The 1,153,433-nt window shown below is 41.8% G+C and overlaps 1 protein-coding gene and 2 long non-coding RNA genes across 9 annotated transcripts; 1 reads left to right on the forward strand and 2 right to left on the reverse strand.

Moving 5' to 3' along the window:
- Positions 1-70,416: 70,416 nt before the first annotated feature.
- Positions 70,417-645,461, forward strand: HS3ST4 (heparan sulfate-glucosamine 3-sulfotransferase 4; the record flags this gene model as incomplete). Of its 7 annotated transcripts, XM_082431088.1 has the most annotated exons (5): positions 70,417-70,498; positions 103,783-103,834; positions 143,124-143,216; positions 352,341-352,409; positions 643,421-645,461. In XM_082431088.1, the coding sequence occupies one exon, from the start codon at positions 643,428-643,430 to the stop codon at positions 644,055-644,057; it is 630 nt and encodes a 209-aa protein (XP_082287214.1). In that variant the 3' UTR covers positions 644,058-645,461. The 7 variants fall into 7 exon arrangements, 5 of the variants coding, with proteins under 5 accessions (XP_082287214.1, XP_082287215.1, XP_082287213.1 ...); XM_082431089.1 differs by lacking the exon at positions 103,783-103,834 and having other exon boundaries at positions 70,419-70,498; XR_014254991.1 differs by lacking the exons at positions 70,417-70,498; positions 352,341-352,409; positions 643,421-645,461 and adding exons at positions 203,804-214,184; positions 224,109-226,735 and having other exon boundaries at positions 101,120-103,834.
- LOC309644952 lies at positions 119,877-134,055 on the reverse strand. Its single transcript, XR_014254671.1, has 2 exons — positions 133,886-134,055; positions 119,877-126,084 (listed from the first exon to the last, which is right to left on the reverse strand). It is a non-coding gene; the product is annotated as an uncharacterized lncRNA (long non-coding RNA).
- LOC309645689 lies at positions 138,984-468,277 on the reverse strand. The gene is made up of 2 exons (XR_014255018.1): positions 464,865-468,277; positions 138,984-139,356 (listed from the first exon to the last, which is right to left on the reverse strand). It is a non-coding gene; the product is annotated as an uncharacterized lncRNA (long non-coding RNA).
- Positions 645,462-1,153,433: the final 507,972 nt, after the last annotated feature.

Raw genomic sequence — 1,153,433 nt, forward strand, 5'->3', positions numbered from 1 at the left:
TTCAGAGTAATGTTAAATAATTAAGGTCATAGTGGACATACTGCCTTGTTTCAATTTTTAATGGAAAAGCCTCTAGTGTTACACTGCCATATTTCATATGCTTGTATTTTATTTAGGAATTTTGCATTTATATTCATAGATAAAATTGGCCTCCGGTTTTCTTATTCTATGCTTTCTTTGTCATGTTTTGTGATAGGGTTATGCTAGCTTTGTAAAATATAATAAGTTTCTCTTCTGCAGAGACATTTCCTGTGTCAGGAAGAGATAGCAATTTCCAACAGGCAAACATGCTGGATGTTTGACAGGCCAGTCAGGTGGTTTTCTTTCAAAGATGCAAACAGAAGATATATAATTGAATTCCCACACTCAGCTCAAACTGGTTATCCTTTCAGCAAGCTGGCATGTAAAATGATGTGCAATTGCTTCAATTACAAAAATTGAAGCATTTAGACAATTCTCCCTCTCTGTTTGAGATGCAGGCTCTGCTTCTGAGTTTGAAGCTGTCAGGTGTCCAATTTAGCCAATTTCAGACTCAAAGAGTTTGCTTTGGGCCAGTGCTGGCCCCACTGCTGCAACAGTGCTGATATGTCAACTGTCATCCCCAAGGAGACCTTGATCCCCATTATACACTTTTTCCACTCGCTGCTTTGCTAGGAGACTTGTCAGTATGTTTATGGGAAAGATGCTCAACAGTCAAAACTCACCTTTTTGAAGGATCCTCAGAACTGACCCCAACACCTACCTTCTGGTAGCTCTCCTAATTCAGATCTGGCAGGGCTGAGCTCTACTCATTTGCCCAACGCAAATATTGAGACAGTAGCAGAGATGAGAATATGAACAGTTTAACTCATTAATTTGCTAAGCACTGTTAATGCTCTCTCCTAAATATCTCAGGAATCCATCCATTTTTTTTTCATGGTCACTGCCACTTAGAGGCCACCACCAGCTCTCACATGGATTGTGGCAAAGAACGCTAACTGGTCTTACTATTTCTAGTCTTTCCCCTACTCTAGTCTAGCCATCCTCAGGCCAGCCACAGTGATATTTCTAAACTATCAGTAAGTCAATCAGTAACCTGATTTGGTGACCTCAGTCTTAGAAATCTCTGAATGACTCCCCAGGGCATTTCAAATAAAGTTAGAAATCCTTGGCATAACTTATACAGCAAATCTGCAGTATTCTCCCCCTCCCTTTCCTCTCTCGCTTGACTTTCTGCATTCCTCTCTGTAATCTGGCTTTCCAGGGATTTTTCCACATCTTCTACACACCACACTTCTCTGTTACACATGCTTTCCTTTTCTGAAAACTACTACTTGGTTAACATCTACTTATCATTCACATCGCAACTCAGATATCATTTTCCATGGATGTTTTCCTGACCCCTCTAGGTTGGGAATGGTGACTCATTTTTTCCCTCATAGCACTTGTACCATGGCATGTATAATAGCATATTTCTTGGCATACAGCAGGTGCTTAATAATCTAAAATGAATAAATTGTATTCTTGCTTCTTGGAGAGATCTCTTCAATCACCCATAAGAAATTCAGTTTTCTGACTGGAAAAGGTGACCCTAAGTGAGAAGAAAATTGAACTCAACTTTCACTTTCAAACCTGAGGGATAACTCAATAGACGTTGAATAAATAGATGAATGAAGAGGTTGTGTACATTGTATTCAATGCTGGCTTGCATCTCCAGTCCTTTACTTACTACTTATGTGATTTGAGCAAGTGTTATTATTCTCCACTATCTCGATGTCATCATCTGAAAAAGAGGGCAGTAATCCCAGCTGTCACATAGGTTTACTAAAATAATGTATTTAAACACAATGTGTAAGTGACTTCATCAAGATGGCAATATAGGTCAATTCTTTTTTTTTTCTTTTTTTTTTTAAATTAATTAATTAATTAATTTTTTTATGGCGGTGTTGGGTCTTCGTTTCTGTGCGAGGGCTTTCTCTATTTGCGGCAAGTGCGGGCCACTCTTCATCGCAGTGCGCGGGCCTCTCATTATCATGGCCTCTCTTGTTGCGGAGCACAAGCTCCAGACGCGCAGGCTCAGTAGTTGTGGCTCACGGGCCTAGTTGCTCCGCGGCATGTGGGATCTTCCCAGACCAGGGCTCGAACCCGTGTCCCCTGCATTGGCAGGCAGATTCTCAACCACTGCACCACCAGGGTAGCCCCTATAGGTCAATTCTTGACTTTAGTCCCTTTCACAAGAAGAACCATAGACAAGATACCACTGTGAAAATCCTAGAAGTGGGGGTGTGTCTGAAGGACTCCTAGATCATAGAGATACAGAAGGAGCTGAAAGTAAGAGGAGTTGCTATACTGTGACCACACTGCTCCTCTCCCAGTCCAGCACAATGCCACACCAAAAGTGTCCATCTGGGCCTATGAATTCTCCACTGGGAAAAAGAGAGTCCACAGTGGACATCCAGCTCCCTCAGCATTGTGGGGCACTTCCCAGGTGGCCCATTTGGGTCTTGCCTCATGGGGATCACAGGGAAATCTGCAGGGTTTAACTACCAGGGATCAGACAGAAACAGAGAAGGGAGACAAGACTTATAGAAACCAGTGTTCAGAACTTGGTGGACCATGTTCGTGCTTGCAGCAAAGCCTGAGCAGAGATCCCGAACAGTAGCTCTGCTCATCTGCAGAACCAAGCTGGTGACCATTTCTGGCCAGTGAACTCATTTGGCAGTTCTATCTGATTTGAGTCCCCAGCCAATGAGCTATACTGGCTGTGGAGCCCTCCTATGGCTCCGCCCTGACAAGGAAGCAAATTTGAAGCCTTGCCCAACTGCTCAGTCTAGCTTCCAGTCCCACCCAACCAGGAAGCCTAGCCAGATAACCCAGGCAGCCATAGAGCCCACCCTACAGCCATGCTTGGGCAGAAATCCATGACAGAAGCCCTGCCCAACTGTTAAGTATAGTCTCTAGTCCTGTATAACCAGCCACCCTGAAGAGTGATCCTGGGCAAACTTGGATCCCAGCCTACAGTACTACGCAGTTGCACAGCTCAATCTACAGCCCTGCCCCACAGTGAAGCTCAGCCTATAATCCTGCCTGATTGCTGAACACAGACTGCAGCCTTGCCCACAGGGAGCCCAGCCAGTGACCTGATCCAATCCCAGTGAGGAAGCCTGAACAGCAACACTGCTGACCACAGAGCAGAGTCTCTAGTCCTGGTCAAAGGCAGTATACAGCTAGAGGACCCTCCTAACCAGAGATCGCCGCCAGTCACTTTGTACAACAGTGGAGCACAGCCAGCTGCCTACCTACCTGGTCATGAAGCCCAGGTTACGGTCCTGCCTAACTTTGAGGCGTGGTTTGTTGCCCTGCCTGATTGCAGAACACAGCCTGTGGTCTTGTCTGACTGCAGAACTCTGCCTGCAGCCCTGCCTGAACACAGTGTCCAGCCAGTGACACCATCCTGTTGGATAGTACAGCCTGAGCCCCCATCCAACTGTTGCAGGAAGGGGGACCCCTTCCAGTGCCCCAGAGTGAGCTCTTGTCTAACACTCAGAAATGAATAGTCTGAGGAGACACACATGCTGACAAGGCAAGAGACTTTATTGGGAAGGGGCGCCTGGGTGGAGAGCAACAGGGTAAGGGAACCCAGGAGAACTGCTCTGCCATGTGGCTCGCAGTCTCAGGTTTTATGGTAATGCGGTTAGTTTCCAGGTTGTTTCTGGCCAATTATTCTGACTTAGGGTCCTTCCTGGTGGTGCATGCATCTCCCAGACAAGATGGATTCCAGTGAGAAGGATTATGGGAGGTTGGTAGGACATATGGACTGGCGTCTCCTCTCTCCTTTTTACCTTTCCCAAATTCTTCTGGTTGGTGATAGCTTGTTAGTTCTGTGTTCCTTATGAGGACCTCCTGTTGTAAGATAGTTTGTGCAAGTGGTTACTATTGGGCCTGGCCAGGGCAGGCAGTTTTGGTCAGTTTTGGTCCCCTAACACAACCAGGAGTGACTGTGGACCCCAGCCTGCAGACTTGCCCAATTACAACTTTACAACCCAAGGAACTAGAAAAAGAAGAATACACTAAACCAAAAGCTAACAGAAAGAAGGAACTAATAAAGATGAGAACAAAAATAAATAAACTAGAAAATAGGAGAACAGTAGAAGAGATTAACAAAACTATGAGTTGGTTCTTTGAAAAGATGAACAAAATTGACAAACCTTGCCTGGACTAACAAAAAAGAGACACAGACAGACAGACAGACAGAAAGACAGAGACAGAGAGGACCCAATAAATAAAATTACAAATGAAAGAAGAGACATTATAACTGATATCACAGAAATACAAAGGGTCATAAGAGTCTGCTATGAACAGTTATAGACCAACAAATTGGACATCCTAGAAGAAATGGATAAATTCTTAGAAACGTACAACCTACCAAGACTGAATCAGGAAGAAGTGGAAAACCTGAACAGACCAGTAATGTGTAAGGAGATTGAATCAGTAATCAAAAACCTTTCAACAAAAAAAGCCCAGGAACCAGTGGTTTCACTGATGTATTCTACCAAACATTAAAAGAATTGACACAACTCCTTCTCAAACTCTTCCAAAGAACTGAAGAGGAGGGAACACTTCTAAACTCATTTTATGAGGCCAGTGTTACCCTGACACCAAAGCCAGATAAGGATACTACAAGAAAAGAAATGTATAGGCTAATATCCCTGATGAATATAGATGCAAAAATTTTCAACAAAATACTATCAGACCAAATTCAACAGCACATTAAAATGATCATACACCATGATCAAGTGGGATTTATCCCTGGGATGAAAGGATGGCTCAACATATGCAAATCAATACATGTGATACATCACATTAATAGAATGAAGCATAAAATTTGTATAATCATCTCAAGAGATGCAGAAAAAGCATTTGACAAAATTCAACAGTGATTCATGATAAAAAACATGTAGCTAATTGGGTATAGAAAGAACATACCTCAATATAATAAAGGCCATATATGACAAGCCCAGAGCTAATATCATACTCAATGGTGAAAGGTTGAAAACTTTTCCTCTAAAGTCCTGAACAAAATAAGGATGCCCATTCTCACTACTCTTATTTAATATAGTGCTGGAAGTCCCAGATAGAGCAATTAGGCAAGAAAAAGAAATAAAAGAAATCCACATAGGAAAGGAAGAAGTAAAATTGTTGTTATTTTCTGATAATATGATCTTATGTACAGAAAATCCTAAAGACTCCACCAAAAAACTCTTAGAACTAATAAACAAGTTAATTAAAGTTGCAGGATAAAATATCAATATACAGAAATCAGTTGCATTTTTATACACTAACAATGAATTATCTGAAATAGAAGTAAAGAAAGCAATCCCATTTACAATAACATCAAAAACAATAAAATAATTATGAATAGGTTTAACCAAGGAAGCGAAAGATCTGTACACTGAAAACAATAAGACATCGATGGAAGAAATTAAAGAAGACACAAATAGATGGAAAGATATCCCATGCTCATGGATTGGAAGAATTAACATTGTCAAAATACTTGTACTACCTGAAGCCATCTATAGATTCAATGCAATTCCTATCAAGATTTCAATGGCATATTTTATAGAAATAGAAAAAAATTCCTAACTTTTGTATGAAACCACAAAAGACTCTGAATAGCCAAAGCAATCCTGAGAGAGAAGAACAAAGCTGGAGGAATCTCACGGTCTGATTTCAAACTATATTACAAAGCTATAGTAATCAAAACAGTATGGTACTTGCATGTAGACAGACACATGGACCAATGGAACAGAATGAAGAACACAGAAATAAACTCATGCATATATGGTCAAATAATATTTGACAAGGGGGCCAAAATACTCAATGGTGAGAAAGTAGTCTCTTCCATAAATAGTGTTGGGAAAACTGGATATTCACATGCAAAAGAATGAAATTGGACCTGTATCTTACACCACTCATAAAAATTAACCCAAAATAGATTAAAGACTTAAATGTAAGACCTGAAACCATAAAACTCCCAGAAGATAACAGAGAGGAAAACACCCTTGACATTAGTCTTGGCAATGATTTTATGGATATGACAACAAAAGCACAAGCAATAAAAGCAAAAATAAACAAGTGTGACTACATCAAACTAAAAAGGTCTGCACAGCAAAAGAAACAATCAACCAAATGAAAAGACGATCTATGGAATGGGAGAAAACATTCTCAAACCATCTATCTGATAAGGGGTTAATATCCAAAATATATAAAAACTCATGCAACTTAATACCGAAACCACATATTATCTAACTGAAAACCCAATCAAAAAATGAGCAGAAGATCTAAATAGACATTTCTCCAAAGAAGACATACAGATGGCCAAAAAAGCACGTGAAAAGATGCTCAACATCACTAATTATTAGAGAAATGCAAATCAAAACTACAGAGAGGTATCACCTCACAACAGTCAGAATGGCCATCATCAAAAATCTACAAACAATAAATGCTGGAGAGGGTGTGGCGAAAAGGGAACCCTCCTACACTGTTGGTGGGAATATAAATTGGTATAGCCACTATGGGGAACAGTACAGAGGTTCCTTAAAAGACCAAAAATGAGCTACCCTATGATCCAGCAATCCCACTCCTGAGCATATATCCAGAGAAAACCATAATTCAAAAAAATACATGCACCCCAATGTTCATTGCAGCACTATTTACAATAACCAGGACATGGAAGAAACCTAAATGTCCATCGACAGAGGAATGGATAAAGAGGATGTGGTACATATATACAATGGAATGTTACTCAACCATAACAAAGAATGAAATAATGCCATTTGCAGCAACATGGATGGATCTAGAGATTGTCATGCTGGGTGAAGTAACTCAGACAGAGAAAGACAAATATCATATGATATTGCTTATATGTGGAATCTAAAAAAAGGGTACAAATGAACTTACCTACAAAACAGAAATAGAGTTACAGATGTACAGAAAACAAACTTATGGTTACCAGGGACAAATTGGGAGATTGGGATTGACATAGACACATTACTATATATAAAATAGATAACTAATAAGAACCTACTGTATAGCACAGGGAACTCTACTCAATACTCTGTAATGGCCTATATGGGAAAAGAATCTAAAAAAGAGTGGGGGGGCTTCCCTGGTGGCACAGTGGTTAAGAATCTGCCTGCCAATGCAGGGGACACGGGTTCAAGCCCTGGTCTGGGAAGATCCCACATGCCGCGGAGCAACTAAGCCCGTGAGCCACAACTACTGAGCCTGCGTGTCTGGAGCCTGTGCTCCGCAACGGGAGAGGCCGCGGCAGTGAGAGGCCCGCACACCGCGATGAAGAGTGGCCCCCACTCGCCACAGCTGGAGAAAGCCCTCGCACAGAAACGAAGACCCAACACAGCCAAAAATAAATAAATTTATTATTTTTTTTTAAAAAAGTGGGTATATGCATAATGGATTCACTTTGCTGTGCACCTGAAACCAACACAACATTGTAAATCAACTGTACTCCAATAAAAATTTTTTTGAAAGTTAGGCATAGCCAAAAAAATGGGCAAAAAACCTAAATAGACATTTTTGTAAAGAAGATATTCAAATAGCCAACAGGTATATAAAAGGTGCTCAACAACGCTAATCAATAGGGAAATGCAAATCAAAACACAATGGGAGAGCTTCCTTGGTGGCGCAGTGGTTAAGAATGCACCTGCCAATGCAGGGGACAGGGGTTCGAGCCCTGGTCTGCGAATATCCCACATGCCACGGAGCAACTAAGCCCGTGCGCCACAACTACTGAGCCTGTGCTCTAGAGCCCGCAAGCCACAACTACTGAGCCCATGTGCTACAACTGCTGAAGCCCATACACCTAGAGCCCGTGCTCCACAACAAGAGAAGCCACCACAATGAGAAGCCCGCGCACAGCAACGAAGAGTAGCCCCCACTCGCTGCAACTAGAGAAAGCCTGCATGCAGCAAGGAAGACCCAATGCAGCCAAAAATAAATTTTTAAAAAACCAACCAACAAACAAACAAACAAACACAATGGGATATCACCTCCCATTTTGTAGAATGGCTATTATCAAAAAGAAAAGAGATAAGTGCTGGGAAGAATGTGGAGAAAAGGGAACTCTTGTGCACTCTTGGTGGGAATGTAAATTGGTGCAGCCACTATGGAAAACAGTATAGAGGTTCCCCAAAATTTAAAAATAGAACTGCCATGTTATTCAGCAAACCCACTTCTGAGTATATATCCAAAGGAAGTGAATCCCATCTCAAAGAGATATCTGCATCTCCATGTTCATTGCAGCATTATTCACAATAGTCAAGACATGGAAACTATCTAAGTGTTCATCAACAGACGAATGGATAAAGAAAATGTGGTATATATACACAATAGAATTTTACCTAACCATAAAAAAGAAGGAAATCCTGCCAGTTGCAAGTACATGGATGAACCTTGAGGGCATTATGCTAAGTGAAACAAGTCAGAGAGGGAAACACAAAACTACATAATCTCATTTATATGTGGAATCTAAAAACCTGAACTCATAGGAACAGAGCAGATTGGTGGTTGCCAGGGGCAAGGGAGTGTGGGGAAAATGAATGAAGTTGGTCAAAGTGTACACACATCTCTTAAACCCCTGAGCCTTGATTTCCCAGCTGTCAAAAAGAGATGTTTACCTTATAAAGCTGTTGTGAGGATTATAAATAGTTTACAACTTAATGGACTGCACACGTTAACTGTCTACTTCACCATGTATCATTTTCATAAAGCCCAATAGAAAGAACGGTTGTCTTAATGCCGATAACTTTGGTTCCCTCCTTGTTTTTCACCCTCTTTTCTGTTTTGGAGAGAGTCAGAGACTCTTTAACGTAGTGTAAGAGCATAGACTTGAACTACGATAGACCAGTTTCAAGTACTGGTTCCGCCATTTACTGGTCTGGGGAAATTATTCAACCTCTTCCATCCTTGCTTTCTTTAGCCCTAAAATGGGGCCAGCAATGGGTCCTATGTCCTAGGTTGTGAGGAATAGATGAAGGTAATACATGTAAGTTCTTTATCAGTTCGTGGTACATCAGAGAGGCTTAATAAATGACAGCAAAAGCAATACCTACATAAGAAATAATCATAGCACATTATACATTATACACATTATAAAGCATTTTAATAGGAACTAAACCAATTTTATTCTACAGTTGCTCTTGACACTGATATTATTAATTTCCATTTTATGAATGAGGAAACCATTGCTCAGAGAATTTTAGTCATTTTTCCAGAGTTACCCCATCAGGGCTCATTCATGCATAGAAATTCTGGCTTTGAGAGCAGTGCTTCATCTATATCAGCACAGTTCTAGAGAATCAAGGAGAATTTAGAGGCTCCCAGGGAAGATGGGAGGAGCAAGTGAGGTTAACCTGCAGTCTCCAAGAAACAGTTAAGAGGTCAGAGCTACCGAAAAAGTTCAGTGCCGAGAGAAAGCTGGGGAATATTAGTTTCTTGAGAATGCTGAGAAAATTATTGAACCGGTGAAGCTGAGAGTACAATAGTCCGATTAAATGACCTTTTCTCTCCTCTCACGTTTGTGTGCTATGACCCAGACACAGTTGAATGGTCCATGGGTAGTCATATAGCATTTTGCAGATACATACCTGGCCATCAACCCTGCTCCATGAACCCCCATAACTGGGCAAGGTCAGACTAGATATGGAGGTATTTCAAGGATTGCTAAATGACCATTTGTACATTACTCAAAGCCACAAAGTCTAGCTTCATATACGGATTTCCCAAGTCATTCTAAGGAGGTATCCACTTCCTGAAATCTCCTCAGTGTCTTTAAATACTCTTTGATATCAGCAATCAACAAAGCTGAGATCTTTTTATATATGACAGCTCAGAGACATTATGTTACTTTCTCAAGTTCCCACCACTACTATGTGGCAGTGCCAGCATTTGACTTCTGCCTGCAAATTCACTCTCTCCATAGATGGAGAGGCAGGGTTTGACTCTCTAAATCCACTAGTCATGGCACTGAAACCTTTCAGTGACAGCTCCTTAAGAGGTGGCAGGTACCAGCTTTGGAGTCTGGTTTGAATCCTGACTATCCACTTATTGGCTGGGACTTTGGGCAAATGAATGAACCCTCCAAAGCTTCATTCGAGAAATAGTACCAATTTTATAAGGTTATTTGAAGTATTAAATGAGAAAATGCACCTCATCTGATCTTGATCACTTAGAATCCCATTATCTCAGCCATCAAATTAGCAGTCAGGATTCAGACCAGGAAACCCAAGCTGTCTGACTTCAGAGCCCTCAATCATCACGAGCATGAAGTATGAGCAGGGTTGGGAAGATTTACATAGAGATGGGCTGGAGAGAGAGGTAACAATGCACACGACTTTTTAATACATAAATGGTGAATATTTACTGAGCTTTTGCTAAATGCCAAGAACTCTCCCAAATACATGTAGCAACTTATTTCACCTTCACAATAATCCTATAAGGTGAGAACTATTGTTAACCCTGTTCCAGAGGTGAGGGACTGAAGCGTGGGGCTGTTAAATGTCTTGCTCAGTGTCACACAATAGTAAGTGGAGTCAAGCAGTGTAGTCAAGGAGTCTACTAACTTCACCATCATACTAGACTCCATCTCTAATACTCATTAGAGCAGAGTTTGTTGACCTCTGCTGTACTGACATCTTGGGTCAGATAATTCTTCCCTGTGGCGGCCGTCCTGTGCATTGTAGGGTGTTAAGCAGCATCCCTGGCCTCCATCCACTAGATGGCAGTAGCACTAACCTCCGGCCAGTTGTGGTAACCAAATGTCTCCAGACATTGCCAAATAGTGCCTGTGTGTGCGTGTGTGTGTGTGCGTGTGTGGTAGTGGTGGCAAAATTAATTTGAAGCTTGGCTCAACCATTTGCCTGCTGTGTGACCTTGGACAAGTTACTCTTTGAGTCTCAATTATTTCATATATAAAAGGAAGACATACTTTATTTTATTTTTTATGAACTGATAAAAAACTTTTAGTCTCTTCTAGGTTTGAGAAATCATTCAGAAAGTAGAATTGGGTTGCCAAATACTATGATTTCTGAAATGGTGTATAAGAACAATGAAGTAAAGTATTTGAAACTGCAGCGGTTCTCAAGATTAAAGATGAAGTGAACGTCAAGATACCTTCTGAATGTTACCCTCCTTTTCCTTCTTCCCTGCTATTGATCATTCTGGTTAATCTGCCAAGAGTCCTTTCTCCATGTCTCCATATTGAAATCTCACCCATCTCTAATGTGCAGCTGAAAATTAACAATGATTCCTTACTATCATCTAAACTTGATTGTGCCAAAATGTCTTTTTTTGACATTTTAATTTTTTAATAGATTTCATTTTTTTGAGCAGTTTTATGTTCACAGCAAAATTGAACAGAATGCAGAGTTCCCATAGCCCCCACCCCAACACATGCACAGCCTCCCCTGCCACCAACATCCCCCTCAAGAGTGGGACATTTGTTACCACTGATGAGCCCATCACGATCACGCAAAGTCCGTGGTTTACATTAGGGTTCACTCTCGGTGTTGCACATTCTAAGGGTTTTGACAATGTATGAGGACATGCATTCACAATTATGGTATCTCATAGAGTAGTTTCCCTGCCCTAAAAATCCTCTCGGCTCCTACTATTCATCATGCCCTCTCCTTTAACCCCTGGCTGGCGACCACTGATCTTTTCACTGTCTCCATAGTTTTGCGTTTTCCAGAATGTAATATGGTTGGGAATCACATAGTATGTAGCCTTTTCAGACTGGCTTCTTTCACTTAGTAATATGCACTTAAGTTTCAGGAAGAGGTATTTTAGTCAAGATGATCAGGAAGATAAAATAAAATAATGCCTGTAAAATTCCTGAACATAGTAAGCACTCAACAAATGGTAGCTGGAATTATTATGCCATGCTGCCTGGATGTATTAACACCTCACTTTGTATCATGATTGACACTTGATGAAGTGTGCTTACATACGTCATTTCAGTAAATCTATGAGACAAGCAGGGTTTATGATTCCCTTTTCAGACCATGACATTGAGAACCACCCATCAGAGAAATGAAGCTCACCAACTGGATAAATCACTCCTCCTTTCTTGGGAAGGAGTGGGGATGTTAGGGAAGGAAACTATTCCTCTAAATCTGTTTCCTTTTGTAGCACGGAATGGAAATCCTCTCTCCTTTATGGAAACGTGAGCAATATTTCTCACCACCCCAGCCCCAAGAACAACAGCAATGATAGACAACATTCATTGAGCCTTTACTATGTCCCAGAAACTATGCCTAATTTTTTTTTCTTGCATTGTGTTATTTATTCCTTACTTATATCCTGTAATTATCCTGGTAGTAGATTGATTTCAGAGGTCGCCCCAATGGGTTTAGGTCTCATGACATTTGTGTATTTGCCCCGTATTCATGCCCTTGGGTAGCACACTTTCACACTGACTCTGGGTTTGGTCATGTGACTGTTTTCATCAATGATCACTAACAGACTGGGTGCAAGCAGAGATCCGGGAAGTGGTTGTGCCTCAGGACTTGTCTTTTTGCTCCTCTTGGAAACCTGAGCTGCCATAAGAACAAGCCCAGGCCAGGCTGCTGGATGATGAGACATTTATAGCCCTGTGGCCCCTGCTTGTCCTACCTGACAGCCAGCCAATTTCAAACAGCTGGCAGCTGACCCCAGATGCATGAGTAAGCTCCTCTAAGACTAGAATTGCCCAGATGAGTTTAACCCCAATTACCAACCTATAACCATGAGTTAAGATATAGTTGTTGTTGTTTTTTTAAGCCATTCTGCTTTTTTATTAAGGATGCAAAAAAGGCTAACTGAAACAATTCCCTTTTATATAAATGAGGACACATAGGTTCAAAGAGACTTAATAAGTTTCTGTGCTCACACAGCCCATAAGTGATAGTGTTGGGAAATGATCACTTCACCCCAGAATCCATGCAGCTCCAGCCGGGGTTGGGGAGACATATTTAATGGGGAAAGGACAGGAAGTAAACCAGGCACGGAGGTCATAGTAGCTGGGCCAGGTTCAGCTGGAGTTGAGGTTCAGCTGGTGGGGGAGTGCTCAGCTCCAACCTGTTCATCTCCCACTCTTTCCCTTAATTATTGGGAAAAGCCCTTGAACGAGAGAGGCTTGCGGTGTTGCTTTCACAGGTAGCAGGGGACACGTCTGAGGTCATTATTCCTCAGGAAGAAAGAGTTTGCAGACCTGCCACAGGAAACAAGGAAGGATACCCCGGTAGTACTTTACTGCTGAAACTTTGTCCTCTGACACCATTTCTTAATTTTCACTTTCCCCAACATATTAGCTATCCTAAACTTCTCATGTCCCAAACAATAGAACTTTTTTCACTTCCATTTTTGGGGTACTCTAGGAGATGGTAAGTCTACCCCAGTCCTGCTTTTTTCCCCTGTGTTCTCCCACCTTCAAAGAAGAGTGGATGTCATGGTAGTCATTAGTATCCATATGTTTGATCAGGTGGGCGTGGTCACTCTGAAACTGCACTCCTCTCATTTTCTTCTGTATTTGCATATTCTTGATGGCAAGATCCAAGATTTAGGTTAGAACTTAACGGTGAGGTGGAGGCATCTCACTTTGGCATCGTTTCAGGATCCCATCCCCAGAAGATAGGCTCATTTTCTGTACTTAGTACTGAGCCTCAATTTTAACTCAGTCTACTGCACTGCAGTGTAATTCTTCATATGCCTGTTTCTCTTCCAGACTATTAAGTTCCCCGAGGCTTAAAAATGGTATCGTTTTGGCTTTTGTATCCCTATTATCTAACCCAGAATCTAGACAGTATAACATAAATAGAGAAGGAATATTTCTTGAATGAAGAAGTCTGTGTTCAAACCAGCCCCTCGCCTTCCTATTTGCACTGCCTTGAGACGGTAACCTTTCTGAGACTTAATTTTCTCAACTAGAAAATGAAGATAACCATGCCTATCTGACAGGGTTATTGTGAGAATGAAATGAAATAAAATATATAAAAGTCCCTAGGGCTTTTGTAAACATTGAAAGAACATTATATTCTTTCTTTTCATGATAACCCACCTGTGAATGGGGGGCTGGGGGAGAGGACTGGGCAGCATGGAAGGTACCAGATCATTGGGCGATTCTTCTGCAGTTTTACCACAGATCTGCCTCATTTATATGAATCCATCCCTCCGGTAAAGGACTCTAGGGCCTGGTTTTCTCTTTTAGTTGTGTCAAGCACTAGCCTTCCCCAGGTGGTATCTCTGCGATTAATGGCTACAGAATTACCAGGGCTGGAGCAGGCTGGTTTTTCTTGGATTCTTTTTTGAGTTTGTAATCTTAGCTGTCATCCTCTTGGTTCGGAAGATTATTAAGCATTCCACAAGGAAAGTATTCTCTTTAAAATGGCTCTGAAGCAGCCATGATTCAGGAAAGCCACTTACCCTGCATTGCACTCCTGCCCCTTGCCTGATATCGCACCAAGAGTCACCCATGACCTTGGCAAAGAGAAGGCAGCTTGCCTTGTTCCAAGCTCAATTATCAGGAGATAACCTCTGCAAGCTGGTTAAATAGGATTTCTCTTTCCTATTTGTTTCCCCTTTCTTTCTTTTCGTTCTTTTTTTTTTTTTTTAAGCTCAGCAGAAAAAGGCTTTGCTGGATACAGCAAGGACAAATATGTACCGTGATAGAGGAGAGTTTTCAGTTTTGTTGGGGAGAGAGACTGCCTATCAACCCGTAGATGTACACACTCTACCTCTTCAGAGAGAACTTCAAAAGCCTCACTCCAGAGATTTTCTCAGAGGCTGCGTGGCCTGTTGGCTAGTGTATAATGTAACATTTGCTTTTATCCTTATAAATATTTTAACTCTTCTTTCACTCTGGATCCCTTGTTTCAAAGCCAAACTTCTTTCACTTTATTACTAAGATTGCATCTTCTCCCTGGCATCCAAGCAATTTTCCTTATTCTGCCCAAGGCTTGCATTAAGGTTAGTAAAGTAAGTCTTCCTCTCTCTGCCTTTCACAAGCTCTTTCAACTGGACAGCTCACTGTTTGTGCTTTTAGGAAATTCTTCAATCTTAGTTTATGTTGTTGTTCCCCTCCTCCCTGCAATGCTCAGGTCTCAAGCCCCTTTTTTTTTTAATTTGAGAGTAATGTTTTCTTTTTCTTTTCTTCCTGTTGTGTTTGCATTTTCTTAGAAATGTTAATTCAACAAACATTGATGTGTTCTCTATATCAATCCCTGTGCTAAGAGATGGTGGGTTTGTGGCAGGCTCTTTCCAGGAAGAATTCATAATCATGCGGATACAATGTCCTAAAGATTGTCTCTATCTATCTATCTATCTATCTATCTATCTATCTATCTATCTATCTATCTATCTACCTATCTGTTTATCTGTATCTGTAGATATATATGTATCTAGATCTCTGTCTATACAGACCTATCATCTACCTAAATAGAAATAGAAATACAGATACATATATATTTACAGATATATAGACAGATAAGATATAGATATAGTTAAACTGTGCAAGGAAGCATAGAGAAATATTTAATAGAAACTTACTCAAAGCTTTGAGTGCAAGGATCATGAAAGACTTTTCTTTAGAGCTTTGTATTGATGTATGAATAGACGATAGCTGTTATTCAACTGTATCTGTAGGGAAAAGACACTAAGCAGAGTATATAACATATAAAAAGCTGTAGAAACTTGTAAGAATGTAGCCTGTAATGTTGGAGAAGGATGAGAATGCTGTGTGGCCGAAGACTAGGACTTTTCAGTGGAGATGACGGCAAACGAGGCTGGAAAAAGAACCAGGCCTCACGTTAGTTCTTTCCCCATTGGAATAAAGAATTGAGCTTGGACTTTCCCTGCGTACGGTGTGGGACTACAGGAGATTTTTAAGCAAATGAGCAACTTGTCCATATTAGGAAATTATTGTAAGTGGCAGTGAAGAATAGACTAGTTCAATAAGAAATTGAGGCAGGATATTCCTTAATCTTTCAATTTGCCAAATCCTGACTAAAATTTCTGATAAGTTCTTGAGAATAGGTCAATACAAAATCAATCAAATCATGTCCTAGAAATCAAAAATCAAATGCAGACAAAACTTCACACCAAAGTTCAACAACACACACATACCACATGAGAACGGAAACAAGCGCGTGGTTTGAATACCACGATTATAAGCTTTTGTTCAGGAAAGGCTTGTGTTGACATTTTGATTTGGTAGCTCCTGGCATTGTTGTCCTGCTGTTATTTACATTTCACTTAGTCTGATTTACATTACGATTACATCATAGTAATGCTTAATTGGAGAAAAAGCTTTTAATCTTTGTTTTCCAAAGTCTTGTTTTGAAGTCCACTAAATGTTGTTCGGGGTTGTATCCTGTCAGCCAGTATTTAGGAGGTTATGGTGAAGTCTTCAGTTCTCCCGGGAGGAGATGGTTGGGCCCTCCTCTGTGTACCCATCCCATTTTAGGCATGTGTAAGTTACAAAATTTACCATCACCTATTGTGATTATATCTTAGAGAAGCAGTACGGTGTAGTGATAAGGGGCATAGGTCTAGAACCAGAAAGTCTGGCTTTGATTCCTGGCTGTCATTTATTAGCTGTGTAAACTTGGGAAAGTTACTTAACCTTTCCCAAGTTGGTAACTTGTCTGAGACTTTTCAGACAAGTCTCAGCTTCCTTGTCTGAAAAATGAGAATAACATTATATAACTTATAGGATTGTTATGAGGAGAACAGGAGGTAATATGTGTAAAGTACTTAGAACAGCAGTGAGTGTGGAGTAAGCACTCATAAAAGTTGTCATTATTCATTATGGATAGACCTTGAAGGCATTATGCTAAGTGAAATAAGTCAGATAGAGAAAGACAAATACCATATGATCTCACTTATATGTGGAGTCTTAAAAAAAAAACTCCACAAACCTGAACTCATATATAGAGCAAACAGATTGGTGGTTGCCAGAGACAGGGGGTCAAGGGTGGAAAAAAATGGGTGAAGGTGGTCAAAATGTACAAACTTCGAGTAATAAAATAAATAAGTAGTAAGGATGTAATGTACGACATGAGGAATTTAGCTAACACTGCTGTACAAGATATGGGAAAGTTGTTAAAAGAACATTAAGAGTTCTTGGCAATGGTGATTTTTAAATGTATTGTTCACCTGATAAACAAATATGAGGGTGTAAAAAAGAAAAAAAAAGAGTACTAAGAGTTCTCAACACAAGCAGAAAAAAATATTTTTTCCTTTTTCCTTTCCTTCCTTCTTTTCTTTTTATTCTATCTCTATGAGAAGGTAGATGTTAGCTGAACTTATTGTGGTAATCATTTTGCAATATAGGTAAATCAAACCATTGTGCTGTATGCCTTAAACTTATAGTGATGTATGTCAATTATTTTTCAATAAAACTGGGGGAAAAAAGAAAGTTGTCATTATCTCTCTAATTCTCCTACTCTTCCAGTATTTCTTAATCTTTACTGTGTCATGATATACATGGAAAATGATCTGATTTGTACAATACTCGGGGATAAATGGATGAGGCTGCTTGTTTTTGAGATGACCCAGCTGAAAGGCTTATCCCACCTTAAGACCTTCCTAGCTGCCCTGATGGCTAAGGGGATTAAACTTCAGGACACCTGTAACCCTTTGTAGGAAATTCTGACCTGGTACATGTGAATCACGGATGGAGATTATAATTCTTCTTTCTATCCTACGTGCCCTGCACAATTTTTGTCATAGTGCAGGTACTTAATAAGTGTTTGTTCCAACAAATGGATGAATGTGTGGAAGGTAGGAAGACCCTTCCTCTCTTTGCCCACCTAAGGTAATGTGTTCTCGTGAAAAAACAGCGTTCACTACCTATATGTTTGTGATTTTCAGTCCAAATAATACATCTGACATTCCAAAATTACGGTAAATTCTGTAAAATCACTTTAGGGGAAGGGACAAGAAAAGCCACTTGAAAGATGAACTGTCATAGAACTCTTGGGGAGGTTGGCCAAGCTTCAACTTGAACCATCAGGAAATGCTTGGTCATTCAGAGGCTCAGAATAAGTCCTGCTGGGCAAAGATGTTTATTCCTTAATAAGTGGCCTATTAGTGGCAAATACTTTAAAATAAAGAGAGAAAGTCATTCTGTTCAGTGGCAGCAGGAAGCCAAGAGCAGATCAAGAAGTTCTTAGAATGAAAGTATTCATGTGATCCATGTGCCTGCAGATAAGAATGGGTCCCAGATTCTAGTCTGGATAAGAAACAAAATTCCATTCACTGTTTCTTGTGAGAACTGCAGTTCAAGATAGCTCTTATAATTGAAATGGCCAACGAAATATTTAAAAAATAGGAGAAAATCACTATCAGTGACAGGAATTAAGGAAAAGTACTAGTCACATGCCCAGATAAGGACCTTCTACAAGATAGAGCAATGGCTCTCCAAATTTGTACCATTCCCATTTAACAAATTTAAAGCAACTCACTTTTTTTCAGTATTTAAAAATTTTTATTTATTTTAATCTTATAGAAAAGTTGTAAGAATAGTTTAAAAATGCCTATACTCTTTATTCAGATTCATCTCTATCTTTGAAAGAAAAAGATCACGTATTTTGAACTGTAAATGATTAAGTTTTGTGTCCAAAGGGTATTTGTATTTTGCACAGAACTCTTTGCCTTCAGGTTCTGCAGTTGGTGGTAAAGAGCGAAAACACAGGTCTTAAGGCCTCCCTTTGTCTGTGAAATTGCAGAAGAGGCTGGGTGGGGAGAACTCAGGGGAGCAAGCTGCTGAGAGAAACAGAAAACTTGGCACAGACTTTTTCTTTGTGATTAGAGAAGTCTGGTTGGAAAGGGGGACAAACTGATCCTTCTAAATTACCAGCGAGTGGAGTTTCCATGAAGCATCACAATTCACTGGCCAGAAGTATCTGCTCCAGCTGCTGGGCTACAGTTGTCAGTCTAAACATGCTTCTGAAAATGAGGCCAGAACCCATGTTAATGAAGCTTGATCACCTCCGAATTATTGTTGGGTTAATTAGCAGCTTTGCCAGTAGCCCACATGTGCAGGGTCAGTAACAATTTATGGTAAGTCACATTTAAGTAATCTCAGTCAATTTAACCAGCATTTACTGCACCCAAGCATAGAGCTCTGGGCAGGCCCAGTGCAAGAAGAGGGACTGAAGTGGACATCAAATCTGAGGGGTTTTAGTTCTACCTCTGTCATCATGTTCTGGGCAGGGAGAAGGGAGCGAGTCAAGGCTTGCCATAGAAAGGGCTTGGGGAAGCAAATCTTCACAATGGTCGTCTTACCAAGTCCAAGGGAAGCAAAATGAATTTCAGACCAACACTGGTCATAATTGATACCCACATGTCTGTCAGTATCCTTTTGGTTGCAACTGACAGGAACCCAACACTAATTAGCTTAAACATCAGCTACAAAGGCAAAAACAACAAACAAAAAAAGGAAAATATAATGATGTATTTTTTTTAAATTAATTAATTAATTTATTTATGGCTGTGTTGGGTCTTCGTTCCTCTGCGAGGGCTTTCTCTAGTTGCGGCGAGCGGGGGCCACTCTTCATCACTGTCGTGGCCTCTCCCATTGCGGAGCACAGGCTCCAGACGCGCAGGCTCAGTAGTCGTGGCTCACGGGCCCAGTTGCTCCGCAGCATGTGGGATCTTCCCAGACCAGGGCTCGAACCCATGTCCCCTGCACTGGCAGGCAGACTCTCAACCACTGTGCCACCAGGGAAGCCCATAATAATGTATTTAACAGTAACATTCAAAGTGTTATCTCACTCACATCAGGAATGGCTGGATCCGCGTACTCAAATGATGGCCTTTGGCTCTGTTTTCTCCATAAATGGTTTATTCTCAAGCATTTTTCTCATCCTAGTTTGGGTTCCCCTACCACCAAAAGCTGACTGTGGTGCAGGTAATTCATTTGGGAGATGTGGTGACCATGAAAATGCACCACTCAGATCTTATGCTGCAGGAAGCATAATTGACTGATGACCCCGCTGCCCACCATCATGGATCCACCATCATATTCATGTGAAAGCCATGCTTCCCATGGGCTGCTCCCATTGAGGGACTGAGCACAGTGAGGTCACCAAGACAGGCCCATTCCTGGTAGATGTGGGTCTCCTCTGACAGGTTGCTTTGACTTGAGAAAACCCCCTTTGGCCTGGCTGACCTTGTCTTGGAGTTGTGCTGTGGCCATGCCACTTCCTGTCTGATTACCCTTCCTTCCTTCTCTCCTTCACAGTAGAGACCCACCTTCTCCAGCTCCTCCCCTTTTGCCTTCACAAATGTTTCTCCCAATAAAGCTTGCGCATTGCTAATCTCATCTTGGCCCCTGCTTCTCCAAGGCCGGAACTAACACAGGAGGTGATCTCAGGAAGCACAAATGAGGAAATGGGGAAGGTGAAACAGGGACAGAAGAAAAGGTAATAAAAGTGGCACAAGTGAGCAGGTGACCACTGTGGGCAAGTCCTGCTGGGATTTTCTTAGAGACCATGTGGGGTATGCTCAGGATCGTCCCACCAGAGGCGGGGACATGAGGGCATTTATCTTCTGTTTTCCGTTCCTCATTGGCAGAAGGTTGTATCAGCTCTTTCACACTTGGAGTTTGCAGAGACAGGTCCTGGGGTGCCAGCAAAAGCCTTCAGGCAGAGAAGAAGAAAGATGCAGATTCTTGAGGTTGAAAACAGCCTATCACGCCATGGGTAAACTCCAGTGGGCCAAGGGAATATGGTGCAGGGCATCAACAGCATCTGCTATACTCATGGTGAAAAAAAAAGTTGGGGTCACTAATGGCTTGCAGTATCTCCAAGGATAGCAATTCCAGAGACCATTTCTTCTCAAGAATTTCAACTGAAGCCTTGGAAGTGCCTCTGATTGGCCAAACTCATGTCACATGACCATTCCTGGGCCAATCATTGTGTCTAGAATGGAGTATTCTGTCACACTGAGATGTATGATCCGGCCACTGCTCCGTCTCACGTCTACTGAGAATGGGGCAGGGATGACTCCCTGAGACGATGGGCAGATGAAAATCCTGTGACCACCACCAGATACGGTCTTGAGGCTGAGAAGATGGAGGAAGATTTTAGATGGCAGCACTTTTCAGCATCCAGTCGGGGTGCATGCAAGCTGGTGTCTAGAGACCTCAGTACTACATGGGTTCTTGGGAGCTAAGTTCCCTCCAAAGCACACTGGCTACAATTACCAGATGCCACTTACTGGCGGGGAAGCAGCCCGTTGCCACCTCCATGCTGAGCTTTTATTAGCTGAACCTTTATTATTTGGGTCCTCATTGGCTCAGGGCATGGGGAGCTGGAGCCTGCAAATGGCATCTTCTCGTTTTAAGACTCTGCTCATTCATTGCCAGCCTAGAGAAGGGCTGGCAATCTTGGGGATGCTGTTCTCCAACTGCTTTCCACTCTTTTCTTCAGCCACAGGCACAGGCCGTGTTTGTGTTTGGTTTGGGAAGTGGCCTCTGCCCCAGTTCCCTGCAGTGGGGAACCAGGAGACGTGTACAATTAGCAATTAACGGCTTTATCTCTACTCACATGTAAGAGACATAATTAGTTGGCTCCATCTGTTACTGATACCTGCTGGAATCAGCCACTCACACCTCAGCCAGATATTACAGTGAGTGGGAGGGCCTGCAAAGGAAACATTTCAAAAGTAACTCACATTTTGTTGTTTCAGACGTCCTGCCCCCATGGAGTCAGTCTCCAACTTTGCTCCCCTCAGGTGTATCCAATTTGCTGTCAGTTGGCAAGGAAATGGGCAAGCTAACGAATATGGAAGCTGATGGTGTGCATGATTTTCCCGGGAACTGAGAACTTCAGTTTAAAGAGACAAGAATTAGTGTCATGTGGCAGTAGTGGGGTGCTGTCCCAACTGGGGCTATGGTGTAATACAGGAGCTGGGCTCAGATACTTAGATAGGAAATATTATCAGAGGGAAAATCCAAATTTGGAAGGACAAGCTGGAGCCTCCATGGCTGCTAGAGAAAGTGACTGGCCCAAGGTCGCTCAGCTAGGAAGGAGGTGAGCTAGGATTTGCATCTAATTCCAAAGCCCATTTTCTGAATCATGGTGCATCACTGTTGTTGGATAAAGTTTTGTGGATATCAGGGTCTCATGGGAGTTAAGAAAGTCCAGGACCACTTTTATTTTTTGAGGCCAAGACAGTTATGGAAAAAATGAGGCATTTAAAAAGAAATATTTCCACCTACATAATTAATGCTTTTAATGTAAAAAGGTACAGTGCAATATCATTGGGTTATTCACAAGATAATTACAAGGTTCATAAAATATTAATTCATAGTACACTCTAAGAGCAGAGCTAGAGTGAGGGATATGTGTTAAGGGTCTCAACAGGAAAATGACATACTCAGAATAAGATTATTCAAGGAGAGCTTATTTACAAAGGGATTATTAATAGATGTGTGGATGTAGGGGAACCACCAAAGACAGTGCTGACATCTGGGCTAGTTTCAGTTGACTTTCCACCTCTAGCATCCTAGGAACATGTGGAAGGAGGCAGAGCTGTGGAGAGCAAATGTCTGTGGCTGCAGTGCTGACTTGTCAGTGCAACAGCTGGCCTAAGGTGACCTCAAAGGGCAGGACCCAGGTGATAAATGACGTGACCTCACTGTCCATCCTCTCTCTGACTTCTTCCAGGACTCCTCATTGGCAGAACTCACTTCTAAAGCTGGGATGAGGGTGAGGCAAGTGAGGCATCAAGGGATCAACATTTAAGGATGCCCTCACTCTCAGGGTTGTGCCAGTGCAGGGTTGGGCCTGGAGCACTTGCTCAGCCCTGAGAGCGAGGGTTTCCTTAAATTTTGCACCCTCAGCTCCTCACTCCCCTCACCCTAGTCCCAGCCTTGGGCAGGGGTAATTGTAATGAGGTCTATACAGCTTAGCCTTTTGTAGTCAAAATGAGATGGAAAAGGGAAAAGAAGATCTAGAGCAGCACATGGAAGAAATTCAGCACAAGTTTAAAATTCTAAGATAAACATTTTTTCATTCCATCATATTCACTGTAAAAAAATTAATAAACAGAAACCTCAATTAAATAAAGTCGGGAGACCAGAATGGAGAGCTCTCACACCCTGTGACAATAGCAGAGCCCAATAGGAAGAAGAAGGACTCCTCTCCTTTCCTGGCAAGGACTCAGCCAATGAAATGCCATGGACTCTTTGTTTACGACGGCCCTCCCACCTTCCTTTTCCCACCTATAAGAGTTCTCCTTCCCTCGCTGTGTGGGGACTTGCATGTGGCTCACCAGAGTTGCAGATCCTGAATTGCAGTTCTCTGTTGATCCCGAACAAACCCATCTTTGCTGGAGAAATATCTGGCATTCTATTTGTTTTAGGTCAACATCGCCTATTTCTGTGTCTGTATCTGTTAACCTCATTTGGAGAGAAAGTCAAAAGTCTAAATATGAGACATTCATGACACTTCATTTTCATCCTGTGATAAGCCTGGATGGACCTCCGTTACTTGTGGTTATTGGGAACTGAGCTGCTTCCCTTTAGAGTCACAGGCCCTAGAGCTAAAAGTGAGTCCCCGTGGAGCACCCCTGTCTGGCTTGTGTTGCCTGCATGAAAGCATATTGGCCTTTTCCCATTCGTCTGTGGCTCTCAGAGCATACTCACCTTCATCTTTCCACCCAGCTCACCCACTGACTCCCCCACTGGCTTCAGCTCCTGCTACTTCAGCCATACCTTCAGATATCCACTGGGGCAAGAACCTTAGTTCTCCTGCTGAACCTCTTTCCGTCCACTGTTCTTTGCCTGATCCACCCTCCCCAGGCCATCTGCGTAATGAATTCTTCTGGTGGCCTTTCTCCTACCACAGCCTGGGTGGCCCCCCTGCTGCAGGTCTACCACCCGACTCTCAGTTAGGTCCTGGCAGTAACTGGGCCTCTCTTCGATTCATGCTTCCATTCATGCTTCCATTCATACTGTGCTATTTAATTATTGTAGTCCTGTAATATATTTTAATTATCTGGTAGAACTAGTTGTTGATCTTATGTTAGATTGCTTTTTAAAATATTCTCCAAGATTAACTTTTAACATTTTTATGACATTCTGCACTAAGAGAGAAAACTCTTTGGGATGTTACTTGGATGTTACTTGGGTTTGGAAGGCAATATGCCAGATTTCTTAAGGGCTTTAGTGTCAGACTCAATCCATCCCTCTTACTAACTGGCTGTTTAACTTTAGTCAGTCACTTAACATCTCTAAGCATCAGTTCTTTCTCTTGAAAAACAAGAATAATGAAAGTACCTGTAGTTGTAAGATCTGCAAGGATAATCATTACATTGTCTCTATGCATTAATTTGTTGGAAATTTATATTTTTACAGTATTTTAGCTTTCTTATCCAGGGATATGATCCATAGCTACACTTAGTAAGGCTTATTTATGCGTAACTAGGAACAGGGTTTTATATGTAGCACTTTTGGGGGGGGATAAAATTTATTCATATGTTTGTTTTTATTTGGTTGAAGTTCTTTTTGAATTGAATTTTTTTCCTTGTATTTTTCTAGTGGTGTGTGGTAATATGATTTATTTTTATATATTTACTTGGCATCTGTCCTTTTTGTTCATTTAAAAATTAATTACATATATTTTGTTTATTAAAAGATAATTAACATGTAGATGGCAAATAAGCATATGAAAAGATGCTCCACTTCATAAGTCACCAGGGAAATGAAAATTCAAAAAACAATGAAATACCATTACACACTTATTAAAATAGCCAAAATCCAGAATACTGACAACACTAAATGTTGGTGAGGATGTGGAGCAATAGGAACTCTCATTCATGGCTGGTGGGAAAACCAAATGGTACAGCCACTTTGGCGGTTTCTTACAAAACTAAACATACTCTTACCATGTGACCCAGCAACTGCACTCCTTGGTACTTACCCAAAGAAGCTGAAAATGTATGTCCACACAAAAACCTGCATACGGATGTTTATAGAAGGTTTATTCATAATTGCCAAGCTTTGAAAGCAACCAAGATGGACTTTAGTGGGTGAATGGATAAATAAACTATAGTACGTTCAGACAATGAAACAGTATTCAATGATAAAATCAAATGAGCTATCAGGCCATGAAAAGATATAGAAAAACCTTAGATACATATTACTAAATGAAAGAAGTCAATCTGAAAAGGCTATGTACTATACGATTCCATCTACATCACATTCTGGAAAGGGCAAAATTATGAAGACAGTAAAAAAAAATCAGGGGTTGCGAGCAAAGAGAGGATGAACAGATAGAGAATAAAGGATTTGGGGGCAGTGAAAATACTCTCTTTGATACTATAATGATAGATTCCTGTCATTATATATGTCCAAACCCACAGAATGTACAACACTAAGAATGAACCCTAATGTAAATGATGGGCTTTGAGTAATTATTATGTATTAATTTATGTTTGTCAATTGTGAAAAATGTACTACACTTGTGGGGGGATGTTGATAATGGGAAAGGCAATGCGTGTGTGCGAGTAGAGGGCTTAAGGATTTTGCTATAAACCTAAAACTGCTTTTTAAAAAAAAGTCTTCAAAAAAAATGGAACCTAAAACAAATTTTAAAAAATTAATTGTAATGCTCTTTAGCCTTTATAGGAATGCAAATAATTTATAAATAATTATATTTTTTGTTAATTCCTTTCTAATGTTTATGTCAATATATGTTTCATGTCTTATTGAATTGGGCCAAACCTTAGTCTTAGGCATATAAACAGCTCCAGGTGTTGACCTATCTTCCTGTCTTCTAAACACTTAAGACTTTTACAGAAGATCAATGAGGACTAAATTTAACTTAGGGGTTTTGAATTTCCTTTCAAAATAACTATACTTTGTTTCCAGTTAAAAAGAATAACTCTTTGTCTTTTCTGTGATTCACCATCCACTGGTTTAAATGAGTCCATGGTGTAGATTAGTGTCTTCCAAATGGGTGGCTCTTGTGTTCTGGGGTGAGCACGTTTGAACTTCATTAAAGGCAGTAATGGTATCTGTTTTAATTTTCTATTTTTAAAAATTATTAAATAAAATAATCCTTTAAATGTTTTCCCTTTACAAATAGAAGAGTTACATTATGTATAAAATAGACAACTGATGGGAACATACTGTATAGCACAGGGAACTCTACCTAATGCACTGTGGTAACTTAAATGGAGGGAAGTTCAAAAGGGAGGGGATATGTGTATGGCTGAGTCATTTTGTTGTGCAGTGGAGGCTAACACAACATTGTAAAGCAACCAATCTCCAATAAAAATTAATAAAAAAAAATAGAAGAGTTACAAGAGCCTCCAAATTCATATTGAGGGAACATGAATGGAGCATGGTGGAGCAGTAGGGTAGGCTCCTGACGCGACAACTCACCTGAACACTGCTAACTGACACAGTGGCTTTGACTGTTGTACAGTCTGGAGCTGTTTTTATGCTTAGTCATCACCATGCCCTTTCAGGTTCATCGGTTGTCAACACTGGCTCTAGGGTTCAAGATGAATTTCAGTCACTCAGCATAGGTAAGGGGATGGGTTTTGTCAAAGGAAGGAAACAGCAAGAGAAGAGAAGTCAGGGACCACCATCCTCTCATCAACCTGTGGAGAGGTGTGTGGGGCTAGAGAGTTCTAGATGTGCCATGTGAGTTTATGTTCTAGCAGAGAGATCTATTCCTTTACTGCTTTCCATTTTGACATGTCAGTGGGGGAATTAACAGACTATGAGGTGCTGCCAGAATTTGTCTGGCAATGCCAGCTCTCAGCACTTGGAGTCATTGGGGCCCATGTGAAGTTGTAGTACTTTCTTCCAGGGTTGGGAAGACACCATTAGTCCCATGGTGCTACCTCTCCCACCAGGAGAAGGGGGGAACCTGTTCCATCCCAGTTATCTCTTCGACCAAGCAATCCAGGGTGAGCTTCGGGGTCACTTTGAGACAGTTTGACTCTTTGCATCCTAGCAATAGATTATGTAGCATACACCATTATTTGACAACAGAGAGTATACAGCAGGGTGATACTGAAATGCAGCAAGTTAACCAGGAACAAAGATATGATAATAAATCAGCAAATTTACTTCAGACTGACCTTCACCAGATTTGCAAGTTATATTCAGCTGATATGGTGCACCAAAATATCCTTCAAAACTGAAGTTATAAACAGAAAATATAGTGACAATTATATACAATTTGGCTTTTCGTTTATTGAGAATAATGACTCTCCACACCTGCAATGTGTTATTTGGAGAGAAGTGCTTGCAAACGTCAGCCAGAAACCTTTTCTTGTAGCTTATCATTTAGAACAACAATTATATGTTTTTAAAAAGTCAGCATAAAATTTAGAATTCCAAACATCAGTTCATAAAAGGAGTTTCTGTCTTTTGTTGATGCCTTGCAACATAGTAAAATTCTGTCCTGAAACCGACTCATTTTTTTCCTTTCGTAAATAATTTAAAGTAAATCCACCAGCTTTATATCACATGTTAAATGGGGACAAGTCAAAACTTGTCTTAATATTATGAAGATTGTAGCATGAGCTTTATAGCATACTGTTTAATAATATAGTCTTGTAATGGAATTTTTTTTTAAAAAGAACTCATTTATAAATGCTGAAATAAATAAAAATCCCTGAGTGTCTACAGTAGTATATTTATTTACGAGAGGAGTCCATGTGTCAAAAAGAGGTTGGAAAAGCTGGTATAATGGGAACCGCTCCCCCGTTTGTTAGTTCTTTGTATTTGGGCAAGTTATTAACCTTTCTGAAACTCAGTTTTCCTCATCTTTAAAATAAGAAAGTGACACCTACTCCACAGGGTTGTTTTAATGATTACATAAAATATGAGAAGTGCTTGGTACAGAGTAGGTCCTCATTAAATGGTAGTTATTATTATTGATTCATTCATTTAATATATTTATTGACCACCTACAATGTATCAGGCATAGGGTTACATACCTGAGTTAAAAGAATGGACAGGTTGAAATCTCAACCCTCTAGTATTAGATTAAACATTACAACAGTGTGTGAAATATGATAATTGAGCATAGCTTTCTGCCTAATTGATTAGGAAAGTGAGACAGTCCTAATATACCTATATTAATGCTAGTGACTAATACTTATATGGAATGCTTCCTACACACTTGGAACTGTGTTGAATGCTTTGCTTACATTGTCATTTCATGCTTACGACAAACCTAGAAAGAATTTACTATTATTATCATAATACCCGTTGTACAGATGAAGAAACTGAAACCTGGAGAAATTAAGTGATGAATAAGTGGTAGAGCTGGGTGCTGACCCCTGGGAGTTTGACTTCAGAGCCCACACATTTAAGCACTACACATTGGCCTGGGAGTATCTTAAAGGCTAAGAAAATTGATACACAGGGTGTGCATTATGGACCTGACTGAGAACAAGGCTATAAAGGGTGGAGTGGGGTTGATCTGGTTGAAATAACTGATTAAGCAGTTGACTGTGGCAGAAAGGTCAGGACAGGATGGAAGGAGTTTGAGAAGGGGAAGTGACACTGATGATGATGTAATAGTATTTTAGGGGAAAGACAAAGAGAAATTACCCAGAAAGAGTGCAAGTAGGAGGGGCAGAGAAGAAGAGGCTACTATCTGGGGAGTCACAGCAGGATAAGCAATGTAATGTAAGTAATAATAAGCAGCATGTGGAACTTTTCCAGAAACAGTGACCTAGGGTATCAGAAACATAGTGGTACTCTCATACTGATGTTGGAAATTTGATATAGAGTTGGCAGGTGCAAGTAAAATTAGAAATTTTTTATCTGGGAGGATTTTCTGGCATTAAAAAGTAATTCAGTGCATTCCTCCTAAGGTGAGTACTGTAGAAAACATTAGTTTCTGCAGAAGATGTTAAGTCAGATCTATCTGAATAGATGAGCTTATTTGGATAGATGAGGTGCCATATTTCTCAGAGAACAGGACCATGGCACCCTAGAATCTCACTTCTGATCATCTGAAAAATTAAGGCATTGTGTTAGAGGACTGGCCTAGAGAGAAAATGGGATCATCAACTAGATAAATAAGGGTGTCCTTTGAACGGAGAATCATTTATTTTCAGGTGTACAGCAAAGTGATTGAGATATATAAATATATATATACATACATACATATACATGTACATATACCTATATATGTTTCTTTTCAGGTTCTTTTCCCTTACAGGTTATTACAAAATATTGAGTGTAGTTCCCTGTGTTATACAGTAGGTCCTTGTTGGTTATCTATTTCATATATAATAGTGTGTATATATTAACCTCAACTTCCTAATTATCCATCCCCTTTTCGCCTTTGGGAACCATAAATTTGTTTTCTATGTCTGTGGGTCTATTTCTGTTTTGTAGATAACTTCATTTGTATCTTTCTTTTTAAATTTCACATATAAGCAATATCATATGACATTTGTCTTTGTCTAGTTTACTTCACTTAGTATGATAATCTCTAGGTCCATCCATGTTGCTGCAAATGACAAAATTTCATCCTTTTTTATGGCTGAGTAATATTCCACTGTACATATATACCACATCTTCTTTATCCACTCATCTCTCGATGGACATTCAGGTTGCTCCATGTCTTGGCTATTGTGAATTGTGCTGCTATGAACATTGGGGTGCATGTATCTTTTTGAATTATAGTTTTCTCTGGATATATGCACAGGAGTGGGATTGCAGGATCATATGGTAGATCATATGCAGATCTATTTTTAGTTTTTTAAAGCACCTCCATACTGTTCTCCATAGTGGCTGTACCAATTTATATTCCCACTAACAGTATGGGAGAGTTCCTTTTTCCCCACACCCTAAAGGAGACTCATGTGTGTGTGTGTTTATTGCAGTATAATTGCTTTACAATGTTGTGTTACTTTCTGCTGTACAACGAAGTGGATCAGCCGTATGTATACATATATCCCCTCCCTCTTGGACCTCCCCCCCCATCCCACCCATCTAGGTCATTACAGAGCACCGAGCTGAGCTCCCTGTGCTATACCACAGGTTCCTACTAGCTATCTATTTTACACATGGTAGTGTATTTATGTCAAATCTAATCTCCCAGTTCATCCCACCCTCCCCTTCCCCCTCTATGTCCACACATCCGTTCTCTACGTCTACGTCTCTATTCCTGCCCTGGAACTAGGTTCATCTGTACCATTTTTCTAGATTCTACATACATGCGTTAATATACGATATTTGTTTTTCTCTTTCTGGCTTACTTCACTCTGTATGACAGACTCTAGGTTCATCCACATCTCTTCAAATGAGCCAATTTCGTTCTTTTTTTATGGCTGAGTAATATTCCATTGTATATATGTAGCACATCTTCTTTATCCCTTCATCTGTCAGTGGACACTTAGGTTGCTTCCATGTCCTGGCTATTGTAAATAGTGCTGCAATGAACATTGGGGTACATTTGTCTTTTTGAATTATGTTTTTCTCAGGGTATATGCACAGTAGTGGAATTGCTAGGTCATATGGTAGTTCTATTTTTAGTTTTTTAAGGAACCTCCATACTGTTCTCCATAGTGGCTGTATCAATTTACGTTCCTGCCAACAGTGCAAGAGGATTCCCTTTTCCTCACACCATCTCCATCATTTATTGTTTGTCTAATAGAAGGAGACTCATTTAAAAACTCAAAGGCTGAGAGGCATGAGCATGGCAGACTTGTGTGCTACATGAGATGGGATGAACAAGGCTGGACTTGGAGGGTCATGTTATTCATGTGATTACAGGCACCTGAGTCAGGATCCGTGATGTCTTTTCACTCAAGGTTGGGGTCCTTGGCAGACTCCCCAAGTTTATGTTTCTATAGTCATTGAGAGGAACCCATATTCGTGAGGAAACTTCCCTTTGAAAGCTACAGAAGCACCAGCTCAAACTGGTTTAAGTCCAAAAAAGGGGTTTCTGGATTCACCAGCAAAGTCCTTTGGGTCTACTAGTTTTTCAAGCATGGCTGGATCCAAGGGTTTAGACAACACTCTCAGATATTTTCCTGTCCTTCTCTCCCTCCCTTCCTTCTTCTCCTTTCCTTTTTTTCTGGATCCTTCCAACTTTAGTCTCTTTCCAATTGGCTATAAAATTGACATGTGTAGCTTCAGAATTGCATAGTCCTTAGTACCCAAGATCATGGAAGGAAGGAAAGAGTATCCCTTTTCCAGCATCCATGTGGGCTCTGATGGGTCACAAGCCCTCCTTTAGCGTAATCACTGTTTGGTGAGATAAGATACACAGATTGGAGAGCCTGAGTCGAGGGAGGCAGGGCCCCAGTTTTCACAAGCCCATTAGTTGGGGAGAGGCCATCCTCAAGAGCAGTGTAGCAAGAGGCTTGCCAATGTTGCGCTGCAATCTGCCCTTGTTTCCTCAAAGCTGGCGTGACCTAAAGTGCAGGCTATTGACCACCAGCATCAACATCACCTGGGAACCTGAAAATTTCTGGGCTCCAACCCAGACTCACTGAATCAGGAATCCTATTTTAATAGCCTTCCAAGTGATTTTATGTGTGCTCAAGTTTGAGAACCATTCTTCCATTTGGCGAGTCCCTTACACATTCTCCAGATCAACTTTCTTCCTTCAATTGTTTTGTGAAAGGTGGTCAGAGCCCTGGGAAGGTATCACTCATACATCCTTGGGAGAGAACTTTGTCCCTGATGATCAAGTCAGCAAAGCCCCAGAAGTCCCTCACGCAGAACACATCATCCATCCAAGAGCATCCTTTACTACATATTTTATCCTTTCATCTTGGTGGCTGAGAAAGAGCAGAGTTTTTTAGTATTCTCGTCTGGTAACAGATATCACTTAGAAATCCATTTTATAATCATTTAAACTTGTTTGCTTTGGGTCTATTTACATAATTCTATGAGACGCATGGAAAGAGAAGCAGCGTGTTATTTTTCTGCAGCCAAATACACGGAAAAACCACTTTCTAAGCTAATTACCACTTCAGTGCCCCCCACACAGTTAGAGGGCACCGTGAAGAAGTGTGCCTTCTAGGCCCAGGGCCACTGAAGTGTGGAAAGAATGTACTTTCTCCCTGGGAAAGGGAAACAACACACTTTTTATGCAGCCTCTTTACTCACAGGTGTAATTTGCATGACGTTTAAGGAGGTGTGGCTTCCAGTGCATGGGGGTCGGCGGGGGGGGCGGGGGGTGGGAATCTCATCTTGGAACAAACAAGGCACTTTCAAGACCTTTGAGGTGGAGTGCCCTGGGAGAGGGAGGGACACCTGCCCTCCTGCCAGCAGCACCAGAAATGCAAGTCACTCTTGCTGAGGATTAAATCAGAGTTGTATCTCCCAGTGGATGCCAATGGGGACTTTTTAACGGGAAAGACCCCCTGCTTCCTCAGACACCAGTTGTGGTGGAGAAGTTTGTGTCTAAGTCACATGAAGGCTTGCGCACAAGGAAGGGGCCCTGAGTTTTCTCAAGGAGAGGTGAGCGGAGGATTATCCTGAGTGACTCTGTCCTCCATCCTCTCAGACTGTGTTTTCTGTATTCATTTAGGCTTTAGAGCTCCCCCTGCCCCCTGCCTTTTCTGTGTTCCCATAATGCAGATTTTGACATTTCTCTGGTGGTTTCCAGTTGCTGATACCCTGCATAAAACCCAAGTTCTGGTACCCTGTTCATATCCCGTTAGCATCTTGAACGATGCATATATATCTGGTATGCTTACTATGCCCCTACTATGTGCTAGAGAATGGTTGGGTACCAGTGATCCAAGGATGAATGAGACCCTATGCCCTCACTTTACCCTCAGAGAACTCCAGGAATAGGTTTATTTCAATGGTGTGATCTTGGAAATAATGACTTGGAGGGGTTCTGCATTGCTATGCAGCTAAAGCAGGGTTTGTAACCTGGGGCCCATGGACCCTCAAGGGATCTATGGATAGAATTCAGGTATACATAGGGATGGGGAAAATGACATTCTTATGTTCTTGTGACCTTTCTTGGTGACCTTGTTTATCTCTATGGCTTGCATTCCATTTCCAAACAATGATTCACAATTCCACCTACAGATCAGCTAGGTGGCTTCCTCAGGGCTTGCTTACATTAACTATGGGGCTAGTTGTCAGGATGCTGGGCTTTTATCACAATGCCATCCCACCTCACCACCCTCTTCTCACCACAAGTGCTGCCATCCTAGCCTCTTACTATCCTCTTCCTCCTATCTTCTAATCCAATCAATAATTCCAGTTGCTTCTTGTTGGCTTATTTTTGCTCATACTCTGAGGTCAGCTTTGCCCATGAAATGTTGAATAAAATTTTATCTCACAAGACCATTGGCTCAATATCAACTCACTCTTGTTCCCAGGGCTGTTCTACTTGTTATTTAGATCCATGCCTACTAAAATTTTGGGCACAGGCCTCAACTGACCCTTCTGGACCTGCCCCCAGCTTGCGTGCCTGACTTACAGAATCTGTCTCTCCATCTTTATGCTGTCTCCACAAAGCAACTTTTCCTTTGGATCTATGTAGATAGAGGCAGTTGGTTCAAATCCTGGCTCTGCCTCTTCCTAGTTGTGTAGCATTGGGCTAGTCACTTAACTTCTCAGAGTTTCACTTTCCTAATCTATACTCACAGTACCTACCTCATGGGTTATGTAGATTAAACGAGAGAATGCCTATTCAGTCTGTACAATGTATTAGTTATAATCATTATTTCTGTTTTTCTTTATAATTGTGAATGAAAAAATTGCCGGCCATATCAGTAAGCAAAGAATGTTGCAGCCATCAAGCCATCACATTACAACTGCCCCAGTGATCAGCCCTGAGGGAACTCAGGATAGAAACAAGATGTCCACCATCAAGCCCTCAGCCACTGCAGCCAACCCCCAATGGTGCACCCTGAGGAGACTCAGGATGGGAAAGCACAGGATACTGGCTCCAGATAGCTGAGGTGCATATCAAAGGAATAATTTCAGTGAGCCCAGACTCTTGCATCTTCCCATAGAAAAGCACTAAATTCCTTAATGAGATCTCTGGTTTCCTTTAATTAGCAGTAGTCTTTTGATGTTCCAACTACCTAGTCTTTGTTGCAAAAATTCCTATATATCCTGGCTCCTCCCTGACCTCTTTGGAAGCGGTTTCTCAGAGCTGTCTGAGATGCCCAGGCTTAAGTCTTCAGTTTTGTCTGCTGAATAAAGCATAATTCTCAACTTTAAGGTTGTGCATTTTTTTATGTCAGCATAATCATTATTATAGTTTTGTGTGTTATATTGTCAATGACCTGAGAAGATTGGGCAAAAATATTAGAATATTAGTAACTCTAAGTTCTGCTTTAGTGGCATCCCACAAATTCTTACCTCTTTTGCTTCATGTCTCTTAGGTTCACTGTTCTTCACTGCTTGGTGGTCAGTGTCTTACAAACTGTTGCTTCATATATTATGTCCATTTTTTGGTTGTTTTAGGTAGGAGAATAAATCTGGTCCCTGGCATTCCATTTTAGCCAGAAGTGGAGGTCTACGCATTTTTTTATTTTTTATTTTTGCACTTGGATTTTTTTTAAAGTCTCAAAAGGTCTTTTCATTTCAGTTCTCGTAGATGTACTTCCTTCTTTTTCAGTGGCTACTTAGTTTACAAAACAATAATAATACAGCATATCGCTACTATTGGTTGAGCTCTAACTGTGCACCAGATACTGTGCAGAGCACTTTACCTATGAGGACCTATTTGTAGAGTAGGACAAGAATCCAGCTTGGACTTGGGGTTGTGGCTGTCAGATATCAGGGGATGGCAGGTGATACTAGGAAACAGGAGCAATTAGGAGACGGACAGCCAGGACAACAGCCAACTCATATTTGAAGTCCCCATGACTACGTTAAGTATTCCCCTAGTGGTGGACACTTCAATTATTCTAATTGTTTTGCTATTACAAACCAAGCTAGAGGCAACATTTTATATGCACATCTTTGTTCATATGTCATAAAATATCTCTAAGATTGTTCCCAGAAATGGAATTTCTGGGTCAAAGAATGTGTATAATTCAAATTTTGATAGGTACTGCCAAATTGCCCTATAATTATATTGTGCCAGTTTACCCTCTGGATAATAGTATATGAGGATTTGTTTCTGTAACCTTTACCAACACTGGTTATTATTAATCTTTTAAATTTTTTCAATTTGACGGGCAAAGACTGATACCTTGACATTTTAATTTGCATTTCACTGATAAAATATTCACCTATTTTTGACAGAACGTATTCTTTTCTTCTCGTAACTCCTTTGCCCATTTTCCACATGGATCGTTCATCTCTTCTTAGTGATTTGTTCGAAGCTTCATATTCCTGCTCCCTAGCTCTTCTGATTTCTCTGTTACAATTATTTTTATTGCAGTTGTTTTCTAAGGCTCTCACTTGTCTTTTTTAAAAATTTTGTTTATATTCTCCTTTGACTTTAAGAAGTTTTTAATTTTTATTTAGTCAAAACAGTGAATCTTTCCTTATGGGCTTTGGGCTTTATGTTTTGCCTAGAAAGTCATTCTGGATTCCAAGATTACATTTTCATCTAGTATCTGAATAGCCTTATTTTTCATGCTGTACTTTTATTTATCTGGGACCTATATTTATATGTAGTGTGTGTGTGTGTGATGAGACTTTAACTTAACTTTTTTTTCTAAAGAGCATATGCCATTGTCCCAATACTGGGAATTGAGTATGAAGTGTCATCTTTAACCCAAACTGAATTCCTATATATACATGGGTCTGTTTGAGACACAGTTGAATTTTACTGATTTGTTTTCACTAATATCAAGTTGTCCTAATTATTAGAGCTGTATGTATATTTTGATATTTGGTTGGTTATTCCCACGTCAGTTGCCACTCATCACTCAAGTATAGTGAACGGCATGTGTGAAAGTATAAAATCATGAAAGAACATACTTGATCAAGGTACCATTAAACATTCAATTATTGCTAGAGTATAAACTGTGAAGAAGAAAGGAAGTGAGTTTAGAGAAATAGGTAGAATCTTGATGCAAGGAGTTTGGAGAGTCGCTGAAAGATCAATCTTAGGGCCAATATGGTTAATTTGTCTTGTAAACAGTTACTTGGGCAACAATGAGAGATTAGGCTTCAGGTCCTAGATCTTGAGATTTAAATGTAAGGATGGGGAGAAAGGGGTTCGGAAAGGCCTGGAGAAGGCACAGATCAAAGCAAGCACAATATTATTGGCTATGTTTTGTCATTCTGTACAACACAGTGGTTTCCTCCAAATAATAAATAGCTATAACTACAACAATAGAATTAAAAGGCATCATTCATTAAGCACTAACTATACACCAGCTATGTACTTTATACTCACAATCTCAATCTCTACAATATTACTTTTGAGGTAAGAATTTTATTATTCATCCCCATTTCATAAATGATGACAACTGAGGTTCAAAAAAGTTAGTACAACTAAATTGTGGGGTTGGAACCTAGATTTGTCTAATTCTGTCCTTAACTCCTTCACTATCTCACCTCTCCATCAATAAGCAGCCTTATACCTGGGCATTTCCCAAACATACATAATAAAGATTTCACCATCTGTCCACTGTGAAAAAAATTTATTTTTGAAAATAAATTCAAAATTCACCTGCCTGAAGGAAGAGGTATACTTAAAGTTTTTATGTTAGGCTCATTCTGTGTTTCTGAAGACTCTAGCCCACTTGAGAAATTGGAATTTGATATCTCATTGAAAAGTATCTTTTCTATCCTGCCTCTTTTAAGGCTTGCACGTATATCTGGGTTCCTGACTGACTCACTCTTTCCTGACGGAAACTAGCTTACTTCCATAATCTTTAGTTAAAGTAAACCAACCAACCTAATTTCTAAGACTACAATGGTACATTTTCTGAGCTCTCTTCCGTGAACTCTCCTAACCTCTCTGCTTCTCCATCCATCCTACTAGCATGGAAATCTACTATTAGGAAAGTATTTGCTATTAGGAACTTAATTTACAGGGTCTGTTTTCCTCCATGAGTCAGAGAAATGCCTGGTAGAAGAGATTAAAATAAGATTTGCCAATAAATTAAGGAGATCTCAGAGTATTAGCCAAAGTGGAAGGGAATTTTCTAAGACTGTTTGTGAGGTATAAAGTCAGAGGAATAAAGTCCATCCCATCCCATATGCCCTCTTCCAGCCTCAGCACCCACCCCACAGGGATGGGATCTGGGAGCCAGTTTTGAAACATGTACTCCTGCCTTGTGACCACACTGAACCAGGGGTGGACTCCTGGTCTTAAATGGAGCAGTGATGTTCAATGGGCCAGTGATATTCTTCCTCCCAGGAACTTGGAATTGGATTTAGACACGTGATTTATTTTTTGCTGGTCATTTTGAAACAAGAATATGCAAATTTGGGAGCTGTGGAGCAGCCGCATTTGGCCATTTGCTCTCCAAGTCAGCCAAAGCTAGTCTGCGAGTGGGAATAAAGTGGACACGTGGAAGCAGAGATGAAAGGCCATCTGGCCTCAGAAAGGGTGTTAGGAAGGGAGAAAAGGAGGAAGGTAGGGAACGAGGGGTATGAGGGGAGGATGAGGGTGAGGGAAAGAGAGAGGGAGAGAGAGAGAGAGAGAGACTGTAGAGTTTCTGACCACTTTCCAGCTCCCATTTTCAGTCCCTTGTTGGGAGGTTTGGCTGTACTCTCCAGCCTTCAGTTCCAAGTCATGCTCCTGCATTATTTTCATTTCCCTTTTCTTGGTTCGAGATAACAAAAAGAACCTTGATTAAGACACACTTGCCTTTGGCTCATCTTCAATTGTGCAATAACAAATAGACAGAAATCAGCGAGCACGCTGGGGCAACCGTTAGATATACATGGGTGGAGGCTACACACAGGAGCTTACCCTGCAAATGCTGAAGTCATTGCGTGAAAATGCAGATCAGCTTTGTAAAATGAATGTGCTGGGACGTTTCCTGATCCTCAGCAGAAAGGTGCAGCATCTGCGGATTCATCAGAATTGCAGATGGATGGTCCAGTGGGAAAGAGGAGCTGGGACTGGCACTAGATGCATCCATTTTTTGGGGTGGGGTTTAATCCAGAAGAGCAGCCAAATGGGCAAAGCATGAGGTCAAAGTGGCTCAGTCGTCTGGTATTACAGTTCAGGAGAATGATGACGGCGAGTGTCTGAGCTAAGGAGCAGAATATTCTAACAGGTGGATCTAAAGTGATGCTTAAAATCCTACACATCTGTTAGCAGAAGGGATCCAACCATGGTTACCTGAATTATTGTTTCCAGAAGGATGTTTTATGATGTTTCATAGAAAATGCCTTCTGTTGTCCAAAGAGAAGACTTGCTTTTAGACCAAACCCTAAATGGGAAGTACTTCTTTTTCTTTCTCCAAAAGGAGTCTTATATGACCCCACCAAAGTTCACAGAATACTGTTCATAGCGAAAGAATTCATCTAGTAAAGTGATTAATCTCAGAGCTCTTTTATGAGAATTAAATAAGAACATAAAAACACTCAATACATTTTGGCCACTACTACTAATACTACTACTACTGGTACTACTACTATTGTTACTAGTACTAGTACTACTATTACTAATGTTATTATATGTGCCTGGATCATAGCTGGTACCCGATGCCTATTCTTTACTTTGTACATCAAAAGAAGCTCCTGATTTTTTTCTTGTTCACCTTAATCCAACCTTGCAGCTGACCACACAGAGATACTGTCGTTTGTTTTTAACCAATTGGGAATGATGTTTGTGGTGTGCCCTGCAAAATGCCCCCTTTTGTTGTGTGCCTCCTGCAGGGGACACCTGGAGAGGACCCCTGCCACAGAATCATAGAATCTTAGTTGGAGAGGGGTTTTAGAGGTTGGTTCCATTCCAAGAACTAGCACCTCCTTTAAACTTCTTTCACATGTATTCATCTCATTTACCACTGACCACTCCCCAGAATAGAGAACTTTCTCCCACCCAGGGCTGGTCATCCTAGTGTTGGATGGCTTTGTTTATTTCCATTGACTTGAAATACATTTCACTGGGGTTTGAATTTTCAGGCTCTGGGACCACACAGAGTAAATGTAATCTCTTCCTCACATCAAAAGCCAGTTCACGAATGTTCTATGCCTCTACCTTCTGCCGCTAGCCCGCTAGTAGCGGGCTTTCAGCCAGTCTACTATCTCATGTGATTTTTAGACTCTAACATTCTGCTCACTCTTCCCTGGGCTTGCTGCAATGTAACCAAAGTGTCTTTCAAAAGATATGTCATTTAAAATCAGACAGCTACTTCCTGAGCTTCTCAGATAGTGCAGAACAAGTGTGATTCTATCTGGATCCTGCATTATTTCTATGGTTGCAATCTAAGTTTGAATTAGCTTTTTTTTTTCCCCCCTTTGAAGTCACGTAATATGCTGGCTCATAGAAAACCCTGAAGTACTTTTCACATAAAATATTACATTTTTTCTCATTCCTGTGCAGAAAATCTTTTGAACCCATGCTCATTAACCTATTTATTTCTATTATAAATGAGTTTCTTTGTGTGTCACCCAAGAGCCTATTACAAGTTTTATTGAACAGATCCAATGACTCTCTGTTGCTTATAGTAATACTATAATGCCCTTGAATAATGTAAACTTTCTCTTGTGACTTGAATTCTGGCATCATGACATAAAGCTCCCCCTCTTCCTATACTTTAGCCATTTTAAACTATAAGAAGGTCACCAAACATATAATTTGTCACATCTCTGTGGCATTGCATATGCCATTCCTTCTGCTTAGAGTATCTTTACTCCCCATGCATGCCTGGTGAACACTGTTGGAGAGAAAAAAGTTTCCCTTCTTCCCTTCTAGGTTCTTTGGCTGGTTTGATAATTAAATTGACATAAGACAGATGAACTGGAGAAAAACAAATTTAATTTTATATATACAGGAGCCCCACAAAGACATGAAAGGCTCTGGAGCAATCAGGTAATTGAGGCTTATATACCACCTTGAGCTAAGGAGAAGGGGATAGGGGTCTGGGGTCTCAAAGGCAAGGAAGACAAAACACAGGAAGATGAAAAGAGTAGATGTTTGGTAAACAAATGTTTGCCAGGCTATGCAGATAAGTCTTTTTGATATAAAAATTATCTTTGGTATCAGCTCTCTCCTGGTACAGGCCCTCTATTTAAGTTTTTTTAGGCAGTTAAGGGGGAGGTAAGAAAGCTCTTCCTGAGTCTATTTGGCCTTGATTGCCTTCAGCTTGAAATGATCCATGTGTCAAAGCGGCCTGTCCTGAACTCCATCAATACATACTCATCCGTAAAAACCCAATTCAAATGTCACCTCCTCCATAAAGCCTTCCATGATTTCACCATCTACTCCTCCCAGGAAGGCATATAGTATAGTGGCTTTCCCTTGCCATACACTTAGAATCACAGTCCAATACCTATGTTGAAGAAAGCAATTTTCCTACATTTTCATATTTCCAGAAATGATTTATTACTATCAAGTGCTTTACTCTGTGCCAGTCATAGAACTGAGGACTTGACATGCATTACCACTTTTTGACTTCACGCTGTGGCGTATCCCTGTAGTGGATGCCATTGGTGAGCCACAGTACTCCTGTGCCCACAAGGCTTCTTACTGAAAACATCTCTGACTCTCTGCTTGAGGGCTTTCTCTGGTCTCAGGAAGATGCTCGACCAGTGTTGTTTAAGGGAGGGTTGAAGTGCCAGAGAGTTAACACCCTGGAGCAGCTCTCAATCAGTAATGCACAGCAGTTGGTGGATGCATGCCCAAGCTCCTTGCCTCTCGGGTGGGACAGCTCTGCTGAGTGTTCTGCTCCATCTGCCAGAGGTCCCCAGAGGCACTGAGCACCAGTTGCCCACAGTGGTAACTTGCTCACTAATGTACCTCCTATTTGCTTCTTCCCATCCCTGTCTCATTGCACCACTGCCTTACAGTGCTTGCCGCTGTCACCTCTTCAATGAACTACTTGCATTCAAATACGACTCTCAGGGTCTACTTTGGAGGAAACCCAAAGTAAAGCAATTCCATTTGGTGCATGAGGAAACTGAGGCTCACACAGGTTAAATAACTTAAGTCACCTTTCCAGTGAGTGGCAGAGTCAGAATTAAAGTTCAGCTATGTTGAGAGCCCAATCATTATCTTTCCTGAGACCCAGGAGGAGAAGGGATCTGGCAAAGCTGGATCTCAGAACCATCTCTGAGGGAAGGCATTCACAGGCTTGCATCCTGACAAGACTAACCCTTTCTGCCTTTATTCAGCACTTGAAAATGAGCCAGTGAACAAGCCTCCGAAGGACAGTAAAGTGACACTGAATAATTGAATTCTGAACAAGCCAGACTAATGCAAATATCTGACAAATTGATTTAATTGCATTCACGTACAATAAAGCTGAGCTCTAAAAGGTCAGCTAGAATATGGGAAAGGACCCCTGGGAGCTTCCAGGGAGAGGCTGAGTTTAATACACATTCATCACATTTTATCATCTAATTAGTCCACACAATGCCCAACTGATAGATAGAGACCAAAACCAGTGTATTGATTGATTATTTGCTTGACATCCATCATATCACCTTAAGACTGTCCCTGATACGGGCAGGCAGAAGTTATTTAGTGGCTCAGCAAAAATGGTTGTGCACTGGAGAAATTGTTTTTATATAAGGGATTTGAGGCTCCAAAAACATTTTACTCAGGCACTGAGGCTGCCTCAGAGGCTTAACTATTCAATACTTTGCTACGAAGGCAGCCACTGGAAACCAACGTTCTCTTGCACCTTCCCTTCTGCAGAATGAATATTTATATATTGTGTAGTACAGAAAATCTTTTAGGCTGTGAAATATTTAATTCAGGTAATTAACTAATATCAGCCTTGTGTGGAAATACCTGGGCAGAGAAAATATTCTGGAGAAGTTAATGGGAAGCCAACTGGACTCTGCAATTTTTATTCCATTGAAAATGAAAGCAAGGATTTCAATCAAACAATTGGTATGGTGGGTTTGGGCTCAGGTAAAACGTTGGCTCTATTTTGCTCCTTGCAAGGATGCTGAAACTTAGATGGATCCAGGACTTGAGATGTGGGATTGTGCCTAAGACGTGATCAAAATGATGCTTTTAAAAAAAAAAAAACAAACATTTTTTATTGGAGTATCATTGATTTACAATGTTGTGTTAGTTTCTGCTGTACAGCAAAGTGAATTTTATATATATGTATATATAAACATATATGTAATAACTTATATTACATATATAATTTATATATACATATATTTATATAGAGACATATATCCACTCTTTTTTAGATTCTTTTCCCATATAGGTCATTACAGAGTATTGAGAAGGTTCCCTGTGCTATACAGTAGTTCCTTAGTTATCTATTTTATGTACAGTAGTGTGTATATGTCAATCCCAATCTCCCAATTTATCCCTCCCCCCCCTTTCCCCCTTGGTAACCATGTTTGTTTTCTACATCTGTGACTCTATTTCTGTTTTGTAAATAAGTTCATTTGTATCATTTTTTTAGTTTCTGCATATAAGGGATATCATATGATATTTGTCTTTCTCTGTATGACTCAGCCAAAAAAAAAGAATGAAATAATGCCATTTGCAGCAACATGGATGGACCTAGAGATTGTCATACTGAGTGAAGTAAAGTGATGCTTTAATTGTTTTCTTTCTTGTGCCTTTTGGGAAGGCAGTTCATTGTTATCTCTCTCAGCCTTAGTTACCTCATCAATATAATTGAGGTGATTCAGTGAGGTGAATTTGAAATGAGATTATGTATGCAAAAGCCCCTTTGAGCTAAACTTCTGTATAAATGGGAATTATTGTTGCTCTAGGGGTACCCTAAAGCTCTGGTGCTAATGTCTTACTATGTAAGACGTTTCCCTTAAGCTGACCCTGTATTCTATATTTATCTTTCTGTTTACTATCAAACTTCTTTAAGAGTTTTCTGTATTTACTAACCGTACCTTGAAACCTTCCATTCACACCTCAGTCGCCTGATATGAGGTTTCCACGTCCACCACTGCCACTACTCTCACCAGAGTTATCAATGACTTTCATGTGGCTAAATCCAAAGTCAACCTTTCAGACCTTATCTTATATGAACTCTCAACCTGATTGGAAACACTCCTGGCCTTGGCAATAGTGCTTTCTTTATTTTCCACTTACTTCTCTAGTATCTACTTCTTATTTTCTTTTGTAGGATCCTCTTTCACGTTTTACTCCAAGGAGTAATATTCCAAGGAGTTCTGTCTTAGCTCACTTCTCTTCTACAAAGCTTTGCCAGGCTTCCATCCAATTTTATCACTTAAATTATCATCAGTAAGCTGATGACTCTCAAGCCCTACATCTTTCCTGCCCACTTCTTATCTCTCAACCCATGACGTTTCGCAGACCTCATCATCTCTCTTTTGCATGAATTCATTAGCTTTCTCCATGGTTTTCCTGTTTCCAGTCTTGAGCAACCTCCTGCTCCCCACATCATTCCTGCTTCCTCATCTTCTACAATGTTTCTTGCTCAAGCCAAAGTGATGGTTCTAAAATATGTCTTGATTCTCCAAACCTTTTATGAATTGGAAGTATTTTTACCTGCACTCTTCTCTGAAACTGACTGAAAACAAAAAATAAAGAAAAGCAATAAATAAAATTCTGTATTCAATAAAACTAGCAAAGATTTGCAGCTCCAAATTACAACATATGAAGAATATCCACAAAATATAGTTAAATTGGGCCAAATCAAGAGTGTATAGCTAGAGAAGATGTACCTCTACAAATTTCAGTTGGCATGCAGACTTCTCCAAAGAAAAGTGTCAGACATTGTTTTCTGCAAAGACAGGGAGTATGGGTGGGTTACGGAATCATCCATGAGGTCATTCAAATACCACACAGTGGTGGGGGGTGATTTAGGAACTATGAAGGTGTATGATAATAACAAGAGCGGAGGAGAGATAGAAGGAGACAGAAGAAAAATAAACATTAAATCATAAGATAGAAACTTGGAAGATACAGCACATCACTACAAGCTAAATAAGACAATCTCCCCCAACACACATATGCAGAGATACCACCTAAAGGAGGAAAAAAATGTTGATAGAAGGGAAAGGAGGCTAAAGTACACAATTCTGAGTGGCCAGCTGTCCTAGCTCACTCTCCCAACCTGTCCTCCAAACCATCCTTTATCTCACAGTTTCTCTAGAAAAAGTGACTTTCATTAAAAGATAAAAAAAATTTAGAAAATAAAATAAAAGGCAAATGTGAAATAAAGCTTAGAAAAATTGTGCAGCAGTTCAGGGGAAATTTATACAAACACTTCTCTACGAAGTCAAAGAAATTAAAGAAAATCAAGTAACAGATACAATGGCCCAAAGAAGACATATTAAGACAAGAGAAGAAGAAAAGTAACTTAGAAGAACTTAAAGAAAAAAATGGAGGAGAAAAATAAAACCATAAAGTAAATAAAAGTCATGGTAGAAACATCAACAAAAAGAGTTAGAATTCCCTTATAAAGCAGAAACTAACACACCATTGTAAAGCAATTATACTCCAATAAAGATGTTTAAAAAAAAAAAAAGGAAAAAAAAAAAAGTTAGGATTCCTGAAAATATAGTTAGGAACGTAGGTTTGAGAAGGTATATAAAATTGAATAAAAAGAACAAAGAGTTAAAAAGGGTTGGAGGGCAAAGATGTTGCAATATATGTGTAATTGGCAGCTCTGACTAAAGGGAACATAACATATGGAACAAAAAACCAACAATATTGTAGAAAAAAACCTTTTCTGAATAAAGGAGAATCTGCATTTGAAAATTAGAAGGACACAACATGAATAGGGAAGCACTGATACCAAATGACCAACATACATTCTGGTGAAATTATTGGACATGAAGGATGAAGAAAAAAATCCTTTAAGCATAAGAGGAAGAAAAAAAAACCCCTAGTAACTGAGAAGAGATGAGCTATTTCTATCAGCCTTCCAGCATAAGATTGGGCAGGCATATTTTAGAAGCATTCAAGTGGAAAGATGTAGAACTCAAGAAGAACATAGTTACCATGTTTGGTGATAAAATCCAGGTCCTAACAAACAAAGCTGATTAAAAGGGAAAATGTATAAGGAATATGAACAAATGATGTAAAATAAAAGAACAATAACTAAAAAAAGAGAGTATTATAAACCCATAAACTTTCATAAGAGTTTCAGAAGCCTTTGTTTTGTTCACCCGATATGCAAAAATGCTTGCATTTTATGAAACATGAGTTGCTCATTATTTCTAGAACTCATCAGTGGACAGAGCTAGGACATATGTATTTTTAAAGATTAAATATATCATGAGTTTATATCCAATTTACAATCAGGCCTACAGGGATTTTGTCTGACCTCATCAATTTCATGTGTGTATCTCCTTTCAACCAAGCCCAGAATCTCAGTTCTCAGTGACACTGATGTAAATACTCACTTATCTAATTTATTGTTATCTTGAAATAGCAATACCAGCATTATCACCCAATAATGCTATAACTGAAAACTATTTAAGATTTTTTTTTTTTTGCCAATCTTTTTGTCCTTAGGATCTATTCCATTGGGAATATAGAGTCACATTACTGTGTTATATTTATTTATTTATTTTAACATCATTATTGGAGTATAATTTCTTTACAATGTTGTGTTAGTTTCTGCTATATAACAAAGTGAATCAGCTATACGTATACATATATCCCCATATCCCATTCCTCTTGCATCTCCCTCCCACTCTCCTTATCCCACCCCTCTAGGCAGTCACAAAGCACCGAGCTGATCTCCCTGTGCTATGTGGCTTCTTCCCACTAGCTATCTATTTCACATTTGGTAGCGTCTGTATGTCTATGCCACTCTCTCACTTCGTCCCAGCTTACCCTTGCCCCTCTCTGTGTCCTCAAGTCCATTCTCAATGTCTGTGTCTCTATTCCTGTCCTGCTCATAGGTTCTTCAGAACCTTTTTTTTTTTTTTTTTTAGATTACATATATATGTGCTAGCATACAGTATTTGTTTTTCCCTTTCTGACTTACTTCACTCTGATGGACTCTCTAGGTCCATCCACCTCACTACAAGTAACTCAATTTTGTTTCTTTTTATGGCTGAGTAATATTCCATTGTATATACATGCCACATCTTCTTTATCCATTCATCTGTCGATGGACACTTAGGTTGCTTCCATGTCTTGGCTATTGTAAATAGAGCTGCAATGAACATTTCGGTACATGACTCTTTGAATTATGGTTTTCTCAGGGTAGATGGCCAGTAGTGGGATTGCTGGGTCATATGGTAGTTCTATTTTTAGTTTATTAAGGAACTTCCATACTGTTCTCCATAGTGGCTGTATCAATTTACATTCCCACCAACAGGGCAAGAGGGTTCCCTTTTCTTCACACCCTCTCCAGCATTTATGGTTTGTAGATTTTTTTGATGATGGCCATTCTGACCACTGTGAGGTGATACCTCATTGTAGTTTTGATTTGCATTTCTCTAATGATTAGTGATGTTGAGCATCCTTTCATGTGTTTGTTGACAATCTGTGTATCTTCTTTGGAGAAATGTCTATTTAGGTCTTCTGCCCATTTTTAGATTGGGTTGTTTGGTTTTTTCATTTTGAGCTGCATGAGCTGTTTGTATATTTTGGAGATTAATCCTCTGTCAGCTACTTTGTTTAGAAATATTTTCTCCCATTCAGAAGGCTGTCTTTTTGTCTTGTTTATACTTTCCTTTGCTGTGAAAAAGCTTTTAAGTTTCATTAGGTCCCATTTGCTTATTTTTGTTTTTATTTCCATTTCTGTAAGAGGTGGGTCAAAAAGGATCTTGCTGTGATTTATGTCATAGAGTGTTCTGCCTATGTTTTCCTCTAAGAATTTGATGGTGTCTGGCCTTACATTTAGGTCTTTAATCCATTTTGAGTTTATTTTTGTGTATGGTGTTAGAGAGTGTTCTAATTTCATTCTTTTACATGTAGCTGTCCAATTTTCCCAGCACCACTTATTGAAGAGGCTGTCTTTTCTCCATTGTATATTCTTGTCTCCTTTATCAAAGATAAGGTGACCCTATGTGCATGGGTTTATCTCTGGGCTTTCTATCCTGTTCTGTTGATCTATATTTCTGTTTTTGTGCTGGTACCATACTGTCTTGATTATTGTAGCTTTGCAGTATAGCCTGAAGTCAGGGATCCTGATTCCTCCAGCTCTATTTTTCTTTCTCAAGATTGCTTTGGCCATTCGGAGTCTTTTGTGTTTCCATACAAATTGTGAAATTTTTTGTTCTAGTTCTGTGATAACTGCCACTGGTAGTTTGATAGTGATTGCATTGAATCTGTAGATTGCTTTGAGTAGTATAGTCATTTTCAGAATGTTGATTCTTCCAATCCAAGAACATGGTATATCTCTCCATCTGTTTGTATCATCTTTAATTTCTTTCATCAGTGTCTTAAATTTTTCTGCATACAGGTCTTTTGTCTCCTTAGGTAGGTTTATTCCTAGGTATTTTATTCTTTTTGTTGCAATGGTAAATGGGAGTGTTTCCTTAATTTCTCTTTCAGATTTTTCATCATTAGTGTTTATGAATGCAAGGAATTTCTGTGCATTAATTTTGTATCCTGCTACTTTACCAAATTCATTGATTAGCTCTAGCAGCTTTCTGGTAGCATTTTTAGGATTCTCTATGTATAGTATCATGTCACCTGAAAACAGTGACAACTTTACTTCTTCCTTCTGATTTGGATTCCTTTTATTTCTTTTTCTTCTCTGATTGCTGTGGCTAACACTTCCAAAACTATGTTGAATAATAGTGGTGAGAGTGGGTAACCTTGTCTTGTTCCTGATCTTAGTGGAAATGGTTTCAGTTTTTCACCATTGAGAATGATGTTGGCTGTGGGTTTGTCATATATGGCCTTTATTATGTTGAGATAAGTTCCCTCTATGCCTACTTTCCAGAGAGTATTTATCATAAATGGGTATTGAATTTTGTTGAAAGCTTTTTCTGCATCTATTGAGATGATCATATGGTTTTTCTCGTTCTGTTTGTTAATATGGTTTATCACATTGATTGATTTGCATATACTGAAGAATCCTTGCATTCCTGGGATAAACCCCACTTGATCATGGTGTATGATCCTTTTAATGTGCTGCTGGATTCTGTTTGCTAGTATTTTGCTGAGGATTTTTTCATCTATGTTCATCAGTGATATTGGCCTGTAGTGTTCTCTTTTTGTGACATCTTTGTCTGGTTTTGGTCTCAGGGTGATGGTGGCCTCGTAGGATGAATTTGGGAGTGTCCCTCCCTCTGCTATATTTTGGAAGAGTTTGAGAAGGATAGGTGTTAGCTCTTCTCTGGATGTTTGATAGAGTTCGCCTGTGAAGCCTTCCGGTCCTGGGCTTTTGTTTGTTGGAAGATGTTTAATCACAGTCTCAATTTCAGTGCTTGTGATTGGTCTGTTTATATTTTCTAATAATTTGTCCACTTCTTCCAAGCTGTCCATTTTATCGGCATATAGTTGCTTGTAGTAATCTTTCATTATCCTTTGGATTTCTGCAGTGTCAGTTATTACTTCTCCTTTTTCATTTCTAGTTCTGATATGAGCCTTCTCCCTTTTTTTCTTGATGAGTCTGGCTAACGGTTTATCAATTTTGTTTATCTTTTCAAAGAACCAGCTTTTAGTTTTATTGAGCTTTGCTATCATTTCCTTAATTTCTTTTTCATTTATTTCTGATCTGATCTTTATGATTTCTTTCTTTCTGCTAACTTAGGGGTTTTTTTGTTCGTCTTTCTCTAGTTGCTTTAGGTGTAAGGTTATGTTGTTTATTTGAGATTTTTCTTGTTTCTAAAGGTAGGAATGTATTGCTATAAACTTCCCTCTTAGAACTGCTTTTGCTGCATCCCATAGGTTTTGGGTCACCGTGTTTTCATTGTCATTTGTTTCTAGGTAATTTTTTGATTTCCTCTTTGATTTCTTCAGTGATCTCTTGGTTATTTAGTAGTTTCTTGTTTAGCCTCTATGTGTTTCTAGTTTTTAGATTTTTTCCTGTAATTCATATCTAATTTCATAACGTTGTGGTCGGAAAAGATACTTGATACGATTTCAATTTTCTTAAATTTATCTAGGCTTGATTTGTGACCCAAGATATGATCTATCCTGGAGAATGTTCCATGAGCATTTGAGATGAAAGTGTATTCTGTTGTTTTTGGATGGAATGTCCTATAAATATCAATTAAGTCCATCTTGTTTAATGTGTCACTTAAACCTTATTTTTCCTTATTTATTTTCATTTTGGATGATCTGTCCATTGGTGAAAGTGGTGTGTTAAAGTCCCATACTATTATTGTGTTACTGTCGATTTCCCCTCTTATGGCTGTTAGTATTTGCCTTATGTATTGAGGTGCTCCTATGTTGGGTGCATAAATATTTACAATTGTTATATCTTCTTCTTGGATTGATCCCTTGATCATTATGTAGTGTCCTACTTTATCTCTTGCAATAGTCTTTGTTTTAAAGTCTATTTTGTCTGATATGAGAATTGCTACTCCATCTTTCTTTTGATTTCCATTTGCATGGAATATCTTTTCCGTCCCCTCACTTTCAGTCTCTATGTGTCCCTAGGTCTGAAGTGGGTTTCTTGTACGCAGCATATATACAGGTCTTGTTTTTGTATCCATTCAGCCAGTTTATGTCTTTTGATTGGAGCATTTAATCCATTTACATTTAAGGTAATTATCGATATGTATGTTCCTATAACCATTTTCTTAATTGTTTTGGGTTTATTATTGTAGGTCTTTTCCTTCTCTTGTGTTTCCTGCCTAGAGAAGTTCCTTTAGCATTTGTTGTAAAGCTTGTTTGCTGGGGCTGAATTCTCTTAGCTTTTGCTTGTCTGTAAAGGTTTTGATTTCTCCATCGAATCTGAATGAGATCCTTGCTGGGTAGAGTAATCTTGGTTGTAGGTTTCTCCCTTTCATCACTTTAAATATGTCCTGCCACTCCCTTCTGGCTTGTAGAGTTTCTGCTGAAAGATCAGCTGTTAACCTTATGGGGATTCCGTTGTATTTTATTTGTTGCTTTTCCCTTGCTGCTTTTAATATTTTTTCTTTGTATTTAAGTTTTGATAGTTTGATTAACATGTGTCTTGGTGTGTTTCTCCTTGGATTTATCCTGTATGGGACTCTCTGTGCTTCCTGGACTTGATTGACTATTTCCTTTCCCATATTAGAGAAGTTTTCAACTATAATCTCTTTAGATATTTTTCTCAATCCCTTTCTTTTTCTCTTCTTCTTCTGAGACCCTTATAATTCGAATGTTGGTGTGTTTAATGTTGTCCCAGAGGTCTCTGAGACTGTACTTAATTCTTTTCATTCCTTTTTCTTTATTCTGCTCTATGGTAGTTATTTCCACTATTTTATCTTCCAGGTCACTTATGCGTTCTTCTGCCTCAGTTATTCTGCTATTGATTCCTTCTAGAGAATTTTTAATTTCATTTATTGTGTTGTTCATCATTGTTTGTTTGCTCTTTAGTTCTTCTAAATCCTTGTGAAGTGTTTCTTGTATTTTCTCCATTCTGTTTCCAAGATTTTGGATCATCTTTACTATCATTTCTCTGAATTCTTTTTCAGGGAGATTGCCGTGTTCCTCTTCATTTGTTTGGTCTGGTGGGTTTTTACCTTGCTCCTTCATCTGCTGTGTATTTCTCTGTCTTCTCATTTTGCTTAACTTACTGCATTTGGGGTCTCCTTTTCGTAGGCTGCAGGTTCATAGTCCACATTGTTTTTGGTGTCTGCCCCCAGTGGGTAAGGTTTGTTCAGTGGGTTGTGTAGGCTTCCTGGTGGAGGGGACTGGTGCCTGTGTTCTGGTGGATGAGGCTGGATCTTGTCTTTCTGGTGGGCAGGACCACGTCAGGTGTTTTTTTTGTGGGGTGTCTGTGAGCTTATTATGATTTTAGGCAGGCTCTCTGCTAATGGGTGGGGCTGTGTTCCTGTCTTGCTAGTTGTTAGGCTTGGGGTGTCCAGCACTGTAGCTTGCTGGTCGTTGAGTGGATCTGGGTCTTAGCATTGAGACGGAGGTCTCTGGGAGAGCTCTCTCTGATTGATATTATGTAGGGCCAGGAGGTCTCTGGTGGTCCAATATCCTGAACTCGGCTCTCCCACCTCCAAGGCTCAGGGCTGACACCCGGCCGGAGCACCAAGACCCTGTCAGCCACACAGCTCAGAAGAAACGGGAGAAAAAAACAAAGAAGGAAAAAAATAAAATAAAGTTATTAAAATAAAGTATAATTATTAAAAATTAAAAAATTTAAAAGTAATTAAAAAAAAGAAAAAAGAACAACCCCCCCCAAAAAAAACGGACAGACAGAACCCTAGGACCAATGGTAAAAGCAAAGCTATACAGACAGAATCACACAAAGAAGCATACACATACACATGCACGAAAAGAGAAAAAGGAAATATGTATATGTATGTGTGTGTGTGTGTGTGTGTGTGTGTGTGTGTGTATATATATATATATATATATATATATATATATGTAAAAAAAAAAACAAGGAGGAAGAGAGCAACCAAATCAATAAACAAATCTATCAGTGATAATAAACTCTAAATACTAAACTAACATAAATATAAAACCAGAAACAAATTAGATGCAGAAAGCAAACCCCAAGTCTACAGTTGCTCCCAAAGTCCACCACCTCAATTTTGGGATGATTCGTTGTCTATTCAGGAATTCCAGAGATGCAGCGTACATCAAGTTGATTGCGGAGATTTAATCTGCTGCTCCTGAGGCTGCTGGGAGAGATTTCCCTTTCTCTTCTTTGTTCTCACAGCTCCCGGGGTTCAGCTTTGGATCTGGCCCCAGCTCTGCGTGTAGGTCACCTGAGGGTGTCTGTTCCTGCCCAGACAGGACGGGGTTAAAGGAGCAGCTGATTTGGGGACTCTGGCTCACTCAGGCTGGGGGGAGGGTGGGGTACGGAATACAGGGCAAGCCTGCGGTGGCAGAGGCCGGCGTGACGTTGCACCAGCCTGAGGCGCGCCGTGCGTTCTCCCAGGCAGGTTGTCCATGGATCACAGGACCCTGGCAGTGGCGGGCTGCACAGGTTCCCAGGAGGGGCGGTGTGGATAGTGACCTGTGCTCGCATACAGGCTTCTTGGTGGCGGCAGCAGCAGCCTTAGCGTCTCATGCCCGTCTCTGGTGTCTGTGCTGATAGCCGCAGCTTGCGCCCGTCTCTGGAGCTCCTTTAGGCGGTGCTCTGAATCCCCTCTCCTCCTGCACCCCGTAACAATGGTCTCTTGCCTCTTAGGCAGTTCCAGACGTTTCCCGGACTCCCTTCCGGCTAGCTGTGGCACACTAGCCCCTTCAGGCTGTGTTCACGCAGCCAACCCCAGTCCTCTCCCTGGGATCTGACCTCCGAAGCCCGAGCCTCAGCTCCCAGCCCCTGCCCGCCCCGGCGGGGGAGCAGACAAGCCTCTCGGGCTGGTGAGTGCTGGTCGTCACCGCTCCTCTGTGCGGGAATCTCTCCGCTTTGCCCTCCGCACCCCTGTGGCTGCGCTCTCCTCCGTGGCTCCGAAGCTTCTCCCCGCCACCCCCGTCTCAGCCAGTGAAGGGGCTTCTTAGTGTGTGGAAACATTTCCTCCTTCACAGCTCCTTCCCAGAGGTGCAGGTCCTGTCCCTATTCTTTTGTCTCTGTGTTTTCCTTTTTCTTTTGCACTACCCAGGTATGTGGGGAGTTTCTTGCCTTTTGGGAAGTCTGAGGTGTTCTGTCAGCGTTCAGTAGGTGTTCTGTAGGAGTTGTTCCACATGTAGATGTATTTCTGATGTATCTGTGGGGAGGAAGGTGATCTTCACGTCTTACTCCTCTGCCATTTTGGAGGTCTCTTTGTGGCATGTGTTTTAAAATGTATGTTTGGTTTATTATTATTCAGATACGGTGAGGCCAACTGATTAGGAGACAATTGTCATTGAAAAGAGAGTTTGCTATGCATGGAGTGAGGGCGCACTCCATGCCATGCCACTGGGCAGGGGGCACATGGGGAAGCACTCGGGTTGTTCAGGAGGCAGAGGAAGTGGGAAGAAAATATGGGCAAGAACCTTATCATGGTATCTGCAGGCAAAGGCAAGGCAAGGCAGGGTAAGCAGGTATAGGATTGGCCATTATGAATACTTTCAGTGGGCTCTGGGGCATGTGAGTTGTCCCTAGTTGTCTAGTATCCGGTCCTGGGGTAATTAGTGCAGGGGAATAGTGGTTCAGACTGTAAGAGCCTTATAAAGGAGATGGTTTGGAGGTATGAGCTCTGGATTGGTTGGTTTGTATATGAAAGGCTATTGGGCAAATCCTTTACTATCTTTGGGAATTGACTAGCCCAGGGAGGGGCAGTGTCTCCAGGGTCAGCAAGGCCCAAGATGTCAAAGCATCAGAAATACAGGGAAAAAAACAAACAAACACATGATCAATACAGCATATGGGCTGTAGTTTGCCCTAGTCCCTACTAGGCCAAGTTCACTCATTTGTTACAAACATTTGAGTTTGGGACCCCTAGTTTGGTGTCAGTTTCCCTTGGGTACAGTGGTGAAGAACATTTTTCTGCCTAGGAAATAGCTACCTGTATTTTTAGTTACACACTGTGAATAGCAGAGAACATAGAAGTGCAAGGTAGCTGTCTGGTGTGGGAAGTAACGCTGCAGAACATGAAACAGCAACACACCAGCTGCAGTGCTCACCACTCAGGGCTGATGGATTTGCACTGACGGAGGAGTCACAGTATCTCTATAACCTCTGACTGGCAAGGGATCCAGTGCCAATGAGGCAGAATTTTCTGGCTGGATTATCAGTAGGGTTCAAATTCCTCTGGGCAATAATTGCCCTTGCTCAATGCCATCCAAGACGCTACTCGGTATTTCTGTTTTTAAATTTCTGGATTGGGACCAGCACTTAGGATCATCTCTCCCATCAATATTGGTGCCTTTGGGGATTGGGAAAGAAGTCAGCATTTTAGGACTTTGTTCACCAGGAGGACAATTTGCCAAAGAGTCACCCCATCTCACAAGCCTCACTGCCCTTTGCAGTGATTGTCTTAGATCTTGAATAACATAACCAAAATGCTCTTTTCCTCTTTGATTCTTATTCAGTGTAATGTAGTGATGAGTCAATATTTTTTTTTCTATTTTGCGTACAGGGTCTGGCATCAGAAGGACCTGGGTTCAAATCCCAGCTATTACCACTTCATATTGTGTGATATGGCAAAGCATTTAACTTCTTTTAGTCTGTTCATCTATAAAATTGGGATAATAATATCTGTATAGGGCTTTGTGAGGGGTTTAGTTGCAACTCAGCTGAAACACTTATTATAGAACCATGCCTGGCACAAAATAAATGCTCATATATAATGGCTATCATTTTATTATTATTCATCAAATATGCTATACCAGGCATGGTGCTAGTGCAACAAAGATGAGAGGGCATGGCCTCTGTCCTAAGAAAATGCAATCCAGTGTGGAAAATGCTGTAACATGGAAAGGTACAGAGTTTGCCTAAAGGAGCTGTTCTTGGGGGAGGGGGTGGAGTGTAATAGGGAAGACATCAAAGAGCAGGGTCAGGAGTAGGATAGGGTGAATGAGGTCGCTAGGCATGGAATTTCAGGAGGCACTGACATGACCTTGAGTGCCTCTAAATTTTGTATCCTGGCTCCATGTCTTGCCTCACCTGAGTCCTTGCCTTACTAAAGAGCAGGTGCTTTTAGAAGTAGACCTTAAAGTATAAGCAGGTGATGCCAGATGAATACCCTAAGCAAAGAGGAAGGTATCTATAAAAGCATAAAGCAAGGAAATGGGATAGCATATTCATGTCATTCACCATGAATGAAACATAATGTGGCCACCAGGAAGAGTGAGAAATTAGCCTACTAAGGTAGGTAAGGGTCAGAAAATGAAGGCCATTTCTAGACATGCAAAGGAAGTTGGCATTTATCCTTGGCAATGAGGAACCTCTGTAAATAACTTAGTAATACACTTAACAAGAAACGTGCAGGACCTAAACAAGCACAAATATAAGCATTTTTGAGAGACATCAAAGCAGTCTTGAATGAATGGAGAAACCTAGAGATGTCTTTGTATTTCTGAGATCATTGAGACTCACTGTAAACTTTCTAAACTATATGATCATCCAACTATTCTTATGGTCAGACTCAATAGCATCTAAGGACTTTCCATTTAGCCTGACCCAGTCAAATCTTGGATGACATCAATCAATAAAAAGTGAACCCTTCCATTTCACCACTGTGATTTCTGAACTTGGCTGCAACAGCAATGATGTCGGTGGAGTTCCAGAGCAGTGAAGGAGCAAGGGCAAAACTGGGGACCTCCTTGGCCTCTCCTCCACTTGGCTGGTGATACATATGCTTAGGAATTTTATATGAGACCATATAGTGGGGAGAGAGTGATAGGACTGAGTGATATTGGTCATGTCATCACTTTAGCACTTGTAAACTTGGAGCTGTAATTAGTTTGCTTTAAGATAAAGAAATTGAACACTTCTTGCTTTATGTGTAGAGAAAGAAGTTCTTACCTGCCACCCATGAAGAATCAAGAATCCTTTTTTTAGTCCTCATGGACCCTATAATTTATAATCACTTCTTCTAGTAAAGGCAACTGTGCCAGTCAACCATTTGCAGCAATATTTTGCATTACAAACTATCCAATCGTGTAGAAGCTTAGAACACCCAGCATTGATTTCACGCTTACTCGGCCACGGCTTGGCTGCTCTTTGGCTTTGCTGTTTTGGGCTCCATGCTTTGAGCATCAGCATTCAGGTTGGGTTCAGGGCCCCTCCGTGTGTCTCCTCATTCTTTTTGGATTAGCCACTTCCTAGGGCACGCTCTTCTTGGAGTAGGTCACATGAGTGAAAGAGGACAATGGAAACACAGGGTGCCTCTTCAGGCTTGGAACTGTTATACACATTTGTGAGGTTAAACCGATCAAATGGCCAACCCTCAAGGGAGTATGCTGGACAAGAATCCAATGACCACAGTTACGTAAGAGGACAATTGGGTTTGCTCACAACTCAAATGATAAAACTTCCTTAGCTGCACGTTCTTTGGTTAAGTCATTTCTAAGAATGGTATCAATCTACCTTACAGGCTTACTTGGAAACTCCAGTGGGTGCAGAAGTGCTCTGTAAAACCCAAAGTACCTGAAATGTCCTCTTCATAATTGTTCCAATGGTGATAATAAAATCAAACTTGCCTGTGAGTCTGCAACCTGAGCTTCCTACTTAGACATTAATTTTCTGTGGGACGGCTCCAGGGACAGCCTAATGCTGGTACAGGCTGTGCAGCTCACACTGCTGATGCTGACTCTTGAGTTCTAGGATGGAAGAAAGAAGATGACAGGCGTGGGGTGCACATTCTATAAAACGTACGCTGGGTCTCTTTCAGCATTTAATATTTGTCTAATGCTGGTTTTTAACCTGTCTTCCTTTGCAATGGAGAAACCCCAGAAATCTACATTTTGTCATAGAAAGCTCACTTGTTAGTCCAAAATGAGTAATGTAGGCCAAACATCCTTCTGTTGGTTCAGATCTTGCTGACAATTTTCCAACCCCACTACTGACCGGTGTACTCTAATGTCTATTCTGTGTCACCTGCATGGTGGATAGGAGAAAATTACCTGCAAATATTCAAGAATGAATCTGGGTTTGGAAATCAGGATGCCTGGCCTCCAGGGCTGGCACTGCCACTTTTCCTTCTGTTTCCTCATCTATAAAATGGAGATAATAATAACTGCCCTACTTTCTCACATGGTGGCTATGAGGACAAAATGAGAAAAGCATGTTGCAAAATAAGAAACGCGATTCAAATGCAAGACAGTTTTAGATTCTTCAATTCCTCTCTAAATTAATAATAGCCCCTCACATTTGTACATAGCTTTTCATTTTTCAAAGAACTTCCACTAGCATTATCTCATTTTGTCTGGACCACAGTCCTTAATTTTTCAGGGGAGGAAACAGGATGAGAACTGTCCCATGGCCTGTATAGGGCCACCAGCTAGTAACACGGCCGGGAAAGCAGCCAGTTTCCCCAGTGCTAGTCCTATACTTTGTTCATTGGAATCCACTGCTTCAGCTTCTCTGTCAAAGCCCTTGGAAGCCTATCTGGAAAAGTGTTTATGAGGGCAGTGCTTCTGGTGGCCTGAGGACTGTCAGGGTGGGAAACAGCCTCCTGGGAATGTGAGTTTACGGCTCTCGAGAGTAACTCCAGAGCGTATCCAGTGCTGGGCAATACTGATGGGCCTTGAGGTTCAAGCCCCTGGGTCACTGGCAGGCTCTGGATTAATCTCATTTCACCAGCTTCTTTTTAGGATGGTGGAAAGATGGCCACCAGGTCAGACACCCAACAGAGATTTCTTGAATTCCCTGTAGCAATGGGGCAAAATCCTCCAGGACAAAGAACTATCTATTGATACTTACTTTAAATGGAAGTAAATTCAGAGATCTTTCTATCCCAAACTGCTCATTCTATAGTTAGAACACAGAGGGTTACAGAGGAGTGAAATCTTGCTCACGGTTAGAGAATGGGTTTGGGGTTCTTGCAGATGTGGGGATACATTCTCCGCTTTGCCACTTACTGACTGAGGAGCTGGGATGGTAGAAGAGGACTAAATGAGATACATGTATTTAGTAAACTGAGCACATAGTGGGCACTGCAACAATAGTAGGGTCTGAGTCAGTTGTGCTTGATTACAAACAACTGAACTCACTTTAGCTAGTGAAAAGGAATTTTAAAAATAGGACATCAGGTAGCTTCTTCACAGAATCTTCAAAAGGCTTGAGTCAAGGTTGGAGAGTACACAGCTGGGAGTGAAGTTCATCCACATCATGAGGCTGCCTCCTATTCTTCAAAGCATCCCTAGATATTCTCATCAGAGGATGACTTCCAGGCAGTATCTGTCCCTCGGATTGCTCTCATCCAATCTAAAATCCCACCGGGGCTTATATGATTGGCAGATCCCAGGTCACATCACTGTGCCACAGTTGCAAGGGAGTCTGGGAAGGTTAGTTCTGGAGGCTTCTAGCTTGAGGAGGAGATGCTCATAATGTGAAAAATGTCCTGACCATAGGAAGAGTTTTCAGAAGGTGATGGAGAATTTAAGAAAAAGATCACTGAAGTTTCCCTTGCTCCTCTCTGTCCCTGTCCCTTTTATGTGGACACTGACCGTAGCCAACTCACCCCTATAGTTCCAGACTCCCAAACCATTTCCTTATATAATGCTGTTCCCTCCAGCCTACCTCTGAACTGGCCCAGGTAAGCTCATTAAAGGCATCTTATCACTTTGTGCCTTTCCTGGCATCAGCTCCTCACTTTCACTGCTCTCACACCACCATTGCTAACCCAGCAGTATATTGCACACATTTTTCCATGTCATTAATTTTTCCTTTGCAACATGATTTTTAATAGCTACATAGTATTCCAGAATGTGGATGCATCAAAATGTAATTAACCAACTCCAAATTGTGCACTAAAGTTGTTGATATCACAAATGATTTAGCAATGAACACGCTTGTGCAAAAATCGCTTTGCATACGTCTGATTATTTCTTGAGGTCAGTTTTCTAGAAATAGAAATACTAAGGCAGATGATCTTTAAAAACTCTTGATGGGTACTGCCAACTTGGCTTCCAGAAATTTGGTATAAGCTTTTATATGCCCAACCACTGTGGCAACCTCATATTTGATTGTGCCCTTGCAAACACAGGCGGTTATCATTCTTTAATCTTTCCTAATGTTATAGGTGAAAAATGTTTCTCATTATTATTTTAGTGCAAACTTTTTTGATTATTAGTGATATTAAATATTTATTTTAATTGGTTTTTTTTTGCTAGCAGAAGTTTGTAAATTTTATGTAGTCAAATTCATTAAAGCTTAAAGATGATCTCACCATTTCCCCTGCTGAAAGTTTCGTACAAGCACTGTCTTTATTATATTGGATGCCATTTGGTGGGTAGTGTTGATCAGCACAAATCTGTTTCAACAGAGTAAGGAAATGTATTAGACTGAATAACAGGAAGATGAAAAGATATTTGATGAGAGATTTTTAAAATGGGTATATGTACTTGAGAATATTTTGTATATACTCTTTTGTTATTAGAAGTAAAATAGTTTGAATCAATAGAGTTAAATGGACAGAACTTGCTGGCAAAAAGAACATGCCACAGTCAGCAGGATATTTAGATTTGCAGAGATGATAAGGAGGAAGGCATGGTATACTTTTAACATTCTGGTGACCACAAAAGGTAAAGAACTGGGTTGGAATTTGAGAGATGTTTGTGCACAGCATGATAACTTAAATCATGTGGGCAAGGTTTGAATATAAATTAAAGGATGCATAAAGCCCGTCTTCCTGGATCTGGCACGTGCTTTTTGTTTTTCCTGCTGGATCAAAGATGTAAAACCATCAATACTGGAAGAAAATAATATAATCTTTTTTTAGTGGGTAACTTTTATTAATTAATTAATTTCTGTTACACTGATTTATAACATTATATAAGTTGCATGTGTACATCATTGTATTTCTACTTCTGTATATGGTACAACATGCTCGCCACTAAAAATTTGTTTTCTGTACGTCACCATGCAGTTGATCCCCTTTACCCATTTCTCCCTCCCCCCAGCCCCTTCCCATCTGGTAACTGCTACTCTGGTCTATGTATCTACGTGTTTGGTTTGTTCATTTATTTTGATTTTGTTTGTTTATTGGATTTTTTATATTTCATATATGAGTGAAATCATGCAGTATTTGTCTTTATCTGACTTATTTCACTTAGCATAATACCCTCAAGGTCCATCCATGTTGTCACAGATGGCAAGATTTCCTCTTTCTTATGGCTGAGTAGTATTTCATTGTATATATATATATACACATATATACACATATATATACATATATATACACATATATATACACATATATATATACATATATATACATATATATATGTGTATATATATATATATATATATATATGTATATATATGGCATCCTCTTTATCCATTCACATGTTGTTGAGGTTTTCCCATATCTTGGCGATTGTGAATAATGTCTTGATGAATGTGAGGGTGCAGATTTCTTTTTGGATGAGTAGTTTTGTATCCTTTGGATAAGTACTCAGAAGTAGGATAGCTGGGTCATATGGTAGTTTTATTCTTAATTTTTCAAGGAATCTCCATACTGTGTTCCATAGCAGCTGCACCAATTTACATTCCCACCAACAGTGTAGGAGGGTCCGCTTTTCTCCACATCCTTGTCAACACTTATTATTTCTTGTCTCTTTGATAATAGCCATTCTGATAGGTGTGAGGTGATATCTTGCTGTGGTTTTAATTTGCATGTTCCTATAATTAGTGATGTTGAACATCTTTTCATGGGCATGTTGCCCACCTGTATGTCTTCTTTGGAAAGATATCTGTTCAGCTTCTCTGCCCATTTTTTAGTCAGGTTGTTTGTTTTTTTGTTGTTGAGCTGTATGAGTTCTTTATATATTTTGGATATTAACCTTTAATCAGATATATCATTTGCAAATATCTTTTCTTATTCAGTAGGTTGTATTTTTGTTTTGTTGATGGTTTCCTTTGCTGTGAAGAAGTTTTTTAGTTTGATATAATCCCATTTGTTTATTTTTACTTTTATTTCCCTTGCCTGAGGATACATACATAGAAAGATATTGCTAAAACCAATGTCAAAGAGCATACAGCCTGTGCTTTCTTGTAGGAGCTTTATGGTTCCAGGTCTTACATTGAAGTCTTTAATCCATTTTGTGTTAATTTTTGTGTATGGTGTGAGATAGTGGTCTAGCTACTTTTTTTTTTTTTACATGTGTCTGTCCAGGTTTCCCAACACCATTTATTGAAGAGGCTATTTTTTCTCCATGGTGTGTTCTTTGCTCCTTTGTAGTAAATTAATTGTCCATATATGTGTGGGTTTATTTCTGGGCTATCAGTTCTGTTCCATTGATCTATATATCTGTTTTTCTGCCAATACCATCATATTTTGATTACTATGGCTTTGTAGTATAGTTTGAAACCAGGGAGTGTGATACCCCCAACTTTGTTCTTTTTCCTCAGGATTGCTTTGGCTATTCAGGATCTTTTATGGTTCCATATACATTTTAGAATTTTTTGTTCTATTTCTGTGAAAAATGCCCTTGGGATTTTGATAGGGATTGCACTGAATCTGTAGATTGCTTTAGTTAATAAGAACATTCTGATAATGTTGATTCTTACAATCCATGAGCACAGAATATCTTTCCATTTATTTGTGTCTTCTTCAGTTTCTTTCAACAATGTCTTATAGCTTTCAGTGTACAGGTCTTTTATCTCCTTCGTTAAATTTATTCCTAGGTATTTTATTCTTTTTTTGTGATTGTAAATGGATTGTCTTCTTAATTTCTCTTTCTGCTAGCTCATAGTTAGTGTATAGAAATGCAACAGATTTTTATATATTGATTTGTACCCTGCAACTTTATTGTGTTCACTTATTATTTCTAATAGTTTTTTTTGATGCAGTCTTTGGAGTTTTCTACATATGAAATCATATCATCTACAATTAGTGACAGTTTTACTTCTTCCTTTCCTATTTGGATGTCTTTTATTTCTTTTTCTTGTCTAATTGCTCTGGCTAGGACTTCCAATACTATGTGGAATAGGAGTGGTGAGAGTGGGCATACTTGTCTTGTTCCTGATCTTAGGGAGATAGCTTTCAATTTTTCACCATTGAGTGTGATGTTAGCTGTGGGTTTTCATATATGGCCTTTATTATGTTGAGGTACGTCCCTTCTATACCCATTTTATTGAGAGTTTTTATCATAAATGGGTGTTGAATTTTGTCAAATGCTTTTTCTGCATCTATTGAGATGATCATATTTTTTTCCTTTGTTAATGTGGTATATCACATTGATAGATTTCCAGATATTTAATCATCCTTGCATCCTTGGAGTAACTTGATCATGGTGTATGGTGTATCATTTTGATATACCATTGAATTAGGTTTGCTAATACTTTGCTGAGGATTTTTCATCTATGTTCATCAGAGATATTGGCCTGTAATTTTTTTTTTTTTGTACTTGTTGTCTTTGTCTGGTTTTGGCATCAGGGTGATGTTGGCCTTATAAAATGAATTAGGAAGTGTTCCCTTTTCTTCAAATTTTTGGAATAGTTTGCAAAAGATAAGTATTAAATCTTCTTTGAATGTTTGGTAGAATTCACCCATGAAGCCATCTGGTTCTGAAATTTTCTGGGGCGAGACCTTTTGATTACTGTTTTAATCTCTGTACTAGTGATGGGTCTATTTAGATTTTCTGAAAATAATACTGTCTTGAAGAACTGAAGGGATTTCTAATCTTTACATGATCAATGTCTAAAGAAAAGAACTTTTATAGATTTAACTTCATAATAACCAGAAATTTCTTTGTGAAAAAGCTGCATATGTAAAATTGAAAACTAAACAGTAATGTGGGGAAAATATTTACAACATACATGAAAAATAGTAAAGTTACTAAATATATATGTAAACAGCAACCCAAAAACAATAAGAAAAACACAAAGACTTCAACAGAAATATGAGCATAAGATGTGAATAAACAATTATCTATGGACTTCCCTGGTGGTACAGTGGTTAAGAATCTGCCTGCCAATGCAGGGGACGCAGGTTCAAGCCCTGGTCCGGGAAGATCCCACATGCCATGGAGCAACTAAGCTCGTGCACCACAACTACTGAGCCTGTGCTCTAGAGCCCGTGAGCCACAACTACTGAGCCCACGTGCCACAACTACTGGAGCCTGCGTGCCTAGAGACCATGCTCTGCAACAACAGAAGCCACTGCAATGAGAAGCCCGCTCACCACAACGAAGAGTAGACCCTGCTCACCGCAACTAGAGGAAGCCTGTGCACAACAATGAAGACCCAATGCAGCCCTAAATAAATAAATTAATTAATTTAAAAAAACCATTATCTAAAAGAAACCAAGAGATAATAAACATATGAAAAACCACTTGGCTTTGCTGATATTAAAACAACTACAAATTTAAACAATGAAATAACATTTTATAGACATAATGTTAACTGTAAAATAGCATGATACAGAGTTTGCATAATTATAGGTTTGTTTAAAACAAAACACCCATAGTTATATATTGCCTCCCATGTTGATAGTGATTATCTTTGAGTTGTGGGATTATAGGTGATTTATCTCTCTCTCTCTTTTCTTATATTAATTAAAAATTTTTCTACAATAAACATTAATTGCTTTGGAAATAGGAAGACCAATTATGTATGTATTTACTTACTTTTTTAGTGATAATGCCCAGTGCTGACATGGTTGTATGGAAATGGGTATTCTTATGTCCTCACAATGGGAGTATAAATAAGTTCAGCATTTCTGGAAAGTGATTTGTCAGAAGACGTGCTTCCAAAATCTCCATAGCTTTGAGTTGACAATTCTGCTTTATTAAACGTATATTAAAATATATGAAGGGCATGAGATATAGGAACAAGAATATTCATTACAATGCAGGTATTTGTGGTTAATAATTGTGACAACTTGTAAGTTTTTTTGTTTGTTTGTTTTTTGTTTTTTAACTTTGTAAGTTTAAGAAAGCAGAACTGGAATATAATTATAGAGTAATTGGCACTGCTCTGAAGGATGTTATTTGAAGTGCCTCAAAAAAGTGAGTCATGCTTGAATAAATTTTAGAAACACCATGTTAAACAAAGTTAAATATTTTTCTTTAGCTGTAGGATTTTCAGAGACTTTAATAGCTAATGTGCATTATAACAATTCAAATAGGCAGTATTTTCCAAACATTTAGTTTCCTCAATGTACCTATTAGAATCTTTTAGAATAATGTTCAGAGAACATCAGTTTTGGAAACATTGCCATGCAGAGTCCTTCCAGTTGTGTTGTAGGAGAGTATTTCATTACACGAAAGAGTATATACAATACATACAAAATGATAAAACAGTGTACAGAAAAGGACGCATAATATGATCCCATTAATGGAAGACTCTGAGTGTATTGAAAAGAAACCGGACAAAAAATCCCCACAACAGCAAAGTATTAAAAGTGGTTATGTCTGGATAATGGAAAATGGGTAATTTTTTTTCTCTTTGCTTATACACATTTAATATGATTCCACAATGAACATATATTACTGCTAAAATAAAGTAAGTGATAAAAGTTATAAAAATGATATAGAAGAATATGCAATATATTGTTCACAGTGTGTTCTGTGGGGAAAGGAGATTACAAAGCAGTTTGTTCATTATAATTTCTTTTTAAAAAATACTTCCATATATGGGTAGCTGTGCAGAGAAAGAGGAAATGTACCAAGATATTAACAGTTATAACTTTGAGGTTATAGCTGGGATTACAGATAATTTTATGTAAACACATACATAAAATTAGTCTTGTTAGTCTCCCACCCTTAAGAATGTAGCTTAAACCTCTCACTTCTGTAAAGGAGAGGGTCTCCAAAGTGGGGTGCAAATATCCCAGGGAGGGTGTGAGTTGATGTATTTGGTGGGAAACATAATAGAGCATATATTTGTTTTCCTCATCCTTTAAACGTCGATCTTTCTGCGTTTAGTAGTGTACATAATATGTTGGCATAGTAGTACATGTATGAAGTATATAGATATGTGTATATATGTCACATACATTTCTATGGGGTTTCATGATAAAAAAAATGTTAACTGTGTCTCTAAAGCACTGAAACACTGACAAGTGACACCACCGGCCACATTTTCAGTCTTCTAAAAGGTACTATCCTAATGACATGGGCACAGGTTCAGTGACTTAACTGCTTAATTCTTTCTGTGACCACATAGTCTGAAGATCCCAACTTTGCACTCTGTTCAGAATCCCTGGTCCCAACTGCCACTCTCAGGATACAGGAAAGGGCATTATATTGATATGATAGCCATTAATTCTAAACATCAAATATTTCTGGCTCTCCACCTTCTGGATGCATGACAACTGCTATTCTTAGCCCCACTGAGTGGAGCCATGTGACCAATTCTGGCCAGTGAGATATGAATTGTAGAATCATATGTCACTCTTAGTGCAAACGTTTGATTACTATCGTGAGACCCTCCTTTCTATAACCACAGCCTGACATGTTTGATATTGTGGGAGCTCCATCATCCTGGGTCCTAGAGAGAAGACAAGATGACAGAGAGAAGAGCCCCCAGCTCACTGAGTGAGAAATAAGCCCTAAGTGTCCACTGATGGATGAATAGAAAAAGAAAATGTGGTATACTTATACAATGGAATATTACCCAGTCAGAGAAAAGAAGGAAATACTGCCATTTGCAACAACATGGATGAACCTGGAAGACATTATGTTCAGTGGAATAAACCAGACACAGAAGACAAATACTGTATGATCTCACTTATATGTGGAGTCTAAAAAAGTTGAACTCATAGAACCAGAGAGTAGAATGGTGGTTGCCAGGAGCTGGGGGAGGGGGAAAATAAGGAGATGTTGGTCAAATGGTACAAACTTTCAGTTATAAGACACATAACTTCTGAGTGTATAATGTACAGCATGGTGACTATAGTTAACAATACTGTATTGTATACTTGAAATTTGCTAAGAGAGTAGATCTTAAGTGTTCTTAACAAACAGAAACAAGGTAATTATGTGAAGTGATGGATGTGTTACTTAACTTGATTATAGTAATCATTTCACAATGTATATGTATATTAAATCATCATGTTATAACCCTTAAATATATATATACTTTTTATTTGTCAGTTATACCTCAGTAAAGCTGGAAAAAGAGAAATAAGCCCTTAATTGTTTAAGCCCCTGAAGTTTGGGGGAATATCTGTTACTACAGCACAACATAATCTATGCTGGTTTTGAGATCAGAGTTCACTAGTTAACACCAAGAGTGTTCTAGAGGAGTTCAAACCCATCCAATATTAAAGTCCTACCCTTGGTTCTTATGACTGAATGGCAAATAATTATTTAGATTTTTATTTCTTTGTATGATCAAGGGCTACTTTTTTGTGACCTTCTAAGGGCATTATTAAGCATTTAAGATTTTTTATATACAGAAACAAAAGTTACTAAGTTACTAGATTTTTCGGAGGACTTTAATTCAGTATTCCACAATGAAATCTAGCTTATGGAGTGTGTGGTGGACAGAATTTCCTACATTACTTAAGTTCTCTTTTCCCCTTTGGCCACCCCTGCAACATATTTGAATTTTCAGATGTTGAATGCATGACTGTTTCGGTTATGCTTCCTAATTATAGCATTTGATTCACTTCTTTCTCTTCTATACCTTGTTGATTGACTTTTCCCCTTTATGGAAAGCAAAGCTAATGTATCCATCCAACCATTGGTTACTGAAGAGGAGATTTCCTATTTTAACCAAATGGATGCTTGTTCACACCCAGAATAGCAGACATATCATACTCTGCATTCAGCCTCGACTGTCCCTTTTCTGACATCTGACTTCTGAAGAGCTGGGCCCCAGGCAAAAGAGGTTGGCTTCTGAGCTAGAGTCTCACTTTGCCTCTCCAGATCTCTCTCCAATCTTCACCCTGCCCTGTGCCCTGGGATCTGCATCACCCAGCCTCCTGGTTGTGTAAGGCCAATGGGAAGCACCAGCAAGAGATGGGAAGGTGGGATGAGAGCGTTATCTACCCCTCCCCACCCTGCTCAGGCTACAGATGGTTAGAGGTTGGGCTCCTCTCTGGAGGTCTCTCCATGGCTCTCACTAGGTCTCCCTACATGCTCCCCCCCTTACTCTTTCACACTCAAGGTGCTAATGGCTTCTTGCTAATACTAGTCTTTTTTTTTTTTAAATAGCATAGAAGGGTTTATTGTGGGGGCCAAGTAAGGAGAATGGGTGGCTTGTGCTCCAAAGACCCAAACTCCACTAATATAGTCTTAAGGTGCCACATCACCCTCATTAATTTGCCTTATCTCTGCCCACTATTTTCTGCGTGGTTGCTTCTGTAAATTCTCCTCATTTACCCCTTCTGAGCATGTTATATTTCCTGCTGGGACCCCAACTCTTATAGACTTGTGGGAACTAGGGTATCACTGGGAAGTTGAAACTACATGAATCTTCAATGAAACTGATATCCATGGGGAAAAATGCCTCCCTGTTCTTTTTTTTTAAAAATAATTATTTAGCAGTTTAAAACATAAAGGCATGCTAGGAACAATGCAATGAATTCCCATGAGTCTAAAGAAAAAGTATCAATATTGGTAAAATCTTGTTTTGTTTTGTTTTTTTAACTTCTCTGTAGTATATCCCCATGGTGTTTTCAAGCTGTGAATCTGGGTCAGGAACCTAGCTTGCTCACAGGAGGATAGATATCAATGTGAGGTATACCGTCTGGGGTGTTTTGAAAAGTAAATGTGTTGAACTTGTGAGTGAGTGTGTGTGTGTGGCTGAGGGAGAAATATTTGAAGTAGGCTTTCAGGAATGATACGCTGAGGCAGAAGAATTCTATTTAAGCAACTGCTCTTTCCTGAGTCACTGGCTGTGTATTGAAAGTGCCAGCCTTGGGATGGGGCAGGCCTGCATCTAAATCTTGACTCTTTAATTCATTCCCTCTGTGATCTTGAAGGAGCCTTCGCAAGGGAATTCCCTGGATATAGAGACCCATTCCCTATGGTAAGACACGCCCAGGATGGCATGGTTTATATGGCATATCATGGTGTGCAAGGGAGCATTCATTGTACACAAGGCTTATTGTCAAGCAGGGGAGATGAGGTATGTAGGCTGATAAAAATAATGCAAGATTACATGCTGTAAAGGTGATGGGATCTTAAGAGCTAGACCATTAAGGTTGCTATCAAGGGACTAGAGGAAAGAATCTTAGAACCACATTTCTGAGCATGGTATCATAAAGATGAGGACATGGACCCCACTACAGTACAGGTTCTAGCTCAGCCTGACTCCTGACTCTCACTTCAACCTCTTCACTGCATTGCCTCTTAGGTGATTCCCGCTCAAAGTGACAGTTTTATTCTAGGTAAACTAGATATCAGCACAGTTTCATTATTTTCCGTTTTCAGAATTTTGAAGGAGACACGTTGTAGGACAAGGGAAACCAGATAGGCAGACAGGTTTGCAACTAGTATTGCCACGTCAAGGCATTTTTCATGCTCTGCTGATGCCGAAAGCTCAGCCTCTGTGCACTGGGACCAAATTGAATCTCAGAGACAGAGTTTGGGGTGAAGAAGAAAAGAATAGCTTTATTGCTTTGCCAGGCAAAGTGGAGACACAGCGGGCTCATGTCCTGAAAAACTGTATGTCCCAACCCAGGGGAGCTTGGTGAGGAGTTTTATAGCAATGGTTCAAGGGTGGGGTTGTTGATAGGATTAGGGTGTGTGAAGGGCCTGCACTCCTTTAATCTGGTCTCAGGTAATCTCTTGATGAGCTTCTCTGGTTTCTTTAATCTGGCCTCAGGTGGTCTTCTCTGGAATGAAGAGTGCTGACATCTTGCATTTGTTGGGGGGTTTAGTTCTGTAAAGAGCTCAAAGATATTGTTCTGTGTATCCCTTGAGGTGAACCAGGACACTGCCCCAAGGCTGCACTATTGTTTCTTGGCTGCTCCTCCCTCCTCTGATTAGCAACTGTTTGAACCTGCCCTTTGGAACTCAGGGAAGGTCATGGAAGCTAAACAGAAAGGCTCCCGTGCCCAGGAGCCCCACAGGGTACCGCTCAGTTTCACTTCCACTCACTGAGCAGAGTAGACAAGAATAATGGGTTCTGGAATGCTTCTGAAAGACTTTCCCTTTGACCTAACTCATGTCAAGCTATTTCTGATTCCTCTTTCTGATTGGACCTTGCCCTTGGGCTCTGTCCTGGGCCCATTTAGCCCAGTTTTAGCAAGAATCCTGCTGGGTCAATTTAGTGAAAAAATCCCCCACCCTTGATATCTTATCAAATGCCTCATCCCCCACTCTTCATATCTTATCTTATCATTTTTGCCTTTTCAGCAAAAATCCTATGAAGTCAGTTTAGCCAAAATTTCCCTAGCCTTTAAGTTTTTTTAAAATAATTTTTCATCCACTGACTCCCGCCCTGATCCTTGGCTATAAATCTACTTATCTTTGTTGTATTCAGAATTGAGCCCCATCTCTCTCCCCTCTACAAACCCTCATTGCAGTAGTCCCCTGAAAAAAGTCTGCCTTACAGTTTTTAGTGTGTCTTACATAATTTTTTCTTTAGTACTACTACCTGGGATTGAACTCCAGGTCTACTATTTACTCTCTGTGTATTATTCTTCTTATACACAAAATGAAAATAATAATGAGAATTACCTAATGTATCAGAATTCAAGAAAGTTAGATTCTTTAAGTGTTGTGTAAGAATTAAATGAAGTGAGATATATAGATACAGATATCTATCTATCTATCTATCTATCATCTATCTATCTGTATCTATATCCATATGACAGTGCCTGGGACATGGTAACCCCCAATTCTTTTTAGCTGTTACTATTTCCTCCTCTAGAATGTAAACCTCTGAAGGTAACTTTTAGTCTCTTTGTTTCACTGTTATCTCTCCACTGCTCAGGAAAGTACAGGCACACAATAAACTTTTAATAAATATTTGTTGAATGGATTTTCTTATTTCCGTTTCCCAGAGTTTGGAGGGTATGGTGAAATTAACCAACTTGCCCGAAGTGACAGAACAAAGCCTCATATCCTTTCCTCTACCTATCCTGCAATAGCCAATGAAGGACAGAGAGTACTTTAAGATGTATGCACTCATTCATTCATTCAACAAATATCTAATGGTAGCAAGTGACAGCGATGAAAAGATGACTAAGACTCTGAGGAAGGGCATAGAAAGATCACGTGCCATGTACAGATAATTTCAAGCATCATTCTAATGTTGCTGCTGCATTTAGGACACAGCATTTGTTGGCAAGAGGTGAAGTTGGAGAAGGAGACAAGGACGATATCATGGATGACTTTGCAGGATGTCTTAGGCTGGGCTCCACCGAAGCAGCACCTGAGACCAGGATTTAGGTGGAAGTGATTCATTAAGAAGGAATGCTAGGAAAATCTGATGAGAGAATGGGAGGAGCAGGATGGAGAAGGAGAAGAAGCCAGCTGTGGTAGCCCGTGTCTAAGATGGTCTCCAGTGATCCCCACTACCTGGTACCCTTTTTTTGCAGTCCCTCCTACATTGTATCAAGACTGATTTGTGTGACCAGTAGCTTCTGGCAGAGTGACGGCGTGACCCTTCTGAGATTAGGTTCTGTTTTGGGTGCCCTCTTGTCTACTTACCAGCTCCCTCCTTCTGCTGGGTCATTAGCTTTGGGAGAGATAACTGCCGTGTCATGTAAGCAGCCCTACAGAGAGGCCCATCTGGCAAGGAGCTGAGGCCTCCTGCCAACAGCCATGTGAGTGATCTTGGAAGCACACTCTCCACCTTCATCGGACAGCTGAGCACCAGCTGACTGCCTGACTGCAGCCAGGTAGGCTGCCCCCAGATTCCTGACCCTCAGATACTGTATGAGATAATAAATATTCGTTGTTTTAAGCCATTAATTTGGTGGGGGGGAGGATTTGTTATGCACAATAGATAAGTAGTAAACCAAGCAGGAGTGTGATATCAGGCAAAGTCCTAGCCTTAACTTGATCCTGCAGAGGAGCTCTGGAGTGTAAGTTACATCTCAAAGTTTGTCTTTACTTGAGGCAAGAGAGCTGGGTTTCCCTACTCTTGTTTCAGTCAGTAGATAGGCTGCCCTAACACTTCTGACTCTCTGAACCAGTGGGCACAAAGGCTCCATTCATGCCGGGCAGTCCTCCAGAGAGATTCTACGGTGTGGCCCTTAGAAGCAAAGCATGTAGAAGCTGGTGTGAGGGATAGGTACTTAGAAAGAGCAGAAGGGATTCAAGGGGATCTGGGCTGAGCCCTGACAGTGTCCACTAATGGGCCATACCTGTCCTTGGACTTTGCCCTGTTGGTGATAAGGAGCCATCATAGAATATCAAGCAAGAACATGATATAATTTATTTTCTGTTTTGGCTATGATCACACTGGCAGCTAAAGAGGAAGGTGGCATTATGAAGCTGTCGTATAATGATTTAGGGCAGAGATACCAAAGATGGGAAGAAAGTGATGGACGCAAGAAGCATTTGGAGGCAATGTCAGCAAGGATGGTGATGGAGAATTGGGGCAAAGAAGAAGGAGGAATTATGGATGCCTGGATGCCTTCCAGGCTGTGAAATTCAGTGAGAGAGAGAAAGAGAGAGAGAGAGAGGGAGAAAACAAATTTAAATAGTAAAAAAAAAGACTTTCAACATTCAAGCGTTTAGCTCTTTTGGCTGCCCCTTCTTTAGCATTCATATTTATTAAACATCTACTTCAAGATGCTGTGAGGGTTATAGTAGTGATCTAGGCAGTTTTCCCTGTCCTGAATTCAAGGCAGGATCAGAGATGTAAACTAACAACCACAGTACTACATGATAAAGTACTATGGTTTTGGAAAGTAGTTTCTTTTTTTAATTGGGGTATATTTATTTTAGAATGTTATGTTCGTTTCTACTGTACAGCAAAGTGAAGTAGAGTTCCCTGTGCTATACAGCAGGTTCTTATTAGTTATCTATGGAAAATAGTTTTCTAATCAACTGATTTTTTTAACAAAAGCCAAAAACAATTCAATAGCGAATGACTAGTCTTTTCAATAAGCAGTGCTGGAACAATGAAATGCTCATGCACAAAATAAAGAATCAAACAAATCTGGGTTTTGTAGGTCATCATCATTATTTCCTTCCTGTGTAAATTTTTGCATATGAAGTTCCTAATGACACATGAACCAATTGATACAGATCAGGGAACCCTGGATTATATATTTCTAGATCTACTCTACATTGATCTGTAAATTTCTTTCTATCTTATCTAGGCTTTAAAGGTCTTTTTTTAAAAAAATTATTTTATATTGGAGTATAGTTGATTAACAATGTTGTGTTAGTTTTAGGTGTTAGTTTCAGCAAAGTGATTCAGTTATATACATACATGTTTCTTTTTCAAATTCTTTTCCCATTTAGGTTATTACAGAATAATGAGCAGAGTTCCCTGTGTTATACAGTAGATCTCTGTTGGTTACCTGTTTTAAATATAGCAGGGTGTATATGTCAATTCCAACCTCCCAATTTTTCCCTTCCCTCGACACTTCCCTGCTGATAACTATAAGTCCATTCTCTAAGTCTGTAAGTCTGTTTCTGTTTCGTAAATAAATTCATTTTTATCACTTTTTTTAGATTCCACATATAAGCAATATCATATGATATTTGTCTTTCTCTGTCTGACTTACTTCACTTAGTATGATCATCTCCAGGACCATCCATGTTGCTGCAAATGGCATAATTTCATTCTTTTTAATGGCTGAGTAATATTCCATTGCATATATGCACCACATCTTCTTTATCCATTCATCTGTCAATGGATATTTATGTTGCTTCTATGGCTGCAGTATTGTAAACAGCACTGCAATGAACATTGGGGTGCATGTATTCTTTTGAACAAAGGTTTTCTCCAGATATATGCCCAGGAGTGGGATTTCTGGATCATGTGGTAGCTCTGTATATAGTTTTTTAAGGAACCTTCATACTGTTCTCCATAGTGACTGTACCAATTTACATTCCCACCAACAGTGTAGGAGGGTTCCCTTTTCTCCACACCCTCTCCAGCATTTGTTATGTGTAGACTTTTTAATGATGGCCATTCTGACTGATGTGAGGTGATATCTCATTGTAATTTTGATTTGCATTTCTCTAATAATTAAAGATATTGAGCATCTCTTCATGTGCCTCTTAGCCATCTGTATGTTTTCTTTAGAGAAATGTCTATTTAAGTCTTCTGCCCATTTTTTGATAGGTTTTTTTTTTAATATATATATATTGAACTGCTTATAAATAAAATGTTTGTAAATTCTGGAGGTTAATCCCTTGTCAGTAGCATCGTTTGCAAATATTTTCTCCCATTCTGTGTGTTGTATTTTACTTTAGTTTATGGTTTCCTTTGCTGTGCAAAAGCTTTTGAGTTTAATTAGGTTCCATTTGTTTATTTTTGTTTTTATTTTCATTACTCTAGGAGATGTCTCAAAAAAGATATTGTGGAGATTTATGTCAGAGAGTGTTCTACCTATGTTTTCCTGTAAGAGTTTTACAGTATCCAGTCTTACATTTAGGTCTTTAATCCATTTTTGTGTATGGTGTTAGAGAGCATGCTAATTTAATTTTTTTTTTTTTTTTTAACATGTGGCTGTCCTGATTTCCCAGCACCACTTATTGAAGAGACTGTTTTTTCTCCATTGTATATTCTTGCCCCCTTTTTCATAGATTAGTTGACCATAGGTTTGTGAGTTTATTTCTGGGCTTTCTATCCTCTTCCATTGATCTATATTTCTGTTTTTGTGCCAGTAGTTTGCTGTTTTGATGACTATAGCTTTGTAGTATTGTCTGAAGTCAAGAAGCCTGATTCCTCCAGCTCTGTTTTTCTTTCTTAAGATTGCTTTGGCTATTTGGGGTCTTTTGTGTCGCCATACAAATTAAAAAAATTTTTGTCCTAGTTCAGTGAAAAATGCCATTGGTATTTTGATAGGGATTTCATTGAATCTGTAGATTTCCTCAGGTAGTGTAGTCATTTTGACAATATTGATTCTTGCATTCCAAGACCGTGGTATATCTTTCCATCTGTTTGTGTTATCTTTGATTTCTTTCATCAGCATTTTACAGTTTTTGGAGTACAGGTTTTTGAACATAGACACAAAAATCCTCAACAAAATACTAGCAAACTGAATCTGACAATACATTAAAAGGATCATACACTATGATCAAGTGGAATTTATCCCAGGGATGCAAGGATTTTTCAATATCTGCAAATCAGAAAGTGTGATACACCACATCAACAAACTGAAGAATAAAAACCATATGATCATCACAATAGATGCAGAAAAAGCTTTCAACAAAATTCAACACCCATTTAGGATAAAAACCCTCCAGAAAGTAGGCATAGAGGGAACTTACCTCAACATAATAAAGGCCATATATGACAGACCCACAGCCAACATCGTTCTCAATGGTGAAAAACTGAAACCATTTCCACTAAGATCAGGAACAAGACAAGGTTGCCCACTCTCCCCACTCTTATTCAACATAGTTTTGGAAGTATTAGCCACAGCAATCAGAGAAAAAAAAGAAATAAAAGGAATCCAAATCGGAAGAGAAGTAAGACTGTCACTGTTTGCAGATGACATGATACTATACATAGAGAATCCTAAAGATGCTACCAGGAGAGTACTAGAGCTAATCAATGAATTTGGTAAAGTAGCAGGATACAAAATTAATGCACAGAAATCTCTTGCATCCTATACATTAACAAGGAAAGATCAGAAAGAGAGATTAAGGAAACACTCCCATTTACCATTGCAACAAACAGAATAAAATACCTAGGAATAAACCTACCTAAGGAGACAAAAGACCTGTATGCAGAAAACTATAAGACACTGATGAAAGAAATTAAGGATGATACAAACAGATGGAGAGATATACCATGTTCTTGGATTGGAAGAATCAACATTCTGAAAATGACTCTACTACCCAAAGCAATCTACAGATTCAATGCAATCCCTATCAAATTACCAGTGGCAGTTTTCACAGAACTAGAAGAAAAAATTTCACAATTTGTATGGAAACACAAAAGACCCCAAATAGCCAAAGCAATCTTGAGAAAGAAAAATGGAGCTGGAGGAATCAGGATCCCTGACTTCAGGCTCTACTGCAAAGCTACAGTAATCAAGACAGTATGGTACTGGCACAAAAACAGAAATATAGATCAATGGAACAGGATAGAAAGCCCAGAGATAAACCCATGCAGATAGGGTCACCTTATCTTTGATAAAGGAGACAAGAATATACAATGGAGAAAAGACAGCCTCTTCAATAAGTGGTGCTGGGAAAACTGGACAGCTACATGTAAAAGAATGAAATTAGAACACCCCCCTCACACCATACACAAAAATAAACTTAAAATGGATTAAAGACCCAAATGTAAGGGCAGACACTGTAAAACTCTTAGAGGAAAACATAGGCAGACACTGTATGACATAAATCACAGCAAGATCCTTTTTGACCCACCTCCTAGAGAAATGGAAATAAAAACAAAAATAAACAAATGGGACGTAATGAAACTTAAAAGCTTTTGCACAGCAAAGGAAACCATAAAGAATACGAAAAGACAACCCTCAGAATGGGAGAAAATATTTGCAAATGAAGCAACAAAGGATTAATCTCCAAAATATACAAGCAGCTCATGCAGCTCAATAACAAAAAATCAAACAACTCAATCCAAAAATGGGCAGAAGACCTAAATAGACATTTCGCCAGAGAAGATATACAGATTGCCAACAAACACATGAAGGGATGCTCAACATCACTAATCATTAGAGAAATGCAAATCAAAACTACAATGAGGTATCACCTCACAGTGGTCAGAATGGCCATCATCAAAAAATCTACAACAATAAATGCTGGAGAGGGTGTGAAGAAAAGAGAACCCTCTTGCACTGTTGGTGGGAATGTAAATTGATACAGCCACTATGGAGAACAGTATGGAGGTTCCTTAAAAAACTAAAAATAGAACTACCATATGACCCAGCAATCCCACTGCTGGCCATCTACCCTGAGAAAACCATAATTCAAAAAGAGTCATGTACCAAAATGTTCATTGCAGCTCTATTTACAATAGCCAGGACATGGAAGCAACCTAAGTGTCCGTCGACAGATGAATGGATAAAGAAGATGTTGCACATATATACAATGGAATATTACTCAGCCATAAAAAGAAACAAAATTGAGTTACTTGTAGTGAGGTGGATGGACCTAGAGAGTCCATCAGAGTGAAGTAAGTCAGAAAGGGAAAAACAAATACCGTATGCTAGCACATATATATGTAATCTAAAAAAAAAAAAAAAGGTTCTGAAGAACCTATGAGCAGGGCAGGATTAAAGACGCAGACGTCGCGAATGGACTTGAGGACACTGGGAGGGGGAAGGGTAAGCTGGGACGAAGTGAGAGAGTGGCATGGACATATATACACTACCAAATGTAAAATAGATAGCTAGTGGGAAGCAGCCGCATAGCATAGAGAGATCAGCTCGGTGCCTTGTGTCCACCTAGAGGTGTGGGATAGGGATGGTGGGAGGGACATGCAAGAGGGAGGAGATATGGGGATATATGTATACATATAGCTGATTCGCTTTGTTATACAGCAGAAACTAACACACCATTGTAAAGCAATTATACTCCAATAAAGATGTTAAAAAAAATAAAAATAAAGGTGCCTCAAATGAACTCACACAGATTGAATAATATATTCAAAGAATAATAAACTATTTCCAGCTTTTATTTCTGACCATAAAATATCAATGAGGAGGCTGAAATCAAGAATGCGACTTCTTGAGTTGCCCAATTAACACCCATAGAGCATCTGAAACCCCAGAGGAATCTGGCTTGGTTCCATCGAATGAGCCAGAGATCCTAGTCTATGGCGTAGAGTCTGTAGCCAAATTGAAGCAGCACTGCGGGAGTTTGGGAACAATCCCAGGAACTTGGCAGCCTGAACAAACTCAGTGACCTTCTTGAAACTGCCAGCTCCCTCTGGCTGCTCATCCCTCTCTTTTCAGTCCTCTATCTCTCTTTCACTTGCAAGCCTGAAAGGACAGCTTGAAAATGTATTGTCTGGATGTAAGACCCCCAGTATTGCATTCTTATTGGCCCCAACACAAGGGGAGAAAACCATACAAATAGTACTGTGGGTCAAGAGTAATAAGTAAACTCATAGGAGAGATTGGGACTGAAACATTCTTTTCATTTTTTCAAAATCTTTTCAAAGGGGTCAGGTTTGGTAAAATTGGGATACCAATAAAGGGTACCAGAATAAGCCACCTCAAAATATGCCTCTTTGGCATATGGATTATTTTGAGCAAAAGGCCATTGAGAGCCAGCAGATATAAGAAAAGCTCTAAAAACAGATCACAAGTGTTCCTTTTGCAAAGGAAATTTACATTTATAAAGGAAATTCCCATTTGTAGAGCTGGCTCCATGGCTCCCATTCTCCTACCAGGAAGAGGAGGATTCTTAACAACTTATCCCTGGAGAAGGCACCAACTTAAATCTGCATGACAAACCTTAGCAAACAAGCCTTGTTTACCATGCTTTCCCTGCTCACCTTCTCATCTCTGTCCTCTTCCTCTCAGAAGCCCCAAACCCCTTTTCCTTGTTTAGCTGAAGACAGTATGCATATAAGCCCAAATTCCAGCCACACTTTGGTGTTATTCATCACTGGCTGCTCCCAGCAATGAGCCTGCTAGTAAACCTCTGTTTTTCTCTTGTTGCTCTGCCTTTCGCCAGTCTAATTTATATGGTCCCAGCCAGAGAACCTAAGATGGTGAGGGAGAAACCATTTTTCTCCCTCCTCGACACCAGTCAAGGGTTAGAGCTGCATTTGTGTTCCCATAGTGTCCCAGGATTAAAATAGAAAGTTCTTCTTAGAGATTATAGAATATTCCAAAACCAGAGGAGGTAGAGAAGCCAAAAGCCATCCTGTAGATTAATGTCCAAAATAGAAGGTGAGGCATTTGTTAGTAAGTTGCTATATTTAGCAAGGAGTTCAGAGGCAAAGAAATGAGAGTAAGTGCAAACAGTTGAGAATCACACTAGATTCTAAGTTCCTCTAGAGCAAGAAATGTATATTGTTTGTCCTTGTGTTCCGTCCCTGGTGGAGTGCCTGGAAAATACCCTCTTATTTAAGTGATACCTAACTTAATGATCAAATGGTTTTAAAAGGAAAGGGGTTAGGAGTTAAGAGAAACATTATCTCCTGTTAGTGACTTTTTTTTTTTTTTTTAAAGTTATATTTTTTTTAAAAATTAATTAGTTTATTTTTTGGCTGTGTTGGGTCTTTGTTTCTGTGCGAGGGCTTTCTCTAGTTGCAGCAAGCGGGGGCCACTCTTCATCGCGGTGCGCGGGCCTCTCACTGTCGCGGCCTCTCTTGTTGCGGAGCACACGCTCCAGACGCGCGGACTCAGTAATTGTGGCTCACGGGCCCAGCTGCTCCGCGGCATGTGGGATCTTCCCAGCCCAGGGCTCGAACCCGTGTCCCTTGCATTGGCAGGCGGACCCTCAACCACTGCGCCACCAGGGAAGCCCCATCGTGACTTTTTAAATGAGCTGGCTGAAGCTTATTCAGTGGTTGCTGTTTTGACTGTGCTTCAAGGGCTCAGAGTGGAGCAAAAACATTCAATTTTTTCTCTCTTACTGGTTTCCAGGTACAATGCAAGTCATGAGTGATGCAAAAATAAAAAAAGACACCATGTTTTCCCCTGAGAAGCTCAAAGCTTCACAGAATAAATGACATTCTTACTCTCCATTTAATGATAAGTAGTTTTCCAGGTAAAGAGAAGGTGAAAGAATTCCAGGATAGGCTCTTATATCCTAGGACCCAGCCACAACCTTACTAAGGTAGTTGCATGGCGTTAGAGTATAAGGTACGTAAGAAAGAGTGGTGATAATGTTTGTAAAGTAGTTCAAATGGTGATGAGTAGAAATTAACGGATCTTAAGTGATCTTAAGTTTTTGTAAGAATGACTCTGGGTACACACACTGAAATGAAAAGGTCAACATTGCAGACAAACTGTGAAAACATTTTACTGTTCACATAAGAAAAGATGAGACCCAGAACTAATATCCAGAGATGGCAGAGGGCAGAAAATAAGACAAAATTTGATAGCAATTTAGGAATTGAAATCAAGGACATTTGGTGGCCATCTAGGTGTGGAAGAAATTGAAGATTACCATGAAATTTCTAACTTTGAAAATTAGGTGGATGGTGATGCTATTAATCCAAGATCAGAATGCAAGAAGGTGAGTACTTTCTTAAGATAATGAGTTCATTTTGATACGTTTGTTGCGAAATACCTGTAGACATCCAATGTATTTGTCCTGTGTGAGTCTGGAACTCAGTGGAGAGGGGCAGACATTGGCTTCCTTGGGACTCTTCCTTTTTCTAAGTATGTTACTTGAAGGAGAAAATTACTCGTGGACTCTGTTCAGCTGCACTTAAACTGAAATTTACTCTCCTCAGGAATATCATCTTAATTCCCCAAATTTATATCTTTTCTACAAATTGAGGTCTGATTTATAGACCCAAACTCCAAGTGCTCATTCCATTGGTCAAGGACCATCTAGGGCCTATTATCTTCTTCACACCCTTCACCCAGAGGCAGCGCCTAACTATGTATACTACTTAACAGTCATCCACTGCTCAAATTTGTTATCTTGCCTTCCTCTCTTCTCAATAACTCCTCAGCTGCCATATTTTGACCCCTTCCCCAGTCACTGAACTAAGACTTTCCAAGGTCACCAAAGAATTCCTAATTGCTAAATGTAATGGGATACTATTTATTCTTTTTTTCAGTTGAACTCTCGATAGCATTTGAAACTGACTACTTCTTTATTGAATATCTTTTCTTAGCTTTCTTAATTGACTCTTTCCTCCTCCCCAGCCCCCCACCCCCACCCCGGGTATTTCCTTTTAGTTCTCTTAGCCCAATCCCAATCCTCTGGAAATTTTATCATTTTTATCATTATGAAATTATTTTTATGATTTTAAAATTGACACGTAATTATTGAAACATTAAAGCAATGCAGAATAGTACAAAGTTGATTGGATAAAATTACCCCAAGATAAAACTAAGGTTAATATTAGATGGCCATCCTTTCTCATCCCAATCTCTCTTTCTCTCTGAAGTAGATTCAAAATTGTGTCTAAACAATTCTCTCTTCCTTGATGTTTTGGAGTTGTTTTCAATTTTGGAGGCAGCTCCTCCAACCATGATTACCAGAGGAACAGTTATTTTGTATTCAGTTAGAAAAACTCAACACTTGTCCACAGTTAGTTGGCCCAGTAGTGAGTTTCTTATAGGAAAATCTTTTCTGAAGCAAATTAAGATCAAATATACCTTGCTGAATGGTAGGTAATAGATTCTTTACTATATTATAAATATAATGTGAACATTAGAAAAGTGGTAGTAGTACTGATTGTGCTAGATTGGGGGATGTTAGGGAGAAGCCCAGGAAAGATGGACGGTTTTTATTTTACCTCCAAAACCCACTTATTAGACTGTAACCCAGGTTGGGTGAAGGAGGCAACACCACCTCAGTGTCACTCTTGGTTACCACAGGGAGAACGGTTTTATGAAATATGACATTGTTATCCAGTTAACAGTTGCTTAAACCAGTGTTTCCTGGATTGAGTCAATCAGAGTAGATCCATGAGGACTTGGAGTTGAGAGCAGACTATTCCAGTCTAGTTTGGCTGCTTGGTTGAATTAAAGAAATGCACATTTAGGGCTTCCCTGGTGGCGCAGTGGTTAAGAACCCGCCTGCCAATGCAGGGGACATGGGTTCGAGCCCTGGTCCGGGAAGATCCCACATGCCACGGAGCAACTAAGCCCATGAGCCACAACTACTGAGCCTGTGCTCTAGGGCCTGTGTGCCCCAACAAGAGAAGCCACGAAAATGAGAAGCCCGCTCACCGCAACGAAGAGTAGACCCCACTTGCCAAAACTAGAGAAAGCCCACGTGCAGCAATGAAGACCCAACGCAACCATAAATAAATAAATAAATAAATTTATTTAGAAAAAAAAAAGAAATGCACATTTAGGATATGATATTGGTGACCCGTTTCTACCATATGAGGTGGAAACTGAAAGGGGAGGGTAGACTGTGACTTAAGAACAACACCTATATATAGATGCCAACTAAAAATTGTCACTTGCCATCTACCTCTACAAGGATTAAATCATGAGCTCCTGCAGCTGCTGACCTTCAACATCTCCCTGAAAGGAGTTCAGGGTGGAGATCAGGGATGAGGCACTCTATGCTCTGGGAAAAACTGGCAGAACAGGTCTTCAGATAAATATTATCTGGAGAACATCTTATGAGCCCAATTCTTGCATCTCCTCATGTCTATATAAGCACTAAAATCATTAATGGTGACATCTGCTCCTCGTGACTAGTAGTAACCTTTACGAGACTAGCAGCAGTCTTCTGCAAAAATGTGTGCTACCTCTTCGGAGCAGTTTCTCAGAGATATCTGAAATACTGTCTCCTGGGCTACAGTCCTCATTTTGCTCCAAATAAAACTCAACTTACAACTCTCACTTTTTTTTCTTTTTTTTTTTCAGTTGACACAGAGAAGGATAGTAGAGAGACTGAGAGAGAGAGTTATAACAATATGTGTTGCTGACTCTGGTTGCAATTCTGTTCTTAGAGGCTGTGGGATTCCCTAACACCCTTATGGAATACTCTCCTATTTGAATAAGCTGGTTTGATTGTAAACATATAATTTTGTAATTTATGATCACACAATACAATGCTGTAGCTTTGTGTTTTATTAAACTATATAATTTAGCCAACTTTCCAGGTCAATAAATGTAAATCTACAAGGGCTGTATTTTACTTTGATAAACATACCACGATTTATTTAACAAGTTCTTTTTACTAATGGATATTAAGTTTTCCAATACGTTCATTCCCTCAGTGAACATCCTTGAACATACTTTTAAAAAATACTTGCACAATTATCTTCTCCCCTTAGAGTCTTTAAGTTACATTGATGGTCAAAAGATATTTTCATTCAAAATTATTTACATATTGTCATACTTCCCTCCAAAAAAATTATATTAGTTTGCACTTTCTTTAAGAGTGATTGTGAGATGTTTTGTCTCCAAAATTATTACCACCACTAGATTTTGTAAATAATTTCAATGTTTGCAATCTGGTGGAAAAGTTCGTGTTACATTTTAAACTTTGAATTTGTTTGATCACCAGTGAAAATGAACATCACATATTTATCAGTGATTTGTATTTCTTATTTTCTGAGTTGCCTCTTCATGCCTTTTGGCCATTTTTGATTTGGGAGTTTATATTTTATCATTGATTTGTAAGCAGTCTTTACATATTAGAACATGCACTCTCTATTATCTGAATTGCAACATTTTTTTCCCACTTTATACTTTGTTTTCCTTTGATTTTTGATCTTGTATGTACATGTATCGGAAGAGTGCAGGCATTTTTAAAGCTTCTGTAGTCAAATTTCTCAACTTTTAATTTTTTCCTGGATTTCCTGTTTATGAAATGAAAGGCAATAATTTTCATCCATATTTTACTTCGGGACTTTAATTTTTTATTTTTCAAATATTTGATCCACCCTAGTTTCTGACTATTTGGATTTCCCACCCACAACCATTTGTCCCTGAAATTCTTTTATTCTATCTCTATAATATCTTTGGATGTATCCCCTGTTCCACCTCCAACTTCCTTACATTGGCCAAGAACTCATTATTTTTGGCCTATGTTTACTGTAACAGCCTCCTAACTAGTCTCCCTGCTTCCAACCTGAAAATTCTAAAATTCAATCCCAGATGTTGCCGGAGTGGTTTTTCAAAAAACACTCCTGGGGGACTTCCAGGAAAGATTTTGATTTGAGCACAGTCATTTAATTTTTTTCTGCAAGATTTCCATGGAAGATACTCGCTTAAGCAGTTTGAACTACTCTACAATTTTCAGAGTGCAGCTCTGGCCATATTTTTAAAAATTTTTCAGAATTAGATTAATATCCTACTGGGATCCCATGCTTCAGTAAGACAGGAAGTTTGGTGTTGACTTGTATTGAATCTTCTGACTTGAGACACAAAACACTACTGACCATTTAAGTAGCCCTCAGAGCAAGAGGGATTTCTATAATTTGATAATATTCCCTCTGTGACAAAGACATTTACCAAATATTTGTGAACTCCTTCACATTTCCAAGCTTCCTTGCAGTTTGGTTTGAGCCATGTGATTGCTTTTTGTCAACAGGCTGTGAGCAGATGTGAGATGTAGCATGTCCAAGGAGAAGCTGCAAGAGCCAACATATGAAAAAAAAAAAAAAAAAAAGAGCCAACATATGGTTACTCCATTTTATTGTTTCCCTCTGCCATGAAATTGTTATGGTCCAGATAGAGGCACTTTATTCATCCTGTGACCTATAATGAAGAAGATGTGGGCCAGAATTGCATTCAACTCACAGTGAACTTGAAATAGGAGTAAGGAACAAATCACTGAGATATTGGCATCTTTTCCTTCTAAAGCATAACTGAACCATAATTCCAAGAGACCAAGGCAGAAACTGCAGGTCCTCTTAAAGTTTAGGCTCTGAACTAGGCTCTGCCTAGGATCTCAGTTTCATCCTTGAGATGGTCTTCACCCGGAGGCCATTTCTTGTATTGATATCTTTCTGCTGCCTTGAGAGTCTGAGAATGAGAAATAGTTTTGTTTTTGAACCTGTGGGTCCTGGCTCCCTTATATTCCCTCCAAATTGTTATTGAAATCGAAAACTAAAGAGTACATTTTTAAGCTCATTTCTTTCCATTTGCACTTTATTATATGTAGCTAAACAAAACCAACAGGCAGTTTCAACATTCTTCCTGGGAATCTCCTTAGCTGAATCCATAAATTTATTACATATAGTACAGTGTCACTTCTATATTCTGGTGATCAAAGAATTCACAGGCAAGCTCATATTCAAAAGAAGAGGAAATGGATGTGGGTGGGTGTCAAAGAATTTGTGGTTATCTTTCATCTGTCATAATCCTCTCTCTGGCCACAAATGCATTCCTCTCACAGGAAAAACACACCCATTCTCTTCTAAGACTATCCAAGTCTCACCCCTTCATGGCATTGATTCAAATTCCAGGATATTATCATCTAAATCAGGTCCTGGTATAGATGAGGCTCTTTGGGTTTGGTCTCTTGAGTATGGTTCCTCTTGACCTGAAGAATTTTGAATTAAAAAACTAAGTTATTATCTCCTAAATACACCTAACATGCAGTAGAAAGACACAACAGACACTAAAAAGGGGCAAATAGGGTGCACACAGCAGTTGTTAGTCTAAAACAATTCTGAAATACAGCCAGGAACATGTTGTTGGTTCCTTGATTTGGGCCCCAGTTTTACTGCCCAGTAATGATTTTCCATGGCCCTTGGTTATACAGTCTAAGAACATTCCATTCCATAGGAAATCAATCAGGTATGCAGCTGAGTACCCTTCTCAGCCTTCTTCCTGTAGAAAGTTGGAGACCCATAATTTTATGCTATTTCCATCCCTTTTATAAGTTGCCAGTACTTCCACAAATTTAATTATCTTAAATATTATGTGAGTTTCCTATAAATAGTACTAGGCTTCACTCCATTAGACAAAAACAATACTCACAGATCTCTTCATGACAGGCTCTCTCTGACTTCATGTTAGAGTCAGAGTGCTGTGAAACAACACCTTAAAGATGTTTAGAAGCCTTTTTGTCTAGTTGAGAGTCTGCAAGTCATGCCCATAAATCTTTCTTTAGTTTTAACAAAAGATCTTGGTCTCATGCTTGAGATGATCTTTACCTTGAGGCCATTTCCTGTATTGAGATCTTTTTTGCTGCCTTGAGAGACTGGGAATGAGAAATAGTTTTGTTGAACCTACAGGTTCTGACTCCCTTATATTACCTCTAAATTATTATTGAAATTGAAAACTAAAGAGTTTATCTCTTTCCATTTATAGTTTTTTATATCTAGGTAAACAAAATCAGCTGGCAGCTTCAACATTCTTCCTGGGAATCTGTTTTCCACATTACCTCAGGCAACAGTGTTGACAAACTTTTCACCATTAAGAAGGATATATATCCTCTTCACTCCAGTCTCTAATAACAAGTTCTTTACTTGACTTCAAGGAGTCAAGTTCACTAAGACTCCTTGAGGCTCTTTGAGTTCTTGTCTACAACTCAGTCCAAAAGACAGTGTCACATATCTTAGTGTTTTTTTTTTTTTTTTATGACAACACCCCATTCTAAGTACCAACTTATGATCTGATCATTTATTGTTATATTACAAACCACTTCAAAACTTATAGGAATAAAACAAAAACAAATTTATTATGCTCATAATTATTTGAATTTGGGATTCAGGGTATAACAGGGACTTTTATTATTTGTCTCTGATGTATAATGCAGCAATAGATAATTTTTTTTTAAATTTAAATTTATTTATTTATTTTTGGCTGTGTTGGGTCTTCGTTTCTGTGCGAGGGTTTTCTCTAGTTGCGGCAAGCGGGGGCCACTCTTCATCGCGGTGCGCGGGCCTCTCACTATTGCGGCCTCTCTTGTTGCGGAGCACAGGCTCCAGACGTGCAGGCTCAGTAGTTGTGGCTCACGGGCCTAGTTGCTCCGCGGCATGTGAGATCCTCCCAGACCAGGGCTCAAACCCGTGTCCCCTGCATTGGCAGGCAGATTCTCAACCACTGTGCCACCAGGGAAGCCTGCAATAGATAATTAATGATGTTATTCTACCCTTTCTCATGATAGTATGTAGAGCAAAAAACTTTTCTTTTTAGTTCATAATTTTAGGGATCAAGATGTAGAGCTCTTGCGCTTTGTGCCTAATGCCATGATTGAATGGGACTTTCAGGTAGACTCCTTTAAGGAGTGTGTGTATATGTAGAAGGAAGACAGGTGAATATACATGAAAAGAATGGTGGACTGTGGAACATAGCATTATATTCACAATATTTTCTATTTCTTCCTCTGGGAGAGGATTATACTTCTCCACACTATTGATACCTGATAGACCATATAACTTTCCTTGGCCATGAAATTTGAGCAGAAGTGAGGTGTGCCATTGTGAGCAGGAGTTTTATAATCACCTTAGAATTCTTCCCTTCTATCTCTTCCCTCTGCCATGAGAGTGGTATGTCCTAGATAAGTGTTGCTTCCTCAGCCTTGGACCTGGAGTGAAAAATATGTGCAGCAGCTGATTCATGAAGGACATGTTGTGAGCCAGAACTCAACCTTTGTTGCTGGAAGCCATTGAGATTTCATGGCCACTTGTGACTGCAGCATTACCGAACCTAAGCTGACTCATATAGTGACCCTCCAGATCTCTCTTTTTCTGTTGCAGCGATTATAGAGACTGCCTGCCTGGCATGAGTCCCTGTGTAACTGTGGGCAGAAGAGCCCATGTGGACCTTCACCAGATTTGTAATAGAAACAATAACTCAACATTTTTTTTCATTAGCCTCTGAGATCTGGGAATTATGCTTTAAAAAAAAAAAGCTGCAACATAAATAAGCCTATTCTGACTAATAAAGACCTCTCTGAGTATTAATCCTATCTTTGTTGAAAGATTCGATATTTGTTCATTGTGGATTTTTGCACTAATTTTGATTTTTTAAAAAATATTGCATTAAAATAATATTTGTCTTGATTACTGAGTTCTGGGGGACACCTTTAAATTTTGCACTGATGTGAGTGTCTCACTTTCATCCCCTTAACCATGGCCCTGCCCTGAGGGGATGCAGATGAATACAGTTTTGTTCTTGAAGGCCACATGACTTGACCTTATAGATCTTGTATCCAAATGCATTATCTTTTGCCTCAAGTTTAGCATTCATTTTGCTACAATGAAACAAACAAACAAACAATTCTAGATCCTTTTCTTCACAAAAAGAAATCATCTCCTTGTTAAATTTCATTTGGGTATTCTGGGATAAAATGTTGAGAAGTAATAAAAATCTGGAATTCCTTTCCTGTAACTCCAGAGCATGATTTTACTCCAGTTTAGTCTATAAATTGACATGGATTATGAGCTTGTATGGTATTTAGCTTTATGATAATTACCTATTTGAATAGCTGATAAGAGTTAATTTATCCTGAAGACAACTAGAAATAAAAGAATAATTGGGTTATAAAATTAAAGCAATAACATCTGTAGTTTCTACTACATTGAACATATTTGATGTAGAGAATATTTCAATTAGGCTGAAAAAAAACCTGTGAATGCTTTTTCATCTTTATATTCTTCCTCAAAAGATAAAAAGCCCTAGCACACTCAAAAAATAATCAAAACTAGGAAATTTTCTTAACCTCTGGATATTTCACATTTGTTTAGAGAAAAGTATATACTCTTGACCTCAGATACTCTTACATGACCTGTTATTGCTGAAGTGAAATAAGTGGTCAGCTTTCTGTGAGTTTAGTTTAGCAGTATGAATGAGCAATTTCTGCATGATTGATGGCTTTACTTAAATCGGACAGTCATGGATTCCAATCAATTCCATTGATAACTCTCTGTGACTTTGGGTAAGTTGCTTAACCTCTCTGAATCTCAGCTTTCCTACCTATATTCACTCATGATTTTTTTTAATTGAACTGTAGTTGATTTACAATATTGTGTTAGTTTCATGCAAAGTGATTCAGTTATATATATATACATATATATATATATGTATATATATATAACTGATTATTATATATTTGTATATTTTTCAGATTCTTTTCCATTATAGGTTATTACAAGATATTGAATATAGATCCCTGTGCTATACGATATACCCTGTTGTTTATCTATTTTATATTTGGTGGTATATCTGTTAATCCCATTCTCCTAATTTATCCCTTCCCACCATTTCCACTTTGGTAACCGTAAGTTTGTTTTCTATGTCTGTGAGTCTGTTTCTGTTTTGTAAATAAGTTCATTTGTACTGTTTTTTTAGATTCTACTTATCACATAAGTGATATCATATAATATTTGTCTTTCTCTGTCTGACTTACTTCACTCAGTGTGATAAACTCTACATGCATCCATGTTCCTACAAATGGCAATATTTCATTCTTTTTTATGGCTGAGTAATATTGCATTATGTGTATATATATATATATATATATATACACACACACACACACACATATATATATATATATATATATATACACACATACCACCATCCATTCATCTGTTGATGGACACTTAGGTTGCTTCCATGTCTTGGCTATTGTAAATAGTGCTGCAATGAACATTGGGGTACATGTATCTTTTCAAATTAGAGTTTTCATCTTTTCTGGATATATGTCCAGGAGTGGGATTGCTGGATCATATGGTAACACTCATGACTTATTGATTAAACCAGTGTGAACTGCTGACCTTCTTTGTTTCAGACACTCTGCTGAGCACTGTGGGGAATGGAAAAGATGTAGTCCCTGATCTCAAATGACTTATGATGAAATATGGACACACTTCTCCACACAAGACAAAATTTGATGTTACATGCAAGTGGTATAAAAGAAAGCAGGCATAAAAAAAGAAGGTAGATATCGCTTCCATTTGGAAAGAGTGGCATACCAATGTGGGGAGAAGGAGTGGGAAGAAGTTTGCCCTGGGTATAGGCAACTATAGAAAATGCAAAAGCAATAATAAAACCAACATGAAATCAATCTGCTTTCTATTTTCACTGTATGGTGGCAATTCTAAATAACATCAGTGATAAAATACTTCTCTCTTTTGGAGCTGACCATTCCTACCCCATATTACAGCACCACCTGGAGGGTTGAAGAAAGGATTCAGAAAGGATGTTGAAGCCTGGCCTTGAAGCATAGTTAAGGTTTATGGAAGAAATGTGGAAGATCTTTCAAGGCAGATAGGGTTTAAAGTTGGGTGGAGGCCAAATTTCAGAAAAACATGTCTTATACTTCGTAAGTCTTGCTCTACAATGAGTATAGTATTTTAAACCCAATCATTAATATTTAGAGGGAGTTCACTGTTAGCTCTTTAACAGATGCATATTTATTTTTAAGTGTAATTAACTGGCTAGAAGAAGAAATATATGTGAGCTGTAATGCCATATAGTGAAGTGTGGGAAGGAAATCCAAAAAAGAGGGGAGATATATATAGGCAAGTCAAAACCTTGCACTCAATACCATCAGCTTCTTTCTTTGTTTTCTTTTTTTTTTTTTAATCCCCACCCCACCGCAGTTCTTTGTTTTCTTATTCCAAAATTGTTTTCATTAATCAAGATAAAATGGTTGACTCAATAATAAATAGGCTCCTAGTTCTAATGTGTTTGACTTAAGAGTTAACAAGACAGTTAGGAGGTGAATTTATATTCTGATATATCAAACTTGGAGCATTTGCACCAATGATGGATAACAGGTGTAGAGTAAAAAGATGGTGGAAGGCAGAAACCTGGTCATAGTTATTATGTATGTATGTGTGTGTGTTTCTTTAATTTACTAATTTAACTTCAGTGCACGTTATTCTTGTTCAGTTATTGCTTCAACTCTAGACCTGACATTTTGGTCTTCCTCTTGAAAAAGCTGCTAAAGTCAGTGGCCCAGCCATAGTGAAGACATGGTCCAAGAGGAATCAGTAACAAACATCTTTTCTACTGTCAGCTATCACCATCCCAGTGGAGCACACCTTCGGCATTTAGATAAGGGATGGTGGATGGGTGCAACTCCAACTTTGTTCTTTGACCACCCTTGGTTTCAAGAGCCTGGAAGTAATGAACACTTAATTTATCTGTTTGTGGGACTGGGTTAGGAAGCACTGAGTAATCCAGTTCACACTCCCTTATTCCTTGAGCTAGCTCAGGGACCATCTGAAACAGATGACAAGGAAGAGTGGCATGTCCTGAAGAGCATGAATGGTTTGGCATGGCTCATACACCGAATGCTCATGGTGCAGTTAAATGAGTCCAGAGAGTAAGCTGGGGAAGGATGCATGTAGGGGAAAGATCAGAGGAGGCATATTTGTTATTCTAAGGGGTTTTGTTTGAATCCAAAGGCAATAGGGGCCTTTGGAGCATAAAAACCAGTGGATGGTAGAGAATATTAGCAATGTCAACATGTTAAAATGTTAGGAAGACTTACCCAATGGTGAGATAGATTACAAAAAGGGTAGGCATGGTTGACATTTTTTTTTTTTAATGACAGGCTTTCATCTGATAAAGTTTCCCTGTGGTATTGTCTAAGATAGGTGGAGGGTTGAGTAATCTACTCAAGACCCCTGGGAATACAAGGGAAGACTTCCTATTGCCAGATGGAATCTGGAGAAGGCCATCGCAGTGGTTGACATATCCACCCCCTTTTCTGTGAACATAATTAGGATGTGCTTAGATTCCAAAGATTGGATTAGATTACCTGTAAAGACAACTTTTAGCTTCATAAAAAAATACTTCCCTTAAATTTCTTCCATTCAACTACAGTGACTGAATTTATACTTTTCAGGATGTAGAGCCCATTAGTTTCCCTAGACAAAAGCGAAGCATTCCCATTCCCCTACCGTTTACAATATCAAACGCTCCTTAGTCCTTCGTGTCCTCTTTTGAAAGCTCCTGTGTATTCCTGAAAAGGTGCATTCATGGCTGTATTGGTGTGTTTGCTACAGTGTATGTATTGCCATGGTTTTTGCTCCGGCACAAAATCAAATTGGCCAGTTTTATGTGCTTTTGGATGAAGTAGCTCCAGTATCAGATTCATTACATTGTATTTACCTTCAGAGGAGCTGCCTTGTGGGCTAATTCCTGAGAGCATAGCGTACAGTACAGCCGCTGCTGACTAGCATCTTGCCTAGTCACACAGAACTTTTCTAAAATGACCTATAAACACATGAACTATTTCTGCATATGATGTCTTCCCCATCTTTTCCTGCTCCCTAGAGTCCGTGCATGAAGGAGGATACTGTCTTATACTGCAATAACTTTCCATGACACTTTATTATTCCAATAGCCATAAAATTACCAAATGCTGCGTCTTCTATTTTTCTGCATGGTAGCTAGGGAAACAAATTCATGTGCACACCTTTCTTCAGAAAGCAAAACTGACTAAAGGTCAGAGGTTTACCCTTTTATTTTAGTTTGTTTTGGTTTCATTTGGGATTTATCCTGTTTTCACTCTCTTCCTTTGTGACCCACAGCATCAAAATATAAAGATGGTCAATAACTAGAACTGAAAAAATTCAGATGCATTAAATGATATGCAGAAAAGGGCTGATATCCTTTCAATGTCTCCACTGAAAGTTTTAACTTTATTCTCCCTGGAAGGAAGGTTTGGGGATTCACACATTCTATATTCCCATTTTTAACAACCCAAGCTATCATGTTGATACCAAACTAAATTACCTGGACTTAATCACTCTTAAAAGCCCATAGTGGGCTTCCCTGGTGGCGCAGTGGTTGAGAATCTGCCTGCCAATGCAGGGGACACAGGTTCGAGCCCTGGTCTGGGAGGATCCCACATGCCGCGGAGCAGCTGGGCCCGTGAGCCGCAATTACTGAGCCTGCGCGTCTGGAGCCTGTGCTCCGCAACAAGAGAGGCCGCGATAGTGAGAGGCCCGCGCACCGCGATGAAGAGTGGACCCCGCTTGCCACAGCTGGAGAAAGCCCTCGCACAGAAACTAAGACCCAACACAGCCATAAATAAACAAACAAACAAATAAATAAATAAATAAATAAATAAATAAAAAAGAGAGCCAAACTTTAAAAAAAAAAAAAAAGCCCATAGTGGATCCCCATTGCTATAAGAACATCCTGGACTCAATCAGTCTTTTCAGTTTCAGCTCTTTCAGCCATGAGCCATTTGACCTCAACTCCTGATTGCTTATCCTTGTAACACCCCATGTGCTTTCAGGCCCATATACCTTTCTACCCTGTATTCCTTCTGCCTGAGATACTCTTCAACTTAGTCCTTTAGAGCAAGACTATAAACTCTGTAGGTCAGGGATCATGTACCTACAGGGTCAAACCCACAGTTCTATGTATAATAGATGCTCAATAAATGTTTGTTTACTGACTGCCTCACCCAGTGCAAAAATTATCTCTTTCTTCCTGAATTACGTCTTTTGATAATTCTTTCTGTGAGTGTCCAGAAGGGTCTACAGGTAGTATATTATTTTAATCATTGTATATTTGAAAATGCCTTTAGTTTTCCTTTACATTTAGCAAGGTAGGATATTATAGGTTATGGTTATTTCTCCTCAGCACTGTGAAGATTGCCTTCTGGCATTAATGGTTGTGGATGAGAGGTCTGCTGACAATGTAATTGTCATTCCTTTGTCGGTAATCTATTTCCTTCCTGGTAACTTAAAGACCATTTTTTCTTGATGTCCTTAAATTTCACTAGTATGCGTCTGGATGTGCATTCATTTTCATTTATTTTACCTGGATTGGGTGCGTCTTTCAGCAAATCTGGAAAATTCTCAGCCATTGTCTTTTTAAATATTTCTACTCTGCCACTCACTTTATCCTATACTTAAAATTTTTCTATTAGATGTATTTTGGAGACTATCAATTTATTCTCTCTGTTTCTTAATTATTGTTTAATGAAAAAATATTTCTATTTCTCTGCATTTTACTGCACTCTCAGTAGTATTTTCAATTCACCAATTCTTGCTGATTATATCCAGTCTAGAGTTTATATAATCTACTGATTTAAAAATGTTAAATTTAAAAATATTTTTCATTTCCAGCATTTCTAGGAGACACTTTTTAATATATATTTTATAACCATTTGTGTCCCCTCATAACTTCTTGATTTTTTTTCTTTTTTTTTTTTTTTTTTTTTAAATTTTTATTTATTATTTATTTATTATGTTTATTTTTGGCTGTGTTGGGTCTTCGTTTCTGTGCGAGGGCTTTCTCTAGTTGCGGCAAGCGGGGGCCACTCTTCATCGTGGTGCGCGGGCCTCTCACTATCGCGGCCTCTCTTGTTGCGGAGCAGAGGCTCCAGACGCTCAGGCTCAGTAGTTGTGGCTCACGGGCCCAGTTGCTCCGCGGCATGTGGGATCCTCCCAGACCAGGGCTCGAACCCGTGTCCCCTGCATTGGCAGGCGGATTCTCAACCACTGCGCCACCAGGGAAGCCCCAACTTCTTGGTTTTTTAAAAGTAATGTTATTTGCTATTTCTTCCCTTTTTTTCTTTCAAAGATATGGAACATTAATTAATTAATAATTAGATTTTCACTTTTCCCCCCAAGTTTATTCACATATAATTGACATATAATATTGTGTAAGTTTAAGGTATACAATGTGTTGATTTGATATACGTATACATTGCAAAATGATTACCACCATAGTCTTAGCTAACACCTCCATCTCATCATATAATTCCCATTTCTTTTTTTGTGGTGAGAATATTAAGATTTACTCTTTTAGCAGTGTTCAAGTGTATAATACAGTATTATCGACTACAGTCAGTATGTTGTACATTAGAGCCCCAGAACCCATTTGTCTTATAACTGGAATTTGTACCCTTTGATCAATGTCTCCCCATCTTTCCCCACAACCCGCATCCCCTCCCCAGCTCCTGGTAACCACAGTTCTACACTTTGTTTCTAAAGCAAACTTCAACCTTTTTTTTTTTTTGGCTGCGGGATCTTAGTTCTCCAACCAGGGATTGAACCCTGGCCCTCAGCAGTGAAAGCACAGAATCCTAACCACTGGACTGCCAGGGAATTCCCAAGTTCAACTTTTTTAGATTCCACATATAAGTGATATCATACAGTGTTTCTCTTTCTTTGTCTGACTTATTTCATTTAGCGTAATGCTGTCAAGGTCCATCCAAGTTGTTTGCAAATAGCAGGATTTACTTCCTTCTCATGGCTGAATACTTTTTCATATATATATGATACATATCCCACATATTCTTTATCTATTCAATGAAACTGTTCCTCTCATCCACTATGGTGCATCCAAACTCTTATTTTTTCCCCCAACAGTGTACTGGAACCTCTCCTCTTGAAACCTGGACCTCCACAAAGGCTCTCTCATCTGTGGGTGATTATCTAAGACAGTGTTTTCTGGGGCTCATGGGCTGCAGTTGAGAGGGGCTGGAGCCAGTTCATGGGCCACAGCCAGGACCAAGGTCTACTTACCTATTACTCAGCACATGGGTTGGTGAGGCTCCTCTCAGGTCCTGTGTGATACTGGATCCCATAGGTCCCTAAAGGTACTTTCGTCCATGGATGGATGCCGAATCTTTGGTGTTGGTTGGGGGGAAGGGGGACAACAATGAGGGGCTTCTTATGCCACCATGATGCTGATGTGACCCTCTGGAACATAATTATTTTAATGTTAACTTCAGATTATTCTGTTATTTGCATTATTGTTATTTTCATTAATGATGACTCATTGTTGATTGTTCTTTGTGGATTCTATAGGATTTCTTGCCTTTTTTTGTTTTCTTTTGTCCACACCGTGTGGCATGCGGAACTTCCCTGATCAGGAATCAAACCCGTGTGCCCTGCATTGGAAGTGTGGACTCTTAAACACTGGACCACCAGGGGAGTCCAGGATTTCTCTCTTAACATTAGATCTCACTGAATATTTTATTATTTTGTACTATTGTCTCAACTTCAGTGAAAACCTTTTTTCCCCTCCTCTTTTTCTCTGTGCTCACTCCTCCCTACTTAACCAGTTTTGCAGCTGGCTCTTCATGGCCCCTGGTCCAGAACCCAGTTTTCTCTTATTGGATTAAGGTACTTGTTGATAATATTGCACTAACATAGATGCAGCTACTGAGCCACTGGACTGCTTGTCCAAGTTTTGGATTGAGGCTATATCTACTCCCTCCTGCCTGCCTCGCTCTCTCATTGTAGTAAGTCTCAGCTTTTTCAGCTTTCTTTCGGAGATGGGAAAAGATAATCTATCTCCTGGGCTCAAGCAGTAATCTCGGTTCTTGTCCCCTTCCTGTCATGGGGAACGTTCAGTCTCCATTTTCTTGCAGGAGCCAAACCCCTGGCCACCTTTTACTGCTCCAGGAACCCCTTTACCATCTTCCGTTTCTGATGACACAGACTGGAGGGTAGGACTTTTATTTTGTGGTTAAAGGAGAGGTTGATTTTTCCCTCTCACTCTCATAGGATACAAATAAGGAAGGCTGTTGCTCTAATTACTATAGAAAGTCATCTTATTGCTATAAAGACCCATCTTGTGCCCATGAAGAACGTTCGTATTCGGGCAATGTGTCAAACATACGAACATATCTTTTTAATCTTTGTTTTTTTGTATCTTATATGAATGTGCATCTTTGCTAATTACTTTTTATATTTTGTCATTTGTTGCCATGTATTTGGAATAGCAGTAGGGCTTCGAGACACCTACCTTATAATTCTCCCTTGACCAGAAGTCAAGCTATACATTTTTAACTCCACTCCCTGGTGTAGAAACAGTGGTGAACTGCCCAGATTCCCCTCAGAACTAAAGCAGTCATTCCTCAGCTTCTGGGAGTGTTGGCTGCTGACGGCTCACAGCTGAGTCACTCTGCCAGAATTGTTTTCAGCTGAAGGGAGTTACCTTGCCAAAAGTTATAGCTTTTCCTCAGGAGCAGTGAAATTCTAGTGACTGATCAAGTGAAGGCACACAGGCCTGGCTTCCTTCTTCAATTCAGGATCATGACAAAAGGCCATCCCCCCTTCAGAGCTCCCTGTAGGACAAGCTCAGGCCTTCTTGCAACTGCATTTCTTTCCTTTTTTTGAATTGGGGACAAACAATGCTTTTTATTTATTTATTTTTAACATCTTTATGGGAGTATAATTGCTTTACAATGGTGTGTTAGTTTCTGCTTTATAACAAAGTGAATCAGCTATACACGTACATACGTCCCCATATCTCTTCCCTCTTGCGTCTCCCTCCCTCCTATTTCTGTTCAACTTCTTCCTTTTATCAGTTTTGCTTCACTCATTGCTTTCCAGGTGCTAATTCCAAGAGCACCTCTAGTAATCTCCATCTCAGTAGTCTGTGTCTTTGGGGAACTTTATTTAAGACTCTATTCTATGGGTGGAGAATATCTAGGTCTCCCTAAGGGCCTCATCCAGCTGCTTCCTCATAGTAGACATTTGGGAATGTGTGTGGAATAAATCCATGAATAAAAGCAAAGTTAGTCAAATTTGACCTGCTCAGTTTTCCCAAGCAGGAAAACTATTTCCTATTTTTTCTGATTTTGCTAACAAAACTTGGACCTTCAAAGTCTGAGAGATTAATCTTGGGCCTAGGTAAGATAACATTTACTTACTCTGCAGGTTTCTATTTTAATTGAACTTTAATGTTGCCTGGATGAACCTAGCATGGTTGACACTTTTGTAATACATTGGAAGATGAATTACTTGCACACACAGTATTAATGTGGGAGGTGCAGGCAGATAGCAGTGTGATCAAGAACTGAGCATGGGCTGTAAATTGAAGTTAGGCAGTAGAAAGGAAAGGCAGTGTTGGAAAATAGTAATAATGGTCATTCTTTATCAAACGTCACTGGGGTTGGGACAGCATCATGGCTTTACCCCTCATAAAGCTGACTCAAAATCTTTGCTGGGGACTCACCTCTTGGGACTGGCAATTAAGAGCCTCCAGGCAACTTTCATCTCAGAGGGCACATTAAGTGGAGCCTACTCTCTGTAGGGAGGGAGCATAGAGAGGGTGATTGATGGGGAGGCCCACATCTGGAGAAACAGTGTAGTGTGGTGAGGTGATGAATTTCCTGAATGTGTTGTCAGGTGCTTAAGAGTTCTCCATGAGGATATTTAAATAGTACATTGCCATGTTGGCATTAATAGTAATTAAAATATAAGCATGTCCTAGATCACCCAACAATGGTAGACCCTGTTGTTTACCTACTGTGTCCTATTTCCCAGTCATCTTTTCCAAAGCCTCATCTTTTCTTCAGGTACACCCATGCCTCACTCAGCCCATGTTCTCAAGGTGGATTCTGGTTTCTTTATGCAAATCATGGCAATCCTATTTCCCTTGCAATTATTTGTTTCAGAAACACAGATTTAAGTAAGTAAATTAGCATTCCCTGGTGACTTAAAAGTGTGGGGTAGGCTTGAGATTGCCAGGATGACTTTTTATATTGTGGTTGGGGGGAAGGTTTTTCTCCCCTCTCTCATTCACAGGATATAAAAATGGGAAACCAGTTTCCCTAGTTGTCTCTAGTGACCATGAAGGAAGCCATCTTATGTACATGCAGGAAATCATCTTGTGTAGATGCAGGAAGTCATCTGTGCACGTGCAGGAAATCATCTTGTATACATGCAGGAAGTCATCTGTGTACATGCAGGAAGTCATCTGTGCACATGCAGGAAGTCATCTTTTTTTTTTAATTAATTTATTTGTTTTTATTTTTGGCTGTGTTGGGTCTTCGTTGCTGTGCGCAGGCTTTCTCTAGTTGCAGCGAGCGGGGGCTACTCTTCATTGTGGTGTGTGGGCTTCTCATTTTCGTGGCTTCTCTTGTTGGGGAGCACGGGCTGTAGGCACACGGGCTTCAGTAGTTGTGGCACACAGGCTCAGTAGCTGTGGCTCGCAGGCTCTAGAGCGCATGCTCAGTAGTTGTGGCGCACGGGCTTAGTTGTTCTACGGCATGTGGGATCTTCTTGGGCCAGGGTTCGAACCTGTGTGCCCTGCATTGGCAGGCGGATTCTTAACCACTGCGCCACCAGGGAATCCCCAGGAAGTCATCTTGTACACATGCAGGAAATCATCTTGTGTATATGTGTGAAGTCATGTTGTATACATGTAGGAAGTCATCTGTGGACATGCAGGAAATCATCTTATGTACATGCAGGAAGTCATCTTGCATATATGCAGGAAGTCATCTTGTATATAGGCAGGAAATCATCCTGTATACCTGCAGGAAGTCATCTGTGCACATGCAGGAAATCATTTTATGTACGTGCAGAAAGTCATCTGTGTACATGCAGGAAGCCATCTTGTGTACATGCAGGAAATCATCTTCTTTACATGCAGGAAGTTGTCTTATGTACACACAGGAAGCCATCTTGTATACATGCAGGAAATCATCTTGTGTATGTGCAGGAAGCCATTTTGTCACTGCATGGAAGCTAATGTGAGTCCGCATACAGAGGGAAGCAGTCAACAAAATCTCAAAAATAAACAGTCCTGATTTTACTCACTGTGGGTTCTGCCTCCCCCTGATTTAATGATATATGAAATAATACATTTCCTTATTGTTTAAACAGATTGAGTTGAGGTTTCCCTATTACTTACAGGGAATACCGTCGTATTTGACACATATCCTTATGATCAAGTACTGTCTTTGCATGTGGTTTATAATTTCACCAAGTAATCATTGGTGCCAATTAAAGGAAGCATTTACCTTTAAAGACCTAGGTAAGCATATCAGGCTGGCAATAGATTGGCATTTCTGATGCTAAAGTAACAATAATGACTTCTGATTGAAGTTGACTGTTTGACAACATGAGTTTGTTCCCTTTCTGTACCAGTATCTCAGTAAAATGATAGTATAGGAATGAAAATGATGTCTAAATATTCAATGATAAGAAGATAAAAAGAGAGCCATGAGAAGAAAGATTTTACCAAATTTCTGGAAGATGGATAAGATATGAAGAATTGAAAACTGGTGAAGCAGAATAAGGAAGCCACAGCCCAGAGTATGTACAGAAAGGAGATTCAAATGAGGAGGGAGGCAATATGCCCTTCCACGTATTTAAGGGTCTCAGCACTATGAAATATCATGTATAAAAGAGGATAGGATTAAAATTGTGAGGTAGAAAACAAGGTGATTAATCAAAAGTTTATATATGAAACAGTCAAACCCACTCCACTCTGGAGGGCATAATTCTTGGAAGGTAAGCTTCTACTCTAATACTTTTTTTAAAAGGAGTATTCTCTTCTAGAGAAACTGGAAGGCTCCAGAGAAATGTCTTTTACATTTTATCATTTAGGGGCTCACCAGGTTATGGTTTACTTGCTTCCCCAAACTGCTCTCACTTAGAGCAAATTGGCAAAATGAGCAAGGTTCATCTATACCACAGGACCCTCATCAGGTTTAACTGACTTCTTCTTGAGCATGAAGAGTCAAAGGTCTTCAAATGAGAGACCCTCCAACATGGAAGAGAGACATCAAAATGAACAGACACACAACAGGGAACAGGATTCATGCAAAGAACAGGAGGGAACTCCTCCAAACTCTAATGTGTGTCCTCAGGGAGATTTGAGAAAATATTCAAACAAGCATAGGACACAGTGAAAATGGAATAAACACATGCTAAGAAATTCTCTCCTAGATAGTAAATATGTATTTGTCAGAAGAGAAAATAATTCAATAGCAAAGTTGGAAAATTAGATCTGGGAAATATCTCAGAAGTAGAACACAAAAACAAAGTGGTGGAAAATATGAGAAAGAAGCCCAAAGAGTCAATGCAGGAGCACTGAACATCTGACCAAGGGAAAAATGATAGGGGAAGGTATCAAAGAAGTAATGAAGACAGTTCTCCAGAACTGAAGGACTTAATGTTCAGATTGAAAATGTACACCTAGTGCCCAGTGAATTGAAATAAAAACAAAAAACCCACATAGAACATTACCACAAAATGTCATAACATCTATGATAAAAGGAAAACCCTAAAAGCAAAAAAAGAGGAAAAGAAATTCAAAATGAAAACAAGAAGTCAGCATCATACTACTCATCATCAGCTCCAAACATTAGGAGCTTTTGACTTTCATAGGGAAAACTATTTTGATTTAAGATTCAATACATAGCCCACTTCAGACCTAGGGACACATAGAGACTGAAAGTGAGGGGATGGAAAAAGATATTCCATGCAAATGGAAATCAAAAGAAAGCTGGAGTAGCAATTCTCATACCAGACAAAACAGACTTTAAAACAAAGACTATTACAAGAGACAAAGAAGGACACTACATAACGATCAAGGGATCAATCCAAGAAGAAGATATAACAATTGTAAATATTTATGCACCCAACATAGGAGCACCTCAATACATAAGGCAAATACTAACAGCCATAAAAGGGGAAAACGACAGTAACACAATCATAGTAGGGGACTTTAACACCCCACTTTCACCAATGGACAGATCATCCCAAATGAAAATAAATAAGGAAACACAAGCTTTAAATGATACATTAAACAAGATGGACTTAATTGATATTTATAGGACATTCCATCCAAAAACAACAGAATACACTTTCTTCTCAAGTGCTCATAGAACATTCTCCAGGATAGATAATATCTTGGGTCACAAATCAAGCCTTGGTAAACTTAAGAAAATTGAAATCGTATCAAGTATATTTTGTGACCACAACACTATGAGACTAGATACCAATTATAAGAAAAAAATCTGTAGAAAATACAAACAACACATGGAGGCTAAACAATACACTACTTAATAACCAAGAGATCATTGAAGAAATCAAAGAGGAAATAAAAAAATACCTAGAAACAAATGACAATGAAAACACGGTGACCCAAAACCTATGGGATGCAGCAAAAGCAGTTCTAAGAGGGAAGTTTATAGCAATACAATCCTACCTTAAGAAACAAGAAACATCTCAAATACACAACCTAACCTTACACCTAAAGCAATTAGAGAAGAACAAAAAAACCCCCAAAGTTAGCAGAAGGAAAGAAATCATAAAGATCAGATCAGAAATAAATGAAAAAGAAATGAAGGAAACGATAGCAAAGATCAATAAAAGTAAAAGCTGGTTCTTTGAGAAGGTAAACAAAATTGATAAACCATAAGCCAGACTCATCAAGAAAAAGAGGGAAAAGACTCAAATCAACAGAATTAGAAAGGAAAAAGAAGAAGTAACAACAGACACTGCAGAAATACAAAGGATCATGAGAGATTACTACAGGCAACTCTATGCCAATAAAATGGACAACCTGGAAGAAATGGACAAATTCTTAGAAATGCACAGCCTTCTGAGACTGAACCAGGAAGAAATAGAAAATATGAACAGACCAATCACAAGCACTGAAATTGAAACTGTGATTAAAAATCTTCCAACAAACAAAAGCCCAGGACCAGATGGCTTCACAGGCGAATTCTATCAAACATTTAGAGAAGAGCTAACACCTGTCCTTCTCAAACTCTTCCAAAATATTGCAGAGGGAGGAACACTCCCCAACTCATTCTACGAGGCCACCATCACCCTGATACCAAAACCAGACAAAGATGTCACAAAGAAAGAAAACTACAGGCCAATATCACTGATGAACATAGATTCAAAAATCCTCAACAAAATACTAGCAAACAGAATCCAACAGCATATTAAAAGGATCATACACCATGATCAAGTGGGGTTTATCCCAGGAATGCAAGGATTCTTCAATATATGCAAGTCAATCAATGTGATACACCATAATAACAAATTGAAGGAGGAAACCCATATGATCATCTCAATAGATGCAGAGAAAGCTTTCAACAAAATTCAACACCCATTTATGATAAAAACCCTCCAGAAAGTAGGCATAGAGGGAACTTACCTCAACATAATAAAGGCCATATATGACAAACCCATAGCCAGCATCATCCTCAATGGTGAAAAACTGAAACCATTTCCACTAAGATCAGGAACAAGACAAGGTTGCCCACTCTCACCACTATTATTCAACATAGTTTTAGAAGTTTTAGCCACAGCCATCAGAGAAGAAAAAGAAATAAAAGGAATCCAAATTGGAAAAGAAGAAGTAAAGCTGTCACTGTTTGCAGATGACATGATACTATACATAGAGAATCCTAAAGATGCTACCAGAAAACTACTAGAGCTAATCAATGAATTTGGTTAAGTAGCAGGATACAAAATTAGTGCACAGAAATCTCTTGCATTTCTATACACTAATGATGAAAAATCTGAAAGTGAAATTAAGAACACACTCCTATTTACCATTGCAACAAAAAGAATAAAATACCTAGGAATAAACATACCTAAGGAGACAAAAGACCTGTATGCAGAAAATTACAAGACACTGATGAAAGAAATTAAAGATGATACAAATAGATGGAGAGATATACCATGTTCTTGGATTGGAAGAATCAACATTCTGAAAATGACTCTACTACCCAAAGCAATCTACAGATTCAGTGCAATCCCTATCAAACTACCACTGGCATTTTTCACAGAACTAGAACAAAAAATTTCACAATTTGTATGGAAACACAAAAGACCCCGAATAGCTAAAGCAATCTTGAAAAAGAAAAACGGAGCTGGAGGAATCAGGCTCCCTGACTTCAGACTATACTACAAAGCTACAGTAATCAACACAGTATGGTACTGGCACAAAAACAGAAATATAGATCAATGGAACAGGATAGAGAGCCCAGAGATAAACCCATGCACATATGGTCACCTTATCTTTGATAAAGGAGGCAAGAATATACCATGGAGAAAAGACAGCCTCTTCAATAAGTGGTGCTGGGAAAACTGGACAGCTACATGTAAAAGAATGAAATTAGAGCACTCCCTAACACCATACACAAAAATAAACTCAAAATGGATTAAAGACCTAAATGTAAGGCCAGACACCATCAAACTCTTAGAGGAAAACATAGGCAGATACTCTATGGCATAAATCACAGCAAGATCCTTTTTGACCCACGGAAATAGAAATAAAAACAAAAATAAACAAATTGGACCTAATGAAACTTAAAAGCTTTTGCACTGCAAAGGAAACCATAAACAAGACCAAAAGACAACCCTCAGAATGGGAGAAAATATTTGCAAATGAAGCAACTGACAAAGGATTAATCTCCAAAATTTACAAGCAGCTCATGCAGCTCAATATCAAAAAAACAAACAACCCAAAAGTGGGCAGAGGACCTAAATAGACATTTCTGCAAAGAAGATACACAGATTGCCAACAAACACATGAAAGAATGCTCAACATCATTAATCATTAGAGAAATGCAAATCAAAGCTACAATGAGATATCATCTCACACCGGTCAGAATGGCCATCATCCAAAAATCTACAAACAATAAATGCTGGAGAGGGTGTGGAGAAATGGGAACCCTCTTGCACTGTTAGTGGGAATGTAAATTGATGCAACCACTATAGAGAACAGTATGGAGGTTCCTTAAAAACTAAAAATAGAACTACCATACGACCAAGCAATCCCACTACTGGGCATCTACTCTGAGAAAACCACAATACAAAAAGAGTCATGTACCACAATGTTCGTTGCAGCTCTATTTACAATAGCCAGGACATGGGAACAACCTAAGTGTCCATCGACAGATGAATGAATAAAGAAGATGTGGCACATATATACAATGGAATATTACTCAGCCGTAAAAAGAAACGAAATTGAGTTATTTGTAGTGAGGTGGATGGACCTAGAGTTTGTCACACAGAGTGAAGTAAGTCAGAAGGAGAAAAACAAATACTGTATGCTAACACATATATATGGAATCTTAAAAAAAAAAGATCATGAAGAACCTGGGGGCAAGATGGGAATAAAGACACAGACCTACTAGAGAAAGGACTTGAGGACATGGGGAGGGGGAAGGGTAAGCTGCGACAAAGTGAGAGAGTGGCATGGACATATACACACTACCAAATGTAAAATAGATAGCTAGTGGGAAGCAGTCGCATAGCACAAGGAGATCAGCTCGGTGCTCTGTGACCACCTAGACGGGTGGGATAGGGAGGGTGGGAGGGAGGGAGACGCAAGAGGGAAGAGATATGGGGATATATGTATATGTATAACTGATTCACTGTGTTATAAAGCAGAAACTAACATACCATTGTAAAGCAATTATACTCCAATAAAGATGTTAAAAAAAAATTCAGTACATAGCTAAGTATCAATAAATAGGATGGTAGAATAAAGACATTATCAGACATTATCTCCAGGGAAATGGGAGAACTTGATAGGATACTAAATTTGTAGGAGAGGTTGAACAAAATTTACAATATGCCAAAAGTAATTAGTTCCAAAAAAATTGAACTCCAGGCAAAAAGTCATACGAGAAAGAACATTTAACTGTAGAGAGAAACAGTTGTGTGGTGAACCACGTTTAAACAGTCATAATAATGAAATCACTATTAATTTTCAATTTTCAGAATCAACCTACTGATAAAACTCAGAGGACTAATTACCATTCTAGAACCAAATGTAAGTATTGTAAATGTGACATTATAAAAGTAACAATTCAGAAGAATTTTGGGAAGTAGAGATGGAAACAGAACTGATATTTTATCTATATTCTCACATGAGGAAGTAGGAAGTAAAAATACACTGTTTTGATGGAAGAAAAAAATAGTTTTTAAAAATGAATTTTAAAAATTAACAAGATCGCACATAATTTTGCATCTTCTGGTTCTTGTATTCACTTAGAAGTATTTTGGCAGGAATAAAAACAAAGATTCCTTTTTGCAATCGAAAGATACTTTGATGAAAGAAGACTTCAGCTTCTAATGTAATTATTAAATGAAAATTTTGATTTGTCATCATGGAAGCAATAATGTATGACTTTCATTGTCACAGGCTAATGCAAAAATAAGAGAGGTGAGCATAATAGATAAAGGATGCTTTTGTATCAAGCGAAGGCCTCATAACATCGTTGTGAGCTGTACAAAATTAAGTTTTGCAGTTAGTTCACACTAAAAATCGGAGGGACATTGCTAAAAGGAAAAGAAACTTGGCTATAGTAATTTATATCCCGTTCACTTAATGGGTGCTGATTTACCACAGTATTAAACATGTTACCATCTCATTAAATTGATGTTAAAAAATTAACTTTATTAGTTTTGTGGTTTTGCTACACTGAATGTGCAATTTTTTTAATTGTGAAAAGCAAGGCATTTTAGCTTCATTTGGAGAGCTAAGAAGAGACCCATGTGGATGGCTGTGGGGTCTCATTTCCTTACTACTGTCTTCTCTGCTACCGTAGCAGTGAGTTGGTTCAGCAGCTTTGAATTTGCTCAGTGGCAAAGTAAGCTGAGACCAGAGCTGGGCTGCTCTTTCCCCACAAGGTCAGTTCTTTAACCACAAGCTCCATTGTTATGTAGTTGCCTAGATCCTTGCTACACATAATGGGATCTGTGGACCCACAGCATTGGCATCCCCTGAGGGATTTTAAGACGTGCAGAATCTTGGGCCTCACCCCAGACCTGCTGAATCAGAATCTGCGTTTTTAGCAAGATCCCCAGCTGATCCCCCTTGCACCTTAATGTCTGGAAGGCACGGACACTGCCCTCTCCCTGTTACCACGGTCACGTAGAGGAGCAGCATCATCGCTGTGGAATCCTCACCCGCGGTGCCTCCAGCCTATCTCTGCCCAGTCTGAGCGTCATCCCTCCTGCAGGACAATCATAGCTCAGGGGATCATGTGTGCTCTTGTTACTGAGTCCAAACTTGTTCTGCTTGCTACACGACAGGCCAATAAATCAGGAGACGAGTTGTTGGGGCGAGGAATAATGACTTTATTTGGAAAGCCAGCACATCGAGAAGATGGCAGACTAATGTCCTAGGGAACCCTCTTACCCCAGTCAGAATTCAGGCTTCTTTTACACTAAAAGGGGGAGGGGTTGTGGCTAGTTGTTGCAAACTTGTTGGTGTCGGAATCCTTTGTTCTTGCAGCTGTCCACATAGGTCAGGTCACAATGTTCCTGTAAACCTCCAATGAGTCAAATGTTATTCTCTGTTCAGCAACTTTTTATCGCTATATGAATGGAAAAGTGTTACACTCTTAAAGGTCAGAGGCTTGAGAATGGGCTACCCTGTATATTTCAGGACCTAGGCAACATTCTTAACTGGAAGCAAAGGCAATAGAATACAAAGGTTAAAGTAAAAGAAACAGATCTAATATGCAGTCAGATTTGTTCTTCTCTACTACACCCTGTCACTTCTCTACTTGTGTCTCTTAAACTCTCTACTGGTGAGTATGCCTGAGCCCCCATTTACGAACACTTTGTGGAGGTGTGTTGTTTTCATCCGCCCAGATTCCTCATCTGTAAGTCAGAACGGTAATAACAATTTTCTCATAGAGTTGTTGTGAGGCTTACATGGAATAATCCATATAAAGCACTCCCTGCACAGAGTAACATCTCAATAAATGTGGTTATAATTATTAGCTATATTATCAAAGAATCCCAGGTGATAACATCAGCAGGAAATGGCTTCTATGTTAATGGTCTCCAGCCTCAGCTGTCATCAGGTTCATTTCCCTCATCAATAGCTCATTACTTGATTGTCAAGTCACAGATGCTATAAGCCACACACCATCACACCGAATAATAGCAATTATTGCAGGTTTAATGTGTAAAGCATTGCAGAGCCGGTATCCCTTTAATCCTGAGAGGGGTTTGTCTGCTGGGGATGGTGGTGATGAGGGGCAAAGCCTGTGTCGATGGAGAACTCTCTCACGCTCACACTCCAGTCTCATGAGCTTCCAAGCGATCCTGCCCTGGGTCCCAGTGTTCTACAGAGTCAAAACAGCTCTTTTCCTTTTGTTCTTCTTTTACTCATTTCTTTATGCACTGCCTTCTCCTTAGTCAGCCAGGCATGTGTCCACAGGTGCTGTGTTAGAGCACAAATCTCACATGCTGTGCTGGGAAAGACCTTTTCCCTATTACCACTTCCCACTCTCAGATTGGAGCACTGTAACTGAATGAAACCCTTTCCCCAAGACCCTCTTCTTAAGGTGATCCCTTTCCCAGGTGGATACTCAGTCCCCCAGACAGGCTTCCAGAAGTCCCTCTCTACCACAGCTGCAAACATACCTCCTCGTCTTGCTTGAATCCCAGGAATGACTGGGGTTAATGTCCATATGGGGGTCCCTCTACACTTGACCGGTTCCACTGAGTCTGGAAAAGAGAACACCTGGGGAGATGTGAACATGGTTTCTTAATTTTGCAAGACTACAATGTGAAAGTGAGATTTGATATATACTCAGGAGGGCATTCCCAAGATGCATGGAGAAGAAATAATAGAAAGAATGGAAACCACCACTATGACCCCCTTACTTCCTATGTGAAAGGGACAACATGCTGGCCAATGTCATCCCATTTAATTCCTCAAACGAGTATTTGTTTAACAGATGAAACTGTGGCTTGCACAGGCTAAGTAACCAAGCTGGGATGAACTCGTATTTGTTTTACCCTAAAATCCACATGCTTTCCATTACATTATATGGCTTCATATGATGGGTGATGGAATCATCTGATGGGTGGTAGTAAATTCCTTGTCATGGAGAGCATTACAGCAGAGGCTGGAGGCTGGAAGGCTTGGACAACCATCCCCAGGCCTGGAATGAAGTCAAGAGCACCCGAGCCTCAGAGCCTGGGCTAATTCCTAGAGCAACACCATAAAGCAAGTGATCTGGAAGAAGGTTATCAATTCCAAACAAGGTGAGAGAATAAGGAAGAACCAAAACATAAAGCGGAAAGTATCGAGAAGCACAACCAGCTGATATATTATGAGATGAATTGCAGAGATGAAGGAAGATCCAGAGCTGAAAACTGACAGCTCCTTGGCTAAAATCTGCCCATAAACATATCTTGTTTGGTTTTCAAGCATTAATTCCCTTTTATTTCATTGCCAGCATCCCAAAATTGGTAGATTTACCCACAAATCCAGATTTCAAAACTCCTCTTGAAAAATGGGAAGATCTGGCAATCCTGGGCCCACATTTCTGCATGGCAACAGCCAGGCGGTGGCTGGTTTTATAAGCAGGGCACATGCTCTCTGATTCATAGGCTTCCACAGCCTTATATTGCCTTATGTCTTTCTATATTTATTTGTTTACATTATCTGCTTAGACTCTGAAAATAACCAAAACAATTTATGTTTTCTGCTGCCATGTGCAATTCAGCTTAGAAAAAGATAGGCTGCGTTTGTGGCACATCTCGGAGACTCACATCCCCTTCAAGACTCACTTGAAACTACACTATACAGAGAGTCTGAAAGACAAGCCATTAGGATATTTGCACTGATACAAAACCTTTACTAAAGCATGCTCCAAACAGTGAGCTATGCCAGTCACTGAGGGATGGAGAAGTGGGTGAGTTAAAATATGGAAGAAACCAAGATAGGCAAGAACTAGGGCCTACATATTCCTAGCTACCACTGCCTAAAGACAGTAACAATATCCTAGTGAGAAGACACCAACGGTTATTATTAAAATTGTGCATTAGGGACTTCCCTGGTGGTCCAGTGGTTGGGACTGTGCACTTCCACTACAGGGGATGTGGGTTTGATCCCTGGTCTGGGAACTGGGATCCTGCATTCTGCCTGGCTTGGCCAAAAAAAACTGTGCTTTAGATAGTCTTTTTTTTTTTAATTTTTAATTAATTTATTTATTTTTGGCTGTGTTGGGTCTTCGTTTCTGTGCGAGGGCTTTCTCTAGTTGTGGCAAGCGGGGGCCACTCTTCATCGTGGTGCGCGGGCCTCTCACTGTCGCGGCCTCTCTTGTTGCGGAGCACAAGCTCCAGACGCGCAGGCTCAGTAGTTGTGGCTCACGGGCCTAGTTGCTCCGCGGCATGTGGGATCTTCCCAGACCAGGGCTCGAACCCGTGTCCCCTGCATTAGCAGGCAGATTCTCAACCACTGCACCACCAGGGAAGCCCTAGATAGTCTTGATTTCTATGGGGGATCATGAGAGAAGATCTATGAGAGAGAGAGGGAGAGAGAGAGGGAGAGAGAGAGAAGGGTAGTGTCAAATTGCATGTAATGTTTTCTACAGCGTGGATTCAGTTATTTTCAACTAATTGTTTTATTGTTTTTATCAAACTGATTTTTTTAAAAAAACACACCAAGTTTTGGTAAGATGAGATACCCAAGCCAGCTTAGTGACCAGATAGGCTGAGAAGCAGCTCCAACATTAGTGGAGGTTCTTGGTTTATAAGTAGTAAAAATTGACACCAGTAAATAAAAACAAAAGAGGATTTTATTGGAAGTATGTTGAGTACTCATGGCATTGATGGCAAGGCTGGGAAAAGGGATATAGATATAAGTAAGCACCCAGGAGTCCCTGTGGATAGAAATGTAAGTAATTCTTGGGTCCGAGAATCAGAAATTCCTCCCACATCTCACAAGGGTGCCAAAGCTGAAATAGATGAGTCCAATCATTTGTAGTTATTGTGTCATTCTGTTTACGATCCTAATTCCATAGAAGGAGCTTGACAGTTAGCCCCGCTTAGGCCAAAGGTAAGCTCCATAAAGTCAGAATTGAGAAGACTATTAATTATCAATCTATGTTTTCAGCACCAAGGACAGTACTTGAAACAAAGTAGATGCTCAGTATTTGTGAAATGAACCACTGAACGAATGACAGAATGTTTTCATGCTTTGACTAGGGTAAGATAAAGAAAGCATCTGGGAAAATAGTCCCTAAGCCCAAAGCCAGTGAGGAAGAGATAATTTTCCAAAGGGAAATCAGGGTGATATTATCAAGAGACAATTAAATGGGTGCTGAGCAGCCAATAGAGTGGGATATGTAGAGAGATACTTTTAATTTCCCAGCAAGGTTTATATATAACATGGAAAATTTCAAATCACTCCCAGTGTTTCACATTTCAACATAGTAACAGAAAAATCAGGGTCAAATGCATCTAAATCCATCCTTGTTTTCCTGTACACACACAGTGGTAGCCAGATTTGGGGTGCTGTTGAATGGTAACCTGAAGTCCCATTTCCCCGCTGTTCTGGTTCTGAAAGGGAAGGCCATATGCTAGTGCCAACCCTGCCCCGAGTGAGTTCCCAAAGATGCAGGCACAGCTCCTCCAAGAACATGCCATATGTACAAGAGGCTGTTCCAAGGAGAAGCAAATTTGCACATCCCACTCAAAGGGGGAATGGAAAGGATGGGTGTGAGGAGCCCCCGGATTTTCTGCTCTTCCTCTGAGGTACTTTAGGAAGGAACACACAACTCATTTCAAAGGATCAAGGAAAGAACACCACCTGGGGAGTGGGAAATGGTCAAGAAGGCTTGGATAACAAAGCAGCTTTAGGGTTGATAATGAAACAATGTCGCTTTCTTAAGTTGATCTGACTGATCATTGTTTTATGGCCCAACACACTCAGTTCACCAGCTGGTCATATGTAATTTAGCTCTTAATTATAACTTGTCTTGTGAGGTCCTCAGAATGCTTAATATGTGAGCTTCATTCCGACAGCTGGAGCACAGGCTCAGAGAGTCCTCCAGAACATTCGTTTCAACAAAAGTGGGCTTGCTTTCCGGCCTCTGTTTCAGCTGTAATTTGGAGACCTTCGTGTATTTCTATTACTTAGGTTGGAAGCATGGATACTGAGTACTGGGAGAACTTGTCTGGAGAAGAAGGGGAAAGAGAGCAGAGAGATCTGAGGGCTCATGGACCTAATCTGACTCAATGCTTTTTTTTTCACCTGGCCTAGGATTAACTTTTTAAAATATTATTTTCAAATTCTATAAAATTTGGAAGTTTTACATACAAATCTGTATTTCTAATTTGTCTTGGAAGCATGTAAATTCTTGTGATAGCAGGCTGGCTGACCCACAAGGGAGCGGAAGTGGAACTGAACTGAATAGTGGTGGCTCCATTTGCACAGGACCTGAGCTCTCCACTCGGCTTGGACATCACACAAAGTGTGTGTCTGTGTATGTGTGTGGTGGTGGAGCTACGTAGGTATATGAGTGTGAAACTCCAAATCTACATCTTTATTCCTAATTGGGTGTGTCCTAGGTCTTAAATTACTAAAAGTCTTTTCTCTGCCTCTTTGGATGTGACTAATGACTATTATGGGATATGCATGAGGGTTGGTTAATGACTTGGGAGCAGACTAGGAAGATGTAACATGGGGCCAGGTCTACATATGCCTTGGGGAGAGTTAACCACACTCTGAGTTCATCTTGGCACCTCTTATATTCTGCTTTCAAGTTTTTAAGCAGGAGTGTGGCTTGTAGGTAAGACCTAAATCACTTCATTATATGATGCACCAGATCATGAAAGGCCTTGAATGCCATGCTAAGGGTTTATATATGGACAATGAATTTGAAAACACCAAAGCACCCCAAGTTCTTTCACCCCAGAGCGGTTTTACTGTGTGCAGTGCAGGGCCATGTCATGCCAGACGCTGTTTGAAGTCAGCTGCTCCCCACTGTTGGCCAACAGAGCCATGTAGAATGACTCAGAACTCCAGGGACCCATCATCCACAGAAGGACCTTCATTTTTTTTTGTTTGTACTTTCATATCTTTTGGCCCATCATCTTCCGTTTTGTGAATTTATGCCACAGATATTGGCATATGTGCACGATGACATATGTGTGACCTATTTGCTGCAACCCTTTTGATAACTAGAGCCTGGAAAAAATCTAAGGGCCTATCAATAGGGAAGCTGAACTAATGGGGGCACATCCACACAGTTGAATACTGTGCAGCTATGAAAGGACTTAGATGTCTATGGCTCATACAGAATCATCTCTAAAGTATATTTTAAGTGAAAAGAGCAAGGTATCGATTAGTATTTTTACTGTGTTTCCATTCATTTCAAAAACTTGCACTCACTTATTATATAAGGCGGCATAGTTTTAGGAGGTAAACAACTGCTGGGGAGAGAGCATGGGGCACAAGTGTTGAGAGATAGATGTCCTTTTCATGGTATATCTTTCTGTATTGCTTGCTTATTTTTCCATGTTCATATATTGGGTTTTTCCCAATAATAAATATCAAGTTGTGTGGTTGTGGGCACTTAATTTTGAGCTTCATTTCTCCTAGAGACTGCTTCATTTCTTTTAGGAAAACATCTACACCACACAGTACAGTTTTCTAGAAGGAATCGCTGGTCCTGCTGGCTGGCAGGACAGAGCAGGTCATCCTGGGCTCCTGCTGAGAGCTGGGATTTTTTTTCTTGGAATTCTGGGTGAGAAGAGCGCTCGGGTACTACATGGTGCCTTGTGGAGCTGCTCGGTAAGTGGGCCAAGAAGATACAGAGCCAGATAACGATTCTGTGCTACTTTCCACATCTTGTCTTGCTGTGACAACTCCTGCCTGAGACTGTCTCCTTCCACATATCAAATGGACATAATACTATTTGTCCTTTCCACTCTGGGGACATTTCAGGAAATAAATAGTGGAGATAAAACTCTATCTTGGAGGACTATGTCCTCTCTTGCGGGAGACAAGGGATGTCCTTTGTCCCCCCCAAAGGACAGAGGATGATGGATCTCTTGCCTCAACACTTAGGATATAAGCAGAGTAGGGTAGGGTGAGTGGGACTAAGTTTGAGACCATGAAGGACTGGCAAGGGGATTATAGAAGATAAATTCCTCTGCAATCAAAAGGGGAAAAGGAATTCTGGGGAAAGGAAAGGTACACACGCATCTTAGAATTGGTTGCATTTTAGGAGAAATGAGCAGCTCAGAGTGACTGGGACACTGGCTGAAATGGGAGAAGCAACTAAGGGTGAGGCTGGAAAGTTCGGTAGGGAGTATAGAGTTTATTCTGGAAAAAATTGATTCCCAGGAGGTTTTTAAAAGAATATTTATTTATTTATTTATTTTAATTTTGGCTGCATGAGATCTTAGTTGCGGCACGTGGGATCTTTCGTTTCAGCACGCGGGCTTCTCTCTAGTTGTGGCACGCGGGCTCAGTAGTTGCAATACGCAGGCTTAGTTGCCCTGCGGCATGTGGGATCTCAGTTCCCTGATCAGGGATCAAACCTGCATCCCCTGCATTGGAAGGCAAATTCTCAACCACTGGACCACCAGGGAAGTCCCCAGGAGTTTTTTTATATAAGAGAATAATGATATAATTTTATTTGACAAAGATAACTAGCATATATAAGGTATAGTTACTAGAACAAATTCCTCCTGGCTAGAACCAGGAGAGAGACAATTATTGTAATGATGCTTTCTAGCTCCAGATAATAAACCCTAAAGGAAGGCTGTGACAGTAGGGATATAGGGGTGAGGGCTAATCTGAAAGGGATTTGTGGAGTAAAATCCAATAGCTTGGTGAGTGACTAAATGCAGAAGTAGGAGGAATGTCAACAGTGACTTTGTTTGGCTTGGAGAAAACAGTGGCTCGGTTCCAGGAGACAGAGCACACAGCTGGAAGAATAGCTTTTGACCTTGAAGTTTGAAATCTTTGTATTTCACCCACAATAAGTGTTGCCTGTTAGGGAATGCCCTCTGATTGCATGAATTTACTTGACCAAACATTTACTAAGTCCTCACTCTGGGACCTGGAACAGGGATTGTGTCAGGCATGAAGGTCAAGAAAGTCTTTGGAATTTAATACTTTAGATCTCTCTCCCTCTTTTCCAATAGAACCAGAAAAGATATTTCCTCCCTTCTAAAGAACCATGAAAGCATCCATAACAATTAAAAAGAAATAACATTATTCTTCTTGAAGATCAATTTCAAGCCCTGCTACTTCAGGGCAATGTCCCTTCTTCCTCAGTGGCAGTAACATGGGGGTTACCCAGGAAAGACAGCAAGGAGATGACTAAATTATGAGCAAAATCAGTCAACAAAGACCGAGTAAGACTAGCAAGGATCATAGTTGCTGAGTGGGAAAATACTTTCACTTTGTTGCAAGCAGCTCAGACCCAAGGGAAATGGGTGAATCTTTGGAATTGCTGGGAGGGACAAAGTGAAACAGTGGGGGATCAACACTCAGCTGGCAGACTGGCTTCTCTTGCCGCTGAGGGTCCTGCTCAGTGACACCCTGACAAGGCATCTTGGCCCTATTGGGATATGGTTGTCGGTGAGGGCAATTCCTCCTCTTGACAGTTTCCTGGAATCTGCTGGAATTTCTTTTGCCTCAAGCAGGATTTAACGAGCTGGGGAGGTTTTTGCCCTGTTGCTTTTTCTGCAGCTCTTTTCTTGTTCTGGTGCCAGCGGGGCCCTCGTCCTTCTAGGATTCCAAGCTGTAGCTTCTGGGAAGGCTGACGTAATGGTTCTCAGCCTCAGAATAGAAGACCCACTTTCTGATAGATCTCTCTGGTGTACGTTCACCTTGCTGACTCTTCTTTCCTCACTCATCAACCCTGGTAAAGACCTACTGATACTTGTCAGCATCTTCCCCATGAAGAGCCCTCCTTGGACCACCTTTCCTCTGTGCCTATCACTCTATACTTGGGCTGCTCCATTAAATTGTATGTTTTCAGCTAATGGATCTATATAAGGAGACTCCAAAACACTCATTTCCAGGCTCAACTTCTTGCCTGAATTCTGGCCCAGCATTCATTCATTCATTCAGAAAGTGTTTATTGATCGTCTACACTACACAGGCTCTGCCTTAGGCACTGGGCATATAACAAGACGGACACGGTTGACCCTCATGGAATCTCTGTCAATCTTCTAGCTGTCTGTTAGACATTTAGGCTTGCATGTGCCTCATTCCTGTCCTAGACCAGATATAGATCTTTGTCCATCCAACCTATCCCTTTTCCTGGCAGATTTCTGTTAAAGGCATCACAGTCTACTAGTCGTCTGAGGTTGAACTTCATTTTCATTCTTCCCTCCTCTCTCTCTTAACCTCATATCGAATCTGTTGCCCAGCTTTATTGATTCTGCCTCATTTCCCTAATTTGATTCTTCCGCTCCTTGCCCACCCTTACCACCTTAGTTAAGTTCTCATCATTCCTCACCTGTAGAGCTTCTTGACTACTTTCAAAGATTCTGATCTTTTCTCCCCTCCACTCAAAATTGTTGCAGACCTTCTTGTTATTTAATGACCATCCATGGCTCCCCATCATCTTGAAATAAAACCCTCAGCCATGGTCTCTCAGCTGCATGATCTGCTCCTGGCCTGCCTTTTGGAATGTATTTGCAAGTAGCCTTCAGCAGAGCTTCCCTGGAAGCAGGAAGAAAGGAGGAGAGTAGAGGAAGGAGGGAGACAGGAGGAAGAGGATATTCAGGCACATTGGGAACAGCAGATTGAGTGTCTACAATGTGCATGGTTAAACTGTGCTAAACTGTGCTAAATGCTTTATTTTATTTTATTTTTTTCATCCTACTACCACCCCCCCACCCCCCGCTTTCCCCCCTTGGTGTCCATACATTTTTTTCTCTACATCTGTGTCTCTATTTCTGCCTTGCAAACTGGTTCATCTGTACAATTTTTCTAGATTCCACATATATGTGTTAATATACAATATTTGTTTTTCTCTTTCTGACTTACTCTGTATGACAGTCTGTAGGTCCATCCACGTCTCTACAAATGACCCAATATCGTTCCTTTTTATGGCTGAGTAATATTCCATTGTATATATGTACCACATCTTCTTTATCCATTCGTCTGCCGATGGGCATTTAGGTTGCTTTCATCACCTGGCTATTACAAATAGTGCTGCAATGAACATTGGGGTGCATGTGTCTTTTTGAATTATGTTTTTCTCTGGGTATATCCCAGTAGTGGGATTGCTGGGTCATATGGTAATTCCTTTTTTTTTTTTTTTTCAGAAATATTTGTTTAATGAATGAGTAAGTTGACTCCTCTCCCAATAGATATTAATACACAGGGCCGCTATTCCAGAGAAAGTTCCTGTGATTAATAGAAATACAACATGAATCATAATAACCATGATAATAGTGGCACTGGTGGTGATGGCAGCTACTACTATTTTTCTTGAGTGTGATAAGAGTGTCTGAGTGTCAGGAACTTGATATATATAAAATATCAGATCTCTTTAAAACCTTTAAAATTAAGTGTTATTATCCATACTTTACAGCTGAGACAAGTGAAGCCCAGATAGATTGCATAGCCTGCAGGTGTTGGAGCTGTTGACCCCAAACTCTGCTATGTATCGTATTTCTTCTTTTTTTTTTTTTTAACATCGGTATTGGAGTATAATCGCTTTACAGTGTTGTGTTAGTTTCTGCTGTATAACAAAGTGAATCAGCTATACATATACATATATCCCCATATCTCCTCCCTCTTACGTCTCCCTCCCACTCTCCCTGTCCCACCCCTCTAGGTGGTCACAAAACACCGAGCTGATCTCCCTGTACTATGCGGCTGCTTCCCACTAGCTATCTGTTTTATGTTTGGTAGTGTATATATGTCCATGCCACTCTCTCACTTCATCCCAACTTACCCTTCCCCCTACCCATGTCCTGAAGTCCATTCTCTATGTCTGCATCTTTATTCCTGTCCTGACCCTAGGTTCGTCAGAACCTTCTTTTTTTTAGATTCCATATATGTGTGTTAGTGTATGGTATTTGTTTTTCTCTTTCTGACTTACTTCACTCTGTATGACAGACTCTAGGTCCATCCACCTCCCTACAAATAGCTCAATTTTGTTTGTTTTTATGGCTGAGTAATATTCCATTGTGTATATGTGGCACATCTTCTTTATCCATTCATCTGTCGATGGACACTTAGGTTGTTTCCGTGTCCTGGCTATTGTAAATAGTGCTGCAATGAACATTGTGGTACATGACTCATTTTGAATTATGGTTTTCTCAGGGTAGATGCCCAGTAGTGGAATTGCTGGGTCATATGGTAGTTCTATTTTAGCTTTTTAAGGAACCTCCATACTGTTCTTCATAGTGGCTGTATCAATTTACATTCCCACCAACAGTGCAAGAGGGTTCCCTTTTCCTAACACCCTCTCCAGAATTTATTGTTTGGAGATTTTCTGATGATGCCCATTCTAACCTGTGAGGTGATACCTCACTGTAGTTTTAATTTGCATTTCTCTAATGATTAGTGATGTTGAGTGGCTTTTCATGTGCTTCTTGGCCATCTGTATGTCTTCTTTGGAGAAATGTCTATTTAGGTTTTTTGCCCACTTTTGTATTGGATTGTTTGTTTTTTTAATATTGAGCTGCATGGGCTGTTTATATATTTTGGAGATTAATCCTTTGTTGATTCGTTTGCAAATATTTTCTCCCATTCTGAGGGTTGTCTTTTCGTCTTGTTTATAATTTCCTTTGCTGTGCAAAAGCTTTTAAGTTTCATTAGGTACCATTCATTTATTTTTGATTTTTGAGGTGGGTCAAAAAACATCTTGCTGTGATTTATGTCAATGAGTGTTCTTCCTATGTTTTCCTCCAAGAGTTTTATAGTGTCCAGTCTTACATTTAGGTCTTTAATCCATTTTGAGTTTATTTTTGTGTATGGTGTTAGGGAGTGTTCTAATTTCATTCTTTTACATGTAGCTGTCCAGTTTTCCCAGCACCATTTATTGAAGAGGTTGTCTTTTCTCCATTGTATATCATTGCCTCAGATTAGTTGACCATAGGTGCGTGGGTTTACCTCTGGGCTTTCTATCCTGTTCCATTGATCTGTATTTCTGTTTTTGTGCCAGTACCATATTGTCTTAATTACTGTAGCTTTGTAGTATAGTCTGAAGTCAGAGAGTCTGATTCCTCCAGCTCTGTATCCTGCTACTTTACCAGATTTATTAATTAGCTCTAGTAGTGTTCTGGTGGCATCCTGAGGATTCTCTATGTATAGTATCATGTCATCCGCAAACAGTGACAGTTTTATTTCTTCTTTTCCAATTTGTATCTTTTACTTCTTCTTTTACTTCTTTTACTTCTTTTTCTTCTCTGATTTCTGTGGCTAGCACTTCCAAAACTATGTTGAATAATAGTGGCAAGCGTGGACATCCTTGTCTTGTTCCTGATTTTAGAGGAAACTCTTTCAGGTTTTCACCATTGAGAATGATGTTTGCTCTGGGTTTGTTGTATATGGCCTTTATTATGTTGGGGTAGGTTCCCTCTATGCCCACTTTCTGGAGAGTTTTTATCATAAATGGGTGTTGAATTTTGTCACAACCTTTTTTCTTCATCTATTGAGATGATCATATGGTTTTTATACTTCAGTTTGTTCACATGGTGTATCACATTGATTGATTTGCGTATATTGAAGAATCCTTGCATCCCTGGGATAAATTCCACATAAATCATGGTATATGATCCTTTTAATGTGTTGTTAGATTCTGTTTGCTAGTATTTTGTTGAGGATTTTTGCATCTATATTCATCAGTGATATTGGTCTGTAATTTTCTTTTTTTGTGACATCTTTGTCTGGTTTTGGTATCAGGGTGATGTTGACCTCATAGAATGAGTTTGGGAGTGTTCCCTCCTCTGCAGTTTTTTGGAAGAGTTTGAGAAGGATGGCTCTTCTCTAAATGTTTGATAGAATTCACCTGTGAAGCCACCTGGTCCTGGACTTTTCTTTGTTGGAAGATTTTTAGTCACAGTTTCAATTTCATTACTTGTGATTGGTCTGTTCATATTTTCTATTTCTTCCTGGTTCAGTCTTGGAAGGTTATACGTTTCTAAGAATTTGTCCATTTCTTCCAGGTTGTCCATTTTATTGGCATAGAGTTTCTTGTAGTAGTCTCTTATTATGCTTTGTATTTCTGCAGTGTCCGTTGTAAATTCTTTTTCATTCCTAATTTTATTGATTTGAGCCCTCTCTCTATTTTTCTTGATGAGTCTGGCTAAAGGTTTATCAATTTTGTTTATCTTCTCAAAGAACCAGCTTTTAGTTTTATTGATCTTTGCTATTGTTTTCTTTGTTTCTTTTTCATTTATTTCTGCTCTGATCTTTGTGTTTTCTTTCCTTCTACTAACTTTGGGTTTTGTTTGTTCTTCTTTCTCTAGTTCCTTTAGCTGTAAGTTTAGGTTGTTTATTTGAGATTTTTCTTGTTTCTTGAGGTAGGATTGTATTGCTCTAAACTTCCCTCTTAGAACTGCTTTTGCTGCATCCCATAGGTTTTGGATCATCATGTTTTCGTTGTCATTTGTCTCTAGGTATTTTTTGATTTCCTCCTTGATTTCTTCAGTGATCTCTCGGTTATTTAGTAATGTATTGTTTAGCCTCCATGTGTTTGGTTTTTTTTTACGTTTTTTCCCTGTAATTGATTTCTAATCTCATAGCGTTTTTGGTCAGAAAAGATGCTTGATATGATTTCAATTTTCTTAAATTTACCAAGGCTTGATTTGCGACCCAAGATGTGATCTATCCTGGAGAATGTTCCATGTGCACTTGAGAAGAAAGTGTAATCTGCTGTTTTTGGATGGAATGTCCTATAAATATCAATTAAATCTATCTGGTCTATTATGTCATTTAAAGCTTTTGTTTCCTTATTAATTTCCTGTCTGAATGATTCATCCATTGGTGTAAGTGAGGTGTTAAAGTCCCCCACTATTATTGTGTTACTGTTGATTTCCTCTTTTATAGCTGTTAGCATTTGCCTTATGTATTGAGGTGCTCCTATGTTGGGTGCATATATATTTATAATTGTTAGATCTTTTTCTTGGATTGATCCCTTGATCATTATGTAGTGTCCTTCCTTGTCTCTTGTAACATTCTTTATTTTAAAGTCTATTTTATCTGATATCAGTATTGCTACTCTCGCTTTCTTTTGATTTCCATTTGAATGGAAATCAAAATCATTTTCCATCCCCTCACTTTCAGTCTCTTTGTGTCCCTAGGTCTGAAGTGGGTCTCTTGTAGACAGCGTATATATGGGTCTTGTTTTTGTATCCATTCAGCAAGACTGTGTCTTTTGGTTGGTGCCTTTAATCCATTCACGTTTAAGGTAATTATTGATATTTATGTTCCTATTACCATTTTCTTAATCGTTATGGGTTTGTTTTTGCAGGTCCTTTTCTTCTCTTATGTTTCCCATTTAGAGAAGTTCCTTTAGCATTTGTTGTACAGCTGGTTTGGTGCTGAATTCTCTTAGCTTTTCTTGTCTGTAAAGCTTTTGATTTCTCTGTCAAATCTGAATGAAATCCTTGCCAGGTAGAGTGATCTTGGTTGTAGGTACTTCCCTTTCATCACTTTAAATATATCGTTCCACTCCCTTCTGGCTTGTAGAGTTTCTGCTGAGAAATCAGCTATTAACCTTATGGGAGTTCCCTTGTATGTTATTTATCGTTTTTCCCTTGTTGCTTTCAATAATTTTTCTTTGTCTTTAATTTTTGTTAATTTGATTACTATGTGTCTCAGCCTCTTTCTCCTTGGGTCTATCCTGCCAGAGACTCTCTGTGCTTCCTGGACTTGGGTGACTATTTTCTTTCCCATGTTAAGGAAATTTTTTACTATAATCTCTTCAGATATTTTCTTGGGACCTTTCTCTCTCTCTCCTCCTTCTGAGACCCCTATAATGCAAATGGTTTTGCGTTTAATGTTGTCCCGGAGGTTTCTTAGGCTGTCTTCATTTCTTTTCATTCATTTTTCTTTTTTTTTTTTAATTTTTTTAAAAAAAATTTTAATTTTTTTAATGATATTCTGGTCTGCTTACATTCTTTTTATTTATGTATGTATGTATGTATGTATGGCTGTGTTGGGTCTTCGTTTCTGTGTGAGGGCTTTCTCTAGTTGTGGCAAGCGGGGGCCACTCTTCATCGCGGTGCGGGGGCCACTCTTCATTGCGGTGCGCGGGCCTCTCACTATCACAGCCTCTCGCTGCCGAGCACAGGCTCCAGACGCGCAGGCTTAGTATTTGTGGCTCACGGGCCGTGTTGCTCCGCAGCATGTGGGATCTTCCCAGACCAGGGCTCGAACCCGTGTCCCCTGCATTGGCAGGCAGATTCTCAACCACTGCGCCACCAGGGAAGCCCTCATTTTTCTTTATTCTGTTCTGCAGCAGTGAATCTCACCATTCTGTCTTCCAGATCACTTATCCGTTCTTCTGCCTCAGTTATTCTGCTATTGATTCCTTCTAGTGTATTTTTCATTTCGGTTATTGTGTTATTCTTCTCTGTTTGTTTGTTCTTTAATTCTTCTAGGTCTTTGTTAAACATTTCTTGCATCTTATTGATCTTTGCCTCTATTCTTTTTCCGAGGTGCTGTATCATCTTCACTATCATTATTCTGAATTCTGTTTTTGGAAGGTTGCCTATCTCCAATTCATTTAGTTGTTTGTCTGGGGTTTTATCTTGTTCCTTCATCTGGTACATAGTCCTCTGCCTTTTCATTTTGTCTGTCTTTCTGTGAATGTGGTTTTCATTCCACAGGCTGCAGGACTGTAGTTCTTCTTGCTTCTGCTCTCTCTGTGCTACACGCTTTATATACAATAGTCCTCCCCCACCGCATCTGTGGGGGATTCTTTCCAAGATCCCCAGTGCATGCCTGGAATGGCGGATAGTATTGAACCCTATACCCAAGGGTTTGTATCCTAAACACAAGCATTGCAATACTGGGACAGTCCATCTGATAACAGAGTTGGCTATTAAGTGTCTAATGGGCAAGATATGCTGGACAAAGGGATGATTTATGTCCCAGACAGGACAGAGCAGGACAGAGTGAGATTTCATCATGCTACTCAGAACAGCGTGCAATTTAAAACTTATGAACTGTTCATTTCTTGAATTTTCCATTTAGTATTTTCTGACTGCAGTTGGCCACAGGTAACTGAAACCACAGAAAGTGAAACCGCAAATAAGGGGGGGATTACTGTATACAAGGCTATGGAATAATCCTCCCCAAGGGGCAGATTTTTATTCCCCTTTTTTTTTAATTGAAGTATAGTTGATTTACAATGTTGTGTTAATTTCTGCTGTACAACAAAGTGATTCAGTTATACATATTATAAGGGGCAGATATTTTTTAATATCCCATTTAACTATAAGGAAAGAGAAATTCTGAGAGTTTAGACAATTTAGCCAAGGTAAATGAGATAATAAATAATAATGGCCCACATCCATTGAGAATTTAAAAGGGTCAGGCACTTCCAAGTGTTTTACCAACATTATTTCCAAGAGGTAGGTGCCCTTAGGAGTCCCATTTTACAGATGATTAAACTGGGGCACAGAGAGGTGAGTGACATGCTGGGGCTGAGGCTTTCCACCCTCTGTGTGGTGTAGCCAAAACAAACTTGCAACCTATGTCAAAAAATTTTTAAAAGCAATTTAAATAGATACTGAATTCTTCTATAGGAGCAGCAAAGGGAATTCTATTGCTGGATATAAAGAGAAGCCTCTTATAATCTTCTCTCTCCACCTTTCTTCTAAGAGTTCACACATCATAGGCATGGCTGGTACCTATAGTTTCTCCCCCAGTTCCCCCATTGCTACCCACCCACCCCTTTCCTCCTTCCATCTCAGATCTCTTTTCTCATGGAAATAGCTCTGTTTCTTTTAAAATAAAAATCCATCAAGACTTTCTTGGCTTTATCCAATTCTCCCCTCTACACCAAATACCCCAAACCAATGGGCTGTATTCAACCACCCCAAGTGTTTTTGTCCGGCGAACACAATTTTTAAAATAATTTTAGGTAACACTGAAAAATCGGTGGCTTTCACACTGGCTTCGAAATTTCTGGCTTGCCTTTGCCTCATTTCTGAAAGATGTATTAAGAGTGGTCCTGTATCCCTGGCCACCCAGTCACACACACTTTCCAATTTGTCTCATCCCCCCTGTTCACCACCACTGTCTCCTCATCTCTGAATCTTGATTCCATCCATGCTTGTTTCAAGGTATCCTTAAAGATAAGAAAGTGAAAGGTAGAGACACATGTTGACACACTGCATGTGTCAAGACCCCATATTTTCCTTTGGATGCAAACAGTAATCATCCATGTTTGAAGATTAAAAAGAAAAAAAAGAAGATCAAGAGTCTTTGAAAAAAGAATACAACCCTGGCTTCTTTCTCATCTACATATTCCTGTCGGCACTTGAGTTTATGATCTCTAGATCAGATTGACAGAACAAAAAAGACCCCTTCTCACTCATCCAAGACCAGATCAAACGAACAACCAAAACCCAGTTGGTCAGACAAACACAGAAACCACTTTAGGAGGGGAGGTGGGAGGAGAGAATTTGTGGATTGCATGTTGATATTTCCAGCCATTCTAGTTGCAACTTTCAATCGCCCTTACCTTGTAACAAACAAACTCCTTCCCAACAAAAATCCCCAGCTGTTAAGTGTTCTAGATGTTATTTGAATTTAAGTAAAATGACTTCTTTGGCAGCTACCTGACAGCCCACAGCTTTTACGACATGTTTTCTGATACAAACTGTTTCACAAAGAGCTTGTATCTTTTTACTACCAAGCATTACATTCTGAACAGAAAACTTAATAAGATTTTCAGCGGCAATTTTAAGAGGATCTATGGTACGAACTTACAACAACAGTGATCTATTCTTTTTAGTGCAAGTGTAAAGACCTGAGAGAAATAGCATTTTCAGTTTGACTTTATGGCCCTCCCAAGTTGTGTTCAAGTTAAGTGAAAGTTAAAAATTGGTGCTGGGGAAAGAGCAAAGATTTTGGGCTCAAACTGATTTGAATTCCACTGTTATTCACTTATGAACTATTGCACTTTGGGCAAGTTGCTTAAACTAATTTGTGCCTCGGTTTTCTCATCTATTAAAGGGAGAAATTCCACTGTATAGGATTGTTGCAGCAAAGCTTTGTGGTACAGGGCCTGATACATAGTAGTTGCCCTAAATGCTTTAAGTTGTATGTGACAGTAGCCCAACTCAAGCCAGCTTAAGGAAAAATGAGAATTTCTTGGCTTGCCTAACTGAAAAGTTCAAGAGTACATCGGCTTCAGGCATAGCTGGATCCAGGGGCTCAAGCAATGTCATCAGGACTCAGTCTTTCTCCACCTTTGGGCACTGTTTTCTTCTGTGTTTGACTTTGTTCTTCACTGAGCCCAGCAGACTAGCTGGTTATTTTTTGGAGCAAGCAGAACAGAGCTCTGAAGAAATATAGACCAAGATATGTAAAGCCTGGCTGACAGCCCTCTTTAGACAGGGCAAAGCTAGTTTGGGCAGCATGGTTTCCATGTGGGATGTCCTAGTGGGAGTGGCATTCAGGGCCAGCATAAGGACCCAAGACATTGCATCTTCATCAAAGCCACACAGAATAGGCAGATCCAAGACTATAATTTCTGTTTGACAGATAAGGAAACTGAGGCTCTGTTTTAGCTTCTTATTGATGCTATAACAAATTACCATAAACTTAGTGGCTTGAAACAACACAAAAGAAGTTCAAAATGAATCTTACTGGGATAAAATCAAAGTGCCAGCAGGGCTGCATTCCTTCTGAGGCTCTAGAAAAGAATCTGTTTCCTTGCCGTTTCTGGCTTGTAAGGGCCACTGGTATTTCTTGGCTCATGACCTGCTTTTCATCTTCAGAGCCAATAGCACAGCATCTTTAAATCTCTCTGACACTGACCCTCCTGCCTCCCTCTTTCCTTTATAAGGACTTCTGTGATTATATTGGGCCCACCTAGATAATCCAGGAAAATCTTCCCATCTCAAAATCCTAAACGAATGACATTTGTGAAGTCCACTTTGCCATGTAGGGTAACATATTCACAGGTTTCAGAGATTGACATGGACATCTTTCAGGAGACCATTATTCAGCCGGTCACAGGCTGATAAAGGTAGAAGTTTCCTGGTCACTCCTTAAGGTAACAGCTGAGTCATGACTAGAACTGAGGTTAATGGTTCTAAATTAAGACAGTGCAGGTGAGAATCCTGGCAGAGTAGCTGGATGGCCTCAGTTAGGCTTCTCTGAGCCTCTGTGTCCTCATCTGTAAAATGGTGATAATGTTATTAAGTGAGACACTATTTAAAAGTGTCTAGCACAGCATCTGATATGGAGCAGAAAACTAGTGATGCTAGGCATTCCTGCTATTTTTAACAGCCTTGAACGAGCAGGTGCCTTTGAACGTTTGGCTCTGGGAAAACTAGGGAAGAGCCAGTGGCACGATGGGATGCCAAGAGCATGGGATTTGAGTCTGCCGTATGACCGTAAAGAACTTGGAGTTCTCTGAGTTCCAGTTCCTTATTCATACATGAAGATAATAGGTCCTTCCCTCACAGAGTGAGGTGGAGAATGTCTACCTGGCGCTTAGCATCCTCAGTCAAACACCTCCCGCTGTCACCGCCTTCCTTTTATCTTCCTTCTCAATTTATATCTTTCACTTTTTCTTTTCTCCCTCTCTTCCTTTCTGTCTTTCTTTCTCCTGTTTTCCCTTCCTCCCTCCATCCTGCTCTGATTTCCTTCTCTCCTTTCTTCCTCCCTACCTCCTTGCTTTCCTCTCTCTCTCCCTTCCATTGCCCATTCTTGAGACGTCCATTTAAGAGCAGTTGATCAATTTCAGGGACTTCTGGTGTCCGCTCTTGGTCTCCCCTCTTATGGGTCATAGCAACCCATTCTTCCCACTCATCAGTTTCTCAGTTGTGCAATCTAAATGCTAATGATCCCTGCCTAACCTGCTCCCCCTCTACTGATACAACTAAGCACACCCTAGAAAAACTGCCCAGAAGGAAACAGGATCTACTCCCCCCATCCCCACCCTTTGTGCAGGGTGTGGGCTGGAAACCGTGCCATCTTTGGAAACTTCTGACAGTCCAGGAAGGCGGGGGGAGTCCTTCATCTGGAGTCCCCCAGAGCTTCTTCCTCCCCAGCAGGACCCTATTTATCAAGCTGCCCGATGCCCACCCAGATGCCCTCATTCCCTTTCATGCGCTGGTGGTTTTCAGTCTGATATTGAAAGTGCAATATGCTTGCCAGTAATGATGTCTTATTGGAGTGTAAAGATTTTCCCATTTCACTGCTTTATCCTGAATTTAAAGTGTTTTGAAATTCACTTACATCGGAGAGGACCAGCAGCCGAACGTTTGCTGTAAATAAACTGGGGGCTTCTAAGGTGTTATCTCTGAAATGGGAGATGGGATAGGTTACTGCTCTCCTGCGGGCTGGGCAGAATCAGTGGCAGAGTTTTTCCGTCACAAGGACCCGGCAGCTTTTATGCTTCCAAGTGCTGGTCTGGGTGTGAGGGCGCTCTGGCCTTGTGTTTTGAATCTATTCAATTGAGGTTTGTCCAAGGTGTTGAGTTGGAAGATCACTGAGCTCTTGAACACCTGCTTGGAAAATCAGAAAATCTTAAAGCTAATGCAGAGACTGACAGTAATTCAAACAGCGGGTAGTGGCGGTGGTGGCTGTTATTACTGTTGCTGTTGCTATTATGATCAGTGAACATTCATTGAATGCTCTGTATTCTGCACCAGGCACTCTGTTAAGGGCACTGCATGAATTATCCTCATCTAGCCTCTTAACAACCTGTGAGATTGTTGGGATGCCACCCAATCTGGCTGGCCAGACAGATCTGATGCTCCTGGGAAATTTCTTACCATCTAGTATCAAGGCCATGGCCACAGGTGTCCATGGAAGATAAACCAGGGAAACTTCTCATGCAGGTTGCCTTAGTTGCTTCGATTTACTGATGTATTGCACTGGCCCACTGTGACCAGCGTGGCAAAGAGGGATGCCTGAGACTCGGGACCCAAAGGCAGTGTTGTGTCAGCCACAGTGTATGACCTGGGGCCGCACATCTCTGGGCCTCAGTTCCCTCCTCTGCAAAATGTGAATAATAGTGGTACCACCTCATGGGGCTGTGTGAGGATTCCATGCGTCATTGTATGTGGAGCACTTGAACAGCGCCTGATACGTGGTGAAGGCTGTGTAAGTATTTCTTTTTTTTTTTTTTTTTTAACATCTTTATTGAAGTATAATTGCCTTACAATGGTGTGTTAGCTTCTGCTTTATAACAAAGTGAATCAGTTATACATATACAATATGTTCCCATTTCTCTTCCCTCTTGCATCTCCCTCCCTCCCACCCTCCCCATCCCATCCCTCTAGGTGGTCACAAAGCACCGAGCTGATCTCCCTGTGCTATGCGGCTACTTCCCACTAGTTATCTATTTTACATTTGGTAGTGTATATATGTCCATGACACTCTCTTACCCTGTCACATCTCACCCCACCCCCTCCCCATATCCTCAAGTCCATTCTCTAGTAGGTCTGTGTCTTTATTCCCGTCTTGCCACTAGGTTCTTCATGACCTTTTTTTTTTTTTTTTTTTTTTTCCCCTTAGATTCCGTATATATGTTAGCATACTGTATTTGTTTTTCTCTTTCTGACTTACTTCACTCTGTATGACAGACTCTAACTCCATCCACCTCATTACAAATACCTCCATTTCATTTCTTTTTATGGCTGAGTAATATTCCATTGTATATATGTGCCACATCTTCTTTATCCATTCATCTGTCGATGGACATTTAGATTGCTTCCATGTCCTGGCTATTGTAAATAGAGCTGCAATGAACATTTTGGTACATGACTCTTTTTGACCTATGGTTTTCTCAGGGTATATGCCCAGTAGTGGGATTGCTGGGTCGTATGGTAGTTCTATTTGTAGTTTTTTAAGGAACCTCCATACTGTTCTCCATAGTGGCTGTATCAATTTACATTCCCACCAACAGTGCAAGAGTGTTCCCTTTCCTCCACACCCTCTCCAGCATTTATTGTTTCTAGATTTTTTGATGATGGCCATTCTGACCGGTGTGAGATGATATCTCATTGTAGTTTTGATTTGCATTTCTCTAATGATTAATGATGTTGAGCATTCTTTCATGTGTCTGTAGGCCATCTGTATATCTCCTTTGGAGAAATGTCTATTTAGGTCTTCGGCCCATTTTTGGATTGGGTTGTTCGTTTTTTTGTTATTGAGCTGCATGAGCTGCTTGTAAATCTTGGAGATTAATCCTTTGTCAGTTGCTTCATTTGCAAATATTTTCTCCCATTCTGAGGGTTGTCTTTTGGTCTTGTTTATGGTTTCCTTTGCTGTGCAAAAGCTTTTAAGTTTCATTAGGTCCCATTTGTTTATTTGTGTTCTTATTTCCATTTCTCTGGGAGCTGGGTCAAAAAGAATCTTGCTGTGATGTATGTCATAGAGTGTTCTGCCTATGTTTTCCTCTAAGAGTTTGATAGTGTCTGCCCTTACACTTAGGTCTTTAATCCATTTTGAGTTTATTTTTGTGCATGGTGTCAGGGAGTGTTCTATTTTCATACTTTTACATGTACCTGTCCAATTTTCCCAGCACCACTTATTGAAGAGGCTGTCTTTTCTCCACTGTATATGCTTGCCTCCTTTATCAAAAATAAGGTGCCCATATGTGTGTGGGTTTATCTCTGGGCTTTCTATCCTGTTCCATTGATCTATATTTCTGTTTTTGTGCCAGTACCAAACTGTCTTGATTACTGAAGCTTTGTAATATAGTCTGAAGTCAGGGAGCCTGATTCCCCCAACTCCATTTTTCGTTCTCAAGATTGCTTTGGCTATTCGGGGTCTTTTGTGTTTCCATACAAATTGTGAAATTTTTTGTTCTAGTTCTGTGAAAAATGCCAGTGGTAGTTTGATAGGGATTGCATTGAATCTGTAGATTGCTTTGGGTAGTAGAGTCATTTTCACAATGTTGATTCTTCCAATCCAGGAACATGGTATATCTCTCCATCTATTTGTATCATCTTTAATTTCTTTCATCAGTGTCTTATAATTTTCTGCATACAGGTCTTTTGTCTCCTTAGGTAGGTTTATTCCTAGATATTTTATTCTTTTTGTTGCAATGGTAAATGGGAGTGTTTTCTTAATTTCACTTTCAGATTTTTCGTCATTAGTGTATAGAAATGCAAGAGATTTCTGTGCATTAATTTTGTATCCTGCTACTTTACCAAATTCATTGATTAGCTCTAGGAGTTTTCTGGTAGCATCTTTAGGATTCTCTATGTATAGTATCATGTCATCTGCAAATAGTGACAGCTTTACTTCTTCTTTTCCGATTTGGATTCCTTTTATTTCTTTGTCTTCTCTGATTGCTGTGGCTAACACTTCCAAAACTATGTTGAATAATAGTGGTGAGAGTGGGCAACCTTGTCTTGTTCCTGATCTTAGTGGAAATGGTTTCAGTTTTTCACCATTGAGGACAATGTTGGCTGTGGGTTTGTCATATATGGCCTTTATTATGTTGAGGAAAGTTCCCTCTATGCCTACTTTCTGCAGGGCTTTTATCATAAATGGGTGTTGAATTTTGTCAAAAGCTTTCTCTGCATCTATTGAGATCATCATATGGTTTTTCTCCTTCAGTTTGTTAATATGATGTATCACATTGATTGATTTGCGTATACTGAAGAATCCTTGCATTCCTGGGATAAACCCCACTTGATCATGGTGTATGATCCTTTTAATGTGCTGTTGGATTCTGTTTGCTAGTATTTTGTTGAGGATTTTTGCATCTATGTTCATCAGTGATATTGGCCTGTAGTTTTCTTTCTTTGTGACATCTTTGTCTGGTTTTGGTATCAGGGTGATGGTGGCCTCGTAGAATGAGTTTGGGAGTGTTCCTCCCTCTGCAATATTTTGGAAGAGTTTGAGAAGGATAGGTGTTAGCTCTTCTCTAAATGTTTGATAGAATTCACCTGTGAAGCCATCTGGTCCTGGGCTTTTGTTTGTTGGAAGGTTTTTAATCACAGTTTCAATTTCAGTGCTTGTGATTGGTCTGTTCATATTTTCTATTTCTTCCTGGTTCAGTCTCGGCAGTTTGTGCATTTCTAAGAATCTGTCCATTTCTTCCAGGTTGTCCATTTTATTGGCATAGAGTTGCTTGTAGTAATCTCTCATGATCTTTTGTATTTCTGCAGTGTCAGTGGTTACTTCTCCTTTTTCATTTCTAATTCTATTGATCTGAGTCTTCTCCCTTTTTCTCTTGATGAGTCTGGCTAATGGTTTATCAATTTGGTTTATCTTCTCAAAGAACCAGCTTTTAGTTTCATTGATTTTTGCTATTGTTTCCTTCATTTCTTTTTCATTTATTTCTGACCTGATCTTTATAATTTCTTTCCTTCTGCTGGCTTTGGGGTTTTTTTGTTCTTCTTTCTCTAATTGCTTTAGGTGCAAGGTTAGGTTGTTTATTCGAGATGTTTCCTGTTTCTTGAGGTAGGCTTGTATTGCTATAAACTTCCCTCTTAGCACTGCTTTTGCTGCGTCCCATAGGTTTTGGGTCGTCGTATCTCCATTGTCATTTGTTTCTAGGTATTTTTTGATTTCCCCTTTGATTTCTTCAGTGATCACTTCGTTATTAAGTAATGTATTGTGTAGCCTCCATGTGTTTGTATTTTTTACAGATCTTTTCCTGTAATTGATATCTAGTCTCATAGCGTTGTGGTCGGAAAAGATACTTGATATGATTTCAATTTTCTTAAATTTACCAAGGCTTGATTTGTGACCCAAGATATGATCTATCCTGGAGAATGTTCCATGAGCACTTGAGAAAAATGTGTATTCTGTTGTTTTTGGATGGAATGTCCTATAAATATCAATTAAGTCCATCTTGTTTAATGTATCATTTAAAGCTTGTGTTTCCTTATTTATTTTCATTTTGGATGATCTGTCCATTGGTGAGAGTGGGGTGTTAAAGTCCCCTACTATGATTGTGTTGCTGTCGATTTCCCCTTTTATGGCTGTTAGTATTTGCCTTATGTATTGAGGTGCTCCTATGTTGGGTGCATAAATATTTACAATTGTTATACCTTCCTCTTGGATCGATCCCTTGATCATTATATAGTGTCCTTCTTTGTCTCTTGTAATAGTCTTTATTTTAAAGTCTATTTTGTCTGATATGAGAATTGCTACTCCAGCTTTCTTTTGATTTCCATTTGCATGGAATATCTTTTTCCATCCCCTCACTTTCAGTCTATATGTGTCTCTAGGTCTGAAGTGGGTCTCTTGTAGACAGCATATATATGGGTCTTGTTTTTGTATCCATTCAGCCAGCCTGTGTCTTTTGGTGGGAGCATTTAATCCATTTACATTCAAGGTAATTATCGATATGTATGTTCCTATTCCCATTTTCTTAAATGTTTTGGGTTTGTTATTGTAGGTGTTTTCCTTCTCTTGTGTTTCTTGCCTAGAGAAGTTCCTTTAGCATTTGTTGTAAAGCTGGTTTGGTGGTGCTGAACTCTCTCAGCTTTTGCTTGTCTGTAAAGGTTTTAATTTCTCCATCGAATCTGAATGAGATCCTTGCTGGGTAGTGTAATCTTGGTTGCAGGTTTTTCTCCTTCATCACTTTAAGTATATCCTGCCACTCCCTTCTGGCTTGCAGAGTTTCTGCTGAAAGATCAGATGTTAACCTTATGGGGATTCCCTTGTGTGTTATTTGTTTTTTTTCCCTTGCTGCCTTTAATATGTTTTCCTTATATTTAATTTTTGACAGTTTGATTAATATGTGTCTTGGTGTGTTTCTCCTTGGGTTTATCCTGTATGGGACTCTCTGTGCTTCCAGGACTTGATTAACTATTTCCTTTCCCATATTAGGGAAGTTTTCAACTATAATCTCTTCAAATATCTTCTCAGTCCCTTTCTTTTTCTCTTCTTCTTCTGGGACCCCTATAATTCGAATGTTGGCGCGTTTAATGTTGTCCCAGAGGTCTCTGAGACTGTCCTCAGTTCTTTTCATTCTTTTTTCTTTATCCTGCTCTGCAGTAGTTATTTCCACCATTTTATCTTCCAGGTCACTTATCCTTTCTTCTGCCTCAGTTATTCTGCTATTGATCCCATCTAGAGTATTTTTAATTTCATTTATTGTGGTTTTCATCATTGCTTGGTTCCTCTTTAGTTCTTCTACGTCCTTGTTAAATGTTTCTTGCATTTTGTCTATTCTATTTCCAAGATTTTGGATCATCCTTACTATCATTATTCTGAATTCTTTTTCAGGTAGACTACCTATTTCCTCTTCATTTGTTAAGTCTGGTATGTTCTGACCCTGCTCCTTCATCTGCTGTGTGTTTTTCTGTCGTCTCATTTTGCTTATCTTACTGTGTTTGGGGTCTCCTTTTCACAGGCTGCAGGTTCGTAGTTCCTGTTGTTTTTGGTATCTGTCCCCAGTGGCTAAGGTTGGTTCAGTGGGTTGTGTAGGCTTCCTGGTGGAGGGAACTAGTGCCTGAGCTCTGGTGGATGAGGTTGGATCTTGTCTTTCTGGTGGGCACGTCCACGTCTGGTGGTGTGTTTTGGGGTGTCTGTGGCCTTATTATGACTTTAGGCAGCCTCTCTGCTAATGGATGGGGCTGTGTTCCTGTCTTGCTAGTTGTTTGGCATAGGGTGTCCAGCACTGTAGCTTGCTGGTCGTTGAGTGAAGCTGGGTCTTGATGTTGAGATGGAGATCTCTGAGAGATTTTTGCCGTTTGGTATTACGTGAAGCTGGGAGGTCTCTTGTGGACCAGTGTCCTGAAGTTGGCTCTCCCACCTCAGAGGCACGGCCCTGATGCCTGGCTGGAGCACCAAGAGCCTTTCGTCCACACGGCTCAGAGTAAAAGGGAGAAAAAATAGAAAGAAAGAAAGAAAGAAAGAAAGAGGCTATAATATAGTGAAGTAAAATAAAGCTATTGTAAAGCAAAGCTATACAGACAAAATCGCACCCAGAAGCATATACATATACACTCACAAATAAAGGAAAAGGGGAAAAATTAATATATCCTGCTCCCAAAGTCCACCTCCTGAATTTGGGATGATTCGTTGTCTATTCAGGTATTCACCAGATGCAGGCACATCAAGTTGTTTGTGGAGTTTTAATCCGCTGCTTCTAAGGCTGCTGGGAGAGATTTCCCCTTATTTTCCCTGTTCGCACATCTCCTGGGGTTCAGCTTTGGATTTGGACCCGCCTCTGCGTGTAGGTCGCCTGAGGGCGTCTATTCCCCGCACAGACAGGACGGGGTTAAAGGAGCAGCTGCTTCGGGGGCTCTGGCTCACTCAGGCCGCGGGTAGGGAGGTGTACAGAGGAGGCGGGGTGAGCCTGCGGCGGCCGAGGCCGGCGTGACGTTGCACCAGCCTGAGGTGGGCAGTGCGTTCTCCCGGGGAACTTGTCCCCGGATCACGGGACCCTGGCAGTGGCGGGCTGCACAGGCTCCCGGGAGGGGCGATGTGGAGAGTGACCTGTGCTCACTCACAGGCTTTTTGGAGGCGGCAGCAGCAGCCCCAGCGTCTCATGCCCGTCTCTGGGGTCCGTGCTGATCGCCGCGGCTCGCGCCTTTCTCTGGAGTTCGTTTAGGCGGCACTCTGAATCCCCTCTCCTTGCGCGCCGCGAAACAAAGAGGCAAGAAAAAGTCTCTTGCCTCTTCGGCAGCTGCAGACTTTTTCCCGGACTCCCTACCAGCCAGCTGTGGCGCGCTAGCCCCTTCAGGCTGTGTTCACGCCGCCAGCCCCAGTCCTCTCCCTGCGATCCAACCGAAACCGAAACCCGAGCCTCAGCTCCCAGCCCCGCCCGCCGAGCAGCCAAGCCTCTCGGGCTGGTGAGTGCTGCTCGGCGCCGAGCCTCTGTGCGGGAGTCTCTCCGTTTTTTTCCTCTGCGCCCCTGTTGCTGTGGGGTCTGCGGTGATCGCCGTGGCCCGCGCCCTTCTCTGGAGTTCGTTTAGGCGGCGCTCTGAATCCCCTCTCCTTGCGCGCCGCGAAACAAAGAGGCAAGAAAAAGTCTCTTGCCTCTTCGGCAGCTGCAGACTTTTTCCCGGTCTCCCTCCCAGCCAGCTGTTGTGCGCTAATCCCTTCAGGCTGTGTTCACGCCGCCAGCCTCAGTCCTCTCCCTGCGATCCGACCGAAGCCGAGCCTCAGCTCCCAGCCCCGCCCGCCCCGGCGGGGGAGCAGACAAGCCTCTCGGGCTGGTGAGTGCTGCTCGGCGCCGAGCCTCTGTGCGGGAATCTCTCCGTTTTTCCCTCTGCGCCCCTGTTGCTGTGGGATCCGCGCTGGTAGCTGCGGCTCGCGCCCGTCTCTGAAGTTCGTTTAGGCAGCGCTCTGAATCCCCTCTCCTCGCGCACCAGGAAACAAAGAGGGAAGAAAAAGTCTCTTGCCTCTTCGGCAGCTGCAGACTTTTTCCCGGACTCCCTCTCGGCTAGCTGTGGTGCACTAACCCCTCCAGGCTGTGTTCACGCCGCCAACCCCAGTCCTCTCCCTGCGATCCGACCGAAGCCCGAGCCTCAGCTCCCAGCCCCGCCCGCCCCGGCGGGTGAGCAGACAAGCCTCTCGGGCTGGAGAGTGCTGCTCGGCGCCGAGCCTCTGTGCGGGAGTCTCTCCGCTTTGCCCTCCACACCCCTGTGGCTGCGCTCTCCTCCGTGGCTCCGAAGCTTCCCCCCTCTGCCACCCGCAGTCTCCGCCCGCGAAGGGGCTTCCTAGTGCGTGGAAATCTTTCCTCCTTCACGGCTCCCTCCCACTAGTGCAGGTGCCGTCCCTATTCTTTTGTCTCTGTTATTTCTTTTTTCTTTTGCCCTACCCAAGTACGGGGGGAGTTTCTTGCCTTTTTGGAGGTCGGACGTTTTCTGCCAGCGTTCAGTGGGTGTTCTGTAGGAGCAGTTCCACGTGTAGATGTATTTCTACTGTATCTGTGGGAAGGAAGGTGATCTCCGCGTCTTACTCTTCCGCCATCTTCCCGAGGACCTGTGTAAGTATTTCTTTATCAGAACCTTTAAATACTGCTTCACCTTTTCAGTATCGGTGATGTTCTGCATTGTTTCCCATGGGTTCGGGTCAGTGCTATGTCCTGGATGATAAGCAATAGAAAATGGGGCTCTAAAGCCATCTTTTTCTCTTTTCTTTCCTGTCCTTTCCCAAGGGCTGGATGTGGGAAGGTTGTGGTAGTATAGGGTGGCCAATTCATCCTGGTTTGTCTTTCCAGGTGTTAGCACCGCAGTTCCCAGGTTCCGGGAACCCCCTCAGTTTCAGACAAACCAGGAGGAAGTAAGATATGCTGACTTGCGGGTTTTGTGAGGATAAGTGTGTGATTGGAGACTGTATTCATTTGCTAGTGTCGCCATAACAAAACACCAGAGACTAGGCGGCTTAAATAATAGAAATTTATTTTTCACAATTCTGGAGGCTGGAAGTCCAAGGTCAAGGTACCAGTGGGGTTGGTTTCTCCTGAAGCCTTTCTCCTTGTGTGAATGGAGGTGTAAGTCCCCTGTGGGGTCTTTAAGGATCACTCCAACACAGCCATGGAAATTATACTTGGCGAGGCATAGGAAATTAGAGGAATTATTATATTAACATGTTCTGGAAGGGGAGGCACGGCACACTGCACAGGGGGACACATGGGAGGGGAATCCAGGGAGTAGGTTCACCCAAGCAGGTAGGGAGCCGAGAGAGAGAGAGAGAGAGAGAGAGAGAGAGAGAGAGAGAGAGAGAGAGAGGACTGTAGGAAGTACCTTGATTGGAGATCAGAGTGGAGTTAGTTACAGAAGCAAAAGGCATGAAGGGGGTTCATTGGTGCATTTGAACGTCACTAGGTTACACTCAGAGGAGGGCAAGAGGGGGAACTTGTAGCAAGCACCAGCCTTATCACACTGGTATATATGTGGTCACCTGGGCAGGTGCTCACAGTCTGTTTGTGGGGATGCTGAGGCATCAGGAAAATTAAGTTTTTAAAATGTGCAATACACACCTTGGCTTGCAGATGGCTGTCTTCTCACCGTGTCCTTACATGAGGTTTTCCTCTGTGTGCAGGCATCCTGGGTGTCTCTTCCCCTTCTTATAAGGGCACCAGTCATATTAGATTAGGGCCCCACCTTTATGATCTCATTTAACCTTAATTACGTCTGTAAAGGTCCTATCTCCAAACAGTCACATTGGGGGTTAAGGCTTCAACATATGAAATTGGAGGGAACACAATAACAGCCTCTGTGAGTTTTAAAGCAAAGGCTTTTCAGAGCATCCTTTCCTGTATCAGGAACTCAAGGCAACTGAAAGTGCTCTCCGCACATTGTTTTTCTGTCATTTCCCTGTTGGGGGCCTCTGTGGCACATGCAGTGAGCTTTAATTGGAGGGCATATCTCAGTACCAAACTAGCACCAGGTGGAGTTTTGATAACAAGTTCAGATCCACTGACTCTAATGCTTCTAAAGCAGAAATAAGGCCTCTCTCAACCTCTGCCTGCTCCCAGCCCTACACAGCTGCCCACACTGGAGCAGCATCCCAGCCCCTCAGCTCCAGGAGGCCCTGTGCCATCTATGTGCCTCTCTGACCTTGACTCACCCACTTGCTGGTGCTGCTCCTTTGCTCTGCCCGGTCACACTGGTTTCCTTGAAAATGTTAAACTGGCCTCTCTAAGGGGACGTTTGCATTTGCTGTTCCTTCTGCTAAGAACTCTGTTCCCCACATCATCCCCTGGTGGCCTCTTCATTCTTCAGGACTCCACCTCTTTTGCATTCTGTCCACCAAATTCCAGTGTTGGAGGAGGGTGGTGGGTAGTCCCTCCCATACATCCAGCAAGCAACTCTATGCACATCAACTGGGTGTCCAACAATTCAACTGAATTCCGACACTATCAACCCGGGTACAGTCAGATTCCACAGGTTAAGGGCTCAGTCTTACCCTCTCCAACAACTTCAGATGCCAGTCGAAAGCCCAGGTTGTTATCTGTACTTCTGACCAACTGGCTATAAATCAGAAGTTCCCACAACCCCCTTCTCGGGTTTGATTAATGTGCCAGAGTGGTTCACAGAAATCAGAGAAATATTTTACCTTTTAGATTACCAGTTGATTACAAAGAATTTAACTCAGGAACAGCCAGATGGAAGAGATGCACAGGACAAGGTATGGGAAAGGGTCATGGAGCTTCCAGGCCCTCTCTAAACACACCACTCTCCCCAAATATCCGCATGTTCACCAACCGAGAACCTCTCTGAACCCAGTCGTTTTGGGTTTTTATGGAGGCTTCATTACATGGGCATGATTGATTAAGTCACTGGCCATTGATGATTGAACTCCATCTCCAGCCCCTTTCCCCTCCCTGGAGTTCAGGGGTAGGACTGCAAATTCTAACTCTCTAATCTCAGGTTGGTTCCCCTGGCGACCAGTCCTCAACCTTAGGTGTGATCCAGAGTCATCTCATTAACATAACAGTAGACACCTTTATCACTCTCAACACTAGGAAATTCCTAGGGTTTTAGGAGCTGTGAACCAGGAACCATGGACTAAGACCAAATACGTATTTCTTATTATAAATCACAGTATCACACCACCCAAATGCCACCTCCTTTAAATGACCTTCCCTCTGGGTCTCAGCCATATCACTCACCACATTTAACTTCTTCTGTCACTTCTAGGTGGTGGGAAAGGTTAGCTGGGTCCTTTTGTCAGTTGTCTGTTTACGGGGATCCTCAGGTACTATAATAAACATATAAACGTCCAAATATAAATGTAAATATAAATATAAGTGTCTCGTTCAGTGGGATGCTTTGAAAAAGCAACATGTAAAACTATTAGTCCTTCTGGAAAATTGCTGGACTAATCCATGTGGCCTAAAAATCCATTTCTAAGATCCCACTTGAGTACACCGAGAGAATGTTATTCTTGGGTTAGTTTTCAAACAAGGATAGCTGGGGAGAACACTTCCTTTCTCACCAGAGGTCTCAAGCTACTTCCCTGTAGGAGTGGCTTTGGGCTGTCAGAACATTTCTTGGTCTAATATTCAAGCACAGCGTTGTTGGTGGGGTGGGGGGGCGGGAGGGGAGGATAGCCTGTTCAGTCTCTCTCCCCTTAGCTTTCCTGGATTCAAGGCAAGGAGCATACTTACAATAGCCATGAAAAGGAGGTCTGGTCTCAGCAACGGAGAAAGACAGTAAAAAGAAGGTATTTTGCAGAGAAATAGTGCAAATCCCAGAGCCCAGCAGTGGGGAAACAGGCTTATATCCGTAATGGCTTACATACAACACTGATGACGAACTCTGGAATCTGCATGCAACTTTCCATATGTGCATCTGACTCTGGCTCTGTGTTGGCATGCTTGTTTCTTTTGAACTTGTATAGTTATAAATTACAGTGATCTTAAGAAGGGTGAAGGCAGGAGAGGTTGCGTGTGTATAAGAAAGAAAGGTTCAGTTTGTTAACAGTGTACTCATGCCATATCTAACATTGAGGATAAAGAAAATGAAGAAAATTTTATAACAGCTGGCAGAGTACTCTTCTCCAAAGGACCCCTGGCTCTCAACTGAATATAAACTTGCTATGGAGTCAGTGTCTGTGTCCCCTCCACATTCATATGTTGAAGTGATGGTATTTGGAGGTGGGGCCTTTAGGAGATAATTAGGTTCAGATGAGAGAGGGGCCCTTCTGATGGGATTAGCACCCTTATAAAGAGACATCAGGAGAGCTCAGCTCTTTCTATCTCTTCATCCCACCCACCACTTGAGGGTGTAGTGAAAAGGCAGTCGTTTGCAAGGCAGGAAGAACCCGACCATTGCTGGCACCCTGATCTCAGACTTCCGGCCTCCAGACCTGTGAGAAAGTAAATTTCTGTGGTTTAAGCCACCTAGTCTATGGTATTTTGTTATGGCAGCCAAAACAGACTAAGTCAGAGCTCAAATCAGCAAATATTTACTGAGTGTCATCAGGCAATATGCCAAGCCCTGGGGACATAAAGTAAAAAGGCCTTTGCCTTTGAGGAACTCACAGTTTAGTAGTGGAGACTGAAAATTAGATTGCACTACACAAAGAAAATTCTCTCAAGTGACCTCCACTTACTCCTTTTCAGGGATTCGCGACATTTTCCCATTTCTTCTGTAAAACACTGTTGGGGGCTGAACTGTGTCCCCTTCTGATAGCTATGAATTTGGCCTGATTTGGAAGTAGGGTCTTTGTAGAGGAAATTAAGAAACTCAAAATGTGATCAGACTAGATTTAGGGTGGACTTTAAATCCAATGACTGGTGTCCTTATAAGAGAAAGGAGGGGGAGATTTGAGACACACACAGAGGGGAAAACCATGTGACAATGGAGGTAGAGATTGGCATCTATCGGGGAAGGAACCCAAGGATATCCAGAGCCACAGAAGGTCAGAGAGAGGCATGGTTCCAGAAGGAACCAACCCTGCCAACACCTTGATTTTGAACTTCTGGCCTTCAGAACAATGAGAGAGTAAATTTCCATTGTTTAAAGCCACCAACTTTGTAGAACTCTGTTACGGTTATCTCCTGGTTGTTGGAGGATTGAGTGAGCTAAGATGTATAAAGGGACTAGAACAGCGCCAGGCCAGTGGTGAGTGCTGCATAAGTGCTAGCCATCAGCACTCAGTGATTTCCTCATTCTACAGCTTTTTACTGAGCATCACTTTTGGGCCAGCACTGTGATTCTACCTCAATTTTGCATTGAACGGTTTCAGTGGATTGCATGTTAGCGTCCGCCGCAAAATTCATATGTTGAAATCCTAACCTCTGTTAGGATTTCAATACCATCAATGTGATGGTATTGGGAGACGTGGAGCCTTTGCGAGGAAAGGAGGTCATGAGAGTGGAGCCCTCGTGAATGGGATCAGTGCCCTAATAAAAGGGACCCCAGAGAGTTCTTTTCCCCTCTTTCCACCACGTGAAGACACAACAAGAAGTCTGCAGCCCAGAAGAGGGTCTTCATCAGAACCCGACAAAGCTGGCACCCTGATCTCAGACATCCAGTCTCTAGAACTGTGAGAAATAAATTTCTTTTGTGTATAAGCCACCCAGTCAGTGGGGCTTTGTTATATCAGCCTGAACTAAGACAGAGGTTTGTTTTTTGTTTGTTTGTTTTAACATCTTTATTGGAGTATAATTGCTTTACAATGGTGTGTTAGTTTCTGCTTTATAACAAAGTGAATCAGCTATACATATACGTGCATCCCCATATCTCCTCCCTCTTCCGTCTCCCTCCCACCTTCCCTATCCCACCCCTCTAGGTGGACACAAAGCACTGAGCTGATCTCCCTGTGCTATGTGGCTGCTTCCCACTAACTATCTATTTTACATTTGGTAGTGTATATATGTCCATGCCACTCTCTCACTTCATCCCAGCTTACCCTTTCCCACCCCGTGTCCTCACAAGTCTATTCTCTACATCTGTGTCTTTATTCCTGTCCTGCCCCTAGGTTCTTCAGAACCATTTTTTCTTTTTCTTTTTAGATTCCATATATATGTGTTAGCATATGGTATTTGTTTTTCTTTTTCTCACTTAAATCACTCTGTGTGACAAACTCTAGGTCCATCCACCTCACTACAAATAACTCAATTTCGTTTCTTTTTATGACTGAGTAATATTCCATGGTATATATGTGCCACATCTTCTTTATCCATTCATCTGTCGATGGACACTTAGGTTGCTTCCATTAAGACAGAGGTTTTATGTTATGTGCCTTATTGGACGTTACCTTGTACGTGAGCTACATTCCAAAGCCCTCCAAAGGGGCTTTTTGTCTGAAACAAATGTTTGACATTCATAATCACCCAAGATGTCAAAGGGAATAGAAATATTGCATGTTTATAAATGCATTTTTCCTCATATTATTGGAAAAAGAAAATTCCTGAAAAGCAGAAAAGAAAATAATCATCCATAATTGGATGCATAGCCACTATTTACATTTTAATGTCTTTTCTTTGGGGCTTTTTTTATGCATAGTTTTTTTTTCACATAATTACATCTATTCTCTATATGTAATTTTTATCTTTTTTTTTCAACTATTATATCACAAGCATTTTCGATATTATACAGACTTTGTGAACATTGCATTTTATGACTCCATAATGTTTCATGCTAGGATTATGGCATGGCTTATTTAACCAAACATTTAAATTAAAAAAAATTTTATCTCACTATTAAATATGCTGTTGTGATGATAATCTTGTTGCATAAACTCACCCCCTCCCAGTCCCCAGCCCACCACCAGTATTTCAAGTGACTTCATTAAGCTACATATTCCAATGTGTAATTATTGGATCAAAGGGTGTGACCATTTTAAGGCATTGGATACACACTTAAAATTGCTCTCTTAAAAAAGGCTGTGCCAGTTTACACTCTGATCTGCAATGTTAAGAACATACCCATTTTGCCACACTTGTGTTAATATACCTATTATCATTTTAAAAGACCAGCTAATTTGAAAAGCATGAAATGTGGTTGTTTTTATTTGCATGGCTTTGATTAGTAGTAATATTGAACATTTTTTCCATGTTTGTTAAACCGTAGCATTTCCTCTGTGGGGAAATATCTGTTTAGACCCTTTCTCTATTCATCCATCAGCATCTTTGTTTTTCTTAAAGATGTTTATTAATTCAAATATATAAATACATTTTCTTAAAGATGTTTATTAATTCAAATATATAAATACATGGTTCCTTTTTGTTATATTTGCTTCAGATGTGTTTCCCTGTTTATTGTTTTCCTTTTAAGTTTGATTTTTTTTTTATGGACAGAAGATTTAAATTTTTTGTAACCATATCTGCCCATCTTTTCCTTTGTGATTTTTTTAATCTTTTCTAAATCTACTCACTCCTCTTTGCAGAAGCTTGATAAATATTCATTTCTCTTTTCTTATTGTTTATTTATGCTTTGATTAAAAAGTAACTCTTTGCTCTATCTAGAATTTGTTTTGGTGCATGACATTGAAGAGACTTTTCACATGGCTAATCATTTGTCCCAATATGATTTATTCAGTAATCTTATTTTTTCCCTTCTTTATTATATAGTAAATTCTCACATATAGTGGAGTATAATCGAAGCCATATGTTATGTTTAGTTGAACCAATGTACCACATTGTTTAAATGACTATATTTTCAAAGTCTGTTTAAATATCTATTCATGCTGGTCCCCAGGTGGTTCAAGTTTAAGGAGAGACATCTGGAATGAACTGTCTTTACTCTTTCTCCTGCCTCACAGCAAGAAACCTGTTTGAAGACAAACAATGGTGATAGTGACATCACCATAAAACAAAGAATAATGCCAATCCCAGGAAACATGTCCACCTGAAAAGATCTTTGGTTCTTTTTTTTTTTTCATTTCAGCTTAATTGAAGTATATTTGTACAACATGGTGATTTGATATACATGTACATTTTGAAAGGATTCCTCTGACCTAGTTAATGAACACATCCATCACATCACATATTTATCTTTTTTGTGTGTGTGTGAGAATATTTAAGTTCTGTTCTCTTAGCAAATTTCATTTATACAATACAGTGTTATCAACTGTAGTCACCAGGTTATACATTAGATCCTCAGACCTTATTCATTTTATAACTAGAAGTTTGTACCTTTTTACCAGCTTCTCCCCATTTCCCCCATCCCCAGCTCTTGGCAACCACTTTTCTAATCTCTGTTGTTATGAGTTTGACTTTTTTTTTTTTTTAAGATTCCACATATAAATGATACCATGCAGTATTTGTCTTTGTCTGGCTTATTTTACTTAGCATAATGCCCTCAAGTTCCACCCAAGTTATGAAAAATGGCAGCATTTCCTTCTTTCTCAGGGCTGAGCAATATTCCATTGTATAAATATACTACATCTTTATCCATTCATCCATTGACAGACACTTAGGTCATTTTCATATCTTGGCTATTGTGAATAATGCTGCAGTGAACATGTGAGTGCAGATATCTCTTTGGGATAGTGATTTCATCTCCTTTGGATGCATACCCAGAAGTGGGATGGCTGGTAGCTCTCTTTTTAATTTTTTGAGGAACCTCCATACTGTTTTCCATGGTGGCTGCACCATTTTACATGCCCACCAACAGTGCACAAGGGCTCCCTTTTCTCCACATTCTCACCGACATGTGGTACCTCTTGCCTTCTTGAGGACAGCCATCCTAACAGGTGGGAGGGGATATCTCATAGTGGTTGATTTGCATTTCCCTGAAGATTGGTGATGTTGAGCATCCTTTCGTGTGCCTGTTGGCCACCTGTTTGTCCAATCACTGATCCTTGAAGATGATTTTGTGTCCAGCTCTCCTCTGTTGTCCACCCTGACATCTACTTGTTACTCCAAGCTGGGACTGGGAGTTGAAAGAGGATGAGCTTCCTGGAGATGAGTTTTATTCTCACCCTCACCATGTGCAGCACTGTAGATCCCTTGGGTGACCAGAGCTCACTTCTTCACTAGTTTTTCTTCCATTTACCTCTGCCTGAATTTCCTTCTTCCCCTCCAGCCTGGCAAGTGCCTTGCCATCATGGGCACCCACTGATTTGCTTTCTTTCTCAGAGGATTTCATTTCTTCCTGATAGGAGGCAGATGCCCCCCACCCAAGGTCAAAACCTTATTCTTAAATCCTTGGAATACATCTTTGTCGACTTCCTTCCAGACCTGATGATTTTCAGATTTTGCTACTTCTAATTTTCCTCACGTATTCTCAGGTCCTTTGTTACACACAGTGGGGGATGAGAAGAGCTAAATTAGGGGGATGTAGAATTCATGGTAGGAAAGGGGGACCAAGGAGCTGTTCCATAAGAAAACCCTCCAGGCTATCTAAGTGGAACTCCACGTGTCCCAGAAGTTAAAGGCGCAATATTCAATACACATGCTGCCCAAAACACTCAGGCAGGAACCTCAAGCCAACAGGGCAAACAGATCACAGGATATTAATACTCCACCATGTCTGCAGGCCAGCTCAGACTTGTCATCCTCTCATCTTGCTGTAGGAGCTGATAGTCTCTGTTTAGCATTTTGAAAATGAATTCAGATTCTAAAAGGGCATGTTTTCAAAATCCATCAGAACAAAGCCCGTGAAAGGTCTGAGCAGATCATACCACTATGGATCAGGTATCAGCAAAGGCGCCAGGTGTAGTAAAAATACCCAGGGCAGGATTTATTCATTCACTTGTTTACTCATTCATTCATTCATTCATTCATGCAACAAATACTTAACAAATTCTTACTCTGTGGCAGGCATTCTTCTCATCCTCGAACTTGGGATCCAATGGTGAAATCAGCCTGGTCTAATGGAGAAAGCATTCTAGCCAAATCAAATGGAGGAGACAGGTAACACAATGCATTATTTCTCCTTCAGTCTTTTCTTTTTCAACCTTCTCCATTAACGCTTATAAATGAAATGTGGAAATCTATTCTGGCTGCGGTTTACCGGTAATCAGTAGAGATACTTTCCACACAGGCAACGCTGCTGGAAGCTACGTGGTGAATATGTATTGTGACTCTTATAAATATGTTTCTGCTTAGCACTGCCTCTTGAGAAGAAATGATTTCACAGCCACTGGGAGTCTGCATCTGAGCTATTTTGCTAGTAAAACAACCAAAGGACAGATAACAGACAGTTTTTCCCACGTGGGATCAGAGAAACTGGAGACGTCTGAGGGGATGGCAGAGTCTTTTCTTGTAGATCCACCCAATATAGCAGGTTGTTTGAAAACAAAGAAAAAAATTTTTTTGCTTTCCCCTAAGGGGTTAAGAAAGGGAGGGTGGCGGGGAAATGAACATTCAAATAAGGAAGATTCAAGATTAGTTATAGATACTTTATGGGCTTAACTTAGAGTTGGGAAATTCTTAATTATAAGTTAAAATCTCTTGACTTCTTTATTTGATTCTGCAAATCCGTACTTAGCCATGGCTTATTATTGGCCTCGCACAGTGTTTGGCATAGAGTGGGCCCTAAATGAGTTTCTTTCTTTCTTTTCTTTTTTTTTTTAACAAGGCACTGTGACAGATTCTGGAGATATAAGATACTGCCATTAGCCTTAAGGAGATCATAATTTAGGAGGGAAGACAGTTTTGTGAATAGCTAACTCTAATGCAATAATTACCAGTGTTTATTGAGCTCTTACTGTATTCCAGGCACCAGGCTCAACACTTAATGCCTGTTACCTCCTTTAAATCTTGTAACAATCCTATGAAATGGGCACTAATGTCTTCTTTGGTTAAGGATGAGGACACAGATGCTGAGAGAGGTTCACAATACTATGGAGGAACGGTGATTGGAACCCAGATCTTTGTGATTCAGATGTCTACATGCTTGAGTACCCAGCTGCCTGGCCTCTCTCGCTGTCTCTGTTGCCTTGCAGGTGTGGGTAATGTATCTAGAAGGCAGGACAGGGAAGGTGGCTGGTTCTCCTGGAGAAGGGTTTGGAACATGTTCACCGGGAAAGTGCATTTCACTTGGCACCTTGAAGGTTTCTAGCGCGGGTGAGCTGGGTGATTCAGCATGCCGTTAACTGAGACACTGGACGCTGTACCACATCATTTTGCTGCTAGTCTGGTTTTGTCCCGGTGACCCCAACCGGGTAACTGCAAACTCATCCATCTTGATGGGCACCTCAGTGTCTGGATTGAGAGGAGAACTTGGCCCCCCTTCCAGCTCCTCTTCTTCGATCAGTGACTGATGCTGTCTCCCTGACAGTGGGGCCTTCCTCCCCGTCTGGATGCCCTCTGGATCTCCATTTCTATTGTCACTTCATGCGGGCAGTGCTGACTTTGGGCTGAGCTACCACTTCTGTTATTGACAGACCCACACTGGAGAATCAACCCAGTCGGCTAGGTTTTCTCTCTTAGTCTGTAGCCACCCTTCACTCTGCAATCCCATCAGTGTGGATTCCAGTGCAATGGCTCCATTAAGGCCCAGCTGATGGCCTTTTCATTCCCCTTCTCTCATGCAGCTCACCCCCCTTCAGGCCATAGGAAAAGGGCTGCAGCATTACTCTCGGAGCTGGGCAAGAAGGATCCCTGTGCTTTGGAGGCCCCATTCCTGGTTCCTCTCTGTCTATGTCCCCCTCCCCACACCACCCACACACGTTATGAAAAATTGTCATGCCAAGGAACGTACATATCCAGAGGCAGTGCCCTCCTAGACCACAATCTGCTCATCAGAATCCTGCAATTCCCTGTTCAGGTAGCCCCATGCCCACTTTCAGGACCTGTTCGGGGGTCTTCCTGTGTCTGTCTTCCAGATGGTGGGTTATGCTGGTACGTGCCTTCCTAGGCCTCAGGGCTGTTTGCGGCAGAGTGTGGACAGGCTTGGACGTGCAGTCTAGGGTATACACAGGCTTGTACAAGAGGATGTGGTGTAGAACAGAGCTGAGAGTGGGCCAAGGGCTCAGAGGTGGCTTTCCCCATACATGGAATGGGTTTGAGAACTCTGTAAGAGAACTTGGCCTTCTAGGTTGTTGTGAAGGTATATTTATCAAGGAAGCAGGCTAGAAGATATTTTATTTAGGTTTTCATTTTGTTAACTATTTAGCATATGGTATATGGGCCTTGTGTTTTTACTCTTGCCCTTGGCCCTTGCAAATGTTAGAGGTGGGCAGACCATTGTACTCTTATCTTTTATGAAGGAACCAAATCTGGACAATTTTTTTTCTTTCTCCCAGGGAAAGGTGCATCTTGGTGTATTTCTTGCCAACATGAAGATATTAGTTCTGGGCGCAATCACAAGATGCCAGATGGTACCCAGGTACCAACTGCTAACTATTGATGAATTATACCATTTAGAGACTAGAAAATCCTGACTGCTTTCTATGTGGCCCTATGGTAGCTCATGGGATGTGGAAAAGATTTACTGCCTTGTTTAAACAGAAAGGACCACATGTCAAGTGAGCAGGGAAATTCACCTCTCAAAGAGGACCCTTCCTACGTTTTATCACAAATCCCTATTATCATAAACCAGCCATTACGGTAAGCCAAGCACCTTCATACATAACTCACATGAATTACATTTTATGGAATATTATTGGGAACCAATCACTCGTCTTTCCTCATTCAACCTCTTGGAAATAACCCACATAGAAGTCATACACTCTTATCGCATTGCTTTTGCTAAGAGATCTTGTATTAGTTATACACTGCTGTGTAAGAAATTGCCCCCAAAACTTAACAGCTTAAAATAGCAGCACTTAGGAATCGGGGTGTGGCTTAGGTGGGTCCTCTGGCTGAGGGTCTCTCAATCAGCTACAATCAAGTTGTGGCCAGGGCTTCACCATAAGGCTCGGCTGCGGGGGAGGGAGTCCTCTTCCAGGCTCACTCACCTGGTTGTTGGTGGGATTCACTTCTTCATGAGCTGTGGGACTGAGCCTGCCCTCAGCTTCTGCCACAAGAGTCTCTCCACAGAGCAGCCCACAGCAGGGCAACTTGCTTCAGCAGAGGAAGAAGAGAAAAGAGCTTGAGAAAAAAAGAGCGAGCAAAACAGAAGTCACAGTGTTTTGTAACCTAATCTTGGAAGTGACCACGGGATACAACATTCTAAGATGTTCCCCTGGTGTACACATCCTGTATGACCCAGGAGTGTGAATATGATGGGCTGGCACTCCCATGATTCTATTACATCATATGGCCAAAAGGATTTTGCAAATGTAATTAAAGTCTCAGATCAGTTGACCTAAAGATAGGGAGATTATCTGGGTGGAACTGACCTAATCACATGAGGCCTTTCGAAGGGTAGCTACCACATGTGTATTTAATGAGTCTGCGTCTCAAGGTCAGAGATGAGGGAAGTCAGAGATTCAAAGCACAGGAAGGGTTAGACATGCTCTTGCTGACTTGAAGATGAAAAGGGCCATGTGGCAAGGAATGCAGGTGGCCCCAGTAGCTGAGAGCAGCCCACAGATGACAGCCAGCAAGGGAACAGGAACCTCAGTGCTTCAACTGCAAAAGCTGAATTCTGCAAACAGCAAGAATGGGCTTGGAAGTAGATTTTCCTCCAGAATCTGTAGACAAGGACTCAGCCTGGCCCACACACCTTGATTTCACATTCGTGACACTTAGAGCAGAGAACCCAGGTAACCTATACCCAGATTCCTGGCCCACAGAAAGAGTGAGATAATAAATGCGTATTGTTTTCAGCTTCTCGGTGGTGATTTGTTATGCAGTGTTATAGACTGAATTGTGTCTCGTTCTACCCTCAAATTCACATGTTAAAGCCCTAACCCCCAGTGTGACTGTATTTGGAGATAAGAACAATAAGGAGGTAATTAAGGTTAAATGAAGTCATAAGGTGACTGATCCAATAGAAAGCTCGCTCACTCTTTCCATACACACTCACCAAGGAAAGACCATGTAAGGATGAAGTAAGAAGGCAGCTGTCTACAAGCCAGAAAGGGAGCTCTCACCAGAAAACGAATTGGCTAGAACCTTGATATGGTACTTCTAGGCTCCAGAACAGTGGAAAAATAAATGTTTGTTGTTTAAGCCCCCTCATCTGTGGTATTTTGTTATGCAGCCCAAGCTAATACATGCAGTGATAGAAAACCAATAGTAACTTTTCATCACTGTTGCTGTTTTGTTCATTAAAGGTAAAGTCACTAGATCCAGCCTACACTCAGGGGGAGGGGTTCAGTAAGGTGTAACACCAGGTGATGGGGATCATTGCATGCCAGCTTAGAAGTCTACCCACCACAGATATATTTAACAAAAATACAACAACAAAATGAAAATATCATTTAGCACATATACCAAACATTAAGTAGGTGAACTGCACCCTGAGAATATTGGGGTAATTCCAGTCCTCAACACCATCTACTCCTTGTGCAGTTGTGGCAGTTTTCTATTTCCCAAGTGGGCATGGCAAACCTTGGGGCAACTGGCTTCTCTGTTCAGCTGGGTGGCAATGTGGCCCAGTGGTGCTTGGCACGTGGTAGGTTCAAGTCCCAATTCTGCTCCTTCCTAGGTATGTGGTCTTGAGCAAATTACTTATATATTTGGAAACTTTGTTTTCTGGCATGTAAAATGGACATAAGAAGAATACTTGACCCACTACATCATTAAAAGGAATAAATATGCTGATGCATGCAAATTTAGAGCACAGTGCCTGACATATAGTAAATGCTTAAAATTTTTATTTATGTTAACAAAATTTAACCTGAGTAAATTTTAAAGATCTTATTGGCTTTATTCAATGATTCATGAATTGGACAGCATCCAATCTAGCAGATGGAAAGGAGCTCCAAAGAGCTGCATAAGGAAAGAGATTTTATAGGCAGAAGGAACAAGGAAGTTGGATAAGGCAAAAAGCCAATTGGTTATTGCAAGGTTACTAGGGAATGGCAGGGGTTTATCGGACGATTACCTAATTAATTCTCATCAAGTTATTTCTGAGTGGTTGGTTTAAGATTCCACTTCTGGGGACTTCCCTGGCAGTCCAGTGGTTAAGACTCTGTGCTTCCATTACAGGGGGCACGGGTTCAATCCCTGGCTGGGAAACTAAGATCCCACAAGCCATGCGGCACAGCCAAAAAAACAAAAACAAAAACAGAAAAGATTCCACTTCTGGGAGAGCTGAAACATTTGTTGAATCTCGGTTTGGTGACATGGGACTTAGCCCAAGTGACTCCATTTTGGGCCTATTGTCTTGTCTTTAATGTCTGTTATTAATATCGTTATCAGGAAGGTCTCCTGGGCTACCTACAATACCACAGACATGTGATGATGTCTGCTCTTCATTGGAGTAAACAGTTGATCTTATTCATATATTTTATTTCATTCAATCTTTACAGCCCACCCTATGAGATAGGTATTTATTATCCCCAACTTACAAATAACAAAATTATTAAACCCTAGGGAGGCTAAACAATATCATACAGCAATTTAGCAATGAAGTCAGGATTCCCTGACTCTGAATCCCATTGCTTCCCACTCCATTGAGCTGCCTTTACTGATATCCTGATGCATTTACTGACGCCTTTACTGGGTTTCATGGGGCTCCAGATTTCAGCATCACCAGGTCACATAAAAGAGCTCATTTTCTTTACATGGAGAGCACTTCTGGCCCAAGCAGAGGTTTTCCTTCATCCTGGATTCCCAGGTCACCAGGACAACTGAAATTATTTAAATTTTTTACCATTCCTCACTTTCACTTTTTACATTCTAACACCTCAAAAAGCCAGGCCTGTTGGGAGGATTCCAGGCAGCTCTCTGGGAGAGCATGTGAGTGGTTGGAAGGGTGGGTTTGAAGCCAAATTCTCCAGATCTTCCCCAACCTGGCTTGTGTTTCATCACCTACCGCCCTGGGGCTTTGTGTCTGAGGCTGAATGTGGGGACGGGGGAGGGCTGGGTGTAAATTCTTCCACCCCCATCAGTGCCGCTGGGCCTCTGGGAGCACTGTAGAGATGCAGTCCATTAAGGAATTAGCTTGGTGCTAATGCTTTCCACTGAGAAGCTATTCTGCTGGGGCCTCCCGAGGGGTAGCTGAAAGTGTTTCATTCCTATTCATTCTATTCTCTGCATTCCCCAATTTAATGAGGTCTTTACTTTTGCCTTTAAAGTGTGCTCTCACCCCTGTGGCGTCTAGCTGTTAGCTGGAATTTGAATATAGAAGGGAGCAGGGAAAGAAGGGAAGAGAGGGGCCACAAGGGTAACCCCACGCGCACTGAGAAGGAGCTGGCTATCTCTGGCTCCCCATCTTTGGTCAGCCCTACTTCTGCCTTTCCTGAAATTCCAAATTTTGTGTCTCAAAGGCCTCCCACCTGGGAGGGAACTGGCTGAACCATCCCCAGTTACAGAGCAGACTTCCTCAGGGGCACAGAGTTTGTTAATAGTCTCCACCCCCAGACCAGTAGGGATCAAAACAAATTCATATTCTCAGAAAATAGAGCCAACACAATAGCTGGGCCTCTGGCTGCCTCCACCATCCCTGCTCCTTCCCAGGCTCTGTTGGTGGCAGTCAGACAACCCTCACTGGACTGAGAGTTCCAGCAGGTCCTTGGATGCCCACAGAGTGTTGAAGGCAGAACTTCTGGAATATTGAGTTTCATTCAATGTTTATTCCATTCAAGAGACAGGGCTTCTAGCTTGATCGACCTCCCAGTGATACTGCTAAATGCTCTAGACTCACCTTTAGCCTCAAGCTCAAAGCCAGCATAACTCTCCAGAGCCCTGTTTACTCTTGCTACTTTCATCCACAATGGGCAGATCTCCCCATTCTATAACCACGACTTGTCAGACTCCTAAATATTCCCTGGGTGACTGAACTTCTTGTTACCATGGCCTAAGTGATCGCTTCCCCATCGTTTACAGATGCCTCCAAGAATTAGTGTTGAGAGAGTCAGATAGCCCTGGACTTTGTCTACATTGTTTAGTTCCCCTCTCTGTGCCAAGTTAGTTTTATCAGTGCCAGTCCCAATTTCCTACCATCATCCTACGACATCAAAAGAAATCTCAGAAGCTGATTTTATTCTTTGCTCTCTGTTTGTATATCTTTATTACAACCAGTACATTTCTTTCAACCTGGAATGGACTTACCAATAACAGAATGGAGCTGACATTAACTTCTGGAAGAACTCAATACAATGAGCCACTGCAGAAGACTGTCTTTACATAAGTTGCTGGTAATCAGTCACCAGGCATCAAATTCAGAGTCCCAGGCGATTTTTCAATGCCCACATGGTCTGAAAAGCAACACTTCTGGCATATAGGGCTCGGCCCAATTTTTATTTCATTCAAGAGATTGGGCCTCCAGCTTCATTGGCCATGCTCTAGTCCTCCCAGTGACCCTACTTAATGCCATAGACTCAGCTTTAGCCACGAGTTCAACCTCAGCCTGTCTAGAACACTTAGACATGCTTAGGTATGCAGAAACTGGGTCAACAGCAAGGAGAAGTAAACTAAGATATGGCATGATGGAAGATTGAGGCACCACCACGAAGTCAGTCTGATCCCCGTCCAACTACAAGAGAGTGACAAACTCAGTCTTGGACCACCCTATCAGCTAGTGTTCAAAGTCAGGCAGCTGTTGGCAGTGGTGTTACAGGAGAATGGTTCCTTCTTAATGTCATCTGACCTCATCTGAGGCTAAACATGGTTCTTTACTTTGGCTGCACATTGGAATCACCAAGGGAGCTTTAGAAATATCAGATGCCTGGTCTCCATAAACAGAGATGATGACTTAATTGGCCTGGGCATTAGCAGTTTTGGAAAACTCCCCATGTAATTGTAATGGGCAAGTACCGACAATAATGAGAACTACTGACCAAAAAAGAATAGGACTCAGGTATTGATGGTGGCAACCAGACTGAAGGTGCTAGCTCTGACTTGGAAATGGAATATGAGGCAGAAGGAAAAAACAAACCTAATCATAGACTAGGCCAACCTAGATAAATTTGGTGATTTCTTCCAAATCCACCAGTTGCAGTCTAGCCAGGTCTTCCTCCCCAACCAACTGAAGGGCTGAGATTCCTAGTGGACCACCAGAAAACTCCCCAGTGCGTTTTGGTTAAAGGACTGGACTGAACTGAGTTTAGGAGTGAAGGGCCCCACTGACCACACCTGGATGAGTCAGGGACTGGCATTTTGGTAACATCACTCTTCCCATTAACATTACATCCTTAATATTATTCTCTGACATAAAATCCTTCCAGGAGTCTCCTTTAAATTGTTACAATAAGAGGAGGCTATAGACCTGAGATGCATAGCAGATAAAATGGGCCATTGAAGAGACTTCTCTTTTGAGTGAAATGGACCAAATAACATTCTTTTTACACAGTTAACCAGGAAAGAAAACCATCTGAAAACAAACCTTGCGGATGATGGCGATGTGCAGAGAGGGGATTGAGCCTGGAATGTGGTGTAGGAGGTGAGCAATGCTAATGGCCAATGATCCATTATCCTGTGGAGTTGAGCAGCTGTTGGGTTTGCTACCAGCCGTATCCAAGTGAGAGCCTCTCAGGGACGCGCAATGGCTGTCAGTCCTCGGAATAAAGCTGTGTGAGGCTGGTGGCTGTGTGAGCTGTCATTGGCTGGTTTCAATGAGCAGATGTTGCCTAACATAGCTCAGTCTCATTTCCATACAAGCAGCCCATGCCCATCCCAGGCAACCTCTGAGCAAGGGCCTTTGCTTCCCCACAATCTGCAGTGCCTTGGTTCTAGGTGAGAATGGGCAGAGGCTGCAGGGGTTGCTCCTAAAACCGATTTGGGGGGAGGGAATAGATAAACTCACCACTTAATCATACACTTTTCTCATGGCTAACGTGTTGTCCCTCACAGTCTGCTTTTTGCTGGGACAGTACAAAGACTCTTATGTTTATTTATATAGATACATGCTACAACATGGATGAACGTTGAAAACATTATGCTAAGTGAAAGAGGCCGCTCACAAAAGCTTCCATTGTTTGATTCCGTTTATATGAAATGTTCAGAAGGGGCAAAGCGACTGAGCCAGAAGGTAGACTAATGTTTGCCTAGGGACAGCAGGAAGTGGGGAGAAGGGGAGTGACTATGGGTTTTTGGGGGAGAGAGAAAAATGTTCTAAAATTGATTGTGGTGATAATTGCACAGTTTTGTGAAGATACTAAAAAACACTGAATTGTATTCTGTACTTTAAATAGTGAGTTCTATGGTATATGAGTTACGGCTCAGTAAAGATTTTATTAAAGGAAGATGAAGAAGAAGGAGAATAAAGTAGCAGCATCTGCCCCCACCCCCCACCATAGAAGGATTAAGGATTTGGGGGAAGCATTCTGTGCAGAGAGAATAGGTAATGTAAGTGCCCTAGATTTTCTGTTTGATATTTTGTGGTAAAATAAAAAGAACATGGGTTTGGGGCCAGGCACATCATCGTCTGAATCCCATACCGACCATTTACCAAGAGTAGCTTCCTTTAAAAAAATTTTTTAAGCTTTCTTCTTTGAGAACTTACTGTGTACTATTTTGTACACAGTACAAAATACTTAAAAGCTTAAAAATTTTTTTAAGCTTTCTTCTTTGAGAACTTACTGTGTATATTGCGCTCATAGATTTCCATGCACTGATGTAATTTCCTCTGAGGGAGGTGGTATTATCTTCTTCTTAAAGGAAGATGAGACCCGAAGTGCCTGTAACCACTACATGATACTGAAGGAATGACCTGGGATATGCACATCATCTCCTTGGCTCTTAAGTATCTCATTTATGAAGTGGAGGTAATATATCTACCCAACATGGCCCTGTAGATGGAGAACCCATGTGTACCTAGCAGTGTGCCTAGAATTACTTTAAAAGTTTTTTTTTAAGTTTTTATATTTAAAAAATTTATATGATTATTTTTTATGAATGTCTTATTTCCACATTCGATTGTAAGCATTTTTAAGAAGTGGCAATGATTCACATGCCATCCTAATTTTAACCTTATGGTACAACAAAACTGGGTTTGGTATTTGTGGCAGGTTAAATAATGGCTTTCCCCTCAAAAGATATGTCCAAATCCTAACTTCCAGATCCTGATAATGTTACTTTATTTGGAAAAAAGTTCTTTGCAAATGTAATTAAGATAAAGATCTTGAGATGAGATCATTCTGGATTACCCATATGGGACCTAAATAGAAAGACAAGTGTCTCTATTAAAGACACAGACACCAAGGAGAAAGCCATGTGAAAATAAAAGCAGAGCTTGCAGTTATATATTCACAATCCAAAGAATACCTGGAGCTGCTAGAAACTGGAAAGGGCAAGGAAAAATCAGAGTGTGACCCAACCGACACCTCGATTTCAGACTTCTGGCCTCCAGAACTGTGAGATAATACACTTCTGTTGTGTTAAGCCACCCAGTTTGTTACAGCATCCATAGGAAACTAATATGGTACTTACGAATAGTTAGATTATGAATAAATAAATATTAGATTATGAATAAGTAACTATTGATTGATTGAGGGTGTTAACAACAAAGGCCACCAAGAAACAAGGAATAAAGGGAGGATTGTAATTAGTAATTTTTGAGCACAAGACACTGTCTTGATACTTTCACAGCTATTAACTTCTCTCACGCTGGAGCCAATCAGGATGGTTAATTGTATGGATTTTGAAGTTAGAGCCAGGCGCAAGCCTTGCCCCCACCACCTATTTTATATATGATACCAGGCAGTCAGTGTCATTTATGTATATCTCAGTTCCTCCATCTGTAAAATGGAAAAAATTATTGCATCTAAGGTGGCTGTGTAGAGTAATGAGAAGTAAAAATATTTGAGACAAGCTATTTCTCTGATGAAACAGACAGTAGGGTCTTGAAAGGCTAACACTGCTACACAGAGATGAGCTCTAGACAGACATTGCTTCCAGAATTTAGTTATAGATTTTCAGCAGTCTGATTATGATAGGCCTAGGCATGGTTTTCTTCATATATGTTTTGTTTGCTGACCTCCTTGATTCTGTAAATTTATGTGTTTCACCAAATTTGGGAAGTTTTCAGCCACTATTTCTTCAAATTATTTTTTCTACTCTTTGTTTCAGCAACTCTAAAAATCCATATATTAGATCTTTTGATTCCCACCCCCAAAAGTCCCTGTACATTTTTTCCAGAATTTTTTCTGTCTTTTCTTCATTTTAGGTAATCTCTATTGATCTATCTTCAAGTTTACTTTTACTGACTCTTTTCTATGTCATCTCTATTCTGTTATTAACCCCATCCAATAAATTCTAATTTCAGATACCATGTTTTTAGTTCTAAAATTTCCAACTGATCCTTTTTCATATTTTCAATTTCTCTGAGTTATCCTATCTTTTCATTCATTATGAGCATATTTTCCTTTACCTGTGGAGCATATTTATACCATTTTAAAGTCCTTGTCTGATAATTTTATTTTTTATTTTTAAAATTTATTTTTATTTATTTATTATTTTTGGCTGTGTTGGGTCTTTGTTGCTGCGTGCGGGCTTTCTCTAGTTGCGGCAAGCAGGGGTTACTCTTTGTTGTGGTGCACGGGCTTCTCATTGTGGTGGCTTCTCTTGTTGTAGAGCATGGGCTCTAGGCACGTGGGCTTCAGTAGTTGTGGCTCATGGGCTCAGTAGTTGTGACGCACAGGCTTAGTTGCTCCACGGCATGTGGGATCTTCCCAGACCAGGGCTCAAACCTGTGTCCCCTGCCTTGGCAGGTGGATTCTTAACCACTGTGCCACCAGGGAAGCCCTGATAATTTTAATACTTGAGACATCTCAGTGGTGGCCTCCGTTGACTGTCTTTTTTTTTTTTTTTTTTGAGAATGGGTCACATTTTCTTTATTGTGTATATGTTGACTAGTTTGGAGTTGTGTTCTGGACATTGTGAATGTTGCGAATTCAGTTATATTTCTCTAAAGAATATTAATGTGTATAACCTGCATTAATTTGGTTAGGTGGGTGGCAACTTAAATCTCAGTTTTAATATTTTATATTTAGCTGGGCTATTTATAGCCCATGCATATGTGGTTCAGGCATCAGCCTGAGACTTGGGGCAGAATCTGTACACAGAATTTAGTGTTATTCTTCTCTGATTCTTTCCTTATTTTGAGATTGCCTCCTCAGTCTTCAGCAGCCATAGTTGCTCCAGGTTCCATCCCTTTGTTCCTTAGGCCAGAAAATTGGGTTTTCTATGGTTTTAGATTCCCTAAATTATGACTGGAGTCTGCCATCAGGTCAAAGCCCCTATCCCCAATGGGAAACTCACTTTATCATGATTGCATCTTCAGGTTGTGACTCTCCTCCAAAATCTTTTGCCTTTGTTCACACTCTAGACCCTTTAGGTGGTTGTCTTAGGGGGTACTTTGTCCCAAGTTTATAGCTGTTTTCTGTAGGAGCGTCAGTCTATTGAAACTTACTCCTTCATCCTGGAGGTAGAATCTTGCATTTAGCTATAGGTGGAAAATATAAGAAGCACTTAGATAATGTCTGGCCCAAGGTAAAACTCAATAATAATCACTACTGATTATTCTCATCATAACACTGTGTAAGATTAGCATTATTATTCCCATTGTGCAGATTAAGAATAAGGGCTCAGAGAGGTTAAGTAACTTACCAAGCATCTTATAGCTAGTAATTTGAGATTTATCAAAAGGAGTAAATTTCAGTTTGGAGTTTTGGCTAGATATTTCCATTCCTGTTCTCCCTTGAATCTTCAATGACCTTGAATATCTAAGATTCATTGATTTCCATCTGTAAATGGAGATTCATAACTGTGCTGCTGAACCCCTGATGCTACTTTTCATGAAGAGAAATGAGCTTGAAGAATATCAGGCTCAGGTTCACCTTATGAGCAGATATAATAAATAACCACAATGACTATTTAAATGGGGATGAGAAAAGGACCCAAAGCCTTTACTTGGCTACCACAAAGACACTCAGCTCCTCCTTTTATTAACTATGTGGCATTGATCAGTAATTTTTCCTTGAGTCTCAGTTTCTTTATCTGCGAATCGGGTATAATAATTCCTAATCCCCAAACTGAGAGAGAATTCAGTGAGAAAGCTGACTTCCCCATGCCAGACTTTGTCCTTCACAAATGGCAGGATAGATTTAAGTTAGCAGAATTGGAATAGTGACTCCATATGTAGTCCAAAGAGAGAGGAAACAGAAGTCAGTGGCACAGAGGAGACCAATAGTTTCTCTGGGTTTTCCCGTGGTATGGTTTTCCTTTTCAGATGGCTGGGAATGAGGGTTCTGCTTGCTGGGGAGGCCAGTCCTCGACAACAGTCCGTTCTCCTCACTGCCACACACGACCGCTTTTCCCCTTGAGTGGCCTCTGGCTTTGGCAAACAATTAGGCAATGGACAAGACTGCACACGGTTTCTGGGGAAGTGGCTTCTTCTTATTACTTGATGCTTCATTTTTATTTTTAATTTTCTTATCTTTGCTCTCATCCCAGGGGAATCTTCACATATGTTATATTACTAATTCTTGGAATGGAACAATGGAATAAGTGATAAAAAATAGATTTTGTAATTCCCCAGTCTCTCTTGGGATGGGCTTGAATAGTCCAATCCTTTGGACTTCTATTTGGAAATATTGGTTCGTCTAAAGTTTATCACCTAGGTTTTATTACCCCCATTTAACAAATAAGGAAACTGAGAGGCAGAGATGGTATAACTTGTGCCAGTCTCCACAGCTTCTTAGTGCAGAGCTGGTATTCAATGACATTAAGGGCCATGGAAAAGTGAATGTAGCTGGAGGAACACCATTTTTTTAGACTCTGTCTCTGGCTTTTACTTATAACTTTATAGCTGCAGTCTAGATTAGAGACTTAATTTTATATTTTCTCAAAGATTTTGCTTTGGAATTTTTGGTATGGGAACTTGGAGGGTGAGAACCCAGTGTGTGCATCCATTTCAATTTGGAGATTGCATTTTACATGTCTGTGGGATGATACAACAATAGACTTATACTAAACTGTTTATTTCAGGTCTGTTTACACTTCCCATTTTATTTCTGACACCTAGCTCTTTTTTCTACTGCATCACAGCTCCGTCCTTTCCAGCACAATTCTTTCCTGTCTTCTATATGCCCAGGAACCACATAAACAAATAAAGACATAGAGCAGCACATGTAGACAGTGTCCTCTGAAAGTTGAGTGAAATCCCCCGAGATGAAAACGTCAGTTCTCCAACCAGGCTCACGTCTTCCCCCACATGGCTTTGCTACAGGATTTGTCTGGGAAGGTCTCTGAGCCCATGTCTGTTTGGTGACAGCTGTCCAAATGTAAGAGGTGTTATGCATTTGGAGAATGAAGTTATTTGGCTGAATTGATAGTGTGTGACCATGAGTGGCAGATGTCTGTTTTTGTGCTGGGCATTACACCCTCACTTCTTTTGGTTTCCAAAGCAGACATGTTGGAGAGAGATGAATTTGAGGCAAACATCATTTTCCTTTGTAGGAAAGAATAATATTATTCCCAACATGTGAAGTCCTGCCAGGAGGGTATCTCCTAGAGTACAAAAGGAATCAATGCAAAAGAGCACAGTAAGAGCTAGTCAAACTCTCTTTCTTAGAATTACAGTAGAAAATGAATAGAAGGGACCTTGCCAGAACTCAGCCATCATCTGCTGGTTTAGAAGGGGAATGGCTGGAGGCTGGAAGACATCTGAGAAACACTGGACTCTAAATCCCTTTTCACTACTGTTGAACTTTGCAGAGCTCAGAGGCCTCAGAGGGAGAGTGGAGATACAGCACTAGGAAAGGGAGCCAGCTGTTACCACGTGTGCATGGGATGGAGGCAGGCCAAACAGAAGATGTCAAATTCTAGGTGATTGCTAGGTTAAGAAGTTGTAGAGAATATCAGTATGATGGTTGGGTGATTGGACTGCATAGCTCTTAGTATGTCTTCCTAACCTGAGAATATTTGATTGTGTGAATTAAATCAAAGTTAATTCACTCTATATTCAAGTTCTCTGTTGCTCTACAGATTTTGATCGACTGCCCCAAGGGAATGAGATGGAATATACACCAGAAACATGCTTTCAGAGAGAGTGAAGAATTGATATAAGTTATAATTCAACAAATTACATATATTTGAACACCCACTGTATACTAAGTCATGAGATTCCAAAGATGAAGAATAGATCATCAAATTTTAGACGGGCTTAAAGTCAGGTGGCAAAGAAAGACACTTAGTATATAGTGTCTTTATATACTTAGGGTATAGTGTGATTAAATGCTTTAATAGACCACTACTTATAGTGCTTGGAAACACAGATGAAGGATAATTAATCAGCCTCATGGAAAGCTAGAGAGAGGAGATGATTTTTTTCTGGGCCTTGAGTATTAACTCATGATATTAACTCATCAGACATTATGAGAAAAGAGAAAATAATCTAATATGACTGAAACATGCAGTTAGGTAAGGGAATGGTCAGTCATCAAGGTGGAAAGATTGGATGAAGCCAAGTTTGTTTGCCATGCTGAGGAATTAGTACTTCATTCTGCAGGACTGGGGAGCCATTAAATTTACCTCTTAGAAACCCCATAATGGCAACATAATCAAAATGGATTGAAGACTTCTAAGTAACATGGTAGGGGGAGTACATCAGAGATCTCCACCCTCCAGTCCAAAAACATAGAAATGATCAATAAAATGCTTTGAAAATATAAAAATATATAATGTGCTACAAATAAGCAAAAATAAACAACAAAAATACCTCCTGCCTTTTTCAATTCAGAATTGAATTCAGAATTCAACCGCAGGCTGTTGGTTGTTTCTTCTTTCTGGTTCCTACTGAGCACCACCAAAGATTTCAAAAAACTCAAAAGCATTCAAATCTTATTAGATTAATAGATCCCCAGAACTTATTCATCTTGCATAACTGAAACTTTGTGCCCTTGACCAGCATCTCCCCATTTAATGTACAGCACTATGACTGCAGTTAACAATACTGTATTAGAACCTGTAGGGGAAAAGAATGTGAAAAAGAATATATGTATGTATAACTGAATCACTGTGCTGTACACCTGAAACTAACATGACATTGTAAATCAACTATACTTCAATTAAAATAAGTTTTAAAAAATACTATATTTGATACTTGAAATTTGCTAAGGGAGTAGAACTTAAGTATTTTTTTTTTGTTTTGTTTTTGTTTTTTGGGGGGCTGAGCCATGCCACTTACGAGGATCTTAGTTCCCCAACCAGGGATCGAACCTGTGCCCCCTGCAGTGGAAGTGCAAAGTCTCAACCACTGGACCACCAGGGGATTCCCGATCATAAGTGTTCTTACCACAAAAAAGAAAAAGAAAATGGTAACTATGTGAGGTGATGGATATGTTAATTAGCGTGATTGTGGTGGTTATTCACAATGTATATGTACATTAAAACATCAACTTGTACATCTCAAATATAAACAACTTTTATCTGTCAATTATACCTTAGTAAAACTGGAAAAGAAACTAATAGGAATAACTATTTTAACTGCTCTCTATTCTGTGCCGATCTAATGAAGATTAAAGGGTCCTTTCACGTTTTTTGCTTTCAGATTCTTAGAGCAGAAATGTTATAAGATTCTAAGACAGGGACTCCTAATCATTTTCTGTGCCATCGGCCCCTTTAGGAGTTTGGTGAAACCTGTAGACTCCTTCTCAAAATAATGTTTTTAAGTACATAAAATAAAATATGTAAGGGAAACTAATTATATTGAAATACAGTTATCAATTACAGAAAGAACCCCAAATCTGTAATATGGGAATATATGTGCTTTTAATTAACATATTAAATAAAAAAGATCCAGCAGTGGGTCTAATAACTCATTTTAAAGTGAGGAAGAGCATCAATAATATTTCTATATATCTGCAACAACGGTAAAATGGTACAAAAATATCTGTGATTTTTATTAATGACAGAGTCACGGATACAAGTAAGAGTCATATTCAGAATTCAAATTTACACCTTTAGTTTGAGAATCAAGCCCCACATAAGGCTTCTATGAAATCATTTCCAATGTTGACCCAGCAGATTTTGTGCACCTATTAGTGGTGGGGCATGTCCAATGACTATATGAATACCTGGCACAAGGAAGGTGCTCAATAAATATTTATCCATGAATGAATGAGTGAATGAATGAATGGAGCTGATCTACCTGAAGAACAAGCAAAGGAAAGTATTCTTCCCTCCTGCCCACACTTTCCCTCTCTGTCCTCTTCCTCATTCCTTCTCATCCCCACTTGTATATGCACACATCACTGCACTGATATTTATTGGGCAGCTACTGTATTAAAGTCACTGTACTAGGATTTGTGGTTGACACTCAGATGAATGAACAAGTTATAAATCTGGCCCTAAGATAGACATAGTCTGGGAGGATGTGATGGGAACCCACAAGATCCTCACTCATGTTCAGCGCATGACAATGTTTTATTGATTGCCTATTTTTTCCTTAAGCATTCCTATAAAACCTGGGAAACCATCAAGGCAAATCTCAAAGTTGGCAATAATGAAATAGCAGCCAGGTTGCAGTCTCTGAAAAAGAAACCTGTCACACACAGGGCCTTTTCGAACTATGCAATTTGCAAAGCTGAGTTTGGAAGAAGTAGGTCAGTTTGCAGAGTTAGCTGCTCTAAGATTCTGCAAACAGCTGCCTTAGCTGGAACCTGTGTTAGCCAGGGAAAAATCACAGATGGGACATCTTTAAAATATGCCATAGAGTGGTGCTTGCTATTGAATTTTCTAAAGATTGTTTTATGAGATGTTTCCATACTGACTTTTTGAGAAATAGGTCACTTCTCCCACAAAATTTGATAACATCTGATTGGATGTGCAAACTTTCTTCTATATGCTACCTCTAAACTTTCAGTAACCCCACTCTGCTGGTGGTTGATGAAGACAGCTACACAAGTGCAGATGCGGTGCTGGTTGGTTGTTGGGGAGACCTTTCTTCCTTCCACAGTGGTCAGCTGGCCTGTCAAGTGTATGTCCACAGCAGAACAGAAAATTCTGCCTATTTTCCATTTTCCTGGTGAAGAAGTCCATAATCTAGAAGAGGGGTTGGCAAACTATGGCCCAAGGGCCACTGCCTGCTTTTGTCAACAAAGTTTTATTGGAATGTGGCCACACCCATTCATTTAAATTTTGTCTACAGCTGCTTTCATGCTACAAGAAAAGACTTGAGTGGTTGTGACAGATACTTTAAGGCCTGCAAACCTAAAATATTTACTATCGCTCTTATTATAGAAAAAGCTTGCCAACACTTGCTTTAAAAGGCCAACAGTTCAGATGTGTCCTCTTCCTCATGGGATGGCTGGGATTCCCAGGACATGTTTGGGAATGCTGGAAAGCAGTCTTATGGGCTGACTTAATTCAAACTTGCTTCTCCTTTTTCAATCTTAAGCCCTGTAAAGATGCTAGAGGGTATCAAAATCTGCCCCATCTGAAGAGGAAGTATTTTTATTTTGTATAGGTATAGGTAAAATAAGAAAGGTACATAAATAACTATAACATAAAGATCAAAGTAGTAAGAGAGATACAGAGAAAAGCACTCTGGGAGCGCAGTCTGGGAAAAACTGAACAAGAACCTTATGAGAAGGATCAGAATCACAGATCACATATGATCTGTGAGGATTTGGGGAAATCATCCAATCTCTTGGGTCTTCTGCATTCATCTATCTATGCATCCAACAAATATTTATTAATTTTCTACTAGGTTACAGGCATGGAATTATGGAGATCCAAAAACAGTGGTCCAACTCTTCTTCCTCTTCTCTCAATTTCCAAGGTCTTGCCAAAAATGACCCAAGGAGTACACAAAGAGATGTATAAGGGAAATTAGAGAAGATAGCATACACATGCTACAAACATCAAGAAATTTCTCCTAGAATTAGAGAAGCTGGACTAGATTAAAGGCAGTGTGATGGTTAATTTTATGTGTCAACTTGACTGGACAATGGGATGCTTGGGATTGCTGGTAAAATATTATTTCTGGATGTGTCTGTGAGAGTCTCTAGAAGAGATTAGCATTTGAAACAGTAGACTGAGTAAAGAAGATCTGTTCTCACCAATGTGGGTGAGCATCATGCAGTCTGCTGAGGTCCCACATAGAGCAAGAAGGCAGAGGAAGGGTGAATTCTTTCTCTCTCTTCTTGAGCTGGGACATCCATCTTCTCCTGCCCTTGGCCATCCCAGCTGTTCTCAGGCTTTCAGACTTTGGGACTTACCCTAGCAGCTCCCCCTTTTCAGGACTTAGGGCTCTGACTCAATTACACCACCAGCTTTTCTGGTTCTCCAGCTTGCAGACAGTATATCATGGAGCTTCTCAGCCTTCATAATTATGTGAGCCAATTCCCACAATAAATCTCTTTTATACCTATATGTATCCTATAGGTTCTGTTTCTCTAGGGAAGCTTGACTACTACAAGAAGGCAGCAAAGGTCACAATAAGAGATGTGCAAAGTTAGAAGAACACTGCACTGCTTTTCAAATGTGAAGAGGAACTGTCTAGAGGGAAGGATAAATCATGGTATGTAGGGGAAAAACTACATATGAATTTCATTTATCAGTCAAGAAGCTGCTGCTTCCATGGTCAAAGGTGGTAACAGCCAACGGAAGCTGGAAAACAAGAAGACTTGTCCATGACATAGTATGATTTCCCCTGATCCAGTTGGCAGCATCACTAGGAAGGTCAGTAGAACCACTGTGTCTACTTGAAACAGAGGTTAAGATTCATAGACTATAAAATGAACATAACTGGTGACCAGCTCAGTAGCTTTTCCACATACAAAGAAAAAGTAAGGCAGAGACCTTCTATGGCACCTGGATTCTTATCCAATCTGTACAGTCTGTTAGATCCTGTAACTGATAATGAAAAAAATCATGATGCTATTGAAGCATCCAGATGGACAGGAGAGAACTTAAGGAGATGGCTCACACTATCTTTCATAAATATGAGGCAAGGATCGAAATATCTTCCATCAAGCCTAAAAAGTAAGAAAAAGAAACAACTTGAGACCCACGGAAAGATATTGCAACATAAAAAAGGAAAGAAAATATAGGATTCAAAAGAAGATATCTTTAGAAAAAAACAGTAGTACATTTTAGGTAACACATACTTTCCACTCTCTATGAAGTGAAAGTAGAAAGACAGGATGATATCACAGCAGTCTGTGATGAAATTGTAGCCTGGGATAAAGGGAAAATACAACAAAACCAATAATGGCAGTGCAGAATTTTAAATGACATTAGAAAACTAAAAGTCGGTGGTATATGACTCATAAACTTGGGAAGCTCTAGAATGCAGAATACAAGAAAAGGCAATGAAAACAAAGAGAAGAATGTTACAACTTATGTCTAGAGGATAGAGGCTGGAGATTCATGATACAAAGAATTAGTTGTTGGGAGAAAGAGAGAGAATGAATTTTATATAATAATCAAAGACAAAACTGAATACAGCACTCCTGAACAGAAGGAAGAACCAAACCTACTGAGGTACAGGTTCCAGCTAGTTGTGGGAAAATTTAACAGAAAGAAATAAACTCTGGGCTATCTTTCAGGATAAAGAAAATTCTATGAGCATAAATATTGTATGAAAATGATTACCTACAAAGGCAGATTATTAGGCTGGCAGGTTTTTTTTTATGTGTCCCTCATGTTGCCTTTCCCTTTCCTCATTCTTGAAAAAGAAGAAATCTTTCCAGGCTCAGGAGTTCATAAAAATACCACATTAAAAACTTTTTTTTCTCTGTTTACCCTTATGGTATCTAAATCCCCTCCATCCATTCATCCAACCACCCATGCATTCTTTATCCATCCATCCAACAAATATTTATTGAGCACCTACTCTGTGCCAAGCACTGTTCTAGACACTACAGTTATATCAACAGACAAAAGAGACCAAGTTCCTACTCATGTGGGAATTATGTCCTAGTTGGCGGGAGGAAAATCATTCACAAATATGATATGTGTGATAAGTGCTATGGAAGGGAAACAAAGCAGCCTCAAGGAGGAGGGGCAAACAGCTCTTCCCTAATAAGTTGGCATTTGCGCAGAAACCCAACAAAATTGAGGAAACAACCCTGGCAGATATATCCTAGGGAAGAAGGAACCATAAGTACAAATGACTTGAGATAGAAATGGGCTTGTCTGGAGTGTCTGAAGAAGAGCAAGAGGCGTGTTTGGCTGAAGCAGAGTGAGAGAGAGGAGAGTGGTTAGATTAGGAACTCAGACACATAGGTGGGTAGGGGTTCGACCACTACGGCTTTGAGACAATAGTTAGGAGTTTGAATTTTATATCCAAGTGACATGAGAACCATCCATAGCATTCTGAGCAGGAGTGACATGATCTGACTTACATTTTAAAGGAATCTCAGTGGCTTCCGTTTGCAAGATAGACTATGGGAGGCAACAAGGGAAGGAGCAGGGAGACCCTTGGGAAGCCATTGAAGAAGCCCAAGAGGGAGAGAAAGGTGGGTTGGAGCTGATGAGATCTTCCCAAACCACCAACCAAAGGCAGGGTGTAGCGCTCCAGTCAAATCCTGTTTGTATTCAGCTCCTTTCCTCATGAACCTCTATCCTCTGCAATGACATCTTCCTCCTAAACCCACGGTCAGCTTTCACACATCTCTGAACTGAAATTCTACCTGTAAAGCAGCAATTGCTGTCACGTGCGGCTACCAGACTGGTACCATGTGGTACAACACCTCCACAAGTTCAATCCACTTCCACTCTCCTATCAGGCTTGCCCCTCTGTCTGAACGTAGGAATGTGTTGGGCTGTCCTTGAAGTAGGGTTGACCAGTTCTCTGACGGTTACAGTCACCACAGCCCTGAGCCAGGGGAAGTACTGGACTGGTGAAAAGTTGTTTTACCTTTTTCTGGTGCTCTTGTTTTCATGAATCAACAGAAACAGAAACGCAAGCAGGTCTGAATTTTTATAAGTTTAGATCCATTTACCCTATAATTGAATTAAATTCTCCCCAGATTTAGGCCTTGAAGTTTTTGTCCGTTTATTTATTTATTTTTGCTGTAAATATTCATCTTTAGTGTCTTTGTCATTTTTAGAGAGTAGAAAGGCGAGCCTATACCTGAAGCTGTTAATCATTGACCATGTTAAACCGGATATTACCCACATTGTACTTAACAGTACAAAGTAAGATAGTAGAGGCTATCCCACTGCAGTCAGGGTCAAGACAAGAATGGCAGCAATTATCACTATTATAAACATTTCCACAACAGAATAAGTTTTCAAAACAAGAATTAGATAAACATGACTAATTAATTAGGGAACACAGTTTATACCATGTGGTCCACTAAAGTTACAGCAAAATCTCCATTTCTATATATGCACAGAGAAAAAAGCTGTTGTGTAGACAAGAGACACACACTTGCTTTGCTTTAGAGGTTAGCTGTGCTTTTATGTTGCATTATTTTATTTTGTTGTTGAATATCAATCAAAACTTCAAAGTCAAGGTCATGGATGATAGAGGAGGCCAAGAAATAGCTGAGTGTGTAGATTGAAGAAAAAATAAGGCAATGTTTAGGTCTGTTTTTGTCAATTTTGATTTGGCATTTTTAGCTTATAATAACAAAAGTACACTCAAAGTATTATTCTTCAAATCCCTGCAGGACAAAAAATGTTGTAAATCTAAAACTCTCTAGCTCCACGATTATCTTTTTTCCAGTGGAGTCTACATTTAAAATGCATCTTTGAAACTTTTACAATGTGTTTAAAACAAAATAATTCAGTTATAGAAAAATGTACTGTACATTGTTCTAGAGCTTCTTGCCAACATAATAAAACAAGAGAAATTATCAGTATACATATTGGAAAAGCAGAGACAAAGTTATTACTTTTAAGTGATAGGAAAGTCTACCTTGAAAACCCATGAAAATCAACTTAAAAACTATTGGGATTAAAATGAAAGCTCAATAAGGTGGCCAAACACAAGAGAAATATTAAAAAATTAACAACTTTCAAATATGCCTGAAAAAAGAAACAGTGAGAAAATTGAATGGATCGTAAAGATGCCATTCACATAATGACCCAAAAATAAAATGTCTAGGAATAAACTTAAAATGTAAGAGTAGAATTCTTATGAAATAATATAAACTTGACTGGGGGACATAAAAGAAGACTGAAAACTAAACAAAGTCAAATAATGAAGAGACATATCAAGTTTTTGGATAGAAACATGGAATTTCATAAAGATTTCTATCTAATTTCCTAAAATTACTATGAAGTTTAGGGATAACCCAGTACAGATACCAAGATAGTTTTTAAAGGCAAAGAGGATGAAAAAATAATTTAATAGTTCATTTGTAAGAAGACATAGGATTATAGCCAAGAATATTTTCAAAAAGAAATACAATGTGATACACTCTAGTTATTAAAACATACGATGAAGTCATACTCTACTGAAACTGTGTCATTCATATAGAGACCAACAGATCTTTGGAACAGAAAAGAAAGCGTAGAAATAGATTTAAGTACAAATATGTATTTATTACACAAGGATGTTAGCATTTTAAATAAGCAACAGGATGATAGATTATTCAATAAATGACTCTGAGGCAAATGGTTGACTATTTGGGAACAAAGTTTAAATTCCCATTTAATGTTGTGCACCAAAAAAAAAATCCCAGATAGATTAATAAATTAAATGGAAAAAGTTAAAACATAGCACTATGTGAAAAAAATGCTAGTAAATATGTAATGTAAAATTTAGTTAGGGATGACCCTTCTGAGTATAGCACTATATCAATTTATTGTAACTCCATGCCAACTATTAGATATTTTGAATATCACCTCTAATGGAGACTCACATATGTTTGAGGTCATTGGTGGCCTGATTAATCTAGTTTTCAGAAAATTATTTATGAGAGAGTGAAAGTGATTCCATTGTTAGAAAATAAGTCAGGTGTGATAAACTTGACCCAGTGTCTAGACATAGTGATTATAGTTAAGAATTTATTGGGGATCCAGCATGATGGCTACCACCAGATTTTGTCCCTATGTAACCCTGTGCACTAATTACTAGGGACTAGATAGAGACACCTGTACATAAAAACTGGAAGAGTTGTTTCACCAAAACTTAAAAAACAGCAGCCCCACTTTGGTACATTTTATATCAGAATGAAACACAAAACGGATGTGTGTGTGTAGGAAATTGATGGATATGTTTTCAGTCAGGCTAGGCTAGAGGATGCTACACTAATAAATGATCCCAAATCTCAGTGACCTATAACAACAAATGTTTATTTCTGGCTCTCATTATATGTTCATCATTGCTTAGCTGAAGTTCTGCAGCACTACATCTTCATCCAGAGTCAGGCTAATAGAGCAGCTTGGGTTGGGGTCCGTGAGCATTCATGGCTAAGGGAAAAGAAACATGGTAAACCACACACTCTCTTAAAGCTTCCATTTGTAAGTGACATTTCTGCTTACGTTTCACTGGCCCAAGTAACTCATATGACAAAGGCTGATGTCAATGGAATGAGGATACATAACCTTCCCACGAGGAGGGGTATCACAGAGAGGGCACAGGAACATTTGGTGAATCAGTAACACAAACTAACACACCCATTTTCCTATAGACTATCTTGCTGCTCTGGAACCTACAGGTGCCTAGGCACTTCTGGTCCATTTGGAAAAGTGCTCTATGGCATCAGCAAGACACAGAGTATTTCTAGAAGCCATCTGCTTGCTCATCCCTTCCTAAGGTGAACGTTCACCCAGTGGAGCAGATGTTCGCTGCCAAGGTGGTGCCAGACCCCACTGTGACGGACAGCTCTTATGTTTTGTTTACTCTTCCAGGCAGGGTGATAAATTCTCCTTCAAATCAGGTTTGGTGTTTCTCCCTCTCAGATGCACCAACCCTGCTAATGAATGATTCACTGAAGTTAGCGGCTGAGACATAGCATGCTGCACCCCGCTCTGCCTTTGTTATGCAAAGTCATGCCCTCACTATCTCCCGAACACAAAATCAAGTTCCCAGAGTATGGCGTGGATAGATGATGGAGTGTACAACAGCCTCAGGTAATTTGTTCACAGTAATTCAGGCCAGTATATTTTGTCAAGTCCTCTACTGAATACATTTGGTTTAACTTGCTGAGGGAGAATGGCGCTTGGAGGGAGCCTTTCGATGTTGATCACTGCAAATAAAGTCCTGAGAGTTCCCAAGCTGTCAGTCCAAGGGACCGGATGGACCTAGTGCTCTGAGCCTTGTCGTTGGGTCCTGAGAAAGCTTCAACTATATATAGGAGGAAACCCAGGAGGTAACTCCAAGGGAACGCCATCCCTTGACCGCCACCATTGCCATGGCTTGACAGAAATTAAATCGAACAAAGAATGGAATTTTCTTTTCTTTTTCAAAATTCATATTAAAACCGAGACCAGTCAAAAAGAATTAAAGGAAGAGGATCTCAAACCATAGCACTTTTCACTGGACCTACTCCTGAAGCTACATTCCAAACCTGGGTATTAAAAATGGGGCAGGCTTGGGGGCAAGACATCCTAGGATGTTAGTCGTAGGGGCAGAGAAATGCACCTGGCTATGTGGCTGATACCCTGATGAGTAGCAGGGAAATCCAATGTTGTGACTATCTAAAGGATGTGAGGATGTTGTTTGGGAAAATGTTGGTACAACAGAAGATGAGAGGACTCAGCAGTGAGAGTACAGGTAGAAGTTACAGCTCAGAGTCAATTGGGAGGAAGAGTCATACCACACAACTGATTATTTTACAGCCCTTAACCTGAGAGGTAAATCAGAGCCCGTGTCACCTGATATGCAGGCTAAGTCAGAACTCTCATCACAATCCTCACCTGGACTCCAGGCTTGGCTTTGGACAATCAGGGGCAACATTGAGAATAACCAGGGGGAAGACTGGGATTCTTTGAACACTGGCCGCCAAATCTGCGCAACATTCATTGTGTCTTTGGGAGAAAATCGATCAGGGTTAGACTTGGTTTTGGTGATGTAAAACACACTGAAGTTAACTAACCTGTACTGGAAAGGAACCTGCATTTTTAGGACTTAGCCAGAGAGACAAGAAAAGAATGTTGATACAGGTGTGCTTGACAATGGTAATTCACTTCCCATTGGACCATCTTGATCAAGGATAACTTATCAGGAACAGAGACCCACTTGGGGCACCTTAAGTAAAGGGAATAGTAAGTGCAGTGGGTACAGATATCAGCCTAAAACTTGAAAATGCAAGAAGTATCTCTCTTTGTTTTCTAAAACAATTAATCTCTCTCTCCAAGTCCCCGATCCCCCAATGACATCAGAAAACTAACCCCTATTCTTCCTGTAATGCACCCTCTCCCAGGGTACGGTTTTGATGTTAGGCTGCATGAAGGCATCAGTGGAATGGATGTTCGGCTTTCAGTTTCTGGCCTTCATAGAGTGTTGCTGAGATGTCCATCATGTCTGCCTACATGGCCCTTGGGATTCAGGGGCTCTCGGCTATTTTGTTTTCATGCTCAGAGTGAGGTTGCCCCTGGTCCCACCTACCTATTCACACCATGGAGTCTGTGTCAGTCAGGGTTCTCCAGAGAAGCAGAACCGATTAGACATAGATATAGATATAGATATATAGATATACATCAGTACATAGATATAGATGAGATTTATTATGAGAGATTGACTTATGCAATTATGGAGGTTGAGAAGTACACAATCTGCTGTCTGCAAGCCGGAGGCCCAGGGAAGTTGGTGCAGTTCCAGTACAAACCTGAAGTTCTGAGAACCAATGGAGCAATGGTGTAAAGTCTTGGTCAGGGTCCGAAGGCCCAAGAACCAGGAGCGCTGATGTCTGAGGGCAGGAAAAGATGGAGCTCAAGCACAGAGCAAATTCACCCTTCCTTCACCTTTTTGTTCTACTCAGACCCTAAACGGATTGAATGATGCCCACCTGCATTGGTGAGGGGAGATCTTCTTCTCTCACTCTACTTAATCAAATGCTAAGCTCTCCTGGAAACATCCTCACAGACACACCCAGAAATAATGTTTTACCTCTATCTTGGCATCCCTTAGCCCAGTCAAATTGACACACAAAATTAACCGCCACAGAGAGATTTCCCCTTTGGAATCTAGCTGCTTTGTTGGTGGTATGACTGAGAAGGAAGGAATAGGGTCCCTCTTTTGGGGCCCTAGACAATGCACTCTTATTTTTTCCCTCTCTCCCCACATCCCCAGACTAGGGAAATGTCTTGGGTTAAATATCTGCTCTTCTTTGCAAAGCCTGAGAATACCTGGGACATTGATTTTGAAAAGAAAATCCAGGACAAGAAGACATATTTGGTAACTTTGATTTTTCCACTCAGATGCCTTCCTCCTTTGAGCCAATGAGCATAGACCCAACTTCTATGAATGAAGGGAACGGCAAGAAGAAAATGGAAGAATATGTATAGACCAGGCACATAAGGAAATAGGATATTTCAGGGAACTCAAAGAACTTACGTACAGCTGAATCTCATAGTGAACTAGAAAGCATCAAAGAACTGAGGCAGCCAGCCATGCTTTGTTTCTCTGGTTGGGGTCACGTGGCTTCTCATCTCTGCTCTTCTTGGTGCGTCTGATTCACTTTCCTTTCTTAAAAAACTGATTTCTTATTCTTGCTTATACATGGTCACCAATGGCTGCCTGAACATGGCATCCCTAGTTCTGGGATTACATGACCTTGGTGTAGAGAAACCATGGTAAATTTACCTACAGCCCCTGGCTCCAGTTCCAAAACTCTGTGAGAAAGGATATTAATATTACCACTTGGGACAAGCCTGATTAGCTATAGTTTAAGGAAGTAGAAGCACATGGCACAAATAGGACTCTGGGACCAGGGCTTTTTGGCGAGCACAGTTCTTAGACAGGGAGGCACGGGTTGGACAGGCACTCGAAAGGACATCCACCACAATTCCTCACTGAATAAATGGCACTTGGATGCTATTACCACAGATATTGATTCTGTTATAATAGTAGGCTTCAAAGTCTATTCATGGGCAATGTGAGGAAGATCATGGTCTTCGACATTGAATGACCTCCCTGTGAATCTAGCCCCTCCAGCCAATAATTGAACAACTTTTCCTTTTTCTTTTAAATTTTAGAAATATTTATTGTTAAGTAAGGTTACTTCTAGTGAATTAAACTTTACAAATAGAAGTAATACATTTATACAACTGACCGAAATTTTATTTTATTTTTAACCATAGTGCCCTTAGTACTAACAATGAACAACGTTTTCTTAACTGCAGCCTGAACTTCTTCGCGTGAAAGTAAACAGCTCATGGGGATGTTATGAGAAGGAAACTTACTCAATCTAACGATATCTGGAAAGAACACAGAATTTAAAATCAGAGGACACTAGCTGTGTGACTGTAAAGTATTCACTAAGTCTCTCTGGGCCTCATAGGCAAAATGGTGAAAACAATAGCAAAGTCATTGTATAGCACAGAGGCTAAAAGAAGAGACTTTTGTGTCGGAATGCCCTGAGTTGAAGTCTGCTTCTACATTCCAAAACTCTGTGTCCCGTCTTAATTAGGAGTTGTTAAACTGCCCCATCTGAAATCTCACTTTTTCCAAGAAGCTTTCTTGGATCACTGCCCTAGTCCAGGCCTTCATCATTTTTTAATTGGATGGTTCCAAGAGGTTTCTAATTGATCTTTTTGCCTCCATGTCCTCTGAGAATCATTTGATCCCATGTATGACTTACAGATCTCAGAATACCCCTTACTTGTTTATAAGCCTCTAGTGATTTCTTCCCCACTCAAGGATAAAATCAAAACTTCATCACTTTCATGCAAATTCCTTCAAATTTGATCCTTCCATCTTCCTTTATCTCCCTTCCTTCCTTTATTCCCTCTCTCCCTTCTTCCTTCCCCCCCCCCCACTCTTTTTACGAGTTGCAGAATATCTAGATACATTCTTTTCATAATTACCTACATGCATGTGTGTATATTTAAGGCAGATATATACAAAATACAAAGTGAAAATTTCCCTTCTCATCCTTCTACCCCCACTCCCAAATTCCCACCCTCAGTGTAGCCCTGGATATCAGGCTGATGTGCAACCTTCCAATTATTCTACATATGTATATATCTCTATCTGGTTTTGCATCTAAACCTATACGCACGTCTGTGTCTATGTAATCTACATCTAAATCTGTATCTATATAACGAGTGTTTGTGCATTATTTAAAAAATAGTTTACCTTTGCCTTTGTGCGACTTTTTTCTTTTAACAGAATAGCATCATACTATATACATTACTGCAACTTACTTTTCCACTTAATGTGTTGAAGATATTTCTAGATAAACACATATAAATCTACTTCTTTTATTTAATAGCTGCATAACATTACATAAATGTTCTATCATTTAAGTGTTCTGCTACTGCTGTTTACAGACGGTCCCTGATTTAACAATGGTTTGATTTACAATTTTTCAACCTTATGATGGTGCAAAAGCAATGCACATTCAATAGAAACTGTGCTTTGAATTTTGCTTTTATTGCGGGCTAGTAGTGTGTGGTATGATGCTCTCTCCTGATGCTGGGCTGTGGCAGCTGCAGCTCCCAGGCAGCTACGTGATCACGAGGGTAAACAAGCGGTACACTTAGAGTCATTCTGTACCCAGACAACCATTCTGTTTTTCACTTTCAGTACAGTAGTCAATAAATTACCTGAAATATTCAACACTTTACGATAAAATAGGCATTGTGTTAGATGACTTTGCCCAACTGCAGCCTAATGTAAGTGTTCTGAGCATGTTTAAGGTAGGCTAGGCTAAGCTGTGATGTTTATTTGGTTAGGTCTATTAAATGCACTTTCGACTTATGGTTTTTTTCAACTTACTGTGGGCTTATCAGGAGGTAACCCCTCGTAAGTTGAGGAAGATCTGTATTTTGTTCATCTCCAATTATATGTACCCCTCTGTGCCCATGTATTTCCAGAGGATATCTACCCAGATTTCTTGGTAGAGAGTCAGATGCATTTCTTTTAAAAAATTAATATACTGTTGAATTGCTGTCTAGAAAAGATTTACCAGATTGATCTTCTACCAACAATGTATGGAAATGCTTGTCTATAGGCACTTAATATTGCTTAAACTTTACTATTCCACTGGGGAAAAAAATCCATGAAATTTCACTGTTGTTTTATTTTACATTTTCTTGGTTACTAGTAAGATTAAACATCTTTTTGTTTGCATTTTCTCCTTTTTGTGCATTGCCTGTTTATATTGTCTGCCCAATTTTCTGTTGTGCTAGTATTTATATCTTATTGATTTTGGAGAAATCTTGATATATTTGGATATCAAGCCTTTGGTTCATTTTTTCCAGCATTATTGAGACATATAACATCATGTAGGTTTAAGGTATACAACGTATTGATTTGACACACTTATATACCACAAAATGATTACCACTATGACATTAGCTAACACTTCCATCACATATTTTCATATGTTTTCATGTAACTAATTCATGTAACTAATTTCCTTTCATTTCAGCTTGAAGAATTTCCTTCCAGCATTTCTTGCAAGGCAGGTCTAGTGGTGATGAATTCCCTCAGCTTTTGTTTGTCTGGGAAAGTCTTGATCTCTCCATTTCTGGAAGTGACTTTGCTGAGTATATTTAGCTTTCTAATTCATCTAGAATTTACTTTTCAAGTACGGGGAAAGGTGGGTATCTACCTTTTTTCCTGTCAAACAGCTAAATCTTATTTGTTGAATTGCTTCTCCACCACTTTGAAAATGCTGGTTTTACAGTATACTAAACCCAGATATGTTCACGAGCCTTTTCTGGGCTCTCTATCCTACTCCATTGATCTATATATTTGGCTAGTTCCGTACCAGACCCACATTGTGATAGGCTGTAGCTTTTGAGGAGGCTTTCCTGGAGCTTTAATGGAGCAGTAATGGAAAGGAGATACTAACGTATAACTGAGAGAATGACTTACGTCTGTCACCCATGCCCAGATCTCTCCTCAGGAACTCTGCCTCAGCCCCTTTCCTGCTTCCTGAGGGCAGGGGAAGCTTGTGCTCACCCCTGGAAGAGTTTCAGGTATTTTCATAGTTCTATGATTGGCCTAAATTTACTAATAATCACAGAAAGAAGACAGAAAATTTCCCTGGTCATCTCAGTCTAGAGCTGCCTCTCAAATCCTCATGTCCTATCCAAGGGCTCAGCCCTTCCCAGCTTGACTGATGACAGGAGGAATTGCTCACTTCTGGGCCGACTCCACCTTAAGTGTGCGACCATGGGGCCTTCTGGATGGTCCCTATAAGGATAACCACACAATGGTCCAGCAACAGTGACTTCAGAGTGTCTGTCTGCTTTTCTATCATGTGTGATGTCACAGCCCAGGTAGTTTTAGGATGTGCCAAGCCAATCTCATTACTGCTCAATTTCTTTTTTTTTAGCATTTATTAAATATTATTTTTATTTAAGTGCAGACTTGGAAATGAACAGTAAGCAGTACTTAGGCTTTTTTTTTTTTTAAGTAGTATAAATACCTTACCTAAACCCTCTTTCTATGACAGCTGCCATACAGAATCTATGACAGAACTGAACTGCTCAATTTCTTATCAAGAGTTGAGAAAAATAAACATGGAGTTCAATCGCACCCAGGACCATACAGCTGTCCATTTATCACTGGACTTCACAGCCTTTCATTTCTGCTTTTTTTTTCTTATTTTTTAAAACAAATTTTAATTGAAGTATAGTTGATTTACAATGTTGTGTTAATTTCTGCTGTACAACAAAGTGATTCAGTTATACATATATATGCACTCTTTTTTTATAGTCTTTTCCATCATCGTTTATCACAGGATATTGAATATAACTCCCTGTGCTATACAGTAGGACTTTTTTGTTTATCCATCCTATATATAATAGTTTGCATCTGCTAATTCCAAACAGCTTTTTGTTTCTGAATCTGCCTCTAGCTCTGGACCGTGAGCTCCTTTAAAAAGGCAGCGACAGCACCTTATGTGCCTTTAAATTTCCTTGTCCTGATTTCCAGGGCTGAGCACAGAGCCTGGCACAAAGTAAGTACACTATCACAATAACATTTGTCTAAGTGCATTGAATAATTAACATTGTCACGCCTCCCCCCAACGTCATCCTCTTTACATAAAGCTTTTTTAGCCCCAGTCACTCATCCCACAATTTCCACTTGCTCCTATGCCTCCCCACGATGCCATTGTGTAACTTCTCTATCTCAGTATTGGCTCAGTTGTCTGTGTGACCCTCATGTCTGTCTCCATTAACGTCTTTTACATTCAATCAGATATCTGCACCAGCGCAAGAGGCTCCTTGCAGCTTGATCAGTGAGCAGTGGATCAGACAGCTGAATGGTTGATTTAATTGGCATAAAATAACTAATCCATCTGTTCCGTGGAGCTGATCTTTTAAGTGTTACGCTCTTGTCTGCTCTGAAATGTCTTGGCCACTTGGAGAGACCATGTATGTCAGATGGCAGGTCACAAAAAATGATTGCTTTAAGATGGAGAGCAACAGTTTAAGGGAAATTGAAGAATTTTATGGTGCTATCTTTTATCCTGCTCTATCTTTCTTTATAGCACTTGTTAGTACCTGCTATATTACATATTCACTTGTCTGTCTCTCTCAGTAGAGGCTAAGCACCAAGAGGGCAGGGACTTTGTCCTTTTTTTTTTTTAATTTATTTATTTTATTTGTTTTATTTTTGGCTGTGTTGGGTCTTCGTTGTTGTGTGCGGGCTTTCTCTAGTTGCGGTGAGTGGGGGCTACTCTTCGTTGCAGTTTGCAGGCTTCTTATTGCGGTGGCTTCTCTTGTTGCAGAGCACGGGCTCTAGACGCACAGGCTTCAGTAGTTGTGGCTTACGGGCTCTAGAGCACAGGCTCAGTAGTTGTGATGCATGGGATTAGTTGCTCCGCGGCATGTGGGAGCTTCCTGGACCAGGGCTTGAACCCGTGTCCCCTGCATTGGCAGGCGGATTCCTAACCACTGTGCCACTAGGGAAGCCCAGGGACTTTGTCCTTTATGCTCCCTGCTGATGCCAGGGCTTAGAATACATGATCTACCTTGATTTGGTCACTAATGAGACATGCTTAGCTCCTTCTTGGGTTAATTCTGTGTGACTCGGTGTTACAAAGGTCCATCAGGAATGTCAGGTAGATGGAAAGAGGGTGCAGAGGCTAACTCAGGAAGGAGTCTAAAGTCTAATTTGGCAAGTTGAATGCCTGTAGCAAGGTTGATTTTTGTGTAGGGTGGTGTGGGATTCAAAGGGTCCAATCTAGAGGAGCAAGGAGGGGTAGTACAACACTGGTGGGTTGTGGCAGCTTAATGAAGTGGACCTTGGGAATGTTCTTTCATCTTTCTGAACTTAGGTACGCTCATTTGTAAAATGGGGATAGTATTTACCATCTTGAATTTATGATGATTAAATGAGATAATGTACATGAAATAATAGTCAGCACTTGTAGCACTTACTACATGCCAGGTAATATTTTAAGGGCTTATATATACTGACTCACAATAACCCTCTGGGTTAGGAACTGTTATTATCCCCAGCTTATCCAGATGGGGAAACTGAGGCACAGAGGGTTGCCCAAGTTCTCCTAGCTAGAAAGTGCTAGAGCTGTATCTATCTATACTGATATCTATCTATCTATCTAGAGAGCACACTGAGAATCCAGTTCAACTATTCTAGTAGACAAATACACACAGAGAGAGCACGCTAATATCCCGGACCTACTTCAACCATGGTAATACACGGATATACAGAGACAGCATGCTGACATGCATTTGCTCTAGAGCCTTCAGTCCCTTTTCCACGCAGTAGCCCAGGTGATCCTATAAGAACACAAAGCTGACTATGCCACGGTGAAGCCAAGAGCTCAGGGGAACCCAGCAGTGTCACTTAGTCCTGGCTGTATCTCTTGGGTAAGGGGATCAGAGGGTACATGGGCCCTCTAATCATTTGGGGATCACATGCTCAGAAATCTGAATTCAGTTGCCAGCTAGGGGAACTGCTGGGAAATGACAGCTTCCATTACCTGGAAATCTTGAGAACTCCCCATCAGGTGAGAATTTGAGTTCAGGCAAAACTCCTTTTATCAGAGGTGGCTGGGGCATCACCATTGTCTGACAACCTGAAGAATTTGTCGAGCCTCACTCTTCAGGAAATACTGTTTGGTTAAAGCCTTTAAATGGTATTTCATTACTCTTGGATGAAACTCCAAGTCCCCTGCATTGCACATTAGGCTTGGCAAGAGCTGGTTCCTTCTCCTCATTCGCTTTGTTCCAGCCGTACTAGCCCCCTTTCCATTTCTTGAAAGCATCATGCCCCTCCCTGTCCCTGGACCTTTGCACATTCTGTTCCCTTTGTCGGCATCTCACCACAGCTCTGGCTTAAATTAACTCCCATTCTCCCGTCAGATAGCAACTCAAATGTCACTTATTCTGGGAAACTTTTCCACACCTCTAAAAGAAAGTTTTTCTTTAAGAAAGGTTTTCTTGTTGGTACCCTATAGTTTTTCTTCACCACACTGAAATATATTTATTTGCTTTGTTCCTCTTTGTTTATGATTCGCCTCTATCACTAGTATTGTAATCTCCATGAGAGTAGAAGCCAACTTATCGTGTGTTTTCTTTGCTATTGTATCTTTAGTGTTTAGCACAGCACCTAGAATACAAAAGGTACTCAACAAATATTTGCAAAATGTATGAATGAATCTTTAGAACGTGCTTATTCAAGTTAAAACTACTCATCAATGAAATTGGGAAAACTCAATCCAACTTAACCCATTGCCTGGCCCATAGTAGGGGCTCAATAAATACTTGTTGACCAACTGACAAATGCAGAAGGAGGTAACGAGAGATACTCTCTAAACAGGCTTGTTGTCCTCAGCGTCTCCTTTCTGGTCCTTCAGCTCAGCCACAGGCATCCCGTAAACGTCTGCATCCACCTGCATCCTGTGGTCCTCTGGGATGCTTTCTAAATTCTGCATCCAGAACCCACTTGCTTTGTTTTCCTTCCTCTCTATTGTTGATTATCTGTTTTAGTTCCCATTCCGTCTTTCTGTATGCTTGTGACCTAACGATTCTACTGTTCTGTTCCTTTGCTCCATTCTCTGCCACTGGAAACAGGTCTATCCCCCCCTGGGATTCTTTCTGGGATTTCAGTTCTTTTCTCTGTGTTCTGAAGCCCTGGACTAGTCCCATTTTCTCCCATGCTCAACTGGTCTTTAGAGACAGTCCAGACCAGAGCATTTGAATAACACTCAGGAGAGAAAGCCATATGGTCATTATCCACTGTGATTAATATTGCTATTTTGGACACTTAACTGGTCATGAATTAACGTATAAAACCAGAAAACAAGAGTGGCCTGCATTATAACTACATGATCAGGCAAAGCACCGAAGCCAGGTTCTATCCCTGACCAAATGGGCCATTTGTGGATCGGTTAGTTTGGCCATTGGCCACTCCAAGCACTGGCTGGTTGTCCTCCTCCAAGTGGCCAAGTGTGATGGTAGCTTTATTTCTCAGCAAGGTCTTGGCTGTGGGAAGAATTGTGAAGTGCCGGGGAAAGCAGTGGTGTTGGCTTCTTGGGACGTGGGGTAGAGTCAGGGCTTCTACCCTGTATAGCCTCTCAGCATTTCCTCCTAGGCACACGGCTGCTGTGCAGGAGCAATGGACTTCATCTACATGCAGCTCCCATTCCCAAGCTTTAGCTGAAATCAAAAAATACATTCCTGTTTCTCCAATTTGGACCAAATGCATAGAAGAATCTGATGTGAACTTCTAGGGTGGTGGTCTTCAACCTTGCCTGCATATTAGAAGCAGCTGAGTTCCAATATGACTGATATAACTGAATTCTAAAAATCCTGGTGCCCAGTTCCACTCTAAATCCATTTAAAAAGTCGGCAGGCATCCGTGTTTTTAAATCTCAAGAATTTCAATGCACACCAAAGCAATACAACCACTGATCTAGTCAGTGCTTCTCAAACTTGAATATGCAGAATAATCATCTGTAGGATGTGTTTTAATAAAAACACAGACTCCCAAACCCCAACCCCAGAAACTGGATTCATTATTGCTGGGGATGGGCTGAGAATATGGATTTCTAACAAGCTCCCGGGTGAGGCCGTTGCTGCCTTTCCACAAACCGTACGTTGAGGGGCTCTGTTCTTTGCTGCTCAGTGTGTACTCCGTGGAGAAGCAGCCCTCGCGTCATCCAGGAGCTTGTTAGGGATTAAAAATCGCAAGCCCATCCCAGACCTGTTATATCAGAACCCACGGTTTTAAAAGGGCTTTAGGAAATTTGCGTGCACACAGGATTGAAAAACATTACTACGTAGAGGGTGCAAACGTTCAGCATCCAGGCCAAATTTTGCTGGCAGATGGATATTTCCTGGCTTACACAGTATTTTTTGAAATTTAGAACTGATTGACAACACTGAAACGTTGGGATTTTTCTGACCTCTCTTGAAAGATTGGAAGATCGAGCAACACTGATGGTAACTGGAAACAGACTCTACGTGCTCCCAGCTGCCGTGGCACCACTTGGTTCACTAAGGATATCTGCATGGTCTCTGCAGGCATTTCTGTTTGCAGCTCCTAGTTCATGCCCTCACCTCTCCACTTCTTTCCTAGTTGGGAATTACTGCTCCAAAGCATTTCATCTTGAGCCAGCCCATTTTATGTCTTCGAACCTCCCTTGATTCATCTGTAAAATGGATTGATAACACTTACTCAGGGTTCTGATAAAGATTCAGTGGGACTGGAGTTGGTGCTTTAAGCTCTATGCATCTGTTTTACACACAAGTTGTTCCTATACCCAGAGTTCCAGTCTCAAAGTATGGTCCTTGGACCAGCAGCACTCACACTACCTGGGAACTTGCTAGAAATATATTTTTTCAGGCCCCGCCTGCGACCTAAATGCTTAATGAATTACCAGGTGTTTCAGGGGAGGGTGGAACTTCATGTGAATTTCACCAGGATCAAAAGTCCATCATGAGCTCCAAAATTTATGAGAAGACAGTTCAATCAAGACTTGTGGGTGGGTGAAGTTCTACAGGTCAGAGAGACCAAGGCAAAAGGTTAGCATGTGTAGGATGAAGCTTCCACATCTCCTTTCCTCTGGAAGTTCTCACATCCCCACCTGTGGGCTCACCTGTGCTCCCATCCTAAGCCAATGAGCTGGGCTAAGACCTGGTATCTGGATAGCTTACCCTGAACCTGGGCATTCACAGGCTCATAAAACAGGCAGCTTCTACTTTCACCACATTGGCCCAATCCAGAAAAAGCATCTTTTGCCTTAGTTTCCCCTAGCAGGCACCTGAGAACTGAATAGACATCTCCCCAGCCAATGCCATTGCCATCTACCTGTACTGACTTTGGGTGCTGCCTGCTGCCTGGGCTCGCCTGATTTCACCATATTCGCTGAACTGGGCTCCTCAGATCATGATGTCTCTTCAGCCTAGCCTGGAACTGCTGCCTTATATTAGACGTTGTATATTTGGACAAGCTTTATAGTGAGGTCAGTTTCCTTGACCCTTGCCTCTCTCCCTGTCTACACTGGCTGAATTCCTGGAGCCCCAGGATGCCTATGACCACAGCCTGCCTGAGCAAATAGCAGAGACCTGGAATCATATGACTTTCAGGGGAGGAAACTGTGAAGGGACCATACACTATTCTTAAGACAAGAAAGATCACACCAAAAACGTTGTTTTTCTTTTTTTTCAAAAACTTCTTTGTCTTGATTGGGAGTAGAACATGCATGGAAAAAGTGGTGAAAGAAAAAGCTAGGAGGCAAGATATTTCTCCTCAAGGTGATGATAGATACGTATTGTGCTGGAATGCAGAGGATTTCCTTGGGAACTCTTGCTCTGACAGTTTTTAAAGAGTGAGTCAGCAAGAATGACTCAGCCATCCTGGATTCATTTGGTTTAATACCGATGAAAATAGGATGATATAATTTTTCAGAATTCCTTCTAAGCAGAGGAACCAGTCAATAATAATAATATGATATTGATAATAATAATAGCAGCAGCATTTTTTGAGTGATAGATATCATTCTAGGTAGTTTATATACATTATCTCAGGAGTCAGCAAAATTCTGCTGTAAAGGGCTAGATAGTAAGTATTTTAGGTTTTGTGGGCTACGTGGTCTCTGTCACAACGACTCAAGTCTGTACTTGTAGCACAAAAGCAGCCATAGGCAATAAGTAAACAAATGGGCAGGGCTGTGTTCCAATAACGCTTGATTTACAAAAACACGTTAGTGGGCCAGATTTTCAACACAAGCTATAGTTTGTTGACTCCGACGTTATCTCATTGACCCCAGTGATACTGGGAAGTAGTACTTTTACTCCTCCCCATTTTACAGGTAAAAAACGGAATCCCGGAGCGAGGAAGTAACTTGTATGAGATCCCAGAGCACTAAGTGGTGGATTCAGGACTGAAACTGTCAACTGAAAAACAATGCACAACCTAAAAGTTGAGAATTATGTTTTATTCTGTGGACTTTCTGAGGACTTCAAACCAAGGAGGCAGCCTAGCAGACAGCTCTGAGGGACTGCTGCAAGGAGGTCAGGGAGGAACCAGGGTATATAGGGGTTTTTGCAACAAAAAGACCAGGTAGTCGGACTTCCAAAAGACTACTGTTAATTGAAGAAAACCAGATATGTTAAGTTAATGAATTTAGCGCTTTTCTATGTAGGGGAAGATGCAAGAGTCTGGGCTCACTGAAATCATTCCTTTGATATGCAACTTAGCTGTCTAGGGCCAGCATCCTCTTCTTTCCCATCCTGAGTCCCCTCAGGGCTCACTGTTGAGGGCAGCTGGAGTGGCCGATGGTCTGAGGGCCACAGCATCCTTTGTTTGCTGATGTGGCAGGCAACATATTTCATCCACACAACTCAGGATTTCCTACACTATAGTGTCTGGGTAAGCTTTTTCATTCCCAGGGGCGTTTCATCATTTGGCTCCCCACGTCCCATATTCAGTTCTTCAATTATTTAACAATTATTGGGCAGCTTCAACATACCTGTCATGGTACATCATCTTATTTAACTATATCAGGACAACTGCATGAAGTAGCACTGTTTTCCCCATTTAGTGCCTGAGTTCCCAGAGGATAAGGTGGGATTCTCAAAGTCCACTCTTCGTGAGAAGCTGGGCTTGGAGTTAGGCTCTGATTCTCAGTCTCTCTAAGTTCAGTGATCTTGCCTCCAGACCTGTTGGCTCCAGATTTTAAAAATCTTTCACAATTTTTGAATTATCAAAGCAGTACATGTCTATTGTACAAGAGTTGGAATGATTATAAAGATAGTGACAAAGAATCACTCACGATTCTCCATGCCCAAATAATCTCTGCTACCAATCTGTTGCTTTTTTCCCCCTCTTGATCCATGCTCATTCTCCATCAATTTCATACTAAATGAAATATTTTGTATATTTTTTTACTAATCACATAAGATTAGGAGCAATTTCTTGAACTATTAAATTTTAATAAAATCATAATTTTAATGATTGCATGTTTTTTCATTATAGGATATAACATAATTTTTTAACAATTCAGATACTTTCTATTTTTTTCTATCATAAATGCTTTGATTACATTCTTGTACATAAATCTCTCTCTGAATCTCCAGTTATTTCCCCAGGATAAATTCCTAGAAGGGAAATTATTGCTCCAAAGGGTATTAATTATTTTTAAAGTTCTTTATATATAATTCCAGATTGGAATTTTAAGAAATTTGTGCTAATTTTCATTCCTTTTAGTAGGGCAGATATACCTAACCCTAACTCAACAACAAATTTTTTAAAATTTGGTAATTTTGTGGATTAAAATGTTACAGTTTTACTTTCATTTTTATTAAGTAGTGGGGCTTTGAGGTTTTCTTATTGATTTGTCAGAGTTCTTTATATATTAAGGATATTACTAGTTCTTTTTCTGGCAAATATTACAGCTAGGTTTTTATTTACCTTTAAAATGAAAGTAAACTCATCTCTATTTACTTATCGTCTTATTCATAACAAAGTATACTTCAGATCATGAGCATTCAACCCATCCAACAGCAAGAGTAGTAGCAAGAAAAAATACTTCCTCTATGAGTAGAATTTGCCAGATGGCTGGAAATCCCAAGCAGAGAGGCTTAACCATGACTTCCAGATCTCTGGTACAGACTGCAAACGTGCTGGGCTGTGCTTTCACACATGTAACTCCAGGGTAGAAATCAGCCCAAATAGGAGGCAACCAGGGGGTATAGAGAGGAGCTTTTGAGACTGATTGTAAGCCGTGAGCAAACGGTTGCCTTTGTTCTACGTGCAGCCACAAGGCACTGAATTCCTCACCATCCTTTCAAATAAGTAGAAGGAGGTGAAAAACAATGTAATGAAAACTTTGTTAAGAAGACTATGAAGTTGAAGACAGATAGGAACTTCATTCTCATACTCTTTGGTAAATTTAGAGAAAAGAAAAATGATTTGAGGCCTGACATTTTCTCTCCTCAATCCTCAGCATATTTCATTTTGAGGAAAAATAATCATGTCAGGTAAATCCCTTCTTTGGAAACAATAACATTTCTTTCTATGTATTGGAATGGGCTATGGTAATGTTTCTGAATCTTGGTACTATTGACATTTGGGGCAAAATAATTATTTGTTTGGGGGTACTAAAGAATAAATAAATAAATTAATTAATGATTCAACAGCTTGCATTTAAATATTTGAAAAACTGTGAAATGAGAAATTCACCTTTCCCACCCCCCTCCTTTGGTGAATAGGGCCGAATTAATTACAGGGAGAAAGATATTGGGATCAGTGTAAGAAATCTTTGTTATAATAAAAACAATGCAAAAATAGAATGGTCTAGCTCCAGAATTAATGAGCTCCTGTTCACTGGAGGCATTCAAGGAGAGACTAGGTTGTTCTTAGACAGGATCTTGTATAAGACGTTCATACAAAAGAGGAGAGATTCAAAGTTTAAGGGTATCTCTCATCCCTGAAATTCTATAAGTCTGTGTTTCTTGATGTCTTTCCTTTTTAATATTTCCTATGCAGGTAGTAATTCCACTTGAGGAACTTATTTCTTTTAAAACAGAAGATAAACTTTTCTAAAGTGCTCAAAGATCATCACACATACTGCATAAACTGGCTTCTTTGGGGCTTTACAGAGAAAGCGTGCTTTCAAGAAGTTGAATTAGGGATTTTCTGCAAAAACTAACTCATTTCCACTAGCCTAGAGCTGGAAGATTTTTCATGGTCTCTCAGATACCATATGATTGGAAACGAGCAATGGAGTCAATTGAGGGGTGTTGGGGAAGGCACAAGAAGTCTGTCCAGGGATAGTGCACTCCTAGGCAGTTTCCATAATCAGTGCTACAGATTTCTGTTGAGATTCCAGACCTTCCCTGAACTGAGATCCAGTTTTCTGGAACCCTAGGTTTTCTGAATGGTTGGATCCTTTTCTTCTTCCCACTACAAGTTATGAGTGAAAAGAAGGCATCGGTTAGCAGGAGCTATGTTTCAGCAAAAGACATGGGTCAGCAGAAGAAATAAATGAGTAGGGACCAAGGGTCATTAGGAGTCAGAGTTCAGTAGTATCCATGGAACAGTAGGAGCAAGGGGTCAACAGAAGCCATGGGTCAGGAAGAACTGTGGATCTATAGAAACCAAGAGTTAGCACGAGCCATGAGTCAGCAGAGGCCACAGGTCAACAGGAGACAGAAGTAGCTTTTGTAGGAGATTTTGTTCATCAGGTCAGTAGGAGCTTTTGTTCATCAGAAACCATGGGTCCGTAGGAACCATTGTCAGCAGGAACCATACATCAGCCAGAGAGAGAGGGTCAGCAGTAGGTGGTGGGAGCAGAGACTAAAAGATACACAGAAAGAGAGCAGCACCAGACTTGGAGGCGGCTGGTGCCATAGGACAGTGGAAACCATGATTAAGCAAAGGATGCAGAGTAACAAGAAGCTGAGTAGAGAGCACTTAGCAATAGTAGTATTGATTAAGTACAGAGTATAAGTAATTCACCATCATAATAGGGTAGGAAACAATGTGTTTCTGAGCACGTGTCAAGATAACGTACGGTCTACAAGAGCGCTGAATCCTGAAAGATCTAATCCTGAATGACATTCTAGTCTCTGTGAGAACTGGTAGTTTAGCAAATGAGATTCTTGTCTTTCCTAATTTCCCAGGTATTCTTATTGTTTTAGGTTGAATGCCTAAAAAGGGGAATTCTTGAGATACAGTATACAAGGTTGCTTTTTAAGTTTCTTGATATATATTGCTAAGTTACTTTTCAAAAATGTTATATGAATTTGCTCTTCTCCATCTTCTAATTAAAATACTTAAAAAAATGTATTCTCAAAGGTACAGAGTTTTAAGGGGGACTGAAAGCTATAAGTATTACTATCTCTCAGGAGGAATTTCCAGTACAAAAATGTCAGATAGATGTTTGCTGTGTAGAACAAGAGGGCAAAGGAGATTGATACCTGCTATTCTGTTTCTCTCTATCATGTAAGTCAGAACTGTTTGGAGTCTCAGGGGAAAGAATCCAATTTAATTAAAAATGGCTTGATTCAGGGAATTCCCTGGTGGTCCAGTGGTTAGGACTTGGTGCTCTCACTGCCCAGGGTCCCAGGTTCCATCCCTGGTTGGGGAACTAAGATCCCACAAGCCACACGGTGTAGCCAAAAAAAAAAAAGAAAAAAAGAAAGGCTTGATTCAATAAAATAATTTATAAGGGCATGTAACTTGAGAGTTTGGAATGTAGTGTGGTGGATTTCAGGTATGAGTTGATCCAGGAGCTTGATGTGAATCAGGACAAACATGTCTACTCTTCATCTTCTGCCTCAGTTCTAGTGGTTGGAAGCTCCGATTGGCCAGATCAGGCCCATGGCACATGCCCACTCTTGGAGCCAGATGTTATGGGAGTTACTGACTGATGTCCCCCTACTCCAAGTTATGACTTGGGAGAATTAATGGAGATGGTGTAGGCAAGTCAAAACAGATGTCAACAAGGCCCTTAATATAGGCATGGGGGCTTCAGGACACCCTTCATTTGGGTAGAAGCTGCTTTTGAAAATGTTCAGAATAGTTTGGACATTCCCATCAATTATCTCCATTTCATACATCTTCTAGAATCTAGGCTATAATTTTCAATGTTACAATGTTACAGTCTGGGGAAAGAAGGAATGTACTTTCATGTTACATCCATAATGTAGAGTCAACAGAGATAAAAGTCTGAACCTGGAACAGCCATAGGAAAAATTCCTTTTAAGCATCATTTAATTTATTTTTTTTGGCCACACCGCATGGCTTGCAGGATCTTAGTTCCCCAACCAGGCATCGAACCCGGGCCCACAACAGTGAAAGTGCTGAGTCCTAACCACTGGACTGCCAGGGAATTCCCTAAGCATCATTTTAAATAGCATAATAGTCTGTTACTTTTGGAGGATGTAAAAGCTGATGAAACCCCTTCTATAGAAAGAACTTACTGTTGAGAGCAGCCTGGGTCTTCTCTACTCCCCACCCCTCCTCTATGGCATACTGGAGGAAGGGGCACCAGTTTGGGTTTAATTTGGGTCCTTCTAATACCTCATTATGTAAAAACAAGTGTCCCCAGATGCTCGGGAAATTTGGAGTCATCCCTCCTCTTTACTTGTTCTTCTCCTGCATAAAGACATTTCCAGAATATCACATGCTCCTAAAAAAATGTACTTCCTTGTATGTGAAACCAGCTAACGGTTCCCCCGAGAAGTGTTTGAAGGCGTAATGAGCACCCAGGTTCCCGGTGTCAGAGCTCTGATAGAGAGGATTCTCTCCCCAAGCCAGAATTCCCTCCAAGAGCCTCCACCAGGCGACCCTGGGGAGAAGTTGGTGTTAACTCCAGGCTGCTATGGTTGGGAAACCACTTCCCATAAAAACTCAGTCCTCTCTTTCCTCATGGCCCCAACTCTGGGGTGAAAAATTGAGTCTCCCACAGGCTGCTCATAATCTGCCTTCTTTCCCCTTCCAGAGAATCTGCCTCTAAGAAGATTAGAATCTATCCTCACGGGCCACACCATTTGGTGGGGGACACAGAGGCATAATTAAGCAATGATGACAGAGTTTGAAAAGTACCAATTATAAGAATAATCAAAAAGCTAGAGTACCTTAGAGGTAAGAAGAAGAAAATTTGCCCAGGAGATCTGGGAAACTTAGCAAAAGAGGAAAGCATTCAAATTCGGTCTTGAAAGAACAGGAGTTTGCTAAGTGGAGATAAGAGTGGATAATAATAATAATAATAATAATAATAATAATAATAATAAAAATAATAATAAGCTAATATTTTTTTGAGCACTCACTGTGTGCCAATCACTGTTCTATGTGCTTTACATGTATTATTCATATGATATTTACATGTATTAACTCATTTAATCCTCATAACAACCATATGAAGTAGGTGTTAATATTCTCCCCATTTTGCAGATAAAGGAGACTGAGGCCCAAGAGGTTAAGTTATTTGCCTAAGGTCACACTGAAAAATATGTGGTAGACCTGAGATTCCAACCTAGGCATTTTGACTCTAGAGCCTGTGTTTTTAACCTATTTGCCATACTACCTAAAAGAGCATAGCATCAATATCATCAAAGGCATGGAGGGATGGAGGTGGTTTAAAAATATGTCCAAATTCTTTGATATTTCTTCCTACAAGTGGTGGAGTCTAACTTCCCTCTCCCTGAGTGTGTGCTAGACTTACTGACTTGCTTCTAATGGATACAAGAAAGCAGAAGTGACCATGTGTGGTTTTGAAGACTTGGTTATAAAAAGCGCTGTGGCTACGTCTTCACTCTCTCTCTCTCTCAGATCACTTGCTCTGGGGACAGCCAGCTGACATGTTGTAAGGACACTCAAGAAGCCCTATGGAAAGGTCCACGTGGTGAGGACCCTAAGTGTCTGGCCAGTAGCCAGGAAGGACCCGAGGCCTCCTGCAACAGCCATGCGAGTGAGTTCAGAGGAGGTTCTCCAGTACCCATTAAGCCTTCAGAGACCGTGCCCTTAGCAGACGTCTTGACTGTAACCTTGTGAGAGACCCTGAATCAGAACCACTCAACCAAGCTGCTCCGAACTCCTGACCCATAGATACTGTGAGAAAATAGATGTATGCTGTTTTAAGCCACTAAGTATTGGGGTGATTTGTTGCACAACAGCAGACAACCACTACTGGCGTGAGAACGTTTTGTGTCTTCAATGTACACGGGCAGTCAGTATTTTGGAGCTGAAGCGCAGAGTTTATAGAGAACTGGCCAGGAGTGAAGCTTTTAGGATAAATTATAAAGCATGACAGCCATTCCACAAGCTCAAGCTCACAGAGCCCACTTTCCAAAAGCAACTCTCCCCGTCCCCAATCCTGAGCCACCCCACACCTAGCCAGAAAATTCTTCCATTTTCAACTCCTTGTCCATGCCACTATATGGCCTTCATCACACTGTTCCTTGTCATGCTACCAGCTGTGGATATTCCTTTCTTCCCAACTAGATGGAAAGCTCCTGGCATGCTCAACTCACATTTTATTCATTGTCCTCCTTGCATAAAACCCTTTGGTCACTGCCCTGTACATGTTTGGGGGGCGAATGCTGCCCTTTCTGAAACCTCGTGGCTGATGGATGGACTTCCATTCAGTTCCAGCCAACATGCTCTGCTGTCTTGTCTTTGGCTTGGAGTGTAATGTCCATGAGTGGGATAGATTGAGACCCAAGAGGCAAATTAGTTTAAAGTACCATTAAGGGGACTTCCCTGGTGGTCCAGTGGTAAAGAATCCGCCATTCCATTGCAGGGGACGTGGGTTTGATCCCTGGTCAGGGAGCTAGGATCCCACATGCCTCGGGGCAACTAAGCCTGTGCGCCACAACTAGTGAGCCCGCGCACCTCAACTAGAGAGCCTGCATGCTGCAAACTACAGAGCCCATGCACTCTGGAGCCTGTGCACAACTAGAGAGAGAAAAAAAAATCCCCACAGGTCACAACTAGAGAGAAGCCTGAACGCTGCAACGAAAAGCCCGTGTGCCACAACTAAGACCTGATGCAGCCAAAAATAAAAATAAATAAAGTAAAATAAAATAAATATTTAAAATAAAATAAAAAAAATAAAGTACCAGTAAGTACTCTGGACATTTTTACCACGGTGATGTGAAATGATTCACATCATATGGATTCGGGTGATGAGGAGACAGGGCAATAAACCAGGGAGAGGGTACTCTTAACAGTAAGTAAGGCTGGCCACCGAGGGTGATGCACGTCAATACAAACTATAGTCTCCATGTAACATTTGAATTAATTCCTCTTTTCTGCTTTATTTTCCACTATGTGCTCAGTTCCTGCACATAGAATATGTTTGATACATATTTGCTGAATGAAAGAATGCTGATGTTGAGAATAATTAATATTCATGACACCGATGTTCTCCAGGCTATTCCTACAGATAAAGACTTTGGTCTCTTAAGAGGATGTTTATGGATAAAGAAGGACTCCAGCCAATCGCAGGAGGCTAAGGGAAGGCATATCGTAGGTACATACCAGCAAAAGCGGGCAGATGATGGTGGTCAGAGCCCCAGGAAACTGGGGAGGGATTCAGGGAAATAAAACACAAATAAGAGGAGAACCCCAATGTATCAGTTATTATAGGAGACATCTGCTGGTTTTGCTGTTGTTTATTTTAAGCTATCCACTATTTTCTCCTTCTTCCTTTAGTAATAGTCCCCTGAGTTCCACTGGACAACCATCATTTGCTGATTCTTGCTCCATGTGACTTGAATGGAGTTAACCTTCTACCCCAGAATCCTAGCCCAGATCTGACTAATAGAAACTCTGTATTCTCCTGGTAACAGTGATTGGTTCATGAATGGGCATGTGACCCAGCTGGAGCCAATGAGAATCAACGGGACTTTTGGGACTACTTCTGGAAGAGAACTTGTCCTCTTTTCTGCTACACTTGAGCCAGGGAGGAGTAGGCATCAGAAATGCTGGTCTCCATCTTGCCACCAGGTGATAGAACTGGACAATGAAGCCAACAGAGTGGCAGTCAGAGATTGAATGAAACAGATTCTAATGACACAATTTCAGATTCTTGAAGAGGCCATATCCCAATTACATCTTTGGGCTTTTAAGTTGTATATATGAAATTCTTTTTTATCTTAAGCCAGCTTGAGTTTAGTTTTCTGTCACTTGCAATTTTAAGATTCCTGACCAAAGGGACTGCCTTTGGATGCCATACCAGTAGCCAAGGGCCCACAGAGGGTACACAAAATATCAGGCTTAAGGCATCAAGACTGAGTCAGTTTCCACTGATTGTTAACCTTATTTCTATTACTTAATAAGAAAGGGTTTTTTCCTTTATGTATTGACCTGTATAAGTCTAATATTTTTTCCCAAATGGCTAAGCAATTGTCTTCAAATTATTATCACCAAAAATATGAAATGCCACCTTTATCACCTAAACTTCCATGTAATTTTCTTTGATCTATTTCTAGACTGTAGTCTGTTCCATTGTTATCTGTGTATTCCTTTGTCATCAATTTGCTGTTTTATAATTTAGCTTTATAGTACATATTAATATCTATTGAATATTCATTACCCTTTTTCCCCCCAAAATTTTATTTGTTTCTGCCATGATATTCCTATAGATGAGAATCAAGGTCTAAAGAAGTTCCGTTGGGATTAAGATTAGAGATAATTGGAGATAACGGAGTCTTTCCCTTCAGATTTTTGGTGCATATTTTTCATTTATTCAAGTCTTTGCATATCTCTCAGTAAAATTTTATAACTTAATCTCAGTAAAAAACAAGCTATTCTTCTAAAGTTCAAGTCACTCAATTCTGACACCCTATCCCCTCCATATCCCGTTCATCTAATGACATGTTGGACCTTGCCTTGTTATTTATTTAATTTCTCCCCAGTTTTACCCCAGCTTTATTGAGATACAGTTGACATACAGCTTTGTATAAATTTAAGATATACAGAATAATAATTTGACTTACACGTATTGTGAAATGATTACCACAGTAAGTTAATGTCCATCATCTCTTACAGAAACAAAAAAAAAAAAAAAGAAAGAAAAGGTTTTTCTTCCTTGTGATGAGAACTCTTAAGATCTACTCTCTTAACAACTTTCAAATATACCATACGGCAGTCTTAACTATAGTCATCATGTTGCACATTACATCCCAAGTACTTATTTATCTTATAACTGGAAGTTTGTACCTTTTGACCACCTTCTACTTAATTCTTGTCACACATTCTTCCTTTCCATCCCAGCCCTTGCCAGCATCTAGGCTGATTTCAGTGGCTTTGTAATGCATCTCAGTTCTATGATTTCTTCATCTCTAATAACCTTCCCCTCCATCTCAGCCATCCACTCTGGCCAAAGCACCCTTCGCCTTGTCTTCACTCCCAACCTCTTCCATTCTGAATTCCTAATTCAAGCATGCAGACCTTCTATCCTTCCAATTTACTTCCTCAAACTTTTTTTATTACTACTCTTCCTGCACTTCTTAGGTACCTCTAGTTCAATGTTTCCTGTATCCCTCAGAGCTCGTTCAAGAGAAAGCACCACAGAGTTAGTTGAGCAGAAAGAATTTAATATGAAAAAGTGCTAACGGGTATCGAAGAACTGAAAAGGCAAAACTCTCTAACTTTCAGGTGTAACTGCAGGAAGCAGCTAGCATCACTAGAAAGAAGAAACAGAGAGAAGATGCTGGAATTGCTAAAACACAGAAGCTTGGAGGAGGGGTCCTCTGGTGCTGGGTCCCAGATCTCTGAAGAGGGGCACTGCTTGGCTGGGGCTGCTGTCTTTTTTTTTTTTTTTTTTAATAAATTAATTTATTTATTTTGGGCTGTGTTGGGTCTTCGTTTCTGTGCGAGGGCTTTCTCTAGTCACGGCGAGCGGGGGCCATTTTTCATCACGGTGCGCGGGCCTCTTCACTATTGCGGCCTCTCCCGTTGCGGAGCACAGGCTCCAGATGCGCAGGCTCCAGATGCGCAGGCTCAGTAGTTGTGGCTCACGGGCTTAGTTGCTCCGCGGCATGTGGGATCTTCCCAGACCAGGGCTCGAACCCGTGTCCCCTGCATTGGCAGGCAGATTCTTAACCACTGCGCCACCAGGGAAGCCCCGGGGCTGCTGTCTTTGAGAGGATGTCACGAAGCTAGTTCTGAGAGTGTTGGAAAAGCTGCAAACTGGCTTCAGCTGCTGCTTCAGGAAGGAAGTGTCACTGCCAATGTGAAGAAGCATTGCTAGGGTGATGGTCGCAGGAACAACAGGCATACAGGGACAAGCAAGTCCCTCCTCCCACCTCCAGCCTTGCAATCACCCTCTAGTTTCTCTCTCTCTCTCTCAGCAGAGTCTAATAGGAAGGCAGCTGGCCATGCCCAAATGTCACTTTCAGAGTACCAATGCCAGCTCCAGGTGAGTTGAAAGCTGAGACAATAGCTTAATAATTGAAACAACTCTGTTACTTTCTTCCTATCCATCATCCCCCACTGTCTTCATTTTCTTGTCTGTCCAGCTTGAGATTAATTATCAGCCTTTCGGATACTCTCTGGCTGCTATCATAAACTCATTTTGTTCCAAACAAGCAGATTGGTAGCACTGATTACCAGCCCAGTGCCGCCCGTACCTCTTACTACATGTCTCTAGGCAGCCTGTTTCTCCACACTCTGCAAAGATTGCTTTAAATCTTCTCCACTCTTCTCGAACTTCGACCTCCTTTCCCCTTTTGCTAGCTTCTGTTTCAACGATGGACACTACCTCTCAGCTCTGAGAACAAGCCAGCGTCTGCCTCAACCTTCCTGTCCTCTCTCCTCTCACACTGAGAAAGGTGATGTTTCTCTGGGTAAGGCCAGCCTGTTCTCTGGATCGCATCCTGTTCTTTTTTCTGGAATCTTTAATATTCATCTATCCCCACTGCATTTTGTATCTTCCCTCTGTTCCTCTCTACAGGTTCTTGTCTTTGGCTTTTTTTTTTTTTTTTAATTGGGGTATAGATGTTTTACGATGTTGTTTTAGTGTCTACTGTACAGCAAAGTGGAGTTCCCTGTACTATACAGCAGGTTCTCATTAGTTATCTATTTTATACATATTTTTATGCATTTTAATTTCATTCACTAATTTTTTGAATTTTATTTTATTTATTTTTTTATACAGCAGGTTCTTATTAGTTATCCATTTTATACATATTAGTGTATATATGTCAATCCCAATCACCCAATTCATCCCACCACCACCACCACCCCCCCCACCGCTTTCCCCCCTTGGTGTCCATACGTTTGTTCTCTACATCTGTGTCTCTATTTCTGCCCTGCAAACCAGTTCATCTGTACCATTTTTCTAGGTTCCACATATATGCATTAATATACGATATTTGTTTTTCTCTTTCTGACTTACTTCACTCTGTAGGACAGTCTTTAGATCCATCCACGTCTCTACAAATGACCCAATTTCATTCCTTTTTATGGCTGAGTAATATTCCATTGTATATATGTACCACATCTTCTTTATCCATTCGTCTGTCAATGGGCATTTAGGTTGCTTCCATGACCTGGCTATTTTAAATAGTGCTGCAGTGAACATTGGGGTGCATGTGTCTTTTTGAATTACGGTTTTCTCTGGGTATATGCTCAGTAGTGGGATTGCTGGGTCATATGGTAATTCTATTTTTAGTTTTTTTAAGGAACCTCCATACTGTTCTCCATAGTGGCTGTATCAATTTACATTCCCACCAACAGTGCAAGAGGGTTCCCTTTCTCCACACCCTCTCCAGCATTTGTTGTTTGTAGATTTTCTGATGATGCCCATTCTAACTGGTGTGAGGTGATACCTAATTGTGGTTCTGATTTGCATTTCTCTAATGATTAGTGATGTTGAGAAGCTTTTCATGTGCTTCTTGGCCATCTGTATGTCTTCTTTGGAGAAATGTCTATTTAGGTCTTCTGCCCATTTTTGGATTGGGTGGTTTGTTTTTTTAATATTGAGCTGCATGAGCTGTTTATATATTTTGGAGATTAATCCTTTGTCCGTTGATTTGTTTGCAAATATTTTCTCCTATTTTAAGGGTTGATTTTTCGTCTTGTTTGCAGTTTCCTTTGCTTTGCAAAATCTTTTAAGTTTTATTAGGTCCCATTTGTTTATTTTTGTTTTTATTTCCATTACTCAAGGAGGTGGATCAAAAAAGATCTTGCTGTGATTTATGTCAAAGAGTGTTCTTCCTATGTTTTCCTCTAAGAGTTTTATAGTGTCCAGTCTTACATTTAGGTTTCTAATTCATTTTGAGTTTTTTTGTTTTTTTAAAAATTTATTTATTTATTTATTTATTTGTGGCTGTGTTGGGTCCTCGTTTCTGTGCGAGGGCTTTCTCTAGTTGCAGCAAGTGGGGGCCACTCTTCATCACGGTGTGTGGGCCTCTCACTGTCGTGGCCTCTCTTGTTGCGGAGCACAGGCTCCAGACACACAGGCTCAGTAGTTGTGGCTCATGGGCTTTGTTGCTCCACGGCATGTGGGACCTTCCCAGACCAGGGCTCGAACCCGTGTCCCCTGCATTGGCAGGCAGACTCTCAACCACTGCGCCAGGGAAGCCCTTGAGTTTATTTTTGTGTATGGTGTTAGGGAGAGTTCTAATTTCATTCTTTTATATGTAACTGTCCACTTTTCCCGGCACCACTTATTGAAGAGACTGTCTTTTCTCCATTGTATATCCTTGCCTCCTTTGTCACAGATTAGTTGACCATAGGTGGGAGAGTTTATCTCTGGACTTTCTATCCTGTTCCACTGATCTATATTTCTATTTTTGTGCCAGTACCATATTGTCTTGATTACTGTAGCTTTGTAGTATAGTCTGAAGTCATGGAGTCTGATTCCATATTAACAAACTGAAGAGTAAAAACCATATGATCATCTCAATAGATGTAGAAAAAGCTTCTAACAAAATTCAACACCCATTTATGATAAAAAAAACTCTCCAGAAAGTGGGTATAGAGGGAACCTACCTCAACATAATAAAGGCCATATACGACAAACCCACAGCAAACATCATTCTCAATGGTGAAAAACTGAAAGCATTTCCTCTAGGATCAGGAACAAGATAAGGATGTCCACTCTCACCACTATTATTCAACATAGTTTTGGAAGTCCTAGCCATGGCAATCAGAGAAGAAAAAGAAATAAAAGGAATACAAATTGGAAAAGAAGAAGTAGAACTGTCACTGTTTGCAGATGACATGATACTATACATAGAGAATCCGAAAGATGCCACCAGAAAACTACTAGAGCTAATCAATGAATTTGGTAAAGTTGCAGGATACAAAATTAATGCACAGAAATCTCTTGCATTTCTATACACTAATAATGAAAAATCTGAAAGAGAAATTAAGGAAACACTCCCATTTACCATTGCAACAAAAAGAATAAATGCCTAGGAATAAACCTACCTAGGGAGACAAAAGACCTGTACGCAGAAAACTATAAGACACTGATGAAAGAAATTAAAGATGATACCAACAGATGGAGAGATACACCATGTTCTTGGATTGGAAGAATCAATATTGTGAAAATGACTATACTACCCAAAGCAATCTACAGATTCAAGCAATCCCTATCAAACTACCAATGGCATTTTTTACAGAACTAGAACAAAAAATCTTAAAATTTGTATAGAGACACAAAAGACCCTGAATAGCCAAAGCAGTCTGAAGGGGAAAAAACTGAGTTCATTCATTAGTTTTTGAAAAAATTAAATTCAACAGAATAGTCCAGCCACTTTAGAAAACAGCTTGTCAGTTTATGATAAACACACAATGATCATATGACTCAGCAATGCCACTCCCAGGGATTTCCCCAAGAAAAAGTAAAATTTATGTTCACACAAAAACCTGTGTGTGAATGTTTATTACAGGTTTCGTTATAACTGTCAAAACCTGGAAATGATGCAAATGCCCTTTAAGTAGTGAATGGTTAAAAAAACGGTGGTACATCCATACGATGGGCTACTACTCAGGAATAAAAAGGAATGAACTATTGGTACCCACAACCACACAGATGAATCTGAAGTGTTTTTTGCCAAGTGAAAGAAGACATACTCAGAAAGGGACACACTATATGATTCCATTTGTATGACATTTTGGAAAATTATAAGGACAGTAAACAGATCAATGATTGACAACAAGAATCCCTTTGAAATTTAAATAGAGAAACCTCTTCTATTAAAAAAAGTACTCAAAAAAGCCTCTTTTGAATCTCACCCTCCCCTGCACACTATTGCTAATATTACTCTGACTTTCACAGTAAATTTTTCAAAACAGTTGTCTACACCCATTTTTCCCCCATTACTTCTTTCCACTGGCTCCTCAACCAACAGGAAAAGTTGCTTCACTTGTGTTTCTCAAACCGGAGAAATGTACAGATCCCCTTACAAACCTTCTCCAGAAGTCCTAGTGTCACTTAAGTTATTTTTATTCAAATATAAATTAAATATTTACAAATAGATGTCTCAGTTAAAAGTTCCTTATTCTTTTAGCTCTTACACAGTTGTAAAACAAAGGAAAAAATTGGAAAAAATTAAATACCAACAAACCCACCAGACCCATCCGTTTCACATCCACAGCCTTAATTTAACGTGAGAGGTGATGGCTTTCTGCTGCTACAAGTTGCTGCTTTGAGGCCCAAGGCCAGTCCCCAGATTTGCCTGAGTGTGAATACAGGTGTCTACTGCCATATGTGGGTGATGATTTAATTCTTTCACAAGCTTCTCTGGGTGCAAATTCTTCAGAAAAATTTATTCATACAGAATGGGGAGTTGGCAAAACTTTCTGTAAAGGGGCAGATGATAAATATTTTAGGCTTAGCAGGCCCCTGTTGCAACTACTCAATGCCGCCATTATGGCTTGAAAGCACTCACAGACAATACATAAATGAATGGGTGTGTATGTGTTCCAATAACCTTTATTGACAAAACAAGCAATGGGCCAGAATTGGCTTGTGGGCTATAGTTTGCCAACGTCTTTTCTAGATCATGGACTTCAACGAGGAAAGCAGAAGATTGGTAGGATTTCTATTCAGCTGTGGACGCATACTTGACAAGCCAGGAGACTATGTGAAAAGAAAAAGAGTCACCACTACAAGCAACCATAAAATTTACTTACAAAAGCAGGCAATAGGCTGGATTTGGTTCACAAACCAAAGCTTGTGAAACTTGGATATAGAAAAGTGTCAGATAACCATGATCTCTTTCCTTAACATCTGTATCCGTATCAGCTCACAGCAAGAATGATCATATTGCCACTTTCCTTGGCCCAGCATGTGGTTTCCACCCAGAGCCTCTCAACCTTAAGAGACTTCAGAGATGTCTGCATGTCATAACCACTTGTTTCCTGCTGGGACATCCAGAAGGGCGGGGTAATTATGGACTTTGCCCATTAGCCACCAGAGACTAATGCTTACTAACAGAGTCTGAGCACCATGATGTTATAATTCTGAAACTCTAAAATGCAGTAAGAAAGGAGACTTGGGAAAAATCTTTTTAATTTGGTACCTAACTTTCTATCCACACTGCAAGGCATTTGGGATCAGAGATTTGATTCTCTTTATGAAGCCCTTCTATATATAGAATCACATCCTACCTTTATCTTGCAGCCTGATACACCAGAGAATTAATTTTATTATTATCATTATGCTTTAATTTTAGACAAAGAATACATTTTGAAACAAAGAAGGACCAAGAAATACTATAATTTGGATAAGAAACAGTCTCCTTTAATAGCATGTTTCAAGGAAAGAAAAACTTTGCCAAATATTTCCCTTACCTGGTTACTCCACTCTTCCCAAGACAGTAAATTCAGGAAAAAAAAAAAAAAAAAAAGAGGGATAAAATCTGATTATTGTGTGTGTGTTTAAACTTCTCATCCTGGTGAATAGATGGATGGCTATTTACCAGCCAGGTACAGAGGGCGAGTTCTCCAGTGGGGCTTCAGGCATGTTTTTCTGGGTAGTCTTGGAAGAACTGGATTCCACCGCTCATAACCATACTTACCCATGCCAGGCTCTAAGGTGGACACTGGTAAACTAGAATGGAAGACAAGAGGGAGCTTGCCTCCAAAGAGATGGCTCTGATATGAGTACCACCAAGAAGTGTTAGCTTTAATGACGTGCTTACTGTTTTGCCAAGCACTTATGCTAAGCACTCTACAATTTCTCTGGTAATACTAATGACAACTCTACTTAGTAGATATTATTATCTTACTTTACGGATAAGAAAATTGAGACTCACAGAGGTTAAATAACTTGCCCAAGGACAGTCAGTGTTAAGCGGCAGAGTCAGGTTTTAATTTGATTTGCCCTAATCTCTGAGCTTCTCTACTGCCTTGTACCGAAGATAAACACCCAAACAGACAAGTTCAAGGCATTCTGTCAAGCTACAACACAGCAAGAGCTGCAGAGGAGGCTCTGGAAGCATGGAAATTGTAAGGGTGGTGGGCTAAGTTTAGAGTATTACAGATGAAATTGATCAGGTCACATGACTTATGGGTGGGACACAAGCAAAACCCAGCTTCTGAGCTTAGGGGAGTACTTGGCTAAAAGTCCCATTTTAGATGACTCGACTATGTGGAGGAAAAAGAACAACAACAATCAACCAGGCTCTCCTCCTAAAGGTCCCCATGGCTGATTCCCTCACCTCTTTCAAATATGTTTTTAAACGTCGTCTTCACAAGGAGAGCTACTCAACCATCTTATTTAAATTGCAACCTGCCCCTCCTCTCACAATCACTCTGATCTCTTTTATCGTGCCCTCCTTTTTCTTTTGTTATGGAACTGTTTTCACCTTCCACCAGATGGTACTGTATAACTTACTCATGCATTACGTATGTTGCTTATTCTTATTGTTTATTACTTGAATCCTTTCTTTAGAATCTAAAATCACTGAGAGGAAGGATTTGTATCTGTTTTCATGAACATATCCCAGATTCCTAGAAGAATGCCTCATGTACAGTAGGTGCTCAATAACTATTTGTTAAATTAATGAATGAGTAAATGAATGCTTGAAACACCAACTATAGATATAAGTTTGGGCTGAATGATTTTGGTAGCCCATCCCAGACTTGGCATTCTGCTCCCATGTCTAAAAAAAAGCATCCTTCCATTGAGGATTCAGGCGTATTGGAAAGCAAGTTCTCACCTGTCCAGATACCTGATTTAGATCTCACTGGGATTGTGCTTTTGAACCTGGATTAAATCTACGTGTTCAATAAACTCTCATCTTTGGTCTACTGTGCTCATCTTCATTCCAGTCCTGTGCTCTCCTGACATGGGCAGTTAAAGAGAAGAATTTAGTGCATACAGCACATATTCCCCATATCTCAATGGCAGGCAGAACAAACTCTGAGATTTGAGCTGGAAATATTTTTTTTTTAAATTCATGGGAGTGTCTTTGAGTTTGAATTAACATAATTATAAAATTTACAGGCATCCAGTGTGCTTTTTGTAAGGCTTCTATAACAGATGTGTCAAATGTCTAGTTTTGAAAGGACTTCATAATTCAGTTGCAATTTCCTCTGGGTTAAATAAGGGAGTCTCCGAGTTGGGAGTGGGGGGAGGAGCAAGAGTAATACATTCCTCGGCGTGCCATCCGAATGCAAGATGAATGCACTCTGTATTAAAGGCTTCCTCCTTTTCTTTCCTCATTATGTTGAGTCATACCCCCTTACTAGGGTGAGGAACACTCCCTTTCTTTAAAGGTTGAAACTGACTTCCAAATTCTTTCTCAAGCACATTTGGGTTTCCACCAGGCCTAGTTTCCTTTTCAACCCCAGGGATGGAAGAGATGCAGGGTACTAAAATTTATTTCTGTATAGCTCAATGGTGGTAAAATCAGGAGCTCTGATTTGACAGTTGATGTCAGTGAACAAATTTAGTGTCATTTTTTGGTGCTTTTATTCCTTTTTTATGCATATTCCTTTGGTTTCTAAAGCCAAAAATTGTCCGTTGATTGTTCCCTTGATTATTCCTTCTGCCCTATTTCCTTCCCTGGCTATCATTTAGTCATCAAGTTCTATCAACTTACCTCTAAATATTTCTTAAATCCATTCATTTCTCTCCATCCTCACTATGGCTGCCTTGATTATGGCTACCATATTGTTCTTCTGCTAAGGTCCAAAATGTGGAAGAAGGCCTGTAAATAAGGTGACCAATTCATCTAGGTTAGCCTGGGACTGTCCCAGTTTTAAAATGGAAATTCCCACAACCCAGCACCCACCCCCACCCCTCACTCCTGGTCAAACTGGGACTGTCATTCTACCTATAAGTCTTTGTAACTCTCTGCTTCCTTTGTTTGCTGCAGCCCCCCAACCTTCTTCCAGTTACTTGAACTTGACCATGTTCTTTCCTACCTCAAGACCTTCACACAGGCTGGATTTCCCCCTGGATTGCTTTTCTAATCACTTTTTGCCTGGTTAACTCATTCTCCTTCACCAGACATTGGCTTAAATGTCACAACTTCAAAAAACCTTTCATGATCCAGCCCCCAGCCCCACATTAATTTTTGATCTTGCTATAACCTCTCATTGGACTCTTTACTTTTCCTTCATACCACTTTCAATTGGTAGTTACATTTTCATCTGATAATTATACATTTAAAGAAGCACTTCCTCATCCAAAATTCAACTTCTCCAAGGCAGAAGACATATCTCTTTATACAGCTGTTTTGTCTCCAACACCTACTCCAAGACCTGGCAAGTATTAAGCACTCTGTAAATATATCTTCAGTAAATTAACTTTCTATGTAGTTTCCATTTCCCCTTGATTAAACTTGCAAGACCTTTGTCTATCCTCTCTCCCTCCACCCCTTCTTCCTATCCTTCCTGTCTCTGGCCCTCTCTTTTCCCTTGCTCTTTCTTTCTTTTGTAAAAACAACTCTTGGAATTAGTTAATTCTACTGTTTTTATGCCCTTCAAACCAATAATTTCTGCTTTTATCAATATCACTTCCTTCATCTCATTTTTCTTAGGTATACTCTATTTTATTTTTTGAGCTCTCAGGCCCACTTGCCCGCACTCTCTTCCTCCCTCTTGATTTAGCTACACCGAGTCGGCAGTTTTCCTGAAGAGACTAAGCTGTTTAAACTTTGTCACTTTTGGCGCACATGTTGCTTTCTCTGTGTGATATGCCCTTAATTTACTGATCTGACAAATATTGAATGGATACCTCCCCATCTTGTCTACTCAACTACTAATTCTTTAAGACCTGGCTCAGCTGTACCTTGTCTATAATGCTTTTTTGCTTCCACCCACAGAGAGTTAATACATTTCTTTGTGTCATGAGCGTACCTTCAGTAGACATCCATTATAGCACTTATGCTGCATTATAATTTATACCCCACCTTCCTTACTGAACTCTGAGCTCCATGATGACAGTGGCTGACCTCTGTGTCTATTTTGGGGAAGGTTTAGATTCTGGAGGAAAGGGGCATGCATAATTAGCATAGCTCTCTCTACAGTCTCAGCCCCCTAATAAAGACAGAGATCCACTAAAAAGTAAGTACAATAGGTCAATAGGAAAATGGTCTAGGAGACAAATAGATAGGGAAAAAACCATTGGGTCATAGGCCATGTACATTTTCAACTTTATTAGATAATGCCAAAGGAAATTTCTTTACTTGAGGTGAGAAAGAAAAAAGAGAGGCAAATACAAATATAAATTTGATGTAGATAGGAAAGATTTTGAGAAAACTCACATTGGATGGACTTGGTCCCCATAAGATATGATTTTGCAGGGTTTGGTGGTGGGAAAGGAATATGTCCTTTGATCAGAGTGGAATAGGTTTGAAGTCCTTTAAGAATATGTTATGGAGTCAACCAAGGAAAAATCAAGGATGTTAGAGCTATCAAAGGACCCAGTAGATAAAGAACAAATACCTCTCATGATTTTACTAAGTGTTGCCTGACCTTCTAGATATTGAAGGGAGTAGTGAGTGGCACAGCTGAGGATGGGAAGGCAGGGGTAATGGAAGTTCATGGAGGCAAGGGCAGTGGATGTTCATAAGAACCGTTGAAGCAGCTGACTCTGGGCTGAAACAAGTGAGATCAGAGAGCTGTGAGATTGGAGCTCCTGGGCTAGACAAACAGTAGGTTCCAGGGGAAAATAGAGGCAAAGAGGTAGAAGGAGAAGCTGCTATGACCAGTGGAGTTGATTTCAGAATTCACACTAGGTGTAGGGTAGGTCAACATTGGGGTTACATCTTCTCACCAGCCAATAGCATGCTTTTATTCCATTTGATGGAAATGAAATAAGCATTATGAGATATTAAAAGAATAAAACTGGTTAAAGGCTTTATCTATCAAACCCAAAGCCAGGTATTATTCAGGTATTATAACCTACACTATTCCTGTCTTCTGCGTATAGTCAGGACAGCCCTGGGCCCCAGAGTTACTGTGGTTCATTTGTTGGTGGAACATATTTCAGAGTGATTGTTTTACCTTGTAGCTGAGCCTTTGCTCATGGGCAGCAGGGAGAGAGGGTTTCCTCCTCTTTGATTGGTGCTCTCCAAACACAAGATTTTTACCTTATTTGAAATTTGGAGGGATAAGATTCTCTATACATTTTTATAGAAATATATAAGGCAAACAAGAATGATTTTTAAATACATGGGGCTTCAAGGTGCAGATTTGCAGACACATTTTTCCCTTCCTTGTTGCATATCTCTATCCTCTCTGGGAGGAAACACATAGATCTTGGTGTGGTTTTCTTTAAAACAAGAGAAAAGAGTCAAAACAGTTAATCTCACATGCTTCAAGTGATAAGAAAAAAGTCAGCACAAGCTGGTGTAGGGGGACATGTAGGTAGTAGAGCCAAAGCAGAGAATTCTCCCAGTGGGTCCCCACAATCATGCTCTTAGAGGAGGAAGACCCAGAGTAATACAAAGATCCAAGGTGTGGCCAGGTCCGTGAAGGACTCAAGTGGTATGAAAGTGATGGTCACATCCCAAGAGGAGGTCAGGGAATCACAGCCAAGACTATGGATGGTACTGGCCCTGAAGATAATACAGCAAAAGAAGAAGTAAGAAGGCTAAAGGTATAGGGGCCAAAGTTTGAAACTTCAGCAACTAAGACAATAATGGTGCCATCAAAAGAAAGGAAAGATGCAGAAGGAAAAGCAAACCTACACTGCGAAGGGATTGAGTGGAATGAGCCTGCTTGAGACTGTAAAGAGATGGCTTCTTGAACTGCAGGTGGGGAAGTTGGGGAAATCAGAGGGAGAATGGCCACTTTGACCATCTTCAAATTCTAATTCAACGGATGTCTAAGCTCTATCTTCTTCCATAAGATGGAATGCTAGTCCCTTTGTTTCCTGAACTGTGCATTTGGAAAATCAGTTTCTAAGGCAGACACCATAGTGACTGACATGGATGCACTAAGACTTGACAGCTGCAAGACTTTGGGTCTGGGGTGTCCTCAGATCCTTACTTGACGTTCCTTTCCTCCGCCTCTGCACTTCCATTAGGAACAGTAACAGTTGTAACGATTTTAAATCCCTTCGTGTGAGTTTCTACACACGTGCCAAGTAGATGCCGGGTGGCCAGTTGGTTCACTTACCATCTACAGCTTCAGCATCCAACTCCATGTGTGAGATAAGTTCGTGCCCCCCCCGCCCCGCCCTGCCACTCAAAAATTCACAATCGTTACATCTCAGAGTCACTTTCAAATAGTCTAAATTTTAAGTACTGGATGTGTAAGTGACAAGGGACTGGCGTTTAACAATGTTTGCATATGAACTCATTTCTAAGCTACTCTGTGGGTCTCATGCCATTAGTCAGTGTCTCTATAGGCTCTTTAACGGTGAATTCATTATGTTTTATTAGTTTGTGCTGTTACTGTTTCTCCCAAGGGGTTACACTGGGGAGCAGATACTTAATCATGGCTTTGAACTTTGAACTTTCTGGTAAATAAACTCAAAAAACCCCTGTCTTTAACCAAATTAGTTTCATTTCAGGGAAAGAACAGATCTGGGATTGACTTGTTGGTTCTTAAAGATTAACACAGAGTAGCATTTATATTGAATTTTAGATTAAATGATTTCACTAAAGCCTCTAAAATACAGCCCTTTTTATCAGGTCAGACAAACAGCTTTGCTTCTGCAATGTCAGCACAGCCTCCAGGGTGAATTGCTTGTGTGCAGTGTCTCTCTTTTTTTTTTTTTTCCCCCCCTCCACTTCCCAGATGAGAAGCTCTTCGGGGCCTCAGTCTGGGAAGGGGTTGGGGAGAGGGGGCTACTGTGTGGCCAGTTCTGGGGATGTTATTCACATATGAGTCTGCCCACGTGAATCTCCATCATGGTTACAGGTGCAGGGATCAGAGAGAAAAGTTGTTCTCAGTCATGTAGATGGATAAACCTCTTAAATAAAGCATCCTAAGTGGCTGAAGTCAGGATTCCTAGAAGCAGGGCCTGAGATGGTGATCTTGGTGGAAGTGAATTATTAGGGGAGCGCTCTCTGTGGAGGGGTGTGAAGGAAGCAGGATAAGACAGGAGAAGAAAACTAAGCAAAGCTGGGGTCTCAGCTGGAGACTAACTTCAGCTCGATACCCTGGAAGTCTTTGGTCCACCTTGAGGCCAGGCAGCCGGCCTTTTGTACCCTGGTCAATCATTGGCCACTGACTGACCGCTGGCCAGGAGTAACTTCCCAGGCAAGGCAGCTAGCTCCCTTTTAGCAATGAATACTCACATCAACTGAGGGATGCTCACCCCTCCAGTGAGGGGGACCTGGGCAGGGCATCAGCAGCATCCTCTATATTGGGGGTGGGAAGGGAAGATTAGAAAAGCAGGAAAGGAGGGCCTCTCTGAGCAAACAGCTTACAAGCTGAGACCAGAAGTGTAAGTAAGAGACAGGATAAGTAAGAGACTTGGAGGAGGAGCAGGGAGTAGGGTGTCCCAGGCAAAGGAAGTAGCACATACAATGGCCCTGAGGCAGAGAAGAGGCTGTTGGTCTCCTTTTCTCTTTCTTCAAGATGGTTTGGCGTCCTGATTCTGGGTTTAAGAGAAGGAATGTAGCTCCCATAAGGCAACAACAGGACAGGCAAACATTTTTTTATTTTACTCTGGAGTTTTGCAAAGGACCCAACAGATTTGTGGAATAAAATATTATGAGTGTGTACTGGGCTCTGAAGATGATAGCTAATATCACCTTTCAAGTACTCTAATCTCTGTACAAAAGTATATTTATTTGCTTTAGGGAGATGAGTTAAGATTTCTGTGCCTGGAAGCTTTACAAATGCCTACCAAGCAAACTCTTGGTTTGCAAGGGCAAAGGGTCTTCTGTTGTCAATGGGTTTATGTGGTCCATACTTCCAGGTACGACATCCTATGTGCCATCCCCTATTGACTTATGGCACCCCAAATTCAATGGAGATATATAGATATATGATAGATAATAGATGGATGGATAGATAGATAGGTAGATAGATAGGAAGGAAGGAAACCAGGGAGTTAAAATACGTATTTTTGGCATATGAATTCTGACATATCAAAAGCAACACCTCCCTAGGAAATGAAACACCTGAAGGGTCCAGTGAAATTTAAGGGACAGGGAAGAATTAACCCTTGTGTTTCCTTAGTGTCCTAGCATGAGGTTTTTTTGATGAGCTATCCTCAACTCAGCTGGAACTGAGGAAGGCAGGTGCCTGCAAGGATAACTGGTGGGGGAGAAGGGCCTCAATTTTGTTTGCAGGTAAAAGATGCCAAATAAATATTTATTGGGTAGTAAGCAAATATCCTGTTGAGGCCTCACCTCTTACCAGCCACTCTGAAGACAAGCTGAAAGGAGAAGAAACAAAGAGAAAAATATAGGATAACAAAAGGAGATTAAGATGAGCTCAGAGCTACAAATTTAAAAATGAGATAAGAAGATTTCAATTTAAGATTGAATTAAGGACTGACATATACCAAGTTCCTTAAAAATGTAAAAACAAAACAGAAGAAAACAAAACACCAACAATCCTGTGTTTTAAAAAGAATTAATCCAAACAACAAGGACCTACATATAGCACAGGGACCTATATTCAATACCTTGCAATAACCTATAATGGAAAAGAATCTGAAAAATTATGTATATATATATATAAATTATGTATATATAAAACTGAATCACTTTGCTGTACACCTGGCACTAACAGAACATTGTAAATCAAGTGTACTTCTTTAAAAAAGAATTAATCCATAATAATGTTAGAAAACTAGAAAGTCAGGCAGCTGGAGGACATTTTGACACAATCTGAGAAGATGGAAAGCAGGTGGATCTGACTGATGAAAACAGATCATAGGAAGTTGTAGCCCAAATGCTAGAGGGAAGAGGGATCCTTCCCATAGGAGTCTTTTAAAACTCCAAGCTCCTAGTCCACAAATATAAAGGACAGGAATGAGATATGGCACAAGCATTAAGGTAATTAATACATTAATTATAGTCCAAGTCCTCCCATGTGGTCTGTTTCCCTGACTTTATAACCTTTCACTCAGTCTCTCCTTTGCTCACTATATTACAGCCTTGTTGACCTTTTTTATGTCCCTTTAATATGTGTTCCCACCTCAGTGCCTTTGCACTTGCTGTTTCCTTTGTCTGGAACAAATATCTCTAGACCTTCACATGGTTGGCTCTTCCTTATCATTCAGATCTTGGCCCACACTTCAGCTATTCAAAGAATTCTTTTCTGGCCACAATATCTAAATGAGATCCCAACCCTAGGCAGTCACTCTGTCACATCTCCCTGTTTCCTTTCCTTCACACTGTGTATTACTCTCTGAAATTGTCTTCCTCATTTATTTCTTTGTTTATCACCAGCTGAGGGCAAAGGCCTTATCTACTTTTGTTTATCTTGTATTCACAGTACCTGGAACACTAATACAATTTGCTGCTTATATCAGTTAGCTTTTGCTGTGTAATAATCTACTCCAAAACTTCATGGCTTCAAATAACAACTCTTAACTACTGTTGCACCGTCATCCTGTTACTCAGCTGTTGAGTTTACCATTAAGAGTTCCTCACCTCATTAAAGGAGTTTTAATGAAAAACAAAAAGCAAACAAACAAAAAAACCAATAACAACTTTTTATTCAGTTCATGATTTGGATCAGCTAGGCAGTTCTTACCTGTGTGAGCTCAGCTAGTCTCTGCTGGACTCTTTCAAGCATCCATGGTCAGCTGTGGGTTGGCTGCTGGTTGGATAATCAAGAGAAGTCTTTCTTCATATGCTTAGTGTCTAACAGGCCGTTGATCAGACCCATAAAGGCAAATGGGCCGCATGCCTCTTCTTATATCCTCTTGGGCTTCTTCCCAGCACTGTTGCTTTTGATATCTCAGAATTCATATGTAAAAGAATGTATTTTTAACTTTCTGGTCTTTCATCTATCTTCCCTACAAGAGCAGCAAGAGAGAACAAGCCCCAGTGTTCAAGAGATTTTCAACTCTCTTTCAGGTCACTTTTTTACAGTCCCATTGAACAAAGCAAGTCACATGGCCAAGCCCAGATTCAAGGGGGTGGAGAAATCGACCCCAACTCGTGCTAGGGGGTTCCAAAGTCATATTGTAAAGGTGCATGGGGACGGGGATGGGCAGAATTTCTAGCCATTTTTGTACTCTTGTCATTCAATAAATATATGTTGAATATATTTGGTTTAAAGAACTAAAGCTGGGAAGTCTGGGCTAGTTGGACCTCGTCACTCTTCCCTGACTTCCCCCCAAATATATACAGCAGATAACTTTTTGCTCCCACTTAAAAATCCAAGCTGTGCACTCTAAAGAAAGTGTCTCACCCACAAGAAGATGCCTCTTTTTCGAGGGTAAGACCATGAATGGGAAGCAAAACAGAGTTCTAGAAAACTCTAAAACGCACAGTTGGTACCTAATGAAAAAAGAAAGGCAAGGCAGCCTTTCTCAAGAAGGAATACATCAAAATAAACCACTGCTAAAGTCAAGTCCTCCTTTTTTTTACTTGCTATCCACAGCCTACTGACCCTTTATCCACAACTCTTAAATGTGGTTTTCCAGTAATCATACCCCACCTACTGGTACAGAATCATCCAGGGAGAAGTTTTTTTGGGAACAGATCTATACAAATCCAAATGAAACTCTCATTACTTAATAGACTAATGAGATATTTCTTCATAAACATGAACGAACAACCAAGGATCAACAAACATGAGAGAAAAAGAAATCACATGCATGAGAAACATTAAAATTCACAAATAAAATAATTGTGTTTTTAGGAAACACAGATCATTCAGGAAACAAAACAATTTTTAAAACATTAACAAAGGACTCCAGTGAGATTGGAAAGATGTCACATACATAAGTCAGAAAAGACTGCTACTGCAAAAAAGGAGCAATCAGAACAAAAATGAATACCTGGTAATTAAAAATATGTTTGGCACTAAAAAAAAAAAAAATCATTGGACAGACTGAATAAGAGAATGGCTATGTTTAACGACCATGTTGATGATCTGATGATAAAGTCAGTAGAATCCTGCAGACCTGAGCCAAAGGCAAAAGAATGGAATATATGAAAGAAATATAAAGCAGCATGGATGTTTGCTATTTCTTGTATTGGGGTTCTGGAGACAGAGAACAGAGACAATAAAAGGGAGGAAAAATTCAATGTTCTATCAGAAGATAATTTCCCTGAGAAAAGCCTAGGGAGGTCTCTCAGGCCTCTTTTATAAAAGCACTAACCCCACCCATGAGGGCTCTGCCCTCATGACCAAATCTCCCCCCCAAAGGCCCCACTTCCAAATATCATCACATTGGGTGTGAGGATTTAACATATAAATTTTAGGGGGACACAACATTCAGACCACAGCAATGGGGCCACAGAGAATGATATAATTTATCTTGCTTTGAGCATCTGGGTATACTGCAAAGGAGAGATGTCATTTCCATTCCACTTCAAAGGATAAATGGGAATTTTCCACTGAGCCAAGAGAGGCAAGGCATTTCAGGCAGAGGGAACCATATATGAACAGAAATAGAAAGGTCTGAAATTACCTGGCATGTTTGGGAAAAAAGATTAATAATCTAGTATGGTGAGAGTTTGAGATACATGGAAGGAAGTGAATAAATATGAAGTTGAAGAGATAGTTTGGTGCCATATTGTAAAGAGCTCACATGTTATTCTGAGAGGCTTTTATGCCTTACACTACATACAGTTGGAAACCCTTGAAGGATTTTATACAGCAGAGTGACATAATCATAGCCCACTTCATTCTGAGTTACGAGGATAGAAATACAATGACCTCTGATTAGCCATTCCCTACAGATACAAAACTCAAGAGGAGATGAAGAATTTCAATAGCACTGGGAATTAGGAGTATTATTCCGTGACCTGCTAGAAAACAGGAAGAATACCCATGAGTTAAATCTTTAAAGCCCACAGGTATAATGGTGGAACGATTAGTGGAAAAATATGTCAAGAAATCTCACAAGCTTGGACTTTCTTCCATCAGAGTGAAGGAATTCAAATCTCCCTCATATGGGAACTGTGGACTAGAGTATTCAGAGCCTTTTAACACCCTTACAAAGCATCAGTTGTGATATAAAATCTGCATTTGCAGAGAGATGAGCTGTGGAGTGGCCATGGTAAAGGTTGTAGATTTTTAGTCATAAATGCAGAAATAGCCTATTCAGGAATAAATTCTAAATACCATAGAGGGATAATGAGGGAGTGGTACTAAGATATCCCTCTTTAAAGCACCAGAATATTAAAGAATAATTGGCTTTTTAAACTAGAATGTTTAATGATAGTTGGCTATGTGAATCTAGAAAGCTGGCTAAAGGCTGCACATCAAATAGCTCTCCAACATCAGAGCAAAAAGGAGGAATAGATCACGTTACAACCTGATGGGCACTCAGGGGAACTACGGAGGAAATTTACATATGTAGCAAATAGGAAAAGGCTATAAATTTCTTGTTCCTTGATGAATAAGCAGAAGTAGAAATAAGAACAACGAACATCTCAGCCATTTATTACAGACTTATTTTTTTCAAGATTATATAGCATGAGGACAAATATTAAGCTCAAGCATCAGAGGAAGGGTCTTTGAAACGGTACTATTAGAGGAAGCAGAAGCATACTTTGGAAAGTGTCTGTTGTGCCTGTGTTCTCGATAAAATTTCAGGAAATTCTTTACTCTATGAACCAAGAAACAAAAAATTATATGGTAAATTGAGAGATTGAGATGAAAAGGGAGATTGGAGTATAATAAATAGAAATAGATAAAGAGGAAATATTTTGAAAAGGATGTATTTCTCTTGAGATTAAATGCAGCTTACAAACAATAAAAAATAGAATTTATACTCCTGGGAATGAAATCAATAATGTTGAAGCCATTCTTGACAAATTCTCTCAGAAAGAAGGGCATAAAGAAAAAGAGATAAAGTAATGAGTGAGAAGATTCCAGAGATGGAAGAGATTCCCACTATAAGAATGACTGCCATATCTGATGGAGAGAACAGAGAAAATGGGAAAAATAATATTTAAAGATATGTCAGAAAAACTTCCCTGAAGTCAAGAAGGGCCCCACTCATCAAAAAGGCACATCCTATACTAGGCAAAAGTAATAACACATATTGAGAAAGTTTTTGAATTTAAAGGATAAATAAAATTTTCTAGGTATCTAGGAAGAAAGAGAAAAAAAGGCCATATTTGCATTAAACTGCTCATCTGCGATTCTGGAATACAATGAAGTAATGTGTGTAGATAGAGATGAGGGGCAACATTTTGTGAGATAAGCATTCTATAGCCAGACAATCTCTCAGTCCTGAGTGAAAACAGAAAGAAAAAGAAACATTTATATTAATGTACAAGGTCTCAGAAAACACACTCTACGCTATTCCATTTAGTAACAATACTATAAACAGAGTTGAAAGATGAGTCAGACTCAGAAAAAATATTAGCAATACACAAAATAGACACATGATTAATATTAATACTGAAGAAGGAGCTCCATAAACCCAATTAATAAACAGGCAAAGGGTATGGATAAACAATTTACTGAGAAGAAAATATAGATGACCAATTATGCAAAGATGTTAGAATTCATTAATTAAAAATGAAATTGACAATGGAATATCATCTTCAACCATTATATTGAGAAAACGAATAATGCTGACAATATTGTGTGTTGGAAAAGCATGTGACAATAGGTACTTGTAAAAATTTTGGGAGAGTTTTCAGCGTCTGTAAGATAATGACAGCTCTCTGAATCCAAATCTCTCCACAGTCATCAATCAGCTCCATCCAAAAAATATAATCAACAGGGAGAACAGAGCTACATTTAGCCAAGCCCTCAGCATTACAAAAAGACAAAGAATACCATAACCTTCAAATTATCTGTAAGTTCATAAGTAAACATCAAACTCCAACCAAGTTCCCACCACTACTGAAAGCCTTTGAGAGAGTGAAAGATTAGAAGGTTTAAGGGACGTCATGAAAATGAGGAGAGGATCATGGAGGAATCAGATGAAATACAGGTACAATCATCCCCCAAAATAAGTCCAACACTAAATGCTAAAATACTGAACACAGGTCTCAGGCTTGGTAGTTCTCAGCATTGGCTATAAGCAAGCAGCTTGAAAGTGAAAGCCTCTGGAGGTGTCAGCCTTGGAAAAGCATTGCTTCTGTGGGAGAATCAGAGATCTGGAAAAGAGGTAATGCTCCTTAAAGATGTGGCAATGAAGGAAAAAGGAAGTAAGGAAACTAGAAAGGAATATTAAGGATCTTGCATAAATGAAAGAGAAACAAAATACATTTCTCACTTCCCAGTAATATTATCTCTTAAAGAAACTGCACTTCATTACACTGACAGAAGTGGGCCCTCTAAAACTTGGAATCCTGTCCATAAAATATCTAGGAACAGAAAACATTTTTTTCATAGAAAGTTACTGTGAGAAGAAAACAGAAAAAGTGAATCATAACATCTCAGCTAATAAAAATTTTCTCCTCTGCTCCTCCAAAAACATGAAGGAGAAAAACTATAGCAGGAAACTCCACATTTAATTATTTTAAACAAATATTTGAAAAAGTTAAAAAAAAAGAACACCTAGAATTAGAAATCCAAATACTAAGAACAGAAATGGACATAGCATAGAAAGAAATGAAGTGAGATTTGATCAAATTTAAGAAAAAAATAGAAGAAAAATATAAAAGCCTCTCAAGAAATGAAGGCTAAAATAGAAGATGTCTCAGCAAGAATGCATTTGAATGTGAAAATTTAGTAAAAACATTGAAGAAAGGCATTAAACCACCAAATGGTTGAAATGGAAGACAGGCAAAGAATGTCCAAGCTACATACTCTTGGAAATTCTGGGGTTTGGAAGTGGGGTAGAAAAAACAACTGACTAGAACTAGTACTTAAAACTGTAGTTCAAGAAAGCTTTCTGGAAATTTTTGAAAACTTAAATATTCATTTTGAATAGGACCACAAAGTTCCTGGGAGAACTGACCTGGAAGAATCAATTCTAAGCCATATCCTAAAAAAATGCTTAAAATTCAGAGACAAAGAAAAAGTCCTCTGGGCTTCCAGGCAGAAAATAAAAATCAAGTTTATTTATAAAAATAAGAAAATTATGCTGGCATCAGACTTTTTAAAAGCAACAAACAATTCAAGGGAACAAGGGTCCTCAAGGAAAGGAAAGTGCTAACCAAAGATTTTATATCCCGCAAACTGTCCTTCCTGTATCTAGGCTGTAGAATAATAGTTCTCAACTGAGGCAATTTCTCCCCCAACCCCACAGGACAATTGGGCAATGTCTGAAGACCTTTTATGTTGTCATGATGGGGGGGATAAAGTGCTACTGGTATCTACTGGTTAGCGATCAGGAAAGCTATGTGCAGAACAGTTGTACATAACAAAGGGTTACCCAGCCGTAAAGGATAGTAGTTTTGAGGTTGAGAGGCCATGCTATAGAAGGCGTTTTGAACTTGCAAAAATTCAGGGGATACTATACACTTGTGCCCATCCTGGAGAATCTATTTGATCGTGAACTTCAGCCAAGCAAGAGATAACTGAAAAAATTTTGACGAAAGGGCTAATGGTGACCATTTAATATTTTTAATTGTATTTAACAAATATATTAAACATATTTAATATATTTAAGTATAAATGTATTACATTTAAATGTAATAATATATAATTGTAATATGTTTAATTGTAATAAGACTAAAACAAGGAAGGGGACATGAGTGAAAGAAGAATATATAAATGTTAAATATTCCAATAATGTAGACAAATGCAACTAAGAATGCTGATGTTCTACATATTCAAAATAAAATTTAATCATCATAATGGGAAAAAACAAAGCCTAAATTGAACCTGAAAAGAGAAAAATGAACCCATTTGTTTTGCAAATTTAAGACAATCAGCTGCAGAGGAAAATAGTAATGCAACTGACTTTTGCATACAGTACTTTTACTCTAGACCATCAGTCTAGGGAACAAAAAACTACAAATTAATCTCAAACATGTATTATTAGGTATGTTTTTCATAGCAATTCTGAGACTCTTTTCTGTGCGACACAGGATTGTGTGAATGAGGAAGTGTGCTGATGTTTTGGAAGTCAGGGTTCTCATTGGGGTGTAGGGAAAAAGCAAGGAAAGACTTTGTGGGGTTAGACTGGAATTGGAGGGAATATCAGTATCTACTCATGATTTCTAATGTACAAATATTTCAGTAACTGGCAAATGAAAAGACCTGGAAGCAATGACAGCTCAGTGCCAATGAACAAATCCAGAGCCCAGATATTAGTTTCCAGTCACAACAAAGAAGACCAGGAATCCTTGGAGGAAGTACTAATTCCAGGGTTAGAACATCCAAGAACTTGGAACATCTTACAGTGCCAAGAGGTAAGCAAGCCCTGACAAAAACTTATGGGAACTTATCAAAATGACACATGAACCTGCTTAAAGGGGAACCTCCTGGACAGATCTGGGGAAAATTGAGTATCAAAATAAGTAAGTATTTAAATGTATTTTAACCCACTGAATAAAATAGTAATCCACTAGTCTACACTGATAGTAAATAGATAAGTAGATGGTATATGAAAGGGTGGATATGCAGACAGAAACATAGCAAAATAGTGAGGTAGGTAGGTAGATAGACAGATAGATAAGAAAACGTTCTTTCTTCAGTAAAATGCCAATTGATAACTGTGAAGGGAGTGGTAGAGGTATAAAATCACCATTTTGAAATCATTTTATTAAAGACTTGTTCAGATAATAATTGTCAATGGATAGAATATTTAGGAGATGAAAGTCTGATGAAGAATAGAATATTATCTGAAGGTGTCTCCCTTCAGAGAATTTATTAGTTATAAGTGGATAGTAATTATTATACAGTGAAACTAGACAACACTTTCATCAGTTGAGAAAAATTAAAATCACCAATGAGGGGGCAGATGGCCAGCAAGTGCCTCCAGATGTAAACTTCTGAAAACAAAACATGACTTACAGTAGTGTATCCAGGAAGGTATAATGTGAATCTAATCATGAGGAAACAACAGACCAACCCAAACTGCAGGACATTCTATAAGATAACCTGCCATGTTTTATAAAAACATCTCAGTCATAAAAAACAATGAAAAGCTAAGGACTATTTCCAGAATAAAAGAGACTAATGAGTCATCACAATTAAATGCAAAACATGATTCTAGAATGGATCCTGTACTGTGGGGAAAAAATACTGTAAGAGACATTATTGGGACAATTGACAAATGGAATGTAAACTGTAAAGTGGATATATGTTAAAATTTCTGAACTTGATGAGTGCACTGTGGTTACATAAAGGAATCTCCTTGCTTTTAGAAAATACACATTGAAATATTAGAGAACAACTTGGTCTTATATATACAAACTACTCTAAACTCAGAAAGAATGCAAAAAGGAGAGAGGAGGGAATAAAACAAAATGTTAACAATTGGTGAATCTTGTTTAGAGGTATTTGGGAGTCCTATGCATCAATCTTGTAATGTTGTATAAATTTAATATTTTTTCAAAATAAAAAATTCGAAATAACTGGGCAAAAGTATAAATTGCAACATATTTTTAGTTCTTCAAATTATGAAACCACTTGAACCAGTTGACAGCAATTCTACTGCATAGAAGTTTATGTATACACCCACATATGTATTATATATATGCAATATTTGTGCAATATGTATATATATTTCATATGAATTCAATTTATATGTAGTTTGTGTATATACACACTCCCAAATTGTAAATAACCTAAATGTCCAACAGTAGAATTGTTTAATATTTTATGATAGATGAATTTCTGTGTAATACTCTTTTTTAAAATTTAATTTAATTTATTTATTTTTTATATATCAGGTTCTTATTAGTTACCTATTTTATACATATTAGTGTATATATGTCAATCCCAATCTCCCAGTTCATCCCACCACCACTGCCCCGCCCCGTGTAATACTCTTTTGTTATTAAAAGGAATGTGGTAGACCTATACATTCTGATTAAAAAGTCTCCTAGTAACTGCTGAACAGTCATCGACAGGAAGACACTGGAACTCACCAAAAAAGATACCCCACATCCAAAGACAAAGGAGAAGCCACAATGAGACGGTAGGAGGGGCACAATCACAATAAAATCAAATCCCATAACTGCTGGGTGGATGACCCACAAACTGGAAAACTCTTATACCACAGAAGTCCACCCACTGGAGTGAAGGTTCTGAGCCCCATGTCAGGCTTCCAAACCTGGGGGTCTGGCAACGGGAGGAGGAATCCCTAGAGAATCAGACTTTGAAGGCTAGCAGGATTTGATTGCAGGACTTCGACAGGACTGGGGTAAACAGAGACCCCACTCTTGGAGGGCACACACAAAGTAGTGTGTGCATCGGGACCCAGGGGAAGGAGCAGTGACCCCATAGAGACTGAACCAGACCTACCTGCTAGTGTTGGGGGGGTCTCCTGCAGAGGCGGGGGGTGGATCTGTCTCACTGTGAGGACAAGGACACTGGCAGCAGAAGTTCTGGGAAGTACTCCTTGGCGTGAGCCCTCCCAGACTCCGCCATTAGCCCCACCAAAGAGCCTAGGTAGGCTCCAGTGTTGGGTCGCCTCAGGCCAAACAACCAACAGGGAGGGGACCCAGCCCCACCCATCAGCAGACAAGCAGATTAAAGTTTTACTGAGCTCTGCCCACCAGAGCAACACCCAGCTCTACCCACCACCAGTCCCTCCCATCAGGAAACTTGCACAAGCCTCTTAGATAGCCTCATCCACCAGAGGGCAGACAGCAGAAGCAAGAAGAACTACAATCCTGCAGCCTGTGGAACAAAAACCATATTCATAGAAAGATAGACAAGATGAAAAGGCAGAGGGCTATGTACCAGATGAAGGAACAAGATAAAACCCCAGAAAAACAACTAAATGAAGTGGAGATAGGAAACCTTCCAGAAAAAGAATTCAGAATAACGATAGTGAAGATGATCCAGGACCTCGGAAAAAGAATGGAGGCAAAGATCGAGAAGATGCAAGAAGTGTTTAACAAGACCGAGAAGAATTAAAGAACAAACAAAAAGAGATAAACAATACAATAACTGAAATGAAAGCTACACTAGAAGGAATCAATAGCAGAATAACTGAGACAGAAGAACGGATAAGTGACCTGGAAAACAGAATGATGGAATTCACTGCTGCGGAACAGAATAAAGAAAAATGAATGAAAAGAAATGAAGACAACCTAAGAAACCTCTGGGACAACATTAAACACAAAAACATTTGCATTATAGGGGTCCCAGAAGGAGAAGAGAGATAGAAAGGACCCGAGAAAATATTTGAAGAGATTATAGTAGAAAACTTCCCTAACATGGGAAAGGAAATAGCCACCCAAGTCCAGGAAGCACAGAGAGTCCCATACAGGATAAACCCAAGGAGAAACACGACGAGACACATAGTAATCAAACTGGCAAAAATTAAAGACAAAGAAAAATTATTGAAAGCAGCAAGGGAAAAACGACAAATAACATAAAAGGGAACTCCCATAAGGTTAACAGCTGATTTCTCAGCAGAAACTCTACAAGCCAGAAAGGAGTGACATGATATACTTAAAGTGATGAAAGGGAAGAACCTACAACCAAGATTACTCTACCCAGCAAGGATCTCATTCAGATTCGATGGAGAAATCAAAAGCTTTACAGACAAGCAAAAGCTAAGAGAATTCAGCACCACCAAACCAGCTCTACCACAAATGCTAAAGAAACTTCTCTAAGTGTTCGTAGAGAAGAAACACAAGAGAAGAAAAGGACCTACAAAAACAAATCCGAAACAATTAAGAAAATGGTAACAGGAACATACATATCGATAATTACCTTAAACATGAATGGATTAAATGCTCCAATCAAAAGACACAGGCTCGCTGAATGGATACAAAAACAAGACCCATATATATGCTGTCTACAAGAGACCCACTTCAGACCTAGGGACACATACAGACTGAAAGTGAGGGGATAGAAAAAGATATTCCATGCAAATGGAAATCAAAAGAAAGCTGGAGTAGCAATACTCATATCAGATAAAACAGACTTTAAAATAAAGAATGTTACAAGAGACAATGAAGGACACTACATGATGATCAAGGGATCAATCCAAGAAGATACAACAATTATAAATATATATGCACCCAACATAGGAGTACCTCAATACAGAAGGCAATTGCTAACAGCTATAAAAGAGGAAATCGACAGTGACACAACAATATTGGGGGACTTTAACACCCACTTACACCAATGGACAGATCATCCAAACAGAAAATTAATAAGGAAACACAAGCTTTAAATGACACAATACACCAGATAGATTTAATTGATATTTATAGGACATTCCATCAAAAACCAGCAGATTACACTTTCTTCTCAAGTGTGCACAGAACATTCTCCAGGATAGAGCATATCTTGGGTCACAAATCAAGCCTTAGTAAATTTAAGAAAATTAAAATCATATCAAGCATCTTTTCTGACCACAATGCTATGAGATTAGAAATCAATTACAGGGAAAAAAACGTAAAAAACACAAACACATGGAAGCTAAACAAAACATTACTAAATAACCAAGCGATCACTGAAGAAATCAAAGAGGAAATCAAAAAATACCTAGAGACAAATGACAATGAAAACAAGACGATCCAAAACCTATGGGATGCAGCAAAAGCAGTTCTAAGAGGGAAGTTTATATCTATACAAGCCTACCTCAAGAAACAAGAAAAATCTCAAATAAAAAATCTAACGTTACGCCTAAAGGAACTAGAGAAAGAAGAACAAGCAAAACCAAAAGTTAGCAGAAGGAAAGAAATCATAAAGATCAGAGCAGAAATAAATGAAATAGAAACAAAGAAAACAATAGCAAAGATCAATAAAACTAAAAGCTGGTTCTTTGAGAAGATAAACAAAATTGATAAACCATTAACCAGACTCATCAAGAAAAAGAGGGAGAGGACTCAAATCAATAAAATTAGAGATGAAAAAGGGGAAGTTACAACAGACACCGCAGAAATACAAAGCATCCTAAGAGACTACTACAAGCAACTCTATGCCAATAAAATGGACAACCTGGAAGAAATGGACAAATTCTTAGAAAGGTATAACCTCCCAAGACTGAACCAGGAAGAAATAGAAAATATGAACATACCAATCACAAGTAATGAAATTGAAACTGTGATTAAAACTCTTCCAACAAACAAAAGTCCAGGACCAGATGGCTTCACAGGTGAATTCTATCAAACATTTAGAGAAGAGCTAACACCCATCCTTCTCAAACTCTTCCAAAAAATTGCAGAGGAAGGAACACTCCCAAACTCATTCTATGAGGCCACCATCACCCTGATACAAAAACCAGACAAAGATACTACAAAAAAAAGAAAATTACAGACCAATATCACTGATGAATATAGATGCAAAAATCCTCAACAAAATACTAGCAAACGGAATCCAACAACACATTAAAAGGATCATACACCATGATCCAGTGGAATTTATCCCAGGGATGCAAGGATTCTTGAATATATGCAAATCAATGTGATACACCATATTAACAAACTGAAGAATAAAAACCATACGATCATCTCAATAGATGCAGAAAAAGCTTTTGACAAAATTCAACACCCGTTTATGATAAAAACTCTCCAGAAGGTTGGCATAGAGGGAACCTAACTCAACATAATAAAGGCCATATACAATAAACCCACAGCAAACGTCATTCTCAATGGTGAAAAACTGAACGCATTTCCTCTAAGATCAGGAACAAGACAAGGATGTCCACTCTCACCACTATTATTCAACATAGTTTTGGAAGTCCTAGCCATGGCAATCAGAGAAGAAAAAGAAATAAAAGGAATACAAATTGGAAAAGAAGAAGTAAAACTCTCACTGTTTGCAGATGACATGATACTATACATAGAGAATCTGAAAGATGCCACCAGAAAACTACTAGAGCTAATCAATGAATTTGGTAAAGTTGCAGGATACAAAATTAATGCACAGAAATCTCTTGCATTCCTATACACTAATGATGAAAAATCTGAAAGAGAAATTAAGGAAACACTCCCATTTACCACTGCAACAAAAAGAATAAAATACCTAGGAATAAACCTACCTAGGGAGACAAAAGACTTGTATGCAGAAAACTATAAGACACTGATGAAAGAAATTAAAGATGATACCAACAGATGGAGAGATATACCATGTTCTTGGATTGGAAGAATCAATATTGTGAAAATGACTATACTACCAAAGCAATCTACAGATTCAGTGCAATACCTATCCAATTACCAATGGCATTTTTTATGGAACTAGAACAAAATATCTTAAAATTTGTATGGAGACACAAAAGACCCTGAATAGCCAAAGCAGTCTTGAGTGAAAAAAACGGAGCTGCAGGAATCAGAGTCCCTGACTTCAGACTATACTACAAAGCTACAGTAATGAAGACAATATGGTACTGGCACAAAAATAGAAATATAGATCAGTGGAACAGGATAGAAAGTCCAGAGATAAACTCTCGCACCTATGGTCAACTAATCTATGACAAAGGAGGCAAGGAAATACAATGGAGAAAAGACAGTCTCTTCAATAAGTGGTGCTGGGAAAACTGGACAGCTACATGTAAAAGAATGAAATTAGAACACTCCCTAACAGCATACACAAAAAAAACTCACTATAAAACTCTTAGAGGAAAACATAGGAAGAACACTCTTTGACATAAATCACAGCAAAATCTTTTTTGATCCACCTCCTAGAGTAATGGAAATAAAAACAAAAATAAACAAATGGGACCTAATGAAACTTAAAAGCTTTTGCACAGCAAAGGAAACCATGAACCAGATGAAAAGACAGCCCTCAAAATGGGAGAAAACATTTGCAAATGAATCAACAGACAACGGATTAATCTCCAAAATATATAAACAACTCATGCAGCTCAATATTAAAGAAACAAACAACCCAATCCAAAAATGGGCAGAAGACATAAATAGACATTTCTCCAAAGAAGACATACAGATGGCCAAGAAGCACATGAAAAGCTGCTCAACATCACTAATGATTAGAGAAATGCAAATCAAAACTACAATGAGGTATCACCTCACACTGGTTAGAATGGGCATCATCAGAAAATCTAGAAACAATAAGTGCTGGAGAGGGTGTGGAGAAAAGGGAACCCTCTTGCACTGTTGGTGGGAATGTAAAATGATACAGCCACTATGGAGAACAGTATGGAGGTTCCTTAAAAAACTAAAAACAGAATTACCATATGACCCAGCAATCCCACTACTGGGCATATTCCCAGAGAAAACCATAATTCAAAAAGATACATGCACCCCAATGTTCACTGCAGCATTATTTACAATAGCCAGGTCATGGAAGCAACCTAAATGCCCGTCGACAGACGAATGGATAAAGAAGATGTGGTGCATATATACAATGGAATATTACTCAGCCATAAAAAGAAATGAAATTGGGTCATTTGTAGAGACGTGGATGGATCTAGAGACTGTCCTACAGAGTGAAGTAAGTCAGAAAGAGAAAAACAAATATCGTATATTAACGCATATATGTGGAATCTAGAAACATCGTACAGATGAACCGGTTTGCAGGACAGAAATTGAGACACAGATGTAGAGAACAAACGTATGGACACCAAGGGGGGAAAGCGGCGGGGGGTGTTGGTGGTGGTGCTGGGATGAATTGGGCAATTGGGATTCACATGTATACACTGATGTGTATAAAATTGATGACTATTAAGAACCTGCTGTATATAAAAAAAAAAAAGCAAGTAAAACTGATATGCTAAGGAAAAAAAAAGTCTCCTAAATTTTTGTGACAAAATGAATTTGATAAATAGTATTATTTATAGTATAATCCAATTTTTATTTATATATATAAAAAGAAAGACCAGTGGCAATCAAACTGTTAACAATAGTTACTTAGGGCAAGTCTATACTTTGGGATAGATTAGGTTCTGAAAGGATATTTGTAAGCCCATATGTCTTCAACTCCAAAGCAACTAAGACAGATTTAAACGTGTGATCTCCACTGCATTTCTGCCTGACGGGAACATGAATCAACTTCTTTGAAGCTTGAAAAACAGGCATATTCTTCTCCCTCTTACACATATATTTTCTAGCAGATTTATTTTCCCCAAATAGATAAATTTTGTCTTACTTGGAAATCTGTTAAGGCAGGTATTTGTCTCTTCCTGCATCATCTTTGCAGGAGTCATACATCATTCTTTAGCAGTTTGAAGTCCACGTGTGCTAGTTTGCCACTCACATTGATGGTGTCTTGATTCAGATACGCTTTCAACCCTGGTGGGAATAATCCATGAGACAAAAGAGTCAGGAGTAGCCTGTTAAGACCTACTTAGTCCTTCAATTCCCCATATCAAGTCTTGTCAACAATGAACACTAGGCGGATGGACGTCTGACTTCTTTCTCTCACTCAGTCAAATAGTTTTTCTCACTTCTTGATGAATATAGTAGATTTCATAGCCACAGTCCTCTTTTTATCTCACGCAATTCATTCTTACTTCAAAATCACTCACACTCTCAAATAATTCATGCCATGCACATATGCCGCCTTCTTCCTTCTCTTGCCTTTTATTTCCAGAAATCTCTCTTTTTTTCTTTTTTAGTCATGTGCCCTTTCTTAGCAACTTTTTCAATATCCTTGCTGCTGCTTTTCTATTTATCAGGTATGATGGTTTCAATAATATTTGTAAAATATCTAAACACCAAGCATAAACATGGGAAATACAGTGTAGACTGAATGGCAGCTTGAAGATCAGGGTAAACAGCATCACATCATCCGTCAGTGGTGGACTCAATGCATTTTAACTTTGAAAAGTAGCTTTCATGATATCTATGAGAATTCATAAATTCAATATTTGTTAATAGAGGGGCTTCCAATTACATCTGTATTCTCAGATTTATTTTTTGCTAAATTCTCTACAATGTATTCATATTTTATTTTGTAATTATAAAACCAGAAAACAACAGAAAAGAAAGATACCTTATAATTGTGTCATCTACTGGTGGGCTGAATGAATTGCATTTCTGTACATTTTTATCCTCTCATGAAAAATGTTTTTTGTTTGTTTGCTTCTTTGGATCTAATCATAGTTTGAGAATCCTTTGTGTCCAGAGAAACAACTGATTCTAGTCTTTTATGTAAAAGCGGACTACTTCACTGGGGGCCCTGCCAGGTTCTGGCTCCAATTAGAAGCTCAAACCCTGTGGAAATGTGGAGCGATATATTCCAGAAAATCAAAAGTCAAATCAAAACACCTCCCAACTATAGGGAATGTGAAGGGACTGGAATGAATAATTGAAGTTTAACATTGCATGCACTGAGAATCCATGATTATATAAATATAGATGGAAAACACATATAAATATAAAGGAAGATATACAGTTAAAATATTGATTCAACAATGATGAGTCCAAAATTCCAGAGTTTATACCAGAAATCAAGTGGCAGAAAGGTTGAGAGGAGCTGAGAGTAAAAGCTGGATAATTTATTTTATATAGGAGGTGTGATGGTTAATCTTATCTTCCAACTTGACTGGCTGCAAGGTGCCCAGATATTTGTTCAGATATTACTCTGGGTTTGTCCCTAAGGGTGTTTCTGGATGAGACTAACATTTGAATCAGTAGAACGAATAAAGCAGTTTGCCCTCCCTAATGTGGGCCTTATCCAATCAGTTGAAGGCCTGAATAAAGCAAAACGGCCGATGGTCCCTTCAGTAAGGGGGAATTTTTCCTGCCTTTGGACTTGAACTGAAACACCGGCTCTCCTGGGTCTCAGGCCTTCGTAGCTGGACTAGAGCTATACCATCAAGTGTCCTGCAGATCCCTGATTTGCCCTGCAGATCTCGGGATTTCTCTGTCTCCATAATCTAGTGAGCTGATTCCTTATAATAAATCTCTCTTCTCTCTCTCTCTCTCTCTCTCTCTCTCTCTCTATATATATATATATATACATATACTCCATTGGATTAAGTAGAGTTTTGCCAAAAGAAAAGACTATCACTCTTTGGAACATTCCTGATTCCAGCCCAGGGTAGGGCCACAGGAGATAAACAAGGACAGTGAACCTGGTCCTTTGTGGGGAAGCTCAGTGCCAGGTGTGCCCAAGACCCCTCTTGTCACCTTCCAGGAAGAAAGTGTCCCCCAGCGATGGCGCCAAAGGAAGGGCTTGGTCTAGGGAGGTTCTTTGGGCCTACCGCCACCTCTCCCACCCCACAGTCCTCTCTCCTCTTTCCCCAGCCTGGGGCTCCAGGATTCAGTTCTCACATGGGCTCCTCAGGATCCAGCCATCTAGGCCACAGCCCTGGCCCCAAGTTCATGGACACGGGCATGACTGCTCAAAGAGATGACTACCCATGGCAGCCAGGGTTGGCCAGCCCACCAACAGGGCCACCCAAGAGACATTCCATACCTGTTGAACACATGAGTGCCAAACTCAGAGACAACATTCAAACTAAACCTATATGTTGGCTTCCAGATTTGGTTCTCCTATATGTATATGGAGAGAGAGAGAGAGATACATACATACACACATACACAGACATATAGATAAGCCTGGAGCATCTTGAAGTGGCCAGAAAGAAGTAAGGAAGATCAAACAACAACAACAACAACGAAAAATGAGAACAAGTGGAAAGGATACAGGAGCCAACATGAAAGAACTCCCAATGACTAAAGTTGGAACATTTTCAACAACAAAATAAATTACAATTTATATAGGCTTATACTGATTGTGTAGATCAAAGAATAAAATAAATATCTGTGAGCCCATACTGATATAAGTAAGCAATTGAATAGACAAAAAAATGGAAGGGACGAATCTTCCTTAGATGAAAATTCCAATTAATAAATGTAAAAAATGAGAGAAATAGAAAATCACCATTAGACCACCACAGTAATAACTGCTGCAGGTAAGAGCCACTGCTGAATGCTAAAATTAGTGGATGGAACTTTAAAGAGAAACAAGATATTTGCATAACCTCAAATATCTCCCCCCCAATACTTATTAATTATCGTACTGGTTTTAACATATGTTTGCATAATCTTTGATAGTCTTCCCTCCAGGAAGTGAAACTTAATTGCTCTCCTTTTGAGTATGGCCTGGACTTAGTCACTCACTTCTAAAACCTGGAGTCTAGAAAGAGAAGGAAAATAATTTTACAGTGGAGAAATCTGGCAGACACCACGTTAATCTTGTTTTAAGGCTAATATCACCAAGAAGTCATGTCGATGTCCTATATCCTTGATAGGATGTGATGAGGAGAGCGCTTCCTTTGTGGTCGTCTTCCTCCAAAACCATAACCCCAAACTAATCATGAGAAAAACCCTTAGACAAATCCCAAACTGAGGGGTTCTACACAATACCTGTCCAGTGCTCTTCAAAAGTCTCGAGGTTGTGAAAGACATGGGAAGATTGAGAAACTCCCACAGTGTTGGTTCACAGCCTCGGGAGTTCCCGGGGGGTGAAATCTGAAACTAGCCCCATACAGGGAGGGCAAGGAGAGACCAGAGAAAGAGGCAGCCACTCCAGATTGGTAGGTGGCAGGTTTAATAAGCAAGGGAAATTACAAGGCTTGTCGTGAGTGGCCCCAATATGAGTAGATCTCCACACCTGCCCTCCAGAATCCTCAAAGTTTATAGAGAGACCTTAACGGGGCTTAGTCATGTTTACTGTCCAGATGGTCTCAACAACACGTTACCCTCTCAAGCCTGTGTCCTTGAAAACGGCTCCAACTGTGGGAACAGTGAGCAGAACATACATTCCAAGGCCAGGGATGGGGGTGAGGAGCCTCCAGTTGCCAGAGTCCAGCTCCAGCATCAACCAGCGGTCACATCCTCTCAGTGACCTCCTCCAACACACAGACCAGAAGAGACGAAGAAGACGTGACAATAAAATACAGCACAATTGGCTACTGGAACAGGAAAAGAATATTAGTGGAAAAATAGTGACATGCAAATAAAATATGTGATTTAGTTGATAGTGCTGTAGCAAGGTTAGTTTCTTAGTTTTGACACATGTACCATGCTTTCTGTAAGTTGTTAGCATTAGGGGAAGCTGCATGAAGTGTATAAAGGAACTCTCTGTGCTATCTTGACACGCATCTGTAATTCTAAAATTATTACAAAATAAAAAGGTTTTTAAAAACCCAGTGAGTTCATTGTAAATGAGTTCACTGACATGAATAACAATGAGCAATCATTACTTTCTCCTACATGAGTCATGTTTTATGGCTGCTCATAATCATAGAAAGTGTATTTTGCACATTCTAACACTCATGCACATGTAAATATTTACATTTCAGATAGGTAAAGACATACGCTGTTATAAAAATTACTTCACAACTAGAGACTTCTTTTCTTTGTACATGGAAGGGCAGGGAAATACACAGGCTCAAATCTGTCACTTATGATGGACATCAGATTACATAGTTACATTTATTTCTACTTGCAATATTCCTACTTGAGAACTTCATCTTAGTTTAATATCAACAAACCTAAGCTCCTTGATTAGTTCATGAGGTTGTCAATTTAGCTTTCTTATCAGAACATGGAAAGAATTTACATTGTAGCACCTGAATTAACAAAGTCCTTTTTGGACTAAGAAATTTATTTTAATCTTTCTATTTAATTAAAAAATCTGTTTCCCTTCTTAAAGGGAGACTAGTTTTTCTGATTACACATTTTATTTTCTCAAAGAGGGGTTTATGTCACTTTGCTTCCATAACTCCATGTGAAATTTAGAATTAACTTATCAAAATATACATAATGCATACTTACACATGACCCTATTGAGATTTTGTTTGAAATTACTTAGCGTATCGTGATTAATGGTGAGAAACTTTATCTTTACAGTACTGAGTTTTGCATTCATAAATATGATAAATGAATAAATGTGTAGATTTGTTTATTCATACAAGTATATGCCTATTGTGAGTTGAATTGTGTCTCCCAAAAAGATATTTTGAAGTTCTATCCCTTGGTACCTGAAAAAGGGAACTTATTTGGAAATAGGGCCTTTATAGATTTAAGCAAGTTAAGATGAGCTCATCAGGGTGGGCCCTAAGCCAGTATGACTGGTGTCCTTATAAGAAGAGGAAAGTGTCATATGAAGACAGAGACACACAGGAAGAAGACCATGTGACAACAGAGGCAGAGATCAGAGTGATGCAGCTGCAAGCCAAAGACCGCCAAGGATTGATGGCCACCACTAGATTCTAAGAAGCAGCAAGGAAGGATTCTACTGAGAGTCGCGGAGGGAGCGTGGCTCTGCTGACAGCTTGATCTCAGACTTCTAGCCTCCAGAACTGTGAGAGAATAAATTTCTTTTTAAGCCACACTGTTTGTAGTACTTTGTTACGGCAGCCCTAGGAAACTAATACAATGCCCTTCCAAAAAGTTGTATAATTTTATCTATGAAGGACTCACTTGCCTTTTAGTACGTTTATTTCTAAGTACTTAATGGATTTTATTGTGGTTCTGAATAGTATCTTCTCTTAAAATTATATTTTCTAATTGTATCTAGATTGTACATAAGAATGCTATTACTCTTTATATTTTGAATTTTATTCAGCAACCTTGCCAAACTCTTTTGTTTGTATACATTTTCTTTTGCCAACAAACACATAGTATGCAAATAATAATCATTTGTTGTTTGCTTCACGATTCTCATGTTTTTTATTATTCTTTCTTATCTTATTGCATTAACTGAGAACCCCAGTTTAAGGCTATTCAGGACCTGTGATGGCAGGTACACTTGTCTTGTTCCTGTCTTTAAAGGTTCAGCTCTAATATTTTGTAATGTCTCATTATAATGTTTGCCGTAGGTTTTTGGCAGATGGGGAAAAATAACTTAACTTTTCTCTTAGTCAAGTTACCTTCAATGTAGTTTGCTAAGTATATTGACAATGAATGAAGTGGGTGAGATGTTTCACATACTAAAAATAATCTTGCGTTCCCTGGCTTAATCCAAGTTTCCCTTTATATGTGGACTTAAATGTCACTTCCTCTTTGAAGGCTTCTCTTTTGCCTATATACTAGTTAGGAATCTCCAACAATGTGTTCCATAGTACATTGTATTTTCTCTCTTTGAAATGTCTAACTTTATTAAACTTGCTTGTGTAATTGTTTCTGCCTTCATGAGGACAGGGTTGTTGCTTTCTGCCTCGCTATTTTATCCTCCACGTCTAATCCAGGGCCCAGAATATATTAGTCTCTTGAAAATGACAACTGAAAGAATGAGTAAATGAATGAAACAAAAAGAAAGCAAGAAACTATAAAACTGAACAAAGCAGAATGAGCTGTGAAAACACTCAGCCAAAGATTTGTGTAAGGTTTATGTCAGTAAAATGACAGAAGTCCAATAAGAGATATAAAAGAAGATTGAATGAATGGAGATTCGCTTTCTATATTTCTGGGTGGGAAAACCCCAACATTCTGGGTTTATTATATAACATTGGTGTTTCAAACTGTTGGGAAATAACTAGTGCTAGGGAAATGAAGAAAAAAATAAAGTTAGGTTCTCATGTAAGACTACGTACTGAAATAAATTTCAGATGGTTTAAACATTTAAGTGTAGAAAATAAACCAAAAAATGTACTAGAAGAAAATGTACATTTACATACTTTGGGGACATGGTTTTCCACCAAAGGTAGAAACTACAAAGGAAATAATAGAGAGATTGTGTACATAAAAATGAAAAACTTACATAATCAAAAACACTAAAAAACAATTTACTGATAAAGGCAAACTGGTAATTTAATAATTGGAAGATATATGAAAGAGAAAAAAATCTGATATCCTTACCACATAAGAGACTTTTATGAATTAGTAAGAAATAGCAACTAAGCAATAGAAAACTGATAAAAATAAAAATAAACACCTTCACAAGAGTGTGCTCAGACTCAACATGAACATGAGTGGGGCTAAAAGTGTGTCCCAACTGGATAGAGTTCTCGGTTATTCTGGTGGATCTGGGGGACTATGCCCAGAGATGACTATACTTTTTTTAAAATTTCCCTACATCATCTCAACTTTTTTCCTCCCTAGTTGATGCAGTGGTCATAGGACCAGGGCTGCAACTAAAGGGGCTAGAAGTAGGGATGATTCCTAAACAAAACACTGTAACTGTGCTTTTAACCTTATGTCAGACAGAATTCCTAAGGGCCTGATGGGGCAGGATGTACCTTCACCCCATCCAGCAAAACTGGGATTAACAGTGAATGTAGATATATTGTCTGGGGGGAAAGATAGCCTGCTAGCTCTGTGCCTGTTTAACCCTCACTTATCTGAATAGAAATGGAACAGAAGGGGAGGCACTTGCTAGACCAGTATCGCTGCCTGTAATCTAGACCAGCACAGGGGCTGAAACTACTGTCTTTTCAGAGGTGGAAATGTTTGGGTATAAATGGAAAAAGAAAAAGAAAAATAGTAGCTGCGGGAAAGGGAATCAATAAATAGGCTGTGCAATGAGGGAAATCGAGTATTACATTAGCACCTCAAAAGGGCTCAGAGGAAGAGATGTTACGTCTCTTAGCTTGATGATACCAGGCGCCTGAAAGGGGGATGCCACATATTGCTGAGACCACTTCTGCTTTTGGAACCTGATGAGATTGACTGGAAGCCTGACAACCTGAGTGGGCTGGCCCTGGGAGGCTTTTTCATACCATTTGATGATAGTTATCAATGACTGAGTGGGATTCTAGTAACGTGCCTGTATCTTTGGACCTTTATGATTGTTTTGCTCTAAGGGATCCATGTTAGAGGAGTAGGGGGCGGACTGTGATATTGTGAGTTATAAAAGAAATATGTATTTGATCCCCACCCGGGTTCCTGACACAGAGTTCCTAAAACCCTTGGCATTTCTATGATAGGAGCAATAAAGGTGTCTTTTGTTATGTTAGTGAAGTGACTTTTGGAAAGCCCTTAGGCAGCCTAAAGATGGAGCCTGGTTGCCAAGGGAACAAACCATGTGATCAGAGGGTTGGAACTTTTGCTCCCTGCCCCCACCCCCATCCCCTCCAACCTCCCGGGAGGGGAGGGGGGCTGGAGGTTGGATCAATAGCCAATGGCCAACGACTTAATCAATCCTGTGTAATGAAGCTTTCATAAAAACCCAGAAGAACGGGTTTGGAGAGCTTCCAAGTTGGTGAACACAGGGAGATACTGGGAGAGTGGAGCACTCAGGGAGCATGAAAGCTCCACCCCTGTTCCCGTGCTTTGCCCTGGGCTGCTCCTGATTGTATCCTTTTATAATAAACTGGTCATCTAGTAACTAAAATGTTTCTCTGAGTTCTGTGAGCCCCTCTGGCAAATTAATCAAACCCGAGGAGGGGGTCTTGGGAATCTCTGTTTTATAGCCAGTAGGAACAACCTGCATTTGCGATTGGCATCTGCAGTGGGGGAGCTCTCATGGGACTGAGCCCTTCATCTGTGGAATCTGATGCTATCTCCAGGTAGACAGTGTCAGAATTGAGTTGAACTGTACAACACCCAGCTGGCGTCACAAGAGTTTCTTGTTGGTGTGGGGACCGCCCCCCCTCCCCAGAAAACATACACATTGGAATTGGTACCAGAACCTATTTACAAAACTGTAAAAGATAAATGCCTTAGCTTGGGTTACCATAACAAGATACCATAGAGCAGATGACTTAAACAACAGAAATTTATTTTCTTATGGTTCTGGGGGCTGGAAGTCTGAGATCTGGTCAGGCTCTGGTGAGGACTCTCTTCCTTGCTTACATAAGGTCTGCTTTTCACTGTGTCCTCAGACGGCAGGCTGTGTATATGTGTGTGAAGAAACAGACAGAGGCATCTCTTTAGCTTCTTATGCGGCCACGGTCCTATCCGATTTGGGTCCCACCATTATGACCTCATTTTAACCTTACTTCCTAAAGACCCTGTCTCTGGATATGGCAACATTGGGGGTTAAGGCTGCAACATACAAATTTTGGGGCAACACAGTTCAATCCACAGCAATTAATTGATCATTTCCATTCTTCCTTACTTGACCCTCTTGCTCTTTTTCTAGCTTCTTCATTTCCTTTTAATCTTTCTTCTTTTTGGGTAAGTATATTGAAGATACAATCTTTCTTATAAGTATGGCTGAATTCCACCCACCAGATTTTGTCATGTAGTGCTTTCAGCTCTAAGTATTTCCTGATTTCCCATGTGAGATCCTTTTCAATGCAAGGTCCTGTAAGTTCATAGCCATTATTATTATTTTTTAACCTTTTGCTCCTTTTATAAGTATATAATGTTCCTTTTTGTCACCACGTTGCTTTTGGTTGGAGCTTTACCTCCGGATTTCTAGATATACCTTTTTATTGACAGGTAAAAGACAAAATGGGGAAATAACATTTGCTGTATATGAGACAAAGGTTCTGTCTACACTGCTGGGACAATGTAGACTTCTAATCCATCATTCATCCACCTCTGTTAAAGGGAATTCTAATATTGGCTTGTGGAAGTCATTTTGGTCCACAGCAGAGGAAATTCATAATATGTATGTTTTCAACAGATAGTCTAGGTTGTGTTGTATTCACAAACCAACCCTCCACGTCTCAGGAGCTGAGAACAAGCAAGGTTTATTTTTTGTTCATGCTACAAGAGATCAGGGGCTGGATCTTTACTGTCCTTGCTCAGTGTGGAGGATTGAGTAGATGGCAGCTAAGAGCGGCTCAAGCCCCCTCCTGCACAATTGCCAGGCAGGAAAAACATTCCCACCGGTAAATCTCCCGCTGCGTTTCAAACCTTCTTCCTGGAAGAGGCAATCTCACTTCCTCTTGTTTCATTAGCCAACACGGCACAGAGTCACACCTAACTTCAAGGGGCCAAGAAAACACAGCCCCCCCGTGGGCCACAGGAGAGCCGACAATATTTGCTGAACGGCAGTGATGACGACTGTACACTTATCCGCCCCATTTATTGCCTTTTCCAAAGCTGACTGTTGCTTTTTGTTTGTTGTTGATTTTTAAAAAATTCCTTCAGTTACGTGAGTTATATACATCCTTCTAGTAAATTTCTTCAATAAGAAACCGAACCAAACCGAAGTTGGTCCGAGTTAGTTTCTATTGCTTAAAGAAACCCAAAAAACTATCGAAAGCTTTGGACTTGGCATTATCAATGCAACTGAGCAGCTTAGGAAAGTGAACTTCAGCTGACACATTCCGCTGGTTTTGAAGAAAGGGCACACACGTATTTTTCAAGGATAAGGTTTTAATAAGAAAAGAAGACTGGCATGGATGAGCCAATATTTAGATCCAAACAATTATTGGTAGCCACCACATGTCAGGCAGGGAGCCAGGTATTTTTGCATATGCTCTGTAAGTCAATTTGATTCTTTATAAAAATAATTCGGGGTGAGTCTTATTGTCCATAATTTATATATGCAGAAAATGAGGCTCAGGGAGGTGAAATGACCTGTCCGAGAGCCACTTAGCTAGCAAATGACAGCTTTGTTTTAATTCTACTGTCTGACCATATGGAGATGAAACAATGATGCAGCGTGCATGTTTGAATGGTAGGTACTGTTTGGTTTGGCAATGACTGTGAGACACATAAAAGGTGGAAGGGCATCCTGAGTGCAAAGGTAAAGAGGTTGGAGTCTATGAGTTTGGCAGTGAGAGGAAGGGTACAGAGTCACTGAGGGCATTCGTAGAGCTCTGTCTCAGAAATATTGTTGCCTAGGATGAATAGAAACAGGCACGCGAGGCTCAAGGGAGGCCTGGAGAGCAGTTGGAGGAATATTGCAAAAACTCAGATAGGCCTTAATGAGCATGGGTGTTGGCAGTGGAAACAGAAAAAAAAAAAAAAAGAAAAAATTCTGTCTGGTCTCCAGATCGATTGGGATTTGCTGAATGAAGTCTGGGTTCTCCCTATGTAGATAGCTCCTGCTTTTTATTGTAGGTTTCTCAAGAACTCGCTTCCAGAAAAAGCCTGGATCAAGAGTAGAAAAAAATAGACAGCTGCCTAAGTGAGAAATCTACAAAGCTCCTCTGGTCCCCAAATCACCTCTTTGCCATTAGTTGTGGGGCTGACACCTTACCAGTGGGGCTCCATTCTTTCAAGAGTCTTTTATTAAAGTGTGACTATTTGGGGACAAGAGGGAGAAGGGATTCCGGGAAATTTCCTCCTTAGCATCATCCAGGCAAGTAACATAAATATAGGGGGACAATCTGGGTGCCCCATGAAGAATACGGCATACGTGCTCCACCTAAAGGAGGCTTCTCAGCTCTGGCTGAGGGGCCCGAATTGCTGGATCTACTATTTCAACAGAAACCTCATCTCCAGATTTTTTTTGCTGGAAAGCCCTTAATATTTAAGTATTGCAACTAGTTGAAATTTCTTCCTATCACTGTGCCGGCCACATTCAGCTTTGCTGGTCACGTTTGCCACCTCTGGGTTAAATTTTAACACAGTTTTATCAAAACCTTGCCAAATGTGAAAAAGCACATCTTTAGTAAAACTAGATACAGAGAAGGTTTATTTGGATTGCTGAGAGGGTAGATGGAAAAGTTGGGGCACTTGGACTACAGGGTGGCCCTGGGCCACATGTTGAGTATCCCGGTGCCTGGGCCTGGAAAGGGAGACGGGGCACGGCAGCGGCAATATTTGCTGCCACTGGGGCCTCCTGGCTGACCACCCAGAGCTGGGCTTGGAGTGGGAAGAGAGATGGGCCAAGCTCGTGGTTTCTCCCAGCTCTAGTTGGCCCCTTCCCTTTAACATTACAGTAATGCAGTCGTGTGGTGTTTGAAAAAAGCATCTCTAATTACACGGAATGATTTACAGGACACCAGACTCCGCATTTCAGAGGTCTCCAGTGTACCGTAAAAAATATATTATAAAGGAATAATCTTTATCTGAACTAAAGCTGCAGTGAAGGAAACTCGTGTCCAGCTGAGAGCAGCAGTGAGCTTTTGTTCACTCAGGGAAAAGTCCGTGTTCTTCATCTTATGTGATTAACATTTGCTTCCCCTCTTTGGCACTAGGTATCTAGTTAATATTTAGACATTATATACTTTTTCTTTCAGCTGTTGTTCCTATTATGTGATCAAACAAACCCGGAGATGCCAAACACATCTGTGAAAACAGACAGACCCGCCAGGCACCCAGCTGTGGCTGGCAGGGTAAATGGGGTAAATGGGACTCAGCGAGCCAGCCCCTGGGAGATACTGGCCCCGGGTGTGTGTAGGGCCGGCTCCTGTCCCCAGCAAGCAGAGTTGATTGCTCTGCCTCTCCCTCCCGTTGCAGACTCCCAATTCCCCCACTTCCAAGAAGCAAGACTCTAGTTTTGAATCTCCCAAATCCTTCTGATGTTTACCATTACCTCCCCAGGAGAGGGAGGTGCGGGATGGAAATCTCGCTGAAAAGAATACACTTAAAAAAAAAATTAATGAAGCGATGCACAGACACCCTGCAACGCAACTTGTCTCTGCTTCTTAGATGTTTAGAGCGATGACGGTCTCAGTCGGTTTCAGTCCAGGGAAATCTAACTCCTTTCGCGGCAACGCCCCCAAGGGCCGCAGGTGTACCTGTGGTTAAGGGTGTAGAGAAAGAGCCTCATTTTTCGGAGCAGAAAGCGCAGTCCCCCGGTGGCGGGACAGAGGCAAAAACTCTGTGGGTAGGGAAACCTGGGGGTTTGTGTCCAAGCTCAACCCGTCAGGAGCTTCAAGATAAGATGGGGAGGCTGGAAAGATGGAAGTTGGAATGAGAGAGCTGCTATGGAGAAGAAACCACTCCTGGACCAAAGGCAGGAGGATATCCAGGGTTAGAGAAGGGCGCGTCAGGGATGGGCCGAGTTTGCTTGGAGTCCCAGGGGGAAAGGGGTCAGCGAGAGCTCGGTGAGCGGCACCGGCGGCGGGCGTCCGGCTCTACGTCCCTAAAAGTACTGGGAGAGGGATGGAGAACCCGGCGTCCCAGGCTCCCAGGGGAGGGGAAGCACGCGGGGTGCGGCGAGGAACACCTCCAGCGAGTGCGTGCCGAGCGGGGGGGCGGGGGGTACGATCTCCGCTTCCCCAGGTGCCCCAGTCCTAGCGCACGCCTTCGCTCCCGCGGCCCCCTCCGCAGGCGCGCGCGAGGCGCACTCCCTCTTCCCTCGGCGGCGCGGGGCGCGCGCCCGGCCCCCTCCGCCTCCCTTCCGCGTCTCTCCGCTCTCCCGGCAGAAAGTTAGCAGCGGGGAAGGAACTCGGGGCTGCAACAGCGCGCGGCGGCGGCGGTAGAAGCTGGAGCGGGAGCCGCGGCGGAGCCGGGGAAGCTGGGGCGCTGCAGACGGAGAAGGTGCAGACGGCGGGTCCGCGCGCCCCCCTCGGGCCCCTTGCCAGAGGCTGAGGGGGGTGGTGGGGGGCCCCCCGGACGCCACGAGGAGTGCGGGGAGGGGGGCCATGCGGCCGGGCTCCCCTCCGGCGCAGCGGGACAGCGGCCAGGGCCGGGGGCGCAGCGGCGTCGCTTCATGCAGCCGGGGCGGCTGGGCAGCGGCGGCGGCGGCGGCGGCGGCGGCGGGGGCGGCGGCTGAAACCATGTCCGGGCAGCGCCGGGGGCCGCCGCCGCCGCCGCCGCGAGCCGGGAGCCGCGATGGCCCCGTGGTCCGCACCTCCTCCGCCTCCGCCTCCGCCTCCACCTCTCGCCGCGCCGCCGCCGCCCGGCGCCTCGGTTAAGGGCCCGCCGGCGCGCAAGCTGCTTTTCATGTGCACCTTGTCCCTGTCCGTCACCTACCTGTGCTACAGCCTCCTGGGCGGCTCGGGCTCCCTGCAATTCCCCCTGGCGCTGCAGGAGCCGCCGGGCGCCGCCGCCGAGCCCCCGCCAAGCCCGCCGCCACCCTCTCTGCCGCCTCCCCCCGTGCGCCTCGGCGCCCCCTCGCAGCCGCCCGCGCCGCCGCCGCCGGACAACGCGAGCCGCGGGGAGCCGCCCGAGCCCCCCGAGCAGCCCGCCGCCCCCGGGGCCGACGGCTGGGGACTGGCGAGCGGCGGCGGGGGCGCCCGGGACGCCTGGCTCCGGGCCCCGCTGGCCTCTGGCGAGATGGTCACGGCGCAGAGCGCGCTGCTGGAGAGGGAAGCGCAGGAGTCCAGCACCACCGACGAGGAGCTCGCAGGCCGGAGGGCGGCCAACGGGAGCAGCGTGAGGGGCGGCGCCGTCAGCACCCCCGACTATGGGGAGAAGAAGCTGCCACAGGCGCTTATCATCGGGGTCAAGAAAGGAGGGACCCGCGCCCTGCTGGAGGCGATCCGAGTGCACCCGGACGTGCGGGCGGTGGGCGTAGAGCCGCACTTCTTCGACAGGAACTATGAAAAGGGGCTGGAATGGTACAGGTAGGACCCCGAGCTCGGCGGATGGGATAGGCGCGTAGGGGAGACCAGCACGGGAAGCTGCCGCTCCCCTGGCCCTTGGGGATCCGGGCAGCGTCCCGAGAGGTCTTAACCCCGCGTGGGCTCTGCGCACCCTGGCGGGGCTGCTCTGGGGGAGCGGCGGAGAGGGCTGGAGGCTAGCCAGGGATCACTTAATTCCAGGGCGAGGAGAGAGGGGTCCCCCTGCTCTGCCTGCCTCAGGCTCCTCGTCCAGGGAGCTGCTTTCCGAATCTGCCTAGTTCCAAGCCTGGGAATCCCCAGCCCTCGTGCCCCCGGGGTGTTTCCTAACTCAGGCTCTTGCGGGGCGGTGCGTTTCTGTGCTGGGGACGCTGAGAAATGGAGCAGGACAGCTAGATTGACCAGAGGGCTTTGGGATCCCCTGGAATCTCTCCAAATCGCCGTCAAACGCATTTGCGTGGCTGGAATCCAGTGTTTTCAGTTCAGAGCAAAATGAACAGGGAACAGTTAAAAAGATGATGCTGGCGAGTTTGGGCTTTCTAGTAAAGACTCAGGATGTCCCCCATCTCCAGAACTTTCTATTCCTCTTGGGCTGCATGAACACTGGGTTGATTTTGCATCAGGAGTATCCGTGCCTACATGACAGTTGGTGCCCTAAGAGTTTTCATGCCCTGCACCCGTGCCCTTTCTAACCTGTGCCTCCTTTGCAACAGATTGGAGCTTGTGTCTAGTGAGTTGTTTGTTCATCTCCCTCCTTTTCCACCGTCTGCCAGCGGTGAGGGAAAGGGAGAAAGAGGAGTAGTAAGTTAAGCGTGGGTAAAATAAATTAATAATCCGGTGTCGTACCCCCGCCTTTTCTCTTGTTTTTTAATCTCTCTGGAAAACAGATCTGGATGGCTGGCCCCATCTCGGTTGTATCTCAGTAATTAATTGCAATTGTCAACCAGAAACACAGGCTTTGTCAGTTAAAGTGATGTTATCATCTTAACAGAGCCAATAGGTAAAATAAGGATTGTTTCCTGACAAGTCGCCTTCTTGTTGAAGAGATGTGCTTTCTAAGTTTAAATTACAGCCTAGGAAAGTTTTAGAAATAACTTAACTTTGGAAATATATGATAAATGTGTGTATTTCTTTCCCTTTTAAAAATATGCCTTATGCTTTCAAAGCTTGAGAGAAGTACACTTAGGGATAAACATTCCAGCACATTAAACCAAAACAGCAAATGCGTCTGTTCATGTCTTCTCTGTTTCAACAGAGAGAACTAATTGCAATATTTTAGGAGGCTTCAAACAGCCCCTTCCTATCAAAATAAAAAACAGCAAATGCCTAATTTAGCTGGAAAATCAGTATTTATAACATCACAAGCCATGGCTTCCAGTTTGCAATTATAATTTAAAAGGTGTTAGGATGATTAATGCAACAACAGCAAAAAAAAAAAAAAAAAAAAAAGGGTATGATGTCTGGGAAGGTTTCAGTTGTGTTTAACTGTTGATTGTAGGAATGTTCTGGTTTCTGCTGTGAGGCAGCCGTGGCCCTAAGAGGGTAACTATGGCTTTCTCCAATTCTAATTTTAAAGCCCTGTATCTTGTGAGAAGTGTCAAATGCCCTTTGGGGGAGAGGGAGGCATAAAGATCAAATCTCTCCAACACGTGTTTGGGTTGCTTTACCGCAGCTGGAGCTGGAGAAGGGGGTGTTTTATTTTTGGATGAGTTAAAATAAAGTTGACGAAGGGTGTGTGGCGGACTGCGTGTCAGGAAGTTCCATCGTAGGGTCTGGAGCATTTTCTGAATGAAAAGATAGAAGATGCCAGGTTTTCTTACGTTCATTTATACTGCGGCTGGGAAAAGGAGGGATGTAAACTGCCTCGCTGTCAGGACATGGCTGTTGAAGATCTGTGGTACCCTCAGCCATCACTTGTGGTACGTGGGGCTCAGTGCCCCATAGGACTAAGAGATGGAGATGGAACTGGGTTCCCTTGATCCTCACTTAAGAGGACCATGTGATATCTCTGTATCCCTCATCTCCTGCCCCAGCATCACACCCATGGTAGATCCTTATTACGCTTAGTGGTGCTGATTGGAGTTGCTGGAGGAGAATCTATCTAACGTAGAGGAATCATTTTCCACCCAAACCTGGCTGTCGAGATGACTCCCAGAAACCCTTTGGATCCTAGGATAGCTCTCTAGCCTTAACAGGGACAGCAGTCTTTTGAGGGCATTTTGGGGATTTCCGTTGACTGCATCTCTTCAGGCTCTTCTCTCCCTCTCCCATGTAGGAAGAGGGGACGGCATCCTCACTATATCGTAGAAAGGAAGCACTGGCATTGATTCAAACCGGTAACAGAAACCCTTCCTCCTGGTTCCCTGGTCCCAATCTTTTAAATGGTGGCATCTGTACTTAAATGGTTACGTTTCCTCCCCATATGCCGTGTACCTTATCTGGAATCTTACTCTACTATTTGCCTGATAGAGATTCACAGGTTAATTAAAGGTTTTGATCCCCTCTTCCCATTATTTGTTTTGTTTTTCTTTTTCATTTCAGTGTGCTTCCCAGTAGCCTACTGATTCTGCAGGTGATCATGGTGGTTGTGATTTCCGTGAGAGGGAGAGAAAGAAGAAACTGGGGCTGCTCTCGGCAGAGCTGGCAAGGGTTTCCTCATATTCAACTAAGCAGCCCCAGTTTTATTTCCTTGGTGTCACTCCGGTTATGTCTAAATCCGGGTTTTGCTTTCGCCTATGCTGTTGATCGAATGTGATTTAAAAACACATTTGCGACTAGAACATGTGCATCAGATTTGCAGGACAAGATAGACTGATGGATTAGGGTGTGTTAAAGCTGTGGAACAGCAAGCCTCACTTGGTGGGTTGACACAGGCCAGTGATTAATAAGCGGGGGTAGATTAAACTCTCCATCCCTACCCCCCTCAAAAATTAAAAGGGCAAAGCCACAATACGCCTTTCAATGTGAGCTAATACACACTGGGCAGAGACCTTAAACTCCTCTAAGGGGTGGGACCTTGTGGCAGGCCAAGTGGCTGCCACGGCAGAACTCATTAAAGTGACGGAAATGACTTGAGCTGTGGTCTCCGTCGTGGATTACAGACTGTACGGTGACTGCGACCACTTTGCTTTGGAAGCCACTCAGCTCTAGGGTGACGGGAAGTGACCCTCCATGGTTTCAAGTTGTCTTCACTGCCAGCAGTTACTACACACATCCTGTTGGCTGGAGGGAAATAGCTGGCGTTCAGTTGTCATGCTTATGCTACCCAGAGGAGAGTGGTCCACACCATCATTCGGACGTGGTGTCCAGAGAGAGAAAGAAGGAGGGCAGCATAAGGCACTGGCGTGTATTGAATGCCTGTTATCATGGAGGCTTGCGTTTTATAGACGTATTGTCACATCTGGGCGGCATGATGAGGCTGTGAGCAAAAGAACAGCATTTCTGCTTTACAGTTTGGCTCCCAGAGGGAAAAACAACTTGCTGCAGGTTGCTCAGCTGGTCAGTGGTTGAGCTGACATTTGAAACCACATCTGTCCAAAGTGCTGGTATATAGAGTGCTAGCAAGGTCTTTTCCTTCCCCTTTTCATTCAGCAAACACTTAATGATACTTAACTATGTGCGCAGTGTACTGTTTTAGGTGCTGGGGGTAAAGGGGTGAACAAGACAGATGAAGCACCTGTTCTCTTGGAACTGACGTATTAGTGGGGGTGGGAGTTGGGAGAAGGGGAGACAGCAAACAAACAAGTCTTTCTGCTTACTCTTGCAATGTGGCTACTAGAAAATTAAAATTTACACTTATGACTCTTGTTATACTTGTTTCCACCGGGCAGCACTCCTGTAGAGCAGTGCTTTTTAAACTTTAAATGCACACAGAACACTGGGGGCGGGGGTGGGGAGTGGTGGTGTTAACATGCGGATTCTGAGTCCGTAGGTCGGGGAAGGGGCCTGAGACTCTGCATTTCTGATTCCCAAGGTGATGCTGATGCTGCTGATTCCTGGACCTCCCTTTGAGTAGCTGCGGCCTAGACAGTAATCGGGGTGTGTGTGTGCAAATGCGTGTGCGTGTGTTATTTTAAATCAAATGATGAGGGACAGCCTCTCTGTGGAGGTGGTATAAGTGTCATCAAAGAGTAAGATCCTCCCATGTGAAGACCTGGGTGGAGAGGTTTCCGAGCAGAGGGAACAGCAAGTGCAAAGGCTCTGAGGTGGAAACAAGCCTCATGGCTTTTCAAAGTGTTCTTTCATTATTCCAAAAGCACAGTGTTTGTAGCTGCGCAAAACTGGGTTCAAAACCTGGCTTTGCAACTTACTTGTCGGATGATCTGGGTTGGATAACTGACATAACATCACTTGGCTTCAGTTTGAGGTTGTTAGGAGGAATAAATGAAATGCTAAAAGTGAATATATTTTCTAAACAAAAAATGAGTATCCTAGAGCAGAAATCCAGATGAACCCAACTACTGAGTTTTGGTCCCACATGCTTTACCTTCTGTCACAGCTGTCATAATATTGACTGGAGACGCTTAATTGGGGATGTTTTGGGGAAAAGTCTAATAATGGTTGGCTTTGAAATCTACATCTGCTTAACCTTTTAAACCAAGGGTCACCAACTCAGATGCCTTCAGGGCTCATGTGCATAATATACATGAGTGAAATAGACTAGGTAGGGGGAAACTGGGGCACAGATGTTCTTTCCCAAGGAGCAGCTACTGCTATATTCCAGCTACCCTTTTCCATGTGCAAATGTGGCATCAGGGGAACCAGGTCTTCCACTTGGTAAAAGAAACTGGAAATCCAGGTTTTGGTGTGAAGTGACCTGGTTTTTAATGTTGGCAACAGATTGAGATTTCTCAAAAGCGTGGTGTGGGCCAGCACTGCAGGACAAGCAAAACACATCTGTGGGCTGGATACAGCAAGCTGGCTACTGGTTAGCGACCTTTGGTTTAAACTCATTTCAGAAATTACCTGGCATACCCACACCCTCTGCAGTTGCCAGAATTGTGGCTTACTTGTGCTATTTTAGTTTAGATATTTTCCCCCTTAACTGATTTTGCAACAGCATGGGGGAAGTACCTCTGAGATATGTTGCAAGAGTAACAAAGGAAACTGGATATGAACAGGAACTGGATATAAACTGGATATAAACAGAAAAAGACAATTCACAAATTTCCCTTTTGTTCCCAATGAACATTTTCTTGAGGGGAAATTCTCAGTTGTTCCCTACTTAATCAGGAGTATCTGTATTTGATCCGTTTAGATCAGTTGCACTTATAAAATAGATTCTGGTCACATGGACAGAGTTAAGACCTGAGAGTTTTCTAGGGTTCTAGGTTTTTCTTTGCCACATACTAGTTCCACTGGATGTGAGGTTCCTTAATATCTTCCTCCCTCTCCTTCCCTCCCTCCTTCCCTCCCTCCCTTCCTTCCTTCTCTATTACTTAGATGATGAAGCTATGTATCTTCATAGGGTCCATTCAACCATTGAAATATTTTGGTTCTAGAACAAACACTTGTATTAGACTCTTCAGAAGGAGGAAGCTAGTCAAGTAGAAGCGACATACTTTGGAGGATGTATTTGTATCTCTGAGCCTGAATCCACTGCATCCTCATTGTGTGACCTTGGGCAAATTACTCAATATCACCAAGCCTCAATTTCTTTATCTGCAGAATGGGCTCAGTAGTATTTACTTTGAAGGGATGATGTGAGGATGAAATGAAATGACATTCAAAGTGTCCTACACAGTTTGTGACATAATACATTTTTCTCTCCCCTTCTTTCCTCTTTCTTTTACTCCCATTTTTTCCTTTTCCCCCTTGGTTTTCTTCTTCATTTTCCTTCCATTCTTTCCTTTTATCCTGCCTGTCAGTACAGAAGGTCCTAAAGAGAATGCGGTGATGCATTTTTCATTTGAATATAGTCTTTTATTTCAAGATTATGCCTGAATGAGGGATTTCCAACCCTGAAGCAGCTCTTAAGTAGCTCTCCAGAGAATAATCAAAACCAGATTCCAGAATTTGGTCTATTGTAACTTGAGCTGAGGGAGAAGAGTCTGATTGCAGGTGGTAAGTGCAACCAGAATTCTCCATAAAGGGGATATGGGGTAGGGAAGTGGCTAGGCTCTCTGGGCTGGCCCACTGACATTTTCTTGAGCCTATGGTAGGAATTGATGCTTATTGCTCCGATAGGTACAGGGATATTTAGGATGCCAAGGGCATGCTTGACTTCAGTTTTCCTGCAGATCTGAAAGCTTTTGAGAATGCAGGATGGTTCAGGAAGACCCCATGAAACTCCCTGTCTTGAGATTTGAGATTTGGCGGCTTTTGCTGGGGAGTTCTCTGGCCATCATGACATGATTTATTTATTTTTATTTTTATTTTTATTTTTGTTAATCATACCAAGCATTTTTACTTTTAAATTGAGTCAGGAGAGAAGCCTCCAGACTTCAGGTAGAATGAGGGATTGCTAGGGTTGCGCGGTGGAAAGTTTTAAAGGTTTTGGTTTTGCGTAATGGATGATATCTCTGAAACTGGTTGAACCACCACCCTGTTAAGGTAATCCCTCAATTCCATTGGTTTCTGTGGTTTAATAGGTTCCTCTATAACTGTCTTGGGAATTTCAATCTGAAGTTATAATTCACTAAGGGAGCCTTTCAGCATATCTTGCCACTAATTAAAAGCAGGCGGTTGATTTTTTTTTTTTTTAACACTCACTAGTTAGGATTGCCTTTCTTTAGAAAACTTTTTTTTCAACCTTTATTTGAGAATGTATAAAGCATATATGGAGGAAAACAAAGCAACACATGAATTAGGCCATATTTTTTGGTCGTAAGTGATAGAAATGGAGCTTAAATTATTATAAACCAAGAAAGATAATTATTGGCTTATTACTTAGGAAGTCTAAGGGGTAATGGCTTCAAGAAAAGCTGAACCCAGGGGCTCAAATAATGGCACCAGGTTTCTGTCTCTTTCCATTCTTTGCCATGTTTGTCTATACCTTGCTTCATTCTCAGATAGGTTGTCTCACTACATTTTAGGCAAGATGGTAAGCAGCAACCCTAGACAAGTGTTTTTTTTGTTTATCAATTCTTTTGGAAAAATTTTTTCTTAAGAGCTTCTGTGAGAAATTCCTGGAGATGCTGTTGACCCAGGTTGGGTCAGGTGCCCATCCTCAAGCAATCATTGTGTAGTTACTCTAATCAGGCCTGGGGGATGTAGCCACCCCTTTGGCTTGGGGCGATGGTGGGAGTAGGGAAGCAGGGCTATTCCCAGTACAACCATAGGGAGTAGTTTCCCCATAAAGAATGAAGTGTTCAGGGGTTCTATTGATAAAAGAAGTAGGGACCAGTTAAAATCACATGTTCATTAAACATATAAAGATCCACTCTGGGGAAGGCATATGATCTCTTTGACTGTTTTAAGCTGGGAAGAGGTACAAATGGTTAGTTTGGGGAGGTTAAATGTACTTGTTATTTCAGTTATTCATTTATTTATTCGTTAAACACGTATTTAATGTCAACTATGTGTCAAACCTGAATCAGTCATGTCCTGTGATCTGAAAGAACGCACAGAGTGGAGAAATGAACATGTAAGTGATTACATTACAAGGTAATTAAAGTCTTGACAAAGTGCGATTTATTCTAGGAATGGAAGGATGGCTTGATCTTGGGAAATCTAATAAATACCGTGATTTACTTGTAACACTTCTCATTTAGAGAAAAATCTTGTGATTATTTTATGGATGCTAAAAAGTCTGATAAAACTAAATATTTATTTTTGATTTTTAGAACGTCTGCTAATAAAATAAGATCATACCCAAAGCAAGCATCATACTTAATGGTGTAACACTAGAAACACTCCCATTAAATCCAGAACAAGACCAGAATGCCCACTATCATCACTATGATTTACCATTACTCAGGAATGAATAGATAATGCAGTTAGATGCAAAAAAAGAATAAGAACAGGGAAGTTAGAATTATCACCATTTGCCAGTAATTTCATCGTTTTTTGGAAAACCTAAGATAAGCAATCCCCCCCAACCCATGAATCTATTAGAAATAATAATAGGATTTATTAATGTGAGGAAATTACTATGCAAAATCTATAGTTTTACTATCTGCCTATGCCAAGCATTTTGAAAATATACTGAGAGAAAATATCCTATTTATAGAACCAACCAAAGACACAAAATAACTAGGAATAAATTTAGCAAGAATTGCAAGGGACTTTCAAGAACAAAATTTTAATACTTTACTCAGGGGTGTCGGAGAAGAAAACAGTAAATGGAAAGAGAGCTCTTTCTCTAGGATAGCACTTCTTTTTTTTCCTTCCCCACCCCCTTGCTGCTTTCCCTCCCCCTCTCCTTCCCCCCTCCCCTTTTTAACTGGAGAGCTTTGCTAGTGCATTGAGGTCAGGTGTGTTCGAGAGTGGTCTGAAGATACTGTCTCTGTGAACATGGCCAAAAGGTACTTCAGTTGTAGGAGTCCCTTACTTTCTACATTTTATTTGACTGAGGAGAGGAGGGTAAGACGACCACTCCTGTTCAGATTCATAAACAGTGTTAGAATTCCTCATGGAGGGTGGGTGCTGGCTGCCTTAATCCCAAATTCAGGAGTGGTAGGATCGTGCCAAGGGGAGGATTAACAGTTGAATTGGTGTAAATTAGTAAATTTAGGTGCACTCCTGTTGCTACAAAGCAAAAAACAAATCACAGACAAATGATGGTTATTTAATGGAACAGGGAGATGAAGATTTAAGATTTGGACCTGAAAGAATCACAGTAGCGGGGTGGTAAGAATCGCGGTGGTGGACACATACTGTATATGCCAGCTTCTGCCCCGAGCAGTGGGTTCATTCAGTCTTCCCAAGATCCTGGTGAGACAGGTACTGTGATCGCCCACGGTGTACAGGTCAGGGAACTGAGGCACAGAGAGGTCAAGGAACTTGCTCAAGATATGGAGTTGGGGATTCAAAGCCAGGTGTTTGGCTCCAAACATACAGCAGTTCCTTTGTTTTCTTGAAGATTTTTTTTTTTGATGTGGACCATTTTTTAAAAAGTGTTTATTGAATTTATACAATATTGCTTCTGTTTTATGTTTTTGGTTTTTTGGCCATGAGGCATGTGGGATCTTAGCTCCCTGACCAGGGATTGAACCTGCACCCCCTGCATTGGAAGGCGAAGTCTTAACCACTGGACCACCAGGGAAGTCCCCAGCATTTCCTTTCATTTGTCCCCAAGCTCTTTTCCACTGGAAGGGTTGTCTTCCAGCATCCTGAGGGTGAATAATAAATGCCAGCATTTCTGTGCTAGAAGGTTTTGGTTTCCTGTGTGTTCATGGCCTACCTACAGGGCAGGCTAATTGTGAGGTTTTGCCCCCAAAACAGACCATGGAAATGTCTCCCTTTCTGTTCTGGGACCAAGCTCATTCCCACTTCAGGGCATTTAAATCTCTGTTTCCTCTTGCGAGAATTCTCTGTCCCCAGATGCCTAGACTGCAGGTATCTCGTTACCTGTCCTTCAGATCTTGGCTCACATTTCAGCTCTCCCCCAAGACCTTTACTAACTACCTGATTTAAAGACCCTTTTCCACTTCTGAGCTTGTTACACTGTTTTGTTTTCTTCAGAGCATGTATTACTCTCCCAAGTCATCCTAATGACTTACCTCTCCCTCCCCAGAAGATCAAGTACATGGGAGCAGGGTCTTGTCCCACATGATCTTGCCAGTGCTCTGAACCAGAAGCAGTACTTGGCACATGATAGGCAATCCATAATGGTGGCTTATTCATCACTAATTCTGAATCAATGACTTATTGAATGAAAGGGGTACCTTCTCTGTGCTGTTTTCTTTCAAAACCCCAGGCTTCTGCAAAGAAATCACACACTCACATTCCTTGGGAACCCTGGCTAAGGATTGTCCTCAGCTCTTTCACGTACTATTTTTCCAAGACTATTTTGGGTACAAGAAAGAGAAACCCAGTCAAACAAGCTGTGTGGGCTAGACAGTCTCCCCAAAAGGTCCCAGCGGCATACCACGTTATCCCATTTATTCTTCTCGGCAGCCTCGTGAAGTAGATACTGTCTTATCCCAGTGTTACAAATAAAGAGAATGAGACTTCAGAAGGGCAGATGATGGTCCCGGCGTCACACAGCAGGTGTCTTTCCATTGTAACAGGTGGCTTTTGGTTCCTGGCCTTTGTTGCTGTAGTTGCCAAAGTTTTAGAAGAGCCTGGATTATTCCTGATAGACTGTTACGCTCCAAGAGTAGTTTGGATGGTGTTTCTCTAAATGCATTATCAAAATGACATAATTGCCATTTAATAATCAAACAATTACATCGAGGCTGTGTTCGATTTGTTGCTCACTGTAGGTGCAGATACACCTTTCTGCCTCCAGGTTAAAGCCTCTACAGGGGGTTGGAGGTTTGGGTGTCCCTGGAGCTGAGGAAATTTGAGTCAAACTGCCTGAGTGCCTTTATCATAGGGCAGTTTGCCTGCTTGGAGCTCTGTGATATTTAGAAAAGAAAGCTGAACCTAAAATCAGAAATTAAAGATTTGGAATCTGAGTTCTGTGTCTACCTTGCGTTGTGTGCATAGAGAGTATTTAGCCTTTGAGCCTTTGTTTTCTCATCTCTAAAATGGGAATAACAGTTTCTAATAACCCCGCAGTGATTTTGCAAGGGCAGAATAATGGTGATGTGCTCGCATCTGCTTTGTACATTCTGTAGTTGTTGTTAATCCACGCACGTTTCCATGAACTCCCCCAGGTAATTGGTTTTCTGGAATGTTGCACTCCAGGGAGTACCTGAAATACAGGACAAGCACTCTTATCATAAAGTTAGATTAAGAAGTTTAATTTACAGAAACTATTATATACCATGGATATCAAACATTGGGAGGGCAGACTGCATAAAGATGCTGAGAATTCCTGGAGAACCTCTGTCTGCATAATTCTTTTATCTGATTCATGACCACCGATGCATCATTCTTTCATACTGAAAAAACGTAAAAAGCTATAGGGCACGTTTGCTTTTTAGGATTGCCCTGCAGTTGACGAGCTTTGGGAGTGACCAGAAGATTCTCTCATTTTGCTCTCAAATGACCTGTCATCTCTTTTTCCTGTGCACCCTCTCTACATTTCCCAGATGGGCATATTAAATTCCCACCTTCTGGCTGCCTGACTAGCCTACTTTCTAAGCTATGGAAGGCAGAATAACACACCCTCCCAATAACCACATCCTAATCTACAAAACCTGTGAGTATGCTACATTAAATGGCAAGGAAGAATTAAGGTTGCAGATGGAATTATGATTGCTAAACAGCTAACCTTGAGATGGGAGATTATCCTGGATTATCTGGATGAGCCCCATGTAATCACAAGAGTCCTTTTAAATGGAAGAGGGGGCAGAAGAGAGAGAATTAGAGGGATGGCAGCACGGGAGGGACTCAACCTGCTGTTGCTGGCTTTGAAGATAGAAGAAGGGGCCACAAGCCAAGGAATTCAGGCAGCTTCCAGAAGCTACAGAAAAGGAAATGGATTCTTCCTTGGAACTTCCAGAAGGAATGCAACCCTCTTGACACTTTGATTGTAGCCCATGGAGACCCATTTCAGACTTCTGACTTCTAGCATGTTAAGCTAGTTAGTTTGTGGCCATTTGTTACAGCAGCAAAACACTCTTCCCGCATATCTTTAGAAGTCGCCATCTTGTTTCTTTTCTTCCCTTTGCTCTTTCTCTTTTTTCTGGAGAGTGTCATCTCCGGGGCTCTTTGGTCTCTTGCCAAACGGCACCATAGATGTCACTGTCCACTATTTGCAGATGGTCACTGTATTAGGGAAAAAACTGAACTGTTGCAACAAAGAGACCCCAACCTACAGTGGCTTAAATAAAGATAGATGATTTTTTTCTCCCTCATAATGAAAGTCGATATTCAAAGTTTGTAGCGATTGTTGCTGCATGGAGACCAGCCACTCAGAAGGAACACAAGCTGCAAGCAGTGAGTTCAGGTGTGCAGGTGTATATGTTTGAGTAGCAGCCCTGCGTGGGCACTCCAGCCAGACTGGGCTGCTGGAGCAGCTGTGCTCAGGGAGACCGTTCAGAGACCCAAGTTCCCTTCTTTCCATCTTGTTGCTCTGCCATCCCCCTGGGAGCATGTTAGAAATGCAGAATCTCAGATCCCATCCCAAACTTTCGGAAGCAGAATTTACATTTTAAGAAGATACTTGGGGAAGAATTTTGCACAAAGTTTGAGAAGGTGGCCTTCCAGTAAAGCTGTTCAACTTCAGCATAGTGGACATTTGGGGTCAGGAAAGTCTTCGTGGTGGGGGGCTCTTCTGTGCATTGTAGGATGTTTAGCAACCTCTCTGGCTTCTGCCTTCCCCAGATGCCAGTAGTTGACTCCTCACCCCTCATTTGAATAGCCAAAAATGCCTCCAAACATTGCCAGATGTCCCTGGGAAGCAAAATTGCCTGTGGTTGAGTGAGAACCCCTGCCTTAGAGGATTTTTCTCCTGCGTGATCAGAGCTGAGGATCCACCCCATTTACTTTCCAGCCAACAGTCAGGCAAAGAGAGCAAAGTCTAGGAAGCAGTTTTCTCTTAAGCAAGTAGCAGAAATGACCCTCATGACTTCCACTCTCCTTTTGTTGGTGAGAATTCCAGTGCATGGCCAGATCCAACTGCAGAGGATTCTGGGGACCATATGAGTGTCTCTCTCTGTGCCCAAGAAGGAGGGGAGAATGAGTCTGGGGTCAGCTATCTGCCAAAGTAAGTAACACAAGGATATGGTCGTACTAGACCTCTTTTTATTCTCTTCCATCAAGAAGGGAATCCAGTTGGAAGGATGAAATAAATTGAGTAGGCATAACGTTTTTCACAATCGGAACACAGAACTATTTTAGGAGGTCACAGGAAATTTTAGAGGAACACATAAAATTTACCTGATTCTCTAATAGTGTATTTTGATATTGAGAGTTTGGTATCTTCTAAACGTCAGTCATAAGTATTACTCTTGCAGTTTTTTTTTTTTTTTTGCCATATAGATATACTCGTCTATACTGATTCTTTTTTACATGAAAAATAATTTTTTCAATATTTGTAAAGACTGTATCATTACTATAAGTGTGCTTGATGAGGTGGAGACATACATGCATACACACATTTATGTTTGTATACATAGATAACTGTGCACCTGTCTATCTATGTATCTATCAGTCTGCCTTGGCACCACACGCATCTCTTGCCCAGACTGTTGCAGTAGACTTCTGTTCTTATTTCTGGTAACACTCTTGACCTCTGTAGTCTGCTCTTCACAGTGAATAGAGTAAGTGATCCTTCTAGAACATAAAGCAGACCACATCACTCTCCTACTTCACATTTTCCAGTGGCTTTTTGTCAACGTAGAAAAAAATTCTAAGTCCCAATCATGATCTACAAAACCCTAAAGAATCTGACCCCTGCCCACCTCTTCAACCACATTCACTTGCCTTCTTGTCTTTGCTTGTCTGCCTGAACCACACTAACTTCCTTGTTGTACCCTGAGAAGACAAACATGGCCCTGCCTCAGGGCCTTTGCACTTGTTGCCTCCTCCACTTCCTATAATGCTATTTTCTTAGATAATTGCATGGTTTGCATCTTCCATTCATTTGAGCCTCTGCTCAACTCTCCCTCTTCAATATGACCTTTTCTTGTACTACCTGGACTCACTTTGTGTATTCCTAGTGTTAAGAGGTCCAGTCATTGGAAAATGCTGGTAAAAACAATGTTACCACCAGCAGTTGCTTAATTCTGCAGTTATTCTGCTCTTACCCAGATTTCTGGTTTCTTAGTTTCCTGGTTCTTAATTCCACCATCCTGGAGGGAAGATCTAGTTCTGATCAAAATGACCATGACAGTGCTGGGGTCCATTTCAAAGATGTTTATGTAACTCTCAGCTATTCCTGCTATTTAAGTACACCACCACTAGGTGGTGGTCATGTGACATAGGCTCATTTCAAAGTACACTAAGGCTTTTCCCGAGATAAAAGATGTGAATGGTTTCAGGCTCCTTCCAGCTTGGGTTAGTCCTGCATATTTTGCCCCTGCAAAATTAGAGACTTTATAAAAGGCTCACTTCAGTAAATAATAAACAGACATCAAAACAGATATTTAGAGCCTGTTTAAAACAAACAAATTCAAATACATTTGGCTATCTTTTTTCTCTAACCACTTCTTAGCCAATTTTTAAAATTTGTGTTCAGATTCAGAGAGTATATTGCCAGGTGGCATTTTTCTTTCCTTCTTAGCTATGAATGTCTGAATGTGGACAAACAAAATGAACATACCATGTTTCCAAAAATATATGTTAAGACATTTAATATTAGAAGTTATTATTATAACATATATGCCAGATATTAAATAGGTGTACTGCCTATTTAGACTCTGAAAATTGCATGGCGATTTCAGCCAACAAAAACCCCATGACCTTACCCAGAACCACTGATTTTCTTATTTAGAATAAAATATGAGTTTGTTCTATACTCACTGGTTCTCATTTATGTGTGAATTGCTGTGTCGAGAGTCCCTTCTTTTAGTTTACTTTGAACTGTTGACCTTGGTGCTCCTAGATTTCTTGGGATTATATCTCTTTCCCTCTCCTCCACCAGGAGGAAGAAATTGCCCCCAATCATAATATGTTAGAGAACATTTAAAGGAAATCTTTCCCAGTGGTTTGAAGTGTAGCTGTGGAACTCTGTTGTCTAGGATTCTTCTGGTTATAACACGCAGAAATTCCTGGTAAAGTCTGAACCAAGCATGAACCAAAAAGGAGTTGAACGGCTTATATATTTAAGAAGTCATGGGTGGGAATGGCTTAATTAGGGCTTAAACAGTGTCCGCAGATCTCTCATTTTTGGATTTTACTGCCTCTGAGGTGGTTGGCTGCTTTCTGAAAACCTGTCCCCTTGTGGATGGGAGTGGGTGCCAGCCCAGTCTTCTCACCCCAAATGCAGTAGAAAAAATGTGCCATCTTTGTCCCAGAAGTGTCTGCTGAAGTCTCATTGCCTCTTATGGGGTCACACACACATCCTGCAGCCAGCTGTTGTTGCCAGAGTGGGTGTGAGGATTGAGGTACTCGCCCCTCTGGCGCAGAGGCAGGATGCTTCCCCTGGGGGCACGGAGGATGAGATGCGGGCATTTTCCTAAAACAGAACCAGGATACGGTTATCAAAGAAGGGAAATGGATGCTGGTGCCAAAACCACAGATGTCTATTTTAAGACTCTTCTGTTCAGACATAATCTTTTGCTGAAGCACAACAGACTAAAACACATACATTGAGAGTTCCGCTGACTTGTGTGGGGATGGAGGGCCTGGGTCCTCCTCTGTGTTTCTCCACCAAGGTGGGCACACCGTGGCTCAAAATCTCCCTCTCCAGCTCACTGCTTGAAGATACTTTTTTTTTTTTTTAATAATTTTTATTGGAGTATAGTTGATTTACAATGTTGTGTTAGTTTCAGGTGTACAGCAAAGTGAATCAGTTATACACATACATATATCTACTCTTTTTAAAATTCTTTTCCCATCTAGGCCATTACAGAGTACTGAGTAGAGTTCCCTGTGTTATACAGTAAGTCCTTATTAGGTAACTATTTTATCTTCCTTAACACAGAAAGAAAGGAAGGAAGGGAAGAAGAGAGAGAGGGAGGGAAGACAAGACAGGCCACTTGTCCAGTCTTAGTACCTAAGATGCGTGACATCCTGAAAAAAATATCTAAAGTACCTGCCCCTCAGAAATCACTAATTATTTTTTTTAGAATATTTTCTATTTCCATCACTGCCTTAGCAACCCTTAGCAGCTGCCTGGGAAAATTTAAAGAGATTGTATATCTTACAAGAAAATTCTTCAAATAGCAAGTGAAATCGTTTCATCACATGAAGCGTTCCTGCCCAGATTCTCTTCAAGTCAAGAGGGAGAAATGATTTGGCATTTCATCAGCCTTAATGGGACAACTAGATAGCCCAGAATTTCTAGAACAACCCTGATTCTATGTCATTTTCCTCTTTGCAGTTAAGGTAAGGCTGATGATAGAATATTAAGTGTGATTTAATTTTTTATGCTTTTGTAAGACTTTTTATAAAAATAAATCTACATTTTGGGGAGTTTTTTTGGGTCAAATCTAGTGTCTTGGTGTTTTGTTTAAAAATAGGTACCTTGTGTTGTCTGGGGGATTCTCATTAGCATGCAGTGATGTTTCCCCCTTTGCCGAGGGTCCCTCCCCATCATTTCCCCCCAAAAGAAAGCCACAGGACTCTTCCCTTGAAGGGTTTACCTGCTGGAGGTAAAAGAGATGGAGGAACTAGGAAGAGTCACAAAAATATTTGCTGGCCATCCAGCCTCTGGCCGGCTCATATTTTTGAACCCTTATTTTCAGAGAGTTCTTTTCCAGCTTTCTTGTGATTTATTTTAAGAGTCTGAAGACCTCTTCCAAATTCTCTCTTGGTTCAGAAAAAGGCAAAATTTCAAAACGAACAGGTTAGGTGGGAAGTGAACTTTTGTGATTTCTCCTTTCTAGCAATTGTGCTTTTGCATATTATGCATTCTTAATAACAACTGCTAACTTCCTTGATGTGCTTATAGGATTAAAAGAAAACCCCAGTGGATACATGTCCCTCCTTTATCTTATTTAATCCTCACAGCAATCCCTGCTGAGCTAGGGTACCTGGTTTTAGGTGAACACTAAGGCACAGAGAGGTGAAGAGTGAATCGCAAAGATACACAGGTCCACAGGGATGCGACCTGGATTCCAACATAGGCATTTAGGGCGTGTTCTTTTAGCCACACAGCTGTAATGCTAAGGGAGTGTTCCATCCACAGTCCAGCTGTCTCTTGTTCCTGTCGGCAGACAGAGTGGTGATTCTCTGGAAACCACTTCTGCAGCCAAATTCCACATGTCCACATCTTAGAGAACAGCTCCCGTTGTCGCATTTCAAGGCTGTTTGGGAAATAAACCTACATCTCCTAATGCTGTGAAAGACTGTTGATAGTGTTTATCTACTGGAGTTTGGTTTAAAGGTCTCAGTACTTTGGATAACTTCAGAGAGAGGTATTGATTTTCCAAGCCCTGCTGTGAGCTGGCAGCTTCAGAGACCCAGTGACTCAGCTACCTCTTCTCGGGACAGCAGAGATATGAGATTTGCCCTGGGCTGTATACTTTTTAAAAAGAAAGGGAAGGAAAAAAAATCCTTCAGGCTTGGCTATTTCAAAGCCGTGTGAGGGAGGGAAAGCATCTCTTCACTGGCATCTTATTTAGGAATGCTTCCTACCTGCTGCCTTGGTTGTAGGATGTCTGCAGGGAGGGGCTGGTCGCAGAGGCTGTTTTGGTCAGGGAAATCGTGGTCACATTCTTGTTCTTGATGAAGAACGTTTAACTCCCCTCAGGTTGACAGCTGGCTTTGGGAAAGTGTTTCCGTGAACTGTACTTTGGCTGAAATTTTAGTAATCACATCACCCCTAGTTACAAAGCTCTGTGACATGCATACCACCGGTCTTTATAAAGTGCGGGGCGGCTGGTGTGGAGTAGAAGAGCTTCTGAATCCTGGCTCCTCCTTAAGCCCAGCTTTATTTCTTGTCCCTCTGACTACACGTTATGAACCACACCTATGGAATTTCCCTGTCCTGATGATGGACACCTGCTATTCCTGGAGCTTTGCCCTTCTTCGAAGTTGGAAGGTACATTACAGTGCCACTGATTGAATGTTATTATTGAATAACATTACTGAATGTTATTCCCACCAAGAACTTTTATACGCACTCTCCCCCAAACAGCAAACCTCCTGATTACCCCCATGACCACCTGTTCTTATACCCATTTTACACATGAGAAAACTAAGGTAGGGAAAGTTAAATAACTTGCCTAAGGTCACCCTGATCCTAACATGAGTTGGTCTGAATCCCAGAGTTTCACTATCAAATTTTGTATTGTTGTCATTGTTGTGCCCCCCCCAAATTCATGTGTTGAAATCCTAACCCCTAAGACCTCAGAATATGACCGTATTTGGAGATAGGGTCTTTCAAGAGGTAATTAAGGCAAAATGGGGTCATTAGGGTGGGCCCTAATCCAATAGGACTAGTGTCCTTTTAAGAAAAGGAGATCTGAGATACAGTAGGATTTCACTTAAATTATTATTTCAGTAAAGTCAATTAGAAAATACTGAAAGCATAAAAAATCCTAATCACCCAGAGATAACTATTACTAATAATTTAGTATATGTTCTTTCATACATTTTTCAATACTTATGAAGTATATATAAATCATTTTATTTCAAAGATGTTTATTTTTAAATATAATTCCCTCTTTTCACCTAAATGTGTATCATGAATGTTTTCCTGTGTTTAAAATCTACTTCTGTAATATAATTTTAACATTTTTATGAGTATAAAAGTAATATAGACAATGGGTCACCCTAGAGTTAGGGCCTGACCACACCCAAATTACAGAAATATATTTCAGATAAAGAACGAAACAAAAGAGGTACCACAGTTCAACCATAGCAATAGTAACAGCAACAAAGATGATGAGAAGGCAGTATGGATATATCTTAATAAAGTTGGGATGGCAGAGTCCTTTTAAATCAAGATTTAAAAAAATGACAACCCAGAATCCATAAAGGGAAAGATTGATGGATTTGCACATAGAAAATGTAAAATTCATGTACGGAAAAAGAATCACGAACAGAGTGTATTAGTTTGCCAGGGCTGCCACAGCAAAATACGACACACTGGGGGGCTTAAACAACAGCAATGTATTTTCGCACAGCCCTGGAGCCTAGAAGTCCAAGATCAAGGTGTTGGCAGTGTTGGTTTCTTCTCAGGCCTCTCTCTCTGACTTGCAGATGGTTGTCTTCTCTTTCCTGTGTCTTCACGTGGTCTTCCCTCTGTGTGTTTGTGCCCAGATTTCCTTTTCTTACAGGGACACTAGTCCTATTGGATTAGGGCCCACCCTAATGACCCCATTTTGCCTTAATTACCTTGTGAAAGACCCTATCTCCAAATATGGTCATATTCTGAGGTCCTAGGGGTTGGGATTTCAACACATGAATTTGGGGAGGAGGACACAATTCAGTCCTTAACACAGAGCAGAAGCCAAGTGAAGACCCTAGAGGACACACCTGCAGATATGAGTCTAAGGACCAAAATTCCCTCTCCCCTGTGAACTGCTTGCATGCCCTGCCACCTCTGCTGTCCCTGTTCTTCCTAAGCTACTAGGACTCGGTGCCATCCCCACCCTCAGCCCATAGGTAGTCATATCCTTTCTTTAGATATGTTACTATTTTCAGTTGAGTTACATCAGGTGCTGAGGCTCAGAATCTCCTTCCTGGGAACTTTGCATATCTCTGCTCTCATCCATTAAGAGATGCAATTACAGTTTAATTCTTAGAGGCCAATCTTGAAAAAAAAAACCACTTTATGATAAAAGTAACACGAGCTGGTTTTAGAAGAAAAAATCACTAACATATAAATGAAAATAAAGCCAAAGACTTTTCCTCTTTCTTTGTTTTCCATCCTGCTTCCTGCACTGCCAGCCTCATTCCCAGAAAGGAGCCACTGCTTGTAGTCGGCCTGTGTTTCCCTTTGAATGATGTATACAGTGGAGGAAGAAGTGTCCACTGATATAGTCTGATGACGCTTGATGAGGTGTCATTAATATTACTAAGACTGCCCCAGAACTGTAGTGAGTTACCAGTTACCCCGTGCCAACTCACCATCTACTAGGCTAAGTGCTGTGTTTCATCCTTACAGGACCCTATGAGGTAGTGCTGTTATTACCCCATTTTTCAGATAAGAGACCTCCGGCTTAGAGATGTTGAGTAACTTACTCATAGTCTCAGAGCTGGGAAACAATTAAGTGAGACCTTTTGGCTTCAGAGCCTGCATTTGCTATGGCTACTTACCATGAGAGCGTGAACACTTTTCCATGACGCTGTGTAGAGGTTGAGTTCACGATTTCGTAATCTTGACATTGTGTTTCCCTGTAAGGTTGTATCATGATATACTTAACCTCTGTACTCTTTGTGAACATCTCTGTCATTTCCATCCTTTGCTTTTACAGACAAGGCTACAGAGGATACCCTTGTGCTCTTGAATGCATGTCTCCAGAGGAAATGGAAGGCATATGCACTGTTAAAATTTTGATACACTTTGATGTATTTTGATAAGCTGTCAGATGGTAATCTTATTTCTAAGTTCTTGGGAAAGACCCTCCATGTCATCCCCAAGTAATGTTACAGATTTAATACAACTCAGCCTGTTTTGTGCCCCAGGCACCTTGATAAAAGCTTTTAATAATAAGGATGGTGATTCCATGTACCATTTCCATGAGATGAAAGAAAATAGTTTGAATATGGTTATCCTTCTCGGATGATCTTATTTAGAGTTTAGTTTCTAGTATCAAAATGACAATCAGTGCCCCTTTCCCTTCTGCACGAAGGCGGACAGAGTAAATACTTCCTTCCTCTCTTTGAACTGCGGTAGAATCATTCTTTTTCTGTCAGACTTGAGAATTCACAGTGAGGCCAAAGATTCCTTTTGTAACTTTTCCCAAGCGAATTTAATTGGAGTGACAGGATTGATTTAGCTGTAAAGCAAGATTGGATTTCTGAGGTGGTGGTTAGCGACAGGTTGGGAAGGCCCTCAATGCGTCAGGTAAGCAAAGCCACAGTCCTCCTGTAGGTGACCTGCCCTGGAGGGATTCTGCAGGCAAAGGACTGCCCCAGGGCACCCTGAGAAGTCCCGCCTGGCACCTGTAAGCGTTTTGCATCATTCAGAGAGAAAAGATCAAGGCAGGCCTATGTGAGTGACAATGGGACGAACCTCTCTGAAGGCTTCTCTCTGGGCAAGCACACTTTCCCTGGAGCCCAGGACCCAGGGGTTTAGAAAGTTCACATATGGGATGATGGTGGTGGTTTTCTCGAAAATCCACCAAATGCATTTATGTGCCTCTTACTGTGATGGATGTGTTTCTGGGGAGGGCGCTTCTACACTCTCATTTGCCCATATCATCTTTTATGGAGGCACTCCTTGACATAAAATGTCCAATTTCCGTGTAAGAATTTTCCTTTCGGTGTCTTGCTGTAAAAGAGGCTACTGTTCGTCTCTCAGTTTTTGTTGGGCACATGACGATCTGAAATAAAGACTGTGTTTCCCGGCCTTCCTCCTGCTTGATGCGGCTGACAAGGTTACGTTCGGGCCAGTGGGATTTGAGAGCAGATGCTGGGCACGACTTCGGAGAAGGGTCCTTACCAGGAGGCTCTTTGCTGTTGATGAGAAGGTGAGTATGAGAATCGAAGCTCAACAGTAATTTGGTGCTGTGGAGAGAGTGTCATCTCGAGAATGAAGAAGCAGCAGGACAGAAGGAGCCCGACGGAAACCTCTGGGTAAGAGAGGGATGCCTTTCTGTGTTGCTTCAGCCATACTGTTTTGGGCTTTAGTTGTTCTCGGATAAACGTAATTGCAGTGGATACATCTGCTTTCTGTGTTCTGGGCATTGTCTTCAGTGTAAAAAACCTACCTAAAAGGCAGCTCATCTTGTGAGTCCTTATTATTGTCCATATTTTACAGATGAGGAAACTGAAACTTAAGGGAAATTCTAAGTGATGTGTCCAAGGTGACACACCTCGTATTTCTATGGGCCCAAGACTTTATTTATTTGTTTTTATTTTATTTTTAAAAAATATGTATTTATTTATTTGGCTGCGCCCGTCTTAGTTGCGGCATGCGGGATCTTTAGTTGCAGCATGCGAACCCGTAGTTGCGACATGCGAGATTTAGTTCCCTGACCAGGGACCGAACCCGGGCCCCCTGCATTGGGAGTGTGGAGGCTTAGCCACTGGACCACCGGGGAAGTCCCTATGGGCCCAAGATTTTAACCTGCTTGACTCCACAACTTGTACTTTTAATCTCTGTCCTTTCCAGAAATGATTCAGACATTTATTTCTCATTCCATATTGATTGCCTCCCAATGTGCCAGGCCCTGTGCTTGGGGCTGGGGACACAAAGGTAAGTAAAAGCAGTTGATTCTTGGGCTTGTGGCACTTGTCTTTCAATGGAGAAGAACGATATAATCAGTCAGTGTAAATAAAGTTAAAATCATGAGCAGAATGAATGAATCTGTGAAGGAACAGTATCCAGGGCTGTAAGAGACTATAATGAAAGGGGTGCAGTTTGAACATCTAGCAAGAGCTGTAACCTTGGAGAGTTGAGGAAACTCTCCTAAATAAGTGGCACTTGAGAAGAGATCTGAAGGTTGAGTAGGAGGTGAAAGTGTGAGAGTGGGTGTGGGTGTGGGTGTGTGTGTATGTTGGGGAGGGTAGCAATCCAAGCAGAGGGAACAGCACATGTAAAGACCCCATGTCAGGAAGACGGCTGGCATGTTGGAAGAACTAAAGACCCACGGTGCTGGAACTCAGTAAGAGAGAGAGGCGTGGCTTAGAATGGAACTGCAGAGGAGATAGCTATGGGGAATTACAGGACATGTTAAAGATGTGGGGTTTTATCCTCAGAGAGATGGAGGGCTGTCTAATGGTTTCAACAGACAGGGGACAGGGTTAGGTTCACACTTGGAAATGATCAGCCTGGCTGCTACGTAGGAAATGGACTGGGGAGAGGAGAGTAAGTACCTGCAGAAGGTTCTTAAAATAGTCTAGGAGAAGTTTCTGGTGGCTTAGACTAGGGAGATGGCAGTGAGGATGGAAAGAAGTGGGGGATGTTGAATGACATTTCGGAGGCAAAATTGAAAGGATATGGTGCTGGCTTGCCTTTGGGGGATGAGAGCGAGGGAAGTCTTCAGGAACTCCTGGGTTTCTGGCTTGTGTAAGTGGATGGGAGAAGGATGGCTTTACTTACCAAGACAGTGACCACAAGGAGAAGAGCTGGCTTGGGGTAGCTGCAGGACTTCTACTCAGTTAACTTGTCCAGCAAACCTTGTGCTCTCTTCTGCTGAAGAACTGTTAATCCAATCATCTGATTTTGGGTTAGATTTCCCTTCAGGAAAACCCACCTCCTCTGGCTGTAACAGGCATTGGCTTAGTGACCAAGGTTTGCACAGTGAGATTCTTTTTTGTGGGATGTTGGAGCTGAAGGCAAAGGGGGGCTTGCCTTTGGGGTCTTGAAGCAGGAAGGATAGAGTCCTACAGATGCTTCTACCTATGGAGATGTTTCCTACCTATGGAGAAAGCTGGTGTGCAGTGAGAGAGAAAGGAGTTAGATGGAGATTAATAGAGATGAGAGATGGCAAGAGAGACCTTATTTTGTTGTTTAAATTCCTGAATTCATGCATGCCTGAGACCAGCTCTGTCCAAGAGCTTTCTGGTTCCTTGAGCCAATACATTTCCTTTAGTGCCTAAGTCAGCTTGAGGTAGGTTTCTGATACCTTCATCTGGATGCTGATGAGTCAGGGAGGATAATAAGTTCAGTTTCAAAAATGTTGAATTTCAGATGGTTTTGAGACATATATATATTATTTATTTATATATATGTTTATATATATATTGTTTTGAGACTATATATATATATATTTGATATATATATATATCAAATAGGTAGTTAGATATATGTAGCTGAGCTCAGAGGAGAGGACAGGGCTAGGAGACACAACTTGGGGACTTATCAACATAAAGTGATAATTGAAGCCATGGTCAGTGATGATTGTGAGCAAGTGTCTGGTGGCAAGAAAGGAAGGCTTAGAATGAGGCTCTGAAATTGGGTGCAGAGTACATAAAGATGAGCTTGTGAAAGAGAAAAGTGTAGAGGACAAGAAGAAAGCAGTTGTGAATAGTGCTGCTGAGAACATTGGGGTGCATGTATCTTTTTGAATTAGTGTTTTTGTTTTTTCTGGGTATATACCCAGGAGCAGAATTGCTGGATCATATGATAGTTCTATTTTTTAGTGTTTTGAGGAATTTCCATACTGTTTTCCATGGTGGCTGCACCAATTTACGTTCCCACCAGCAGTGCACAGAGCTCCCTTTTCTCCACATCCTTGCCAGCAGTTGTTATTTGTAGACTTTTTGATGATAGCCATTCTGACAGGTGTGAGGTGATTCTCGTTGTTTTGATTTGCATTTCTCTCATAATTAGCGATATTGAGCATCTTTTCTTGTGCTTGTTAGCCATTTGTATGTCTTCTTTAGAAAAATGTCTATTCAGGTCTTCTGCCCATTTTGTTTTGATTGGGTTGTTTGGCTTTTTTTTTTTATATTGAGCTGTATGAGCTGCTTGTATATTTTGGATATTAACCCCTTGTCAGTCTTATCATTTGCTAATATTTTCTTCCATTCTGTAAATCAATATTACTTCAATAAAAAAGAAAGCAAATCAGTTTTATGGCACTAAGGATTTTATAAAGGAAAGAGTGATCGACCATGTTGAATGTCACTAAGAGATTTTCTAAATTGAAGTCTGAAAAATATCCATTTGACTTAGAGAAAGCTTGAAAAAGAGTTGACTTTTTAAGATGTGTCATAGCGTTCTGAGAACTGAGAGGTGCCAGATCTAACATCAAAGATACCTCTAAAGGTTCAGAAAGATAGAAATGGGTCAGCTTCGAGTTTTAGTTCTTGGGAACTGGGGGAGGCAGGTGTGAGGGAAATGAGTCTCTCGTTTAACAGATGTTTAAGGCATCCCATTCTTTGCTGTATGCCAGGAAGAAGGTAAACAACAAGACACTTTCATCTTTCTGGAACTCACGGTCTAGGTGGGAAGACAGACAAGCAAATGCCAATCACAATTTAGGTTAATAAGTGCAGAATATGTCAGTCTGGATGCTTTTGGCTGTAAGTGAGAGAAAACCTAATGAACAGTGACTTAGGATATTTAGATTTCACTTAGCAAGAAATCCAGATGGGTGGTTCCAGGATAGAGTCAGCTATTTACCAGGCTATGAAGGGTTCAAGCTGTTTACATCCTTCCATTCTGCCATGTTAGCCTGTTGGATTTTGAACTGTGGGTTGTTACATTGTGATCTGAAGATGGCTGCTGCAGCTTTAGGTATTATATTCTTGCATGAGAGTATGCAAAGAGGGAAGGGAGGAAAAGTGACAAAAAGGCTTATTCTTCAGGCAGCTCTTGCCTTTCATTAGGGAGAAAATTCCTTCTGGAAGACCCTGGTATATTTCCTCTACACCCACTGGCCACAAATGGGTCCTATTAATTTATTCTAAAAAATCTGTTCATTCACTACTATCTGCCAGGCACATTTGTAGATAAAACAAGGGAAGTGACACCTAAGCTGAGAAGTAGGGGACTTGTAGGGGTTAGCCATTTAAGCTAAGGGTCAATGGCGAGGGAAGGGTGTTGGGCATAAGGAACAGAATATGTGAAGGCTTGGAGGAGAGAGATGTGATACGTACACATCTGATGGTGAAATGACATGATTCTTCTCTTTAAACGTGACTTCAGTGTGGATTATTACAGAGAAGGGGTTAACTGCAGTCTAACCGTGCTGATCCCTGAGGCACTCTCACATTCTGGATTGAGGGTTGCCTCGAAGGACTATCTTATATGGGCCAACCTTAGTCTTTTTTGCTTTTCTTCCCCCTGATAATACATGTCTGAATAGCAATGAGATACCCTTCTTTCACCCAAAGCAATATTTTTCACAAATCTCATCTAAATGAATTAGCATTCCCAGCTCACCTGACTCAGGTTACGGCAGGAACAAGTTCCTGTGCTCACACGTGGGCTGGTCTAGTTGACCGTGGCACTGAAAATCAAAGCTGGTCAGTGTATTTTTGTGCAGACAACCCTGGAGAGGCTGTTTCTGGCCATTTTCTCCTCCATGTTCACAGTGACATCTGTTGGATTATAGCTGGCATTCTCTGTAAAGTGTACGTACTGCTCAGTGCAAGAGGAGAGTGGAAGCGACAGGCACATCGTGAGATGAGGGGGTAAAAGCACTTTATATTTTCTACTTAGATGTTTGTCCTGGAGCCTCTTTTTATTTCTCTCTTTTTCTGCAAAAGTACTGGGTGGATTTGTTTTATGATTCAAATGCATATTTATACTGAGAGTTTTCCTTCTCTTGACAAGAAACATCAAGCTGGAAGGAAGGCATGGAAGACGTGGGGGAGCTTTTATACGTCTCCTTGTTCTTTTGTGACCAGATTTCCTTAATGCACTCAGTTTTCTTCAATGCTAAAGAAAGACCCTTTGTTGTCAGCATTATGTTTTGGCAGTGGGAAACTCGAGTTTATTAGATAACTGTCAGGGGGACTCTACTGGGAGTGGGTTGACATAACTAGACTCTTTGGAGAATAAAACTAATCAGCCAACTCCACCCTAAAATTAGCCTGCTACCTTCGGCACCCTATAATGCAAATTGTTTTCATTAAAACTTGCAGACCTCTATCGGATCTCGGAAGGTACAAAACCCAGGGCATAAGGGCACTTCCTCCTTCATGTCTCTGAGACTCCATGAGGAGGGTTATCTGGTCTACCCAGGTACCAGGTGACTGATACATGTTCTCACTTGCCACCCCTTTATTAAAACCATTTTATTTGTTTACGTCCAACACACAATGCGCCCAAAGAACCCTTCATGTTCCTTTTCTTTTGTTTCATTTGCTTTGCTTTTCAGCTAGCGAGGAATAAAGCTGGCCTTGTGGGAAATTACCTTGGTCTCTCAGACAATACCCAGCAAGGGCATACAGTGACTTGGGGAAGGTCACAGTATTTTAACAAGCTATTTCAAGTGGTTTTGGGAGAGAGAATAAGATCCCATCTGCCAAATGTTTAGAGTGCTTTGGAAATAGGGGGCACTAGGGTAACATGGGCTTTGGAGCCAACTGCTTGGCTATGAGTATGGGCTGTGGGACCTGCTGGTTGTGTGGCCTTGAATGAGTTACTAAACTGATCTGTGACTCAGTTTCCTCATCTCTAAAATGGAGATATTAATAGTATGTACTTTATAGGTTAGTTACAAGGATTAAATGAGATACACATGCAAAGCTCTGGAAAATAAATACTAATAAAGCAAAGCAGATAATGTGGAGATTTTTTAAAATGAGAAGTCAGTTATCTGTCAGTATAGACAAATTAATCCATGTGCCTTTGGTATACCAGTTGTTCTCCTTAAGCATCTATGTTTCTTTCCTCAAATCCTTATTGGATTCCACTAAAAAATCAAGCAACTGTATTTATCTAACATTGGATAAATACTTTATAACTGTCTGCTCTCCCCAGTGCTTTGCAAGATGCTAGGGATACACAAATAAATCAGAAGATTTGAAAAAAATGATACAAGTTTGACCAATATACTCTTTGGAAATCATATGTGATCAACCTTAGTTTGGCTCCAAATTTTCACAGTAGCATCCAGAAGGATGGGTTTGTCCATCTGTCTAACAGTTTTGTACCTTTTATTCCCAAAATATAACTGGTGAGGTTCAAATGCTTTTCTCCTTCAGCCTAGAAGTGATTTTACTCTTCCTGAGTTAGCACCCTCTTTTCCCAATATTCTTCGTATCTTGTTATTTATGTTTCGTCTGAGTGGCAGTAGGAAGGGTGGTTTTAAGTCTTATCACCAATCATTTCCATCAGCAAGCATTGTCTTCCAAGCCGCCTAAACCTCTACATCACCTACTTAGATAGAAATCCAGGAGTTGCCATTGTCGCCCCCAACAGAATATAAACATTTTGAGGACAGGGTCCCATCTCTACTTGAGAAAGATTTGGAAAGTGAAGAGATGGAATTCATACAGGAAAGCTGCCATTTCCTTGTTTAACACTGAGTAATTTCATTAGTTCTGTGCCTCACTGGGGTACCACTGAGGTGAAGCAGAAGGTTAAATAGCATCACTAATGATTATGCTTCCATGCTAAAGCCCCTTCCTCAGAAAAAAAAATATGTAACAATGTTTTCCTAACAGTGAAGTGATTACCTGAACCTGAATTAGCACTGACTCATCAAATCCCTCATCCAGTTTGAAAAGAGGTCAGGTCATTGGCCACTTCATTAACGCATTATGAATTAAAAAAGGGTTTATTGAGTTCCTGGGCATTTTAAAATTTAATAACTTCAGGACGATATTTGCTGGCTGAAACGTCTAGTCATAAAATGAAAGCTTTGTCCAATTTTTTTGCTGCTATGTATTAAAGACAAGCTTTCTTTCTCTCTCTGTCTTTTTTTTTTTTTTAACATATCAGATATTTTTGGTACTTTCTTTTCTTTTTACTCTTCCCTTCCATTATTTTTGTGCCTTCCCTCCCTCCCTCCCTCCTTTCCTTCCTTCCTTCCTTTCTTTTTTAATAGAAACAACAGTCACTTGTGTATACTCTGTGATACAGAATAAGAATACTTTCAATTCTGAACTACTATTATTTTACTTTTCCTGTGCACCTTCTTATAGGAGCATGCTGCTTGTCCCAATGTGTTGGTATGCAGCATTTCTGAAAGGAGATTTTTCATAGGAGGGTGTCAGAGGATGGAATGATTGCCTGGTCACCTCATTCATTTATTGTCACCCTTGACTCATTTTTGGAACATCTTAAAATACTTAACATACTTACCAAAACCATATTTGAAAATAGCCTCTGTTTTTTCTCTGCTTATTAACATAATAAGCAGAAATTATAGGAAATTTAGAAAAATACCAGAAGCATGTAGGGAAAATAGAGAAAAATTACCTTCACCCATAATACTACTATCCAGAGGATGTTTCTTTTCTGTGCGCATATACACATACGTATTTGATTGTTGGTATTATCTCAAATTTGGGATTATACTATATAATTTTTAACCTGTTTTCCCCCACTTAAATGTAGAATGTTGACATATTTCCATACTAGTGAATATTCTGTTGCCACAGTGGTTTTCAGTTGTTTTTTTTTTTTTTTTACTATATCCTAAAGTAAGAAGTACATTTTGTATACTGACCCAGAATAAACACACATGCATTTAAAAAAGTTTCATGAAACCATACTGACACTTACTTTGTGTGATGCACTCTGATATTCTTCTATTTAAAAAAGCTGTCCATGGCCCACAAAAACTGGTTTCATGACTCATTAATGATTTGTGACCCACAGTTTTCATTGTATGGTATGAATACATTATAATATATTTAACTGATACCCTACAGGTGGGCATTTACATTGCTTCCAGTGTTTCTCTGGTCCTAAAACATTGCAGTGAACAAATGGGTACAGAAAACACACCCACACCCACACACACCCAAACACACACCCACCCACACACACACACACACACCCCCACACACACAGAGTTTCTTAGGATGAATTCCAGGGCATACATGGGCATATAATTACTGGGTCAAAAGGTGAGTGGTGAGCATGATTTTAAAGCTTTTGGTACGCATTGCTGAATTTCCCTCCAGGAAGCTTATATAAATATTTACACTCTTGCTAGCTGTGTCTGGGGATGCCCAGTTCTCCCTGCCCTCACACGTAAAAACTACATTCTTTGAGTTATCTTAGAATCTCAGTCACAGATGAAATTCACAGCAGCATTCAACAGTGAGGGGAGAAATGTTTTTGGCAGTGATGGAAGTCTGCTCTATGACTGAAGATTGCTCTTGTGTCTAAATTGTATTATGCTTGTGTCCCATGCAGTGTGCTCTGCAGGTGAGGTTTAGCATTTATATTTCTCTTGTACACCGCCAAAAAGAAGTGCTTATTTTATTTTTTATTTTTTTAGTTTTTTAAAATGCAAATAGAACTCTTTAAATTTTTATTTATTTATTTATTTATTTATTTATTTATTTATTTTTGGCTGTGTTGGGTCTTCGTTTCTGTGCGAGGGCTTCCTCTAGTTGCGGCGAGCGGGGGCCACTCTTCATCGTGGTGCGCGGGCCTCTCACTATCGCGGCCTCTCTTGTTGCGGAGCACAGGCTCCAGACGCGCAGGCTCAGTAATTGTGGCTCACGGGGCCCAGCCGCTCCGCGGCATGTGGGATCTTCCCAGACCAGGGCTCGAACCCGTGTCCCTTGCATTGGCAGGCGAATTCTCAACCACTGCGCCACCAGGGAAGCCCAGAAGTGCTTATTTTAAACATTGCACAGTGCTCTTTAGGTCCTGTGGATCTTTCCATTGTCCTTGGCCATGGACCCTCTGATTCTCTCAGAAAGAGCATAGACGCGGTAACCATGCATTGTGCAGTTTTCAGGACGGATTTTGCTTCAGATGTCCCTGCTCGCTGTTGGTCCAGTTTATGTCTTAGTTGTTGTCCTTACTTTTGAGTTGGATCATAGCATCTCTGTAAGAACAGCTATGTGCCTGCATTGAGAACAGCACTACTCTGTGTTCAGTTTGGAGAAATCTTAGTTGTCCAGCAAAAAGGTGTGTACGAGTTGTTTTATTTTTCATGGCAAAAGATTGGAAGCCACCTAAGTGTACCTCAGTACGAGACTGGTTGTGTAAGTTATGGCTTGCCCACAGAAGTAATACAATGCAGTTGTTTAAAAGAATGTGATAGCACTGTGCACATCGCCGTGGAAAAAACTCCAAGATCTGTTGTTGATGAGAAAAAACAGGCTGCAGAGAGGTGTCTAGTGTAAATCCTTGACAGCGTGCATGTCTCTTTTTCTAAAATCCTCTGAGTGTATTACTTCAATTAAAATAGATAATGGAAAAAAGTAAAGATTAGCAAGTGTCTAAGGTATTTTAGAAAACTCCCCATCAGAAAACACCTCAACTGTCTTATAATGACACTGTGTTGTTTCTGATTGAGAATTTAAAAAAAAATTAATTTTATTGAAGTATAGTTGATTTACAATGTGTTAAATTCTACTGTACAGCAGAGTGATTCAGTTATACACATATATACATTCTTTTTCATGCTCTTTTCCATTATGGTTTATCACAGGATATTGAATATGGTTCCCTGTGCTATACAGTAGGTCCTCGTTGGTTATGCATTCTGTATGTAATAGTTTGCACCTGCTAATCCCAAACTCCCAGTCCATCCCTTCCCCCTCCCTCCCTCCCTCCCCCGATTGAGAATTTTGAGCTGAGTCCTCCCAGGGTGGAGGAGATCCCTTGGGGATCGAAGAGACACTTGGGAAGAATTAACTCCACTTCCCAGAATGCCTGTACACTACCCCCCCATTTACACCCCGGGAGAACCCGTATCATTCAGTCGTACTTAATCCATTTAGACGGAGCCTGTTCAAAGCTGAATTATGCCAGTTGCTACACCTCATGACTAGAATTATGATTGGCTTCTGGGCTTGCTGATCATTCAAGTGTTTTGTGGAAGACTGTAACTGGCAAAAAACACATGTGTGCAGCCAGATGCCCGTGCACACACTTTATTTATTTAATTAATTTATTTAATTAACTTTTTTATACAGCAGGTTCTTATTAGTTATCCATTTTATACATATTAGTGTATACATGTCAATCCCAATCTCCCAGTTCATCACAGCACCACCCCCCCCCCTCCGCTGCTTTCCCCCCTTGGTGTCTATATGTTTGTTCTCTACACCTGTCTCTATTTCTGCCCTGCAAACCGGCTCACCTGTACCATTTTTCTAGGTTCCACATACATGCGTTAATATGCGATATTTGTTTTTCTCTTTCTGACGTACTTCACTCTGTGTGAAATTCATCCACGCCTCTACAGATGACCCAGTTTCGTTCCTTTTTATGGCTGAGTAATATTCCATTGTATATATGTATCACATCTTCTTTATCCATTCGGCTGTCGACGGGCATTTAGGTTGCTTCCATTACCTGGGTATTGTAAATAGTGCTGCAATGAACATTGGGGTGCATGTATCTTTTTGAATTATGGTTTTCTCTGGTATATGCCCAGTAGTGGGATTGCTGGGTCATATGGTAATTCTATTTTTAGTTTTTTTAAGGAACCTCCATACTGTTCTCCATAGTGGCTGTATCAATTTACATTTCCCACCAACAGTGCAAAAGGGTTCCCTTTTTCCACACCCTCTCCAGCATTTGTTGTTTGTAGATTTTCGGATGATGCCCATTCTAACTGGTGTGAGGTGATACCTCATTGTAGTTTTGATTTGCATTTCTCTAATAATTAGTGATGTTGAGCAGCTTTTCATGTGCTTCTTGGCCATCTGTATGTCTTCTTTGGAGAAATGTCTATTTAGGTCTTCTGCCCATTTTTGGATTGGGTGGTTTGTTTTTTTAATATTGAGCTGCATGAGCTGTTTATATATTTTGGAGATTAATCCTTTGTCCGTTGATTCGTTTGCAAGTATTTACTCCCATTCTGAGGGTTGTCTTTTCGTCTTGTTTATGGTTTCCTTTGCTGTGCAAAAGCTTTGAAGTTTCATTAGGTCCCATTTGTTTATTTTTGTTTTTATTTCCATTACTCTAGGAGGTGGGTCAAAAAAGATTTTGCTGTGATTTATGTCAAAGAGTGTTCTTCCTATGTTTTCCTCTAAGAGTTTTATAGTGTCTGGTCTTACATTTAGGTCTCTAATCCATTTTGAGTTTTTTTTGTGTATGGTGTTAGGGAGTGTTCTAATTTCATTCTTTTACATGTAGCTGTCCAGTTTTTCCAGCACCACTTATTGAAGAGACTGTCTTTTCTCCATTGTATATCCTTGCCTCCTCTGTCATAGATTAGTTGACCATAGATATGTGGGTTTATCTTTGGGTTTTCTCTCTTGTTCCATTGATCTATGTCTGTTTTTGTGCCAGTACCATATTGTCTTGATTACTGTAGCTTTGTAATGTAGTCTGAAGTCAGGGCGTCTGATTCCTCCAGCTCCGTTTTTTTCGCTCAAGACTGCTTTGGCTATTCGGGGTCTTTTGTGTCTCCATACAAATTTTAAGGTTTCTTGTTCTAGTTCCGTAAAAAATGCCATTGGTAATTTGATTGCCATTGCATTGAATCTGTAGATTGCTTTGGGTAGTATAGTCATTTTCACAATATTGATTCTTCCAATCCAAGAACATGGTATGTCTCTTCATCTGTTGGTATCATCTTTAATTTCTTTCATCAGTGTCTTGTAGTTTTCTTTTGTCTCTCTAGGTAGGTTTATTCCTAGGTATTTTATTCTTTTTGTTGCAGTGGTAAATGGGAGTGTTTCCTTAATTTCTCTTTCAGATTTTTCATCATTAGTGTATAGGAATGCAAGAGATTTCTGTGCATTAATTTTGTATCCTGCAACTTTACCAAATTCCTTGATTAGCTCTAGTAGTTTTCTGGTGGCATCTTTCAGATTCTCTATGTATAGTATCATGTCATCTGCAAACAGTGACAGTTTTACTTCTTCTTTTCCAATTTGTATTCCTTTTATTTCTTTTTCTTCTCTGATTGACGTGGCTAGGACTTCCAAAACTATGTTGAATAATAGTGGTGAGAGTGGACATCCTTGTCTTGTTCCTGATCTTAGAGGAAATGCGTTCAGTTTTTCATCATTGAGAATGATGTTTGCTGTGGGTTTGTCGTATATGGCCTTTATTATGTTGAGTTAGGTTCCCTCTGTGCCAACCTTCTGGAGAGTTTTTATCATAAATGGGTGTTGAATTTTGTCAAAAGCTTTTTCTGCATCTATTGAGATGATCATATGGTTTTTATTCTTCAATTTGTTAATGTGGTGTATCACATTGATTGATTTGCATATATTCAAGAATCCTTGCATCCCTGGGATAAATCCCACTTGATCATGGTGTATGATCCTTTTAATGTGCTGTTGGATTCTGTTTGCTAGTATTTTGTTGAGGATTTTTGCATCTATATTCATCAGTGATGTTGGTCTGTAATTTTCTTTTTTTGTGGTATCTTTGTCTGGTTTTGGTATCAGGGTGATGGTGGCCTCACAGAGTGAGTTTGGGAGTGTTCCTTCCTCTGCAATTTTTTGGAAGAGTTTGAGAAGGATGGGTGTTAGCTGTTCTCTAAATGTTTGATAGAATTCACCTGTGAAGCCATCTGGTCCTGGACTTTTGTTTGTTGGAAGATTTTTAATCACAGTTTCAATTTCATTGCTTGTGATTGTTCTGTTCATATTGTCTATTTCTTGCTGGTTCAGTCTTGGGAGGTTATACCTTTCTAAGAATTTGTCCATTTCTTCCAGGTTGTCCATTTTATTGGCATAGAGTTGCTAGTAGTAGTCTCTTAGGATGCTTTGTATTTCTGCAGTGTCTGTTGTAACTTCCCCTTTTTCATCTCAAATTTTATTGATTTGAGTCCTCTCCCTCTTTTTCTTGATGAGTCTGGCTAATGGTTTATCAATTTTGTTTATCTTCTCAAAGAACCAGCTTTTAGTTTTATTGATCTTTGCTATTGTTTTCTTTGTTTCTATTTCATTTATTTTTGCTCTGATCTTTATGATTTCTTTCCTTCTACTAACTTTGGGTTTTGTTTGTTCTTCTTTCTCTAGTTTCTTTAGGTGTAGGGTTAGATTCTTTATTTGAGATTTTTCTTGTTTCTTGAGGTAGGCTTGTATTGCTATAAACTTCCCTCTTAGAACTGCTTTTGCTGCATCCCATAGGTTTTGTATCATAGTGTTTTCATTGTCATTTGTCTCTAGGTATTTTTTGATTTCCTCTTTGATTTCTTCACTGATCTCTTGGTTATTTAGTAACGTATTGTTTAGCCTCCATGTGTTTGTGTTTTTCACATTTTTTTCCCCTGTAATTGATTTCTAATCTCATAGCATTGTGGTCAGAAAAGATGCTTGATATGATTTCAGTTTTCTTAAATTTACTGAGGCTTGATTTGTGACCCAAGATGTGATCTATCCTGGAGAATGTTCTGTGCACATTTGAGAAGAAAGTGTAATCTGCTGTTTTTGGATGGAGTGTCCTATAAATATCAATTAAATCTATCTGGTCTTTTGTATCATTCAAAGCTTGTGTTTCCTTATTAATTTTTTGTTTGGATGATCTGTCCATTGGTGTAAGTGAGGTGTTAAAGTCCCCCACTGTTGTTGTGTCACTGTTGATTTCCTGTTTTATAGCTGTTAGCATTTGCCTTATATATTGAGGTGCTCCTATGTTTATAATTGTTAATCTTCTTCTTTGATTGATCCCTTGATCATTATGTAGTGTCCTTCCTTGTCTTTTGTAACATTCTTTATTTTAGAGTCTGTTTTATCTGATATGAGTATTGCTACTCCAGCTTTCTTTTGATTTCCATTTGCATGGAATATCTTTTTCTATCCCCTCACTTTCAGTCTGTATGTGTCCCTAGGTCTGAAGTGGGTCTCTTGTAGACAGCATATATATGGGTCTTGTTTTTGTATCCATTCAGCGAGCCTGTGTCTTTTGATTGGAGCATTTAATCCATTCATGTTTAAGGTAATTATCGATATGTATGTTCCTGTTACCATTTTCTTAATTGTTTCGGGTTTGTTTTCATAGGTCCTTTTCTTCTCTTGTGTTTCTTCTCTAAGAACACTTAGAGAAGTTCCTTTAGCATTTGTTGTAGAGCTCGTTTGGTGGTGCTGAATTCTCTTAGCTTTTGCTTGTCTGTAAAGCTTTTGATTTCTCCATTAAATCTGAATGAGATACTTGCTGGTAGAGTAATCTTGGTTGTAGGTTCTTCCCTTTCATCACTTTAAATATGTCATGCCACTCCCTGTGGCTTGTAGAGTTTCTCCTGAGAAATCAGCTGTTAACCTTATGGGAGTTCCCTTGTATGTTATTTGTCGTTTTTCCCTTGCTGCTTTCAGTAATTTTTCTTTGTCTTTAATTTTTGCCAATTTGATTACTATGTGTCTCGGTGTGTTTCTCCTTGGGATTATCCTGTAAGGGACTCTCTGCACTTCCTGGACTTGGGTGGCTATTTCCTTTCCCATGTTGGGGAAGTTTTCGACTACAATCTCTTCAAATATTTTCTCGGGTCCTTTCTCTCTCTCGTCTCCTTCTGGGACCCCTATAATGTGAATGTTGTTATGTTTAATGTTGTCCCAGAGGTCTCTTAGGCTGTCTTCATTTCTTTTCATTCTTTTTTCTTTATCCTGTTCTGCAGCAGTGAATTCCACCATTCTGTCTTCCAGGTCAGTTATCCGTTCTTCTGCCTCAGTTATTCTGCTATTGATTCCTTCTAGTGTAGTTTTCATTTCAGTTATTGTATTGTTCATCTCTGTTTGTTTGTTCTTTAATTCTTCTAGGTCTGTGTTAAACATTTCTTGCATCTTCTTGATCTTTGCCTCCATTCTTTTTCCAAGGTCCTGGATCATCTTCACTATCATTATTCTGAATTCTTTTTCTGAAAGGTTGCCTATCTCCACTTCATTTAGTTGTTTTTCTGGGGTTTTATCTTGTTGCTTCATCTGGTACATAGCCCTCTGCGTTTTCATCTTGTCTATCTTTCTGTGAATGTGGTTTTTGTTCCACAGGCTGCACGATTGTAGTTCTTCTTGCTTCTGCTGTCTGCCCTCTGGTCCACACACTTTACTATGATAAAGTCAGTATATCTGACTTCAGCATTACAGACCTCATGGAAACAATGGGGTGAGCTTGAAGAGAGGCGGTTTGGCTCCATGTGGAGACCCTGGGAATGTGCATTATACACTTCACACCACTTATCACCTGAGTTAACTACTCTTCTGTTTTGGTTAGATTTTCAGTAGATTTATATTCAGGCTCAAATCACAGGATTGCCAAATCCTAGCTCTGTGACCTTGGGCTAATTGCTTAACTTCTCTGAACTTTATTTTTTCATCTAAAAAGTGAAAAGTATAATACCTTTGTTATAGGGCTGTGGATTGGGTTAAAGGAGATAAATTATGTCAAGTGCCTAGCCTGATGGCCGCCCCTTGGTAAATCCTGGTTAACTGAAAGCTGTTTCTTGTTATGATGATGTTCTGGTAGGAGAGACCTCCTGTTAGGAAGGTGTCAGTGGGAATGAAGAAGGTATCTGGGCTGTGCAGGGTTGGGAGGGCCATAGCAACAACACCTTCAGGAATAAGGACTCAGAGACTCAGTGGGGAAGTGGCTGTACAAACCAAGATTCCAGGAGAATCTCCAGTGTTTGTTTCTTTGTGTCTTCTGTTTCTCAGTATTGATAACTAGTAAACCCTTAAGAAGTTTTAGTCTTATGGGTTTTGAGTGGGCATGAAGGAAGAGTCTGGAGAGATGGGGCCCCACTGAGCAGCCAGGCTGGGAGCAGCAAACCAAGGAATTCAGTAGGGAAATTAGGAGTTTCTTCCTGGGATCTTTTTCCTGAAAAAGAACTGGGACACAGAGAAAGACAACTATTATATGATATCATGTATATGTGGCATCTAAAAAATAATACAAATGAACTTATTTACAAAACAAAAACAGACTCACAGACATAGAAAACAAAGGGGAAAGGGGGGAGGGATAAATAAGGAGTATGGGATTAACAGATATGTACTACTATATATTAAAATAGATAACAACAAAGATTTACTGTATAGCATAGGGAAGTATATCCAATATCTTGTATTAACCTATGATGGAAAATAACCTGAATCAATCAATCTATCTATCTATCTGTCTGTCTATCTAAATCACTTTGCTGTACACCTGAAACTAACACCATATTGTAAATCAACTGTAGTTCAATTTAAAAAAAGTGCAGCTATTATAAAAGCAAACCATTGCACGCTACAGCCATACCACCCTGAGTGCACCCGATCTCATCTGATCTCAGAAGCTAGGCAGGGTAGGCCTGGTTCGTACTTGGATGGGAGACCACCTGGGAATACTGGGTGCTGTAGGCTTCAAAAACAAAAAAAGCAAACCATTGCATAAAATTAAAAAAAAAAATTATATTAATTAATTTTTTGCTGTGCTGTGTCTTCGTTGCTGCACGCGGGCTTTCTCTAGTTGTGGCAAGCGGGGGCTATTCTTTGTTGCGGTGTGTCGGCTTCTCATTGCGGTGCCTTCTGTTGTTGCAGAGCACAGGCTCTAGGCGCGGGCTTCAGTAGTTGTGGCATGCGGGCTCAGTAGTTGTGGCTCGCGGGCTCTAGAGCACAGGCTCAGTAGTTGTGGCGCACGGGCTTAGTTGCTCCTCAGCATGTGGGATCTTCCCGGGCCAGGGCTCGAACCCGTGTCCCCTGCATTGGCAGGTGAATTCTTAACCACTGCACCACCAGGGAAGTCCTGCATAAAACTTTGACTCACTAATTGGCAGTGTTCCTTCAGATAATATGTATTAGAGAAGAGACCAAGTATAATTTGAGATGTGTCGACTGTGAAACTATTGCTGCTTTTATTTCTTGGATCATACCTTTTCCCACCTTTAAAAAAATTATGATGATAAAATAAAAATAACATAAAGTTAAAAAAAAAGAAAAAGAAATGGAACAGTGTTTGGAAAATGACCCCAGGCATCTCATGGTGTGAAATCCTGTGGTTTCCTTCTCTGGCTACAACTTCTATACGTGTGCGTATTGAACCCTCCAAAATCCCACTCTTGCTCTCAACTCCATAGCACACCTGCATCCTTTGATTTGGCAGATGTGGAAAGCGTGGAATAGATGCAGGTTCCATCCTAGTGCCTGGATTTCTATCCTCTTTTGATGAAGTGTAGTTCGGTTTAACGATACCACCTGGGCAGACAGAGAAACGATAGAGAGGAAGTTACTTTCTGGGATTTCAATCCCAAAGACAGATTTCCAAGTACAAATTAGTGATGCCTTGTATTGTGAGGGACTTGAAGCCCCAGATTGTCACTCATTGCCTTTTCCCTTTTGTTGTCATGGGGACTTCTTTTCCTTGAGTTATTACATCTTGCACTTCAGCAAAAATTTTATTGCTTCGGGACCATCAGGGACATTTTTCACTGCTCATGGTGTAATACACAGAGGTAATTTCTTTCAAATGATTTTTGCTTGAAGTGGTTTTCAATGAATTGAGAAGGGTTAAGAGTATGAATGGAGGCCTGAGTTTCTAGTATTGGGTCCAGGCATGGAGCATATCCCCTCGGCTTTGCCAGAGCATTCAACGTGGTTGTACAATTGCCCTGGCAGTACAGAAATAGGCAGCAATCCATTTTATTCTCTTGTTTGGCCACAAAAAGAAAGAAAAGTATTATTTAATGCTGTAATCTATTTAAGTCTCTTCCAGATCACTTTTGAAAGTTTTATTTTATTTCTGAAATGGAATGTTTTCATCAGAAGGGAATAGTTATGATTTCTCAATGGTGGAGGTTAGTCGTTGTACTGGGGGAACAGTTAGACAAAGCAATCTCAATGGCGGCATGATAGAGTCTTCAGTGATGCCCTCGGTGTTGCAGGGGCAGCCTCTGATTTTTATCTGTTTTCTATCTTTCGAGGCTCTTGTATACATGGTATTTTCTTTCCTGCTGTTACTTTGAGCCCAAACAGCAAGAAATTTGGCATTAGAACAACTCCTTGGCTTTTTTTCTTCTTGTTTCATTTTATTCCTTCCCTCCCTCCCCCTTCCCTCCCTTCCTTCCTCCCTTCCTCCCTTTCTCCTTCCTTCCATCCCTCTCTCCCTCCCTTCCTTTCTTTCTTCCTGCCTCCCTCCCTCCTTTCCCCCTCTCTCCCTCCCTGCCTGGGTTGGGTATCTCCAAAACCATCTTCCTGTTGGACAATTTTCAAACAGGACTCACAGAACTCAGAAAAGATGTTATACTTCCAGTCAGGAAAGGATGCACATTAAAATCAATAAAGGAAAAAGACGTAGAGGGCAGAGTCCAGGAGAAACCAGACCCAAGCTTACAGTTGTGTTCTCCCAGTGGAGTTGCAGAGACAGCACTAATTCTCCCAACAACAGTGACAGATGTGCTAAGTGTTGCCAACCAGGGAAGCTCACCGAGACTTGGTGTCCAGGAATTGTACTGGCGACCAGTCACCTAGGCATGGAGTGCCCGACTGATGACCTTAGCTACTCAGCCTCCAGGATCTGCCCCTCTAAAGGTCCAACTGATTCGGCATGGCTCAGGGCCCCAGGCAAACAAAAACAGCTGTTCACTGTAAATCACAGTGTTAGCATAAACTGTTTGGCGTGGTCCACTGTCTCAGGTATACAAAGACACTCTTATCAGGCAGGGTATTCCAAGGGTTCAGAGTTGATCTCCCAGGGCATGGTCAAGGGTCAGTCTTTTCTTTGGAGTGTGCAAGGTTTGGGGACCCCAAGCCTGCTGAGTAAACCCTTTAGTGCACACTCCCACACCAGCACAGACTCTAGGTCAGGCAAGTGCAAGCTGATGGGAAAATAAAGATGCTTTCTTATACTATATGCAAATCTGAAGACTTGCTTTCGTCTCTTCGCTGTCCCACAGTAAGCAAACCATTTGGTTAGACTACCTTGGAAGGATAAATCTTTTCATAACGTTTGCAAAGGAGCCGTTTCATCATATTGCTGCATTTTCACTTGGCCTCTCCTGATGCAAGGTTGGGGTGGAAATATTGCAAGACCCACAGGGGATGTGACTAGAGGTGGCCTGCCCTCTCTTAGGACTCCAGGGAGCAAGTTTCAGTCAAAGTAACTGGAGCAGGCTTTCCATTTTTGAAACTTATGTCTTTAAAACAAATATTCTAAAGCAAATACTGTAGCTTTTCCCTCTCCCTTCCTTTCTTTCACCCCTTTTCCTGCCCCGCAAACCCTGGGCACCAGATGAGCATTAGGAGAGATTGTCAAGTAGGTGGTACTTTTTGGAGGCAGTTTAAATCAGCTACCTTTTTACATTGGTTGAATTCTCTCAACACATGTCTGCTCAAATAAATTGATATTCTCATCCTGATGACTCATTTGGTGAACCACATTGTTATGCCATCTCTTTGGCTGACCCTTGTAACTCTGCCACCCAAACAGTAGGAAATGCATGATTATTTTCATGCTAACAAGCACTGGAGAGCAACAAGCTTTTTTTCCCCACCCCAGCTATTCACAGTGATACCCATTGACTTTCGGCTGGCATTCTGGGTGTCACAATGGATGGGCAGAGCCTGGGTGACCCCATGGAGCTCTTGACACCCTGAAGCGGCCTTAAGAAATGGGTTTTGGTGATAAGCTCATGCAGTCTTGACTGGTTGAACAACAGAACTCAAAAAACATCCCACTACTTGAATAGGACCAATTAGATTTCTGGAAGGAGGTAGGGTTGCGTGGGTTACTGGAAGCCCTGTGTTTTAATTGCTGACCTTGCTCCTGCTGCTTCCTAGCTGTGGAACTTGGGGCATAATCATCTAACCCTTCAGACTGTCTTGTTTCCTCATCAGTTACAGGAGGGTAACAGTAGTACCTACTTCATGGCATGGTTATGCTGATTAGTAGGTTAGAGCAAGTAAGGCTTTCCACACTGTGCTTAGCACGTAGTATACAGCCATGTAATGGCAACGTCCACAACCTAGGTGTCCATCGACAGAGGAATGGCTGAAGAAGATGTGGTATATATAGACAATGGAATATTACCCAGCCATAAAAATGAATGAAATAATGCCATTTGCAGCAACATGGATGGACCTAGAGATTATTATACTAAGTGAAGACAGAGAAAGACAAATATCATATGATATCACTTATATGTGGAATCTAAAAAAAATGATACAAATGAACTTAAACAGAAATGGACTCACAGACTTCGAAAACAAACTTATGGTTACCAAAGAGGAAACGTGGTGGGGAGGGATAAATTAGGAGTTTGGATTAACAGATATACACTACTATATATAAAACAGATAATCAACAAGGACCTACTGTATAGCACAGGAAACTCTACTTAGTATTCTGTAATAACCTATATGGGAAGTAATCTGGAAAAGAATGGATATATGTATGTGTATAAATGAATCACTTTGCTGTACACCTGAAACTAAAATAACATTGTAAACCAACTATAATATAAAAGAAAATTTTAAAAAATGGCAACATCCATTGTTGCTAACAGAAGTAATCAGGGTAAAAGTAATACATTCCGATACTAAATTGATAGTGAGCTAAGGAGCTCCATACCTACCTTGTAGATTTATAGATTAAAGGTGCCTTCCCAATAAGACAGTCTCTGAGATCCACCTCATGTAGAGGATTTCTAGAACCTTTTGCCTAGGCTCCCTCTTCCTCCAGGATATGGGGACATGGGAACAGCGGATGGTATATTTTAGAGATTATCAAGATGGAAGCACATGCATCTTATTATTTCAGAAGTGCCAATTAATTGGTGATGTGAGATGCACTCTTAGTATCTTTGGTTATTGTTCCTCTGAGTCATCTTGACTCTTTCCATCTTTTTTTTAAAAAAATTATTTTGCTTTATTTATTTATTTTAAATTTTATTGATTGATTGATTGATTGCTGTGTTGGGTCTTCGTTTCTGTGCGAGGGCTTTCTCCAGCTGCGGTGAGCGGGGGCCACTCTTCATCGCGGTGCACGGGCCTCTCACTGTCACGGCCTCTCCCGTTGCGGAGCACAGGCTCCAGACGCGCAGGCTCAGTAGTTGTGGCTCACGGGCCTAGTTGCTCCGCGGCATGTGGGATCTTCCCAGACCAGGGCTCGAACCCGTGTCCCCTGCATTGGCAGGCAGATTCTCAACCACTGTGCCACCAGGGAAGCCCTCCATCTTGAGCCTGGGCTCAGATAACTGGATTTGTTACATATTCCCCTTTCTCAAGCATCTTGGCGCAGGGTGCCAGGAGTTCACTGGGAGTCACCTGTCTGCCAGGACACACCCATGCACAAGCCAACACTGGACACCCCTCTGCATTTGGGCTTGTTTCCTCGGGTACCTGAGCCTCAAGCCTGGTTATGTAGCATCACATGTGACAAGGTAGTGAGTGGGACTCTTTAAAATGACTCAGGTCTCTTGGTTCCTACAGAAGCTGCATGAGAATTTATCTCCAGTCTAGACTCCAGGACTAAACATCCTGGTGTTAGAAAAAAGAGCAGCGCTGGAAGCTGGTTGGCTTAGTTTCTGGCCTTTGTCCTGTCCCAAATTTTTTAATGAATTTTTTGGGGAAAAAAAAATTACTTCCCATCTGTGGGTCTCAGTTTCCCTTTCTGAAAAAGGGTGGGGAAGCAGAGGAGACTAAGTTGGTTAACAGGTGAGTGCAAAAGTCTGGGCGTGAGTTAGGCTGAGTTCTTTCAGCTCGAAAGCATGTGGCAGTGGCGTGTGATAGGTGCATGCAGGCTGCCTGAGTTCCAGGCTTAGAGGCTGCTCACTGGCTGTGTTATCTTGGACAAATTACTGAACCTTTCTGTGTCTCCGTTTCTTCTTTTTAAAAATTTGGATAGTCATAGTATCTAGGACTGAATGGGTGAAATAAAGGTAGTGTGCTTAGAATGGCATCTGGCATCTATAGTAATGCTGCATGGGTGATGGATGTATTATTAACTATGTGGGGATTAAGTTCACTCCTACAAAGGAATGTGCTCTCTCTAAATGTTTTTTAAAACATGACCCTCTCGGTCTATCTTTATAGACATTTATTTCCTAAAAGAAAAGAAACAGAGTCATGTGATCATAAGTAGCTGACCTTTGGCCTTGGTGCAGGGACCACATTGGGACTGTGGAGGGTGGGCGATTTTAGGCTCCATTCAGTGGTGCAGCCTTTACTATTTTCTGGCCCTTCGCCGCCATGTGCAGTGTGTACTCAAAGTTGCCAAAGCTTCCATTATGAAAGAAAAACCAGAGATCTGAATTTTTATACGAACTCTCCCAGTTTTTTAGATTGTTACAAAAGTGTAAAATCGCAAGATGGGCCAAACAAACCCAGCTGTGCAGGACTCCTGGATTTGATCCTAGATCTCAGAGGCCCACATCCTCATTTGGAATGAGGACCCAGGCCCCTGGAGGAGCATGAATAAACGTGTAGACTGGGGGCAGAGCTAGGACCGGAAACCAGGCCCTAACTCCCAGCCCCAGGGCTGTCTACCATCGACCGTTTATCCAATACATATTGACTGTGTGCGTGTGTTCCAGGCACTAAGTGAGGTGCTGGGTATACAGTGGAGCCCAGGAAAGACACAATTCCTCCCCCTTAAGGAATTTACGGTGTAGTGGAGCCATAAACAAGCCACCAATCCCAGGCCTTTCTGATTCCCCTAGGAGGCTGCAGCTGGTGTAATGAGCAGACCTGTGTGATCTGGACAGATGAGCTAGTCAATTCAGGTGATCCCTCCTGTGTGACACAAATGTATCCCAACAGAAGCCTTGGAGAGAGAGAGAGAGAGAGAGCAAGAGAGCGCTAGAAACCAAAGGGGGCACCTGATGGTGGGGATTTCAGGCTTTATTATGGGAGTGATGAGGGGACCAATAGCTACATTGGCCCAATAGAGTTTTCTTGTGCATCTTACATTATTCCCCTGGGACACTCACGCCAGGCTATGGGGGGCTGACCTTACCAGGAGTCCTGTCTACAGTAGAGTGTGCCTTGTGAATTCTGAACCAGGCTTTGATCTAGAAAACCTTTGGCAATGTCATTGATTTCCTAGGGTATTGCAATGAGTATACTTCTGGTGTCTGTGCATGGAAGACCTTGGCCGCCAGCCACTTACACTCTTGTGGAAGAAGTCTCATTCAGAGCGTGGATAAGAGGCCGACACGGTCCACCTGCCTGAACATTTAAGTCATCAGCACTACAGGATATGTTAGTGTACAGGATTCCCCCGCTATCCAAAAGTAGAGCATGAAACATTTTGTAAGCTTGAAATGGTGTAAAGCGAAGAAGCAGTTACCTTAGGACACATCTTGCTCACAGATACACAAAATAAATGGAGATAAAGCACAGGTGCTCACAGACACATTTCAGGGCTGTGGCGGCTTGATGCCCAGATGCTGAGTCTGGTTCCTGGGGAAGGTGCTGGGTGATGGCACTCCTGCCGCAGGGCGTGTGCCCCGCCTCTGTGACGGCTGGACTGGCTACAAGACAAGCCCTGAACGCTGTTTTTGCTTTTCACCTTTTTTCATAACAGTGAAAATCCTCTTCAGGTTTCTTTCAGTTAGCGAAAATAGATACTAATGTAGGTATTTTGTAAAAGCGAAGTGGAGTAAAGCAAACTTTAGAAAATGGAGGATACCTGTATAATGTTTGTAAGTGAGGGCTCTGTCTGTTGCAAGTGACGTTATCCTTCCCCAGGAAAGGAATTGATTTGCTTAACTAACTGAAAAATCTAACATTGTGTAGAGGTTTAAGGCACAGCTGGATCCAGGGATTCAAAACCATCTGGGCTCTGTCTGTCTCTGCGTCTTTGCTTTGCTCTGCTCTGCGCTGGCTTCGTTCTCAGGCAGGCCTCCTCTATGTCGTGGCTGCCTGGAGTTCCAGGCTTACTTTCCGATGGCCCGCCCATAGCAGAGGAGAGGGGATGCGGCAGAAGTTCCAAGGCTGATTCTCACTGGCCCTGATTGGGCTATGCACCCATTCTTGAACCAATCACTGTGAACCTAATGGCACAGACCCGGGTCTCCTGCCATCCCTGTAGCTGGGCTGGAGGCATCCCGCACCAAACAACACAGACTGAGAAGAAGGAGGGATGTTCCCCGAAGGGAAGTTGGGGTACTAATTACTAGAAGATGGAAGAATAAAACCTAGGCAGAGAGGCTCTGATGGGCCAAATTCTTTGCCTAAGATCTTGCAACAGTTTAATTTTTCTCATCAGGTTCCATCCAACTTTGCAGCGCTTCTCACGAATCCCTCTCCATCTGTCCTAGTGCAGGTTTCATCCCTTCATGCCTCTGAGTGGCCTCCAGATGGACCTCCCCATGGTGTCTGAGCAGAGGTCAAAGGATGTTTTCCAAGGCTGTATTAGGGTTCTCCAGAGAAACAGAACCAATTTCTATATCTACACCTATATCTCTATCTCTATCTATATCCATCATCTATAGAAAGATATTAATTTATTATAGGAATTGGTTCATGTGATTGCAGAGGCCAAGAAGTCCCATGATCTGCTATCTGCAAGGCGGGGAACCAGGAAAGCTGGTGGTATGTAATTTATTCCGAGTCCGAAGGCCCAAGAACCAGGAGTACCAATGTCTGAGGGCAGGAGAAGGTGGGCGTCCCAGCTCAAGCAGAGAGAGCAAATTTGCCCTTCTTCCATCCTTCTGTTCTATTCCGGCCCTCAAAAGAATGCATGAGGCCCACCCACACTGGTGAGAGTGGATCTTCTTTGCTCAGTCTACTGATTCAAATACTAATCTCTTCTGGAAACGCCCTCACAGACACACCCAGAAATCATGTTTTACCAGTATTCTGGGCATCCCTTAGCCCAGTCAAGTTGATGCTTAAAATGAACTATTGCAAAGGTAGAGTGAGGAGGCTGATGGGAGTGATGATCTAGAACAGTGTTGGAAGACCATGACTTTGAGGATGGGACCACTCTTGGTCATCGTGTCCCTGTAGAGTGACCTTGGCCCTTTAAATATTGGACATGGTTCATTTGAAGTGAGAAAAGAAACCGTGCCACGTGAAGTTACTTATTAATGTCTGTGAAGTGGAGTTCATCCTGTGGATTTTATTTAGACTGCTGCTGTGAGATTACTTGCTGTATAGCACATATAAAATTCCTGGCACCGGCTGGATGTTCAGTAAAGGTTCTCAGATTTCCTCGAATCTATAATGTGCACTCTTACTCTTATGATCACTAGGAATAGAGCATTGCTAATTAAACCATGACGGTACTTTTACATGTAGGATTTTAACATTTCACATTTACTGGAAAGAGCATCCTTATGCTTGAACATTTATCTTCCATCACTCTTGTGCATTCATACATCAGAAAAAAATAAATGAGATAAATTAGTCCATGGATTCCTGACATTTCTTATTCAGAGTTTGACCCTTCTAAGCCACCCCCAGTTAGCAGTGTCCTTCTCGTGCATGTTCTTCGTGCTATCATTCTTAATTCCACCTAGGCTGTTGCTCTGGCAGCATTTCTTAAAGAGTGCTCCATCCTTGCCCTCAGGATTTTCTTCCAGGCTGCTGCTGGTTTTGACACACAGACTCAGGCAGTCACAATACGTGATGATGATTGTGAGACACATTTTGATTTCAGCTAGGTTGAAATGTGAATAAAAAGATACATTTTAGGATTGATGAAATATTGTAGTTTGCTCACTTTCCTCTCCTCCCAGCTTTGCTAATTGCAGCACCAGGGCAGCAAAATGTCATCAAATTGCCCGTAGAATTGTATCCCCTTTCCTGGTGCTGTACAGAAAGTGTGTGTGTAACTGTGGCTTCTGTGCTCTGCTCACCCTCTGTCTCCTGTATGAAATCTTCCCAGCTGACAGCAAGCAAACTCAGTATGCCGCAGCTAAGCATATATGGCTGTAAAGTCAACTCTCGCCTCTTTCCCCATCACTCATTATATGCCAAGCACACTGGCCTTCTTGCTGTTCATTGCACAGCCCAGGCTTGTTTCTAACTCAGGGCCCTGGCCTTTGTTCTCTGCTGTATCAGTGGTTCTCAACAAGGGGAGTTGTAGCCCTTCCTCTAGGGAAGAGAGTGGAAACATTTTCAGCTACCCCAATGACTACCCAGAGGACCCTACAGATACTGGGTACGGGGGAGGGTCAAGGGATGCTAAATGTCCTGCGGTGCTCAGGACAGACCCACACAAGAAAAACGGTCCCAGGCCAAATGCCAATAGCATCCCGTTCGAGAAAACCTGAGCTCGGTGGCTTTTGCCCTTGGCTTTGCATGGCTGTCTCTTCCTTGTCATTCATTCATGGTGTGAATGGTACCTTCTAGAAGTGTTCAGAGCGTAACCTGCCTGCATAGGCTGCAGCCTTGCTCCCTCCAGCCTGGGTCACTTTCTATAATACTGCTTAGTTTATTTCCACCCTAGTACTTGTCACTGCCTGAGATGTTCTTGTTTGTTCATCTGATGGTTACTATTTTCATTGTAGTATGGTTGACTTACAATACTATGTTAGTTTCAGCTGTACAACATAAGGATTTGATATTTTTATAGATTATACTCCATATAATGTTGGCTCTATTCCCTGTGCAGTACATTACATCTTTGTAACTTATTTATTTTATACCTAGTGGTTTGTACCTCTTAATCCCCTTCACCTATGTTGCCCTTCCCCCACGCTTCTCCCCTCTGGTAACCACTCGTTTGTTCTCCATCTCTGTGAGTCTGCTTCTGTTTTGTTATATTTGTTTGTTTTATTTTTTAGATTCCACGTATACTTGAAAACATACAGTATTCGTCTTTCTCTGTCTGACTTATTTCACTAAGCATAATACCCTCCATGTCCATTTATGTTGCTGCGAATGGCAAAATTTCATTCTTTTTTATGGCTCAGTAATATTGCATCGTACATAGGTGTATATATGTGTAGACACACACACATATGCTACAGCATCTTTATCCATTCATCAGTTGATGGACACTCAGGTCGCTTCCATGGAGGTTCTTCAAAAAATTAAAAATAGAACTACCACGTGATCCACCAATTCCACTCCTGGATATTTAGCCAAAGAAAATGAAAACACTAATAGGAAAATATAGGTGCACCTCCGTGTTCATGGCAGCGTTATTACTTTATTATTTTTGGTTTGTGTCCTTCCACTAGTACATACATTGAGAGCAAGGATCTTGCCTATTTTGTCTACTGGTATATCCTCAGTATCCAGAACAGAACCTCACACTTAATAAATATTTATTGAATAAGTGAACAAATGGGTGAAGAATCAGAATTGTCTACTAATTATCTCAAGCCTCCAATTAGAGAGGAAGCTACTTGTAACCTGCCCGTTTTCCCTGTCTCCTCTTTAGCGAATGACACACTTAAAAAAAAAAAAAGCAACCCAAAAGACTACCCAATAGTTGGCTGTCGTAGCGACGGTCTGCCATTCCTGTTTCTGTTTTCTAAGGAACAGTGTCATTGCCCATCAGTGTCAAAGTGAATCGGATGGGTGATGTCTTAAGCTGATTGTTTCCTGAAAAGTGCTTTCTGGAGCATGATTCCCTGAACGTCTCTGTCTATTTGGGATGGCAAAACGTGGGGAGGATTATGTTGTTGGTTATTGAAAGATGTTCTTTCCACTTAAGCTTTCTTTGAGATTTCAAGTGTGAGTTCACAGACCTTTTGATTACAGGGGAGCAAAGATGCATTGGCATCTTCCTGTGGTTGAAGTGATTAAAGTACTGGCACCCTTCAAGGCCTCCTCCGGAAAGGCAGAGAGGAGACACAGGAGAGACTGTTTAACCAGTGCTCAGGACACGTTTCTGCCTGTTCCCTTAATATAAGTATTTGCCTGCTCTGAACAGGTCGAGTCTCGGATGGAATGAGCCTCAAAGACCTTAGGTTCCAAGTGACTCCTTTTCAAGACGTTGAATTAACTTGGTCAAGGTGGGACAACTATTGATAGTTAGAAGCAGAGCCACGATTGGCAGTCAGATATTCTGGTTGTGGCTTCTTTCATGGAGAGGAGTCTTGTTGATGTCATGGTGGCTGGTTTAAACCACGCAGAATGAAAGGATAATTTAGAGTGATCACTCCTTTGTGGTAAGCACTTTCCATGCTGTTTTCTGACTCAATCCCAACGACGTATGATTATGTCACCCCTTATATAGATGTGGAAACTGAAGCTCAGAGAGGTGAGATGACTTGCCCGAAGTCACACAGTGCCAGATCCAGGGACTCTCATCTTTCCTGCCCTCCCAAACCCACATTCTTAATTGCTGTAGTGGATGAGGTTTCCTCCTCTCCCCTTAATTTACTTTTAAATTTCTGTTTGCTAAGATCCAGGGAAAGAAAGAGTATATAAAGGGTAAATATAGTTGAAAGATATGGTGAGAGTTTCTCATTACTGAGCCTATCAGAGATTTTTAGTTTCTGTCTAGAATCTGTCACTATTTTATTTCTGATTATACTATACAGTTTTGTGTGTGTGTACTTTCCTTTTGTGAAAAGTATTTGAATTGAAGAGATTTCTATTTTTGAGTCATTTTCTTCTTTCCTTCTCAGGCAGGGCTTCAGCAAATGTTGCAAAATTCATTATACACAGACATTTTCCATCCCATTTTGCATTTGAACATCAGAGATGGATAATAAATTGTTTTTTTTTATTACTTTAAATGATGTACTACTCCTCAGTCTTTTTTGTTTTGTTTTGTTTTTGTATAAAGGAAAGCATTTACCTTGCCAAGATTTGATTTTAAGTGCCGGCACTGCATTTCCTTAAAGAGTACATTCGAGAAAGAAGAGGGGGGAAAAAGCAGTAGACTAGATTGTTAAGATTATACGTGGCTGAACAAAGTACTTTGAGGGTACCTCTTCTTAATGAACTTGACTGAACTTCAGATTCAGTAAGCTTTAAGCATAAAGAGAGGCTATGATATCATCTGACTTTGAAATAATAGTAAAAAAATACTCTGTGGCTTATAACACCCTCTTGCCTGCATTATTTCATTTAATTGATGTGAAATAATTCAGTGAGGTTTGTTTCTACCAAGAATGTGCCTGGCTCTGTGCTAGGTGCTGCCATGTGGGGCAGCACATTTCTTGCTCTCAAGGAATTTATTATGTAGTAGAGAAGCATGGATACATAAAGAAAGAGGTATCTCTGAGACATAGGTGATATGTTGGCCATCGCTTTCAGTGGCAAATGAAAAAAACCAACTGAAAAGGAGAATTTATTTGCTCACATAAATGGAAAATCTAGGGGGTATATGTAAATACTCAAATAGCAGGATCTGGGAGTACAAATGCCCCCCCGGCCCCAGCCAATCCCTTGGCTTTACTTTTTTTTCGCGTTGGTTCATTTATGGGCAAGCTCTCCCCATAGCGGCAAAGATGGTCCTGGTAGCTCCATGCATTCATCTTACTGGCTGAGGTACCCCGGGTGGTAAAGAGGAAGTATCTTCCTAGTAATTCCACCAAACGTTTTGATGTTGATTCTCATTAGACCCACTTGGGTCTTATGTTTGTTCACCCTAAACCAACCGTGGTGATCAGGGGAATAGGCTATGCTCATTGGCCAGGTTTGAAATACAGGCAACCTTGGATTCTCCAGGGAATGGGGTCAACCGCACCAGGAAAACATGACAGAGAGGGACGATTCTCAGAGGAAAATGGGGTGCTGTTGGAAGAATAAGGGGGAATGGATTCTTGGCAAACAAAAGCAACAGAGAGCTCATACTTCTCAGTTATTCAACCCTTTGAAAGATTCTTGTACTATTGTCTGGAGCATGAGGCTATTTCCATGCTTAGCTGCCACTGGCTTCTCTTTCCACCCTCTGTGTGCAATGCATGGTTTGTGGTTTCAGCCTTAGCATCTGCCTTCTTCGGTCTCTGCTTTCTACCTTCTCCAATGTGAATGCTTCATGGCTTCATTGGTCACATATCCAAAGAGTGATTTCAAATTCTTTATGTCTAGCCTTGACCTTTGTGACAAATGTGTGCCTCTGATTTCTAATGTTTCTCTTGAACTACCTTCCAGTTGTGTTACATTCACATCAAATTCTACATGTTACAAACCCAGCATATCAACAGTTCCACAAAACCAGAATCCCACTGAGCTTCCCCAAAGTCCCAAGTCATTGAAGATATCAGAGGTCCATCATACCCAGTTGTCACCTTAACATTCTAGACAGCTAATTGTTATGGTCTGCTCCAGTTACAGGACAATCATAGGAAGCCTTGCATGTTTCAGCGAGGAAGAGGCAGTGTAGCTGTCTGGTGATGAACACGTGGGCTTCCAGGGCCAGTACACTTGCCTTTGCATCTTGGCTTAGCATCCATTCTCTTATCTGTGTGACCTTGGGCAAGTTATTTAACCTTTCTCTCTCAGTTTGCTCATCCATAAAAATAGGGATAATAATAGTAACTACTTAAGGCTGTTGTGTGAATCAAATGAATTATACATATAAAGCACTCAGAAGAGTGTTATCACATAATCACTTTAAAATGTTAGATATTTATTTTGGGCACAAGGTGAGGTGTAAATCAATTAATCAATCAGCATATCAGAGAAGTCAGTATTTTGTAAGGCAGTTCATTTTTTTTGTTGTTTGATGGGTCTTCTTATACTGATTTCCATTGACTCTCACATCCTGTTCTACTTGCTTCTTCTATAGCTACACAGAATGAGTCTTACTGTTCTAGAACATGATGGCTTTGCAGATATTTCCCATCATCTGTATCATCCCATCCCAGTATTCCCTTCCCAGGTTTAGATAGTGTAAATTCTTCGGTTGATATTTTCTAGGCCTTTGACCACTCTCTCTATTCCTTTCTGGATCACCTCAATTTTGTCAACATTCTTCTTCAAAAGAGGTGTTCAGAATAAATTCAGTATTTCATCCATTGTCTAAAAAGCCTGTCAGAAAGCTCATCTTCTTTTTCTTTACACTCTACCTCCTTTAATGTAATTTGATATTGAATTAGTTTTTAAAAATTATCTCCATCACAACGTTGACTAAAATTGAGTCCTGTGGTCAACTAAGACTCCTAATAGACTTCCATTCATCCCGATTTTGGCCAGGTATCTTTTTTTAAACTATTTTTTAAATTGAAGTATAGTGGATTTACAATGTTGTATTAGTTTTAGGTGTACAGCAAAATCATGCAGTAACACATACACACACACACATTCTTTTTCAGGTTCTTTTCCATTATAAGTTTTTATAAGATACTAAATATAGTTCTGTGCTATACAGTAAGTCTTTGTTGTTTATCTGTTTTATATATAGTAGTGTATATACGTTAATCCCAAACTCTTAATTTATCCCTCTCCCCCCTTTCCCCTTTGGTAACCGTAAGATTTCTATATCTGTGAGTCTATTTCTGTTTTGTAAATAAGTTCATTTGTATCATCTTTTTAGATTCCACATATAAGTGATATCATATGTTTATCTTTCTCTGTCTGACTTCACTTAGTATGATAATCTCTAGCTCCATCCATGTTGCTGCAAATGGCATTATTTCATTCTTTTTTATGGCTGAGTAATATTCCATTATATATACCACATCTTCTGTATCCATTCCTCTGTCAGTAGACATTTAGGTTGCTTCCATGTCTTGGCTATTGTAAATAGTGCTGCTGTGAACATTGGGGTGCATGTATCTGTTCGAATTAGTTTTCTCCAGATATATGCCCAGGACTGGGATTGCAGGATCATGTGGTAACTTTATTTTTAGCTTTTTAAGGAACCTCCATACTGTTCCCCAATTTACATTCCCACCAACAGTGTAGGAGGGTTCCTTTTTCTCCATACCCCAGATATCTTTTATAGTTGCCTGAAGTTTGATTCTATCACCCAGCACACTGGATAATGAAACAAGCTTGGTGTGAAATACAAAATTAATAAACTGCATATATGAGACAGGATTAGGTTTGGCTGCATCTAGTAGAAACATCCCAAATAACAGCGACTTAAAATAAGACAGAAGTCTGTTTTTCTCTTCAACATAAAAGAATTCCAGAATTGAGCTTGTTCTAACATAGTCTATAAATTCTCCATGGCCATCAGGAACTCAGGCTCCTTTTAACAGGTGTTTCTCTCCACCTTTAATATGCTGCCTCAGGGTTCAAGATAGCTGCTGGGACTCCAGCCATTGCAAGTGAGAGGCATAGAGAAGAGAAAATGAAGGTCACGTTTCTTTGTTTTATAGGAGTTTTCCTGGAAATCTTGAAGAACACTTCTCATTGGCCAGGACATAATCACATGGCCATGTCTAGTTGCAAGAGAGTCTGGGAAATACAGTCTTTTCGCTAGGGAACTATGTACCCAGATAAAAATAAGAGTTCTATTATTGAAAATGGAAGAAAGAATAAATGGTGAGTTGGGCAACTGACAATATTGGCCACAGATATGTTGGCGATAACATTTTGAACAAGGTCAAGCATTGGGTCATGTGTTGCACAACTTGAGACCTTCCCGAATATGACTCTGAATAGATGATCACTCCATCAGTGTTTCTGAAATGGTTGTCCTTAGACCGTATCCAATTTGCTAGAGATGCTTATTAAAGATGCAGAATACTGGGCCATGTCCTATATTTTATGCACATTAAATATTTTATTACTCCCTTAAAAATCAATTTTATTGAAGTACAGTTTACATTCAATACAATTCACAAAATTTAAGTGTTAAATTGATAAGTTTTGATGAATATATACAGTCATGTGTACCATCAAGGTATAGAACATTTCTATCACCCCCAAAGTTTCCTTGTTTCCCTTTGCTGTCCCCTCCGAAGAAATATGCTTTATGTCAGTTTTATTTTTGCCTTGTCTAGGATTTTATATAAAAGACTATATAGTACATAGCCATTTATATACCGTTAAACTTGGAGATTCACTGATCTACATGATTTCAATAAAAGTAAGCTCTGACTTAACTGTTGTTTCATTTGGCTCTAATTTCTTAGTCTGGTGTCTATAGTATCATGGGACAATTTATCAGATATTTGACAAATATTGAGACGCGAATGCCCACTGCATACAAGCTTTCGCCTTCATTTTCACCCGTTTAAGTCATCCTTTAGATCTTAGTATAGATTTCACTTCCACTGTAAAGCCTTCTTCACTCCTCTTGTCATGCATCAAATGTGCTTGTTCTATATGCTTCATTGTTCCATGGACTTACCTGTTGATTCTAAGCTTACTCTAGGTCTGCTCCCATTAGACTGTGGGCTTCTTAAGGGCAGTGCCTATTCTTTGCCTGTCATTGAATCCCCAGTGCCTATGCCAATATCTGGTTTTGTGACAGTACTTGAAAAGTATTTTCAAGTGATTGATTGAACACAGAATGGTGTTACAAGTGCAATAATTTGATGTAAAGTGCTACAGGTTAGTAAAGGAATATGGTTGAGGAGATTCAGAGAATGACTTATAGAAGTTGTCATCTGGACCTTGAAGGAAATTTGCTAGGCAAAGAATGGGATGAGAGCATCCTGAGTAAAGCAGTCATTGTGTGCAAAAAGCATGGAGTTATGAGTGGATGTGAGGTGTTTGAAGAGGAAAGAAGAGTTACAAGTGATCAGAGCATGAGGTGTGTAGCAAGCAAGGAGGGGATTAAGCTGTGAGCCAAAAGTTGATGTTAACCATTACAATAATCAGAAAGAAGTGAGAGAAACTTATGTCTGACATGGAAAAATACCCTGGGCATTATTACTTGATACTCGTGTAACTCCTCTTTCCATTGGTTTCTGGCCAATTAGAGGCTTGTGGACATGACAGTCAGAGGTAGCCATGAGTGCTAGTTCCAAAGGCAGAGGTATGGCTCATTTTCAGCACCATGTTTGTGGACAGCACCTATTGCAACGATGAGCTTTTGCTGCCTTCTGCAGGCCAGGATATTTGGTTTGTCTCCATGCTGGACATACGGCAGGATGGGACTCTAAACCTGTGGTCCAGAGCATCTATACTTCAGAATCAAAAAGTAACAGGTACCTCACTGGCCCAGGGGGATTGCATTTCTCCATCGAAACCTCACAGCTCTTCTCAGGTAGATGTCATTTTTACTTCTCTTTCCACAGAATGGTGAACTGAGGCACAGAGACAAGAGATGGGTGGCAGATCTAGGACTCAAGCTTGGGTCTTCATGACACCAGTATCTGTGCTCTGAGCCACTACACTTGTCTTACAGTGGGCACCAAAAGACTCCTGTGGAACTCTCCAACTTCCTTCAGATGCCCGAGAGTGGGTATCCTCTCAGTGGAGACAAGCGTTGTAGATGATTCATAGTTGGAATCTTGCTTGAGCCAGCAGGAGTGGTGGTAGGAAAGAGGGCTTTTCCTAGCTTGCTTCCTCCTGAGTTTGAAAGGGTGATCTCAGATAAATGCGTCAGCTGGCAAGCGGGTGTGTGCATCTTGATGTTGTCTCAATTGCACCTGTGAAAGGGAAGTTAGTGGAATTCAGGAATTTAGTCTCTCTCTCTCTCTCTCATGCCAGTAGGAGTCATTGAAGCTCCAGTGGAAAAAAACCTTGGCTACTTTCTCACTAATTTCATTTATAATTATACTTCCCTAATGATTGTCTGGGATCTGGTCACTGGGAGGTCCAGCTCCAAGTCTGTGGGAGAGACGCATTGAGTTCTCCCCAGAGAACTCCTGGCTGTGCTTGGATGGGTATGCTTACATATGGCATAAGCATTTCTTTCTTAATGGTTGCATGCCACTCCTCCTCGCTTTAAAATGAGCCCATACTGTGCCCCATTAGCTGAAATTGACATGATGGTTATTTTTAATGCCGTTTCTTTAAAGAACTCTGTCTCACTGTGCATTGCTAGCTTTCCCTGCCTTGCTAAGTGGAATGAAGAACCCCTGGGAAAGTGTGGTGGCAGCTTTTCAGAAGCTGCAGAGCCCAGCTCCTGCCTTCCCACCCTCGTATCTACAGCTCAGAGAGCATCACACATTATACAAACATGAAGGATTCTTTTCTCAAGGCAGAATCCTCTGGAAATCTCAGAATCAAAAGCTCCATGATAAAAATGCATGAAGCCATATTCTTATTGGTAAACTTACATATCCAGCTGAGATACTGCACATGATAATGCAATTTTCTATGCAAAAAGGGTTTATCTCTATCCAAATATTATTCCACATCATTATTCATTCTGGGGAAGTGATTGCTGTCCTAGGTTAACTGATTGAACTTTTGGAACCAAAGCTTCAAAGCTTATCTTACTGGCTATTGCTTGACTTCTCATAAATTGCCATTAGGTTGGTAGGAATGAATAAACATACGCTCCGTTAGGAAATGTTAAAGTTTTTATACTGGTTTAGAATAAAAACAGGATTAAGGGGGGCGTTTCTAAGGTTCAGTACAGCATGAAATTGAAATCTTTTTGGCGTATGAAATGTACAATATGAATAGTCTCCCCATTTTCTGGGGGGATTATAGACAGTGGACAAACTACTGCCAAGTTAGCATCTGCAGGTGCTAACAAGTTCCAAGTTAGCACCTGCAGATGCTAACACAGGGAAGTAGGAAAAACCCATTTTGGTATTTTCTGAGTCTGTATCTCTTGGTTATCAGATTCTTAAACAAGAACGACAGCAACAACGATAGTAATTACAACAAGTAAACATCGCTCAAGCTTAAAGACGTGTTAGGCACTGTCTTCTATGCTTGACTGTCTATAAGCAGATTTTTAGAGTGGTTAAGAGGCTGGAGGAAGCCTGCTTTGGTTTCGAATTCATATTCTGCCTCTTACTGTGTGAGTTTCGGAGAACTATATTTCTCTCTGTGCCTCAGTTCCCCACTCTTAGAAGGGATAATACTGGCTTTGTGCTTCATGAGTTTGTTAAGAGAATTAAGTTACGTGACATGGGTCCAGAAACAGAAGAAGCTCTGAACAAATGTTGTTAGTTTATTATTAATTATTATTACTATTATTATATTTTAGTGGCTCTTCAAAAAACTCTGTGAGGTAGATATTATTAGTTCCATTTTCCAGATGCTGAAATTAAGGTTAATAATGTAGAAATTGATTATTTTCTGAAGCAGCAGAGAGAATAAACACATGCTATTCTGATTTGCTGTTGTGCTGTAACTCACTCACAAAATTTTGTACCATGCAACAACAATTATCTTATTAGGCTCATGGATTCTGTGGGGAAGAAACAGAACAGTGCCCGGCAGGGTTGGTGTGTCTCTGCTTCACAGAGCCTGGGGCCTCAGCTGGGAGAACCCAGATAGCTTGGTGCTAGAATCCTCTGGAGGCTTCTTAATTCATATATGTTGGGCCTGGGCTGGTATGTCGCAAAGACTGGGTTCAGCTGGGATGGTTGATTAGAATGCTTCCATATGGCTTGGGCTTCCTCACAGCATGGTGACCTCAGGGTAGTCAGACTTCTCACATTACAGCTCAGGGTTCCCAGAGCTAGCATTCTGGTGACAGAGGTAGAAGCCTCATGGTTTTTAGTGATGTAGCCTTGGAAGTCACATAACGTCACTTCATACTCCAGGGGTCAAAGGGGATGAATCCACCTGAATTGATTTCCATTTTCTATGGAACGAGTGTCGTAGAGTTTGCAGCTATGTTTTATAGCCACCACACATGCTGTTGGGACTTGATGTTACCTTTGTGCCTGGATGCAGACCGCTATTACGTGCTCCAGCTAATATCGTGTAGCTCTTGGAAAGCTCAGGGTATACGGTGGTTGAGGAACTTTCTCAGTACTCTTGAGCCCAGCCCTCGGCGGTGTTGCCATCTTGGAAGCTCTTTTCATTCACACGTACACAGTTTCTCTCCTGTGAATATTCATGTTCCCACTCACCTGCCCTGCACCTGTGTGTGCACGCGTGTGCGCGTGTGTGTGTGCGTGCGTGTGCGTGTGTGCGTGTGCGTGTGCACGTGCGTGTGCGCGCGTGTGCGCGCATGTGTGTGCGTGCATGTGCGCGCGTGTGTGCATGTGTGCGTGTGTGTGCGCGCGCGTGTGTGTGTGTGTGCGCTGCATGTGCGCGTGTGTGTGCACGCATGTGCGCGTGTGTGTGCATGCGTGCGCGTGTGTGCGTGTGTGTGCGCGTGCATGTGCGCGTGTGTGTGTGCGTGCATGTGTGTGTGTGCGTGCGCGCGCGTGTGTGTGCGTGCATGTGTGTATGTGTGCGTGTCTTCGTCATTCCATCCTGTTACTTCACTCTCCTTTTTTCCTTTTCCCTTCTAATTCTTTCTTTCCAGTGGATTCAATTAGTTCTCTTTGCTCCCTTAGCAATAAAACAGTTCCCTCTACAGCATTCGAATGAGTCTCTCTCATTATTTCATTGCGATCGTTGTTATGTTTGAAAACTTGAGGGCAGGGCAGGCGGAGGGAAAGGAATGTTAATTTGCAGGGAGTCCCTGTTGTGTGGTGGGAGGGCTGCTGAAGAGGAGCCAAGAAGCTGCCACTTGATGTTCTCATGATACATAAAGAACTGATGAAGCGTGCTTAAAACCGCGCACCCCTCCCCGGTGTCTGCACACGCTGAGACCCATGACCCTACAGGAGGGTGTCGTGCGGGTCCTGGCCAGAGCCTGGTTTGAAACGGCTCGTCGCCATCACTCCTCTGTCCACCTCAGGAGAGAGATTTCCCCTGACAGTGTGTGCGGATGCGGATGGATTGCATGTGTGCTTAAGTGCATGTGAGCCCGGCTTCATTCATTTCCCCTCTATAACTCTCCAGTCATGGAGATGCTCTTTCACTGTGGCCATCACTGGGAAAATGCAGTACGTGGCAGAGACCGAGCCTAGGATCCTTATAATGTGACTCACAGAATGTCAGAGAACGTTACACAAAGCCAGGAATTAAGCTCTGTGAGTGCCGGACATTGATTATGTAGGAATGACATAGAAGTAATTACAAAGCACTCCGGGTTTTTGTTAGGAATCTGTGTTTTGAGTCTCCTTTCAGGAGTTTATGTCATCAGTTAGCTGCAGAGTGAACAGACCTGCATTTCATTGCTGCTTTACACTGTGCTAAACAGGAATCATATTTGTTACTAGACCGAAGAGTCTCTTAGTGGAAAAAAAAAAATGAGCTGGTGGGGAGTAAGCAGGACTCGATTTCAATCTAATTGCCTTTCATGTTTTCCACTGCTGTTTGGCTTACACACAGTGGTAGTGTTTGTGGGAAATGAGGATTAGACTGTTTGCTGGAAGGTTAGAGTAAGAAAAGACAGGTCTGCTGCCGTCGGTAGTGATCTCAGCCTACGATGATGAAAGGAAGTCCCTAAGTTGTTATGCATTCGATTGTTAAAAAAAAATGGCTTTCCCACTGTGTTTCTGTGACACTAAGTTCTAAATCTGCTCTACTGCTTCCATTTTCTTTTATTTTCTTTTTTATCCTAAGATTAAATCTGGGACTGTTTGGAAGCTTCCAAGCCAGGGAGTGATTCAGACCAGCTTTGGGAAATACAGGTGGAGATGGGCTTAGGAAGGGCCTTCCCGGTTCCTTTTACTCCATGAATAAATATGTCACGAAAAGAGGACTTTCATGAAAGACTCTGAGGGTCACAGTCACTAATTATGTCGACTGATTATCGAATCAAGGTGTTGGGCTCTTCTCCAGCATTGCTCGGCCGGCTCTAGGCATATTTCACATTTGCAAACGGCCAGCTGGATGGGCCAATTGAAAACTATTATTAATAACCTGGAGACATAAAATAGAGATGCTTTGGGGGGAGTGCAGATATGTGTACTGGGAAAAGAAAGGCCATTCTGCACATGAAAAATGAGATCTTAGAGTTGGGCAAGAATGAGAGAAAAGTTTAGCAATTAATCACGTTGGTTATAATGAGGAGAGGAAATCAACGCGATAAAAGGATTTGTCTGAATGGATTATAGGCAAATTTAAAAGAAGGAGAAAAAAAGCAACAAAGGGCATTGCTGGCTTGGGATTTGGGCTCTTTCAAAATCCTCAATCACTCTCACAATCATTTCTGCATTTCCTCAGTAGCCACGTGAAACACAGCTGTCTCTTCATTGTCTGAGATTAACCACTAACTGCAAACATACATGAAATGAAGTATTGAGTATTTGTCTTCCAAAAATACACTTGAACGCTGTTTATTTCCCCGATAGGTCTGCTGTGATGCATTTAGGTGCCATATTGCTAAATACATACTGTACTTTCATATCTGCACCGGTTCCTCTCCAACTGCCGTACTTGGGAAGCAGGTGTGGAGGACCCACAATTACAGATAGAGTTTTTCTCATCAACTGTTTTAATTGTTTGCTTCTGGAAACAATTAGACTGACGGTATTATAGAGTGAGTGTTGTATTGCAGCCGGCAATCCTCTTTATGAGTTTTCCTAGCAAAATACCATGTTGACATATGCTGGGCCAACAGAGAAGATTCACTTATATGGTGGTCTGACCTCCAAGGAAACGGGGCTCAGGAGAAATTTCCCCAGGACAGTGGCATTGCCAAGAGGAAGTCAGCCTGGAAGCAAGTGTTGTCCTGGCACGGGTTGCTTCTGATCAGGCTGGCACGGGGTGTGGGCACCATTCCCCCTCAGCTGCAGTGGCGGTGGTGGGGAGACCCTGAAGCTTTCTGGTGAATAGCACAGAGGGTGATGTATCACTCGTGACCTTTGTCCAGCCCAACAGGCTTTCACAGAGCTGGTGGCTTGCAAAGCCCCAGTAAGTAAGGTGCTTTGGGAAGGAGTCAGATGTGTTGATGTCTTTGCTTCACAGGCCACGTCTCGTGACATTAGTGGCCAGTGGGCACGGCCTCACAGTACCCCCGTGTTGCTGCTGTTCAGTTGGGTGTTTAGTTTGTGTTCTGTAACTGACGGTTCGCAAGTTAAGTGGTTTTCCCAAGGTCACTTAGTGATGATAAGTGACAAGTCCTGGTCTCACACTCAGGTCTATCTGGCTCTAAACCCCAGACTCTCTTTTAACAGCTATAACGTGCAGCTTCCTAGAGGAAATCTTAATAAGGACAAGAGATTTCTTATTCCCAGTGTTGTTTTGTGTTTTGTTTTGTTTTGCCACAAAGGCCAATAAAAAGCACCAGAGAAATGGGTTCTACTCATTCATTTAATTGATTATTTCCTTCCTAGTAATCACTTTATTCATATTTATTCAGCATCTACAATGTTCCAGACACAATGGTAGGCATAAATCTATAGCAGTGCCTTCATGAAGCTTTCTAATGTAGGTGGATGGGAGGCATGAAATACACGTGTAAACAAAAACATAGACAAAGCAGTTTTATTCAGTGAGAATTACTAACGAACCCAACGATGTAATAATTATTGACTTTGTTGTGGTTCTTATGATTGGGGTGGTTGAGAAAGGTTTTCTAAGGAGGTATCATCCGAGTTGAAGCCTGAATCTTGAGAAGGAACTGGTCTTGGAAAGAACTGGGGAAAGAACAAGGTCAAAGTCCCTGGTGAAGGAATGAGCTTAGTGTGTTTGAGGAACTTAAATAAAGCCAGGGTCCGGACTAATCCTTGACAGCTGTTCCTAAGGTCTTGGTGAGGAGCCTCCGATCACACAATCCATGCATCCATGCCTCCAGCCAGCCAGCCAGGCACCCATCCGTCCAACCAATATTCGTGCAAGCTTACTCTGCAGTAAGCCCCGTTGGTAGCATTGGAGCCATAGAGATGGGTAAGACGTACCTCTAAGAAGTTCACATCCTATTAAGAGAGACAGAAATTAATATAAGCAATGTGAAAAGTGGGTTCACAATGTAATGTTCAGAGTACTAAGGGAGCCCTAGAGAGACAGTGATGAACTCTGCCAGGGGAATCAGGAAGGCTCTACTGATGAGGTGACATTCATGCTTTGGAGGAGAAGGAGTTTCTTCAGGTAGAAAAGGAGTAAGAAGAAACAGCATGCGCAAAGATGCAGAGCTGGGTGAGTCATGGCATGCATGGAGCGGGTCTAAGAGTGAACCGAGCAGGTCGGTGCAGTGCAGGGAGGTGAGGAAACCTTTGTATTCTAGGTCAGAGGTCATCAAATGAAAGTCACAGGTTACATTTGGCCTGCAGCTGTGCTATGTTCTGCCTGGACAGAGGTTTTCAAAAATGAATCAATTTCCCCATTTTTAATTAAGAGATTCACAGACAGAAATCCAGATTTCCAGCTTCTTTTGGAAAAATCAGAAAATTCAGCAACTCTGGGCCCACCTTGGGCTGACCGTCCAGTCAAAGCTGCTCTCTGAAGCTGGGGCACGAGTCTCCCAGCTTGCCCCAGTCATGCCCTCCCCATGGTAGTCCCCACATTGAAGCTGAGTATCAGTTTTCTTTTATCATCACGCTTGTACTGCTGTTTGTCTGAGAGTAAAGAGGAACGTAAAATATTTCCTTTCCTTATGTCTCTATTAAAAGAAGAAAAACAAAAGCTAGACTGAGAGGTCTGTCTCTTTCAAGAAAAGTGAGAGAGAAAACATATTTCTTTGTGGAAGTGAAGAATATTCCTTCATCTTTAATATGCAAACAAAGTATGTCAATGTGGGAAAGATACAGCTCTAGGTGGGTGGCATTATAGACACACACACACACACACACACACACACATGCCGGTTTCTTTCCTTTATGTTACTCTTTGCTCCTGAAAGACATTTGAGTCTGTAACCCTTACTGCAGGAATCACAGAATCTTGGAAGAATTTTAAGCAGAGAAATGACATAGGTATTGTTGGAACAGTGATTTAGTAAATCACTCTGGTTGCTGATGGTGATGGTTTTACAGTTGGAGGGGAGGGTGCTGGACAAATCTAAAAATAGAAAGGCTGTTACAGTTATCCAGTTGAGGAAAGATGTGAGTCTGAATGAAAATATGACAGCAGCAGGAATAGTTGACAGCAAGGGCAGGAGAAGAGATTGAGACAGAACCTCAGTTGAGACAGAGAAAGGGTGAATCACATGGCAGCTGTTTGTACCACTTCCCCTCCTCTCATTTCACCCCTAAGAAGAACGCAGGCCTTCAAGTTCAATATTGACCACAAACCTTCCTCTGGAGGCAGAGGTATCTGCAGCTCCTCAAAACCTACAATCTAACCTTGTAGTGAAACTGCTTTGTTGATAAAAATGATCCTTAGTGAAACAGATGTCACTGGTGCTGGTGCAGAAAGATGAGGAAAGATAAAGAATTACAATGGAGTTGAAAACACTGTAAAACAAACAAAAAAAGGACCTCACAGCATAGCACAGCAAAGAAGCAAAACTGCTTTGAAGTTATATCTTTCTTGCACCTGATGGTGAAAGCCTATGAAACTTCATGCTTCATTGAAAGAAGTGGAGCAAAATTTGTTAGAATAGCTCCTTCAACTCTCATCCTGAAAATACTTATGTATTTAATAAGATCAAGAATAACCTGAGAGCAGGTAGCTAGCCATGTGTTTCCAATATTAATTTAATAACCTCTTACCTGTGTTTATAGTTTAATAAAATCAGTTTCCTATACATTCAGGATTGCCAAGTAAGATTGAACAGGTTGTGCACTGCTCAACTCTAGGACAACACTTCACATAGATCCCAATGTGAATGCTGCTCTCTGGATTTATGCCCTGTTCAACTTGTACAGCTGTACTAAGTGGCCCTGGTAGATTAGTTAATTCCAGTACCACACTGTTTTGACTGTTGTAGCTTTGTTGTATGTTTGAAATAATCAGGAAGTGTTGAGTCCTCCAACTTGATTCTGTTCAATAGTATAACTTTTTAAAACCTGGGTTCAAATGTCAACCACTTATAGGCATGTGACCTTGGGCAAGATATTTAACTACCTTGAGCTTTATGTTCCTTATCTTTAAACCAGGTACAATTATGAAACCTACCTTCATCCTAGACTCTGGGGCCAGACTGCCTGGGTTTGAAGCTTTCTGCCACCTCCTGGTTGAGGGACTTTGACAAAATTCACTTAAACTCTCTGTGCCTTCATTTTATCATCTGTAAAATGGGATAGTAGTAGCACATACATCATAGACTTGTGAGGATTAAATGAGTCAAAATATGTAACTTGCTTAGAACAGAGTGCTGCACATAGTAGGTGTTCAATAAGGGCCAGCTCTTACTATGGTAAACACTTGGTGCAATGTCTGGTATACATTAATAGCTCAATAAAGATTATTATTTTAACTCAGCAAAGTATTGCTTGTTTTGTGGGTTTAAGATGTTATATCTCCCCCAGAACTTGCCCCCTGCTCTGTAGGGCCTGGAGAAGATCCCAGGGCCTGAGACATAGCAGGTGTTCAGTTATTGATAGTTGGATGACTGCTATATGCTACATAAACGTTGCCAATTGGGTTTTGAAATGACTAGAACGAAGTAATCCCAGTTCAAGTAATTGAAGCAGGAGATCGTAAAATTTTTCCTTTGCTAGAGGAATGGTAGTAGCGTCCTACTCTGTACAAATAAATTTATTTTTATACTTCAAAATTTTATTTTTGATTGATTAAATAGTTTGCCTTTTTATACTTTATAATTTATTTATTGCCATTTTATGCATCTTTAAAGAGCAATAGTCTCTTTAAAGAGCAATTTTAGATTCACGGCCAAATAGAATAGGTACAGAGATTTCCCATATTCCCCTTTCTCCGTACATGCATAGCCTCCTCCATTGTCAACATCCCCCCACCAGAGAGGTACATTTGTTACCATTGATGAACCTACATTGACACATCATTATCACCAAAGTCCATAGTTTACACTGGCTTCCCCTCATGGTGTTGTACATACTATGGGTTTGGACAAATTTCTAATGACATGCATCAAACATTATAATTTTATATAATGTATTTTCACTGCCTAAAATCCTCTGTGCACTGCCTAATCATCCCTCTCCCCCAACCCTTGGCAACCACTGACCTTTTTTACCGTCTTCATAGTTTTGCCTTTTCCAGAATGTTGTACAGTATGTAGCCTTTTCACATTGGTTTCTTTCACTTAATACTATGCATTTAAAGTTCCTCCGTGTCTTTTCATGGCTTGATAGCTCATTTCTTTTGAGCTCTGAAGAATATTGCATTTTCTGAAGGTACCACAGTTTATATATTCGTTCACCTACTGAAGGACATCTTGGTTGCATCCAAGTTTTGGCATTTACGAGGAAAGCTGCTCTGAAGATCTGTGTGCAGATATTTGTGTGGACATACATTTTCAACTCCATTGGGTAAATAAATACAAGGAGCACAATTGCTGGATCATATGGTAAGAGGATGTTTAGTTCTGTAAGAAAGTGCCAAACCATCTTCCAGAGAGGCTGTACCACTTTGCATTCCCACTAGCAGTGAGGGCAAGGTTTTGTTGTTCCACATCCTCGTCAGCATTTGGTGTTGTCAGTGTTCCAGATTTTAGCCATTCTAACAGGCGTGTAGTGGTATCTCTTTGTTATTTTAAGTTGCCTTTCCCTGATGACATACGATGTGGAGCATCCTTTGTAATTTATTTTTATGTCTATCCATTACATTCTGGTCATATGTCATGGGATTCCTGTCTCCTTCCCTTTTCCTTTCCTCAGGTGCATAACTGAGGGGGAATCTCAGACTCCTCAGCCTTTCTTGCTAGACGCTAACATGGAGATTGTCTGGGTGCAGGTGTCTATTCAGGTGGAGGTCGAGGAGAAGCAAAACCACGGGAAGTCGAGGACTGAACCTGTCTTGTTCTCTGTTGAGTGTCCAGCCCCTATTACGCTGTCAGGAACATTGAAGAATCACAGCACATGTTTACTGTATTGGCTCCCCAGTTGGGATCTTGAAAGCAAGGTAGCTTCTGTTCTACCAACCACATAGACACTGAGGACAGGTGCTAGAGAAGAGAGGGCCCCAGTCGGCCTGAGCTGACAGGAGGGGCCGTGTGCTTGTAACAGGCCTGTTACAGAAGTTGTAGTGTGACTGATCAGCTGAGATGTGGAAGTGAGGGTCTGGTGGCTGAGGAGGGGAGGGAGGGTAAGACTTCCTTCGCACAGGAAACAGCCATGGGGCCAAAGAGCGATTAGTACCAGGGACTGATAACCCTAGGAGATAGAAGATGGGCGTTTCCTTCCTTTATAAATAGGAAAACTGAGGCTGAGGTTCGGAAATGTGCCCAGGGTGGCATTGTAAATGGAAGAGACTTGAACTCCATTCTGGGCAATTGTATTTGTCTGCTTGGGCTGCCCTAACGAAGTACCACACACTGTGGAGCCTTAAAGAACAGAAACATATTTTCTCACAGTATTGGAGGTTGGAAGTCCAAGACTGGATCAGCTTCTCTCCCTTGGCTTGCGGACGGTCGCCTTCTAGCTGTGTCCTCACATGGTTGTCCCTTGGTCTGTGTGCGTCTGTGTGTTTCTCTGTGTCCTACTCTCCTCTTATAAATACATCGGTCATACTGGATTAGGACCCACCCTAATGACCCCACTGTAACTTAATTATTTCTTTAAAGTCTCTGTATCCCAATACAGTTATATTCTGATAACTAGGGACTAAGGCTTCAACCTATGAATTTTTTGTGGAGGGACACAGTTCAGCCCATAGCAGTGACCCCACCGAAAAAGAGGGCTCAGGATAGTCTAAGGAAGGGGGCTGTAGGCGTGGTGCTGAGGCGGAGGCAAGGGAGACGAACTACAGAACCGCCCTGATGGGGGGCTTCGAACAGGAGTGTGTGCAGATGGTCAAAGCCAAGCCAGACAGGGCAAGGGGGGTTGCGGCTTGCCAGGGTGATTGGATGCATGCGGAGTGGTCTCCAAACCAGATACCAGAGTCAGACAGAGCCAGGTCAAAGCCAGGTGAGGTTAGGGTCCTGGGGACACCAGGGCCTGGTCAGGATCTGTCCAGTGGGTTTCCTGCAGCCACATCTTGCTCAGCAGATCATCACTGTGCGTCGTTCCATAGCTACCATCTAACTCAGATGGCCCTGCACCGGCCCTGTTCAACAGGACTTTCTGCCATGATGGAGATGTTCTCTGCCTGTGTGCTTGAACATGGTGGCCACCAGTCACATGTGGCTGTTGAGCACTTGAAATGTGTCTAGTGCACGTGACTGAGACTTTTTTTAAAAATTAATTATTTTATTTATTTATTTATTTTTTGGCTGTGTTGGGTCTTCGTTTCTGTGCGAGGGCTCTCTCTAGTTGTGGCGAGCGGGGGCCACTCTTCATCGCGGTGCGCGGGCCTCTCACTGTCGGGGCCTCTCTCGTTGCAGAGCACAGGCTCCAGACGCGCAGGCTCAGTAATTGTGGCGCATGGGCCTAGCCGCTCTGCGGCATGTGGGATCTTCCCAGACCAGGGCTCGAACCCGTGTCCCCTGCATTGGCAGGCAGATTCTCAACCACTGCGCCACCAGGGAAGCCCCTGAGACTTTTAATTTAACTTAATTTTAATAAATTTAAATTTCTATTTAATTTTAACAAATTTAAATTTTATTTTATTTATATTTTTGGCCACGCCGCGCGGCTTGTGGGATCTTAGTTCCCTGACCAGGGATTGAACCCGGGCCCTTGACCGTGAGAGCACCAAGTCCTAACCACTGGATCTCCAGGGGATTCCCTAAATTTAAATTTTAAAAAGTCACATGTGGCTAGTGGCTACCATATTGGATACCTCAGACCTGGACAGTGCAGCCTTGATCTAAGCTGATTGGTAGACCATCCAGGAAGGAGTGGGGATCTCCATGAACCAGGCCTGGGGTGGGTCCCACCGAGAAATGCGTGTGTTGCATGGAGCCGTTTGTCCACATCCACTTGACACGGAGACTGAGCCAAGAGGCCGAAGGGAACCAGCTCTTGGTTCTTGGGCTGCTCTCCAGTATCTTAAAGGGCAGAGTTTACATATTGATTCAGTAAATACTTCTTAAATGCCTACTCTGTGCCTCTGTTCTGGCATCACTGCTGTGCTGCACTGGCATAATAGTTATTACCTAATTATACTGTTTACTGAGTGGTTGCCATGTGCCAGCTACATACACTTTATATGTATTAATTTAATTCTCAGAACGATCCTCTGAGGCAGCTACAGTCTTTCTCATTTTACAGTCAAGGAGAGTGGAGTTCAGAGAGGTTGACTGACTTGCCCAGGTCATTGGAAGAGGCAGGATTGCAACCCAGGTCGGTCTGACTCCAGAGTCCACACGCATAATCACCGTCCTCTTTTGGAAGATCCCACTGGAGAGGGGTTGCAGGTGAAGGGCGTGGGCTGGGGAGTTCCACGAAGAGTGAAAGAAGAAGGAGCACGTCTGCTTGGCTTCAGAGACGCTGTCACTCGCAAGACCACCTCCTGTGAGGAGGATGTTGTGGATGAGGCATCCGAAGGCATCTGCCGAGAGATTTAACTCAAGCAAAAGCTGGGGCGAAAGCCGATGGTGAACATGCCGAACCAGGAAGGGCGGGGCGTCCAGACACGGTGATAGGACTCGAGTCTGTAGGGTCGTGAAATGCGTGGTGGGAAAGGAACAGACACCCCGGTGCCCAGGAGGCAGAGAGGATGCGGGAAGTTGAAGAGCTCGTCTCATCAACCTGCTTCTCATCACTTCCTGCACCCTTGCCCTTCTGGCAGCTTCACCTGATCCATCTTAGAGCAGCAGCAATCTCGGGTAGCAGGCTGCCTAATAAGAAGGCTGCTCTATCCTCAGGCAAGGTCCTCTGAGGCCCAGGAGTTACGGTAGGAAACTCCAGGTTTATAGGAGAAACTTGCCTTTGGGGACGTTGCAACCTCTTGTGACTCTCCGAGGCTGTTTTGCTTTCTGCTCAGCTGCTTCTGCAGGATGGAAGACAGCCCAGGCAACAGGAAATGCCACCTGATGGCCACCTCCCAGGTCTCCTCCTGGCAGGCTTCAACCAATTGTGAGAATGGACTTGAAAGGGTAAACCCAGCCCAGGCCCTCAGGGGTCCAGAGCAGACATTTTCCTGCCACCTCTAGGCAAACCTTTGAGTGTCACATTATTCATGCATTTGCCAAATATCTACCAAGTACCAGGCACTGTGGTGGGTGCTGGGATACGAGCACCGACAGGAGAGACACTGTCTAGGTCAAGTATCGGAAGGATGAGAATTTGTCAGATGAGGGGGTGTGGCTGGGGGAGGGACATGGGTCTTGCAGGAAGAGGAAAGGAACACGTTCAGAGCTCTGAAGGGTGCGTATGGGAGGCAGAAAGAAAGTCTTTGTGCCTGGATCTTAAAAGCCAGGAGGGAGGGGCTGCAAGTGTGGCTGCAGAGGGATGGAGAAGATCGGACAGCGAAGGGCTTCCTAAGCCGTGGGATGTAGACAGGTTGTATTTTATGTTGAAGGCAGTGACAAGCCACTGAAGATTTCTAAGCAAGGGAGTGACTTGTTCAGATATGAGTGTTTGGAGACATTGCTTTAGCTGTGTGGGATTGGAGATGGATGAGATAGGGCAAGAAAGGATTCAGAAAGAGCAGTTAGAAAACTAGGCTAGGTAATGGCCTGGATTGCATTAGGGCGGCAGGAGCAGGGATGGAAAGAAGTGGATGAAGTCAGGAAATAGGAGGCAGATTCTAAAGGACTCATGAAGGAGAGCACAGATTCCAGGCTGACTGCTGGCTTGGGCAACGGGCTGGAAGGTGGTCCCAGGCAGTGATGCAGGGAACACAGAAGGATGAGCAGGTGTGTGGGGGAAGATGATGAATTCTGTTGGGGACATGTTGGGACATCGAAGGGAGGTGCCCACGGGCAGTCAGACCCTGAGCCCAGCAGTTGATCTGGACTGGAGATGATTTGCAGAGCTGCAAGAGGAGGGGAGGGTGAGAAAGGGCGTATTCGTCCCTAGTGTAGTATAGACACATTCATCAAACTCTTTAATATTCATAATACACCCCCATTTTACAGGTGAGGAAGCAGAGGCACAGCAAGGCTAAGGATCGTACACGGCTTCGTATCCAAGCTGAGATTTGAACCACACCCTGTGTGTGTGTGTGGTGTGTGTGTGTGTGTGTGTGTGTGTGTGTGTGTTTTCACCAAGAGGCAATCCTGTCATCACTCTTCTCTCTGCCAGCCAGTGCTTGAAAATATCACAGTTGCCTTTGCCAACTTGGCTTCCTTCTATGGGACATCTAGCATTGCCTGCCCCTAGAAAGGGATGGCACATTCATACCAGTAACTTGGGATGCAAATTGGTGCTAGTGGATGGATTGGAAAACGAAGGGAGAATAATGTAACCATGACTGGTGAATGCTAGATGTAGCAAGTTCTTTTCTGCACCCTGCCACATGGCCAGCTACCGTGGCCATGAATGTGGATCTTGGTGAAATCACTTTTCGACTGAAGAACAGGAGATCAGAAAATAATTCCACTCGGCGCTGTGTGTGCATGAACTTGCCGCGGAAGTATTTGAGGTAAGAGTAACCTTGCGAAAGGCCCCCTTCTGATCCTGCCAACTCTCTCCTTCACCCAGAAAAATGCTTAGACATAAAAGAAGAGAAATACCTTAAGGGGAAGAGATGGAAGAGGGGGAAGAAATAAATGGTGGCAATGGGTAGCACAGCCACGTCTGCAGCACACTTGGCTGTTGGAGCGTGGCAGGGTGGGGATCATGTGAAACATTTTGTGGAAGTGGAGAGCAAGGCCACAGCCACTGGGCTTCCAGAGGCCGCCGTCACCTTATTAAAAGTTACGTTTTGATCCTTGAAAGCAGACTCTAGTGTGTGTGTGTATGTAGAGGAAACGAATCCTGGCGTGAAGTTCTGTTCCACTGAATTTATTCTGAAAGATACTCCTATTCAGTGGGCCAAGGCGTCATGGGAATCCAGCAGTGCCGCTGAGAAGGCATTTCTAAGGGATTCTGGTTGCCCTTGACATTGTTAGAGTTGAGCTGGGGCTGAAAATGCTGATGCCCTGAAATAAGGGCCAACTCAGATGGGGTTTAGAGCTGGGATTAGAGCACATGGGCCAGATTCTAAATCAGATCCAAAGATGAGAGGGGCTATCATTGTTTTGATGGGAGATTCAGTGGGTGTTGATTCCACCCTTCTGCGAGTAGGATTCAGGGCTGGGACATCTGCCTCGAAGGGCTGTGACGATCTTCAAGTCCCTTGTAGACCCTGCCTTGGCTCTTGGCTTCTCTGCATCTCAGTGAATTTTCTCTGACTTGTCCAGAGGGAACACCCTCATTGGTTTAACTACGTACCATTGCACCCTAGTGGGTGGAATCCTCTATAGCAAGCCTCCTGGTAATTGTTGGCTAACCTGTGGATGTATCTTTAAGTGGGGTGCCCATTCTGGTCTGATCAGTGACCGACTCAGACAAAGCATGTTATTTTACTGAGCGCACCGTACTGGGAGGGGGAGTTGGATGTGGCTGAACCATGGCTGACTGGCCCAGGGCACACTCTCTTGTCGTGGGAGAAGGCTTGGCTCAGAGTTACCAGACTGGTTAATGGTTGGTGTGTTCATCGGCCACTGTGGCTTATCTAGTCTATTCTGTCAGGGATGTGGGAATATCTCTGGACTTGGGTCAAAGGGCAAGGTTCAAAAATAGGCACCACCACTTAGAAGCTGTGTGCTCTTGGGAAGCTCAGTTAAGCAGTCAGAGCCTCAGTCTCTTGTACTGTGAGCTGGATGGACAACAATGGCCCCCCCCACCCCAGGGTTGTGAGGATGAGGTGAGATGACGGTGCCTGCCCTCGCTCCTGGCACCCAGGAGGCACGTAATGACGTTAGTTTCCCTACAGTGAAGGTCACTTACAAGTGACCTTTCAGTGTAGAATGAATTGTAGCAAGAGTGTGTCCACCCAAGGGCACAACACGTGTAAAGATTTTAGTAATTGTGGTCAAAAGAGCTCGGCAGACTGTGGCCAAACTTTGGGTCAGTATCCAGAGAGGAGAGATATAGATGGTAGTAGTGGTGACAGTTCTGTCTGCCTCTCTGTCTTTCCCGCTCACTCATTCACTCGCTATTTTATTTAACCCGCCTCTCTCTATATCATCTATTTATTATTCCACCCACCAGTCATCTATGTCCACATGCATCATTTTTTAATTGAGAAATATTTATTGAATGCCTGTTATGTGCCAGGCACTGGGAATCCAGTGACGAAGAAAACGAGCCCCCTGACTTCATAGAGCTTACATTTTGGGTGTAAAGATGGTGCAAAAGACGATACGTAAAAGTAAACTCACTGCAGATAGTGACAGCGTAATGAGCTGCTGCCTGCATTGCTTCATTTATCCTCATCTCTTATGAGTCTTATCATCCCATTTTAAAGATAAGGAAAGTAAGGCTCTGGGAGGGGCATCAATTTCACCAGGTGGCCACAGCCAGTCTGGGGCAGGGCCTCCTGACTCCAAATCCTGCATTCTTTGGAATTCCCCATAATGTAACTTCCTGGGTGAAGGAGGAAATATAACTGACAGAAAAGAAAGAGACGGTTTTCAAAATAAGAGTTTGTAAATCAACCTTAAGAAGTGCCGTAAATGGCAAAGGGGAAAAAAAAATAGCTCACTCAGTTACTTTTATTTTCATTTCTGGTTTTAAATTCCCATAGCACACTTTCTCTGAGTGGTTCAGGGTACTTCACCTTCTTGTAATGCCAGGCAAATATTTATCCTTACGGATAATGCGATGCCACGGTCAAGTGTGCCGTCTTATTCTGGTTTGACGTTAGCCCGGCGTTCTTGATGACTCTCCTTCTTTCTTGTTGGATTAGTCCAGGGGCCACAAGGCAAGTGCCCAGTGGGACCGGACAGGTGTCAGAATAAGTGAAGGGGGCCTGGTGGGGATGCTGGTGGACCCGAGAGTGATCCACCCTCCCAGGGGGTGGCCACCACTCAACTCCATCCAATTCCCATAGAGGCGGGAGGTGGAGGGTTTGCAGGTGCTCAATATTGTCAGTGCTTCTAGTTTGAGAGAAACACAAATGAAACGTTTATGCGTAGTATATTGAACTTAAATTTTAATTCAGTTTCAACAAAAGGAAACAAAGCCCATATTGTGGGCTAAACCAAAGAAACACGCTTGCCGGCCAGACCATTTTACGTCATAGGCTGAGATTTTTTGATCTCTGAATAACAACATGCTGGTGATGGGACAATGATGGCTGCTTTGCTCAAAGCGCCTCCTGTGTGCTCGAGTACTTAGCAATGCCTGGCACGTTGCAAATGCTCAATAAACACTTCTCCATGAAAATGGGAACTCAGAGAGGTTAAGTCACACACCCAGTGTTGCACAGCGAGTAAGTGACAAAGCTTCCACTCAGACGCATGTTGACTTGTCCTTTTCAGTTTCTTATGGCACCCAGGCAGATTTGTTCCTTTACCATGTGCTGTGTCCCTGGTGCTGTTCTTAGTAGTGGGTACATGGACAAATAGAAGCGTATCTGTGTCACTGTGGAGCTTACAGTGGAGATTAGAAATTTAAAGCTTCTGCATAGCACAGGGAGGTCAGCTCGGTGCTTTGTGACCACCTAGAGGGGTGGGGTAGGGAGGGTGGGAGGCAGGGAGACGCAGGAGGGAGGAGATATGGGGACGTATGTATATGTATAGCTGATTCACTTTGTTGTAAGGCAGAAACTGGCGCACCATTGTAAAGCAATTATACTCCAATAAAGATGTTTTAAAAAAAAAAAAAGAAATTTAAAGCTTAAGGCCCAACCTTCCCATTTTATAGGGGAGGGAGCAGAGGCCCAGGAGATGAAAGATCTAGGCCCATGTCATGTATGGGGGGTGGAGTCGGATGTAGAACTAGGTTTTTGAAGCCTGTGCTTTTTCTAATACCCCAAACTTGTGGCTTTCCTGTCTTTTTTCACCCATGCATGTTTCAGTCAACAGAGATGAAATCATACAATACATATACATATACACACATATATATACATATATGTGTATATACACACGTGTGTGTGTGTAATTTTCCTAAGGATCATACCCTTCCAGTGTCATTTATTTTTCTTTTAGAATCGTCACAGCGCTGCTATGTGCATGAAAGGGGACTGTGTCCCCGGGGGAAATCAGACTGATCCCGAGGCCCTAGGAGGGCAGCTGTGTTACCTCTCTCTCTGTTTCTCTTGTTTCTGAACAAACACAGTAATCAGAAGACCAACTCCTGGGTGATAGGAATTCAGGGCAGGGGATCCCACAGGGCGTGAGCAGGCCAGCAGCTGACAAGCCAGAATGTTGCTTGAGGGAGCAGATTGGACATTTTGCAGACCAGATGTAGTGTGGAACAGGGCCTGCCCTGCAAGGGATTTGATTTGTTTAGCTCAGAGGGTTTTAAGACTACTTTGAATCCATGGCTAATGTTTTAAAATTGGAAGATTTCACATAAAAATCTGGGTTTCTGGCTTCTTAAACAAAAAGGGAGCAATGGAGAACCATTTGATCCCCATCCTTGCCCAGTCATAGTCTGCTGGCGTTGAGTGGTGGCAGTCCCTTTAGACAGGTGCCCTTTATTTTGCCACAGTCCCCACCACTCCCTATCGCTGATTTCTGGCCCATTTCATTTACCGATGTGATCTTTCTGGCTCCTGTAGGCATTTGAATTTGTGATCCCAGGTTCAAATCTATGTTGGGCCAGAACACAAAAGGGGCATTCCTTCTCACCCGGTGTCCTTGTGGATTGGCAGCAAGAATCAGAGCACTACCTCTTCCCAAGCAGGAGATAACTCCCAGGGGCAAAGTGAGTCCTGCTGGGATCTTCCCACTTCAAGACTCATTTCCTTTTTACCTGCATCTGGTGTAAGGGGTGTGTGTGTGTGTGTGTGTGTGTCTGTGTGTCTCTGTATGGGTTTGAGTACGTGTGTGTATGTGTGTGTACACACCTGCATTTATTCTGTGTGTGCACACGTGTACACATGTCATGCAGCTTTGATCCTTCTCATGTCTGTTTCAGTCTTTCAGCTTCCTCCGCAGTCATCTCTGCAGTCTTCAGCCCTGGCTCTCAGGCTTGATGACGCGACCTTTTGCTATTTGATGCAGGGAGGACTGGGCATCTTCTGGCTTCTGGCAGGCCCCTTTAGTGGCTGGTGATCTTGGCATTTTACCTATTGTTTGCCTCTCACAATCATTTTCCATTTGTGATGCTCTGAAATCTGTAGCAGTCTCCTTGAATGCGCGCGTTCAGCAGGTGGTACCACTCAAAGCTTTATCCCTCCATTCCGCTGTCACTGCCCTCCTATGGAAAGGATTTGAAAAGGAAACCTTGACTTTTAGATTGATTTTTAAATAAGCACATATTTAACTGTTGATGCTTGAAGTGCAGGCTGGATTATATTCTTACAACAAGCAAACAATATTCTAATTGATTTCCACTCCTAGATCATGAAAAGGGCCATCTGCGGTAATTCCTCACCAGCCTGGGGACAAACCTGATATTTACAAGATTGTTGACAACTATTGGGGGTGGGTGGGGGGAGAAGACGGCAAATGCAGTCACAGGTGGAATTTTTTCTCCTCTCCTCAGTCCTTCCCATGCAGACTCTGTCCTGCCCCTGCTTCTCCCTTCTAGTTCCATTGCCATATTTTTGTGGTCACTCCAAGGTTTTTTTTTTTTTTTTTTGTGCCTCACTTCTAAATGTAAAACGCAGACAAGGAAGTATTGTTTGATTGTTAACCTAGTGGAGTTTCCAGTAAAGATGATGGGACAGAGTGTTGACCATTAAAATGAAACTTAGAAATTTCAGGATTCATAGTTGCCTCCCACCCGGTGAATAGCCTTCTCTGCTTTTACTAGAGATGTCTGGAATCTAAAGTGGTTTTCCCGAGAGATGAGTAAAAGCCTTTGCTCCTCCATCAGGGCTTCCTAGAGTGTGAGAAAGAAAACGTATACTTGTTTTGCTCGTGTAATGATGGCCTTGAAGGTGATAAGTGAATAGCTAACATTTATTGATCGCTCCTTACATCCCGACATTGTGCTGTGTGCTTTCCATGATCATCTCCTGTAATCCTCACAACTGTCTAGGGGGTTGATTCTATTATCATCCCTAGTTTACAGATCAAGAGACCAGGGCACAGAGAGGTTAGGTAACCTCTCTCAGGCCACACGGTATGGATGGTGGTGTTTGGATTTGAGCTCCGCCTATTCTCTTAAGTGGAACACATTGCTGTACTATAGCCTATGTTGATACATTTCATCTGGCTGTGTGTTTCCTGATACTTTTCTCTCCATTAGTTGAAGATCAGTGGAGGCTGAGTGTTGCAATTTATGAAGCATAGTTAGTTTGCCGGACATTTCGGATCAGCCCCATAAGATGATATTAACAATAGAAGTGAAAATTCAGTACTTTTGGTGTACCGGGGATGGTGCTAAGTGCTTTAAATGCATTTTCATGTTGGCCCTCACAGTGACTTTGAGAGCTGCATATGGAAGCCACTGACCATGATCCTATAGCCAGATTTGAACCAGGATGGATAGGGTTGGGATTGAACTTGTGGAGCCTGTCTGCAGAATCTACTGTACAGCCCATGATGTTGCAGCTTCCTTCTCTGCTCTCCCCCCGTTTAGTGCCCTCTGCTCCAGCCCCAGGATGGTTCCTCGCTGTTGGCTTAGCATGCAAAGTGATTTCCTACCTCAGGACCTTTGCACGTCCTCTGCTCTCCTCTTGGTACACCTTTCCTCCTCTTCTCCGCTTGGCAAACTATGCTTTAGCACCTGGTTCAGATGTCACCCCCAAAAGCTTTCCTCATGTTCTAGGGGAAAAAACTAGTTGCTTCTTCCTCCTTCCTCCCAGGGAAGCCCAGTGTCTTTAGACTCTCTTACTAGCCTCCTTACATGGTGTTGTCATAATTTATGTACCCAATGCAGTTGTAAATTCTTGGAGGCGGAGATTATGAGGTATGTATCTCACTAGAATATGCAGTTTATGTTTATCACTCTCTCCCCAGCACCTGCTCCAATGTCCGGTACATAGTAGGTACTAAATAAATATTTGTTGAGTGAGTAAATGAGTCCTTCTCTTGCTGGCGCCCAGCCTGGAGGACGGTAACAGTCATATTGAGTACTTATGCTAGGTTGCTTGTATTAGGGCTTTGCAAATAAACAGAACCAAAAGGATATTTATAGATGCATATAAGGGGAGATTTATAATAAGAACTGGCTCATGTGTGTCAGCTGAAAAAAATGCACAACTTAAAAGCTGAGAGTTATGTTTTATTTAGCAGACAAAACTGAGGACTTAAGCGTGGGACACAGCATCTCAGAGAGCTCTGAGAGACGACTCTGAAGAGACAAGGGCAGTGGAGGAGGGGGGGTACCCAGGATATGTAGGAGTTTTTGCAGCAAAGACCAGGTAGTTGGAACATCAAAAGACTACCGTTAATTAAAGAAAACCAGATATCTCAAGTTAAGGAATTTAGAGCTTTGCTATGTATGGGAAGATGCAAAGTCTGGGCTGATTGAAATCATTCACTTGATAAGCACTTCAGCTATCTGGGGCCAGTATCCTATGCTTTTCATCCTGAGTCTCCTCAGGGTGTACTGTCAGGGTGCCTGTAATGTGATGGCTTGATGGCTGCATCATCCTTTGTTTACTCATATGGCAGGTGGCATTTTTACTTCACATGTGGTTATGGAGACCAGGAAGTCCCAGGATCTGCCATCTGCTAGGTGGAGAACCAAGAAAGCAGGTGGTATAATTCAGGCTGAGTCTGAAGGCCCTGAAACCGGGAGTTCCGATGTCTCAGGGCAGGAGAAGACGGATGTCCCAGCTTAAGAAGAAAGAGAGAATTCGCCCTTCCTCTAACCTTCTTATTCTCTTCAGGCCATCAACTGATTGGATGATGCCCGTCCACTTTGATGAGGGTGGGTCTTCTTTACTCAAGCTCTGATTCAGTCTGTTCCAGAAACAGATATACCCAGAAATAATGTTTTACCAGCTGTCTGGGCCTTCCTTTGCCCAGGCGAGTTGGCACATGAAATTAACCATCACAGTACTCAGTACATTTTTTATTTTTTTTTTTTTAAACTTTGGGTTTATTTTATTTATTTATTTATTTATTTATTTATGGCTGTGTTGGGTCTTCGTTTCTGTGCGAGGGCTTTCTCTAGTTGCGGCAAGTGGGGGGCCACTCTTCATCGCGGTGCGCGGGCCTCTCACTATCGTGGCCTCTCTTGTTGCGGAGCACAGGCTCCTCAGTACATTTTTAATGATGGTTTCTCATCATTTTGCTCCCTCTCCCACCTCTTTGTTATCTACTGGCTTCAAATAGGATATAGTGGAAGATGGAATGATGTTTCTAGCCTGGGAGTTGATAAGCTTTTTCTGTAAAGGGACAGATAGTAAGTATTCTAGGCTTTGCAGGCTGTGTAGTCTCTGTCACAACTACTCAACTCTGCTGTTGTAGCGTGAAATGAAACTCTGTTGACAAAACACGGCAGCAGGCTAGATGTGGCACATGGGCTGTAGCTTGCTGATCCCTGTTCTAGAGTATTCTTATCATGACAAATACTGCAAGATGGTAGTTGGGTTTCTCTTATCACAGTCAAGATTAGCTTAGGTGCCCTAAGCCATTATCTTAAACTAGACCTTGAAGAAAAGATTATCTGCTCAATGTCATATACATATCGCTTTGAATACAGCACTGCTAGACCATTTAGGTATCATCTTACCAGAGGTTATAGTGCAAAGGACCTAGGCTTTGGAGTCAACTATTTTGGTCTGAATTCTGCATTTGAGCTGCGTGATCCTGGGTGAGTTACTGAGCCTCTCTGATCCTCACTTTTGTCATCTCTGTTACTTAGATCATCATACTTACCTTGTAGGGTTTTAATGGGTGGAAAATATTTAGTGTGTTTCAGGCACATAATAGAGATTGAGCAAATACTAGTTACTTTGTCTTCTTGCAGACTTTTATCCAAAAGCTCAACCTTTTAATAGAAACATGGAAATGTAAACTGTGAAAGTCAGTGGAGCCCGGGGAGGTCCAGTGTCTTTGGAATTCTAGAAAGAGTCTTTGAAAAGTGAGAGACATTTCAGTCTGAGGAATTCATCGTTTCTAAGTGTCTCACCATTCTTTTGGAGAGAGAGTGAGAAAAATTTGACATTTCAGTTTCACACCTGCAATGTTACAAGTCTAATGTAAGCCTGGGAATCAAAGGTGGCTATGACGTCAGGGGACAGGGAAACGGAGGTGGCAGGTAAGCAGTCGGCAGACCCAGGGCAGAGATGCTGTGCTCAGCTCCTCAAGGCAGGTAGATCTGATACCTATAAGATATCGAAGAGACCCTTATGAAACTTCAGGGACCAGAAGGAATAAGAATTGAGACTCTCCATCGGGAAAAAGAAGAGGCTGGATATCTATACACGCCACATACCAGAAGTTTATACATTGTACAACTACTTGCATGTGGTGTAGGGCAACTAAATGTCACACAGAGAACTGTCAGTTTCCGCATCTGCCCACATTTCCCCAGTTCTGTTCCCAGACAGGATCTCTGCAAACGTTCAAAAATGTCTCTATTTGGTCCAAGCTGCCTTCCACACTCCTTAGCTGCAATATCTTCATGTTTTTTATCACTGAGCTTTGGTGATCTTTTACATCTTATCACCATGACCTGGCCCCTCCCCAAGGTAGAAAGAAACGCTCCTTCTGGTCCAGCCCCATAGCATTTTGTTTATAATACCCCAGAACACTTAAAACATGGAATTGACCTTGGTTGTGAATTTGTCTCCCTAACAGATTAAAAGCTCCTTGAAGACAGGGGCCATATCTTATTAATAATCCTCTTAGTTTGAGGACTTAGCATGGTAGTGGGCACTTAATAAAAGCCTGATACATATTGCTGAATTTGAAAATAGGAACTTATTTATAAACCTGGAGATATTTGCAAGTTGACATACTGAAAATGTCTTGGAAATACTGGCAGTCTGGAAAAAAAGTTTTGTGTTGACTTCAAAGTTGAGTGGTCCAGCCTTTTTAAACCAACCCTGCTAATAAGTCTTTGATGAATCTCAGAGCATCCTAGTGACCAAAAAAAAAATTACTCAAAGACCTGTTGTGATTGTTTTTATCTCTGGGAGCACTGTCATTCCAAAAATCAGTCTTGTAGGGCTTTGTTTTGTGGGAGCCCTAGGGAAGGGAGCCACTCTTCAAGGAACACCCCAGGATCTGAAGATTTTGACACTGTGGACTAGTTATGGTCATTACGTAGATAAGGAGGAGGTTTGATCCAGGATGATTGGAGGGCAAGGTGAGCGGGTTAAAGGACTCACTTTGGGAAGTGATTAATGCTCGTTGTGTGAGCTCTTAAATTAGAATGAGCAGCCCCAGCGAGAGCCCTTTGGATAGCTTCTCAGCTTGGGAGTTAGCCAGGATCCACCGGCTGTCCCCTGTGCACCAGGCACTCACTCAGTCGGTTCAAGACCTTCGGAGATAAGCTCTACAAATATTTTCATTTCACAGTTGGGAAAGTCAAGGTTCAAAAGATTAAGCAACTCTCCCAAAGACTTAGAGCTAGAGCATTAGAAGGACTAAGATTCAAACTCAGGTCTCCCACTCTCAAGATATAGTCTCTTCCCTTGCTGTGGCCATGATGGTTTTGACCATGAACTCTAAAGCCAAACTTCCAGACTGGGTTTCACTTCCAGCTCTGTTGCTTATGAGCTGTGTGACCTTGGACAAGTGACTTACCCTCTCTGTGCCTCTATTTCCTCATCTGTAAAGCGAGGATAATGATAGCCTCCTACCTCATTGTGAGGATTAAATGATGTAATACGTGTAAAGTGCCAAGAACGGTGTCAGACACACAGCCAGCACCACACAAGCATTTGTTATTATTACAGAAGACTACCTCTTCCACACACACAATACCTACTTGATCTCTTTGTTGTGTAGCTTTGCATTCATCTTCCTGATGGGCCAGTTGGCTGACAGCAGAGTCTGTTTGCATATCGCAATGTACTTTTCACCCACCATCCCTTTCTCGGGTAACACTGAATTTCCAGGGACACGGAAACCTTTGCTGCATAATGCCCCAGCTTGTACCTTAAAATCTGGTGATGTTATTATTTTCTTCTGCAAGATTATGCATCCCAGGGATCTCTCTTTTAGCACTGATGAAATAGGATGTTACTTATGCAGGGGCCTTGGTGGCTAAGCTGCTGTTGCACCCACCATGTTTACGTGTAGATTGCGAACTGGCAGATTGATCCATTAAGGGTTCCAGAAGCAGAAGCGCATTTCATTCTGTTATTCTGTGAAGACCTCGGTCACGCTGTCTGTTTGATATACTGGAGGATTGTTTTGCTATGGGCCCCCAGCTCGCGGGACGTCAGTACAGAAGATTCTAGAGAATGGATCTGGACAATGAGTGCGACCGGCATGTGTCTGCAGGATGAGCAGCTGCTGCCTGCCTCTTGCCCGCCCATAAAAGAACGCAGCACATCACTGCAGAGTGTTCTGTGGCTGAAAGGACACAGATTCTGGCATTAAAAAACATTAGGGTTTGTTAGATGGTTCAGTGGGAAAAGCCCTTTTTACACCAATCCAGTCATCTAACCCGCCTGCTTGCACACCTCCTCTGGCTATTCGTTAGGTGCAAAATCAACCCCAAAGTCCTCAGCACGGCACATAAGGCCTTTACAGTCTTAGGCCCCTCATCTCCAGCTGTGTCCAAAAATCCACCCGCTTTCACCACATGTACCCTATAATCACTTTCTACTGAATTTCTTGACTGGTCTCCAGATAGTTTATACTCATTGATAGCTTTTGCCTTTGCATATTCACTTCCTTTTGTATGGAATGCCCTTCCTCCTTTTCTCCAATGGCAAACTCCTACTTATCCTTCAAAGCCCAGATCTGATAACTCTTCCTTTGGAGAAGACTTCTGCAAGGTCCATAAACCAAATTACTTGCCCTCTGTCCTCGTCTACCACTCTCTTCTCTGACATGATAATGGATGCACTTACTTTTTGTTACGTCTCTCCACCAGTTCATATTCCTTGATGGCAGAGGCCATTTATCTTTGAATTTCTGGCATAGTCCTAGCCCTGTGCATATTATAGGAATGAAAGATGAGTTAGAGCTACCCTATGATCGGCATATATGTGGAGAAAACCATAATTTGAAAAGATACATGCACCCCAGTGTTCATTACAGCACTATTTACAGTAGCCAAGACATGGGAAGAACTAAAATGTCCATCAGCAGAGGAATGGATAGAGAAGATGTGGTGTATATATACAATGGAATATTACTCAGCCATAAAAAAGGATGAAATAATGCCATTTGCAGCTCCATGGATTGACCTAGAGATTATCATACTAAGTGAAGTACGCCAGACAGAGAAAGACAAGTATCATATGGTATCGCTTATATGTGGAATCTAAAATATGCTACAAATGAACTTATATACAAAACAGAAATAGACCCACAGACATAGAAAAGAAACTTATGGTTAACAAAGGTGAAAGTGGGAAGGGATAAATTAGGAGGTTGAGATGAACATATACACACTACTATATATAAAATAGATAACCAACAAGCACCTATTGTATAGCACAGGAAACCATACTCAATATTTTGTAATAACCTATAAGGGAAAAGAATCTGAAAAAAATACATGTATATGTATGTATAACTGAATCACTTTGCTGTACACCTAAAACTAACACAACATTGTAAATCAACTATACTTCAATTTAAAAAAAAGATGAGTTAGAAATCCTGGTTTGAAGAAGTCGGGTTTCTGCAGGGCCAAGCCTACTTGGTGAGGCTCAGCCTGGGGTCCAGCAGTGATGTCCTGTCAAAGAAGTTAACTTCCTCCTCCCAGGCCAGAGGCCTGGCCTTCAGTTGAATTGCAGCCTTAGTACTGATGATGGCTGCTTCTTCGGTAGACTGTCAGCTTGCTGTTTCTGCTGGGTGTTCTTCAACACCTCCGTGCAAGGACTAGACCTCAGTCTTCAGATGCTTGGCTTAATCACACGGGCTGTGATCATGCCCCTGGGAGAAAAAAAAAGTCGGGTACTAGGCTCCGTATATGCTCAGTTGCACACACACTCAGTACATGACCTTTTATCTGAAGCTCTGGACCTGGGCCACGTGTTCTTCAGCTCTTTCCTTTCTCTCGTGGACACAAGAATATCTCAACTCTAAAAATCTCCTCCTCTGCATCATTCCTCAGTCTCTATACATCTTGGTGACTGAGTCATGTTTGTCTAGTTCTACTGATTAAATGCATTCTATTATTAGCAATAATCTGAACCGACCCCCACCCCCAAATATGCATGCCTTCATTACAAGGTGCATTTTTCCCATGGGCGTTGCTTAGTCAATACTTTCTCCTTATTTTAATCCATGTCCCTCCTGATCGGCGTCATACCGCACCCATTCCTGTCGGGCTTCCTCTCTGAAAAACATTAGGTGTCTCTGATGTGCCCCTGCAGTGTGGGTCGGTATTCTCTGTTGACACAAGCACCTTGGTCTCCACATTGGCGAGTTGAACTCACGTGGCAACTGGCACGACGGATACATTAGCATTTGCTATCCCCGCTTTGTCTGTTTTGTTTGTTTCTCGAATCCTTTACTCAAAACCTGCCGATATCCTTCACACCTCCATAGCTTTGCCAGGATTCAGTAATCACTCATTTTTTTCCCCCAGCAAATATTTATTGTTTGCCTCTGTGTCAGGCACAGATCCAGGCACTGGGGATACAGTAGGAAGCACAACAATGTATAGCTGATACATTGTATACATAACTAAATTAAATACTATGAGAGAAGAGGAGAGTACTATGGAGAAGAGTAGAGGTGCAAGAATAAGCCTGGTAGATATTTGGGGGAAGAGCATTCCAGGAAGACGAATCAGCAGGTGCAAAGGCCCTGAGGTGGAAGAGGGCTTGATGGATTTCAGCAAGGAGGAAGATCACGTAGGGGATGGACGGTCACTGTAAGGACGGACTCTGGCTTTTATTCTGAGTGAGGTGGGAAGACACTGGAGAGTTCTGAGTGGAGAATCATGATTGACTTCATGTTTTCACATCATTCCTCTTGCTTTCGTGTTGAGAACAGACCGTATGGGCCCAAAGGTGGAGAGACCAGTTAGAAGGCTGTGCAGTAATCCATGTGCGAGATTAACTTCTCGGCATCACCAGACGTTCTCCAGGGACTTTGGCCGTTTGGTTTGGGACGGCGACTCCTGAGCCTGTCAGGTCTGCGTGGCCGATGACTGGCTTCCTGAGGTTGAAACCCCATGGTGCCTTGCCTCCTGTCCTCCCTTTGAGCCTCTTACCTCCTGCCCTGGGTTTTCTGCTCTTACATCCTTTCTGGCTCAGGTACAGCAGGAAGAAGAAATTTTTAAAGATGTGATTAACATTTAAATCTGTAGGTTTTGAGTGAAGTAGGTTACACTCCATAATGTGGTGGGCTTTGTCCGATCAGTTGAATCTACCTCTATCTCTGTCTCTGTCTCTATCTCTACCTCTACCCCCGTCTCTACCTCCTTCTCTATCTCTGTCTCTGTCTCTGTCTCTGTCTCCGTCTCCGTCTCCGTCTCCGTCTCCGTCTCCGTCTCCATCTCAATCTCCATCTCCATCTCCGTCTCTGTGTCCACCTCTGTCTCTACCATCTATGTTTATTTCTATGTCTATATCAATGTGTATTTCTCTCTCTCTTTATACATACATCCCCCCTCTTGGTTCTGTTTCTCTGGAGACCCTTGACTAATACAGCTGTGATTAGCCTGGCTTGAGTCACGGTCCTCCCCCTGAGGCAGTTACTTTCTCCCTAGGAATGGAACACACCGGTTGGCCTAGCCTAAGGTTATATGTTCACTCCTGGGGCTTTGGGTAGGGTTAGATCTACCCAAATGACCAGAGTACCAAGGGTGGGAGAGAGGGATGGGTCACCAAACCAAAATCAGTGTGTTACAGGAAGTAAAATAAATGGAGGCTGGAAGGAAACAAAATAAGGCAGCGAATACAAGTCCATCCCTGTAGCTAATATTATTCCCTTTTACAAATCAATTAACAGGCTCAGAGACCTTAAGTGACTTGGGCAAAGTCACACAGGAAGTTGGTGATTGAGTGGGATCCATGCCTAAGTGGGCCTGATCGTAAAGTCTGTATTCTTTCTTCTGTACTGATCGTTTCATTCATTCATTTATTCATTCATTCATCAACCAACCAACCAACCAAGCAATCAACCAATCAACCAACCAACCAACCAACATTAAACTAATATTTACTTGTTGCTCAATATTGACAGGCATAGACTGAGCTGGCCCCTGAGGAATCTAAACCATCTGACCTTCAAAATGTCCCTCACAAGAGAAAAAAATAGGTCTTGCGCTATAGACCACTTTTCAGATGTTCTGAACAAAATCCACTTTCCTTGAGCTTCTCAGGGCAGGCGCATTCAAATCCAGATTGGTCCTCAGAGATGAGTACAAATTCTTTTTCCACCAAGCTAACTCGTTTTCAATTCACTGCATGAGGTCAAACAGAGAAACAGGAGGGTAAGAACAATAATAGCGACAACACCCACTGCACCTTACGAGAGGGAAGCCTTCCTGATGGGTCAGAGAAGACGTACGGCGCCCGTGCGCAGAGCTCGCTCGGCGTCTCAGCAGCTGCAGATCACTGCTTTCCTCCCGAGGTCCCTGGGCTGGTTACTGCTCCCATTTCTTCTCTACGTGAGCGATGAGGGTGTCCCAGCAGGCAGGCGAGCCTACAGGTGTGAACAGTTGTTTCATGGATTTGCTGTTTCTTCTCTGCTTGATTCACTCTCTTGGCTGCCCCTGTGAATGAGTTCCACTGTGAGAGCAGCTCCTGGCCTTGCTGCTTCTAGAAACTGCCATGTTCACTCCTGCCTCTGGGCCTTTGTCTGATGTGTCTGTCCTCCCTGTTATTGTAGGTCAGTCCAAGTCCTGCCCTTCCCATATGGCCGAGCTGTAATAATAGTAATCATGGTCCCTTTTGACATTCATGGAGCACTTATAGTTTGTAAAGGACTTTCAGAGACGTGGTAGATCACACTACTTCAGAACTTGGCCTTTGGAGCCCAACTGTCTGGGTTCGACTCCCTGTTTAACCGTTGTAGGGTAGATAATCTTGGGTTACCACTCCCTCTACCTAGGTTTCTGCATCAATAAAGTGTGGGCAATCAAAGGGGGCTTTTATGGAGAGGAATTTGAGCTAATCCACGTAAATCACAGGGTAAATCCTAAATAAATGAGAATGATTATTTTTATTATATTACTTAAGTCATCCCAAAAGAAGGAAGAGAAGCAGAGAATTGACATCATTGCTTGAAACTCCAGATCTGCCACTAATTAACATGACTTTGGGCAAGTTATCAGTTTTCTGTAAAATGAGAATAATGACGGTTCCCCTCCCCGTTGCCCCCCTCCCCCCCCCATAGGGTTGTTGTGAAGGTCAAATAGGATGTTGCCTGGAAAGTGTTGAGCCCCGTCTCTAGCATTTAGTAAACACCCAAGGGATACAATCATTTTTAACTCTGCACCTTGAAACATTTCACCACTATGTTAAATGAGCATGATCTGTGTGTTGTCATCCTAAAAGTAACTTTATTTTTGTCTTCTGTTGTCTCTTTAGATTTACTCAGTGGGGCTGGTTCTGTGGCTGCCTCTGGATGAAAATTCTGGAAGGCCCTACTGACTTTCTGGTACCTATTCAGTAATAGAAGGTCCTACAGCCCTTGTAAGTCGCAAAACTCAGCTGCACATCACTAATTAAAATATCCACCCCAGTGCAATTGCTGAAACTTTGAATTTGGCTTCTGGGGCTTGCTACATGCAGGGCGGCTCACTGTCATGAAAGGGAGGTGGCCAACCTCTGGCTCCTTCCTCATCTTACTGGCCAGTTTCTGCCTTCTCCAGGGTTGGAGGGCCTCAGGGGGAGAGGGAAGGAGGGAGGTATGAATGTGTTTACTTGACCAGAACTGCCATGAGCTGGTATCGGCACTTTCTGGAATTGGCAGATGTTTCAAGCAGGCTTTTCCTCTCATGGTTGCTTTTGGAGTTTCTTTGGAGATTCCCGTACACGTATCCATCCCTAATTGCTGGAGCGTTCTCACCAGCGATTCTCTGGATGGCAGTAATTGCATCTCTGTTTCTGCATTGTCACTAACGGCTTCCTCCTCCACCCTTAGGAAAGCAGGTTCCATCCTTTTTCCATTGAGGTTCCGTTTTTCCTTCCAAGTTGTCCTCTTGGGCGGAACCTTCTTTCACACATGGCTTACATCTGATCCATGGAAACATGAGCTTCCCCACAAACTCATTTGTTCTTACCCTGCCCTGATGGGATGGGACCTGTCACTGTCTGCATTGACAGAGGCAGAACCCAAGCCATCAGGCACACACGTAACTTAGTCAGGATCTCACATCTAGCAGGTGATGAAGTCAAGATCTTAATCCAGATCCTCTGACCCCAGATCCCAAGGATTTGACCACCCAAATCATACCCTCAACTTAAAATTTAGCATTACTGTTTTCCTTTACTGTCTGGGAAAAGATGTCTAAAGATTGTGTACAATTGTTTTTCTTCTTTTTTGAATTTTTTTTTTTGGTTTTTTTTGGTGTATAGGGCTAACAAAATTCTAGTTATCTTCATCTAGTATCTTCTCCCTTCTTGCTTCTCCCTCCAAAAACACCGGACCATACAGAGAAACAGAACCAAACTCAGCCACCAAATAGAAACACCCCTGTCTTTTGCTGACATCTGTTGGTTCAGCATTGTGGAACTCGACCCCTGGGCTCAGTGGCATCCAGTGCCCTTCCCAGGTGCTGTCTCTGTGCCTCTTGCCTTTTCTGTGTGTTTCACACCAATTCTCTCTGGAACACACTTAGATTTTCCCCACTGTCAGATCTTAACGGTATAATTTGGGATTCAGTTTATAAGAAGAATATATTACACTTGATCAGGTTATATTGTATACCCTCTGTATCTGTTTACGTATATCTCTGGTGTCCCAGGATTATTTAAAAGCCAACTTGATTAAGAAAGTGCTAGATTAGTTAAAGAAGGATGCACTTTGCCGCTGCTTGGCTAGTCCATTGTTCTTTAATAACAATATTGGATAATTTAATGCAAGCAAATCATATATCAGCTAGTTTTTGTTAATGTTCTAATCTCATTTAAAATCAATGAGATCTTATTAAATTAGAAGATCCAAATAGGTGAAAATAAAATTGATTTCATATATTTTTGCAAACATGAGTGTGTGAAATCAAACTGCCAGTCTTACTGGCTTAATAGTTTAAAAATACTTCTCATAGATTTTAGTTCTCTTGTGGTAATAGCTTGTCTGTTTCAGTGGTATTGGGTCTCTTTTCAGATGCTTTCATTGTCATCAGCATTTTCTTTCCCCATTTAACACAAAGAAAACCTAATCCACCCTCATTTTGCTGCTTTCTTTGAAAAAAAAGAGGAAGATTGGGAGCCATTTAGCCAGTCTGCCTTGCTCCAATTTCTTATATCAGAGGAATCCCGTTGTTCTTCTCTTTTTTTTCCTTTGTATTTTGTATACTGCAAATATGTTTGAAGATGTCACTGTTGGTGAAAGGCTTCTTTTTCAATTTTCCACTGTGTTTCTTTTCACTAATCTAATTATGTCTTTAACTCACCACTGCTTTTACTTATAGCTTGTGACTTCTCTTCCAAGCCTTCTAATACTTTCCAGAATGGTTCAGTTTTTAAAGCTAATGCTGATTGCCCAGATTTCCAGTTTTTGCAGTTAGAACCACGGGGGTTTGTCTTGCCTGCCCTCTGTTTTAACATCAGCTCCGTCGATGGCAGTTGTCACTGAAAATCGCATCGCTGCTTTGCACCAGAGCTTTGGTAATCAAGCCAATTCTAGTTTTTTTTCTGCCTGTGGAGTGATGACAATTTCCTGATTTCTAGACACTTGAGCCATTTTGAAGCTGCAACTACTCTTGGGGAGAAATTCATTCTATTAGAGGATAGGGCAAGGTGACAGTGAAAAATATGATTAATAAAGAATTTGTGGTAATTCAGACACGGAGGTTACTTTTTTTTTGCACTCAGAAGAAAGATATCTATGAACTTTTTTGTTGTTGGTAAAATATACATAACATCAAATTTGCCATTTTTAAGGGTCCAATTCAAGGGTGTTAAGTCCATTCACAATGTTGTACAACCTTCACCAGTATCCATTTTCAGAACTTATATAGATTTCAGAGATTTTGAATTACTTGGGTGACCGAATTTGTTAAACACTTTTAAGCCACTTTTTATATCATTATATCTTTCTTATTTGTTCTTTAAAATATATCTTTCACAATTCCCAAGATATGGAAGCAACCTAAGTATCCTTCAACAGATGACTGGATAAAGAAGACATGGATCCAAGGGATCAATCCAAGAAGAAGATATAACAATTGTAAATATTTATGCACCCAACATAGGAGCACCTCAATACATAAGGCAAATGCTAACAGCCGTGAAAGGGGAAATCGACAGTAACACAATCATAGTAGGGGACTTTAACACCCTACTTTCACCAATGGACAGATTATCCAAAATGAAAATAAATAAGGAAACACAAGCTTTAAATGATACATTAAACAAGATGGACTTAATTGATATTTATAGAACATTCCATCCAAAAACAACAGCATACACATTCTTCTCAAGTGCTCATGGAACATTCTCCAGGATAGATCTTATCTTGGGTCACAAATCAAGCTTTGGTAAATTTAAGAAAATTGAAATCATATCAAGTGTCGTTTCTGACCACAATGCTATGAGACTAAGTATCAGTTACAGGAAAAAATCTGTAAGAAATACCAACACATGGAGGCTAAACAACACACTACTTAATAACCAAGTGATCACTGAAGAAATCAAAGAGGAAATCAAAAAATACCTAGAAACAAATGACAATGAAAACACAGCGACCCAAAACCTATGGGATGCAGCAAAAGCAGTTCTAAGAGGGAAGTTTATAGCAATACAATCCTACCTTAAGAAACAAGAAACATCTCAAATAAACAACCTAACCTTACACCTAAAGCAAATAGAGAAAGAAGAACAAAAAACCCGAAAGTTAGCAGAAGGAAAGAAATCATAAAGATCAGATCAGAAATAAATGAAAAAGAAATGAAGGAAACAATAGCAAAGATCAATAAAACTAAAAGCTGGTTCTTTGAGAAGATAAACAAAATTGATAAACCATTAGCCAGACTCATCAAGAAAAAAAGGGAGAAGACTCAAATCAATAGAATTAGAAATGAAAAAGGAGAAGTAACAACTGACACTGCAGAAATACAAAGGATCATGAGAGATTACTACAAGCAACTCTATGCCAATAAAATGGACAACGTGGAAGAAATGGACAAATTCTTAGAAATGCGCAAGCTTCCGAGACTGAACCAGCAAGAAATAGAAAATATGAACAGACCAATTACAAGCACTGAAATTGAAACTGTGATTAAAAATCTTCCAGCAAACAAAAGCCCAGGACCAGATGGCTTCACAGGCGAATTCTATCAAACATTTAGAGAAGAGCTAACACCTATCCTTCTCAAACTCATTCTACAAGGCCACCATCACTCTGATACCAAAACCAGACAAAGATGTCACAAAGAAAGAAAACTACAGGCCAATATCACTGATGAACATAGATGCAAAAATCCTCAACAAAATACTAGCAAACAGAATCCAACAGCACATTAAAAGGATCATACACTATGATCAAGTGGGGTTTATCCCAGGAATGCAAGGATTCTTCAATATATGCAAATCAATCAACGTGATACACCATATGAACAAATTGAAGGAGAAAAACCGTATGATCATCTCAATAGATGCAGAGAAAGCTTTCGACAAAATTCGACACCCATTTGTGATAAAAACCCTCCAGAAAGTAGGCGTAGAGGGAACTTTCCTCAACATAATAAAGGCCATGTATGACAAACCCACAGCCAACATCGTCCTCGATGGTGAAAAACTGAAACCATTTCCACTAAGATCAGGAACAAGACAAGGTTGCCCACTCTCACCACTATTATTCAACATAGTTTTGGAAGCTTTAGCCACAGCCATCAGAGAAGAAAAAGAAATAAAAGGAATCCAAATTGGAAAAGAAGAAGTGAAGCTGTCACTGTTTGCAGATGACATGATATACTATATATAGAGAATCCTAAAGATGCTACCAGAAAACTACTAGAGCTAATCAATGAATTTGGTAAAGTAGCAGGATACAAAATTAATGCAGAGAAATCCCTTGCATTTCTATACACTAATGATGAAAAGTCTGAAAGTGAAATTAAGAAAACACTCCCATTTACCATTGCAACAAAAAGAATAAAATATCTAGGAATAAACCTACCTAAGGAGACAAAAGACCTGTATGCAGAAAATTATAAGACACTTATGAAAGAAATTAAAGATGATACAAATAGATGGAGAGATATGCTATGTTCTTGGATGGGAAGAATCAACATTGTGAAAAATGACTCTGCTACCCAAAGCAATCTACAGATTCAATGCAATCCCTATCAAACTACCACTGGCATTTTTCACAGAACTAGAACAAAAAATTTCACTATTTGTATGGAAACACAAAAGACCCCGAATAGCCAAAGCAATCTTGAGAAAGAAAAACAGAGCTGGAGGAATCAGGCTCCCTGACCTCAGACTATACTACAAAGCTACAGTAATTAAGACAGTATGGTACTGGCACAGAAACAGAAATATAGATCAATGGAACAGGATAGAAAGCCCAGAGATAAACCCACGCACATATGCTCACCTTATCTTTGATAAAGGAGGCAAGAATATACCATGGAGAAAAGACAGCCTCTTCAATAAGTGGTGCTGGGAAACCTGGACAGCTACATGTAAAAGAATGAAATTAGAGCACTCCCTAACACCATACACAAAAATAAACTCAAAATGGATTAAAGACCTAAATGTAAGGCCAGACACCATCAAACTCTTAGAGGAAAACATAGGCAGAACACTCTATGACATAAGTCACAGTAAGATCCTTTTTGACCCACCTCCTAGAGAAATGGAAATAAAAACAAAAATAAACAAATGGGACTAATGAAACTTCAAAGCTTTTGCACAGAAAAGGAAACCATCAACAAGACAAAAAGACATCCCTCAGAATGGGAGAAAATATTTGCAAATGAAGCAACTGACAAAGGATTAATCTGCAAAATTTACAAGCAGCTTATGCAGCTCAACATTAAAAAAACAAACAACCCAATCCAAAAATGGGCAGAAAACCTAAATAGACATTTCTCCAAAGAAGATACACAGATTGCCAATAGACACATGAAAGAATGCTCAACATCATTAATCATTAGAGAAATGCAAATCAAAACTACAATGAGATATCATCTCACACTGGTCAGAATGGCCATCATCAAAAAATCTACAAAGAATAAATGCTGGAGAGGGTGTGGAGAAAAGGGAACCCTCTTGCACTGTTGGTGGGAATGTAAATTGATACAGCCATTATGGAGAACAGTATGGAGGTTCCTTAAAAAAGTAAAATTAGAACTACCATATGACCCAGCAGTCCCACTACTGGGCATATACCCTGAGAAAACCATAATTCAAAAAGAGTCATGTACCAAAATGTTCATTGCAGCTCTATTTACAATAGCCAGGACATGGAAGCAACCTAAGTGTCCATCCACAGATGAATGGATAAAGAAGATGTGGCACATATATACAATGGAATATTACTCAGCTATAAAAAGGAATGAAACTGAGTTATTTGTAGTGAGGTGGATGGACCTAGAGACTGTCATACAGAGTGAAGTAAGTCAGAAAGAGAAAAACAAATACCATATGCTAACACATATATATGGAATCTAAAAAAAAAAAAAAGTCATGAAGAACGTAGGGGCAAGATGGGAATAAAGATGCAGACCTACTAGAGAATGGACTTGAGGATACAGGGAGGGGGAAGGGTAAGCTGGGACAAAGTGAGAGAGTGGCATGGACATATATACACTACCAAGTGTAAAATACATAGCTAGTGGGAAGCAGCCGTATAGCACAGGGAGATCAGCTTGGTGCTTTGTGACCACTTAGAGGGGTGGGATAGGGAGGATGGGAGGGAGGGAGATGCAAGAGGGAAGAGATATGGGGACATGTGTATAGGTATAACTGATTCACTGTGTTATAAAGCAGAAACTAACACACCATTGTAAAGCAATTATACTCCAATAAAGATGTTAAAAAAAAAGATTTGGTATATATATGCACAATGGAATACTACTCAGCCTTAAAAAAGAATGAAATTTTGCCTTTTGCAGCAACGTGGATGGACTTGGATGGTATTATGCTAAGTGAAGTAAGTCAGACAGAGAAAGACAAATAGTGTATAATATCACTTATACGTGGAACCTAAAAAATACAACAAATGAGTGAATATAACAAAAAAGAAATAGACTCACAGATACAGAGGACAAACTAGTGGTTACCAGTGGGGAGAGGGAAGGAAGGAGGGGTAATATAGTGGTAGGGGATTAAGAGGTACAAACTAATATGTGTAAAATAAGCCACAAGGATATATTGTACAACATGGGGGAATATAGCCAATATTTTATAATAACTATAAATGGAGTATAACCTTTAAAATTGTGAATCACTATATTGTACACCTGTAATATAATATTGTACATTAACTATATTTCAATGAATTTTTTCACTTATTTAATATATGTCTATTGAGTGTTTTTGCTAATCTAGGCACAGTTCTAGGTACAGTGATAACTAGAAAGACACAAGGCTCATAGATGAGTGAGTTGACTGGAGTGATTTACATGTCTTACTTAGCTATTTGTCATTTATTTATTACACATGTATGTGAGTACATTATCCTTTTCAGAGAAATAAAGCCAAAGTCCCCTTACTTTGATCTCCATGCCCGCCTTCTTCTCAAACCCCATCCCAATAATGTATTTGGATTGTATCGTTCTAGTCTTTTTTCTCTATAGATGTGTACTCTCTAGTCCTGTTTCATGGGTGTTTAAACAGAAATACTATTATATTGTATGTATGGCTGAGCAATTCGTTTTATTTTTTTCCAGTTCTATTAAACTATAATTGACATATAGCACTGTGTAAGTTTAAGGTGTACAGTGTAATGATTTGGCTTACATACATCGTGAAATGATTATCACAGTTAGGTTAATTAACATCTGTCATCACATATAGATACCAAAAAAAAAAAAGAAAAAGGAAAAAAAGTTTTATTTTTCCTTGGGATGAGAACTCCTGTGATCTACTCTCTTAACAACTTTTATTTTATTTTTTTCAAGATTAAAAGAGACTGTATTTGAAATTTGATCCAAACAAACCACACAAAAAAAGTTGTTTTGAGGGCAACTGGGAAAAATTGAAAATGGATTTGGTATTAGAATATGTTAACGTATATTTTTAAGTTCTGATGGTTTGATAATAGTGTTGTTACATAAGAAGATGTTCTAAGATTATTGAAGATGAAACTATAGTATTTAGGGTTAACATGCAGTGAAATTACGAAGGTAATTATTTTTTTAATAGCTCTTTATTGGAGTATAATTGCTTCACAATATTGTGTTAGTTTCTGTTGTACACCAAAACGAATTAGCCATATGCATACATATGTCCCCACATCCCCTCCCTCTTGAGCCTCCCTCCCACCCTCCCTATCCCACCCCTGTAGGTCATTGCAAAGCACAGAGCTGATCTCCCTGTGCTCTGCTGCTGCTTCCCACTAGCTAACTGTTTTACACTTGGTAGTGTATATATGTCGATGCTACTCTCACTTCGCCCCAGCTTCCCCCTCTCACCCCGTGTCCTCAAGTCCACTCGCTATGTCTACACCTTTATTCCTGCCCTGCAATTAGGTTCATCAGTACCATTTTTTTTCTTTTTTTTTTTTAGTTTCCATATATATGCATTAGCATACAGTATTTGTTTTTCTCTTTCTGACTTACTTTGTGTGACAGACTCTAGGTCCATCCACCTCACAACAAATAACTCAATTTCATTTCTTTTTATGACTGAGTAATATTCCATTGTATATATGTGCCACAACTTCTTTATCCATTCATCTGTCAATGGACATTTAGGTTGCTTCCATGTCCTGGCTATTGTAAATAGTGCTGCAGTGAACATTGTGGTACGTGTCTCTTTTTGAATTATGGTTTTCTCAGGGTATATGTCCAGTAGTGGGATAGCTGGGTCATATGGTATGGTAGTTCTATTTTTAGTTTTTTAAGGAACCTCCATACTGTTCTCCATAGTGGCTGTATCAATTTACATTCCCACCAACAGTGCAGGAGGGTTCCCTTTTCACCACACCCTTTCCAGCATTTGTTGTTTCTATATTTTTTGATAATGGCAATTATTTAAAAAAAATATTTTATTGCAGTATAGTTGATTGATAGTGTTGGGTTTTTTAAATTAATTTTTATTGGAGTATAGTTGCTTTACAATGTTGTGTTAGTTTCCGCTGTACAGCAAAGTGAATTAGCTATACGTATACATATATCCCCTCTTTTTGGGATTTCCTTCCCATTTAGGTCACCACAGGGCATTGAGTAGAGTTCCCGACAACTTTTAAATACACCATACAGCAGTTTTAACTATCGTCATCCTGCTGTATGTTATATCCCTAATACTTGTTTATCTTATAACTGGAAGTTTGTACTTTTGGACCACCTGCAATTTGCTCTATTACTAAGCAATATTTCTTGGAAATGAAGCTTCCAATCAATGCTAGTTGGATCCTTACCACGTGGCGGGAGGGATGAGCTAATATCTTCACCTCTCTGCCTCATTAAGCTTAACAACAACCCTGGGAGGGAAGGGGTGGGTGTTGACACCATCCTCATCTTATGTATGAGAAAACTGAGAATCAGGGAGTTGAAGTGTTTTGTTCAAGGTCATGCAGCTAGTAGGTAGAGTCAGGATTTGAACTCAGGTCCCTGACCTCCCAACATGGATGCCTACCATTTCACCAAGCTGCCTCTGACTGTTCATTAACTCAGAAATTTCAGACATGCAGAAAGAATTTGTTTCTGATTAGTGCAAATAAGTGGGCCTGGCATCATGTGGTTACACACCTAAATAGAACATCGTAATTGTCGTGAGTGTTTCACCAGCACTGTAGGCTGTTCTGTGAGAGGGCCTTGACCCGGTCCAAGCTTCCCTGCCTCAGCTTCCCTGAGGAAATGATAATGAGCTGAACTTGAAGGACGTATAGAAGTTACCCAGGTGAGAAGGAAGGGAAGAGAATTCTGGGCAGAGGGAACAGCATGCACGACAGTTGTGATCAGAGGGGGCGCAGAGCTTTCAGAAACCCAGGAGTCCGGTGTGGCTTCCGGAGTACAGACAGGAAGAGGAGAGGTGGGTGAGGCAAGTGGGGAGGGGTGCGGTGCCGGGCATGCGGGGTGCAGGGCTACTGTTGCCAGGTTATGGCTTCTGGTCTTTATTCTGAGAGTATCGGAAAACCGTCCAATGATTTTGAGCAGGAAGGGTGGAGTTTGCGTTTCTAGAAGATTTCCGCCACATAAACACAAACTGGACACGGACTGAGTGGAAGGTAGAGGCTGTTGCTTTAGGGAAGTGTTGGTGGCTTGGACAGGGCTGGTGGTGGTAGAGAGGCGAAAGAAGTGAATTGGTAACCGTTGCTTGCGAAGAGGTAGCATCAGCAAGTCTTGGATCTGCATTGAATTTGGGCAGGGAGGGAGGGAGATAGAGTATGACTCAGTAATGTCTCCTGGGTTTCTGGCTTGAGCAGCTAAATGGAAGCTGGTGATAGTCACTGAGCGAGAATAGACAGGAAAATGGCCAGATCTGGGGGGAAGGGTCAGAATCTGCACAGAGTCGAAGTTGGGTAGCTGATTTCAGAAGGGCGCTCCGACTTTATAGTCAGTGAGTAGTTGAGACCATAGTTTCTGGCGTCAGACATGGACTGGAGTCCATGCTCTGAAACTTCTGGCAGCTTCCAGTCACTTCTCTGAGACTCACTCAGACTCCTCTTGGGTCAAAGGGATATTATTGTACCTGCCCTCAAGCGTTGAGAGGATCAAATAAAAAATGAGCGTGAAGCACTTAGCCCAGTGTTCTACAGATGCTAAGTACTCAGTCTGGTAACCTAGATCATTATCATTATCACCACTGTTATTGTTCTGAAATGATGTGTAACTAAAATACTGGAGGACCTCTGGGCGACAGGGTAGGTTACGCTTTACTTTTTCAGTGTATACCTACTAAACCTTCTTCTTGACTTAACAATGGACTCCCTTGAACAATGCGATCTTGTTCCCCATAAAGGACATTTTATTACAAATGAATCAGGCAAACAGTCACCTTTGAATGCATGCTGTACAAGAGCTGCAATACATAATTTTAAAGGTCACGGGTGTCAGTTTTTAAATTAATTTTTTCCTTTCTTTAATAGTTCAGATCAAATTCTTGATTATATTATTAAAAAATAATAATAAAACCACCAAAAAATCACCCTGTAATTTCAGAGGCTGGTGTCTGCCTCCAGAGTGACAGCCACATGATGTGCTGTAAGAGGAGGCTCTCAGCAGAATGAACGGAAAAAATTACTTTTATGAACACCAGATTCTCCTGGGAGGACCCCGCCTCTGGTATGTTTTAAGAAGGAGCTGCCAGATTATTCTCTTCTCCATACTTGCTAAATTAAAAGCAATTCAAACATTGCTGGTTGAGGTTGGAACTTCGAGGCTGTTAAAAATGTCACATAAAATGTGAGGGTGCCTGTTGGAATAGGGTAATTTTCCTTCTAGAGCTTGTATAGGTAAAGCCATCTGATTTTCAGAAAGTATAATATAGTTTCACTAAATAAATAGATGCCAAAGCTTCTATGCCTTGTCTCTGTTTGAAAGAAATAACTTTTTTAAAAAAAATTTTATTTATTTTATTTATTTTGGGCTGCGTTGGGTCTTCGATGCTGCGCGCGGGCTTTCTCTAGTTGTGTCGACGGGCTTCTCATTGCGCTGGCTTCTCTTGTTGTGGAGCACGGGCTCTAGGCATGCAGGCTTCAGTAGCTGTGGTGCATGGGCTCAGTAGTTGTGGCTCTCGGGCTCTAGAGCGCAGGCTCAGTAGTTGTAGCGCCCGGGCTTAGTTGCTCTGCAGCATGTGGGATCTGCCCGGACCAGGGCTCGAACCCGTGTCCCCTGCATTGGCGGGCGGATTCTTAACCGCGAGCCACCAGGGAAGCCCAAGAAATATCTTTTATAAGGAGAAAAATATTGGGTGTTTGGAGAACGGATGTTAGCAACTGTGTAAGTATTGCCTGAGTCTTAGATGGAAAAATAGAGCCATGTGCGTTCAAAGTCAGAGGTGGGGAAGGAGTCTTGCCCAGACTTTATTCATCTTGCAGATGTCTTTGGCCTGCATGGGGATTAGAAAGACATTCCTAGGTAGCCACAGCAGAGTGGAGCTGAGCTACCCACCTTGGCTGGCTTGTATTCACCCTCTTCTGTACTCTGTTGTCTTACCTGCCTGACCCCTGTAGGAATTTGAGTCTGAACCCCTTCCCTGTGTCTGTTCTTTTAAACCAGGGATATACTGCCCCTAGGAGTAGCGGTACTGTATGGGTGGCGTGGATAACTTCGGAATAATACAGTGGTGATTTTACATGATGATATGGAAGAAATATTTTCACATTAAGACAAAATATTATGGAATAGGTTTGAAAATTTGCATGATTTTCTTTTTTTTTTTTTTTAAATAATATATGAGACTTCAAAGAAACTTCAAGCTTGCAAGCAGAAGGGCTTGATTCCTGAATCTATTGTTCCTTCTCCTTAGGCCATAAAGGATGCTTATTTGGAAAAGTTTGGAATGCATTGTCTAAGTCATGGAATTAAAGCTGGAAGTGGCCTTGGAAATTTTAACAGTTAGGGCTCTTGGCTGCACATGACAGAAACCCAACTTATTGCCTCAAGCAAAAGAGGGAATTTATTGGCTCACAAAACTGAAAAGTCCAAGATTGGATGTGACTATATTCAGATTCTCAAAAATATGTCATCATAAATCAGTCTCTGTGAATAATCTATTTATTCTCTATTTCTTTCTGTCCATCACTTGTGTATTGTCTACGGCTCCATCTGTCATCTTTTGTCTATTTATCTATCTATCTATCATCATCATCATCATCTTTGCTTTTTTCTCTTTTTTTTTTTTTGTTCTCAGGCAGAATCTCACAGTGTTATAGCAATGCTAAGGATTGTGTTCACTAGTTAATCAGTCTCAGTGGCAGCCTTTGCTGTTCTTGTCGAATAATTCCATCAAAAAGCTGCCCTAAAATCATTGATCCTGTTTGGGTTATTTGCTCATTTCTTAATCAATCAGTGATGTGGCCAGGAGGTGGAATGCTCTGATTGGCCAGGCCTGGGTTTTGTGGGATTGGGGGTCAATTCTACCTGAAATTCCTGATCTGGGAGTAGGGGCGGTATGGATGTTTTCTACCAGAAGTTGAAATGACTGCTACAAAAGATCTTATATAATTCCAGTTTTGCCCTTTACTGATAAAAGAACCCAGGTCGAAAGAGATTTTTCTTTTTTACTATCTCATGAAAAGATAATAATGAGTAGAACTGGATTTTTAAAAGTAATTTTTAATGGAAATATAACACATACAGGAACGTACATAAGACCTAAATGTACACTATGATGAATTGCCACAAAATGAATATACCCATGTAACTAGCACCCAGATCAAGATAGAACACTACCCACTTGTATCCCACACCATCACTACCATCCAATCCCTAAGACTATCCTGACTTCTGTTACCACAGATTAATTTTGCCTGTCTGAACTTGACATGGATGGAATCATAAAATGTTATAGTTTTTGCATCTGGTTTCATTAGTGCCTCATGGTTTGTAAGATCCATTCATGTTGTCGTTCATTCTTTTTCATCACTGTGTAGTATTTCATTGTGTGAGTATACTGAAAATACTGTATCCATTCTACTCTTGATGAATGTTGAGGATGAGTCTGGGTTTTTGTTATTTTAAACAGTGCTACCATAAACATTCTTGAACATTCCTTTGGGGGGCATATATACACATTTCTATTGAGTATATTCCAAATAGTGGAATTCCTTGGTCATGATGTGTACTTTCAAATTTAGGTGATAGTTTTTTGAAATTTGCTGCTGACCATTTAAATTACCCCCAGCAGTGTTTGAGAGTTCAAGATGCTGCACATCTTCACCAGCACTTGGTATTGTCAGTTGTTTTAATTTTTAGGGATTTTTTTGGTGGTTGTAGTGTATCTTATTATGGCTTTTAAGATTTTTCTGATGATTAACGAGATTGAGTACTTTTGCTTATGCTAATCCAACACTTGGCTATACTCTTTTGTGAGGTGGATCTTTAAGTCTTTTGCCTATTGTTTTTAATGGTTTATTTTTTTTTTCTTATTGATTTTTTAGGTGCTCTTTATGTATTCTGGATAGAAGTTCCATGTTGGATATCTTCAAGCAGTCTGTGACATGTCTTTTTGCTTCATATTGTCTTTTGAACAGGAATTCTTAATTTTTATACAGCCTAGTTTATCAATATCTTTCTTTAAAATAAGTGCTTTTTTCATCCCGCTTAAAAATTAAGACTTTATTTCAGGGTCTGAAGATATTCTGTCTCTTCTTCTTAAAGAATTTTTTCTTACATTTTTCAAACTTAGATCTGCAATCCATATATGACTGAGTTTTTGGCAAGGGGTGAAGTAGAGGTAAAATTTGTTCTTTCATTTATTTATTTATTTTTCAGATGGGGTATCCAGGTGACACAGAATGACTTATTGAAAATTCCCGTCACTGCAATATAATGTCACTTTTGTTACAAATCAAGAGATTGTATATTTGTGAGTTTATTTCTGTACTCTTTTCTGTTTTGCTAGACTATTTGTCTATCCTTGAACCAATTTCACACCATTTTAGTTCTTGTAACTTTATAATAACTCTTGATATCTGAAAGTCAAAGCCCTTTGGGCTTATTCTTTTTCTTCATGATTGTCTTGTTTTTCTTGGCCGTCTGTGTTTCCATATATATATATTTTTTAGATTCGTTGTGTCAGTTTCCACAAAAGTAACTTATTTGATTTTGATTGGAATTATGTCAAATCTATGGCCTGATTTGTGGGACAGTTAGCATCTTTATTTAATTGCTCTTTTAACCCATGAATGTGCTATGTCCTCCCATCTATTAAGGTACCATAATTTATCTCAGTAATGTTTTCTATGTACAGGTCATGCACATCTTTTGCTAGGTTTAGTTCTAAGTGTTTGCTGATATTGCAAATGGTATGTTTAAAAGTTTTTCATTTTCTAATCATTTGTTACTAGTATATAGAAATACAATAGATTTTTTGGATATTGTCCAAATTCACTTTCATTTCTTGTAATTTATATATTCTTTTGGATTTTCTAATGTATATGAGCCAGTGAACTGTGAAGAAGACAGTTTTATTTCATTTTCTTGTCTTATAGCACTTTATCTCCTATATATTGTTGGATGCATTTCAAATTTAATTATGATAATTGCTCTAGGGTTTTTAAGTTGCTCTTTATCAGATAAAGGAAATATCATTTTGTCAATAATTTGCTTATAAATGATCATGAATGTGTATTGTATCTTATCAAATGATTTTTACATATCGGTATGATTTTTTCCTGTTAATATGGTGAGTTACATTGATTTTTTTAAAAAGAATTTTGAGATGTATTATTACATTAATTAATTGGATACATTTTGTAATTTTTATTTAGTATATTTACATCCATGTTTATTAGAGAGATTGCTTTGTAATTTTCCTTCTTGTACTAGTCATGTAAGATTTTGGTTGTTGTTTAAGGTAATCCTAGCCTCACAAAACAAATTGGGATGTAATCCTGGGTTTTTTTGTTTGTTTTTGTTTTTTCTTTTTATTCTTAGGAAGGTTTTGTGTAATACTTGAGTTAATTATAATTTAGATGGTTGGAAGAATTCACTGATGAAGCTATTAGGACCTGGAGATTTCTATGTTTGAAGTTTTTATTTAAATTTATTTGCCCTAAATGATATAGAAGTATTCACATTTACCATTTCTTCTTGAACCTGTCAATGTTAGTAATAAAATCGCCAGTTATTTTACTGGCAAAAGCAGGTTCACTTGGGACTAGCCAGAGGAATTGCAATTCAGAATCTATGAACTATGGCAGACCTAGGCAAACCCAGAGAACAAGGGAGGGGAACTTGCTTTTACAGGGAAAAAGAGGGCATTGGGAGGGGCTGCAATAACCAAAGAGTCCATTGGAGGAAGCTGGGAGTTCAGAGTATGAAGTCTTCTCATTGGTTGGGCTGCTACAGCCTCTGATTGGCTGGGCTGTCTTTGGACAGAGAGTTTTCTTCTTCCTGCTGTATAGTAAGGTGGGCAACACCTTCCTGTCAGAGATGTGTGCTGCATGTGTAGGTCTCTTCCTGTTTGGAGTAATTGGCAATGTATGTATGACAGGGTATGAGAGCTCCCCATACAGGCCTGTTTGGTCTCCAATTTTAGCTGAGGTTTCTTTAATTAATGTCACATACTTGTTTTCTAAATTGTGTTGTTCTGGGAATTTTTTCATTAATCTGAATTTTCAAATGTGTTGGCATAAAGTTATCCTTAATATTCTTACATTATCTTTTAAATGTCTGTAGGATTTGTAATGCTGTTGCTGTTTTTGCTCCTTTTTATTGGGGTATAGTTGATTTACAATATCATATTAGTTTCAGTTGTACACATAGTGATTCAGAACTTTTATAGATTATACTCCATTTAAAGTTATTATAAAAATATTGGCTATATTTCCTGTGCTGTACAATATATCCTTGTAGATTATTTATTTTATACATAGTAATTTAACCTTTTAATCCCCTACCCCATCTTACCCCTCTTTCTTCCCCTCTTCCCACTGGTAAGCGCTAGGTTATTCTTTATATCTTTGAGTCAGTTTCTGTTTTGTTATATTTGTTTGATAACATACAGTATTTGTCTTTTTTTTGTCTCACTTATTTCACTAAACATAATGCCCTCTGGGTCCTTTCATGTTGTTGCAAATGGCAAAATATATATATATCTCCTCATCTTCTTTATCCACTCATCTGTCAATGGACACTTAGGTTGTTTCCATATCTTGGCCGTCTTGTAAATAATGCTGCTGTGAACATTGGGGGTATATGTATCTTTTCAAATTAGTGTTTTTGTTTTGTTCAGATATATACCTAGGAGTGGAATTGCTGGATCATATGGTAGTTCTAATTTTAGTTATTTGAGGAACCTCCATACCGTTTTCATAGAGGCTACACCAATTTACATTTCCTCCAACAGTGTATGAGTTTTGGTTTCACCACGTCCTTGCCAGCATTTGTTATTTGTAGAATTTTTGATGATAGCCATTTTGACAGGTGTGAGGTGGTATCTCATTGTCGTTTTGCTTTGCATTTCTCTGATGATTAATGATGTTGAGTATCTTTTCATGTGCCTGTTGGCCATCTGTATATCTTCTTTGGAAAAATGTCTATTCTGGTCTTCTGCCCATTTTTTAAAATCAAGTTGTTTGTTTGTTTGCTATTAAGTTGTATGAGCTATTTATGTGTTTTGGATATTGACCCCTTATTGGTCATATTATTTGCAAATATTTTCTTCCATTCAACAGGTTGTCTTTTTGTTTTGTTGTTGATTTCCTTTGCTGTGCAAAAGCTTTTAAGTTTAATTAGGTCCCATTTGTTTATTTTTGCTTTTATTTCTTTTGCTTTAGGAGACAGATCCAAAAAATATTGCTATGATTTATGTCAAAGAGTGTTCTGCCTCTGTTCTCTTCTAGAAGTTTTATGGTTTCTGGTCTTACAGTTAAGTCTTCAGTCCATTTTGAGTGTATTTTTGTAGATGGTATTAGAAAATGTTTGAATTTCATTCTTCTACATGTAGCTGTCCAGTTTTCCTAACACCATTTATTGAAGAGACTGTCTTTTCCCCATTGTGTATTCTTGCCTTGTCATAGATTAATTGATCATAAATGCATATGTTTATTTCTGGTCTCTCTGTTCTGTTCCATTGATCTATGTGTCTGTTTTTGTGCCAGAACCATACTGTTTTGATTATGTAGCTTTGCAGTATAACCTGAAGTCAAGGAGTGTGATACCTCCAGCTTTGTTCTTTCTCAAGATGGTTTTGGCTATTCAGAATCTTTTGTGTTTTCATAGAAATTTTAGAATTATTTGTTCTAGTTCTGTGAAAAATGCCATGGTATTTTGATAGGGATTGCACTGAATCTCATAGATTGTCTTGGGTAGGATGGTCATTTTAACAATATTAATTCTTCTAATCTGTGGACACAGTTTATATTTTTATCTGTTTGTGTTGTCTTTAATTTCTTTCGTCAGCATCTTATAGTTCTCCCAGTACAGATCTTTTACTTCCTTAGTTAAGATCTATTCTAGGTATATTATTCTTTTCATGCAATGGTAAATGGGATTTCTTTCTTAATTTCTGTTTTTGATAGTTCATTGTTAGTGTATAACAGATCTCTGTATATTAATTTTGCATTCTGCACCTTTGCTGAATTTATTGATGAGTTCTAGTAGTTTTTTGGTGGCATCTTTTAGGATTTTCTATGTGTAATATCCATTCATCTGCAAACAGTGACAGTTGTACTTCCTCCTTTCCAATTTGGATTTCTTTTATTTCATTTTCTTGTCTGAAGTGGTGAGAGTGGGCATCCTTGTCTTGTTCCTGATCTTAGAGAAAATGCTTTCAGTTTTTCACCATTGAGTATGATGTTAGCTGTGGGCTCATCATATATGTTCTTATTGTGTTGATGTATATTCCCTCTATGCCCACTTTCTGGAGAGTTTTTTTTTTTTTTTAATCACAAATGGATGTTAAATTTTGCCAAAAGCTATTTCTGCATCTATGGAGATGATCATATGATTTTTATTACTCAGTTTGTTAATGTGGTGTATTACATTGATTGATTTGCACATATTGAACCATCCTTGCGTACCTAGGATAAATCCCACTTGGTCTTGTTGTATGATCCTTTTAATGTGCTGTCGAATTTGTTTTGCTAATATTTAGTTGAGGATTGATGCTCCTTTCACTCTTGATATTGTAATTTATGCTGTTCCTTTTTTTTTTTCTTGACTATCTGCTAGGTGTTTATGAAATTGTATTTTTTTCAAAGAACCACCTTCTTTGATTTTTCTCTATTTTAATATTAAATTTGCCCTTATATTTATTATTTATTTCCTTCTCCTGTTTTAGTTTATTTGGCTCTTTTCTTAATATTTTGAGCTAAACTTAGTAGATTATTGTTTTCAGCTTTTCTTATTCTCTAATAGATGCATTTAAGGTTATAAATTTCCTTCCAATTACAACATTAGCTACATTCTACCAATTTTGTTTTCATTAAGATTCACAGGAAACTATTTTCTAATTTCCATGTTAATAAGATCTTTCCCCATGGTTATTTACAATTATATTGCTTAGTCTCTAAACATTTTTGATTTCCTAGTTTTTGTTTTATTATTGATTTGTTGCTGAATTCTAATGTAGTCAAACAACGTACTCTGAATTATATTTTCTTGGACTTACTTTATGATCCAGAATATGATAAATTTTAATAAACATTCAGATAAACTTGAAAATTTTGTTTATTATCATTATCATTGTTAAGTGTAGCATTCTATATATTTCATTTTGGTAAATACTGTTAATCATCCTAAGATTTAAAAAACTTATTTCTAGTATTTTGCTTTGCTTGTTCTACCATTTACTGTTAGTTACTGGAAGAGTTTGTGAAAGTCTTCTATTATATTTATGTGTTTGCTTATTTCTTCTTTTAGTTATATCCTTTTTTGCTTTATATATTTGGTGTTATACTGTTTGCTGCAGACAAATTTAGAATGTTTATATCTTCCAGGAGGATTGACCATTTTATTTGTATGAGATATTCCTCTTTATCTTTAGTTGTATGTCTTGCTTTAAAGTCTACCTTGCCTTTTATAACTTTAGCTACATCAATTTCTTCTATTTAGTGTTTGCAAGCAATAACTTTTCCCAGCCCATTACTGCCAGCCTTTATTTGTTCTCATATTAAAGGTATGTCTCTTATAAAATCAGTATATAGTTTTTAATTTTAACTCAGTGTGATACTTTAAGTTGGTGCATTTAAACTATTTATATTTAATTGCTGATATGTTGCAATTTTTATATAGCCATTTATTTTTAATTTTCCCTATGTTTTATAGTTCTTTCTCTCTCGCTCTCTTTCTGTTTGCTTACTTTTTGATTAGTTCAACCTTTTAAAAAAATATTACATTTTCCCCATCTATTAGTTTGTAGATATTCTTTTATGTGTTCCCTAGAGATTAAAACGTGACTCTTTGAATTGTTACAGTCTAATATTAATCAATTCACAAATAATACTAGGATTATGGAACACTTTAACTTCTTCTACCCCTTCTAGCCTATTGTGTGATTGTGGTCATGTATTTTAATTTTACATATATCTTATATACTACAAAACTTTATACTTTTTTGTACAATGTTTCTTTAAATTAATTCTCATATTTAAACTTAAAAAAAATTCCTTTCTGCATTTCTTGTTTCTGTGTGGAAGTACTTTCCTCCTTCCTGAATAATTCCTTATAGTGTTTCTTTGGTGCAGGTCTATTGGCAATAAATTCTTTGAAGTTTTGTATGTTTGGAAATATTTTTCTTTCACCTTTATTCAGTTAATCCATTTCATTTATTTTGCTTTATTCTTTAGCGAAGAATGTTTTCTCTAAGTATAGAATTTTAGGTTGGTGGTTGTTTCCTTCTCTGCTTTCAAGGTGCCATTCCAGTGTGTCTGGCTACCACAGTTTTATTGAAAAGTCAGCTGTTAGTCTAAACTTTGCTCCTTTGACAATATCCCCTCAACCTCATGCTTTGAGATTTTCTGTTTCTTTCGTTTTCAATCATTTATATATGAGGTACTTTGGTGTAGTTTTCTTTGTAGGTGTCCTTCTTGGAAGTTGTATCACTTCTTTAATCCATACCTTGATGTCATTCACCAGTTTTAGAAAATTCTGTGCTGTTATCTATCCAAATATTGATCTGGTCCTGTTCTCCGTATTTTTCTCTTGTAGCACTCAAATTCCATATATGGTAAACCTTTTCACAGGGTTACATATATATCTCTTTCATGTTCTTTTCTGTACTTGTCATCTTTTTTTTTACCTTTTATGCTTCATTCTGAGTATTTCTACCCATGCATTCTTCCAGCTCTCTTCTCCTGTGTCCCATCTGCTGTTTAACCTGCATACTGAGTTCTAAATTTCAGTTATTGTAGTTTTCAGCTCTAGAATTTCCATTTTATTCTTGTTTATATATTTCAGTTGTTTGGTCAACTTGTCTAATATCTCATCTATTTTATTGGACATTCTAATCAAAGTTTAAAATCTGAGTCTTGTAACTCCAATAACTAAGTCACTTGTGGGTTTCTTTTAATTGTTTATTTATTTCCCTACTTTTTGATATGTCTGGTAATTTCAGTAGACGGACATTATGGATGTCAAATTTTAGAAATTCTGGATGGTGTTATTGCTCTTCAGAGAAGATTCACCTTTTTCTATAGCAGGCAGCAGGGGACAAATCATCTCATACCATCATGGGTAGAGCTGACTTGAGGTTGGATTGCATTCTTTATAAGGGTCAATGTACCTTTTGTTCAACCTCCATCCTAGGGTCTCACCCTCTAGGTGTCCCAACTTAGGGCTTATCACATCTCCTAGAACTGTTCTCCTTGGCAGGTCTTCAAATCTAACTTTTGTCTCTCTAGCACTGTGAGGCTGTCAAAAATCTTTTTTCTTTTTATCCCTTTTAGTCTGGCTTCTTAACCTGTTCTGTGACATTTATAGATAAATGCCTCAAGAAGAAAACTGGTACTGAATATGGGTCTCAAATCTCTATTCTTTCCTTCTGTCTCTGATCTTTGCTCCTCAAGTTCTGGCTGACTTGGCAGCCCTGAACCCCAACTTAATTTAACCCCAGCCCTGTGAAATTGCCTGTACCTCTGCTGGTTTCTATCCCTTGTAACAATTACCCCTGCCTATCATTTCAGCTTCCTAACCTGTGGCAAAAACCAGCATTCAGAGAGTTGGGGTAACCTCAGTGAGTTTTCCTTTTCTCTGGGGTCGGGATTTTAAATTCTGATTGCCACAGAAACTCTCTGGTGCTTTCAAACAAATGAATTTTGATATGTTATTGGTTTTTATCATTGCTTTTGGTGGGAGTGTTGGTCTATTACAAGCTACTCCAGTTTAGAAGACAGTGGATGCTGTGAATTGCATATTATACTCAGACTTCCTGTCTTTGGTCTAATAGTGCTGGTCAATATCAGTCCATTGTTGCCATTGAGCAAGCAATTATGGCACTGCAAAAATGAACTATGTATTATAAATGACCCTTATTTAGCATTTTGGACTTTATAGTTGTTCCCATCTATTACCACTTTCTGTTTTCATTGCAATCTTATATTGATAAAATGAGAATCATTTTCCTCATTCTGTAAATGAAGTAACATCTTTTAGGAGTGATTAAGTGGGTTATTCAAAATCACACAGTGAAAAAATGCCACTGTTTGGACTCAGACATAAGCCATCTACACAGTAAGTTTTTCTCCTTCATCTATGTTACTTTTCTTGAAAGAAGATTCTAGATATGGAAGAATGTTCAGGTATTTTTATTTATTTGTATCCTTAATCTCAGGCAATATAGTATGGTGAATAAGTGCTTGGATTTTGCTGTTAAGAGACCCACATTCAAATTCAAAATCTTCCATTTAATTATGATATGACCCTTTGCAAGTTACCTTTTTAATCTTCTATTTTGTCATCTTTTAAAGTATGGATAATAAATTGTACCTTATTCTCAGGTAAGTTAGGAATGGCAAAAGAATTAATACAAATGGGGACTTTAGAACACTATGTGCCATCCAGCAAGAGCTATTGTTAGCTATCATATTTAATAATGATAATATTATTGGTGTTGTTTTTGCTATTGTTGTTACTAATGCCTCTTGACCATTCCCAAAGCTCCCTGTATTTTCATTTCCTTCCAAGTCTTCCCCTGTAATATTCAAGTGATAGGTTTGCAGAGGTCCAAAAGTACTGCTCATAAACCATTCAGAAAGCAGATGCTTGCATTTTATTGCCAGTGACAACTATGCTTTGTCATCAGTGGGTAGAACTATGAATAACAGCTGGAATCCTGGATTCTTGGAAAACAGTGTTACTCAAACTGTAAATTTCTTTATGCAAGGCTTGAGAAACCAAAAGCCCTCGAGGATATTGACTGTAACAAGGGATTTCCTGTTTTGTCATCTTTTGGCTGCTGTCTGAAGGCCACTTCATTCTCTGCTGGTGAAGCTGTCCATTGCTTCTCATATCCTGTCATCACAGGAGTGGCAGAGGGCATGTGACATTCTGGAAGAAAGGAGAGGTTTTTGGTATAATTACATGGTGAGCTTAGGGTAGGAGGAAGGGGTAAGGAAATCAGCCTGCCATTTTATTCCAGAGAGGGATCAGTAATCATCAAATCCAAAGGAGAGTTAAAAACTCCTTCAGCTACAACAAGGAAGGTGCACACAGGCCAGCTTCTGTGAACACTCTGTGAGTGTTCACAGAGCTTCTAGGAGGATGTGAGTCTTGGTGTTGAGTGGGTCTCCAAGTATGAAAGCAGGGATTTGGTAGTGTCTCAGTCAGTTTATACTGAGATTTGCTGCAGTAACAAATTGCCCCAAAGTCTCTGGCTTACAACGACAAAGGTTTTTTTCACATTTCATGTCCATTATGGGTCAGTTGTAATTATGCTACACAACTTCTTTATTCTGGGATTCAGGCTAATAGAGCTGCACCTATCTGCTGTATCAGTGGTTTTATGGCAAGGAGAAAAGACAACATAATAGCTGAATACTGTAAGCGCACAGTGACTCCTAAAGCTTCTGATTGGAAGTGTTTATGTGAAACTTCCATTTTTATTTCATTGGCCAAAGAAAGTCACATGGACAATTTTGATGTTAGTGGGGTAGAGAAGAATAAGCCTTGCATAGGGAGAGGCAGTGAAAACTTTGAACAATCATATAATCTACCACAAGGACAGGTTCACCCACAAAGAAAGGGTTTAGATGCCCTAGTATGGCTCGATTGGAGAAATCTGAATACTGACTGCTGGCAGTTGGGAAGTGCTGAGACATATAAGTCTCTGCAGCATCCTAATTATTCAGATGTTTGTCTCCAGTCCTCTCTTGGAGCCCGTGATCCCAGTATGGCACAGTCTCATCCAGAGACCTATATGCATCAGGAATGCCCACCTGTCTACTCCTGCGGCATTTCCCTGGACATTGAGTTGAGATTGTTGTTAGCAGAACACGGGTATGAGCATATGTGACCTCTTTAATGAGCAAATAAAGGTTTTCCGGAAGAATCCAAGTATAATCTTGTTGGTGGTGTATATGGAGCAGGAAGGTCCTGTGCAGTTTGAATACCCCAATTGTCGGGGTCTCTTCAATGAGGAAAAGCTGCCATTTTAATTTTCATGGAGCAGACTGGAACCAAAATTTTCCTGAGCTTTACCTTTTTTTGGTAGCTGCAGTCTTGAAGTGGGATGATGGTGTTATAAGTGGTTTCCATGCCACCCGCATTCAGTTTCTCATTGTTACTTTGAAGTACCATTTCTTTTCAAAACTCCATGCCTTTCAAAGGTTCTTTCTCTGCTGCTTGGATTTTGTAGGTCTTACCCTCATAGTGAGCTCTTACTCATTCTTTTCTGTTAATATAAAAAAAAATATGTCCCCAGTTAAATATTTATCACTTACATAGCACAAGTCTTATATAATCTTTAGAGACAAAAGATAAACTGATAGAAAACAAGATTTAAATTACCTTTAATTCCATGGTCCAGAGATAACCATTGTTCTTGTTGCAGTGGCTAACCTTTCAGACTTTTTCTCCGTGAACCATCATCAACAGTATAAATGATATTATGTGCACAGCAATTACCAGTGTGGAGGCTGACAGTACAGCTGGCCCCCACTACTCATAACCTGATGGTCAAGTTATTCACATTCTCCAAATGTGTTTCTTCATCTGTAAGATGGTAATTTTACTTTCTCATATTGTTGTTAGGATTGAGTGAGTTATTCTTTATAAAGTTCGTAGAATACTGACTAACATAGTAAATGCTTAATATTGACAGGTATTTTTTTTCTGGATAATTTACATGTTAGTATATTTCTATATCAATATATCTGTAGTCATGCCATCTTTTTTAATGAAATAATTATGTTACAATAGCACTGTATAACATAGTTCTTTTAATCAATTTTATATGGTAGAATAGTTAGGGTGCTTTCAATTTATTTTTCATTATTATTGAAAAAACATACCCTCAAATATTTAACTAGGAGAAATCCTTAGAATTTGGGTCGCCAAGTCAAATACATGGCCAGTTTTATACCTTTTGCTGTAAATTTCCAGTGCTCTCTCTGTAACATTTGCCAGAAGCCTCTGTGTCCACTATACCTGTGAATCCATTCAGTTTTAGTATTTTTCTTAATGACGCTTGCTTATCTGATAAGTGGAAACAATTGCCAAAATTTAATACAAATTTCTTTTAATTCTAGTCAAAATGAATGTTTAAAAAGTACCTTTATTAGAAATTTTTTTGCCTTTTTGTGGAGTGTCATCACCCATTTAAATTTCTTGTCCATTTTTCTATTGGTCAGTCATACTCTTCTCTCAATCTCTTTCCCCTCTCTCCCCCTCTCTCCCCCTCTTTCTTTCTCTGATGGAAATAACTTTCCTAATTTCAAATGTGATACATGTCAGTTGGAATATAGAAATATATAAAGGAGAAAAATGAAATTTCCCGTGAAACTCTTCCCCAAGACAGCTTTTATATACAGTTTGGTGTCTATCTTTCAAGATTTACCAATGGTCCTCAACCTTTATTGTGCATTAGAATGTCTTGGAAAGCTTGTTAAAACACAGACTTCTGAGTTCCATACCTAAAGTTTTTGATTCAGTAAGTTTGGGGTAAGGCCTGAGAATTTGCATTTCAGACAAGTTTCAGATAATGCTGATGCTGCTGGTCTGGGAACCACAGTTTGAGAACCACCGTTGTATAGACACACGGACAAGGCACCCATACTGTTCAGTAACTTCCTATCTTTTGCTCAACTTATCACAGACAGTATTTATGTAGTTCTGACCCACCTCCGTATGTAGCGAAGTGCATCTTATTTGACATCAGAGGCATTTAAGTTGTTGCAATTTTATTATTATGATAGCAATGCATCAAAAATCTGTGTTCCTATTTGTCTGAATACTGTATTTGTGCAGGCTTTTCTGTAGGACAATTTCCTCGAAGTGGAGTTGCTGGTAAACGGGCATGCTTATATAAAATTTGACGCATTTCACTGTTCTCCAGAAAAATCATACCGAAATTTACTTGTGCTTACTGGTGTAAGAGTTTCCTCACATACTGGGCAAATACAGAGTGTGATCACTCTTTACCAGTCAGAGGAGAAACAAAGTACGTTTCGCTTTTATTTTGATATAATTTCTTTTGTTGTTTGTGATGTTACACATTTTAAATGTTTATCCGGCCATTAGCATTTTTTCTTTTGGACATCATCTTTGTTCACTTTCATTCTTACTGTTTTATAAAAGCTAGTCATTTAATCATAGACAATCAGCTTTTAAGGTTGCAGATTTTTACCCGTTTATCATATAATTTTATTTGCCTTTTAAAAAAATTTTATTTATTTTATTTATTTTATTTTTGGCTGCGTTGGGTCTTTGTTGCTGCGTGCGGGCTTTTCTCTAGTTGCGGCGAGCGGGGGCTACTCTTTGTTGCGGTGCGCAGGCTTCTCATTGCAGTGGCTTCTCTTGTTGTGGAGCATGGGCTGTAGGTGCGCAGACTTCAGTAGTTGTGGCTCATGGGCTCTAGAGTGCAGGCTCAGTAGTTGTGGCGCATGGGCTTAGTTGCTCCGCGGCATGTGGGATCTTCCCAGACCAGGGCTCGAACCCGTGTATCCTGCATTGGCAGGCGGATTCTTAACCACTGCACCATCAGAGAAGCCCTTATTTGCCTTTTTTGATGAAGAGAAAAATTTAATTTGCCTTATATTTTATGCATATTTCTTTTCCTTCATGCACTTTTCATAATCTGGTATTATTTGTTTGTTCATTTATTTAACATACATTTTTTGTGCTCAGCTACTACATACTAGAAGCTTTCCAAGGCACTGGGGATAGATAGTTAAAAATCTTGCCCTCTTGGAGCTTGTATTCTAGGCAGTAAACGAAATAATAAAGAACTGATATAATGTTTTAGAAACCGATGAGTGCTATGGAGAAAAACAAAGCAGGGAAGGATGATGTGTATACTCACTTTGATTTTCTTCAGTTTATTATTATAATTTTATTTTTCAATTTTTCATTCATTTACAGATTATCTTGGTGTAAGACCTTGAGGTGTGGTTTAAGCCTGTCTTGTATCTAAATTTATTTCTTGAAAACATTGTTCTTTTCCTACATATCTGAAATATCTTTAGGGTGCACTAAACATACATATTTGGGTCATTTTCTTTTCTTTTTTCTTTTTTTTAAATTATGTTCCATTGATCTACCTCTGTTATGGTCTCAGGTACAGTTTTTTTAAATTGTCACTGTATATTTTATTCTCTAAAACTGCAACTTTCCCCCTTCTTATCCTTTTGCAATATTTTTTGGACTATTCTGATCTTCTTATGCTTGCTGATAAATTTTAGAATAATGTTGTGAAGTTCCAAATAAAATCACTTTGGGATTTTATTCAGTGATATTAAATTTGTAGGTCAATGTGTAAGGACTTAAAATCAGTTGATACAGTATTGAGTTGTCCTATCTAAGAACTTGGCTTATATAACAGTGTATTCTGTTAGCTTTATATTCTCCATCAAAGGGTAAATATTTTTCATCTGGGTTGTGTGCATTTTTCTACAAAGTTATTTCAAGGTGTTTTACATTTTTTGTTGCTATTGTAAATGCGGTAATCGGGTATCATGTTTTTTAACTGGATATTATTGCCATCTGGGGAAGCTAGAAGATTTTAAATTATATGCATAATTTAATATATAAACATATAATAATTTAATGATATGTATCCTGGACCCCCTACTGAACAATTGTAATAAGTTTAGTGGAATTTGGATTTCTAAGTGGTGTGTATGATCCACAAATAATGTTATAGTTACCTCTTCCTTTCCAAAATTTATCCAGTATCGCTTTGTCTTATATTTTCACGTTGCCAACGATTTCTAGAATGATGTTAAAAGAAAAACTGAGACAATTTCCTTCTCCTGTTCTTGACTTTAATGAGAATTCCTCCGTCCTATCATCACTGAATATGATGGAACTGACGTTTCTCAAGCACTTAATATTTTCCAGGTGATGCACTGTGCTAGGTGCTGGAGGTCAGGAGAATTTTATGTGCAGATTTTTCAGCACTCAGTTCATGACTTTGGTGCTTTAATGACGCGCCTTCCTCACAAGGGAGGTTTTTACTTTTATTTTTTTAATTCATTCCTCATTTTATTGAGTTTTCTTACAGACTTTTCTTTTCTTTCATGAAAGGTCATCAGTGAGGGCTTCATTTTCTCGGTCAGTTTCTGTCAAGAGAGTTTCTTTTTTGTTGCTTTCACCAGGGAGTTTCAACTTACCCGAATATACAGTCGCCTGGTTGCAACAGGTTTTCATCAGAACTGCATACAGTTGGTCCTCCTCATCCGAGGCTTCCACATCCTCAGATGGGGAAACATCGGGTGGGTGAGTGGATGGGGGAATCCAGAAAGTTCTGAAAAGCAAAACTTGTATTTGCTGCGCTGCGTATCGGTAGGGGTCCTGGAACCAATTTGCACGGTATCAAGGTGTATCCAGATGTGGCTGTATTTTCACTTTTTTCTTTGGTTCGTAAATGAGCTCTTCCCTTTTGTAGTTTTTAGGTTCCTTCTGTTTGTGCCCCCACTTTCTGTTCTCTGTCTCTCTGTCCCCCCCCCCTGCCCACCCCTCCCTCTAGAGGCAGACTAGCCTCTGGGTGTGAATTCCAGCTCTGTTCCCAGGCTTCATAACCCTGAGCAGGTACCTAGCTTATTAAGGCCTCAGTTTGCTCATCTGCAGAATGCAGCTTATAAAAGGTCTGCCCTCATCTGTGTGAAGTGAGGACCGACTGTGATCACCCTGGCTGTGGTCATATAGTTTCTATCCCATTGGTCCTATGTTCTTCCTCAGGGTTTTGAGTTTGTATTTTGCCTCACCGTCATCAACATATTTATAGGAACCACTATAAAAGTCATTTCTAATTAATTTTATCTCCTTTCCTTTTTCTTGGGCATTCAAAAAGAGCTTCTTCAATTTGCTTTGCTCAACAAGGTGTTGAAATTTCCTGTATTGTCAATTCAGCTGTTTAGCCCCTTTAATGTTTTAATTCTGCAAACTGTTCTTTCTTTCCTTGAATTAATTCCCTAACTCTATCAGCGTCTCTTTTATTTCTCCCGCAGTAACTTGCCTTATTATTTCCTGTTATTTTACGGGGTCTGTGTTTTCTGTGATTTCCTTGAGAGTGAAAAGCAGATGGTATCTAAAATTTCCCGAGCAGTTTTTCTTGAAAATATGATCCTCCTCTGCTTGTTGTATGTTATGTTTAAATCCTCCTTCAAAGTTCCACATTCTTTTCACAAGCCTCTTGTGGTGGTGGAGGTGGTGTTCGTTCTCTTTTAAATTTATCCTTGAATGTGGACAGTCATGTTCCAGCTTGTCACTTGCCCCAGAATCGCACAGCATTTTTCTAGGGTTTTATTCTGTTTGCCCTTATGTCCTCTGGGGTCCTTATCTTTGATCACGTAACATGAATGATGAAGTGAAATAATGTTTAATGAGCTTCATTCACTGGCTAACGCTTGCTACTAGCACTTAATAATTGTTAATTACTATTATTGTTATTACAGTATTTTCTCCAGCTGGAGAGGAGGATGACCTAGGTTGGCATTAGAAGGTCAAGGAGACCACAGCCTCAGGTAGGATGCAAAGGGCCTTTGGGGACCAAGGCAGTCCAATCAGCAACTTCTCTGTCTGTTAAAACTCTGGTTCCTGTGTCTGTTTGGTTGCTGGGTAGCAAAGCGGTGTGACTGAATCAGGCTCCTTTCGTGATGCTATTTACTGGTTACTGACTTGGGGCTTCCTATCCTAAGAGAGCCCTTATGGGATGCTGTTCAATTTTCCTTACACACCTGAAGTAATTCCCACTTGGTCATGGTGTATAATTCTTTTTATACATTGTTGAATTAGTTAATATTTTTAAAAGGTTTTTGCATCTAAGTTCATGAGAAATCTTGATCTGTATTTTTCTTTTTGGTATTGTCTTTGTCTCTTTTTTTTTTTAAACAAGATAGTACCGGTTTCATGAAGTGATTTCAAAAGTGGTCCCTCTTCTACTATTTTTGAGAAGAGATTATGTACAATTGGTGTTTATTCTTGAAATGTTTGGTAGAATTTTCCAGTAAAACCACCTAGGTCTGGAGATTTCCTTTTTCGGTACTGTTAAAAATACGAATTCAATTTCTTCAATGGTTATAGGACTATTCAAACTTTCTGTTTCGTCTTCATTGATTTTAGCAGCTTGTGGTTTTTGAGGAATTGCCCATTTCTTCTAAGTTGATAAGTTTATGAATGTAAAGTTGTACATGGTTGTTCCTTATTATTTTTTTCATGTTTCTAAGATCTGTAGTGGTATCCCCTGTTTCATTTGTGATATTGGTGAATTTTGGCTTTGCTATTTTTATTTTCGCCAGTTTTTCTTGAGTTTTACCAATATTACTGATTATTTTCAAGGAAGCAGTTTTTCATTTTATTGATTTCTCCATGTTTTCTTATTTTCAATTTTGTTGAGTTTTGCTCTTATCTTTATCATTGCGTCTGCTTGCTTTGGGTTTATTTTGTTCTTTTTCTAGTTTCTTGAGGTAGAAGCTTAGCTTTTTTTAAATTAAATTTTATTTAAAAAATTTTTTGGGGGGTTTTTATTTTATTTTTTTTAATATCTTTATTGGAGTATAATTGCTTTACAATGTTGTGCTAGTTTCTGTTGTACAACGAAGTGAATCAGCTATAAGTATACATATATCCCCATATCCCCTCCCTCTTGAGCCTCCCTCCCATCCTCCCTATCCCACCCCTCTAGGTCGTCACAAAGCATCGAGCTGATCTCCCCGTGCTATGCGAAGCTTAGCTTTTTGATTTGCTGTTTTTCCTTTTCTCTGAAGTAAACATTTAATGCTATAGATTTTGCTGACAGCTCTGCATTAGCTGCATCCCAAATATTTTGATATTTTGTATTTTCATTTTTATTTAGTTATAAGTAATTTTTATTTCCTTTGAGACTTTCCCTTGGACTCATAAATTTTTTTTTTTTTTTAGAAGCATGGTGTTCATTTTCCAAGTGTTCAGAGATTTTACCTGTTGTCTTTCTATTATCTCTTTTTAGTTTGGTTCCACTGTGGTCAAAGAAAATTCTTTGTATGATTTCAATTTTTTAAAATTTCTTGAGATATATTTTATACCTCAGAGTATGCTTTCTCTTGGTGAATGCTCTATGGTGATTGAAAAAATATATATGGAATGTTCTACATGTGTCCGCTAGATACTGTTGGCTGATTGTGTCCAGAACTTCTATTCCTTTGCTGATATTCTGTCTAGTAGTTCTATCATTTGCGGAGATTGGGGTGTTAATGCCTCCAACCCTAACTGTGGATTTATCTGTTTCTCCTTTTAAAAAAAACTATCTTTTTTTTTTTTTTTTTGAGGCTTTGTTGTTTGGAGAGTACACATTCAGGATCATTCTCTTATTCATTTTTATATTTCTAATACAGTGCCCACATGTAATATAGGCTTTCAGCAGATATTGTCTGAATGACTTAGCAAGTTAAAATTAAATAAGTACATAAGTGAAAGATGGAAAATGTTTCACTTTCTCAAGCTGTGATTTTTTCCCCCCCTTGGTTGTACAAATTATGCATCATATAGTTTTCAATTAAATCTTATTCCTCATTTATATTTTTTAATGTTGATTTAAAAATTAAGTTTGAGAAGGATCAAAACTTAGTTGAAGAAGCATGGACTTTGGGTGAGACAGATTTGATTTTAAATATCTGCTGTGTGGTCAAACACATAATTTAGCTTCTTTAATTCTCAGATTCTTAGTTGGAAAATGAAAAAGACGGCACTCTGTCAATTGGGAAACGGTGACAATTGACAGAACTGCTGGCCTAAATAACAACAAAAATTGGTTTCTTTAACAGAAAATTTTGGAAGTAACTCATTCCAGGTGTGGCTTGATCTAGTCAGAGCTTCATTTTCTCATCAGAGAATGTAGCTATATTTTTGTGATTCTCTGTAATTTTGGTCTTCAGTGGCGGTTGTATCCTTAGAGTGGCTTCCCTCATAGTAGCAGAAATAACGTCTCAGGGTCTCACTTTCCCATCACAGTTTACATAGAAAGGGTGAACATCTCCTTGGGCAGCTCCTACAGGAACTTCTTCCTCATAAGGACCCCAGACATTCTTCTTGCTTCTCATTGGCTTTCACTGGCTCACATGACCTTCCCTGAACCAATCACCAAGACTATTAAGAAGGAACTGAGGGTGCTGTCAGTCCCAGTCAAACCACTTGGCTGAAAATAGGGGTCTTTCCTGGGTCTAAATGGGAAATTGGGTGCAGAGGAGGCAGACAAATACGTGTCTGTTGTAGTTGCTAGTGTTTCAAAGTTGCTATGAAGATTAGAAATAATATGCAGGGGGTACCCTTTGTAGTGCCTGGCACTATTCATTACATGTCAGATAACTCTTGATATTATAATGATGATGATTATGAGTAGGATTTAGTAATATTAGTAAATGTCTCCAGGAAGTTCTTAGAACAATATTATAGGGATGCCTTCAGTATAAGTTGAGGTCTGAAAGTGTTTTAATCAAAAATGACACTAACTTTTGAGGTCTGGTGAGATCTAACAACAGTGGACTCTTAAGTGATCTTCCTGTCTGTGGTCTAACCTCCTTCAGACCATTCTCCGTGTTGCCTCCGAATTCCTAACCCGTAAATCTGATCAAATCACTCTCCTGCTCAAATCTTCAGATGACTCTCCTTGTCTGTAGCAGCGGTCCCCAACTTTTTTGGCACCAGGGACCGGTTTCCTGGAAGACAATTTTTCCCCGGACGGGGGTGGGGATAGTTCAGGCGGTAATGCCAGCCAGCGATGGGTCAGGCGGTAATGCCAGCCAGCGATGGGGTCAGGTGGTAATGCGAGCGATGGTTCAGGCGGTAATGCCAGCCAGCGATGGTTCAGGCAGTAATGCCAGCCAGCGATGGGTCAGGCGGTAATGCGAGCGATGGTTCAGGCGGCAACGCCATGGGTCAGGTGGCAACGCGAGCGATGGGTCAGGCGGTAATGAGAGCGATGGGTCAGGCGGTAATGCCAGCCAGCGATGGTTCAGGCGGTAATGCCAGCCAGCGATGGGTCAGGTGGTAATGCGAGCGATGGTTCAGGCGGTAATGCCAGCCAGTGATGGTTCAGGCAGTAATGCCAGCCAGCGATGGGGTCAGGCGGTAATGCCAGCCAGCGATGGGTGAGGCGGTAATGCGACCGATGGTTCAGGCGGCAACACCGTGGGTCAGGTGGCAACGCGAGCGATGGGTCAGGTGGTAATGAGAGCGATGGGTCAGGCGGTAATGCCAGCCAGCGATGGGTTGGGCGGTAATGCGAGCGATGGTTCAGGCAGTAATGCGAGCCAGCGATGGGTCAGGCCGTAATGCGAGCAGTGGGGAACGATGTGGAGCGGCAGATAAAGCTTTGCTGGCTCACCCGCCGCTCACCTCCTGCTGTGCGGCCCAGTTCCTCATAGGCCACGGACTGGTACTGGTCCGCGGCCCGGGCGTTGGGGACCCCTGGTCTATAGCACTGCTCTTCAGACTTTATTTGAATATGAATCACATGGAGTGTTTTTAAAATTCAGATTTTGATTTGATCAATAGTAATAAGCTCCCAGATAATGTTGGTGTTGATGTTGCTGCTCTGAGGCTGCATCTTGAGAAACTAGGTCTGTAGGACAAAGAACAAACACTGTGTGGCAAAGACCCTCAATAATCTGACCTCACCTACATCCCTAACCTCATTTCCCATCATGTCCCAACCTGCACTACACACTGCAGCCTTGCCTAAATGCCACAGGTATTTGCATCCCATTGAACTTTTTCATACCCTTCCTTTTGCCTAGAAACTGCATCCCCTCTGCCGTCTTCCTTTCCAAGTTTTACTATTGCCTAATAATCTTCCAGCCTTTTGTTGGAAAGTTTATTTGACATGCCTTTCTATATTCAATCACGAGATTGTCCCATAAATCCTCATAGTTTTCTCTTGCCTCTCCCCTCCTATAGAAGTACTATTTTCTTGATAATTGAAAGGGCTCTTTTGTTGTTTGTTTGTTTTTATGTTAGTAAAACCGACAGAAACAGTTTATTATGGGCTGGATCCTGTGTTAAAGAATTGTTATGTATTATCACATTCAATCTCATCTGACCCTCACATCTACTCTGTGAGGTAGGTACTTCTCAATGTGTCAAACAAGACTCCCACTTGCAAAGGACAGAGTCCAGAGACTCAATTTAATTGACCTTTAAAAAAGAGGATTTTATTGGTTCATATCACTGAAAATTCCTGGTGGTAGGTATGGTTACATTTATGGTTCAACCCACAGACTGGATAAACAATATTTTTTACAGCTATCTGACAAAGAACCCATGTCCAGAACGTATAAAGTATGCCTACAAATTTTACAATACAAATACACAAGCACCTTAAAATGAGCAAAAGCCTTGAACATACACTTCGTAAAAGAAGATATACAAATAGCCAATAAGTGGATGGAAAGGGTGTTCAATATCATTAGTCGCCAAGGAATACAAATTCCAACCACAATGAGATACCATTTTACAACCACTAGAATGGTAAAAACAAACAAAACAAAACCCAAAATTGGCAAAAGCAAGGGTTAGGATATGGAGAGGCTGCTGGAACATTATGTTGCTTGCTGGGGGAAGTATCAAATGTTACAACCATTTTGGAGGATTGTTTGTTAATTTCTTATAAAGTTAAACATCCATTTACCCAATGACCCAGAAATTCCACTCCTGGATATTCACCCAAGAGAAATGTAATCATGTGGCCACAAAAAGACCTGCCCAGCAATGCTCACAGCAGCTATATTCACAATAGCCAAACTCTGGGAACAACCCAAATGTCCTTCATTGGGTGAATGAATAGACAAATTGTGGATATACAGAGGCAATGGAATACATAACAACAACAACAATAAGGGAATATATATGACATATATATTATAGGGAATATATATGATATATATGACAACATGAATGTATAATTATGATGTTGAGATGAAGCCAGACACAAAAAGATACTTATGTATGAAAATATTTATCCACGGTCATAGAAATAAGAAGTGGTTGTTTCTGGGGGGGTGGGGATTGATCTGAAAGGGGCCTAAAGGGACTTCCTGGGGTGATGGAAGTGTTCTAGGTCTCGTTTTCAGTGGAGTTTACTTGGACGTACACAGTTGTCCAAACCCATCAAACTAAACACTTAAGAACTGCATCTTATCATATGAAAACTCTACCTCAAAAAGATAATTATGTAATACAGTGGAAACTTAAACAAGAACGAGAAAGACTTGTGGGGCAGACAGAAATACAAGATGCTCACTGCTGTCATTTCCATTTCATGGTGAAGATAAATTTGAAATCACATCATGCACAATTCACCTAGCTAGTAAGTGGTGTGCAAAGACTCCAGAAACTACACATGAATCACCTCGTTACCCATCTTTCTTGCATCTACCACAAGACCTGGTGCGTAGCAGGAGTACAAAGAACGGTTGTAGAGTGAATGAACATATTCGCAATGAGTGCTGGTGTAGTTGTGCCTTACCTAGGCAATGGAGCCACAAATTCAGGAAGGTATGAGGAATATAAAGATGTGTCCTCATGCTAGGGTTGGTGCAAGGACTGGTCTTCCTACCTCCAGCCCAGGAATAGTTCATTTGTTCTGTGAGGGAAATGTGTCCGGGACAGTCGGATGTGTGGGACAGTCGGATGTGCGGGACAGTCGGATGTGCAGGACTCGCTGGATGGAGAGCACGACGGCGGATGCACCATGATCACCATGCAGTGATGTATCTGGTTCCATGTACGGATGGTGCAGAAAGCGAATCTGAACCACACTGCCTGTCTCACTGCTCTGGAATGGGAAATGAGAAACAAGAACATTTATCTCCTTGAGAGAAGAGTGCCCGGTGATTTTTCTGCACCAGGGGTTGTGTCTCTTCTTTGCTTAAACACACCCTTGTGTTCCACGTTGTTGAAGCATGAATTCCACCCAAGCAAAGCTGTCCAGAGTTTGTGGGGCCCTCCATATGCAATTTTGGGGAAGACCCTTTTTAAGCAAAATGGAAATTAAAATATATTTCAAATTTAAAAAAAAAGACCATCTGACTATGTTGTAGGGTTCCTCCCAAGGTCTTGGACTGGCCCCAAGCATGTGAGGGGCTAACTGAAAGTTCAGTGTCATTAGCTTCAAGGTAAAATGGCCTCTTTGCCCAAGGATTCTCCCATAATCTGCTTCCTTCCCATCTCACTCAACTCATCCTGTTACAACTCATATCTCCAACCCTCCACCCAGCTCCAGCCTCATGGAACTCTCACTATTCCCTGAATGTACTAGGCTATTGGTTTTCAACAGCCATTTAACCCAGTGTTCCCTTTTTATAAAAAATATTTTGTAGGACCCCCTGAAATGAAATTCATAGATAATATAACCAATCCACATGTATAATTAAAAAATCTATGTGACCTAATTGTAATATAAAGGAGAAATTAAAATGAAAGGAATTTATTATAAAATAATATACATACCACTGTGTAAATGCTTGTTCATGACTGTACCAAAGGGCTAAACATGTACTTATGATTTACTACCCTCCCCTTGTCTTTCCTCCACTGCCCTGCGGGCTTTGGTACCTTCAGTGTTAGGGGGCATTCCATGAGACCATTTCCAGCTCTGCTCTTAGCATGCCCTATGCCTTCTCTCTGGACTGCCTTTCCCCCACTGTCCTAGCTTTTAAAATCCTCCACAATCAAGGCTCAGGTGGTGGCCCTCATCCAGAAGCTTCTCTTGACAGCTGACTGCTCCAGCGGTGATCAATACCATTGCCATCTGTACCTCTGACATCCGTCCAGACTTGTGGTTTGCCCGGGCTGCACTGCGGCGTTCCTACTGATGTCCGATCTGATTAATAGTATTAATCATTTATGTCCAAAGCTAGAGATACTGACAGAATTACAGGACTTCAGACAGAGATAAGGCTAGAAGTGGCTCTATTTATGAAGCCAGAGGTTAGAACCAAAAGGTAAGGAGAAGCATATGAGTCTCTCTTACACTAATTTTGGAGTCAGCGTGTCCTTGCTTGTGAAAGCTCTGATTGAATCTCAGCTCTTTCTTTTACCAGCGGTGTGATCTTGGGCAGGTTACTTACCCTCCCTGCACCCCAGTTTTCTCATCTGCAAAGGTTACTGAGTCCAAGGTCATACTGCTCGCCAGACGACAGGCTGATAAATCGAGAGCTGAGGTGTTGGGGCAAGGAATAGCAACTTTATTCCGAAAGCCAGCAGACTGAGAAGATGGTGGACTTGCGTCCCAAAGGACCATCTTCCCCAAGTTAGAATTCAAGCTTCTTTTATACTGAAAGGGGAGGGGGTGTGGTTTGTTGTTGCAAACTCCTTGGTGCCGGAATCCTTTGTTCTTGCAACTGTCAAGGTAGGTCAGGTCAGGATGTTCCTGTAAACCTCCAACAAGACAAATGTTCTTCTCTGTTCTGCAACCTTTTATCTCCATATGAATGGAAAACTGTTAACACCTTTAAAGGCCAGAGCCTTGAGAATGGGCTGTTCTGTGTACTTCAGGCTATAGGCGACATTCTTCACTTGTAGCAACAGCAATAGAACATAAAGGTTACAATGAAAGAAACAGATCCAGTATGGAGTCAGATTCATTCTGCCCTATTACACAAGGTGAGGTTAATAACAGTACCTACCTTATAGGGCTGTTGAGCTAATGAAGTGAGGGATGCTTGCAAAATGCTCACACAAAGACTGGCACTTAGATGGGACTTCAGATACTATGATTTCAGAACATGCATACCCTCAGATTCCTGGGTAGGCTAGTACAGGGGTTGGCAAGTTTGTTCTGTAAAGAACCAGATAATAAATATTTTAGGCTTTGCTGTCATACAGTGTCTGCTACAACTACACAACTCTGCTGTTGTAGCATAAAAGGAGGCTCAGACAATATGTAAATGAGTGGGTGTGTGTGTTCCAGTAAAATTTTATTTGCAAAGACAGACAGCAGGGTGGATTTGGTCCATGGGCTATAGTTTTGCCATCCCTGTCCTAAAGGATGGGCTAACAGGATGGTCTGTACCCAGAAGAAGGGCAGTATCACATAGCAGTTAAAAGCCTGGGCTATGTATATATGTCTTTTGTTTTTCTTTTAAGAAAAATAGGATCATATTTTACAATCTGTTCTGTACCCTGTTTTCTTTTTATATATCAGCATATAGAGCACATATTGTAAATAAGTAAATGTATTTATGCATATTCATTTTTATTGCCTACACTAGTAATTTATTATATACGGATGAACCATCATTTATTTGGCTCTTCATCTGCTGCTGGAGATATAGCTCCAGTTTTACTTATTGTGGTTTATAATTATGCATTTGTGATATGATTTACTTAATAATTTTCTCCTGTGAGACTGTTCCTGGAACTTGGGAGTCATAAAACCCTTGCCTTGGCACTCAGTGCCATCTTGGGGAAGTTAGTTGACTTCTCCTGGCCAAAATTTCTTCACCAGTGAAATGTGGATCCAGCAGAGTGTTGGGAGGGACCGATGACTTAATGTTTGTAAAAGACCATGGAAATTGCAGAGTAAATGTTCTACCAGTCCAAAGTATCTCTAGGGTGGCAAGCATCTTTTTTGGCCTACATGTCATTTATTTTGGCCAAGGAGAGAATATGCCCATTTCCTATGAGAGGTGTCAGTTCTATTATATGTCAAGAGATAAGTAAGAATAAACAGTGCTGCTGTAAAGATCTTCGATAAAGAAATGAGAAAGTTAGAAAATAAAAGCAAGAGGGAAAAGAAACTCCCTGGGTGTCTGTATTTAGCTACCGTGTGACACTGTAAAAGCTCCCGATTTTGGGTCTGGTTGTTCAGTTAAGTCTTGATTTCTTTCTGTTTTCACTCCCACTTTCTACCTTTGTGTTTCTCATCCAGAGATGCTCTCAGGAGTGGTGATTCCTGAAGACAGGCCTGTGCTGGCAGGCTGGGGTGTGTGAAGAGGGGACAGATTAAAGAGAGGGACAGAGAGGATGGAGGTCAAACTTACTATGAAAAGCTCACTTCAAAGAACTAAGCAGGGTGTGAACTGCCTGGGCATACAGACTGGGGTTCCCTACAGGACTCCAGACTCTTCACCACCTGCATGAGAGGCAGGGGAACTGAGGCAGAAGAAAGGAAGTCAGAGAGGATTGGCCTAGGGTCCCCCAATCCCCAGCTGTTTGTAAGACCATCATCTTCCCAGGAGGATTTGGCTTAAGAAACACAGTAGGGTTGATCCATTGGTGGGGGCTTCAGAGTCTGCAACTCTGCAAGGCTGGGAAGAACCATAACACACACAAACACACACACACACACACACACACACACACACACACAAACAATGTGTTATCACACAAAGAGTTTTCCTCCATCAACCCACTGCAGTCCCGGCCTTCGCTCTTATATGACATTTGAGGGTTGCCCTGGGTGATGCTGCAAACCCCAAAGGGCCATGACCCCACCAGGGCCTGGATGGTTTCTGTTGATGTGTGTCTGGCCTGCAGAGAGGCAGCTTTCCAAAGATGAAGTACACTTAAGAGATCACAGATCCTCCCCACCCCCTGCCCCTGGAAGTCTTGTGTCCATTCCTTCCTAATTCTAATGGGATCATCAGACTGACTTCTGCCTGTGAAAACGCATGTCCCGTCTGTCTTGTGCTGGTGATGCCATAGTCATTCATCCATGGAATCTAGTCATCGCTCAGAGGTGCGGTCCCGGGTGAAATTTCAGCTTCACGTGCTCCAGGGATGCTCTGGAAGGGAGTGGTTTCTCATTCATAACCCGAAGGCTCTTACTAATGGGAGAGATGCCTTTCATTCACACCACGGGTTGGCTGTTTGTAGAACAGACAGGGCAAGGGATTCAACATTCATTACAGAGTCTGATCCTGGCCTGGAGTCCTGAGGAAACGCCCGCCGAGTAAAAAGGATTTAAATGATCTTCCTCCTCCTGCTGAATGTTTAGATCCCTAGAAATGTATCATTCTCCCATCCCACCAGCTCATGATGATTCTCATGTCATGTGCAGAGAGAGGGATGGTCCAGGCCCTGAGTTTGACCCACTGACAATTGCTTACTGACCTCCTGTGACCTACCTGCTTATTGTTGATGTTCCTGCATCTAGAGAAGGCAGATCTGGGTTCAAACACCTGTCCTGCTATTTAGCAAATGAAAGAATTGAGGTAACCTAGAGCAGCGGTCCCCAGTCTTTTTGGCACCAGGGACTGGTTTCGTGGAAGACCGTTTTTCCACAGATGGGGGGTGGATGGTTCAGGCGGCAGTGCCGGCAGTGGGGAGCGATGGGGAGCGATGGGGAGCGGCAAATGAAGACTCACGCACTCGCCCGCCGCTCACCTCCTGCTGTGCGGCCCAGTTCCTCACAGGCCCAGTAGCAGTCTGCGGCCTGGAGGCTGGGGACCCCTGACTTAGAGAACCTTGTTTTTTTTTTTTTTTTACTGATTTTTTTTTATAACTCTCTTGCCTGACGATTTCCTCAGGACCAATACCTTTAGAAACATGCTTTTATTTCTCCTGCAGTCACAGCTGGGGAACTTTGCATATTTGAGATTTCTTCTCTAGTTGGATGAATCTGATGCCTCATAGACTGGCTTCCTAAATCTACTTGTTTTTTGTCCTCCCCTGTATTCATGGTACATGATATGTCTATGTCTGATCTCTTCCTTGGAGCTTCTGCAGGTCAGAGGACAGTCCCAGGGAAGCCCAGCCCTTCCCAGACTTCCTTTTAGGGGGATGGCCTCATGGCCCTTTGATGATAAAAGGGCTACCTGCACAGGCTTCTCAGCAGCAGGACTGGCTTCATGGATGTGCAATGTGTGTAGTTTCTCAGGTCCACATGCTTAGAAAGAACTGTGCTTGGTTTAATGCTCTGCCATCACCACCTTGACATTTTTGAACATGTGGACCTACAGTTTCATTTTGCATTGGGTCCTGCAAGTTATGTAGCTGATCCTGTTCAACAATTTCACCACTGACATCTCGGTTCAGATTGTTCTTTGTTGGGGGCTGTCCTGTGCATTGCTGGGTCATTGGCAGCATCTCTAGCCTCTACCTAATAGATGACAGTAGCAACACCTCCCTCCCACTTATGACACCAGATGTGTCTCCAGACATTGCCAAGTGTTCCCTCAGGGTCAAAGTCATCCCCTGCTGTGAACCACTGGGCTAGAGAGATCCCTCTAGTCCCCCCACAGTGTGTCTGTATCTCAACACTTGTTTCTCCATATGCGGGAGGGGTAGTGGGGCTGGTGGTGTTCCTCTGGGTCCTTGCTTTCATTTTCATAACAATAAGCTGCTTTCTCAGGAAGAGACTTGCAATTCAGACCCCAATTTCTTTTTGACATTTAGTCCTATCCCTGCTTTGTTGAAAAAGGATTCCTAGAAATTTGTACCAATGGTCATATTTGTGCCCTTGATTCTTTTCGCCCAGGGATTTCTTTCTAGTCACAGGATGCACTTACACATTGTATTTTCTGCTTCCTGATTTCCCTCAGGGCTTAGGTTTCTGAAATTCAAAGGTCTAAATTTTTCAAAGACAAAAGCAAGAGAAGGACTCCATGCTTCTGTCTGTTTAGCCACCCCTTGACAATGACTGTTATCTGTTCAAAAGCAAGAAGGGCCACAGGTAAAAGGAAATACAGGAGTGAGGTGTGAATCTCATTACACAACTCTTCCCAGTCTTAATTTTCCTTTAATCATTTGGGATGATTTATTATATATTGGATTTATAAGACTTGCCTGAAATCTCCTCTAAGGTCACTGTTCTTTATATATTTACATATTTTTGCCTTTTCAGTTTTTATTTAAATCAGAAAATAAAAAATAAAATGCAGTGTGTGTGTGTGAAAAAAAAAGTCAGAAAGTAATCAAATTTATATACAGTCTAGAAAACAATAGAAGACCTGACTAGAGTGGTCTGCAGTGCATTTAGGAGGGAACAAGGGCGGATGGAGCTAGCGCTGTGTCTGGCAACAGAGTGTGGGTGGCCTGGTGTTGTCTTGGCAGCCCTGGAGAAACAGGACTGAGTGGAGAGTGAAACTCACTGAGTTTGGGGCTGGGGGCACCCTGGCTAAACTACACATCCCTGCATGACAAACACAATAACAGGCCTGTTAATGAGGTGGCCTGGCTCAGACAGACTCAGGACACTTCCAGGGAGAGCCAAGGCCTGGCCTGGATACTCTGTGAGCAAATCCAATCTTCCCATGTCCTATCCATGGCCCCCAAGTAAAGCCAGATGTGGGACACTGCCAGCTTGACAGTGAGGGAGCACTGACACAGGCCCACCTTCCACAGCTCTGCAGACATGCCCACAGTGGATGAAGAGCTCCTCAGTCTGCTGGTCACTGCATCACCACCATCAGCCTGGTGTTCTCCTGAGACATAGCTCTGACTTCAAAGAACATCTTCTACAGAACTTGCACATGCAGTGACCACCAGATTCTTTTTTTTTTTTTTTTTTAAATTAATTTATTTATTTATGGCTGTGTTGGGTCTTCGTTTCTGTGCGAGGGCTTTCTCTAGTTGTGGCAAGCGGGGGCCACTCTTCATCCCGGTGCGCACGGGCCTCTCACTATCGCGGCCTCTCCTGCCGCGGAGCATGGGCTCCAGACGCGCAGGCTCAGCAGTTGTGGCTCACAGGCCCAGTTGCTCCGCGGCATGTGGGACCCTCCCAGACCAGGGCTCGAACCCGCGTCCCCTGCACCGGCAGGCAGACTCTCAACCACTGCGCCACCAGGGAAGCCCAACCACCAGATTATTGAACACACAGTTGGCCACACAGCTTCTCCAGTAACTACTCCGAAGGCACCAGTGGTTTTCTTCCTCCTCGGGCATCAGGGCATGCTGGACTCAGGGTGAAGGGAGTGGACTGAGCTGGCCGAGTCAGAGCAGTACTGATGGATGACACAGGGCATGTGGTGGTGCTTGTCCAGTGGCAAGGAGGAGAGCATCGATAGTGACAACTGTATACGCTGGTCCCCTTGTTCCTCGTGATGGTGATGGCCAGGGGCTCAAAGGTCATTTCCATGGTGATGATATCCAGGCTGGGGGACTGGTGGTTCCCTCCCAGAGCAGCAGTTGTAACAGAGATTCTTGCTCATGCTTATGCTCCAGAGTTTATCCCCCCCAGCGTGACTGTCCCAGAGCAGCACTTCCCCCATCCTTTGTCCTTGTGCTCCCTCTGTGTTGTCTGGAAAAGGACCTGTACTTTATTTTAACCAAGCCAGCATTTTCTTTATAGTGTCAACTTCTGCGTGTAAATCACCAGAAGCAGTGCCAGCAACCTCACTGGTTTTGTACTAAACAACATGTTCTGGCCTCTTCATGTGACACAGAACGTGTTTTATTCTCTGGGGGTCTCATCAAGCACAGTGTAAATCAGTGTGTCAGAGTTTAGAGATGAAAATAATTATTTTTAAACTTTAAATATCTACTGGGAAAAGAAAAGTATTTCTTCCTTATATGCAAAATCTATGACATATAGTTTTCATATACTATATATTATAGTAAATATTTACATATATTTATATAAATGTAAAATATAAATCTATATACATATATATATATAGAGAGAGAGAGACAGAGAGAAACAGAGACAGAGAGAAACAGAGACAGAGAGACAGAGACATTGCCATTCTGATGGAAATGTAAGTAGGATCTTATGTTTCTGTGGTGTTCCAGGCATGTGCTAGACACTTGCATATAGCACTCATAACAGCCATTTAAGGTAGCTGTAATTATGTTCATCTTATAGTCAGGGAGACTGAAATAACCTGGGAGAAGCTTGAGCACTCTTTAAATACTGATGGAAAGAAGCTAGTTGAGGTAGAATGATTGAAAACAGAGAAGATTCTAAGAAGGCTGGGGTGCGGGGCAATGGGAAGCAGAGCATGAGTGAAGCAGGTTGTAGATAAGATTGTAGGTGTATGGGTAGAGAGTTGAAGGCTTTTGCTCCTGATGGCTCTTCTTGTAGTGTGCAGTAGGAGTTAAGGTCATCCTTGAGAGGGATGGGAAGTGTAGTGGGGGACATTTGGAGATTTGAGGAGATTGGAAAAAATTAGAAATAGTCATTAAGGATAGTGGACACATAAGTTGCTCAGAGAGAACTGTAGCAGGATTCCTAGGCACTGCCGAGGGTCCAGTTAGGGTTGGCGATGATCATAACTTTATAGTGAAAGCATCCTGCCCAGGTGTGTAGTTTTCTCCAGCAACTCTCAGATGCTCAGGGGGCCTGCATCATGTATTAGTTTGCCGGGGCTGCCATAACAAAGTACCATAGACTGGTTGGCTTAAATAACAGACATTTATTTCTTATAGTCTTGGAGGCTAGAAGTCCAAGGTCAAGGTGTTGGCAGGGTGGTTTTTTCTGAGGGTTTCTCTCCTTGGCTTATAGATGAACATCCTCTCTGTTTTCACATAGTCTTTCTTTTGTGTGTGTCTGTGTCCTAACCCTTCTTTTTTTTTTTGGCCATGCCGCGTGACTTGCGGGATCTTAGTTCCCCAACCAGGTATTAAACCCGTGCCCTTGGCAATGAGAGCGCAGACTTCTAGCCACTGGACCATCAGGGAATTCCCCTAACTCTTCATATTAGATTGGACCCACCCGAATGGTCTCACTTTACTTACCTCTCTAAAGACCCTATCTCCAAATACAGTCACATTCTGAAGTGCTGGGGTTTAAGATTTCAACATGAATTTTTGGGGGAACACAGTTCAGCCCATAACACATGGAAAAGGGGAGGATATAGTTCATTTGGGGCTGGGATTTTTGTCCTGGTGAGTGTAGGGAAACGCAAAAGGGCAAGGATATTATCAAGGAAGTTGTAGAAATAAGGACCAAGGACCGTGAAACCAGAGAGGGAAATGAAGGTGTGGGGAGGACACAGAAAGAAAGGGAAGATAGTAGTGGAACCGTGACAAAATGTCATGGTCACGCCAAAGGGGGTCATGAAGGGAGCAGTTGAATAGGCAAGTTGGAGGGATCAGGAAGCTGTGGTTGTAGAGTGGGGTGATTTTGTTAGTGATTTCAGAGGTGATTTTAATACCTTCCGTGATATATAATTTCTCTGAGCCATTTATCTCTTTATAAGGCATAGACATGCTTGCCCTTTTCAAGCCTTCCAGAATATGCGCCCTTCAAGACAGTGGTGATCCAGGGTTTTAGCTCCCACCTTAGTGAAAGCTGCATCTGCTGTTGATGCCTTTCATTTGCGAGTAACAGGAGATCATTCAAACCAGGCTAAGGAAAAATGAAAGGGAGATTTATTATAAGGATTCAAAGGTATAACATGGAACTTAATACGAAATAGAGCCAGACCTCTCAGGAGGCTAGAATCAGAAATTGGAAACTCAGCAGGAGCGAGGGACAAGAACCAAGAATCAGAACGCCACTGGGATCCAAGGTAGCTACTCTCTCAGCCTCTTTCTTGGAGCCACTCAGAGCCACACAGCCCTACAGACTGGCTTTCTTCTGGTCAAGTAAGCTTGGGGTCAGCCTCACAACAGTCTCAGAGCTTGTGTGCCCTCTATTCAAGCAGTAAGCAGGGAGTGACTATCATCTGTACCCTAATTCCACCCCACAGGTGTCTAGGACAGACACAGATATTATTCAGGTAGAGATGGGGAGTCCAGAACATGAACTGACAGTTACGGAATAAACTGCAGTTCCTCAAATCCCTTTAAAGGTTTTTCTGTCTTTTAAACTTACTGCTAATTGTCAATGAAATTTAAAAAAAAATTTTTTTTTAATTGAAGTAGAGTTGATTTACAATGCTGTGCCAATCTCTGCTGTACAGCAAAGTGACTCAGTTACACACATAGAGACATTCTTTTTTTACATATTCTTTTCCATTATGGTTTATCCCAGGAGACTGGATATAGTTCCCTGTGCTATACAGTAGGACCTTGTTGTTTATCCATTCTACATGTAATAGTTTGCAACTACCAACCCCAAACTCCCAGTTCATCCCGCTTCCTCCGCCCCGTCCCCCTTGGCAACCACAAGTCTGATCTCTATGTCTGTGAGTCTGTTTCTGTTTCATAGATAGGTTCATTTGTGCCATACTTTAGATTCCACATATAAGTGATATCATATGGTATTTGTCTTTCTCTGTCTGACTTACTTCACTTAGTATGATAATCTTTAGGTCCATCCGTGTTACTGCAAATGGCATTATTTCATTCTTTTTTACAGCTGAGTAATATTCCATTGTATATATACCACATCTTCTTTATCCATTCATCTGTCGATGGACATTTAGGTTGTTTCCATGTTTTGGTTATTGTGAATAGTGCTGCTGTGAACATAGGGGTGCATTATGTTTTTGAATTACAGTTTTGTTCGGGTATATGCCCAGTAGTGGGATTGCTGGATCATATGGTAATTCTATTTTTAGTTTTCTGAGGAACCTCCATACTGTTTCCCATAGTGGCTGCACCAACTTACATTCCCACCAACAGTGTAAGAGGGTTCCCTTTTCTCCACATCCTCTCTAGCATTTGTTATTTGTAGACTTTTTAATGATGGCCATTCTGACCGGTGTGAGGTGGTACCTCATTGTAGTTTTGATTTGCATTTCTCTCGGAATTAGTGATGTTGAGCATCTTTTCATGTGCCTACTGGCCGTCTGTATGTCTTCTTTGGAGAAATGTCTATTAAGGTCTTCTGCCCATTTTTTGTTTGGGTTGTTTGTTTCTCTCACTACTTCTATTCAGCATGGTATTGGGCTCATCTTGATGTGATTGAAAAGAACACAATGGCAGGGACTTTATATTTCCCTGTAATTTTGCTGACTTCGCCATTTTAGCAAAAAATAATTTATTCTAATGGGATTTGCATTGCATAAAATTATAATAAATGTTTTTAAGAACAAGGTGCTGTATATTTATGAAATTGTTGTGTTTATATGAGGATAAGGTTTAAAATGTATTGGCATGTATTTTCCACAAACACTCATATGCAAAGCTATATACTCTGCAGCTTTGACATTAACATATATTATTTGCATAAACCATAAACACTGGGCAATTTCTTTGTCAAACAAAAAGTACTGATTACCTTAGAAAGGATATTAATATCTTTTCTTTATCCATATTTTAAAATTTTGCTGACTGTATTTTGATGATCATTCATCTTGTCTGGTAGCACAATCTGTAGCAAAGACTCTCAATATTTCCCAATACAAAAAATAAGACACAGGAAAGGCAACAGCTTCTGAATGTGAATGGTCTGTGATACAGTAATTTTGATCGGTAGCAGAAAGCCTTCCTTCAGCTGAAGTTCACAGCTATTAGACTTGGGCAAATGCCAGGGAGACATCTGATTGACAGAGGGGTGTCAGTAAATATATTTTCAAATTAAATTTCATGTTTATTTTCCACCCTCCTTAAAAGCTTTCCAGTTGGAATTTTGGTCCACTGAATCTAGCTAGTTTCCTTTGGGGAAAAAAAAAAAGAGTTGTTTATGTAAGTCTTTGTGTGTTTCCCCTCAATGGCTTGGGAATCCTTGGGACTCATTCCAGCTGAATTGATAGAAACAAAGCTGAGATTGCGTCTCCCCAAACTTGGGATTCCATTTTGTGTGTGAACAAGTGAAGTGGCTGATACTGATGGTAAAAAGGAAGGAACAGTGATCTTGGAGTCAAACAGATTAGGACTTCATGGACTGGGGATGCAGCTGGGATCAAATTATTAAATTGCTCTAAACCATTGCTCATCATACCGTGGACTGTGGTGAGGATTAAATGAATTGATCCATACAAGGAGTTGAGACAGTGCCTTATACACAGGAAGCACTCAGTAACTTTAGATGATGTTATTACTATTATTACTACAACTATATGCATTGGAGATAATGAGGCCTGCAACATAGACTTCTATGGAAATTAAATGAGATCAAGTGTCTGACATGTGGTGGAAACTCAGTATATATGAGGGTTTCTACCTCTCCCCTGAGGACAGACCCCCCCCCACCCCCCCCGCCGAGCGCTCATGTAATATGAACCCCAAAGGACAGCTGGGACTTGGCCAGCATGAGCTCCATTTTGGTTATACACAGAGGATTATTGGATGAAAAGGCAGAATTTGAAATCCAAGGAAATTAGTAACTAGAGTCACCAAGCATGTCCCTGTCACAGAAGATGTTTTAGTTCTTGCCTCGCAGACTGGAGTCGTCTCTACCCCAGGGTAAGGATGCTGCCAGGTGAACTTTGAGGCTTTGCCAAGCATTCACCCACATAACCCAACTTTGCGGTGTGTGCTGTGTGGTAGGTCTGATGGAACTAATACAATATGAGCAGCTTTCTGCCTGGCGGGAAATACTAATTGGCGACTTTGAAAAAAATGATAAAGGTATTTTCCCAGGGTCCATGAGAATTTGGAGAGTGGGGAATGCCCATATATAGTCGATTCAACTGCTTTAGAAAACGACTTGGCAATATCTAGCAAAGCTGAAGGTGTTTGTATTCTAAGTCCTGCCACTCCCCCTCTTAAATATAACCTAGAGGGATGGTTCTCAAAGTGTGGCCCCAGGAGCAGCAAAACCCACATCACCTGGAAACTTGTTATAAGTGCACATTTTGTTACCAAACCAAATTTGGGTCTGCTCGCCTGCACGTGGTAAAGCCAATCTACTGACATTGGGTTGTGGTGAAGGAAAGTGCAGCATTTATAGCAGGATGCCAAGCAAGGAGAACAGGCAGCTCATGCTCAAAAGACCCGAACTCCCCGTTGGCTTTCAGGGAAGGGGTTTTAAAGGCAGTGGGAGGGAGGGGGATTCAGGGTGCATGATCAGTGCATGCATAGTACTGGGATTTGGGGGATCAAGGTGAAGTTTCAAGCATCATCAACCTTCTGGTTTTAACCACTCTAGGGTCTGCGTTCTTACGGTCAGCAGTTTCCATCTGGAGGGGGTCGGCTTCCTGTAAAAACGACTCAGGACTGTGTGTCAGGCCTGTATCTGTGTCTTTCAGGGAACTGGAAGTTTGGTGATTCCGCCATGTGGCAGATTTATAGTCTAAATTGGTACCAGTTTCCCCACCCAATAGCTATTCTTCGTTTCTACCTCTTCACATTCCTAATCGTTTAACTCTTGAGTCAGCCTTTTGAGACTCAAGGGAGGCCCAGGAGACTAAAGCAAAAGGCTTTTACTTCAAGGGACAGGGACCCAGGGGCTTGAATATGGTCTCAATTCTTGAATCTCATCTCAGACTTACTGAATCAGAAACTCTGGGAGAGGGACCCAGCAACCTTTGTTTTAAGAAGCCCTCCAGGTGATGCTGGTGGACTCTCAAGTTTGAGAACTACTAGCCTGGAGGTATTCTGGAGCTGAGACACAAAGGAGTTGGATGAGAAAGTGTTGGAACCGGAAGTGATCTAAATGTCCATCACCATCATTATGATACATTCCTATGAAATCATACTATTCAGAACTGAACAAGACCAAACACAACAAAGGTTGTATCTCAGAAACATAATGTTGAGAAAGAACAGACTTGTGGTTGCCAAGGTGGAAGGGGTGTGGGGACGGAAGGCTTGGGAGTTTGGGATTAGCAGATGTAAACTATTATATATAGAATGGATAAACAGCAGGGTCCTACTATATAGCACAGGGAACTATATTCAATATCTTGTGATAAACCATAGTGGAAAAGAATATGAAAAAGAATGTATATATGTGTATAACTGAGTCACTTTGCTGTACAGCAGAAATTAACACAATATTGTAAATCAACTACAATAAAATTTAAAAAACCCACAAAAACCAAAAAACATAATGTTGAGAGAGAGGGAAAAAAAGCAAGTTGCCTAAGAATCCATGCAGTATACCACCACCATTTATTTTATAATGTTAAAATTTGCAAAAAGAATTATATAGCTATGTGTATATAGTTACGTATAGTTTAGGGATGAATGCATATGTAGAAAAATTAGGGGACAGGGGAAGGAATGTGATAGGAAAAGCTACACAAGGGATTTCATCACTGTTAGCAAGGTTTTATTTCTTAAGCTGAGTGATGGGCATGTTGGTTTTCATTAAATTATTCTTTGTTTGAATGTCTAAAATATATCATCAACAACTAATTTTAAGGAGAGGCGTTCCTAAAATAGGTCTCTTTGTTCCCAGGGTAATTTCCCTTTTCCCACCTTTGTTGGAACATGAAAACTTCCAGCTACTTGCTGAACATCCCTTACCAGAGGGAACGCTGGGCCAGCATTGCCTTGCTGTATGAGCCAGTTCAGTTCTGTGCGTGAGCCAGAGAGCAGCTTGTCTGTTTTTTCTGGTTTCATATTTGTGGACTCTTTATATATTTCAAAGTATTGTCTCACATATTTCATCCTGGAAATAAGTCTGCGAGTGAGTGTGGATATTATTATTCCTCAGTTGACAGATGATGAAAAAAACCCCAAATTAGCCAACATTTATTGAGCACTCTTTATTGCTATCTCTGGAGAGAAGTGCTTAACACACATTTTCTCATGTAGTCATTAGAGTTAACCCATTTGATGGATGAAGAAACTGAGTTTCAGAGAGGTTAAAGGAACTTGCTCAAGTACAGCACATGCAGTGTCAGAAGTCAAAATCAGATCTGTATGAAGGTCAGAACCTTGCTTTAGTGACTAGTCTCTGCTATCTTTAAAGAATAGTGTGGTTCCCTAACTGGTCTAAGGCTGACTGGGTTTGGAAACGATCCTACATACTGTCTCTTATGCCAAAAGGTGGTCCACACTGTTTTTCTTTGTTTTTGGTTTAACCTTCTATATAAGTCGGGTTTCTTGATTGGAAGTAATATAAATTGTTGCTGGCTTATGTAAGCAGAAGAGAACTTAGTGGGAAAATATCAAGAGGAATGGAAAAGAAGACTGGAAGAAATGGAAATGGATAGAAGTATATTCTGGTGGGCTGGGCAGCAAAAACCACAGCCATGTCCAGACCAGGAAGAGGGAAGAGCTTGTCTTCTCTTCTGGGAGAAAGTCAACCTGAATTACTTTCTTCCTAAGCCTACAAAATAAGAGAGAATAATCTCTTTCTCCTTCCTACCACTGCCCCCCACCAAAAAAAAAAATCATTACGTTATTAAGAAGGGGTAAATGGGTGCTGGCAATGCAGTCAGTGTGGCAGACACACAGACCGGAAGTTCATATCCCTAAGCAGGCAGTTACGTTAAGCAAGGAAAGAAAGAGAGAAATACATCTTTGTTGCCTGGCTTCCCCCAGTGGGTAATTAAAATGATGCCACTGCTGTTTTTACTACATTCAAAAGTGTTTTAATTTGTATTTAGCCAGAGGCTTTCCGGCAACAGGAACATTTTTATAAATCTAACAAATAATTATAAATAAATAAAGTCTCCACTTCTGCTATTTGGGGGAACGTTTCCTTCAGGTAACACATTTATAAATCCACCTGTTTGACAATATGGAGCTAAAATAACAGCAGTGCTTGAACTGGTTGCTTAAGTGACAGTTGAAATGGTGTATTTGTCAGCATAGAAATGAAAAACAGTATCACGCAGGGAGGTAATCTAGTCCCAAAGGCACCGTGGACTATGAATGCTAAATTACGATAGACCTAGAATACGACATTGCATAATTCTTGAATAAAGGGTATGAGGAACAGAAAACCTAAGGTAGCAAGAATTCAGATTATAAATTCACGATTTATAGTTAAGGTGATTTCGAGACAATTGATTTGGTCTCTAAGTGCACCCCTAAAATGTATCTGAGAGCTATTCTTCAGTAACACTGGATACAACAATAATAAGAAAGAGAATTTAAGGAGGAGTTGCTATGTGGTTATGTGCTCATAGCCCCTCTTGGGGACCTCAGATCTTCTCAGCTCAGTATGGGTTGATGCCAATTACAGTGGATTTTTCAATCTTCATTCAGTTCATGGATGATTACAAATGGAGCTTAGGAGATACCACATTTCCTTCCTAAGGCCAGCTAAGATCTTTCCACTGCAGAATATTATCAAGTCAGAAAACTCATTGGATGCCGTCCAGTTCACTCATGTTCAGATGAGGCATATATGAACCCCAAATGTGAAATATACCCATAACCTGCTTTCCTTTCATTCTGAATGACCAAGGTCCTAGGTGGACAAATTGGGGTTCTGTATGGCCTCAGGAGGGAAGAGTTTTTCAATAAGGAATTTGTGAAAAAAAAACCTGTAAGGCCCACTTTCCAGACATTTTCCAGGAACTCTTAAGAAATGATATAATCTTGTTCTTAAAAAGTCTGGGGGGGGGGAGAGTGGAGGAGGGGAGAGCCTGTCTCTTGTAAAATATGCTGAAGTCATAAAAAACAAAACAAAACAAATGTCTTTGGGGTGGGGAAGGGCTCAGTGCCTACCTCCATCTGTCTGAAGGGGGTATGTGGATATTCCAGCCAGGACAGCCCGTTCTTTGCATGGTGTATGTAAGGTTGGATTCCTTCGATATAACAGAATCATTGAAGAAATAATATATGTGAATCATATTTTCATTGCAATAATGGATCTCACTCTTTAAGAAGTCTTGTTGTAAGTTAAATGCTTTTTTTTAGAACTTAAAAAATCACTTTTATTGAAGAGAGACAGCATAGCATCGTGGGGAAGAGCAGGGGTGCTGGAGTCGGGTGCCTGGCTAGAATCCCAGCTCTGTAGCTCCCTAGCTGGATGAAGGGTGCTTTGGTTTCCCAGATGCTAAATGGGGACGCTAAGAGAGGAATACGTTTGAATAGTGTATTCTAAGTATTCAGTGAATATCAACTACTAGTACTATGACTTAACTACATCAAGTTTGCTAAAAGCTGTCTCAGCTTTAGTGGAAGTATATTGCAGGCTTCTTATCTTATGCAGTCTTCCCAGAAGTACTCGTCTGACTGATTCATTCTCTTTAATGCGCTACTTCCCTTTCATTCACCATTTACTGTTACCTGCTATTTGTCAGACACATGTAGCTGGTTTTAACAAAAGGAAAAGATAATAGTTTCAGCTTTCAGGGAACTCACAGTCTAATGGCAGAAAACCAGTGAGTCTGTGATGGTGATTGATATTTGCAGTTCTTTCTTCCATCTCATCGTGTACTGGTAAAATGTCCTCAGTGTGCTGTTCACTCCAGAATCTTTGGATAATCGCCCAGTGTCCTCAGTTGGCTGTTGAGCTGTGATGCCCTATTTGCTCACGGTCCTTCTTTAGAACAGCGGTGCCTTCTATGTCTCTTTATGAATCCTCCCATTCTTGAGCACTATACTGGGTTTGCATCTTTCCAGAGAAGCCGGAGTAGATCCAGCCCACTGAGATGGCCCTTAATCATAAGTCACTGGATATCTTCAAAATCAGACCTGTGCTCAACCGAGAAAATATGTAAGCCCTTTGGGGGTCATTTTTTTTTTTTTCAGTAATCCCGATGAGAAATTAAGGATCCCTTGAGGGACGGGGAGGTACCACCAGAGAATTGTCTTTTGTGATTTGCCTTCCCTGCCACTAGGTGTCACTGCTCCACATAAATAAAATGGAACCAAATTGGCCTTGGCACTGTGAAATTTGACCATTGGTTAAGGGGATCTGGCAGGTTTAGGTATGTCCTCATTTTAAAGTTGTCAAATAACCTGAAGACTGGCTACCATACAGGAACCAACCCTGCATAAAAAGCCTTGGAAAATTAAAGTATCTGACACATGTAAGTCCAGCACTCTGTGTATATCCTCTTTGGTATTGATCCTTTTAAAACAGATCTTTAAAGATTAACTTCTTGGAACAAAGATAATGTCTTTGTGGAATGTACTATTTATGTATCTGTCTGGGAAGAAATATCTGGTTGTATCAAGACATCATACAGACAGCAAAGGAAATCTCGCAAAAGAAGACTATTTGTCCTTCTACCGTGGCCTTCTTCTCATGAGAGACAAAGACATAAAAAATAACATTCCCTGCTTGATCCTCCCTTCCCCCAGTTTTAAAGAATTTTTCCAGAATTTTCTACCTTAAGACAATTAGTAGTAGTTCCTCAGCAGTTAAGAGGGGTTACCAGCAAAATAAAAACACCTCCCACTCATCTCCCACCTGCCTTCCCCCCAACACACAAATGCACAGAATTATTGTTGATTCAGTGATCTCTGACACACAGGAGATCCCTCCTTGAGTTACTTACGTGATCTTTTTTTTTTTCTGGCAAGAGGATATTGTGCTCTATTCTAGCATTTATTAAAATACAGGGGCCTTGAACAACAACCATAGTGATGATCAGTGACCATCACTCTATTTTTTCGTCTTTGATAAGTTGGCAGAGTGAAGATTTAGAATGCCAGCCTTAAGTGGTCCTAGACAGGGTTTTCTGCCCTCGTCCTGCCCCCTAATTTTATTGATAAAGTAATGATCACAAAAGCCAGCCAGGACTTTGAGCTTTATGTGCCATTGGGATCATGGGCTGAATTTTAGGGCAGATCTAGTCCTTCGCAAGAAAAAGGCAAACACTACTGATTAAAAGAAACAAAGTATAGGCAGAGAAGAAGCTAAATCTGGAATGCTTTCCTTATTAAATATTTATCATATGAGACATGAGTTCAGTCCAGAATGAAATGGTTGAGTTATACCGCCTATGGCGTGTTGATCAGGAGAAACCAGAATGCCCATTTTGGTCGGTCTCTTCTTACAACAAAGTAAGGTGTCTTGATCATCTGCACATCCTTTTTATCCTGATGACTCACAGGAATATGAGGGGGTGTGATGGAGATAGTTCAGACAAGACTCCTGTCCAGAATTCCTTAAATGTCCTAAAAACCTTTCTGGGAAACCTCTGTTGAAAATACTGGACAGAAAGCTTTGTTTATTGCAATAGAAGTTTGAAATTGGTTTAGGATTCCTTTAGCCATTTTGAGAAGCAATCTATTATGAACCAGAAGTTTCCCCACATAGTATGGCTCTGTCATGTGAGCAAGACATCTTGACTACTCCACTAGAGAGTGTTTTGATAGGTTATAATAAATAACTTTAGTATTTTATTTTACTCCCAATATCAAATAAATTGTTGGTCTTCATGTAACTTCTAGTCTAGCCAGTGCCTTCATGTAAATAGTTCTCAGATGCTATCACATTGTAATGATAAAGATAATGTAATGTCAGCTTCCTGGAATAGAGAAGTGATTTTTTCCATAAAGGACATTTGTAAATGGGTCATTAACTAATTTTATGAGTACCTTAATGCTTTGAGCACTGTGAGGATATAATGTATCAACCTACTGGGGCCAAAATTGATTCAGAAAAGGATTTCATCACCTACGGAATATCCTCTTATGAGATACTACACATGCTAACGTCCTGAATCAAATAAACAGTGAAGAGTTTTTATTTTTGCAGCCAGCACCCATGTAAATATTACTCATGGGTGAGCTTGTGGTGCTACACCCATTCCCTAGGCCATCCATGGTCAAGTAGGCTTTTTGTCCTAGACAGAAGAGTCTCATCATTTGCCAAATGAAATCCAGTATTTAGTTCTTCTAACATTTTATTCCTTCATGTTTAATTCAAAACCATGGTCAGTCCCATGGAGCATCTTGCATCATTAGATTAGCCTTCACAAGTGGGTCTAACTTGTCCTCTGGTCTATGAGTTTCCAGTGGAGGTGGTGTAATGCACGTTAGGACCTACATCAGTGGGTAATAGGCAGAATATTCATTCAATATGTTTCTCCCATTCTTACAGCTGAAAGTATAGTCTTAAACCCAGAGCTGTAATGAAGAGGTTAGGATTATCCATAGCTAAGAGTTCTAAACACATTCTGATAGAGACTTACAATCAGTACAAATTGTAACGGCCGTAGAAGGAATCGTTCTGCAGATGGCTTTATTCTCAAGTACTCAGGACCATCTGGCACTTTGGGGCTGAGCCCAGCCCCACCACTATAGGAAACCATATTTGCAATGTGTTGGCACAAATACGGAAGTCAGTGGCTCCTTGACATTTTGGAGTCTTCGTCATATGGCAAGTCCAGCTGCAGATCATGCCCTGTTCCAGTGGGCAGGGAAGTGGCTCAGATGAGGTTGCTTTTTGTTGAAGAAAAGGTCACCTCAAGGAGTCTTGAAGCTTTGGCTGAAGTTTGGGGATTACATATGGCACTAGGAACCACTTCTTTTAGGTTGAGTGAAATACTTGCAGTATTGATGTAGAAATCTAACAATTTCACACCCAAAGATCTGAGTTTATGTTAAAGTAAGTTTGGATAAGTGATACACTGAAACAATGTGGGCTTTTTCTTAGCTACTTTTAAAACACTTCAAGCAACTTGAAAATTGTATGTATCATACTGTACTGTGGGTTTTCTTTTTTCTTTCTTTCCCCTACTCCCACGCCCCTCCCCCATGGGCTGGGATATTTTTAAACAGAAACTGTGTCTTTTTCATCTTTTTATTCCCAGAATCTAGGACCTGGATGGGCACATTTTAGATACCCAGTAAATTAATTGAATTGAGTCCTGAAAACTTTCTTTGTGTTTTTGCTTTATTAATCCCATTATTAGGAAGTCACTGAAATATGGTTCTACCACCAGAATCTTAGGAATCAGAATCTTCAGGGACCAATGACTATTTTGAACTCAAGGAGCTTAGTGCCCTTTTGTAAGTATCTGATCATACAGGTGTTCTATCAGTATTTCCTGAGAGAATAGGTAATTTTGAATGTACTAGCCTCACTGTTTACTAGCTGTGCTACCTGGAACAAGTTATTCTGACTCTCTAAAGCCTTAGCTTCCTCGTCTAGAAAATGGTGCTAATAATAGTATCTACCTGGGAGGTAGTGGATTTCATGAAAGTAGCATATAAAGAGATGAGCAACATGAGTCGTAACTGTCAGCCATTGACTAAGTCTTGACGAGAAGGATGGATACCTCCCTGCACTTCCGCAGCATAACTTTCATTCCTTCCTCCTTCAGACCATTGTCTTTTTGGAAAGTGAATGATTGTTATTGGTACCTCCAGATTTAGTGGGTTAAAACAACAATTTATCATTATTTCTCAGAGTTTTGTGGCTTAATTTGGCTTAGCTGGGCAGTTCTCATTATGGTCTCTAAAGCAGTTCCTGTAAAATTGTTGTTACCCGAAAATTGAGTTCGCCTCTTGGTGGGTGTCAAGCCAGTAGACACAACTAAGCCAAAGATTGGAAGAAGAAAGGATTCATTATTACTTGCAGCAAGTAAGGAGAACGCCGGGGATCTTTCCCAAAGCAGTGTGTCCCCAACAGCAAAACTGGGGAAGTTGTAAGGGAAGGGTACATGCATATTCATGAATGGGCTTGAGCAAAGGAAAATTCAGCATAGAATTGGGGCAAAGGTCAACAGAGTCCAAGCTTTAGTTGATAAAAATCAGGAGGGTCAACGGCATACCATCCTCCAGCTGGGTGAGGGCCTTAGTTCCTGCAGAACTCAAAGGTATATTATTATGTGTATCCCTTGAGGAGGAACCAGGACCCTGCCTTATCACTGCACCATTGTCTGACTGCCTTTTTTCTGTTCCTTCATTCCTTTGTTCCCTTAAGATCATTAATTATTGAGACCTGTTCAAGGGCAAGCACTTCGGCCAGGCTTAGATCACAAAATGGCTTAGACCAGAATGGATTTTCTTATGTCAAGAAAGCCATTCCTGGGACTTCCCCGGTAGTCCAGTGGTTGAGACTCCACGCTCCTAATGCAGGGGGCCTGGGTTCGATCCCTGGTCAAGGAACTAGATCCCGCACGCCGCAATTAAGACCCGGTGCAGCCAGGTAAATAAATAAATAATAAATTAAAAAAAAAAAAAAAAAAAAAAAGAAAGCCATTCCTGGCTCTCTTTCTCTGGGGATCCCCTAACCTGGGTGCTTACATAGTGGCTTCTGAAGGCTTGTCTGGGGTCACTTACTCTGCTGGCAGTTGATGCTGGCTGTCAGCTAGGAGCTACCCACTGGAGCTCCTATATATGGCCTCTCCATAAGGCCTGGGGTTTTCAGGGTGGTCTCAAGGAAGTTGCCCTTTTCCAGGGTAGCTGATTTCCAACAGGGAGCAATCCTAAGAGCAGGCATTCCAGGAGACCCAGCCCAAATGCAGGATTTCTACGACCTAGCCTTAGACCTGTGTCACTTCCACAGTATTCTGTTTGTCAAAACTAAATCCCAGGACCAGCCCAGATTTGAGAGGAGGAAGCTATATCAGGGCACGAATACTGGGAGGCATGGTTTACTGGGGGAAGGTGGGGTAGAAGCTTATCTTTCGAGATGGGCTGCCAAAGTGAGCTCAGCTCCTCTGGCAGAGAGTCTGGAAATAAACATGGCGGGGGAATTTGTCAAAAGATCCTCTACCTTTAACAACTATAATCAACTTCAGTCTTTCAGTCATGGCTATTAATGAGTCCTGTTACTTATATGGCAGCAGCCTGCGGCATTGTGTGCAGGATTTTCTGACTATCATGCAAGTCTTGGACTGCGTTATCATTTGAAGAATCAGGATTGCTTCATGCAAGGTGATCAGCTGTGACACTGCTTAAACTTCATTCTAATGGGTTTTGAATGGCTTCTCCTCTCAAGTTGGCCCAGCCTCCTGAAATTTGTATCCTGGGTTCTTGAAACAGACAGTGTTTCCCTCCAGTTTAAGTTTTACGTTGATATCCCTGAGTTTATCTGCGATGAGTTAAAACAATAACTCCCAACTGCTGAACAAGCCTCATCCCCACTCTGGTCCATCATTAATTATTCTCCCTGTGTGTATTCATTTCTAACACTTCAGTGTCCATCCAATACCGCTTTCTATTCTTTTGCAAAGATATATTTATAGTTTTGTTGCTGATTAAACAAATTTGGGATCATTTGTTCATTCAACTAGACATTCACATTTATTGGTTCAGAAATTATTTTCTGAGTGCCAGTACGTCTGAAATTTTATTTCTTTTTTAAAAAACATACCTTGGCCATTCTTCTGTATCAGTACATATAGCTGTTCTCATACTTTTTAGTTGCTGAATGAGATTATTCATTTAGCCCTTCCTTTAATGATGCCCACATAGTATTTTCCAATTTTTTGACATTACAAATAATCCAACAGTGATCCTCCTTGAACGTGTATCTTTGGGCACATACACAACATTTTTGTCTGTTTGAGTCTAAGAAAGTGGAAATGCTGGGGGTCAAGGGTCGAGGAGAAGGCCCGTTTAAAGTTTTGATTAAATGATGCTGAAAAACTGACTTTCACAATGGCTGTACCAAGGAATAGCGTGTGATAATAATAGTGATGCCCTGTGCTCTGGCAGCATTGGATATCGTATTTCTTTCTCTCTCTCTTTAATTTTTGTCAATCTGAAGGCTGAAAAACACCATCTTACTGTTTAATATGTCCTTTGGTAAAGTTTACTCTTATAAATTTAATGCACATTTGTTTATTTGTTTCTCTTTTCCTCTAAATTACCAGTTCTGGCCTTTGTCCATTTTTCTGTTGCGTTGTTTTTATCTTGGTGATTCCTATTATGCTCCTTTATATTACTGATGGTATTTGGAAGTATCCCTTGCAAGGAACAGGGAATGGGACTAACAATGACTTTAACGAGTAAGGGTTTACTTTTCTTACACAGCAAGAAGCCTAGAGGTGTGAGGCTGTTGGCATTTGCTCTGTGGCTCAGTCTTCTCAGGACTGGGATCTCTGTAAGTCTCTTGGCTTTTTCGTCTTGATCACAGAATATTAGTGCCATATTTCTGTCCTTTTTATCAGAAAGCTACAGCTTTCCCCAAATCTGCAAGGAAGTTTATAATGGCTGGAATGAAGATAGGAACAATCAAAAGACTGTTGATAAGGAGTTTTTGGGTTAACTCACCAACAGTGCCTGCCACTTTGCTATTAACACCTCCTGTTACTTGCCATTTAAGTTGCATTTTCCCATTTGTCATCAGTGTCTTAATGAAGTTTTGAGTATCTTTCGGCTCACAGGAATTTACGTGTTGAAGGTAGTCAGTTCTGTTATTACATTTGTTTGTGATTTTAGTTTTCATTATTTCCATTATGAATTGTTTTCTGTTTTCTCATATATTCATATTTCTGATTTTTATGTTTCTTTAAAAAATCAATCTGGGATTTGATTTTATTTATGTTGGAAAATACTTTTTACCCTCCCCACCCCACAAATGAATAGTTTTGTTTTTTTTTTAAACAAGTAGGAAATTTATTTTTCTTATGTAAAAAAAGGTCTAGATTACAGTGAGAGGAGTTTTTTTCAGCTTTATTGAGGTATAATTGACAAACAAAAATGGTATATATTTAAGGTATAAAACTTGATTCTTTGATGCATGTTTACATTGTATGATGCACTGATATATGTTTACAATCACCACAATCAAAAGAATTAACATATCCTTCACCTCGCAACCTCAGATACCATTTTCTTTCCCTTCCTTCCTTCCTCCCTCCCTCCCTCCCTCCCTCCTTCCTTCCTTCCTTCCTCCCTCCCTCCCTCCCTCCCTTCCTTCTTTCCTTTGGTGAGAACCCTTAAGATTAACCCTTTTAGCAAACTTCAGGTGTACAATACAGTATTGTTAACTATAGCCACATTGTTATACATTAGATTTTCAGAACTTAATCATGTTGCGTAATTGAAACTTTGTACCTTGACCAACATCTCCCCATTTCCTCCTCACCTGGTCCACATAAGTGAGATCATGCCATATTTGTCTTTCTGTGTCTGTCTTATTTCAGTTAGCATAATGTCCTGTGGGTTCATTCATGTGCAAATAGCAGGATTTCATTCATTTTTAAGACTGAATAATATTTATATAATAATATTTATATGTTTATATATAATACTCTTTTTATATATCAAACTTTATTTATCCATTCATTCATCAATGGACATTTAGATTGTTTCTATATCTTGGCTGTTGTGAATAATGCTGCAGTGGACATGGGAATGCAGATATCTCTTTGAGATACTGATTTCATTTCCTTTGGACATATACCCAGAAGTGTGATTGCTGGATCATATGGTAGTTCAATTTTTAGTTTCTTGAGGAACCTCCATACTGTTTTTCATAATGGCTGTATCAATTTACATTCTCATCAACAGTGTACAAGGGCTCTTTTATTTCCATATTCTCACCAATGCTTGTTATCTTTTGTCTTTTTGATAATAGCCAACCTAGCAGGTGTGAAGTGATGTCTAATTGTGGTTTTGATCTGCACTTCGATGATGATTAGTGATGTTGAACATCTTTCATGTAGCTGTCTGTATGTCTTCTTTTGAGAAATGTCTATTCAGGTCCTTTGTCCATTTTTAAAAATTGAGTTATTAGGGTCTTTTGGCTAACTAGGTTTGTTTTTGTTTGTTTGTTTTTGTTATGTTTTGTTTTGTTTTGAGTTGTATGATTTCCTTACATATTTTGGATACTACCCTTTATCAGGTATATGGTTTGCAAATATTTTCTCCCATTCTGTAGGTTTCCATTTCACTCTATTGATTGTTTCCTTTACTGGGCAGAAGCTTTTTAGTTTGATGAAATCTCATTTGTCTGTTTTTGCTTTTGTTGCCTGTGCTTTTGATGTCATAGTCAAAAAATCATTGCCTAGACCAGTCTCAAGGCAGTTTTTTTCTGTGTTTTCTTCTAGTAGTTTTATGGTTTCAAGTCTTACCTCCAAGTCTTTAATCCATTTCGAGTTGATCTTATATATGGTGTGAGATAAGGGCCCAGTTTTGTTCTTCTGCCTAGGGATATCCAGTTTTCCTATACTGTGCTTTCCCATTGTGTGTTTTTGGCATCCTTGTTGAAGATCACATGACAGTGGATATGTGGATTTATTTCTGGAATATCAGTTCTGTTTCTTTGGCCTATGTGTCTTTTTTTATGCCACTACTATACTACTTTTGTAGAAGTATAGTAGCTTTGTAATATATTTTGAAATCAGGAAATGTAATGCTTCCAGGTTTGTTCTTCTTGCTCAAGATTGCTTTGGCTACTCGGGATTTTTTGTGGTTCCATGTGAATGATCACATTTAATCTGTAGATCACTTTTGGTAGTATGGCCGTTTGAACAATATTAATTCTTCCAGTGCATGAACACAGGAAGACACATTAATCTGTGTCTTTAATTTCCTCTATCAATGTTCTAAAATTTTCACTATACAAATCTTTCACTTCTTTGGTTAAGTTTATTCCTATTTTATTTGTTTTGTTGCGACTGCGAGTAGGAGTTTTTCTTACTTCCTTTTTATTTATTGCTTTATAATGTTCCCTCCCCCAGCTTTATTGATGCATAATTGGCATATAACATTGTGTAAATTTAAGGTGTACAATGTGATGATCCAACACGTGTATATATTGCAAAATCTTTACTACAATAAGGTTACTTAACACATTTTTCACCTCACACAATTACTGTTTTTTGTTGTTGTTGCTATGGTAACAATATTTAAGATTTACCTCCTTAGCAATTTTTAGGCATGCAATACAATATTGTTAATTATTGTCACCATGCTACATTAGATCCCCAGAACTTATTCTTCTTATAACTGGAAGTTTGTACTTTTTGACCAACATTTCCTCATTTTCCCTACCCCCCAGTCCCTGGCAACCACCAATCTACTCTGTTTTTATGAATTCAGCTTTTTTATTTTGTAATACACTTGGAAATCAGGAAATGTGATGCTTCCAAGTTTGTTCTTTCTCAAGATTACTTTGGCTACTCAGGATCATTTGTGGCTCACTATGAATTGGAGGGTTGTTTTTTTCTATTTCTGTGAAAAATGTCATTGGAATTTTGATAGGGATTGCATTGAATCTATAGATGGATTTCTGTTTTATGGACATTTAAATGATACTAACTCTTCCTCTATGAACATGGGATATCTTTCCATTTATTTGTGTGTCTTCAATTTCCTTCATCAACGTCTTACCATTTGCAGTGTACAGATCTTTCAGTTCCTTGGTTAAATTTATTCCTAAGGATAGTATTTGTATAATACTATTGTACAAATACAATAGTAATGCTATTGTAAAGGGGATTGTTTTCTGTTTCAGATAGTTCACTGTTAGTGTATAAAAATGCAACTGATTTTTGTATGTTAGTTTTGGTATCCTGCAACTTTACTTAAATTCATTTATTAGTCCTAAGAGGGTTTTTGGTGGAGGTTTTTTTTTTTTTTTGATTTTCTACATATAAGATCACATCTGCAAACAGAGACAGTTTTACTTCTTCCTCTCTGATTTGGTTGCCTTTTATTTATTTTTCTTCCCTAATTGCTCTGGCTAGGACTTCTAGTACAGGGTTGAATTGGAGTAGTGAGAGTAGACACTCTTGGGTTCTTGCTCCTGATCTTGGAGAGAAAACTCTCAACTTTTCACCATTGAGTATGATGTTAGCTGTGGGCTTGTCATATATTGCCTTATTAGGTTGAGTTTTGTTCCTTCTGTACCCACTTTGTTGAGAGTTTTTATCATAAAAAGATGTTGAATTTTGTCAAATGCTTTTTCTGTATCTATTGAGATGACAGTGTGTCTTTCATTTCATTGATGTGATGTATCACGTGTATTGATTGGCATATGTTGACCTATCCTTGCATCCCAGGGATGAATCCCACTTGATCATGCTACATGATCTTTTTAATGTGCTGTTAAATTTGGTTTGCTAGGATTTTATTGATAATTTTTGCTACTATCTTTTTTAGGGATATTGGCCTGTAGTTTTCTTCTCTTGTGGTGTCTTTGTCTGTCTTTGACTTCGCTGATTTTTCTTCTGCTTTGTGGAGCGTGCTTTCGAAGCTTTCTATTGCAATTTTTAATTTAAATTTATTGTATTCTTCAGCTCCAGAATTTCTCTTCGGTTCTTTTTTGTGTGTGTGATTTCTAACTCTTTGTTGAACTCCTTGTATTTTTTTCCTGATTTCATTGAGTTGTCTGTGTTCTCTTATAGCTTGCTGAGCATCTTTAAAATAATTACTCTAAATTCTTTGTCAAGCAGTTCATAGATCTCCATTTCTTTGGGATCAGTTACTGGAAATGTTTTGTGTTCTTTTGGTGGTATCATGTTCCTTGATTTTTCATGTATCTTGTAGCCTTGCCTTTGTGTCTGTGCATTTGAATGAGCTCCTTCCAGACTTTATGAATTGGCTTCCATGGGGAAAAACCTTCACCTGTGAGTGGGCACATGGGCATTGACTGGATAGGATGTATGCTGGTGCTGGTTCTGGTGGAATAGCTTCAGTTCTGGGGTGAGCAGTGGCAGCTGTGGCTCTGGCTCCCAGAGGGGACAGCAGCGTGGACTGCAGGCAGCTCCAGTAGCTGGGGTCAACATAGGTGTCGGTCAAGACTCCAGGGGTCCTCAGCAGTGAAGGCTGCGGGCATCTGCAGTGGTGGCAAGGGCTGCTGGAGTCTTCCTGCTCTCCTATTCCCCCATGGCGGGAAGTTGTGGCCAAGGAGATCCCTCTTGACACTGAGCTGTGCCAGCCTGGGGATGAAATAATGCAAGTAAAATGCTTTCTACACTTTTCTACACAGTCATCCTCTGTTTTTATGCTCTGCTGGGTTGCTACAGTTTCTTAATTGTACTCCACAGCTCTTCCAGAACTGTTTTTGCTGATGGGTATTTATTAAATCACTGTTTTTGTTAGGGGACCTTCTAGCCCACCATCCTGTCACTCTCTGGATAGTGAGTTTCTCAATATCATAATCAAACTCCAGAGTGGCAAATACCTTTGCCTATTCCAACCATCTCTTAACACCAGATTTTTATTTTGGCATATTCTCTATTTGCTTCTCCAGATAAATTTTACAAGCAGTTTATTAAGTTTCATTTACACATCACATTGTAATTTTTTATGGGATTGCATTGAAATAATAGATACTCAATAAAATAAGTAATATAAAAGGTTAATACTGAATCTTTTAAGTATTTTTTAATGTACTTCAGTAAAACTGTGTAATTTTCCTTTCATCCTGTGTATTTTTTGTTATGTGTATAACTAGGTATTTCATCCTGGTATCATTATAATTAGGATCTTTTCCCACTGTAAATTCTTATTGATGTTGAGGAGAGCTATTGATTTTTGTTGGCAATTGGCCACCTTTATAACGTTCTTCTTAATTAAAAATATTAAGTTGATTTTAGCAGAATTTTTTCCCTTATGTTAGGAGTTAAAACACATTCAAATGAGGACAATTTGTAGTTTTCTTTATCATTTTAACTCCTCTCAGATTTTTTTTCTTTTTCACTAAGTGCAATGTCTAGTATATCCCAAACAATTTTGAATAATAACAGTGATAATAAACTTTTGAATTTAATCCTTCATTTTAATTGGAATGCCTATAATGTTTCACTCCTAAGTGTGGTGTTTCTAATAGATATCTGCTGGATATCCTTTATCAGATGAAATCAAATCTCCTTCCATTTCTCACTTGCTGTGAAATTTTCTTGGGAATTGAGGTAGATATTTATCAAAATTATCAGTGGGAATTGAGATGGTCATATAGAGTTTCTCCTTTATTTCATGAAGGTGGTTAATTTCAGAAATCCTAATGATGAACCATCATAATATTCCTGAGAAAACTCTCACTTGATCCTGCTGTATTATTGGTGTAGATACTGCTAGATTAAAACCACTGATTTTTTTTTTTTTACATCTTTATTGGAGCATAATTGCTTTACAATGTTGTGCTAGTTTCTACTCTATAACAAAGTGAATCAGCTATATGTATACATATATCCCCATATCTCCTCCCTCTTGTGCCTCCCTCCCTATCTCACCCCTCTAAGTGGTCACAAAGCACCGAGCTGATCTCCCTGTGCTATGCAGCTGCTTCCCACTGGCTATCTATTTTACATTTGGTAGTGTGTATATGTCAATGCTACTCTCTGACTTTGTCCCAGCTTCCCCTTCCCCCAGACCGTGTCCTCAAGTCCGTTCTCTACGTCTGTGTCTTTATTCCTGTCCTGCCCTTAGGTTCATCAGTACCATTTTTTTTTTTAGATTCCATATATATGTGTTAGCATACGGTATTTGTTTTTCTCTTTCTGACTTACTTCACTCTGTATGACAGACTCTAGGTCCATCCACCTCACTACAAATAACTCAATTTCATTTCCTTTTATGGCTGAGTAATATTCCATTGTATATATGTGCCTCATCTTCTTTATTCCATCCATCTGTCGATGGACACTTAGGTTGGTTCCATTACCTGGCTATTGTAAATAGTGCTGCAGTGAACATTGTGGTACATGTCTCTTTTTGAATCATGGTTTTCTCAGGGTATATGCCCAGTAATGGTCTTGCTGGGTCATATGGTAATTCTATTTTTAGTTTTTTAAGGAACCTTCATACTGTTCTCCATAGCGGCTGTATCAGTTTACATTCCCACCAACAATGCGAGAGGGTTTTTTCTCCACACCCTCTCCAGCATTTGTTGTTTGTAGATTTTATTTATTTATTTATTTATTTTTATGGCTGTGTTGGGTCTTTGTTTCTGTGCGAGGGCTTTCTCCAGTTGTGGCAAGCAGGGGCCACTCTTCATCGTGGTGTGCGGGCCTCTCACTATCGCGGCCTCTCTTGTTGCAGAGCACAGGCTCCAGACACGCAGGCTCAGTAATTGTGGCTTACGGGCCCAGTTGCTCCGTGGCATGTGGGATCCTCCCAGACCAGGGCTTGAACCTGTGTCCCCTGCATTGGCAGGCAGACTCTCAACCACTGCGCCACCAGGGAAGCCCCCTTATTGTGGTTTTGATTTGCATTTCTCTAATGATTAGTGATGTTGAGCATCCTTTCATATGTTTGTTGGCCATCTGTACGTCTTCTTTGGAGAAATGTCTGTTTAGGTCTTCTGCCCATTTTGGATTGGGTTGTTTGTCTTTTTGATATTGAGCTGCATAAGCTGCTTGTATATTTTGGAGATTAATCCTTTGTCAGTTGCTTCATTTGCAAATATTTTCTCCCATTCTGAGGGTTGTCTTTTCGTCTTGTTTATGGTTTCCTTTGCTGTGCAAAAGCTTTTAAGTCTCATTAGGTCCCATTTGTTTATTTTTGTTATTTCCATTTCTCTAGGAGGTGGGTCAAAAAGGATCTTGCTGTGATTTATGTCATAGAGTGTTCTGCCTATGTTTTCCTCTAAGAGTTTGATAGTGTCTGGCCTTACATTTAGGTCTTTAATCCATTTTGAGTTTATTTTCGTGTATGGTGTTAGGATGTATCTAATTTCATTCATTTACATGTAGCTGTCCAGTTTTCCCAGCACCATTTATTGAAAAGGCTGTCTTTTCTCCATTGTATATTTTTGCCTCCTTTGTCAAAGATATGCTGACCATGTGTGGGAAACAACTGATTTTTGTTTTGATTTCTGGCATTCATATTTATGTATTAAATTGGTACGTTTGTTTGAGTGTTTTTGTTTCCGTTGAAATAGTTTTTTTCTTTTCAGTTTTATGTTTGTCTTTGAGAATGATTTAGAAAGCTATGCATCTTTTTCAGTGTTATAAAAGAGTCACAGTAAAGTACAGGTTATTTGCTATAAGAATGTTGGTGGAACTCAGCCATAAAAGTATCTAAGTCTGTTGATTTGTGGGGGGGTGTTATTTTGCTGACTTTTAATTTTTAAAAATTTCTCTTTACTTTTTTAAAACCCTTTTGAATTTATTTTGGTAGGTTAACAATCCTTAATAATAAAATATTAAATCTGAATTTTCAGATTTATTGATATAAATGTATATATATTATAAATTCCAGTACATTTGTAGTTATACATACACCTTTTATCATTCTTAAAATTGTTATCTGTGCTCTGTTCCTTGGTAGGTCTTGCTACAGGTTTGTTTATTTTATTGCTCTTTTTACAGAGCTGGCCTTTCGTTTTATTGCTGCAGTCTCCTACTTTTCTTTTGTTTTCTATTTCATTTATTCATGCTTTTGTCTTTATTCATTCTTTCTTTTTACTTTCTTCAGTTTTTTTATTGTTGTTTTTGTTGTTCTTTTCCAGCTTTCCAAGCTGAATGTTTAGTCATTTATTTCCAGTCTTCTTTGTTTTCTAATACAGGCATTTACTGTTATAAATTTTCCTCAGTAATGCCACATTCCATAATTTAGATACATAGTGTTCTAGTTGTTCACTTCTAAACAGGTTGTAATTTCAGTTTAGAATTTCTGTTTAACCCAAGAGTTATTCAGAAAACAGTGTTCCATATAAAAACGGATGGTTTTGTGATGTTGTTATTAACTTTTGGTTTTTGGCTATCTATTTGTTAATAATTTCTAAATGTACCACATTAATTCCGCTATGCACCTTTAACAATTCTGGCTTTTTTTTTGAATTTGAGATTTTGCTTATGGCCTGAGAAAAACATTGGAATTTTTGGTAAATTTATTTGTAAAGGATATATGTCCTCAGGGTACAAAATGTACATGTGAAGTGCAGACCTGTGTACAGTTGACCCTTGAACAACATGGGTGTGAACGATGCAGGTCCACTTATATGTGGATTTTTTTTTCAATAAATGCATATACTACATTACTACACAATCTGTGGTTGGTTGAATGCAGGGTTGTGGAACCTCGGATATGCAGGGCCAATGGTAAATTTATATGCAGATTATTTTTGTCGTGTCCCTAACCCTCACATTGTTCAAGGGTCAACTGTATTTACATACATTTACATATATGTATGATCATACCTCTGTTTACTCAGAGTTGTTAATTGTTGTCATTGAAATCCTTTCTAAATTTTTCTTTTGATGTGAAAATCTGAGTAGGAAATATGTGGTCTTTCCTCGGAATTCTGAATGATTTTGCTGTATTTATTTTGAAGTTCTTTTGTTTGATGCATAACTTTTCACAACTTTTGTAGCTTCTTACCTGATCATCTTTTATTAATAAAATATCCTCCTCTGTCCCTTATGATGTCTCTTATCTTGAATTCTGTTTTTTTTCTGATATTTAAATTACTCATACTATTTTCTTTTTCTCTACATTTAACTGACATTTTGCGCTTTTATTTTCAATCTTTTCGAGTTATTTTGTTCCAGGAGTGTGTCTTGTCATGAGCATCTGTGTATATATTTTTTAAAACTCTTCCTTGTGGTATCAGAAGTTTGAAAATTCTGTATGGGTTGGAAAAACCTCACATCTTGACCGATTTGAGAAATTCTACTCAGCCTTTGAGATGATATTCAAATCTCACCTCCCATATGAAACCTTTCTGGAAATTCTTAGGCCTGAATATAAGTGGATCTCTCCTTTCTGTTTCTGTCACTTTCTTACATCGAAATTCTAGCTCTTAGTACATTGTATTATCTGTATCTACTCAACTAACTTTCTCTAGGATTCATGAAAGAAAAAACAAAATTCTTATTTCTTTGCTACTTCAATTTCCCTGCTCCCAGCACCACCGCCCCCCACCCCCCCAAAAAAAAAATTACTACTGTTATTCTTGGTTCTACAACCCCCTACAGAGACCTGGGGTCTCCTGAGTATTCAGAGGCTGTGCCTGCTGTGTGCAGAAGGATTTCAAAGTGAAAAAAGAGAAGGAAATTTCATACAGAGGCACGAAGGCATAAAAACACTGGACCTGTTTGGGACTTTACTAGCAGGTCATTGTGGCTAGTAACTATTTTTCTTTTAAGGACGGAGCAAGAAGTGGTGGTAGGTGAGGATGAAAAAGGCATAGGTTTTCACGTGGAAATACTTTCTCCGCAAAGGGCGATGCCGAGTCTATTGGCCCATTACAAAGTCTTTGGACTCAACTTGGACCTTTTACCTGATAATTTCCCATTTCACTCCTATAGTTGAACAGCTTGCAATCCTTGGACTCCTAAAGAATGGAGCTTGGAGAAATCACTCAGGGAATATTTTGCAAAGGGAACTGAGACATGGCCAAGCATTGTGGCACTCGTAAATAATGCAACACATTCCCATTTTCCTGCCCCATCCCTGCTAGCACTTGATTCCATTGGGGGTTTATAATACGTGCTCGCTTTTCCACACAGATGCCTGGCAGGTTGGGCACTATGCCCCTTTTGTTTTATTTCGTGTTTATTATTTGGTCACTGTCCTTGATTCCATGCAGGAGGGCAAGTTGCAAATGGCCGTCATCACTGTTTCCCATTGTTCCTGTCTCTGTGAGCACTGTTGCTCATGTGGTCCTGTAGACCGGGCTGATTGAGGAAAGAGCCTCCCATTTGTCCTCTGCCACAGAGAGCCAGCCAGCTTCCAATGTATTTGTTGAGTGTACTGCCATCGTGTGACCTTCTCTTTCTTCCAGAATAATTCCCAACACTGTTATCTTTTGTGGTTACTCTTGAAACTGCCCCCTTCCCACATTCTAGAGGCCAGAGGTAGCTGAAACACAGGTTCCTCTGAAAGAAAGCTTTGGGGCATAGCTGGTGGGGCACAGTAAGAGGACTTGGGCGGACAATCTCTATTGCTTCAATAGAGGGGAGTGGGGTTAAGTGGGAAAACTGTGGGACATGGACAGGCAGATCAGGAGCTAGAGTGCTTGAAATACTCACACTAGACCTAGTAAACAACCAAGAATTTATCACATTTGACACTTCTCCCAAAAGGTACCATTCAGTTTGGTTTTGATGGTGACATACAATCTCTTAATGAGAAATACCTACTGACACTTCAGAAAAGGCATTAAGGGGTCTGGCTGTGATATAATAACAATGGTAGATAGTTAGGGACCATGGGCTACGTGTCCCAGTCTGCACATTTTATACACTCGCTCATGAATCATCAATGACAGTAGTATCAGGTGAGTTCTATATTATCTGATTTTAGAGATGAGGAAGGTGACGTAAGGGAATCATCCAAAGTCAGGTGAGTAAACGGTGGAGCTGGGATTTGAATCAGTGCTGCTAAGGATAGATGAGAAAAGCAGCAGAGCTTCTCATGACAGATAGCTTCTTACTTCCCCTTAGTTTTACTTGCTTCTCTTTGAATCCTCTTTGTCTCTTTTCTGAATCCTTTTCCTCTGAAAGTCTTTAAGTACTCCTGAAACTCTGGCCTTCGCTTCTTATTCTACCAACTCTCTCTGATGTATGATCACCTCTCTCTGCTCCCCTCTCTCTATATGTTGACTGTCCCATGTTGATATCCACAGCCTAGACCTTTCCCTAATTATAGTGCCACACATATGCTGGGTACCCCTGTTTGGATGATTCACAAATCCTCAACTCAACATTTTGGTAACTCTTTTGATTAATGAAGTCTCTTAGTTAGAAACTTGAAATTCATGCTTGATGCCTCCACTCCCTAACCACCCCAATGTATACACACAGAAGAAAGGACAGCAAATTCATTCTCAACCTGATATCCGCTGTACCCCCTCTTCCATCCACTTTCCACAGCAAAGGTAGAATGAGTCCTATTTTTAAAGCAATTAAGGCAGTTGTTGTTACTGCCTAGTTTAAGTCCGTTAAGTTGCCTCCATCACTTCTAAGATAGAATCAAGCATAGAACATAGTATAATTCACTGAGCGTTGCGTTGGTTCATTGAATCTTCATGATTTGTCAAGTAGTTATTATTATTACCCCCATTTTACAGATGAAGGCATGGAGGCACAGAGAGGTTCAGTTACTTTCTGGGGTCATAGAGATAGTAAGTGATGGAGCAGAGATTCAAATTCAAATGGTGTGAGTCCAGAGGCCATTCTTAGCCGTTAGCCTTTGTTGGCAATCTCCTCATGGCACATCCCACACCACCCCACCTGAGATGTTCAGACCTCTCCTGTTTTTCTTGGCCAAGGTGAAGAGCAGACCAGGTCCTGGAAAAAGGAAGATGTGGCACAGAGCCCCCAGCCAACCAGTTAGCCCATGGGTATAGAGTGGGAGCAAGAAATAAATGCCAGTTCTTCAAAGGGCTGCTGCTGCTGCTGATGGTGATGATGATGATGGTGATGATGATGTTGATAATGATGGTGATGATGGTGATGATGGTGATGATGATGGTGATGGTGATGATGATGATGGTGATGATGGTGATGATGATGATGGTGATGATGGTGATGATGGTGATGATGATGGTGATGATGATGAAGGTGATGATGGTGGTGATGATGGTGATGATGGTGATGATGTCCATGCTAATATACTGGCACGTTTGGGGGCTCAATGCATTTTGGTGAATGATGGGCTAAAATTGTTCAGATTCCACAGTGTGAAATCTAAGAATAGACCTCCATACCATCCATAAAAATCATACGTTGCTCTCGACAGAAATCTCTACATATCATCAGGGACTGAACCAAGAAGATATGCACACGATCTGTTATGTGGCAGGTATTTTGCTGTGTGAAGAGCAAAATAACATGATCATTCGGCAATACCAAAGACAATAATTCTGTTAAGAATGGAATGGTCAGAGTGTTACAGATTTGTCTATAGCAACAGATTCTGCATCTGAGCTGCATTAATTACATCAAAATAGCTTAGTTTGCACTATTCCTTTTCTTTTTTTAAAAGAACTTCTATGGTTTTATAGGAATGACTCTATGATCATCAATTTGTGAGGTATATGATGAGTAAACAATATTGCATTAAAGTTCTCAATGGAGGAAAAACTATCAAATCAAGGGCTATACATGTAAAGCTGGGAATATGTCAGAATCATTTAGTTCTGCTTGGGGCTGATTTTATGAGGCAGAAACAACACAGGATATTACTTTATTCTAAATATTTTGATGGCCCACAAAACATCAGCCTTTTGCTCTGTGAGTACAGTCTGAAGGTCCAACAGCACTCTAATTTGTGGCTTTTAAAATTTTTATTTCTTAAATTATCATGTGGTAAAAGATCACTTTTTTTAAAGTAGAGAGTTCCATGAATTTTAACGCATGTAAAGATTTATGTGACCACCACCACAATCGGGATTCAGAATAGTTCCATCAGCCCCCCAGAATATTTCTCGTCACAATCTCCCCCAACTCCTACCCCTTGGGAACTTCTGATCTGTTCGCTATCGTGTAGTTCAGTCTCTTTGAGAATGTCATATCAATGGAATCATGCCATATGTGACCTTCTGAGACTGCTTTCTTTCACTGGTATAATGTCTTTGAGACCCATCCAAGTTTTTGTGTGTATTTATACTTAACTCTCTTTATTGTTGAGTTATGGTTGAATTGTGTCTTCCCCCCACCTGCTCCCCGCAAATATGTGTTGAAGTCCTATTACCTCTGAATGCGACCTGTTTGGAAACAGGATCCTTACAGACGTAATTAGTTAAGATGAGGTCACTGTAGGTAGGGTGTGTCCTTAATCCCATATGACTAGGGTCCTTATATGAAGAAAAGGAAGACACAGGAAGGAGAATGCCATGAGATAACACAGAGAACACACAGGGAGAAGACAGCAGGGGGAGATGGAAGCAGAGATCGAAGGGATGCTGCCACAAGCCAAGGGACTCCTGGGGCCACCAGAAACTAGGAAGAAGCAAAGAAAGATTCCTTCCCTACAGGGTTCAGAGATTGGCCCCGGTGACATTTTGATTTAGACTTTCAGCCTCCCGAACTGTGAGATGATAATTTCTGTTGTTTTAAGCCGTCCAGTTCATGATACTTTATTACAGTAGAAATAATACAAGTAGAAAATGTGGCTTTTTGGACTGCTAAATATTCCTTAAAATTTCTGTCAACTAAGGTTGGAAGTAACAGAAGATGAGCCTAGAACACGTAAGGGCAAATACAGTGGAAAGATATGGGGTAGCTTGTGGGATTAAAGATCACACTGAATAAAAAGATAGCAGAAAGACTGGGAACCCAGGCAGTTCTGGGGCCTGGGTACAGGAACGAATTGCCAGTTTCTTCTTGATACTGTTAAAATGTCTCAGTTCCAATGGCTTGAGAGTCAAGTCCATTTCCCTGATTACTAGTAAACTTGAACATATCTTCAAATATTTATCTGCTATTTATATTTCTTCTTGTCTGAATTTCTTATATATCTTCCCCCGATTTAAAAAAATTAGTATCCTTTCTTTTTTAAAAAAAAATCTGCTGTAAGAGTTCTGAAATATTATGGACATCGATATCCTATTTCTGTCATATATGATGCAAATAATTTCTCCTAGAATCTGACCTTGTAACTTTCTTTAGTCTTTTGTCAAACAGATGTTTTAAATTTATCTCAAGGTCAAATCAGTAATTTTTTCTTTCATTGATTCTTTCTCTTGTTTATTGCTTAATATTTTCCCATCCCAAGATTATAAAAGTATTATACTATATTGTCCTCTAATCTAATTTTTAATGTTCAGGTCTTTAATTCATCTGCAGTTTAATTTTGTGTGTGTAATGTGATGGATGAATGTCATTAAAATTCTTCCAAATGTATAGTCAGTTAGGCCAACCCCAGTTGCTGAAGTCAGTTCCATGAGCTTCCTCTGATTTCAGTGCCACCTGCATGGCTCACAAACTTTCCTTCAAGTCGTGATTGTATTTCTGGACTCTCTTCTGTTTTGTTAATCCATTTATCTGTTTTTACATCAATAACACACTTGTTAAATTACTTTAGCTTCCTAACATGTTTTGGTTGCAGATAGAGCATGTGTCCACCACTATTTTTTTACAGAATTTTTATGATTTTTAAAAATATTTCCTTTAAAAATAGATTACTGAATTTGATTAAAATACTGTGATAATTTAATTTGTAGAGGATGGGATTTATAGATACTTTCAGGGAGAGATTTTAAATATTTGCCTTTTTGAGTTATTCAGATCTTCTTTAAGATCCTTCTATAAATTTATGCAATTTTCTTTATATTTGTCTTGCCTAGTTTTTCCTTTGTATCTCATTTGTTTGAAGAAAACATATCTTATCATTAATCCTTTTAATTCACTGTTGTTTGTGTACAGGACAGAAAACAACTTTTGTGTATTTATAAAGTATCTGACCACCTAACTGGATTGCATTATTAGTTTGAATAGTTTTGAATAGTTTTTCAGTTGCTTTTCTTTATTTTTCCAGGTAAGTCAATCATATCTTCTACTAATAATGACTCTCACCTTTTCTTTTCCAATATTTCATCTTCTTTACATGTCTTATTGCTTTCATTCAAACTCCAGAATAACATTATATAACAAATATGGTATCAGGAATTTTGTCTTTTCCTATGTCAACTGAAAAAAAATGCACAACCTAAAAGTTGAGAATTATGTTTTATTTGGTGGACGCTCTGAGGACTTCAAGCCCAGGAGCAGCCTCTCAGATGGCTCTGACGGACTGCTCCAAGGAGGTCAGGGAGGAACCAGGATATACAGGAGTTTTTTAACAAAGTTCAGGTAGTCGGAACATCAAAAGATTACTGTTAATTAAAGAAAACCAGACATCTCAAGTTAAGGAATTTAGCACTCTTTTATGTAGGGGAAGATGCAAGAGTCTGGGCTCACTGAAGTTATTCATTTGATATGCACCTTAGCTGTCTAGGGCCAGCATCCTGTTCTTTCCCATCCTGAGTCCCGTCAGGGTGCACAGTTGGGGGTGGCTGCAGTGGCTGAGGTCTTGGCAGTGGGCTGTCTGTTTGTCTCCATCCTGAGTTCCCTCAGGGCTCGCTGTGGGGCAGGGGTGACTGTGGTGTCTTGATGGCTGCAACATCCTTTGTTTACTGATACCAGGGAACATTTTTCGTTCACACCTGATTTCATTGAGAATATTTTTTATGTTGGCATTTATTATAGACTATTGGTAGATATACTTTCTTGACTTGGGAAATATTTTCTAAGTGTTTTCTTAAAAAAAAACTAAAGGCTAAAATTTATGAAATGCTTTTCCAGTATCTACTTGAATAATCAAATATATTTGTTCTTATTCTGTAATGTAGTGAATGATATGAATAGAAACCCTAAAGTTCATTAGTTCTTTCATTCTTTGCCTTTTAACATGCCTTGTAATTTTCTGTTGAAAGTTGGACATGATGTACTGGGTAATAGGAACTGAGGTAAATAGATCATGTGAAGTTTTATGTTAACATGGCTGTGGGCTGGGCTGTGTTTAATACTTGCTGTAGCTGTAGGTGCCAGTGACTTCAAATTCAGGAGTGCAGGAATACCCTTCCCCCAGGCAGGATAAAACTCATACAGTCACATCCCCAGAAAGTAGTCCTTTGTAATGGAGAATGCGCTGGACAAATTCTACTGTGGTAGTCGTCTCCCCTCTCCCTCACCAGAACCACAGGCTGATCTTTCTCTGCTGTTCGCTGTGAGATGCTGGTGGGGTTTCTGAAGGTAAAACCTATGAAAGTATGGAGGCCCTCTGTGGTATAATAAGAAAATACATATTTGTTCTTTGTTCCTAGTTCCTGGCACAGAGCTCTTAAAATCCTTGGAATTTACTCTTTTGTGTGCTAATGAGATGATTCCTGGCAGGGGAGGGGGAGGGCCCTAGAGAGCATCATGATGGGGACTGGCCACCAGAAAGACCAAGTCATGATTATAGGGTTGGAACTTTCAGCGCCGTACCCCAACCTCGGGGTAGGGAACGGGGGCTGGAGATTGAGTTCAGTCACCAATGGCCAATCATTCCTGTGTAATGAAACCTCCATAAACACCCCTAAACTACAATGGAGTTCAGAGAGCTTTTGTGTTAGTGATGCACTGGGAGGGTGTCACACTCAAGTTGGGCATGGAAACTCTGCACCACCCTCCACTCCTATACCCTGCCCTACACATACATTCCATTTGACTGTTCCTGAGTTGTATTCTTTATAATAAGCTGATTAATGTAAGTAACGTGTTTTCCTGAGTTCTGTGAGTCGTTCTATCAAGTTATAGAATCAAAGAAGGCAGTCACAGGAACCATCAAATTTGCAGTTGGCTGGCAAGAGTGTGGGTAGCCTGAGCACTCCATTTGTGGCTGCATCTGAAGTGGGGCTGTCGTGTGGGACTAAGCCTGTGAACCTGTAGGGTCTGCACTAACTCTGGGTAATTAGTGTCAGAATTAAGTTGAATCACTGGACACCCAGTTGGTGTCATAGAATCAGAGACTCCCTAAGACTGGGGCCCCCAGGAATCTCTCATTCTCACACTAGTCCATACCTGGCCTCCAGCAATTTGTCAAAATGACCCATATAAGCGTTCCTGCAGTCTGTGGCTCCAGATAAGCAGATCCTGACCATAACTCTGTAGATTCACTTGTACGTTACAAGGTGGAGATTTACCCTATGACTTCAGTTCTCTGATGGATCCAAGAAAAGTCATTAATTTTCTACTTGTTCAACTTTTTCTTATTGGAAGGATGGGTGTGATGACTTCCAAGGTCTTTACATACTGGAACCAAAACCGGAAGTCTCCTCACATTGTTTGAATGAACGCTTCGTTGCCATGATGTTCTTTCATGCCCTTCTGGAGAGGGTTACCTCATAGTTTGCTTTTCTGTCCATCAGTGGGAGTAGGCTATAGGTTTCCATGGGTGTGTGTATCTTGTTTGTACAGCTTTGCCATCAGGATTCACAGAATGAGCTAAGAAGCTTCCTTCCTTTTAAATTTTAGGGCTTTTTATTTTATCTTAAAGGTTTGGGAAACCTGTGAAAAGCTTGGGTCAGTGTCTTTTTCATTTACTTATGTTTTTCTTTTTTAATTTTCACTTTTTGCACTGGTGAATACACACAAAACAAACACACATACATACACATGCATACTCAAACATACACATATCTGATGCCAGATCAAAGGAATCATAGCATCAAAACATTTTGCCATGGAATCCTTGATTTATTACATGTAATCTTTTGTTTCTCCTTTTTTGCGTCTTTTACCTTCCCTCCACTTTCCTTAGCAATTCATTCCCTGACCCTCACTCTATAACCAGTGCTTTCAGTCTGGTATGTACATTTCCAGAATCTTCTCTATGTTCATAAAATTATACAAATACATGTGTGTGCACACACCACACAGGGAATTGTTTCGATGATTGTTTTGCAAAAATCAGAATACACTTATATGTGTTTCTCTGTGTCTTGCCATTTCTTCTATCAGTACATTCTGCAGATTGCCCCAAATCAGCTGATAAAAATCTAGCTCATTTTTTTTATGACTATATAATTTTCCATGGTAGGCCATTCACTTTCTCCCCTGCTTTTTTCTTCTACAAATAATTCTGCATTAACAATCCTAACACATATCCTATGTACTAGTGCTTTTATTTCTATTTGATAGACTCCCAGGAGTGGGATTTCTGAGTTGAAAGGTATGTGTGTTTTTAATTTTAAAAGCTATTTCCAAATTCCTTTCACTGGTTCCTTATTTTGAGTAGTTTTTCTGACAGCATTTCCAATTTCTTCGATGATTATTGGTCTACTTGAGTTTTCTACCTCTTTTTGAGTCAATTTCAGTAAATTATGTTTTCCCAGAAGTCATTCATTTTGCATGGATTTTCAAGATTGGTATAAATTTTACATAGTGCTCTCATATAATTTTTAAAATGATTCCCCACGTTCGTAGACCTTTTCTGTGTATGTGTCTTCTCTTTGTTTGTCTAGCAGCTCTGAATGTAACTTCCCAGTTTTTCAACTTGAGAATATCCCTAGGGACTTAACAACTTTTTGTACTTGTTCATTTTAGGTTTGGAAAGTGTCAACCACTCTTTCCTCTGAAGCAGTCATTTCCTGCATTGTGGGGATTACTCCAGCATTCCCCCATAGATAGGGCATAGTTCCTTGGCTTTCTGAACTTACTGTTTTAAAAATGTGTTTTTTTGGCATTTTTTGGAATTTTGGAGGGAGAAAAGAGAAATTTGTACTAAAACCACACATGAATTCAATCTTATCTATGTGTATTCCTAATGGACCGGCAGTTTTAACAGAACTATGTTTGTTGGGACAGACAGTACAGATACAAGGCAATTCTCAGCAACTCTCTAGAAAGAATAGTGGCAAACAAAAAATTTAAATGAGGGCATACTCTCTCAGGTTATTTCACATGCATTATCTTATTTAATTTTCACAGCTGTACTGTATGGTAACTCTATAATGATGTCCATTTTATAGTTGAGAAAACCGAGGGCTCAGAGAGGTGTAGAGAATTCTCCTAGTAAGTGCAGGGTCAGGACAAAATCAGTTTTTCTGATGTGCCCTTGAAAATGCTTTCCTCTAAGCAACTGAGTTGTTTTTTTCTCTGATAACATTTCATCAACCTGCAAAATAACAAGGTTGAACTACCTGGACTCTGTTATAGGTGCCCACAATTTTTTGAGCACTGTGTTTTGATAGTGCCCAATGATATAAATCTTGCCTTGTCCAGGTAAAATTACAAAAAACAAGAAACAAAAGACAAGCAAACACCCCCCACGTGCACATATCCCAGAACCACACAAACCTGCATTTCCCAGCCCACCTTACTTTCAGGGTGCGGATGATTTCAGTGTTGTTATCAGATGCACCTGTATGAAACATTGATCTGGAACATCATCGTTCAAGTATAGATTAGAGCAGTAGACATGGGGCCCTGGCGTCTACAGCTGCAGTGGTGGCTCTTGACTCAGGAGTTCCCTGATGGCAGCAGCTCCATTGGTGACCCAGTTCTGTTGTGTAGTTCTGTGAGCTCAGGTTAGAGTCTCTTTCTTCAGCTGTCGCAATGATTCTGTGTGCCGTGTACTACAGTGCATCCTGCTTACTAACTCTTAAAAACCGAGTAGATCCTGTTATTTACAAATAAACCCTCTGATGAATACATAAGGCCTACTCCTGTTGTAATGTTTTATGATTTAAATTGTTGGCATGTGTGAAAGCTTTTTATTTGTTTGTTCTCTACTTTTTTTATTGTAAAATAGAACATGAAACAGTGCACCAAAAGTATAGTGAATGAGAAACAATGTAACGGTCATAGACCCACTATTCAGATCAGGGAGATAATCTAGTTAGCACCTCAAAAGACCCCTTTATGTCCCCTCAGATAGCTTGATCAAGATCACACCTTCTTCCCTTTCTCTCAGAAAACAAACAGACACATTATCTAGAGTTATGGTACTTGATTCCTTGCTTTTCTTTTTAATTTTACCACCTGTCATCCCTTAGTAAATTTTTGCCAGTTCTTAAAATTTGCCCAAGTGAAACTATGTATATTATTTTATGTCTTGCTTGTTTCGCTTAAAATAACGTTTGAAAGAGTCCCTGACTTTGGTGTATAGTTGTAGTTTCGTTCATTTTCAGTTTTGTGTAGTGTTCCATTGTGTAACTAGACCATCTGATACTAATAGACATTTGTGTTGCTTCCAGTTTATGACAATGATGAGTGATACGACTGAAGAGAAAAAGCTCTTGTGTTTCTCCTCTACAACCCTCACAGGACATTTCTGTGACCAGATGTGTGTGCCTTCTTCCCATACCAAGCAGTTCTCCAATTCTCCGTGGACATCAACGGGGTGTCCTGTAATTCAATATCAGTTCTGACACTAACTGCCTGGAATTAGCATCAGATCCCACAAGTTAAGGGCTCAGTTTCACAAGACTGTCCCTACTTCAGACACCAATCCCAAGTCCCAGGTGTCACCCGAACTTTGACTGACCTGCTAGAAATCAGGGTTCCCTCAGCTCTCTCCTCGGATGTGGTAATTTGCTAGAAGAGCTCACAGAAAACAGGGAAACACATTTATCAGTTTATTATATAATAAGGACACAATAAAGGATACAGATGAACAATCTGATGAAGAGATACATAGGGCAAGGTCTGAGCCCTACAGGGGTTCTGAGTGCAGGAGCTTCTGTTCCCGTGGAGTTGGGATAATCCACCCTGCTGGCATGTAGATGTGTTCAGTAACCCAGAAGCTCTCTAAAGCCCCTAGTTAAGGGATTTTTATGGAGGCTTCATCACATAGGCATGATTGATTAACTCAGTCTCCAGCCCCTCTCTCTTCCCCAGAGGATGGGGTCTGAAATTCCAAACTTCTTATCATGGCTTGGTTTTTCCGGTGACCAGCCCTGTAAGATTCTGGAACCAATTCCAGCATGTGTGTAAGGGTTTTGTCCACACCAGCAAGTGATTCTCTGACACAATTCTGACACCATTTACCTGGAGATAGCACCAGATTCCATAGGTTAGGGGCTCAGTCCCACGAGACTGCCCTCCAATTCAGATGCCATTCCCAAGCCCAGGTTGTCACCTGTGCTTCTGACTGACTGGCTACAGACTGGAGGTTCCCACCGTGCTCTCTCTCCGTGCTCTCCTTGAGTTTGATTAATTTGCTAGAGAGGCTCACAGAACTCAGGAAACCTTTTCCCACTCTAGGTTCCTGGTTTATTACAAAGGGTATTAAAGGATACGAATCAACAGCCAGATGAAGAGACACATAGGCCGTGGTGTGAGGAAGGGCATGGAGCTTCCATACTCTCTGAACCGCTGTCCCCAAATCTCCACGCGTTCACCAACCTGGAAGTCGAATCCCATCCTTTTGAGTTTTGATGGAGGTTTCATGACATAGGCACGATTGATTAAGTCACTGGCCATGGGCAGTTGATCCAATTTCCAACTCCTCTCCCCTCCCTGAAGGTTGGGGGTGGGGAGTGGGGTGAGACTGAAAGTTCCAGCCCTCTAATCACCTGGTTTGTTCTCCTCGTTACCAGCCTGGATCCTTAGGTATGGTCTAGTCACCTCATTAACAAAGCAAAAAACACCTTTATCACTCTCATCACTTAGGAAATTCCAAGGGCTTTCGGAGCTCTGTGCCAGGAACCATTGAAGACCAAATGTATGTTTCTTATTATAAATCACAATAGCACAAACCCTTATCCAGGAGCTATCCCAGAGCTCACCAAGAGTCACCTCATTAGAAAAAAAGATACTCCTATCACCCAGAAAATTCTAAGGGTTTTAGAAACTCTGTGTCGGGAAATGGGGGTCAAAGACCAAATATTAGAACATAAGATGCTCCTAGAACCTTTATCACTTAGGAAATTGCAAAGGTTTTTGGAGCCCTGACCAGGATCCAGGGATATATATTTCTTATTATATCACAGTATCACAGTAGCTATGGATGTTTTTGTACCTGTATTTGGTGTGTGTATTCAAGAGTTTCTCGCCAGTACTTGTCCGGAAGTAGAAATGCTGGATCATTGGGTTTTTGTATCTTCAACTTCAATGAATAATGCCAAATTGATTTTCAGAGTGGTTCTACCAATTTTTACTCCCACCAGCAGTATATGAGAGTTCCTGTTGCTTCATATTGCTTATTCTTGATATTGTTTGAATTTTTCATCTTTGTCAAAAATGTGTAGTGGTAGGTCATTACAGTTTTGATATGCATTTCCCTAATTCTAATGGAATTGGACACTCATTCTTTCTTTTTGGCTATTTAGATTTTTTTCTTTGTGTTGTATTTTACTCATTTTTCTCTTGTATAGCACACTTTCTTATCATAATATATCCTGGATATGAATTCTTTGTTAGTTTTACGTGTTTGAAGTATATTTTCCACTTTGTGGCTTTACTTCTCTCTCTCTTAATGATGTTTCATGAGAAATAGAACTTATTAATTTTAAGGTAATCAAAAGTTATTCTTTATGTGTTGAGTTTTTTGTTTTTATTGAGGTTTCTCTGTCTACTATTATGGCATGGACATATTCTCCTATATGACCCTCTAAAAGTCTTATAATTTTGAACAATTGGATATATATTTTTTAAATCAGCTATACATATACATGTATCCCTATATATATATATATATATTTTTTTTTTTTTAATATTTAATCTTGCTTTAAAAGGTCAAGTCATCCACTGAAATTAAACACTGCTTTGATTTTATAGACAAGTGTTATATTGTGCATTTTTCTGGAAAGATATATTTAAGCTAGATAGTTAGAGGTTTAAAAATCTCTTTCCTTAAAAGTCACCTGAACATAGAAACTTTCTGCATAACGTTTTCTCCAATGCTACCTCATTTTATGCAAGATATCCAATGTTTGGACTCATGTATTAGTCTGCTCAGGCTGTCATAACAGAATGCCATAGACTGGGGGGCTTAAACAATAGACATTTATTTTTTCATACTTCTGGAGGCTAGAAGTCCAGGATCAAGGTGTCAGCAGGGTTGACTTTACTTGGGAGTCTCTCTCCTTGGCTTGCAGAGGGCCATCTTCTTGCTGCCTCTTCACGTGGTCATCCCTCTGTGCAGGATGCCCTCCCCCTCCCCCGCCACCCCCCACCCCCTGCCGTGTCTCTCTGAGTGTCCTAATCTCTTCTTATAAAAACACCCCTCAGATTGGATTAGGGCCTATCTGATGACCTCTTTTCAATGGAGTCATCTCTCCAAAGGTCCTATCTTATTCAGTCACATTCAGTATTGGGGTTAGAGCTTCAGCATGTAAATTTTGAGGGGACACGATTCAGTCTGTGACAGAGGCTGATGGTCTGAGACTGCATATGTGTCATCTGTTGCTGTGAGCTCACTTGTACTTCTAAGTAATTCATGGATCTCTCTAAAGGGCTGGAGACTTGTCTTGTGCTTAGAGGGCTTATTCTTCTATATTAAAGGTAACATTTATTGCAGAGGCGGCAGTAAGGTTTATTATTCCAGGCACTGGGATCTTGCAGAGGAATTTTAATGGTCAGAACATCCATTTCATTGGCTTCTCTGAGCCTTGTATTCATCCTTTGTAAGTATTTAGGGAATCCTGGTTCCCTGGAAAGCTCACTCATCCATTCATATAGAAGAGGTGTGGACCCAATCTTACCCGACCACAGAGTCACAGAAAAACATATCGAACCTGGGCTGTCTTTTCTTTGATAGAATTAAAACAAACTTTAAAATAAAAATCCATCCTTTAAATCCTACCTTCCAGGGAGAGTAAAGAAGACTTGTCAGACCCTAAACCTTATGTCCAGCCCGGATTCTGGGGCCCAGTTTACAGAGCCATGGCATGCTTTAGGAGATTTCCCCAAAGGCTTAAGGAGGATTCATGGAGAATAATCATGGGAGAGTGTTAGGGTGAAAGAGGGCAATGGGGACATTAACAACCTCATTGATGGAGGAGCACATGCTACCATTTCTTCTGTGTTGTTGACTTGGCAGAGCTGGAAGGGGAGAAATCAGGTCATCCCCTAAGATTTGAAACTCACCCTAAGAGGAGAGTCTGCTGACCCTATAGTGCCCTCTGTGTGGCTTTAGGATCTTGTGCTAGTAAGACTGACTCCTTTAATCTAACCAAACATATTCTGCTGCAGTGCAATCCCTTTGCTTTAGATGTACGTTATCATCTGTCTTCACCTTCAACCTTTACACACACACACACACACACACACACACACACACACACACACACTGCTCAATGCACACAGGCCTACTAAGGCATTTCCTATGGGGGTTTTAATCCCCAGGACTCAGCCAGTATCTCTTTCACTAGCCACAGGCGGCCCTGGTACATACTAGGTGCTCAACAAATCTAGTTTGAGTGAATGCTGACATTGTTTACAGTCACGATTAAGAACTACTAAGTGAGTAGGATCCTGATTAAGAACATTGGGAGTGAGGTTGGAAGAGCTGAGTTAATCTCCATTTACTCATATCCAAGCAAGTTGCATAAACCTCGCAGAAACTGACATGTAACAGGAGCTTGGTAAGTATCTGTTGGGCCTCAGTTTACTCAACTGTAAAATAAACATACCCATAGGTAGGTAGATAGATGGATGGATGGATAGGGAGACAGGTAGGTACGTAGATTTAGGTATGTGTGTATCTCCTTCAGAGTGTTCTTTTGAGATATCAGAAAAATAAAGCAGTAAAGATTCTAGGATGGTTCATATTGGATGCACAGGTATCAACTAGAGCAGAATCTGGACCTGCATCCTCGTCTTGTTGCTCCTGCCGCATCTGCCTTTGCCTGCCTCCCACCTGAATGAGGTTTGGCTGCTCCCAAGATGGACAATGCCAGGACCCAGTCACTTTCTTTGGAATCCTGTAAAAGAGAATGGAACAGACTTAGAACTTTGGCGGCTGCAACGACTTCTTTGCCAAAAAGCTGATTTTTCCTACAAATTGAAGATTCACTGTAAGATTCTAAATCCGGATGGAACAGCAGGCATCACAACCTGCTCCTTTCTTCTCCTCCCCGCCCCCCTCCCCTCCGTAGGAGGCCGCGGCCCTGACAACAGATGTCCCTCTGTCAGCCTGTAGCAGACGCCCAGGAGTACCTTGACACAGAGCGACAGCCTGCTCCGTTTCAGGGTCATCTCAAAAGAAAAAGAAATGCAGCCACTGTTTAGGTTTGGAGGAGAAAATATTTCGTAAACAGAAACCAGTTGGTGAACCCTCACTTTGAAAAGGTTCAGAATTCAAACAAACAGAAGAAAAACCGAGCGTTTCATCCGGAGGCTAAAACTCCTTGTGAGTAATTTCCTTAAGAAGCAAATGTTGTAATTCAGATTGTCAACTTTAAAAACTGGTTAGGAATCAAGAGAAACAGAGATTGCCCTTGTCAACCATAGTCATTGCCTACCCCCTGCCACGTTCCTCGCAGGTAAATTGCGGGTACGGCGGTTAATAAACCCTGGATCTGCCTGGAAGAGAAAACAAGATGAAAAGATCTCTGTGTAGACAGGTTCACTGATAGAATGATGCTCCCAGAATTTCTTTGTGTCACAGCCTCTAAGAATCTCTGTGGCATCTAAGTGCTTGTGTCTGTGTGTGTCTGTGTGTGTGCTTATGTGTCTCTGGGTGTGTGCATATCTGTGTGTATTTCCACTGTACCTTTGGAGTTCTGATTTTATTAACTCATTTAATGTAAGAATAATAGCAGTAATTACTGAAGGCTCCTGGGGTACCAGAAAGGAGCTCAGTGAAAGATGGTTTCAGAGGCAACCATCTGCTACTGGGGAGCAGGAGGGGTTTGTATCCGAGTCACAGCCCCAGGGACCAGGCTGGTGATTCACGCTCTGTGGAGAAACAGCCCTGATGGTACAAGTTCACGGATTCCCCTTGAGCAAGAGAAGGTCTGGACTGTGAAATAATATCAGTCTCTTAACAAGTGGAGAAGGACAAGTTGTGGCAGTGGCAACTTCCCCCTGCGTGTGGGGTGGTCAGAATGACCTCGGGGATTTGGGGGAGTGGATAGATGCTGAAGACCGACCTCCCCCACCCCATGGATTCCGTCTTAGTTGTGCCACTTGTAAACTCTGTGGCTTTAGGCAAGTTATTTGACCTCTTTTTGACTTTTTTTCTCAGACGCAAAATAAGTGAAGATAATCATCTTATAAGTAGTTACAGGGAGGGCTCAGGAGTTCAGTGGCTTATTCTAGGGTGTCTGCGGGACCTTGGGTGCACGTCTCTCGTCTGCAAAGCCCGTCATCTCCAGCAGCAGAAGCAGCGACACTGCTCACATTTATTGAGTCGTTACTTGTTCAGAGCCCACTGTCAACTTGTGTCATCCTCCCAGACACTCCATCAGTAGGTGGTGTGATTAATCCCTTCTTCCTCATGGGGAAACTAAGACACAGAATGACTTGTCTCTGGGAGTAATTGGCATTTATTAAATTCCAGACGCTGTGTTAAGCCTTTTATATGTGTCATTTAATTCTTAGAATATCTCCGTTGTTATCTTAATATAAACATATTGTTATCTTAGTTTTAGAGATGAAGAAAATAAGGTTCAGAGAGGTTCAGTAACTTGGCCAAGACTGCCCAGGACCAGGATTCAGATCTCTGTCTGTCTTACGCTAAAGCTTCAGATCTTCCTGCAGTGTTCATCTCCATCTTTGAGATGTAACAGGTAGAGGTCCCAGGCCATCCAACCTTATGTTTTCCCACCCAGCTCAGGGTCTGGAAGGATGAATTACATTAGATTACAGCAGAGGATTTTCAGGGAAAATCCATGGGTTCAGTCCACATGTGCATCAGTTACATCCTTGCTGATAGTAGTTTGCTTCTCTTGGATGAGCCTTGTGGTACTTCCAGCACCTGGCTGGTCCTTTCTCATCCCTCCTTCTCTCTTTCCCTTCTTCTCTCCTCTCCTTTCCTCCATCCCTCTCTCCATCTCTTTATCTCTCCATGAATGCCTCCATCCCTCCCTCTAGTCTTCCTCCATCCCTCCCTACCTTTCTCCTTCCCTCCTTCCATCCGTTCATCCCTCCCTCCATCTATTCATTCACCTCCCTCCTTCCTTTCCTCCCCCATCTCTCCCTCCATCCCTCCGTCTCTCCATCTCTCCCTTCATCCCTCCCTCCATCTAGTCATCCCTCCCTCTCTCCATCCCTCCCTCTATCTATTCATCCATCTCTCTCTCCCTCCCTCCTTTTATTTCTTCATCCATTTAGCCATCCATTCATCCATCCCTTCATTCCGCTCTCCATCTCTCTATCCCTCCATCCATGCTTCCATCTCTCCCTCTGTTCCTCCTCTATCCCTCCGTCCCTCTCTCCTCACTCCCTCCCTCTATCCATCTAATCATCTTCCCTCCATCCATCCCTCCCATCTATTCATCCATCTCTCCCTCCCTTCATTTCTCCATCCATTCATCCATCCATCCATCCATCCTTCCTCCCTCCTTCCATTCTTCCATCATCTATCCCTTCATCCCTCCCTGCCTCCCTCCCTTATGTGCCAGATACCATAGTAGGTATTGTGAATACAGCAGTGAACAAGACAGACAAAATTACCTGCGGTCCTGGAACTTACATTTTATTAGGGAGAGATGCACAATACCCAAGATAAGATAATTAAAGTATAAACTATGTTACATAATGATGAGTGTTATGAAAAAAAATGGCGAAGGGGGTAGGGAGGGGAATTTGGAATTTCAGGCAGTGTGGCCAGTGAGGGTCTCCCTAAGAAGCTGGCATTGGAGTAAAGAGAGGGATTGAACCAAACGCTGTCTTCAGGAAGAGCTTTACAGACAGAGAAACAGCAAATGAGGAAACCCTGAGGTGGAAGCATCAGAATAAAAATGTAAACGTAGTGGAATGAGCAAGTGTCTGTGCTGGAGTAGGTCAGGGAGGGCCTTGCAGACCACGGTGAGGACTTTATTTGTTTATTTATTTTCAGCTTGTAAAATAATTTATTTGTGATTAAGCAAATTGCAGCAGAAGATGCATGTCAGTTGCTTCTTTCTTCCTAGAGAAGTTTGCAGGATGACTGCATCCCAGGGGTTTCTCTTCGTTGACTCTGAGAGGTGGAACAAAAAGAAAAGCAGCCTTTTGCAGTCCAAATCATGGAGGTAAAGTGTAGAGAAGAGATATCCACATTTCAGGAATAGGGAAGGTAGCCTGCTAAAAGAAGCAGGACAACCCCACTCCAGGAGACAACATAGAAATACCTCAACTCCAAACTGAGCTTGAATAACCTCTTCTGGTTGAAGACAAGACAGTTCTGATTCAAAACTTGCCAAATCCTGAGTTCAGAATTTTGTTTTCTTTTCGAGATGAATATAAAAGCACCTATAAGTCAAGGAAAATGTTCTTCCTTGCATGGGCCAGCAGAAGCACTCAAGCGCCCTGGGGCCGGACCTCCCCCGGCCCAAAGGCCAGATAGCCTCGACGCACCTCACTCCGCCATCTTTGCTCTATGGTGAGGACTTTAGCCTTTGGTCGGAGTGATGGGAATCTGTTAGAAGACATTAAGCAGAGGCGCTGACATCATCTGACTTAGCTTTAATAGGAACACTTAGTTTTAAAAAAATTTTTTTTAAATTGAAGTATAGTTGATATACAATATTGTGTTAGTTTCAGGTGTATGGCAAAGTGATTCAGTTATACATACATATATATATATGTATGTATATTCTTTTTCAGATTCTTTTCCCTTATAGGCTATTACAAAATACTGAGTATAGTTCCCTGTGCTATACAGTAGGTCCTTATTGGTCATCTCTTCTTATATAGTAGTGTGTATATGTTACTCCTATCACTTCGTTTTAACAAAGTAGACTGCAGAGGGGCTAGTGCAGCGACAGGGAAACAGCTAGGATACTATTGCCAACACACCGACAAGAGAGGATGGCATCCTGGACCAAGACGGTGGTAGTGGAGGAGGGGGAAGTGGTCAGGTTTCTGCTGTATTTTAAGGTAGAGGCGATAAGATAAGATGTGGGGTATGAGACAGAGCTGATGCCTCTCCCTCTTGCACTCTCTCCTGGTCCGTAGAGAAGGGAGACATATGCTCTAGGTTTTGAACTCTAGTTGTTTGGGAGGCGATTGCCTGTGGTAACAATAAACGGAGGAAATCAGAGAACATGGGTAGGATATAGTGTCAAAGACTATGTTACTTTGGGTCCTCCAAGGAGCAGGAGCAGATGTCAGTACAAGAGGAGCCGTATGAGAGGTTTTGGGGGGAGAATGTGAAGGAAAAAGGCAAGGAAGACAGAGATGGCAGGGGAGTTTTCAGACTGCAGTGCAGGTCTGTCACCTGCAAAGGAGAGAGCAAAGAAGGACGGTTGGGTAGGACTTGTTGCTGACACAATTCTCAAAGAAATTTGGCCAGGCCAGTGGACAGCCCTGAAACCAGAACTACCTGTCAATTATGCTCCCGCAGCAGTGGACTCGAGAGGTAAATTTTCATGGCTGCCTCAAAGAGGATGCCCAGAATGTAAAGTGGGGAAGGAAAAACCATTTCGAGGCAAAAAAGTCAGAACCACATGTCAGGGGCCTCATAGAATAAGGAGTGAGAAGAGGATGACAGGAAGGATAATAAAAAATAATGACGTATATGTGGAACTTAAAACAGGACACAGATGAACTTATCTATGAAACGGACTCACAGACATAGACGACAGACTTGTGGTTGCCAAGGGGGGGTTGGGGGAGGGATGGAGTGGGAGTTTAGGACATGCTGAGGCAAACTATTATAATATAGAATGGATAAACACCAAGATCCTACTGTATAGCACAAGGAACTATATTCAATACACTGTGATAAACCATAATGGAAAAGAATATGAAAAAGAATGTGTATATGTATATAACTGAGTCACTTTGCTGTACAGCAGAAATGAATGAAACACTGTAAATCAGCTATACTTGAATAAAATAAATTTTTAAAAATGACATATACTTACTGGTGCTTACACAGAGCCCGATACTCTAGGTATATGGATTATCTTATTTAATCCTTACAACAGCCTTACAAAGTAGCAGCTATTACCAGCTTTATTTTTTAAATAAGAAAACTGAAGCACTGGGAGATGAATTAACACAAATAGTAAGTCCTGAATCCCGACTCAGATGGTAGAGTCTGTCCTCTTTAGCCACTCTGTGAAGAGTGAAGACAGCTGTCGTTTCTTCTTCCTGGGTGCTGGCAGTCAGCATGGGGGTGAAATCCTTTGGCTGAGGGCCCAGGCTCAGGCCAGACAGTTGTCATCATGCCACTTCCTGCTCAAAACTCTCTGCTCAGAGCGCCCCCTTCCAGCCCCTAATGTGATCACTTAGCCATGTTGGAATACAGCCCATGTCTATCCAGCCTCCACTCTCTTTGCAGGGCTTAATCCAGATGGGCACTCCATTAATGTTTGTAGAATAAGTTATTCAGCAATTAAAAAGTGATGGAATAAAGACATGCCTGCAAGCTGGCTCTCGAATTCTAGAGAGTGGTCAGCGCGTGTGCTGGAGCCGATGAGAAGGGTTTTTGCTGAGATTATCCCTCCGCTGCAAGGATTGGCAAATAGAAAGGAGCGGCTTCATCCACACCAGCTTGTTCGCTGAGTCTGCTGGGGTGGGCGTGGCTACTCGTGATTCCCTGTGTTTCAATGAGCTTTCAGAGCGTAACACACCACCCCAAACTTAGTGGCTTAAAATGGTCATTATTTTATTATTTCCTGTGATTCTGTGGCTGGTTGGGGGGTGGTTCTGGTTAGGGGCCAACACAGCCTGATGTCTGCAGTCAGCCAGCAGCGCAGCGGAGGCTGCCTTTCTAGGCTGGTCCCATTCATGCCTGACGATTGGCTGTGTGTCAGTCGGGGCGATAGGCATGACTCAGCCATGTGTCTCTCATTATCCAGCAAGCTTAGTGAGCCTGGCGGTTCACAGTGATCTCTGGGGTTCCCAAAGCAGCAAGAGAGCAAACTCCAGTGTGCAAGTGCTTTTCTGCCTCTGCTTGTATCACATGTGCTAATGTCCCATTGACCCAAGCAAATCACATGGGCAAGGTCAGGTTCAAGATGTAGATGAAAAAGTTCCACTCTTGATGAGAGGAGCTGCGAAGTCATATTGTGAAGGGGTGCACCAGTAAGGGTGGGAGACATTTGTGGCCATTTTTGTGACATACTACACCTGTCCCCTTGAGTCCAACTATCTAAAGAGTTCTTTTTGCCAATTTCATCTCCTGCAGCCAAGCCCCGTCTTTCTCCTTCCTCGTGTCATCTCAGTTGAAGTTTCTGGCTTTGCCCCAGATCTGCCTCTAATGCTCTTGTTCCTTTCAGGTTTCAAATATGTGGGCATCACCTCAGAGTAGGCTGTGTTTTGCCCTGGACTTGGCTTTTGTGAAGTCCTGACTGTTCCCTGCTTCCTTCTGCCCATCTGTCCATCCATGCATGCATCCATCCATGCATCTATCTTTTTTTCCCTCCCTCCCTCCCTCCCTTCCTTCCTTCCTTCCTTCCTTCCATCCATCCATCAACTGCTCCATCCATCTTTCCTTTCTTCCTTCCATTCACTCATCCATCCATCCATCCATCCATCCATCCATCCATCCATCATCCATCCATATATTCATTTGGTGCAATTGATTCCTCTTTAAGGGTTGTGTGGGCATCTCTCTAAGAGCCTTGATTGACAGGGGAGAGAAATGTGCACACTAGTAGCCAACCCAAGTGAAGTAACATGAGAGCATAAAGGAAGAGAGGCTAATTCTATCCTTGTTCAGCACTCTCTTAGCATCCTACAATTCCCTTTTCTTAACACTCATCTGACACTTTTTTTTCCCATTCCCTGCTAAAGTAAAATTTCCCCAAATAAAAGGACCACATTTGGCTAATTTACTGTTGTATCCTTACCCCCAGCGCAATGTCTGCAAAGAGGACACATTTCAGAATATCGCTGAATTGACTTGAATTGAAAGCTACAGAAAAGAGATAACAATTGAACTGGGCTCCAAACAATAGCAAATAACATTTAATCCACAGTAACTGTGTGAGTAACTGGGGTTATTCTCATTTTATAAGTGAGGAAACAGGTTCGGTGGGTTAAGTGATTTGCTCCAGATGACGCAGATGGTAGAGGGATGGAGCCAGGCTTCTGGTCCTAGAGCCTGCATGCATTCCACTGACAAATTACTATCAAAAGCAGGAGAAAAAAACACATGAAGAGAGATCCACAGTCTCTTTTATTGATGGCTCACCTGTAATATTCAACGGATCCTTTCCATATTTCTGATTCCCACCTTGTTCTTCACCCATCCATCAACTCATCCATCCATCAATTGCTTCATCTTTCTAGCCATCCATTCTACATCTGTCTATCCATCCATCCAGCAGATGTTTAAGGAACTCCTGACTTTTTATTCATAGCTGAATCCCCAGCACCTAGAAATGTACCTGGAGTGTTGTCAATACTCAGTTAGTACTTGTTGAATGAACGTCCCAGGCAGTTGGAAGGCAGTTAAAGCATAGGAATCACTAGAGCTTGGACTCTGGAGCCAGTTTGTTTTGGTTTCAAATTCTGGCTCCACCATCTAGTTGTGTGACCTTGTGCAAGTTATTCAGCCTCTGCCTGAGCTTACTCATTTGTTAGAGAGGTTAATGATTGTGCCTACCTCCTGGGATTATTGAGAGAATCAAACACATTCACACACACACACACACACACACACACACACACACACACACTTAGACTACTGCTTGACCACTGTGGCCCCACTGTAGTGTTATTGGTTTATAATCATTATATGCACGGGATACAGTGCCTTTTCATCAAGAAAAGGCAAGGTCACTGCTATCATGGAACCTACATTTTAGCAAATTAGTCAGACAATTATCAGGCAAACAACCAGGTAACCAAGACAAGTACAGCTAAGCAAACTCTTCTACAACTTCACCTTTATCTGAACTAGTTCCCTTGTCCCTGTCATTGCTTCTTGGATACCTGGGTATATGGGAGCCTTGCTACTCTTTTCCTTGGCTCCCTTTCAGGAGGGAGGGGACACTTCCCCCTCTATGTGGCTTTGTTCATTTATGGCACTAATGAGAATGCCAAGCAGTCTCTTGGTGTCCGTGTGCCCAGTCGAGTGTGCATGTCCAGGCTGACTGCTGACTCTGCAGACCCCATCTCCTCCCCAGACACAGACAGATGGGCACCATGTGGAGGGGCCAGAATGAGTCTCTGGTGATCCCTGGGCAACTCTCTCCTCTGTGCCACAGCTGCTAAGCCCAGTACGAGGGCTGGGGACCATGTGAATGTTAAGATGTGACTGCAGGCTTCAACTCTGTTGCCTACTCTTGAGAATGCTCAGGAGCCCAGAAGTGGAAATTTCCAGCATCCCTAACTATGATTGGATTGTAGGTACCTGAGGATGGGGGAGACTTGGCCATGGAGGTATAGCTCATGCAGTCTGTGAAGGTTACTGCCACGTGTGTGATCAGCATACCCAGGTACCATGGGCTCCAGGAGCCCCGGGCAGTAATTCTTACCCCTGACTCTCTGCTTCCCTGTAGATTGATGGATACAGATAAAATGGCCAATAACAGGCACATTCGGATCTGAGGCTGTAACTCAGGCAAGGCTGCTACTCTTGGGCTAAAGTTCCTTTTCTCCTGCAAAGATTTCTGGAATGCAGACTCAGAAACGAAAGAATTTCAGAGTTGGAAAGGGTATAAAACCTTCACAATGAAACCCAAACCCCACTTGACCTAAATTCCCTTCTGATGACACCTCCAGCATCTCTTTGCCCGTTTTCCAACCACACTAAATTCACAACCATTTCTAGAAATCACCCTGCTCTCTTGGCCTCTGTGACTTCTGGCATGCCTCTTTTGCATCCTGGACTGCTGTTTCAGGTAAGAGTCATTTAGTTGCAGGTGTCACATGGACTTAAGCAAAATGAAATATAGCTATTGATTCACATAATGGAGGGTCCATGGGTAGGGCTGGTTTCAGGTACAGTTTGATTCAGGACATAAATAATGTTAACAGGACTAGCCTTTGGCCGTGCTTCTTGTGAATGGCTCCGTTCCCAGGATCTGCTGTTTTTCTTGGCAGCTTCAAGATTCTCCCCTTTGGATTGCACGATGGTTCCAGCTGCTGCAAGCCTCATATTCTTACAGCACTGAATGCAGCGGAATCCAAACCACTCTTTCCCCCAACCTCAGCCACTGTCTCCTCGTCTCTTGTTGGCTCCAGTTAGTCAAGAACATGGGATATACTGACTGGCCTGAAACTATTGGAGCTGTGGTGGGATCGTTCTACTCAGTGGGCAGTGCTGAGAATGGAGGAGGAGTGGTTTCCCAAAGGAAATTTTTGTGTTTTTACTAGAAGGAGGAAGGAAGGATGGAACCTGGGCTGGAGACACATATTTTTGCCATAATTTTTCTGCCCGGAGAACTCCACTCATCCTTGATACTTTCATTGTTCTTCCCTCTTTTCTTTCCAGGCTGAGTTAATTACTAGAACTGCCGTGTTTCCATAGGTCTTCAGAGCAAACTTCCTTGTATCATATTTGGTTGTTTCTTTGCACATCTGTCCCCCCCACCAGGCTTTGAGAGCCACCGAGGGAACCACTGTGCCTTATTCATGTTGGACTATCCAACCACGTGACTCTATGCTAGGTAGACAGTTGGGTTTAGTAAATGTTTATTGAATGAAAGGATCATATTCTAGATGGAGCTTTAATTTATTGCCTGAGTCCTCATGATTCAATTTGAAAACTTCTGCCTGATCGTTCCTAGGGTGGAGCCATATGTCCTACCTCCCTAGAATTGCTCCTCCTATCCAGTGATTGCACTAGTGTCCCCCCGAATTCATGTCCACTCAGAGCCTGTAAATGAGACCTTAATTTGGAAATAGGATTTTTGCAGATATAATTAGTTAAAGTGAAGTCACACTCCATTAGGACAGCCCCTAATCCAATGACTGGATCCTTATAGGAAGAGCTGTAGGGACACAGAGGAGACACAGCCAGAGGGAACGAATTCCACAAAGACAGAGCAATGAAATTGGAGCAATGCAGCTATAAGCAAAGGAACCCCAAGGATTACCAGCAATTGCCAGAAGCTAGGAAGAGTCAAGGATGGATTCTTCCCTAGGATCTTCAGCGGGAACATAGCCTGCTGACACCTTGATTTCAGACTCCAGAACTGCGAGAGAATAAATTCCTGTTGTTTTGAGCCACTTGTGATGCTTTGTTATGGCAGCCTTGGGATCCAGTACAGTGACGATTCTTGTATAGAGAGTTGTTCATTATGCAACCCTGCAGCTTGTCTTTGTTCATTAATTCACTCATTTCTTAGGCAGATGTTTATTAGATATTACTGTGTGCTGGGCACTGCAGATGTGATGACGGCGAAGACAGAGCCCATACAGTCAGGATCTTCTCGGCAAGTGCACAGGCAAACAGGCGTCCCACCCATAAGCCGTATTCTATGACTTGTCTCCCGGGAGGGGTGTCTTCCATACAGCCCATCTCATCTTGGTTAACGCGCTGAATCTGGACTCAGACCTAACTCATATCTGAGCTTCGCCACTCACCGGATGCGTGATCTTGGGCAAATTGTCCTTTAATCCCTGTCAGTCTCAGTTTCCTCATTTTCAGCTGGGGATCACTGAAGGAGGAAGGAGTTGCTGCATGAGGATGCAAGGAGTTGCTGCATGCCAAGTGTTCAAACCATTGCCTGGCCCAAATCCGCTGCTATTTTTATAGCTTCTTAAACATGTGAAAATAACGGTCCTGCTACCCCAAGTGTTTTCCTCTCCATGTTAATCATTCCCAGTTTCTTCAGCCACAAAGGATGTGATATGATGTCCCCATCACTTCCCTGGTTACACTTACTCCGTGATGCTCAAGAGTGCTAATATCTGGCAGAATGACACCCAAACCGATAACACAAAGCAGAACGGCACAGAAGTGTCACCTCCCTTGCTCTCTAGACCTCTACTTCGAGTAATGCAACCAGAAATGATCTGACTGGCCTTTGAGAACCACACGACACTGTTGACTGATATTGAGCTTATAGGGAATGAAAACCAGCCGGGTGCATTCACACCTGCTTCCCCGTTCAGGGCTTGTCCAGCTGGTTGTTGGGCCCCGAAGGCAGAACCTTGTGTTGATCTCTGGTACATTTCACGTTGTGTAATTCAGTCTTCACACCAGCTGGTGGAGGTCTTCTGGGAACCTGATTCCATTATGTAGCATATTGCATACATGATAAAGTCCCAACTTTGTGTCACATGCAGATTTTTATCAGCCTTTATTTGAGCCCTCGATAAAAATGTTGACTATTAGGCCCTAGGCTGAGACCACCTTCCCTCCTGGCTAAGTGGTGAAGACACTGCTCTGGCAGTAGGTTGGGGCCCCTGGTGGCAGCTCCAGAAAAGGCTCCCCAAATCAGCCGTCCTCTGCTGTGAAACAGCACCCAGCGCTGCTGTCTCTCCCGGCTCTTACTCTCCCCAGGCAAGGATCCTATCCTAGGAGGACGGGAGGTTGTCGCTGTCTCAAGCATCTAAGCCGAATTCCCTGGGGTTGACTCTAGACACAGTCGCACTTGGCAGACCTTTAGAGGTCCTTTTAGTTCTGAAGGATTCCAGAAACTTCTTTCAGGTTTAACTGATATGTCTTTGAATGAGCAGTGGACCCACACTTTCCGTGGCTACTGAAGAAGAATAGTCATAGCTATACACGTTCACCTTGATTCAGCACTTACTTTGGGGCGGGCACCATGCACGGACTCACTTAATCTTTTCAACAGAATTTTGATGTGGACCCTGAAGCTGAATCCGGCCTCTGCTGCAACACCAAATTAAATCTCAGAGACAGAGTTTGGGGTGAAGTAGAAAAGAACAGCTTTATTGCTTTGCCAGGCAAAGGGGGCCACAGCAGGCTAGTGCCCTCAAAACTGTGTCCCCCAACCTGGAGGGAGTAGTGAGAAGTCATAGTAATGGTTCAGAGAGGGCGTGATCAGCTTGTGGACATTCTTCTGATTGGTTGGTGGTGAGGTAAGTGGGAGTCACCATCATCCACCTTCTGGTTCCAACTGGTACGGAGTCTACGAGCTTGTGGGCAACGTACCTTCGTGAACCGTTAACTTCTCCCACCTGGCGGGGCTTTCCGTATCTGCAAAACAGCTCAGAGATGTTGTGTGTACACCTTGATGGGGAACCAGGACCTTGCCCCAAGGCTGCACTATTGTATCTCTTGACTGTTCCTCCCTTGTCTCTCCATCCCCTCCCTTCCCTAATTAACAACTGTTTGACCTGCTGGTTGGAACTCAGGGAAGATCATGGAGGCTGAATGAAACCTATTTCCTGTAATCAAGAAATGGGGGACACAGAGAGGCTTTTGTGCCCAGGAGCCCCACAGGGTCCTGCTTGGTATCATCACTACTTGGTAGATGAGGAAACTGAGTCTAAAAAAGGTTGAAAAGTTGTCTAAGGCCATGTGGCTAATAATTGGTCCTATAGTTACTCAAACCCAGGCCTCTCTTCCCTGAGACCCTGGGTTACACCTGGCTCCTCTCTTAGCATCAAGGAACTTTGCTTTATGTAGCTCAGCGGGATGCTTGTGTGATTAACCAGTTAATGAAATACATTTGCTTAAGGGCTGTTTTCATTCGTGAGACTCGGTTTCACCTGGTCAGAGACCATGTCTTCTTGGCTCATCTTGCTTCCGTACCGCCTGGCACCCTGCCCTGCACGTGGCTGCCACTCTATAAATATCTGCTGAATGAGCTAAGGGCCCCAGATGCAAATGCGCTTGGAAGCACTTCAATAGGCTCTAAGGTGAACTTGATTTAGGGTATTTTTCTTTTGACATGTAACCATCTCTGTGCGGCCGTTCCCAGAGTCCCAAATGGGAGTAAACACTTTCTCCTCTGGGGGCATTGAGCATTCATTAAGGTTGGTGACACCCTTTAAAATTCCTTACAATATATAGCTGCTTTCATCTGGCTAAGTGCAAGGCAGCATTATGGGACAATTACTGGGCCTGCTGCTAATGGGCATTTGTCAACCTTCTCCCCATCCTGTGCGTCCCCCAGTAATTGCTAAATAACTCACGGAGCGCTTGGGTTGCTAAATTAATAGATGGAAAATAATAGAGTGAAATTAGGAACAGGCGTGTGGAATGAATAGAGACGTCCCGATACAGAGGTTTTCTCTGCTTGTGCATCTCTTAAATAAAGGGCATGACTCGAGTTAGGATTGCAAGAATGGATTTTTATAGACTTCGGGCTAGTTCAGTGGTTTTGTGGGAGGACGCAGTGGCTGTATTTGACGGGTGGTCTCCTCTAGTTCTGCACGGAGTCCTGTGGGATGAGGGCAGTTTGTCTTTCTTCTGCTTCGATTTCAGTACAGGTGGCTCACCCGTCAAGGAGGTGAGTGAAAAGAAGCAGCTGGCTTTCTTGAGCAGGAGCAAAAGTGTGACTGGAAAATGCCTTTGCGACAACGATGGAAAACAAGCAGGGAATGCACAGCGGTGCTGGTCTAGTGGGAAAGAGAAATAAACAGGAACAATGGAAGTCAGGGGACAGGGGTGAGGACCAGTTCGTCCCGTGAAAGCCCCTTGCAGGCAGATTTGTCTGAACCCTTTCACTTCATGACCAAGACCTTCCATTCCATTTTGTGTGTTTTCATAGCCTTTCATCTGTCAGTACAAATTAAAATACATTTTGAAGTAAGGAACTTAACCAAAATTTAAGTCTTTAGAGATTCAAAGTAAAAAAAAAAAATAAAAGAAAAAAGTAAACAGAGAAAGAAGTCCCTCAGTATATAAAACATTCCTAAAATGTATTTGAGATTTGTTAGGTGTTTATTAGATGTGTAAAATTATGATGAAGTTGTCCTTCGACAAATTAGTTTTAAAAAAAAATCCTTAGATGTCAGAGACTGGGAATAAAGAATAGCTGGATGAATGGATAGACACCCAAAAGGGAATGGAGTTTTGAGGGGTGGTCTGGGTCCAGGTGAAGCGTTTATTTGGGTTAAGTGAACAGGGAGCTCCTTCTTGGTGTCCAGCACTCAGACAGAAGGCTCCTGGGGCTTTTGGTGGGCATGGGGCTCTGTTCAGAAGGACTTGATGAGGCTGGTGGAAGCTTCATCGTTGGCCTCAGGTGGGTGGCCACCTGGCTTCCTAGCTGGTTATCTTGGGCCAGAGTGGGGGACCATGAATCAGGGAATGGTGATTCTCCAGGGGAGGGGCTGTTAGTGCAGCAGCAAAGTCAAGGGCACTTGAAATGAGACAGATTTGGGTTTGAATCAAAGCTCTGTCTCTTCTTAGCTGTGAGATTCTGGATGAAGAACTTCACCTGTTCGTTCCCCAGTTTTCTCATCTGCAAAATGGGGCTAAAATAGCACATACTGAACGGATATTTTAGATGAAAATATTTCAGGGCCTATGTTAAAAATTTATCTCAGTCCTTGGAACACTGTCAGTGATCAATACGTGATGGCAATGATTGCTATTATTGTCATTGGCATTATTGAACTTGTAACAGAACAAGAATAAGAATAGCAACAACAAAATGGCAGAGGGTCAGAGCCCCACTGAAGACTTAAGGTGCAACCAAAGAAAGGCAGAAGCCCATCTAGACAGTGTCCAGGTGGTAAGGATGGGGTAGAACGAGCTCTTTGGCATCACTGGGTGCCCAGGATCAGATTTCAAACACGCTAGTTACCTAATGCAGGGCTACTTCTTAATATTATTGTTTGAATAACTTTTATTGTTTCTCATAGTGTGTAGTAAAGAATTTAACCTTGCCTAAGAAGTCCAGTCTTTATTTTTGGTTATTGGGAGGTGATCTAATGTCATGCATGATTGGAATGTGTTTGCTTGGGACCTTGGGTCACACCCGATGGTCTAACGATATGATTTAGGGTAGGGGATGGCCACGCATGAGGGTGAAGGTGAGCCATGCCAGAAAGACCGACAGTGTGATTTGGGGTGGGGGTTTTGGGTCATGCCCAGTGGGGTGGAGATGGCAGACAGATCAGCCATATGGGCCATTAGTCATGCTTGCATAATGGAGCCACCAAAAAATTGGACGTTGAGGCTAAGGGAGTGTCCTTGGTTGGCAATACTCCGTGAGAGTTGTTGCGCATAGATGTCCCAAAAGTAATGCATCCTTACTCCAGGGGGAGAAAGCAATGGAAGCTCCCCTTTCGGTACTTTTCCTGGACTCTGCCCTTTGCATCTCTTCTGTTGGCTGATCTTTGTATCCTTTCCCTGTATCGTAACGATGAGCATTACAACTTTCAGTAAGTGTGAGTTTTTCTAATGAATTATCCAAACTTAGGGTGGTGATAGGTTGGTTTTTTGTTTTTCTTGAGTTTTTGTTTTGTTTTAGTTTCATCAATAACTCAATTTATTTAAAAGAATATGTAACAATTAATTATACTAAGTGACATTACCAAACAATTTTAAAGTGGTTAGCTCTAGAACAAGGAATGAAACATTGTTAGCCATTATGTGCCTGTGTATTTTCTCTTCCCATTTCTTAAATCACAAACAAAAAAATACAAGATACTGCAGTGAAAATACAATTAGAGTTTCGCTGGAATAAATTAAAACTGTGCATGGCCTGGGGAAAACCGAAGCCCAGCAACCCCCCAAACTTGTAGTTGGTGTCAGAAGTGAGAGCAGTCATGGGGACTGTGCCTTCTAATTTTGCCGTTGGCCTGAACCCTCACACATAATAAACTTAAATACCCCCATAATCCCACCATTCAGAGAGTCGCTGTTTTATTTTGGCGAACCTCTTTACACATGTGAATATTTGCAGACCTTGTACACATGCACAGTAATGTAATTTAAAAATGTTATACCCTAAGCAGTTTCCCACATTGTTAAATATTCTTCAAAACAGGACGTTTAAGGCCAATGTAATAGCCCATGGATTTCCTGTAATTTAGTTAATCCTTACCCAATTGTCACATATTTAAGTTATTTACAGTTTTCATTATTTTAATTAATTCTGGGATGAACATCCTTGTAGTTAAACCTCCACATAGCTGCGTGATTATTCCCTTAGGATACATTCCTAGAAGTGCAGTTGTTGGGCTTCCTGTATTTTGCCAGGCTCCCCTCGGCTAGGTGAGGCTGGCCCCCGGGAGGGGGAGGGGGCTGGGCTGCCAACATCTGGACAGGAGCAGCGCGTGCTCCCCGGAGCCCGAGAACGTTGGAGGACAACTGAGTTCTCAGACCTCAGCAAAGCCAGTGACCTGTAGGGCTTGTTCATATCAAGTACAAGTCACATTGACTACACTTAATTTTATGAAAATTTATAAGAAAAGGCTTCAGATTCATAGGCTGGTCTCTAACAGTGATTTTTAGGGGCAGTCTTAATGGAAAGTTCTACTTTTTAAAAATTTTTTATTTTTTAAATTTTTTAATTACTTTTTTATTTTTGTCCGTGTTGGGTCTTCGTTGCTGCGCGTGGGCTTTCTCTAGTTGCGGCGAGTGGGGGCTACTCTTTGTTCCGGTGTGTGGGCTTCTCATTGCGGTGGCTTCTCTTTGTTGCGGAACACGGGCTCTAGGCACGTGGGCTTCAGTAGTGGTGACACGCAGGCTCAGTAGTTGTGGCTCACGGTCTCTAGAGCGCAGGCTCAGTAATTGTGGCTTACGGGCTTAGTTGCTCCGCGGCATGTGGGATCTTCCTGGACCAGGGATCGAACCTGTGTCCCCTGCATTGGCGGGTGGATTCTCAGCCACTGTGCCACCAGGGAAGCCCTGGAAGTTCTACTTTTTGAACGGAGCCAGTCAATTAACCTTTTGCTTTCTAATGATTTGCTTTTATTTATTTATTTTCACAGTGGAATTTTATTTCTACTTTATTTTTTTAGTTGATTTTTAAAAAAACATTTATTTTTATACAATTTTTAAAGGTTACTTTCCATTTACAGTTATGACAAAGTATTGGCTATATTCCCTGTGCTGTACAATACATCCTTGAGCCCATCGTACATCCAGTAGTTTGTACCTCCCACTCCCCCATTCCTATATTAACGTTTTGCTTTTAGTATCTTAGATTGTTTTGCTTTCGAAAACCTAAGATGTCCCCTTGGGGAAACCGAGGCAGTTACCTTTTGTCCCTCTCTGTCATCGATGTGAAAGTACACAGAGTCGTAAGTTCAGTCAAGCTCGTGGCTTGTGTTCCTTCTGCTGCAGTGTTCAGATGGCGGCCCAGGACTAAGGCATGTTCCTCAGCTGAATACCCCTTTGAGAACTCTCCTCCATCCTTCCCTTGTCCAGTGTAGTTGTTAGCACCCCGTGAAAGATTTCTGGAGCGTGGAGTCCAGAAAGTGAAAGGAATGAGGTTGGGAGACTCTGGGGCATCGTGTATCCCCTCCCCCATCTAACCCTACGTTGCCAAAGTTTATGTTCCTGAAATTTCATTTCAGTTCTAGCAGAGAAGGTGAATGAAGAGGGGAAAGCAGAGGACTATGCCAGCTTCACGTCAGGCAGCTTTCGTCTGCTTTTTCTCTAGACCATTAATTTATTGATGGTGGGTTGTCTTTCCAGAAAGTCTCTTTTGATTGCAAGTGTATAATGAAAGCGTGTTTTACTGTCCTTCTAGCTCCAGGGGAAACTCACGAGGGTTCCTTTCATTCCCACTGAAGCATCAGTGCTGAGGCTGATTCATCTTGATTTTTAGAGCCGCCATTCCATCTTCAGGGCTTATGACTGCTCTGAGCCCTGGTGAAGGGGATGTGTCCACGTGGGGTAATTCAGATGGTGCTAAGCCACGTCTTGGGGCACAGACAGGTTTCTCCTTGTCCAGGCTGCTGGCTGCTGCCCTTACCAAGGTGCCCAGGAGAAGAGCAATTAACATGGTGATGCCCGGTGCTCACTTGAATGGTGGAAGGCAGGCACCAGCTTCAACCTTTATCCACAAAGTGTCTCCAGATCCAGGAACCCTATAGCTTCTTGCCCTCATCGATAACACCAGGCCAGTGTTGACCCTCAGGAGGGTGCTGGAGAACTCTCGAATCCTGTTTGATGACGAATCCGGTCTCTGTACCCTGACACCGAATTAAATCTCGGAGACAGAGTTTTGGGTGAAGTGGAAAAGAATACCTTTATTGCTTTACCAGGCAAAGGGGGCCACGGCGGGTTAATGCCTTCAGAACTGTGCGTCCCAACCTGGGGGAGGTCTGTGAGGAATCTTACAGTCCAGGGGTGGGTTGCGGATAAGGATCAGGGTGTGTGCAGGGCCCGCATGCCTTCAATCCAGAGATCATCTGGCGTTTGGCGGTGATGGGCAAACTGTGACCTTCTCCCTGGAATGAAGAGTGCTTCATCAAGCAATTAACATCTTCCATTTGTTGCTGGTTTTAGTTCTGCAGAAGAGCTTAAAGATATTGTTACTGTGTAGCCCTTGAGGGGGAAGCAGCACCCTGCCCCAAGGCTGCACTGTTGCTTCTTGACTGCTTCTCCCTTAACTCCACCTCCCCTCCCTTCCCTGATTAGCTACTGTTTGAACCTGCCCTTTGGAACTCAGGGAAGGGGCCACAGAAAGGCTTTTGTGCCTAGGAGCCCCATAGGGCCCTGCTTGGTTTCATGTTCACTTTCCCGGTCTCCACTTGGGAAATGAGCAGTGGTTCCCCTGTCCCCTCATATCTGCAATTTTATTCCTAACTCTTTCTTATATTCCACTGGACTTGACTTCTACCCTGACCAGATTCTAACCCTCATGTTTCTCCTCTGCTGCTTCTCCCCAGCTTGTGGGATTTTTTGTGGCAGAAGAAAAACTCATTCTCACAGATCAAGGAGCATTTTCTTCTGTGTCTATTGTTTAGCACAGGGTTTTGGTCTTTTGAAACTCAAAGGATATAGGCTTTTGAAACTCAAAAGGCTCTTTTACTCAAGACTGTAGTCCTTGACTTGAGTTTCAAAGACCTGTTTTTAACCTCAAAGGCCAAACACTGACTCTTTGTCTCCTTGGATCCCTGCTAGGGAAAAAACCCTACAGGGAAGACAGTGGGCATAGAATGTTCCAGCTATTGAAGGGGTACCTGGAACCAAAAAAATTAGAATAAAATTTACATCAGCTCCTATTGCACAATCATCAATCCCAAACCCATTCAAACAAGAAGGGACTGAGAATTCAAATTCAGGTCAGCTTTTACAAAGGACTAGTCCTTTAGTGTTTTTGAGTCTAAGTGCTTTCTGGAGTTTGTCCAAGGAAAGCAATGAAATTAGAGTGATGAATAACCAATGCTGAGTGTTTACCCAAGAAGTCAACTGAGCATTTTAGATACACCATCATATTTTCACAGCTATCCTATGAAATAAATGTTATTATTCTTGTTACCATTTTATGGATGGGAAAACTGAGATGCAGAAGATTAGTTACATGGTCATTAATGAGCGATGGAACTAAGAATCAAAGCAGTTTAGAGCCACATCTTTAAGCCACGTGAAAAGAAGTGGAGGGAATGAAGGAAGGGTCGATACTTGAGGAAGGTGGATAAAGAAGAGGTAAATTGAAGGAGTCTCATTGCATGGTGGTTGTACATGTGGCTCCCTTTACCAGGAACGCTCTTCCCTCAGACCTTTTAAGGCTGGGTCCTTTCATTATGCAAGTTTCAGATCAAAATATTATAAAGATCATCATTGACCACCCAAGCTAACCACCCACTGCGTGCACACACACACACCCTTGGACGTATTTTGATGAATCCTATTTCATATTTTAAATAACATTACCTCCTCTGGAATCATCTTTTCATTTATTGATGTTTGTATGTGTTTACTGTCTGTCTCCCCTTTCTAGAATCTCTGGAGCATAGGTACTTTGTGGTTCTGGCCTCTTGTTTATCCCTGGTGTTTAGAACAGTGCCAGGCTCAGAAACCTTGCTCGATAAATATATTTGAATGAGTTTGGTTGAGTGAGAAAGAGCGATCCAAAAGATTAGGAAGAGAAAAGCCCCATCTTGTGTATCTCTAAGCCACATTTCAGAATAAAAATGACAAGCTTAACCACTCATTGCTTTTCAACCTGGCCGTCAAAAGCTGCTTAGAAAGGTCTGGCTGGCTTGCTTTGGAGCCGCCTCTTTAAGTGAGGATCAGAAAGCACCTTTCATGTTTAGCTTCATTTGTTTATCAAAGACAGCAGAGCCTTTGTCCTGCATCACAGCTGGGATTTGGCAAGATGGGAACTTGCTAGGCCTTGTACTTCAGAGGAGCCAAATGTAGCTAAAACAGTAGTTTTTCAACTCTGAAATAATCCAGGAATGTTAAAATTTTGCTTAGACACCCTAAGAGGAGGGAGAACAGGAAAGTTCAAATTATTAGCTGGTTTCTGAAGCCCTTTATGAAGCTGGGAAGACCAGCTTCAGCCCGTTTCTCAAATTCTGCTTCTTTGGAGAATTTGGGAGTACACCTGCTTTGGGGCTCTGCCCACCAAACCCTTCATGGGTATCAAGGAAGGAGGGCATCTTTTTTTTTTTAACTTTTTATTTTATATTGGAGTATATCTTATTAACAACGTTGTGATGGTTTCAGGTGCACAGCAAAGCGACTCGGCCATACATATGCACGTATCCATTCTCCCCCAGACTCCCCTCCCATCCAGGCTGGCACATAACATTGAGCAGAGTTCCGTGTGCTGTACAGTAGGTCCTTGTTGGTTATCTGTTTTAAATATAGCAGAGTGTACATGTCAGTCCCAACTATCCCTTTCCTCTACCCTTCCCCCCGGTAACCATAAGTTCGTTCTCTAAGTCTGTGAGTCTGTTTCTGTTTTGTAAATACGTTCATTTGTATCATTTCTTTTTAGATTCCACATATAAGCAATATCATATGATATTTCTCTTTCTCTGTGACTTAATTCACTCAGGATGACAATCTCTAGGTCCATCCACGTTGCTGCAAACGGCATGATTTCATTGGCAGGAGGGCATCTTAAAAGTCAGTTACTCCAGCTCCTTCTTCTAGGTTTTTTCCCTAAACTTAAACTTGACTTATTTGAGTGTCAACATCACAAATTTTTGTCATATCCAAGCACCATCTGCAATTAATATGTGCAATTATAGGTATAATATTATATTATGTTATATATATATATATATATATAATATAGAGATGTATCACCCTTGTACGTATAAATATCTGTGTGTGTAAACACTTAATACCTTTAATTATTTTGACTCTTTGCATTTAAATGAAAACTTTATATCATTCATGTAAACGGAAAAGAAACCAAAGGTATCACTAACCTTAAGTAGAAGGGAATTATAAACATAATACAGTAAGAGGAAAACAATATTATTAACGCTGTGCCTTTTAAAAATGAGAGATTAATAAACGTTAGGTGTTACAGACATATGAATAACAAACATTAGACTTTGTTTAAAGCAATCAGAAGGAATGGAGGAAATTTGAAAAGAGTATCTTTCCTACTGTGTATTTTAATAGTTGACTGCTGTATTTATGTATCACCTAAAGACATCTGGCAAAACCCCTGAAATAATGGTTGTATTTGTCCAGAACTTTGGGAACCACTTCATTATTCAAATCTGCAGTGCCATCTCTAACATCTGGCCAAGTTATCATTAGACCTGCCTTGATCATCTGCTCTGAAGGAAGTTCAGTCTTCTAATGCAACCCCTCCACGTTCTGTCTCTGTTTAGGGTAAGAAGGTCTTGGAACACTGGACCTTCTTAGTAAAGTGACAAGGAAATGAGTGGTGTGACAAGGAAATGAGTCCTTAGGAGTCTCTGAGAAGACAAGATATTTCAGGCAGATAGAACATCATTTAACAAGGCAGAAGGAAAGAGACAGCATGGCCTATTTTAGAGAAACTGCAAGTAGTTAATTCAGTATGGCTGGATCCACATAAAATGCTGAAGGGAAGGTGGGAGAGGGGTGAGAGGTGAGGTGGGGTAGGGGCAGACCTTGGGGAGCAGGCCACGCTCCTAACTTTTGACTGCAGTTTTGGCACCAGCTTGCTTGCCACCCTGCTTGCTGCCACCCTTTGCACTGGTATTTATAGGTGCATCCCATTTGGGTGGCAACAGCATTCCCTTCAGGAAGAAATCTGTTTTTGCTGCATGAATATATTGATAAGTTTTGGGGGCGGGTGGGAAGGGTGCGAGAGCTTCTAGGATTTTGTTTTGCTTCATGGGATATTCAGGCTGAGGGGAGAGATGAGTTTCTAGAGTTCATGGAAGCGGATTTGTAAAAGGTTGAGCAGCCCAAGGAAAAAAAGGCTGTCGGGGGCGGAATTTCCAGGCAATAACAGAGGTGTCTGATGGGAGATTTGATGACATTTCTGCTCTCAAGGCAGAAGCGGATACTGAGACAGTGATGGAGCTCGTGTAGGTGATTTAGGAGGTATGGGGACATCCCCAAGGGTGTAGGGAGGTGATGGGGGAAGGGGAGGCAGCTGATTGGGGGGCATTAGTAATCCCGCTATCACAGTTGGGGCCTAAAACTCAACCCTGTGGGGAAAACTGAGAAATGAGGTTTAAAAATGCTCCCAAATCAACCTTGCCAAAGGGCAAGTAAATGGTGAAGGAAGGGCTGCCCAATTCCCAGGCACTGCCGACTTGTCGTGGGCACGGGCAAAGCGGGGTTCTGAACCCTGGGGCATCTTTCTCAGGAAGACAGAAGCTCTGACTGCTCAAGGTGAGAATGGAATGCATGGCAGTGGTGGGGGGCTCCGAGGGGGTATGTGGAGGGTCACCGGTACCCGCAGTCTTGGTTCGGGATGTTGTATCTGCTTTCCCAGGAATCGTGTGCAATCCTCAGAACTGTGCCCGTGTGTTCTTAATACGTTGGAATGTTGAATCTGATTGGAATATGTGACTAACTGCTGAGAGTCGCCTTCAGTTTGGCTCCCCAGGGAACTGCGCTGTCCAAACAGGTCTGCCTCATCTGGGACATATGGTGACCTTGGAGTCCTCGGCTCTTTCTTACTTTGCAGTGACGAGAACCTAATTCAAATTGGCTTAAAACCAAGAAAAATCGAACTTGTTTGATCTTGGACCTGGGAAGTCCAGGGGATGGTTTTCGGGTACAGCTTGATTCCAGGAGCTCTAATGATCTAATCAGATTCTGGATTATCTCTTTCCATCTCTTATCTCTGTCTTTCTCTGGGTTGAGTCGTTCTCTCCTTATGATGATAAGATGATTTTCCAGAAGCTTCAGGTTTGCTTCCTGTCTTCCCAACCACTGCAGTGGAGAGATGACTTATTTTAACAAACAATTATGATAAACTCCAAGTCTGAGTCATACTGGCTCTGATTGGCCTTTGTGGATCGTGTGCACATCCCGGAAGCATTCACTGAGGTCAGGGTGCTGTTTAGCTTTGATTGGACCGGGCAAGTTCACATGCCTACCTACCCTTACAGCTGGAGGTGGGCTAAATCCCACCCAAATCTCATGGACTGAGAAGTAGAAAAGGAGCTTTTCCCCGAGATAAAGTGGGTGCTATTGATAGAAAAGGAAGAGTTGAATGGATGCTAGGCAGGCAAAAATAAGAGATATCCACTACAACCAAGAAAAACCAACAAGATCCTTAGAGACCTGGAAGCTCAGGCTTTAAGGACCTATTGCAAAACCAGCATCTTAGGCTACTGTGGCCCCAAGACCCAATTTTGTTAACTGTCCCCCTTCCTGAGCCAGACCTACAGTTTCCTTTCAAAGCTGCTGACTCTGGCTGATGGATGAGGGTCTCAGGGTTTCCGTGGCACTGGATTTCCGTTGACTGCTATAACCTTGAGCTACAGGCTTTATTGGCAGTATTTAACAGAAATCTGTTTTCCATCCTTGTCAGATCCCACTTCACAATATGCGCCACAGGAGGAGAAGTCGAATACTAAATTGATTTCTTTAATGGGGAGTGCTCTGCAGCAGATAGCAGCCCTTCTGGAGAAGCATTAATCAGATTACAATTGAATCTTTTCTCACTCGCTTTTATGGACTCTCCTTTTTGCCAGAAGGGTGGAACTCTGATATCATCATTTGCCTACGTTTTCTTTTGCTTTTTTTTTTTTTAGACCAGAGATTAAGAAGGTCAGGGCTCCCACCTGCAGCCTCTAGGTCAGAAGCTGGGTCTTCCAATCACTAGACTGACCAGAGAAGATAGAAATGTAGTGATTAGTATCTGGAGATGGCAGGGAATGATGAGTGTCAAAATGCTTCTTAGCAACAAGGGGCTGAGTAAACACTTGGGAATCTGGGAGTTGGCATTATTGCCTCTTTGTGGGATTTTAGGGATTGTTAATACTGTAGTTTGAGAAAATTTGGTGTTTTTTTCTAGACTGTAGTAAGATTCTGCTTACTTCTGTTTGGTAAGGATTCTTTCATTTCCATGTATAATAACAATAATAATGATCATGGGGGGGATTATTATGTGCTAGACTGTCTACATTATCTCACTTAGTCCTTACGACAACCCCGTGACATGGGTCCTGTTATCCCTGCTATGCTGATGACTGCATGGAAACTTACCAGGTTACACAGCTTCCCCCAGGTCACACAACTAATGTTATTGGTGCGCAGCAGGACCTGTATTTATACCTTTGTTTGATACCAAAAGTTTGTTCTTTGAGCCACCACTGTATATTTTCATGCCATGAGAAGGCATCGTACACTCATCAAAGGCGGATTTCATACTGTGAGGACCCAGATTTACAGTATGACATTCTGGAATGTGACACAAAGAAAGAAATAAAAACTGGAGGGATCTGGCCAATACAAATCGTCTGTACTGGCCACACCCACCATACCAACTCACGAGGAAGGACCATCTTTCTTTCCTAGATGTACTTATGATACAAGGTGTATTTCCAAAGTGGAGGAAATCTGGACCAGAGCTGTTGCCTTATTGGAATATCAGGTGGATTCTCTCTGTGCCTGGAGAAAAACTCAGTGGTTTTTCCATCTTGGAATCCATAATTTATCTTGTTTTCAACCTTCCAAGATCTGACCTCTCAGGGGGCCACCGAGGCAGCTTAACACAACTGCATGACCAAAAATGACTTACTTTCTCTGAGCCTCAGTTTCTTCTGTGTAATGGAGTCAACAATATTATTAATTACACAGGATAAATTATGAGGGTTAAATTCAGTAATGTACATTAGGGATTTAAGAGATGTCAGTTGCTACTGTTCTTTTAAGGGCATTTTTAATTTCAGTTTTATTGAGAAATAGCTGGCATAATCACTTTATAAGTTTAAGGTGTACAGCATGGTGGTTTGATTTACATATGTTGTGAGATGGTTACCACAGTAGGTTTAATTAACATCCATCATCTCATATGGATGCAATAAAAAGAAAGGAAAAAACATTTCTCCTTGTGATGAGAACTCTTGGGATCTATTCACTTAACAACTTTCCTATATATCAAATAGGAGTGTTTATTTTTATTGAGGTATAGTTGATTTACAATATTATCTTAGTTTCAGGTGCACAGCATAGTAATTCAGTACTTTATAGATTATACTCCATTAAAAGTTATTACAAAATAATGGCTATAATTCCCTGCGGTGTATTATATGTATATACTGTTGCTTATGTATTTTGTACATAGTACTTTGTATCTCTTAATTCCATACCCCTATCTTGCCCCTCCCCACTTCCCTCTTCCAACTGGTAACCACTAGTTTGTTTTCAATATCTGTGAGTGTGTTTCTGTTTTGCTATATGCATTCATTTGTTTTATTTTTTAGATTACACATATAAGTGATATCATATAGTATTTGTCTTTGTGTGACTGGCTTCACTAAGGATAATATTCTCTAGGTCCATCCATACTGCTGCAAATGGCAGAATTTCATTCTTTATTATGGCTGAGTAGTATCCCATTCTACATATATAACAATATCTTCTTTATCCATCTGTCTGTTGATGGCCATTTAGGTTATTTCCATATCTTGGCTACTGTAAGTAGTGCTGCTGTGACCACTGGGGTGCATGTATCTTTTTGAATTACTGTTTTTGTTTTTTTCCAGATATATACCTAGGAGTGGAACTTCTGGGTCATATGGTAGTTCTTTTTTTTTTTTTTTTTTTTTTTTTTGAGGAACTTCCATACTGTTTTCTATAGTGGCTGCACCAATTTCCATTCCCACCAACAGTGTACAAGGGTCCCCTTTTCTGACATCCTTGCCAACATTTGCTATTTGTGTTCTTTTTAATGATAGCCATTCCGACAGGTGTGAGGTGGTTTCTCGTTGTTTTGATTTACATTTCTCTAATAATTAGCAATGTTGAGCATCTTTCACTGCCTGTTGGCCATCTGTAGGCCTTCTTTGGAAAAATGCCTATTCAGGTCTTCTGCCCATTTTTTGATTGGGTTGTTTGTTTTTTTGCTATTGAGTTGTATGATCTGTTTATATGTGTTGGATATTAATCCCTTGTCAGTGATATTATTTGCAAATATCTTCTTCTATTCCATAGGTTGTCCTTTTGTTTTGTTGATGTTTCCTTAGCTGTGTAAAAGCTTTTAAGTTAAATTAGGTCCCATTTGTTTATTTTTGCTTTTATTTCTTTTACCTTAGGAGACAGATCCAAAAAATACTGCAATTTGTGTCAAAGAATGTTCTACCTATGTTCTCTTCTAAAAGTTTTATGGTTTCAGGTCTTACATTTAGGTCTTTAATCCATTTTAAGTTTATTTTTGTATATGGTGTGAGGAAACATTCTAATCTCCTTGTGTTTTACATGTAGCTGTCCAGTTTTCCCAGCACCACTTATTGAAGAGACTGTTTTATCTATTGTATACTCTTGCTTCCTTTGTCGTAGATTAATTGACCATAGTTGCATGGGTTTATTTCTGGACTCCCTATTCCATTCCATTGATCTATGTGTCTGTTTTTGTGCCAGTACCACACTGTTTTGATTACTGTAGCTTTGTAGTATAGTCCGAAGTCTGGGAGGATGATGCCTCCAGTTTTGTTCTTTTTCTCTGATTTGGCGATTCAGGGTCTTTTGTGGTTATGAATTTTAGTTATTTTATCCAGTCAGCCACCCTATGTCTTTTGTTTGGAGCATTTAGTCTGTTGACATTTAAAGTAATTATTGATATGTATGCACTTGCTGCTATTTTATTACTTGTTTTCCTATTGTTTTTGTAGTTCTTCTCTGTTCAGTTCTTCTTTTTGTTTCCTCCTTTGTGCTTTGATGATTTTTTTAGTAGTATGCTTGTGTTCTTTTTGTTTTTTGTGTATGTATTGTAGGTTTTTGATTTGTGGTTACCATAGGGGTTCATATATGTTGACCTATAACTATATCAACTTGTTTTAAACTGGTAGCCATTTAAGTTCAAACACATTATTCTAAAATCTCTGCATTTTTTACTCCTCTCCCCCACATTTTGCTTTTTTGATGTCATATTTTACATCTTCATGTTTTTCCCTTAACTGTTTATTGTATCTGTAGTTGCTTTTACAATTTTTTGTCTTTTAATCTTTATTTTGGCTTATTTAAGTGGTTGATTCTCAGTCATTACTATATATTTGCCCTTCTTAGTGGGATTTTCCCTTTCCTATAGATTTTTGCTTCTTTTCCACTTAGAGAAGACCCTTTAATGTTTCTTTTAGGACATGCTTAATATTGCTGAATTCTTTTAGTTTTTGCTTGTCTGAGAAGTTCTTTATGTCTCTTTCAATTCTAAATTATAAGCTTGCTGGACAGAGTATCCTAGGTTGCAGGTTTTAACCCTTCAGCACTTTGAATATATTATGCCACTCCCTTCTGGCCTGTAAAGTTTCTGCAGAAAAATCAGCTGATAGCCTTTTGGGGATTCCCTTTGTATGACTTTTTGTTTTTCTCTTGCTGTCTTTAGAATCTTCTCTTTGTGTTTACATTTTGAAATTTTAATTATGATATGTCAATGTGGATTCTTTTGATTTCATCTTGTCTATGACCCTCTGTGCTTTCTGTACCTGGATTATCCATTTCCTTCTTCAAATTTAGAATTTTTCAGCTATAACTTCCTTAAATTTATTTTTGATCCCTTTCTCTCTCTTCTCCTTCTGGGACCCCTATAATGTGAATGTTGGTATGCTTACTGTTATTACAGAGATCTCTTAAACCATTCCCATTTTTAAAAAATTTGTTTTTCTTATTGCTATTCTGATTGGGTGATTTCCATTATTCTGTCTTCCAGGTCACTTATATATCACTTAGTGTGCTATTGTTTCCTTCTAGTGTGTTTTTTATTTTAGTTATTGAATTCTTCATTTCTGATTGAGTCTTTTTTTAATATTTTCTAGCTCCTTGTGAAAATTGTCATAGTTCATCTATTCTTTTCCCTAATTCAGTTAACATTCTTATTACCAATGCTTGGAATTCTTTATCTGGTAAATTGTTTATTTCTGTTTCATTGTTTATATTTCCAGAAGTTTTCACTTGCTCTTTTAATTGAGACCAGTTCCTCTACCTTTTTGTTTTGCTTAACTTTCTCTGCCTTCGTGCATTTAGGTGGAAGAGTTACCTAGTACAGTCTTGAAAGGGGTGTTCTTATGTGGGTATGTCCCTGTACAGACTGTGTATTCCCAATGCTTTTGGTGGGAGAGCGGGATTTGACATGAATGCAAGTCACGTCTTTCCCCAGGGTGTGCTGGCAGCTATCACCTTGGTAGGAGTGGGGCTGGAGATGAAGGGGCTACAGCTTGAGTTAGGTGTGAGGTAGGGCTTCCCCTCTGCTCAATGGCTGTCACCACTTTATGGGGCGGGGTCTGATCCCAAATTGTTGGAGCAGAAGCCCTGAGGGTCGGGCCCAGGGGGGCTCTGTTCCCTTTAAATGTATGCTTTTCCCCTCTCCCAGCCCTGGGATCCTTGCCCCAGAGGGAGGGAGCGCCAAAGTGGGGTGGGGGTGGGGGCCTGGGGCCACTCTCAGTTTGTGTTGGCCAAAGACAAAGATCTGAGCTGTCTCCATTGCTCTGCCCATTGCAAGTGCCAGCAATTGTTTCCCTCACTCTGCTCAGATGCAGCCCTGGGTCCAAATTCTCTTTGTCCCTCAGAGCCAATCCCTCCCCACACTCTTGCCACCCTGGCCCTGTTGTGGAGCTGCACTGCAGGGCAGGTGGGTCCATGTTGCCTCTCAGTGTGTATCAGGGCATGAACTGTGGTGGTGCGACTGCCGTCGGAGAACTGGGCTGCTTCTCATGTGCTGCATAAGTGCCAGCAGTGCCCTCTGCTGCCCCACCCAAGCTCCGCCCTGGGACCGGGTCACCTCTGTGTCCCACAGTCAAGTCTCTTCCCTGGTTGGGTCACCCGAGATCCAGTACTGCAGTGTGGCAGGGCTGAAGGGCTTGCTTTGTTCTGGCTGGGGCATGCGTCGAGGCAGTCGTGGGAAATGAGTCAGCCAGCTGTGTGTTTCCAGCTTGCCCTCTCTGCTCTGCTTGGGGCAGATCAGTGCACACACTCCTCAGGAGTGGAGTCCAGGCCTCCTACAGCCTTCCTGTTGGTCCCAGCAGTCCTCCAACCAGCCTAGGGGGCTCATCTCCCCCGCATAGGACCCCAGGAAGGGGACACCCAATCTGTGCCTCTCACTCCCCAGGATGAGTCTCCGCTCCTGCCATCTCCCTTTTCTTCTGGGTCTCCTCCCCCGACCCGATTGCTTCTCTTCCCTTCTTACCCAATTCCATGTGGATTTTTCTTACAGCTTTGGTTGTACAGGAGTCTTTCAGCCAGTTTCCAGTTAGTTTTCAGTGAGAATTGTTCCACGTTGTAGATGTATTTCTGCTGTGTTCATGGGAGGCGGTGAGCTCCACCTCCTTCTACTGTACCATCTTGATCGATCCCCACTATTTTGTGTTATTTTGCTGGGCCTCTATTTTTACATCTCTCAAATGAAAAAGCTGGATTATCTCCATTTCTGAGTCACCTGAAAATGGATGGGTCTGGATGGGAGAGGAATGAGACAGGAAACAGATCTCTGGACAATCTCGGAAGGGTCAGAAACAGCTTCAGGAAGTAAGAGCAAATTCAGTCTAGCTGGTAACACTTGGTGTCATGAAGATCTGGCTAGAGACAAGAGAGGTAATTGAGGGTGGCTTTTGGCACTCAGGAAGTCCAAAAAGGAATGATGGGGTGACATATCAGGCTAGCAGAATATGATGGACCTGTCATCGGGTTTTAGGGACTGAGACAGATACTGTTCACAGGTAGAGCTCTATAGACGGTGTATACAAGGTTGTGGTCGGGGGTGATGCTCCGGGTACTATTGCTGTGTGACAAACCACAACAAAACCTAGGGGCGTACAATGACCATTTTATTAGGCTCATGTGTCCTGCGAGTCAGGAATTTGGGTAGGCTTGTCTTTGCTCCTTGATGTGTGGGTCCTTATTTGGGAAGACTCAGGGGTGGGAGTAACTCAATGACTCAAAGCAGGAACCATCTGGAGGCATCTCCACTCACATGTCTATTGGTGATGCTGATTGTATCTGAGGTGGGATGAATCGGGAGATTGGGATTGACATATATACACTACCATGTGTCAAATCGATAGGTAGTGGGAACCTGCTCTATAGCACAGGGAGCTGAGCTCGGTGCTCTGTGGTGACCTAGATGGGTGGAATGGGGGGTGGGATGGGGGGCGGGATGGGAGGGAGGTCCAAGAGGGAGGGGATATATGTATACATATAGCTGATTCACTTTGTTGTACAGCAGAAACTAACACAACATTGTCAAGCAACTATACCACAATTTAAAAAAAAAAAAATTAAGAAGAAGAGTACTCAGAACAGAGCCGAGCACATGGTAAGCTAAAGGCAAGAATTTACTATTATTATCATGACTAAGAAGGCTTCCAAGGCGGAGACTCAGGCTTAGGGAACCAGCCAGGAACAATTCAAAGACTTAAACCAAGGAACAACATTCAGGCTAACCTGTTAGGAAGTAGGTCCTGATGCTGACAGAGAATGTGGTACTAGAGATGATTAATTGCTTCACTTTTGGATCAGAACTGATCCCAGAGATAGGGCTTCTCTTCTAAGGGCAGGCAGGAGATGGGGGCCAGTGGCCCCTATAGGAGTGAGATGGACACCAGACACAGGAAGAATACAGGGTCTGGTTCTGCCACATCTAATAAATGTCTGGCCCCACCACACTTGCTTTCACCTTTCTCAGTGTAAGCTGCTCTGTGTCTCATCCTGCCTCATCTTACTTCCAGGTAAAAAGCATGGAACTAAGCCATGTTAAATTACCAGTGAGTGACAGGTGAAACAGGCCTAAACCACTGTGACCAAGGCTTGTCTAGATTCGTTTGGGGAATATATGAGTGGAAACAGAGGAGAGTGATCGCATGCTCAGGCTTCACCACTGGCTGTACGCACCCTCTTGGTGTAAGTCAGAGTTCTTTGGTTGTAAGTGACAGGAACCCAGTTCAGATCAGCTTAAGCTAAGAAGGAGATTCATTTGCTTGTTTAACTGAAAAGTCCAGGTGGAGATAACCTTGGTCTGGTCCATGTGCTCCAATGATGTTGTTAGGAATCCTGTCTCTCTCTATTTTCCAAAGCCACTTTCTTTTTTTTTATTATTTTTTAAATTTTTGGCCCTGTTCTCAGTTGGAATAAATCCGTCATTCATTCATCAGATACTTACTAGTGGCTTATTTTGCACTAGGCATGTTTTAGGCATTGGGGATACAGCAGTGAATGAGATGGCAAAGTCTTTGATCTCATGGAATTTATCTCCGTAGGGGGAAAGGTATAAATGAATAGACAAACAAAAATGTGTGTATAATTGCAATTAATGGTGTAATGGAGGCAGTAAAGCTGGGTACAGAGGTTGAGAGTGAGAGTAAAGAGAATGATCACAGAACATCTCTCTGAGCTGGTGACCTGTAAGAAGGCACACGTGTAGTGAGAGGGAGCCCAGTATGTGCTGATGAGGGGAAGAGAGTTCCAGGCAGAAGGAACAGCACCTGCAAAGACTTTGAGATGATCTTGCTGTGTTTGAATAACTAAAAGGATGCTGTTATGGCTGGGGCTTAGTGACCGAAGAGGAAAGTCATGTGAGCACAAGTGAGAGCGGCAGATGGTACAGGGATTGTGGCCATCAGAAGGAGTTTAGATTTTATTTTAAGTGTAATGAGAAACCATTGGTGATTTTTAAGTAGGGAAATGGTATGTTCTCTTTTGCCTATTTAAACAATCCCTCTTTCTGCTTTGTAGGGAATATAGTGGCAAAGATGGACATTCTTGGGTCCAGGCTGACATCTTTCCCAATTAGCAACCCCTCCAGACAAAGTCCCAGGGAGGGATATCATTGGTCAGCCTTGGGTCACATGCAATTTCACAGACCAATCACTGTGGCCATGATGATGTGGTATTTTGAATGATCACATACCCACTTCTGGAGACTCATCCGCTGAGAATGAAAGAGTAATTCCATAAATGAAAATTGTGGGTACACTTAACAAATGTGTTGACAGGTATTGGACAGGCAAAAGTGATAGAAGTCCTTTATGCCCCTCAATGGCATTCCTGAAGTGTGGACATCCCATCTCTGCTTGAGCACATTCAGTGATGTTCGGGGAGTTCCTCTCTGCCACTCACCAGAGCAGCCACTGGGGAACTGCTTGAATGGAAAGGCATTTCCTCCAGGTTTTAAAACAGGGCAGTTTTCACCTAGCGTGACAGGTGAGCCCAAATACCATTCCATGTAGCCCTTTTGAAGGAAATAGCAACATCTCAAATATTTATTTTTCTGCCCTAAATAACCTCAGTTCATTCCTTTCTCTACCCAGGTCACAGTGTCTTTACCATTCTAGATTCTTTCCTTGGAGTGCTTGAGACATCATCAGATTTTCAAATGCTAGGTTCTGTTAATGGGGTGGGAAGACTTCAAGTTTAACAGGAGCAATTTCTTACTTTAAGCCTGATTTAGGCTGAAATAAAACAGTATAGTATGCAAATGAAGTTGTTCCCAGCTCTAGATAAAGTCACTAGTTAATAATTATTGATGTCGGGGGAGCCCAGGTCAGCAAAAAGCAGCTTGAAAAGCAGAGTGGGAGTTACTAGGAGGGCCATATTTCTGGGGGGCTTTTGGGTTTTCTGTAACATTTGTGACGTCTTGTATTTGGTGGGTCTCTTTTTTACTGACAGGAGCAAAGTTGGTAGGAATATTCTTCCCATACCATCTGAATTTTCCTCTAGTGTGGAATTCATCATGTTTTGTAGTCATGCATTCAGCAAGCATCTGTTGAGTACCTACTGCATACCAGGTACTGGACAGTAGGGCTGTAGAAAGGAGCAGACAAATCTCCTAGACTGTGATATGGGAGACAGAGAAGAGAAACTGCAATGGCAAGGAAGTGGGATTGGGGCTGTAATAAGGGTATATGCTAGTGGGGATCCTTCCAGGAAGTGCCTGAGACCAGAGCTGTGAGAGGGAAGAAGGATGGATGAGGGAGGCAGGGTGTGTGTGTGTGTGTGTGTGTGCGTGCGTGCGTGCACACTCACGTGTGTGTTTGTGTGCACGTGCTGGGAAGTGGGAACAATGTATACAAAGAAAGCCACTAGGGCTTGAGAGAACAGGATGATGTGAGTTCACATATGACTGGGAGGAAGGGTAGATGGGTTATGGCCAGATATGAAGCTTGGTTGGTAGACAAGAATCAGACAATTTAGGTCTGGACGTGGTGTATGAGGGCGGTGGGGAATGACTGAGAGTTTCAATCATGGACAGCGACATGATCAGAGTTGTGTTTTGGAAAGATCATTCTGCTGAATTTGTAGAGTGTGGACAGAGACTGGGGTGGTCAAAGGACCAGTGACAGGGGCCTGATGAGCAGGCAGTGAACCAGGGAAGGATGAAAACCAGAGCTGAGACAGTGGCTATCTTAGTCAGTTCAAGCTGCTATAACGGGATACCACAGACTGGGTGGCTTAAGCAACAGAAATTTATTTCTCACAGTTCTGGAGGCTGGGGAGTCCAAGATCAAGGTGCTGGCTGATTCGGTGTCTTGTGAGAACTCTCTTTTTGGTTTGCTCACATTCGCCTTCTTGCTATATCCTCACAAGGCAGAGAGAGGGCGAGAGAGATAGAGAGAGAGAGAGAGAGAGAGAAAGAGAGAGATCCTTTCTTGTGTTTCTTCTCCTAAGGGCACTAATCCCATTCATGAGGGCTCCACCCTCATGACCTCATCACCTGCCAGAGGCCCCACCTCCAAACACCATCACACTGAGGATTTCCTAACTCAACATAGGAATTTGGAGGGACACAAACATTCCATCCATAGCAGTGGCCAAGGAGACAGAGACGGATGGGGAAGGAAGGGAGAAAGGGTGGGAGTAATATCAACAGCCCTGGTGAGTGACTTATTTCAGGGAGTAGGAGGTGATGGGCTAGGCTCAGCTCCCCACATCCCTCTGGGCCCCACTCCAGACCAACAGAATCTCAGTCCCTTGTTAGAGAGTCTCCTGGGATTGAAACCAATGTAATCTAATTCCAGTGCCCTTTTGTTTATTGAATCTGCCACACATCTAACTATGGAAATATTGAAGGATGCTGAGACTAGGTTAGAGAGGAGTGAAGCGATATGTCTTGGGTGAGTCAACAGTCAAGTCAAAAGTAATGCTGCAGGGTTCTATCAGTGTTAGCCTTCAAGCCCTCATTCTGCCTACTCTTTCGGTTTCCTTAAATATTGGCCCATAGGTGCAGTTTGAGTAAAACGTGGGCTGGTCAAACATGATTCATATCCCATGACCTTTTGCTAGTTGTGTGACCGTTGGCAAGCTACCTAATTCCTCTGAGCTCTGGTCTCTTTACAGGAATGTGATGAGGACTGAATCGGATGGGGGATGGGGCGTTGGTGGGTAGGGGGCATTGCTGGCCAGCAAACCCACTGAATTAGGCTTCTTCCCTCTCCCTTCCTCCTGCCTGGGGGAGGTATGAAGTATGTCCCTGGAGACCCTGCCTCGTTAATAGGGCTCTGTGGCCAATGATATGTTCTTCGGACCAAGGTTTCGGATCTTTTTTTAGTTTATGTTCAGGTTCTTTTCCTTTTTTTCCTCTTCCTTTCTCATTTCAGCAGAAGAGAACTCTCACTATGTGTGACAGGTGATATTCTGAAAATGACAAGGTGCCGCACTGGGGACAGAATGTGCTCTGGGTGTCTTATCTGTGTGTGCGCGGTGTTCATCTGAGTCAGTCTGTGCAGGGAGACCGGGCAGTGTGTCACCGTGAGCCTGGGACTCAGACAGCTTCCAGCCCCAGCGGAGAGAAAGGAGACATTCACCCTGACCTCCGTCGCACCAAGACTTGCAGATTCTTCTTCCTCTATGTCTCCAGTCTCTCCTGCCATCCCCACTCTCCCCAGAGTTTGTTTAACTTATATCACACTAACAACCTAACCTCTTGATTCATCTCCTGCATCCAGTCGTCCATCCTTGAACTCACTTTGCCTCTCGGCTGATGATGATATTAGTAGTCCTGATAGGATTCCGATAGTTAATATTTATTTTATGTGTCAGGAATGATCCTAAGCTCTTTGCATGTATGAACTCATACATTCGTCACAGCAAGTCTTTGTAAAACAGGTCTGATCATCCCTTTCTGCACTAATAGGCTCCCTGGGTGCTGGGGTGAGATTTCCCAAACTTCCCCAGCTTGCCTACCACCTTCGTGGTTTTCCAACAGAAAGATATCACTGTGGATGGTCTTTGTGAATCCTATCATATTGTATACCACCTGTGCCATGATTTACTCAAGGTTTTTCTGTAAATTAACTCACTTTTGAAAAAAATTACACAGATTAAGATCAGAGAAATGCACAGTGTCGTTCAAACGCAGTGTCAGTTGCCATCCCTAGAAGGTAACTGTAAGTATAAATATCATGCAGACAAAACCAAACAGCATTATTAGATCTGAACTGGGGACTGTGGACAGGGTTGCCTGCCTGAGGCTTGCATTCTTTGTGCTACAAAGGGAAGTGAATGAGAGAGAGATGTTAAAGATACAGCAACCCCAAACCAAGACTTTCTCCTTGATGCAAAAACAAGACGTCAACGAGAGTTTATAGGGGAATATTTTTCTCATACGACTCAATGCCCTTTAGTACTGTGTTCCTGTCTTCTAAAATCATCTCCTAGTCACTAAAAGCAGTCCCTCATTTTGAAAAGTACTGTATGACAAGCTCCAGTTCAGTGGGACCCTGATCTGTTGGACTGTCTCCATCTCTTTCCACTCCCACCACAGTTTTCCCCTCTACCGACTCCAGTCTCACAATTCTTCAATTTCTTACTCTTTCTCATCTCTGCCTTTGCATTGCTGTTCTCTGCGTCAGGAAGCCCTTCCAACTCCAGCTGACACACCACCACCCATTTCCTCCAGATGTTTCACCAATGTTGCCTCCTCTATAAGGTGTGTCCTAAATCCCAAAGGAGAATCAGTCAATCTCTCCTGTGGTCCCAATTTAAATGTGCCACCTCCGTTTTGGTCGTTCTACATGCTGGAAGTTCCTGAGGGAGGTATTGTTAGTTGGCCAACCCAACAGGCATCCCCACGTCTTCTAGAAGCTGAAAAGCTCAAGATGTACTTCACCAGCCTCCCCTGAACCTATTGGGGGAGGGCCTGTGACCCAGTTGCATCTAATGAGATCTTAGGACTAGTCTGTCGAGTGACTTCTAGAAAGGTGTTTTGCTTCCTGATGGTCAGGGCAAGCCTGGGAGAAGGCTCCACTAGAATGGTCCCTTACTCCTCCCTCCAGTCTTGAAGGCAAACATGGTACCTCTTTTCAGTGGTAGCCTTGTTATGGTCACATAGCAACATGCATAGGACTAATAAGTCGACAGGAGTGGAAAGATACACATGTCATTGGGAGATCACGGAGCTGCCAGACCAACCCTGGGACTGCCTACTTTCAAATTTCTTGTTAAATAAATTAGGAATGTTTTCATGGTTTTAGCCACAATTAACTAGAAGTTCTGTTACATGCAGTTGAAAACATTTCCAACAGAGTTTCTTTACTGAAACTCCACCCCTGGCTGGATTTTGAGCAATTCTAAGGTAGATGTAGAGTGTTTATCTTTAATAATCCCCTCACTCACATAGGGCTTGGAGCATGGTAGTGTTTATTATTATTATTAGCAACAAAAAACAGCTGATATTTATTCAAACTCTGTGTCTGTCTGGCTCCAGAGCCTGCATCCTTCACCCTTACGGTATAATTCTGGTGGTTGATCAAAGTGGAATGAATGAACAAATGAATGAATAACTTACCAGCAGGAGGATTTGCAGAAATTGGTTTCTATGCCAGTTTTACTTCACAACTTTATTAATATTAGGATTTTAAAAATGAGGCTCCATCGTTTGTTCTGTATTTTGGTTTGTTTTTCTTTTTTTCTAACTTCCCTTACTTGAACTCATGAAATTGTATATTCTTGAGCTTTTAGGGGGGCAATAGGGGAGAGAGTTAGGGTGGATTCAGATCCTCTTATGTGCCTCTTAGGTGTGTGGATTAATGCAACACAACCACACTGGGATGTAGCTGTTACCAGAGGAAGGATAGAGTTAGAAAGATTGAAGATGCCATCTGTGAAACTCTGGATGCCCTGTTCTGCATACTCTGTCACCTGAGTGACACCTGCTTGAGGACCCTATGATTCCCTGCTCTTGAATTTGATCTATTCCCCTTAGAAGTCAGGACAGGGACCCCGCAGTTCATCCCTGGAGTGAATGAGCTGGGTGTGTGCCTCTGTGGTATTAGAAGAAGCTCTTGGCTTCCTTGAGCCCATAAGCATTAATTCCTCCACAGCTAGTAGTTACTTTTCCTCCTCCCCTGCAGGTTCCTGGTGAAGAACCTGGGATGAAATTCATGCCTGGCCCTAAACACATTTCTCTGTTTCTGCCCCAGGATGTTCAGTGTGGCTCCATGGGGTCCCAGGGCCACGTATAGTCATCTGAGAGCAGCTCTCAGCATCTGTGGAAACTTAACCGACCCCATGGGAACTGGCAGTGCAGTATCCCACCTCCAGCTCCAGGGAGTAGTAGGAAATACTCAGCAACCATTCTTAAAATGCTCTTTCATTTCCTTCCCCTTTCTTGCCCCATTCTCACACAGAAGAGCTGCTTCAGCACCTCTCTTCCTAAACTATATAGCAGTGTTCTTCCACCCTTGCTTCCCTCAGCCTTTTCTTCTCCTCTGCCCCTTGCTTTCCTTTTTTCCGTTACAAAACTCCCCCCAGACCTGTTTGTCCAGACAGGGCCTTCCTTAGAGTTTGGGAGATGGGAAAAATGAGTTTAGCCTGCAGGGATTAGAAGTTGGGAAATACAAGCATATTAACATTGTTTTGTCTTATCCTATGTATATGTCTACTATCTACTCGTTCTGTCACTGTGTCTCTGTCTATATTCACCCCCACAGCACATGTCTATGGTAATATGGATATTAATTATGTTTCTTTTTTCTGCATGTCTCCTGTCTTTTCTTTCTTCTCTCTCTTAGTCCTGCCCCAACAAAGGAGATACTCATTTCAGTGCTCATTGCTTCTGGGGAGGGATCTAGCAGGAAGAAAACTAATGTTGCCTGCCCCACACTTTCTTTGTGGCTTTTGTGTTCAAAAGCTGAAACCCTAGATGGGGCAGGGATTTGGGATGTAAAGTAACATCACGGGAAGAGTGTGGCCTCCTCTTTACCATCCTAGAAGGAGAAGCACTCCCTTCAACGCATCTAGTTAGAGAATGAGTGAAGAGCGGTGAGGGAGAGGGAGAGATCTCTGGGTGCAAAAGAGAGGCGACCATACCTCTTGGATGCATGCAGGGGGGACCACAAGACTCTGCCAGAAAATGTCAATGTGGAACTTCTGGGCAAATGGGGTCCCAGGCAGCTTTAAAAAATTGCAGGTGCTGAGCATGATGCAGAAGTAGCAGAGAGCCTTTGAGGCAGCAGGGCAATGCTAAAACAGCCACCCTGGCTGGATAGATCACTGGAGTCCTTAGCATCTTACTGTCAAACTTCCAGCACTGTGGCATTGAATCTCAAGGTCAGGGGAAGGCATCAGGAAGAACCTTTGATTTTTTTCCCCCCACTATACTAAAGACTTAGGGTCAGAACTGAAGTTGCTTTACAGAAAGATGAAGATGATTGGTAGATAGACAGACAGACATAGATATAGACATACGTGTGTGTATGTATGTATTTGTACTTCCATGTTTGAGTGTTCCAGGTATACCTGATTCTTCATTTATTTGTTAACCTGTAAGGATATGGACATAAATATGGATAGGGTTGTATCAAGTCCCCTCAACTTGACACAGTCCTTTCTCAGGGCATCCCTTGTAGATCCACAGAGCTACTGACATCCTCTAATTACTAGAAGCAAAGAGGAGGATCGAGCACTCTTGCCCGCATCTCTGTATCTCATCATTCTCCCTTCCTCCTGTTGCTCTGTACTCTAATTTCTGTTCGGCCATCCCACACCTCCTCCATGCTTCAAGTGTGCCAGACTCGTCACACACACACAGCTTGCACACATGTTGTTACTTAAGTCTAGAACTACCTTCATCCCTCCCTTATCCATTATGTAACACGCTGTAATCCACATACCTATTTACCTGAATAATTTTTGTATATCTTTCAAGTATCACTTGAGAGGTAATTTTGTAGGAAAATTCCTTTGACAGCTCCCTTCCAGCCTTGCCATATTTTCAGACTTAAATAGTCCTAAAACACACTAGAGTCTTGATCAATATTGAGTGAATGAAAAAATGAACATCAGGACGGATCAATGAATGGATAAGTGAATAAAAAATGAATAAATGAATGGAAAGATGAGTGAGTGAAAGGATGGGTGGATGGACGTATGAATGAGTGAATGAATGATGTGTGGAATTTCTGGCCTCTCACACCTAGTGATATCTGTAGGTAAAACATATTCACTGCTCTTAACTTGCTTGGGTCCAGAGTGTCGGTCAAGCATCTTCATGTCCTTCATCTTGGTGTCAAGGAGCTGAAATAACAGGTGGAGGCATTTGCTTTTTAAAAATCAAATCTTATTTTGAGCTGCCAGAGGTCAGAGCAGTAAACCAGAGGCATAAATCACCTTTTTTTTGTTCTTATATATAAGCACTTGGCCAATCTGAATAGGGTACTTTCATTGACTTGTAGGAAGAGGTTGCCTGGCTTCACAGATCCCCAAGGGCAACAAAATGAATGACAAAAGTCATTCATGCCTTCATTCCTGTCTTCATTTGTTCCGTCAGTCTTTCATGATAGCTTGGCAATTAGGAGAAAGAACTTTGGAATTTTAATGAAATTGAGTTTGGACTCGATTTCGCCACTTAGCAGCTGTGTATCTTTGGGATAGTTACGTAGCTTCTCTCAACTTGCTCCTATATAGTGTGGGCCTCACCGTATTTAACTCTCGGGGTGGTTCCGAGCATAAAATGGGTTAATAAATGTAAAGCCTATTGCACAGCGCCTGGTAAACAAGCAGTGCTCAATAAGTGATAGCTCTTATTATAAACTCCCTAATTTATTAATTCCTCCTGTCTTCAAACACTTATTGAACTCCTGTTGACTGGCAGACCCTGAGCTGAGTAAAATATGCTTCCTACCTTTTAAGACCCCACAGTCAGTTGAGGTTGACAGACACATGGGTCAAAAATTAGTAACTGACAGATTTAATGGCAGAGTGTGGGAAGTGGTAGGACCGGGAAGGGAATGATTCACCCTCTCTGTGGGGAGATGGGGAGATGGCTAGAGAATTCTGGCCTAATTGCATAGGGAAGGTAATTTTGGGATGATAAAATGTTTTAAGCTGGGAAGTGATATGATTTTGATTTTTCCCCTAAAACTTCCTTGGCAGCATAAAGAAGGATGAAATAAAATAAAGGCAGATGGGGTGGCAGAAAAATGGATCGAGGGGCAGGTGTTAAACAGGCCAGGTATGAAATGATGAGGGTCTGCATTAAGGAAGAGGGAGGATGCAGAGCCTGGGACATATTGGGGGCTTTCAAATACTGGGAGCTCTCAAAGACTGGTCCTTGGGGCAGCAGTATCTACATCACCTGGGAACTTGTTAGAAATGCAGACTCTCAGGTGCCACCCCGGGCTTCATGTCAGCAAGATGTCCAGGTGATTCACAGGCCCATTAAGGCTTGAGGAGGACAGCAGGTTAGACCCACTAGGATATGGTGACCACCTGGGTGTGGGGAAAGTGAGGTAAGTAATTAGGAGTTAGGGTGTCCGCATAATCGAGCACACATACTGGATTCTGTTTCTTGAGAAATGGAAGAAGCTTGTATTCCTCATTAGTGATATTTTCTCCTTGATATTGATTTAGAATTAGAATTCTAAAAAGGGACACCCATGGTTTCTCCTTGAGCTCAGTGAGTTCACTTACATATCTTTGCACATCGGGGCAGATTTCATTTCTTTATCACCAAAGCCAAAGCTAAGTGTTTATGGCTGAGTTATAAATCCCCAGAACATGGATTTCCTTCTAGAAGTGCTGACTCAGCCTTAACTTTAGCAGTGCAAATGGTGCCACAATAAAGTATATATATCAAAGTTGTGGCGAGTATAAAGGTCTTTGAAAATCGAGTTGACATGGTGGTATGTTTCCAGAGATAAGGTAAGGATTTACATTCATAAATGGAACCGTGAAGCCTGAGAAGCATAATTGCCAATTTGGGGTGTTGAGATTTGGGGATCTTTTGTCCTTGAGCCTCACTGAAGACTTCCTTCTCTTTCTTTGGAAAGCAGTCTCACTTTTTAGCTTTTAATCTGGCTTTGTACACAGAGATGGAGAAGCAATTCTGAGGACCCCCTTGGTAAGTTCCCCCTGCCAAGTGCTTTTCAGGCCAATTCAATTCAACAAAACATTAGTTTTTGAATTCCTACCCTGTGCCAGGCACTTAACTGTGTACCCAGAATATGAAATGAACAAGAAATTCTGACTTCAGTGAACTCACAGTCTAGCCCCCGGGGGTAGACTTTTCATTTATTCATTCATTCAACAAATATATTTTGAGTGATTATTACGTGCCAGGCACTAAGGGTGCTGGGGTTAGAGCTGTAAACGTGAGAAAGTCATGTCCTCAAAGAGGTTATATTCCAGTGAAGGGGACAGTGAAACAAGTAAACAGATAACTATGAAATACAGTATAATACTACAGAATAAATACTGGAATAGAGGGGTCCCATGGGATCACACACAAAAAACATTTATATCTGCCAAAGAGAATCAGGAAATGAGGACAGAGGGAAGGCACTAGAACCGCACATTGATATCTAGTTGTTTACTAAGCAAATGCGTGGAGGTGTGAAAAGACAAGACTTGTTAAGTGCCAGTGTGACTGGTATCGGGGAAATGTATTTGGGGAGAGCTCCCCACGAAGGTAAAATCAAGTCAATTCCTAATGAACTGCCAAAAATGTTAGATTTCAAGCATTAGAGAAACATAATAAGATGCCTGTCGTAATAAAGACTATGCTGGAAACTGCGTGGAAGATGGCAGACATGGGATGAACCAAGACAGTCGTAGAGAGATGGAGAGGTGGAGACCTGGGGCCTGGCTCTAGCAGACGTCAGGAGGGAAGTTTGGTGAGCGGATGACTCTGGGGATGCTGGGAAAGGGAGATGAGTCAAAGGTGTCTAGGGTGACGTGGTACCTACTTTCCCAGATTAGAGGTAACATTGATCTTGCCCTTCTGGTCATTTCCTTTGGAGCCTATAGTTCTCTCTCTGACTTATTTCTTTTTCTTTTTTCTTCCTTCCTTCTTCCCTCCCTCCCTTCCTTTCTTCCCTCCTTCTCTCCCTTCCTTTCTTCCCTCCCTCCCTCCTTTCTTTCTTTCAAGAAGAGGTAATTATGCACTTGTTTATTGTCCAGTATTGCACATGAAGATTCTTCATAGGGCCAGGCACCATCTCCTCCTGTTCATGTCCAGGAACCATCTCTTTGTGTTCTTTAATGTCAAACACCCCATTTCTGGCTAGTTTTATATCCCTGACCATGAGGAAAAAAAGAGGCAATGCTGTATTTACTTCCAGTAACATGGCATTTCAGAATGTCCTTGTTTGCAAACAATATACTAGATCCCCGTGCCTATGCAGGCCCCTAATAGCATTTTCCCCAAATTTTGTTTATTTATTTATTTATTTGAAGTATAGTTGACTTAACAGATTATATTAGTTTCAGGTGTACAACATAGTAATTCGATATTTTTATAGATTACACTCCATACAGAGTTATTATAAAATCTCGTCTCTGACCTATTCCTGAAAGGCGTCCTCGCAAGCAGGGACTAAGGAAAGCTGAAGTTCATCAGTGACCCAAAGCTTCAGCCACCTGCCAGCTAGAGGCAGCTCACAGCGCACGGAGAGGAGTTGAAGGGGCAGCGCGAGAAGGACCTGGCGATGCCCGTATCCCCACAGTCAATATTTACACTCCTCCAAGTGCTGGATTAGGATTGTTCCATCGGCCTGTGGCCCCTTCCAACACGCACACCGCGCACATGTTCTGCATTGCAAAGCGCGTCTTCTTAACATTGATCTCTCAAAATCCAACAAGCCTCATTGATTTTCCTGGGACCTGGAAGAAAGACTGTGAAAAACCAAAGATGCGTACAGCTTCATCAGCCCGAAGGACATGACTTATTTTTCTCTTCCTTGAACTTTGCTTGGCTTCCTGAGGAGATAACTTATTTTTATTTCTCTCTTTATTTTGTATCAGCCTATATTAAAGTCCTATAAATACTTGGCGACTCACGAAACAGATTCATTTAATTTTCCTTTAGTTATCCTAAGTCAGAACAGATGTGTGTTTGCGATAGAAAAGGGGAGGAGGAAGATGAATCACAGGTGTGTGGGGAGAGATGAGAAACCTACTGGCATCTGTGCCAGAACATCTGACTGATTTTAGGAGTTTGGCAAACAGTATGGGTGCAGCCTGGCCGGGGCTGCTTGAACCTGGTAACATCTGCCACAGCTGAGTCCCTGGGAAGCCGAGATACCAGCTAATGGGGCAGGGAGAGGGTCAAGTTGATAGGATGATGTGTTTTCTGGCATCACTTGGCTGTAGTCCTACCTCACTGCTCAGGCCATTAACTGACTCCCTTTCTTTCTTATATGCATGAGAGAGATGGAGGAGGCGGGGGATGGGAGACCTGAGGTCAGAAATACAGCTTTGGGATTCATAGAGTCTGGAGATCAACTAGTTGGTTGATCGTCAGGGCATGATTGAGCCTGTGTTGTTTGCTGGGCCCCGTGCTGGAAGCTGGGGCTGGTGAGCCACATTCCAGATGCACATAGATAAGGCATCCCCCCCTAAGGTGAAGGTGTATATCCTTTGCATTGCCCATGAGGAATTACTGACTGTCCCATCCCAGGCATAAAGCTGGCTGGGGCATCAGGAATATGAGCCACAGTGAGGATAAGCCTTCAAGGTCAAGGAAGTAGGAGGGCAGCATCAGCTTGTTTCTACGAGTATCGAGGGGGCGTGTCTTGCCCTGGCATGGTAGAGTATGATATTCAGTGCCAGGAGTGTATTGTTATTTAAGTGCCAGGAATCACTGCACAGCAGGTGTGGAGGAGATAGCAAAAGGTATAAAAGGCAAATCCTTAGGAGAGGAGGCCCACAAGCCCCTGGGAACGCATCAAGAGTCCATCCATGTGGTCTTGGGAGACAGACTGGGGTGCCCTTTATTGAAAGGATTAAATAGAGGAAACCAGGACAGAAGTCCATTTGGCTAGCATGGTTGAGATTGTGGAGATGCTCCAGTCCGTGATACCGGCTGAGGCTGATGGCATTACCATCAGGATTTCATCAGGGTGCGGAGACCAGCAGAGCATCTCAAATCCCCACCAAGTCACTGGGGATGTTGTTGGCCTGCAGATCCTGGTTCAGTAAGTCTGGGGTGGGGACCGAGATTCTGCATTTCTGACAAGCTCCCAGGTGGTCTGCAGACCACGCTTTGAGAAGCAAGGGAGTAGAGGAGCCTTATCAGACTGGATGCAGCTGGGGGGCAGCAGGGAACACAGCCTGCTGTCTCCAGATGGACATATGTCACCTGGGAAGCAACCGGAATGTTTAACCGAGACTCAGTATGTTTTTACCCTCCATACCTCATCCAGCTGTCCGAACAGCCCACTAGCTTTTATCAGGGGAGAAAAAGTGACTTACCTGCCTCATTTGACAAAGTCCCTTAGCTCGAGAGGGTCAATGCAAGTTCAGATATCAAGAGGCATGTGAATGTGTCAATCAGACACAGCTGATGCAACAAAGGCTTGAACCCTGACTCTGCTATTTAGCGCTGCTGGGACCCTGGACTGACCATCACTTCTCAGCCTCGATAGTGTCATCTGTAAAATGGGATCTTATGTGGATTAAAGGACACAAACCACATAAAGGATTTTTGCACAGGATTTATATGCTACAAACATTAGCTATTGCTCAAGGGTTGGCAGTCTTTTCCTGAAAAAAGCCTGATAGTATTTTTAGGCTTGAGGGCCCATGATCTCTGTTGCAGCTACTCAGCCCTGCTGTTTTTATCATGAAAGCAGCATAAGCAATAAGTAAACGAGGGCTTCCCTGGTGGCACAGTGGTTAAGAATCTGCCTGCCAATGCAGGGGACATGGGTTCGAGCCCTGGTCCAGGAAGATCCCACATGCAGCAGAGTAACTAAGCCGGGGCGCCACAACTACTGGGCCTGCGCTCTAGAGCCCATGAGCCACAACTACTGAGCCCGTGTGCCACAACTACTGAAGCCTATGTGCCTAGAGCCCGTGCTCTGCAACAAGAGAAGCCACCGCAATGAGAAGCCCACGTGCTGCAACAAAGAGTAGCCTCCGCTCGCCACAACTACAGAAAGCCTGCATGCAGCAACGAAGACCCAATGCAGCCAAAAATAAATAAATTAATTAAAAAAAAAAAAGTAAACGAACAGGTGTGGCCATTTTCCAGGAAAATTCCATTTGCAAAAGCGGCCACACTGGCCCCCAGGCCGTAGTTTGCTGACCCCTGATATGGAGCATTATTATAACATTCTTACTAAGAAGGAGGCACAGCAAGAGGTCCAATGAAAAACCCCAGCAAGGAGTTTAGATAAGGCTCCATGCTCTTTGTTGAACTCACATACAAATTGCAAACGATGCCCAGACTTGCCCAGTCTGCATGCCTTATCTCACCAGAATGGAGAATAAAACAAAATAATTGTAGATAACTTAATGCCTGGTAATAATATTGGGCTCTTTGATAATGGAGCTGTTAGGGCCAATGAATAGTGAGTGCAGTTTAATGTATTGAGAAATATGAAGACATTCTCTCTGAGGCCCCAGAAATTACAGAATGAATCTCTGTGAGACAGAGTAACCCAGATAAGTGTTATCAGTCAGGGGAGGCTGCTCCGTCCCGCGTGCTTTCCATGCCGATAGCTTCTTAAAGAATCATGAAATCCGATTCCCTAGAAAACACCTCCCATTTACTTAGGGGGCATGCGGAAATGGGGGTCACCACAGTAGACTGGAGGAGGTGGTGGGAAGGTCTGAGTGCCCTGGAGATGGCTTTATGGGCAGGTGGGGCATCTTAGGGCTGGCTCAGGTGGAGCTTGCCTGGGAGCTCTCTCCTCCTCGTACCCATCTCCTGCTCCCAACCCCTGGCAGGGTCCAGAGAAGAAGGACAGGTTTTGGTTTTGTTCTGTTTTTTGTCTATTTTATTTAGCTCTGTGGCCCCAGGACTTGGCACGGAGAAGGACTCAAAATAAATATACTGAGTGAATGAATGAGTGAATGAGTGAGGGATGGCCACCTGTCTAAATGCAGCAGGAAACAGGTGAAAGATGGGTCTTGGGAAAAGCACGGTCTAGCCTTCTAAGGAGCCTGGGAAGGGTGTCTAGGCCTTGGCTAAGAGGGCTGTTGATTGAGAAGGTCTCAAGTCCAGCTGGGAAAGCAAGCACTAGTCAAGCAAAGAAGATAAGGCCCATCAGAAGGGGGCAGAAGTGTGTGTAGAGAGGACTCTAATTAAGGGATTATCCGGGCCCCTGGGGTAGAAATGCTGTGAACTAATCAGTCACACCCTCTGTATCTTAGGGTCTTTGCTGTTTCCTCTCATCCCGGAAGACTTTTACTCCACTTTTCCTGGCTAACTCCCATTCACCCTTAACCCCTAAGCTAAAATGTCACTCTTTCAGGAAGGAGACTACGTTAGCAGGAGCACCACGCCCGCCCCATGTCACACCTGCTCCCCTCGCATCCCAAACTTCCTATTTGGTAGAACCCACCACCCTGGGATGACATGTTCATTTCTGCTTTCCTCCCCAGAATATCAGCCCCAGTAAATAGGGACCAGGTGTGTTTTTCTTTCTTCCTCCCTCCCTCCCTGCCTCCCTCCCTCCCTCCCTCCCTCCCTTCCTTCCTTTCTTTGTCTTTTTTTCTTTTTTCCATTTCCAGGGCTCTTTATTCCTTTGCTTGGGATTTGCACAGTTTCCCAGCTCTGTAGGTCTATAGTTTTCATCAAATTTGGAAAAGTTTCAGCTATTATTTTTTCAAGTATTTTTCTGTCCACCTGATTTTGGGAACTACAGTTATGTGTATATTAGGTTACTTGACGTTGACCCATAGGTCATTGATTTTTTAAAAATTCCTTTTTCTCTCTTTGTGTTTCATTTTGCAGTGTCTATTCCTATGCCTTCAAGTTCACTAATACTTTCTTCTGTGATATCAAATCTTCGATTAATCCAATCCAGTATAATTTTGATCTTAGACATTGTAGTTTTCATTGCTAGAAATTTGATTTATATTTTTATATCTTCCATGTCTCTACTTAATTTTCGAATATTTGAGTATTTAAAACATTGTTTATCTTAGGGCTACTGAAGCAAGACTCTCTGAGTACTCTACCCAGTACTCCGTAATTGTGAAGTTTTCTGGTCTAGCTGATGGGACGGGCACTATTTTGACCTTGATTGCTATAGAAGGTTCCAGCTAGTCCTTTCAAATGGTTCCCTCCCTCACCTCAGGTCTGTTGGTTTCTCACATGCATGTGCTGATCGGTACTCTGCTAAACACTGGCGTGAGCCCTCTTCAGGTGTGTTTTCTTTAACATTGTATCTCCACTGCCAGACAAAGGGCTTGGCACACAGTAAGCTTCAGTGGGATTTTTTAGGATGGGTCCTGGCTCTTCTTGATTCTAAGAACTACTGGATGGGGAGTGTTATCATACCCCCGAGGCTGGTCCTGGACCTACGCTGGGCTCAGCTGTCTGGAGAAGGATGCAGGGTTTCCATCTGGCAGGGATGGAGGAAGCATGGATAAATAGGCTGTTCATTTGTTTAGCTGTAAATATTGAGTGTCTGCTATGTGTCTCTTCTATTTTGATGCCAGTGATACAAAGATAAATAAAATAGCATCCTTCTCCAGATCAGGGTCACAAAGCAGAGAGAAAGACAGACGCACAAACAGACGATTGCTGTATAGCCAGCGATCTGGGTGTATGGGGCTATTTAGGAGGTCCTGGGAGTATGGAGATGGGGCTGGCAGCTCACATTGCCTACAGCAGTTCCCTTGCACTTTAATGTGCGTGCAGAGCGCCTGGGATCTTTCTGAAAGGCAGATTCTGGTTCACGAGGTCTGGGATGAGGGCCTGAGATTCTGGTTTTCTAATAAACCCCAAGGTGATGCTGACGCTCTTGGTCCACAAACTTTGGTGGAAAGTGTTTTCCGAAAAGGTGAAGCAGGTGGTGCCGTGGGGCCTTGAGGGATGCATGGAGTTTTGCAAGATGGAGAAAGATCTTGGAGAAAGAAAAGATCCCCAGGCTGAGAGAAAGTGGTGTGCAAAGGCACAGGGCGAGGTGCAAGTTCAAGGCTGGCCTGGGAGATGGTGGGAAGTCCAGCGCCATTGGCTCTTGGTGGGGTAGGAGGTGAGAAGGAGAAGGTAGCCAATCCGGGTCATGGAGTTTCTTGCATATGGTGCTTAGGGCTTCAGACCATCCTGTAAGGGGCAATGAGCTGTGGAGTCTCATTCAGGAAGTAATCTAAAGGAGTGTGTTTTATTTTTTAATTTTTATTTATTTATTTATTTATTAATTTATTAATTTATTTTTATTTATTTTTGGCTGTGTTGGGTCTTCGTTTCTGTGCGAGGGCTTTCTCTAGTTGCGGCGAGCGGGGGCCACTCTTCATCGCGGTGCGCGGGCCTCTCACTATCGCGGCCTCTCTTGTTGCGGAGCACAGGCTCCAGACGCGCAGGCTCAGTAGCTGTGGCTCACGGGCCCAGCTGCTCCGCGGCATGTGGGATCCTCCCAGACCAGGGCTCGAACCCATGTCCCCTGCATTGGCAGGCAGATTCTCAACCACTGCGCCGCCAGGGAAGCCCAGGAGTGTGTTTTAGAAAGACCATTTTATTGACAGGCTGGTAGTAATTTGCTTTTTCGATGATAATTTTTTAAAAAATTCAAAAACAGAGACACTTCCTTAAAGCCAGGTCTCTTGATTTGGGCACTGTTGACATTATACCCAGGTAATTCTTTCTTGTGGGAGGCTGTCCTGTGCATTGTGGGATATTTATTAGCATCTCTCCACGAGATGCCAGGAGCACCCTTCCCCGTTGTGACAACCAAAAAATGACCCCAGACGTTGTCAGATGGCTGCTGGGCTGCAAAATAACCCGTGCTTGAGAACCACTGCTCTACAGCACGACATGTTTCATTCTTCTTTGTATTGCGTTCGTGGAAGCCCAGATCCTTCAAATATTCAGTAGCCCTGCAAGATTCCTGGAAGAGGTTCTGTGAAGAGCTTCACCTCTGAGCCAGATCGATCGCTTTGCTGCTCCTCTGAAGCAACAGCGAGGCGAGGAGAGCCTGGCCTGGAGTGAGAAGCACAAACGCACCTGCTTCTAAATTCTGTTTTAAAATTTGCCTCTTCCCTCCATTTCTCGGCCCTTTGCCTCTTCTTGATGCACAAGGAATTGTCGAGGAAAATACAGTCATGTCATGAAAATTTCAAGTGCTTAACATCTGTGGATGTGTTTGGAGTTCTAAGAATACTTTAAAGGTAACGTAATACCCAAAGTAGACTCCCACAGATGATATGGAACTTCTAGTAATTTCCTGCCCATCGTAATATCAGATCAGGCTGGCTGATTTTTATACAACCTGAGCTGATGTCTCCTGATCTTTCTACCTTTAAATTTTCCTGGTGATTATGCATAAACATAGAATGCCAGGTTAGGGAATATTATTGTGAAAAACACAAATGAACAAAAAAAGCTTATACTTTCTCAATATTTATTGTCTAGGAGTGTAGGGAGAGAGGCAGCGTGGCACAGTGTTAGATAGCTTGGAATCCAGCTTCAAATAGGCTAGGGTTCAAGTCAGAGTTCTGGCGTCATTACTAAGATTGAGCAAGCTATTTAACCTCTCCAGGACTCAGTTCCACCATCTGGAAGAAAAAGGGTTTGTGAGGATTAAATGAAAGTATGGTATGTTAGAGGCTTAGCTGGGTGCCTTGGCGTGTTAAAAAAAAAAAAGGAAAGTTATTAGTGTCGGTTTTTAGGATAAACATCATGGTGATGTTTACTTCCTTGAGGCAGGAAGGAGGAAAAGTGGAAATATCATTCATTATGGGTCTGTTATAGGCCAGACAACCACAGAACACGTGATCACCTGACCAGTGGTACAGAGAGACAAATCTCCTGGCAGCACATAGCTCATTCGTAGCAGAGGAAGAACTCAGATCAAGATGTGATTCCAAAACGCATGTTCCTTCAACAGTATCATGATGTGCGCTGAGATATGGCCATGGCAGCTCAAGAAGAAAGTGATTGGCTGTTTGACGCTCTGTGGGGCAGCGCAAACTCTGAAACGAACAGGTGTCTTGGTGTAGTACATCCTTTGTTGTTGCTATGGTGTTCTTTGAATCCATTCTTCAATGTGGGTACCGCTGCTTTTCATCATTGGCCAATTTTATGATCTCGGGCAAGTTAAGCTACTTGAACCTCCATTTCTACATCTCTAAAAAGAGATAACGATCCCTCCTAGGTAGGGATTAAATGAGCTGGGAAGATGCCTCGCTAGGTTCTGGCACATAGCAGGGGCTCAGTAAACATGCAGCCTATTTTACTTACTTATTTATTTTGACCACACCGTGGGGCATGTGGGATCTTGATCCCCGGCCAGGGATCAAACCGGCGGCCCCTGCTTTGGAAGCATGGAGTCTTAACCACTGTCCTGCCAGGGAAATCCCAAGCATGCAGTCTATTATCACGCTTTCTAAACGCACCAGGCTGTGAATTGGACAGGAGGGCCATAGATGGGCTACGCAGACTGAATCCATGTGGGTTACTCTCACATGTGCACTGGGGAGTCATGGAGGTGAGCTTTTTGGACGACTATGAGTATCCTTACGCTGCCCATACCCACAGACCAGGTTTGGGCATCCCCTCCCCATCATTGTACAGCTTAGCTTTAACCATTGCTGTACCTATGATCTAGGTATTTGACATCGTTGGGTGAAAACAGACCTTCTATAATCTACAGCTGTTTTCTTCTGCTGCCTAAACCTTCAAGTAATGAACATCACCTTTATTGATGAACTTCAGATGCCTTTCCAAAGATAAAACAAACAGGTAAGAAACGGAAACTCGTTCAGGGAAAAAACAAAACAAAACAAAAAACCCTTTGCCCTAGGCCATAAATGTATTGATTCACCCCAAACATGCTTACTTTAAGATCTCCAAACCTTATGATCAGGTCAAAGCATCTTTTTGAGATAGATGGTTAGGAGCATTAACTATGGACTGGGGAGCTACCATCAACTTTTGTTTTGATCTTTCTTCAGACAAATAATAATAGCAATTCAATTCAACACACATTCATTGCCCAGTAACTTTATACCAGGTGCTGATGATACAAATATGGGTAGAATAACCTTTCTCTCCTGAAGAATGAAAATGTAATAAAATGGTATGCTAGCTCATGGTTTTATTTGGTCTATCAAGTAATACGTGTCCAAAGAAGGGCAAATATCATTGTCATCACATTACAGATGAGGAAGCCGACCCTCGGCATATTATAAAGTAGATGACATTCATTCATTCACTCATTTAGCCAGTATTTATTGGATATTTATTCTATGCCAAGCACTAGATAGATATCCAGAGATGAATACCATTAGATAATGGACTTTTAAGGAGTTCACAGCCTGTGTGAGGAGAGATGGCCCTAACCTGTTCAGTACACGTGTGCAGAATTAGAAATTGTAGGGAGTGCCACGAAGGAGCACATGACAAGGGCAATTTAGACGGGGGCTGGTGATGAGGCTAATGGAAGTGACATTTGACCGAAATCTGCAAGATGAGTAGGGGCAGCTTGGTAAAGAAGGAGGACTTTTTCATGACAGAGGGAAGGCACTGAGGCAGAAAAGAACCAGGCTCAGTTAAGGAACGAAAATAAAGCCCATGTGGATGGATGCTAGTGTGCTCAGTGGGGAGAAAAGTGCAAGAGGAGGCTGGTGTAGGAGTGCCATGCTAAATGCCCACAGAGGCTAGGTGGGTGATGTATTTGTGTGCAGTGAGCCAGCCAGGGATTTAAAAACTGGAACGGGCATGGGCTTCCTAGAGTAATCCTTCACCCTGGGGGAATAGGGGCCCCGTGTTAACAGATCTTTCCATTTTTTTCGTAGGAACTTCCATGATTGGTAAAGGTTGGCAATGCATTTTGAAAGTTATCATGCTGGAACTAACTAGAGAAGATGGGACGTGTTTGGGGGTTGGGGAGACATGAAGAATTCTGTTTGGATATGTTAAGTGTGAGATGTCTAGTAGACATGCAGATAGAGTGGTTGAGAAAGCACTTGTAGGTATTAGCCTGAGCTCAGGGCATCAGTTAATTTGGGGTGTCATTGGCAATAACTGGTTTTGCAAGTCATGGGACTTAGGGCATCACTTAGGGAGATCATGTGGAGTGAGAATCAGTCCAGGCCTGAGCCCTGGCAAATTCTAACTTGGTAGGAAGAATATGAGGACCTAGGTTAGGAGAAAGAGTGGCCAAATGATTTGGCGGGGGGGAATAGGAAAGCTGGTGCCACCAAAGTTGAGAAGGGCTAGTGTTCAAAATGATGGCATAGCCACTTGTGCCTGAAGGCTGCTGGGAGGTGTGAGAAGGTGAGACCCTAAATGTATCCTGAGGATTTGGCAATCATTTTAGAGGAGTGATAAGGAAATAATCCCTATCTGAGGGGGTTGAAAAATGAAAGGGAAGAAAGGAATTAAATTCAGTCTATAAATAAGTCTTCCAAGAAACTTGTCTAACCAAGGGACCCAAGAAAAAGGCCCAGTTTCTCCTCAGTAACTATCAGTGAAGCCAGGGGCTAAGCATCTATAAAGCAGAGAGTGTGGATTGAAGTCTTCTTCCTCATGTGACTATGGAATCTGTGCTTCTTTCCACCCTGTTCATCTTTGATTTCCCTCAAAAGCCCTTGTTTTCCTTTTTTCTTAATTAAAAAAAAGTTTTATTGAAGTATAGCTGATTTACAATGTTGTATTAGTTCCTGGGGTACAGCAAAGTGATTCAGATATATATGAGTGTGTGTGTGTGTGTGTGTGTGTGTGTGTGTATATATATATATTCTTTTTCATATTCTTTTCCACTATGGTTTATCACAAGATATTGAATATAGTTCCCTGTGCTATACAATAAGACCTTGTTGTTTATCCATTCTCTATATAGCTTGTATCTGCTAGCCCCAAACTCCCAATCCATCCCCCCCACTCCCTCCCCCTTGGCAACCACAAGTCTGTTCTCTATGTCTGTGAGTCTGTTTCTGTTTTGTAGATAAGTTCATTTGCACCATATTTTAGATTCCACATATAAGTGATGTCATATGGTATTTGTCTTTCTCTTTCTGACTTACTTTACTTACTGTGACAATCTCTAGGTCCATCCCATGTTGCTGCAAATGGCACGATTTCATTCTTTTTTATGGCCGAGTAATATTCCGTTGTATATATGTACCACATCTTCTTTATCCATTCATCTTTTGATGGGCATTTAGGTTGCTTCCATGTCTTGGCTATTGTAAATAGTGCTGCTATGAATATAGGGATGCATGTATCTTTTCGAATTGTAGTTTTGTCCGGATATATGACCAGGAGTGGAATTGCTAGATCATATGGTAGCTCTATTTGAGGAACCTCCATACTGTTCTCCATAGTGACTGCACCAATTTACATTCCCACCAGTAGTGTAGGAGGGTTCCCTTTCTTCACACCCTCTCCAGCATTTGTTATTTGTAGGCAAGTCAATGAATCTTAGCTTTTGCTTCTATTACCCTGGACACTACTGATGAATTTCCCTCTTCTCTCTAAGTTTTGACTTATACATGGCCACGCAAGCCTATGCCTTTGGTTGCCTTGTGGCTTTTGCTGTCTCGTGGCTTCTTCCCACTGCCTTCTTTATTTGTATTTTTGGCCTTTCTCTTATCTGCTAACTGGCTGTCTCTAAATATTGCAACTCCTCAAGAGAGGACTGTTTATTCAACAAATATTTATTGAGCAATTACTGTGGCCTGGCACTCTTCTGCGCATGTTGTGGGTATCTGAGCATCCTTGCCATGGCAGAGGTAGCAGCCGTTAAGCAAAATGCTTGCAACCAGTCCCAGGCACCAGCAACATCAGCATCACCACAGGGGAGCTTGTTAGAAATGCAAATTGATGGGCTACGTGCTGACCTACTGAATTCCAATCTCAGAGCATGCGTCCTAGAAAACTGTATTTAACAAGTTTTCTGGGTGATTCTTTTGTACATTAAAATTTTTTTTTAATTTTTTTTATTTTTTATTTTTTATTTTTATTTTTTTGGCAAGTATCAAAGCATAATGAATTTACTAACAAATGACATTCTGTACCATACATGAAATATTATGAAAGTGAATTTTGCCCACTCTATTTTAGTGAATACTGTTAACCAAAAAACACGATAGAAGGTGATTTTGAATGAATTCCTAGCCAATACATACAGACAGAGAAGATATATCAGTAAAAATGCATAACAAGCAACAAAATGCAGTAAATGTGAATGTATAGGTAGCCCCAATATATATAGACAAGTATTTCAGTGAAAACTGGTACAAAGCAGACAGCAAAATAATAAGTGTAAAAGAATTTCATTATTGTGCTCATTCATATTTTTACCCAGCAAGTAACAGGTATTAAGCCTAGTAGAAATATATATTTCAATGAATATAACTATATAATAAGCAGAAAGGAAGCTTAAAAAGTATCAAGAAGGTTTTGTTCTTTGTTTTTTGTTTTTTCACACACACACACTGTATTTTATTTTTACAAGAGATAAATAGACCGACACCAAGCATTGTAAATGGATAACCACAACAAAAGCAACAATGATTGCATGTACATTAAAATTTAAGAACTACTGCCATATAGAATAGCTGCCCTGGGCTGGGTCTCACCCTGGTCCACTCAGCTATGGCAGAAGGCCAGGGCCATCAGTCAGTTTTCCTCTGAAGGGCCCATTGGAGTGGTGGCATCTAGAATATAATATAAACTTTTTTGATAGAAACACAATTGCTTGATGACCATAGCAGCCACCCTTACAAATTAGGTTTTCTGACTCTACTACATCAAGTTCACCAAGCTTGTTTTTATTGCTCTTGCTTCTTCCATTTTTTTCCACCACTGTTGCACAAATCCATACGCTGAATGAATTTCAAACAAGGCATTATAGGGTGACACTCTTCAAATTCCAGTTTACTCTTCTCTGGAATTTCTTTTGAGGAGGTGGCAGGGGTTTTTGAGAGCTTTTTGAGTCTGGAGGAAAAGCTGATGTTAGTTGGAAGGAAGATACAATACTCAAGGCTATATTCTGCCTTCATATTAAACAAAGTTATTAAATATCTGCTCTCAGCCAAGCTTGCCTGATTCTTTCCTGTTTCCCTATGTCCATGCTTGAAAGCTCAGGGGTGGCTCTTCTATAATTCTGGTGCCTGAAACCTAAGATATCTAGCAAAGAGAAAGATATTTTGGAAGAATAGTAATGAATAGATTTCTACAGTACTATCAAGTTTGGGGATTTTTTGTTTGTTTTGGGAATGAGACTTCAGACATGCTTTATGTACCTGCAACTTCTGCCTCTGTGTTTTTTCTAAAAAAAAAAATATGTAAGTATGTATGTGTGTATGTGTGTGTGTTGTGTGTGTGTGTGTATACATATATATATATATGAATGATAGTCAAAGACAGCCTAGAATTCAGGAAATAAACATTGATTACAGGTACAGTCACTATGGAAATCCTCAAAATATTAAAAATAGAACTACCATATGATCCAGCAATTCCACTTCTGGGAATATATCCAAAGAGAATGAAAACACTAATTCAAAAAGATACCTGAACTCTCATGTTTATAGCAGCATTATTTACAATGGCCGAGACATGAACCAACCTAAGTGGTTGACGGATGAATGGATAAAGAAGATGTGGTGTATATATATATATTCCATGTATATATATACATATACGTATATATAAAAGGGAATATTATTCAGGCATAAAAATGAGGAAATCCTACTATTTGAGACAACATGGATGGCATTGAAGACCTTATGCTAAGTGAAATAAGTCAGACAGAGAAAGATAAATACTACATGATATCACTTAGGCATGGAATCTTTTTTTTTTTTTTTGGCTTTTTTTTTTTTAAATATCTTTATTGGAGTATAATTGCTTTACAATAGTGTGTTAGTTTCTGCTTTATAACAAAGTGAATCAGTTATACATATATATATATCCCCATATCTCTTGCCTCTTGAGTCTCCCTCCCTCCTACCCTCCCTATCCCACCCCTCTAGGTGGTCACAAAGCACAGAGCTTATCTCCCTGTGCTATGTGGCTGCTTCCTACTAGCTATCTGTTTTACGTTTGGTAGTGTATATATGTCCATGCCACTCTCTCACTGTGTCCCAGCTTACCCTTCCCCCTCCCCGTATCCTCAAGTCCATTCTCTAGTAAGTCTGTTTCTTTATTCCTGTCTTGCCCCTAGGTTCTTCATGACCATTTTTTTTTCTTTTTTTTTACATTCCATATATATGTGTTAGCATACGGTATTTGTTTTTCTCTTTCTGACTTACTTCACTCTGTATGACAGTCTCTAGGTCCATCCACCTCACTACAAATAACTCAATTTCGTTTCTTTTTATGGCCGATTAATAATCCATTGTATATATGTGCCATATCTTCTTTATCCATTCATCTGTCGATGGACACTTAGGTTGCTTCCATGTCCTGGCTATTGTAAATAGAGCTGCAATGAACATTTTGGTACATGACTCTTTTTGAATTATGGTTTTCTCAGGGTATATGCCCAGTAGTGGGATTGCTGGGTCGTATGGTAGTTCCATTTTTAGTTTTTTGAGGAACCTCCATACTGTTCTCCATAGTGGCTGTATCAATTTACATTCCCACCAACAGTGCAAGAGGGTTCCCTTTTCTCCACACCCTCTCCAGCATTTATTCTTTGTAGATTTTTTGATGATGGCCATTCTGACCGGTGTGAGATGATATCTCATTGTAGTTTTGATTTGAGTTTCTCTAATGATTAATGATGTTGAGCATTCTTTCATGTGTTTGTTGGCAATCTGTATATCTTCTTTGGAGAAATGTCTATTTAGGTCTTCTGCCCATTTTTGGATTGGGTTGTTGTTTTCTGGATATTGAGCTGCATGAGCTGCTTGTAAATTTTGGAGATTAATCCTTTGTCAGTTGCTTCATTTGCAAATATTTTCTCCCATTCTGAGGGTTGTCTTTTCGTCTTGTTTATGGTTTCCTTTGCTGTGCAAAAGCTTTGAAGTTTCATTAGGTCCCATTTGTTTATTTTTGTTTTATTTCCATTTCTCTAGGAGGTGGGTCAAAAAGGATCTTAGTGCGATTTATGTCATAGAGTGTTCTGCCTATGTTTTCCTCTAAGGGTTTGATAGTGTCTGGCCTTACATTTAGGTCTTTAATCCATTTTGAGTTTATTTTTGTATGTGGTGTCAGGGAGCGTTCTAATTTCATTCTTTTGCATGTAGCTGTCCAGTTTTCCCAGCACCACTTATTGAAGAGGATGTCTTTTCTCCACTGTATATTCTTGCCTCCTTTATCAAAGATAAGGTGACCATATGTGTGTGGGTTTATCTCTGGGCTCTCTATCCTGTTCCATTGATCTATATTTCTGTTCCTGTGCCAGTACCATACTGTCTTGATTACTGTAGCTTTGTAATATAGTCTGAAGTCAGGGAGCCTGATTCCTCCAGCTCCATTTTTCTTTCTCAAGATTGCTTTGGCTATTCGGGGTCTTTTGTGTTTCCATACAAATTGTGAAATTTTTTGTTCTAGTTCTGTGAAAAATGCCATTGGTAGTTTGATAGGGATTGCACTGAATCTGTAGATTGCTTTGGGTAGTAGAGTCATTTTCAGAATGTTGATTCTTCCAATCCAAGAACATGGTATATCTCTCCATCTGTTTATATCATCTTTAATTTCTTTCATCAGTGTCTTATAATTTTCTGCATACAGGTCTTTTGTCTCCTTAGGTAGCTTTATTCCTAGGTATTTTATTCTTTTTGTTGCAATTATCTGTGGAATCTTAAAAAACAACAATAACAGCAACAACACCTCATACAAAAAGAGGTCAGACTTGTGGTTATCAAAGTTGGGGATGGGGGGATTGGAGGAAGGTAGTCAAAAGGTATAGATTTTCAGTTATACTTAAGTACCAGGGATGTCATATCTAACATGATGACAGCAGCTGACACTGCTGTATGATGTATAGGAAAGTTAAGAGAGTAAATCCTGAGAGTTCTCATCACAAGGAGGCAATTTCTTTTTCTTTTCTCCTTTCTTTTCTTTTTATTGTATCTATATGAGGAGATGGATGTTAGCAGAACCTACTGTGGTAAGCATTTCACAATGTCTGTAAATCAAACCATCATGCTGTACACCTTAAATATATACAGTGGTGTGTGCCAATTATTTCTCAATAAAACTGGGGGAAAAAAACCCCAAAGTTGATTCCAGGCTATGATTCCCTCTCACTGCCTCCACAGAAGGATCTGATATGCCGCTCTAGCTTTCAATCCCGTTCATGAATTGACTGATTGATTTCTTTATTCAGTAAGTAGCTATTTATTGAGCTGGAGCTTGAGGCATTGGTGGGGGGCTCCGTGGGCTACAGCATCCATCATGCTTAAGTAGATCCCACTGGCTTTCTGTGGAATGTGACTCTGGGCACTCCCATTGGAACATCTCATCCATACTCATGGCTTCAGCTTTGAAACAACAATGACTTAAAATGTTTCCTTTTTAAGGTTTACTCCTCCAAGCTTCAGACATCAATATGTAGATGCTTACTTGACATCTTCACTTGGCTATTTCACATTCACCTCACATGCAAAGTGCCCAGAGACGAAACTTATCACCTCCCCACGCAACTTAGTTTTCTTCTAGTGCTTGTCTCTGTTAAATGACATGACCAGCCATCTCATTGTTCAGTCCAAAATCTGAGAGTAATCTCTGAGCTGCTTGCTTTTTTATTCCAAATAGTCAGTCTGTCACTAAGTCCTGTCAGTTCTACCCCTTAAGCATCCCTTTAAGTCTATCAGCTTCTCTCTCTATCCACTGGCACCACTCTTATTAAAGATACGATCCTTTCCCATTTTGAGGATAACAACAGCCTTCTGTCTTCCTCCTCAACCCTCTGAGGCTCTTTACCAGTTCATTCTTCACCCTCCACCCACGGGACCTTTCAAAAATCTAAAAGTGATATTACCTCGCTAACAATCAAGTACTTCCCATTACCCGCAGGATAATAACTAGTATCTAATAACAACTATCACAGCGTTTTGTACTAGACACTGCTCTGTGTTTTACATATTTCAACCCATTTTCCTGTATCACCCCCTTTAAGCAAAACTAAAGTTGTTGCAATGGCCGTAAAGTCCTGCGACGATAACCCCTACTTGCCTCTCCTGGCTTGTCTCTCTATTTATGATTTCCGCACTACAACCTTTCCCTCTTTTATAAAATGCATTCCCTTCTCAGGTTGAACTTGAGGTGGACTTGCTTCTGGAAACAGTCACATGAATTCTGTATGGGTGCCCAGACTTGATGAGCAGCTAACCTCTACCATCTTGGGTAATGAACATCAAGATCCGTGGTCTGGCAGGAGAGAAGGATTCTGGTGTCAATTTTGCTTTGTGATTTGGGCCAACCACTCTCTGACTCAGTTAGGACACTGTGGTTACAAGTGAAAGGAATCTATTTCCAACTTGTGTAAGCAAAATATAGGAATTTACTGGAAGCATCCAGAGCATTTAATAAATCCCAAGGGTGTCATAAAGTGAACCCAGTCTCACAGAGGACTAGACTTGGAAACCAGAAAGCTGTCAGAATGGAGGGGAAAGGTCAACTCCATCACTCTCTCCAGAGCAGATGTCAATTCCACATGGATGCAGGTCCACTGACCAGCCCAGAGCAATGCACGTTCCTCAGTTGTGTTCTAAAACCTTTGGAGAGATTATGTAAATGGCCCAGCTGGGGCCAGGGATCCAGTCACCCTAGGTCTGGAGGGTGGGGTCAGAGACTATAACCCCGTCTGCTATGTTGGCAGGTGGGACAGCAGAGGGGAAACTGTGGCCTGGGTAGAAATCTTGAAAGGTGCTGCTTTGGCCTCAGCTTTCTCATCTTTAAAAGCTTTCTGATCGCCTTGATTTCTCCCAGCTCAAAGCTGGCTGTCACACATTTCACTGTGGTGCTCTTGAAACAGAAACCGAATGCCGCCCAAACTCTGAAGATCTGGGGATTAAGCAGAGAAACCTCTTGTGCCATTTCCGAAAAGAAGCTACAAATCCCCTAAGTACCAGTGAAGGGGAAGCTTCAGCTGGGGAAACAGCAGAGAAATCAAGCACTTCGCTCTGTTATCCTGTCCTGTGAGGGGACTTCTGGTTTCAGTCAGTGAGCACGTATTTTTTTTGGCAAAGCCAAAGCCCACCATTTGCGTGGGAGACAGAAGGCGAAACAGCAGATACCAGGCATTTCTGAGGGTGGGGTAATACGGCTGTATCCTGGGGAAGCCCCCTGCCCCACAGTTCAACACTAGGTGGGATACCTCATCCCGCCTTTTCACGCATCTCTCCCTCCACCTGCCATGTTGCTGGTCCCTGATCAGCTGAGTTCTGCCCACTCTCTGCCTTTGCTTGTATGCCAGGACCTGGGGGAAAACCAAATCCTCTCTTTATAGTGAATCCTACCCAACCTGCAGACTTAGCTTACATGGTGTTTTCTCTGTGAACTCTTTTTAAAAAAAACAATCTATTGAGATATGATTTACTAAAATTCACTTAAGTATACAACTCAATGGTTTTTAGCAAATTTACATAGTTGTGCAACCATCACCACAGTCCAACTTAGAACATTTCCTTCTCCCCAAAAAAGATCTTTCGTGCCCTTTTGTATCAATCCCCATTCCTACCCTCAACCCCAGGCAACCACTAATCTACTCTCTGCTTCTATAGATTTGCCTCTCTAAGAACTTCAGACTCTCCCTGGCAGAGTAATTTCATCCTCTAGGCCTTTGTTCGTCCTTTGTATGAACTTGTAAAATGATCTGGTAATTGTTGTTTATGTCTGTGTTTCTCCAGCTAGAATTTAAATACCGAGATCACTTCCTTACCCTGGGGCTTAGCAGAATGCCTGCAGATGGTAGGTCGAATAGAACAGTCTATTTATGAGTGAGCGTGGGCATGAATGAAGTTTATTGCTTGATCTGGGGCAAACTTTCATGCCATTTCTCTTTTAGAATAGCATAACTAATGTTTACTCAGCATTTCTTGGGTGCTGAAAGCTCTGCTAAGTGTTTGTATTAATACCGAAACCTCATGATCCTTATTTAACCTTCATTTCAATTGAAGAAGTGTTTTCTATTCTTATTGGCATTTACAGAGACTGAGGCTGAGAAACTCAGCACTTTCAGATGGTAAGTGACAGAGCCAGGCCTCAAATCTGGATCTGTTTAGCTGAGAAATCCATTCCCTTAACCACAAAATTGCAGTGCCTCCCAGCTGCTGACAGGGTACCCACAAGAGCCATGCCTAATGGATTTCCTGGGATCTCAATAGGTCTGTACCTTGTAGACTTTAATTTGTGATTTGATCAGTGAGTGCCCCCCATTGCATTCACTTTGGGGTCCCTCTCTCTGACAGGAGTGGGACCATTCCAGATACTTTAAGGTCTTTGGCTAATTTAGTGTGAAGCTATTTGATTTTCTTGATCAGCTTAATCAACTACATTTTCCTTCCCCATTGATTCCTTGCAGGCAATGGCCCAGTGGAATATGCAGTAATAATAACAAACTTAGCATTTGTAAAGCATTTTAGAAAAAAAAAAAAAACCTGCCTGTGATCTTACTAAAAAAACAACAAAAAAAATGAAATAGATTATTTTGAATTTTGAATGATTCATGTTCCCCATTTTGGAAATGTTGGAAGCAAAGGAAGAGCAAGATATAGGGTGAGTTTGTGACATTTTTGACCTCCTAAAGCCCACAGACTCTGGCAGAAGTGAGGCCCTGCTTTCTCAGGAGGGATGCTTAAAGGGCTAGCAAGGCAAGTGATAACCCAGGCTCTCTGGCTGCACCCTTTTCAGGGACTAGAGTCAACTTAACCTGGAAAATTCCCATAATGGCTTAGGTCAGCAAACATAAATGCTTACATGCTGGCAATGTTGTGTAGAAATGAAGTGGGCGCCATATGAGACAATAGAGAGTGGTGAGGACTGTGGTAAAATGGAGGGAACAGCTTCTGTCTACAGGGAACGGCTGCTACTCAGCCTCAGCTTACTATTTTCCTAATTTTTCTGATTTTTCAAAAGGAGCTAGAAATCTGGATGTTTATTGAAAATCACCCAACTCCAGTATCCATTTATCCATCAACATCAACATCAGTAAATGTTTACTGAATACTTATTATGTGAGGATACTGCTCACACAGTGCTGAGGATGTAATTGAACAGAAGAGATAGAGCCTTTGTCTTGCCTGGTCAATTAGAAACATGTAGGCAAGAAACAGATCCTATTTGCTTGTCAGATTTGGTCCGTGGACCAGCTTGTAACCTCTGGCTTTGGTGTTTGAGCCCCATCCACTGGGATCACTGGCACACTGAGTTGCCTTTTCCATCAGACCTCTCTTCCCACAGATCTCTACTTGATATGAAATCTGCAAAGTCCTGGTCTGGGAAATGCTGTTCTCTCTTCACAGAACTTTCTACTTCCTCTTTCTTTGCCTAGTGCATTAGAATTTTTTCATTTGCAAGTGACAGAAATCCCTTAAAACTGGCTGAATCAAAAATGCTCAGTTAACTATAAAAACAAGGTGTAATAATGTCTTCAGGTATGGCTGCATCCAGCATCATTCAGTATGACTGTGGCTAAAAGAATATCAACAGAAGTCTTTCTTTCTTCATCTCTTGTCTCTCTTTTCCTGGCTGTTACTTTCATCCTCAGCCTGGTCCTCCCTAAATATTGTTACAGATGCATTGGTCCCTCCAGGTTTACATCCCAGCAAATTGAGATGACCCCTTTTTCGGTAGCTCCAGCAAATGTCTAGGTGCTGGCCCTCAATGGACACTTGGATCATTTGCCCACTCCTGAACCAGTGATTGTGACCAAACTCCCACTGGCCAAGTCTTGATTACAAACCCATCCTCAGAGTCAGAGAGTAGAGTCAGGCATGCCTAAGCCATCTAGACCAGCCGTAGGGAGTATATGGAGAGAAGCTGGTGCAGATATCAGATTCTAAACTCCATGTGAGAAGGAGTAGTTCCTGGCTTTTCCACCACTGTGTTTTCACTGTTGAACAAAATGTCATATACAAAGTAGGTGCTCAGTAAATGTTTGTTGAATAGAGCAATATGCCTCCAGGACATCATATTCATCTTCTATCATAAGTGCTGATCAGAGTGTTTTAGATTTGCTCTCCTATGGGTCTACCTCCCTCGCTTCCCTGTGAATCCTGGGGGGCTGTGTCTGAATCGCCATTTATATTTCGGCCACCTAGCATTGTGCCTGGCACCTGGCAGGCACTCTGTAAATAATGAATGAAAATGGAAGAAAAAATAAGTTCTTAAAGATCTGAAGTAATGATAACAGTGTTAAGACAAATAATTATAGTTTGTGAGATTGAGTGAGAAACAGAGGACAAAACTTGGGCAACCTTGGCCCAAGGCCAGAAGCCCCCTGCCCGTGGACCTCCAGGGTGTGGGCTGCAAGTGGGGTCCCCCTCCCGCACTGTTGAGGTTTAGGGGCAGGGTTGCTGGCATCTCAGCAGTACAGGCTGGTGGACACAGTGGGAGAACCGTGGGAGAACTGGCAGTAACCATGCCCAAAGGAGGCTGGCATCCTCTATGAGTACCAAAGTATTGTCGGATGAAGGAGAGTGAGGGTGAGCATACACTGGGCGCTTAATGCATGCCATGAATTGCGTGGAGCACTTTTACACGTTTTGCAGTAACCCCAAGAGATAGGTGCTGTTACTATTGGCACCCATTTTATAGATGAAGAAATGAAGGCTCAGAAAGGTTAGACACTTGCCCAAAGTCACATTTGAAGCCAACTCAACAGCCTGTGCTGCTAATCCCTGGACTTCAGGATTTCCTGGGAAGTGAGGACAAGGAATTAAAAGGAGAGAATGCTAAGAGGAGCTCTGACACTAAAGCAGACATCATCGGGCTACTCATCGTCATTGTGCTGTCAGGCAAGCGACTTCTCCAAAATTTAATTTCATATTCTACAAAATAGGGATTAAAAAAATGGAGGACCTCCTAACGGAAGAAGGAAGGCCAAAGAAAAACTGAGTACTTGGACTTGGGAGACCCGAGCTCAATTTCTGGCTTTGCTCAGTGGAGGGAAGAGCTCAGCACAGGAGCTGAGAGTCAGGATGGGCTCCGTCGTGCCACAGTAACAAGCAGCACCCGAGTCCCAGGGGGTGTGAGACAGCAAAGTGTTCTTTCTCACTTTTGCTCGTGTCCATCATGGTTGGGCTGGAGCTCTGCTTCGTATCCCCTCACTCCCAGGTTGCCAGGGCAGCCACTGTCTGGAATATTGGTTTGGTCACAGCACAGAGAGAGTCGTGAATTGCACTCTGGCTGGCCAAGCTTCTACCGGAGGTGACACTCTTCCCTTTGTTCACACTCCGTGGTCCAAAATAAGTCACGGATCACACCTAACTCCAAAAGGGCCAGGGTGTGACTTTTCCATGTGTCTAGAAGGCGAGAGAACTGGAAACATGGTTCTCATCTAAGTTCCAGAATCCCCGTGTGACCTTGAGAAAGCCCCCTTCGACCACTGGTCCTCAGTTTCCCCTTGTGTAAAATGAGGCTCATCGCTCAAAACTCTTGGAGGATTGAATGTCACCCATGGGGGAAAAAAAGTTCTTATGAAGTACAAAGTCGGTACTGGAGTAAGTGATTTTTCCTTCTGTTTATTGCCCCCTCCTCATCCCTCCTGCTTTGCTTTTTTTTTCTTTTTTCTTTTCTTTTCTTTTCTACCAGCAGTGAAGGGCTTGCTTCGTCCGGTCCCCACCCTGCAAAAAAACAGTTCCCAAACGCTCCTCTTCTCCCTCAGGCCCGTGGCTTTTACGCAGTCAGGTGATCCATCTTTATTTCCCCTGCAGGAACAAGGCCTAAAAATAGATAAAGTGCAGGGCGCCCACGATAACCATCCGATGTATTGACCCAGTCATGAGTTTAACTTGGTGAAATTCAGATTCACTCTTTAATCCCAAAAGCCAAAGCACCCTGGATGGGCAGTTACAGAGGCATTACCAGGGCCATTTGGCAATAAAATGGGACTGACTTCGTTGTGTAGGATGGAGACGAGAAACAGCTGGTCTTCAACCACAGGCCAGCTGACCAGGATGCATGTGGCGCCAGCATATGCAGATAGATTCTGTTTGGTGGGAAAGGATGCTGCAGAAAGGGAGGCTGTTATTCAAATGCAGGATGATTTCAAATTCTTTTGTTTAGCTCAGTGCCAATAGGTAATTTATGTGGAACGTGTAGCAAGCCCTATGGTTCTGTCTGGGGGCTGCCGGCACCCCTTGCTGTCGCTGCTGTACCTTCAAGGCTTTCCGTCTCTGAAAGGTGTCGTGGCAGAGGCTGCCTCGCTGCTTCCAATGGGTGGATTGTGGGGAAACAATGCTATTGGATGGGACTTGGTTTCCAAAGGCTGCATTTCCCTCAAATGGAGATTTTTGAAAGAAAAGGAGCAAAACACTGTACTGAAAGTTCATTTCCCTGATCTCTCTCTGCCGCCCTCAAAATTGCAGTGTTTGTAAAGCAGTTTTCTATCTGGTGATTCTTTGCTGATGTTCTGTCTGCACTGTTTAGTCCAGACAAAGAATAGGAGTTGCCGTTTTTTGTGGCTGCTTCCTGCTGGGCCTAGTTAGGACCTTCGTACGCTGCATCTCGTAGCAACCTAACGTCATCCTTGTGTGGGATGTTATTCCTCCCCTTACCTGGATGAGGAGCTTGAGACAATGAAGGAAAACAATAGCTGATGACCATGCCTGACGGATGCTCGTCGGAAGCCGGTCACTGTGCTTGGCACTTTAGATGCACGATCCCACTTACCCCTCATGAAATCCTTCAGAGGTATGTACTGTTATGATCCCATTTTACAGAAGAGGCGATTGAGGCCTAAGAAAGTGAAGGAACTTGCTTACGATAGAAGGGACTTATTCAAAATAGAACAGCTTCTAAGTGGCAGAACTGGCCTTTAAACTCAGTGCAGTCTGGTTTCTAAATCTAGCTCTTTCCACCATTCCATAGAGGGACAGTGAGATTTCGGAGCTGAGTTTTCTGCAAAGATGGGAATGGGGGTGGGGCGGTGGGGAGCAGATCTCAGACAATGTGGATCTTTTTTTTTTTGAGTTCTGCTTCCCTCGGCTGTCAACTACAGCAGGCAATCATAGCCTTTCTGTTTATTCAGGGGCCTGTTTCCAGAGCTCCTCATCCCGTTCTGCCGGAGAGGTTCAGGGTGATTCACACCCGCTAGCGCGCTCTCACTCAGTGCTGCTGTCTCCCCCTTCCTGCTCTCAGACACCCAGCTCTTGGGAAGTCTCATTAAACTGGCTTTAATTGCTTATGTGAAGACGAAGAGAGAGACCTCAGGTGCCCCCTCCGCCGCAGCTGTTATTGATTGGCTGCTGAGAAGTTCCTGTTAGCGGATTAGAAGAGGTTAGTTTCCCTAATTCTCTAACAATCTTCCTGGTGATAATTGGTTCCCAGGTGAAGCATCATCCCGAACAGAGGCGTCTTGCATTGGTTTTCCACCTTCAGTTGCATTTAAAGTGAGGATTAGCACAGTTGAAAAAAAAAATCCCTATTTCCCCTGTTTCTTGGGGCAGAAGAGAAACCTTAGATGCCATGGGGAAGGTTGACCCTGCCCTGGGAACTCTCTGGCAGTTGTCACGAGGGCATTTGTTGTACAAGTCTCTCTGCTGTTTCTTCTGATCACCTCGAGGAGGGTCAGTCACACCTGGTTTTCTCAGTGCCCGTGAGAAACATCTTCAAACGTATATTGGAAAGGACCAGGTGATCGCTGAGGTTCCTTCCAACCTTGAGACTCCTTGATAATTCCTGGCAAGAGGTGCTTGCCTCCCAGGTAAATACCTTTTTGGACTTGTTTCTAAGTGTCTGCTCCCTGTTTGGTTCTTGATGTCATTCTGCCCTCTGAAGACTGCCACACATTCACGGGGTTAAGAGGACGTGACCAGGCTGATAGGTAGGGTCTAGAAACCATTACCCATAAAAATGATGGAAGGAACTGAGGTTATTTACATGGGAAAAGTAAAGACTCACTCAACCAGGGGGAGATAGGAGGCAGAGCCCTCAAAACGTAGATGCACTGGTGTGTGGAAGAGGTGGTCATGATTTCCAACATGGTGCCAGAGGCTAAGATCCAGTCTAATGGAGAAAGAAGGGAGGTTGAGGGGGAAATTTTACCTCCTCATGAGAAAGAACAGTAATGATCAGCTCTGTTAGAAAAGACAGAGTTGACCCTGCAGAACAGCGAGCCCCTCGATACTGGGAATGTTCCGGCTGAGGCCATTTGCTCTCCTGCTGGAGCCTTGACTGAGGTACGTGCATGGGAATCTGCAGTTAGGTAACATGGGCCCCATGGTGCCGGGTTTGGGGAGCTTTCTTAAAAGCCAGAAATTGAGACCTTTATGTGAAATCTCCCACATTAAAAAAATGTCAATTTAAAAAAATCTATGGGACCAACAGAGCACATTGGGGTACCAGGATCTCTTGACTTCTACTGGATAACTGAGGGAGCATATCTGTATGCCCCTGTTGATTGAGATGGTGATGTATTTCATTGAGGATGACACCATCGTGTTGACTTCCAGCTGTTTGAACCTTAGAATGGGATGGATAGTTCTTTTTGCACCTGGAGGAAGACTTCTATTCATGATCCATGGGCCCACTAGTGACCCTCTGTGTGCATTTCTGCCCTAGTGAGCATTTTAATCAGTGGTTTGACGAGAACCTAGAAGGTCTAGTAGTCAGATACGCAGATGATGCCAAGCTGAGTGTAATAGTTATTAGGAGGAACAATGAAATCAGGACTCGGAACTCTCTGATCAAGTTGGAGAGCTAGAAACACACCAGTTAAGTTGAAACTTAGTAGGAGCTAAGGCCAAGTCTGGTGTTTAGGTCTAAAATATGAATTGTATTTTCACCAGTTGAGGAAAAAAAAACAAATTGGAATGTGTCCGTGTAAAAGGAGGAAAAGACTAAGATCTGGGAGGATTTGTTTGACCACAAGATGAATATAGCCAGCAGTTTGATAAAGATAATAAAAAACTGAGGCCAAAAATATACAAGTAGTCATCCATTCGTCAACTCTTACTGAGCATTTTCTCTGTGCCAGGAACATGCTACATGCAGGGAATAAAGAGATGAATAAGGCTGGGTTGCTGCTTTTGATGCTCTCCCAGCAGCAGATTCAGATACATTACCGTCCAGTGGGATAAATTCAGCAGAAGAGATTTCTACAGAGAATTATGGGAGTCTAGAATATACAGTGCCTGCTTTTCTAGCATTACGTAATTTCACATAGGAGGCAAAATGAGTTTTTTTTTTTAATTGAGGTATAATTGACATATAACATTATACAGTCAGCCTTCTGTATCTGCAGGTTCCATATCCGAGGCTTAAACCAATTGCAGATCAAAATATTCAGGAAAAAACAAATTCCAGAACGTTCCAAAAAGTAAAACTTGAATTTGCCACCCTGCCACCTTTTTCATAGTATTTACATTGTATTTACAACTATTTACATAGCATTTGTGTTGTTTTAGGTATTACAAATAATCTGGAGATGATTTAAAATATATCGGAGAATGTGCATAGGTTATATGCAAATAGTATGCCATTTTATATAAGGGACTTGAGCATCGGATTTTGGTATCCTAGAGGGTTGGGGTCTTGGAACCACTCCGCCACAAATGCAGAGGGACGACTGTATTAGTTTTAGGTGTACAGCATAGTGATTTGATATTTGTATACATTGCATAAAGATCACTACAGTAGGTCTAGTTAACATCCGTCACCATACATAGTTACAATTTTTTTTTCTTGTAATGGGGACTTTTAACAAAATGGGGTTTTGAAGGACGATTAGGAGCTTTTCATGTGAAAAACAGAGAGTACGGTTGTTGGAATAGCAGTAGTAGATATTTGTGCTTTTTACCCCCGGTATTTGGCATGTGGCATTGAGATTATGGAGCTCTCTCAGACCTCGAGCTTTGCATGAAGTTAACTCAGCTCCTGCATCTCAGGTGGAATGCGTAGTCAGGACATTCTGCCTTCTGGCCACCCAGGTTGGACCAATTAGGGACAAGGCTATACCCTTCTGGGACTAATTTTTGGGTTAGTAGGAAAGCTGAACATCCGTCTAGTTGGTTGCCAACAAGAGAGAAAGATCTAGAAACTCCTTCCGCTGGGTGGTGAGTTTATAGGGGGTAAAAATGGAGTCAATATGAAGAAAAGAGAAACAAGAAACAAAGAAAGAGAAATTCTGCCCCGTGCTATCATTTGAACCTGAGACCTAGTTAAACACTGACTGTTTAGTTACACTAACCTGTCAATTCACTTTTACTTTTCTTATATGACTTTGAGTTGAACGATCTCCTCAGTTTCAAATAATGGGAATCCTACGTGATTTTATTGGCCCATGTGGAGAGAGAGGATCTTCTAGGCAGAGGAACAGCGTGCATGAAACACGGAGGCACAGGGAAGCATCATGTGCTCATGAAATCTGAGTGGTGTGTGTCAGTGGGTTTGCAGAAGGTTCTAGTGGGCCATGCAGCTGGAGAGAGGGTAGAGGCTAGATTCTGGTGAGTCTTGAGGATCCCCTGGCCTACACTGTCCCATGTTGTCTGGTCAGCACTGAGATGCTGATTACGGTTTTTAACTGGGCAGAGCTTGGATCTGTTGTACAAGGCTTCTGTGGATATTGTTCAGGATGTACAGAATCCTTCTACATTCATTTGCTTGTCCTGTCCTCCCAGGGACACAGTGAAGTTGGTGAGTGTATCCGTTTTGTAAATACAGAATTAGGAACAGAGAGATTCAGCAGTTAGCTCAAGATTATCTAGTGAAGAATCCCAACTCTGCAGTATCAAGGGGTGCGCTGGTGGGAACGAGCGGCCTTCTGGCCACAGGGAGGCAGGAGGGGATAGGAAGGACGAAAGCATCACTGCAACCTGGGTTTTCTGGGGCAGCCAACACTTGGGAGCAGTGCTAAGTTTCCCAGCTTCAAGGATGCTTCTGCATTCAGATCGCCCTAGCAAGCGCTGAAACCCACCAGGACTGTCCCTTTGGACCTAAGCAAGAGCATCTTCTCCCCAAAGCCAAGAACTCCATCAGCAGTAGCCACCAGTGAGGACAGATGGGCCCAGCAAGACAAGAAGCTCGGAGCAAACTGAAACTAAAAACATAATTCTGGACGTAGAGGAGGCCCAGGGAAACTCTCAGAAACAGCTGGGAGACAGTTGGAAGGCCTCAGGCCATAATAATTTGCCTGTGGAAGAAGAGCATAATCTCATTTTTGTAGTCACAGGCTGATGAGGTTGGGGACTTACGAGTTACATATATTTCACTGTCTTTTTAGGAAAAAAATAAAACTGCCCATCATCTGCCAGGGATTCACGCATTCGTGTGTGAGAACACAGGCACACCTATCTCTTGCTCAACAATAGGGAGCATATTGGAAAGATCGTCGCTGTGATAGGGAGCTGGTACCTGCTCTTAAGAAAGAAACAGTAATAAAATCCTCCCCAGGTTTTATCTACAGTATTAAAAAGAAAAAGAAAAGAAAACCTTCTTTTAATTCCCAAGATGCGCCAACCTCCTTCGTGCCTCAAGACCTGTGCACTTGTTATTTCCTCATCCTGGAACTCTCCTTACTCTATTTTTCACATCTCCTGTCTGCTTCTCCTTGTCCTTGAAACCTCACCTTAAATGTCACTGTATCAGAAAAGGCTTCCCTGATCCCCTGAAGAAAGCAGATTTTTCTTGTATTTGTTTTAATGGTGCCGTTTTTCCTTGGAAACCCTTCTCACCTTTGCAATTAGTAAGTAAGGCAAGTCACTAGTTTATGCCCTTTTCCCTTGCTAAACGAGAAGTTCTGCAAGGGCAACTTCTGTGTCTTCTTGCTCATAACTGTATCCTCAGAGTCTAGTGTGATATCTGACACCGAATAAATGATCATTGATGATTTCAGGGGCTGAATGCATCAAGTGGACCCTTCTGACTCCAAATCAGATATGTTTGCCACTGTGAATTGTTTGGCTTATGAAACCTACATGCAGAAATCAGAGACACATACACTGTGTTGGGCCAGGTGGGGTGGTGGTGAATGGGAGCTCATATCCCATATCCCGACTGAAAGGGAGCAGATGCTACAGTGCATTAGCTGTTGGTTTTGGTACAAGCAACTTTGTGGACTCAGTGTGGACAGGTTTTGGCAGTATTGTTAAGAAAGTGTTGAAGTCTTGATTTTATGGGTTTCCTTTCAGTTTTTTAATGTTGACAACAATATTTTTTTAAGGTAAATGCTATATTGATCAAAGCAGCCACATATGGGAGCTGGCCGTGGCCCTGGCCCTGTGGGGAATGGGTTGCCTTCTCTGGAGAAAAGCTCAGTACACATGCCTCTTTGCACTGCTCAGACTGCATTGGGAGGAGAGAATTCTAACCTCATTACCGTTTTAAAAAAGGCTTATTGAAAACTACAGGTGAAAATAGGGCAGCCAGAATGATGAAAGGTCTGGAGGCCATGCCATGAAAGGAGCAGTTGCCCAACATGCAGATATTTGATGGGACTATTCAGCTTTGCTGCCCTGGCTCTCCCAGTTTGGTGCCTAATTTACCAGATAAGAATCTAGACCCCAAAGTGCTATAAGAATTATGACCACAACCACATGGGTGGTAGGTAGGTAATGAGGCCAATTATTAACAAATTCATTGGTTCTTCTGTATCCATATGGATGTGGTCCTTCTTCCAAGCAGACCCCTGAGGAGGTCATAGCTTTATTCCAATTACATGGCAATTTCCCAGCTATTCTGGGAACTGCTTTTTGAAAATTGCCATCAGAGTCTGAACATAATTTTTAAATGTCCTCAATTGTGACAAATCTCCAGACTTGGTTTTTTGAAACAGCCAAGAGTTACTTGGAGCTAAGTCGAATGAATTAGTCTGATAATTAAGCTTAACAGTACTGTTCTGGGGGCTCTATAATGTGCAGTTAAGCTTTAACAAGAGCACGGTCAGGACAAGGCATGCTAGGATCAGCCCCAGGGCCACTGGGGAGGAGGAACGGCACAGGACCAAGTGGAACACCATTTAGTAGGGATAGGATGTGGGCTTAGGGTGTGCTTACTTGATTTCAAACTGGCCAAGGTGTCAAGTCAAAAAGGCAAAGCAGAATTAGACATGGTTCAGAAGGCCTGGTGTGAGCAGAGATTTACAGAATGAACCAGAAGGTTGGCGTTAGGTCCAGATGTGCCAACTCCTTTTTAGGCGAGTCTGCAAGTCTTGATCAGAAGCATAGAGAGCAGAGGCAATCCCCTATGGAAGAAGATTTATAAGAACTCTATATAAATAATAGGAAGAAGGGTTCTGTTGGGAGAGTGGAGTGTGAAGTAGGTTGACCAGATGGACCACAGTGCTTATCAAGGCAGAAGCTTCTCATTTTAATGAATACTACACTCCTTACCAAGTCCTTTACTACCCAAGTCATTTGCTTTCTGACCTCCTCACCATCTTCATCTCCTGCTACTCTCCCCCTTGCCCTTTGAACTTCAACCAGAAAAACCAACCAATAGCTTCCTTGCTGTTCTTTGAACACATCTACTTCATTTCTGCTCTGGGGCCTTTCTTTTGCCGTTCTTCTGCCTAGGACACTTCAGATTTGATTTTCACTTGGCTGGCTCTTTCTCATGTAGGTCTTATCTCTGATATTAACTTCTCAGAGAGCCCTTCCGTTAACCATCCAGACAAAAGTAGTCTCCCCACCCTCAGTTACTTTCAATCCAATATCCTATTTTGTGTCCTTCATAGCATTTCCATAGGTACTTGAATTGTTTATTGATTCCCTTCTTTATTATGCATCTCCCAGCACTAGAATGGAATTCCATGAGGGCAGGATCTTTGTTCTGTCTTTTAACTTCAGAGCTATAACTATGCATGACACATGATGGGTGTGAAGTCAATATTTACTGAATGAATCAGCAAATGAATGGTAGCTTGGTCTATAGGTCAGAATTAGCCCATTCGAAAGAATTCAGGGGATGAATAGAATCCCCCTGTGTCACTTGGTCCCATAATTATTTGGCAGCAAGTCTCAGGTAGTGGGAGCTGTTCCAGTTGATGGATTCAAGCTCAGTAGTAGTATGGGCCCTGGAGCCACAAACCTGGGGACTGGGGGAGAAGAAACGGGACCTGATAGAGTATCCATCACAGCATGAACAATGTAAAGTGGATCTTGAAAAATCTGGCCAATAGCAGAATTCTTGGAAGAAGGAAGTCAAGAACAAATGAACACACTCTGTATGTTTTTTGGGCAGTTAGTCTCACAGGGTTACAATCACGTCTTACTGTATTATTTGCTGCCTCTTGATGGCCTCAGGAAGTAGGGTCATCTGCTATTCCATATCCTTTCTCAGAGAGTACGGAGAGAGCTTTTCATCAGTCCAGGCTGACTTATTCTTTGAAATCATCTGTCTGTCCAGAGAATTATTTCTGTGGAGACTATTTTATATTGCAGTGTACCATAATGTGTGTCCTCTGCCCTGTCTCCTTTTTAACATCAACTCTGTAGTTCCTGGAGAGTGTTTTCTTTCTTCAGCTTAAACATTAAGTAAATAAACGAAGCAGTTCAGAAGGCAATCCACTTCATTAACACAAAATGATAACAATACCGGAACCAGAACACTAATGAAAGGTCTGTAAGATGGAGCCCCTGCCAACCACCAGCCGTCAACCGTATTCTAAGCACTGGAATATTCTTTTTCTTAAATTGAAGTACAGTTGATTTACAAAATTGTGTTAGTTTCAAGTGTACAGCAAAGTGATTCAATTGATACATATATATATATATATTCAGATTATTTTTAATTATAGGTTATTACAAGATGTTGAATATAATTCCCTAGCACTGGGAAGTTCTTAAGCATTAGGTGCAGGCCAACGAATGGAAAACTTTGTACAAAGATACCCCCTGAAAAGGTTTGTAGAGGATATGACGACTGTTCCAATATGAAGGATGGATTAAATACATTATATACCTCAAATCCAGGAAATACTGTGCAGTTCTGAAGGCTATGGAGGACCATGAGGAACTATTTGTGATACCAGTGGAAAGTGCAGGCTATAAAAATGTACAGCTAGGCTCCTCTTACCACCATGTAAAACATGCTAATGAGAAAAGACTGAAAGGGAAGGCAGCAAAATGATAAAAATGGATTTATTGTTTCATTTATTCTGTCACTCATATAGCAAATACTGGGGATGCTTGGGGGCTATTGAGACTCTGAGTAAGTTTTTTTTCCTGTTCCACTTCCCCAACTTTTAAATTTGGATGGATTATTTCCATTTAAAAAAAAGCCAAAACAAGCAAAAAAAGTGAGGCTGATTCCTTATAAAAGCGGAATCATTCTTATAAAATGCTCCCAATCTGGCTAGATGGCTGAATAGACTCCCAAACTACATTATGGATTCTGTTTTTAGCTCTGTTATCAAATTCTGATGTAAAACCAGCTATGATATAATCGTAGTCATAAGCAACATTTGTGTACCATTTTACAATTTTCCCAGGGCATTCATGAGCAATCTCATTTAATCCTCAACAACAACTTGGAGAGATGGAAGAATTATTAGACTGGGTTGGACCTGTGGTCATTTCTGCTCTGTGGTTTGTTTATCCTTATCTGCTTGGCATTTTCCTACACCAGAGCTTCAATGTACTTTGTACATTTAGATATTTAACTATAAATCCCTTTCAGATGATTTGTAAAAACTTTAAATAAGCCCAGTGTCAGCAGTGGTGCTTGGGGAACCTTTCTTTATCTAAGAGATGTGGTGATTTCCCTGCTTTTTTACTTCTTTTCTCCGCACCCCTCCACCTCCAAGTTGCTGATCCATAATGAAATAGCTTCCTCTTCCACATTTTTCAGAAGTTCCTTGATACCCAGAGGTAGCATAGGGCTGAGAATGTCCACAGAGAGACCAGCCATCAATAAAACCCCTCAGAACCACATCGAGACATCAAGAAGCCTCCATCTCACTCTGAGCAACTTTCCCTTTTTCTTGGCTGCAATTTCAAGTGCAGTTTCACTCAACTCAGTTCCTTGGTTTCTTTGTTACACGTTCATGCTTTTGAACAACTTGTTTTTCTTTTTTAAAAAACTTTTAATTTCACTAGTTAAGGCTGCCTCTATTATTCCTTGTGAAATGAATAGAATATTATAGACAGTGCCCAAATCTCCACGACTCCCCACACCCAATTCCAGTCCCCACCCCATTTCTAAAGGTGACTACTCTTAACCATCTGGGATGTCACCTATTGGGCCACCCACTACATGATTACACACATATATATGTCGGCAAAAAATGTGCAATATACAGTATTGTTACTTTAGATATGTGTATTTAAGACAATTATAACATGCTAGTTCTGTCATTTGACAACTTGCTTACAATATCTTTTGGAAATGTTTACTTGTATTAACATGTTTCTTGTTGCCTAGTATCCCATAGATCAGTGGTCCCCAACCTTTTTGGCACCAGGGACCAGTTTCATGGAAGACAATTTTCCCACGGCCGGGGGTCGGGTGGGAGATGGTTCAGGCAGTAATGTGAGAGATGGGGAGCGTTGGGGAGTGACAAATGAAGCTTTGTTCACTGGCCTTCCACTCACCTCCTGCTGTGTGGCCTGGGGGTTGGGGACCCCTGCCATAGATGACTACGTAGATTAATTTGTCTCATCAGTCCTCTAATACTGGACAGCCGGGTTGTTCTCAGTTTTTGCTGTGATGAACATGTTGCAGTTAACTTCCCATCCTCTGCCTTCCTTTGCACTTGGACGAGTGTTTCTCTAGGAATTTATGGAGAAGAATTGTACAGCAAGTATATATGCATCTCAATTTTTAAAATATAATGCCCAAGTGCCTTCCAAAGCAGTCAACGCAATTTCTACTCCCACCATGTCCTCACCAGCGTTTGAGATCACCAATTTGATTTTTATGCTCTCTCAAATTTATTCTCTCTTTGGTGCCATTGCACTTGATTTTGTTGCTATTGCACTTGATTTAGCGACTTTACATCATAGTTCCCAGCACTCTACTTGCCTACTGCTTGTTTTCAGCTCCAGCTTCTCCATGCTCACACTTAACTACCCCTCATTTGACCTTTATTCAGATACAGACTTCCATCTTATGATCAGAATGATCCTAGGGTATTGGTTAATTATTTACCGAATTCATTTATTTATTTCACAGATATTATGTGATAACAGGGATGTCCTTTTCCCTAAGCACAAACACATTCGAAATGAAGTCATCACTCCGTCCTACCCATGGCCTCTTTGGATGCCAGATCCCATATTCACATCACTCCCAAAGGAAATCCAGGTAGTCTTTGCTTAATACCAAGAAGGGACTTAAACAGCATGTTCCAGTGCCAGCCACTATTCTGCCACTCCAGAAACTCTCATTTCTTGTGCATCGATTTTGAAGGTGATGGTATAGACAACCTGTCGAGAGAGTTTGCAGCATCCAGATGTTTCGTCCTCCTGCAATTATGGGAGTCTTTTGGATTGTAAAATTACAGTGCGATGTTGGGGGATACAGGATGAACACCTGCCACATAGATGGACCATATTGCACTGCGTTGAGGTCCTGTTTCCCCATTGGTCCTAACAGATTGATAATGCATTTCCACCACACTCTTGCTTTGTGACAGATCTGTCTTGGCCAACTCTCAAAGAAAGCAAGCGAGAGTTGAAAGGGCTGATGCAAGAAAGAAGGATTAGTTCTGTTCTTGTGTGCTTTAGGCAACCAGAATAATCCATTGCCCTCACTGCTGTCTGAGCTATCGTCCAACAGCATTCTTTCATTCAGCAAATTTTATTGAGCGTCAGCCATGTATCAGGAACTGTGCTAAAGCTGGGTATACAGAGATAAGGGGGAGAAAAAGACCCTGTAGCTGCTCTCAGGAAGTCGACAATTTAGTGGCAGAGAGGGACACTAATCAAAGTTTATGAACAAATGTGAAACTACAACTATAATAAGTGAAATAAAAGAGAAACACATGGTGCTAAGAGCACCTATGACGGGAAATTGACTTACCAAAGAGCTCAGGAAAGGCTTCCAGAAGAAAGCGACAATTAAACTGAGAGTAAAGTAGGCAAAAAATTAGAGAAAGAGTTTCTCTAGCAGCACGAAAAGCGTATGCAAAGATCCTGTGGTGAAAAGGAGTGATCACATTCAAAGAACTGAAAAAAGGACAGTGGAGTTAGAGCACAGTGTGAGGGGAAGCATGGGGTGAGATGTGGTTTGGGAGCTGAGCAGGGGCCAGAGATTAAGGATTTGGGGTTTTATCCTAAGACCAATGGAAAGCTGTTGACAGGTATTAGGTAAATGTATGTGTGGTGATGGGGGATGGAGGTCGTGACTCATTTTGTGTAACAGATGACTCTGTTGCAATGTAGATAATAGAAGTCATATCATTTTATGCCTCTGCCTAGAAACATTTTATGCTTCTCCGTTGCTTTTGGGATGGGATCCAAAATCTTTAACATTACTTTTAGGATTCTTCCCATTATGGCTGAATCCTCATCGGCTTTAAATCCTCATCTCAGGAAATGCTGAGCAGTTGAAATGAGTCTGCTATTGCTATGATAATGCTGGGTAACAAACAGTCCCCAAATCTCAGTGGCTTCCAGCAACAAGCATTTTGTTTTTTTTCTCCTTCATGAGTCTGTGAGTTGGCAGAGGTAGCTCTGCCTCAGGCTCTGGGTTGGGTAGAGGTCTAGTGTACTTGTCCCTTATTCTGAGACGCATTCAGCTACCTGGAGCATGCTTTTTCCATAATAAATCATGGGAGTATGAGAGGCCAAGCCAAACCACAAAAGCACATTTAAAGTCTCTACTTAGGCCACCTCTACTAACATTTCATTGGCTAAAGCAATCCAACCTCAATGCAGTGGGAAGTAGAAGCCTTCTGTAAAGCGGAAGGCATGGAGAGAGGAGAACGAGGAAGGAAAGTATTGTGAATAAATAATACAGTCAACCACACTTGCTCTTAATCATAGCGTGTCGACGTGGTTGAGTGTGGTGTTTAAGAATAAAGAAGGGTTTTGAGGCAAGGCTTTGTGGCTTTGATCCTGGTTTTGAGACTTCTTAGCCGTGTGAGTCCAGGCAGATTAGAAACCACCATGTGCGTCAGTTTTCTCATCCGTGCAAAAAAAGAAAATCACAGTACCTACCTACATTAGGAGGATTAACTTAGTTAAGTGTTTAGAGAAGTGCTTGAATATAAGAAGTGCTCCATAAATATTAGGGATTGTTAGTATAGGTTCATATCTTTTTACTGAAAACCAGACATGTTTTGAAATTTAGAATTATTTCTGTTTTAGAAAGGCAATGGGATACACACACGATATAGTAAATACATTACATCCCCGATGGGTTCTGGAGCAAAAACTTGTAACCAAAATCTAGAATATTCTGCCATGAAACATGGTCATTCACACAAAATGGAAAAACAAAAAAGGTGAACACTTTTGTATCAGATCAGCTCAGGTTTTGTCACAAAAATTAGTTATAAACATATTTTGGTTTTCAGAGCATTTTGGATTTTAGGTTCGTGGATAAAGAATGATGGCCAGTGTTAGCTTTGAAACATGGTGTGTCTGTGGTTCTCTGCGTGCGTCCTGTGCTCTCCTCTTGAAACGCCCTCCAGACCCCGCTTCATGGATACATTCTAGCCCTGCCACGATCCCAAACATCACCTCATTCTTTGGAGACCTGTTATCCCCCAAGCTGGAAATAATTTCTGCTGCTGCTGCCTTCTCATAGCATTGATCACTCTGTACCCCCTTGTTCTAATTACTTGTATTGATTCTTGAGTTTAGGGATTGTGTAAAATTCCATGCACTGCATAAATGTTCTCTGACTCAAATGCTATACACCTCCATCACCTAGTCCCTTTTCTCACACCTAATATTAATGACTACCGCTAGTTACATGACTAGTTACCATTAGTAGCAATGGTTATCATTGCTGGTATCTTTTGAGCATTGCAGTGTGCCAGCCACTGTGCTAGGTAATCATCACCTGACTTGATCCTCACATCGCTCTGCAATGATGCTGTTATTAGGCCTATTTTCCCGATGAAGCAAAGAAAGATTTAGTACCTTGCCAGTTAATAAAAGCAGGAATCTGAGGATGAGAGTATTGAGTTGACAATCAACCCAAAGACTTTCCATGTCCAGATGGTATTTGTTACTCCCTCTGCCTCAGCAACCACTAGGATACATTGCTTTTCAGAGCAGGTATCATCTCGTGAGTTGTTTTTGAGAGAACAAATGAATCTTTTCCACGTGGACCTTCCTTCCATGCCGTCCATGTGTTAAAACAAAGCAGAGCCAGACTGTACTTAAAGTGGTGAATGCACATTTTATTCAGGGGCCATTGCAATAGGGGAAGAGAGACTTCAGTATGGAACTGGGCTCCATTCCCAATACAACAAAAGACAAGTAAGGATTTATAGCCAAGAATCGAGGTGGAGGTTAGTGGATGGAAAATCACTAGAGGAAACATCAGGGGTAAGTGCCATTCTGGCGAAACTGACTCAGCAGGATTCTTGCTGAAGACAGGTGGGGTGGTAAGAGGTTGAGGGTGGGGGAAGAGGAATCCAATCAGATATCAAGGGTGGGAGATTTTTGCTAAACTGACCCTGCAGAATTCTTGCTAAAACTGGGCTTAAAGAGCCAAGGATAGAGCTCAAGGTTGGGTCTTGTCAAAATGGAGCTCAGAGGAACTTGACCCAAGTTTGGTCAAGGAGAGAATCTTGTACATGGGGGTGGTCATCAGAGTCTCCTTGAATAACCCCAAAGAAACAAGTGTCTTCTAGTGCATATCCCTTTGCAGGACAATTCAGATTAAGAATTCTTTACAGTGTCACGAAGTACCTTTGTTTTACCAACTTGTGACATCTATTCACTGACCCAAATGCTGATCTTTTAGGGCATGATGGCTTTGGCACCAGTGAGGGCAGTGGGCTGTAGGGAAAAGAGATGGAGGTAATCAGGGAACACAAATTCATTCATATCCAGGTAGATGACCCATCGGACCCCCTGGCCTTGAGTGGACACACTCAGGAATGTGGCCCCTCTAAAATGTTAATCCCTGTGAATGGGCTGAGAGTAGGTCTTACTTTCCCTCTTCAGGGCCTGACTAACAGGGGACACCCAGGCAATATTGATTATATGTTTAAATGAATGATTAATTCATCGGATGGATGGACAGATATTTGGACAGATGAATGGATAGATGGATGACCAGATGAATAAACAAATGATGACTATAAAATTTCTTGTTTGATGCTATACGGGTTCGACTACTCTTTGCCTGAAATGTTTATTTAAAAATTTTTTCCCCTATGTAAATACTATTTATTTATTTATTTATTTATTTATTTATTTATTTATTTATTTAGCTGCGCCACGTGGCTTGTGGGATCTTAGTTACCCGACCAGGGATTGAGCCCAGGCCCTCAGCAGTGAAAGCACAGAGTCCTAACCACTGGACCACCAGGAAATTCCCTTGGTTTTTATTTTATTTTATGTTTTTATTGTAAATAGTTTTTTTTGTAAATAGCTTTTAAAATTATATTGAAGTACAGTTGATTTACAATGCTCCATTAATTTCAGTTGTACAGCATAGTGATTCAATATTTTTATAAATTATACTCCATTTAAAGTTATTACAAAATAATGGCTGTATTTCCCTGTTCTGTACAATATATCCTTGTTGCTTATCTATTTTACACATAGTAGTTCGTATTTCTTAATCCTATACCCTTATCTTGCCCTTCCTTCTTGAAATATTTATTTTTAAAGCAGTTCTGTTGGGTCATTTCAAACATATCTGGGTCAATGGCTGTCGAACCACTGCAAGCCAAAGGAGGATAAAGGTCCAGATTGACACCTTGGAACTGCATTCCTGAGCCCAGCAGGCAAATGAGCATAGACTTTGGAGTCAACATCCTTGCTCAGCGTGATGCATTGATCAGCTGAGCTTCTTCAGTCCCTTCATCTGCAAATAAGTGCAGTAAAACCCACCTCCTAGAGTTGTCTTGAGGATTAAGTAAAATAATATATGTGATGCCTCTTGACCCAAGCCCAGCATGAGGAAAGGTCTTCCACGAAGCCAGCTTTGAACACTCTTGCCATTATTATTGAAAACGCTGCCTATGGATCAACTCCTTTGCCCCTACCCTACGGGGCACTCCTTGTCCTGAGCAGCAAGTAGACTCCAAGCACAAGTCGTTTTTGTAGGAAGCGTGCATTCTATGCAAGGGGCATCCCACTGAGTCTCCTAATTAATCCCTCCCTCTGTAAGGTTGACGCCCGCCTGTTGCTAAGACGTAGGCCTTCCAGCATCACTTGGTTCTGGGTAGCTCTGGAAGCTGAGAGGGGATTTAGATTAGAGACTGATGGCAGCGGTGGATGTTCCTAGATCAGGCCTGAAGCAACGAATATGCAGCAGACCAGCTTGGAGCCACGGCCAGTCTTTCCGGGGGAAGCTTGACTGTGTTTCACCTCTCTGCGCATCCTGTGTAGGATCCGCAGTGCTTAGAAACTGGCATCGGGCAACTCCGCGTGTGAATTCCTTCTGCGTGCTGGGGGATATTGGGCAAGTCACTTAACCCTTCTGAGTTTTGGTTTCCTTACCTGTGAAGTGGGGATAATAATATATTCCTAACTGTGTCATGATGGAGATACACAGCAATAGAACACTAGCCCACTAATCCCAGGAACTGTCACGTGGTACTACGCACCTAATAGCAACTTAAAAAAAGTTCAACCTGCTTAGCGAGGCAATGTGGGCTCTTACTATACGGGTTCTACTTTCCATTCTAGTCTTCAGGTTGCAGGCTAAAACTTCAGGTTAGCCCTTGAACTTGAGGTGGGCCAGCCCCAAATTATACTCCAATTCTCTAACCATTTGCCACTTTATAAAAAAGCAATGCATTATATCTTTCTGCACTGCTGTATGTGGGGAGGGAAACCAGAGCTCCTAAGTACCACTTTTGTCCAGATAGTTTTCTAGATCCTAGGCCAGCGATTGGCAAACTAGAGCCCAGAAGTCAAGTCTGGGCTGCTGCCTGATTTAGTATTGCCCATGGGCTAATATTGCTTTTTACATTTCTAAATGGTTGGGAAAAAATCAAAATAAAAATTCTATTTTGTGATACGTGAAAATCACATGGCATGCCAACTTCAGTGTCTATAAGTAAAGTTTTCTTAGGGTACACACCATGTCCTTTGGTTCGTGTGTTGTCTTTGGCTGCATTTGAGCTACAATGGCAGAGCTAAGTAGTGGTGACAGAGACGATGTGGGTGATAAAGCTGAAAATATTTACTCTCTGATCCTTCACAGAAAAAGTTTTCCAAGCTCTGTCCTAGGGTAAACTTTCGGGTGGGCTACTCAGTATAAGAAATGGTCCTTGGGACTTCCCTGGCGGTCCAGTGGTTAAGACTCCAAGCTTCCACTGCAGGGGGTGTAGGTTCGATCCCTGGTCGGGGAACTAAGATCCCACGTGCTGCGTGGTGCGTCCAAAGAAAAAAAAATGGTCCTTCCCGTGGGGGTCACAGTCCAGAATGTCAGAAGCAGTGACTGTTCAGCTGGCTTCCTCCAGGAAAGGAGCAGATGGGTCCAGGAGGCTGCGTGTTCTCTGACACTGGGCGTTTTAGCCGATGGCCCTGTAACCACAGGCAGACACGTCCATAATGGGGATTCAGGCATCTGATTGGCAGTTGGACGAGTTGGTCTCTTAAATCCTGGTGTCACTCTTTTCAAGCTTTTCACTCTCTCTCAGCCTCAATTTCTTCATTTGTAAAATGGAAATAACAATCATTCTTACCTCAAGGGCTATTGTGAGGCTTCACTTGTGTAAGCATGACAGGTACTCAGCCCAGTGCCTGGCACATAAAAAAGAGCTAGAATATGCATTATTATTCACATTTAAAAAATATTTTTCTCAGTCTTGCTTATTGGCTGTGTGACTGGGGGCAAGTTATTCTGTCTGTCATAGCCTTAGCTTCTTCATCTTTAAAATGGAACCAGAGGACTTCCCTGGCGGTCCAGTGGTTAAGACTCCGCGCTTCCACTGCAGGGGGCACAGGTTCCATCCCTGGTTGGGGAACTAAGATCCCGTAGGCCACGCAGTTAGGCCAAAAAGAAAAATAATAAAATGGTGCCAGTAATGAAACCTACCTCATAGACTGGTTGGGAAGTTTACATGTCCTCAGATGGCGCATTGTCACATGCAGTGGATGTTTTCTTAAACCTCCCCATTTCCCTGCATCCCTGATATTTTATGGGTTTGCAGTGTCCGTAGAGCTTCCCACTACGGCTTTCACCCCTGGACCACTCGTCTGTCATTAGCCATGTGTCATCCCACATCTTCTTTAATGCATCGGTCATGCCTCTTTATGAATCATCTAAGCACTTTGAGGGCTGGGATCTTCTGTGCCACTTGTTATTTATCTAAAATTAAGGTGAAGGAAAAGCCAGCTCCAGTGATTTTAATATACAAATTGTATCCTGGCATGGTTTGATGTAGCTAAGTCCTGGCTTTTCTCCCAGGATTGGAGAGATTAAGTTCTGCTTAGACTGTGTTGGGGAGCAGGTGGAGAGACAGGCACCAAGGTGTCTGTGAAGTGCTATTTGTGGTTGATCAGGAACCCAGACACCTGCTCGTGTGTCCTCAGCCTACACCACAAGGCTCTGCCTTTCCTATCCCCTGGACACTGACAAAGCTGGCTTATTCGAGCCACTTACCCCTTCTTCCTTAGTAATAGAACGCCCGATCTCACAGGGCATGCAGTCACTCAGAATAAGAACTAAACCTCCCAGCTTCCTTCGCTACCCAATGAATGGGGTGTAAACAGAGGTGTCCTGTGGAATTCCCAAGAAATGGTCTTTAAAGGGAGGGGCTCACCCCTTTTCACTGCTTCCTCCTTCCTGCTGGCTGGGATGTGGATGAAATGGGCGGAGCATAAGTGGCCATTTTAGGCCACGTCTTAGATGGGGTTCTCCCCGAAGAGCAGACTCTCAGTCAGAGATTTGCGAGCAAGTTATTTATGTGCCGAGTAATCCCAGGAAGCACTGATAGGGGATGGGAACGTGAGATAGGAAGGGAAGGAAGCGAGTATAGGGTGTGTTAATGAATGAATTATGGTGGCTCCATCCTGCTGGAAAACTCGAGGAAATTGGGTAACACATGCTTTAGAGACATTCTGCTTGAAAGGTGGGGGAGCTGGGGTATTTATACACCAACACCTGTCTGCCATTCGTTGAGGGCTGCTCTTGGAGGCATTACTTCCCCAGCACTTCCAGGCTTTCATATGTGGACCAGACACTCTGAGAGTCTCAGGTGCTTGCAGTCAGGAGCTGTCAGCATGTTTGGAATGGTGAATACTTATGGGATACTCTAGACCAAGAGGTTAAGCATGGTGAGCAAAGCGAAAGAAGGTGCCTTAGTCCCTGCTGACTGTGGCACCATCACACCAGGCTTGGGCAGCTCACCTCTAGAGTTTAGGGCAAAGAAAAAAAATCTGTCTTGTTTAAGCCATTGTTGGGTTTTCTATCACTCACAGCCAAACCTAATCCCAAATGATGGATTAAATGATGATGATGATGATAACTAAAATGGTAATAGAGATAACTAGCACATATTAAACATATGATATTTGAGTCTACTTGCTATTATCTACCCAGTCCCACCCTCCCGGCTCCCACACACACATACATACATACACACACAAAGGTAAGTTTTATGACCTTTTCTGGCCTGTTTCTTGCCTGGTACCTAGTAGGGTGTTGGATACATGACAAGCACTTCGAAAATATGTCTTGAATGGATGAATAAGTGAGAAAACATTAAAGGAAAAGCCAAGATTCGAACCCTTATCAGTCTGTTTCCAGCTCCCCAGCTCTTAACCTCTGTGTCATGGTGAAAAGTTTAGAAATCTTATCCCATAAGCAATTGAAGTGTAATGCCTGAGAGCCTGAGTCTTGGCAAAGACAGAAACCTGGGTTGGGATGAAGCTGTGAATGTGCTTGGGAAATAGATCATTTCCATCAAAAGTCAACATGAGGAGCTGAGTCTGCAGCAAAGGACAGGATCAGCTCTTGTAGAAACTCTGTAAGGCCAGGGCCAGGCCAGGGAGTGGGTGGTCCCCATGAGTGAGACTCAGAGCAAGGCATTTCTGAAAAGCTTACTCCTTCCCTCCCTTGCCACTCACAGCTCCTCTTCTTGACCTGCTAAACCTGTGACCGGGTAGCCTTGGCCCCCACCCTGCAGTTGATCAAACAGAGGCTGGTTGGCAGATGGTCAGGGATGCTGTAGAGGGTTATGGCACTGGGCTGTGAGACTAGACAAGGCAGGCTCTCTGCAAACTGTCCTAAAGGTGTAATGAACTTCGTTTGTAACTTTATAGCCTTCAGAATGCATTTCCAATCCACCGTGGTCAAGCTTCCCTTCTTTCTTAGTGCAGGTGTTCATTCACTGATAGTTTGTACCTAGGAAGCCCATACAAGTCCAGAACTGTAAGCAATTGCCTTTTCTGTGAGCATTTACAGTGCATTTCCCACTAGGAATATTTACAATGGCTCTGTAAATAGATGAACGTGCAAAGTGTATTTGTCTCTGGTGTGAGCATCCCTCCAGCCCCTGGGCTCTAAGAGTTTGGCCACGGGCTGTCTAGTGGCGGATATACTCCCAGGGAACTTCTTCTTTTTTTTTTTCCAGTCTTGAGAAGTAATCGACATGTGTCACTGTGTAAGTTTCAGATATAAGCATGATGATGGTTTGACTTACATATATTGTGAAACGATGACCACAGTAGGTTTAGTTAACAAACATCATCTCATATAGATACAATAGAAAGAAAAGAATAAAATCTCCTTCGGGTGAGAACTCTTGTATATAGTCTGTTAACAACTTTCATCTATAACATACAGCATGTTAACTGTAGCTATCATTGGTACTTTACATCCCTAGTACTTATTTACCTTATACCTGGAAGTTTGTACCTTTTGACCACCTTCCTCCAGTTTCCCCTTTTCCCACCCCCTGCAGCTGGTAACCACAAGTCTGATCTCTTTTTCTATGAGTTTGGTGGTGGTTTTGTTTTATTTTGTTTTTAGATTCCACATATAAGTGAAGAACATACAGTATTTGTCTTTCTCTGTCTGATTTATTTTACTCCCAGGGCACTTCTAATGAGATAATGTCATTTGTGTGTTTGTTCAACAAGCATTTATTGGAGTGATTAGTATGTTTTAGGCACTGAATAGTGGAAGATGATACGAACAGGAATAAGACGAATAGGACGTGGTGCTGAACTTTGCAGTGTCTTGGGGAAAATAGACTCAATTATATCATAATGACGTGCGTACTTTAAGGTGTCGTATAGAGGAAAGGGTTACTAAATCCACCTGAAGGAGTTAGAGAAGCCACAACCCACCTGTGCTACCATAGCACTAAACTTTTCTCTATTCTTCATGCAGCCCCATGCTTTTGTGCATATTGATGCCTCTGTCTAGACACCTTATCTTTTCTGCCTTCCTTGTCAAAACCTTACTCATATTTTAAGGCTATGGCAGACTGTGTTGGGAGCCTACCCAAAAGTTGCTCTCCTTTTCTCCAGGTTTATGGAATCTTGTTTGGGAAGAAATGGCAACATTTCTGGGAGGTCAAGCCATGGTGATAAAGCTTGGTTGATCTAAGCCAACATGGTAGCCAATTTCCTTTGGCAAAGCAATTCATCACACAATTCATTATATGTGTGTTATTATTATTGACAGTAGCAGTAAAGGTTTCAGTGCAACAACATATTTGGAGGCATGGACACTAAAAATATTTAATTGTCTTACCCAAAGTTGGTCCAGTGGCTGAGAAATGTCATCAAGTGTGACGGCTCTGCCTGGGTTTCCACTCTGCCTTCCCCTGGGATGTTGGCTTGTTGCCTCACAGCCTCTTGATGTCCGTCCCAAGTCTGAGCATCATGGTCTCACACCACCACGCTCATGGCATGAAGAAGAGACAGGTCTCCTCCCTGTTTCTTTTTTCATGGAGTAAAACCCTTCCTAGAACCCAACAATGAAGTCTCACTGGCCAAAGCTAGGTCAGTTGCTCCCATCCCCACCCTCCTTAAGCTATAGGAGAACCTGAAGAGGAAATGGCAAGGTCAGAATATGAAAGACTTTAATTTCCTGTGAATACCTTCCAGGAGCAAGAGATGGTGTGATTTAGGTTTGTGTCGTAAAAAAAAAAAGGGGGGGGGAGGGAATCTGATTTAAGTGTGGGTTTGATGTTGGATCTGGGTGAAACTGGAAACAAGGAGGCTATGGCCATATTACCGTAGAGAGACCATCAGAGCCCAGATTTGGGTGGTACTGGTGAGGATGGGAGGAGCTCAGAGAATGAGGGGTCTGGAGAATTCTGTGGCCAGAGCTGGCCAGGGTTCCCACTACTGGCCTTTCCACAGACCCCCCTAACTCCTCCTCTGGAGAGAAGCCCTCCTGTGTCTGTCACACTGCACGTCCCCAGCTTCAGCCCCTTCCGCTGCATCTTCTCTCGTAAAGGCCAGAAAAGGAAAATAATTGACTCGATCTGGGACAGTGGGCATATGACTGCAGGGATCTGTTTAATTAAATTTTATCTGAAGCTGTGTAGCCGATGAAAAATCAGCGAACCTTTCACAGCCCTCTTAACACAAGCGCTTTTGTCATAAAACAACCACATGAAGGAAGGAGGCTCGTCGTTTGGCTCAGGTTAGTGTTTTCTGGGAGCTGCCGTGAATTCTGAGATGCAGGTAGATGTGGAGACAGATGGGTAGACTCTTTACTGGGGTCTCCTTCCGCGGTGAAGCCGGACAGCATCACTGCAGGTGTGTCGGCTGCAGGCTAGACAGAGCACAGCCGGTTCAAAGCCACCGTCCTCTTCTTTCTGCGAGGACTCTTTGCATGCCTACTATGTGCCAGGCACTGTTCTGGACTCCGGGTACTCCACAGGGAGCAAGCCCTAGACAGTCAAATTAGGGAGAGATACCTAATGAGACAGTAATCAACGTTCAGAATAATAACCGCTCTGATGGGGTGGATGCCATGGGAACTCTTGGCTGTCTTTGCTGCCAAACCACCTCCAAATTTAGTGGCTTCAGTGACAATCATACTTTTGTTTATGAGTCTGCAAATCAAGCAGAGTGCAGCTAGGAAGACTTTATTTTTGATCTACGTGGCATCAACTGAGCTGGCTCATTGGGGCCGGGAGTCTGCTTCTAAGATGGTCTCACTCGCGAGGCTGGCAAACCAGTGCTGGCTCTTGGCTGGAGCTCTGCTGAAACAGGGCAGTGCCCTCCACGTGGCTTCCTCTCCCGCCTGGCATGGGCTTCTCCTAATGCTGAGGTCTCAGAGTAGCCAGACCTCTTACACAAAAGCAGAAGCTGCCAGGCCTTCTTAATATCTGAGCTCTGATGTCATTTCTACTATATTTTATTGATTAAAGCAGTCAGAGGGCCAGCCCCAAGACAAGGGGCAAATAAATTGACTCTTATCTCTTAGGTGGGTAAGTGACAAGATCACATTGCAGAAGAACCCATGGAACAGGTGCCACGGCTGCTTCCATCTTTGGAAATAGAATCTACCAGGAGAACCCAGAGACAGGGCCCCTGTCTGGGGATGGGGAGCCAGGACCTTAAAAGATAGACATCATGATGGAGAGTGGAAAGTATATAGTACTGGGGCTCAACCCAAGTCCTGACATGACTCTGTGGGATTCATAGTCATTGGTGTTTCTCAGATGCTGCATTTCTTCTAAATAAAATAAATGAGGGTGGGGGCCCTCATTCCCTGGTCCAGCAGGCTATTAGAATAAGCCACATGGTCTACGAGACTATTAGAATAAACCCTGGGAGAACTGTGGTTCAGACTATTTGGGGGTGAATTCTGAAGGTCTCAGTCCCTGCCCACCTTGGCTACAAACTTGCCCTGTTATCTCGGCCCAGTGATGTTGTATATCAAAGCCAAAGCCTCCAGGTCTTATAAAGGGGACCACTCCAGTAATATTGGCAAAAGGCAGAGATGTTGGGAAGTTGAAAATGAGACAGTAGATGTTAAAAATCAGAGTGACGTGTGTTAACTTACCTTGCTCAGCCCAATGCTCCTCCCCACGAGTTCCTGAAGGGAACGTGAAACTTTGTCTGAGGAAACTTGGGTGACCACGGCTAACTGGGCTTAATCCTCAAATTCACTGCTGAGAATTCACATTGAAGGATTAAACTGATGCGTTTGGCCTGCACTTTTCTCCTCACTCCCTATGCTGCCTCTTCCTAGAGTCCAAAACATATATATTTTGACACAGAGAAGGACAAATATGAGAGGACTGGCCTCAGAACAGTCCCTGGGACAGTTTACTGCATCTTCCATCTTCCACAGGGTTGGAAGAGAGAAGAGAACAAGATCGAGTCTCTTAAGCTAACCTGTTAGTGGACGTACAGTAACCACACCCATTTGCAAATGTGCCCCAGTAGGTATCGTGGAATCTGTCACACACGTACTTACTCTGTCTCCTTGGGAGCCAGGCATGTATTGAATGGTGATAAGACGTGATTAGAAGGGTGAGGCTCCTGGTCCCCAAGCCAACCGTGATGTGGACACGCTTATCTCGTTTTTGGTGTGTGTGGCCTCTGCCTGCTATGCTTTTCTGGTAGTATGATCCCTTCTGTCCCTACTCATGTGGTTTAAACCCCTGTGGTTTATTCTTTCATCCTTTTCCAAAACATTCGTGGAACACTTATTTTGTCCTACACTTTTGATAGACAAGGGGCCCACAGAGATGAACATGATGTATTTCCTGCCCTCAAGGAATAAGGAAAATTAGAATTAATAATAACTACACAGGGTATGTTTCTTACCTAGAGGAAGGGGCAATATGTCTTTGCACACTGCTTTTTTTTTTCACTCAGCTTACTCTTCATTCAAATCTAGGAGTCCAAAACATTATTTTATTGAATTATCACAGCAGCCTGGTGAGATAGATATCTGTTATTAAAAAGGAGTAAATGGATGCATGGATTAGGTACTTATGTCTGGTCACACAGGAGTAAATGAAAGAGTTAGACAAATAAATTGTTTTCTTTGACTTAAAAAGTTAATGCCATTAACTTTCTTGCTGTACCACCTCCTCGCTCCCAATTATATATGGATATTTGCTCTGTAAACTGTGAAACGAGTTGCAAGATACGATGGTGATGTTGATATTTAGAAAATAAAACTCGTTAGGCTTTGAGATAATTTGCAAGGTTATTGGTCACTAATTCTCTCTTTAGCCAGGTGTGACTATAGTATGTGATTATAAAAAGCAAGGAATTACAGACAAATGGTTCTTGAACACACTCAATAGCATCTTCAGTATAATTCCTGGTGTGGGTAGCTCTCATGTATACCCAGGGAGGACAAAAGGTAGAACTTAATGGATTTTATTCCCAAATATCCAGGAAAAAGGATGGATTTCCCCCCTGGGTTTCACTTTAACTCTTGGAACTGGTACAAGATGATATCCATCCTGGAAAATATGAAGAGAGCCACAAAAACCATGAACAAGGTGAGGGAAAAGAAAAAAAAAAAAGGAAGAGCATAGATTCTAGAGCTCAGTTCATCTGGGTTCAATCTCAGCTCTACCACTCCATGGTTTTTTGACCGTGGACATATTGTTTATCCTTTTTTTGCCTCAGTGTTCTCATCTGTAAAGTGGGCATGAAGACAGTCTCTACCTGTTTTTGTCAGAGTCATCAATTCATGCTAGCTTCCATAAAAACAAACCCAAATATCAGTGCCTATCCATATTAAACATTTCTTCCTCATACAAACCGATGAGGGTCTCACATCTTTCCAGAATGGCTCTCCTCCAAGCAGTGACTCAGGGATCCAGCTGTGTCCATCATTTGGTTCTACCACTCTGGAATTCATAGCCCTGCAATCCAGCCTTGAAAACATGGGGAAGGCAAGATGGACACTGAGTACCTGAGCTTGGAAGTGACACGTTGTCCTACTCGTTTCAGAATGAGAGTCATGGCTGACCAAACCCAGGCAGGCTGGGAGATGTGGAGGAGTCGTTGGTGAACACTAAGAATCTCTCCCACACTATCTCATACGGTTGCTGTGACTAAATCAGTTAACATGTGTACCATCACTTAGAACACTGTCCAGCACATAATAAGCACTCAGTAGGTGCTGTGATTACAACTACTATTACTCCTTCTTCCACCTGAGATGCAGAGGAAAGTGTAGTCCTATCAAAGCAGAGAGAATGCCAGGGAGAAATTCTGGGGCAGCAGTAGCAACAGGAATAAAAATCAAGTGTGGTCTAGAAAGCAAAGGTGGACTTCTGAACAAATGCAAAATCCCTTCCTTCCTTCCTTCCTTCCTTCCTCCCTCCCTCCCTCCCTTCCTCCCTCCCTCCCTTCCTTCCTTCATTCCTTCCTCTCTCTCTTTTTTTTTTTTTTTTTTTTTTGCAAAATCCCTTTCTTCATGTTACGTTGACGTCACCTCTGTACCCCAAATTGCAAGCAAAGACATGCAGCACAGCCTGAATCTTCAATTTCCAGATTTTGTTCATGAACCATAATACCCTTCCCCAGGCAAGGCTGACCGTGTCTGCCCTTCCTTGCCCAACTCGGGTTCTTCATTCTTCTGCTTGCTAAACATCATGCCTGTAACGGTTCACCTCTGCCAGCTTCTAGACTTTCTACCCTCTCCTTAGTGTCTTAGATTGATTATCTCAAGTGCTGCTCCCTGTGGACAGTCTCAGCATGTACATCCCTGGAATACTGGGACTATTCCCACCATCTTCTAGAAAAAGAAACCTCAGCCAGTTATGGATACAGCTGGACCTCAAACTTGCCCTTCTGATTTCGCGTCCAGAGCTGCTCTTATTATCTCTGTCTGCCCTAAGAATTTCCTGTTCCTAGAAAGACTGCATGTACCTGCATGTACTCCCATAAGGATTTCATCAGCATTTTATTCTCAAAATCATCAGAGAATTTAGTGCTGTTAATGCTGGACGCAAACGTCCTTCCGTTTTAGCTCTACATCCTTGTCCTTTGTAGACCTGAGGTCTTTTGGCTGAGTCAGGACAGCCATGGTGGGGAGCTGCTGACTGGTGGGAGGGGAAGAGCTGGTGAAGTGACTTGGTGTGCTCTGCGGGCAGGATTTAAGGAATGCTCTCGAAAATGGACCATTCAATATAAGATGAAAGAACATAGAGGAAAAAATATGTCACAAATCCTCTCATCATAAAAGTATATACAGCATTGGCTCCTTACCATGTGACAGACACTGTGTTAAGTGCTTGACGTGTTTCAACTAATACAATGCTCATGGCAACCCTATGATGTCCCATTTTACGGAGGCGGAAACTGAGGTATATTTAAATACCTGTTCCAAGTCCCACAGCTAGGAAATGGTGAAGTGGTTTTGACGGCAGGCAGGCTGATTCCAGAGCCTGCACTCTTAATCCCTTGAGTTCTGCCACTCAGTAAAGGATAATTAATCAGTACAGTGCTTCTTGTATGTTCTTTTTTCCGGTTTCAGCCCAGAAGTAAACATTCCCCCATGACTTCAATCCTACGTACACATCACCTCACTTCCTGTCATTTGATGTAATATTAGCTTATCAACGTTACTTCGTGTTGCCAGTTATCTTGATGATGATATGTTATCATAGTGTCTGATGCTCCTTATATATCAGGGACTGAAATCCTTTCAGTTCTCTGAACACACCGTGCCCTCTTTCATCTTTCAGTTCTCATCACATTCCGTATCTTAATCTTTTAAACATAGCCCACCTGGTTTCCTCTCAATACTGAGACGATAAATAATACTAACAGAGCCCTAGGACCTAAAAGGTCTTTACACATCCATCATTATATTCTCCAACCCAAAGTCTCTTCGTTTTTATTTATTTATTTTTTACCTGTTTAGTTGCACTTTGCTTTATTGGGTTTTTTTAAAATTTTTATTTTATACTGGAGCATAGCTGATTAACAATGTGTTTTAGTTTCAGGTGTACAGCAGAGTGATTCAGTTATACATATACATGTATCTATTCTTTTTTTTTTTTTTTTTTTAGACACCAATTGTACTTGAACATTTGTTATTTTTATTATTTTTTTTTAATTTATTTATTTATTTTGAGCTGTGTTGGGTCTTCGTTTCTGTGCGAGGGCTTTCTCTAGTTGCGGCAAGCGGGGGCCACTCTTCATCGCGGTGCGCAGGCCTCTCACTATCGCAGCCTCTCCCGTTGTGGAGCACAGGCTCCAGACGCGCAGGCTCAGTAGTTGTGGCTCACGGGCCTAGTTGCTCCGCGGCATGTGGGATCTTCCCAGACCAGGGCTCGAACCCGTGTCCCCTGCATTAGCAGGCAGATTCTCAACCACTGCGCCACCAGGGAAGCCCCATGTATCTATTCTTTTTCAAATTCTTTTCCCACTTAGGTTATTACAGAATATTGAGCAGCATTCCCTGTGTTATACAGTAGGTCCTTGTTGGTTAAGTGTTTTAAATATAGCAGTGCGTACGTGTCAATAGTTTCCCCCATAGAATCACATTCAAGTTGTCTAAACCTGCCCTTGAATGTATTTGAGAATCCCACCCCCAAATATTACCCTGCTAACAGCATAGCAAGTTGCTGGCTTCTTTGGAATTCAAATCTTCAGTCCTATGATACTTGGCCTAAAGAGGAAGGGTATTGTTTATTTTCTTAATTAAAGCAGTAGTTGTTAAGCTGATGACAGTCTGACTTAAACTCCTCTGTGGAGAGGAAGTGGAACTCGAGGCACTCCAGGCACCAAGGTGGGTGCCCTGCGATGTCCGGTGATGTTGAACACAGATTGCTGCCCCCAGCCTGGAGCCCTCCAGCAGGCATCTTTCTTGGAGGTCAGCAGGTGGTAGTGGGAAGAGCAGGGCTTTTAGAGAGAGTCTGAGAAGTGTGGAATAGGCCTCACCACTTACTAGCTGTTTAACCTAGAGTGAGTGCCTTCACATTTTCAAGCTTCCATTTCTTCATCTGCAAAATGATGAGGAAAATATCTACTATGTCAGAGTGTGGTGGAGAAGAGTGAGGCTGCCCTTAAAATGTCTGCCACACAGTAGGTACTCCAGCCTGGAGGGTATCACGAGTACTGTTGCAGCCAACGCTGGCTTTGAATTAAAGATGGGGAAGGGGGCTGCCATGTAATATACAATAACCTGGGACAATGACAGTTGGTTTTCCCAGTTTCAGAAATTCCAATCATTAGAAGCGAGAACAGAGACAACTTTCTAGGCAAGAGTCAGCAACCGTTTTCCTGCTAAACGGCCCAGTGGTAAATATTTTAGGCTCTTCAGGCCATATAGTCTCTGTTAGAACTAATCAACTCTGCCCTCGTAGTGCAAAAAATAGCCGTAGAAAATACTCAATGTGCATGCATGGTGTTACAGTAAAACTTTCTTACAAAAACAGATGGGCACTGGATTTGGCCGGGGGCCATAGTTCACCTCTGGAAAGGTTCATTTTATGTGTCAACTTGATCAGGTGCTGGGGTGCCCAGATATTTAATTAAACATTATTCTGGGTGTGTCTGAGAGGGTGTGTCTGGCTGAGGTTAACCTTTGAATTGGTAGACTCAGGGAGGAAGGAAGATCGCCTTCCCCAAGGCGGGTGAGCCCCAGCCAACCCGCTGAAGGTGGGAATAGAACAGAAGATTGGGCAAGAGAGAATCTGCTCTCTGCCGGACAGTCTTCGGAGCTGGGACATTGGTCTTCTCCTGCTTTTGGACTTGAACTAGAACTTTCACCAACTGGCTCTCCTCCTTCAAAATAGATATAGGTATAGATAGAGATAGAGATAGAGATAGAGATAGAGATATGGAGATAGAGATACAGAGATAATCTCACAGGTGATCCTAAGTCAGACCTCAATTTCCTCATCTGAAAATGAGCATAAAAGTCATTGTTTCCTTTACGAGTGTTTTGCCAAAATTCAGATTAACACAGACAAGTCTCAGCCTCCTTCCTCTCCCCCTCCCCTTCCCCTTCCTTCCTCTTCCCCGTCTCCTCCTTCTCTTCCTCCTCCTCCTCGTCCTCCTCCTCCTCGTCCTCCTCCTCCTCCTCATGACTGACTTCTTCAGGATTAGGAACAGAAATTATAGAGAAAAGGCAGTAAAAAGCACAGCAAGGCTCAGGCAGGGAGGGGGAGAAGTCATGACTGAGATGAGCTAGGACCTGGAGACCTATGGACCACATGATAGTGATGGAGAGCGTTTACAACTCTGCCCAAAGGAGGTCGCTGACTTGCTGTCTCTCGTAAGCTCTGGACCCTGCCTCTAGCATTCCACTGGTATCTCTTCTTGGATGTCCTTTAAGACTCTGAAACTGAATTTGGTACTTGCCCTCCCCTGAACCTGCAACTGGCTTCCTCTCTTCTGTGGACCATTCCTCCGTGAATGGTAATACCACCTACCCCGTGATGCAGATTATAACCCAACGTCATCCTCGACCGTAGCCCTCCTTCCACGCCTCTCTCTTGGATCTGCTTCCTCCATCCCATTCCTACTGCTACCACTTCAGGCCTCATCAGCTCTCCCTCAGTCATCCCACCTGCTTCTTTCCTGGTCTTCTTGCCTCTGGTCGTGTCCTCCTCCAATCTGTTCTTCACACAGTGAGTGTCTGTAAAACAAAATCTGACCTGTTGCTCCTTGTTGAAGACTGCAGTGGCTCCAGGTTTTCCCCAGGATGATTTCTAAACTCACAGGTGTGACTTTCCAGGCACTGTGTCCTCTCCAGCTTCATCCACATCATTCCTTTTGTGCACTTTGCCCAGTGTTTCCCTAAATCTGTCATGCTTTCAGCCCTCATCCTGGTACACACCCATCCTTACCTTTTCCTGCTTCTCCTGGATACCTTTGGAACTCAACTCGAATGTCATTTTGCCTGGGAGACGTTCTTTGATTCTCTTGCTTCTTCTAAGTCTGGATCAAGTTCCCCGCTTCTTGTTATGTTAACCCCTGGTACTTCCTGACCACATCATTTATCACAGAGTATTACACAGTGAGTTCCAGGAGGCCAACCACTGCTGTACTCTCGATATTCCCAGCCAGGTGCACATCTCCTGTGGTTCCTGGGTGTAGAAGTTCGGTAGAATGGACAGAGCCAACCACCAACATTCAGTCAAAGGCTTCTATCTAGCCCTCTTCCATCCCACAATATCTCCCCACTTTGCACATGCCCACCTGACAGACTCCTGCTTTAAAGTATACTGGGGGATTTGTTTTATTCAGCTTTGGCAAGACAGACAGAGACATGACTGTCCTGAAGAAAGAAGTTTTTATCCTCACAGATCCCTAGAAACAAGAGGCATGGCACACCACACAGGGCTACATGGGGAAGCACCAGTGTCAGCCAGGAGGCAGAGGGAGCAAGGGGAAAAGGTAGGCAAGAGCCTTTATTGTGGTTTCCCTGGGAAGGAAAGAGCAAGGTCGGGTAAGCAGGCTAAGGAGATTTAAGATTGGCTGGTTTGAATAGCTTCCACATCCTCTGGGGCCAGGGGCTGTCCCTAGTCATCTGGTACCTGGCCTTAGAGTGATTAAAGCAGAGGGACAGTGGCCTGGCAGGTGAGAGCCCCAGGAAGGGGGTAGCTGGGGGGTATGAGCTTCAGATTGGTTGGTTTGCCCATGAAAGGCATGCTTTAGGCTGAATTCTTTGCTAATTCTAGGAATTAGGTTACCCTGGGAGGGGCAGTCCTTTCCAGTGTCAGCAAGGCCCCAAGTTGTCAAAGCATTGAAATTAAAAAAAAAAAAACAAAACACCACCAAAAAGCATGCTTAATACACTTACCCATATTCACCCCTGAGCTGTAAATCTCTTTTCCAGCTAGATTGTTAATCATACATAGCACATGATACCTTTTCATCATACAGCTGATTTAATATGAGGTTATTAGAATAAACATGTGTATACCACATTGGACTATAAGACAAGTGGGCAGAGGTGTGGGTGTGTTTCTCTCCATCATATTCCCAGCCTGGCACATGGTAGGCACTCAATAAATACTTGTTAAATGAATATATGAGATTACCAACACTATCATTCTTCTGTTTTCTGGTTTGTTAAATTTTGCTTTTAGCTTTAATAATTCCTTTATTCTTCTTTTATTTGTCATATTCATTCACATAGAAAGAGTTTTGTAATATATTATTAAATGCAAAAAGCAGGTTACAAAAGGTCACGTGTAGCATGATCTTATTTGTCTAAATACACACACACACACATATATATAAATCTACACGTACACACACACACACACGTATACAGTGTCTCTGTGTGTGCCTGAAATGGTATTCAACAAAATGTTAACAATATTTAACTCTGGATGGTGAAAATTCAGATGATAGTAATTTTATATAAACACACACACACACACACACATATATATGTATATAATCTCAGGTTTTTTTAATTTGAAGTTTCAGCATTGAACTTTATCAGAATAGAAATGTTACTTTTACTTTGAGTAAAAGAAATAAAAATTCTCTTAGGAGTTTTTAAAAACCAAGTAAATAGTAGGTGCTAAAAAATATTGGTTCATTCCTCTCTTTAACCAGCCTTGGGAACGACCCAGTAGAGCAGCGGTTGGCAAACTATTCCTAAAGAGGCAACTAGTGAATATTTTAGGCTTTGCTGGCTGAACAGTCTCCATAGCAATTACTCGCCTCTGCCGTTGCAGGCTGCGGGCAGCTATAAAGCACCCATCAGTGAATGGGTGTGGGTGTGTTCCAATAAAACTTTATTCACAAAAACAGGAAGTGGCTGGATTTGGCTTAGGAGCTGTAGTCTGCCAACCCCTCCAGTGGAGAGTTCAGGGTGGGTGGCACTCTGGTGGTGATTATTCAGAGATTACAGGACAGAGAAGCTGGGTTCTATGACAAGGCCCCCGGCCCACTCAGGAAGGCCGTAGATGCCAGAGCAGGTGCCCAGGAAGCAGAGGGCTTTCACCTGTGGTCTGTCCAGGGTCCACAGGCTTCCTCTGCCACCTCGTCCTGTAGGTGACCTGTAGGTGGCTGTGGCCTGTCATTCACAGGCCACAGAAAGGCTGAAATGGCGGGACCAAGCCTCCCTGGGGAGGCTGTAAGTGTGGTTTCTAAGGTTGTGGGCTCGGCAGCCCTGCTTCAGATCTTGACTACCCGATCTCGGAGCCTCCATCCCTTGGGGACAAAATGGGGATAATGGCGGCGATAACTATCACATAGGTAATGAGTGAAACACGCTCAGTATGGCTGTGGCATGTAGTTAGTGCTCAAAAAACGGCCTCTGGTGCCTTGAAATCTTATCAGCAGCCACAGTCATGTTCCAGGGGGAAGGTAGGAGATTGTCCGCGAGCGCACACCTGCACACGTGGATATTTTCGCACAGACACATGCACACACGTGACGGGACTTCCATCCACGTGCCTGATGGCCCTTGTTGGCGCCTACACACTCCACCTCGCGGAAAGCTTCCCCAGGAAGGTGAAGAGCGTCCCACTTGGCCCAGGACACAGCTGCGGCCGCGGAAGGCTGCTGGGGGGAGATGGACGGATGGTTCCATCTTCACGCACGCAGCTGGGTTCTGAATTTCTGGATGTGCTTTGACAGGTAGCCATCCCTGTGCCTTCCAAAAGCCCCAGGCGGGAAGTCAGGCCATGTTTGCTGAGAGGCCTCGAGTTGGAGCAACATCTGGTCACCTGTGTAGGGTCGTCCCAACTCTCTGTTGCCTCAGCCTCTGCCCCCTTGTCATAAACAAGTGCCCGGCTTTACTTCCTGGGGCCAAACGGCTCCCCAGCCACAGTTCTCTTATTAAAATAAAACTCATCACGGCACTTCCCTGTTTCAAAACCTGTGTCTGCAGCTGGAAGTCCTAGTCCTTAGTCTGCAACGATCTCTTATTTATTCAGCAATTATTTATCGAACCCCAGCTGAGTGGCACTGTTCCAGACACTGTGGAGACAAGATTGAAGAAAACAGGTAAACACCCTTACATTCCAGTGGAGGGAGGTAAATGATAACACATCAATAGGTAAATATACAGCGTGTTGCGTGACAGTGAGTGCTAGAAGAAACATGAGTAGAAGGACGGGAGGGGGATACAGGGTAGGGGACGAGGTTGCTGCTCAGGTCCCTCCAGTATCCAAGTCCAGCTTCCTTCTTCAGCTCACTTTGCACCGCCATCCACCCTGGTCCACTTACGCTTCAGCCTCACCAACATCTTCACCCTCCCCAGGGTGAAGCATCGCCAGGTTTCAGAGTGAGGAAGAACTGCTCTCCCTGCTTTATGTGACCATAGGCTCAACCTCAGCCGAAAAGTGAAGATAATACCAATACTTACATCCCAGGATCTGATGCAGGACAAACGGGATGGAGCACATAAGACTCTCAGGGGAAGGTTTGCACTCAGTATTACGTGTTCTCACGATGCACCGCCTGTGCTTGGAATCCTCTTCTCTCCTTTTCTGCCTCCTTCAGTGGCTTCCCTCAGCTCCTTCAGGTGGTCATTTCCTCTGATCAGCTCTCTGAACGTCCTTGAACTGTTTTCCTGGCCACAGAACCCGTGTGTTGGAATTGGTGGTGGAGGCCGGCATCCCTGGAGAGCAGACTCTTGTTTTATTCAGCTCGGACTCCCCAGCTCCTAGCAGTCTGGTCCCCACTAGTCAGGGCTCCATCGAACAATGAATGAAAGGGTGCAGTGCATACCGTGTAACATGCACACACCATTCACCAGAGTCAGGTTCCTGAAAATCCGGAGAGGGAGACCCACACAGATGGCGCTTTCAGGAATGGAGGTTCATTAAAGGATAAAAGAGGCTCATCAGTGGGCTGTGGGAGCTCCGTGACTTCTTTTGTCTTCAGTCCTACAGTGACTCTGGATCCCAGTGGGACACACAGCATGTTTCATAGAGAACTGGAGCGGCAGTTCGGCTTCATTCCAAGATGGCAAGGTGTACAGTCTGCCCTCCATAGCCAGCGTTCTGCACGGGTGCATTCATCCTACCTGGGAGGTCTGCAGTTGGTTGAGTCCACGGATACAGAACCCGCGGATACGGAGTGCTGACTGTGTTACAGTGTCTTACGTAATGGACTTGAGCATCCATGGATTTTGGTATCCCCGGGGGTCCTGGAACCAATCCCCTGTGGATGCCAAGGGACGACTGTACCAGGGGAATTCTGCCCACCTAACTTCCAGTCCGGTCCTTTGAGAGGGATTGAGGGTCTTGGGGCATAAGCATCATACTGTGGAGGTGGAATATGGGGGTTAAGAGTGTTAGCTCTGAAATGAGGCTGTTGGGTTTACATTCCCAAGTCACCAATGACTAGTCCTGTAACCTTGGGCAGATTACTGGAATGTCTTCTTCATCAGTTTCCTTGTTTATAAAATGAGTCTCTCATGCTTCCATGGCAGGGTTGCTGCAGGAACTACAGGAGACATGTGAAAATACCTACTTAAGTGCCTGGCATTTAGGAATTGCTCGCAGTAGGTGAATTGAGCCAATATGAGTATCAAAGAAGCTAGGGGGTGGTCCACAGTTTCGGAAGATAGAGAGTTCCAGGAGAATGGGAAATGCACCAAGACTATTTTCCTTTATAGTTTATTACAAGATATTGAATATAGTTCCCTGTGTTATACAGTACATTCTTGTTGTTTATCTATTTTATATATAGTGATGTATATTTGTTAATCCCAAACTCCTAATCTATCCTTCCCCCCTCCCTTTCCCCTTTGGTAACCATAAGTTTGTTTGCTAGGTCTGTGAGTCTGTTTCTGTTTTGTAAATAAGTTCATTTGTACTGTTTTTTAGATTCCACATATAAGGAATATCATATGATACTTGTCTTTCTCTGTCTGACTTACCTCACTTAGTATGATCATCTCCAGGTCCATCCATGTAGCTGTAAATGGCATTATTTCATTCTTATTTATGGCTGAGTAACATTTCATTGTATATATGTACCACATCATCTTTATCCATTCATCTGTCGATGGACATTTAGGTTGCTTCCATGTCTTGGCTATTGTAAATAGTGCTGCAGTGAACATAAGGGTGCATGTATCTTTTGGAATTAGAGTTTCTGTTTTTTCCAGATGTATGCTCAGGAGTGGGATTGCCAGATCATATGGTAGTTTTATTTAGTTTTTTAAGGAACCTCCATGCTGTTCTCCACAGTGGCTGTATCAATTTATAGTCCCACCAACAGTGCAGGAGGGTTCCCTTTTCTCCACACCCTCTCTAGCATTAATTATTTGTAGACTCTTTGATCATGGCCATTCTGGCCATTGTGAGCCCTCACCTCTTTCTTGATGCTGTAACTTGACTCATTCTCTGCTGAAAAGCTTTTCTTGGGGAGATAAGTTGGGGGGGGGGGCGGTTAATCAGTCTGTGAGTCCGTGATTCTCACACTTCAGCCTGCACCAGAATCACCTGGAGGGCTTGTGAAGACACGGATTGCTGGACCTTCCTGCAGAGCCCCTGATGCGGTAGGTAGAATGGAGCCCAAGAATTCACATTTCTAACAAGTTTCTAGGGAACACACATGCTTCTAGTCTGGTGTCATGTGTTGAGAATCACTGTCCTAGAGTAATCACAGAAAAACAGGTGAGGAAAGAAAAACCTTCATTTCCACTACAGTAGGGGAGAAAGTCTAAAATTCACACTGTGCTAGACTCGTGGCAGTTATCAGAGATGTAATGTGTTCTCGAGGAGGGGGCTTGAGAAACAGGGAATGCAGTTCTATGAAGATTAGGTCATTGTTTTCAGTTTCCAGAAAAGAGAGTCTAAAGTCTAGAGAAGTTCATTCAAGAGCTTAGTTCACAGAAAAGATGACCCAAGGTAAGTAAGCCCAGGGCAAATACATTCCTACATTCTGTGGTTTGGGGCTATCTAAGAAACAGGTGTTTAAGACAAGTTCAGGAAAAGTACTTTCTGTACTCTCAGGTTTATCAAGAAAACAAAACAGTTTAAGCCTGAGGCACACAATGCTTTTTTGTTTAAGCGTTGGCTGAAGATCTTAACCCTTTACACTGTCTGAGACCAAATCCTGGCTTTGCCGTTTATCCGCTGTGTGATTTGGGCAAGTTACTTAACCTGTCTGAGCTTCTTCATTTAAAAAATATGGATAGTAAACTTTGCTTCATTCATTCAATACATACTGAGGGCCAAATTTGTGCAGGGCTGCTGGGGAGCTAACGAAAAAAAGGTGTACCCAACAAGGCTCTTAGAATGTTTAACAAAAGAAGACACTTGTAGTTTCTAACCTCACGGAGTTCGGGATTCAGGGAGGGAGATAGAAATTAATCAGAGAATCAACAAGTCAAGAAAATCAGCTGCGGGAAAGATGTGGTGAAGAGATGACTATGTCTTCTGAGAGTCTGGCAGGGCATTAGTCAGCTGGGTGATGAAAGCTGAGAGCTTGAGCAGAGCACAGAGAGAGAACTCAGGCGATAAAAGGCACAGGGAAGGAGAGAGCATTGCACACACAGCAGCAGCAGGTGTAGGGACCTTGAGGTGGGAGGAAGCAAGGGGGTTTTTGAGGAACTTAAAGAGAGCCAGGGTAGGTGGCTGACACAGAGGAAGTGGAAGAAAGCCTAGAACAAGTGAGGGATTTTGGTCCACATCATAAGGGAACTGGAACATCAATCAGTAAAACATTTTAGCCGATATGGGGGCCTAGGAGTGGGGGAACCGATTTGCATCCTGAAGAGATCAGTTTTGAGGTTTAACTATGATAATATACTCCTATTTGTTACCCCTATTAGAGAAGCTACTTCACAGTAGCAGTTGTTAAATAATAATGATAATGATGATAATGATGATGACGATGGTGATGATGGTGATGGTGAGGATAGTGATGACGATGATGGTAGTGCTAAGGTCGGAATGTTTGTATCCCCTCAAAATTCGTACGTTGACATTGTAACCACTAAGGTGATGGTATTAGGAGGTGTGGTGCCTTTGCGAGGGGATTAAGTCAAGAGGGTGGAGCCTTCATGAATGGGATTAGTGTTCTTATAAAAGAAGCCTGAAAGAACCACCTGGTCCTTTCTGCCGTGTGAGGACACAATGAGAAGTCTGCATCCTGGAAGAGGGCTCTCACCCGACCGAGCTGGCACCCTAATCTTGGACTTCCAGCCTCCAGAACTGTGAGAAGTAAATTTCAGTTTTTTATAAGCCACCCAGCCCATGGTACTTTGTTACAGCTGGGCAAACAGACTAAGACAGGTAGCGTCCAGTATTTCTTGAGCACTTCCACTGCTCCAGGCAATGTAGTATTAATGGAAGTACTAGTAGAAGTAGAACTAGTACTAGCACTAGTTGTAGTATGTTAGCCTAGTCATATGAGGGACGACATTGAAGATGATGAGAAGGCATTTGTATTAGTTACCTCTTGCTGTGTAATAAATTATCTTAGAATTTAGTGACTTAAAAGAACACATATGAATTTTCTCAGTTTCTCTGGGTCAGAAATGCAGGCACGACTTACCTGGCTCCTCTGTCTCAGAGTCTGCAGGCTGCAATCAAGGTGCCAACCTTGCACGGTCATCTTAGGCTCCAGACGGGGGAGGATCCACTGGCAAGCTCACTGCCTTGGTTGTTGGCAGGGCTCGGTTCCCAGCCACTGGGACAACGTACAGTGTAGCTTCCCTCAGAGTGAGCAAGGGAAGGAGCCAGAGTGGGTGTGAGCAAGAGGGGAGTGAGAGTCTTACACCCTCGTGATATCCCATCACGAGGGCCATGTTATCAGAAGTGAGTTGGAGAGTCGAGTCCACACTCACAGGGAGGGGGTGCCACATGGCATGACCACGAGGAGGAGAGGATCACCGGGGCCATCTTAGAAGCTGCCTGCCACAGAAGCAAACTTATTCCAGAGACTCAATGTGGGTGGACATGGGGCTGGTCAAGAACGACCCAGAGGTTGGGCAGAGCTAGGATTGTAGAGAGAGGACAAGGGCGGTGATACAGCCTGGGAGAGCTAGGGAAGACACCCGCTGGCATTCTGGCCCTCTTTGTTTCTGAACGCCATTCTCAGATCCCTTTGAGTTGCGTCCTAGAGCTATGGGATCTGGGGTTAAGTATCTGGCTCCATCTCCACAACCAAGTGTCTGAAGTAATGATCCGTGTCATTGTCCTGAGTTAATATTTACAGCATGGCATGGGTCAGCACTTGGCACTCAGTGGACCTCAATGCATATTAATAAAGATGAGTGAAGTGAATCATTCACCACTTAGTACTACCTGGTGTTTCATCTGTTGCGAGAGAAATGAGCAGTGTTCGCCAACACTGGAGTCGATGGTGGAGAATCTCAGGGAAGATCCTCCCATTGGCTTGCCTGATGTGCATGTAGTTAACATAACTTGGTGTGAACCCCAGTATCCAACTGGGAGGGCATGGGAGAAGCACCCGTGTGACCTTAAGTCTCCGTTCCCTAGTCTATAAAGTAGGCACAATGATTCTCACCTCATAGGATGTCTTGGTTTGGGTTGTCTCAGAAGCTGACCTGAGAAAACAACTCAAGTGCTAATAGTGAATTGGGAAAATGATTCCAGGAGACAGAGGTAGGGGAGTGGGGAAGGGCAAGAAGACAGGGAAGGCATCCAATAACGGGTAAAGTTACCACTGTGAACTCCGGGAGCGAATGTTGAACTTGAACTTCAAGGTGATTGCACCCAAGGGGCGAGGGAGCTGGGGCATTTGTACACCAACTCCCATCAACCAGTGGTTCTGGCTAGTGGATCCCAGGAATACAGACTAGAACTGACAGTATCTACTACATGGGGGCCTCATTTAGTTCCCTGAACAGACCTCTCTTTGTGCGGCTGTTCACACGTTCTTTTCTTCCACTGGTCTGAGTTTCTGGGGACCATTTCTTTATTCTCATTCCTCTAGTAAGCAGCATATAGTCAGGACTCAGTACATATCTCTAATCATTGTGATGATTAGAGATATACATTAAAGTTCAATGTAATGTCCAACACTTAGAAGACACTCCATGAATTTTTTTTTTTTTGCATTTTATTGCACTTTATTTCCACAATAAAAGAGAACATGTACTCAGGGATTTGTTTGAACTTTGAGAAGGATTCATAGCCCCTTGCTGACCTCCAGAAAGCTTGTATCCTTTAGTTACCTGGTTCTCCTGGTACACATTCATATAGTGATTTGCAGTTTGCAAATGATTTTCCCAAGCATCATGTAATTTTCACAAGAGCCCTGTGGTAGGTGATGGCTGATGTTTTTCCTGTTGCCATGGTATGAACCAGTCCAACAGGCTTCCCTTGTGTTTCCAAGCAGAGTTGACATGTCTGGATAAATTAATTTCTACTTGTTCACTTACCTGGAATAGGTCCATTTGCCTGTGTCAGTAGAGACAGAGTTAGGGGCCAAGGAAAAGGGAAGAGAAGTTAGGAGAAACTGCTTGCCTTTCTCAAGAAATGAGTCTTATCACTTCACTTTTACACCCAATATCCTAGACCTTATCATTTTCTATTATTTTCTCCAGTTTATATGAGGACACTGAGACTTAGATAGGTGAAAGGACTTTGCCAAGGTCACACAGTAAACTATGGGACCAGTTCTAGAACCTGACTTCACATTCCCATCTCTGTCCATACACCATAGATGCTGTAAGCATAAAAACCCAAGGCTGCTAAACAGGTTATTCTAATTAATGTGATCAGTCACCAGGTACCCTTGACTGTCTTACAAGTTCTTAGTGACTTGGGAAAGGAATCTGCTGCTGTCTTTAAAGAGTCTATAAAATCACTGAGGTAACAGAATATATTTTTTTGTAATAAAAAATTACAAAAGGGTTAGGCAGCAGAGCTAAAATGTTAGAGAATTTGTGTGCATTGAGTCTTTTAGTTGCAAGTGACAGAAACCCAACTCAAAATGGCTGTAGGAAAAAAAAAAATAGATGTATGGGATCATTTAACTGATTCAGGTATGGCTGGATCAAGGGGTTCAAACAATACAATCAGGTATCTGTCTCCTTTTGTTTTACTCTTAATTCTTACCAAGGCTCTTCTCAGTAAGGGAAGAGATGGGCATAGGCATCTCCATGGGCATTACACACTACCAGCTTGGTCATCCCAGAATGAAAATTGTATGTATCCCAATATATTTCTGGTAGACATTCTGAGGTACACTGGGTGACCTAGGTTGGGTGGTGTGTCATTCCTGGAGCCTGGAGTTATTTCAGATAAACCACCTGGACTGATAATTTGGATGTGAAGATTCCCTCAAAAGAAAACGGGTTATTTTTAGAAAAAGAGGTAAAGAGACACAGGCAGGCAATAAAACAAAAAAGACAGGCAAACAAAAAACTTGTACTGTACTTGCACTGCAGGTAGAGTGTTTGGAGTTTAAGATCAACCCACTCATCCCATCACAATTTCTGTTGGCTTCACGAGGAAGTGGAGCTTCCCTTTAACTGTGATAAACATGGCAGATACTGTGTTGAGGAGAGAATCAGGAAAGGCCCTTTAGGCAGGAAGACCCTTCTAAGCAAAGGCCTAGAAGTGGGAGGAGGAGCAGTGTATATAGGCAGTAAGGACAGGATTTCACTTTACAGAAAGGTTAGGACTAGTGTCTCTTGATTAAGCACCTACCATGTACCCAGAATTCATCTAGCTCATTTAAGGGATGCGCACGGTAGAGATTCATTGCATATGCTCTGGAGTCAGACTGCTTGAGTTTAATCCTCATTTTCTATCTATGTGACACTAGGAAAAATCTTAACTTTCCAAGTCTCAGTCTCCTGTTCTGCAAAGTGGGGATAATAATACTCTTGCTGTAAGAATTAAAGCCAGTAGTGTCCCTAAAGTGCCTAGCATTGCATCTGTATCATATTCATACTCAATAAATGTTTGATATAATTTTTAATCCCTTCAATGACATAAAGTCGGTTTGATTCCTCCTTCTGAGATGAAGGTAAGTAACTCGTGTGGTACAACTCTCTCTGAATCCCAAGTTCACGGCCTTCCTGTTATCAGAAATTTTTGTTGGAAGGAAATACAGTTAGATAGCTAAGGCAGGGTCAAACTGTGTGGAATTTTTCCTCGTGCTTCTAAAAGAGATATGTTCTCACCATCCTAAATCCATATGAGCGTGGGATTTTGAGTCAGAAAGACCTGCATTTAGGTCCCATTTCTACCCCCGTACTGGTTCTGTGCCTCATAAGCTATTCTTTCAATCCACATTTTAGGGTAAGTGACATTTTCTAACATCACACATTTAAGAAGTTCCAAAGTGCAGGTCTGAGTTTTGGTCCTTTGATTCTAGAAGGCGGAAATCACAATCTAGAACTTTTAACTTTATAGAGTCTCTAGAAATTCAAGGGCTAATATGACCAGGTAGCATACTCCTGCATCCCTAAGTACCCTCAAGAATTCAGGTAGTTACTGAAAAGTCAAGGCTCCCCCCCCCTTTCTCCCCACATCTCTTGGCCTTTTTTAGTCACTGGGCACATCTCTGAGTGAGATGCTCTAGGAGGTAGAGGGGACCCACTGTTCAACAAATGAGTCACAACACTGTGGCCTTCCTGGAGGCAAGGGCAGCTTTTCCTGCCCAGGGCACCCATGTTAAGGTTAATCTCTGTCGCAGGAAGGGGTGACAAAAGTCTCCTTGGACATTTCCACGCACGAATCCATTGACTTAGGTTGCATGGTTCCTTGCAGTTTTGAAAGCTCTCACAATAGGTATTCTCACAGCATTCTCCCCGTAACGACAGCACCAAAGCAACAACAGCAATAGCAACCATTTATTGGATGTTTACTGTGGAAGTCTGGCTCTCTGCTCGAGTCCTGATCTATACTGAGCCCCCACTTCCGGGGCTATTTCAGTGTCATCTTCTCAGGATGGCCTTCTCTGACCACCCTATTTAAAACTGCCTGCATCCTCCACCCCCACTGGCATGACCAAGCTCCTTCTGTTTAATTTTTCTCACTAGCAGTGACATCTCCTTAGCAGGGTATCCAGTATACTTATTCATTTTCTACTGTCTGAATGTAAGTTTCACGAGATCAAGGTTGTTTCTGTTTTGATGACTGCTGTGTGCCCAGAATCCAGATGGGAAACTGGAATTATGGATGAATGAATAAGTGAGGTTTATATTTGCAACATCAGTCTGAAGTTGGTTTTATTATTATCCCCGCTTTCTAGATGATGAGCCGGAAGGTCGGGGGTGGTGTGTTTTCATTTTTGTTTCTGGTTCATTTGCCTCCAGTATCTCAGAACAGGAGAACGCAGAGGCAGGACCCCAGCCCAGGCTCTCTCATTTCCAGTCCCCTGCTGTCTGAACAGCCACCCGGAGGGAAACAAGGCAATTCAGTGGCAGACCTGGTTGAGTCAGCACTGCTGTTTGTCCTCACAGTGTCCATAAAAATGTTATTTTAGTCCTGACACGGATGCTTATGAATAAAATTTAGTCCTCATTCAAAAGCATATTAGCCGAAACCATTTGGCGTCCTGTTACGGCGTTAATTTTTATGGAGAATAAAAACACTGGCAAGGAGCGCCTCTTCCACCTTCACACAGAGCAAGCGCCTCGAAGGCGAGGGCTGGCAGCGCTCGCCTCTGATCGTAAGACATTCCGGCGTGTTGCTGCAGCTTTTCTTATGGGACCTGGGATGTAATTTTCAGACGGCGGTTTGTTTTGCCACCGGGGCACATCTCAGGCTTGGCAATTACATTTCATTAACAGGGAAACATAAGCCATAAATCGTTGATCAGAAACAGGTTGTTAATCGGTCTGGTTAAAGCGTCTGCTGACCGGCAGGGCGCGGACTGTGGATTGAGGGATGCCCGGGCTCAGAACTTGCCCAGGTAGCCCATTAAAGCAATACTGCTAATAATTTTCACTGATATTTATTGAGCTAGTTTCCCATGTGCCTGTAAGTAGTTTATTTTCCCAACAACCCTAAAAGGATTATTCCCATATTACAGATGAGGAAATTGAATTCCAAAACGGTTAAATGGTTTGCTACTGTTCACACCATTTGAAGGTGGCAGAGGTGGGATCTCCCCTCAGGGTTTGGACTCTGAAGCTTGTGCCCTTAACGGCCACATGCATTTCTCCTCCCTAAACTTCATGGCTGGAGCGGAAAGAAGACCCTGTTTGAAACCCCTGGCTAAATATCTGCCTTGACCGTGGCTCCCCCGCCACCCCGCCCTGTGACAGTGCCTTTTTGTGAAACAGACCTACAGCAACCTTGAGAAGGTTGTAGGAGAAACTCAGGATCTGCAAGATGGAATTTTAACCCGTGCCTCCAAGTGGCTGAAGTTGACCCGCATGGCCAGGCTGCCGGCTTCGCCTCCACGGCCGTCCTCCATGAGCAGAGTGGCGGCAGCTGGGCTGGTTCACGTCCTATTAACCTTGTCTGTTGGAATGACACCTGGCTGTGCTGAAGCCTTGGTTCCTGTAATTAGGAATGTAAGCAACTCTGGCTTCCTTCCGTCAGCGCTGGCTCTGTGCCTGCCTCCGATCCCCACCATCCTAGGCTGTGTCTCTGGAAACAGATGCCCCCTACCCCAAGTGGAGGCCAGTGGGACTGCGGATGCTTTTTAGTCTTGAGTCTAACACTGACTTGTTGATCACCTACCCTGAACCAGAGACTTTCTAATGCATGGCCTCATTTAAACTCATAGTGACCTCATCTGGGTTGTTTATTCCCATTTTACAGATAAGAACATGGAGTTTTGGAGAGAGTGAATATATGGTCTCAGGTGACACAGCTACCTAGTCTCTCGGATGTTTTTTCTTTTTAATCATTGAAAGTCCATAATATAGTTCATTCTTGGTATTGTACATTCTGTGGGTTTGGACAAATTTATAATGACATACATCAGCCGTTGTAGTATTGTACAGAATAGTTTCACTGCCCTAAAAATCCTCTCTACTCTGCCTAGTTATCTCCTTCCCCTTCCCCCATCCCCAGCCCCAGCAATCACTGATCTTTTTACTGTCTCCATAGTTTTGCCTTTACCAGAATGTCATGTAGTTGGAATCATACAATAGGTAGCCTTTTTCAGATTTGCTTTGTTCACTTAGTAATATGCATTTAAGGTTCTTCCGTGTCTTTTCATGGCTTGATAGCTCATTTCTTTTTAGTACTAAATAATATTCCATTGTCTGTATGTACCATAGCTTATTTATCCATTCACCTACTGGGGGAATGGATCTTGGTGGCTTCCAACTTTTGGCAGTTATGACTAAAGCTGCTATAAACATCTGTGTGCAGGTTTTTGTGTAGATATAAGTTTTCAACTCATTTGGGAAAGTACTCAGGAGTGTGACTGCTGGATTGTGTGGTAAAGAGTAAGTTTAGTTTTGTAAGAAGCTGTCAAAACTGTCTTCCGGAGTCGCTGTACCATTTCGCATTCCCACCAGCAAAGAACGAGGCTGTCTGTTGCTCCATATCCTGGTCAGCATTGCGTGTTGTCAGTGTTCTGGATTTTGGCCATTCTAAACAACTTTTGAACTCACATGTTTTGGCTCTAAATCCAGTGAGCCCTCTAGTAGGATAATGCAATCTGATAGGACCAGTGTGAAGATGAAATTACATCACAAGTATTATGATAATGATAATACCTAGCATTTGGCACGTGCCAGTCACTGCGCTAAGTGACTTAGGTGGATTTAATCCTCACAGTAACCTCATGACTCAGGTGCTATTCTTAGCTCCGTTTTGCAGATAAAGAAACAGCAGATCTGAGAGAGAAAGTGTTGTGCTCATGGTTATGTAGGGAGTGGCAGAGGCAGATTCAAACCCAAATCTGCCTGACTCTGGGGCCAGTGCCTTTAACCACTGTGATACACCCATTGCCTCATATATAATAGATATTCAGTAAAAATGTCGTCCTGCCTCTGGCACATGGCAGGGCAGTTGCTCTTCATTTCAGCAAAGGATCCATTATGATGCTACTGGGTCTCCGTAAAGCCTTGTAAGTTTTCCTGTAAGGCCCGGCAGTCATCTCACCCACACACGTCCACAGAACTGTGTCCGTGCCTGTGCAGAATACGCGAACCTAAAGCGTCCTCCTCCTCATTATGGCCTCAGCGTGCTCTCTGAATCCTCGTATCATCAATAACATTGATACCAACTAATTTAAACCCACTGAACCAGTGAGCTCGGGTTGCAGATGTGTTTATGAGCAGGATACTAAGTAGATATTTTAACTAAGTGGAACATTTCTTGCTTCAATTAATGCAAAAGGTAGCAACTCAAAGGAAATATTAGGGGCATTAAGTTTTATATTGGTGCCATTTATTATATCTGCTATTTAACACTTTTAATCACTTTATTTCTGTGTTGACAGCTACTGAGAAAAAAAAAAGAGCTTTCTGTGGTGATTGTGACCCAGGAATTATTGTCAAGCTGAGACAGATTATTATTAACCCTTGAGTTGTCATGGTCTCCTGAAGAAATGGTGAGGATTTTATTAGTTTTATTAATGGCATTCAGGGAGATCAAGTTAGTGATCAGCAAAGAATGACTCCATAAGAAACAAATTTCTTGGAAAGGGTAAATGAAGTGGAAGGGAATTAACATTTATGGAGCACCCAGTGTGTGCCAGACGTGATGGGCTGTCTACAACCTGGAGTTAAATCACCAAGCAATCCTATGATTCTGGCTACAATGATGTCCATTACACAGATGAGAAAACGGAAAGGCTGAGACATTTGTTCATTCATCAGAACTTTTGCACTGTGCAAGTTCACCCTGAGGATCCGATGGTGAATACTATGGCACACTCCCTGCCTCGTGGGGTTTCTATCCTGGTGGGAGACCTAGATATTTATCTTTCGATTATGATTATTATAGGGAGACAAGTGCTGGGGTAAGGAAAGAATGGAGGTGCTTTGAGAATCTGGTTAAGGCGAACTTGATTTAGACCTTAGTCAAGGAAGTCAAGGTAGGCTTCCTGGAGGAAGTGATGTCTAAACTGAGATCTAGATATGACCAGGGCTAATCCAGGCAAAGGGGAGGGGGTGGTGAAGAGGGGTGGAAGAGTGTTCCAGGTAGAGGAATATGTATCAAGGCACAGAGGTAGGGAAAAGCCACTAACTTCCCAAGGATCATACTCTAGTATGTGACAAAGCTAATATTTGAATCCAGGATTGTCTGACTCTTTACGCTGAAACCCACAAAAGGGAATCTGTCATCTTCTTAGCCACATAATCCTCAAAGGAAACATCTGAGTCGTTTGAGGTATGTTGGGAGCTCCCAATTAGAACCATAGCAATCTGACAGTGACACCCATAGCCCCAGATTAGAGCCAGCATCTTGTTGGGACTTTGAGGCTAGGGGTGAGAAACGTTCTTGGTTTCCTCCATGGCTTCTCACAATAGGGATACAGGGCTTCAAGTTGATGTCTCTGTAAATTTTAGGTTGTAAGGAAGAGAAACCGCCGGGCACGCTGGCTCAAGTACTTGCAAGGTGCAGGGGTAATTTTACTTCAGGTTCAGCGTGACTGAGGATAAAGCTGAGCCATGACGTTGTTGTTCTTTCTGCACTGCTCAGCTACGTCCTGCACTCTGTGCGGCCCATTCCCAGGCAGGCCGTCCCCTTTGGGGTGGATAGATGGCTGCCGCCAGTGGGAAACTTCTTACCTTCTGTTTTAATCGCGGTAGGTGGGTGTGGGATGAGTGGGGATGAGAAATCGAACTCTCTGTGAGCTCCAACGGAAGCCCTGAAGTCTGAGGTTGCAGCTCCGATTGGCCCGGCTTGGGTCATCTGACCACCTTGGAGCCAATCACTGCTGGGAAGGGAATGTGATAACCTGATTGGCTGAGGCATAGGTTAGGTGCCCCGCCCAGAGCTGAGATGCGAGAGAGTGTGGTTGGGTCGTTTCCCAAGGGAAGGATGGGCTGGTTACTGGAATAACGCCGGGTGGATCGTGGGCACCGTTGTGCTTTTACATCACACCCTAACGATGTTAGTTCTGTCTTGAAATCGCAATGACACCTAGAGGCAACCTTTGGGGGGTGCTGAGAAGTAGCCACAGCTGTTTTAGAGGCAGTGTGGGGCAAAGTAAGTGTGCTTTAGAAACCAAACCTTGGAGTTCCCATTTCAGCTGCACTTGGACCTACTGTGAGACCATCCTTTAGCCACTCCAGGCGTCGGCTTCCCAGTTTGTAAAATGGGACTGTTAATACCGAGCTTACAGTGTTACTGTTAGGATAAATGAGATACTGAATATAAAATACCTAGTTCTTGGAACATACTATGCACTCAGTAAATATCAGGTACAGATCCAGGTAGTTGTCTGGCTTTAGAATCTCTCTATTCCTCTATGTTCGTTGTTTTACTTAACTCTCTTAGCTTTATAATATATTCCTCTTTTCCCTATTATGACTTTATCATGTTTTAATTTTTATTCTACGTAGTCTTGTTTGGTATTTTTAATCTTTTAGATTTATTTTTTCAATCTTATAACATTTATTCTCTTTATTTGCGCATTTTATCTTATTTACATTATCTACATATCTTACCATTTCATACAATATTGTAAAGACAATATAATATATGCTGTTTACTTATGAGTCACCATTTTTATCTTGACAATACCGCCTTTGAGCTAATGTCTTCTATTAGTAAGTGCAATTAACTTGATCCTACTTATTTATTTTTTAACCAATATTCATTTCTTTAAATATGTTATTGTTTTTAATGCTGAGTCTAAAGACTAGCTATTATATGTTGTAATAAAGGCACTGGAAATCTAAACTGTACTCAAATACCCCAGCAAATTTAATAATATTACTTTATAGCCCTTTACAATTAAAAAAATAAAAGTACTTTAACAGCCATGATCTTATTTTCATTTTACAAAATCTCTACCAGGAGGAAGAGAAAGAATTAAGGCTCAGAGAACTACCCCCCCCCATCTTGCCTAAAATCACACACTGAATGGTGAAACCAGAATTACCTTTCTGTTCTTTTTTTTTTTTTTTTTAAGTGTCCATGACTTTTTTTTTTTTTAATTAATTTATTTATTTATGGCTGTGTTGGGTCTTCGTTTCTGTGCGAGGGCTTTCTCTAGTTGCGGCAAGTGGGGGCCACTCTTCATTGCAGTGCGCTGGCCTCTCACTATCGCGGCCTCTCTTGTTGCGGAGCACAGGCTCCAGACGCGCAGGCTCAGTAGTTGTGGCGCACGGGCTTAGTTGCTCCGCGGCATGTGGGATCTTCAGACCAGGGCTCGAACCCGTGTGCCCTGCATTGGCAGGCAGATTCTCAACCACTGCGCCACTGGGGAAGCCCACCTTTCTGCTCTTTTTACTCAGAGTCCATTCTTTCCTCTTCAACATGTGCTTTTTTCCCAAGTAACAGCCAAATCGTTGATAACCAGACTTCATTGTTTTTTTTAATACAATTTAAATCCCATTAACATCAACTTTCCCAGGATGTTCTTCCTTAATCCCATTCATCAAAGACAGTGTAGTTTTCACAGCAGGCTAAGGATGTGTCAGGTATCACAGGAGATTCTTTGGTGAAGTGTACTATTTTTCTCCAGCTAATAAATAGTGCTTTTCTAGGAAGCATGGTGTTGTGGAAAGATTATGACCTTTGGAGTCAGAAAGAAAGACATTTATATCTTGCCTATATCACTTCTTAGCTCTGTGGTGACTCAATTAATCAAGACGTTTTCTGTGCAGGGGACAGCAGCCCAACGTGAAGTGATTTAAGTAAATAGAGGAATCTATTTATTGGTCTATGTACCTGCAAAATTCAAAAGCAGCATTTGCTTCAGGTATAGCTAGATCCAGGGGCTCAAACTGTACAATCAAGACTCTGTCTCTTGCCCTAGTTCTTGAAAAAGCCTTCATCTGTCCAGCTCAGTTCTTAGGTTGGCTCTGTCCACAGGGCAGCTTAGGCCTACAGTTTACCAGCTCAACTACCGGACTGGAAAAAACTTATGTTTTTCAACAGTTACAACAAAATTTTAAAATTTGCACTAATAGGACTGACCAGAGTCCCATGCCTAGCCCAATCACTGTGGTGAGGGGATGAAACAAAGTGATTGTCTATGCCTCAGCCATGTGCCCATCCCTGGATACACAAGGACTGAGAATGGGGGTGGATGATTTCTCAAAGAGAAATCAGAGTGCTGAAAGGAGGGAACAGGCAGGAAAATACATCAGGATACTTACCACAGTGACCTTGAGCAAGTTATTTCAACTTGCTGAGTGGTAATCTCCTCATTTATAAGACAGGGATAATGACACAAACTTTTTTCTTTTGTTTGGTTGGTTTTTTTCTGATATTGAAAGTATTTTGCACATAGTAGGTGAACAGTAAATGTGAATTTTTCTCTCTTCTTCTGATGCTCCCAATTCCATTTTCCCTAGAGTCTACCAGGATTCTGTATTCAAAAAGTGACTGTCACCTTGCTAAGAAGCACATTTGCTTCAGTTGATTTGTTCTTTCTCCTTTTTAAAAAAAGGGTATATTTGTAGATAAGATGGACCAGGAGATAATCAGTATAAATAATGATACAGGAAATTTTTTCCTTGGCTGAGAACTAGCAAAGAAATGTGATCAGAGCCCAGATAGAATTTGGGATCAAAAACCTTCTAATTATTAGTTATAGCAATTCTCTGCAGGCATTGGTGGTGACAACACTATCCCCTGTGATACCTTCATAGATTCTAAAAATCCTCTATTTGTTATGTGATTGCTTTGCATCCATCCTCCTCCACCAGAGGACTGGGATAAGACTGAGGGCAAGATAGCTTCTGGGTATTTTGTGTGGTTTAAATATCTGGAGATATGCATATAATTTTTAATTATAACCTAGGATTTAGCTGTATTATTATTTCTTTACATTAAAATTTTTAATCTGTCAAAAATTTAATATACAGTATAAGATAATGGGTTCCATTTTCTTCCAGATAATAAGCAGTTATGCCAGCACTATTTATTAAATAAAACTATGTTTTTGTTACTGGAGATATATATATATATATATATATATATATATATATATATATATATATATATATATATATATATAGTCTCAGGGCTCATTACTGCCACCCCCCCCATCTATTTATTTCTTTGTTTCAATACCACATTGTTTTGATTATGGTAATTTCATAGTATGTTTTAATAACTTGCAAGGCAAGTCATTTCTCACTATTCTTCTTGACATATTTTTGGTTATTCTGGGAAATTTATTCTTCCATATAAAAACTAATATCATTTTATAAAATTAACAAAAATTTGGTATCCAATTGAAATTACATTGAATTAATAAGGTAATTTTCAAATAACTGATACAATATATTGTCATCCCATCCGTGGACATACTATATCTTCCCACTTATCGATACGTAGATTTGATATTCTTAAATACAGTTTTATAGATTTCTTCAGATAAGTCTCATATTCTTTGGGTTTAATGCATTTCTAAGTATTTCTTTTATCATGTTTATGAACTTTCTTTCCATTTTCATTTCTAGTTAGTGAGTACTTGATTTAGAAAATGTACTGATTTTGTGTATTTATCTTCCATCCAGCCACTTTGTCAAACCAAAATGGTTTATCTAGATAATCATATCAGCAAAGAGGAAAAAAATGTTCTCTTCTTATCCAATAGTTCAGAAATTAATTTATTTTTCTTGCCTTATTATATTCTTAAAACCTCCAGGAAAATGCAAAATAATACTAGCGATGCAGGTCATCCTTACCTTGTCTTGATTTCAGTGAAATGGTTTTTGAGAGTTTAAAGAGGGCAGTCATGGTCTCTGTGTGTCCTTTGAATTTCAAAATCAAGAGTTCCTTTAATCATTTCTCATATGGCATGCTGAACTAGCCATAAATCTTTGGTGGTGAATGGCAGAAACTGAACTCAAACTAGTTAAAGAGCATTGTAGATGCACATAACCGAAAAGTTTGTACTGACTGGACCAAGGTTCTCACTAATGGCATCAGGAACCTGTCTCTTTCCATCTCTTATCTATGATGCTTTCTCCACCGGCTTCGTGATCACAGTGTCCCTAGTAGCCCCAGACTTATGTCCTCTCAACTCAGCAATCCCAGCAAGAAGTGAATATTTTTCTAATAGTTCCAACTCAATTCTTGACTTAACTTGGTGACCACGAGCCTAAAAACTAATCAGTTCCTTTTTTTCCAAGAGGATAAGACTGTGGTTGGGCATGCCTGGATCATGTATCCACTGCTCTGGATGATTTTAAGGCCCAATATGGGCTAAGGATGGTGTGTATATGTGTGTGTGGAGGGGGGTAATGGCGAATGCTTCCGCAAGGAGAAATGAATTATTTTTCCCCAAAGAATGAGAAAAAGCAGAACAATAGATTCCATCAAGTGACTCCTAATTATCCTAGTCTTCCTCTGGATATGTTCTCTCTTTTTTAAAAAAAGTTGATATTCCTTAAAAACTGAGCACTATATCCAAGTGTACTGACTTGTACTGTAGATGGAGACTGTCATCTTCTTCTTTCTAGATAGTATACTTCTGCAACATAACCTGAGGTTACTTCACGTTTTTGCTACGCACATCATATTTCTGAGTTATAATGAGTTAGTGTTGCATAACTGATATCACAGGTGTGACTACTTTCTGGCCGATCTACCAAAGTTCAGTACCATATCCAGGTATTTTTAGAAATTGGCTCCATGACTCCAGTTCATCAGAATATTTTTCATTCCTGGTCCCGACATTTAATCCTTTTTTTTTTTCACTCTACCCAGGCTTGTGCCATTTGATGAATATTTATTTCCTCCATATGTTCATAATCCAAGTCTTTCTCCCTAGATTCCCATTGTCTGGGATGAACTTCCTGCTCTCGTCCATTTGATGGACAACAGCAGGAAGTTCAAGCTTTGAGAACTAGCAAAAGCCTCCTGCTGAAGTGCCCTGATAAGTTTTTAAGATTTCTCTCTGAGCACCTGTCACATTATGCTTCTAACAGGGTGCTCTATAACAGGTTAAATGGCACAAGATTTTTTTCTTCTTGAAGTTTTGATATAATTCACTTCTGAAGCTTTCTGAGCATATATTTCTTTCTTGCATAATGGAATTGCCTCTGCATCTGAGACTGTTTCTCCATTCTTATTTCAATATTGTTAACTCACGTTTTTCTCTTCTTCTCTTGATTAGGTGAGCAGGTGGTTTTTCAGAAAACCACGTTTGGGATTGTATTCATCATTTCAAGTATTTTTCTTCTACTCTGTAATCTAGTAATTTCTGCTTTTATCTTTTTGAATTGCTGCCATCTGTTTTTCTTGCACGTATCTTGTTCTTTTTTCTAGATCCTTAAGTATAATTTATTTTCATTTGTGTAGCTTAAAATTTGTACCATTTAGAACTATGAGTTTTCCTCTGATAACTACTTTATACACATCCTAAGGGCTCTCAAAAATTCATGTTGAACTTTCAATTTGAAATATAATTTTAAATAGTTATGTACTCATCTCTTCTATCAGACTACTCATGAGCAGTATTGAACAGTCAGTACAGCAATAGGTGAACACAGAATCTAAGAAATGCTGATCTAGTCTGTAGATAAATGTACACAATGTTGAAAAGTAAATGTGTGTATTATTGCCCAATCTGTTACCATGCTGGACATCAGCAGCACAGACTAATGTGAAAAAGGTGACAAAGTCAGGCTGACGCAGTTTGCAAGATACAGACACCCACTTTTAGCTTAAACAACACAGGAAATTACCAACTCAAGTAACTGAAAAGTCCTGGGTAATGAAGGCTTCAGGCATGGCAGGAATCAGGTGCTTAAATGAGGCCATCACATATCTCTTTCTGTCTTTTTCTTTCTCATATGCTCACTTCAAGTTACAGCTACATTTTCCCTCATTCTCAGGAAGGATCTCTCTACATTGTGATAATTTGCTCTTCCTCCACAGATCCAAACATATGCGCTCTCATAATTCACAAAACTCAAAGAAAAGAGATGTCCTAAGGGGTCCAGAGAAAGTCCAGGATGGCCTCACTTGGGATATGTGTGCATCCTTTTTTTTAAAATTGAAGTATAGTTAATTTACAATGTTGTGTTAGTTTCTGGTGGTCAGCAAAGTGATTCAGTATTATATATATATATTTTTTTTCCATATTCTTTTCCATTATGGTTTATCACAAGATATTGAATATAGTTCCCTGTGCTATATGGCAGGACCTTGTTGTTTATCCATTCTATATATAATAGCTTGCATCTGCTAAGCCCAAATTCCCAATCCTTCCCTCCCCCACCCCTCTTCCCCTTGGCAACACAAATCTGTTCTCCATGTCTGTGAGTCTGTTTTTGTTTTGTAGGTAAGTTCATTTGTGTTATATTTTAGATTCCACATATAAGTGATATCATATGGTATTTGTTGTTCTCTTTCTGACTTACCTCGCTTACTATGATAATTTCTAGGTCCATCCATGTAGCTGCAAATGGCATTATTTCATTCTTTTTTATGGCTGAGTAGTATCCCATTGTGTATATATACCACATCTTCTTTATCCATTCATCTGTCGATGGACATTTAGGTTGTTTCCATGTCTTGGCTATTGTAAATAGTGCTGCTATGAACATTGGGGTGTATGTATCTTTTTGAATTATAGTTTTGTCCAGATATATGCCCAGGAGTGGGATTGCTTGATCATATGGCAATTCTATTTTTAGTTTTTGAGGAACCTCCATACTGTTCTCCCTAGTGATATGTGCCCATCCTTGATTGCATTTCTGTGTCTAAGGAGAGGAGGGACCTTGTTGGCCATTCCTGGTCCCAGATGATATCTCTGGAACAGGAGAGGTGGGATCTACCCTATGAAAACCAAGAGGATTGAGCAGCGTTCATAAGGAATTTGGGGAGGGCATTCCGCAAAGGAATGGATGATGGGTGGGTAAACACGTTCTCCAAAGGCTGGTCTCTGGGAGGTCAGGCAGGCAGGGTTCAATGGGTGTGTGGACTCTAGGGAGAGTCAAAACGTAAAGACCCTGAATGCTACATTGGAAATATTTGGGCTTCCTAGACATATTACCCTGAGAAGGACAGGGTATACTTATGTGGTATTCAGTGGGAGAGTGGTTAATTTGAATCTAATCATGAGGAAACATCAGACACACCCCAAATAAGGGAAGTTCTGCTTAAAAGAAAAAAAGGGACTGTATTCTTCAAAACATGTCAGTGTAATAAAAGATAGAGAAAGGTTGTGGAAATGTTACAGATTAAAGGAGAAAAGAGACGTAACAACTAAATGCAATCTCTGAGGGAAGGAAAAAGCAATAAAGGACTTGATTGGGTCAATTGACAATATTGGAATTCAGATGGTAGATTTGATAAAAATATTGAATCAGTGTTAAATTTAGTGAAGAGGATAACTGTACTGTGGATATATAAAAACACCTCTTATTTTCAGAAACAGACACTGAACTATTTAAAGGTAAAAGACCACGATATGTGCAATGTACTCTAAAATTGGTGTGGAAAATAACAGTCTGTGTGAATATTTACATAGAACAAATTATAAAGCAGAAGAGACAAAATGTTAACAATAGGTGAATCTGAGTACAGGTATTTTTTGTGCTGTTTTTATTCTTGCAACTTCTCTCTGAGTTTGAAATTAGTTCCAAATAAAGTCTAAAAAATATTGGGATTTATCTTTCTTTAGGCACTAACAAAGTAGTTGAGATTTTTCAACAAGCTTGTGATATAATATGTTTTAAAATCCATTTCGAAAGATGCTGCAATTAATATAAACTTGGCCCTGATTCATAATGTAATTGATTTTATCCTCTTCGCAAAGATATCACACTATCCTCTTATTGGTTGTTTGAGGGCATTTTAAAGGGATTCGAGAAAGGACTTCCTGACTGCTTGCACCTACTGTGCCATTTTTTCCAAGGCTCTAACATGTTTTTTTTTGTTGTTTTTTTTTAAATTTATTTATTTTATTTATTTATTTTTGGCTGCATTGGGTCCTCGTTGCTGCACACAGGCTTCCTCTAGTTGCAGAGAGTGGGGGCTACTCTTTATTGCGGTGCGCAGGCTTCTCATTGCAGTGGCTTCTCTCGTTGCAGAGCCCAGGCTCTAGGTGCGCGGGCTTCAGTAGTTGTGGCACTCAGACTCAGTAGTTGTGGCTCGTGGGCTGTAGAGCGCAGGCTCAGTAGTTGTGGAGCACAGGCTTAGTTGCTCCGCAGCATGTGGGATCTTCCCGGACCAGGGCTTGAACCCGTGTCACCTGCATTGGCAGGTGGATTCTTAACCACTGTGCCACGAGGGAAGCCCTCTAACATGTTTTTTGAAGAGAGATTGTGCTGGTTACAGTGGGGAGGGCAGATTAGGGTGGAAAGGACCTCAAGGTGAGGGGAGATTGAGGGGGCTATCGGCAATAGTTCAGACAAGAAATAATGAGGGAAGAGAAGAGAGGATGTCTCTGAGGGATTTTTTTCCTTTTTTCCCCTTTATTTATTTATTTTTTAATTGTATAGCTGATTTACAATATTGTGTTAGTTTCAGGTGTACAGCAAAGTGATTCAGTTATATATATGTGTGTGTATAAATATATACATATAAATTTATTATTTTTCAGATTCTTTTCCATTATAGGTTATTACAAGATATTGAATATAGTTCCCTGCGCTATACAGTAGGTCCTTGTTGGTTATCTATTTTATATGTAGTAGTGTATATATGTTAATCCCCCAATCCTAATTTATTGCTCTCCCCCCTTTCCCCTTTGGTAACCATAAGTTTGTCTTCTATGTCTGTGAGTCTATTTCTGCTTTGTAAATAAGTTCATTTGTATCATTTTAATTTAGATTTCACATAAAAGGGATATCATATGATATTTGTCTCTTTCTCTGACTTACTTCACTTAGTATGATAATCTCTAGGTCTTTCCTTGTTGCTGCAAATGGCATTATGTCATTTCTTTTTATGGCTGAGTAATATTCATATATATATATATATATATATATATATATATATATGACATCTTCTTTATCCATTCATCTGTCGATGGACATTTAGGTTGCTTCCATGTCTTGGCTATTGTAAATAGTGCTGCTATGAACATAAATGTGCATGTATCTTTTCGAATTTTCTCCAGATATATGTATGCCCAGGAGTGGGATTGCAGGATCATATGGTAATTCTAGTTTTAGTTTTTTAAGGAACCTCCATACTGTTCTGCATAGTGGCTATACCAATTTACATTCCCACCAGCAGTGTAAAAGGGTTTCTTTTTCTCTGAGGGATATTTTAAGGGAGAGTTTACAGGACTTGGTAACTAATTGAACAAGGGGTCCAAGGCAAGAAAGATGAAAAAGCCAAGTTGTCTGTTTTAGAGTCTTGAATGAATGAGAACACCATTAATAGAACTGAAATACAGGTAGAGGAGTAAGTGGATGGGGGTTCTGGCACAGTGTGGAAGAGACTGAGACTGTTCTGGTGTTGTTGCTTCTATGGGATTTCCAGGTGCACGTGTGTAGTAGGAAACTGGAATTATAGGTGTAGTGTTCAGAAGAGCCAAAACTCCCTATGAAGTTTGGGGACCATCAGTGTGTAGGTGGTCATTAAAGCCTTGGGAATGGCTGGGATTACTCAGGAAAAGTGGAGGCATAAAAACAGAGTGGGACTAACTTAGGAGCCTGTGAACGTTGTTTTTTAAGGGTTACTCCAGAGCAGCTGGGACAGTAAATATTCACCACACTTAAAATGTATCTCATGAGACCAAGTGGGACAGTAGGGCAAAGTTCTAGTTTGTTTATTATAGAGGAAGTAAGCCAGAAATAGTGCAAAGGGTTAAGAGGTAAATTCCTTGCTGACCAGAAATCTGAGTAGCTGAGAAATTCAGAGGAATGGTGGAAAAGTGGGGCTTAGATCTTAGGAAAAATCCAGAAATAAGAGCTACTGAACATTTGGACTTTAGAAAGATTTGGATTATTCAGTGTTTCCAGAGAAAGGACTTTGGATTCCCAGATGGCATCCTTAGAATTCCTTACTTGAAAACAATTCATAGGAGAAGGGTTTGTCAAGGCATTTTACACAAATAGTATTTACATGCTTGGCAGGCTCCCATCGGTAAAGATTTCTTTCTTGTTCCTATCAGACAAGACAGTACATTGGTTAAGTCTCTTTCAGATAGAAGGGACAGAAATCCAACTCCAACTGACTTCAGTGAATTTATTGACTCACAGAAGTAACAACCAGGGATTATATACTCTAATGTTTTAAACTTGTAGGTTCTGGAACCATACCTCCTGAGTTAGAGCCTTTGACCTAGTTACTTAACTTGTCCAAATGATTTTCTTATCTGTAAAACAGAGATAATTATAGTTCCTTCATCACAGGGCTGTGGTGAGGGTTAATTGATTTAATATAAGTAAATCTCTTAGAAGCGGGGCTGACACATAATAGTTGCTCACTGAGTGTTTGCTGATTTTATCCAGGGATAATTGGCTTCAAGTATGGCTGGATCCTGGTGCTCAAACAAAGCCCATCATGAATCCGCCTCTCTCATTTTTTGGACCAGCTTCCCTATTGACTTTATTCTCAGGCAGTTTTTCCGCTGGGGAAAGATGACCACCAGAAACTGCAGGCTCGGATGCTACCAGTTTAGCAATCCCAGCAGGAGGAATGTGTCTTTTGCTTAACATTTCCAGCAGAAGTTCCAAGGGTGACTTTCACTGGAACAACTAGGTAGTATGGCCATTCCCGAACGGATCGCTGTGGACAGTGGGATGAACTGCACTGATTGTGTCCCCCTTCTGAAGTCACAGACTGTGTTTGTTTCCGTTTCTTTTGTGTTGGAGGTATTTTCAGCTTGACCTTGGACAGGGGTTTTGGAGTGAGGTGAAGGAGTTGCCTGGCAGTGCAATGTAGGATGAGTAGACTTTCAACTGACAACACTGTATGTAGCTCCATGCCCTGTGCCCACCCCTTCTGCCTGGAACCTCCAAGCTCTGGGCCTTCCATGCTTCTTTGGAACACGTTTTTTTGCTTCTTTTTGATGCCTGTCAGTGTGGGTGCTTAGTTCCAGTTTTTTTCCATCCTGCCAAGTCAGTTTCCTCATCTACTTTTGTCCCAGTCCAGTTCTTTTTGTCCATATGTATTTCTCTACATGTTTAACAAACCTAGAAATTAGAGTTTAACATGTATTTACTAACATTCTGATGATCTTTCTGGAGGGAAAGGAGATAAATGCACACATTCACTCCATCTTGTAATCCTGAGTCCCCACAGAAGGTTTTTTTGTTTTGTTTTTTTAAAGACAGGGCTTCTTGCCATCCTGACAGATAAGTTTCTTTAGTATAACAAGTTTCTATCAGTAAGCTGTGTTGGATAAATAGGAGATACTATGAATCATGTGTACTTCCCTGAGCTGTAAGTACACTTCTTTCTCTACCATTGATCTGTCACACACCAGAGTCATGTGTTAAGAGCAGCTGATAAATAACACTGGTTATTAAGTACTTTACAAGGATGCTGTGCTAAGGACAGCATTTGGTAGAGAGATATTTACAAGGGCTAAGATCATGTGTCCAATCCTGTCAATCAGAAATTAAGGTAAAAGAGTCCACAAATGAAATCTGTGGGAAAACACAACCCAAGAAGTAGACACTTAACTTCTATGGGCACTTCTAGAAGCAGGCATTTCTTGAGACAGCTCATGGCCAATGTCTCTGTGTTACCCGTATGGAATAGTGTCCTCTACATGCAAACACGCCAAACTAGCGTATGGGATATGAAGGTCAATAAGACAAAGCATTCACTGGGGCTTGGTTTCCCACTGAGGAGATTTAACTCATTTTGGTAAAATGTGATGGCTGCCAAAACAATAGAATATAGGATATGGCATGTGGCACCTGATGCAGAATAAATTAAAATGCCTATTCAGAGTGATTTCGTGATTACATTTTTTTCAGATGCCTTGGTCTGTTGTTTACACCTAAACAAGGAAGATATTTCTGCAGTTTTTTTTGCCCATAAGAATCGGATCAGTGCCTGTGGTTTATGTTCAAAGTTAGCCCATTTTTATTATAACGCCTGTGGTTTTTGTATTTGTTGTTTAATATCCCAGTTCGTCTTCCCCTTTAATGTCCTTTCTTTCAAGCATAAAATTCCCTTGTCTATGCTGAAATAACATTTTAAAGAAAAAGGATTCCCTTCTGAATGGACATTTTTAGGGCTAAAAGCAAAGATCATGTTAAGGGGAATGCAAAACTACTTTCTAGGTTTGTCCTGGAGCTGGTTAAGACCCACGCTGGGAGGAAGTGCTCAGGGTGGTTTGGGAAATCGGTGGAACAGTGGAAAAGTGAAATTTCTTAATAATACAGCCCATCCTGAAAACTAAGGTGACTTTGTTGTTACTCAATAATATAATGAGTTTTATTTTGAGTGATGCTAGATTTAATGGCCAAATCAATATGTGTATTTAGCGTTGGGCTTTTATTTCTGCGCTAAGTGACAGGAGATAAGCAGCCTTAGAGTGTGTTAATTGGTTTGTGTTTAGCATTTATGCTAATCAGCAGTAGCAGAGGTGCCCTGGGCCACTTCAGGTCTGGTAATGGGGTTTATCTAAACCAGGCTTTGTTTACATTATTGACTGGAGTTGAATTGCTTCTGTTTCTTATACACTTGAACATTAAGCTGGATTTGCAAGTGTAACTCAAGACCTTCAGCATTAGTAAGAATTAGCCTGGGTCTGGAACAAGGCAAACCAAATGAAAAGCAAGTAAATATCATGCCATCCCTGCCGTAGGATAGCTGTGAGGGATGATGAAACCCGGAGAAGACTTAACTGGGTAAAGAAACCTTTAAATCAGAGATCAGAGCTTGAGGGACCACGGGTTAAATGAGGATTTCTCAACTTTGTCACTATGGCCACTTGGGGCTGGATAATTCTTTGGATGGGGGGCTGCCTTATGAATGGTAGGATATTTCCAAGCATCCCTTGCCTCTATCCACCAGAATAGAGTAGCTTTCCTTGCCCCCGGTTGTGACAACTCAAAGTGTCTCCAGACATTGACAAATGTCTCCTGGGAGCCAAAATCACACCTGATTGAGAACCACGGGGTTAAATGAGGCTTCAGTACAGCTTTGGTTCCTGCAGAGACTGGGTATCTGTCTGTCTGTCTGTCTATCTATCTATCCATCTATCTATCTATCTATCTATCTATCTTAGATGCTAGCATTTTAACAGCTCAGAGATTTTACATTATTATTTGCATTTGAGGATTCTCTTGAAATATGGGGAGATCTGTCCTCAGTGCCACATGGCAATTACCAGTCGTGGCCGGTTAGTAGCTGCCCCTTTTCAAAAAAGCATATGCTCGCCAGGCCCCCTCTCTGCTTCTTCCAGGCTGCTTCTCCCCTCATTTGCCCTGCACAGGCCCCGGGAGGTATTTGCTTTTATAACTCCTGCTTTCAATTTTGCACAACCTGAAGCTTCTTTGTTAGCCTCGGGAAGATTCTGGATCTGATGGAACTGGATTCAGATCTTAGCTTGACTAGTTACCAGCTTTGGGACTTCTGTGTGTCTCAGTTTCCTTATCTGTTGTCTGCTGTAGGCTCTGCACACATCTGCAAAATGGGAATGTTTCCAGGTACAATTCAGGGATGTTGGGGAAGTAGAAGGGACAGTATCCAAAAGCACCCTAGAACTTAATAAAATGTTGCTCCCCTGTCCCATTTTTTCAAATCCTCCGGGGTGCCGCTCACAAGGTGTGCAGGCTCACAATACCAGGCCATTTCCTCTCTTTCTAATTTGCACTTTCAGGCAGTGAAGACCAGAGCTTCTATCCATCACATGACCATGTCCTTCAGGGACCTCACACTTTGTTTTCATGAACTATGAGTGGAAATTGGGGTTTATGAAGCAATATCCAGGGAAACTGATTCACCACACTGTTTTTCTCTCTTTTCCCTCCAAGGATGTAAACTTTTAGGACCCAAGGCAGTTAGATATAGGGTCTCTGTTGAAAAAAAAAAAAAAAAGACAGAAAAAATAAAAGGAAAAGAAAAGAAGAAGCAAGCAGGAAGTCAGGAATTTGGTACATGCCACAGAGTCAGAGTCAACTGGCATCTGTGAAGTACCTACTAAGTTCTAGTACCTTCCAGGTCCTAAGTAATTTCATATGCACTGTCTCACTTAGCTGCACCCATGGATAGAATGCCAGTGCTTCCATCTTGTCTGATCGTCACAGAAGGTGGGGAAGTCCCAAGCTGGTTTTACTGGTGCATCACTGACCTTCATTCAGTTCCTTAAACTCATGGGGTCCTGTCCTGGGCTCTTTGCACATGCTCCCTGCCTCACATGTTCTTCTCCCATCCTCCAAAGCCTTTACCTAGTCACTCTTTTTCTTCCTTCAGAGCTCTGCTCAACTGTGAATTCCTTGGGGGAAGTCACTTCTGATCAGCTGATTCTGTGAGTTTATTTCATAGCGAAATTTTATTTCATGTTCCTCATCTCAAAATATCTGTCACGTTGTATATTTAAATGTATGTCTTTCCTTAATAAATATTTGTCTTTCCCAATAGACTCTGACTTCTATGAGATTAAAGGCTGCATATAACAACCTAAATGGGAAAAGAATTTGAAAAAGAATAGATAACATGTATATGTATAACTGAATCACTTTGCTGTACACCTGAAACTAACACAACGTTGTTAATCAACTATACTCCAATATAAAATAAAAAGTTAAAAAAAAAAAAAGACCGTATCTGAGTTTGCACCATTCTATCCTCAGCTCCTAGCCTAGAGCCTGGAACATATTAGGTGCTCAGTAAATGTTTGTTAAGTGAATAAGTAGTTTTGCTGCAGTAACAATCAAAAAATATCAGTGGCTTAACACTGCAAAGGGGCCTTTCCCATTCAGCCATGCTTCATGTCCATTGCAGTCGGCTCCAGCCTCTGCCCCGTGGCATCCTTGTTCAGGTGTGTAAGCACATTGCAACCCCTGCCATCTGGAATGTTGCAGATGAAGGAAAATGACAGATGGTTCACCAGCTCTTACAGCCTTCCACCCAGAAGCAACGTATTTCACTTCTAATCACATTGTATTGGCTAAAGTAAGTCACACACTCTTGCCAAATGTCATTGGGACTGGGAAGTGCCTTTCTATGTTGCAAGAAGAATGCAGATATGGCCAAAAAAAAAAAAAAGTCCAACTGTCTCAGCTATGAGACTGGTATAAACTGCAGCCACTGAACTTGGGGAATTAGCTCTGCAAATTCAGCTTTCCATTTTAGCTTAATTGATCCTAACAGCATGAGCTGTGGCTCCTGTCTTCTTAGGAAGCCCACATTATCATGCATTCATTTATGCAACTAACATTTTCAGAAGCTGCATTCTGGGCCAGGTGCGAGGCTGAGCAATAACAATCTAAAAATGAATAAGACATGGCCCCTGCCTTCAAGAGGGGCATAGACTAGTATGGGCAGGAGTTTTCAATATTTTTATAGTCTAAATGGCTTTACAAGGTGAAATCTGTAGTTTTTAAACATATTTATGTTTGCTAGGGTAGGGCTTTTAAATTGAGGTTCAAGGAAAACCTGGGAACCTGCAGGATATACTCTGGGACGTTTGTCATTTTCAACTGAGAAATACTGGTCCAGTGGGATATTTACATGGAATCAAATAAATGCAACAAAGTGTGATAACGTCACAAAGACTCGTATAATCCTGTGGGGATGCTTAAGAGGGAGTAACTAATTCTGCCCGTGGGAACTCAAAAAAGTCTTCCCAGAGGAGGGATTTATCTGAATTGAGTGTTGAAGAATAAGGCAGAATGACTGAGATAACTTATTGGAAAAGAAGGTGTATTTGGGGAGCTGATGGTCTGATTTCTTTTTATTTGTTTATTTGTTTGTTTGTTTGTTTGTTTGTTTGTTTATGGCAGCGTTGGGTCTTCGTTGCTGTGTACGGGTCCTCTCCAGCTGCGGCGAGCAGGGGCCACTCTCTGCCGCGGTGCACGGGCCTCTCACTGCGGCAGCCTCTCCCTTTGCGGAGCATGGGCTCCAGGCGTGCGGGCTTCAGTGATTGTGGCACGTGGGCTCAGTAGTTGTGGCCCGCAGGCTCTAGAACGCAGGCTCAGTAGTTGTGGCACACGGGCCCAGCTGCTCCGTGGCATGTGGGATCCTCCCGGACCAGGGCTCCAACCCGCGTCCCCTGCATTGGCAGGCAGATTCTCAACCACTGCACCACCAGGGAAGGCCCGATGGTCTGATTTCTATTCTGGGATTTACTATTTATTAGCTGTATGATATTACACAATTATCCTAATCTCCAGAAGCCTGAATTTCCTCTTCTATAAGATGGGATGCCAACAGTCCCTCTTTCATTCTGAACGCTTATCATAGTGCCCTACCCATACCACGTTCTCAGCTTTTAGTCCTGGCTAGGGAAGGAAAAAGGGTCCAAGCATGAATAGCAGCATGTGTAGTGGCATCAAGTGAAGACACAGTGTGGCATGGTTAGGAAATTGGAAGTAGTTTTGTGTGGCTAGAGACAGAGATTGCAAATTCAGATTCCTCCAGTCACCAGGCAGGTGAGATACATAAATGAAACCGGAGAATAAAGATTGATGGGGTCTCTAGTACCCACCATTACTGGAGAGCCCCAGTATGACTTGAAAGCATTCCAATTTAACTGTTTAAAATACATGAACAGGAAGAGTAAAACATGACTTCTGGCTGGGTTTGGCTGGTGGACTGCCAATCACAATCTGGCAACAGGAGTGTGTGTGTGTGTGCATGCATGTGTGTGTGTGTGTGTGTGTGTGTGTGTGTGTGTGCGCACGCAGGAAGCGCAGTTGGAATGGAGACAATGTGGAGAGAATAATAGAAAGGGAAGCAAAATCCATGTTTTACTAATCTATTACAAACATTATCAGGGATATATGAGGTGGAGATCTAAGTTACAGAAATGAGGTGACAAGGTCTCCAGATTCTAGGCTTCTTTCCCCATGTATTACTCAAGCCAAGATGAATGAAAGCCACACCAGGGCCAAACAGCCCTTGCAATTTCTGGAAGAGATTGAGAGGGCTGTAAAGTTGGAGAACAGAATAGATTCTACACCTGAATAATCAATTGATGTCTCTCTGATGATTGTGAAGGAGATAGGTACAAATTCCAAATCAGTCTCAAGAATTAATCAAACAAGGCAACAGGGCCTAATGTCTCAGTAGATAAGCCAGCAGGGTGTGGTTTGCAGACAATCCTATTTGACCATAAAACAAGGAGACAGAGATTAATGTCTTAACCTCCTCTCATGTGGCCCGTGGGGAAAGGACTCCTGTCAAATGTATGAGCTTGAGGACCAGGGAGAGAAGAACTAATATGCAACAGTAGCAAAAAGGAAGGGAAGCTTTGTATCTCACCCAATGAGCCAAATTTTCGAATAAAGAGGGAAGATCAAAGGAGAAAAATCAAGATTTGGGCAGCTGAGAAAACCTGGTTAGCAAAGTCTCTTCTAAGCATAATTGAAGATTTCTTGAAATTTGTAATTCTACTACTGTAATTTTCTGTTTCTCAGAAGCCAGTAATATTTTCCCCATTGTTTATGAAAATGTCCAGATACACTAGCAATAAATTTCATACAACACAACCTCTGTTGACATATTGTTGTTGGGAAGACAAGCGGAAGACACATGAGGCACTGAAATGCCATTTCAAGGCTTGAAATAGTGCATTATTATTTTGCACTTGTCTCTACGCCCACCCTCCAGCATGTATAGGGGCCGGGCCACATTCTTTATATTCTCAGTGCCTGTTCAAGGGCCGGCAATTTAGCAGGTGTTTGATAAATGCTTATTGAATAAATATATCAGATGATCAATTCACAGGAAAGGTCCAAGTGTGTTTTGAGAGGTCAGAAAAAGGAGACCAGATCTTGGATTAGAGCTGTTGTTAAAATGTGCAGGACAGCTGAGTGGTTAGGGGCCGGGTACTCAAGAGATGACTGCCAGTTCCTATTCCTGGTTTTGCCACTTACAAGCTGCATGAATTTCGGCAATTTCCTTAAGACTCTGGCCTCAATGTCCTCAGCCGTAAAAATGGTGAAGACAACGTTATCGACCTCAAGAGGGTGTTGTGAGGATCAAATATGTTAATTCATATAAAATATATGGTAAGCACACAATCGAATTCAACCATTTTTATTCCCGGGGATGTTTTCCAGCAACATTCAGTGTGCATTTATGCAGAATCACCTAACGGATGCTTACACTTTCATTTAAGAGCCGGGCGCTAAGCTCATTAATTTTGTAGGCTTTATTTTATTTGTTCCTCAATAGCCAAGTTTTTCTATAGTTCAAATATGCCAAATTTGTGCCTACCTCAGGGCCTTTGCACAAGGTGTTAAAGGATTCTCAGAGAGGTGTTAAAGGATTCTACTGAAAGAAGTATCCACTCTTACTATTACTTTCTCTTTCCTTACCCTGCTTTATTTTCCTTTGTGGTGCTTCTCATCACGTAGAGGTATTTGTTTGTTGTCCATCTCTCCTACTGGAAAGTGCACTCCACGAGAGCAGGGATTTTTGTCTTGTTTGATACTATATCCCTGGGGCTAAATCAGTTCCTGTCACATCGTGGACACTCCATGAATACTTCATGAATGAATGAGTGAAAGCTCTATCATCACTATTTTACATGCAAGGACAGCAAGTCTCAAGAGGTGAAGTGACTTGACCACCATTACAAACAAAGGGATAGACTTAGGGTTTATGCTCATGATTTAGAGATCTGAGCCATTATCCACCACACCCTGTGACTCAACATCTTGGAAATTCCTCCTGGTTATTAATGGTGAACTGGAGCTATGGAGCACAGCCCTTCCCCACAAGGAGCAATGATAAACTGCTGGAGAAAAGATTTTTAAGACAAAATTGATGATGAAAAATATGTGACCCTGTTACACTTGTACTCGGAATTAGTCAAACTGGAGGTTAAGGATATAGTCGTCTAGATGTCAAGTTTGCCCAAGGTTTCTGACTCTAGCCGTAAGTTTGGAGGTCCTCAGGGCCATCCCACTTCAGACCAGCTGGCTACGAATTTAGGGGTTCCCATGCCTCCCCTCAGATGTGATAATTCACTAGTACTCAGGAAAGTGCTATACTTACAATTATATTTTATTATAGCAAATGATACACCTCAGAACCAGCCAAAAAAAGAGATCTGTAGGGCAGACTCAGGTGGGTGGCAGAGGGTAAGGGTTCCAGACACAGAGCTTCTGTCATCCTTAGAGATGCCTTATCCTACTGACAATCCAGGAAGCTTACCTGGCTTTGGTGTCCAGAGTTTTTATTGGGGCTCCATTACTTAAGTATGCCTGATTGAATTATTGCTCACATGGTTGAACTCGATCTCCAGCCCTCCTCCCCTCCTTAGAGGTCAGGATACTGTGTGACTCAGAGCTTCTCATCACGTGGTTGGTCTCTGTGGTGGTGTGGCCAGCCCCCACCCTGAGTCATTTGGTTAACACAGACTATCTAAGGGCCCACCATGTGTCACCAAGTTAGCATAAACTATCAGGTGTGGCCCAGAATGAATAACAAAGATGATCCTCCTGAGGGAAATTCCTAGGGTTTAGAGGTTACTTCCCAGGAGTGAGGACAAAAGTCAGACCTCTCTTTGGAGGCCAAACTCCTTACTCCACAGATTGTCTCTCTAATTTTTTAGGTTTAAGTTAAACCAGTACTCCTCAACTAGGGGTGACTATAACCCCTACCTAGAGACATTTAGCCAGGAATAGAGACATTTTTGAGTTGTCACAACTGGGGAGGGAGGAATCTAATGGATGAGCCCAGAATGCTGTTAAATATTCTGTAATGTGCAAGACAGCCATCTCTCTCCACCACAGAGTTATCTGGCCCCCGAGTCAGTAGTGATGCTGTTACCAAACTCAGGTAACCGCATCACTGCTTGCTGCTTGGAAGCCAATACTCAAGAGACAGGTGTTGGTTGGAAAGGAAAAGTTGCTTTTTTTCAGGAGGCTGGCAACCTGGGGAGAAGGTGGACTCATGTCCAAAAACCAACTCCAAAGATTCTGCTGGACCATGAAAGTTTTTAAAGGGAGAATCATTTGGGGAGGGGGGTCAGAGTCTTCATCATCTTCCACTGTATGCAGACTTTCTTCTCACTGGTTGGTGGTAAGGTAACAGGGTGGTGTTCCAGGAATTTGGTGATCAGCCTGAAGTTGCCATCCTCCACCTTGGTTGGGGTCTTAGTACCTGCAGAAAAACTCAAAGATACCGTTATGTATATTCCTTGAGGAGGAACCAGGACTCCGCCCCATCACTGCACTATTGTTCTTGACTGCTTCTCCTTTGTTTCTGCATTCCCTCCCTTCCCTGATTAGCAACCATCAATCTGCCCTCAGGAACCTAGGGAAGGTCTGGGAGGCTGAAAGAAGCCTGTTTCCTACAAACAAGAAACGAGGACACAGAAAGGATTTGTGTACCTGGGAGCCCCACAGTGACCTGCTCAGTTTCAATGGGATTGAGAAACCCTGGGGTAAAGTAAATCCAGAAATGAGCCTATACACACATGGATTGCACAGAATAAATGTGAGCAAACAGATTTTACCCTCTCACATGATGTCTTGCTCCTGCAAACAGGAGGGCTCTGATGAGGCTATTTTTATGATGAGAGTATCTAGGAATCTTCCTGCAAGTGTGGTTGTCAGAGCAGGGCCCAAATATCTAATTCTGTCCACCCAGACATGCTCTAGAGTCAGAGTAATTCACAGGTGTAAGTACCACTGGTATATACTAGATCACTTTAGAGGCTACATGGACAGGGCATTAAATAATATTGAATCACGTCATTGGGAAGTTACTCACATTTTACTTCTCTTTTGTCTCTTTAGGCCAAGGAGGAAAGTGTCTCAGTATGGGGCTAACGTATCTTTGTTCTCCCTCTATCATTAGCTTACCTCATTTTTTATAAAAGGAGAGTGGGTCTTAGACTTGGACCCTTTAGCAGCAACATCTACATGAAATTTTAAAGTGTGCTTTGTTTCTGTTTCTGATCTATTTGTGCTTCCTATCTATTTTTGGCAAATGATGCCAGTTCTATCAAGTTTCCTTATACATATAAGAGACCTGTCTAGCCCTTTTTAAAAAAAAGAAAAAAATAGCCATTTGGAAGGAAAGCAGCCCCCAGAGATGGTACTAAGGGGAGATTTGGGACAGTCAGGATTATGCTGAGAAGAAGTGTCAGGAAAGAGCAGAAAGGAACTTCTGACACAAATTTTCAGAAGCCAGGTAGCAGCACCAGAGTCCTAGAATCTATTTTCTAAGGTAGGATTCTAGGTGAGTTCGATGGCTGGGTTAAAAGGTAAACCAAAATGGAGCCTTGCACACATCTACCTTGGAGAGTTGATCCCCTTGCGTTTTGTTTTGATGCTGACTTGATATTCGAGCTCTCTAGACTGGATGCTATTTGAGAGCAGGGCTAGTAACACTGTTTTATCTCTCTGTGTCCAGTGCCCAGCATAGGACCTAACCCAGAACAATGGGGCCACTTTAAGATTTCACAGATGAATGAGCAGGTGTGGGAAAGTGGATAAAATATAGTATAAGTGGAGAAAGTGACAGAGTCAGGAGTCAGGGTTTGTATTTTGACCAGAAGGAGAAAGAGCTGGGGGGATAAGACTGGTCAGAAATGACGTTCAGAAACCAGGAGACTGGTTGTGGGAACTCACAGCATGACGCCCATTCATTCTTTCACTTATTCAGTCATTCAGCAAACATTTTCTGAGTGCCTGCTATATGCCAGGCATGCTGCTGCACTCTGGGAGTATCAAGGTGAGCAAAACAGACATCATAATTGCCCTCAAAGTGCTTACAATCTAGAAGACTTTATTTTACACACAAGGAAACTGAGTCCTAGCAAGGCAATGAGATTTTTCTAGGGTAATACAGCCAGTTATTGACAAGGTCAGAAAAGGACACGATTTCCTGACCCTGTACGTTTAAGCATTTGACACTACACCAAGGACCACAACTAGTGACCCAGGAGCCATATCTGGTCCTCACCGACACTGTGTGTGGCCCACGTAGCGTTTTACTTGGGAAACTTCAGGCAAACATTAGCTTTTCTACCTTCTCTTGAAAATCAGAAGATCTGGCAGCACTGGGCCCATGCTTCCTCTTGGCAGAAAAATGGCAGGAGCTGAGTAGCAAACAGTCGCCGACTTTCATTACAGTCACCCCATCCTCATTACCTTTCACCTGGCCCGATTCACCTGTTAGTGTCACCTGCCTGGCCCCTGTGGTCATGTGACTTTGCAACCCCTGCTCCACACCGTTACCTTTTTTTTTTTTTAATAAATATCTTTCCAACATGCAACAGCTATCAGTTTTTTTTTAATTAATTAATTTGTTTATTTTTGGCTATGTTGGGTCTTCGTTTCTGTTCAAGGGCTTTCTCTAGTTGCGGCGAGCGGGGGCTACTCTTCATCGCGGTGCGCGGGCCTCTCACTCTCGCGGCCTCTCTTGTTGCGGAGCACAGGCTCCAGACGCGCAGGCTCAGTAGCTGTGGCTGACGGGCCTAGTTGCTCCGCGGCATGTGGGATCTTCCCTGACCAGGGCTCGAACCCGTGTCCCCTGCATTGGCAGGAAGATTCTCGACCACTGCGCCACCAGGGAAGCCCCACCGTTACCTTTCATTTCCTCATCTGGATGCTGAGGACTCTTCCAGCCACGTTCGCATCCTGCAAGCGGAAGCTGCCAGCTACTCAGTTTTTCCTTCTCATCTGTTCTCCCTTCCATCTCACCCCTCCATCCCTACTTCTCAGCAATGATAGGAGTGTCCAGGGGTCCTGTGCTATTCACACATTCCCCCACCCCTAGACCCCAAGCAGCAGCATTGGTTTATGAGGAAGGGTGCCATCAGTTAATATTTTTATATCCTAATCATTCTGGTCTCCAAGTTCATTCATTATGTATGCAGAAATGGTAATACGCTGGTATTTTAATGCTCTTAAGCATACAATATTCTTATTAATCCAAGTGCTTTTTTCATCCATAATTGAATGGTTTACTTAATTATTGCTTTATGGTAACGACTCTGCATTTCCATTTTTCTATAGGGTGCCTGATTTTAACAGGAGGGCACTCTGAATCGGGAGGGCTGGCTGTACTAATTGCTTTCATTATAAGAGCAGCTAGCATTCTGGCAACACAGAGATAGCTGTTCTCCGGGACTAGAATGAAAACACAGAGAAAGGGCGGTGGGTCCCTCTGGCTCTCAAGGATCCAGAATGCCTCTTCTTATCGAAACAGATCCCCAATTTGCAAAATGTAACCTCTTTTCCGCAGTGGTGACAGTTTGAACATTAACATGGATCGAGGGCTATTTATATCAGTTTGTACATTTAATCAGTTTTTTTGCAGTTTTCAGTGAGATGCGAACTCCGTTCCTGTCCCAGGCGTTTGGATCAAATCAGCTGAGACAGAGAATAATCAAGATTTATGATTCTCATTCTGACTCCCATCACATAGTCACTGCAATTGCTACTCGCCAGCTGCACCAGCCCCATCCCCAGTCTGACTGACACCCACTTCACCATCTCTCCAGTGTGTGATTTAATGACCATCTCGAAAACTGTCAAAACACGTCTGGTGCTCCAGATAACAGCTGTGCGGTGTCTGTGCTCTCCCGACACCACCTCCTCCCCCAATTACACCCAGCTCCCACCAATCTTACCTCCCAAAGTCTATGAATGCTTAAAACCCCGGATGTGGGGAACTTCTGAGAAGGGATGTCAAGTCCGGAGAAGACAGTGGCAGTCACCTTTGACAATTGGTAGTGGAATCAAAGAGGTGACTTGAGTCAAACTGGGATAATTTTATCTCACTTGATCTTGGCCTTAGTAGAAGATAAATGTGTATAACAGAGACAGCCCTTGCTTCTGTTTAAGGAAGTGCTGCTCTTTATGGGGCCTCCAGGAATTATAGATAAACTCAGAACCATTGGCACCCACTACTGTGTCTTCTGGTCCAAGCAAGAATCAAAGCTCTAAGACAGAAGGAAGGTGCACTCTCACTATTCCCATAGCCAAGCTATGGGATGCTGAAAAAGGATGGGGCTGTGGGAGCCCTAGGACTAAGGCTTGGCATTTCTAAGAACTTGAATTTGCATCAGAATCATCTGGAGGGCTTGGCGAACACAGATTGCTGGACCCCACTCCAGACTTCCAGGTCCGGGATGGGACCTGATGAATGTCATGTCTAAGGAGCTCCCATGGGACGCTGGTGGTGCTGCCCTGAAGAGTCACACTTTGAGAACCCCTGTTGTAGTGGTTAAGAGCTTTGCTACTCCAAGTGTGGTTCATGGACCAGCAGCATCACCTGGGAGCTTGGTAGCAGTGTATCTCAAGCCTCACCCAGACCTCCTGAACTAGAAACTGGGTTTAACTAGATCTTCAGATGACCTGTGTGTACATTAAAGGGTAAAAAGCTGCAACTAAGAACCCAAAGTCTGGAACCCACATTGCCTAGACTCAAACCCAGTCCCTACAGTTACTAGTGTTGCCATCTTTGGTGACTTAATTAACCTCTCTATGCCTCAGTTTCCACATCTATGAAATGGGGATGGCGAAGACAGTCCTTGCTTCCTAAAGGAATAGATGTGAAGCACTTGCAACAGTACCTACCATGTGGCAAGCACTCATTAAACATGATTGCTGATATTTATTTGAGTGTTTGGAGCTTTCAAATCTCAAAGTAGATCTTGTTTAAGGACTTGAATATCCATCAGGTGTACTTCTTGAAATCATTGCAAACTTGCACATTTGTGAATTTCAGCAGACTTGGACAACTGTCAGCCTATGGGACAAATTTGTCTGGCAGATTTCTCTTATTCTATGTGATGAGTTTTTAAAAAGTTGCCAACTTTTAAATATGGGAAATGTTACCTAAATATCTGGATTTTCAGCTTCCTTAGAAAAGTTAAAAGATCTGGCCACAGCAGGCCTGCATTTTTGCCAAGCAGAGAAGTGACCAGCTGGCGATCAGTAGCCAGCGTCCATCATGGGCAGGATGGGATGAGATGGGCATTTTTTCCCCATTTACCTGGGTCCCCAACACTCCCTATTATCTTAGGCACAACCAACTTCACTCATTTGAATTACCTGCCTAACCCCTCTAGACCTCTCAGTTAGCAACTGCTACACTTTATTATGTGAGTTTCACTGGAAATGATGTAAAGTGGCCATTTCTGAGTTGCTGTGTTTGCAAGAGAAACCCACAGATCTGTGAGGCTATGGGTCTGCCCCCCAGTGCTCAAGGTTTCTAAACACATCCCATCAAAGTTCTCTTCTCAGTGTAATGGTGAATACTCATCTCATGGATGAATCTTGGTTGAAATCAAGAAAGCTAAATCCAAAAACGTTAGTGGTAGATAATGTCTAATGCCTACTCTTTATCTGACATATCCTGTAGGATTAATACCGAGCATGAATGTGACGTGTTCATAATCCCAGGCCTCTAAGTCAGGGGTCAGCACACTTTTTCTGTAAAGGGCAGATAGCTTTGGGGGGCCCTGAGTCCACTGCTCTTCTCATGTAGTGTGAAAGACGTTGTAGACACACATAAATGAAGGCGTATGGCTGTATTGTCAGGCTGCAAAAAACAGGTGGCCAGTCCAATCTGGTCCATGGACCTTTGTTAGTTATCCTGCTCTAAGTCAATAAGAAGGTCCCTATTTTCATAGTATTTTCTAGCCTATGACAATGCTTTTTAAATAATTGTAGTCATTTCAGTGTTTATACCATTTGACATTTTTTCCCTTTCTTCACCTTACTTTATTTCTCAAGCATTTCCCCATGTTTTAAAAAGAATAAATACCTAGGAATAAACTTAACCAAGGAGATGAAAGACGTATACTCTGAAAACTAAAACATTGATGAAGGAAATTGAAGATGATACAAAGAAATGGAAAGATATTCTGTGCTCTTGGATTGGAAGAATTAATATTGTTAATGACCATACTACCCAAAGCAATCTACAGATTTAATGCAATCCCTATCAAAATACCCATGACAGTCTTCACAGAACTAGAACAAATAACACTAAAATTCATATAGAACCACAGAAGACCCTGAATCGCCAAAGCAATCTTGAGAAAAAAGAACAAAGCTGGAGGAGTCACCCTCTCAGACTTCAGGCTGTACTACAAAGCTACAGTAATCAAGACAGTGTGGTGTTGGCACAAAAACAGACACAAAGATCAATGGACCATAATAGAGAGCCCAGAAATAAACCCACACCCCTGTGGTCAATTAATCTATGACAGAGGGGGCAAGAACACTGGAGAAAAGACAGCCTCTTCGATAAATGGTGCTGGGAAAACTGGACAGCTACATGTAAAAGAATGATATTATATAAAAATAAACTCAAAATGGATTAGAGACCTAAATATAAGACCCAAAACCATAAAACTCCCAGAAAAAAACATAGGTAGAACACACTTTGACATAATTCATAGCGATATTTTTTTGCTAAGAAAAAAAAGAGACAAAAGAAATAAAAACAGAAATAAACAAATGGGACCTAATTTAAATTAAAAGCTTTTGCACAACAAAGGAAACCATTGAAAAACAAAACCCAACCTACAGAAGAGGAGGAAATATTTGTAAATGATATGACTGACAAAGAGTTAATATCCAAAATATATAAACCGGTTATACAGCTCAGTATTTAAAAAAATGGACAGAAGACCTGAATAGACATTTTTTCCAAAGAGGACATTCAGATGGCTTTCAGGCACATGAAAAGATGCTCAGCATAGCTAATAATTAGAGAAATGTAAATCAAAACAACAATGAGATACCACCTCACACCTGTCAGAATGCCTAGCATCAAAAAGTCTACAAATAACAAATGTTGGCAAAGATGTGGAGAAAAGGGAACCTTTATACACTGTTGGTGGGAATGTAAATTGGTGCAGCCACTATGGAAAACAGTATGGAGGTTCCTCAAGAAACTAAAAATAGATTTACCATATGACCTAGCAATTCTACTCCTGGCTATATATCCCCCCAAAATGAAAACCCTATTTGAAAAGATACGTGCACCCCAACGTTCATAGCAGCACTATTTATGGTAGTAAATAGGGAAGCAACCTCAATGTCCCTCAACAGATGGATGAATATAAAGATGGCATGTGTGTGTGTATTATGGAATACTACTCAGCCATAAAAAAGAATGAAATTCTGCCGTCTGCAGCAATGTGGATGGACCTAGAGAATATTATGTTTAGTGAAATAAGTCAGACAGAGAAAGACAAATACTGTATGATGTCACTTATATGTGGAATCTAAAAAGTAAAGGAATATACGTAGCAAAACAGACTCACAGATATAGAAAACAAACTAGTGGTTACCAGCAGGGAGAGGGAAGGGGGGAGGGACAACACAAGGATATAGAATTAAGAGATACAAACTACTATGTATAAAATAAACAAGGATATATTGTATAGCACAGGGAATTAGAGCCATTATCTTGTAATAACTTTTAATGCAGTATAATCTGTAAAAATACTGAATCACTATGCTGTACACCTGAAACTAATAATATTGTAAATCAACTAAACTTCAATTTAAAAAATCTTAATGCTCTTTGGGACTTCACTGGTGGTCCAGTGGAGCCATGTGTATAGGCATGTGTATGTTTTTTTTTTTTCCTGCCCCCAATTTTGGCACAGCTGGTTTGGTAAGAGGAACGGTATTTAAATGGACAGAGGACAGAATTTTAGGAAACAATTTTGACTGCACTGAAAATCCAAAATGCATAAAAGAGTTTTCTGGAATGGTTCTTATTTCAGACTTTCGAGTTGATATGGCACAGTAGAGTAGAATGAATATAAGCTTTGGAGCCAGACATATATAAATCTGCACCCTGGCTTTGTTACTTATTAGTCATGTGACCTCAGCAAATTGTCCAACCTGAGTCTCTGTGTCCTCATCTGAAAATGCATTTCCTACTAGGTCGTTCTAGGTAATAGAGGGAATGTATAGAAAACACTTGGATTGATCAGTGCACCGCGTCGAGGAGGCATCCACAAATGAGAGCTCTGATTATTATAATAGACCATTAGTTGGTGTTACATCTATCTTCCCTTTAGAACTGTGACGTGCAAGAAGAGCACTCTAGAACTATTTCATTTGTTTTTCTTTTTCTTGTGTTTATTTTTAAAACAAGTCTCGTTTAACATAATGCTTCCTGGTTTGCAAAACACTTTCAGTACCTCTTTAATTGATTTTCACATAATCCCAGCCTTAGCCACATTGACAAAATGTCATCTAGTAAAAGCCATGAGTCAAGTGCAGCCTCCTTACCTTTGGTGGGTAAACCAGAGGCCAGATCATCTAAGCGATCTGCTTAGAGTTGCATGGCCAACTAGGAGCTGGTTTGTAGGATATGACTTGTCTTTATTTTACGGATTCCTCTTTCCCATTCCATTAGTAATAAAGTTACTAATGGATAAGGTTCAAATTTTACTTTTCTTAATTAATTCCATCATATCTCCTCCAGACCATGGGGCACAAGTTACTCTTCTATAGTTTTACAGAGAATAAAAATTATACTTCAAAACCATCTCTGATGTAAGGGAGAAGATGTGTTACTATTTAACACGAAGGTCAAATTTTTACACCATGAAAGTGCTATAACATGACTTGATATTAAGATAGATCCCAGCTGCAGGTTTGGTTGATTGCCAACTTTCCTTGATCATTCCACTGTCTGTTACTATTTCGTTCGTACCCTGGGTCCCACATCTGATGTCCAAAATGCTCCCTGGAACTCAAGGCCATCTTTGATTGGCTGGTGATGCATCATTGGTTCATTAATTGCTAGCTAGCGAAGAGGGGGTGAGGCCAACTATTGGACAAGAGTGAAAGGCTAGGATTGGTTGCTGCCTCTGTGACATGGATTGATGTCACATGGGAGGACAGGCAATAACGGGCAATTAGGTTTCTCAAGTAACAGGAGGGTTAGAAACAACATCGTTTGTTGATAAACCTCCCTCATTTCTCCTTATGTTGATAACCGAGACCAATTCTATGATTTCAAAAGCCAACAGACTATAGCTTAATCATAAAGCATGCTTTTAGCTACAAATAACAGAGAGCTCTGATTCCATTAGCTTACACAAAAGGAACAACTTATTACTGCATGTAATAAGAAGTTTGGAAGATAGGATGGCTCCAGTGTTGGATAACTCACTCAATAGCTCAGTGATGTCACCAGTGATCTGGTTAGTCTTGTCTTTCTCCTCTGCTGTTGTGATATGTCAGTTTTCTATACAGGCTAGCTTTTCTTCCTGATCATGAACTAGATGTAGCAATGTTAAGTAAGCATCACATCCAGAATCAATTCTGTGCAGAAGAACAAGAATGTGGAAAACAAGATATGACATCACTTTCTGGTGCCCCTTTTTATCAGAGAGGAAACCTTTCTCAGAAGCCCGCCCCCGGCCCCCCCCACCAGTTGATTTCTGCTCAAGTCTGTTCTCCAGAATTGGGTCACATATCCACGCCTGCACGAATCCCTGGCAAGAGAAATGGGATCATCATAATTGTTTTGGACTAATCAGATGTGTCCTCTAAGTCAGGTATGGAAAATGGACATTGGTGCTCAAGCCATCAAAGAAGAAGGACCCTGCAGAACCTTCTGCTACAGGGCAAAAGTGTGGGTAGAGGTCACTGTGGGTCATTTAAATGATAAATGCTAAACCTTTTGTGCGTGCATACATCTGTGGGCTGAGCGTTTAGAAAATATCCTATGACTCATGGCAGAATCCTTACTCATAATTCAGTGCCCTCCTTCCTCCTTCAACGTGCCCCTGCTTATAAATACCTACTGCCTAAGTCCCTGCTGTAGACCTTTGGAATATGAAAAAAGATCTGTTTTACTTTCAAAACGTTAAATTTAAAGTAAAATCTATTTTACTTTTCAAAAGTAAAAGTAAAACTCTGAACTGGGGATAATTTTGGACTATAGCCATGCTGTCAGGAAACTATAGGGAGTTCCATTCATAAGAAATAGCTTTGGCTCTCATTGGCCAGTAGTTGAAACACTACCCACTGAGCTGCTTACTATCCAATTGAAAAGCCCAGCTTAATGTTCCCTCTTCCAAGAAGCCTTCCTTGATTCACCCAGTCATGTCCTGTCTCCATGTTCTCTGGTACATTGTCCACTCTGTAGTATAAGTATTTAGGTCAACATTTACTTCCTCCTTGCTGACTAGTCTGTGAACTCCTCTAGATTGGGGCCTCTATCTCATTCTGCTTTTCCAAACTGTGGTACAGGTCTGGAACATAGGAAATACTCAGCAAGATTTCTTTATGTCAAATGAATGAATGAAAAAGTGAATGAGTTAGCAGAGGAATTAGATGAGACCAATTTAGGAGTGTTACTGCCAATTACACTACTGCTAATTGTTAACTTTCATTAAGCACGTTGCTAATATGCACCTAATAGTCACAACTCTGCATTCTTTTATTATCCTGATGAAGAAACTGAGGCTTAGGGGAGGTTTAATACTTGCTCGAGTTGACACGTCTGATAACACAAGGGGCTGGACCTAAACTTAGTTATGCCTGACTCTTTGGTCTTAAACACATTACCCGTCTAAGGGTATGGCTGGATTGCATCGCACAGGAAAGAAACGATCTGGATAACAAAGAGTCTTAATTTTGGACTAAATAGACTAAATAGGGTAGAAGAGTGAGTATGAATACGGGACTATTTATTTATTTATTTGTTTGTTTGTTTGTTTGTTTATTGCTGTGTTGGGTCTTCGTTTCTGTGCGAGGGCTTTCTCTAGTTGTGGCAAGTGGGGGCCACTCTTCATCGCGGTGCGCGGGCCTCTCACTATCGCGGCCTCTCGTTGCGGAGCACAGGCTCCAGACGCGCAGGCTCAGTAGTTGTGGCTCATGGGCCTAGTTGCTCCGCGGCATGTGGGATCTTCCCAGACCAGGGCTCGAACCCGTGTCCCCTGCATTGGCAGGCAGATTCTCAACCAGTGCGCCACCAGGGAAGCCCCGGGGCTATATTTTTAAACTCACTTAAAAAATTGTGATAATTAAATAGAAAACTCTACTGGACACGTCTGGTTATCAAGAAGAGAAACTCCTCCATCTGCTTGTTGAGGGCAGCCTGTGCCAGCCCGAGGATGAGGTTGACTTGGCAGCGACAGCAATTTGTAAAGATGCTACCTGCTGTCTCCACTTGGGCCTCTTCTCTAGGCTTCGGGGAAGATATTCATGGCCCTGGACAGTTGTTGACACGTGCGTTGATTCCACCTCTGGGATGGTCCAGACCAGACTATATAATCCAGGTAGGAAACTGTCCAAGCTCTGCATTAGACACAGGAGCCCCGAGCTACAGGCAGGAGACAGAGTGGCAGCATGTGTCTGAACGTGGCTTCAGAGAATCTTAGCTTTGAGTCCTGGAACTCCACAGATGTTAACTGTGGGTTGTCGTTCCATTATTATTCTGATCTTGACACAGTTACTCGTTAATTTTGAGAACTTGATCCGGTCCTTCTTGGCCTTGGACATTCAGTTTCCTCACCTGGAACTTGGGCGCGATGATATTCAGTTCCCAGAATTGCCTTGAGGAAAAGATGAGATAAGGGAGGTGATGATGTTGATCAGAGAGACGTGGGAGCAAGACTGGCTTGGAGGCGCCGCGCGCTGCCTGTGGAAGAGCCGTACCCTTGGTTTAATGATCTGCTGTTGCCCTCTTGACATTCGCAATCATTTTTGAACACAGGTCCCCACGTTTTCCCTTTGCACAGGGCCCTGCAAAGTAGGTAGCTGCTTCTGCCTGGGAGAGCCCCCGGGTCTATCTCTGCACCAGTCCCAGGAGGTGAAGGATGCTGGCCTGAAGGGACTGACCGGAGAGGGGACCTTCCTGGTTGGGTGACCACCGTTTCCATGTCCGGTGTCAAAAGGGGTGATGAAAAAAAAAAAAAAAAAAAAGGGTGAGATGCTCCTCTGACTTGTCTTTTTAGAAACCAGGATGCTTCTTCCTCACCCCTGCGCCTTAGCTCACGCTGTCCTCTTTGCTAAGTACACCCTTCCTCTGCCTGTTTGTCAAAACCAGATTCCTAGTCCTTCATATCTTTTGCTCTTTATAAGAGCAAGACCTGTCAAACGTGAGAGCAAGTGATGTGGTAGCACGGCCCGAGGGACATCTGGGAATCCAGGCTTCCTCCAGCATGAGAGCCAGTGCATCTCATCTTCACGCAGCCAGTGGTATCCAAGAACTAGCGCTGGCCCCAGCCAGCCTGGGGCCACACCCAAGCTCTGCCTCTGCCCAGTTCCATGACTCTGGGAAGAGTTTCATAAACCCTCCATCTGTTAGTCGCTTCATCTGTAAAATGGAAATCATACTAAAAGTACCCATATTTGTAGGTTAGTTATGAAGAGAAAATGAATCAATGCAAATAACGCATCTGAAACTATGCCTGGCCCATAGTAGGCCTGCTATGGATAAGCTAGAATTATCGTGCTTTTCCACTCTCTGTAACCTGATTAAATGAAAGACCTTTTGAATCAGTCAGAACCAGTTTGCAGCCTCCCTTGTGAATGTGCTAGGTGTACAAACCAAGGCACAAGCTGTTAAATCTTGATCTCACCCCCTCAGTCATAGGGATTCTACAAGTAAGACCTGCCATCAGCAGGAAGTGGTCCAATATAATAGAAGGAAGGTGGGTTTTGGTCTTAGAAACCAGTGCTTGAGTTTCATCTCTTCTACTTACCAGCTGTGTGAGGTTCCAAGTTATGAAAACTCTCCAAACTTTATTTTCTCTTTAAAAATGAGGGTAACAATACCGTTTAAAGAGATGTTCCCCTGCTAAAGAACATGAGGCCCATAAGGACAGAGGGTTGCCTGTTTTTTGTTCATTGCTGCATCCCTTGGACTGTATTCCTTTCGCACACAGGAAATGCAAAATAAATATTTGTGAAGGAAAGGATTGTTGAGAGAATGAAGTAATAGGATTTATGCAAAGTGCCAGGCACAGAGATGGGCACCTATGTAGCAGACTCAGGAAAGCAACAGCTGCGGATAGTTTGAAGGCAGGTGGGTGGGAACACTGTGAGTCCATCCAAGAGCTCCGTTTGGAGCAGGATTGCACGTCCCTGCTGCCTGCCCAGGATGCTGGGATGGAGAAGAGTGATCTGATGCTGCAATGAGGGGCCGAGGAGCTGAAGTGAAAACCCAGGAACATGGACCCCCCACACACACACACCCCAATAGAACCAGGGGCAGAAGATGGCTACAGATCGCTTAGCAGCTCCCAGCCACACAGTGACAGGAACAATTCCAGCCCCGACCCCCTCTGGCAAAGATGTCTCACTCATTTCTATGAGAATAACTTTAGAATCATGATCGGACTTCGCTTGCTCAAGGAAGATGTTTGTATTCCAGCCAGGGAGGAAGCCTGGGAAGGCTTATTCCACTAAAAGACTGCACAGAGGCAAGCGCTGATTATCATTACATCTATTTCAACTAAGCTAGTGTTAGATCCCAGTCAAGCAGAGAGGAGCAAATTGGGCCCAAATTAAAAAAGAAAAAAAAAAAAGGAGGAGTGATCATTTAGAAAGCATGTCAATAGTGCGCTCTGGCCTAATCCACCAGCAGCACAGCCCGGCAGGGTGAGGCATGGTTCTAACCCTGATTTGGATTCTGGCCCAAAATATCCTCATCATAACTTAAAAAAAAAAAAAAAAAGTGGCTCTAGCTCAGGTGTTCTCTTTACACTCACTGGAGGGTTTATATGAGGTGAGACCCACTCATCAGAACCTTGGAGAGTGGCTGTGAAGTTGAGTGGAAAGAACACAGGCTCGGAGTCTGAAGTACATTCCATGGCTTACAAGCTGGGTGACAGATCCTAGCCTCTCTGAGCCTCAACTCCCTCTTCTCTAAAGAAAGGTAGTGAGAATACCGGTGTGAGATGCGGATCACGTGGACAAAGAGAGGTGAAGGGGCTGGTAGGACAACACTGCATATCGTCTTACGTAATAAATATTTTCCCATCCGTGTCCCCACCAGCTAGTGGCCCAGGCTCCATGATCAGATTTCAGCTCTGGGTGATCCCAGGAAAAGACAAGGAGAGCTGCAGTAAATGATCCAGTCTCACCCTGACTGCCTCCTCCCCAGGACCTTTCTGGAGTCCCTGCTGTCTGACTCTGGCTTCTACAGTTTCCAAGGAAGAGGGCAGAGCAAGGGAGGGACTGGCTGGAGTTGGGCCCGTGGACATCGTGATACGAGGGGCAAGATTCTGCTGGGTGCTAAATACACACACCCAGTCACCAGGCAGCATGTGAGGGTGACGTATGCACAGGATGCCTGAACTACGTCTTCAGCTTCCTCAGCTAAGCCTCGTCACTGGTCTACACATTCATCATCATCTGCAGAGTCATTCAGCACCCATTTATTGAAGCCTGCTTTGCACTGGGCTTACGCTGGCCTGAGAACACAAGAGCTGTAAGTCACGGCTCCTGCTCTTCTTCTAGGGGCCACACAGAAAAATCAGGTTTCTCTTTTTCTTGCCAGGCCTCTTGATAATACGCCCCAAGGTATCTTGTTCTCCATCCTGCAGCACCTCCAGGCTGCTCTCCGTCCTGGACCCTTGTCCATAAGACATCATCTAATTCGTCCACTTCTGCCCTAATGTGTAATCCCCCAAACTGGAGATGTTCCATAAAGTGGGAGAAGGAGGTCTCAGCAGAACAGAGGCTAGGGTTTCAGATTCCAGATGCTTGGTGTCTCCATTAGGAGAGCGAATTTTTAAAAAAATGGAATTCGCCTCATCATCTGGTCAGATCTCTCAAACCATCCCTATGTAAGACGTTGTTACGATGGTGCCATGAAAAATAGTTAACAAAGTCAAAATACCATCCCCAGAAATTAGGTGTGGTGATGATTAGGTTTAATTAAGCAGGAACAAGTCGTGGGTGGGTACATTTTGGGAGGGAGAAAAACCAACAGCATCAATGTAAGATGGAAAGAGAGTTGTCAGCATGAACACAGAGGGGACAGTTACCAAGTTGGTCTCCGGCTCTGTCTTCTTTCCTCATTGATATTATGCATATCTTTAGTTTTGTACATGGACTGTCAAGTTAATATCTCCAACCCGGACACATCCTCAGTGTTCCTTATTTGTATATGCAGCTTGCCTCTTAACACTTCCTCTTAGGAGTTTCAAAATATTCCAAACGGAAGCCCTGCTCTTCACGAATCCCTTGCTCAAGTCTGGTTCTCTTTCAGATTCCCCTTTATTGGTGAAGTCACCATTATCCATTCATTTGCACAAAGCACAAGCTAAGGGTCATTTGCAACATCTCTTTCTCCCTCAGTTCCCCGTATCTGATTTATCACCAGCCTGTTGATTTTAGTTCCTAAAGGTCATTTGAGTCAAGCTACTTCTCTTACTCCTGCCAGTATTTCAGTCCAAAGTGCCATCTTCTTCCCTCAAACTCTTGACAGTCTCCCAGTTAGTCTTGTTGTATGCCGTCTCTCCCTCCGAGTGAACCTGAGGGATGCTCCCCAAATGCAAACCTGATCCCATCATCCTACCATTGACCTTGTCCTCATAGGTGCCTAATGAAACTCATCAGTGACATCTCCTTGTGTCATAGGACAAAGATAAAGCCCTGGAGATGGAAGCAAAGTCAACACCCATCCCCACCGCCACCTCACTCAGCACGGGGATTGAGATTGGAGGAAGGGTCCTTTCTCCAGGTCAAATACGGAGCTGTTACCAGCCCCAGAAGAAGTGGATGCTGGCCAGGTAAAGACAGCAGACATCCATCGTAAGGGCGGCCCCTCAGGGGAGAATTTCTCAAGGGAGAACTTCATAAGGGGTTAGTGGTTTCACAACACTATACAGGTGCACTGAGATACTGATTCCAGCAAGAGACTAAGAGGCCTGGAAGGTTTAGGGAAAAGCTACAGCTAAATGGAATCAAGGCTTGTATACCAAGTTCATGGTAGCCGCATTAAGAGCACGCTAGCTAGTGAGGCCAAGGCATCTAACAGGCGTCCTGCTGCTGAAGCATTTCAGTTCGTGCCGCTCAACAGGATTGGGGAAGGCTGGGGCTGACAGGAGTCTGGCATGGCTGGGTCACACTGAACCTCTGTTGGCTTCTCCCTGCTCAAAAACCATCTGTTCTATAATGTTTTCTAGAATTGAACTGGGATTTGATGTTACTCTGCCCAATCTGTAATTCCTGGTAGTCAGCCTTGAATCTTTGGTCTTGTCTGAAAATGAGCTCATTAGCCAATCGTCAGTCTCCTGGCATCTTTCTCACCTGAATGTCATTCTTTCTTGAGGTTCAACTTCTACTTCATCATGAATGCCTCTGCTTAAGCCACTGATTAAAGTGGCTTCCCTTGGCATCCGTTTTCCATGTTTCTCCGGAGACACTGGAAACAAAACCAAAACCAAAACAATCAAACAAACAGAAACCCCAGGCCCTTCTCTGTTTCAAAGCCTGAACTTCAGTCACCTGCTCTCATGTGGCACATGAAATTCTTTGTAACATGACCTGCATCTTGTAGGGTTTCTCGGTTACAGGCACGGTACCTATCTCTGAATGGTGCAAGCCTTAAAAAGAATGCACTGCGAAAGCCTCCTAGAATGGAAGGAATAGCTGAACAAAGAGGCCTAAGATAGCACTAGAACCAGAGGACGCCCAACACCCCAGAGAATAGGAGTTAAGAGACAGTTTCTTCAAGAACCAGTGGCCAGTACCAACCAGCACCAAGACTTTTCCTCCAGCCCCTCCATTCGTGATTGAGATTCCTAGGGACTCCCCTGCAGTGCGTGGCTTCTTGCTAGGGTTACCAGTCAAAGCCTCCCACGTCCCTTGGGTGAAGAGTGTAGACCTAAGCTTCGCCATCTTGCTTAAGAAGGGCAGTACCGTTCTTAAGCCCATGCAAGAAGCATCCTTGCCCTGGGTCATATACCCTAGAGATCTCCACTCTAGCCCTTCTCCCACTGCGTGTCTTCCCATGAGATAAGAAGACCATGGGGCAAGGGCACTTGCTTATTACAACATGCACTTTCCCTTCTGGATCATTCTCTTGGTAACAGAGGACCTGGATTTCCCTGCCCAAGTTGCCTCTTCCCTGGATCTGCCTTTCCAAGGACAAATTGCATACCAAAGCCAGAGGGGATGTAAAGCCAGTTGTCCACCAGTTTTCAACGTGCAGGTTGCAATGTACCCACACGTGCAAAAAGCCACTATGGCAGGTGGCGGGACACAGAGCTGGCAGGAGGAAGAAGAGTAGGGGGCAGGCTGAGGGTAGGGATTCAGGATCCATAAGCCAGGTGCCAGCCCTCCCCGTGCTGCCGTATTTTGGCAAGGAAGCCTGAGAAGTCAGAGGATTCTAAATTTGAACCTGGCCTTCCAGGTCATCATGAAGATGGGAGGATTGTACATATTTTATAGAACCCTGTAATAGATTGCTTTAAAACTTTCAAATACCTTGGCATATGGTATAGGGCCCTTGGTTTGTGCTCTTACCCTGGGTTCTGCAATGTTATAGGGGGGTTTGTCAAAGAGAATGGGGGAGCTGCTACCTAAGGAAGAGGCACCAGTGATGTCCACAGGCTGCCGAGACCCTGTTTCCCACACTGGTATCAAATGATCCAGCCTCCACAGACTCAGTCGCCCGGACCCATAGCAGATCCTGCAAGTACAGGACCCTCCCAACGGGTCTCTCTGCTTCCACTCTTGCCCCTGGAGTCTTCTCAGTGGAGCAGCCAGAGGGATCTTTAAAAACATGTAACAGATCAAGCCACTTCTCAGTTCAAAAGCCTCCAGTTACCCCCATCACTCAAGAAGAGTCCAAAATCCTTTTCATTTTTCACAAAGCTTTACGTAACCTATCCAGCCCCCGCCCGCCCTCTGACCCGCAGTCCTCTTGCTGACCCACTCCAGCCGTGCTGTCTTCATTGTCGCTGGGACACGTCAAGCTCAGCCCTGCAGCGGGTCTTCTGCACCCGGTGTTCTTGTGTCTGGAATGTTCTTCCTCTGATTGTGTCCATAGCTAGTTCTCTCAGCTCCTTTTGCTCTCTCTCCATGATACCTCCTAGCACAGCCACAGTTAGGGGACCCTAGCTGAAGCAGGGGACCCCATTCCCAAGCCAGCACTTCCCATGCCCCTTCCCTCCAGATCGCACCCACCATCACACTGTGCATTTTACTTGTTGGACTGTATCTTGTCTATCTAGACAGACTAGAATAGAAGCAACATGAAGGTGGGGACCTTTGTCCTCCCCCCGCCCCATATATGTCTAGGACCTAGAACATTCTTTTTTTTTCACATTTTTTTTTTAAATTTATTTTTATATTTATTTTTGACTGTGTTGGGTCTTCGTTTCTGTGTGAGGGCTTTCTCTAGTTGCAGCAAGCAGGGGCCACTCTTCATCGCGGTGCACGGGCCTCTCACTGTCGCGGCCTCTCTTGTTGCGGAGCACAGGCTCCAGACGCGCAGGCTCAGTAGTTGTGGCTCACGGGCCTAGTTGCTCCGCAGCATGTGGGATCTTCCCAGACTAGGGCTCGAACCCGTGTCCCCTGCATTGGCAGGCAGACTCTCAACCACTGCGCCACCAGGGAAGCCCAAAACTTTTTATTTTATATTGGAGTATAGTTGATTAACAATGTTGTGCTAGTTTCAGGCGTACAACAAAGGGATTCAGTTATACGTACACATGTATCTATTCTTTTTCAAATTCTTTTTCCAATTAGGTTATTACAGAATACTGAGCAGAGTTCTCTGTGCTATACAGTAGGTCCTTGTTGGTTGTCCATTTTAAATATAGCCGTGTGTACATGTCTATCCCAAACTCCCTAACTATCCCTCCCCTATCCTTCCCCCGTGGTAAACATAAGTTCGTTCTCTAAGTCTGTGAGTCTGTTTCTGTTTTGTAAATAAGTTCATTTGTATCTTTTTTTTTTTTTTAATATTCTTGAGCTCAAAGGAGACACTCTTCAAATGTTTGTTGAATGAATGAGTGAAAGCGTACACGTTCGTGGCCCTGATCTCCTGCTGGTGGTCCCCTCTCTGCCTGGGATGCCACCATCATCTTCTCCAATGGCTCACCCCTCAAGGCCCAGCTCAGTGTTATCCTGTCTGTGTGGCATCTCTTCTTCTCCATCCCACCCCAGCAGAATTTTTTTTTTGGCACTGCCATCATACTTTACATACACTTCTATTATAATACTCTCCATATTGAATTATTGTCCTGTTTTTTATTTTTAAAATGTATATAAGAAGCACATGAATACATTCATTCATGTTATTAGATATTCAAACGATATAAGTAAAGTGAAAGTTCTCCTCTATCCTACTCTAAATCTTCCTTTCCTTCCCAGAAGTAATCTTGTCTGGGATTTTACATACACATAAGGGGATAAAAACGTAAAGTTTTGTTTTGCGTGTGGGTATGTGTGCTTTATTATATGTAGGTTTTGGCATTTTCTATTATTTGCAACTTCATCATAAAATACTTGGGGCAGCTGTCTGTTTTATACCTGTATGTATTCCTCATTTAAAAAAAAAAAAACCTCAATAAATTACACAGAGTGATGACTTAGCTAGCCATTCCCCGCCTTATGGGGTACTTGGATGGTTTCCATTGTTGCAGCTATGCCACAGTGCATGTTCTTACGCAGATGCATATGTATTCCTACTGACTAGATACCTAGAAGGGAAATAGAGGATTTGAGAACACAGATATTACTTGACTATTTACCCTCTAAAAAGTCTATAAAATTACACTTCCGTGAAAGCAGAATATTTTCAATATTTCTAGTATTTGCATGTTTCCTGGGAGAAGATGTCTCACGTTTTATTTCTCATTTCCCTGATGATTACTGAGGTTGAACTGGTTTTGTTGCAGTCAATATCTTTTTATGTGCCTGCTTGGGTGACTTGGCCGTGAGCTCCTTCAGAGGGTCGTCTCGTCTTATGTATCTCGTTTTCCCCTTCCCAAGCACACAGCTAGTGTTTAATGAATGCATACTTAATTGCATTCTTAAAGCCATAGGCGTTGCCTTCCATCACAGTTGTCTTCATTATCATCGCCCTCATCACCAACATCATTTATGTAGGTTTCCTGGATGCTAAGCCCTGTCTTGGGAGGTATGCATTCCTTGTCTCTAATCCTCATAACACCTTGCCCAGCAAAGTGACTATTGATAATCTCTCTTTTACAGATAAGGCAACTGAGACTCACACAGATTACATAGGCTACCCCAGGACACTCAGCTGTGGGGAGGTGGGATTATGAAGCAAGTTCTTTTCAGCCAGTTTGCAAACCATGTGCAATCCCCTTTACTGCATCATCCTGTTCATCTTCCTGGCCCTCATCCTGGCTGCACATTGAATCAGCTGAAAAGCCTTCTAAACAACACCTGTATCCCAGTCCAACCCCAATCCTGGTGGTTCAGAATCTCTGGGAATAGGTCTGGGAAGTGGCATTAAAAAAAAAAAATCTGTAAATGATTCTGACGTACAGAAATAATTGAAAACCATTGGTCTACCGTGGAAGTGAGCCACCTTCTTCTGTAAAGGGCCAGTTAGTAAATATTTTTGATTTTTGTAAGCCTTATAGTCTCTGTGGTAACTACTCAAAGACAAAAATGAGTGAACATGACTGCGTTCCAATTAAAACCTTATTTACAAAAGCAAGTGGTAGCCAAATTTGGCCAGGAGGCGGTAGTTTGCTGACCCCTGGTCTATATCATAGCAAATTCAAAGAGCCTGGAATTTAATATCATCCCACTCAAACCACAACTTCTGATTCCACTAATGACCATGGTAATTCTCAAGGTCAGTGGCATAAGAATCCTTGCCTCACCTCAAGCGATTCTGCTTCAGTACATTGGGACCTTCGTCTGGGAGTTTTCATTTCAACAAGCAACGCAGATGATTTCATGTGGGCAGGCTTTATGGGTCCATACTGCAAGAATCCCAGATCTCCTGAAGCGTAATGTTCCTGGCAAGTAGCAAAAGCTTGGCTGGAGAAGCAGAACTGGCTCTTCTTCAAAAATCCTTTAAGATCATGGATAGACATTTTGTGTGTCCCTGCCTGCCTTATGTTCCAGGATCCTGCCTCCAAGGTTCTGGAACCGTTGATGCCCCAGCATCCAACCCTCCCAGTCTGAACTGTTGGTGGAGAAGACAGACATCCTTCCCCTTCTACTCTGAAATGAGTAAAAGACCAAAGTCCTCTTCTATTTCAGAACACTGAAGAAGAAACTATTTAACCACCTACAGGATAAAACTGAAGCTGACATTTATCAGTGTTTGTGTGTGTGTGTCTGTGTTTTAATAGTTCAGTGGTTAGAAAATGGAGCTCCCATTCTCCTGTCATCAGCTTTAGAGCAATGTGGTGGGTGAATGCAATCATTTTTGTTTCCTGACCTCTTTAACATCCATTATTTCTCTGTTGTCCACATCTAATAGTCTCAATCCTTTTAGTTATTGATGGCTTGGCGATTTCCCATGCTACTGCTTTAGGATTACATCCAAATGCATTTGAACAGTTGAATTTACTTACCGCTTGCCTCCTAAAAGCTTTTTAGCATAATCCAGCTGGGATGGTTTCATCGGGCGAACCATTATTTGCCGCTCTCTTTTTCAGGAGGTGGAAAGAAATTTCCCCAAAGATGAAAGTGAACTCTGTCCGTGGTAGATCTGCAGTATTACTTTTTCTTCTCTCTCCTTTTTTACATTCCATTTTCACAATTTTCCTCAGGAATGACTCCTCTCTGGGGATATAGGAATGTTCTAAATTGAACAATTGAGTCAAATCAATATTTAGAGTGGTTTGGACTTTTTAAGCCTTTTGCTGGATTTGGGCAGTATCATTTTATACCGTAAAAAACCCTTTTCCCAGGTAACCTATAATATTAATATTGAACAGTATTCACAGCTTTCTAACATTCCCCAATTTCACTTAGCTATCAGCTAAGCAGATAGTGCCCAAGAGTTCAAAATAGGCTATTCTTCTTCTAAGGCATGTGTACTTTGATGTTAAAATGGTATTGCTATGTGTTCCTAATCTCTGTGTACATATCTATCTGTGCATGTCATAGCTTTCAACACTAATTAGACAGAGAAACCACACGATGCAAACATAATGCCCACACAGGTTTGTAGAATAGCTGTGACAAATGCATAATATGGTAAAACACCTTTGCACTAGCTAGGGCAAACTCTCAAATATACAAGGAGGGGTTCAAATCAAAATTATGTAGAAGACTGAACTGTTTCATGCAGGAAGATGGCACAGATGATAATATTCAGAATGCCTCTCTGGTAAAGTGTGTTTGAGAGGCAGTGTGTAATACTTGAAGGCTGATAATTCAAGGAGTCTCATCCTTGGGTTGAAATCCCAGCTGAAGAATCTGAAAAATAATATATATATATATATATATAAAACTGAATCACTGTGCTGTACACCTGAAACTAACACAACATTGTAAATCAACTATACCTCAATAAAAATTTTAAAAATCAAAAAAGAAGAGCTCGGAGAGCAAAAAATAAATAAATAATGTAAAAAAATTGCCAAAAATTAAAATAATCAATCAATTCCAGCCGAGGTGCTGTGTGACCTTGGGCCAGTGTTTTACCTCTCTGATGCTTTTTACTCTTTTTACATGATGGAGCTAAGAGTAGATAAAGAGTAGAACACTTACCTCATGGGGCTGGTATGAGGATTAAGGTAGGTAACAGATGTTGAGCAGCAGACACAGTTTCCTCACCTGAGGTTTGTAATCACAGTGTGGTGAGGAAAATGAACAGAGATAGTAATCATTCCAACAGAACTCCTGGGAGTACACTGATGCCCACCACACCCACAGCAAATATGAATCTCTTTTATGGACTGTCTTTTTTAATAGCATCCACGTTTACTCAACTACCCTAGTAAAAAAGTTAGGAACTACACTTGAATGGTTTCATTCTCATCTTACCCCTCCTCTTCTTCTTGCACCCCATCCTCCATGGTCACTTGGTCACCAAATTGTGCCATTTGACCTCCTAAATAATTTTCACATTCTACCTCCTTCTCTTCATCCTCTCTGTCACTGTCTCAGTCCAGGCCCTTATTTCCTTCCGCCTGGATTAATGCAAGAACCTCTTAGCCGATGTCTCTGTCTTCAGCTTGGTGCCTCCATGATCCATTTTTAACCCCAATTTATAGATTAAGAAATTGAGACCAGAGAGATTCAGTAAATAGCCCCAAAGCACAGCTAGCCAGCCTCGGGGAAAGCAAGGGGTCTGGAAATTCAGGGTTGGGATGACTGAAGATGACTTGCTCCACGTTCGGGCAGGATGCGGTTTCCTCTGGACCAGAGAGTCTGTGGCATCCCTCCAAAGTGTTGTCCAGGGTATTTCTGGACTTGAGAAACTCACTTCCCCCATCTTCTGAAACCCCTGCTCCTTAGAACATTTCTTCTTCATATTGGACCAAATTTTGGAGCAGCCCAGCTCCAAGATCTCTGTTCTTCCTTGCGCAGTGTATTATTTGGATGAGGAAACCCAGCAGTACCTCCTACATCTGGTAATTGCACCTCAAGTGAGTCCTGTTTCTCCCTCACCAGATGTTCCATCAGAGCTGCTCTGATTGTTACATGGACTCTGCAGGAGCTCCAAGGAGCCACCAAGTCATTCCACAGGAAGAGAGCAGGAGAAGGAGGAAAGGCAGAAACCTACAAATGACTTCTGGTGGGAGACCATCAATGCATCATAACATGCTGTCCAGTGGCAGACCCAGACCACATACAAAAAGGAGGAAGGCTGGACTAGAGGTGGAGAAAGTAGGGTTTCCAGATCCATTTCAACATTCCAGGATCCAGCCCAGTGGGTGGGGCCTGATATGGGAGATTTACAAGCTGGGATGATGCTTGGATTCTGGTGGTAGCAGAGGTTGCTGGTTTGGAGCAATATCCCAGGTAGACATGATGCTGTAGTACCATAGGGGCACCTTATCCATGTCCCAGTGAAGCTGCAGCCAGATGGAAGCAGCAGCTCAGGGCTTTCCCATGGCCTGTGGTTACTGGCTCCTGAGTGGCAGGAGAAGTAAACAGAGGCACTTAAATTCTGGGACAGGATTGCTGGTTGACCAGTCTGTGGATCTCAGTGCTCTCCTGCAAGACTGACAGTGGTCTCCCCAGCCATGATTTTGCAAAAGACACTGACAGCCTGTGTGAATGTGTAATTTGTATATCAAGCTGCTCTAAAGGCTGCGGGTGTAGCACTGAGGGCACATCCGTGAGAGCCTGACATATTACGATCCTGGCATTTGCTTGCTCAGGTTCTACCTTGGCACTTCGCAGCTATGTCTAGGAGATGTCAGTAGCTGTTATGAGAGATGAAAAAGACAGGGGGGTTGGCATTATGGTCAAAAGTATCAGCCAAAAATGACCTCTACCTTTTCTGAATTTGAAAATGTGGCATAATATCTCACTCTTCAAAATTCATAATGCATCTCAGCATTAAAGTTATGAAGTAAAGAATTTGGTTTTAGTTTAGATTAACATATTCTTGTCCAAATATCTTTGACCAGAGAACTGTTTTTACCCAGAAGAGCCAGTAGCATTGCAAACAGTGTTCCCCAGAATTTAGTTTAGGAAATACTGATTTAGTCGAGCACAGCAGTAGAACTTGCAGAAGGTAGGAAGAAAAAAAAGTGTAGACTGTCCTCCCTGGAAGATTCTACCTTATTGCTTGGATTTTCTCACACTAGACAGTGAGCTCTGCTAATGCAGGCTTTGTGTCTAACTTCTCACCACTGTGTCTTCCTAAACCTATGAATGTTGGTTGTGTATGTTCTGGTCTTTTCTTTAGGAACAACCATCATTTGTGAATTTTCCATCTCTCTCAACATTTTCATTTCTTTTTTTTTTTGCTGTTTCTCTGCACTTTTATAACATCCCAGTGTTTCTCTGACATTAATGATTATATTTTTGTCTGTTTCAGATAACCTGTTCCTTTACCATGCCTAATGCATATTTTAATTCTCTGATGTTATTCTTGTTTTCCATACTAGCTTATCTGAAACAGTTCTTTCCATTTCAGTTAGTTGTTTTATCATTTCCACTTTATTTCTTATTTCATTGAGTTTATGGTTTTGAAACTTTATAAAGACCATGAAACATTTTTGCTTTCAGAAATTTTCTTTTGTTGCCTAGAGTATATCTTCTTCATGGGCATTTTCTACCTGTGCTGCAGGAGTGTGAGAGCTACATTCTTCTTTCTTGCTGTACAAGATTTGGCTGTACTTAGAAGATAGTTTCCATGAAAGGACAAGAAGAGTTCTTATTCAAGCCTGTTGTTTGCCCGTGTTAGGCTCTGTGGATTCATTTGTATTGCCGACATGGTACTTTTTCTCTTCTGTGATTTCTGTGTGATCTTTTTTTCTCTACTTTTTCTCTTCTGTGATTTCTGTGTGATCTTCTCTTCATGGTAGATTTTCTCTTCTGTGAGTGATATTCACCACTCTGAGCTGAATTTCTGACATCTTGGAAGACTTTTAGCCAGTGTGGTTCTTTAAGATTCAGGAGGAATTTTCTATCTCTGCTTTATGCAGAGAAATGTGTGTGTGTGTGTGTGTGTACACATATATATTTATATACACATAGTTTAGTTGACAAACATTACTCATTGCTTACTGGGGTGGTACTGGGCACTATTCCAAAGCCCTTTGCATTTATTTAATCTGCAGAATAATCCTGTGAGGTTGATAGTCTTAGTATCCCCACTTGACAGATGAGAAAACTGAGTCAGTATAACTTACCCAACATCATACAGCTAGTAAGTATTCGAGCCAGAATTCAAAGCTGAGCAAAGGGGCTCTGGTGTATGTATGTGCTCTTAACTCCTATGATAATGCTTCCTTTTCATTCCTTTCTTGCAAAAAAAGTGGAAAACAGCAGCAAGTGGTTTGTTGCCTCTTCCTTCTTTCCTTTCCTTTCCTATTTAAAAGAAGTGGCATGATAGCTTTGTTCCACGACTGGGCATCGTAGTCCTGAATGAGTATAGACAGGGATGCGCTGATTGGAGGAATAGAAAGAAAAAGTATGTGTGGGCACCTCCTGAAATAGTTCCCGTGTAGTGCAGGAAGCTCTCCTGCCTCTGGCTGGCACTGGGCCCTGGGCTCTAAGCTTTTGTGCTAAGAAGTTGTTGCAGAAGGGCCTGGCCTTGTTTATCAGCAAGGATACTTCCTTTCTTTGATTAGAGGAAACCCTCCAAGCCCCCAAAGATTTTGATCAGTAGTTCTTGTTCCCAGGGCTGCAGCAACTTTGCATGTGTTGGTGTGTGCATTTTCATGAATATCTCAGAGGGAAGTTGGTGGATTGTGAATCTAGTCATTTGCTAGCTGGTCTCTTGCCCTGGAAGGAGGCCTTATTATCTAGGTTAATCCTGAAAGCAACCTCGCAGGGTGCTGTTATTAACCCTGCTTTACAGGTGAGAAAACAAAAGCCCAGAGTGCCTCAAAAGTCACTGAGGGTCACACAGCCAGCAAACGACAGAGGGCAGAACCCAAGCCCAGATCTTGTTTCTGAAGCCCTTGTGTTCTCAGCTATTACTCACTTTCTCCTATCTCCCATCATTTTGTTTCCTTTTACTTAATCCAGTCTTATTGAAGATGTACTTCCTGAGCTCCTATTATATAAGAAAGACCTGGGCTTGGCACCCAGGGAGCTCATGGTGAAAAGAGAATGGCAGAAAGTGGTGGTTCCATCAGGGCGTTGAGCAGCATGCACGGAAACCTGCAGGGTTTTGACAAAAGCAGAAATTACATTTGTGTAAACGATTGGAAAATATCTCATGAAGACAAAAGCATTTGAAGTGGTGCTTGAAGAGCGACATGGCTTCTGAGTCAACCAGATGTGATGAAATGGCCTAGACAGAGGCTGGGCATTGGGAGAATAAGTGAACTTTGGGAAGTGTGCAACTTCTGTTTGGACTGTGTGTTAGTTTGCGAGGGTTGCAATAACAAAGTACCACAGGCTCAGTGACTGAAACAAAATGAATGTATTTTCTCACCGTTTTGGAGGCTGGAAGTCTGAGGTCAGTTATCTGCAGGGTTGTTTTCTCCTGAGGCCTCTCCCCTTGGTTTTCAGGCAGCCGCCCTCTCCCTGTGTCCTCACATGGTCTTCCCTCTGTGTGTGTCTGTGTCTTAAGCCCCCTTCTTATAAGGACACCAGTCATATTGGATTAGGACCCACCCTAATGACCTCGTTTTACCTTAATCACCTCTTTAAAAATCTTATCTCCAAATACAGTCACTTTCTGAGTTACTGGGGCTTAGGACTTCAATATGGGAATTTTGGAGGGACACAACTCAGCCCATAATGAGCTGGGACCGGTGGTATGTCCAGGTGGCATCGTGAAAAAGGCTGCAGATAAACACCAGATCATGTGGTGCAACGCTTGGAATGCCACTTGGGGGAATTGGGACTTAATCCTTCCTCGAGATCACCTTTTCACTGAACCCATAGCACTGATTGTGTGAAAACACACACACACACACGCACATGATTGCGTGTGACAAGGTTTTAAGTGGTACTAGGATTCAACATTAAATCACATTGCGTCACTCTGCAAGAAAGTCATTCCCTTTTCATTTGTCTTGCAATTTTTCAGGAAGAAGGTCTCAGTTGGTGCTAATATGCCTTTCACACCTCCTGACATTTGCTAATATCCCCTGTTGAACAAAGAGGAAGACGAGGAGCCTTGGAAGACAATGGAATCTAGCTAGAATTTGAGAATACTCTTGTTCTCATCTTCTTTAATTTTTATGCCTGCCTTTCATTTATGACAGATGATTCTGGGCTTCCACTTGCAATAATCATCAAAAACTTTCCTTTATTACCTAAAGGTAGCCAAGATTTTTTTTGAGGTGGGTTGATTTAAAGAAAATATTGGAAAAAAAAAATAGACTAACTCTTAGAAGCCACAGCAAAAGTGATGAAGGTGGAATGCAAAAGCCCGCACCCTGGGAAGTACCTTTGTGGGGCTGAGACAAGGAAGAAGAGGAAGGAAAATGGTGACAACGATTGGGAAAAGCGTCTGGGGGAGGATATCGTTGTGAATGTGTGTGTATGTGTGTGTGTGTGTTGGAGGGAGACCTGTGTGTGTGTGTGCTCATACCTTGGAATCTCCCCGTCCACAGGGATGAATTAGGAAGACTGTCTATGCCTTTGTTTCCTCTCTATAAATAGAATTAAATACAGATACATACTCTGAAGTACATAATAATATGAATTCTGCTTGGTTTTCTGGAAATAGTTATCAACAAAACTCATTGAGTCTTTTCCATGTGCCAGGCCCTGTGCAAGATACTGTAGCTACAACGGGGGTTAAGACAGATGGGATCCCGGCTAAGAGGTCAGAGAATTGTCTTTGACTCCCAGCAGCACCTCTTGCTGACCAGGCGCCCTTGGCCAAGTGATTTGAACTCTGAGCCTTTGAGCCTCCTCTTCCTCCCATGTCAGAGACCTGACACCCCACATATCAGTCCTGCTGATAAATGAGCCAAGATGTATGAACACACCCTGCAAATTGTGGTAAGGCGTGTGGTCAGCATTCTTACCGTGAGCCTTACATTCAGTGCTTCCAAAGTGCCATTCAGGGAATCCTTGCCTTTGCAGCCCTTACTTAGAAGCATGCAAAAGATACAGCTCCTCAGAAGACCTAATTGCCTAACTTGGGCAATTTAGCTGGAAATGTGGAAAAAAAAAAAAAACCCTCTCTGCAGTAGGGAGCTGGGATGAAGGGGTCCGTGAAGTTTGGAAGTCAGGGATCTCCTCTGAGGAGCAGTGACTTTTAAGGAGCCCGGCATCCACGTTGTGTTCATCTGGAGAGGTACTGTGGATTAATATAATGCAGCCCCTGAATTTTAATAACGAGCCCAGCAAATTTGCAGAACTCCAGAGAGAATAATTGAAAGGAAACCATCTAAGTCAGACCAGGTTCATGGGAACCCATTTGCAAGCTCTCTTCCAGTAGGGGCGGGGGTGGGGGAAAACTTCAGGTTAACAAGTTAATGACACCTGCCTACTGTACCTTTAATTACCCTGCAAACCTCAAGCAGAGACTGACAAGTGCAGGAGCCCCATGCAGATTGCCTAGGCTCCCTCCACACAAGCAACACAGCTATCTTCCCACAAGCTTTCCTGACAAGGATGAGCATTATTCCAGAAAACCCACCTTCACAGGGCAAGTACATCTATTCATATTTTCTCCTGGGTGTGTCTCTTTAATTCAGAAGAAACCCTGAGAAGTCAGCATTCTTATGTTTATTTACCCAGAAGGACGCTGAGGCTTAAAGATATGAAATGATACATCCAGGATCACCCAGATTGGAGTAGGACAGTTTTTTTCCTAGTCTCTTTTTTCCTACCCCTCTCTTTCTGTTTTCCATTTTTCCTTCCTCTCTTCCTTCTTTCCATCCTTTCAGCTTTTCTTTCTTCTCTTCCTCTTTCTTTTAACAAATATAAACAAAATACCCATCGATGCTGGTCTCAGCGCTGCAGATAGAGAAATGGAAACAATGTGCCACGTCTCGGCTTCCGTGAATGTACACGGTCACTGGGGTAGACAGATAAGAAACAAAAATAATGTCAAGTAAGGAAGCATGTAAAATACGTTCAGGGAAGGGTCAAGGTGATGGAGAGTGATGACAAACAAGCATCTTTCAAGTGGAGGCCCATAGGAGGCCTCCCGAGAAGGTTACTGCTGCTCTGACATCTGAATGGTGTAAAGGAATAAACTCTGTGAAATCTGCCCCGTGAGAGTTCCAGGTGGAGGAAGCAGCAAGCGCAGAGGTGCCTGTATTGCGCTCCTTGGGCTGCTATAACAAAAAAGACACATACAGGGTGGCTTAAACAACAAACATTTATTTCGCACAGTTCTAGAGGCTGGAAGTCCCAAGATCAAAGTGTTGGCCTTTTCAGTTCCTAGTGAGGGCTCTCTTCTGGGCTTGCAGATGGCCGCCTTCTCGCTGGAGAAAGGAGACTCCGGTGTCTCTTCCTCTTCTCCTGAGGGCACAATCCCATCATGAGGGCTCCACCCTCATGACCCCATCTAAACCTAATCACCTCCCAAAGACACCATCTCCAGATACCATCACATGAGGGGTTAGGGCTTCAACATATGAATTTGGGGGAAACACAAACCTGAGCCATAAGAGTGCTGTGCGAGAATGAGTTCGGTGTGTTTAAGGCACAGCGAGAAGGTCCGTGGGGCTGGGGCTGGGCCTGAGTGAGCAATGGGGAGACTGGGAGGAGATTGGCTCAGAGAGGAGAAAGCTGGGAGCAGATCATGTCCAGCTTTGTAGGCTAAGGCAGAGAGACCGTCCATGTGTAGACAAGGAGCTGTGAGCAGGCAGGACAAGACTCTGGGATACCCTGCCACCTGCTCCTTCCCCCCCTTCCCTTTGTTTTGAACTGGCCCATCCAGCCTTCTGCTTTCCAGATGTTGCAAAAGTTTTCTGTCTGTCTTACACAATGTTCTCTTGGGGGGAAAGGGCAACATTTAAAAGTCAGGAGACTGCATATTTAAAAAAGAAAAACAAAACTGTAAGATCCAGAATTGTGGCTTATTCTGAAAAAACTCAAAAGATCTGACAATGCTGGCACTATATTCCTCCACGGTGACAGCAGCTGGAGCGGGTAGCTGCAGACCACGCAGACCATGTGACACATGCTTTGCCGTTTTCCCTGCCACTCCTGATGCTTCCTGGACCCTGAAGCCAGAATATATTTCTGTGTCCTTCTTTGTACTCTGTGCTCCTTTGCCTCCATGCAGGGACCTTTATCTCTGCAGATGATTTCTGATTTGAGATGGGGACTTCTGATTTACTAAAAATATGCTTTGTCTGCCTTCTTGAACTCTTTTCATCTTATGTAACATAGGTTGTTAGTTGCCTTCAGATGATTCTGTGAGGTTTGTTGGGGAAAAAAAGACCACAAGACTGGACTCCTGGGATCAAGTCCTAGGTCACTAGTTTGCTGTGTTACCTTGGACAAGCCCTTTTCCCTCTCTGGGCTTCAGTTTCCCCATCTGAATGATACTCTCTAGGCACCCATCCAGCTCTGCCGTCTATGTGTATATCCTGGCAACATAAGAAACATCACTCAAAAACCCACTTTCCCACATAAATTGATGGACACGTTGTCTTTCTATGATGGTCCATGAGAGCAGGTGGAAGTTTGAGGTTTCTCATTTAGGAAATTTAAGTGAGATAAGTTGTTTTAAAATGCTCATCACAGCACTGAGAGTAACTAATGAATGTTATCATTTGTTGCTTTTATCATCCAGCATGAATCTCCCAAGTCACAGAAAAATCATGTAGAAGACAATAAACATATCCGGTTCCAGGAGATGTAAACAGTAGGGTCTTAGGAAAGAAGCAGGCTTTACAATGATGTAAAGGGAACATGGGTTATCTTTCCCAGGAAGACCCAAATTGGGACTTTAGGAAGTGTGGTCCTAATCAACCCGGGGCAAGGAGATCTTGATTTGGGACTACAATGTGTGTCCCTGTGCACCATCGGGGTCAAGTATGGACTTCTCTGGACCCAATTTACTTGTCTAGAGACTCGAAAATCAGAATCTTACATGTATATGTGATTTTTTCCCAATATAGTTATATATATATATCAATTTTCATATTTGTTATTATTATTAGCATCAGCATTTACTGTGGATGTTTGGGCAAGTGTAACAATATAGGTTAGGCTCTGTTGCAGTAACAATCACAGCAAAACTCTCAATAATTAAGTGTTTATTCCTCATTCAGAAAACATGTCTATTGTGCATCAGCTGGGGTGCATTGCCCAGCATGGGGTTCAAGGATGGAAGCTGATGGAGGCTGTTTTGAAACACAGACTTCTGCCACCACAAAGGCCAGCAAAGGAGACTGTGGCAGTAGATGCCCTGGATCCTGACATATGTCGCTTCTTCCCACATTTCATTGGTCAAAGCAATTCATACAGTCATGTCTGAGAGTGAGTAGGTGAAAACACGTGATTCTACCGTGTTCCCAGGGCGAGAGAAGCAAATATCTGTGAAGGCTTTGACCACAAAAGGGTGTTTGCTCTCCTGCTCAGCAGAGAGGCTTGACTCCCCGATATTTCATAGGTGGCGCCTGAAGTCACATGCATTCCCAACCCCTGGGCTATCGGATTGTTCTATTTTGTTCCTGTGAGATTGAATTCAGAGTCACTCGGCTTGGCTTTGCCAAGTCTCCGTCATCCTTTCTTAAACTGATGAGCTGGTCTTTTTAGATCATCCAAAATTGCCCTTTAATGTGGATCGTTAATGAGAGGGGCAGGACTGCCAGCAGGGAGAGAGCCTGCTGAGATCCAAGAGGAAGGCACAGGATTTGAAGTTGGGCTGGCCCAGCCCCAGATCTCAGCTCTGGCATTGAGAAGCTATGTGGCTTCGGGAAAGTGATTTACCCTCTCTGAGGCTCAACTTTCAGTTATGATGCTAAAGGAGATGATATTTGTAAAACACCGTACTTTGCCTAGCTCATAGCCGGCATGGGACCAATGCTGATAATGATTTAGGGGAAACTCAGGCACTGTGTTTGGGTCATGGTGATGGGGGCTGAGGAATACAATGATTTGGGGGCTATCAGGGAGGTCTCAGGCATAACGGCTGATCAATGGCAACAGCCTAGTTCTCGGTGTTACCCACCGAGGGAGCTGTGGCTACAAATAAATGCCAAACCTTATGGGTTTGAACAACAACTTCCCATAGGAGAATCCCCAGATGACTTACTTTAAGATCCTCTGAACCCAGTCTCTGTCTCTTTACTGAAAGTCTTCCACTCTGGAGAGCCACTGGGTGAGGGACACTCTGTTTCTTTCCTCTCCTCTTAGGCGTCCTTGGGATGAATACCATCCTAAAGTATCGTGACTCACAACAGTTGAATATACATTGACCAGAAAGAAGTTACATTCTAACCATCTGATTGATTTGATTCATACAGATAAGGAAGCTTTACAGTTTGAGCCAAGAGTTCTAAAAGACCTGGCTTGTCTGTCTACATGATTCAGGCTCACTGGACATTTGATAAAGATCCCCTAGGACTGTAAATACCATACTTGACAGGTTGGATTTACATCTTAATGTGTCCTCACCACCGAGAGAGAGGGAGAGGGAGAGAGAGAGGAAGAAAGAGAATATGCATCAAGATCTCTTATTTTTCAGAAGGATGCTATCTCTTATCCATTCAAATCAACTTCCCCTCTTAATGGACTCAGTTTACCTACCAGTGCAAGGGCTAAATGCCTCTCTTCCATGAATCCTTGTCAATTTCTATCATGGGGCCAGGAAAGCTGGTCAATTGAAATAATCAAAACTGTGGCCAGTGAGCCAGGCTGGAAATTGTTGAGAGCTAGTAATCAGGAAAGGGTTGTGCAAGAAGAGTGGCTATTTCCACCAAAGTGAGACAGAAAGATGGGAAATGGGAGCCCAGGTGTGTCAGCAACAAGACATTATTTTACGGGCAAAGACCCCATCGAAATCCAGAGTCTCCAGAGAGAGCCTGAGCTGAGGACAGAGAACATGGCCATGGGTTCCATGAATGCATAGTGAGGAGCTCAGGGCTATAAGATGCTCCAAGGTCCATCTCAGGGTGGAGCGGGGTGCTCAAGCAGCCTTCTCTAGGACGAGGCAGAAGTTCTGGTCGCTCTTTATCCATGTGTGTTCACCCTTTGAAGCTCCATCCTCTTCTGTTATTCACTAAATGGAGCTTCTGCCAATGCCCTCCATGCAATGTCCTAAAAAATCACTAAGGGCATCCTTGTGTTTCACCCAATAATGAGCCATGACACACAGGCATTTATTTATTTATTGCCCTTCTTGATTTTCATGATAACACAGGTCAGCCTATCAACTTGGCATTCTCAGTTCTGTAACTACCCAGAGATGACAAGTTAATGGATGTGTCATTATTAGTATTATAAGGTGTATTCCTATTTATAATTAGCACTAAGTCTATTTTATTGAGTAGTTCATGTTATATTGTCATATCAACAATGCCCTTGCGAAGTTGATACTCTCTCCATTTGATAGGTGGGAAAACCAAGGCTCACAGAGATCAAGTAATGTATCCAGTCTTTCTTGTCAAGAGGAGAGATGCAGTAGCCTGGAACCAAGCGGGGTCTCCATCTTACTGTGGAATATCTTAGAGGAGACAGAGGGGGACATCTTGCTGGGGGTCCAAGGTAGAAGGGCACAGTCCTGCCCAGAAAGTATGAGAGAGAATTAAAATATAGTGATGGCAATCTGAGAAGTCCTTCCTGAGAAGGGGACATCAGGTCCTGATGGAGGAGGGAGAGTTTAACCATGAAAAGTGGGAGTAACACGAGTCATTGCAAGGAAAGGGCCCTATTAGAGCATTGAATTATAGAGGTTCTCTGAGCTATGTAATTGTGGCTGTGTGATTTCTAGGAAGCCCCCGCACCTTTCTGAAGCCCACTTTGCCCATCTATAGGGAAAAGGGGCCAAGCTAGGGGCTATACACGTGCCTGTTATTTGAGCATTATCTGGGCATTAGCTCAGAGCAACCCCTGGAGATTTTCCATCTGTCAAAAGAAGAAAAAGAGATCAGGTCCCAAGTGACGGTAATATCTTTAGATTGTGTTGCTTCGTGCAGGCCTTTTGGTTGGCTTAAATGTGGCCTTTGGGCAGGGCGGTGACAGGAGTGAGGTAACGGGGTCAGCGGGAGAGGGCTCCTCGGCCATCAAAACTGGGGAGAGCCAGGGCTCGCGGGCGCAGCAGGAGGTGGACAGCTTGGTGGCAGCTTTGACTAAAAGGTCTTAATGGATTGCGCGCTCTCCTGCTCGGTGATTACAGGGTTCTTTCCTGTCCATCACGTCTTGGCCTCAGAGCAGCCCTGAAGAATTGCTGTATTTCCGTTTGGCCCTCTTGCTCCCTAAGGCAGAATCAGGGGGGCTGGAAATGGCTTCTCTTCTATCATCCGCCTCTGCTTTCTTCCACATGAATGCAGTTAATTCCAGAATCTTGGCTTTGGAAGCATCCTCATGGAACATCTCACCCAGCCCCTTTCTGGGACAGACGGAGAAACTGAAGCCCAGAGAAGGAAAGAGAGAGAGGGGGGTCATAGAACCACAAGTGTAGAGCTGGACCGTGGAGTCCCAACAATCAGGTCAGACGCACACGTGCCGGGGGAGCATCATTTGGCCCCATTCATCATCCGGGTTCAGCCTGCGGGGTGGGAAGCAAGTAGGAGGTCACACCTTTCAGAGGGAGGTGGAGAGAGTGTGATCCAAAGGTTGATTTCCCATCCAAGTACTAACCAGGCCCGACCCTGCTTAGCTTTGGAGATCAGACAAGATCGGGCGCACGTAGAGAACTCATGTATGATTACCAAAGGGGGAAAGGGGTGGTGGGATGAATTGGGAGATTTGGACTGACATATGTACACTACTGTGTATGAAACAGGTAACTAATGACAACCTACTGTACAGCACAGGGAACTCTACTCAAAGCTCTGTGGTGACTTAAATGGGAAGGAAGTCTAAAAAAGAGTGGATATATGTATATGTATGACTGACTCACTTGGCTGTACAGCAGAAACTAACACAACATTGCAAATCAACTACACTCCAATAAAAATTAATTAAAAAAAAAAAAACTCCCACAGAATGGGAGAAAATATTTGCAAATGAAGCAACTGACAAAGGATTAATCTCCAAAATTTACAAGCAGCTCAATATCAAAAAAACAAACAACCCAATCCAAAAATAGGCAGAAGACCTAAACAGACATTTCTCCAAAGAAGATATACAGATTGCCAACAAACACATGAAAGAATGCTCAACATCATTAATCATTAGAGTAATGCAAATCAAAACTACAATGAGGTATCACCTCACACCAGTCAGAATGGCCATCATCAAAAAATCTACAAACAGTAAATGCTGGAGAGGGTGTGGAGAAAAGGGAACCCTCTTGCCCTGTTGGTGGGAATGTAAATTGATACAGCCACTATGGAGAACAGTATGGAGGTTCCTTAAAAAACTAAAAATAGTACCATATCACCCAGCAATCCCACTACTGGACATATACCCTGAGAAAACCATAATTCAAAAAGAGTCATGTACCAAAATGTTCATTGCAGCTCTATTTACAATAGCCAGGACATGGAAGCAACCTAAGTGTCCATCAACAGATGAATAGATAAAGAAGATGTGGCACATATATACAATGGAATATTACTCAGCCATAAAAAGAAACGAAACTGAGTTATTTGTAGTGAGGTAAATGGACCTAGAGTCTGTCATACAGAGTGAAGTAAGTCAGAAAGAGAAAAACAAATACCGTATGCTAACACATATATATGGAATCCAAAAAAAAAAAGAAAAAACAGTCATGAAGAACCTAGGGGCAAGATGGGAATAAAGACGCAGACCTACTAGAGAATGGACTTGAGGATACGGCGAGGGGGAAGGGTAAGCTGTGACAAAGTGAGAGAGTGGCATGGACATATATACACTACCAAACGTAAAATAGATAGCTAGTGGGAAGCAGCCACATAGCACAGGGAGATCAGCTCGGTGCTTTGTGACCACCTAGAGGGGTGGGATAGGGAGGGTGGGAGGGAGGGAGATGCAAGAGGGAAGAGATATGGGGATATATATACATATACATATGTATATGTATAACTGATTCACTTTGTTATAAAGCAGAAACTAACACACCATTGTAAAGCAATTATACTCCAATAAAGATGTTAAAAAAAAAAAAAAGGACGATTTCAAGTCAGGACCAACAGGGAAGCCAGATCAGCTGTCCTAAGCCTCTAGTTCAAAGAATGAGGCATAGCCAGCTGCAACCCCAGAATGTGTAAAAAGGCATCAGTGGAAGGTCGGGAAGCAGTGAAAGGCCTGGTCAAAATGATGGGTTTGGGATGATGAATATTGGGGTATTTAGGCTGCTTCTTTTCTCTCCTTACCTTGTTTCCCCTCTCTCTCTTTTTCTTGAATGCTCTCCATAAGACGTGAGATCTGGTTTTCGTACAGAAAACTACCAGGCTAGAAGAGGCAGAACTGTTTTCACAAAATCGTTACCTTTTATTCCTAACAACGAACTACAATAAGGAAGAGAGAACCCTTTAGGTACCGATATTGAAAAAATAGGCAAGGCACTAAACTTGGGTCAGAAAGGCTGGCTTCGTTAACCAATTCATTCATTCATTTACTGATTCATGAACAAGCCTAATATATGCTAGATTCCCCGCTCCATTCTTCACTACGTGAGGCAGGTAGAACATATAAACACTCCTGGTCTGAGCTGTGAAGATGGTGATGATGACGACAGCTTACTGGATTTTGATAGGATAAAATGCGTTACTCTAGGAAGGTAAACGCATTGCATTGTGAAATCCATAAAACTCTCTCTCTCTATATATATATGTGTGTGTGTGTGTGTGTGTGTATGTGTGTGAGTGTATATATATATATATATAATTATGATTATTTTACTTGTGATTGTTGACTGTTGTCAGAGCCCCGAGTCTGTGCATTAGGATTTTCCTTATGGCCAATTCAGAGAAACCCAGTCCTACCCCGCATGGAAAGATTGGATGACTACTCAAGCTCCGTAAGAGGTATGAGGAGCCTGAAGCCCTGGGAAGTAGGTGTAGCAATTTGAACTTGACCTACCTATACTCTTCTTATATTGGAGTGTTGAGGATGTCTGTGGCTGGTAACCTAGGGTAAACACCAGTGGCACATTAGTTGGAACCTTCTCCACCAGAGTAGACCCCACTTCAGCTCTGCAAAGCTGTTATCTTCCTCGCTTGCTCTGAGAGTTTCCTGGTGGCCACTGAGCTGCTGAAATGCACTCCCACCTGAGTACCTTGCTTCCTGCTCTCAAAGAGCTCAGCTTGTACAGAGTCTTCAGACACTCAGTGTATTAGCACTGCCCTCTGCTTTTTTTTTCCTCCATAGCAGACAATGCCAATCAATCATAACACTGACACTTAGACGTGGCAGGCGCTGGGACTCTTTCTCACCATGGTTCTCTAATGAGCCACAAGGTGGAAGATAGCCAAGGTGGCATATTTGTCATCTGAAATCTGGTATAACAACTAACACATAATGATTGAGTGCCTGGTATGTATTCAACCTTCTAGCAGATACTGTGTTGGGAACAAGGCAGCAGCTTCTAGTTGTCCTTGGTCTAGAAATGCCCATAAGAGTACAGTAGTTTCAAACACCACCCTGCAATTGATCACCCTGGATTTGTAATTAACTGGTCAGTCACTGATTGCTGAGTGGCTGGGTCTTCCGGTGGGAGTCTCTGTCCCTTCCCTCTGGCTGCTTGCTAACTGGAAGAATTCGCTACTATCCACATGATGGGGTTTTCTACTCTGCAACGCATCCTCGATCTTTCATAAGATCAGTAAGGCAAGTGCTATCATCGATCCTTGAGGAACACTGTTTATTACATGTTCCCTTCCTTTCAAGGTCCTGTTTACTTCTCTGCTCGTGGTTTCTGAGCACATTCTCTATTCATGGCAAGAGGCACACACACACCCCAATCCCATGGTGATGCAGTGTTTTGAACAGCTTTCGATGTGGAAGTTTGTCAAAGGTTTTCTTGTCTTTCTTTCTCCCTTTTATTTTGTCTAATTAAATTGTTTCCACAGAGTCCTTTAGCCAGATGCCTATTTGCCATCTCAGAAAGCACTAATAAATTGGTTGAGCTTGACTGCAGACACTGTGTTGTCTCTCTCTAATAAGAGGTGGTTCATTGCACAGTGTGTACTTACTGCTACACTGTGTGGTCCTGGCTCAGAATGCAAGCCTGGGTCATGGTAGAGAATATCCAGGCTCACCTAGTTCCAAGTCTCCACACCTCTCTTCTTTCTTCAAGCTCTCCTTGACCTCCACCCATCATCTTGGCTGCACACAAGCATCTGGGAACAATTATGACCAGAAGGAGGGTGGATTTAAGAAATCCTGGCCAGATAATTGGGAGCTTGGCATCCTTTTAACTTTACTCTGTGCCCAGAATTCGGGTAGGACTTTTTCATTGTAAGTGGCAGAAAACCTGACCACACTGGTCTAATAAGCAGCTGGGAGTTTATTGGCTCAGGAATATGAAGAATCTAAGAGTCATTCTAGCTTCAAGTGCAGTTTGACTCAGGCTCAAATGATGTCATCAAGACTGTTTCTCACTTTCTCTTTCTTCTTCCATCTCAGGGCTCAGATCTCTGTGCTGACTTTATTCTCTGGCCAATTCTGATCTTATGGTGACAAGATAGAACCAGCAGCTTTGGCTTCCAATTCTCTCAAGGTTCAGGTCCCATGGGAAAAAAAGATCTTTTTTTTTTTTCTCCCAGTTGTCCCTAAAAAACTCCTGAGATTCATCCTTGCTTGGATTGGCTTGGGTCACGTGTTCATCCTTGAACAAATGTAGCCAGGAGAGTGAACTTTTCTAAACAGCTAGGCTGGGTCATGTGCTCCACCTTCTGGAGTTGATAATGGACTTCTCCCTAAAGCTCATGGGCTAGAAGTGAGAGAAAGAGGTTAATGAATGTTAAGTGACTAAAAGAGCATGTGTCTACTATCCAACCATTAGATTTCTGTCCCAGAGCCAGATCCCCAAGACTAAAACCAACTAAGTTTCTCAGATCCAATTCAGAGAAATTAGAGAAGGGAACATTGGAATAAGATCTCGTTCAACTTCTGGATTCAATACTAACTTGCTGCTTAATGCCTCTGGGACTTAGTCTTCTCATCTTTAAAATGGGGATAGTAATAGCTTTTTCGCAGTGCTTAGCACAGTGACTGGTGCACATTAAACTTAATAAATGAGAGTCTGGCTTGGTCTTTCTATCTAGATTTCTGGCATGAAAACTTTTTTGGTACTGTCAGTCAAATGAAGAACTACTTTGCTCTTACCTATCTCTTTTTGCCCCCAAAGATGCGATAGTTATACCTGAACTTTGGCTAGGTGTCTGCAGCCCTGTTAGCCTACTTTTTTGATACATACCTGCCATACTTGACTTATCTCTGAATCATCTTCATTGCCATGCATCATACACTGTGGGAATCCCTCTACCCCATGCTGAGCCTTCCCATGAATATATCAGTACTTTCCAGAGTTTCTGGTTAGTCTGACTTCCTCTTATAGCTTAGAGCTCAATCAATCCATCTGCAACACAGCCAACATCTTCCCCAATCCTTTCAGTTCACTGTATAGTCCCTGGCTATTCCCTGTCCTATCCATTTTCAGCTAACAAGCCCATGCTCAGCCTAGTCGTGAGATGTGATAGGGAGAAACTGAGTGGGTGAGGCGTTCACAGCACCATATTGAGTTGAGTTGGAAAAGACGTTAGAGGTCATCTGATACAACTTCATTCCCGTAGGAAAAGTCCTAGCTGTGTGAATGGAGCCGGATACAGAGAGGGTTGTTTGGAAGCCAATTGTGAACCCCTAGGATTCCAACAAAACTGTGGGTGACTGGTAAACTCCAGTAAATTAAAATAGGCCATTGACAATTGGCATCCCATACTTCCTCAGGGAAACAACTAAAACACAATTAAGATATACCTTATGGAGAAAATTACCTTAAATTAGGTCTTAGGGCTTCAGTTGGGTTCACTACTGAAATATATAAGAGGCTAGGTGGGTAAATGTACACAGGTGAATGGGGCTGGTGTTTACACACGTGTTGTCTGAGTGATGGGGACTATGGTCCCCAGACAATGCAGTCCTCTTCTAAAGAAACCAAGCCATGACTCAGATCCTTCCAAAAGTTGTCATGTAGGAAGGAAAATACAGCATAGCCAAATCTTCCACTCTTTCAAGAGATGATGGAAATCTGGATTTCTTAAACTAAACTCAGTTTTTAAATGTTGACTATTTTTAATCACTAGCAAAAAAATAGTTTCCGACATCTGTCTTAATGTTTAGAGTAGGTCTTGAGGGTGTGGATGAGAGGACTGGAGTCAGCCCAGGTGTGGGTAGACCATGAACAGAGTCCCAGAAGCATCATGTACAAGAGCCAGAGTGAGTCATGTGAATGGCCTGGAGGGGTTGAGGACTGGCGGGAACAACACAGGGTACATAGAGCCAGATAAGGGAGAGACTTGAAGTTATCCAGAGTACAGTAGTTTAGATATGATTCATGGGCTGTGGGGAATCCTTGTAGGTTCTTGAGCATCAGGATTTAGGGAATAAACCTGGCAGAGGGTGTACACCAGGACAGAGTGGAGAAAGCCTAGGAGCAGAGATGGCAGCTAGAAATATATTCTTATATATTTAGCTATTTATTCCATGCCCAATGGTAAAGAAAACTTGAGGTTGAATTGAAAACACAGTGTAGTAAGATTGGACAGTCAGCATAGACTAAACCATAAGGCAAGAAATAAAACAGGAAGGGAGGGAAAATTTTGCCCACGGATTTCAACAGTTACTGAAGACCCCTAGTTTCCAAGTTCTATACACCAGCCTAGTTACAGGAGACTAAAAGTAAACAGGAAGCAGATCCCACCTTGAACTACTCACAGCCTGATATGAAGAAGTCCAGAGAGAAGACAATTCGATACCAAGTACTAAAACTTTGCTCTCGCGTCTTCGTTGTGGTAGAAAGGGGCAAAATAAGACAATAAAATAAGACAATCATCTATATCTCATCTACATTAATAAAATACATTTTTGCCCATTTTTAAGTTATTATTTCATTCAAAACAGCTGGATGGAGTTCCACAGTCTGGAGGGTGTGTTTGAGATGATCTTCCTGAATATGTTATGTGACAACTGGAATCGAGTGTTGGATATGACATGTCAGGTCATTACAGTCTGGTAAAGAAGACAAAGGGTGGTCTCCACTCTGAACCCTAAAATGCAAGGTGCAAGAAAACCCTCTCAGTAGGAAACTTGCTTTGTGAGTGAGCTGCTTATGACACAGTCACCTGTGTGTGGGGCAACGGCAGAGACGGTGAAGGGTTCTCAGGAACAGTGTGAGGGAAGTGACCTAATCGTGAGATTAAGGAAGTTACACTTGTCCATCATATATAACTTGCTTTTTCCTCCCCCTAAGCTTCAAAAAGAATTTGTTAAGGGAGGTGGAGGGAAAGATATTCTTTCTGCAAGAGACGGTGAACATTTTAGCAGATGGTCCCTGTGATGGACTGAATGTTTGTGTCCCCTTGAAATTCCTATGTTGAAACACTAATCCCAATGTGATGGTATTAGGAGGTGGGGCTTTGGGGAGGTAATTAGGTCATGAGGGTGGAGCCCTCATGAATGGGATTAGTGCCCTTATAAAAAGAGGATAGAAGCTAGCTCGCTCTCTTTCCACCATGTGGAGGTACAATGAGAAGTTGACAGTCTGAAACTTTCTGAACCAGAAGGAGGTTCTCAGCAGAACCCAACCATGTTGGCACTCAGATCTTGGACTTCCGGTCTGTGAGAAATATATTTCTGTTATTTTCAGCCACCCAGTCTATGGCACTTTGTTAGAGCAGCCCCAACTGACGAAGACAGTCCCCTGGAGAGAAGGAATGTTATCATCCCATCATTTTGTATTATCTGTGTTAACTGAGGAAATGAAACCTTCTACATTAAAAGTGACCAAAGGTGGAAAAGTTTTCATCTCATTCTCCTTTGGTGCATTCATCTTGTTCCCTTCTGTCCCTTGATCCCTTTGTCCTTTCCTGCCACTTTCCTTCTACTTATTCACTGAGCATCTGCAAGAAACTTAGATGACTCCCAACAGGAACCTATCTCTCAGGTAAATGGAAATCTAGCTGATATGAGACTCACCACAGGCAGCTGCAATGCTGAGACATGTGAAAGGTTAATTAACAGGAAAACATCATGCACCTGCGTAACTGCAGTTTGAGTACAGTGCAGAATTCTTCCTGCCTCACTGGCTCTGCAAAATTCCACATGATTTCTTCCTTCTCATTTTGGAATGAGAGTCTCATTCTAGAGTCTTTCTATAGCCAAAGGAAGGAGATCCCTTTGCAATGTGTGAAGTTCAGGTACATTTGTTCCTTCAACATCAAATCTGTAGATGGAATGAATTCTTGTAGGATTCTTCAGACATCGGCGAATTTTATGTAGCAAATAATTAGCAGCAGGGTCTGTGCCAAGGACCAGAGGTGCAGACGTGGATAAAGACATGCAGGGACTCCAAGGCGTTTGATTGGGTAAGAAGGTCCTTGTAAGCCTATGGATCCGAGAGGTAGATGGGATTGAATAGCATTTTACAGGCTGCAATGTTGTTCTGAGGGGTGGCTTGTCCCTCATAATCTGTATTAACCAACACTTCCCAAGCACCCCAAAACTAACATGCAGTCTAATTAAAAATCACGTTTCCTGTGCAAACATTATTTCCAGGCTCTCTTAGCCCACTTGGGCTGCTGTAACAAAATGTCATAGACCGAGTAGCTTATAAACAGCAGAAATTTATTTCTCACAATTCTGGAGACTGGAGAGTCTAAGATCAAGGTGCCAGCACATTCAGTGTCTGGTGAGGACCCACTTCCTAGACAGCCGTCTTTTTGCTGTAACCTCACGTTGTGGAAGGAGACAAGGAGTTTTCTCAGGCCTACTTTATGAGGGCACTAATCCCATTCATGAGGGCTCCATCCTTAGGATCTAATTACCTCTAAGGTCCTCACCTCCTATAGGATTTTGACATATGAATTTTGGGAGGGACACAAATACTCAGTCCATAGGACAAAGTCCCCAGCCCCACTTCCAACCAAATTATTGCCTCTGAGTCCTTCTAGAGAGAAGTTCTAAATCAGCAGTGACTCACAATAATTCTAAGCACCAAAACAATGGAGTCCTTTGTGCTCTCCTCTCTACTTGTTCCTGTCCTGGGGGGATGAATGAAGGCAATTTGGAATCAGAGAAATATGGGTTCAATGTCTCTCTGCCACTAATTGACTTTGTGACCCCAGGCACATTTTTTTTCCACCTTGCTGTTTCTCAGTTTCCTCTTCAGTAAAATGGGAAGATGATACTGTCCTCCCAGGGTTGATGTGACAGTTTTGTGTAATCAAGAAAAATTGCTTCTGGCACCAGCCAGTCATCAGGGAAGTTAGTTTCTTCACTTCTCCTGAAAAGACACCACAGAGGAGCAGATTCAGAATGTCCTTCCCTTTCAAACATTCACACTGTGCACGACTTGGATGTACATAATTGTATGTCTACTTTCCTAAACCTCCAACATGTTAGCCAAGTGTGAATTTTTCTCCTCTTCCTCCCCACAACTCTCATTTATTGGGCACTTACTGGGGCTGGACACTGTTTTAATCAGTCAGCTTAGCTTAATTCAACCCTTTGAGAAAGGCACCACCATAGTCATTGAGTCTAAAATGCCATTAATTGGATGCACAGCAGTTTCATGTGTGATTTTTAACATGGCATCAATTGTATGGTGCACCCCAACTTCAACTTCAGAGATATTAAAAAGTGAAAATTGTATCTTAGGATCAACAAAATATTCTACCCTCATTTTACAGGTGAGAGAACTGGGAATTATGGGGGTGTTGCACCCAAGTTCACGTAACCAGATTTTGAGAGAAAATTTGAACCTGGGCAATCTGACTCCAAAGCCCACACTTTAATCACTTCACCAAACAGCCTCTTTTCATCAGCTGATGAATGAACATTTCAGGCAATCTCAGGTCCAGCTTCAATTATATGACCTTTGGGACTCAAGTGGTCACTTGACTCTCTTCAGTTTTGAAGGAAGGGAATGAAATTAAAGAACAAGTACAAAATCCTGAAAATACATCGTCAAAAATTATGTTCAATGCATGAGCTATAACTTGGCATTTTATGATATTGTTTTGCTCCCTGGAAGATAATTGACTTTTAATATGGAGTTGGATTGTTTGATTTTTGCATGTTCAACTTTTGTGTGTGATTTCAAGGTATGTCTTATATAAAAGTTGGCACCTTGGTATGTTGTTTGCAAAAAGGACTCCAGTTCTCCACTCTTGCCTCTACCCATACCCTTTGAAATGGGATGTTACAGCCTCTCCCATCAAGAAATGGAGTCTGTTTCCATACTTTTTGCATCTGGGCTGGCCTTGTGCTTTGCTTTAGTCAACAGAATGTGGTAGAAGTGGTAGCCTGCCAGTTCTGACTCAAGGGATCAAGAGGTCTTCTGAGATTTGCTTTTCTTTTGGAACTGCTCCAACATGAGAGCAAATTCAGGGTAGCCTGCTGGAGAGTGAAGACTAAAAGGAACAAAGCAAGTCATCCCAGCTGACACATTCCTAGACTAGCCAGCCCCTAGCTGAGCTGCTAGCTGACTGTGACGGCAGACTCTTGAACAAGCCCGGCAGAAATCAGACGAGCCTGGCACAGGTAACCTGAGCCCAGCCCAGATGAGAACTCCCCAGGCTACCCATAGACTGTTGGGGAAAATAAATGGTCATTGTTTAACACCCCTGCCTTTTTCAGATTATTTGTGGTACAACAATAGCTAACTGATAAAACTCCTGCCTTAGAGCTTTGCTAACCAAACAAAATGATGGGCTAACGCTTGACTAATGTAAAAATTGCCTGGGTGATCATTCACCCTAGAAGGATGCTGTACATTTACTTTGGCACTGAAAACTTCCCTATTGAAGCAACTCCATTTTCTGTATATCCAGTTGCTATAGCAACCTGATGCTTTTGTTCTCTGCTCTGGTCTTCCTGATCATATCACTTTGCAGTTAGTCAACATGATGTTGGAACCTTGGTTGTTATGGTAACCCGGGACCATTTTTTAAAAAATGTATTCCATTGACATTGTTTTTGAGGAGACCTGCGATTTAGTCTTATACTCATCTGGAGAAACTTGTGGGACCGAGCAAAAAGCATTTCAGGAAATGCTTCTCTGGGGAGAAATACTTCATTAAAGCCTCCTTCCAGAACCCTCCGACATTCTGTCCTTTTATGGATTTTTCCTATTTAAATGCCTCTCAGAATTTTGGCGAATTGCAAAGTATGTTTTAAAAAGTCCTAAAAGAGCCTGAATTGCTAACAGAAAACATGTGTAGCTGAATTGTCATTAATTATGCATGAAGCCCCATAGGAATCCCTACACACAGCTCCACAAACCCTGGAGATGAAATTCTTTGTGCTCTGAGGAAGAGGCACATGAAACAGAGAGAGGAACATCAGTGAGAGTAGATGAGGGGTGAGGGAGAATGGGGGTCAGGGAAGGGACCGCGGGAGAGAGTTCGGGTCGGCGGGGGGGGCTTGAGGCCCTGAGTGATGATGCTTCAGGAGAGAAGAGGGAGGCCAGGCAGGGAGCAAGGAGTTGGGGCATCCAAGTCCAAAAGCAGATTTCAGAGCAAAAAGAAAGTATTTCTGAACTTAGAAACGTCTCCCTTTCTGAGATGCCTGGGGCACTTACATTTTTTGAGGCTTCGCTGTATTAAAAAATCGTTAACTGTCAAAATGGTTATGAATGGTGGCATTTATCAAATGTTTACATTTAAACTTTTACTAAGGAAAATATGATGCGAAATAGTCATGCTCTTCACAAAATAATTAGAAGATTTATTTTTCAGGGTGTTCATTAGTAGTACACCAAAAGCTGGTCCCAGGACTCAGGTTTAAAGCTCAGGATGCACCAGGGACAGGACTAGAGTGAAGCAGGTGAGGCTCGTTGGGGACAAAATTCAGGAGGCACTTACTGTCAGGATGGAGCCCCCTTCAGTTTGGTGCCTCAGGCACTTCACGGTCCTCACTGTCTCCTTGCCCTCCTGGAATGCACCTTTTCTTGCAATCACGTTAGCGTATCACCACTGCTGAATGCATGATCTCATTTGGAACATCCATCAGAAGCCCAGTCAGAAATGTGTGACTTGAGCCAAATGCCCTCACGCCTTTTCCTCCGATGGGCCCCACCTTTGCTGTCCTTGGGTTTTGACAGAACTGAGAGAAGGACCATCAAACTTGGAAGGATCATTTGAGAAAGTCAGCACAGAGCAATGTAGAAAACTCAGCACCAGAAGGAACGGGTTCTGGACGCAGGTGGGCCACTTAACTTCTTGCGTGATCTTGTGTAAGTGCCTTTCCTTTCTGGGGCTTGTTCTCAATTCTCAGAAAATATTTGGATGAGCTATTTCTTAGGGCCATTCTGACTCAGACTACTTAGGATTCTGGATGAGGGGGTGTTAGCTTTTAGAAGAGTGGTCTAGAAGAGGGATGTTTCATCTTCACCTGCCAGGGAGAATCTTGGCTGATGAGCTGGTGGGGCCTTTGGTATGGGATGTGGAACATCAGAATTGGTACCCACGTCAGACCAATGGTCTCTAGAGCCCCTGACATAGTTGGAAGGAATATCTATGTGGTGGTGGCCTCAGTCTTAGAAATTTAAGATGGCACCCAAGAGATAATAACTCCTTTTCTTGTCCATGAGAGGCAGTACAGTATACTGGTCAAAAGCACTTTTATGAAGTGGGGCAAAACACTACCCCTTATCTCAGAGGCTTAAATGAGTTACTACATGCAAAGACTTAGTGTCCAGCACATAGTTCCGGAGCTGTAAGTTCTTACTATAAGTTCTTACTATTGTAAATTCTTGCTATTTTGTCCATTTATGTATTCAACAGACATTTATTGAGCCCTAAATCTATGCCAGACCCTGTGCTGAGCACTTTACATGAACTATTTCATTTTATTTTTTTTACAGCCGCCGTTAGAAAGAGCATGGTCCCATTCTGCAGGGAGATTGAGTTCTAATGTCAATGTTGAGGGTGGAATTTGTGTAGAGTCAAAATTATTCTGGAAAACTCTTCAGGATTATGCAAATTTGGAGACCTGCAATGCTTTTTGACTTCAGAACCTGTACTTTTAAAATCTAAATAATCTTTAAAGCATCATACATACTCTAGGTATCATTAAATTTCCTTAATATTCTGTCAGAGAGATAGTGTGTCGGGGATGTGGTATGCAAAATCCTGGGTTTGAGGACTGCTGCCAGTTGTTACTTGTGTCACCCTTGGATGGATACTTTGTTGCTTTCACTCTTTGATTCCTTAGCTTTCTCTCCTGCTGAGTTGTCATAAGACTGAACAAGACAAATCATAACTATTTACGTCATGCGTTCTAATGCACTGTCTGGGTATTATTATGAAAATTATAGAAATTGGGAGACAACTTGCATTATTTTTCCAACTTTGATTATTTCTACTGAATATTTCAGCAATTCCCTCAGCCTTCCAGTTTCCAAACTAAAAGCCCTTCACTTAATATGAAATATCATTTCCATGCCGCCCCTCGTCCCCACTCCCACGTCATTTCTCAGGATCCCCTAAGGGTAGGAAACTTGTGGCTTCTCCACATCTTCCAGAAGTGCATTTTTTTCCCTCGCTGCGCCACTTGTGGGATGTTAGTTCCCCAACCAGGGGTTGAACCCGGGCCCTCGGCAGTGAGAGTGCAGTCATAACCACTGACCACCAGGGAATTCCTTCTCTAGAAGTATTTGTTTTTCTCCCCCAAATGAAATTTTTTTGCTTAAAATCCCTCATCAGGCACAACTATCTGACTGACCAGTCTCAAACGGCTCCTTTCCTACTTCTGTGTTTGGAAAAGCTTCAGACATTTCCATCCTTCTTGGCAACTAGATAGGGGCCCCATGGCATTCTCTGAACAGTGAGATGTAAATAGATATCTGTGGAGGCAGTCCTGGGAATGCTTTTGGTTTTTTGATAAAAAGGACATTTAAGACTGGTGCCACTTTCCTCCTTCTTCCCATTTTGAGTGTTGATGTGGTGCCTGGAGCTGGGTAGCCATCTGACAATGAGAGGCCGCAAAGACAAAAGCCAACTGGCTGAGAATGATGGAAGGGAAATTAGAAAGAGGCTGGGTCCTTAAAAGACATGGTTTATCAGCCGACTATTTTTGTATCATTCTTATTATACGAATTCTTGACCTTTGGAATCAGAAAAAAGCTTTATTCCTAGACTTGGCACACAATGCAATTTGTAATGTGAGTATTCTTACTTTCTAACATTAACGCCTACCTACTGTCCATCAACTATCATGTTCCCCATATATTTTCTGCCAGTGTCCTGACTCTGAGTTTCAAGCAAGAATGCTGAGCTTCTGCGTTCATTTAGGGCGAATGCCTGTCCCGATTTTTTGTCTGACTAACTCTTACTTTAAGACTCAAAAAGTGTGTTTACTAAGTCAAAGAAACTTCTCCAGACTATCTTTTTTGGCCAACTCTCTCCCTCACAAAATGGCTGGCAGACCTCCAGGGTGATTGCCTAGCACCTGTTCTTATTTGCCGCCGGGCTTGCGATACTCTATTTCAATCATTAACATGCTGTCTCCTCTATTATCAGATAGTAGTTACCTGAGAATAGGGACGACGTTTCTAGCACTCAGCGCTATGCCTGATCAATAATAGATACTCAACAAAGGTTTGCTAAAAGAATGAATGAATAACTGAATATTTCCTATTGGAATTTGTTATTATCACTTACGAATCTAACTGGAGACCTGCGTGCCTCATCCTGGGATGTGATCTCGTGCAGTTTTATGCAGATATTCTGTAGACCTTTGGGAACATGGCAGTAAACTGGACAGAAGTGCTTAGGAAACAGTATAGCGTGAGTCTTAGTTACTTTTCTCAACTGGTTGGGATATAAATATGGTTGCAATTCATTTTTCTTAAATATATTGCCTAATATATTCCCAACGGGTATCCCCAGGCTATTTCACACACTCCAGTTATTCTTCAATGCCAGCTTGGTTTTTCACTACTGAAAAAGAATGTATTTATCTTCTGCATTGTTAGACATTTCCTGTTTTGAAATAATTTTCAATATCTTCAGTTTTGTACCAACACTCCTCCCTGGGATGTCCACGATGGTTAGATATTGTCATCTAGAAATTTAATAGTTTATCCCCAGCCTTTATTCCTGAGTATAATCCATTTTTCCCTCAATGACAGAAAAAAATCCCTCCTTTCAACCTTCACTGCTGGTCCCAGACCCGGCCAGTTTCATGGATCTACCTTAAATTATAGTACCTTCTTAGAAATCTTGCTTGTATTGGAGGCTGTAGCTTGGGCCTGCAAGCTTCATTAAAGTACAGAAGCACTTGCAGGTACAGATCAAGGACAGGGACCAGCAGAGAGACATATGTGCTTGTATCTGTGTGGATTTGGTACGGAGGGAGATGGGCAGCCCAGGAATCTAGTAGGAGCACAGTATTGGGGTTTACATGGTTAGAACAGTGACTCTGGCATTGAAATGGGCTTTCTTTACCCAAAAGATCATATTCTAATAGGCTAAAGGTGTTGGCATCAATTAAAGTATTGGATTGGGGAAGAGCATCTCAGGCTCACCCATACTGTGAGAATGGCTGCAGTCAAGGCAGTGGGTTTAGAAGAAGTTATCCCACTGCTTGAGCCTGGGAGAGAATTAAGGGTTAGGAACCAGGGAAGCATTGTGATCAAAACATGGCCTTTGGAGTTAGAACCGTTTTCAGTTTTTCCACTCACTAGGTGGATACAAAGCTTCTCGTCTCTAAGCAGAGTTTCTTCATGTCTAAGATGGGAATAATGAGATGTTCCACATAAGATTCTGTGAGGATTAATTGAGGTAACAAGAAAGTATGTCAATCCTAGCAGCCCTTGTTATTGGAATATGAGGATGGCAGGAGTAGCCACTGCTTTTATAGGTTCATAGAATTGGAACTCTGCATTCCTTAGACATTATTCAGAATGGTTAAGAATTCTTACACATTTCATTCTGGCCACACTGGCCATTTTGTGGTTCTCTGAACCCTGCCCCCCACCACCAATAAGTAGAGTTTGCCTCAGGCCCTTTGCATTACTATTCCTTCTTCTGGGGACACTCTTTTCCCCAGTGTTGCAGCTAGCTATTGCTGCATAACAAACTACCTGAAACTTAATGCCACCAAACATTTATATTTTTTGATTTATATTTTCTCATGTTTCAGTGGAGTGGCACCTGAGTGGCTCTTTTTTTTTTTTTTTGAGATGACAATGTTATAACCATTTATAAAATTTATTTGTATTTTTAAATTACTCAAGAAATACATGAATATAAACATTACAAACATTCATAAACATTGCAAATATAGAAATAAATATTTTTTTTAAAAGAGAGATAGTGCTTCTCACCCACAACATAAATGCCATTCTCTTCTTCAAAGGAGATCTTTGTTAAATTTTGTTATTCACCATTCACAGAATTTTTCTATGCATATGCATTCATATACATAGTTATAATGTGTTTTTCATGTAAATGCTAGGAGCTATATATATTGTTTTGAAACCTGCTTTTTTCACTTAATAACATATACTGGAAATTTTTCCATCTCAGTACATGTATATTTACCTAATCATTTTTAATTGCTACAATAGTATTGATAAACACAATTACTGGTTATACAGATTGTTTCCAATTTTGCATTTCCATCCATTTACAAGAAACAACCTTGTAGATATATCTTTTTCTTTTTGAATTTTATTTTATTTTTTTATACAGCAGGTTCTTATTAGTTACCCATTTTATACATATTAGTGTATACGTGTCCATCCCAATCTCCCAATTCATCCCACCACCGCCACCCCCGCCACTTTCCCCCCTGAGTGGCTCTTCTGCTTCTCTCACCTGATCATCCATGCAGCTGCAATCCTCTGATGGTCCTCAGTGACCTCACTGATTTGTCCAGCCACTGGGGTAACTTGGCCTCCAGGAGGCTAGCCTGGGCCTCTGTGTCATGGTGGTCTCAGGATTCCAAGAGGGTGAATGAAAGAAGGTCTGCAAGTATGACTTGCTTTGACCAATGGCAAGCCCAGATTCAAGGAGGTGGGGAAATAGATGCCACCTCCTGATGGGAGGAGCAGCAACACAGATGTTGCAAAAGGATGTGGTCACAGTGAGGCCTGATTGATCAGTGGTCATGACGATCTCCATCTGCGACCTCTGGTTATCTGCATGGCGCTCTGCCCATTTCACTCAGCCTTTGCAGGCAGCTGACCGCCTTCATCCAATAAGCTACAGTGCTGCCGTGTCCTGCCCACTACTGTCACTCTGGCCTTTATTCTGCTGTACTTACGTTCTGAGCGCTTATCGCCACCTGCCACGTGTTACACATTTATTTGTGTTGGTTTGCTTGTCTGCCTCCCCAACTGAAATATCAGTTCCAGGAAAGCAGGGCCTTCATCGGGTTTATTCTCTGCTGTGTGCTCAGCACCCAGGCCAGGGCCTGGCACATATCAGAGACTCAGTGAATATTGGTTGCATGCATGAATTGAGTTCATTCAACTGACATTTGTGTGGATGTGATTGAAGGGATGTTTATCCCAGGCACTTTGAATAACCCTCAGTGATGATCAGTGTTTGCATCATTTGGGGGAGGGAGACGAGAATAACAAGTGACCACATTTCCCGTGCCAAAGTTGTGTGTGCTTTAATTTCTTTTTTAAACAGACCCATGCACATGGCCCAGATCCTAGAAATGTGTATTTATTCTTTGGCAGCAGCAGGTTTTATGTGTCTTATTAGAGAGGATTGGCCGTTCTGGCTTAGTAATGTGCAAAAGGATTGGGCTTTGGAGGGATTAAAATTATTTTCAGCCTTAAATGCGATCTGTCTGAGCTGATGCATCTAGTCTGGCATATAGATTCTCAGACCAGAAAGATTATGAGACATTAAATCTATGTAAATTCAACTATTAATTTATGTGTGAACAAATTCAACAAGAGATTTGACTTGGGGGCTTACAGATGAATAGATTTGGTGGGGAAACATGCATATTGCCGTCTTTAACCATGACGCTGTATTCCCCTTAAAAATTCCACAGCTGAGTGCATCTCTAACAGGTCACAGTTGAGAGCCCAAGCAATTATGCCAGAATGTGTTAATAATAAAACAGCGAAACGACTATGTTTGTCTTGTATGAGAATGAAAGCAGCTGTTGGTACCAATTTGGAGAAATGATAGTGAAACAGGCAGCTCTGTTGCTTGTGGTGCCCGGCAGGATGCAAGGAAGGGGCTCTTCCCGGGAACGTCTCAGGCCCCTTTGTGGGTCACCAGGACCGTGGGTACTGCCATCGACATGTAACTCGGTGGCGGTGGTGGCAGTTGAAGTTCACAAAGGCTGCCTTGAGCAGGTGCCTGGGAAACCAGAGACATAATAAACGAGCTACCTCCATATGATCAACAGCAGCTGGGACTGAAGGAATAAACAGAATAATCTGGATTTACAGGAGCCACGGGGGGCTTTGGGCAGCATGCAAATTCACGTACTTAACAAATGTATCCTTTGAAAAAGAAAGGCTCTTTTGAAGCTGGCAGTCAAGGAGAACCAGTCCAGCCTGGATGCCTGGAATCACAGAAGAGCAAATGCTGCCTGAGCTGAAAGCCCTGTCGCTTCCGTAGGTCTGATATTAATAACAGTAATGATAAAGAAAATAACATTACTAGCTCTTACAATTTATCAGGTACTTTATATGCCTGATGCCATTTAAACATCACAATACCTTAGCATTATGAGATGAGTACTATTACTGTGCCCACTAGACAGATGAGGAGACTGAGGCTCAGAGAGGTTATGTAATTGCCCAGAATCACCAGTAGCAGAGCTGGGATTTGAACGCAACCCTATCTATCTGATTCCAGGACCTCCACTGTGATAGGCAAAACAATTTCTGTTCAGGCAGAGGGAAGGGAATTTCCTCTTGGGGCCCACATATCAAGCTCTACCTCCCGTCTCTGTTCTGGACTCTTTCAGACTATAGTCATAAAGGCTTTAGCACTGGAGCCAGCTTATTGGAGGAAGCCAATGATAATGACAACATCATGGGATCTACTGCTTTCCAAGCACTGTGTCAGGCATGTTTGGGGAGGGAGTTGATATTCATCCATTATCTCATGTAATCTTCATAATAACTATACCAAAAAATAAGTCCTCTTGATAGCCTGGTTTGAAAGATGAGGACACCAAGGCACAGAGAATTCAAGTACCTGATAAGAAAATGGCAGAAGGGAAATTTGAACTTATCTGCCTGACAGCCTAACTCCTCATACTTGGAGAGTACCACCTACCATGGCCAAGGCTGGATTCAAGAAGTCAGGGCAGAATAGCTCTTCCCTTCTTTTCGTCCTTCTCTCACCAACCAACATTTTCTGCAAACCTGTTTTTGTCTGCTTTTCTGCTAGGAACTGGGAACACAGAAAAAAAATCAGAATTTTTCCCTACCCTCAAGTATTGATTGATCTTTTACTACATGCCCACTTGTGGAATGAAGGAATGAATGAGTACCTAATAGAAATCCAAGGACAGACAGAGCAGATAGCTAGAGTTTTAGGGACTTAAGTTGGTTTCCCCTGAAAGCATCCCTGAGACCATGGTGGGATTACAAGTGGTTCATTTAGGTAGCCATCCCAGGAAACCCTAGTAAAGGAGTAGAAGAGGGACAGAGAAGGGAAGAAAGCAAATAGCAAATTCACCAACAGGCATGTTACCAATGTGGGCAATGGGAGCACAGTCCCACGGGGAAACTCTGGGAGTTACTGTGGGGAACGTCTCAGGGCCACTCCAACCAAGGGATGAGGGAGCTGGGGTATTTGTTTACCAATACCCATCAGTCACTGGTTGATGGCTTTTCCTGGGGGTGTTAATTCCAAGCCCCTTCCAGTCTTCCTCCTACAGGGCCATGTGGGTCCAGCAGCCAGAGGAAGACCTCAAATAAAGAGTCACAGGTGCTGGCAGCTGCAGTCTGTCCGGTTGGCATCCACGGAAACAATGAGATGAGAGGATATGGTGGGCATCCGCAGCGTCCCTACAGCCTTGATAATCAAAGTGTGTCCACGGACCAACGTTTAGTAGCATCACCTAAGAGCTTATTGGAAATGTACAATCTCAGGCACCACCCCAGCCCAAGTATATCAAAATCTGATTTTAAAACATCTTTAGGTAATAAATATACACAGCAAAGTTTGGGAAGCAGTGGGCTACAGGGTTTTTGCAAATACAGTCATTCATTCAATAGACATTGATTGAAAGTCTCAAAGGTACCAGGTACCCCGCTAGGTGCAGAGGACTCAGGGATGGATAAGTCCAAGACTGGGTCTTTGAGGAGTTTATGAGGCACTTCAAATACTGTACACTAGGTCTATTGATAAAGTAAGTTTACAGTGTCCTGGGAGGTCCACTCTGGGGCATACACCCTGCTCAGCTTCCCAGAGAGGAGGTGTCCAAGCTGTGTCTTAGGGCCGGGAGGACTTATCCAGGTGAAGAAATCAGAAGAATGTCAGAGGGAGAGGAAATAGCATGTTCTAAGAGTTGGAGGCCAAGAACAGGACACCAAGCCATTTAGGAACTGCCAGTAGAGGCGGACACCATTTAACTCAGGAGATGTATCCTTTGAAGCGGGAGGGAGGTAGAAACTAACTGAACTGGTACTCCGTGGGGTTTTTATAGCACAGGCTTTATGGAGATGAGTTCTGGGCATCCTATTCTGTCAGTCACTTTTATATTCCCTTAAAATTCTCTAAGCCTTGACATGACTACAGTTGTTCTTCATCAAGTAGCGTTTCCAGGCTTCAGTGATGGCTGTGCTGTCTTCCATCAGTCCTTAATACCTGGCTGATCTTTACCCTCTGGTTTTTAAATCATTTACTTAAAGATGCCTTTACTTTTCCCTTCTCTCCCTGAGAAGCTCTTGTCCAGCCTTTAGGATCATTTTAGCCGTTTTGGTGAAGGACACAAGTGGTAGGATCAGACAGACTGGGTTTTGAACCCAGACTCCATTCTCACTAGCGGTGTGAACTTGTGCAAGTGACCTAACCTCTCTGTACTATAGTTCCATCATTTGTAAATAACACTTTGGTAGACATGACTAACGCTCAACCAGTACTTCCTGTTTCTCCTTCTGGCACATTTCAAGCATCCTCGAAGTTAGGCACGGCCACGTGACTTGTTTGGACAAATGAACAATGGCACACACCACGCTTCTGCACAGAAGATTTTAAGAGCTGTATGTGATTCTCCATCCTCTCCTACCCTGGAGTAACAAACCTGGAGCTTCGTGTTAAAAAAGTAGCTTCATTAGATGGTGGAGTGTCTTGTCACCCTGGGGTCCTATGTGCCGACTTCACGCTGCAACTACCCCCATCCCCTCAATGTAGACAACTGTATTACACATGTTATATGAACAAGAAATCAACCTTGGTTATTTTAAGACACTGAGATGGGGGGATTTGTTGTTGCTATAGCATAGCCTAACCTGTTCTGATACAGGCGTCTGCCACAGGAGTTTATTGTAAGGACCGAATGTGATAAGCCTTTATACGGTGCCTGGAACAAAGGAAATGCTCAATAAATAGAAGCCGTTATTCATGATATTCAAGGCCAACGTGAAATGACATAGATTCAGTGAATCTCTCCCTCACCTGCTTCTGTCCCCTTGTCTGACATAATTAGCTGCTCCTCCTCTGCCCTCTGACAGCACATTCTCTAAACCTCTGCAGCTCCTAGAATTACGGCAATTTATTTGTTAGTTTCTTCCTCACACCAGCTCTTAGAGTCTCCAACACTTAAAAAAGTCTATTATTTCCATCATTTCTTCCCCAGCTGTAGGCATGGTGCATGGCAGTTGAGTGGGCGTTTGGAAAAATGTATTAAAGTGAGTGAGCTGCATTAATTTGAATATTTCTGTAGCTATTGCAGCTAATTTGAGCATCAGAGACTTTTGTCCCCTTCTAAACTTTATTTCATTCTGTTCATTAATTCCATCAAATCTATCTCAAGCACTTGAATATTCAGTGCTATCCAGACCAAGGGTTGGCAAACTTTTTCTGTAAAGGGCTGGGTAGAAATATTTTAGACTTTGCAACCAAACTCGAGTCCCAGCTTGGCTTTTGTGAAGTGAAACTGGCCGTAGGCGATACGTAAGTGGATGGATGTTGCTGTGTTCCAATTAAACTGTATTTACAAAAGCAAGTGAAGGGCCAGATATGGCCCGTGGTCAGTACTTGGCAAATCTCTGATCTAGACAGACAGGGGCTTACATTCTTATATTCTAGTGCAGAGAAGATAAAAAATAAACCCATAGAGAGTTAAATAAAGGCAATATTTTCACATGTGACAAGTGCCTGAATAAGAGAAAACAGTAATTTGATGGCTGCTGCGGGGGGTGGGGGGTTGCGGGTTAGAGGGCTAACTTGATTTGGACTTTGAGGTCAGGATGGCCTCTCTGAGGGAGAGAACATATGAGATGAGCTTGAAGCAGCCTTGTGAGATCTGGGGAGGAGAGAATTACAGAGAAATACAGAATTACAGAGGAGTGAGAGTGCAAAGGTCCTGTGGCAGGAACGGACATAGTATTTGAGGAGCAGCAAAGGAACCAGTAGCTCCTGGCGAGATGGCTTCCCTGCCAAATTTGGACTTTGTCCTGATGGTCCAGTTTCCCTTGGCTTAGCTTTATCCCTTTATTCCTGGCCAGATCCCCATGGGCCAGCTTCTATAACATCTGTCCCTCCTGAGCATGTCCTTTCTTCGGATGTCGGTGAGTGGTTATTATACCTTCACTTCGGCTCTGCTTGTCCGAACTAAACAGACTTAATTTCTTTAATCCCTCTCTGTTACTTCAGTGCCTCCAGTCAAGGGCTTTCTATGGAGACTTTAGGGGATTTGTCTTTCTCAAGACACCAGGGACCTTCAGAAATAACCTCTCCACTGGCATTCACTTTCCCTAGCCCTTCTTCCTTTTGCTTTTCTTTCTGAAGTCCAGTCTCAAACCTCACACCCCAGCTAATCTCCCATTTCTTTCTCCTGCAAGATTATAAGGATTGAAGTATTAAATGCTCCCCAGTCTGAACAGTGGTCATGCTTCCATCACTTTTTTGTCTCCTAAGACCCTTCTTTTGCCAACCAAAGGATTGGAGTTTGTTGTAGTTTCCTTTGTTCTTTATAAATCCCTTGAGTCCTGGTTGCTAATGCCTTTGTGATGCTCCCTGCAGACCCTGCATCTGAACGTAGCTCTCATGCGTTCAGTGGCTCGCCTAGTGGGACGCAGCTCCTGGCCTTCCAGATATGACTCTTTGATGGAAAGTCGTGCCTCCACTGGCTCCTCTCTCATCCTGCATCCTGGAGATTTCTGTGGGGAGTTCAGTGAGCTGGAATGAGGCTAGGGTTTAGATCCAGAAAAATTAGATGCAGATCCTGACTCTTCCCTAGCAACTCTGTAATTTGGGGCAAGTTAGTTCACCACTTTCTGGAAACCTTAATTATCTTAACCCTAACATGGGAACCATATTAATAATACCCATCTCACGGGATTGCATGAAGACTTAAGTAGCACATGTGAACGTGAGTTCATTTAGTCATTCAAAAAATATTCAATGAAGGTATAGTATATACCAGACCCTGTATAGGAATCCAGAGATTTAGCAGTGTTATAGATTATTGGTGAACAGTACAGGCACAGATACTGCCTTTATGAGGCTTGCACTCTGGACAGAAATAATAATAATAATAATAATAATAATAATAATAATAATACCTTGCCATTTCTTGAATGTTATTTTAACCGTACTCTGTGATAGCACGTGAATGATCTCAATTAGTCCTTATGAAAAATGTATATATTAGCCCTAATTTAGATATCAGAAAATTGAGACTAAAAAAGTTATGGAATTTACCCAAGGTTAACAGATAATGGGTTTCCAATCTAGTCAACCTTCGGGTTTCCTTTTTGGACTCTTTTTTTCCTCCTCAAGAGAAGCCTACCCACTTATTTTTGGTATTTTCTGGATTCATCTCCGTCATCATTTCCTAACAGTACAGAGCTTTGTTGCATCTTTTTAAACTTCATCATACCCAAAACTGTCCATTTCTTTTTGCTTTGTATCAGTCTAGGATTGCCTACAGTTTGACTTTTTAATACTTTTGGGGGCCTATTTTGTTTCCTGGCAGTAATTTCTTTGATCCATTGCATAAGAAATGTGATTTTTATCCTCAATTTTTTAGCTTCCCTTTCTCTCCTTCCTGCCTGCCCAGTTTCTCTTATGAACCTTTTAACAAACTGAGAAAATAAAGGTGGTTTCCATGTTTCTTCATTAATAATGACAGAAACTAGTCTATCTGAGATAAGACCTCCTCACATGTTATAGGAATGGTGACTTTCCTGTTATGTGTTTCTTGCTATTGTATGTTGTATTTGAAATTTTTCACTTCTTACATCATTTCATACTTAGCAAATAGTTTTAAACTAAGACAAGGAAAATATTAATAGAAAATATTTAATATAGAAATAATAGGACCACAGCTAGGATTTGAATCTTCGGTGGATCAATCTGTCTCTAAAACCAGTGCCCTTAACCAATAAAATATGCTGCTCAATTAGAGTGGAAAGAATGGTGGAATTCCTAGATGCTGTAACTGATGGCTTTCTGCAGGTTGGGAAGAGAGTTTATTCTGGTTAAAACCTTGGAAGACGTAGTTTGAATATTCAGCACTGATTTTGTTTTATTCGGTCTTGCTTTTCTGGGGTAGGGGCAGAACCTTTTTAAGTGATTCTCATAATGATTGTTTAGAGCTTGTAGTTCATGTTCCAGATACTTCTCTTTTCAGAAATTCATGTACGCCATATACCACAGGATCCTTCGGGCATCTTAGATTGTATATCATATGTTAACCATAAAGACATTGATTAAAATTCCACAGGGTATTGCAGAGGCCTCTAGAGCCACATAAAAATTTTTAGTCTCATCTTCCAAAAGCATACTTTATGTATCTATTTAAAGACAAATAAATACGTTAATAGGGATTTGTAAAACAAGAAGAGGAGAGATGAACTCTACTTGGAGGGATCCAGAGAATCTCAGCAAGGGGGTGATCCTTGGGTCTCAAAGAACACGTGGGAGGTTTCTAGCCATTGTCATAGCTGTCATTGATTAAACTCTTAGTTTACAGCTGTGATCTCCTCAATGTTCTCCTAACCTTAGCAGCTACATTCTGTAGCAGAGAGAAGTGAATCACATAGAGGGTTTCTGTGTGAATCAAGTTAGGAATAGAGACCCATCCTCCTCTCCTCTGTGGCCGGTGTCTTGTCCATCTCCGCTCCCCTCTGTGTTTCCCCTCAGCTGAGACCTGGTTCTTTAAGCCAGCCTTATCCATGTTTAGTTATTTGAAGAACTGAACTCCCGCTCTGACTGATAGAAACCTGAATGAAATGTCACAGCAGACAGGTAGTTGAGTGTAACTGAAAGAGGAGCTGATTTAAAGTCAGGCTAGTGCAGATTCAAACCTCAGCTTTGCTAATCACAAGCTTTATAACCCCAGAAATACCAACTCATCTCTCTGGCCCTCAATGTTCTCATCTGTAAAATGGGTTTATAAAATCAACCAGTCATGAGCATAAAATGGAATTTATCTGAGATGTGCCTGGAATGCTAACTCCCCCAGTTAATCCCAATACCTGTTTTCTCACATCACTCAGGACCTCTGCTCAGATATCACCTCCTCATTGCTCTGCTTATGATAGCACCCTCCCTCTCTATTCCCTTTGTTTTATTTTTCTTTGTCGTCCTTACAATTACAAAAGAGTATATCATTTTTATTTGCTTATCTTCTGTTGTCTCATGCACCTACTAGAATGTCAGTACCATGAGGGTAAGGATTGCATCTGTTTTCCAAACACCTACACCAATGTCTGGCTCTTAGCAGGTATATAAGAAATACTTGCCGAATGAATGAAATGCAGAAAACACTTGACCTTTAGTAAATATCAGTTCCTTCCTTCACTTATCTCTCTACCAACTAATATTCGATTGCATCTTTCATAAGTGTATATTTAGGTTTTTTCTCTGTATTTTCTGACAACCTGACTGCAGTTTAGTTGGGTCTCGGGCATCTACACGTATTGGCCCAGATGCAGCGCATTCACTGCTACTGCCTCCTCTCCCTCCTCCTCCACGCCACTGCTGTCATTGTTAGGCGAACAGTTTCTTCCTCCAGACCCCCTCGATTGTGCAGGAATGTTTTTTCCAAGCCTTTAATGCAGAACTGCAGAATTGTTCTTTAAACACTTCGGGGCTCCAGTTTCTGCACCTTAATGAGCCAGGATGATTAAGAGTGTGCTGGCGTCTCTTTCACAAGCCCCCTGATGGGGTCAAGTTTATGTAATTTGACCATTCAAGTCAGCGGTAGGCATGATGCTGGTCACGCAGAGTGGGCATCTCTGGGCAGCTAAGACATATTTACTTGCAATGAATAGGATTTCAATCCCCTTGATTTGGTTAGAGCAAGCCCCAGGCTGCCCTGGAGAGTTGCATAATGAACCGCCCGCTCACTGGAGGCCCTTTCTTTCCCATCAAGGGACAAGCTGGTACCGGAATTGGGATTCAGCTGAACCAAGGCTTCTTAAGGGAACCAGGGAAATGCCTGTCATTCTGCTGAGCCAACCCCAAACCCGGGACCTACCTACACCTCTGGCTCCCTCACTCCCCCAACATCAAAGTCATCAGCAGGCTCTCTGAGTTAAACCCTGAAGTAACTCACATCTCTCCGCTTCTCACCATCTCCGCCACCCTGGGCCAAGCCAGTGGCATCTCTTGCTTGGATTATTGGCGCCAGCCATCCCCACTCAATCCATTCTATATTGATCCTGCCTCCCCCCAAAACCATTTTCCCCATAGTAGCCAAAGTGATCATTTAAAAACAGAAAATGATTTGGAGTATACCCCTCACATCTCCCTTTGCTTAAAACCCTGCAATGCTTTCCCATTTCTCTTCAGATAGGGATAAAATCCTTCATGAGTGGCCTTCTCCAAGGTCCTGAAAGATGTCATCTTCCTCGCTTTGCCCAGCCACACTGGCCGTCTCTAGCCGTTCGGCCCATCATGCTTGCTCTGGTCACACCACATGTGGGACACAAGCTCCTCTTCTTCTACTTAACTCTCATCCTTCAGATCTCAGCTCAACTTCTGCTCTTCTTCATGGGAGCCTTTCTTGTCTACCCGGCTTGGTCAAATCCCTAAATGATAGACTTTTTTTTTTTTTTTAATATATCTTGATTGCTATCCTTGTCTTTACTATTTATATTTTTAATAGGAAAAGTTTCGCAATATAGAAAAATATATAGAGACCAAGACTATGAAATACATATATTTAATACCCAACTTTAACAAAACTTAACACCTAAATGATAGGCTTTTACAATTCACTGTGCTTCACCTTTGCAGCACTTGTCGCTATAATAATTGATTCAAGTACTGGATTTTATGTGTGTCTCTCACTAGACTTAAAGCTCATAAGGGCAGGACCATATCCGTGTTTGCTCATACTTAGCTCCATTGCCTACCATCGGGGAAGAGCCGCCAGCCACACAGGGGACAGCAAGGATTAACCCTGAGGGTAGATGGGGAGACTCCATGGATCGGAGTGAGATGGTTTATTCCAGCCCAGCAAACAGCCTCAACGGAGTACACCAACTCTGGCTCCCAAGTCCCACGGGCAATGTGATGACCCAAATACATTCTGCCCATGCTATTCTACCCCCGAGGAACCCAGGGCCAGGGACCCAGCACCATAAGAAGGCGAGCATTAATGAGGCTGTCCTCTCCCCTGGGAACGAACAGGTCCATGATAGCCAGCGTGGTTGCCTTGACCTACTAAGTTGCCAACGTGACCGGCTGTAGAAACGGCTCCGTGTCCGAGCAGCGTCGGATCAGTCTGGTGGTTTGGCTCACTTAGCAAGAGCGTGCAGGGTTCCCCGGGGCCCACGGTGGGCTGCCTGTCCCAGGACCCAGTGGAGCGCTCAGCACCCACATGGTGTGGATGAGCGATGTCCCCACCAAGCGGACAGACCTTCCGTGGGCAGCAGTGCACAGTGCCTGGCCTTGGGTAGGTGCTCGGCACCTGATGCCTGTCATTCAGAGTGATTTTGTTTAGTGGATGAATGGTTTCAAGCCAGAATGCCCGAGTTCCGTTTCCAAATCTGCTTTTTACTAGCTGTGTGACCTTGAGCGAACTGCTTAACCTCTCTGTAGCACACCTGCTGCATCGCTTATGATGATCCCTGCATCAGGGTATAATATAGTATAACTAATATAATGGAATATCATATTAGTGGTAGTAGTAGCAGCAGCAGCAGCGGTAATGCCTATCCCACTGGCTTAGTGTGAGGATAACGTGAGTCAACCCACAGGAAGTCCTTGGCACAGTTCCTAGCACATGGTAAATGCTACATAAAAGTTAGCTAATAGTGGTGGCCGCTGGATGTGCTGGCGTTGGTTGGCTGTCGCGGTGTTGGGTTGGGGAGTGGCTGGTTGAATATAGAGGCATTTGGTTGGTTGGTCGTGTTGGTGGTTGATTGTGTTAGAAGTTGGTTGAGATGTGTGATTAGCTGTGATGTTCTCTGTTTAATTAGGGCTGTAGTTGATGGACTGTTGTGGTCGTTTGCAGTCTTGTCTAGTTGACTGTAGCAGATGGTTGGTTGAGAAAGTGACCAGCTGTGGTGCCGGCTGGTTTGTGTGGTGATGTTTGGTTTTGCTGGCATGGTTGATTGGCCGTCAAGGTGCGTGGTCAGTTATGCTGGGGGTTGATGATAGTGTGGATGGCTTGTATTGGTTGGTGGGTTGTGTTAGTGGCTGGCTGGTTGTAGGGTCAATGGCAGGCCGATGAGCTCACACAACTCTAATCTCAGGTGCAAATGCCCCAAACACATCCACGTTAGTTATGGTCAGTGAATGAATGAGGGAGGAGCTTGCAGTGTGTGGTTGTCATGGGCAAGGGTGCACATTGCAAACCAGCACCTGCAATGAGGAGCTTCAGATCAGATGCCGAATCACAGCTCGTTTTAGCCATCCTTGGAGTGTGGGCAGGTATGCCACGCCTCCCCCAGTTAGCTATCACCCAGGCCTCTCCCTTTCTCTGTTTCAGCTGCTCTGGAGCAAGGCTGCCTTTCTATCCGGGATCTCTTCAAGGTTCCCCAATATTAAATTTTCCTTAGGCCATGTAGGGTATATTTCATGTCAAACCATCCAAAATATACCCTGTAAATTCCACAAAGTCCATCCAGCCGTTTTCTTCTGGTGTAGTCCAGACACACCAATAGCAGGAGCTTAATTGTCTCTGAATGGAAGTCTGCCCAGAGGACCTGTCTCCTCTTGTTTGTTGCCTGCCTGGAGAGTTGCTCCAAGGTTCCTGCAGGAGCTCCGTGTATAAGTGTGTGGTCTGTGTATGTGTGTGTGCGTGTGTGCATCCCCACGCACACGTGCACGTACGTCCCTAGCAGTGGGAGTTTTTCTGAGCAGTTGTAACAGGTTCGTCCCAGCCCCACTCTTCCTCCTAGAAGACCTTTATCCAAACCCCTCAGCACCTCCCAGAGCAGGTGCATATGAGGAAGCAGCCTAAGGACCCCTAGAAATCAGAACGGGACTGACTGCATCTCCAGATGGTGCAGGTGGACTTCTTTCAGCGGAAAGGTGGAAGGGCAGCTCCCAGCCTGCGGCAGCTGAGAGCAGAGCAGGTACCACCTGACGGTCCTGATGGAGGGTGTATCCAGGCTGATTCTGCCGTCTGTTTTCAAGGCTGGCGGAAGAGGAGGGCTTGATGCCGGAGCCAGAGAGATTAGGGTGGGTTTGTGAAAAGGGATACACGCCAAGTGTCACTGCAGAGGGGGTCTGAAGAGCAGATAGAAAGACAAGGACGCTTGAAGGAAAAAAGCAAGGCTGCTCACGTATGCTGAGTGCTTCCTTCATGCCAGGAAGGTCTGTTGGCCTTGACACCGTGGTCGTATTAATCCCAGAGGAGGCAGCATGTTTCAGGAGCAGGCAGACCCTGAATAGGTCTTTTACAAGCTGTGTCACTCGAGGCCACTTGTTCTGTCTCTCATAGCTTTAATTTCCACACGCACAATATTGGAACAATGACACTAGGAGATAGGATAGCACATCTGGACTTTTGTGCCAGTGAATTGTTAGTTTGAGTCTTGAATCCCCAAATTTTGGACTGTGCAACTTTGAGCAAGTCACTTAACCTCTCTGTTCTTCAGTTTCTCCTGTAGACAAGCAGCACTGCCTACCTGATAGAGCCCTGTGAACCATATGAGAAAATGCATAGAGAACAGTTGGCCTGGTACCAGGCTCACTGTAAATAATTCATTTTCACTCTCATCATTATTATTACTAATTCTAATTTCATAATTTTGTTAATAGGCCTCTCATGAAATTATATCTATGAAGTAGCAGGCACATTGTAGGCATTTAATGTCAGTCCCTTCTTTTCCTTTCTTCTGATTTTCACAACCCTCCTATTGACAGTTTTACAGAAAATGAAACTGGGACTCAGATTAGTTGAGAAACCTTCCCAAGATCACGCAGCTGGAACAAGGAAAGAGCAGAACTGGCCTGGAAGCCATTTGCAGTTCCGGAGTTCTCCTTGAAAGAATGAGTTGAATAAATCACATGAAACCTCCCAGCATTTGGATGTTTACGATCCTTCCATGCATCCTGGAGAAGCCATTAATCGTTGAGCTGTGTCCACGTTGGCCAGGATTCCCCGAGGTACACAGGCTGACAGACATCGGGGATGACTGTATAAAAAGCCTTCAGGGCCCTACCTAGAGAATGGCCCATTTCTTTCATTCTGCAGAGGAACATGGAAAGGGTGCACCTAATTTCCCCCAGGACTAGTACTGTCCTCAAGAACCAATGAATGAGACCCGAAGAGTCGAACCCATAAAAGCAACTAGATTCACAAAGGTGACCTGAGAATCCTGTACTGCCACATGGCGGCCCTCCCCATGGAGACCCCGGGGAGCCATATAGAAGATCTGTACCACCATCCAAAGGGTCTGCAATCGTAAATAGTCATAAGAGACTTTAGTCTGGAGATGCCGAACCTCCAAGCAACAGCAAAGAGAATCAGTCACACTGAGTTATAAGAAGGGGTGGCATGACGTCAGAAGGAGCTGGCAAACCCTCCACCAGCCTGGGCCCCCTCACCCCGGTCCCGAGAATGCATCAGGGGACTTGGGAGGAACCTGTGTTGGGAAGATGAGGTCGTAGAATGGAGCTGAGTTTACTAGGCTAGCTTCTGGAGTGAGCACCTGAGGCCCACTCAACAGAGAGAGTCAACATTACCCTTGAGAATTCCTTAAATCACCCATAAAGCACAGTCTGTGAGGTTTTATGATACAACCCTGTGAAGTTTCTCTTAGGCACATTAAAGTTTGAGAACCACGAAGCTGGACTAAAGAAAGAAACAATGTCTGTATGCAGATGTCTGGACATTTAAATCACTCTGCCTTCTGGATACTTAACCAATCCCTAATAAAGAAGAGGAATAGATGAGGAATTATGAAGTGTGTTTTTTTTCACTTGTAACGCTTACCTTGATCTGTGGTAATATTAAGCCTCTATAACTTCAATACATGTTGTCAGGTGTGTTGTTGCGTGGATTAATCAACAGATATATTGAAAACATCTAGCATAGGCTCTGGCACAAAAAAAGAGATACGCAATGAATGCTTGCTGGATATAAATCATGCCTGATCAGATCCACGTACAGGTTTTTTTTTAAAGGAGCAGAAGAGAACTTGGCCACCTGCTGCCTGCCTTTCCAAGGCAGAATTTGTTATTGAAGCCCATCTTTCATGTCCTTGGGCATTGCTTTCCTGACACCTTAGGTACATCCTGATGATCAGCCTTTGTTCCACCTTTGCTGCTGGGGACCCCTGTGCAGAGGGTAAACTGAAGGAGAGAGCTACTGAGCCACAGATATAGATGCAAAGAGAAGATACCATATCCTAAGGAGATGCCAAAATGAAGTTAGTGATGGAACATTTGGATTGCCATCCAAAAGCCTAGGAATCCCAGCCAGTAACTGCACTATCAGGAATAGGTAGGGAGGAAGAAGAGAAGAAATTGGTGTTGATGAAGTGCCCATCATGCACCAAGAATTTTAGAGGATTCAAACCGAGGACTCCCAATCTAAGTGGGATCCAGAAAGCAAACATTTCAAGAATTCGTTTTTTCAAGAAATATTTATTGAGCACCTGCCACGTGCCAAGTACTGCTCTGGTGTGGGGACACAGTCGTGAACAAAGAGATGGAAACCCCTGCCCCATGGGGCTTAAATTCTACTGGAGGATCATAGTACAGAATTAGGAGTGATAGAGTAGCAGGAGGTTGGAGGTTTTGGATAAAATCTGGAAATGCTGAGCTACGGTTCTTGGTGACTGTTTCCATGTTCTGAGCACCATTGCACGGGGCAACTGGAGTCCTCTCAAAAAAAAACCAGAATGGGGTGGGCACACGAAATTATACTGTGGGACCTCTAGAGCCCTCCTGAGGTATTGTTCAGGGATCTGTCTTTGTCTCGTCCCTGACCCTGTTCATGGCTACGCTTCCCTTGGCAGAAAAAAAACATGGCGGAGAACTGGCCATAACGAGTTTCTCCACTGGACAATCCCCAGCTCTGTTTGGCTTTCAGAGAGAAATGATATGAATTGGATCAGCCAATAAGCATGGGAATGTCACTAGGAGACCTGCCACAGCTAAGCCATGTGGTTCTCACTGCTTTTTGTCAAGTCACCACTGTCCCAAGGCATCCTATCTGGTGATTCATTAGACCTCGTTGGGTAGAGGCTCCAGTTCCTGGCTTCAGAGCCTGCAATAGAAACATTGTCTTACTGTGTTAGTCTGGATTCTCCAGAGAAGCAGAACCAATAGGAGATTATCTGTCTATTGAGAGAGTGGTGGGAGGGAGAGGGGAGGGAGAGAGATTGAGATTTATTATAATGGAATTGGCTCATGCCATTATGGAGGCTAAGGAGTCCCAAGATCTGCAGTCTGCAAGCTAGAGACCCAGGAAGCCCAGTGATGTAAGTTCCAGTCTGCGTCCAGAGGCCTGAGAACCAGGAGAACCAATGGTATAACTTCTAGTCCAAGTTCAAAAGACAGAAGGCCAGTGTCCCAATTTGAAGACAGGCAGAGAGAGAGAGAGTCCTTCCTCACTCAGCCTTTTTGCTCTATTCAGCCCTGCAATGGATTGGAGGCTTTCAACCACATTGGATAGGGCAAACTGCTTTACTCAGTCTACCAAATGAGTTTTAATCTCATCCAGAAACACAGACACATCCAGAAATAATGTTTAATCAAACACCTGGGCATTCCATGGCCCAGTCAAGTTGATACATAAAATTAAGCATCACACTTAGGTATCTTGGGATCTCCAGAGTATGACATGGAATTTGGCACAAAGCCCGTGCTCAGTAAATGTTTGTTGAATGAATGAACAAACGGATGAATGTCCAGGGTGATGTATGAAAATTTGGATGTGTGGATGATGATGGGTGAATATACAGATGGACATATGGATAGAGTGACTGATGGGTAGAGGAAAGAAGAGAGAATGTTGCTACGGAGTGGTTAAATAACTCAGCCCAAGTCAAACATCTGGAAGGTGGCAGAGCTAGGACTTGAACCCAGGCAGTCAGATGCCATCCTGTGTCACACTCAAACCTCAAATGAAGGATAGATCTGGGATGAACCGGAGCAAACATCGCTCCCAGGGTCAACAGGGGGATCAAAGAAGGGAAATCCAACATGCACTCCATGTCTGTCATCTTCATGAGAAGTTTACTCACATCCATTTACTCATCCATTCAATAAATGTTCACTGAGGGCTAGTTATGAGGCAGGTACCAAGGGACAGAGAAGTGAGCAGAGCAGACAGAAACCCCTGCCCTTCTGGAACCTACATCCTAGTGGGGGAGGCAGACAGTAAATAAATAAACAGAAATATGATTCACTGATGATTTTAGGAGGAAAGGGTGTAGGGGTTATCCTATTTCTATTTCAGTAGAGAAGAGAAGGGGGTCCCTGAGAAGGAGAAAGAGCAGAAACTATGGAGGGGCCAAGTGGATATCTGGGGGAAGGACATTCGCACCTGTTATATCATGTCATTTTCACAACAGTGGTACCCGTAAGGTACCCTCCCCAGTGTTATGTATGAAAAGGTGTGATTACTTAATGTTGGGTACTTGCTTCAAGGTCACAGAGTGGCAGCATATTTGGGACAAGTCTGGATACCCTAAGCCACAAATGCTCTGGGGGGGCCCCTCTCAGATCCTCCAGATCCGTGCCCACGAGCAGGTGCTTTCTTGGTTCCCCGAGGTATCTAAAGATGACTTAGTTGCCCTAGATTTTGAGGACAGCAGGGGACATTACGGTACATTTGAGTCATTCGTTTGCACCCTCCCTTATACCTGTTCCCAATCCGTGGTGCAACCATACAATAATGAGAAAACTTTTCCACTCTGATTTATGAAAATTAGTCCCCTTGCATTATTTTCATGCCTCATAAATCTCCCCAACCAAACTGGAATCATTAGTTCAGGTCTTACAAAGTTTTGCTTGAACCACCACCTGGCATCATGGAGAGCCTTGTTCTTCCCGTAACTCCTGCATTAGTGTTTTCATTATTATCACATCATCTCCTGTGATCCTCTTAATAGTCTTAGTAGTCTTATGAGGTAGTTAAGGAAGCCATTATTATCCCCATTTTGCAGATGGGGCAGCAGGAGCTCCCCAGCTGAGCCAGGGTTAAGGCAGGAAATGAGGGCTGAGCCTAGCCATCTTCCAGTTTTGTAAATGGCATCACCATCTGCCCAGTTCCCAATAACCGAAACCTGGAAGTTATCCTTGCTTGAGACACCATGTCCCTCACCGCTTGTATCCAGCCTGTCAGCAGACCTGATTACTCCAATGTGTGTCTCCAACCCCCTCACTCCTCCCCATCTCCTCCTCCCACCCCCAGCCAAGCTGCCAGCTTTCTTCTTAAATAGTCTACTCACTTCTATTCTCAAATTCCCCCACATCGGAGTTTGGATGGACTCTTCAAAACTAACCCACTTCAAGTCATCCTTTTACTTTAAGACCTTTCTAATGAAATCCAAACTCCTGGGCCCTACCTGGGCCTGGCCTTCCTTTCCAGCCTCATGTCATAACCCTCTCCCTGGAGGGATGGATTTATGCTTTTTACTTTGGGATCTCACAGATTTTTTTTTTCTTTTTTTTCATAACCAAATAACCAGGCTATATTCTTTTTGTGATTGCCCCTCCCCCTTTCCTTTTTGCAATATTCTCTCTATCGCTTTTTGAAATCTGTCTCAGGATTGTATTCTCTTAACAGACAAGAGATTCTTCTGTGACCCCAATTGGAAGGCTGTAGCGCAATAACATGGGTTATTATTGGAAAGTATTACCTTTTTTTGGGTATCAGTTCCCTTCTTCCAAGGATATGAGACAAAACAGTTGTGTGATACAAAAGCATATCCCACCTCAAGCACTCTTAATTTACAGACAGTGGTTCACCTCAGGGTGGGTGGGTCGATATAACAATTCTGAAACTGGACCATGGCTCTTGAACGCCTAAAGTCATGCAAAAATCCAGTGTCTGTAAGGTCTCTTGGCTCAGTCTAGCAAGGATTTTTCTATCAAGAAGGCCTCCAAGGTATTTGGCATAATCGTCACCCAGGATCCTGAATTCTGATATTACTACATGCTAGGGCATTTGTCATTCATCCTCCAGGCTCACAAAAGGTGGTTCTTTGAATTCTCCATGTTGCTTCAGGGAAAAAGCCTCTGGGTTTCTTGTCCGTCCCACCACCATTCCTCTTTCTTTCTTTCTCCCCTGCTGTTACCATTTTCTTCCTATCCATTTCCTCAAATGGTAACAAATCAAGCAAAGTAAAATACCATTCCTTGAAACAGCTGTCCCTTGGGCAGCATGAGGCTCTTTATCCCATTGAAGATCTGGTACATACAAGACAAATACATCCCACCTCCACCCAGCAATCTCCATGCGTTATGTCGACCTGCCATCTCGGTTGTATAATGTTGGGTGATTTACTCTCTCTGGGTTTTTGCTCATTTGCTCGTGTTTTTTCTTACTAGGTGTCAGATTCTGTCTGTTTCAGTTTGGGCAGGCTAATACAACAAGAGTTTATTTTCTACTTACATCAGTAGCCAAGGGGTTGCAGATTCTGGGGCAAGGGAAGGAACATTTTCTTCCACACAGCGATTCAGGAGCCCAAGCTGATAGAGGCTCTGACGTGGTAAACATGTAGCTTCTAAGACTAATCTGGTTGTAAACAGCCACGAGGCAGGAGAGGAAAGAACATGGAGATCATGAGTGGGAAATTTTTATGGGACAGACCTGGGAGTGAACACATCGCTTGTGCTCGTATTCTGTTGGCCAGAACTCAATCACATGACCACATTCAATGGTCAGGGAAGCTGGGAAATGCAACCTAGTTTATCTGCCCAGAAGAAAGAGAAAATGGATTTGGGGGAGTAGATAGCCTAACTCTGCCACCCAGAGTTGGGTGTTTTTATATAATTGCCTTATTTAATACTCACAATAGTGGGGCAAAGAAATCTAATCATCACCACCATCAGTGAAGAAACTGAGACCTAAGCCATAAAGTAAATTACAAGAGAACACATCGTTGTTATGGTTAATAAGTTGTAGGGTCTAGATTTGAACTTCAATCCATGTGATTCCAACTCAGTTTTCTTCTCAAGGAATCACAGTTCTTCTCTAAGGAAGGAAAAGATGTCACTCTGGAGCTCTCGAAATTGCCATGAAAGCTGTAATGGAGGAGTAAACCCCCCCATTGGCTTCACAGGATAGACAGGAGGTACTCTGGCCTCTTCATTAGGAAGTTCTTATCTACCCACCCCACCTCCTACATCCCCAGGTATTGACTTTATACCTTCAAAGGACTCTGTCTGGCTACTTTATTTGATCTCCATGAGTGAGACTTTTGGTACATGATTAATCCAAACCTTCCCAGCTTAATTAATCTAATAACACCATTTTACCAAGCTATAAATTCACTTAATGACCATATCCTTTAAAATTCAATACCATTGAGTGTTTCACATCCATTTGTATATCCTATTCTTTTTACCCCTGGAAACCAAATTTTAAAGAACGGTTTTTTATCAGTGTCACTAAAAGCTACTTAAAGTGTTTGAAAGTAGATAAAATATGACAACTTCCACACCAATACAGAGAAAGCCCAACTTTCATAAAATGTGCAGATTTGATAAATACATACACACACACATACATACACACAAACACACACTACAAATACAAAGCTAAATTGGGATGCTTTTAAACATTGTTTAGATCTTAAAGTGCCGTAAATGTGGTTTTTTAAAAAATACATTTGACTAGATTTAGAACTCCTCAAAGGAAGTGTGAGTTTCATGACCTGACCACTAGGTGGGTTGCTCGTTAAGAGAAGTTGGTTTAGATAAACTGGCTTCAGTTAAGGCATCTATAGACCTCAGCATTATCTTGTTTGAAGGTGTCCCTTCGTCTGATACTACTAACCAGTCACCCAAACTAAGTGTGTCTGGAACCATTGTTCCTCCTGGAAGCTTGGGAATTTAGCCTCTCTCCACCAACCCGTCCTGGTCTCTACTGTGTCTTTAGGCTTGATGCTGTTCGTGATTGACAGTGGTTGAGAAAGGACAATAGCGACTTCCCTGGTGGTCCAGTGGTTAAGACTCCGAGCTTCCAAAGCACGGAGGTGCGGGTTTAATCCCTGGTTGGGGAACTAAGATCCCACATACCTCGCAGCCCAAAAAAAAAAAAGAAAAAAAAGGACAATAGCCCAGTAAGTTGAAGTCACCTTAGACTCACTCTTCTGACTCTAGTAAGTGACCAAAACATGACCATTTGGGGCTGGTACCACTTGTTAAAGGATCAGCAGATCCCTTTTTTGGAAGCTTGGTCAAGGCTCACAGAGAACCCAGGACTCAGTTCTCAGAACTTTTCTCTATTTTCACCCACTCCCTTTCTGAGTTCAGCCACTTTCCAAGCTTTAAATATCTCCTGTATACTGATTTTCAATTGACAGTTCTCAATCCAGACCTACTAACTCTCGATTTGTAAATCCAACTGCTTCCTCAACATTCCCACTTGGGTATCTAAGAAGCACCTCAAAATTAACATGTCCAAAAGCAAACTCTTTGTTTCTCAACTCCCCAAACCCTGTTCCTCTTGAGTCGTCCTGTTCTCAAAAAGCCTTGGCTCTGTTCTTCCTTTTATTTAGGGCATGAACCTTGGAGTCATCCTTGGTTCTTCTCTTTCTCTCACACCTTCAATCCAATCCACAAGCAAATGCTGTTATGGCTGCCATATGTCATCACACCCCCATCACGCTTACCTTCGCCCGAGCCCCCGTTGCCTCTCACTGTGATGATTTCAGTAGCCTCCTAATTGGTCTTCCTTCAATACTTAGCCTCTAGAGCCTCTTCCCCACACAGCAATCACCATGATCTTCCAAATGTGTAAGGCTGGCCATGTCCTTCTCCTCCTCAAAACCACCTACTGGCTCCCCACTTACTCAAGATAAAATCCAAAGATCTTACAGTGGCCTCAAAGCTTTGTATTACCTGGACCCTACTGCTTTTCTGCCCTGATCTCCTCCCACTCTTCCAATCTCACACTTCTTTCTAGTCACCCCGCCCCCTCCCTCCCTGATCCTTGGACACACCAGACACACTTTCACCCCAGAATTTTGCAAGGGCTGTTTCCTCTGCCTTCCTCCATGTGGCTTACTTTCATACTTCTTCCGTATCCCTATTCAGATGCTACCTCTGACCTTGTCTACTTTCACACTTCTTCTGTATCCCTATTCAGATGCTACCTCTGACCTTGTCTTCGGCTTTAAAGTGCCCCAGTTTGCACTCAGGGAATTGCCTCTATCCCACTGTATGTGGTTTGGGACTGGCACTCGTTTGGATAATAAACTAGAGCCATCAGATGTTTTCTATCAGGACTTTGGATCTTTAGTGGAGTGGAATAGAAAAGGAGAAGAGGAGGAAGAGAAAGAAGAAGGTGAAGGAGAAGTAGATGGAGGGGAAGGGGAAGGACAAGAAGAGGGAGGGGGAGGGGAGGGGGAGAGGAAGGGAGAGGGGGGAGAGGAAGGGGAGGAGGAGAAGGAGAAGAAGAAGAGGAGGAGGGGGAGATAAATAAGGAACGAAAGAAGAATCAAATGAAGGAGAAAGGAAGACAGTTGAATCTGACCCATTCCTATGGTGATGCCTTAAAAAAACTATAGATCAGGTCCTGCAGCCTGTGTTCCCAGTTCCCCATTTCCTACCCTTTCCAAGCCTATTCACAAGCTATTCCTTATGAGTCACCTCATATATCCTTTTGAGTAAATTCCCCATTTAAAATAGTTCGCCAGAACCATTTCTTGTTGAAAACCAGTGTTCTAAATGATGGAACAGAAAGCGTGCATGTAACTTGAAGGAAAAGCCAAGAGCTGAACATGGAAGGATGTGAGGTTTAAATAACCCAAAGGGGCCTCATTCACAATCCTTTAGCTCAGACCAACACTCTGCTTAGACCAGGGACAGCAGATTCAGCCCCTGCCTTTGGGCCACTTGGGGAATATTAACAACGGCGGCAGATAAAGGCCCAGACCAATGACCTGCTCAGAAACAGCAAAAAAGTGAACAGAGGAGAGTGGAACCAGAAACCTTTCTTCAGGTGCTGGTCCCCTAGCACAGATGCAGAGGGAAGGAGAGATCTCAAGGGAACTGTTCCAAAGCCTCTCTCCTTAGCCTTTACGGTGTCATCTTCCTGCTTAATCTCTCCTCTTCTGCTGGGTGCAGAAGGACTTGACATGCCCTGTGTGCAAGAACTTAGGAAAAGACAACCAGCAACAGTATTTCACATCACTATGTACTGTTCGCGTGCTGGTCCGCTGCCTCTTTTGCCATTACAGCCCTTGATTATCTAAACTGTTCTTTTTTGTCTTCACAATTTAGACTAGCTGCCCCCTCTTCACCTCCCAAACTCTCAGGGGTTATGTATTCCCTGTTCCGTGGTGCCTTGAACAGACCTTTGTCTGCATCAACCGTCATTCCGCAACAGCATGAAAAGAGCTTGGTGTAGAGTCGGAAAATTCTGGCTTCAAATCTCAGCCTGGTGGCATGTTATTTAGGTATCCTTGGATCACTCTCTGAGCCTAATTTTTTGATAAAATGAGTAAAATCATAGAGCTTATTTTCCAGAATTAAAAATTAAAGGATTTGTTGTAGAAATCACCAAGCACAGATCTACATCATAAAGCAAATGTAATAGATGCTTAATCATAATTAACCCTCTTCCTCTTGCTTGTTTGCATATCAAAAGGTAACACTGACGCAGTTAAGGGAGCTGCCTTATTAGAATCTTGCCATCTGTGTGACCTTAGACAAGTCACTGAACTGCCCTGTGCCTCAGTTTCCTTTTCTGTAAAACAGGGATAAAAGTAATTTTTACCCCAGAGGATTTTTGTAAGGGTTAAATGGGTTTAATCGTGTTTTTTTTTTTAAGGTGAGTTTAGGCTGTAATTTTTTCTTTTTAACATCTTTATTGGAGTATAATTGTTTTACATTGGTGTGTTAGTTTCTGCTTTATAACAAATTGAATCAGCTATACATATGCATATATCCCCATATCTCCTCCCTCTTGCATCTCCCTCCCATCCTCCCTATCCCACCCCTCTAGGTGGTCACAAAGCACTGAGCTGATCTCCCTGTGCTATGCGGCTGCTTCCCCCTAGCTATCTATTTTACATTTGGTAGTATATATAAGTCCATGCCACTCTCTCACTTCGTCCCAGCTTACCCTTCCCCTTCCCCGTGTCCTCAAGTCCATTCTCAACATCTGCATCTTTATTCCTGTCCTGCCCCTAGGTTCTTCATAATCTTTTTTTTTTTTTTAGATTCCATATATATGTGTTAGCATACGGTATTTGTTTTTCTCTTTCTGACTTACTTCACTCTGTATGACAGACTCTAGGTCCATCCACCTCACTACAAATAACTCAATTTCATTTCTTTTTATGGCTGAGTAATATTCCATTGTATATATATGCTACATCTTCTTTATCCATGCATCTGTCAAAGGATACTTAGGTTGCTTCCATGTCCTGGCTATTGTAAATAGAGCTGCAATGAACATTGTGGTACATGACTCTTTTTGAATTATGGTTTTCTCAGGGTATATGCCCAGTAATGGGATTGCTGGGTCATATGGTAGTTCTATTTTTAGTTTTTTAAGGAACCTCCATACTGTTCTCCATAGTGGCTGTATCCATTTACATTCCCACCAACAGTGCAAGAGGGTTCCCTTTTCTCCACACCCTCTCCAGCATTTACTGTTTGTAGATTTTTTGATGATGGCCATTCTGACTGGTGTGAGGTGATACCTCATTGTAGTTTTGATTTGCATTTCTCTAATGATTAGTGATGTTGAGCATTCTTTCATGTGTTTGTTGGCAATCTGTATATCTTCTTTGGAGAAATATCTATTTAGGTCTTCTGCCCATTTTTGGATTGGGTTGTTTGTTTTTTGGATATTGAGCTGCATGAGCTGCTTGTATATTTTGGAGATTAATCTTTTGTCAGTTGCTTCATTTGAAAATATTTTCTCCCATTCTGAGGGAGGAATCAGGCTCCCTGACTTCAGACTATACTACAAAGCTACAGTAATCAAGACAGTATGGTACTGGCACAAAAACAGAAATATAGATCAATGGAACAGGATAGAAAGCCCAGAGATAAACCCACACACATATGGTCACCTTATTTTTGATAAAGGAGGCAAGGATATACAACAGAGAAAAGACAGCCTCTTCAATAAGTGGTGCTGGGAAAACTGGACAGCTACATGTAAAAGAATGAAATTAGAATACTACGTAACACCATACACAAAAATAAACTCAAAATGAATTAAAGACCTAAATGTAAGGCCAGACACTATAAAACTCTTAGAGGAAAACATAGGCAGAACACTCTATGACATAAATCACAGCAAGATCCTTTTTGATCCACCTCCTAGAGAAATGGAAATAAAAACAGAAATGAACAAATGGAGCCTAATGAAACTTAAAAGCTTTTGCACAGCAAATGAATTTAATTTTGTAAAACACTTGGAACGTATAGTAAGATCTCAGTAAATATTATACCGAACATTTGTTGGTATGAGTACATTTTAGGTATTGTCAGGGATTTCCCAAATAGGCTGTGGAACTCCTTGATGACAGGGACGGGTAATACTGATCTTCATCTTCTAGGACTTAGCAGACTATCTGGTATACAGTGATCAGTCAGAAATTGCTTAGTAAATGAATGAATAAATTGCTGATTGATGAGCATTGGTACCCAGTAGGCCCCAGTGTAGGAGCACTAAGAGAAATCCTGCTTCCTTTCTCCACCCCACCCCCATCCCACGACTCCTACCCATCCAGGAGGCACAGAATAACTTACACTACAAAGACATAAACATGCTGAGGACTAAGTTAAATGCAGGATGAAACCAGGAAGATGACATCACAAACAGCCCCTGGAAGAAAAAGAAACTCATGCTCATTCCATTGACTCTCTGGCAAAATGAGCTGTGATTTACTCCTGCAAATCACCAGCTGTAAAATATTTACAGCTAATTTCCTCTACCTTCCAGGGTGGCAGCGGCAAAGGGAAGCAGGCTGTTTAGGTAGTAAATGCAGAATGCAGTCACCATGTCGGTGGCCCTGTCTCCTGCAGCAGCCTCGGGTGACAGCATCATTTATACCTTCCACGCACACAATCTTTTCTGCATGTTTGTGAGTCTCAATTACAGGCCGTTGAGGTTTGTGTGGTAGGCATTATGGATTTATGAGCTAGAGCAAACATTAACTGGCACTAGTAATTCGTCTAGGGGTAGAGGAAAAGAGGGGAGGGAGCAACCGGGCACGGCGCTGGTACCCTGGCAGTGCATCACAGGTCTGGGATGCAGAAATTAGCACACAGCTGGGACAGAAATGTCCTGTCCATCTGGAGACACCTGCTCTCCCAGGCTCATCTCCTGGCATGTCCATCTCCCCACACCCCCAACCCCAGAGATGAATGTAGAAGTGTCGCAGGGCTCAGTCCTTGGACCTTTCCTCCTTTTTGTATACACCTTAGCGTATACCATCTGTGTATGTCGGCAACATTCAAATATTTCTCCACCCAGATCTCTTCCAGACTCACTGCTTACCTGGCATTTCCATCTGGATGTCTAAAATCATCTCAAGCATAATGTATCTGAAGCAGAGCTCCTGATCTTCCCCCACTCTAAACCCAGATCTTCTCTCAATGTCTTCCTCCAACCCAGTTGCTCAGGGCTGTTGCCTTGGAGTCACCCTGACACCTCCCATTCCCCTTACAGTCCAAATATAATCCATCCGCAAATTCTATTAGCTCTTTCTTCCAAGTACGCCAAGACTCTGCCCACTACATCACTCCCACCATCATCTCTTATCTGGACAGCTGCATTCGCTTCCTCAGAGCTTCCCAGCTTCTAAATCCCTGTGCAGTCAATTCCAATTCATCTGTGGAAAGTGGTCCTGGAAAATTACAATTCAGATCATGACACTTAGTCTTCTGCTCAAAAAACTCCAAGGACTTCCCCTCACACTCAGAATGAAGTTTCATCATCAGGCCTCCCATTACCTCTCTGATCTCATCTTCTGCCGTGGTCTCCAGTCCCACTGGCCTCCACCTTGCTTCTGTGCACACTAAGAACCCTCCTACCCCAGGACCTTTGCACTAACTATTTCCTCTGCTTAGAACAGGTTTCTCCCAGAGAGCCACATAATTTTTTCCTTCAATTTCCATATATACATGTATATATATATATTCATTCTCAGGTAGAGAAGCATTTCTTAAATAAGAAACAAAAGTGCTAGCCACAAGAGTGGTAAATTAAACTACTTTAACATTAAGACTTTTGACCATCAAATACACATAAAGAAGGTCATAAGTTAAGCCACAAACTGGGAGAAGATCATTGCAATCTACATAACAAAGGAGTAGTACCCAGAATATACAAAGAACCCCTATAAATAAAGGAAGAAAAACAATCCAATAGAAAAATGGGCAAAAGATACAGATATTTCACCAAGGAGGAAACACAAATCATCAATAAATGAAAAAGATCTCCCAAACTGAGAGAAATTCAAAGTTAGACAGTAGCAGACATTAAGTCACAAGGAGGATGAATGTGAGCTCTTCTGCACAGGTGGAGGGAATATAACTTAAGCACCATCATCTTATAAGGGTAAGCATCTCAGAGCTCATGATTCAGCATTTCCATTATTTGGAAAATACCCAAGAGAGATTCTTCCCCTTTATACCAGGAGGCATGTACAAGAATTTACATAGCAACATTGTTCATAAAGCAAACAACCCCAATGTCTATCATCAGAAAAAATGGATAAATAATGCCATGTCCACACAATGGAATATTATACAGCAGTGAAAATGGATTCACTAACAGTAAATGCAATGGCATTAATAGATTTTATAAAGATATCATTTAAGTTTTTAAAAAATTAACAGAAGACTAGAGTATTATGCTATTTTGAAAAAAACCCAACAAAACTAAACAGCATATTGTTTAGAAATGCAACATATGATATACCCACACACAAGAGAATAACAAACTCAAAATTCAGGAGAGTGGGTTTTTTAGTCTTTAGGTCATTTCTCTAGTAACTCTCAGCTTTCTTGTTCCCTTGTGTGTGGGTGGGGGTCACAAGACTGGTTTTGGTCAGTCAGTTAGCAGAAATGATGAGAATCATTTCCAGGCTGACCATCTAACTACCAATGTGGTATATTTCCAGAATGCTCACGTACTCACTGTTCCTCCCCTTCCTCTTTCTTCCTCTCATCTACCCCTCTGGCACAACATCCGGGAATGTTTGAGATGGTGGGGAACTTCACACAGATAGATGCAATGCTATCAGTAATTTATGGGTTGGTATATATTTATGATTATATTATATTATATTATATTATATTATATTATATTATATTATACTATATTATATTATATTATATTATATATGTTCCAGAGAAGCTGTACAGAGGAGGAGGCCTTTGGATCAGGCATGCCATGAACAAGGGCTCCCCCAGTCAGTGGGCAGGAAGGAAAGGGTATTTCAGGAAGTTAGAATATCATATGCAAAATCTAAGATATGACAAAATCAATTGTTTCCAGGAAATGGCAAGATAATTCTAGGAGGCTAAAACGCAGAGTGCAGGGGGCGCACGGCAGGACTGTGGCCAGAACACGGCACTCCTCCGCGAGGAGCTGACGAGCAGGGGTCAGCAGGGCCTGGCTACAGTCTATTCTGGCCAGCAGACCCTTCCTTTGAGTTTTGTCCCTCCCTTATTTCTGCTGGGCTGCACCCGGTCACACTCATTTCTGCATAGATTATTTTCCCATCAATATTTCTCGACGCCCAAAGTTCACATGACACTCCACCTGTTCCTGGTGCTGCCAGGGGCACAAGCATTCCTGGCAAAGATCTGTTATAGCATCTGGAAAGAGCAGGGGATTAATCTGGTCCAACCAAGCAAGCTTTTCCTGGGAGCCGTTTTGGCCTTTTTGCCAAGTTGCTCAGAGTCTGATAAAGAAGACAAGGAAATACATATGTGCCATATTGTGGGATGAGTCAAGGGTAGAAATAGACCAGGCAGCAGAGTCCACAGCGGGGAAGTGTCTTGTCATCCTGGGGAAAACAGGGCATGTGGGCTGAGTCCTGAAGGATGGGTATCACCAGGTTGGTGAAATAAAAAGGGTCAGTACCATTAGGAGCTGGTGAGGGGCCAGGGGTATTCTCACACGGTATGAGTGGGAGCAAAATTTGGCATGACCACCATGGAGGGCAATGTGCCAGTATCTATTATGGCCTTTAGACACAAACTCCCATGACCCAACAACCCAACTTCTGTAGGGCTGCGTTAGGAAAATACTCAAACGGGTACATACAAAGAGAGGCATGTGCAAAGGTGCTCACGTTAGCCTTCTTTGTCATCATGGAAAACTGATGAAAATCCAAGGACCCTCTACAGGGAAATGGCTAAATAAACTGTGGTTTGCATATGCTATAGAATGCAACATTCATTTAAAAATGGGAAGTGAACTGATAAGGGAAAATCTCAAGAAGTATTCTTTTTTTATTTTTATTTTTTTAAATTAATTTTATTGGAGTGTAGTTGCTTTACAACGTTGTGTTAGTTTCTACTGTACAGCAAAGTGAATCGGCTATATGTATACATATATAGATGATCTTATTTGCAAAGCAGAAATAGAGACACAGACGTAGAGATCAAGAAGTATTCTTGAGTAGAAAACCCAAATTTTATTTTATTTTTTTTTAACATCTTTATTGGAGTATAATTGCTTTACAGGGGTGTGTTAGTTTCTGCTTTATAACAAAGTGAATCAGCTATACGTATAAATATATCCCCATATCTCCTCCCTCTTGCGTCTCCCTCCCACCCTCCCTATCCCATCTCTCTAGGTGGTCACAAATCACTGAGCAAAACCCCAAATTTTAGAATGCTGCATAGGGTAGTATACTATTTGTGTCAACATACTCCCAAGTGCATACATATTCACCCAAAGACACAGGGCTCTGTGCAGGAGGGCTAAGCTATGAGACTAATGATGAAAGACGGTCAGGGGTGACTGAAGGCAGATGGGGAGCTCTAGGCAGTGGGAAACATCTATCTGGAGAGGAGTCAGTGGTATTTATGTTTCTCTGCAACTAAGCCAGCCATCTGGACCTAGAAAGGGAAACATCTGATTCCTCCGGAATGGGACCAAAAATTCTGTAGACCAGGAAGAGTGAGTCCAGGCAGAAGATGAGATCCACAGTCATCTGGGGGCAATGTCCTGCTTCCCTGGGATCTTTCAGCATAAGCAGAATCTTACTCTGCCAGGACTACTGTGAGAGGATCTAGGGAGAAGCCTAAAAAGAGAACAGCAAGGGAATATTCATTCCCCCTGAACACATCCCCCCAAAATGGAGCTTTCTTAACATGTTGACACCATGACTGCAATGTCATTGTGGATAGATGTGAGAGGAAGAAGTTTGTAGGCAATTGATCAGACATGCAGCAAAGGCTGTGACTTTGTATGTGCTCCTCCCCAGCCAGCCAGCAGCACAGCTCCGTGGACCTGGATTTTCCCAAGGCTCCCGCCCCTAGGTGCTAGAGCCTGGCTAGGACGCTGAGTCCAGCCCCTGAGAAGTCTGGCAAGATGTGTAGCGCCTCAGTGAAGGGGCTTGGGCCGTGAGCAAGAGTAAGCATCAGCACTCAGCCTTTTCTACCTTCTCACCAGCTGGTGGTGAAGAGATGGAGGCCCACCTACCACCAGCTTAGACCTTACTTCACTTCCCTTGTCTTGCTGCATGGATGCATGAAATGAGGGTATAGTGTGTAAAAATGCAAATGTGCACATCCAGAGGGGTCATTCATTTATTCATTGTCATTTATTAAGTACCTATTATATACAATGCTCTATTAGAGACAGATATAGTACCTAGTGAATAAGACAAAGTTCTGCCATTGCAGAGTTCAGTTCCAGGTAGAAGGGCATCAGAAATCATGTGAACTGGGAAGTAAAGTAGATAATTCCAAATCTTGACCAATGCCACATGGTGTGAACAAGAAGAGAAACCAGACAATGGGATAGACAGTAACTTGGAGCAGGCATGAATTTTGATAGAATGATCAGGGAAAGCCTCTCTGAGAGCTGACTTTTGAGTGGTATGTTGGTGTCACAAAAATCATAGCTGATGGACCAGACCAGCGTTATCCAATAGAATGTTACGTGATGATGGAATATACTAGAGCTGTACCTCCAACACAGTAGCCATTGGCCATTTGTAGCTATTGTGCACTTGAGATGTGGCTATTGTCCCTGAGAAATTAAATCTTTAATCTTTTAATTAATTTAAATTTAAATAGTTCCATGTGGCTAGTGGCTTTCATAATAATCCAAAGCCAGACATTTAATATGAGACCTGAATGATGGGAAGAAACCAGCTCTCTCCATCCTTCTTCCCAACTTTCTTTCCTCCTATCCTTCCTCCTTCCCTTCCTCCCTCCCTCTCTTCCTTCCTCTTTTCCTTTATTCTCCCTTCTCTTCTTTCCAACTGTGCTTTCTTTTCCCTTCTTTCCTTCATCTCTTCCATCACTGGGCAAATATTTATTGAGACCTATGTCTCAATTCTAGGCACTAAGTGAGATGCTGGAGATTCAGCAGTATACAGAAGTGCCAAACTGTCTTCCTTCTTGGGAGCTTGCTTCCTTTAGAACAGACAGACTAGACACAAGAAAACGAACACATAAACAAGATAATGTCAGATAACAAGAAGCCCTAGGAAGTGAACAAAAGAGGCTGGTGTGAAGGAGAGTGATTTAGATGGTGCCTGGGGAAGGGGATTGCCCTCTGAGTAGGTGGTGTTTGAGCCAAGACTTGAATAATAAGAAGGAGCCAGTTGTGGGAAGAGTAGAGGTGTGTGTGTGTGTGTGTGTGTGTGTGTGTGTGTGTGTGTGTGTGAAAAAGAGAAAAAGAGAAACACTCCGTAGGAGATCAGTGTGCATGAATATCTGATGATATAATATTAGAATCTTCAATCTTTGGGGCACAGTATGTGTGCCGGTTTGTGTAGATCTTTCTAGGTGTGCACTGATCTTCTTTCTTTTTTTTTTTTTTTTTTTTTTTTTTTTTTTTTTTTAACATCTTTATTGAAGTATAATTGCCTTACAATGGTGTGTTAGCTTCTGCTTTATAACAAAGTGAATCAGTTATACATATACAATATGTTCCCATTTCTCTTCCCTCTTGCATCTCCCTCCCTCCCACCCTCCCCATCCCATCCCTCTAGATGGTCACAAAGCACCGAGCTGATCTCCCTGTGCTATGCGGCTGCTTCCCACTAGTTATCTATTTTACATTTGGTAGTGTATATATGTCCATGACACTCTCTTACCCTGTCACATCTCACCCCACCCCCTCCCCATATCCTCAAGTCCATTCTCTAGTAGGTCTGTGTCTTTATTCCCGTCTTGCCACTAGGTTCTTCATGGCCTTTTTTTTTTTTTTTTTTCCCCTTAGATTCCGTATATATGTGTTAGCATACTGTATTTGTTTTTCTCTTTCTGACTTACTTCACTCTGTATGACAGACTCTAACTCCATCCACCTCATTACAAATACCTCCATTTCATTTCTTTTTATGGCTGAGTAATATTCCATTGTATATATGTGCCACATCTTCTTTATCCATTCATCTGTCGATGGACATTTAGATTGCTTCCATGTCCTGGCTATTGTAAATAGAGCTGCAATGAACATTTTGGTACATGACTCTTTTTGACCTATGGTTTTCTCAGGGTATATGCCCAGTAGTGGGATTGCTGGGTCGTATGGTAGTTCTATTTGTAGTTTTTTAAGGAACCTCCATACTGTTCTCCATAGTGGCTGTATCAATTTACATTCCCACCAACAGTGCAAGAGTGTTCCCTTTCCTCCACACCCTCTCCAGCATTTATTGTTTCTAGATTTTTTGATGATGGCCATTCTGACCGGTGTGAGATGATATCTCATTGTAGTTTTGATTTGCATTTCTCTAATGATTAATGATGTTGAGCATTCTTTCATGTGTCTGTAGGCCATCTGTATATCTTCTTTGGAGAAATGTCTATTTAGGTCTTCGGCCCATTTTTGGATTGGGTTGTTCGTTTTTTTGTTATTGAGCTGCATGAGCTGCTTGTAAATCTTGGAGATTAATCCTTTGTCAGTTGCTTCATTTGCAAATATTTTCTCCCATTCTGATGGTTGTCTTTTGGTCTTGTTTATGGTTTCCTTTGCTGTGCAAAAGCTTTTAAGTTTCATTAGGTCCCATTTGTTTATTTGTGTTCTTATTTCCATTTCTCTGGGAGCTGGGTCAAAAAGAATCTTGCTGTGATGTATGTCATAGAGTGTTCTGCCTATGTTTTCCTCTAAGAGTTTGATAGTGTCTGCCCTTACACTTAGGTCTTTAATCCATTTTGAGTTTATTTTTGTGCATGGTGTCAGGGAGTGTTCTATTTTCATACTTTTACATGTACCTGTCCAATTTTCCCAGCACCACTTATTGAAGAGGCTGTCTTTTCTCCACTGTATATGCTTGCCTCCTTTATCAAAAATAAGGTGCCCATATGTGTGTGGGTTTATCTCTGGGCTTTCTATCCTGTTCCATTGATCTATATTTCTGTTTTTGTGCCAGTACCAAACTGTCTTGATTACTGAAGCTTTGTAATATAGTCTGAAGTCAGGGAGCCTGATTCCCCCAGCTCCATTTTTCGTTCTCAAGATTGCTTTGGCTATTCGGGGTCTTTTGTGTTTCCATACAAATTGTGAAATTTTTTGTTCTAGTTCTGTGAAAAATGCCAGTGGTAGTTTGATAGGGATTGCATTGAATCTGTAGATTGCTTTGGGTAGTAGAGTCATTTTCACAATGTTGATTCTTCCAATCCAGGAACATGGTATATCTCTCCATCTATTTGTATCATCTTTAATTTCTTTCATCAGTGTCTTATAATTTTCTGCATACAGGTCTTTTGTCTCCTTAGGTAGGTTTATTCCTAGATATTTTATTCTTTTTGTTGCAATGGTAAATGGGAGTGTTTTCTTAATTTCACTTTCAGATTTTTCGTCATTAGTGTATAGAAATGCAAGAGATTTCTGTGCATTAATTTTGTATCCTGCTACTTTACCAAATTCATTGATTAGCTCTAGGAGTTTTCTGGTAGCATCTTTAGGATTCTCTATGTATAGTATCATGTCATCTGCAAATAGTGACAGCTTTACTTCTTCTTTTCCGATTTGGATTCCTTTTATTTCTTTGTCTTCTCTGATTGCTGTGGCTAACACTTCCAAAACTATGTTGAATAATAGTGGTGAGAGTGGGCAACCTTGTCTTGTTCCTGATCTTAGTGGAAATGGTTTCAGTTTTTCACCATTGAGGACAATGTTGGCTGTGGGTTTGTCATATATGGCCTTTATTATGTTGAGGAAAGTTCCCTCTATGCCTACTTTCTGCAGGGCTTTTATCATAAATGGGTGTTGAATTTTGTCGAAAGCTTTCTCTGCATCTATTGAGATGATCATATGGTTTTTCTCCTTCAGTTTGTTAATATGATGTATCACATTGATTGATTTGCGTATATTGAAGAATCCTTGCATTCCTGGGATAAACCCCACTTGATCATGGTGTATGATCCTTTTAATGTGCTGTTGGATTCTGTTTGCTAGTATTTTGTTGAGGATTTTTGCATCTATGTTCATCAGTGATATTGGCCTGTAGTTTTCTTTCTTTGTGACATCTTTGTCTGGTTTTGGTATCAGGGTGATGGTGGCCTCGTAGAATGAGTTTGGGAGTGTTCCTCCCTCTGCAATATTTTGGAAGAGTTTGAGAAGGATAGGTGTTAGCTCTTCTCTAAATGTTTGATAGAATTCACCTGTGAAGCCATCTGGTCCTGGGCTTTTGTTTGTTGGAAGGTTTTTAATCACAGTTTCAATTTCAGTGCTTGTGATTGGTCTGTTCATATTTTCTATTTCTTCCTGGTTCAGTCTCGGCAGTTTGTGCCTTTCTAAGAATCTGTCCATTTCTTCCAGGTTGTCCATTTTATTGGCATAGAGTTGCTTGTAGTAATCTCTCATGATCTTTTGTATTTCTGCAGTGTCAGTGGTTACTTCTCCTTTTTCATTTCTAATTCTATTGATCTGAGTCTTCTCCCTTTTTCTCTTGATGAGTCTGGCTAATGGTTTATCAATTTTGTTTATCTTCTCAAAGAACCAGCTTTTAGTTTCATTGATTTTTGCTATTGTTTCCTTCATTTCTTTTTCATTTATTTCTGACCTGATCTTTATAATTTCTTTCCTTCTGCTGGCTTTGGGGTTTTTTTGTTCTTCTTTCTCTAATTGCTTTAGGTGCAAGGTTAGGTTGTTTATTCGAGATGTTTCCTGTTTCTTGAGGTAGGCTTGTATTGCTATAAACTTCCCTCTTAGCACTGCTTTTGCTGCGTCCCATAGGTTTTGGGTCGTCGTATCTCCATTGTCATTTGTTTCTAGGTATTTTTTGATTTCCCCTTTGATTTCTTCAGTGATCACTTCGTTATTAAGTAATGTATTGTGTAGCCTCCATGTGTTTGTATTTTTTACAGGTCTTTTCCTGTAATTGATATCTAGTCTCATAGCGTTGTGGTCGGAAAAGATACTTGATACTATTTCAATTTTCTTAAATTTACCAAGGCTTGATTTGTGACCCAAGATATGATCTATCCTGGAGAATGTTCCATGAGCACTTGAGAAAAATGTGTATTCTGTTGTTTTTGGATGGAATGTCCTATAAATATCAATTAAGTCTATCTTGTTTAATGTATCATTTAAAGCTTGTGTTTCCTTATTTATTTTCATTTTGGATGATCTGTCCATTGGTGAGAGTGGGGTGTTAAAGTCCCCTACTATGATTGTGTTGCTGTCGATGTCCCCTTTTATGGCTGTTAGTATTTGCCTTATGTATTGAGGTGCTCCTATGTTGGGTGCATAAATATTTACAATTGTTATACCTTCCTCTTGTATCGATCCCTTGATCATTATATAGTGTCCTTCTTTGTCTCTTGTAATAGTCTTTATTTTAAAGTCTATTTTGTCTGATATGAGAATTGCTACTCCAGCTTTCTTTTGATTTCCATTTGCATGGAATATCTTTTTCCATCCCCTCACTTTCAGTCTATATGTGTCTCTAGGTCTGAAGTGGGTCTCTTGTAGACAGCATATATATGGGTCTTGTTTTTGTATCCATTCAGCCAGCCTGTGTCTTTTGGTGGGAGCATTTAATCCATTTACATTCAAGGTAATTATCGATATGTATGTTCCTATTCCCATTTTCTTAAATGTTTTGGGTTTGTTATTGTAGGTGTTTTCCTTCTCTTGTGTTTCTTGCCTAGAGAAGTTCCTTTAGCATTTGTTGTAAAGCTGGTTTGGTGGTGCTGAACTCTCTCAGCTTTTGCTTGTCTGTAAAGGTTTTAATTTCTCCATCGAATCTGAATGAGATCCTTGCTGGGTAGTGTAATCTTGGTTGCAGGTTTTTCTCCTTCATCACTTTAAGTATATCCTGCCACTCCCTTCTGGCTTGCAGAGTTTCTGCTGAAAGATCAGATGTTAACCTTATGGGGATTCCCTTGTGTGTTATTTGTTTTTTTTCCCTTGCTGCCTTTAATATGTTTTCCTTATATTTAATTTTTGACAGTTTGATTAATATGTGTCTTGGTGTGTTTCTCCTTGGGTTTATCCTGTATGGGACTCTCTGTGCTTCCAGGACTTGATTAACTATTTCCTTTCCCATATTAGGGAAGTTTTCAACTATAATCTCTTCAAATATCTTCTCAGTCCCTTTCTTTTTCTCTTCTTCTTCTGGGACCCCTATAATTCGAATGTTGGCACGTTTAATGTTGTCCCAGAGGTCTCTGAGACTGTCCTCAGTTCTTTTCATTCTTTTTTCTTTATCCTGCTCTGCAGTAGTTATTTCCACCATTTTATCTTCCAGGTCACTTATCCTTTCTTCTGCCTCAGTTATTCTGCTATTGATCCCATCTAGAGTATTTTTAATTTCATTTATTGTGGTTTTCATCATTGCTTGGTTCCTCTTTAGTTCTTCTACGTCCTTGTTAAATGTTTCTTGCATTTTGTCTATTCTATTTCCAAGATTTTGGATCATCCTTACTATCATTATTCTGAATTCTTTTTCAGGTAGACTACCTATTTCCTCTTCATTTGTTAAGTCTGGTATGTTCTGACCCTGCTCCTTCATCTGCTGTGTGTTTTTCTGTCGTCTCATTTTGCTTATCTTACTGTGTTTGGGGTCTCCTTTTCACAGGCTGCAGGTTCGTAGTTCCTGTTGTTTTTGGTATCTGTCCCCAGTGGCTAAGGTTGGTTCAGTGGGTTGTGTAGGCTTCCTGGTGGAGGGAACTAGTGCCTGAGCTCTGGTGGATGAGGTTGGCTCTTGTCTTTCTGGTGGGCACGTCCACGTCTGGTGGTGTATTTTGGGGTGTCTGTGGCCTTATTATGATTTTAGGCAGCCTCTCTGCTAATGGATGGGGCTGTGTTCCTGTCTTGCTAGTTGTTTGGCATAGGGTGTCCAGCACTGTAGCTTGTTGGTCGTTGAGTGAAGCTGGGTCTTGATGTTGAGATGGAGATCTCTGAGAGATTTTTGCCTTTTGGTATTACGTGAAGCTGGGAGGTCTCTTGTGGACCAGTGTCCTGAAGTTGGCTCTCCCACCTCAGAGGCACGGCCCTGATGCCTGGCTGGAGCACCAAGAGCCTTTCGTCCACACGGCTCAGAGTAGAAGGGAGAAAAAATAGAAAGAAAGAAAGAAAGAAAGAAAGAGGCTATAATATAGTGAAGTAAAATAAAGCTATTGTAAAGCAAAGCTATACAGACAAAATCGCACCCAGAAGCATATACATATACACTCACAAATAAAGGAAAAGGGGAAAAATTAATATATCCTGCTCCCAAAGTCCACCTCCTGAATTTGGGATGATTCGTTGTCTATTCAGGTATTCACCAGATGCAGGCACATCAAGTTGTTTGTGGAGTTTTAATCCGCTGCTTCTAAGGTTGCTGGGAGAGATTTCCCCTTATCTTCCCTGTTCGCACAGCTCCTGTGGTTCAGCTTTGGATTTGGACCCGCCTCTGCGTGTAGGTCGCCTGAGGGCGTCTATTCCCCGCACAGACAGGACGGGGTTAAAGGAGCAGCTGCTTCGGGGGCTCTGGCTCACTCAGGCCGCGGGTAGGGAGGTGTACAGAGGAGCCGGGGTGAGCCTGCGGCGGCCGAGGCCGGCGTGACGTTGCACCAGCCTGAGGCGGGCAGTGCGTTCTCCCGGGGAACTTGTCCCCGGATCACGGGACCCTGGCAGTGGCGGGCTGCACAGGCTCCCGGGAGGGGCGATGTGGAGAGTGACTTGTGCTCACACACAGGCTTTTTGGAGGCGGCAGCAGCAGCCCCAGCGTCTCACGCCCGTCTCTGGGGTCCGTGCTGATCGCCGCGGCTCACGCCTTTCTCTGGAGTTCGTTTAGGTGGCACTCTGAATCCCCTCTCCTTGCGCGCCGCGAAACAAAGAGGCAAGAAAAAGTCTCTTGCCTCTTCGGCAGCTGCAGACTTTTTCCCGGACTCCCTACCAGCCAGCTGTGGTGCGCTAACCCCTTCAGGCTGTGTTCACGCCGCCAGCCCCAGTCCTCTCCCTGCGATCCAACCGAAACCGAAACCCGAGCCTCAGCTCCCAGCCCCGCCCGCCAAGCAGACAAGCCTCTCGGGCTGGTGAGTGTTGCTCCGCGCCGAGCCTCTGTGCGGGAGTCTCTCCGTTTTTTTTTCTCTGCGCCCCTGTTGCTGTGGGGTCTGCGGTGATCGCCGCGGCTCGCGCCCTTCTCTGGAGTTCGTTTAGGCGGCGCTCTGAATCCCCTCTCCTTGCGCGCCGCGAAACAAAGAGGCAAGAAAAAGTCCCTTGCCTCTTCGGCAGCTGCAGACTTTTTCCCGGTCTCCCTCCCAGCCAGCTGTTGTGCGCTAATCCCTTCAGGCTGTGTTCACGCTGCCAGCCCCAGTCCTCTCCCTGCGATCCAACCGAAACCGAAACCGGAGCCTCAGCTCCCAGCCCCGCCCGCCCCGGCGGGGGAGCAGACAAGCCTCTCGGGCTGGAGAGTGCTGCTCGGCGCCGAGCCTCTGTGCGGGAATCTCTCCGTTTTTCCCTCTGCGCCCCTGTTGCTGTGGGATCCGCGCTGGTAGCTGCGGCTCGCGCCCGTCTCTGAAGTTCGCTTAGGCGGCGCTCTGAATCCCCTCTCCTCGCGCACCAGGAAACAAAGAGGGAAGAAAAAGTCTCTTGCCTCTTCGGCAGCTGCAGACTTTTTCCCGGACTCCCTCTCGGCTAGCTGTGGTGCACTAACCCCTCCAGGCTGTGTTCACGCCGCCAACCCCAGTCCTCTCCCTGCGATCCGACCGAAGCCCGAGCCTCAGCTCCCAGCCCCGCCCGCCCCGGCGGGTGAGCAGACAAGCCTCTCGGGCTGGAGAGTGCTGCTCGGCGCCGAGCCTCCGTGCGGGAACCTCTCCGCTTTGCCCTCCGCACCCCTGTGGCTGCGCTCTCCTCCGTGGCTCCGAAGCTTCCCCCCTCTGCCACCCGCAGTCTCCGCCCGCGAAGGGGCTTCCTAGTGCGTGGAAACCTTTCCTCCTTCACGGCTCCCTCCCACTGGTGCAGGTGCCGTCCCTATTCTTTTGTCTCTGTTATTTCTTTTTTCTTTTGCCCTACCCAAGTACGGGGGGAGTTTCTTGCCTTTTTGGAGATCGGACGTTTTCTGCCAGCGTTCAGTGGGTGTTCTGTGGGAGCAGTTCCACGTGTAGATGTATTTCTACTGTATCTGTGGGAAGGAAGGTGATCTCCGCGTCTTACTCTTCCGCCATCTTCCCGAGGACCTGATCTTCTTTCTTATTTGTCATTTCTCCATCTGTTATATGATCAGATGGATGGGTTTGAAAATCTGTTTAGTATTTCATGCGCCCCAAGCTGTGAAAGTCAGGTCTAAGTACAGGCACAGTAGGGTGCACTGATTAATTTATGATTGTGCTTTACATCATTGAAGCTAGAGATCTTGATTTGGGGATGCAACCTTATGAAGGAAATATCTCAAGGACACACCTGGAAGGCTCTTACTTGGGCACTTTGTAGGAGAGGAGGTCCTGCCATCCTGGCCAAATATAGGGAAAAGGGGGGGTTTCTGGACTGCATTCTGTTGGCGGAGAGAACAAGTTTCCTTCAACGCTAGGGTTGGTGCCTGGCCGTGTGAAAAAATATTGTTCTTCCCAGCACCATTCACACCTGTCCTTCATATGCATGGATGCCTCCATCTTGACTGAGTTATTTAACAAGTTTCCATGGCCAGGCATGAGTCGACCTGAGCAGCCCTTCCACCAATAAAACATCCAGTGCTTTATTATGTATATATTGGTCTAGCCGGTTAGATTCCTTGCATCACAAGGAAGAGACACAAATTATTTACAAATTATTTACAAAAACAAAGTTTGTTTTAAGGATGCACATGAGATATACATGAAATAACCTCACGGTTAGCACAGGTCCTAAGATGGCATTCTCTGTGAATGCACAGTGAGTAAACAGGATTCACATATAATAGCAACAATAATTAACACTTGTACTCAGCAGTTAATTCCTTCCAGGCCCTGTGCTAAGCCTTTGTTCATTCTGGCTGCTGTAACAAAAATACCATAAACTGAGTGGCTTAAGCAACAAGCATTTATTTCTTACAGTTCTAAAAGCTGAGAATTCCAGGATCAAGATGCTGGCAGATTCACTGCCTGGTGAGAACCTGCTTCCTGGCTCATAGAGGGCTATCTTTTCACTATGTCCTCACAGGGCAGAAGGTGGGAGGGAGCTTTCTGGGGTCTCTTTCATAAGGGCACTAATTCTATTCATGAGAGCTCCACCCTCATGACCTAATCCCCTCTCAAAGGCCACACCCCCTAATCCCATCCCATTGGGTGTTAGGATTTAACATATGAATTGTGTGGAGGCGGGGCACACACATTCATTCTACAGCAGCATCATAAGCACCGGCCCTTTCAACCTTCATAAAACATGCTCTGAGATAGGTCTTGCTTGTGATACCCATCGTATGAGGAAACTGAGGCTTGAGGTGGTTAAATAAGTTTCCCAAAGTCCTTTAGAGTGAGGATGGCAGAGCCAGGGTAGAGCCACACAGTAGGGCCGAGACATGCAAAGGGTGACAGAGGCAGACGCAGCAGGAGCAAGCAGGGCTTGGCTCAGCCGCAGGATGCAGGTGAGAAGGCAGCAGGCTGGCAGCATCCCCAAGGATAGCAGCTGGGAGCGCAGCGTGCGGTGGAGAGACCTGGAATGGGGCCTTCCCGAGAGGAGCCCTCTCCCGTCACCGTCTGTTAAATCGTGAGCACACAAGGTGCCCAGGCAGACAACGCTGACACCTCCGTAATCATCATTTAGTTGCGGCACCTGCCCTTTGAAACGCTGAGCCCGAGGAAAGAAAATACAATAAAACAGCTAAGAGAAGTTGGTGTGTGAGGTTCTGCAGTGGGACACTCTTTGAATGTGTATGAATAAAGGATCAGAGAAGTATACTCCGGGTGGAATCCCCAGTCAGGGGCAGGTGAAGCGAGCCGTAATCTTGTGAATTCAAAATCAGGGAGCATCTTGTTTTCGAATCTCTGGAGTGAGGTGGTCCAATAACAAGAGAGGAGGGATTGGAGGGAGAGTTGTGGGTAAGAAGGCACTGAGGGAGCTGAGGTTGGAAGCAGGCAAAGGTTTAGATTTTAGAACCCTGCTTCCCAACCTGTGGGCTTGAGAATTATTGCAGGGACCTTCACATCCCTATAGATATCAAACATTGAGTGTAAACTACATCAGTAAAAATCCCATACACACACATACGCGCACACATGGCCACATTCAAAAATGTAGATTCAGTGGTGATGACTCACTCACAAATTCATTTTAAGGGATTGTCAAATTCATAGTTGTTTTTTTGTCCATATGTGTTTTCTAAATCAAACCATATGAACAAGTCAGCTTCTGTCATATGGTGGTCTGTTGATGCTGAAGCCCCGGGGGGGAACTGGGAAAAGCCAGGGATGACAAGGAGAAATAAAAGCAAGCCTAGGATTTGTGCCATTTGAGGTATGGGCCCCATAAAGTGGCCAAGCTCTGCCTAGCACTGAAGCCTCCCAAGTGCTCGGGCACCCTGGGATAGCAAGGAGAAAGAGATTTCTAGGAATTCACTGGAATCTATGCTAAACAAAAGCTGTTTGGTGCTCTCAGAGTGGGTCATATCAACGCCCATTGGAGGGGTGGGTTTCCATGAATCAGGGTCATCATTTACAGAGGGGTGTATATATTAGGCAACGCAGTAATAGGCATTTAGATTCAGAATTTAAGCAGGGCTGGTCTCCTTCACTCATTCAACAAATAAATTTGTTTGTACCTACTATGTGCTATGTTACACTAGCAGCAATAACAAGGGGGGACATTTACCAATACTTGCTCTGTGCCAGGATGCCTGATACCTTTTCTTGTGAATGAGGAGGCGATGCTATTATACCCATTTGACAGATGATGGAACTGAGGATAAAAGACATGAAGTGAGTTGCTAAAGCCAGTTGTGGTTCAGAGATGGAACCCCGAAGTCAAATGCTGAGCCACCCGCCTTTGTCAGCATGAGTACCACTGACAAGCTTCTAAAGGAGGTGATTGTGGACTCTGGAATCAAGTCGACCCTCAGCCAGTGATTCTCTACCTGAAACTCATGGAACTCCGTGAATCCTCAGAGACAAGGATAGACCTCACAGACTATTTTTACTCTTTCAGAAGATGTGAACTTCCTCAGGACACATCTTGCTCTTCATTTTATCTCCTAATGTACCTGGCACACGACAGTTGCCAAATTAATGAACCGATAAATGGTTTCCTCTCTTTTTCTTTCATAGATCCTAAAATATCTGTACCTGCCTGGCACAAACTTTAAAACCACAGAAGTGCCTGAGATCTGGGTTTGCTCTTTTCTCCCGCAATGTGGTCCTGTGTCATTCAAAACTGGCATGCTTTCCTCATTCTTCTCCAGTTATTCAAATTCTTTGTGTTTCCTCAAAGCCCAGCTCCTTCTGTTCTCCTTCCTCCTCCTCATCCTTCCTCACTTCTTTCCTTCCTCTTGTCTTCATTTCTCCTTCCTCTCGCTTCTAGTTGCCTTCATCCTTTGCTTCAGCTCTCTCCCTCCTTTCCTCTCCTCTGCCCACACTTTTCTGTCACCTCCTTCTCCCTCTTGGTGGCAGATGTGATTTTGTCTGAAAAGAGACCTCTGCCCACAACAGAGATGCCCCATCTGAACCACAGACCACTTTACAAAAATGGGAAATTCAGGTGTGTCCTTCAAAGAACTTGCAGTCTGTTGCAGGGCAGGTACCATGCCTGCTTTAGCATCGCTACATACCCGACATAATAAGCACCAGCAAACACTCGTTGGAATTAATGAGGGAATTCGTATTAACATAGCCCTTTCATGGTACAGGTCCAGAGAGGGAAAAATCCTTGTCCTAAATGCATTCGGCAAGTTAGTTCTTAAGTCAGAGCTATAACTCAGGATCCCTTCTTTCCCGCCTTCAGTTTGGTCCTTAGCCGTATGGCCCTGGCAAAGGCTGCTTTTCTTGGGTCTTTACGTAAGAAATGTGGTTTCCAAAGGGTTTGACTTTTCATCTTCAGGGATTCCAGGATTCATAAACTTGGATTTGAAAAGCAGCATGAATTTGCCAAAAGAATGAGGCCGAAAAGTAGTCCTGAGCAGGGTTTATTGTCTCTTTGACTCAGTTTCCACATCTCTATAATGGGCTCAGTGAATTGTATGCTACTTGTGCAGTTCAGCCAGAATAATATGTGAAATTGCCCGTCTCAATGCTTGGCAAGTAGCAGGCGCCCGATTGAATTTCTAAGTTTCTTTCCTCAATGCAGAAGAAACAGCCTTACCTCATGCCCTGGCTCTAACCACCATTCTCTTGGGTTACAGTTTATCTGGAGGCCTCAGAAAATATTGCTCATTTATGTACCATTTATCCCACTGGATAACGCATTTGGGAAAATATGAGGTGCCCACATACCTCTGATTTAGGCAAGCGAAAGGCAAGCTCAGCTGCTAACCCTTCCAGAGAGAATGGGCTCTTTACATCTAATACGGGTGACTGCCTTCTCCCTCGACGTTCGTGATGGTGTCCATTTGCTTCAATTGATGACGCCCCGGAGAGAGATTTCGCAAATTGAATGATGGAGCTTGATCTGGCAAGAATTTCCTGGGGCTTCTGGCCTGGGTTTCTGTAACTCCCACGGTGAGTCAGTGACAGCCCACCTTTACAACACACATAATGAGGCTCAATTTAAGATTCAGCTTTGCCATCTACCAGCAGAGTGACCTTGGGCCAGTCACGTAACCTTGTTGAGCCTCTGTCATTTGGTTAGGCACTGCCAGGCAGTAACTAAGAGCTCTGGCTAAAGTTCACGACAGACCTGGGGTTGGATTTCAACTCTGCCTCTTGTGACTTTGGACTAACAGGTCAATTTCCCTGAGCCTCAGTTTCCTGACCTCTGAAGTGGTGAAGGTAGTAGTACCTTCTTAAGAAAGTCGTTTTAAAAATTCACGGCTAATGTATTGCAAGCCTACTCTCTGTGAGTCACTCTTTCAGGCATTAACTCATATCATCGTCACAAAATCCCTATGAAATGGGTATTCTCCGTATGGCGCCTGTTTTCCAGATAATGCAACTGAGACACAAATTACTTGGGTTAGTAATTTTTGCCCGGAGTCACATAGCTAATAAGTGGATCCAAATTTGGTTCATCTGGAGGCTATACTCTTAACCACCAGGCTGTAGAGCCCAGTGTCTGAACGTGCTTAGAGACATTGATCCGGTGTCAGAATGTGAACTCTCAACCACCAGACGGCACAGAGTGAGCGCTGGATAAATGGCGTATGGTAACTACTGTAGGATCGCTATTTTTGTTGTTTCCTATGAAGCCCTGGATGCTGAGCCGCATCAAGATGGGGCTTGTGCTCAGCCCAGCTCCCCCACCGGCAGGGCGGACGTGGTGGAGGGCGAGCGAGTTGGAGCGTGTCTCATATAAACATTTGGGGTTGTGAGAGCAGCTGTGTGATCTTGCGGGATGATTCTCGCTTCAGGACTGCGTGTTGACGCCGATGTCACGGCTGCTCTGAGCACCCCAGCTACTGTTAACGAGCCGTTCCAAGCCCAGATGCAGTGTTTTCTCGCCATATGGTCCACACTGCAGTGCAGGGGCCTTCGGATGAGGGATGGCTTGGAATTCAGAAACACTGAACCCCGCCTGAGGGAAACCTACGTAGAGGAGCCCTCCAAACTGACCCAGTTCTCCTGGCTTCCGGGGACCATGTCTTCACTCGCGTGTCATTCGTTCATTCATCTCATAGCCACACGTAGTTAGGGGGCAGCTGCCATGCGGCAGGCACTGGGGATACAAAGGTGCGAATAAAACATTGCCCATGGCTTCCGGAAACCGAGCTTAGCCATGGAGGGCATGGGAACCAACCATATGATGACATTATCCTAAGCTCTGTAATACAGGAAGTTATCAAAGACCCTGGGAATTCAAAGGAGTTAGTGACAATCTTTGCTATGGAATTTAAAACTTTGTTTTGCACACCGGCATCTGAATGCTTTTCCTTATTCAGGAGAACTCCCCAGATAGGCAAACGTTAGGTCCCACCTTCTACTAGTGAAGGTGAAGAGAATCTGACATTCCTTCGCCCTACTTTCTGGCAGGTGCGCTGTGAACTCATGATAGAAATGTCCACCTCCAACTGGGATCTCCCTTGAGTTCCGGACTCCTGTATCAAGATGATTACTCAACTCCCTTCACTTGAGTATTTCAGATTCCAAGTCCAAAATCAGACTTGGTATCTTCCCCTGAAACTGGCTTCTTTCTCAGTTGTCTCCAGGTCAATAAACTGCACTACTACTCACCCTTCAGCTCTGGCCAACAATCTTGGAGTCTTCTATGATACTCTCTCTCTCACTTGCACACACATCCCACCCATCCTAAAGGACTGTTGACCCTACCTTTTAAAGGCATCCTAATTCTGAACACTTCTTCCCAGGTTGCCCTCTCCACCTGCATTCCTGCCACCCCCATCTCTAACCTGCTGTCCTGAAATGGCCTCTTAACAGGCTGCCTTTCTTCTGCTCTTGCCACATGCCTGTGTGTTCTCAGCAAAGCAGCCAGGAAAAAAAATCTCTTAAAATATAAATTTTCTGTTCTCTTGTTTCATGTTCTTCAGTGGTATCTCATCACACATGGAATAAAAGCCAGTGTCTTGCCCGTGGCCCGTAAGACCCCCTGTGGTCTTTCCCTCCCCACCCCCCCTTGACCTTAGTTTCTCACTTCCTTAGCTTTGCTCCCTCCCCTGTGGCATGAGTGGTCTCCTCCCCATTCCTCAAGCACATAAAGACGTGAGAACATGGGCAGTCAAAATGTCAGACCCAGTCGAGAAGAACTTCCCTAAAACCAGGAGAGAGAAGGAAACTTGGGATGAATCATTCCTGAGAAAGTAGAGGGAGACAAGGTCCAAAGCCCACTTTGGGAGAAGTTGGTCTTACACATAGACTGCCCCCTCTAGTCTTTTAGGAAGAGAGACACTAGGATAGATACAGAAATAGCTGCTGGGTCGTGGGCCCAGGTGAGAAGACTGGGGAGGGGACAAGGCCTGAGAAATGACCAGATTAGGACAACAAAACCCATCACAGCAAAGCCTCGCCTTAGGACAGGAGCTTAATGGCTTATTCATCCATTCGTTCAACAGATATTTATTCAGCACCTGCTATTTGCCAGAAACTGGTGATAGGTGTGTGCTTGGCCAGTGAGCTTAGGAACCAAGGATATACTCACCCAGTGAGACTTCGAAAAAGTATCTTTAGGTTCTGAGTCTGTTTCCTTCTCTCTGAAAGTGAAATAGTAATGATACCCGCTCTGTTGATTAAGATAGTTATTTATGTGATGCTATAAAGAACTCTTCTTTTATCAGATGTAGTAGTTACACTGGAAGCTCTGTCAGGGAAGGGACCTTGTCTGTTTTGTTCACTAGTATATTGCCATTTATGGAAGTGAGCATTTATGGAACAAATGAATGAATGAATGAATACAACTGACTCAGAATCATTTTTGGAAAGGGGGTACTGCTACCTCATTGATTTTGAACAGCTACTGGATAGCTTCTTACCAGCAAAGAATCCTGTGTATCTCATGCAACAACGGTTGTATCTTGGCTTAATGAGATGGTGTTACCACGTGTGCCCCAAATGCAGGAACTGTCCTCAAGTGCATGGTGTAATCCATCTGTAACATGACGATCAAAGCCATTTAGGCGCCTCTGCTCCCCTCTACCTTCTCCATTGCCTTCTCTAGCCCCACTCCTCTCATTGCCTTTTGCACCAAGCACTGAGCTAGTCACACAATTACTCCTATACACCTGGCTTATAGGCTGGGTACCATTTATCTCAGATGCTTCAGATAAAAGACTCGAGATCAACAAAGATCTTGACAGACTGTAACAATTAGCTGAAGTGAAGGAGATGAATTTGTCAATGTAAAGATGAACACTGAGATCTAAGAAGTGAATGGCAGAGACTGGATGAGAAGAAAAACCTAGCAGCTGCTCCTTGCTAAAGAAAAATGCACCAAATTAAAAGGAGCAAGATATGTCTGAGGGGCAAAAATCTGGAAGAGGCCATGTAAAAATATCTATCTTCGTATTTTTTGCATCAACATTTATTTAATATTTTTATACTATGAAATGAGTTCTATAATAAAAGAAGAGAATCTCTCTCTCCAACTGAAAGAAAAGTAGGATATCAGTATATTCCTTCAATTTCAGCTGAACTAATAGCAGCTCCCCCATTGCTCACCAGTCTCCAGATCAGGAAGAATGGTTGATGACACTGGCTTGAATCAGAATATCCTTTTTTTCTAGATCAGTTCCTTAGTTCCCATGTTGTTCAGCTTTTCCATTTGGTCAAACATAAATATTTTCTCCTTACTCTTCTCTAAGAATTGCTGTGCCAGTGATCTTGTGCCTCTGGCTTAAGCTTTTAAAATTCTGACATTCATTGGACAGTATTCTAAATGATTTACCTGCATTATCACATTCAATCTTCATTACAATCCTATAAGGGAAGGACTCTTGTTAACCCTATTTTTTAGATGAGAAAATGGAGATTCAGAGTGGGTTTACTCACTTCATCAAGGTGACATAGGTAGTCAGAACTCTTAAATCAGGCACATGTGACTCCCCTAAAACTGTGGTCCTTAGCCCTGCCCCTCCAAACGTCACAATTAAATCTGATAAGAGCCAAACAGGCACACAAACGTGAAAACTTTCAAAATACTGGGGAGATAATATCAGTTCAAGATGAGCATGATTATTTATGGCCAGGGCTATTGCTTTGATCTGAAAACTCCTCACTGCCCAGCCATTATACACGAACAACAACAAACTCCATGTGAATTTCTCTACATTAGGCAAGAGGCAAGTGCCTCTTGCCTAATAAAAGTGCTTGCGGAGAAAGCTCAAAACCCAGCAGCAATTAATTATTGACAGAGCATGTGAATTAGAGATAAAAGAAGAATCCTTCCTTCTCCACACACGCGATAGTAAATAAATTTAATTATGGTAGGGGAAGCTGAGGGATCTTCGTCTGTATTAAGTTTTATTAGCTGAGACATTTAAAAGCATGTCATCATAACAAAGAGGTCTTGTGTAATCCTAAATGTACCACTTTGGTGCAAGGCTCGGCAGTGAATAGACTTAATGGAGATGGAGCACATGGTGGCAGATGGCCTGCTGTACCGACAGGTACAAGTACATCAAACTCCTTTAATCTCTTGAAGTTCCCAAGTAAAACAAGGCCACTCTGAAGGCAGACATGGATGGAGGGATGGGTTTGGAGAAGCAACCTTGGGAAGGAAACCAAGAAATATGCGTCCTGGTGTGGGATCTATCACTGGCTCACTGGACAACCTTGGGAGCCAAGAAAGAAGAAATCCCATGTATAAAACTAATTCGATGCTAGATGCTGTCACACTGTATGTCACACTATATGTCATTCGTTTCATCCTCAACTGAACTTGAAGTAAGTTTTAGGATTTTTACAGATGAGGATGTGATTCAACTTGCTGAGGTCACAAAGCCTGTCTGATTCCCTGTCTCTGGGCTTCAGTTTCCTCATTTGCATAAAGATGCCTTTGGATTAGGTTAGGGGTCAAGAAATGTTTTCTTAAAGGGCCAGATGGGAAATATGTTCAGCTTTGCATGTCCTATAGTCTCTGTTGCAACTACTCGACTCTGCTGATGGAGATGCAAAAAGCAGCCACAGACAGTACAAAAAAGGAATGTGTGGCCATGTTCCAATAAAAGTTTATTTATAAGCACTGAAATTTGAATTACATATAATTTTCATGTATCACAAAATTTTAGTCTTATTATTTTGGTTTTTTCCCCATCCTTTAAAGATGAAAAATCATTCTTAGCTATGGGCCATACAATAACAGGAGGCAGATAGTAGTTTGCCAACCCCTGGACTAGATCATCTTTGAGGTCTTGTTGAGCTCAAACACTTTCTGAAAGCCACTACAACAATCATATCCTTGATTTATTAAGCTCTTACACATGCCAGATTCTGTGCTAAATGCTTTAAAAGCATTATCTCCCTTAATCTTTTTACAACTGTGTGAAGTAGGTGCTATCATTATCTTCATTTCAGAGATTATAAAACTAATACATAGAGAAATTACGAGTCGATCTAGGTTAAACATAACTGGTAAGAGATAGAGCAGAAATTTAAATGCAGGTGTATAAGATTCCCAAGAATGAATTGCACAAGCTTTATGCTGCTTTTTCTGATAATACTATAATCAGAACTATAGAGGGATATATAGTCCAAAAAAGAACTTCCAAGCGTACATGAATTTTATTGGGTAGCTCCCCACTGGGCTATTTATATCATACATTTCGTGCAACAAGTTCAGTGATTTCTGGACAGGAATAACCACTCTTTTGTTTTCCTCCGTCTTCCAGAAATGTGATGCCTAAGACTTTGGATGGGCAGTTAACCATGGAGAAGACACCAAGTTACTTTGTGACAAATGAGGCCCCCAAGCGCATCCACTCCATGGCCAAGGACATCAAACTCATCGTGGTGGTGAGAGACCCCGTGACCAGGGCCATCTCCGATTACACCCAGACACTGTCAAAGAAACCCGAGATCCCCACCTTCGAGGTGCTGGCCTTCAAAAATCGGACCCTAGGGCTGATCGATGCCTCCTGGAGCGCCATTCGAATAGGGATCTATGCTCTGCATCTGGAAAACTGGCTCCAGTATTTCCCCCTCTCTCAGATCCTCTTCGTCAGCGGTGAGCGACTCATAGTGGACCCCGCCGGGGAAATGGCCAAAGTACAGGATTTTCTAGGCCTCAAGCGTGTTGTGACTGAGAAACATTTCTATTTCAACAAAACCAAGGGGTTCCCTTGCCTAAAGAAGCCAGAAGACAGCAGCGCCCCCAGGTGCTTAGGCAAGAGCAAAGGTCGGACTCATCCCCGCATTGACCCCGATGTGATCCACAGACTGCGGAAATTCTACAAACCCTTCAACATGATGTTTTACCAAATGACTGGTCAAAATTTCCAGTGGGAAGAGGAAGAGGGTGACAAATGAGGCTAGAGATGTGGAGGGAAGGCTGGTGAATAGCTAGGGAGGCTTCTTACCTGAGTCCTGAATCCCCCAGGGTCTGCAGCCTCAGCCTTGCTGGGGTGCCAAGTAGATCTCCTCCTTTGTGCAATCAGGATTGCTTCCAACGCTGTTGGCTTAGGCAAAGGGATGGATCCCATGGCATACTCATGAGGGTACCAGGCCTGCCTGGGTAGCAGCATCTGGTTGACCAGATGGCCACCAGAATCCACTGCTAAATCTTGTCTTCTGCTGGTTAATCAAGTCTGAAGACAGGATACATAAATAGTTGTCAAGGTCAGAGACAGTGGCATGAATGTTTGTTTAAATGATAAAAAAGAAAGGAAGGTCTACTTTTGGCCGGAGTCTCTCACTTTAATTTGGGAAGCCCGAGTTCTAGCCCCATATCTGGCAAAGGCCCCTGCTCTAGCAACCTCTGCTTTGGCATCTTGCCAGAATACTAATTGTGGCCAATTGCTCCAGGACTCCTAGGGAGCAAGGTCCTCCCTCTTAAGGTGTCTCTAGCCTTCTCCTTAAAGGTCTCATCCCACAACCTTTGACTTGCTCCCTCCTCACCTTATGAAGGCAGAGGCATGCATGTTTCTCACCAAAAAAAGCTGACACCCCTGGAAGCCTTCTTTCTAAGAGCCCCCGAAGGGGGGGTTGGGTCTCTCTGTTTGTGAGTATCCTGGGTGGTGGAGAAGCTTAGCCTGTGCCTCCTTAGAATCAGAATCACAGGGCTGCTCTCAGAGCAGGGGGGTTGCAGCAGAGCTCAGAGCCCCGAGGTTGGGAAAGATGAATGCCATCTCTGGGAGTGAAAAAAAGAAAAGCCAGTCCTTTTGGTGGGAGGTCTCCATCCCTGAAGACCCTCAGCCGCATGGTTCTGACACATGCTGTCAGGACGGGCTCTGTCCCTTAGGGTCCCCAGAGGGGCAGGGACCAGAGAGCTGGCATGTCTTTTGTCATGAATAACCTTTAGCAACACAACCCACAGGGGATCGGTCACCATCCTTCTCTTTGTCCCACCGTCTCCCCTACATGGTCATCTCATGCTTCATTTGCTTAATTCAGAGATGGCACATATTGGGGCAGTGACAAGAGGGCTGACTCCATTTATCAGATCCAGTGTATGGGGGTGGGGGAGGGTAAGGGCTGTCTGCGGACACCCCCATCAAGGGCTGCTGCATTAGTTTGATTCCCATTAGTTTGATTCCATTAAAATGCAGCATTTGACATAAAGCGCTCTTCACAGATCTCCAAAACCAGGAACTGTTCTAGCAGAATTGGAAATATGTATGAGTGGGGGGGAGTGAAATCTGTTCGGCTGTTATTAAACTGTCATTTCTCCCGCTAACTGAAAACTGTGTTGTTATAAAGCTTAATGCCATCTGATTAATGGGTTTTGATGGTGTGTTTGTGTTGGTCACCTCCATTCCCACCTCTCCCCCTACCCTCGAATTCTGGGAGTATCCCTTCTCTGGGATAGCCAGAAAGACCCAGATTAGAGAATCTTTCAGGGAGTTCTGTCTGCAGGTCAGGATGATTCTTGAAATAGCACAAAGGAAGCAACTCCTGTAAGGGGTGCGGTACCCTCCTATCTTAACCCATCCTGGCAAAGAATGGACTGATGTGCCAGATTCAGAAACAAATAAGTTTTTTCCAGATAAGAAAGTGGTTATTGAGCTGAAGGCAACATATATGCCTTTACTACCAAAGTAAAAGAAGATAAATATAAAAATACGTACACACGTACACATCTACACCTACTTGAAAAAAGACAACGCCTGCTTAATCTGAAGAGTGTACTGTGCGCTAGCTGATTTGGGGCCTTATTTTATAAGCAAAGCAAGGAGTGGATCTAGTTAGTTACACATCAGAGGCAGATGTGTGGTGTTTTCAAGCTACAGCTTCCTAAGCTCCACTGCAGAATTTTTAAAGGATCAGAACTTCTAGGGTAGGGCCCAGACATCTATCCTTTCAAAAATAGTCTTTTGGAAGGTGGGATTGAGAATGAGGGACGTCTCACCTGTGTATTTCTTTTTTTTTTTTTAATTTATTTATTTATTTATGGCTGTGTTGGGTCTTCGTTTCTGTGCGAGGGCTTTCTCCAGTTGTGGCAAGCGGGGGCCACTCTTCATCGCGGTGCGCGGGCCTCTCACTATCGCGGCCTCTCTTGTTGTGGAGCACAGGCTCCAGACGCGCAGGCTCAGTAGTTGTGGCTCACGGGCCCAGCTGCTCCGCGGCATGTGGGATCTTCCCAGACCAGGGCTCGAACCCGTGTCCCCTGCATTGGCAGGCAGACTCTCAACCACTGCGCCACCAGGGAAGCCCCACACCTGTGTATTTCTTTGTGCCCTCATCTTCCTTCCTCCCTCCCTTTTATGCTTTTGTGGGGATTACTTCCGAGAGACATGGCCCCTAGGGTTCATGGCTCCCTTGGAGGAATAGGTCTCTTTGGGAGTTCAGTGACAACGAGGTAAGGGATGATCTTATAACTTAGGAGGTCAAAGGAGCAGCTGCTGGTAGGAGAGCTTTAAAGATGTTTTTCCACCAACTAAGGATGACCACTACTGTAGCCTACCAGCATCTCTTCCATGGTGGGTGGTCACCCATTAGCTCAGCCCCTCAATCACACCTACTCTCCATGTGCCATCTCTCTGGCTGTCTGCCTGTCCCCATAAACCCAGAACATCAAGACCTTAAGTGCTGCTTAAAAAGAAACCTAGTAAGCATGCATCCTCACATAAATAGGACAGGCAAATCCATTTTTAAAATGGTTAGCCCATGGTTAAGAAGCCATTTTAACCTGGGAAATCAAAGTGGGGAAACCTCCTTAAAGAATTTATCTGCTCTTGCATAGAACAGTAGGCTAAAGTTCTCTGGAGAAATAGGGCAGAGGCCTAAGCCTTGAGATCTGGAGGATTTTTATTTTAAGCATCTGTTTGGCGATATGGTTGAAAGCTCATGGCTCTGAAAAGAAATGCCAACTTGACATGTTTAAGTTCTCTTTTCGGCAGTGTCTCCTCTAGCTTGATCCTTGTGACTTGGAGCAAGTCACTCAGCCACATCCCCTTCTTCAGTGGGGAAACTTGACAAAGGAATTAATTCCTATCCAGAAAAGCTAAGTCAACCTACTAAAATAGAATCAGGTTAATGATACTTCCGCCCTAGTTAAACATGAGCATGGCAACTCACGGGAGACTGAATTTTGTATTTGATTTCAATTAGCAAAACATAAATTATATTTAATATTCTATTCCCTTCCCCTCCCTTGAACGGATGATTCACAGCCCTGGAAAGGCTGCTGCGAGCGGTTCGAAGATAAAAAAGGGAGAATTCATCCTTCCAAGTAGTGCAGCTGGCATTGTTCTCGTGTTCATCGCTTTTTGCAGGTAATAGTCTGTACCTGAAAGGTATGAATGCCTTGACCTTATAACTGAGACCTCCCAGCTCAAAACACAATAGCAATAATAACAAAAACATTCAGCATCCCTATTTATCTTTAGACTGTATATGAAAACCCTGACTTCAGAGTTGGAAGGATGTGGCCATTCACTGGGAATTCCCTGCAACTTTATGAGCCTCTTGGACCAAATTTTAAGTTCAGGAGAGTGTGGCCTGCTCATTCCCATGGTACTGGGAGTCTTCATCTGAGTTTCACGTCTTTAAAACTTCAGCCCCTTGGTTCTGGCTTCCAGATGCTTCCAGTCTGTCTTGCCCCTTCCCATTTGCCCATCCTCCACCTCCTTATCCCCCCCCCCACCACCCCACCCCCAAGAAAACCACTTCTGTCTCACTACTGTCAGAAGAAAGGTAGCTGGGTTTTATCCTTGCCTCTGTCTTGGACAAGTAGCCTTCCCTGTCTGAACCTTGGTTTTCCTGTGTCGAAAACGGACGTATTTAATCCCTACTGGACTACCACCCGGAGTTGTTGTGATGACCAGACTGAATTAATAGGTGGGAAGGTATCTGGAAAGAACACACTGGATAGTGATGATGGTGGTGGTGACCCTTATGACGAACGTGAAGAAGATGAGGAAGGGGGAAGAGGAGGAGAAGAAGGAGGGAGGCTCCCGATAGCCCTTCCAGAACAACATACCTTTATAGTATCTCAAGGGTGTATCTTTACCCAGTCTGGACAATTACCAGAAGGCCAGGAAGAAGGGAACCACCATTGATTTTGCTCTGAGCCAAGGCCAGAAGAAAAGCCCTCTATAAATGGCTCAGAACTGGCTGGATTTCAGGCATTTAAATGAGAAATCGTCTCCCTACCCAGGTCAGGCCCCTCCCCCCCCCACCCCATACCCAGACAGGGTCACCTCACTCTGGCCTTTCTTTTGCTCCTCACTCAAGGTTCTTTTAGATGCTGCAAGGCACCAAGGCTCATTCACAAAGAGCCAAACAGAGTCTCTTGAGATGGAAGTGGGAGTGAAGTTTTCAAGCTTCCAGGCTATGAATTCTGTGCTTGGAACTCTGACTCGTAAACGTTTACCTGGAAGATGAAGAAGCTTGAGAATCAGGGCAGGTGCTTGGGAGCAGGTCTCATATGTTTCTGGAAATAAAGTGGGCTGGGGGAACCCCCTGAGGTTCTTCGTGTGACAACTTGGGGTGGGGAGAGATGAGTTCATATGATTTCTAGCTTATCAAGGGGGTGAGGATGTGTCAGTTTCAAATATAAGAGATATGGGCAACCACTTTTTTTAATTGTGAAAATATGTTATTTCAAGTTAATAATAGTACATCATCCATCATCAAGGCAAAAAATAAAGGCCAAGAAAATGTATGAAATGTGAGTCCACAGATGGAAGATAGGCAAGCATCTTGAGTGTCCCTGGATACAGGAAAGCAGCTGTGCTCCAGAGTCAACCATGTTTCATTCAGATTTTATTCCACAAATATGTGTAGAGTGACCAAGGGGCAATTGAAAGAGAGAGCAAAGCTGACTTGCCTTGACATGGCTCTCAGCCTAGTGGGGAAGATGGACACGGGAGAAATATATACACAAAGGTTTACACTGTTATGAGATGGGTGCTATGGAAACATGAAATGGGGGTGGTCATAACTAGGGAAAAGGAAAGACCACCAAGTACTTGTGGTATCTAAGACCCTACTCAGCAGCATTTTGCCTCATCTCAAATCATAAAACTATTCTTATTCTTTAGAGTTAGGCTAAAGCACAGAGAAGTAGACACTAGCAAAATAAAACATAACACAAGAATGGATAATTAAGAAGATTATAAGGCAGAGATTTGGGGGAAAAAAGAGAGAAGTATGCATAAGGGACGTTGCTATCAAGGATAATTTTTTCGCAGAAGAAAAGGTGTGTATCTCCAACTGATCATAGCCAAGCCATGAATAGGGAACATAAGTCCTTACAGAGATTACCCCCCCACCTATAGTGTCCTTGGCATTGTGTAAGGTGAAGGTCAAATGATGACCCCCCCCTTTCCTTAGCTGTCAGCTACTTGTTGATTCATATAGCAAACCAATGGAACCAAGTTCCAACTTTTCTGAAAATGTGCTAAACTCAATAATAGTGAAATGAAAACACACACACTCGCACATCTTAAGTTGGATATAGACTTGTCCTCTAGGTCAGGGATTACCGACAAGTCTTACCCTGTAATTTGCAGATGGGAACTGTGATGGTTTGGGAATTTAAGGGGCTTTCCCAAAGTTGCACATCAGTGTAATGACTGAAGCAAAATCACAACACAGGTTGCTTCACTGAGAATTGTAGGAGAGAGAAGTTTCAGTACAGCCTGTTCTAAAGAATAGCAGGAAACATTTCAAAGGGTATTTTCATAATCTTTTCTCTGAGACCTCTCCTGGGCTTGAACAGCTTTCCTTGAATAGCTCTGATTTCATCTAATCATTCTGGACCACTTGGAAAAGGATGGTTTTAAAATGAATGACCAGTCAGCATCTCATCCTTGAGGCCATGAGTAGCCTAGAGCTGGGACAGTCTGTTGTGTTTTGGGGTCAGGAAGATCTTCATCACAGCTTCTTTCTAGCTCTGAGTGGACCCATAACACCCTGTTGTTATGACAACTGTGGGGTAAGTAGGACTGAATGTGAGACAAGGAGCTCATTTGGGTGAACATTTCTCATTGGCCAGTCTCAAGCATCATGAACTCATTCCCTGGCCCTTGGTCCAAGATGAAACAAAGATCTATGTTCACAGTGAGACCCAGAGCAGTAGACCCCTCTCTCAGCCACCTGGCCCCAGGAAGTACTTCCTAGCTGGTATCCTGGATGGATCCTTCTTTGGACAGCTTATTTCCCTAATAAATTTCTTGTTTTTTGCTCTCATCTACCAGTAACCACATATATCATTGTCTCTACTGAGAGAAGCTTTCCCTTACAGAGATGCCAGATTATTTATTCCACGTGCCTTGGGAACCTGGGTCCTGTAGCTCCAGGACAGGCTATGCTGAGAAAAAAAGGCCATAGAAAGTCAGGAAGAAGCTTCAGGGTGCTGTGAGAATTAGAATAAGTTACTGTAGGAGTCCAGGTGCAGACCAATAGAGAAACTTGGTGTGAAGAATCATGTCTTAGTCTTCACTTTATAGATGCAAAATTAAGAAGCATCCTGTCTCATTTAAGGTAATAGAATAGCCACGCTCCCAACCTGGATCTACTGACTTGTAGCCCAATGCACTTTCCACACCCTCACATCAGAGATTAAGGAGACAAACCAAGGGTATTAAAAGTAGCTTTGCCTAACTGATTGATCTAAGAAATGTGGTGCTTCTACAAATACTAACAGGAAGACTTTTTTTTCAGGAAGCAAGGGATGAATTTATGCTTGATTCTAAATGTGCCCCAGCCTTGCCTTGTTGGAATGCAGTCCAACCTTTCTTTTCTTTTTTTTTTTTTTAGTCCAACTTTTCTTAATGGTGTTCCCAAAGTCAGAGGCCCCACCTTATGAGATACTAATGATGCAGGCTGGGAGTGTTCCAGAGTTCTGCAGAGAGCACACCTTGGGGTGGACCTAGACCTGTGTGTGTGTGTGACCAGTACACATACCTTTCCACTGCTCTTTGTCAACTCTACATTTAATCTGTCAACCAGGAGAGGCATCTTTGGATAAGGAGCAAGACGAAGTCCCAAGGAGGCCCCTGGGAATCATCCCTATCCAGAATCCACTAAATTAAGCACAAGAGGGAAGTTTTAGGCAGTGACAGTTGTTAAAGCAAACCAAGTAGGCTGTGAAATCCCCACCATTTATCCCATTCTATCACTAATTTGGCAAGCATTTATGTATCATAGCGTGCCAGGTGTTAGAGGAAGGTTGTGAACAAGAAGTCCTATTACCTATCCTCACGAAGCTTTAATAGGACAAAGTTGCCCGTCTGTCTGGAAAGGTACAAGAGCAATCCAGCCAGTAAGCAAGAATGGCTAGGATGGTTTCCCAGGGGACATTAACCTCTGGAATTTGATTATTAAGGGGATCTGGGGCTCTAGAAGATATTGGATATCTCCTTCCTTTAAGTCTCAATTTGAGAGAGGAGTTGATATTAAGCTTTTTGAACATTTCTAACTAACTTTCTTGTGGGGTTGTTTTTTTAGTTTTCCCTGCCTGGAAGAAACACAAAATATTCTGGTGGGGAAAGGGGAGTAAGATGAGCTGGAATGCAGGATTAGGTTGGAACCAGGTTGGAAAAATGACAAATTATGGTTCTTGAAAGGTTAAGAGCCCCTCACTTCATGTCCCGCGTGCCTTGGGAGTGGGTCCACAAAGGCAAAAGGGGGACAGTACAGGGCAGCCTTCACACAGCTCTGTGCTGGATGGAAGGATTTAGTCTTTTTTCCCTAAAAAATTTCAAGAAACCCAATCTCCTTGGCAGACCTAACTCTGCCATATCTTTACTTGCAAATCGGTTACACCAGTGTCTGTATGACAAAGGATATTTCCCCTTAAATGTACGCGCCTTTAGGGGATGTGCTTTTGTCACTAGTTTGTTTCTAAGATCATGGGAACAGCCTTGGGAACAATAAAAAATCTACAATAAATGGTATAAAGAAAAAATAAGTGGTGTGTGTTCTTTTTGATAACTCATGGAAAAGGCAATATTTAGCAATCACTTTGCTTCCTTCTATCCCACGAGGAAAGAGCAAGTAACGTTCGAGATGAACGAGGCTGCAGGTTCGAGGCTGTGGTTCGAGATGATGGCTGCAGATTCCACTGTGGCTTTGACGATCGAAGGCAAGGCTGTGTGATGGAGCAGGAGATAGCTTCTTTTCCGTCATTTAAGGAAGAAAAGAGTTTGTTTTTATCCCAGTAGAAGTGCTTCTAAAGGGTGCCAGGGGAGAGGCTCTGCTTCTGGGAATGCTTGGGGGAAGGGCTTGGAAATAAGGGCTTTCATTACTATGGCCATCCTGCTGAGAGGAAAGAAAAAGCAAAAATTCAAATGGGAACTGTTTATGCTACAGACAGCACATCTGAACACTGAGTCTAAATCATAGACTCGCAGACTAGTCCCCAAGCCAGGATGAATCCCGTCACCCATTTATTCTGCTCTGGTGCTCTTGGGAGACAATGCGGATTGGGGTCTCTATCAATTTCTGGTTTCTAACCTCAGCTGGGTTCTCAGTTCTGTTATTCATCCCTTTTATTTCTCCCCTGGCAGCTTTTTTCCCCCAGGTCCCTTGTATTTGTTTCAGAAATTTCCACCTTCTTTCAAGCTTTCTATCCCTAACCATGTCCCCTCCCTTTTGTTCTATTGGTCAAGAGAGTTGACGTAGTAGAGAAAGTCAAGGTCATCTCTCTGTGCCTCTCATTGGTCTTGCCTCCCCTCATCCGTCAGATGGAAACAATAATAGTGCCCACCTCATAGGGCAGGGTGAGGACTAAGTGAGATGATACAGGCAAGGAATTTAAAAGAGGGACTGGAAAGAAGAAAGAGCTCAGTAGGCTTGCTGTTATTATCATTACTATAAATATATTATTATAAATTATAAATTAGTAGCTATGGTATGAATCCTTAATTCCTCCACCCATGTCTCATCATGTCCTACTTTTGCCTTGAATCCCTAATTCTTAACCTCTAGAAGCACGTACTTTATTCATTTACCCCCCCTTCACTGGAATTTACATTTAATGTCAATCTAAAACAGAGCATCCCATCAGTAATTTAAAGACAAAAACTTTCTGTAGCACTTTTAAAAATACCATACAGGACTTCCCTAGTGGCACAGTGGTTAAGAATCCACCTGCCAATGCAGGGGACACGGGTTTGAGCCCTGGTCTGGAAAGATCCCACTTGCCGCGGAGCAACAAAGCCTGTGTGCCGCAACTACTGAGCCTGCGTGCCACAACTGCTGAAGCCCATGTGCCTAGAGCCCATGCTTCACAACAAGACAAGCCACCGCAATGAGAAGCCCATGCACCGCAATGAAGAGTAGTCCCCGCTCGCCGCAACTAGAGAAAGCCCACGCGCAGCAAGGAAGACCCAACACAGCCATAAATAAATAAATAAATAAATAAATAAATTTATTTTTAAAAATACCATACACCATCCCGCCTTCACAGCTAAAGCTTTGGAAAGTAGATTCTACCCTCTCTGCAGTCTCTCAACTGCTTTCCTCTTCTTACACCCCTGAGTCCTGCTGTCGGCTCCCATAAGTCTAAAGAAATGCTTGAGGTCGTCAGTAGTGTTACAATTGCCAAATATAGAGGCCATTTTCAGCCTTCATCTACTTAAGCTCTCCTTAGCATTTGGCACTTGGTTACCCCCTTGCTCCATGGAGCCCTCCTGCTCTATCTCCCGTATCATCTTCTCCTGGTACTTCTTCCAGCTCTTCCTATCTCTCCTTCACAGACTCCTCCTCTCTCTCTTTTTTTTTTTTTTTTTCAGTTAATGGTGGAGGTTGCTATCCTTGGTCCACTCCTCATTGTGTGGATGTTCTGCAGGGTCTCATTTACTCCCATGGTTTCAACTATAAGTCACAAGCAAGTTCCCAAACCTATGGTGTCAGTGGTCACAATTCTTATAACAGATGTTGTTGATAGCCTATCCAACAGCTATCTATTCCCCTTTTCCTTGATAACAGAGCCCTGGTTTTGTTCTGGAAAGAGGTGTCAATATACGTACATGGAAAGTGGACCTCTTCCACAACCCCAAGGAATGAACCATGACCAATCTAAGCAATTATACTTGTTTAATTCCCCACTGCCAGGAGACATGTGATCCTCTTATGGCCAGTGGGACCTGAGCAGTGGACAGCTCAGGGCTTTTGAGAAATATAATCTTTAAAGATTCAAAAAAAAGAGTGGCCAATGAAAAGAAAAGATATGATAGGAATCCATTTTTTTCTACATTTGAACACTGTTGTAAAAGGATGACAGATTTAGAGCTGTGGCAGCCAAATTGTAACCATGAGGACAAAAAAGCTTTTTGTCAAGTGAGAGAAGAAAAATCTTTGTGGCTTGAGACACTTGTAATTATGAATAATTTTTATTGCATATTAAAGCATCCTAAATTACAAGCCCCTAGAGTCCTTGGGACAAGAAAGAGAATGCATGGGTCAGGATACCTCAATATCTGGGGAAATCATTATGACCTCAGAATGTTAACAATCATTAACCGGTGATCTCATGTATTCTCATGGTTTTAAACACCATCTCTATGCTGGTGACTCTCAAGCTCACATTTTTAGCCCAGGTCTCTCTCTTGAACTCCAGATTCTTATATTGAACAACCCTTGACTTGTCCATTTGGGAGGTATAGAAGGTATCTCAATCTTAATACACTCAAGTCAAATTCCGGATGTTTTAACCCACCCAATTCTGTGCCCCCCAATGTCTTTCCATCTGAGTAAATGGCTTCTTTGTCTCTCCAAGCCAAAAACCTATATTCATCCTCATTTTTCTCTTTCTCCTTATCCCCTGCATATAATTTAAAAGCAAATATGTCCAGAATTCAACTACTTCTCATTGCCTCCACTTAGGGCTGTCGTATTTAGCAAATAATTGCATAAAACACATTTATACTCACAATTTGCATTTCTCATATGGTCTTCTGAGATCTGCCCATAAATGGTCTCCCTCCCACTAGTGTTGTCCCTTTCTTATTTATAGTCAATTTTTGCATCTGGGGCTATGTTAGCTGACAAGGGAAACATAACATCCCCTTACTGATAAACTACTCATGCCTCCTAGGTTAGCCAGTCACCTCTTTAACTGGCAGTGACAGACAGCATGACTCAAATAAGATCAAGGACTAAAGGAATTTACTGGCTCGCAGCTGAGTTTTCCAGAAGGTATTGGCTTAAGGTATGCTGAATCCAAGGGTTGAATAATATCAGTAAATTTGCTCCTTTTCAATCCCTTCCCCTTTACCCACTCTGTTTTCCAATATTTTGTCTCCACTGATCTCTTTTCACATGCTAAGAGTCTCATCATTCTCAGAGTGTTTTCATATTATATTGTTATGGCTGCTTGCAGTTCAACCTACATGACTCTTAACAGTTCCCCAGAAAACACATTTTCCTAAGAGCTCCATCAAAAATAGATCACATGGCCACTCAGAAACCAATCACGGTGGCCAAGGATCTAACGCGGTCTCCTAGCCTGGCTCAAGTCACACCTGGGAACGAGGCAGAGCCAGCCCCCGCCCTTATGATTTGGAAAACACAATTATTGAATGGGGGGAAGTGATTCCAAAAGGAGATGCTGGGAAGCTGATAAAATGTTTTTCATAGTTCCCTATCACCTTCATGATAGATTCCAAATTCCTCAGCTTAGGGCATTCGGATTTTTACAATCTGCTCCCCAAACCATCCCCTCCAGCCTCCTCCCTGGCGACCACTGCGTACTCAGTGGTCCTGCCACACTGATTTGTCATCATCCGCTACACAGTTTTTGCTCTACCTGTACTCCCTGAACCAGTCCTTTCTTTCCCATGCTTAAAGACCTGATGGAAATGTTCCTTCCACGATTCCCTGGCTGACCTGGTTGTCCCATCCTCCGCATTTTGAGTATTCTACAATGCTATGGAGACCCTGTAAATCATTTCCCTGAGCCATTGTTTAGGGGGATGGGATAGGAAGGTCTTATTCAGCTCTGTTCCACTGATGCCACATCTTAGGATTGATACAGCAAGTATCAAACAAAGGGATGAATGAAAGGTTCCACGAATGAGTAAACATGTTATTTAATGAGGAGAGCACCAGGCAAAGAGATTGCAGTCTTCATTTGAGCCCACTCCCCTCTACTTAGTTACCGACTCTTTAACCTTGAACAAGCCCATCCCTTTCTTTCTTTTTCTTTTGGCTGCGCCGCGCAGCATGCGGGATCTTAGTGCCCCACCAGGGATCGAACCCGCACCCCCTGCAGTGGAAGCGCGGAGTCTTAACCACTGGACCGTCAGGGAAGTCCTGTTACCTCCTCTTAATCTCACTTTCCCATTGTTGCCTCTTTACCTACTGAGCGTGCTGATCTCTTGTAAAGGGATAACGTGAAGAAAAATGGAAAGAGAAGAGCTGTGCGCATCTCCCCTGTATATTTTGCCAGGCTGGAATGGGCGTCTGACTTTTCTTCTGAAAACATCATTAAGAACTCCAAGAGGAAGACAGTTTTTTATCTCTTTGGAGAAAGGCTTCAGAGCCTCCAGACCTCAGTCAATGCTCCTTTTAGCATTTTATCATCATGGATAAGAATTCCACCTTTATGTCTGACTAGATGCCATCTGTTTGTAGAACCTTCCCTTTATTTTAAGCTAGTGTTTACTGAGCACCTACTAAGTGTCAAGTGCTATTCCCTCCACCTGGAATGCTCTTCTGCCAGATACTGCATGACTCACCTCATTCCATCAGGTCTCTGCTCAAATATCCCTATCTTAGAAAGGCCTTCCCTGACCACCCCATTTAAAGACACAACCCTTCCACCTTGGAGCTTTATCCCTTTAGCCTGTACTGTTTTTGTTCATAGCATTTCTCAGTGCCTGTTGTTATATTACAGCATACATCACCATGATGTGTTCAATTGCTCACTATCTGTCTCCTCCCCTGGGACATAACCCTTGGGGGGACAGGTGAGTGGGCAAAGACCCCCTGGCTGTGGTCTACCGCTCTGCCCCGAGCTCTTGGAAAAGTGCCTCACATACAGTACGCATTCAATAAATATTTACCAAGTTGATGAAGACATATCGAGTACCTTACATATATTATTTTACTCAAATTTACCCCACAACCCTATGAGGTAGGCATTAATATCATTCCACTTTATAGATGAGGAAATTGAAGCTTAGAGGGGTTAAGAGGTCACATAACTAATAAGTGGCAGAACCAGGACCCAGGGTCTAGTTGAGCATCTCCCTCTTTGGGGAATCTCTGGGCTTCACTAGAAAAGCAGAGATGGGATTTTATATTCTTCTCAAGTTCCTAGTGGGACATTTCCCCAGGCCAACCATTCTCTGTCACCATGCGGACCCCAGAGGAAAGAGATTTACTGAGCTATTGCTGGACTGACACAGATGAGCTATGGGGCTGACTTCTTTTTTTTTTTTTTTTTTAATAAATTTATTTATTTATTTTTGGCTGCATGGTTTTTTTTTTTTTATTAATTAATTAATTAATTTTTGGCTGTGTTGGGTCTTCGTTTCTGTTCGAGGGCTTTCTTTAGTTGCGGCGAGCGGGGGCCACTCTTCATCGCGGTGCGCGGGCCTCTCACTGTCGCGGCCTCTCTTGTTGCAGAGCACAGGCTCCAGACGCGCAGGCTCAGTAGTTGTGGCTCACGGGCCCAGTTGCTCCGCGGCATGTGGGATCTTCCCAGACCAGGGCTCGAACCCGTGTGCCCTGCATTGGCAGGCAGATTCTCAACCGCTGCGCCACCAGGGAAGCCCGGGGCTGACTTCTTAACTTTGCAGGTTATAAATCGTTTTCCCATCCACGATGTCACTCGACTCTGATTTAGGTTATGATTCCCATTCTGCAGAGAAAGAAACAAAAGATAGAGAGGCTAAGAGAGCTGCCCCAGAGGAAGTTTTCCAAGTCTGTCTAGTTTCCTTTTCCCTGCTCCTCTCCCCAGGCAGTGAACAGCTTATAGCCACATGCGGAGCAGGCAGGAAGAACAGAGACTCATACCAAAGCCTTCTGCCGCCCAGACTATGCAAGGCTCTTGGTCATTTTTGCTGGAGTGGATCTTCCTGACAGTTCCTGGTGAGGTGCATTCCGTTTGCAAAGTTCCTCCTTTTTAAAAACAAAATGGCCATTATATCTTTATGTTCCAGTCAAACAGAGAGGCTGTTCCTCGTGGATAGCCAGTGTCACTAACCCCAGATGACCTTACTCTAGCCGGCCCCCTCTGCATTCTTAATCTTATGAAGTGCTTTGTGGCTAGAGAGAGTGAACAGAGCCCGCTTACCCAGAGGGAAATGATGACATCTTCTCCCAGGTGACCTTACCAGACCGTGGGGAGGTGGCCCCAACAATCTGTCACTCAGGAAAACTACTGAACTCCACTAGACTCTTGTTTTTTTTTAAATTATTTATTTCATAAGGAACCATTCTCCTACCAGATATCATCTCCCAATACAATACACTGTTCTATGAACAAATACAGCAACAATATTATACTATATAAATTAAAGAATTGATAATAATAATAATAAAAGATGCCACATACAGCATGATATTCATTTCCCATCTCATTTATTCTTTAAAACAGCATTGTAAGGTAGAAATTATTGACCCCATTTTACGGATAATACAACTAAGGTTTAAAGAGTGGGAGTTATTTTTCCAAGGATACACAACTAGTAAGTCACAGAACCACTATCTGAGCCCAAGTTTGTCTTGCTCTAAAATGCATATTCTTTTTTTTTTTTAATTTTTTTAACATCTTTATTGGAGTGTAATTGCTCCACAATGGTGTGTTAGTTTCTGCTTTATAACAAAGTGAACCAGCTATACATAAACATATATCTCGGTATCTCCTGCTTCTTGCGGCTCGCTCCCTCCCTCCCTATCCCACCCCTCTAAGTGGACACAAAGCACCAAGCTGACCTCCCTGTGCTATGCGGCTGCTTCCCATTAGCTATCTATTTTACATTTGATAGTATATATAAGTCCATGCCACTCTCTCACTTCGTCCCAGCTTACCCTTCCCCCTCCCCGTGTCCTCAAGTCCATTCTCTACGTCTGCGTCTTTATTCCTATCCTGCCCCTAGGTTCTTCAGAACCTTTTTTTTTTTTTTTAGATTCCATATATATGTGTTAGCATACAGTATTTGTTTTTCTCTTTCTGACTTACTTCACTCTGTATGACAGACTCTAGGTCCATCCACCTCACTACAAATAACTCAGTTTTGTTTCTTTTTATGGCTGAGTAATATTCCATTGTATATATGTGCCACATCTTCTTTATCCATTCCTCTGTTGATGGACATTTAGGTTGCTTCCATGTCTGGCTATTGTAAATAGAGCTGCAGTGAACATTGTGGTAATGACTCTTTTTGAATTATGGTTTTCTCAGAGTATATGCCTGGTAGTGGGATTGCTGGGTCATATGGTAGTTCTATTTTTAGTTTTTTAAGGAACCTCCATACTGTTCTCCATAGTGACTGCATCAATTTACATTCCCACCAACAGTGCAAGAGGGGTCCCTTTTCTCCACACCCTCTCCAGCATTTATTGTTTGCAGATTTTTTGATGATGGCCATTCTGACTGGTGTGAGGTGATACCTCATTGTAGTTTTGATTTGCATTTCTCTAATGATTAGTGATGTTGAGCATCCTTTCATGTGTTTGTTGGCAATCTGTATATCTTCTTTGGAGAAATGTCTATTTAGGTCTTCTGCACATTTTTGGATTGGGTTGTTTGTTTTTTTGATATTGAGCTGCATGAGCTGCTTATATATTTTGGAGATTAATCCTTTGTCAGTTGCTTCATTTGCAAATATTTTCTCCCATGCTGTCTTTTCATCTTGTAAAACTCATATTCTTAATGGCTACATTATATTGTAGTGGATTTTAATATAGGAATAAATATTTTAAAAGAGTTTAGTTCACATTTCAAGCACAATATTGATGCTACAGGAATGTAATATTGCAGCCAAAATATTTTTCTAGATGAAGAAATAAGTCATATGTAAACACACAATCATAGACCCCATATACTCAGTAAGAAGGTGTCACATTTAGCTATCTTTCTAACAACTGATATCCCAAAATGAAAATATTCAGTGAAACACAGCTAACCAACAGCCATGTGAAAATAAAATTATAAATGATCAGGAAAGCTAATATGAGGCAGAACCTTTTGGAGTGACTTCCACTAGACTCTTAAACAATTAATTTCTATAATATCAAAAATTGAAGAAAAGTAATAAAAGGGATATTGGGGACACATTTTTCTTGGGCATTCCAAACTTTTGTACCATGCATATCATTAGTCCCCAGACCAAATTCAGTTTGCAGAACTATTCTACCTGGCCTGCACAATTCTACTGTTTTGAAACAGAACTGGAGTGCTCCTAGGAAAGGTGTGGGTCCCTACTTCACCCCACTCCCCACATGTCCTTAGAGACTTCCATCAGCCTGCTTTCTGTCTTCCATATGTCTGCCTCTAAAAGGCTCAAGATTTAACATCACCGATAGAGAATTTTTTTAAATTAATTAATTAATTAATTAATTTATGGCTGTGTTGGGTCTTCGTTTCTGTGCGAGGGCTTTCTCTAGCTGTGGCAAGCGGGGGCCACTCTTCATCGCAGTGCGCGGGCCTCTCTTGTTGCGGAGCACAGGCTCCAGACTCACAGGCTCAGTAATTGTGGCTCATGGGCCCAGCCACTCCGCCGCATGTGGGATCTTCCCAGACCAGGACTCGAACCCATGTCCCCTGCATTGGCAGGCAGACTCCCAACCACTGTGCCACCAGGGAAGCCTGACCGATAGAGAATTTTGATGACGCTACAGGATGAGTCTTCTAGGCCTATACCTCCTAATATTTTTGTGACATTTACACTTAATAATATGAAGGGAAACAATAATACCCAGAATCTTGATAGCATCTTCCAGTTTTTTTTCCAGAGTATATTTTCACTTATCTCATTTGCTGCTCACAGTACTCCTGTAAAGCACTGGTTCTTAAACTCAAGCATGCATAAGAAGTACCTGAAGACTTACTAAAACACTAGTATCTAGCTTCACACCCTTAGAGATTCTTTTTGGGTAGTTTTGAGGAGGAGCCTGAAATTCTGCATTTCTAACAAACTTCCAAGGTTGTGGATGCTGCTGATCTATGAACCACACTTTTAGGAACAAGCAGAGGAAAGACTGTCTCACCCATTTCACAGATGTGGAAACTGGTAATCATCTGCAGAAAGTTTGTAAAAGCCACTGAGAGCCTCTATCTGAACTGAAAACAACAGCAATTCCTTTCCCTATTGGCTGTCAGCAGAGGACTCCAGAAAGAGAAGTCCAAGCAAATTCTTTAGTGAATCTTTCATAAAATCTTGAGTAAATTTATTTCTATCATTCCATCTCTCCTTGTAGTCCTGGGCTAGCTGGGCAGAAAGAGGAAGAGGTGAGCTAATGTGTTGTAATGAATATTCTTACAAGCTCATTAAGGAAAGATGTATCTGGCCTAATGAGAAAACAATTTTCTTCTCCACTCCCACTGCTAAGGTTAAGGACTCCCAAGGTCAAATCTAAGCCATCCCCCAGCTGCCTTCCTACAACTTTCCCTTGTTGTTGTTTAAGGATAATTTATTACAGATTCAAACAGGAGATTGGCACGGTGGGGAGTGGTAGTGGAGGGGAAAATAGGCTTACATTCCAATGAATGAAAATAGCAAATCAAACAATTTTTTAAACATATTTATCTCTTTAGGGGACCCATGTCTACCTCCATTTTGGGCAACTGATTTCATAGCACTGTTGTATTGTGGTGCCTGATAAAACCATTGAAAAAATTTTTATCCCCCAAACGAGGAAGTAGTGAACTATAAAATTGCTAATTATTTTCTAGTAAATTGACTTTTAAATAACTTTAGACATCAAATACAGGTACCATGAGGCAGCATTAAGCACTGGGTGAGTTTACCAAACAAGGGCAGTGAATTGCTGATTCTTGTCCCATCTGTATGGCCTCATCCTTCAATTTCACCTTCCCCCGCAAGTTCCCCTCCCCAGGCCCTCCTCACAGACCCAGCATTAAGATCATGAGCTGAAATTAAACTCCATAAATAACGGCAGATCGTTTCCATTTCAAGTGTCATTGCTCAGTCAAGTCCCAGGTGTCTAAGATGAAGGTTAGTTTAGGGGAAGATTTTAATTCTAATTGTCCGTTTGGGGTACGTTTCCCCGCCCCATGTTTCTCTACTATTGCTACACATCAGAATCCCCTAGGGAACTTAAAATAAAACAAAAACACCTTTATGCCAGTGCTATACTTCAGATCAATTACACTGGAACTTTTAAAAAATGTTTTGAAAAATGTATCCCAAGTGGTTCTCGTGTGCAACCATGGATGACGGTTACAGCCTTCACCCTCGCCAGCTGCAAACTCAGACCTTCCAGACCAGAGAGGTAGGGAGCATAGTAACCTCTGCCTTCCTCTTGTCTCGTGTGCGTTCAGTTGACTGGAGTTGAGGATTAAATGACGGGTCAGAACCATGATGCATTGGCTCAACTGGAGTTGTGGGATCTCCTCAGGTGAGTTGCTATCTGCCCATCAGATACAAGACTTGGGGGCCTTTATAACTGCTTATATGCAGCAGCTCTTTCGTGGTGTAATTGAACATGCTCTAGGTTCAGGCAGGCATGGAGTTTAGACCCAGCTTTCTCTGACCTCATGGGCAAACCTCAAGTTCCTTACCTATCAAACTGGGACAGAGGGCTGGTGAAATGTTGCATCAGCTCCAGAGCGGAGGTTCAGAGTCCGTACTCTGGTGTGATGCCCTTGGGTTCTTCGTCTGACTCGGTCACTTACTTGCTGCATCATTTGGCCTCCCTGTGCCTCAGCTCATCTTAGTTACCTCATAAGATTGTTGGGAGGGTTAAATGAGCGAATATATGGAAAGATGCCTGGAGCACTGGAAAGGGCTCAATCCATGGTAGCATTCCCGTAGAGGATTAGACAGAGGAAATTGTCTAATCCATAGTAGGTATGTTCCTACTCATTTTTGTGTTTCTACAGAAAGGGAGACTTTTGTCAAAGCTTCTAACCTTCCAAGAAAGGTTGTAAGGAGAGCTTCCACCCTTCTTTCTTGTTCTTCCCCACAGGAGGTAGAGTAGCCATGATAGTTGATGAGAACATGATATGTGTTGGACAATGTTTGCCTATAGGTTTGGTCACTGCTCATGTGCACCTTGGACCTTGATCTCTTGGACCTGCCTGTGCTTAGAGGGAAGAATTGGAGGAGGAGATGGCTCTGTTCCCCGGCTTCTTCCATTCAACCTTGGGTCAACTCTGGGTCTGCTGTAGAGAGCAGCATCACTCCAAAGCATGAGGAATAGAATTGGAAACCTCTACTCTAGGGTCAGGCTCAATCCATGCTCTCTAGAGGGCCTCCCTCTGGAGGGAAGGGGGTCAAGGAGGGACTTGGGTTTTAATAAAGCTGATGGCCAAGCTCTCAACTTGGCTATCAGTTTCTATATTCTCTGTAGTCAGACCCTGGAGCAGGATTGAGGTAGATCTTTAGTACCAGAATCCATCATAGCCAGTTGGCTCCATTTTCCTCTCCACTCTGTTGGCTTAATCCACAGGACAGAGGTTCTGTAATAGGTGCTTCCAGTTAGGACTGATCAATTCCCCTGCCTAATATACCCGTGTTTTGTTCACACACCAGAGCCCACATGGACACCTCTACCCCCCACCCCACGCATAGCACGTTTGCCTTCTCTGGCACCATTTGCAAATACCCAAATCACATCATTTTTCCAGAATGGAGTACACGGAGTGGTAGACACAGGAAGAAGTGGCTGGTTGTTCACTATGCATCTGGTCCCCAGTGTTCAATGGTCACTTGGCTTCTGTTGTGCCATGCCTTGGCTGCTGAATTGAATTCCCACACCACTACACACACCTGTTAGACATGGTGCTTGGACCACCCACCATGACCTGTGAGGTCAACATGTCATCCATTTTGTCCCGTCACCAAGACCCTGCTTCTCTCCATGTTTGTCCTCACTCCAGAAACACCAGCATTTCTTAAATACAAGCTTTCTTAGAAAGATCCTGGAAATTTAGCGGGAATTGTCTGGGCTGGGCTGGATGGGCTCTTTGGTATAGAGAAGATATCAAGCCTATCATGTGGATTCCCATATGTACAACTATAATGTTGGATTGGTTCTGAGCTCAGTGATGTAAGCAAGTGCTTGGGGCCAGCAAGTGGGATATTGTAGGGAATTCTCCCCAACAGGTTGTGTATCCCAACGAGAGCAGCTCTGAAAGGAGAGGCCTAGAAGACTAACTGATTGTTTTTTGTTAAAACGTTTTCTCCCATTAACAATTACAAAATCAATATCATAACAGTATGGAGAATTTGGAAAACAAAAGAAAATAACTTCCTTAAATGCCAACATCTAACACAATCCACATTTTACTTTTGTGTCTTTTCTTTCCCTTCTATCCTCAATACACATGCAAGCTATTTTTACACATTCACCATTACAGCTTTATTCAATAAATATTTACTGGACTCCTATTATATGTGTAGCCTTCTTCTAGGGGTTCAAAGCCAAGGAAAACTCAGTGTCTGGCCTTGACTAGCTCACAAATTAGTACGAGAAACAGACATATACACAGATCATTGCAACACAAAGAGGTAACTACACTGATAGAGGTTAAATCTCATGCCTGAATACAGGTAATGAATATAATGGCCTGATTCTTCCTAATGCCTCAAAATCTATCAGACAGGCCTGGTGATATAGGATCACATGGCAACCTGATATAATGCACAGGCCTCAAACTGGGTCAATTTGTTGCAATTCTATAATCAGAGGCTTCTTGGGGGGGAGGCGTGGTGCTTTGACAAAATTGGACTCATTGCTAATATTTTTAAAAAATCAGGAAGCTTCATGTAAAAGTCCAGATTTCTGGCTTCTATTGAAAAGCAGATCAGACAACATCAGGCTTGCCTTCTCCTTTGGGGACATCTGGAATGAAAGTGAGTAGGGGCTGCCCCATTCAGAAGAGGCAGACACACTTGTCTGCCACAGTCCTACCTGAGCCATCCTGGGGTGACATCACCAGCCTGGGCCGTGGGGACAATTTAGTCTGTGACTGTGGGCTTTCCTGTATTTCTCACGTGAGAAAGCCAAGTCCTTCCAATGGTTTCCGTGACTCATCTTCCTCTCTGTCATCATCTCCTACTACTGCCTTTGCCTCACTCATGTTGACCTTCTTGCTGTGTATCAAGCCAGCGTGCTCGGCCGCCATGTTCATTCTCTGTCTTTGCTCTGTCTGGGATGCTCTTCTCCCAGGTAACCACAGCCTCATTCCTCTTCCTCCTTCAAGTCTTTGCTCAAAGGTTACCTTCCCACTCATTTAAAATGGTCACCATTTTCCCCATTTTAACATACCTTTTAACTTTCCCTACCTATTAACATGTTATCCAGAGTATTCATGTTACATTTATTGTTCATTGTACATCCCCCCCATCCCCTGCCACTAGATAGGCAGGGATGAGACTGAATTCTCATTGACTCGAAGGCTACCTTGTGCACAGCAGATGCTCAGTCCAAGTTTTCTCCTGATATTTTAATTCTGGTAAATACACATAACATAAAATTTACCATCTAGACCATTTTTAAGTGTACAGTTCAGCGGTATTAAAGGTACTCATAATGTTGTGCAAGCATCACAGCCATCCATCTCCGTAGCTCTTTTCAGCTTATAAAACTGAAACTCTGGGCCCATGAAATAGTAACTCACCATTGCCCGCTTCCCCCAGCCTCTGGCAGCCACCGTTCTCTTTTCTGTCTCTATGTACCTCATACAAGTGGAATCATACGGTGTGTGTTCTTTCGTGACTGGCTTATTTCATTTGGCATAATGTCCTCAAGGTTCATCCACGTCGCAGCATACGTCAGAATTTCCTTTCTTTTTAAGACAGGATGATGTTCTGTTGTGTGTATCGAACACATTCTGCTTATCTATTCATCCATTGAAGGACATTGGGGTTGCTTCTGTGTTTTAGCTCATTTATGTTGAAGAAATAAATGACCCTTGATTGGACCATTGGACTTAGAAGAACTAGTTTCTAATCTCAGCTCCATCTTGGGAGCTAACTGACCTTAGCATGTCACCAAATGACTCTCAGTTTCCTTATTGGTAAAATTGGTTGGAGGCTTAAGAATCAAACACAGAAAAAAAATATTATATATATACATATATACATACATACATATGTAATATATATATGTATATATACATATATACATATATATATATAAATATATAAATATATATATATATATATATATATATATATATATACACTCTGGAAAGATGAAGTCAGTCTGGCTTGGGTTTGTCCCTTAGTGGTAGGGTGACCTTGGCAAGTTACTGAACATTTTTATGACCTCAGTCATCCCTAAAGTCTGGATCAATACACTGCCTCCTCATAACACTAGTTAGGAGCAGTAAGGCATATGGGACGTGAAGGGTCCACCCTAGGCCCTAATAACCATTAGATATTTCTCCTCTACCCTTCAATATGGAAGATTCCTCAGGGACCTAGAACAGATCCAGGAACAGAGCTGCAGGGATGAACTTTTAAGACCAGGAAGCTTTGACTAGCGAACACTGGAAGGAGAGTCTAGGTGGGACAGAGGATAAGGATGTGTGTTCTTTGGCTGAGAAGAGACTTGCTGTGATTTACCATCTCCAGGGCTGTGGAGGCCCTGGGCAGCAGCACGATGACGTGTGAGGGGTGGGGCTGGGTCAGTGGCCGAGGCTGGTGTTCAGTTCTATTTAGATGAGCCCATTCAAGTGAGCTGACAAAGCCTGGGCTTCTGCATTTTCAGCTGGGCCTCCTTAGGGATATCTCTACCTGGAAGATAATAATGATTCTTCCTTCCCAGGGCTGCTAATGTGTGTGAAAACATCCCTAGCTCAGTTTCCTGCTGTTGGCTGAGGTACCTAGAAGTAGAAGGTAAAATCACCAGTTCGATAGCCTCTTTCTCTTGCACTCAAACGTTTTCAAGGCAACAAAATAATCATCGCGATGAGCAGAGCCGTCACTGCTTAGGGCATCTGCCAGGTCTGAGCACTTTGCTGAGCGCTCTGCATGGCAATCTCATGTCCCCACAAGCCTGAGAGCCTGGTCCCAGTAGCATCCCAGTTGTGACTGGCCAATTCTGCAAAAATTGGTTCTGGTTGGGAGCTGTGAACGGCTAGAAAAGAGGCGGGTTAGGTGACCCAGGGCTACACTGAGAAGAAATTCATACCCCACAAGCCCTTCCCTTCCCTTCCCACCTGGGGCTGGGGGTCGTGGCTAGATGTTTACTCTCCAGGCCTCCGCTCTTTCACCTTTAAAAGGGAGACCATCTGGTTTACCTCCCAGCGCTTTTGTAAGGATTGGATGCACCCAGTGCAGGGTTTGGCCCAAAACACATCATCCAGAGAAGCCAGTGTTCTTCTCTCTCTCCTTATCTTTCTTAAGGTCTCTGTTATGGGCTGGGTTGTGACCCCCCCGCCGACCCCAAATTCATATGTGGAAGTCCTAATCCCCAGTACCTCACAATGTCATTGCATTTGGAGATAGGGTCTTTAAAGAGGTGATTAAGGTAAATAAGGTCCTCTGGGTGGGCCCTAATCCAATATGACTGGTGTCGTCATAAGAAGAGGACACAGACACAGAAAGAAATGGCAGTCTGTTGCATTTTGTTATGGCAGTCCTAGCAGACGAACACAGGCTGCCCTGATAAAGAATAAGAGACGGGGTCTCCTTTTTTCTTTTCATTGAAGTATAGTTGCTTTACCATGTTGTGTTAGTTACTGCTGTACAGCAAAGTGAATCAGTTATACGTATACATATATCCACTCTTTTTTAGATTTCCTTCCCATTTAGGTCACCACAGATCACTGTGTTCCCTGGGCTACACAGCAGGTTCTCATTAGTTGCCTATTTTATACATAGTAGTGCATATATGTCAATCGCAATCTCCCCATTCATCCCACCCCCCTCCCCGCTTGGTAACCATAAGTTTGTTCTCTACATCTGTGACTCTACTTCTGCTTTGCAAATAAGTTCACCTGTACCATTCTTCTAGATTCCGCAGAGAAGTGATATTATACGATATTTGTTTTTCTCTTTCTGACTTACTTCACTCTGTATGACAATCTCTAGGTCCATCCACAGAGATGGGGTATCTTAAACAAGCAGGTTTGATTTCCTCTGGGGCCTCTCTCCTTGGCTTGCAGCTGACCACCTTCTTGCTGCCTCTTCACATGGTCATTTCTGTGTGCCTGCATCCCTGGTGTCTTTTCCTTTTCTTATAAGGACACCAGTCATATTGGAGTTTAACCTAATCACCACATTGAAGGCCCTATCTCCACATATAGTCACACTCTGAGGTTTATGGGAGTAGAGACTTTAAGATGAATTTTGAGGGAACACAATTAAGCCTGTAACATAGCTTTAGTAAACTATTACAGTCTCTGAGTTACATGGATTAAATAAATGGAGGCCTGGCTGGGCTCAAAAACAAGATCAGCTTAGGGGTAAAGCCAATAGACTGCTCAGTGGGCATCCCCCAAAGATAAAATGCCACATTCTTTCACACAACCTCCCACAGATTCATTAACCATGCCTGGAATTCCATCCTCTGTGATGAAGGCTGGAGGATGCAGGAGAGACTTGGAAATTCATCTCCTGGGCAAACAACCCTAGGACCTGGGTTTCACCTGTATAATCACCTGAATGGTGTTATAGACATAATCCATTTAGGAAAAGGAAACGTCTGACCATAGAGAGGCTTCTTGAAAATTCTATGAAATGCTTATTAAAAATAAAGATTACGTTCTGCTCTCCAATTTCCATTCTCTGGATCTGGAGTGAGACTTGGGGATGTCTCTCTCTTTCTCTCTGATGTCAGGTGATTCTGCTATGCAGCCTAGGTTTGGCTGGGAAACCAATGGATTTTTGACCCTGAAACCTACAATAAGGGATGCAGGGCCACCTCATATGCTGTATAGGTTGTTCACTGAACAACAAGCTATGCACAGGGCCCCAGGCCCAGAGCAGAAGATTTGAGTGTCCCATATCACCCATAGGGTCACCCTCATGTACTCATCACTTTACAGTTTGCATTGCAATTGGCCTCCATCATTTCATAGCAGGGGATAGCGTGGATGAGGAAGAAGGAAGGAAAGGCCTGAGTGGAATAATGTTGGGGTGAGGGGTAGATTCAATTTCAGAGGCTAGCATTGCAAGGATAGAGAGGCTGTATGGGTCAGGAAACAGTTCTGCTGGATGTGTTTCCAAAAACCAAGAAGCACCCCAAATCAGATACTATGAGATAGGAAGGAAGGAGGAAAAAAAATAAGGAAATCAAAATGTGATTTCTTGGGGAAAGGCAAATAAAAAGTCCTGAAACCAAGGAGATCTGGGCTTATATCTCAATCCTGACACTTTAAGATTTTATGACACTAAATGAGTTCAGCCCACACTGAACCCCAGTTTTCTCATAGCCATACCTACCTCACACATTTGCGGAGAGGATTAAATGGGATTATGTCTACAATGCTCTTATCACAGAGCAAGTGCTTAATAATTGTCAGTTATTATAGCAATAGTCAGAGCTTTGGCCATTGGGCTAATTAGCTGCATGACAGAGAGAATGACCTAGAAGTCCAGTTACATGTAGTGACCAATATCCACCGCAGAGCTCTATGGGAGGCACAGTGGGGCTGGATTACAAAGCATCTGCCGCAGACAGATGCCAACAAACTCAAGTGGGCTGGGAGATGCTGTGCCTTGAAGGCCATCTCTATGCTTTGATTCATGATAATGACTCCAGGTCCCAGCTGCCAATGAGAAACTCTCATACTGGTCAAAGTTGCCCGAGATAGAGAAGGGAGAGCCTGGAGAGGGAGAAGAGATTAAATTCAGTTGGGAGGAATTTCGGAAACCTGTGTCTTTAAATTGTCTGATCAGTTTCTTCCCAGGGCCCCAAGAAGGAAGTAGAGTTGAGCCCTTGAACCCTGTCTTCGTGGTCTGGGCTTGTGAATTCTATATAGTACTGCAGCAAATTCAAGTTGGATTTTAGGGACATGATGCTGCCCCAGGACCTTTGCTGCTCTCACTGCTTGGAAATCACTTCCCCCAGATGTTTGGGTGACTTACTCTCACTTCATTCAGGTCTCTGCACAAATGTCATCTCACGATCTCCCAACCTCCCTTGTATAAAATAGCACTCTCTGCTTTCTTATATTGCCTTATTCCACTTCATAAACTTGTCCCTTCCTGACCCCATGGCTTTATGTTATGGATGGATTGATTGATTGTCTCTTCCACTAAAATGTAAGACTCATGAGGACAAGTATATTTTTGTTGTTGTTCACCATTTAGCCCACGTGGCTTGTTAAATGCAAATGAAGGAGTGAATGAGGGAGAGTCCTCCTGTCCAAGTTTTGTTACCATCCAGCCACCCATAGATTTATAAAGAGTCTCACTGAAAGGGATAATGAAGAAAAGTTTGTGTATTCTTTCAGTACGTTTCCATTCATACAGATTTACTTAGTTTATCAAAATAGTGTCCTATTGCATATACTGTTTGGTAGCCTGATTTTTCACTTATCATATGTCATACACTTTTTCCTGTAGAAATAAAAAATATTTTTAGTATCATCACAGTATATGGCTATCTGGATCCTTCATAGTTGACTCAGTCTCTTCTTAATGAACATATTTATTGTTTCCAATTTTGTATTATTATAAATAAAGCTGTGTATTAGTTATCTATTGATGTGTAACAAATTATTCCAAATTTAGTGGTCATATCTAAAGGCTCCACTGGGAAGGATACACTTCCTAGACCACGCGTGTGGTTGGTGGCAGGATTCAGTTTTTTGCGAGTTGGTGGTCTTAGTGCCTCAGTTCCTCACTGACCATTGGCTGGAGGCCTCCCTCTGTCCTGTTCCACATGGACCTCTGCATGGGATAGCTCACAGCCTGGCATCTTACTTTGTCAGAGCAATCAAGAGAAAAGGGAGGGACCTCCCTGGCGGCGCAGTGGTTAATAATCCGCCTGCCAATGCAGGGGACACGGGTTCGAGTCCTGGTCTGGGAAGATCCCACATGCCGCGGAGCAACTAAGCCCATGCGCCACAACTACTGAGCCTGAGTGCCACGACTACTGAAGCCCGCATGCCTAGAGCCTGTGCTCTGCACTCAACAGGAGAAGCACTGCAATCAGAAGCCCATGCACCGCAACGAAGAGTAGCCCACTCACCACAACTAGAGAAAGCCGATGCGCAGCAACGAAGACCCAATGCAGCCAAAAATACATAAATAAAATAAATTTATTTAAAAAAAAGAGAGAGAGAGAAGGGAGTGCCAGCAAGACGGAAATCAGTCTTTGTAACTTAATCACAGAAGACACAGCCCATCATTTTCCCATATTCTATTTGTTATAGAAGCAAGTGGCTAAGTGCAGTGGGGTAACACAAGGGTGTAAATACCAGAAGACAGAGTAATTGAAAGTCATGTTAGAAGCTGCCTACCGCAGGTTGCTATGAATATCTATATTCTTACCTGGAGATATCTTCATCCTCACACATATTGTAGTATACCTCTGGTTGCTTATTTGGAATACGTTTTCTAGGAGAATCATTGGGTTGGATCATGCATATTGTTTATTGTTATGCATGTTTCCTAAGGCTTTTGATACATACACCCATAATATCTTCAACAATAAAAAATGTCATAGCATTTTAGCCCCTTGCCTATTTTCATTATTGTATGAGCATATTTTTTACCCCACACACTCATCAACAATGGTTTTTATTCACTCCCAAGTTGAGTGAAACATAGTTCACAATCTTTTTTTTCACTTTTTTTTTTAACTACTAGGAATCCAACGCCCCATGTTTATTAAGTATTTGAATTTTTTTTTTTTTTTCCTGGAAACAGCTGGTTCATACCCTTTGCCCACTTTTCTATCAGGGCACGTGTAATTTCTTAGTGATTTCTAAGAGGTCTGCATATTTAGAATATTCTATCTGTGTTACACAAATAGTAATAGAATAAACATAAACATTAAAAAACTTAACTATACTATTTCTGTTACATAGTTGACAAAAACTTTTTCACAGTTTGTAATTTGCCTTTCAGTTTTATGATATTTTTGATATAAATACTTTATTTAAAAATATTTAAGGTAATCATATCTATCAATATATTCCTTTATTTTTTCTTTTCAAGTTATTCTAAAAAAGTCTTCCTATCTATACCAAGTTTGGTTACACAGAGTATCTTTCATTATGTTTAGTTTCTTTCCTTATTTCCTTCCTCCATTCCTTCCTTTCTTCCTTCTTCTCTTCCTTTGCTTATAACATTACAATGCTTTAATACACTTATTTATTTTGTTTTATACCTTCAAGTAACCATTCAACGTCTCCTTTCTGCTTCTCCTTCTTCTTCTTCTTACTATTGTAATTTTTATAAATGAATAGTGGGTTGACCATATATAGAATAAGATTCTCCCTCCTCTTGCTAATGGGAAGTGCCATACTTATCATCTTGTACATTTTTATATATATTGGTCTCTTCTTGAGCAATCTCTGCTTTTTCTTTGATCAAACTATCCATTCTTGAGCCAGTTCCCATAATGTTTTAAACAAGTATATTAATTTTATTAATATTATAATTTATATACATATTATTCATTAGCATATCATTACATTACTATATTAGTAAATTAGTTATTAGTTTACACTAACATACACTCTTCTCACTGCTTATTACTATTTTTCTAGCTGCTCCAGGATGTTTATTTTTTAAATTTAAGAATAACTTTGTTAAGATGTGAAAAATTACTCAGATTTTGCTTTAAATTGTTTACACTCATAAATTAGGAGAGTTAATATTTTTAAAATATTATTCTTCCAAAGAAAAACATAGTAAGTCTCAGTTTTTTCAGCCTACTTTTATGAGCTCTCGGTAAATATTTGTAGCAATTTTTTTACTGATCTTGAACACTTCGTGTCCACCTTGCAACAGTTATAACTACTATTTATATTCCATAGCATTGTAACATCGGGGAGATTACTTCACCTCTCCGAACTCCCTCAGCTCATTTTTTTTTATAAAGGAATTCCTTTATTTTTATTTATTTATTTTTATTTATTTATTTTTATTTATTTATTTTTATTTATTATTTTTGGCTGTGTTGGGTCTTCGTTTCTGTGCGAGGGCTTTCTCTAGTTTCGGCAAGTAGGGGCCACTCTTCATCGCGGTGCGCGGGCCTCTCACTATCGTGGCCTCTCTTGTTGCGGAGCACAGGCTCCAGATGCGCAGGCTCAGTAGTTGTGGCTCACGGGCCCAGTTGCTCCGCGGCATATGGGATCATCCCAGACCAGGGCTCGAACCCGTGTCCCCTGCATTGGCAGGCAGATTCTCAACCACTGCGCCACCAGGGAAGCCCCCTCAGCTCATTTTTGAACCAGACACGCTCACCCCTGCCTCTCACAGATGCTGTGAGGGTTAAATGAGGTGGTAAATTTAAAGCTCCCAGAGCAGTGCACAGCACAGCAGGTGTTCAACTTGTGATGGTAAGAATTGGTGTTAATTTAAAAGAAATTGTAGAAGAGCCTTAGATAATCACGATCATACTAGACCATGAAGAAAATTCCTCTTCCACATGACAACTCTCTATGCACCTGGTACCATTAGCCCATAAATCTTTTGAAGTGAGGCCACAAGACAGCAAACATCATCCAAGTTGGAATATTGTGGCTTTAACTCTTTTTTTCTCAGTCCAGCCTCACACTCCATAGCAGATCCATCCAACTACATCAAATGAAAGCTATCAGATTTCTAACTGAATTGGAAATGCCTATCATGTTCTGCCATTAAGTATGATTTGGATTAAGAATGATTCATGGCTACATAAACACAGGGGTAAACAGATGTTGTTTACCTCCCCACTATCTTAATCCTTGTCATTCTAATTCTGAGATGCTATGTGATGGTTCTATATGGTGGTTTTATAGGATAGTTCTCTATGATAGCTCTACACAATGGATCTATGGGTTGAATCTAGAGGGTGATTCTATGGGATGCTTCTAGACGATGATTCTAAATGATGCCCTATGTGCACTCTCCCCATAGTACCATTTTTAAGACTAGTGTGGAATTTCCACTGTCAGCTCCTCCAGCCTGTTGTAGAAGATGACATTCAGCAGATGGAAAATGAGAGAGAAGAAATGGAGGGTTGACAGAGGGGTTTGGAGGAAGAGAAAGGGAAATAAGAAGTGCATATGAGTGAGTAGTAGAAGGAAAGGAGGTTGGTGGGAAGAAATAGGGATTGCACATAGGGTGAAATAGGGTGGGGTAGAGGAAGAAGTGTTGACAGACCAGCAGAAGAGAGAGGAGGTAGTTAGAGCAAAAGGGAATAGAACGGGAAGTCTTAGATGATTCAATTTCTTCAGAAATCATAGTGGAAATGTCCCCAAATGTTGCCAGCAATACATTCTGTGACTAAGTCATTATGCAGAGAGATGAGCTGGGGGCTGAAGGACAGAATTAATACAGTAAGTAATTCTATCCTTTTGGCAATGTCTTTCTGCGTGAAATAATGGTTTTATGTCTCACTTCTCTCCAGTCTGCACATTCCTCATAACAAACAGTTCCACAGTGAGTGACTATTTATGTTTCAAGGCAACAGCATTGGCATAATGGACGATCCTCTGAATCTTTTTCTGCAAAGAAATGCCAGGGCTGCCTGGGGAACCTGGGAGAACTTTCTAGTTGGGAATAATGCTGCGGCCGCTGCTGACTACAGAAGTTGGAGTTTGGAACCTGGAATCAGGCAGATCCTGGTTCAAGCCCTTCCAGTGCTACTTACTGACTTACCTTCACTGCATCAGTTTTCTTGTTTAAAAATGGGAAATGCTCACGTCTGGCTCACACGTGAAGGCAGACAGCACAGTAACCTGGAACACAGACAGTGTTCAATAATGGTTGCTTAGGAAAATGTCAAATCTCTTTCCAACCTCTGTGCTTAGAAGAACTCAAAGCTGGGTGGTGAAATTCTAGCCTGTGAGTACAGATAGAAGAAATGGGTATGTCTCCTGGTCCCCACATCTCCCTATGAAAGCTTACTTCATTCATTCCCCAATATTTAATATCTCCTTTAATACCACTGTATTGCTGGGATGAGAAGATGAAAGGACATGAAATGTGTCTTTGATTAACATTTTCATCTGATTATCTCTGTTCACTTTATGTGCTATCTGCTAAACCCATCAGTGATGTTGCTAAGCATTCAATACTCAATCCATATCAGAAGAAGAACACAAGTTGGTAGCTATTGTGCCCATTTTACAGATTAAAAATATCTCAAGTGCAGAGAGTTAAATAAATCCCCCAGGGTCATACTGTGACATAACCAGGATTTAGACTTAGAACTTTATGAGACCATAGCCTGAATTCTGAACCTCTTGCATATATTACCCTGAACCTCTCCAAGTTTCCCACAGTCCAGTGGGGAAGCAGACATGCAGATAAATACAACAGAAGGTGTTAAGAGCTCTGAGATCATTGCATAAAGTTCAGGGGGTTCACTGACAATGGATTATTGTCTGACTATCAGCTGAATACAACTGAATTATCCTAAGGTTTGGGGGATGACTGGACAAGGGAATAAATGAATGCAGCCCTGAAAAGTCACCAGGACTTTACCATGTGGACCTGGCTTTCTAGGTGGAGGAAGTGACTTTTTCGTAGGCATGGTGACTTGAATATTCACAGGGTACACAATCAGGAGAGGCCAGGTACATCATGACTAAAGCAAAAGTCCTCCTTAAGAGAAAGGGTCAGAGATGGAGTGGGAGGGATCTGATGGAACTAGATTGTGGGGAGACTTTATTGCCTGTCTAGAGAGCTTGCACTCTATCCTAAGGGCAATGTGCTTTATAAGAGGGGTGACATGAGCAGATTGATGTTTGACAATGATCATGCCTGCTGAGTGAAGGGATGGCAGGTGATACCAATGGCAGGTTGAAATGAAACCCTAGGTGAGAAAGAGTGAAATCCTGAACTAAGGCAGTGGGATTGGAGAAGCGAGGATGAATTAAGGAGAGATTTATGAGGAAGACTCCATAATTATGAGCTTGTGCACATGTGTAGAGGAAGGCAGAGGGAGGGGATGGGGGGCCAGGGAGAATTCTAAGATGGCTGAGGAGCTGACTTGGACACCCTGGTCATGGTGTCCCCTGATCCCCAACCCAACTACGGACAAGGAAGCCTGATTTGACATCTGTCCATAGCCTGCCAAATACACCAAAGGCCCTTCCGTTTAAAAAGCAGAGCAGAAATATCTGATTATTCCAGTTCAATGTCCTTTTGATCCAGAGGCCAATTTCATCAACCAGGGTCCCCAGCAGGGGGATTAAAGCATGGCTTAGCTATTTGGCCTCTTTGATTCGCTAAGACAGATCTCGAGACCTAAGTGCCTGAACCAACCTCCTCCTTTCCATCCCTGTGACTGTCTGCTCCCCAGGGAGCTCACATCCTGCACTCCCAGCATTGTAGGGTATCCAGGATGAGGGTAGATGTTGTGATGGAGCTACAGCCCCATCCCTGAAACCCTGGTGAGATGCTCCCACAACCTGTTAATTCAACAAACGTTTATTGAGCACTAATATGTTCCAAGGACTGTGTAATGTGCTAGAGCAAAGGAAGGCTTCCCGGTTCCCGACTTCATAAATCTAACCTTCTAATGGGGGTGGGGAGGGTAGGTGTTACTCATCCCAACATCACATGAAAACTGTAAGTGCTGAAAAGACGTGAAGCACGGAACTATGGAACTCCACATCCATAAAGGGAAATCTCCCACTTAGTGACAAAGAGACAATTACACTGAAATCTGAGAGATGAAATAGTATATTTAAGTAAAGGTGAGAAGAGGAAGGAAGAACTCCCCAATATAAGCCCACCCTTCCCAGTTATCTGAGAAAAACCTTAAGTAATGGTTTTCTAAGATCACACTCTCACTCTAGGATCTAAAGTAGTTCCTTGCTGTTTACATTCAGGATGACAGTTTTTGGTGTGGTATTGCAGACCTTTCCCATGTGCTGGAAGCAAGCCCAGGCGTGGCAATGAAGAGCCCTGGCCTTGGTGCCAGGCAGGTCCAACGTGAATTCAGACTCCATCCCTTACCAGCTGGGTGACCTTAGGCAAGTTACAGACCCTTCCTGTGCCTCGGTCTCCTGGCTGGTAAATTGAGACTAAAACCACCTTATTTGCCAGTGATTTGTGAAGAGTTAATGTGACAACATAGAGTACTACTGACCCAGCAGGGAGCCTGCCATGTCGAAAGTACTCAAAAGTTGATGTTTTTTATTGGCATGGACTTCTGAATTTGGCTCTAGGTCCATTTACTGAAATTAGCCTAAAATCAAACTGTAAAGAAAAAAAAAAATCAGTTCACTGAATGATCAATTTGCCATTGTTACTTGATGCAGAAAGGCATCCTAACGGGCACAGAATGGAAACGTAAGACAAAAATGTCACCTAAATCTCACTCTAGCAGCTAGGTTTCTCTTGCTTCCTCTTCACGGCAAACAACTCAAAGGAAAAGTCTCAGTAAATTCACTGACTCCCCTTCTTCACCTTCATTTGCCACCCACCTCTTCCAATCTGAACCCTGCCTTCAGCAATCCCCCAGAAGATTCCTTCCTGAGGTCACTAATTACTCTGTTTGGCCAGGTCCAAGGAGCTCTTTCCATTCCTGACTTTACTTACTGCTTACAGCTTAACTGATATGGACTGCTGACCACTTTCTCTTTCTAGAAAAATTTTCTTTCTTTGGCTTATTTCTCATCACACTCCCCACCATGTTCCTGTGTCTTCCCTGACTCTCCTTGTCCAGTTCTTTCATTGTAATTACTTAGGGCAGCATCCCAGACCCTGTTTCTTCCCACGGCCTCCCTGCCCCCCGTGGAGAACATTTACATCCATGGCTTTAATTGTCATCTATTGGGTTGGCCAAAAGTTTAGTTTGGGTTCTTCCATAAGATGGCATGGAAAACCCGAACGAACTTTTTGGCCACCCCCACATATTTGCTGATAAACTCTGGAAGTTTATCATTCTAGCCCAGATCTTTCCTCTGAGGTCCATTCCCAGATATCTGATGGCTTGAGGTCACCACCTAGATATCTCACATGGTCCCAGTTCCTCCTCAGCACCTCCAGTTTCCCAAGCTGATCTTCCCCAGTGTTAATCTCTATATAGGGCATCCCACCCACCCAGACTTTCACATCTAAAACCTAAGACTCGTCTTTGACCTTACCCTCTCTCTCACCGTCTACCTCCAAAGAATCAACAAGTCTTGCAGAGTATCCTTCCAGTCTTTGCCTCAGATGTTTCCCTTTTCTACAGAGAGCTTTAAAAGATGCAAATCTGATCATGTCACTTCCCTGCTTAGAATCCTTAATTCTCTTAGGAAAAAGACCCAAATCCTTAGCCTGGCTTGTAAGGCCCTGTGTAATCATACCGTGGAGCTTTTCTCAGCTGCATGTCATGCATTTCCCTTTTGCTTCCTGATCTCTAGCCGCACTGCCCTTTTTTTGTACATCATTGACAGCCCCAGTTTCTGCTGCTTCCTTGGTACAAAGTTCTCCCCGAGCATGGGGTCCTCTTCCTTATCTCCTACCCAACATCATTGGCTAATTCCCCTTCATCCTTTTAGGTATCAGGGTAAACGTCACTTTCTCAGACACATGAGTTTCCTAATTATGAGCTCACATTTTATTTTTCCAATAGTAATTAAACTAGGAAATGAATGAAGAGTGGGTTAAATCCACACTTTCCATGAGTGCAAGGACCCTGTCTGTTGTGTTCTACAGTATCTTAAGTGTTCTTGATAGTGCCTGGCACAGTGTAGGCACCAAGTGAATAGTCTCTGAATAAATAGGCAAATGAACAAATAAACCTATATTTCTTATCACATTGTTTGTGAAAATGAAATAAGATACGAAAGCAAAAATTCTGTGCAAACTGTAAAGTACTGCATAAACCCCACTCCTTTTCATTATTAAAGTCTTCAGCAGACAGCTGTAATGCCAGAGCAATCAGCTATGAAGTCTAGGCTAACAGGAACAGAGCTCCAGATGTGATCAAGGATGACAAACTGAATCTGACACATATTTAATGATGTGCAGAACCTGGATTTCACTGTGTAGGAATCAAGTCTAACTATCTAATTTCATAAGGTTCCTCCATGATAGCCAGGCTCTTGGGTCCCTCCCTTTCCCCTCCCCCATACATCCATCCTGCTGGATTCTAAAGAAATGATAAAGGAAGATGTCCCTGACCACCCCCTTCCAATCTGGAAGTTAGAGCCTTCTTTTGTACCACCCTGATGACACTCTGCCAATCCTTCTAAAAGGGCATGTGTCAGATTGTATCTCCATTGTGCATTTACATTTCAGTCTGCTCCCACTAATAATAAAACAATAGCTCCATTACGGGCACATAAAAATGTGCCATGTACTGAATGCTTAATGTTATTATCAGTTAATCTTTACATCAATCCTGTAGAGGTAGGCGCGCCTTTTTGCAGATGGGGAAACTGAGGCTTAGTGACGTTAAGTGCCTTGCTAAAGGGTTCACATATTAACCGACACAGGAAAACTAGAATTTGAACTTGGATAGGTGTGTCTGATTCAGCAGCATGTTAGTCAATGTCAACAGGGAGCTCTCTAGGAAATAAAAATGAATCCTCATTTATAGAGTTTGTCAATTTCTCTGGTGTAACTATTCCCATCATAATGGATTTCAAGCCACAAATCAGCTCTTGCAAACCAGTAGAAGCTGGCTCCAGCACACCACTGGTCGAACGAGAAATCACAAGCTCTTTTTTAAAAAAAATTATATACGTTTACTTTTCTTGAAATAGGACTTTTCATTTTTAAAAAACTGCATCTTTAATGCCAGATTCCTTAGCTTCAAGCAGTGGATCTGAAAGTGAAGTCCCTAGACTAGGGGCAGCACCATCAGTATCACAGAGGAATGTGCTGGAATTGCAAATGGAGCCCCCCAAGAGCTCCATTATCAGGAAGTCTGAGGTGGTCTAGCAATTTATGTTTTAACCAGTCCTCTAGGTGATTCTGATGCTGGCTCATCCCTGTTAGGCACAGTACCAGCACTACACTGGCAGATTTAAGTATTTGTTTAATTGAACTGAGTGGATAATTGTTAAAAGAACATCAGCTCTAGAGCCAAGATTAACCCCAAGGAGTCTCAGTTCTACCTTCAGGGAAGATGAAGTTGGTAAGGACATTTGGATGGGGCTGATGTTTTCTTTAAAGCCTTCTGACGATACCCCCTTTATATCTCATCCCTAACTGCTTATTCAGCTTTCTGGGAACCCCAATTAGAAAGTGTTTTTGTTGAGTGATTGCAACATAAGCAGTTCCTTCAAATTATTGCTGCCAGAGAGAAGATTCTGAGTTCCTGTGCTCTATCTAAGACATCCTTGTCTAACACAAGATCACAAAGATCTTTTTTCCTGTTTTGTTCTAGACATTTCATAGCTTTATCTTTTACGTTTCAGTTCCTAATCCATCTTATTTTTCTGTATAGTGTCAGATAAGGATGAACGTTCATTGCCCTCCACACTGATAACCAGTGGAGCTGCCTTCACAAGAGATGGGAAGGTTGTGTTTGGAGCAGGATTTGGGTATGCCAAGCATTTAGCTTTGGACATGGTAAGCTTGAGATGTCTCTTGGACATCCTAGCAGAAATACCGATTAAGCAGCCCCATTTATGTGTCTGAAGATTAGGAGTGAGTTCTGGGTTGGAAATACAAAACTGGGAGTCACTAGGAATAGTCATGAGATTGAATGAAACCCAAGAGGTTTGTGTAAATAGAGAAGAGAATAGGTCCAAGGACTCAGTTCTTGGCACTCCAACAATAAGGGGTTAAGGAAGGTGAGGATTTACAGAATAAACTGAGAAGGAGAACCAATGAGATAGGAGAGACTCCAGGAAAGTCAAGCGAAGAAAAGGTATCTGGGAGAAAGAAAGAATGATGATGTGAAGTGCCCCTGAGAGTTCAGGTTTAATAAAACTAATCATTTATCCCAGGATTTGGCAACCTGGAGGTCACTATTGACCTAAAAAAAGAGCAGTTTTTATGGAGCAAGTTTAAGAGAGAAAGGGAAGAGAAGAATTAGAGATAGAAAATGTAGAACACTATATATTTTACTGCCAAGGAGACCAAAGAAATAGGACAGAAGATGGCAGTAGAAGGAGTATCAAAACTTATTTTTCTAATGGGAGAAATCACAACATATTTATCAGTAAACACCATTTCCCTACCCCTTTCGATGAATGGTATTCATGGTGTGCTTCATACCATTTCCTATGACAGCCCCTTCCTCTTCCAAAATTTTTGGCTCCTGAATCTCTCTCTGGCTTGAACTCAGAAAACATCTGGCTGAAAACTCCTTTTTTCTGTCCCAAGACATTCAGTTGCAATAAGAGCAGAATGTAAAGCCTGAACTAGTGGCCATTCCTTTGTTCCCTTCTTACAAGTGACTACGTTTGATTTATTTTGACCCATTAATGCCAGTTTTCTGCACAGACATTATTTCTTTAAGACCTCCCTGACCACCCCCATCATTCTCACTAGCCTAACTCAGGTCCTTTGTATCACGGTTTCCGAGAACTGTGTACTTATTCATCAGAACATTATTATCAGTTTGTTATTACATATTCACTAATATGATGATTTAATTAACTTCTAAATGAAAGCTTCATGTCAGTTTTACTTCCTTTTCATAACCCCAGTTCCCTGGAATTCATTCAACAACCTTTTCCTGTGTACTTACTATGTGCTGGACCCATTAGGGCAACTGAGATAATCAAGGTATAGTACCTGCCAATGAGGCACTCACAGTTTGATAAAAGAGTTAAATATAAAAACATAATTATAAACAATGTGTTGTTGTATCCGGGGATTCCAGAGTCACTCAGGAATGACTTACCCAGGGACATGAGAGAAATGATTTAATTTAATTTATCATATCAGAACAATATAGGAATATGGATTTTTAAAAGTATAAAATAATAGAATAGCCCATAAAAAAGCAAGAGTCATTTGTTGAATCATTCCCCCCATTTTTTGTCTCCACATTTAATCATTATCATTGTTAGCTCTTTTGGTGGTATTTACCATATTTTAAGGTAATACTCTCATTGTATTTTTTTTTTTATCAACTTCAGATTTTTTTTGACCTTTCATTGTGTAGATGGTGAGTTTGTTTTCTTGGGCCACCCCCCAACACAAACTTTTCCTCCTTCCCTCCTCCCAATACAGGTCTATCACTATTCTTGGAAATTCTATTAGTCTCTCCTGCCCGTTCAAACAGGTTACTTGAAACACCTTTCCAAGTTTGATAAACCATGGAGAGACTGTTAATTGTTTGAGCTTGGATTTGAAACCAGAGTAGGAGTTTTACAGGAGGACGGGAACGAGGAGAGTGGCAATGAGGATGGACATTCCAGGGGAAGGATAAATCACGTGAAATGATGTACAGGAGGAGAGGAGTATTTCACACCTGCAGTACATATGGCACCCACACTATACAGAACCCAAAGTCTAGTTGCAAGTTGTCTGGTGACTTATCCAGGGCACTGTGTGTGGACAGAGTAAGACCAGGAAATAAAAAATGAGTTGATTAGAACAAGTCAACCTGGACTTGTCCCAAAAGCAATTCTTGTCATCCATACAGTCTCATCAGTAAAAATAAGAAGCCCAAAGCATTTTGCATTGAAAAATATTTTCTCAGCGAGACGAGAAATATTTTAAAATGTCACAGCCTTTTTAGCTACTTTCATATTTTGGAAACCAAATAGAAAGAGGTATTTTTCAATTAAGTCCTGGCTAGTGTAAATTTGTAAATGTAAAGGCTGCATGGAAAAAATTATATTTTGCCAATCTTTGGTCTGAGAATTTGATTAAAAAACATCATATTGCTAAACTCTAAACTCTTGTATAAGTCGCTATATATCAGATTAAATTTTAACAAAAATTTCAGAGCATTTACTTAGAACTTGTCTGTATGCTCGAAACTCAAACATGCCCTAGTGCAGTGAAAACTTAATAAAACCCTGTAAGATAAGTTGTTTCTCTGTGTCCACGAGGAAGTAGTTCCACGACCCCTGTGGATACCAAAATCTGGAGATGCTCAAGTCCCTTACATAAAATGGTAGAGTACAGTCAGCCCTCCTTAGCCGCTGGTTCTGATCTGAGGTTGGTTGAATCCGCGGGTGTGGAATCTGTGGATACGGAGGGCTGACTGTAATTATCATTCAGTGTAATAGATGCAGAGAGTAAGGTTCAAAGAGCTTAAGCAACTTGCTTAAGGTCTTTTATATAACAATAGCAACCATTATGTATTTAACCCTTACTATGTGCCTTGTTCTTTGCCAATTAATTCACCAATATTATCTCTTAATCCTTACAACATTCCTGATAAATAGGCTTTACTTTCCCATTTTGTAGATGAGGAAATTGAGGTTTACTGAGTTGGAGCATTATAAATTTCCCACACTTCTTGGATAGTTAAGCTAGGATTCTCATCTTAAACCAGCCAGAAACCTTAACCAGCAGACGTGGAATCTGTAAGACAAACCCACTTTGTTCATCAAACTTTGTTTGAACATTAGTTCAGTTGCCCTTCCTCTGTACCACCCTGATTCCTAGGGCAAAAAGTGATTGGATCCCTCCTCCATGTTGAAAGGCATGTAATTATGTCTTCTAAAGTTGGAAAGAATAAATTGCTATAACTGAATTCTTCCTGAGTGTGCTTGTTAACTCCTCTTAACTGATGACAACCTTGATGGGAAAATCTGCATCTGAAATCATCAAACTGCCCAGGAATCTTAGTGAAAATGCTAGAAGAAAAGGAAGGTTAGAAATCCACCCACATGCTGGGCTCTAAGATATATGAGAAATGTCTGCCCAAGAATATTTTGTAGAATACCAGAAACAGGTTCTTAGAGTCAGAAGAAACATCAGAGGCCATCTGGTCCACTCCTTTCTACAGAGCAAGGTTTCTCTTTGTGACGTTACTGGCAAAAGGTCAAAAGTAACTGCTTGAATACATTCCCAAGTTCCTTGTTACACTAAGTAGATCCTAACACTGTAATTGCTACTCATGTGTCCATATTTTCGTCTTCTGAACTCAAACAGAAATCTGCTTCCTTATTTCACATTTTTATTCATTTGGTCAGCTACATTTGTTGTACTCTTACTATGTATCTGGTAAACATATGGGAGGAAGAACTATGTAGATAGCTGGACAAACATGCCCCAAAGCCCTAATGCAGAAAGAAGAGCTTGTACTACTTAAAGAATGGAAGAAAGTCCAGTATGACTGGATAAGAGATTTTCTTAGAGAGAAGTATAGGATTGGCTAGCCTGGAACATCTTGTGCCTTACAAGTGATAACTTGCTCAGAAAGATAGGGACATATTGAAAGGTCAAGGAACCAACCTGAAGGGCCACCTCCTATATCTGTGGGTCTATTTCTGTTTTCTAAATAAGTTCATTTGTATCTTTTTTTTAGATTCAACATATAAGCGGTATCATATGATATTTATCTTTGTCTGGCTTACTTCACTTAGTATAATAATCTCTAGGTCCGTCCATGTTACCGCAAATGGCATTATTTCATTTATTTTTATGGCTGAGTAATATTCCATTATATATATATGTACCGCATATTCTTTATCCATTTCATCTGTCAGTGGACATTTAGATTGCTTCCATGTCTTGGCTATTGTAAATAGTGCTGTTATGAACTTTGGGGTGCATATGTTTCTTCAAATTAGCATTTTCTCTGGATATATGCCCAGGAGTGTTACCAAAGGGGAGTTAGGATTAACATATACACATATGTTAACATATACTATATATAAAATAGATAACCAAAAAGGACCTACTGTATAGCACAGGGAACTATACTAAATATTTTGCAATAATGTATAAGGGAAAAGAATCTGGAAAACAATATATATATATATATATCTGAATCACTGTGCTGTATACCTGAAACTAACACAACATTGTAAATCAACTATACTTCAATAAAGTAAAAGAATGAATGAATAAATAAATGAAGGGCCACCCCCTGGCCAAACAAGGGACAATTTGATCATCAAGATAAATGATGATAGAAATGGATTCTAATCCATCAAATGAAATAAAAATCAGTGAATCAGCTCTGTCATAAGTTGATGAATAAATATCTAAATAAACACTAGAAGAAAGGGCAGCTCCTCCTTACAGAAAATACAACAAATAAATATAGAAAGAATGACAGTGTTAGAAGATTATCAATGAATTATAAAATTTGTGGCTAAAATTTTATGAGACATGCGATATTTATATATTTTCTCACAAGATGCTTATTAATTTAAAAAGGGGAAAATAGAAACTTTATAGATAGAGAAACTTAGTGATACAAATTTAACCAGTTGATGGAAGTTAGCATTGCAGATACTGGGGCAACCTGACATGATGGGCCTCCTGATGATATGATGTACTGAGAAAAACACAACACTTCTGCAGAGTTCTGACAAAATTCTTAACTCAGATCCAGTCATGAGGAAACATCAGGCAAACTCAAAATCAAGGACATTCTACAAAATAACTGACCTGCGCTCTTCAAAAATGTCAAGATAGAAAAAGACAAAGGCATGGAACTGTTCTTGATTAAAAGAGACAGAAAAAGACATGACAACTGAATCCCATGCATTATTCTGGATTAGACCCCGGACTAGAAAATAAAAATAGCTTAAAAGGATATATTGGGAGAATTGACAAATTTTGAATATGGCTGAGGATTAGATAATAGTATTACATCAGTGTTAAAATTTTTGATTTTGATAACTGGCCATGTAAGAGAATGCTTTTGTTCTGAGAGATACACACTGAAAAAGCACACCATTTCTCAGAAAAAATAACTCTATACATATTTACTTATCTAACACCTATCTAGCTAGCTAGCTGGCTATCATCTATCTATCTAGAGAAAATGTAATTCAAATAGGGCAAAATGGAAATAATTGATCAATCTAAGTGAAAATATGGGCGTTTATACAACTTTTCTATAAATTTGAAATTCTACCAAAATATACAAAAATCAAGATTAGCTGGAGAGGTAGGCAGAGTTAAATGCAGAGATCATGCAAGTCCTTCTTTATCATCATATGGATCTGAGGTAAGAACATTTGGAAACCCTTGAAAGGCATTAATTTCAAGTGCATCAAGAGAGGATGCGAGAACCCCTCCTTCTGGGCAGGAGGTGATCGTGTCTGTCTATGGCGGTGGCATGGAAACTGTGATGTGTAGAGGGATTTAGGAGATTTAGGTGGAGGGAGAAGAGGCTGGACGTTATGACTAATTAGTGTGGGAAGTGAGGCAGAGGACGGAGTGTGTCTTGAGCAAGGGGGTGGATGGCTCCTCTCACTGAGTTGAAATAACAGGGCTGGCGGACTCCTCTGGACCTGTGACAGTTTGTCTCTACCTTTCACGAAAAGAGGGTAACTAGACCTGAGTGTACTACTCCAGCTGTGTGCTAAAGTCTGATTCTTAGAGGCTGAGCATCTTTATTTTTCCCTCTTAGGGAGCTCATTTCCCTATTTATCCTACTAGCTACTGAACCCTCTTCATGAGTCTAAACCCTCTCCCCCAAATCACAGAAATCCCTGCTCTCCGCTGTACCTCCACTACCACTATTTTGGACAAAACTATCTTCTTTCTCTCCTAAACTTTCTAATTTCTTTACGTGTTAACTTTATCTCTGCCCCCTCGCATCCATCTTCACACTGGACAGTAATATGACTAATATGCAAATCTGGTTATGTTTCCCTTACCTTAGAAGGATCCCTAATTCCTGATAGAAATGGATCCAGATTTCTTATCTTGGAGTACGAAGACTTCAACCACGGATTCCCCCTACTTTCCAGTTATCTCCCGCTCCTTCTATTCACTACATCTTTAAGAAACGGTACGTAAGAGCAGCCCAACACATAACCACTGGACCCTTTATTCAAGTTTTTTTTCAATCTGAGAACTTGTTTCATTCAGAAAACATAATGACAATATTTCTTATATTTGTAAGACGGCTATGAGGATTAATTGAGGTGATGTTGGTAAAGCACTTAGCACACTGCTTGGCACATAGTAATTGCTATACTAAAGGTGGTTGGAGAGAGTGCCTCTGCAGACACCCATCAATGCTCATTTCCTCCTCTGGGTCTTTGCAATTGTTCTTTCTTTAAATAAATTAATTTTTATTGGAGTACAGTTGATTTACACTGCCGTGTTAGTTTCTGCTGTACAGCAAAGTGAATCAATTATACATATACTGTACATATATCCACTCTTTTTTAGATTCTATTCCCATATAGGTCATTACAGAGTATTGAATGGAATTCCCTGTGCTATACAGTAGGTTCTTATTAGTTATCTATTTTATATATAATAGTGTGTATATGTCAATCCCAGCCTCCCAATTTATCCCTCCCTCCCTTTTCCCCGTGGTAACCATGAGTTTGTTTTCTACCTCTGTGACTCTATTTCTGTCTTGTAAATAGGTTCATTTTTACCATTTTTTATATTCCACATATAAGGAATATCATATGATGTTTGTCTTTCCTTGTCAGTACGACAATTTTTAGGTCCATCCATGTCACTGCAAATGACATTATTTCATTCTTTTTATGGCTAAGTAATATTCCATTGTATATACATATCACATCTTCTTTATCCATTCCTCTGTCGATGGACATTTAGGTTGCTTTCACGTCCCGGCTATTGTAAATAGTGCTTCAATGAACATTGTGATGCATGTATCCTTTCAAATTATGGTTTTCTCTGGATTCTGCAATTGTTCATATACAACAAATTCTACTCTACTGTAAAGGCTCAGATCAAATGTCATCTCTTTTGAAAAGCCTTCTAGAATTAGGAGTGGTAGCCTAATTATCTCACTGATTCAACAAATATTTATTGGGAGCTCACTGTATGGCAGGAACTATTGTGACACTGAGGATAGACCAGTGAAAGGAGTTTGTTGTCCCCATGGAACACACATTCTAGTCTGGAGAGGTAGAAAATAAAGGAAACAACTGAATATACAAGGTAACCAGAGAGAGTGCCAAATTTCTTATAAGGAATTAAACATAAGAATGTGAAAGAAAGTGAACCAGACTGGAGGCCACAGCAGAGAAGGCAGTCAGGGAAGGATTCCTTGACTTCAAAAGTGAGCTGAGACCTGAATAAAGAAAGGAAACCATGGGACTTGCAAGAGGAAGAATATTGCTGGCAGATGCAAAGGACTTGAAATTGAGCTTGTATTAACCCAGGAACCCAGTGTGACTGGAGTATTTTGATCACGGGGTAGAGAGAAACAAGATGAGTTTATAGACTGGTTTATAGACTAGTTTGTAGTCCAGTAAGGCACTAGATTATGCACGACCTGAGAAGCATAACTAAGTCTCAGATATACAAGGATTGGTGGTCTCTAAGTTCCATCTTATAATTAAAAAATCTACTGGGAAAAGCAAAGAGTGATTCTGTTCTGATATAGGAAAACTGATGAGGGTTATTTTCTAAATATGTTCTTATGGTTAATACCAATAATAGATATGTAACTAATGAAAGGAAATTTCAATGCAACTGTATTGAGGAGTACATCTTTGTGAGCGTTAAAAGCATTGCTATTTGCTTTACTTGCAATTGGATATATATACTTCACTTCAAAATAATGCAATATTGAAAGTTATGGTGGAACAAACCTTATTTTGCAGTTAAGTATCTGAGAATCACAGAGTCAGTCAAGGAAAGATAAATAAAAGAAAAACAGCTTCTGAGATTTATCTTTAAAAATGAAAATATTCAACAATTTGTTTATCCATCCATCCATCCATTGATGGACATTTGGGTTGTTTCCACAGTTTGGTTTTTATGAATAATGTTACTATAAAAATTCATGTGCAAGTTTCTGTGTGGGCATATATTTTCATTTCTCCTGAGTATATACTTAGGAGCGGAAGTGTTGGGTCACATAGTAAACCTATGTTTGATGGTTTGAGGAACTGCCAAACTGTTTTCTACAGTGGCTGCACCATTTTATATTCCCAACAGCAATGAACAAAAGTTTTCATTTCTCCATATCTTCATAAACACTTCTTAGTTTTCATTTTAAAAAAAAAATTAAAGACATTGTAGGGGGTGTGATGTTGTATCTCACTATGGTTTGTGTTTCCTTACTCAATGATGCTGAACATCTTTGCATGTGCTTGTTGGCCATTTGTATGTCTTTAGAGAAATGTCTATTCAAGTTGTTTTCCTATTTAAAAAACTGGATTGTTTGTCTTTTTGCTGCTGAGTTGTAACAGTTCTTTACAGGTTCTAGATATTAAACCCTTAGGCAAAGCCACAGAGAAAAAGCAGCTTAGAAGTTACCAGGGTGAAGGGGAGGGGAGAGGGAGAAGTAATTAATGAATATAGGATTTTTTATGGGTGATGAACATATTTTGAAAGTAGAGAAAGCTGATGGTTGCACAACATCGTGAACACACTAAGTACTCCTGAATTCCACACTTTAAAAAGATTAATTGTGTGTTACGTGAATTTTACCTCAGTAAAAACATTTTCATGTCAAAATGAATATAAAAACCTTTCAAGGATGGGGGAGGGCTAAATAAATGATAAAGGAGATTTACATTGAATTTTCTTATACCATGAAATAATTTCTTTTGATAAATGTATTTATTATTCTTTTTGTTTGATTAGCCCTCATGCAGAAAAGTTTTCTTACCACTTGCAGACCCCTTAGACCTTATTTGCAAGGACCATGGATATATAGAGCTTCCCACTTTCCTACCTGTTAAATTCTGTCCATTCTTTTAGATACAGCTAAATCAGGCTGGACATCCATCTCTGAGAAACTTCCATAGCTTGTTGAGTATCTAAACTCTTCAGAAAAAGGTTGATTTCAGGAATGGATCGTGTGTAGTAGTCAGAATAGTTGAGGTTGACCGATGCAACAGAAAAACTTGAAATCTCAGTGGCTCAGCCCAGCCGAGGTTTATTAATTGTTCTTATTAAATCAGATGCAGTTTCAAAAAACAGATAGGTGATGGATGGATTAAATGATGATAGGGGATTGATATGTGTGATAGAGCAAGTATAATAAGATGTTAATGATAGGTATATGGGTGTTCATTGTACAATTCTTCCAACTTTCTGTGTTTTTGAAATATTTTATAACAAATTGTTGAGGGAAATGTAATGTGGGTCAGGCGATCCTCCACTATTATGTAGCTGCACCATGTGTAAAATGCAGACCACAGATATGCTACATGAAGGAAAGGGACGTATTGAGGATACACACCAACTGTGAACTGCTTTAGCCCAGAATAGATGCCCATCACTTCTGCTAACAGTCCGTTGGCACCTGGTGCTAAAGAACCTGAACTGAGTGGCCCTTTAGTGTAGATTGGATCAACTAGACGCCTCCGTCTAGTATTCAATCGGCTTTTTCTCTGTATCTTCCAAAGTTACCGCCCAGTCCAGTTCATCTTTTTTTTTTTTAAACTTTAGGTTTATTTATTTATTTATTTATGGCTGTGTTGGGTCTTCGTTTCTGTGCGAGGGCTTTCTCTAGTTGCGGCAAGCGGGGGCTACTCTTCATCGCGGTGCGCGGGCCTCTCACTATCGCGGCCTCTCTTGTTGCGGAGCACAAGCTCCAGACGCGCAGGCTCAGTAGTTGTGGCTCACGGGCCTAGTTGATCCGCGGCATGTGGGATCTTCCCAGACCAGGGCTCGAACCCGTGTCCCCTGCATCGGCAGGCAGATTCTCAACCACTGCACCACCAGGGAAGCCCCTCCAGTTCATCTTATCCAACTAGGCTGAGCTCCTTTATAACCAATTGTTAAATTTATAATATACATTTCTCTGCTTGTATTGGGGCTGGCACAAGGCTGGTCTTCTGCCTTGGGAAACACAAGATCAGACTCAGACTGAACTTTATGCCAGAAGAAGCTCTCCTGCTTCTCAGGCACTTGGACTTGGGCTGGAACTATACCATTGGCTCTCTTGGGTATGGACTTCTCAGCCTTCGTAATCAATCAATCAATCAATTAATTCATCTATCTTCTTTGTATGTATATATGTATGTCTTTATAGAGTATGTCTATATAAAATATGTGTATATATAGTGTATATACATAAATAAATATACATATACATAAACAAATATACATATATAAATATACATATATATCCAATTGATTCTGTTTCTCTGCAGAACACTAATGCAATTCCTGTTTATTTCTGTTCTAGAAAGGAGGCTTTACGTAGACATTCCTACTGCCCCATGCCCAGGTTTCTAGACATTAAAAAGTAGGGTCTAAGATGGGGGAAGGTGACTTCATTCTAGATGGAAAAGCCAAGTGCTGACACTGCCAGTGGGTTCTGTCCCTAGGGAGAAGGGTGGATCTCATGGGTGGAGTCGCTGGGGCTCCTATTCGGGATCAAGTGGGGATGGTAGGGTCACGAATGTCAAAGGCCAACAGAGGCAGAGAGCTAGGTGCCTGGTCCTCGAAGGAAGGTTCCACACAGGTGCACCCACAGTAAATTATTCAGGTCTTTATTTCCCAGCCTCGTCCTCAAATTTCCATTATCAGACACAGCCCTGCCCCTTGCTCCCCAAAGTAAAACAAACACACAAACAAAAAATGGTAATTCCCTGGGAGCACTTATCTCATACCCAATTTATAGTTTTGCAGTGGAAATTGGCCTGGCCTTGGTGGAAACAAGGAAGGCTGACACCGAATCCTGGTTTTCACTTACTACCTCCAAGACTTCAGTTTCTCCTGTGGAAGATGAGGGTGTGCTTTTCATCAGCTCTAAATTTTCTTCCACATCTAATTCAATCACTCATTTATTCATCAAATATTTATTGAAAATGTATATAAGTCACTTTATTACTTGCCAGATATAGGTGGCGAGCAAGTTACACATACAAGGATAGATGGACAAATTTAAAAGCCATTGTAGTGCTCTATAATAAAGATGGCACTGGATAAGTAAGTGTACTACAGATGAACATATAAAACATAATATCCTTTTGAGAGGTAGACTAGGCCAGAAAAGGCTGTTTGAGCTGAGGACATTTGGTTTGGTAAAGTCACAGAGGAAGAATGTTCCATTATTCCTTGCACAGGGAGAGTAAGGCTTGAAAATAAGGGGCAATATGGTGGCTTGAAGGAAGTAAAAGGATTTCAGTGTGTCTGGGGGCAGTGAAAGTGACATGACAGGAGGATGAAGAAGCAAAGAGAAGCTGGACCATCAAGGGTCTTGTTTGCCATATTAAAATTCTTAAATATGCAGGATTCTCTTTTATTATTAGTTCAACTCCTTACTAGCCTTCTGAATGTTCTCATACCCAAGGCATCAAAGATGTAAGCCTTTCCCGTATGAAAACCCAGTGTCTTTCACACCCTCTATTTCCTCCCAAATGTCTCTGGCAATTGCTGTGTCTGGGTTCCGTCCAGCTCTCCTGGCAGAAAACAGAAACACACACACATCTTCCAGCCTGGGCTCAGAACACGCAGTCTTCCCTTCAGAGAGCATTGCTGCTTGAGACATCTAATTTTACAGATCATGGTTTTGGAGGAAAAATGTCACCCCAGAAACAAGTGGGAAATTATTCACTTCTGGAGAGATGGAAACATCAAGACAGATGGGTCAGGCCCCAAACTGGATTCTTGGACAGTTCACCAAAAGAGCTAGAAAATCCAGCACCTTCTTCTTCCCAGCCTGGCACATGGTGGTGCAGATTTGGAAGGTGACAAATGCTTACCGCTGGGATCTTTCTTACCTCCAAACCATTTCTCATGCTGCTTCCTCTGCCTGGCCCTTCTCCCTCACTCCCCCTGGATACCTCCTTCATATCCTTCAGCTTAAATGTCACCTCCCTGAAAGCCTTCCCTGAACCCAAGTTTGGCTCAGCAAACACTACTCTGTACTTCCAGAGCACATTCTATACAATTTTATCAAAATACTCCTAGTGCTATTTTATTATTACTGTTCTATTTGTTTATGTTCTTCTTCTATCAAACCTGGATATTCATGAGAGCTGGGTAAATATATCTTATTTCCTATTTTTTCCCAGCACCTAGAATAGTGCTTGGTAAATTTTTTGCTGAAGGAATATATGAATAAATAAGTGAATGAATTCTAAGGGCCTGCAGTCTCCCGTTGTTAAGCTTGTCCCCCCAAAATTGCTTTCATTTTTTAAGGCCTCAATGTCTCAAATAATCATATGTCAGGACTAGAGGCGCCTTATAAAAATAAGTCAGTGATTCCCAAGTTTGGTTGGTGAGATGCTTTCCTTCATGAGGAAGAACCAATCTGTATCTGTGTATAAGCGAGAGCAGAGGATAATGTGTAGTTTAAATAAGCATAGGCTTATAACTTATATGTTACCTGCCACCTGTAGGATCCCTGCAGCCTGTATGCCATGCCAAAGAGGAGCTAAGAGATGAGACATTCTGATGTAGTCTGACCTTTCATCAGACCTTAAATCCTTAATGCAACATTGCCAGACGAATGGCCAAGCAGGTTCTGCTTGGTTACCTTTCCTGCTGGGGAGCTCTCTATGTTCCAAGGCACTTTACCACTTATCCCAGGGCTTTTCAATCTCAGCGTTGTTGATATTTCAGGCTGGATGACTCTTTTTGATGCTTCTCACCTTTATTTTGTGCTTAGAAAATTTATCTCTATACATTTGTATGTTTTTTGTTAAAGAATAGTGTATGTGTGTGTATGTATATATATATACACACATAAAAACGTATATACACACACACATATGTATATATTCTACAACTTACTTTTTCCCCTCCTTATTTATTGTTTAATCTTTTACAAAATGAGGAAATTAACACTGATGCAATAATATCGTTTAAGTACAAACCTTAGTAGTCAGATTCCATCAATTATCCCCCAAATGTCTTTACAGTAAGAAAATCCTGGATTGTACATTACACCCAGTCTCTTTTCACTGGGAACAGTTTCTCAGTCTTTCTTTGTGTCTCATGTCATTGACATTTTTGAAGAGTACTTGTCCATTATTATATAGAATGTCCTTGAATTTTGGTTTGTCCTTGAATTTTGGTTTGTTTGATGTTTCCTCATGGTTAGATTCAGGCTTTGCACTTTTGGCAGAAATGCTACCCAAGGACCATTGTGTTCTTCTCAGTGCATGAATACAATGTACAGAGGCACGTGATGTCTACTTATCTCCCTACTGGTTTGATTATGTGGTTAAGGCTGAGTCTGCCAGGTTTGTTCAGTGTAAAGTTACTCTTTCCCCCTTTGCAATAATAACTCTCTCATGGAGTGATATTTTTAGTTAATATCTTATTACTCCTCAAGCTTACTGAGCTGGAGAACTCTTTGTTGCAGGGGCCTGTGCTGTACATCGCTGAACGTTTAGCAGCATGCTGCGCCTCTGCTCTCTAAATGCTAGTGACACCTCTCTCCCCAGACTGTGATAACCAAAATTGTCTTCAGACATTGCCCCAGGTCCTCCGGGAATGGGCAAAATTGCCCTGGTTGAGAATCACTGACTTAGAACCATCTTATCAATAGAATATGGGCATTATTATAGTGTTACATCTATTGATTTTGCTCACTTAGCATCCATTTTTCTTTTCTTTAAGTAAACAAAGAATCCAAATAAACAAAAAACCACTACTCTGATTTTCCTTTTGTAACTATTTTTCACCCATTCTCCCAGAATATTTAGGTTTAGGTGGGTTGACTATACCAATGACACTTAGTTCTGAAAGCTGTCTTTGAGACACTAGGGAACAGAATCCCTCTTTCTGCTGGAAGTTCAGAGATAATGGTGGGTCTGGAGCTACTGGTAACCATCTCGTCAACATGAGGAAAAAGTTTGCCTAAAATGGGTCTAATGCAGAGGAAAATAGTGCTGACACAGTCAGATTCCTGAAGACATTGTCTGAGCCTTTGGATGTTGCTTTGCCCAAGGCTGAATTATCCCTGCACATTTTAGATACATGAACAAAGACAGTCTCTTTTGGCTGCAGTCCGTTGGGATTGGATCTCTACCATTTGCACCTGGAAAAAGACCTGACTTTTTCCAGCCATATTTTTCAACTTCTAGTTCTTCCTCAGAGTAAAGAAAATGTGAATCTGGTCTCTTTCCAACTTTGTTGGTTTTTGGAAGTATTGAAACAGGTGAACTTGCCAGGTCTCAGTTCCCTGACCCCTGGGCTTCCAACCATGTGTCTCCATTTTCCAAAATTCTCCCAGAATGGTCTTTGTAAAACATAGAGATTCTGCCTCTTTCTGTTTAATAGCCTTTCAGAGCTCCCATTACCTAGAAGATATGCCCCCTACTCCACAGTCTGGCACTCAGGACCTTTATAACCTGACCCCAGATAACACTGCAGCTTCAGTTTTGGCTGTGCTACATTTTCCTCCAAGACCCCAGAGCATCTCTGAGACCCCAGGGTCCAGCACAGGGCCAGGCTCATGGAAGCCTGCAGTGAATGTTTGTTGAGTGGACCAGAAAGACCGCAACATTCTGTTCTCTGGGATGAAGCTGCTTCTCCCCAGGCAGGTGATCAGCATTATAACGTTAGCTGAATGCATTTCCTGCAGTTAGATGGTAAGCAGGAGAAGAGCTGGTGATGCAGTGCCTGTCACCTGCACTAGATCCTGCCTCCATCAGCTGGAAGAGACCCCTAACTGCCCCTTCGCCCCACCCCAGTAAAGACCATCTGATTTCCAGCCTAGGAAGCAAGCAGCTAAAAGAAGCCTGGGTAATGTTTCCCCAGCTCCTGTCTCTGTCAAGTTCTGATAGCCCAGCTGTCAATTCTGGGGCCCGAAACATCCTGTGGACTTACTATTCAACACTGTGATTATTTGATTATCCTTCTGTCTCAGGCATCAAATTTAGCACTCCCCAATGGCAAAGTACACATCTTCTTATTTTCTGTTCAGTGCCTAGTTTGGTGTCTGGAACACAGCTCAATTGTGCCCATTTGTGTTGTTGAAAAAATATATAAAGGATGAATGGAATGCAATTTGGAAATAAAAAAGAATACAATCTCTGGATACAAGCAGACTCAGATTCAAGTCCTGACTACCTCACTTACCAGCTGCGTCATTATGGATGAGATTCTTAGCTTCCCAGATTCTATTTTTCTGCTTTTAAAATAGCAATGTGTATCTTGCAGGTCTGTTATGAGGATGAGGATGCGAATGTATGTTTGTGTGTGTGTGTGTGTGTGTGTGTGTGTGTGTATTCAAAAGGCATATATACGCCTTCCTTAGTTCTGGGCACAGAACAGGTACTAAATATGCTAGTATTTTTTAAAAAATCACTCTGTGCTAAGCATGGTATTGGCTGTTTTCATGTTTCTCATATAAATATTATCCCTCCTCATCCGCATTCACAGAGGTAAGTGGTCTAATTCCCATTTTACAGAAGCAAAAGCTTCAGGGAGCCTCAAGTACGAGAAGGTGAAGACACCACCATATTCATTCACCCAGTAGGTGGAAGGGTCAGGGTTTCAATGCAGGACATTTTGAGGGCTCTCTCTGCTCATCAGAATTTTCTAAAGTGGGCACTCACGCTTCTGCAGGTGGATTAGCTGACTTTATGGAGATCATTTTCATTGTAATAACTATGTGCTTATTTTAATGTGTTTTAGAAAAAATATATAACCAACCTATCAAAACTGTGGTTCATGGATCTTGAGTTTAGTGTGAGACTAAGAGAGATAGGTCCTTCAAAAAGAAAAAAAGTTTATTTGGATTAGGGCAAATATAGGTAGATTATTATAGTTGGGTCTAAAAATTAAAAGGGAGGCTCTACCATGTACGGGCCCTGTGACCTCTGACAAGTGACTTAAACTCTCTGTGCCTCTAGTTTCCTCATTTGAGAAGTGGGCATGGGTAGTACTTACCGTATAGATTATAGTCAATACGAAGTGAGTTAAGACATGTTTAGCACTTGATAAGCATTCAATAAGTAGCATTCATAGTGTATTAGTATCAATTAATATTAAATAATTAATTTAATTAACATGTTACATTGCTATTATAGCACAGATAGTGCACAGTTATGCCAAATCACGCTGGTGATATGCAAGAAATAGCTGAAATTGGAAGACTACTGTGCTATATCCTTCCAATACTTCAGATGATAAAAAACAGTAGGAATAGGGATAACCAAGAAAGTAGCTTATGCCCAGGGCATACAAACAGAGGGTACCCCTGTATGGAAGAAGATATGTGTTACCCCCTTAATTACTTAGGGAGTGCCCTCTGGGAGAGGAGGTATTAGCTTTATAAAAGCATCCCAGGTAAGCATCACATGGGCCTAGGCATCTGCAAAATTGTCTGTGTGGGAAAAACCTGGCCAAAGCTTTTTATGGTTTTTATTCTTTTGTTTCCCATAGTAGAGCTTTCGCCTCAGATATGGGGTCCTATTCTGGCTCTGTCCTTGCCAACTTGGTAAGTTACTCATCTTCTATTTACTTCAGTCTCTAGATTTTTACACTGGAATGAATAATTGTACCTCCCTGAATGGATGTAAAAAGGCCTAAAAAGAACTTAGCATTGAACCTAATATATGTCAGTAAGCTTTCAATCAATCTAATTTATTACGGTTATTGTGGTTTTTATGATCATCATTGTCATTAGGACAGGAAAAATAAACTGTAATGAAACATAGGAGACAAAGGTTCTTTCTCAATAGAAGGGAAATAATCCAATTAGTCACCTTTGTGGTTTACCTGTGTGTGTGTGTGTGTGTGTGTGTGTGTGTACACATACGCACACACACATACTTACATAGACACACTGCTTATGGATACTAAAATACATTTTATATAATATGTAAAAAGCAATAGAAATGAATACCCTCCTTTAAGAAAGTAAAGTTAAAAGCATATATATATATATACACACATATATATATACATACACACACAAACACACAACATATACACATATACATGCATATATATACATACAAACACACGCACACACATATATATACCAATATATAAGTCCTCAAAAAATTGTCTAGATGTAATTCAAGAAAAGAAAAAAGTCTATATGTACAAAGATTTTTCACTACGTTATCTGTAATAGCTTTCTCTTATTCTGCTCTCCTCCTCTCCCCCCTCCCTCCCTCACCTTCTCTCTCCTCCCCTCTTTCCTTCTCTTCTTCTCTCATTCATGAAACCCCTTAGGCCCAGCTGATGAACCCCTTGCTCTAAATCACTGTGTGGAAAAGCCTCAAAAGGGAACATTAGATATATCAGCTGATTTTGCCTTGGGGTCTCATTTTCCCATGTATTAAATAGGGAGAGATTTTTATTTGTGTTTTGAAGATTCCTGACATTCTCATGAGAATGTCACGTCCATGTCTGGGAATGCCATCTCTTGAGGTGAAGTTATTTAGAAGTTATTTAGGAATGAATTCTGAATTCCAAGAACTAGCTGGAGGCAGGGGATCTATGTTCTGTTCCTCACTCCAACACTAAAAGGTCATAAGACTTTGGTCCTTATTTTTCCCATCTGGAAAATGAACCTACAATGCCAGGGTCCTAAGGCACATTGTGAGCTAAGGTAAAGAAACTGTCAGTGGATTAGAAAATCAGGGAAGGATGGAATGGAGATCAGTAGGTCGGAAGTGGCTAAAGGGAGATGATTTGGATGAATTACAAGGATGGCTTATTAGTTAGTTAGGATAAGGCTGAGTTGCTATAATAGAGAAACTCAAAGTTAAAGTGTCTTAAACAAAAGGGAGTTTCATTTCTCTCTCACAGAACAGTCCAGGGGTACGGGTGGTAGACAGGTTGAGCAGGTTGAATTGCCACCCTAAACACGAAGCTTCCTCTGTGGTTCAGATAAGCTGCCCCATTTCTGTCCTTCTCCCATCTCATAAGGAGGAGGTCAGAGATCAGAGGATCCTCTGCCCAAGCAGTTTAGCAGTGGCCAGTTTACTGTCACATGACCACCCATAGCTGCAAGGGAGGCTGGGAATGTGTCCAGCTGAAATGGCAACATGGGACAGAATGGATGGTGGGGAGTAACCAGTGATCTGTTTCAAACAAGGAGAGGAGGCTGCATCTAAAGCTGGGATTTTCTGAGGTGTGTGTTTGTGTCTATTTAAAGGGGCCAGGAGTCAATCACGCAGACAGCACTTAGAGCTAATGCAGGGTCTTACGTGATGATGATAGAGGATGATATTTAAGCATCTTGCCCCCTCCTGGTGTTGTAATGGAAGACCCTACTCAGGAAACTTGAGTTCTAGTCCCATTTCTAGCATTTATGGCCCCCAAATTTGGACCCAAGGGTAGTGAATATCTTGCAGGACATGTTCCACAAATTTTTGGATCCAGGGTTGGGCATGTGGTTTAGGCCAGGCTAATCAGAGCATTTCTCCAATACAGTGATTGATTTAGCGATGGGCACATGGCATAGGACTGGCAGGGCAGTAATCCAGATAATTTTGATGGAGTTGTGAAAGAGATGCTCTTGTTCTGCCAGGGTTATTAAACAGATAAAATGCAAACTCTGAGACATTAGTGACTATTTTTGCCACTGGTGGGAAGAACCCAGCTGAGAATGAAGCAGAGCTGAGAGCTGAAGAGAGATTGCAGATGACATTATTCAAAGCGCCTGGATCCAGCCATGCCTGAAACTGTTAATCCTGGAATTAGTTTCATGAAGAATAAATCCCTGTTTTGGCTTTTGCCAGTATGAATTAAGAACTTGGAATGAAAATAATCCTAATAAATCACATTCCAAGACCTTTGCTTTTTCTCCCATATCATGGATCTCAGACTCTAGGCTCTTCCTAGAATATCTAGGTAGCTTTATAAAAAACACAGATTCTCTGAAAACTTTTAGTTCCACCCGTGTGAGGGGGGTTCACAATCTATTTTTTTTAAAAGCTTCCCAGGACTTTTTAATGGGCAGTTAAATTTGGGAACATCTAATTACTCCGTGCTGTCTACCCACATCAGTATTGCTGTGTGACTTTGAAAAATCACTGAACTCTCTGGGGTCACTTACTTGTTTTTACCTTCACTATTTATATTTTTAAATTTTTTATTGACGTATCATTGATTTACAATGTTGTGTTCATTTCTGCTGTACAGCAAAATGATTCAGTTATACATATATAAACATTCTTTTATATATATATATATTTTTTTCTCCCTTACAACAGAAAGATAATATTTAAGTGGCTTTCTTGCCCTAAAATGTGCCATGATGACAGTCCCTGGAATTGTCATGGCCTCTTCTCTCTGCTCCAAAGTTGTGCAGGTGTGCACACCACCCTCCCCGCACACACACACTCCAAGAAAGGCACCTCTGAGGCCCTGGCCCACTTTCCATAACAGACTCTTACCTCTCTCTAGCAAGCGCTGACAGGCGTGAGCTGAGAAAGATACAGGCCCTGTTTGAAGCATCGTGATAAGAGAAACTGGGAGACAGGCTGAGGAGAAGAAACAGAAATATTGATCTCAGGAACTGACAGGTTTTACTGAAGGATCCGATGGTAGGAGAGGGTGAGCCCAGACTGAAAAGTTTATACTTTCCCTGTGCAAAATTCAACTGCAGCAGAATCTTGATTAAAAACATTTTCTTGTGTACACCAGATCCCAGAATTCAGGCCTCCTCATCCCATTTCTGAAATTGGCAACATTTGACATTCAAGGGGCCTTCTGTGTCTTGAGCGTGCAGTGTTCTTTTCTGTCTCTGCCCTTTGCTGCCCGGACTCCCGGGCCCCACTCTGAGTCTTGGGAATGATTGCCCCCTTGCAAGACACAGGTCAAGCAGACTTTCTCTGGGAACCTTGTTGGTGCTCCAGGTATCTCCTCCCTCTGCTGGGCTTCAAAGTCATGGTCAAGGTCTCCGGACTCCTGCACTCTGTGTTGTTATGATTCGTTCACAGCTCTCCCCCACTAAGAGAAGGCAGGCTCTGTGCACTCAGGATGAAGTCAGTGCTCAGTAATTTCTTATGAATGAACAGAAGAACTGAGAATAGGTCAAGTCAATAGGAGAGAATCTTTATCACCCCCACGGGGTTGTAGACTGAAGATGGGTTGGTGGAAATCTGTTTAACGTGCATCATACATGCATCATCTTCTCAAAGAATAATTTAACTTTTCGCATGGCCATCATTTTGAGCATCCACTAGGACAATGGTTCTCCATCTTGGGTTCACCTGAGAATTATCTGGAGGCTGGCTAAAACACAGATGCCTGTACTCCACCCTTCCCCACACAGAGATTCTAACTGAGTAGCTTCAAAGAGGTATGAAGTCTGTATTTCTAACAAGTTCCCAGGTGCTGCTGGTGCTGCTGGCCTGGGGATCTCACTTTGAGAGCCACTGTACTGGATTAAGTTACTCTAGTCCAGGGTCTTTGAAATAGGTAGGCTTGCTGTCCCTATACCACATTTCTTTATAGCACTGCATCTTTTGAATTCCCCTGCTGGCTCTTCCATCACGTTGTGGCATTCTTCCTCTGTGGCACCAGAATTTGTGTTCTTCCATCCTGCTGTGATTCTTCCTCGTGAGGCTGCATTGCATTATGCATGAAAGCTGGGACCATCAGGCTGCAGTAGACAGGGAAAACTTACTGAGAGAAGAGGCTAGAACTGTCACTGCTGGAGTCAGGGAAACAAGATCAACAACAGGATAATTAAGAAAAGGGTGTGGGAAGCAAGCTGAGAATTCAGAATTTCACGTGGATTGTAGCAGGAGAGATCAAACCTTTGGGGTCTTCCTTGACCCAGGGGTTCTCGTCCATGGCTTCCTATTAAGATCCCCAGGGGAGCCTTTATTACAGGCTGATGCCCTGGTCCCACCTGAGACCAATGGCATCAGATTCACTGGGGCCGGGAGCTCAAATATTGTTATGTTTTAAAGTTCCCCAGTGAGGGACTTCCCTGGTGGTCCAGTGGTTAGGACTTCGCCTTCCAGGGCAGGGGTTGCAGGTTTGATCCCTGGTCAGGGAGCTGGGATCCCACATGCCTCGTGGACAAAAAACCAAAAAAGCATAGAACAGAAGCAGTAGTGTAACAAATTCAATAAAGACTTTAAAAAAATGGTCCACATCAAAAAAAGCTTAAAAAAAAATTGTTCCCCAGTGATTCCAATAGGAAGCCAAGATTGACAATCTCTGTTGGGATTCCTCTGTTTCACAAGCCCCCATCATCCCCAAATTTTGATCCTTGACTTTGGGCTTTGTTTAGGCACATGTCTTAGCTGTGCCTGTTTCACCCTTGCCATTCTTCTCACCATGGTTCCCACTTGCATGAGAGATCTAACCTTGCTTGGGCTGCCTTGCTTCACAGATGGGTTCTGGGTAGGGCCGAGAAACACAGAAAGAACCCCCTATAAAAAGCAACCACACTAGTGTCTCCCTTTGTCACACTCTACCCCTTCACCCTACTTTATGTCCAAAATAACACTTACTGAACTCTAAAAGTGTCTTATATATATATATTTTTTTTTAAAGATTGATTGACTGATTGATTGATTGATTGCTATGTTGGGTCTTCGTTTCTGTGCTAGGGCTTTCTCTAGTTGCAGCAAGCGGGGGCCACTCTTCATCACGGCGCGCGGGCCTCTCACCATCGCGGCCTCTCCTGTTGCGGAGCACAGGCTCCAGACGCGCAGGCTCAGCAGTTGTGGCTCACGGGCCCAGTTGCTCCGCGGCATGTGGGATCTTCCCAGACCAGGGCTCGAACCCGTATCCCCTGCATTAGCAGGCAGATTCTCAACCATTGCGCCACCAGGGAAGCCCCAAGTGTCTTATATTAATACGTCTATGTGTTTACTTATGAAACATCCATCTCACTTCACCAGGGACTAAGCATCATAAGGGCAGATCTCTGCCCGCTACCCACGGTCAGTACCCAGCACAGTGCCTGGCATGTAGGATGAATATCTCTCTGTTGAATGAATTAATTCATTCAAGTAATCCCCATACTTCCATCACAAAATTCTCATGGGAAACCAGAACTTCAATTTTTCCAGAGAAAATAAAAAATCGAAGATCCTACTAAAATCTTATCTCTTCTTCAGATTCCCGTGAAAAGGGACACAACCCAGACTCCTCTGTGCTGGCTGTTACAAAGGGTGGCCGACAGTGGACACCCTACCTTTACCCCTTGAAGCCTGGTTTCCAGAAGGTTCTGTGTTGCAAGTGCTTTCTTCTCTTCCACAGAGCTAGTTTGGATGCGAGTAGCAATTTTGAAAGGCTTCTTTTATTTAAGATTCACTTGACTAGCATGAAAGAATATGTAAAAAGATAAGAGGGTCTAAAAGAATAAGGTATGTGTGTGTGTGTGCGTGTACGCACACGTGGGCTTAGGTATGTTTGTGCTAGTTGTATAAAAAAGATTATGCATAAGAAAGAGAGAGTGGTTTGTATAAATGGAAGAATTAATTATTTAAGTCCTGGTTCATTGTAGAGCTCAAAATAGGATTGAATGCTAGCTACCCAAAGATGCATGGGAGAGTTGAGCAGAGATGGATCCTGTTGGCCCAGACCACAAGAAACCCTTGGGTTAACTGTTAAACCACAGTTAACCCACAGTCATCAACTAACTATGCTGTCGTTTTAAGCCACTGAGTTCTTGCAATGGCTAGTTACACAGCAAAAGCTAACTGATACACTATCTTAGACCTAGAATCTTCCATGTGATGGATAACAGACCATGAGTATTAGCCTGTTTGTGTTAGTTTCTATTCCTGCACACACATTATCAAAAATTTAGTGGTTGAAAGCAACACACACTTATTATCTTATAGTTCTGTGAGCCAGGCATGACTTAGCTATGACCCCCACTCATAACGATGCTTATAATGCTGTAGTCAAGGTGTCAGCTGGGGCTGCAATCAGCAACGAACTGCCTTTGTTGGAATACGGCAATTCCTTATGATTATAAGACTGATTATAAGCCAGTTTACTGCTGGAGGCTGCCTTCAGTTCCTGGCATGTGAGCCTCTCAACATGGGTAGCCCACAATATGGCAACTTGCTCATTCAAAGCCAATAGGGTGTGAGAGAGAGACCTCAGCAAGATGAACACTACAATCTTAGTACATAATCACGTACACATAATCACATACATTCTATCACCCTTGCCGTATTCTAATGGTTAGAATTAAGTCACAGGTCTCACCCACACTCAAGGGGAAGAGATTATACAAAGCTGTGAACATCAGGAGGCAGGGATCATTGAGAGCCATTCCCTATCATGTTAATCTCAGCACACTGCCCTGCAAGGGACTTCTGCCTCATTTACTCTTCACTAAACAAACGTTGGTTGAGTGTCTTCTACACGGCTGGCACTTGGGATACAGCAGTACAACAAGTCACAGAGAGGCGGTGATATTGACAATGAGCAGCCCTATATGTCCTTGTGAGGATTTTGGCTTTTACTTTGAGAAGGAGGAGGAACCGTTGGAGAGTTTTGGGTAAAGGAGAGGTAGGATCTCACTGATATTTTAAAACAGCTACAGTGGCTGGAACTTTGATTATAGACTTCAGGTAAAAGAGTTATGAGGTTGCTATAATAGCTTTGTGAGTGATGAGGGAGGGTTGGATCAGGAGGTAGAGGTGGAGAGAAGAGCTAAGAAGTGACTTACTTCCCAACCAGGGACCCCCCTGCTTGGTAGAAGAAGGACACTGTACTCAAACTTCTTGTCAACTTGAGGGAATGAATCATTTGGCGGCGGGAGGGGGGGGGTCTGCTTTTGATGGTTGACCACCTGCAATGTCTTCACCACCAGCCTTTACATTTGCTACTGACTGTTGCTTAGACTCGAGCAACAAGCAGTTGTTACTGAACTCAGGTTTGGCTGCTCACTGCTCAAAAGCCAATAATTCAAGAGGCAAGTGTCAGTAGAAAGGAAAGATGCTTTAATCAGAAAGGCTGGCAATCTGGGGAGAAGGTAGACTCGTGTCCAGAGACCAATTCCCAAGATTCTGCTCGACCATGACACTTTTTAAAGGAAAAAATGGGGGGAAGAATCTCAGTGAGTCATGGAGGCAAGAAGTTCGGTTCTGCATCAAGCTCCACTGCATGCAGACTGGCTGACTCTCTCTTCTGATGTTATCTTGCCTGCGTGATCTGCCTGCAGGATTCCTTAGGGGGCTGTTGAGGGTAGAGAGCTAATCATTCTTTAACTACTTAATTCTTCATTCTTTTTTTTTTTCTGGGAAAAGAATCAATAGATTAGATTAGGCATGGTGCACATTCAGGACAGCATAAGTCAAGAGGTAGGTTAAATTGCCTAGTGATCTCATTCCTATAATTAGGTTCTTTTAAGGTTACAGGGGAACAGAAATGGGCAAACGGGAAAGGGGCAAAAGAGCTGCTTTCATAGTGGTAAAAGCTCATGGTCTTTGATGTCAAGAAGGTCTGGAACGGAACTGAATAGTTACTGCCTGGATGAGCCTTATTTTCCCGTCTGCAAAATGGGGATAACAAGGTTGAAGCCCCAGGTTTACTTGTGAACCAAATAAAATAATTCAATGAAATGCCTTGCTGGATCAAAACTGGTCTCTTCTCTCTCCTTCCATACATCTTGCCCTCTCCCTGAGCAATTTGACCTCGTTCTGACAGTCTGTCCCTATTCCCTCCGTTTGACTGTGATGATGGGAGCTTGGACTAACATAAGGAAACCACTTTCAAAAACACTGTGGATGCTTTTGAAACGCGTTGGTAGCTTTTCCAGGCTGAGATGAGCACTCCTCACCCCCACCACTTCTTCCCCAAGGGCATGGAATGCAAATCCAGCTGCCGCTCAGACGGAGCTGCCGCTCTGCGCAGAGCCAGTAGGTTGGAATGTCTCAGAGAGGTCAAATGAGGACAAGAAAAATCACATAAAATCACGAAATAGAATAAAGGCTGCTCTTGTCATCTGCTTTGGTCAGTGCCACAGGCACTAGTGGAAATGCCCCAGCAAATGCCAGTGTTCCAGACCAAAATGCTGAGTAAGGGAAATCTCCATGCAGGTGGGAAAGACCTTGACTTTACAAAGAATTACTTGAGACCATACTTTTCTACATGCACCTGGTACTTGACTTGGTATCTGACTTTTAAAAAGGTGTAGGATACAGAAAAGAATTTTTAATCCAGTTACCAACAAAAAGCGTTTACAGAGCATCTTCTTGGGTCTGCTACTGTGCTAGCACCCTTATGGTAGGAAAATAAAGATATGAAAAGAACTGGTCTCATCACTACCATCACTGAGATTGTAAGAGAAAGGACAAAGGCTGCCACATCAGTTGCTTGAGGGCAGTTATTACAAAGCAGAGGGCTACTAAATTAAACTGTCAGATTTTTGAGCTGTTGACAGAAGCCCAAAGTAGATCAAGTGTCAGGCAGGAAGGGGTTACTTGGAAAAGGTTCTAGCTACCACCTATAGGCTGGCAGTGACAGTCAAATCTATATTTTCATTTCCTCTAATGATGTTAATTAGGCTCATTTTAATCACAAAGAAAGGGAACTTGTAGAGAGTGGGGGTTTACCGTAAGGATGCAAGGGAAGCACAGGTAACAATGTGCACTAGGTTTGGCTATTCTGTGATCACAGTGAGAGCACATTAACACCAATGTCTACAGAGAACAGACTTGTGGTTGCCAAGTGGGAGGGGCGCGGGGGAGGGTTGCATTGAGAGTTTGGGACTAGGAGATGCAAACTATTATGTATTAAAAAAAGGTCCTATTGTATAGCACAGGGTAATATTTCAATATCCTGTAATAAACCCTCATGGAAAAGAATATGAAAAAGAATATATATATATATAGTGATTATATATAATCATTTTGCTGTACACCAGACGCTAACACAGCACTGTAAATGAACTACACTTCAATATGACAACAACAACAAAATCCCACCAATGTCTAAATCTCTCTAACTCTAAGCTCTACCTGTTCGGAAATTGCTTCTTCCCATGGCTTCCCTACCTACAGAATTCAAGGAATTCATATGGTGTCTCCAAGAAACTTGGAAATAAATATGCTTGTATGTTCCTTTGCTCCAGTTGCTTCCATTTCACTGACATCTTTTATTGTCAATATCATGTATGAAAAATGCCAGCTTTTTCAGTGACTGTTTGCTAATCTCCCCCCAAGAGTCCATCCTCAAGTTAAAGCAGCATTGGATTCCATGACAGTTTGGTAAGAATTCTTTTCCCTAGTTCTGTGCTAAACTTTGGTTGCCTTGGCCAAAAAAGGAAGTACTACCTGTGTCTAGTGTTTCACAAAATCCTTCAGTTTTGGCATATTTCTTCTTTATACTCTTAATTGTCCCCTGCACACAGAAACCATTCTCTCCACCTTTGCAAGAATCCTCTTTGGGTATACCCATTAATGTAAATGAATACTAAATATTGGAGGGTGCAGTGGGTTATTCTTTAAGTATACTGGTCAGAAGCATCTGAATTTCAGTTCCAGCCCAGGTAGAAATCCCTGTGACGTTAGGAAATCATTTCAGAAGTTGGCCTCCAGAATGAACAGGAAGACCATTCAGAACTTATCAGCATCTCTGGGGGCTGATAGGTCTCAGAGGTAAAATTTCTCCATTTCTGATTTTACGGTGTCTACTGGGAATCTGTCTGATTCTACTCGAGTACTCACTGGCTCTCAGCTTCTTTTTATTGCTTCCCTTTGTGGATATCTAGATCTCTATGTTAACTTCTGTGTCTCTATCTCATATGTAAACGTCCCAAGAGAAATTATCTGATTGAGTCATTTTATTACTCTGCAATATAGTCAGTCACTATACAATATAACATGTCCATATTGGGCAAGATTCCCGTAAAAGGCCATTTCATTGACTGTTGGTCTGAGATTGGCCAAACCTTGATCCTATTTGCTATAGACATGGTTCAAAGCACTGACAGCGATGAATAAAAATTTGCTTATGGTCTGCCTGCTCAGAAAGAGCCTATAATAGTAGGAGGTACCCTGAAAATCATAAAACCTTCTCCAACTTAGCCAAGCTCCAGCCTCAGGTATCCAATTCTCTCCTATGCATATCCACCTGAGCATCTCAAATTTATCACATCCTAAGATAAACTCTTTAGCTTCCCCATCAAAGCCTTATTTTTCTCCTAGATCCTGACTCTGATTTAAGTCTTCCAGTCCAGAAATCTTGGATTTTCCTCCTTATCTCATCAAATACATGTAATACTTCTGGTCCATCTATTTACCTACCAAATACCTCTGAGTTTCTTGCTTCCTCATCATCATTGCTCTAGTTCAGGCCTTCATCATTCCACACTTGGTCTATTGCAATAGCATCTGTATCATCTTGCAGATTCCAGTCTAGCCCAATGTATGCATAAGTACCACTACACCTCTGTATAGCTTCATTCCTTTGATACATCATTACCTATACCTAGAAGGTCTATCCTTCTCCTCTGCTTGACAAATTTCCATTAATTCTTTAAGTGATGCACAAACATCACCTTTTTCCTGAAGAATTTGCTGGCCTTCTCCTGTCTCAGCCAAACTCTTACTCCATTGTGCTAAATCCATACCCTTGTAGCAAGCTCTAATTTAGCACTTATGTAATGAACAATATTAATTTATTTTCACATACAACTCCCTCTACTGGATCACTTTGCTAAAGTTGGTTGTTCACAAATTCTATATATCTCATAGCAACTTAGTGTAAGTAACTGTCAGCCTCTGACCTGAATGCCAGCTCTAACATTAACATGAGCTTGAGTCCATATTCCTTCACTGAATCTGTGCCTCTTTCCCTCCATTATGATAGTCTTTTCCATGATACAGGAAGGAGTGGGAATTGGGTAGTTATCTCTGAGATGTGGAACAAGTTATTCTCTTTCACTCAAAAAAAAAAAGAAAAAGAAAAAGGGGGAAGGTAGAGGAAGTGTAAATTTAAAAGGAAGAAGAGGATGAATAAATATGAAGGGAGCCCACTGAAAAGGCCTAGAAACAATGACCAGCTCATTGGCAATGAATACTTCTACTGCTCATATTTTGATCTCTAAATACCATTTCTCACTCAGAGCAGCCAAGGCTGATTGGCAAAATAGCTAAATCCAGGACTATGGTAGAAAATGTGCAATTTAAGCCTGAAGTATATTGTTATTCTAGAAAGCAAGAGAGCTATCAGAGAGTTGTAGGGTTGAGACAAGGACTCAGAACCAACGTGATAAGATCCCTCTGGCTAAAATGGGACCACTAGAGCCAAAAAAAAGGATCCTAACTTCAATAAATTAAATTGCATCCAGTATTTTTAAATTCATGAGTTCATGATGATTCTAAAAAAATAAACAACCTATTGTTTACTATTGGAAAATGCTGAAGAACCAATTCATTGTTTTGAAAACTGGTAAATAAAGGGAAGAATTAAGCATTTATCCTGACTTTCCTATATTAACTCTGCATCCCACCTAATGAACAAAGAAGATATAGTATAATACAAATATCACAATTTTGCAATCCCTAATGAAATAATTGGTCTAGTCATTGATTAGCAATGGCATGATAAAAATGAAGACAACCAAACATGACGTGCCTTCTAATGGAAGTACACATCTCCCATGATGTGTACTTCCAAAAACTTGAAATTGAATCTGATCAAGCATCTGGGTCTACACCAATTTATAGGAAATACAAGAGATAGACGAACAGTTAGCATAATTCAAACTATGGGAACACATGACTCAGTTTTTTTTCTAGCTGTCTATTTTTTTAACAAATTTATTTATTTATTTATTTATGGCTGTGTTGGGTCTTCGTTTCTGTGCGAGGGCTCTCTCTAGTTGCGGCAAGTGGGGGCCACTCTTCATTGCGGTGCATGGGCCTCTCACTGTCGCGGCCTCTCTTGTTGCGGAGCACAGGCTCCAGACGCGCAGGCTCAGTAGTTGTGGCTCACGGGCCTAGTTGCTCCGCGGCATGTGGGATCTTCCCAGACCAGGGCTCGAACCCGTGTCCCCTGCATTGGCAGGCGGATTCTCAACCACTGCGCCACCAGGGAAGCCCTCTAGCTGTCTATATTTATGTGTTTGCCTGTAACTATGTCTAGGTCATTTCGTATCTATGCCTATATCTGACTTTGTGTCAATGCCTGCTTATCAATTACAAGGAAAATATATAGAGGATAGACCTACATCTTAAAAGAGAGATAAGAGGCATGTCAATCAGTCACAAGATATGGACTTCATTTGGACTCAGATCAATTGCACTGAATAACAATTTTTGAGACAATCGAGGAAATGTAAATACTAATTGGGTATTTGGTGATATCAAATAATTATTGTATATTTAGGTGTGATAATTGCATCAGGGTTATGTTGTTTTTCTAGATAAGTTGTTATTTTTTAATAACTATATATACATTGTGACGACCTAGAGGGGTGGGATAGGGAGGGTGGGAGGGAGGCTCAAGAGGGAGGGGATATGGCTCTATATCAGTATACATGTAGCTGATTCACTTTGTTGTACAGCAGAAACTAACACAACATTGTAAAGCAATTATACTCCAATAAAGATATCAAAATAAATAAATATATACACAAATAAGCTATTTGCATGATGTCTGGGATATATATATATATTATAATTATACATATGCAGGGAAAAGTAGATGAGGGTATAAATGAAACCATGTGGCACCTGGCAGCTTACCATTTGTCGAATGAATGGCTAAATTGATGAATAGAGGCTGATCGGCCTGGTTTTGCATCCCTGCTCTGCCTTTCCTAGCTGTGACCACTCCAGCAAGTTCCTGTACTTTGTCAACCCTAGGTCTAATCCCCTCTAACACAGGGTTAATTAGGAAACGAGGTGACGACCTCTGGGGCTTTCTTTGCCCATCCAGCCTGATAATGGATGTGAAACGTTTCGTAGGTGACACGGCAACCTGCCAGTGGTTATTACAATTGTTAACTGTACAGGCTGAGACCCCACATTGGAATTCCGGGTGGCATTTTTCTTTTTGTCGAACACCACCAACTTCCTTTCCCTGGAAGTTGTCAGGGCAAATTAATTACTGTTATCTGTGTCTGGGGGCTGTGGCCACCTGGCCATCGTTCTCTCCCTGACAGCTGGAGCTCCTAGAAGCCCAAGAGACGGGACTTCTTTCCTCCTGGCGGCGGCTCCTTTTTCCCGATTTGCTTCTCCTTTAATCTGCATATTATCATCAGCACAAAGCCCTCCGAATAACATCTGACAAATGACGCCTGTTAAAAAAAAAACGCATGCACTTCTCTTTCACCGCCTTCTAATTTGGAATAGCATTATAACTATGCATCGCTAGACAAGCAATATTATGTTAAGAACATGATAAAATACCAGCAGCTCTGTAATGGCACCAACCAAATGGTAATTTCTGCTTCAGAAATTGGTCATTTATTTTGCTGGCCTGTTCTTACGTTCAAATTAGATGAAGTTTAATATACTGTAAAATTGAATGTATTCTGTCCTTTTCAACAAATATGGCATGTGTGAAAATGATTTATGGCTCATGGGAACCTCTAAAATGTTAAATAATCTCTTCTTTTGTGTGTTTCTTAAGTAAGTTATGACCTGAGAGTTTAAACACAGGAAAAACAAAACTTTGCTAAGCTCCGGGCCCTGGTTCTGTCATCAGGCTGTGGTTATAATGGGAGCCGTGTCCCTGCACATATTACGTTGGGCTGTAAGAACAGCCACATTAATTGCTACATTAATTTTCTTCTATTAACTGTAATTGGGAGGAAAGCAAGTCTTCCCCAGTGAGTGTTATAATTTGCGGCTTAGTTTTTAATAAAGCTGTGTTGAGACCATGGGTGCCTAGTGCAGGGCATTTCTTTCAATGGGTGTCTGGCATCCCGTTGCTTGCAGACTATGAGAATAGCAGCTTGAAATGTACATATGGGGGTAGGAGGTCGAGGAAGATGGGGAGAGCTATAAGCTCCCCAGGGATAAGGGGTAAGCTGATCCTTTCTGGAAAATGCTTGACTTTTGCTTTCCTTTCCTGCCTTCCACCCTCAGCAGCACTTCTCCAATCCCAAGGGAAAACTTGAGAAGCCCACATTAATGGCCAGAGCCTATGGCTAGATGTCCAAGATAGCAGTCACGCCACAGAGCTACTTTATGACTGCAGACCAATCATTTGAGCCTTCGCTGTCTCATCCATAAGATGGGATGATTACAATAATGATAATAACTGACTTTTTATCACATGTACCACCTGCCAGGCACTGTTCTAAACACTTTATATATATTAATTCACTATGTTGTCATGACAACACTATGATGTTGGTATCTCATCCCCATTTTACAGATGAGGAAACTGAGACTCAGAGGTGTTATGTAACTTCCTCCAGGTCACACAGATAGTAAGTGGAGGAGAAAGGGTTTAATCCCAAGTGGTCTGACTCTAGCCTCCATGCTTTAAACCTCTAGGCTAAACTCTCCACACTTGCAAGGAGACTTAAGATAGATGGTGAATGTGACCAGGCTTGCCATGTTTTCATCGGAAAGTCTTTCATTCAAATATTCATTTGATACTTGTTATATGCCAGACACAGCCCCAGGCACTGTGATGGGGGCGGGGATATAGATGGATGAGCGGAAGGTCATTGTCTTTAATGCCCTTAAAATAGATCTGAAAGCATCCTATGAGCACGAGTCTTCTTGCACTCACAAGCTAATTCCTGGTGACAACAGAACTTTCTGCCACTCAGATTTAGTGCAAAGTTCAGCTCCAGCAGTCGGAGAAGGGGAGGGAATTAATATCTGTCAGAGCCCTGATGGACATGTGCAAGTTTCTTTATTTATGTTATTTGGTTCATTCCCACAACAGCCTAGCAAGGTATACTTCAATATCCCTATTTGACAGATTAAATAACCGAGGGCTTGTCTGCAGTTACAAAACTTACCTATGATCCTACAACTTCCTAATTAACCTCCCAATTTCCGCTGTTAGTCTAGCTTCACCTCAAAGCAGAGATACCTTAGCACATCTTATCAGGAGATAAAGGTCACAGTTAGCCTGGGGGAAAAAGTTTCCTGGGGAGGCTTGTTATACGGCAACCAGGGAAAATTTGGAAATCCAGGCAAGTGAGAGGCTGGGAGCAGAATAAACAAAAATGGGGTTGATAAAGGATCATAGTAATTGCTGATGGAGAGTTCCAGCTAGTCAGACCTGGATTTGAATTCTGGCTCTCTCAGACCTAGCTGGGTGACCTTGGACATGTTTCTTAAACTCTTGGAGCCTCACTTTCCCCATTTCTAGCAAGAGTATGCTGAGAATGTTGACCTCCTCCCGTTGTGGTGAGAATGTAATGAGATGCTGTTTGAATGAATGATCTAAGCCCAGTGCCCTGCAGAGAGAAAGTTTCTAATTAATGATTACGGTAATTACATTAGGAATTCTTGTTCAGGGGTCATCTTGAAGAAGAAAATCGCAACCAGGGCTGTCCTCAGTACACTGGGCAATACTCACTCCTACAATTTTGTCATTGGTTTTCTGCAATTTATCAAATATCCAGCAAGCCCTAGCTGACCAGCAAAGGAAGACACAGACAGTAACCCAAGATATTCTGATTCTCTTGGTCTGGGCTGGGACCCTGGACTTGTATGCTTATCCTTCGGGGATATTACCTTTGGGCAAATTTAAGAAACCCTGAACCTAATGTGGTTCTCAACAATAATGTGTATAAGAGTCACCTGGGGAAATTTTTACACTACAGATGACTAATCCTCCCACCCCCAAGAAATTAAAATTCAGGGTCTAGGACCCTAGAAACTGCATCATTGTTTGGTTTACTTGGGTTTTCTAATTACAGCCTCAACTTTCATCAGAATATCTTATAATTGCTTATATATCTAGTCACCTCTGTATCTTCAGTGTCCAGTATGGGAAGCATAATTCTCAACAAATACTGGTGGATCCACCCATCTGTCCACTTACTTTTTCATTCGACAAATGTGGTTTGAATGCTCAAAATGTTCTGAGAATTGTTTTTGGTGCTGAATTACAGAACAAAAGGATTTCTAAAATCAAAGTTCTTACTTTATAACTTGTAAAATCTTCTTGATTTATTTGGGGAGAAACTAGCCTTATTCCTCATATAACAACACTTTTAAATGAAAAGAAGAAAGTTGATTTCTGGTGAACTTGGGCAAGTTACTTCTCAAGACCTTCTCTTTCTGTCAGGAAACATGATAATACTCACATGTTCTGAAGGTTAGCACTGACCCTTGTAGAGCATCTGGTACACAGTAGGAGCTTTAAAAATGGTAGATACTGTTGTTCTTAATGATAAATAGAAAATACCGTCCAAAGGATAGTGTTAACTGGCCATGATTTTCTCTAATGTCATTTCCCCGGGTGTATGGCCAAGCAATAACTCTTAATACAATATTACAGGATCCAGTAAGTGCATCTCGTACACCAATGTGCTCTTTCTCTGATTCTGGAGTATGCGTCACCTTATCTGTTCACTTTCTTCCTAATATTGGGATTAATGGTTTCCTTTTGAGTTTTCCCCTTTTTCTCTCTATTACTTCCTCTCTTCTTCTCTTTGCTCTTTTCTACCTCTTTTCTTACTTTTCGCCCTCTTCCTCTTCGACTTTTCCTATTCCTTATTACATCCTAACATGTATCTTTTTCTTTCTCTGATTTTCTGTCTTCTCTTTTTGGTCTCTGCCTTTCTCAGGGGCCCAAACAAGTTCTTAAATGCTTGCTTACGAAAAGAGTGTGTTTCCTAGTACTGACTTTTAGAGAAAACTTGAATGCTTCATATGTCTCTGCAAACTGAGAAAAGGAAGGCTAACCCTTTACAAATAGATCAAATCATTATCTCCTTTTTCGTGTGTGACCCTCATTGGAAGGGTAACCCATTCCTGTGGATTGGCACCAAGAGCAGCGGTGTATTTTCTACAGAGTGAAAGAGAAAGACATCTCCAAGTTGACTTGGTTCTAGCAGTTACTCTTTTACTAAAACTAGCTTCGAGGGTTTGAGGATGTCATTTGACTTCTCTGGGTTTCACTTTCACATTTATAAAGTGGGTTGTACCAAACATCTCTAAGGCATTTCCCAGTACTAAAATTTCTGTGAGTCTAATCTCTGATTCATTTTCTATAGAAATGCGATCAAGTCCCAAATTTCATTAGCCTGACAAGCCTCACTAGGCTTATGCAGAAGGTATTCAGTTGCAAATAGAGGACACATGACATTATGGTTTTCAATTTTCTCTGGGTCTAATGCACATTGTTAGATATTGCTTTTCTTTTACCTTTGAAATGTGTTTCTACAAAATCCCAAAGGGCATGAGCAGGGTTATTTAAGTCGTGGGGAGTGTTCTCAGGGTGCCCTTCTTCAGTAGGCAGAAAATTTATTTTTCTATCCCTTGGAAATAGTTTTAATGACTTTTAAGATAATTCTCCAGCTTTATTGAAGTATAATTGACAAAATTATAATATATTTAAGGTGTACAACAGGATGATTTGATATACATATACATGCATTAGTGTATCACTTGATCCTTTACCAGCTGCCATATTATTTGTTTTTTAGAGCCAAGCAACTCTTTCCTTCTTTGATTCTTAATAACAATTTCCTTTCATTGAGTATTTAGTACTGCTGAGAAAGTCCTGCACTCATTGAAATACTTTAATTAGTCACCATAGTAATAAAAAACAGATAGATAAAATACCTGGCCACCTGATAATAGCTCTCAGGCACCTCATCATCATGGCTTCCTTCCCTGAATTTGTTCTAATTTGTCAATTATCCACTTGGAGTGTGACTCTGAGAATTGTCCTCAATTCTTTTTCACACTGTATCTCTGGTCTCCATATTTCTACAATGCTCTGGACATATTCCCAATTATGAACATCTCTACTTGTGGAGACAAGTCATACTCAAATTGTCCATTGAACTCCTCACTTCCTCCTACCGACATTCTTCTTAGATTACCAGTTTCAAGTAACTCCACTAACATCTAATTTGCTCAACTTAGAAATACCCTGATTCACTCTTTCTACTTCTCCTCCCCATAGAAGTAGCCATATCCTAACAATTTGACCTCAAAACTATTTCTTGGTTCAGAATTCTCCTCTCTGTCCCTGTTGCCATCATTACAGTTCATGATCTAATGACCCACCTAAATTTCTGCAACTACTTTCCAACTCATCTCCATGCTTTTACTCTTGCTACCCTCTTACATTGTCTATTATGCAGAGAGACTATTTCCAACTTGGAAATTTTCAATGGTTCCCTATGGCTTTCATGATGAAGCCAAAAATCCTTGATATGCACACAAAGCCCTTCATAATCTACTTCTTCTCTACTAATTTAATTTTCAAACACTCTTGGGAAAGTGACATTCTCTTTTTCATAGGTGGCTAAGTTGATAGGATGTAAGCTTATAGCTACTGGTGGACATCTTTGCCATCTTGTGGGGATAACTCAACTAGTAAAAAAGCTGACATAGATGAAGGCAGAGCTATGACTAGGAGGAGGGCAGGAGAGAGCATGTGCATAATGGCATCATGATGATGTGCAGATTAAATATGTAGATTGAACCACGGCTGAGGCTTCTCAATTATGTAGACAATACATTTTGGGGTGTGTGGTGCTCACGTCAGTGTTCATTGGGGTTTCCCTCATTTATAACCAAAAAAGGCAAGTTAATTTAAATTATTTATCATTTTTTCTAAATGTGCCTCTAAATGTACTTAAAAAGGACTTGAGTTATCCCATCATGTCTTTCAGTAAGAATAATAAAAATGTTTGAAGACTCCAAAGTCAGACTATTCTTAGTCTTCCTCTCATTACTGCAGTGAATCCAGAGAAACTTCTGTTATATTAAGATATGTATGTTGCTGGGAGTAGCAATGGAACAACAACATTAATAATAGCTTCTCTTTAGTGAACACCTACTATATATCAGAGTCTTTGGACAAATTATATCTAATCATTGTCACCACCTATATGATATACAATGAAACTAATTTTGCATCTTGAAAAATAAGGGTCTAATAAGTTAAGTATTGTTAAAACTCAAATACTCAGTGGATGATGTAATAGAATAAAACCCAGGTTGTGTCCAAATAAATATTTATTACATCATACCACACTCTCCAAAGTGTGGAGTGAAGCTGTGTTCCCCATATGAAAGAATAAAATTATATTGATTGAGCTCCTGCTATGTATTTGACACTGGTGTTTCGTAGACATCAATTCATTATATCATCTTCTTAAAATTTTATAAAGTAGGTGTTATCAAATGAAATGTACAAGTAATTGAACTGAGTAAGGACCAGGAAGTTCTGGAGTCAAAAATTGGATACAATTGGGATCCAAATTCATGAATATATGAAATCAAAGCTCATGTTTTATTTTTCAATTATTCCTATTGATTCCTTAAGAAAATTGAAATCAAACTGGCTAAACAATCAGAGAAGTTTGAGTGCCAAGGAATTTATGCCATTGGATTAAAATGTAAGGGCATTTATCATATCAAGCAAAGAGATAACTAAAATGATTATTGATTCATCTTTAAAAGAACAGTCCCCTCTTTTAAAGACTTAAGGTCCCCATTTCTGAAATGTGAATATAGGACTTAAGGCCCTGAAAACTTCCTTCCAGCTCTAAAATCTTACAGTTCTATGATATGTCAATAGTTCCATCAAATAAACAGGATCGGGCTTCCCTGGTGGCACAGTGGTTGAGAATCTGCCTGCCAATGCAGGGGACACGGGTTAGAGCCATTGTCCGGGAAGATCCCACATGCCGCGGAGCAACTAGGCCCGTGAGCCACAACTACTGAGCCTGTGCATCTGGAGCCTGTGCTCCGCAACAAGAGAGGTCGCGATAGTGAGAGGCCCGCGCACCGTGATGAAGAGTGGCCCCCGCTTGCCGCAACTAGAGAAAGCCCTTGCACAGAAACAAAGACCCAACACAGCCAAAAATAAATAAATAAATAAATTAATTAATTAAAATAAATTAAAAAATAAACAGGATCACTTTGAATTAGGTTTGGCAGCAAGTGAGAGAGACTAAAAAAAGTAGCTTAAAAAATGGAAGTTTATCTCTCTTATGTAAAATGGAGAGGAAGGGACTTCCCTGGTGGCACAGTGGTTAAGAATCTGCCTGCCAATGCAGGGGACGCAGTTTCAAGCCCTGGTCCGGGAAGATCCCACATGCTGCGGAACAACAAAGCCCGTGCGCCACAACTACTGAGACTGTGCTCTAGAGCCTACGAGCCACAACTACTGAGCCCACGTGCCACAACTACTGAAGCCCACATGCCTAGAGCCTGTGCCCTGCAACGAGAAGCCACTGCAGTGCGCACTGTAACGAAGAGTAGCCCCCGCTCACCGCAACTAGAGAAAGCTCTTGCGCAGCAACGGAGACCCAACGCAGCCATAAATAAATAAATAAATAAATTTATATTAAAAAAAAAAACCCCTCACGTTCCTTGTCCTTAAAATGAAGATAATAATAACTACCTTCCCAGAGTTTTGTGACAATGAGGATGAAATTTGTGACTCCCTATGCAGGTAGATTTGTTGTTATAGATTTGGCTTTTAGAATAAATGTTATGCAGTTTTACTCCATGAAGAAGTTTATCAACCTAGAAAGAGATAGTATAAGATAGGACCCTTTTGGTTTCTAGCAATGGCAACAGTATCAGGGTTCTCCAGAGAAATGGAACCAATAGGATAATTAATTAATGAATTAGTTAATGACAGGAATTGGCTCACGTGGTTATGGAGTCTGAGAAGTCCCACGATCTGCCATTTGCAAGCTGGAGACCCAGGAAAGCTCATGGTGTAAGGCCTGGAATGGGAGGGAGGCGAGGGGAGGCAGAGGCTAGGACTGCTGATGTAAGTCTCCATCTGAATCTGAAACCAGGGACATCACTGTCCCAGGGCAGGAGAAGAGAAGATGGATGTCTCAACTCAAGCAGAGAGAGAGAGCACCTTCACCCTTCCTCCACGTTTTATTCTCAGTGAACTGGATATTGCCCACCCACATTGGGAGGGCAATCTGCTTTACTCAGTTCACCAATTCAAATGGGAATCTCTTCTGGAGACACCCTCACAGACACACCCAGAAATAATGTTTTACCAGCTATCAAGGCATCCCTTAGCCCAGTCAAGTTGGCATAAAAAATTAACCATCACAGCAACCCAATTTAAACGGGCTTAAGCTTTCTAAAAGGGAAGTTAATTGATTAACTATCATAATGATTTCAGAAATGGCTGGATTCAGTTGTTCAAATGATAATATTAGGGTTTTCTCTATCTTCTCATATTGACTTACTTTCCTCTCTATGGGTATAATTTTCATCCGTGGTCTCCTCTTCTGGTGGCAAAGATGACTTCAAGGGAAACTATCTTGCAATTTTAATCCATTCTAGTAGAAAGAAAGTGCCTCTTTCCCAATCCATCCTGGAAATGTCCCTGGTGCACACAGTGATATCTGAACCAACCACTGACTCTCCATTAGACAGAACAAGCTTACTATGTCTGATTTATTAAACACCTGATGGTTTGAGATTGGCTTCCCACTTCAACAACAGGTGCTATGACCAGAGGAGATGCTAGACAAATAATGCAACAGGTTGAACACAGAAATGAGTTTCTATACCTTTTTATAAATTGAGGAATCTTAGACTCTAGAGAGATAATCTATTTCTGCCTCTCATTTTATGTATGAGCAGGACCAAAAGGTTAAGTGACTTGCCCAATGATATGGAGCTAGTTAGTGACAGATCTGGGGTAAAACCCATTTCTTTTGACTCCAGTTCAGCGATTTTCCCACTATACAACTCTGACTCATTTTTAAAGTATAACTAATCATACTATGATTTGTGATAAAGTTGACCAGTAGTTTCTTTCCCTTCTTGAAGCCATTGATACTTTTCTCTCAAGTTCTTTTCATTGTTTTTGATTTGGCCCATCACTTAGGCTGCAAAAAACATGGAGCAGAAATCTGTCCCATGAAAAACTGTAGTGCTTTATTGAAACGCTTAGGAATAGTATATTTGGGATTCTCATTTTTATTTCTTAGATATGTAGCTTAAAAATTCCTCCAGAAAAATGTATTTGTTCATGAGCATAAATTAAAATAATACATTTTTTCTCTTGAGAGTTGCAAATACATTGAAGAAAAATTAGCAAATACAGTGAAGCAATACAACATTCATAACCCCACTACCCAGGAGTGATCACTATTAATGGGTTGGTGTATAATGATATTGCATAATGAATCATATTATAAATACTGTTCTGTAACTTGCTTTTTCACTTAACAATATGTTGCAAACATTTTTCAAGTCAGTAATTATAAAACTACATCACCAATTTGAATAGTTGTAGAACACTTCATTATTTGATTAAATCCTTATTTATTTAAACTATTCTCGTGTTGTAGACATTTCCTCTTTTTTCACTATTATGAACAATACAATGATAAGTGTCTTGTAATACATTTTTGGATAATAGTTCAATCAGGATCCTTCAGTTTTAAGGAACAGAAGTCAATCATGGCTAGCTTGAAGGGAGAAAGAATTTACTGGAATGATTGAGGTAAGTTACAAAACTGAATCACAAACTAAATGACTAGACATCAGAAACGAGATGTATCTGGGAAGCTCTGAAGACCCAAGTACCAGAAACTAATGGAAAGTCTATTGAGGTCACTACCATGGACATGAATCAACTTCAACTATTTTCTGACCTTGAGTCACCTCCACTGAAGTCTGGGTAAGAGGGTCCCTAAGGTTTACCTTGTTCCATGTCCACTATTTGGCCAAGAGAACACATGGCATCTTTATTTACAGTCCTACCAAAATCACAAAGAGAAAGAATCATTTCCCAAAGAAAAATCCAAGGGCTTCAATCAGAAAAAAGGGAATGGATGCTGGACAACTGAAAATGACACCATAAAACAGTTGTCTGGATATTTCTTAGATTAAATTCTTAGAAATAAAAGTAATTACTTAGGGGGATAAGAACTTATTTTTTAAATCTTCTAAATAAGGCAAAAAAATTTTTGGCAAATGAAAAGCTAATAAAGAGAAATTTATTATTCATAATAATAGCTTTATTAATAGATTGTTAGAAGAAATCCCAGGAGGCCTCTCTCAGTCTGCCTTTCACATTATATCTCAGAATTACCATCGAAGACAGAGGGAACATGAGTAGACTTGTACACCAAAATTCATCACTTCGTGCTCTATGAAATATATAGCTAGTGCTTAAAGTAAGACATTCAAAAGAGAGGAGGGTGGGTGCATCTATTCCTTTGGAAAAAAAAAAAGAGGAGTAAATGGAAACTTTTGAACTCAGTTTCTTATGTTTAAATACAATCATATGAAACTCAAAGAGACAGTTTAGCATGATTTAGACCAAAGAATTTGGGTCCAAATGTTCTCTAGTTTAGTTCAGCCTCTACCACTTTATAGCTTCTTCGTTTTAAACAAACATTTTAGTTTCAGTGTCCTCATGGGTAAAATATGTCTAGTATTAGTACCTACCCTACTAGGTTATTGTGAAGATTAAAGGAAATAATTTTTATACAGACACTTAGGAGAGTGGCCGGATTATAGTAGGAATAGTCTTCCTACCACTATCAGCGAATATTGGATTTGGAAGATTGTCCTAGAAAACTCATAACTATGAAGGAATTGCTGGATGTCCACATAACACCGTGGGATATATCTCACCTTGTCCATGTTCTCTTGGTTGTCATTTTGAGATACATTTTTAAGCCAATCTCCTTCCTTGGCAGGTACTATACAACAGCCATCTTGAAGACAGTTTGGAAATAGTCTTACTGCCTCAAACTGTATTTCATTTTAAATTATCTTTTACTTATTAAATATATCTTTTTATACAAGTACATGAGAAGGCTGTGTGTATTTTCAAATAACATTTAAACAAATACCTATGTATCTATGACTTCGCTTGAGAAATAGAATGTTAAACATTATCAGAGTTATGAAAGTCATCCCTGTGTCCCTTTCTGATCACCTCTTTTTTTCCTTTTTAGAGGAAAATGCTCTTCAGATTTTCTGTTATTCATTCTTTGCTTTACTTTATAGATTTTCCACAGAGGTATGCATTCCCAAACACTGCTTTTGCCTGTTTTAGATAATATACAAAGAATCATAGGGGATGCATTCTTTTATAACTTGCTTTTTATGCTTAAAATTATAATTTAAGATCTATGCATGCTGCTTTGTAATTCATTCATTCTGATTGCTGCATAGCATTCTACTGTACAAATGCACCATAATTTATATATACATTCCTTTGAAGATGGGCACTTGGAATATTTATTCTTTTGTTATTGCAAATGCTGCTGCTGTAAAACGTTATTGAACTTGTCTCCCAGTACACATATGCAAAAGTTTCTCTAGAATGTACACCTACAAATGGAATTGCTCGGCCTTGACAGTATGCATGTTTAACTCTATCGTGTAAGGATAGACCCTTTCCTAAGTGGGTGTAACAGTTTACACGCCCACTAGCCATGAACGAGAAGTCCTATGGTTCCACATCCTCAACATGCATGATAATATTAGACTTCTTTTTTCAATGTTGCCAGTCTCATGAGGTAGAAAGTTATCTCAATAAATTTCCTGATTAATAATGATGTTAAAATAGTATATTTATGGGCTATTCATATTTCCTTCCCTTCTGAAGTTCATTTTTCTATTGTGTAGTTTTTTTCTTTTTCTATTTGATTTGTAGGTGATATGGATTCTTCCTTGGTTATTCATGTAGCAGAAATGTTTTCAGTTGTTGATTTATTTTTTCACTTTTTTTATGGTAGAGAACTGGTATTTGCAGACATGGAGAGGAACCTGTAGCCACATAGCTTCTGAGACATAGTCTCCTGCAAGGTCCCTGTGTGATCTGCTTTACTATCTGGACTCTTCTCTCACCATTTGTGTCTAAGCTTTCTCTCTCTCTCTGCAAAGAATGAATTGCAATTCTGAAAATCAGCCAACTTACCTGCAGCTTTTGACCCAAGGGTCAGGTCCTACTTCTTGTGCTTCCGTTATTGGCCTGGACCCTTTGTTATTGTACAATAACCCAGAGCCTGGCTCTACTGCTTGGCTGGCTTTGAGTATCCCAAGTCCCAAGTGTCTTGCTTGCTGAACTATAGATGAAGATTTCCATGGTCCAAACACATTTGTGTGAGTAATTTGGAAACTTCCAGGTGACCATGAACAACCAACAGCTTGGGCTCATAGCCATCTAGGCTTCTTTGAAAGATAAATGAGCGTCTCTACATCTCTTGCCATTGTCTAAGCCTCATCTGATCCACTTCCAAAACATGGTTAGATCTCACAGACAGAATGGCTGAAAAATTCAAGTGGTTTATTAACTCTATAATGAGCCTACATATATTTCTCATTTTATACACGTAATATCAATATATATATGTGTGTGTGTATGGAGATATATGTATGTATGAGTATATAGCCTATATCTATATCTATATCTATATCTATATCTATATCTATCTATATTCGTGTAATTTCTGTCCTTGTTCCAGAATCCATTGCAATGTGGTGGGAATTATAGAAGATAAGGCCATTAGGGAATTACAGGTGATGGCTGTACTGATTAGGCACCATGTTGCTTCAGGTGGAGGACTGACCTACAAACAACACTTTAGGGCCTAGATGTTGCTTAGAATTATAGCCAATTTAGATAAAATATCTAAAATCACAAAGTGATTTTAGAGCAGCAGGGGGAGAATGAAATCTGAGCTGCGGATCCAAGAGAGACCTCGCTGGCTGTAGTTAAGTGATTAGTTAGAGACATAAGATTTTTTAAATTACCAAACTGGAAGAAACCATACAGTTCTAGCCTGGTTTCTAGATTGCAGTTGTCATAAAGGAGCTCAGAGAAGAAAAGTGGTTAACATTAAGAGATGAAATTTAAGCCCAAGTCCATGAAGGTCTTAACTACTGTGATTTGCAGCTTTTTAATATTTGTATGTGCAGATAATAAAGAAAAGATCCTTTATTTCTTCATTTTTTCACAGAATAAACACATGCACCATCTTTTTTTGAGGGTTCCACTTAATGACCAGCAGTATTGTTAGTAGGACATGAACAATTAGACCTGGCATGGGGTCCCTTTGATTTTCTGAGCTTGGACCACACTCCCCTCATCTTCACTCTGACCCTCTTTTGCTCTCCTTAAGGCCTCATCTGAAAGCCACTTCCTCATGAAGGACTTTGCTGGAGCCCTTGGCCAGGGAGATTCACTTGCTTTCATCCTCTAGTCATCATATATTTGCCCTCTCATAACCTTCATCACTCTTGTGATTACTAAATTATTGTTTGTTCTTCCTTTGCAAGTAGCAGAGATCAGGTCTGTCTTGCACACGACTGTATCCCCAGGACCTAGATCAGTGCCTGGAACACAGTAGGTGCTGAATTAACATGTGTTGAATAAAAGAACGGTAAATGAAGGATGAAGAGCAAGTTAGTGCCAAGACTAAATATAGAAACTGAGTCTCCTGATTTCTAGGATCAGCACATTCTTTCCCACCCACTGGACTCATTTCAGCCCCCTAGGCTCTACATAGGGATGCCCAGAGGATGCCATCTTCATTCCCTCCCATGTGAATAGTTGCCTTTTCACAGTGTTTTTCTAGGAAAATTTCCCAAGTATTCATTGTCTATATGGGGTCATGCCCTATGCTTGGATTGAGGAACAAGGGGTGTGAATGCCACTCCTGAAGTGCTTATTGTTTAAGAGGACAAGATAGGACACACACTTTAGAACCAGACTGCCTGGGTTCAAACCTCAATGCTCTCATTTCCTAGAGATCAGAACTTGGGCAAGTGATTTAACGTCTCTGTGCCTGTTTCCTTATCTTTAAAGTACAGATAACAGCAGTGTTCATCTCACAGAGCTGCCGTGAGGATTAAACAGCTAATATTTGTAAAGCATTAGAATACTGCCTGCTCATGGTAAACACTACATAAGCATTAGATATTACTATTGTTTTTTGGTTTGTGTTTGTTTTTTAACAAATAAGTCATGGATAGAATTTTAATTCTGGGAAAGTGTTCTTTCTAGTACCATTTTCTTATTTTTTTTTCTTTTTTGCATTTAAAAAATTATTTTATTTAAGTATAGTTGATTTACAATGTTGTATTAATTTCTGCTGTACAGCAAAGTGATTCAGTTATACATAGATATACATTCTTTTTCATATTCTTTTCCATTATGGTTTATCACAGAATACTGAATATAGTCCCCTCTGCTATACAGTAGGGCCTTGTTGTTTATCCATTCTATATGTAATAGTTTGCTTCTGCTAATCCCAAACTCCTACTCCATCCTTCCCCCACTCCCCCTCCCCCTTGGCAACCACAAGTCTGTTCTCTATGTCTCTGAGTGTGTTTCGTAGATAAGTTCATTTGTGCCATATTTTAGATTCCACATATAAGCGGTTTCATATGGTGTTTGTCTTTCTCCTTCTGACTTAGCTCACTTAGTATGATAATCTCTAGGTCCATCCATGTTGCTGCAAATGGCATTGCTTCATTCTTTTTTATGGCCGAGTAGTATGCCATTGTTTCCATGTCTTGGCCATTGTGACTAGTCCGGCACCATTTTCTTACCTTTTTGTGGGGAGTTAAGGAAACAGCAGCTGCCGTAGTTGGCTAAGTCATGTCTGTCTGTCTCCATACCTATTGACTGTGTGATGTTGGGCAGGTTCTTTAACCTCTCTAAACCTTACTTTCCTCACCAGCAATATGGGAACAGTAATAACAGTAATAATACCTACCTCATAGGCTGTCGTAAGAGTTAAAACAGAAGGGAAATCACCCAACGCTTCCTGATACGTGGGAAGAGCTCCAGAAATGGTAGCTATCTACAGCAGTGGTACCCCAAGAAATGGGCATAGCTCCCAGCTTCTGGGTTAATAGTCCCACTATTAGTCCTTCCTCCAGGAGGTGACCTTCGGTGGAAAACCAGCGCTCCTTCTTGATGTTAAAAGGCTATACCCATAAATTCAGCACTAACGCTGCTTCTGTAGGTGACAAAGCTTAGCTGGTTTCCTGTTGATCTAACTTTTCAACAGATGTTAAAAATTAGTTGAGTACTTTACAAGGCATTTCATTAGGTGTCCTGGGGGAAATAGTGATGAATTTGACTTCCCTCCTTCGAGTCAATTAAAAGGAAAAAGGGACTCAAAGTCATCAAAGGTCAAAAGAGGGTAAAATGGAAAACCTCTTTCTGGACATTTTATATAATTGGAATCATACAATGTGTGTGTGTGTGTGTGTGTGTCACTTAGCACTATGTTTTCAAGGTTCTTGCATGTTGTTGCACATATCAGTATTGTGTTCCTTTTTACTGCTGAATAGCATTTTGCTGTCCGGACATACCATGGGTCTGTGTGTGGGAGGGAGATTAAACAGGCCTGAGGAATACTATTGGGATGATAAAACTGTTTTAAAGTTGGATTACGGTGTTGATTTCACAACTCAGTAAGTTTTTAAAAACCGTTAAATTACACACAACTCCAATTAATTTTATGGTATGTAAACCATGTCTCAATAAAATTGTTAATAAAAAATTAAGCACAAAAAGAACTCAGAGTGGGAAAATCATTTCTGGCTTTGGATATTAAGAAAGACTTCCTGGAGGAGGTGTCATGGATGATGAGTTTGATAAATTGTATTGGCACAAGTGTTAGATAATGTCGATGAATGACGGCTATGAGCCCATAATATATTATCTCACTTAATTCCCAGAAAGACACAATTTTACAGAAGAAGTGGCCTACAGCTAGATGTCAAGTGACTTGCTTAAGGTCACCCAACGAGCATGTGGGGGAATGTAGCCCGGAGGCCACATCTCTCCAGCATCAAAGCCCACGCCTGTCACCACTGTAGAATCCTGCATCTGGCTTCAGCTCCTAAATCTCTGGCTGGGAATATGAGGATGCAGAGGTTTTGCAAACAATCTGTCATCATCTGGTTTGCTGAAAGGCGACCTAATTTGCCACTCTCTTACCGAATTCAAACCTCATGGAGAGGCAACATAATAAAAACACCCTCCTAATCGTGCGCTGTTTAAGGCAAATGAATTGCTCAGCTATGAAATCAGAATTGTGCTCTCAAAGTGCAGGAGAGCTGAAGAACATCGTGCTATTATGTTGATGTCAATTACGTCTTCACCTTCAGCCTGATGATGTGACATTATACTCCTCAGTCACTGGCTGCGGAAGCTCCCGTCCTTTTATTTCTCCCATTAAATGTGAGCCTTGTTGTACTCCGCTGATCTCTGCAAATATTCTGCTGTTTATAACTTTGATAATCTCTGTGTAATCTGCAGGAGTAATTGGATTCCTACAAGCACGGCTGAATTTTCAACATCCCTGAGGTGGGGAAAAACTGGGGAAGCTGAGGCTGTGAAAGTCTGCCCCCCCTCAAATGCAGACATCTTTTTTGTTCTCTAGTTAAAGTTGACCTTTTCTCTCAGGTTTGAAAGGTTATGTCCTAATAAGTTCGGACACTGTAACAGAATGGATGTGGTTCATTTATAAGAAGCAAGACTGTAAAAGTTACAGCTTGCTGGCCCCTTAGATTCCATCACTGTCTTGGCTGGCGATTATTTCATTCAAGACAATAAGGATGAAGGGGTTCTCATATGTTAAAAAAATTACTCTCTTCTGGAAGCGTGCACATGCACACACACACACACACACACACACACACATTTCGGAGTGTAAGTTTATGCTACTTTTGGACAATAGCTTTCACTCTTTTCCATCAACAAAATTACGTGGAAGGGAAAAGAACGTTGCTGCCTTCTTATCTCCATTCTGCCACTTTTTATCTGGGTAATTTGGGCAAAGTAACCTCTCTGAGCCTTAGTTTCCCGATACTTAAAATGTACATCATAGAGTTGTTATGAGGATACATTAGTAAATTTGTAAAATTCTTTGAACATTGGCACAGAGTAAGCATTCAAGTTTGTTAACTAAACTACATAAAAGGAGAAAAATGGCACACAGATACTTGCCAAAGCTTAGGGGATGGAGGGGCATTTTTAGATTATTCTCAGAAAAGCAATACCTTGGAAAGAAGGGAGTCACATCAAGGAGAATGATCTCTATTTGAGTCTATAGTGCCAGAGAGAGCTTATAAGCTACAGCAACCCTAACAGCCGAGACACCACCTGTAAGACCCAAGAGTGTTCAACGACAGTGTCCGGTTATGAATGGATTTTTATTCTTTTTAGGGAAGCGAAGGGGGTTATTTTACAATGTGTTCTTATCACAGCAATATTTTTCAGATGAAAAAAAAACATCGTGATGTTTCAACACTAAGAAATTATTGAAAATAATGAAAGTAAATTCATTTAACAGAAATAACTAAAATGGTAACTCTTCAAGCATTGCTACAGAAAGATGCTAATGATATATTGTTGAATCCACTTTTGAAAAATAACCCAATGTATTTAGGAAAGTGGATGGATGGATATAATACAAGTCATAATTTTCTTTGGGTGGTGTTTTTTTTCTTCCTTTGTTTTTCCCCTTCTTTATATATTTCTTGTTGTTTCTCCTATCACTCTTCAATCTTTATGTAAGAGCTTCTGTCCCATTTAAGTTCACACCAACTGCTGTGCTATCCTCTCCACCGCCAACCACATAGCCATCTGACCTTTAGACGTTCCCTAAGATGAATAAAGACTTCGGTGCCTCAGTCACGGTCTTCAGCTCCACCCCAATGATTACATTACTCTGAGACTCCACATGCCAAGGAAGCCCCAAGCCACCATCATGACTTCACAGGAACTTGACTTCCTTAAAGTCAGTGAGGAAGTCTTCTGTGTCCCTTCACCTCAGCTAGCTACCTCCACCCAGGGCCACTCCCTGTACTGTCACCGTTAGAATCTGCCCCTCTCTGAAATCATGAGCATTACCTTCTATATCGCCAACTATCATGGGATATATATGCTTGAATGTCTTACAGATACCTCCAACTCGAAATGATTGAAACTAAGAGGAATCCAATGAACATCCATTGATTTAAACTTTAATTGCATTTGCTGATAGCAGAACACTGGGGCTCCCTCACCCGTGAGACATTTTAGTACCGACGGACTCACACCAGGGTATGGGACCCAAGCATCAGTAGCTCTCCCTTGATCAGGGCATTTTATTAACCTGTGAGATGGTCACATTCCCAGGTTAGTGGCTAAGCTGGGGGTTGTGCATCGCCGTATGCACACGTTTCGAGGGGACACATCTCTTTCTACTGTTGCCGGTCTTCTCGCCCACCAGCTTCAGGGTGTAAGCTGTCAGGTGCCCAAGAATGGCAGCAGGGAAACCAGATGTGGATGAAGACAAGTGCTGAGCATGTGGCCCTCCCACAGAAGGAGGTCATGCAGCTCAGCTCATGAAGCGCGAGAGCTACTCTGCTTCCCATGCCTATAGTAGCTTCAATGGCTCCGTATGATTGTATATGGCTCAGTGGTTGCATGTGGCTCAATGGTTGCATATGGACAAATAGAAGATGACTTCACTGGTGGAATACCTATGCCTGTCTCCGCAAAATTTACATATTTAATAGAATATGTTCATTGTGGAAAATAAAGTATATTTACCCCACAGATAGAACCTCTATCAATATTTAGTATATTTCCCTCTAGTGTCTAGCCTTCCTCTATGTGTAGATACAGATATAACAGATGTAAGTATCTGTATCTCTATACAGATAGATAGATATTGGGTTGGCCAAGATGTTACAGAAAAACCTGAACGAACGTTTTGGCCAACACAATAGTAGCTACCTTGAGTACTTACAAACTGGAACTACATATATATACATACACACACACACTTTTTGTTTTTTATAAAATTAAGGTTATGGACTCTACAATATATCCTGGCTTTCATTCAGATTATTTTGCTTAATGAAATACCATATGCATTATCTTGTGTCACTAAATATTCTCTACAACATGATTTTAATGGCTGTATAATATTTCATTGTATGTCCATACCATAATTTATTCACAAATCTCTTACTGTGAATATTTATATTTAAAAAAAAATCACTATTGTAAATAATGCTGTGATAATATCACATGTACATTTCTGAATATTTCCTTTGGATAAATTCCTGCAAGCAGAATTACTAGGGGAGAGAATATAAACACTTTCATAAGCCTTTTGATATGTCTTGCCAAACTACCCTCAAGAAAAGATAAAGCAGTTTATTCTCCTACCATCAGTGAACGTATTATCTCACTCTTGACGACAAGAGGCATTCCATATACAATTTTACTCTTTGTCAGTTTGATAGATGAATAATGGCATTTTGTTGTTGTTTTAATTTGCATGTATTTGGTTGCAAAATAAGATGATTCTTTTAGCCTTATATTATCCATATGTATTTCTTCATTTGTGAACAGTTAATTTATGTTCCTTACTTCTTTTCTATTGTATATCCCTCATTTCTTTCTTTACGGATCCACTAAAGTTATTTAAATATCAAATATATTAGCTTTGGGTGATAAGAATGTGCATAGAAAACATGCTGGTAGAATAAATCCCAAACCGTTCGTAATCATTATTCTATCTCTGGGCGTTAGGGTAAGTGGTAAGAAGGAAGCTAGTTTTTCTGTTTGCCTCTCTCACCTGACTCATCTCCACCCTTTCCTGTCCTACTCTGTGCCTCAGGAGGTTGGCCTCTATATGCTGGATTCTTAGGACTCCTTTGCCCTCTATTTTCCAGTTGGTTTTGGCTAATGGGCGTCAGCGACATTATATCAGAGGTCAGGAGGAGAGAGGGGAAGGGGTGTGCGTCCTCCCCTACGCCCTGCCTGCCTTGCTGTGGTTCTGGTAGAGCCTGCCATCCCTCTGTGGTCACAGCTTCTGTCTGACAGATGGCCGTGATTCCACAGGTCCAACTGTTGATCTAGAAACTCTTCCCGGGCCACTTTCAACCTGGGGCATAAAGAGCTTCTTGCTGCTGGTGGGGCTTAGTATTTCACCATCCCTTGTTGATTTCCTTTTCTCTGCCCACACCTCTTCCTACTGCACCTTCATTTAGCTCTCTCTAGTTAAAGCCCTTGAGCAGGTCTTCTGCTTCCTGCCAACACTCATACAGGAGGTGATTAACTTTTCATTCTAAATACTTCTGTACTGTTTATTGATTTCATTTTTTCACAATAATCATGTACTCACTTTATGATTAACTAAAATTCCTTTTTTCCCCTGGCCACTTGGATTTGCTGTTCTGTGATTTGATAGGCATTGTCAATATTTTTATTATTACTGGCCTCTTTATTTCAATATGTAAGAGCTCATTGACTGTTATAGAATTTTAGCCATTTCATATCATCTCTATTAAAAATGTCCCTCAAATCTATATTTGTCTCTTTTCACTCTGTTTAAAATATGTTTTGACATATAAACATTATAAGATTATATTCAGTCAAATTGCCTATATATCCTTCCGTAGTCTCTGTGTATCCTGTCCCAATTCATAAGACTTTATTATCTTAAGAATTTGTAGGTGTAGTTCCTCAATTGTTTTCTAATATTTTAATTTAGATTTTATTTATAAGTCGGTTGATTTTCCAGTTGATGGAGAGTTTTTTGCTATTTTGAATAATGTTGTTAAGAATATTCCTGTACAGTCTTGGCAGGGATATGGAATTTATTATTATTATTTTTTAAATTAATTAATTAATTAATTTATGGCTGTGTTAGATCCTCGTTTCTGTGAGAGGGCTTTCTCCAGTTGTGGCAAGCGGGGGCCACTCTTCATCGCGGTGCACAGGCCTCTCACTATCGCAGCCTCTCTTGTTGCGGAGCACAGGCTCCAGACGCGCAGGCTCAGTAATTGTGGCTCACGGGCCTAGTTGCTCCGCGGCATGTGGGATCTTCCCAGACCAGGGCTCGAACCCGTGTCCCCTGCATTGGCAGGCGGATTCTCAACCACTGCGCCACCAGGGAAGCCCGGAATTTATTTTTTTATGTGACGTGAGGTAGTGGTTCAGACTCATTCACAGTCAGAAAATTTAAATCAATGTAACAACAAAATATCCTTCGACTCTCAAGAGTTTGGAAAAAAAAATTGGAAAATTTAACACTTATTCCTGGTGGGCATAAGGGGAAAATTCTTGTCTCAAAAGTTACTGAAGGAAGTATAAATTTTTACAGTCCTTTTGGAAAGTAAAATGGCAATGTCTCTTAAAATTAAAAGTACACGTGCTGTTCAACCTAGCAGTTCCACTTCTGGAAATACAACCCTTAGTATTAAAAACATCAATACATTAGGACACATATACCAGGATGTTTATAGCAACATTGCATGGGGTGGCAAAAAATAAGTGCCAATGACAAAGAAAGAGTTGAAAAATCTATGTATTAGAATATTTGGCAGCTGCTTAAAAGAATGAATTATAGCTGTAAGAGAAGAATTTCTATGAGGTATTGTTGAGTAAGAAACAAAAGGCAAAGAAATGTGTTTCCTATGATACTATTTTTATTAAGCTAACAATGACAAAAAAGGTGTGTGTGTGTGCACATGTGTGTGTGTAAGTTTGCAAATAGTTACATGAAATAGAGAAAGACAGAGAAGAATTTACAGCTGTTTTGTTAGCACAGGTTACCTGGTTATGGGATTTTTGGAGTGGGCCCCCCAAAAATCATTGTAATAGACGAATAGAACTCCCCACTCATGCTATGATCCCTTTTTGGTTTGTTACATATATCTGCATATATATGCATAAGTAAATTAGTAAAAAGATTATATTTATATCTATTGACTCGTAAGGTTGTCAAGCACGAAATCCAAGTTGCATAGTAATGTATAAATAAAGAGCAAAGAAAACCCCTTATATGCATACATATGATGATGTATAGTTGTATGACTTAGAAGGAGAGTTGCATATGTTCTATCATGTTGAGGGGTTGGGGGGTAATGGGGAGAGAAGAACCATGGGAAGTGGGAAAACAGGGAAATGTTGGATTTGCATAGATACAATTTTATATTGTATTATTTCAATCAAAGTATTTTTATAATCTGAAATTTTTAATATAATTTTTTTTAAATAGGAAAAATAAAAAAAGGGGAAGATGTCCTATCATAGGACTATGTCTCAGGGGTGTAGGAAGGTAGGTATTAACATTGTCCAAAGGAAACTGGAAAGATCACAGAGAGGAGGCTATCTGAAACAGACCTTGGAAGAAGAGAGCAAATTCCTCAGGTAGAGAAGTAAGACATTCCAGGTAAAGCATAGAGCATGAGCAAGGGCACAGAGATGTTAAAAAGTTCCTTAGAAATTAAATGAGGCTGGAGAGAAAGAAGTAAGCTGGGACTGTATCATAGCATACTGAGAGCTTGGGATTTTATACTGCAGCTCAGGGTATCTCAGCACCATTGACATTCTGGGCCAGATGGGTCTGTTGTAGGAGGCTGTCTTGTGCATTATAGGATGTTTAGCAGTGTCCTAGATGTCTATTCATTAGATGGTAGTAGCAACCCCCCCACCTCCAGTTGTGAAAACAAAACATATCTCCAGATGTTGTTAAATGTCATCTTGGGGACAAAATACCCGCCTCTACTCCCTTGAGAGCCACTGTTATAGCTGATAGGGAGTAAACAGTTTTTAAAGTAGTTGAGTAAACTGGATCTGTACTGATTCTTAGAATAACCTTTCTGGTAGAAGACAGATTGGAGAGGGAGAGACCAGAAGCAGAGATGACTAAGGAGACTGCTGCAGTGATCCAGGTGAGAAGGGAAGACAGCCTGGATTGGGGCAGTTGCTACACCCTGGGAGGATACTCTTCCTCCTCAATTCATCTCTTATCTGTTGCCTCTTCTTCATCCCTACGGCTGCTATCCTGGTTCAGATCACCCTCGTTATTTCTTACCTTGTCTACCTGCCTCCAGCCTCTCCCCTTCCTTCAAACCATTCTTCATGTTGCTGCCAGAAGGAACTTTCTTAAAAGCAAACCATGCTCATTTTCAGCTTAAGAACATGTTCATTTTCAGCTTAGGAACCTACAAGTGGCCCTACCATTGGCAGGTAGGATCAAGAACAAATCTCCGTGTGGAGAACAAGACCCTTCTTGAGCTGGGCACTGCCTACTTCCCTTGTCTCCTGCCAATTTCTAGGTCATATCTCATGATGAGTGGGTTGCAATCTCTTGAATGTATCGTACATTCCTGAATGACCTCTTTTCAACCTTTGTGTTTCTCTAGTTGATGGAGAGTAGTGGAATCTCATCTGTCAGGACTCACCTCAAATGTTACCTTCTCTGCAAAGCCTTTTTTGCCCTGCCTAGGGTAGAGTTGAAGATTCCTTTTCTGGTTTTCAATCCTATCATGCTTGTCATGCTGTATCATAATGCCCTGATAGTCTGTCCATCTCCTCCACTTGTCTGTGAGTTTTTCAGGATGAAAGTTTGCTTTCTGGCTCATTTTTCAAACTCAGTGCCTGGGACATACTCAGCACTTAAATTTTTTTTTTTGGAAAAAGAAGGAAAGGAGGAAAGAGAAGGATTCTCTAGAACAGACTAGCACAAGCAGCAATGTGGCTATAGTAACTTAGAAATTATACAAGCAATTTTAAAAAGAGAGACCTGGAAAGGTAGAATCTCTCAAAAATGAAATTAATCAGTAAACTTATGGAAGAGATACTTCAAGAATAGGGAAGAGTCAGTGGTAGAAGGAAAGGAGCTCTTGGGTTGTAGGGTGTCTTATCTCAAAAGTCACAAAACTGTGACTGAATTTGGCCTTTGGTTTATTTTCTTTAGCCCCAAATCATTGCTGTATCAATGTAAACAAATGAAAATAAATAATATCATAGAAATATTGATTTCTGCCTTCTCTTGATGTGGATGGCTGAATAAGAAACAAAGAGTTGACCACATCAAGTAGACTTGAGAAGGCTGCCTCAGATCCAGACTGCAGGTCCATGGGCAGGCAGGGGTCAGACATTCCCAGTATGGCCATGCAGGGTGTACGGAGACAAACTAATTGTAGACACCACCTGCAGGTGGAGGTAGACGTTTTATTGCCCTGAATGCCTCGGTAAGGTGGTCGGACATGCAGTTAATTGAGACTGGGGACAGCAGGGGACTGATGCTCAAAGGAGAGCCCCCCAGAAGCTGGAATTTCTCCAAAGCAGTGGAATCTCTGCACATCCACACTGAGGAGCCCTCTTCTCCAGAACTCTGGCTCACCCAGAGCAGCTGCTGGGACCATATCATAAGGGAGCCCGTGAAGGGTCTGTAACATGCTGGCCACTGAGTACAGACTGTGCTCTAAGACAGCAAACATTTGCTTAGGTGTCTCATGCACAGTGTTTTATGAATTAAAGAGAACAACAATAATGGCACTTTACTCTCAATTCCCTGAGAAAAGCTAATCAGCAACCAAACCTGGAATCGATTTTTTTTTTTTTTGCTAGTTCAATACTTAATGTTACATGTTAAGCAACAGGATTTTACAATTTACTAGTCTTTCACTTACAGGGAATTAAGCAATAAAAATCTATTCTCCTCCCAAATGCCAAGAGCCAAGGCTGTGCACTAATAAGTGAGTGAACCGATCGAGTGATTCAGTCAGCACATTGATTTCTTCTTTTTCCAAATACCTATTTCTTTGCTATATGTAGAGACTCCTTAATAGACTCCAAGAGCGGTTTCTTCTTACCTTCTGTAATTCTTTTCCATCTTTTCCTCTCTCCCCAAGCCTGAGGCTCAGGAACCTATGGGTGTCCGTGTTACTAAAACTTTTGGAAACAAGTGCAATGTTGCCAGAGATATCTTGTGTCAGGGCATTCGCGAGCAGAGTTTATAAAATCAAACATGTAGATGCCAACAGGAGCTTCATTTGGTCTTCACAACACCCTCGTGAAATATACACTATTATTTCATGATAATAACGTGGCCCATGTTTATAGACGAGGAGGACGAGTCACATGGAAGTTGTCAGCATCCTAAGGTCACCCAGGTAGTGGGCGGCCAAGCTAGAATTTGAGCTAAATGCTCTGGCTCTGGTCCTTGACCTTAATTTTACACTATGCTTCCTCTCTGATCTTTACATATTCACAGGCTGTTCTCTAGAAAGGTTTGCTGCTTTTGGTTAATTCCCATTCATCACTACTTATCTATTAAGAAAATGATACATGGTAGGTGCTCAGTGATCAGTTGTTGCATGACTTCATTGAGGGTATTTTGCTGCCCTAATAGGTCCTAATGTTCGGCATGTTGTGTGGTACAGACAGAATGGACCAGATGTGAAGAATGGGAAATGATGGCACACAACAGCCTCCGAGACCACGGTTTATAAACTGCTGGTGTTTTATAGAGCTCTAAAAAGGCCTTATGCATCCTCCAGGACTTGACAGGGAAAGGCTTGCCTTGCACTGAAGGCTCTGTGGAGACAGGTCAAGCAGCACCTTTACATTCTGCCCAATCCCTGGAAACTCCTTGTCCATGAACCAGGATCAGGGTTTGGATTGGAAGGGCAGTTACCTCCTAAGTAAGTTCCATCGTGAGGCTCTTAGGCCACCCCATCCTAATAAGAAAGGAGAGAGGGAGAGACTTATTTAAAAGACTTCAGGGTCTTCTTGAGCCAATCATGAAGGCCTCATTTGTCTGCATTATTGGGTTTTAGCTGTGTCAGTAGAGTCCTGGGTGGGCTGCAGAGGTCCCTTAGGTGGCCAGGTAAAGGGGCTAAGGAGAAGCCTAAGCAGTTAGTATTTTCTTACCTGCTAATGAACTTGTATTACATTCCTTACTCTGATAATAAACAAAAAATAAAAACAAAACAAAACAGATACAAACAAAAATACCCAGCTCTGCCATTATCAACCCCAAACACACCAATATTAACAACTAGTTTTCTTTAAAGAACAATGTGCCAGGTGTTGGGCTAAATATTTATAAGTGTTATGTCAGTAATCCTCCCAGATCCCTTAGGGGAAGTACAATTTTACTTCTATTGTATTTTGCTATATTGACTATATGTCTGTATTTCACTGAGGAATCACCCAAGTCCACACAGCCAGTAGTTGGCAGAATCAGGGTCTGAACCCAAGTCTGTCTGGCTCCCAGCCCCGTGATGTTGGCCACCTTGGTACATGGTTGGGACTCCCTGATCTCTGTCCTGCTACCCCTGTTGATGCTTGCCTCCTCCACTCAGCTCCTCCCTGCACCATAAATGAATTTTGATATGGATTTTCTGTTTCCTCAGGTACCAGCCATTATTGCATCTATGAGTATAGCCTTGTCATGCCCTGCATTGCAGTGTTGAATTGAGGGATAAGGCACAGTTTTTCTCTTCACCCATAGGAGAGAAAAGTTGAGGCTGGAGAGTTTTCTCAATGAAAGACTGTCTTTGGCTGCCTGGAATATCTTTTTTTTCTGTACCCTTCACATGTACATTTGATTGGTTGACTTCTATTTTACTATTAAAGATTTTGCCTCCTCCAGAATAAATGTAATTACACACACACACCCCACACTTGCATGCACACACATGTATCTGGCACAGGGCGTGACTCATTAAATAGCTGCTGGATGAGTGAATGAGTGAATAAATGAATAAGTGTACACAGTGAACAAACAGATAATTCTCATTGATCTTTCCTTATAAAGAGCCAGCTTCTGGCATTTATAAAAAAGGGTAAATTTGCAACGAATGAAGTTTGAGCCCGGTTGCAAGAAAGTTCATGAGTCTGGGAAAGAAAATGTTGACAGAGTAAACTTCATAAAGGCTTTCTCTAGAAAACACAACAAAAACAAAAAAGCATGTGGAGTGGTTGAATGCTTGCCTTGCTTGGAGGGGCGAGATGGGGTAGGCTAGCACAGCACGTCCCCATCTTGAGTATGCATGAGGTTAAAATGCAGATTTCCAAGTACTGCTCCCAGAAATTCTGACTTGGGGTCTGACTCAGGATTTTTCTTTTAATTTAGCAATCTTATATATTCCATTTACTATATGTCATGTACTGTTCTAAGTGCTTACACAAACTGACTCATTTAATTTTCATAACAACCCTGAAAAGTAAATGCTCCTATCATCATCCTAGAATGTGCTCAAGATCAACTGGATGTAGGAACCAGGACTGAACACAGACAAGAGTTGTACTGTCGTTCTGATGCATTGTTGTTGGTTTCTGGGTCACAGTACCAGGACACTTCCAGAAGTTCCTTCAAATCTGGTTTAAATCAGCTTATAAGCAGAATATTTTATAAAGGAATAAGTGCTGGGCAAAGATGAATTCTCTCTTTGCCCAAAATCTTGGTAGACTCCACTTCTCCACAAACACTGATAATCATTGCATCATGTGACCATTGTCTATGGGTGCAATGCCTCCTTACTGTGAGTGTCTTGAGGGCACGGAAGCCTTCAATTCACGTTTAAATCCACCCATGCTGTCACCTTCCCACACTTAAGACTGTGCCTGGCACATAGTAGGTAGTCAATAACTTGAATAAATGAATACATGAATGCATTCAGTCTTCATTATAATCATGTTAAAGAATTGCCTATTAGATATCAGCAATTTGCACTGTATTAGTTTCCTATTGCTGCGGTAACAAATTACTACAAACTTGGTGGCTGAAAACAATGCAAATTTATTATCTTAAAATTCTGGGCTAAAATCAAGGTGTTGGCAGAGTTGTGTTTCCTTGCCTTTGCAGCTTCTAGAGGCTGTTGGATTCCCAAGCTGATGGACCTCTTCCATCTTCCACCTTCAGTGCCAGCAATCACATCACTCCAACCTCTGTTTCCATTCTCACATCTCCTTTTCTGACTCTGATTCTCTCCCCATTGGGGTGGTGTCAGGACTTACACCATTGCCCAGCAGTGAGGCCACACCCTGTGGTGTCAGTGGTGAATGCTGAGAAGCAGCAACAAGGCACATCTGCCCCTCCCAGCCAGGGAGGTACCAGCAGAAGTCTAGTCCATCCCCCACTTGACTATCCACAGAGATTCAGTGAGGAACATGGACTTCTGCCCCCACCCAGCAGTAAGGAGGTGGTGAGTGCCTTTCCCTGTTGAAGCAGTGTCACAGAAAGCCAGCTGATGCAGAAAGTCCAAATAAGATGTAGAGACTCTCATGACATAATACCCAAAATGTCCAGGTTTCAATTAAAATCACTCATGACTCTAAGAACCAAGAAAATTTCAACTTAAATGAAAAAAGACAATCAATCAATGCCAGAATGAAAATGACAAAGAAGTTAGAATTATCTGAGAAAGATTTTAAAGTAGTTGTCACAAAAAAATGCTTCAATGAGCAATTGCAAACATATCATGAACACACACACACACAAAGAAACTCTCAGCAAAGAAACATATGCTCTAAAGTAGAACTAAAAGGAAATTTTAGATCTGAAACATAGAGTAATTGAACTAAAAAGCCCAATGAATGGGCTCAACAGCAGAATGGAGAGGAAAAAAGAAAGAATCAGTGAACTGGAAGACAGAACAAGAGAAATTACCAAATCTGAGTCACAGAGAAAAATGACTAAACGAAATGAACAGGTCCTCAAGGCCTTGTGGGGCTTTAACAAAGGTTCTAATATATGTCATGAAAGTCCCAGAAGAAGAGGAGAAGGAAGATAGGGCCAAAGAAGCACTTGAAGAAATAATGGCTGAAAACTTCCTATTTTTGGCAAAAGGTATGAACCTATAGATTCAAAAAGCTGATTTATGAATCCCAAATAGGATAAATCCAAAGGAATCACACCAAGAAAAATCACAGTCAAAGTTCTGAATGCTAAAAACAAAGGAAAAATATTGACAGCAGCCAGAGAGAAATGCCTCCTTATTCTATAGGAGAAAATAATTTGAATCATAGAAGATTTCTCATCAGACAGGGAGATCAGAAGGAAGTGGCACAACATTGTCTTTCAAGCTGAAAGAAAATAATTGTCAACTCATAATTTTAACTAGTGAAACTATTGTTCAAGAATGAAGGAGAAATCCAGACATTCTCAGATGAAGGATAACTAAGACAATTTGTTATCAGCAGATCTGCCTAAAAAAAGGAAGATTTCTAAACACTTTTAGAAGAAGGTCTCTAAACAGAAAGAAAAGTGTAAAATAAAGAATCTTGGACTATCAGGAAGAGAGAAAGACGGTAGTAAACAAAAATATGGGTAAATATAATAGATTTTCCTTCTCTTCTTGAGTTTTCAAAATTGTATTTGTTGATGGAAGAGAAAATTATAACACTGATGTGGTTTTAAATGTATGTAAAGGAAACATTTAAGATGATTATATTATATGTGGAGAGGATAGAGTAAGATTTCACTTGAATTGGTAAAATAACAACATTAGAAAACTGTGATAAATTTTGTATATGAAAGGTGATATCGAGACCAATCACTAAAAAAGCCACACAAGGAGATACTCTCAAAAGCACTACAGATAAATCAAAATGGAATTCATAAAAATACTCAAATAACCACAGACTATGTTTTCTGATCACAAGAGAATCAAGCTGGAAATCAGTTACAGGAAAATATCAAAAAATTTCTGAACAGTTTGAAAATAAACAGTACAATTTAAAATAATCCATGGATCAAAGAGGAGGTTTCAACATTAAAAAAAATAAATTGAATGGAATGATAATGAAAATGAAAATAAAACATATCAAAAATTGTGGAAAACAGCTAAAGCAGTACTGAGGGAAATTTATAGCATTAAATGCATACATTAGAAAAAATGGAAAAGACTCAAATCAATAAACTCCCACCTCAAGAATTCAGGAAAAGAAAAGCAAAATAAGCCTTAAAAGAGCAGAAAAAGAAAATAATAAAGATAAAAAACACAGATTGATTAATTAAAAGCAGAAAAAATAGAGAAAATCAATGAAACAAAGGATTTCATTTGTATAATATTCTTGAAATGACAGCTTTGCAGAAATGGAGAACAGATTGGTGGTTGCCAGAGGATAAGGAAGGGGTCAAGGTTGGGGGAACAGTGGATGTGGCTTTAAAAGAGCAACATGAGGGATTTCTGTGGTGATGGAAATGTTCTGTATCCTGACTGTGGAATGTCAATATTCTGGCTGTGTTATCGCACTATTTATTTTGCAAGATGTTACCACTGGGAGAAACTGAGTCAAGCATATATGGGATCTTCTTTGTGTTATTTCTTACAACTGTATGTGACTCTACAAATATCTCAAAAGTTTAATTTTGAAAAAGGATGTAGGGGGCTTTTATCATTACATTTGGCTCTGGTCAACACTTTCAGGACAAAGTAAGTATGGGTCAGAATCATTGTCCGGCTTCTTGGATGTCTGACCTTAGATCATCCAGGAAACTACAGGGATCCTTAGTTCACTTACCCGGAAAATGGGGAGAGTGAGTCAAGCCTGACTTAGAGAGGATCCCAGGGTGTGATGAAGCAATGTAGGCTTTACAGAGTCTAAGTCCTGGAACCTGGAAGAAAGAGGTCATGACTTGAATGAACTTTAGGGTTGATCTGAACTGAGGTCTGGGGGGCCATGAAAGTGGGCTTTAGCTTAAGAAGAGGAGGAGTGGGCATTGAGATTCCCAGAAGAGAGATCTCTTCCTGAGGAGTGATCCTGGCCTCTTTGATTTATGGGGAAATGCAGCATTGACTAGAGCAGCAACACTCTGAGATAGTATGTCAAGATCAAGGCACTAAAACAAAGCTTTGAATGTGAATACCCACTTAATGGGCCACTCCAATTTCCAACAGAGAAGAAAGTGGTAGACATGTCTCTGATTGTCAAGGACAGAACCCCTTAAATGAGTTGCTTTAGTTCAGTGAGTATAAAGGAGAAGAGAGGAGAGATGACTTGTTTTCTCCTCGAGGTACCACGCCTGCCTCGTTCTGCCCTATGTCTGCAGTGCTAGCTCAATATGACCACACTTGGTATTTGTGAAGTTGGGTTGGGCACTGATTAGCTGTGTGAAGTTGCATACATCTTTTAGTCTTTCTGATCTTCAGGTTACACTATTGCTCCAAAAGTATGTACATGTGTTCCCCCATCTACATAATATGGAAATGTATGGACTCGGAGATCAGATGGGCTTGCATTAAGGTCCTGGATTTGGCAACTTGGGCACAGTGGGGGGATTCGAGTTCCATGAAGGCGGGAACAATGACATCTTCCTTTTCACCTACTGATCTCTAGCACTTGGAATAAGACCTATCACTGAGTCAGCGCTCGGTGAACGTTTGTGAATAAACTAACAGCTCCCTTCCTTGTTTATCCCATCAGGCGTATGATGGACTCATTCTTCTCTGCCTAATACTCCAAGCAGTCCCTCCACTGACCTTCTCAACATTCGAAAGCTGGGAGACAATGATGTTTGCTGTGATTCACAGCCCAGTCTCCCCATTTGGGCCCTCTTTCCATGGCTGTGCCCAGGTGGTGGAAGGGAAGACAGACTATGTGAATAGACCTCACTTTCTGGAGTTCTCTGTCAGGAAGGACATGGAGCTGGCACCTTCTTCTCATTCAGGTTGCAGGGATGTTTGTGATACAATAAATCTGAGGACTAATCTGATGCTGGAGGACAAAAACAGGGCCTTTGGAATCAAGGAGAACAAGGAGCTCAATGCCAGTTCTCTTCCTTATCAGCTCTGGGTCCTAAAAAGACATTTATTGACCACCTGCTGGGTGGAAGGCACTGTTTTTAGCTCAAGGAATGCAGTAGGGAGCCAAAAGGGCAAGGCCTCTGATCTCCTGGATCTAACATCCCAGTTCAGGGAGACAGATGGTCACTGTCAACATATAAATAATTAAAATAATTCCAGATAATAATAAATGCTCTGAGGGGCATGAGTGTACCATTTAACGTGTTGATACTGTTAGGGGGAACCACTGACCGATACCACCTGCCCTGGCCAGACACGATAGTAACCACTTGCATGTGTTATCTTACAACAGGAGGTCCTTGTAAGGATTGTGGAACTAACAAGTTACCACCAACCTGAAGAATTTGGGGAAGGTCAAAAGGAGAGAGGAGATGCCGGCCCATATGTCCTGCCAAACACCCAGAATCCTTCTCCCTGGAATCCATCTTGGCTGAGCGATGGGCTTGCCACCAGGAAGGACCCTGAGTCAGAATGATTGGCTAGAGACAACTCGGAAACTAACCCCATTACCATAAAACCCGAGACTGAGCCAGATGGCAGAGCAGTTCTCCTGGGTTCCCTTACCCTGCTGCTCTCTTCCCAGGCACCCCTTCCCAGTAAAGTCTCTTGCTTTGTCAGCACGTGTGTCTCCTCGGGCAATTCATTTCTGAGTGTTAGACAAGAGCCCACTCTCGGGCCCTGGAAGGGGTCCCCCTTCCTGCAACTATACAACAGATATTTATCAAGCACCTACTCTGTGTCAGGTGCTGTTCTAGACACTGGAGATACAAAGAGTGAAAATACTAGACTCTATTCTCAGAATCTACATTCTAATGGGAAAAGACGGATGATAAAAAATGAGCATAGATGTTGGGTGGTGATGAGAATTATGACAACAAATAAAACAGTTGAGGTGAAAATACATCTGTGTATGTGTGCCTGTATTGAGTGCATTTTATTTCAGACAAGGTGGGCTTGGGAGATTCTATTTGGTAAGGTGACAGGCATTTCAGCAGTGACATAACTACTCCTAAGATCAATTTCTGCTGAAAATGTGGAACATGGAATTTATTTAGTTTTTAGGTTGTAGAGAGGATTAAATGAGGTGCTAAGCTTGAATGTACCTGACCAGGTGCCTGGGACATAGAGAACATTTAGGAAGTGATGGCTAGCATTATTATTGTTGTTATTGTTGATAATGTCATTGTTATGATTATAGGTGGTCCATGGTTGTTAGGATGGTCTGTGAAAACTGAGTCAGAATCAGTGTTCCTTCCATTAGCGTCTCAAGGGAACATATCTACATGAAGAGAAGGAAGAGTTCGGGGAAAAAGAAAACTGGGTTGTTTTTTTTTTTTCTTTTTCCACAATCACAGTGGCATCTGCTGGAGGCTGAAATCTTAATTAACTCAGACAGGGGAGTGTTCCTATTTCTAGGCTTTTCGACGTGTGATGTTCACGGGACCAGCAGGGCTGCTGGCTGCGTGCCTTAGGGTGGCTGAGTGACGAGCCGGCAGCCCCTCCAAGTGTGGGGCAGGCCTTGTATGTGTGGGGTAAGGATGCGCTGGCTGTCAGGTGCTCCCCAAGGCACGGGGAGCTGTCTCCACCTTGCTCAGCCACTCCACTCATTTGCCACAACCTGGATCCAGCTCAGCTTCTTTCGTAATTGGCTCAGACACCTAGAGAAACCGCACAATCCGATTGCCGGTGGTGAGGAGAGTGCAGATATATGTTAGTAAGACTGATGATGAAAAAATGAGTCCAAGCCCTGGAAGCAGGCTTCTAGCACAATAGCAGCCCTTAGTGGTCACTCCTCTGAACACCTTTGCCTTCCAGCTGGGAAAACTGTGCTATTCAGTGCCTTGGCCGAGACCGCACAGGTGAATTCATGATGAACTAGGAGTCAGAAATCAGAACCATGTTTTTCAAACTGAGGGTCACAAAAATCTCCGGGCTGATGATACAATTATCAGTCTGTATTTAAGCAGGAAGCGAGAAATGACTTCCAGTATTTAAAACGGAAGGAATGTAATGGAGGGAATTATTTACCCAGATGAAAGAGATGGTGAGACCAAACATAAGATAATAAGGTGACCCAGAGATTAGATACAGCAGGAAATTGCTGCCAACGCTACGCCAGAGAGGTAAAAAGAAGGGGCACCTGGCAGAAGCTAGAACCATGACGATCTGCCTGGGAAGAGCTGAAGCCATGGAAGGTAGACAGCTCCTGCCCCAGAAACCATCTGCACAGAGTAGAAAGGGAGGAACGTCCCGTGTCTCCTTTCTCCTTGCTATCCCATATCCTGCCAGTACCTGCCTTTGACCAAACCCAATAGGAATCCAGCTACATTAGAAGTGTAGAGGAGGAAAAATAATTTTCCACCTAACCTTCTAGGTTCTTGGCTGAGACACCTCCTGTAATGCCAGACAGATTAACAAGGGAAAAACAAATGAAAGTTTAATAACATGTATACATGGGAGATACCCAGAAAAACAGTAACTCCCCCAGATGGCCAAAGCCATCACCTTAAATACCATTTTCAGCTAAAGACAAAAGATGATGGGGGAAAGGCGAAGGCCAGTTATGGGAGGTTACCAGGAAAAGCTCAGTAAACAAGAGCAAGGTTGTTATGCACATTTAACTTGCTGCCTTCTTTATTGATAAGTTTCTAAACATTTGGTCATATTCCTCTCCAGTGGTACAGAAAGGGAGACACTGAAACAAAGCACGACCCTGTGGGGCTCCTGGTACAAATCCTTTCTGTGTTCCCTGTTTCTTGTTTGTAGGAAATAGTTTCATTCAGCCTCCTTGACCTTTCCTGAGTTCCAAAGGGCAGATTCAAACAGTTGCTAATCAGGGAAGGGAGGGAATGCAGAGACAAGGGAGGAGCTGCCAAGAAACAATAGTGCAGCCTTGGGGCAGGGTCCTGGTTCCCCCTCAAGGAATACACATAACAATATCTTTGAGATCTTTTGCAGAATTAAAACCCCCAATAAATGGAAGATATTAACTACCTCATGATGCATTCTTCCTTCCTGAGAGAAGGTCACAATCTGATGAACTCAGGAAAGACAGAAGCTCATCAGGAGATCAGCTGAGGCCAGATTAAAGGAATGCAGACCCTGCACATGCCCTGATCCTTATCAGCAAACCCACCCTTGAACCATTGCTGTAAAACTCCTCACCAAATCCCCCCAGGTTGGGACACACAGTTTTGAGGGCATGAGCCTGCTGTGTCCCCCTTTGCCTGGCAAAGCAATAAAGCTATTCTTTTCTACTTCACCCAAAACTCTGTCTCTGAGATTCAATTCAGCACTGTTGCACAGAGGCCGAGTTTTCAGTATCACTATGGTGCAAGCAATCAGGTGTTTAATGAGATGCACTTCTATTGAAACAAATGAAAAACAATGGTTAATGATTGGAGCAAACCATAATCCCAGGTTCTGAGTTCTGAAGGAAGCCAGCTGAGATTTCTAGACGCACGGCTTGAAGCATCTTCGAATGGAGTGAGGCAGGTAGTAGCAAACTAATAGATCTTCCGAGTTTGTGGTTCGAATGTCACTGGTGATCTTCTTTGAGTGGCCCAATACAGCAACATGCATGAAGATTGTCTATACATGAGCTCTTGTGGTGATTTTTCTCAAGTTTATATCAAGTTGTACAATTTTGGCTTGCATGGCTTCAGAAAAAGGCCAGTTTTAGTTCTTAATGATTCCAAGTCAAAAGGGTGGGAAAAGAAATTGAAAACATTATTTTGAAGAGTTGTAGCCAAATATGGGAGGAAACTAGAAGGATTTAAGATCCCGACTAGTTTACAGGTAGAAAACAAAACCTTAAAAGACAATGAGTAGCACAAGAATCTAATATCCATAAAGATGTATCACTGAAACATAATTTTTCTCTCTTTTCCCCATTTTTACCAAAGATAGCCAACTTAAAGCTAATTTGTTTACAAAATAAGTTTAGTTTCAATAAACTTGGCCTTTTTATTTACATAAGTACAGCAAGATTAGTGATTGAACATAAAGGCTCTTTTAATCTGGTTTGTTGGAATTTTTCATAATGAATTTCAGATTGGATTCTTAAATGCCTCTTGAGGCCAGGAAGCCAAGTCAAGAATTTATCATCAGAATCACCTGCAATGCCTATAAGTTTGGGTGAATTCCTTTCTTCTTCAGGTCTCTAAAGGATCTTGAGGTTTCTGCACCTGCCAGGAAGTGACCTTCCTTATTCACCTGGTAAAGCTGCTGGGAACACTGTAAGCAAGCTACCAGGCTATTTTTTAAGGAATTTTTTGGGCTCTGTAAAGTCAACTTCAGTTTCATAGAGTTGTCTGGTCATATCTGAGTCTATGCATGTCTCTCTCAAATATTACATCCCCAAACTATGGTAATACAACCAAAGTTTCCAATTGTATTCTGTTGCACAGAGAAGAGATTCTTATTGACTTGTGTAAATAACTATGTTGCCATAAAAATAAGAGTACTCAGTACAAGTTTCCAAATTCTGGAGGGATCAGGTAGGGGGAAAAAGATAAATGTATTAATTCTGCTTACAAAGGTATAATTTGCCAAATTGTTGTAGTTATAATTAGTTTAAGAGGGAAGGCTTCTTTATATCCAGAAAACAAAAGATTAAAGAATCAGAAATATTTAAAATAAAAAGTCATAAAAATTATAATCATCCTCAACTCTTCATTTAGTCATATGTAATTAATTCTTGTTCTTTTGTTAGAAGTTTTATGAAGCCATCCATTTCTCCATTAGAATTCTGTAAATTCTTACCCAGTTCAGTGGTATAATTTAAAATTTATCAGAAACTTGTATTCTAGAATACTTGTTAGATTTCATTTCATGAATTTCTCTGAAGATGAAACACATTTGCAGGAAGCTTTTGTAAAAGCATCTGAGTAAAATAATAACTGTTGGTAAATGATAAAAGACTTAAAAGTGTCCATTGTTAGAGTTTATTTGATAAGGAAGTGTAGTTATTTTTGTGATGTACAACATTTCCAGATAACAACCGACATTATGCTGACAACATTATACTAAAACATATCAGATTTTTAGGAATTTCATACAATTTCTAGAACACTTATTTAACTATACAAATAGAACCTAAAAGTTTAGCATTACTTCTTAATTGACAGTGCTTTCTACATAATGCAACATACCAAATAATTGTAATTAGGTTAATATTTTTGTTCTACAAGGAGAGAGAACAAATTTTTTGAGATTTTTCCAGGGGCACTGTGGGAAAATCCTAAAATTACTTTCAAGTCAAAAAGACTTTATTTAGAATTTGATTTTGAGGAATTTTGTCAGAAATATCAAAAGGTTTTTAAATACTTGGTCAAATAGGATTATAGGTCACTATAAAACAATATTTAGTTATCTATTTAACCATGGTAACAAAACTTCACAGGCAAATACAGAAGGTCAAATAGTTGTAAGTAAAACTTATCTCTCATAATAGAGAAGGCCAAGTTTTCTTAGGTAATTAAAAGACCTGATATAAACAACACGGGAAATTATTTTGATAAAACACAAAATTTCTGCTTTGTAGGCAGACTACTCAAAGGTAAATAAAAACATTTTATAATCTCTTTATTAAGAGCAAATAATCTAAGAAACATTGTCCTTTTAGCAGATGAAACTTGAGTTTTAGTTTTACATTAAGTACACTGTTGGTATTAAAGCTTAATTTAAAAAACCCTTATGTTAATTCAATTTTAGCCAGCTTGACTATGCAATATTTCCTCTTTTACTTTCTTTCTCTCTCTCTTCAACTTTTTATGTTTACAGTTTGTCCTTTTAGCAGTTAAAAAATCCACCTTCTAATTTTGTACCAGGTTACTTTTGATATCAAAACTCATTTACTTAAATTTATTTCAATCTTAGCTTGACCATGTATAAAACTCTTTTCTCAAGCTTCCTTTCCCACACATCTTGGTAATTTCCTTTACATTCAGATTTTGTCCTATGCTTTCCCTCCTTTTTAGCCTCTATTTAGGACAAAATTATTTTCCCTTAAAAAAAATGCATTTCTATTTCTTACTCCTTCTTTTACTGAAAACACATATTTTATCTTCCTTGCATATTAAGATGTTTCCCTTATTAAATTTAGTAGTTTTAATTACATGTGTTAATTGGAATTCTTAAACCTTACAAATGTTAATTTTTAGTGAAAACTAAGGAGTAGGCAAACTGTCTTTTACATTAGCATTTTGTGGATGGCAGACTCATACGTATTTAAAAAATATTTTCTAGACACATGTTTCTCATAGTACAACGTTTCAATAAAGCACAAGACATGTTTACTAACAAACCCAAATTTATCTTTTGGTTCCTCTGTAATAGGAACCCAAAGGTAGATAAACTTATATTCAGTAATTAATGTTCAATATTTTATCTTATTTGAAAATGATCTAGATATCAATAAGTTTTCATCATTAATTTAACTTAGCAAAATCCTAAAGTGTCAACTTACCAAAAGATTGTGAAAGCTATTTTTAAGTACACATATAAATCATAATTATTGCACCTAAAAACTCTCATCTTACTTATATCTGTATAATTTATTTGTTTTTAACAATTATGATACGAAAATTTTATCATAACAATATATTTTTCTTGCTGACAGATTTTGTAAGAGAGATAGCATGAGCTTACTTGACTAGTAAACCCAGGTAGAATAAAAGTTTTTAATTTAATGTTGATAACTCTAAGACATGCCTATTTTAATTAAACCAACAAATTTAAATTAGCTTTAATATTTAGTATTTTCCCAGCTCACGTAAACCTCATGAAAAGCATTTGGGTTAGTTTTCATTATATTTCTGAGAACTTCAGGAATACTTAACTTATAAGTGCTTAATTGTAAACCAATTAAATACAACTCTTTATAAATTAATTTTGGTAATACCACCCAGAGGTAGAAAAATATCACACATCTAAAACATACATATATATACACATACACAAACAGACACACATATGCAAACAGAGATCTTACAGCTTTTGTTTTTGAAAAAAATTAGTCATGAATTGAGTAGAACAGTACAAAACTCACTAGCGTTCCAAAGTTGATGGCTTTAGCCCCTTATGAGAAGAGAATAAGAAACCACTGACATTTTTCCAACTGGGCTAATAGGTGTTGGTACATTAAAACACTAGTTTTCTAGAAAAATAAATATTAATATATTTATAGATGAGAATGATCTGTCTCTAAGGCTTTTTTTCATTTTTTATTAAGGTATAATTTATATACATTAAATTCAACCTTTATATGTGAGTTATTTTTATATATTTGTGCTCAAAGGTATCAAATCTTTGGACTATAAATGTCCTGCGTGTAAGGATTATGTCTTAAAAATTAAAAAAAAATTTTTTGTAATACCCTGTAGATTTAAAAAAAAAAAAAGGTCATAGGTGCCTTCCTTCCCTGTTTTCATAACCTTTCAATAGCGGACTTTGCAGCTCCATCCAGAAGTGGGGTTTGTAACCCTTCCCTTGAATCTGGGCTGGTCTTGTGACTTGCTTAGGCTAATAGAATGTGACAGAACCAACGCTATTCCAGTTCCGAGCCTAGGCCAAAAGAGATTTTGCAGCTTATTTCCCCTATTGGGACTCTACCAGTCATCAATGAAAGCCTCGGCTAGGTTGCTGAAGGTGAGACAGAGATGAACCATCTCAGCTGAGTCCATCATAGGCCAGCAACTCTCAGCTACCCAGTAGCTGACCACAGATGCCCAAATGAGCCCAAGTGAGACCCAAAGAGCCACCCCATTGATCTCAGTCTAATTTGCCAACCCATGGTAACCGAAAGACTGTTGTTTTAAGCCACTAAGTTTAGGGAAGGTTTGTTACATAGCAAAAGCTAACCAATACATACCAGGTAGAGTCAGCAAATTTTCATGTCTATCACAACATGTCACTTTACAGAGCTAGGTGGCAGCTCTGTCATTTATGCCGGTGTGACCTTGGGTAAGTCATTCCTGCTGCCTCCCTCCATCTTTAAAGGAGGACCAAAAATCTAACTTACCTTCCATGGTTGTGAGGATTGAAAAAGATAAAATCAATGTTGAGAGTAAATGGCAGGGGAGTGGGGGGGCTGCTGTGTTAGAGTTGATGACCTTCAAGTTTCCTTGCAAACTTGAGGGTTTACATGGACTGTATAAATACAGGTTATTAGTATTATCATTATGCATAGAGTAGACACATAATCAATATTGATGACACTATTGGAATAAAATTGCTAAGACCTGAAAGTGAAAGGAGATCATTTTTTCCGGGGCCCATTCACAACATTCAGACCTGTGTTCTGGAAACATTTAGGAAACAATTGTGAAAGGTGATAAAGCGGACCCTCCCACATATGGACACAAAAACTCCCACGGTCCTTGAATCTTGTTGTGTTTAAAGACTATCTAGAAGGCAAAAGGAACAAGAAGGAAGTCTGGGGGCAGTTTCTGACTCTGCTCCAATACTTCTTCAGAGGGTAAGGAGCAAGGACTGAGAATTTCCCATGGCAACTCTGAATTTAACACTTTGTAAATAGTCAAGCCCCCAAGGACTGACCCTAGTAATTAATAATGCAACAACAGCTGCAGGAATTGTAATCCTCCCATCACACAGTGTTAATTTGGCCCCAATGAGTCAGCTTGCCATGGTGGGTGTGTCTTCCTAGAAAAATAAACGGACCCGGAAGCCTTGAGACCACTTGGTGCCTGACCCTCCCCAGGCCAATTCCTTTTAATGAGTTTTTCCAGCCCATGCAAATGTGGCTGGGAAGTCAGAAAAGACCATCTGAGTCTTAGGACCCCCAATCATCCTGAGGATAATCATTCATTCATTCATTCATTCATTCCTAATATCAAGAAAATTGTGGGTAAAAATGTGGATTGTAGCTAAGAGCTTGGTCTCTAGAACTAAACTTCTCGAGGCAGAATTCCAGCTCTGGCACTCTGTAGCAGTGTGACTTTGGGCAAGATATTTGACTTCGCTGAGCTTACTATCTCATCTATAAAATAGGAATAATAATGATAACAACAACAACAAACTCCTTGGATTATGGTGAGGGTAAATTTTTTAATATGTGAAAACCACTTAGAATCATGGAGGTGTAAGGACTCCATTAATGTGTATTATTCTTATTTTTACTATATATTAAGATTTCACTGTGTGCAAGATTCCATAATAGGAGGTGGGCAGGCTGTGAGAAAGTAAATATAAAATGACCTTGTCCTCATAAAGTTCACATTCTTTATCAGGGGTCCCCAACACCCAGGACGTGGACCACTAGCGGTCCGAAGCGACCGAAGCAAGTGAAGCTTCATCTGCCGCTCCCCATCGCTCCCCATCGCGCGCGTTACCGCCTGAACCATCCCCCACCCCCCCATGGAAAAATTGTCTTCCACGAAACCAGTCCCTGGTGCCAAAAACGCTGGGGACCGCTGCTCCAAAGGAAAAGAGTGTTTAGTGGCTAAGCAAATAAGGGAATAAAGAACTTACAGGTTTCTAGGGGTGCAGTGAAGGAAAGGAATGGGGAAATGTCGAGGGCAGATGATTGGGACAGTCTTCATCTGAGACCTGAGTGATGAGAAGGAGCCCGCCAGGAGAGGTGGAGAAAAAGGGTTCAAGATAGAGAGAAGAACAAATGCAAAGGCTCTGAAGCATGGAGAAGCTAGACATTTTCAAAGAAAAAATGAAAACCATATGCATGGGGTTTAGTGAGAAACGAGCAGAATAATAGGGGTGCCAAGAAGTAGGCAGAGATATTTGTGACAACATGGATGTATCTGGAGGACATGATGCTAAATGAAATAAGCTGGACATGGAAAGACTAATATGGCATCATCTCACTTATATGTGGAATCTAAAGTAGCAGAGAGTAGCATGGTGATTGTCACGGGCTGGGGAAATGGGGAAATATCGAGGTGAATGGTCAAAGGGTACAAGGTTTCCGTTGTGTAAGATAAACAAATACTGGAGAGCTAACATACAGTACAGTGTCGATAGCTAACAATACTGTATTATATACTTAAAAATTTCTAAGAGAGTAGATCTTATGCTAAGCACTCTTACCACTAAAAAAATAGTAACAATAATGATAATCATAATCATAATGATTAAGCAGGCAGGAGGAACCTTTAGGAGGAGATGGATATGTTTATGGCTTTGATGGTGGTGATGATTTCATGGGTGTATACTTATCCCTAAACTCATTGATTTGTATACATTAAATACATACTGCTTTTCAAATGTCAATCACACCTCAATAAAGTTGTTAAAAAAAAGAAGTAGGCAAGGAGCTGTTCATGTACACTATGGCAAAGATGTAAAAATAAAAATAAGTAAAATGTGAACAGTTTTTAAATGCATAGGTTGGATATATTCTATCTAATTACATGTGATTTTATTTTGTTTATTTGCATTTTACTGGGTCTAAGAGAGGTCAAATGACTTTTGCAAAGTCATATAGTCCTCTGCTCTTTACTCTTAACTCTGTAGGTTCTCTGGCACCTGTTCAGCTATGTACCTCATCTTCCAATAATTCCCTTAGGTCTACCTGGCTTTTATGGCACATTTTTGGCTCTGTACTTCCTATCCTTTCTCTCACTTCTTTTAGATGATTTCATATTTAAGCGCTGGAAACGACCGACAGCAACTGGGAAGAACTAGTCTTAGAAATACTACTCCCCCAGCTCCTGTTCTTCTGAAGTTAGTTTCTAGTAACTTCCACCTGTTGGTCTTTGGGGGTCAAAGAAAGACATATTCACCATGTTAATGAAAGTCCTTCAGGTATAAGCAGTACGTTCTAGTATTCAGAGTTTTGTATAGTAAGGACATAGTTGACCTAGAGACAGTGATATCACTGGTGTCCAAGCAAAGGATTAAGGGCATCCATAAGGCATGAGTGTTTACGTGTGTGTGCACCACACATGCATGCATAATGGCAACATCACAGGCTGTGGGGAACATGGAACAAATGGTGTCAACTTTTGGAACCTCAGTTACTCACTTGTGAAAAGGAATTAAAAATTGTATCCCAATATTCTAGCAACAGAACCTTATAATATGCTGAGTATGTGCAAGGTACTGTTCCACTGTACATTTATGTACCTTTTAAAGCTTTATGTACATTTTTACCTCTATGTAAACCCAATGAGGCAGGGTTACTGTTACTGGTCCCATTTCAGAAATGATGTTGTTAAAGTATAAAAGAGTCATATTAACTTCTCCAAACTCACAAAGTTAGGAAGTGGCTAAACTAAAGTTCAAACCCATACCGTCCTGCCCCAGAACTTCTGTTTGTAATGGATAAGAAAGGTATTTGGTACATATTATGTGCTTAACATTCTTTAGAGCCTTTCTTCCCATTTTCTCCATGGAGCTGACTGCTGAATAGAGAGGGATCAAGATGATATTGGGGCTTGGATGGTGCGGGGATGATTTGAAAAGTGAAAGTTATTTCCTAAGGGGATTAAATAAGCAAACTTGAATTATGATTCCTTCTTCAAGATTTTGTGATGTTCGTAATCAGAAAAATTGAATACTCGCGTAATCCAAGTTTAAGAACTTGTTAGTATGTACGCGATATCAAACAAATGATTAAGCCTACAGGGCTGTAAAGGACAACTTTGGAATGTCAGAGCAAGTGATAAAACCAGGAAGGAAGGCACAAGAAGATAGAGGAGGTAAAAGACTGTAGGACAATGGAGAGGTGTGTAGGAACTGATCATCCAGTGACAAGGAATGGAGTGGTGGGAAAAGAGGTTTCATATAAGGAAGTTGCAGTTAGAGATTGGGAACTCAAAATTGATGAGCCAACTTGAGAAATTCAAATGAATTCATGCTGAGGAAAATTCATTTTTAAACTAAAACTATTGTGCCTTACAAATTATTGTTCACGATGATGGTTACTCAGATTGAAGACATGAAGGTGATGGTGATAATGGTAGTGATAATGATGATTATGGTTGTGAAGATGATGGTGATAATGGTGATGATTGTGGTTAGTAGTGATAATGATGATGGGTAGTGAGGGTAGCTGGTGATGATGATTATGGTGATGGTGGCTGTGACGTTTCTGGTGTGATTATACCCTTATTGGTGACTCTGGAAAAGATAAAGTTCCCTGAACTGTTTCTTGCCTCCATATTTTTTACACATTTCTCCCTTTTCCTGGATTCTTCTTGCTCATCCCTGCCTTATTGTATGTCTGAAGAATGCCTTCCCACCCATCTTCTCTCCATCTTTACTGTCATATCCAAGTCTAATGTGCCATAATTTCTCACCTAAATGACTACAACAACTTCCCAACTGATCTCTCTGCTTCAAATCTCAACTTTTCTTTTACCCTCAACCACCCCAAATCCATTCTTCACTTGGCAGCCAGAATGATCTTGGAAAATTACAAATCATATTTTGTTACTCCCTGTTTACCTTCATCTAGAAAAAAAAAAAAAACATGAAAAACTAACTTCTTAGCATTTCCTTTAAAGCCCTTCATGATTGTGACCCAGCTCTGCAACTTCATTTTATGTCACTCTGCCTTTGACCACTAAGTTCTAGCCACACTGTTATCTCTTCAGATTTCTGAACAATCCAAGTGTTTATCAGCTCAGGGACCTTTCAAAATACCAACTAGTTCTTTTCACTGCTGTAACCCCAGAGCCTGGTACACCACATGTTCATTGCTAATATACATGTCTTGAATGAACAAAGTGACAAAAAAAGTGAATACTTTTTTCTGTATCACCAGTATGTTTCATTGTTATATCTATTAGAACATTTCTGACAGTAGATGATAATTTCATGTTTTTATATATGTTTCTCCACTAGAATACAAGCTTCTTCAGGGATGGGACCCTGTCTGATTTATTTCTACTTCCTCAAGACCGAGGACAGTGTCAGGCAAATAGTATGTATGCTATTAATACATGAAACAACGAATAAAAGTCACATAGAGGGTCAGGTGTGTCATTGTTGAAGATGATAACAGTCAACAAGGCAACTCATTGTGGAGGCCATGTAGTATGGAAATGAACTTTAATTACTGAGTTGATGAAGGCATTTGTTTTAACCCTCAGATGGTCTTACTGTCTTACTTGAAAATAATCTCATGTATCCTCTTCAGTCTGTTTGAAACTCTGCTTTCAATATTTCTCTCTGAAACCAAGGGTCAGGCAGAGAAATGACATTTTCTTTGCCAAGATCAATTTGAAGTCCCCAGCAGGCGCTCACATGAATCACCTTCTTAGAGGTTCTCTTTTTCTGCTGCTCAGAGAGACCATTGTCAAAGACAAAGGGACCAGGAACTTCAATGATTCCCTTCCCACAGTATATGAATAGGTCCCCTTCATCTAACTAAAGAGGTGTATTGTCAAATATCCCTGTGTTCAAACCCCAGTACTTTGAAGTGCATGTGGTTCCCTTGACCCAGGACAACAAAAGCATGCAAATCTTGTGTCCAAGCTCATGGAGATAAAGCCAATGTCACACACTTATTCCCCCATATGGGCCAATTAGGTTTCCTCTATTCAGTGAACCAAAGAAGCCCTTGTGACTGAGTATCTACTATGGGAAATACTTTGTGATAATCACAGAGAATGAAGAGATGAATGGCATAGTCTTTTCCTTGGAAAATGTAATAATATCTTGGGGTGGCAGAGAAAGGAATAAGCTATCATAGTAAAAAGTGTTAAGGGCTTTAATAGAAGGAAGATATAAAGGGGAATTTGGAATGAAAAAAGAGGGAGATTAGTGGTGCTGAAGAAGGTTTCCCAAGGAGAATTAACATTTGTGTCTGGTCAAGAAGGTATGAGCAAGGGTTTTCCAAGTAGCTAGAATAGGAAGAACTTGCAGGGAAATGACGTATGTTCTATGTTGTGAGTGTGGAAAATGTCTTGACCATCCAGAACTCATCTTTCCCTGGGATAGGATCAGTTATGTTGACATTGTTCAGGGCCCCTGGACCAGTAAGGAAGCTGATAGGGAGGCAAAGGATACTAAAGGTAAGCTGTGTCCATCTATCAATCTGCTGGGGACACACCCTTCAGGAATTGATATTGTGCCAGCACCAGAGGGAGAAAGAAAGGAGTGAAATTCTATTTTTCAAAACTGAGTTGACACCATTTCACTCAATTACCTACTCCCAGCACAGTTGGTAACATAGAGAACAGAACTGAGAAGAGTGGCCAAATTTAAGGCAAATGATTGAGGACGCTTTGCTGAGTCAACCTAGAATAGCTTACTATTCCCCTTACTGCACCCTTAACCCTACTCCTGATTCATAAGAAGAATGTACCCCCCCAGACAGAAGCTAGAGTATTAACCTCTAAAACTGAAGAATCTCTCTGGGAGGTGAGGGTTTTGGCATTTGATTGTATATGTGATGTCAGCTTACTATTTAGATTTTTAGAGATTACCATCAGAATAACTTTAAACATAGTGTCTGTAGTTACACAGTCTGATTGCCAGCAATCTGAATTAAGATATGCTGTAAGTGTAAAATACACAATGAATTTTGAAGATTTAGTACAAAGATGTAAAATATCTCAATAACTGTTATATTAATTTTATGTTGAAATGATCACATTTGGGGTATATTGAACTAAACACATATATTATTGAAATTAATTTTACCTGTTTCTTTTTACTTTCTTAAATGTGGCTATTAGAAAAATTTAAGTTACCTATGTGGATTACATTATATTTCTGCTGGAAAGCACTGTATATAGGATTAAAGATGTGTTGCTTTTAAACTGCGAAATTTGTGGTAATCTGTTACAGCAATAATAGAATATTAACACGTGATTCTGTATGCACGTTGTACAATGTGACATTGATAAGCCTCTACCAAAATACAGGGTCTATGGTCCATTGACTTGAACATAGGCAGATTTCTGTGGCTGTTTTGAACAATAGCATGATGCTGCATGACTTACTGTCTCCCTCCAAGAGCGTGGGACCCAGCCATAATGTTAGGAAGCCCCCAGTTGATAGCCAGTATCAACCACCAGACATGTAAGTAAATGAGCCAATAGATGATCCCAGGCCTTGGCCTTAAGTCTTCCAGATGCAGCCCTAGATAACATGGTACAAAGCCAAGCCATCACCAATATGCCTATCCAAATTCCTCCATGTCATTAACTCTCATATCAGTGCATAAAAGGTGTCTTGTTTAATGTCTTGGGACCATTGGTAATCAATCATTGTAGCATTACAAAAAATAATAGTCTAAATTAAACTGTCCACAATTTAAATGTTCATCAAATTGAAGTACTAACTCCTTCTCAGAATCATTGGTCCTAGATAACTTGACACTGTATTTTTCTTTGTAAAATGATCATTCTTTTCATTGGGTTTCCTCTGGATTCTACTGATTTCCTGGATGAATTAGATGCATATGATCTCTCCCACTCTCCTTAAGTCTAATCACCATGTCCTATCATTTCTCCTTTGGATACATCTTCCCCTGCTTCTCCATTCAAACCACCATTGCTTTAGTTCAGGCTCTCAGCAATATTCACTTAGATTATCACATTCATCTATCATCCTATCCAAGTTTTCTAAAACCCTAGAAAGCAGAGACTGCAACTTTCATGCAGGTAGTTCAGTGTTGGAAGCAATTCAGGGAGAGTGAAAGAGAAGCGAGGGAAACCAATAGAAGAGGGCACTCCTAAGCTGGTTATTGCTGTGGGCAACTGGGGCTTGGTTCAGCTGAAACCTTCCGAGGAGGTGATTAAAACACGATAAGAAATTATACATCCAGGGGATAGAAGAGGGAGCATTTATCTTTTGACTTTCACCCTCATGGGGCATCAGCTCCCATATACTTCCAGGGTGGGCATTCTTGAGTGCCAGGATGGATGCTGTAGGCTTCCCAGCTTTGGCTACATAATAGATGTAGGACAGAACATGAGAAATGTGTTAGAGCTGAGGTGAGGGGCTGTCAGGTTACACCTGCACAAAGTTGGCTGCCAAACCAAAGCCTCAAGTACAAGAAGGGGTGAGAGATGGAAGGTGGGGCACAAGAAACATCCAATATACCTCCTAATGGGTCTTCTTCTTTCTACCCTAACCATTGTCACTCTGATACTGTCTCATCAGTTTCCATAATGATCTTAAAACTCCTACTTATATTACTCTTCTGATTAAAAACTTGTGCCCATTCCTTATTGCTTTGTGGTGTACTTGCCTGACCATTATCCTTCCCCTCTTTTTACAATATTTTATAGCTTTATTGAAGTATAAATGACATACAATAAACTTACACATTTGAAGTATATAATTTGATAAATTTTGACATATGGTTATACCCAAGGAACATTCAAGATAATGAATATATCCATCACCTCAAAAGTGTTTCTCTTGCCCTTTCTGTAATTCCTCTTTTCTACTCCTCCTTCTCTATGCAAGCAACTGATCTTCTTTCTTTCACTCTAGATTAGTTTGCATTCTGTAGAATTTTATAAGTGGGGTTAAACAGCATGCTATGATTTTATTTTGTCTGGTCGCTCTTCTACTGGATCTTGTATTTCTTTAAGAATTCCTATTTCTCTCCAATTTAATTCATGACATTTGGGTTGGACAGATTATACTTCTGGGATGCAGAGATAAAACATGATCCAGGATGACCAATGAGAATACCATATTCCCTGGGCTCCGCTGATCGGCTTAAGAATGGGCATGTGACCTAACCTCCTGGACCAAAGCTAACAAGCATCAGACCTTGGTATTTTTTTCAAACCATGGGTAAAAGGGTATTTGTTTCCAGTGGGATTTCTCAGCCAGGAGGATGAAAGCTTGGGGCCACTTCTGCTCACCCTTTTACCCCCGAGAGAGAGCCTGTGTGAAAATGAGAACAAGAAACCAAACCAAAATCTATAGGAGACAGTAGGTCCTTGTTGGTTATCTATTTTATATACAGTAGTGTGTGTATTTTAATCCCAAGATCCTGATTTATCCCTACCTACCACGTTTCCCCTTTGGTAACCATAAATTTGTTTTCAATATTTGTGGGTCTGTTTCTGTTTTGTAAATAAGTTCCTTTGTATCATTTTTTAAAAATTAGATTCCACATAAGAGTGATATCATGTGGTATTTGTCTTTCTCTGTGTGACTTACTTTGCTTAGTATGATAATCTCTAGGTCAATCCATGTTGCTGCAAATGGAATCACTTTGCTGTACACCTGAAACTAACACAACATTGTAAACCAACTATACTCCAATAAAATTAAAAAATATATATTTAATGACATCATTTGAACATCTATATCTAACTATGCCTGATCCGGATATTCTGGATTTTTCAGTTACATATGCCAATATAATTTATTTTATGCTTAAACCAATTTTAATTGGGTTTTGCCACTTGCAACTGAAAAGGCGTGGCAAATAAATATCATAATCTGCTCCCCTCCCATTTTCCTACTTAACTTCTCACCTTTCCCCACCATGTCATTCATCACATTATTTGTATCAAAATCTTTGCCTGTTTTGAATCACACCAGGCAATTTTATACCTCTGTTTCTTTGCACACATATTTTCACTTCCTTATACAATTTTATCTTCCCACCAGAGATTCAACTCTGTGAGAGGAAAAATATGTCTTTCTAGATATTTTAATCCAGTTATCTATTATATCATCCATTTAATAATGGAGTCAGATGCCCCCTACGTGCCAGGCACTGTGCTAGATGACAGAGATCCATGTTGGACAAGCCCTACTTTCTCTGTCCTCATGGAAAGCCTATTCAATCAAGGAAAATATTCATACATTCCTGATTATTTTTTCCATTATAGATTTGGTTTCATTTTGGAAAGCAATACAGGAACACATGGATGAACTTAAAAATCAAATGATTAAATGAAATGAAGTAAGATACTTTAGAAATAAATCCTCATCATTTCAAATTTATTTTAACAAGGGAGATTGATTTCAGACCATGCAGATGTACAGAGAAGCCGGGATATATGGCTTGAAACTCAACTTCTACCCCGTACCATGAACTCAAGTTTCCTTGGCCTGGCTGAGTAATATTTTGTCTCTCTGTGAAATGTGGCTGAAATTACTATTACAAGTCATATCACAATCCTGTGACATAATCACAACTTCTTGAAGAATACTAAATTTTTTGTGTGTGTTTGTTTTACTTATTTGCTTGATAATCATTGTGGCCAATATCTGAATCCAATATTGGATCAAATCTGAAAAGATTAATCAAATGCCCCTAATGACAAACATATAACCATTCCTTGTTATGGCTAAAATCCTGATTGAATCAGCTATTGATTGTCTGGCATAAAACTTGGAACAGTTGATCCAGTTGTAGACATTTTCTATAAGGCTCAATGATTCTCTCGTGTCAGATACCTCCCAAATCCTACACTCTTTAAAACCCAGACACAGAAGGCTGACTGTAAGCCTTTGGCTAAAAGACTAACATGGTATTTAAAAAGTAAAAGACTTTGGTCTCCTTTGTCCAACAAAGCTCAAATTTCCCCTACAGCAATAAACACCTTATCTGAGAAGTATGCAGTATTGGCTAAAGTCTTCAACCATGAAATTATATGACTCTACATTGACCTCTGGTTTTCTCCAATGAATCTCACTCATAGAATACAAACAGCAGCTCTGGCTGTTTCTCTGATCCAAATGGTGAATCGTGTAAACGCTGAGGAATGCAGGCTTCTATACAAAGGCATCCAGGTAACAGGGACATCTTTATCTGTCCTCATGTACCCTGAATATGACTGAGCAGCCCCAGGGGCTCCTAGGGGCTGATGATGAAACTACAATCAGAAATCAGAGCCAAGAAGTGGGTAAAAGCAGATCTTCACATTATCACTTGATCCCCTGGATCAAGTGGTGCCTGAAGATTCCACCCCCATATTAGCACAAAACAGTAAATTACCCTAATGTTTTTGTTACTGTTCCGTCTCTATCTCTACCTCTATCTACCTATCTAGAGATATGTATGTGCATATACATAAAGAGACAATTATATAGAGAGATATATATTGTATCTATTTGGCTAGCTCACTAGCTAGCTAGCTATATCTATCTAACATAGATAGATAAAAAGATACATCTATCTTTGTATGTATGTATATATCTATCTATCTAGAGATATATATGTATATACACATAAAGAGAAAATTATATATAGAGATATATATTGTATCTATTTGGCTAGCTAGCTAGCTATATCTACCTAACATCAATCTATCTTCCTATCTATCTGTCTCTCTAGAGAATTTTATTTGAAGGTATTGGCTCACACAATCATGGCGGCTGGCAAGTTTGAAGTCCATAGGACAAGCTGGCAGCCTGAACATCTGGGTAAAAGTTGATGCTGTAGTCTTGAGTTTGAAGACTAAAACTCAGGTAGAATTTCTTATGTTGTAGTCTGGAGGCAGAATTTCCTTTTTGTGGGGGTAACCTCTGTCTTTGCTCATAAGACCTTCAACTGATTGGATGAGGCCCACCCACATTATGGAGGCTAATCTGCTTTACTTAAAGTCAACTGATTATAAATGTTAATCACATCTGAAAAATACTTTGACAGCAATATCTAGACTGGTGTTTGACCAAACAACTAGTTACTATAATCTAGCCAAGTTGACACATAAAATAAATCATCACACGGGTTTTCTCGCAATTGAGATAGTTGACATGAGGCTAATAATCCTTAGGGGTAACTCTTCTCCTCAGCTGAATATGCATAACTGTAACTGGCTTTGTGCCTTCTTGAAAAGAGTTGCCGTGTTCAACAAAATTAGCAAAGCAATTTAAGCCCATTTCTGTACCATGAATCTAAAGAGCTCAGGGTTGGGAAAGACTTTAAGGTCTAACCAGAGTTTTCTACATTTCAATTATTTTCTTAGCACTTTAATGACTTTTCCCCATTATTACAGTCTTCAACATAAAATATCTGTGTCTATATGCATGATGTCTTTCTTTAAATCAATATAATTCTTTACTAATATCAGTTATTTATAAAACTAATCTTTATATTACTGCCATAAATATAAATCCCACATCACTTACCTTAAATATATAAATTCTTATACAAATAAATATGATGAGAGCAAAATCATTTTTAAAGTCTTGTAAGATACTATTACTTGCAAAAGAGTCTTCATCTAAGGATTTATTTCCTTTTTAAGAATGGGACACAAAGCAAGTGTTAGGTATTAAAGACAAATGATATGTTCTCCTTAACAAAATTGGAATAATTGAAAGGAAATGGAAAATTAATAACCCTTTTGCTGCTTGATTTTATGTTATTTAATGGTATGTCTGTGTAACATGTACATTACCAACTGTGGCATGTGCCCCACCCTTTGGGAAATGCTAATTTCAGTCTAACGTCAATTGCTGATTTATGACTACTGTAACCTCAAGGCAGTAAGTATCCAGACTTCACTTGGACTTTTCCTGTGATGAGAAACTCATTACCTACCAAGACAGATTCTGTCATTGGGTATGGATATGAATTAGAAAATGTTATATAAAATGGAATATTACTCAGCCATAAAAAGAAACGAAATTGAGTTACTTGTAGTGAGGTGGATGGACCTAGAGTCTGTCATACAGAGTGAAGTAAGTCAGAAAGAGAAAAACAAATACTGTATGCTAACACATATATATGGAATCTAAAAAAAAAAAAAAAAGGTTCTAAAGAACCTACGGGCAGGGCAGGAATAAAGATGCAGACGTAGGGAATGGACTTGAAGACATGGGGAGAGGGAAGTGTAAGCTGGGACAAAGTGAGAGAGTGGCATGGACATATATACATTACCAAACGTAAAATAGATAGCTAGTGGGAAGCAGCCACATAGCACAGGGAGATCAGCTTGGTGCTTTGTGACCACATAGAGGGATGAGATAGGGAGGGTGGGAGGGAGACGTAAGAGGGAGGGGATATGGGGATATATGTATATGTATAGCTGATTCACTTTGTTATACAGCAGAAACTAACACACCATTGTAAAGCAATTATACTCCAATAAAGATGTTAAAAAAAAAAAAGAAAATGTTGCCTTTGCTGAGCTGAACAACCCCTATAGTTTCCATCAGCTGATATCACAGTGTTACCTCTTGGGGACAAATAAAGCCTGACACTATTCCTACCCAAATTCTACATGCCAGCCTTCCAGAGAGCTGACTATGGCTCCTATGGGAACTAGAATATTCCCATGGCTGCTTCTCTAGTCCCTTTCCTTATATCTTCTATGTATTAGTCAAGCCCCAAATCTGACTTCAAGCCCCCAAATATGGCAGGGTCAACAATACCTTGGGGACAGTGGAACAACATTTGAGTTCAGGATGGATGTGCCCACCTGATTAATCTTAGCTCACACCACTTTCCTCTTCTCTTTCTGCTCCAACCACACTGGCTTTTCCTCTCTTTTTATTTTAACATTCCAACTTGTCCCTGATGGAGGGTATTTCCGCTTTCTGTTCCTGCTGTCTAGAAAGATACTTCTCAATTCTGTTGCACAACTTTCTTCTTATTAGTTAAATCTCATTTCAAATGTCATTTCCTTAGAGAGGCTTTCTTTGAATAACCAAATATGAAAATTTTTTGATACCACAGACGTTTTCTACCCAATCAACCCCATTTATTTGCTTCATAACACATAACTCCCAAATTATCTTGTTCGTTTACTTGGTTTTATCTGACATACAAGGTACAAGATGACAGGAAGCTCACTGTTCTCTCTCTAATGCTTAGAAGAATGCTCAGAATTCAGTATCTGTTTAGTAAGTGTTTGTTCAACACATAGATGAAATCAAGACATGGTGTTGCTACCTTAAAATGTTTAACGTTTATTCCTTTATTCATTGAACTATTCATCTACACACTCATTAATTCAAGATATTTTTTTAGATTTGAATCTAGGGGCAGGACAAGAATAAAGATGCAGACGTAGAGAATGGACTTGAGGACACAGGGAGGGGGAAGGGTAAACTGGGTCGAAGTGAAAGAGTAGCACTGACATATATACATTACCAAATGTGAAATAGATAGCTAGTGGGAAGGAGCCACATAGCACAGGAAGATCAGCTCGGTGCTTTGTGACCACCTAGAGGGGTAGGATAGGGAGGGTGGGAGGGAGGTGCAAGAAGGAGGGGATATGGGGATATATGTATACATATAACTGATTCACTTTGTTATACAGAAGAAACTAACACAACATTGAAAAGCAATTATAATCCAATAATGTTAAAAAAAAGATTTTTTTAATTGAGAGTAATATGTGTCTCCTTGAGTACTGTCTTGCCACTCTCCCCTGAATTTACTCAAGTTTGTCTATCTCACTTTTCCAGTGCTTTGGGCAACACTGAATCTTTTACATGTGGTCTGACCCCATTACGGTAAGTGTATAGCCATCCTTATTCTGGGTGCTTTACTTCTATTAAGAGAGTCTACAAATTCAGGGCCTTGCATTCATCCTTGTTAAACTTTATCATATCCTCTGACAGGTATCTGTGTCATCCTTGCATCTCTCAAACTGTGACTCGATTTGGGTTCCAGCAGGCTGTGTAAGAGGTGATTTGCAGAGTTGCTTCACTGCAAGCAAAGATTGAGTGACAACTGAATATACTGAGTGCCCATTTCTCCACTGAATCCAGTATGAGCCTGAGCCAAGGCAAGGGAAAATGAAACACCATGGAAAGATATTTTTTAAAAATCAGAGTAAAAATAAGCACTCTTTCTTTTGGTTACCTGTTGCTGTGTGATAAATCACACCGAAACATGGTTACATAAAACAGCAACTTATAATGTGTCGCAGTTCTGGGATTTGATTAGATGGTTCCTCTGCTTCAGGTGACGACGGGCCAGCACGGGAAAACCAGAAGTTCAAAAATGGCCTCACGGCTACTGTGAGCAGTTGGTGTTGGATGCCGTCTGCGAGTTCAGCCGGCACTTCGGTCTCTGTTCTCTTCCATGGGGGCCTCTCCCCATAGCCTCTTGGCCTTCTCACAGCATGGCGCCTTAGTGCCACGGTCAGTATTCCAATAGATACGGGTGGAGGCTGCAGCCCCCTTCAGGTCCAGCCTTGCAAGTTGCATGGTCCTCTCCCACCACACTCCACTGATTATAAATGGTCACAGGGTCAGCTTGCATTTTGCAGATGAGGAAACTGAGGCTCAACGATGGCATTTACACACCCGACCCCTCAGAACTTTCATTAGAGAGGAGATGAGCTCTGAAATCCAAGAATCCAGGAGGCATGACAGTGTCACGGTGTTGCTGTGTGTATGTGTATATATAATTATGAAAAAGTAAAAATAGATACACCCCAAATTTGCAAATTTCATTTTTAGAAAATGCAAATAAGTAAAAACGCAAACAAAAATTACCACTATCCCACTTAGGAGATAGTGATAATGTTCTTTACATTTGGGGTTTTATATATATAAATATATATATATATACACACACACACACATATATATATACATATATAATATATATTGTATTATTATAATATATATACACTTATTTTGTACTCTGTCTTTTTTATTTAAAAATTTTGTCATGAGAATTATTTGCCCTATGTTGTTAAATATTCAACGATTACATTATTTTAATGCCCTGTAACCACAATTTGCCCATCCCCTGATGTTGGACACTTAGGTTGTTTCTGATTTGTCACTGTCACAACATCCTTAAGATCACACTGCAAAGGGCATGTGGAATGAAAGCATGGCTGGAACTATTAGAAACAAGATCCGACACAGTCCGCCCTATGGCCACAATTAGTATTTCTCTGGCATGTAAACTGTATTCATTTCCTCCGAAGACCACTAATATTCCCATCTCATTATGGCATCAGGCTCAGCTTCAAGGTTCAAGATCTTGTCACCTAAATCCAAATGAGGATCCTTGGGTTCAGTTCCTTGGATATAGTTCCTCAGATGAAGAGGCCTATGAGCCAAAGAGACAATCTATCTGCTTCCACAAGCTCAGCAAATAGAACAACAAAAGCAGCCTGACCTGGAGGCTCATGGTAGCCACTGGTCCACAGCATTTCTGAAATCTAGTGTACATGTTGCCACTTCTCCCTGCTCTGCAGGCAGAGAATGTGGATTGATTAAGATCCATTTCTGCTTCCTGGAATCATTCTCAGTAACTTTTGGCTCTGGTCTCTGACCTCTGGATTTTTCCTTCTGAGTAACTTTTTTCTTTTCCATTAGAAAATTTTATAACTGAGTTTCTGTCTACACTTGCTCCCTATTCATAGAAATTTGGGGGCCCAGAGGTTTTTTTTTTTTCATTTTGAATTGTCTTTGTCTCTTTGGTTCAAGCTGGTGTCACTCCCATTAATGCAATTCTCTTTAAAACTGTGTTGTTTTTTATGAATCTTGTTGAGGTTCACACTACCGGACAAAAAACACCCTCACAGATCTCTATGGGAAAGATGTCTCTCTACTTTGGGATGTAGTTAAGATCCTGCAGCACAACATTATTTGAAGTCCTTTTGTCTAGTGGTGGGGTCTGGGACATACCTCTTTATATTTTTCTGAGGCTTTAACAACGAATGTTACAGCCAAACCCTTTACTTGATCTTGACCTGAGGCTCTGTTTTAGTGGCAATATCCTAGATTTGATCTTTACCTCAAGATTTTTTTTTTTTTTTTTTACTTTGAGACTCTTTGACTCCATAGAGAACCTGAGAAATAGAAACAATTTTATTTTCTAAACATGCAAGTCCTAGGTTGAGAATGTTTTCTCTAATTTCTGCTTGAATATTGACCATTTCCTTCTTTAGATCATCTTTCCCCCCGTACTTTATCATAGGCAGCTGAAAAAAAAAACCATTTGGTAATTTCAGTATTATTCAGAAAATCTCCTTAATCAGATTCATAAGTGTATTCGGTATACCTTTTATGTCTCATCTTGCTATAGATAAAGTGTTGCCAAATGCTGTGCTATTACCTAGCATGGGTCTCTTTTACCCAAACCTCCAGCAACGATTTTCTCACTGCCTTTCTACCCTTTATGAACAGTTTCCTCCCTGCCCTTTAGCCTATGCTGTTTTCCAATCCCAAAGCTAGTGCCACATGTTTTAGGTTTTTGTTACACAGGGCACAGCTTTTGGTACTCATTTTTATTTGGGTTACCTTTTGTTATGTTAAATCCACCCCAAATTTTACGTCTTAAAACAATAACACTTTATTACTTTCGTGACGTTGTGGGTTTGTTGGTGGTGGTATTCCTGCTTCAAACGGTGTTAGTTGATGTTCTGGGAAAGCTGGGAGGTCCAAGATGACCTCACTCACATGGCTGACAATTAGTGTCAGATGCCATTTGGAGCTCATCCGGGGATGTGAGCTGGGGTCTTGGTTTTCTTGCATTTGTGCCTCCTCATGGACGATTTAGCTTCCTCACGGCATAGTGACCGAGTTCCAAAAAGCTGTGTTCCAAGAGATGAAGACGGAAGCTGATCTTTCAAAGCCTAAAGTTACACAGCTTTCTCCTACCCCATGGTATTGGTCCAAGCAGGTCACGGGGAAAACCCATATTCAAGCAAAGGGAACATGGACTCCACCTCTTTCTTCACGAGGGAGTGGTGAGCTCTCATTGCAGAAGAGCATGTGAAATGAGACCTTGCTCTGGCCATCTTTGGAAACAGCCCATCTCATTCATATAACTCATACCATGTCCCAGGCTCTGTTCTAAGCCTTTCCATTGTAACAATAAGCTCTTTATTCCTCAAAACGTTGTGAGATAGATTAATGTTATAATCTTCATCATATGGATGGGGAAATAGAGGCACGGAGAGGATCATTAATAAGATGAAGCTTACAGAGGTAGTAAGTTGCAGAAATGGGGAATGAACTCAGGCAAATCTGGTTTCTGGGCAGGTGCCCTTAACCTCTGTAGCCTTTGTATTAGTCTGCTCAGGCTGCTGTAACAAAACAACACAGACTGAGTGGCTTAGACAACAGAATTTATTTTCTTAAAATTCTAGAATTTGGGCAGTCCAAGATCAAGGTGCCGGCAAATGTTGTTTCTGGTGAGAGCTCTCTTCCTTGCTTGGAGATGGCCACCTTCTAACTGTGTCCTCACGTGGTGGAGAGAGAGAGACAGAACTCTCTGGGGTCTTCTAAGTGCATTGATTCTATGGGATCAAAGCTCTATACTTATGACCTCATTTAACCTAAATTACCTCCATGAAGATCCTATCCCTAAATACAGTCACACTGGGGATTAGGGCTTGACCATAAGAATTCTGGGGATACACAATTCAGTCCATATACACTTCTGCCTATCCTGATAAAACAATATTTTATCCATAAGTGGTCAGCCCTCCCAGAGGGTGTAAGAAACTATCCTTAAGGAGAACACACCTTTTATTATACTGTATTAATTTATTCATGTACTTATTCATCAAGCATTTGTTGAAAGTCTGTTACATGCTGGGCATTGTTGTGGACATTGGTAGTATAATGATGAATAAGTCAGAAATGATTCTTGCTTTCAAGCAACTTATAATACATATTAGGAAAATAGCTATTATGAATTTTAAATAATTGTTATTACGGTTTTCCTGTATACTTCAAAGAAGCAATAAAATGCACCACTGTGCAAGCTTTAAATAACAGTGTGATTTGGGAATTTGTCCACGGTTCAAGAAATTGAAACATTTAACATTTAAAATAATGATTTAAAAGACTGTACAAATGTCATGCCCTTTCTCCCTCAGAAAATGCCTTTCTTACAAACATCGTAGTCTGCTACTTCCCCTGTCATGGGAGCAATCGAGTGTTTGTCCAGGATGAACCTCCTTGACAGCTGGCAGAGGAAGTGGTGCCCATCCTCTTGGTCAAGGACAGGGTGTCCACTGGCCCGTGGCAGCAAATGAGATACCATGTCTTCATCCACTTCTTCTCATGACTTAAGTCTCCATTTCTTCCTGATTGTCCTTAGTACAAATTGCTTGTGACTGTGCCGACAAGTAGATTGAATTAAGTTTGAGTATCCACAGAAGTCTTTCCTGGGGAAGTGATATTTAAGAAAAAGATAAAAAAAAAAATCATGAATTTGCTGGGCATCCATGCAAATCGCCAAGTCAGTCATCACTGTTTGGTCCCCATTTTAGTAAATGTGGGTGAAGCAGAAGTGATTATAATATAGGCTGTGTTGTCACAGTCTTGACTTGAACCCTCTCCCTGAACACAGTGAAAGCGTGATGTTAAATAAATTACTCAACCTCTCTGGGTTTGGTTTCATCTTCTGTAAAACAGGAAACCAAGTGATACCATTGAAAATCATTGTGAAGTTCAAGTAGGATGATGCTGAACAAAATGCTTCACACAAAGACAGAGCTTGGTGTCTTGTTTGAGTTGGAAGGAAGGGAGGGTTTGTGTTTTTTTTTTTTTAACATCTTTATTGCAGTATAAGTGCTTTACAATGTTGTGTTAGTTTCTGCTATACCAGAAATTGAATCAGCTATATGTATACATATATCCCCATATCCCCACCCTCTTGCATCTCCCTTCCACCCTCCCTATCTCACCCCTCTATGTGGTCACAAAGCACCGAGCTGATTTCCCTGTGTGATGCAGCTGATTCCCACTAGCTATCTATTTTACATTTGGTAGTGTATATATGTAAATGCTACTCTCTCACTTAGACCCAGCTTACCCTTCCCACTCCACGTATCCTCAAGTCCATTCTCTACATCTGAGTCTTTATTCCTGTCCTGCTCTTAGGTTCGTCAGAACAATTTTTTTTTTTAGATTCCATATATATGTGTTAGCATATGATATTTGTTTTACTCTTTCTGACTTACTTCACTCCGTATGACAGATTCTAGGTCCATCCACCTCACTACAAATAAATTTATTTCTTTTTATGGCTGAGGAATATTCAGTTGTATAAATGTGCCACATCTTTATCCATTCATCTGTCAATGGACACTTAGGTTGCTTCCATGTCCTGGCTATTGTAAATAGAGCTGCAATGAACATTGTGGTACATGACTCTTTTTGAATTATGGTTTCCTCAGGGTATGTGCCCAGTAGTGGGACTGCTGGGTCATATGGTAGTTCTAGTTTTAGTTCTTTAAGGAACCTCCACACTGTTTTCCATAGTGGCTATGTCAATTTACATACCCACCAAGAGTGCAAGAGGGTTCCCTTTTCTCTACACCCTCTCCAGCATTTATTGTTTGTAGATATTTTTGATGATGGTCATTCTGACTGGTGTGAGGTGATACCTCATTGTAGTTTTGATTTGCACTTCTCTAATGATTAATGATGTTGAGCATCCTTTCATGTGTTTGTTGGCAATCTGTATATCTTCTTTGGAGAAATGTCTATTTAGGTCTTCTGCCCATTTTTGGGTTGGGTTGTTTGTTTTTTTTGATATTGAGCTGCATGAGCTGCTTGTATATTTTGGAGATTAATCCTTTGTCAGTTGCTTCATTTGCAAATATTTTCTCCCATTCTGAGGGTTGTCTTTTCGTCTTGTTTATGGTTTCCTTTGCTGTGCAAAAGCTTTTAAGTTTCATTAGGTCCCATTTGTTAATTTTTGTTTTTATTTCCATTTCTCTAGGAGGTGGGTCAAAAAGGATCTTGCTGTGATTTATGTCATGGAATGTTCTGCCTATGTTTTCCTCTAAGAGTTTTATAGTGTCTGGCCTTACATTTAGGTCTTTAATCCATTTTGAGTTTATTTTTGTGTATGGTGTCAGGGAGTGTTCTAATTTCATTCTTTTACATGTAGCTGTCCAGTTTTCCCAGCACCACTTGTTGAAGAGGCTGTCTTTTCTCCATTGTATATTCTTGCCTCCTTTATCAAAGATAAGGTGACCATATGTGAGTGGGTTTATCTCTGGGCTTTCTATCCTGTTCCATTGATCTATATTTCTGTTTTTGTGCCAGTACCATACTGTCTTGATTACTGTAGCTTTGTAGTATAGCCTGAAGTCAGGGAGCCTGATTCCTCCAGCTCCGTTTTTCTTTCTCAAGATTGCTTTTGTTTTCAAGATCTTTTGTGTTTCCATACAAATTGTGAAATATTTTGTTCTAGTTCTGTGAAAAATGCCAGTGGTGGTTTGATAGGGATTGCATTGAATCTGTAGATTGCTTTGGGTAGTATAGTCATTTTCAGAATGTTGATTCTTCCAATCCAAGAACATGGTATATCTCTCCATCTGTTTGTATCATCTTTAATTTCTTTCATCAGTGTCTTATAGTTTTCTGCATACAAGTCTTTTGTCTCCTTAGGTAGGTTTATTCCTAGGTATTTTATTCTGTTTGTTGCAGTGGCAAATGGGAGTGTTTCCTTAATTTCTCTTTCAGATTTTTCATCCTTAGTGTATAGGAATGCAAGAGATTTCTGTGCATTAATTTTGTATACTGCTACTTTACTAAATTCATTGATTAGCTCTAGTAGTTTTCTGGTAGCATCATTAGGATTCTATGTGTATAGTGTCATGTCATCTGCAAACAGTGACAGCTTAACTTCTTCTTTTCCAACTTGGATTGCTTTTATTTCTTTTTCTTCTCTGATTGCCTTGGCTAAAACTTCCAAAACTATGTTGAACAATAGTGGTGAGAGTGGATGGCCTTGTCTTGTTCCTGATCTTAGAGGAAATGGTTTCAGTTTTTCACCACTGAGAACGATGTTGGCTGTGGGTTCGTCATATATGGCCTTTATTATGTTGAGGTAGGTTCCCTCTATGCCTACTTTCTGGAGGGTTTTTATCATAAATGGGTGTTGATTTTTGTCAAAAGTTTTTCTGCATCTATTGAGATGATCATATGGTTTTTCTCCTTCAGTTTGTTAATATGGTTTATCACATTGATTGATTTGTGTATATTGAAGAATCCTTGCATTCCTGGGATAAACCCCACTTGGTCATGGTGTATGATCCTTTTAATGTGCTGTTGGATTCTGTTTGCTAGTATTTTGTTGAGGATTTTGCATCTATGTTCATCAGTGATATTGGCCTGTAGTTTTATTTTTTGGGGACATCTTTTTCTGGTTTTGGTATCAGGGTGATGGTGGCCTCGTAGAATGAGTTTGGGAGTGTTCCTCCCTCTGCTATATTTTGGAAGAGTTTGAGACGGATAGGTGTTAGCTCTTCTCTAAATGTTTGATAGAGTTTGCCTGTGAAGCCATTTGGTCCTGGGCTTTTGTTTGTTGGAAGATTTTTAATCATGGTTTCAATTTCAGTGCTTGTGATTGGTCTGTTTATATTTTCTATTTCTTCCTGGTTCAGTCTTGGAAGGTTGTGCTTTTCTAAGAATTTGTCCATTTCTTCCAGGTTGTCCATTTTATTTGCATAGAGTTGCTTGTAGTAGTCTCTCATGATCCTTTGTATTTCTTCAGTGTCAGTTGTTACTTCTCCTTTTTCATTTCTAATTCTGTTGATTTGAGTCTTTTCCCTCTTTTTCTTGGTGAGTCTGGCTAATGGTTTATCAATTTTGTTTATCTTCTTAAAGAACAAGTTTTTAGTTTTCTTGATCTTTGCAATTGTTTCTTTCATTTCTTTTTCATTTATTTCTGATCTGATCTTTATAATTTCTTTCCTTCTGCTAACTTTGGGGTTTTTTTGTTCTTCTTTCTCTATTTGCTTTAGGTGTACGGTTATGTTGTTTCTTTGAGATGTTTCTTGTTTCTTGAGGTAGGATTGTACTGCTATAAACTTGCCTCTTAGAACTGCTTTTGCTGCATCCCATAGGTTTTGGGTCATCGTGTTTTCATTGTCATTTGTTTCTAGGTATTTTTTAATTTCCTCTTTGATTTCTTCAGTGATCTCTTGGTTATTTAGTAGTGTATTGTTTGGTCTCCATGTGTTTGTATTTTTTAGAGTTTTTTCCTGTAATTGATATCTAGTCTCATAGCATTGTGGTCAGAAAAGATACTTGATACGACTTCAATTTTCTTAAATTTACCAAGGCTTGATTTGCGACCCAAGATATGATCTATCCTGGGGAATGTTCCATGAGCACTTGAGAAGAAAGTGTATTCTGGTTTTTTTGGATGGAATGTCCTATAAATATCAATTAAGTCCATCTTCTTTAATGTTTCATTTAAAGCTTGTGTCTCCTTATTTATTTTCATTTTGGATGATCTGTCCATTGATGAAAGTGGGGTGTTAAAATCCTCTACTATTAATGTGTTACTGCTGATTTCCCCTTTTATGGCTGTTAGCATTTGCCTTATGTATTGAGGTGCTCCTATGTTGGGTGCATAAATATTTACAATTGTTATATCTTCTTCTTGGATTGATCCCTTGGTCATTATGTAGTGTCCTTCTTTGTCTCTTGCAATAGTCTTTATTTTAAAGTCTATCTTGTCTGATACGAGAATTGCTACTCCAGCTTTCTTTTGATTTCCATTTTCATGGAATATCTTTTTCCATCCCCTCACTTTCAGTCTGTATGTATCCCTAGGTCTGAAGTGAGTCTCTTGTAGACAGCATATATACAGGTCTTGTTTTTGTATCCATTCAGCCAGTTAAAGTCTTTTGGTTGGAGCATTTAATCCATTTACAGTTAAGGTAATTATCGATATGTATGTTCCTATTACCATTTTCTTAATTGTTTTGGGTTTGTTTTTGTATGTCTTTTCCTTCTCTTGTGTTTCCTGCCTAGAGATGTTCTTTTAGCATTTGTTGTAAAGCTGGTTTTGTGGTGCTGAATTCTCTTAGCTTTTGCTTGTCTGTAAAGGTTTTAATTTCTCCATCGAATCTGAATGAGATCCTTGCTGGGTAGAGTAATCTTGCTTGTAGGTTTTTCCCTTTCATCACTTTAAATATGTCCTGTTACGCCCTGCTGGCTTGCACAGTTTCTGCTGAAAGATCAGCTGTTAACCTTATGGGGATTCCCTTGTGTGTTATTTGTTGTTTTTCCCTTGCTGCTTTTAATATTTTTCTTTGTATTTAATTTTTGATAGTTTGATTAATATGTGTCTTGGTGTGTTTCTCCATGGATTTAACCTGTATGGGACTCTCTGCACTTCCTGGACTTGATTGACTATTTCCTTACCCATGTTAGGGAAGTTTTCAAGTATAATCTCTTCCAATATTTTCTAGAATCTTTCTTTTTCTCTTCTTCTTCTGGGCCCCCTGTAATTTGAATGTTGTTGCATTTAATGTTGTCCCAGAAGTCTCTGAGACTGTCCTCAATTCTTTTCATTCTTTTTTCTTTATTCTGCTCTGTGGTAGCTATTTCCACTATTTTATCTTCCAGGTCACTTATCCGTTCTTCTGTCTCAGTTATTCTGTTGTTGATTTTTTCTAGAGAATTTTTAATTTCATTTATTGTGTTGTTCATCATTGTTTGTTCATGCTTTAGCTCTTCTAGGTCCTTGTTAAACGTTTCTTGTATTTTCTCCATTCTATTTCCAAGATTTTGGATCATGTTTACTATCATTACTCTGAATTCTTTTTCAGGTAGACTGCCTATTTCCTCTTCATTTGTTTGGTCTGGTGGGTGTTTACCTTGCTCTTTCATCTGCTGCATATTTTTCTGTCTTCTCATTTTGTTTAACTTACTGTGTTTGGATTCTCCTTTTTGCAGGCTGCAGGTTCGTAGTTCCCATTGTTTTTGGTGTCTGCCCCCAGTGGGTGAGGTTAGTTCAGTGGCTTGTGTAGGCTTCCTGGTGCAGGGGACTGGTGCCTATGTTCTGGTGGGTGGGGCTGGATCTTTTTTTCTTGTGGGCAGGACCACATCTGGTGATGTGTTTTGGGGTGTCTGTGAACTTAGTATGATTTTAGGCAGCCTCTCTGCTAATGGGTGGAGTTGTGTTCCTGTCTTGCTAGTTGTTTGGCATGTGGCACCCAGTGCTGGAGCCTGCTGGCCGTTGGATGGAGCTGGGTCTTAGTGTTGAGATGGAGACCTCTGGGAGACGTCTTGCCAATTGATATTACTTGGGACCAGGAGGTGTCTGGTGGTCCAATGTCCTGAACTCACCTCTCCCACTTCAGAGGCTCAGGCCTGACACCAGGCCATAGCACCAAGACCCTGTCAGCAACATGGCTCAGAAGAAAAGGGAGAAGAAAAGAAAGAAAAAAAAATAAAAAATAAAAATAATTAAAGAAATAATTATTAAAATAAAAAAATAAAATGATAATAAAAAATTTTTTTAAAAAGTGAGCAACCAAACCAATAAACAAATCCACCAATGGTAACAAACACTAAAAACTACTTTGATAAACATCAAAAATCAGAAAGAAATCAGTTGCAGATAGCAAACCCCAATTTACAGTTGCACCCAAAGTCCACCACCTCAGTTTTGGGATGATTTGTTGTATTTTCAGGTATTCCACAGATGCAGGTACATCAAGTTGATTGTGGAGCTTTAATCTGCTGCTCCTGAGGCTGCTGGGAGAGATTTCCCTTTCTCTTCTTTGTTCGCACAGCTCCTGGGGTTCAGATTTGGATTTGGCCCTGCCTCTGCGTGTAGGTCGCCTGAGGGCATCTGTTCTTTGCTCAGACAGGACGGGGTTAAAGGAGCAGCTGCTTCGGGGGCTCTGGCTCACTCAGGCCGGTGGGAGGGAGGGGTATGGAATGCAGGGCGAGCCTGCAGCAGCAGAGACTGATGTGACATTGTAACAGCCTGAAGTGCGCCATGTGTTCTCCTGAGGAAGTTGTCCCTGGATCACGGGACCCTGGCAGTTGCGGGCTGCACAGGCTCTCGGGAGCGGAGGTGTGGAGAGTGACCTGTGCTCGCACACAGGATTCTTGGTGACAGCGGCAGCAGCATTAGCGTTTCATGCCCGTCTCTGGTGTCCGAGCTGATAGCCGTGACTCACGCCTGTCTCTGGAGCTCATTTAGGTGGTGCTTCTGTGGGCAGACAGGGAAGAAATCCCCTCTCCTCGTGCACCCTGAAACAATGGTCTCTTGCTTCTTAGGCAGGTCCAGAGTTATTCCCTGACTCCCTCCCGGCTAGCTGTGGCGCACTAGCCTCCTTCAGGCTGTGTTCACGCAGCCAGCCCCATTCCTCTCCCTGGGATGCGACCGAAGCCCGAGCCTCAGGTCCCAGCCCCCGCCTGCCCCGGCGGGTGAGCAGACAAGACTCTCGGGCTGGTGAGTGCTGGTTGGCACCAATCCTTTGTGCAGGAATCTCTCCGCTTTGCCCTCTGCACCCCTGTTACTGCACTCTCCTCCGTGGCTCTGAAGCTTCCCCCACCAGCCCACCCCTGTCTGTGCCAGTGAAGGGGCTTCCTAGTGTGTGGAAACTTTTCCTCCTTCACAGCTCCCTCCCACTGGTGCAGGTCCCGTCCCTATTCTTTTGTCTCTGTGTTTTCCTTTTTCTTTTGCCCTACCCAGGTACATGGGGATTTTCTTGCCTTTTGGGAAGTCTGAGGACTTCCGCCAGCATTCAGTAGGTGTTCTGTAGGAGTTGTTCCACATGTAGATGTATTTTTGATGTATTTGTGAGGAGGAACGTGATCTCCACATCTTACTCTTCTGCCATCTTGAAGGTCCCCCTCGAAGGGAGGGTTTTGAAGAGAGAAACAAACCTTTATTTATTTACTGTGACAGCCATTGTGCAGGAAGGTTTAACTCAGCAGACGTGATTTGCCCAAAGCCTGCACATTCCAAAGATTTTCCTGTCCTTGACCAGCTCCTGGGAGATGACCTGTGAATATCCTTGAAATAGTCTCTCCAATAAGAGCATCTTTGTATATCTGAACTATGGGTTATGCCAGATTGTTTATGCTAACAATGTTATGTAGGGCAAATTATCATTTTTTTCATGCCTGGGACTTTGGAGCATGCTGTATCAATTTGACACTGAGGTGGGGGCTGCGCCATCCTATGTGACTGATCCCTGATAAAAACCCTGGACACCAAGGTTTGCGTGAGCTTCCTTGGTTGGCAATACTTCACACATGTTGTCATATGACATTGCTGGGAGCATTAAGCTCTCTCCTTATGGAGAACACAAATGCAAGGACTCTACCCTATATGTCTATTTCTTCTGCTGATTTTAATATGTATCCTTTCACTGTCATAAACCATAACTGTGAGTATAACAAATTTTCTGAGTTTTTCTAGAGAATCCTGAAAACTGAGGGCAGTCTTGGGGACCTCCAACACAGGCATGGTGCTGGGTGCTTTATTTGTGATGTCTCATTTAATTTGATATTCAATACTACTAAGAGATGAAACTGATATACTCAGAGGCTGTCTTCGAAGATGAAACAGCAGGGCAAGTTCACACCCCTAGTAAGTGTTCAGCCAGAATTTGAACCCAGGACTCCCTGGTTTCAGAGACATGAGTGTTTTTTGGGCTGGTAATTTCCAAATGGACTAAATCCATCTATGGGATAAGTGCACTGTGTCCAGGCACTACGTACACAAGTGCCTCTGGCCTGATTGTGCTTTCTTTCTATTAGAAGGAGCTACTAGCTATGAGAAGGGGGGCAGAGAGAAGTGGATAGAGTATCAGAAACAAGACAACTTTCTTCCCCTCTATTACCACCCACTGAATTATCAATAAAGTCCTTCAGGGAACTAAAGAAGGGGCACCTAGGAAGCAGGCCAGTGTAGCTAGAATCAAGAAATCAAAACACACTATGTCTCAAGAAATTTCTTGCTATTTTTTATTGAAATATTTATTTGGAGGAATAAAGCATATCTGTGTGCACTGATATTGAAAGGTCTCCAAGATATAGTGTTAGGAAAAAGAAGCAAGGTGAAGAAAGATGTATGGTACATGCTATTTGTGTAAAACAAAGCAAATATACATACATACCTATGCACATATTCTTAGTATCTTTTATATTTTATAGATATGACATATACATTATCTATGTTACCTATGTATTTATATATCCATTTCCCTCTCTGCATTTATGTATCTATCACATATATGCTTGTGTGTATGTGTATATATTTTATGATATAGTAATTTATATATATGTATATATATGTGTGTGTGTATATATATATATATGTTGCTGACCCTTGAACAACACAGGTTTGAGTTATACACAGATTCTTTCCACTAAATACATACTGTAGTACTATATGATCTGAACTTGGTTGAATCCACGGATGCAGAATTTTGGGTAGAAGGGCTGACCACAGTTATACGTGTATTTTCAACTGCACAGGGGAGTTGGAACCCCTAACCACTATATTGTTCAAGGGTCAGCTGTATATTGTTTCTTGAAGGAGACAAAAGAACAGGGAGGAGTAAATTGCCTCTGGGAAGGGGAACTAAGAAGTCAGAGATTGTATTAGTTTCCTACTGTTACTTTAACAAATCATCACTCACTTAGTGGTTTAAAACAACACCCTTTATCTTACAGTTCTGGATGTCAGAAGTCCTAAAATGGGTGGTCAGGGCCACATTCCTTCTGGAAGCTCTAGGGAAGAACCTATTTCCTTGCCGTTTCCATCTTCTAGAGACTGCCATATTCCTTTGCTTATGGTCCTGCATCTCTCTACCTCTGTTTCCGTAGTCACATCTCTTTTCCTGACTCTGACTGTCACCCTCCTTCTTCCCTCTTAAAAGGACTGTTGTGATTACATTGGATCCATCTGGATAATCCAGGACAATTTCCCAACTCAAAACCCTGAGCTTAATCACATCAGGAGAGTTCCTTTTGCCAGGTAAGGTGACACATTCACAGGTTGCAGAGAGTAGGAAATGAACATCTCTTGGGACCATTATTCTGCCAACCAGAAGGGTAGATGGGAAACTTCATTGTCATTGGATATAGCTGTACTTTTAAAATGCTTTGCCATGCGTAGTATTATATTTTGTATTCAAAATTTAAACTTATCTTAATATCTGATAAGACAATTCCTGTATACGATTCTTTTAAATCAAAGATTATTTTTATACAGGTTAAATTAAGTCTCCTTTCCACCCCTGATGTGTCCCAGCTCCTCCTTGGAAGCAGCCATTTTACTTATTTCTTACGTATCATTCTGCTTTTTTGAAGAAGAAAAATGAGGAGAGCATGGAGGATGCAGCCCTGGTAGGAACGGTGGGGAGAGGGCAGCTGTAAAGTCTTCCGATTGGATTGAGACCTTCTTCTGCTTCTCTTTGGGGACCTAAACCACCTTTTACACATCCAGCAAATAGATATTTTTCCTGACTGCATGCCAAGCATCATGTTAGATCCTGTTGTACAAACCAGATTGTGCCCTCGTGTGGCCTCAGACGTGGGGGTGAAGCTGGCAGGAACAACGCAGTGATGGCTAATTGAAGGACACGTGGCCTGAGCAGGCACAGTCCTTCTGTGTCTCAGCCTCCTGCCCCTCCCTGAGCAGCCAGGTGCTGGAGGAGGGATGGGAAGGAGAGATCAGCTTGGCTGACAGCCTCCGGAACATACCGTGCATCTTGCAGGAGGGCATACGCCTTTCTGCTGTGTATTTATGCCCAGGCTAGTGTTCCAAGAAAATCCTATGATCAACCAAAGCGTGATTTCCCTGGGAACTAGAGGGGCGTGAGGCCGTCAGCCCATCTGATATAGGGACCTCCCTGGACTGTTTTCTAAGCAGCCCACAGACACGAGGCAGGAAAACACAGATGATGTATAGCCCTCTGGCTTTCTCTCCCTTCCTCTGGGGAACCTGGGGCTAGGCTGATTCGTCTTAGTATCTCCCATCAGGCCTGCTGGCTGAGGGCCTCTGAGGGAAGAAGGATTTCCCTAAGGCAGTGAATACTGGCTGTCAAGGGCACTTACCCTTGGGCTGGTGCCTTGCACTGGGATTTTCAGAGGCTGACTTTTTCGTTTATCTGGCTGTAAAATTTGAATCTTTAAAAGCCCCAACTATTTTATTTATTTATTTATTTATTTTATTTTTTATTTATTTTTTTTATAAAGTATTTTTATTTTTTTTTTATTTTATTTTTTTTAAATTTTATTTTATTTATGGCTGTGTTGGGTCTTCATTTCTGTGCGAGGACTTTCTCCAGTTGTGGCAAGCGGGGGGCCACTCTTCATCGCGGTGCGAGGGCCTCTCGCTATCGCGGCCTCTCTTGTTGCGGAGCACAGGCTCCAGACGCGCAGGCTCAGCAATTGTGGTTCATGGGCCTAGCCGCTCTGCGGCATGTGGGATCTTCCCAGACCAGGGCTCGAACCCGTGTCCCCTGCATTGGCAAGCGGATTCTCAACCACTGCGCCACCAGGGAAGCCCCCCAACTATTTTAGACATAAGCCATAAGCCACAAAGCTCAGGAAATTTCAAGCCAAACAGAAAAAAATACAGGAAAGAGAAGGAAATGCAGAGACAGACTGAGGTGCTAACACCCAAGGGACACATGCCCCCAAGGAACAGCAAAAGAGTTGCCCCTTGGGAGACAAAAAAAGCTGGAGGTATAGAGACAGATACATACCTGGGAGGATTGGGTCTCATCCAAAAAAGATGTAGGCAAGAGTCAGAGACCCAGATGCACAGAGGCTTGGCGATACTGATATCCTCAGGTGCTTTGAGAGACAGACAAACTAAGAGATGCAATTCTTCTCCAGGACAGTCCTGGATATGGTTGCCACCATTTTTATTTCCAGTCTGCAGGTTCCCCTCTTCCTCATAGCAGGAAAGACCTTTCCAGAATGGGGAGACCCCAATCCACCTGCCACACTAATGAACCAAGCTTCTCCCTTGCAGACCCCAGCAGGAAGGCAGTTTAACTTTGACACAAGGACCTCAGTGTGTAGGAAGATAATCTGCACATGGGAAACAGAAGGCTGTGAATCAATTTCATGGGAAATGTGTCCTTCCCCCCAGTCACTTAGCAAAGGGCAGTGACTCTGGAACTGTAATCACAGAAGCATAAACTAGCAAAGCAAATCCTCATTTGGTCAAATCCTTTTGTTTTATAGCTGAGCCAAGTCCAGGAAGGCGAGGTTGTACCCCCCACGTCACATACCCAGGGTGAGAACTAGACATCCTTGGCTATGCTTTAGCATCTCAGAATGATGAGATTTTCCCTCCGCATTGAAATAGTGTCTTACTCTGCTGTGGGGGGTGGAAAAAAAGCTGGATCCCAGCTTTCTTAAGCATTATGAAGTGAATTGGGAACTATAAATGGCACTTTTCAAGGTGATCATACTTACTTCCCTCGCTTTGATGGACCACAAAGGGGGTTCCCCATCTCACACTCCCACAAGATCTTGGCACAAAAGGGATGAATATAGTACAACTTTGATTCCTGGCTGGCGGTTAAAAGCCCTCCTTTGGGAGTAGGATTTATTAAATATTGTAATCAGTTCAGTGTCGACTTGAAACATTTGCTTTAATGGGCTTGTTAAATTTAGATTATGTTAAAAAGAAAAAGAGAGAGAGAGAGAGAGAAAGACATTTCCCTGTCTCTGAACTCTTGGGCTGCCACATCATGATTGGGTATGTGTTAAAGAAATAGCTCCCAGCCGCGATAATTACCTCAATTGTGGGAGGAAGAGGATGACATTTCCAGATGATTCAAGAGGACATTTTGTTTTGTAAACACACTCTTTTGATCAAAGTCTGTCTTTACTTTGGAAAGAGCAACATAAATTCTTCTTTCCTTCTTTTCTTCTTTCCTTCCTTTATATCTTGAATAATATTTTAAATTGATTTTAATTATATGAGTAAGATATTAATAGCTAACATTTATTGATGGCTTACTATGTGCTAGGCACCTAAGTATTTTCAATAACACTTTAAATCTCCTTAATGCCCTATGAGGCAGATATTATTATGATCCCATGTTACAGATGAGGAAAATGGGGCACAGAGAGGTTAACCAATGTGCCTAAGGTCACACAGCTAGTAAGTGGCAAAGACAGGACTCAAATAGTCAGATTTAAATAAGATGATGCCCCTAGTTAACTGCTATTCTACATTGCACATATATTCATTCTCCCAGTAAGTTATTTTTTTTCATATAAAGGTAATGTCACCTTTGATCACCAACCCAATCACTGTCGCTTCTTCCCATACTCAAAGGTAGTGGTTACCTTCAGCTTGGGAAGTATCTGTTACATGTATACAAATAGAATACAATAAATAACAATAATAATACAAGAAATAAATACAATAGAATCGCTCTGTGTCTTAAATCAATGTTATCTTTCTGTATCATTCTTGAGACAATTTTTTTTTCATTCAAAAATATCCCATTTGATAGCTCTATACCACTTTATTCTGTTTTATTTAACTATTTCCCTCCTAATGGATATTAGGTTGTTCCTACGTTTTCACTAAAGTAAGTAATGCTGCAGTACATATGCATGTGTCTCCAGGGCAGGTAGCAATAATGGAATCACTTAGAGCATTTCTGGTTTTAACAGATATTGCCAAGTTACTTTCTTAACAGCAGTACTTGAAAGTCACTGTTTCTTCATAGCCTCACCACCATTTTTCATAATTAAATGTTAAAAAAAGTGCTTGCCAATCTACGGGTAAAAACATTAGTGCTTCTCCCTAACCTGCTATAACAGTAACCAACTTAACCTAGTTGCCTTTGTGCCTACAGTTCCACTTCCACCCAGCCAAGCCTACTAAAGGCCAAGTTTGGGGGGGGGGGGTTTCGCTGTTGTTTGTTTGTTTGTTTGTTTGTTTTGGTTCTCAGGAAAATGTAGAAAAAAATGGGATGTTAATTCTTGTTCTCCACATCGAAACCTGGGAATCAGGAGGCAAGCTGTAGCTGTTGAGATTTCCAGGATAGGGGACCCCTTTCCCCCACGATAAAAACTACATGCTTGTTTAGAAACAAAACCAAAACCTTCCCCTCTGGTTTATTCATTCATTTCAATATCCAGTCCTTAATTCAACAAATAGTTAAGGAGAGATTTCTATATGCAGGCACAGTACGGGGTGCTGGGGAGATTTCTATATGCAGGCACAGTACGGGGTGCTGGGGAGATTTCTATGTGCAGGCACAGTACGGGGTGCTGGGGAGATTTCTATATGCAGGCACAGTACGGGGTGCTGGGGAGATTTCTATATGCAGGCACAGTACGGGGTGCTGGGGGCACAAAGAGGAGCCAGATGAATACTGCTCCCATCCTCACAGAGCTTCATAACTCTGTGATTGCCCAGTTCACAGAATCAAATGTCCACGTTGGTCTTCCCTACTTTATATTAACTATTGTCCACCTGCCTCCCAAGAACTTCACCTTGAATTCTAGACCATACGTTGGGGTCCTGCTGCTTTGCAAAGCACTCTGTTCCCATCTCTGAGGTTAGGAGACTGCATCCCACCTCCACACCTGCTGTGAGAATTCTACAGGATATGCAAGACTATTTGGGAAATACTCAAGTCTGAATTAATTATTACTGTGCCAGGTCTGTTTAAATAAATCAGGATAAATGGGTCCTAAACCCTGAAATGAGATATCCATTCTTTCTATTAAGAGACAATTCTTTGTTTAACCTTCTTATTGAGGAAATCCTGTCATTTGTGACAACATGGATGAATCTGGAGGACATTATGTTAAATGAAATAAGCCAGACACAGAAGGACAAATACTATATGGTACCACTTAATACAATGAATCTAAAATAGTCAAACTCACAGAAGCAGAGAGTAAAGTGGCGGTTGCCAAGGGCTGGGTAGAGGGGGAAATGGGGAGGTATTAGTCAAAGGAGACAAGTCTTCATGGATCTCTTGCTTTTCTGTATGTCATGAGAGCAAAGGGACTGACTTTATTCTGGACCATCTTTTCCAGGATGTTTGTAATCAGCCTTGGAAGATAGAGTGTCTCCCTCTAGAGTAGAGAATAGGTTTGCTTTCATCAGGCATGCTTACTGCTTGTTATAAAAGATTCAGATTTCCTAAGCTCAGATTCTTTCCCTGTAATGCATCCTATGCTTGTGCAGATGTCATCTTATTTTCGCTGCATCACCCTGTGGAAATCGGGGCTCAGGGAACCATGATGCATGCTGATACTCTGGCTATCTGTTTCGCTGCAGGTAATAAACTTTCCTCTGGCCCAGGAGTCTTTGTCTTTACCAACATCTATGAAACAAAAACGGGCTAATTCGTTAGCTTACAAATAAGGAAATATCTCAGACATGTCACATTTATTTACACATTTGTTTATCCATTCACTAAAATATTTATTGAGTATCTACTATGTGTCAGACACTAGGGATACAGAGATGAACCAGATAATCAGGTCCCTGCTCTCACGGAACTTCACTCTAGGGAAGAAGGCATGTAAAATAGAAGCCTTCGCAGATTACGAAATGTGCTAGGACCGGAATACACAAGGTGCACTATTGGACACTAACAGGAATACTAGGATAGGGTGGTGAGATAAGTCTTGTCTGTAGGGCTGACCGCATAGGTGAGAAGTGAGAGATGAGATGGTGCCAGTCATTCAAATACTCAAGGAAACCCAAGTAGAAAGGCATTGAGGTGGGACAGAGATGGATGCCCTCCATGAACTGACAGATGACCAGACTGTAAGGAGTAAGGCAAGTGAGGAAAAGGCGTGATGTGAAGCCAGAGAAGTAGCAGGAGAAGCAGAAAATACAAGTCCTGGAGGTCACGGTATGGAGGTTATATTTTATTGCAAGTGAAAATGAAAATCATAGAAGAGTTCGAATAGCATGGAATAGGGAGGGGTTGGATCTGATTTACATCTTGTAACCATCCCTGAGTCAGCCAGGTAAAGAAAGGAGCAAAGAGTGCTTCTCCCAGGACATAGTGTCTGGACCGTCCACTGCCTTCTCTGGTCCTGGTCTTAATTTCCCTTCATCCCATTCTCCTGCCCTGTGAGCATGTTTCTGACCGATCGCCACTCACTCTCCTATTTTTTATGCTCACTGCCCCTATGTTGTCGAGCAACGCACAATGCCTCTTGCCTCAGTGCACAGGAGACAATGGTTTTTCAGCTGAGGGCTTGAGAGGGCAAAGAGTGAATCCAAAATCAGAGATGTGGGCAACCCTTCAGAATGTGCCATTGTTCAGTTGGGAAGAGAAAAGGATTTGCAACAGACAAAAAGAGAAAATTTACCTTTTGTTAGGGAGGGATCACAAAACCATCCATGAAAATACTAGCCCAAGGCATTAACATCGACATCACAAACATATTTTATGGAATAAGACAGTGGGACATACTGAAAACAGAGTGTGACACACTGAATGTCTATCAAGAAAAGAATGGTCTGCTAAATGGTGGCATATGCATATTGTTATGGGACATTATGCAACTAAATGAGAAGAACTTGCAAAGAAATGTGTTTAGTATGATCTATTTAAAGCAAACATTGATGATTTTCAAAGTAAGTATATTTTTATGTGTTTGAATGTATATACTAATGGACTGGTGTGGAAGATTACCATTTCTTAAACTTCTAAAAAATTTTTTTATAATTTTTAAATTTTTATACAATTTTAGAGGTTACTTTCCATTTACAGCTATTACAAAATATTGGCTATATTCCCCAGGTTGTACAATACATCCTTGAGCCTATCCTACACCCAATAGTTTGTACCTTCCACTCCCTCATCCCTTATTGGCATCACCCCCCAACCACTGGCAACCACTATTTTGTTCTCTATATCTGTGAGTCTGCTTCTTTTATGCTACATTCACTAGTTTGTTGTATTTTTTTAGATTCCACATAAAGCGATATCATACAGTATGTAGGAAGATTACCTTCTTAAATATTTTTGGGAAGATGGTTCTCAACAATGGCTGAATGTTAGAAATAACTGGGGAAATTTTCCCCCATAGCAACTATGAATTTTAATACTGGGAAATTACATATTTTAAGTAAACTTTTAATTTTGGAATAATTTTAGATTGTACAGAAATTTTCTACAAAGATAGTACAGACTATCCTGCATATCCTTCACACAGTTTCCCCTATTGTTAATATCTTGGATAATGACGGTATAATTGTCAAAATTAAAGAATCAACATTAGAATATTACTCTTAACTAACTCCAGACTTTATTTTTTTTCCACTAATGTCCTTTGGCTGTTCCAGGACCCAATTCAGGATACCACGTTACTTTAGTCATCATATCTTAGTCTCCTCTGGTCTATGTTAGTTTCTCAGTCTCTCCTTATTTGTCCTGACCTTGACAGTTTTGAAGAGTCCTGGTCAGGTATTTTATTGGATGTCCCTCAATTGGGGTTTGTTTGATGTTTTTCTATGATTAGAAGGAGGCTATGGACTTTGGGGAATAGTGCCAGAGGTGATGTGCCCTTCTCACCGTACACCACCAACAATCACTGGTGATGTTAACCTTGATCGCTGGGTTAAGATGCTGTCTGCCAGGGCTCTCCACTCTTAAGTTACTACTTTTCCCCTTCTATACTCTATTTCTTGGAAGTGAGTCACTAAGTCCACCCCACATTTGATGGGGAGAGGTTTAAGTTCCACCCTCTGGATCAGGGGAAAAAAGTATATATATATTCAGAATTACTCTGTGAGGATGATTTGTCTCTTCTATTTTTTGTTTTTTAGCTGATAACTTACTATTTTTTTTAACATATTTACTGGAGTATAATTGATTTACAATGATGTGTTAGTTTCTGCTGTATAACAAAGTGAATCAACTATACATATACGTACATCCCCATATCTCCTCCCTCTTGCATATCCCTCCCAACCTCCCTATCCCACCCCTCTAGTTGGTCACAAAGCACCAAGCTGATTTCCTTGTGTGATGCAGCTGATTCCCACTAGCTACCTATTTTACATTTGGTAGTGTATATATGTCCATGCCACTCTCTCACTTCGTCCCAGCTTACCCTTCCCCTCCCCGCGTCCTCAAGTCCATTCTCTACATCTGAGTCTTTATTCCTGTCCTGCCCTTAGGTTTGTCAGAACAATTTTTTTTTTTAGATTCCATATATATGTGTTAGCATACGATATTTGTTTTACTCTTTCTGACTTACTTCACTCTGTATGACAGATTCTAGGTCCATCCACCTCACTACAAATAACTCTATTTCATTTCTTTTTATGGCTGAGTAATATTCAATTGTATATATGTGCCACATCTTCTTTATCCATTCATCTGTCGATGGACAGTTAGGTTGCTTCCGTGTCCTGGGTATTGTAAAGAGTGCTACAACGAACATTGTGGTACATGACTCTTTTTGAATTATGGTTTTCTCAGGGTATGTGCCCAGTAGTGGGACTGCTGGGTCATATGGTAGTTCTATTTTTAGTTTTTTAAGGAACCTCCACACTGTTTTCCATAGTGGCTATGTCAATTTACATACCCACCAACAGTGCAAGAGGGTTCCCTTTTCTCCACACCCTCTCCAGCATTTATTGTTTGTAGATTTTTTGATGATGGCCATTCTGACTGGTGTGAGGTGATACCTCATTGTAGTTTTGATTTGCATTTCTCTAATGATCAATGATGTTGAGCATCCTTACATGTGTTTACTGGCAATCTGTATATCTTCTTTGGAGAAATGTCTATTTAGGTCTTCTGCCCATTTTTGGGTTGGGTTGTTTGTTTTTTTTGATATTGAGCTGCATGAGCTGCTTGTATATTTTGGAGATTAATCCTTTGTCAGTTGCTTCATTTGCAAATATTTTCTCCCATTCTGAAGGTTGTCTTTTCGTCTTGTTTATGTTTTCCTTTGCTGTGCAAAAGCTTTTAAGTTTCATTAGGTCCCATTAGTTTATTTTTGTTTTTACTTCCATTTCTCTAGGTGGTGGGTCAAAAAGGCTCTTGCTGTGATTTATGTCATGGAATGTTCTGCCTATGTTTTCCTCTAAGAGTTTTACAGTGTCTGCCCTTACATTTAGGTCTTTAATCCATTTTGAGTTTATTTTTGTGTATGGTGTCAGGGAGTGTTCTAATTTCATTCTTTTACATGTAGCTGTCCAGTTTTCCCAGCACCACTTGTTGAAGAGTCTGTCTTTTCTCCATTGTATATTCTTGCCTCCTTTATCAAAGATAAGGTGACCATATGTGTGTGGGTTTATCTCTGGGCTTTCTATCCTGTTCCATTGATCTATATTTCTGTTTTTGTGCCAGTACCATACTGTCTTGATTACCGTAGCTTTGTAGTATAGCCCGAAGTCAGGGAACCTGATTCCTCCAGCTCCGTTTTTCTTTCTCAAGATTGCTTTGGTTATTTGGGGTCTTTTGTGTTTCCATACAAATTGTGAAATTTTTTGTTCTAGTTCTCTGAAAAATGCCATTGGTAGTTTGATAGTGATTGCAATGAATCTGTAGATTGCTTTGGGTAGTAGAGTCATTTTCAGAATGTTGATTCTTCCAATCCAAGAACATGGTATATCTCTCCATCTGTTTGTATCATCTTTAATTTCTTTCATCAGTGTCTTATAGTTTTCTGCATACAGGTCTTTTGTCTCCTTAGGTAGGTTTATTCCTAGGTATTTTATTCTGTTTGTTGCAATGGCAAATGGGAGTGTTTCCTTAATTTCTCTTTCAGATTTTTCATCCTTAGTGTATAGGAATGCAAGAGATTTCTGTGCATTAATTTTGTATCCTGCTAGTTTGCCAAATTCATTGATTAGCTCTAGTAGTTTTCTGGTGGCATTTTAAGGATTCTCTATGTATAGTATCATGTCATCTGCAAACAGTGAGAGTTTTACTTCTTCTTTTCCAATTTGGATTCCTTTTATTTCTTTTTCTTCTCTGATTGCTGTGGCTAAAACTTCCAAAACTGTGCTGAATAATAGTGGTGAGAGTGGGCAACCTTGTCTTGTTCCTGATCTTGGAGGAAATGGTTTCAGTTTTTCACCACTGAGAATGATGTTGGCTGTGGGTTTGTCATATATGGCCTTTATTATGTTGAGTTAAGTTCCCTCTATGCCTACTTTCTGGAGGCTTTTTATCATAAATGGGTGTTGAATTTTGTCAAAAGCTTTTCCTGCATCTATTGAGATGATCATATGGTTTTTCTCCTTCAATTTGTTAATATGGTGTATCACATTGATTGATTTTGTGGCATCTTATGGTAGTTACCTTGTGGTAGTTATTTCCACTATTTTATCTTCCAGGTCACTTATCCGTTCTTCTGCCTCAGTTACTCTGCTATTGATTCCTTCTAGAGAATTTTTAGTTTCATTTATTGTGTTGTTCATCATTGTTTGTTTGCTCTTTAGTTCTTCTAGGTCCTTGTTAAACGTTTCTTGTATTTTCTCCATTTTATTTCCAAGATTTTGGATCATGTTTACTATCATTACTCTGAATTCTTTTTCAGGTAGACTGCCTATTTCCTCTTCAATTGTTTGGTCTGGTGGGTTTTTACCTTGCTCCTTCATCTGCTATGTATTTCTCTGTCTTCTCATTTTGCTTAACTTACTGTGTTTGGGTTCTCCTTTTTGCAGGCTGCAGGTTCGTAGTTCCCATTGTTTTTGGTGTCTGCCCCCAGTGGGTAAGGTTGGTTCAGTGGGTTGTGTAGGCTTCCTGGTGGAGGTGACTGATGCCTGTGTTCTGGTGGATGAGGCTGGATCTTGTCTTTCTGGTGGGCAGGACCACGTCTGGTGGTGTGTTTTAGGGTGTCTGTGAACTTATTATGATTTTAGGTAGCCTCTCTGCTAATGGGTGGGTTTGTGTTCTTGTCTTGCTAGTTGTTTGGCATAGGGTGTCCAGCACTGTAGCTTGCTGGCCGTTGAGTGGAGCTGGGTCTTAGCGTTGAGATGGAGATCTCTGGGAGAGCTTTCACCGTTTGATATTACTTGGGGCCAGGAGGTCTCTGGTGGACCAGTGTCCTGAACTCAGCTCTCCCACCTCAGAGGCTCAGGCCTGACACCCGTCCAGAGCACCAAGACCCTGTCAGTCACACAGCTCAGAAGAAAAGGGAGAAAAAGAAAGAAGAAAGAAAGAAAAAATAAAATAAAATAAAGCTATTGAAATAGAAAAAAATCATTAAAAATAAAAAAAAGTATTAAAAAAAAAGAAAGAGAGAAAGAAAGAAGAGAGCAACCAAACCAAAAACCAATCCCACCAATGATAACAAGAGCTAAAAACTATACTAAAAAAAAAGGACAGTCAGAACCCTAGGACAAATGGCAAAAGCAAAGCTATACAGACAAAATCATACAAAGAAGCATATACATACACACTCACAAAAAGAGAAAAAGGAAAAAAAATATATATGTAAAAAAATAAAAAAAGGAAGAGAGCAACCAAATCAATAAACAAATCTACCAATGATAATAAACTCTAAATGCTAAACTAAGATAAACATAAAAGCAGAAACAAATTAGATGCAGAAAGCAAACCCCAAGTCTACAGTTGCCCCCAAAGTCCACTGCCTCAATTTTGGGATGATTTGTTGTCAATTCAGGTATTCCACAGATGCAGGGTACATCAAGTTGATTGTGGAGCTTTAATCCGCTGCTCCTGAGGCTGCTGGGAGAAATTTCCCTTTCTCTTCTTTGTTCGCACAGCTCCCGGGGTTCAGCTTTGGATTTGGCCCCACCTCTGCGTGTAGGTCACCTGAGGGCGTCTGTTCTTCCCTCAGACACGATGGGGTTAAAGGAGCAGCTGCTTCGGGGGCTCTGGCTCACTCAGGCCAGGGGGAGAGAGGGGTATGGAATGCAGGGTGATCCTGCAGCGGCAGAGGCTGGCGTGACATTGCAACAGCCTAAGGCGCGCCATGTGTTCTCCCGGGGAAGTTGTCCCTGGATCACGGGACCCTGGCAGTGTCGGGCTGCACAGGCTCCCGGGAGGGGCGGTGTGGAGAGTGACCTGTGCTTGAACACAGGCTTCTTGGTGGCGGCAGCAGCAGCCTTAGCGTCTCATGCCCGTCTCTGGGGTCTGTGCTGATAGCCGCGGCTTGTGCCCGTCTCTGGAGCTCCTTTAAGCGGCACTCTTAATCCCCTCTCCTTGCGCACCCCGAAACAATGGTCTCTCGCCTCTTAGGCAGTTCCAGACTTTTCCCCAGACTCCCTCCAGGCTAGCTGTGGTGCACTGGCCCTTTCAGGCTGTGTTCACGCCGCCAACCCCAGTCCTCTCCCTGCGATCTGACCGAAGCCCGAGCCTCAGCTCCCAGCCCCCGCCCGCCCCCGCAGGTGAGCAGACAAGCCTCTCCGGCTGGTGAGTGCTGGTCGGCGCTGATCCTCTGTGCGGGAATCTCTCTGCTTTGCCCTCTGCACCCCTGTGGCTGCACTCTCCTCCGTGGCTCTGAAGCTTCCCCCCCTTCCGCCACCCGCAGTCTCCACCAGTGAAAGGGCTCCTAGTGTGTGGAAACTTTTCCTCCTTCACAGCTCCCTCCCCGAGGTTCAGGTCCCATCCCTATCCTTTTGCCTCTGTTTTTCTTTTTTTCTTTTGCCCTACCCAGGTAGGTGGGGAGTTTCTTGCCTTTTGGGAAGTCTGAGGTCTTCTGCCAGCATTCAGTAGGTGTTCTGTTGGAGTTGTTCCACATGTAGATGTAGTTTTTTTTTTTTTTAATTTAGGGAAGGCTCTTTTATTTATTTATTTATTTTTATATTTATTTTTGGCTGTGTTGGGTCTTCGTTTCTGTGCAAGGGCTTCCTCTAGTTGCAGCAAGCGGGGGACACTCTTCATCGCGGTGCGCGGGCCTCTTCACTATCGCGACCTCTCTTGTTGCAGAGCACAGGCTCCAGATGCGCAGGCTCAGTAGTTGTGGCTCACGGGCCTAGTTGCTCTGCGGCATGTGGGATCCTCCCAGACCAGGGCTCGAACCCGCGTCCCCTGCATTAGCAGGCAGATTCTCAACCACTGCGCCACCAGGGAAGCCCCTGTAGATGTAGTTTTGATGTATTTGTGGGGAGGAAGGTGATCTCCACATCTTACTCCTCCACCATCTTGAAGGTGCCCTCTTCTCTCCTATTTATTTATAGATTCAGTCATTTATTTATATCAGTATGGATTTGTGTATATTTGTTTTATACTTTGGACTGTAATTTAATACCCTATGACTTTGTTACACAAGGTGTTCCAGCCTTGGCCATTGAGAGTTTTTTCTGGTTTGCTTGTGTGTCCCTTTGGCATGTCCCTATTTTTTGAGCATTTCCTTACTTTCTGGAACTATAAGATATTCCAATCTCATCTTGTATAGTCCCTGCCCCAGCCTTAGAATCAGTCATTTCTCCAAGAAGGATGCTATTTAGAAATGGAGATCTGGGCGGGGTTTTCTCATTGCTACAGAGGTGTCACTGTTTCTGGGGCTTCTCAGCATGCAGAACTAGGAAATATATGTATATAACCCATGTATACACATATATCTATAATTATTTCTCTTTTTTCTCTCTCTTTCCATATACATGTATATAATACCTATATATAGTATATATATAATAATTATGTGCAATATATAATTATATATGTACCCATAATATTTTAAAAATTAAATACAAGTTCATACCAATGTTTCTGGCTCTAGTCCAATACCTCAGGATTCATTCTCCCCTTTCCTCCTTGCTTATTTATAATTTCTTTCACTGATAGCGAGATATTTGGATCCCATTCTCTACCATTCATTTACTTATTTGTTCAACTCTAGGGTAGATGAATTCTCATTTACTTTGAGAATTGGTAATCACATCCCTATGATAAACACTTTAAAAAATAGAGTTCAGTGCTTATATAAACTTCTTTTTGTCTTTAGCCTTACAGTTTCTGGTCAAAATACCATTTTCCAAAGTTACTTAGCTCAACTACATTTTTTTAGTTCCTGGAGGACTTTTGAAAAACCTTGATGCCTATAACCTAATCCAGACCACTCCAGTATCCTTGGGGATGAATTTCTAGTGTTACATTTAAAAAAGATCCCCATATAGTTCTAATACATAGCCAGGGTTGAGAACCATTGCTTCAGAAATTGGAAATGAAGAGAGTCTTAAGTGTTTCTTCAAGTTCTTTCATTGCTTTGTTAGTTAATCAGAACATAAACTCTTTCCTAATTTAAATGAAAACAAGAAAACATCTTTTTAAAAATAAGGTGAGAGTAGCAGTCACAGAAACCAGGCTCTATACCTGGTTCTTCCTATTAACAGCTGTGTGACATCAGGGAAGTAGCTGAAACACTGAGCCTTTATCTCCTTACCTTTAGATTCAGACCAATGGCACACATCTTATCTTCCTTAACAAAGCTACACCACAGACCAGCTAAAACTATGTATGTGAACACACTTTGATGACATTAAATATCTATACAAATGGAAAGAATTGTTATTTCCAAGTCATGCCTACTGGTGAGTTGTTTTTGAGATCCTTGAGAACTAAAGGTGGCTGTGTTACCTGTGCCTGTGTTGTGGTCATTACCCGCACAAATTGGCCTCACAAATAAGGAAGCAATTGGCCAGCCAACAGGAGAGAGGACAGGAACAGGTAAAGACAAAAGGCAAGTACCATGAAAGATGATCCAAAGGCATAAGGATCAGAGAAAGTAGCTAGTATTCTGATTTTCCTTGGCTCCTGGATAGTTTTTTTGGTCTATTTACAGTCAATGTATCTCCTTGCTACATGACAAAGCTATTAAATATTTTATATTATTTTCAGCAATCTTTAATAGTGCACTGGGATCCTCTAATTTGGTAGATAGTGGTAACAAATTAGGATATTGAACCTCTCCTATGCTGATTCAACCATGATTAATGTAGGTGCAAGATTGCAAGCATAATCAGACCTCTAGCTGACTGAGCGTCGACACCCTCAGCACTATGGTAATTTTGGGCTAAATAGTTCTGTGTTTGAAGGCTTTCTTGTAGAGGATAGAATATTTAGCAACACTCTTAGCAATCCTGGTCCACTAGATGCCAGCAGCACCCCCTCCCACAGTGTGAAAGCCCACGGTGTCTCTAGATATTGCCAAATGTCTCCTGGGGGCAAAATAGCCCCTGACTGAGAACCACTGCTCTAGTGGAAAAGAATGTTATTGTCCTTACTAATAACTGATAAAACGTTATATGCTAGGTTTTATTATCTGAAAAAATTGTGATGAATCTTTCAAAAAATACCAAAAATTTGTAGTCTTTGAACTCACTGGATGACCACTAAATGGTCTGATGAGGATGTAAGTGAGAAGGTACAGTTCTAGGGAGAGTTCTCTGAATTTTTCAAATATTCTGATGATGGATAAAGGAAATTGACTCTTATTATGTAAGACAGTTACCTTTGCAAACCACACTCTTGTTTCCTAATGCCTTGTTAAGTGGTGAAAAATATCCAACGGGGGTAGCTTTTTCTGCTCATGTACCAGTTTTTATGTATATTCTTTGAGGTTTTAGGTCAGTTTCCATATTCTTGTGGCGTACACCCAAGTCACCTTCTAAATACCAACTACACCAGGGAACTGTGCTTTGATTCCAAGCGAAAGGGCAATCAATCCAAACTGGCTTGCACAAAATCCAAATTGGCTCACACTGTAGAAAATCAGTGGGGGATGTCTTCAGGCATAGCTGGATCCAGGGACTAAGCAGTATATCCAGGATTTGGTTGTCTTCGTTGAACTTTCAGTTTTGTTATTATGTTGGTTTCATTCTCAAGCTCAGTGACCCAAACTCTCTTTCAGAAAGCAAGATGAATACAGCAGCTCCTCTTCACATGTAATCAGGTTCAGTCCCAATGGGGAAAGAGGACTTGTTTCTCTCCCAGAAGCAAAAGGCTCTATTTCTTTGTTTTGTTTTACTCTATTTGGGTCACAAACCTATTCACATGCCCATTCTTGAACCAATCGTGGGCCAAGGGTGTGGGATACATTGATTGACTTAGGTCTAGTTTGTGTGCTATAGTGTGATGGTTAATTTCATGTGTCACTTTGTCTGGCCTTTGTTTATGGGTGTGTCTGTGAGGGTGTTTCCTGATGAGATTAGCATTTGAATTGGACTCAGTAAAGTAGATGGCCCTCCCCAATGTGAGTGGGCTTCTCCAATCCATCGAGGCCTGAATAGAACAAAAGGTGGAGAAAGGAGCAAGCACCCATTTCTAACTCACTGCTTGAGCTGAGACATCTCATGTCATCTTCTGCCCTCGGGCTGGGATCTATACCATCAGCTCCCCTGGTTCTCAGGCTTTCATACTAAGACTGGAATTATACCACTGGCTTTCCTGTGTCTCCATCTTGCAAATGGCAGATCATGGGAATTCTCAGTCTCTATGATCATATGAGCCAATTCCTCATAACACATCTCTCTCTCTCTTTCTGTTTCTCTTTTTCTCTCTCTCTCTGTCTCTCTCTCTTTCTCTATCTATCTCTCTCCCTCTCTCTTTGTTTCTCTGGAGAACTCTCACTAATACACATATCAACTCCTGAAGCTGGGTCAGAGAGTGGGAGAAGAGAAAAACCCTCAAATGAAAACAAGGACTGCTTCTCGAAGAACGTGGAAGAGTTTCCAGGGAGGTACACAACAGGAGTCTACTTCACTAACCTTCTTCCTATAATATGGTATAGAAACATTCTTAGAGGCTGAGTAGTGGGACAACCCTCACTTTATAAATGGAGGAAACAAGTCCCAAGAACCTTGAGACAAAGCAATGGCTATAGTTAATAGCAGGGACCTTAACACTAACCAAAGTTTAGCTTTCAAGTTTTAGAAGATGCAGTGCAAATTTCCAAGATTCAGCAAGAAAGATGAGATTCATTTCAAACCCAAAGAAAAGCAAAAAATATTTTCTTTAAACATTCCTGGGGTCATTTTGTTTCATACCTAGTGTTTATTTTTAAACCTTACTTGATCAAAAGGGGACCTGTGATACTTGCTAAAAATATAGATTCTCAGGTTCACCTCCCATTGATTGTAATTCACAGGGAACGCCTGGGGAGCAGGACAAGGAACCCACTCTTCTTATAGCAGGCAAGTTTGTAGAAAGTTGCACGTGCTGGTGGTTTTCTCAACGCAGATCAATTAAATGTAGCAGCTCAGACCCAACCCCCAGACCTACTGAATCTGGATCTGCATTTTAACAATAATCCCCAATGATTTATATGCATATTAAAGTTTGAGATTCTCTGTGATAGCCCTGTTTTTCTCATCTCCAGCAGCAACTTGAGCTCATCTGGTAAGATCCTATAAAATATTGATGTCCAAGCCCCAATTCAAAATATTCTGATCAACTGGGTGGAAACTTGGGTAGGATCTCTTTATTGGTAATTTTTAAAAAGGTGCCCAGGGGCTTCCAATGTGCAGCCAGTGTTGAGAACCTCTGGTAAAGGGGAAAGAGTTTGCTATCAGGAGGGCCCAGGTTAAATTTCAGCTGCAACATTTATTAGCTCTATAACTTTGGATAAGTTTACAGCTTTAGCCTCCTAATCTGTAAGATAGACATATGTCTAAAATACTATTTCGAGGCAAATGATGCAAATGGAGATGCTGGTGTATTCCTTACCTGACGTCTTAGCTTCTGAGAAGGTCTATTCTGCATGCTGAAGTTGTAAAAGCAACTGCAGCCAAACGGAGATGAGGAAATCAGAAGCTAAAACTCATTTTTTATGAAGTAAAACGCTGGCAAAGAGGATTACACATTCTATCCTGGGTCCCGCTAGCTCCTTAGTCCAATAAGCCCAGGTTTCTAAAGAAGGGTCTAGTTAGGCTGTTTCCTTCCCTAGATCCTTCAGCTGTTTTAACATCAACTTTCCCTCCAGGAGGTAAATCAGATGGTACTTTATGCAACAATGAGCTCAGTAGCCAGTTTAGAAGGAAGTACTGTTCTTCCACAAACACTTTATGAGCCTTTTTCCTCATTAGGTGTGCACAGTGATAAGGCCAACTAGAGCAGCCTAATAGGCAAGGGAAACTCTTGGCTTTCAAATTAGATTGTCAATAGGCATGTCTGATATGGCTGCATTTCTGACCTAATCAGCTGCCAGCGGTCTCTCCACTGAGTTCCTTCAAGGCATCAGAGCAAGCTATATTTCACAATCTAACAGCTTAAATCAGCTCCAATATCAAGGAGCATAGGCCTGAGGAAAAAATAATGTTGGAGGAAGCTTGCATATGCAGAGAAGAACCTTTGTGACGGTGGCAAGTGTGTTTGCATAATATCTGCTCCTTGCCTGAAACCAGACCAGAGCCTCTGTGGCCGTGCCAGAGTGACATTCGTGAGAACAGGTGCATCTGAAATCAAATTAAATCTTCAGGTCACTCAGCATTCAGTTATTTTGCTGGAGAACTCCCATTGGAGAACTTCTGCCAAAAGCATGGCAGAAAAACGAACATGAGCTTATCAGTGTGTGCCTTGGTCATGATTCAGTCTTGGTTAAATATGATTATCCATCTTGAAGATGCTCTGACTTCAGCTATATTTGGTAAAAGTGCAGAAGGGGACATGTCAAATATTTCTGTATTAGTAAGGATTCTTTCAGGTGCAATTTACTGAAAACCTAAACAAACTGGATTAAATACAGGCAGAATTTTATGGGTTCATAAAAAAAAAAAAAAAGAAGTCTAGGGTCATTAGGCTTCAGGAATTGTTTGATCAGCATTCTTCTCCAATTTCTGTCATTCTCCAGGCTTGCCCTCTCAACTTTGTCCTCATGGTAGCCAAATAGCTGAAGCAGGTCTGGAATTCATATCAGATCCTGAGAAAGCTCCTCTTTCCCAACCATAAGAAGTTCTGAGCTTCACTCTGATCAGTATAACTTAGTTTGCTGGCGTAACACTAAGGCAATCATGTCCAAAGGGAACGACATTAGGCTGATGAACCTGAGTAGAGTCAATTCCACCCAAACAACATAGCTACTTCTCAATAAGATAAATGGATATTGGGGAGGAAGTCAACATTTCCTGTGTAGTTACTTTCTCTCCAGGCCTTAATAGATTTTTTTTAATTAGGGAGAATTTGAGTAGATACAAACTAGATTCCCAAAGCAGTTTAATGTTGGCTTTGCCAGTACATAGACTCTCTTCTCAAAGTGAGGTACATGGAAATCCAGGTAAATTTCTGAGGATTATCTCAGGGTGGCATAAAGCTATTTTAAAGAGTAGGAGGTTTGATCTACTGGTCATTGGATGCCTTGTGACAGAGTTGAGGAGAGTGAGAGCAAGAGAGAGAGAGAGAGAGAATGAAGTATGTCTAAAATTGGAGGCAGAGACCCCTTGGATTTCTTTATTCACTGAGTCTATTAGCTCCTGGCTCACAATCTTTCTTCCTACCCCAACTCTTCTTATCATTCTTGGTGGCCAAAAAATTCATGACTAAGTCACTTGGTTCTTTGACCTACTCTCCTCCAACCACCTTTTGTTCTACTCCACCTCTATCACCCACTCCAGTGTTCATACCCTGAACTTTGTACTACCAGTAATGTTATCCTTTCTGCACATCTAAATTATATTTAAAAGAACTCAGTCTTAAACCATCACTCAATATTCCTGCTCATCTATGGCAGAATCCTCAACACAACAATTCTTCCTTGTTCACAATCCTCTGGTTCCTTACCCCTATTATCTTTCCACCGTTCATCAATCTTCTATCTTTGCTTGTCTCCTTATCCAGCTTAGATTTCATGACCCACTTTTATAATTACTCCCTTGAAAACAGTGCAACTCCCTTCTCTCTCTCTCTCCTTTCATCTCATTCAGATGGCTAAATTTCTCTAACTAGCTAAACATCACTGAGGAAAAAAATCAAACAGGCAGACCAACCAGTTCCACTTAAAATTCATGAGCACACACCTCACATGGATGCTCTACCATCCTACAGTGCTTCTTGAGTAAGACTACTTCCTATCCTCAAGAGGACTATTCCATCATTTCTCTTCTCTCTTCAGACCCTTCATTCTCATTCCCCATGCCTCCTATTCCATTCTCTCACAATGATATGACTTCATATGTTTTGGGAAAATAAAAGTTAATGAAGGAAATTGTTCACTACCTCACCACTAATCTACTCATACCTGCTTACTCTTCTTAGACTTTCCTCCTGTTAAGATGGAGGAAACAGGGTTGAATGGAGGAATGGGGAGTTAAAGTTTAATGGATATAGAATTTCAGCTTGAGATAATAAAAAAATTTCTGGAGATGGATAGTGGTAATGGTTACACAACAATGTGAGTGTATTTAATACACTGAACTGTATACTTTAAAATGGTTAAAATGGTAAATTTTATGCTACATATATTTTATCATAATAAAAATATTTGTTAATTACAAAGAGTCAGGATGTCAAGAACTGGAGCAAAAAGTAACAGAAAACAGACTTCTGGCAGTCTCTTGGGACTAGGAAAATGAAAATTGGGATTCTAAGTTACTAAAGCAGTCAGAAATTGAGGGGCCAAGATGCCAGTGAGAGGTAAGCCTAAAACTCTGTGGCAGTTTCTCCCCAAAGGCATTTGCCAATTCATAAGCATCACAGGATAAGATTAAGAACCTGAATAAGAATTGCTATTAAGAGGCTTAGAATCTAAGCAAGGCTTTTGTTTTCAGGGCCCTGAAAACACTCAGGAGTCTAGTAGGTACTTCTAAAGGGCTATACCTTGGGATTAAAGGTAAACTAGATACAGGACCTTATGTAGTCTGAAACCCAGCCTTAAATTACCTCAATACCTGATTGGATGAAGGTGATCTATCTCAATCTGTCTTACAGTAACTAAAATAAACACTATGGAGGAAAATAACATCATTCATAGGCTCACGATTTTTCATGTACAATGTCTAGCATACAATAAAAAATTACCAAACACATAAAGAAATGGAACCAAGGAGAACTGTAATAGGAACAACCCATAGATGATTCAGGTATTGGACTTTTGGGGCATAGATGCTAAAATAATTCTGATCAATATGTTTAATTGAATAGGTGAGAAGGTGGAGAATTTTACCAGAGAACTGAAATATATATTAAATTAAAAATCAAAAAATAAGAAAGAAAATAAATCAAGTTTAAAAATTCAGTGGTTGGGTTTAATAACAAATTAAGAAAAAACCATTGACCTGGAAAACAGGACTTTATAAAAAATAATACAGACTGTATTAAGAAGAAAGGAAAAAGACTCAAAATAAAAAGAGAGTTTGAGAGACATATTGGACAAAATGAAATTATTTAACATTTGTGTAATTGGAATCTCATAAGGAGAGGAAAGAAAGAGAGATAGAGAGATAGAGACACACAGAGAGAATAGAGTGAAAATAGATTTTTCAAAATAGATGAAACCTATAGATTCAGGAATCACTACAAACTCCAAGCAGGATAACAAACAAACATAAAACCCAAACACATGTAAGCACATTGTAGAAAACTGCAAAAACCAAATACAAAGAGAAAATTGTAAAAGCAGCTAGAAGAGAGTGTAGGGGTAGGTTACGTTAAAAGTATAACAGTAAAATTGATGGTTCCATTCCCAACTGAAATGATGGAATCCAGAAGAAAATGTAATGATTTATTCTGAGTGCTGAAAGAAAAGAATATAATCCTTGTGAAAATATCCTTCAAAAATGAAGGTGAAATAAAGACTTTATCAAGCAAACAAAACCTGAAAGTTCATCTCTAGAGCAGATCACACCAGAGACTGTAGGGTGTCCAAGGAAGGCATCTTATTCTGCTCTGGCTGCCATAACAAAATACCACAGACTAAACGGTTTAAACAACAGAAATATACTTCTCACATTTCTGGAAGCTAGCAAGTCCAAGATCAGGGTGCCAGAATGGTTGCATTCTGGTAGGCCCTCTTCTTAGCTTGTAGGTGGCTATCTTCTTGTTTCCTTGCAGAGAAAAAAGGAAGCTCTCTTCTTATTTTTCTTATAAGGACAAGAATCCCATCACAAGGACGCCATCCTCATGTCCTAATTGCATACCAAAGGCCTCATCTCCAAGTACCATCACACTGGGGGTTGGGGTTTCAGCATATGAATTTTGGGGAGACACAAACATACAGTCTTTAATAGATGGCTTCTGAGATGCTGGTAATATTCTCTTTTATGATCTGAGTAGTTGTTACATAGGTATGTTCACTTTGTGTAAAATGTTTGATCTGCAGACCTATGATTTATGCTCTCTTCTGTATATGTTAGACTTTAACAAAAATATTTAATTTTAAATCCATGACTCACTTCCTGTAACATCTTATTTCTCTACTTTATGGCAAAACTTCCTGAAAACATTGTCTATTCTTGATAGATCAACTTCCCCATGTCTCATTTTCTTTTCATTTTATTTCAGTCTAATTTCCTTTTCACAACTTCATTGACATGATTCAAAAATCATCAATGTCCCCCTCCCCACCATGTTGCCAAGTCCAGGGGTCCCCACCTTACTTTGCATTTAGGGAGAATTTGACATAGCTTACCTCCTTCTGGAGATTTCTTCCTCTCTGAGCTGTTGTAACACCACATTCTTCTGGTTTTCCTTCAACCTCACTGGCTACTTCTTTTCAGATTCCTTTCTGCATCCACACTCCTCTGCTTGACCTCTAAATGTTAGGACTCCTCAGAAACCTGTCCAGATACGCATGCCATTTCCAATCCACACTCTTTCTACCTTCCTGTCTCCAATGCAGCCTTGAAAGTCGAGTTCCAGACACATATCTTTAATTGTCTATATCAGGAGACAACACACTTTTCCTATAAAGGGCCAGATAGTAAATATTTTCAACTTTGCAAGACATATGGTTTCTGTCACAAATACCCAACTCTGTCATTGTAGCATGAAAGCAGCCATGGGCAATACATAAATAAATAGATGTGATCGTATGTCAATAAAACTTTATTTACCAAAGCAGGTGGCAGGCAAGATTTGATACTCACTCTTGAATTTCTAATAGGTGTTTTGATATTAACAAACTTGAACAATTCCTCTCTGTGATGGTAAATTTTATGTATCAACCTGACTAGGCAATAGTACCCAGGTATTTGGTCAAACATTATTCTAGACATTTCTGTGAAAATATTTTTTAGATGAAATTAACATTTTAGTCAGTAGACTTTAAGTAAAAAAAAGAACCTTCCATAATGTGGGTGGGCTTAATCCAATCAGTTGAAGACCTTAGTAGAAAAAAGTCTGACCTCTCATAAGGAGAAGGGAATTCTGCCAATTTGCTTTTGGACTTGAACTGCAACTTTTCTCTGAATCTTCAGCTTGCTGGTCTACCCTGCAGATTTTGCACTTGCCAGCCTCCACAATTATGAGTGAGATGATTCCTTAAAAAGTCTCTCTCTCCCTCTCCTTCTCATTCTCTTTCTCCCTTCCTCCTTCTATCTATCTATCTATCTATCTATCTATCTATCTATCTATCTATCTATCTATCTATCTATCTATCTATGTATCTATGTATCTATCTATCTATCCATCTATCTATCTATCATCTATCTATGTATCTATCTATCTATCCATCTATCTATCCATCCTTTTCTCCATGTCCACCATCATCATGATTCAGGTCACCATTATCTTCCACCTATAGAATATTGATAGCTACTTGATAATTCTCCCTTCAGTCTCTCCTTCCTCAAGAAGTCAGGGTGATGTTTGTAAAGATAAGATCATATCACTCTCCTGCTTGAAATAAATACTCAGAATAAAACTCAGCTGTTCTACCAAGGCCTGCTAGAGCATGAAGAAGGAAGGTATGGGAAATTGGAATACATTCAACATCCTAAATGGGACAGCTATTCTTCAGCTCCAAGTTATATAGCAACATGGGTCCAGGTGTTGCCAGATCTTTTCTTCTCTTTTTGAAAGAAAAGCCAGACATCCAGTGTTCCTTGGTATTTATAATTTCCCAAACCCCTCATCAGGGTTTTCAAAGTTCTTTTAGGTTTTGCTTCTCTTTCTATCTTTCCAAACTCCTCTCTCTTCTCACCCCCATCTGCATTTCACCCTCCAGTCATGGTAATCTAACTCTTGATTGTCATTATGCATCAGGCAGTTTCCCACCTTCAAGTCTTTGTCTCTGCTGCTCCCTCTGCAGACTTCCCTCTACCTCCCACCCCTTTCTTCCTTTGGCTGAGATGGCAACATGCACTCATTCTATGAAGACTTCTTTGATATCACCACTTCAAACTGAGGTATAGTTGCCCCTTCATGGGAATACATGCTTCCCCATGATAGCTAGCGCTTATCAGGCTACATTGCAATTTTCTGCTGGTAGATTGCGGATTAACCGCTCAAGTACATGGATGGCATCCTTGATTCCTTTTTGTTCGGTACAGGAATGGCCTTGAACCTGATTGAGCCCTGCTCCTAGGTTTTGCCGTTTACCCCAGGGCCTCCTTCTCTGTCCAAGGTGCTGACTTCTTTGCCCTGCCTGCCTCTAGCCAGCCTTCCTTACCAGGGCTGGAGTCTAATCTTTCGTTCCTATTCCTAGAACTGAGTCACCAGGTGGGATTACCTGCTCACCTAACCTCTGTATTACTAGGGTCTGCTACAATCTCAGATGATTGAAATTAAGTTTATGCTTTAACACCAGACTTCAGTTGCTTACTTGCACCCCTGAGGTCAGTATTTGCAGCCAGACTGAGTTTCTCAGTACCTGCTCTGACCTATAGGGTAGGTCTACCTAATGCCAGCCAGTGCACTCTCCCTGCTTCTTGCATAAATCACATGCCAATCCTCACACATTTCTCCACGTGTCTTAATATACGATCCCTGTTCTTACTCTGAGAATGTGCAAAGAATAGTCCCTCATTTCTTTTTCTTTTAGGTGAGGGTCTTCGAATGGGAGAAAGTTCAAGTTAAGGGCACAGACTTTATACTCAGACCTCCATTTAAACCCTAGCTTTATCAATGACTAGATGTCCAAAGTCGGGCAAGCCACTAATGCCTCTGAATCTCAGTTTCCTCATCTATAAAATAGGAGTAATAATACACACTTCATAGGGATATTAAGAAAATCAAAGCTAATGTGTTTAAAAGCACTTAGCACATAGGTTATTTTTTATTAGTAGTAAATAACAGTGTACAACGGCCTCACTCATGGTTCAGTCTGAGCTCGGCCTGTCTCTCTTCCTGTGGAGTATTCCCCAGCCTCTCCTACTTTCTCTTGACAGATGCTTTTGCTGCTAATAAATCCTGCCTTTGATATTGCAGTTCATTGCAGCAGCTGGCTCAGAATCGAGACATCAACACATGAATCAGACAGGATGAGAGGAGGAGGAGGAGGAGGAGGCTGAAGACAGAGGTTCCAACTACCTTGGTGGCAAGGAACAGAATGAGAAAGAACAGGAGATTATAATAAGATTTGGGGGTTTTGCTTTTCTGCCAAGTGGGATGGATTTAAACTTCTCCCTGTGTTCACCACCCACTCAGGGTTAGGTAATTTGCTTCTGGGAGGGGCAGCTAATTGGGGATTTGGCAACCAAAAGGGAAAAGTTTGCAGATGAGACCTGCCATCTGATGTCCAGGCTGGAAAAGGAAAGAAGAAAAGGAGAGAAGGAGAATGAAAAAAGGAAGGAAAGAGGGAAGGAAGCCTTTCTGATATGCTTGTCATGAGCACATTTCTAACATGGTAGAAACAAGCTTCCCAAGACTCGCACAATCTGGAATTAGTTCCATAAAATTTGATGTTCATAAGAAAAATTTCAATTCCACAGTGTAACATTCAAGGTCATTCAAAATAGGGTCCCTTCTGAACTTGCATCTCCATCGCCTTCCACCTCTCCCTACATGTACATAGAAAGATAATCAAGAGTTTACTAGGTACCAGGTTCTATGCCTGCACTCTCAACAGCTCTTTGGAGTGGATCCTATTATTGCTCTTATTTTCCAGACAATAAAACTGAGGTTCTGAATTATTAACTTACTTCCTAGGGTCACAGATTTAGCATAAAGTTGAGCCAGGCAGCCGGATACACAGACCATGATGAAAATTATTCAATGACATTTTTAAAAGGATGAGTTATGTTTGAATGTATGTTGGTGTCACCTAATATGTGTCAGGCTCTGCCATAGACACCCTGGGTACCATGGTGAATAGTAGAGGCATAGTGAGATTATAGAGCTCTTCCAGATCAAACAAGTAGCAAGCGGTAGAACCAGAATCCCAACCCTAGTCTTCGACTCTCAAATTTATTTTCTATTACACTCAGCTGCTTCCCAATTCATGTCTTCATATTCAAAGAGACTATTAATCTACCACATCAGCACCACCTGAGACCTGCAAAGCAAAGCAAATGGAGTTAGCGTCTTTGTAAATAAGGATCACTGGAGTTGGAACTCATCCTTCCCGGGAAACACCATCCTCTGTTTTTCAAAGAGAAGACAAACGACATTGCTCTCCTGCAGGGAGCATGGAGCTGAGGGTATAAAGACCAAGGGGCTGGCTCTGGCTCTGTGTGATCCTGGCAAGATGACTTCCCTTCTGGGGTCCTCGTCTGTACATTGAAGGGGATGGATGAGGTGCTTCCAAGGCCCTTTCAGCCTTATTGGGATGGGATCTATTTATAGTAATTTCCCCCCAATAGACTTCAAAATCTTGGAGCCTGGGAATTCAAGAAAAAGAAATTAGGGAGACAAGATTTGACTAATAGAAGCATAATTAAAAGAAAAAACTCCTCTTTTTCTGCCTATCTGTTAATACGTTGGCTCTCACCCTCAGGTCTAATTAGCTGCAGGGTTCTCCTAAATGCTTTAAGACACAGAAACCCATGCTTTATCAGAGGAGAACACTCATGGGAAATTATGTTGGTGCATTCCTGGGGCTCCATACAAGAGGCTCATGCACTTGGGAAAGGCATCCTTAGGTTTCTCTTCTCCATAATCTGGGTTTAGGATAGTAGTTAAAAACTTGACCTCAGCAACCAGACAGGAAAGGTCTGGGTTTAACTCCCATTCCTTAACCTCTCTTATCCTGTTTCTTCCTCTGTAAAATGGAGGCAATTATAGTATCTCCCTCCTTGATTGGGACCCAAGGAGTCCATGACAATCTTAGCCGCATACCTGAAAGGTAGTGAATGCTCAGCTGATCAAGAATGATCAGTGCCATGAATGTACCTGAACTCCTCAGAATGATACCATCCTGGCTTGAGTGGTTGGAAACACAGGGACCTTGTCACCCATAAGTAGTATCACTTACCACTTTGTATTGGGTACTCCTTAACTGGAGAGAGAGAGACAGAGAGAGAAGAGGGAGAGGTGGGGAGCATTTGGAAAGTGTACTTGGATGCAGAGCCAGCTAGGTAGTAGACTCTGAGCAGGCAAATGACCTCCTTCTCCCTGCCTCCTGCCTGACCCTGTACTTTGTTATTGTTTTTTTTAATAAGAGAAAGACAGAATTTTATTAATGTGTGCATTGTGCATACATACAGGAGCACATACTGATGAGTAACTTGGAGGAGGTGGTTAGAACTTGGATTTCTATAGCGTCTTTTTAAAAAAAATTTTTTTTGGAGTATAGTTGATTTACAATGTTGTGTTACTTTCTGCTGTACGGCAAAGTGAATCAGTTATACATATACATATATCCATTCTTTTTTAGATTCTTTTCCCATATAGGTCATTATAGAGTACTGAGTAGAGTTCCCTGTGCTATATAGTAGGTCCTTATTAGTTATCTATTTTATATATGGTAGTGTGTATATGTCAACCCCAATCTCCCAATTTATCCCTCCCCCACTTTCCCCCCTGGTAACCATAAGATTGTTTTCTACATTTGTACCTCTATTTCTGTTTTGTAAATAAGTTCATTTGTACCATTTTTTTAGATTCCACATAAAAGGGATATCATATGATATTTGTCCTTTTGACCCTCCACTTTGTTGAGAGCTGGGTTGTTTATGTAAGAATAGCCCTTGTGTTAGAAGGTATGCTTACTCCCGAAAGGGCTGGGAGAGCGCTTGGTGCTTATAAATCTAGCTGCACAATGCTCCCCTGCCCCCCACCCCAGCTTTAACTCCTTTGTTTACAAGCTCAGAGCTCTAGCAGAGATCTGAAACTTGGAGGAGATGTAAGGAGCTCTGAGAACCAGCCCGTATCACTTATTTATTACCCTCCCCAACCATTATTGAAGAGTATTTAGCAAGCATATTTCCTGAAGGCCATTCTCCTTGTAAGAAACCCCATTGGTGATTTAATTAAGCTTACATAAATGCTAAATGGGATTCAACCAGAATGGGATATGTTGATTTGTGTGTGTTGAAATAAATTTCTTGTTCTGTTCTAATTGAATAGATTGAACACAGACTGTATTTGTTCTTATCCTGCAGCCACTTTCACGGGAGCAATAAATTGGAAATGTTATCTGGCTTAATATGCCAGTATTTTGGAGAAAATCACTCTGCCAGTGGTGAGGGAATGGAGGAGCTTAAAAAATCTTTGTTTTCAAAGTCCTATGTCACAAGCCAAGGAGACTCAGAGAAAAATATCTGTGGCCACTCTGGCAAGGGTCTGATGAAACAGGTGTCTCAGATATAGCCAGTAATATTGAAAATTAATATAACCCTATTGAGAAGTAAATTGGAGATGTTAAAAGACGGCTTAGAGAATACCATAATGCTTCGTGCCTCCATCCAGGAATTCTGCATGTGGAAATCAAATCCAAGGAAAGAACTACAACCTGGAAAGGAACTATATGCATGAAGAAGTTCTTTATGGTGTTAGCTATAGCAGCAAGCCCCCAGCCCCAAAATAAACATTTTGCAACAAACCCAAAATAAGAAAGGATTAAGTCAGCTATGACATTTTCTCAGTAGCATATTATGCAGCACCAAATATAATGATTACACTGATTATATGGAAGACTATGTGAAGTATAATAATAAGTTAAAAAATAAATTAGATACCCTTATACACTACAAATAAACTTAGCTTAAACTTAGCCACTCAGCATGAAGTAGCCAGAATAGGCAAATTAGTAGAGACAGAAAGATGGACATTGTGGTTGTTAGGGGCTAGAGTAAGGGGAGAAGGGAGAATGACTGCTCATGGATACGGGGCTTCTTTTTGGGGTGATGAAAATGTTCTGAAACGGGATACTGGTGATGGTTGCACAACACTGTGAATGTAACGTCCCTGAATTTTACACCTTAAAATGGTTACAATGGTAAGTGTTATGTTTTGTGTATCTATCACAATTTTAAAAAAAAAGATATGACAAGGGATGAAAAATGAAAGGAAGTACACCAAAAGCTAACCAAAAAGTAACAGCAGTTATTTTAGGAAAGTGGGATTATAGCTGAATTTTTCCATTTTTGAAATTGTCTGTAATGTTAGCAAAAGCAGAATCAGTATCAGAATCCAGCCAAGAAAGCTGGGGTAGGGACTTCCCTGTCCCCTAACCCCCACCCCCAGCCTGTGTAGAGGATGATATACAGCATGGAATGTATACTTTAGGAAAGAAAAAAGATGAAAGGTCAATAGTCTAAACTTCCATCTTAAAAAACTAGATAAAGAAGAGCAATTCAAACCTAAAACAAATAGAAAGAAGTAAATGGTGAAAGTTAGAGCAGAAATTAATAGAATTGAAAACAAGGAAATCAATAGAGAAAGGCAATGAAACCAAAAGCAGGTTTTTGAAAAGGTCAGTGAAATTGATAGACCTCTAGTCAGTGTAACCAAGAAAAAATAGAGAAGACAAAAATTGCTAATATCAGAAATGAAAGAGGGGACATCACTACTGATCCCAGAAACATTAAAAGGGTAGTAAGTAAATATTATAAATATCTCTATGCCTCCAAATTTGATTACATAAATTCCTTGAAAGACATAAACCACCAAAGCACATGCAAGGAAAAATAGATAACCTAAATAAGCCTACATCTATTAAATAAATTGCAATTATTATTAACAATCTCCTTAAAAAGAAAGAACCAGGCACAGATGATTTCACTGGTGAATCCTACCAAACATTTAAAGGAAGAAATGACAGCTAATCTCTACAATACATTCCAAAAGATAAAGGTAGAGAGAAACCTCCTAACTCATTCTATGAGGCCAGCATTACCTTAATACAAATCCCAGGTAAAGTCATTATAAGAAAGGAAAACTACACATCAGTATTTCTCATGAACATAGATGTGAAAATCCTCAACAACACATTAGAAACTAGAATCCAGTAATGTATGAAATTATTATAATTATACACTATGACCCAGTAGGATTTATTCCAGGTTTACAAGGGTGGTTCAACATTGAAAATCAAGCAATGTAATCTATCATGTCAACAGGTAAAAAAAGAAGAATCATATAATCATATCAATAAAAAGAGAAAAAGCATTTGACAAAATCCAACACCCATTTATAATAAAAACTCTCAGAAAACTTCAACTTGATAAAAAAATTATCTAAAAAATCATACTTAATGGTGAAAAAGAATATGCATTCTCCCTCATTTTAGGAACTAGGCAATGATGTCCCCTGTCACCACTCCTATTCAACAATGTACTGGAAATTCTAGCTAACGCAGTAACACAAGAAAGGGAAATAAAATGTGTAGGGAGGAAGAAATAAAACTATCTTTGTTTGCAGACGACATGGTTGTCTCGGTAGACTATCCCAAAGAATCAATAAAAAATTTCTGGAACTAATAAGCAGTTATAGCCAGGTTATAGGATATGAGATTAATACATAAATGTCAATTTCCCTGGATACCAGAAATTAACAATTGGAATTTGAAATTAAAAACAAAATACAATGTTGTATCAGCACCAAAAAAAAAAAAAAGAAAAAGAAAAAAGAAAAACCATACAAACAACACCTAGGCATAATTCTAGCCAAATATATATAGAATCTGTATGAGGAAAACCATGAAACTCTGATGAAAAAATCAAGAAGAGCTAAATAAATGAAGAGACATTTCATATTTATAATAAGAAGACTCAGTATTGTTAAGATACGAATTCTTCCCAACTTAATCTATAGATTCAAAGCAATCACAATCAAAATCTGACTAAGCTATTTTGTAGATATTGACAAACTGATTCTAAAGTTTGTATGCAAATGCAAAAGACACAGAGTATTTAGCACAACACTGAAGAAGAACAGAGTCAGAGGACTGACACCACCTGACTTTAAGACTTAGTATAAACTTGCAACAATTATGACACACGGTATTGATGAAAGTACAGGCAAATGATCAATAGACTAGAATAGAGAACCCAGAAATAGACCCACACAAATATAGCCAACTGATCTTTGACAAAGGAGCAGAGATACTTTAATAGGGAAAGTATAGCCTTTCAAACAAATGGTGCTGAAACATTTGGAAATCTGTATGTTTAAAAAAATCTTTCACAAAGATTAATTTAATTTGAAATAGATCTTAAATGTAAATTGCAAGTCACAAAATTTCTAGGAGGTAACATAGGAGAGAATCTAGGTGGCCTTGGGATTGTTGATGAGTTTTTAGATATAACACAAAAAGCACACTCTATAAAAGAAAAAATTTGATAAGTTGGACCTTATTAAAATCAAGAACTTTTCTCTGAGAAAGATACTCTTAAGACATTGAAGAGACAAGCCACAGGTTGGGAGGACATACCTGCAAAACACATATCTGGTAAAGAATTTACCCAAAATATACAAAGAGCTCTTGGAACTCAACATTAAGAAAACTAACAACCCAATTTAAAAAAAAAAAAAAGGGCAAAAGATCTGACACATACCTCTCCATAAAAGATATTCAAAAGGCAAATAAGCATATGAAAATATGTTCAACATCATATGTTAGGGAATTGCAAATTAAGATGACAATGAGGTATTATTACACAACTATTAGAATGACTAAAATCCAAAAGGGAAAAAACTGACAATACCAAATGCTGACAAAGATGTAGAGCAACAGGAAGGATTATTCATTGCTGATGGGAATGTTAAGTGGTACAGTGACTTTAGAACACAGAATGGCAGTTTCTTACAAAGCTAAACATAGCCTTACCATATGATGCAGCAGTTATGCTCCTAGGTATTTACCCAAAATAGTTGAAAACTTACGTATGCAAAAAACCATGCACACAGCTTTATAGCACCTTTATTTATAATAACCAAAATCTGGAAGCAACCAAGATGCTCTTCAATAAGTGAATGAACAATCTGTGATATATCTGTATAATAGAATATTATTCAGCAATAAAAAGAAGTAAACTGTCAAACCCTGAAAAGACATGGAAGAACTTTAAATGCATTTTTCTCAGTGGAAGAAGCCAGTCTGGAAAACCTACTATATGATTCTAAGTAGATGACATTTTGGAAAAAGACAAAACTGTAGAGACAGTAAAAAGATCAGTGGCTGCCGGAGGTTTAGGGGGAGGGTTAGAGAGGGGTGAAAAGACAAAGCACAGGAAATTTTTTGGGTGATGAAACTTTTCTGCATGATACCATAATGGTGGGTACACGTCATGCACTTGTCAAAACTCATAGAAAGTGTACAACACAAAGAAAGAACCTTAATGGAAACTAAGGACTTTAGTAAATAATAATGCGTAGTAGTTCTAACAAATGCAACACACAAATGCGAGATGTTCGTAGTAGGGGAAATTATGCGCTGAAATGGCAGAGTGGAGGTGGGGTGTGTATATGGAACTCTCTGTACTATCTGTTCAATTTTTCTGTGAAACTAAAACTATACTAAAAAATGAAGTATATTAATTTTTATTTGAAAACTTTGTCATGGGTGCTGAGGTAATCCATACCTTATTCCTAGCAGGGGATGCCATTAGGTAAGGGCAGAGATACCCTGGAAATGAAACTGAGACAGGCTGGGACCTGGGACCTGGGACCCTTTGCTGCAGTGCTTGCACATGGACAAACTTCTCCTCAAGCAACAAAATACAAAGAAACTATATGGGACTAAAAGTAACTGCACGCATGTGCAGTTGGGGCAAATGATGAATAACAAGATACAAAAAGACCAAAACCCAGCTGCCACTTCTGAGAAGCTGGGAGCAAAAACAGGGTCCTGTGCATGCACCCTGCACACAGCACCACCAAGGGGGTGGGCAGACCACCGAAGCCACCCCTCTGGTTCAACCCCTGAACCCGCCCTTACCTCCCCCCATATAAGGAACCAGCTCACCCCCTCTCAGAAAGCAAGGGCACCTGTTACTTGTTTTCGCTCACTCACTCCACGAGTCCCAGTAGACCCTTGCCTGAATATCTTGTCTGGCCTCTTATCAATTTCTAACCAAGAACCCTGGATGGTAACAAAACCTTCCTTTAAATTCATTAGTATTTCTGCTCCAAGGTTTCATTTGATGGCTGAATCATCTTTTTATGGTTTTTGTCACCTGCCGACAAAAGAGTTGCAGTTGTCGTTCCGATCAACTTGGCCGTCAGCGTGCCATTTAGATGGGCCACCTTAGGGAGTAATGGATAAGCCTGCATTTCCAGAGTCCGTCTACTCAACCTCTTGCTGAGCCTATGAGTCTGAGTTTCAAAAACTGATATGGATACCTGTTAGTACTTCTCTCAAAGACTGTGAGGATTAAATAGGCTGATCCCTGGCTCCTAGTAAGTGTTCAATAAATGTGAGCTGCAGTTTTTATTCTTTATATGTCTTACCAACTCTCACATCAAATAGGGGAAAGATAAAAGTTTCCAGCTCAAATTATTTCGGGGCTGTCAAAGTCCATAAAAGAGAAGCTAAGATAGGATGCTTGGAAGCTGTGGAAACACTGCCCAGAAGGAGAAAAAAGGAGAGAAACGCAGGTCAAAATGGTTTAAAGTATCTTCTGCCCTTTATCTGGGTGCCCAATATAGCTCACCCCAAATCCCTTTCACAGTGCCCTCTTGTAAACTTGACCCTAACCTTGTGCTTTTCTGGGCAGAAAATAGTGATGAAATCTGAGAACTTACCTCTAAGGTTCTCAGTGACCCCTGCAGTGAACCTCCCACCTCTTGAACTGGAACCAGAGAGGATCAAGACCCTTAACACAGTCCTTGTTTACTGTGCTGCCTTCTGGTGTTTATATTTTGCTCCACATGCCTGGGGCCCATGGCAGGGAGAAAGAACACTTAAATAAACAACATTGCTGTCTTATGCTTTGCTTGCTAGAAACTGTAAATAGAACCTAGTTTCTTTACTTTGAGGAGCTTAAAGCACAGAAATTGCTTTCTCTTAAGTCTTAATATCATAGGACTCGAAAGGGACCCAAAAGGACTTTATCCTCACCAGGTACCATGGTCCCCTCTGCAGACATCAGACATGTTGCCGTGTTTGAGACTCGCCTCTGCTCTCAAGATCCCTGGAGTAGCTCCAGCAGCCATGACACATTGTTAACTCACGGGGAGCTTCCTGCAGACATGTTATTGTTGCTAAGATCTCTCTTCCATCCTGGCTAGGCTGCTTTGGAAATCAAGCTCTGGTCATTTTCATGGCATCTTCCCTAAACGAAGGAGAAGAGCTGATCTCGCTAGTCCGTGTTATTCCTCTTACCCAGCCCATGTTTATTGCTCATAAAAATCCTTTCGTCACCCTCTTTCGACCTCTTCCCTCTTTCACTACTGAATTTCAGACTCATCCATTAGGCATGTACTTTATGATATTCGTGCCGCCTCCCTAAATTGTAGTGAAAATGGAAAAAAGGCATCTGCTCAAATTGACATTTCCATCTCAGCTCACTCATTTGAGAGTGACAGGCTGTAATTTGCCAACAGGTTCACATCCAAATGCATACGTGAGTGCTGACATCATGTGATTTTTCTACCATTGCCATCGCTGGCTCATGGGTGCTACACAGGAGGCCATGCTTAGGTCAGCAGATATTGCCATGAAAAACAAGAAAAAAGAAAAAGGCTCTTGACTTCCTTAAGCTTCTTAATGGGCCAAACACAATGATGTAGTTGGGTCTCTTTGGAGGAGCAGGTGTGTGGGTCAAGCCATGCATCGGAAGGCTGCATTGGTTGAGGAAACCTGGCTTTCTTCTTCTGTCTCCTCACCCTGGTGCAAACACACTTAACCTTTGATGCTGTGAGTAAACTTTGTAGCTAGAAAACCAGGATCAGCTCCTGGCTCCAGAGACAGTGGGCAGCCAGCTGTCCAAGGTAGGAGAGAAAATGTAGCTGGAAATGTAGCTCCTCTTGCTCCCTATCGTACTCCCCTATCTGTCTGGGATCATCCCCAAGCCAGATCTGTGTTCAGTTGCTAACTTGTCAATTGTCTGGCCAAGAAGGGACCATATTTACTTTGCTTTTTTCTTTCCCTTCAGTTCTGTTTCTTTGCTCTATATTGCTTCTTGCATCTGCCTTCTTTCACCTGGATTCAATTTTCTTCTTGCTAGATCATAGCGTTTAGAAGTTCCTTCAGCAAGTATTCTCTTTGGAAGTAAATTCTCCTAGTCCTTATGTAGTTTTTAATATAGTTCATTTTGTAATTTTTGCCCATGATCCCACTGTCAGTAGGAGCTGTCACCCCCAGGAGCTGTGCACATGCACATTTGGGAGGAATGCCACAATCTGGTTTCAGAGTTGCCTCTGCCAGAGATTCCCTAGTTCCTGGCTAGCTTTTACATTAATTTTATAGCTTGGAGTTTCTCCTCTGTGTGAGGATTTAGAACTCAGGTTTATCGTCTACATCCCATGCACATCCATGGTCCTAACACTTTATGAATAACTACTTTCTCTCAGCGACCTGGGAAGACACTCATGTCCTGGGGTTGGAAGGTAGTTTCTCCTCCCTGTTTATAGACTTAGCATCTTTCCTGGGACCCTAATGTATTCAAGGGCCCCCATTCCTACTCCTTGCAGTACACAGAGACTGCCACCTGGACTACAGTTTCTCTGAGAGCATCAGCGTCCCAGCCTCAGAGGTTCAGATCCCGCTCTGCACTGAACTCGTATGGTCCCTCCTCATCTCTAGACTACCTGAGGCTCACCCTTCTTGACTCGGGCATCAGGTTGTATTTTATTTATTTGAAATTATTTTATCTAGAAATGCAATGGTTTTGAGCATAGAAAAAGGGTTTTGCGCAACGCTTTTGTTTCACCTGGTTCACCAGGTGACCTGCACTGACTTTCCGTACCTGCTTTCCATCACCAGCTTTTTGCTACCACTTTTAGGCTTGTGACATCATCCAGGTTTGCAGTGGTAGCCATTTATGGACTCTCTTACCAGTCAGGACTCCAGCCAATCATGGTCTTGAAACCCATACCGCATGGACATTATGAAATTGAGAGACCCAGAGATATTTTGAGGGACCCTCGTTTGAAGAACCGAGATCCGTGTGTGGCTTCTGAGCACATAATTGAACTCTGACCTTTACCAGGTCCAGTTCTGGGTCTGTAGGCAGCTACTGAAAAATGAGAGAAAAGAAAATGGTGTGGCGATGCGGTACATGAGGCGGAATGTCCAGCGTCTTTGGGTTGACCATCACGAACATGCCTTGCTTTCCTGTTGAAGTGCATTGTTTCCTGTTAAATGCAAAGCCTGTCTTTCTTTAAAGACAAGAAATTTGGTTTTGTCATCTTTGTTTTTTGGCAACCAAGAGAATGAGTCAGTCCTCCTGGTCCAGAGTAAGAAGAAAACAGTTTCAGACATCAGAATTAGGGATTAATGTCTCAGCAGCCAATCTGAGGAAAGATTCTTTTGATTAGAGATGCCTTGACTGGTCAGTGGGCATAAACCTACTGCCTTTGCCCTCTGCCAAACTGATTGCTCCTCTTGGGGTACTAACGTATGAATATTGCTCTGAAAGGACTTGCTAGTTTGGGTGACATTAGAAGGTACATACCACACAAGGCCACAATGGACAAGGAAAGAGGTTTCTGAACAGAGGATAGAGCTTGGCAAAGGACAAAACTCATTTCTCTGCGAGGTATGCTGTCTGAAGCACAAGGCCAAACAAAATAGTCTCAAAGTCCTTTTCTCCCTACAGTTGTCTACAGGAGGAGAAAGGGTTTTGAGTGGCACACTCACTGCACTTAGTATTAGCTTACTATTCTTTTCTCCAGGCATCTCCCAGCCTGTGGAGGGAACGTACGTTTAGTGAGTGCTTAATTTCTGCCAGGAAGGAGTTTGATCCATTCTTGACACATCTGACAGAGTGATCTTTTTATTTATTTATTTATTCATTCATTTATTTATTTATTTAATTTATTTGTTTTTGGCTGTGTTGGGTCTTCGTTTCTGTGCGAGGGCTTTCTCTAGCTGCGCCAAGCGGGGGCCACTCTTCATCGCGGTGCACAGGCCTCTTCACTATCGCGGCCTCTCTTGTTGCGGAGCACAGGCTCCAGACGCACAGGCTCAGTAGTTGTGGCTCACGGGCCTAGTTGCTCCGTGGCATGTGGGATCTTCCCAGACCGGGGTTCGAACCCATGTCCCCTGCATTGGCAGGCAGATTCTCAACCACTGCGCCACCAGGGAAGCCCCAGAGTGATCTTTTAAAAGCAGCATCATGTTATTCTTTTCTCTTCTAAAGTCTATTCAAGTGGCATTTCCTTTGCATTCAGAAAAACCCGACTTCTTATCCTGACCATCCAGCTTCTTGATCTGACCTACTTGATCTGACCACTGTTTTCTCTCCTTTTTCTTAACTTACTGTAGCTCCCCTTGCCCACTACAGTTCAGCTTCTTTCTGTTGCTTTTCCCATTATATATATAGTGATAGCAACAGTTAGCATGAGATCTACCCATTAACATGTTTTAAGTGTACAATTCAACATTGTTGACTATAGGCACAACGTCATACAGAGGATCTCTGGAACTTATTCATCTTGCATAACTCAAACTTTATATTTACTGACTAGCAACTCCTCGTTTCCCCTTCCCCAAGCCCCAAGCAATCACCATTTTGCTCTCTTCTTCTATAAATTTGAGTGTTTTGGACACCTCATATAAGTCGAAGCATGCAGTATTTACCTTCTATGACTGGCTTATTTCACTTAGCATAATGTCCTCAAGGTTCATCCATGTTGTTGCATATGGCAGAATTTCCTCCCTTTCGAAGGCTAATATTCCATCATATATAGATAACACAGTTTCCTTATTCATTCCTCTGTTGATGGACCCTTAGGTTGTTTCCACATCTTGGCTATGGTACATAGTGCTGCAACGAACATGGGAGTGCTACTATCTCTGTGAGACCTTGATTTCAATTCTTTTGGATAAATGCCTAGAAGTGAGATTGCTGGATCATACAGTATTTCCATTTATTTTTATTTTTATTTTTTTAGGAAACTCCATCCTGTTTTCCATAGTGGCTACACCATTTTGCATTCCCTCCAAGAGTGTACAAGGATTCCAATTTCTCCATATCCTCACCAACAGAATTTGAATAGACACTTCTCCAAAGAAGACATAAAAATGGCCAATGGGTGCATGAAAAGATGCTCAACATCACTGATCATCAAGGAAATGCAAATCAAAACCACAATGAAATTTCACTTCACAAGTATTAGGATAGTTATTTTCTTTTGTTTCTTGATATTTCTTAGCTTGTTCCCATTTTGGGGACTTCATGCCTGCTGTTCCTTTTGTTTGGGACACTTTTCTTCTAAGTCATCATCCAGTTGGCTTTTTCTAATCATTGGAATCTCAACTCAACTCAAATATTATTTACTCAGAGAAGCTGACCTATCAGAAGTAGCCCTTCCTGTTAGCAATCACATCAGCCTGTTTGATTTTCTCTATGGCTCTCACCATTATCTGCAATTATTCTCTTTATTATTTATTCTCTTTACTTTCTCTCTTTCCCACTGTAATGTTAATACTATAAGAACAGGGGTCTTGGTTGTGTTATGCACTATTATATCTCCTACGCCTAGAGTCATTCCCATCACTAGTAAGCATAGTGGTTAAGAATGTGGCCTTATTTACACAACAGAAACAGACGCACAGACATAGAAAACAAACTTATGGTTACCAAAGGGAAATGGGGAGAGGCATAAATTGGGAGTATAGGATTAACAGATGCCCACTACCAATATATAAAATAGATAAACAAAGATTTACTGTATAGAACAGGGAACTATATTCAATATCTTATAATAAACTGTAATGGAAAAGAATAAAAAAAAAAAGTAGATATATACATACATATGTATAACCAAATCACTTTGCTGTACACCTGAAACTAATACAATACTGTAAATCAACTATACTTCAATTAAAAAAAAAAAAAAAGAACATGGTCTCCGCAGCCAGCTGTCCTCGGTTCAGATTGTAGGTGTGAAGTTCACTTGCTGTGTGACCTTCCTTCTGTTGCTGAACCTCTCTGTGCCTCACTTTTCTCATTTGTAAAAAGGTGATAATGATAGTAATTCTTACTTCATAGGGTTATTCTAAGGGTTGAAAGAGTTAGTACATATAAAGTGCTTTCAACATTACCTGGTGCATAATAAGCACCCAAAAAATGCTATTTATCATCTTCGATCACGACTATGTTGAATGAAGGAATGAATAAACCAGGCATTTTCCCATACAGATTGCGTTTACTTCTCATGGCAAATGTGTTTATATCCATTTTATGAGTGATGTTAAGAAAACAACCAGGGTTTTCACAGCAAGAATGACATGGAACAAGGATTCCATCCCAGGTCTACCTGACTCCAAATTTCAGGCACTCATCTATTACGTCAAGTCCACTTTTCCATTGTTCTCCATTGTGACTCATCTCTTTGTTGTGTCTTGGCCTTGCACTGGAATCAGTGGTCCTGAAACCTCTGTTCCTCATGCCTCACTATCAGGTGTCAGCCTGTGCCTTGATCTTGAATTAATCCCCCATTTGCTCCTGTATGAGCTACAGAGTGTTTGCCAGGCCTGTTAATCCTGACCTCTTTCCCAGCAGCCCCTGATGATCCTCAACCAGGAGTAACAAAAGGAAATTGCCCAGAAGAACACCTCCCCCTTGATTCTGACACTATCCCTTGTTATGTAAACTGAGAAAGCGGCAGTCATCCCCCTGGTTTTATCATCCTGATTGGCTCTATCTTTACACTGCAAGGTGGCAGAAATGCCCCTATTGTTTTGTAAAGCTGTCTTTCAACTTCACTTTCCTTGACTTCTGCATTCAAGATATAGTGGGGAAAAATAAAAATAAACATTTCTCCAGGAAGAAAAAGGCCTAAAATTTCATATTAGGTTGGAGACTATGGTACAAATTTTTAATCCAAGCTGGGTTTTACGATTCATGCACTCCAGACCAGGCCTGTATGCCAGCCTTGGGTTCGATGTCGTGGAAATTCACACTTGAACTTCAGACTTCCCTGGAAGTTCTTGAGATAAACTTTGCAAATGTTCCACCATTTCCCCAAACAGAGCCCTTATATGCTCCAAACTCTGGTCTACTCACTGTGCAATTCAGCACCTTGAACTTGGCATATAGTAGATACTGAATACATAAACTCTAATTGGGAACAATGTTGACCATTCTCTTACAACTAAATTCCAGCCATTTGCAGATTTTAAACGAAGTGGCCCATAACACAGAATTCTTCCTGAACGCATTAGCAGGATGTGAATTATGGATTAGAGCCTTCATCGTTTGTTCCATTCATTAGTCAATCAATAGCGTTGGTGGTATAGTGCTGAGCAACGCTGCCTTCCATTATTCAATCAACAAACACTCACTGAGAGCCTGCTATACACCAGACCCTGTGTTGGATGCTGAAGGTACAACAATGAAAAAAATACATTCCCAAGAGGAGATTGGGGTCTAATGAGGAAACTGACTGGTCAACAGGCAATTAGAATACAGAATGACATGTTCCGGGTGTCGGCAGTGTGTAACGTAGTGGTGGCACGGGTAGGGGCTCCCAGGAGAGCTGCCTGAGCCACTGGGGGTTCACGATTCATCTTTGGATACTCAACATCCCCTTGGGACAAAACAAGAACCCCAAGCACTTCCTCATCCTCACTTTTCGGCTGATAAAAAGTTTTTCAGATTCAAAAAAATGCTTTTCCAGCCCTGGCTCAGTGGTGCCCACAGATTCCTGGCTTGTTCGTCTTGTCTGTTTCAGCTCCTGGCTCCTCCAAGCCCTTGGGATTAGGGTCTCTGACGGTGCAGCAGGGAAATTCAGGATGGTGGGTAACGGGCACTGATGCTGTCCTTTCAGTGGCCAAGGCTCGTTTATCTGCTTTCTGTGGCAAGGTCGGTGGTAGAGCAGTGCCCTGTGTTCTGCTCCTGTGGGTCACTGGTGAATGACCAATATTTGGATTTTCTTTCTGACCCACTGGTCAGGCCCACTGAGCAGCTTCGCACTGCTGGAAGCAGTGAGAGGAAAAATGAACCACTGTCCGTTTCTATGGATTCTGAAGTGTGTCTGGATATGCTCCGGGTAGGTGGGGGGAGTAAACAGAAGGCTGGTGGAGAGGGAGGGCAGAAGGATTGGAAGCTGTGAGTGCAGCCACATGGTCCCCCAGGTAGGAGGTGAATGAAAAGGAGCTCCTAGAGGGAGGGATGCTCAGAGACCCCAGGGAAGAGGGGAAGGCTGGGAGCACTGCTGTGGGAGCTGGATAAGGACACCAAAGCACCCTGAGGTGGCAGACAGACAGCTGGAGGAAGATCTTGGAATAGAAGTAACAGGAATTAAAAAAAAAAAAAAAAAAGAAATAAGTCATGCTCAAAAACATAAAAAGAGAAGGCAGCAGCTGTGGGAAAGAGATCCTGGGACCATCTTCGTGATTCTCATCTTTCTAGCTGATACCCACGGACCAAGAGATGGCAGCTGTAAAGAAGTCAGGCCCAAGAGTGCTTCTTCATAATTCCACCAGGAAAACTGTGTGTCAGAGCTACACTCCAAACTGTGAGGCCAGACAACCAGCCAGGCGTCTCAGCCACAGGCCCCGAGGCAGCGTCCCCTGCCTCCTTGTCACTTCAACTCCTCATCACTGCCTTGCCTTCAACGAGGACTTGGACCCTGCTTCCCAGTCTCCCCCTCCCCTCTGAGCCCTGCCTTCGCTGTGCTGGGATCAGCCAGCCAGCCAGTATCCTACAGATCAGGGTTCCGGCTGGCCCAGGAGCTTCAGAGGTCTTTGCATCTTATGTGAAAGAAGGGTATTTCCGCAGGGAAAGTGACTGTAATTTTTTTATAAGGTTATCAAAGAGTTGCAAGGTCTCCACTTCCCCAGAAGAGAACCAGTCACTGCCCCAGCCCTCAATCTCTAACCCCTCATCTTCTTCAGTGACATCCACCTTCACCCCGCCTTCACTGTGGTCTTGCCCATCGTCATCCCCAACTGCCCCACCCCTGAAATAGTCGTCTCTGACTTCCCTGACCACAGCCTTCCGTCCAAACAGCTTCCTCGCTTCTTCGTGCTAATTCTGCTTCACCAGCTGGCTGAAAGCTCCTAGGCCCCTCCTTTCTCTCTTCTCCTGATCTGGCTTCCTACTGCATTCAGTCTGGACCCTGAGGACCATCACTTAACCACCCTCCCCCGGCATCCTCAGTGCCCCATGTTCCTGTCTGTTCTGTAGACCTACAAATGCACCTGAGAATGCAGGATGGTGCCCCCACCCCCCAAATCCCTAGAGTAAAATTTTCTCCAGGTACCCAGAGCATCTCGGGAATCCTATTGTTGACCTGGGCCATCTCGCCTTCTTATTTATCTTGGGAAAATCCACCAAGATTTAGCCACCTGTCCTCAAATCCCCTTCCATGATCCTCCAGCCGACCCCTTCTCAAGGAATGGCCTTGCCTCTTACAAGAAAAGAGAGGCTTGCAGGCATCAACTCTCTCAACTTCCTGCTCGTTAGGCTAATTGAAGCCTTCCTTTGACAGGTAGGAACTGAGGATCAGAGAAGAAAAATGCTCTTCCCAGACACCTTCAGCTAGCTAATGGCTTTGAGAATATTCGACTTTCTCATGCTGTCTAGAAATGCTTCGTTCTCTCTGTTTATCATAATTATTGTAATTAGTATTAGTATTATTATTAGTAGTAGTAAATAGTCTTTCTTATTCATTAAAACAACCAGTATTTATTGAGTAACTCCTATGAACATGCCTTAGAGTGTGGACACACATTGCATAATAAAACAGGCCTGCAGGGACTGGTGTAATCGTACAGGTGTAATTGTACAGGTGTACTGCTCGGCAATCACCGTTCACAAACATGCACGTACCGCATGCCTACATATGTTCTATCATGCTTGCATGCACATGCATACACAGATGCATGCGTCTGCAGAGGCACAGGCCAACTGCAGATGTGGCTTCATGCACAAATGTGCGCGCACATGCAGCTGCCCACTGCTTTCGTCCAGATTTATCTGCCACCAGCCTTCCAGACACCCCCGCTGCTGACCAGCGCACACGGCTTGTGAACGCAGAAGCACAATGAACTGTGCTTAACAGGCCCATTAGTTCATCAGGCACTCACTCAAGACGGTTTCACCACATTATAGCAAATGGCTTCTGGGCACTCGGGAAGAGCTCGATTTATCTTCTGAGAATCACCGTCAGCTCAGATAGGAGGGTGCCAAGAGGCCTCATCGGTGGGCCTTTGGTCAGAGTCTCTGCCCTGTGCAGTTGCAAAATTAGTGGAGTTTATTTATGGGCCGGTTATCCTTTCACCGGGCCCCAATTTGGCCCCTGGGATAATGAGATGGGTCTTTAGGGACCATCAGTCTCTCCCTCACAGCTGAGGGTGGCTCTGAGGAACCCAGCCTCTTCAGTGGCCGGTGATGGAGTGGAGATGAGGCTGATTTTTAACACACCCAGTTATTTCCCCAGGAGCTGAAATTCTCAGCAACCTTTCCCTTCTTCTGCCCCCGAGACCCCTTCTCCTCGGCTGACATATTTGCAGGTTGAACAAGGCTCTTTCTCAGGCAGTTGAGGGATTGGTGTTCCAGCTCTGCTGGGCAACCTTAGGCAAGGGGTCCAAACTTTCTGAGCCCCAGTTTTCCCTCTTGTATAATGAAGACATACATTTGATACAATTTGACACTAACTGAGGGCCTACTCTGTGCCCAGAACTGTGCTAGTTTCCAGGCTAGGAGGGAGCCAGAAGCAGGTGAAATCTCTGTTTTCAGGAACATTGATTAAAAACAAACAAACAACAAACAAACAAACAAACAAAACCCTAAAACCCTAAATGAATCACTCTGATGAATGCACAGGTCAGGCTGGGAAGGCAGGAAGCAGGATCCCATGACAAGGGGCCATGTCCTTGTCTAGGGGCTCTGAGAGGGACAGCTGGCCTGAGGTCTGAAGGGTGAGCCGGCGTTTATCACTGGGCCCCGGGGGAGGAGGCGAGTACACCAGGCAGAGGGAGAAGCTGGTGTAAAGGCTGGCGACTGGGGGGGCACATCGTGTGTCACAGTAACGGGAAGACAGCTAGGAGGACCGGCCCGCTACCTTCCCAGGGGGAGGACTGGGAAGGTAGGGGGAGGGTGGGTCCCCCAGGAATTTGTACCAGGAGACCTCATTCAGGATTTGGCCTTTATCTTAAGCAAAATACAAAGCTGTCAAAAGCTGTAAGCAGAGGAAAGACTCACTCCCATTTGCATTTTGAAGTGATCCCTCTGGCTTCAGCCCGGGTACTAAATTGGAGGGAAATCAGAGAGGATGTTGAGGGACTTGTTAAAAGGCAATTTGTGTGGAAATGATGGAAGCATGTTCTAGGGTGAGAGCAGAGGACACAGTGAGGGGGGTGTTATGTGATGCTTCGAACAGAATATGGGCAATGAGGAGAGGAAGCCATCAATGGTGATTCCGATGTGTCCTGCTCAGACCACCCCAAAGCCACTTCAGGATGAAACGAACTCGTGTGTGACAAGCATCTGGCACATTGTAGGTGTCCAATAAATGCTGGTTCTTATCCCTCTGTTACCATAAGCTGTTTGCCATTTGATTCCCACTGATTCTTTCACAGCCCTGGAGAGCTGGGACTCTAATCCCTTTTACCTTCTAGAACATTCTAACCTTATCATTTTCTCTTTCTTTCAGCCGCACCGTGTGGTATGCGGGGTCTTAATTCCCCGACCAGGGATCAAACCCGTGTCCCCTGCATAGGGAGTGCAGAGTCTTAACCACTGGACCGCCAGGGAAGTCCCCTAACCTTATCATTTTCTAATTCAGCACTGACATGCCAACGGGCAGCCTTGCCTTGGCAGAGCTGCCAGGGAGAAGCCAGGCACAGCTTGCTGCTGGGAGCAGTTCTGCTGGGATATTCCTTGACGGGCTGCCCCTCATCCTGATGTGCCTGCCTAGGAGAGCTGCTGCTTCATCAAGAAAGAAGAGAAAACTTTACAGGTAGGTGAGGGAAGGCAACAGAAAACAGAATAATAGAATGGGAAAAATAATGGAATTTGTGGACAGAGGTAACTGACCGCCCCCTCCTTGGGCTTTTATGATCATGGGTGAATCATTTAACCCCACATAGGCCTCAGTTTTCTCATCTGTGAAATAGGGTTAGTGATAGTTCCTATATTAGAGTCCATTGTGACAGTGAGATTCTCTGGTGAAAAAAATGATTTATAAAATATAATACGGCAAGGAAATAATTCGTGTATAAGTAGCCTGGTAAGGTGGCTCTGAATTCAGTCGAATTTGGGAACAAACCCAAATTCTACCACTTCTGACCCATGTGGTGGAGCGGGGAGGTGAGTCAGTAATTTCTCTGTACCTTAGTGTCCTTGTCCATAAATAGGCATTGTAAGATGTAACTAACAGAACTGTTGTCAGACTAAAAGAGAAACCAGTCTAGGTCCCTGACCTCATGAAACTTATATAATAAGTCCTCTACATACGAACCTTCATGTTGCAAACTTCCACAGATGTGAACATATGTTCTCAAGTCCAATCACACAAGTTAGTTCACATGTCTGGCGTACATTTTCACGTGTGTGCATCCTTTACAAGTGGTTGTACTTTTTTGTACTTTACTGTACAGTACTGCATAGAGTACAATAGTACAGTATCTTTATTTCAAGCCCAGGATGTCCAGAAGCAAGTGTAAAAGCAGCGGTGATGAGAAAAAGGCAGTGGCCCAGAGGAAGGATGAAGAGAGACAAGAAGAAGAAGAAATAACTGAAGAACCAAAAAGATTCACAATGCAGGAAATGGCAAGGGGACTTTCTTTATCTGAGGAGGCACTGTTAGTTTTTGAGGCACAGGATCTGGACGTAGAATGGTACATGAAGGTTGCAGCAGCCGTTCAGAATGCAATCTGGTGCTACCTTGTCATCCATGATGAGAAAAAAAGAACTACTATCCAGACATCACTGGATCGTTTTTTCAAGAGGGTAGGTAGAATTGAATCCAGCAAGGAACCAGAACCTGTGCCATCAATGTCAGGCGTGAGTGAAATTGCAGCTTGCCCTCCATCTCCTATTGCTGACAATCCTTCAGCTCTACCATCTCCCACCTCCTCTTCCTCCTCCAGTCAGTAACTCTTCTTGCTTGGTCACTCGGTGCCAGCCCCTGTATGCCAACTGTTGTACTGCACTGCTGTACTTTTCAAGGTACTGTACTGTAAGATTAGAAGTGTTTTCTTTATTTTTTTTTGTCTTTTATGTATTATTTGTGTGAAAAGTATTATAAACCTATTACAGTACAGTACTGTATAGCTGATTGTGTTTGTTGGGTACCTAGGCTAACTTCAACATATAAGTCGAAGATCATTTTACAGAGTGATTAGTGGGATGAAGAAAATGAAACAATATTTGGAGACAGAGGGACTGCCCTGGATGGGGTGGTCATGGGGTGTGTGGTGGGACTCCCTGTGGCCGTGACCCTTGAGCCCAGATCTGAATAGTAAGAAAGGACAATAACTCAACCATACGGGGAGATGCTTGCATGTCCTAGCTGCACATTAGGATCACCTGGGAAGGATAGCCTTGGAGAGTAAGGCTTAAACATATGCACTTTTTAATGCCCCAGGTGATTTTGATGCATGATGAAGGCTGGGGATAACTAAACAGGTACAATATGTGAGACAATATATCTAAGGTGTTTGGTATTTCCCAACATCTAGTAGCATCTTGTATTAGTCTTTTGGGCCTGCCATAACAAAATACCATACACTTGGGAGCTAAATAGAAATTTATTTTCTCTCAGTTTTGGAGCCTGGAAGTCTAAGATCAAAGTGCTGGTAGGTTTGCTTCTGCTTGAGGCCTCTCTCCTTGGCTTGCAGACGGCAGCCTTCTCACTGTGTCTTCACACGGTCTTCCCTTGGTCTGTGTCGTCTGTTTTCTAATCTCCGCTTCTTGCAAATTCTCTAGTCGTATTGGGCTAGGGCCCACCCATTATGATTTCATTTCACCTTAATTATCTACTTAATGATCCTGTCTTCAAATACAGTCACATTTAAGTAACTGAGGATTGGGATTTCATCATATAAATTGGGAGGGGAAGCGGGGACACAATTCAGGCCATAATACACCTAGTGGATGCAAGTTTCTTTCTTGACCCTAAGCTTCCTATTGACTTTCTGATCTCCCTATTTTAACACTCTACACTCCCGTCTGTGTCGTCCTGGGCACACTCTTCATTATCAGATCATTGGTTTCTAGGAGATTGAACTAAAAAGCTTCCAAATAAGGGCCTCGTTTAGAGCCCTTATTTTCCAGGTAGGGATTGCGTGGTTAAAAGAGGAAGACATTTCTCAATTCCTCACACGTAAATGGCCCAGAAGTAGGTCAACACTCCCAGTGTTGTTGCTGCCACCATTTCTGCTGTCCGGCCTTACATCCCAGCTTTGCCACTAATTATGTGACTTTGAGAAAGTTAGGCCATAACATTGAATGTTACCTCTGTCAATAAGAGATAAGAAAAGGAAGGTCGTGAGCAATGCATGCCATAATGAGAAGGCCAGCACATGGTGTGTGCTATTAAAATTGATGTCATCATCAATATTGTGCCTCGTGATGGGTGCTGAGGTCATTCTTGGAGGGAGGATGGACCTTGTGACTTCTTAAGGTCTCCAAGTCTGGTGCCCATTGCGGTGCATGAACCTAGCTCTGGGTTGCAGGAAGGTTGTCTTTAGGAGAGGATGAGCAGGGTGGAGGCGACAGGACATCAGGTGACCTTGTAGCTGCCATCTTCCCATGGACAGTGGCCATCACGCTTCTTTACAGATTCTGCCTCCTGGCTGTTGCCCAACTTGAACCGTGGGTCATTATCACATAAGATTTACACAGGAGCCGGTGGCTGACCTGCTCTCTCCAAGAGAGGTGGAAGGGGAAAGTCTTTGTAGCTCAGCGGGGCCGTGACATCAGGATTCAGCCACGTCTGCAGGTTCCCCTCCTTTCTGATGCTCTGGGAGCTTCATTATCAGGTCAGCAGGGAAAGGAGCTTCCCTTGCTCAGAAGCCCGGGAAGAGAGGGTGACCTGCCTGTGTAAGCTTCTGATAAGATCTTCGGAGGGGAACTTCTGCCAACCAATGAACTCATACATGGCGGTTGGGATTTTCTGGGATGAAGATGAAGAGTAAAGAGACTTGGGTTTTTAAAAACACAATCTCACTTCTGAGGTGAAAAGGAAATGAAGCCTAACACCAAAAGCAAGAGAAACTGTGGCTTTGTGTGTAGACCCTGGCTCTCTAAGTGTCTCCCAACGATTGTCACTGATGTCCTTTCCTGCCCCTTGGAGGTTTTATCCCAGTTTCTGAGCCAGTTCTGACAAAGACAACAAGTCCAGCCATAGCCTCAACACTACAAAGAACTTGGTTTGAGTGAGGATTATGCTGGAGAATTATTATTCGGTCTGAAAGAGATATCACTGCTGAATCTCAGTATTCCCTTCATTTCCCTCCAAGCCCAGTATCAACTGGATTTAGAGCCCAGATTACAAAGCTACTGCCCCAAACCTCTTTCTGATCCTTCCAAGACCCTTTTTTCCTACAGGGGTTTGTATAATACATCTTCCACTCTCAGAATCAATTAGACTTCCTTGGGCTACAAGTAACAGAAAACACAACAATGTGGCTTGAACCAGAAAGATGTTTATTCTCCTCTTAAATCCCAGTCCAGAGGTAGGCAGTGCCAAGGATAATTCCATAGCTCAGACATACCATCCAGGAGTGGAGCTGTTAAGCTTTCTGCTCCACTGTCTTTGGCATATTGGGTTTTCATCCTTAGGAGTGTTTCCTTGTGGTTATGAAATGGCTGTCACTGCTCCAGCCATTGCCTCTTCACATGACAGCATCAAAGCAGGAAGCAAGGGGATGGGTAGCAGTAATAGAGTGTTCTCCCCACAGTTCCCATCTCTTTTAACTTTAAATATAAATTTTCACTGAAATATACAAACAGTACATACATCAAGAGTGTGCACTGGATGACTTTTCACAGAGTAAATCCAGGCATGAAACAAAGTACACAAACCATGATACAAAATATCACCAGCACCTAGAAGTACCCTTGGCCACTTTCCAATCCCAGCTGGTACCAAAGTAAATCACTAACCTGACTTCAAACACCATAGATAAAGTTTGCCTTTAAAAAAAAAACTTTATGTAAATGGAATCACACAGCATGTCCTTTTAGGCAAGTGTCTTCTTTTGCTACTTAGTTCATCTACTTTGTTGAGAGTAGATATATTTTGTTCATTGTTAATGCTGTGAAGTGTTCCATTGCATAAATATACTAGAACTTATTTATTCTATTGTTTACGGGTATCTGAATTGCTTCCAAGTTTCGTAGATCATGGAAAGTGCTGCTGTGACTCCCCATATGCATATTTTGGTGACTATATATTATATGCACACGTGTTGCAATAACCTAGGAGTGGAATTAGCAGGGTCATAGGGATTGCCTCGCTCCTTCTATGGAGGAATGTCTTTCATTTCAGCAGCTTTTCTCTTTCATTTAATTGGCTCATTACAAGCCTACCCTGAAACAATCCACCAACCACAGATTGCCTTGACTGGCTTAGCGATATGATGTGTTCCCTGGAGCTGGGGACTTTGCTATTTGATCAAGATCAAGCTTCTGGAAACAATAAAGAAAAAGGACTGGTGTCAAGTGGGCACCATTGCACTCTGCCACCTCCTCGTGGTTATTATCTCAGGTTCTTCTATGAAATGTCAATTTGTCTGCAATCACATCAGTGCCCCTCTCCTGGACGTCTTTCCATTTACTCCACCTTGCCTGGAGGTGTGTTCTTTTTCCTATCACCATCTACCTGCCCTCCGACCAGGTTCTATCTTTAATTGTGTACTTTTTTTCTGGAGCCATAACTGAGCTCTTCTTTGGCAGGGAGGCCTGAAGATGCTTTCCGGGGAAAATAATAAATATAGACCCACATTCCCTCACACGGGTGATGTCTCAAGTTGTCAGTCTGCATTTCTATCCCATCAGTCCCTCTTCCATGGCTGAATTTTCTAGGAGCTTCTATTTCAAGATCTCAATGATTTTTTTAAGAGCCACAATTCTCTCTTGGTATCATCAGACTAAAAATTCTGAACAATCTAAGGCTGATTCTAGGACAGTTTTGAATAGGTTAGCAGGGGATTTCCCCAGAGTTGGAGTTCAGAGTAGTATTTTAGGAGAATCTTAACACTGCAATAAGGATGGATTGATATTGTATCAATTTCTATCCTCATTACAGTAAAAGAATCAGTGTGGTATTAGAATTTTACTGCCTGCAATGTTTGGTGAATTACAGCGAGGTCTAATATGATTTCCTGCACTATGTTCTGTTTAGATTGACAGGTTTCTCTGGGCATTTCTCAATAGACAGATAAAGCACTAGACAGGGGATTAGCTCTCTTGGAAGTTAAGAGAGGAGGTGCTAGGGGATGTCGGTAGCTTGTGGGGATGCATTCTGATGGAAGAGCCCAGAGGCAGTGAAACGTTCACAGCATACAGAAGGCCAAGGGCTCGGAACATATTATAGGGTACAGCCCCACCCTGTGGAGTAACTCCCCCTGGGGACCCAGGACAGCAACAACCAGAAAAGAAAGACTAATGGATGTCCCCTTGGGACGACATCATAAGGAGAAATAAATCACACCCAACGACTCTCTAGGGAATCCATTTTTTTTCTGCTGAAGAAAAGCTTCTGATTCAGATTTAACTCTCACGTATTGGACAGCGGCAACTCTGAGTACCGTCAACGCTCGTTATCTCATCCCAGACTCCCGCAGTCCTGTTGGATAAACTATCATTATTATCCTCACCGTCATCAGCATCGTTTTAGATCAGGTTCCCTGGAAACAGACTCTGAAATGGAGAATTGCAGAAGGTTTACTCAGGATTAATCTCTGGAGACAGACCTGTGAGGAAGCTGGGATGGCAGGATTGGGCGGAAAGGGAAACTGACCTGCCACGTGGCTGCAACTGAGGACTCAGAAGCTCCCACAGGGGACTCAGGAGTGCGATGGCCTTTAGAGTTACCCCTAACTGACACGAGGGGGCTGCTCCTTTCTGTCTGTACGTCAGCCACTCATGGGCTGGGGCCACCGCAGAGAAGGGGCATAATCTTGGCAAGGCAGTCAGTTTCCTGGTGTGGAGGGCAGAGCTCTCAACAGCCAATATCCCCAGCAGCCCGGGGGAAGAGTGTTAGCCCCGAAGAGGGTAGTTGGCAGAATATCACAATATTCATCATTGAGTCATCAATTCAGTGAGTATCACTGAATTAATCAGTTCAGTGATTATTAATGATCATCATCAACATTATCACTTAGTAGAAGAGGCTCAATAGAATCAAGCAACTTACCCAAGGTCGTATAGTAGCTGGTAACTGGACCCTCAGTTCCTCTGGTTCCTAGGTCAGTGTGCTTTCTCTTCCCTGCCCACTTCCTCAGCCTCCCTTCACTTCTCTCAGGAGTCCAGTTAAGGATGGAGGATGGCGAGGTAGATGATGAAGGAATGGGTGACTCTCAATCAAGGAATCAGAAACTCTGGTGGAAGGGGTCTAGGAACACCTTTCCTTAAGTAAACACCAGTGAACACCTACACGTGGCAGGCATTATTCTGGGCCCTTTTCTCATGGATTTCTTATTCTAGTCAAATAGGTTTATATTCTGGGGATCCTAGAAATCCACAATGGAGAAAATCAGGAGTAGCTGAGATTGGTTAAGTGGAGGTGGGGTCTCCTTTGAGAAAATAAGAAAGGTCCTTATTGTCTATATTAATTGGTACTGTATTTAGCTGCAAGTAACAGGAAACCCAACTGGCAATAAGAACGTTTATTATTCTGTTCTTGAAAACTATGGGTATTTTATTGAGCATAAGAGAATACTGAAGTATGCAAGACTATCTTACATGGTAGCTGTGCAGCTAGATGGAAATTCCTATACTGTGGTGGACGGCAGACTTCTGTTCTCTCACTTCTACTTCAGACTGGATTTTGGTGTAGTTTGGTCTCAATTGATGTCTATTTTTGGATGAGGGAAGAGTGATGTTAACAGATGAAGTCAAGCCAACCATCCAGTTAGTCTGTGGCATGTAGGTGCTCTTTAAGGTCAGGGAATATGTCCTCTCATCAGAAACATAATGGCAATCATAGCTGAGAGTGATGACTTCTAATGAATGAGATTTAGGCTTGTGTACAGGTTTTACATATGGTCCTGCCCTCTTCAGAAGAAGGTTTGTTTTATGGTGATTTCCCAAGGTATGTGTCCACAGATAAAACATGGCCCTTGATCATCAACATGCATCAGTTTCCAGACTTTTGTATTAGATTTTCTTCATCAAATGGAAGATAAAAGTATTTATACATATCCCTGAAAAAGAAACTTCCATCCAGTTCTCTTTCTTTCATGTTTTAGAAAAAATATTTAATGTCATAGGAAGTATTTATGATATTAGATTAAGTGAAAGATGAACACAGAATATATATGGTATGATCCCAAGTTGTAAAAATGGAGAAAAATAAACTAGAATGTTAACAATTATGATTATCTTTGGGTTATGGGATGAAGGGTGATTTTTATTTTCTTACACTACACCTCATTTCCAACAATGAGTAGTGATTAAGACTATGTATGGGCTTAGACTCAATGTTTTAGTCCTACCACTTACTTGAATGAGTTAAATAACCTCTCTGAGCCTCATTTCCTTGCATGTAAAATCCATTTCTTCTTTTATTTGCTTTTGCCACAGTGTAGTGGAGCACACCCACATAGGACTTTTGTGTACTTTTCCAGACTCTGTAGAAAATCATGCCCACAAAAAGATAGAAAGGATTCTTGGGTGCCTGACAGAAGTGTTATGAAGACTCCACTAATTCTGGTCTCAGCAGATAGAAGAGAACATCAGAGGCCTGGAGATACCAGTTAAACTTCTTAGGAAGGGCTCTGTATTTTTTCTATACAGCATAGTAAAAAGTGTAGAGGCAGATGGCAACTTACCAGACCACAGCCCAGGGAAGTAGGCCCTCAGAGAGTCAACCCAGGAGTTTCTCAGCTGCCCACTGGACATGTTTACCTTGACATAGAGAAGGACCCATCCTTTGTTTCAGGCCACTGGATCTCTCCTTAGGTGAGAATACTGAATACTCTGGTATATAGCTGTCTTAGTCTGCTCAGGCTGCCATAACAAAATACCATAGACTGGGGAGCTTAAACAGCAGGCATTTAGTTTTGCACAGCTCTGGAGGCTAGAAATCCCAGCTCAGGATGCCAGTCCGTTTGGTTCCTGATGGGAGCTCTCTTCCTGGCCTATAGATGGCTCCCTTCTCGCTGTGTACTCACATGGCAGAGAGAGAGAGAGAGAGAGAAAGAAAGAGAAGGAAAGAGAGAGCAGGTGCTCTGGTGTCTGCTTATAAGGACACTAATCCTATCAGATCAGGACCTCATTTAACCCTAATTATCTCCAGAAAGGCCCTTGCTCCAAATACAGTCCCATTAGGGGTTAGGTTTTCAACATAGGGATTTGGGGGGCACACGATTCAGTCCACAGCAGTGGCCTTAAACATTTGTAGGTCTTATTTTTCTCCAAAGAGAAAGATTTCAAGAAATATTCTTGGAAGTAATCCAGCCCAACATCCAAGCTCCCGTGCTTTCCAACTCAATAACCCAACTCAAGGTTCACAATATTCCTAGTGTTCTAGGGGTTCCAAAGAGCTTTCGTCTGGCCACCCTAGTCATCACCTAAGAATCCCAAATTCCACCAACAGGGAGCCAGCTCTGGCTGTCCACTGTTGCTGTCTTTAGACCAGAGGATAGAGGATTCCCGTCTTAGCGTTTTCAAAGGCAGGGAGTGGTCACATGGTCAGGTCATGAACTATGGACAATAATCTATTATCATCATCCTTAACTGTCATATCACCAGTGGGCATTGTGGAATCCATTATTATTTTATGGTCAGATGGGAAACTTCCTAGGACCCTTACGATAGTGTCAAAGACTTGGAAAGCTGATTCTCTGTGAAATCAAGCTGTGTTGATCAGTAACTTCACTGCTTTCTGGAACTCAAGGCCCCCCAGAAGACGCTTTGCCTACATCTCATTGGCTAGCACTGGGCCACTTGGCCAAAACTAACAGCAAGGAAGTCTGGGAGCATGAGTATCTGGGATTCCAAGATGAGAAGTGAGTTTTGCCAGCAAAAAGGGAGCTGAGAATGGCTCTCAGGTGTTCTACCAACATGTGACCATGATTTTGAACAGCCCAGATGAAAAGGAGGTTGTCAGAGGAAGGAGAAAGTGGAGCTGGGCATGAGGTGAATGACTCAGTAAAGGAGGCCAGGATTCGAAATGGATTTCAGCCCTAGCAGGGAAATGCAGCAGGAAGTGCAGAGGACCAGGACAGAGGCCATGGGTAATTAGACAAGGCTGCTGCATCTTGTTTCTCACATAGATGCCCCGGGGGTTAGGTTCATGCCTCATGCCCCTCCTAGAAGAACAAGTTACAACACTGGGTGAGGACCTTGTAAGGGGATCAGGCTCAGGATAATTGGTTCAGCAGCATCATTTGGGGCAGGGGAAGGAGTGGGAATGAGCATCTTAAAAGATAACGCCCTTTGATCACTTTGTGCATATGTTTCATGGTCTTGCTTGAACTCTGCCTTCTCCAGTGATTGTTCACCATAGCCTTAACAATTCTATGTGTTATCTTTAGTGACTATTTTTAAATTATTTTATTTATTTTTATTTTTTAGAAAATTTTATATTATATCGGACTGTAATTGATTTACAATGTTGTGTTAGTTTCAGGTGTACAGCAAAGTGATTCAGTTATACATATGCATATATCTATTCTTCTTCAAATTCTTTTCCCATTTAGGTTATTACTGAATATTGAGCAGAGTTCCCTGTGCTATGCAGTAAGCCCTTGCTGGTTATCTATTTTAAGTATAGTAGTGTGTATATGTCAATCCCAAACGACCAATGTATCCCTCCCCCCACCTTTCCCCTTTGGTAACCATAAGTTTGTTTTCTATGTCTGTGAGTCTGTTTCTGTTTTATAAATAAGTTCATTTTATCATTTTTTTAGATTCTGCCTATAAGCGACATCATATGTTATTTGCCTTTCTCTGTCTGACTTACTTCACTTAGTATGATCATCTCCAGGTCCATCCACATTGCTGCAAATGACATTATTTCATTCTTTTTTAATGGCTGAGTAATAGTCCATTGTATATATGTACCACATCTTCTTTATCCATTCATCTGTCAATGGACACTTAGGTTGCTTCCATGCCTTGGCTATTGTAAATAGTGCTGCAATGAACATTGGGGTGCATGTATCCTTTCAAACCATGGTTTTCTCCAGATATATGCCCAGGAGTGGGATTGCTGGATCATATAGTAGCTCTATTTTTAGTTTTTTAAGGAACCTCCATACTGTTCTCCCTAGTGGCTATATTTAGTGACTATTTGAAAAGCTCCAATTTTAGAGAATGTGCTCAGGTAATGACCCATTATCACCCAGTTCTCCTTGAAGCTATGCTTCCCTCACCCAACCACATCCCACTTTTCTCCCCTTCTAAGAAGACTAGACATTGGCCAGATCAGGGACGAGGACAAAGAATGAATTGCTGATGAATTTCAAGCCCCCTCAGAAGTGAGAGAGGGGTATTGTACTTGCCCCCTGAGTGCAAGTATAATGATAAAGAAATGATAACTCTAGCTTCTGTCTATTAAAGCATCACTTTTGTACTTGGAGAGTGGTTTTCAGCCTTGGCAATGCATTAGAATCACCTGAGATATTTTAAAAGATTCTAATATTCATGCTCAAGTTAGAATCTCTAGAGGTGGGGTCCAGACATCAGCCAATTTTTGGAAGGTTCTCAGTGACGCTGGTGTGCAGAAGAGTTTGAGAATCATTGCACTAGACAGTGTTCTAAAAGCTTTAGATAGGTGGTCACTTTTAATCCTCACAACGACCCATTAAAGGAAGGTACCAATAATATCCCCACTTGCGGATGAATGAACTGGGGTTCGGAGAGATTAGGCCATCAGCCAGGGGTTACATAGTTCAAGGCAACAATACTGAGACTCAGTCCTGAGTCTGTCTGACTCCTGGGTCCCGCTCCCCACCACTTCACAAGGCTGCAGCTACAGGAAACAGGTCGTTCTGTCTGACAGCTGGGGTGAGGATGCAGCAGGCTTCTGCTGACGACACCCAAGATTGCTCCCAAATGGTGTCCCCCTGACTTTGTCTGGGGAAACCTAATTGCTGCAATTGTGTTATAAAATTATCACTTTACCCATGCAAATGGGCCAGAGCGACCAGTTGTCTATTCCTGTGGTTCTCCCGGATTATTAAATGAACAGCTGCCTCCAAATATGTTTGCAGCCGCCTAATTCAATGGCTCCGTGTACTTGCATATTCATGGCTCCCAATCCACAGCCCAGGCTCACAGGACTCCTCCAACGGGCCTCTAAAAGTGAATTTATCTTGACAATTTAAATAAATACACTTCCATTGGCTTCAGCGACTCCTCCAGATTTCAGTGAGTCCCTTGACTGAAAGGAAGTCAGAGATGGGGGCAGAGAGGGGGGTGTCAGGTATGGGTCTCAAGGGCAAGTGTAGCAGAAGGAACAAACCATTGAGATGGTGGAGAGAGAACCCCAAAATGGTCAGGCACTAGCATTCCAAGTTCCACTTTGCTGATTTCAAGTGTTGAGACTTTGGGCAAGCTATTCGATTGATCTAAACCCCTTGTTCTTCATCTATAAAATGGGAATAACCAATTCATACACAGGGTTATAGAGAGAATTTGATGAAACAATGCAATTTCCTGAGCTTCTATCATTCTTGTTTTGCCTTCATGCACTTGTACCTCCAGGGTGATAGGTTCCTTAATTCTCCCCCTGTAAATTGACCCACTTCTATTCTTAACTTGGATATTATTTATCCATGACCTTATTAAAAACATCTTGCAAATCTCAACATCATTGGCTTTCCTAACACACAGTAAAATGGTGGATGACTTTAAAAACTGAATCCCTCCATATGCCACTTTAGTGGTACCCGGAGTGCCCTTGGGGAGAGTCTGCACAGCGGAGGGTGTGGCCGTAGCTGAGCACAGCGCATAGGAGATAGTCCGTACTTACTGGTCTCATCCTCTTCTTTTCTCAATGCCAGCCTCACAGGTGAGAAAGATTCAAATATGGCAAAATTGATTGAAAGTCCCTGCCGAGTGCCTGGTGTGGGGACCGTGGGCCAGCTCAGCTGTCGGGAGGGAACAGAGTCAGCTACTGTGCTGGCAAAGGCTGGCCACGCCCCGGCTTCTTGTCCCGGTTTGGAGCAGCCATGAATGAATGGCATGCACTCCAGCCGGGCTGCCTGGGCTCAAGCCTTAGCTGTGCCAGCTACTAGCAACGCCACCGTCAGCAGACCTCCAACCATCTGGGCCTCAGTGTCTTCATCTGCAAGATGGACAGAATGATAACTACATTACAGGGCCAGTGTGAGGATGAGAACGTGTGCACACCTTCAAACAGTGCCTGGTACAGAGCAAGTACCCATTAAAGGGTTAGTAAGGCTTTAAAGATATTTTTTAAATGCACTGGAGTACACGTCAGTTTGCGGTCCATCTTGCCTTCCCTCCCTCTTCCTTCCCTCCATCCCTCCCTCCCCCTCTTCCTTCCTTCCTTCCTTCCTCCCATCCTTCCTTCTTTCCTTCCTTCCTTCCTTCCTTCCTTCCTTCCTTCCTTCCTTCCTTCCTTCCTTCCTTCCTTCCTTTTCTTCCTTCCTTCCTCCTCCCTCCCTTCCCTCCTCTCTTCTTCCCTCTGTCCTTTCCTTCCCTCCCATCTCCCTTATTTCCTTCCTCCCTCCCTGGGTCCTGTCTTCTTCCCGCACATGCAGAGGGCCTCCCATCCCTCAGATACTTGTTCAGACTCTTTCCTATACACGGTAGGTCTTAATTAACCAATTTTGCAGGTGAAACTGAAGAGGCGGCAGCTTGGAGAAAATCAGGGACTTGCACAGGTTCACACAGCCAGTGCTTGCCTGAGCCTGCATCTTTTCCCTGAATTGCACAGTGAAAGTAATACAAACTTGGGGAAATTAAGATGATTCCTCCACGAGCCACCTAACGCATTGCATGTACCTCCAGTATTACACATCGCTCTTGGAGATATTCTGGAACAGTGTTTGTTAAGGAGCAAGCTTTGACTTTTGAATTAGAGTCTCCTCCTGTGTCTGAAGTGCATGTGAGAGCACAGAATGTAACAGTTAGGAGGGTGGCCTCTGGAGCCAGACTGCCTGGGTTTAACTCTGGTTCCTCCCCTTTTTGGTCATGAGATGTTGGGCACGTCCCTCCACGTTCCTGATCCTCAGTCTTTGTAACTGAAAGATGGGGATACTATAATAACGCGCTTGCCTCCTGAGATGGATATGAGGAATAAAAGAGGCAACACAAGAGAAGTGCTCCGGGCAGCACCTGCTAAGCACCAATAAATATTAGTTATTGTTATCATTATTCTGAGCATTATAAGAAACTACAAGGCAACTGTTCAAATGCACGCTGATGTCTATAGCAGTAGTGCGATCCAGACACTCCCCTCCATCAAGAGAATCTGCCTGCATTCAAATCCACCTGCCACCTATAGGCTGTGTGACCCTGAGTAGGTTCTTACCCTCTCTGAGCCTCAGTTTTCTTACCTAGAAAAGAAGAATAATAGTAGTATCTGCCTCAAGCTGATTGTGAGGATTAAATAAAGTAACACAAGAGAAGCACTTAGGGCAGAGCCTGACACATGATACACAGAAAATAATCTTAAAGGTGAACTATGAGGCTGAGTTCTGCTCAGTTCCATTGCATGGATGCCAAGTTTAGGGGACAAACATTGCATATCTTTTTTTTCCTTTTTAAACCACCAGCCCTAAACTTATTTATTACCTGATGCTCCCTCTCTCTTTAGGTAAACACACCTGGGGATGCTCCAGATGTTTGCAGCTGGCAGGATCCTCAGCCCCCTCAGTCGGCAGCACCGCCAGCTGGGCTCTCCGCTTGGGGAACTGCATTGCTCCAAAGACAACAGGGAGTGGCCAGAGGCCACGAAGGGAGGGTCTGAGCAGGGCAGGAGGAGAGGAAAGAATCACCTCTGAGTGTCTTCCTTGCCTTCTACTTTTCCTCAGGAGAATCATAAATTACCCCCCTTTACTTGCTCACCATGGCTCCCACGGAAACTACATTCACAGCCTGTATTTTAAATCCTATATGTTGTGTGGTTTAATCTGGAATTTTTTTTTTTCACTCTAATAGGGCACTTTAATAACATTCACAGCTCGACAAAGAGCTAGGGGAAAATACACGAGGCTCTCCAGGCGTCGGATTCCTGGGCACTGCTGAGATGGGACCTCGTCACAGCTCTCTCCCGGAGAGTGACTCATGCTTACGTAGGAAAGAGCCTGTGTCTCCACTCCAGCAGGCACTGAGACAGTAGGCTGGGGTGCTGAGTGTCAGGAGGCAGAAGTCCTGGAGGGAAGAAGGAATGGAAGGCCAGGAGGTAGGCGGGGGTAAGGACCGAGGTTACCGCCACGTGGGCTCCTCCTGGGAAGCCTGTGACCCCACAGGGGACGGTCCGGGTCCAGCGGTCGTCCTTGAAGCGCTTCCTTCTCCCTTCTGCCAGTGAGGGCTCCGTGTCCTCACTGCCAGAGATAACGGAGTGATGAAATGTTCCCGGCGCCCACACACCCTGGCAAGGGGCTGCTTTCATTCTGTTTTGCGGCTTTTGCCTTCTGATGTCTGCAGAGGTCTTTGACATTAACATGCACGGGCTGGTGCCTGCTCTGTGCCAGGTTCTGTGAGGGATACAGAGATGAATAATATACAGCCACTGCCCTTGAAGAGCTCACAAACCAGTGGGAAGATAGATGTGAGCTCCCAGCAGTGAGAGTTCAACAATGACGGCGGTTGCACATCGCGAGCCCACCTGGATCTGATGCTGGGCTGAGCCTCACTCATTTATTTACTAATTATTACTCAAGTGCCAAGTATGTGCCAAGAACTTTTTTTCTTGTTTCCAAGGCCTGGAATACAATAGTGAACCACACCATGGTCCCCTACCTTCACGGGGTTTAGATTCCCCATGGTGGTGTTGAGGAGAGACAAACAGGAAATAGATAGACAACGAAGTATATAAGAAATCCTAGAGGTAATAATTTAAAATGCAGAGTAAGTGGAGAGGGACAGGAGTGACATTTTTATGGGGAGTAGGTCTGAGAAAGTCTCTCCAACGAATGAATGAAGTAAAAGTGAGTGATGGGATACCTGGGGGAAGAACCTTCCAGGTTGGGGACACAGCAAGTGTAAAGGCCCTGAGGCATGTGTGGACTGTCCCAGGAACACAGCGAGGAGGCTGAAGCAGAGAGAGAGGGCGGTTGATGGGAAATGATACCAGAGAAGTCTTACAGGCCAAGGGAAGGATTTGGGATTTAATTTTGAGGACAATGAAAAAATTGTTGGAGGATTTCAAATCAGAGGGGTCGCATTAAGTTTTCAAAGAATTACTGTGGCTTCAGTGTGGGGGATGAACTGCAGGGACCAATGTAGAACCGGGGACCGGTTAGGAGGCCCGAAGGGGCAGGCACTATTCTTACTATTGCATAGATAGAAAAGGTAAGGCTGGAAGCTGAAACTTATCCATGGTCAACCCTAGTAAGTGAAAAAAATGAGAGGACACAGTCAGGATGTTCTGACTCCAGAATCTCTGCCATTAGCCCCTGTGATCTACCATCTCCTTGATAACCAGAGTAAAAGGCAGAATGTGATCTGTATTGAATGCGGCTCAAACATCTCCCCTGGAGGTTCAGAGGAGGACCAAACCACTGCTGATGGGTGACTTCACACTCAGGTAGGGCTTCATAGTGGAAGTGACAGTGTGTTGGTCCTTGAAGGAAAGGATACACTTGGTTGGATAGAGAGAGAAGAGGATGCCTCCTAGATATGAATGATAATGCAAGCAAAGGCCTGGGGATGGGAAAAGAAGGAATGACATAGTTCAGGAAAACTAGAACATTGGGAACCTCTCCAAGAGGTGTTCCTGGAGGCTGAACAGGTAGCTAGACCATAACAGATATAAAATGCTAAACTGAAGAATTGTTGATTAGGAGCCAGTAAATATCTTCAGCCTGCAAGTGGTGGGAAGAAGTTGATTCATCACAGAGGTGAGCCTTGGGGATCTTGAGGGTGTCAGCTGAGAGCTGGGTTTCCACAGCTCTGCTCATCAAAGCCCCGCCAGGACAGTATCCAGCATGGATTCCACATGAACCTGAGAGTCTGGGACCAAGGTGGTGTCATTTGTGGAAACAGGGAAAACAGATAAAAGAAATCGTTATTTATAAAAAGATAACCCACTTGGTTTTAGACATACTGAAATAAAAGAAGACTTTATTTTAGCAGCATTGACAATTCACCAGATCCAATTCTAAGTACTTTACAACAATTGACACGTTAAATACTCATAATCCTAGGAAGGAGGTTTTCTCTTATTATCCTTGTTTCGCAGACACACAAAGGTTAAACTGTCTCCCTGAGTGAGCCTCAGAACCTGGATTCAGACCTGGGAATTCTGGGCTCCGGAGTCCATTCTTTAGACAACTGGGCCATGACATCATCCTGGTGAACGTCAATGTCAAACCAATGATCTACAAATGGCTGAGCCTCCCATATTACTTGAGTTTGACAAAAGAAAGTGACTCCTATTGTCCCGCAAGCCTCCAAGTTTAGGGACATGCCAAGGCATTCAGATTTACTTAGCTCTATATAGCAGGTAATCCTGAAGCACCTCCTAGGTCCTACAGTGGCCATGTTCCCACCATTATGACGAGAATCCACTGTCACATCGAGTTCACCATTATACTACTGGTGCCTATAAAAACACCTGGAACAAAATGACTGCTCAATAAATATTCGTTGAGAGGAAATAAAAGAAGGAAGAGGGGAGGAAAGCAGACAGGAAGAAGGAGAGAGGGAGGGAGGAAATAAACGAGTTTTTTATAAATATTTTTAATAACCTAACATCCTGCAGACAAATTTTTAGAGACCAATTCTGCCCCTCTTTGAGTTAGCAAAAAATTATACACACACACACACACACACACACACACACACACGCACACACACACACTCTTTGGCCAGTCTGTCAGGCTTGTCATAGCCTGGGATTGGGCAGTTAGCAGGTCATAGTCTCAAGAACTTGATCCCCATTTGAGTACAATAGACTCAGAACTACTTGTCCAAATTACCTTCTCACACATGAGGAATCTGGGGCTCCAACAGAGGCCCAGAGACAGAAGGTGACTTGGCTAGTATCACCGAGGGAGGGAGGGCAGAGCTGCAGGTAGGACCCAGGTTTCCTAAATCCCGGTCCTCTTTTCTTTTTCCACATGATGGAGAGGACCAGGAGAAAATCTTTCCCCTCTGCCACCCTTCAGCCACCTCTGACCTTCCTGTTTACTTCATTCCCAGTAGTCAGAAAAACAGTGTCCGCCAGCCCTCAGAGGTATCTCAGCCATCACACCTGGACAGGGGAAGCCCTTGCTAAGGCAGGAGCAGCGAAGGCTGGGGCCATATGGCTGCTCACGATTCAGAAGTTGACATCGGCTCAGCCGCTTGCATGCTGCACTAAATCTTAACGTGAACAGACTGAAAATCACTCAGTTGCTTTGCAGGAACAGCGGTTTAATAAGATTAGGAGGAGTTGAGAACACTTGTTACATCTGAGGTATTGATATGAAAAGCTCAGCATGTGGTTGAGAATTGGCGATGGAATTCTGAAATTACCAAGTGTTGGACACGGAGTCCAGTTCTCTGGCTTTGGCCACATCAAGGCCAAATCTACTACTCTTAGGAGAAAAGCCAGTTGTCCTTCATATAGAAGACCTTGTTGTCCTTGGAGACTAGTTACAGAATCACACCATTATTTATGTTAGGAAGTTGTACCGAATGTCATATCTCCTTCAAGGAGAACAGCTGGCCTACGGACACACAGCCTGGGCAAGCTGGGAGCTGAACTAGGATACCACTCTGCTGATCTCAGTTGCAGGGGTCCTTGCCATTGCCATGCTTTTGTGCACCCTTTCTCACTAATAAGGAAAGAAGGCAGGGCCATCTGTTACAGCCATCAATCATGGTGACATCGTGCAGAGAAGCCGATGGAAGTCACCACCGTCCATTGTCCACCAAGGGAAGAACTATACTGAGGAAGTAGTGCATTGACACTGCACTCTGGAGCGAAGTGGGGCAGAAAGGCAAGGGCTGTCATTTCACAAGTGTGTGAGGAAGGATCTGCGAGCAGGAGGAAGATGAGACAGGTGGGTATCTAAATGCATGTACATCTACATCTAGAAAGAGAGTGAAACCAAGGCATCCAGAATGAGGAATCCAAGTGGGGTCGTTTCAGGGGTCTGGATATGTCTAAGGTACTGAAGGGAGAGAGAGCATAGAAAGGAAGTAAATGAGTGGCAGAGCCAGACGTACTCCATGCGCAGAGGGGGTGTATGAGTGGGTGTATGTATGTGTGTGGGTATGTTTGTGTGCATGTGTGCAGATGTGCAACAGCGGTTGTGTGCATGTGTGTCTTTTATTTGTGTGTGTGTATAATTGAGAGAAACATTTGAGAGCTATCTCTGAAAATTCTCCTTTCAGAGGTACCTGTGCACTGAAGGCAAAAAGGGATGGAGACATTATTTCTGTCATTTTGGAGTTTAGGTCCATATGGGCTTGCGGTGGTTGCTGGGAGTTGGGGGAGGGAGGAATCAGGGGACGGAAGAGAGAAAGAGTCAGACAGAGAAAGAGAAACTGAGTCTGAGAGAGACAGACGGAGAAGTTAGAGAGGCAGAGAGACAGAGAGGTAGAGACGAGGAGGCACCACCCAGCACAGAGGCTGCCAGCAGCTCTCAGCCCACCCCTATCACCCCGAGGATCTTGCTCTCCAGGCGTGGTTTTAATCTCGCATGCTGTGATTAGCCTGCCTATTTTATGGTATGTCAGTCCTCTACACGACTAGAAATTGCTTAGGAAAAGATTTCTTTTTTTTTTTTTCTCAAACCGCTAAAAGCAGCTCATCTCTGTTTCTGCTTTCTCTCAAATACAGTCTCAGAGAGGTAGGTGGATTCTCTGCAGCCCATCTCACTTTTGCAGCGAGGTGGCCAGGCCTCCAGGTTATCCTGGGAAGGAGGGGTGCGGGAGAAGAGAGAGATTCCATTAGATCATGCCCCAGGTTGTTTAAGTGAAAAATGGAGAGAATAATAACAATACCTTTCCTGCCCTCACAGGTGACTCTGGAAGGGGAGAGTAAATCTCCAAGAGTTTCCTGGAAGGCAGATTTTATAGAAGCTGTGCAGGAGGGGCGGGCGAGGGGGCTGGCATATTCAGAGATGGGGAGATATTTAGACCGGGGAGTCAGTGAATGTTTCAAGGAGGCACAAGCCAAAAGCCTTGAGTGAAGGTGACTGGGCAGCCAAGTTGTGGGTTTGGTTGGTTCTTGGTCAGAAACTTCTTTCAGAGTTGGATTCCAATCAGAGCAACCTGTCTGGAAAATTGAGCATCTGGTCCTCATGCTTTTAATATCATTTACCACAATTTGAGATTGACTTGAGAAATACAGTGGCTTGGTGACAACAGAAACAGCTGCAAGAACATGCACTGGGGGCCTCCCAAGACCCCAGCCCCAGATGGAAGCAAGTGTACCCAGCAAACACTTAATGGAGGGTTTACAATGTGCCCAGCACTGGGCTCGGTGCTGGGGCACAGCAGGGAACCCTGAGTCCTGCTCTCATGGAGATTAAAGGTAAGTGGGAAAAGATAGTTCAGAGTTGAGCCAATAATTAGATGTTGGGAGTATTGATAAGAGAGGTGTAGAAAATACAGCAATGGATTTGCTGGGTAATGATTCCCTGGGGACATTATGTACATTCATTAGGAAAGGTCCATTGAGGAGACATTATTTGGGATGAAGTCTGAATGATGAGAAAGGAGATGTAGAAGCTTGAAGGTCACTGTAAGAGCATAGGTTTATTTCGAAGTGTAACCAGGAGCCATTGAAAGGTTTTAGTAGGGAAGTGATAGACCCCGGATGCCGGGTACAAAATGGATTGAAAAGACCAGAAGACAAAGGGACCAGTTAAGACCCCAGTGCAGCTGTCCAGGCAACAGTTGATGGGTGATAGTAGTGGAGATGATAAAATGTGGTTGTCTCAGAATGGACACAATTAAAGAGACTAAAATAAGTGATGGCAAAAAACGTAGAGCAACTGCAACTCTCATATACTGCTGGTAGGAGTATGAACTGATATAAATGTTTAAAAAATTGCTTGACGGTATCTTCTAAAGCTCAAGACACATCTATCCTAAGCCCCAGAAGTTGACTCCTGGGAATATGTCCAACAAGAATGAGTGCTCATGTCCACACACACACACACAAAATGTAAAAGAATGTGTAACAGCTTTATTCATGGAAACCCCCAAACCGGAAAACCAAATGTCCATCAGCAGGAAAATAGATAAGTAAATAAACTATTGAATCCCTCAGCAACGTGCAGGCAACTCACACAGATCATGGTGAGCAAAAGAAGTCTGTTGCAAAAGAGTATATACTATACGAGTCCATTAATGTGTGAGTCAAGAACGGGCGATAGGGTTCAGCATAGTGGTTACCTTAGAGGGATATTCACTGGAAAGGGACATGGGGGAGACTTCTCAGACGCTGGGAATGTATAGCTTACAGATGGTAGCACAGGTGCATTCATGGGTAAAAATGAAAGGAGCATAATACTTATATACAATTTTGTGTGTGAGTTTTGTATAAATTTTTCATTCATATGTAAAAATGAGTGGAGTTTAATACTTCTATGCAATTGTGAGTGTAAGTTATACCCAAGTGATAAAGTTAACAGAAATGAGGACATGTTTTAGAGGTAGATCCAAAGATACAATAGAACCTGCTGATAGATTTGGCGTGTGGTGAGAAGGAAACCAATGAGGCAAGTATTACTCTCGGGTTTCTGGCTTAAGCAGTTGGATGGATGGTGTCACATATTGGAGCACTTGATATCCAGGTGGGCAAGGCATATTACCTAAGGATCTTGGACGTCACTTGTCATTTACAGGTAAACAGTGAACTCTAAGGTCTAGAACCTTGGTTCATTCTCTTTATTTAGAGCATAAGGATCCAGCTTAAAACTGCAAAACTCTGTGTGGACGGCACAGCCTTGAGATGGAAGGAAACTGGATTGCTAAATTATAGCATGTAAGACTGCTGGATCAATAGCTGATTGGATTATGATATGAGTAAGAAATATGCCATTGCCATAAGCCTATGAGATACAAAGGCTGTTGCGGCAACTGGAGTGAATTACCTTGACTAATACACCTGAGTTTGGAATGTAAGTACAAAAGGGCGAGGCTGCCGAAGAGTATGTGCTGGGTCTCTAAGGTCTGGTTAGCTCTGAGGAGCCCGGGGTGGAGTCAGCCAATGGAGTGAAGACAGATGGAGCTGAGCCCATCTGATGGAAATACCAAGGAATGACTGGGCTTTAAAGCCTCTGCTTTTGGGAGAAGAGTCTGGGAGCTAGGTTGTGATTGTCTGTGGACACTGGGGAACACAGCTGTGGGAGTGCTGCAACTAGGAGATGCAGAGAAACTCGTTGATTCATCCATCCATCCACCCATCCATCCATCCATCCATCCACCCATCCATCCTCCATCCGCCCATCCATTTACTCATCCATTTACCCATCTACCCATTCATCCATCCATCCATCCATCCATCCATCTATCCATCCATCCAATACTTCCCAGCACCTGCTGTGTGCTGAGCACTGTAGATGCAGAGGACAAATAAACAGTCATGGGCCCTGCCTTCTTGGAACTCAAAGACTAGTGAGATGAGGAGTGGCTAACACCTTATTCTCAGGTCAACTCTTCAGAGAGAGGAATAGACACCTTGCTGCTTCCTTTACCCAGAAAACCCACCTTGGAGATTCTTTGGATACAGCTGGCCCAAGTTGCTCTAAGCAACTAGAGGAAGAAGTATGTTTAACCTCAGTGGGCAGGAGGAGGCTGCTGGAGCAGCTCTTAGCCTCAGGGGCTGTTCCTGCCTGGGTTGCCCCCAGTCCCTTAAGGATAGTCCCTAATCACACCCCTGGAGGCAAATAGCATTGTACAGCATGTGTAAGCTTGCTCTGCTTGTGAGAGATGCCTCTGCAATGTCCATCTGAACCCAGGTCAAGGAAGGGACAGCAATCCTCAATGGAAGCAATTATTAGCTCATATGAAAACTGCTCCTAGAAAGATGAACCAGTGGAAATGATGACAGCCCTCTGGGCCAGGCTAGTTTCCTCTGAAGCCTTCCTTCCCTGAGCTGTCTGTGGGTCAGTCTAATCAGTACTCACAGCCCTAGGGGTGAAAACAAGAGTCTCCCCATCCAAACTTGGCACCAGCTTGGTCTTCACTCCACTATAAATAATAATAGGAATGACAAATGATACTAATGATAATAATAAAAACCATTTATTGAGCTCCTTCTACCATCAGTCACTTTATATTATTTCCTTTAATCTCATACTTCAGCGATGGCCCACTCTGAGCTGTTGGCACCATGGAGCACCAGGAATGAAGACATCCAAGTAACAATAGGTTTACTTGAGTGCTTGCTATGTGTCAGATGCCATGGTAACGGCTCTACCTCGCCTGACTTTACAACGCACCTATTACTTATGTTTCATTAGCATCTCCATTGTGCAAAGAAACTGAGGTCCAGAGAGGGTAAGTGTCATACCAAAGGTCACACAGCCAATGACTTGGCAGAGCAGGTATTGAGCCCGGCAGCCTGGCTTCAGAGCCTATGCAGCTAAACACTATGCTGTACTGCCAGGGCTGTGCTAGTCTAGAACTTTCTCCAGAAGCCAATGCCATTTTGTGCAGGAAGGCAGTGCTGTAGCAAGGCCTGGAATTCCACTAAGTGGAAGTCCACCCTGTGTAGGCAGGGATGTTCTTCAGGGTTTCTGGAAGATGCTCTAGTTCTCTGCCTTTCTGGAAGGCACCCTGACATGATCACTTATAAAGTGAGCTTGTTGGTTCAAACCACCTCCCTTGCCTTCCCATCCTCCCAGGAGATAAAATTGATTGGCAGCTGGGGCAGCGTAGACAGGTCTACTGGTCAGTCCAAGGAGGGCTGCCCATGACAGTGATATGAGCCTGATATAAATCCTGGGAAAGCTGGGCCTGGTGATTTTCCTTTCAGAAGACGAACACTACACATTTGTTTGCATTTTGCAGCATGCAAAGCAAGTTCACATTCATTGGCTCATTGAATTTGAACCTTAAAAAAATAAGCTCTGACAAGCCAGAAAAGCAGAAACTGTAATCCCCAACTCTGGTGGGAGATACTGTTTCCATATGATGGATGAAGAAGGTGAGCTTTGGTGAGCTGGAGTCCTTTGTGAGCTCAAGATGACACAGCTACATAGCAGTGGACCCGCTCTAGCCCAAAATCTGTGCTGTGAACCATCAGGCCCCCTGGCTCCCAGCCACAGACACCTTCCCATTGTCAGGCTCTGTCCACTACATCCATTTCCCACTGTGTCCTCAGGACTTTCATCATACAAGGCACATAGTGGGTACTCAGTTATTGTTCATTGAATGGATGAGTGGGTGGGTGGGCGGATTTGCTACCTTGAGACACAGTCATGACTTAGATGTGCCAATTGTGTGGCGGGACCACCTCTACACTCCAACTAGGATCCAGGAAAACTGAAAATCGTGCAGCTCCGAAGTTTGTACAGGTGGCCAGAAGTGTCTAAATACATTGACCTCCCTGAAGTTGCTCAAAATCCTCTCCTTCATTAATATTTATTTTTTTCTGAGAACCTGCTATGCATTACCTAACACATAGACTACCTAATTAAATCCCCGTTACAGCCATGGCAGACCCATATAATCACCCCCATTTTATAGACGAGAAAATCAAGGGCCAGAGAGGTTAAGTGACTTGCCCAAATTTATACTGTTATTTAGTGGCAGAGCTGAAATTCCAATTATGATCCATCAGTTGCTAAAATCCACCTCCTAACCAGTACTGGTTCCCTGGCAAGGGTGGTCCTCTTGAGATAGTTCAGAAGAATCTGGGGGTGCTTACGGCTTCAAGGAGCTGGACCACACACAGCTCATCTCTCGTAAATAAACCCCTGCAACTTCTAGCAAATTCCACCTTCCCCCACCCCCAATAAAGGAACAAGCCAGCAGAGAGATCTTGCTTTGCTCGTCAAGAAGCTCTCGATTAGAAATCTAGTTAACAATTCATCTAAAAGAAGCCGAGTATTCCAAGCATATCCAGATTAATATTTATAGAGGGAATGCTTGCTCAGACCCAATTATTCTGAGGGCCTGGAAGCCGGTTACAAGTGGCGCACAGAGTGAAGAAAGGGGGTGAGGCTTCCAGGGGAAGCGGGCCCTGGGGACAATTGCCAAGACCCTGTTTGGTGCAAAGCACGGGGTGTCGATGGGGGCTGGGCATATCTGGTGGGGCGAACGGGTAACTCACCCCAGGCCCTTCTATTTACAGGTAGGCTCTGAACTTCACCACAGCTTCACCTGTTCTCTTTAGCACAGAATATGGGCAAAGCATGTCTTTGCAGGGTCACAAAACCAAAGGCTTACAGGGGCTGGGCAGTGGGGTGAATTCACCGATGAGCCAGATGGGGGCTCAGGCAAACTGGAGACCAGGTTCCGCCATGCCCCACCTCCAATCCATCCTGCCAGTGGGAATGGGGGCCCCGTCTGGTCAGCCAGATTTTTCCTATAGAAAATTCAGATTTGAATATGAAATTCCCATAAAAACTAATTTACATTTTTAAATAGTGAGAGGGCCAAGAAAGCATGTCTGTGTCATTTTGCGCCCACATGCTGCCTTGTCATAACCTCTGCCCTAGAGGCTGGAATCTGAGATTAGTTCCACTAGCTTTGATCAAGTCCTGCTGTATTTGCCTTATAGAATTCTCCCAGCTCTGCCTTAAAGACCAGTCAATGTGTGATGGTATTTCTCCAGGTTCTACAGGACTCAGCCCATTGCAAACTTGGAAACTAAAGTTCCTATTAGAAGTCCTAAACCACCACCAGGAGGAGTAAGAAATAGCTATTATCACCAAGACCTTAATGTCAATATCAGAACATTGTTTCTCTAGCCTCCCGACCAGTGACGTCATTTCTGGATCTCCGGTCTCTAAATCTCACTCTTCCTATTCATCTTCCAAGTAGCATCAATGAGATCTTTGGAAAATGCAAATCTGATTGCCTCATTCGTCTGCTCTCCGAAGAGTCCCCATCGCCTTCCCCCAAAAGATGAGCCTCCTTAGAATCACAATTAAGACCCTGTGTGATCTGACCATCACCTGTCCCTCCTGCCTCAATCCCCACCACCTTTAGCCTCACATTCTTTCATAGTTAGAGATCTTTGTTTGGAAGCAGCAGGAAGTGGGTCCCGTCCCATCCCACTATCTGAAGCAGAGCAGGAACAATAGAGACTGCTGTCACCTGACTATAAGCCACCAATGTCACATGCCTGGATCTCTGTTTCCCCACTTGCCCACTTCAGGCTGTTCTTAATATTTATATAATAGTCAGTGATCTTTTAAACCTTGAATTAGTCCATGTCTCTCCCCTGCTTATAATCCTCCAAGGACTTTCATTTCACTGAGAATAAAAATGAAATCTCCATCACGATTTGCAGCAATAACTGACATTTATGGAGCACTTATGTACCAGACATTTTTTGAAGCACTTGATATGTATTAACAAGTCACAGCAACCTTTCAGGGTAGGTTCTATTATTAGCCCCATTTAGCGGATAGGGACACTGCGGAATAGAGAGGTCAAGTATTTGACTGACGGCACACGGCTGAAAGGCGGTGAATTCAAGAGGGAGAGGCTGAATCCAGAGTCCATGGTCTCATCCTCTCCCACACCAAATTCTGCCCGTGCTCTCCTAGCGCTGTCCTTCTCATTCACTCTGCTCCAGTCTCACGACTGTCATTGCTGTTCTTCAAATGTGTCACTTTCATTCCAAAGGACCTCTTCTCCTGCTATTCCACCTGCCTGGAATTTCCCTCCATCAGAACTCTGTATGGCTTCTTACATCACCTCTACCAAGAAGTTCGCCATCCTATCTAAACTAGCACCTCTCCTCCTGTGCCACGTTACTCCCCTAAACTGCACCAGTTTTTTCAAAGTACTAAATCAACAGGAAAGCAGGAGGAAAAAGTCTGAAAAGAGCAGGGATGAGGGAGTTTTGGGAGGTTCTTGTAACAGGAGCTGATAGGATTGTTTCAGGTCACCGGGGTGAATCAACTCCCACAATTTTTCCATCCTTGATGCAAATTCCAAGGAGAGATAGATTCCTGGTGCCATACACTTGGCCATTTACCTCATTTTTGACTAAGGGAGAGCAGGGCACCTTGATTAACAACCAGGGTAGTAGCTACTAGCCCAGATGGTACCTCTGTGCAAATTTGAGGAAAATGCCCTTCTCTGAGGTAGGCACAGCCCTCTTCCATTGGGCATGGTTGGTGAACAGAACCAGGGCTTGATTTCAGCCTGAAGCTCAGCCTTGACCAGGCACCCTAGTGCCGTGCACAACGTGTTCACCCACGTGTGGCTGCCTAGTTAGGATTGCCTACAGATGGGGAGAGGTACTTCCTCAAAATAGAATTAAGGACTGTCACTAAAGAAGTGAGGGTCTATGCTGACTGGCCAAAAAAATAAGTCCATTAATGTCTGCCAGCTCTTCTCAACCAGTGGAATCTCAACTCAGATTGTATATATAGAGTCATCTGATGGGCTTTACAAATACTCAAATTCTAAAATCCTATCCCAAACCAATAAATCAGTATCTCTGGAGGTGGCACCTGAACATCAGTACTTTAAAGCATCCTCAGTGATCCCAATTTGCTGCCAGGGTTGAAAACCACTGCTCTAAACTCTACCTCCCTTGAATGCTGTAGTTTCTCACCGAGACCTTAACATGTATTGCTTCCATGCCCTTGTTCCAATTGTCATCTTTGCCTAGGATGCTTATGAACAACACCCCCCCCCCCCCCCCCACACACACACTTGCCTTTGCTGTGATAACTCCTGCTCAAATCCTCAAGAAAACATACCTGACCTCTACTCACCACACCCCATGCTTCTTGATCACTGAGCATTCCAGAGCTCACTGGGTTTGTCATCAGAACTGTATGTTCATTTAACTAGACTGTGAGCTCCTGACACCAGGCACTGGGCCAGATTCATCATAGACCTACAGTCTAACCCTAGAGACCTAGTCCTAACATCTGGGGACTTCTGATGGTTGTCCTTACATCTCTTCTTTCCTGCCAACGCCACATCCCAACTTGGACTGACTCAAGATTTTCGGTGTTCTGTTAGTACCTCATTTTCTTCAATCCAGAATCTACATTTCTACTTGATTCTGAAAATGTGTAACCCAGAAATCCTGACAGTTCAGACCACCCCCACTCCACCTTTTAGCCAGGGTTTTCCAGAGAAACAAAACCAAAAGAAGACATATAAATGAGGAGATCTGTTGCAGGAGCTGGCTCATGGGATTATGGAGGACACGAAGTCCCATGACCAGCTAGCTGTCTGCTAGCTGAAGAACCAGGAAAGCTGGAGGTGTAATTCAGTCTGAGTCCAAAGACCTGAGAATTAGGAACACCCATGTCCAAGGCAGGAGAAGATGGATGTCCCAGCTCAAGACAAAAAAGATCAAATTTGCACACCCTCACCTTTTTGTTCTATCCGGCCCACGATGGATTGGGTGATGCCCACCTGCATTAGAGAGGGTGATCGTCCTTCCTCATCTACTGATTCAAATGCTAATCTCCTCTGGAAACACCCCCCATAGACACACCCAAAAGTAATGTTTTACCATTTATCTGATCATCCCTTCACCCAGTCAAGCTAACACACAAAACTATCACATCCTGGATATTATTCTGGCTTGCATTGAACTGTTTTGGTTTGTTTGTTTTTTGTTTTCTATTGCTCTTTGGACTTTGGAAAGTAAATTTGAGCCAGTGCCTCTCCCTGCTTGCAGTAAAGACATCCACCCACTTAGTCTCAGTTAAAATCCCTTCGTCACCTCTTCACTCCCTTTTCTTCTCCAGATTTTTTCAGCTTTCCCTGCAGCCTAAGTTATACCCTTAAAGAAAAGAACTCTGACATTCTCCCTGCCTTTCATCCCCTCAAGGCTCAAGGACTTCCGCTATCTCCCAGCCTCACCCGGCCTTCCCTGAGAAAAGCAGCCAGGACTTGAATTAGCAGGATAGTCCCAAGAAAGGATTTTGACTGATCTGTGCACGCAGTTTTTCCTTGATGTGCTGGAGACAGATGAGGGAGGGATTTCATAGAGAGCCCCCGTCTCTGCTCAGTGTCAGCAGCTGCTCTTAAGTCAACAGAGTAATGGTGTGTGTCTGGGCTGAAGAGAACAGAGGTTGCTTAAATTGTTTTCCATCCCCTCTGAAACCAATAAGTGCTACTCCATTGCTTGGCACAATTGAGTTCCTGAACGGTGCCCCAGTGGGGTGTCAAATCAAATCTTAACCCTGTCAAATGCTGACTCTGTGAGCTTCCAGGAACAGGCATGAGGCCAAGTGAGGAGAGCTTGGGGATTCTGTTCCATTTGGCCTGTGCAGGGGTCCATGATAATCCACTCTTCTCAGTCTCTGGGAGAAAGGCCATCAGCACCAGCAAATATCTGGGTCTGAGAGATGCCTTCTGGAAGGTTTAAATGGCTGTGAGTGATAGTACATGCCAGCAGACAGTTGTCAGAAGGCATGGGGTTGATGAAATAACGGAAGGAGGGGTGGATGGATTTTTTAAATCCCCAAATCATTACTGAGGGCTATTCTACCCTGGAGCGATACCAATGAATAAGACAGAAAAGATCTCCACACTCAAGGGGCTGACATTATAGACGATCTCTCTCCAACTTACTCCAGAAAAGCAAACATCTTGAAAGATGAAGAAGAGCTTTCAAGAGATACCATAGGACAAAAAAATTCCCTTCAGGATGCTCAGAGGTCCTGAAGACTCCATGCTTTCTTTCAGACTACATGCTCTGGTCTAACAAAATTGCCCGGATACAGACCAGTTCTGTGGATAGGAGGCTAACATGCCAGTGACAAGAGAAGCTTTCACTTGTCTTCCGTCTCCATCTGTTCACACCAGGCCACGGGCTCTGTGATCTCACATTCACTCAAGATGGCCTCTTTCACCTGGGAAGTGTCCCAGAAGCAGCACGCCTCTGACTCAAATCCAAGGCGCTAGATGTTATGAGGAGGTAGCTAAGATCTCAGACTCTAAAATCTGGTTTTGGATTCCAGCTCTGCTACTGACTCGTGCATGACCTTGGGCATGTCCCATACTCTCTGAGTCTCAAGTTTTTCGACTAAAAAATGAAGATGTCATTCCCAATCTTCCAGATTATCACACTACTATATATAAATTTAATATATATATATATATAAATATAGTATATATATTTAATTACTTTAGTAATTAAAATAGAAATTATTAAAATAGAAATTAAAATAGAAATTAAAATAGTAATTAAAATAGTAATACTAAAGTAATTTTTATTTACTTCTCACCCAAATTATCTCACTGAGTCCTTACCTCAACTCTGAAGAATTAGTATTCATATTATCTTCATTTTTAAAACATTTTTATTGCTGTATAGTTGATTTACAGTGTTATGTTAGTGGCTTCCCTGGTGGCACAGTGGTTAAGAATCCGCCTGCCAATGCAGGGAACACAGGTTCGAGCCCTGGTCCAGGAAGATCCCACATGCCACGGAGCAACTAAGCCCGTGTGCCACAACTACTGAGCCTGCGTGCCACAACTACTGAAGCCCATGCACCTAGAGCCCGTGCTCTGCAACATGAGAAGCCTGGGCACCGCAACGAAGAGCAGCCCTCACTCGCAGCAACTAGAGAAAGCATGCACGCAGCAATGAAGACCCAATGCAACCAAAAAAAAAAAAAAATTAAAAATAATTTAAAAATCAATAAAATCCTTTAAAAAATGCTAAAAAATAGTAATAAAAATTACTTTATTATTATTATTCACATGTTTTTAAAATTTTCATTGAGGTATGGTTTATGCAATACAATGCACAGATTTTAAGTGTTCAGTGTGACGTCAACCATGTAACCACCACCCAAACAACACAGAGAACATTTTCACAGCCTAGAAATTTCCCTCATGCCCCTTTCCAGTGTTCCCTCCCCAAGCGGCAATCACTTTTTGACATTTGTCATCGTAGATAAGTTTTATCTATCTTGGAAAGCCATAGAAATAAAATCATAAAATAAATTTTGAGTGTACGTTTTTCTTCTTTTCCTCAATATAATTTTTTTTGAGATTTGTGAATGTTGGGCTATATCCACGTGTGTGTACCTGTTGTTGATTCCTTTTTACCGCTGAGCAGTTTTCAAGTGTAGTGACTTTACCACAATCTGCTTCCCCATTCAGTCTGCCTAGTGTGGTTTCACCATTTTACACCCCAGCAGCAAGATGGAGCACCAGTTGCTCATGCCTTTGCCAGCATTTGCTGCTCTCATTTTTTCTGATTTTTAACTCCCTGTTTTATTAGTATTTGGTGCTCTATGTGCTCATCTTAGCACTGTTATGGTCCTAGGCAGATGCCACCTTTGCAGAATACTTATTGTGGAGCCCAAGTACTTTCACTTCTTTCATCAGCTTCAGTTGTTTCAGGACCTTCAACATTGGGGGAATTAAAGTCATTCTGAAGTTGATGGTTTCAACACAAGTTACCAGCTTACTTTTGTCTGTGAATGGTTCCTCTCAAAAGCCATACCTTCTATGAGAAGCTACTCCAGACTGGGGCTTGGAGCTGATACATCACCAAATCCACCTAGAATCCTGTGATGAGCAACACTGGTGAAGAACTCTTGACTGAATGTGCCTTGAATCCATTCCCTCCATAGATCTGATAACAGTGTCCCAATTTTCCTTTTTTTTTTGTAAGAAAATAGGACATTTTTATTACCATTGAAATGCATGTTGAAAAGAATCTTTATTTCAATAACTTGACACTTAAAGGCATAATAAAGGTGCAGTTCTATTATCAGTAGTTATTGATGAGAAACACAAAAGCATATGAATCCAAAATACCTGCTTTGTCAATCTCAATAAAGTAGTTTCAATGTGGGAGTTGTTTGGCTACTACAGAGATTATAATTTTTTTTGAATTTTATTTTATTTTTTTAACATACAGCAGGTTCTTATTAGTAATCTATTTTTAACATATTAGTGTGTATATGTCAATCTCAATCTCCCAATTCATCCCACTTCCCCTGCTGCTTTCCCCCCTTGGTGTCCATATGTTTGTTCTCTACATCTGTGTCTCTATTTCTGCCCTGCAAACCTGTTTATCCGTACCATTTTTCTAGATTCCACATATATGCGTTAATATACGATCTTTGTTTTTCTCTTTCTGACTTACTTCACTCTGTATGACAGTCTCTAGATCCATCCACGTCTCAACAAATGACCCAATTTCATTCCTTTTTATGGTTGAGTAATATTCCATTGTATATATGTACCACATCTTCTTTATCCATTCGTCTGTCGATGGGCATTTAGGTTGCTTCCATGACCTGGCTATTGTAAATAGTGCTGCAATGAACATTGGGGTGCATGTGTCTTTTTGAATTACTGTTTTCTCTGGGTATATGCCCAGTAGTGGGATTGCTGGGTCATATGGTAATAATATTTTTAGATTTTTAAGGAACTTCCATACTGGTCTCCATAGTGGCTGTATCAATTTACATTCCCACCAACAATGCAAGAGGGTTCCCTTTTCTCCACACCCTCTCCAGCATTTGTTGTTTGTAGATTTTCTGATGATGCCCATTCTAACCAGTGTGAGGTGATACCTCATTGTAGTTTTGATTTGCATTTCTCTAATAATTAGTGATGTTGAGCAGCTTTTCATGTGCCTCTTGGCCATCTGTATGTCTTCTTTGGAGAAATGTCTGTTTAGGTCTTCTGCCCATTTCTTGATTGGGTTGTTTGTTTTTTTAATATTGAGCTGCATGGGCTGTTTATATACTTTGGAGATTAATCCTTTGTCTGTTGATTTGTTTGCAAATATTTTCTCCCATTCTGAGGGTTGTCTTTTTGTCTTGTTTATGGTTTCCTTTGCTGTGCAGAAGCTTTTAAGTTTCATTAGGTCCCATTTGTTTATTTTTGTTTTTATTTCCATTACTCTAGGAGGTGGGTCAAAAAAGATCTTGCTGTGATTTATGTGAAAGACTGTTCTTCCTATGTTTTCTGCTAAGAGTTTTATAGTGTCCGGTCTTACATTTAGGTCTTTAATCCATTTTGAGTTTATTTTTGTGTATGGTGTTAGGGAGTATTCTAATTTCATTCTTTTACATGTAGCTGTCTAGTTTTCCCAGCACCACTTATTGAAGAAGCTGTCTTTTCTCCATTGTATATCCTTGCCTCCTTTGTCATAGATTAGTTGACCATAGGTGCTCTGGGCTTTCTATCCTGTTCCATTGATCTATATTTCTATTTTTGTGCCAGTACCATACTGTCTTGATTACTGTAGCTTTGTAGTACTGTCTTGATTACTGTAGCTTTGTAGTATAGTCTGAAGCTATATCAGGGAGCCTGATCCCTCCAGCTCCGTTTTTCTTTCTCAAGATTGTTTTGGCTATTCGGGGTCTTTTGTGTTTCCATACAAATTGTGAAATTTTTTGTTCTAGTTTTGTGAAAAATGCCAGTGGTAGTTTGATAGGGATTGCATTGAATCTGTAGATTGTGTTGGGTAGTATAGTCATTTTCACAACATTGATTCTTTTTGTCCAAGAAAATGGTATATCCCTCCATCTGTTTGTGTCATCTTTGATTTCTTTCATCAGTGTCTTATAGTTTTCTGAGTACAGGTCTTTTGTCTCCTTAGGTAGGTTAATTCCTAGGTATTTTATTCTTTTTGTTGCAATGGTAAATGGGATTGTTTCCTTAATTTCTCCTTCTGATCTTTCGTTGTTAGTGTATAGAAATGCAAGAGATTTCTGTGCATTAATTTTGTATCCTGCAACTTTACCAAATTCATTGATTCACTCTGTTAGTTTTCTGGTGGCATCTTTAGTATTATCTATGTATAGTATCATGTCATCTGCAAACAGTGACAGCTTTACTTCTTCTTTTCCAATCTGTATTCCTTTTATTTCTTTTTCTTCTCTGATTGCTGTGGCTAAAACTTCCAAAACTATGTTGAATAATAGTGGTGAGAGCGGACATACTTGTCTTGTTCCTGATCTTAGAGGAAATACTTTCAGTTTTTCACCATTGAGAATGATGTTTGCTGTGGGTTTGTCGTATATGGCCTTTATTATGTTGAGGAAGGTTCCCTCTTTGCCCACTTTCTGGGGAGTTTTTATCATAAAGTGGTGTTGAATTTTGTCAAAAGCTTTTCTGCATGTATTGAGATGATCATATGCTTTTTATTCTTCAATTTGTTCATATGGTGTATAACATTGATTGGTTTGCATATATTGAAGAATCCTTGCATCCCTGAGATAAATCCCACTTGATCATGGTGTATAATCCTTTTAATGTGTTGTTGGATTCTGTTTGCTAGTATTTTGTTGAGGATTTTTGCATCTATATTCATCACTGATATTGGTCTGTAATTTTCTTTTTTGTGACATCTTTGGTTTTGGTATCAACGTGATGGTGGCCTCGTAGAATGAGTTTGGGAGTGTTCCTTCCTCTGCAATTTTTTGGAAGAGTTTGAGAAGGATGGGTGTTAGCTCTTCTCTACATGTTTGATAGAATTCACCTGTGAAGCCATCTGGTCCTGGACTTTTGTTTGTTGAAGATTTTTAATCACAGTTTCAATTTCATTACTTGTGATTTTTCTGTTCATATTTTCTATTTCTTCCTGGTTCAGTCTTGGAAGAATTTGTCCATTTCTTCCAGGTTGTCCATTTTATTGGCATAGAGTTGCTTGTAGTAGTCTCTTATGATGCTTTGTATTTCTGTGGTGTCTGCTGTAACTTCTCTTTTTCCATTTCTAATTTTATTGATTTGAGTCCTCTCCTTCTTTTTTTCTTGATGAGTCTGGCTAAAGGTTTATCAATTTTGTTTATCTTCTCAAAGAACCAGTTTTTAGTTTTATTGATCTTTGCTGTTGTTTTCTTTGTTTCTATTTCATTTATTTCTGCTCTGATCTTTATGATTTCTTTCCTTCTGCTAACTTTGGGTTTTGTTTGTTCTTCTTTCTCTTGTTCCTTTAGGTATAAGGTTATATTGTTTATTTGAGATTTTTCTTGTTTCTTGAGGTAGGATTGTATTGCTATAAACTTGCCTCTTAGAACTGCTTTTGCTGCATCCCATAGGTTTTGGATCATCGTGTTTTTGTTGTCATTTGTCTCTAGGTATTTTTTTATTTCCTCTTTGATTTCTTCAGTGATCTCTTGGTTGTTTAGTAATGTACTGTTTAGCCTCCACGTGTTTGTGTTTTTTTAATGTTTTTATCCCTGTAATTTATTTTTAACCACATAGCGTTGTGATCAGAAAAGATGCTTGATATGATTTTAATTTTCTTAATTTACCAAGGCTTGATTTGTGACCCAAGATGTGATCTATCCTGGAGAATGTTCTGTGTGCACTTGAGAAGAAAGTGTAATCTGCTGTTTTTGGATGGAAGGTCCTATACATATCAATTAAATCTATCTGGTCTATTGTGTCATTTAAAGCTTGTGTTTCCTTATTAATTTTCTGTCTGGATGATCTGTCCATTGGTGTAAGTGAGGTGCTAAAGTCCCCCACGATTATTGTGTTACTGTCGATTTCCTCTTTTATAGCTGTTAGCATTTGCCTTATGTATTGGGATGCTCCTATTTGGTGCATATATATTTATAATTGTTATATCTTCTTCTTGGATTGATCCCTTGATCATTATGCAGTGTCCTTCCTTGTCTCTTGTAATATTCTTTATTTTAAAATCTATTTTATCTGATATGAGTATTGCTACTCCAGCTTTCTTTTGATATCCATTTGCATGGAATATCTTTTTCCATCCCCTCACTTTCAGTCTGTATGTGTCCCTAGATCTGAAGTGGGTCTCTTGTAGACAGCATATATATGGGTCTTGTTTTTGTATCCATTCAGCGAGCCTGTGTCTTTTGGTTGGAGCATTTAATCCATTCACATTTAAGGTAATTTTCGATATGTATGTTCCTATTACCATTTTCTTAGTTGTTTTGTGTTTGTTTTCGTAGGTCCTTTTCTTCTCTTGTGTTTCCCAGTTAGAGAAGTTCCTTTAGTATTTGTTTTAGAGCTGGTTTGGTGGTGCTGAATTCTCTTAGCTTTTGCTTGTCTGTAAAGCTTTTGATTTCTCCATCAAATCTGAATGAGATCCTTGCTGGGTAGAGTAATCTTGTTTGTAGGTTGTTCCCTTTCATCACTTTAAATATACCATGCCACTCCCTTCTGGCTTGTAGAGTTTCTGCCGAGAAATCAGCTCTTAACTTTATGGGAGTTCCCTTGTATGTTATTTGTCACTTTTCCGTTGTAGTCTTTAATAATTTTTCTTTGTCTTTAACTTTTGTCAGTTTGCTTACTATGTGTCTTGGCGTATTTCTCCTTGGGTTTACCCTCCCTGGGACTCTCTGTGCTTCCTGTACTTGGGTGGCTATATCCTTTCCCATGTTAGGGAATTTTTCGACTATAATCTCTTCAAATATTTTCTCAGGTCCTTTCTCTCTCTCTTTTCTTCTGAGACCCCTATAATGTGAATGTTATTGCATTTAATGTTGTCCCAGAAGTCTCTTAGGCTATCTTCATTTCTTTTCATTCTTTTTTCTTTATTCTATTCCGTAGCAATGAATTCCACCATTCTGTCTTCCAGGTCACTTATCCGTTCTTCTGCCTCAGTTATTCTGCTATTGATTCCTTCTAGTGTATTTTTCATTTCAGTTATTGTATTGTTCATCGCTGTTTGTTTGTTCTTTAATTCTTCTAGGTCTTTGCTAAACATTTCTTGCATCTTCTTGATCTTTGCCTCCATTCTTTTTCCGAGGTCCTGGATCATCTTCACTATCATTATTCTGAATTCTTTTTCTGGAAGGTTGCCTATCTCCACTTCATTTAATTGTTTTTCCGGGGTTTTATCTTGTTCCTTCATCTGGTACATAGTCCTCTGCCTTTTCGTTTTGTCTATCTTCCTGAGAATGTGGTTTTCGTTCCACAGGCTGCAGGATTGTAGTTCTTCTTGCTTCTGCTGTCTGCCCTCTGGTGGATGAGGTTATCTAAGAGGCTTGTGCAAGCTTCCTGATGGGAGGGACTGGTGGTGGGTAGAGCTGGGTGTTGCTCTGGTGGGCAGAGCTCAGTAAAATTTTAATCCAGTTGTCTGCTGATGGGTGGGGCTGGGTTCCCTCCCTGTTGGTTGTTTGGCCAGAGGTGACCCAGCACTGGAGGCTAAAGGCTCTTTGGTGGGGCTAATGGTGGACCCCAGGAGGGCTCATGCTAAGGAGTACTTCCCAGAACTTCTGCTGCCAGTGTCCTTGTCCCCGCGGTGAGCCACAGCTACCCCCTGCCTCTGCAGGAGACCCTCCAGCACTAGCAGGTAGGTGTAGTTCAGTATCCTAAGGGGTCACTGCTCCTTCCCCTTCGGTCCTGATGTGCACACTACTTTGTGTGTGCCCTCCAAGAGTGGAGTCTCTGTTTCCCCCAGTCCTGTCGAAGTCCTGCAATCAAATCCCCTTAGCCTTCAAAGTCTGATCCTCTGGGAATTCCTCCTCCCTTTGCCGGACCCCCAGGTGGGAAGCCTGATGTGGGGCTCAGAACCTTCACTACAGTGGGTGGACTTCTGTGGTATAATTGTTCTCCAGTTTGTGAGTCACCCACCAAGCGGTTATGGGATTTGACTTTACTGTGACTGCACCCCTCTTATTGTCTCATTGAGGCTTCTCCTTTGTCTTTGGATGTGGGGGTATTTTTTTGGTGAGTTCCAGTGTCTTCCTGTTGATGATTGTTCAGCAGTTGTGATTCCGGTGCTCTTGCAAGAGGGAGTGAGGGCACATCCTTCTACCTCTCCATCTTGAACCAATCTCCCAATTTTCCTTTGTGAACCCCCCAACCTTCAGTCGTTATAGTTAGTTTCAAGTTGACCCCACTCTCTGGTTCCAGATTTGCACCCATAATGCAATCTTGACCTATCTGTGTCACAGAACATGTTTCAGAGATGGATGTGTTACCAAGTTGTCCAATGCCATGTGGACTTTTGTTGGAGCTATTGAGAAAGAGACATTCTCCATTGGGATTGCTAAATAGGTAGCATGGAAACTTGGAACTTCTGAACCAAACCTTCTAGCTCATAGGAAGAGCCTACTTGAGAGAAAAAGCACAGGCAGGAGATGCAGAGAGAGGCAGTGTTTGAATCTTGGTATTTTTTTACAGCTTAATTATGGTATAATGGACATATTATAGCTGTACTATTTAAAGTGTAAATTCTGATGAATTTTTATAGATGTATATACTAGTTAAACCATCACCAAAACCAAGTTAACAAACACAACCATCATGCCCAAAATTTTCTTTGAGCCATTTTGTAATCTCTCCTATCATACACCTCCCATCCCCAAGCAGTCTGCTCTGTCACTATAGATTAGTGTGCACTTTCTATAATTTTATGTAAATAGAATCATACAGCATGTACTCTGTTTTTTGCTCTGGCTTTTTTTAAAGCTGGGTAATTAATTTTCATCCCTGTTGTGCTTCATCCATGTACTACTTTTCATGACATTTTATTGCTGAATAGTATTCCATTGTATGGCTATACCACGTTGTTTTTATCCATTCACTTCTCGATAGGCATTTGGATTGTTTCCCATTTAGGTCTATTATGAATAAAGCTGCTATGAATATTCATGCAAATGTCTTTTTGTAGTATTTGGCTTCATTTATCTTGGGAAAATTCCTAGGGGTGGAATGACTGGTTGTATGATAAGCGAATGCTTAACTTTCAAAGAAACTGACAAACTATTTTCCAAAGTGGTTGTACTTCATATCACTTTCATTACGACCAGCAGCGCATGAAAGTTCTTCTTGCTCCACTTCCTTGCCAACACTTGATAAGGACAATCTTTTTAATTTCAGCCATTCCAATGGTTGCATATCATTACAGTTTTGATTTTAGTTTCCATAACGACTAATGATGAGCACATTTTCATGTGCTTATTTGCTATTCATATATCTTCTTTGGTGAAGTGTATGTCAAATATTTTGCCCATTACTTTGCTAGGTTGATTGTGTTCTTAGTATGGAATTTTAAGAGTTCTTCATATAGTCTAGATGCAAGTTTTTTGTCAAATATATTTTTTGAAAATATTCCCTCTCAGTTTGTGGTCTGCCTTTTGATTCCTGTCTTTTAAAGGATAACATGTTAAAATTTTAATAAAATCTAATTTATTGATATTGCTTCTTTAATCATTTCTGGGTTGTGTGTGTGGGCGTGTGTCTGTGTGTCTGTGTGTGTGTGTGTTTGATTAAAGAAATATTTGCCAAAATTAAGGTCACTGAGATTTTCTCCTGTGTTTTCTTCTAGAAGTATTATATTTTAGCTCTTACATTTAGATCCATAATCCATGAGTTAAATTTTGTATGTGAGGCAAGTATTGAGGTTCTTTTTTATTTATTATGTATTTTTTAATAGCTAACCAATTATTAATGACAAGATTATTCATTCTTCCAGTGAATTGCCTCAGCATCATGAAAAGTCAGTTGACCATTATGTATGGATGTATGGGTCTATGACTCTCTATTCTGTTCCACTGACATATATATATATATATATATATATATATATATATATATATATATATATATATTTTTTACAAGAATGCTATGGTGTCTTGATTCCTCTAACTTTGTAATAAGTCTTGAAATCAGATAGTATAAGTTCTCTAACTATGTTCCTCAAAATTGTTTTAGTTATTCTAAATTCTTTCAATTTCCATATCAATTTTAGAATCAGCTTATCAATGGCTACAAGAAAATAGCTTGCTGGGATTTTGATTAGAGTTTGAGTAAAATAAGCATCTTTAAAATATTGGGTTTTCTGACATACAAACACTGTATATCTCTCCATTTTTTAGGTCTTCTTGATTTATTCTGTCAATTAAAAAATTATTTTTAGTATACAGGTATTGTACCTCTTTTAGCAAAATTAACCCTATGTATTTCATTTTTAAAAATTTTCTAGTTGTTCACTGCTAATATATAGAAACACAATTGAACTTGTGAACTGTACCTTGCACAATGGCACTTTGAACCTGTCTATTTGTCTGTGCCCTCCATTGGTCTCCAATTCTCATTCTGCTCAATTATTCTGTTGAGCATTTGAGTATTTCTTATTACTTGCCTTAGTCTCAGCCCCCTTACTGGTCCCATGCATGGTGTTCTTGGTCCTGTTTTTCATGTCCTCATCATGAAGGCCAAGCTCATCCTAAGCTCATCACTAGGAACTTGCTCTGACACTCAATTATATCTGCCTAAGTGTTGACTCTTACCCAAGAGACATCCTACCCAAAATATTTACCTTGCACTTTCAGGAGGGAGCAGCTCAGCTGGAACAGATAAGTTGGTTTAACTCAACCTCTGTCCATTCCCTGATCATTCATCCATTCTTTAGACATGTGTAGCCCAGTAGTTTTTAAACCTTGTTCCCAGAATATCCCAACTAGAATGCATAGTTTGTGATGCTCTGGATTTTGCCAGAATAAAGGAACATTGGAAGCATTCATTCCTCCACATTCTCTATGGCAATGATTATGGGGAGGGCTTCCTAGTGTAGTGTGAATTATAGAAGCAACAAATCAATACTAAAAATATACAGTTAGAAATGAAAGTGGGAGGAGGGGAGGCCCATTCACAATAGTCATAAAAACTATAAAATACCTATGAATAAATTTAGCAAGCATGGCAGTTATCTGAATAAAACTATAAAATTTTATTGAAGAACATAAAACATGATCTGAATTAATGGAAAGACATAGCATGCTCCTGAATGGGATGACTTTGTATCATAAAATATCCACCCTTTCCAAATTAATAAAACTATTTACCAAAATTGCTATCAGAATTCCCATGTTTTATTTTTTTCTTTCTTTTTGCTTTGATTATTTTTCAGAGGAATGGGACAAAATAAGGTCACTAAAAAAATTTTGTACTTTTTTTAAAAAAGAAGAATGGAGGAGAAGGAATTATTCTATCACCTATATAAAAACATACTCTAAAGATTCTCTAATCAAAACTGTATTGGCATAATAATAGATATTGTAGTAGAAAGTAATAGAGAATACAGAATAGATCCTGGTATATAAATAAATTTAATATCTGACATAGATGATATTTTAATTAAATGTGAAAATAAAGGTCCATCTAATAAAACTCCTGGCATAACAGGTCATCCATGTAGGAAGATACAGAGCTTAATCCCTACTATATACAATGTATAGACATAAATTCCAGCTGGACAAAAGATGTAAAATGAAAATAATTCATAATAAAATATGAATACACACTTAAGGAAAATATTTGTAAGACCTCAGGTTGAAGGAAATCTTCTTGAATAAGAGAGAACATTCAAAAACCACTACTGAAAAAAATAAATGAAAGAAAAAGATATTATAAAATCAAAGGACAAGTAATAGATTGGGAAAAATATAAATTTGAAACATTGCAAATAAAAGTTAATGTTTATACACAGGTGATTCAGAAATGTTTAGAAAAAAACAAGCATCTCAAAATACAAAAAATCAAGGCCAAATGATATCAATAGAGTATTATTAAAGATAGGGATAGGTGCTCGATGACCCCCAAGTCTCCATAGTTGAACATAAAACAGGTTTCTGTATCAGTTCCATGAAGACTAGAATGGGTCTTTCTGTGCATTAAGTGGTCATCCATGTGGTTATTACAGGACCAGGCTCCTTCCATCTTGTAGCTGTGTCCTTCTCTAGGGCCTGAGTCCTCTGCATTAGGATGACAGTTGGGGGAAAAAGAATGAAGGATCACACATGGGAGGATTTGGAGGAACAAACCTGGGAGTGAAGAAAGACATTACTTCCTATCACATTCCACTGGCCAGAACTCAGTCACATGACCATACTGAACTGCAAGGAAGGCTGGGAAGTGTAGTCTCTTTGTGTGCTCCAGAAAAAGAGGAAGTAGGGTTCAGTGATCAGCTGGAAGACTCTGACACAATTTGGCAATTCACAAGAACAGAAATTAGTGGCCAATAAACATGTGATAAGATCCTTGCATGTATAAGTATTTAAAAGTGTTAACACACAAGTATGGCAAAGATATGAGGAGAAGGGATTCTTTCATGTGCTTCTGTTATAAATAAGAAATGCTACAGTCTATTTGGGAAGCTGTCTGGCAATGCCTGTTACACTTTCTAAAAAATCACATGTAGCCTCCAATCCAGAAAGCCCACTTCACGAAATCTATTCCATAAAAACAAATGTATGAGTGAATTAAAATATGTATGCAGGGATGTTATCGACACATGTTAAAACGCCAAAAGCAAAAGTCAGAAACATCCTGAGGGATGACCAATAAAGGAAGAGTTGAACAAATCTCAGTCCATTTATTCCATGAAATAGTAGGCAGTTGTAAAAAAAAAAAGACTGAATTAGACTTACACATGTTATTCTAGAGGTATGTTTACAATGTACTGTTAAGCGATAAAAACAAGGGGCAAGAACTGATTTGAGTATTGCCTAATTTTGTAAAATAAACAATTTTCATAAAACATTATTTTGTGGGTTTCATATGACTATGTAATGGCTATGAACGGTGTGTTCCAGTGGTTGAGGTAGCCAAGAGGCCTTTAATTAATTAATTAATTAATTAATTAAAAACATCTTTATTGGAGTATAATTGCTTTACATTGTTGTGTTAGTTTCTGCTGTATAATAAAGTGAATCAGCTATATGTATACATATATCCCCATATCCCTTCCCTCTGCGTCTCCCTCCCACCCTCCCTATCCCACCCCTCTAGGTGGTCACAAAGCACAGAGCTGATCTCCCTGTGCTATGCAGCTGCTTCCCACTAGCTATCTATTTTACATTTGGTAGTGTATATATGTCAATATCACTCCAAGAGGCATTTTAAACAAACACACAGAATGATTGAAGAATAAAATAAATATCACTAATTTTATAAGCATGAGTTAAATCAGGCATCCATAGATTCATTCAAATTATCTATTGAGCCAAACACCTTGCTAGGTATAGTGGTGACCCAGACAAATACAATAGACACGATGTGTACTTACAAGCAATTTGCAGTCTAATGTGATGTTAGGTGCGAGTAAACAAGCAAATGTAATAGTGTGATAAATGCTTTAATGGGAAAATTTCAGAAGAGGGGCAGTGGGGGATCAATATCTATGCTAGGGTTCAAAAACAATAAGCACCTAGATATGTGACCTTGACCACAGTACATAGAAACTTCTAGACTCAGTTTCCCCATCTTTAATACTGCTAAAACCCCTCTAACTTACAGGGTTGTTGTAAGGATTGAATGAAATAGTAAATATAAATTGTTCCTGTAAAATAGTAGGATACTGGTAAAATAAGGTACATTTGACTTTCTCTCCTTGAATCGCCTCCCTGTGCCCTTTCTTCAAATATTAGGCAGGCTGCAAGGGTTGGAGAGGAAGCATTTTTCCCAAGCTTGCATCCACTTCACCTCTTGGGTTTCACCCTCTGGAGAGTAAATGCGATAACCTCTGTTATTGAACAGTATTTATTTTATTAACCATTTTTTAATTGAAGTATGGTTAATTTACACTGTTGTGTTATTTTCAGGTGTACAGCAAAGTAATTCAGTTTTACTATATATGTGTGTGTATGTGTGTGTGTGTGTTCTGTTTTGGATTCTCTTCCATCATAGGTTATTATAAGATATTGAATATAGTTCCCTGTGCTATACAGTAGGTCTTTGTTGTTTAGCTGTTTTATATGTAGTAGTGTGTATTTGTTAATCCCAAACTCCTAATTTATTGTTATTGAACAGTATTAACGAAGACGTGCCTGAATAGACCCAGTGTGCTTTTAGTGATACAGAATACCTTCATGCCTGGACCCTTGAAAATGCCCAGAGTGGTTCTCAGGTACCTGTATTGTGTTTATCATCAGTGAAGTCCAGCAACTCACTCACAGCCACATCTAAAGATCAAGATCATACTTGTAATCGCTTTTGTTTATTGTCCTACTTTTATTTGTACATTAAAATTTTTTAATGGCAGAGGTTGTTTATTAAGAATGGTAGTAGAAATCCGTTTTTACAATATCCATATCCTCCCCTTCTTGTGACAGTATCCTGGTTTTATTCTGAGAAGCCACTGTCCCCAACTCATGCGTCCTGTGTTTTTAATGGGAATGACCACAACCCCAGGTATAGGGATGGTGGACATATGACCAAGGTCTGGCGAGTCAGGGCATTTAATCCACAAGGAAGCACTGGTTGGCTGAGAGCCAGCAGACATCAGCTTCTGGACTTCTGCTGGTCCTCTTATAAAAGAGAAGGATTCTGTTTACTAGGGTCTTCTGTAGCTTCAGGGTCCACCATGTAAAGAGAAGCATACCTAGGATTTTATGTGAAACCTCCCAATGTTTTAACATTTGCAACCAATTCAATTTTAAAAAGAAACACTATACGGTCCAAACAAAACATATTTACAGGACGATTGCAACCAGTGGGTGGTGCCTTTGTAAACTCTGGCACAAACATTTCAGCAAAGCATGCCTCCAGATCAGCCCTCTGAACTATTCATCTAAAGTGGCCTGAGCAGTGCAAATAAAGAGGATGGCTGAGCATTTAATCCTGCTATCCTCATAGGATGAGTAAATTTTAATAGTTTTCTTTCTATTCATTCAACAACAAAAGCCACCATGTTTACAACATCAGGTTTATAGTTAAACACACCAGATTTGTATCCTTTCTCAGCTGCTTACTAGCTCTGTGATGGTGTTAATAATAGTATCTACCTCCTAAGGTTGTTTGAAGAGTTGGGTGGGATAATCGGTCCTCAGAACTGCTTGGCAACCTCTTTCAAGAGAAAGGATCACTGGAGAAAGAAGACAGGTTCCCCAATCACCCATGATGTAGGCCAGGGGTTCTCCATCCCCTGGACCGTGGACGGGTACCCGTCTGTGGCCTGTTAGGAACTGGGCCACACAGCAGGAGGTGAGTGGTGGGCAAGCGAGGGAAGCTTCATCTGCCGCTCCCCATTGCTCCCCATTGCTCCCCATCGCTTGCATTTCCGCCTGAACCATCCCCCATTGCTTTCAGCACCACATGAACCATCCCCCCTCACCCATCCATGGGAAAATTGTCTTCCACCAAACCGGTCCCTGGTGCCAAAAATGTTGGGGATTGCTGATCTAGGTCATTGTAGCAGATCCTTTGATAACTTTTTCCTGAAAGCAGCTCCCAAATCTCTGCCCCCTTCTCAACTAGTGCGTTATCTCTTCTTCCTTATGTGTCTTCTGCACAGACAAGAATTGAAACAATCTCTCTCTTTCCATGGAACAGCTCTTGGAAAAAAAGAGCTCAACGTGTCCTATCTTTAGGGTTACTGGGGTTTAGATTTACATGGTTTTCTTACTTTTCTTTCTTTTTTTTTGGTACCTCTTTAAGAACACTATCTCCTTTCTCTCCCCTCTCTTTTTTTTTAACCTCTCCATTTATATGTTGATCTTTTGCTTCTCATTTCTCTTTCATGTCTCTCTCCCCCACATCCTTGCTTTATGCATTCCTTCCCTCCACATCTCGCCCTTTCTTTCTTACTATTTTTACATCTGTAAAGTAAGAAAAAATAACTATATCATCATCATGACTGTTTTAAGGTGTAGAAAAATATATTTAAAAATCCTAACATTGCCCAGATACAGTAGGCTCTTAGTCAATGGAAGATGTTCTTCTTCCTTTTCCCATTCCTTTGAATGTGTCCTCTTGTTTTCTTGCTCTTGTCTGTTTACTTAGACAGCTCCTTGGCATCCGCCCTCTGCCTTCCACCCCCACCTTTTTGCTGTCAGGTTTGTATCAGCACCTTCTTTAACCCCCGCAGCTCAGTGAGCCAGCTGCCTTCATTCCAACTGCTAACAGCACTTCCTTGGCTTTTTAGTGTTCTTCCTTCATTTGAGATGCACAATGGCAACTTATATTGGTAAGATGATTGACTCTACAGCACAAGAGAAAAGAGTCGCATTTCATGAACTTCAGAAATTTTCTCAATAAAGCATATTTTCTCTATGTACATTTTAATTATCTTTGCCAAAGGACTAATTTAGATGCTAGAAGCAGGATTGCTTGGAAGTCATCAGGTAGAGTTTGGCTGACACCTAAAATTCTCTCCAAGGTGCTGAAACTTGAACCCACAGGGTGTCTTGTCTTAGTTCCCTTTGAGAGGATGGACAGGATATACTCATTCACAGACATGCTTGACAGACATGGCTACAATAGCATCTCAGTTTGAAAGTTTTGAATTATTTTGCCTGGAATTCATGCCTTACTCCTATAATGTCATTTCTTGGCTCAGGAATCCTTAATGATTCTTTCTTACTGCAACAAGTTCTTACACTGCTGTCTTTGTGACAACGTGAGGTTCTGGCAAAGAGCATGGCTTCTGGAGTCATGCCCCCTCCATCACTAACTAGCTATGTGATCTTGAGATTACTTCACTGCCTTGTGCCTCTGAAAAATGAGAGTGAGTGGGAATAATAAAATACCTACTCCATAGGTTTTGTAAGATTTAAACAAATTAATGTATGTAAAAATGCTTAGCAAAATCCCTGTTATACATTAACTGCCATATAAGAGTTAGCCAATAAAATCTTTCAAGACCAAATAATAGGAAAACAATTTATCTCTTCACTTTAGGTAGAATAGCATAGTGGAATTCACTTAGAACTCAATAGCTTTGATGAACACCATCCACTATGTGCCAAGCGTTGTGCTAAGTATCACACATGTGTAGCTACAGCAACCTTATGGGGTAGATGTAATTATCATCTCCATGTTGCAGGTGAGGAAATAAGACACTGAAAGCTTACAATGTTACTTCATATCATTTCGCTCTAAGCATTTTATTAAGAAGTTTGCTTTTAGGTGCAAGTGAAAAAATATAAGTAAAACTTTTTTGTGCAAAGAAGTGGAGGATTTATTGCTCTGGTAACTAAAAAGTCCAAAGCAGGAATTTCTAGTTTCAGGCACAGTCGAACCAGGTGATTAAGTGATACTGTCTGGAATTTGTCTTTATTATCTCTTGGCCCCCATTTTTTCTCTGTTGGTCTTATACTGAAATAGGTTCTCTCTATGTGGTGGCAAAAAAGAAAAAACCCATTTATTATCTTCTTTTTAATTTCTTAATCTCTTGTGTAGTTTCTTCTTTATTCACGTGGTTATCTAAAGCTGTTTTTCTGTACAGTTATTTTACTTGTAGCTGAGCCCATTTTATTCTTGTGATTTCTATTTAATTAATTAATTTTATAATAATGTTGTTTTGGGTCTCAATTTGTTTCCTGAAGTCTGCAATAGCCCTTTCATCTCATTCTGTTTTCTATTATCTTAACATTGAACTTTCATATTATTGAAATCTTATTTTAATTAGCTTTTTTGTATAGCCTGAAGTACTCTTCATGCAATTCTGTGAGCTATGTTTTCTTTCCAACAGGTTTCTTCACCTGTCTTTTGTGAACCATATTGCATGTTTCTCTATTTCTTGTCTTTTAATTACATTAGTAGATTTTCAGTGTTGCAATGTTTTTATAAGCCTCTTGTTCATACCAACCCTGGGTGCTTTTTCCATGCCTATTATCTGAAGTATATATATGAGTGAATTTGCTTTGCCCTTTTGGTCCTTATCTGAAAATTGCTTATCTTTCTGATGAGCAAGAGCTTGAGTCTGGGCATTGCTTACATGCACTTTTACATATACATAATAAGAAGAACGTGAGATAGGGCAGGGAGAAGGCTTTGCTATAGAAATTGTTAGATCACCAAGGTTCTCTCTCTCTCTTTCTCTCTCTCTCTCTTTCCCGCCCCTTCCATTTCTATATCAGTGTCTCTCTCATTAATGCCCAAGATCTAAGTTTTCTCCCCTTAGTTGAAGGTATATTTGAATGCCATGAGAAAATTAATTCACACTTTGGATATTATGCCTAATTAGGTCTAGGGGGGCTGAAAAAAAAAAGGTAGAACTTAATGGTTCCACCGGTCTCAGCAAAAAGAATTCTCTGGTAAGTAGCCAAGATTGAAAGCTGTTCTGTAACTTTTAATGGGCAGCTCCTCAGGCCATATCTCCTTAAACTAGGAAGTATTGATAAGCATGTTATTGACTTCCCCTCTCCCCGCCACCAACACCCAGTACTACTTTAGTGAATTCAAGCTGGATTAGGCTGCTGTTCTTTGACAGAATATTCTGTTTCTTTTCTTCATTCTCATTTTTAAGGTTTTAAGTTGGATCCCTTTCATTACAAATTTGCTGCTAGCAATTTTTGTGGCTTTTACCATTTTTATTAATTTCGTGAGTATTGGGGGGAATGTAGATGTGTAATTCAACCTGAGCACGCTACCTTTGCCCAGAAGCCCCATTAACTCCCTTAGGAAACTGATGTTCTAAGAGTTTGTAGTTCTGTAAAATACTCAGTAATTTAGTCACAGAGATAAGACTTAGAATGTGTTCTTTTATTTCCAGTTCTAGTGTGCTTTTCCTCTTGCCCACATTCTCTCAATGGATATTTTCCACGTCCACTGGGAACTGAAACAGAGAAAATGGCTTAAGCCACAGCATAAGGAAAGATTAAATGCCATAGCACAATTAAATGCCAAGGCTCCTTGATATTTGTAATGCATTCATAGATTCATTCATTCAGATACGTTATTAAATTGAGTTTCTCCGACAAACCAAACACTCTGCTGGGTGTTAAGATACAAGGAGATGAGGGGAGCAAGAAAGACAAGATAGACAAGACCCTTGTTCCTATGGAGCTCCAGGCTAATGAGGGAGACAGATGATAAACAAGAAAATGCATAAAGAGGATACATTTCAATAAATTCTACAAAGACACCAAGCGAGGTGACAGAGAATAACGGGGGTTGAGAGGGACAGAATGCTACTTTACGTAATGGAGACAGAGAAGATCTTTATGGGGATTGGTTATATTTTGAGAACTGAAGGATGAGAGAGGGACATTCTTGTGAAAAGTGGAAGGGAGAAATGATTCAAAATGCTGAGGCAGAAAAGGTTTTGGAGACGGGGAGGATTGGCATGGAGACCAAGGTGGCTGAAGTGTCGAGATTAGAGGGGCGGATGGTGAGAGATGATGTCAGAGTAGTGGGTGGAGGGCAGATTGAGCACGGTGAATGCACCAAAGGGTCTGACCTATTGTCAAGTCATCAAGTGGCTCCCTGAGGAAGCCCTCCTGTCTGAGAAAATTTGAAAAGAGGGAAGTTTAGATGCTAGAGGTAGTGGCACTGGTGCTAATTGACTGTTATATTCTCTTTCAGAGGTGACAACTTCACAGCACTAAGTAAAGAGAGCTCAATGTATTTATATGGCGTAAAGAGCTCAGAGATGAAAGGTGCTAGAGGAAGCCAAGCCTGTGGCTATTCTAACATTTCAAGATGCCTGCCCAAGACTGTAATAGATTCCTCTGGCATTTTCTGCTTTCTGTCTGAACTTTGGGTAAGAATCATTTTTTTTTATTTCCCCAGTTACATCTCACTTGCCTGTGTCTTCCCACTTTGTAGGGTGGATGTATAGGTTAATTCCACATCTGTTACTTCAGAAAGGCTGCCAACCTCTTTGACTATTTGTCTTAGACGTTGTGGGATAGGATGTCACTTCTCTCCAGTCACCCTTTGAAAACAGCCTATTTAAAGAAAGATGATTTGGGGTTAGAGTCAATAAAATCAGGTGGTAAGCAATTCTTCAGCATGTTTGGTCCTCACCAGATAGGCTGGGTGTCTGGAGAGCCATTTTTGATGACAAATGTCTCCTTGCCATGCAAGCCTGGGAGATGAGCATGCAAAAGGCTTGGGGTACCTTAAAGATGCACCCAAATGAAAACCAAGTCTGGACTGTAAAGCCCTTTTTAAAAGCTCTTGTGGGGACTCTCTTGTGAGGCTCACCTGGAGACAATGCGGGCTCCATCCAAAGCAAGCTCTGTCTCTTTAGGCAAATAAATCAACATTTTGAGCCTCAATTTACCCATCTATAAATTGGAATAAATATTTCTACCATTCAGTGTTATTTGGAGACTTAAGTAAGATATACGGAAGTAACCGACACAGTGCCTTTACATCCTTGTAGCCTCGCCACCCCTCCTGTCATTCACCTTCATTCTGCCCTCCTTTCTGTCTTCTTTACCAGTCATGTGTATCAGATTCTGTGGTCTCCATAGAGAGTTGCGTGCAGCTGTTAGAACATAAACTCTGGAGCCAGAGCACTTGGGCTTGAGCCCTGGTTCTGCCATTTTACTTGCTCTTCAATCTTGTGCAAATCACTTAAACTCTTTGTGTTTTCATTTAGCTACCCAATAAGTGATGACAATATCTCACAGGGTTGTTGTGACGATTAAATCAGACATTATGGAAAGTGTTCAGGATAATGCCTGGCTAGTGGTTTGTGCTTTATAAGTGTTAGTTGTTAGTATTATTATTGCTACTGTGTTGTTATTATTATTATATTCTTCTTCTAGTTCATCTTTCTGGAAGTCAGAGTTACTGCCAGAAGCATTTGTCGGTTGGTCCATCTCAGAGTAAAGAGAGAAAAGCCACTGGCATTAGTGAGCTCCCAAGGACCTCTGATTCATACATCTGTCCACAGCCTGTATTTCAAGGTAGAAGCAATAAATGAATGTTGGCTAGATTTTGTCCACAGAGTTGAACAAAACGTAAATATATTTTTCACAGCCTCATGCTTAATAATAAAGCATTGTCCCACATAAGAAAAATAAGAAGAAAAGTAATCATGGTACATTCATAATATGAATGCTGCAAACTTATAAAATAATAGTTTGAAAAACATGTTTGATTATATGAGGCATATTGTTATATTAAAAATTAAAGTGGGCTGCAGAATGAGCCTGGTACAGAAACATACAAACACACAAACACACTGATAATACATAGAAGAGGAAATGTATCAAAATGTTAACATTAGTTCCTTCTCTATAGGTGTTTCATAGGCTGAAGACTCCCTAAATGCTTAGAGACTAAATCTAAATCCTCAAGCAGTATGAAAGCATGGTCTGAAATGTCCTACCACATGGAGAAATTTCTTCTAAAGTGTTTTAAAATTATATTTTCTTTAAATACCACTTCATTAAAGAGTAGTATCTCTACATATCAGATTCAACAGACAGGCAAAATTTCTTTGCTGTGTGGTGTTGCAAAGATTTCAGAACCAAGACGCCATAAATCTGTCGATATGAATTTTTAAGTGTTTTTTTCCACATATTTCCAGTAACACTGACTATTCAAGAAATTTTACCATTTTTACTTCATAGCTTCCCACCTCCTTCATTCTGACTCATGCTCTTCATCATCACAAATAGTATCATTGTGGAGCAAAATCTAACTTTTACTAAAAATCTTGGAATGCACTATGTCCCAGGCTATACCTCTCTACCTTCTGGCATCCTGGAGGCTCAACTCAGAGATTATCTCCTCTATCAACACTTCCTTCATGAGTGTAAGTAGGATGTATTTTCTTCTCCTAGACCTTCAGTGCTGAAATAGATATATGAGTCATGCTGGGGGTGGGGGATAGAAAGGGGAGGGCCTTGACTGGTTTTGAAGACAGTTCTTAAACAAATGAAGTGGGAATGGCTGCCTGTATGTTAATTGCTATTAGTTAAGCTTCAGAGGTCCAACTCTATGCATAGACAGTGGGTGTATGTTCCAAACTTCTTTGGGAAAGACTGACCTGTTAAGTGCAGCTCAGTCCTTCCCCCTCAACCATGTGCTATAACATTGTGATTAAGAACACAGATGTTGGAGTCAGACAGGCTTTGGTATGAATATCGGCTCTGATACTCTGTGCATAATACAAGGATAATAACACCGGATTTACTAGGTGCTTGTGGGGATACTCCAAACCTCAAAATCAAATAAAGATGAAAGCTGTTCTGGAAGATATGACTCATTTTGCCTAGAAATACATTTTTAAAAATGATGCTCATGATATACATGAAAAGAATCTTTAAAAGATATTAGAGGACCCAAAATATTACATAAACAAATGGAAAGGAATATTCTTTTCTTGGATTATAAAACTAATATAAACTATTAATTATCTCTAATCTATACATTCAATATAATTTCATTAAAATGTACCAACAAGTTCATTTTCAAACCAAAGAAATTTATATTAAAGTTTACATAAAAATTAAAATATTCAAGAACCATAAGAAAAAATAAGAACTTTGATGAGGTTGAATGGTATCATATATAAAGAAATATTCTAAAGCTATAATAATTAAAGTAGTGTGGTTCTAGCACACAAATAAAGGCAGATAAATAGAGGGAAATAGACAATGTAAAAACTGAAACAAATATAGAGATACATTTACAGAGATAATGATACAGGAAATGCATTTTAGTGGGGAAAAAGTGAATTAATAAAACTTACTGAGAAATTTAGAAACCATATGAAAATAACCTAGATCCCTACCTCAATCCTTATAATAAATATATTCTAGACAAAGCAAATATTTAACTTAAAAATAAATCAGACAATGGAATATTACTCAATGATATTAGAAAATGAACTAAATCATACTCAGTGGTGAAAGACTGATTCACCTAAGATAAGGAAAAAGACAAGGATGCCTGTTTTTACCACTTATTCCCAATTGTACTAGAAGTTCTAGCCAGAGAAATTAGGCAAGAAAAAGAAATAAAAATCATCTAGATTTGAAAGAAAGAAGTAAAACTATCTCTATTCACAGATGACATGATCCTATATGTAGAAAAATCAAAAGAATACGTACACACAAAAAACTCACTAGAGCTAATAAATGGATTGCCCAAAGTTGCAGGGTACAATATCAACACACAAAAGAATTAGTTGTGTTTCTATACATCAACAACAAACAATCCAAAGAGGAAATTAAGAAAACTATCCCAGTTACAATAGTATCAAGAATAAAATACCTAGGAATAAATTTAATCAAGGAGATGAAATGTTTTTACAATGTTTATTCATACCCAGGAACTTCCTTGCTGTCATCTTCAACTTGGTGGGTTCTTTTGCTCCGTCTAGCCACCAGGGAGTACTCAGGACTGCCCAGATAATCTATTATGACATTATGTCTATTTCTTTTATATCTTGTTGCTTTTTCCCAGAAGGTTTTATGAGAATGGACTTGAGGACACAGGGAGGGGGAAGGGTAAGCTGGAACGAAGTGAGAGAGGGGCATGGACATATATACACTACCAAATGTAAAATAGATAGCTAGTGGGAAGCAGCTGCATAGCACAGGGAGATCACCTCTGTGCTTTGTGACCACCTAGAGGGGTGGGATAGGGAGGGTGGGAGGGAGACGCAAGAGGGAGGAGATATGGGGATATATGTATACGTATAGCTGATTCACTTTGTTATAAAGCAGAAACTAACACACCATTGTAAAGCAATTATACTCCAATAAAGATGTTTAAAAAAAAAAAAGAGAGAAGACCGGCTTTGAAAGGAAATGGGAGGCTTGCTACAAGCTCTGGGGAGGCAAGGAACTGCTAAGTCACCACGTGAGCGTGGGAGGTGCTTTTGACAAAGAAAGCAATATTTGCATCTACATTTGGGGTGGTGATTGAGAGATAAAGGCATGGAGTTACCAAAATAACCTGTGATTGATTTTGGGGAAAAGAGGCAGCAGGTGGGGGGAAAACTTCTCCTTTGAAACAGACATCTGCAATAAAAAAGAAATTGGAGCTTTTTTTTTTCCAAAATAGGCTGCTACCTGTCATGATGCAGCTTTGTGAAAAAACTCAGAGGAAATCGAAATTCCAGAGGGAAATTAGGTGATACTCACTTTTTTTGGTCAAATATATCAGATCTTGTTGCTGAAAAATCATAGATTTAATAGGTTTGTAGATCACAGGCATATCTGATGGCCCCAGATTGGGCATTGATATGTACCCCAACCTGAGTACCCCTCTAGATGTTTCTCAAAAGCTGGTATATGTTCCCTCAGCCATTTGCCAATGCTTTTGTGTTCAAAGGGTCAAAAAATGAAAGCATTAAATTTTTTTTGTTTATCTTGTGTAACTATTATGTACCAGACACAATACTAGGGGTCTTATGTGCTAATATCTCGTTTTACATTTTCAGCCACACTATGAGGCAGATATCACTGTCTTGTGTTACAAATAAATAAACTAAGGCTCAGGGACATTAATGAGGTTTGTTCCGAGTTACCTTCTCCTAAATGCACTTCTATCTTCAGAATCAGTCCCTGGCCTCTAAAGGCAAAACATGTCACAGTCTTTGTTCTTCAACTGTATAGTAATAAGTGACAAAGAAGACTGAAAGCTGCCTACATATATAGGATCCTTACTCAGGCCAGGCATGATGACTTACACACATGCACACTCCCCCACCAACATGCGCATATGCATACACCCAGCTACAAATACAATGCATATATACTCATCCCCATCCATTTCTTAAAGATGAGAACACAGAGCTTCACAGAGGACACTGAGCCCACCCATGCTCATATAGCCTGTAAGGAGTGGTCTGGGTTCACTTCCAGACTCATCTGATGCCAAGGTTCTTTCCATGGTATAACTCCCAGAGATGGTGGTTGAGTAGAGGTAGACTCTGCTAGTTGTCTATCCAATGTCTCTTCTTCCATTCTTTCTTATTAGCAGAATCCCAGTAATAGACTAGCTAATTTCCTTTCTATTGACACTGTCCCTTTCTTGGCTGTCATTGCCTCTCACTTGGATTATTACAAGTGTCTCCGTGGAATATCCCAGGCTCTAGTCACACCCTTTTTATTCCAGCCAGTTTATTCAGGTATGTCACAACTAGTGGAAAAGTTTTAATGATGACTTGATAAAGTCCAAACTCCTTACCAACCCTTCACAATCGAGCTCCAAGCCTCCTTAGCAGTCTCATTCTGTTATCCATATAAATAACATACTCTGTCTCAGTCAGACTAAGCCAGCCCTGTCTTCCCAAATGCATCTTGAACTTGTTAATGTCTTGTCATTCACTTATACTAAACATGCCCAACACCATACTTTCCATCTATGCATTCTTGGAGCCCTTTTAAGGTCCAGACCCCAAGATGCCTTAAAGATTTTCTCTCTTTTTTTGGACTCCAGCAAGAATATAATGGATCCATGATACTTAGACATAGATCAGATTCGGGCTGGTATTCTCATGCATTGATTGGTGAGTCAATTGATTGATTAAATGTGTAATATTTAGGTTTCACCTACTTTGTGAAAGGTATACTTAGGAACTGGGGATGCATATACAGTAAAAAAGGCATACAAGTTCATTGCCCCCAAGGAACCTATTGAGAACCATTTATCTGTGCATCTTTGTTTGCCCCCCAACTCTTACACATAAATTAGCTAGAATGTAAAAGATTTAGGGGTGTAAACTCTTTCTGTTTGACTAGACTATGAATTTTCAAGGGCGGATATGTATTACTATATGTCATTTTATAATTATATTACTGTATTATGTATTATAATTATTAATAATTATCATTACTAATAATTTCTGATTTATAACTACAAGCCACACCCTATACTTGGTAAAGTGCTACGCACTTACCCTGTCATGCGATCCTAATAATAACTCTGAATATCAGAACTATTATTTACCTCATTTTATAGATGAGGAAAATGAGTCGCAGAGAGTTTAAATGACTTGCAAGAAGTAAACAGTATTTCACTTTGCTGTACAGCAGAAACTAACACAACATGGTAAAGCAACTATACTCCAATAAAAAAAAAAAGAAGTAAGCAGTGGACACAAGCTTTGAACTGAGGCAGTGTGAATGCTACCATCCAGACCCTGAACAACTTCAGTGTCCTTACTCCTACATCACGATACGGGCCTAGCACACATTCGGTAGTTAATGTGTTAACTCTTGCATTACACAGCCTAAATCGAGTTTCTCCTCACTACCTCTGTGACCCCATCAGGACTCAGTTTCCTCATCAGTAAAACTGGAATAATGATAATATCTATCTTATGGGGTTGCTGGGAGGATCAAATGCCTAAATATTTAGAATAGCACCTGGCAAAAATGTAACATTACTTTAGGCAATAATAATGGTTACTACAGGTTGAGAAAGCACCTGTGAATGAATGAAGACCTAACCCAGTGTCCCATGCACAGTTTGAACTTAGCAGCAATAAATAAATCAACAGCCCAGTGCCTAGAACACAGCAGGGTGCCCAGTAATTGTTTATTGATTGAACAACTGACTGTCAAAAGCTGGGGGGTGGGGTGTGGGTGTGAGGGCGGCAGGCCTGTGTGGAAACCCAGCATGAGTTTGCATCGAGCTCTGAACATTGATCTGACTCCACAGGTTGATGGGTCCCCGGCCAGGAAGAATCCAATTTCAATATTGCACATGGCACACACATCCTCTAATCCATCTCCTCTGCCCTGCAGCTCTAGACCCTGGAGTACAGTTGCCTATGCACCACAGCTAGCTCTGTGTCTAGACACTGATGACGCTCCCCATCTACTTTATCAGATTCTCAAAGCTGCAATTGCACCTCCTGAACAAGGAAGGTTATGAGATGAGTTAAATGATGTTAGTCTCAGGATGACTTGCAGGATTTCTGTCTGTCTCTGCACCTAGTGAGGTGAGAGGTCATCCAGGCTATTCCTCTGCCTCCAAGCATGTCTTGCACCTCTCCTTCCCCAGAGACACGATTATCTCAGCTCTTCTTCAGACCTTGGAGAAGCTGAGGCAGGTATGCTTTGTTCCATGTCTCATTGAGAGAGAAGTTGGGGCATTCTCTTTGCTGGAGATGCCTCCAAAGCAGAAAGAGTTGAGATTCCCTTTTAGATCTGAATTCTTGGGAGGCTGGGAAGGAAAGGGAGGACGATACTATCTCATCATCATTTTCTAACCCACCCCTTCACTTCCAGAGTTCTCAGATTGCTTACAAAGGCGAAGTCCTTAAGGTAAGAAGACCGGCTCGGTACCTCAAACAAACCCTGCAGTAATGAGGAGGTGGTGTATGGCTTAGTCCTAGGACCTCCAAGTGCACAAATCCCCAGCCAGCTGCCTCTCTTGTAATAAGACCAAAAGATGGACATGGGGAAGGTACACCCCACACAGAAGCATTCATTTCATTTTTCTAAACGCAATGGCTCTCATCCCTGGATGTGTACTGCTATCTTGGCAGATCCTCTGAAACGGAATTTCTACAGTTAGGACAGATATTCTTATTGTTTTCAATCCAGTTGATTCTTTTTTTTAAAAAAAATATTTATTTGGTTGCACCAGGTCTTATTTATTTATTTATTTTTATATTTATTTTTGGCTGTGTTGGGTCTTCCTTTCTGTGCGAGGGCTTTCTCCAGTTGCGGCAAGCGGGGGCCACTCTTCATCGCGGTGCGCGGGCCTCTCACCACCGCAGCCTCTCTTGTTGCGGAGCACAGGCTCCAGACGCGCAGGCTCAGTAGTTGTGGCTCACGGGCCCAGTTGCTCCGCGGCATGTGGGATCTTCCCAGACCAGGGCTCGAACCCGTGTCCCCTGCATTAGCAGGCAGACTCCCAACCACTGCACCACCAGGGAAGCCCCCAGTTGATTCTTAAGGTCATTTTTATCAGGATTTTGCTCCAAAGGACACTGCAGACTTCCAGTGAATTGGATATGACAAGTAGCTCTAAGGGGCCTGCAGCGCAGCTTAGGAAACACCTAAACCTACAATCTTTAAATATGGTTAGGCAACCACTCAGGCCCTTTACTTGAGGCCCACAGTTTATCTCAGCCCACAGTACTAACCACCCCAAAGTGAGGAGAGGAAAAGAGTCTCTCTCCATGCAGACTGGATTTGAACAGTTTAAGTCGCCTTTCAAAGAGAGAGGATAGCTCCCATCAATCAGAAGGCAGCAGCACCAAGTCCATCACGTTTGTCCTGCCCACATAAGAGACGGGAATTCCAGAGTCAAAAGAGAGAAGAAGAAAACATCCTAAGACAACCCTCAGCTGAGGGATGCAGAGCTAGAACCCTGTGTCTGAGTCATACTCCTTTCCTTGTCCAGTATTGTGTCTCAGCACAAGGGCTGGCCCTTAGGAAGCATCCTTAAGATACCTGTTGAATAGAAGGACAAATGAAAGTTCTCCAAATAAATTTCTCTCTGCTCTGTCTCATTTTATCAAATCCTTGTTCTCATTTAGGGTTCAGTGAAAAAGTCAAGTTACTCTCAGATACCACCTAAGCAAAAAAGCATCCCACTTTCTAGCTGACGAACTTCTTGGTCTCCTAAGAGAGGGAAACATGCAGTGGAAAAAACAAACATGGGTGCTGGGGCCTGATCACTTCACAAGTGCCCACCACCTACCGACCGTGTGACTGATGAATCACCTTACCTCGCTATGCCTTAGTTTTATCACCTGCAGATCAGGGATGATAGGATGTATCAGGGGTTCTGCTGAGCTCTCCGCAATGACTGGCACATGCTAGACACTCTATAAATAGCAGCTGCTCAGAGACTGTGACTCTGGCTGGTTCTTTAGCCTTTGAGTCCCGGGGAGGGGCCTGGCCAGTAGGGTTGGGCATTTATGAAGCTTTATTGTCCCAAAGCCTTGGGAGGACTTTGGCGTCCAGAGCAGGTCTTCTTGAGAGTGGATGGACACAACTGAAAGAAAATGAGAACTAGAAAGACAGAGTGGGTTTATATCCCAACTATGGGGACTTCCCTGGTGGCACAGTGGTTAAGAATCTGCCTGCTAATGCAGGGGAAACAGGTTTGATCCCTTGTCTGGGAAAGATCCCACATGTCGCAGAACAACTAAGCCCGTGCGCCACAACTACTGAGCCTGTGTTCTAGAGCCAGCGAGCCACAACTACTGAGCTCACGTACCACAACTACTGAAGCCTGTGTGCCTAGAGCCCATGCTCCACAACAAGAGAAGCCACCGCAATGAGAAGCCCACGCACCACAACAAAGAGTAGCCCCCACTCGCCACAACTAGAGAAAGCCTGCGCGCAGCAACAAAGACCCAAAACAGCCAAAAATAAATAAATAAATAAATTTATAAATAAATCAATCAATCCCACCTATGTCACTAACCAACAGTGTGAGTGGTTGAGTCATTGTCTCTTTTGGCCTCTGTTTCCCTATCTACAAAAGTTAGGGGTCAAATTAAGTGACTTCTCATGGCCCATCCCAGAGTTTATAATTCTATCTCTGTGTCAGTGCCTTAGCTAGTAGGCCCCTCAGGTAGAAAGAGGAAGGGATGAGGGCTATTTGGGGCTAGAAGACCATATCTAGGTATTTTAAGAGAAGGGAAACTGCAGTAGAAGTTATAGTGTGGAAATAAAATGAATTAGGGTGATAGGATGGTGGGTGGTTTTGAAATTATTTTGAAATCTGTTTTATAATTACATTATCAACTTTGTATCTTGTTTAAAAGTAGAGGTGGAGACCAAGTCCCACAATGTCTAGACCCCAAGGAAGGATCTGAGCAAGGGCAAATTCATGGGAAAGTGGAGGAGGGTTTAGAAGGACTAAAGCAGAGTTTCAGGTGGGATGATGGGAAGAGCATCACTGATTCAGCCAGTAAACAGGCGTCAGGTACAATTCTGAACTGGATCAATGGCAGTGTTGATGGCAAGCCTTACAGTCACTGGTTGGTTGTAAACCTCCAGTAAAACTGCTGTGTGACCTTGAATAAGTCACACTCCCTCTCAGAGTCTCAGATAACTTATAAGTAAAATGAGGGGGGTGTGTAGATTAAATCAGAGTCATTTTTTTCATTCTTCATAACAGAAGATATATGTATGTGTGACACAGTCCAAAGGGTGAACTTACGTGCCGGTGACATCTTTTCCCCACTGAACACTTTTTCAGGGAAATAGGGTTATTATTAAGACAGCCCTATCTACTGACTATGAGCTACTATGGAATGAGAGTGCTGGTGAATGATGGGCAAGACCTGCCTTTTTAGCTATACTCCATGGCTTTCAGTTCCCACTAAAGAAATAAAAATAAAAAAGGGAAGAGGGACTTACCATATAATCATAGCTTTGAATCTGTTATAATTTATAGAAAGAGTAAGTATATCACAATCCATGGTGCTTGCAACATTTTCCCCAAAGTGACAGTTATACACCAGGGTAGAGAAGCTCTTGGTCTAGCACCTAGGAACACTGTAGGATATCCTAGGGGGTCGATGATCCCTCCCGGGTGTCTCATAGCTACTACACAGGGGCATTAGGGCATAGTACTCAAGAAGGCAGGCCCTGAGGTCAGACTGTCTGGCAGTTCTGTGACTGTGAGCAAGCTATGTAATCACTTTTCTGTGCCTCGGTTTTCTCATCTGTAAAGTGGGGACAATAATAACTAAGGATACCATGAGGATGAAGTGAAATAATGCATATATAGAGCATGGTATACGATCAGTGCCCAATCAGTGTTACCTTATGTCACGCCACACTCTCCCCTTTCTTCATTCGACAAGGATTTACCCAGTGTTTTCTATGAGTCAGCCAGTTTTATGTACTGAGCATATAGCAAGGAACAAGATACAATTTATGTCTCCCTGAGGCTTATCTTCTAGTGGAGAGAGAGACAAAAAAAGAAGAAGGAGGAGGAGAAGGAGAAAGAGGAGGAGGAGGAGGAGAAGGGGAAGGAAAAGAAGAGAAGGAGAAGACCAATGAAAAATTACATAAGTTCATATGGCACGGGTAATCTGATGAAAATAAAAGAGGCATGATGAAATTAAATAGGGTGGGAGGGAAATGTTACAGTGAGTGACTAAGAAGGGGAAACTTCATCTCCCCCAATTCTGTCCCCTAGTCAATAGTTCCCTCTCCTCTCCACTCCTTTTCCTTGAACCCCTCTCCTGTCATATATATCTGTAGTGCTGTGTTGGACAAGCTGTGATTCAGTGATTCAGGTACTAAACTTGAACCATGTGGCTTCACTAGGGTTGGAAGTCACAGTTTTAGACTTTTTTGTTGTCCCCTAACGTATCCCTTTTTTCTAGGGCAATGCTTGTTATAAAGTAGATACATATTTAATAAATATTCACTGAATGCATGCATCAAAAATCAGAGGCATGAATGACTTGCTGCTTCACACAGATGGAAGAAATACTGGTTCAGCCTCACTCAGTCTGCTTCCTTTAGAACTTATGTAAGGATTCACATCCCTTGACCTTCTTGGACACTTCTGGTTTTTGCATAACTTACTCCAACTGGGAAAGAGCATTGATAGTTTGAGAAGCCAAGATCCAATGTCTCCTTTGTTGTTATCTATACGAACTTGAGGAAGCATATAATTACCCTAGACTTTTGTTTTCTCATCAATATAATGGGAAAGCAAGTTCTTCTCTTAGCAGGAATTAAGTCAGATGTTAGATGTGAAAGAATGAATTGTAAATTCCTATCAGGTGCATGATATTATTCTTATAATACAAGCAATTAGTGGCCACAAAGTGAAACTCTGGATCCCTAAGCAAATGTTTGATAAAGATCATCCCTATATCCTTCTTTAGGCCCTGAAGCCCTCAGATCTCCTTAATACTCTCCCAAGTACTCCTCTTTTTGTCCTTAACTAAACATTGTAGGGACTTCTTGGGTACAAAAAGAACATTCTGCCTAGAGCTATAATAATACGACTGAAGTTTGCTGCAAATGAAAGAGCTGGAATTTGAGACATTTAGAAGCTCAGAATAAACAGACTAATTGGAGGAATGAAATATCCATTAATCTAAATGAATATTTCTATAAAGCTGCATGTAAGACATTGATAAAAAGAGATGATTAAATGCAGAATTAACCAAGATTAATTATTTTAATCAAGAGATTAATCACGATTATATCTTTACATTAGTTTCCTCTGATGATGTTTGCTCAGCAATCTGGGGGAAAATCTGTTCATTTATCACCTTCGTGTTTGAAAATCGGCCCATATTTTATACAGCCTCCCATCTACCATCATTAACCTCTTTGCAAACAGAAGCTCCTAAACAGATAAACAGCATTTGAGAAGAACACACATGGGGCCAAGGACACAGAGCTTCATGCCAGGGAAACAGATTCAAAGCTGAAGGTTTTTTTTTTTAAATCTTGGGAAACTACAACTACAACTGTTCCTCAATTTGGTGGTTTTTCCAGTTGAATTCTCCAAGACACTTGAGGATGGGCTTACAGAGTTGATGGGGGGATACCTGTTAAGGTTAGAGATGGTGTTTTATATAAGGTAACCACCTGAGAAAGCACAGTAGCTGGTACAAATGGGGCAGGAAAGGACTCTGGCTCTTGGAAACTAAAGTAGCCCAGTGCCAAATGAGATATTAGGAAATGTGAAAACAGATTTAGATAATGTAGGTTTGCCCTCCTTGATCCTTTCACACGTTTCTTCATCTCCAGCTCTTGACAGCTGGATTTGCTGATGATCATCCAAAACTAGTTCTCTCTGGGGCTCCATCTTCTCAGTAAAAGGTCCCAACATTCAGCCAGTGTTCGTGCCAGGAAACTAGAATAATTCCTAACATGTCTGTCTGTATTACTTCCCCAACCAATCAGACTATATATATATATATACACACACACACATATATATAGTAATATATACACATATATACACATATATTTTCCAGTTCATATATAGTTATATATATACAATATTTATATACATATCATTATATATACATAATGCATAATGCATATACATACATATATGCATATTTTTATACACATATGCAACTGCTCTGTCTTCGATAACAAGTCACCCTCTTCAGTCATGGCTTGCATTTCTCACTTGGGTCATGCTGACTGGATTGGAAACTCTGGTACCAATCTCTTCTAAATTAAGTAAAACTGAGAAAATTATGCCACCTTGGACAACTCCTGTATTTTTTCTTCCAACAGATATTTATTAAATACCTATTGTACATCAGGCCCTATGGTTTAACTGGGCAGTGTTTTTGATGGCTATCTTCCGTGACTAAGTTAACTCTCCCCAGGTCTCATCATATAAAGTACTATCATCATTTACATTTTGCCAAAGAGAAAACTGAGTCATGGGGAATTTATATAATTGGACCAAGGTCTATAGAGAAATCTTGGGAGAGTTGCGATCTTAATAATTTGAGTCTTTTGATCCATGAACATGGTATATTTCACTCTTTCAGTCATCTTTAATTTCTCTCAGTGATCTTTTGTGGTTTTCAGTGTACAAGACTTACATTTATTTTGTTAAATTTATTCCTAAGTATTTTATTCTTTTTGATGCTACTGTGAACGAAATTGTTTTCTTCATTTCATTTTGAGATTGTTCTTTGCTGATATAAAGAAATTGCAATCGATTTTTATATATTGGTCTTGCATCCTGTGACCTTGCAAAATTTGCTCATTAGTTCTAGAAATTGTGTGTGTGTGTGTGTGTGTGTATTTCTTAGGATCTCCTATAGACAAGACTTTGTCATATATGAGTACAAATAGTATTATTTTCTTTCAATCTGGATGCCTTTATTTCTTTTTCTTGCCTAATTGCATTAGCTAGGACCTCCAGTATAATACTGAATAAAAGTGGTAAGAGTGGATATCTTTGTTATCCTAGATAACACATATGTCAAAGAAGAAGATAAAAGGTAAATTATATTTTTAAGTGAATTAAAATGGAAATTCAACATATAAAAATTTGTGATATGTCACATTCAAGAAAGCATTCAACCTTTTACCATTAAGTATGATGTTAGAAGTCGAATTTTCATAGATGTTCTTTACTAAGTTGAGACAATTGTATTCTATTTCTAGTGGATTGAGAGTTTTTATCAAGAATGAATGGTGGTTTGTCAAATACTTTTTCTGCATTTATAGAATGATTATATATATGTATGTGACATATATATAATTTTTAATATGGTGAGTTATAATGGATTGCTCTTTGAAAGTTACACCAAACTTGCATTCTTGAGATAAACACCCAGGAATATGTAATGATCATTAAATAATTACATCATCCTTATCAAATATTATTGGATTCAACTTACAATTTTATTTGGAATATTTGTGTCTATCATTATGAGGGAAATTGTTCTGTATTTATCTTCTTTTCTAATATTTTTGGTTTTGGTATCAGGGTAATGTTTTTCTCATAGAATGAGGTGGAAAGTATTCCCTCACTTTCAATTTTCTGGAAATATTTCTACAGAATTAATAATATTATTTTCTTTAAATTTTTGGTAAAATTCATTTGAAAAATTATCTAAGCTTGGAGTTTTCTTTGTGAGATGGTTTTTAACTAAAAATTCAATGTCTAAAAGGCATAGGGCTAATTCATGTTAATTATTTTTTCTTTAAATGTGATTTGGTAGTTTGTATCTTTCAAGCAATTTGTCCATTCCATCTAAGTTGTCAAATTTATTGGCATAAAGTTGTTCATCACATTCCATTAATATCCTTTTAATATTTGTAGAATCTCTGATGATGGCATCTCTCTCTTTCTTGATATTGATTATTTGTTCCTAAGAACAACAAAAACTATATAAATTGTCTCCAGCTCTTGATTATTCAACTTTACCTTGTCTTAATCAGCTCCTGACTTAAGAAGTATCTAATGAAGTATCATTTTGTGACCTTCAAATTCTGAAATCCCTCATTAACTCTTAGAGTTCATCCGTGCTCCCAAAATGTTCTTATTCTTCAAGCACCTTCTCTCCACATTTGGGTTTTAAGCTTCCAGTCTGCATCTGGCAGCTTGGATCTTGGATTGGGGACTTCCCATAGATTGAGGCTGAATAATTAAAGAAGTAACAGGCAATAAATTGGCAAAGGGGGAAAAATGGAAACTAGCATCCCTGAGAGCTGATTATATACAAGTCACTATGTTAGATGTTTTCACGTGGTTTTTGATTCATTACTTATAACCATCCTTAATAAACAACAATTATTATTCCTATTTAACAGACAAAAATTTTTCACATCTGATTTCAAGTTTGAGTTTCATGGAACTTAATTTGTCTATGGACAGAGAGTTAGTATATCGAAGAGATTAGATGTGAAATCATGTCTTCATTCCAAAGCTTTCTATGCTACCTCTGAAGAAAATTACATTTCACATTACATACCCATGTACATAATGTTGATAATCATAAAACCTTATCAGTGAGGCATTTTTAGTTCCATTTTACAGATGAGGAAAACAAGGCTTGCACAAAGTCATACAGCTAGAGATCTCAAAACAGGATGTGAGCTCAAATATTCTGATCTTTTCATGACACATTTTTGTTCAGTGGCTAAGTATGTGGAATCTGCAGTCAGACTGCCTGGGTTCTATTCTGTGTTCTGCCAGTTTCTAAGTGGGTGACCTTAGGCAAGTTGCTTAACATAGTATGATTTCTTTTTTCCTCGCCAGTAAAGTGGGGATAATTATAGTACTTCCCTTGTGAGGTTGTTGTGAGGATCAAGTGAGAATATATATAATGCACATATGGCAGGTAACATGTTAAGATGTTATTATTATGATCAAGAATGAATATATCCTGCCTTAGTTACTGGGTTTCCAGGGAAAAAAATAAAGACATTTCATGAAAAATTTCAGCATAAACCATCTTTTTCTTTTCTTTTTTTTTGAGTATGTTCCCTTATTTCTTTCCTCTCTCAAATAGGGCTAGGTTGGAAGTTGCAGGAAGCCTTGTGTCAGGGTCTGGTTCTGCCACCAGGACAGAATCAGTTGTGTGAACCTCCAAAGCCTTCCTGCTCTCTTTAGCAGCCAGAAGTAGGCTTCCATACCACGGGTATCACCACACTGGTTTGTATTTAAAGCGTTTCTATTTCAGGTTACTGGATCTTCTGCCTGTGGGAAGGAGTGAGACAGTTTTCTTTTGAATGCATGTTCTACGAGGCAGGCTGGGTTCCAGATGCTTTTCAGTTTCTCTACCAATTAGGAGGAGTATCAGAGACAGAGGTGGACAATCGGTTCCTGAAGCATTCACAGAGTTGGAAAACACATTAGCAATCCTTTTTCTGACCCTCTGCTTCCTTATCATTAAAATAGAGATAACAAGGCTCACCAGGAAGAGTGAATGAAACCACGTAAGTATAATGCTAAGACTGAGTGTTCCCTGTGGGACAGAACTGGAATACGAGGAGCTCTGGATTGAGAATTAGTACACCTCAATTTTCATTTAGCTATGAATTTTCTGTGTGTTTTTGTGTGACCTGTTTGCCCTTGCTGGCTGACAGTTTCTTCAGCTGTATAATCAATTATTTGGATTTTATAAATGCCTAATGTTTCTGCCCCCTCAATCTGCCTAAACAATTCACTTGTTCATTCATCACACGTTTTTATTTAAGTACCTACCTACCACCCAAGAACAGATGGTATCAGAATGAATAAGAAAGACTGACCTAGAGGAACTCTAGTGCTCTATTGCACATGATGCATGCATTATGGGACCAAGGTAAAAGGAAGTAAGGAATTGTTTCGAGGGGAGTTGGCCATGGCTCAGAGAGCAGGTGATGTCTGAAGTGGGCCTTGAACTAGTATAGATTTTCCAGTTGAGAAGGAAGGAGCCCAATAAGACACTTATGATTTTACTCCACAGCTTAGATTATGTTGTGATGCATCCAACCAGAAACAGCAAGTTCCCATTCTCTGAGGGACGTTTCTAAGTATCATCTCCAAATAAGGTCAGGGTTTGCCTCTAATTTCCACTCCAAAGTGGTGGCAGTCAATATCACATGGATTTAGTGTCCTGATTCTAGGTTATCTCTCTAACATAGAGCAAGACTTAAGCCAGTGTCTTTGGGAAAGATGTATAGGTCTGGGGTGATGGAGCAAGGAACAAATAAACATGCTCTCATACGCTCAGCCAATGTTCTGGGATTCAAAGAAAGGTTTGGGCTTCTCTGGGAAATCCAAGAGCTGGGCAGGGAAATGAATGCTCACTGCCCATTGGTAGGACTGAGGGAGATTAGCTCTAAGACAACATGGGTCTTGGAACTCCCACCAGGTTGGAGGTGTGCTTACCTGATGAATGTCCTCCATGCCTGCCGAGCATGACGCTCTGCTAAGGAGATGGTGGTGCTGATGATGGATACTGCAGTTGTCCCCAGGAGGTACAAAAACTGTTCATTTTTCTTGTTTGGCTGCCCCCTCTTTCCCCCCCACATCTTAAACACTATAATTTTTCCTTAAAGAATTACTCATTTTTTTTTTTTTTTCATTCAGTTCATGTAGTTCAAGTAGAGTTGATTCCATCTGTGGTCTGGGGTTAGTCATGTGACCCAAACCTGGTCAATCAGAAAACCACATCCCCCTTGACACAGTGATCAGTTCTGGAATGTGCTTGCACACCAGTCAGAGAAAATCCCAGAACTCTTGCTGGAGTGACTGGGAGAGAGGTGCCCTCTTGCTATAAGAATGATGGGAAGACAAAACGCAAACCAGAAGTGTCAGGTGCCATCCGGCACTGGGAAGGAAGAACTTGCTTGAGAATGAAAGCGACACTGAGTAAACAAAACAGAAAAATCGATACCACTGCTGATACTGTTTTAGCACTCACGTGCACCTCTGCCTGACGTTGATGTTCATCTTGGACTTTGCAATTATGTGAACCAATAAAGTTGCTCAAAGTTAGTTTTCTGTCACTTTAAAATTGTTTCCTGACTTAAACAATGATGTTCCTATTTCTGGAGCTTGAGGCATGCAAAGTGGGAGATAACTCTGGTATCAGTTTTCCTGTTATCTCGAAGAATTTTTCTTCCCAGGATAATGGTCCAACTTCTCAACACAGACAGACGTTTTTCTCCGTAGGACTGCTAAACCAGATTCCAACCTGTGGCTTCAGGGCTTCCTTTTCTATAGCATTCTCCTCCCACAACTTTGTTGCTGCCTCTTTTTAAAAATAACTCCCATCTGCTCGTCTGCCTCCTGCTCATCCTTCTGTTTCCACGTTGTGAGCTTTCCTGGTCTCTGTCCCTGGCATTGAGTAAGCTTTGGAGATGCACCTCTAAGACCCATTTCTCCCGCTGTGCTTTCCCTCTGTCTAATTTTTAGCTCTCCAAATCACATGCTTCTCTTTTCTTGGCTCAACCAATGACCCATCAAAAAATTTTAGCTGCATTTCTGGATTCACAAACCCGAAACTGTTTACCGTGCCATAGATTCCTGGACATAACTTTTTGACATCCTGATGGTGGACGGCTAATCAGGGAACTTACCCTATACAAACTGTAAGGAGAGATGTCCCATTGTATTGGTTTGCCCTAGGAGGAAAGTTGAACCAAGCCACTTCAAGTAATAGGAACTGGTTAAATACAAACAACGATAAAGCCAGTACTTGTTGAAAATGTATTATGAGTTATGTGTTGGGCTAAGCACTTCTACAGGTTTCCGTTTCTTTCTCAGAACGATTTGTTAGGTATTATAATTAGCTCCATTCTGAAGATGATAAAACTGAGGTACAGAAATTTGCTCAAGGTCACACAGCTAATGATAGTTGTAGTATTCATCTGTAGGGCTCACCCAAAAATGTCTGGCTTTCCACTTCTCCAGGTACACCTGTGGAAGTTGGTGAACCATGTGACTTTCTTTGGCCAATGAAACGTGAGTAGATGTGACATGTGTCACCATGAGGTGAAAGCTGTTAGGGTAAGGACTTGATTTATCGGGTTCACCTTTCCCATCTGAAGGTACTTCAGATGGTGGCAGCTTCATCAGCCTGGTGAACGTGACATATATGACAGCATAGAGCCTTCCACTGATGCTTAATGAACATGTAAGAGGAGTCAGAAATAAAACTATTGTTTTAAGCCTTATTAACTTGTGGGTTTTTGAAAATTATTGACCCATGACATACACTATTTAACTGATATATTAGTAGAGTCACGATGTAAAGCTCTGATAATCTGATTTCAAAGCCAGACATTTAGCAATTCTATCTTCCTATGTAAGAATATATGAGAAAGTAGAAACCCAAAAATGACTGGGCAATGCCTGGAAGTTTTCAGGATACAGCATCTCTGTAATATCCGGGGCATCTAGCGAACCTCTCAGCAGCAAAATCTTGGTCGTTTTGAGCACAGATCTGAAGACCACCCTCCACTGCTCTCTACTCCACTGTTCTACCATTTTGGTAACAGAGCAACTGTGTCTCTGGCTTTCCTGACTCTCTGCTCCCATCTCTATATTATGTACCTCCTTTCCCACAGCATCTGGTGACCTAGGGCCTCTCCTTATTCATGTCTACTCCTTTCTACCCTCTTTGCTTTTGCTTCTGCTTCAGAGGGTGACTTCTATAAACTGCCCACTCTCTCTATCTTGCATTTTAAGCTTGCTAGATTTGAGTGTCTGCTTGGTTCAGAAAATTATGGGCCGTTTTGTAGGCTACTTACCATAGATTCATAGATCAGGAGGTCAAGTGCTTACCCTGTTCCAATCAGCTACCAGGAAGACTGGATCACCTGCGAACCAACCTAGAGGTTCATAGAGAAAGTCCCTCAACACGATATAGTAAGTCAAGTCATTATGCTGTACGCCTTAAACTTACACTGGGCTGTATCTCAATAAAATGGGAAAAAAAATAAGAACCATGAAGAAAAAGAGTCCCTCAAAAGAGAGTTTGTGGGAGGTGGCAGAAATAATGAGACTTTCCACAGTAAGGCAGTATGACCAGCAAACGTTTTGTTAAGCTCGTCCAGAACATTGACCCTGCAGCCTCCAATGGCCTTCTTATTCTTCCTTAGCCCCTCGTCACCGACTCTGTTGCCCCTCCCTCACCTCTGCACATAGTCAGTGGACTGTTGCCCTGCAGGCTGGGATCCACCCAGGGACCTGATTGCTCTGAAAACAAGCTTCAGTCTCCAGAGGAGAAGGTCTGGCTTCCAAACTGGTTCTTGAAACAAATCTGGTCTCTATGTTTTCTAAAATTAAAATTTAATTACACAAATTCTACATGAATATCTTCTCGTTGTAACAAATTACCAGAGTAGAGATAATGTTAACGTTCCTTTTGACTAAGAATCTAAAACTTAATTGCAGCTGGTCTCTTTCTTCTTCCTGGTGACAAACAGGTTGCCAGTTCTGTGAACATTCTCTCCCTTTCTCTCTCTCACGTATATATGAAAAGTTATGTGTATATATATATATATACATATATATATATATATACACGTATATATATATATATATACACACACATATATATATATAGTTACTGTGTGTGTGCTTTACATAAACAGTATCATGCCACATGTTATCATTTTGTAGTTTGCCTATTTCTAGCCAACAAGTCTTTGATGTGTTTCTGTGTAATTATGTATTAGAGATCTACTTTATTTCTTCAAACTATAGATTATTTTCCATAGTGTGACTATATTGCAGTTATTTAGCCAATTTCCCATCAATGAACATATAGATTGTTTCTTTTTTTTAAAGTCATACACAATGCTGCAGTGAACATCTTTTTAAATGCTTTCTTGTGCAAATGTGAGTATTTCTCAAGATCTGATACTGAAAAATGGAATTCCTGGGTGTTTTAGGTAAGCATAGTTTTAATTTCAGTAGATATTAACAAATCTGAATTCCTTTGGTACCCTGCTTTAAATATCTGACACTCTGCCTTCTTAACTAAATCTGAAAATATGCCCAGGTGACATACCAATTCAAGTGCCAATTCGAGCAGCAGCAACCCAACATTTACTCCAGGTGCTGGGCTGAGATATCTCATACATCTCAGTGATCCAACAGGATCTTCTGAGGTGAGACATGTTATGACACATTACAGATGAGAAATTTTAGGTTCCAAGAGGTTAAGCTAGGTGGATTTGAATTTGGATTCAGGATTTTAATCTAGGACTGTCAGATTACAAAGCCCATGTACTTAATAATGCCATGAATTTGCCTCTCTCTCCGAATTCTTAAGACTGTGGTTTTGGATCTCCCAAGGAAGAAATAGTTCAAGTGTCTAATCCCCAGTCTTGAAGCAGGGGACTTACCCTAGATTAGCGGTTGGTCTTCACGATGCTCAAGGGCACAGAGTGTATTGTGAGAGATAGGGGAAAGGCATGGGGTTTTCTCTCTCTCAACATGAAGTGCATGTTACCTGTAACCCACCTTCTCTATGCAGCAGCCTGCAAGATGGCAAAATACGATGGTTAAATTTTTTTTTAATAAATTTAACTAAGGAGGTAAATGAACTCTTTTTTTTTCTTTATTAATTAATTAATTAATTTATTTTTGGCTGTGTCGGGTCTTCGTTTCTGTGCGAGGGCTTTCTCCAGTTGCGGCGAGCGGGGACCACTCTTCATCGCGGTGCGCGGGCCTCTCACTATGGGTCTCTCACTATCGCGGCCTCTCTTGTTGCGGAGCAGAGGCTCCAGACGCGCAGGCTCAGTAGTTGTGGCTCACGGGCCTAGTTGCTCCGCGGCATATGGGATCTTCCCCGACCAGGGCTCGAACCCGTGTCCCCTGCATTGGCAGGCAGATTCTCAACCACTGCGCTACCAGGGAAGCCCTACGTTGGTTAATTTTTTGTGTCAACCTGACTGAGTCAAATGATGCCCAGATACCCGGTTAAACGTTGTTTCTGGGTGTGTCTGTGAGGCTCTTTCCAGAAGACATTAGTGTTTGAGTTGAGTAGAGCTGATCCCCCTCCCCAGTGTGGGTGGGCATCATCCAATCCACTGAGGGCCTGGATAGAACAGAAAGGCAGAGGAAAGGTGAATTCTCTCTGCCTCATTGCTTCAGCCTGTCCTGCCCTTGGGCATCGGCCCTCCTGTTCTCAGGTCTTAAGACTCAGGCTGAAGTACAGCCCTGCCTTTCCTGGGTCTCAAGCTTACAGATGGCAGGTCCTGGTACTTCTCAGCCTCCATAATCACGTGAGCCAATTCCTCAATATAAATTATATATAGTTATATAATTTATATAACTATATATAATAAATATGTGTTATATATCATGCATATTAAAAATATAAAAATTATAAAATAAATATGCCTCCTATTGTTTCTGTTTCTGCAGAGAACCCTGACCAATACACAAGAGCTCCCTCATGATAAAATGTATTTTTGCTCATGTGAATGTCATCCATCATGAGTGTCCAGGCAAAATAAGTCTACTTATTATAGACTCTTTTGGATGCTAGAATCTTGCCTCATTTGATCAAGATGAATCAATGCTCATGCCCAATGCGTGCCTGAACTCTAATTCATTGAGTCACCTGATCCTCTGAGTGGCCATTGACTCATCCCAATCTGTTAAATCCCGTGGTAAGAAAGCCATGCATATTTGTACCTAAATGTGCCTCCCCACTGCACTGCGGCCCTAGCCACATGCCCCGCACTTGACTGCCACCAAGCCTATGCTCATCCTATTTCTTATGTTTAGAATGCCTGTCACTGCCCATCTCCACATCTTCACAGATGGACCAACTCAAATATCAGACTTCCCACCAAGAGTTCCCTGTTTCCTCTAGCCAAGACTCATCTCTCCACTCTCTGAACTCTCACAGTTTCACCATCCTTCCCTGATCACTCTCTATATGTATCTCAGTTATCATTGTTTGAATTTTAGGGTCCAAGTTAGCACAGGAGTTACACTTGAGGTGTTTGGAGTCAGGCAGTCCTGAAGCTGAACCTTCACTCTGCCAGTGAATGCTGTCTGACCTCATGGCTGTTTGTCACATTATTCTCAATAGGTCTAAAACATTTTATATTTAAAAAAAGAACTCTTATATGCCCCCCAATGTTGTTTAACTTCCCTAACCTTCAATCTACAAAATTTGGATAATGAACCAACCACAGAGGTTCTGTGAGGATTGACTATTATAATGAAACACTTGGCACAGAACCTGTGACAATAAATGGTGGCATCTCCATTAGGCATCTCTAGCATTATTTATTCATATGAATTACGATTTATTATTTTATTTTCTAGTTTCATAATACAACTCTCTCAGGAGACAAAATGTTCCTTCTAGCTGCAAGTCTAGTTATTTAACCTCTGTGTGCCACAGTTTTCTTACCAAATCTTTCCTTTATCCCTGAGTTCACCACATATTTACTGAGTGCCCATTCTGTGCCAAGTCCAGTGTTTAAACTTGGGGGAAGTAAAGAAGAACAAAATGACAGTTTACCCTATCATCATGGAACTTGCATTATAATTGGGGAAATAGGCCAAAATCAAAATTCCACATAAACTGTAAAGTTATTCCTAAAATAAGTACTTGAAAGAGAGATACATGGTGTGTGATAGGGAGATTTGGCCTAAACAGGCCAAAATTTTCTGCTGGGAAAATTGAACTGAGTTCTGAAGTATTAGTTAAGAGTTAAGTAGAGAAAAGGAGGAAAGAAGCTTCTGTAATGAGAGTACAGTGGAGAGTATATGCAAAGACCCTGGGGTGGCGGGAAGCATATTGATTAGGAAGGCCACTCTGGTTGTACAGCAAAATTGAGAGAGTGTGTGATCTCAGTTGAAACAGAAGAGCTAGTTAAACACATTCAGACTTTCCTCCAGGAAGTGTTCCTGGACTGATGAAATGAAAATAAGAGGGGTCTTTGAGACTGCCTTAGGGCAGAAGGTAAGGTCTAGCTCCTTTGCGTCCATGGGCTAGAGAAAAATACTTCTGTGTATTCCTATATGATGCAAATCTTGTTATTCTTGGGCCTATCTCATAGGAGACACTAGTATTCAATAAATATCTCTGTTGGACAATGCTTTTCCCCCAATCATGTAAAGTTTCATTTCCCTATTATTGTGAGCATTTATTTTGATTTGTTTACAATAAAAGCTCATGAATTTGCATTCTATCCATTCAAGAATCTGTGACACTAAAAGAGAAATTGAGCTGACGTTCGGAAGCACATAAGAAAGTTCTCAAGCCACTTTAGAAGTATTCAGTTAGAGGCAAACAATTACTAGGCTAATTATAAATCATTCCTACCTATCCATTAAAGCAGGTCCAAGACGCTAGTTAAAAGTAATAAAGCTGTATCTCTTTGCAAACAGTCTATAACTCAGGATGTTGCTAATTCAAATTAGCCTCCCCCTCAATCAAGGAGATTACTGAAGTGTGTTGGCTTGCTCTTTTGAAAATTAAATGGAACATCTTTTTTTCTGATTTTATATAAGTACACGTACAATGTAATAAACTTCGAAAATTCAGAACAAGATAAGGGAAAAAAATCACCCAGTGTGTCTGTATATAATCATTGTAAGCGCACCCATGTATTCCTTCCAATCTCTTCCTAAATACAACCTGATAAATGAATGGGTGGTTGGAGGCATGGAAGGATGAATAGGTGGATAGTCAGACTGATGATCAATAGATACATGAATAGATACGCAGACTGATTTTCTAAACATGGAAGTCATAATGTGTCAGATATTGTTCGTTCTCACCAACTATCCATATGTTCCTGCACATTTCTCCACTTCCTTTATTTTATTTTTTTTTGGCTGCGCCACACAGCATGTGGGATCTTAGTGCCCCGACCAGGGATCTAGAACCTGTGCTCCCTGCAGTGGAAGCGTGGAGTCTTAACCACTGGACTGCCAGGGAAGTCCCTCTTCACTTCCTTTAAAGTTAGTTGGGCCATGAGACTGAGTCTGGTCAAAAGGATGGGGTGGTAATGATGCAAACCTTTTCCAGTCTCGCATCAAAACTCCCTACCAAACGTAAAATAGGTAGCTAGTGGGAAGCAGCGGCAAAGCACAGAGAGATCAGCTCGGTGCTTTGTGACCACCTAGAGGGGTGGGATAGGGAGGGTGGGAGGGAGGGAGACTCAAGAGGGAGGGGACATGGGGATATATGTATATGTATAGCTGATTCACTTTGTTATAAAGCAGAAACTAACATGCCATTGTAAAGCAATTATACTCCAGTAAAGATGTTAAAAAAAAAACAAAAAAACAACTCTCTGCAAAATCAGCTACATAGTCCCTGGTTTACTCCTCAAAGGACTGTGATACAGGAGAGCTGTGTCATCTGCACTTGTCTGGGACAAGAGTAAGAAGCAAACCTTTGCTGAATTAGGCCATTGAGATTCAAGAGTTGTTTATCAGTACAGCATGCCCTAGCCTATCCTGACTACAGACTCTGCATACGCTGATTCATATTCTATTATTAGTCATTTTACATTATATCACATGCAATTTCCTATGTCAACACATATTCCTTAAAATGTAATTTTAATGGCTGTGCAATATTCATTTATTCATTCATTATGTGGCTGCACCAGAATTTTTTTTACCACTTTACTTTCTGTGGGCTTTTATTTTTTTTAGTTAGAAGACATTCCTAGAAAATAATTTCCAAAATTGTAACATTTTTTAAAAGTTTTTGATATATTGTACAATGCCTTCCAGAAAGTTGTACAAGTTTCACAAATCCTATAGTCTAAGGGAATGCTACTCTGATGGCATTCTTAACAAAACTGGGTATTAACGTTTAAATAGTCTTTGTCAACTTGATAGGTGACCATGACACTTTCTTTTAATTAAATACTTATTACTAATAAGGCTAAAGCATCGTATATTTGCCATTTGCTTTTGGTTTCCTTTGTGAATTACTATTTCTTCAGCCTGTAATTTCCTCTGTCTCTATACCATCTTTATCTAGATAACTCCCACATACATTTTAAAGCTCAGCTTAGAATCACTTCTTCCCAGAGACCATCCCTGACTCATCCAAACAAAATTGTTCCCTATGCCTTGTCACAGTACCTATATCTCCTGAATACCTGCATTAATGATACTTTCTGTATCATTAATGTTTATTTAAATATCTGTCTTCACTGGCAGACTAGGGTCATTTCTGACTTACTTGTTCACCACTGTCATGGTGCCTGGCCATGTTAGATGGGCAATACATGCTTGTTTTATAAATGGATTAACTGATAAAGGTAATAGTAATACTGATGGTGTTGATGACAATTCCTTATTCAAAAGGATACAATAATGATGATTGATTATAAAGGTGATTATTACAAAGATGATGGTGTAATGGTGGAAATAGCTACAGAAGTGATCTTTATATGGATAAAGGCATTTATGTTAGCGGTAAAGATGTGGTACTGATTTTAACAATATAATGGTGGTCACAGTCATGGTGATGGTAGTAATGCTTCCCTGATGATAGTGATAGTGGTGAAGCTGATGAGAGTGATGGATGTGTTGATGGTGATTATATTTGCCAAAACTTGATGCATTTTCTTGGGATAATCTAAACTAGACAGAGACAATTGGTTTTATAAAGACTTTTAGCAAACATGCCATACCCCTGGCCATGGGAACATGACCATGTCTCAGCCTGGACTTTACTCAGATAAAGAGGCTTTATAAGAACCAAATTTAAGAAAGTCATGTCAAAACACTCAAGGGACTTGCCTCAAGAGATTTGCCTCTGGCATGCAAGGCAATAGTTAATTTCCCGCAAATATCCCTTGTCTCTCCCTTTGGATATAAAACCTGGGTTAGACCTCAGCTTAGAAATAAGGTCCCTGAAGAACAGAAACACACTACCTCATCATTGAAGGGAAGACCAGTAGTGGTAGATACATGCATTGCATAGGACTGTAGAGCTTAAAGTCTCATGGGTTAATACTAATAAAGTTCATTGATAATGGGAGAAGTTGAGCCATTTGCAAACATTACCTTAAAGGTTTAGAATTTTAATCCAAGGTGATGAGAAAGAAAGGAAATGCTGATGTTTTAATGGAACAGAAAACAAAATTTTTGAAGGAACAGGATATATTAAGCATAATACAGCATAATATAAGTTTATTTATCACCTTTAAAAGGGCCAGTTTGCATTGGTAGGAGCTCTGCTCCACCCAGTGACTCAGGGATCCAGTCTTCTTCCTTTGTTTATTGCTAGCACTTTAACACATGGCTCCCAAGATCACCACGGCATGAGAAGAATGAGCATGAAGTAGCTTTAATGTTTCAGTTCATAAGTGACACCTATCTCTTCTGTTCACATTTTCTTACCTTGATCTAGTCATGTGCTCCTGCCTGACTGTCATGAGCTAGGAATCATAGCCTTTCTGTGTTTCCAAGAAGGAGAGCAGAACCAGACATAGGTGAGCATGAGCAGTCTTTATGGCATTGGTAATTGTCTACATGACGTCTGGAACAGAGAAAGTCAAGAATTAAATTCTCAATATGACCTTTGGTCCAGGGGAGTGATTGGGCAAAAATAAAATGCAGTTTCATTTATCTAAAAAGACTTTCCTGTGGGTATTAAAACAAGACGACCTTTTTTCCTTTGAGGAGCTAAGATTCAAGAAAAAGGCTGCAAACTGGTAAGTAATATGAGTCTCTAATTTAACCACTATTATCTATGGAAGAACTTACTAATCAATCCCAAAACTTGGTATCCAGACCCTAAATCCTTCTCAGGGTATGGCAAATCAATTAGAATAGACAGCTGAGATTAACCCATTGGCCTCCTTTATTCTTGTTTGTCAAAAAAAGTTTGAGTGAATTTCTGCTTCCAGCTATGGTAGTAGTGGACTTACCTTCTCAATATAACCAACTACAAAACTAAACAACATAAGTGAGGTAATGGTTTTCAAGGATTGGACATCAAGATGCACAAGTCTACAATCTCTGAAAGGAGGAAAATTAACCAAGTGAGTCCCATAATTGCCCTAGCTCTCTATCAGGGATTAATTTCCCAAATGAAGAAGAAGCTGTGATCTAAGCAGAGAACATCAGTTGTACTGCATCAAGGAAGCAGAGAATAGCCTCTGGGGTAGCTGGAGGAGCTGAAATCTGTGACACACATAAATAAAAGGGAGATATGAAAAGGAGAATGCCCCAGAACTCTGTGTGAGGGGCCCTCATGAGTCCTTAGCTAAAGGCTAGACTGCACATATGCAGGTGAGACAATGTGGGGCTTACAAGGTAGTGGCCCCTCCTGGGATGAAAGTGAAACAGAGAAACTAGAGGTCAAAAGCTGAAAGGATGTTAGAATTTCAGTTTGGTCAGAAGAGAGACTTCATTCATAAACAACGTGTTACTCACTCTGCCCCAGCCTTTCAGTAAGAAACATCGGAAAGGCTATAGCTAAAGAGTAATATCAACCTAGAGTGATATTATCCTAACATACCCTATATGATCTGCCCTAACATACCCTATAACGATTCACTAACAAAACTGTAGGGGAGACAGTTTGCCCATCAGTGACTTGGCACCCTGGGACACTGAGGGCCCCAAAACCAACTGCCCTGGGACATAGCCCAACCCACTAGTGGGTTCACAGACATGGCCCCACCCAACAGCAGGCCAACACCAGCCTTGGGACCCCCAGGCCCTGCTGCCTGTCATGCCAAGACACAGTCCTGCCCACCAGCAGACAGCATTCCTTGCATGAGGCAGAGCCTGGTAGCCAACTGGTACAGAGGACAGCTTGGCCTGCCAGCATACCCTACAGTAATTGGCTCCACCAAAAGAGAAGGGTCCACACAGCCCACACAGGGGGCACCCCTAGAGCATGTAGTTCTGGTGACCAGAGGGGAGTATACTGCTGGGCCCCATAGGATATCTCCTATAAAAGGCCATTTCTTCAAGATTAAGAAATGGAACTGACCTACTTAATACACAGAAGTAAAAAGAGAATTAGGTAAAATGAGGCAATAGATGAATATATTCCAAATGAAAGAGCAAGATAAATCCCCAGATGAAGAACTAAGTGAAGTGGAGATAAGCAATCTACCTGACAAAGAGTTCAAGGTAACGATCATAAGGATGCTCAATTAACTCAGGAGAAGGATGGATGAACATAGTGAGAAACTTAACAAAGATTTAGACAATATAGAGAAGAACAAATCAGAGAGGAAGAATATCATAACAGAAATAAAAAATACGCTAGAAGGAATTAACAAAAAGTAAGATGATACAGAAGAACAGATCAGCACACTGGAAGACAAAGTAGTGAAAATTACCCAAGGTGAACTTTGTATGATGACTGAGAGTAACTAGACTTATTTCAGTAATCATTTTTTAATGTATAGAAATATTAAATTACTATGCTGTGGAGCTGGAACTAACATAGTGTTGTTGGTCGATTATAACTCAACAGTAAAAAAATAATAATAAAAGAACTTGTATCTAAAAAATAAGAATTCTGACAACTCAATAATAAGAAGACATGTGCCTCAATATTAAAAAAGGAGGGGCCAATGGGTATGAGCAGACATTTCACCAAAAAAGGATATACCGATAGAAAATAAGCACATGAAAAGATATGCATCATTAATGATTGGGGAAATTCAAATTAAAACCATAATGAGACAATATTATGCACCTACTAGAATACCTAAAATTAAAAAGAGTAATCATGCCCAATGCTGGTAAAGATAGGAAGCAACTAAACCACTCATATACTACTCATGGGAATGTAAAATTGTATAACCCCCTTGAAAAACAGTATCACGGTTTCTTAAAAAGTTAATTGTACACATACTATATGGCTCAGCTATTCCACTCCTGGGTATTTACTCAAGAAAAACAAAAGCAAATGTCCACACAACTACTTGTAAATGAAAGTTTATAGGAACATTATTTATAATAGCCGAGGACTGGAAATAATTCAAATGTCCATCAATGTTAATGAATAACCAAATTGTAGTACATCCACACGATGGTATACTATTCAGCAATAACAAGTAACACGTGAAAACACATGAATCTCAAAATCATTATGCTGAGTAAAAAAAAACAGGCAAAGAGAGTACATGCTGGACTTCCCTGGTGGTGCAGTGGTTAAGAATCTGCCTGCCAATGCAGGGGACACAGGTTCTAGCCCTGGTCTGGGAAGATCCCACATGCTGCAGAGCAGCTAAGCCCGTGCACCACAACTACTGAAGGCTGCGCGCCTAGAGCCCGTGCTCTGCAGCAAGAGAAGCCATTGCAATGAGAAGCCTGCGCACTGCAACAAAGAGTAGCCCCCGCTCGCCACAACCAGAGGAAGCCCATGTGCAGCAACGAAGACCCAATGCAGCCAAAAATAAATAAATAAAATAAATTTATAAAAAAAAGAGTACATGCTGTATGATTCCATTTATTTATTTAACTTTTTATTTTATATTGGCGTATAGTTGATTAACAATGTTGTGTTAGTTTCAGGTGTACAGCAAAATGATTCAGTTATACCTATACACGTATCTATTCTTTTCCAAATTCTTTTCCCATTTAGGTTGTTACATAATATTGACCAGAGTTCCCTGTGCTATACAGCAGGTCCTTGTTGGTTATGGTGGTCCACTGGGTAAAACTCTGCACTTCCAAATGCCGGGGACCCGGGTTCGATTCCTGGTTAGGGAACTACATCCTGCATGCATGCCGCAACTAAGAAGCCCGCATGCTACAACTAAGAAGTCTGCGTGCTGCAACTAAAGATCCAGCAGTCTGCAATGAATATCCCGTGTGCTGCAACTAAGACCTGGCGCAGCCAAAATAAATACATACATACATACATAAATATTTAAAAATAGCTAAATAAATAAATATAGCAGTGTGTACACGTCAATCCCAAACTCCCTAACTATCCTTCCCCCCCAGCTTTCCCCCCTGGTAAACAGAAGTTCATTCTCTAAGTCTGTGAGTCTGTTTCTGTTTTGTAAATAAGTTCATTTGTATCGTTTCTTTTAAGATTCCTCATATAAGCGATGATATTTCTCTTTCTCTGTCTGACTTATTTAGATGCTTCAGAAAAAGCCAGACAAAAAGAATATGTATGATTCCATTTATTCTTAACTACAGAATGCTATAGCAAGCTAAGTTTTAGGGACAGTAAACAGACCAGTGGTTGCCTGAGGATGTATTGGGAGAAGAGGATGGTGAGGGATGTGGTGAAATCACAACCCTCCCTCTTTGCAACCACTTTGAAAAATGTTTTGGAGGTTTCTTATAAAGTTACGCATACATATCTCATATGACCTAGCAATTCACAAGAGAGATCGAATTCTATGTTCCCAAAGAGCCTTGTTCATCAATATTTTATAGCAACATTTCTCATAATAACCAAAAACTAGAAACAACTAAGCGTCCAGGTGAATGCATTAAAATATGTGATGTGTTTGTACATTGAGTACTTTTTACGGATGTAAAAGAACAAATTAGTGATCCACAGGCTAATATGAATGAAACTCCAAAACATTATGCTGAGTAAATGACGGCAGATTAAAAAAAAAAAACAATTCCATTAGCTTGAAGTCTAGGCAAAACTAATCTATAGTGAAAGAAATCAAATCAGTGATTGCCTGGGATGTGAAGTCAGAGGAGATTTATTGCAACAGCTCAGAAGAAAACTATCTGAAGTGACAGAAAAATTCTGTGTCTTTACTGGGACCACAGTAACATAGGTCTGCATATTTGCCAAACTCACAGAACTGTATACTTAAAATATGTGCATTTTATTGTATGTTAATTATACCTCAGTGACGTTGCTTTTAAAATGGAGAGTATAAGGAGTTTGGAAAGAAGTGAAAGAGAACCAGTCCCTGAGGCTTTCGAATCTGTGTTTCTGGAGCTACTTTATAAGAAACAGCAGGTGGCTCTTGCCAAATTGAGTTTATTTTTAGGCAAAGAGTTCATTGGTATACCCTTGGGGGTTATTTTCTAGCACTAAGTATTTCCTTTTGCATTTTCTTCACAGCAAAGAAAACAAAAGAGTTGGAAGAGAGCTTGGCTGCATAAAACTGTAGAGTGCTTTGTTCTTCCTGGGATGCATTTGTAAACAAAATTTTAATATTATTTTCTCTAATGGTGATGATTAGCACACAATCACAAATGGCCACTGTGATTATGGATACAAAAGGAGGAGTCATGCGCTGGGTATTGAAAGACCTGAGTTGTGTTCTCTGCACTGCCCCTGAGTACCCCTGGGAGCCCAGGCAGACCACCTGCTTGCTTTGAGCCTCAATCTCCCCATCTGGAAAAAGAGGATCAATGAACCTCTACTGGACTAGAAAGTTATAGCAAGAGTCAAACAAGAACATGTGAGTAAATACATTTTTGAATTAAAGCACAGGGAAATAATATCTAACTATGAATTCTATAAATGTTTAATTTTAGAAAAACAAAGGATATATTTTGGCCAAAATAACACAGGCCAGGGGAAGAAGAGTACCCATGTCTGGAGGTGGCCGGCTATCTTAAGTCACTTGAAATCGTAGTGAAGAATGGGCAAAGCCAGGTCTGTAGAACCAGCCAGGTCTGTAGAACCAGAAGAATGGTCTGGTCGTATGTGAAGAATGGGCAAAGCCAGGTCTGCAGAACCAGAAGATCTTAGTTTGCACTCTCCAAAATTTAAAGTTCAAATAATATGAAATGTTTAATCTTGGCCAGATAACTTAATCCTTCCTAGCCTCTATGTCTCTATCTGTAGAGTTTTAATGATTATATAGAAGTTTCATGAAAATGAATTGAAATAACTATTGCGAAGACATAATATAGTGCCTGATAAACAGTTAAATTGTTAAATTTAGGTTAGATATAAGAAGAAGAACTTGAAATTTTCCTCTAAAGGGTAATTATTAGCACATCACAAGCAGTCTACACAATCGTGGAAGGCAGAGTAAAGCAACAGATGGGGTCCTGAAAATAATAATGGTGATGATGACGGTGATCAAAATTATTATTAAAAAGATTTATTTAGAATGTATTACGTGCCAGACACTGTAGTCATTGCTTTATCTTTATATCTCACTCAATCTTCTCAATACTCCATGAGGCAGTCATGATACATAATAATTTATCCTTATCTTACAGATGGAAACCAGGCTGAGATTCACACAGGTAGTTAGTGCTGAGCTGGAATTGAGTGTTTACTTTGTGCTAGGCACCAGTCTAAATGTACTTTTCAACTGTGCCATTGAAAGAATTCCACCGTAGCTGCTGTTTTCACTATATGCAGCTCAGTGGCAATAAAATCATGCTGTTAGAGATCCCAGAATACTGAGGCCTTGCTCTCTCTCTCTCCCAGGGAGCAGTTGTTATTCAGGTCTTGGGGCTTTTGTTATAAAAAAATGTTTGTGCATCTCCAGCAACACCTGCAGCCAGCAGCTCATTTGGTGAAACACAGTTTGTAGGTTCCAGAACAGGTGGTTTTCAACCACCATTTATCAGCCAACGTATCCATTGTACAGATGCACCTGCTATTTCTAAGGACTCCTACGCTGAATCCTTTTAAAAAATGAGAGAACATTTTGCCAAGCAGGAAATCCTCCTGCCCTCATTTAGAGGTGTCACCGATTCACATTCTCCTAAGCGGGCTTTCACATGTGGGGAAGAAAGGAGGGCTTGACATTGGCAGACCACCCAATAGAAAACTAGGTGTAAAGCAACGAGTGAAAATGATTATTGAACGCTTATTCTATGTCTAGCACTCTGTTAGATGTTTTCACTCCAGGACTTTCAGATGGTCCTCAAATCAACCAGATTACAAAGTATATTGGTCATGATTTTCAGTTATGCTGTAGTTTACTAATTAACCCTGAAATTTCAGTGGCTTCCCTCAACAACGGCTTATGTCTCACTCATGCTAAGGGTCCAATTTACATCAGTGGGGAGTTCTGTTCCACACAGTCATTCAGGGACCCAGGTTGATGGATGCTCGTCATATAGCCTCCACAACTGCTGTATTAGGGGAAGCAAGAGCTGAAGAGGTGCACACTGGCTCTTAAATGTCTTGGCAGGAAGTGGCACCTCAGTTCCACTCACAGTTCATTGGCCAGAATTAGTTCGATGGCCCTGCCTGACTGCAAGAAGGCTGGGAAATGGGTGGTGAGTGTGACAACATTAATGTTTGGCAGTATGACATGAGTGGGTATTACTCCCCTCCCCCCCCCCCATTTTACAGGAGAAGAAACTATGGGTCAAAGAAGTTATTTGACTTACCCAATGTCACACAGTTCTTAAGCAGCAAAATATGTCTTCTGAGCTCCAAACAGTAATCATATAACTTCCTTACAAAGCCTCCTTGGAGGGCCAGCACAGGGAACTCTACTCAATACTCTGTAATGACCTACATGGGAAAAGAATCTAAAAAAGAGTGGATGTATGTGTATGTATAATTGATTCACTTTGCTGTGCAGCAGAAACTAACACAGCATTGTAAATTAACTATACTCCAATAAAAATTATTTTAAAACTTTAAAAATTAAAAAAAATTTAAAAAAGAATCCTGATATCTTCTACGGACAGGTCTTTGGATGCCATTTAGGTGTTAATCAGTGTGGAGAAGGTTGTTAAGCAGTCAGGGTTCAGCCAGAGAAGTAGAACCAATAGGAGATTATGTGTGTGTGTGGGGCGGGGGCATGTATACACACGTGCATATATGTACATATGTGGGTATGTACACATATACAACATTCTAGTGTGTGGCTATGAAATAATTAACAGTGTATATATCTGTGTCCCACACTACGGTGCTACAGTGTGAGCCCCCGAAGGAAGGAATCACGTCTGATATATATTTAAGGGATGTGTTAAAGAACCGGCTTATGCAGTTGTGGGAGCTGCTTAAGCAGTCTGTCAGCTGCTGGTCTGTGTCTAACGCTGGGGCCTGAGGTCCACAAAGCAGGTGGTCAGGAATGGAAGGTCATGAGTAGGCTAGAACCCATGAGCATGAGCTGGACCTCCATGAGGGTCGATTGAAACCCGTGTCCATTCTTTTTGCCTCTGCCCTTGGTGACGAGGGTGTCCTGAAGAAGCTGAGGCCCTTCATCATGAGGCTAAACACACACTTCTAGCCTTGGATCAGAGGTAAAGGAGAGCCCGGGGGAAGGTAAAGCAATGCAGGACGAGGCTGCTGCTTCAGGCCAGGGAGGTGAGGTACCAGCAGCAGCATACTTGACCTGCAAGATGGCTACTAGTCCCTTCACCATCCAAATCCCCCAAGAATCTTCCTTGTGGCCACTCTAATGGGAAGTATACCAGAAATTAAATTCCAGGAAGTGCAGCTCACTCTGACCAAGTTGACACGTTACAAAACCGTACAACCCCCCACCCGCCCCCTTGTCAATGTGGCTCACACATCTCCTTAAACCGCACTAAATCTCCAAGTAATGACAGTAACGAAGTCTTACTTCTGTCTCACGTGGTGCATCTATCACATGTACAACAGAAACCATACTCTCCTTCTCCCCCAAAGAGGATTGAAAGTCCCTGTTTTTGTCCTTGCGTGATATTTCTTCTTTTTGCTGATACACATTTGTCCTTTGATATCCTCTAATGTAAATACAACATATAAAGTTAACTGTTATGAATACATCTACGTTGAAAGTTACAGGATTAATGAGAGAGGAAATAAAAATGTTTGATGAATATATACGGTTTGACATAACTTGTCAAACCATATATACTTGAAGCTTTGTGACTCCCCACAGATACCAGAAGTCTCCAGATTGACATCCATGTGTCATTCCCTGACCAATCACATGCCTCAGTCTACTGACACACGCAGCTCTTGCTTCAGTCATGAAAAGTGTGGAAATGGAGTAGTATGGAATCTACAACAGAGACCCACCAATTCACCCAGCTGCAGGGAACTGGAGATGTCCAACATCAAAACCAAGGTCAGAATGACATCTGCTTCCTGAGGTTGCCCATTCTAATGCTTTGATAATTACTTGCTTCTCAATATTGTTGATCAATAGAATCATCGGAACAATTTACTGAGAGCCTTGGATATGGTTGTGATGACCATACTCAGAGCCACGCACAGATTATCTTCACACGTGCCATTTATTCCCAATGTACACGCAAAGGAAATATGGCTCAGAGGAGTTAGATGACTGGGGACGCTCAGTTCACATGCGGTGAAGGTGAGATCCTAACCCAGACCGGTTTCATGTCAAAGCCCCTATGCTTCACTCTTGCATTTTTCTTCCTTCCGGGAAGCTTGCTCATGGTTTTGAAAACAGTTCAAAGAGATCTTTCTTACCTGGGCTTTTTGAGGGCAAAATTTTGTCCACTGTCCAGAAGCCCTCTATCCCCACTTCCGCTATCAGGCTGCCTTGTCTGTGGCTACAGGAGTGAAGGGTTGATGCAGAAACTGGTTGTCTAGAGTGGTCATGTCCTGAAACTTTATCTCTGTTGTGAGTGGTAGAGACAGGGAAAAGAATTCACATTTTTGAGTGCCTACCTTGTGCCAGGTAGTAACTCTACTTAGTACTTCCTATGTCTGGTCTTATTTGCTCTTTATAACAACCCCATAGGAGAAAGATGATGATAATTTCTATCTTATGAGTGAGGCTGTGTTAGTTAACTTATTTATTAAATGCTACCAAGAGTGCTTGGGACTGTTCTATTTCCTTTACATGGGTAGCCTCATTTGACCTTCACATCAACCTCTCAGGCACCTACTGTTATTATCCTAATTTTTTTTGGCCATGCTGCGAGGCTTGTGGTATTTTAGTTCCTCAACCAGGGATTGAACCCAGGCCCTCAGCAGTGAGAGCACAGAGTCCTAACCATTGGACTGCCAGGGAATTCCCTATCCTAATGTTACAGATGAGAAAACCAAGCGACAGAGTCGTTGTACAATTTCACAAAGGTCACACAACGGGCAGATGGAATAGCAAGGATCTGAATTTAAGAAATCTGGCTCCAGAGGATTTTTCAATGGAGAAGAGTTGTTATTTGAACCCAAGGAATGTGCTGTTATCCACAGGGACTCTTTTTGAGCCTCAGGAAAAGCTATGACCAGAGAAGACCCAGGGTCGTTTATCTCTAGATCCTGCCTGGGGGATAACATATAAAGATCAGGAAACTCAGAAAGCCCAGCAGGGGAGAAAACCCAGCAGGGGAGAAAGCCAAGCAGGGGAGAAATCCTATTATTTAGTTAGTTATTTTATAGTCATCGACCCTTCCCCTACCTTGTGAGAATCAAGCACCATGCAGATAGGTACCATCTTTGTTTTTCATAAAGGTGGCTCTTCCAGACCCATAATCATGTCTGGAACATAGTAGGGGCTCAATATAAATCTGTTGAGAAATCAATTACCCTTCAATCTTCCACTGAAGTCAGAGTGCACCTCAGTTTGGTGCACTGAGGTGGGGGTGATCGCCAGAGAGGGTGAAAGGGAAGAATAAGGAAAGGAGAGCGTAGGAGGCAAGGAGGGAGAACAGAAGTCAGGGCAGCGGGGAGCTGCCGGCACTGAGGAGCTACCAGCAGCCCTGCCCCAGGTGAGAGAGATGCCCAGCTGCAGCGAGAGAGTTCTTGAGTCAGCGAGGGGCCTGGTGAGACTAGGCTTGCCTGCTATCTTGCACATCTGCCTGATCCTGGGGGACCTGGGTGGGCGGAATGTTTGCTAACTGACACTCAGTATCTAATTGCCTCCTGCCTGGATCTGGAGACCTGCAATTTCCGCTGACTGTGAGGAAGCCTTCCAGAGCCCAGAGGGGATTTTCCAGCAGATGAAAAATAAAATCCTTTCCCTTTGGAAAACAGCCTTTGCCAGTAGTCAGGGCTATTCATTGATTCAGGAGACAGGACTGCAGGCACAGGTAGCCTGGAGCCTACTACACTGGTTCCCATCAGTTGCAGTGGAAACTACCAAGCGCCCTAGTGGAGTGAAGCAAGGGGTTAAGCAGTCATGGTAGTGAAGACCTACTGGGTGCCGTGTTGTCCACTCATTCACATACACATATAGCTACATGCACGAGTAGATATACGTGAATACACGTGTATAAATACATTTTTTTTTAATTGAGAGTATTTGTATTCTATCTCATTCCAAGAAGGATTTGAAGTGTCTTATGAAAAAGATACGTATAACATGAATAATAAAATGGGAATAAAATGAGGAAATAGTTCCGAGCATCAGAGAAGTCAACGCCAGCCATGTGTCCGGCCTCTTGGACTAACACCTCAGTGATAACAAGTGTTGTTACTAAGGAAGCAGTGCGGAGATAATGTCAGCTCTGGCATCCTACAAACCTGGTTCAGCTCCAAGCTCTCCGACTCATCCGTATGTAAATGACTCCATGTCTTTTAACATCCTTATCTTTAAACTAGGAATGATTTTACTCACCTCGTGGTGGTTCTGTGAATTAAAGGAGTTAATGTAATGGACCGAATAGGCATTCAATAGTTGTAAATTTTCTTTTTCCGGTTTTCCTTCTATTTAAAACGTTTTTACTATTTTAAAGCGTCATAAAACATCTAGTAGGTACTATGTGTAGGTTTCTTGACAAAGTTCCTGCTTATCAGGAGGTTGATGGAGCTTCTCAATTAGCCTGCAGGTATATGTCATTCTGTGTGTCCTCTTGGAAGGGCTAATGGTAACTGATCACTTCCTGTGGGCCAGGCACTCAGAACTTCACCATGCATCCTCCCAACTACACTGAGAGACACACATTATAGTGCCATTGCACAGGAAGAAGAGAAAATCAAGACTCAGATGGGGTGAAAAGGCTTGCCTGGGATCCCACAGCTGGTATGATGTAGGAGAGGGATTTCAACTTACTGATTCTAAATCTCATGCTTCTATTTCCCCTCCTGTGCCTCCTCCTTGCAAGTCTGTCTAAGCCAAATTATCTGCAAATAAGGTCTGCAGTGGTGTTTGCTAAATTTCCATTCTCTGGGTTGATTCCAGCCCTTGGAGTGACTGAAACCTCAGTAACTAGTTTTGGAAGATAAAGCAGCCTAACCTCTCACTCCAGACTTTTCCAGGGAAAATCTAATGATTCTTCAACAGCTGCAAAACACTCACTGGGTGGTCCATCTCCTCTGGTTCTTCTCCATTATACCACTCAGCCAGCCTGCTCTTGTGGCATTGACGGTTATTTTATAATGGAGTCCAGGTTTCCTAGAGAGATAAAGCCTCAGATAAGTATATCATAATCTGATCCACGCTCCTCCATCTCTTAGTTCAACTGTAAGGCAGAATAGACCTGGTGGTTTTGTTTAGATATCACTCAGGGTAGCAAGATGTCTATACACTGTGTAGCATCTAAGATCAACTGAGAGCCACTGATTTGTATGTCCTGTTTCATAGTCATTCCAAACACATACATTCACTGAGAAAAATCTCAGGTGGATTCATGAGTACTCTTTACTTTTTCTCTCAGTGTTTTCCGGTCTTTGTGTGTGTCTCTTTATCTCTCTATCTCTGTCCAAACTGCGTAGTTAAATTGCTATGCATTACATGCATTTCATCTGAGGCAGAGCAGGTGCCTGGCAACACGCCCTTGATTTTGAATTTTGACCATCTCAATCCACTTTGGGGCTTCTTTCCTTCCACCTATACCCCTAAGTATTTTCTGGGAGCTTCCTGCTGGATCCCCTGCTTCTCTCATGCTCAGGACTCTACCTGGGGGGCCTCAATCATACTTCCAATTTCACCCTCTTTTATATTTTGATGACTCTCAGATCTGTGCTTTATTCCAGGATTCTAAGCTAAGGTCGGGACCCAAATATCTTGCTGCTTCTTAAGTAAGATGTACCACACAAAGTTTAAACTCAGAGGTTTAACCCGGCACTTGGCATCCTTTCCCCAGCCCATCACCCCACATTAAGTCTTCCTCCTTCATTCCCAGGCATCCAGGCCAGAAAATCAGGAGCTACACTGACCTCTTTCTTTCATTCTTCCTGTGCAGCCGATCAAAGCTCCAAGTTCTATAGATTTTGCCTTCTAAAAATCTTTGGTACCCATCTGTTTCCATTCCTAGTTTCCCAAAATTGTGATATAACAGCTTAAAAGCTGATGTAAGAGCTATTTTTATATGATTTAGGATTTGGGGTTCCTTGACTTAAAAATATGATGAATTCAGATTTTCGGAGAGCATGAAGATGAATGTGGGAGACAAAATTGCCCTCGTTGTAATTCTAGCTCTTCCGCATCATGATTGTTTGACGTTCACCTCTTTGGATCTCAGTTTCCTCATCAACATAATAGCAATAATATTACCTACCACCTCTACAGCACTTACTCTGTGCCAGATATGTTCTAAGTGCTAGATATGGATTAACTCTTTAAACCTCACAAGTGTCTGAGATAGGTACTTTTATTACTCACACATTTTATAGATGTGTAAACTGAGGTTGCACAACTGCCCAAGTCCATTCAGCTCGTAAGCGATAGAGTTGGATTCTGGCCCCATGCTCCAGAGTCCTTGCTCTTAATCACATTTTCCTCGGGGACTGTTAGGAGGATTAAGTTCATGCATGTAAAGTGCTTAGCACAATGCCGGGTACACAGTAAGTGCCTGATAACTAATTAACCTACACCGGAAAATGGGTTTACAGTCTCGCAAGGAACACAGGGTTTGGGCGGTACAGTTCAGTAAAGAACTTCAGGGAACAAAGTAGCTTTGCTTATTGATTTTATTCCTCCAGAACCTATGGCTAATTAACTGCCTATCTTAGACCAATCTCAGAAATTTAATTACTGCACCTGCTCTGCTGTCTCTTATGAGACCAAGCTCTCTCTTTTGTGGGGTAATTAACTGCACCATATGGATTCAGCTGCCCTGGACTCTTTCCTCCCCACCCCCCGAGTTTGGGGAGACTCCATAATTGCATCCAGCGCTCCTTGAGGATAGCTAATATAATATCGGGTATGAGTATGTAAGAGTATTTTGGCAGTTCATTGCTTCATTTTTGTATCCATCCATTCACTTATGTATTAATTCAACAAATATTGATCGACTGCTAATTCCACGCTAAGGACTGTCCCTCTGTCCCTCTGACAATCCCCGATGGTCCCCTTGACCTCTGTTTTTAGTTCCCCTCTCAAATACTATTGAAACTTTGTGTCACTACTCTGACATCTGGAAGACACATAAAACTCTTTTATTCATGAAATGTATCCCCGTGGCATGATACTATTATTATTTTTTTAAGATCCTGCTTCTCCTAGTTTGAATTTATCTTTAAATTCCTAGATCCCTCTCTTGTTTTTCTTTCACTCTCCCAGCGCAGGAAGGCAATTCCCTGGGGCCAGGGCAGCTTTTCTTCCCATCCCTCCCTTGCTCCTCCTTTTGTAATTCACAGTGGAGACCTGTGATGCACTTTATGAAGGACATAGGATAATAACAAAATTGCTGATAATGCTAAAGAGAGCTTTTAATGAATCTTGTTCCTGGGTATTATTGGAAGCATTTTCGCTGGTGAGACAGACCTTTTCAAGCTCCAAGAGTCTCCCATTTGGAGACTTTTACAGCATTGGGAGGGTTGTTTAGGATTGGCTTAAAAAAATACTTCCTTTGACAAGAGCTAGATCTAACTTGTTCAACTGATTGCTTTTGTTTTTCTGATTTTATTATTTAAAGAAAAAAATACGTATACTTTCCTGGATGCAAAAAGAGCCGAAGTGTATTTCATTTTCTTTTCTTTTTTTTTTTTCCTTCCCTGGGCTGCTGACAGCCCGTGTCGCTGAGTGCAGCAATGAAGCCTGTTTTCTCATTAAAATGCACTGAGTCTCCAAGGTAGGCACTGGGGCTTTGCTGCTACCCTGTCTCATTTACAGGGGATTCTGGTTGGTTGAGCTCTGCTGGGCCAGCCCTCTGATCTTTACGGAGATAACTCAATAGTTACCCTCCGCTCATGTTTCCTGAGTGCCTGTTGGGTGTCAGCTGCTCTGACATCCTGACTCAAGGAAAGGAGAGCATCAATATGCCCCCTTTTGTAGAAGAACACACCGAGGCTTGCTCATCCTTTATCTATTCAGCAAATATTTCTTGAGGACCTACGATGTGCCAGGCATCATTCTAGGCTCTGACAATACAGCAAGTGAACAAAACTGACAAAAATCCCTGCCCATGAGGAGCTTAAGTTTTAGGGGAGTGAGACAGAAACTCATGATAAATACATAGTACATCTGATAGTGACGAGTGCTATAAAAAATAAAGCAGAACATTGCAGAGGAAGGCTTAGGGGTTGCGAGTTTTTGGAGAATGGTCAAGGAAAGCCTCATTAAAATGATAGACTTTGAATAAAGACTCAGGGGAAGTGAGAGAGTTGGTGATATCTGGGCATTGGGGAAGAGGTATTTTTAGGCAGAGGAAGCAGTCGTTGCAAAGGCCCTAGGGCCAGCATGCTTGGCTTGGTATGTGGAATTGCAGCAAAGAGAACAGAGTGGCTGGAGCCAGGTGAGCAAGGTGGAAGGTGCCACGTGATGAGGACAGGGAGTGATCCAGGCCATGTGGGGCTTTGGAAGCTACTGTAAGGAGATTGGCTTTTTGCTGGGAGAGTCAGGGAGGCATCAGCAGGTTTTAATAGGAGTGATAAGAATTGACCCACACAGGTTGCAACCAGGACTCCTGTCTTTCCATTCTAGATCCTTTGCATTTTCCTTTATTCTGATACTGCTTCCTCCTTTTCGCGTTTTAGTATCATTTTGTATGTCTCTTCTTGTCTAATCCATGAAACCATAGCTCCTCAAAGAAGCAAGCTGAAGCTTTATCTTCTAAGTATATTCCCTAGTTCTCATCTGTTGTAAGCACTCATCTGATGTAAGTCTTTCCATAAGCAAAGAATAGACCAATTTCTATACCTGAGGAAAGAGAATGACTGGCTTTATTAAAAAGAGACTTTAAGATAAATTATTTTTTGTAACAATGAGGAGAAAACAAGAAATATATAATCATAAAATAGAAGCATGACTTATTTCCTTTCTACACATTTCCTTTAAGTATTTTTCACCTGCAGATGAAATTCAGATAAATAATAATCATTTTGTATTTGACTTTTTAAATTTAATATTGGAACATAGCATTTTCCCTGCATTTCTATAGATCTTTGGTACTGAACTTTTAAATCACTGATTGACATGACTTTATAAAGATGTGCCATAATTCACCTTACAGATTCCATTTTGTCCATTTAGAAGCCTTTCAGGTATATTGTTTCCTTTCATTAATATAGATAATACAGCCATGAACATCTTTGTGCAGGCAGCTTGTTCATTTTGTTTTCTCATTTTCTCAGGCTGCATTCACCCCAGTGAGGTTCTTAGATGAAAGATTATCAACACCTTTATAGTGACTATTCAGAATTTCATTTCATTTCCAAAAATTATTTTCCAAAAATTACTGCAAACCTCATGATGTGCATGGCTCCCAGTTTTGACTTTCCAGGTCAGGCAGATGAAATTGCCTTGACTCCAGCTATATTCTGGGAAGAGTGCTAAGCCCAAAGGATACAGAGGTGATGGGACAAGGGTAAAATCTATCCTTTTTCAAACACCTACTCTGTACCATTTCCTATTCCTTCTTTACAATAGCCCTCACTTGCAGGTTTTCTTGTTCGTATTTTCAAAGGGGGAAACCAAGCCACACAGAGATCAGTAACTTGTCCACAGTTCCAGATAAGCAGGAACTGAAGAGAGATCCCAGCCCGACTCTGTCAGACTCTATCCCCACACCACCCTGCAGCCCAGGTCCCTCAAGGAGCTCCTGACTTAGTATCGTAGATGAGATGCATGTAAGTAGAATATACTTACAATGGGTTATAATAGATACATGCTAAAGGACCAGAGGTAGCCCCCAAGAAAGAATAATTAAATCTATCATGGGGGGTCAGAAAGGATTTCACTAAAAGATGACCCTGGAGAGAGGAATTTTCCAAATACAGAAAATGTGAGAAGACATTTAGAAAAAAAGAACATAATGTGCAAAATCTCAGAGGCATGGAACAATAGGACATACACGGAAATGCCCAGAAATGTGGTGAGGAGGGAATGGTACAGGCAAGAGGCGGGGGATTAGGCTGGGACACTGGAGATGGACCAGCAAAACGGATGCCTTCACCGTAATGAGTGGTCCGGGCTTGACATCGTAAGACAGTTGGTCTCCATCCTGGCTGCACATCAGGATTGCCTGGGCAGGTTTTAATTTTATGTTGTGTGGTTTGTTTTGTTAAATACGAATCTCAGTTCAGTTGGATTAGAATCTCTGCAGGTGGGGCCCGGGTGATTCTCATGTGCTGCTAAGGTTGAAAACTTCTATTATAAGAGAAATTCACATATTATCAAATGTAGAATAAAGTTCACACCCTTTATGAGGCATACAGAAGCAGGAGGAGAGCTTCAGAATCGGATCAGTGATACCATCCCTCTTGGGGCTACATGAAAGTGGATTGTGTGGGAGGGGTACAACCAGGAATCAGATGAGATAAACTTGTGCTGACTGTGATGTCATAGGGGGAGGAGTGGTTGCCTGGAACTGTGGTCCCCAAACTTTGCTGCATGTTAGAATTATCCAGGGAGACTTGAGAAGTCCCTATGACTAGGCATCACTCCCAGACAATTAAATCAAATTATCTGATGGAACTCGACACTGCCCTGGGGTGACCTCAATGTGTAGCCAAGTTTGAGAACCAGTGTTTTAGAACCTTGTAGACCAGCAGCATCAGTAAACCCTGAGAGCTTGTTGGAAATGCAGAATCTCAGGCCCCATCCAGACTACCAAATCAGAATCTGTACGGTGACAAGATTCCACAGTGATTCGTATGCACATTAAAAATCAAGAAACATTATTCTAGAGATATTTTAAAAAGCAGTATTAACAACAGTAGGTTAGATAAGCTTTACAAAAAGGTTCTACATTTTAGGTATAGAATAACATGTTAAATTCCCTTTAATTTGCAGTTGTACGATGGAGTTGGTCACTAGCTGTCTGCGTTGCTTGATTCTTTGTTTACCTGTTGTGTATGACTGGTTATATATTTTTCGTGCCTTGTTTGTCATTGTCTAATGTCATATGGGTCATGGTTGTCTATATTTAGATGCTTGTATGAGGTGGGCTGTCCTGTACGTGTATGTGTTTGAGGGACTCTAATTGTGTGTTAGTGTGTGTGTGTGTGTGTTTCTCCGGGTGGCAGCACTACAGGCCTTTTGGATGTACCGATTCTAGATGACGCTGCAAAATACATTGAACAAGGACACAAAGTATTGCAGCACCCACAGGTCATGTGATCATCAAAACTGTCCCCTGTCCCCATTTCCAAATGCTTCCTAGGGGTTTGAGAACCACTGCATACGAAAGAGGAGACTGGATTTTTGTATCCAAATCTTCTGCAAGTGACTCTGTAGCTGGGTATATCTTTGTGTGTAGTGTGTGTTGGGGTAGGAGATGGTAATGACTTGTGCCTATGGGAAGAACCCTTTGTGCATCTGTGTGTGTGTGTGTGTGTGTGTATGCACATCAATCACTACGTGTGTGCCTGTGCCTTTGTAGCACTGAGCATGGCCCAGATTTAACAGTCAGCATCATGGGATCATTTGTCACACAGTAGGGTCACGCAAAGGATCTCACACAAGAGACCAATGGCCTCATGAAACCACACCTACATGGCAAATCACACATCAGACAAATTGTGCACAAAGTCTCACACACACACACACACACACACATCATCTGCATCTTTATTCATGTGCATAATCTCAGCCAGAGTCGGGTACCAGTACACAGCCGTGCATGCATTCACACCTGGATACACACACACACACACACACACACACACAGCCAGGCGAGCTCTTTGGAGGTGACACCCAGAAGAACATGATCTTCAAGCAGATTCTACAAAACAAGCCTGAAAGGGAAGCGTGGGTCTTGTTGTGCATTGGGTGACCTTGAAAATCTTGCTTCTAATCCTCTTTTTGGAAAACAGAAAGGGCTTTCACTGAACGATGGGACAAAGAGAGGCGCCAACTAGCAGAGATTGAGTGTCTGCTGCTAGAGAGAAAACCCCTGGACCCAGCCAAGAAAACCTTCCTCTTCTCTCCCTGTGCCCAGCCCTGCTCCCTTGACACTCTCCAGTTAATTCAGCCTCAGTTTGTGTCACTTCTAACGTCTAAAATTGTACCTTGGGAAGCCCAGATGACTCTTGCCCACTGCTTACGCCTCTCTCCTGAGCTGACCACCCTGTTCTCTGAAGATGGGGTCGCTAGGAGTGCATTTCTTGATTTTTCTTTCACAAGAAGCTAAAGTACCCAATTATCATTACATTTTGATTATTCACCACTGGAAGAATAGATGCTCCAAAACAAGAACTAGTCTCCGTATCTTCTATACTGAGTTTCAAAATAACATGTCCCCAGTTGGATTGAAAGTCAAATAAATGCTGTTCACACACAAACACTCAGATTGATTCAAAAACCCAGACAAAGAAGCACATACAGACACTCTCAGAAACACTTCCTCTCAGTCCCACCGACACTGGGATACAACAGTAGACCCCAGGGTACGTACATATACAGGGCTCAGATGCTTGTACGTTGCAACAATGGCGTATAGAAACATACATCATCAAACCCAGACACACATCCAGCTGTGGACGCATCCATTTCCTGGGCCACTCAGGCTTTAGCTTGGAGAAAATGAGATGTCATAGAAAATCTACAGAATGGCCAGTCCGCTGGTGAGAGTAGAAAACTGTCATCTCCAAATGTCCTCCACATGACAGGTTAATTTGGAAGCTTAAGAAAGTCAAACTTAAGTCCCAATGGTAAGGAAGCAGAGCCATACCAGAAGAGGGTTTGCAGCAAAGAGAGTTACAAGTTTTAAAACTTTTCCCCCCTTGCCTTTAAACAATTATTTGTGAGACTATCTGACTGAAGGGCTTTGTTTTCTTCCCAAGTCTTTGTTTTAGTTATTGTTGATATTAATTTGTAGATACAATGAGAGCAACGAGATACTCAGCTGTGGCAGTAAGTGCCTGGCTCTTGCTGGAAAAGCCTCTCAGAGTCATTTTTCCTGCTGAAAGCTTGGGCCTGCGGTCAGTGCTGGCTTTATTACACCTTTTCTCGGTTGGTTATTTATCAGAGAAGGGTCTGACAAGACTGAACTGGGTAAATGGGAGAGGGAGGAGAGAGACGTATGTTGGTAGAGAGACAGAGAAGAGAGAGAAACACAAAATTATTGTCCTTTCCCATTTCCAAATGCCCCATAGGGAGCTGAGAATCACTGTGTAGGAAAGAGACAGAGCTTTGGAAGGGAAAAAAAAAACAGGAAAAGAGAGAGTGGGGAAGAGACAGTATGAGAGATGGAAAGAGAGACAGAGGGACAGAGAAAGTGAGAGAAAAGTCTCTGTGCATGAGAATTGCTTGTGAGACAAACATATGATGTTTGTGAAAAAGATCACAGCATGAGACAAGTATGTGTGTGTGTGCGCGCGCGTGTGTGCATGTGTGCGTGCGCCTGTGTGCCATGCATAGGCAAGTCTGCCTTAGAATAGAAGAGATGGTAGGGAAAGAAAGGCAGAGAAAGATGCAAAAATGAGCATGTACAGGTGAAGAGAGAAGGCTATAGAAATTCTGTGTGTTAGTATGAATGTGTCCATGAACATGAGAGAGACAGACAGAGAGAGGCAGAGGTTTCTGATGATATTGTTTGAGCACCTGTATCTAGTCCTTCCTGAACCTAAGATATTCCTGAATGTGTCAATTACATGACTCAGTGAATCCCTTTTTATTTGGGGTGTGTCGTGTTGTTGTTGAAGCTAGTTCGAACTGGGTTTTCTGTCACTTCCAGATAAAATGGTCCTGCTTAACATGTGTCATGTTCTTTCACGGAGCCATGCTTTGGCATAAGTTGTTGTTGTTGATTTTAACCTAGAATGTCTTTCTTGCCTTCTCTAACTGATGCACTTTTATTTCCATCTTTTAAGTGCCAATTCAAATGTCACCTCTTCAGTTAAGCTTTCCTAGAATATCCCAGTAAGTCACTTCCTCTCCCTTGTCCATCAGCCTTTCAACAAACCTCTGAAAGCACTGATCCCATTGTGGTGTATACATTGGTGTCTACGTCTCCCACACTGGATTGAGGCCAAAGTTAATCTTGTGCCTCTGTAACTCCATGAACTAGCGCCGTGTCTGTGGCATCATGAACCCAAATGCTCTTTTCTCCTCCTCCTCCTCCTCTTTCTGTTCCTCTCCCTCCTCTTCCTTCTCCTTCTCCCACTTCTGAATGATGTTACCTGAAACACAGAGTCTAACTAAGAGTCACTGGAGAAGAGGTGGCTTAAGAAAATATTTACAATATCTGGACATCACAGAGGACAACCTAGCGGGTTGATGCGGGGGGGGCCTGGTTCACCTAAATAAGCACGCTGATTAGAAGTTATATGACTCAGAAGTCGGGGTACCTGAGAGCCCATGAGAAACAAAGATGGTCTATGGGAAATTGTAACTTCAATTTTTATGAAGCCCGATTGGCACGTGTTAACCCCAGTGCTGGTCCTGTGAGGAGGTGAGGCTTCACATCTGAGTACTTCATTTCCTGGGTCAATTTCTAGGGCAGCAGCAATCAGACAGATCCTATCAAGGTTGCTCTCTCAAAACTTCTTGCTCTAATATTTCCTATTACTTCATTTTGGATTCAAGTTTTGTCCTTCAGCCCCTATGCTTTTTAGGATGTGTAATCCATCGAGACCTTGGACTTGGTCTTTCCTTTTTCAGGACCTGTGATTTGGTCCATGACCAGCTTGACCTACATCCCTGCAGCCTTAGGATGGGAAAGTAGAACAGGAAAGTCCTTGTCCTGAATGGCCATTGTCTACTTTGCCCGCATCCTCTTCTAGGGTAGATTTGGAAATTGAGTTAAAAACTTATTAGGGAGTCAATATAAGCAAAAGTGCCCATCTGCCTCAGTGGCTGCTTAAGGACCACACATGAGTCAAAGTTAAAAGGGACACTCACCACATGAGTGAATAAACAAAGGAAACCAATCAGTGTAGAGAAATTGTTAACATGAGAGCCTGAGATGCTTCAGTCCCAGCAGCCCCTTTTTCTGCAGAGCTTGATCAATTTTGGTTCCTACCATGATAGCGTGAGACCCCCAAGCAACCTTGTCATAAAACACAGCACTTTTATTAGCAGTATTGCAAGTTTTTCTGCTCTTTACAACTAAAAGAACCAGGACTGAAACTGCCAACAACGTGGATTTTGTTCAGATGCTGCTCTTCTGTTGGGAAGATAATGGTGGTTATGGCAACGCGGCAGGTGGGAAGAGGGTAAACCCAGAGCCTGGTAAGGACCGACATACTTGTACAGAATAAGATCTGGAGGATATGATCCATTTGCAGAGGCCAACTCTGGATTTTCTTCTAGGTTGGTGATACATTGTGTCCAAAGTGTCCAAGACTCTCCATCATCATCCTGAAACAGTGACAAGGCACAGCAGTGAAAGAGCTGAAAGGAAGCAGTCAGGAAAACAGCTGGTTAAAAGCCCAGAAAATCTTCTCATAGCATGTTTCTAATCCTGAAGGGGGTAGCAAATGCAAGACAGTTTAAGGCAAGACGTATATGGTTATCATGATGGTAAAATTCACCATGGAAGGGAACTGGACAATAAGGCAGAGGCCAAAGCAGAAAAATGAATCCTAGAGTCTGAGCTAAAATGATTGAGGTTAGGGGGGAAATGCAGGACCAACAAGACTGTTCTGTTATTAGGAGGCAGCTGGGTTGCCTTGGGCCAAGGTTGTTCATAAAGGATATTATGGCAGCAGCACAAAAGATGGTCCCTGAGTCATCCAATTCCAGAGTCCAGTTGGGTAAACTTAATGCTAAGACTCATCCATTCATAGGTCTCTGGCTCTTGTTTCAGAAACTAGGGAAAGGATGAGCTTAGAATGAAGAAAAGAGGTGTTGAGACATACTCAGGCTGACCAGGCAGGTTTTGAAAATCTGTAAGCAGGAGAAAATAAAGCTCTGTGTGTCTCAGCATTCCTTGCCCTTCCTGGAAGATTCTAACAATTCTACAAGAGCCTCAGCTTTTTGCAATTAAAGAGCCAACTATCAGAGCAAGAGTGCAGTCTGGCATGCCCATCTGCCACCAGGTCCTGCCCTTTCCCATCTGGAAAACAGTGTTTCTGGACCCAGAATGCCATTAGGTGGATTAGTTTAACTTGCTAAACCTTAGTTCATGAGATTGTTCATTTGAATTTTATAATATGGAAAATTAATTTCTTAAGTTATTAGGAGAGAAAAATTCAATAAGATTAATACTCCTGGTTCAAAAATAATCAGAGGTCACCATGGAAACGCACATCAATGGAGAATACACAATGAATGAAACATTTTTCTATGTTTGGCTGTTTATGCAAGACCTCTCTCCTCTCTGCCCTGGCGGCATTTGTACGGGTGAATGAATCCCCCAGTGTCTCTGTAACTAATGAGCATGGGTCAGGTGGTCATATCCAAGAATCACCAAGGTAGAAGGTAAAGTCTGGCTTGGAAACAGAGTTTCATCTGGCTTATGTCCTCATCCCCAGGGGATTAGAGGGTAAGTTTTGGAGAAAATACCAGCTATTTCTCAAAATTCATGAGGAGGCTATGGAAATGAAACCAGCAATGGCAGAGATTCAAGTCATTTACTGGATGCCAAATGCAACTCCTTGGAAATTGGAGAAAAACAGGCTCAGAACTTACTAAGAGGGATTTCAAGGTTGAATGCTTCTGACTGGCTGATATGAGAAGACCAAGGGACACTGATCCCCTTTTCCATTTGATTTTTGCCTGGACTGAGCTGAGACAGGAGAGGATTTCTCTGGATCCCAAATTCTATTGTCATGAAAAGTAGTATGGCTGAGTTATTGAGAGCTTCTCCTCTAGAATTAGCCAGTCGGGGTCTGGATGGTAGCTCCACCACTTTCTAACCTTGGACAATTCGTGTCTCTGATGCTTGTTTTAGTCACCTGTAAAATATGTGTGTGTGTGTGTGTGTGTGTGTGTGTGTGTGTGTGTGTAGGGTAGGGTAATATCAGTTCAGCTGATAAGGTTGTTGTGCGTATTCCATTAAATAATGAATGTAAAACAATTAGCATGGTGTCAGACACGTGGTAAGCACTTGCTTCCCCTTCATACAGGAGTGTAAACTGAAGGAATTTCTCAAACTCCAGATCCAGACAAGAGGGATGATCTAGAAAAAGCAACTGGCAGGTGCAAGTGTAGTTCATGCTTTCTACTCCACATGTAATTTACATCTAAATTAAAGAATGCAAGCACACAATTACAGCACTATTAGGAAACATGGTTTAGGTGTCATTCATATCTCAAAAAAGAAAAGAACCTGGAGATTCTGTTCACCTCCAAACACACTCTAAGTTATTAGAGTGATGTTTTGACAAAGCAAACGACTACAAACATGGGCAGGCTGAGCTCAGAATGAGAAAGGAGCGCCTCCCCTGCCCTTGTCCCTTGCCCCATCTGACCTGGCACCTTATTCTCATTCTGTGAGTAGGCCTTCCAAAAGATTTACAGCATGTGAAGAAAAAGTGGTGAGGCAACCGGAATCCATATCAAATGAAGAGCAGTAGAAGGTACTGGATTATATCAATCAATCAATCATCAATCAACCAATGGGTCTTATTTGGCATATATATTATGGCTCAAAGAATTGTCATGGAGAAAATGTAGCGTATAAGGGGAGGGGAATTTTACATTTTTCTCCCCTTGACTGTTTTGCCTCTACACACCTTCTTCTTTTTTAAAAAAATTTTGTTTATTTATTTATTTATTTTTGGCCGCACTGGGTCTTCGTTGCTGTGTGCGGGCTTTCTCTAGTTGTGGCGAGCAGGGGCCACTCCTCTTTGCGGTGCGCGGGCTTCTCACTGCGGTGGCTTCTCTTGTTGCGGAGCACGGGCTCTAGGCACGTGGGCTTCAGTAGTTGTGGCGCACAGGCTCAGTAGTTGTGGCTCATGGGCTCTAGAGCGCAGTCTCAGTAGTTGTGGCGCACAGACTTAGTTGCTCCGCGGCATGTGGGATCTTCCCAGACCAGGGCTCAAACCCATGTCCCCTGCAGTGGCAGGCGGATTCTTAACCACTGCACCACCAGGGAAGCCCTACACCGTCTTCTTGCTCCATACTCCTGCCCAAAGCAGCAGAAGTTGATAGTCTGATCAGTCTGTGGTTGCTAGTAGGTGGGCTCATTGTGTCGTAACAGGCACTGCCTATATATGATGCTCTTTCTTCTTTTTTCCACCCCTTAGGTCTAAATACATAAGCTAAGTCAAGGACCCCATTGGAGCCCTTTCATTCTCTCTTTCTGACTCAATATCAATGAATGGGCAAGTAGAATGGGCTGATTCAGGGACTTGGCCATGTCTTTCACACAGAGGTTGTGTGTGTGACCTATTGTGGTCCTGACAGGAAGTAGAATTCCATTCAGATGGTTCAAATCTTTAATAAAGGCATGATTCATGGAGGTGTGGACAGGGCAAAGGGAATCAACAAGTGAGGACGAGGCATTAAGGGACTAGCAAAATGGGAAATCAACCCTACCTCCCAAAGCCAGAAAGTACAGATTGAGAAAATGGTGTTACAGCACTCAACAAGATGTGGTGCCATGGCGTAGGGGGGCTGCCCAGCAGGAGCCACTGACAGGCTGAACCTCGACAAGTACTAAAGCACCAAAGCAGGGATGAAGCAGAGGAAAATACATCAGTCTGTCTCCTCTTCCGCCTTCTGAGTTCCTGCAAGCGTCTTTCATTAGCTGAACTCAATAGGAAGAGGGTCAGTAAGAGAGTCTGGGTAATGCGGTCTGTAGGTTCAGCCCCTGGAGTACCAGGCATGGCTTGGAGAGCTGAAGAATGGATGGGGAGGACCAGAAAAACCAGCAGATAGTCTTACAAGAGGCTGTTTTCCTATTATTTAGGTTTAGGGGAAGAAGGACATAAGGGTTAATTTTATATGTCAACTTGACTAAGGGATGCCCACATAGCAGGTAAACATTATTTCTGCGTATTTCTGTGAGGGTGTGTCTGGAAGAGATTAACATTTGAATCAGTAGACAGGAAAGAAGATCAAACTCCCAAATGCAGGTGGGTATCATCCAATCTGTTAAAAGACTGAATAGAACAAAAAGGCGGAGGAAGGGTGAATTTGCTCTCTTTGCTTGATCTGGGACATCCATCTTCTTCTGCCCTTGGACATCAGAGTTCGTGGTTCTTGGGTCTTCTGACCGAGACTGGTGCTTACACTATCAGCGCCCTAATTCTTGGACTCAGGCTCAATTACACCACTGGCTTTCTTGGTTCTCCAGTTTGCAGACAGCAGATTGTGGGACTTAGCCTTTGTAATCATGTGAGCCAATTTCTATAATAAATCTCTTATTGGTTCTGTTTCTCTGAAGAACTTTGACTAATACAGGACATGGTGCTGGGTTTGGAGAATTGAGGTCTTTATTAGGCTTTAGGTATAAGCTGAGTGGTCCAACTTAGACTTTCAATAGAGCTCTGAATTAGGGGAACTGGCCCTTATGCAGGTATTAACAAAATGCTGTTTTGACTACATTTATGCTTCACTTCCTTAGTGACTTAATGGAGGAACTAGAGGGAATATCACATTTATATTTCGGCATCCTAGGGTCCCTGATTATAAGCCATCCAATATCATTAAACCTAAGCTCAGTCCTAACATGGTAGTTAGCAAGCCTACTAACTCTCTAGTAAGAGATTGGCTTTTCCACTTACTAGCTAGGTGATCCAGGACAAGTCAACCTCTCAATAACTTAATTAACCTCTTTGAGCCTTAGTTACATCATTTGCAGAGTGACAATCTTCACTGCACCAACCTTATATTGCTGCTATGAGAGTTCAAATGAAATAATGTAGGTGAAGTCTTAGGACAGTGCTTAACACATAGTGGGTGCTTGGTAAATGGTGGGACAAGGTGGAAGAGAAGGAAGAGAAATAAGAATAGGAAAAAAAGAAAGGGAGAGCAAGAGAATCAGGCTGATTCATTACATATGGACCAAGGGATCGAAGCAAGACCAATGGATTCAAGTTACAAAAAAGCGGGGTTTAGTTCAATGTAAGGAATTGGCTCCCAGTTCCTACAAGCTGTCCAGAATGGCAAAGTAATGAGCTTCTTGTCATTGAAGCATGTTCCAGTGGAGGCAGAGAGCTTCTTTGTTAGGAATGTGATGGCAGCAGTTTCTGTAGTGAGTGGGAAACTGATTCAGGTAAGTTCTCAGTTCAGTTCCACTGACAATGTTTCTGCAAAGCTTGGAGCACCAGATTGAGACCAACTCATTCCATAGGATGATGTGTACTTCAGGGAAGGCCATTCTCTGAAGAGCCTAAATATTTTGGTTCTAGGGAAAAAATGGTAAAAACTTAATTTCTCACAGGGCATTCCCCTGGAGTGCTTCAAAGAAGAAACAGTCACTATGAATGACGCTGTAGTCAAAGGCTGAGGAGTTGGGAGAAATAAAATGACAGCTCTTCAAGACACTGGGAGCTCTGAAAGTGAAAGTACAGAGAGAGGATGATTGGAGATGACACACAGAGCACTTTTTCCCCCTTGTGTGTTGGTGAGGCTCTCTCCCACATACAACCTCTTGCAAGGTTTTCTGGCTCATGTTTGGAATTAGCTTCCAACATTTTCTAAACATTACTTAGGAAAGGGGCTCAGTGGACATCATACAACCACCTTCTCACCCAGGAAGCAGCCAAGCCAGAGGTGGAAAGGAAGTTGCTAGAATTACCCAGCTGATAGGTAGAAATTTGGAAAGGAAATAACAAAGGCTGGATGGCAGCTGTGTTCCATTCATGTAAAATAATCTAACTTGTTTATTAAAGGGCCTCAAACACAAATACAGAGACCAGCCAAGCCACAAAAGGCATCGTAGTGTACTGGTGAAAAGCAGAAATTCGGAGACCAAAATACCTGGGTTCAAATCCCTGCTCCACCATTTGCGAACCGTGTGACCTTTGGCAAGTCTCTTAACCACCTCAGTTTCTTCATCTCTCAAATGGTTGTAATAATAGTAACCCTTTCATAGGGTTGTTAAGGTAATTATATGGGTTACTATTGGCAAAGCTCATAGAACAGTACCTAGTACATAGTAAGTACTGTATAAGTGTTTGTTAAATAGTACAAAGAATAAAGTATACAGAGGGTCTGAAGGATATAAAATAGGGAGCCTGTGATGAATCTTTTGTGGAGTGAGACTCACCAGCTCCAGCAATGTGGGTATATAGCTGCTAAATTTCGCTATGTTTTAAAAGAAGCTAGAAACCCAGACTTTTTTTTTTCTGGGGCTTAGTTTCTTCACCTGACAAATGGGTTTATCGACTGTTGCATCTCAGCCTGGAGTGAAGTTCATAGCATGTTTGTGAGGTGAAGGGGGTCAAGAGGGTAGAGGAAGCAGTGCACCCAGGACACATCCCTTGTTCTACTCATGAGAGTAGGGTAGGTTTTCTAAGGACCACACAGAATTTCTTTCCATTCAAAGACCATGGAAACTTCTTTCCTGCTTCAGAGTATTGTGAGACCTGATAATGATCACTAGCTACTCTAACAAACATCCCCTAGGAGCTGAATGACTCAACACAATAACCTTGTTTCTTGTTTACGCTCATCTCCGTCCAGTACAAGTCATTGGAGGGGGGGTGGATGGTGCTCTTTCGGAGGCTGAGAGCTGACAGAGGTTCTGCCATCTTCAGGTCATGGCTCCCGAGGGCTACCTTAGCTGGTGACCCAGGGGAAGCAGGGAGGAACACTGGACAGGTTACGATGGCCAAGCCTGGCAATAGTGAATCATTTTCACCCATATGCCATTGGCTAGGACTCAGTTATGTGGCCCTGCCCCACTGCAGGGGACTGGAGACACAGTTCATCGATGTGCCCAGGAAAGAGAGGAGAAACTCAGATATTGATAACCACCAGCATTCTCTGCCACAGGGTCTTTGCACATACCATTCTCTCTGCCTGGAGCACTCTTCCCCTCATCATCTCCCGCCTTCTCATCATTCAGCTCTAAACTCCCTTAAACAGAACTGTTCCTGTACAGAGGTACTCCCCACCGATCACTGCAGCATTCGTTACCACTTCAGCCTCTATCTTCATAGCTCAAAGCACATTCTGAAGTCATCTAATGTATTTATTTGTTTCTTGTCTGTCACATGGCTCTGCCTTCTCCTTTCAATCAAGAGAGCAGGCAGTTGCCCTGGGGCGTGTGGGATCTTAGTCCCCGACCAGGAATCAAACCAGCGTCCCCTGCATTGGAAGGTGGATTCTTCACCACTGGACCACAGGGAAGTCCCCTCTTTTGCTCTAAATGTATGTTTCAGTATCTTTATACTGTCGTATTCTCTGTATCACCTGAGTTCACTCATCCTTGTATTCATCACACTCTTAAAGACAAGAAGACCTCAACACAGTGGATGAGTTAAGTAGTTGTTCATAAGGAAACAGGATCATTACCCGAAACTATCCTGCTAAAACAACATTTCATGAAGCCTATCTTGCTGACCTTTGCAAATGGGATATAGGCGAGTGCTCATAATTTCTTGAACATTGCCGAACATTGCCTAGATATTTTAAGAAAAACTTTTAGTTTTATTTCATTAGAAATCTGTTCAAGCCCAGCCTTGGTTTCAAACATCTTACTAAGCTTTTTCTTCATGTAATTTCATACATATATGTATGAGTATATATGTATATATACATATATATGTGTGTATATGTGTATTTTACATCACATATGTCACAATTATTGATATACTTGGTTGTTTTGGGTTTTATTTTTGCTTTTTTGACTTTTATCTCTTTTTCAAAATAAACCTGTAAGTTTTAACTAAAAAAAAAAAAAATCATGAGAGCCGGAGCACTGTCTTTTTTTTTTTTTTTTTAAAGATTTTCTTTTTTGCTGTGGACCATTTTTAGTCTTTATTGAATTCGTTACAATATTTCTTCTGTTTTATGTTTTGGTGTTTTGGCCACGAGGCATGTGGGATCTTAGCTCCCCCACCAGGGATCGAACCCACACCCCCTGCGTTGGAAGGCAAAGTCTTAACCACTGGACCACCAGGGAAGTCCTGGAAGACTGTGTCTTGTTTGCCAACATACTTACAACATCTACAACAGTGCAGCTGAGTTAATGCATTCAAAGTTCCTTCCAATCACAGACAACCTCCCGGGAGCCGGAGCTTCTCCGCTTCTGCAGTGATCAAAGTTTGAACAGACCTCTTAGAACCCATCTCTCCATTGTCCAGTGTCCTTTTATAGCCCAGATCTGCGTGCTGCAGGCTAACCATGGCAGCCAGTTGTGTCTCCACTGCCTGTTTCCCGAAGCCAGCCTTCCAGGCTAGATCATTTCATCTCTTTTACAGCACAGTGTTTTCTTCTATCCACTCTGTGTTTTTCATTCTGGAAGCTGCACAGAGGGTTTTGAAATGTTTCTTCTATTTCAGGTCTACTTGTTAAGCACCGGGGAAAATGTTCAGTGGAGAAGAACTCTAAGGAATTTGGATGTGTGTGTGCATGTGTGTGTGTGTGTGTGTGTGTGTGTGTGTGTGTGTGTCCACTCACGATTGTATATTGGAAAATGACTTATGGGGTTGATGCAGTGATGAAGGCAAAATAAGTCAATTATTTATGGCTGTGAAAACAAAGAAGCCCCAAATCTCAATTTTACAACAGCAAGCGTCTAATTCTTGCTTATGCTGTATGCGGTTGGCTGTGGGTCAGGTGTGTTTCTGCTCCACGTGTCTTTACATCGCAGGATGACCCAGGCTGAGGGAGCATCTGAGACATGCCTTTCTTGTGGCAGAGGGAAAGCTCATATAAGAACTCTTAAAGCTCTAGCTTGGTGCTGGCTTTTGGCCACTTCTCACCTTCCGTTGGCCAAAGCAAGTCGTATGACCAAGCCTGATGTCCAAGGCATGGTGAAGTTGAACACAAATGGCAAATCAAATGTCAAGGGGTGGAGAGGTACTACCCTCTCAGAGGGAGGAAAAGTGAATAGCTGGTAAGAACCATGCAAATGTGCCACATTCCCCATTTCACAGAGGTCTTGAGTTGGCTGTGTTTGCCATGCTGTGCTGTTGTTTCAGTTGTAACAAACAAAATCAGCTCCAACAGGTTTAATTTTTTTCTTTTTTTCTTTGGCTGTGCCATGTGGCATGCAGGATCTTAGTTGCCCGCCCAGGGATCAAACCAGTGCCCCCTGCATTGGGAGCGTGGAGTCTTAACCACTGGACCACCAGGGAAGTCCCCAGCAGGCTTAATTTTGAAAGAGGAAATATGCCTGGCCTTGGCCATGTTTGGTTGTAGGGTTGCACATGTGGTCTGAGTTCATTCTGCTCCGTGAGTCTGTGTTTCTTTGTGTTGTGCTGTTCTCAGATGGGCTCTCTCCATGATGAGGCCTGTTGGAACTCCAGTCATTGTCTGGTGAAGAAATTCCCCAAAATTTCAGCCCAAATTCCAGAATTAGATCTCATTTGACCAACCGGAGTGACATGACTCAACCTAAACTAATTCCACGGGCAGGGAATAAAGGATGGGGATCAACCGTGCATAGATTACGGGACCCTTAGGTCCCGGGAGGGGCAGGGCCCTCTCCATCTGAACAATATGGACTGAGAATGGGGAGCCAATGGTTCTCCTATATAAAACTAACATGCTTGCAGTAGAAGACAGGCAACGGAAAACAACAGATTCTATTAGAGGGGCTTTCATCTATACATAACTATGTCTCTGAACCAAGAAAATATAAATTGGGATAGAAAGTCAAGACCAACCCTAAAAATAGAACACAAATAAGCAGCCCATGGGAGCTAATTAACTTGCCTTACTGGTGTTGAAAGTTGGACTCCGAATTTCCTGATGGTCATAGTAGCTTGACAAAATACACTGTCATCATCTACTTCTCTCTGCTGCCAAAAGTTTAGCAGAAATTAGGTTATCTAAATCAGGGACTTTCAAAAATTTTAGGTCATGACCCAGAACACACCCACCTTTCCACACACACAAGTGTGTATGTGTACATATTTATATTGTTACATATGCATAGACAGATACAATCTATATTTTTAAAGAAATAATACTTAACCTTCTCTATGAAGTGCACTTTGACACTTTCTATCCTATGCTGCCTTAATCTGGTCTAGCCTACTCTACCTTATCCCATCCTATTCTATTTCGTACTGCTCTATTTTATTTTTTTTCTCTTACTACAACTTGCAACCTAGTAAAATGATTTCATAACCTACGACTGGGTTACAATCCACATTTTGAAAATCATTGAATTAGACATTGAAGATAAACTAAACACCTTTTAAATATCTATTGAGTAATAAATGATGAATAAATGAAGTCAATTCAGTCCAGTCTGTAATTATTGTGTATTCTACTAATATGTATAATTACGTGTACAAGGTTCTGAGGTTGCATTATGGATAAAACTTAGCCCCTGGCTTTGAGCCCACCCCTCAGCAAAGGAGAGGAAGACCCTAATAGGCAGGAACAATGGAGTGTGATAATTTTTCCTCGGAGGTGAGCCAAGTGCCACAGGCATACAGGTAAAAAGCCACTGGTGCTCCCAGAGTGAACGGTGGGAGAGAGAAAAATACACTGAGGAGGTAGCAGAAGAAGGATGTGAAATTCAAAGAGGGCTTGTCCGCCACGTGAGGCTGGGAAACCTTCAGACTGGAGCAAGCAGGGATGGGAGAAGGCACAATGAGGTCAGTGTTATAGAGGGGATATCTGAGGCTGGGAACATTGAATCAAAGCTTCTCTGGCTTCTGCTCAGATTCTACACTTCATTTGCTTTGTTCTGGTTTGGATTTTGGTTTTCCTCTCTCTTTTTTTTTAAAATTAATTTATTATTTATTTTTGGCTGTGTTGGGTCTTCGTTGCTGTGCACGGGCTTTCTCTAGTTGTGGCGAGCGGGGGCTACTCATCGTTGCGGTGCGCGGGCTTCTCATTGCGGTGGCTTCTCTTGTTGCGGAGCACGGGCTCTAGGCGCGCGGGCTTCAGTAGTTGTGGCACACGGGCTTAGTTGCTCCACGGCATGTGGGATCTTCCCCAATCAGGGCTGGAACCCTGCATCGGCAGGCGGATTCTCAACCACTGCGCCACCAGGGAAGCCCTGTTTTTCCTCTCTTATCTGAGGTTCACGTTGAGATTAGGCAAGCACCACGGTGTGTACTAACCAACCAGCTTTAAGAGCAATCATGGAAAGCCGTAGTGTGTGTTTGAGCTGGGGAAGAATCCTTCCAACGGCCTCCTCCAGCCATAAGTATAGAGAGGTTTTCTTTCTTCCTTTCCTTAACCTTTTTCTTTTTGTCCTTTTCAGGCATCACCTCTCATACTTTTACTTCCAGCTATCTAGCTGGTATTTCAACCTTTTTAATATTTTTCTAAGTCTTATATTTAATATGGAATTTCTAGGACACAATGCCCCAGAATTGTCATCTAATATGAAAAAATCAGATCTCAACCTTCTGCTTGAGGAACGTAGGGACAAAAAGACAAGGGGGATTTTTGGAGCGCATGGATTTTGATATGTGGAATGAAGACCATTGTGTTTGACTGCATCTGTAACGACCCCTCATCATTTTAGATCAGGGTTATATGGACGTCCCAACTAATGGGCAGTAGATTGTGTGGATATAATTCTAGTCTATCGTACTTTTTCTTCAATATCAATTACTTTGAATGCTTAAATATCCAACTTCGTGAGTTTTTTATTGTTCAATTTTCTTGTTAAGTGACCCTCCCCCCAAGTTAGTTACTAAAACAATGAGGTATGAGTCCTAACAGCCTGAAATGAGCAGTGCTGGGGAGCTCAAGTTCAATGAGGGGATGGTTTATGGTTCCAGATATCTGGAATATTCCATGACAAATGCTGCCAGAGATGAGAGACTCAGATCTTTTCCCCAGCACTCAGACAGAATTAGAAAAAGAAAAAATTAAAGACAGGTTTAATTAACCTGCCAGAAAGAAAGAAAAAAAAAATCACAGAATGTCTGTGTGTGAGATTAAGAACAAATCTAATGATCAAAGAGATTGGAAAGAGGGATGGTTTTAGAAGGCACATTTCTTATTCAGTCAACTAATATCACTGAATCTCCTTAGAATCAAATCATCAAATTATTTTGGCTTTGGGGTTGCTGCAGCAGAGAGAACTTCTGCAGGTGGAATTTGATTGCGATGAAGAGTGAAGGTCATCACGCTTTGCCTCCAATCCCCGCGTGGATGCTCAGCTTGTGTACCTCTGGTCCGGAGGTCTCCCACAAAGTTCTCTCCACCGGTGGGGGGAGTCCAGGAGGAGGTCAGAGCAGAGATACAGCAAGAAAGTGGGGGCTTCCCTGGTGGCGCAGTGGTTGAGAGTCTGCCTGCCAGTGCAGGGGACACGGGTTCGAGCCCTGGTCTGGGAAGATCCCACATGCCGCAGAGCAACTAGGCCCGTGAGCCACAACTACTGAGCCTGCACGTCTGGAGCCTGTGCTCCGCAACAAGAGAGGCCACGATAGTGAAAGGCCCGCGCGCCGCGATGAAGAGTGGCCCCCGCTTGTCGCAAGTAGAGAAAGCCCTCGCACAGAAACGAAGACCCAACACAGCCAAAAATAAATAAATAAATAAATTAATTAAAAAAAAAAAAAAAAGAAAGTGGAGGTGAGGCAAAAGTAAATAGAACTTGAATAATACCCAGGTGAAAAGACAAGTGTAAGTGCTTGAGTGTGTATGCACAAGTGCAGTGTGGGTGACTTGTGCGTGGTGGGGTATCATGAGTATAGGTGAACACATGACTGTTGCATCACCAAGACATAATATGTCATTTCCTTGACATGCAGAGAGACTATATTCCCAGCCCTCCTTGGATCAGGGGGCTTGGATCAGCCCTCCTTGGATTCTATCAATGGAACGTGAACATCAGTGAGTTGTACCCCTGCCATCAAGCTGCTGGTCAAGAGTTAGTGAACTTTCTCCACGTTCTCTCTCTTTCTTCACTGACTGAATGATGTAAAGCAGAACATGGCCTTGGAAGAGGGGAGAGCTCCACAGTGGAAGGAACAGGCGCCTGAATGACTTTGTGTAGGAGAAACTGCCCTACCCAGCCACAGTGGACTTGAGCAAAAACTTACTTGTCTGCACCCTGAAACTGGGGAGGGAGGAGCTATAGTCTAGATTAGTCTAGTCTAAACTGGGGGGGGGGAGCTATAGTCTAGATTAACTAATCCAATAACCTTGAACAAATAATCTCTTTGAGCTTCATTTGTAATATGGGGATAATGCAAGGCTTGCCTTTATAGGATTGTTGTGAAGATTAAATGAGTTACTGGGAATAAAGTGCTTAGCACAGTACTTGGCACATAGAAATCACTCAGTACATATTAGCTAATGGTTATACAGCAGTTGGCTGTTTCTCTTGAATATCCTGCTTGTTTTATACACTACTGTTAATATCATCATATTAGTAGTAATAGTTATTATAATATACTTTTGGTCATTATTTAACAAATATTTATTGACCACCTACTATGTGCCAGGCACAAAGAGAGATACTAGGGATACGATGCTAAATAAGATAAATTCTCATATATATCCAGCAAACATGGACTTTTATCTTCACCATGTTATTCTAAGGTTTACAATTCATCTCCTGACTCAGACCCTGATTTTCACTTTGCCCCAGACACTAGAATTCCTGACCACAGCTTTCTTCCCTGAAGACGATACTGGCACCCCAATTATCTTGTGAGGAAATAACCAACCTCAGTTTATGACTTTGTGTCTTTCTTATGGGACTGGTTACATAAAGGTTCTAGCTCTTGGAGTGAACTCATGACCCAAGCTGGCCAATCAGAGCCCACCACAAGCCCTTACAAAAATAACTAGGGGATAGGCATGTGACTCAAGCTGGGCCAATAAAATGAAATCTCAGAACTACCACAAGAATACTGACCAAGAGACGCTCTCTTCACACTGGGATTATCAGGCTGATAGGATATAAGCTTGAAGCTCTGGAGTTGCTTGTGACCAACTTCATGACCCATAGCCGGAACCTGCCTGAGATTAAAGCCAATGTTGGGAAAACTGAACCAAGAGAAGAAAGGGCACAGTTCCTGAGGGTCTCATCTGAGCACCTGGATCCAGCTATTCCTAAAACCCTACCCTTTGTCTTTTCCGTTAATTCAGCCAAACACTTTATTGCCTAAGGCAGTTTGATTTGGTGGTTGACGGCTTGGAACCAAAACATTCCTGAGTACTATCTGGCATTAGCTTTGGAGACTGGAGGGTCTGAAGCATCATTCACCCACCTAAGAAGAAACATCACCAGTCCTTTAGACTAAAGACCCTCCTGGGGGCTCTACCCGCAGCTGGGCTGCGTCCCAGTACCTGCGCTGCCGAGCTGTGGGCTTACCTACTTACCAGCCCATTTTGCTCATGTTCTGTCATCTTTCAGGTGACATTTTCCCATTTATGACAAGCTCACCATTTCTGTGTAGAAGATAATCTTTTTTTAAACTTCCTGCTCTGTGAGTCGATGGATTCTAACCTCTGGGGAAATATAGGAGGCCTCTATCTCCTTTCTGGCCTCCTACTCCCTGAACCTGCATAGAAATACTGTCTTCTCCCCAAGACAGGAATCACTTTGGCTTAGTTTGTTTTTTTTTTCATTAAAATTCAAATTAATTTAATAAAACTCAGAATTGTGAATTAATGAACCACTTGCAGAATCTACACAATACAAGCCTCTCATATAACCATGGAATTTCTTCCATTAACAATGTTTGGGGCTCCCCAGCGAACACAGTCAGCCAGAATTACCCTTGTCGGTTGAGCTCAGTTAATAGCAAGCAGGTCTTTTTACTCAGATTGTAACATTTTGTACAATTTGTAGCAGAATTGTAAACATTTCCTGAGCATCTACTATACATGGCACTTCCATAAGCATTTTCTTCTGGAATCCACAGAGCCACTCCAGATGGAAGTGGTACGAGAATAAACTATACAGCTATGACCCCAACTCTTTTGCTGACTCAGTTTACTCAGGAGAGAGAACACAGACCCATTTAGAACCCTATTTACTCCTATTTCACCACATTGGGATCATTTTACACTCCCTGGGATGCAAGGAAAGGGTAGCTTTCAAAGAAATGGTACATGCATGTGGCTATGTTACACCTTCCATTCCTAATTTTTTAAAATTCCCATTGTATGAAGTAGTTTGGAGGGAGGTGATAAAGAAGAAAGCAGTCGACTCTATCTGGAATCTAATATGTAATAAACACAATTTGTTAAGTGCTAGTTGTATGCTCAGCGTGGTTGGTATAAGGTCACTGGATCTTCACAACAAACATAGCTATTGGGAGTTAGTATTAGCAGACTTCATTTACAGGTTGAAAAACCAAGGCACACAGGGTTTACTAAGCTGCCTAAATTAATCCAGTCAGTAAATGAAGAAACAGGAATTTAACCCAAACACAGATTTTACTCCTAGAGCCTAAATGCTTTACCACCATGACATTCTGCCTCATATATATGTTATAGGTATTAGTATATCAGGTAGGTTTTGAGGAAGCTTACATGTTCAGATGACTTATGGTGATGGGAGTTATGGTAAATATGTTTATGAAATGAAAGCAATATTCATGTATTTCTTTGGTGCCTACTTTGTGTCAGCAACTGTGCTAGGAACTGCGGATTCAATGGTGAAGAGGAGAAGTAAATGAGCAAAGCTATATGGAATAGGATATGCAAAAGCTCTGTGGAACACTGGAGGAAACTAAAGGATAATAAAATTAGAGCCAAAGAATTTGAGCCAGTTTCCAGTGAGCCACGACTGAAGATGGGCAGAAGCCAGACGTGAAGGGACTTGTAGTTCATCCAGCGTTCTTGTTTTTCTTCTAAGAGCAATGGAAAGTCAACAGAATTTTAGGCAGGGGAGTAATACGGGGAACATTATCTTTGGTCGCCTAAGCACTCCAAAGTAGATTTGATAGTGTAGTGGTCCCATGGAAAACCAGGAAGATGGGGTATGACAGTTCTAATATCCCACCTTCCCTGAGAGCATCTGCTTCAGGTAGAGTCTGGTGAGTTGTCTGTCACCGTCCAATATGATGGATTCTACTGGGTAGAATTGTCATCAAGGTCCCTCAAGGGCAGATGGCCTCCATCCTTCTATCTCATCACTGATAGCCTTTGTCTTAGTAACCAACACCTAAAACAGCTATAATAGTCATATGAGGGCTGGTTTAATTCTTACGCTTGGAACAAACTCTTTATAATGTAAAGAGCCCCCTGAGGTTGCTTTCTTTAGAGGGAAGCTATAGGCATGCAAGGAACATGGAATTTCTCCGTAATCTTCTCCAGATAAACCAGACTACAAGGAAACAGTGATGCTTGAGTGAAAATTTAAAAGATTATTTTACTAATGGAGAACATGAATCAAAGAGATTCATTGCCCCGTCCGATATCATAAAATCCATAGCTAGCAGAGTTCAGATTAATGCTTAGTCCCCTTTCTTAAGTCTAGCTCTCCCATCTTTGTGCCAGATCTAACACTGACATTGATCTTGGGGCTGGCTTTTCAATCCCACGTGGAATTTCACCCCTTCCCACATCACCAGACTAAGCAGGAAAGTCAATTCCATAAGGACAGGAAAACTATCTCTGCTCTGCTCTTAAATGTCCAGAACAGTGTCTGCACATAGTAGTTTCTCAATCAATGTTTGTTGAATGAGTGAAAGAAATCTTGTTCACATCATCCCTGATGATCGACAGCTTCTGCCCGTGTACCACAAAGTGCAAACATAACACCACCTCCTTGGTTAATGCCAAATTATTTTTTATAGAGCAGATAAAAGTCCTTTGTAACTAATGCCCTTAGGAGCTACACAGAACAAGTGAAATCTTTCTTTGTTATGATATTCATTCAGATATTTGAAGATGGAACATCTGTAGTTCCTTAAAATGTCCCCCATATTATGTGTTGGTGTGTGGTTTTGAATTCTCCAACTTTCCTTTGTGGAAAACACCCAGATTTCTCACTTCACCCCACCCGCTAATTATGTCATGTTCATCCATATGTCCTCATCATCCAGCACAATGTTTAGCACATAGTGAGTGCTCAATGTTTGTTGAATGAATTCGTGAATAAATTAATATCCTCCTGAGAACATGTTCCAGTTTTTCTACTGAATTATTAAAATAGCACACTCTGGGCTAAAGACAAAATATTCCAAATTTAATCTGATTATTTAGGGATGGAAACGTCATCTCCCTCAGTCTAAACACTATGATTCTATACATGTGATCTAAGATTTGCACCTGTGGATGTCTGTGTGTGTGTTCATTTCACATCAGTAGGTCAGATCGAGAGATGACATGTTGTTGCTAGAACTGGGTAGTTTGGGGTCGCTCAGATCAAGACAGGAGGAACACTTCGGGATTGTCTGGGGGAAGCAGTGGCTCTGTCTGAGTGGTCTTAAAGAGGCCAGCTGTGTGGGGACTAGGGACATGCATGCTGTCCGTGTCAGTAAATGTGTCCTAACAGTGCAGTGGTGGTGCAGGGGTGTCCAACAGTGTGAGTGAAGCACGGAGATGAGAAAGCATATGATCCAGCAACCCCACTCCTGGGCATATATCTGGAGAAAACTCTAATTCAAAAAGATACAAGCACCCCAATGTTTACAGCAGCACTATTTACAATAGCCAAGACATGGAGCAACCTAAATGTCCACTGACAGAGGAATGGATAAAGAAGATGTGGTATATATACACAATGGAATATTATTCAGCCATAAAAAAGACTGCAATAATGCCGTTTGCAGCAACGTGGATGGACCCAGAGATTATCATACTAAGTGAAGTAAGCCAGACAGAGAAAGACAAATACCTATGATATCACTTATATGTGGAATCTAAAATATGATACAAATGAATTTACTTACAAGACAGAAACTGACTCACAGACATAGAGAACAGACTTATAGTTATCAAAGGGGACAGATGGGGGAGGGGTAAATTAGGAGTTTGGGATTAGCAGATACAAACTACTATATATAAAATAGTTAAGCAACGAGGAACTACTGTGTAGCAGTATCGCACCACAGGGATATATATATATATCTGAATCAATTTGCTGTAAACCAGAAACTAAGACAACACTGTGAATCAACTCGACTTCAATAAAAAAAAAAAAAAAATGAAACCAGGTGGTGATGACTCAGGACTCAGGTGTCAGATGCGTGATCACAATTATGCTGACAGACTGAGGAACGAGATTGGTTGGAAATGGGTCCCTACAGGAAAAGGTTAGGAGTACCATAATATATATCCATATACCTAGGTATATCTAGGTCCCCAGAGCTCAATCCTGGATTACTGAGTCTTGGATACAAAAGGAGACTTCGGAGTAAATGGATCCCCAAGACTCTGTGTCAAGAGGGGTAAATTTCTTCCAAGCTGTATTAATTATAGTATAACCTAAATGGCTATAACAGGGGCAGGGAGGACAAAGTGTAGCTTATCAAACAAAATAGAAGTTTATTTAGTTGGTGTGCCACAGTCTGGAAGTAAGTTGGTCCAGTGCAGATAGAGGCTTCTGTCCCATGAAGTTGTCAAAGGAAGCAGGGTGCTTCTGTCTCATCATTCCACCCTGCTATGCACGGTCAAAGCTTGCTAGGCACCATCATGTCTGTGTTGCAGCCCCTAAAAGAGAGGAAGAGAGAAGGGCAGGCAATTAGCTTTTAGGAAATAAGACAGAAATGTTATACCTCATTTCCATAGACAAGAACTTGCTCATCTGGTCACCTCCAGTGGCAAGGGATGAGGGGTAATGTCAATGTAGCTGAGTGTTATTGCAGGTTGAGTCTCCAATAGCAGGTGCTGAGACTGTGTTTGGGGTGGAAGATGGGCCTTAGGGATCAACACCCCTAGAAGGAAGTATGAAGCAGGATTAGGCAGAGACAAGTCAAACTGTGATGCCTTGGCCAACCCGGTAGGAAAATCTGGAGTAAGAATTGTCCATCAGAGGACTTCCCTGTTGGCACAGTGAATCTGCCTGCCAATGCAGGGGACATGGGTTAGATCCCTGGTCCGGGAAGATCCCACATGCCATGGAGCAACTAAGCCCATCGGCCACAACTACTGAGCCTGCGCTCTAGAGCCCATGAGCCACCACTACTGAGGCTGCATGTCACAACTACTGAAGCCCACGCACCTACAGCCTGTGCTCCACAACAAGAGAAGCCACCGCAATGAGAAATCCGCACACCGTAACCAAGAGTAGCCTTTGCTCGCCACAACTAGAGAAAGCCCGCGCACAACAATGAAGACCCAATGCAGCCAAAAATAAATAAATAAGTAAATTTATGAAAAAAAAAAAAAAAAAGAATTGCCCATCATAGTCGACCCATGATGGGCTGAGATGTCTGTACATTTATACTCTTGCCTCCCTCAGTTGCTAGATGCACGCTACCCCAGGAAGGGCACAAACTCAGGTGAGAACAGGAAGACCTTGAAGGAACTGCTATAAAACCTGCCTACTGACCGCCCTCCCCACAGCTGGGCAGCAAGCCCCTCCTTGAAAAGGGATCCTGGAAGCAGTGTCTACCCAGGCAGCATGTACCTTAAATCAAACTCAGGAAGAATGGATATTGGTGGAGAGTGAGTCACCTCTGGCTGGGATGTGAGGTCGGAATTCATTTGTTGAATACCTACTGGGTTTCAGCAGTGAGCAAGAACACAGGCCCCCTGATCTTAGGGACTTTACAGTTTATTGAGAGAGACAGAAATAAGCAAGGAAACAAATAAATAAGATAGGGCTTCCCTGGTGGCGCAGTGGTTAAGAATCCGCCTGCCAATGCAGGGGACACGGGTTCGAGCCCTGGTCTGGGAAGATCCCACATGCCACGGAGCAGCTAAGCCCTTGCACCACAACTACCTGTGCTCTAGAGCCCGTGAGCCACAAGTACGGAGTCCAAGTGCCACAACTACTGAGCCTGTGCGTCTGGAGCCTGTGCTCCGCAACAAGAGAGGCTGCGATGGTGAGAGGCCCGGGCACCGCGATGAAGAGTGGTCCCCACTTGCCACAACTAGAGAAAGCCCTCACACAGAAATGAAGACCCAACACAGCCAAAAATAAAATAAATAAATAAATAAATAAATAAGATGATTTCAGATAATGAAGAACACTGTGAAGACATTCCAGTGGAACAGGGAGTGACGGAGGGGATTATCTTAGATGGGCTGTTCAGAGGAGGCTTCTCTGAAGGGGTGGTGCTTTCCCTGAGAACAGAATGAGGATGAGGACCAGCATTCCAGCAGAGGTGACAGCACGCACAGAGGAGAGGAATCAGCTTGACTCTTAGGGAACAGAAAGAAGCTGTTGTGACTTGAGGTTATTTAGGCAGAAAGGGGATGTAAATCATGTCATCATATAGGCTGGCAAGAGCCAGATCATGTACTGTTTAGAAAAAGACTTCAGAATTCATTGTAAGTGTGATTGAGACCATCATAAGTATTAAAACAAGGGGATGATTTAACTATTATAATCAAGATTCTAATAAAGTTGCTGTATTTTCATGGACAAATTATTTCTGGAACTAACTCTTCAAACCTATTTAACTCTTGGCTCAATTTCCTGTACAGTATAAACGGATTCCAATTTTTTTCTATTTTCATATGGAGCGATTTCACAGCAAAAATTTTGCTCTTATTTTAGTTCCAAGCTCTGGCTCTGACAAGAAGGACACAGGAACTGAGACATGGCCAGATCAACCCTTTATCTACAAGCAAAAGATTCAGCTTCATGCCAAATACCAGCACCCCATAAAAATAGTTCTTCATTCCCTACTATGTTCTGACCCATTTCTCCTTGAACTTCTTTAAGCTCTTTTCCTGATCTTTTTGGTTTCCTCTCAGGTTGCGTATAAGTGAAGATTCTTTCTTTTTTAAAGGAAACAAAGCCAGCTCAAAATATTTTTTTAAATACATTTATTTATTTATTTTGGCTGTGTTGGGTCTTCGTTGCTGCACGCGGGCTTTCTTTAGTTGCGGCCAGCGGGGGCTACTCTTTGTTGCGTTGCGCAGGCTTCTCACTGTGGTGGCTTCTCTTGCTGCGGAGCACGGGCTCTAGGTGCGCGGGCTTCAGTAGTTGTGGCACGTTGGCTCAGTAGTTGTGACTTGCGGGCTCTAGAGTGCAGGTTCAGTAGTTGTGGCCCATAAGCTTAACTGCTCCACGGCATGTGGGATCTTCCCAGGCCAGGGCTCGAACCCGTGTCCCCTGCATTGGCAGGCGGATTCTTAACCACTGCACCACCAGGGAAGCCCCAAAATATTTTTTAAAAAGTTGCAATGTATTAGTTTATAATTAGCTTCATGTATGGCTGGATCCAGGAACTCAAATAATATCGTGTACATTCAGTATCGGCCTTTAGTTCTCTGAGATATGATTTATTTGCTCTTGACCAGTTACTTGTGTCCAGAGTCCTGTCCACGTGGCATTCCACAAGAGCTCCATAGACGTGTATTCTACCACTTAGCAACTGCAGAGAGCAAAGAAAAAGCATCTTCTTTCCATAATTTCTGGCAAGCATCCCAAGACTGATCGGAGTCTTGAGTAATGTGCCCACACCTGAATCAGTTATCTACCCAAAGTGATGTAAGGCTCTGATTGGCTAGTCCACTCTTTGAGGCAGGGAGGCAGTCAACGCCTCCTTGGACCATATCAGTTTGAAATAGAGAAGTTATTTCCTTAGAAGAAAAAAAATCAAGCTATTGATAACAGATTAAGACAGATAACAGAGGCTGTGCAGTAACCGTCCCAGTTTCTGAGCCCCTGAAAACTTTTCTATTTGCAGCTCCATAGTTTTCCTTCAGAATTGTACTTCTTCAGCTGTGGCTTATCATGACCTTTGGGTTATCCCTTTTCTTAGAGCTCTAGTTTTATTCCTCTGCTGCTCAGCATGAACTTTGTTCTCTGACCCTAACGGAGGACCTCATCACTGGATTCACCCGAGACCCAGAAATAAGGTCCAGGTGGAGCAAACCTAGAGATGGAGCTGACTTCCAAACAGCCACCTCCAAGTCCCTAGCTGGAGGGACAGTTTTTCTCTCTCCTGCAGCATCAAGCTGCTGATCCAATGCTTAATTCAAAGGCTAGAATCCATTAAAAGCCAAAGCAAGGAACAGAAAAGAAATCTCCTCATTAAATCTGTGTCCAGTGAAGTGTGAGCATAATTCATCCCAACACCATCAAATATAAATGTCCCTTCGGCAGGGGCAATGCAGCAGGCACCACAGAAGTCTGAGCCCACTTAGAAGGAGGTGTTGGGGAAGAGGCAACCCTTTCAAGGACCTTCTCGGAGCAGTAATGAGATCTGGCACCAGCGTATTTGCAGCAAAGATCCAAGATGAAGACACGCTCAGCAACGGTACTTCTCTGCCAGTTTCTCTGTAGGTACCTGCATGTTTATAAACTCAGCTCTGGATTCCCTCTGAGCTGGGGCTAGGCTGCCAGAGCTTCTGAAGTGTGCGGAATGAAGGTTCCCTGGGCTGTGGATTAGACTGGTAAATCAAGGGCAGGAAGTGTTGGCTCCTGCTGTCCCAGCTCTGCTCAACTGCAGAAAGCAATACCTCCAACCTGTAGCTTCGACTCCACCTGGTTTCAGGGCCAGAACTCACCAGAGTGAGAAGGGCTATGAGGAGCCCCCGTGTCCCCCAACCCTGTGGTTCAGGTATAACTATTGGATGAGCTCAGGAAAAGTTTTTAAACCAAGAGGAAGCTTTATTATCTATCTCGCCAAAATTGTCTACGCATCTGCTCTGAACAGCAGCACACATAGACTGGTTCTTGCTGTCTCTTTCCAGAGAGATGGAGTCCTGTTGCCATGGCCAGACTCTAGTGCTAATTCATAACCCTCTCCCATCTGCTCCTTCTCCTCCTCCTCCTCCTCATCTTCATCCTCATCATGATCACAGCTACTCTTCAGCTTATATTTATCATGTCCTGAGCACTGTGCTAAATATTCTCCATGCATAATTTCATTTAATCCTAAAACATACTAATTCTTCCATTGTCAGAGCATTTGCACCAGCTTCCTAGAATGCTCTTTATATAGCACTTCAGAAAGCTGCCTTCTTGGGCTTCCCTGGTGGTGCAGTGGTTGAGAACCTGCCTGCCAATGCAGGGGACACGGGTTCGAGCCCTGGTCTGGGAAGATCCCACATGCCGCGGAGCAACTAGGCCCGTGCGCCACAACTACTGAGCTTGCGCGTCTGGAGCCTGTGCTCCGCAACAAGAGAGGCCGCGATAGTGAGAGGCCCGCGCACCGCGATGAAGAGTGGCCCCCGCTCGCCGCAACTGGAGAAAGCCCTCGCACAGAAACGAAGACCCAACACAGCCAAAAATAAATAAATAAATAAATAATCCTTCCCTCTACTTTAAAAAAAAAAAAAAAAGCTGCCTTCTTATCATGATCTTAGACTCAAGCTAAATATCATCTCTTCAGAGAAGACTTCCCTGATGATCCCAATTTAGTGGGACATCATCCAGCCTCATCACAATCACATTATATTCTTTTATTGCCTTTAACAGTGCTTAGCACTCCATAACACAGTAAAGTTTATTCATTCGTTTAGTTGTTTATATCTGTCTCCCATAGTAGAATGCAAGCAACTGGGGGTGGCAAGTAAGGAATTATTCTATCTTGCTCTATGCCACATCTTCACTGCCAAGAATGCTATGAACAAAGTCAGTGCTCAAAAAACATTTGCGGAATGACCAACTCTATGGGGTGGGTGATATCATGAAGCCCATTGTACACACAGGGAGACTGAGGACCAGACAGTGTATATAGTTAATTTCCCCAAGGTTACGTGGTACTGAGTTGGGTGCTATTTATTGCAAATCTGCTCTGACAGTGGAGCCTTGGACCATGGTGCTGCCAAAACACTTCTTCCCACTGCTTTCTAATATCAACACTAGCTTGGATCCAGGTCCCCAAACCTATTGGACTATGACCTGGGCAGTAGTTTATTAGAGGTCAGCTACCTCAGACCAAATTTACCTTTCCCTGTTTTTTCATTCTCTCCCTGACAATGTCACAAATTCACTCGTGAACATGTATTCATTGAAAATACTTTAGAACAGCTATGAGGCATGATGCACTGGCCGGGTACACTCTCCTGTCTGGATCTATAAATGACACCAGACTTCCTTACTGGAAAAGAAAAGGGATAGCCAGCCTTCTGGTGGTCAAAAAGAATGGAAGATTTAATTGTATTAGGAAGTAGGGGCACTGCGTTTGAGTCCCTGTCACCCCCTCTGGTCCTGTGCTTTGGTTTGGTCTCAAAAATATTGGGGAAATTAAACTGAATTAAGCTTTACCCAGATTAATTCCAGCTGATCTTCTCCCTCTCTGCTGGGTGAGGAGTTTGGGCTGCAAGAGATCTGATACTCACGCTGTTAGGAATCAGAAGCTCAGGGTAATAACCAGTAAATATTGTGCCTAGTGTCTAGGGTTGAGTATAATTAGTCAGTTCCTTCATAAAAGGAAGGAACATGTGTGAGTTTAACTCCAATTTACAATGCTGCTCTGTGAGAAAGTCCACTCTTATTTCAGTGAGCTGGCCTGCCAAGAAAACCCAGGAACTATAATGATCCAGGAGGTCTGTCTCCCAAGATTTAAAGAAGAGACACTCAGAGATCACTTAGCTTGTTGTAAATGGATTTTAAGAATATACCGGGTCATAAAGTGCAAGAGGGATTCATCCATCACCCAAGGACTCACACTGTTCCCCAGCCTCCCTGGTTCTTAGATACACAGCAGGCCTCCTAAGAAGCCAGGAAGATTGCCAAACCCTGCTGAGGAAGGTAAGTGAGTGAGGTTAGGGCCCCCGCCTGTTTCCTCGTGCTCTTTGCGTTTACAGTTCAAGGAAGGAGGGGCTGAGTTGAGCTGGTGCCATTTGGTGTGGAACATCTCCACTGGGCTGAGTCTACACTGGTACATCGGAGGCTGCTGGGCTCTGGCCGTAGATGCTTGACATTAGGTGAGACACTGTGTATTTCCCAAGGTCGTTTTGGGGATCAGTGAGGTACCATCTGTGAGTGTACTTAATTGTGCTCACAAAAGCCATGCCTTAATGTTTTTTTTAATTTTTAAATTTTTAGAAAATTTTATACAATTCTTTTTTAATCGAAGTATAGTTGATTTACAGTGTTGTGTTAGTTTCAGGTGTACAGCAAGGTGATTCAGATAAATAAATATATAAATATATATATATATATATAGAGAGAGAGAGAGAGAGAGAGAGAGAGAGAGAAAGAGGGAGAGAGAGAGAGAGAGCCTTTTTCAGATTCTTTTCCCTTATAGGTTATTACAAAATTTTGAGTATAGTTTCCTGTACCAGTAGGTCCTTGTTGGTTATCTATTTTATATATAGTATACATAGTGTGTATATGTTAATCCCAAACTCCAAATTTATCCCTCCCCTGCCCTTCCCCTTTGGTAACCATAAGTTTGCTTTCCATGTCTGTGGGTGTATTTCTGTTTTTTATTTTTTAAACAATTCTTAAAGGTTACTTTCCATTTACAGCTCTTACAAAATGTTGGCTATATTCCCCGTGTTGTACAATACATCCTTGAGCCCATCTTACATCCAATAGTCTGTACCTCCTACTCCCCGACCCCTATCTTGCCCCTCCCCCCCACTGGTAACCATTAGTTTGTTCTCTATATCTGTGAATCTGCTTCTTTTTGTTTTATTCACTAGTTTGCTGTATTTTTTAGATTCCACATATAAGTGGTGTCATACAGTATTTGTCTTTCTCCGTCTGACTTATTTCACTTAGAAACCATGCCTTAATTTTGCTAAGAACATCCTTGGAGAGGATCTAGCCCCTGTCCACCTCTTTACCTCCCAGGACACCCTTCCCTCACTCTACAATCCCTCCACATCAAAATGACTCCTATGGGACTTCCTGGTGGCGCAGTGGTTAAGAATCCGCCTGCCAATGCAGGGGACATGGGTTCAAGCCCTGGTCCGGGAAGATCCCACATGCCGCAGAGCAACTAAGCCCATGCGCCACAACTACTGAGCCTGCGCTCTAGACCCCAGGAGCCACAACTACTGAGCCTGTGTGCCACAACTACTGAAGTCTGTGTGCCTAGAGCCTGTGCTCTGCAACAAGAGAAGCCACCGCAATGAGAAGCCCATGCACTGCAACAAAGAGTAGCCTCTGCTCGCCGCAGCTAGAGAAAGCCCACGCGCAGCAATGAAGACCCAATGCAGCCAAAAATTAATCAATCAATTAATTAATTAATTTTTAAAAATAGGGGTTTCCCTGGTGGTGCAGTGGTTGAGAGTCTGCCTGCCAATGCAGGGGACACGGGTTTGAGCCCTGGTCTGGGAGGATCCCACATGCCGCGGAGCAACTGGGCCCTTTAGCCACAACTACTGAGCCTGCGCGTCTGGAGCCTGTGCTCCGCAACAAGAGAGGCCGTGATGGTGAGAGGCCCGCGCACCGCGATGAAGAGTGGCCCCCGCTTGCCACAACTAGAGAAAGCCCTCGCACAGAAACGAAGACCCAACACAGCCATGGATAAATAAAAAATAAATAATAAATTGCCATATCTTTAAAAATAAATAAATAAGTAAAAAATAAAAATAAAAAAATAAAAAATAAAATTCCTCAATGGCCTAGCATATATAGGTGGGAAAAAAATGACTCCTATGTCTTGAATATGCCATGCTGGTTCTCATTTCCACAAAATTGTGCATGATTTTCTTGCTGCCTTGTTCACTAACCACTCCTGCACAGTACTCCACACTCATCCTCACATTTTACCTGGACAATTCTGTATCTTTTGAGTTTCTCCTTAAACGGCACGCCCATCAGAGTTTTCCCTGACTCTCCCAGACCATTTTAGATGCCTGTGCTGTGATTCCTTCAATCCCCGTATACCATCTTAGTGCCTGTTCAGCTGTTCAGGCTTCCCTTTCCCTAGGATCCCTTTCCTCCTGGAATTAGGATTGCCAGATTTACCAAATAAAAATTCAGAACACCCAGTTAAACTTGAATTTCAGGTAAACAACAATTTCTTTTAGTATAAACTTACTGATCACTAAAAAATTATCTCTTGTTTACCTAAAATTCAAATTTAACTGGAAATTCTATATTGTGCCTGGTAACCCTACCTGAAATTCATCTTCACCTTCAAGGAAGCTGGTTTTCACATTGCTGGAGATTACTATGCCTTAGTAACTCAGGCTGAAATTCTTAAAAATAACCAAAACCTGGTTCTTGAATGCAACATCACATTGCTGTCGATCGTAAAACCAGAGATCCAGTATTGCCACCTACTGAAATCTCTGCCATTTAGAAGAAAAGAGTGGTGCTCATTTCCAAGATCCAGCCACTCACACCTCCAGAATGCACTTCTGAGGCCATGTTGGGTCACGGTTTAAGCAAGACAATCCTTCCCTTTGTGCTAATCTCAGCTAAATATGTTCCACAGCAAAACTGCCTTGAAAACACTTCCCAGATATCAAGCCTGCGCTAGAAGGATAAGCTGAGATAAACTGCTGTCGTTAGAACCTTGGGGACCCAAAACCACCATGCCCCTTCAGACCGGACAGTGTTTTTTATCTGCAAGGTAATTTTATCTCAAGAGCACCATTGCCTTTTCCTGCTACCTCGCCTCAGTGTGGAACATCTTGACAGGTTTAATTAAATCTGAATTTCAGGAGGAGTGTTTGAGTGTTGCAAAACCATTCTTCACTAAAAGACAGATTATTCTTCAAATTTCTCACTTTCCCCCCCAATGTCCTGCAGCTTTGCAGAACAATACTTTTTGTTTTTTTTTTAATTCTATGTCAATGGATCCCACTACAGATATTTGTTAAATGAATACATAGGATGGGGAAAATACATATATAAACATCTACTATCAGGCAGTGGGCTAAGAGCTTTGTATTTTTATCTCACTTAAAGTTCACAGAAACAATATTTTAGAGCAGGAAACTGAAGCTCAAAGATTAAGCAAATAATCTAAGTTCGCATAGGTAATGGAAGAGTTTGGATTTTTTTAAAGCACTATAGGAGGAGTATAATTCCCCATATCATTGATTTAAAGTTCAGCTATGTGACTTGCTTTGCTCAAAGAGATATTCATGTATGACACAAAAAGAGGCCTTAAGTATGCATGTGCGCTTTGGCCTGACTCTGTGTTCTGATGAGTCTCTCCTTGCCCAAGCTCTACTCAGGATCCCCTGAACTTTTCAACTAGTCCTCAGCTTTTGGACTTCTGTGTTTGTCTCTACATTGCCCAACTTTAGTAGGAATCCCGCTCTCAGTTTATTCATAATCCCCCATCCTCTTTATCTAATCACCTTCCATACCTAGTTGGGTTCCTCAGCCTCCACCATCACTCAGGTGATGTCTGGTCAGCCTGGCCTGCCTTCAGCAAGAATCCTGTTAGTTTCATTTCACCAGAATCCTCCCTACCACACCCCTTACCCATGATGTTTCCTCTTAGTAATTTTCCATGCACTGACCTCCCACCATGCTCCTTGGCTATAAATTCCCACTTTTCCTTGTTGCATTCAGAGTTGAATCCAATCTCTCTCCCCCACTGCAAGACTCCATTACAGTATTCGTTACACCTAAAACAATGGCCCATCTTGAAGAAAGGTTGCCTTACCATCTTCCACAAGTGTCATGAATTTTTTTTCTTTGACACATACCCCTGGTGGCTGCTGGTACAAGGAGGACAAGATACATGGAGCAGACTGAACTCAATCCCCACCTATTTGACTTGCAATTTGAAGCAGAGCTACCCAGCTGAACCCAGGCTAGGTCAGCTGTACTGCAATGGGCTTGCAGACCTGGAAGCCATTGAGATTTCAAGATTGCCTTTCTAAGAAGCAAAACTGATTATTGCAGTTAGGAGATCACATTTCCCAGATTTCAATCCATAATATTGGAACCTGTAAGTTCATGCCACCCAAGCTCACTCCTGGAACATGGCAAACTCTACCTATCAGATAGAGAGTACTAAGTCTGCAAGCACTGGATTTCAGAGAGGCCAGAAACTTGCAGAGGGGAGTGAGGGCTTCTAGGGAAATCTTTAAGCATAGCTTTGGATCAGGAAACAAGATGATCAATAATTGTTTCCTGGAAAAATCAAAGACCACTATGCTTTCCTCCATCTTCCTCCTTTCCTCCTGCGCCTCCCTCCTCTGCCTCTCCCCTTCCTTCTCCTCCTCCTCCTCCCTTCCCCTCCCCTTCGTCTTCTTCTCCTCCTCCTTCTTCTTCCTCCTCTTCTTCTTCTTCTCCCTCTTCTTCTTCTTCTCCTTCTCCTTCTCCTTCTCCTTCTCCTTCTCCTTCTTCTTCTTCTTCTTCTTCTTCTTCTTCTTCTTCTTCTTCTTCTTCTTCTTCTTCTTCTTCTTCCTCTTCTCCTCCTCCTCCTCCTCCTCCTCCTCCCCCTCCCCCTCCTCCTCCCCCTCCCCCTCCCCCTCCTTCTCCCCCTCCTCCTCCTCCTCCTCCTTCTTCTTCTTCTTCTTTCTCCCTCTTCTCCTTCCCCTTCTTCTTCTTCACAACTTTCCCTATTTTTTCCAGCTTCATTAATTTCTATTAACCTACACTTAAGTGAACTATTTATTTCCTCTGCTACATCCTTTATAATGATAGGCCTGTTGAAAGAAGGCCTATCAGAAGGATGGACATAACATTCTTATTCATCTCTGATATCATGTTCCTCATTTTCATGTCATCTTTTTTATAGTTTCCATCTCTGATGAAATTCCCCATCTGTTCATGCATGTTGTCTTTCACCTAGATCCTTTAATATATTAATTATAGTTTTAAAGTCCCTGTCTGAGAGTTACAATATCTGCACCATCTCTGAGACTGGTTTTGTTGACTGTTTTATCTTTTGACAATGTGTCTTTTTTTTTTTCTGGCTTTTTTGTGTGTTTCATAATTTTTTATTGAATTATGAATACTGTACATTAAAGAACAAGAGAGACTAAAGTGGATCATATTTATATCTGGAAATGGGCCTGCCTTTTTTGTCAGGCCTTTAGTTTTGGGTGTTGAGTCAATCTAGTCTGTAGTTGAACTGGGTTTGATTTTGTTTTTGTTATCATTGCTATAATTAACTTCAATGTCACAGTCTTCAAATTCCTCCAGTAGCCACTACCTCACACTTAATTTGGGGTCTAAGGCTCTGAAGGGCTTTCCTTGGTGTCCCTCTTACACCCTCAGCAGGCCCTATATACCTGCTCCAAAGAAGAAGTCTTTCTCTGTGGTCTTACCTTACACCCAGCAGTTGACTTCATTGCTCACAAAAGGCTGTGATGGAGCAAGGAGTTTCTCAGATCTTCTATCCAGCCTTTGTCCTAGGTAGATCCTAAGCTTTGGGGGTGGCGCTTTCTCAGTGCTCCCCCCACTCCGTGACAAACAACCTTTGTCCGACAGGGTCTAGAGCACTGGTAGGTCTCCTGTCCTCTAACCCTCTACTCCATGGCAGCTAAACTGTGCTTTGTATAAAGCAGATTTTCTGCTACTCTTCCAACAGCAGATGGCTTTTGTTTAGTGTTTGTGCAGCATGGAAGGGGTAGATTTTCTATCCCTCCCCCAGTGGCAGTAGATATTTTCCCAGTGTGAAAGCAGAGCCAGGTGACAGGTGGGTTGTACTATGTCTTCCCAAAAGGCACACAACTTTAGTCTTGTGTTTGAACACACAGAAAGGTCGGGACTGAGACATGAAAAGATTCTTTCCCCTCTCACAGTAGAATATAGTTTTTTCTTTCTATCAGTATAACGTATGTGTTCTGGGTGAGTTTCATGCCTGTCTCAAGTGGCTGGTGGTCGCCGTCTGGTACTCACAGAGAGCCTAAGGCATAGATGGCTTCGTCAGCTGTTCTGGTTCCACAATTAGACCTTGGCAGGTCCTGTAGGCTTGAGACACTGAAGGGGTCCTAGTGAGAAAACACTAGAGGTCCATGGAACAAATCCCAGCATTGGGTCCAGACTCCCCTTAGGTCTAGGAAACATCCAAGGATTCTAAACTGTAATGCTTGCCGTGACGTGGTCCTTATGAATGTTTAAAATTTTGATCAATTCTTACTCTTTTTTATGGTGACCTCTCCTTCTTGGCCATGCTCTGCCAAAGATGTAATCATTTGTGGGTTCTATCTCTCCTCAGAGGGGCTTGTTGCCTTTCTAAATTCAGTAACCTTATTTTTTCCTTATAACCTTAGCTTTCTGTTGGCCTCCAAAAAATAAGATGATGCAGATTATCTGGGGTTTTTTCCCTTATTGTTAGCATAGGACTGACATTCTCTTACAGCTTTTAACATCCCTAGGGGACTACTACCTGATATAATCTTAAGCTCAGACAAATCTTATCTCACCTCTCCTGGGTGTTCTTTGTTCATTGGCTCTTTGAAGCAGCTTTTATTTCCACCTTTGATTTGCCCCAAACCATTAACCTAGTTGAGTGTTTATAGAAGATTTTCATGAAGGTTTGAGGAGAAGGTAGAAGTTACATTGCAGAAACACAAATAACTGAAATCTTAGTATCGTCAAACCTGGGTCTAAAGTGTTTTCCAGTTACTCCAAACTTACCAGGAACTTATATGACAGCCATTTTAAAAAACTGAATTCAGAATTTAGCGATGTTTGTTTAGCATCTAGCTGCCCACCCACCTCCAAACTCTCTTCCCATTCCCTGCTTTCCCATATTCTGGATGCCCTCATTTTAAGAGTTGTGTCTTAGGAACCTCTGGATGCAAGCAACAGAAACACAAGTTGATCAGTCTTCAGTTGAAATCGAAATTTACTGGTGACTCAGGAACTGGGCACATTCAAGTGTGGAACAGCTGGATCCCAAAGTTCTGTGTTAGTAAGTCTCTTTCTGATTATTGGGTCTGCTTCTTTCTTTATTGGCTTCATTCTCAAATGGGCTCTTTCCCGGTAGAGACACAGATGACCACCTGTAACTTTAGACTTGGATTCTCCCTAAAGTAGAGATTACAAGGAAGAGAGATACCTTCATTACTCATAGCTCCAGTGATGTCCAGGATTACAGAGCTTACAGGTTCGGGGCTCAGTCATGTACCCATTCTCTGAGCCAGGGGAAAGGTTCAGCACCACTGAAATCACAAGCACAGAGAATGGAGAAGGGTTGGTTTCCCAGAAGGGAGACATTTAGAGAAGACAAAGTGAGTTTCAGATGTTATTGTCATCAGCTCTCTTCTCTATGATGCAGCCAGTAAAAGACAATTATTACTCATACACCGTCATGAACAATTTTAGAAATTAGGAATTATTTTAGTGTTTTACTTTCCTGCTTTTTTGAGTGCAGGGACAAATCAAAATCTGTGTACATTCAAGGGATTGTCTTACACTCAGGAATGCATTCTGTAGCTGGTGCCTGAGGCTGAGGCTATCAGTGATGAGAACTGTGACCCTGGGTAGTAAGATATTTGCTGGCTGTAAACTCCCCTCCTAGTTGACTAGCCTGGACCTCTGACTCCCATCCCTGGACCCCAACACACTGTCCATTCCACCACCGTCACCTGCGTGGGTGCACAATTTACTGCTGTCTTCCCTACACTCTGGGCCACCTCTGAGATGATGCATTGGGAGGCAGTCCTTCACAGTTCCCGGCTGGTGTCTGAACTCTGATTAGGAGCCAGATGACCTCAATTTCACAAGCGCTGGATGGAACCAAGCAAACACTCTTTATTCAGCACAAATAGCCCTTAATGTGGGAGGGCTGGATGGGGGCTGGCAGCATGGTTTAGAAGTGGGGGAGCAGTGAGCGACCAGCTTTTATGGGCTTAGAAACACAGTCTTAACAGATTCACAGGTCAAAATTGGCCTTTTTGAAGCCTTTAAGTAGAGTGGCCTATCGTTGCTCAATCGTATGAGATGAGTTGTGCACTGTGGAGGTACTGCCTTCAAGGAGACCCATGGCTGCCCCCGTGTTATGATGGGGAGAAAGTGACTCACTAAATGCTCCCCCCAACAGATATGCAAGAAATCAAGGTCAAAAGCAAAGGTTCAGTGGAACAAGCAGGTGGGTGAGGTCACTCAAAGCTAGAGGAAGTGTTCGGAGGATCTGGACATCTTTGCTCTGGAGAGGAGGGACTTAGAGGGAACCAGTTCTGAGTTCAGATAGCAGAAAGGTGATTCCAGAAAGGAGGTCTGATATGTTCTGAATGATACCAGCGGCTGGAAATGAGAACTTGGCAGCGTGAGGAGCAAGAGTCAGATTTTGATTCAAACATTGGAAGAAGGTTTTAATTATGCAGGGTACCCAGGGGGCCCTGTTGGGTGATGGTTTGCCTGGCACATGTTTTCTCTAGTCTATGGGCCTTTGAAGAAGACCTTCTCCCTGCTTAGGAAATTCTTTTGACTCCTGACCCAGCTCTTTGCCTCAATCCCTTTGCTGTTCTTACTTTATTTTTCAGTTCACTTGAGCAATCATTTCTCCTCGGACATTTGCACTAAGCATCCTTCTCCTATTCCGTATTCAGATACATACACCTTCTATGTGCTATTTCCAGAGTGCCCTTTGATCCCTTCTGCTTCACCACTGTTATAATCGTCACCATTATCATCATCATCATCATCATCATTTTCACAATAATTTATTATTATTGTTATTATTACAATTATTATATTTAATAATGTTATTACATAATATGATTATTACAATTATTAATATTAAACAATATTATTATTATTGAGGCCTTTTATGTGCCTGTTACTGGGATGAGAGCTTCTGCATGCATATTCTCACAACTAGCCTTCAAGGTAAATGTTATCTCCATGCTTTCCTGCACCATTCTGCTCCTGCATGAGGAAGCTGAGAGATAAAAGGGTTAATTTGCCTAAGGATACATAGTGAGTTGATGGGGAAGCCCAGATTTGAACTCAGGTCTTTCTGATACTTACGATGTGGATTTGTAATTGTCTGTTCTCCTGCTGTTCTCCCCCCTCTCTGCTAGGACTGGCCTGGTGGAGTGTGGGTCACAGAGGAGGGACACTAGGAAACTCAACCCATTTTTGCTGCTGATTGAATGTACTGAATGATCAAGAAAGGGGTGACATGTGTCCATTGTTTAAGGGCAGGAAGCATCGAGAGGAGGGAGGAATGAGATGATTCCCCAACTCAAAGTAAAGGCTTTGCAAGTGCAAAGGACTGGGGGTATGAGGGAGCATGGCACATTGAGAGGTGAGGGTTCTAGTTCCAGAAGAAGAGGAACTGGATGCCGGGCTCCAAAAGAGCAAGTACCCCTTATAGTTACTTACTGATGAGGAAACTGAGGCTTAGACTCGTGACTGTCAAGATCAAGCATCAGGTAAATGGCAAGGTGGGACTTCAAGCTCAGGCATAACATACTCTGAAATCCATGCTCGTGTTCGCCTGTGCCTGGACCTGCTCAGGTATATCCAGGGTAAGTAGTCACTGCTGCCTCCCCAGGCCTGCACAAGGCAGAGGTTTCCCCCAGCTGCCCACACCTTATTCCTCCTGCTCAGGAAGGATATTTGGGTGGGAGACTGGACAGCCATGGGGAACCTCTACTTGATGGGTTTTTGCTGAAGCCTTCTACCTCCCTCTTGGAAAGTGCAATATTGAAAATCAATGGGGAGAAAGTGTCTGAAAGGAGAACTAAATCAAATATCCCAATATGGAGGAGTTAATCATCCAAAATTAACCTTATAACATCTAGTATCAGACTGATCTATAAAGAAAATCAATGAGAGCAAATCAAACCCTGAAGCCTTTTGCCCCTGCCCTGGATGCCGCCGTGACTGGAGAGCGGTGATTGTGATCCATTACCTGGAAACCGTCCCTCAGCAGTTGATATATTTAGCCACGGGCTCTCAGTGGAGAGTTTTCACGTGCATTTCTCTTCCTGCATTTGCTTAACTGCCATTCTTAGAGCCTTAAGTAAGATGCACTTAGCTGAAAATTGTCCTTCACCGAGGAGACAGGCTGTTCCCACTGAGACAGATAATCTGGAATTGTATATTTTCATGATCGGAGGAAAGTAAGATGCTCATCAGAGGTGCCGCTATTCCAAAGCAGCCCAGAGGGATTTCTGGGTCCAGAAGCGTGCCCTGAGGGACGGAGGGAGCAGGAGAGAAGGGGATCTCTAGGAGCAGATCCAGGAAGGTAATTTGGCCAAGCCTGAGGTGAGGGATCCTGTGGGCATTGACCTCATGGTTTGGCAGAATGAGGAAAGATGCCAGGAGTGGTGGGGATAGGGCCTGGGCACCCGAACCCCAATCCTTCCAACCGCTCCAAGCTACCAATCTGTAAAATGGGAGTGATTTTTCTAGATAAAAGTATTGGTGTGAGGTTGTTCATTGTCTATTCTTCTCACTGGATATAACCTCCATGAGAGCAGAAGCTATGTCTGTTGTGTTCACTACTATACTTCTAGAGTCCAGAATAATACGTAGCACATAGCAGGCATTCTCTCTACATGGATGAATTAATAAATGCAAACAGCTCAGCAAAGTTCAATACCTGGTTTCTAGTAAAAGCTCATGTATAATACATGGTAGTAAGATGATATTGATGGTAATGATATTAATAATAACACTTATTAGGTGTTATAGTGCTATATACACTATGCTCATTGCTTGGCATGCATTTCTTACTGGATCTTTGAAACAACAGCCTCTGGTAAAATTATTATCATCCCTACTTTGTAGATCAGGAAGTGAGGCCCCAACAGGTTCAGTGGTGGGTCCAAGTTTACAGAGCTGGTCGCGGAGCAAGATTTGAATGTAGATAAGGAGAGTAAGTTCTTAACCTCTGTGCTATACAGGTGATGGCAATGATGATGGTGATGGTTGTGATGATATTGATGATGTTGGTGGTGATAATCATGGTGATGCTGCTGATGATAGTGATGACGACGGTCATAATGTTGAAGAAGAAAGAGAAAAAAGAAGACATGAATTCACTCCTAAGACTGAGCCTATCAAAGTAGTTGGGAAATATGATGTGTAGTGTCCAAACTCAAGTGTGATTTCTGGCCATAGTTGCCCACTGGCAAGGAACAGGTTGCAGATAAGTCACAGATGTAAGTGCTCAAGATGACATCAGGCTCTTCCACTTAATCACCCCAACTACTCACCCCAGTATTCCAGATAGTGTTGAGGGTTCAGGGCTCAGGAACCAGCTCCCTAAGGGAAGACCATGACAACACCTGGAGAGAGTGTCAGAGCCCCAGCCAAGTCAGCCACAGGTTATGACAGGGTCATAGACTCATTGGGAAACTGTGAGCCAAGAAGAGAAACCAAGGCAGCTATCCAAGCAAAGAACTTGGTGCAATGGATGAAAGATTCCAGAAAGGCCACAATTGACTACAACTGTGGATGTCCATGGCTCCCCCATCCTCACCCCAACAATGATTTATTCATCCAACATTCATAACATACCTACTATGTGTTAACACTGGGGACACAACAAGGATGAAATAACCTAGTCCATGCCCTCATGGACCTCACATCCTAGTGGATGCAATAGACCACAGCCAAATAAACAAATAAGCAAGATAATGCTGGCTTGTGATAAAGGTTGCAAAGTAAATAGATGAAGTCATGTGAAAGAATGAGTGGGGTGGTGTTGTAGGTAGGGTTATAAGCAAAGATCTCTTTGAAGAGCTGAGAATTTGAGCTGTAACTTGGCACTCTGGATACCGGGTCTAGAGGATTAAGACTAGTTCTAGATGTTTCTGACTAGTAACCTGATGCTCCTATGGTCCAAACCAGGACAGTTTTAGGGAGGTCAGGAGTGTCAGTATCTCCTGAAGGGAGACACTGAAGAAAGGAGGGAATGGGGCTCATCATACCCCACGTTCTGCACATTTCAGATTTGTTACCTAATTAACCCAAGCTCCCATGCAATCCTATGAGGTGTGCACTATTGCTCTTTTACATATGAGGATATGAGATGCAGAGGGGTCATCTATCTCACACAACTCTTAAATAGAACTTAAGACCAAATACTTCCAACAGTAATTCTATCTTCATTATACCATAGAAACTCTAACTCCCGTGGCTGAGTCAAGGGGCCTTTTATTCTCAGGCTTTTATGCAGAGATCAGTTGTTTCTGTATCCTCTTTAGCAGAGTAGGTTTATATTGATAGAACTTCACAGTCAAGGAAAAAATAATATTAGAGGCATGAATCCAAAGGAACTTTTTCTGGCTGTCTCAGAGAAGGAGTAAAGGGCTATATATAATAGCCAAGAAGTCTGGAAGGTTCTGGAACCTTTGTCAAGGTCCCACATTTGCAAATTTCTCTCTCCTTGATGGTGTAATACCTGGTGATTCACAGTAAAGCCTTTATGGAGGTGGGCTTTTGCGGGGGAAATCTGAGAGTGAGACACAGCCAGGATCCAAGAAACTATTGAGAGTGGACTTTGTTCTGCTGAGGGAATGTTCCAAAGGAAGTGGAGGCTCCCTAGCTGGGCCGAAGGTCTGTGCTATGAAGAGGGGGCTTGGTGACATTAAATTACCTAAGAGAGATAAAACAGCGAAGGAGGGCAGTGTTAGAGAGAGGAAGCCAGCAGAGGCCCCAGGATAAAAGGAAGGAACACAGAGACAGCCCGACTCTGAAAATTATCCTGGAACCTAGCAGAGAGGCAGGCTCAGGCGAGAGTGCACTCAGTGTTCTCAGAAATTCCTGATGATGGCATCAAACTCATGGGACTGGGAGTTAGTCCAGTAGAGAAGGTTGTTGCCTCCTAGTGCTGGGGAAACGGGCTCTTCAGAACATTCTGGGGTGCAGCACCCTCCCACGTAATAGAGGAGTATTGACCTACCTCATAGGGTTGCAAGGGAGCTCAGGTTAATTAGGTAGCATATCTGAAATATGCACCCTATTTCCCTACCTTCCTTCTGTCTCTTTCTTTAGGGACAACTGATATTCCCTGACCTCCATGGTGAACTGTGCTGGCCTGGGCAATAGGAACATTTAACAACTTCAAGCTACAGTTAGAGCATCTGGAATTAGTCTTAATTCTCTGGACCTGGTATCCATAGTGCCAGCCTAAAGCTCAAATTCTCATCTCCTCCCAGAGATCTTTGCCAATGACTCTACCTACAGTGACCCCTGCCCATTCTTTCACATGATCTCGTCTATTTACTTCATAACCTTTATCATAATCCACCAGTAGCTTGCTTATATGTTTGTTTGTTTGGCTGTTGTCTATTACTATCACTAGAATGTGAAGTCCATGAGGGTACCTGCTTGGGTATGTGCCAGGACATTATCTCTCACGCTGGTCCCTTTGTTCTAGCTGCTCCCTCCACCTGTAATCCCAACCCTTTGTATCTCTTCATGGCTAAGTCCTTCCAATCATTCAAATCTCAGTCTAAATATCACCTCCTCAGGTGTGCTTTCCCTGGCCACTCTTTCCGAAACAACCAACCAATCACTCCCAACATGTCACTCTATTTTACTTCACTACAGAGGACTCCTCAGTATCTGGAATTTCCTGGTGGATATTTATTTGCTGCTCTGTTTGTTTGTAGTCTATCTTTATGTACCAGGACGCCAGTGCTATGCAAATAAGGTCTTTTCTGTACTACAGCACCCAGAACATGGGCCAAAAAATAATGGTGGTTAACAAATAGTTGTGGAATGAATGAATGAACTCAACAGAATTAAATAAAGCTGCTCAGAGGGAGACTCATTGATTTGTGGGGACCAGCGTATTGCTGCTCAGCTTCGTGCAGGCTTTGCTTCTCTTCGGGAAGAAGTTATATCATCATAAGAAGGATTTCCCAAGGAGACTGGTTATTGGGAGCCCACATAACTGTGGTTTCAGGATCTGGGTGAGGGAAGTGGTAGACCCTCTCTTGCATCTTAGGAAGCCAGAGGAGGAATTTGGAAATCGGACCTAACTTGTACTTAGTCAGTCTTCTAAGTATTTCATAGAGATCACCGCCATTGATTCTTTTTTTTTAAATTTTTATTTTCTATTGGCTTATAGTTGATTTACAACGTTGTGTTAGTTTCAGGTGTACAGCAAAGTGATTCAGTTATGCATACACATATATCTATTCTTTTTCAAATTATTTTCCCATTTAGGTTATCACAGCATATTGAGTAGAGTTCCCTGTGCTATACAGTAAGTCCTTGTTGGTTATCTATTTTAAATATAGTAGTGTATATATGTCAGTCCCAAACTCCCAATTTATCCCTTCCCCCACCCTTCCCCCCTGGTAACCATCAGTTTGTTTTCTAAGTCTGTGAGTCTGTTTCTGTTTTGTAAATAAGTTCATTTGTATCATTTTTATTTAATAAAGCCTCTGGAGATGGCGACTTTTACTATCTTCCCCTTTCTCAAAGATAAGGAAATCCAGTCGCAGTAAAGTTAAGTAACCTGCTTGCGGAAGTGATGGCAATAGGATTTGGACTCAGGCGCTGGGCTTTAGATATGTGCTCTTAACCACTGCCTTGTTGCCCTATTCCACCCTTTTAGAGCAAGCTTGGAAAGGGAGGGCGGGAGAGACAGCCCAGATGAACAAAAATATTCAGAGTGAATAGTAACATCAGTGAAATGGCAGAGCAAGCGGCACCAAGCTGTGTCCTCCACCACAAACACCAACAAACAAGCAGAAGCTGTCAGAACCAACTTTGTCAGGACTCTGGAGAATGATCAAAAGTTTATAGCAACCAAGTGAATGCAGAATCATGAAAAAGTCAAAAATGGTAGGGAAGTTTGGGGTGTTTGTACTTCCTCTTGCCCCAGCCCCTCATTAAATGACTGTACCTTGGTCCCACAAAGGTACTTGTAGCATCTTCCCACAACAGCTCCCTAATATTCAAAGGAGCAAAAGAAGAATCACTATAATGGAAGGAGTGGGTGGATCTTGTAGTCCTGATACTTTTCCTTAAGTTTCTCCTTCTTCTTGACCTTGACCTTGAAGATCGCCATTGCTCTCCACCTCCGAGGAGTCCTAGCTTCCCTTTTATCATTCAGGTCTAAGCACGGACATGGACCCTTCTCTACAGAGCGTCTGGGATCAGGCTAAACTACGTCAAGTAGATACTATGTTTACTTTCATCTTGCCAGTGGGTAAACTGAGGCTCAAAGGGTTAAGTAACTTTCCTGTGGTCCCCCAGCTACTAAGTGGCGAATCCAGGAGTCTGACTCCAGAGCTAATGTTCTTCAGGGCAAAATTTAGTGGCTCCCTTATCAACATTGAGAAACAATGCTTTTGTGCAAACACATTGTGTCTGAATATAAATTGAGCATCTTCCAAGAAAATGGAAGCCTGTTTAACATGAGAACATTTAATTTATGGAGGCAAGAGAGAGGCGGTGATTGTTTCAGGAGCAGCATCTCTGCCTTCCCTCCATTCATCCTTCGTTCTCCCTGTGATGACTAAAAAAAAAAAAGAAATGAACTTTTACAGAAAAAAAGTTTTCAATAACTTCCTACAAAATCGGATCTTGTCAAAACAACAGCGACATCAGTAATTCTCAGCCTTGTAGACATAGGGGGTGAATGCCCTGAGACTTGTCCAAGGCTCTGAGCCAGGCAGACCTCGGGTCAAATCCCAGCTTCAACACTTTTGATTCAGGCCAAGTTGCTGAAACTTTCAGGGCCCAGGCTTTCTCATGTCACTCATTCATTCACCAAATTCCGACTGGTGTCAGCCTACTCTGTTCAACTTTGGTTAAGTGCTGTCGTCTGCAAGCTCCTGGGGCTTTATATGAGGATCGGGGGAGAAGGAGTATGAAGATGGGACGTAGGGGAGGAGAGAGAGCACAGAGTAGTATTCACTGCACTGATTCTGATGCAGACCTTGATCCAACATTCTGCCTTTATTAACTGCACTCACTCACCTGCCAAAAAGAGCAAGTGGAAAGCCCTAGGGTGGCCATGGTGCATGATGAATAGATGTACCATCTCTGGACAGACTCCCTGGGTCCAAATCCTGGCTCTCCCACCAATGGGTTCTCTAATCCTGGGCAAGTTATATAGCTTCCCTGGGCTTTATTTCCTACTCTGTAAATTGAGGGCGCTGACCACAATACTTCCTATCTCATAGAGTGGTTTTGGAAAAAGATAAATGAGTTAATTCATGTCAATCACTTAACCTGTCTGTTGAGAGTTGACTATTTGTCAGGCCTGATCTAGGACTCTTTTCATCCACTGTCCTGTTTAATTTCATGATAACCACGTTAAGTAGATCTTGTTTATTTTACAAGGAGGAAACTGAATCCCAGAGTGGTGAAGTTAAGGGTTGCTGAATAATGGTAAAGTGCTTGTCACAGAATCAGTAGGTATGGAACTGAGATTCAGACCCTTGTGTGTCTGCCTCCAAAACCTTAGTCCTTTCCCCCACACCCGATCAATCTCCTAAAAAAAAAAGAAATGGAGCGAGTCTTCTACGATGCCTTTGGTAATCATTGCTTTCCTTTCTGAGTGTTCGCTTCTCTTTGTAACTCAATCAAGGACAACATCAGTTAGAGTAACCGTGATAGTAAGAGATGCCTCAAAGTCTTTCTCAACTCCCCCTTCTCCTCCATCCTTTATGTCCTGGGCAGCCTATCTCTTAAATATCTCATCCTATTCCCCTTTCCCTTCCAAGCCTTTATCATTGCTCACCTGTAGGTCAAAGTGGGCCCCTGACTGGTCTCCCCAATTCCAGGTTCTCACCCTTCTATTTATCATTCACATCAGCTTCCACGTAAACTTCAAAGATGCAGTTATGACTAGTTCTATCCCTGCTTAGCACCCTTCTCTGCCTGGCCCACACCTCTGGCTATCAGATTTCTTCAACGTCTGTCCTATAAGACATGCCTTGGGAATCTGACCTTTGCATCTGTTTCCAAGAACATCTCTTAGAAGATGTTCCGTAACATTACAAGGGCTCAAAACACTAGCTACAAAAAGGGCCCTGGAGTCTTTAACTCTGAATCATTTAAATGAGCAACTCCTTCTGCCTTGAACAGACAATCCCATCCTCTACCTTCATCTAGTTCACTTCCTGAAACTCTAAGTGCTCAGCTGAATGTTCACCTCCTCAAGGATGTCTTCCCTGGTTATACTGGTTTAGGTACTCTGCCCAGTGCTCTGTGCTACGTCTGTCTATTGGCTCCTCCCTCCTGTGATGGTCTGAAATATTTTTCAGCAAATATTCACTCTTTTTGCCTTCTACCGTATGTGAAGGGGAATAGATTCCTGCTCCACTATTGCTGGCTTGGCCACATGACATACTTTGGCCGATAGGATGTTAGTGAGTGTGAGGCAAGCAGAGGCTTAATTGTGCTTGCGTGATTGGGCTTGCACTCTTGTGCTGCTATGATCCACTACAGGAAGAGAATGCCCTGGATAATTGCTGACCTTTCAGACTGGCTCCAAAACGAATACGTGGAGAATGAACTTGGAACCGAGCCCTCAACCTGGAGCAAAATGCAGCTGGTTGGCAAACCTAAAGCACAGATGACCAACTGAGCCCAGCCTTAGCCAGGTTATAAGCATGAGAACAAGTACTTGTTGTTGTAAGCCAGTGGTTTATTGCACAGCATTCTGTGGCAAGAGATGATGAATATTTACTTTTTACTTGCTTCCCCCCTCTTTGAAACTGTGAGCAACTGAACGGCAGAAACTGTCCCTTACATACAAATCTATTTCCCCCACATCCAACGTGTGATTTGGCACATGGAAAATGCCCAGTACATGTCTGAAGAGAGAAAGAAAGAAGGAGGAAAGGAGAGAAGGAGGGAAGCAGAGAGGCCAAGAGGAAGGAAGGAAAGAAGAAAGAAATGAATGATGCTAATCTCAGTAAAGAACAAAAGCCTTTGTTAAAACTGCCTTTTATTGGCCCCTGAATTTAAGATTAAGCCCCTTGCCAACCAAACTGTCAGGGAAGGTTCAGAAAGGAAGAAATGGAATGAAATGACCATCTATCAACCTAAATTCATTTTAGAAAGAATGGAACTAGGATACTTCACCATCTTTAAGGCTGTCCAACTCCTATGAAGATGAAATTACTCCTGGCAGTGGTTGGACATTGAATGATACAATGACATCCTCTGAAGGAGAAGAAGAGGGTGACAGAGAAGACTGAACAAGAGCCATGGAATGGAAACACTTCTGGGGCCACCGTGGCAACCGCCATGGACATGGCCTCCTGCTTCCTTCTCACCAACCCTGCTCATTCACAGATGATTATGACATTGGGCACCATATGCATAAGTTAAGTGGACGTTGGTGAGGGGAAACTTATGATGGGTGAATAACTGTGTTCGAAGTCAGGATTTCATCCACTGATGACTTGGCATGAACTATCTACCCTAAGCCTTCCCGTTTGTAGAAATAATTTTTACTTTTTCCCCCATCTTTCCTGACACCTCAAAGAGCACAAAGAGAGGTTCAGATTTCAGATCCAAATGTTTTTCCATCCCCAGGGCTATAGTCTCTCAGGTCAAAAAGATGAAAAGTTATTTTAGCTTTCTTTGGAGGTTCCCTAACTAATACCAAGAATCCAATGTTAATTATCCTGTCTTGAGCACTTGGGTCACACACTTTACATCAACTATCTCCTTTAATTGTCACAACAATGGAAGGAGAGTAGGAGGTGGAGATGGGAGGAGGGATAAGTACCACTATTTTGCAGATGAGGAAACTGAGGCTCAGAGAGTTAAGTAAATGTCCTTTTATCTTATACTTGGGGAAAAACAGAACTAAAGTTCAAATGAAGGACTGTTGAAGTAGACAAGTCAACAGTCAAGTAGAGTTCATTTAATCATATAAAAACACCATCTCTCATCTTTGATTTCAGTCCCTCCTTACCAGGAGATGCTCTTGCCAGTTTGAAGCAAGCAGAATTGAGAAATTTAGAATGTTTACTTTCTTACAAAAATTAGCATGTCAAGAAATCTTTACTTGCTTATGATAACTCTAGTCTCCAGGGAAACTCCAGGGTTATAATGCAATGCAGGAGGCAGTAGACAAAAACTGCATGCAGGTGGATTGCTAAATGCTCAAGCTGGGTACAGGAGCAATCACCACCCTAGGAATGAGAACGCTAGGTTTCTAACCTCAGCTCTGCTGTGTGACCTCAGCATGGACTTTCTCAGCCTCACTCTGTTTCTCCTTTGAGAAATGGAAATGAGAATTTTTGCTCTGCATATTCTATAGTAGTAAAAGAATTTGAAACAGCATAAATGCCCACCAGCAGGAGATTGGCTAAATTATGACATGCCCATGCAATGACATACCATGACCATTAAGAAATGATTTGGTGAAATACAAATCTATTAATATCTAACTATAATCCGGGCACTGTGCTTTACATGTATCAGCTCATTTAATTTTCCCAAAAATCAATGAGGTTTTTATCAAGTCCATTTTATAGATGAGGTGAATTAATTTGCCCAAAGTCATAGCTAATATGTGAAATTGGAATCCAAACCCAGTCAATCTTATCCAGAACTCACTGTTAACTATAACATAATTACATAGAAATATGGTCTAATTTTAAGCTTTAGAATGCAAGCTATAAAATGGAACAATTATCAGTTATTTATTACTGTGTAATAAACCACGCCAAAAAGGTAATGGCTTAAAGTGACAACAATTTTTATTGTGATTTATAAGCATTTTTGCAGCTCTGCCATCCAGGCTCGACCCAGCCCGGTGGTTCTTCTGGGGGCTTTCTGGTGGTCTTTTGCGGGGGTACATTCACAGTGCAGGTCAGGTGGGTGCTGGGCTCAGCCGGGAGGCTGGACAGACGGGGCCTGTCTCTCCGTGAAGTCTCAGGGCCTCTTCCTCCCCATGTGGTTTCTCAGCAGTATATACATCCTACATGGCTGCTCAGAGCTCCCGAGAAAGCCACGATAGAAGCTGCCCAGCTTTCCTAAGGCTGACACCTGGAATTGACACGGCCTCATTAGGCTGCATCCTATTGGTTGAAGCAAGTCACGGGACCAGCCCAGATGCCAGGGGAGGAGACTACACAGGTATAAGTACCGGAAGCACGCTGCCCTGGGGACCACCAATGTATTGATAATACAGCACCACAGTATGTGGTAATGGAATCACAGTTACAGAAAAGCACGTTTATAGGAGAAGTACCCAAATGGATATACTTTAAAACATTAACAATGTTTATCTGGCACAGGGAGAGATTAAAATTAAGATTTTCTTTCTTCTTATATTGGTCTATCTGTGTTTTCCAAATTGTCTGGAATGAATATGTACTAGTTTTATATAAGTAAAAGAATCAAGGCTAGCGTTTGCTTCCAGGAATAAGAAAATAATTCCTGGTCTGTGTGGTCCAGCCAAAAATAGTCACTTACTATCTAGCACTTACTGTGTACTCATATATATTAACTATTTAATTCTCCCAGGCACTACAAAGTAGATACTATTATTCTCCCCATTTTATGGATGCACAAGCTGAGGCACAGTGAGGTCAGATAACTGCCTACGACTACAGAGTTGGTAGCAGCTGAAGCTGAGAATCCAAACCAGGCAGTGTGGCTCCAGAGCGAGGCTCAGTGCTTAGGTTTCTTTGGGTCTTTTGTCTGCATGTACCGATAATCTAGAGCTTCTTGCCCTGCAATGTTTCCTTCTTTTTGTGTGAACAGTGTGGTTCACGGATCTCTTCCAGGAAACTAAAACCCAAGAACCTCCCCCATCATCCTAGGAAGTCTCCATAATTTCAGCTGTTTTGGCTGAGACCAGGGCAACACTGTGCAAGGGTGGACCTCAAGTTAGAAATCTCCAGACCCTGCCTGATAGATTTCCCCCATCTGTTATGAACCATATTAGCCAACAGGCAAACTGAGAATCCCCTCCCCCAATCACAACACTCATCCACAAAAGTACATTCATGCATGTGTGGGCACATGAATATGGATACACGCATATTTATGAACAGTTCTATGCCTGAGGTGGTTTGCACATGCATGCACATGCAGGTCCACACAGGAAGGCATATACATACCTGCACACGCATATACATACCCACATATGCAGCTATGCAAAGTCCTATCCTTGTTCACCTTTTAGGCCAGTTAACTCCCAGAGAATCTCAAAGGGAGACAACCTCTGAAATATTCCCTACCTGCATGGAAAAAAGCAGAAGTTCACATCTATGCATCCAGAGATGATTTTTATAGGTTCATTCATTCGACAACTATTTATTGAATGCTTTCTATGTGCCAGGCACAGTTCTGGGTGTTGGATATTCAACAATGCGAATAAAACATACAAAAAATACCTTCCCTCATGGAGTTTACATTCTGGGTCCCCAGACACACGCAGGTAGAGCCAAAGAGATTCACCTCAGCCTTCAGAACGCAGTCCCAAGGGTACTGCCAATGTGAATTTCACTCTCCCATGATTGCCGCCAACTCACCAGGCTGTATCAATGCCAGATAAGGGCATCAGAAACCATGGGAAGCTTCGAACCCTCTCCCATGGCCCCAGTGTCGTTCATTGGTGGACATGACCCAATCTGAAGAAGATTTGTCCATCTTGCCACACAGGGTGTAGCCTAGGAAGGCTGACAATGGTGGATAAAGCTGGGCAGGGTTGAAGGTCCAGGCTACGAGTAGAAAACAGGCCAGCGGGGGAAGGGAAGTGAGGGACCATGACAAAACTGCAGAGATGGGCAGCAGTGCTAACAGGGGTCTGTGATAGAATAATGGAAGCAAGAAAGAGGTACTTTTTTCTCCTTCCTACTCCAAGTATATACTATGCACCAGGACCCAAGGAACAGCTGGGGTAGAAAACAAGACGAGAAATAAGCAGGTGATGAATAAGAATTATGGGTGGGCCGCCTTGATTAACCTCCTGTGACACATCTATACATTTATGCCCTTTGGGATGATCTAGACCAAACTGACTTCACCTTCCTGGAAGGCATCCTTTCAGTTCAGCAGCACAATTCGACAAACTCTGTGCCTCAGAGAGTCTAGCAGATGCCAGCCATCAGCAAAAATGGTTGAATGAATGAATGAATGAAAATGAATGAATGGAACTAACAATTTAATAACGCTAGTTGAGCCCTTATTTTGTATCAGGCATGGTTAAAGTGCTATACGTGAACATTGCATTATTTCATTTAATCTTTACAACTGCCCTTTGAAGGTGAATAAACTAAGACACAGAAAGATTAAATAACTTTCCTTTGTTTCTACTAACTACATGGATGGATGGATGGAGGGATGGATGGATGAATGGATGAATGAATGGATGGATGAAGAAACAGTACATAAAAAAATGACACAGATGAACACTATAAGGAGTTTTATCTAGTTTAGATTGTACATTCTTGCCTGTTCCAGAAATATTGCACTCCCTAGTTCTGAGACACCATTCATTTTAAGATGTACAATGGATTTATTAATAGCTTTACAGAGGAAAACAAACAACAGATCAACATACACATACATACACAAATCTAATCACATTAAATACATACATCAATTGTTAGATAGGTCCTGATGCAGAAACCTTAAGGTGTGGGAAAACAAGTGTTTTTGACATTGGGGTCTTGGCTATCAGAAGCCTAATAATCAAGCAACATTGGCAGGTACTCAGCTGACCGTACACCTCTCTGTTCTGTCTCCACACTCTGCCCGGGAACTGACTTTGTTCTCTCTGTGCTTGTTTCAAGGCTCACCTCTTGTTTTCTTTGTTTCCAGCTAATTGCCTTAGGATACCCTGCTGACAGCTGGAGGTTCTGTAACTCTGGCCTGGCTACAGCCCCCAGCAGACCAGGGCACGGACCTGAAAAGGGGGAGAAAGATCACTTCCTTCATCTGGTGAAAGCAACCTTTGCAAGTTAGGATTTCTGATGAGTGGCTTGGATCTTTAAGCACCCCAGGGTCCCAGCCCATTGCATTTGTGATGCAAATCAAGGAATGTCAAAAAGATAAACACTTCTCTACACCTAACCCCAAAATAATGATCAGAACCTTCTCCAAGCCTTTTGTGCAGATACGGAAGGGGAGGGTATGTTCTAAATCTAGGATTTATAAAATCTTTGTGATGTCACTCTTGCATGCAAAATCTTCTCCTTTGCTTTCTGTGAAAGGACCTCAAGGTTAAAGGAAAATGCCTCCTAAATTTCTGAAAACCAATCCAACTCTGATTTACTCCAGAGTGTCCCAAAGGATAACCCGACTTGAAAAAGAAGTACTAGCACCTGGGATATACTTGACAAAAATTCTCTCTTTGATCAAATTCTAGGCAAACTCCTCTGAACTCTCTTCTCAACTAGACCCTGGATTTTCAGGACTTCTGTGTTTGTCTCTGATTGTCTAATTTTAGCAAGACTGCCCCTAAGTCAGTTTAGCAAAAATCCCCCACTCTAAATATCTGATTGGGTTCCTCATCTTGCACCTTCTCCCAGGTGATGTCTGCTCACCCTGGGCTGCCACCAGCAAAAATCCTATTAGGTCAGTTTAGCCAGGACCCCCTTACTCCTGACGTTTCCTCTTAGTAATTGCCCATCCACAGAGCCTCACCCTGATCCTTGGCTATAAATTCCCACTGTTCCTTGTTGTATTTGGGGTTGAGGTCAATCTCTCCTCCCACTGTAAAGCCTCTCTGCAGTGGTCCCTGATGCAGTGGTCAGTGATGATCCTGGATAAGGTCTGCCTTATGGTTCTTTAACAAGGGCCGTGAATGATTGAATCACTTTTTTCTTTAGCACACATGATACATTCTATGTGTGTAGCTTCCGTTATAGTTTTCTTAGTACTGGCCCAAGAGGATGCTGCTTTCTGACATATAAATCAGGGCACATAAAATGACACCACCTTTTTCCCCTGATGTGTGAATAGACATACATGAATTTTGTTAAAAAGACTTAGAAGTTAAATCACCTTTCTATTCTGGCTCTTTTTACCCCAGGTAACATTGTATGATAAAATGAGTCCTAACCAATGTCAGTCACTTGCACCACAGCCTTTGGGAACTGTCCCAGTATCACCCAGGATCCACCTGGCTTTGCAATCGTATGGATGCTTTTATGAGCAAGGTTCTGGTCAATATCATAGACCTGGGTGGTCTTAACAAGAGAGTCAGGGGCTTCCCTGGTGGCGCAGTGGTTAGGAATCCGCCTGCCAATGCAGGGGACACGGGTTCGTGCCCCGGGCCGGGAAGATCCCACATGCCGTGCAGCGGCTAGGCCCGTGAGCCACAACTACTGAGCCTGCGCGTCTGGAGCCTGTGCTCCGCAACGGGAGAGGCCGCGGCAGTAAGAGGCCCGCGCACCGCGATGAAGAGTGGCCCCCGCTTGCCACAACTGGGGAAAGCCCTCGCACAGAAACGAAGACCCAAGACAGCCAAAAATAAATAAATAAATAAAATAAAATAAATTTATAAAAAATATATATATAAAAAAAAGAAACTCATGGAAAGAAATTTCTTGAAAAAAAAAAAAAAAAAAGAGAGTCAGGCTGTGGAGAGGGGTGGCAATCGTCACACAGAGATGAAGAAACAACCACTTGTAGCACTGGCCACTAAGGAAAGCTCGGTTTTTAAAATGCAGGCAGGAACCAGGGACCCAAAAAAGGCCATGTGGCCTCAGATTCCTTCCAAGCATTTCCTATATGGGTCAATATAAGTTGTCTTTGCTTGGCTGACCTCTAGGCAAACTGCAAGTTGCACCCCACTTTTATGAGGAGCCACCCTTCAAACACACTAAATCTAGCAATATAGGTGGTCTTGACCATACCCCCTCCACCTGGGCTCCAGGGAAAGCCATGCCACTCAGACCTAGTCCGGTCAGCCAGTTCCATCTCCCCGACCAAGTCTGTCCAAAAAGAGTCAGCCTTCTGTCAGAACAGAGAGCGGCCCTCCACGGAAATGGCTAAACCAGTTTGTTTCATAATAAGTCTGAAGCTAATGTTAAGGGGATACTGCCTTATAGTAAACTAAGAACAAAGCCAATCAGAATAGAAAACAAAAAGTATATATTATATGTATATAAAAACGAATCACTTTGCTGTGCACCTGACACTAACACAATGTTGTAAATCAACTGTACTTCAATTGTTTTAAATGTAGAAAGATAATAATAAAGCCAGTCAGAGGAAAGCACAGAAAGGCATGGAGAAAGACCAAGTCCACACTGGATGACAACTTGCCTGAAGCCAGTGTAACCTTATGCTTCCTACACGCGGCCACGGGCTTATTTGTGTAAGGTTTGTCTCCTCATCAGACTAGGAATTCCCTGATGTCGGGGGCCCTGACTATTGTGTTATCTCCAGGGTCTATCCCATACAAGCTTTTCCTAGATAATTTTTGACTGAATTAATCAATCAATGAATTAATAAAGGAGCTACTTAAGGCTATTCCAGATAATCTGGGTGAAAGTATGCCACACTCCAGTCACTTCCCTTATCAGACTGTCACACTAGGCACCCATCCTAATTGCCCCAGGGCCAGGTGCCAGACAACCAGGGACAGTCTCTATGCCCCAGAGACCCCCCCCCCCAAGTACTAGCCAATCCAAAGGGAGCTCACCAAACCTCACTAACCCCACCCCCCTTGCCACATTTAAGCTGCCCGCATGGCTTCAGATTGCTGTTACCCTGTTCCAAGTGCAACTTCTTATGTGGCCCTGCGTGACAGCCTCCTCTCTTTTGGAGATGTAAGAAGGAGTTCTGCCTTTCATCTCTCCAAGTGTCGGCGTGCTGTGTCCTGCCGTTAAAAGAATCGAAATCATGTAAAACAGTGTCTTATTCATCTCCACAAGCCTTCCATCACCACAAGTAGGACCTGGTACCAAGCAGGAGATGCTTCTGAATATTTTTGAGAGAGAAAAAGACAGAGGGAAGAAAGAAAAGGAGAGAGAGGAGAGAGGGAGAGGGAGGAAGGAAGGGAGGGAGGGAGGGGGAGAGAGAGAGAGAGAGAGGGAGAGAGAGAGAGAGAGAGAGAGAAAGAAAGAATGAATGAAAGCAAAAGGGAGAAAGGAAAGAAAGAAAGAGGGAGGGAGGGAGGGAGGAAGAAAATAATGCAATTCCAGGAGACACAGAGCCAGTCACAGCAGTCTTACAGTTCCCTGGCCATGTCTTCATAGCCTGTGACACACAAGCCAGTGTAAGTTTGCTCCACTTTTGATCGATGAAGTGCAGAAGTCTAGGTGTCCAAATTGGATTTGGTACACAATTTCTGGGTTCCTGATGGGAAGAAGAATATTGTGACGGTTAAAGGTCAAGCACTGGAATCAAAATGCAGCTCTACCACCTACTAGGTTTGTGCCAAAGGACAAATTACTTGAACTTCCCTGAACCTCGGCTTTCTTTTATGTATAATAGGAGATCATAATCTCTACTTCACAGGGCTCATGGGAACATTTAAAACCATGAAGAATGTAAAGAACTGAGTGTCGGGGACAAACGGCAGCCCCTGGACGTCCTCTGGGGAGCCATGCGGATCTTCCGGGAGAAAAGGGAAAATAGAAGAGAAGCATTCCCTTTCCTGTTTCAGGCTCACATGGGAAGAAGGCAGAAGCACTTTTATGTTCTGTGCACCCAGCACGTGCCAGGTGCAATCACAGATTTTCTTTACATCCTCACGAGGATTCATGAGTCAGTTACCGATAATCAGAGATGTTAAGTGACTCTTTTAAAAATCACAGAGCTTTTAAGTGGAGTCACAAGGACTTAAAACCCAGAGTTGTCTCTCTCTGCACCTTTTTGGGAAGTTTCTAATCATCTCTCATGACCCACACTTGAGTCTGTCCTCGCAGGGGTTATAGGGTGATATCCTTGTTTCTCTGGGGTGAATGAGGCGAATGGGGTGAGAGGCAGAAACAAGCATCCTATCTGCTACTCCTACCAGGGTTTTGTTTATAATCAGTTTCTCCAAAGAGACTCCAGAGAGTCGGATTTGATCCTCACCCTGGACGCTCACTTTAGCGTCACTCGCAGTTCACTGGCGTCCTGAATTCAAGGGCTGCTGCGCATTCTGTGTAGCTGGAAGGGTGAATGGTTACTCCTCCACCGGATCCCCCTCCATTTGGCCACCACCGTCCCCGCCCATGGAATTCCTGCAGGCATTCTCTGCCCAGCAGGTGCTGACCAGGGAAAGGGGAAATAGATGGGGCTTACAATTTCCATTTTCATGCCTCTCAGGATTGAATCAACAACATCAATGTAACCTCATATCGCTCTAGCCTTGACCCCCACCCCATTGGCTCTCTGTTGACTCAACTCACAAGAATTGGATTAAACGCCTTCTTAATGTGCAGTGAAGAAGCAGAGAGAACAGCATAATAATAAGGACAAATTTGGAATGAGACAGATGGAGCTCTAGCCATGCTTCTGCTATGAACTAGGTTAACTTCTCTGAGCTTTAGTTTCCTCAGCTGGAAAATGGGCATGTGAGAGTGCCTACCTCGGAGGTTTGTTGTGAGGATTAAATGAGATAATGTTATTTTCAGGGATTGTGTTTATCTGAATGTCACAGTGTCCTAACCAAAATAGGTGGATTTTTCTCACAAAACAAGAAATGCAGAGGCAGGTAATGCACGGCACTATCATCATCAAGACCCAGATTCTTTGGTTTTCCTGCACTGCCATCCTTAGCTTGAGTGCCTTTTCCTCTTGTTCACAATATGACTGCTGCATCCTGATCATTACATTCACATTCCAGGCAGAGAAAGAGGGAGAATAATTGCAAAAGTCCAGCTTTCCTGGGAGGACCTTTAAGTAGACCTCTATTCTCATCTCATTGATCAGAACTGTATCACATAACCACTTTTAGCCTTAAGAAATCGTGGGAATAATTTTTCTGTGCACATGGCCATTCTGAACAAAATCACAGACCTGTTAATAAGGCATAAGGAGAGAATGAATATTAGTATGCAATTGGCACTATCTGCCATAGTAGGAAAGTCAGTTTATACAGTTCCTGACATATGATAAATGCCTAATTAGAATTAGCTATTATGATGATGGTAACAATTTATGACATTTATGTAATCATTGCTCCTCTTGGGACTGGAGCCTGACCCTGAAGCCCCATTTATTCCCTTTATACCCAGGCTCTGTCATCCTCCTGAGGTCCTGCCATCCTCACCCGAGGATGAGGGTATCTGTTTTCATTGTCCCAGTGGCTGCCCAGAATCAGTCTGTTGTGGTTTTAAGTGTCTCCAAGAACCATTACACAGCCTCCGGTCCCATCATTTGCTGCCCTGCACTGCCCCCTTGTCTAATCTGCCTAGGTTGTATCCTGGACCATCCAATCGTTAACCAGGTACAAAAGTTCTCCTGGGAAGTTGCTAGAAACCTAGGTGAGAAACAAGGATTCGTTTCAGTGTCACTTGTTTTTAAGTCAGGAGTCACACAGAAACTGGAAGATGCTCTTATTTTGGACCCGTTCCAGTCTCTGTTCGAGCCACATGCCTCCTGAACCAGGAAATTGACTTAAGGAGCATTGTTGAGGGTGGATGGAGGAGTCACTGGGGTTTGTACTCAGCTTCAGACCCTATGGAAGCCAATTTCTCAGCGAGAGCAATCCCCATACAGTGCCACAGCCAACATCCATACCCAAGTGTTCTTGTATAAATGTGTAAGCGTTTCTTTAATGTATAAACTTAGGAGGGAAATTGCATGCTCTTTGCATATGCACATCTTTAACTTTATATTTCCAGATTACTCACCAAAGTTGCTCAAATTTATAGTTGCACCGGCTGTGGATAAGATATTCAGTTTCTCAGCAGCCTCACCAACACTTAATATTGTTGGACTTCTTAATGGTTTGCAATTAAAAGGGTGTGACATGGTGTCTCTGATGTTGTACCTTGCATATTCATGATTACTGAGGGAGTGAACATTTTTTTTCCGTGCTTCCTAGCCATTTATAGCCTGTAGAATCTCGTAGGAGCTGTTCATGTATAACCTTGTTATATGACAATATATAACTATGGATTTTGATCTGTGGAGGAGAAAATTCCACTTATCTATGAGACCCAGCCCTCCCTGGGTCCAGTAAAAACACAGTTTGTGAAGAAGAGGCTATGGACGTGCACTGGGGTTCTCTGAGCTCAAGGATCAGGGTCCAGGGAAGGAGAGCCAGGAGTGAACCAGGTGGAAAGGGAACAAAGAAATCAGAATTCCAAACCAGGAGCCATCAGCCTAGCAGGAATCAGCTTGTTTTTATTGGGTACCAACCAGAGTCCAAGCAGGGTTTTAGGGGTCTAACTGGAGTTGGAATCAAAGGTGGTTAACAGATCAGGTTCCTGACAAAGGAGAAAGTTGGGGAGTGGGGTCTAGGTGGCTGGGAACTAGAGATTTTGCCTGAGTTTGTCCAAGAAGGGCAACATCCCTACACCACAGAGTCATAGCTCACAAGGAAAGCGTTGTCAGAGCAGGAGAATGGCACTTGCTGGGGGAGAGATGGCCTTCCTGGAGCGTGTCTTATGGGCGACATAGAGGAGTGGGAACATGAAAGGACCAAGATGACAAGGACACATCGGTTAGAGGAGAGGGGGTGCAACGTGGCAGAGACTTCTGTGTGCGTACTCAATATCAATTTTCTCTCCTTCCTTTAAAAGTGAACTCCTATTTTTCTGAAGTGTCCTAGAGAAAATATTACTTTCTTAAGCCTCCCTTTGCAGCTAGGCTTGGCCAATGAGTTGCTAGCAGAAATCATTGAATGGAACTTCTGGGAAGTCTCTTTAAAGGGGGCTTACTCAGGAGGAATAGTCCTACCCCTTGCTCTTTCTCTTCTTCTTGCTTGGAATGTGCCATGAAGGCTGGAGCTCTAGCAGTCATCATATGACTTTGAGGATAGTGGAATAGAAAACAGAAGTTTCTTAATGACTCTGGGAACCATCAAACCAACTCTGAACTACTCATGTCTGGATTTCTTTTATGTAAAAGCACATGCCCCTAATTTGTTTAAAGCACTGTAAGTGGGTATTTGTCAGTAGCGAAAGTGGGGTAAGGTATTTAGAGAGTCACTGGAATCTCAGCACATATCAGTATATATAAAGAAAGAAGATGTTAAGGAGCATCGTAGCAGGATAAATACAAGGTTCCATTAAATATCTGAAAGATACATGAGCAGAGGCTGAAATTCCTGTTTGGGCTTTGCATCTTTAAATGTGACACCATAGTGGGTCTGGTCAGTAGAGGTCAAGGATTTCTAAATGGACATGGTCAAGAAATTATTCCAACCTTCCAATGCCAATTTAGAAATATTCAACTTTCTCATTCTGCAGATGGGGAACCTGAGTTACAGGTAGAGGATATTATTTGCCCAAGGTCCAGTATCCACACTGACACCTTGTGCCTCAGTCTCCCTACCTCTAAAATAAGAAGATTGGGGTGGAGTGTCTTCCAAATACTATTACTTTATTATCCTAGGAAGCCAGCCTTCTGAGTATCGAGCAAATCCTGCATGATATTGGGCACTGTTTCCACAGACATAACCCTCCCGTTGACATAGAAATTCCGGCGCTCCTTCAAGTTTATTAAAATGGGATTTTTGCTGCATTTACCTTGTGGCTGAGCAATAACCACTGAGCCACACGGTAAATGCTCACTCTGGGACATCCGTTCTCGAGGCATTTCCACATCCTATTGTTGCTTGTATATAATGTGCTACCCCAAAATGTGGTGCAAAGAGTTTGCACATGCTTAAAACGAAAGGGGATTAAAGCATTTGCCCTGAACATCTTTGCCCCGTACTCATGCCATCCCACCCTGGTCATCATTGATGTCCCACCCTGCTCCTCACCCACCCCAGTCCTAGGATTATTCAGGTCACCCTGGCATAGGTCCTTTCCATGGCCAGCTTGAGAGTGAAATTCAGGTGGGGAGACAGAGCAGGGGCTGCATTTGTTAGGACTGTGCTGGGTTGGGTGGCACCGAGTGGACACCTGTGTGGTCTGAGAGCTGAGTCCAAAGGGAGAAACAGTCTCTGGGTTTATTTTGAAGCTCTCATCACCAGGTCCTCTAGCAATTCGGAGCCTGCTATATCTTGGTCTCTGGAGGAAGCCAGACATTCACCCTGGAAGCCAGTTTCCATGTTCTGGCAGATCTGCTCTCACACGGAGCTATTTGGAAGAATCAGAGACAAGGTTAAGAGTGAAGGAAGAGGTGCTATGGGACTTCCGTGATCAGCACTGACTTATCTCTCTTTAGCCTTTGTTGACCATCAGCTGCAAGAAAGCTGGAGGAAGAAGGATGGGAGGGAAAACTAGACAGGAGTGTACCATGGACCAGGACTCCAGCCAAATGGACAGAGACCCACGTGGATATCTAGGATTGGGCTTGGGGTCCTGGATTCGAGGTAGAACAGCCTGTTAGGGCCTCCTTATGGGTGGGGGGAGTCTTGTCCTATCACAGATCCCAACTCAGATGCCTGGAACATGTGGGTAAGAAACATAAGTGATTGAGGACATAGCTCCACAATGATGGAGACTGTAACAAATATTTTTGCCCTAGCCGAAAATATTCCAATGACCTGTTTGCCAAAGCATCAGTCTGGTTAGATAAAACACAGTCACAAGCAGACCAAAAAACTGTGACCTCCAGCCCGGTGGGTAGTTTGGGAGAAGCAGGGAAACTTGCAATTTGGAGGCTACCATGGTCCCCAGGCTTTACATGTGGGGTACAGAATGCAGCCTCTGTTGGGGATCACTATGTCCAAAGGGCAAGACCGATGCTCAGTACCCATTCAGTCATTCATTTATTCTACACTTAATGATCAGCTCCTCAGTGTCAGGCCATGTGCTGGGCGCTGGGGACACAGAAGTGAACAAGGAGGGACAATGGGTGTGGGATCAGGGAGGGCAACTTAATTCCAAGCACCTTTGGGCAGGAAGGGAGGCTATTGATTAACACTGGCTCAGAGACAGGAAGAGCCAGGAAGCAAGTCCGTCGAGTCAGCCTTGAGGACCCGAGAAAGACAGAAGCGGGAGCCCCTGGCTGGGAATCCTGCTCACAGGACAAAACCAATGCAGGGCTGTGCAGCTGTGATTAGCCAAGTGAGGGAGGCGGGTCCAATTAAAGTGGCCACCGCAGGAATTTAATAAGGACGGGAACGTTTACAGACACAGCTGCCTATTGGAGAACATGGCCTCATTTCTGAGCTTTGAAACATTTGATGTTGGACATTTGACTCCAAGTTCCCAGCCAACTCTGCAGAAGGCCCACGTCCCAGGGAGCGTCCTTTGAAAGAGCCAGGCTGTCAATGGAGTTGTACTAATTAGGCAAACAGGAGGGGCCTCAAATGCCTGTCCTCATCTGCAATTCAGTGTGTCTTTAATTTGCCAAAAAAAGAAAGAAAAAAATCCTCTGTGTAAAATCATATCCAGTTTGGTGAGAGAGACTACCTTGACTACCACATATGAGGCACTTAAAGTATCAGGCAGCTGCTAAATATCCTACACATGTGCTGAAGGTAGGCATTATGGGTTTGATACCCATTTTACAGATAGGGAAACTGAGGTTTTGGAAAATAACACAGTCACCCAATGGTCACACAGCTGGTAAGGGGCAAAGTCTGGATTTCCATCACTGCATTTGCAGCAGTGGTTCTCAACCAGGGTGACTTTGTATCCTTGGGGGACATTTGGCAATGTCTGGAGACACTTCTGGTTGTCACAACTTAGGATGGCATCTAGTGAGTAGGGGCCAGAGATGCTGCTAAGTGCCCTGCAGGGGGGACGATGGGCCCCCACAACCCAGAATTATTTGGCCCAAAATATCCATAGTGCTGAACCAAGACTGAGAATCCCTGATAGAGTCAGAAAGAGCGGGTTTTAAATCTGCTGACCAGACATCAATCGTGTGATTTGGGGAAAGTCACTTAACTTCTATGAGCCTCCTTTATCATCGTCTCTAAAATAGAAGATGTGAAGAATATGAAAGATAACATACGTGAAAGTAACCATCTCTCTCTCTCTGTCTCTCTCTCTCTGTCCCTTGGAGGTATAACCTCTCTCTTCTAACATCACAGGTTAGTTTTGCCTGTTTTTTTTGGTTAGTTAGTTGGTTTATTTGTTTTATTTTATTCTGTTCACAAATCTGCAGTCTGGGCAGGGTGGGGACATCTTGTCTCCGCTCTGTTCACTCTCAATGGGGGCATCTCAGAGGCCAGGGATGGGAATTTATCGGGATACTCATTCCCACATCTGAGGTCTGGGCCGGGAGGACTCAAGCAATGGCTGGGTTTCCTCTGCCATCTCTACTTCTCTGTGGTCTCTCCAGCCCAGCCCGTTCAGCTTAGCCACACTCCTTACCCAGTGGTTCAGGACTCCAAAGATATGTTTCCCATGAGAGATTGCTAGGCTGAAGCTGTATCACATCATTGACCAGCCTCAGGAGTCATGCAGCTCCCCTTCCACCAGAGTCACAGACTTGCCCAGATCCAGGGAAGCAAACAGGACCTCACCTGTCAGTGGGGAAGCGTCATAAATGGATTATAGAGCATGTCCTCTTTGGCAGCTGCCTTCTTTCACATAATACTTACTGATATCGTTGTGGGCATTTGAATTTCATTCATTCTTATTTGTTATAGGCTGAATGTCTGTGTCCCCATCAAATTCATATGCAACATCCTAATTCTCAATGTGACGGTATTAGGAGAGGGGGCATTTGGGAGGTGATTAGGTCATAAAGGTGGAGCCCCCATGAATAGGATTAGTGCCCTTATAAGAGAGACCCCCAAAGAGCTCTCCCACCCTCTTTCTGCCATGTGAGGACAAGGCAAGAAGATGGCAGTCTATGAACCAGGAAACAAGCTCTCACCAGACACCGAATTGGCTGGTGCCTTAATCCTGGGCTTCTCAGCATCTAGAACGGTAAGAAATAGATGTTTGTTGTTTAAGGCACCCAGTCTGCGGTATTTTTGTTTAGCAGCCTGAACAGATGGAGACAGCATTGCTGTATAGCAGTCCACTGTTTGTACGACATATTCTTATCAGTTGCTGGACATTTGGGCCCCTTTCAGCTGGGGCCACTATGAGTGTTCTTGTGTGTGTTTCTCGGTGCTCATACGTACCCATTTCTAGGAAAATACCAGGTCCTAGGCTATGCTTGTGATCACCTAGGAGATCCTGACAAGTAGTTTTTTTTAGCGGTGGTTGTGAAAACACACACACCTTCCCACAGTGTGGGAGAGTTCTTGTTGTCTCAGGTCCTCACCAACACTGGCATTTTCTGTCTTCTTTGTTTCAACCACGCTGGTGCGTGTGACCATCGGGTGTTCTTCTAACTGTATCAATTCTACCTGACACGAGACCATGCCCTGCATTTTGTAGATATTCAAAGAAGTTTGCAAATAAAAAAATGATTGAATGACTGTGACTTAGGCACCTTGGACTCCTGCAAGAACTGTCAACATGAACTTCTAGAGCCCAGCTGCAGAATCACAGATTGATGGATGCCCTCTTATTGGGATAATATGGTGATGCATTTATCAACATCTTTTCCGCCCCTGATCGTTATTTTTTACCCCATGGCTTGCCATTCTTTTAAACTCGAACCATGAAATACCAATGGCCTCAGGGAAGGATTTTAGAGCAGAAAAAACAGAGAAAAGTGCTTTGGGAGTAACAGTAGCCAAAGCCCTGGAACTTTTGGAAGACAACGAGATCTGAATAATCTTTTTACCACAAACTTCCAAGAATGACAGATGATTCCAGTACGAAAGAGAGGGGATGAAGAGGGAAGACTGGGATCCGCGGTGTGGCTGGCAGAATAATAGTCCCAACCTCCCTCAAAGGATGTCTGTGTCCTAATCCCTGGAACCTGTGAGCATGTGACCTTATGTGGCAAAAGGGACTTTGGAGATGTGATTAACTTAAGGATTTTGAGATGGGAGATTATCGTGGATAATCTGGGTGGGCCTAATGCAATCACAAGGGTCCTTATAAGAGGGAGAGAGGAGGGTCAGAGTCAGAGAAGGAGATGTGATCATGGAAGCGGAGGTCAGCGTGGTATGGTTGACGGCTTTGCCCTTGGAGGAGGGGTCCGTGAGCTAAGGAAGAAGGTCACCTCCAGAAGCTAGAGAAGGCAAGAAAACAGAGTCTCCCCCAAAGCCTTCAGAAGGAATGCAACCCTGTCACAGCCTGATTTTAGCCCGCTGAGAACCATTTTGGACTTCTGCCCTCCAGAACTGTAAGATGATACATTTGTATTCTTTTAAGCCAGTAAATGCGTGCTAATTAGTTGCAGCAGCAGTAAGGCACTAGTTCAGGGGTAGAGGTAAGTAGAGCTGAGGGTTCCATGGAGAAGATGGGCTCAGCATCTCATGCCACCCAACCTCCCTCCTCTCAAGGGAGGGCTGGCCAAAGCCAAGGGGCAAGTAGGGCTGAGTCTCTGCCCACAGCCCCAGTGTCCAATGGTGTGGGCCTCACTGAGAACACTGGTCAGGGAATCATTCAGTGACCTGCTGACCGTCTAGCAGGGCTGGCATCCAGCTGTTCCACTGTTTAATCCTCACCCAGCCTGGCTCTCTCTGGATAATCACCTCTCCCTAACTCAGGGGGCTCACACGCTTCATCTCTGACAACTAGATGAAGGTTGGCCCTGGGCACCCGATGGGGGCAGAGATTGGAAAGAACCCTCCACCCTACTTGTATGTGTGCATCATAAACAGTCTTAGTTCAATGCGTTCCTCGCGCTGGAACGATGGTGAGCTATCACCTCATTGCAACTAAGAGGCATTGGTACCCAGAGAAGGTTCAAGTAAGGTGGGCTTGCGAAGCTTTCCGCTGGCTTCATCCATCACTTCAGTTTTCAAGAGGGAATATCCTACTGAAGATTCTCAACAACCACACAGTAATAGAAAGAAACCAAAAAAAAAAAAAAAAATGTGAAGCTGGGGTGGTTTCTGGAGTGTGGCTGGCCCTGCACCTTCGTCGTATGGATGAGGGAGCTGAGTCTTAGAGGGGATGTGACTTCTCAGCGTGGAGCTGGATGGATGAAGACTGGAATCTGGCCATCTAATTTCTGGTGGAGAGTTTTTTTCCACTACACCATGCTGCCCAGAAGCATATTTTAAACTCACACACTTATTTTTTGTCGTCGTTTTTGTTACCAAACTACAAGCAGAGTAATATGATTATAAATCTCAGAGGCATGGACTGCCATTACTTTGGAGCTTTGTTATTTCATCTAACTGATTTTAGCAGGCCCACTGTGTTTTAATATGTATTTCACCTTTATTTGATTTCATGGACAATTGGTTTTTCACAAAGCAAAAGAAAATAAAAAAGAGTTTTCCCTGTTCTTCCCAGCTTGCACATTTCCCAGGGAAAGGAAGTCCATTAGCGTGTGCGGGAGGCCGACCTGGGGACCCCATCTCCCCATCCTTAATGATATTTACATGCTGGTCACATACACCAAGGCTCTTGCCAGACACTCTCAGGGATACATTCCCAACAGTGAACACTAAAAATCTGGGCGCTATGGGAGAGGCCAGCGGTCGCTGCCACCTGGCCACTGCAGGGCAAGAGAAACCAACCTCCAGGGCTGATCAGATTGTTCTTGACAGTATGGGAGAGTTGGAATCAAACAGGAAATACGTTCATAAAGGTGGGAATGGAACGCGAGAAGCAAAGCAAATCAGCATCATCATTCTCTCCCATGACTGGAGGTTAGAGATTTACATCTGGGTACCATTCTTAGCAGAGCAGAGAGGAGTTCCTAACAGGGTAGCTGGAACTGAAAACTCAAAAGGAAAGGGTTTTTCTCACATGAATAGAGTCTAAGCATGAAAATAATAATAATAATAACAATGACAACATCAACTAATATCTATTGCACACTTACTAGGTGCCAAATATTCTGCTAAGAATTCTCACGCATTATTTTACCCAATCTACTGCTTAATCACCTTATGAAGTAGTTGCTATCATCATGCTACAGAACTGGAAAGTGAAGCTCAAAGGGATTAAGACACAGCCAAGGTCACCATCCCATAGGTGTTATGACCTGGGATTTAAGTCCAAGCAATATGGCTCCAAAATCCATGATTTTGACTATTATTTTATACTCCTTCTTTCCACAACTGGGTTAAATAGGTATCGTTGTTCTCATTTTAAAGATGAGAAAACTGAGGCCCAGACTATTTAAGTGAGGACCAATGGAAGTAGGGCCCAACTTGGGCCTGGATTATTGCTGAAACTTCTAGGAAAGGCACCTCCTCTCTTCACTTGGGTTTCTAAACTGGTTGGACGTGGGTGAGCTCCAAGGTGTCAAACCATCTTATATGGTCTGAAAATTTAGCCATCTCCTGGGAAAGCAGGGCTAAGAGGTGTTTTGTAATCAGCAGTACCTGAAGACAGCTCTGCTCCCGTAAGCTGATGAAATCTCTCTTTGGATTAATTCAATCTGAGCTGGCAGACTGCCTGTATTCTCTGTTCCACCTGGACTCCTCGACTTCCCGACTCCAACCTGGTCACTGCCCTGGGAGGCTAACCTGTATGGACTTCATCATCAGTTCCCAAGGCTTCTAGCTTCCAGTAGAATTTGGCCAACAGAGCACAGTGGCAGGGTATCGGAGGGAGGGGAGAGAGTGAGGCCAGAAGTTTATTCCCTGGATCCCTGACTGGTATATCATTGAGGGTAGGTTGAATAACTTCAACCAAATGTAACAGATGGCCCTGTGCTCACGGCTCCTCTCTCTACTTCTCTTTCTCCACACCCTCCCCCCTTGGATTTGGTAACAGCTGCTTTCTCTTGCCATTTTAGACCTAGGTGTAATAATGGTACCCCACTGCTACTATTCCCTGGGTGCTGTCCTATCACTTGTGGTTTTCCTTACAGACGCTTCACACTTTTGTAAATAGTTCCTTTATTAAACTCTACTGCAATTACCCAAATTGAATGTTCACCTGCTTCCAGCTGAGACCCTGACCAATACAGATGGTTTTCTGTCACTTACAACCAATAATCTCAATTATTACAGGAAAAAAAATATTTCAAGTACCTGCTTTATGGTAAGCATTGTGTTAAGTCCTTCACTTATTTTATCCCATTCACTTCTCACAATAACCTCCTTCACTTGTGACACAGACCTTCATAAAATGACTCAGTTTACCTCTCTGGCCCAGTGTTTTTCATGCCTGTCAACACTGAGTTAATTTTTGGCCCCTTTGCATAGGTGATTCCTTCTACATGCACACTCCTATTCCTACCTCACATTGCCTTTCTTGATGCATTCCTAGTTCTTCCCTAAGACAATGCTCAAGAGCCACCTCCTCCTTCAAGCCCTCCTTGCTATGCTTCTCCCCTAAGCAGAGTATGCTTTCCCCTCTCAGTTGAATCACCCTGGTCATCCTTCAACCAGAGAGCTTAGTGAATTGTAAAACAATTTCCAGCTAAAGAATATTTCTCTACACAAGGATGAGAGCAATTTGAGGGGAGGGGATGCCCTGGTCCTTTTCTTTATTCCTAATGCTTAGAAAAATGCCTGGCAGGTAGCAGCTACTTGGTGGCACATGTTTGAGGCTGGCCATCAGAAAGAAGGAAGCGGGAGAGGGAGGGAGAGATTCAAGTTACTGACAGGAGCCCAGAGTTAGTACTAAATTAAGGCATAATTTGTGCAAGGAGGTCGTCAGAATGTCTGGAAACAGAAACTTACTTGTGGGGAGTGTAGCCCATTTCTACCACTTCCACTGAGTTTAATTTCCTGAGTGCCAAGTCTACATCAAGACATGATTCCTATAGACTCTGACCAGTTTAGCTTATGAGACCGTCTCCTTTCCGGTCAACACAAAGAGCCTGGCCATCTGTGGAGCTCCCAAGACCACCCACCAGAGATTCCCCATCCAGGCCCAGCAACATTGATCCCACCCTGCCCATTAAGCCAATCAGGAGACGCAGCCAGAGGAAAGACTGCCTCTCAATACCCTTCCTCCATCCATGTGGAGGCCACTGCCTTCTCTTCACACCTCCAAGTGCCAAGCCATTGATTGACTGCAACACTCAATTTCAACCCAGCAGAGGACCTGGCAGGCCTTTGATCAATACTTTCCACAACAGACCACTTCCCTATGATAAATGCACTAGTTGAAAAGAGGAACAGATTAACCTTTCAGCATGGGTGGCAGGCAGCAACTAGGAAAAAGATGGCTCAATTCTGTCAGGAAAAGAGGATTGGGGCCTATTTCCCAAGCTCCCCACGACCATATTTCAGCCAAGGAGACCATGAATGAGAAGAAAGCTCATTCCTAAAGAGTCTCGGAGCTTTCCACCACCAACACAAAGCAGGCTGTGCATCTCCTCTTCCACCCCTTACCTGTGTTTGACTGAAGGGAAGCAAAGGTAACAGAGAGAGGGAAAGGTTATATATATACTCAGGGTAGCTGATGGATGGGGATTGGGAGGAGGGATGAGTGCAAAGGGAAGAGGAAAGTCCCCGAGAAGGCTTCTATCCACCCCATACATCCCTGGCGCTGACAAACAGCGCAGGAACAAGGTGATTCAGCACAGTGACGGAACCGATTGCATCAGAGATCTTACAGCCCCACAGACAGCAGGAGGGGCATGTGGCAAACAACAGACAAGATGCTCAGTGATGAAGAGGTCATGCCAGGAGGCCGGGGAGACAGGAGAGAGCTGAGTGCTCCTGGGACACCCAGGTGCGGTACTTGGAAATCACAGACACAACCATTCATTCATTCATTCACTTATAAATATTTCGTTTGGTGATAAATAGGTGCTAGGCAGGTGTTAGCAATATTTATTTCCTCATATAAAAGGTGGGTACAGCAAACAACCCCATAGGATGGGAATGAGATTTAAATGAGACAAAAAAATATACGGGTAAGTATGAGTCTCAGAGGAAGCCTATCCCTCCGGAATTTTCTCTCCCTCATCTTGCCTATTTTAAGTTCTCTGTACAACATCACGACATTTTCCGGCCATTGTTTTTCATAAGATGTTGGAAGCAAAATAATCACTTCTGTCTTTAGTTCCAGAACATTCATGGCCTGTGTACTCCACGCAATTTTCCAAATCACAAGCTAATGAAATACTCCAGCAAAGGGCTAAAAGCAGATTAAACATTGGTGTGGGCATCTATCGACTGGCGCATTTCCTTGACTCTTGGTGCAATGTATCAATAACATTAAATAATCTCTTAATAAAATTTTGTCCTTGTGATACCACTCCCCCTCCTTGTTCACTCCTTCTGAAAATGTGATTGCATGGGAAATAAACATTCTTTCTAAATGGCTATCAATAAATGCCAAATAAGATGAGAAGGACAGAGTAAAGGAGAAACCTCTGCGGCTCACTGTTTTGTGGCTCTTTGATTGTATTACAGTCAAAATACATTCGGACAAACTAACCTAGACAGTGCTAATTCAGGATGCGTGGATGCCTCTGGGTTATATCTTTTGTTTGTTTTATTTTGAACAGGACCTGCCTGATCCTGATCGGTCCAGCCGGAATTCAAAAACATTTACTCAATGCCTAACTGCAACAGCTAATGTTTATTGAAGCAGAGACTCCATGTCAGGCCCTGTGCTAAACTATGCTGGCACCCATTGTCTTATGCACTCCTTCCAACGATCCTGGGAAATAGATCCTAGCATTATGCTGCATTTTAATGAAGAAACTGAGGCTTGGAGAAATGAAGAAACATGCTCATGGTGACACAGAGAGTAATTGGTAGCAGCAGGACTTCAATCCAGGTCTGTCTGATTCTGGAGTTGCATTTCTAACCTCTAAACAAGGCTGCCTGCTACATGCCAGACCATATGCTGAGAGTCTAAGATGTAATCATCAGTAGTGTAGTAGGTCCTTGCCCCAGAAAAAGCTGAAACTATAGTGAGCTGCCATTGATATCTGCACTTGAAAATATGTATTTTTTGAATGAGTTACATGGTCCCAAGTTTTAAAAATACAAAAAGATATATAGTAAAAAGTGAGCTTCTCTTTCATTCTTGTTTCAGAGTTCCTAGCTATTTAGCTTCCCATTAAATGGTAATTACCATTGAACTACTCTCTTTGTCCTTTTCAAAGCACATGGGACATGTAAACAAGACTGAAAGAAAATGTATAATGTCCTATCTTCATCGTGCTCTATCGATGCCAACAAAGGCCAAGTTGAAAGACAGCAGTTGAACTACTTTTCAGGCCAGAAGAACACAGGGAAAGCATCAAATCCAAGTCAAAAGGGATAAAAGATGAGGTCCATTGGTCAGGGTGGGCTAACTGCTGTAACAAGCAATTGTGTGTTATTTCTCTTATAAAACATGGGTAAATGGAAGGGTCTTCTCCACAGAGTCATTCCAGGACCCAGGCCTCTTCCATCTTGCAGATCTTTCTTTCTCAAGACCTTTGGAATCCTTCTGTGGCAGGCGGTTTCCCCAGACAGTGTGGATGATGTCATGGGAGGATTTAATGGGCTTGTCAGAGCAGGGCATGCATCACTTCTGCCCACAATTTCTTGAACACGTTTTCGTCTTGTGGCCCTAACTAACTATAAAGAAGGCTAGATAGTGGAATCTAGCTGTGTGCCCAGGAGGAAGAGGAAACAGGATGAACAGAACTATCTCTGCTACTTCACGGGTCCTGCTTGGGGCCAAATCCTGTGAACGCAAATAGGAGATGGAAAGTCTGAATAGAGTCAGCCATGGGGCAATACAAGCCCGCCATTGAACAGGAGACAAGAGCTAGATCCTGTGCGGGAAATGACATTGAGGCAAGTATAGCCCGAGGAACCCCCCCTCCCCCTCCCCAGGATAACTCTTACCTCACTGCTATTTCTCTGAGCCCAGAACATCACAATGATGGGCCTTTCTTACCTGTACACAGCCCACCCCAATACTTGGATTAGGGGCACATGAGAAATCAAACTGTCCATAAAAATGAGGGAAGTTTTTGTGTACTTAAAATAAGGCTATGCCATAGAGTAGATAGAAAATGATAGTGATATATATTGATATAAATTGTATATATACATTATATAAAATATATTCTGATTGAATTATTAAAACATCCAGAAGGTCTAAGAGGATAATAGTGCTCATGACTTGGGCTCTGAAGACAGCCAAGGATGGGTTCTCCTCTTGGCTTTTCTGCTTACTTGCTGTGCTACCTTTGGTAAATTTCTCGACTTCTTTGTGTGTTAATCACCTGTAGAACACCTTAATAGCCTCTTATGAGCCAATTCTCTGTGTGTTTTACTATTTCTTTTCTTGGCCCTGTACAGTCTGTTCTCTGCACAGTAGCTGCAGGGACATTTTAAAATGTGAATCTAACCATGTATGTGTTCCAGGTTATCACCACGCTCAATGCTTTTTGCATTTCCAATTCCCTCCACTTGACAGCTCCTTTGTTAGATGTCTTCATGCCTCCTGTCTTCACTTGATCCAGACCTCTGCTCAAATGTCACCTCCTCAGAGAGTCCTTCCTGATCCTCCCTTCCCATTATTCACAATATCTTTACTCTTTTTAATCTTCCCTCATGCAACCTATCACTACCTGAAATTATGTCCGAATTAATTTGGTGCCTGTTTTCTGGAAGTTTTGTGGGGACAGGAACTTCATTTATTCTTCTCCATAACCTCAACACTTCCTATAGTGCCTGGTACATAATAGATTCTAAACAAACATGTGCTTAATTTATAAGAATATATTTGTGTATATATACACATATATGCATGTATATACACACATATACATATGTGTATGTATATGTATAATGTAAAGCACTAACAGCTATGAAGAAAAATAATGCAGGGCACAAGCATGGAGAGTGATCTGTGTGTAAGGGGGATTTTTTTGGATGGTGTACTCAGTGAAAAACTTTCTGAGAAGGTGACTTTTGAACAAATACATAAACATAATAGGAGAGTAAATCATGCAGATATCTGGGTGAAAGCATTCCAGGCAGAAGAAAGAGCAAATGCAAAGGCCCTGAGGTCAGCACTCATTGAGGTGTTCACTAACAACAGTGAGGTCAGTGTAGCTGAAACAAAACAAGATGCACCCACACCATGGCTCCCACTAATATTCCCTATCACTACTACATCAGTTTCCTTTGCATTGTCACACTTCTGGCAATTTGAAATTGCATACGTATTTAATTGTGTGCATTGCCTGTCTCTTCCACAAGACTGTGAGTTCCACGAAGGAAACACCATATCTGTTTTATTCAACAGGATACATCTGCAATGGTGCAGTGTCTGACACATGGTAGGTCCACTCAGTCATATGTTGAAAGTATGAGTTCTTTAATGAAGGCATGAGAAGTAGAGAAGAGCAGAGGGGCACCAAGTTGGCCTTGGGCAAGGAATTCATACCTTCACGGTTCCAGATAAGAACACTGGTAATATGGTGGAGGCAGGGCCACATTGAGATCCTGTCCAAAGGGGAGGTAACAGTCAAGGAACCTCCTGGTTTGAGTCAGATGGTTTGGCTAGATGGCAAATAAAGTCACTTTCCATCCATCCCAGAGGCATGGTTTCTGGGGACACAGAAGATTCCATCATTGACTTATCTTATTTGGTTACATGGAGATGTCTGAGATGTTTAAAGTAATGTACTGATCCCTGATGTGTTTTTCAGGGAGAAAAATACACCATTCTACTCTGATACCTCTCTTCTTAGCACTAGACATTCCTTACCTGAAGAATTATTTTTCCTGATAGCCAAAAAGTAACAATGTTAAAATAAAACACACAGAGGTGCAGACAGACAGACAGACACATACATACATGTCACCCATAATTCACCACATAAAAGATAACCACTGTTGAAGTTCTGTTGCATTCCATTCCATTCTGAAAATGCATCCTTTTTTAAACAATATAAACATCATACTAGAAACACTATTTTGTCACAAGTTTAAATACTGCAGCTTACCTTAATGATTTCTTGCATCACTGAATAGTCCAAACTCAAACTGTAATGCTCTTTCATGGTGGTGCTGTTAGTTCATCTAAGTGATGCCCTGGTCTTGAGACTCAGGTTCATTGTTTTTGTGCTTACACACCATTGCAAGGGAGATCGCTGTGCATATCTGGGAATTTTTCAACTGCGGATAAATTCTGAGAGGTTTTTATGGGGATGGAGGAGGGAGCACACACGTTCTGGATATGCTGGTTGCACTGCCCAGTTATTCTCCAGGAATGTTGGACTCCCCTTTCACCAAGAGTATATACATTTCTCTTTCCCCACAAACTTTCCCCAAATGTGTTACCTTTATATTTTTAAATTAATTATACCAGAAACAGTCATTGAATAATTCATCCTTTGCTTGCTAACCAGCCATTATAATTTTTTTTTTTTAAAGCTTCTTTCTTTCTTTCTTTCTTTTTGGCTGTGTTGGGTCTTCGTTTCTGTGCGAGGGCTTTCTCTAGTTGCGGCAAGCGGGGGCTGCTCCTCATCGCGGTGCGCGGGCCTCTCTCTATCGTGGCCTCTCTCGTTGCGGAGCACAAGCTCCAGACGCGCAGGCTCAGTAGTTGTGGCTCACGGGCCTAGTTGCTCCGCGGCATGTGGGATCTTCCCAGACCAGGGCTCGAACCCGTGTCCCCTGCATTGGCAGGCAGATTCTCAACCACTGTGCCACCAGGGAAGCCCCAGCCATTATAATTTTATCAGCATGATGCATGAATGAGAAAACAGATCGGAAGAATTAACGACAAAAGAGCAAAAAGTTCACTCCCCACTCCTCTGCATCCTAAGTTCAGTCACCCATGGACACCGTCTTAAATTGTCAAGGCTTTCATTTCTTCTGGTAATTACCTTTGTAACATGGTATGATGCTGACATGTGCATTTATTAATATGTCATACTTAGAAAATACTTACTGTCTCCTGGATAGTAAATGTTATAATTTAGCTCACTTACATTACACCATTTCCTTCCCCTCCCCTGCTCCCTATGTTTCATGGTTACATTATTCCTGTTGTTCTTCTAGTGGCTACTTTTTTTTAGCTTTTTTGTTGTGACATAAATCCAAATAACAGAAAAGTTATAAAAAATTTTAAAAGAATCTCTGTATACCCTTCACTCAGATGCCACAAATAACATTCTCACTGTCTGTAAAGATATAGATATGAACATAACACATATCAATAAGGATTTATACTACTAATATTTGGTATTAGTTTCCAAACTGTTTGAAAGAAAATTACCAAAAAAAATCCGTTATTTCTGCTTTAGACTGAATGTTTGTGCCCTGCCCCCCCCCCATTGATATGTTGAAATCCTAACCCCCAAAGTGATGATATTAGGAGGTGGGGCCTTTGGGTGGTGATTAGGTCATGAGGGTGGAGCCCTCATGAATAGGATGAGTGCCCTTATGAAAGAGGCCTGGGAGAGCTCCTTTGCCCCTTCTGGCATGTGAGGATACAGAGTCGGCAATTAGGTAGAGAGCCCTCACCAGAATACAACCCTCCTGCCACACTGACCTTGGACTTCCAGTCTCCAGAACTGTGAACAATACATTTCTGCTGTTTAGAAGTCACCCCATCTATGGCATTTTGTTATAACAGCCTGAACAGATTAAGAAAACTTTTAGGGGCTTCCCTGGTGGTGCAGCAGTTGAGAATCTGCCTGCCAATGCAGGGGACATGGGTTCGAGCCCTGGTCTGAGAAGATCCCACATGCCACGGAGCAACTGGACTCGTGAGCCACAAGTACTGAGCCTGCGCATCTGGAGCCTGTGCTCCGCAACAAGAGAGGCCGCGACAGTGAGAGGCCCGTGCACTGCGATGAAGAGTGGCCCCCACTCACCGCAATTAGAGAAAGTCCACGCACAGAAACGAAGACCCAACACAGCCAAAAATAAATAAATAAATAAATAAAGTGTAAAAATTTAAAAAAAAACAACAAACTTTTAAACACTGCAGTGTGTATTTCCTGAAGATCAGGACATTTTCTTACATACCTGAAATATAATTATCAAAATTTTTAAAATTACATTAATATAACATTGTTACCTAATCTACAGATCGTATTCAAATTTCACCAATTGCCCACTAATGTCCTTTATAGTACAACCAAGGATAACTGGCTGCCTTTTAAACGTTAAATGATAAATATAGATATCCATCTCTTGTTTCAGTTCTTTTCATCTTTTATATCCTTTTGTAAATGTAGTGGTTTTCTTCTTGTAGGGACTGTGCAATTCTAGTAAATTGTATTCCTAGATACTTTAATTTGTTTTTGCTGCTGTTATTGTGAATAGTATCTGTTTATCTTTTATATTGTACCTTATTGAACTCTCATATTAGTTCAAAACATGTTTTACCCAGTTTTCTAAGTTGACAGCCATCTGATCCGCAAATAATGATAATTGCATCTCTTCCCTTCTGAATTTTTAGCTCATTTATTTATCTTGTCCTTCTGCACTGGGCACAAAATTCAGCACATGAATTGTTCCCATTTTTATCTGGAATAACTATAGATTCATAGGAAATTGCAAAGAAGTATTCTTGGGAGGCACCATGCACCCTTCAATCTGCCTCCTTCATGCTGTCATCTTTCCTGACTGTAGGATGATAATAAAATCAGGAGACTGGCATTGGTACAATTCGTAGAATTATTCAGATACCACCATTCATAGCAATACATTCATTTGTGTGTGTGTATAGTTTTTTTTTTTTAACATCTTTATTGGAGTATAATTCCTTTACAATGGTGTGTTAGCTTCTGCTTTATAACAAAGTGAATCAGTTATACATATACATATATCCCCATATCCCCTCCCTCTTGCGTCTCCCTCCCTCCCACCCTCCCTATCCCACCCCTCTAGGTGGTCACAAAGCACCGAGCTGATCTCCCTGTGCTATGCGGCTGCTTCCCACTAGCTATCTATTTTACATTTGGTAGTGTATATATGTCCATGCCCCTCTCTCACTTTGTCACAGCTTACCCTTCCCCCTCCCCATATCCTCAAGTCCATTCTCTAGTAGGTCTGTGTCTTTATTCCCGTCTTAATTTTATCATATGTGTAGTTTCCTATAACTAACACTAAATCCATAAAAGGAAACATAAATTAAGGCTGAGAGTCTTCCAAAGATACATCAAAACATTTTAGGAAGGTGTCCAACCCGCCCCAGAAATTTAGAAAGTCTTGAGTCAAATACATGCACCTTTTTCAATAGGTGAATTCTGCCCAAATTAATGCTCTGTAAACTCACCCAGCCACATTCCAAGACAAGAAAATAAAATAACACAATCTTCCCAATCATACAGATCAACACTTAAGAACTGGGTCAATTTTACTGAGTAAAGTTTAAGGAAAGAAAAACAAGACGAAAGGGGCATTTGGAACAGCCTCTCCTGAACTCGGGGAGATGTGACTTATTTCCACTTCAGCCTTGGGATTCTTGTCCCTATGTTATCAGTCTTGTCTTTCTGTCTCCTGTCTTTTCCATCCTAATCCTTCACGATTGTGAGGCAGTATATAAAGGACACGGCTTCACCTATGAAATATTCTAGGGAAAATATTTAACCTGAATCTAACTGAGCCTCTAATTCTAAATTCTAGTTCCTAGGAAATATTGATACAAAGGATACAAGAACAAATTCAGGGAAATACACAGACAAAGTAAAAATGTGAGACATTCTACAAGATAATAGAGGAGATGCAATTTCAGATTAAAAGGAAAATAAAACACAAATGGGATCTGTCACAGCCAAGAGGAGCCTAAGGAGATATGATGACTAAATGTAATTGATATCCTGGATAAGACTGTGGGACAGAAAAAAGACATTGGGTAAAAACTAAGAAAATCTGAAGAAAGTATAGACTTTAGTTAGTAATAATGTGTCAATATTGGTTCATTTATTGTGACAAAAATACTGCACATGCTAGATGTTAATAATAGGAGAAACTAGATGTGGTGTATATGAGAACTCTCTGTACCACCTTCCCGATTTCTCTATAAATCTATAACTGTTCTAAAATTTAAAACTGTATTAAAAAACAAATGAGGATGATTGGGAGATTTTTAATAGAAACTATTAAAAATAATTTTAATTAATTATTATTAATTTTATTAGGTAGAGTGTATTGAGTTATGAGGGTAATGTCCTTACTTTCTGGCAATTCATGGTGCAAGTATTTTTTAAATTTATTTTATTGAAGTATAGTTGATTAACAATGTTGTGTTAGTTTCTCGTGTACAGCAAAGTGATTCAGATATATATATATATATATATATATATATATATATATATATATACACACATTCTCTTTAGGATATTGAATGTAATTCCCTGTGCTATACAGTAGGACCTTGTTTATCCATTTCTATATAATAGTTTGCATCTGCTAATCTCAAACTCCCACTTCAACCTTCTCCCACCCCCCGCCACCTTGGCAACCAGAATTCTGTTCTCTATGTCTGTGAGTCTGTTTCTGTTTCATAGGTAAGTTGTATGCTGCAAGTATCGAAAGATAAAGTGGGTTGGTATCACAGCTTCTTTTAAAATGATTCAGCCCTTATGGAATGGTTGCCAATGGCTGTGAAACCTTTTAGGTGAAAACTGTTGGGGACTTAATAATGGGTGGATTATATAACTTAACACCAGAACCTACTTAACATCATAAAAAGAGACAACTAGATATTATGTCCCCGGTGGAACCATAGCAATGCTACTTAGGAAATACTCTTGCCAGAATCAAACTTGAATCTGATCAAGCCTCTGGAGCAAACTCCCACTTTACAGAAGATAAAAGGGCAGGCAGAACATGTTAAACGGCACCATAGAGCTGCCTCGGCAAAATCCAGAATGAAGAAAATTGTACAAGAGAAATGACCTAGATTTTTCAACAAACAGAGTATACTGGGGAAAATAAAACCAAAAAAAAAAAGGAGAGAAAACTCAGAGACTTAAACAACTATCAGCCAAATACGCTGTGGGGAACTTGTCTGAATCTCAATTCAAAGACAGCAACTGTAAAAACAGAGAAGAGAGCGAGGGAGAGAGTGTATGTGAGAGAACAGGAATCAAGTAATTTGAATACTAAGTATATGGTAATATTCAGAGAGTATTATTATTTTAGATGTGATAGTGACATTGTGATTATATTTTTAAAAGAGGCTTTATTTTTCAGAGATGGCGACTGAACTATTTACAGATGAAATTATATCATGTCTGGGATTTGCTTCAAAGCATTTCCAGAATCAGGGTGGAAGAGGCACGGAGTGACTGAGGGAATGGATGAAACAAAATTGTCCACAAACTGAGGATGCTGAAGTTGGGATCCCTTAGACCAGTCTCACTGCTTTTATATGGAGTCGATACTTTACAAAATAAAATCCTTAAATAATGGCTTCACAAATAGAAAGATGGAGGTGCAAAAAAATAAGGCCAAAGCTGTTGAATCCAGTTGTAGGTATATAGTAATATTTTACTATACTAATATTTTATAGTAGTATATTATTATATACCTACAACTTCGATTCAGTTGTACCATCCCTTCTACTTCTCTGCATATTTGATCACTTTTATAATAAAAGATTAAACATGAAGGACTGAATGTGTGAATAAATAGAAAAATTACACAAAGATCAGGAAAGCAGGAACCTTGCAGGGAGAAGCACAGAGATGGAATCAGAGAAGAGCACGCAGAACTACTAAAGTATGGGAAATTTTCTATTTCTTAAAAAGGCAGAGCACTCACAGATATTCTTTTATTAATGTCCCATAAACTGTGCACACATGCCCTATTCACTATTCACTCTTATGTATGACAACAAACAATGAAAATAGCAAAAAGTACAGTTTTATTTATTTCTTTTTCTAATGATTAGAGTGTGTTACAGGGTTTGCAATCCCCCTGCAAGTCTTTACCTGGTCCTGGGCTCTCAGGGAGTCTCCATGTATGTGTCCCACCCCAAATCAGGGCTGGCTTAGGGATTGGGTGTGGGAGTTCCTAACTTCCCTGTGAAATCTGACTTCACATCTCTAATTCTTTCCTGGAAGAAAGTGAAAGAGAGTTACTTGTGGTAGGAGTTTAATCAGAACTAACCAAGGAAAGGAATAAACACTACGGACATTACACTCTCGGATTCATGATCCATCCTCCCCCCCTCTCCTCTGCCTCCCTCTCCTCTGCCTTTCTTCCTTTTTTGGTGAAATTAAATTTCAAAACACTCCAACTAGCTTTCCACCTTCTTGAGAGGAAGGCTCACACTTAATGAATTTTGAGAATAATAAGAAGAAGAAAGATTTTTATGAATTGTGAAAATACCATGAGAGCAGGCAGCCTCCTTGGTGTGACTAAGTGGGGAAGATTGATCCAGAAGATGAGGCCAATAGGAGGCTGAAACAGGTCAGTCACAGAGGAGACAGAGGACAGAGAGCCGGGACCTGGGATGGACCACTCGATTCCAAACACATGAATGAGAACCCACAAAAGTGGTGTTATTTGTCACTCCCCCTCTCTGAGTAGCGATTTCCTCTCCTATAAACTGGAGTAAATCAGCTACTGCCAACTACAAGAGACAGGGAGAGAAAGCAAACGAGTGAAGTGGATTGGGGGATCCAGGTTACCTGAAGAACATATACCTAATCTAACCGGGCAGTCAGGACTCAGCTGCAGGCAGGAATAGAAGCTTAATGGGGCCAGAGCCTTCATTTTTATCTGAGAAAAATGAAAGTCTATCATTTGAAAGTAAAACTTCAAATGCTGGTGATTAATTCAATTTAAAGAGAAAACAAGAACAAAAATTAAAAAAAAAAAAAAACGGGCTTCCCTGGTGGCACAGTGGTTGAGAGTCTGCCTGCCAATGCAGGGGACACGGGTTCGAGCCCTGGTCTGGGAGGATCCCGCGTGCCGCGGAGCAACTAAGCCAATGAGCCACAACTACTGAGCCTGCGCGTCTGGAGCCTGTGCTCCGCAACAAGAGAGGCCGCGATAGTGAGAGGCCCGTGCCCGGCGATGAAGAGTGGCCCCCGCTTGCCACAACTAGAGAAAGCCCTCGCACAGAAACGAAGACCCAAGACAGCCATAAATAAATAAATTAAAAAACAAAACAAAACAAAACTGGTTTGTGTTTAAAAAAAGAACAAAAAAACAAAAACAAAACAAAACTGTGCAGCTCCAAACTAAAATCATCTGTGAGTTGAAGATGGGATTCTGTTTGTAAACCACCATTTTCTGATCTCTGTATTAGATAATAGGTTATATCTAAAAAACCTCCCAAGTTTGAATAACCTATATTAAAACAGTTTGGCTTAGAGGTTAAGAAGACATGCTTTGGAGGCAGAAAGACCTTAGTTCAAACCTTAGCTCTTCCTCCTCCTGGCTGTATGACCTTCGACAGGTCCCTTAACCCCTCTGAGTTTCTGTATCCTACCCTGATATTATGTACCTACAAAGATGAAATGAGAAGATGTGCATATAATAACTACAGAGCGCCTAGCACAGAGCATGTGCTCAATTAATGACAGGTATTTTAACTCTCTGCCTTCAAGATATGATAGCTGCATACTTTTAAACCCAGATGACTGTAAGCAAATAGATAATTGAATGAAATTCTTGTTGCATGGGTTCCCCAGGGAAGCACAGTAGGAAATTCCATCAGAGGACTTCATGCATGACAGAGATGATGCAGAAAGGTGTTGTGACAACTACTGCAGCTAATGTGCTACTGTTGAGCTTATCTCCTGGAGCACAAGGTCCAGGGAGCTAGAGGATTTGAGGCCCTATGGGTAAAAAATGGGACTGATGTCTACGATTAACTAAGATCAATTCAATATGCTATTTAAAATATATTATCAAAAATTTTTTTGCTTTTGAAGTAACTTTAGATTTACAGAATAGTTTTAAAGATAGTACAGAAGATTCCTATGTACCCTCACCCAGTTTCCCCTATTGTTTTTTTAAATTTTATTTTATTTATTTTTTTATACAGCAGGTTCTTATTAGTTAACTATTTTATACATATTAGTGTATATATGTCAATCCCAATTGCCCAATTCATCCCACCACCACCACCACCCGCCCCCGGCTTTCCCCCCTTGGTGTCCGTATGTTTGTTCTCTACATCTGTGTCTCTATTTCTGCCTTGCAAATGGTTCATCTGTACCATTTTTCTAGATAACACATGTATACATTAACATATGATATTTGTTTTTCTCTTTCTGACTTAATTCACTCTGTATGACAGTCTCTAGGTCCATCCATGTCTTTACAAATGACCCAATTTCATTCCTTTTTTATGGCTGAGTAATATTCCATTGTATATATGTACCACATCTTCTTTATCCATTCGTCTGTCAGTGGGCATTTAGGTTGCTTCCATGACCTGGCTATTGTAAATAGTGTTGCAATGGACATTGGGGTGTATGTGTCTTTTTGAATTATGGTTTTCTCTGGGTATATGACCAGTAGTGGCATTGCTGGGTCATATGTCCCCTATTGTTAATATCTTATATAACCATGGTAAATTTGTCATACCTGAAAAACCAACATTGGTACATTATTATCAAACTCTAGATTCTATTTCAATGTCACCTAATTTCTCATATCCTCTTTCTGTTCCAGGATCCAACCCAGGGTACCTTGTTGCATTGAGGGGTCCCATCTTCCCCATCTCCTCTGATCTGTTATAGTTTCTGTTTTCCCTTGCTTTTCATGACCTTACAGCCTTGAGGTTACTGGTCAGATATATTGAAGAATGTTCCCCAGTCTAGGTTAGTCTGATGTATTTCTCATGATCAGACTGGAGTCTGGGGTTTGGGGGAAGGAGACCACAGAGGTGAGGTGCCTTGTGCATCACGTATCAGGGGGTATGTGACAGCCACGTGACATTACTGGTGATCTTGTCCTTCATCACTTGGTTAAGGTAGTGTTTTCCAGGTTTCTTCACTGTCCAGTTACTATTTTTCCCTTTCCATACTTCATTCTCTGGAAGCAAGCCACTAAGTCAAGCCCACACTTGGCAGGGGCTCAGGGGAGATGAGAAAGATTAAATTCCTCCTCCTGAAGTGGGGAGTGTCTACATATATTAAACAGAAGTCTTCTGTTTAACACACTTTCATCTTGTGTTGCATTGCACCCCCATTTTACAGAGGTGAAAATGGAGACCCAAGAATGTTGAAAAACTTGCCCAAGGTAGTTAAATATATAGGTAACAGAGGCTGGGTTCAAATCTCCATCTCTCTGACACCAATGCCCATCTTCTTTCCACTGCACAGGGTGCCATGCTCTACTAGCACTGCCTGCTCCCCTTTTCTGCTTCAGTTTCCTCCTTGGTAAACCATGAATCTTTGATGAGATCATCTTTGCCATCTCATTCAAATCTAAAATAATTGGTTTCTCTCATCTATGAAGTGAGTTAAATCACTGACACATAGAGCAACCTGGTGAATCTTTCTCAGAATTGCTGTGTCCTTGTCGCCAAATCTGAATAAGGACTGAGTCACGCTTGTTTCCAAGGTACTCGTGAGATCCTGTGGGGACAGCAGTCATCACTGCCTCTCTACAACTCAGTGAGGGGCAAAATGTATTTACCAAGCCCTTGGCACCCTAGAAAGTAAAACGCACAAGGAAACATAGAAAATATTGTTTTTATTACTACTTGGAACTTCATGGCAATGTTTTGCTAAACTGCTTTTCCAGCCGAGGCACATTCACAACTCATTAATCCTCACAATCCTCTAAATTTTAGATATTTCATTGATCAGGATGCTTTCTATTGCAAGGGTCAAAAAAATCCAACCTAAGTTGACTCTAGCAAAAATGAGAAGCTATTATTACTTCTAACTGAAAAGTCTAATAATAACTGTTTCAGGTAGGCTGGATCCAGGAGCTATAAACACATAGGATTCGTCCTTCCCACCTTTAAGTTTGATACTTCTGTTTTAACTTCAGTCTCAAGCATGCTTTCCCTAAGTTGACATGGTATCCTCCAACTGTTCTAGGCTTATATCTTCTCAGCATAGCAACTCCCATAGCAAAAGAAGTACCTTTCCTCTAATTGTTCCAGTGACTGTCTCTATCCCAGCTCTAATTGGCTGAAATGTGGTCACAGACTGTATCAGTTTTCTACTGCCACAAAAATATTGAGCAACAAACAACCACAAAGCTTCAGTGGCATATAAAAATACATTTATCCATCATGCATCCGGGATCAGTCGTGGGCCAGCTGGTGGCCCTACTGATCTTTAGTGGTCTTGCTCACATATCTGGAGATTGAGGCAATGCAGGTGACTCACCTCTGTTCCACATGTCTCTCCTCCCTCAGCAGGCCAGCCCAGGCATGTTCTCAAGGTGACGGCAGAGGCACAAGAGTAGCAAGTGGAAGCACACAGACTTCACCAGCACCATGATTCACCATCACTCATACCATGTCCAATTGGCCAAAACACATCACAAGCCAACCCCAATGTCAAAGTCCCCCCTTTTGGTAAGAGAAATGCAATGGCACACCTGCAGGGAGAGTGAAAAACTGGTTCCGTTGATACAGTCCTTACCCCACACTGGGCTGGGATGAGCCAGACATGAGCCATGTGCCCACACCTGAGCTGAGATGTAAGAATTGACTTCTTCCAAGAGGATGAGTGGGATAGGGCTATTTCCCCAGAGGAACGCTGAGGTACAAAACAACAAAAGTACACAACAGTATCCCTAAACCCACTTTACAGATGGGGAAAGAGACTCAGCCAAGACCTGTGATTTGGGGGGTGGGGAGCTAGAATGTAGCCAAGTTGTGTTTGGAGCCCAGACTTGTCTTTCACCAAAGTCCATTCATTTTATGTTCCATCTCACTTCTTCCTGAGAACCTTTCACTCCTACACATTCTTTAACATTTTTTGCTCCATTTAAGCATCGTAATAAAATGAACTTTCTTTTTTGCCTTCTATGTATTATTTCATTTTATCATATTTTTCTAATTTTTTTAGTTAACGTTGATGGACACGTTATAAATTTTTGCCACTTTTAAAAAAGATACTCTTCAGCTTAATTTATTTCATCATGTTATTACTTTATAAAATCATCTTGATTTTAAGTGAGAACTAAGGAGTCTTGATGTTACGGAGTTTCAAAGATGAGGAGCCCCAATCGGTAAACAAGGGTGACAGCATCTCCCTCCCCTTGATGAATTTTGTGCCTGGGCCATTTGGACATATTTGGCAAAAATGAGCCTTGTCACTAAATGCCTAGACTTTCCTCATCATCTACCTGCAAATCAATCCTAAAGGACAGGCAGTGGCTTCCTGAAGCTGGCAGAAACCTTCTAAAGAGACAATTTGAATTTCATTCCTATTCCTGAGCCTGTTTAAAGAGTGTGTTTAGACCTGGTATTGAAGGGTCCGGCAGCATCTCATCTCTGCAAAAATTCTCATAAGAACTGAAATCACTCCTCTTGCAGAAAGCTGGGCTTCTTGAATCATCTATGATGCAGGTGCTGAGAAGGAGGGAGGGAGGACACAGCAGTGAAGACGTGAGGAACCCGCTCCCAGGCCCAGGGGGGATCAGAGCCAGAACTTAAATGTCATCAGAGGAGTTTCCAAGACAAGCAGCTGTGCCCTGGAAAAGCTTCAACCCCAAAAGCAATTCCATGCGTGGCCCAAGGAGGCCAAGAAGAGCTCTGTTCATACACACTGGGCAGCCATGAACTCAGGCTCCCATTTTGTATGGAATGTTGACCCCGCGTTCTTCTAGGAACTGCAGAACTGACTTTTTTTTTTTTCATTTACTCAACAAATGTTTATTGAGCACCTCCTAAGTGCCAAGCACTAGAACGCCACCACGAACGAGATGGAGGAGATGCCTGCCCTCATGGAGCTGCAGACCTTGCCATTCCTATAAGGAAGAAGCCATGGAGTGTGGCTGGAAGGTTGGGACCAGGAAAGGAAAAGCAAATCATGGAAGCTGTAGGTCATTGGTGAGGTCTGCAGCCAGACAAAGCATCAGTTACCAGCAGCGGTCAAGCCAAGTTGGGTGGAGGGAGCCTGGAAATCACTGTATGGGGGTCAGGGCAAGTGATTGTCAGTTATATGTTCAGTAAATCCCCACTGATCATCGTTTTTGTGTCAAGTTTTACTATGCATTGAGCATACATACGGGACCAAGATGCCTGTGGTCATTGCCTTCATAGAGATTACGCTTTAGTGAGGGCAACAGATGAGGAAATAAGGCATAGCCCCTGGGGTGACTGAGAAAGCCCACAGGGCTCTGGGAGCAGCGGGGGGCAGGGTCCTAACAGGGTAGAAGAGGTGGAAGAAGTTGGCGATGATGACAGCTGAGTCCAGTAAAGGTGCAGGGAGTGAGAGTGGGAAGGGTGTTCCTGGCTGAGGGCCCACCCTCAGCAAAGCCCCAAAGTAGAGCAAAGCCCCAGCACATTTAAGATCCAGCTCAAAGTCCCATCCAGCTGGATGTAAGACATATGGTGAAAGACGAGGCTGGAGAATCAAGCAGCAGCTCAGATAAGAAGGATCTTTGAATATTTTTGAAGGAGTTTGGACTTCATCCTCAGGTCAATACGAAATGACAGGGAAGAGGGGGCGGATTTTAAGCCGTTGTGTGACATGGCCAGATTTACCCTGTCGAAGGATCTCCATGTCCTTAGTGTGCCCAGTAGATGAGAGGAGGCAAGACCAGAGATGGTGAGCCAGTTAAGGAGAGGCTATTTTAGGGAGGAAGGGGGACGCCGTGCTGGGAGCATGTGAGCTAAAGCTGCGTGATGCTTTTGGGCACCATGTTAGCATGAAGCCCCCGCCCCACAGAGCAGTGCATTTGAACTGGAGCAATGCAGAGCTCCAGGGAAGATGGGAATTAGGATGGGAGATAAAGAATGGGAATTAGGGGGCCAAATGGTGAGGGTGGTGTTATTTGGAGCTAAGCAGGGCACTCCTTCAACCTGAAGTGCTTTAGTTTTATCTATTGTATGTAAGTTTTGTTGGGAAGCAATAGATTCAACGACTAATAAAAAATCTTTTTGACAGATGAATAAAAGCTTGGGCTGGGAGACTCTTCAGGGCCCTCCCATCTTGATTCTCAGGTTCTGTGAATCAGAAGCACAGAGTGAGGGTCTGGCCGGGCTCCTGGAGGCCAGGGATGTGAGTTAGGGCCCAGCAGAGAGGATGAGAAGACATGGTCAATGAAACACAGTCCCTGGAAGATGCTGTCAGGGCCCCAGCCCCGCTCTCAGCCTCCAAATGATGATTTTTAAAAAAAATGCACAGGAAAGAGAGAGGACCCTCCAAGCAATTACTTAACAGACAAAACCTCCCAAAGAAGTGACACTGGCTCACAGCACAGCATCTGGCATTGAGGTGGAAATGCCTGTATTAGAAAACGGGGCAATTAGAGGTTGCAAGAAACAGTTACATAAGATGGAGGATTTCCTTGGAGCTGTTCTGAGTAAGGATGAGAGCGAGAGGAAGAGGCATTGGAGGAAGAAATTCACCTGCTGTTTCTGGCTGCCAGTTTTTTTTTTTTTTTTTGGCTGCATTGGTTCTTCATTGCTGCATTCGGGATCTCTCTAGTTGCGGCGAGTGGGGGCTACTGTTTGTTGCGGTGCGCGGGCTTCTCATTGCAGTGGCTTCTTTTGTTGCGGAGCACGGGCTCTAGGCACGCAGGCTTCAGTAGTTGCAGCACACAGGCTCAGTAGTTGTGGCATGCAGGCTCAGTAGTTGCGGCACGTGGGCTCTAGAGCGCAGGCTCAGTAGTTGTGGTGCACGGGCTTAGTTGCTCCGTGGCATGTGAGATCTTCCCGGACCAGGGATTGAACCCGTGTCCCCTGCATTGGCAGGCGGATTTTTAACCACTGGACCACCAGGGAAGTCCCTGGTTGCCAGATTTAGCTGGCATTGACGTCGTATCCGTTGGCAAGTGCAGGGAGATTCATATGTCCTTCTTTCTCACTAAACCTACCCAGAATTACTGGGAAGTGGGTGGGTCATTTCAGGGAGGTGCCATCCCTAGACCCTGGATGTTGGAAGGAGATGCCCAACCTAACCCCCATACACACAAGGTGGTATCATCATTTAAAGCCGGTCTTCACCAATGTTGTTGGCAAAGTAGCTTAATCCCGCTGTGCCTCAGTTTCTTCAGGTACAAATGGATTTCTAAGAATAGAGCCTATCTGATAGGGTTGATGCAAGATTAAATGAGTCAATACAGTGTACAATGCTCAGAATGGTGCCCAGCACTTAGGGCTAATCACTGCTACTATTAAATTGAAGGTTAACATCATTATATATTTGGAACAGTAGTGCCTGTTATGATTTGCAGTGGAGGTATCTCAGGATTGGAAAGGAAAGAAGGCATGTTCTTCATCCCTCCAAACAAAAGAGAGATTGGGCCAAAAGAGTCTGGTGTGAACCAGGGTTTCTGACAGCTTCACGCAACCATGTGGCAAAGCCAGGCTGATTCCCCAAACACAATATGCCTGCAACTATGTTACTTTACATACCTAACCAACAGACGTGTGCTTATTTTCCTCCCTCTGCAGAAAGGAGATTCTCATTGTCTGGAGAAAAAAAATTAAAAACTTTTCTGCCAGGCACACTGACAGAACCTTTTACAGAAAACCATCACCCCTCCAACGTCGTATCAAGCGTTCTTCATCCTGTTTCTAAACACTCACAGGAAGGCCAGGCTGACATTTTACACATGACTGACCCAAAGAGCTGCGCTTGCCTCTGGGTGTGTGTGCATGTGTCTGCAAGTGTGTGTGTGTGTGTGTGTGTGTGTGTGCCTGCACATGGCCACGTGTGTGTTTACTTGTTATTGTAGCTCAACCTAAACAAAGATTCAGAGTTGTTTACGTGTAAGTAATGAATTGGTGGGTACAGAAGCCTGCCTCCTTGGGTCTATGTTCAGAGATTGATTTGCAGGTGGCCAAAGAAGATGGGAAGACAGGATGGAGAGGACAGCCAGACCCAGTGATTTGTTCAGAGGAACAAAAAGGATGGCAGCTGGACAATGCATTCTCCTTCTCGGCCCCATGATTATTTGCTTCTCAACTTGAATTATTTTAATAAGTTGCCTCGTTGCATTTTTAGTCTCCCCAACTAGAAAACGTGACCCCACAAGACAGAGATGGTGTCTGTCTTGGTGGCCACTGTGTCCCCAAGACCCAGAACACTTCCTGGCATAAAGTAGTTTCTCATCAGCATTTGTTGAATGAATGAGAATGAATGAATGAGATGTATGACATTGACCATAACCTACGTGAACCTCAGTTTTCTCATCTCTAAATTGGGGATAGCCGTGATCTGCCTTTCAGAAAGCGGCAGGGATTAATTAAATGGGCTCCTGTATGCAACACATGTGGTACTAGGAAGGTACCTTAGTGTCTGCCTTCTTCCCGCCTGCCCACTAACTCGATTCTCTGTGGCCCCAGCCAGGTGAGCCTTACTTGGAACTAAATTATAAACTCAGAGCCATCCTTTAGCTCTGAGTCTGACAGGGGCCTGCAATCCAGCCTGTCACAAATTAAGCTGCCACACTTCCAAACACACATACTGAAAAAACTAACGTCCCTGGAAGTCATGGTCTCTCTTCCCATAGACACCACTGACCTTCTTGCCTGTCTGCACAGCAGCAGAACTGGAGCTCCTGCTTTTCTGCATCTTGGTGCAGCTACAGGGCTGCAGGACTGATGGGAGAGAGAAGTGTTGATGTCCTCCTTAGAGCAGTGACAGGACCTGGTGTCCAGCTGGGAATCTCATCAACTTGGCGTGGGAAGCAGAGGGAGAGTCTGGAGTGAGGGCGAAGGCCCAGGGGAATCTCTGCTTTTAGCCTTAGCGCCCTGTCACCCATCCCGATGGACCCTTGGAGGGCTGGTCCCAGATGGGGCCCAGGTAAGATTTGGGGGCTGGGCAGGGAGGGGCTGGAGGGGCGTGTGGGGTGAGGAGGAGGAGACCAGCAATGTAATCTCCTAGATTCTTGGAAACAGCAGAGTCTCTCATGGCCTTGCGTGAAACAAGCAGACAATTTCACGGCAGTTCTATAAGGACGATGGCCGAAGTAAACTCAGCATCTTACGATGATAGTCACCTTGGCCTTGACCGATCCCAGGGACTTAGAGCATCATTTCCTTCCTCTTCTCCTTGTCGGCTAAGACCAGTATTCTAACCTGGCTGTCCAAAGTGTGGCTTGCAGACCAACAGTATCAGTATCACCTAGGAACTTGTTAGAAATGCAGACCCTCAGGCCCTGCCCCAGACCTACTGACTCAGAATCCTCATTTCAACAAGTGACTCCCATGCACATTCAAGTTTAAGCTGTGATGAAGCTTAATTTTATGGGTCAACTTGACTGGGCCACAGGATGCCCAGATGGTTAGTTAGTTAAACATTATTTCTTGGTAAGTCTGTGAGGGTGTTTCTGGAAAAGATTAGCATTTGTGGACTCAGTAAGGCAGGGTACCCTCCCCTGGGTGGTTGGGCAACATACAATCAATTGAGGGTCTGAAGAGAACAAAAAAAAATGGAGGAAAGTTGAATTCATTCTGCCTGACTGTTGAACTGGGACAGCAATCTTCTCCTGCCCTTGGCGCCCCTGGTTGTGCGGTGTTCAGACGCAGATTGGAATCTACACCATCAGCTTCCTGGTTCCAGGCCTTAGAACTTCATCCCCAGCATTCCTGGGTCTCTGGCTTGCAGAAGGCAGAATGTGGGATATCTCAGCCTCTATAATCAGGTGAACCAATACCTTATAATAAATCTCTTTTTAGAAAGAAAGATGTCTATGTCTATATTGATATCTATTTCTATTTCTACTTCTATGTCTATTTCTGTATCTGTATCTATCTTATTGGCACTCTTTCTCTGGAGAGCCCTAATACAGCTGTAGTTTCACAACATACTGGTGTCACCCATTCCAATATGCGGTGTGAGAGTGTGTACAGTGAGGTGGTCACAAGTTTGGGATTCGGCCACAGGAAATGAGAGTTTGGATCCCAGATCTGCCCTGGTCCACGTGTGAGACTCTGACCTCTCCAAACCTTAGCTTCCTCCTCTGCAAACATGCAGGGCGAGAGGACCCTTTCCTGGTGTCACTGGGGGATGAAATGAGCCTAAAAATTTAATCAATCATTCCTCACAGTACCTGTCACACATTGAATGCCTAGTACCTATTATCTGGGATTGTTACTGCTAACAAATTGCTTCCAGTAACAAAGCATCCAAGTTTGTGAATTACATACCTCCTTCTTTTTTTCAAAAATAGATGAGCTTGAACAGATTTGAGTTAACCTTAGAACAGGCGCACACACTGTGAGGACAGTGGTTGTGCGGGAGGGGATTTGGCCACGGGGAGGGACACCAGGAATTGCCCAGGGACAGAAGCTCCAGCCCTCCAGATCTGATCTGAGGTCCCTCAGAAGCCCAGTGATTTCATACTATCACAGAGCTTTGTTTTTCCTTAGCTACAAAATAGGGGAAGGGTTTTGTCAAAATCTGACCACTATGGGACCACCATGAAAGCGGACTGGACAGGTAAAAGTCCTGTCATATGTGCTGCAGGAGAAATAAAGCCGAGGATCAATGATTTTGTCCAAAGCTGACCAGCCCTCAGAGCAGAGAAGGAGGGAGCAGACAGTCAATCTGGAGCTGCGTAAGGACAGGAAAAGGTGATAGGGAAGAAGGAATGAGGGAGAGGATGTAGGGAGGGAGCCAGAGAGCACTGGGGGTGCAGGTGTAGACAGCATCAGGGTTCTGTTAGGTTTGGGGTTAGGTCTGGGAGGGGGCGAGGGCTAGAATTAAGGCTCATTTTAAATCAGTGGTGCTTGGCCTGGATTACATTACCGTCATCTGGGGAGATTTTTTAAATGCCAATACCTAAGACCAACCCCCAAAGATTATGAGTCAGGTGGTGGGACCTGGGCATGAGTATTTTCCAAAAGCATCCAGTGCTGGGAACCCATGAAGAAGGTGGGGACGAGATAAGTGGTCTGAGCCAGAAACAGAGGAAAGACGCTGAGGGCTTGGTCAGCTGGCCTTTCATCCAATCCAGTCACGAATGGTCAGCTTTTAGCCTCTTAATATGAGAGACCCCCAAGCCAACCCCCAAACGATACAGTGATGAGTGATGAGGAGTGCTTCAAGTCGGGAACCAAAATCCCCTTTGATTTCTTTTACCAGGTCAAGATAGGAGCAGGCCTGGAACGAGATCTTATTCCTAAGAAGCCTCCAGTCAGCGCCAGTTCAGAGAATGATGCAACTGGGACACTTGCGTGTTTGGTGTCAGGCCTAAATGTGAAACTGATTTCTCTCTTTGTGCCTCGTTCCCTCATGGAGGGCTGTTGTTAGGCTGGGCTGGTGTCCTTAGAAAGTGCCAGCGGGCTTTCCTCTACTTCCAGCGGGGAAGTGGCCTTTGGAAAAACAGAGTTTCACTCTTACAGGAGATTTTTTAGCTCTCAAATAAAACAAAATTCCTAAATATAATGAAAACAGACCAAAATATATATATAGTATACATATATATTATATACACACAGATATATACATACACCTATACATACATATATATATATACACACATATAGTGTGTGTGTGTGTATATATATATATTTTTTTCAACTTTCAAATCACGTTTAATTTTGATGGAAATACTTGGCAGTGAATGCCTCTAAGAAAACATCCTCCATTAAGGCTTTTTTTTTTTTTTTAATTAATTTTTTTTTTTTTTTTTTTTTTTTGGCTGTGTTGGGTCTTCGTTTCTGTGCGAGGGCTTTCTCTAGTTGCGGCAAGTGGGGGTCACTCTTCATCGCGGTGCGCAGGCCTCTCACTATTGCGGCCTCTCTTGCTGTGGAGCACAGGCTCCAGACGCGCAGGCTCAGTAGTTGTGGCTCACGGGCCTAGTTGCTTGGCGGCATGTGGGATCTTCCCAGACCAGGGCTCGAACCCGTGTCCCCTGCATTGGCAGGCAGACTCTCAACCACTGCGCCACCAGGGAAGCCCCTCCATTAAGGCTTTAACTGACTCTGTTGGTCACCCTTCTCCTTACACCTTTAGAGAGCTCCAGCCGGTGAAACAGAAAAATCAACAATTAAAAAAATAAGCAACATCAGAGTGCATGTGCCACGGGCAGCTATTCCACACTAACACATTGCCATTTTAATAGGATTTCCTGGAAGGCGAGTTGGGACAAATAATCCCGTCTTGCAGATGAGCACGTTAAGGTGCCAGAGGTGAACTGACTCTTTTAAAAACTTCAATGGATCTCAAAGCCTGGACAGCCCTACCTCCTGCTTGGGGCAAAAGTTCATTTCCATTTCAGCAGGCAGGTTGACTTTCAGGGCACCATAAGAGGAAAAACCCGGTGTGCTCATCCCCGGTCTCCCGTGTCAGCTTCACTCCTGATGAGTGCAAGCTGCGATGAAGCCAGCGTGGGATTAAGATCAAAGAAGCAGAAACAAGTGATGTGGCCCGCCCCCTGCCTCCACCATGACCATGAAGCAGGCGGGGGGTCTGCACCCCAGCCCTAACCCCACCTCCACCCTTGCCCAGCCTGGCCAAGTCTGGCAACAAAGCACCTCAACTGGATCCCTCTTAGCTGATACTAACGATCCACGGGGCACTTACCACGTGCCAGGCACCACATGAAGTCTGTCATTCATTTATTCATTCATTCATCCAACAAATATTTACTGAGCACGCACCAGTTGTTAGGCACTGTTCTGAGAACTTCTTGTGCGTTATATCATGGAATTCTCATTTTTGAAATACCCTGAGGTAGGGACTAAAATTGGCTCCATTTCACAGGTAGGGAGACAGAGACTCATGCAGGTCTCGACTTGCATAAGGTGGCACCAGAAGGAAGCAGGATGCATGCTCAGGTCCACTGTGGACAAAGCAGCCCAGGTAACCCCCAGCCTTGGGCAGGGGAAACCCAGGGGCTCCTGCATTTTGAGGGAGGAGAAAACCTAATTAGAATTGTCTAACGAGAAACCACTACCATCCTTTGGAGACAGAGAGAGGGAGATGATGTGGGGCAGTGAGAAAAAAGAGGGAAACAGGGAGAGAAGGGCAGGAAAGAGATTAAGGATGAAAGAGGAGAGAAGAGATGGGAGGAGAGCAAAGGGAGCTGGGGAAAGGAGGGAGAAACGGAGCAGGGAGGGGAGAAAACAGAAATAAGAGGGCAGAGGGAAATGGAGAGACAGACAGACTGTTAAAAATCGGAGAGGAGGGGAGAAGAGAAAAGCAAAAGAAAAAACACAGAAGGAGGCTGACAGCAAGAGAGGAGAGAGAGAGAACATAAAAGACCTCCCCACATATACAGACACACACACACATATACAGACACACTCACACACACACACACACACACACACACACACACACTCCTGTGGTCTGTTTTGTTTTGTGTTGTGTTTCTCTGCAAAGATCCTGGGAGCAGCCTTCCCCGAAGCGCCACCCTCGAGCTGAGCCAGGGCGAAGCAGATGAGTATCAGACAGGCGCTCTGTAAAGGAGCTAGTTCCCCGGGTGAAATTGATTTCATGTGTCTGTTTGTTCTGACCTTGAATTTTCCCCATCGCGGTGCCCAAGAAGCAGCATTGGAGATACAAGGAGATATGAATGTGTTGGTGCTGCGGCTGGATTCTAGCAGCTCTACATGCCAGACGCCATCGGGCCTGAGCCCACAGGTGGAGCTGCGTGCCTTGTCCAAGGGGCAGGGTCTGCCCGAGGGACCTCAGGCTACGATAGACCTGGGGCCAGGTGGTCACAAGGCAAGCTCTGAGTCAGTAACAATGATCCAAGGAGGAGGGGATGAGTGTCAGAAAAGACAGAAAAGAAATGGGCAAACGAACAAAGCTAAGAGGCCAATCCCACTGGGAGCGATGGCCGGAGGACACCAGCCAACACTGATATCATCATCATCATCATCATCATCTCCCTACTTTGACCTCTTGCTCGATGCTTACACTGTACCAAGAACATTACATCATTTAATCCTTACGTCAAGCCTATGCGCCGTTCTCCATGTGAGAACACTGAAGCTCAGAGAGCTTTCCCAAGGTCACGCAGCTAGGAAATAATGAGTGGGTCTGGATCCCAGGTCTTCCTGACTCCCAAGCCCATCCTTGCAACAGCTTCCCCTCAGATCCCCTGGGTTCCCCCAGATACCCAGTCCGGAGCAGCGAGGCTGTTTCCAGGCAGCAGAACTTGGCTCAGACAGACAGACATCCAAGGCCGCCTGTGTAGGGGGAGTGAGGCCAGGACTAAGGAGATCTGCAAGGTCAGGAGGGCAGAGGAAATGTGGTTTTGGGGTAGTAATTCGGTCTCAGGAGGAATCCAGATGGGGTTTTTGGAATAGGCCTGGGGTTAGAGCTGAAGTCTTAAGGGGGGGTATGGCTCCTTCTAGGCAGGTGTCAGAGCAGCAGACAAGACAGAGAGCCAGGAGGGAAAAAGAGACACAAGCCCAGAGGTAGACAGAGGCAGTGATCCTGGGCACACAGAGGCCCTGGGCTCCCACGGAAGCAGCTCTATGGTAGCAAGACTCCATCTAGTGGTCTGTCTCCAGATGGGACCCCTTGCCTGGTCAGATTGGCTCAGGGACTGGGCAGGGCTGAGCCCACAGGAGGAAGTGCTGGGACTGCAGCTGGCAGAGGCTGAGGAAGGTAACAGATAAGAGATCAGACCCAGTCGGCACATAAGGGAAATGACCCCTCTTTGCCCGACATCAAAACCTCTATGGCCATAACTCCCTTGTATAGTAACAATTATATTTAATAGGTCATTATAATCTAACACACTACATAACATATGAGATGGCCTTGCTAAGAACTGATTTGTTAGATACAGGGAGAGGGAGATGTGCTAAGTCTTCACAGAGCTGGACCCCAGCAGATGAGTGGGAGTCTTCAGGGCACAGGAGAGGTGGACCCAGGTTATAGAAAGAGGCGTGCATGCACGGGGCAACTTGAATGTCTGTTAGATGTTCCTGGAAGCTGTGTAGATGCATTTCAGGGTGAAGAAAGGGGGAGAGGGTGAGGTGAGGGAGGATAAAACTGGAAATGAAGGTTGGGCACGGAATTTTTTAGGCCCACTTATACCAGGCATGGGATCTTCAGGGCTGTTTCAAACGCGTGGCACTCACACACACAGACACATAGAAAGCACTTCGCATGAGAAATGCTAAAGTCTCGGTAGTATTTTCCCCTTCCTTTGACCAGGGTCATTGTGATAATATTCATCCTAGGAAATAATAATGAAATTTAAAGGACAGAGATTTATCATTCCCCAAATTTGTCCTTTTGTTTCATAATCTCAAGTTCCCACACCCATGTCTATTTGGGATTTGGGTTTCCCCTTCTCTCTAAGATCCTTTTCAACACTCCAGGTTTATCCCATGTCTAGGTCCAAATGGAGGCAGGATTTAGGAGTAATACATTAGGAATAGGGTCTAGAATCTTGGAGCTTAGAGATGATTTTTAAAGGATTTTGGAAATCCCCACCACCAATGAATCTGTGGACCCAGAAATGAAGTATTGAAGAGGAAAGGGCATCTTCTTTCATATCTGGGCAACAGCCAAGATCCTACCCAGCATAAGGTAGCTCAAAAGATAATGTGAGGAGGCCTTTAAAAGATCTAGAACATTCTCTGAATACACAAGGACAAGAAGCTGATAAAAGGGGAATTCTTAATCTGGTTGCTGCAAACTTTCTCTCATTGATGACCTCAAGATTATTTGAAATAGTATGGGAGGAACAAGGAAGGTGTTAGAGACACATCCTGCCTCATCATCTCCTGACGCACATGGATTTGAGGCACTCAATCTAACCTGAACAAACATACCAGCTAGATAGAGATAAATCGCAGGGCTGGATGGCATCCACCCAAGTGCTTTGAAAGAACTCAAGGGTGAAATTGGGGAAGTGTTGGCCGAAATGTGGAACAGATCTTTACAAATGGCTGCTCAGCTGAGAAATGGAGCAGAGCCAACCTGACCCCCGCCCACAAGGCAGCACCTGAGAATCCCAGGTCAGTGAAGAGAGCCTCACCCTCTACCAGGTCACCCAGGCACCCTAGGAAGGACAGAGAAATCAACAGAGAAGCAGTTATGTCCATATAGACTAGAGTGTTATGAGACTAGACCCTCCTTGTTTCTCTAGATAAATCCAGCCTGATTCATTTGCTCATGTGAAGTGCGTTTTCCAAGGAGAGTTGGCGAGGCTCCACTACCAAAGACTTGAATCAAGAGAAACTAGTTTAGGGATTGAGGTTTTTAATTAGGCTTTGGGATGGGTTTATGGATAAAAAAGAATCCCTACGCGTTTCTCTCTATAAATGGGAAATTTGGTTCTAAATTAATTGTAAATGGTGGGGTCCCTGTAGTCCATTAGTAGACTCTGTGACAGTCCAAACTTCACCTCCTTTTGGTCACTCTCCCAGAGCCTGTCATAGACACCTCACTGTCCCAGATCGGATATTTTAGTGTGATTCTTCCACCAATGGACCATCCAAAGCACCTACTAGGTGAATCCCTCCTGCACTGGCTTTCATTTCAAGGCCTTGCTAGAATTTATCTTTGCCCCCAGTTTTTTTCTTATTGAAATTCATCTCTCTTCTATCTCATCTCCCCAGTCAGAATCTCTCAACCAACTATCTAGTCATCCTCATTGGGCCAGTCCTGAAATATGTACGCTGGTTCTGGCTACACATTCTAATATGGAGCATTGACAAAATTGGGTCTTCTAGAAAGGACAACCAAAGGGAAGAAGAGGTGTAAACCATGGGAAGTTGAGAGAAGCAAGTGTTTGGCATAGACAAAAGAGGTGATTTGGAAATGGTCCAAACGAGAGGAACCCAAGTTCATTCAGCCATCAATTCTTTATTTCAACAAAGTTTTATCAAGCAACTACTACGTGCCAATACACTTCCAGGTGCTAGGGAGAAAGCAATGAATAAGACAGAAAGGACCCTGGCCTCATGGAGCTTACATTCTAGTGAAGACAAGACGATCGTATAAATAGATGAATAAGGACCACAAGTGCATACAGTTATGAAATTAATAAAATAGGGCAATGTGATCAAAAGTGGCAGGGCAGAAGCTATTTTAGGTTGGGTGATTAAAGAAGGCTTCTGCAAGGAGACATCTCTTTATTAAGAAAAAAACTCCTCCATAAATTAAACGGAGCCTTACAGTGTGGAAAATCTTCAAAAATAGGTGTTTGGCCAAAGAGATGTCATCAAGTTCAGTGCTTCAGTGAAACCCACATGAACATCAGCATGTCCAAGACAGACCCAGATCAAGTTTAGTCTTGATCCAACTATAAAACCATGGCCATTGAAAAGCTAGAGAGATACGGTCGTGGTGTCTTTGGGGAAAATATTCCACATCAGCTTTGGACCCAAGGACACCACCGTGTAACAATATTCTTCCTTATGGGAAATAAATGGTACTAGCAATTATTATTATTACCTATTTTTCCTAAGCAAGCTATACTAATAACTCCGTTTCCCTTCCCAAATATAGGCTGCAAATATAACAAAGGGAAGAAAATTCAATCATCTTCCCATTTCCTATTACAAGTTTTTTGTTTGTTTGTTTGTTTGTTTGTTTAAACCAGACTTGCCAGACTGTTCCATAAAAGAATAGTTACAAACATACCCTAGGTTTTCCAAATAAATTAAGGTGTGATTGGATGCCAGCATGTTCCTACAATTTCTGCCCTGAGGGAAGTTAAAAAAGGGATCAAAGTATGCCAGCTCATTCTTTAGGCAGGGTCATTGGTCATGCTGGGGGGTCATGCTGGGGGCTCAGCTGGGGGGTCTTGGGATACTCTACTGACATTTGCTCCATTGACCAAATAAATAATGGAATCTAGGACTGGTCAGACAGTTGAAGAACTCACTTTCAAGCCAGAGCAGGGCAGAGATAACTTGATACTGCATTTCAAAAAGAACAGAGGTAGAATTAAACCCTTTGACTAGTCTTTGTCTCTTAATATCCTGCAATGTCCACACCATTGTAATCTCAAAGATTCTAACTGTGGTCTGATATAGATGATGGAGCAACCCCAGCCTTGATAAACTCCAAGGTAAGACCAGGGACAGGCTTCAGTGATGATTTTACCAACAATCTATCCAGAATAAGATGAATTTTTAAAAATCCCCTCATTGTCCTTGACACCTCATCAGGCAAAAACTTACAAATGGAATTTAATTAAACTCACATCTTCTTTGACCCAATTCAAAGAAATCTTCTTCAAGGCATGCTGGAATTGTGACACATTGAGCAAGACTCTCTGGGTGCCAGGAGCTGCTATTGGAAATATAGAATAAACTTGAGGGTATCAGGCAGTTGCAGGAACCCCCAAACATTCATTTTAGTCACAGTTGGCTGCACCATATCAACCTATAAACACCTCTCCACTTTCAATTAACATTGCTCTGTCTCCTGTCTCGCTGAATATTATATTTAACTAATTTAAGAGGATTGGTAAAGAGAGTTTTCACACTTCACAGGAAAACATAATGAAATAATTATACCTCTACCTACAAAAGGCATGAGAATATTACATAAGCAGCCTTCAAGTCTTTTCAGCTAAAGCCTCTTTCCTGTGTCTTCTGTCTGAGGGTTCGTGCCTGAACTTTCACTTAGATGTAGTTTTTTACATCCTTGTGTTGCAGAATGTTGATTACTTCTGGGGATTGCAATACCGGTATCTTTTTTAGCCACTGAGTATATTGACTGAGTTAATAACCTGTATAACACCAGGTGGGGTTAGGTGCATGACAGGCTGGGACACCAGGCACATGTGTTGGTGGAGAGGAATGGAATTGAGATTGGGGTTGGGAAAAGTAATCCATAAGGCTGTTCTTAATGTAGGCGGGGCCTATGGAACAAAGTTTAATGTAGCATCCTAGTCCATGTATTAGTCAGCTATTGACACACAATAGTGCTGTGTAACAAACCACCTCAAAACTCAGCATCTTACAACCGCAAGCATTTTTTCTTATGCTTACAGGTTCTGGAGACCAGTGGTGTCTCAAATGACTCTATCAGGTTGCAGATTGGCTAGCTTTGCTTCCAGGCTATAGGTTGGGTTCACATCTGCTCCGTGTTCTCAGGCCCAGGTCGAAAAGGCAGTGACTACCCAGTGTATGTTCTTGTGGTTATCACAGGAGCTCCAGAGGGAAACCAAACCATGCAAGTATATTTAAGACCTCCGCTTATGTCATGCCAGCCAATATATCTTTGGCCAAAAAAATCATATGGCCAAGCCTCAAATCCAGAGACTGAGATGTATATACCACCTTCAGTGGGAGGGGGTAAGGTAATAAATATTGGCTGAATAATAATCTGATCCTTCACAGCCACCAAGGGCCAATCCAGTGGGCAGGGCAAGCAGTGGGTAAAGAGATAAATACTGCTCAAAATCTGGATGGGTTCTAGGGAGAAAAGCCAGTGAAACAGAGGGCCATGGTCCCAACCAATCCAGTGGGGTTTCAGTATAACTGAACTTCAGTATAACTGAACTTCAGTATAACGTGGGGTCTGGAGGGTTAGGAAAACAGGAAGGAGCCCAGACTTCGACATAATGAACAGACTGCCAAGTACATAGCAGCAAGATGAATGTACAGCCCATGTTGGGTTGAGCTGAGCTGAGGACATATTCCCCACCCTAGCAGCACTCCCCAGGAGCTAGGCTGGGGGTGCCTGCAGGGGAGACTGCCAGGGAGATCTCCCTGGCACCGTGTTACTGGAGCTGAAGAAGATGGGAGATAAAACACACTCTTGACCCACAGCAGCCTCAGAGAGCCTACATGGGATGAAGCAAAATGTTAAGATAGGATATTTTCCCCCTGGGTTTCTAATGCCATTTATTAAAAATTAAAATTTTATCTATTTAAGGTGCACAATGTGATGATTTGATATATATCTACATAGTAAAGCCAATTCACACATCATCTTGAATCAGTGTTCAGAGCAAAGGGATCATAGAAAGCCAAAGGGGGAACATGAACAGCAGAGAAGGGACCACATCCCACACAAACCTTCGCATGAAGCCTGGAAAGTGTCTAGTTCAAGAATGGTGTCAACTGAAAAAAAAAAATGCACAAGCTAAGAGTTGAGAATTTTGTTTTATTTGGCGGACAAAACTGAGGACTTAAGCCCGGGACACAGTATCTCAGGTAGTTCTGAGGGACTGCTCAGAAGAGACAAGCGGGGGAGCCAGGATATGTAGGAGTTTTTGCAACAAAGACCAGGTAGTTGGAACATCAAAAGATTACTGTTAATTAAAGAAAACCAAATATCTCAAGTTGAGGGATATAGCGCTTTTCTATGTATGGAAAGATGCAAGAGTCTGGGCTCATGGAAATCATTCCTTTGATATGCACCCCAGCTATCTGGGGCCAGTATCCTGTGTGTTCTCATCCTGAGTCTCCACAGGGTGCACCATGGGGGTGGGGTTGGCTGCAGCAGCTGACTGCTTGATGGTGGGCAACCTGTTTCCATCTTGAGTGCCCTCAGGGCTCAACCATCAGGGAGGCTGCAATGTGATGGCTTGATGGCTGCAACATCCTTTGTTTACTGATATGGCAGGCAATATTTCTCATTCACAATGGTAACCCGACCTTCATGACTATTGCTGAGGGTTTGTTGAAGGTGGGTGCAGGAGGCATGATGGCTCTGCCCAGCAATGAGCTCAGCTCCACCAAGCAAGAAAGTGACTCCCCCCTCCCCCTAGCACGTTGCACCCCACACCAAAGATAGAACAGCTGGTGGGGAGATCATTCTCATTGGCCAATTAGCACTCACGGTTAGAGTGGTGCAAAGCTATGAAAACAATAAGACCTCACACTCACCATGTGCCAGATATTGTCTTAAATTTGCATGTATTCATTCACCTAACCCTACAATAGGCCTGGGAAATTCGAAGAAGATAAAGCTCAGAGGAGTTAATAATTTGCCAAGGGTTTCACCACAAAGGAGTAGAGCTGGAATTAGAGCCCAGGTAACCCAGGCAGAGACCCTGCTTCTATTCACCATTCCCTCCTCCCTCAGGAAGAAGAGTTGGGTGCCCAAGGGGAGCAGGAGACTCAGAATTTGCAAGGAACTGGAGTGGAGGAGAAGCAAGAATTATTGCAGACTATATATACTTTACAACATAAAGGTTCATATAAACATATACGTGCCAAAGCTAACCTATAGAGTAAGTTGTATTCTCTCTTCTCCAAGGGCCATGTTCAGCCTCACCTTTTTAAAGAACTTTTTCATAAGTACTTATTAAAGGATCTTCTGGGTAAAGATGAAAAAAAAAAAAAAAAACTATCATAGAATCTTTCTCCCTCAATAGGAAATGAAATCAGCAAACAATAGTAAGAATAACCAAAAAGGTAATCAGTAATAATCATGATAGTAACAAGAATGAACGAAAGGAGGATACATTATGCCAGAATCTTTAAAATGCTTCACCAAGAAAAGAAAAGAAAAAAGTTTTCTTTTATAAGTAAAACTCCTAACCTCTCACCTCCTCCCCACGCCCCAGATATGGTCCTGACGAGTTAACAGGATCCTATGTACCCTCAGTGGTCAATCAGGAGACGAGTGGATGGAGGTGGGGTGTTCTTTTCCTCCTCTGACTGTGAGTGAGGCTGGTCACGTGGGCTGCTGGGGAGAGCTGGGTGAAACAGAAGAGCAAACAAGTGCTGGCACCTTTGATGGAGACAAAGGCTCACATCACCACTTTGAACTGGAAACAGCTTGAAGGCAGAGGGAATCCCCCAAGATACAGCCCGTGTAGTGGGTGGACCCTGGCATAGAGAAATCAACAATCTCTGGGGAGAAAACAATCTGGTTGTTCAGCTCACCCCACCTGCCTTCCACCTGCCAGGTCATATGGCCTCAAGCTACAGAGAAGTAGCTGGAACACAAGATTCCAGCCCTCAAGCTGTGGTTTAGAAGTCAAACAAACGAGTCTGGAAAGAGAATAAAGGAAAATTCAGCCATCCTCTCTCAGAGCAAGTGGAAACAAAAACAAAACAGAAAGAAAATGTACAGCAACAATGCAAGCCTACTATGAGGTCAGAGAGAAAAAGGAAGACACACGAAATGGAACATAGAGATGAGGGATGCTGTCTGGAAAAAAACGCCCCCAAGGAACAGGAGGAAATACCGCACAGGTGCTTCATGGCAAAGAACCTAATTCGAACATGGCATCAGCAAAGTGGGAATTCAAAGACCAAAAGATTTTCTCAAAGAATCAGGTGTATGGGAAGATTACAGAGCTAAGAAGGCAAACTGAGACCAAATAATATTCATGCAGAATTAGTAATTTAGAAGCATCAAAGAAAAAAATAGAGGGAACTGAAAATTGATTTACTAACATAGAAGAAAGTCTTGATATAATTACAGTCAAAATAGAGAAATAAGACCCTGAGGTTAAAGCACGTAGACAGGTAGCAGGTAACTCAGGAAGGCAAAGTCATCCAACATTGAGATCATTGATGTCCCCACAGTACAGAAATCAACAAATACAAAAGGAAAAAATGCAAACATATTAGAGGAAAAATTTCCTGAAATCAGAAGGAAAAGCTGAATCTGCAGAATGAAAGTGTACAGTCTCTTCTGCAAAGAAGTGGTACAGAGAAACCAACCCCAGGACATATCTTTTCATCTTACTGAACTTCAGTAATATGGACAGATATAGAGCAAGTCCCGAACAAGAGGAAAAATCAAGGTGGCTTCAGACTTTCCCATCACTGCATTAAACATCAGGAAGAAAATGGAGCAATGTTCATATAGGTCTGAGGAGAGGAACCTGTAATTCTAGAACATTCCTTCATGTACTCAGCATGAAGGCAACAGGGCCAACATTCTCTGGGAATGTTTATTTCAAGGGTGAAATAAATCAGAAATTATAGCACCACTGAGCTAATCTGGAATAATGATATAATAATAGAAATATTACCAGTTAAGACAAAACAAATAACTAGGGAATGAGGAATTTTGGTAAGCAACCTTGTGGGCACCGAGTTCATTTAATTACCGATTCTAGACTCATTAGCCTGGGTTTGAGTGTTCCAGAACAAAGCATAAATTAATCCATGGTGGTGAAGTAAAAGTAAAGACATAATTAACAAAATCAATAAGGTTGGGGACATTTGGGTAGGGTACAGTTTGTGTTTCTTCATCCTTCTTATCGAGAGTCACACCATATTATCCAAAATTAAAATATGCAGTTAAAAAATATTGACTTCTACCTCTGTCAATGTTTTCTTCTTAACCTTAGAGGGCTCTTATAAGGATAATATTTATGGTGAAGAATTAAATTTTAGCAAATACTTCAGTTTTAAATTGCTTTTTCTTCTGTTTCATTTAGGAAAGTTTAATTTAAAAACTTTTATTTAAATAGCAAATATATGGTTCTATTTACTACAGTATCTCTTGCTGTCTGTCTGTCTGTCTTTCTGAATATAGGCTAGAGAGCTGTCTGGACTGATAGACACATTATGCTGACAATGGTTATTTTTAGGCATTAAGATTTGGGGTGATTTATTTTACTTCCTTCTTCCTACTTTGGCACCATTTGAATTACTTATAACGAGCAGATACAGTTTGAAAAATGCAGTCATTATTTTAAAAATGAAGAACCCATACCAGCATCGTTATATAATGATACTTTACCTGGATAAACAGAGAGAGCAAATCCAGGTTAGCAGAACCCTTTACTTATGCCAACATCCCGAGACTTATTTCTACCCAGATGTGCTCTGCATTCTAGGATGGCTGGGTGGAGAACCCTATCAGGGTCATGAAAAGGAAAAGTCCTTCATAACAAAATGGGAATTGTAAAAAAGAATGAAAAAATGCCATTTGCAGCAATATAGGTGGACCTAGAGATTATCACCCTAAGTGAAGTAAGACAGACAAAGACAAATATCATATGCTATCATTTATATGTGGAATCTAAAAGAAAATGGTACAAATGAAATTATTTACAAAACAGAAGCAGACCCACAGACTTAGAAAACAAACTTATGGTTGCCAAAGGGGAAAGGTGGGATAAATTAGGAATTTGGGATTAAAGTATACACACTACTGTATATAAAATATATAACCAACAAGGATCTACTGTATAGCACAGGGAACTATATTCAGTATCTTGTAATAACCTATAATGGAAGAGAATGTAGAAAAAGAATATGTATATATTTATATATATATATATATGTATAACTGAATCACTTTGCTGTATACCTGAAACTAACACAACATCGTAAATCAACTATATTTCAATAAAAATTTAAAAAAAAGAAAATGGGAATTGAATTAAAAACAATAAGTAGCTAAAATACATTGACTATTACTATCAGCCAGATATGGTACTAAGAACTGTACATTTACATTCTAATTTACTAATGACCACAATTCTGTTAAATAGATGCTGTTATAACTCATAGCATTCTGCACAAGGAGACTGTGGCTTAGAGGGGGCAAGTAACCTGCCCAAGGCCACCTTATAGGTGACTCCAAACCTAGGTTCTTAACCACTGTGCAACCCGATTTCTAAAAAGTGATGCAGGATCTGGAATTCACTGAGCGTGACCTCCCTGAGATTCCTGAAGACCATTAGCCTCACACAAATGGTCATCTGACTTACCTTACATGGGACCAAGGTTGTATCTGCTCATAAAAGTATTTTTCAGTAGGATAATTTCCAGATGCTGCCATGCCCACCCTCTCCTTTCCTTTAGAGTGCGTGATGATCATGGAAATACTAACCTCCGCTGCCATTGATCGCTGGGTACCACTCAGGTGCATTCATCGTCTGGAGGGAGGCCTTGCTTTAGATTCTGAGAGGCTCTGTGTCCACAAGCCTGGGGCTGCTTCTCCCCGTCCCCACGGGCTGCTGGGCAGTGAGCACTGACCTGTCACACCAGGAATACAGGGTGTCATCCTTCCAGATTTCATTTCTACAGCCTGGACAAGAGAAGTTCCCGCACCCAGCCCAGATAATCAGGCCTTCTGTGAAATTCCCTGTGGTGGGTTGAATGATACCCCCCCACCCCCAAAAGATATGTCCCCCTGGAACCTGGGAATGTGACCTTATTGGGGGAAAGGGTCTTTGCAGATGTAATTAAGCTATGGATCTCCAGAGGAGATCATCTTGGGATAAGGTGGGCCCTAAATCCAATCACAGGTGGCCTTACAAGAGACAGGGAGAAGATACGTAGAGGAGAAAGCAGTGTGAAGCCTGGGGCAGAGATAGAAATGAAGTGTCTATAAGCCAAGGGTCACCAGCAGCCACCAGAAGCTCAGAGAGAGAGACATGGATAGGATCCTCCCTCAGAGCCTCCTGAAGGAACCAACCCTGCCCACACCTTGACTTTGAACTTCTGACCACATCTTGACAGTGCTCAGGAAGCATGAATTAAATCAATCCAGGAATCCACACCTGGTTCAGTGATACCGACGGGCAGGTTTGGAACTCCATCCAGCAGGTCTGGACATGGAATGTAAGCTCCCTGGGACAGGGGATTGTTGTCTCACCTGCTTGCTCTGTATTCTCTGCACGGCACAGAGTAGGTGCTCATCGACATTTGTCAAATGAATGATATTCGGGTGAGGTAAGGGCCATTTAAGACTCTGTGACATGCTCCTGAGGTTGTCAATGGTATTCTTTGGGTCTCAGGTTCTTAATGAAAAGTAGCCCTAATTATTTTAGGGGACTGTTGCGGGGATCAAATAAGAGACTAGTATTCATGTTTAGAGCTGTTGAGACTCAGAAGTTTATATATTTTTAGTGCTATTAACAGAAGAAAGAATCTCAGATTTAAAAAGAAAAATGCTTAAAGCTACTGAAATGCTGTGCTTGGAAGGGAAGTGGGGAGGGTCTAAGACAAGGACCGTGAAGTCCTGTGAGAGCAAAGGGCCAGAATACTGGCTGGGCTTCGTCTTCCTGGAACCAGGCTCCATCATGGAATTAACACATGGGCCCTCGGTTCCATGCAACATGGAGATTTGTCTTTATTAAAGGCAGGCCTCTGGGTTCCAGAGAAAAGGAGGAGATTTTTGAAAGCCACTCTTCTATATCCACAGGTAGAAATTGATTTCTCTTTTGATCTTTTGGAACACTTATTGGGAGCTGACTATGTGTCAGGCATCAAAGAGCATTTTACAGGTATAAGCCCTTTTCATCATTACACCTATTTTACAAGTGAGCAAAGTCGGCTGTAGACATGTAAATTATGCAGCTAAGAGTTTACTGGAGGTCTGTCTGTGTTCAGAGCCTAACCTGTGTTCAGGTCCTCACTGGTAAACTTTATTGTCCTCTCACCCATCTATCAGGCACCTTTTCTTAGAATGTTCAGCAAGGGCTTGCAAAACAGACATGCAAAAAGCTGTCCGCACTTCAAGAGATTCACAGATAGGTAGAGAGGACCAACATATGAACAATTTACCATGTAATGTGCTGTAACTAAGAGCAAACTCCTGTGCCTAGTGCTATGAAAGTTCTGAAGAAGGAGGAATTATGACTGTCTGGAGGGTAATGGAAGAATTCACAAAGAAGGCGATTTTGAGTGGGGTCCTGTGTGTGGATAGGAGTTGGCCATTCTGTATAGAGTGAAGAGTAGCCCAAAGACATGAAAGAGGCTGGTGGATCTAGGGAACATCCTTCACTTTACTGTTGCTGAAACATAGGTGTTGTGTATCTTTGGGGAAGTTGATGGCAGAGGCAAAGAGGCTGGGGAAGTGAGTAAGCACAGATGATGAGATGCCAGGAGTGCTGGATTTCATCCTCTACGCCAGAACTTGTGAGCTGGTGGCCCGAGGGGCCCAGCTTTGGCCCATAGGCATGTTTTTTTGGCCCTTTAGTGTTTAAAATTCTTTTAAGTAACTGCCAACATTTGAAAAGTGGGAAGATTTTGCATCACTATTAGGATTTCAATTCTCATTTAAAAAATTCAAAATCTGGCAACACCGGGTCCATATTTCTTCTCAGCTACTGCCTGGAGCCGAGGAGCAGTGGTCCCTTTGGGTCCATCTCATGTTCTTCATACTGACACAGCCCCAACCTTACCACTCCACCCACTTTCATTCCCTGCCTGGTGCCTGCAGGCATTTGGTTTCTTACCACTGATGAATGGGAATTACCTTGGATTTTTAAAGCAGGTGAGAGATCTGATCAGATCTGAATGGGTCAAAGCTATTCTGGCTGGAGTGGGAAGAACAGACCAGAAGCAGAAAAAGTGAGAACAGAGAAACCAGTTAGGAGACTGTCCGGGAGATCAGACAGGAGATGAAGGGACTTTGCCTGAGTAATTCAAATGGGATGGGAATCTTCACAAGTTTCGTTTCCTTATCATTTCAACCTCTTCCTTACCATCCTATATAAATTACACCCACAACATCACCTATCTCCTTCCCCTGCTCTATTTTTCTGCATTATGCTTACCACAATCTGGCATCCTGGACACTTTACTTATTCATCAATTTAGTATCTGTCTCCTCCAACTAGAATATAAACCTCATGTGGCCAGGAATTTTGTTTGTTTCATGCCCTGATGTATTCCCAGGGCTGGGAAAAGTGCCTGGCACAGAATATTTTTAATGAAGAGATGTTTACTTCAGATAAAAAAATGATGTTTTAAACTGTTTACCAACTGATATATTTAAGCATCCATAATCTCAATCCTTTGAGGACAGCTGACACCCCTGGAAGATGGGCCGTATTTTCTAGTCCATCAGCATAGCCCGCAGGCCCCCCCCCGTTCAGATCCCAGTCTAAGAAGTCCATCCCCACACTAGCCATGCAATGGCAGGGGCAGGAGAGATGTCCGGCCCCTGGAAAAGTAGGGTCTGGCCAGGACTCACTCACACCACCAAAGCCAGAGCTCTCCAGACACCTGACCTGGACCATTCTGAGTGTGGCCCCCTGGGACCCACACATCCTTTGAAAGGAGGACTCTGATTAATTGTCCTTTCTCTCCATTGTAATTTCTTCCTGGTCGTCTGAACAAGTGCCAGGGCTCTTAGAGCCTCCTTTTGATGCTTAATTGCTTAATTATCAGTTTACTTCACCAACTTTAAGAGAGGGAATCGAACCACATTTTAAAAGGCAGGTGGTGCTGCCCCAATAAAAATTAAAAAAAAAAAAAGACACAGACGTTGAGAATGGACTTGAGGACACGGGGAGGGGAAAGGGTAAGCTGGGACGAAGTGAGAGAGTGGCATTTACATATATACACTACCAAATGTAAAATAGATAGCTAGTGGGAAGCAGCCGCATAGCACAGGGAGATCAGCTCGGTGCTTTGTGACCACCTAGAGGGGTGGGATAGGGAGAGTGGGAGGGAGACGCAAGAGGGAGGAGATATGGGGATATATGTACACATATAGCTGATTCACTTTGTGATACAGCAGAAACTAACACACCATTGTAAAGGAATTATACTCCAATAAAGATGTCAAAAAAGAAATAAAAATAAATGCTGGATGGATAAATCTTGAGGACATATGCTAAGTGAAATAAACTGGTTGCAAAAAGAAAAATACTTACATGAGGTACCTAGATCAGTCAAATCACAGAGACACAAAATAAAATGGTGGTTGCCAAGGGCTTGGGGAAGGGGAAATTGGACGTTGCTTAATGGGTATATAGTTTCAGTTTTGCAAGATGAAAAAATTTCTGTAGATTTGTTGCACAGCAATATGAATGTACTTCACGCATTTAAAACTGGTCAAGGTGGTCAATTTTATGTTATGTTCACACAACTAAAAAAGACTTTTATAATATTTACAATTTAAATATTTTAATATTAAAAATATGTGTTTATATAATAAAAAAAAAGTCATTAAAAAATAAATAAATAAATAAAATAAATGCTGGAGATGTGGAGAAAAGGGAATCCTCCTACACTGTTGGTGGGAATGTAAATTGGTACAGCCACTATGGAGAACAGTATGGAGGTCCCTTAAGAAACTAAAACTAGATCTACTATATGATCCTGCAATCCCACTCCTGGGTATATATCCAGAGAAAAACATGGTTCGAAAGGATACATGCACCCCAATGCAGCATGGTTTACAATAGCCAGGACGTGGAAGCAACCTAAATGTCCATCGACAGATGAATGGATAACGAAGATGTGGTACATATATACAATGGAATATATGCTCCAACATAAAATAAAAATTTAAATAAATAAATACTTTGAGGAAGAGCTACAAAAAAAAAAAAAAAGAGAAAAAAAGAACCAAGAAACAAATGAATGTGTTGATGGATCACCCTACCAGAGGGTTAACTTCACTGTCTTGGGACCAGTTGGTAGAGGGTCACACTGGGAATGAGTTGACTTCTCACTACTGTGCTGCCCTAGGTAGTTTGCTACAGTAAGGGTCCCAGTGTATCACCCATCCCATTATCCACCCTTTGTGTTCCTCTCCACACTGTCTCTGGGCTTGGCCAAAGGGGCACGTGCAAACATGGTGCAAGCAGAGGTTTGATGAGTGCTTGTGCACGGGCACTCACTCTCTTGGAACACTATACTGACGCCACTGCGCAAGGAAGTTAGTCTAGCCTTCTGTAGGATAAGAGGGCACGTAGAGGAGAACCAAGATGCCTCAGCCAACAGCCAGCACTAAGTGCCGGATATGCCGACTGGGCCATCTTGCATCTTGCAGCCAAACCAACTCTGCAGTTGAATTCAGCCACATGAGTGAACCCAGGCCAAAACAGCAGAGGAACAGCTCACCGAAGTCACTGAGTTTTGGGGTGGTTTATTGCACAACAGTAGATAACTAAATGGTCTCTAACCACCAGACTTTGTATGATCACTTCTGCAGAACTTTTTCTTTAAAGTAGACTTTATTTTTTAGAGCAGTTCTAGGTTCACAGCAAAATTGAGCAGAAGATATAGAGGTCTCCCGTATATCTTCTGTCCTTACACATGCACAGCCTTCCCTGTTATCAACACCCCCGACCTGAGTGGTACATTTGTTATAACTGATGAACCTCCATGGGTACATCATTATCATCCAAAGTCTACAGTTTACATTAGGGTTCACTCTTAGTGTTGTACATTCTATGGGTTTGGACAAATGTGTAATGACATGTATCCACTATTATAGCATCATACAGAATAAACTGTATTCTGTATACTGCCCTAAAAATTCTCTCTGCTTCACCTATTCATCCCTCCTTCCCCCTCAATCCCTGGCAACCACTGATCTTTTTCTGTCTTCACGGTTTGCCTTTTTCAGAACGTCATATAGTTGGAATCATACAATATGTAGCCTTTTCAACATGACTTCTTTCACTTACTAATGTGATTTAAGCTTCCTCCATGTCTTTTCATGGACTGATTGGTCATTTCTTTTTAGTGCTGAATAATACTCCACTGTCTGAGTGTCCTGCAGTTTATTCATCCATTCACCTACTGAACAGCATCTTGATTTCTTCCAAGTTTTGCTGCTACAAACATCCATGTGCAGGATTCTGTGTGGACGTAAATGCCAAGGAGTATTTGGGTAAATATCAAGGAGTATAATTGCTGGATCACATGGTAAGAGTATGTTTGGTCTTGTAAGAAACTTCCAAACTGTCTTCCAAAGTTCCATGTTTGCATTCCCACCAGCAATGAGAGAGAGCTCCTGGTGCTCCACATCCTTGCCAGCATTTGATGTTGTCAATGCACAGGATTTTGACCATTCTAATAGGTATGTAGTGGTATTTCACTGTTTTTTTTAAAATTAATTAATTAATTGATTGATTTTTGGCTGTGTTGGGTCTTCGTTTCAGTGCGAGGGCTTTCTCTAGTTGCGGCAAGCGGGGGCCACTCTTCATCGTGGTGCGCGGGCCTCTCATTATCACGGCCTCTCTTGTTGCAGAGCACAGGCTCCAGACGCGCAGGCTCAGTAGTTGTGGCTCACATGCCCAGTTGCTCCGCGGCATGTGGGAGCTTCCCAGACCAGGGCTCGAACCCGTGTCCCCTGCATTGGCAGGCGGATTCTCAACCACTGCACCACCAGGGAAGCCCTCACTGTTGTTTTAATGTTAATTTCTCTGATGACATATGATGTGGAGCATCTTTGCATATGCTTATTTGCCATCTGTATATCTTCTTCAGTGCGGAGTCTATTACTTTGGCTTATTTTAACAAGGTTGTTTGTTTTCTTGTTGTTGGGTTGTAAGACTTCTTTGTATAGTTTGGTTAATATCTCAGATGTCTTTGGCAAATATTTTTTTCCCAGTGTGTGCCTTGATTTTTTATTCTTTTGACAGTAGTATCTTTCACAGAGAAGAAATGCTTAATTTTAACAAAGTCCAGCTTATCAGTTCTTTCCAGAACTTTTTTCCTAATTCTAACCACCTGCTAGTTTGGACTTCCACAGGTTTGAACACCTGCTCAGGTGGTGCCAGTGTCCACGAAGCCCTCCTGTGCTCCCTTGTTAAGGCAGCATTCACAACCTAGCTAACCTACCCCACCAGATCCTGGCCACCTTCTCATTTCTGATCCACATTGTTGATGGGCATGGCAGAGACCCTTTCTCAAGTGTGCTTTCAGAATCTGGCATATATCACTTGGTCTGTCACTCATGAGCAGAGTATAATGTAATTGCAGAACCAGGAGAGTAAACTCACTACAAGACACTGGGACCTATTAAGAAGACACTGATGATCATAATATAGGGGTCCCAAAAGCAAATGATTATTCAGTCAAAAGATAAAGAACGATTTAGACTAATGTATATTTAGTTGCCATCTTAAGTTGTATTCTTTTAATGGAAACTCTGTTTGGCTTTCAGATTAAACATTTACATTTATTCTTCACTTCCTCAAGAAATTAATCCTGTTAAATCAATCCTGCATTTCTCTTAAAACCCTCGATCCTCTTTGGTCTACATCTCTCCCTTTTGATAAAAACAGTATGGATCCCAGATTTGGTTTTTGCATTCCCAAAAATGCAAAATAAGTAAAATAACAGGACAAGCACAAGGATAAATGGTGATTGACAGTCAACCTCATTGTTGGGGACATAACAGAGAGTGGTGGGGGCTGAGGCAAATCTGGAGAATGACAGCTCCGTCTAAAGAGTAAAGCTACTCTTTAGAGGGAGAAGGAAAGGGCAGAGGTTGGTCAAAGGGTACAAAGTTATAGTTATGTAGGATGAGTAAGTCTAGGGTCTACTGTACAGCATGATGACTACAGTTAATAATACTGCATTGAATACTGAAAATTTGCTAAGAGAGTAGATTTCAGATGCTCTCATCACAAAAAATGGTAACTGTATGAGGAGATGATATATTAGTTTGACAATATTAATCATTTCACTATGTATATGTATATCAAATCATCATGCTATGTACCTTAAGTATATATAATTTTTATTGTAAAATTTAAATTATAAAAGATGAGCCAGGGAGTTAGGTCTGGGACCCAGGAGTTGGGTTTGGTTTCTGTGGGGCCCCCGGAGTTCTTCCTGAGGTATTCATAGTCAAAAGTTATTCTTTTGGTGTCCCTAATATGCAGCCCCTCTTTCCAGGCTTCTGAGAGCTGCAACCATGGCAGACAGCCATGACCTTCACAGAATAGATTCTTCATTGCATCCTGACTGGACTGGCTTCTGTATTCCAGAAGTTCTTAAACCTGGGTGTGCTTCCGAATCAGCTGGAGGGCTTGTTAAACCGTATATTTCTAGGCTCACCCCTAGAGTCTCTATTTCAGAAGGTCTGGGGTGGGGCCTGAGAATTTGCATTTCTAACAGGTTTCCAGGTGATGTTGATGCTGCTGGTACAGAGACCTCACCTTGAGAACATGGCTTTCGACAAAGTGCGAGTGTCTTGAATATGGGGAGAGATGCTTGACTTGGGGAAAGCACTGGAATTCATTAAAGGGAGAGACTTTTTATTACAGTCCTAGGATGGGGGCAAAGTGTCCTTCGGCATGTAAAGCAGCTGGCTCTGGCCACACAGAGATGGGGAGGGGAGAGGCTCAGACAGAGCCATATCCAGCCAGCAGAAACCAGATATAGTTGAGCCTAGCAAAGCTCTCAGCCACTTTGATTGGAATTCTCAGGATCACAAGGAAACATGAACATTTTATGCATTCCTGCATCTTCCTTGTTTATTTCCCCAGCCCCTCACGCATTTTCAGCGATGCTCTTTGTGGAAATGTCAGCTCTGCTCAAGGGAACAAGGAACAGAGCGGCTCCTCCAGACTTCGGCCAAGTGTTCAAGGGGGAGCAGCGCCCCCTAGGGGCCAGCAAGGTGGGGTGCAAGGAGGAGTGCTGAGCTAGGGAGGGGAGCGCTCCTTCCTTCAACGGGCATTTTTTGGGCACCTGATGTAGGATTCCAGGTAAGGAGCAGGAAAGCAGGAGCAGGGAAAGACAAGCAAGACCGGATAATGAAGGACTTAGGACTTCAGTATTTTGACGGGTTGGTCTGCTCCCTTTACTTCTCCTGCAACTTTCTGTGGACTCAACTCATCAAAATGAAAGAATGTCAAAGTCCAAAAACACATCTGACAACAGAGGAATATGATTTTTTAAGATTTTGTTTTCTAATAGAGAAATTCCTTAGAAATGTCATCGGAAGAGGTAGGCATGACTCATTCATCCAATTTCCTTTCCCTGCAAAAGGGATCATTAAGGCATCCAAATTAGCTGGGTGTAATCATGAATTAAATCGAGTTCGTTTATAAGGGAAACATAGAAGCATCTTTCATCTTAATATCCTGACACAATTCTCCTGACTTGAAGGTACGATTAGGAGGAAAGTGGAAAAAAAATACCTCTGTAGCTTAACCCTGAGTGGAATTGGTAATAAAACACTATTTCCCCAGTGAACTCACTGCCTTTCCAGGCCTCCTCAGCCAAGCTCATTATTTTATTTAACTACTTGATAGTTTGAAAAATTGCCTGTAAACTGGTTAATTAGGACTAACAGTGCTTAGTAACTGGGGAGACAATTGCAGCTCGTGAAATTAATGCTGAAATTGTGGGAGCTCATGATTCATCAATTAAATTGCATCTAGACATGAGGTTCCCCTACCTGTTGTGTCAATCCAGCCATTTGTCCGGGTGGCCAGGGTAACTGAGCATTTCTCTGTCTGAGTTTAGCGTTGGTGGTGGTAAGAAACAGAAATCCATCTGGAGAAAAAAGGGAGGACACAAAGGTAATTCCACATGGGATTTTTGGGAATGGATAAGAAACTGAGAAAGGGAGGAACTAAAGGGGTTTCTCCCTCTCTTTTTCCTTCCGTTGGTCTTTCTCTGTCCCTCTCTATAAGACCAGGGTACTCTTTCTCTTATCCTAGGTACTGGCTCCATTCTCCTCTCTGCATACAACCATCTTCCATTTAGCAATGGTGTAACGGACTACCCAACATCCAATCATTCTTCTTCCAGATGTTTGGGGATCTTCTCCTTCCCTTTGTCACTCCATATGATTTGGTTAAGATCTACTTGACCAAAGCTAGGGATGCAACTTGTTGCCAGGCTTTAGCTAATCATCTCATTGGGTTCCCTCTGGTCCCAGAAGTTAATTCTCATGGTCCAACCAGAGTCAATAAGATACAGTGAAGCTTTGCTGGAACATCTTGGAAAGACACTCTCCGTCTTTACCATGAGGTTTCAAGATGGCGGATGTAGGTTTTGGAGCTGCTGGAGTCATCTTGCAACTCCCAAGAGAAATCCTATTTTAGAGTAAAGCCAGCATGTGGAGTAGGGCAGAGCTCAGCCGTGAAGAGAGAAGCAGATTGTATGACATCATTCGAGTCCCTGCGTCAAGTACCCCCCTGATGCCTACATTATCCCGGATTTCACAGTTGCCTGAACCAGTAAATCCCCTTTCTGTGTGTAAGCTAATTTGTTTTTAATTTTCCGTCACTTGTGATAGAAGGAATTCCTAAGGAAGCTCTTGGCTTTTTAAATCCCCTTTAACTTTGAACTGCCAAGTCCCCAGCTCTGACCCTGATTCCAGATGGCCTTCCAAGCCAAGAACTCACCAGCATCCAACTACAGTTTCTGTGTGTCTTACTTCATATTCTCTAAAAGGCTCTGATTTAATCATCCCAGTCAAAGATTGCATCTCCTAATCCACCCAGGTCTAATCAGCTACAGCCACAAGGGTGAAGTCACATCGTATAACATGGACACTCTCCATCTGGGACTGGAATAATATCAAAGAAGAGTCCAAATCATGACTGCTACACCCTTCCTGGGCTCACTCAGCCTAAGGAAAAGGCAAACAGCCACCCCTCCAAATTCATAAGCATCTCCTCTTCTGCTTTGGCTGCAAGAGTCTCAGCATCTTGACATCCCAGAGGTTATCTCACATTGGCCTTCAGGCTCCAGTGCCAATCCTTACTGCTTGACAGGCCTTGAGTAAGCCCCCATGGAGCTCCCACTATGCTAAAGGAAGGAATCTTGTTCATTAACATGTGTACTTAGCAAATATTTGCCAAGTCCTGGCCTCTAGGAGAGGCAATAAAAATATACTGGAAGGTTTGAGAATTTGTGTCTCTCTTTAGCAGGAACTGAGTGTCCTGAGGCACATTACATAGGACCTCTAAGACTCAGCCTCTTCATCGTGAAAAGGGGAGGTGATAATCTTTCCTCTGTTACTCCAAAATGCGGCTGGTCTCCTGCAGGACTGTGTTGCTTGCTGCTCCCTTTGCTGTCAGACGGTGTGTTCTGAGGGCTTGCCAGTAAGGCCAGCAGCAGAAGCAGACTGCGTCCTTGCACGCGTGGACGGCAGCGGGTTGGTGGATCCTGTCCAGAGCAGATGCTATCCATGCCCACATTAACCTCCAGGAGAAGACGTGGACACTCCTCCTCCCTGCTGGCTTTCTCCTGCATCATGCACCGCAGGACCTGCTCTGGTGCAACCAGGGGGTGTGAACACCAAGAGGACTTGGAGGTCAGTGGACAATGGCCCAGCCTTCTCAGGCCGCAGTGGGATGGTACCCAGGTGGCTCCTCAGAGGGGGCTTAGCAGGATGGAGCCCCAGGGGCCCACAGCAGCAACCTGCTCAGGAACGCATCCCTTGCTGGCTTTTCTCCCTTCCCTGTCTCACTTTCTCCACTCCCTCACTTGTACTTCTTGGGATCACCTCCCAAATAAACTACCTACCTCCAAATCCTGGTCTCAGGATCCGTGTTGAAGGAACAGAAACCAAACCACCACCCTCAGCCAGGTTTCTTCCACGAGCATCTTGCCTAAAGCCCAGACTCATTTCTTGGAGTTAAACTCGTTCCTGGAACTAAACAAATGTCATCAGATTCTTGGGTATCCTTCCAGAGATATTTTATGCATCACTAGCAGATGTGTATATATAAGATTCACACACAAGCAAACTTCCTTCTTTTATACCAAGTCTTTGGTGGCCTGCCTACATCTTTCCGCACTTCTCCTCCATTCCCACGTTCTAATTTCCTATCTGTTCGCACACCTACCTCCAGCGAAAGGGTGCTATGAATGAGGAAATATCAGGGACAGCACATGACAAGGGGAATCAACCCACACCAGGCAAGGGGAAGGCCACCCACCAGGGGGTAGACACCAGAAGCAAGAAAACTACGATCCGGCAGCCTGCGGAACCGAGCCTGCAAACACAGATCAGAATCTACTCTAGAACCAGGTGGTTCCTGGACCTTGGGTGGCAAGAGGGGTGTGTACTGCTGGGACACAGAGGACGTTCTCTACAGAGCGCCACTTCTCCAAGGTCAAGAAACATGTAACTAACCTTCCGCATACATAAAAATACAAATAGAAATTTAGAGAAAATGAGTTGGCAGGCAAGAAGAAGGCTTCCCAGAGGGAGTGCCATATAAGTTGAGGCCTGAGGGTTGAGTAGAAGGTAGTCAGTACATGCAAAAGCCTGGAAGCTGGGGAGGGATTGGCTTGATCGAGGAAGTGTAAGTGATCTGCATCGGTGCAACCCGGCGTGTGAGGGCAGAATGGTAACTTCTGAGCCTGAGAGATGCCCAGAGTCTTTGACTTCTTCCCCACCCCAGCCTGTCTTTTCGTCCACCCACATCTCCGGCTCCAGGGCATGTGTTTAACATTGGACCTTTCCCCAAATGGGATTTGTGCTTTAGGCTTCTGGGCCTTTTTACGTGTTGATCCCAAAACCAGGAATGAGTTTAACTCCAAGGAAGGATTCTGAGCTTTAGGAAAGATGCTTGTTCTTGAGGGAGAAGCCTGGCTTAGGATAGTGGTTCAGTTTATGTTCTGCTAACACAGACCCTGAGACCAGATTTGGACGCAGGCAATTTTCCAACTTGATACTGTTGTCACTTCAAGAATATACAGTGGAATCACAGGGTGTGTGATCTTTTAAGATTGGCTTCTTTCCTTCAGCATAATGCCCTTGAGAACCATCTAAGTTGTTGAGGACGTCAGAAGTTCATTCCTTTTTACTGCTGCATAATATTCCACAGGGTGCATGAATCAGTTTATTTATACACTCATGTATTGAGAGACATTTTCTTGGTTTCCAGAGTTTGGCTATTACAAATATAGATGCTATGAAGAGTCATGTACAGGTTTTATGTAGACATAAGTTTTCATTTCTTTGGGATAAAAGCCCAAGAGTGTAATTGCCGGATCATAAATAAATGTACGTTTAGTTTTTTTCTTGTTGTTTGTTTAAGAAACTGTTTTCCAGAGTGGTTGGGCAATTTTAAATTCCCACCAGCAATTCTATGAGTAATTCAAGTAATCTACTTCCTCCCAGGATTTGCTTTTTGTCGTTATTTTTAATTTTAGCTATTCTAATAGCTGTGTCATGACATGTCATTGTGCTCTTAATTTGTGTTGCCTTAAAATCCACTGATGCTGAATACTTTTCGCATGTTTATTTTGCCATCTTATATATCCTCTTCAGTAAAATGTCTGTTCATGTCTTTTACCCATTTTCAAATTGCGTTGTGTTTTTTATTGTTGAGTTTTGATAATTTTTTATATATTCTTGATAGTAGTCCTTTGTTACCTATATGTTTTACAAATATTTTCTCTCCCAATCCTATTTTCATGAGAATTTTTATCATAAATGGGTATTGGATTTTGTCAAATGATTTTTCTGCATCATGGATGTGATCCCATGATTTTTCTTCTTTAGCTTATTGATATGATGCATTGATTTTCAAAATTCAAACCAGACTTCCATCCCTGAAATAAACTAAATTAATTAAAAAGTAATAAAATAATTAAATAGATTGTTGACTTCTATTTACTAATATTTCATTAAGAATTTTGTCACGTAGCATCATGAGGGAAATTCATCTATAGTTTTCTATCTTTCTTTTACTGCCTTTGTCTAATTTTAGTAGCAGAGTAATGTTGGCTTCATAGAATGAGTTAGAAAGTGTTTACCCTTTCTTCTATTTTCTGAAGAGATTTGTATAGAATTGCTATTAATTCTTCTTTATACGTTTGGTAGAATTCTCCAGTGAAGCCATCAGGGCCCTAAGATTACTTCTTTGGGAGGTTTTAAATTATGAATTCAGTTTCCTTAAAAGTTTTAGGACTATTCAAATTAACTACTTCCCATTTCATGGCAGTTTGTGTTTATTGAGGAATTGGTCCATTTCATCTAATTTGTCAAATTTATGTGTGTAGAGTTGTTTGTAGTATTCTCATATTATTCTTTTGATGACTGCAGGGTCTCTAGTGCTATCCCCTGATTCATTCCTGCTATTTGTAATTTGTGTCTTCTCTCTTTTTTCCTTTGGCAGTTTTGCTAGAGGTTTGTCCAAAGAGGTAGTCTTTTCAAAGAACTACCTCTTTGTTTCAGTAGATTTTCTCTATTGTTTTTCTGTTTTTAATTCCACTTCTGCTCTTATCCTTACCATCTCCTTCCTTCTACTTGCTTTGCTTATTTTGTCTTCGTCTTCTAGTTTACTGAGGTGAGAGCTTAAATTATTAAACTGAGACTATTCTTTTCTCGTATATGCATTAGATGCCATAAATTTCTGTTTTAGCAAACAAATGAATATTTAAAAAAACATAAACAGACTCACAGATACATGGAACAAACTAGTGGTTATGAGTGGGGTGAAGGGTTGGGGAGAGGAGCAAAACAGGGGAAGGGAATTAAGAAATATAAACTACTAGGTATAAAATAAATAAGATACAAGGACATATCGTACAGCACAGAAAGTAAACCCAATATTTTACAATAACTTTAAATGGAGAATAATCTACAAAAATATTGAATCTCTATGCTGTACACTTGAAACTAATATAATATTGTAAATCAACTATACTTCAATAAGAAAAAAAATTCTGATTTAGTTGTGCTCCAGTGTTTGTGTCCTGAAAATTTTGACATGTTGTATTTTCATTTTCTCTCAACTAAGAGTATTTTAAAATTTTTCTTGTGACTTTCTTTTGACCATTTTGACTGTTTAGAAGTATAGCATTCAGTTTCCAAGAATTTGCAAGTTTTACTGTTATTGATTTCTGGTTATATTCCATTATGGTCAGACTATGCGCTCTGCATGATTTCAATTCTTTTAAATTTGTTGAGGTTTATTTTATAGTCCAGAATATAGTCATCTTGGTATATTCATGGACACTTGAAAAAAGTGCATATTCTGCTTTTGTTAGATGGACTGTTGTATTCATGTCAATGAGATCCTGTTGGTTGATGGTGTTATTGAGTTCTTCTATATCCCTGCTGATTTTCTAATTGTTTTATCAATTGTCATGAGAAGGGTGTTGATGTTTCCAACATTAATTTTGGATTTGTCTGTATCTCTTTTTATTTCTATCAGTTTTGTGTCACATAATGTGCAGGTCTTTTGTCTTGTGCATGCACTTTTAAAATTAATATTTATTTTTGGTGGATTGACCCTTTTATCATTATGTTATGGTCCTCTCTTTCCCTGGTAATTTTCATTACTCTGAATATTTTGATCTGATATTAAAATAACCACTACAGTTTTCTTTTCATTTTTTTCTGGTATATCCTCTCCCATCTGCTTACTTTCAATCTACCTCTATGTTGAGAAATAGTTTCTTTGAGACAGTATATAACTGGGCCTTTTTTCTGTTTTTTGTTTGTTTGTTTGTTTGTTTGTTTTTATTTTTTAGTCCACTGTGTCAATCTCTGTCTTTTAATTACTGTATGTAGACTATTTATATTTAATGTGATTACTGTTATGCTAGGGCTTAAGTCTGTCATTTAAAGTTTTGTTTTCTGTTTGTTCTGTCTGTTTTTAGTTTCTCTGCCTTCTCTTTCCTGCTTCCTTTTGGATTACTTAAACATTTTTTTATAATTTCATTTTGATTTATCTAGTATTTTTGAGTGTACAGCTTTTTGAACAGTTGCTCTAGGTATTACATTACATATACATAATTTATCACAGTCTACTTGTACTGACATTTTTACCAGTTCATTTGAGGTCTAGAAATCTCATTTCCTTTTATGCTTCTTTACCTTTAACCATTCGTAATATAATTGCCTTAAATATTACCTCCACATACATTGAAGTCCATATTAAACAGTATTATAATTTTTGGTTCAACTAGCAAACATATTTTTTAAAATTCAAATGGATAATAGAGTCTATTGTATTTAATCATATCTTTGCTCTTTTTTCTTTCCTGATGTTCCATGTTTCCTTCTTATGTTACTTCCTTTCTGAATAGATAACTTCCTTTAGCCATTCTTTCAGGAAATGTGTACACCAAATTCTCTTAGTTTACCTTCATCTGAATATGTCTTGATTTCTCCTTCATTTCTGATGGATATTTTTCTGGACACAGAATTTGGGGTTCATAATTCTTTGTTTTCAACACGTGAACAGTGCTGTGCCACTTCATTCCGGTCTTCACAATTTCCAATTTTAAAAATCTGCTGTTGTTCTAATTGTTTTCCCCCTATAGGAGATGTGTAATTCCTCTCTGACCACTTTCAAGAATTTTTGTCTTGTTCACTCAGCTATCTTGAATCTGTAGGTTTATGGCTTTTACTTAATTTAGGGAATTTTCAGCCATTATTACTTTGACTAGTTTTTCCACCCTTTATCCTCTCCTTTAGGACTGTGATGACCCAAATGTTAGGTCTTTTGTTATATTCTGCATGTCCCTGAGGTTCTGTTCATCTTTTTCTATTTTCTCCCTGTAGTTCAGATTGGGTAATTTCTATTTTAAGTTCACCAGTCCTTTCCTCTGTCCTCTCCATTCTGCTGCAAGTCCATCCATTGAGTTTTTATTTCACCTTTTGCATTTCTTTAGTTCTAAAATTCTCATTTGGTTCTTCTTTAGATCTTATATTCTTTGCTGAGAGTTTCTATTTCTTTTCAGAGGGTTCCTATATTTGTTTCAGCTGTGGTCATAGTTCCTCATTGAAGCACTTTTATGACAGCTACTTTAAAATATCTGTGAAATAATTTTAACATCTTTGTCATCTTAGTGCTGGATTCTGTTGATTACTTCTTTTTTTGTTCATTCAAGTTGAGATATTCCTAGTTGTTTGTATGACAAGTGATATTTGATTGATACCTGGCCATTTTAAAATATTATGTTATAGGACTCTGGGTCTTATTTACTTATTTATTTTGTGTTTTAGCAGGCCTCCCTTGACACTGCTCCTCTGACACTGAATGAGGGGGACACCGCCTCATGACTGCCACCTGGAGGTGGAATTCCAGGTTCTCCACTTGGCCTCCATTGACACCCAATGGGGATGGGGCTCCTTATTACTATTGGGCAGAAATGGGAGTTCAAGCTCCCTACTTGGTGTCTGTTGACACCACACCACCTGGGAAAGGGAGGTGAGTCTGGTTACTGCTCCCCACTTGGCCTCATTAATGCTGAGCAGTGGTGAAAGTCCTGACTCTCCAAGAGACCTTCTCTGACACTATCCCAGTGAGGAGAGGAATGAGTTCTTCCTAGCACTAAGTAAAGATGAAAGTCCAAGCTCCCATGTGGTCTCCACTGACACCACCCCAGCAGAGGAGTGGGGACAGCTCACCACAGCCTGGCAAGGGTAGAAGTCTGGGCTCTCGATTCAGTCTTTGCTGATGGAAATGGGAAATTGGCTTTTCTGAATTGCTGATTTCTCCAAGACACAGTCTAGGATAGATGAGGCCAAAAGAAATCCCAGAGAACCCACCACTGTATGTATTGTTCCTTGGGTTTTGACAGTCTGCCTTCTCTCCACTTTTCAGAGTCTTCCTGTGTTTGTTTTATATATAATGTCCAGGGGATTTTAGCTGAACTTAATAGGATAAATAGGTAAAAGTGTGTCTGCTCACTCCATATTACCAGAAGCCCCCTGCCTAAATTATTTTTAATATTTATTTATTTGTTAATAGATAGTATATTCGCATGGTTCAAAATCCAAAAAGGCACAAAAGGGGGGGTTAAAAATTCTCTGTTCATCGTGCTCCCCAAGCCACTCAGTTCCTATTATCATTAATCAAATGTTATCAGCCTTTTGTGCACCCTTTCAGAGATAGTTTATGCAGATACAAGCAAATTCGTTTATAAATTTTCTGCTTACTTTACATAAATAGTAAAGTCTTAAGCACACTGATTTAGTGCTTTGGCTTTTTTTTTTTAGCCACCTTCTTTTAACTTTTTAAAAAATTGAAGCACAGTTGCTGTACAACATTATATAAGTTACAGGTGTACAATACAGTGATTCACAATTTTTAAAGGTTATACTTCATTTATAGTTATTGTAAATATTGGCTACATTCTCCATGTTGTACAACTTTTTATTTTTAAATAATTATAGATTTACAGAGGTTGAAAAGAAATCTACAGGAAAGTTCTGTGTAGCCTCCCCTCAGCCTCCTTCAGTGTTATAACCATGTTAACATTTTATCCAACTACAGTACAATATCAAAACCTAGAAACTGGCATTGGTACAATCCACAGACTCCACAGGCCATATTCAGATTTCATCAGTTATACACATGCACTCACGCATGCGTCTGTATGCGTGTGTTGTGTGCACGTGTGTGTAGCTCTTTGCAATTATGTCACATCTGTAGCCTTGTATAACCACAGCCACAATCAAGATGCTCAGCTGTACTATCACAAGATTCCCTTATGTTTTATAACCACACTCATCACCTTACCCCCATCCCTAACATCTCTATTATTGGATTATTTCATAAACAATTCATAAAGAGAATCACTCTTTTTGAAATTTTTCTTAACTCAGCATAATTTCCTTGAGGTTCATCCAAGTAGTTGTGTGTATTAATAATTAATTCCTTTTTATTACTGAGTTGTATTCCATGGCATGGATGTACCACGTGTGTTGAACAATTTACCCATTAAAGGACGTTTGAGCAATTTTCAGTTTGGGGGCTATTATGAATAGAGCTGCCATGAACATTTGTGTTCAAGTTCCTGAGCAAAAACAAGGCTTCATTTCTCTGGGATAAATGCCCACGTGTGAAATCATTTGTTCATACGATATGTCCATTTTTTGGTTTTTTTTAGTTTTGAAAAGAACTGCCTAATTTCCAGAGGAGTCATACCATTAACATTCCCACCAGCAATGTAATTCATATACCATAAAATTCACGCTTTTAGCGTGCAAGTCCTGAAGAAGACTCATCTTTCCCCCCACCTTTGGCCACGTCATGTGGTTTGTGGGATCTCAGTTCCCTGACCGGGGATCGAACCCGGGCCACAGCAGTGAAAGCGCCGAATCCTAACCACTAGACCCAAAATTCACCCTTTTAAAGTGGACAATCCAGTGGCCTCTAGGACACTCACAAGATTGTACAACCATCACCGTTATCTAATTCCAGAACGTTTTCATTACCCAAAAAAGAAACCCCATTCCCATGAGCAGTCACCTCTGCCCCATCCTCCTTCCAGCCCCTAGCAGCCATTTCTTAGAAACCACTTTTTAAATTTCCCCTCAGCCCTTCAATTTATAAGTACCCTATCCTACCTTGGAATATAGAATCTAATTGAAAATAAGTGAAATCACACCCAGTAGAATGTAGGCTTCATGAAGGTAGGGGGTTTATTTATTTACTTAGTCTATTTTGTTCATTGATGAATTCCTAGAACAGACCCTGGCCATAGGAGTTGCTCCATGCTCATTTCTACGAGCACAAGTAAATGGGATAAGAAATGCACACATGAGTGGATACATTGCCCAAAGTCATTAATGTTAAATTCCAATGCTGGGACAGGACAGCAGTTTCCATTCTTATTAAACATCAGAATAACCTCCATTGGTTGTGAAAGGTATACATTCATGGCTCCAGCCCAGAACTTCTGAATCCAAACCTCTAGGTATGGGATCTGAGATTATTCATTTTTAATCAACACTCCTGGAAGTTCTCATATAAGTAGCTTTACCCCGGTGCACGGGTTAGAGTTTCTAAATTATCAAGGTAGCAATAGGGCTGGATAGGTACTGAGTGCATGAGCTAAGCCCTGGCCAGAAGCCAGTGGATGTGTGTATCCTTCTTTCTCAGAGAAAAAGAAATATAGAAAAATAATTCTGTCCAAAGGATACCTCTGTTGGGGAGGCATGTGATAGGCTAGAAACAGTGGATACTTCAAAGCCAAAGACATAGAAGTTTGAGTTGAGACTCAGTTACTCACCAGCGGAGTTGGACACATTATTTGGCTTCTCTGAGTAGTTCCATCTTTTGTTAAATGGGCAGAATAATAGTTTCTAGCCCAGATGGTTATTGTGATGATTAAATGAGCTAATCACACAACATATGCATGTACATGTGCACGTGTGTGCACACACACATGACACACACACACTGTATTTTAACCTATAGACTTCCAGTTATGGAATCAGAAACCATGAATCTCCGCATTAAAATGGTCCTCAGAATAACAGTATCTCACCTTCCTCTTACAACAGGTATCTCTTCTCCAGCACTCTTAACAGGTAGCCACTCAGTCTCTGTTTGAATGCCTCCTATGCCGGGTGCCTCACTACCTCATAAAGCAGCCTTAGTCTCCAGTGAAATCCCATTATGAGGAAGCTCGTCCTTAGGATGAGCTAAAATCCACATGCCTTTGCCTCCCACCACTGTTCTCGTCCCTTCACTGGAGCCCTGAGGAATGAGACAAACCCATTTCCACCTCACAGTCTTTCTGGTTAACTAACCTCTTACTGTATAATCATGGCTTGGCAATATATTATCTGAGGGGTGGTGTATCAGACAATGCAATTCTTTCCTGGTGACATCCTGTTTTGTTGCTAGGGTTGAAGCAGTAGGGTCACAAGTACAAATGTCTTTAGAGGCCAGGCAGGTGATGTAAATAAATGAGGTCAGCTCACTAAGGACTACGGCAAAAATGATGACCCAAGCCCCTCTAAGGAGAGGCCGTCTCCACTCAGTTCCACGGGATCTTTTCAGATATTGAAATCTGGCCCTGTGTTTCCAGATACGGTTTTTAACATAAGTATATCCTAACTCCATACCTTTTATGTCAAATCACCCATTTCAAAAATGAGTGCATGTACAAACTAGTGAAATGTGATAAGTTCTGTAGTTTAGTTAATAATATCGTACCGATGTCAATTACCTGGTTTTGTAATGTACCATGGTTAGGAAAAGTAATTATCATGGGGGGAAACTGAGTCAAGGGTAGAAGGGGACTTTGTGCTATTTTTGCAACTCCTTGTGAGTCTAAATGCATTTCAAAATTTAAAAAAACTAAAAGATAAAAATAGGAAACTGCCACTTTTTTAATCAGTCTCTTTTTTAAATGTTGGAAACTTAATTCAATTAGAAAGCACCCATGTGTTTGCAGGTAAAATAACACTTATCTTGGACCATCCATCTGCAGCTTTCACAGTATAGCACCATGATTGAGTTTATAAGTTTCGCAGTCAGAGTAATTGAATTTTTGGCTCTAGTACTTATTAGCTCTGAGACCCTGGCAAGTTTCTGAGTCTCAGTTTCCTCATCTGTGCAACAGGAGATATTAATATTTCACTGGGTAGTTGTAGGAATTAAAGTTGCAGCATGTTAACATGGGGCCTGGAATACATGTACCGTTCAATAAATGTAGCCACTGTTACCGTCAGGATGAATTCAGATGGAGAGATGCTCAACTCACCACCACGTCATGCTGGTCTGACACAGTCTATGGACAGATGCCCTGGCTCCCTCTCTCATTTTCACTCCTGCTCAGAGCAGGTTTTCTGACAAAGCAGATTGGTTGAATCCAGAAAGCCAAGAGAAGGGTGCCTTCCCCTTTTGCTGCTCAGACCACCTGGAAGTCCCCAAGCCTCCAGTCAGAGGCCGGCATCTCATGAAATGAAAGACACACTGAAATCAGCCATGCCTGATCTGTCTGCCCCCAAATCGACCACACCACCTTAGCCCTGCTCTTCCCTGTGCAGAAAGCAACGAGGGAGGACAGACAGAGCGAGTGGCTGATTGGAGTTTTTCTCCTGGCCTGAAATTCTTGACAGAGGTCAAGAAGGAAGTGAGAGGTGAAAACAGACACTGGAGTGGGTGAGCCAGAGGCTGGGGCAAATACACAGCTGTGCGGATCACGCCAGGCTTGGAGGGGAACGGGGGGAAAAGGCCCAGCTGGGCTATGTTTTCCCCTGGACCCCAAAGGAGCAGGGGACCTGCACCATCTGGGGTCCAGAATTTCACTCCGGTGAGGCCAAGAGGCTTTGGTGGAGGCAGTTGGGACCCAAACTCCAGGATTCATAAACTCTCCCTCTCTGTATATCAGGAGCAGAATGGTGGGCATCAAACAACTGCTTAATAGGAAGGAGGGAAAAAAAGGAGAAAGAAGAAAAGGAAAGGGGAATGCAGACAGAATTCACTCCACAAATGACTCAGGTGCCTCCTCTGGGCCTTGCACTGTGTTTGGAAGCAGGCACAATGCAGTGAACACAAGGGGATCCTCTCTTGGAGCTTATACTGCAGAAGAGACAAAGCAAACCATCAAATCCATCACTTGTCAGTTTGTAAAAAGCCCTGGGAAGAAAAACAAAGCCAGGTGCTCTGCTTTTACCAGGTGGGCAGGAAGGACCTTTCTGAGCAGGTGGCAGTAGAGACTGGGTGTGAACAATGAAGGAGCAAGCTGTGCAGAGACCCAGGGGGTGAGCTTCCCAGCCAGAGGGAGCAACAAGGGCCGAGGCCTCAAGGCTGGAGCCTGCCTGGGCTGTTCCAGGAGCAAGGGGCCAGAGAGGTAGAGAGCCGTGGGGACGAAGCCCCAGAGGCAGCAGGGAAAGACCCAGGTGGGCAAGGATGGAAGCACAGGGTCGTCATGATGCTACTGCAATGGTTCAGATCCACGAAGGCACCCTCCGCTAACTCCCCATGCTTTGCAGGCATTTTTCAGGAAGTTTAATCACACCCACTCTCCTCATGCTGTCATCCTCATTCTCCAATGCCAGTGCCCAGTGGCTTGCCCCAGACCACACCCACGTGACCATCCTAACGCCAGTCTGTAGGATTCCCCGCTCCTGTCCTCAGAAACCTCCCACTTACCTGGCACTGCCTTCCCAGCTCTCCCTCCTAGTCCAAAGTCAGAGGGATGCTTCTCACACATTCACAGAGTCAATGGATTGCAAGGGTTTGCTGTAATGGCCATTATTCATCAAAGCTGACTTTTATGCCATCTCAGAAGTGTAGTGGCAGCCTGGCTGGCACGCAGGACCACTGACACGCAGGACCACTGGCACGCATGACCACTGGCACGCATGACCACTGACACGCATGACCACTGGCACGCAGGACCACTGACACGCAGGACCACTGGCACGCAGGACCACTGACACGCAGGACCACTGGCACGCATGACCACTGACACGCAGGACCACTGGCACGCATGACCACTGACACGCATGACCACTGGCACGCAGGACCACTGACACGCAGGACCACTGGCACGCAGGACCACTGGCACGCATGACCACTGATACGCAGGACCACTGACACGCAGGACCACTGGCACGCATGACCACTGGCACGCAGGACCACTGACACGCATGACCACTGGCACGCAGGACCACTGGCACGCAGGACCACTGGCACGCAGGACCACTGACACGCATGACCACTGGCACGCAGGACCACTGACACGCAGGACCACTGGCACGCATGACCACTGGCACGCAGGACCACTGACACGCAGGACCACTGGCACGCAGGACCACTGACACGCATGACCACTGTCACGCAGGACCACTGACACGCATGACCACTGGCACTCAGGACCACTGGCACGCAGGACCACTGACACGCAGGACCACTGGCACGCAGGACCACTGACACGCATGACCACTGGCACGCATGACCACTGACGTGCATGACCATCAACACAGATTTGTTCCTGTGTTGTTTCTCCCCACCAGACTGTGTGCTCCATGAAAACAGAGGTGGCTTCTGTGTTTTTTTGACAGAGGCATCCTCAGCCCCTAAAGAGTGCCTGGCATAAAAATATGCCATGGTTATGTAAGATGCTAACATCAGGGGAAGCTGGGCGAAGGATACATGGCACTTTAATTCTGTCTTATCTTTGCAACTCATCTATAAATCTAAAATTATTCCAAAATTTTCTTTTTAAAATTAACAATAATGCTGGCTGGCAAAAGTAAATAAATAGAAGTGGATTTCAACAAATGTGAACCTGGCTTACTTGCTCCTTTTCCTGCAGCTGTCATTCTTAAGCCTCACCCCCAGAGCCCTGGGCCATCCCTTCGAGCCTCCGGAATAAATATCCGCCAACGTCTGAGTGTAGGTAACGCCTTCCACCAGGCTCCCAGAAAACTCCCTAACGTCACCCAGCCTACCCGTCGTCAGGTGCATCGACCTCAGCAAGGAAGGCAATTGAAGGATTTTATTTTCCCAGCACTTCGCGGAGCTCACTCAACCCATCAAAATAACTGTTTGACTTAATGTGAAATGTGAGCTCTGCAGCTGCATGTCTGCCCTCCCCTGGGAACTTGGGACTGACTGCTGGCTGCTGCTGGCGCCACGTCAGTGTCTGGAATTAACAGCAGTTTGGAAGTTTCCCTAATTAGTTACAACACCATTCCAGGCGTCATTTTATTTTATTTTATTTTATTTATTTATTTTTTAATGAGCCAAATAACATATTGCCGCTTAAATTTCTAGGAGACAGGAAGCTATAAATAAAACTATAATTCACTTTAAGTCTATCACACAGATATACCGAGTTCAGAAGTAAGTTTTAATTTGACTAATGAGATGAAACTTTCTCTGTAGGGTGCGGACTGTGGGTATGAATGTCTCTCTGTCATACAGAGTGATGGCGTTCCCCAAAGCCCAGGGAGACAGTGCAGCCCGGAGACAACCAACAAAACTTGATCTGCTCAACAGAGGGCATGCGTGGGGTCCAGGAACCCCAGTGCCAATGCAGATCTCTGACCTGGCTCTCCTTCCTTCCCCAGGCCTCAGTTTACCCTTACAGACAAGGAGGAGGAGGAGACTTATGCTTCCATCAGAAGTTCTTACAAACATGAGAAAATCTGACATATGTGAAAGTAGCTGATCCAAGAGATCTGGTGGCGTGGTGTAGTGGTTAAGGGCTTGTACTCAGAAGCCAGACTGTTTGGGTTCAAGTCCCGCTTTCTTCATTACCTGGCTGTGTCAACTCAGGCAAATTACTTACTCTCTCTGTGCCCCACTTTCTCTGCCCATGAAACACTCATTTGGCTTCTTGAATAACTTAATTGCTTAGAATTTACAGAGAGGATGTAGCGAATTCTCTGTAAGTCTTATCTAGTAGATGTATTGTTAAAGAGCCATTAAAATGGTTTTGTGGTTCAGCTATTACAATGGTCTGTGGGGCTCCAAAGAGCCACAGTATATAAATAGATCTACAGTATATCTGTGATATTAAAATATAATGAGGGATGGGGGCATTAGGGAACAAGGTTGAGAAACACTCAAACACTTATCTACTTGTGTGCAAAGTTTATCAGGCATGTCCCTTGTCTGATCTTAACTGTTGGGGTGTAAGGTTTTGGGACCAGACAGGTCAATATTTAAATCTGGATCGTCTACTTATGAACTGTGTGATCTTAGCAAGTTAGTACTTTGCTTCTCTGTACTTGGGTTTTCTTATCTATCAAATGGAGTTATTAAAGTTGTGGGGAGGATAAAATAAAATTAATGCATGGCGAGAGCTTAGTACAATGCCTGCCGTACAATAAACACTCAATATATGGCAGCTATTATTGGGATTGTTTTCCTCATTATTTTCCCAAGCATATAAAGAGCCTAGCGCATGATGGGCACACGATCAATGATAGCTCAGCAGTGCCTCTGAGCCATCGCAAGGCTGACACGTTCTCAGGCTCTTTCTCACGCTCTCTAATGATGCCAGGGAAATGCTGCTGTTTGCTATGCAAATATTTCACTGTTGGTCTGTAATCATAGCATCACATCATCGAGTGGACCGTAACAAGACAAACGCACTGATGTGGGATGTTTGCAACGGCTCGTCCGTTCCTGGCGGATCCGAGGGAGCTGCAGAGACAGCCGGCCAGTCGCCAGCTTCTCCGGGCACATTTCTGGAGACGATGCCTTATTAGTGTCACAGGGCACGTAGCGCCTCCTCTTATACAGTCAATTCCTGATCAGCTGAGATGCCCTAAAGAAAGAGCCACTTTTAAATAATCAATATGGAATTTAAATGATTGAAAAGTGTACTTCGCCCCTCCAGGGTTCCCACCGGAGCAGAAAGAATTCTGGACTTCTGCTCAGGGAAGATAATTGGAGAATGGAGGCCACCCAGGGCACTCCCCTGCACCCAGGGGCCAAGGCCTGTGTTACGACTCCCACCACTCAGAGGGCCATCTTGGCTACTTTGCAAACCCCTCGGCATTCATGGTCGGGGCTGTATCTTTTTCCTGCTCTAAGTGCCTTCCCTAGGTTTTATCTAAATTCTTCTTGTTGTAGATGGAATCCATCTCTCACTGGATCTTGGGGACTCCTAAGTATGGCTTCCACTTGGTTATGGAGAGTGGAAATGGGGGCACTGCGGGCCAGCAAGTACCCCAGCTTAGCCCCTCCAGCCTGCTTACTTAGCCTGTCAAGGTCAGGTGTGGAGGAGGTACCTCCCTTCTGACTGTCCAGGAGTCTCCTTGGGGATGACAAGGGTCCTGAGGCATGCTGGGGTAGTGCCTACACAGACGGAGTCCAGCCTTCGGGCCTGGCCTGGAAACAGTCACTCTGTGCAGTCAGCTGGTTCATGGAGAGAAGAGATTATCCCTGTGCTTATAAAGAAGCCTCATGAGCCTAGCCCCCAGGGTCCCATGCGCCGTGTGGCTAGCTGGTCAGCACCATTTATTTACAGGGAATCTATGCTGTACCAGGTAGATGCCTGAAATCAAACAAAGGGCAAACAAACAAAATCAACATCGACATCAACAACAAACTAAGTCACTACCCTCATGGGGCTTACCTTCTAATGAAGATGGGCAATCAAGATGTAAGGAGTGGTAAATTCGATGGAAAAGAATGAAGCAGAGTAAGAACATAGAGAGTGAATGGAGGGGCTATTTCAGGCAGAGTGGTCAGGGTGGGATCTCTGATGGGGAGTCGTTGAACCAGAAGCCTGTAAAAGGCTGGGCAGGTGTGGGTGTGTGTGTGGGTGCACAGGGAAACATGTATATCTCACAGAGAGGAAAGCCTGGGGAGATGGAACACGCTTGGTGGGTTCAAGAAAAAGCACAATGACCAGTGGGGCCAGAGTAGACGGAGCAGGTAGGAAATGATAGGAAGGAGGGCAGAGGGGGCAGAAACACATCTCATGGGCCCTGCAGGTCATGGGATGGCGGCTAGACTTCATTCTAAGCAGAATAAGAAGCCACTGGAGCCTTGACAGCAGGTGATCTTTACTTTTACAGGTTGACTCTGGCTGCTGTGTGGGCAATTTTAAACTGCCCCCCAAAGGTGGTGCCGAAGTGCTGGCTAGTGTGTGTAAGTTCCAGAAGGCTGTGATGTGTCTTATGGGGGAAATGATGCAGCAGTTAAGCTTTGTTCAGGCCTGAGTTATAGTGCTGCTGGCTGTGAGTTCAATGTTAATGAATCCACAGCATATACTACAGAAGCTGTGTTTAAATAGAAACACACACTAAACAAAGCTAGATATTGATCGATGGACGAAAACGTCATGACCAGAAGCTCACAGGAACCTAACCCCATATTTCACCTACGAGCGATACATTATTCAGTATTCATGAATTTAGCATTTGTGGCGTCTTTATAGAACATAATAACCATGAATAAAAAGCATCGACTGTAAATGGATTCAGAATATATTTTGGAGGTAGAGGGCAAGAGAGGAACATCATCTGATACCGTCCTTCCACATGTGTGGCAAACCCAGGAGGGGAGGATTACTTAGCTCATTTTACAGATGAGAAAACTGAGGCCAACAGGTGAAATCACACTGCTAGTTAAGGCAGCATCGAGGTACTAACCAAGGTCTAAATCTAGTCCTCTCTTTCTCAGTGTATGCATTTGCTAGGGCTGCCATAGTAAAATACCACATGCTGGGCGGCTTAAACAACAGAAATGTATTTTCTCACAATTCTGGAGCCTGGAAGTCCAAGTTCAAGGTGTCAGCAGATGTAATTTCTTCTGAGGCCTCTCTTCTGGGCTTGCAGGCTTCTAGCTGTGTCCCCATGTGCTCTTTCCTATGTGCCTGCCCGTCCCTGATGTCTCTCTGCATCCAAATTTCCTCTTCTTGTAAGGACAGTCATTTTGGATTAGGGCCCACCCTAAGGGCTTCATTGGAATCGAATCCCCTCTTTAAAGACTGTCTCTAAGTGCAGTCACATTCTGAGGTACTGGGGGTCAGGATTTCAACACATGGATTTCAGGGAGACACAATTCAGTCCATAAGTACTCAGCAACAGCTGTCCTTTCTCTCACTCTCCTTTCTCTCTCCATCAATTGTAAAATAAGGGTCTGTAGAGTCCTGGAGGGGTGGGGGGTATTGTCCATTCCTCCCTGATGCTCTAGGTGTACATGTTTATCCCTTCACTGAGGCCAGAATGGCAGCCTAGAGCACCCAAGGAGAAAAGAACAGGCGGGAACAAGAAAGCTGAGAAGTCAGCTTTGGTTCCGTGACCGTGTAATTCTCTCCGTCTTCCTTGCCATGTGATTCTTTCTGCCATTTAATCAACTGAGTCCAAAACTGTGAGAGAAAGGAAACCACCACCTCAGGTCCTCAGCACTCCCTGAGGGATTATGGGATTTTACATAATTAATTAGGAGCCGTGTCATTTCAAGCCGGCTCCCCTCCGTTGAATATTGTATGTCGCCTCTTCACTATTTCTCAGCTCTTATTTCAAAAGGGAAACATGATTCGCTGGGACAAAACTGCCTCTCCCCGGTTCTCTGCACGGCTCTTCCAGTTTCTGCTGACCATATTTTGCTGCCACCCCCTACTTCTCAGCCCCCCTAACCCAACACCTGGCCTTCAAGTCCAGCTGGGAGGCATGGGGTCCCTCCACTGTGTTCGGGTTGAAGCCTGGGCAATGAGAAAGCAGGCTACCTGGGCTGAAAGCCTGCCTTGGCAAAATGGCTCTCCTCTCCTCATCTGCAAAATGAGTTTGAATTCTTTTCTTGACGGGTTCACATGGAGAGACGAAAAGCCCCGTTGCTGCCCAGAACCTGTAAAGTGCTTTACACACTAGAAATGCTCTACAAATATTATTATTATTAATGTGCTTTGGAAAGAACTGGCTCCGTAGCCACAAGCAGCAGCAGTGACATGGGAATTCTGATGATGCTGGAGGTGCCAGGCTTCTCTGCTCTCTCCTAGGCACTGGGGGCTGCCAGAACATTCCTGACCCGGCAGCCATCCTGGTGCAGATGGTGGGGAAGGAGAACATCACAGATGATCTCGTTCTGTGTCCTACAGGTTTATGCCTTCAGGGCCCCAGTAGGAAGAAGGAATAGATGAAGCAAGCCAGATGTTTCTCAGAAAATATGGAGTTGAGGGAATATGGGAATTACAGATTTTTCTTTCAAATTCCTTGTCTTAGAAACACCGAGCATGCTACATAATGCACCCGACAGGCAGAATCCGACCAAGGGGAGTTCAGTTAAAACTCTGAAGTTGGTTTCTGTGTGAGATACTCGTGCTCTTTTTTGCATCCCCTGAGCCTACCTGGAGGTCATCAGCAGGCAGTGTCTCTCCGTCTGAGGATGGTCTGTGTGGTCAGGTCAGAATGCTCAGCCCTCACCTGGGGCAGTCTGGAAGTGCCTGAGTGTCAATGCCCGTGGAGCAACCCCCCACTGGAGGAATAGGGGTGAGTGAAATATATTAGCTTGCTCGGCCTGCAAGGGGAAAATCTGACGTCCTTTCAGAGGGTCCCCAGCAGGACTGAGCCCCTCTTGCCCACAGCAGGAAACTGTCAGCACAGCAATGCACTGTTTTTTTTGCTTTTTGGGTTTTTTTAAACCGAAGTATAGTTGATTTACAATTTTGTGTTAATTTCTGCTGTACAGCAAAGTGACTCAGTTATACATACATACATTCTTTTTTATATTCTTTTCCGTTGTGGTTTATCCCAGGACATTGAATACAGTTCCCTGTGCTATCCAGTAGGACCTTGTTGTCCATCCATTCTATATGTAATAGTTTTCATCTACTAACTCCAGACTCCAAGTCCATCCCTCCCCTACGTCCCTCCCCCTTGGCAACCACAAGTCTGTTCTCTATGTCTGTGAGTCTGTTTCTGCTTCATAGATAGGTTCATTTGTGTCATATTTTAGATTTCACATATAAGTGACATCATATGGTAGTTGTCTCTCTCTGCACTGTTTATTGGTTTCCTTCCTTCCCTGTCTCACTTCCCTATTCCCCCCATGGTTCCTGGCATCACGAGTTAATGAACTATGTGCCCCCAAATTCCTGCCTCAGGATCTGCTTCAGAGAGAACCCAAACTAAGACAGTGCCTATTCAATGTTCCACAAGTAGTGTCTTTGATACCCACGACAGCCAAATAGGCTGCTTCAACTTCCACACCTTTAACCGTGGAGAGTTCACTACCTCATGAGGTGGTCCATTCCATTCTTAGGCAACTTTGACCCTTACGAATTAAAATGTAAATACTCTTTCTTATAATGAACAGCAATCTACCTTCTCTCTCCAGGACCTGTTCTCATTTGATATTACTTGAAATCCCTTCACTATCTTGGTCCCTCTTGCTGGGCAATAGCTGTTTTTCAGGATAATACTCAGAACCAGATACAAGAATGCAAGTGGGGTCTGACCAGCCAAGAGCAGAGTAGTGCTGGTAGTGTTGTCTCCTCCCTTCTCCTGCGCACCTGGCCTCTCTTTCTTTTTTTTTAAAAAACGTGATGATCCATTTATTTATTTATTTATTTATTTATTTATTTATGGCTGTGTTGGGTCTTCGTTTCTGTGTGAGGGCTTTCTCTAGTTGCGGCAAGTGGGGGCCATCCTAGCCAAATGGCCTTCAGCAAATTGCTTAACCTTTCTGAGTCTCCATTTCCTCATCTGTATAATGGAGATTTAAAAAATATATATATTTTTTTTTTTTTTTAAATTAATTAATTAATTTATTTATGGCTGTGTTGGGTCTTCGTTTCTGTGCGAGGGCTTTCTCTAGTTGTGGCAAGCGGGGGCCACTCTTCATCGCGGTGCGCGGGCCTCTCACTATCGCGGCCTCTCTTGCTGCGGAGCACAGGCTCCAGACGCGCAGGCTCAGTAGTTGTGGCTCACGGGCCCAGTTGCTCCGCGGCATGTGGGATCTTCCCAGACCAGGGCTCGAACCCGTGTCCCCTGCATTGGCAGGCAGATTCTCAACCACTGCACCACCAGGGAAGCCCCTGGCCTCCCTTTAATGTAACCTGAAAGTCTGTTGTAGCCCTGGTTTACTCTGAGAATATGGATGATCTTAGCAGAAGCTCATAATAGCCTGTGCAGCCAGCCCAGCTCTGAATGCCCAGAAAATGTGATAGTCCCAGTAGAGGAAAAGGAAGCAAGACACGGTCTGGAGTAGGGACAAGATGTAACATAGGACATAGGATCTGGCCTTAGAGAGGGCCAGTAGGCCAAGGTGAGATATATTCATTAGACTCACAACTGTATTTGAAGCCCAATTCAAGGTGGCCTGAACAATAAAAAGGGCGCATTGGCTCATGTCTCTGAGAAGCCCATGGTGGATCAAGTTTCAGCTCCCCAAATATGTCATAGGGAATACATCTGTCCTTATCGCTCTATCTGATTCCTTTGTGTGGATTGTACGCCCAGGCAGGCTCTCATCTCCTGGTTACACAGATGTTCTCCAAAAGCTACAGACTTACATCCTCCTAGTTTAGCAATGTCAGGGCAAAGAGGAGGCCTCTTTCCCAAGAGAACTAACAAATGTTGGTTTCATTCTTATTTGACAAGCCTGGGTCATCTACACAGCCTGGAGCTGGGAGGTGAGGTCAGCCTCATCCAACCATGTAGACTAAGAGTGGGGGAAGGGTGGTTTCCCCAAAAGAAGGATGGAATCCCGTTACTAAAATGAAAGAGGAAAAACCCCAGATAACTACTCCAGGCATCCTAGAATTCCTGTACGACTCCAGACCATCGTGAGTATATGAGAGCTCTGAGTTCCAAAGGTGGATCAGGGCAGCAGGGTTTCCAGGGTGGATGCCTAAGACAGTGGGGTCATCCATGGTAGCAAGGTCCAGACCCCTGGGTAAGTGTTAGCAGGACAGGGTATGTGGTGACATTACGGTCAAATTAAATTGAGCCTTTACTGCGGGAAAGGCTCTGTGCTTTACGTGGGTTACCCCAGCCACCTTCAGGATGCCCCCACGATTCTCATTTTACATATGGGGAAACAGAAGTGCCAAAAGGTTAATGAACTTGTATCCAGGGTCACACAACTAGTGACAGGACAGGATTTGAGTGCAGAGTCTCATCCAGAGCTGCAGTTCTCAACCTTGTTTGTGCATGAGAATGACCTAGAGAAATTCTTAAAAACCCCTATGCCAGGCTACAATGCAGATCACAAACTCTGGGAGTGGGACCCAGGCATCGATATTTCTTAACACCCCCCGCTACCACCATTCCACCCAGGCCAGTGATTCCTATGTACAGCCATGACTAAGAACAACAGCTGGTCTGGAGTCTACACTTCTAACCACTCCTCATGGGAGAGCTTCTGATTGGACAGAGTTGGGCAGGCTGGACCTAGACCAAGAGTTGGGGGTAATGAGCCATTTCCTTTCACGTAAATTACCTTCACTTCTCTCTGCAAAGCCAGTGTAATCTCTTCTCCCAGACAACACTTCCGATTCCACTCTCCAGCAGATTTTAATCATCCCCCTTTTCATCTGCTCTGGCATCTCAGAGGGAGGGCTCCAAGGATGGGAGCCCTGTGCATGTTGGATTTAAGTCACATTTTTCTGAGTGTCCCCCCAATCCCAGGACTGAGGACAAAAGTTGGAAGCTTTATAAGAGACAAACTTGATCTCATTCTCACACATTTCACAGATGAGGAAACTGAGACTCCTTTGCCTCTCCTCTCACTTGCATTTTCTTGCTGGACAACTCACTGGCAAGCAGTCACAGTAACTGAAAGGCCGAAGGAGAGGGTATAAAGAAAAAGACCACTGTTAAGGACTAAATATGTGTGCCTCCCCCCATATCCCTATTTTGAAACCCTACCCTTAAATGTGATGATATTAGGAGGTGGGACCTTTGGAAAGTAAGATTAGGTGAGGTCATGAGGGTAGATCCCTCACAAATGGGATTAGTGCCCTTATATGAGTCACCAGAGAGCTTGCTTTCTCTCTCTGCTCTCCACCACTGACGACACAAGAAGTCAGCAGTCTGCAACCCAGAAGAGGGCCCTCACCAGAACTCGACCATGCTGGCACCCTGATCTGAACTTCCAGCCTACAGAACACTGAGAAATAAATTTCTATTTTTTTCTAAGCTACCCAGTCTACGGAATTTGTTACAGCAGCCTGAACTGATAACTACTAATCCACAATTCCATCTATCTATCAAGACTCACTTCTCCAAAATCCACCAGATAGCCCCAAACTTTCTAAACCATCCAATTATTCTAAAAAGCATTTGTTGAGCACTCAGTGTTTCATTAGGCTGTAAGAATATAAGGAATTTGAGATACAGGCCCTACCCTGGAACACCTTCAGGGTGTGATTGGCTTTGTTGGTTACCTTCCCAAGGACCATTCCTCTGCCCTCTTCTAAGCTGCCTGAACATGCTTTCAACAGCAGAAACTGAAAACACAGACACTTGGTTTCCCAGCCTCTCTTGCAGCTAAGATTGTGAACCTTATGGCCAATGGGAAAATCAGCTAAGGGACAAGGGAAACATTGCCTTCCTGATTAAGAAAGAGAAGTGTATTAAGAGAGCGTTATTCACTGACCTGCCCTTGCCCCTTCCTGCTTTAGAATGAGTTTGCATGAAGACCAGGAGTCCTAGAGGCTATGAGAGGAGATATTGTCAACATATTGTCGAGATATTGTCAACATACTGTAGACATGGGAAGAGCTTGTGTCTGCAACTCACTGTTGAGCTATTGACCCACTCCTGGGGTGACCCACATTTCCTCTTCTGGTTATAATAGAAAACAAAATCTCCTGTTGTTTAGGCCACTTTTCACTGGGTGTTCTGTGCCTTATGGATCAAAGCATTATTTTCTGAAACAGAATCATATGAATAGACTTAGATCTCTTCCTCTTTCTGGTTATGAAATTCTTGGCTAGTTAAATACACTCTCTGAGACTTAAATTCACAAAATATAAAACAGGAATAATGACGACTACCTAGCTGGCTTGTTGTGGGGATTAACTGCGATAACAAATGTGCATGTATACGAGGCAGAGTTGGTGTTTCATAGATGACCATGACTCTTCCTTTTTCCTGCCAAATACAGTACAGCATAGGAGTTATAAGCTCAGGCTTTGGAATCACCCAGACATAGGCTTGAATCTGGGCTCTGACACTTAATCTGTGACCTTGACCAAGTCATCTTACTGAGAGCTCATTTTCCTGATCTGTAGAATGGGCATGATATTAGCATCTGCCTCCCTGGGCTGTTGTAAAGATTAGGGAGGAAATAGCTTGTAAAGATCTGGACAGAGAGGCAATACATAGCAAACATTCAATATATGTTAACTATTGCCTTTATGTTGAATTAACTGTCTGAAAAGAAAATGATAAAGCCAATGAGAAATAATGCTGTAATTTTACTATCCCCAGCCTCACTTCCTCCTTTGAAACAGAAGCCTGATTTTGTTTCAGATACTTCTTGGACATACCCCATCCCCACCTGAGCTCACCTCAGATGCCATGGATGGACCTGTTTGCACTAAGGCAATCCCATCCCTTTGCCAGTGACAGCAGTGCTGGGAAATGGGCATGTGACTTTTCTCTCACCAATGGGGGAAAGGCTGCTGGGCAGGTTTCAGCAAAGTTTTCTCTCTCCCAGGACAGCTCCCATTGGAAGAGATGCTCTCTCTTCTTGGTCTGGATATTTTAATGTTTGGTTGTGATAACTGAAACAGCTGTAGGCATCTTCCTACCAATTGAGGAGGAAGCCAGCCTCCAGGATTGTACGGAGATGAGCAGGGTGAACATGGGTCTTTGAAGATGTGGTTGAGCTATTAGTCACCAATCCTAAAACCCTCCCTACCCAGAAGTCTATACATTAGGGATCAATATACTTCTCTATTGTTTAAGCCAGTTCAAGCTGATGTTTCTGTTGCCTATGAACAAAAGCCTCCTAATTGATATAGATGATCTCTGCCATGTTGCACCCTCAGTAGCCAAGATAGACATCAGAGAGCTCACCCTGTCTCCAATACACAAATAAGAGGATGAAAGCCCAGAGACGGGAAGCAATTTGGCCCAGGCTACAGAGCTAGTAGGGGGCAAAGCCATAATGAACACCCACGTTTCTCACCCTCATACCCTTCTCTCCTTGTACTCACCTCTCGGAAGAGGAAAGGCTGATATGATCTGAATAGAAGGAAAAAAGGAATGAAAACCAAGAAACAAAACTTTTTGCAGGTCCTCCGGGAGATCTCATGATTCTCAAGGAGCCCCTTGGCCCTCTCCCAGCCTCTAGCTCACCAGGGTTCAGACCTACTTAGCGTTCTCTGCACTGTGATGGATGTGGTATTAAATGCCAGAGCGGGGCCTGATACGCTCTCTTCTGGGACTGATGGTCCTCGGGACAAGTTGTAGATCAGGGTGATGACAGGGCACTGATGAAATGCTGCACTGTGGTCAGCCCGACCCTTCCGCTTAACTGCACCATTCACAGCGCTGAGCGTCAGGGCAGTAACTCTCAGACACAGAGAGAGAACTGGCATCGAAACACTGGTGGTAACCTCGGCTTCAGACAGACCCAGCAGACGTCAATGCATCTGAGATCAGCTGCATTTTCGTCTCTTTGGCAGGTCAGGGTTGAGGACTCGTTCTACATAAGCATGCTGGGGCTGACCTTGGATTCAAGTGCACCGATTCCCACAGGAGTAAATGATCCTATAATAGAGAGATCATTCCATGGCAGAGACTGTCAGTGCCCACCTATATTGAGGCCCCCTCCTCTTCTGCTCTTCTGGGTACTTGGAAGGATCACATTTCTCCACACATACCCCCACCCCCTGCAAGGTGAGGTTATGCAATTAGTTCTGGCCAATTGTCTGTAAGCAGAATAGATGCATATATCTTCTGGATCAAAGCATTTAATTGCTAGTATGAAATCTTCCAATTTCTCTTCCCTGCCTTGGCAATCATGAAAACGTGTGTATGATGGAAATGCTCTAAGATGGAAGCAACCTGGAGCTCAACATCATGACGTGAAGACAGCTGCCCAGGAGAGTACATACTAGCAATCTACAGTAAGAAGCAGAGTTTTGTTGTGTAGAGTCACTGAGATTTCAGTGTTGTCATTGCAGAGTAACCTAGCCTGACACAGAAGTCTAATCAATATCAGTATCAGCCACCACCATCTACAAGCACTTACTAGGTTTCAGGGACTGTGCTAAGATTTCTTTGGGCCTGACATCATTTGAATCCCACATTAACCCTGTGAAAGAAGATTTGTGATTTTCCCAGGGTCAAACACCCAAGGCATGATAATGCAGTGAATTCTCATATCCACACTGATCTTACTACAGAGATTGATATGATTTTACACTTAAACGTGGGGGAAAAACCCCACAGAGAGAAAGACTTTTATCCTCTATTGAAAAAAACAGAAAATTCTGTATATAAGATGACTCCAATTATTTTTATATACACACACAAGAAAGTGAGACAGAGACAGAGACAGAGAGAGAATGGAAGTGAACCACAATATATGCAGCTGAAATCTTTAATGAGTGATTTTAAGAAGATTTCTATTTTATTTTTATATGCTTCTATAATATTTTAGGTTTTCTACAATGAATAAATATTATCTTACAGACAGGAAAAATGTATTTTTAAAAAGTAGGATAGTATCTTAAATAGAATGCAAATTACTGATGTCCAAAACATGCACAACTCAAGAAGACTTGAGGAGTGATGGAGAACAGATGCTTATTAACCCCTACTACATGTCTGGCTTTTTGTGTGTGTGTGTATGTTATGGCATTTAATCCTCCCAATGATCCTGAGAAATAAGGACTAATTTTCCCAATTTGCAGATAAGAAAGCTGGCATTCCAAGAGCTCAAGTGACTTGCCTAAGGTCACACAGCTATGACGTGACAGAACCCGGCTTTTGGACACAAAACTCATGTTCTTTTCACTACACAGTGCTTGCCGTGATTAGCCCCCTCGGCAGTAGTTCATAATTTGTTTTTTAATCTTACGTGCATCCGTTTGTATGAATGTAGGGACGCCTGAATTTTACCCCACACCAGAGTCACACCTCCCCATGAGGTTTCTCACAAGAAACAATGGCAAATGACAATCAAGCTATGAATGCATTGCTTATCCACATGTGTAATCGTAGGGATTTATGGAAATTTACTCTTTAGGTACAAGGCAGATGAAGTATGACACTGTTTAGTACAGTGTCCGGCACACGGAACACTCTCAAGCCCTGGCAGCTGCTGTGTGCATAAGACAGTGATGCTTCCTGCGCCCGCTGCCCTGGCTTCCCCTGCAGCAGCAGCTGCTCTCGCTCCATTTGGAGCCTGAGTTTGTTGTCACCACTAGGTTGGTTCCATACAGCCTCCTGGAGCTGCCCCCGTGGAACTTGTTCTCTCTGGAGCTGTGGGTGCCAGTCTCATCTTGCCCATCTCAGCAAAGGGGTTCTGGCTGAAGCAAGAGAGGGACCTCCCACCAGTATATGTAACTCCTGAACTAGGCTTCTTAAAAAGAGTGGTTTCTCTCTAGGAGCCACTGGATCCAGAGAGTGGAATTCAAGAGTGTGAATGAATACCAACATCCGCATCCCCAGACAACTGGAACATGAAGAGCCCCGGAGCCGGGGCTGAGACAGTGACCGGGAGAGGCCGCCTGGGAGGGAGACTCAGGGCACATCTTGGAAGCCCAGTGGTCACCGTCTCTGGGTCCCACAGTCTGACTAACTTCTAGCTCTTTAGCCAACAGAGGGGGATAAGAGTACCGCTCTTTTTTTTTCGCCAAACAGCACGGAGCAGGAGAAATATGAAACAGAAAACCACTGCCTCCCATATTCCAAGACAGAAAGGGCCTGGGTAGTTGAATAGAGAGGCCTGAATGTGACAATAAAACGTTAGAGGTGCCTGAAAGTGTCTATAGCTATAGCTATAGAATTACAGATACATAGACACACAAATACATATTTATATTTATATATGGATATATTTATTGGTTTAATTTAGAACTAGGAGACACAGCCCTGATTAGATGAAGAAGCAACTTCTAACAGATAACTTGTACTTCTCTACTTTTTCATCATATGCTAAGCACTATGCTAGGCATTTACTGTCACCTCATGGAAAGCCCCAGTAGGGCTGCAAGCAGGTATTCACAGCCCCATTTCACAGATGGGGAAATTTACACTCAGAGAGACGTTAAGGAGGTTGGCCAAGAAAAGTCAGGTGGCACGCTGACTTTCCAAGTCATGGAGTTTAGAACAAAATTAATATCTTCCTCACAAAAAGTCAGTGTGTTTGCCATGACACCACAGAGTAGCCGAATAATTGAAAGCAGCTTTTTGATATTTGCATATCTTTAAATCTTGCTTTAAATGGTATCATTTCTTTTAAAAAGACTAAGCGACTATGAATAATTAGCAATTAATAATTATTATGCCTCATTAAGTTAATAAAGGATTATGTCTTTATAGAAAATGCAGAGCTAATTGGAAAAGAAAGTTAACCCATGCTATTTCAGCTTCCAAGGGGAAGATCTGCTCCTTTGAAGGAGATGTCCAGAGTCCAGAAAATTCTGCTCACCTGGGGTCAGGTTACCCAGGCTGCTCACCTATGACCCAATGGAAGCTGGAGAGCCAGGCTTGTGAACACAAAGCTATAAAGAGCCCTGTCATTAACGAAACAGAAATCTCAGGAAACAAAGCAAAATAAGCAGGACCGTTACCAGCTCACCAGGGCTGTGTGACCTGCGACCCAGAATGTGGGGAACGTGGGCAGAGTGGCAATCTCAGACAGCTACAATTTGCAGAACCGCCACCTTGGAAAGATAAATATAGGTCAGGCAGCCCTTTGGGCTCGGGAGAAGGAGGACTGGGATAAAATGTCACCGGAGCCCTAATCCAGGGTCACAAGTTCAGGGAGAGCAGATACACCCACTGCTCTCTATTTTCCAGCTCCCGGGCACATCCTCTGGCCACGATGACTGCAGCAGCTTCCTAAAGGGTCTCCCCGCCCCCAGCCTTGCTCCCTTGCTATCCTAATGGCAGCCAGAGTGAACCTGTCAAAAGAAAAATCTGATCCCATCGCTCCCCTGCTTTGAGCTCTTGTGCTGGCTTCCCACTGCCCTTGGGATAAAGCCCAGAGGGAGGGGGCCCTGCTTGCCACCCCCAGGATCTTCTTGCCCATCCTTCTTTCTTCTCCTGGCTGGCTGCTGGAGGAAAACCCCTGTGTTCTTTCAGATTCATACACATGCACTTTCTCTTCCAGGAGTGTACTTCTGCCCCCCTTCCTTCATCAGGGTCACTCGGATGTGGCCACCGTGTGTCTCCACTTGGTGTCCCCTTGAAGGCCAGGCAAATCCTGTGGGCTCCTATAAAGGCTGGATGCTCTTCAAGGGTACCTGCAATAGCAGTAGCTCATGAAGTGACACTCATGAGGGTGAGATCTGAAGGCCTAAGGGGACAGCAGCTCCAGTGTCTGCAGACAGACTGTGCACCACCCTATACAGAGCACAAAGTGTAGACCTAGCCCGGAACAGGGGCTCAGTAAGTGTTGGCTGTAAGAAACCCAGCGCAGCTCTCAGCTTCTCCTTGGTCAGCTTCATTTTGAGACCCAGCCCTGCCTGTTTCATCCCATCTTCACAGCGTCCCCTCTGCCAGAGTCTCTGGCCGGGAGCCTCCTTCCCTTCATTCCGTGCTGAGCCAGGAGTCCTAGCCATGCCCCCTGGACTGGGGGTTTCAGTTCAGCCACTGGGCATGAACCCTTAGGTGTGTAAGCACAGAAGCAGAAGGAAGTGTCCTGGTTACAAGTGTGGACGCTGGACTTCGACTCCACGTCTGAATTCTGGCTCTGTGTCTTTGCCACTGTGTGGTTTTGGACAAGTCATTTAAACCTTGTATTCCCATTCTCCCATTAGTAAAATGGGTATAACAGTAGCACTAATATTGCATGGCTTTGTAACCCTTGCAAAACACATAGAGCCGGGCATGTAAGTATCCTATATGCGTTGGTTTTCATTGTTATGGTTTTGGTGTCTTGATGGAGACCGTGGCAAAACTAGACCCAGGGACCCAGTACATCTGTCATTACACCTAGTAACGCCACCACTTTGAATGAGCACTTATAAAGCGCCAGAAGGGTAGGTGCTATCTTATCTATTGTGCAGTGAAGAATCTGATGCTCAGAAAATGTCAGAGGATTCCGCTCAAGATCACAATGCAGAAAGTGACAGAGCCAAAATCAAACCTATGCCTGTCTGACCCCAAAGCCTGTGCTCTTAATTACACTGTCCTAAGCTTTGCCTGTGGTCCCCTCTTTGATCACCACTTCAGGGAGAGTTCTCTCTCTGCCTCTCTCTGTAACATCTCCTCTTTTTCCTTTCCTTTGCTTCCAGTCTCTGCAAAGATATCCCCTCTTTGGGAAACTTTCCCTGACTTCCTCAGGCTGAGTCACACGTTGTACTTTTGTGCTTATCCCCATCCTGGCCACATCAGTCACAACAGGCTGGGTTATGCTGCAGCAACAAACAATCCCAAGACCTCAGAGGCCTAAACGATGATGTTTAAGGTCTCTCTCATTGTACTTGACCACCTAGCGTTGCCAGCCTCACTCCAGGGCCCGGGTGGACCAAGCAGCCTCTATCTCGAACATTTCCAGTCATCACGACAGAGAGTAACAAGGGTCACTGTGGTGGAGATCGGCATAGAAATGCTCAGAAGGCAGAACTTATGCCATTAGCTCACATTTTATTGTCTAAAGAAATAAACTGGACTCCGAGGGAATCATAGCCCTCCCATACAGCCATCCTATTGGTAAACCGCATAGAGCTCCCGACACATTATAAGGTGGGGAATTGTTGACTTCTCTGTTTTCCCCACTGTGAGCTTCTCCAGGCTTTCGTCTTTATCTGCAGGATTTTGCCTGGCACAGTTTCTGCACCAAATAGGGACCCACCATCTGCATGTTGAAAAGACAAAGGCATACTTGAATGCAATCCAGACCAGAGCCCTTTCTCCATCCTGACTCCTTGTACCACGTTTACCACTTCCTGCCCAGAGGCAGCTCATTTGCATGATGGCTCCAGCCACACAGGTCTTCTTTTCCACAAACACGCCAGGTTCATTCCCCATTGCAGGGCCTTTGCACGTGCTGTCCCTTTTTTCCTGGAACACTCTCCATGAAATCTGTGTACACTGAAGATGTTTTCCTGGACCACCTCATTTAAAAGCACTCTCGGGGCTTCCCTGGTGGCGCAGCGGTTGAGAACCTGCCTGCCAATGCGGGGAACACGGGTTCGAGCCCTGGTCTGGGAAGATCCCACATGCCGCGGAGCGACTGGGCCCGTGAGCCACAACTACTGAGCCTGCGCGTCTGGAGCCTGTGCTCCGCAACAAGAGAGGCCGCGATGGTGAGAGGCCCGCGCACCGCGATGAAGAGTGGCCCCCGCTCGCCGCAACCAGAGCAAGCCCTCGCACAGAAACGAAGACCCAACACAGCCAAAAATAAAAATAAATTTATAAAAGCACTCTCCAGGGACTTCGCTGGTGGTGCAGTAGTTAAGAATCTGCCTGCCAAGGCAGGGGACACGGGTTCAAGCCCTGATCCGGGAAGATCCCACATGCCGCAGAGCAACTAAGCCCGTGCGCCACAACTACTGAGCCTGCATGTCACAACTACTGAAGCCCATGAGCCTAGAGCCCATGCTATGCAACAAGAGAAGCCACCACAATGAGAAGCCTGTGCACCGCAACGAAGAGTAGCCCCCGCTCGCTGCAACTAGAGAAAGCCCACGCACAGCAATGAAGACCCAATGCAGTCAAAAATAAATAAATAAATAAATTTATTTTTAAAAAAAGCACTCTCCAGCCACAGTCCTCTCTATCCTCACGTCCTGTTTCATATTTTGCATAGATATTCTTGCTGTATTAAATTACATTGTTGATTTATTTACTTAGTGTTTGTCTTCCTGATGAAAATATGGTTCCATGAGGCTGGACACTTACCCATGATGTTTCTATCCCTAGAACTGGAATAGTACTTGGAATTAGTCAACACTAAATACTATATTTGTTGAACTAATGAATACATGAATAAATGAATACGTAAATACACTATTTATTGCCACAGTATGGAGAGCAAAATACCAAAAAATACGCTCTGTCTACTACAGAAAATAATATTTAGAGAAAAATAAATGCATGAACTCAAACTTCCCTGGATTTTTTTTTTAAGATTCTCAACCCATCACAATCAGCCCCAGTGCCCTTCTAAAATGTATGATGACAAGCAAAATGATGGCGAATTAAATGTTTAATTAATGTTCATTATTGCTACCATATTAGTTTGCAGTCAACTTTATGACCCAATAGATTTGCCATCTTTATGAGTGACAGGTTGATGTCTTGGCACCGGAGCCTTTGGCATCAGCAGGGAGTTCGGTGCGTTTCTGCCATCGTCTAGCTCCTCGTGAGGGAGGCAGCCCTGCATACTGAGAGAGGCACAAGACCCCTCACTCATTCATCCCATGACGCCTGATTGAGAACCTACCACACTACAAACTATGCCAGGCTCTGCAATGAGCAGACGGGGAGTGAGTGAATATATGCATGCATTTATTCATTCAACAAACATTTATTTTTGTCTCCAGCATGTATGAAGTGTTGCATTAGGTAGTGAATAAAACAGAAATGGAAATAAAAAGTGTAGGTCTGGTTCAGACTCTGGAATCTCTCTTAAGTTCACAGTGAGTAAGCAACAGTGGCAAATTTGACCATGCACATCTTTGCGGCTCTTGCTCAAAGATACTGCTCTCCTAGCCTTCACTCCCCTCATTCCTGTCATTCCTCACCCCTGCCTTTCAACCATCAGCAAGAGCTGATGGCCCAGCTTCTGAAATACACCCGGAATCCATCTAGTCATCTCCTGCTCTACCTCCCCCTCCCCCACCTTCGTCTCTCATCTGAACGTTTGCAACTCCCTCCTGCTTTCCCACTGCCCTTAGAATAAAATCAAATCTCTTATCACAGCCCACAGCCTAGCTTGCCAATCTCATCCTCAACTCCCCACAATCCTGAGTTAGTCATCATTTTCCTCCCCACTAGGAAGTCTGCTTTGGTTTCACTCATTAAGAGGTGGATCCAAAAGAATGTCTTAAGCTACAACCAACACAAAATCTCAATCAAGGAAAATTAGCTAATCTCACATTAAGGGAAGTCTGGTCCTAGGGCCATGCCAGAGGTAACAAAACCCAACTCGGATTATCCGGTCTCGAATATGGCTTTCCACAGACTAACTCCCTCAAAGCATCAGATGGCTGCCATGGTTCCATGCGTTACACTTTTTCCCATGTGTCTCCTTCTGTCTGTGAGGAGAACCTTCCCAGAAACCCCTGTATGTTTCCCTTTACATCTCATTGGCCAGATAGTGTCACATGCTCATTCCTAAACCCATCACCAGCAATGAGACTAGGACAACCTTGATTACCTTGGACCTTTTAGAATTTAACCCCAACTCATGATGGGGACAGGTGGATATCCAAACAAAACTGGGGTTCTGCCAAAATGGAAGAAGGAGAATAATTCTGTGGGGAGATAATCAACCTCCCTGCCCCAGCCATGAGCTGGGCTATAGAGATGAGGGGTTCCAACCCCAGCTCTGCCACATAGATGACATGTGATATTTGATAAGTTCTTTTTCTTCTCAATGTGTCAGTTTCCTCATCTATAAAGTGAGGTTGGCGGTAGTATTTACCTTTAAGGTTTTTGTTAAGATTAATGAGTTAATACACATAAAAGAACTTAGAATTTTGTGTGGCAGGTAATAAGTGGTAGTTGATGTATCCTGTATGACAACTCAGTTTAAAGGAAAAGTTTCATCATTGGAAACAAGAAATGAGTTTTTAAACAGTTTTCACCAGGGAAGTATATCTTCACAACAGTTCTATGAGGTGGGTAATGGTATCTACTGCTAAAGAGAATCTGAAGCCTAGAGGGTTATGTAAGCAGAGCTGCTGACTTCTAGTCTTGGGCTTGTTTTTCTGAACGATGCTTCCAATGCAAGAGAAGCTGAATACGTGAGCCCTGGAAGGCTGGTGTCTTAGTCCAGTTTGGCTGCTATAACAAAAATACCATACATTGGGTAGCTTACACAACAAATATATATTTCTCACTGTTCTGGAGGCTGGGAAGCCCAAGATCAAGGCACTAGCAGACTCAGTGGCTGGTAAGAGCCTGCTTCCTGGTTCATGGATGGCTATCTCTTTGCTGTGTCCTTACATAGTGGAAAGGTTAAGGGGGCTCTTTGGGGTCCCTTTTATAAGGGCATTACTCTCATTCATGAGAGCTCCACTTTCATGACCTAATCACATTCCCAAGGCCCCACCTCCAAATACCATCACAGTGGGGATTAAGTTTCAACATAGGAATTTTGGAGGAACACAAACATTCAATCTATAGCATTCTGCTCCTGGGCCCCCGAAATCTGTGTTCTTCTCACACGTAAAGTACATTCATTCCATGTGAATGACCCTCAAATCTTAACTCATTCCAATATCAACTTTAAAGTCCAAGTCCAAAGTCTCATTTAAATATCATCTAAATCAGACATGGGTGAGACTACAGGTATGACTCATCCTGAGGCAAATTCCTCTGCAGCTGTGAACTTGTGAAACCCAACAAGTTACGTGCTTCCAAAATATTATGGTGGGACAGGCATAGGATAGGCATTCTCATTCCAAAAAAAAGAAATACAAAAGGAAAAATGAGTGACAGGTCCCTGGTAAGCCCAAAGCCTAAAGGAGGAAATTCCATTAGACCTTTAAGGCTCAAGAATAATCCTCTTTGGCTCACTGCTCCAGCTTCCAGGCCCACTAGGTTGGCAATGTCACACACTACACCTCAGAGGCTCTCTGCCTGGGCACCACTCCTGAGGTGGTTCTCTATAACGGACCCACCCCCATGGTAGTTCCAGGCAACTTAAGTCTTCATAACTAAGGTGGAGGTAACCACATCCCAGGTTTGTGCACTCTGCTTGCAGACAAAGATGGCACCACATAGACACTGCCAACGTCCACTGCCTGAACTCTCTGATAGTATAACCACCCCAGCCGGAGCCACACTGGGGCCCACCAGAGCCACACGTGGGGAGGCCAAAGGTTTATAAACAGCAGTCTTCTTACTGTGAACTCACAGAAGATGTGAGGGAGCTCTCTAGGGTCGCCTTTATAAAGGCACTAATCTCATTCAACAGGGCTCCATCCTTATAAACTAATGATCTCCCAAAGGCCCCACCTCAAAATACCATCACACTGAGGATTAGGATTCAATATATGAATTTTGGAGGGACACTAACATTCAGTCTTTAGCATCTGGGAAGGGAGAGACATCCTTGGCCTGACCTAGCAGGCCATAGGAGCCAGAGACCATCCACTGGAGAGGCAGAGAAATTCTCCCAAGGGGAAAAAGAGCAGAAAACTCTGGGTAGGCTGAGAGTGCATGGGGGAGAACAGACTGGCTGGAGGATATTCTCTTCACAGACTAGGAAGAGAGAAGCCTCAGAGTTCCTGCTGAGCTTTGACTTCTGGGCAGAGGGCTGTAAAGAGTAAAACCAACCATCATGTACCAAGACCTTTTCTCATTGCCATACACTCAACTAAGTTACTCCCCGTATTATCTCATCCAATTATCCCAACAACTCTGGCCACAAGAGCTGTCATTCCAACCCTACAGAGAGAGAGAGGAGTGAGTGACAACAACAAGACACTGGGCTCAAACTCCAACCCAGAGCCACCTGATCCCAACATGCCAGACTCCAGAAGAATCAGGAGGCCTGGGAAAGTTGCCAGCCCTCCACCTTCTCTGTCTACACCACGAGATTCCTGGCTGACACTACACACATCAGTCCACTAGCCCAAGTCACTTCAGGGTCTCCTGAATTAACTCTAAATTAGAAGTGCATGGTGGGACTTCCAGAATGATGGATCGAGGTGCTCATCAAATCTTCTTTCCAGTGAAACAACAATTGAATGGGTGAAAAAAAGTTTTTAAGGCATCCGAAGTCTCTAGAAATTGTCCTAAGGGCATGGAGCAAATAGAGAAACATTCATTCAAGAAAATCCACTGAATCTCCAAAAGAGTCTGTAGCATTTAAGCTGTGGCCCACTCCATTACCCCCCAACACTGCACTCCAGAGCCATAATTCAGATGTGTACAACCAAGAAGACAGGGGTTTTCTTTCCCTCCAACAGCCAGTTTGGGGAAGGTTGCTGACATTTCTCATCTCCCAAAGCCCTATATTGCAAAAGCTTTATTCCAGGCTGACATAGCTGAGTGGATCGAGTCTCTCAGGCCTCACCCAGCCCCCCAACTCACATGGTGGAAGCTCTACCCCAGGCACAATGGACAGAGAATATTTGATTCTAACATCCTCTGCCCCAGCTAACTCCTAGGGCTGAGGTTCCACACCATGGGGGACAAGCCAAGAAGACCAGGCACTGCCACCCCTCTTCATTTCTCATTCATAGAGTGTGAGTGTCACTCCACTTCAGTGACAGTTCTCCACACCCAGCACAGTGCACTGGCACATGGGTTTGTACTGGGGGAAGAAATACAGGCCATAAAGACAAAGAGGTCCATAGCTTTGCCTGATAGGATATTCTATATTTAGAATGGCCAACAGGTACATGAAAAGATGCTCAACATCCCTAATCATCAAGGAAATGTAAATCAAAATCACAAGGTATCACCTCACACCTGTGAGAAAGGATATCATCAAAAAGACAAATGATAACATGTGTTGGCAAGGATGTGGAAATAAGGGAAACCTCGTGCGCTGTTGGTGGGAATGCAAATTGGTACAACCACTATGGAAAACAGTATGGAGGTCCCTTAAGAATAGGGACCTCTATTAAAAATAGAACTTCCATATGATCCAGCAATTCCACTTCTGGGTATTTATCCAAAGGAAATGAAATCAGTATCTGGAAGAGATATCTGTACCCCTATGTTCATTGCAGCATTATTTACAATAGCCAAGATAGGAAAGCAACTTAAGTGTCCATAAATGGATGAATAGATTAAGAAAATGGGGTATATGTTATAGGTATATATATAGACTTTTGATACATGATTTTTATAGATCATGTATGTAATGGGATATTATTAAGCCTTAAGAAAGAAGGAAATCCTGACATTGTGACAACATGAATAAACCTAGAGGACAATATGCTAAATGAAATAAGTCAGACACAGAAAGTCAAATGCTGCATGATCTCACTGATATGTGAGATCTAAAAAGTCAAACTCAGAAAAGCAGAGAGTAGAATGGTGGCTGCATGATCTGGAAGGTGGCAGAAAGGGAGAGACAGTGGTCAAAGTTTACAAAGGTTCAGTTATATGAGATGATTCATTTCTAGAGATCTAATGTATACATGGCGACTACAGTTAATAGTGTTGTATTGTATATTTGAAATTTGCTAAGAGAGTTAATTTACCTTATGTCCTCACCACACACACATACACACACACACACACACACACACACACACACACACACACACGTCCTATGTGAGGTGACCAATATCTTAATTAGCTTAATTGCAGTAACTACTTCACAATGTACACATATATCAAAACATCATGCTATACATCTTAAACATATACATTTTTATTTCTTAATTGTACCTCAATAAAGCTGGAAAATTTTTAAAATTTAATTCTTTAAAAGTTGTGACATAAAAAAAGAGCTGAAACTGTGAAACTCTTAGAAGAAAATATAGAAGTAAATCATCATGGCTTTTTTAAGGCAACGTTTTCCTAGATATGAAAGCAAAATCACAAGTGATAAAAAGAATAAATTGGCCTACATTAATATTAAACTTTTGTGCTGCAAATGATACCATCAAGAAGGTGAAAAGACAGCCCACAAAATGGGAGAAAATATCTGAAATTTACATATCTGATAAGGAAATTATATCCAGAATATATAAAGTACTTCTACAACTCAAAAAGACCAATGACCCAATTAAAAATGGACCAAAGATTTGAATAGTCTTTTCTCCAAAGAATATATACAAATGGCCAATAAGCACATGAAAAGACACTTACCGTCATTAGTCATTAGAAAAATGCAATTCAAGAGAATTCTCTTGTGGTCCAGTGGTTAAGAGTTCATACTTCCACTGCAGGGGGCGCATGTTTGATCCCTGGTGTGAGACCTAAGATCCCACATGCCACTGCAGCCAAAAAAAAGAAAAAAAGAGAAAAAAGAAAAGTGCAATTCAAAACCACAATGAAATACCACTTCACACACACTAGGATGACTGTAACAAAAACGATGGGCAATAACAAATGTTAGCAAGGATTCAGAGATATTGGAACCCACACACATTGCTGGTAAAATGGTGTGGCGCTTTGGAATAATCTAGCAGTCCCTTAAAAAGTTAAACATACAGTTACCATATGACCTAGCAATTCTAGCCCTAGGTATATACCTAAGAGAAATGAAACACACAAAGATTTGCATGCTAATGTTCTAAACAGCATTATTCATAAAAGTCAAAATATAGAAACAACCAAAATGTCCCTCAACTGATTAATGGGTAAATGAAATTTGGTATATCCATACAACTGGAAATTTTGTCAATAAAAAGAAATGAAGTATTAACACATGCAACAAAATTGATAACTCTTGAAAATATTAGGATAAGTGCAAGAAGCCAATCATAAAAGATGAATACTTTGTATGATTCCGTTTATATGAAGTTTCCAGAATAGGCACATTTATAGACACAGAAACTAGATTAAAGGTTGCTTAGGGCTGGATGGAGGGCAGGGTAGGTGCAGAGTGGGCATTGACTGCTAACAGGTATGAGGTATCTTTTAGAGGGAATGAAAATGTTCTAAACTTCTATTACTACGATGGTTGCACAACCCTGTGAATATACTGAAGAACATTAAATCATTCACTTTAAGTGGGTGAATTTTACAATATATAAATTACATCTTAATAAAATGCTTTTAAAAAAATTAAGAGCCCCAAACCCAAGCCCAATAAAGCCCCAGCTGGTTTAGATATAGGAATCTTGGTTCTCTGCCCTAGGTAACCAAGTCCTTGCTGACTAAGATGAAAAGTTAAAGTATAAAGAGCAGTAATCTTGGATTTAGCCCATAGAGACGTGAGAGCTCACTGCTTCATTGAGCAACCTTGTAATAACCTCAGTTTCCTCATCTGTAAAAGGGGGTGATTGAACCTACCTTGATGTATTGTTGGGGAGATGAATGGTTTGTGCATGAAATGCCCAGTACCATGCATAGCATAGAGCACACCCTTAGCCAATAATCGGTATTATGATTATCAATGCACTCAAAGTATTGTTGTGAAGATTAATGGAAGCAATGCCACTCAGATGCTAAGGATTTGGTTTTTTTAGCTCCTTAAAAACAATATGATGATGCCTGGGGGAGGGGGTTGGCCACCTGCATCTGCCTGTGCAGTGGCTCCCAGGAACTTTGCCTCCAGTGACACCTTGACCTCCTCGACCTCCTCCACCTCCATGGTAGAATCATCCTTATGGTCTGGGTCTGAAAAGCCAGGCCTGAGCCATAATGGAGGCCAAATGCCACACCGCTGGCTTCCGGTGCTGTGCATGGCTGCAGTGCCAGGGCACCTTGGTGAAACCATCAGCGTTTACATCCTGCTGAAGCATCCGACAGTGGAAGTCATTCAGTTCAAGTACATGCTGAAGCAGGCCTTGGCCTCTTCCTCAGGCCCATCAACTCCAAGGCCAAGGGGGCCACCAGCAGCTTCAAATTAGTTCCCAAGAACAAAAGGAAAATTCAACCCAAGAAGACGTCCACCATGACAGCTCCCAGGAGATCCAGTGAGGCTGAGGAGAAGGGCCCCAGGAAAGGCAGCCAGACCAAAGACCAAGAGGGAAAATTGGGCAAGGCCAGGAAGGCCTCCCCACAACCAGTCAAGGCTACACAGGCCCCTCCCAGTGCCAACGAACCAGGCAGGAAATCAAAGGTCAAAGGCAGAAGGAGCCGCTGAGATGCCAAGGCCCACAGGAAAACAAAAGCTCAGAGACAGAGTTCAAAACTCATGGTCACCAAGGGCAAGAATGGAGCTGCTTCCCCAGACAAAAAAAGAGGGAAGCCAAGGTCCTTAAAGAGGTCACTGTACAAGCAGCTGAGGAGGCCAAGAGCCAAGGCTACTGCTCCTCCTAAGGGCAGTGGGTCCAAGATGACGCTTGCATCACTGGCCCGGAAGATAGAGACCCCCAAGGGCCCAAGAAGGCCTGGCTTGCCCAGCAAGGCCTCACTGTCCAAAGGGTCCAGTAAGAAGCAGAAGCCAAGAGCTAGAGGCCAGGGTGGAGAAACACTGAGATTCTGCTTGCATTTTTATTCCCTAACAAACCACCATTCTACTTATTCTATTTAACCTATTTATCAATAAAGACTTTATCCCCCCAAAAAACAAGCATGGTGCTTAAGGTATGTTTTATGAATGAACGAATGAGTGAGTGAATGAACTAATGAATGAATAACATGTCATTCAGAGCAGCTTGATTCCTCTTGAAAACAGGTCTTTCATGTCAAAATGCTGAACAATGTGAAAAATAACTCCTGAAATGGAAACCTTAGAGAGATGGACATTTTACGTTTGAGGTTTTGTCTTATAAAAATGAACTATGGTAATTCTACTTTTAGCTTTCTGAGGAACCTCCATACTGTTTTCCATAAGATCCTGCAATCCCACTCCTGGGCATATATCCCCACACAACTATAATTCAAAAAGATGCATGCACCCATATGTTCATAGCAGCTCTATTCACAGTAGCCAAGACATGGAAACAACCTAAATGTCCATGCACAGATGAATGGATGTGGTACATATATGCAATGGAATACTACTCAGCCATAAAAAAGAACAAAATAATGCCATTTGCAGCAACATGCATGCAACTAGAGATTATCATACTAAGTGAAGTGAGTCAGAAAGAGAAAAGAATATTAAAAAAGGAATGTATATGTAAAAATGAACTATGAATAAGACAGAAAAAAAATGTCCAGCTTCAGCTTCAAACATATTAATAAATAAGCTGTGACAATAAAGGCCATGTATGGCCATGAATATTTAAGGGGAGAAAGCAAGAGAAGCAGAGAGACTCAAGCTGTTAAGCCCCATTCCAGGGCTGGGCATTGGCAGAGGGGGAGGATGGTAAGGTGGCCTCAGGACCACCAAGCCCAAAACAAAGCCAAGTCCTGAACAGTTCTGTTTATTGTTCGTATGGAAACCAAAGTCAAATGGGTCCCTCTTGGTGGAAGGAGAACAAATAAATTCATTTGACATCTACCTGTGGGAGCCCCTGAATATGGGTTCTCTCATCTAATTCTAGCAACAAACTTGGGTAGCTGGCATTACTGCTCCCATTTTATAGATGAGGTAACTGAACTGAGTTTCTGAAGAGCGACATAACATACTTAAGGGTATCTATTTAATTGTTTAACAAACGTGTCTCATGTGCCAGGACTCACTGTTCGAAGTGCTTTACAAGCATGAACTCATGTATCCCTCCTATCAACACTGTGAAGTAGAGACCATTCTTTCGTCCACTTAACAGATGAAACAGAGGCAGGGAGAGGTGAAATAACTTGCCCAAGATCATACTGAAACCCACCTGAACCCAGCTATCTGGCACTAGAGCCCATGTTCTGAAGCCTTATGCTATGTAGACCCTCCAGTTAGTAACAAATCAGGATTCCAACTCATGTCTATCTATTTCCAAAACCAAAACGTTGCTCTGCTCCACCACAAGCCTTCCCCATATGAAATGATGTAGCTACTAGAGGTGCCAACCTCTAGGAAAAAATAACTGGACAATAATTGGAAAATATTGAATGCCTAGAGGGGCAAGCAAAGGGAAGCATGTCAGATGCACCCGGGATGGGAGTGGTGAGACCTGGGACCGGTTGCACAGCATGTGCGCCGTGTAAAAGGGTAGCTGTCATTCAGACCCAGCCACGGCTGCCATAGGGAACTGGGGATGTAGGGTTGCCAGATTTCAGTGTCGATTCTTCCAAATCTTAGAATATTGAATAGTCAACAGAATACACCCGCAGGATTCCATCAACATGAAGTCAAGAGAGCAGGACGTTGCAGGGAGTGACCAGAGGGGGCAGGAGGCACTGGTCCTGTCCCGTTTCTTCCTCTGGGCTGGTTGCACAATTGCGCTCACTTTGTGCGAATCCACTGAGCTGTACCCTCGTGATATGTGCCCTTTTCTGTATCTGTATTATACTTTCAAAGGAGTTTAGTTTTTTCAGATCATGGAACTAGAAAGTCAGACTCTATGTCAAATACAACTCTTCCGTCACCAGTTTGCCAGCGTGAGGCATCTGCTATAAGCCTTTGGGGAATCATTCTTGCCACTGAGCAATTTGGGACTGCAAGTCTGCTCTTCTCTGTGCTAGGTCGTGCCAGGAGTTACATCCGGGGTAGGAAGGTAATGTCACAGGGTACGTAACGTGAGCCTGTCTACCATGGAAGGATTGCTGCGCCTGCCTGGAGATGGTGAGCTCCCCTTCTCTGCAGGAGTTCAAGAAGAGGCAGGACAACTATTGGTCCGGGATTCTGCAGAGGACTTGGGGAAAGGAGGTGAGTAAGGTTAACACTGAAGTTCCTTCCGGTTCTGAGAGCTAGAGAATCCAAGATCATTTACGCAATCATTCATTCAACAGTGATATTACTGAGTATCTTCTCTGGCTCAGGCATGTGCCTGGCACTGGGGATCTGGGGGTGAATGAAAGAGCTAAAATCCCTCCGTTGAAAGACTTTGCAGACTACTGAGGTGGGGGAGAGGGCTGGGGGGCTCTTGGGGAAGCATTAAGTCAATTCAGGGGAGAAGAGAATGATGACGGAAGGTGAGGGGCTTGCTTCCATTTTCCTCTCATAGGGGCCTGTCTTAGTACAGATGGAGAGAAAGGCCCCCAAGAGGGAGTGATATCTCAGCTGAGACATGAATGATGATCATGAACTAGTCAGACAAAGGGAGTAGGGGCTGGCAGGAGGAGGGAAACAAAAGCCCATTTGAGGAAATGGGGAAAGTCCAACCTAGCTGAAATGCAGGCTCTTGGAGGGCAATTGTGGTCCTGATGTCTAGCTGCGTCTTTATTTCCACAATTCTAAGAATGTAAAATTCTAAGACTCTGCAATTCTGAGCATCTGTGATTAAACAGCTCTCCATTATTAAGATTCTCTGAATTGAGTTTCCAAGATTCCATGAATACACTTTTCTAAGTCTCTGGCTTGCAGGCACAATGAGTCTACATCCTACTTTCACTGCAGCCTGACCCTGTCCTGGATTATTCCTCTGCTGGTGTAGACAAGGCTAAAGAGAAGTATTTGGGAAGAAAAAGCTCATTCACATTTGCTCTGCAATCTGCCTCCCAATTAGACCCTGTGTTCTGCTCTGGTCCGGGAAAAGAGACAAAAGAAAATGCAGACAGGGGCCCTGCTTATACTAATGAGTGATCTCCGTGGGCAGAGTTTATGCCAAGTCCCTTTAGGCCACCAGGCCATCACCAGCATGGGGTGAACACACAGACTAATTTATGTGGAATAAAAACACATTTTTACATGGTGTCCTGACACCAAGACAGGCGTTCCTCCCCACAAAACAAGCCCAATTATCATGGTATGCTCTGTGGCCTTTTCTGTTCTATGAAAAAGTTGCAAATCCTCTTAACACTTTGGAGCTCTGAGAAGAAGAGCAAGAAGAAGAATGGTACAAATGGGGCATCGTTGGGGAGGAGACAGGTGAGTCTAGAGATGTGGACATGCAGCCTGATGCCAAGAGCTTGGGCATCAGAGTCAGAGTGGTTTTTCTTTTTATTAATTTAATTTAATTTTATTGAAGTAGAGTAAACATTGACCTTTAGAACTCCTTGCCATCCTGAGTTGCCTGCTAGGATTTTCACGATGACCTTAGGCCTAATTGTTTGAATGCCTAGGAACATTTGAATTTGGACTTCCTTTTGTTGCTTCTATTTGTCTAGTTGTTTTAGGACATCCCTGCTAATGCCCCATATCTTTCTTGCCTAAAACCTTTTATGGCCGTTCTAAGAACCCATATTCCCTTCAGCAATTTTTAGAAGCTAGGTACCAACAAGATGCCTGGAGATGTTGTTTGCTGTGACTTCCTAAAGATCTTGGCTCTAGCCAGAATGAGCTATTTATGAGCACTTGCTCTGGAGCCAGACTGCCATTTGCTAGCTGTGTGACATCGGAGCAAGTCTTTTAACTTCTCTGTGTCTCTGTGGCTTCACCTGTAAAATAGGAATAACAGCAGCATATATCATGTATGGTTTGGGGAAGATTAAAGAAGATAATCCACATGAAATGCTTCCCCACTGTGTCCCATAAATATTAATAGTTATTACATGCTGAAAACACTGGAGTATTTTGTCAACCTGGTTGTGCATGAATATGGTGGTGTGGGGTTCCCTGGGCACGTGAGGGTCTGTCAAAGACTGTCACCAGCTAAGGGTGAGGCTGGAGGGTGAGGACTTGACTGTGTTTCAAGCCCGCCCTTTATGTTCATCATTCCCCAGGGCCCTCTGGTAACCATGGTAACCCAGCTTACAGGTTGCCAAGTTCAAAACAATATATTTCCAAGCAAGAAGTTTTGCTGACATCACCCATCCTGATGAGAAAGCAATGAAGCTTGTTAGTCCTCACTGGCGCTTGTGCCGGCCTGAAGACACGAGAGCCTTCGTGCCATTTTTTTTCACATGTCTACCTAAGTAATGGTGTGAAGGCAAAAATAGAGCCATCATTACTAACTGACCAGCGTGATAACCTTGATCACCACTTACTAAGTGAACTGAGCCTGAGTTTTGGAGGTCTCACGAACTGAGATTCACTCTTAGCTCAGTTATTTACTGTGTGACCCTGAGCAGGTAACTTAACCTCTCTGTGTTTCAGTTTCCTCATCGGTAAGATGGGAATAGCCCAATACTCCTCAAATGGTTCTTATGAAGGTTGCATGGGGTGGTGTATGTGAAGGCTTATAGCACAGTGCCTGGCGCACCGTAGGCTTGCAGTTAACTGTGCATTGTGGCTCCTGTTATCTGCTCGTGCGCTCCCGATTCTATGCCTCTGCCTTCTCTGAGTCTTCTGCCAAGAACATTCTTCATGTCAAGCCTCCAATCCCTACAGATTGAAAACACACTCAATTTTTTCCTAAGCAAACAACTGCACAAAGATTCATTTACAAAGATCTTAATCACAACTGCATTTATAATGACAAAAAATTGCAAGCCATGTAAATATCCAACAATAGAGGATTGATTAAAGAAAGGAAGGTATATTCCTACAATAGAATATGATTCACCTGTTTAAAATGATAATGTACATCTGCATTTATTAATACAGAATTGATTACTATATTATAAAATAAAAAGTAGATCATAAAAGAATATCTATAGAATGGCCATATGTTATAGATAGATAGATAAGTAGGTAGGCAGATAGATGTCAAAATATTAATAGTTGTTGGCTAATTTTCTTTTGTTTAGTTTACTTCTCTGTTGTCTTCTACATTTTTAACCACAAATATGTATGCCTTGTGCAATAAAACATCTCTAATACAACCCTGAAGTTAACACTAACATAAATTAATATTAATATCCATTTTCCAAGATACAAGTCAAATTTCATTTCCACCACAGGCCTTCCCGGATACCTCTGGTTCACAGAGAATTTCCTTTTTCCTTCTCCAGAGTCCGTGCAGTCCTTTATGCATCTCTGAAGACATTTATTGCATCTTACTCTGCCTTGTGCCCACTCCTTGCTCGAGCCTATATCCCTAGGGAGAAAAGGTGGTCTCATTTAGTCCCTGCAGGCACCAGTCAGTGAATGAATGGATGAAGAAGTGAATGAATGATGAATGAATAAATGAATGAGTGAATGCATCCTTCACTCTTCAAAATTCTGGTGTGATGTGCCCTCCTTTGTGAGGCCTTTCTAGATACCTTCCCTCTTCTCTCAACCTTTTGGGTGCTGTCCCCTCTAGAACTGGCCAGTCCAAGCTCTCCTTCCTGTTCTAACTCTCTCTTTTTGGCCTTTGGATGCAGAAGCAAGGGAGCCTGGGTGGGAGTGCATTGGACGCAGTCCTGGTTCCCAGGGCATAGGTGGAAAACCAGCAAACAACAGCCCAGGCAGTGGGAAAAGGCTTTCCAGGAAGGAGGATACTGTTTTCACTCTTTGGTATGACATTTAATGTGACCCTTGGAAGCAGAGCCAGGTGAAAGAAGGTGGTATGGATCCGGGAGCTGTTGGTCTGTCTATTCACATTCTCCAAAAGGGCTTGCATTTTTGACAATTTCTTTAAATGCAATTTGGTGCCATGTTTATTTGGTGCTACCAAAATTCCATGATCTCCCTATATTTCCCAGCCTCGCTTGTCATTAGGTTAGAGCAATGTAGCCAATGGAGTGCGAGGAAAAACAAGATGTGTCTCTTCTGCCCCACGGCCTTTAAGAACCTGTGTGGTACTTCCTCCATCCTTCTCTTCTCCTGCAGCAACTTGAAGTCCATGTGTTCCGGGTGGCGTAGGAACATGATATAAAAAGCTGCCTGGCCACAGTTGAACTTTGCATGACCCATTCAATGACCTTTATTGTGTTAAGCCAACTGAAATGTTAGGGTTTATTTGTTACTTCAGCAGAACCTAGCCCATCCTGACTAACCCAGCTCTCACACTTCATCCAACCCCTGTTCTCATTCAATAACCTTCACAAGAAAATGATTCTGCATTTTACAAGATTAAATTTTTTTTGATCCCACTTACACAGTGATAGTGGGGCTTCACTCCACTGATGGATAGAATAAATAAATATTTGTGTGTAAAAATGGAAAAAGAAATAAAAGTCTTCATATCTCCTGGCCAACCCAGCAGCTGCCTCTAGAAGGCAGGAAAGTCTGGCTCCTAATTAGGCATTTTTCCCTGTCCTTGAGCTTAACAAAACAGGATCCATCCAAACTGAATCCATCACCTTCCAGTGATTTCCTCTCATGCAGGGGCTACAGCATCAATTAGGCCCCAGGATGGATGCGGGTAAAACTTTGCTCCAACAAGCCTTGCTTCTCAACCTGTTTTGCTTCTAATTGTCCATTGATTTCTCTCACAGACAATGTCAATAGCCCAGATGCAGCTTTTGCCAAGCAATGTCTACTCCCCGGGGAAAAAGGCTGAGGGAAGCACTGAGGGTGGCGTGAATGTTTCCATGGTAATTACGCACCAACCACCAGAAGTCTCTGCCCGGTGAAATCCCTCGTTAACCACCAGCCAGCTAATTAGAGGAGGCCTTTAGCACTTGCTCATATTCTGGAACATTTCTTCCTGGTGGGTTAGGAATGGACAGTCACAGGCATGAAGGGAGAGTAATTTATTCCAGTGGCCTACGGAGCCGCAGACATTTGACAGCCCTTACTTGGCATCTGGCAAACACCAAGATGAGTTCATGGCAACCAGCCCAGGACAGAGGTGCAGTGACCATTAAGGGAGGGAGGGATGCAAACTTTCCATTCTGAGGAAGAGCCAGAGAGTAACCGAGGGTACGGGGGACAGAGCCCTGCCTTTGGGAAGAGTGTGCTGGGAGTGGGTTCAGGGAAATATGCTGGCGCCAGGTAAGTGTCCCACAGGACCCTGAGCTCAGAAGGATCTCATGCTCGCTTAAGTGCTCTGCTGTTGCTATCTTAAAATGTTTAATGATTTTTAAACAAAAGGCCCTGTATTCTCACCTTTCACTGAGCCCCATAATATTATGTAGCTGGTCACAGGTACTCAGGTAGACTGGTTTTCTAAGCAGGTAAACTGAGGCAGCAGCTGTGGATATGGAGAAAGCCTCTAGGCACCCAGGTACCCAGGACTCCCTGGGCCGCCGGATACCAGATCCACACGACACTGTGGTGAATCTCAGCCACGCGTGGGCACTAAGAGCTCTGACTCTAGAGTTGAAAAGACAAAGGTTCAAGACCTGGCTTTGCCAGTCGCTCCCTACGTGTTCTTGGGTAAATGACCCAACCCCTCTGCAACCCAGGTTTCTCCTCTGTGACACGAAGATGCTAGCTGGTAGCTCTTTCATAGGGTTATGGTAAACAGTGGCACATAATTGTTGCTTAATAAATGTTCCCCAATACCTTTAATACCATCACTGATACTTTCATGGTTATCATTATATTTTCATCTTCCTTCCTACTGTTACACAGCCCCCCACTAAGTCTCCTGGGAACTCCCTGAGACATCCGCGCCGCCTGAGATCTGGTCTCTCACAATGGGTGTCCTGCAGAAGGCCAGGGGAGGCCAAAGCATTGGCCCATTCCCTCTCAAGTCTTCCCTCCTCCAACACCTTTCCTCTTGTGCAAATTCTCCCCCCATCCCAGCATCTTAGCTCCACCTTTAAACTTTCAGGATCTATTTTCACCCTGTAATTGTACTAAGGAACCCACCCTAGAGGAGCGTGACTTGCCCAAGTTCACCCAGCAAGTCAACAACAGAACCATGATTCCATCTTGGTCTTCCAATGTTTTCCACCCCTCTCCAAGATTTTGTATTTGACAGGGTAACATTGCTTCATTTCTGCCAGCCTCAGAAAAGTACTTCACTATGCTTTAAATTGACAGGATCTGCTCTTTCCTTATAAATTCACTCAAATCCCCCAGGATATAGTTATCTTCAGGAAAATCAAGTGTCTCTTGATTGGAGGCTGGTCAGAGCGAGACCCTGGGCTCAATGCAGCAGTGGGCAGAAAGAGCTGCTTATCTTAAGCAGCAGCAAGCCGAGTGGGAGTTTAATTGGCAAACAAAAGGAGAAGAAGAGGCTATTCGAGCATGACCTGAATTTGGGTAGTCCTGCTGGGGAAGGGCAGCCCCATCTGGAGGTTGGGAAAAGGAGAGACAAGGAAGAAAGCATGCAGCTCCTGAGAAAGGACAGCTGGTGTGTCTGGTTGTCAGAAGAACACAGGCTCTGGCATCGAATGGAATTGGGTGTAAATTCCTCCTCTGCTGTTTATTAGCTGTGTGACTTTGAGCTGGTTACTCTCCCTCTCTGAACATGTTTTCTTATGTGTAAAATGGGCCTAATAATGTGTGCCTCTCAGGGTTGTTGACGTGTTTGAGTGAAATAATCCATGTGAAGTTGGTACTAGCACCCAGTAAATGTCCATCATCCTCGTGGTCATCATCATCATCATCGTCCTCATCAAAGAGCAGTGAGATCCCTTGGATCTATCCTCAGTCTTTCCTAGTGATTAAGGACTGCAAGAGCACTGAAGGACAACAATACTCATCAGAGCAATAAAAATAACAATAAAAGAGGGAGAGAGACATTAACGTTTTAGGCAGCCTCACTCTTGTCCAGAGAGCATATCTGGCACCTCTATGTGCATCTTCCCATTTCATCTTCACAACCTGCGAGTCAATTGGTATGTGCGCCCCCATTTTCTTGACGAAGCAGCTGAGGCTCCCCCAGATGAAGTGAGCGGCCCATGGGTTGTCAGCTGTGCATCTGATCGGGGGCTCACCCTGGGTCCGCTCCAGGTCTGGTGGCAGTGAAGACAGCCAGGAAAGACCTGACCCTGAGTTGGTGGTCTCCAGAAACCCCTGTTCCCTCAGTCGGGGACGAAGAGGACACAGCAAAGGAAAGTGAGTGAATGGTGGCAGGAAAATGAATCGAGGAGTGGGGAGGAGATGCCTCCCATTAATCATCATGAAGAATAGGTCCCGGAGAGCTGCCTTGGGCTCCACGGTGATTAATGACCGTTTTAATTTTCCTCCGCATCGTCCCAATTATGCAGGAGCACTGCGGGAGGCCCCGCCTTCCCTAGGGAAGCAGGGAGATCTGTGCAATGCCCTGGATCAAGGAAGAGAGGAGGGCTCTGGGGAGACCCTGAGCTGTTTTCCAAAGACCTTGGGCCCAGGGGGCAGGGCTTGCAGACGCTGCAGATCCGATCCCAGAGCTGGGCAGGACACGGGGCCAGGGAAAGACAGCGCCCGCCTCTGGAGAAGCTGGAGGTGGGCACAACTCTCTGTCCTCAAACTCAGTTGCAAAGAAATAGAATCATTTTCTTACCAACTCAACTAATTTTCTCTTTTGTGTTCCCATTCTTGCCAAGTGGCAGAAGCTTAATCTTGTTCCTGAGTTGTGTCTAAGTTCTGGACATCAGGGACTCAGAGTCTGGGGCAACTAGCTTCTTGAGATTCTTCACCAGGTGGGCAAGTATCTCCTGGTTCATCCATCATCTGGCCCTACCCTCAGTTGTTGGTCCACGGAGGCTGCTGCTGGGAAACCTGGCACTCCCGTTCACACCCATGGCTCCCTCTTTGTTATTACTCCGCACCAAGGAGCAATGGGATCGTGAAAAGGCTGCTTCTGGTCCCAGCTTCCAAGATGGACCCCCAGACCTTTCTGAGGTCTCTGGTTCTCCAAACAGATGCTCTCCTGAGAATCCAGGCACAGGGCTTGCCTTTGAGCTGTGTCATCCTCTCTCTCACAGCTCCTCTCCTTATCCCAGCCCAGGGCGAGGCACAGTGCATCAACCATCCTCCCCTGCTTCTTAGATCCTGCAAATATAGCCTGTCTTCTATAAATCCTCTCTCCCCAGGAAGTTCAGGCTTTTTGAACGCAAAAGCCAGAACCAGCAGGTTATTTCTGCTTGCCAACCTGAGGTATCAAATGCAATACTAAGCCTCTCTTTCTCTCTCTCGTCTTTAATTTTGAGAAGTAAGGTATAGGACAGAAGAGAAATCAGGGGAGAACCAATGGTGAATATCTCATAAATATTCTTCTGCCACAGGTACAGAATGCTATGGAGAGGTTCAGAAGAAGGAATGAGCACATCTTATAGGAAAATCAATAAAATTGTTCATGCAGAGAGCTGTGTTTCTTCATTATTAAGAGCATAGGCTTTAGAATCCGACAGATCTTGCTTCAGTCCGGGGCCCCTACTTACTACTGTGTGACCTTGAGCAAGTGGTCTAATCTCCCCCAGCCTCAGTGGCCTCATCTGTAAACTGGAGAGAAGCAAAGCTGCTGTGGGATCAGCTAAATAGTGCGTGTGGAAGGGCTCTGCCAAGTCCTCTATCTGTGCTCACAAAAAGAAAGACAGAGACAATTAGTTGGAGATGGAAGCAGAGAGAGTAGGTGAGCAGGTGAGAGAAGGTAACTACAATTTGGGGAAGAGGAACACAGAGGGGAGAGAGAGGGTGCGTCTTCACCGGTGGCAGGAAAGAGAAATCACAGAGATGGAAGGAAGTAGCCAGACCTGGAATAAGTAAGGGAAGGGTGGCAGCTGGATTTGAATTTTTGCCCTGGGTGGGCTGAGCTGAGCCTTGACAGGAAACAGCTAAAGCAGCATTTCCCAAGCTTCTAAATGCACGTGAATTACATGGGGATCCTATCAGAATGCAGCTTTGGAGTCAGCAGTCCTGGGGTGTCTGTCCAACAAGCTCCATGGGATGCTGGTGTCGCTGGTCCGTGGACCCTTCTCAGGTAGCGAGGGACGCTGAGGCACCTGGATGGGATGGCATCGCTCCAGGAGTTTGGGGGGTCCCTATTCACTCTGAGTCCTGGAGAATAAATTCCCATCCCTCCCCTACAATAATCCCCACTAATCTCTTGGTAACTTACCCCTCCACTTTTTGCCAGTATATTAATCGGGGAGATATCAAGAAATTCAGTCTGTTATTTAAGCTTTAGGAGTTGACTCAGCGGCAGCGAGCTAGTTTTCATACCTCTGGGGTCTGAGACAGCTGTCATCCCTTCATCTCCCTCTCTTCTGACGACTTTGGCAGGACAGTCAGGGAGTAGATACTGACCCCTCTCATGTACTTCCTGGTTTTCAGTCTTCCCCAGTCAACACACACACACACACACACACACACACACACACACACACTGCTACAGTAGAAACGAATAAATTTATTTGACTGCCTAAAATCAAAGTCAAACTCCTTATAACAACCTCCAAGGCCCTGAATGATCTAGAGTCTGCCTCCTTTTTTTACCTCTTCTTGGCTCTTTTCTCCCCCCCTCACTAGGTTCCAGCCATCCCTGCTCCTTTCTCTTCCTCTAAGCCAGGGTTTTGCAAACCTGGCTGCACTTTAGAATCACCGGGGTGGGGGCTAGGTTTTAAAATATATAAATTCCCTGGACCAACCCCAGACCAGTGAGATCACAGTCTCTTGGAGATGGGAACCAGGCATCGGTAAATTCTAAATTCTCTCAAGAGTTTCCAAACGGCAGCCAAGGTTGAGAATTACTGCTCTGAAGTTCCAAAGAATTCTGCCCTCCCTGTCCTGCCTCCTCTCCCTCTGTCCCCAGTCCTTTGTACACTGGCTCCTTCTCATCTCTCAGTTTTCCACCCAAATGTCTCCTCTTCAATGAAGCTCTCCACAGGCACCTTATCTAAAGCCATCATTTGCCTTATTTCCTTCCTAGAACTTATCGCAATTTGTAATTCTATTTACTCATAAATTTGTTTATTCTTTGTTCCCTTCACCAAAACATTCGCCCTACGATGCCAAGAACCATGACTGGTTGTATTGCCACCATGCAGTGTTTGACCCGTAGCGGGGGCTGAGCACAATGTTGATGAATGAATGAAAGGTCAAGTAGACTTCGCAGAGCCTTCACGTAAGATGCCCCAAGTTGTGACTTAGTCCCACACCTGTTACCTAGAGTCACACTAAGTGAGGAAGGGCTGAGCCTTCAGAAGGATGTTTCCCATATGACTGCATCCCTAGCCTTACTTCCCATTATCTCTCCTTAATCCATAATGACGTCTTTCTGGGGACTCCTTTTCTAAGCCTTCCAACTCAGTGCCCCAACCCTGAGCTCTTTGGAAGCCACACTCTTCCAAAAAGGAGGACAAAGTTTCAGTGTTTCCACATTCTTGTATCTTGCATACTTTGGAACTCAGCCATGCGTTAAGGTCAAATCAAGGCTCTCATCTGCTGAATCTGATAGCTCCGAATGAGGAGAGATGGTGTTGGATCCAACAAGAAGAGAAGGTTATGGATGCCCCAACTCTAATTCGTTCTCCCCACTAGCATTAGATTTTTCTCCTTAGTTCCCTGGGAAGCTTGCACCCTCACCAAAACCAACATTCATTTCTCCCAGGGCAACGCAATGAGAGTTTTATAATATATGAGGAAATCATATCTTCCCTGTTAGCATAACAAGAACAAATAACAATTGTCCCTTCCTTCACTAAGCAGTAACTCCATCATTACTATCCTAGGGACCACTCACCTGTGAGCTGGGGTTACTTTATCAGACACACCATCAGCTGTGCATTTCTATTTCTTACGCTTCTAGGGAAAGAGGTGTGACCTCTCCAAGTCTCTCACTTGTGACTTCTACATTCATCCTATCAATCCAGTATAGCAGTCCTTCTTGAACTTGCCATGCCCTCCCTTTCCCAACATGAGAAAAATAATATGCTCTGGTGAGATTCATTTCCAGAAGAAATGACTGACTGTTGCAAAAAGAAAATCATCTTCAGAGTATGAGCTGATAGCCATGAAGTCCCAGGTAGAGTACCTGGTCCACCATAGATGCTCAGTTTTTTTTAAAGTGGTAGCTATTCCGACTACTGCTGCTGCTGCGTCTACTTCTACTACCACTATCGCTTGTGTCCCTAGCACCTAGAAAAAGACTTAGTACAGGTCAGTCGTTTGATGAACGCTTGTTGGATAAATAAGTGAATGAAAGATAAAGCTGGAATTTCTCTTAAAATTGTGTTATAGCTCTCCCACATTTCACAGCTGATACCAGGGCATCTCCCTAAACTACTCCTGAGTTCTGAGCCCTGACACTCGGCTGGTAATTTCCCTGCAACATGCCTGCTCAGCCTTTTGAGCTCAGGGATGCAAACATTCAGTCTTATTGCCTGGGAGGATATTTACACAAGCACACAGCCATTTAAAAAGGGCTCCGAAATTTATTTGCAGAAATCAAATTGCTGGTATGGGTAACTAAATGCTGAATCAGGACTTGATAGATCCCAAAAGGTAGATTCTCTCAAGATGGCATTTTTGAGAATAAAAATAAGGTACACAGACATTCAAAATTCCACATGCACGTGTTCAGGATGGAGGAGAATCATTCAGTTGTAGCCTGAGCAGAAGAGCAATGGTGTTTACAATGGAATAAGCTCACCGACAAAGGTATTCTTCTCTGATTGAATAAATAAGATAAAGTACCTCTTTGGCAAATGTAGAGAGTTGGCCCAACTCACCCTTAAAACAAGAGTTTCCATCTCCTATTTGCATTCTGACTTGGAAAGGAAAGTGATATCAAACCAACAGGGAAAATAAGTAATTGTTTTTATTAACTGAGTGGTTACCATGCAACACGTACTGTGCCAGAAACATCATGTTGATTATCTCAATTGCATTAACTTCTTTAGTGTTTTCAGAGAAGTTGAACTGTGCAAAGATCCCCCAAGAGGGAACTGAAAGCTGTGTTTGAAACTCAGGTCTGCCTGACTCCAAGAAGCCATCCTCTATCCTGCTTCGTCCTGGTACTTGGAGGGGATGAGCCTCTCTTTTATAGAGAAAAAGTATTTATTCAAATCACGGACATAGGAAGTTAGTGGCCACTGAGCTCTGGTTTACTGCATCACATGGCCCATTTCATAAAATGAGTCTTATCCAGCAACAGCAGCAGGAGGGAAAAAAAAAACAACCTGCAATGCAGCCATTTATTCCTTAAATGGCTCAAGAACTAGAAATGAGATCAAGAACCTTTTGATCCCCCCCACCTTAGTAGTCTATTGTTGAACAAACCTAGAGAAAGCTCCTGCAGAAGTAGAATAAAAATCAAGATTAAGTTAAGCAGAGATTTAAAAACAACTGAAGATCAATAAGAAAAAAAACTCAGGTCTTTTCTAGGAATTTATGTTTCTCATTAATTCAAGAAAGATTTATTGTTTCTTATTCTGTGCCCACTCTAGATACTTGGAATTCATCTGTAAATAAAACAGATTAAAAAAATATGTCTTTAGGAAGCTTACACTCCAGCAGAGGGACATAGACAATCAAAAATTTAAAATAAATACAATTACACACTATGATAAAAGGTGATACATAATACATTAAAAATAGGAAATAAGGAGTGCTAGTAGGGGAGGGGGACAATATTTGAGCAAATACTCGAAGGCAGTGAGGGAACAAGCCATGCAGATATCTGGGGAAAGAGTGTTCCATTTGGGAAACAGCAAGTGCAAAGACCCTGAGGCAGAAACATGGCTGGATAGAATGAAGAATAGCAAGGAGACAAGATGACATCCAATAGCTCATGAGGACAAAATGATGCAGGGTCCTGGAAAGCTGTTATGAGCACTGCAGGTTTTACTCTGAGTGAAATGGCAAGCCACTGGTGGGTTTTCAGTAAAGGAGTGATCATGATGTGTTTATGTCAATAACTCAGTAGGAGACCAGTTAGGAGACCATACAGATGATCAGACCATACAGGGGAGACATGCTGGGGCTTGGTGCAGTGTTGTAAACAGAGGTGGTAAGAAGTGGTCAGATTCTGGATAGATGTTAAAGGTAGAACCAGCAGGATTCCTTGATGGTTGGTGAGAGAAGTGAGAGAGAGAGAAAGAGAGAGAGAGAGAGAAATGTCAATAATTTTTCCCTCACCCTCAGGGCTTGTCATGCCTTGGAATATTACTTCATGATAGAATGAAGGCATCATGATCTGTGAGACATGTAAACATTAATCATCCAAAATATGAAGATGTAACTGTAATTTTTTCAGTAAGTTTTATTCATAAGATATTTAATGCTGTTCTTTAAAACCTTGCACAAAATTTAATGACGAGAGTTTCTGAATATAAGAGCTCAGTACCACAAGTATAAAATTCATATATATATGATATGTAAGAATAATATACTACATGTTTATTATGTATATGCATATACTACAAGTATATACTACTATATATGTGTATATATATGTGTATATACATATATATATATATGAATTTCTCAAAATTTTGGTCTGAGATGCTGGAGAAATAGATTGCCATTAACTGAGATGAAGATGATCATGGGTCAAACAGTTTTTTGGGGTTTTTTTGTTTTTGTTTTTTTAATATTTATTTATTTATTTATTTTATTTATTTATGGCTGTGTTGGGTCTTCGTTTCTGTGTGAGGGCTTTCTCTAGTTGTGGCGAGCGGGGGCCACGCTTCATCGTGGTGCACGGGCAACTCACTGTCGCGGCCTCTCTTGTTGCAGAGCACAGGCTCCAGACGCGCAGGCTCAGTAGTTGTGGCTCATGGGCTTAGTTGCTCCACGGCATGTGGGATCTTCCGGGACCAGGGCTTGAACCCGTGTCCCCTGCATTGGCAGGCAGACTCTCAACCACTGCGCCACCAGGGAAGCCCAGACAAACAGTTTTAGGGGGAATGTCAAGACGTCTGGTTTGGACATGTTAAGCTTGAGATTCCTACTCAACATCTAGGTGGATGGGTTGGGTAAGCGTGTAGATGCACGAATCTGAGTTCAGCAGACATGTTTACACACACCAGGAATCCAGGGCTCGCCTCTCCTTTTTTCCTGTCCTGTGGCTTTAAATAACATGTATGTGCTGTTGAAGCTAAAATCTATAGCTCGAGTTCAGACTGCGTGTCTGACTCTAGATTCATATATTCAATGATGAGTTTGTCATCTCCATCTGGAGAGCAACTGACATCGTCAAGGAGAACTCTTCACTTTTTTTCTTGTAACACCTTTATTGGAGTATAATTGCTTTACAATGGTGTGTTGGTTTCTGCTGTATAACAAAGTGAATCAGCTATACACATACATATATGCCCATATCTCCTCCTGCTTGCGTGAACTCTTCATTTTTGCTTCAAATCTAATTCTTTTTTCGGCCTCCCCAGCTCCTGAAATGATACCACCATCTCTCTGCGTTTTTCAAACTGAAAACTTTAGAATCCTCTTCAATCCCTCTCCTTCTCTTACTCTTCACATCCAATCCATCAACAACTTCATCTCATTCTACCTCCAAAATTGACACCAAAATTGTCCAACTTTATCTCTACTGCACACTTCTAATCCAAACAACTATATCTAACCTAGAATACTTCAATGCTCTCTGTCTTCTCTAGGGTTTTTTTTTCTCTCTTGAACAACCTACAATCTATTCTTCATACAGCCACCACTGCGCTCTTCCAGAAACACAAGCAGGTACCTCACCTCATGCATAAAATCCTTCACTGGCTCCCATGGACTTAGAACACACGAAGTCTCATCAGCATGGTGTGAAAACCCCTGCATGAGCAGGTCCTGCCTGTCTCTCCAAACTAAATCCAAGCCACCACCTCCCACTGTGATCCAGACACACAGGAGGTCTTCTGCTCCGTGGGGTCTCTGACCTTCATCCACTCTTAAGAGTTTACGTACGCTCTTTCCGCACCCAGGAATAGTCTACCCACAGATCTCTTTCTGACCTTGCTTCTTCTCATTACTCAGGCCTTAGCTCAATGTCGTCTCTCCAGAATGTTTTCTCTATCTGATCCAGTGCTAACCTACCCGCTTCATAGAGATCTACCACATCTTTTCCTGCGTAGAATTGATCACTAACTCAAAATGAGCCTGTTTAATTTTTAACCAGCTTGTGTATTATCAGCCCTTCCCCGTGAGTCTGAGCTCCATGACAACCGTCTTGTTCGGCACTGTACTCTCAGTTCCTAATCAGTGCTTGGCACATACTAGGCACGGCAGAGATGCCTAGTCAATGGATCAACTTTTTTTTTTTTTAACATCTTTATTGGAGTATAATTGCTTTACAATGGTGTGTTAGTTTCTGTTGTACAACAAAGTGAATCAGCTATACATATACATATATCCCCATATCTCCTCCCTCCTGCGTCTCCCTCCCACCCTCCCTATCCCACCCCTCTAGGTGGTCACAAAGCACCGAGCTGATCTCCCTGTGCTATGCGGCTGCTTCCCACTAGCTATCTATTTTACATTTGGTAGTGTATATATGTCCATGCCACTCTCTCACTTCGTCCCAGCTTACCCTTCCTCCTCCCCAAGTCCTCAAGTCCATTCTCTACATCTGCGTCTTTATGCCTGTCCTGCCCCTAGGTTCTTCAGAACCTTTTTTTTTTTTTAGATTCCATATATATGTGTTAGCATACGGTATTCGTTTTTCTCTTTCTGACTTAACTTCATTCTGTATGACAGACTCTAGGTCCATCCACCTCACTACAAATAACTCAATTTCGTTTCTTCTTATGGATGAGTAATATTCCATTGTACATATGTGCCACATCTTCTTTATCCATTCATCTGTCGATGGACACTTAGGTTGCTTCCATGTCCTGGGTATTGTAAATAGAGCTGCAATGAACATTGGGGTGCGTGTGTCTTTTTGAATTATGGTTTTCTCAGGGTATATGCCCAGTAGTGGGATGCTGGGTCATATGGTAGTTCTATTTTTAGTTTTTTAAGGAACCTCCATACTGTTCTCCATAATGACTGCATCAATTTACATTCCCACCAACAGTGCAAGAGGGTTCCCTTTTCTCCATATCCTCTCCAGCATTTATTTTTTGATGATGGCCATTCTGACTGGTGTGAGGTGATACCTCATTGTAATTTTGAGGTGCATTTCTCTAATGATTAGTGATGTTGAGCATCCTTTCATGTGTTTGTTGGCAATCTGTATATCTATTTTGGAGTAATGTCTATTTAGGTCTTCTGACCATTTTTGGATTGGGTTGTTTGTCTCTTTGATATTGAGCTGCATGAGCTGCTTATAAATTTTGGAGATTAATCCTTTGTCAGTTGCTTCATTTGCAAATATTTTCTCCCATTCTGAGGGTTGTCTTTTCATCTTGTTTATGCTTTCCTTTGCTGTGCAAAAGCTTTTAAGTTTCATTAGGTCTCATTTGTTTATTTTTGTTTTTATTTCCATTTCTCTAGAAGGTGAGTCAAAAAGGATCCTGCTGTGATTTATGTCATAGAGTGTTCTGCCTATGTTTTCTTCTGAATCAACTTTTTAAAAACTTTTTGATGTACTGGGCACATATGCAAAATTTTCCAGATCATGCAGTTGTTGAAGAGGGTCTTCTGGGAAGTGAAAGTTCAAGTGATAGGATCCTCTTCTAAGCTACATTCACTTCATCTCTTCAATTAGAGAAAACCTAGACAGCTACCCCATAAAAACTGTGTCACTCATGGGGTGGTTGCCAATGAAATTAGGGGGCCAGTGTCAGGAAGGTCAAAGGTCAAAAAATTTGACCTTCAACAGCCTCTCTAAATTTGTGTTAAAAACACAATCTTTTAAGTGATGGCAAATACCACTAGACCAGGTGGAGCTGGATCCTAACCAAAAATTTTAGTTACACTTTTAATTTTTATTTAATTTTATTTGCAGAGATGCATGCAGTTGTAAGATATACTACAGAGAGATCTTGTGTCCCTTCTCCTGAGTTTCCACCACCATTAACATATTGCAAAACTATCGCACAGTATCACAAGAGGGTACCAGCACTGACACAATCCAGGTTCCTAACAGAAGTTGAAATACAGAATGGTTCTTTTTTTTTTTGGCTGCGTTGGGTCTGCGTTTCTGCGCGAGGGCTTTCTCCAGTTGCGGCGAGCGGGGGCCACTCTTCATCGCGGTGCGCAGGCCTCTGACTATCGCGGCCTCTCTTGTTGCAGAGCACAGGCTCCAGACGCGCAGGCTCAGTAATTGTGGCTCACGGGCCCAGTTGCTCCGCGGCATGTGGGATCCTCCCAGACCAGGGCTCGAACCCGTGTCCCCCGCCTTGGCAGGCGGACTCCCAACCACTGCACCACCAGGGAAGCCCCAGAATGGTTCTTTATTCCTGCTTCTTAATTGTAATGCTCCTCTTGTAAGACCACACTCTGAGTTCACAAGTAATTGTGAGCAAAGCATTAAGGCATTAACACCTTTCAAGAATACTTGCATATTAAGAGATTGTTGAAGGCCAAAATACAATAAACTATATGAAAATGTGCAGAAAGTATTACCCAGAGAAATTCATAGCAAAACCACAATGAGATTCCACTTTTCATCAGTCAGATTAACAAAAATAAGAAAAGACTAATAATATCCAGTGCTAGCGTGTGTATGGGGAAACAAGCATTCCCGAATTCCTGCTGGAAGCCTTTTTTTTTTTTTTCTGAAGTCCTAGAAGCTCTTTGGGAATTAGTCTGGCAATAGCTGTCGTAATAAAAATGCATATCCCCTTTGATGTAGCAAGCTCCATTGAGGTTACTCTATTTTACAGAAATAAAAGTAACTACAAAAACATTAACATGTTTATTGCAGCACTGTTTAGTGTCAAGCATACACACACAAATATCCTGGACACACCCTAAACGTCAATCAGTAGAAGAATAGTTGAATTCATGATGTAAAACCAAACTGTGAAATACTACGCAGTTATTTTAAAAGATGTGTTGAGTTAATCATATATCTGCAGGAATTTCTGGTGTGATAAGTGAAAAAAAGCAAGCTGCAGGGTAATGTATATAATATGATCCAAGTTTAGCCAAAAAAATTTTACAAATGTGTACATATTTGCACATGTTTTATGAGCTTGAATCAAGCTATGGCAGGACATAGAACAGATAGCCAGTGTTGTTTTCTCAGAGGTTGGAGGAAAAATTAGAAGGAGTGGGGGAAGAAATTAATGACTTCTTTTTTAAACCCCTTTGAATTGTTTGTCTAGTTACAATGGATATGCAATCTTTTTTATGATTTACAAGAAACCTAATCAGTAATAGAGAAGGAAAAGATCAAAAGACCAAAGATGGTCTTTAAGCCCAAAGGAATGAATCACGATGGTGGAATTGTAGACACTGACAAGAGTCTCTGTACCTGGGGAGTCGGGGGAAGGAGAGGAGAGACACCACCCTTTGGTCGTGGGTCTGGGAACTTGCTTTCCCCTCCCTAGATCCTGCTTTGTGAGCCAAGGGAGAGTAGCAAGACCAAAGGCATGTTGATCAGAATTGATATGAGGCAAGCAGCTCATTAAATGGGCCCTGGTAATTGATTTCCAAGGAAACAAATGCCTTTCTTGTGCAGGCAACAGCACACGTGTTCGGGCTGCCTGGGAAACCCGGGCACTGCCTTTGCAAGGAGTGCTTTGATGTGTGGCTCCCCTTTAGACCAGGACAGAGGCATCGTGCATCCGGCTGGACTTCATTTCCCCTACCGACCCCCTAGAAACCCAGTCCTGCAAACCAGCAGGGACGCACACTGCTGAGCTGTGCTACCTCTGGACCAGATTACGTTCTTGGGAATCTCAGGGTGGGATGTTCTAAAAGTCACCAGCTGTACGGGTATGAATGTACAGAATAATCAGACCTCTTCAAAAAAGCCACACCCAAGGATTTGAGAAGCTGAGAGACCAGCTGGAAATGCCTGCCTACACAGGCAATTAAACTGGATTTATTTCACACTGCAAGTTTGCCCCCAAGAACTGTGTTCCCACCCAGTTCTGCTAAACCAAAAGACATTCTCTCTGGACATAGATGTTTTCTTGCCACACATATGGCTCTTAAGGAGAGGTCGTCTGCAGAGGAGAGAGTAACTTAATCTCCATATGCCTCAGTTTCCTCATATATATAATGGGAATAATAATAGCCCCTACTTTAAGGGACTGTGGCAAGAATAAAATGGGTTAATGGTTGGATGGCACTTAGAACTGGGTCCAGCATACGGCACTTTATAAACGCTTGGTGTTATTAGTAGAAGTAGTAGTATTGAGGTGTGATTGCTAATTTCTCTTACAGAGCATTTTGTTTAAAGTGCGACACACCAGTGGCCCCTGTGTCTGTGGCATAACATGTGCGGGATTTAATCATCACCGGTCATGTGGGCTATGCCAGGCACTCTGCCATGTGCTCTACCTGTTTTCATTCTCACACAACCCCGTGAGGTCAAGACTGTGCTCATCTTCGTTTTTTCTGAGCATCAGAAAATTGAATTGAATTGGGTCTTACTACCCAAGGCTTCCCAGCCAATAAGGGGCAAAGCTGAGATTCTCACTCCGATCTGGCCAACTCCAGATACTCAGCTCTACTCACCATGCATTGCAGGTGCAGGTCAGCAGCTGCCCACATACAGAGGTTCTTACACCTGGCTTCACCAGATTTCTGCATCTTCCTCAACATACATATTGAATCAGAATCTCAAGAGTGGGCCCAGAAATATGCATTTTTGACAAGTAAGTAACTCCTATGTAATTAACCCAATGCTCAAATTTAAGAGCTATCCCCAGCCCAGCAATCACACTCCTGGGCATATATTTGGACAAAACTATAATTCAGAAAGACATATGCATCCCTATGTTCATAGCAGCACTATTCACAATAGCCAAGATGTGGAAACAACCTAAATATGTCCATCAACAGATGAATGGATAAAGATGTGAGATATATAGAGATATATTGATATATATATAAACTGGAATACTACTCAGTCATACAAAAGAATGAAATAATGTCATTTGCAGCAACATGGATGGACCTAGAGATTTTATACTAGGCGAAGTAAGTCAGAAAGAGAAAGACAAATACCATATGATATCACTCATATGTGGAATCTAAAATATGAACCAAATGAACTTCTCTACGAAACAGAAACAGACTCACAGACATAGAAAACAGACTTGTGGTTGCCAATGGGGGGGGGGGGAGGGGAGGGATGGATTGAGAGTTTGGGATTAGCAGATGAAAACTATTATATATAGAATGGATAAACAACAAGGTCCTACTGTATAGCACAGGGAACTATATTCAATACCCTGTGATAAACCATAATGGAAAAGAATATGAAAAAGAATGTATATATATATGTATAACTGAATCACTTTGCAGTACAGCAGAAACTAACACAACATTGTAAATCAACTATACTATCCCCGAACAGGGTTGGCGTTTCTCTTTAACCCGCTGGTGATCCCTGTAAGGAAACAAATCCCCTTATACCTAGACAAGACCCTTTCATCTGGCTTCAGCTCTCCTAAGCTGAGTCTAAATCCCTCTAACAAAAACTTTCTCGTCTTATTTTAATAAGACTCGTATGTCTTATTTTAATTAAACTTTTTGAATTCCAAGCTTTCCTGATGCTTAGAAAACCTTTCCTACCCTCCCACTCTTCCCACTTCAGTATTCAGTTTCCACAGAAGCCTCAGCCTGCTTCATCTATTAAATGACCTACAGTTATGAACAATGGAAAGATAATGGAAAGATAAATCTGTTTCATTCAATGGAAACATTTACCCAATGAGTCGGAGACATCAAAGCCTCAGAAATTTTGAACACATTCATTGATTTTGTTCACCTTTATTTGTTAATCATAAAAACCAGGGACTGCACAAGCTCTGAAAGCTCTGCCTTTCACATGAAGATGTATACGTTGGGGGCGGGGGGGGAGAGAAGATGGCGGAAGAGTAAGACGCGGAGATCACCTTCCTTCCCACAGATACAGTAGAAATACATCTACACGTGGAACTGCTCCTACAGAACACCCACTGAACGCTGACAGAAAACGTCCGACCTCCAAACAGGCAAGAAACTCCCCCCGTACTTGGGTAGGGCAAAAGAAAAAAGAAATAACAGAGACAAAAGAATAGGGATGGCACCTGCACCAGTGGGAGGGAGCTGTGAAGGAGGAAAGATTTCCACGCACTAGGAAGCCCCTTCGCGGGCAGAGACTGTGGGTGGCAGAGGGGGGAAGCTTCGGAGCCACGGAGGAGAGCGCAGCCACAGGGGTGCGGAGGGCAAAGCGGAGAGATTCCCGCACAGAGGCTCGGCAACGAGCAGCGCTCACCAGCCCGAGAGGCTTGTCTGCTCCCCCGCCAGGGCGGGCGGGGCTGGGAGCTGAGGCTCAGCTTCGGTCGGATCGCAGGGAGAGGACTGGGGTTGGCGGCGTGAACACAGCCTGAAGGGGTTAGCGCACCACAGCTAGCCGGGAGGGAGTCCGGGGAAAAGTCTGCAGCTGCCGAAGAGGCAAGAGACTGTTTTCTTACCTCTTTGTTTCCTGGTGCGCGAGGAGAGGGGATTAAGAGCGCCGCCTAAACGAGCTCCAGAGACGGGCGCGAGCCGCGGTTATCAGCGCGGATCCCAGAGACGGGCATGAGACGCTGGGGCTGCTGCTGCCGCCTCCAAAAATCCTTTGTGTGAGCACAGGTCACTCTCCACACCGCCCCTCCCGGGAGCCTGTGCAGCCCGCCACAGCCAGGGTCCCGTGATCCGGGGACAACTTTCCTGGGAGAACGCACTGCGCGCCTCAGGCTGGTGCAACGTCACGACGCCTCTGACGCCGCAGGCTCGCCCCGCCTCCTCCGTACCGCTCCCTCCCCCCGGCCTGAGTGAGCCAGAGCCCCCGAAGCAGCGGCTCCTTTAACCCCATCCTGTCTGGGCGGGGAACAGATGCCCTCAGGCAACCTACACGCAGAGGCGGGTCCAAATCCAAAGCTGAACCCCAGGAGCTGTGCGAACAAAGAAGAGAAAGGGAAATCTCTCCCAGCAGCCTCAGGAGCAGCGGATTAAAACTCCACAAACAACTTGATGTGCCTGCATCTGTGGAATACCTGAATAGACAACGAATCATCCCAAATTCAGGAGGTGGACTTTCGAAGCAGGATATATTAATTTTTCCCCTTTTCCTTTTATTTGTGAGTGTATATACATATGCTTCTGGGTGAGATTTTGTCTGTATAGCTCTGCTTTATAATAGCTTTATTTTACTTCACTATATTATAGCCTCTTTCTTTCTTTCTTTCTATTTTTTCTCCCTTTTACTCTGAGCCGTGTGGACGAAAGGCTCTTGGTGCTCCAGCCAGGCATCAGGGCCGTGCCTCTGAGGTGGGAGAGCCAACTTCAGGACACTGGTCCACAAGAGACCTCCCAGCTCCACGTAATACCAAACGGCGAAAATCTCTCAGAGATCTCCATCTCAACATCAAGACCCAGCTTCACTCAACGACCAGCAAGCTACAGTGCTGAACACCCTATGCCAAACAACTAGCAAGACAGGAACACAGCCCCATCCATTAGCAGAGAGGCTTCCTAAAATCATAATAAGGCCACAGACACCCCAAAATACACCACCAGACGTGGACGTGCCCACCAGAAAGACAAGATCAAGCCTCATCCACCAGAACTCAGGCACTAGTTCCCTCCACCAGGAAGCCTACACAACCCACTGAACCAACCTTAGCCACTGGGGACAGATACCAAAAACAATGGGAACTACGAACCTGCAGCCTGTGAAAAGGAGACCCCAAACACAGTAAGATAAGCAAAATGAGATGACAGAAAAACACACAGCAGATGAAGGAGCAGGGTCAAAACACACCAGACTTAACAAATGAAGAGGAAATAGGTAGTCTACCTGAAAAAGAATTCAGAATAATGATAGTAAGGATGATCCAAAATCTTGGAAATAGAATAGACAAAATGCAAGAAACATTTAACAAGGACGTAGAAGAACTAAAGAGGAACCAAGTAATGATGAAAAACACAATAAATGAAATTAAAAATACTCTAGATGGGATCAATAGCAGAATAACTGAGGCAGAAGAAAGGATAAGTGACCTGGAAGATAAAATGGTGGAAATAACTACTGCAGAGCAGGATAAAGAAAAAAGAATGAAAAGAACTGAGGACAGTCTCAGAGACCTCTGGGACAACATTAAATGCACCAACATTCGAATTATAGGGGTCCCAGAAGAAGAAGAGAAAAAGAAAGGGACTGAGAAAATATTTGAAGAGATTATAGTTGAAAACTTCCCTAATATGGGAAAGGAAATAGTTAATCAAGTCCTGGAAGCACAGAGAGTCCCATACAGGATAAACCCAAGGAGAAACACGCCAAGACACATATTAATCAAACTGTCAAAAATTAAATATAAGGAAAACATATTAAAGGCAGCAAGGGAAAAACAACAAATAACTCACAAGGGAATCCCCATAAGGTTAACATCTGCTCTTTCAGCAGAAACTCTGCAAGCCAGAAGGGAGTGGCAGGATATACTTAAAGTGATGAAGGAGAAAAACCTACAACCAAGATTACTCTACCCAGCAAGGATCTCATTCAGATGTGATGGAGAAATTAAAACCTTTACAGACAAGCAAAAGCTGAGAGAGTTCAGCACCACCAAACCAGCTTTACAACAAATGCTAAAGGAACTTCTCTAGGCAAGAAACACAAGAGAAGGAAAACACCTACAATAACAAACCCAAAACATTTAAGAAAATGGGAATAGGAACATACATATCGATAATTACCTTGAATGTAAATGGATTAAATGCTCCCACCAAAAGACACAGGCTGGCTGAATGGATACAAAAACAAGACCCATATATATGCTGTCTACAAGAGACCCACTTCAGACCTAGAGACACATACAGACTGAAAGTGAGGGGATGGAAAAAGATATTCCATGCAAATGGAAATCAAAAGAAAGCTGGAGTAGCAATTCTCATATCACACAAAATAGACTTTAAAATAAAGACTATTACAAGAGACAAAGAAGGACACTATATAATGATCAAGGGATCGATCCAAGAGGAAGGTATAACAATTGTAAATATTTATGCACCCAACATAGGAGCACCTCAATACATAAGGCAAATACTAACAGCCATAAAAGGGGAAATCGACAGCAACACAATCATAGTAGGGGACTTTAACACCCCACTTTCACCAATGGACAGATCATCCAAAATGAAAATAAATAAGGAAACACAAGCTTTAAATGAAACATTAAACAAGATGGACTTAATTGATATTTATAGGACATTCCACCCAAAAACAACAGAATACACATTTTTCTCAAGTGCTCATGGAACATTCTCCAGGATAGATCATATCTTGGGTCACAAATCAAGCCTTGGTAAATTTAAGAAAACTGAAATCGTATCAAGTATCTTTTCCGACCACAACGCTATGAGACTAGATATCAATTACAGGAAAAGATCTGTAAAAAATACAAACACATGGAGGCTACACAATACACTACTTAATAACGAAGTGATCACTGGAGAAATCAAAGGGGAAATCAAAAAATACCTAGAAACAAATGGCAATGGAGACACGACGACCCAAAACCTATGGGACGCAGCAAAAGCAGTGCTAAGAGGGAAGTTTATAGCAATACAAGCCTACCTCAAGAAACAGGAAACATCTCGAATAAACAACCTAACCTTGCACCTAAAGCAATTAGAGAAAGAAGAACAAAAAAACCCCAAAGCCAGCAGAAGGAAAGAAATTATAAAGATCAGGTCAGAAATAAATGAAAAAGAAATGAAGGAAACAATAGCAAAAATCAATGAAACTAAAAGCTGGTTCTTTGAGAAGATAAACAAAATTGATAAACCATTAGCCAGACTCATCAAGAGAAAAAGGGAGAAGACTCAAATCAATAGAATTAGAAATGAAAAAGGAGAAGTAACCACTGACACTGCAGAAATACGAAAGATCATGAGAGATTACTACAAGCAACTCTATGCCAATAAAATGGACAACCTGGAAGAAATGGACACATTCTTAGAAATGCACAAACTGCCAAGACTGAACCAGGAAGAAATAGAAAATATGAACAGACCAATCACAAGCACTGAAATTGAAACTGTGATTAAAAACCTTCCAACAAACAAAAGCCCAGGACCAGATGGCTTCACAGGTGAATTCTATCAAACATTTAGAGAAGAGCTAACACCCATCCTTCTCAAACTCTTCCAAAATATTGCAGAGGGAGGAACACTCCCAAACTCATTCTATGAGGCCACCATCACCCTGATACCAAAACCAGACAAAGATGTCACAAAGAAAGAAAACTACAGGCCAATATCACTGATGAACATAGATGCAAAAATCCTCAACAAAATACGAGCAAACAGAATCCAACAGCACATTAAAAGGATCATACACCATGATCAAGTGGGGTTTATCCCAGGAATGCAAGGATTCTTCAATATACGCAAATCAATCAATGTGATACACCATATTAACAAATTGAAGGAGAAAAACCATATGATCATCTCAATAGATGCAGAGAAAGCTTTCGACAAAATTCAACACCCATTTATGATAAAAGCCCTGCAGAAAGTAGGCATAGAGGGAACTTTCCTCAACATAATAAAGGCCATATATGACAAACCCACAGCCAACATTGTCCTCAATGGTGAAAAACTGAAACCATTTCCACTAAGATCAGGAACAAGACAAGGTTGCCCACTCTCACCACTGTTATTCAAAATAGTTTTGGAAGTGTTAGCCACAGCAATCAGAGAAGACAAAGAAATAAAAGGAATCCAAATCGGAAAAGAAGAAGTAAAGCTGTCACTATTTGCAGATGACATGATACTATACATAGAGAATCCTAAAGATGCTACCAGAAAACTCCTAGAGCTAATCAATGAATTTGGTAAAGTAGCAGGATACAAAATTAATGCACAGAAATCTCTTGCATTTCTATACACTAATGACGAAAAATCTGAAAGTGAAATTAAGAAAACACTCCCGTTTACCATTGCAACAAAAAGAATAAAATATCTAGGAATAAACCTACCTAAGGAGACAAAAGACCTGTATGCAGAAAATTATAAGACACTGATGAAAGAAATTAAAGATGATACAAATAGATGGAGAGATATACCATGTTCCTGGATTGGAAGAATCAACATTGTGAAAATGACTCTACTACCCAAAGCAATCTACAGATTCAATGCAATCCCTATCAAACTACCACTGGCATTTTTCACAGAACTAGAACAAAAAATTTCACAATTTGTATGGAAACACAAAAGACCCCGAATAGCCAAAGCAATCTTGAGAACGAAAAATGGAGCTGGGGGAATCAGGCTCCCTGACTTCAGACTATATTACAAAGCTACAGTAATCAAGACAGTTTGGTACTGGCACAAAAACAGAAATATAGATCAATGGAACAGGATAGAAAGCCCAGAGATAAACCCACACACATATGGTCACCTTATCTTTGATAAAGGAGGCAAGAATATACAGTGGAGAAAAGACAGCCTCTTCAATAAGTGGTGCTGGGAAAATTGGACAGATACATGTAAAAGTATGAAATTAGAACACTCCCTGACACCATGCACAAAAATAAACTCAAAATGGATTAAAGACCTAAGTGTAAGGGCAGACACTATCAAACTCTTAGAGGAAAACATAGGCAGAACACTCTATGACATACATCACAGCAAGATTCTTTTTGACCCAGCTCCCAGAGAAATGGAAATAAGAACACAAATAAACAAATGGGACCTAATGAAACTTAAAAGCTTTTGCACAGCAAAGGAAACCATAAACAAGACCAAAAGACAACCCTCAGAATGGGAGAAAATATTTGCAAATGAAGCAACTGACAAAGGATTAATCTCCAAGATTTACAAGCAGCCCATGCAGCTCAATAACAAAAAAACGAACAACCCAATCCAAAAATGGGCAGAAGACCTCAATAGACATTTCTCCAAAGAAGATATACAGATTGCCAACAGACACATGAAAGAATGCTCAACATCATTAATCATTAGAGAAATGCAAATCAAAACTACAATGAGATATCATCTCACACCGATCAGAATGGCCATCATCAAAAAATCTAGAAACAATAAATGCTGGAGAGGGTGTGGAGGAAAGGGAACACTCTTGCACTGTTGGTGGGAATATAAATTGATACAGCCACTATGGAGAACAGTATGGAGGTTCCTTAAAAAACTACAAATAGAACTACCATACGACCCAGCAATCCCACTACTGGGCATATACCCTGAGAAAACCATAGTTCAAAAAGAGTCATGTACCAAAATGTTCATTGCAGCTCTATTTACAATAGCCAGGACATGGAAGCAACCTAAATGTCCATCAACAGATGAATGGATAAAGAAGATGTGGCACATATATACAATGGAATATTACTCAGCCATAAAAAGAAATGAAATGGAGGTATTTGTAATGAGGTGGATGGAGTTAGAGTCTGTCATACAGAGTGAAGTAAGTCAGAAAGAGAAAAACAAATACAGTATGCTAACACATATATACGGAATCTAAGGAGAAAAAAAAAAAAACCCATGAAGAACCTAGTGGCAAGACGGGAATAAAGACACAGACCTACTAGAGAATGGACTTGAGGATATGGGGAGGGGGTGGGGTGAGATGTGACAGGGTAAGAGAGTGTCATGGACATATATACACTACCAAATGTAAAATAGATAGCTAGTGGGAAGCAGCCACATAGCACAGGGAGATCAGCTCGGTGCTTTGTGACCACCTAGAGGGGTGGGATGGGGAGGGTGGGAGGGAGGGAGATGCAAGAGGAAAGAGATATGGGAACATATTGTATGTGTATAACTGATTCACTTTGTTATAAAGCAGAAGCTAACACACCATTGTAAGGCAATTATACTTCAATAAAGATGTTTAAAAAAATAAATAAATAAATAAAATAAAAATAAAAGGAGGAAAAAAAAAAAAGATGTATATGTTGGAAAGGAGTGCTGAAAAGAGCATTTCCTTCCACACAGGGATTCTTAAAGTCATTATACCAAACAAAGTAAAAGAAGAGCTTGGGTATATATTATTCTATTATAGCCATACTTATTGAGCACCTGTCATGTGAAAGGCACTCCCCAGGGTCAAGCCAGGGACGCTGAAACAGATGTGAGTTCTGGTGTGAAGAAGCTTTTAGCTGGGAGGGCAGATAAGCAGAATAGCCATAACAGAAGGTGGGATGTGGGATGCGTCATGAGACAGTAAGATGAGCACTGAGTATTTTTGCCCTTCTAGAATCTATTTCCCCTTCTTTGGGTAACAGTACCTGAGTTTTACTTTGCAGAACTACCCATAACCCCCTATGACTTCATATGACATGGGAGTGATTGACCTCGCTATCCAGCTTCAGGGCGGAAGCCCGTCACAGCTTTGACCAATCAGAGTATTCCCTTCCTCTGGCCACAGTGATTGGTTCAAGAATGGGCATGTGACTCAAATTGGTCCAATGAGATTCAATCCTGGGATCTTGTTGGAATAACATAAAAATAGCAGCTTCCTTTACCCTGAAGTTGCTGAGCTGGCGAGATATCAACCTGAAGCTGCCCTGTCCACCCATAGAAAAGAGCTTTCCTGAAAGTGAAGGCAACGAAATACTAAAGACAGAGCCCAGATGGCATTATTTGAGCTCCTGGATTCAACTGTGCCTGAAGAATAATAATGCTGTATGTGAAGAATCTTGTGCTTCAGTTACTTGGAGTTCGGTTTCTGTCACGTATAGCTAAGAACCAAATACAGTGAGATATAGTTGAGGTGTAGTCAATGTTCAGAGGCTGCATCCAGGTGAGAGCAGCAGAGAAAGCACTGTCTCCTGGGGCAGTGGCTCCAGAGCAGGCACAGGATGGGGCTGGAGTTGGGTCTCTGTTGCCTTTTGAAGGGCAAGGGCATAACTGCCACTCTGTGCACCTTTCAGTGGATGTACTGCACCAGCAAGCCCCCTCTAGCAGCCACACCGCAGATCATTTTAACTCAGTGATGGCACATCTTCCAGAGAAGTTTTTGGCAGCAGGAATCGTATTTTTTCCTTTTCCTCCCTTTTCACCAGGCATCTATGTACGCAGTAGGTGCTTAATGAGTGCTTCCTGAGTTATGTATAATGTTCTTGAGCAACAAGCTAAACTGAATCTCAGAAGACAGGTATCCAGTGGTTATCAAACATAAATAGACATTTCTCCAAAGAAGACATACAGATGGCCAAGAGGCACATGAAAAGATGCTCAACATCTCTAATTATTAGAGAAATGCAAATCAAAACTACAATGAGATATCATCTCACACCAGCCAGAATGGCCATCATCAAAATGTCTATAAACAATAAATGCTGGAGAGGGTGTGGAGAAAAGGGAACCCTCCTGCACTGTTGGTGGGAGTATAAATTGGTACAGCCACGATAGAGAACAGTCTGGAGGTTCCTTAAGAAACTAAAAATAGAGCTACCATATGATCCAGCAATCCCACTCCTGGGCATATATCTGGAGAGAAACATGGTTCGAAAGGATACATGCACCCCAATGTTCATTGCAGCACTGTTTACAATAGCCAAGACATGGAAACAATCTAAATGTCCATCGACAGATGAATGGATAAAGAAGATGTGGTACATATATACAATGGAATATTACTCAGCCATTAAAAAGAATGAAATAATGCCATTTGCAGCAACATGGATAGACCTAGAGATTGTCATACTAAGTGGAGTGAGTCAGGGAAAGACAAATATCATATGATATCACTTACATGCAGAATTTTTTTAAATGATACAAATGAACTTATTTGCAAAACAGAAACAGACTCACAGACTTAGAGAACAAACTTATGGTTACCAGGGAGGAAGGGTGGAAGGAAATGATAGATTGGGAGTTTGAGATTGACATGTACACACTGCTATATATTTAAAATAGACAACCAACGAAGACCTACTGTATAGCACAAGGAACTCTGCTCAATACTCTGTAATAACCTAAATGGGAAAAGAATTTGAAAAAGAATAAATACCTGTATATGTATAAGTGAATCACTTTTCTTTACACCTGAAACTAATACAACATTGTTAATCAACTATACTTCAATATGAAATAAAAATTTTTTAAATAAATTAATTTTAAAGAATTAAAAATTTTTAATGAAAGAAAAATTCAGGCATCTCCAATATGAACTAGGAAGGCAGAGAATCAGCTGTTTCTAATTTCTCTAAAAAGACTTGCTTCAAGGTCCCCCAAATGGTGTTGCCAGCAGCTCTCCAAGTCCACATTTCCAGTGAGCAGTCTTTTATCCCATAATATCTCTTACACATTTATTACTATCATTCTTACCAATGGAAGACATGCTCAAATGCTCCCCAGTTCTATCTGCACCATGGACTCATTCTGAATACTGAAGTTTGTGTGTGTGTGTGTGTGTGTCTACATGTATGTGTGTTTTCTAGTTTAATTTACTGTTGTTTCATCCAAGCATCAACTCATGTGAAAAAGTCTAGCAGAAGTTGGAAATTGGGTAGTGAGGCTGATAAAAATCCAGTCCTGGGATTACTGAGCAATAAAACATACATGTCAGTGGCGTACATCAAAAACAGATCCTGGGCTTACCAAGCAATAAAATGCATGTGCTACGTTGATCAACATGGGCTCCTGAGAGCTAGTTTGCTGGTAAGGCTTTGCAGACCTAGATGGGGAGAGTAAATGGCAGTTTTGAGTAGGAGTTTGGGGCCTTATTCAAACTGTTTTTATCCTGGGAGAAGTAAATCTTTTTTCACTGAGAAAGGTCAGCTGAGTTATGTCCATTTGGAGCAGATATCTTCAGAATGGGTTCCTGGAACTCCTACCACTGTCACCATCACCACCCTTCCACATAACTTGCTCTGATTTTCTTTGGTTTAATATTCAAAACTATCTGGTTGAATTATTTGTTTGTTGGCTGTTCTAAGAGTGCAGGAAACTTCCCTGTCTGGTTCATCTCTGTATCCCCAGCACCTAGACTGAGATGTGAGAATTGGTTCCATGAATGAGTTAGTTCCCAATAAGTGTGTATCAGGTGATTGGATAATGAATGAGTGACTTATACCATGGAAAGACAATTGGGCTTGGAGTTACATTTAATCCAAGTCTTGATTATGACATTAATCCTCATGAGACTTTGGGGGAAGTAAATTCAGATATCTGGGACAATTTCATTACCCATAAAATGAAAGAGTTAGATCGTATTTGGATATCAGGGTGTGTTTCATTTTATAGCAGTCTACCTCTCTTAATCAACTGAAATATCATGGAAAATTTGCATGTTTATGACAGATAAAAAGGGGCTGCTCTATCTGAAGCCTAGGGCAAGATGTTGGCTCTTAGCCACCTCTGTAAAGCTGTAGGGTTTTCCAGAACAAAGTTTTCAAATCACTGGACAAGATGTGATTCATGAAATAATGAGGCATTCTACTTGCTTAATGATTTGACAACATTCAAAATGATGCCAATGAAAGGCATAGAAATGGGATGCATGGAGTAGGAGAAAGTGAGAGACATAACCAGGGTTTGGTCCAGGGCTCATCTGACTGAAAATTCCATGTGCTTTTCATCCATCTATCCACCCACTCTTCCGTCCACCCATCTATCCATCTATCCATTCATTCACCCACTCATCTCATCCAGTCATCCATCTATTCTCCCATCTGTCCATCCATCTATCCATTTATCCATCCATGTATCAATTAATTTACTGAGCAGCTATATATTGAGACACCTCTGAGACTATAGTGCTGGATAAGCATGACAAAGTTCCTGCCTTCACTAAGCTTCAACTCTATTGGTGAAGTCAAATAAGAAATGGTAGGGAGATAGATAGATAGATAGATAGATGATAGATAAGATAGATTGATGATAGATACAGAGAGATAGATAACATTGATCAATTGATCAATAGACAGATAAAATATCAGCTATGATGAAGTGCTATGAGCAAAAATAAATCAGGGTGAGGGTACTAAGGGGTAACACAGGTGCTATATTACAATGAGGTCAAGGATGGCTTCTTGAAGGAGGTGACTTTTGAGCAGAAATCTGAAGGAATCAAGAGAATATCCTGTGACTATCTGCAGTGAAAGCATTCCAGGCAGAAGAAGGCCATGAAGCAGGATTGAGCGTGGGGTGGCGTTCCGTGACACCCACCTGCCCCTTCAAAGAACAGAGCCTGATAACTTCAATGATGTTGAGAGCTCATCTGTGAAAACAGTTTCTCATCTTGCAAGGTTATAGTGAGGATTAAATGAGATAATTACTGCTTATGTGTGTGTAACATAAGAAGTGCTCAAAGGACATTGCTGAATGAGGGGAGATGGGTTTGATCTGGGGTTTTCCAGATTCCTTAATCAGCAAATAGCTGCTGGGCATCCATTAGGTGGAGGCTCCCTGCTCAGCGTTCCATGTCATTATCTCATGCAGGCATCCCAACTACTCTAAGAGATAAGCCCTACCTACTCTTGTGAAGTCCATTTGGCAGATGGGGAAACTGAGGCAGGAAAAAGTCAAGTCCTCATCAGACTTCAACAGTCAATGCCAGAGCCCCTAGGCTTAACCACTAGACAATCCTGCCCCCCTTCCCCCATCACCTGGCCCAGAGCTTTTGGCATGGAACCATTGGTCCCAAAGAATAAATTCTTCAAGAGGCACAAGCAGGGTGATGGAAGATCATGGGTCACTTCCTTTTACGGAAGGGTATCTCTCTTCTGATGTCACAGTAAGAGATTGCCCTTTCTCTCTGCTGCCTCCAAATGATCTCTTTTCAATAGATTATTTACAATTTTCAAGCACTGAGACCCTTCACATGAGAGATGCAAAGTGGAGAAGCCCAGAAAGATGTTTCTGCATCTGGCAGAGATTTTGCCACCTCAGTCATCCCTGTAGATGCCCACACAACTCCCTGTCATCAGAGGCCCCAGAGCTTTCAGACCTCAGCTTACATGCTGTTTCTGCTTCAGGTCAGGCAGAACTAGGTTCCAGACCCAGCTCTACCATTATTAGCTGTGTAACCTGGAGCAAGTAATTTCTTTCTCTTGTGGTCTCATGTTTTTCTAATCTGCAAAGTAGGAATGAGAGTAGATACCTTATAGGGTGATTACAAGTATTAAGGGTTAATGCTTATAAAGCCCTAAGCATAGTGTTTGGTACATAATTAGCATTAAATAACAACTATTTGCATTATGATTAATATTTTCAAGAGTTCAGAAAGTCTGTCTAGCTAGTCCACTACTGTATTCCCAGTACCTGGCACCGTGCTTTGCCCTACAGTAAGTGCCTAATTATTATTTATGGAGTGACTAAATGAGTGAATGAAATTCAAAAAAGGAAGGGCTGAAGAAGACGAGGAGAGGTAACTCATGGCTATACTCTGAGCAGGACAATTTAGATATATCACTTCCTATCAATCTCATAGCAGCCCCATGAGATAGATCTCATTGTTTTCCATTGTATGAAAGAAAGAAGAAGTGACTTGCTCAAATCACTCAGCTAAATAACAGAGCTTATTTTTTAAATAACCACAGAAAGGTGACCAAATCTCTTGGTGGGAAGTCCATCCCTGACAAAGTACTATCATTGGGCCACAGAACAATAGACTTAGAAGTCAGGCCAGCCAGTTTAGAGGATGGAAACTGGGGGCCCCTGGGTTGAAATCTGGTCAATGGATAAGATAACTTAGTTTTCTCAGTGTTTCAAACAATCTTATGATGACACCTAAAAATGTAAAGATTTCTTGTAAAATCTAGATTACTGGACTCTCTTGGAAAACCAGAAGCTGTCTGAATTCTGGGCCTGCATTCCTGCATGGAGACAATGAGCTGGAGCTGAGACAGGGCTGTTCACATTCTCCTGTGTGCTGTAGTCCCCTCCTCTGGCCAACTCACACAGCACACAGCCCGTGCAACCAGCCTGCTTCATCGCTCTGTGTTATCCCTTTGTCCCTGTTGACACCTAAGTTGGCCACCATGATTGAATCCAACACTTTCAATCTACAGATGGTACCTTGAAGCCCAGAGAGGAGAAGTGGCTTGCCTCAGGCCACACCCTTAGCAGTAGACTTTGAAATTCTAATTCTCCTTCTCCAATGTCCTTTCCATGACTGCATCATGAACTTATGCAGGAAGAGCTCCTGGTTCAATTTTATGCCTGCAAGTGCCCACAAATTATAATGATTGCTACAGAATCTATTTGCAAGAGGACTAGTTGGTGTCTCCTCTTAAGGGCACAGGGTAAAAAGGAACAAGAATCATGGCAACCACAGGAGGTAGCAGCTGAGAAATAAGACCTACAAAATCAGTATATGCTCATCACCACCCCCAACTGGCTCCCAATCATCCCGACTGCCAGTAGGATGCCTGACTTGGTGTTGGAGCATCAGTGACCTTCCTGCTGGTATAGAATTAGGCGTTGTTAGCCAACAGTACTTTAATTTCTCTCTAAAAGCCTCCAAGTACAACTGCTTCTGGGAGATGCCCAACCATTGGTTCTGCCTCTGTGATGACAGTGAATCAAGAAGCCAAAGACTTTGCCTTCAGGCGCTCCATCCCATTGCTGACATGTGGTGCTTGTAGAGTCTTCAAAGTCCAGCTTCCTGGAGTCTAGTGGTACTAATTCTAAAATCATGACTTTGGAAACTCAGAATCCTAGCCACCTAGAACTACAAATCACTTTAGAGCCCTTCTGGTCTATTCCCCCAGCCGCTGCAGCCATCCTGAGCCAGCAAATCCCAAATTATGATTGAACTTCAAGGACAAGGTTAGCCAACCTCATAAAATAAGGGAGGAAGGGGTAGCAAAAGACAAGGAAGCCCTTTGAGCTGCATAAAAAGCTCTGGTTTCTCGTGGGGTCTTGGATGTTGCCCTACTCAACATGCTCTCTACTAGTGTTGCCCCAGAGGTATCAGCTGGCAGGAAGTTTCATGCGTTGGCAATCCCTGTAGGGTGTGTGTGTGTGAGTTCCAAAGCACAGTGGATTTCCCAGGCACAATCAATCCTTATACTGCTACTTAAACACCCTCATATCCAGTAACGCTCCCATCTGTGAAAGGGCAATATGAGGGAATGTGATTTGCTTGTGCTACCAAGACTAAGTAGAATACATTATATATTGTTGTCTTAGAGAAAAGGGGACAACAAATAGGATTTGTGAATTGAAAGTCGCTGATTACATTGGTGATGCCCATAGTACAATAAGTACAAACTCAATTACCTCCAGAGACTCATTTTCCTGGTGTTGTGTTTATACTTAAACTGATATTGTGAGTGGAGAGAGGGAGCCCTCCCTCCATGTTATTTACGCTTCCAGGGCTATTTGCTCAGGATGCATCTGGGTCTGTGGGTCTGGGTCTCTCCAGCCTGGTCCAGCCCCTGCTTTCTCCTCTAGCCTCATCCAAAGTCAGTGGTCCTTCCAGCACCTCCCAGTAACACATACTATATTCATACCAGCCTCCTCACACATCCCCGCATTCTCCTTTCTCACTCACATCTCTGGACATCAGCACATGCTGTTTCCTCTGCCTGGAATGACCCTACCTAAACCGTCCATGTTTAAAGTGAATTTAAACTTCAGTCCAGTTCAAATTGACCCATAACTCCCTCCCCAAACCACCAGGCAGAGTTAACTACTCTTCCTCTTTCTTCCTGCATTCTCCTGAGTATCTCCTTCATAGCACTTACCCCATCCTATTGGAAGAATCTCTTTATGTGTCTGTCATCTACCCTCAGCTGTAAGCATCTCTAGGCTAGGAATAGCTTTTGCCTTTTTATATCCCCAACATGAAGTACGGAGTACAGGCACACACATAAGTGTCCAATAAATATCTGTTGAATTCATAAATTAGTAAATGGCAATGAAATCTCAGACCTCCTATTAGCTTGCTATTCTATTGAGGAAAGGTTCTAATAAAGATGTCAAAGTGGCCCATTTTTAAGTGCCTTTTCTAAGAATCACATGCCCCTCTCTCTTTTATAAAGCAGGCTTGGACCTAGCTAAAGAAGCATATTTGCAGCCTCCAGGCAAGGGTGGAGTCCTAAAGGGCTGAAACTTTAGGAGGTGGTTGCAAAGGATGCCATCTGAATCAGCCCAGAGTCAGAAGAACCGGAGCTTAAGCTCTCATACGCTGCACAAAAACAGGGCAGGATGGAGGTAGGCGATGCTGTCCAAGTTACCAAATCTGCATGGTGCCCTTAACAGGGTTATGTTTCCTAAGACTGAGCAGTTTTGCAGTTACTTCTCCCCAGATTCTGCTGGGAACTTCAACAGGTGATGAACAAGAAAGGAATAGTCAGAAAAAGGAAAGAGGTGATCAGAGAAACAATGCTTTTGCAAGGGAGAAAAAAGGTGGGGGAATGGGACTATTGGCCTAAAAACAGTTATCAAGCATATCCGCTAGGAATATATTCAGCTCCAAGCAAAAGAAAACCTAACCCCCAGTGACTTAAACAAGTAAGGGCTTGAGTTGCCTCAGTAAACAAGAAACCCAGTGAGAATTCGAGGGCTGGTGCAGCCACTCAGTGACATTGAGGACCCAGTCCCCTATCTCCTGTCACTTTTGGTACTGGGTTCTTATCTTATGCCCACAAGCTGGCTGCCCTAACTCTTGGCATCACATCTGCATCACAGTCAGAAAGAAGGACCAAAAGAAAAGGATGCATGATCAAGTCTGTTTCTTTTCTTCAAGAGAGCAAATGCTTTTCCAGAAGCCCAGCTCAGCAGACTTCTGCTTAAGTACCATTGACCAGCACTATTCACATGACCATGCCTAAGTGAAGAGTGACTAGAGAGATCAGGAAGTGTGCTCACCAGTATCTTTGGCTCAGAAACGCATGTGAGAAGGGGATTGGAATGGGAATAGGAATAAACCCACCTACAGTGTGCGCTACACCAAATATCTCTAAGTTTGGGGACATGAGTCCTTCCATACTTGTTATTTTCCCCTTAATATTGGACTTACAGCCAAGTCAAAACCCTTGGACATGGGGTTGTGTAGGTTCCTACTATTTGCCAATCTCCATGCTAAGCACTGAGGATGCAGCAATGAGTAAAATAGAGAAGGTCCCTGTCCTCATGGACCTTATGTTTCCAATGCAAGGATCAGCAAACTAGAGGCTGTGCCATCATCTCTTTTTGTAAATAAAGTTTTATTGGGAAACAGCTAAGCACATTCACTTACATACTGTCTATGGCTGCTTTTCCACTACAACAGCAGAGGTGAGTAACTGATGATACTGTGTGGTCCACAAAGTCAGATACACTTATCTGGCCCTTTATAGAAAAATGTCCTTGCTCCCAGTCTAGTGGAGGATACGGACAATAAAGAATCAAACACATGAATGATCCAAATCATTCCTGAGTGTGATAATTCTATAAAGGAGATAAAAAGTGATGTAATGGGGAGTAATGAATGGAGGGGCTGGCCATCTTAGGATGTTCAGGAGAGTGTCTCTTAGGGAGTGATAGTTTGTCTACAGCAGATAATATAAAAACATGGACCCTAGGAGAAGGGTGTTCTGTGTAAAAAGAACAGCAAAAAAAAAAAAAAGACCAAAGATAACAAGTGTTGGTGAGGACATAGAGAGAAAAAGAATCCTTGCACACTGTTGATGGGAATGTAAATTGGTTGCAGACACTATGGAAAACAGCATGGAGGTCCTCAAAAAATTAAAAATAAAACTACTGCAGGATTCAGCAACCCCACTTCTCGGTATATATCCAAAGAAAATAAAATCAGTATTTCAAAGAGATAGCATTATTTACAATAGCTAAGATATGGAAATGACCTAAGTGTCCATCAAAGGATGAATGGATAAATAACAATTATATATGTGTATTAAATTCAGTCATAAAAAATGAGGAAAACCTACATTTTCAACAACATGGCTAAACCTGGAGGACATTATGCTAAGTGAAATAAGCCAGACACAGAAAGCCAGTACTGCATGATCTCACTTATATGTGGAATCTAAAAAAGTTGATCTCACAGAAGCGAAGATCACCAGGGACTGGGGCGGTGGGTGAAATAAGGAGATGTCGACCAAAGAGTAAAAACTTTCCATTATAAGTTGCATAAGTTCTGGGGATCTAATGCACAACATGGTGATTATCATTGATAATAATGTATTGTATACTTGAAATTTGCTGAGGAGGAAGATCTTCAGTGTTCTCCCCACACACACAAATGGCAACTATGTGAGCTGGTGGATATGGTAATTAGCTTGATTGTGGTAATCATTTCAAAATGTACATGGGTATCAAATCATCACATTATACACCTTAAATATATACAGTTGTTACTTGTGAATTATATGTCCTTAAGCTGGAAAAAATAAAGAAAATATATTAACTTTTTAAAAATTTATCCAGACAGGAAAGACCTCCATGTGTTATTTCAGAATATGTATGAAGTTAGAGTGGCCACATGGATCGAGGGTGAGAGGGCATGATATGGGGTCTGACATGTAGGCAGGTTCTCAACTTTGCAGAGCTTTGAGAGTGTGGGAAGGGGTTGGGTTTTATCCTTATTGCAGTGAGAAATCCTTGAAGTTGAGAACTGAACTGACTACTGTAGCTTCTGTGCACAGAATGGATTGTCTCAGGCAAAAGTACACACAGTGCAATCAAGAAGTGGTAGAGATTGGCTATGCATCTCCCAAAACTATTACCTCTTTGGCGACGGGGTGGGGGGGGTGTACAGTTCAGAAAATATAGTAGGATGATATTTCCAGACTAACAGTTAGGTGTGGCCAGGTGGCTGAATTTTAACCAATGAAATGGGAGCATAAATAGTGTAGCCCCAGCCAGACTCATAAAACTGACTTATAAAACCCTCCCACGCATTACCCTGCAGGCAGATGTGAACCTTGGAAGCCACTTCCAAACAGGGTGAAGCCACAACTCATAAAAGATGAGAACCCTGAATAGCCACTTGGAAGACAGTTGCCCACCATCAGGAACACCCATTTTGGGGCTTTCCATGAGGGAGAAATAAATGCTGATGATATCTGAGCCATTCTACATGTTTGGGTTTGTTTTTTAGAAAGTAAGCTTGGCTGTAGTAACTGATGGCTTAGACTAGGGCGATGGTTACAGGAACTTGATTGCCCACCAGCTATGGGTATGGCAGTCTGATTTAGAGTCCTGGGTGAAGGTGAACGTTTCTCTTATTCTTCACATCCTTACTCAGGAGCTAACCACTGTTCAGCACTTCATGGGCTCTTTCTGGGCTCAGCTAATCCTCCTGGACACCTGCTCATGCCCAGGGCTTCTGATCTGGCGTTCCCCTGAATTGCCCTGCTCCCCAGGGACTGGCTACTTACATAATGATGTTCTGCACGCACCCCATGTTTTATTTCTTGGGTTTTCAATCTTTTCATAAAAAATGCATGCTGGATGAAAGGTTTTTACATACCAAACAGGCCAGAGATTTAGGGCGGCCAGCTTAGTGGTTCAAAAATGTTCTTTTCCTATTTTTTTATTTTTATTACATTTGCTCTGAAAGAAATCCCTGTCGCTTGATATTAACAAATGTAGCCACCGAAGCAGATGCACATACAGAAAAACACCAGGAGAATTAATTACCTACAGTTAGATCCGTTTCATCCTTTTTTTTTCCCAAGGCAATGCTGCAAAGATGAGAGATGTTATGCAGTCAGTTGCTGAGCCCCTAACCTTCTATTTTTGCACCGGAGCCCACCGGGCAATGGAGATGACAAGAAAGCTTCACGGGGGTGACCCCTGGGCATACCCTTCTGGCCAGATACGTCCTGGAGTGACAGTCATCTTCTAATTTAACTAGAATCTAAGTCTGAAGGAAATCCCAGAGGCATGAGCTCTAATTGTAAAAATAACAGCACCTCACATGTGGGTAAATATCTTCACTTACAAGAGGACTCACGTATCTGTTTGTGCCAATGGCTTCTACAAGTAAGTAAAGAAGGCAGCATCTAAAATTGTTGCCAGCTGTTAGTAACCACACCCACCCATGTTTCATGGGAGGACAGATCTGGGCTGGGGACAGCAGGACATGGGACTGGTACCTTTGTCACAATAATATTAGCTATTATTATGCACATCTATTTATGTGCCAAGCGCTATTTTTAGCACCATACATACATTAACTCATTTAATGCCCGTAACATCCCAATGGTCTCCTTATTTTTATGTCACAGAGGAGGAGATTGAAGAATGGAGAGGCAAAGTGAAACTTACCCAAGGAAACCAATCTAGTAAGTGGTGGAACTGGGATGTGTACTCAAGAAGTCTAGGCTCGGAGCCCACGGTCTTAAACATTATGCTATTCTAGAAAAAACACTGGAATTGGAGTTAGCCCCAATTCTGCCATGAGTAAGTTGTTTTAACCTGGGAACGGTTCTGCCTCTCATAAAAATAGCATCTTGTTTTTACCTGTGTGGTAGATTGTTAAAGTAGTCTATAATCTGCTCATGCCTCCTTGTATTCAGAGCCTTGGGCTGCTCCCTCAAACACTGACTCTGAACTTTGTCCTGTGACTTGCTGTGGCCAATACAACCATAGCAAAAATGATGCAGTCAGGGGCTTCCCTGGTGGCACAGTGGTTGAGAATCTGCCTGCCAATGCAGGAGACATGGGTTCGAGCCCTGGTCTGGGAAGATCCCACATGCCGCGGAGCAACTAAGCCCGTGCGCCATAACTACTGAGCCTGCGCATCTGGAGCCTGTGCTCCCAACAAGAGAGCCCACGATAGTGAGATGCCCGCGCACCGCGATGAAGAGTGGGCCCAGCTCGCCGCAACTAGAGAAAGCCCTTGCACAGAAACGAAGACCCAACACAGCCAAAATTAATTAATTAATTTAAAAAAAAAAAAGGAATGAGGGGTAGAACTTTAAAAAAAAGGAATGAGGGGTAGAACCTTTAAAAAAAAAAAGGAATGAGGGGTAGAACCTTTAAAAAAAAAATGATGCAGTCATAAACTTGAAAAGTGCTTGTGCAGTGGGAATTGTCCTCTCTCGCTGCTCTTGGGAACCCTGCAGCCATTATATGAATGGGTCTTGACTAGCCTGCTAGACGATGACTCACATATACCACCCCAGCTCACATGGAGACCAACCCACAGACATGTGAGTGATCTAGTTCATCCAGCCCCAGGTGAGCCACCAGCAGACCCAGAGATCAGTCACGCCAATCCAGACCAGAAGAACCACCAAGACAATCTATAAAATTGTAAGAAAAAGAATCAATGTTTGTCATTAAAGCCACTATGTTTTTGGGGTGTTTTGTTATGCAGCAAAAACTGTAGGATACAATCAGTTAGGATTAGTTTCTGCTGTGATTGACAGATAATCCCAAATAGCAGTGATTTATTTTTTAAAAATAGAAGTGTTGCTCTAGTAAAGTCAAGATCAGGTAAGAAGGTATCAAGACCATCAGTGACCCAGGTCCTTTTGCTCTTTTTTTTTTTTTTTTTTTTTTGATGTGGACCATTTTTTTTAAGTCTTTATTGAATTTGTTACAATATTGCTTCTGTTTTATGTTTTGGTTTTTTGGCCAAGAGGCATGTGGGAGCTTATTTCTCTACCCAGAGATCAAACCCACTCCCCCTGCATTGGAAGGCAAAGTCTTAACCACTGGACCACCAGGGAAGTCCCCTCTTTGCTCTTTGGCTGGATCATTCCCAACACACAGCATTCATGTCTTGATCTAGTTTGACTGCTTCCACTCCAGCTGTCACTTCTGTATTCCAGTGATCAGGGAGAAGGCAAATAAGAGCACACCTCCTCCTCTTAAAGATGCTTCTTAGAAATAATATTTCTTTAGGAGTTATAATTCTTCGACTCGCTTGCTATTGGCCAAAACTTAGTCACAAGACCACACATAGTCTGTGGCAGAGGTAAGAGCTAGTATGGGCACCTGGTAAGACAACACACTGGGCCCTTCCAGGCTTACCTCTAGCCAAGAACGCATTCACCTCCACTGATCCAGGAACTCCCAGGTGCAGAGGAGACCACAATCCCACATGCCCAGAACTTGTCTTGTTCTACATTAATATTCCCAAAGTTTAGCTACTTTCATTCCAAAACAGTACTGTGATTGAAAATATATATATTTCAGCACTTAAAATATGTAATTGCACATTTTTCAAATCAATATTTTAAAGCAAGTCCTTCTCAACAAAACTTATGAACAAACAAGAACTGTCAAAATTTTATCTTGACCAGGGTGACCACCGTGGCTATCATTCATTGTGCAGAGGAATGGATAAAGAAGATGTGGTACATATATACAGTGGAATAGTACTCAGCCATAAAAAAGAAAACAAAATAATGCATTTGCAGCAAGATGGATGGACCTAGAGATTCTCATACTGAGTGAAGTAAGTCAGACACAGAAAGACAAATATCATATGATATTGCTTATATATGGAATCTAAAAAATGGGGGGTGCAAATGAACTTATTGACAAAACAGAAGTAGAGTCACAGATGTAGAAAACAAACTTATGGTTACCAGGGGATGTGGGGGAGGGACAAATTGGGAGATTGGAGTGGACAGATACACACTACTGTGTATAAAATAGATAACTAATAAGGACCTACTGTATAGCACGGGGAACTCTACTCAATACTCTGTAATGACCTATATGGGAAAAGAATCTTAAAAAGAGTGGATATATGTATATGTATAACTGATTCACTTTGCTGTACACCTGAAACTAACACAACATTGTAAATCAACTATACTCCAATAAACATTTTTTTAAATTAATTGTGATAATTCATTCTTTGTTTTTGTTTTTGTTTTTTAATCTGGTCTTTATTTTTTACCATCCAACATTGATTCCAGGCAAGATATGAAGAATAAATTTTAAGTGAGTCTTATAAACATACCCAAAATAACTTGTGATATAGAGGTTTTCTGGCACAGATCTTCCATGATAATTTACCACAGAACTTCCTTAGGATCTTGAAATCGAGTGACAGACAACACCAGTACCACAGTCTTCCATGTTACACTGAGAGACAGGTAGTATACAGTCAGAATCCATAAAGAACGTTATTTTATGTGATAATTTATTCTTATGTGTGGCCCCTGGGCTGTGATGGGAACTGGTGTAGTCATTCACTGAGAAAGGAAACCAGGATATGGAGAAGGCTTTCCCTGCACGTTCATTCCACACCCGCTGTCCCCTTGAGCACAGTGCCATGATTTATACTTCAGGCGAGGAATCTACCCAACTTTAGGGTGCCTCCCCACTCGTATCCCCCTAGGATTCTCCCTAGCACCCACCCCAGAACTAGCAATCAAGGGAGTTATAGAGAATTCTTAATGAACTATACCTCAAAAGTAGGTCTGTGTGGCCAACATATCACAGGGGACATGGATCTCTTCTGATTTCGGAGAGAGTCCTGTCCACAAGCCCCCAAAGGCAGCAGTTATCAATCCATGCCCTGCACAGTTACAACCAGGACCACATGGCCCAGGGCTCTTCTTAACAACCCAGTGCCCACTCTGAACAAAGAGATGCCCATTCTTTTAGGCCATGAGCATCAATCTTATGTCAGTCCCTTCAGGGAGAGGCAATCCAGTTCAGCAGTCCTGAGACAGAAAAAAATACGTAGACCACTGTGAAAATGTTTCCATTAGTCCTTGATATTTTTTTTAAGTCAAGACAATGCAGATAATTTTTATAAAGTTAGGTTTATTAAAAACTTAAAAGAATGACCTTTACTTTGAGATGATGCCCTTCGTCCGTTTTTTTTAAGTGAAATTATCCTTTCTATAGGAACTAATGATAATAAATTGTATTTCTTCTGCCTTTTTAATGACATACTCAGCAAAATTAAAAATTGGTAACCTAATGTAAGTAGTTTTATTTTTTGTTAACCAGACACTGTCTCATGCACTAAACACGTAATAACTAATTTAATCTTCAGAATGGCCTTATGAAATGAACGCTATATTATTATTTCTACCTTCAAATGAGCAAACCAAGATCCAGAGATGACAAGTGACCTGGCCAAGGTCACAGAGATCTGGGTTTCACCCTTGGCATTATGTGCCAAGGCTGAGTAAGCCTTTTACAGTTTATATATTCATTCCCTCGTACATTCATTCAACTAGTGTTTATCAAACCTGCAATGTGCCTGGTACTGTGCTAAACATTGAAGATGGCACAACAGAGAAGACAGACAAACATTCTGTCTTCCTGCAGTTTAGAGTTTACCAGGAAAGACACAAGCAATCACTTTGGCTTGGAATATGGACCAAAGACACTACCGGACCATGGTGATATGGGAGGATCTGTAAGCTAAAACTTCTTCCTTTCAAAGGCTCACTTTAAAAGTACCTTTATCCCCCCAGAAGATCTCTCTTTTCTCCTTATTGGAACCAGCTTTCCATAAATCTGGAATTTGTGAAGGAGAGGGGTTCAAATAAAAAAATAGGCCAGACCAGGAAAAGAGACCAGGACAGACTGCTAAGGCTTCCTCTGACCTAGAAAAAAGGAGGCCTTGACAATCACACATGAAGAAGGTGGAGGGGAACACATTTTTCTCCCCACTTACTACTTCATACCAATTGGAAGGCCTACCAACTGGATTGAGTCCCATCACAAGACATTGAATGGACTGCACACTAGGGAACTGGATCAAAAACAGAGTTCCCCAAACTCCATTGTTCCCAAACTTCACTACATATCAGAATCACCTGAGCAGGTGGATTAAAAAATACAGATTCTGGAGATTCAAGATGGTGGAGGAGTGGGTGGACATGGAGTTCATCTCTCTCCACGGATACATCAGGAATACATCTATAGATGCAGCAATTCTCACAGAACACCAGATGAAAACTAGCAGAAGACCTTAGACACCGGAAAGGACAATAAGATCCTTGCATAACTGGGTAGGACAGAAAAAAGAAGGGAGAAGGAGGAGGAGAGGAAGCAGGATGGGACCTGCACCCCAGGGCAGGGGAACTGAAGAAGAGGAGAGATTCCCAAATTCGGGGGAACCCCCTCTCCGACGGGGAAATCGAATGGGACAGAAGGGAAGCATTTGAGGCTGTTGGAAGAGGGTGAAGCGGCCAATCTGTGGCAGACGGGACAGAGTGAGAAATGCACAGATGGTCTGTACCACAGCCCTACATGTCCCAGACTGGGACGTGTGTGCACAGGTGTGCAAGGGGCTGGGAGCTGGTGCGTGGGGACTGGAGAACAGGCCTGGGGTGAGAACTGCTGTTGGCTGCGGGGAGACAGACTGGGGGATGGGAGGGAGGAAATCCACAGCAGGGAGTGCCTATGGAGGTAGACCGGGCACTGGAAGCAGGGCACTACTGCTGAGTCACACGCAGGGGGAGGAGCCACTATTGCAGCCTCTGTCTCCCCACATGTTGGCACCTGCCGACGACAATAAAAGACGCCCGCTCAGGGCTGGCTCTTGTGTGCTGGCTGCTGAGCAATAAAAAAAAGCCCCCTCAGAGTTGGCCCTCGTGTGCCTGCTGCCAGGCGCCAGAGAAAGCCTGGCCAGGGTCAGCCCTCACACGCCTTATGCCGGGTGCCAGAAAAGGGGCTCACCAGGGCCATATCTCTTGCGCCCATGGCCGCCAGTTTCCCTGCGCATCTGGTGCTGCTGGGGCTCCCCTGATCATGCAGCTCAACATCAAAAAAACAACCCAATCCAAAAACGGGCAGAAGACCTAAATGGACATTTCTCCAAAATAGACATACAGACTGCCAACAAATACAGGAAAAGATGCTCAACATCACTAATCATTAGAGAAATGCAAATCAAAACCACAGTGAGGTATCACCTCACACCAGTCAGAATGGCCATCATCAAAAAATACAAACAATAAATGCTGGAGAGGGTGTGGAGAAAAGGAAACCCTTTTGCTCTGTTGGTGGGAATGTAAATTGATACAGCCACTATGGAGAACAGTATGGAAGTTCCTTAAAAAACTAAAAATAGAACTACCATATGACCCAGCAATCCCACTACTGGGCATATACCCTGAGAAAACCATAATTCAAAAAGACACATGCACCCCAATGTTCATTGCAGCACTATTTGCAATAGCCAGGACATGGAAGCAACCTAAGTGTCCATCAACAGATGAATGGATAAAGAAGATGTGGCACATATATACAATGGAATACTACACAGCCATAAAAAGAAATGAAATTGAGTTATTTGTAGTGAGGTGGATGGACCTAGAGTCTGTCATACAGAGTGAAGTAAGTCAGAAAGAGAAAAACAAATACCGTATGCTAACACACATATATGGAATCTAAAAAAAAAAAACGGTCCTGATGAACCTAGTGGCAGGGCAGGAATAAAGATGCAGATGTAGAGAATGGACTTGAGGACACAGGGGGTAAGGGGAAGCTGGACAAAGTGAGAGAGCAAAATTGACATATATACACTACTAAATGTAAAATGGATGTCTAATGGGAAGCAGCCGCATAGCACAGGGAGATCAGCTTGATGCTTTGTGACAACCTAGAGGGATGGGATATGCGGGTGGGAGGGAGGCTCTAGAGGGAGGGGATATGGGGATATATGTATACTATAGCTGGTTCACTTTGTTGTACAGCAGAAACTAACACAACATTGTAAAGCAATTATACTCCAATAATGATATAAAAAAAAATACAGATTCTAACTCAGTAGTTCTAAACTGTCTCTCTGGCATTTGTATTTCTAACATTCTCCCAAGGCAATTCTCATGCACACCAAAGTGTGAAAACCAGTGATGTTTATACAGACATCTATCTTCTCTCTTGCTTCATGCTTCCATGCTATGGGCTCATTCTCTCTCTCTCTTCACCTTCGTCCATGTACATGATATGGTGCACTCGTTTCAAGGTTGGGGGCCAGCCAGTGATAACACTGGGATTTCTGTATAGAAGGCAGTATAAACCTTCATAGTTCTTTAGAATGTGCTACATTCTCTGTTATTCCAACTCTTCCTAAGATCCTCCCACTGGATATTGCCCGTTGGGGGCCATTGGGTCCCCTAAGAGCAAAGCAATGCTTTGTGTGTGGTTGATATTGTTTTTTTTGTGTAATGACCTCTCAGGAATCCTGTGAGGAGGCAAAAGAATTGTAAGAGCAAGAGCCAGACACCCTGCACCCTCGCTGCGTTCTCTCAGAACCCCTATTATTTCTATCAGTACTGTCTAGCCTGGTTTGTCAGGTGGTGGCCAGAACTTGGACTCTGTGAAATATAGATCATGCACCTCATGGAATTAGGAAGGATGTCGTCACCCATAGGAGGCAGGAGACTAAAACCGATCCAATTCTGGATCTCTGCCAGACCCCTATCATGCTAACATCTGGTGTAGTTCAGCAGAAGGAAGGGTTGTATTTGGTCTCACATCTGTGTCCTAGGCAAAGTCCCTTGAAGAGAGAGCCTAGATCCCAACTGGGAGATCTTGTTCACTGCCTATAGTGTGATCAACCATATTCCTTTCTAACCTACCCAGGCTAGGTTCACTTTAACCCAGCCAGCACTATGAATAGGGGCCAGGGATTTGGGGTGTACCACATGGAAATACCTACCTCGTCTTCTTCTTCTTCTTCTTTCTTTTTTTTTTTTTTGCTTTTATTCACATCTGAGGAGCTAACACACTACTAACCCTTATTCAGGATGGTGGGGTTGGGTGATCCACAGGGTAAGTTCAAGCACACAGGGTGGAAGGTTTTATAAATAAATGTATACATTGGAATGGGGATATTATTGTAGGCGGAGTATCTTTTTCTATTAGACTGACCCCCCAGGGTCCGCATTTGTAAAGCAGGACCAAAACTGCCTACCACAAAGTGCTTAACTCAGTACTTGGCTCATGACTAGAAACAGATGGCACCCTGATATTGTGGTTGTGATTGTTGTTCAATTTTCAGCAGAGTTATCTCAAACCCAAGGGATGAAACAGAAATAAAACGGTAAGTTCTTGTACCACTTTGGCTCCAGAAGGCAAGTTTGCCCAGGAACCTAGAAAAAATGTAGTTAGCAGAGGAGAAGTCTTCAGTGCTAGCAGGCAAACAGAAAACTATGGCTTGGACTTTGAAAGGAGAACTCTAATGAATGAAGTTGATTTAAAACAAAAAAAAAAAGTTGTGTCTTGTAGTTAGAAAAGAAACAGTAGGAAAGAGAAATGAAAGGGAAAGCAGATGAGGCAGATCCTAATAGGCTCCAGCAAACAGCCTTAGCCCTGCATGTGGGATAGGAAGGATAGGGCCAATTTGAGAGGCAGCTTTTAGTTTTGAAATCCTGGCAGGATTCACATGGAAGAAGTAGGAGAATGCCAGAGGGATACTGAACTGGAACGTCAGAGGGAGTAGAGAAGGACCCCTCTGCACGGGAAAAGAGCTGGCCGCAAGGAGTGTACATGCTCACATCTAAGTAAGGAAGGTTTCCCGAGGCCTGAGAAATTCAGAAGTTAAGAGAGACAAAGTTGTAAAGTAAAGGAAGTCATAGAGAAAATTGACCCTCGGGAAATCCAAGGACGTACCTACTGGGAAAGCGTCACCCAACGATAGCCCTGAAATCGGAGGACCTGGGGCAGAGCTCATACACAGAGCTTGGCATTGGGATGCCATGAGTTCAGGGGACAGAGGAAAAGATCATTTTAAATATAAAAAATATGCAATATGAGAAACAAGGGTCAAAAGAAAGACGGGAAATCGGAGGCATCCCCGTTGCGCATTTCCAAACGTGGCTAGACTCATAACCAAGAAGAGCTAATATTTACTGAGCATTACTAGGTATCTGACACTCTTCTAAGCTCTCACATGGATTATCCAATTTCATCTTTAGGAGTATGCAATTTACACATTTCAGTAGAAAAAGCAGACAGGTGGTAAAATTTTTCTCTGGAATTTGAGAAGTGTGATGTCACAATCAATCTTTTGATTAGAGGTGCTTACTTGGGTTTTAAGTTCACAAGACTCCTGTCAACTCTGGACAATTGACCCAAACGTACTGAAACCAAAATATTATTCTCTTTTCACTTACTCTGTTTTTCCCATCTGGTTGCTGCCCTCAAATAAAAATGAGATTTAAAAAAAATAACTTATGGCTGGTAACAGCAATCAGAGGGAAATTGTTAGCAGCACTTAGAGTCTGTCTGGAAATAGCTTCTTTTCCCCTTTCTGAGAACGATTCTACTGTACAAGGAAATTTGTATTCACCTTATGGTCCTAATAGTTGCAAAACTTTGGAAAGTTGGAGTATATAAGAGACATGGATTTTGGAGTATCTAACTTTAAGGGGCTAAAAGCATAATATCAGTTCAAAGGGGAAAATAGTAAGATTCCAGCTGCCTATTAAGGCAATCAGAATCTTACCAAATATCAGGGTGAGGCAACTTTGGCTGTGACAAAGCAAAATAAGAAGGTTATGGGGTAGGAGAAATGACTTTGTATATTAGTTTCATCTTTGATGCTTCTCTGGAAACAGAGGACTATTTTGGAAATGTATAGTGTTAGCTTTAATAAAGTAAAGAAATATAGTATGCATTTTATATCGCTAATATCCTGTTATAATTCGGCCATTCTGTTATTTCAAGAACATTGTATAACTCTCTCTGGAGAATTTGCACAGATCTATAGCTGAGCATAATTTGTACAAACATCCTGGATCATTAATATTATCTTGAAATGCAGAGTAGAATCGCCTGGAAAACTTTTCTCAAGTTAGAAAGGAGTTAAAACCCAAATAAATTCTAGGGCTCCATGCACTTAGTCTTGACATGAGGTCACATTTAGATAATAGTAGTTGCCATTTGTTACATGCTTACATTACACAAAGCATCATTCTAAGATCATTCACGCATTATCTCATTTAATCCATACAACAACCCTATGAAATAGGCACCATTATTAGGTCTGGTCCAAGTCACCTGTCATCTCTTGCCCAAATTACTGTAACAGTCTTCTAACTGGTCTCCCTGATTTCACTCATGCCCTCCTAAAGCTTTTTGACAATGCATTTCTCAGAAGGATCCATTTAAAACACAAGTCATAGCATATCCACCCCACCCCCCCAATCAATAAAACCCTCCAATGACTCCTGACTGTGCTCAGCATAAAAGCCAAATTCCTTATTTTGGCCTACAAATCCCTGTATGATTAAATTCCCCATGACCTGTCCAACCTCACCTCTTAATGCCCTCCTTGCTCGCCCCACTTCAGCTGCACTGGCTTCCTCACTGTTTCTTCAATATGCTCCGATGTTAGGGCTTTCTGGCTTCCTGGATGGCACCCCCATCCGATAGCCACATGGCCAACTCACTCCCCTCTTTCAATTCATTGGCTCAAATGTCACCCTCAGAATAAGGCCTATTCAAATAACTCTACTTTTAATATCTAATTAAATATTCTAATATTTAAAATTACATCCCACCCACTAGGCCTTCTCATTTCCTTTACCCTGCTCTATTTTAGCATAGCACTTAATTTACTAATTTATTATATTTGTTACTCATTATCTCTCTCCCCATACAAGCATATAATTTCCAAGAGAACAGAGATTTGGGTTTGCTTTATTCAGCAATGTATCCCAAGCACCTAAAACAATGCCTGGCACATAAAGATATTCAATAATCATTTGTAGAAAGAATGAACTAATTCTAGTTTTTAAATGAGGGCAAACTGTAGGACTATAGTATGGAATGATTTAAGAACCGGCCCAAGATCAAAACCCAGGCTGACCCATAGAAACTGCACATTTATCCCCTCAAAGAACGACAATCCATTAACCAAAATGTGAGTTAAAGATGATTCCTACCAAAAATCCCCTTCACTCCATAATCTATCTCCATAGACCCCTATCTTTTCTCCCTCTTGCACAGGTAAGGATCTATGTCTTGTATAGAGATAGGAAGATAGATAGATAGATAGATAGATAGATAATGGATATAGACATTGATAGAGAAATTCTTGGCTCTTTCATAATTACCCGGATTTATACAAAAGGACCCAGACCCACCTAGTGAGAGAGCTGGAGGCTGAGAATGAATGAGGAGTAATTAAGGTCAGATACTTAGTGGGACAGGACGGAGACTATGAATACCAATAAATTTTAAGAGTTTGTTCCTTTTAAACTTAAAAATTTAAAGTTTTGTTCATGTATACTCGTATGCTGATTCAGTAGGTCTAGAATGAGGTACAGGCATTATTTTTTTTAGAAAATTCACGGGTGGATCTTGAGTGTACCTCTGGTTGAAAAGCCCTAGAGAGAGAGTGGCCTCCTTATTCTACTCTATAGTACCTGTGGAGTGGCCTTAATTGAACTAACCAACTGGTGACTTTTAGAGACTTCTTGAGACAGAGTCACCAAAGTACATGAACACTCAACTCATTGACATGCATATAAAGTTTGTCGTAAAGATTGGAGAAGAATCCCACAAAAGAGCAGGTAAGACTATTCTAGGGTTCCATCAGTCTCCCTCCCTGAAGGGGCAGCAACACACCTGGCTGGTCAATGCTCTGGTTGATAAGACCACGTTGATCATAGGAGAGAATAAAATATGGGTAGAAATTTCAGTCCTCCTTTCAACCCGATTCCAAAACCAAGGGAGGGCTGCTGTGTGGATTTAAGACCTAATTGGATCTTGGTCCAAGAATGTGGAATGTTTGATTAAACATCCTTTCTGCCATGGAGAATCCTCCCTTGAAGGCAGCTTTCCCCTTTGGTTTGCTTCTCTGTCATATCAGCATGTGCATCTGCAGCTGATTCTAAGAGAGAAAAGCTCGTCTTCCTCCTTAGCTTTAGAAAGCCAGGCAGGAAGCAAATAGGACTTGAGAGCAAAGGAAATCTGGGACCAGCCACCTAGGAATTTCATGACATTTTCCTGGTCTCCCAAATAGAGGAGAAGGTTCACCCTTAAGCTGGGCTTTCTCAGTTCTACACAGACCAGAATAATTAGGCGTTAAACCATGTGCAGTCCACCACATCCAAATGACCTGGGGGCTCCTCAGCACAACTCAGCAGGACGGCTGGTGATTGACCCATCTAGGATCTGTCCTCCCTCATTCCTGAGGAAATTCTGACCAGGGAAGGGGCCATGGAAGCAGCTTTGCCAGGGAGGTAGGGACCTGAATTAGTTTTGTGGTCATAGGTCTGATATCTTTGTGCCTAGAGTGGGTCCTGAGCACTAAGAACTTAGCAAGCTATAGTCTTTGCCACCGACACAAACATACAAACCTGGGAATCCTGAACCCATACCGACCAGCTAAAGCCACCCCTCATAACATAACACACATACAGCCTTCGTTGGCCATCTCCTTCCTGCAAGGGATAGCTTTCCAATGCAACTAGCCACCAATGGATGCCGAATCCAAATCAGACTGTAACTCCAGGATGCTTTCAGCCAGCCTGACATTGAAAATCTCATGCTGTGGCCCTCACACCCTGGACCCAACACTCTGAATATTGATGCCTACACAGTCAAACCCAGAATCAGATTCCTTCCCACTTATTCGTACACAGCTCCTGATGCTGGCTTCTTCCACCTCTCCCATATCCCAGAAGTTAAAGCTGTGACCACTCCAATAAAGATACTCAGTTCACCCAGATAGAATAACTTCCCTCCAGAAAGCTGCAAATCACTCATTTCTGACCCCTCCAGCCCCCGGCCCTTCCTTCTCTTCGTCCCAGGAGCTTGGAACCATCAAGCGGCCCAGATGGAAAGTTTCTCCTAGAAGCGTCCTACAGAGTGCAGCCTCGTACGGGGAAGCTGACACAATGTCTTCAAACATTTTTAATTGCCCTGTCAAACTGACAATTATAGAACTAATTATTGAGGAGACAATACCAGATACACTGACTGAATCAAGCATCAACTGAGTTTTTATGTAATTATGCAATTTAATGAATTGAAGGCTGCAGTAATGGACGATTACTAGTTAATTAGGAACTCCCTTTATGTTAATAATGCCATTTATTTTCGACTCACGGTATTTATTTTCAGCGTCTAAAGCATGGGACACATCTTCCTCTGACACGGGCATGATGAGTGTTTTTCAGGGGGTTTGGCTGCCAATTGTGCTATTTATAAGCAGCAGGCTTCTTCCATTCACTGACTGGAGAGCTCCAACTGGTTCCTATTATATTACAAGCATCTCATTTAGACCTAGATTTTAATTATTCTGCTTCTGGATGAGGTTCCTGTGTCTTCCTTCTCCTGAAATCTGAGAGAGAGAAAAGTAAGGGACTGTGGCAGATGGTCCTCAAGGTGCACCCCATCAAGGTCGCCTTGTGAAAGGTACAGAGGTAGCCCTCTTTCGTGATTTATTTTTATCCCCAAGCCCTTCCTCGTGTCTAAGTATTGCTTTCCTAGCACAACACACGGCTAGAAACCAAAGTGCATAGCAGTGGTTCTCAATGAGGGGAAATTTCCCCCCTCAGCAGACACTTGGTGATGTCTGGAGACACATTTGTTTGTCACAGCTGGGAGTTCACCACCAGCATCTAGTGGGTAGAGGCCAGGGCTGTTGCTAAGCATCCTGCCATGCACAGGACAGTTCCTCACAGCAAAGAATTCTCTTGCCCAAAATGTCAACAGGGCTGAGGTTGAGAAACCCTAGCACAGAGCATCGGTAATCAAGAAGCAAGTGGATTTTCACCACCCCAGCTTCACAGAGGAAAACAAATATTTCGCAGCATCTAAAACATGATAGAACTGTAAAAAGCATGTGAAGCGGCTACATAAATTGTGAAACATGAGTCAGAGTTATGTTTGTTCTGCAACAGTGTAAAGACTCGGAGGGTTTTTTTTTTTTTTTCTCTTTATGAAAATAGAAAAGTGACAAGCACTCTCTCCTGGAAGAAGCTAAGGTCCTTGCCTTGTCCTTTGGTCTGCAAACATCCATCAATCCAGACTTGTCTGTGAACAAGTTGTTCATAGTCTGGAGCAAAATGAGGAAATAAAAGAGAATGTGGTCAGATCCTCATAATGCTAAATTCAGCCAATTTTTCACTTTAAGATGATGTCTTTTTTACTTTTCAAGAAGACATCTTGTGTTTTTATCTGGCCAGAATCCTTTTTTACTCACTTGCTTTTTTTAGAATTATCCCTCACTCGTTTTCAGTCTGTTGGTCTGGATGGCGCTGCGCTCACTCCTAGGATCCGTGGTGGGTATAAGATCCAGGGTGACCTGATTAGTCAGGCAAGCACGAGAGACCCAAGAGTCAACCTGGGACTTGTGATGGGGTAAATGAATCCTACTCTTGTCTGTTGGGATGAAACATGGGATGATGAAAACCTGAGGCCACCTTTGCCACGTCAAGGATGAAACTTACCCAAGGTATGTAGTCAGCACAAGGATGGTAAAGAAGAAAGGTGAGGAGGAGGAGAAGGAAGAGGAAGAGGAGGAAGAAAAAAAAGAAAATTTTATTTTACCTTTGTATTGTATTGTATTGTATTGTATTGTATGTATTGTATTGTATTGTATTGTATTGTATGTATTGTGTTGTATATATTGTATTGTATTGTATTGTATGTATTGTATTGTATTGTATTGTATGTATTGTATTGTATTGTATGTATTGTATTGTATTGTATGTATTGTATTGTATTGTGTTGTATATATTGTATTGTATTGTATTGTATGTATTGTATTGTATGTATTGTATTGTATGTATTGTATTGTATTGTATGTATTGTATTGTATTGTGTGTATTGTATTGTATTGTATGTATTGTATTGTATTGTATGTATTGTATTGTATTGTATGTATTGTATTGTATTGTATGTATTGTATTGTATTGTGTTGTATATATTGTATTGTATTGTATTGTATGTATTGTATTGTATGTATTGTATTGTATGTATTGTATTGTATTGTATGTATTGTATTGTATTGTGTGTATTGTATTGTATTGTATGTATTGTATTGTATTGTATGTATTGTATTGTATTGTATATATTGTATTGTATTGTATTGTATTGTATTGTATGTATTGTATTGTATTGTATGTATTGTATTGTATTGTGTTGTATATATTGTATTGTATTGTATTGTATGTATTGTATTGTATGTATTGTATTGTATTGTATTGTATGTATTGTATTGTATTGTATTGTATGTATTGTATTGTATTGTATTGTATGTATTGTATTGTATTGTATGTATTGTATTGTATTGTATGTATTGTATTGTATTGTATGTATTGTATTGTATTGTGTTGTATATATTGTATTGTATTGTATTGTATGTATTGTATTGTATTGTATGTATTGTATTGTATTGTGTTGTATATATTGTATTGTATTGTATTGTATGTATTGTATTGTATGTATTGTATTGTATTGTATTGTATTGTATTGCATACATTGTATTGTATTGTATTGTATTGTATTGTATTGTATGTATTGTATTGTATTGTATGTATTGTATTGTAGATCCTGGTTCCAGTGATGCCTGCAGCCTGATAATTGCCCGACTTCTCAGTACCATGGATGAATACATTATCTTCTGGTTTGAACATCACCTTATTCTCCTCCTTTGGCTTCTCCTCCTCTGCCACGCCCCTAAACCTCTGGTCCCTCAGGGTTCTGTCAAGGGTCTTTTTCCCTCTTCACTCTGCCCCTTCCTCAGTGAGGTCCTGTCCTCACCTCTTTCCTCAGCCACGATCCATGTGTTGAGGACTCTCACGTTCATAACCCAAGGCTTCGTCTCTGTCTGGAGATCACCACTGCCCACTGGACTTCTCCAGCTGGAAGTCCCACCAGCACCACAAAGCCCACCTGACAGCCGCAACCCTCACCTTCCTTCCACCCTGTCTTCCCCTGCAATTCTTTTCTCATGGGTAGAACTGTCACCCACCAGGGACCCAGATCAGGAAACGGGTGTCCTCCTCCCTCAAATCTTTCTTTTGTTCCAGCAATGATGTCTTGCTCTGCCACCACTTCGCCCTTAATTCCCTCACCTCTATGCCCCTTCCTTACTCCTCCACATAATATAATCTTCATTCACATCAAACATTTCCTTCCTCGCCCACAATGCTCACAGCTCTGCTTGGAGTGCCTTCTTTATCCCCTTCTCCCTGAAACCTCCCCAGACTCTCCAAAATGGGTTAGGTGCCCCTCCATTACACTCCCAATACATATCACTTTTCATGGAAATTACTTTGAAAGCTAGTTACTGAACTTGCTATATATTGAGCATTTTACCCAAATTATCCTTAAAGCTCATGACATATCCTCAAAGGAAGACATTACTATGCCCATTCTACAGATGAGGGAAATAAGATTAGAGAGCTTGAATCCATTTCTCAAAGTTGGGAGCCAGGAGAGAAGCCGGACTGGGATGTGATCCAGGCAGGTCTGGCCACAAATCCTGGGTAGCGACCACACCACCACACTGCTGTTCAGTCCCACAGGTTGAAAAATCAGGTCTTTGGGGATGAAGTCTATAACTTTCATCTCAGGTCCCCACCATCCAGGGCTGCCATATATTGTCTGTCAATGAATGCTGACCTGCTTAACTAAGAATGAATGAACGAGATTCTATTCCTCTCACTAAAGCCAGGTTTTGTTTGCTTGTTTTGTTTTGTTCTGCAAAAGCAGGGCTGGGTCGCAGTCAACTTTCAGATTCTATGACACTGTAGTTCTAACAAACTCTATCCAGCTAATAACTTGCAAAAATAAGTGACTCATCTGTTTCTGTCCCTGTATCAGTCATTTTCTATCAAAAAAGAACTTGATCATGTGTAATTTGCATTGTCCAAGGAGACACACCAAGTGAATCAGCTTTAAGAAATCACTTCCTCTGGCGGAGCCCCTTCCAAGGTGAACACTCAAAGCCAGAACCAAGGTCCTCTGGGAGAGGAGAGAAGCACGGCCAGAAGTCCTGACCCACAGAACTGTGTGCAGAATAAAGATAGTGGTTGTTTTACAGTTTGGGGGTGGCTGGCTGCACAGCAATGGAACACTGAAACAGACTTTCTTCACTCTTTTGAGCTATGGACAGCTTTGGCAGTCTGGTGAAACTTATGGATCCCTTCTTAGAATAATGCTTTCAATCTCATAAAATAAAATACATAAGAAGTCAATTATACTGAATACAGTTATCAAGATATCAAAAAAATTTTTGTGGTATAGGAAATTTGTGCATCTTTGCTAATGCATTAAATAACAAGAACTAGCAAAAAAAATTAAAAAGAAATCACTTTCTCTGCCTTCATTCCTTTCTACCTCAAAAGTGACAATCAATGAAACAAATGGTACTCAAAGTTCCAAATCACCTGGCCTTCCTCCTCCCAATACCTACCCCTGCTTTTACAGAAAAAAAAAAAAAAAGGCACAGAGAAGAAAAAACCAATATTTATAATAAAAGGTGGAGAAAAGTGATATTTGCTTGCTAGATTGGCAATGTCTTTTCTAACACTGGATTCAGAGCAGATCTAATTACCTGGGCTCAGACCAGGAAAGAGAATTCTTGCATGGTTTTCACCTTCACAGAATTCCATGGCAACAAAACCATCTGGAATGAGGGCGACAATTATAATATATTTAATGTTAGCAATCTTACTGAATCCAGGTGCAAAGCATGCTGGGATTTCAGCAGCATGAGTTGATGGGAAGCGGAGAAGCCTGAGGTGGAAGGAATGGAGAATTCTAGACATAGGTACAAGCCTAGTGCTTCTCCCAAGGACATAGATCCATAGTCTAATATACCTAATCCCAAGTGCCCTGCTGTCTTGGGCTCTAGTCTGACTGGCATCAAAATCCAAACTTGCCCAGTGGATTATTATTATTATTATTATTATTAGTGCATAAAGGCAGCAGGAGCCCAGGTGGTAGGTGGCACTTAAAAGTCTGGTTTGTGGGAAGATCATAATTTCTGTTCACTTATAACACAACTTCAGTAAATAGTTAAGAAAACAAGAAGCAGAGTCCTATACCCCAGGTAGAAGAGGCCAGCAAAATCCAGAGAGAAGATTAGAAAGAAAACAAAGGGATGGAAAGACAAGACAGCCATCTAATTCTAGTAGACAAGTGAGCACACAGGCAGGGAAAATGAGGCAGAGGCAACACAGCACGGGCCAAGGAAGGCAGGGCAGGGGTAGCAAGCTCAAGTGCCCATGGAGACCAGGGAAGCAATCTAAGTGGGTCTGGTCATCCAGTGGAAACTGGTCACCTAGAAAACACGTGTCCCAACTAGGGGCGGCAGCTGCTACTAGCTCCAGCCCACTGATACCAGGTGGAAATATGATTCCCATGTTTCTAGGTCTTGCAATTTTTCAAGAGAAGCCAGAATTCCAGAGTTTGTATGAACATCCCACACGTTGGAAATGCTGGCAACTGGTTTCAAGTATTTTAAGACATTTGCAGACCAAACAAAACTGCCTTCAGGCTAAATATGAACCCATAGGTTCTTAGACTTCTGCAGCAAGGGCTTATGAGAGCTCAGTACTCCCCGTGGCACATGGGATATCAGCGCCATAGTGACAGCACTAATATCAGAGGTTACAGCGGCTGGTGACTAAGGATTCGATGTCTAGACTATCCTTGGGGAATTGAGGGGAGAGGGCATCCTCAGATGAAAACCTCAGCGACTTTAGAAATATAAGACAAGAGGGCAAGGCTCCCACTGAGCCCGAACACACAATCGGGTTAAGGAAAGGGATATTGGGGGAAACCGCTACAGTGTGTGCAAAAATCAAAACAAGAGAACTTGCTCGTAATTGACGGTCAAAAGAAAAATAGCTGTAGCAGGTTCTGAAGGGCTCTGCCCAGATCCACTCACCACTCACACCTTTTGCCACTTCTGGGCGTGCACATAGAACATTAATCCCCCAAAGGAACAGCCCTTCACTGATGACTGATGGGACCTGATGGACAACTGCTCCAGATCCCTTCCCTCTGCTGAGATGAGGGCAGAGCAGTCCACACTGCCTCCCAGAGTTCTCTGCTGGGATTCAGCCTCAGTTGCTCACAAAAGTAACCTTCTTGATGACACACTTTTACTGACTTTCTTCTCTTCCCCATTTCCCTGTCACTGCTTCCTAGAATCACCTCCCCAGTAAAGTACATTCACCCACATCCTTGTCTCAGGGGTTGCTCTGGGGGGGAACCAACCGCAGCAGTAACTTCCTTAGAGGCAGTGGATTGACTGGACGACTGGTGTCCACGATTCTATGGATTGCAGAGGATGTTCTGGAAACAAGGGACTGGGTATAAAGCATTTTCCTGGGGATCCTAAGAGTAAACCCTAGGTTTTAATGTTTATCCTACCAACCCTGAGGAATCTTCTTGGTCTGGTCTGGATCGTTTCTCTCCTTCTCTGAAGAATATCTGAGCCAGTGGCATCTAACACGCTGTCTTTAGGTATTTTTGCCTCTGGTTTCTGTGTAAATGAGTCCTTACGTACATCAAGGAAGATCTTGCTCAAAAGAACCCGAAGGTGATCCCTTCTGCAAAGGGTCAGAGACAATGGTTGAGCAAATAACTCCTCTTCAAAGTATTGAACTTTACATAATCTGTTCTAGGACAAGGGTCGTCTGTTATGAGCTGGTCACTGTCACCCATCACTTATCTGAACTCAGATGACCCAGAGAGTCCAGGAAAGTTCTCCAGGAAGCCAAAATTCATGCCACAAGTCCCTCCTCTCCCTCAGAGACTTTGCTCATGTGTTATGCAGAATTCTAACAACTTGGTTTTCTGATTTCCTTCAGAGCTAATGTAAGTGAATTTGGCAGTGGGTATCCTAGAAGCAGGCATGGTGGCAGTAGGCAAAAGTCAGAGTTGGGTAGTCAACAGCAGAGAAGAAAAGCAGAAAATCCATGTAGAACAGAAAGAAGACTTCAAACATCATAACATTTCTGAGCTATTTGTGTAGATGCAAACATCCCTGTGCACTTTCCCAGCACAAGTGCAGCAAACTATATAGAGAGTCTGTGAGCTCGCTGTACACACACGCACACACACACACCACTCACATTCACACACATCGCAGACACACATCTCACACACATGTACCCCAGTCACCCACGCAGCCTCACTGGTTTCCTTCCACAGACCGAGAGGAAGACAGAGGCAGGGCAGTATCCTGACAGCTCAGACACAGCCGTGGCAGGAACAAGGCTCTAGGGAGCCGTTTACAGGCAAGTGGGTGGGAAACCAAGGGCGTAGTTCTAGCTCCTTCTTGCTGGGTGGGAGGGGGCTGGGGACTGCAATCAGAGTCCAAATCCTGCAATGTCTGGCAGATCCTGTCAGGCCCAGGACGTGCCAGGCAGCCACGGTAGGAGTGTGCTGCCTCCGCTTACGCCACACTCGTCCCAGCCCTGCCCATGGAGGGGACTGCAAGTGGCACAGCCCACGGCTCCTTATTCACCACATGCCTGGAATCTGGTGCACGCCAGGCATGCAGTCCTACTATCCGCCCAATGCTCAGCGGCTACGGGGCCACTTCTCCACGTTCCCCCATCACCACCAAATAGATGCAAATCTCTGGAATAAAATCCTTTGCAAGGGTTGAAAAACAGGTGGTACGGAGAGCACCTGCTGGAAGGAATTCTTGAGGCAGAGCCCAGGAAATGTAGCGATGATAACCTTTCCAGGAGCAGAATCAGGAGGAGACCTTTCTGTTTCTAATTATACCCGCTAACAGGAGCAAAATACTGGAGAACCTTTTGCATCTGCTTCTCTGTTCAGCCCCCCACCTCTGAGGACACACCAACCCTTCCAAGAATACACCGCATGTTCTCATCTGTCTAATCACCTGCTGCCTGAGCAAGAGAGTTAATTTCCAAAAGTGGGATCTAGGCCATGGATAAGTTCCTCTTCTTTCCTCTGCTTCCCTTTTTCCAGAACATGTGTCCCTCCCTGACGGGGGAGAAGGCTGAATGTGTCTCACCTTGCTAATTCCCCACTCATCTCCGCCTTCTCTTCCCTCCGCCCACCATGGTGCAAAGTCAGTGACAGGGCCAGTGTCAGTGGAGGAAGGAGGCACAGGAGTCTGTGACATCTGCCTGGCCCAGAAGCAGCAGAAGCTGGCCTGATTCTTATGGTGCTGCAGGAATGATGAAGGAAGATGGGAGAGAAATAGGGGAAATACGGCAGCAGTCATCAAGAGTGGACAGTCCAGGGGCTTCCCTGATGGCGCAGTGGTTGAGAATCTGCCTGCCAATGCAGGGGACACGGGTTCGAGCCCTGGTCTGGGAAGATCCCACATGCCACAGAGCAACTGGGCCCGTGAGCCACAACTACTGAGCCTGCGCGTCTGGAGCCTGTGCTCCGCAACAAGAGAGGCCGCGATAGTGAGAGGCCCGCGCACCGCGATGAAGAGTGGCCCCCGCTCGCCACAACTAGAGAAAGTCCTCGCACAAAAATGAAGACCCAACACAGCCAAAAATAAATAAAGAAAGAAAGAAAGAAATAAAAAAAGAGTGGACAGTCCAGTGCAACCCAAGAAGGAAACTTGAGGCAGGCAGATGGGAGAGGGATCACTTGAGGCAGTGAGTTCCTTGACACTGGAATTGTGCGAGCGGAGTCAGGACAACTCCCTGTCAAAGCTGTAGTGAGTATATCTGCTTTGGCTCGTCCTTGACTCCAGATTTTTCTGGGCTCCGATAACAGCATTTCCTCCATCTGTGACCCCAACACTAAGCACTGGCTTCTCACTGTAGGAAGACCCTGGTTGCTTCACCATTACTTTCTGCTCCCAACCCTGCCTGGCCCTGTTTCAAAGTCCCCATGTTTACTTCTTTGCATTTCCCTGGAAATGAACTATGTTTCCCACTCACCCTTGACTGATCTGACCCTGTACAATGAGGCTACATCAGTCTCCTTCAGAGAAAATAAATATGATTGTTTTATTTACTGTTAGGAGGAGTACATTGACTCAGATTATTCCACATGCCTGGTAAAGTCACTTAATCTCAATGAGTTTTTGCATCTGCAAAATGGCCATAAATACCTCATCTCTTTTGCTTACAGAGGAAAAAAATTGGAGGATTTGAATATCGCTGGGGGGGTGGGGGGATGGGGAAAAGCAATTAAAAGAAAATGTTTCTTACTGGAAAGGAATTTCAGCTGCCAAAACATGACCAGCAGCCCAACCCCAAGCCCAAGTGCCAAGTCTGAGGCCAGAGAAAGGAGAGAAAGAATTTGTAGCTTTTTTAAAGAGACTATTTGAGAGACTGAAGGTTCTTAATTCTTCATTGTGGAGGGAAAATTGACCCCTAAATTATTTATTGTATTTTAAATTTACTGATGGAAGCAGTTTTTAAAACTTCACTGTTCTTTTTGAAAAGAATTAACCTACTTAAATGTTTTAAATCTTTTAAAGTATTTCATGGTAATGGTAAAATTAGACGGAAATTCTATTCATTGGAATAGGCTGTTAAGAACTGAGAAGGGAGGAATCCGTGCCCCCATTTCCTCCAGGATCCTTGAGTAGGGGGACGGAGGGGTAAAGGTTATTCCCGGCCTTGATCTCTTTGCTGGGTCGATCTTATTCAGAACCAGTGAATAGCAGGGAAGAGATTGCTATTTTTATGAAATTCAGTGGAAAGAACTAGGACTTCTGGGACCTGTATTCCAGGTGAAGCAACCTTTTTGGTTGCAAATAGAAAACCCAACACAAACCAGAGTAAGCAAAAAGTTGATTGGTTGGTTTCTATACGGAGAATGTCTGTGGGTACGGCTGGCTTTATCTTATTTCCCTGGTCACGGTGATTGGTTCAGAGATATACGCATGACCCACTCAGAGGAAAGAAGCTCTGAAGTGCCTTGCCTTCAGAATTTGGCCAAAGACTTGCTCTCTCCTCCTGAGCTTCCTGTAGGGAAAAGTGGTGCAAATTTTGTCCCCAGGACATACTTCCCCTCCTTTCATCTTTCAGCCCTTCCTCCTCCGGGACAACCAAACTCTCATACAAAGCTTCCTCTCCCTGTTACAAGATGTCAGCTTTGTATAACTTTGCTTTGGTCTTGACTTTCTATAGACTGCTCTGCCGTAGACTCTTGGGAAGTGGAGTGTGTCCTGAGCAAAATGAGGAAACTCTGAAGGTGTCATAGGTGTGAATTTCACGTCACCATCATACTCAGGCACAAGAAATATCATCTTGGGCTTCCCTGGTGGCGCAGTGGTTGAGAATCTGCCTGCCAATGTAGGGGACACGGGTTCGAGCCCTGGTCTGGGAAGATCCCACATGCCGCAGAGCAACTGGGCCCATGAACCACAACTACTGAGCCCGTGTGCCACAACTACTGAAGCCCACGTGCCTAGAGCCTGTGCTCCGCAGCAAGAGAAACCACCGCAATGAGAAGTCTGTGCACCGCAATGAAGAGTAGCCCCTGCTTGCCGCATCTAGAGAAAGCCCGCGCACAGCAACGAAGACCCAATGCAGCCAAAAATTAAATAATTAATCAATTATAAAAAAAGATCAGAATTACAAGTCCATATGCAGTAAACCTGAGCTTCCTGTCTATCCCTAACCCCAGTTTCCCAATTTCCTGTCCCAGAAAAAGACCACAATAAATAAGTTACTGTATATTCTTTTTAAATTTAATAATTTTTTAAACTAAAGTATAATTGACCTACAAACACTATGTTAGTTCAAGGTGCACAACATAGTGATAACAATACTTCTATACATTGCAAAATGATCAGAATAAGTCTGGTTACCATACAGAGATATTACAATAATATTGACTATATTCCCCATGCTGTACATTACATCCTAATGACTCATTTACTTTGTAACTGGAAGTTGTACCTCTTAATTGTCCTCACCTATTTCACTCATCCCTCACCCCTTCCCCTCTGGTAACCACTTGTTTGTATCTATGAGTCTGTTTCTGTTTTGTTATGTCTGTTCATTTGTTTTGCTTTTTTAATTCCACATATAAGTGAAATCATATGGTATTTGTCTATCTCTGTGTGACTTATTTCATTTAGGGTAATACCCTCCAGGTCCATCCATGTTGTCACAATGGCAAGATTTCAATCTTTTTTTATGATTGAGTAGTATTCCATTGTGTGTGTGTGTGTGTGTGTGTGTGTGCGTGTGTGTGTGTGTGTGTGTATCACTTCTTCTTTATCCATTCATCTATTGATGGACACTTAGGTTGCTTCCACATATTGGCTATTATAAATAATGCTGAAATGAACCTAAGGGTGCATACATCTTTTTGAATTAGTGTTTTTGTTTTCTTCAGAAAAATGTCCCGAAGTGGAAATGCTTGATCATATGGTAGTACCATTTTTAATTTTTTGAGTAACTTCCACAGTTTTCCATCGTGACTGAACCAATTTACATTCCCACCTACAGTAAGCAAGGGTTCCCTTTTCTTCACATCCTCACCAACACTTGTTATTTGTTGTCTTTTTGGTAACAGTCATTCTAACAAGTGTGAGGTGGTATCTCATTAGGATTTTGATTTGCATTTCCCTGAGGAGCATCTTTTCATATGTCTGCTGACCCTCTGATGTTCTTTCGAAAAATGTCTGTTCAGGTCCTCTGCCCATTTTTTAAATTGGGTTGTTTGTTTATTTGATATTGAGTTGTATGAGTTCTTAGTATATTTTGGATATTAACCTCCTATCAGCTATAATATTTGCAAATATCTTCTCCCATTCAGTAGGCGGAGTTTTCCTTCTTTCTGTTGACAGTCTCTTTCACTGTGCAGAAGCTTTTCAGTTTGATGTAATCCCATCTGTTTATTTGTGCATTTTTCCCTTACCTGAGGAGACAGATATATATATATATATATATATATATATATATATAGTACTAAGACTGATGTCAGAGAGAGTATTGCCTATGTTTCTTCTAGGAGTTGTATGGTTTCAGGTCTTACATTTAAGTCTTTATTCCATTTTGAGTTTATTTGTGTTTAGTGGTGCTGAACTCCTTTAGCTTTTGCTTACCTGTAAAACTCTATCTCTCCTTCAAATCTGAATGATATCCTTGCTGGGTAGAGTATTCTTGGTTGTAGGTTTTTTTTCCTTTCATCACTTTAAATACATCACTCAACACAATTATTTTTATTTTTAACTGCATTGTTGCATGTATTAATACCTTGTTCCTTTTTGTTGCTGAATAGTAGTATACGAATATACAGTTATATGGTTATACCATAATCTGTTTATCCATTCACCAGTTGATGGTGATAACAAATAAAAATGCTGTGAATGCACATGTAAAAGCCTTTGTATGAGCATACGCTTGTTAAGAGATACATAGGAATATAAAGTCCAACCACTTAACATTGCCATCAACAGTGTATGAGCATCCCAACTGCTCTGTGCCTTTACCGATATTTAACATAAGTCTTTTTAAATGTAGGCATTTGATTATCCCCCAATGAGAAATGATGTGACTCTTTTCATGTGTTTATTGCCGTCTGTCTTTGCTAAAGTGTGTGCTCACTATTATCAGATTGTTTATTTTCTTATTTTTGAATTTTGAGAGTTCCATGCTTATTCTAGATCGTGTGCCTTTCAGATGTGTGATTCGTAAATAGTTCCTCCTCATATGTAGCTTGTCTTCTCATTCCCTTAACACTGTCTTTCAAAGAGCAGACCTCAAATTTTTATGAAGTCCTATTATTGATTATTTTCTTTTATGGCTAGTGCCTTTAGTGTCATGCCTAAAAAATATTCCCTAAACCAAGATCATAAATTTTCCTGTATATTTTCTTTAAGAAGTTTTATAGTTTTAGGTTTTACATTTAAGGGTATGACTCATTTTGAGTTAATTTTTGTATAAAAATGTATGTGATGTATTGAAATTCATTTTTTATTATGGATAGCCAATTGTTTCATCACCATTTATTCAAAAGATAAACATTCTTCTACTGAATTGCTGTTCAAAATTTAGTTAACTGCATATGTGTTCAGGTATTTCTGGACTCTGTTCTGTTCCATTGACCTGTTGTCTAACTCCATGTCAGTATCACTCTGTCTTGATTACTACAGCTTTATAATAAGCCTCAGAATCAGGTAGTGTAAGTCCTCTAACTTTGTTCTTCTTTGTCAAAGTCATTTTGTCTAGTATAGTTCACTTGCATTTCCATATAAATTTTAGAATCAGCTTGAATGTTTCTATCAAGAAAAACAACAACCCCAACTTGCTGGAATTTGACTGGGATTTGCATTGAATCTGTCAGTCAGTTTGGGAGGAATTGACATTTTAGAAATATTGGGTCTTTGGACCCTCAAACGCAGTGTAGCTAGCCCTCCATTTATATTTAGATCTTTAATTTCTCTCAGTCATGTTTTGTACTTTTCAGTGTAGAGATATTTCAAATCTTTTGTCAGTTTTATCTCTAAGTATTTCATACTTTTATGATATTACACATGGTTTTTTAAAATTTCTACTGCCAATTGTTTTATTGTGAGCGTATAGAAATACAGTTGACTTCTGTGCCCTCATCTCATATCCTACCATTTTTTTAGTTCTCATACCTTTCTTGTAGATTCTATGGGATTTTCAACACAGACTTACATGTCATCTGGAATAGAGTTTTACATTTTCTTTTTTAACCTCAATGTCTGTTATTTCTTTTCCTTTCCATATTGCACTGACTAGAACCCCCAATACAATGCTGAATAGAAATGGTGGGAGTGGATATTCTTAAATTTTTCCTTATCTTAAGGGGAAAACATTGTCTTTCACTAGTAAGTACATTAGCTATAGGTTTTTCACTGATGTTCTTTATCAGAATGAAGAAGTTCCCTCTTATTCCTAAGAGTTTTTTTTAAAGAATGTTTGATGAATTGTATCAAATGCTTTTACTACATCTATTTAGATGAACACATTTTTTTGTGTGTACACTTTAATATGGTAAATTGCAGTGAGATAATTTTGAATGTTAAACCGATCTTGCATTCCTGGGATAAACCCCAGTAGGTCATGATGTATTTATATATATATATATATATATATATATATATATATACATATTCTATTTTTGTTAAGAGTTTTGCATGAGAATTCATGAGTTATATTGTAACTCTTCTGTACTTTTTTCATGTAATAACTTTTTCTGGTTTTGGTTCCAGGATAATTCTGGCCTCATAGAATGAATTGGAAAGTGTTTCCTCCTCTTCTACTTTCTAAAAAATATTGTATAGAATTGGCATTATTTCTTCATTAGATATTTGGTAGAATTCACCAAAGAAGCCACCTGAGCATGAAATTTTCTTTGTTTTAAATACAAATTCAATTTCTTTAAGAGATATAAGATTATTCTGGCTATCATTTTTTTAATCTTAAGTGAGCTTTGGTAGTTTGTATCTTTCAAGGAAATTTCCATTTCATTTAAGTTGTTAAATGTATTACCATAATGTTGTTCATAGTATCTCTACTATCCTTTCAATAGCTGTAGAATCTATAGTGATGCTATATCTCATTCATTCATTTAATTGGTAATATATATCTTCTCCCACTCTGTCTGTGGGGTCATAGTTTTCAGCAGATTTGGAAAATTTCTATCCATTATTTTTGCAAATAGTTTTCTATCCTACTCCTTTGGTCCTTTGGGCACTCACTCCAATTAAATATATATCAGACTACTACTGTTCTTTTTTTCTCTGTGTGTTTTGGTTTGGATGCTTTCTGTTGCTATGTCTTCAAGTTAATTTATCTTCTTATCTGCAATGTCCAATCTGCTCTTAATTCCATCAAGTGTGTGTGTGTGTGTGTGTGTATACAAATATATATATATATATATTATATACATATACAATTTTTAAATCACAGTCACTGTAGATTTTATCTCCAAGAGTTCAAGTCAGGTCTTTTTAATGTTGCCTAAAAAAGATTCAGCAAAGAAAAATATAAGATGCACAGCTACATTTGAATTTCAGGTAAATGGTAAATAATTTTTTAGCGTATGTACGTTATACGCAATATTTTGGGCATACTTACACTAAAAAAATTCATCGTTTATCTGAAATTCAGATTTAACTGAGCATCTTGCATTTTATCTGGTAAACTGAGTCTTCCTATGTTACATATCTCTACTTAATGTACACAGTCTTTCTTCTAGCTCCTGAATATATCTAATACAGCTATAATATCTCTTTTAATGTCCTTTTCTACTAATTCTACCACATGTGTCATTTCTCAGTTGGTTTAAGTGACTGATATTTCTCCTCATTATGGGTCATGGACTCCTACTTCTTTTCATCCCTGGTAATTTTTTGTTGACTGGCAGACCATTGTGAATTTTACCTTCTTGGGATAGTTTTGTATTCCTATAAATATTCTTGAGCTTTGTTCTTGGATGCAGTAAAGTTATTTGAAAACAGCTTGACCCTTTTAAGCTTTGCTTCTAAAGTTTCTTAAGCAGGGCTCCTAAGTACTCCTTCTGAGTGTTTTATCAAATACTTCATGATTATTCTGAGGCTTTCCACTCTGACTGCTGGGAACAGGAACTATGTCCAGCCCTGTAGGAACTCCAGTGATTTGTTTCTCTAAACCTCTTAGTGGTTTTATCCTCAATCTCAGGTGGTCACTTGACATACATGTGCTGATCATTGCTCAGCTGAAGACTTGAGGGAGATCCACGGCAAATCTCCAGCTCCTTCTCTCCCTTCCTCTCCTTTTCTCTCTCTCTCTCCCTTTCCCTTCCTACCTCCCTCTCCACCACCCCCAATGAAGCTCTCTTTCCAGTATTCTGCCCTGTTAGCTCTAGCTGCTTTGCTTTGGCTTCCCCAGACTCTTACATCCTCCTCTTCGACCCAGAAAGCCCACTGTGCTCTGCCCAGGCTTCTCCTCTCTGTGCTGTGGCCGGGAATTTCCCTCCAAGCAGTAACCTCTGTCCTGCTCAGCCTTTTCTACATGTGCGCACCCTAAGAGCCTTAAGTCTTATTCTATAAGTTTTGGGCAAGATCTGCCATCTCACAGATAGGGCAGGAAGCAAATGCTGTATAAGAGGGTGACACTGGGAGATAGCAGAACGGCAGCCTTTCTCAGAGCTACACTACAGAATTAAGGAATAATTTCTAGAGAAGAGGAAGAAAGAATAAAATCTCAGGTGTGGGCAGGTGAGAGTCAACAAACATGAGACAGCTCACCTCTTGCAGAAGAGAGAAGAGGAAAGCGATTGCCAGGAAGCAGAGGGGGTTGGGCAGGGGCAGAAGCATCAGTGTGGAGGCTGGGGTCCAGGAGGCTCCAACACACCATGTGAAATGAAGTGTGAGTATCAAGGCTCTGAAGGGCTCTGACAGGCAATCAATGCCCCTGCCGAGACTGGAGCAGCCGTGTCTCCTTGCCAAAGGCCACAGGGATGGAAGGTTGGAGGAGAGAGCAATGGGGAGGAAGAAGGAGTGTCAGATGCTGGCTGGGAAGCTGAGAATCCTTGCCCGATGTTTCAGTCCAGCGAGAACCCTGTGGGTTTCGCTGCCCAACACCCATCCTTTCACACACTCTGGAGACACCATCCTGATTTTCCTTTGGTGGCTCCCCTCCCCCTCTCTCCATCCATGTAGTTTTGGAGAGGTTGACCCATTACCAGGTACTAAATGTGGGCACGCGACTCAAGCCAGCTCCATTAGAACCAAACCAGAGACTTTGGATAGAGCTATAAGAAAATACGCATTCCATTTCTACAGAGGTTGCTAAGTTGGTAGAATGTAAGCCTGCCGACAACCAGCCTGGCATTCTGTGCTGGGAGCCTCCCCAATACTGAGGTCAGCACAGAGAAAAGCAGAGCCAGAGGATAGAGGCAGATTCCTGAGGATGTTTCCTGAACACGTGGAGAATGTCTTAAATATTTAGTTTAAGGAGCCAATAAATTCCCTTTTTCAGATTAAATTTTTTTTTTTTTTGGTTGCGCTGGGTCTTAGTTGTGGCAGGCGTGCTCCTTAGTTGCAGCACACGAACTCTTAGTTGCGGCATGCATGTGGGGTCTAGTTCCCTGACCAAGGATCGAACCTGGGCTTCCTGCATTGAGAGCGCAGAGTCTTAACCACTGCATCACCAGGGAAGTCCCAGGTTAAATATAACTCCTACAAGTAGAGATTGGTATAGACATAGGTCTAACATGTACCCCCCAACCCAGACTCAATCCTTGAGTAAAGAATTGGGATTTTTTTCAGCTGGACACTCCCCCACCCTCCCCTTAGGTCTGTCCGGGATGAACTTTCTCACTCCTGAAGGTGGCCAACCATGGCAAGGAGTCTGACCTGTTCAGACTAGCTCCGACCTGACCCAAGGACTCAATACTTGTTGCTGGCCTCAGCTACTCACTCAGCACCCCTGGAGGGCTGTTCCCACTGCTCTTGGTCTCTAAGGATACTTCTGCAGGTCTCATTTCTCCAAACTTGGCCTAGAGCTATTTTTAATATAATTGTCTGTATTTGAAAATCAAAATTTTTTTCACATAAAATTCAGATGTCTGGTTTCTCTTAAATCGAAAGAACTGGAAATTTTGGTTCCCAGTGGCTTCATGGAGGTGAGGAGCAGCTGCTCTTATTATACAGGTCCTGGGCTCTCCAGTTTGCCACACTCCTCACCATTCCCTGCTGTACCACACCCCAGCCCACTTCACTCACTTTTCTCACCTTCCTGGCACCTGTATGAAGTTGAGGCTTTTGTAGTGAGAGATCTGAACCCAGACCTTCAGAGTGAGTGATCTGAGGGCAGGGGGCAGTTCATGTAGAAGGAATTAGACAGTGGAAGGACTGCTCTCTATCAAGTATGCTTGACATGCCAGGCAAGGTGCCCAGCACAAGCAATAACAATCTGAAAAATAGAGTCTCTACTCCCAGCATGGTTGGGGAGAGAGATGTGGAAACCCAGCATCCCATTCTTCCCAATCTCAGGTACCCCAAATTACAGAGCACAACTCTCTCATGCCCCCAGATTGAGTTCCAGAGAGCAGTTTGGAGTCTACTGCAAATATAAGCATGATATTTCTTGCAAGCCTCATATTTTCATTTATAAGTTAGTGTAAGTTTTGCATTCTGCTTCTTAATATTTTTCTTAAATTTCATAAAATTGAAAGCCCAGCAAAGTGAACCTCGTTTATCCCAAAACGTCCTGCATTCTCCTGACATGTGGAGGTGAGGCCTGGAGTATATGTACTCCACCTTGAGAAGTGTACATCAAATAGAAAATGGTCATGAGTATAGTAGCGTTTGTGAAAATCGTGCGTGCCTGACAATCTCCTGCCCCAGGACTCTGGCACTGGCTGTTCCCTCTGCCTGGCGGAATCTTAGCCCAGATTCCTCCACAGCTCTCTCCCTCTTACCTCCTTCAAGTTTTCGCACAAGCATTGTCTCAGTGAAGCTCATTGGAACCACCCCACTTAAAGGGTCTCTTCTCTGCCACACTTGCAAATCTCTTTATTTTTTTCCATGTCACTTACCACTTTTTATCACATCATATAATGTTCTTATGTTTTACATCTACTGCTTATTTCCCCCACTGGAATATAAGCTCCTTAAGAGCAGGCATTTTTGTTTGATTTGTTGGCTGCTGTATCTTTAGCTCCTAAAATAGAAGCCGGCACACAGTAGGTGCTCTGTTAAAGGAATGAATGAAGGAAGGAACAAAGGGATGGTGAGTGCCCTCCTGGGGGCCATGCCAACAGATTTGATTATAGGGCTGTACATCTGCTTTGTTGAAAAACTAAAATATGAAAAAACTAAAATATAAAGTACATGAGTGCTGTTGAAGCCAAAAAACTAAAGGAACCATGAAGAGTGAGGCAAAAGCTTACTTTTTCCTCCACCGTCTTGAATATTTTGGAGGCGAAGACCTATCTAACTGCAGTCCCTCTTCCTCCTCCCATGGGCACTGCCCTGCTCCGGGCCACCCGGTCTCACTCCTGGACCCCAGCACACACCCATCATCTAGCCCTGTCTGCGTCCCGCCGGTTCTTTCCCCCTCCAAGGCTGGTGCCTGAACATGCTGCATCTTCTGAATTAGAAAAGGGCGCCCCCTAGGGATCTGTAGCATTTGTAGCCCAGGTAGGTACAACACAACTCAAAACGCCAGAGGAGCAAGGCAGCAGGACCACTAGGCAGAAACGCAGCTTATAAACTGTCTCCGGCCCAGGCAGGCGCCTGTGAAACGTTTGACAGCCCGGGAGATGGATTGGCAATACGGCTCGGGCCACACTTCCAGGGCAGAATTGAAGCCATCCTTCCCGGGAATGGCCTCATAGATCAACCCGAACACACTTATCAGCCCAGCCAGCCGCCACCCGCCGCCTGGCCAACCCCACCTTCCTCGTCAATTCGCTCTGGGCCTCTGGGCCCTGCTGGACTCTGTCATGGGCTGGAGGGTCCGCCTCTGAAGAGCAGACCCAGAAGAAGACCCCGGGCCAAGGAAGTGCCCTGTGGAAATCCCAAGGGAGAGACAACTTAGCAAAGGTTTCAACACAAGCTTCTCTGGTTCAACCCTTAAATTATCATTTAAAAACTTACTTAATGAAATGCTACAGAGACCTCACACATTGTGCTTTCCCCATGCTAGAGACTGTGCTAAATACTCTGCATGTATTACATCATCTCATTCCTCCTCCACCCTGTGAGATAGGCATTATTAGCCCAGTTTAGAGATGAGCACACTGAGACCAGAGAGGAAGCAGGTCAAGAACCTGAGCAACGGCCAACTGGGACCTCCAAGAAGCAGATACTGAGACAGAGTTAGGGTACAAGCAGTTTATTGGGAGTGACACCTGTGGAAGGGAACGGGCGGAGGCCCGGGGAGCCTTCAGAAATCTTTACAGTCTCACAAGGTGTCTGCCAGCCAGCGGAGCCGCAGAGCAAAGGCTTCCCATCAGAGGAGGTACTGCAGTGGGTAGAAATGGCCAAGCTTGGTCCCATCATCTTGCTCAAGGCTAAGGAGGGGCTGCCCTAGAAGATCATGACCTCCCATCAAAAGTAGAAGCAGATCCTGAAGGACCTTACAGCTAACCACACTGCCCACAGCTATAGAGCTTTCTCGAAGTCCTTTCTTGAAGGGGGATCTGAGCAACACCTCTTCCAGCTGCCACACAAAGATAAGACACTCTTGGTCGCCTACAGACCAAGCAGCTAACCACTATGCTACTCTGCTGTGCCCACCTTGAGCACAAAGTGAATGTTGTCTACCTCCCTCACTGTAGAGATGGGCCAGAGAAGTTAACTAACTGGCCCGAGGTCACACAGCAAACCAACACTGGCTGTCTCCTTGCTTGGAGTTGGCACACATTCTAGATTCCTGGGCTGTCTTCTCCGTGTTTGTCTTGGAACAGGGATCCCCAGTGCTGCAGTGCTGTGGTCTGGAGGAGTGTCCATGTGATTCTGGCCCCATCCTCACACACTCCCAAGACCCTGTGTCCTGAGAAGACGGTGAATATTAAGCAGAACCGGGTCTCCCCACATTCCCTCTTGGCCAGTTGGAGTAGAAGCAGTAGGGTGGCTGGGACGGACGGGCCGGTGGAGACATAAGGCAGGGGTGGTGGGGTTCAGGAGGGCTTCCTAGAGGGGAAGTGCTCTAGCTGAGGCTCGAAGATTGAGTAGACGTCTGAGTGGCAGACGACACGAACGGAGGACAAGGGGAAATGCAGGACCACGTGAGCAGAGGTGTGGCGGGGAAAGCGCGGTCCACATTCCGAAAACTGCTAATGGCTCACGCAACCAGGGTGTCACGTCCACACCTGGGCCACAGGAATGGACCCTGGATAGAGGCATGACCAGAAGATAAAAGACCTTTAAGAGAAGGGAAACGAGGAGCCAATGAAGATTTCAGAGAAAGGAGGGACATGATCAGATATGCATTTTGAAAAGCTTCCTCTAGCGGCAATGAGGAAAGTGCATTGGATGGAAATAATAGCAGGGCCAGGGAGAGCAGGGGGTGGCTTGTGCAGCATCTGGGCGAAGACGGAGAGTGAGAGCTAACAGCCCACCAATGGAGGGAAGCGTCTGCAAGGACCCCTGTTAGTTCCTGGGTGAGTAGAGGAGACTGCCGGCATCAAGAGGGAGACCACATTGTGGCAGAGGGGAGGCAGTGACTGTAATTGTGAGGGAGCTGAAGGTGACAATAGCTGTGCAAACGCTGATGGACAGACACACTCAAGGATCAGGTGGTCCTGAGACCTTTTGGCTGGAGAAAGATATATGGAACCTAGGAAGATGCCAGTGGAATCTCGAGCCAGAATGTTGTGAAGTGAAAACGTGCACAGCAAGGAGAAAAGGAACCGATGGTAACAGGGTCAGTATTCTGCCAACTCCACCCATAGGGCGGTGCTGGACATGAAATGTTGAGATAGATCCATAACAGTTGGTAAGTAGCTGTTTCCTTAAGCCTCCTAGGTCTCCCTGCCCATCACCCTAGCTGCTCACCCAGGACACCGAATGGTTGCTTAACATTGTGACTATCACGTGTGTGTGTGTGTGTGTGTGTGTGTGTGTGTGTGTGCATGTGCATGTGTGTGTGTGTGTGTGTGTCCGTGTGTGTGTCCCCGCACATGAGCGCATGCACAAACATATATACGTGTGGGTCTTGAGGGACATTGTTAGTTTGATAAATGTGGATCATATTATACATACTTTTTTGCCTTTTGATACTCAACCATGCCTCCTGGGAATCCCTCCAACTCACCTGATGAGGTACTTCCTGTTCATAATGACTGTATAATAATCCATGGTGTGTCTGTACCATAATGTACTCAACCATTCTTTTTTGTCCTCCTTAGTGATTTGATCATGTTTGGGGGCCATGGGCTAGGACCCACGAGAGAAAGAAAGGAGACACTAAAGATGCAGAAGCAAGAAAGGAGGAGATGAAGAGGGGCCCCTGAGAAGGTGGGAAGGAGCAGAGAGAGGGACTCGCCTTTAACAGAAGGGAAAGTGCCTTCACGCAATGCGTCAGTGTGGCTTGGATGAGCTGTGTCTTTTCCACTATGTCCCTTCATTCTGGCCCCCCCCCCATCAATGTACTCTCCCTCCCACAGCCTGGGCGAGCTTCATAGAATGACACAGTCTTCTCCCTCAGATCAACAGCTCCAAGGATAAACACCCAAACACTGTCCCATGGCCATGTAGAGCCCAACTATACCATGTCCCTCTCCAAATTCAGGCTGCATCATCTCACCTCAGCTCCCTGAACTCCAGCCACTCTGGTTTCCTTTCTGCTCCGTAAATGTACCATGATTCCTCTGGCCCCAGGGCCTTTGCACATGCTGTTTTGACCACATAGAATGCTTTTCCATCCTGTTTCCCCTTTACCTAATCTTCTGAGAGGGTCTTGGAAAAATCATCAAAATATTGCCTGAGATTCTCTTCAGATCATATTATAAGGATGCCCATGTTGTGCATGAGGTTAATACGTTCTGACTGGAAGCTAGAGAAAGTAAACAAAAACCTCCATTTTCTTCTCAGAAAAAGATTACATGTGAGGAAGGAGAATTATGCAGTGGTTGAAGGTCTCCTAATGACAGCTGCTCTCAATTTCAGCATTATACTTGCTTTCTGATGTATGGATATAGAAATATCTCTATAAATGATTAAAGGAAAACCTGCCCATCAACAATTTAAATAGGAAAACAAAGGATGAGATTGGAAGTCACCGTGGCTCCCTCACTCTGGGCTCCAACAAAAGGGGGAGTATCCCTTTCCCATGCCTCACCCCTAAATTAGTCCCTGGGGACAAATGTCAGGGATGGCGTTCTGCATTATTTTTCCTAAAGCTATCCTCATTACAGCTGACCCATCCAACGTACACACACACACACACACACACACACACACACACACACATAGGCAGGGTAACAGCTAGCCATTATAACTAAAAGAAACAAAGGAAAGATAAATTACAAAACACTCTTTCAGTCTCAATGTCTGGGGTTTCTGATTCCGTAGGAACTTACCATTGAAAATCACCTTGCCTGGAGATACCAGCCACCAGGCAGAAAACCCAGTGCAGCAGAGCCAGAAAGCACCTGGTTGATACAAACATCCTTTGGACCCAGGTTCAGCATCATTTCCTTGGAGAAACCCACCCCCTCACCCCCTGCTTTAGTCAGGTCTCCTACTCTAAACTATAAGCTCTATGAAGCGGAAGACTTGCCTGCCTTGTTCACATCTGTATTCCCAGCTGTTTCACGTGGACCCATCTGGAACCTTTGTACAGTGTGATGCTCGAGCAATTGGCTCTTCTTCAGAGGTTGCCCAGAGCTCCTTGCAAGAAGTTTATATAATATATATACTGTGATAATACATATCACAGTATTGGGGATGAGAGTATATGCTCAATATTGTGAATAAATAAAAAGGGATGCCAGGAGGGAAAGAAGAAGGGAGAGAGGGAGGGAGGGAAGGAGGAAGGAAGAAGGAAGAAAGGGAGGAATTCATGGAAATTTCCAGCCCAAGTGGCTTCATGTCTTTATCCTTCATGCCCCTATTTTGCAGCCAAGACTTGGCTACTTTGACCACTACGTGTTGGAAGTTCCTGGAGAGCTTTAAAGATGTTAATGCCTGAGCTTCGCCCCCAGAAATTCTGATTCAACAGCCCAGGGTGAGGCCTGAGGCTAGAGCATTCTTAGGTACCTCCAAGGATCCCGGGGTGGTTCTCATGAACACGTGTATAGCCGGGATAAGGGAGGCTGCAGCCTTGATGAGTTAGTTCCGTGCTCCATGCATGAACCCAGAAGCGAGAACCAAAGCCTTGGAGGCAGTTTCCTCCTGCTCTCACAGGCCCGGAAATTGAAGCTTAGTGAAAATGACCTGAGACCGGAGACTGGAGACTTGAAAACTTAACTAGGAGGCTCCCCTGTCTGCATTTGGTATTCTTATCTGCGGAATAGATGGCAAGAGATTTCTCTCTCCCCTTCCTAAATCCCACCCATCACGTTCACATTCTCGTTTACTAGTTGAATTGGGAGTGGTTACTTCTCTAACAAGCCCAAGAAAGACCTCCCAGAGGCTTCTGCCCACCTCGACTCTATAGGACTTTGAGGATTCAGTACTGAGGTACTAGTTATTGCCCTGGTCCTCCCCTCTTCCTCCCCCTCTTCCTCCCCCCCTTCCTCCTCCTCTTCCTCCTCCTCCTCCTCCTCCTCCTCGTCCTCTTGCTCCTTCCACAGTCAGGGCAGGGGAGGAAGGATGATATGGATATTCCCTAAAAATATATATGCTTCAGACCCTCTAGGTACATTATCCATCTCATTCTCTTCCAGGTAGGAGCCTTTATCCACCCATTTTACAGATTTAAGAAACTGAGGTTCAGATATCTTGACTTG

Source organism: Balaenoptera physalus, assembly GCF_965194825.1.
Source record: "Balaenoptera physalus genome assembly, chromosome: 16".
Taxonomy (NCBI): Eukaryota; Metazoa; Chordata; class Mammalia; order Artiodactyla; family Balaenopteridae; genus Balaenoptera; species Balaenoptera physalus.